Source organism: Emydura macquarii, unplaced genomic scaffold (assembly GCF_026122565.2).
Source record: "Emydura macquarii macquarii isolate MOO-44397 ecotype Brisbane River unplaced genomic scaffold, CSIRO-AGI_Emac_v2 contig_3506, whole genome shotgun sequence".
Lineage (NCBI taxonomy): Eukaryota > Metazoa > Chordata > Testudines > Chelidae > Emydura > Emydura macquarii.
In genome coordinates, this window is record NW_027133643.1 from 1,836,151 (window position 1) to 2,989,583 (window position 1,153,433).

Consider the following 1,153,433-nt stretch of genomic DNA (forward strand, 5'->3'; position numbering starts at 1 on the left):
GAATGCATACTAAATGTCACGGTTTTATTGTTCTAGTGGTCTAAGCCTTTCACATTAAAGCGAGCTTCCTTATCTGGTAATACATTTGTCTTGGATTTGGACTGCAGTAATTTTGGTCGATTGGTCGTTCTCAATCACTCTCTGGCCCACAAAATGGACTGGCTTCAACAGGAGAGATAGAAAGACCCACATCAGAATACCCCGTAGCTCAGTGATTAGAGAGGGGAGAGACTCATGTTCAAATCCCTCTTCATCAGGCAGAGAGAGGAATTGAATGGGGCAAGATAAAAGCAAAAATAGGGTCCAAGAGGGCAGATAGTGCAATATGTTGCCCTCTCCCAGTGAGACAGGAGAACAACTGAGGAGGGAACAGTGGAAGGGGTGAAACTAGACTAGTTAAAGGTGCCTAATATGAGAGCTTTTCATTGGCCGCTATCCGGAGTAATTTGCTAGCCAGCTGTTCTGTGCTAGTGAAACCTGGGACCCAGAATATGAGTTTTGGGAGAAGGGAGAATTAAAAAAAAAAATCCAGTTGCAAACAAAAAGCAAATGCAAAAATATCAGCAGGCATCTAACAGTGAAAGCGAAACATTAATTACATTTCTAAAGGTGGTGGTTCATAATTAATTTTCTCATGTCCATACAAATAGGATAAAGTATGAAGATAGTGATTTCACAATGTTTATAAAGTACTAAGTTAATTAACAGTCTATCATTAAAGAGAAGATGAAGGAAATTTAGAAGAACCTTATTTGACATTATTCAGAACTCTTAAAGGAAAGAAGAGACTTCTGAAAAAAGATTAATTGCAAGTTTTTCTCCTTGATCTCATTTCTGTTTACATACTTAAATCTGCTTTGTCCTTCAGAATTCTGGAAATAATTTTCAGTTAAATTATCTTGGAGGAGGTTACTAGTTCCTCAACTTGTCTCTGAGGAGTAGTTAACTTGGAATCTATAAATAACTTAGCAAAGCCATGCTCAAACAAAATGCGCATAGTTCCTTCTAAAGCAGCCCTTAATCTGTCAGGGCAGTAAACTGCAGCTGCTGTTCTAGTGCAGGCAGGTTCCTCTTCTAACACATCTGATTTGTATCATCTTTCTGGGCTCTTGCTAGAGGGGTCCAAAAATGTGTGCAATAATTTAGCTAAGGAAAAGATTAGCTTTAGTTTCTCTCGTCTATCCCACCTGGAAAGAAATGTAACCATAATGGTTCTGCATCTCTCTAAAGCAATTTACTGCTATCAGCAACCAGAGAAACTCCAAAGCTTAAAGGTGGCTGAGAAGATAACAAATAATAAAACAATTGCTGCATCCTATTTGGTGTCTCATTTCAGTATCTTCTTTTATAGCAAAGATTCTGAAATTGTTGCTGGTTTTAGCTTGATTCAGTATTTCAGACACATGGGTGGCTTAGTGGACCATTCTGCTTCATACAGAATGAATAGTAAAGTGAAAAGAAAGCACCTACTCCTGGTCTCATTTATGGTACACGTAAAACATGGAGTAAATTGGAAAGTGGCCTAGAAGGAGGTGTACCGCACTAGAGACAGGGTCCTATCCAATGAGACACACTAGGCCAGTGGCCCTGAACCTTTCCAGACTACTGTAACCCTTTCCGGAGTCTTTGTCTTGCATACTCTAAGTTGCACCTCATTTAAAAACTATTTGCTTAAAAAATCAGACATAAAAATACAAAAGTGTTCCAGTGACACTATTACAGAAAAATTGCTTACTTTCTCATTTTCACTATATACTTATAAAATATTGTACTTACATTTCAGTGTATAGTATATAGCACAATATAAAAGAGCTGTATGAAATTTTACTTTGTACTGATTTCACTAGTGCTTTTTAGGTAGCCTGTTGTAAAACTAGGCAAATCTCTAGATGTGTTGATGTACCTCCTGGAAGACCCCTGGTAGAGAACCACTGCATTAGACATCAATTCAGTAGCAAGGCCCCAATTTCTGTGACAGCTGCATTTTAATTAACGTGGCAATGCTATCTGAGCACAAAATTATTTGATGATATTCAGTTTTACAGAAAAAATCTAAAATCGCATCACAAAGTGAAACTATAACTAATGCACATAGTACATTCAAATACAAAAATATATCCATCCTAGAAGCTGAGATATCACCAAGCTAATGAAATCAAATACTTAGGTGACTATCAAGAACTCTTCTGCAATGTACTCCTTCTGCATAGCTGAGGTGAGTATGGGTAGGCAGTACACAAAAGTGCCAAAAGGTGATTTGAGAAAAATATGCCTGATAGTAAGGAGACTTAAGGAGTTCGATCTGTTCACCTTATCAAAAAGATCAAGAGGTGACATGATTACAGTGTCTAAGTACCTTCCATAGGGAGAAAATACCAGGTACTGATCTTGTGCAGAAAGGCAGAACAAGAACCAATGACTGGAAGTTAAAGCCAAGCTAATTCTGAGACGTAAGGAACCATGTTTTAACCGTGAGGGTGATTAGCCATTGGAACAAACAACCAAGGGATGTGTTGGAGTCCCCATCTCTTGATGTCTTCAAATCAAGACAGGATGCCTTTATATATGCCTTAATTAATCACAGGTCATTACAGGGGTAATGAGATGAAGTTCTACAGTCTGTGTTATTCAGGAGGTCAGACTAGATCTAGTGGTCTCTTCTGACCTCAAAATCTATGAGTCTATGAAAATACGTGGGAACCCTATTCTGGGGGATAATAGGATTTCAGTAGTAGGTCAGCTGATAGCCGATCTCCCTACACCCTTCCAGAGCTTCACTCCTTCCAGGCATAGGATCTCCACAATAGGGACTTCTTCTGATGCACAGACTTTAAGTTTAGAAGTTGCAACAAAAGACAGATGCTGCCATGTGGCCCTCCTGAACTCCTTTTTTGCACAGCTTAATAGACCCACATGGCAGACTGCCCATATTAAAAGCTCCCGGATGGTAGTCCTTTAGCTCTGACGGGTCTCCTTACGTCCAAGAACATTAGTAGAGACATCACTCCTGAATTATGAAACATCTACAATTTCCTGCCTCCTGCTCTCTCTTTTTCAGGAACGAAATCCACTGAACTCAGACTTGTGCCAATAACATGGATATGGAGAAGGAAAGCCAAATTGCAATGGGAGTAGCTGAAGAGCTGTCAACTGTCAGGAAAATGATCAGTTTTATGCATGTACGTGGCACCTACAGATCAATACAATAACTTGGCAGAATGCAGATTATATCCTTATTTGCATGGCTACATAACTGCAGTATACACGGAGCTCTGACTGCAAAAGAAACTTTTGATTATCCCACTCACTAAAGGTTTTCTACTTGGCATCTGAGTGTGATTGGCATTCTTTTCATGAACAGAGTTCTCATTGATTGCAATCTTCTTTGTTCAGTCAGTTCGTTCAAGATTTTACCATTTGGCTACAGACTGACAAATTATATTTATTTAGTGCTTTGCAGAAAGGTGAAAAACTAGTAGGGTACAAACTTCAGAAGCACCTAAGTGACTTCTTCCCACCCCACTCCAGACCCTTCACAGCATCAGCAGTATTCTTGATGTGCTGTCATTGGGAGGTCTCCGCTGCCTGCCTTCCCTTGCAGTTTGGGAATGTCATGGAAGGGGAGTTGCACGTGCTCGCAGTGATAGCAATGCAAGATGCTTTCTGCATCATAATTTGTGCCGCTTGCAGATTGACTGCTCTACCTCCCACTGGTCACATGAAGGTAAGTCCCAGCATTATCACTACACAGGGGAGGAGAAGCTGACATCCACCAAACACCCCTTTTTCCTTTGCCCTGCCTCAGACTCCATTTCCTCAGTTGTGTCTTCCCTTTCACAGTATGCAGTGGATTGGAGCATATGCCCTTAACAAGCTATTATTGCCCTCAAGAGATGTAACCCTCTACATGCACAGGGCCAGATTAAGGCATAGACACATAAGGCCTAGCTCTTGGGAAGATGATCACATAAGAATCTAAGCTTTCGTTTAAAAAAAGTAATTTTCTAGCCTTTGTGGCTTCGAAGAAGAGACTCTTATAATGTGAACTGAGGTTAACTGAAGCAACAAGCTGTTGCTGAGCTGGCAAAGAACCTACGGGTAAAATTTTCCAAAGTGCCTAACTGATTTAAGAGCTGAAAACCCACTTTCAAAAGGGAATTAGGCACTCAGGACCCTAAATCAGCTTTGAAATGTTTACTCCAGAACAACAGCCCTGAACGGGTGTTAACTCCAAGAGCCTTTTTGGTCCTGCCACCACTTCAGCGGAGAACTTGGTGTGTGGCAACAAAGAAGACCGTGAGTCTGGCCGACTCACCCAAGTAGATACATCTCAATTGCTGGGGTGTGAGTACTGGATGTCCACCCTTCTGCCAATCTAAACCTCTTTGGAAGAGGAGGAGGCCCCCCGGCCACCACCACTGCAAGTTGGGCAGGAGCCATGGGGCAGGGGTCGGAGACATGGAGGGTGGGGGTGCCATGGAGGCCTCCCCTGTCATTGCATGCATAGGGGTCAAGTTGCCTGAATCCAGACTTGCACATACAATATTCCAAAGGACCAAAACTGCTGCCTAAAAATAGTCCATTTAGACATGTTCACATTGAAACCATTTTAACTGTTCACCAGCTGGAGTTCTCAACTTCAAACATTATTTATGCAGGTGTTTCTCATTAATGTTCCTTTGCTAAAAACATCAAATGAAAAAGGCAAAGCAAGTTGTAAATAAAGTATCTTTTTCAATTACATTAGCATTCAATGTATTTTTTTTAAAAATCAGACAGTCTCAGTGAAATTTTGGCTTAAATAAGTAAAATCCAACTTGATTGACTAATTTTCAATGTAGTACTTTTTTGCTATTGAAGTCATGCTCTGAACACACGTGCAAGCTTCATAGATTTGATTCTCACTTAACAGGATTCTGGTATACCAATAAAAAGTATTACCAACACATACTTCTTCCTTTACAGTTCTCTCATTCACTGTGACTTTGTGACAAAGTGATCCACAGACATAACATTATTACTTGGTAATAAGCTCTGTCCAGTACAACTGACGTGTTTCTTCTTCTTCTTCTAGAGGCACTAAATGTATAACTCATTTTAAAGTAAAAGATACACCATTACCAATGACTGCACATTTTCTGTGTAGTATATTTCATGCTACCTGTAGTACTGTTATACCATAGCAAAAGTCAAGCTTTTTTTCATAGTCTTGATTGAATTTACATGAAGATCTCTCAACAATTTCAAATCAGATCAGACTGAAATTTATCATGAAAGCAAATAGCCTGATGTGGTTCTTTTCTTTTTCTTTCTTTTTTTTTTTTTTTGAATGCAAGAAATGATTTTAGTTAATAGGTGGCAAAAACAAGGAAGACTGTCACATACATGCCTGCAGGATGTGGGAAAAGATTTAAGATACCATTTACTAAGTAGGAGAAACTTTCTAAATTTAAGGTTTTAGGAAAAAAATTCTTTAAACTTTTACATATTTTCCCATTTTTGGCTATGTTTGCTAATTATTAAAGCTGTAAAAAGACCTTTTGTCTTGTCTTCACCTCTATATTGAGTTCCATTATGACATCACTGCAGGCTCAACGGGATGTTTACACCACTTTCATCTGCATAGCAACAGACCGGTGTCACAAACACAGGGCATGACTCTTGCAGGATCTCTCACACATGAAAATTAGGTGGGAATTTCTTATTCACAATTATTTCTGCTATTTGTGCTTTGCACATAGTAAAGCAAACGACCAGTCAAGTACATTAATTCTTTTTTAAGTCCAATTCATTGTGTTTTCCTATTTAGGGAGCCAAAGGTAGTGGAAAAAATTCTTTAAAATGTCCAAGATGGTAAAATTTAAAAGTTACGTACTGAGCATGAAATATGCAATGGTTGAACTCTGTAACATCGTTATTGCCTCAACTTCACAATTCCACAATGGTGTTATGATGAAAAAAATGACAATATCAATAAAGTCTGTGACTGATGCTGTTATGACTTCATCAAGTATACTACAAGCCCTGCAGCTGCATCACTGTAGCATACACACTACAGAGACGGAAGGGGTTCTTCCGTCACTGTAGTAAATCTACCTCTTCGAGAACAGTAGCTATGTCAATGCAAGTATTCTTCTGGCAACCTAGCAGCATCTACGTCAGGGCTTAGGTCAGCTTTATTGTATCACACAGGTGGTGAAATTTTTCACAGACCTGAGCGATGCAGTTAGGCAAACTTAAGTTTGTAGTGTAGACCAGCTAATGCTTTCAAAATCAGAGGCATGAATAAAGTGACAAATATGCTCAGGAAATTTTAGGTGAAATCTTTCATCAATCCATTCTGAGAAACTACACATCTCTTTTTCCATGATATTTCTGAAACATAGCCACTCTCACTGAGAAAACTTGCCAATTTCTGCACATATCCTGTGTGATCAATTTTAGTTTGACATGTTTCATTCAAAAATAGTTATGGGGGTTGATGAAAAAAATGTGTGTTTTTCCCCATAAAATTGGACCACTTTTAAATATTTAAAAACCATGATTTCTGCAATTTTAATTTTTTTCCACATATACCTCCAATGAAAGTGATGTTTAAATATTGAAAAGTGAAACTAAACTTTTTCAGTACAGAGCTAGAGAGATCATAATGTCAGAATAATAAAGTTACATTACATGACAAACAACAAGAAGAAAGAAATTCAGAAAAAAAAAAAAAAAAAAAAAAAAGCTGTTTTGCTATGGTTTATAAAAACCCAGCAAAGGAAGAAAATTCCAGTTGCCACCCGGGGACTTGAAACCAGCCTTAGTATGTCTAAACAATAGAGAACCTAGAGATCCCCATCTGATGGCTTGATCCTAGCCAGTGCATTGAAGTCAACAGGAGTTTTGCCATTGATTTTTATGGGAGCAAGATCAGACCAAGAGCTAGAGTTCCACGTCAAGATACACAAACTGGGTACAAGCAGGCTGTAAAACAATACAGCTTGTTCATTGCATCTACACATTTAATTCTAGCCCATATGGACGAAATAGCATTACCCCAGAGATATTAACACTGCTTAGGTACAAATGGGCTTAAGGCTAATATGACAGCATTAGTTCAGAATGTCCTCGCTCTCCATTAATTTGTCAAGATAAATATTATTTTAAACAGCGAACTGTGCTTAATAGTTTTATTTGTAAAAGTCTACACGTTTTGACTGCTCATAGTCTAATGATCTTAAAATCTCACCAAGTCCCATCCAAAGAATCTGTACTTCATATAGCTCAATTTATTTCTACTTAGAACTTCCAACAGGACAATAATCTACACTTAAGACAACAAAGGAGAAGCACAGTTTTCCCATCAGATACAGCATCAAAGCTGCAGTGCAATGAAGTTACTTCCTGCAGGGGAACTGCACTTTCATTTGACAGTCAAGTTCAATGGCTGTCCAAATGCAACCTAACAAGCTGCTTCAATTGAGTTTATCTTTCACACAACTAAATAAATACAAGAATTCTAGACTGACTGTATTAAAGAACATTCCATCTCCATAAAGTATTGCTAAAGCCAAACCTGTTCTATAACAGGCAGATCTGACACAGTCTTTTCTTCCCTTGTGGAAAAAATACTACTAGCTTCTCTTTTTAATTGAGTTGATAGGCATCTTGTATAAATGAGTGAGGTATTAAAATGTTTGGATTCTCTCCTTTAATATAATAGCTCATTTCCTTTATAAAATCATTAATAGAAAATAAAGCCCTCTTTGTTAGCTCTAATCTTTCTCCTTTGCAAGTGTGCCAGAGGCACTTTATTATGGATCAGGTCATAAATATTGGTGCTGTAATTTGTAATGTGTGGCAACAAAGACCTGAGATCATTTATGTAACACTAATACTCCCTCCCCCCTTTGAAAAAAGAAGGCAAACAGTATGCATTGATCTCCAAGACAATATAAAACTTGGTCTCTTTTAAGTGTTTTTCCTTTGATATTTACAAATCCAGGTTTACACTATCAAATAATAGCACAGCACTAGCCTTAGAATATTAGAGCTACAACAGAGTTTAATAAAATCCATGTAATTTCAGGTCAAATTTTGTAGCTGTGTCCACCATGTCTGCTTCATACTATGCATGTGCTGATATAAAACATCAAGTATATATTGCAACTGGAAAAAGTTTGCGGGCACTAGTCTTGCAAAAACTTCTTAAGGTAGAATTCAATGTGGCAGGCCAACACTGAACGTACTAAAGCCACACAAAGATTATGGAAGAATTAACACACTTATGAGATTGGTATCTGCAATATAAAAATAGTGAAATTAAATTCACAGTAAATCTAGCAATCAACATTCTAATTCAGAAAAAATGTGCCTTATTTAGGAGTGCAAAACGTATATGCTTTTTCATTGGTGGCTAATTCTGTATTGTCACATGACAGGTCTAAACTATTTGCCTACCTAAAACAGTAAATAAAGTGGGGAAAATCCTCTCTGTTCTGTTTCAAGGGAAGAAGTAAAAGAATGGATACTGACCAAATTTAAGTACAAAGGATGGTTTGTACATGATTACTGTTCCCAATAAAGCCTTCCACATCCTTAGTTTCAATTACAATGTGCATGAAACCAGTCCACTAATAGAAAAGCTTGTTTCCAGAAAACAGAACATTGCACTGAAAATGTTACACATTACTGGAAGGTATTCGCTTCGGGATGCCCAACTTATTTAACGTCAACCTAAACAAAACTTCAATTGATTCTAATTTAAATGTAAACGCCAGCTGTACAATTTAACTCAACCTGTGTTAGCTAGCTGTTCCCACACTGAGACACACAGAGTTTAGAAGTGAACCTCTTTGCACAATCAAGCTGCTTTAATGCACCCCTGGCCGAAAGCTCGTTGGAAGAAGGGTGACAGAAACTGTAGGCATGGAGAAGCCGGCTGCAATCTTCAGAGAGAGATCTTCTCTCTGAATAGAGTTTGAATTCTTCAGCAATGTGCACAAAGGGTGTCTGATGTGCTGAGTCGGTTTAGAAGAAGCGCTATTAGGATGCTGGTGCTGTTTATTCAGAAACTTAGAATCTCTGATTTTTGGGGAGACAGACTGGAGCCCTCTGCTCTGATTCAGCTCTAATCTACTTTTCCCGAGTTTCATGAAATATTGCCTCAAATAGGCTTAGCCTATATTCATCTTTCAAGAAGAGTAGAATTATCTTCTTACTAAAGAATCTGTTACAATGGAATTATGTTAGTAGTACAATCTTTAACAGTTCCAGGAGATAGCGGGGAGAACGGGGAAGGAAACAGAGTAGATGACAGAAATTTTCTCTAAGCTTTTGGGGCTTTTTTTTAAACATCCATTTGAAAAACATTTTAAATTCATGAGTATTTGCCAGAAAAGTAGAACTCAGTTTGCCAATTGTTTCTTCAACTTTTATCTCTATTTTGCTTTTTTTTTAAAAATTGATACACATGCTGACATTAGAAACACTATCTCTATCTGGCACCCCAGTTCAGGAAAGCATTGAAGTGCTATCTGGAATAGTGATGTTTTTCCAAATCTTGGACTTAGGCTAATACTTAAGTTCCATACATTTTTCTGTGTAATTATTGCATTTCTAAAGACAACAAAAGAACTGGAATTTTTATGTTTGTATTTTAGAAGAACTTTTTGAGAATTACATGAAATGGGCTAGGCACACAGCATGTACAAATTATAAATACTTAGGCGCTGATCCAACAAAGCACTTAAACAAATGAGTGCTGTTATGACAATATACAGCATTATTTTGGTTTATAATGCATTCACTGAACCACGGCCTACTTGTCTATTTAATTTTTCCTTAAAATGCCCTAGAAGAATCCCTGCAATGCCCCTTTCAAAGTATCCCAACACATACAGAAAGTTTCAATAGGAATGAAGAACATGGCTTAACCGATCAGTACTCAAGTGTTAAAGGAAGAAGATAAGGCTATAAGTATCTCAAAGCAACCAAAATCAGACTTTTTGGGAAGGAAGAATGCTGACACTCAAACTAGGGAACTAATGACTTAGGATATGTCTACACGACAGCTTATGTCGGCATAACTTATGTTGCTCAGGGGTATGAATAAATACCACCCCGAGCAACATAAGTTACACCGACATAGCTTCTGCTACTCGCAGAAGTGGGTTTTTTTATGCCAACGGGATATGTACAAACATTGCCTTATGATAACTAAGGTGCGTGAAGTAATATCTTTTACTGGACCAACTTCTGTTAATGAGAGAGACAAGCTTTCGAGCTACACAGCGCTCTTCCTCAGGTCTGGGAAAGGTACTCAGTGTCACAAGGTCAAACAGATAGTTTATAATTAGTACTTAGCACATTTTCTAAGGGACCATTCAAGGTGAAGTGGTCCATTAACATCCCAGTAGTCATAGAACAAAAAGGGGGTATGTGGGTTAGGGAACAATCTGATAGAAGACAAAAAACACCCTACCATCTGTGGGTGAACACTTTTCGCAAAGTGATCACTCTGTATCTGACCTCTCAGGCCTCATACTCAATGGAAACTTGCACAACACTTTCAAAAGACAAGCCAGGGAGCTTAAATTCATAACTTTGCTAGACACTAAAAATCATGGTCTTAATAAAGACACTGTATGTATGGCTTAATACAACAATCTGTAACCCACTAACTCCCATTTTTGTCCTATGATTACAGGGCTGTTAACAGACCACTTCATCTTGGTCACTTAAGTTTAGCATAAATAATTAGCACACATTCTATCTGTTCAAACTTGCATGTAGCTGTCACACTCTGAATACCTTTTTGAGACCTGAAGAGGAGTTAGAGTGTAGTTCAAAGGTTTGCCTCTCTCACCAATATTACCTTCCCACCTTGTCTCTCAAACAGCTTGTAACCAAGAGCTCCAACACTACATACATATTATTGATAACTGGGCTTTTGTAAACACAGTTTTAAAGAGTATCTAATTGATAGCACTTCTGTATCAAATCTTCTAGATTGCTCAGTTGTTTATGGCTTTGCAGAATTTAAATTCTTTTCTCTCCAGCATCTGCTCCCAAAGCCCCTGCGTGAAACAAGACGCACCAGAAGAGGTTGACTTCATCCAGTCACAGCCATTAAGGGATCATTCTGTCATGCCACAAGCAAATATTTCTTTGATTTTGTGCCATAAGCCTGGCTGACTACAATACAGAAAATAAGTTCTCTTGATGCTTAAGCTTCTGTTCAAATATCTCCACAGCTCATTTATGGACTCAGTACAATCAGTACTAGATGATTGTATTTTTCTATTACACACTTTTCTTGCATACAGAATATTTTCTCTATTACTGTTTTATACCTTCTCAAAAGAAATACAAATATCATTAAGAACGTAGAGCTCCAAGAGTAATTGTAACACATACCTGCTAAGCAAGTTTGTTGTATACTTTCTATCTGAAAGTTTCCCTTATGTCTGAAAAGATCAGTTATTGAGTTCCTGTTAGAATTGTTTACAAGTCATTCACATACTAAAAGTTGGAGAAAAGTTTAGAGAGTTTTTAATTGGTGATCTAGTTGGTCAAGATAAGAAGTTATAAGGAAGCACAGTTTAGCTGCTTTAGACCAAATATATTAACATGGGGAAAAAAAGACTATAAAAGCAAACAAATGTATATGCAGTTCCAGGAAAGCATTCTGCAAAGTACAGTGAAACTTTCTTACAGTGAAGAGATTTTTCACCAGCACTTCACTTTAAGCAGAGGTTCACTATGTTCACATCCTGCATAGGGATATGCCCATGTAGAGGCCCCTGACTTCACTAGAACAAAAATGCAGGTGTTAAGTGTCAGTGTTTACAGAATCACAACCTATACAGTACAGCAGTCGGCATGTTGCAATGCGTTGGAACAACCTGGGAGTTTCACTCTCCTTTGCTGTTAATAGACTTTCACTATTTAGTAAGGCTTTTGATACTGTCTCACATGACCTTCTCCTAAGCAAACTAGGGAAATGTAGCCGGTACTATGTACCATAAGATGGGTGCAAACTGTACTCAGAGAGTAATAGTTAATAGTTCAGTTAAGCTTGAAGGGCATATCGAGTTCGGATCTGCAGGAATTCGCATCTGCAGGGATCTGTGCTGAGTCTGGTTCTATTCAATATCTTCATAAATTATTTGGATGACACAGAGAGTACACTTATAAAGTTTGTGGACGATACCAAGCCCAAGGAAGGGTTGCAAACGCTTTGGAGGATAGGATTAGAATTCAAAATTATCTTAAACTGGAGAAATGATCTGAAATACATAGGAAGAAATTCAAAAAGGAGAAATGAAAATTACTACATGTCAGAAGGAATCATCAATTGCACCAATACAAAATGGGAAATAATTACCTAGAAAGGAGTTCTGCAGAAAAAGATTCTGGGGCTTGTAGTGGCTCACAGACTAAATGTGAATCAACAGTATAATACTGCTGCAAAAAGACCCCAAACATCATTCTAGCAGCAGTGTTGTAAGCAAGATACAAGAAGTAATTTTTCCACTCTACTTGGCACTCACTCATAAGGCCTCAATTGGAATCCTCTGTCCAGTTTGGGCACTTTACTTCAGGAAAGTTGTGGACAAAATGGAGAAAGTCCAGAGAAGAACAACAAAATAATTAAAAGTCTCGAAAACATGACATACAGAGAAAGATCGAAAAAAATTATGTTTGTTTAGTCTAGAGATGATAAAAAACTGAGGGGAAACATCATAAGTCTTCAAGTACGTAAAAGTGGTTACAAAGAGGAGAGTGATAAATTGTTCTTGTCTACTAAGGACAGGACAAGAAGTAGTGGGCTTAAATTGCAGCAAGGGAGATTTAGGTTAGACAGTAGGTAAAACTTCCTATCTATAAGGGTAGTTAAGAACTGGAACAAATTACCTAGCGAGGTGGTGGAATCTCCATCATTGGAGGTTTTTAAGACAAGCACCTGTCAGGGATGGTCTTCTAGATAACACTCAGCCTTGCCTCAGTGCAGGGGACTGGACTAGAAGACCTGTTAAAGGCCCTTCCAGTCCTACATTTTTATGATTCTATAGCTGAAATCACTTTAAAGCAGGTTATATTATATCTATCCATTTTACAAAACTGCTTAAAAATACATCAATATTTCAGAATGAGATCCACTCTAGCAGCCAGTTTCTTGCGTCAGCAAGAATGCCACACAAATCAAGAACGCGACGTAAGTAAAACACTAAGACTTTATTAAAAATCCAAAATTTATTGCAAATTGTACTTTGCTTCCCTCCTTTCTTCATTTTTACATGATTTATTGATATCCATGATTTTTTCACAGATGTACTTGTTGACTTTGGAGAGTCTCTGTGCAATTTCAGTTTCATCCACAGTTTCTTGTGCTATTCTGTCATACAAACATTCTGGAAAAAAGTAAGGAAACAGAAGTTATGATTTTTAAGAAAAGAATTTAGCCCTGTACTGGAAGTCAGTACAGCAAATAAAAAATGCTCAAGGTACTGCAGAGCCAGCACTTCATAAGCAACTTGCATATTTTTTTAATTCAGTATTATATTGTACAATAAAAGGGTTCTTTGTTTTGTTGGTTTGGCCCCTTTATCTGGCATGAATTTAGGCCTGCCACATTTGAATCTTTGTCAGGTATAATAAGCTCACAAGTTATGACATGATGACATTGCACTGGCCTCATGAGTAGAAATGGGGGTAAATCCAAACTTATATCGTGTCACTCCTACCCCCTCTGCCATCAATTCCAACCTTAACCCCTCCATTTGTCCACATCTCCCAGAACAGTCTTAGAGCTTTCTTCCACACGGCATGGAACACCCTTACTGAAAATGATCTGTCAGGCCACTACCCTTTCCTCCTTCAAGTCACTTCTACCGTCACACCTACAAGACATTAGCCAAATAATAGTGGTTAGGAGGAGGGGCAGTAGGAGATAGGGGACATTTATTTCACATTTAAAAAAAATTTATATAATATACATTAATATGGCTATATTTTAAGTATACGTCTCTCCTCAATCATTTGTATTCTGTTTGTTTTATCAGATTGGGGTGGAGACGATCTTGCTCTGGGTTTGTACAGTGCTTTGCACATTGAGGGCTCCGTTCTACTGGAATGTAAATAATAAATAAAAAAGATAATTATAATAATAATAATAAAACCAAAACAATGAGGTCAGTGGGAGCTGAGACCACTCTTCACCACCCCCAGCAAGCACTCAGCACCTTGCAGGATCTAATTTGCTTCTCTACAATGAATTAGAGAAGTGGCACACTACTTTTAGCTTCTTAAAGTCAGGTGTGCAATTTATTTGTTTTATAACTGAAATAATCTCTACTGTTGTCTAGGCTGTTAGTAATAAATGGCTTCCAAGATTGATTAAACAATCTCTGCTTTGCTTCGCTTAGTAATCAATTTCAGCAGCCATTTATTGCCTCATATACTAGAAAGCTATAGAGATTATTGCTTAATTAACAAGGTTTATAACACTGCTAATGCATCATATTAAAAAGTTATGAAAATTAAGTATTATGCATGCTTTGTAGCTCATTTTGAAGCTGCTCAGAAGTTTTATAAAAGGTTATATTTTGCATTAACAAGGTTTATCACAGTGCTTGTGCATCAGACTTTTTATAACTTCTGTATAATATACTACCCAGTAGGGATTTTTAAGCAGCAAGAGATGTTAGCCACATTAAGCGCTAATTCTCTTTTTAAAATGTATTTTAAATATGTTATTCCAGGACCAGAGAATGGTGAAAGCATCTGAAACAATGTGAATTTTACAGACTCTCTCTCTTTATTGGAAAATTTATTGGCTATTACAAAATAAATAAATAAAACCAACTGGCATGCAGGCTGATAGCTGGGATGCCAATATGCAGTAAAATATTATTTGAAATAATGCAGCTAACAATGGGGGAATTAACTGAAACACTGACAGACTTGTGCTCAAGTCAGATTATTGTATCACTACAGAAACTTCAGTAAAATACCACTGAACTATTAATAACAAATAGGGGATGTCAGACCAAGGGACCTGCCATGAAAATACAGTCATTATTTTGACTTCACCACAGCCCTGAGCAAGGGTGATGTGTAAGTTGTAGAAGTTCATAAGTGGCCCCAGAAGCCATTGTGACGCAAACGCACCCCGTGAGTCACAATTCCTTTCCTGCTTCCTTTTTCTCCTCCCCACAGAGGGCTACAAGGAGTAGTAATTTACTGCTGGTTTAACTACTGATCAGTGAGCTAGGGCTCCACCCATTGTTTGTCCTCCAACTACACAGAGGAAGTAAGTAAACAAGTAGCGCCACTGTCTCTTACACAACTGGATCTGAGATCCAGCTAGTCTGCTCCAATGTGTAAGAGAGAATTGTGCTCCTTTGTGTGGGTGTACAGTTCATGTCACTGGCCAAGCACAGCAAGGAGCTACACTCAATGTCATGGCATTCCTCCATCTGTAGTGTGATAACTTTTGAACATGGCATCTAATCGATTTTAAAGTTTCAGGGACTGGTCTAGGTATCAATTGGCAGTACCCTATGGCTTTTGGTAAAAATCGGAAAACCATAAAAGCCTGACTTAGGGGAAGATATCAGGCCCACAGACTGCCTGATGTTGCAAGCAGAGGAATCCCTCTGGAAGCCCCTGCTGCTGCGTACACATATCACAGGCAACAGTTTAACATGCTACATGGGGAGAAAGTCTGTAGCATGAAGTCTAACAGAAAAAGAGAACTTATAGGAAGCACTTTTAGGAGTGGGAGCACCTGGGGAGGTGTGTGACAGAGGGAGAATGGTGGTGATGGGGGAAGCAATGACCAGGAGAGGGTGTAGTGCTGGGGGTGGGGGTGCAGGGAAAGCAAGGACCTAGAGGTGGGGTGGGGGAGAGAGACTGTTTATAATGAACCCAGAGTTTATCAGGTCAATCTCCACAAATATCTGCTCTAGAAGAAGGGACCCTAGTGTGTGTATGTGTGTAAGTGATTCCCAGCCAGTGCTTGAGGGGGAGGGAGTGAAGGAGGGTTGTGGTGGGATAGGAGTGTGAACTAATAGCAGATTAATATGCTGCTCTCTCTCACTGCATGTACAGCTCAGCCTACAGAAGCAGCACCCCTCTAATAACTTTGCCCTAAACCTGTATAAAAGGAGTCCTGCGGGATGACAGTCAAGTTACCTACATAAAAGAGCCTGATTTAGATGTGCCAGCCACGCTACAACTCTCCACAGTTAAATGAATATGGCCCTACTTAATTTGCGACACTGTGGAAATTACGGATTCTGCAATATTAGGCTTCCATCACAGAAGCTGATAGCGACTGGGGCTCAGGCTGTCAGCCCCATGCATAGCAGGGCTCCCACTGCCAGCCCCGCACATTAATGACTGTAGAATAGTTCCAGCAAAATGTCTGGTTATCAAAAAATTAGCAGGCATAACATAATACTTGAGTGTTTATACTGTTCCAGCAAATTTTTCTTAAACAAATGGGTGTTCTCTGCCTTTTCCAAATTACTGCAATTAATAAAGGTCCATTATTACTTTTCTGCAATTTTCCATGACATATCTGCAACTCAGACAATTATCAATTATTTGATAATCATCCCACAATTCAAGTAGGGCCTTATAAATGAGTATTAGGTAGAGATCATGAATGAGAAATCAGGATCCTTGTTGTCTGCTTTGAAGGCAATTACAATGGACATTTTCTGAGCAAAAAATCACTAAACTAAAAACAAAACAAGCAAAAAAACCCAAACACCATTACTTATGTAGGTACTACCTAGTCAAATATGTTTTTATACTAAGCTCATCCATCCATTTATTCTACTCTATTACTGTAGTATCTGGGTACTTTGCACATATTTAAAAATAAAAAAAACTTTCCACCTCTCTCTCTTCCTTTTCAACTTTTAGGAGAAACAGCTTGATTAGTTTATAGTGACACCTAAATTTTGAGGCCTAGGATCAAGAGGAAGTTTCTAGCTTCCTGCCTTGTTTTCCCATACACCTCCCATCTCTTGTTCACAGGAATCATTCAAATTCTCAGGCCTGAAACTGACTATTGCAGGTCACAGTTCTGGAAACTGATTAACCTCTGTGAAGTTCACTCATCTCAGATAGACTGAAACCTTTAGGAGATATGTAAGTAAGTTCACAGGCGGTATACCCACAGTCCCTGTCCTAAAAGTCCATCATCTGTTTGTGTTCTACATTAGCCTTAATACACTGGTTTGGTGGAGGGAAAAAAACACTAAGTCATAGCCAACAGGCAGAACTACAAACACTATAATCAGTCACCTATAAAAGTCTGCTTTAATCATTTTCAGGAACTATTACTTTGTTTAAGTCACCATTCTTTTCTCCTGGAGAGAATTACCCAATTATTGCTAGCAGACGCTGGTGCGGGACAGCCATAGACACTCAGTGGTTTCATTACAACCAGGATATTATGTCACTACTTTACTACTGGTGCTGTGGTAGCATCAAGAGTCGCCAATCAGAAATGGAACCCCTTTAGCAAGGCACTGAACAAACAGAGGAAAGCATGGTCCCTGCCCCAAAATTCTTATAATCTAAAGGACAAGGCACAAAAAACGAGTATAACTAAATCCAGGAGTGAGCTGGAATGTGGGAATTGGAAATAAGATCACTTTACAATCTACATATACAGAAATCGTATTTCCTGCCTCCAAAATACAGCCATTTTTGAGGTGGAATACAGCAGCTATTTAACAGCTCACAGAAACTCCACACAGCAACTTAGACTATCCCACTGAAACCGCAGAGGGAACTTTAGGAGGCAGAATGCAAAAGCTAATACCCCAATCTTGATAAAAATTCCATGGTGAATTGGCTCAGTTCTAACTGAGAGAGGACTCTGTAGAACCAACGATGACTATTAGAAATGACAGTGTAAAATGAAAGCACAATGATATAAAAAGACTGAACTTTATTATTCTCTTAAAATAAAGGACAAACACTGCTCTCACTCTTTCAGTACCTTGCACATAGGATGCTTGCTCATGGTCATTAAATGTCTCATGACAATCCTTCTTGCCAAACTAGGGTCACTGATCTACATTTCTTGCTCAAATTCCAACTTAGGTACAGAAATGGCTTTCTGCCTATCGAAATTCACTTTGATTCATATGGAAAAGCTGTTCTTCATCTCCCTTTCTAAAAACAGATGTGTATTTTTACAGACACTATTATAATGGCTTCTGTTCCCCACACCTTGCATGACAAAACATCGGTAAGTTATAAATAAATTCCATCAGAGATTGCTGTCTGCAAAGCTCATTTGGAGCCTATCTTGCACGTGCCTGCTTTGACGTGACAAGCACCTGAACCCCCACCAAAGTCATCTTGGAACACTGGGCACTCAATGCACTGAAATGTGTCCAGTTTTTGTAGTAGGTGTCTTTGTTTTTGGGAGGGGTGCAGTTTGTGTTGCAATAGTAACTTATTTAAATTTTTTGTGGGTGAATTTTACACGAGGTAGATAGAAGCGTTTTGCATCTCACATGTTAATTTTTAAACTCCACAGCAGGAACCTAGTTTTCAAGTAACCTACCTCTGACAATGCTTAATTTGTGAGGTGAGAGAGGTGGCTTGGGAACTGCATCTTTCTTTTTTTTGGTTGCAACTCCTGTGACGCTTCTGTTCTTGAGAACATCTGTTCCCCAAATCATTACCGCTAGGTTTTTTGTATACTTTGAATCTCCTTGTGTTACTTGCAGCTGGTGCCATTTCTCCTCGTCTACCCAGATTCCACTGCCAAGATGGACCTAGGAGGAAGTAATAAAATAAATAACAACAACAACTTAGCATCTATGGTACATGGCACACAACAGTGTCCAAATACTATATGAACACTAATATTAGGTACTATAATAATAGTAATTAAGACTGAGCAAACTCAGTTTGCCTAGTTTTAAACCCTTTCCAACATTATGGGTCAGTAAATTTGAGTCAAACTCTTACATTTGTGTTTCACTTTCCTCTTTGTTTTTCCAGTCCTCTTACTCTTAATTCTTTTATTCCATAGTCTGTCTCCTGAAAGACTATGATAAAAGGAACAGAGACAGGACAGAGAAAAATTATAATGAGCAAGTATATCTAATACTCTCTGTCTACATATGCACTGTTCTGAAGCCAGTCACTTGTGCCAGCCTAATTTGGGGGTAAGGGAAAATGTTCTATTCTTAGTACATAGCACAGGCCTCCCTTTTGATGGGAGAACAAAAGGTGCTCAAATCACACCTTGGGAGGAGGTGGGGAGGGAAGCTCATGATAAACCAAATCCTGGTCCCATTGAAGTCTGTAACTAAAACTGCAGCTGAATTAGGCCCCCCTGTTTAAATTACAATAGTGGTGGCTGGTGAGGTGGACTGGGGAGTTAAGTATCCCCATTACTTCTTAACCTTTTGAACCTAAAAGATAGCTTGCAAGCATCACAAAACTTCAAATGAAGTTTGTTCATCCCTAATAACTACAACTGAACTACTGGTATGGAGAAGTGCAACAATATTTCTGAAATATTGTAAAAGGAAGAAGGGAACTTCCTTCTTTAGAATTCTTAAATGTACAAAACCCTGAATGGGGGGAAAATCATGGACACAGGTATTGTTACACCCCAAGTTTAGTTTTCACAAAATTTAATGATCATTTTTTTTAACTTTTATATTTTCATGAGAAGTGATTTCTCTCCCATCATGAAAAAGGAAAATAATTAGTCTAACAGTAAAGTTAAGTTTGATTATTTACATCTTTTATGTTCAATTATCTAAAACTTTATTCATGTTACTAATATAAAAGAGCTGCACTGCACATCTCACACATAAATGAGTGACTTTATACATGTGAACAGTCTCATTGGAAATTGGGCAAAGACAATTTTAAATTACACAAGCCCAATCTCTGAACCTCTATTCAATTAAAATTCTCAATGACTTCAACTGGAGTTTTTCCTGAGTTAGGAGTGCAGGCTATGGCCTAAAAATTATTTTTATTATAACAGTGTCTGTGATGTGGTGTATTCAGCCTTTGTGGCTCCCTATTGGGAGCCTTATGGTCCCACTACACTCCATACAAGCTGAATGGAAAAGAGCAGCAAAGGTAGGTCCTCCAAACTTGCCCAAAGAGGAGTCTCCAGAGTAGCCATTTTGGAAACCAAAGACCTTGTCCTCCAAGAGCTAGAATGGCAAGCAAGAGCCAACTGGTGGCCCAAAATAAAAGGAGCTGCCTGGCCTTAGTAATCCTGTGCTCCTGGCTTGCACCACAGCCAGACAAGGGGAGTGCCAAAGGAACCTGAGGGTCAAAGGCGCTTGAGGAATAGCCAGAGTTTGTTTTCTGAATGCATTTTGCATAGATGGCTTTGCATGGACCTGAGGTAAGGGTAAAGCCAAAGGGCCCAGGTGGGAAAACACACAAGGAAGAAGCAGCAACAAATTGAATCAAGCGATATGTTGCTGCTGTGTACAGAGTCCTGGGTTGGAACCCGGAATAATGGGTGGGTCCAGGTTCCCCTAGCGGTCACATGTAAAGTGGTATAAACCCCAAGAAGAGGATGGAGCTTATTTGTGAGCCTGAACAAAGGGCTGAATTTAAAGGGCCCAGAGATGGGGCTGAAGACTCCAGCAAGGGCAAATTGACCATTTAGTTATTGGACTCTTTAATACCCAGAAGGGGTTCATTTGGACTTTATGAATTGGCCAGAGGGCCAAGCCATGGAAGACCCACCAAGTTGGCTGATGGAAGCCTGAAGGAGGCACCAAGGATGAGAGAAGGACTGCAATACAGCACAAAGATGTAAGAAGGCAATCAAGGGATGAGTGCCCCTTCATAGTATCCTTAAGTAGAATTGTTTAAAACCTTAACTATAAAAATATTAATGTTTTAGTTACTGATTGCTATATGGCAAGGTTTCCCAAAAGTATGAACACAAAGCAAATTGCCTCTTCTAAATATACTTTCTTCATACAGATGCGAAACTGCAAAAGGCAGTTTAGAGTTTTGTTGTTTTTTGGTTTTTATTAAATAGTCATGCATAAAAATATTCCTATCTGCCTGGATATTTTAAAGAATGTGACAACATAGGAGAAAAAACCCAGAGGAACAGAAAAGCAAGTTACATAATCCTCAATATATATTCTCTCCCCACTCTGATCAGTCTCTGTATAATTACTCCTTTTTTTAAGCATGTTCTTTTGGTTCCATCCCCATACTCTGTAAACCAACTCCATTCACAGTCAGAAGCCAATGTTCAGAAGTCAGGGTTTGTTTGGCCTTTCTAAGACTAAAATGCAAACACTTCTAATAACAAACACAACGGCTTAGTCTACACTGACAATGGAGGTCGACGTAATGTGGCTTACGTTCACCACCTAAAATATGCATCTCCACTGGCATATCAGTTCCACAGACCTAAATCACAGTAAAATTGAACTTAATAAAACCACCTCTGCAAGTGGCGTAGCGCTGAAGTTGAATTCTATGAGTCGAACGAGCGTCAGTGTAGACAGAATGCAACATAAATCAAAGTCATTGGCCTCTGGGAGGTATCCCATAATGCTCTCTTGTGACTACTCTGGACATTTGTACTCTGCTGCACCATGGCCATGTAAACAGGAAATAGCTCCTCCCCTCAAGACCCAGGAATTTTGAATTCCCATTTCCTGTTTGTTTAGTGTGAAGAGCGTGAAATTTCGATATCTACGAGAAGTTATTGTGTGATAGGGTGAAGAAGGGCCACAACAGGGACGCACAGCAGTGCTACGTTAAAATCAAAGAGCTGAGGCAGGCATATCAGAAAACTAGGGAGGTGAACAGCCATTCTGGCTCGTCACCAAAGACATGCCACTTTTATGAGGAACTGCATGCAATTCTCAGCAGTGATCCCACCACTGTGCCACCACGCAGCATTGATACCTCCAAAGAACCCCAGTCCAGGATAAAAGAGGATGATTCTGTGGACCAGGAGGAGGGAGAGGAAAACAGGGGGCAGGAGAGTGGGGTATCCATTCTACCAGAGAGCTAGGACCTGTTCGTTACCCCAGAGCAGCACAGCCGGGCACAGGATAGTGTTACAGACCGACATGTTGGGGAAGGCATATCTGGTGAGTGTATACAGCAAATCACATTTCTGTGGTTATGTCCCCAGTCCAGCTTCCTATTTTTGGGGAAAAAGGAGTTTGTGTTTTTGTGGGGATGGACTTCCTGGGGGTTGGTAAACTTCAGCAGAGGGTTACCCCCTGAACAGACTATTTATGTGCACAGGGATGCTCTGAGAATTCTCCATGGATATCTCCAGGAAACTTTCATGTAGGTACTCTGGAATCCTTTGCAGAAGGTTTCTGGGGAGAGCAGTCTTATTTCTTCCGCCACGGTAGGATACTTTTCCCTGCCACTCTGCTATTAAATGAGCAGGCATCATTGCGGAACACAGCATAAGGGCCAGGCCTGTACCCCAATGTTTGCAGGAAATCTTCCCTTTCCACCTGCATTCCCTCAGGAGACTGATATCACACATGGTCACCTAAGGAAGATGGCGCAAGTTTACAGTACCCAACCAATATAGTCACTGCGTGTTATTTCCCTGCTGTGGACGGGTCCCTGAGTCCCTATAGACAATTCCTAGCCATGATATTGTTGGTATGAGCGTTATGAGTCTGGGAACTGGTGCCCCTTTTTTTCCCTCCAGCGACACTTCACCCACACCCTCCTCCAATCCCTTTTGACCACTTCCTCCCAAACTGGTCTTTTGAATGATAAAGGGGAGCCCAATGATCCTTCTCCTTGGTTATGTGTGGATTGGGGAATTTAGTGCTATACAGACTTCCCTGTAATGGATGCAAGGGCCCTTTACTTACCATGTTTGGAACACCACTCCGACCCGTACGATAGGTACAGATTGGTATGCAGGTATGGCTTTGCCTTGTGAATATGAAAGGGAGTACTTTTTACATTGTAAGATTTCTTTTACTCCATGGGGTCAGCTAACAATGGCAACTTTGGCTACGCTTGCCTTACAGTGGACACCTCGGCCTTCATCCCAACTTCTACTTCTGCAGAGCACTTTTCCCAGATTAGGAAGTGGAAAAAACCCCTCAGGATGACATGTTCAACGAACTAATAAATGCCTCTGTGGCTACTGACACAGAGCTCAGGGCCTGGAGGATGTCATTGTCAGAAAAACTAAACAAGGACATGGAACACAGAAAATCAGCACCGGAGCAGGAGTGTGCAATGCAACAGGAGATGTTGAGTATTATGAGGGATAAGTCTGACATGCTGAGAGGTCTGGTAGAGCTCCAGGAAGAGTAGCGGCAGGATAGACTCCATCTGCAGCCCCTCCAAAATGCTCAACCAACAAGCAGTTTCTTACCGGCCCCCATCCCCAAGCGCTCTAGAAGGAGGTTGAGCAGGATGCAGTACGTGCTCCACTCCACGCCGGTGGAGGGGAGCAGAAAGAAGTGACGGCCCCTTTAAGAACTGGGAATGCGCATGTTTTGCTGTTTGCACAGTCACACTTTGCTCTGGATGGCCAAGCAGACTGATGAGAATGTTAAATTATCTTCCTTTCCCCCCAATGAAACGGGTCATGAATAAACTGTAGTGCTTTAAAAAAACATTTCTCTTTATTCATTGAGAGCTTGGGGATTGTCAGCGGGGAAAGAAGAGGAGGGGGCTGATGGTGCGAGGGTGGGGGATGGGAAGCGAAGGCACAGCACTGACAGAGACATACATTACTGCGGTTCATTCCAAAAACGGGTTTTCAATGCTTCCTTGAGGTACAGTGCTCCACAGTTGGCTCTTAGCATAGCACTTGAATCTGGCGGCTCAAAATTAGTGGCCAGCCTATCAGCCTCCACAACCCAATCCTGGGGGAACTTTCCCCCCTATGTTTCATAAACATTATGGAGCACACAGCAGGCAGAAATAACAGTTGGGATGTTGCATTCACTGAGATCTAACCTAGTGAGCAAGCTGCGCCATCTTGCCTGTAAACAGCCAAATGCACATTCCGCCACCATTTTTGCACTTGCTGAGTCTTTTATTGAAACGCTCTTTCTCGCTGTCCAGGTGCCCTATGCCAGGGGAGCAAGGAGTAGGCAGGATCCCCAGAATCACTATCAGCATTTCAACACTGCCAATATTTATTTTTTGGTCAGGGAAGAAAGTGCCCGCCTGCATCTTTTTTAACAGACCTGAGTTCCTAAAGATGTGCGCATCATGCACCTTTCCAGACCACCCCACGTTAATGTCAGTGAAACGGCCCCTGTGATCCACAAGGACCTGCAACACCACTGAGAAGTATCCCTTCCAGTTTATGTACTCTGTGGCAAGGTGGTCCGGTGCTAACATAGAGATATGCCTGCCATCTATCGCCCCCCCCACAGTTTGGGAACCCTACTGAGGCAAACCTGTCCACTATGTCCTGCACATTTCCCAAAGTCATTACCCTTCTTAGCATAAGTCTATTAATGGCTCGGCACACTTGCATCACAGCAACTCCCACGGTGGATTTACCGACTCTGAATTGATTCCCAACTGACCGATAGCAGTCTGGGGTTGCTAGCTTCCACAAAGAGATGGCCACTTGCTTCTCCACTGTCAGAGCAGATCTCAAGCGAGTATTCATGCACTTCAGGGCTGGCGACAGCTCTGCACAAAGTTCAAGGACAGCGGCCTTTCGCATACAAAAGTTTTGCAACCACTGCTCATCATCCCACATCTTCATAATGATGCAGTCCCACCAGTCAGCGCTTGTTTCCTGGGACCAGAACTGGTGCTCCACCAACTGATGATGCTGCGTGACTGCCTACAGCAAATGGGAATTGTTTCGCTTTATGGCTTGTAGCAGTGTAGCCTCAGTAACATCGCAATTTTCCACACTGCGGCTCCTGTCTCAGCCTTAAAAGTACTGCAGGATAAGTCATGAGGTGTTTGTGATGCTCACAATGATAGAGCAGAGCTGAGCGGGCTCCATGCCTTTCCGGCAACAGCATGTGCATGGCAGAGCTTGAAGCGTTTAGAAAAATGGCACGAAAAAGCATTTGTCCATTTGTTTGGAACAAGAGGGGAGGGGAGAAAGCATGTTGCATCATGGGAGGATGACAATCTTCACAAAAGCCTCTGCGTCTAGTTGCTCTGTGGGATAGCTAACCACAGTTCATTGCTTTGATTGTCAACCCAAGCACGGCTACTGGGGACACAATACCCTGATGCAATGTGTGGTGTGATCACTCTCTTGTGACTTCTAAAATTTGGTGGGTGAAAGTCGATTTAAAGTAAATCGACTTCACTCCACAGTGTAGACATACTCAATGTGGTTGTTTAGAATATTTCAAGGAGATTTAAAACAACAAAAGAACAGTAGCATTCTGGAATACTGAATTTTGGATTTGACTACTAAATGAAAACCAGAAATCTGAATGCTCCATTTTACCTAAAAGCTAAGTACAGTGGGATATAGCTAGCTAATCCATATTAACATGCATACTCATATATGCCTTAGTTTCTTTTAAGACCTTAAGTATATCAAGTACTCACTAACTTTATTTAAAATATTTAAAATAGCCCATTATAACAAATATTTTTTAAAGATTCATGTTTCAAACAAAATTGCCCATACTTTGAGAGTTTTTCGTTTATTTGAAGAAAATTTTATTGTTGGTATCAAATAAATGTCTGTGGTTATAACAAGCTACTTGACCACAGGAATCCTAGGTTCTATTTTTTATTTCCAGCTTTGTTAATAACTTACAGGATATTCTTAGGCAAGCAACTTACTCTCCCCACCCCTCTCAGTTTATCCTTCTATAAAACAGGCATGATAATACTTATGTATTACTCTCAGAGGTGCTGAGAGGTCTAATGAAATACATTTTTGTAAGTATTTTGTGATCTTTGGATGACAGGCACCAAGTATAAGATCCTTTGCCTGCTGCAGTCAATGGGAGCTTTGCCACTGAAATCAATGAGCACAGGATCAACCTCCAAGGACAAAATAAATAACAAGAACAGAATACTTTAGTAACCATGACAACATGAACAATGTATCTGACTAACACACACCTTAGATCAACATTTTTTCATGAATGCCACAGGCTCTTCAATTTTCTTTGTAATGCTGTCCTCTCTTTTGAAACAGAGAAGAGTTTCTCTGACATGAATCAGACTCCTACCATGATCACATCCAATACCACAAAGTGTGAAGTTTGTAAAACAGCCTTTCTACAACTCCACTGCAGTTCAGATTAGCAAAAAGAATGGTATGAATTAGTGAAAATGTTAAAAATTGGCTACCATGTGTCACCAAAATTTATCCTTTTTAAATGGCTACAACAATCTAAATCCCAATAAACAAACTAAACATGTTTTATATCTCTGTTAAAATATATAACAACAACAAATGATCATTATTTCAGCTTCATATTCAAAGGACATGTCAAAAAACAGATGCAATCAATAGTGTAATGTTGATTTGAATGTGCTATGTTTTTCTGCCACTGTATGTTGAATAATATTGGGTAGCTAAAAGGAGCACAGTGGAGCCTGAAGTGGGCATTGCTTTCTAGAGGGTTCTCCGATTGTGGCACTGACTGCATACATCTCCCAAGAATGGAGATCTGCTGAGTATGGTATAATTTCAGTGGATTTACGTAAACACTTAAGTTCACTCATGTCCTTTCCCATATATTTATTGTGTGCAGTCAGTTCAAAGTAGCATTGATCATTCTTACCACTAATGATCAGTTTCAAATATGGTACATATTTGTATAATTCTGTCTTTACTTAGGGATTAGTAGACGCAACCCCATGCTGTCTGTCACACTGGCGTAATTCATAAAGTCATAAATGTAAAAAAGTTGAAAAGGGCCGAGAACTTAAAAATTGGACAGTAACAAGTCACGAACTCCCAGTGATGACAGAACCTAGTGAACAACAAGAGCTCTCAACCATGCTTGTAGTTGTTTCCATCGCCTCACACTGATTCAATAAACCTTCTACGTCATACTCAGAGTGATGTGTGGAGTTATTGTGTGTGCTGATTGTGCTGTTAAAGGGGGGTTGTGTTGTGCAGAATGGGATGTGTGAATCTGTACATGATGCTGAATGAAGAGTATATGTTGTGGTGAAGGGTAAGGCGTGTCTGGGGTTATTTTGTGTGCTGGTTGCAGTTTGTGTAGGTGGTTGTGTTGATGTGTGTCTAGAGAGGGCTGCACTGAGAGATTTGTGTTTTGTGCACGTGGCAGTTGCCAAAATCCACACAATGTCCCTAATACAACCAGTGAAACTGTTGCATGCAACTTGGCTGTAGAGTAAGGGAGGCGACTGGTTGTGATCACAGTGGTCTAGAACTTTTGGCATGCCATTGATACATGCCTTTCTGTAGCTGTGCACTGTATGAGTGTAATTTGTAAAGTCAAAATGGCTGAGAATTTAAAAATGTATGGTAACAGATCATAAAACCCCATGATGATTCATCCTGATAATAGTCTGAATTTAAAAAAAAAAAAGCCGTCAACTATGCTTGTAGCTATTTCCATCATTTCATACTAACTCTACAGACATAAGCTTCAGAGTGACACACAGAATGATGTTCCTGGAATCTTATTATAGAGATACTATTGTACTTTGTGAAAATGTAGGAAAACACTTAACACAGTAGCAGTTTATAGTAGCTTATATTTCAAACTTATAAAGTCATGACTCTAAAGTCATGAAAGTTTGGTATGAAATCCACCTTTACTCCACTTGAAGAACATTTAAAGACTATTTATTAAGTATTTAGTTTCAAATACCTTTCCGTTCTCGAGAATATACTTGTCCATTACTGGAACAGGGGCAGGATAGTATGTTGATGTATTCGCTTCCTCACTGAATGTTTTCTGTATCTCAGGCTCAGGCTCAATTGATTCTGGTTTTCCTTTTTCAAGCTCAATGGCAGGACCTAGACAGTTAAGAAAAGAGATTTGTCTGCTATCCCAAAGAACATGAAATCATTTTACTGACCAATGGTCAACATATACCACGCATTAGTCATGTTTCTTTTTGAAAGGAAATGGGTCCAAAGCAAAACCCTGCATCTAAACAGCCCTCAATAAAATCAGAGTAGAAATTGAGGCTCTAACCCATTTCTGCTTTAAACAATTAATGCTAAATAATCATGCTGAAACACAATAGTGTATATGGACAGTTCAAAGAACATGGGTGAGGTAAGCTAAAAACTACACTCAAAGGAATGATAAAACAACTGAGATGAACATATAAACCAGAGGTAACAACAGTTATCCTTCAAATTAGAATTACTGTTTAGTCACTTGGAAGACTACATGTTATCGGTTGATGTCACTCTTGATATACTTTTTCATAGAAAAATTTAAAAATATGTAAAGCATTCTTTAAATAGGGGTAGGTAAAATAAGAATGTATAGAAATGGTACCGATAATGGAATGGACTTGAGATACTTATGCTAAAATGCCATGAATTTAAGGAGCATCCAAATGTTAACATAACATAAATTAGAATTTTGATTGCTCGATCTATCAGTTACACTGATTTGTATTTTAATGTAATCAACAAAAATTAAACACAGTTTAAACAATGGAAGATTGCTAAGCAGATGTTTGAGGTTTCTAAGGAAGACAGTTGTTTTATCAATGACACCAGCTTTTCAGATTTTTCCCCCCAGATCAGCTATAAGTAAAAGGATCCTAAAAGGGTCAAACAACAATATAATTTGTGAACTGGACTTTATAATTTCATTAATTATAATTGTGATAGCACCAGCAAGTACAGTCTAAGGCCCCGATCCTGAAAGCAGATGTATGAGCAAACCATTAAAGTCAATGTAGTTTTGTACAGGTACTGGTCAGTACAGTATCAATTGGAGGCATAGGCCCTTAAAGACAAGAATAACTCACATATTCCCTAGAACTACACTATGATGGAATGAGTCAACATTGCATAGTCCATCATTTGTGTCTTGACTGAATAACCACAAAACTAATTTAATAACCTGTAACTGTGGAAATGAGTCACAGTAGTTGCCATCTCTCTTTTTGTACACATAGACCCAAGTTTTGTCTTACTCTAAACCAGCAAGTCAAACTGCGGTTTCAGCTAATGGCAGTATAGCTGTTGGTACACTGGAAAAAATAAATCTGTCTCTTGTATCACATTTCTTGGACATTCTCTATATCTGAAACAACTATGGCATCCTTTACTCTTTATGCTGAGCAGCATCATATAAAAGTTTAGTATGCAATAATAGCAATTTCCCCATGTGGCTTAACATTGCCTGTACATGACATAAATATCATAGTTATTGTGCACTTGGAGCTAGTGAGATGCATTTAGCTTGTTGTCAGCTGACATAAACAACAAGGACCAACTGTTCCAGTTCTTTTGGACAGCTCTATTCTGCAGTGACAACTGTTGGGTTTCTTAGGAATTGAATACAAGTATGCTACCAATACAAAATCACGTGAAAGACAGTGCATTTGCATTATAGTTTCGCAGCAGCGTTCACAGACATCTACAACATCATACACATGCAGACCCTAATGGAGACACCAAATAAAAACTGAACAGTTTCATTTAAAACTGGCAAAACCAAGCATAGCTGTAGATCATCTAGAAGACAATCTTTTATGAAAAGATGTGGTAGAAATATTCAACCTCTTCCCACACTCTTTCATGAACTGAACAAGCAGGGTACTGATGCACAGCTATCCTAGAGCAGTGGTTTTCAATTGGGGCTACGGGGGCGTGAAAGGTGACTATAAAAATAGTTTCAGATCTCAAAAAAGACATTTCATTTTTCTGATCCATCAAAAGTATGTGAATACCCACACCCACAGGTCAAAACCCAGAAGTGTTATCGTTACCACAGAAGCCCACCATTTAGCGCCTTTTCTCATGCTATGTCAAATGCCATGCCAAGCACATGCAACATTTATAGTTGAATTCTGTTCAGACAAAGACTTCCACAGTAGGGGTCCACAGACCACAGGTTGAATTTCCAAAGGGGTACACACCTCCATTCAAAATTGCTTAGGGGCCTGCAAATGAAAAAAAGTTGAAAACCACTGCCCTAGAGGCTGTCTTGACTATAGGCTGGGAAGAGAACTTTCATGCTTTTTCTTGAGGTAAATTCATATGGCACTCCCTCTGGTCAATGAGCTCAAGGAAAGCAATCCTCAAGATGCACAATTCTGTGCATTGAAGGAAAATTAAAAAAAAAAAAAAAAAAAAACCCTAAGTTGAAGAATTTTCTTCCTAGAATGAAAAGTGTTTCTTGCTTTAAACATTTATACTGTTTTTTACTTGAAGGTCTTTTACTGTTTGCTTACTGACACAGCTGGGGTTTGGTTTCCAGATTTCCCTAAAGAAGAGTAGCTGGTAAAAGTCCACTGTAGCAGCAACTCTAAGGAGCCACAACAATATCGAATTTAACTGATGTTTTATTGCTTGGAAGCTACAGATACAAATCCTTAAAAACGCTTTATTTTATACTCTAAAAGCTTGGCTTTTTTTCCCTCCCCAAACGTGAAGCTTCATCTAACTGGATAGGCTTCACAGTTCCTTTCACTAACTACTAAAGACTGCATTTTCAGCACAGCATGTTGTGAATTAGACATGCAACTCACTTTATTGCTTTATTGCTAATGGGAGTTGCGTGCCTAATTTGCCATGCACCACACTTTAAATTTATTTTTTAAAGTTTCTCTCTCTCTAGTTTTTTTTTTTTTTTTTTTTCTTATAAAGGAAAGGAGGAAGTGGGTGAAAGACATTGGCCATGGCTCAGAGGGCTTAAAAATGCAAATATTTACTACATAAGGATTGTATAAAGATACAGCAAAGACAAATCTCAATGTGAAAAGAAAGGAAAGAAATCTTTCTTTCTAATTCACTCTGAAATTTTTGTTTTTGTTTAGGAGGGGTGATTCAGAATTATTGGTTGTTCAGTATGGAACCACAATGCCTTCCCTAGCAATATCAACAGATGCCAGGCTTTCCACACATTCTTTCATTGTGTGCAGATCATCTCATTTTCTCAAAGACACATTAAGGGCTATGATGCTACTTGAGATGTGTGGAGGTATATTATTCAGCACTTCCCTTTTATGGCAAGAAGCCTCTGCTTTCCCCCATGTCTACTAGAAGCGGAATGCACATGTCATTGAGGAACCTGGGAAATCTTTGGATTTTTATACACTGTTCTTGATTTGTTGCTGATTGACTGTTACTCATGGTGCTGCAGTAAATGTTCCTCATTTGTTCAGTTCCTAGAGCTATTTGCTTATAGGACTCTTTGGCCTTTTCTTTCACTGAGCGAGACAAAGGGTCCAGAAAGCAGCTGGAAATGGCCATCTGAGAATTGTTCTGGTGTGGAACAGTTCTCCGCTGGTGCTGTACCAGCATATCCAGCTCCTGCTCTGTTTTCCCAATTTGGTTCCCAGGCCGTGGTGGGGCTCTGGCTGAACAGCAATGTGTTCCTGCTATGCTCAGTTGAGGTAATGGTTCCGCACTGACTGAACCATCCAATATAAATTGGAGCAGTCCTGGGCTGCTCTTACATATGTTGCAACTCAGGATGACACAGACCTGGCCTCGAAAACGAGGGAGCTGTAACCAGCTCCATGATGGCCCACATGGCTGTACTGAATGGAAGATAAGCACAGAATTTGGGTGAATATCTCCTTTTCTGTCCTACTGCAATGCTAAGAATTAAAACTATAGTGTGAAAACACTAATAAGTGTTAAGAACTAGCTAGAGCCATGCATTATTCTGGTAAGAAATGTACATTCTTCCCAATAGAGTGCAACTGCTTCTACGATCATCCTCTGAATTGATACGGACAATGATACTAAATTGTTCAGCGCTTACCCAATGTGAAGCCTGTCATCCTGAGATACTTTTATATTATTCAAATTAATATCACTCGTGATCTAAGCCATATTTGAAGTTGGGCTTTCAGAGGAGAAAAGTCAACAATTTAGGCTATGTCTACCCAGGAATAAAAGACCCATGGCACGGCCACGGCAGACCCACGTCATCTGACTTAGGCTCATGGCGTTTGGACTGTGGGGCTAAAAACTGCTGCGTAGCTGTTCAGGTTCGGGCTGGAGCCTAGGATCTGGGACCCTCCCACTCATGAGCTCCCAGAGCCCAGGCTCCAGTCCCAAGCCCGAACATCTACATAGAAGTTTTACAGCCCCGTGAACCCGAATCAGCTGACCTGGGCCAGCCGCGGGTGTTCAGTTGCTGTGTAGATGTACCCAACATGCACCGGATCATGTAGCCCCTTACAAAAGGGCAAAATTATGCCTAGTCAATGTATTATATGGAGGGGAAGGAAGGTGGTCAAAAATAGTCAGTATGATTCTGGCTAGAGAAGAGAAGGCCATGGCAGTGCACCCCCTCCAGACATCAGAGGTAATACAGTCTACACCTCTTCAAGGATGGTCGTTCAATGGAATACCTTCTCCTCCACCCCTTTGCTCCCTGGAAGTCTAGGAGATATTGTGCCTCTCTGAGCCATATACTGTTGCACCACCTGAAATGCAAGGCTGTGCCTGAACATCAGAACAGAGACCTTAATATTTCATAGAGAATAGCAAAATACTGACCATCTTCTTCTTCTCCTGATGAATGTGAGGATAATTGTATCAGCTATGGCAAGTCATTTCTAAGGCCCTTTCATAATAAATTGTAACTCGGTATCATAATGTAAAAGGCTATGAACAATGCTATTCATACTGTCAGTGGGGCAGCAAGTTCCAGTAAGAGAAAAAGAAATTAACTGAACTTTCTTCTATATTTGGCATACAAGTTTAAAACATTAGCAATATATACACGTTTCTCCCAGCTGTGATTCATCCGTACAAAACAGCTGTCATCTCACACAAAGAAAGTGCAAGTCCCTGGGTGAAACAGAAATGCAATTAGTTTGCATTAACAGTAGCCTGCTAAAAGTATAACTTCACATAAATTATGTGTAATTTGAAACTATAGGTTCATGAACTCACCATAACAACTAAAGACAAGTCCAGAACACTAACCTTTTAAATTATTTTGGTAGGTGGCACACACTCCCAACTATCATAGGTAACCATCTCCAGGAGTGGAAACAACCTCTCAATGATCTCTAACCATGTGCTGAAGTAATGGAAGAATATTTCTTTTCAACCAAATGTTAGAGATCCCTCTTATCACAATTAAGATCTGCAGTAGTTCCACATTTCTAACCATACACTAATTTTGCAGCTACTTTCCAAGGAGCTGACATTTTTTCTTTGAAGACAACCATATAGTGCCCATCTTTAAAAAAGGGAAGGAGGAGGAGCCAGGAACTACAGACCAGTCAGCCTCACCACAATCCCCAGAAAAATCATGGAAGCAGGTCCTCAAAGATTCCATTTTGAAGCACTTTGAGGGGAGGAAATTGATCAGAAACAGTCAGCATGGATTCACCAAGGGGAAGTCATGCCTGACCAACATGATTGCCTTCTATGATGAAATGACTGGCTTTGTAGATGTGGGGAAAGCAGTAATATAGCACGTAAGCTTTAGCTATGTTTTTGATATAGTCTCTCACAGTATTCTTGCTAACAAATTAAAGAAGTGTGGGTTGGATGAATGGACTATAAGATGGGCAGAAAGCTGGCTAGATCATCAGGCTCAATGGGTACTGATCACTGGTTCGATGTCTAGTTGGCAGCCGGTATCATGAGGACTGCCCCAGGGGTCAGTCCTGGGGCCGGTTTTGTTCAACATATGAACTGGATGATGGAATGGATTGCACCCTAGTAAGTCTGCGGATGACACTAAGCTATGGGGAGTGATAGATATACTGGAGTGGCCTAGACAAATTGGAGGACTGGGCCAAAAGAAATCTGATGAGGTTCAACAAGGACAAGTGCAGAGTCCTGCACTTAGGACAGAAGAATCCCATGCACTGCTACAGACTGGGGACCGACTGGCTAAGCAGCAGTTCTGCAGAAAAGGACCTGGGGGTTACAGTGGACAAGAAGCTGGAAATGAGTCAACAGTGTGCTCTTATTGACAAGAAGGCCAACGGAATATTGGGCTGCATTAGCAGGAGCATTACCAGCAGACTGAGGAAAGTGACTATTCCCCTCTATTCGGCACTGGTGAGGCCACATCTGGAGTATTGTGTCCAGTTTTGGGTCCCCCACTACAGGAAGGCTGTGACAAATCGGAGAGAGTCCACAGAGGGCAATGAAAATGATCAGGAGGCTGGAGCACATGACTTATGAGGTGAGGCTAAGGGAACTGGGCTTGTTTAGTCTGAAGAAGAGAAGAGTGAGGGGAGATTTGATAGCAGCCTTCAACTACCTGAAGGGAGGGATTCGATGGAGGACGTTCTCAGTGGTGACAGATGGCAGAACTAGGAGCAATGGTCTCAAGTTGTATTGGGGGAGGTCTAGGTTGGATATTAGGAAAAACTTCTTCACAGGGAGGGTGATGAAGCACTGGAATGGGTTACCTAGGGAGGTAGTGGAATCTCCATCCTTAGAGGTTTTTAAGGCCTGGCTTGACAAAGTCCTGGCTGGGATGATTTAGTTGGGGTTGGTCCTGCTTTGAACAGGGGGTTTGACTAGTTGACCTCCTGAGGTCCCTTCCAACCCTCATCTTCTATGATTCTATGATTAGGGGCCATTGAATTATCTGTAGTTGCTGCTTCAAGTCTTGAGAGACAGAATGTCTGATGGGTACATTTAGATCCAAGTTCTTCCTTTGCACATTAATAACCCCGCCAAATTCAGTGGGACTGCATGGATGTAGGGCACAATTTAATATGCATATGACACAGTCAAACACTCCACAAAGACCTAAGAATCCAAGTAGTTTCTAATGTTTAAGGGATTCTCCACCCATATATTAATAACAATGTAACTTTTTTAATTAGTATGCACACCTGCACAGGGATTGAGTACAAAATTTAAAAAGCACAAACCTTCATTTTTTAAAGGGACCCAAAATTCCAGCACACAACGAACTTGTTTGCACTGCATGGGAGTGCAAGAGAGGGGGAAGAGACAAACAGCTTTCCCCATCCTTTGCAAAGGTCTAGTACAACAGAATCCTTGCACGCTCTGCACACTGCTAGCACTGCTGCTTCTTGTAGCTTTCTCTAAAGAGGGTGAAGGATAGGGGTTATGGGAGCAGCAGATGTGACCAGGCAGAGAGGTGGGAACTGCACCCTCTTCAGGAGTGAAGCAGTGGCCAGATCAATGGGAGGCATTATCTGTTTCTGCAAAGCCCATCACAGGGCTAGGGCACCATGGCAAAACGAGCTCATGAAGTTTGTCTTCAGCAATTTCACTCCCAAAAGTGAATGGATAAGCCAGGTATTAGAAAAAGTTATCACTAGTTTCACTAGTTCACTGCAGGGAATCTATTTCTATAATTGTCTAGATACATCACTGAAATCTGAAATGGTTTAAGAAAAAAATATCTGCTGAATGGATTTTTTCAATGCTGGTAACATTAGTGATTGTGAAAATGGTGCCAAATTGATGCATCAGAAACTCAAGTCCACCATCTAGAGAATATATTTGGCATGGTCAGCACCTTTTCAAGTTTTTCCCCACCAGTCCATGCAAAGATGCATCCTTACTGGCAGGAACTATCCCTAGGAATGAAAGGATAGTCCAGTTCTGGCCTCACAACTAAGACTGCCAGCAAGCAAACAGTGGTTTGATAAAACAGTGGTTAGCAGACTTGCTGGCTAACATCTGGATTGACACAATTCACATATGTCCTACTATCAACTAAATGAACATCTTTTCATCCAAGGAGACTTTCAGAGAACTCACTGGAATCTACACCCACCCACATTATGTCTCCTGTACTGTGTGGGAAGCCTGGCTTATTTATCTTTACATGCCTTTTAATTAATTACTATGGGTATTCACAATCCCAAATCCATCTTGAAACTTTGGAGAGTCAAGTTTTCAAAGTGAACTGCAAGCACACTTTAATGTGTGCAAAATTACAGACATGCAATTTTTCACATCCAACTTCTTGTGTGGACAAAATTCAGATTGGCACACAAATCTCATCCATTCATGCCCTCTACTCAAATCATATGTGAAAATCAGCTTCCATGTGCCCAAAAACAGACATGGAAAACAGTATGCAAAAGCTTGGGCATGCAACCTGTAACTGCAAGTTTCGGTGGCCAGGATTTGACTATGGACCCCTTTGACTATTGGGCCCTGAATTTTATTTACAAATAAAAACAAATATGAAAACCATTTTTAAAACATAATAACGTATTCAAGTTTTAAAACCCTTCCTCCCCCGCCATGACATAGACTACTACTCTGTACCAATTCCAATATAAGAGTTAAGTAGTTATAATTAAACAGCGAGAGTTCTGTGGCACCTTAAAGACTAACAAATTTATTTGGGCATAAGCTTTCGTGGGCAGAAACCCACTTCATCGGATGCATTTGAGCATAAGCTTTCATGGGCAGAAACTCACTCCGTCGGCTGCATCCGACGAAGTGGGTTTCTGCCCACGAAAGCTTATGCCCAAATAAATTTGTTAGTCTTTAAGGTGCCACAGAACTCTCGCTGTTTTGCTAAAAACAGACTAACATGGCTACCCCTCTGAAACTCACAGTTATAACTGAACAAACAAACAAAAAAAATGTCCCATTGACTCGAGCTATTTGGAATCTAAATCCAAATCTGTATAAACCTGCATTCAATAATGAGAGTCTTTATAATAGATCATGGTTATTATTAAAAAATAACTTACGTTCATGAACAGCTCATAATTTCTCAAATACCTTGGCTGTTTAAATCAAACCCCAAAAGGTTCAAGAATATATTATAATCTAATGACCTGCAAAAAGTCTTTAAAAGTCACTGATAACAAAAGAAATCTTAAATAAAAAATAACAGCTGAAATCAGTAAAACCTTATTGTTTGTCCTACACTTACTATGCACTGAATGAAAAAATGTTTAAATATCTCTTTCCTTTATTAAGTTACATGTTCCAAAAAACCCACTTTTTATTATAACTTTCAGCTTGGGGTGAATATTCAGTCTTTTAAAAAAAGTACTTTAACATGGGAACTCTGTAATTCAGACTTACCAACACAAAGAATCATTAAAGAAAGATCCAGAGGCGTGTGGCGTACAAACCCAATATGCACAGCATAACTGAAATGGAAAAGCTCTTTAACAGACAAAGTCCTATTTGCCCATCAGCCCTATACTTTGAAGACGTTTTGTTTTCCATTTTTAAGATACTGTAAAGACTGCTAAATCCAGTCTCATATATGTCTAGCACTCACCACTGCCTAATCTCAGAAGCAGCACATCCTGAAGTCTCCTGTTCAAGTCTCTGAGCTCTTTCATTTCTGACACTAATGCCCCATACTCCTTCAGCTTTTTTGCCTGCTGCACAAGCTGTCTCCGTGTTCTCTCAAGTTCTTGCTGAATATGTCTCATTTCTTCTTGCTGCTGTTGGTAACTCCTCAGCAATTCTTCATAGAGAACTCGAGGAACTACAGCATCGTCCATATTGTTAATGCCTTCCGAAGTCTCCATAAAGGTTTCCTCAGGGCTGGAATTACTACTGAGACTCATCCCATTTTGCTTTTCTAGGCGAGCAACAACTGCTTCAATGCTTTTGTGTGTACCTTCACTTTGTTTCCTCCCATCTTGTCTCTGTGTGGCACAATAATACAGAACATTAGCACAGCAGGAATACAACACATAACATGAACTAAAACTCTAGCCTTCTGGACAATTAAGGCTCGGTTTTCCCAAAATGTGAAACAAGGTCCACCTCGCAAAAAAAAGTTCCTCCTAAATGATGCTTGTGAACACTCTTATCATAACTGAATTATGTGTGTAATAACAGTTAAGTGTATATGCAAACTTTAGGAACTGCTGGAGGCCCTTCTTAGTTGCTTTTACCCAAATCGTGTGTGCAAGTGGAGCGCACTTTAGGCAGACCTTTTCTATTTAAAAAAATAAATGAACCTGGGTTTCTCCCTTTGGATATCTGTCCCTTCATGTTTAGAATATATACAATGTTTATATTTCCTTATCTGATTATCTTAAAGGGGGAAAAAAGGTATCAATTATGTATTTTGTAGGTTATCCATAACTGCAGGGTACTTTTAAAAAAATGGAAGTACTGTCTATATTTATTTCATTGGTATTAATAAGAGCAGCTTTACTGAATTAAAGAGAGAAAACTGGGATTGACCGAAGCACACCATTTGAAGCCATTTTATAAACTGAGAACTTCTTCTTTCAATCATTACGCAGACAAACTTCCAATGACTATTCCTACCTCCATACATACACACAACTCCCCATGAAAATAAATGAGTTATACTCAGATTTGCAAGCACTGGGAAGGGAATTAAAATAATAAATTAGAGAGAATATATGATCTAGTTTCATCCCCCAGATCAAGAGATTCCTTATATATTAGTACTGCATTGCAGAGGCTTCATTTCCAGTGAACTTCTAGTGGCTATTTATCTTTGGTCTTTCACACAATAATCCGAACCCTATACAATAAATGCATATTCCTTTGTAAAGGGTCTGGGTGGTGGTATTACCACGTACCAGTATAGGCAGAAGTCACCAGTCTTTTCAACTGGCCGAATGTAGAAAGAGTATTTGAATTTCCAAGTAACTGACAGGAAAGCAAACCTAGCTCATGGGTTAAAAACAAGAAACTGACGCTATCAATTCCCATACCACGTCCATGAGTAATGTGGCAGAAAATGAGATTATTCAATGTTATGCCTGCTCCATGCATGCTCTAGAAAATGCCATCCCACCATAAATAAATTTACAAGTATGATTCCTGCAACTAGATAACACATGAAGCCACAAAGGAATATTTTCCGGTAGGTTGGCAGACTTTTAAAGGAGAAGGTACTTGAAAACAAACAAGCAAAAACAAAAAAATTGCAGTTTTTGACATCTGAACCTGACCTCTATATTAGAGGGATTCAATCTTGTTAGTTTTTCTTTATTTGGGACTTTCATAGTATCCTGTTCTATTCAAGACAAGCTGACTGCAACAGGTACAACGTGCCACCCAAGAACAGCTGCTTAACATTCAGATAACTGGGGCGACCTTTAAAGTGCTCCAGGCCAAAGTGAAACAACATTGTTTCAAAATTCTCAAACAGCAATTAAATTGTGCAGAGTGTACAAACAAAAATAATGCTCAACTGCACATGAACTGGATTTTTGAGAAGCTGATCTGTAATCAATCCAGAATTGTCACCAACAGCCTCTGCCCCCCAATTTGACCCAATTATATCAATACAATATTTTAAAGGGATGAAAAAGCAAGCCTCAAATTTTTCAGCTATGAACCATGTGCATATGCCCCAAACACTTCCACACACACACAAACACCCCCCAAAAAAAAACAAAAAAAAAAAAAAAAAAAAAAAAAAAAACTTCAATACCTTACTGTGTCTAAGCTCCACATCTTCTTCCCCATAATCTGTAACCTCCCCAGCTTCTTCTACGTGATTGAGAGAGAGTTTGGGGATTTTAATTTTCTTCTGCATCACACTGTTTTCAAGATCAGTTTTGTCTTCTAAAATGTATATTAAAAATAAAAATGGTGTTACATTAATCAAAGTCTTCTTACTTCCAAATATTGCATGATTTAGGCAAGACCAGTTAAAAAAAATTCCCATGCTCCATTCCCCTCAATATACAATGGATCAAATTAATCCACACTGTAACTCCTCTGACACCCATTAATCAGAATTGTGCTATACCACCAGGGATAACTCAGCCATATGTGACTGTGTATATTGAAAATAATATTTTTCAAATGGCAAGTTAAATTTATGTGATAGTGATCAAATACATTAATGTATAGCTATTAGTATTAAAATAAAAGTTAGAAACCATTTGATGCTATAAATAATTCAACTCCCTAAGAATCCCTTGGATTTCTTTAAATTATGTTTATCAACAATATCATATATTATTCATAAACTGCTATTGCGAGTGCCCATCCTGCTTAAGGCTAAAGTAAAAGTGAGTTTGGCAGTTTAATTGTAGGCCCGATTCAGCATTTGTCTACAGTACTAATCCAGCATGACATCTAACACAACTGGCAGATTCTGTGAAGCTCAGAAGACCAGGACTGGAAATACAGGAAGTCAGATTTGAAGGGGCTCTTGCAGAGAACTATGTGTAGAACCTGTACAGTGACTACTGATATTACCCCTACTTCTGGTTAATAGTACTAATCCATTGCTGTCAGAGAAACAAAACCCAGACAATAAAAATTAATAAAAATAAATGCTTGTATTTATTCCTCAGACCAAGAGATTAGCCTACATAACAAAGTGATTTCACTGTTAAAATATTTTTCAAATTTGAAGTATTCTACACAAGCTCCTAAAATGTAAATTCTACTCGGTTATTCTTTGGGATGCACTAGAGCCAAACCCTAGTCTTTCAAAAAGTGCCATGGGATCTTTAACATTCTTGCAGAACAGACAAATTTAGATTCTAAAGTCATGTGTTATATTTGCACTTTGGAAGATTATGAACAAAAAAACAATTTGAGCCCTCTTATCCACCTGCAAACTGTAGTCCATGAAATGTCCCATAAATATCTATGGAAAGTGTCGATGTGGATACCATTTGTGTGTGCTTAGTCACACAAACTTTCACTTTCTCAATATTAGCATCTCTCCATAGAACCTCCAAATGGCTAGTGCTGACAGTGCAGAAAGGGAAACAAGATAAATCACAGTTTAATGAGGAGCAAGGCATTCATTAGAAACAGATTACACAGACAAATGCAAATTTATTGTGTTGCAGATAGAAATGGATCTATTGTTGGCAAATGGTGATATTACAGCCCAAGACTGTGTAAAATAAAGAAGACGAAACACCAAACAAAAGAAAACCTGAAATGAAATTCAGATGGTAGCAACAGATACTAAGACAGATGCAAGAAGAAAGAAAGAAACACACAAAAAATGCAGGCCTTCTTTACATCTCTCTCCATTCCCAAGTGCATTTTGCAATATACTATTTTAACAAACTGGCTGTCTAACTGCTAGTTTGGAAAAATCATATGTCTGGAAACAATACAGAAGTAAAAGTGAAAAGGTCCATCAGTGTTGTTGGAGAGCAGGAGAGGAAAATTAGATAGGCTTGTATCAGATGGAAGAAAAAGAGAGATGTAAAAGGTGATAAGAGGAGTGGCAGAGAAGTACTGATTATCTCCTTGTAAGAAATTATCAAATTATCAAAACTGCATATAAAAGATAGGAAGTATGCCAAGAGAACACCCTGGCTTAACCAGGAGATTTTCAATCATCTGAAACTCAAAAAAGAGTCCTACAAAAAGTGGAAACTAGGTCAAATTACAAAGGATGATTATAAACAAATAATACAAGTATGTAGGGACAAAATTAGAAAGGCATGACCTTCTCATAAGTAAACTAGGGAAATACAACCTAGATGGAGCTACTATACGGTTGGTGCATAACTAGTTGGAAAACCATTCCCAGAGAGTAATCAGTGGTTCACAGTCAAGTTGGAAGGGCATATTGAATGGGGTCCTGCAGGGATCAGTTCTGGGACTGGTTCCATTCAATATATTAATTAATGATTTAGATAATGGCATAGAGAGTACACTTATAAAGTTTCCAGACAATACCTAGATGGAAGGGGTTGCACATGCTTTGGAGGATAGAATTAAAATTCAAAAGGATCTGGACAAACTGGAGAAAAGTCTGAAGTAAATAGGATGAAATTCAATACGGATAAATGCAAAGTGCTCCGCTTAGGAAGGAACAATCAACTGCACACATACAAAATGGGAAATGACTGCCTAGGAAAGAGCACAACAAAAAATGACCTAGGGGTCATAGTGGATCACAAGCTAAATATGAGTCAACAGCATAACACTGTTTCAAAAAAAGCAACCATCATTCTGGGATGTATTAGCAGGAGGTTGTAAGCAAGACACCAGAAGTAATTTTTCTGCTCTACTCTGCGCTGAGTATTGTGTCCAGTTCCGGATGACACATTTCAGGAAAGATGTGGACAAACTGAAGAAAGTCCAAAGAAGAGCAACAAAAATGATTAAAGGTCTAGAAAACATGACCTATGAGGGAAGATTGAAAAAATTGAGTTAGTTTAGGCTGGAGAAGAGAACATTTGGAGCGGGGGGGGGAAGTCAGAACAGTTTTCAAGTACATAAAACGTTGCTACAAAGAGGAGGGAAAAAAATTGTTCTCCTTACTCTCTGAGGATAGGACAAGAAGCAAGGGGCTTAAATTGAAGCAAGGGCAGTTTAGGTTGGACATTAGGAAACATTTTCGGTCAGTGTAGTTAAGTACTGGAATAAATTGCCCAAGAAGGTCGTGGAATCTCCATCATTGGAGATTTTTAAAAGCAGGTTAGACAAAACACCTGTCAGGGATGGTCTAGCTAATGCTTGGTCCTGCCATAAGTGCAGGGGACTGGACTAAATGACCTCTCAAGGTCCCTTCTAGTCCTATGATTAAATATCAAAACAATTTTAGTGAATTTGGTGTTGGTGAAAGATACTAGACTGAAAGCTCTGATGCATGTACTGTACAGGCAAGCTGCAGAGGAAGTTCTTCTACAGTGCCTTCAAATGGGCTTCAAAGTATCCTAGAAGGGAGCATTTTTCTAGAATTGAAAAATAGAAAGCGGTTTACATGGTCCAATCAGATTCTTGGCCTATGAACAAGACTGACACAGCCCATTCACTTCACATGGGTTACTAAAATCATCTGAAACACATCTGAACTGGGGACATTGAGGTAACATCCCTAGTCTGTTATTAGTTACTGTTTTTCACTGTCAATATGGCTCCTTTCAAATTCTGTAATGTGTTTTTCCCCCTTTTTGATTTTGTGGCTTATCTTGTCAAATTTGCTAGAGACTGGATAGGTAGGTTGAAGAAAATAATTCGCACTTTCCTACCCCAGACTTTCAGAGATTACGAGGGGGAAAATGGATGTATAAATTAAAGCAACAGTCAGGACATTTTAATTTATTCAGCTAGCCAGCTATCTTATGTTCCACTGACTTGGCAGCAACAGAACATATAATATTCTCTTATGGATGGTTTGGTCTTCTAGGTCTATTTATGCTTAATACAATTTATCCAGCATTTTAGATATGAACTGGCTTTTTGTTTATTAAACAAACATGGGTTTTTTTCCTCCACACTGTCGTCTTCCACATTAATTGTGGCTACTGCAAAAAAAAGTCTCATTCTAAATTCTGGAATAATGCTGGAGTACTGGTTCTCGTGGTGTGCACACATGCATTTGGAGTCCCCTTTAAGACTCTAGTTTCACTACTCTTGCTGTTTATTGGGATTCCCTCTGAGGACTCTTTCCACTTGGTTTCCAAAGAACTGAGTTCGACTCCAGCCTTCATCATTCAGCTATCTTTATTTTGGAATACAGCAGTGCTACGCTGAGCTGAGCAGACTTAAACACAGGGGAATGGCTACAGTGTTGTGCTAGTTTAACAGGGACAAGTGCAGGAAAGGAGTCTGGCATAAAAGAGAATTTGCACTGTTTTGTGCTAGAAGGAAAAGTAGAATATGAACCAAAATGGCTGAACAAGTATAAACTCAATGGTCTAAAACTAGCATAAAAGATTAGTAGCCTTGGGACAGTTATGGCCTGGAGATATGATTTGTAATGACAATGTGGCCCACATGCTTAAAATTTGTCCTCAATCACTTAAACTCTGTGCTGCATAATAAGAATTGCACTGTTCCCTTTGGTGGTTATGGTTATATTTTCAATGAGTTATTTCTATTAAATCCTGCTCCCATATACAAATAAGCAGATGTAGCAGAGTGAACTGGGCTCAGGGTGGGCCCACAAGCCTGCATGGCATTGGGCGTCTGGCCCTTTAAAAACAAGTATTCTGAGAGATCAGGTGGTAGTCACATGACTAGCCAAGTATATCAGGGAAGTCTGTGGCTCAGTAGAGACACTCAAAAAACTAGAAAGGCTGTGGTAGTTGCTCCATGAAGAGGTGAGAACTAGAGAGTGGCTCTCTGCCAAGGAAAGTTGGTCCCAGAAAGGGGTATAAGTGAGACAAGGGCAAGATCAATATATAAAGTGGCCCTGGGAAAGAGTTTTGAATTGACATCTGGCTGGCCTGCCATGGTGTTAGGGTCCCAGGACTGGAGACACACAGTAAAAGAGGGACAAGATCACCCTAAGATGTCATCTACCAAAGTGCTATGGAAAAATCCAGCATCAGTGGGGTAAGACAAAATGAGAAAGGGAATTGCACAGCGCCCCGGAGGGCTGGAAAGACAACTGGACTGAGGAAAGACTAAGGGCTAGCAAAAGCCTACTGGGGCTGGAAGCAGAGATCAAAAGCACAATGGCCTACAGGCCTGTGGAAGACAACTGGAGAAGGGAAACTGAGGCAGACATGATTACATGGCAGAAAGATAATCTACCTGGTTATAACAAAATGGTTATATGAGTGTGTGACAGGGTGGACTAGATCCAGAGGCCCCCTGCAGGAGGCCTCCTGGCCTGGCCTCACCCCGCCCCAGGATAGAGCAGACAAAAAGTCCTCCAGGCAGCCTAGAGTGGCTGCAGAAGAGCAGCCAATCAGAGGGGCCACTGGAGCAACCAATAGGGTGCCAGGAGAGCCATATAAAAGCAAGCAGCAGCAGGGCCTGAAGTTGCTGCCTGGAGCTTGGGATGACTAGGTGTCAGACTGGCTAGAAGAGTAGCAGGACTGTGGACAGCTCACTGTAGGCAGAACTGAACCCAGGGAAGGCTGCCAAAGACTTGTTGCCTGGTTGGTTAGAAGAGCAGCAGGATTATGTACAGGTCAATGCAGACAGGCTGAGCCCATGGGACTGAGTCCAGAACCTAGCCTGACTAGGCAAGGACACTGGAATGGGCCCTGCTGGTCTGGTTGCAGACTGAGCACAGAGAGGGCTGCTGGAAGAACACACCAACAGAGGATTTTGTGAGGGGCCACTGTTGGACTGTTACAAAAAGGCAGTGCCTCCAAAAAGGAGGCAGTAGTGCTGCGGCCCCATATCAGGACAATGAAAAGAACTAGAGACAGTTTACCCCAGAAGGAAGGACAGTGTGTGGGGCTTGGCCAGAGGAGTGAGTCACTGAAGACAGGCTTACAGAACCACCAGCCTGAGGGGTGGGTACCACCCCATTATAAGACCAAAAAAAGCAGGCTCACACCTGACCAGAAAGGGAGTCATTCATGAGTGGTGAGTGCTGCCCCGCTCCAAAAAACTGAGTAATTGCAGATGCATATTGGCCAGAAGGGGGTGCTTGTGAGAAGCAGGTGCCAATGCTGTTACTGAAAGTCCTTAAACTAAAAGCCATGTTCAGTAGAGTCAAACTGGAAACCTAAAAGTCTCCTTAAAACACTCCTTGAATTCTAACCTAGCAAGGACTGAGGCTTGAATCTTGGTCAGAGCTAAATGAACTGGATATTTTAAAATACAGTTCAAATGCAATCTTCTCGTCTCTGTAGTAAACAATGGAAAACTGCAGAGAAATAGCTCTGCACTCCAGGTAAATGAGAAATGGCAGATCTGAGACTGGTCCAAGTACAGGCTGGGTGGTACTGTACATCTTATGACACCAATATTAAAATGAGAATCTAAGTCCATGTTTTCTCCCTTTTCCCAAATTTTTAGTAAATTTCAATCTTTCTGCAAGATTATGTATTGACAGGGAAACTTAAATCTCTTTAGGCACAGAACAGATACTCTATGGCAACATCAGTGCAAATTTCCCCACACTGCCATGCTAATCTACTTCATTCCTAACTTGGAGGAATTCATTTCTGTGGTGAGGGGAACTTTACCTCTGTATTTATTTAAGCTTTGGCACTAACAGGCACTCTTGTCTGAAGTGACACATGCTATTTATGCGGGAGCACTATTAATCTACCCAAGTGCAAACCCATGCCTCATAATACAAATAGACTCCATGATCCTTTGCCCCCTCAAAGCTTGAAAACATACTTAAGACATGACAACAAGGAGAGCTGTAGATCAGGAAGGACGGGGCCACTTAAACTGTGAGCTCTTTGGAAAAGAGACCATCTTTTTCTTATGTGTATACATAGCGCCTAGCATGTGGGCCTTGATTCATGACTGGGGGCCCCTAGGTTCCACTACAATACAAAAATTAATATAACTAAAACACAGAAGACAAAAACAGCAAGATTGAATAAATAAGGCAGGTTGGTTTATCTGAAGATTACTATAAATTAGTTTCTTGTAGGTATCCAGGGAAAAGGGAGACTGTGATGGGATGTTCACCCCACACTTGCACTGACAGGGTTCAAGCAGCTTGAGAAGGGGGCTAATAACCCAACAGGCCACAGCTGAGAGAAATCAGGTAGCTGAGCAATCTCCTGACTAAGGGAGGGAGCCCAGCTGGGGAGGAATCAGCTGGGCTGCACTTAAAGAAAGGAAATTGGCTACAGTGGAAATCTGCTGAGAAAGTCTGATGTCACTCCCTGGGAGACGAGAGGAGCATTTGGAGGCTACAGTGACAGGTAGCCCATAGTCCCTCCCTGGGAGGGGGAAGTTAGGAGGCTGGCAAACCCAGAGAGGCAGGAGTGCCAGATGTAAGGAAAGGGCTCAGGAAAAGGCAGTAAGGTCTCAAAGGGAACAGACCATGACTGCTGACTAGAGGGTCCCTGAGCTGGAACCCAGAGTAGAGGGCAGGCAGGGGTTCCTCTGCCAGCCACTGAGGAGTAGCAGCAGGGAGCTGTGAAAGACAAGACTGCCTGAGACTAAGGAGAAACCTTTTGGTGACCCAGAAGGGGAAAACACATATAGTGACCCGGCCAGAGAGCTGAGTCACAAAGAGGCAGCGGCAGCAGCAGTTCATGGAGCGAGAGAGGGGCTGCAAACCGGCAGAGAGAGACTAAGCGCAACTGTAGAAAGGGATGCTGACCTGGTGAGCTATTTCTCAGGAGAAGGTGTCATCCTCGTGGTGAGTGGAGCACCCTGTCACAGGGTCTTTAGAAGGGATTTAAGAAAAGGTAGTGGTCTTGCAGAGCACGTATTGGAGAGAGAAGGAAGAATGCTTCTTCCAGAACAAATCTTCATACTAATAGGGCATCAAGGCTGGTATCACTGAAGACTTGGTAGCAAGGCTGGACCAAATGGTAGGGGATGGAGTTGTGAAAGATCTTTAAAGAAAACAAGAAGTTTAAACTTGATGCAGTCAACAAGGGGAAGCCAAAAGCTGAATTCAACAAAGGATTGGGATGGCCAGTTTGACAGGCAATTTATATACAGTAGAGCATCAGCTACAAACACTTCGGGGAATGGAGGTTGTTTGTAACTCTGAAATGTTCGTAACTGGAAAAAAATTATGGTTATTTCAAAAGTTAACAACCAAACACTGACTTAATACAGCTTTGAAATTTTACTATGCAGAAGAGAAATGCTGCTTTCTTTTTTGTAGTTTAAATTTAGCACTGTATTGTACTGTATTTGTTCTGTTTTTTCTCTGCTGCTGCCTGACTGCATATTTCCAGTTTGAAATTTGGTGTGTAGTTGACTGGTCAGTTTGTAAGTCTGGTGTTCGTAACTCTGAGGTTCTACTGTAATCTTAATAGCTGTGTTTTGTACTGACTAGATGAGGGACTTTGTTCGAAGGTCAGAGAGGAGATGACAGGAGACAATAAGAGCCTGGATAAGAGTTTTAGCTAGGTGGGCAGAAAGATAAGGCTAGATACTAGAAATGCAATAGAGGTATTAGGATTCAGAAACAGTCTGGATAACAAGGGAAAAGGAGAGGAACAAGTCTAAGATGACCCCCCAAGTTTTGGGCCTGAAGGACCAAGTATGGTGGGTCTCCAATTCTCCCCTCCTTCTTCCCCCCCGCCCAATCCTCCAACAATGAGAGAGAATGAGGGGAGTTGACAGAATTTAGGAGAAGATTGTTTGGGCCATCAAATTTTAAATTGTTAGAGACATGCAGGAGGGGATGACGGACAAGCTGGTTGAAAGTCAGATTTGTAGGGAACAAAACAGATTAGGAGCGGAAAGGTGGATGCATGAGTTGGCAGTTGAAGTCCTGTGAGTGGATGAAGTCAGCCAAAGAGGTGACATAAAAGAGAGCCCTTTGGGACATACACAAAAAGGGGAGAGGAGGATGACATCCCAAATGACATTGGAGGAATGGCCAGAAGAGAATCAGGGAAGCATAGTGCCATGAAAGCCAAGGGAGAACCACATATCAAGCAAGAGTATGATCAATGATGTCAAAAGCAGCAGAGGTCACAAAGGATGGAGTACACATCCTGGGAACTGGCCCGGAAAAGACAGATCTTGGTGAAAGCTGTTTCAATGGAGTGGAAAGAACAGAAGCCATAATGAAAAGGAATCCGAATAGAACAGGGAGAGAACTAGAGGCAATGGTTGTAATCTACCTGCTTGGAGGTGAAGGGGGGGGAAAAGGAAGATAGGAAGGAAGGCTGAGTCAACAGTCAGCTTATTTGAAGATGGAGACCAAAGCATGCTCATTTGATCAAGGGAAGAAGCTGGAGGACAGAGATTGAGGAGGGAGCAATCCTGCATTAGCACAGGGATGGATTAAATAAACTAAGTCTCTTCCTTCTCTAATTTCAGTGTCTGAAATCCTACATCAAGACTGGCTCTCCTTCATTAACTTTAAAAATAATAAAGGATCTGACCCTGCTCCCATTAAATCAACACCAAAATTCTCCAAATTGAGTGAGAAAAGGGGCAGCTCTCAAGAGTCACACTTAAGTTTGAATGCATGTTTTTGTTAGTTGAATCACAACTTTCTGGATTTGATACTGATAATGATCTACAGTAGAAACTATCTTAACATGTATACTAATTTGAAGTCAGTTGTCTCAAACATGACAACATTCAAGTATTTTGCTTCACATCATAACGTGAGCCTTGTTTCCCAGAATTCTATAATGGTACCTTCACAGATATTCTGGCTGAGCAAATAAATCACTATTGCAATAAAACTAATACACACATAAAAACATATGTATGTTTTCTGATTTTTCTATTGCTAATAAAAATGTGTTCAAAATTCATGCCTACAAGTGTAACAATAACTGCCAAAAAGCAAACTGGTATAAATATACAGATTTGTGTTTGAATTGGCTTTCGTTCTTTAACACCCTAACACTGCCTTCTATTTAATTTTTCAGAGAAATTATAATTGTGTTCTTGTCTGTCATAAAAACTGATGAAGCTCCAGGATCAAGTAGGGAAAAAAATACACTGGAAAACAGGAATCCATTGTCTGTGCTAAGCATAGGAGAGTTTTAATCCCGGCTCCAACATTTACTTACTAACTGATCTTGAGTAACTCACCCTCTCTGTCTTGGTGTCCCCATATATGCTTGCATACCTCACAGGGGTGTTGTGGAGATTAGTTAGTTAATGCCTGTACAGTGCTTTGAACATGTAAAGCACTAAGAATTATAATTATGGAGCACCTCCTTTAATCCTTACTGAAACCTAGTACAGTATCTTCCAATTAGAATTGTTTAAAAAATTGAAAACAAGTAGGACATCTTAAGTCCTATCCTGTATATTTCACCTGTATGTCCACCTATAGAACAGCTCAGGGAGGGGATGAAGATTAGTTATTGTTCAACAACTTCACAAATGAAGAGTGATTTATAAAAGCTAATTGTTGCTGTAATGAAAATTCCTATTTAAAAAGTGCACTTTGAAACCACAGGCAGACTAAAAACTACTAGGCTGCAAACCAACTCAGTAACAGATTTAGCTATGGTTTGTCTGGCTGGCTGCCTTGCTTGCTTGCTAGAATGCTTCTGTAACAAATTCTGAAGGGACTCTAATGACCACGTAAGGCCACAAAGCAGTGGAAATGCTGCATTCAGCTGCAGCAGAGGGCTAGGACCTAGAGCACCTCCCACAAGAGCAGCCTTTCCCAGTCACCTACTCATTATAGAGACCACCCAAGGCAGAAGGAGAATGAACTTGCTGAGAAGGTAGCCAGCAGATTTGCACACTGGTAATTCATACAGGAAATGAGTATGTGTGTTAATATTTGGTTCATAATACATTAATATTTTAAAAGTGGCTAAACTATTGTTTAATCTTAAATACTTCAATGGCACTAAGGTAACATTATGGAGAAATACCTTTATAAAAAATGAAGAGGAAAGTGTTTTCCAGTTGGCTGAGGATAACCAACATCAACTTCCATTTATTTCTTTTTTGCTCCCATAAAAGTTGGTAGATGCTTTTAAATTGTTAAATGTTGTAATTCATTATAGTCGCACAGTCTTATTAAACCCTCAAAATAAGTGACTTTAATGACAATGTTGTCACTACAATATTTCAAGCACAACTCTGAATGGTATGAGTGACACATAAGTACCACTCAGTGTTACTGAAAGTGACCTGTACTACTTTTCTTTTATAATGAAATTAGCTTTTGAAAGTTAATATTGGGGCAGGGTTACAGGAAATCAACTGTGCTGCCACATTCTAATCTGTGTTCAAATCGGAATATGTGGTCAAAGGACACTCACACCCATGAAAGTGTGACATTGCAGTAGTGTACAAGCCTAGGTAGAGGCTCATATGCCATATACTCACTTAACTGCCAGAGTAATGCAGACAAGTTTATATATAATGTATATGTTTTGGGACACCTTTATATTATGCCAACCCTCATGATGCTCTAACCACACACAGAGAAATGCACTGAGTAGCAACAGAATCACAACAATGCAACTAGGAGCTTCAAGACAACCTTGTATACACCACTTTCCTGACCCACACTCTGCATTCTGGATGCACCTCAGGATCTAGCCTTTATATTTTCAATTATTATAGTCCTTGAGCAAATATTTTCCTTCCAATTAGCTACTGTCCTCAGATTTCGTCACCTGTTTGTACACAATAAACAAGTCTCTCAGTCCCTTTCCATCCTTTTCCCTCTCAGAACTCCAAGTGTCATTTAATTAAGAACAGAATTATTCTTAGGGCAGTCATGCTGTGACAACATGAAGTTTTAAATGTTCCTAAAACACAGCAAAACATTTCATCACAAGATTTAAAGGCTGTCTTAAAAGGCCTCTAAAATGAGTTAAACTTGACAGGCCTATTTTAGGAGGGGGCAAAGACCCTAAGCCATCCCCAATGAGCAAGGATAAGTGTTTGGAAACACAGATTGATGAGACTGGGGTAAGCGGAACCACAATTTGGATAGCGGATAAGAATCTGAGGAAGCAGTTTGTTGTGGTCATGTAGCTGAGGAGTTTTGAGGAGTAGCAAGAGTATAGAGCTATTTATTGTAGCCAAGGAAAGTATGTTTCCAACAAGAAGATATTCACCTTTAACTTGATAATGACCATAGCCTGAGGTAATAAACTCTGAGATCTCTGTGCTTCTGAGGTTTTTTAGCCTATGGTTACCACTTCATAAGCAGGAAGGACCCTCAATTTAATCTAAGGGCTAATGAAATTAGCTGATGTAGGATGTAACTAATGGCAGAATTTGTTCACAAATATTTTGGATGTGTGTGAAGAACCTAGGAACTACAGATAGCTATTTCTGCAAAAAAGGCTAAAAAGACTAATTCTGAGAGAGGTCAAAAAAAGAAAAGAAAAGTAGTGGATCATTATATGAAGAGGCATTAATCCATTCTAAAAAGTGAAGACATCACGATTACCTAAAATTCTTGCAATTTCAATTGGATACTCTATTAACATCCCATCTCAAAGTACAGTGCAGTGTTCCTGTATGCTGTTGAATGGCAACCTGTTATCATTCCAATGGTGAATGAAACAATTCCTCTAAGTTTACATAACAGCAATGGCCTGTTAACTATGTTTTGCGATTGTCACAACTTCTGCTATAAGCTGCCTTCTGATGCTCAATTTCCTGTAAATTTCTTCTCTGGGTCTGAAACTCTGTTCTTGGCCTCAAATCATAAATAATTTTTTCAAAAAGTTTAAGGAAAATCTCTTTGGCTGTTTAATTATTGAAGTCTTTAAAAAATGACTTACTACTTCCGAGCCCCCATCAACATGAAGGTTATAACAAATGTGATCCTTTTAAGCATGCTCAAAACATTTTCTATATTTTTTTAGCAGAATCCAATTTTTGACATAACATTTTTGATAGCCGTACCATTTGTGTAGCAACAGCACTATCCCTTCCAGCATACCATTGCCCAGCCTGGCCTCAAAGGTCTAAGGACTGTTGCTGGAATACTTAGGAAAGGAGATTATAAATATATGATTGAAATAAACACACACAGTCCTCTAAATGGTGTGGCTTATGGGCCTGAACATATAGTCATGCCTATGGGGAGTCCCACTAAAGTCACAAGCCACTTACTAACTTACGTAAATAAGGACTTAGTGGCCAAAGTTTGAAAATGATGAACTAAGGCTTTATTATTAACACAGAAAAAGAAAACTTATTTCAATGCAAAACTCAAATTTTGAAGTGTCATTTTTAATGCACAAGTGCGTGGACAATTTATTTTCTCAGGATCTTCTCTTTTAACAAAAATGTTTTGAAAGAGGCAAGAAAACAAATGCCAAGTTTTTCAGAATATGATTCACAGATAGGCTTTGATAGTGGAAGCACATATACACAGTGATGACTTTACTCACTTGAAAGTGTGTGCAAATTACCTCCACTAACAGTGTGGAAGATGTTCTCTGAGCATGTTCAGAAGTGAGCACATACAATTTAAAAATAAGTTTTTTTGGGTTTTGTTTTGTTTTTTAAAGTATATGAACTACGGCCCTGATAATGCGCTCTGATCCAGATGAGAGGATCCTTCCACTCATGCAGAACCCCACTGAGGCCTCTGGTGCTCTGTTTGGTGCAGGTCCATCTGCTTGGACCTGACTGAATGATCAGGGCTATGTATGTATTTTTATATATATATATATATATATATATATATATATATATATATATATATATATATGCCTGTTAAGATGACACTAAGTAGTTTACACACAATAATTAACTAACTAATTAGAGAACTCTGGAATCCTTGGGGGAAAGAGGGATTTCTACATATATGTGAATTATTATTACTGACTTGTAAATTAGTAACCACTGCATATTCTATTTGTGTGCCATGGAACTTCAGTCCTGAAACAACATGCCAAAGGAAACATTTTAGAAAGTATTTCCTAACTCTAAGATTTGCCATAAAGTAGCTGATTTGCTGATAATTCTATCTGTGTCAAAGCTAATTCAGTAACTACAAACCCAAATTTCTAAGATCAATTTCTCTCCTCAGGCATTAAAAGCTTCTTGGAATAATAAAATAAACATTTAAATCAGAGAGACTGCCAGAAGGTGGTAGTTTCAAGAGTAAAACAGTAATTCTTTGTGTGTAATGTGTAACTGACTCTGGTAAAAAGGTTGGTTTTGGTGTTTTTTATTTTTACAGAAAAATTCAGGGTTCATGATATCTTCCATGTACATAATTTAGCACTTAATACATCTGACTCTTCTTTCATACAGCTAATGAGAACATCCAAAGTTCCTGTTCATAGGATAAAAAAAGTAGTATAAGAAATAGAAACCCTCATACTTCAGCCCATAAGCCAACAAAAACCAACTATGAAGAATCTTCCTCTACGGTAAGACTACTTCATAATGAGGTTTCTTACACCTTTCTCTGAAGAGTCTGGGACTGGTCACAGCTAAAAAGACTAGATACTGAATTAGCTGGACCACTGTCCTGATTAGATATGACAAATCCTATGTTCCATTCAGTTTTTGGAACATTGTCAACTTAATGATTTCAGTGAAGTTACTTCTGATTTATACTGGTTTGAGCGGGGAATCAGGCCCTAGCTTCTCAAAACTCTATATGAATGCTAAAATGGGTGTAAATTATCATTCCCATTTTACACTTGGGAAAACAGGCACATAGGTTAAATGACTTGCCTAAGTTCTTGTAACAATGCTCATTCTGTATAGTAACATTCCATTAAATAGAAATATCTGACTACATTCCTGTGTAATATCTCTTTAAACAAAAGCTAGCTGTTGCAATGGTTGTTCTGCTTCTGATATTTACCTGCAAAGATTTGTAAAACTGTTATAACTTCCTAAATAAATAGATTAAAAATGACTTGCCTAAGTGCCAAAGTCAGGATCAGAGCTCAAGAGGTTTCGTTCTCAGTCCAACACTCAGTCCACTAGACCAGCGGTTCTCAACCAGTTTACTACTGTGGGCCACATATGCAGCTCTCTATATGTTATGTAGGCCACATCCACCTAACATATACAATACCCGTACAGCCCTGAGGCTGTACCATGGGCCACAACTGTGTGCTGATTGGGCTGCAAGTGGCCCACGGGTTGCGAACCACTGCACTAGACACACTGTCATGTTCACTGGACTCATTGAAGGCAGACTACAAATCTCTAGAGGTTTTTTTTTGTTTTTAAATGAATTAATTTCATAATATAGAACTTGGCAGGCTCTTTAAGACAGTCATGTGATGTGAATAACAAATAAACCATCTCCCATTTAAATGTGAGTGAGCTTGATGCAGCAACACCAAGTTTTACAGAGCCTAGAGTATGTGGTCCTCATCTCACACGGCCCTGCAGCTTGTGAAGTCGTTTACCCCAATGCACAACGGATATAAAACATACCATTCTGATCTGGGAGAATACTGGGCCCACTTGTGATGGTGTAAATGGCTCCAAAGTGCAGGGTAAGCAAATCAGGCCCTGTATGTATAACGGAAGTCTAACTTTTTTGTAAGAGAAGTGAGGAGAGCTTCGTCTGATTTCACACCTTAGCTGCAAGATGGTAATTTTTTTTTAAAAATAACTTCCAATCTATAAAAAAGTTCCAGCTGTGCCAGGCTTCTAAGTCCTCACCTTCGGAATTCAAGGCACCAAAAGTCAGGCGCCCGGCAGGAAAGGGGGTCCTGGGGGCTACAAGCTACCCTAGACCCAGCGAGAAAACGAAGTGGCAGTGACTGCGGAGAGGGGCCGTGACCCCACTGACAACCGGATGGGCTGCTCCGTGGCCAGGCCTCCGCTCAGGAAGTGTCTCTCTCTCCCCGTTACAGACAAGGATGCCCCGGCAGCCGGGGCAGTTAAGGAGGTGGGCGCCTCTCCGCCGGGCGCTGCTGCTTTCACCCATCCCCCCTCCTTTGCCTGGGGGAGCGCCATGGGATTAAGGGGCAGCTGTGGGGAAAGGTGAGCCGGGCCCGCTCCCCCCCAGGTGCGCTGCGGCTGCTCAGGACGTGACGGCGGGAGGACACAACCCCCCTCCCCCATTCCTCTTCCCCTCCCCCCACCCTCAGCTCCGGCCGGCGGGGAGCAGCCAACTCCCCCCTCCTCCGCCAGCCCCGCACCCCTCCCCCACGCGCCCGGCGCAAAGCCGGGAGCGTTTTGTTTTTAACTGGTCCGGGCCTTCGAGCGACCCGCCCCGTCCCGTCCCGTCCCGAGCCCCGGCCTCACCTGCCAGCGCCAGGATCTGGGCCTTGTGCAGCAGCAGGCGGTCGCCCCAGGCGCCGGGGCTCTCGTCCTCGTCCTCCGCCTCCCGCGGGTTGCGGTAGACCGTGTAGACCTTCTGGTTGTCGAAGTCGAGGCGGGACGTGGGGCTGAAGTCCCGCACGCACGAGACGGGCAGCGCATAGCAGACGTTGTCCTCCAGGAACCGCACAAAGGCGTACATGGCGCGCGCCGGCGAGTAGGGGGGGAGGGGGGCGGCTGCGGTGCGGGCCCACTCGCTCGCCGCCTGCACTGTTATTGTTCCTGAAAGTCCGCCTCGGCGCTCGGCTGAGCGCGCCTGGGCGCACCGCCGCCGGGGCCGAGCGAGCGAGCGGGTCCGCGCGCCAGGCAGACCGGAGCAATCCAACGCAGAGCGGAGGCCAGGCCGGCGGCGGCGGCGGGAGAGCGCGGCGCGTGTGTCTGCCTGGCGCTCGCTCGCTCGCTCGCGCCTCGCGAAGGGCTGCTGAGGCGAGCGGGGAGCGAGCCAAGCCGGGGCGCCCCGGCCTCTCCTGGTTCCGCCTCTGCCCCGGCGTGCTGCGCGCCCCGCTCCTTCGGGGAAAAACCAGTGCGGGGACCCCGCCGCAGCGCTGCCCGCCGGGCAGGAGGGGGTGGCTCCTCTCAGCGCAGCCCGCCCGCCCGGCCGGCCCGAGTGCCTTTCCCGGGCCCACCGAGGAGCTCGGTGGGGCTCCAGAGCGTGTCAGGCGAGCCCAGCAGCGCTTGGCCCGGTAAAGGTCCCGCCTCAGGCTCCAGGTGCCCGGCCGGCTCTCAGCGAGGTGCCATTTACAGTACGCGCCATGCTGGGGCTCCTTAGGCCCCTGACAAGGATCTCCCCCCGTATTACGCACGCGCCAGCGGAGCCCTGGCTCGGCCCGGTCCTTGGGACTGGCTGGACAAAAGCCGTGTTCACTACAGGTCGGGTTTTCCCAGAGCCGAGTGCACTGAGGGCTCCCTCTTCTAATGGCATCATGGAGGCTCAGACTCTGACAATCAAACCTTTCAACCTAGGAGCTGTCACCCGTCTTAAGCTCGTGTTATTTATCTCCCCTTTGGGGAGTCACCTGGCCTTGAGACGGAAGCTGATGGAAGGGGATCTTCTCTTCCCCTGTGCTGGAAGCGTAGGGCCTGGCTGACTGTAGCTCAAAGGCATCCTGGTGCCTGGGCCAAGGTGATACTACCATGCACCTAGGGCAGGACCTAGGAGTACTGGCCCCTGCCAAAAGTAGCAAACAGAGATAAGTGACCAAAATTCCTAGACATCAAATAGGTAGAACATATGCTGCCATAATCACACGGCGCACATATTGATACTAATCAGGAAAGTCATTTTTTGGGCTCCCAAGTCCCTAGAAGATGGAGACGCAGTCCTATCTTGCAGCATTGCCTGTTGGTGACAGGCAGAAAAACTCTTGGCCCCTGCTGACTTTATTAAAGGTGAAACAAGCCACTGGGTCTCATCCGCCAAAGAGAACAGCAAGATGTAGAGGGATTGTGTGGGGTCAGAGGGCTGAGAGACTCTGGATTCACAGGTTTGGATAAACAGTTGAGCTTCTGGATACTTATCCAAAGTGAACTGTGAATGTTTTGGAGTTCACACATGTACACACTCGCTTGCGCTCTTTCTTTCTAGGTGGTACTCCCCCCTCACTGAGCAAGAATTATTTCTAGGGGATTATATTCAGTTCTGAGAGTCATTTGTGAGCAGGAAAAACTTGAGAAGTGTAACATACAGCATATGAATCCTAAATATAGGGACCCAGTAGGTTTTAGGATTACAAAAAGCAATACAAATATAATGTACCAAAACAAACAAAACCACCCATGGTAGAAATTTTGTTCATATCTATATAAAGTACATAAAACCAGGAATAAACTAAACATACAATGAAGACTACATATATAAAACTGATTTAAAAATTAAATTCATGTAGGTACCAGCAGTAAACTTCCCATATAGTAATGGGAGATTCATTATTTTAACACGGACAAAGTTTTCTATATCCTTCATTTAAGGTTTGGGATTTCAAATGCCAGTAATTTATATTAACAAGCAGTAGAGCATCACCAGGTTGGTATGTAAATTTAACATCAAATTAAGTCTGCTAAAGGGCATAGATGAGAAATATAATATAGCATTTGGGCTGTAAGGGAAATGAAATTTCAACAAAGATTGTGTTGCTGATCCAACAATAACAGCTGCTGTAGTGATAGTATCTCTATCTTGCATTACAATGGAAGTAGGAAGAGCTGCAGAAAGAAACAATAGGACAAACTAATGCCTGGTGTTACTCCATTGACTCCATTAGAGGTACACCAAGGATAAATTTGTACCATGCATTTCAGTGGCTAGTGAAGGATTCGGTACACTGAACCTTATTTGGATTGTGTTTCCTTTGCAGCTGAAATCTATTTGAAAAATCAAATGCTGCTGGACAGGGAAAGAAAAAAGGAGGAAAATGGAGAGGTAGCAGATAACAGCACAAAAGAAGAAAAATTGGAACAATTGGGAAGGGGATAATAGGGTTGAGTAGGAAGAATAAAATTAGTCAACTGTCAGGAAGGCCTGGACAATTTGTCTTAAGGTAGGAAAACTGAAAGAAACCATGAAAATAGACAGGTAAGAAGGAAAAGATCTCACATTTCCATTAGCACTAGAATGACTTAGAGTCCATCGGTCTTAGAAAGGAAACATTTTAAAGAGACTATAAACTGCAACATTTTACACTCCAAGATCCAATTATGGCACAAGCTACACAAACATGTCCAAGAGAAATCCTCTGGTTGCCAGCAAAAGCCTTTGGAGAGGCTATTCCACAAACTTTCATAGACGGAGGGGCATTCCCAGTGACAGAATCAAGATGATGGGCTGCATGTTTACACATACGCACCGTGTCCCAACCACATACAATAGAAGAAATTATAATGCTAAAGAATTATTACCCTAAAGGAAATGGATACTTTCTGTTCCTCTGAGAATGAAGATGGTCATTGAGCTTGATGCAGGAATTATTGGGTGAAATTCTATGGTCTTTGTTATGCAGAAGGTCAGACTATGGTAGATTATCATAATGGTCCTTTCTGGCCTTAAAGGTCTTATGAACAATCTGCACTGGGTAAGGTGAAGAACTAGCTGAATAGAGGAAACATTTAGAGACAGAATACAGAAGTGTGTCAGTCCCTCCTTTTATTGTGCACACAGGGCAGATTTTGGCCACTCCTATTTTAGAAGGATAAAATCTCAGCATGAAGCTTAAAGATGTTGTGTTGCCCTTGAAAGGGCACAGTCTTTAAACACTTAGAAGGGAAAAACTGGTTTCTCACTATAATTAAGATTTTCAACCTCCAGCAAATTCATCCTTTTGACTTAGCCATTCTGAAGAAGTAAATAATTATCTGCTGAAAAAGAGAAGGTGACTTACCCTATGCAGTAACTGAGGCTCTTCAAGATGGTATCCCTATCTGTGCTCTATTTCAGATGTTGGTGTGTCCCTGTGCCCTTGATCGAAAAATTTCAGCAGCAGTGATTGTCTGGGTCGCGCATGCACTCTCCCTGTCCTGTGCCGATGTCAGCACTTATCTAGCACTGTGTGACCAGATCCCCTCTCAGTTCTTTCTCCACCACAGAGTCCATATTTCAACTCCAAAGTAGAGAGGAGAAGGGTAGGTAATGGAGCAACCACAGGGACACCATCTTGAAAAACCTCAATTATTGCAGAGTGAGTGAACTCTTCTTCTTCTAGGGGTGTCCCTGTGGGTGCTTCATTTCAGGTGACTTGTGCAGTGCCCCTTGGCTTCAGAGTTGCGTAGGTAATTGATGACAGTACAGTAAGTTCTACCAATGTATCCGATCTTGCGGTCTCATCTATCCCATAGTGTTTTGTAAATGCATATGCAGGCACCCAGGTGGCCGCTTTACATATGTCCATGATCAGTATGTTGTTGAGAAAAACTACTGAGGTTGATAATGACCTGGTAGAGTGGGTTTGGATCCCCACTGGGGGATTATATATCCTGCTGTTGGTAACAAAGGTGAATGCATTCAGAAATCCATTTGGACAGTCTCTGCTTGGATGGTGGAAGCTTTAGATCATTCCGAAGTCTCAGTGACTTTGTGAAGATTTTGGTTCTCTCAAGGTAGAAGGCTAGTGCATGTCTGACATCCAGTGTGTGTAATATTGAGTTCTATTTGCTCCTATGAGGTTTGGAGAAGAACATGGGAAGATTGATTGGTTGGTTCAAGTGGAAAGAGGAGGGTAATTTAAGTAAAAATTTAGGATGAGGTCTTAGGGCGACATTGTCCTTGAAAAAGATGGTATATGGTGAGTGCTCGATGAGGGACTCTAACTCTCCCACTCGTTGGGCAGACGTAATAGCAACTAAGAATGCCACCTTCATTGACAGATGTGTTAGAGAGCATGTTGCTAAAGGTTTAAATGAGGCCCCGGTAAGGCAGCGTAGTACCAAGTCCAATGCCTAAGGTGGGGTAGGTATTCTTATTTCAGGGTAGATGTTTCTGATACTCCTAAGAAAGCATTTGGTGATAGGATGGGCAAATATCACTATCCTGTCCATCTTGTGGTAAAAAGCAGTAATAGCGACAAAGTGCACTCTAAGTGAGCTCTTTGGTTCTAGCATGTATTTCTAAATCATTGGTAAGGGGACGGTAACAGGCTGGTCTTGTTTGTTTTGGCACCAGATGGCGTATCTCTTCCATTTGTGCAAGTATTATGTGTGGTTATCCTTCTACTGTTCACTAATATGTCTTTCACCTCTTCCGAGCAGGTCAGTTTGTCGTACTGGAGCCATTTTGGAGACATGCTCTCAGGGGAAGTCTCTCCAGATTTGTGTGGTAAACCTGTCCGATATCTTGTGATATAAGACTCGGCAAGAGTGGAAGAGTGCGTGGTGCACATACTGCCATCCTCAACAAGTACAAGTATCAAGTTTGTCTGGGCCAAGTGGGGGCTATCAGGATGACTTTGACCTTTTCATCTCTTATTTTGTGTATTACTCTCAATAGCATGGGGATGAGGGAAAGGCGTATAGCAGAGGCGTGTCCCATTTGAGGAGAATGGCATCACCCAAGGATCTGGAGCCCAACCCTGCTCTCGAGCAGAATTGTGGGCATTTGTAATTCTGGGATGTTGCAAAGAGGTCTATGGATGGATGACCCCTGTGTGTTAATATGCTCTGCAGGACCATGTTGTTTAGCTCCCATTCATGGTCCTGAGAGAATTCCCTGCTCAACGTATCCGCTGTGGTGTTTTGACATCCTGGGAGATACAAGGCTGATATATTGACACTGTGTCAGGTATACCAGTGAGGAATCTGGTTGGTAGTAGTGACACTTTGGCCTCTAGAGCATTAAGATGCACCCCAATGAAATCCAATTTCTTCACAAGTGTCAATGTTGATTTTTATATTTTAATTGTAATCCCTGCCGTGAGAAGCGGGTGATTGTCCTATGTGTTGTGTCATGGCATCTGCCCAGGTAGGTGCTGTTAACAGGCAATCGTCCAGGTAAGGAAAAATTGTCACTCCCTGTTTGGAGGTGCGTTGCCACTACCGGAAGAACTTTGGAAAACACGCGTGGTGCTGTCGGAAGGCCAAAGGGCAAAACTTTGTGTTGATAACGTTATGCCCCCAGAGTAAACCTGAGGAATCTCCTGTGCGGAATGTATGGTTACATAAAAATAGGTGTCTTGGAGGTCCAGGGTTGAAAACCATGACTTCTGTTCCAGTGCTGGTATTATTGTTGCTAATCTGATTGTCTTGAACTGTTGGCCCCTTCTGTGTTGTAATGGTACTGGTTCCACAGCACCCAGATATAGGAGGTGGTTTACTTTTTGCTGTAGGAGATATTCGTGAGGGGGAGGTCTCTCAGGCCCTTGATCAAATCTTCAAAATTGTTGTTTTGCAGAGGGTTGATGGGATATCAATTATTGAGTTGGAGGTTGGCAACGGAGGCATGTCTTTGCCTTTGTGTGTCATAGCGCCTCTCTTGTGAGGCGTACAGGACAGACCTTGTATTCTGGGCAATACAGCATTTACCCTGGGGTTTTTTTTATGCAGATGTGCATATACCCAAGGAGTGAAGCGTCGCCCTGGAGTCTTTCCGCATATGAAGGGACTCATCAGTTTTTGCTGACAACAACTTCCGGCAATCAAAAGGGAGGTCCACCATGGATGGTTGTACCTCCCTTGGGAAGCCGGACAGGTGGAGCCATGAAGCCTGGTGCTTAACTGTGGCCATGGCCATGGAACATGCCACTGTATCAGCCACATTTCAAGATGCCTGTAAGGTGGTTCTGGCTAGGAGATGGCCCTCCAAAATGATGGACTTGAATTGGTCTCTTTTGTCCTCCAGTATGATGTCAATAAATTCTGTAAATTTGGAATGATTTGTGTGGTTGTATTTTGCTGTTAGAGCAGTGTAACTGGCACTCTGGAATTGAAGAGTGGCTGATGAATAGGCCTTGTGGCCAGAGATCTAACCGTTTCCACTCTTTGTCATAAGGGGTGGATCTGATTTGTTGTTGACTGCCTCGTTGGTTGATAAAATCAACCAGTAAGGAATTCAGTGTGGGGTGAGAGAATAAGAAGTCCAGTCCTTTGGAGGAAATGTAGTACTTTTTATCTGCTCTCTTGCAGGTGGGCGGTATCGGAGCCGGGGTATGCCATATGTTGTTAGCCAGCTCCATGAATGCGTTTTTTATGGCAAGCGCAATTTTCAATGAGGAGGATGTATGGAGAATGTCCAGTAACTTGTGTTGGGATTCTGAGACTGACTCTAAAGGGATTTCTAGGGTATCGGTGATTCTTTTAAAAAGTTCTTTAAAATGTCTGAAATAGTCTGCAGCTGTGGGTGGTGGTGGTATTATGGCCTTGTCCAGGGACGAGGAAGAAATGTTGGTTGCTGGTGTCATGTCCTGTTCCTTTGTGACCACCTTTTGTTCTTCAAAGTGTTCCTCAGGAGGCAGTGACTGAGTGTTGTGGGGGAGATCTAAGCCTCTCCCTGTATGGGCTTGGAGGTCTGAGGTACAGTCTCCTGTATGCCCCCGAGGGGTCCCAGTAGGGCCACTGAATGGGGAACGGCATCGGCAATGGCATCCATGGAGGGCCACACCAAGTCTAGGTGTCAGCCCTGTGATGAGCTTTAGACTGCACAAGTGGACCCAGCACTGCATTAGATTGAATGGGGGAGGAGTGGTGAGATGAAAAGACACTCTCCTCCTCAGTCTCTTCCTCCTCACTAGAGAATGGAGGGGCCAGAAGTGAAGTGGGTTGACACGGTGCTGTGCATGCCAGAGAAAAATCAGTGCCAATGACGGGTGATCCCAGCGTCGACTAAACCTGGAGGTCCGCATGGTGTAGGAAAAGGTGTGGTGCTGATGGTTTTGGTACCAAGGCAGTCGGTGTCGAAGATGTTGTTTGTAGTCGCGGCTGTCGGTGCTGACATTGGAGTGCTCTGCACTATTGGGACAGAAGGTGGCGCCATAGCCTGTCTGGATTGGCTCAGTGCTGCATCTTTAGACGGCTCTGTTAGTGCCATAGCAGAGAAGGTAGGTTTCTGTTTGCCCCTCGACTCCAAGCCTGCCCACTTGGGGTCACTGCCTTTCACAGCGCGCCTGGTTCTGGAGGATCCCAATGCCTAGTAAGTACTCAGCCACCGTGCGTTCGGTACAGAGGGTGTAGAGTGGGCCAGAGACTACTTCTTTTTTGGCAGCTCCTTGAGGGGAGACGTCGCAGCTCTTTTCCTCTCTATCTTTTTGGAGGAGTGAGCCTTCCACTGTGAGGCAGGTGAAGTCATCGGAGATCATTGCCCAGAGGGGGTTAGCGGACCAGGACTGGATGTCGGGCACAGAAACTTTTCCATTAATATAAGTTTGAGACGTAGATCTGTCCTTCCCAGCACGAGGCTTTAGGTAAGTGCAGCGAGAGCACTTTTGAGGAACGTGTCTCTCCTCAGATGCACTGAGAGTGTCCGTCCAAGACTGGGATCACCTCTTGGTGGGAAAGGCAGCGCTTGAAGCCCAGTGAACATGGCACAAGCTATAGCGGTTCAACTGTAACAGTGAAAACTAACTAAGCTAAGGGGTATTCAAACTTGGAGTATAAAGGGGACAGGAAAAAAAAGGAGGGTTTTGGGTTTTTTTAAGAATAAATGGGGAGAAAGGGATAAATAAATCTAACTAGGGTACTAAAGACTACTCTAAACTATTTTAAACACTAAGTACAGCTATCAGTCTTAACACTGCTGGGAGCCACATCTCAGGCTGAGGATGGTTGAGAAGGAACTGGGGGGTGCGGGGGAATCTGGTCATGTGGCACTAGAGAGGGGCCGACAATGCTGTGAGACAGGAAGAGTGCATGCATGACCCAGACAAGCACTGCTGTTGAAATTCTCCAATCAAAGGTGGATAGACACACCGACACCTGAAGTGGAGCACCCATAGGGACACTCCTTGAAGAACTTATTGTTGTATTGGTTAAAATACAAATGAACCCACAGATCAAAAGTCTTACTCCAAGAGTCAGGAAACCACAAAGTAAAGTCCCAGCCCTTCCGGAACTTGTGAACTGTTATTTCCTGGAACTCTATACCTATCTTTTACTGTTGTTATTTCTGCTGAAGCTTTAAAGCCAAAGATAGAGTCTGCTGTTCTGATGCACATGCTATGCGTTTCACTTAAGGATGTATGATGAAAAGTCAATAGTATTAAGCAAACAATAGTAACCCTGGCATCTAAATCTCTTTTGCCAACAAAGCAATAACATCAGGCTCACCAGTAAAGTGACCTCCATGTTCAGTGCCAAACCACACAAGGAAGGCTATCTTGATCTCTTGTCTCCTCGTAAAGAAATTCACATTTACCTTCAGCATTCAAGAGCAACCTGACTTCTCACTGATAACCAATAGACCTGGAATACCTTTTTAGGGGCTTCATATTGATAACTGGGGACCCTGGATTGTTTGAAAGATTGTTTGCATGAGATACAATGCTTGGAGTATAAGTAAAATTACAAAATTTACAAGCAGGCAACACAGAAATGTAGCACTCCTTCAATTATTCCAAAACACAATTTAAAATTGTCGTGTACCAGAGAATGTGTTTTGGAATAATTGAAGGAGTGCTACATTTCTGTGTTGCCTGCTTGTAAATTTTGTAATTTTACTTATACTCCAAGCATTGTATCTCATGCAATCAATCTTTCAAACACTAAGTGCACCTTAAACAACAGATATATCCAAATTTTGCAAACAGTGTGACTATCTATAAAATGTGTAGCCTGGGCCTTGCCTTCCATTATCGAAAGCTAATGCTACAATTCCAGAGGGAAGAGCATAAACAGAGATTAAATATTACATCATTGATTTAAAATAAGAGTCTGTTGTATTAAATTTTTCTCTACACAAACAGTATGGCTGAACATACATTAGCTGTCTATTACCGTATTTTAATGACATCTTACATTTGTAATAACTCAGAAATAATCATACACAAAAACCAGACACAATCCCAAGGTGTGTGTGCATGCACACACGTACAATCCGCTGATGTGCTGGTTCACTTTTATTAAAGGCACGATTGCTAGAGTGTTCTGGTCATAAATGATCCTGTCTTTTGATAGGTGGCACGTATCACAGCATCCCTGTTGTATCTAGGAATGTGACAATAAAAACTGCTTAATTCCAAATGTAAATGAATCCTCCTACTTGAAAGGTCACACACATTGTAAGACCAAGAGAGTGGGATTAGGGTTTCTTAGAGCTATTCTCAGCTCAAACCCTTAAACAGTTTCAAGCATTTTTGATCACACAATAGCTGGAGAGGATGTCACAAAAATACCAGATAAAAATACAAAAAACCTGAAATCTAGTCCCTGTGGACCAGAGGAAAAAGGAGTATATCTCTGTGTGTACACGTTTTCAAGGCACTTTGGATATCATGGTGATGGATGCTATATAAAGACCTAGATTAGATAGGTAAATCCCTGCGATTTAGGCCTTCAAAATCCACTGCCCCCAGATCCCTCCCACCCGAGGATGCAGTGCAGTGCTCCAGGGATATTCAGCAACCAACACCTGAAAGAGTGATCTAACTTTACGTGAGGTTTAGGGTAATACCCATCAATCAGCTTTTGCATTAAGCCCTTTGGCAGTGGAATGTCTGTGCTTGCATCTTGGCAGTAATTTTGACTTAATATCCATTCAAATTAATGAAACTTTAAAAAAAAAACCACTTGATCCATCCACACAGAAGACATTTATGTCCCGGAGGTAGCTGGTATACTCTGTAGCATTAAAAGGGAATGATTAAGCAATAATGACCAATACAGAGGGCACTTCTTGGCTGTTAATGACCATCTGGATGAGTTGAGGGCCAGAGGTGAAAGCAGCTAGTCATTAATTGCCAGGAAATGCCTGACCTGGAGGTCATTATTTCTATTATAAATCATGAAAATATAAAACATCAAGAAAACATTTACTTATGTGCTGAAAAATTAGAAGTCCAACTATGTTGCCATGGATATTGTTCTCTCTCTAATATACTCAATTTTTCAATCCTTCACAAAGTAGGAGCTGGTCTAGGTGACCCAAAAGGCCTTTTCCATGCTACAAACTTCCTAGCAACTAATGGTGTAATAATCAGCAGGAAAGAATAACTTGTTCTTTAATGTGCCTTGTGCATAGTCCCCCACTTGCAGGATGTGCCTCTCTGGTACCATGGAGCTTAAGGAACCTTCTTGAAAGCAGTGCTTTGATTTTTTTGTTTGTTTGTTTTTTTCCCTAAACCAGACTTCCCTGTGTTAGTAATTTTACTAGTACTTAGACTTTGTACGATTGCAGAAACTAGATTCCTCCACATCTTGGATATCAAGAGGTCTTTTTAGTTTTTATTTGGCTAGAACTAAGGCCTTTCTATAGCCTTTGGGCATTAGTGTAAAGGGAATGTCATTTCCACTCGGTGCCTGTGATTATGCACCGAGTCCTGCTCTGCTTTAGCTGGGATGACAGAACCTGAGGGCTTTAGGGCTAAGGCAGTACTGATAGCCTGTCTTCATTGTGTTTTCATTTTAGATATCTAGATGACTGCTACTTGGAGTTCGCTTCACACACTGACACAGTGCTGTCTTCTCTTGATTTCGCATCTAAATCAGCTTTTCTACGTGGGAGTGCAATTCTACAATCCTTTTTTACACAGAACTCCTTACACCATCCTTGCTTGCTGGATTCAGACAAGTGGGAATACGCATAGAAGAAAGAGAGGTTACGAACTAACAACTGTAGTTCTTCCAGCACGATACCTCTGCATATTCACATTACCTGCCTGCCTTCCAGTCTTCTTGGAGTACTGATCTCATAGTCATAGGACTCTTGAGTTTAGCTGGGCACCATGCAAATTCTTATTCCCAGTTCTGAACAGCCAGCGCTGAAAAGTGGTGCTCATACAGTTCCATTAAGCACTACTTTTCTACAAGGTTCTTGAAGCTCAGCAGTATCAAGGAGAGTATTTCCCAAGTGTGAATAGAGACATAAACTCAGAGCTTCCTTTTCATACCTCAGTACTTAACAGATTTAGAATTGGCTGTATTCCAAAATAAGAGAGTTCCTACAAAATATTTTCAACAACTAGCATCAGCATCTTTACAGTTAAAGAATCCACTATTTTCCATTTGCTATAAAGATCATTATCAATAATGGGCCTAATGATACCTTTGAAGGGTCTTAACTAATATGTGAACGCATGAGCATGCTACCTTTCTGTGGAAGGCCAGGAGGAGGCAACACGGAACTGGAATACTTTAGGAAGATGTCTTCTCCTGTAGTCTGTATTAATTGTTAATAGAATTTAATAATAAAAATGTCTTTGCAATCCTAGCACTGTCCATCCAAGCTTCTGAATATCTGAAAACATTTCACAAACATTACATGAATTTAATCTCAACACCCTTGTGAGGCAATTCCTCACAGATTAAGGAAACTGCAACATGAAGCTATTGAATGTCAATGTCACATACATTAAGGGGGGCCACAAATAGTTCACAAGTTCACTCACCACTAGGCACCAACTCATGGCCAGGTGTACCATAGCAGCTCTTTCTCTGAGCTAGTACCCAATGCCAATGGTCGCTCCACTTCAGTGGTTCCTCTTCCAGTGACTCAGCCCTCTGGCTGGGTCACTATCTTGAGTCCACCCCTTCTGAGGTCACCAATTGTCCAAACTGAAAGTCTCCAAAATGTCTTTAACACAAACAAAAATCCTTCTCCCTCTCTGGGGCTCTTCCTCAACCTGTCTTTGCCTCAACCTGAACCCTTATAAAACTTGTGGTGGGCTTCTATGCCCCTTCCTTGGGGCCAGCAGGGGAATCCAATCCCCATCTTCTACTCTGGGTTCCAGCCCAGGGCCCTGTACTGAATAGCTAGGTCTCCTCCTTGATGTCCACAGCAGTTTTCCCTGGACCACTTATCCAGTCTCTTTAGTTCCCTTCTGGGTCTCTTTGTTTCTTCCCTGTTTGCTATGGGTCTCTCTGCCTGGAGAGCTTTCCTGACTCTGTGAGCTTTCTACCTGCTGTCTTTGAAACCCTTTCCCCAGCAAGGCTTTATCACCACTTAAGTCTGGCTCTTGTTCCCATTACTGCTGCCACTTTCTGCTCTTCATAGGGAATTGCCTGATTCCCCTTAGGTAGGGTTCATTTTGCAATCAGGTTCGCTTAGCCCCAGGCTCCCACACCCCTGGGGCAAGTCACTATGTTACACCATGCCTCTCGACTTTCCTCTCTATACCTTAACCATGAGACCGCCTTCTTTCTTGGGTTTTTAGACACTCAACAAAATTACATTGTCCTGAGTCACAAAGTAGTAATCAGCCTTCCATGGCTAATAAATCTAAAGACAAGCCAGATAAACAAGTCAAATGGAAACTGACCCAGAAACTATAACTACACTGTAATACTGATGTGCAGAGTCCTACTGTACTCTATGAACCGCTCCACTCTTGTGTCTGAGAGAAGGCCTACCTCTCTTTAGAATGTATGGAGTACCTAGATTAAAATAATCCACTTTATCTGACTAGGCAGGTGATTCAAAAGCACGGCTCCTTTCCCTCAGGCCAGACAAACTGGAAAGAGTAGCTCCTACCCATCACTGCCCAGGAACCCAGAAGATTTGCCTGCAGTAGGATCCAAATTGAAACTTTAAAATAACACCTATGAGGCCTTTGGGGAGCAGCAGCATCAGGAGGCTTCCTAAATGATGAAGGAAGGCCTAAACTATCCATGCTCTATTTATATAGCAGGAGTCCTTCCCACAGCAAAGAAACTGGGATCAGGAGCTGCCAGCCCAAAAGGATTCTGATCTCCAGAGAGGAGTGACAATAAAGCCCAAACAACATCTACTGTGCGGCATTTAACATTCTGAGGAGGCTGTCTGAGAATAATTTTGGGGTAAAGAGGAATCCTATGGAGAAGCCCCTTGTGTGAAATTAGTTCATAAAGCATGGAGCATCTTCCTCATGTTCAAGACTGATGGCATCCCATATGGATTGTTTTATCTGGAAGCTTTCCAGTTCAAATGGACCCAATCCTGCCATGTCATCAGTATATTTAAGGGCATATTTGTGTAAAACAAAATGTTCACCATATAATAACTAAAAGTGCTAGAGATATGCAAAACTTTCACATTGGTAAAGTCAATAGAACTACTTGCAAGAGTAATATTCACTGATATGAGTTGGACTTCCACCACTGTGCCCTTCATAAGCCCTCAGTGTATTTCTCCATAATAAAATAGTCTTTTTTTTTTTTCTTTTTTAAAGGAACATTAACTAAAAACACCTTTGAGAAAGTTCAGGGTGGTTGTTTTTTTTTTAGAAAGGCAACAGTGAGAATTTTTAGTTTGAGATTTTCCTTAAGTATTCTTTTAACATTAATATGTTTAATGATGCTCTATCTGGTTTCATACATGGAATGTAATACAGCCTTTAGTATATTTTTATGCAAATACAGTTGTGCAAACTAATAACTGAAACTGCATTTTTTTCACATTTGCAGCATATTATACACATTTGTAATCTTTACTGTTTGTAACTTACATTAGCCTTTCTCGTCCATAAAACAAAGCTCAGGTTATAATGCCTGCTGCTTAAATTTTTCTGCAAACATCAAAGATGGACATTTGAATAAGCAATTTAATGTATACATTTTTATTCAGTTCAGTATTCTGATCTTCTCTTGGTTGGAATAAGTATTCTGCTAGATGATTGCATAGAAACATACCATTCAGAATATGAATTGGAATAGTCTTTCAATACGCTTTTCAGGGGGGATGGTGTGATATTGAGATTAGGTTCTGCATATAATCAAATTTTTGATGCCTGTACACACACACTTGTATAACTATTCCTTTATAAAATTTGAATGCAAAAACCCAGGAATCAAATATTTTTGAACATACACGGTGGGCAGTTAGTACACAGTCCAATCTGATGGAAAAAATAGTATCAGTGAAAATAAGGGACTGTCAGGTGCATTGCAAAACAGAGTTTGTTAAATTAATCATAACTATTGTCATTATTTTGAGGACAGAAAATACTGTAGAACCAGTCTTTCCACAACTGCTAAAAGTGTAAACAGAAGTTGTAGCCAGTACCTACATTCAATCTAGGTTTACAGGTTGGTTCCTCTTGAACAGTAAAGATTTGCATAATTCTTTGCATACTCTGATATATAGCTTTCTTACTGATGACCTATATTTTCTAAATTTTCTCACTACTGTATTTATTTTAGATGTAGATAGCTGGCAATAATATAGAGAAGATAAAATGGTTGAGATGATGTGGGATTGTGCCCATAAAATAGAGGAAGATGTTACAACTGAGTGGGTGTGACAGTATTTAATGAATGCAAACATATATTATACAAACACTGCAGGATAGCATACTTTGTTGTATTTGGAACTATTTTGGATAATTTTGTTCACTTACTTTTCTTGTTTCAATTTTGAGTTTTGCTGGAGGAATAGAAGTAGAATACTGTGGGCAGCTCTGCGGGACTTCGCTTAGAATAGCTGGCTGCCTAGAAAATGAGCTAATGTGATTTGTAAGTGTTATGTTTTAAGTGGATTTTGCACTGGTGAAAGGTGGTGGATTGGCACACCTCTTACCCATAGACCACAGTAGCGTTCCCCACATTGCCACCATCAATATCCCTCACCCCTGATCTGAAGGAACCACATCTACAGGTAAAAGCTTAGTTCAATTCGATGAACAATTCAGTCCTTAACTTCTGCAATGTCACTACTTACAAATAACTTGCCAATAACTACTAACGTGGTGTGTTTCAATTATACTATAGCCTTATCTACAAAAGGGACTGGATTAATTCCACAAATGCATTTCACACAGACAACCAAAAAAAGTGTTCTGATAATATGTTAGCACACCACTTGAAAGGCTAATAACTTGCTCTTCTAAGGCCTGATCCATAGCTCACTGAAATCAGTTCTGCTGACTTAAAAGGCTTTTGATCAGGCCCATGTAGCATTTTTATCTATAGATCTCAAAATACTTTACAAAGTTGGGTAAACATTCTCACCCTGACTTTACCCATGATGAGACAGAGTGAGACAGAGGTTAAGTGACTTGCTGAAGGTCAAACAGCAGTCAGTAGTAACCCAGAAAAGGAACCCAGGTCTCTTCAAATCTCAGGCTTCAATCTATTACACCACTGCTACCACTTTATTGGTCACTCATAAAGGTAATAGATATAGATGGCTAAAATGAGACATGAGAATACACCAATCCTTTGACTCTAGGTTGCTGCTGAAACACTTCCAGGTTCATATTTTCTCTGTCAAATATGTTCTGAATGGACATTCTTAACATTCTCATACTTGTAGAGTATAATATACAATATTTCTTACATATTTGTGCAAGTTTGAAGAGGATTTACGGTAGAAAGGAATAAAGGCTTGTTTACACACAAAAGTTGTTAACTATACAAGTATATTGAAAGTGGTACAACTCCTCAAATGTCGAGATAGTTATACCAGTATAAAGTTGCTTATATCAGTATAGCTTATTCCCATATGGCACCTTTCTAACGATATGCCTGCATCCATGCTAGAAATTGCATCAGTATAACTGTTTTGATTAAAGACTAAAATAAAATAAAATCACACTCCTAATCCAAATAGGTACATTAGTAAAAAAGATGTGTATCAACAAAACCTAAGAGCAAGAAAATACTGTGAGAATTTCCTTTGGCTTAAAGATTCCCGTGATGTAGTTGAAATATATTTGGGATACATATTTCTAATATTCCACTGACTGCCCTCATGAAGTTAGTACAACTCAATGATTTATATTTTCTATTTATAGGAACAAATGTATTTATTTATAGAAGGGCGCTCATTACTGTTGTGCAACTTCACTTTGTATCCATACATGGCCTGCCTTTTCAGAAATGCTGAGCACACTGAGTTCCCAGTGACTTCAATGAAAAATCACGCATAATCAGCATTTCTGAAAAATCAGACCATTTCTTTAGCATCCAGATTTCAAAATTTTGGCCCTAGTGATTTATTATGCCAAATTATCTCTAGGTAATAAAAAATGTTCGTAGCTTAACCTTTTGGATGATATAGAAATCCACACACAGACATCCCAAGAAGGCATTTGTCTGACAATCTGGGAAGTGCCAGCATTATAAATGGTCAATAATTCAACAGTCTGCAATGCTAAACTATGCAATCAGAAAGAAAACAGTTCATATTCCATTTGGATTGAAAGAGCAGCAGAATTTCAATTTCCTGGATGGGACAAGGATTTCCAAATCAGATGCCAATTGACTCCGGTAACCACCACCTATAGAACACATTGAGGTATTATTGTGGGAATTAGATCACACAGATCAGCATCAGATGATCACAAGCAATTGTACGTCAACAAGAGACAGCTGAAGACATTCTGGCAATATTCCTAAAGTGGTGGAATGTAGATTTAATGACAGTAAAGACGTGGGATTAATACATTAGACCAAAATCTAACAAAAAAAGATTGACAGTAGCGTCCAGATCTCACAAGCAATTGCTCTCTTTCAGTTATGTAGTTATAGTAAGCTTATCATTGTAGCATTAAAAATTATATTTAAAGTACAAATTACCCCCAGACTGCATTCTCTGCCCCTTTCTCAGATTTTGACATTTGATTTTTTGTTTTGTTTTTGTTTTAATCCTCCTGATTACCTCAGTGGAAGAGCTCTGAATCATTCTTCCAACATTAGTAGAACTGATTGACATTTGGCCAAAAAAATTATCCTCCCCAGAAATGAGTTTGTCATTTGTGTGTGTGTGGGTGGGATGTTGTTTGATTGAACTTTGACACAATATTTTGAACCAATCATTTTCATTGTCAATTGTAATTTGAAACAAAATTTAAATTGTTGTTTGGTTTCAAATCATATATTTTGGCTTGGTTTTTTAATTTTTGTTTTGAGTTTCAGTCTGCCCCACCAGCACCACCGTATCATTTTTTTTACTTCATTCTCTACTGGAAAAAAATCTGAAAAAGGAAGTAAAAAACCCGCCAACATTTTTACTTTTTTCACCTGGAAACATGGGGAAAAGAGGGAGAAAGTGTTACTTTTCTCACTTCTAAAAAACATTTTCTACACATTTCCAGTTGAAAAAAGCGGGAGTATTTTTTACCTATTTTCTCCAACTTTTTCCAGTGGGGCAGCAAATGAACGGAGGAGGAATTGGGGAGGGGTGAAGGGAAGAAATTAAAAAATCAAAAACTTGAAACCAAAATTAAATGAAAATTTCTAATAGAACTGTTTCGTTTTGAAATTTCCTCTAAAAATGGGGAAAGAAATAGTTAAAATGTTTCATGGGGGGGAAATAGTGAATGAGCTCTAGTTATTAGTGTGGGTATCTTCCAGGTCTGTCAGGACTATGTGCTCACTTTACTAAGTGATGGCACAGATTAAAAATGTAGCATTTTAGAAAAAGAAAGTCACAAGGCCCTGCTTCTGGGTTGTGATGTGGTGTGGTCTGCCACTCCAGTCCACACCATATTGGTGGTGGAATCTGGGCATAAAGCCATCGTATCAGACCGTGGGAAGATTAATGTAGTGAAAGGGCAGTAATCTGGTGGCATGTAACTCATGTAGCGGCTAAACTACCCATTTCCTTGCTGCTGGCAGAAAGTGGCTGAGTCCTACACCTACTGATCTGGCGCCATTGCTAGCCTGCCAGAATAAACAACAGCAGCCTTCAACTGAAGAGTAGACCATCAGATAGGCGGTTTATGACCCCATTTTTCTAAACTGTGCCGTGTACTCCTCCGCCACAGCCAAGGATCCAGACCAGAGTGCTGATAAGTAAGATAAATAAAATAAATCAGGAGTAAAATGATTATAAAGTAAAATTTTGTTAGGATTAATCACAATGATCATTGTTAGAAGAACTGCTAGGGAACAATACAGAAAACCAAGCCAAGTAACCACCAGCAACCACAGCAGTACCCCTACCAGTCAGCAAATGAAATAATTCTGAACTGCTGACCTGTGGTTTATACACAATTTAATTTAGGTATAAACTCATTTGCACGCTGGGATCCACGTCTCCGTGAAGATTACCAAAGTATTCCTTCTCAGCCCAACTCCACCTTCCCACGCCCTTTTTTTTGTTTCCTGAGGGAGGTTCTGATAAGGTCACCTCATTAAAGCAGGTCTTGATTGTTCAGAAGGCAGCTGGTAGTTTATTTAACTGTTTCACAGTGAAATGATCTATGAGATGTGAGCCTTCTTCCATTTTTTATCTTTGATTGCTCATTTCAGCATATATAACATCAAATCCCAATGGGTGCAGCTCAAATCCCTGATAGTGTCTGAATGACCTAGAGACTTAACACTAGAAACTGTTGTGCTTCACTACACAATGTTTGACAGTTTCCCCTGGACTAAATCATTTCTAGAGGACATAATAATAATGTCTTGCACTTTTATAGAACCCTATATCAGAGGAACTCAAAACACCTTACTTATAATTGAACTTCACAATAACTCTAAGTTAAGTATTATTATAGCCAGAGGGGGAAACTGAGGCACCAGAAGAATAATAGTTTTTTTACCAAGGTCACAAAGCAAGTCAGTGACAGATCTGGAATCAGAATCCACGCATTGTGACTTTTGGTTTCCTACTTTAACTACTAAATACTTTTCCCTGCTGTTTACAGTTTTTACTGTAAACCAACTGATGCCCACTCCAAGAGGGGAGGTCCCATATTATGAGATGGAGGAAAAAAAAAGAGGTAGCGTCATTTCTTATACGCTAGACAAATCTCCTCTTACCTCTGCTGCTTTTTGTTTAATTTTAAGTGCTTTTGGCCTATGAGCTTAATTTTGCTTTTGTTATCTTTTCTTTTTTGTTGAAAGCACAGAGTCTTTTAATGGCTCACTATGAAAATAAACAGTAATGTCTGGATTACAAAACATTCTGGAACTCTGGCAATAGTAAATTAACTGGCCGGCAAAATTACAAATGCCAGCAGCTGATGTAATATTTTATATTATGTTTCCTAGATTTTATGAGCGAAGGTTATAGCCCTCTGTGCTTTTTCCTGTATATGTTTGCAGCTTGTCAATCAATCCATCAATTTGATACTTATATAAAATTAGCAGAGAGCTCCTTGAAGGAATTTAAATGTAAATTTAGTTTCTTTTCATAAATCTCCAACACCACAATATGTACGAATAGAGGACAAATTCAAAGTCAGTTAGGTCCCTCTGCAGTTTCTTTCTAGAAAACTTTCTGTTCCTGGGCTTCTTAGAAATTAAATTATTTCGATATACAAATTTACATTCATGTGCCTCAAGGACCCTCTGACACCAAGACTGTGCTAACTATTAATTGTGAGGAACTCTCAGTATAGTTTTTATTTCTCTTCAACCTTCATACATGCTAAATCATTAAGCTCTAAACATATAATAACATAATATTGTATAGATCATACACAACACTTTTTGAGTTTGACCCAATGATGTTGATTGCCATGACCATTTATAAATCACCATAAACATATGCACCACTTTGTAAACTTTTCTGGGTGAGGAATGTTTGTATTTCATAATCTAAGAACAATCTTGCCAACCCTTGCTACTAGATACAGAGTTTACGACCATGAGTAGCCCTATGGAAGCTATATGCAGTTTTCAGGACGAGGATGTTAAGCTTTGATTTTCAATCTTAAGCACATGTGTAATTCTGATGTCAATGGGACTACCCTGGGCACAAAGTTACTCATCTACTTAAGTTTTCTGCAGAATCAGGGCTTTAGATTCTAGGCACTTTGAGTTTTAAGAAAGACAAGACATAAGCCAACAGTTCACATGTGAGAGAACACGGGTAACAAGTACAACTAAAGGTTCCTTGCAGAAGTGGGTTTTTAAGAAAGGATTTGGAGCAAAGGGTATTTGGAGGACAAAAATTTGGAGACCAATCAAGTGTAAGTGCCTGCATAATTACATGGCAGGGAACAGAGAGAGGGATGAGATTATGGAGCAGAAGGAAGAGGAAATAATTGCAGAGATGTTCTATTGGCAAGGGTAAGATTACATAGGATTTTGACAGTGAGGACAAAGAGCTTGACATTAATGCAGCAAAAGACAGGAAGGTAGTGAAGGGATTCAAAGAGCACAGCAGAGGTATGAGCAGCTGGAGAAGAAAGTTATTTTAATGGTGGCACTTTGGTTAAGCCAGAACAGGGAATACTGAGAGATAGGAAGGTGAGAAAGAGAAGTTTACAATAATCATAACGCAAGATTACTAATACATGGACAAAGGATTTAATAGTGGAGAGAGAGGAAAAGATTATGTTTGGTAATATTCTACATTAAATATATAATTGATAAGGAAGAGAAGGATACTTGCATTGCACTTTACATCCTCAAAACACTCCATGAATTGATTAATAATCAGTGGGGGTGTTAATTTATTATTTTTAAACATTCGTATTTTTGTTTATATTCGTACTTTTTCCCTGAAAGTAGCTTCTATATTCTCAAAAATGTCAACAGAAAAAAATTAAGGGAAAAAACAGAGCAATCATTTCCACAATTCTGACCCAGTGCATTCCACATGTGTTTCTTGACTTGTATCATTGGCATCGTTTTACACATACTGCACATGCTCATGTTTTATTTTTATAATATACTGCAGGTAGAAAAAGCAAGTTGCAACATATAGGTTCACTAAGAAAAAATATTACAATAATTTTAAAATAAATAGTCTATGAAGCAATCCTTGCAAATGGATTGATGGATGGATACACAAATGACTAATATGTTCAATATCCTGACATAGAATAAGCCATAACTGAAGTAATGTGGTTATTCCTTAGTACAATATATAACTCTGTCTTTTTTTGATCCTACTTAAAGGATCAATTTTACTCTGTTGGAGGGGTCAGGATTACATGATAGAGGTATTTTGCTTAAGTTATGTTATTTCATGAATTGACAGTTATTTAACCAAATCTCTCGGCTCCAGCAGAGCTGAACAAAACAGCTTATTTGTAAGGTACCATTGTTGTACTCCTACGATCCACTGAGACCATCAATTACCATGTACCATCGGTATGGATTGAATATTTATTATCTTTTATTCATATTACGTCTATCGTATCTCTTGGTGCCCTCAGAAAAATTGTAAGACACATAAAATAATCAATTCCATTGACAAAAATGTCTGCAATTCTAAAACAAATCTTTCTTCATCCCCCAAAGAAAAGAATCCTCTCCGCTTTATGCATTGCACAAGGAAAGGCCTGAGTAGATAAAAGGGCCTTGTAAGATTCTCTCTGAAGGTCATTAAACTCAGGTTCTGCGGAGAGCAAGTAAAATTCTGTCCTAGATAACAGATCATTCCTGCATAAAATCCTTGATATAAAATTATATATATATATATATATATATTTACATAAGAAATCAAGGCAATGGTCAAAAATAGTTAGTTTTGCAGTAGGGCACTCTAAGATCAGGCATAATGTTACTAGTGTGAGAGTAATTACTTTTATACCATAATGTAATCTAGTATGGGACTGATTGTTCTAAGGCTTGTGTTAAGGCTCTTGGCATGCTGAGCGTGAACTTGAGGTTTCCAGAGACCTGAGTAGACTCAATCTGAGTTGAGTGCTCATGCAGTTAAATCTTTCCAAATTATCTGCTTTCTGCTAAACACTACAGGGTGGTTTTTTTGTTTGTTTTCTTTTGGTTGGTTGGTTGGTTGGTTTGGTATTTTTGTTTTTGGTGTAAATAATATCCCTGTAATTCATTTTGGGAGACGGTCACTGGATTTACATTGTTATAGACGTAATTAATTTATTTTATATTTTAATGGCATCTTTGGATGCCATTAGAAAATACCAAGTTTCTTAAAGAGATGAGGTACTACTTTAAAAGTCTGGGTAGAAAGGCCCAGCAAAATTATGGACAGAGAGGGACCAAAACCAAAGAAGAGAAAGCTGTATTCTGAAAGAAGCAATAATGCAAACAATTATCCTTGCAAACTACTGCATTGAGAAGGAAAAGATAACCAAGTTAAGTGAGGGGAAGTGTGTGTGGGTGGCAGTTGCTCAAACCATAAATCAAAGAGGAAGGATTTAAGGTGAGATCAGAAGGGAGGGAGTTGAAGAGAGATACAGTAAATAGTGCTAAAGAGATTTGACACCCCATTCACCCACCACGCACCACCCAGCACCAACTGTGGAGAGTCACAAGGAAATGAGAATGAAGACATGTCTACACTAGTGAGCTTACAGTGGCACGGCAGTACTGACGCAGCTGCGCCACTGTAAGATGGCTTGTGTAGCCAGTCTAAGCCAATGGGAGAGCTTCTCCCACCGACAGCACTGTGTGCACTGTCACTTATACAGGCAAAACGTATGTAGCTCAGGGGGGGGGGTGTTTCACACCCCTGAGTGACATACATTTTGCCAGCATAAGTGGTAGAGCAGACAGGGCCAAAGGAGTGCAAGACTGGAGAATGGGCAGGGGAGTGGATGGACATATGGTTAGGGTGAGATGGGGCAACAAGCTAGTGGGGAGAGTTCTACCAAGGATCAGAGCAATTTTGAATTGGAAAGTGAGCCAGTGAAGGCAACTGAGGAGGGGGAGTGACACGGCTGAGCTTCTTGTTCCTTTTAAAAAAATTAAAGCATTTTGTTCCATTTACAGCATTGTGGGGTTTTTTTAATTTATACACAACATATTGGATGAGATCCAGCCCCATAGAAATCAGTAGGAGTTTCTCTGTTGACTTCAAGGATTTCACCCATTGTTCATTTAGTATTCAGCGCTGTAAAAGTTTTGGGACACAATTACAAAATAAAGTTGAATTGGATTGTATCATTAAGTCCACATAACCCACCTCAATTACCAGCAACTTCCTTCATCACTGTAATTAAAACTATCATACATCCATACACTGAAGGAAATTAGTTCAAAACCAACAACATAGTGAGGGATTAAACTCTTTGGGTCCCTTTTCCCTTAAACTAAGGCCTGAAAACTAAACTAAGGCAATAGAAAATTAGGTTGGTTTAACTACGTCGGTCATAGACATGAAAAATCCAAACCTCTGAGCAGCGTAGTTAAATTGATCCAATGCCCTGTGTAGTCAGTGCTAGGTCAACGGACGAATTCTTCTATTAGCCTAGTTATCACCCCTTGGGGAGGTGGATTACCCATGCCAATGGAAGAATCCCTTCTGTCAGCATAGGTAGCGTCTACACAGAAACGTTGCAGCAGTACAGCTGTGCCTCTGTAGTGTTTTACGTGTAGGTAACCCTTAAAATTAGTATATTTCTATTCAGTCAGACCTCCGTAATTCATAGTCATGCATTTGAGTGGTTGATAGGTGTTACGTGGCAAAAACCATATATAGTAGCATGCACATGCTACAGGATTTTTATTAATCAGGAGTGTGTTTGCTTTTTTAATTGGAATGAAAATGGATATTGCAAACTGACTGAGATTAATTAGGTGCGACTTGTAATGGGGAGACAAAGAAACAAGAACGAATCACTGTAGTTCCTCGTGCATTTATTTTCAGATCATTAGCTCATTTTTCATCAGGCAGTTTGCAGAGCTGATGAACAGAAGCTATAACCAGCAAAAATGTCTCCATTTTCATCCAGAGACCCCAGTGACTAAGCCAAACCAAGGCTATGTTTACACTGCAAAGTTAAATCAACTTCATTTACGTCGACATATAGCCATGGCTGTAATTAAACTGGAATTGCATGTCCACTCTACGCTCCTTGGGTCAGCGGAGCGCATCTACACTAGCAGCTCTTGCATCAACACAGAGAGCAGTACACTGTGGGTTTGCAATGCCTCATGGGGGCAGGTTCAGTGTCACAAGATGCAGGTTCCTCACTCCCATCATTCCATGGGCATCCTACTTGCTTTCCAGCTGCTTTTCAACTGCCCTGGTAACCTGCGAGCCAACCATCTCTGTCTGAAAGCATGGCTCCTGCACTACTCTTCAGCATTGTGCTGTGTGTTATGAAAACAAGGGGATAAGAGGAGCTCAACCGGGGAGCTATTCAGCTGAGGGAGGCCTTGAAGGAGCATTTTAACATTGAGCCACAGTAATGTGTGTCGCTATAGTGTGCTGAGCCTGGCATTGTTTCTTTGCACCATTATGAACCTTGTAACGGTTGCAATGTGTGCCCGACTATAACAATGCACATGCACCTATTACTATTGTCTTGAATGCTAGCAGCAACCACCATGTGATGGAGATAAATTCAGTTTCCATAAGTAGATTTTTATTCCACACCTATGCAAACGTACCTATGTAATGCTGAGGTAAATGTCATACATGCAGAGGAAAGTATCTTTAAAGGGGATGCAACAGGGGTATTCACAAGCACATACGCTGAGGCTCTCACAGCCGGGTTATGGCAGCTGTCATACGTATTCTGCGATGGGATGGAATGCCTTGAGTACTGCTGCAGCCCCAGAAGATATATGGGCTTTACCTTATGTCCCTCTCAGCCTTTCCCTACTCTATGCACCAGCTGGATGCTTTCAGGGGTCTCAGAGATCTTTCAGAGATCAGACACAAAAGTGAAACTGACCACTTCCGTTTTACTGTGTAAGTTGAGACAAAGCCAAAACTAAGCTATCAATACAAATAGCCAAAAAAATTGCAGGTGTAATCATCCGAGTTTTAACTAGTAACATGGAAAAGGAATTTTCTTTTCAAACATGATTTTATCAAGCATTCCTTTAAGTTTTTTTTACTAGATGACTTAAAGAGCTTGTGATTATGTGCCATTCCCAAACTGCTCTACAAATACAGTCCACCCAGCATCCAGGTGCCAAACTCACTGTCTTCTTAATAATCCACAGAGTGGAAAAGTTAAAAGATAAAGCTTTGGTCTACACTACAGATTTATGTCAATATAACTATTTCGCTAAGGAGTGTGGAAAATCCACCTCCCTGAGCGACTTATTTATATCAACCTAACCCCAGTGTAGACAGTGCTATGTCGACAGGAGGGTTCTCCCTGTCTACACAGCTACTGCCTCTCAGAGAGTGGAGTACCTATGCGTGGGTAGCGTCTTCACTAAGAGCTAAAGCTGCTCCGCTGTAAGTGTAGACAAGTTTCATTCAAAACTCTTCCTCAGGCTTGATTAGTTTTAGGATTATTCCCTCAGAAGTGCTCAGCCCACACCTATGATCCTTTGTCATGCAGAGAAAAAAGCTCTCACCACCCTTATATCCATGGGAAGTAAAAAATAACCTGCCTTCAAGACTCAGTAGAAATCACTTAACCCTTTCCATCAGGATCAATACCTGCTATAATGCCAGCCTGTATGTTAGAGTTTGAAGATGTATATTTGTTGTTGAAAAGGTCACGCAGAGCAACACAACTGCAACACATTATGGTCCCAGCAACAGAACAAAAAGCTCTGAGTAATTCCCTCTTCTCCCTGACCCGGAGCCAAAAGCTAAAAATACTGTCATCATCATCATCTTCATCTATTTTATGCATTTCCCAATCCTGTGAACAATTTTCTTTCAGCAAGTCCAATACTTGTATCAAGACAGGTTTACTCCAACTACAACGATATTTTAATCAGAGAAAAAGTAACAACAGCATCTCTTTCTCTCTCTCCAGTCTAACTTCAGAGTGTTCCCCTGTGGAGAAACCTGTCGTGATTCTTGTAAGAGAAAAATGACCTATTTTCAAGTGTACACACAGTAGTAATACAAAATAAACCAAACAGCTGCCTGCAGTTCATCAGATACTATAGAAACCTCATCACCTACAGAATGTGATATCACATATGTGGGACAGATCATAACTGAGTGCCAGAGACTCAACAGCCATAAATTAACAGTTGGAACCAGTAAGAATATATATATACACTTTTCCATTGATTTTTAGCCACCAATGGGTGAACTGTTTTGCAAAGCAGCCAGACCTGTGAGACGATGTGGTTAAAAGGAAATCTGGGACAAATTCAGTATTTTCAAAGTAGATATTAGATACTAACAAGATCTGGATTCCTTTAATTCTGCCTTTTAAAGGCCTGATCTAACTCCCATTAAAGTCAATGGAAAGTCTACCATTGACTTCAGTTTGGATTAGGCCTGCCCATTCTCTGTGACAGGGCATACAGCTGTGTGGTCCTGCCATTTGTGTTCATTATGAGATCCTTTTGTCACAACAGTTGGGTGTGCTGACCCTGGTATCTTGCCTGAAAACTGTTTTTGCTGGTTCATGACTGGTGCCGCACTGTAGTTCTCTGAGGCGCACTCATTTTCGTGCTTTGTTCAGGCCATCCAAATTGGTGTTGAGGGTACTGATACCCCACCCACTGGAGAAATAAATAATTGGGGGGAGAATGATGTCATCAAAAACTGTAGACTAACACTTCCAAACGAAGGCACAAAGTTAAGCACCCAAATCGGGCTCTTCATACTTGGAGGTGCTAAACTCCCACAGCCCCAGATGAATTTAATGGGAGCATCTTTGAATTAAGTACCTAGATATGGATTCAGGCCTTAGCTTGGATTTAATTTTGGCCTTAGCTGTTCTATCTCCATCTCTCGTAACCTGGCTCTCCAGACATTAAAATTTAGTCCCACCCCTTTTGGGGTAACAGAAGTCCAGCAAATAAAACTCCAAAAGTCCTTATAATAAAGTCTTCTGTCCTAACTTGGAACCAGGCAAATTGGTTGAAACTATAAGAAAGAACAGAATTATCGGACACACAGATGAATACGCAATTTTGAGGTAAAGAGTCAACGTGGTTTTTTTAAAGGGAAATTATGCCTCAGCAATCTACTACAATTCTTTGAGAGGGTCAACAAGCATGTGGACAAGGGTGATCCAGTGGAAAAAGTGTACTTAGATTTTCAGAAAGCCTTTGACAAAGTCCCTCACCAAAGACTCTTATGCAAAGTACATGGTCACGGGATAAAAGGGAAGGTCCTCTCCTTGATCAGTAACTGGTTAAAAGATAGGAAACAAAGGGTAGGAATAAATGGTCAGTTTTCAGAATGGAGAGAGGTAAATAGTGGTGTCCCCTGGGGTCTGTACTGGGACCAGTACTGTTCAACATAGTCATAAATGGAACAAAGGGTAAACAGTGTGGTGGCAAAATTTGCAGATAATACAAAATTACTCAAGATAGTTAAGTCAAAAGCAGACTTGAAGAGTTACAAAGGGATCTCACAAAACTAGGTGACTGGGCAACAAAATGGCAGATGAAATTCAGTGTTGATAAATGCAAAGTAATGCACATTGGAAAACATAATTCCAACTATACATATAAAATCGTGGATTGTAAATTAGCTGTTACCACTCAAGAAAAAGATCCTGGAGTCACTGTGGATAGTTCTCTGAAACATCCATTCAATGTGCTGCGGCAGGCAAAAAATGGTAACAGAATATTGAGAATCATTAGGAAAGGGATAGATATTAAGACAGAGAATATCGTATTGCCTCTTTACAAATCCATGGTATGTCCACACCTTGAATACTGCATGCGGATCTGGTCGCCCCATCTCAAAAAAGATATATCGGAATTGGAAAAGGTACAGAAAAGGGCAACTAAAATGATTAAAGGTATGGAAAAGCTTTCATATGAGGAGAGACTAATAAGACTGAGACTTTTCAGCTTGGAAAAGAGACAATTAAGGGGGGATATGATAAAGGTCTGTAAAATCATGACTGGTGTGGAGAAAGTAAATAAGGAAGTGTTATTTACTCCTCATATCACAAAAACAAGGGATCACCAAATGAAATTAATAGGCAGCAGGTTTAAAATGAACAAAAGGAAGTATTTCTTCACACAAGTGGAATTCCTTGCCAGAGGATGTTGTGAAGGTCAAGACTATAAGAAGGTTCAAAAAGAACTAGCTAAGTTCATGGAGGATAGGTCCATCAACAACTATTATCCAGGATAGGCAGGGACTGTTGTTTGCCAGAGGCGGGGAATGGATGGATCACTTGATGATGACCTGTTCTGTTCATTCCCTCTGAAGCACCTGGCATTGGCTACTGGTGGAAGACTGGATCCTGGGCTATACAGACCATTGGTCTGACCCAGTATGGCCGTTCTTATGTTCTAACTTGTGCTCCCATAGTCCTCACACCCTTCTCTCAGAACTCTCAGTCATTGTACCCTACTCAGCGGCTCACACTGTATCATCAATGGCCTCTTATTCTACTGGGCTTCAGCCCAGGGACCCTAAGACATCTCCCTATTCAGTCTTTCTAAGGTCTTCTCCCTCGCAACCTCTCTAGGTGCACTCTCCTTGCAGGGCAGGGACTCACAGGGCTCTCCCCTGGCATACCTTAACAGACACCAAACCATAAAATATAAACGTAACCTGCTTCTGCCCTCTTTGGGCTTTACCTTATGTCCCTCTCAGCCTTTCCCTACTCTATTCACCAGCTGGATGCTTTCAGGGGTCTCCCCCTGAAGGTCCAGTTCCTGCCCTTTTGTCAGGACTTCCCACGAGAGCCTGCTCCACTCTGATGGCAGTTGAGACTCCCCCTGGGCACCTGCCAGACTTCTCTATTCAGAGGAACAACCTTCCCTTTGGGCTTCCTCCTTGCCCGGCCAGTCTCTTCACCCTCTAGTCCCAGAAAGTGACTGCAGAGTTCCTTTCTCTCCTCCCTGCGCCTCCTTCGGCTACAAACTTCCTCGGTTTAAAGGAACCCCCAACTATTCTCCCAGCTGGAATGCACCCTTAGTTAATCCTGGCCCACCCTCCAGATGCAGCCAGGTAGCATAATTGGCCTCTCAGGCCCATATTAACCCATTTTGATCCTGTGTGGGGTCCTCACCCCACCATAATCAGCCTGTTGTACCTTGTCAGAGACTGAGCTCTGTAGGCAGGGAATGTCTTTGTTTTACTCTTTTGTACAGTTCCAAATATAAAGAGTGCTAATCTATGACTGGGTCCTCTAGGGTAGACACTGCTAGGTGCTGCTTTAAAAGCCACGCAGAGGAAGCCATTTGGAGCACACAACACGTTGTATTGATCCTCCAAACCCAGGAACTATGCTATGTATTTCTGAGCATTATTTACTGGTTTCTTACCTATTAACATACAAGAGTGCTCTCTGTCTGTATGTAACAGGCACGACCACCTTCCCGATAAATAAAAATGGGTTGGTCAGGAGGAACTATAGCCAAGATTCTGGACTGGTATAAAAAGTTGATGAGAGAAATATCAAATATTCTTGTGGTTTAGCCACGAATGCTCCATGGCTCCGACTACACTACTTCTGTGCACAAGATCACATCAAAACATCCTTTTTGCTGGCCTTTGTGACCCATAAATATTTATTCACATTCACTTTTTAAGGGAGAGAAATACATGTAATTTGCACTTGGAAATAAGATGGAGGTGTCCATGAGCTGCATGCAATTTCATGGATGGCAGAATACCAATTTTACTTAAACGACAGAGCTCTATAATGTGTCTTATTTAAATGACCTGAAAATAAGAGATAGGAAAGCCTAAGTAAGAGCAAAAAATGACCCTAAATATTTAAAAACCAGTGCAATTCAATTCCATTTTAGTGGGTATTTCACTGTGTGTACCAAACTTACTCTCTCAGATTGCAACCTTTACATTAGGCCCTCTTCAGAGTTGGCATATGCATCATAAGCAGTGCAGAGCTCTTGTGGATATAGACAGCATGTCCAATCCTTTAGGGTGAAATTCATAAGTCCTCTACAAAGCCCAGGTAAGTAAGTTTTGTGGAGGGGGACTATTCGTGGGTAGCTGAGTGTAAGAGCTCCCTCCCACCTCCAGCCTCTAACCTGCAGTAAGGCTGGATTAGAGATAGTCAGAACCTGTAATCCCTGTTCTGCAGCAAATTGAAAAATTTCACTTTTTTTCCTTTCCAAAGCAGAATGAAAAATCAAAATTTCTCACGGGAAATTCTGAAAGTTCATTTTGGAAATATTAGACATTTTGTTTCAACCTTATTGAAACATTTTGTTTTGATAAGACTGAAATTGTTTCATTTTGATAACATCAAAATGTTTCATTTTGACGTCACTGAGTCAACTTTTATGCTATTTACAATTATAACATACTTTAATCAAAATATTTTGACTATTATATTGTTGTCATATTTTGTCTATATATATGTCTGAGTATTTTGACTTTTATGTCATTAGTCAAAACAATTTAATCAAAACAAAATGTTTCAATAAGATCAAAACAAAATACACTGACCTTAAACAAATGAATTGTTTCAATAATATTTTTTAATAAATTTTTTTGAAAAAACCAATACGTTCTCATGCAATGTTACCATTTCTTCAATCAGTGTTTTCTGATGGAAAAATGTTCCAGTGGAAAAACTGTGACCAGCTCTAACAGTGACACCTGCATGCAGGTGGAAAGATCCTATTTGAATTTCATCACAGCAGTGCTTAGGTACCACAGGAAACAGGCTTGTGAGGCAATTATTGTGCGCTATTATTCCTTTGTACTACCCAAAGTAATTTCTATCCCTCGGTGTGTACACTTCTCAAACATCTTATGTTTCCCTTTAGTCTCTTAGCCAAGTAAAATATATTTAACTCCTTAAATCTTTCTTAATAAGTCCATCCTCTCCTGTTGTTTAAACATTTTGTTCTTTCTTAAGTAACTCGCTTCAGTGTCTCTATCATTCCAGTAATGAGGTGCCCAGAAAGGAACAAAATATTCCCGATGCACTGTACTGCACTGACATGCCAGGGGCATTTCATGGCTCTTTTGCTGTTGCTTCTCCTGCTTCCTTCTGGGTTCTGGTGGTCTTTTGCTTTGTCTATTCCACCTGCCCACATCTCTGACACAGGTCCCTCCAGGCAGATACAGAGGTGACATTATCTATCCGCTCCTACTCAAGACTCCCGTTTATGAATCCACAGACTGAATTAGCCCTTTTGGCCATAGCATCTCACTGGGAGTTCATGTTCAGCTGATTATCCACCATGATTCCTAAGTCCATTTCAGAATCATGGCTTCCCCAGACACAGTTCCCCTATCCTGTAAGCACAACCTACAGTCTCTGTGTTTATCTGAGCATTCATTTATTCACTGCTATGTTGCAAGCATTTAATAGACAGGTTTATGCTAACGCTTCTCCATTTCTCCTAATTATTTCTAGTCTTCCTTAGTTTCCCTTGGTTGCATTCATTCCCAGCCAATAAACATTCAGATATTTCATTCCTCTGGGCCCAGCCGTGACCTCTTCAGGAACCATGTACATACATATGTGTCTGTGCAACATACCTGGAATGCTTCCTCTGGCATGTGGCAGATCTACATTGTTAAATATGATTGTTAGGCTTTCTTTCTCAGCAACTTTACTACACAGATCAAATGTGGACAGTTGGCAAACTATAGTTTTGACTGTGTTTAAGTATTATTCTGTCATTTGTTCATACAGTGTGTATTGTTTTGAATAAGTAAAACTGAAATGGCTTCCTGACACAGATGTAAGGACACCATTAACTCTGCTCTTTAAAGAGCTGGAGCATTGCTTAACATGGCTCGCTACTAAGTCACCCTCTCAAAGATTCTCTGGGGAGACCCTGTTCTTGGTCTTTTATGACTTTTGTGGTTGATCATACCATGCACATGCTACCTTTATAGCTGGAAATCAGTCAGGCACACAACACCCACACTGATTTTGGTTTGGTTCTTTGTGTGATGAGAAAAATAATAGATTTTAAAAAGAAACAAAACAAATAGTTTTCAAGTGAGCATTCTATATAGCTGAGGCAATGCGTGGAGGGAGGGGGCAAGTGGGGCCATGTTCCCCCTCCCCAGATTCATTGCTTGGCTTGTACTGAGCATGCTCACATGGACTGAGCATGCTCAGTAACGTTGCTGAAGCTGGCTACCCTTACTCCTCCCGGCTCCCCACTATCGGCAGGCACAGGTCCTCTCTGCTATATAACTAAACAAAATAAATCAGCGACTCACCAAAGACTCTATAACAATATTACTAACCATTTCTATGGCACTTTACATGTTCAAACCACGGTGCAGACATTAACAAGTTAACTTTACAACATCCCATAAAGTAGAAGGGTAATTATAGGAAAACTGAGGCAGGGAGCTAGAACGTGTTGCTCAAGACCACACTGCAGGTGGGTGGCAGAAGCAGAATGAGAACTCAAACCTCCCGCAGCCTCCACTGCCTCCACATTGGCATCTTCACTTCTTCTACTTAAGGATAAAATCTGTGCTTGGCTAGAGAACATGCTCACAGCCCCAATTAGCTAAATTCCTTGCAAAGAAATCCCCATTTCTCTGTATGAGTTTTCTTTACTTCAGTTTTAAAAGGTCAATATGAATCAGCTTGGCTCCTGTTGCTAAATTCCTTTCATTCTGGTTCTTGCACATATCTATGAGTTCGAGTAATAATTATACCCGATACTGGGATTGCCATTCTCCATTCCATCCCACCTTTTTAAAAAGGAAAAAAACCTACGATTCTACTCCAAGGCACAACAATTTTACAAATGACATTACAGCAACATCTATCAGATGCATTAATAGATGAGACACATCACATAGTTCGCTATATCATAGACTAGATCCCACTGAATTATCACACAAAATACATCGTTGGAACAGAATAGTCACTTACACATAAATGGGGTTCTCCTAGAGTATTGTGTCTCCAGAGTCACACCATCGGGAAAGCACATGCCTTGGTGTCACAATCTGTTTATCTTTTGTAACTCAAATGAAAATGGAACTTTATTGACTGGTTTAAGATTAGGTGAGTGTGATTGGACTGGCATGCACCCATTAGACTGTTCTTCATATTTGTATCCAAATACAAACACGCTTCATCTTGAGGTGGGGGTTCCATGACTTTCTGGATAAATTTACTATAGGGCTTTGTCTACCAAGCCTCAGTCAGCCTTCAGGGTCTGAGCTGGATTTTTTTTTTTTTTTAAAGATCTGATGCCTAGAAGGGAGTTAATTATTCACAAGCAGACAAACAGGACAGTTTCAGCCTTAGAAAACCTTTACACTGAGATACGGGAAGTGGTTGAATCCTGCCCCAGGTTAAATTGTAGTGAGTGCAACACAGACATCTCTGGGTCTGACTGAAATTTCACATCGGAGTAAATCGGTAGTAAGTCCACTGCACACTGATGCGAAACTGCTGTGAGATCAGAATCAGGCCCTTAATATTTGTCTATAGATGTCACTTTTCTATATCTGTGGCAAATATCTATAGATAGATGTGTGAGCGGATAAGAAATAAAGGCGTATGTGCAGAAGAATATTTTGTATATTTCCAAAATATTACATAAATAAATATATTTTTTTAAAACAGCACAAAAGATAGATATTGCATGTGCAAATGATTAGAACCTGCTTATACAGTCCACATTTTCAATTCATTATCATATAGTATATGCTCAACCAAGCACATCACATATAAGATGTGTTCCCCCCCTCCCCTTCAAAAATTGCTCAAGCAGATTCTAAAGAACACTGAGACACCAAACCTATTAATATCCAGCATTTCAGTATCAATTATGTAGATCAAGGGTGTTTTTTGATGGAACATGGTTATGAGTTTGACAAGTATTTACGGTACAAGTTAAAACAGAAACATCTGTGAGCTGCATAGCACAGGTGTTTACTGACTGACAGCAAGGCGGAACACTGCAATTGGCAACAACACTTTACAATGATTTAAAAAAAAGAAAAATGAGCATTAGGGACTTTGTTAGAGTAAAAATAACTTTTAAAAATTCTTACGTTGTTCTGAATCCCACCCTACTTATGACTTAAACTGGACATTTAAAATAGAAAATCCAATTTACTTGAAGACAAGGAACTTGATGTGCTGGATAATGGGGAGGCAGCAGATGGTTTCAAAGAGGGGGTTTATAGCTGGGACGAAGGGCAATGAAAATGATCTGAGCAGCTGCGTTGATGTTACAAGGTCAGAAGTGAGAGGGGAGGTAGTTCTGACAATTGTGAATGGGGAAGAGCTGTCTGTCAAGCTGTCCTGCAGTGGCTCAAGAACATGAGTACCAACCTCATGGCAGACTGTTAAAAGGCAGGGCACAAACCCCAAATTGGCTGTGAGTTCTATACTTAGATTTCACTAACCAGGTATCATGTAAACTCCTCAAGCATTATATAGCCTAACTATGGAGCCAAAAAAAGTCCTTTTGGGTACACCAATCTATCTTGTCACCCAGGTAAGCCTGCCTTTGTCACAGATGATCCCTTACACCAAAAATTACATCAATATTCAGGTTACTCCCAGGCCCAAAGGATTAGTCACTTACCCCAGATCAATTGCACTTTAAATCTCAAAACAAAGACAATACTTGAAGCCAATCTTATAATAAACTATATAAAGATTTATTAAGTAGGAAAAGGAAATACGAGGATTATTTACAAGGTTAAAGCAGGTAAACATACACACAAATTAGTTACTGTCTTAAGTTTCAAAAGGTAACAGAAACTGCTATAATAAGCAAGCTGTATATGTCCCTTAGGGCTAACCCAGGCTAAACACTGAGGATATCTTGCTTATGCCTAGAAAATCTTGCCCTTGAGAATCCAAGCAGCATAGAAATACAGTTTCTCCTTGTCAGTGATTTTTATTCCCTTTCCCCCTTCTCTGAGCTGCCAGTTAGACTGATGCAAGGAATCTCCTCTTAATTGGGGGGGCAAGGGAGGGGAGAGCAGTCAACAAAGTCTATTGTCCTCTTTGATGTTCCACAATCATTCGTCTGGTGTTGATGGGCCTTCTCTGGATAGGCAGGACATAACGTCTTTCACACTAGTTAATGTCTCTTTTCTCTCTGGTGATTTACATAGATATAGCAAGAACAAGGAGAGTCCTGTAGCACTTTAAAGACTAACAAATTTAATGTCTGTAGGCATGATCTTATGCTATAGAAATTAAATTTGTTAGTCTTTAAAGTGCTACAGGACTTGCCTTGTTTTTGCTGTATACAGACGAACACGGCTACCCCTCTGGAACTTTTCTACATAGATACAAACGCTCACAATGCAAACACTTAAATATTACCTTAATACAGACATCGTAAGTGAGATTAATACAGGCAGCAATTTACAAGCATTCAATAAAGTCTAAACACTAAGACATTTTTATGACTCTAACACCTATTTTAACAATACTAACACCCAGGTGAGGCAGACTGATTCCAGCTACGTATTTGTCAACGTTCCACTGAGACATGGGAGCCTTGGCATGAGATGACACCTGGTTTGCCAGCATCACAATGTCCACAAGGCAATTTCTATCAAGGAATCATACTAAGGAAAAAACTGAGAATCTCTGCTACAGGTCTCAAATTTAGGGACCTGTTCCTGTTCCCACTAATGTTAATTTTTGCCATTGATTTTAATGCAAGTAGGAGTGGGCTCTAGGTCTTTCAAATAATAAATATTTTTTTTTTTTGCCTATATTAATTTTAGGAGATTTTTTTTTTCTTGGAGAAGGTTATTTTAAATGTGGAGCTGAAATTAAGAACCCATAAAACTGAACGTGCCACTACTTTTGTTATAATGTTGGCCAATTCTTATATTTGTTTTGCAAACTGCATGCATGACATTCCTCTGCTTCTTCTTGGCTACTTTTAACAACATACAGTTTGGATGTTGGCCAACATATAGCATGAGCTGAGTAACATGGCCTTGTTAACTATTCTAAATAGTTGATTCCCCAGAAACGCAAATCAAAATAACATATATCATGTGTGATACACCAACTCAGCAGGATTCTTAAAAAATTGTCACTAGCGGATTCTCTGTGCTCCAGTTCTGGGAACTCCGGGAAGGTAAATGTAAGCATGTCTATGGCTGCTATAACGTAATTATGTCTTGTATTTGTAGTAAAACAGAATCAAGACTAAAAAAGGTTCACACGCCACGTATTGCTCTTTTGGAACTTTGACATGATCAATAAATGGTCTTTAAACACAAAATTCTTCTCTCCAATTCTCACCACAGACTCTTAGCATTAGCCTCCACAGTAGTACATCCAGGAGAGAGTCTGGGCAAGGTATTTCTGTAGGTGACAAAGCTAAGAGTCTGCAGTGAAGATGGGAATTTTCGGATAGCAAAATAAAAGATTTCCAAACTTCTGGATGTGGAAAATTATTCACTCTCCCAGGCTTTTCTGAATGAACCTTGGAAACATCCAGGGTTCAAAATCCACAGGCTGATCACAGAAAACCCCAGAAAGGCATAAGGGATGAGGAGAACCCTCCCCTGCAACAAGAGCTATTCCATAGCCACTGCCACCCTATCTCATGAATGGTTCCAAAAAGAGGATTGCTGCTCCCTTCCAGCTGTCAAACCCACCAGCCACACCCACCACAAAATGCTTAATTGCATATTAAACACTGAATCTTGGACTCTGAATTGCTTTAATCAGCCTCCCAACCAGCTACCAGGCAGCACTCGTCTCCAGCAGCCTTCCTACAGGCTAACGAGGAGTGCAGCTAGAATACCGGTTGCAATTATATATCACTATTTATCGCCCCCAAGTACTGCTAGCCAATCACCACAAGCAACACATACGGACTGCAGCTTAAGACCTTGTAAAATAATGAACCTCTTAGTTACTGGACCAAACGCTATAAAGCACACATCTACTATGCCATCACCACTATCTACATGTACTGATCGATCTTATTCTGAATAGCCACTTCTATTTGAGGAATTCTGCTGGTTTCCTCACTGGCAAAAGCTTAGATGTCCTCCCAGCTCAGGAGACGATAAGCCTTGCTCTTCACCACAGAAGCTTTGAGAGATTTTGTCAGTTAGATGGTTGAATAGTTCACGGCAGCTATAATTATAACTATAACATTATTGGCTGTTAATCATTTGTGTATTGATGGAATCTCTTCTTATACTTACATATGCACTCTCTTTAGGAAGCAGCCGGTTTCCCTAAAACATCATTAATGCAATTAATATATTTCATTACCTTTATTCTGCTTCAGTTGTGCAAACTGAATGAAAAAGTAGAAGGATTTCAGTAGCTAAGGGAAGAAATGATGTCAACTCTAATACAACATTTCTTCATTATTCCGGAATTTGATTTCCAGCACAGAAGTAAAATGTATTTGTCAGGATAATGGCAGAAAAGAGAAACAATAGGAAGCCTTTGTTATTTTAAATAGCTAAGTTGTTACACAATATGATGGACTTCTTCTGTTGTACCCTTAATGGATAGTAACACAATCAATAAATGGCTGTAACAATTTTGTTCTGCTTCACCTACTGTAATTGAAAAGTAACTCAAGCAGAACTTTGGAGTGGTTTGTGATGTATATTTTTCCTTTTGGTGTTTTTTTTTATTAAGACTACGTTTTAGTGGTCGGAGTAGGTGTAATTGTTATTATAAACACTTTTCAACAAGATGTCCTACCCAGAAGAAGAATTTTGCAAGACCACAGTTGAATGAATTAAATCAAGGGAAAAAACATTGAACAGAATGGCTAGAACAAGTGTCACTGGTCAAGAGAGGAAATATCAAGGAACGATCAGTTGGCTGACTGAGCAGTCCTAGTGTGGATGCAGCTATACTGGCGAAGCTATTGTACTATTATTATCAACCTCCTCTACCCTCCCTCCCTCAAGCAAAACAAACTAAACCGAGAAAAACTATTTAGCTGTGTCTATGCTAGAGACTACGTCGGCACAGCTGTATCAATCAGGGATCACACCTCTTCACATCCTGACCAACCTAGCTAAGCTACCAGAAATCTTCTAGCATCGACCTGGCCTAAATCTTGGCCTGCCACTGGCCATGGTGTTTTCTGTCCTGCTTCTTTCTGCTGAACATCTCTAAGATCCATTCATGCAGCTAAAATTCTCATCCAAGTTCTCATTACTTCACATCCTGATCGCTGCATCATCCGTCTCTCTGGCCTTTACAAATGCAATTTTGCCCCAATCATATCCACTCAGAAAGCTGTGGCTGCATTCCTAGGTCATTTTCCTAGCTTATTGCTTTCACCATGGCTCTTTGCATCCCTCCAATGCTACCCCTTCTCTACTGCATCAACCATAAACTGCTTTCAATAAATTCACTTTCAAGGCCCTTCGTGGCCTATCTGCACCCTCCCTATCATCTCTCATTTGCTATCGAGATGTCAGTTCTCAGCTCTGATTGGTCCATGATGCCAGCTTCCATTGCCCACCTGTTTATTTCAAACAAGCAACTTTGTATTTTCTTCCATCCTGCCTTTCCTGATTGGAAAGAGCTCCACATAAACAGCTGCAAAACTAACTCATTATTCGCCTTCAAAACACTCCTGAAACATCTCCTTCCCTGTGATGCCTATACAAACACTTGACATTGGGGGTTGGGTGCTGCTGTGCTGAGACTACTGCCTATCATGCTGACCAACACTGTCTCCTTGTACTCCCCCATCTGTCTGTATTCATCTCTTGTCCTATACTTAGACTGTGAACTCTTTGGTGCAGGGACCATCTTTTTGTTCTGTATTTGTACAGCACCGTGCACAATGGGGCTCGGGTCCATGACTAAGGTTCCTACACACTATAGTTGTACAAATAAATAACAGGAGAATGGATTTTTCATTCTCGGAGTCTGACTGTGTACTACAGCTGAGGGCAAGAAGGAGAAGGACCTTCATAGGGCAGGTCTACACTTAAGCAGTGCAGCTGCTCCGATGAAGCATTTTAAGTGAAGATACTCCTATGCTCTCCTGTCGGCATAGTTAATCCACCTGCCCGAGAGGCAACAGCTGTGCTGACGAGAGACATTCTCCTGTTGACATAGCACTGTATATGCGGGGGGTTAGGTAGATAGAGCTACATCGCTCAGGGGTGTGGATTTTTCAGTTGTCTAACTGCTTACACTTGCGGGTTGTTAAGAGACAAGGCCAGAGTGAATAGACTCAATGTTTTTATCTTACTCTCCTTGAGAAACACCAAAACCAGGGTGGGTCAGACAGCGAACCAGACTGAGAAAAGAGGAAAGCATATCTAAATTTAGTTTGTAGTGAAGCAAAAGATTATGCAAGACTAGATATTCGTGTAGGCTGTTTGTTGTCTTAAAATCCCCTTTTCGCTAATGCTTTGTTCCCACTGTAGAATAAACACACTTTGTTTTAAGAAGGTTGTCGGTCACCCTCATTTTCATGGGTTCCCAAAGAGAAGGAAAACAGGTGCTCAAAACCCAGTTGGACCAACAGGATGATTAGCAATTGGTCTACGTGGGGCATTCTACTTGAATCCTAGTCTAAGAATAGAAGAATTGTGAGATTCCAGCCTAGGACAGGTAAGAGCAAGAGGTCAAATACCTGAAGAGGAGCACTCAGGAGACCAGAAACAGGACGGAGATGCAGCTAGCCCTGTAACTGTGGCAGGGATAATGAGAGATGATGGCCATTTTGAAAGAGGGGATTTTGTGGCCCCAGTACTTCTGACAATAATGGGAGATGGCAGCCATTTTGAAGGCAGGCAGTTCTTTCTGGGTTTCTGGAAAGGCAAAAATGTTAAGCACTAGCCTGTGCTGACAGATCAACTTTCAATTAGGAAATGTAACAGCAAAGAATTACCATTAATCCTAAATATTTCCTTTAAAAAATTAACTGTCTACCCTCAAAGGAGTGCAGGAGGGGGAAATAGAGAATGGAATGAGAAAGCAGAGGGATGCTGGGGTTGGGAGGGAGAATTTGAAGTGTCTGTATTTGCAGGGGAATGGGACGGTCAGCAGGTTGGTGGGGAACTCTAGTGTATGGTTCTGGGTGAAAGCAGCTATCATCCCGGTTTAACTGGCCGGCACACTCTGGCTGTTATGTGTTGCTCCAGCATGGCAGAGCTAGTCAGAGTGAACTGATCAATGTGGCCCTCAAACTGAAATTAAAGTATGCTTTAAGGTTGATATTACATATCTTCAAATTATTACAAATATCACAGGGTAACATTTTCTTTGGTTTCTTGTTTACAGTTCATATACAACATCTTTAATAATTAAAAAAAACAAAACATGGAAATTTCCTCACAAAAACTATGTCACGGAGTTAAAACTGATAGTATGCATGTTAAGATAATGCAATTACATGTCATACATTAACAAACATTATAACTAAACATTATAAAACAAGGAAATTCAGAGTTAAGGTTAAATTTAAAATGTTAAAATGTTAAGATAATGCAATTACATGTCATACATTAACAAATATGCCATAAGAACAACTATATAACAGAGTTTGTTTGACAAAACGTATGTTTTAACTTGTCAATACAGCTTCTAGATCTGTCCTTTTGTTAAGACTGCCAGAATCTCCGAGGGGAAAAAAAGAGTAAGTGTGATATAGTGAACCCATAAATAGTATACAGCATCCTTGATTTATACAACATATTAGGAAAAAAAGGAGGAAGATGATTGGTTGCATTGTAAACTCAACATAACTAATGTATAACCCCCTACACTGAAGTGAGGTAGCTAATGATAAAACATTTAGGCAATACTTTAAAAAACCTTGACATTAAGAAACAAATTACAACAATGTTGACAGCTGCATACACTACAGCCTTAAATTTAAGTTCCAAAGTGGACAGAGAGCTGTTTGCTGTCATATTTAATTGTCAAGTATCTAGTTTTACTTTTTTATACAGCTAGGATTTTTTTCCAGAGGAATGTTTTAAACCACCAAATCATTTCTACTTAAAAAATAGCAGTTCTCAGGGGAAAATAATCCACTTAAAGTATTTCCAGTTTAAACTCTGCTGTTCGGTGTTTCAGTCTGTTTCATTTGCATTTTCTGGGTTCACCCAATGCTCACACACCTCTAATTAGAGCCAAGAGAATAGATCACAGCAAGTAACTTACTCAGCAAATTTAGCCCCCCATTTTTGCTCTTCGAATGTCCACAAGCAGATTACAATTTTCTCAAAATGATTCATTATTCAAATTGACTGTATATATTTTTTCCTCTCAGAGTATTTCTCTATGGATTGATCATGAGCAGTTTGCCATAAGTATTCTGTATTCAGAATTCTGGCTGCTTTCATTAGCTGTGATTAATCACATAAGTCACGTGGTATTGTTTCTGCTCCCTGAATGCACAAGCAGAACTCTTTTAGACTGAAGTTCAGGAAAGCAGTTAAGCCTGTACTTAAAGTTAAGCATGTAAATATTTTGCAGAATAGGAAGGGAATTCCTCATATCCTTAAAGTTAAGCATATGCTGAAGCACTTTCTTGGACTGGGCCAAACAAAAATCTTACAGAATTTTGTTTGCTCACTTCAAATTTCAACAGCCCTGCCTCCCCCACCCCCATCCACCGTAATTTTTTAAGAAATGTCCCAAGATTTCTGGGGCTCTTGCTAAGAACGTGATTTATCTGCATGGAATCTATCAACCATTCAGACACATGTTCATGAATTGCTCAGTTCAATGACCTTCACAGCTCTGGAGTGATTTCAGATAATTACCCTTCCCAATTATATAACCATGTTAGGGATATACTGTTATTAACATTGGGGTTTTTTGTATGCAGAAAACTACAACCATTACAGGAAACTCATGTCCAATTTTGGTTTCAAAGAAAGACTCCACAGATGGAACAATTTTAAGGCCTACTTGCAATGACCATGACCTTTTCGCTTGATGGAACTGTATATGAAGGTTGGTAACCAAAGTATTTTAAGTAACAATTTAATGTACAATGTATTGTAAACTTTTATTACTGTGATTTGTAAAGAATAGATCATAGGTTCTGTTAAAATGTCTGGAAGTTCAGATGGTTAGCTAGACACTCATCCAAATATACAAACTGACCCAAAGTTTGAACCTCCAAATTTAATCTGAATCTGGTGAGAAGCAGAAGTGTGTCTGGTGGGAACAACTGTATTTTGAGATCTCCATTACTTCCTGCTTCTGGTCATGTCAAAGTTCCCCTGAATATAACCACTCTTATTTTGGATGGGTTGTTATTTTAGAAAGGCCACTTCTGGTCCTGGCCAGGAATAGGACAATCAGAGTTGTGCAAAAATGAATATATAAATATGAAAAAGTTAACCTCACTTTCTTCAGACATTATAAAACATGTGGTTTGGTTTTAGTTTTGGGCAAAGTTTCAGGCTACACTTGTTTGTTATTTTATCCAAAAACATTTGCCTGTGCTTGCTGAAGTGTCCACGTATTGTCCATTTTCCCTGTGGTCTCTCCTCCTTTACCATGTGCAGTTGTTATATGTTCATCTTCAACACAGTTAGACACAGAACCGAGAAGAGGTGATCTATGATCAGCAGGCAATGTTAACAAGCTCCTCTGTGCTTGGCAAAGTTGGATGGAAATTATTTTTGTTATAATGGATACCAGCAGGCCTCTAAGAGGCTGCAGGACAGTTCATTTGGTGAAGTTTAACACCTTTGTGTTGTGAGAGTTCACACATTTCCTCCCATGCATCTGCCCCAACAGATCAGTGTGTTCCTAGCTACTTGAGGTGTGAAGCTATTTCCTATCCTGTGGCAAAAACATTTCCAATTGCTCAACAGCAAGTAATAGCTCTGTAGAGAGAAAAGCTTTTGGAAAACGGGAAGAACAGTGCAGGCTTAGTGTGGCTTTATGGATGTTCTTGGCCTTGAGTGGTTACTGGCTTAATGGAAAGTTCACAGCATTCACGTCCCAGAGCTATTCAGCAGCCTGGGATCAGACACATTATTCAGGAGTGCTCTCTGGTAAAGCCTCCTTTAAACTCGTCACAGAGAATGCCGTCTATTGTGAGTAAGGCAACAGGGACGTGATATCAAGGTGACAGCAGCTAAAGGATGTAGAGACTTGGAGAGGTCTGATTGGAAGACTATTTCCCACAGAGAAGTCCTATAAGCCTGACAGGCAGATTTAAGAACTTTGTGGGTGAAGGGGCTAGGTGAACACTCTTTTGTGAAAGATATATTATGTGGGGTATTTTGGTCACTGTTGTTAACGTATACCTTAGTCCTATAGAAAGACAGCTTGTACAATTGCTGGTGGAAACAATTAAAAAAGGACGCTAGGTTTTTTGGTGGTTATTTTGCGTGTGTGTACACGCATGCATGTATGTGGGTGTAAACTCTGCTATGGGAGGTGCTTCTCATGTTCTGCATTGTCATGCTTAGAGCTGCCATATATCAAGTAGTTTATATGACCTGATGCACAGTGCATGTAACAATTCAAGGCTGGGAAGTATGATTAGCACTACAGTTCCACAGATCCAGAATTAAACAGTCCCAATTTCCAAACACATCACTAAATTAAAACAAACAAATAAACAAAAAATATGTCTTGAAAACACTTTTAAAGATTAGTTAGTCCATGCAATGAATGACAGGGAAATAGCATCTCCATTGACTTTAAACTATTCATGAGCAATAGCAGATATCCAGAAATTTAGCAACCATCATATTACTAAAAGGGTCAGAGTTCTTGACCTGGTGGTTAAGATTTTTGGCAGGAAGTATTTAGAAAATATCAGGATAAACATTTCAAATTAGTTTTTTTCTTTTAAGTTCTCTTTACAATAATTAGGTAAATAAAAAGATGAAGAAGAAATGCACATTGATTTTCTTTTTATTCACGCCACTAACTTCAACAAAGTGCACGTCAGAATTCATCTGACAATCTGGAATTGTACAGTAGCGCTCTGTGATGTTTAACAGACTGTGTCACACAAAGTGTGGTCCATGTAGTGCAAAATGTAGATTGTGATTACACTGGCAACTCTAATTCAAGCACTTGCTATAGTCTGAATTTCTAGAACTGAAAAACCATGTATATAACTTACACTTATGTAGTATCTTGCATCCCGTGGGACCCCAGAATACTAGCCAAAATGATATATCAACTATACAGAGGGATCACTTCACCCACTACTGAAATATAGCACCTGTTTAACTGCATATGGCAATACTATACAACCTTTTATGACAGAAAGCAGCAGCAGACTGCATGCAGTGGAAACTGAATGAGAACAGCCAAAATGTAGTTACTTAGATTGGAATCTGGTTCTAGTCTGAGAAAGTTACTGTGCACAATTATTACATTATGGCCCCTCAAATCCAGTTTCCTACTCTACACGTTACTTGCATTAGCTGATGGTGGTGTCTGATAAACACATAATGTTTTCAAGTTCCAGAGGGGTACCCGTTAGTCTGTTTTCAGCAAAACAGCAAGAGTTCTGTGGCACCTTCAAGACTAACAAATTTATTTGGGCATAAGTTTTCGTGGACAGAAACCCATTTGACGAAGTGGGTTTCTGCCCACGAAAGCTTATGCCCAAATAAATTTGTTAGTCTTTAAGGTGCCACAGAACTCTCATTGTTTTACATAATCTTTTGTTTCATCTACCACTGAATTCTGCCTCTTGCCTCTTTTACCACATTTGCAGCTGTTTTTAAAAAGTGTAAATGTTGTTTTAAAAAAAAAGACTAAGACCTAATAGTAAAATAGATTTTATGTCATGGAACCCCAGCATCCAAAATGTAATCTGGTGAAACTTTGGCAGCTAGAGGTCAGACTTCTTTAAGTGTGCAGCTGCAAAGAATGGCTAATAAATATATTCAAATCCGAAAGGCAAAAAAAAAATAAAATAAAAAAAAAAATGCAAGTCTGGAGAAATAAATGTTTTATGCTTATCGGCTGCAGAAAGACATCCATATAATAGACTTCATAGGACAAATTTATGATTCTGCAAATGTTCCCTTAATTTAAATCAGCATCTTGGTGTCTTGATATCTGCAAATCACCCAAAAATCCTGATGGGCTAAAATGCTAAATGCCACAATGGACCATCTAATGTTCATTCTTCTCTGTAAACAGGGAGGAGGATCTATCATAATGACACTGAGGCCTTTTGAGGAGCCTAAGGTCTGACAATTATGCATATGAAGCTGAGTGTTTAAGTCCAATAATGGGGTTTAGTGATGGATGGATCGTCCCTTCTTGTACGTCTAAGATGCTCGCGATAGCTGAATTGTCCCCAAGTGGCACCCATAAATTTTGGCCTTTCAGAAAAGCCCACATGTTGTGTAGGTATCACCCAAAGCCCTCATTAGTTAGACTGTGACCTTTGCTGTGTGACTATCAGGCAAAAGCCTAGAAAAGGCCTGTGTTCAATTAGCACGGCAATTTGTTCATTATCTTCTGACAGGAATTTGCAAGTGTCAAAGAAGACTGTGTTATGAAAAGGTCAAGATCTAAACTGTAGTGGGGGGGTGGAGGGGAAAGGGCATCTGTCTTGAAAATTCAGCCCCAGCACTAATAAACACCACCATTAAACAGCATCTAATTTGCTCCCGAGTACCAGGAACCAGGAGCAGGTTACATCAAAATTCGGGATAATTTGTCTTCACAGGAGTAAAATTACTTCAGGATAAAAACTGGTTTTCTGCTTTTTTACTTAAAATTATGGAAATTGTTTCTGACAGCAAATTGCTCCTAATTAATTTACGGGCTCTGCTGGGAAAATGCACTGTACTGTTGATTTCTACATTCTGCAGACCTAATTATAAAAACAAAATTTTCTTACACTATTAACTTCTGTGCTGCCAGAATTAGAGTGATAGAAACAGTGAGGGGGCCAGAGAGTGCACTGTGACTATTCTCAGCATGTAGCATGCTCACAGAACGATCATATTCAGTATCATCCTGGTGGCTTACTAGAGTTCTAGATTCTTAAGACTTGTTTTTGTTTTTAACTTTGGACAATGACTATGCTAAGGCAATCATTAAAAACAGAAAATGTTCCCATAATGCCATGTAACTGTCTTGTATTGTCTGCAATCGTTTCACACTTGCCTAGGAATAACCAAGACTTGTGGATGAATATATGGGTGGCTGCTTGTTCTTGGCTATCAGCCTACTCCTCCCTGCCTGATTAAGTCAATGAAGACACAATCCAGCATTTGTAGTATCACAAAAGCATCTATGGTGGTAAATTGGTGGTGTGACAAACTCTGGAAGGGGAAACAGTGGTTGTACTGCAACTGAAACTTTGAGGTGCTTCTCAACAATCTCATGAGCCATGAACAATTTTTTCCTCATGGCAATGGGGGTTGCAGCCTGGGCTGGGCCCCCCAGGTCCTCCGGGCCCTGGTAACGTGTACCCTTCCCTCCCCCCATGTGGGGGCCCTGCTTCTCAGAGATACAGAAGGGTGAGATGCTCCTGAGTCAGGCCTGCTTTACAGAGAAATAGAGCCAAAGTTAAGGGCTTCAGTCCTTAAGTGGCAGTGCTAGCCCATTGGGCACCCTAGGCAGGAATATTTTTGCCCTCCATCTCCCAACACATAATAAAAAGCAATTGCTAAGTCTGCTTATGCCTAGTGTTGCTCTGGCTCCAGTCAAAAATAGCAGTGGTAGACTGGAGCAGCTGATACGAATGTGTCAGACTTTTCCTCAAAGATGTGTGTCATGGAGGACCTAAGGAAGGCCACCTATAATGTAGTAGTACTTGGCTGTTGCAGTTATCTCTTTGGGACAAGATGGGAGTCAGGTCCTTAGGGATGAGGTTTGGAAATGGCTGACTATGGGGAAACAAAGAGGACCTTGGAAAGATTTTTGTTTTAAAATAAGGAGTCAGGCAGGGAGTGGCTGAGGATCTGATGTAGGTCACTTATACCTGGAGTTGGGAGAATGAATACAAATAATTACATGAAGGTCAAATAAGGATTTATACCTTTCTGGAGGAAAAGTGACCATTTCAGGATTTTTTGAGGTTCACCCATTTACTTTTGCTAGTCATCTAAAGTCACAACTGAAGGGATCGGCAATTGGGTGGGGGAGAAGTCTGAATTTTTTTACTCCTTGTAAAGGCAAGAACATCCCCTCTGATATCTGCAGTCCAGCCAGGCAGTCTTGAGATGAGTCTCAAATCCATTTTTTCCATATGGCAATGCAGAGGTGTAAAGCCAGCCATATCCATTCCCCATGCCCCATTATTTTCTCGAGACAGAGTCCATTCAATTACATTCTCTATTAGAATTCAAAAGTTGTAGTTATCCGTTTGGCAACTGATGATAAAACCTTCAATGATGCATACTTTGGGCAAAATGTCAGAAGACAAGTAGAGAAAATTTGACCCACTTTTGTAAAATCACAAGGGTCAGTGTCTTACATTAAATCCAGCGGGAAAAATTGGCACATGATCCATGATATTTAATTCTCTGAGTCAGATTTATTCAGCTGCTAACGTTTTCTAAACTATCCCTGCTGCATGATACCCATTTCTTTCTGCATGAAAGAAAGCAGCAAATCACAGAAAAATCTAGAAAACATTGTTTTAATATTTTTTATATCACTCCTTTGCTGATAGCTATGACATTTAAGAGAGGAGAAAGGCTGGTGAATTAGGCTAAGAGTTGCCAACAGTGAAATAGCAGCACGGGCACGTAGAGAATGCTGTGGGTATTATTAAAGAAAGATCAAATATACGCAGAGCCTTGTTGTAGCTTAAAAGTAGGGAATGCAGAAACAAGGATGTTGATGCCATCGTAGCACACATTAATTCATATTCTCGGAGAAAAAACAGTTACAGTGGAGAGAACATATCAGTGAATTAAGAGCAAACAAACTTTGGAAGAACTGTGTAGTTATTTAAAAACAACCTACAAACTTTAGAAACCCAGGAAAATCACAGTTAATGTTGCATTTAAAAGGAATGCAGGCATTTTAAAGTATGAAAATGCACAATTGAGACACCCATACAACCTTAACTCTGCTTCTGTAATGATGCTTTGAGACAGAACACAACAGTGGTTTGGGTTTGTTATTTTAAAGACCAAGTGTTAAAAATCAGTATATTGAGAGTTAAGGTTACATTGAAAAGAACTACAAAGATCTTAAAATAAGTAAGACACAGTTTAGGCACCCAAGCAGCCTTAGCACTGTCCATAAAAATATACATATGATATTTCTAGTCACTGAGACTATGGAACTGATTTTTATTTTTTGACAGTAATTTTTGTTTAAAAATGTCAATCAGTGATCAAATCCTGTTTGTTAGATACGCCAACTTTAAACATGTCTAAATTTGGATTTGAAATCAAAGCGTGTAACAGTTGCGAAGCTGTGTTTAAACTTTGATGTTCATCACCTGTACGCAAACAGCCAAACACTACAGAATCAGGCTAGGTGTCTGATAATTATAACTTACACTAACAGTCAGCTGTGGCTGACACCTTACCTTAGCTACTGTTGCTACCGTCAAAAAAACAGCCCAAATTGGATCTCAATAGATTCTGAAATAGAAAAGATTCTGCAGACTCATCAGAGTTTAATTTGAGATCCACTGAGTCCGTCTTTTTTTTAAAAAAAAACAAAAGAAGTTAATAATTGCAGTGCATAAAAAAATACCAGTTATATGGGACTTTTTAGAGATTTCAGTGAACGTCCATATGATATCCACTTCCTGATAAAGATAAAATTACACTGCATGTGGATAAAATGTGGGACTGAATGATTCACTAATAATCAAATCAAAGCCAGCCCTTATGACAGCTACTGTATTGTATTAAAAGATTAAGGCAACTAAAAATATGTGACACTCCACAGGAGATTGCTACTCAAACTGGGAAAAACTCATCCCTGGTGTAACACTGAAGCCAATGGAATTACACCAGAAATGAATTTGATTCACTAGTTTTAAACTAATTAATGTGCCAATGGGGCAATGCTGAGAAAAACAGTCATCACAAAGCAAAATTGCAGAGTCTGGACTACAGCCATGCTGTTGATATGAGGCTGACCATGGAGCACACTTCACAGCTTCAACTGGTGCAGAACACGGCTGCCTACCACACAGAACAGACAGACAAAATCATGTTGCACCTGTTGTGATGCTGTATGATTGAAATATGACCATGCATATCATTGCTGCTACCACTGTTACACAAGTGCAACAAATCTTGTACAATGTACAGTAGAACCTCAAAGATACGAACACCAGAGTTACCAACTGACCGGTCAACCGAACACCCTGTGAAACCGGAAGTCAGCAATCAGGCGGTGGGTGGGGAAGGGGCGGTGGGTGGGGGGGAAGAGGAGGGGAAGAAAGCAAATACTATGCTGTGCCTGTATTGCATCTTAAAGGTTGGCATATCTGGGTTTCCTGTCCCCAACTCCACTTGTCATGTGAGGCGCAGCCACATACAGGTAGGAGGCACGGGCAGACTGGCCATCCGGCAGTTCTGGCAAATGCCAGGGGGTCCAGTGCACTCGGGGGCTGGTGGGCCGTTCGGCCTGCTGTGGATGCCTTTCATCAGGCCCTCCAGCTGGACCTGGCAGAGCACGGCAGCCGCTCCCCCCCTCCTGGCCCCACACCTTCCCGCCGTCCCTCTCATGCCACGTGGGCCCAGTGGCAGCCTGACTGGAGTGCGGCGGCCACTCCGCTCCCCCTCCCGGCCCTGCCCTTCTCCCAAGTCCCACCGTGTGGGCCCCGTGGCGGTGTCCTGGCCGGAGCGCAGCACCCGCCCCCACCCTCAGGGCCCAACGGTGCCCTGGCCGGAGTCCCCCCTCCCGGTCCCAACCCTTCCCCCACCTCTCTCCCATCATGTGGGCCCAGCAGCACCCTGGCCAGCATGCTTTAAATGCCAGGGCCGATGTTTAGTCCCAGTCCGTCACTGGCAGGAGGTGAAACCGCTGAGGTTCACAGGCACTGCTCTGAGCCCCTGCGGCCCGCTCCAGGCAGCCCGAACATGCCGAGCAGAAGCAGCCTGGGGTCTGCACTGTTTCCTGCCAGCCGTGGGTGCTTTTTCATCCCCACCCCCCACTCCCCTGGGCGGGGGAAGCTGTGTTCGCCACCACCGCCCCGTCAGGTGGGGGACAACCTTGCAAGCTCAGTCTGAGCCCAGGAAAGAAGCTGCTGCGGCCTGAGCTGCTGATGCTGCAAGGAACTGAAGGAAGCTGCCGGCACTAGGATTGGAGTTGCAGCCAAAGCCTGGCCTGGAGCAGGGGCTGGAGACCAAGCTGCTGCCAGCACGCTGAGCTCTGGAGGAGTTTTAAAGGGCCACTGCCTGTGCACTGATGCAGCCCGTGGCTGCACTCCTGGGTCCTGCAAGCACCTCTAAGGGTGCAAGAGGCAGGGGAGGGAGGGGCACTGGCAGGGGTCTGACGCCAACCCTCTGCCACGTGCTGCCTCTGGAGCACGGCAGGCAGTGCATGGAGCAGTGCGAGCTCTGGGGAGAGGCGGCTGAGGGCTGGGGCTTGTAGTGCCAAGGGGGAGAGGGCAGGTCTCCCTCCCCCAGTTCGGCCCAAAGGCAAGAAACAGGAATAGGACCGGGAGCTGCTTGCATACCAGGCAGTGCTGCCCAGTGCCATCTTTGCAGAGATCTCTCCCAGCCTCAGCTGGAAGACACTGACTGCAGGGTATGTACCATAATGTTTTGTTCAGAGTTACGAACATTTCAGAGTTACGAGCAATCTCCGTTCCCGAGGTGTTCGTATCTTTGAGCTTTTACTGTATGTCGTGAAAGGTGACAATGGAAAAGGTATGATTTGCTGAGTGTGATTAGCTTGTTTATATGTATGTCTCATTTTTGTATCTTAAGTTATAACATTTTGACTATATATTGGCATCCTGCATATGTGCTGCATTCATGGATAGCACCCACCAGGTAAAACCTACACTGAAGCCAGACAGCTTTGTCTTGATGGCTGGTCAAAGGCAATTGACTCTCACAATGAGCCAGAGAAGAAGCTCGTTCCCGCCTGGCGAGCCTTCCTCTGGATGCTTTAGAAAGAATATGGGCAATGGCTGCTCCTGTGACTCACCAAAGCATGTAGGGGCATGTGACTTGCTCATGTGACCCTGGACTCCATCTTGTGCCTGTACTTTTCCGCAAACTGTGTTGGAGGCTGTGTTTGGGACAGTAAAATTTCCTCCACATGCGAGAGGTATAAAAGACCCTGGAAACACCTCCATTTTGTCTTCATTTCCTACTTCATTTTTCTGGACTGGATTTCTAACAAAGAAGCTCTAAACAAGGACTGATGACCGCCAAGCTGCTTGGGTAATTTCCAGAGAAACTTTTGCAAACCAGCCATTTATTCCATCAGTGCTTCAAACCTGATATAAGAACTTGGCAATAATTGTATGTATATGATTTCCTTAACCATTTAACTCTCTACTTCTTTTCTCTTAAAAATAAACCTTTAGTTTTTAGCTACTAAAGGATTGGCAGCAGCGTGATTATTGGGTAAGATCTGAGTTGTATATTGACCTGGCTGTGTGGCTGATTTTTTGAGATCAGAAGAACTTTGTCTGATTACACTCCTCATAAAGTCTAGCGTCTGGGTGGTGAAATAAGTGCTGCGATGTCTAAGGAGACTGCATTTTTCACTTCTAGCTAACCAGTGTGGTGAGACAGAAGTTTACTTTTGTTACTGGCTTGGTGTATCTAATGGCAGAATAACCACCAGTTTGGGGAGAGTCTCCCCCATTTCTCAGCAGTGTGTCCTTAACCTGGCATCCTCAACAGTGACCCACTGAGGTCCGGTGATACCTATTCTTTGGTGCTAGCGACCAGTCCGGTTCAAGGTGCAATCTGAAGAGCTGGTTAAGAGTTATAATGTCTTAATTGGTCTAGGAACCCAGTGTTCTCAGAGACAGCCAAATACAATGGCCCTGATTCACCTCTGACATTTACACAGGTGTAACTCTGTTGACTTCAGTGGAGTTATCTCTGATCTGCGCCAGAAGGAATCAGATTAGATCAGCCACCTTACCTCCTTCCACAGCTATTGCAACTGACAAGGACCCTGCAGCTGGCAGGACTCCTCCATCCTATTCCTGGCTCTGACATGACTCACTGAATGATTCACTTCTCTCTGCTTTGGTCTCTTTGTCTTCAAAATAGGTATAAGAGGCAAATATTAACTCCCTGATATAGTGCAATGTTTAATTGATTGGTTTATAAAAGAATTTGAGAACCTTCAAGTGAAAGGTGCCATAAGTGCAAAGTATTAATAACAGTAATGCTAGTATTATTTATTAATAGCCAGTCCCAAAATGAAAGGCTTCCAAAAGACAAAGTGTGAAAGGTAAAAACAACAAGTTATCCTCTCGGCTAAAGTGGGACTACTCTGTGAGCCTTTGGAGTCCCTGCCTGTAATCATCCTCTCTGTGCATGTTTGTTCTCCCCATAAGGAGCCAGCTATCCCTGCTGACCAATCATTTCTTCCTGGTGGATTTAGAAGGCTGAATCCCCTGCAATCCTGGCAGGATTTGCATGACTGTATAAAAGAGATTTTTAACCCCCGACTGCTGGATGTAGTACAAGATGCAGTCAGCCTATCATATAGCAATGATGACTGAAGCCAGTGTATTTCCTGGGTAGTTAATTAATAAGTATAATTAATGGCCTGAAGCAAAGTTTCGAGCCACAAAATCCTCCAAGCTGGTCAATAATCTTCCAAGAATGCCCTGGGGGCTTGTTATTTGTTAATCAAAGAAACAGTTACAGTCGTCAGCTTTGGAGGAAAAGTTCCAGTTACAGAAATGTATTGCTTATAGCCCACAGCAAACCCACAGGGCCATATCTAGCCCTGTTGTAAGCCTGCAGAGTCAGCGGAGCCATGCATGCCTACACCTGCTTGAACTTGCCCTGTAGCTTTTCCATAGCGAAGGAAAACTGCATCCCCATTTTTAAAAATGGTGTATTCAGTTGCTGTGCTTATGACAGGGGTCGGCAACCTTTGTGAAGGGGCGTGCCAAGTCTTTCCCCTGCCCCTCTCCCACATGCTGTGGGCTCAGCACCCTGGCCAGTGGCATACGGGTGTCTGGTGCCCGGGGCCCACTATTTGTATTTGCGCCCTCCCCACCCCTGGCGACAGCAGCAGTGGCGACGGAGGGAGGGGTGTCTGCAGGCCTGTTTCCTGCTCTCCCTCTTCCTCCCCCACTGCGGGAGTGGTGTATGTGGTGGCAGTGGCATACCCCGGGGGTCATGCCCCCAGGCACTGGCCTGGGGGGGGCGCCAGCCGGGCCCTCCTCTGAAGAGCTGCTCCCCGTTGACATCCCCAGCAGCCGTGCCGACCTGGCTCCTCCAGCGGGGAGCAGGAGTGAGAGGGGCAGATGCCCCTGGGTTGCCCAGTGGCGGGAGCAGGGAGGGAAGGCTGCCTGGTTCCTGCACGTCCAGGGTCTCTGTGGCTCCCTCGATGTGCCCAGTGAAGGGCCAGAGGAGGGGCCAGGAGGACAGGAGATTGAGAGGCCAGGTCGGCGCAGCTGCCGGGGATATCAGCGGGGGGCAGCTCCTCTCTTGAGGGCCTGACCAGTGCCCCCCCACAGGCCAGTGCCCAGGGGCAAGGCTCCCCCCGCCCCCTCGGTATGCCACTGGCCCTGGCCAGGAGCCACTCCCAGCCCTAAGCAGCGCCACGCAGCGGCCGCTTCTCCCTCCCCTCCCCGCCTCTTCCGCCCTCTCCCTGTCCTTGAGGTGTGCCACGTTTGGCACACGTGCCTGGGTTGCTGACCCCTGGCTTACGAGAAACAAAACTGCTCATGCATAAAGATCAGCGTAAGCTATTTACATAGCAGATACTCATCGAAGAGAAGCACTAACGGGGCATCTTTTGAGCATCAGATAAGCCGCTCTCTCTTCAAACACAGGCCTCAGACAGTTGGCTTCCTCACTTGCATCTGGGTCAGAAGATGCCACAAACAGAGGACAAGGCAGTTCATCTCAGTGAAGCAAAGCAGAGCCAGGCAAAATGCACCGGCTCTGCCAGGAAGCTGTAGACACAGATCTCAGATGCCTCTGCTGGAGAACAGCAGAGAACTTTGCATCCGGCAAGTGCGGCTGCCAAGCTCCCCACCCCCAAGAATGCTACAGAAAAACATAGAGGAGGAATGCCAAGGGCAGAACAAACCTCGGCGCCAGCATAAAGAAGTGATGCCAAGTGAGTGTCACAACTGCACGTGTCCACCTTTGAAAGGGTGTGTGGCTGTTTAATAAAGTAACGTTGGCGTGAAGGACGTGTTGCCTGGGCACAATGTTGACACGTTTCCAGACTATAGAAAAGCGAAGGAGTGACCACGACTCTGTTGTTTGCACCTACAGCTGGAGGAAGCTCTGAAGCTGCCAGCAAACTAAGTGAAATCTTGGTGCCAGCTAGGCTCCAGCACTAAGGAAATATTGCAGAGCTTGGCATTGAAGGCCTGTGACTGCCATTCAAATAGGCACCAGGGACTTTAATGTCTGGTGGTCTCAGAGCCAAAGAATCATTGGACTGATATGATACTGCCAGGCCTGCAGAAAATAGGGAAAGAAAAAAATGGACAAGAGAAAAGCCATAAGCCAGGACACTAAGCGTTCCGGGTAGATTGGAGGACAACTGGTTCCTATCAACAGCTATATTTTAAAATAGCATTATACTTCCCGTTTAAAGATAAGTTGTTTACTTCTGCAAGCACAACACAGATTGTATTTGGGTAGCCCCTTTGGAGAATGCCGAGCATGTTAACATGGCAGTTCATTGAAGACATACAGTCAGTGTGGGTGGACAATTTTGTTTTATATCTGTTTGCAAAATCAAGATCATTCCTCTCTCCAAAGCCTGATAAAACAGATACCTCAAGACGTCTTTTAAAAAATATCTTTGTCAATGGCCCCGTGCTTATGGAGCAGCCCTACAATAGTCTTGGTTTTGAGAGGAAAGGAAATAAAATGAAATAAGGAAACAGATGTCAGTTGTAAACTTGCCAGGGTTTATTTAAAACAGAGGAGTAAAGGAGAACTGGATGACTCAAGGGATTGGCAATGAATGAGCTGAAGGCCCTTTTCCCTTTGGTCAGCCATTCAGATGCCGCCCAGGTTAGCAGTGAGTGAAAGTCATTACCATCTGATGATGGCTTACTGGTTTAGCAAATGCATTTGTGGCTTCTGTCCCATTCCTAGCAGTCACAACTGACACTAATTAACACCCTTGTTGACAGTCTTGGGGAAAAGGCCAAGGGCTGAATAGACATAGTGACTGAATTACCCTCTTGTTCCTTTAGCTTGTTCCCCTTTGGGTGAGGGCTGAGGCACACTGGCAGGTTACTGTGCTGAATCTTTCACTGCCAAGGCCCACACTGTGCCTGCCTTGTGTTTAAATATAAATTCTCAGAGCTGAAAATCTGTATCTTCCAGGATCATTGAAACACCACAAGACACAATATAGACACAGACCTGAGCAAAGACATTCCCCAGTTATGAATAATTGCTTGACAGTGTCCTGTTCTCATTAAGACAGAAAAAAACATTAAGGTGTGAGAGGTATGGCTTATTTAATGCAGTTTATATTTTCGGGGTCTGGGAGCACCCTTCCATAAACACTGGGCTGAAAGTCTTAGGTCAGGCTGTCAAATCTTAGATGGCTGACACCGAAGATGAACAGAGATGCTGTGATGGGACCAAGGAAAGTTACTGAGATGTTTCATGTACCTGTTTATGTTTTCTTCAGAAGGCAATGACGCTTTGCGTGTAGCTGAATAAGGTCTTAGCATTATACCCTAAAGCTGATATTTGTTGTGAGGGGGAGTCTTCACCTTAGGCTTTGTCTCTACAGTAGCACTTTTGTCAGTAAAACTGTTGTTGGGCAGAGGTGTGAAAAAACACACCCTGACCGATATGAGGTTCACCGACAGAACTGCTGGAATGGACAGCGCTATGTCGGCAGGAGACGCTTTCCCACCGCCATAGTTACTGCTCTTCGTTGCGGGTGGTTTACTTATGCCGACAGGAGAGCTCTCTCCATGGGCATAGAGCAACTACATGGGAGACCTCAGAGCAGTGCAACTGCAGCAGTACAGCTGTGCCACTCTCACGTCTGTAGTGTAGCGTAGACATAGCCTCAGTCATAGATTCATAGATTCTAAAGCCAGAAGGGACCACTGTGATCATCTAGTCTGATCTGTATAACACGGAGCCACAGACCTCCCCCAGAATAATTCCTAGAGCAGATTTTTTACAATAACATCACATTTTTTGTTTAAAAATTGCCAGTGATGGAGAATCCAACACGACCTTGGTAAATTATTCCCATGGTTAACTACACTCAATGTTAAAAATTTACACATTATTTCCAGTCTGAATTTGTCTAGCTTCAACTTCCAGCCACTGGATTATGTTATACCTTTCTCTGCTAGATTGAAGAGCCCATCATCAAATATTTGTTCCCCATGTAGATACTTATAGATTGTAATCAAGTCACTCCTTAGCCTTCTCTTTGGTAAATTAAATAGATTGAGCTCCTTGAGTCTATCACTGTAGGGCATGTATTCTCATCCTTTAATCATTTTTGTGGCTCTTCTCTGAAGACTCTTCAATTTATCAACACTCTTCTTGAACTGTGGACCCCACAACTAGAAATGATATTCCAGGAGTGGCCACATCAGTGTCAAATACAGAGGTAAAATAAACTCTATCCTACTTGAGATTGAGAGTCTATTGTTTATGCATCCAAGGCTGGCATAGGTTCTTTTGGCCAGAGCGTCACACTGGGAGCTCATGTTCAGCTGATTATCCACTCACCTATACCCCCCAAATCTTTTTCAGAGTCACTGCTTCCCAGGAGAGAGTCCCCATCCTATAAGAATGGCCTCCATTCTTTGTTCTTTGACATAAACATTTACAATTAGCTGTATTAAAACACATTTGCTTGAGCCCAGTTTAGCAAGCAATCCAGATCACTGTATCAGTGACTTGTCCTCTTCATTATTTACCACTCCCCCAGTTTCTGTCTCATCTGCAAACTTTATCAGTGATGATTTTATGTTCTCTTCCACGTCATTGATTAAAAAGTTTAAATAGCACAGGGTCAAGAACCAATTCCTGCAGAACCCCATTATAAACACGCCTACTCACTGATGATTCCCCATTTACAATGACATTTTGAGACCTATCAGTTAACCAGCTTTTAATCCATTCAGATTTGGAGGCAATCTATACCTTCAAGTCAGTGGCACAGCTATGGGCACTTGCATGGCCCCACAGTATGCCAACATTTTTATGGCTGACCTAGAACACCGCTTCGTCAAAACTCGTCCCCAAGCACCTTTCCTTTACCTACGCTACACTGATGACATTTTCATCATCTGGACCCACGGGAAAGAGTCCCTCGAAGAATTCCACCGAGATTTCAATAATTTCCACCCCACCATCAACCTCAGCCTGGAGCAGTCCACACAAGAAATCCACTTCCTGGACACTACAATACAAATAAAGGATGATCACATTAATACCACCCTATACCGAAAACCAACTGACTGCAATACATATCTTCACGCCTCCAGCTTCCACTCTGGACACATTACACGATCCATTGTCTACAGCCAAGCCCTAAGATACAACCGGATTTGCTCCAATCCCTCAGACAGAGACAAACACCTACAGGATCTCCATAAAACATTCTGAAAACTACAATATCCACCTGGAGAAGTGAAGAAACAAATTGACAGAGCCAGATGAATACCCAGAAGTCACCTACTACAGGACAGACCCAACAAAGAAAACAACAGAACACCACTGGCCATCACCTACAGCCCCCAGCTAAAATCTCTCCAACACATCATTAAGGATCTACAACCTATCCTAGCAGATGATCCCTCACTCGCTCAAGCCGTGGGAGGCAGACCTATTCTTGCTTACAGACAGCCCCACAACCTGAAGCAAATACTCACTAGCAACCGAACACCATAAAACAAGAACACCAACCCAGGAACCTATCCCTGCAACAAACCCCATTGCCAGCTCTGCCCGCACCTCGACTCTAGTGACACCATCACAGGTCCTAACCACATCAGCTACACCATAAGGAGCTCATTCATCTGCACATCTACTAATGTAATATATGCCATCATGTGCCAGCAATGCCCCTCTGCCATGTACATTGGCCAAACCGGACTGTCACTATGTAAAAGAATAAATGGACACAAATCAGACATAAAAAATGGTAACACCCATAAACCAGTAGGAGAGCACTTCAACCTCTCAGGACACTCTGTAGCTGACTTGAAAGTTGCCATACTTCTACAAAAAAACTTCAAAAACAGACTTCAAAGAGAAACTGCAGAGCTGGAACTCATCTGCAAACTTGACACAATCAGATTGGGTCTGAACAGGGACTTGGAATGGTTCTCTCATTACAAGAAGTAATTGTCACTGTTCATACATTCTCACCTTCTAATCAATGGTTGTGAATAGGCCTCATCTACTCTAACACCTACCCTCCCCATTGTTGTTCCTTACCCTTGGATGTATATATATATACACCCCCTATCTGATTTCTATGTCTTGCATCTGATGAAGTGGGTTGCAGTACACGAAAGCTTATGCCTGCAGAAATTAAATTTGTTAATCTTTAAAGTGCTACAGGACTCTCTTTTTTTTATATAATTTTATATTATTCTAGCTTTTTAATCAAAATATCATGCAGTACCAAGTCAAACACCTTACAGAAGTCTGTGTACATTACATCAACACTATTACCTTTATCAACCAAACTTGTAATCTCATAAAAAAAAATCAAGTTAGTTTGACAGAATCAATTTCCCATAAACTCATGTTGATAGGCTTTAATTTTACTACCCTTCTTTAATTATTTATTAATTGAGTTCCTTATCAGCCACTCCATTATGTTGCCCAGGATTGATGTCATAGACTGATAGGCCTATAATTACCCAGGTCATTCTATTTACCCTTTTTAAATATTGGCACAACATTAGCTTTCTCTAAGTCTTTGGAAACCTCTCCAGTGTTCCAAGACTCATTGAAAATCAACATTAACAGTCCAGCAAGCTCCTCAGCCAGCTCTTTTAAACCTCTTGGATGCCAGTTATCCATATCTGCTGATTTTAAGATGTCTAACTTTAGTAGCTTCTGTTTAACATCCTCCTGAGATACTAGTGGAGTGGAGAGAGTGTTATCATATGATATGACTACAGTCTGTGATTTACTCCCAAATACAAATACTTATGCCAGTTAAGGGTAATCATGGAATGTAACTTGTATGCACAGGAATGTTACTTATGTGATATAGCACAAAGCAAGCCTCACAGGTTAAGTAGTATTATTGTAGTGCATCACTCCCTTATTTAGCTTTACTCTTTACTGTGCTTCTGCACTGGGCTGCTGTCAAACAGCCCCACTCTTTATGGATTGCTTAGGAAACAAAATTAAACACATTGATGAATAATGAGGCAAGAGGGTGTTTTTTATTTGTATCAAATGCCAGTGGGTGACAAACATTTTCACTGTTCTCCTCCATCTGTGGAGTGGATCTAAAAATATTCTATACATTGTAGAGGAGAAAGTTCTAGAAGAGCCAAGAATAATTGTTTCAGAAATGGGAAATGTTTCTAAAATATTCTGTGTGGGGGAAAAAAGAGAAAAGTCTATAAAACACAGTGTGAAGGTAATTTACCCAATACTTGCTAAAACGAGATTCATCATCTAAAACGTAAGTATTGTCAGCAGTGGAAGGGCTGGTTCACACTTACCGTGCGATTCGGCGGCAGTCAACTGGAGTTACGCAAACTACAGCGTTCCCGTCGGCTCAGCGCTATGCTACTTGAGGGGGTGGACTTACTCAGTCAACTTCCTGATCGATTGAGCAGGTCTCACTGACCACTCAATCGATCAAGAAAGATCGATCTGGCGGTGGCAATTTTGCCGCCATCAGTCTGAACATAGCCTAACAGTGCCTGTCTTATGTACTGTCTAGTCTCCAACAGCAATCATTGTCAGTTGCTTCATAAGAAGGTGAATCCATTTACAGTGTACAGAATGCATCTGTACAGTGTTATACTATGCTGGGGAGGATTTCTTCCTGACCCAAATGCTGAATGTGCTTTGAAGCATGGGGTTTGATGGTAACTCTTCATATCTAGTGTAAATGCAGGTGTTATTTTAATTCAAATCAAGTAATGGCAAACAAAGATTTGAAACACACACACTTGTGTGGGAGTGTATTATTTGTACCCTGATCTGATGGCTACCTAAGTGGACACTTACAGCAGGCCTGGTGCTGGACACCGGGTCAAGTGAGGCTGCCTACAGGGAGCTGGAAGGTGGCCACTTTCACTCAGGCGCCTCACTGGCGGCGAGTTCCCGGGACTTGGCCGCCATCCACTAGATAGTAGAAAGTATTCAAGGTCGTAAACAAGATAGTTGTGTGAGCTAAGATGCTACCAGTAATATGTAAGCTGTTCCCGTGTGAAGTAGGTGAAATCATATAATAGCCAATCAGAAATTGTGTGACCATTGTATGCAAAGATGATAAAAGGGTATATAAGCTGGAGAACAAGATGGAATAAACGATTCTGCTTGCAATCATATTGGTTGTTGTGCTTTATCCGTCCTGCATCCTCTGTCATCAGCAGTGGAACTCTCCCTCATCCTCTGCTATCAGCATTGGAACCCAACACACTTGCTCTAACAGCTTAAGGTGCTTAACTTTGTTTCTATATAGAAAACAATGCATTGCCACCTAGTGTTACAGGCTACATGAGCAAGGTACTTGATTTTACAAGACACATAGTGATGTGTGTTCCACATTTATAAGCAGGTTGAAGCCTTGGATGACTCCTGCTGTGTTGTAGCTTAGTGATATGTGAACCCTGAAAGGGTCAGGATGGTTTGCATTACTCTCTGAACCAGTTTGCCTACCTCGGATTACCAAAGGGCTATTAAAGGACTGTGTTGAAATATACTTTCAGATGCAACAATGTGGGATTTTGGAATATGCTTGACATATTTTAAACAACTGATGAACTAACAATTCTTCTGAAGTGTTAGAAATTTGATAGCCACTTGACACTGCTTTGTTGTACAAGCACAGTAGTCTAACCATATGGTGACTTAGAAAAAACTATATAATTTTAAAGCTTAAATGCACCTAGCTAAAAGAGATGCATCATGTACCAGTACAGCCCTTCCTTTTTAATTGTGGGTGAGTTTTTTTACTAAATTAAATTACTTTAAAATCAATTTAGTCTGAAAGCACTTTGGTGCATTGACTTAAATATTAATTTGATTGAAAATCTTCCATGACTAATCAGTTTATAAAATGTAGCTTTTTTTCTTACTTAAGTTTTGTACCAAAACCAGAATGTATCCACCTATCATTGTTTGTCCACATTCCAGTGTTTCTATGTGTCCTCCAAGTAAATGTTATCAGTTGTTTTAGTTAGAAGGGGAAGCATTCCAGTACATCTCAGTTTTTGTTGCATTGGCATAACCAATGTCATACTGGAGAAACAAGAGATACACCTGAGGTTGTTCTGGGTAATGGTTGGGATTACCACAACTGCTAAGGCTCAAGATGCTGGCCCAAAGGAAGTGTGAGAAGCAACCTCTACCATTACAATTATCTTGGTATAGTATGTGACATCCTGGAGCACAAGCCTCATTATTAGCATGTCTCTTACGTGAACACCTGCTTCAAGGGTTTGAAACTGTAAAATAGCTTAGGCCCCACCAAGAGGCTTTAGTGCTCCATAATATAAAAATGAAACTACTGTGACAAAGTCATCCATGTTGTAACTTCATTGTCTTTAGTGGAGCTACATCAGAGATGTCTTTTGGCTCAAACTAATTGTTATTTCACATTTTGAGTTATGTAAGGAAATACAGAGACCACGTGTCTATTCTCTTTCATATAGAGTTTTTAGTGGCAGCAATTGCCATAGTATCAAGATAGATCTCTCAGGATTGTAAAACTCTAAAGTATTTTTTACCGTAACGCTCGGATTCAGACCTCATCTACACACACATTTTCACCATTTTTTTTTTTTTACCAGATTAAGGAAAACTAAACCAAGCTACTCTTAAACCAAAAATGAGAGTCCACACACAAACGTGCACTGATTTAACTCACCCGGTTTTAGAACATATATTTAGGTAGACTGGTGTGATTTTGTGTACAGAGAAGTCCTCAAATTTCCCTCTTTCTCTTCCTCACTTTTTCCTAGACCTAATTTCTTTTTTTGTTCTTTGTCCTTTCCCACTACTTGTGGACCTCTCAATTTTTCTCCCTGATGGTCATCTCCACCACATTCCAACAATGATGCACACATTTGGGAGGAGGTGTCCTGGAATGATGAGTGGCATGTCATTTTCACTGATAGTGCTATAGATTAACATCATCAATCATCACCATCATCATCAGGCAGGCCTGGATGTTAATAAAGAAGAGGTTAAAGAAGGATACATCATGGGCAATAGCTGTTTTAGGGGACTGGTAAGTGCATGGAGCATTTCATCACTAGCTCCACCTCAGCCCGGGTCAGTCTGTAAGCAATGTGTTACCATCTGAGAGCAGCACTATCAATGGGCAGGTTTCCACACCACAACAGTACCAGCACAACTACTGGAATAGTAGTACTAATTGGCAGCCTAGATAGAGAGTCTATGGAGTGAATGGGACCTGGAGACTGAAATCCCCTCTCCTTTAAGCTGAGACATGCTGATGAAGTAGTGTGGGGGAGCTTGCACTGTGCTGCACCGAGGCCCTGAAATCCTTTATTTACATAGTCTCCAGGGCTATCAAATCCAGCAACTTTAACGAACACGGACATTCACTTTAAGAAGCATTTTCTCAAGTTCAAAAGGTTCCACGCAGGGAGTAACCTGGAGGCTGAATGGGTTTGCACCATACTCAGACATTTTCCCAATCCCTATTGTAATGGCTCTTGTGACAAAGGAGACAGAAGACTCAGAAGTATCAACACAAAGAGGACTCTTTATTCAGGATGCTGGCCACAGGCAGACCCTATAATTCCCTAGCTCTCTAGTTCGCAGACTGTACTGTGCTATACAGTATTAAGCCATCACCAATACTGGCCTGGATTCAATAATCATGGAATGGATTGCTGGCTACACTACAACTGAGCTATTTATCCAGGCTCATGAAGGCATTGACTTTGTCTCTATTTAACTTATTTCAAAAGTGACATGCCAAAAAAAGTACTTTTTAAATGAATCTCGGTGGAAAAAGCAGTGACATTCAGTGCCTTGGTTTAATTGTCTTGAATCTGAAAGTGAAATTCTATTACCACCAACTAAGCTTGGATATGAACTCCTAAGAAAATGCTACTATTTGTCAAGTTATCCTTCCAGGGGATTCCAAATCAATCATGCTACAGGAGGTAACTGCCACTACTAATAATGGGTTTTGTTTGTAATTTGTTTTACGTTTCCTCAAGATGCCACTTTTCTCATCAAGGGAGCCTAGAGGCTCTCCAGCCAAAACAATATAAAACCATTAAATGCTTTTGACCTATTAAGGAGACAGACAAACCTCAAACTATCCAGGTTTTTTTATGAAACAAAACACTTCTGAAAATGGGGAAATAAACTTCAACTGCCTATAAGTTAATTTGTCATCAAAGACTGCATATCATTAGCTTAGAGCTATGGGCTCCCTTATTTGTAGTATGTATTTAACTTTTGTCTAAGAGACGTTCTCCAAAGTGGTGGGCCAAAAATGAGATCTTCTAACTCGGTTTTGAAACGTGGGTGTGCAGATTCTGGTATCCCCAGACTGTGCGTATCTCCACACTGTTCCAGTGAACTGCGCAAGGTTAAGAATTCTGAATGTTATCAATGTCATCACCCTGACCATATATAACAACCATCAATGTAACAGAAACATTACATTTGCTGTTCCGGATCAGAACCTCGATCTAAAGTCGCTGAAAATATTAAAGGACAGCAAAAAACAATTACCTTGATTCTCCCCCTGTGCATCTGCACCCTCAGACTATGGATCTTCCCACTTTCATTTAGAAGCAACAGCATGACTGTGCTTTTGCAGTTACATTATGCTTTACTCCCTGTGTTGCTCTGTTACACATGCCTTGTTGGCCAGACACAGAATAAAACATCATGACTATTTTACATGGTATAACTGGTCACATAAAAAGGATACTAAAGACCTTTAGTGCCAAATGTCTAATAGCTCCCAGCTCTGTTGCTGCTATGGTCAAGATACTGTAAAACCTCACATTTTCTATAGCACTCTTTGATTTAAGGTTTTTAACTATAGCAATCTTCATGAAAATAACTGTTTATTGCAATAATCACACTTTTTTATAACTCTCAGAAGCACTCACCTCCCTTGGCTAGAGTATGAACACAAGGTGAATCTCACCAGGAAACTATCTATCCTCTTATACTCTGCCCATCAGCATAGTAGTTGAGCACCATTCAGAGGATGATAGTGAAACAAAGCAGGAAACTGTTTACATAATTGAATCTAAACCCAGTCGAGCATTGACTTCATCCCTTCATGTTAAGCAGATTCAGATCAGTTCACCCAGCCTCAGAGAGTGTCAGTTCAGAAGATCACGCTACATCCAATGCAGTTAATACTGCAGCATTGTGTGTTAAAGGCCAAACCCATGCAGTACCTTTGTCTGTTTCCATGGGATTCCAGTCTTGGTTATGAGGCGTATACAGAATACCCTTTAACAGGTTCCTTCCTGTAAACACTTCCAAGTTTGCAATTCACCAAGCTCTTCTTTTGCAGGTGTAAGGGGCATGAAAGTACAGATCTCTGTCTACATGCAGATTTCCCAATGATGGCAATAAGCGTTTGGATGTGGCTCTCCATCAGGGCACTATATTATTCTTCCTAATTCATAAACTACAGATGAGAATGCATAGCTGCAAGGAGGGTCAGAGTCAGTCAAACTAAGCCGTTTCAGCCATGCAAAATATAAGTAATTTATAACAGAAAAAAGGAGAGTAATTTAACCAGTAAACCAGCAGTAAATCACAATATGGTGATTAACCTCTGATTAAGCAACTATTTACTATTCAATAAACAGACTACATTCTAATAAGACACAATGGGTGGGCAAAAGATTTTCTGGAAGGCCCTTAATATTCAGAACATTCTCTTTTTTAACATTAGTTTTGTCCATTAACATTTCATTTAAGCATTAACATGAATAATGTTGATGCCTTGCACTTACATAGAGCTTTTCAAGGTTCCAAGTTCATTGCAAACATTAATTCTTATCACTCCCTTGGGAGATGGATATTATTATCTCCATTATACAGATAGAGTAACTGAGCCACAGAGGATAAAGTAGGTATTATCCTCTTGACATCTAGTCAATTAAAAACAAGTGTTAAAAGTAATCTCAGTTCCTAAACCTGCCTCCAAGTTCTTTTGCCAGTTTTGTGGTTCTACAATATCTTTTTTTTTTTTTTTAATGTCTTTCTTTCCCTTGTTACTCTGTGAAAACCGGTACTAAACAATACAGGAAAATGACGGAGGTCATTGCAGGGTCAAGGACTAACAGACCACACAGAGGAAACAGTGAAATTGAATATACACAAAGTGTTGTCTAATGCACAGAACAAACAAGCAAAAAGTAGAGAACTTTCTTCGGTAACCTAGCTAAGGTACAGTAATGTTAGGTGTTATCTGTAGCTAAAGAAGTAAAAAATATATTCAGACCAAGGTGTACTTTTTAAGTTGACAATGTCCCTTTAAGTGAAATTGCCAAGATATGGAAGGAATCAGAGTTAGAACCAGGATCAGAAGTCAGGAGGATCTAGCTTCCAGTACGGTGTTCACAAACTCTCTTTCTCTCATAATTAGGGCTATACCCACATTTGGCTTTGAGTAGGCATTCAGCCAAAGCTGGTCAAAAATCCTATTCAGCTTGAGCCAAATCATTTTTCAAATATGTTTTCCCTACCAAATTGCTAGATGTGCCACCAGTCCCACCCTGCAATACCTTTGTAAGGAACTGGCTCAGCAGCTTCTTTTCACTTCTACATGATGGCCATTGTGATTATGGTTTAGGAAACTCTGCTGCCTTCCCCTTGTTCAAAACAAAAATTAATTCTTTACATAATAAATCTATAGAAAATGTGAACAACAACTCAATTATGCATAGATTCATAGAGTTAAAACCCAGAAGGGACCATTGATCATATAGTCTAACCTCCTGTATATCATAGGCCATTAAATTTCCCCCAGCTACCTCTGTATTGAGCCCAGTGACTTGTGCGTGGCTAAAGCTTAACTTGTGTTTGGCTAAAACATATCTTCCAAAAAGACAGCCAGAAATCCGCAACTGCCCTTGGTAGTTTGTTCCAATGTCCCTCACTGTTAAAAATGTGCCTTATTTCCAATTTGAAAGTGTCTGGCTTCAGCTCTCAGCCATTGGTTCTTGTTATGCCTTTTTCTGCTAGACTGAAGAGCCTTTTAGTACCAAGTATTTTCTCCCCATGAAGGTACTTACACACTATAATCAAGTCACCTCTCAGTCTTCTTTCTGAGAAACTAAACAGATTGAGGCTTAAGTCTCTCACTGTCAGGCATTTCCTCCGGCCAGTAAATCATTTTTTGTGGCTTTTTTCTGCCCCCTCTCCAATTTTTCAACACCCTTTTTAAAATGTAAACATCAGAACTGAACACAGCATCCCAGTCTCCATCTCATTAATGCCATACATATGCAAAGGTGAAATCACTTCCCTACTCTTACTCACCACTCCCTTGTTTATACATTCAAGGATCGCATTAGCCCTTTCTGCCACGCTGACGCTTGACATCACGCTGGACGCTTATGCTGAGTTACTTGTCCACTATGACCCTTAGATCCTTTTCAGAATCCCTGCATTCCGGGACAGAATCTTCCATTCTGTGCCAATGGCCTGCGTGCCACTTGATGTGTAACTCTGCATTTCGCTGTATTAAAATTCATTTGGTTTGAATGGGCCTAGCTTACCATGCAAGGGCCAAGGGGGAAAAAGAGCCAGTTTTTATATTGGTTTAGGAGGAAAGCAATAAAAGGATGTATTCTCTTGAAAGGATCTGAAAAAATAAAGTCACAAGGCCACAGTATGTAATCATTAGGAAGACGCATGAATCCACCCTCAGGTGAACACATGCAACTCCCCTATACTTGCAGTGGGAATGCAAATGCAGGAAGCAGCCTTCAGTACCTGGCCTGGAATGATGCCCTCATTGACTGTCTCAGCATGTCCAATGTTCCAGTGAATCTTACTAAAATGCCCCTGTGTTTTTTCTTTGGGTGTGCTGTAGGGATCTGATTCCTGTTTAGTGAAAGTCAATAGGACTTAGGCTCCTAAGTCACTTGGGTGGTTTTGAAAAATGCTACCCTTAGCGGTACCCATTTTCTAGGAGTCTAAAACTTCCCAGATACCTCCCTACCCAGCTTGAAAATCCTATTTCAGTAGTCACGACCACACACAGAAATTAGAGGTGCCCATTCCCAACTGCTATGGGGTCTTTGTATGCGTAGGAAACGCACTGAAAAACCGGTGCTCCATTTTGCGTGCTTTGGCATTTTTGGCATCTAAGTGGATGTCTACACGGCAATAAAACATGCGTGGCGAGCACGTCAGCTGGCTTGGTCTGCATGGCTATGAAATTGCAGTGTAGAGATTTGGGTTTGGGCTGGAGCCTGGGCTCTGGGATCCTCCTTCCTCATGGGGTCCCAGACCCCAGGCTCCAGCCCAAACCCAAACCTCTACACTGCAATTTCATAGCCATGCAGACCAAGCTCCACGAACCCCAGTCAGCTGACATGGGCCAGCCGCGGGTGTTTTATTGCAGTGTAGACATGCCCCTACAGGCTTTGAACATTCTGGCCAAAGTATTTAATTTTAAAAGGTAATTGAGCAGTACTATGACAAATAGTGTAAATACACCACTAAATCAACTCAACTCTTTGTATGCTTTATGACACTGGGCTCCGTGTTGGACTGTACCAAACCACATCTCCCCGGTGACTGATCTTTTGAACAATCAATGTGGATATAATGCTTGCTTCCTAGAACTGATGAAAGTATATACTAGCAGGCTGGTCTACGTGCAAACAATTGTAAAGAAAGGAGCTTAGCTAGTGTGCAAGAGGAAGATACTAGAGTTAGCCAGCTATTGATCTGTGGACCCCATTAAGCTGTCTAAAGCAACATGATGATAACATTTAAGGAGCTTTGAGGACACACATTGCAGAATTCCAGAGTCATTCTACATTGTTTGCTGGATAAAACTTAAAGTCAGACTGATTATTAGATCTAGTTTCTCAACTTCTATGTATACAGGTTTATATATATGGTGCTTCAGTTGCTGGATTCAACTTCGCTAATAAGGAAAGAAACTAAATAAACATTGTGCAAAATCTTAATCCGTATCATCTCCTTTGCTGTTCAAAATAATAAAATCCCTAATAATTAAGAAATAATGTATGCAAATATTTGATCAAAGATAAAATTAAAGCAAATGAGAGGAAATCCTGTTTTCAGAGTTGGTCATTTGTGCTAATTGCTGACTTACCTTGATCATTAGAGTGCCACACATTAAATGGTTACTCTGATATGATTGGTGTCAAGGAGTCATTCACTCAAGTAACCATATACAAAAACCAAACAACAAATGTAGTCCACATATTCAGAAAGGCACATTAGTGCAAAAGGATCACTGAAGTGAAAAGTTATCTGCTTCACCTGGATGAGTGCAGTAGCCTTTCCTTCTGGCTAGATTTTTACAAAATTTGCTATTCTTTTTTTTTTTAAACTAGCTTTCAAAATCCTCGTTTTGAAATGTAACTTTTAAAGCAGTTAATATAAAATCGGCCTTTCCATTCACCAGTAACAGGAGCGTCTCATAAATTGGAAGTTACAAGAATGATGTTCCCTCTCCCACTACCCTCGATGATTTAATTATAAAAGCCATTTTGAAGAATCACATTATGTATCAAACACCATGTGGACAGACAGTCTGTAGGCTCTTTTATTCCAGTCACTGGAATGTCTCAACTTAGTGCTGAGAGACTGTCTTCTCCTGGGAGAAAAGGGTAATTTATCATCCACATAATGATCACTTTTTTTGTTCCAGCCAGCTGCCTCCTTAGGAAGAAGTGGACAGTTGAAGAGGTTAATATAGACCACTATCTAAATTCCTTTTTTAGCCTGATTAGCAATTAACATTTAAGCTAGGTATGCAAACCGAGTTACATCCCGAGAAATAAATAAGAGTTCTTGACAGATCAAGCAAAAACCAGAATGCAAAAACACTTAAAGCCCCATCCACATGTGCAAAAAGGAGTCTATTCTGCCAACAAGTAAAAGATGTAAAAGATGTATCTAGCCTCTCTAACTCCTTGATGATAAACACTGAAGCCAACGTGCAAGAGTGAAATGAAGCTATTATAGGGAAAAATACAGTTTTTACAAAAGGGAATGAATTCCATATTTTATAAAATAATCTATTGAAAATTACAACTCTCAACCGAATTGAGTCAAATTGGAATCAATGGCAGCAATGTTGGGGGGAGGGAAGGAACCCTATTTTTATATTTCATTTATGCAAATTGTGAGACAGTAAACTAGCTTCAAGGTAGATGAGCTCTGTGGACCCTATTATGTCTCTCATTGTACGTGAGGCTTTGCTGCTATGCAATGGACATAAAAATGGTTGTTGCTCAGTATTTCAGGATAAGCTGTTTTAAAAAACCAATGCATTTAAATAAAGCACGATTTCAGTAACTCCACCAATGCATTTCAGCAGCACTCGGTTCAGTCCTTAAATTCTAATTCACCCCCAACCTCTATTTTCAAACAGGATTACCTTTTCCTTCAAAGCTACAGACTTCTTTAATCTTAAAACACACAACACATTCTTAATCCTTGATTCGAGATGGTAGGAGCAGCTGCAGAATCAGTCAAAATAGGGATTGCTGCATGGGGTAGCAGATGGTAAAATGAGGGCCAGTCAGGACCACCCCTGCTGCCCAGCACATCCAAACCCAGAACTGTGCAGGGGAGATCCACTTCACATTCCCTGAGGGGCACTAGGACCCAGGGTGTTCCTTTCCCTGCCCTGCGGCCCTTGGGGAAAAACTGCAAGGAAGTACCAGTCAGAGGCCAGCTCTACACAACAAAGTTTTATCAGCGTAGCTCTGTCAGTTGGGGGCATGAAAAGAACCACACATCCTTGCTGACATAGCTAAGCCAGCAAAATAGTGTAGGCATAACTATGTCAACAAAAGAGGCCTTCTGTTAGTGTAGCTAATGTCATTCAGGGAGACTGGTGTTCCTACACCGCACAACTCATCCTCTGTCAGTATACACCGCGTCTACACTAGGGGGCTCACCGTATCGCTATATCATAGAATCATAGAGTTGGAAGGGACCTCAGGAGGTCATCTAGTCCAACCCCCTGCTCAAAGCAGGACTAACCGCAGCTAAATAATCCCAGCCAGAGCTTTGTCAAGCCGCAGCTTAAAAACCTCTAAAGATGGAGATTCATTAATATATGAGTGTAGCTGTGTCAGCAGACCCCACATAGTATAGTCAAGGCCAGAGACTCCAGGCGTGAAAGCAGACAAAGCAGAGAACTTTCTCCAGTTTGGAATGGACTTTCCCTGTTCTGTGCATTTTGACTGTTTGCTCCAAAGCTCTCCCTTCCTTTCCCTCAATCTCTTCACCTCAAATCCATTGCACACCTGCCCCTCTTCTCCCCAGGCCCTGTCCTCCTCACCCCTCTTCCCTTCAGTCTTCCATCTTCCCTTAAGTTTCCTTTCCATTGAGTTCGTCCCCTCCTAACCAAACCCAGCCCCAAAACTAATTAACATGGCATGAACATGATGTTTGCTGCACTCACACTGGTCACTCTGCTTGTGTGTTCTACGCCTTTCCACCACCCTGTATCTGTCTGGTCTATTTAGTTTGTAAGCGTTTTGGGGCAGGGACTTTCAGGTATTCCGCATTTGCAGAGTGACTATCACAATGGGTTCCCATTCTTAGTTGGTCCTTAGGCACTAATATACATTATTATTACTATTACTACTACTAATAATAATGAATTAAAATGCTAGTTTGTGCCAATGTTTGTAGGCCAGATTAGCCAATACGCTTCAAACAGAATCAATTATTTTGTGTCCTTACCAGGTTGAATTTAAAAGGGAGAAAACAGACTATTTTTAAAACTTCACTAGGTAAAACAGCTCTTGAGGGAAGTGAATAATAAATATACCGCATGCTATGGTAATGTCCATGGGGCAAGGTAGGGGGTTGCTATAAAACACAGTATTCTAACTTACGACAGATGTTGCAACTAGAATTTACAGCTTTCTCTGCATGCTTATCTCTCCTCACCAGTTTCTTCATATTGAATCACATTCAAACATGGGCCATTTTAAGATTATTTTTTATTATTTTAACTTTTTTTTAAAAAGAAGCTACAATTTTTTCTTCCGTACTATTCTATGGTATTAAATAGATGCAAGACCTGTATTTACAAATCACATGCAATTGCATTTTGGCACATGTAAATTACATGCAAATGCATTCTAAATGAGTTTGTTTATCATTCTTGAATTCTAATCTAGAGGTCTTACTTTTTTAATTCACTTTATACTCTGACATGTATACAAATGAGTTTGTCTCTGGAAAATAACTGAATAAACTCAGGGTTAGCTATGCAATTAGAGAAGGCATCTGGGAACCATAAAACCTGGAAAACAACATTTACATCTTTTGCACATCCAAAGTTTCATTTTTTTCTCCTTTAAATTCATAATTTTAAAATGTTGCAGTTATTTCTGTGGAAGGACAAATAAGAATTCATTGTACAACCAGTCACCACACTCTCCAATGAGCAATCTATAGGGTAGGGCTGGAGAAAATGTACATAACATAAGATTTCATTTAAAAAACATGAAGAAAATGAAAAATAACTGAATTAACATTGATCATGACTTTTCAACAACATTTCTTATTATTACAACCTGGCAAACTCTCCTGTGGGCAGTAAAGCTTTCCCATGTATTATTAGCCCTCTACAGAAAGCTATGAAAAGACACAAATCTGTTTTGTCAAAGGACAGAAGGGCATTTAGTTATAAGAGAAAGTAGGGCTATATTCCACTGTTGGGTTAAAGGTGAAGTAAACAGAACTATAACACAGAGGTTTAAGAGATTAATGCTTCGGTCGTTAGTTCTTGAACACCACAGTATTGATTGTTAGTCACCTGGTTTCTGGTTGTGCTTTTTTGGGAACCATGTTTTCATATATTGTAATATTATTTTATAGCATCCAAATTTTTGCTGTGTGCGAACACACGCACACCCGCACGCATGCACGCGCGCACACACACACATGTCCCTGTCCTAAAAAAGTGTACAGACAAAATTTTAGAGGTTATATCAAAATGTCAAGGAGCATATTACCCACCCCCCAATAGTGGAATGGGACCTCTGGGTGCCTCTGTGATATAAATGTTATATAATAATCCTATCCTCTCTGTTTGTCTTTTGGTTCATAAACTATCTGAGGCAGAGACTCTCTTATTTTCATTGACTCTGGTTCAGACTAGATGACAGATGAGAATAATAAAAAGAACACACACTTCTAAATGACAGAGATTGTGTTCCCATGGAAATGCCCTTACTAATTTAAAAATAAACAACCAGGGACAGAGCTTTCCATTCTCCTTTAATATATATATATATAATGTATGACAAGAGAGATTTCCAAAAAGGTTTTTTTTCTAAGTTTTCCATGAGATATCAGCCTATTTATTAAGAAAAGGAGCACAACAAAAATGACTCATTTTTACTTACTCTAAATAAGCTCAAACACGACCCTGCACATAGTAAAGTACTGTGTGAAAACAGATTCACTATAAAACCTTTGTCACCTGGGATACTTGTTACTTCCAAGAGCTCTGATCAAAGATAAAAACCAAGACAACTTCTTGTAATCAGTTATGCACAGCTAGTCCATAGTGTGTGTAATTCATAAAAATAAAATGAAGTACATAACATGGATTTACACATAGAAATGAAATACGGACATGGGTGCAATGCTAAACATTTGATTGATATCTTAAATATACAGTATTCCCTGTGATTTAGATAGTCCCTGGCGAGGCATTAGCTCTTTGGTACTATTACAGCACCCCTCAGTCTGTTTTAACTTTTACCTAGGGAGTAACCTGGCACACAACTGGCCCAGGATCCTGGCATGCTTACAGTTGTGCTGTAAACTCCTTGAACTGGCGAAGGTTTCATTTTTGCATGTGCAGAAACCACTGGGGAATATTTATCAATGAAAACGAAATAAAAAATCTTTCCCACACAAAAAAACCCCACAACCTACAAACCTGAGTTTTCTTACCAGAGGGACAAAAAGAGTCTACACATTCTCTCCATGCAGAGCTGATATTTAACCCAATTTTTTCCATTTGAGTTTCCCTTCTATATACCAAGAAAACAAATTGTGAAGCTCATTATACCCTACTCATCAAAGTCAGGAGAGAAGGGAGTGAGAGATTCAGATTTCTGGCATAGGTGAAACAAAAACAAATCAAGCATCAAACTTTAAGATCTTCTTTCTGTCTTTGTTCACATTTTCTTGGGACAATCAAATCAAGCACCACACACCACAATATTGTTCCTTTTGTCACCTGGTTCTCTCTGAAATATGCAACATTAATATATTTCTAACATCAGAATTAATTTCCTTATTGTTCTAGATTACATCCTTTTGCCACAGGTCCTATATATTTTGCTTAGAAAAGCCCCAAAGAGTTCTCAGCACCTTAATGAACAGATCAATTATTGTTCAGAAAAGGAGATACTGTCTCTTTAAAGGTTATTTGAAGGTTGATTGCTATCTTATTGCTTATCTTCAGCAAATCTATTCAGCCTTATGAATGAATTTGACCTTTTCATAGTTACTGGGAAAAAATAACAGAACAAAAGTTAATTTAGCGCTCCATAATACAACACTTTTTCCCAGAGAAATGAAAGGGCATTCAAATCGATACCTGCACAATAACCGCCTGATGAATGTTTGCACCCAATTTTCTCATTTTGCTAACTTGAGATTGGGAATTTTGAATAGTTTTCAGAAACCATATTCTTTATGTGCTGTGAAGTATGTGGTATTGTGTCCAAACAATGCTAGAGCATAATCATTATAGGAGTATCACTGGGCCTGAAAAGGTCACTTAGTTAGAAATGTCAGCTTTCAATGCAACTGTACTGGACCTTCGTACACAAGGATCCAATTAAAGGGACATGCCAAGATGCATGGAAACATCACGGTGACCCAGAATAATAATAAGGCATTGTGAAAAACTTGATGTTTTTCTTCAAAAGTAGACAGTTAGCCTTCAAAATGCCCTCTCTGTGGTCTTATTTAAACTTGATGAAACACCACTTATCCTATAGATATACAAAGGAGTCAGGTTTACTTTGCAAGAAGAAAAAAGAACAACAACAACAAAAACAGACTTACCAAAGCTAAATATTTATCAAAAAACATATTACAAATCTCATTTTGTTATTTAATCTAAAATTGTCTGTCATTTCTCTTGGAAATAGGCTTTTAAGTGGTGGTAATTTGGGATTTATATAGACATCAATAGACACACACGGACCTGCCTATAAGGGTGAATTCACCTCTCCCAGAACAAGGTCAGAGTGGCTGGATTCTGTGCAGGACAGAGATGATGGAAAGTGACTCCAACCCACAAGCACGGAGTGACACTTCTGTAGCCACTATGCCAGCATGTAGGTATGGATATGTGTGGGGTGAGGGCTACGGTTATGAGGTGACTGAGTCTCATAAGTATGTATGGCTAGAATGTGGGTATGCAGCAACGTCACTCCTCTTTGCTACACCTTTGTCTTTTGTAGATGAGAAAATCTTAATTTTGAGCATATAAACCATCCCTAATTCTCATTGTACAAAAGGCCACATTACCAGATTGGCTTGAAGAGAGCTGGAACCCTGCCTCTGGCAAGAGGCAGGGAGAAAGCCAATGTTTAATTATCACTTTTTGCTACCATATATTGCCTCTAAAACGCCACCAAAATTAGAACAAATTCCTTCCTAATTCATTAGTGCTCAGTTGAGATTCATAATTTGGCTGGCTGGGGCTCCGATTTCTTTATTTTATGTGTAAGTGATATAAACTTATTTACAGTAACTTCAAACCAAACCAGTGAAGTCTGTTCTCCCACTTGTGTACTGGGACTTTTGCCTTTGAAAATTTCAGGATTATCCATTTTAAACCCTGGTGGGCACAAAGATGATTAAACCCCGAAGGTCTTAGTCATGTAACATGAGGAATAGCCTAGCACTGAAACCTCAGTGAGTGTTCCTTTAGAAAGACACAAAGGGTTTTTTTCTCCCCTCAAATAAAACAGCATATGATACTTTCAACAACAAACATGAACAGTAATTATGTTAGGCTGTTTGAAAACTCAGCCAGTGTCCCTTGACAAGTACTTTCATTAAAATCAATGTAGTATTAATTAGCATGGACGATCAAGAATAGTTAGTGTATGAGTTTTAACAGTGAACAACTTTCTGTCATATTTTATTACCCGGTATCATTTTTACTAATAGGTGTATTATAGCTTCGTGACTTCAAGTTCATATTATTTTCATGCTTCAATTAAAAATAAGAAGATTGTCAGAATATTCAGGACGGTAATGGATATGTCTTGCAGGGGGCATGCAGTAGTTGAGCTTATTTGTAAGTAACTTTCAAAATCATATTTTAAAGCTTTTCTTCCCTTCATCTGATTTTACTAGGGAGTCTCATGAGCAATGGTGTGTAGAAAAGCAACACTTACTCAGCTAAAAAGTACAGTAAATCCCCCGTATTACTTTGTTCATGGAAGGAAAGTGGAAATATATTTCTCTCACTAGAGGAAATTCATTAAGCAACAGCCCTATATCTATGATTTAAAGTGGTAAAATATATATGGAAGAAACGAAAGACCCCTTACAAGAATTCAGTATAGATTGTATCACAAATTAATGAAATTGAGACATTTTGAAAACACAGCACCAGAGATATTACAAGGGAAAGAATATTCTAAATGTTACAGGTTAGCTCCATAAAGTTCTGTCTGGTAAAGATTTGCCTTCTTTGGTTTATACAAGTGTAATACTTTATTAGTAAAGACACGCTCAGAAAGTCACTACAGTTTTAGGATCAAATCCTGTAGCTATTAACTTAGAATTTTGTTTATCTTTTTTACTGTAGTATAGGGTATAAACTCCTAAAGCGTTCTGAGAAAAATCTAAGTAAATCATGACTAATGAACTAAGGAGTTAGCTCTTTTTCTCTTAAAATGGAAATGAAAGCGACTTAAAACATTCTATATTCGATGTCGAAGACAAGCTGGGCACTACAGGCCATTCAATTACCCCATGTTTTCTAAATATACTCAATTTTACTGCTGCCAAATGGAATGGCTTTTATATACATCTGGGAAACATGCACCTCCAATGGTGATGAATGTCTCCTGACAGTGCACTCAAGGAAAGTTTATTTTAAATTGGCAGTAGAGAAGTTGGTAGGGGAAAGGATCAAGCCCTGAAGAGGACTGAATCAAACAGCATTTCAAGAGTATTTGTGATGGTTCTTGGACAATCTAACATTTTAGCCAATTTTAAAGCCAATGGGGTTCAACCACACATCCATTTACACTAGCAATATTCTTTTAAAAATGCAGTGTGAGTTGAACTCACCTTCCTGAATGATACTGTAACATTGTGAGTATGAGCACCAATAGCCAGCTAGAAATTCAGGGCTGATCCTTAGCTGGTGTAAATCAGCTTATCTTCATTGTGAAACGAAGCCAATTTATGCCAGGTGAAGTGCTGGCCCTAGGGTTTGAGTCTGCTAAAAATTGCTGCTCAGGAAGTGCTTTGGATCAAATTCAAAAGTAAAGCTAAGTAAGTCTAAAGGAAATATAGTTTGTGAAACTTACACCTCTTTAGGCCCCTCTCCTCTACCAAAGTGTATGTTACTTCAACTTGGACTCATTCTGGACACACCCCCTATATGAATGTTTAACTTCTTTCCCCTCCCCACTTTACACATCACATCTGAAGTTGACTCACTGGATCATATGGAGTGTAACAGAGTTGTAAGATGGTGTAACTCACATGCCAAGGGGCAGAAGAAAGGAGTGTAACAATAACATTTACTAATTCAACTTACTCTTTCTCCTAGCTACTCAACATGTAAGGAAGTGCAACTTAAATTCCCTTGAATACTGATAAAGTGAGTGTCAATCACATCTAGGAGATCCACCACCCAATGAAACTTTCTGCTTTTCATACCTACGTCTCACACAATATTTAACGTCTGTACATGTACAGTACCAGTTTTTCAATCCCAACATTTCCTCCATCATCACTTTCTCAGAATACACTCAATCCATGTCAGGGACAAATGACTATTCATTCTGACATACAAAGCTGTTTTTAAGTCAAAACTAAGCTTTTCATCTCTCCTAGAGCATTAAAAACAAAAACATAAAACCAGTCAGTCTGCAGAACTGTCACTCCATCATAGCCAGGAAAGGCACAGAAGATGGTCTGCCAAGGGCTCAGCTATATTATTTCACCACACCTACTTGGCAAAGTATATAGCAACAGTGTATACATCGCTTATTGCATGGAGGCCATTTGGAGCAACGTGAGGACAAAAGAGAGAATGGCCGGGCAGCACCATAATGTGGGTTCAAAACATCATAGCAGATTAAGGCGATACCAAACAATGAAGGAAAAGCAACACTTAAGACAACACTTAAACTTTGTTGACTCATTTTACAACAGCAACATGAAGGGCACTTCTGTCATGACATAGTGTTAAGGTTCCTGCAATAGTTCATAAATTCTTATCTGAATTTTTAGTCACTGCGTCTCATGAACCCATAGACCCATTAACGACATGATGTTATCTTGCAACTACGCTCATTAATACCCTTCTCTGCTCTAGGAAAACTATCCGTTGTTGACATTTGTTGTCACAAATGGGTGCAGTTGATCCAACTCAGAATATGGTTTAATTGCAAGGGCAGACCAGGACAAAAGAGTTCAGTATCATTTCAAAACATGCTTACTGCCAGGGAGCACCATTCCCCAAGTGGGAACGCGTGCGTGTGTGCATGAAGAGAGAGGTATTTCATGTCTGCAGTGTTGTTGTAGCAGTATTGGTCCCAGGATATTAGAGGGACAATGTGGGTGAGGTAATATCTTTTATTAGACCAACTTCTGTTGGTGAGAGAGACAACTTTCTAGCTTACAGAACGCTCTTCTTCAGGTTTGGGAAATGTATTCAGGATGTTACAGGTAAATACAAGGTGGAACAGATTACAAAGCGATCACTCTACATCTGACCTCTCAGTCCTCTTCCTCAAAGGAAACCTGCACAACATTTCCAAAAGACGATCTTGGGAGCTTAAATTCATAGCTTTACTAGATACTAAAAATCATGGACTGAATAGACACACTGGATTTATGGTTTATTACAATCTGTAACCCAATTACGTCCATGCCCCAGCATTTTTACTGCTTTCCACCCTATGGCTGCAGAGGTGTTAATGGGCCACTTCATCTTGAATGGTCCCTTGAAATACGTGTTAACTTTTTATACTAAACAGTCTGTTCCACCTTGTGATTTAGCAGTGACAGTAAATTTCCCAGACCTGAAGAAGAGTTCTGTCTAGCTCAAAAGCTTGTCTCTCACCAATAGAAGTTGGTCCAATAAAAGATATTACCTCACCTATCTTGTCTCTCTAATGTTATCTCATGACAGGTGTGCAGTTTACAAAGGTCACCACAGTCTCTGAAATGGTACTGAACTCACTTTGTTCTGCTCTATTCTTGCAATTAGACCATGTCAGAAATGCACCCATTGCTGACAGCCACTGTCAAGCCATAAGGGGTTTTCCTACTGTAGGCAAGGCTAATTGAGTGACATCCACTGTACAGGAGGCTGCCTGCCCTTGCACAGGATGGAAAACTTAAAGAATTGCCAGAGAAATGATAGTTGAAAACAATGTTTGGCCCCTAATTCAGCTCACCCAAAGTACTCAGTCATAAGCTGTATCGTGTCTTTGTAAAAACAGTCCATTGTCCACAAAGCAGAAAGACAGTCTTCCAAAATGAAAATATTAAAAAGTAACAATAACAAAAGCTAGATAATTTCCAAGAGTAAGATCTGAAACCAGTGTGCCATATGTAGGTTGGGATTTTCAAAGGAACATAAAAGAAGTTGAAAGCCTAACTCCCTTAAACTCTTTAGAAAATCCAAATTTTAGGCTCTTAAATCAGTTTGGCCTTAGGACGCTCAGCCCTTTTGAAAATAAGGCCAAACTTATTTAACAGACAACTCTAGGCTACACAAATTTTGGCCCAATTTTTTAAAAATACTTCATAAAATCAATTATTATGGATTTCTGGCTATCAATGTATAAAAATACAAAATAATGCATGTTTTGAAAAAATGTCTGACAAGGAAGGGTTTTGGGTTTTTTAACACAGCATGTCTATCTACATAATCAGTGGAAACTGTCTTGGTATGTGCCTCTGTTGATCCTTCTAACTAATTGCTATGTTGCTGTGCAAAACTGAAAGATCTGAAGTGCTAGGTACTTACTGTAATCACATCTATGCACAAATTCTACTTAATCAACTCTTTTATTGCTCCAGTGAATGTTACATCAGACATTACAATAAAGAAGGTATCATAAATATAATTTACACAAATGTCTTTTTTTTCGCCAAGCCTCCATTTCCCCTATAAAAAAGGCTGCGGACTTCAGTAACTTATTCTAAGATCTGAGTGTTTATTCTGATTATGCCCTTCAGGGATTTTTTTTCTTTAGAAACGGGACATTGAAGATACAAAATATGGAAAATGTGTCTTATTTGCCCTTGAAGTTGTAGTCAGAATGGTGACAATGGCTCTTTTTCACTGTATTATTGCTTTTATCAGCAAGTGCCCCAAGCATATATTAACATAATTGCAAACTGTATGTAAAATGAACATGCAAAAATGTGATAGCAACAAACATCTGTCCCAACACAGTGTTTCTTCTTCTCCTTTTTTTAATGATTATTATTTGAACAAAGTTAGTGAAAGAGAAGTCATGTCACAGATATCTACATTCACAATGTTGGAACAATTATTGATGCAAAATTGCTATCCAAGCAAAATGTGTCACGTTTTGCCCACTCGCCCACAGAACCTGCTCACTTTGCTAACATATTCCCAGTTAAAGCCAGACAAAAAGTTAAAAATGCATTTAGAGCTGAGGGACAGAAAAATACTGGTTACCAAAGCTGGTACCAATTCTGTGTGGTGTTTCTCTGTTGCTGGTGGGCAGTAGACATCTATGAGCTAATGAAAAGAAATTGAACCAGTCTTATTGAAGAAAGTAAACAAGAGCTTAGATCAAAGAGAAATCTCGTTCAGCTGGTCTGCATTTCAATCCCAGCAGTGACACCTTTGAAAAACACCATGCCAAAGATATGAAACTACTTTCACGACTAGTGACCAGAAATTTAACATATAACACATTTTGAGAGTCTTCCTCTACAGACAAATCACAAGTCATTATTGAGAAGACTGTTTGGAAAGTGTTTTATTTTTATCTAGCTATTTCCTATCTCGTTTACTTTAAGGTTCTTCAGAATTAACTGACGTATTCTCCCATCAACAGTGTACACTGAAAACCACTGACTTCTTTATATCCCTTAAATGTCTAGATTTAGCATTGAAGAGAGTAAAACTTACATTTCTGTGATACTTGAACATACATTGTGAATTCTAGGGCATCTGCCCTGCAGACATACTACTAACTCTAACCCCAGGAGGCTTAAAGAAATATCAGCACTCAAATTCATAGAGTAAAGGTCTGAAGAGGCAGCTCTGTGAACGGATAACTACCCGGGGCTTTGCCAAGCACAATATAGCTGTCACTTGTTATTATGTTAAAGATTTTCTGGGGAACAGTATTTTTCATTTTGCATGCCAGAGACAGGGAAAAAAAAAATCACATTTAGACAAACATCTCTTTAAGAAAAGATAAAAAGCCCAGTCTTGTAGCTTACTCACCAGGATTCGTTATAGTCAGCAGGTCAAGCTGCCGTTGTTGCTGAAAAGCAAATTATAAAAGGAATTGTTAAAAGAGGACTAATTTTAGTGGGTCATCTTAGACATGCAAAGAAAGTGTTCTGACATTTACACTGGAATAAATTACAAGTTACACAGCTCAGAGTAACTATTTTGGATGGGAGCCATATGTATCTTCCAAGAAAGGAAAGACATTTAGTTAGTCCCTTTAATGTGTTTTTATTTACATTTCCAAATTACGTTTTTTTGGATAAAAGTGCAAATGTGTGTGTCCACATGTGCTTTAAACTAGCTGCTTCAAATCTAAGGCATCCTTAACTTCATAGAGAAGGAGCAAGGCAACAAAATGTGCAACTCAACAGTTCTCTTCTTGACTAAGGGTATGTCTACACTGCCGGCGGCATTGTCCACAGTGAAGGATCGATTTTGTAGGATTGATTAAGCGGCAGTGGAGACCCGCTCAATCGATCCGGAAGTGGACTCAATAAATCCACTCCCACAAAAAGATTAACAGTGCGTCAACAGGAGGGCATTTCCCGTCAGCGCAGCGTAGGGGGGATGCTGCGCTAATTAGAATTTAGAAGCTGACGGGAGCTTGAGTATTGCCCGTCGACTGCAGCTGAATTTTGCCAGCAGTGTAGACCAGGCCTGAGTCACTGACTCACAGTTTGGACTTGGGTAAACAAATAATTATATTCCCTTGGGGTGAGATTTTTCAAAGACACTTAAAGGGATATGAATGACCAATTCACATTCATTTTAATAGGAATTGGACACTCACATCACCTTATCTGGCTTTGAATAACTGAGTCTCAGTTTCTATATTAGTAAAATGGGTGTGGTTGTGTTTCTCATAGGTGTGTTGAAGCTTCATTGTTTGAACACTACTTTGGGAACGTTGGATGAATGGTGAAATGAAAGTGGAAAATAATATTGTTAGTAGTATAGCAAATTAAAAACTGATGAAAGGAAATGCTTGTTCACATAATGCACTGTTAGCCAACGAACTCATTGCCTCAATATTTCATTGAGTCCAAAAGCATAGCAGTATTTAAAACAAGATTAGACATTTATAAGGATAACAAGACTATCCTGAGTTAACAGTAAATATTAGAAAAAGAAGCAAGCATTTTGGAAGCGATCTAAACACTCATGATTCGGGGCATATACCAACCTCTAGCTAGTGGGGTTTAGGAAGAATCTATCCGGAGAGGCAGATTATCCCATTGCTGCTTATGGCAGGGTTTCTGTGCCTGCCTCTGAAACTTGTAGTAGTGGCAGTGACAGGATACTAGCCTGGAGAGACCATCAGTGTGATCCATTATGGAAATTCCTATGTTACGACGATATTATCCTTTTCAGCTTCTGCCTAGACTCAGTTTCTACTACATAGGACTGTCCACCTCCACTAGGCACTTTCCATCTCACAAGTGGATTTTATTATTTCTAACGTGCACTTTCTAATAGTTGCCATCCCTCTAAAACTCTCAATGGCCAACATTTGTGTGTCTAGCTAGCACCACAGGATATATTGTCCAGTTTAATTTCTCTCTCCTAATCTGCTCAATAATGTCCGTGTTACTTTCATTTATTGTCAGGCCTATTGATCCTTTTCTAATCTAATTCACATCATTACACTCTCTCTATTCTTCTGGTGACAGCTGAAAGTCCTTGAGGAGGGAACTATGTGTCAGTGATCACTACAGTGGATATTCTTCTCTAGAAAGTCTTCCTGATTAAAGACTTTCCCCCGCATAGGGCCAAAACTCTATGCAGGCAAAACACTACTGACTGAAGTCAACTGGCGTAATTCATCACTGCTGTTCGCGAGTGCACCTCCACTGAACTTGCTTGAGTTGTATGCCCATTTACACCAGTGGAGAACTGGGCCCAGTGGATGCTTTGTTTGCCTAGGACTCTGGGATTGAGTCCACAGGCAATGTGGGTGTCAGTAGTGTCAGAGCTGTAATCTTCTGCATCATTCTCTTTGTGATGGCCCACTTATGTGTTTTAACTCTTTGGTGTACTGTTTTTGTTGGATACATCCTTGCTATTCAGTTTCCTTTATAATCCTAGTATTGACAACTTGTGGGATAGGTTGAAAAAGCAGAAAAAAAACATAGGCCAGATCTTGAGCTGGGGAAATTTGATATAGTCCATCTGAACATTGGCTGAGGCCTACAACAATTGGTTCAGAATGCAATAAAATTAAACCCTGAGCTTGCAAACATTTGTGCATGGGCTTACCTTTAAGTACGAGTAGTCCCATTGACTTCCAGTGAACCAAATGGCATAATGAACTGCCATTTCACTTCTAGCAACTAATGATGCCAAAAGGTTTGAAATTCAGCAGCCAGACTCTTGGGCAAGGACTAGAGGCCGCAGCACTACAGCTGCAGCCTGTGCTAGTACAGTGATGTCGGATGGGCTCACTCTGCCCTCTGCTCTCAGGGCACCTAGCTGGAGTAGTCAGAATGTGGCTCTAAAGTGGGAGTTCTGATATATATCTATATATATATGGACCCAAGGAAAGGAGGCAAAATGTGTTCCAAAACTGTGCTTGCAGAATTTACAGAAAACCACCCCTGCAGGTGCAAGCACGGCCCCAAACTTTTGCCATCTTTTCACATTTCAGAGACAAGGCCTTCTGCAAGTCCACCCTCCCACGGTCCAGCTTGATGTTATCAAACTAGTAACCCTGGAGCAATAGTTAATATTTTTAATGATTAGTATTTTACAGTAGTTATTTAATTTACAAATCATTATAAAAGCAACTGATTTATCAAGGGAATTTTCAAATTTCTCAAATATTAATTCAATAATCATATCCTAATCCTCACAGCTGTGGGGCCAGACTCACTCTCCTTTAGTGCTGGGATGTGCACAATGCACCTCTTTGCACCATCTAGGGCCCAGGTGCTGGAAGAATTCCCTTCCCCACACCCCTATTGCCAGCAGTCCCACTGTTGGAGGTATCTGTTAGATTTTTTATCAGCCTGATAAGAGGTCCTCCAGCTCAGAGGTTGTACTGAGTCAGCACATCTTCTACTGCTCTAATCTTCTAATCTTGCCCATCCCGAAAGAGCACAAACCACCATTTTGACCATACTGGCTCCCTGTAGGCTCCAAGGCAAAGGGGAGAGTGTAGCCAATTTGAACCACAGCAGCTTCCCATATTGTGGACTTTTCTACCATTGGTGCTGTCCAGAGGTACAGACCCTGCAGGGCACCTGGCCCTGAATTCTCACTTGCAATTAATCACATTTACTTTCATAAAATTAACATAAATCATTAATAAATGCAATAAGCATTGATAAAGAGTAATCAATCATATTAAAACACATGGAAGGCAAATCGATAATAAATTAAGCATTAATTCATTTAACAAACGTTAATCTATTAAGCATCAGGAATTAGTTATATTTCAGCGAATTGGTTGAAAAGACCTGGTTTGTGAATTCCTTGAAAGGTACAGAATGATCCCTGCTACACAGTCATAAGTGATTATTTCTAGCCATTTGGATATATCCAGCTATGAGCGTGGAAGACCATTACATAGCTTAACTTCTTCGTGTACCTTTTCCTTCATGTAGAGTCTATATTTTCCACCAGGCTGTTTCTTAGCATTTCTCCTAGTAACTCACTTTCTGAGCAATTTCTTTTCTTCCCTCATACTGATACCCTTTTAGATATTTGCTGTTTCATTTAATTTGCATCTCAATTAACTCAGGGTGAGTTGGGAAATTTCAAATAAAGAATTTTTTGTGTAAATTCATGAATTACTTTAAATTTAGATTACATGCAAGTTGTTCTCAAGTTGTCCAACCTCCTATCCAGGTGTGAAATGCACTGTGCATTCTTTGACTCGCTTATCTTCAGATTAGCGAGAAGAAGCCAGATGCAAAGATGTCCCATGAGACTGAGACTGTATTGCTTCTTTAGCAACTGAGACTTTTCTTTGTATATAGAAATGAACCTAATTATATCCAATTCCAAATGGATCTAGATTTCATTGGCCAGAACCTCAGTGGTGACATGCCTACACTCGGCACAGCTGAAGAGAGTGAAGGAGAAAAGTAGTTCAAATCCTCCTTTTCACTCATGCAATCCTGGGCCAGCCATGCGCCAACAAGCCCCATAACTCTCTCCTCTTCTTGCTCAGTATACCATCTCCCTGCCCCTGCCATCCAACATGACCACTAAGCAGGAGATGCCGGTGGCATAGAGCCAACTACACTAGCTCTGAGACTCCCTAGCTTTCCAGCTGTTTGTGGTGCTCATTGACATCTCTGGCTGTGGAGCAGGGAGTCTAGCATGGACCCACTCCTCTGATCGCCATCTAATGTTCAGCATCTGGGGCTAAAGGCAGCACAAGCTTCAAAAACAGTCTCGTAAGTGCCACTGCTGAGTTCAATCCCCCTAATGACCACTATGCCTGCCTGAGCACACTGCAGACATAATGCCTCCTTCCAGCATGGGTCAGGCACCACAGCCACTAGCGCCCATCCCCATACTCCACTGGCTCTCAAAACCACAGTGCAGGGAGTTTCAGCTCCCTAAGTATATTTCACCTCACACAAGCTCTCCTACTGACCTCTTCCATCTGATTTTTATTTGACCTGAGCAGGAGTCTCTCTCGATTATCTTCAATTTACTAAACATTTGAGAAAGTGCAAACTGAAATCAAGTGCAGTCTTTATTATTTCAGAGGCTTTGCAGAACCATGCTGCTATTTTTGCCCCATCCTTTAACTTTTTGTGAAGTAAGGCCTGATTCTGCCAACAGAGTTCGGGCTTACCTCGGCACATGTGTGTAATCCCATTTAAACTGCCAGCGTGTCTATCCACCTACATGAAGTTGAGCATGTGCTTATGTGTTTGCAGGACTGGGGCCTACAATTTCTATATTCTGTTATCAATCTAATGAGCAGCCAACTGGAACCATCAGTACCTTTATGATAAATTGTTGCAAGGCATTATATCATAAAGCCAAAAGTTTAAGCAAATCAAAACTATCAAATTCAGTACATAAAAACCCCGACAGTCCAAGTACAACAACAGGTACTGTTCAGAAGGCACAACATTGCAGTTTACATGCTACTCACAGGGACCATGACAAAATTCATCATCTTCTGCTCTTCTTCAACCCCCCTTCTCTAACATATACACATAGCAGCATGTATATTCAAACAAAAACAAACCCTACCTAAATAAAACACTCCACTGCACACACAATTCTGGAGAGGATGAGAGAAAGAGAGAGCAAACTACGCATGACAAATGTTAATCATGTAGCTAAATAAATTCCACTTCTATGGTGATAAGGGTTGTATAAGAACCTACAAAGAATAGAACGGACAGGCTAAGCTACATTCAGTACAAGTCTCAGAGCAGCATCTATGTTATATTTGTATACAGCACTTTGCAAAGCCAACTTTTAGATGCTACAAAACTGTAACATGTACTCCACAAAAGCCAAAAAAAAGTGGGACATGAAATTTTGAAGTCGTTTCCATTTCATATGGTGTGAAGGAGGATTTTTAAATTTGTAATGGAAATTTTTTCATCAAAATTTGTATTAAATTGTTATTGAAATTTTCTTGTTTACCAGAAACCTTGTTTACCAGAAACCTGCTTTCTATGAATAACAATAAATTTGTAACCACTTCAATAATGTTTTCATAATGAGCTTGATTTAAATATTAAACAAGGAAATGAAACCAATTGCAAAAAAAAATGTGATTTTTTAAAGGCAATTTTTTTTGTTTAAAATACTTTTTGTTTAAAAAAAACAAAACACCATGCAGCTCTAGTTTTGAAGTTTAGCTATAAGAACTGCTGGGGATTTGTAGGGTAACTTGCAAAAGCCATTGGACAGTCCAACTGAAAGAGGTGTTCAGGTAACATCAATGTTTGGAAGAGTTCTTAAATATAAGAGGGCCACGCCCAAAGATAAAGAACGCTAGGAAAAATTACTGTTTCCATCTTAATGCAATAAAGTTCTGTCCAGTTTCATACATGAATGTTTTCTGCTTGTATATTCCTTCCATTCAAAGTGCAGAATTTGGACTTAAATTGTGAGCAAAAAATGTACTAATTCAAATCCTTCTAAACTGGATAATCTGACCGTTTAAGGGTTTGTTTGTTTTTTTAAATCATGTTATGATGCCAAGCAATGAATGATCTTTTCTTTCCATCCCGAAATCACAGGCTTTTGTTCATACAATGAAGTAAGATCTCACACTTTCTGCTTCCTCTATTAGTTGCTAATGTTTCATTATATCATGATAAAATGAACCAGTCATCTTGTTGACACTTGACTGGGATTTTGGTAAATTACATCTGCTGTAGCCTAATACGTGGAATCAATTATTGATAATATAGGTGTGTGGGAACACTTATAAAGTGGTTTGGGATATGTTATCGCTCAAATTAAGAGCTATAATGAGCATCTGAAGCCATTTTAACAGTGACCTCTGTAGATATTAGATCTTTGCGATACTCGGTAATTCAATTCTGGTTTAGAATCAAAACTAGGTCCGAATGATAAAAGACAGCACTGATCCATTAAACTACTATCGTCATCGTTCCATTTCAACTTAATATCTGACACCTGTGTATTTTTTTTCACGAAAGTGCTGGTGTTAGATTCACTTTTCTTATTTTCTAGAACCTTTGCCAAACATTTCACTAGAACAATTTTTTCCTGGAAAGTATTTGCCTCAAGAACACAGCAATTAGTCATATATAACTGACTCCTCCTCGCTTCTTGGGAGCCTATCATGTTTGAAATCTATTCAGAAAGAATGGAAATTTTATTGCAACCTGAGAGTAACTTAGCCATATCAGGGTTCCTACAAGGACTAATAATAAATGCAATTGAGAAAAGTAAAATTGTGGTGTGCTGCCAACATTGTTATTAGGGACCCTCTACAAGAAGATCTGTGCTAATGCACAGCTCTCTGCCCTGACTGGGGTGTTGAAAGCTGATTTAAAGAGCTGCACAAAAGAAGCTATTTGCAGTGCACACAAGAGGTTTTATTGGTCCTACAAAACTTAAGAACCAGGCTACATAAGACTTAAGAACTGGGCTCGAGTGCCATCTCCCAGCACCTTTTCTATGAACTATTTACATATATATAGACAAAGCACTCTCTAACATGGGGCATCTGGGTTTGTATTGACACACTAGCAATAAAAACAACAGTTATCGCACAGATATCTTTAACCAGGAGAGAGAACCATACAGCGGGCAAAGAAATGTGAACAAGTTCTTAACATCTGGGGCTACAACATGCTTACAACATGCAGGCAGGGTACTGCGCCATGCCGAGCCCTGGCAGTCCATCCATATTACCAGATGCAGGATCAGGGCTTATAGTAGTAAGGGACTAAACGGCATATTAATCAACTTCATAGAGGACCCCATGAGTGCAGAGAAAAAATACAAAGTCAACTGGGACCTGATCCAATTGCCACAGAAGGAAAGAGGAGACTTTCCATTTACTGTAATGGGAGCTAGGTCAGGCCCTTGGAGAGGTTTAAACTCATAGAAGTTAGTGAGAGAAAATGTTCCATCTATTAGATCATCCGGCCCATCTGCCAGTGTAAGATTGTTCCTTACAATGCATTTTCTAGTGTTATATCCAGTGTCCTTTTAAATAACCCAAGTGATGAGGCTTCTAAAATACCCCTAAAGAGATCATTCCACAGCTTAATACATCTCACTATCAGGAAGATTTTTCTGGTGTTCAGTTTAAATTTTCCCCAACTTTTCGTTCAGCTCATTACTCCCAGTTCTGGCCCTGTGCACCACCCTAAATACAGTTGTTTTTTAGATAAATAATCCTTCCCTCTCATTGGCGTTTACATCCTTCATAAGTGCACAAGTCCTTAATATGCATCCCCTACCTCCACAATCATCTCTTAGCCAGTCTATAATTATGTAGCTTTTAAAATCTTTCCTTGGAGGCCAGTCTCTCCCAGCCCCTGAATTTTTGTTGCTCTGTCTTGAATTCCTTCCCATAGGCACAGAACAAATGGTTGGAATGTTTCCCTGTGTTACTAACAAGCATTAACATTCACTATACTTATTTGCTTAAAAAGTGCTCATGCCCAGGGAAGTCCTTAAAGATTTGCTGATGTCTCTTGAAAAATCAATCAAAAGTGTTCCTTTAACATAATTCTATTTAAGTGCAGTATAAATATGCTTTGTCGTTCGCTTCCCCAACCTGTGTTATTAATTACCATTTGTATTACAATCATGCCCAATGGCAGGGTAATTTACTAGATTAGGCAGAGATGTGGGAAATCCTGAGTCCTAGCCCCAGCTCTGCCACTGATTTGTGTAGCCTTGGGCAAGTTACCTAATTTTTTCTATGTCCAATCTGTAAAATAGATAGCAGTTGTCCAACCTCACAGGCATGTTGCGAAGATTTCTTCACATTAGCCCTGTAGTTTGAAGATGTAACATGCTGTATAAGATAAGAACATATTATTAAGCAAGCATGTGTGTCAATAAAAACTCGTTTCCTCAGAATTCACCTACTCCTGCAGGCTATTCCTCACCAGAATCATAACCAGGGTGTACAAACCTGCTCACTTCACAGAACCCAAACTGGAGGTTCGACTCACAAGGTTTCACAGTTTCATATGATCTCCAAACATGAAAATTTGGAGCAAACCCAGGTAAAACTGGCTGGCTGGCTAAACCTGCCCTCCATCCAGAATGCTTTTACAAAGTTTGGGTTTGGGCAGCACCCCACCTGGCAGCCCTATGAAAAACTGATGAAAACGGGACCCTCTAGAAAGTAGACTGGTGTGCCTTCCCCCAGAAAGGCTTTGTGTCTAAAAGGAGGAGGAGAATGGCCTACCTAGGCCTCAAAACTGCCAACACTTACATATATGCTTAAATAAAGCATGAGTAGTCAGTGGGGTTATTCATGTGTTTAGAATAAAACAGCTGCGTGAATGGTTGTGACTGGAGCCCTAGTTGTCTTCGATTTTCCTAAAAAATTTTTAAAAGTTTGTTTTGGTAACAAAACCCTGCAGGTTTTTCATGGTTTGGGGTTTTATTATGTAAATTTCATAGCCATGGTCATAATCCTGTTTGTGACATCAATTACGCTAATGCCTATAGAGATTATTGTAATGCCACAAACAGCGGAATTTGTCTTCAAGTGAGAAATAAGCAGCAGGAGCTAATAAACTCTCTCTGAATTTTATTTATTTTGAAGAAACAGTAAACAGGAAAAAACCCAAAACAATAAGAACCACACATAGTGCTATTAACAATGAGAAAGGAATCTATACATGATGCGGATCACTTCTTAGTTATTTCAAAGCCGTTCCTTAATTGAAAGTCTGTCTAACATTAGCTATTACTAAATAAAAGGAAAGGCATTGAGACAGGAAAAAGTATAGATTAGTGAAAGCAATTATGAACACTGAGAGTCCACCATTTGTCGGGGGATGTTGTCAACACTATTCAATGAATGTTTAATTAGAAAACAGGCATATCTATCTATAGGAGTAATAGGATATTGACCAGCAAGCAGTTGTTTTTGTAAGTTATTATTGATAAACAGAAAAAAGGAGGGCTTTTTCTTTTCTATTTTAATGTATACAATTTTAAAACCCACGAAGCAACTACATACAGGTCAAGACCGTGTTCTGTATTTCCTTTAGACATAGTACTCAGAACATGAGGGAAATGGTGGCTCAGATTGGACAGAACTGCCTGATTACTAGATGTTTTTTCCATGTTGGTCATTTCAGCTGACATCTTTATTTGTCATCCCTCTGACTGTTCAACACACAACACATGGGCCTCTTTCTCCTTGACTTTGGATCCTAAATTATTAATTTTACTTTCTATAGCTATAGTTTCTTGTTCCAAAGAGTTCTAAGTTAGTAAATCCTGTCTGATCTGTTTAGTGTCTTCATTCCGTGTATCTAGATCCAGCTTTGTGTTTGGGATCCAATCTGAAAACCTGGAAAAGGCCCATTTCAGCTTCTGGGGTAGACCCTTTTTCTCTCCCCAGACCACAGTTATCTTCTGGCAGGAGAGTCCACAGGGAACCTCTCCCAGGCTCTTCTCTTACCACCACATAAGGGCATAGGGCTGCTCCCTACCCTCAATCTAACTGAGATTTTTCAGCAGATGGTAGATGACCCAGCCACTACCCAGGTATGAGGCAGCAGGTAATAGCCTAGGCTTTTCCCAGCCATTAGCATTTTCCTCTGTAGCCACAAATCCAAAACGCCTCTGCAGACTTGCAGGTAGTTGTTATTTTGAGGTTTCTATCAGTGCTGGTCAAAATGTTAACCTTGAAAAAAAATGCCACAAAAATATGTTATTTATTTTTTCAAATTAAATTTTTCATGGAAAATGTTTCTTTCAAAATTTCCTGAGAAAGTTTTCCAGTTTTTGTTTAAAAATCAGAAAATGCCCACCAAAAAAAATAATAAAAAGATAAATAAAAATGTTAATGGAAATACTATTTTATGACCAGCTCCAATTTCCACCATCTTGGATCAGTTTCTGGATTCAAATTTTTATCAGGACCACTGAAATTCAAAGCCCTGAATTATAATTTTGACAACACTGAGTTCTTGACACATCTGGGTCCAACCAAAAGAAACAGAACTAGCCAGGTAATGGTTAGAACACATACTGTCGATGAACTCTAAAGAAATAGGGCTGCTGTTTTCACATGTGAAAAAAACATAGCAGTAAAATAAGATAGAAAGAAAAATTCTTATAAAGTACGCAGCACAAAAGAAGAATTTAAATCAAAAGTTTCTGAACAGTTACAGGAATTTTGAGACTATAGTTTTAATTGACTGAGATACTCTGCCCCAACGCTCAGAAACGTATCTTTTTACTCTGTGAAAACCATATATAACAGGCAACCAAACAACCTCTGTACTTCTGCCCTTAAAGTAAAACAAAATGTCAATGATACTTTGCATTTCTAGTGTGACTTCCATTCAAATACCTCCAAGCACTTTACAAATATTCAGGAGTAAAAAGGTGGACAAAACAGGGCTGGATGCTATAGCTCCACCCACAATCCAAACGTGTGCCCATAAATCCTGAGGAGTTGGATATTTCCACTAGATTGCTAACTGTTTCTCAACCGAACAATGTAAATGTTGCAAACTAGAGATGATGAATGATCTAAAATGACTATTATGTCTCTTATGTCTATTTTTATTCCATGATTCCATCATTAGGGTCCAGAATCAACATGGGGATTAATGAGGCAATTCATATTACCTATATTTATAAATCCAGTGTGTCTAAAGATTCGGAAAGATAGCAGTGTGTTCTTTTTCAGCTGATTATCTTTGTAACAGTAATGACTGAAATCGTTTTTTCTGTCTCTTTTTTTTTTAAATTAAAGCTTAAATTTTGCAGAAACCAAACCAGCACCAAATAAGGGCTCGTAAGACAAACTACAGATGTCCCAGCCCTTGTAAATATCAACCAAACAAGCACCTAGACATTAGTCTGAAGCGTGTAGCATTACGCATTTTTCACAGATGAGGCAATTTACCTCTCCAAGGTGACACAGCAAGTCAGTACTGAGACTGGGAATAGAACTCTGATCCCCAGCCTTGCAAGCCAATACTCTAAAAGCACCAGACCACACCATACTATCTTACACTCTTCTGTATTTTCCATAAGTTCTTAAAGCCTTTCACTTCAGTCAGATTACCTGTAGAAGGGAAACATTCCCCCATACCAAACATCTATTTGACTTTTTCAAAGTACTACACATTGTGTTCATACACAAGTTCCCTTTCTACTCATATTATTGGAAAGTGAATCACTAGCCTGGAAGCAACTGTTCCCAGCAGACTGTGATTAAGAAAGAAAGAAAGAAAGAAAGAAAGGGGGCAGCCAATTCAATCTCTCCAAGCCCTGCTGTAATAGGTAACAATGCATCCAGTTAATCGGGATGCCTCTAGGGGGAGACTGTTATATAATGTTCCCACATTTTAAATTGGGAGAATAATTTATCTAAGAATCTTTCCTTATATAATTTTGTCACTATATTTATTCACTGTGTGGAAAGCTCCTGATTTCTTGTATAGAAGCCAAAACAAATGTGATCAAAATAATAGTGAAAAGTTAAATTAGAATCCAGTATGCCTGGGCAAATATACAAACTTATCTTCCGCTACTATGGTCTCATCTAATTTCAAGCTTCACGTTTTGTTCTGCTTTCCTTTTACAGTTCATGGCAGTAAGTTAGTGTTCCTGCTATTCAAGAAAAGTGAATTTTTGAAAACCAAAGCTGCTGTTTGTCAAATTCATTTTAGAAATCATTTTGAATGGTTCCAAATGTCACCTTTGCAAAAAGCTACATACTTAATTACCATGAGTGTAAGCATGGTCTGCAGAAATCATATGAAAATACTGAGTCTGGGTTATTCCAGATGTAAAAGTGATGAACAACCAATCTTATTTCTCTCCATTTCTCTCTCTAATTGTTCCTTTGATTTAAATAATTTTGAAGCAATTGGTAATTGGTAATTTTCTATTTCCTAAACGCAAATTATTAATTTTAAAAATCACTGTATTAGAACTTTACAAAATCAGAGCAACCCTTGACACCTGCTCCTGCTCCCATTGAAATCAATGCAAAACTCCCACTGACTTTAGTGGTGCAGGATCAGACATTTAGGGCTTGTCTACATGACCATTTAGTTTGCAGCAAGCTGGGGTGTGAATCTACCCCACACTACCTTGCAATGGCTAACTGTCCATGTGGACCCTGCCAACACACATTAACATTTCGTTAATGCACTCTCACCTAGTCACCTTTGAAATGGGACTAAATCAAAGCACACTGAAAAACTGTGAATGCGTTTCAGCATCACATGGACAGTTGCTCCGGACACACTAGTGTGGGGTAGATTCACACACCAGCTTGCTCTGAAATAATTGTTCATGTAGATAAGCCCTTTTTGCTGGCTACTTACTGATTGATCAGTTAATGCTCACAACTCCCTGTGAGGTCGTTCAGCATTTGTACAGCTCCTAGCACAATGGGGGTTCTGGCCCATGGCTCGGGATTCTAGGCGTGATCTCAATAGACATGATAACTATAACAATATGAGACAGGCAATGTTATTCCCATGTTTCAGATGCAGGAACAGACTTGCCTGAAGCCACCCAGAAAATCCACAGCAGAGCCAGGATTAGAATTCAGGGCTCTCTCTTTAATCCAACAGTTAGTGCTGATGCTCATTAAAAAAAAAAAAAAAAGCTGTCTGAAAATCTACAGAAACATTGACAGCAATGTTACTGCTGCCTTGCTAGCAAAAGTATCGGCAGCATGTTTTGTTCCAGCAGTTAGAGATGAATGTCTAGGACGAACACTTGTCTGATTGCTTAGGAGGAGAGAAATACAGTTATTAGCTTGTAAACAAAGATACAACCTCTCATCCGTTAGGCCATGTCATTTCTTCTCTCTCCAGAACTGGACTTACGACATGGAATAGCCCTTGAAACTGTACAGTACGTTTCAATAATTATATAAATGTCAAGATGCTAAGACATTTTTAACATGCTTTCAATCACAGAATTTGCTCTCTTTTCCCGAGGCATGCTCAAAATGGATAATGTTGCCCTACTGGTTCAGGCTGGCTCAACCGTTTTTAAAGATGCCAATCTCTCATCTCCAATATCGTGCCAACAGCAAAGTAACTCTTCATATGGCCATTCCTGGGACATGAGAAACAAAGTCATGAGGCCAAAGTCAGCCTTCTGACATTTACACAGGGCTTGCACTGAATATACTGCTAGCATAACATGAATATCCAAAGGAAGAGCTTGGCCATAATCATGAGACAATAGCCCAGTTTCTGAAGCCATTCTATGTGCGCCATTTCCTGTATGAACAGAGCCCCTCTCCTTCCTCATTGGTCTTTGGCTAGATCACAGGCCTGCACAAACTTGTGTCTTAGAGATATTTCAAATGGAGAATGTTTGCGGGGTGGATTTTATTTGTTTTGTTTTGTGGGGAGATAGGGGTGGAGAGAGGGCAAATGGCAGTGGGTCTTCACATTAAAACTCTATAATACTATTGCTATGATTATTTTTAGTGCAGTTGCCCCTAGCCTACCTGTAACTGGGGCAGTCCTTTAAAGCAGGGTCCCTCTGAGGACTATTTCTCCCATACTTCCCTTACATCACACAGCCAAATCCCAGTAACAGGCCGGTTGGTGGGGCCAGCATGCTTCAATACATCATGAAAATCTTTTAGGCGACCAACTGGAAAAAGCTAGTCTCCAACTCAGATAATGTTTCAGGGTGAAGTAAGCATCATAAAATACAGCTGACTTACCTAATGTCAAAGATCTAATTTCATTCGCGGATCACAGGAGCAGACCAACACACCATCTATTATTAATTATAATTATTATTCTCACAACAAGGAAGAAGAGAGTTACTGACTCAAAACATTACAAATTCACACAACAGCCACAGACAGTGGACAAGGCAGTAATGTCATCTCCATAAAAGAACTCTGCTGGCTCCCTTTCCAGTGCAAGTGCACTAAGAGGTGTGCCATATTTCCCTCACAGGTATAATACCTCCACCTGGAGGCAGAAAGGTCCTAGACAAAGGATAATGCCATCCAGAAATATCTTTTAGAGGGAAACCATGTTGGACATTGCCCTTCAGTGCATCCTACTGCTCTTTCGGAGTTCAATCCTGACAGGGGCTGAGTTTCCTCAATTTCTATAGGCTGGCAGAGACTTGAGGATGCCTCACAAAATCAGACGTTGGGAGGCCAAGGCACAGATGTAATTGTGTTCATGTGACAAATGTTTACCCAGTCTAGTAGTAAATAGATATACATGAACCTATTGCTAGTGATGGCTTTCATGTTTTCAAACCAACCGTATATCTGGGTAACTGAAAACTAGGCTGTATTTACCCATGAAATTCAGAAAAAAATAGTTCAAAATTAAACCTTTTCCATTGCTGATTTTATGTTCCTTATTTATTGGGAAAAAACCAGGTGGTCTTCAAACACCCATTAAATATTAGCATTAATAAATTTATTCTCAGGATACCAGCAGCACCTACAGATAGATGTTGTGAAAGCATTTCGCTTCCACAAACAGTGAACATTTTATAGTTGGTAAAACAGCTATGGTGTGTCAAGAGTGACTCATGAAGAAATATCAGTCCATCATTTCAAACCAATTTTACAGTTGCAGGAAAGGTGAACAAAGTTTCTATATGTGAATAGGCGAGGAAAATGTATCCTCATTCTGTTCATGAATTCCATTGTGTCAGACAACTACAGTTGGGGATTTTTTTTAAAAAGGCCAACACAAATGTAAATGTTTCAATTTATAGCGGTAAAATTAAGTGTCAGATTCCTTTCTGTTTCCATTGAGTTTAAATTGTTCTTTTGGGCACTGAAGAAAGAGACAACTTTTCCTTATGAAATGTGTTTCCAATACAGTCCTGCAGGTTAAGAATTGAAGGTGTGGGCATGATGGGTCAATGAACTAATATAGCAGACCTTTTCATCTGAGAGAAAGTCACAAGCTTCTCTAAGGAGGAGAGATACAAGAATCAGTCAGTTTGTGCTTCACAGGTTACAGAAGAGGTGAGAGTACTCTAAAAAGCAAGTCTCTGTATGCATCCAATGTGTATCTGTGTTCAGTTAAAAATATCACAAACTGAGAACTGGAACCATTTTGCATTCTATAAGAAATGGATGATATGGTGTGGACAAAATGCTTGCACTGGGATTTCCAATAAAACCTAAGGGAATTGGATATCCAAATCCCATTGAATTTCAGCTTGGGTAACTAGACAACAATCTATACACATTTCCATTATTGATTATTGTTGAAGGCTCTGTGGAGGGAATTTCATTCATATGAGGCAACACAGAAGAAAGTGTAAAGCACAGAATGGAGACAGATATGAAAGGAGGGCATCTTTGGAGGAACATACACAGAAATGAGACAAAGATATAGAAAATTTTTCTTTTATAATTCATAATGAGATGAGAAGGAAGAACTATGAACTTCCAGCCTATGCTCTACACAACAAACCTACATTCAACTAATGGTAAATTTTGTTTTAAGTCAGACAAAGCCCATTTTCACTGACCCTGGCTTTTTCTATTGGGGATTTTGAATTCGGGAGAGTCTCCAATTTTCTGTATTGGGGAATATTGCAGTGTTGCCATTATGTTAACTTTGAATTATGTCTGAGTATTTAAATATGGAATTGTTCCTCTGCTTACAATGACAGGCACATTCACATCATATCAAATTGAGAAGTGGGGAAATCTAAACAAAGCCGATAAGTTCTGAACTGAGCCTAAAACATCTGCTGTGGTGCTTTGGAATTGCAGCACATATGGTATATAGGAGCATCCAATTTTGAAGGCGCGCTACCTATGTAGAGAATCCATAAAACGTTAGAATCACCAATTTTTGGATGTTTCAGTCTTAGCTCTGAATTTTCTTATTTTAATACATCAAGTTATTTTAGGGGTGATCTTTCTGTTTTTTTGTTTGCCTGTCTGTTTTATGGCATACTGAAAAAGAAGAGAAAAATAGGTGCCACTGACATCCTATGGAACTCTTTAGTACTTAAAACCTGATGGAATGTCCACTGTGTCATGGCAGAGTTGGATGAGTTCTGAATACTTCTGTTATTTAGAGGCAGAGCTAACTCACACTTTCTATTATAAGATTCTGTTTTCAGTTACATATAATTTTTCCAGACATTAGCCATTTGGTCTGAAACTTCCCATGGCAGGTGTCTTCCTCATGCTAAACTTTTTATTTTTATTTCTTTTTAGTTTCAGCTAAAACAGATCAGAGAACAACGTTAGGGAAGATATGTTGGCTTGCCCACGTTAAAAAAATTCTTAAAGTCAATTCACTGAGACGCTTTAGTGCTTCCTTGCTTTTGAGAATGGGACTGAAATTTGACTGGAGGAAGGGGAGTCACCAGGCTGTCAGTGACGTGCCTTTTGCTGTCCCTGTGAAGATCCTCCCAAACGCAGTCAAGTTATAAACCTCCAAAAAAAAAAAAAAATCTCAGTTTGCACATGCTTAGCAGAGTCTTGTCCGAATTTGGCAGCTGAATTCTCTGAAGAGTCTATCTATGCTGGGAATGGTCTATCCTGGGGATTCAGGAGGGGAGGGGCAGGGCTTTTCCTGCAATTGCTCCTCCGAGTTTTAAAAGGCTGTCCAGGCACAGAGACAGAGAAGGGTGACTGTCTCTCTTGTGCTCTCAGTGGTCCCCCTGCTGGTGCCCAGGCAGTGAAGAGAAGGAGGAGATAGCTACAGTGGAATGCAGAGGGATGAGAAGCAAGGGGACAAGGAATGGAGGCTGCAGGAGGCAGAGGGTGGGGGTGGATCAGAGATGGACAGGACAGGGAGTGGCGGTGAATAGGATCAGAAGATGAAGGGACAGGAGTTAGGGGATAGGGAGCAGACAGGAGCAAAAAAGAAGGGGAGGGGAAGAGGGATGGATAAGAGCAGAGTGGAAAGGAGGCAGCCACTGGGGTAGGGAGTGCAGAGGAGGAGATGACAACAGGGACAGGAGATGGGGATGGGTGTGTGGATAGCAACAGTCCCAAATCTCAACATGCCTCTGCTGTCAGCAAAGAGCTGTGAAATCCATTTGCAAAGTGTGTGTCTCAACCCCTTCTAGTAGCTTGGTCCACGTAGAGGATAACCACCTACTACTGCTGCCAGTTACTGTGATAGTTCAAGAGGTAGAGGCAGTTGCATACTGTCTATGTATGTATACCATGCCCTACATGCCCAACTGGCTGGGTGTTGTCCAATTGGCGGCTCACAGGCCAGATCCAGCCCATGGGACAATTCTGTCCAGCCCCCATGGAGGACACCATTATGTAGAACAAAATGGTGTTCTCTACACAGCATGACTTCACATGCACCAGACATGCAAGGCCATGCCACATGGAGGATGCCATTTTGGACCGCCTAAGGCATGTAAGTGAGTTGTTGCATGCCTTACTAAAACTGCCTTGCATGCCACTGTGTAGAGGTCTCTGCTGTGGATCTAAGGTCCAAACCCTGCTGATGACTCAAGTTGGGCATCAATATGTTTGTACTTGATGGAATTTTTTTAAATAGGAAAGTACATTTTCAAAGTCTGTATTAAAGACCATTAAAGTTGCAAATTCGGACACTCAAAGGTTAGGAAATACCACACTTAATGTTGCCTTTGCAACAGCTCCTTGGGGCATATGCATTATGATAGTCTTTAATTATATCATCACAAACTATATTTTTCCAGAGGACCCCTACCTCATTCAGTGTATGGACAAATGCTCTGGGAATGAAGCAGGACTGTGTAGTTAATGGGGCTGTTGTCTGTAAGACCCTTGACTCATTTGTTGCAGCAGCTGGAAGGTGGGTAATGCAGGAAGCAGACGATAGCGGGAAGGAAAAGGCCGGTCCCCTGGTTAAGAATGCTGACTGTCATCCTGGAGAATTGGATTCCATCCCTGCCTCTGCCAGACAGTTCCTATGTAATGTTGGACACATCACTTAAATCAACATTTTCAGTTTACTGCTAATCGTGTGTTCCTCTTTTTCTGGGTGCCCAATAGGAGACACGTAGGGTCAGATTTGTGGAAGCACTGAGGGCTCACTACTGCAAAAGAAGTCAATTGGAGCTGAACTTTGAACATATAAAGCGCTATATAAATGAGAAGTACTTGGAAAAATGAGAAAAGAGGATGGTGGATAGGGAACCTGATAATCGTCTTCAAATATGTTAAAGGATGTTATAAAGGTGATAGTGATCAATTGTTCTCTATGTCCGCTGAAGGTAGGACAAGAAGTAAAGGGCTTAATCTGCAGCAGGGGAGATATTAGGAAAAAATGTTTTAACTATAAGCACAGTTAAGCACTGGAATAAGCTTCCAAGAGAGGTTGTGGAATCCATGTTTTTGGAAGTTTTTAACAACGTATTAGACAAATATCTGTCAGAGACAGTCTGAGTATACTTGGTCCTGCCTCAATGCAGGGGACTGGATTAGATGACCTCTTGAGGTCCCTTCAAGCCCTACTTTTCTATGATTCTGTGGCCTACATGTCTCAAATTGGGAACTGAAAAACAGTGGCCACATTTCATAAATTTGGCCTTATTCTCTCTGTAACTCAATTTCCTAGCTGTAAAATGAGGTTAATATCATCAAAGGTCTTGAGGTCTTATTGCAATGTGAGCTATGAATGTATGTATTACAAACTTTCAGGGTTTTCTCGTGATCATCTAGTCTGATCTCCTGCATATTGCAGGCCACAAAACCTCACCCACCTACTTCTGTAGTAGGCCCATAACCTCTGGCTGAGTTACTGAAGTCCTCAAATCTTGATTTAAAGACTTCAAGTTACAGAGAATCCATCATTTACTCTAGTTCAAACCAGCACATGACTCAGGCCGCATGGCACAGAGGAAAACAAAAAAATACAGGGTCTCTGCCACTCTGACCTGGGGGAAAATTCCTTCCCACCCCCAAATCTGGTGAGCAGTTAGACATGGGCGAGACCCAGCAGACAGACACCGGGGAAAGAATTCTCTGTAGTAATTCAGAGCCCTTCCCATCTAGTGTCCCATCTCTGGCCATTGGAGATATTTGCTAATAGCAGTCATGGATGCGTCATTGTAGGATTCTCATCCTACCATTGCCTCAATAAACTTTTCGAGCTCAGTCTTAAAACAGTCACGAGCTGTCCTGTGACTCCACAATACTGCTGGTTCTTCTAGCACTATGAGTGCAATCCAGCTCCATTAGGGGGTTGGATATAGTCCTATGTGAGCATGATTCCTAACATATTTGTCCAAGCCCTTCCAGAGGAGAGTCTTACAGTGTAGTGGGAGAGGAGACACTATACACGTTATTACTAACAAGGTGGGCATTAATTTACACTCTTACTCTCCATAGACCTGGAAAGATACTCTTCACCCTTTCCAAGCATTCTTCTCCCCAGCCCTATCAGCTTCCCAGTTCCTCTAGGAAGCTTCCAGGATGGCTGGTGAAAGTGGGTTGCATAACAGAAATCCACAGGATTTTTGGTATTCTCTGCAGAAGCAGAAGGTAGCAAAATAAAGTACATGCGAAAGCATCAGGGTGCAAAAGTATGTGATATGAACAAGTTTATTACACACTCAAATAGGGCAGCATTGTCCGATTTAGCAAGGTCATTATTTCTGGCACTGAGTTTTAATGAAACCATATCATGCACTTTGATAATATCAGCTGAGTTAATAACTCAGAGAATGAAATGCTTATTTTATTTCCTTGTGATCTTAGGTCAGTGTGTCCCCTAAGAGAGCAATATATTGCAATATTCCTGACTCACACCGTTTGAAATATAAACTTTTTTTTTAGATCTGAAAGGCCATTAATGTTCTGTAATAAATATTGTAACGGCAGTGTACCCTTTGTTAAGCTCACGTATTTCTTTTGCAGAGAATCATTAGTTAGGAACAACATGGATGAGAATATATATAACTCTGTTAGGGCTCCCTCTTTTGGCAACAGAAAGGCTTTAAAGTTTCTCCTAATAAAGTTGATCACAAAGGATTTTGCTTTCAGGGGTGTGAATAAATACCAATTTCAAACAAATACAAGAGAGATTTGTTGCTGCAGTTCTTTTAAACAAATATATCTAGACTGTGCATTTGGTGTCATACCGGGAAGGACCCTCTGGACACAAATCTCCCTCTGGCTATATATGACAGGCACCCTTTCGGCAGATACAGCAGGTATTCAACCAGAGGCCTCAAGGCAAAAGCTGCTTGAGATAAGCAGCCTAGGTTCTGTAAGAAGGGCCTGTAACAACTCATTGTCTATAGATCAGCAAAGAGGGAACCTGTAACACACTCACTAGTGGGCTACATCTGGAGAATGGATGCAAGAGGACTGCAAGAAAGCTGATGCACCAATTTTTTAAAAGGGCAAATGGGATGGCCTGGGTAATTATAGGCCTGTCAGTCCAACATCAATCCCAGGAAAGATGATGGAGCAGCTGCTACAAGACTCAATTAATAAAGAATTAAAGAAGGGTAATGTAATCAATGCCAATCAACATGGGTTTATGGAAAATAGATCCTGTCATACTAACTTGAGACCTTTATCAAACAAACTCATCAAAAAAGTTAACAGTTTTGACATAATATACTTTGACTTCTGTACAGCATTTGACTTGGTACCAGATGATTTTTTGATTAAAAAATTAGAATGATATAAAATTAACATGGCACACATAAAATAGATTAAAAACTGGCTAACTTATAGGTTTCAAAATGTAACTGCAAACAGGGAATCATCCTCCAGCAAGATGTTTCTAATGGAGTCCCATAAGCATCATTTCTTGGCCCTACACTATTTAACATTTTTATCAATGACCTGGGAAAAAAAACATAAAATCATCACCGATAAAGTTTGCAGATGATACAAAAATAGGGGGAGTGGTAAATAATGAAGAGGACAGCTCTCTGATTCAGAGTAACCTGAATCACTTGATAAACTGGTTGCAGGCAATCAATGCTTTTTAATATGGTTAAATGTAAAGTTATACATCTAGGAACAAAGAGTGTTGTCCACACTTACGGGATGGGAGACCCTATCCTGGGAAGCACTGACTCTGGAAGAGATTTGGGGGTTATGATGGATAGCCAACTGAACTTGAGCTCCCAGTGTGATGTTGTGGCCTAAAGAGCTAATATGATCCTCAGATACATAAACAGGGGAATCTTGAGTGTGAGTAGAGAGTTACTTTACCTCTGTATTTGGACTGGTGTGACCATTGCTGGAATACTGTGTCTTGTTCTGGTGCCCACAATTCAAGAAAGATGCCGATAAGTTGGAGAAGGTTCAGAGAAGAGCCAAGACAATGATTGAAGGGTCAGAAAAAATGCCTTATTGTGATAGACTTGAAGAACTCAATCTATTTAATTTACCAAAGGGAAGGTTAAAGAGGTGAGTTGATTACAGTCTATAAGTGTCTACATGGGGAACAAATACTTAATAATGGGCTTCTGAGTCTAGCAGAGAAAGGTATAACATGATCCAATGGCTGGAAGTTGAAGCTAGACAAATTCAGACTCTAAGTAAGGTGAAAATTTCTAACAGTGTTCCAGTGGTTAACTAATCTCAATCTCCCTAGGCTCATGTGGATTCTCCATCACTGGCAATTTTCAAATCAAGATTGGATATTTTCTCTAAACAACATGCTCTAGGCATTATTTTGGGGAAGTTCTGCAGACTGTGTTATACTGCAGCTCAGACTAAATGATCACAATGGTCCCTTCTGATCTTGCAATCTATGAATCCTTGGTACTGTTCTCTTTCTCTCTGAACTCTGGGTCGGTCCCAGGGCAAGGTGACCCCATGTAGAAGGGAGGACTGAGAGTAGGATGCACTGTATCCCCCATCTATCCTTTGGGGAATCTGATGAAAAAAGTATGCATAATCCCTGAAATAACCTCACTACATGAAGGCAGACTTTCAAACAGCTAAGCACCAATGTGCTGAGCTCCACTGGAAATCTGGCCTCTTGGGGGTACATCTATACAGCAAAAAATAAACCCCTGGCAGAGAGTTTCAGAGCCCAGGTCAACTGATTTGGGCTTGCATGGTGGGGTTAAAAATAGCAGTGTTGACGTTTGGGCTCAGGCTGGGCTCTGAAACCCAGAGATGGGGGGAGGATCTCAGAGCCCAGGATCCACCCTGAACCCAAACATCTACACTGCTATTCTTACCCTGGCAGCTCGAGCCCCAGTCAGTTGACCCGAGCTCTGAGACTTGTTGCCATGGTTTTTGTTAGACATAGGATAGACATAGACTTGGTGCCTAAAAGGGAGAGCTCTTTCAAAAATGTCACCCTTAATCTCTCTGTGCCTCAGTTCCCCATCTTTCAAATGGGGAATCTGTCAAAAGACTCCCTTTCTCCCATGCTTTTTCTGTCTCTTCTGACTTGTTCTACACAGTGCAACAAGTTGCAGAATCGTGACCTCAGATTGTAAATTCTTTGTGGCGGGGACTGTTTATCTGAACATATGGTCAACCAATCTATTCTGAACAGACACCACAGTCCAAACAAACCAGACCCCGGATGATGGAGGAAGGCAGAGTCTGGTGCAATTCTTTTTGTTTTTATATATGTTGGTGAAAACAGTACCTGCAAAACCCATTCAGGCTACAATATAAACCCAAGTAATATAATCCAGGTAAAGGCTAAAATCCTTCATTTTTATACCATGCCATCAGCCTTTCCCTCACATCCAACCGCAGCAGTTATGGAAGACGCTTCACTTTCATTTTGAATTTCCTGCTTTTTGTCACAGTGTTAATATTGAAATGCCAAGCTTTGTATCTACATATAACACACAGTTCAAACATTCAGTGGACATGCAGATTAGCCTTATCCTGGAGCAATACCTCATCTCTATTTATCCCGGGACAATTAGTCATGTACATTAGAAGTCATTACCAAGGGCTACAAAACCCTTCAGCAAAAGCTCGTTGACAGGCTAAACATGTTTAAAGTGCTTTGAGTCTTGGGGGGAGGGGAGGGGAGAGATATGATCACATTAGGAAGTAAATTCCGGCATAGAAAATGAGGTTGCATTAATCTGTATTCTTTCCCAAAGAAAGAGTTATACTACAGTATGCTGTCACACTGATATATAACAGAGGACATTTAAAATGCCAAGCCATAAAAATGTGTATTCTTCATTACATTTTCTTTGAATACTTTGATCTTCAATTTTGCACTAAAAAGTTTGATTCAACATTCCTTTCCAGTAAGAAACTGCCAGATTCGATTGTAGGAAGAAGAATTCTCATCTAATTGCAATTTGTAAGCACAGGATTTAGCGTATTGTTGCCTGAAAAATGGAACTGTCTAAATTATTTTCCCTGAAACTAACATCTTCCACAAATAAAAGCAGCATATAATAGCTAAGGATAATTAAAGAAAAATGACACCTACCATTACATGAATAAAGGAAATGTGTCGATGACAAAGAGGGAAAAAAGGTATTTTGCTGTAATGTTGCTTGAACACAAAAAGGCATCTTTTAGTTCTTTAACAAGTTTTTGTTTGCTGAATGGAAAAAATTCTCCAAGTTTTAAAAGTGGCAAACTTCATCCAATTACCACTCCAGGCAGTAATTTTGCTACCTCATAAATTCAGAAACACCTTATGAGACCCTTTTATAGTGGTGGAACACAGTTAACATTCAGATATTTTAAGGTCTCTGTCCACTATGCAAACTATGGTCAAGATAGCTTCTGCTTCACCCTCGAATCCCTCCTCGTTTCTCCCTTCTCTCTGCCTGCTTTCTGACCCTCATCTTGCTCCCTTTCATGTGCTCCTATCTCATTTCACAGTATGAAACAAAAACTAAAGATGAAATAAAACCACATTTATGAACACACAAAAACTCCAGGATGATAACAGAAAACTACACATTTTATTATTTCAGCCCTTTGTACCATCCTATCAAAGACTTTATAGAACATTTCTCCCTTTCCCCTTGTTTTCTTCTCTTGGCAACTACACATGATGATAAACTAGTTATAAGTTCTGTGGGGTAAGGACTGCGTTGTGTTACTTATCTGTCAATAACAATGCTAGATTAATAAATATGTAGTGATAGCTATGGGAGATGTATTCTTCCCCATTTGAACAGCAGAGTTTGTAAAGTGCTGGTGGGAATGTGGGCTCAGTTCAAATCTCATAAGAATGTGTGTTGGAAATGGTGTGCTGACCGGAATTAGGTACTGGTTTAGGATCATGTTATTTAAATACCTTAACATATTACTGTCTACCTTTGTGAAAATTGGGTTTGTACAACAAGGGCCAGCTGAGAAAGAGCTCAACAAGGTCAGTACTAAAAGCTCTTCCCTTAAAATTGTTCCACTTTCGATTCAGGGAATGCCAAAATATGAGCTGATTTATACCCTGATTCTCTACTATTTTGCTGCCTCTGTTGTCATTAACTCCTGGGCAAAATGAATGCCAAGTGGGTGTAAACTGCTACTGATTTGGTAGTCTTACACTCTCTTTTGCAAAGGTGTAAATAATTACACAAGGGGCAAAGGAGTGGAGAATCTGACCCTCTGACATCAAAGAGTAACATGGCACATAGAGAGAAGTTAATCAAGGGCATTATAGGCCTTTATTGAAGCCCTCGTAAACAAGTATATATTATGGCGATATATGCCTAGACAGACTAGATAGAAGCAGAAACGCTAAAAGCATTTTCTCAGTGAAGTCTCTTCACTGGCTATCAATACAATTTTTTTTGTTTTCTTGTAACCTGTCTCTAGTAAGAGCATGGGCGGCAAGCAGCATTCTATATCAGCTGCATTCTTAACAGGCCTGAAAATTATACATTACAGTAAATCCTAGAAATGACAAATGCATGGGCTGGCATCTCTATGTCTCTCTTGTGGAGTAGGGATCTCAGTCTGACAATATTGAACAGATAATCAAAGACACCCCTGGTAACAGTTACAAAATGCTTATCAGAGGATAAATCTAGTTACCAAGCGGGGTATTTATAACCTGTGAATTACAACAAATCAGCACTGGCTGTACACATTTCCCAGAGAATAAGAAAACTCTTATTAAATTAATTTGATAGTAATAACTTTGTACATTCAGATCCAGTTCATCAATATTTCACTTTTGTAGGCATATCTTCATTTTTTGCTCTGTTTCTCTAGGCAGCTGAACAACTGCCTGTCTGAATGATTACCCATTAAGACAAACCCCCCAAATTAGAGCATACGTGTTTTGCTGCATAATTGTACATGGATATCAAATATAGATAGAGGAAACTTCCTTCTGTTGACTATCAGAAGTAATTATTCACGTCTTAACATGGATTCTATGTTTAAACTTAATTTGTCAAAGAATCAGCCAGTATTCATTCTGACAAGACCAGGCTACCTCTCATGCAACCACCATTAAATGCTACCAGTACCAGAACCTCTGTCGTGGATCCAAAGACTCTCATCAGTGAGAGGAAATGGGCTAAATGGTTTTGAAAAAATATACTTAACTACATTAGGCTCCCTCCTAGGATTGGCCACATCCAACCAACGCATTTTCTAAGATGCTAAGCCCTGTCCACGCAAATGTTTAGGAACATGTAGCTTATAATGTTTTAAATGAAACCTACTTTCCTGATTTAGATGTGGCCCCTCCTATAAACTCCTAGCCCCTGAAGAGCAGCCTATTTTGTGCAGCCTGGGATCATACTATTTCTTGTCCCATCTACTTACAGGGTGAAATTTCAGTGGAAGATAAAGTTTATGGTTTCCGTTTAATGAGCTATACAGATGCCACCAAGGTAAGTTTGCACTGCAAAGAGTTACTGCTGTGCAAGATGCACAAGATCCTAGATTTTCCTGAATAAAGTTAACAGTCTTCATTTCTTCAGTCTTAACCTTTCTTACATTTCATTCCACATCCCAATACTCTTATGATCTTCAAATTACTTTTATATTTCAAGGGCCAGCTCCTGTGTTTAAACTCTGCTTTTCCACCCCCACAGTCCCAGACACTGCATAACTGCCGAGTTCATGTTTTCATGTACGCAACGCTCTGCATTTGGCTGCTGGAACAATAAAGATGTCTTCGGTTTTAAAAAATGACACCAAAAATAAAAGACTGTATTATTAACTTTACAGTTATTGGTGTGTCCAGGAGACAGAAAAAATGAAGAGGGAAGAGATGAATGGAAAGAACAAAAAGCTGCTTCTGAGAAACATGCCAGTAGTTTCAGCAACACAGCACGAGTTATTTATAACATACTTCACAAACATATCTAGATATTTCTGTGTTCATACGTATCTACATATTATTTTTCTTCAATAAACACAAAAGTGTTTAATCAAATATTGACTTTTCAGCAATCCTCAGTCAGAGTCAACGTCTCTTCTATATTTTATGTAACACTATGGTATATTAAAACTTCATCAAGTGATGGGGGAAAGGGGAATGTAATCCACCTCTGTGACCATATCCCCCTCTTTTAAAGCCCCCAGAGGGTTTGGCAGGTTTGAGAGGGACAGATCAGGATGGGCTGGGAATACACCCAACATCCCCTATATCCACTCTCCTGCCCCATTAACCCCTGCAGCCCTTACTCAGTAATGTTACTACTGCTTTGGATTGTATTATCTTTTTGTTACCCCATTTAATGGAGGGTCTTTTTACCATAAGAATGACATTCACAACATTGACACCCCCAACCAACCCAAAAAAGGAAGGTATTAATAAAGCCTAAAAAACCAGAAACAGAAACAAACCCCCAAACAGAGATTCTACCCTGAAAAGGGAGACGTGCCAAGAATCCATGAAGTCCATGAGGGACTTTGCTATTGCTACTGATTTTACATGGCAGGTACTCAGATACTATGGTGATGGGCTGCAGTATAAAATCCTGTGATAGGTAAGTCCTGGGGGCAGTTGCAATCTGTGAAATACCCTGAATCATGCTTCCAGAAAGTGCTGGAGCCAGTACAGAAGCCTCCCTACAGATGACCTGGCCTCCCACTGATTATTTAGATCCATGCACACCACAGGAGATCCATGCAGCTTGGGGGCCATTCAGGAGACCTGTTCCATGGGGCAGAGGTGGTGTTAGCCCATTGGGGGCCCAAAGCAGGAATATTTTTGCTGCCTTCCCGCTCCACAACACAAATGAAAATAGCGAAAGAGAGGAACCCTTGAGCTGCTCGGGCCCTAAGCAATTGCTTAGTCTGCTTATGCCTAGCACACTGGTACTGCCCTGGGGGCAAACTCAGCCACCTCCCAGATGGAACAGTTTGGGAGAAAACTGGAAGGAGATAGGAGTGGAGGATTCCCCCATCTTAGACCCCCAACAGTGAGCAATGGAACTCTCTGTCCTTCACTCACCCTGCTGCAGTACTGTATTTGCAACATCTATCATTTCAGTGCAGAGAACGTGCTTGGCACTGAAGAAGACAAATAAAGACTCTTCCTAGTCCAAAGAGCCTGCATCTAAAAGAAAGGCACAAGCAAGACAGGATGCAGTCTCAGAGGAACGGTGGAGTGCCGAGAAGACGGTTGAACTTGACTATCTACAGCAAGTGTGTATTTAGCTGTAGTCCCACTTTCCTGAGATGTTAGGATGGAGATGGTATCTGGCTGATACGTTAGCCTTTGTGGGTGTCCCAAAAAGAAGTGAGTGAGGGGGGTAGTGTACTGGGATAGAAATGTTATTCCATGCATAGGGAAGCATGGAAGGAATAACAAAGGGAGATTTTCAGTAATTATGCCTACCCTGATGCCACTTTTACTTCCTTCTCCCTCTCCTGGGAGACGATGACCTTTATGTACCAACAACTTCCTAAATCCAGGATGACCCATATGTATGAGCGATTTTCCAATCTCAGTGCAGCACGCCCCCTTCCCAAAGTCCCATTCCCATGCAGTCATGTCAGCCATATGCAAACAAAACAACTGCCTAAGTTAATACTTTCTTGTGGGTCTTCCAGTGCAGCTTGTCATATCTTTTGTTTGTCTTTTAGATAGCAAGCTAAGAACAAAAGGCAGCTAGGCAGAAGTTTGACCCTACATAGGCACTGCAGGGAAAGTCAAAGATAGCATTTCAACCTTACCTCTGAATTTCCTTGCTTTTATGGGTTTAGGGCAGACCTTTCATGTTATTTCAGGCTTTTTTGTGTGTGTGCACAGTTTCATATGTTTAATGAAGCTATCTGCCAGGTCCTACGCTGATAGTGCCTGAGCAGATAAAAACAGCATAGACCGTCTGATGTTGTGTCCTTCGGATACCAAGATGTGTTTATGGATTTGTCAGAGTAACTTTGAAGCAGGGTATGAAGAAATAGGATTTGACTGTTTTCTTCTACTTCTATAGTAAGTCTTATTTGGTTGGGGAAGATGCTATTGAATTCTTGTAAAAGATCAGGAATGTGAATCTCTTAGCAATAAAAGAGAATGTCATTCATTTTTTTCCCCTTTCCCCAAAGAACCAAAAGATACCAGAGAGCACTGCTAGTTCAGGGGATGTCACAAACTTTTGTGCAGTTGTGAAGCAAAAGGAAGCCTTTCCCTCCTCCCCCCTTTCAGAAGCAATTCTCAACTTGTTCAAACAATGAGCTCCTATATATGTTTCTCTCTTTTCTCTTCAATAGTTGGTTGTTTTTCTTTTTGATTGTGTCATACAGGTAGGAATAGTTTTTAAAGCATTTTATAAAATTGCCCTAAAACGTAAAGAAATCAAAACAATGTGCTCCTTATGATTCTGAATCCCACTCTGGACCGTAAGAGTGCTCACAGCAATCTAACAGTAACAAGAGCAAGGTCAGCGGAGCAAACCATGTCTGACACTGCCTTGGGAAGAACAGCTTCTGGACCACTAGGTGCCACGTGATGGATTCAAGTTTGAGTGACCTTGAGACCCTGACAAGGTCAAGGATGACCAGCCACAATCGGAAGAAACAACTGATTATTACTTAAAATGTATAAACACCAAAGGGTCTATTTTTCAGAGGTGCAGGACACCACAACTCCAAGAGCAGTCCATGAATGCTGCAGCTGTTCAGGACCTCTGCAAAGGCAGGCCCCCTATTCTCCTGAAGAATGACACTGTACTTTACACTGCCAGCTCTGCCCACACATCAACTCTCTTGACACCATCACAGGCCCTAACCACATCAGCCACACCATAAGGGGCTCATTCACCTGCACATCAACTAATGTCATATATGCCATCATGTGCCAGCAATGCCCCTCTGCCATGTACATTGGCCAAACTGGACTGTCACTATACAAAAGAATAAATGGACACAAATCAGACATAAAAAATGGTAACACCATAAACCAGTAGGAGAGCACTTCAATCTCCCAGGACACACTGTAGCTGACATGAAAGTTGCCATACTTCTACAAATAAAACTTCAAAAACAGACTTCAAAGAGAAACTGCAGAGCTAGAAATCATCTGCAAACTTGACACAATCAAACTGGGTCTAAATAGGGACTTGGAATGGTTCTCTCATTACAAGAAGTAATTGTCACTGTTCACACATTCTCACCTTCTAATCAACGGTTGTGAATAGGCCTCTAACTCTAACTGAATGGACTTTGCTTATCTACCTTCCCCATTGTTTTTCCTTACCCTGGGATATGTATATATATATATATATATATATATATATATATATACCTCCTATCTGATGTCTATTCCTTACATCTGACGAAGTGGGTTACAGCCCACGAAAGTTTATGCCTGCAGAAATTAAATTTGTTAGTCTTTAAAGTGCTACAGGATTCTCGTTATTTTTGCTATATACAGACTAACACGGCTACCCCTCTGGAACTGTACTTCATAGTAGAGCACCATGAAGATAAAATACTAAGCATCATTTATTACAGAACCCTCTATCTCAAAAGAACATGCTTAATCAGGATGCCTCTGAAGGGACTGATTTAAACTCAAATGATATTAAACGTCACTAACCGCTGTTTAATGGTGTGAAGGTGTAAAGGATACCATTCCTCCGGGGTCAGAGGCCTGCAGCTAGTTGGCTGATTAGCCCTGCCCACTGCAACTTAGTAAGAGCTGGAACTTAATTAGCTGAACCTTATAAAAGAGGGCAGCAAGAAATAAAGGAAGGGACTACAGAACCCTTCAGAAAGCTGAGGGAACAAGGGCTTTGTTCCCAAAGGATTGCTACTGGAGCTACAGCAGAGAGGAACTGCTCCCGAAACCACATGGACAGAAGGGAGACTGTGTGGAGAACTTTATTGCTGAGAATCTGAGGTAAGAGGCAGGAAATTCTGGTTACTGAAGATACTGGCATGAAGGACAGACATAGGAAAGGCACTACTCAGCCTGCACAGACTTTGAAGGAAGAGTCTACAAGGTTTTGGTTTGTTTGTTAAGGCTGGAAACTGCTTTCCTGGATTCCTTGAGAGCTCAGACAGAAATAACCTAGGGAGTGAGCTACTCAGCAAGAGCACATCCTGGTCCAGTAGGAGAAAGGCGCTATAAGATAGGTCCCAACCCTTTTATAAACGGCAATGGCAGTTCTGCTTAATGGGGACATCTTCTGGTGATTTGTATGTCTCAGTCACACATTAGCTCTGATTTTTCTCTGACAGTTTTCTGTCTTTCCTCAGTTGTGTTACGTGCAGAAAAAGTGTGTAAAATGCTTTACCAGCACCTGTTCCTGACTGCTAGCTCCTCATTTCACACTAAGGGCCTCAACTTCAAAGGGCTTTGGATCAATTCTCAAATGCACAGCCAGGCATCCTGCAGCTGGCCCAATTATCAGGTATGAGTAGGTGTCGCTTCAATCCCTCTCCTAATGTATTCAGTACCTACTCTTAACTCCATGTGTCTGTTTGACAACGTGAGAACTTGGTCACTAAAGCTTGGCAAACAATGCATTATTTTGTTTGTTTGTTTGTTTGTGTTTGGTTCTTTGACAATTCTGAGAAAAAAAGTGTTTCAGGTCACCCCCAAACCAAAATTTGTCATAATTTTCAGCAAATTGAAAAGTCAAAAAATATTTATTTCGGTTAAATAAAATGTTTTGTTTACATTGAAGCATTTAAAAACATTCATTAAAGGACATTTCTAAATGAAAAGTTGTTCTGAATTAAAAAATTGAAATGTTCCATTTAAAACATGTCAAAACAAACCATTTTGGTTTGAGGATTTTTTTTTCTGACCAAAAAAATTTGGTGAAATCAACAGAAATTCACAAAATGTTTAATTGTCAGCAAATCTTCATTTTTTTGTCAGAAAAAAAGATTTGGTTTAAAAAATGCACAGATTTCCCTGGATAGCAACATTATTACAAAAAAGGAGTCTTCTGTTATGAAAGTTTCACTTGATTGGGACAGAAAGACCTCTATGGAGGCTCACCAGCTAAGTGGATTTTACTGTGATAATACTAATTAGCTCTATTTCTTTGGGCTCAAAGATTTCCCTTATTTGGCAAGTCTTCAGTGTGATACACACACATGAATTGGAGAGAAGATTTTGGCCTTTGATGTGTAAGAACTAAATTTATTTACTATTGCATGGCGCTGGTGCAGTCAGATATACTTCCATACAGAATTAGAAAGGTGAATAATCTGGAGTGACATTCATTTATTATGAATGTATAGAGTCCCTGATTGTCTCTTACACAACTTAGTTAACATGACAGTTGAATTTGTGTGGGGGAGTGAAGTGTTTAGAGTCCTAAAAATGCTGGCTTGCAGATTCTTACAGTATTTTTTTTTAATTTTTTTTTTTAACAATGCAGCAAGAGTAGAGCCCTGATTTAATGACAATATATCCCATTGTTTGGGTTTTTTTCATTGTAGAAAGCCCCCATCCCACTAAGTAGAGTGTATTGTAGTAATTTAGCTTCAAGGTGACAAAGAAATGGATTGATTAGGTGAGGTCCATAATTGAGAGGAAGGGGCCAAGACTTTTGCTTAGTCAAATCTGGGGGATGGTATGGGTTTGTAGTTAAATTGGACTGGGGCTCCAGAGATTAATCATCAGCTCTGTCATAGACTTCTTGTGTAATCTTCTGCAAATTGCAGATTTAGTTCCTTATCTGTAGAAATGTACGTTACATGGATGTTGTGAAGATCTATCTATCTTAGGTATTTCTATGGCCCCTATTATAAATGTGTAAGCTCCAATACAATGGTAACGGTTGATAAATGGTCAATATTATTCAGTTGTCCAGAGTAAAGATGAGTCCACAACAACTCACTGCTTTGTGATTTTAAAGGAAGGAGACCTTTGATTTGTGGTTGTAGAGAGAAACATTTTTGTGAGGTTTCATTCCTTCTCCTGTTACAAGAAACTGCATATTTTGTTGCAATTCAAATCTCATCTCTCAAATGATTATATATGAGCAGATTTGAAAAGCAGGGGGGAAAGGGAGTATAGCATATTGCAGTGTAAGTTAATATTGCAGAGACTCCAGCCGATGAAACCAAGACAATAAGGATTCTGTCATATTGGGAGTCTGCAGTGTATCTAGAGTGCTTGATATCAGACTTTATTTTTAAATCCAAAAATGAGTTTTATCAACGTTGGTCTATAGTAACCTTAGGCATTGTTAACATGGCTAAAGGGAGAATGAGTTTGGATAAAATAATTGCTTCTAAATCCTCCAAGCAGAAATTGCATTTGATCCCAAATACACAGGAATATATTACAACCAGGCCATTTTAAAAATAATCACTTGAAGGGCTTGAACAATTAGATTTTTTCTTAGGCAGAAAATGTAAAAATCTATTTTTACAGAACTTGTCAGAAAATAGACTTCAGTCATTTTAACGGCTGTGGGCCAGATCCTCAGCTGAAGTATCTGGTTTAGGAATTAGCAGCCTAGCACATGTAGCACATTCATGTCCTAAATCAGAGTTTAGTGGCAATTTCAGAACAGAATAATAAAAAGAGAGCCACAAAACTATTAACTGTGCAGTTGTGTTGTTGTCTGAGTGACAACACTTTGAAGGGGATGCTGAAAAATATGATCCAGAAAAAGGCGGGCCATTGCCTGGGTGGTTGGGAGGGAGTGAAGTGTGTCGTCTTAGTGAGGAGATCAGCGGTGACAAGGATGACGGTGCAGCCCTCTGAGCAAGGTAGCTTGATGATGAAATCCAAAGATACCAAGGACCAGGATTGAGACAGAGTAGGCAAAGGCTGGAGATGATCAAGCGGTTTGACATGTGGACGTTTGCGCCGATAGCAGATCACATGACCTAACGTACTCTTAGCATGCAACCCTGGCCAGCAGAAATTCCATAACACGAGGTGTTGGAATGGCCAAAGGGGCCGGCAACTGGCATATTGTGAAACACCTTTAACAACTCAAGTCTGAATTGGTCCTCTGGGATATTAAGGCACCTTCCATGATAAAGCAGACCATCCTTCAAATAAAAACCTAGCCTGGACAGAATGTTAGGAATATTTAGGGTCTGACAGATCTTTCTGACAGAAAAGCTTGGAGTTTTTGGGGAAGCAGGGACCAGCTGAGGGACATCAGGTATTTGTTTCTCATCCCTCAGATAAAATTTGATGGGCATAAAACAGTAATCAGAGGGCCGTGAATGACTCAGTTACATTCATTCTTTCAGGACAGGGCGTCTGCTTTTTGATTCCATGATCCAGGGCAGTAGGTGACAATGAAGTCCAATCTGGCAAATTAAAGTGATCAGCGGCTCTGCCGCTCGTTAAAGTTATGAGCAGTTTGGAGATATTCCAGATTCTTGTGATTCATAAAACCCTATACTGGGAAATGACCTCCCTCTTGAAGGTGCCTCCATTCGTTAAATAAACTGAAGGTGCAGGGATGGAGCTGGTTATGAGGAACAGTGTGCTGAGACAAAACAGCTCAGATGGCAAGTTTGAAGTAACTGCCTCTATGATGTAAGGCTTGGCAGGATCCAGGTGCACTAGAATGGGAGCTGAGATAAAAGATTTCTTTAGCTGATCAAACACGAACTGTGCCTCTGATGACCAGACAAAGTGGACTCCCTTTTGGAGAAGCGCAGTTGTCAGGGCTACTAGGTGATAGAATCCTTTGCCTATAGAAATTGGCCAGAAACATCAGAATGCCTCTTACATCCTTCAGAGTGTTCCACCCAAAGATGGCAGATATCTTTCATTAGTCCACTGCTAGTCATTCAGGAAAAATGATATACCTGAGGAACTTGACTGTGTCTTTGTCAAACTCACATTTCTCCATTTTGGCATAACAATGGTTTTGGCAGAGTCTGTTGAGAACATAGCGTACATGTTGCTCATGTAATGTCTGTTTTTTGGAAAAAACAAGAATATTGTCCAAATAAATAACCACAAACAGCACCAATACGTCCTGGAAGATATTCATGATGAAGCACTGGAATGTCACTGGAGCGTTACACAACCCTAAAGGCATAACTAAATGTTCAAAATGTCCATATTGGGTGTGGAACACCATCCTCCAATCATCATCTTTCCTAATTCAGATCAGACTGTAGGTCCCCAAAGAGGTCCAACTTAATAAAAATCTTGTCTGAGTGGAGCTTCTCAAAGAGTTTGTTAATAAGTGGCCAGGGGTAGCAAGTTCAGACCACCACTTTGTTCAGATATCAACAGTCAATACAGGGATGTAAGGATATACTTCTTCGTAACTGCGGGCTAAGAATACTTTGAGTCCACAGCCATAGTCCAGTGGCTGCTACTGAGTTTACGTGTCAGCTTGCTGACTCCTTCAACCAATCAGGAGGTGCAGTCAGACTGGTTGCACTCATTAGATTGCCAGGAGACTGGATCTGCTGCAAGCTTGGCCCCTGATGACCTCACCCTTTGTTTGTTTAAAAAAAAGAGGATGTTGCTAAGAAGGGTCAGATATCGGTAAAAGAGAAACACTACTGGTACTTCATGTAGGTAAATATCCTTAAGATAGCCTAGATATCCTACCTAGATATCTTAAGGATATCTTAAGGAAAGAAGTAAAGCAATTCCCCAATTTTTACTTAAATGAGGTTTCGAGGCTTCCAATATTTAGGTTACTCAACTTTTTAAAGACAGTCTCTCTCAAACAATAAGATTTAAGGAAAACTTTCTCTTTGTGTCCAGATTTTAAAAATGGAAGATTTGGGGTTCCAGGTCACAATGAGACATCAGAGCATCATATTCTCCTGGATCCACAAGTATATTTGAAAAATGAAGAGTAGATTCAGTTGGCGAAGGAAATGGAGACTTGGAGTCATGATAGCTTTAGACAGTACGTCAATAATATCGGCTATAGCTGAAAGGCATGTAATCAGTTCTATATCCCTCAATGTGATTCTCTATTCCCTGTGGTGCTCTTCTCCCAAACTGGTTGATTAGGGATTAGAATATGAAGGCAAGGCTGGGAAAGAAGTTTTATTAAACAGCTGCTAGAGAGGGCAGCTTTGAGCTCCCTTCTGTTATTTTGAAAGATACGATGCCAATAAATCTAGTACTGAGTAATGGTAACAACAAACTCAATGTTAGTATTGGTCTTCGCCTGTTTACTTGTCCTCAGAGAAAGATGAATGATTGTTGTGTCCCACATGAGAATCATAAATAGCATCAGTATCAGAAAATGAATTCAGTGCTTATAGGGCATCAGTGCCAGGGAAAGCATCTGTTGGAAGCTTGCCAATGAGTGTTGGCTTGCCTGTGAAAACCACTGGGTTTTTCTTTTCTCACATCAGGCCTTTTACTAAAGATGCTTTTGGAGTTGGTGTCCACATCAATAACAACACAGTGAGAGAAGTAGTGTTTGTTATTGATGGGAGAGATTCCTACTGTGCTTCTGTCTTCTGAGCCTCTTGCTGAAATAGTAAAAAAAGGAATTTCTGTATTTTGTGGCAATTTCATAGAAGTAGCACAAAGAATTGAAAGCATATATCATATTAAGATTGGGGAATGGAACAGTATTTCACCAAATAGTCCATGTCAAGCCTCTTAGTAGATCAGTTTAGTTAGGGGCAGGCACCTGTCTAGTAACGGCTTGTCTAAATGGAAACAAAATAAACTACATCCGTTGTAATTCACACTTTTAGTTATCTGGATGCAAGTCTATGTGTGGACACTTTGAACTTGAGTTTCTCACTGACTTATATACAAATAACTACAGGTGTGAATTACAACCAACTTACTGTTTCCAGTTACTGCATAGACAAGACTTATGTGTATTTCAAGTATTTATGGTTATGTTTACATTTTTCATACCTTTAAAAAATTATTTAGGACCCATTTTATGACACCAAACTAAAACAAGATCTAGGGTAAAAATTTCAGAAGTGCCTAAGTGACTTAGGATCCTAAGTCCCATTTTCAAAAGGCTTCTAAAATGCCTAAATCACTTACACGTTTTTGAAAAGGATAGCGCTAGTCTTATAAACATTCAGGAATTGAAATACTGTGAACATATTAAAAGACCTGATCTTGTTATTTCTGTCCCAAAAATTGTTCCTTGAGGGAAAAAACAAAAAGCCCTTGAAAATAAACATAAATAAAGTCTGGAAATACCCAGGTTCATGGAGAACCAAAACACACAGACCCTGTTCAGAAGCTTAAAGTCGCAGAGTGAGTCAGGAATAGTAGCACTTAGGAAAAATAGAGAAGCCAAATTTCTCCATTACATGACTGGCTATAGAGTCAGGCCACCAATGAAGATTCTTCCCCCACCACCGTACTGCCACTGTCTCATATTTGACCTGCAATACCCCTGTTAGTCCAGCCTGGTCTCTCAACTGAGTAGATCTCTACAATGGAAAAGTGTGTACTGTCAAACTCATTCTCACTTGTGAGCTGGTGCAACTCTGCACCAAGACCTCCAAAAGTGAAAGGCTACCAATGTACAGAAATCCTAACGTTCTACTTTGTACCCAAAAGCATCTCCATTGTTATTTTATAGTAAAAAATGCAGCCCAAACGCCAAGAGTTTATTCTGACTACCTGAATCGAACCAGACTGAAAGTTTCTGGCCTTTCCAGAATCTATGACAGAATATCCAGTCAGAAGGTATTTGAGACAAACTTCCCGATGACTTAACGCCATTGGTTTGGTGGAGTTGCACTAACAGATAATTTGGCCCTTGATCTTGGAGTCAGTTTTCTAAAGCCTGTACATTTCTAAGCAACTACAGAACACACTGCGGAGGGCCCAAAGAGTAAAGAAAATAAGAAGCAGTTTTGGTTTTTTTTAATCTGCAACTACTGTTGGTCTGCCACCAAAAAATAAATAGCGCCTTTGGCTTTGCACCATCTGCAGCACCTGTAATTGCATGGTCCAGGTTCCAAGGGACCCTGCAGGCTGAAAGTGTTTTTGCTTTAAGTTTTCACATCTTATAAAACCTCCCTCTAATGTGATGTAATGGAGGTTTTATAAGATCTTCCCAAGGTTTTACTGTCTCTCAGTATATGTACAGTTCATTTCACCAGCTCTAATCCAAATACTGTTTCTAATACGCTCTACCTATCTTTTTCATATCATTTGTTAGAGATCAGAAAAGATTTTTTTCCCTGTATTTTTTTCTCTTCACTGTTCCCTTTTTTGCCTGCTGGCAATAATTATAAGTTGTGCAGGCCACAAAAAAAGCGGATATGAAATAGACTGTATATTATGAGAGATACTGTCATGGCTTGAGTCCTGAACCAGCAGTCTGACTAATACATATTTCACTTCCTCTGGCACATAAACACAGCCATTATTCCTGACAAAACAAGAAAAAAAAAAAAAAAAAGGGAAAAACAGTAGCTATTTAGTAATAATTTAAGGATTTAATTTATTTCTTTACAATGCAATAATGTACGTACATGTGTATAATTGTTTTTCTATGCATTGTAGTTTGCATGATAGTTCTTTGATTCATGACAAAGAAAACTTTATACCCTGGATCCACGCCCTAATTTCTACTGGTTGTTTTACGCTATATCATTCATATTAACCTCCCTCTTACCCCTTTTAATTGTCCTTTCCTCTCCCTCTGTTATTGGCTACTGTGGAGGAAACACATTTGTTTGGAATTCTACACAACCTTTTGTTATGGTCCCAGGCCAAGGTTACCAAGTCAGAGCCTAGCTGACATAGACTTTAGTGGCGCTATGTTAATTTACACCAACTGAGGATCTGGTACGTAATATTTAAGACACACTTCAACTTCAATTAGCATTCTGCTGGGATCATGTACTGAGTCTAAAACTTCCATTTGGCAAATGGAGGTGTTGCTGAAGATCTATATAGAGTTTTATCATGCAGAGTACACTTGGAAGACTAACACAGTACACCATCCTATTTATCTGCATTGCGTTAGGAAAAAGTTCACTGATCACTACTAATAATAAATCAGAACTCTAATAAGTCTGGGCTGAATCATAAAACCTTATTAAATGTCTTTCAGCGACTCTGTAGTTTCTACAATATGTAAAAACATAGGGAGCTATATTCATCCTTGGTGAAACTCCATTGACTCAGAGGAGTTAAAAAGAAATAAATCTGACATGAGAGTCAGAATCACCACTGACTAGAAATCCTGTGAGGCAAACATTTAGCCATGGATTGTCTCATCTAACTCAATGGTTGTTAAGGATAGACTGTTTGAAATATTCTGAGAGCTAGGTGTCAGAAGGCTACTCTGAATAGGGATGCAGACAGGGCCCCCAGATGGAGGAGGAAAAGAGTACACTTTACTGGGGCCCGGAGGCCCTGGGGGGCCCGGCCCAGGCTGCAACCCCCATTACCATAAGAAAACAATTTTCATGGCTCATGAGATTGTATATATGGGATGAGGGATTGTGGTATGTGTGTGGGAGGGGACCCGTGTTACAAGTTTGTACTGAGCCTGAAAAAATTATGCTTGGGCCCTGGATGCAGATTATTCACAGGCACAGATTTTGGTTTCATTTCTGTCTGATCCAGAAACTGGATGTGTTCCAAGTATGGGATAATATTTGAATGGTACTTTGCTCTTCTATAGAATTTTCTGAAAGTGCTTTACAAACATTAAGCCTCACAAATGTCCTGTGAGGTAAGTAGAGATAAGATAAAACATAAAATACTTGTTTTCACTTTTAAGGCCCTTCTTGCCTATCGCCACCTTACCTATCATATCTCATTCAGTGTCAAGAGGTCAGCTCCCACCTCCAATCAGCCAGTAATGTCAGCCTCCTTTGCACACTTGTTACATTTTCACCAAGCACCTTCTTGCTTTCTCCCATGCAGCCCTCCTATTTGGGAGGTGCAGCCCATAAACATCCACAAAACTAACTCATTATCCTTCTTAAAACTCTCCTTTGCCATGCTGCTACAAAAAAATTTGAGAACAGTTAGGCTGCTGGTGTGTCTATCCTGCCAACCAATATTGTCCCATTGTTTCCTCATACTGCCCCATCTGACTGCCTGTATCCATCTGTTGTCTCTTGCCTTATACTTAGAACGTAAATTCTTTGGGGCAGGGAATGTTGTTTTCTTGTCAAGACAATGGGGTCCTTGTCTATGACTAGAACTCCTAGATGCTACCTTAATACAAATAATAAATAATAATAAACTATCTGACAGCAAATAATACTTAAAACATTATGTAACAGACATATAAATTATGCCCTTTACCTGGAAATACTCTGTTCAGTTCTGGTCACTATCTCAAAAACAGTATAAATACAGGAGGTTCAGAGATGGATGGAAAAATGATTATGGACATGAAGAGAGTTGTATTTGAGGAGAGATTAAAAAGATTGGGACTGTTTAGTCTAGAGAGAAGAAATATAAGAAGGGATCTTTATAGACATTCAGAAACTAATGAATGGTATAAAGTTGGTAAATAGAGTACTTCTATTTGCCATTCTTCATAATAAAAGAACAAGGAGAAGTTCAATGAAATGGAAAGGCAAAACATTTAAAATTGATAAACGAAATGCTGCTTTTACCATGTACAGCCAACCTATGGAACTCACTGCCAGAAGATATCATTGGAAAAGAGCTTAGTAGGATTCAAAAGAGGATTAAACATTTATATTGATAATGAGAAAATGCACATTTACCTTAGACAAGATGGAAAGAAATGGAGATACAACCCTATCTGCTTCAAGGAAGAACCCAATCACTGAGTGATCAGGTTAGGAAGAAACTTCCTCTGTAGAGACAGATTATTCTATAACTATCCATTATAGGGTTTTTTATAAGTTTATCTGAAGTATCTGTTACTGTCCATTGTTACTGACAGGATTCTGGACTAGATGGACCATTGGTCTGCCCTAGTATAGGAATTCCATTTCACATGGGTAGAATGAGATAAGAGTGATTTACTGAAGGTGACAGTGAATCTGTCACAGAACTGGGAACAGAACCCAGGAATCTGTCTCCCATACTCATGAGCTAACTACTTGACACTGCTTACTCTCTAATTCTGCAAATTAACAAACAAACAATTGAATTCATTGTATTTTACAAGTTCCAGCTTTTAGGAGATTCAGACATTTTGTTATATGAATCTACATGCTCCTAATGTGTCATTCCATTTGTCTATTAAGTTGTCCCTCACCAGTCTCAACACTTTCTAAAACACAAAGTAATATCCTCTCTGATTTCTATTCCTTGTTCATATGTTGGTAAACAGCAATGATATAAGCTACAATTTGATCCTCTGTCCAGGATGAATAGAGTTTCAGATCAAGTCCATGACCTCAAGTTACCATTGATTTCCCATTTTGCATTAGAACACCTGCATATTCTATTTTTAATCAATTGTTACAATCGAGAGAGAGCAACCTCTGAAAGTAATATGTTTCATTGACAGAAGAGCTGGACAAGTCCCCTATACCAAGGCTTGTTTCATGCCGGAACATTCCGGAATGCTGTTCAAGCACTTCTTCTGGGAGCCGGAATGGCATTCCAGTACTTCCTTTACTATCATTGATGAGTGATAGTAATAAAATTATGTTCCATTCTAGAACTTCTATTTTTAGGACTGGCGCACTGTCCTACAACCAGGGACAACCAACCACATCATTTTGAATGGCACACACATATTTAAGCTTACTGAGTTTCTTGCTTATCTATTAGTACAGGTATTTGAAGTTCCCTCAGACAAATAATGGTAGAATTATACTATATGTATAACACAAACAAAACTTTGTTTAGTGACAGTTAAGAATGAATCGGGGTTTATCCCTGATAGCCAACCTGTGGAACTCACTGCAACAAGAGCCCACCCACCCGAAGCCTTTGTAGTATGGGAAAAGAACATAGCTTGCCAGCTTCACATACCTCTGATTCTGTCAATAAACAATCCATAAGGCATTCACATCTATCTCCAACAGACATCAAAACCCAGTACATATCCCAAATTCATCCATCTTATTCTCACACAAAACTTTACTGGCAACCTCATATTCTCTTGTATCAACAGACTGATGCATCTGATTGTCACACAGTTCATTCTACTGTACGATTGCTGCTATTTTGTGTAAGAGCGTGAGCGGGATGAAATTCCAAAAAACATCAGTGCATACTGGTATGAGATCAAGATGCAATGTCATCTTTGATATTCATTGGACTGGAACACAGAAATGTGCTCTTAATTGTGGTTTAGAACACCTATTACTGAAGTGGGTTTCACTGTACAAAACCTAACAATGTCTTGTATATGAATCCTGTCCAAGAAAGCAGGCAACACTTTTCTGTCTCAGACTCTTACCCTATAAGTATATCAATATTTACTTTGTTTACAACCAATCATTACTGTGGAACTCTAAATACTTTTTAATTGTCACCTCTGAAGCTTGTGGTTAAATGAGCAATCTCATTTTGTCAACGGCACTATAGCCTGTCTTCAATCTGTCTGGCATCTATGTAATCAGATTCATTCAATATGCTTAAGGTAAATTCGAGATGTTAATATTCATGGCCCTTTTAAACAAAGTTTCATGTGCAATTTTGAGGGAAAGGAAAGATATTTTGTGGAGTTTACTCAGAAATTGTGTAGAATGTACTTTGACTTTTCCTTGTTTCTCCTATAGACATAAAGATGCAAGCTGCCTCTGCCTTGCACGTATGAGGAAACCACAAGAATAACTTGGGTATGGAGAAGTGTGCACATCACAGAAACCACCACCACAATTGACACCATTTCTGGCAGTCTCAGTGGTGAGGTGACCAACTTGTGCACATGAAGACTGAACTATATATCACCCATCCACAGGCTCTTCCCAGGGTAGGTTGACAGGGCACTGTGGGAAAGCTTACACTGACTGCTTGTTCTGAACCTGGTCTGTGGATGAACAAAAGAATTTAGCCGTCAGTGCTGTCAATCATGTATTTTTCCTTAGCACAAAATCGACATACCCACACTTTAAAAGTAAAATACTTTGAAATAGCTATGTTTAGTTTCCTTCTAAAATGGTTTGTGTGGGCAGGAAATATCACTCTGGAATTTACAGTACATGATTGCTCCTGGTGTGTTAGGTAGGAATTAGCCACGGGACCGAACAGCCTTTGGGGAAGGTATTTTACCTGTATGGCTGAAGTGTAGGACTTGTTAACTATCAGTACTACTTTTCAGCTCTGGCAGTCAACGCTATGTGAATCCCAGACTGGAATTTAATGACAGGCTTCCCAACACACATGTAATGACAGGGCAGGAAGCGGAAAGAGCAGCTAACCAGTGGTTCCCAACCATGGCCCACAGGGTCTTTCACATTGGCCCACAACTCTCCTCCCACTGGCTGCAGAAGGGGGCCGCTGCCTAAGTAGCCAGGCAGAGCACGTTGCGGATGCAAGCTCCTTACTGCAGCCCAGGGGATGGAAGATCAGCACTCTCCTCCCCTTGGCTGTAGCAGGGAGAACAGCAAATCACTCCGCCTGGGTCCCTAAGCGCTGGGTCCCTGCTGGAGCCAGAGGGACGGGAGCACTGATCTCCTGTCCTCCTGAATGCAGAAGGGAGCCACTGCCTAGGGACCTAGGTGGAGTGCACAGTTTCCTTGCTGCAGCCCAGGGGATGGGAGATCCTCCTGGCTGAACTCCTTCCCTCTAGCTGCAGTGGGGGAGGGAGGGCAGGGGGAGAGAAGTGGGGCTGCTGGCAGAGACTAGTGGCCCTTCAGGGTTGTACAAATTATATTTGTGGCCCTTGAGCCAAAAAAGTTGGGAACCACCGGGCTGGGAGATAAAATCTTGCAAGGCTGTTGTAGTGAAAGGAGTGGGTGGAGATGCCTTCTTTTCTACCCTGTGCTGCAGAAGAGCAGGATTTGGGGCCAAATTCTCCAATGCCCTGTGGCCCAGGGCAGTGCAGAGAGGGAGTGAATCAGCTGGGCTGCCTCTCCAGAGAATTCCCACAATGTAGAGAGGGCCAGCTTTGTGTGATCCCTGCAGGAGCATTGCCAACTCTCATGTTTTTATTGTGAGACGCAAGATATTTGGTGTTTTTCTTCAAGCCCTGTGAGAATCTCATTTCATAAAAAAGGAAACTTCTCACCAGCATGGCTGTGGAGAAAAGCTTGAAAACATACACCCTAGAGGTTCAAAACCCAGAAGGCATGGAAGAAGAGCACTGCATTTATAATAACTTTTTTTTTAATCTCATGATTTTTGGAGGCCTGATTCATGATCTTTGAATGCTTCAGAGTGACAATGCTGGAGACTCCAAAGGTGCAGCTGGGGCCTTCCTATCCCCTGGCTATTTCCAGCTGCTACACAGCCCATACAGCCATGCAGATGCGATCCACGCTAGGGCAGCTGCAGGGTGCTCTAAGTTGCTCTGGAGACCAAACTGTCCTCTGGCACTAGGGAGGGCCCCAGAATACTGGACATACTGGTACTTATGGGAACGGTGTGGGCCGGCCCCAACCTGTGTGACACCCCCCCCCACCGGTGTGACTTTGCACCATTTCTCCACTTGTTCAGACTCCCTGTGCTGTGCTCAGTACTGGTGCAGGGATAAACTGGTTCCAAGTGTTCAAGAGAAGTCTAGGGAGTGGGACTAGCTACCATACCAGGGAAGAGCCAGACCGGGGCCAAGGATAGACAGCAGTGCAGGCTGCATGCCAAGCATGGAGAGAACTATCTTCAGGTAGCTGTACCACAGTGTTGATGTGAAGTAGCCCTACGTTGTCATGGTACATCCTGGGTCACGACAACTGCCCAGATGGCAGCCAGTGTGTATATAGTGTGAGACTAGGTAGGGCACACGTTTTTCCTTTTAAGAGGAGCATGGGTCATGGTCTGACATGGCTATGTGGGATAACCAGGGTAGCTCTATCCTAATACTCAGCCTGCATTGCGCCACTATCCTGGATTTCCTGTGGCTGTGCCCTGGAAGGAAAACTTTCAGCTGCAGTGTCAGTGAGTAACTGCTCATCCAGGCCATTATTTCCTTGCTGATATTGGCGCTTAAGATTGCCCTGCACCAGAAAGCTCAATGCTGAGGCGTCCCCAAAGTCCACCCCACTTCTAGCCACCAGAATGCTTACACCACGGTGTGCTAATGCTGAGGTACATCGTTCTATGACAATGTAACATCACCATATAGACACAAAGCATGGAGAGTGTCGAACAGCTGTCCTAATGGTGAGTCATGCTGTCATAGCAGTGGGTAGGGGAAGGAACCCAATGCTGGCTGCTGAGATCCCAATGCAGCTACTGAGATTGAGGGCGTTGAGAACTGGCCTGAGATAGGGAAAAGAGAGCAGTATGACAGCTTTTCATTGGAGGAGAGCAGCCTTCCACCAAGGAGAAGCCTTTTCTCCTTGCTGCTGCTTGTCTTTCCTCTCTCCTTCCTCTCTCTCACCAGAAGAGGGGTTTTGAAAGGTCACCATAAGCCATTAACTGGACTGAAGTGAGGTAACCTGAGGTAACCTCTTCCCTGACTCTCTGATGGATTTTGGGGTTGGTCACGGATTGCTGTGGGGCCCAGTGGGGGCTGTTAGCACTCCTGTCCATGAGGATCTTCTCAGCCCTCCGTATGGCGCCAACTATCTTTGCAATATTGAACATCTGAAGCTGTAGGATGGGTCTCTGCAGGTGCCAGGTGCACTCCTTCCTTCAGGAAGGGAGGTACTCTGTGATCCTCCTGAAGGAGACCCACACGGATCCAGCCACCGAGGCAAGCTCGTGGCTGGAGTGGGGGGACAGGGTGTATTTTAGCCACCTCGCAGTTCGTATGGCTGGAGTGGCCACCTTGTTCTCCCCTGACCTATGGCCCAAGGTGATGGGGGTCACTGAGGTTGTGCCAGGTCACCTGCTGCACATTCAGGTTAGTGTGGAGGGGCTGACGTTGAATCTTATCAATGTCTATGCCCCAACATTGGTCCCGGAGAGGGTGCGTTTCTTCCTGCAGGTGTCTGCCTTCTTCAGCTCCTTGGATCCTCATGAGTGGGGATTTTAACATCACCCACGAAGAGTGGGACCACATGGGGATTGAGCAGTGCTTGGCCACCGCAGATGTCCTCTGGGAGATTGTAGACCATCACTTCCTGATGGACTTCTGGTGCGACCACCACCCAGATATCTCTACCTTTACTTACGTCCGGGTAGAGATCGATCGGTCGCGCCACTCCTAGTTGGACCTCATTTATTTATCTCACTTCCATCTCTCACAGGCCCACTCCTTCAGCCTCCAGCCAGCCCCGTTCCTGGATCACCTTTTGGTGACCGTGACAGCCTCTCTCACTGAGGAGAGGCTGGGGCCATCCTATTAGCATTTGAAAAACAGCTTTCTGGAGGATGTGGGCTTTGTGGCATCCCTCTGGGAATTCTGGTTGGCCTGGTGAGGGCAGAGGCACACCTTTTCCTTGGCACCGCAGTGGTGGAATGCGGGGAAAGTTCGCGCCTGGTTCTTCTGCTGTGACTACACTCAGGGGGCCAGCTGGCAGAGGGATGCGGGGATAGAGCAGCTGGAGTGGGATGTCTTAGAGCTGGAGAGGCATCTGGCTGCCAGCCCTGAGGATCTATCCTTCAGCAGAGTGTGCCAGGAGAAGGGGAAGGAGCTCCAGGTCCTTGAAGACCTTCGGGCTCAGAGTGCTTTTGTTCGATCCCGCGTCTGTCTCCTATGGGAGATGGATTGCAGCTCCTGCTTCTTCTATGCCCTGGAGAAAAAGAGCGGGGCTAAGAAGCACACCACCTGCCTTTCGGCAGAGGATGGTGCCCCCCTCATGGATCCCCTTGAGATGCGTGCGAGGGCTAGAGCCTTCTACATTAGCCTCTTCTCCCCAGATACAACCGATGCTGAAGGCTGCAGGGTGCTCTGGGATGGATTCCCGACGGACAGCACAGGTGACCGGAACCAGCTGGAACTACCTGTCATTCTGGCTGAGTTCTCAGAAGCCTTCAGTCTCATGCCCACTAATAAACCTCCAGAGTTCTACTGCGTGTTCTGGGATGTCCTCGGCCCAGACCTTGCCATCATCTGGACCAAGTGCTTAGGGAGTGGGGTGTTCTCCCAGTCCTTGCTGCCAAAGAAGGGGGACCTCCACAACCTTCAGAAATGGCATCCCGTCTTGCTTCTCAGCACAGACTATAAAGTCATAGCAAAGGCCATCTTGCTGTGGCTGGGGTCCGTGCTGGCGGACGTGATCCATCCGGACCAGATCTATACAGTCCCAGGACATACCATTTTTGATAACCTCTATCTGGTCTGGGACCTCCTCGAGGTTGGGTGTATGGATTGTATCTCATTTGCCCACCTGTGCCTGGATCAGGAGAAGGCATTCGACAGGATGGACCATGGAAATCTCGTGGGCATTCTGCAGGAGTTCAGCTTTGGGCCCCAGTTTGTGGGCTTTCTCTAGGTGCTGTACGCTTCTGCAGAGTTCCTGGTCAAACTCAACTGTACCCTGACTGAACCTGTCAGCTTTAGGCGAGGGGCATATCAAGGCTGTCCGCTGTTAGCCAGCTGTATGCTCTGGCCATTGACCCTTCCCTCCGTCTCCTCCGCAGGAGGTTGATGGAGTTGGTGCTCCATGTGCCAGAGTTTCGGGTGGTCCTGTCAGCATATGTCAATGACGTACTCCTCGTGGTCCAGGACCCAGGTGATCTGGTGTGGGTGGAGACCTGTCAAGCTGTCTACACAGCAGCCTCCTTTGCCTGGGTCAACTGAGTCAAAAGCTCTGGCCTGATGGTTTAGAATGGGTGACAGGTAAGCTCCCTCCCATTGGCGCTTCAGGCCATCCAGCAGAGCATGGACCCGTTGCTCTATTTCAGCATTTACCTTTTACCAGCACCCACCCCCTCCCTGCCAGAGAACTGGCAGGGTTTGGGAGGTAGGGTGACTGAGCCCCTGTGGAGGTGGAGAGGACTGTTCCAGGGCCTTTTCCTGTGGTTGAGGGCGCTGGTGCTTAACCAGCTGCTCCTGTCCATGCTCTGGAACTGGCTCAACACCTTGAGCCCCATATCAGGTTTTTTGGCCCATCTCCAGAACTTAATTCTGGAGTTCTTTTGGCCAGGATTGCACCGGGTCTCTGCAGGGGTCCTGAGTCTCCCCCTGGAGGAAGGCCTATGCTGCAGTCAGGTCCATGTCTTATGTGTTCAGGCCCTGCAGGGACTCCCTTATTGTGCAGGTAGTCCGGTGTGGAACATGTGGCACACGCCTTCCTCCACCACCTCTAAGGGCTCCGATATGACCGGCAGCTCTTTTATCTCCATCCAAGAGGTCTTCTGCGAGACCTCTCTGAACTGTCGATCTTCTACCAGGACCTCCTCCAGACCTGGAAGCTGGTTTCAGCGACCAGGTCCATGGCAGCTGCCAAGGGGCTGGATCCCCTCATGGAGCCCCTGCTACACAATCCCCAACTTGGTGTACAGGTGGCGGAGTACCCCTCGGTGGGACAGAGGTTAGTCCTGACAGGAGTCCCCAGAATCGGAGATCTCCTGGACTATGAACAGAGACACTGGGTGGATCCCCAGGCGCTAGGTCAGTTCAAGAGGCTCTCCACTATTCAAACCTCTGGCGTGTACTCCAGGAGTGAGGGCAGCCTTAGTGCCTGTCTCTTGGGTTTATCATTGGGGGTGGGGGTGTTCTCCCCACTTATCCCTCACCCTTGGCTCTCTGGATCTTTTTATCGGGCTCCTGCTCTATGTGCCCCCCTGGCCACTCCCTCCACATGCACCAAGCTGGCTGCGAGACCTGCACCCGGTTTGTTTCCGAACCATGCCGAGGGCACACCTGTACATGCTCATGCTTCATACTCTCCATTTCCTCACCCTCGTGTCCTGCCCTGACACTAAGGCGTGGGGCTTTTTGACATCTGTTGAGGGTGAGGAATCCTGGTAGGCTAGCCTCTATTCCTCCCTGGTTCCACAAGCCGCCAGGGATATCAGCTGGTGGCTCCTCCATGGAGCTGTGAGCACGGAGATTTACCTGGCATGGTTCACCCCTCTCCCTGACACCTGCCCCTTTTGCGGTGTGAGGGAGACCCTCGTGCACATTTACTTAGAGTGTGCCAGGCTGCTGCTCCTGTTCCGGCTCTTCCTTCTCCTAAGGTTCTGGCTGCACTTTTCTCCACACCTTCCGATGTATGCACAGCCCATCTGTGGCCCCACAAAGTCACAAGACCTCGTCAACCTCCCCCTCACGCTGGCCAGAGTGGCCGTCTATAACGCCAAGGAGAAGATGTTAGCTGAGGGGATGTTCTGCGACTCTGGGGCCTCTTTCCATTCCTTTATTCAATCACGTTTCCAGAGAGTCCCTCTGCGCCGCATCCACTGACTCCTTAGACACGTTTGAGGAGCAGTGGGTGCTGTCCAGGGTTCTCTGCTTGGTGTCCCCTTCAGGTTCCCTACTTCTGACTCTTTGAACACCCCACCCCCCACGCCTGTTCTTCTTCTTTCATTTGTTGTCCCCCGTAATTAGTTGAGTCCACGGCTCGGTAGCTCCTCCCCTTAAGCTGGGGGAGGGGCTGTCAGCTGTGGGTGGGCCCATGCCTGTCCACTTCCCAGAACTCCAGAGAGCCATTCTTTATAACTGTCAGGTCTGACTTTGTCTTATGAAGTATGAATTATACACATTGCAATGTCAGTGTTAAAGACCCATAGGAGAATTATTGATGCTCATGTAAGTAATTTCATAAAAAGGAAAACAAGCCTTTACAGAACAATATTGAACCCTCCAAGTTTAGGCACATGTAAAAGTTTTACTCAAGCACTGCTTAATATTAACATGCTGAATTTATCTCTGAGTACCAAACTCCTTTCTCACTAAAAATGACTCTAAATATGCAGAAACGCAACATACTGTGAATAAATAGCTTATCTTGGGGGCAGAAAGATAAAATTCACAATACTAAAATTGGGGAAAAACTTCTTCACTGTTGAATTTACTATTTATAGATTAATCTGGCCATTGTGCCTCCATATAAAGCTTTCTTGGCATTCCACTCAGAAAAACAAAATCTACATTTAAATGAATGTAAAAGTGTACTACAGCAGGAGCCTGTCAGCCTGTTTTATACCTCACTGCTATAATGTAATGTTATTGATGCAACCTAGATTATGTCTGAGAAATGAGATTGTGCAAATTCTCTCTCATACATCAACCAATGTGGCACAAAATATTAGACAACAACATTATGTAGGTCTGAAAAACTATTCTACGACCTTAAAGTTCCCTAAAAAGCTTCAAATTGGCATAGACTAAGCATCTGCTAAGGATATGTTTTCAAAGGGAATAGCTGTTGCTTGTTTATGGCTTAAACATTATACTATGCCAGTAATAAAATACCACTGATGCATGCAAATGGAAAATTGTGCTGCTTTTCTGTGGTAAAAAGGTTAATTCCTTTGGAAGAAATCAAGTCCCTGGACAAAGCAGCATATCTCAGCCACCTGACTAACATACAGAAATTTCAGTACAGTTTTATTGTGTATAAGGGCTAGGAAAATCTAATAATATCCTGCTATTTTCCCTAAGATTCAGCAGGTAAAAGCACTGATTGAATTTCTTCTTGATTTCATTAAATATTCATAAAGGCCAATTAGAAGGGCAGCTAAGTAGGCCACAAGGCCTCCTTCCATCATTCTGTCAAAGGCAGTCCATCAGACAGCCCTGTTTGCATTAGGGCCCGGTAGTCAATATCTTCATTTAATCTTTATGTACTATCCCTCTAAATCACTGTTCCCTCCCAGTGTATGTTTTTACGGACAGACAAAGGAGAAAAAAAAATCTAATAATTCTGAAAGCAGGATGCTTACTCGGTAGAAAGCAAAATGCAAATGAGACAAAACATCCTCAATCAAATGTTGGAATGAAAATCTTTTCTTTAATGAGCAATGACATTGGTAGAGCCCTGATTACATTGAAGAAAAACTGTTTAAAATTCATAATCAATCAAGCAAGTTTATTTTAACCTTTCATGACTAAACCGCTGGGTTACGGTTTAATTTATTGATGGTGCTTATCTCTCCCTCCAACGACTAATTTTAAAATTACAACCCATACCGAATATGCTGAGTTGAGCCACAAAAACATATACTGATGTTTATATTCAAAGAAACCTATTAGCTGTGCCTGTTTCCCCTTAAAGATTCAATGGCCTCTCTATACATGCTGTATTATATATATAAGCAGTTGAAATGCATTAAATCCTTTGGTGTCTTGCTGGACTGAAGCGTTAACGCACTTTCCCATTTCCCATTTGTCAGATAGGGCTGTGCAAATTTTCCTTGTCTGGATGGGAAATAAGCTTAATGCATCATGCCACTAAAAAACCTGTTGTGTTTCACATACTGTACAAACCAAAAACAGTGATGGAGTCAAGGGAGATTCTACTTCTCTAAATCTCTTTGCCATGGAATATGGGAAACATGAAAAGAGGCTCTTTTGTGAGATGTCTAGTCTTCTCTGATTTCGTTCAGGTGAGAGAGACCATGAAAACCGCTTTTCTTGTGGCATTTTTGCTTCCATTCCTGGCTAAACCCAGAGAGTACAGTGCAGAACAACAATGAAAAATGATTCATTTGTATTTTATTTGAACCAGTTGCCCCTACTTACAACATATCTACTGTTGCAGCCCATAGACAAAAGCCTCCTTGGTCTATTTTTAATGTGCTTTATCCTCCCACCCTCCAGGTCCCAATTGGGATGACGTAATTCTTCATGCTAACCTAGCACATGAAAATATAAGTTTCATCATTATGTGTTTAAAAGGACGCTAGTATACATTCCAGGGGCATGATTAAAAGCCCACTGAAGTCAGTGGAAGTCTTTCTACTTCAATAGGCACTCAATCAGACCCTTGAACAACGCTGTGCAATACATTTGTAAAAAGGATCTTCTCCCTCCCCAATATTAGGTATAAAGCTAATATAGCAAGTAGGTCATACGGCCTCTTTCCATCTCATGATATTATTATTCAATGTTCACTTGAGCAAGCTTCACTGATTTGTAATTAACATTTTCCTTTAAAAAAAAAAAACTCAAAAAACCTAAAAGCCCACCTCTTTAACAAATAAAATTAAAAATTAAAATTAAAATGGGTGAATATCCCTGAAGGGCAATCATATCCCCTTGCTAGACAGGCTCACTGAAAGTGATCTGATGATCTCAAAGGGACACTGTCAAAATAAATATATTTTTGAAGAGTCCATTCCTGATTTATTGGTAATACCTTAGATAATTAAAACCTACTTTTCAGTATTCTTGGTCTGTGTTTATATTATCCATTACACTCAACGTGGACAAGAGTTTAAACTAGTTCGTAATCAGTAGGCACTAGTGACCCCCTTATTGTAGTATCTGAGCACCTCACTGTATCTGATGTATTTATCCTCACAGTATTCCAATGAGTAGGGAAGGGCTATTATCCCATTTTACAGATACTTAGAATATAAGCTCTTTGGAGCATGGACTTTTGTTTGGTCTGTGTTTGTATGGACCCTAGCACAGCTGGGTCCTGGTCTATAACTAGGGCTCCTAGTACAAATTTATTAATAATAATAATAAATAATAATAATTACAGATGGAACTGAGACTAAGGGTGCGTCTACACTGTTGCTGGGAGGTGTGATTCCTAGCATGGGTAGACAGACTCACAGTAGCTCAGCTCGAGCTAGTACACTAAAAAGAGCAGTGTGGATGTTTGTAGCACAGGTGCTGGCTCGGGCTAGCCGCCCAAGCTCACAATGAAGGGGTTAGGCAGGCTTGGACTCAAGCAGCTACCCTTAGCTGCTGCCATTCTCGCAGTACCCACACCGTTATTTTTATTGCACTAGTTCAATCTGAGCTCGCCCAAATCTGTCTACTGACACTGAGAATCACCTTCAGTGACTTGTCCAAGGTCCCACAGGAAGCCTGTGACAGAATAGGGATTTCAACCTGCATCTCCTAAATTCCAGGTTAAACACTGGGCCATTTTTCCACTCCAGGATGTTTCCCCTTCTGCTACTCGTGCAGTAGCAGTGTTACAGGAGGAGAGTTTTAAAGTCACAATGGGAGTTGGCACCCAAGTTCCATTCCCTTTCAATGGGAGCTAGACACCTACCTGCCCCTTTATGCCTCTGAAATCTTTCCCCACTGTTTTGTGTTGCAGGGGAGGCCTAAGCACTCTCTCCCTGCCATTCTAGACCCACTTCTTACACAAAAATAAACTTCAATATATGTTTGTAACCTACGAACACATTTCTATTCATTTCTCATCCCCTTCCCAGATGGTGATGGTGTTTTAAAATTACAGCCTCAAGGTCAGCTTCACACCCTCTGTAAGGTCTCTTCATGCATCCAGAGCAGCATAAAGAAGCATTGGTGGGGGAAGGAGCTGACTTAAGCTAAAATCTTTTAGGATATTCTTTAAGTAATCATTTGACTAGAAAGAGAAAACTGAATTCCTTGATATTTTTATAAATGTTTTTAAACAGATCAGAGATTTCTTTTGGTCATAGTTTAAGAGAAACCAAAAAAAAAAAAGTACTGAAAATGATTTCAACTGTATGGTTAAGAGCAAATGATACAGTAGAAAAGTTATTTTATGGGAGTCTGCTTAGAGTGGGCTTCTGAGTGGCTTGGGCTTCCTCCACCCCCAAGAAACAGATAAACTGATACTAAAATTGGAACAGGACTTAGGAGAGGAAATAAAGAGGACTGGGAGAAAATGTATAACTCAGTTAAGATGGTCTCCAAATGTTTTAGACATTCATTCAATTTAATTATGTACTGAGGACATAGCTAACTACTTTAAGACTAAATGAAATGAGAAAATCTTCTCTTTGCCTGAAACGTAACATTTGTATCAGCCTTTTGCATAGCATTTGGTCCAGGTATAAAACACTACATATTTGGTTATGTGACTGTTGTCTGGTGGTTATTGAAGAAGACTAAGAGTTAAGACTGGATTGTATTCCCTGATCAAGGACATCCTTTAACCTTGGGCAAGTCATATCTCCCTGGGCCAGATTCACAGAAAAACACAGCCATCATGCACCTAACTTTTAGGCGCCTAGAAAATCACTGGGATTCAAAAAGCCTGGGTTAGGCATCCAGGCTCCCTATGCAATGGATGGGAAGAGACAGGCACCTCACAGTGGGATTCACAAAAGCCAGCTCAATAGTTGGCTCCTCCCCCTAAGCTATCGGATGGGAGATGCCATGTGAAGGGTGTGTCCTAATCCCCACCCCTCTCAGGGAGTTTGGCACCTAAATCCAAGCTGCAAGGAGACACCTGCCCCTTGGTTTTCTCAGCTGCAAACCCCTCTTGGTGTTAGGTGTCCATGCCACTTTTGCAAGAAGCTGGGGGAGGAGAGAGGAGAACCCCTCCCATAACTTTTAGCCAGTGGTTAGGGTGCTCACTCACTCAGTTCAAGTCCCCCCTCCGCCTGAGGGGAAGAAAGGATTTGGACAGGGCTCTGCCACTTCACACCAGAGACCCAGGATCCAGTCCCTTTTTTCCAGTGACTTTTAAAAATCATTCATCCCAAGTGGAACAGTTCTGCGCATGCCTGCCAGATCAGGCCCTGTAGATGAGTTAGGCGGACGACCACCTGTCTTCTTCCTGATTTGTGAACAACTCTGGGGCTTAGGCACCCAGGTGCTTAGTGTGCGGGCCATTGTATGCACACACAGAAGTAGAAACATAGGTGGTTAGGGAATGTTTACTGCAAAAAGTTTAGGCACCAAGGGAGTTTAGGGGCCAAGAAGGTTTGGCAGAAAGTGAGAGGGGGTTCTGAGACTCTCAGTGGGCTCTGATTCTGGGATTAGGAACCTAAAATGGCAGTAGACGCCTAAATCCTTTATGAATCTAGCCCTCTGTGGCTCAGTTCACCCATCAATAAAATGAGTTTTATGCTGTTTATCTCAGAGGAGTATTGGGAAGCTTAATTGATTAATGTTTGTGAAACTCTTTGAGATGTTTGAATGAAAAGTACTGTCGGACTGATCCAATATCCATTGAAACCAATAGGAGTATTTCCATTAATTTCAGTGAGTTTTGGTTCATGCCCTATGAGAGCTAACTATTATTACTGAATATCAGCTTGAATAGTGAACTTACTTCATAACACATTTTGTAAAGCATGCTTTTGTTGTGTCCCGCAGAGAAACAGTGCTGGATGAACGTTTAGATACATACAAGCCAAGCCTAGATGAACTTGGAAATGGTTTTACTTTGGGAGAAAGTATTGTGTTACCCTGACAATCCCATTTAGTCAAACACAAAAGGAAGCAAGACTTTACTGAGAAATATTCATATAAAATAACTTTTGTTCCTACCACGTAGTCACTGACTGTTGGCTGAAAGGGGACAGGAAGAGGGGTTTACAGATTTTGGTTTCTGAGATGTGGCATGTGTGATGAGGAATTCGGGGCCATTTATTAGAGTTTTCTGTTTTATGTTGTTAATCAAGAGTGAAATTTTCTTTCCATATGTGCATATGACCTCAACTTTTTTTTTTTTTTCAGATACACACAAATTATTTCCAGTATGCAGCCTACATATACCAAGAGAGAAATAGGAATGTTTCACTTTAGCCTTCAAAAGCAAATGTAATCATGCTCCCTTGCTGATTTGTGTTTGGCAATTACCATTCTAATCCAATTGTTTAATTTTATTATACTCTTCAGTCTAACAGACCACACAGGCAAAGAATGGGTAATCACAAAGGGCCAAGTCCTTCTTGCCTAAATAATGGAAACAGTCCCGCTCATATCAATGGGATTGCATTCAAGACGTGGCCTTAAGTAATATAAAATTAAATAAATTGTTTCAGATCTACTGTGGGGTTCTTTTTTTCTTTGTCTTTGTTTGTGGGGGATATTAGTTTGTTTTGCAAATATGTTGTAGAACAGAGCAATGTAGTGGTTAAAATAGTGTTGGAATTAAATGAAATCCTATTTTATTTGGGAGTGTGAATATTTACAATAGTGAGCATATACTGAGGTACAAAGACTCAAGAAGAGGTAAGAAAATAAATGTGAAAGTTAGCACCTTATGCAGCAATATTGTAAATGGTTTAAACAGTATACAGCTTAGTATATTTTGACCAAAAAGTTCCATGTGAACCTTTGCATTCTTCAGATACTGATTTTTCTATCCTTATTCAGATTGAACAATACCTTACGCTTTTCAAAGGGCCTATGCACAGAATAAAGTACTGCTCAGCATCATTTAAATTAGCAAAATCACTCTCATCTTTAATTCTCCCTGCTTTCACTAGGTCACTGGCTTCAAAGTCCACTGGTAGAACTTAGCAAGATTACATGCAATCTTGACCAGATATGAATGCAGATGCAGAGCAGGGCCGCAATTCCACAACTTGATGCTTCAGGTGGACTCCTACATTTGAGTGAAGTCCCAGTAACGCTAATGTTTTTAATGTTACTGCCAAGTTATAAATCTTTAAAAGAGGATGCTGTCAGCTTCAGTACAGTAGCAGTTACAGGTGCAGCTATAAACCAGAACAAGGTGATATTAATTGAAAATTGATATATACAACGTTTTCCATTTGAAACTGTCCCTCTTCAGTGACTTAGGCCTTGTCTACACTAGTAAGCTTTGTTGATGCAAGTTACAGCGATGATCAAAAAGCGCTGTGATTATATCGCTTGTGCCTGTCCACACAGCACTCATTGTTTCGCCGAAGCACGTCCACAGTTGGTGCTCTAGCATTGACAGTGAGAGAAGTGCACCGTGGGCAGCTACCCACTGTACAACTCACCACCTTGTGCCGCTAGGAGTTGTGGGAAGGCGGAGAGGATCGCAGTGCATCAAGGGTTCAGGCTCAACATCCCATTATGCAGTGATTTCTGTCCCATTATTCCATTGTATTTTTCCGACTGTATTTTGCGGCATTTTTCAATGGCCCCAGTTTCCTGAGCACCCCCCACCTCTGTCTGAAAAGATGGATCCTGCACTGCTCTTCCTTGTTGTTGTCAGTTTTTTTAACACATCATGGCTGGTCGCGCATTATATCATGAGCTCCTAATTGGAACTGGAATCTGAGGCGCCTGACCTGCTGTGTGCCGTGCAAACAAACAAAGCCGGATTACGGTTTGCATTCATGGAGGATCTGTACACGGTGCACCGCTGCTTTTGGGCACATGAAACAAGTACTGAGTGGTGGTACTGCATTGCTGTGCAGGCCTGGGATGACGAGCAGTGGCTGCAAAATTTTTGAATGCGCAAAGCCACCTTCATGGAACTCTGTGAGAAACTTGCTCCTGCCCTGCGGTGCAAGGACACCAGAATGAGAGCTGCCTCTCATTGGAGAAGCGGGTGGTGATCGCCGTGTGGAAGCTGGCAACTCCAGACTGCTACCGGTCAGTCACTAATCAGTTTGGAGTTGGGAAGTCCACCGCTGGAGCTATGTTATCACAAGTGTGCAGGGCCATTAATTGCATTCTACTACAAAGGACTGTGAGTCTTGGAAATGTGCATAAAATAGTGGATTGCTTTGAAGCGATGGGATTCCCTAACTGTGGTAGGACAATAGATGGCATGCATATCCCAATTTTGGCCCTGGACCATCTTGCAACTGAGTACATCAATAGAAAAGGGAACTTCTCTATGGTGTTGCAGGTGCTTGTGGATCACCGTGGGCGTTTCACAGACATCAATGCGGGTTGGTCAGGGAAGGTGAATGATGCATGCATCTTCAGGAACACTGGCCTATACAGAAAGTTGCAAACAGAGACTTTCTTTCCAGACCAAAAGATTCCAATGGGGGATGTAGAAATGCCTATAGTGATCCTGGGAGACCCAGCTTATCCCTTATGCCATGGCTCATGAAGCCTTATATGGGCAACATCGATAGCAGCAAGGAGCGCTATCAGTAACAGTTTTCCTAGAGATTTCTCTGGAGGATTCCCGTGAAATCTCAGTGTGCATTAACATGCTTTTCCGCTGCACTGCCTAGCTGAACAAGGGAATAGGAAGCACATGCAAACACGGCTACTCTTGTACATTTCTATCCCTTCAACCAGTTGTACAATGCAACAAAGCAAAGGACAGCTGTACCTCATGTAACCGAGCAGCATGAGCTCAAAAAAAATCACTTACCCAGGCATCATGGGACACTTCCTGTAGGCCATTTACCGTGACATAACCAAGCACAGTGTCTACACTGATGCTTTGTTTCTAAAAGTTTGTTGCATAACGCTCTATGCCTTTCGTCGAGGTGGTTTTATTTTGTCACAAAATCAGGGGAGTTAGGTCAGCGGGGGCGGGAGGGAGGGAGGGAATGCAGTGTGTATATCACCACTGTTTTGGTGCAAAAAGCTGACTTTGGTCGACAAAAGTCTCTAGTGTAGACCAGGCCTTAGTCATATGTGTGTGTACAAGACTCACCATCCCAAAGCGCCCTTCATGGCAAAACTTGGCATTGCAGTCTCTCCGCCTCATTCTCTTCCTCACGGCCCTTGTGGTCTGGGGTGCTGACTTGGTTCTCTAGCCAGCTCACATGTATATTCTCACCCATTCTGGGGTAGCAGAGTCTCTTAGCCCAAGTCCACAAGCAGCACCAACACAAAAGAAGCTTCAGCTCCACTGATCTGAGCCTTCATCCCCTTCCCCTTCCTTGCAGGCAGGCCCCCAGAAGCAACAGCTTGTCTTACTGCCTTACCAATGGTTCCTGGGCTTCACTTGAGATGACAATCCAAGCCAGTTATACCCTCTTACCAAAAGCCTATGGTAGGCCGTAGCCTTCAGTCAGTTCATAGCCCAAGCCACATAGGAGTAGCCTCTTCATTTCCCTTCATCAACCTTCAATTCCTGGGGCTAGGCTTTCTTCCTCTAAGTCCATCACCCCACAGGTGTAGCAGGGCAGGACTAATTGAACAGGACTGGCTGGCCCTTAAAGGATCCGGCTGCCCTGTTACAATATGCACCAAAAGGCATTGGAAAATTCTCAGCTACCTAACCAAAACTGACCTGATATTTGTTGACATTTCTTATAGTAGACTAAATAAATATATGCTCCTTAGGAGTAAAAAGCAGCTAAGGAATGGTACCAAATGAGGAGGATGAAAAAACAGACCAAACCTTTAAAGAGTTTTGTTAAAAAGTTGTAAGATAATGTTTGAGTGTGTCCTATCAAAACAAAAAATCTTGGAAAAACATAATGTATTATTACCATAATTTACACAAAAAGTGGCATGCGTATAAACAATGCTATGCTACTAATAACCTGCCCCTAAGTCCTCTAATTTAATATCTATTATTTTTCAACTCCTACAAACCTAACAGAGAAATGTTTGTAAAGTGAACTCATCACAGTCAAGCTACATCAGAATAAAATTAAGTATTTTGGCCTTACTTGTTCCCCAGTGCAGTTCTCTCTTGTTTCAGAGACCTAGCTAATCCCATTAAAAATGCAGTGTTTCAGCCATTTAACTTTCCAAAATGTATTTCAGTTAATTGAGCAAGCACCTTATTTAGTTCTCTGATTTAGTACATTGCTAACCTGATACATTTTTAAAGCCACCTCACTCCAGCATTATTGGGTCAAATGTGAATATTTTGCTTTTCATTGTTGGCCAGGTGTCATTCAAGCTATGTCTATACTATGAGTTAGGGGTGTGAGTCCCAGCTCGCGTAGACATCGAGCTACCACGAATAGCACAGGTAGGAGTGGTAGTGGCACGACTTAGCGTGCCCATGGGATTCAGATGGCTTTGTACTTGGCATAGCCACAGCTGCCATTGCCCATGCTATCGCGGCTACGCTACGGTTTACACTCATACTAGCTCTCATCAAGCTAGCACAAGTATGTCCAAGTGAGCTGGGAATCACACATCCATAGCTCACAATGGAGATGTAGCCTTAGACAGAAATTCTTTCTTTCAACTCATTAAAATATCTAACTGGCCATGTTTCTGAAATACAAGATTCAGTCAATATAAAAGATGCAGAATAAATTGATGACCCAAACTTGACTTTTCCCCAGTAGATGATTGCTAATCATCAACAGTGTAATAAAAATGATTCAGGCACTTAGCATGAGTCACACTGGTGATTTAGAGATAAGATCATTGTTTCCCAAAAGGAAATCCACACAGAAGCCACCAAAATAGCTATTAAAATAATCTGCTTTTTATAATGGGAAAAAACCATAGCCTTGCTATGTAAGTAAAAGAATGCACCAGAAATAGACTCAAACCCAAACAATACCTCTTCTCACCCATACATATAAGACCTTATTGTTCCCCTCATTACCTCAAAGCTTGAGTAAATAGATGAGCCTTACAGTATGCCTCCCAAAGTCAACAAATCCAAGCTACCTCAGAACAAAGAGAGGAGCAATTTCCAAATTCAAGGAATCCTCCTGGTGAATGTCCTACCAGCAGCTACCCCTCTTTTAAACTGAGTAGGTTCCAGTTCAAATGCCTCTGCCAATCCCAATTATTGCAGTAGGATACGGACTGCAACATGGTATCTCAAGTAGGCAAATTCCCTCCACTTAGAGCTTTATAGGTCCAAAACAATATAATAAATTTCACCTGGAAACCACTAGGCAGCCAGTACAGATCACAGAGCATTGTTGCCGAGTCCTCCCAGTGAGCTACATCATGTGTAAGTGGGCTGCTGCATTCTGCACCAATTTCAGTTCCTGATTTATTTAATTCAAAACATAGCCCCATGCAAAGTGCATTGAAGGGTGGAAGGTCCCCTGGTAAACCACAGTGCCATGTGAAGATGAAGCCAGGGAGAAGTGTACCTAAAGACCATCCCCCCCAATGCGTGGTAGTGATACAGGAAAACTTTCAGTTTAACCATCCCTAGCTAGTCTCATACACATTGCAAATGTCTCCAAGTGACAAATGGGGACTAGTTTTTTTTATGATAGACCCTAATGACTCCAGAATTCTCTTGCTAACATGGACTGGTTGATTCTTGCACCTATTCTGTGGTGGTGTTTTTCTTCAGCCAATCGAGCCTAAAAAGGCAATATATAAAAGGGTATTATTCCTCTATTATGAAACAATGTTATATGTGGCTATTAACAACCATCCCTAAGTGCTTGTCAACACAGGCAAGGTTCAAAGCACGTGGGCAGTGTCTTCCAGAGAAGAGGCAAGATGGATCCCAGGGAGACTATTTTAAAATTTTCATTGACCTTATAAAAGCCATGCCTCTGAGATCTAAGATGTGCCTGATGCCTCCTGAGCTTCTGGGTATCGGAAAGTATGGAATAAAAACCCTTTTCTTACTGATCTTGTTTGCCAAGGGGTAGGGTGAAGAGAGTGTGTGTATGATGACCTCCTGAGGTCCCTTCCAACTCTATGATTCTATGAGGTGGTGGAGGATTACTGGATTTCCTTTAGAGTCTCATCCAGAGCATGAGACACTCCAGCATTAAATCTTTAATTAATGTCAATATAAATAGGTAATATTTTTGGTCAGAGCTTTTTTTAACTGGGGCTAATGATGCTTCCAGTACAAATATGTAGTTCAGAAAGTCTGAATTTTAGCCATAATATGAACAGGGGTAAGAACACCTGGGTAGCTACGATGTGGTGTATAAGGGCAGGCATGCCAGGTTTCTACGATTATGGTGTGATTCCATGCCCACACTAAGCCAAGTTACCTGACAGCTATGAAAAAGACAGCTTCATCCGTGTTTGTCAGAATGCTCACCTTTTCAGGGAATAATGGAGCTATATCCTGACATCATTCCGCATGTGGAACTCCCGTTGAGCCCAATGGCAGTTTGGCATAACAAATGATAGCAGTCCTTGGTCCATAATGTTTACTGCTGCAAACTGGCTATTGGGAAAGGATCCAACATTTAGCATCAGTTCTTATTAATTACACTGCAGATTCCATTTCTAAAGACTGTCTATCATCTACTGAGCAAATTAAACACTACGGACCAGATCCTCAGCTGGTGTAAATCATCACAGCTCCTTCGAAGTCAATGGAGTGAACCAAATGAAGTCAAGTCGCTGAACTCAATGGAACAATGCCGATTGGCATCAGTTGAGGATCTGACAATGAACCAAGTTCTCCTCTCTGATCTGCACTGCAGATTTCCTATCTGCAGTGGCCAATCTCTGCTGCGAATCCTGCACTTCTTCATATGTGGAAGGTCAAAAGATGAAGTTGATAGAAATGCTCTGTGAATAATATACAACAGGAAGCTACAATGTGAATAAGAAATCTATCTTATGGACTGCAGTGGAGGATTTTGCCCTACTGTAATAAACAACTTAGTTTGGTTTTTTAACATTATGAAACCTTTTAGTACATTAAATATTACAGTTTTATATCTTACAAGCCTCTACTTGAAAAGACGTGATTCTCATAGACGAGAAAATTGATCTTGTAATGTATCTACCCTTTTGCTGAATTGTATAGTTCTCTGTGTTACAGTGCTTGAACATCTCCAGCAGTACAGTGCATTGAGCTTGGCTGCTGAGTTAATCCTGACTCAGAAAGAAGAGAGAGAATTACTGAATCACTAGTCTTCAAAAGTCAAATGTTATTCTGAGGTTTCATATGCAAGTATGTCCCAGTCCAACACTGCTTAGTTTTGAGAGGAGTACAGCCATACTAGTATGGTGACAGGAACACTCCTGAAGGAATTGACAGAAGAGTGAATAAGATTGCCATGGACTCTCTTTAGATCTATGTATTTCATGAAAGCCTGAAGGAAATGATCTGTAGCAGGATAGGAAATCAGACTATTACAGAGAAAAGATCAGTGAACAAGAAACTAAATGGATTTTTGTAGAAAAAAATCTGAAAACCTGGTTGAGTGGGGATAAAAGATATTGAGGAATAATATGTCCTGAAGAATCTAAAAAAGGTCTAAAGGCAGGCGCTGTCACCAACTGGTCAAACATCTCCACTTGGTTCATGTTTCTACATTGGGTTTCTGACCTCCACTGCCACCTGCAAAGAAAAATTTGAGACCCTGTGGAACTAAAATGCTAATGTATCAGGGATAGTCTGTGCATGTGAGGCAGGAGGTGGGCACATCCAACAGCAACGGGATACAAAGTGACAGATAAGGAGACGCACCTGCTTCTACACAAACCCTGACCTTTTTGACTCATGAGGTTCCTGAATTAAGTGCTTGAAGATTTCAGCAGGATGGTTTTGCTTCCAAGTTAAGGCTGAGGGAATAATCATGTTGTTCAAAGTTCAGTCCCGGAGAAGAAAGACTTCTCGGCAAAGAAAGCTACAATATCTATTTATCTTTATATTTAAACCTTAGAAATTGTTGGTGTTGGTTGCCTCCTGCCCCAGATGATGGGAATCAGGGGTGGAACAATTTGTATGGGGGTGGTGGGGCTACTGAGAGCCATTGAACCAAACTGTAAATGTTGTATATGATGAAAACCACTCCAAGCCAGGGGTGCTGTCGTACCAGCACCTGAGTTCCAGCACCTATGATGGCAATTGTATTGGAGTTTTTTGCTGTTTTTAGGGTGCAGGGATTTTCTTACAGCTGTAGTGATTGTAAGACCCATATTCTTTTAGTTTTACAGAGTCAAACTCGCAAGAAGCTGATCCAAAGGCTTTAAAAGCCAATGGGACTCTTACCACTGACTTTAATAGGCTTTGGATCAGGCCCCAGTTTCCCTTAGGACAAAACACTTCCAGCTCAAGCAATGAATTCATTTTTCCACATCACACATCTTTACACATCCTTTTAATTTCCCCTCACTTTCCCCTCATTTTGAAATCCTGGCTGATTTGCTTAGGAAAGCAAAGGAAATGCACAAAGGAAAAAATAAAACAGAATCCTGTGATATCATGGAACCCACACATAAGACATGAAGGACCCTTGTCAGTGATTATATCTCATTTCCTAGAAATTATCTAAGATCCGCAAATGGGGATTTCCTCCCTCCCCTTACAGGATTATTTTATACTGATATATTACTGCCAGTTCATTTCATTCTGGTCTGTATAAAATATTATCCTAAGTAGCCTATTAACTTTAAGGTCAAAATCTTTGTCTATTTTCTAAATCTGTTCTCTGTTCTGCCCCGTTCCCCCTCCCTTTCCTTTCATTACCCTTTCCTATCAATTATCTCATCCTTGCCTGCTGCCCATCTGAGTAAGCCAGCAGGACCCCCTCAGTGTCCGCCAGATTGTCTCATTCAGCTAGCTCTCAGGTTGCTACTGATTGCCGTCTTTATTCATTACCAAAACACTTGCTACATGGTGCTTGGGCCTTGGCAACAAAACTCTAAATCCTGCCAGCAAGAACGTAATTACTAGCACACCACAAACAGAGAATGGAGTCTGCTGTGAGTTGTTAGAAGGAGCAATGAGATAGACCTAGGCTATTTTCATGTAACTGTAGCCGACTACTTATTTGTCAGTTAGTATATACTAATGATTGGTCTTATTCATTTTTAACAAGCTTTATCGGAGGCAAAATATGTTTCTAAACAAAATCCCATATCTGTCAAGGGTAGCAGTACTTTTAACAATTGATAGGTAAAAAAGGCTTTACATGAACTTTTGTCTACAAATTTATGAAGGGTCTGGAGCCATCAGCACAATTTTAATGTGGCAGGAATTCTGAAAACCAAGGTATAAAAAACCCACCTTTGTCTAATGCACCATATGCTACCTATATGAACAGAATTCCTTTTTCTTAACAGTTTACTGAACCAAAGTAGATACTAGACAGTCTGTGTTATGTAGTAACCTAAGGTCCCCTGAAGTGGTGACCTGCATTCCTGAAAGATCTGAGCATTCCTTTCAAAAGATCTCTAAAGTAGATTATCCTTCCTTTTCTTTGTCTGTATGCAGACTCGGAAGCAGCCCTTTACTACTCTCTGTTATAGCCTTTCCTTAAAAATCTGCTTGAAAAATTTCTCTTCTTTCACCGCTAAATGTGGATCATCTTAAGAACCAAACCCAGTCTAGTTCTCTCTAGAAAAAGTTTATCAGGGTAAGATATTGCTGAAATCACCCCCAAAAGTCCCATGTTTCTTTCACATCTGCTATTGAAATCCTAAATCTTCAAAGCACTCAAGAAGTAGGCAAATGTCTTAATGTTAGTTATTCTCTAACAGATTTGGAAGTTACATTCAAAAGGGTTCATTTCCCCATCAATGGGGAGGATTTATCCTATTACATATCATTGTGGTTGATGGGGGTTAGTCCTGTAAATTCCCAACATATCAATGGGGAAACAGACCCAGCTTTTTTAACAAAATAAAAGCTCCCAACTGATCAAAGCAATGCAAAATTGAGTTGAGAATAAGCGTAGTGAGAATGCTGTATATTAGCAGTGAGATAATCAGTTTGCTGAAACATAGCCAAACAGATCACTTAAAAAAGAAAAGAAAAATCTTTTATACTGTAGAGCTAAAAGGACTTTGTCCCTGGATTTGTTTGCAGTGCTTTGCTTAAGGTTTAATTCTATTGATTACACATTCCATTTTCCAAAGTGCCATTTGCCTGAAGGAGCAGGTGGTGTTTGCTGTTTCCATTTAACTGATATATTAGCCATGTGGTGCACTGCATCAGTGGGCAGTATTAATCAATTTACAGCAAGATGACAGAGAGAATCACTCACAGCAAAAATGTAAGGGGGGAAAAAAAGGACAAAGGCAAGAAAATAATGACCACTAATGGGGAACTTGAAAACAGCAAGAATCTGTGCTTTCAAATGCCTCTCTCCCAAAGGGCATCCACCCTTCCATAGCAAATGGAACGGGAAAGGTCTCAGGCAGGAATAACCAGTGTTTAAAGAAGACAAACATCACTGAGTTTAGAGCATTTCTTTCTATAAAACCTTTGGTGGAGTAAGGCATTATATAGTTCATGCAACTACTTGCTGAAAAACAATCCCCTCCCCCCTTCTTCAGATGGAAGCCAAGTAAATATTCACCACGAAACACAGTTTTCAAATACAGAGATTGTCGGTGAAAGTGAAGTCATATTTTTGGTGTCAAACTCTGAGATGGTTAAGAAACATTAAATGCACTCTCCTGTGAGGAAATAAAAGTGAGGCACATGCAGTGAAAAGACGTAGCTATTTGTGTGGAAAAGTCTGTTGTGAAGTATAGTCAGTTGAACCTATTTGCAGTACCTAAAACAAGGAAAAGGAAATGCTCTGCACTGGCAACTTCCTAATTCAAAAGACCTGTGTTGCCTAGAAGACCTGAAGAAACTATACAATGCAAGATAAGAGTCGGTGGCTGCCATGGCTTTTTTTTTAAAGGTGAATTAAGGTTCTACATGTGATAAGCACTTCTCTGCTCTCCTATGTTATATTTGTAATATCCTATGGTATGTAATATTTGATTACACAGCTAGCATATATGAAAGCAGTAGTTGAATTTATAGGAATATATATTTATTAAGACAGTAATACAATTAAACCTCAAATCAGCTGGCTCTATACTGCTTAAATTATTTTTTTTTCTCTTTCCAACCCTATCGTGTAAGAGAGACAAGGTGGGTGAGGGAATATCTTTTACTGGATCAACTTTTGTTGGTAGAGAGACAAGCTTTCTCTCTCACAATCAGAAGTTGGTCCAAGAAAAGATATTTTCTCACCCACTTTATCTCTCTAACATCCTGGGATCAACACCCCTACAACTGCACTGCATACTTTATTCTCTTATGCAGTTCTGTATTAAAAACAATAAAACTGCAAATTATGTATATGATAGCAGCAATACTAACTGCTTAAGGCCATACAAAGCATGACAAAGCACTATCCGGGCTCCCAAATCCAGCAACCACATGGGACAAAAAAGGAATGGACTAGGTGATAGTAGTTTTGGGATGAATATCACAAGTAGTATTTTAAAAGCCAGGTCTGCTGGTAGCCTAGGAAGCTAGGCAGAGCTCTGACCAGCAACTTTGTCTCCAGGTACTCTCTCACCTCTGAATAACGTGGAAAGTAGGGAAACAAATGCTTGCATGAGGAAGGGAAGTGGGAGAGAAGAACAACATTAGGGCAGGTCAGACGCATTCTTCATGCGGGATGAGCAAGAGAGAACGTTCTATGGAACCAGCCGTGAGACAGAAGCAGGCAATGGCAAGAGGACAAAAGAGAATCTGAAATGCAACCTAATTCACTAAGGAGTGAACCCATGTAAAAGGAAAGCCTCCATGAGAACACTGGAGAATTGTGTCCAGTTCTGGGAACAACATTTCAGGAAAGACATGGACAATTTGTAAAAAGTCCAGAGAAGAGCAACAGAAGTGATTAAAGGTCCAGAAAACCCGAGCTATAAGGGAAGATTGAAAACACTGGGTTTGTTTAATCTGGAGAAGAGAAGACTGAGGGGAGACATGATAGCAGTTTTCAAGTACATAAAAGTCTGTTACAAGGAGGAGGGAGAAAAATTGTTCTTGTTAACCTCTGAGGATAGGGCAAGAAGCAATGGGCTTAAATTGCAGCAAGAGCAGTTTAGGTTGAACATTAGGAAAAACTTCCTAACTGTCAGAGTAGTTAAGTACTGGAATAAATTGCCCAGGGAGGCTGTAGAATCTCCATCATTGGAGATTTTCAAGAGCAAGTTAGACAAACACCTGTCAGTGCTGGTCTAGATAATTCTTAGTTCTGCCATAAATGCAGAGGACTGAACTAGCTGACCTCTTGAGGTCCCTTCCAGTCCTACGATTCTATGATTCAGCAAAACTGCCAAGTTTCATTCAGTTCTGGGTACTATATCTCACTTCCATCTGTAGGAACATTCTTCTCTAGAAAGTTGGATATTTCTCTCTTTGAGTATCAGTGTGTGTTTTGGTTGTTTAATATGCTAATACAGTGAAACTGTGCTTCATAAATTAACAAATAACAATAAAACACCGTTTGAGGAACCTGTCTAAACAATGTAATATTAGCATGAATCAGATCTTTAATAAGAACCAGGGAACCATTATACAATGGAATATTATGTTGCATAATTCAATATAATAAAGTTATAACAGCTCTCAGTAGCAGCATGTCATAAAATAAATTTGGCAAACTTTTCAATTAGCTACTGATTCCTGCATCTAATAAACCTGCTAATAGTCTGTTTTTGCTTCTTCTTTTTTTTTTAAATTTGCTTCTTGACGGAAAGGGTATAAATGTCTGTATATGTTTACTCTGTATAAATGGGGTTGATAAAGATGTGGAAAGCCCTGGAACACTATTTTCAAACATTAAGTGAAATTATATATGGGGTAATCCAAGGATCAGGAGGTTACATAGGAATTGTTGCTTTATACTTGAGTGTCACTTAGCAGAGCTGGTCTGGAATTTTCCATATAAACATTTTTTCGTCAGAAAATGTCAATTCATTCAAACTGAAATGATGAGTGACAAAGGGATGATTTTCATAACTCACCTGATTCAAAAAACTTTTGAAAAAAAAACAAAAAGAAAAGGTTCATTTTTTTTCAGTTTGAAACAACTTTTCATTTTGAAATTTTAATTTATAGTTTTAAAAGATTAGGAACTAAAAAAGGTCCAAGTGGACACAAAATATTTTGAAATGATTGAAATCTAATGTTTAGACCAAATCTGAATTTTTTCTCTCCAGATAATTAGTTTGTGAAAAATGTTTAGATTGAATTTTTGTCCAGATTTGGGACAGAAAAATATCTGAAATCTTGAAAACCCTGTGGGATAAGAAAACTTTTTTCCACCCATCTTCTTTACTTAGTAGCAACACAATATAAGGAAACCATTTCTACAATCACAGAATTATAGGAATAGAGGAATTCCTGTACCACATCAGGCCTGCTATCCATCTCATCCAACAGCCTGTCTGCAATTGTGGCCAGCATTAGATATTTCTGAGAAAGTCGCAAAAACTTACATTAAACAGATGATGGATAATTTCCCCCCATTTAGATATCTTCATAATCCCTAATAATCAGAGATTGGTTTAAACCCTGAAGCATAAGGTTTATGATCTCTTCCAATATTTGTTTACATTAACTATTATAAATCTGCATACCCTTCTTATCCATGTAAGTGTCAAATCTCTTTTGGAATCTGTCTATATTTTAGCCTCAATGATCTCTGATAGCTCTGAGTTTCAGAGTTTAATTATGGATTATGTGTACAAGTATTTCCATCAAATATAAATGAGTATTCCGGCAAATTTAAGGACAGCAATTCCTATATTTTCTCTTTTTGGAGAGATTTAGGACTATTTGTTTTCTGTCTTACAGAAAAAAAAAAAGATGTCCTAATGCAGAAGCTGAGTGGTGCATTGTCTGATCCAGCAAATGTCGTTTACCCACTTATTTTTGCAGACAGAACTCCAAGGATATGAGATGGCACTTAGTTCTGAAATGTAGTGTATCCTAAAATCAGTTAATTTGCCGATTTATATTGCCACTCATCAAAATGTATGGTATGTAAACCAAGGCATTAATATGTGTTTGAGATTCCTATTTTAATATTTTCATTTAGAATTAAAACATGATGCTCAGACATTACAATGATTTTAGTATTATAAAGAAATACATATGTGATGCAGAATGCACCTTCTGATCTGATTTCTTTCCATCATCATCATCATCATCTTTTTGTTATATATGTGATCAAATGAACTGGCTGAGTCAAATTGTGACTTCTCAAGGACAGTGGGGAGACAAAGCAAATGGGATCTTTCTGCATTTGTGAAGGGGAAAGCCAGAATAATGCTGCTAATCCTTCCTGAATATGGGCTAGTGAGCAGCAGATGCTCTCCATCTCAAAGGAATTGTGGCAGGAAGCTGGGGACAAGGCCAGGTCACTGTCTCCCCTTTCACATGCAATAGTGCTCAGGGGTGGAAGTGGAGGAGCACACACTGAACACTTTTAGAAGTGGCGATATTGCCACTCATGACTGTGTTCAAAGAAGCATTCGTTCTGCAGGAAGAATCCTTCTGGCAGCTGCTGTTTGGCCACTACCTCTCTATACTTTCCTTCCTTCCCCACTGCAAGCGTAGTGTGGCAACTGCAGTCAAACATCTATTCCTATATATGTCACTTAAACAAGCCAGTGGGCCAAATTCCGCCCTCAGCTACATTCTTGCAATCCCCCTTAAAGTCAATCAGCTTGCACAAGTCTGAATGAGGGAAGAATCTCACCTTTACTGTACAATTATGAATATGTATGCATGTGCAGAACAAAAGAAACATTAAACAGTACTCTTGATGGTGTTAGAAACCCTTCCTCCCCCTCTGACAATCCATATTGCTTTATGAGACTTGTGGGAACTACAGGCCAACTACACGAAGCTAGAAAAGGATGAATTCTAATTAAGAGATAATGTCAGTGGAACAGAACTTTGTCACAGGATAATGATCTCCTGCTGTTAGATAAATGTGGAAGCAAAACTTAGGCAGTTTTTGAAAATAAACAGTGAGGTGATGCAAATATGTTTATATTAAGGATGGAAACATTTATCTTATACCAAGATATTCATTTGGGGTGTATGTCTTTTATTTGTATGAAATGCTTATTAATTAAAAGCCTTAATCCTGCAGCCCTGGTGGATGCATGAACCTGGCTAAAATCAACAAGAGATTTTGTACCCAGTACTGTAGAACTGGGTCTTCAAACAATCTCTATCTAAATTGAAAATGCCTCATAAGAACATACAAATGGCCATACTGGTCAGCCCAATGGTCCATCTAGCCCAGTGCCCTGTCTGCTGACAGTGGCCAGTGCCAGATGCTCCAGAGAAATGAACAGAACAGGGCAATTTGAAGTGATCCATCCCTTGTGGTCAGGGGTGTGTGCAGGAATTTACATTTGACCACTTTTGCGGGGCATGTTAAACACACACAAATGAAAGGTTTACATGACACCCCCACTCCTGATTTCTCAAGACACCTCTGGGCAGGGATGCCCAGTAGCGAGAAGGTAGTGGTTCCCCCTGGAAGAAGCACTCTCCTCCCTGTCTGCCTGGGAAGGGAGGAAGAAGCAGCATGGCTGGCTGCTGGCTGAACTCCTCCTCCCTGCACCTCTACAGCTGCTGCTTCGCCTTCCCTGCTGCTGGAGTCCCAGTGCTGCTGCCTCCTTTGCAGGCTGTCTGCTGAGGTGGGCCAGGGGGTAGACGCAGAGGCAACGCATGGGACTCCAGCAGCAGGGAAGGAGAAGCAGTAGGCTGCAGCTGTTGGATGGAGGGAGGAGCTCACCTGGCAACCAGCCACCCGGCTGCTTCTTCCCTCCTCAGGCTGCAGGGACACACGGAGATCTTTGGGGGTCCCTTGGGGCCCCCCCACTTGTGTATGGCCCGGCTTGTGGTTCAGTCCTATCTTCTGGCATGGGAGATCAGGGACATCCAGAGCATAGGTGACATCTCTGACCATCTTGGCTAATAGCCATTGATGGGCCTATCCTCTATGTAATCAATCAAGAAAGCTTACACAGCTATTAACATTTCCCCACTTGTTATTATTAAAATTGTCAGCTACAATGGGCTGAATTATCTGCTGGCCAAAGTTCCATTCAGTCAGTGAATTAGACCAGGTGACAATGTGGTCAAGTGAGTTTCATTCATTGTATATACTCACTGGGCCAGATTCTGATCTCAGTTACACTAGCGCATACCTGAAGTAACTGAGCTGAAGTCAATGAAGTTATACTGTTGTAAAACTAAAAGGAGATCAGAATATTACCTACTTTATTAATGCTTGCAGTCTTAATTTCACATATGCATTTGTTTAATTTACTATTCCAGGGTTAATTTATTTTATGCTTTTTGCTGTTCATATTTTCAAAATACAGTGATGTTTAAACACCTGAAGGAAAAAGGCTCAGAAGTACATGCTGCCTAGCAGTGAATTCATTTGGCATATGCGTGTTAGGTGATAAAAAATGACTACTGTTCTCTTCTTCGTATGCACATGTAACTCCCATTAAAATCAGTGAATTACAGATGTGTAGGGAGAAAATATTGCCTCTTTTTGAGCAAGTTTAAAACTGGTATAAGTGAGATCAGGATCACTGAATTTCCTAGCTCTGGTTAATCTGTGTTGCATTCTTGACATTGTTATATTTCATCCTCTCTTTTGCGGGGGAAAGCTTGGTTTTCATTTAGTTGGTTAACAGTCGTATCCACTAATGTATGTGGTTACGGCAAATTTGTATGTCCAAGTTATCATATCTTTTGGTGATCCAGAGAAAGAAATGCTAACAAATACCCACTGACTTAGGTCAGGAGGACAGGCCCTCAAGTTGTGGGAAGAATGGTGGGCACTGGTAAAACTCCACCTAGCTGAAGCCAGGTTTCTCTGCTTGCACCAGCAAGGTGGTGGGAAGAAATATTTGAAGAGCGCTGTCATCATTCCAAGCAGATAGAATTGGATCAGATATACCAGTTATAATATAAGCTAGTCTCATATGACAAAACCTACAGCAAAAAGATTCACATTTGAAAAAGAAAATACTCTTACAGCTTTTGCCCTTTACAATTTAGGCCAGATCCTGTCCCAACTTACATCTGGTGCAACTCCATTGACTTCAGTAGGTTTTCCAAGACTAAACCTCAGATGATTTGGATTAAATTAAACTAACACAGACAATAATATATAGTGACCATTCCATAACACTGTACATTTCCTCATTGTTTATTCTATTATTTTCCCAAAATGGTATTTAGCCACCAGACATAACATTCTAGAGAATTCAAACTTGGGTTTTTTTGCATGAGTGTATAAAATAAAATTGGTTAAAAGGGAAGGGTAGAAGAGCAATTTCTAGTGGCACTTTGCAATGACTGATTAATGCTTTTTGAATATTTTCTGTGTAAATTTGCTCTGCTTGAATCTTTCTCTTTAGAAATTGCTATTTAGTAAAAAAACTAATCAACTTGTCAACATTTTGTTTATTCTTAAATAGCATCATTTTTATTATTATTATTACTGTGTCACTTTATTTGCCATCTAAATGATTCGAAGAGTGTCGTCTTCCTGCATGGTCTGCCTATTTGACATTCAGGGTATCTGCCCCCTCTTCCATTGCTGACAAGGTTATACAAAATCTGCAGCCCTGCTGAAACAGGTTCCTTTGGAAGCTGAAACTCATGGCAGACTTTGTACACAGCAAGGCATCCGTGACATCTTGGCGTCCGTCAGCTCCATTCTTGCTTGATTGGCTCTTGGTTACCTCAGTGATAATGTCTGGAGACACTGATTAATGTACAATAATGGTACATCTCACAGAAAAGATAAGCTTATAGAAGATCAATTAAACAGTGGCAATTTCACAGGCTACAAGCTAAAAGAATGGTACTTGCAGTCTTGTCTTGGAGCTATTTTTTTAATCAGTTTATTCTGCCTGCTCTAGAATTTTCATGTAAAACAGTCACTATCACAGGGAAAAAAAAAAAAAAAAAAAGAAATACCCTGAAAATGAAAGGTGACAGTACCCATTAAAATTACAAGGGAAAATGAATATGAATAATGGCCCCCGAACATTCCTTCAGCTGTCAAAAGGCTACAAATTCTGCTTTGATGATACGACAAGAAGTTTTTTAAAATGCAGACTTGCCATAAATGGTACACAGGAGAAAGCCATTGTTTTATGCAATTACACTGTTGCCTGGGCAACCATGTACAAAAGTTAATGTAAGTACAGATTTAAAGATGAAGCATCTCTTAAATTGGAATAAAAATCATTTAATAGTATAGATGATCCACAAGAAAAAGACTGACCCTAATGTAACTATAAAAAGACCTCTTCCTGAGCAGGAGATTATAAATTCAAGGTTACCTTTCTCCTACAATTTTTACCTACAGACATTTTAAAATGTGACTTTATTCTAAAAGCTAAAATATTCAGGTATTTTTTTTTTAATAAATTTAAATTTAATAAATTTAAATCTAGGGATATGAATATTATCTTTCCATGAAGAAGTTTTTATAGAGATTCATCATGTGAGAAGCAAGGATTTCAGGGGATGATTATTCTAAGGGTATTTTAAACAGCCAACAATTTTTTTTTCTCAGAAAGAAGGAGCACAGGAGGATACCTTTGTAACAGAAAGGAAGTCTATTTGGATGCTTTATTCTTTCAGCAGGTATATTTAATATGGTTTTACTATATTATATTTTGTTGGCGAACCAGTTTTATTACTATAATGACTATACTTCCTATAATCATGCTGGATTTGAGAGAAGAATTATTCCCTGTTTTATCTACGTCAATGTCTCGTTGGGGAAGAGGGTTGGCCAAAAGTGTGTTTGAATGTGGAATTCAAACATGTCATGGCATATGCTCTTTATGGTATTTCGCATCACTGGGGCATTCTCTGCCAGTGAGGAGAAACGTCTAGGAATTACAGGTGATAGGCTGAAGAGCAGCCTAAATACAGCTTACAGATGTTCCTGAATTTGCCATATATTTCCTTTTACAACACATTTTCTGCAAACCACTGTGCAAATTTATGACGTTATATATGTCTAATAAAAGCCACTGCATCCAGACCTTTACTGCGGGTGTGAAAGGAAAGAAATCTCTCTGTAGGATAAGCGGAATACTTTTTTTCTTAGTCTGGAAAGATGATTAAAACCAAACTCAATACTCTCCCCTCATTTCCATCTAAACATGTGAATTACTGTTTGAAAAGAACAATAAATAATACTGTTGCCCCTTGACACTAGAACCTTAAGGGAGATGTTCTTCAGAAACTAGGAAGAACAAAACATGAGAAAACATATTCTTAGGAACAATACTGTACTATCAGGGACATGGAGTGGCTGACCTAATAGGTCTTTTTCATCTCTTATTTCTTTGACTCTTTGAGAAATGGTACAAGTGTATAACAAAGTCCTATACATGCCGGACTGTCTCAGAGACACCAAGGAATTGCAAAATATAATACAGCAATATGATTTTCCTTGTATTGGCCAGAGTAACTGAGTTTTGTTGAAAAATAGGTAGGAAGAAAAGAGATTCATGCCTGCTGTTGAAAGAAAAGCCTCTTTGTGCTAATACAGTTGGGCTTGATTTTCACAAGTGCAGAGCACTCAAAACTCCAGCTGAAGTCAATGGGGGCTGTGAGAACTCAGCACTTCTAAAGATCAGGCCCATGGGGAACTGGAGAAGAACAAACGAGGTGAAACATGCATGAGATAAATTCCCTGTCAAAACTTGTACATCTGCCACCTTTTTTCCTTTTAAATCCCTCTTAAAACCTAGCTCTGCTTCTGTCTGATGGCTACAAATCACTCCAATCTGGCACTGATTAAGCAAGTGGCAGGCAGGGATTCCTGCTTTTATGCTAAAATATATTTGCTTTAGAATTATCACAACCTCCCAACCCCACCTCTACTACGATTTATCTATTTCATGCACCTGTTGTACCCTGTCTGGCACCAAGACTATAAGCTTTCTGGGGCAAATAGTGTAATTTTTGTTACTTGTTTGTATAGTGACCAACACAATGGGGCCCCTGATCCTTGCTTAAAGTTTGCAAGTTCTATAAATAATAAGTCCAAACAATGAGACCTATGTGATCAGCTAGTTGCTTACACAGATCAAAATTGTCTGGTGGCAGTTAAAACAAGTCTAGTTTTTCTTAAATCTTTGGGGCCATATGTTAGTTTTGGTAACTTAGGAATTTACGGTGGGATCTACAAAGATACTTAGGAGCCTAAATCTCAGATTTAGCTGCCAAAGTTCCAGTTTTGGATCCACTACAATTGACAAAACTGTGCCAGAATAAAAGTTCCCTTTTACCTGGTCTCAGGGTACGCACACTGCTACTGCCTCACTCTAGGTGTCTAAATGCTTCTTTGCTATCTAAGCCCCAGAGTGAGTCACAAGCCCGGGGAAGATAGGCTTCAGCCACATAAAGTACATGTGGGGCCCAGCTGGGTAAGTGTGTTCAAAGGCCGTTCATCGGCGTGGGTCCCATTCAAAATCTGGCTGGAGGAAGTGGTGGTGGTACCCACCTTATAACTTTTAGGCCAGTAGTTGGAGCACTTGCCTGGAATGTGGAAGACTCAGGTTCTATCACAAGAGGGGGAGAAAGGATTTGAACTGGAGTCTCAACCTCTCAGGAGAGATGCTTCAACTACTGAGGGAGATCCACTATTCTGATGCAGGCCTCCCTCAGTCTGTTCTGTGGAAGCTGTTCCACTGTGGATAAACAAGGAAAGAGTGATTGGAACCAGGGCACTGGACCGAGGGGTCTCCCACCTCCCTGGCTGATGCCCTAACAAGAGGACTATAAAGTCATTCTCTCTTTCTTTCTCTCTGGCCCAATGATTATTTACGTATCTATCCATAGTGGAACAGTCACTGGACCAGGGAATTACTGCAACTTTTCAAACAGATGTAGCTATTGAAGCTTCCTAATATAGTTTTGCAGAAACATGTAAAAGTGATGTCCAGTGGCTACTGGGTAATAACTCTTCTTATATAAGATGTGTGAGACTATTTCAATCCAGCCCTAAAGCAAAGGCCATACTATATATCATCCATACAGTAGAAGTTGGAGATCTTTGCAGGCCTTTCTATCTGCAGGTCTCCTCTCTGGCGAGTTTGAGGTATTCTAGAAGACAATCAAGCACCACAGCTCTTGGGTTTCTGCACAAGGAAAACTGGAGGACAATAGGAGAATTTTCCAGGATTCTAGACCTTTCCAGGAGTGAGAGGCTCATCAGGTGACTGGAATTTATCTCATCCCCTCCAAGGTGGGGCACACCCACATGAGGCTGCCAAGTCCTGTATCAGACAGGACAGAGCTGCTTGAGGCACTCAAGCTGTGATATGGATGGAGTGGAACCATTTGAACTACAGATAGCATACTGCCATTATACTGTATATCGAGCCCTGCTACAAGCAGCAGTGAGATGCTTCAAGTCCCCACGCTCTGTTTAGGACATTCAGCACCTCTTGATGCATAGTGGTCTCCTCCATCTACACTAGTCTTTCATACTTGGAAGCAGCAAAAAAGGAAATTGATACCTCTCCACCCACCCAACCACCCACCCACAGAAAAAGGAGAACTTTATAGGGGGGCAAATATGCCAGCTAAGTATACCAGAGAAAGCAGAATGCAGTGCTTGGTGGTAAGATGAGCAAATTCAGTTTCAATTAGCGTTTGAGTGTCAGCCGACAATGCCGAAAGATACAGAGTGAGGAAAAAGGAAAATGAGAGACAACAATATTCAAAGTAGACACACGACAGAGAAATAATGTGCAGGCTGTTTGAGTTGCAAATTGACTCATGCAACACAAAATTGGTTTCCTTATTATTATTTTATTAGACAGAAACTGAAAAACATATAATGATAAAAAATGATTCAGCTCCTTAAGAAAACATCAGGAAAATTTGAAAAGTTAAGTTGCCTTTGTTTTTGTTGTAATTATTTTTTAAAACTGATGCTGAAGCAACAGCCAGGGGGAGCTGCTCTACTGGTTGGAGGTTAAAAGCACTGACAGAAGGTCTAGGTACTGCTACATCCACTCATCAGAGGCAAAATGTGACACCTGCTAATTAGAGGGGCTGAGTTAACTGCCCTAGAATTCTAAAGCCATGGGCTTTCCCACTAGTCATGAGCTGAGTGTGTGGATGCAAGAGTGGGGATCTATTACAACTGGTATTTTTGGTGCAAATGAACTATACTTCAGTTCTATTTTCCCCGGGGTGTTGGAGAAGGTGGGACAGATGGCTGGATAATTTATACCATTTGGCCTGTAGTTAAATTTAAAAAAAAAAAAAAAAAAAGAGACAGAGACAGACAGACATGAGCTATATATTTTTTTGCAGAATATAACAAATTTAAACATAAATCTGTCCAAGCAATGCCACAAATAGGTGTTATGAAGTATTATAATGCTGATGTCAGATAGCTGGAAGTGTGTGTGTGTGAAATCTTTGAGAAGGAATATGAATGAACAATCTCAACACTCTGCAGTTAGTGTACAAATATCCCCATCTGAGGATCTCAAAATGCTCTCAAAATCATTTATCCATACTAATAGATGAAAATACTTTTCACTTCTACAATCCCTTCTATTTTAGGATCTTAAAATGCCCTAGCGTTAGTGAATTTACCCTCTCAGCATCCCCGAAACAAACATCATCATTGTACAGAGAAGGAAACAAACAAATTGAGGTTTTGGCCTGTATTCTCAGAAGTGGTCAGATTCCAGAGGTTTCAAATGAGACACCAATGCCCAGTTTTCAGAACTGCTAAGCACCATGATCTCAGTTGTAATCAACAGGAGCAGTGAGTGCTTTGTACTTCTGACATTTTGGGCCCAAAATATCTTAAAGTGGGCAATCAAAACTGGAAAACCCCAAAATTAGAGGCCACTTTTGAACGTTTTGATCTAACTCACTTGCTCCAACTCATGAAATTGAAGTCAGTAGCAGAGCAGGCCTCAGAGTCCAGACTCCCAGTCCTTTGCTCTAACCACTCACTAACCCTCTCGTTTTTAATTGTGTCCCTATAATAGCAAATATTAGGAAGGTCTCTGGAAAAGCCAATATAAGGCAGACAGACTGAGGAATGAGAGACGCATAAAATCTAAAGCTGTAAATATTAAAAAGCCACCCTATGAGCATCGTAAAGTTGAATATTTCAGGTCAGCAGAGAGGCCTTTCAAAAGGGAAGGCCACAAAACCCCATTATGAGAACTGAGTGTGTTTGTGTTTTTCATATGTATAAATACACTCAGGTCTGTCAGCCAAGTTTGTGGAACTTCTACAGTAGCTCTTATTAGATCCTGTCTGTATCATTTCAACCTTTCTGGAGCTCTGCCAGTGTTTGTACAGTAAACATTCTCATTTACCAAAAGGAAAAAAAAATTAAAAAGTAAAGCATGACAGGATTTAATGCTTAGGCCCCACATAGGCAGCAGCGCAGCAATGGTTACCTAGCAACCAGCAGGAAGTGTGTAAGAGTGAGAGGGACTCTACTTAGTGCTGCTCAGGCGTTGCTGGAGCAGCTAATATTATAAGAAGTCTCTTTCTCTTGACCAGGCAGATTGGCATGCAGTTCTGGCTGTGACAGCCAACTGAAAGCTTCTTCTTTTTTAAAGCTGGATGGTAGAAAAAAGCATTATGTTCTGAGACTGCACTAACTGCTATACAATCTCGACACTGCTTTGGTCAATCCAAATCCTGTTGGGTTTATGCAGAAAGCACTAATGCAACTTGGTGTGCATCGGGAAAGAGGCTCAGTAATAGGAATCCTTATGAATGATGAAAAACTTCAGAAATGTTTGAAAATAGATCCAGAATACATTGTTTTCACAGCTGATGCATCGGGAGAAAGAAAGACACCTAGCTTTGTTCATTAGACATTGGGTCCTGGTGCACGAAAAAATCTAAGGGCCAGGTTTGGATCTCTCATTCAGCTATGTAAATTCAGAGAAACTCCACTGATTTTAGTGGAATTGCTCTGAATTTACAGTGTTGGAATAGAGATCGGAATCAGGTTTTAAATCTCAGTAATTTTTTATAGATCTAAAAATAATCCAAAAGAAAAATAATAAAGGAGTCGGTGAGCACCTTAGCTACATCTCCATCACTGGAAGTTTTTATTCAGTGGGCTTTTAATTTGTTTTCACAGTGGTTTGAACAAATTGAATTTGTTAATTAAAGCGGTAAAATGAAATGCTGAACATTATTGACTAGATGCTAATTACATTAGCAGAGATATCGGGGGAGGGAGGGGTCCTTGTTTTCAATAGCCAGGACAAATCATATTAAGAGAGACAAGTGATCAGTCTGAGACCAAACTCTGCAGGGAAAAGGCTGTTTACATGTTGTGATCTAACGTTTATCATTCATGATCTTCCATTGAGAATACCAATAAAAACATGGTTACTGCAGCATGCTACTTTTTTCAAATTTATCTCTGGTTTATAACATTCACTAAGCAGAGGTCATCACCCAATGAAATGCAATGATGCACACTGTGCTAATCAGGAAAGACATTATTTTAAAGTTGTCATTCTGAGAATTTGGGGATTCACATTCCATTTCAGAAAAACCTTCCAGTCCCTCATGCTCTAGCTTTTAGGGCTGTAAAATGTAACATCAGTTAGTCAGGCCAGAAAAGTTCATTTATCTTCTTCTTCCTCGCGTCATATGAAAATGAAAAGTGTTAGCAACCCCTTTCCATCTTTAGCTTTATCCATGGGAATGACTGGAACTTTCCATTTCAGCCCGTTTAATATAATATGAATCCCTGCCGTACCCGTCAACACCACTTATACAAATTCTGCAGCTGGAATCTTAGGCCTAAACCCTAGATGTGTTCATCTGAAATGTGTGAACATTTCCAATGACTCCAAGGGAACAGTTTTTGAAAGAGCCACTGACTTGCGATGTGATGTAGGCTCCTAAGTGCCAGAGGTCAATTTTGAAAACAGGCTTTAGTCTCTTCAGTGAGTCAATAAGTTATTTCTGAAAAACTGTCAGTAAAATCAGAATGTATGATTCAGAATACACACAGAGTGAAGATGTGCAGAGGAAGAAGGGGCCATTTTTAGACAGTCACTCTTCATAAATTTATTATAATGTTCTGTTTTTTGAGAACCAATAGTGTGGTCAGTGCTGTACAGAAACAAAGGAGATTGGGGACAGGAACTAAGGAGTTTGCAATCTAGGAGGATGTAAGACTCTTCTGCCCATAAATGCATTGGAAACAACAGACATCATTTCCTTAAACTAAAAAGAAACAAAGAACAACTATAATACAGAGAATTTGTTTTGAAGCTCATTCAGAGGGGGGGAAGGCAAATGAAATAAACCAAAACAACAATTTCAGTGTCTAAGAAATAGGGAGTGAGCGCAAAAATTTAAACAACCATCAATAACAGCACAACCGGCTGCAAAAGAATGCACTACAACCTGCATCAGTTTAAGCACCAAGAACAACAGAGCCCCAAGCATACAAAATGATAAATTAAAGGTTCTCAGCTCCCTGGCATGTTGAAAGTACCTTAATAGGCACTGTTGAGAAAACAAACAAATATTCTTCCTGTGAGTTCCAAAGGGAACATGCTTTGTCATCCTTTCTAATCTCTATAAAGTGACTGGTCTAACAGCATATTTGTTTTTTATATTTTTTTGGTGCATTGAGTGCCTGGGTGCACAGCCAGGTTGCACTACTCACTAAGGCCCTAATATTGCAAACACATCTTCATGTGAGTAACTTTATGCATGCAAGTTGTCTCATTGAATTCATGTACATAAGTGCTTGCAGGTTTGATGCTTCAAATACAGTAGGGGACTTGTACCCTAGATAAGTACACAGAATAACTTCAAAAAATTTACTTTGAGTTGTAAGAATAATCATTTAGGAACTGATGCTGCCACCCTGACCCACGTAGTAACCCTATTCCATTCTTTAATTCATTGTTGGTCCAAAATCCATCTGGAATCCCAAAGCAATAACAGCTAAAAGTTCATTTTACAAATACCCTTCCATCACTATTCTACACATCAGCTCTTATGCCAGAGATCGACCCCATATCCTCATATGTCTACAGGAAGGAAATATATACCTAACAATAAGCCTATCTGAAGATCTCTCTCTCAGATAAATGTATCCTCTCATACTCCCTTCCCTCACCTTTGCCCGATCTCATTCCTTGCTGTGATTAATCTAATTTAGACTATTCATGAGACAAAGATGTGATTTTTAGTTGTCTCTTACAGCCCCATATATACCAAAGGCATTTTCCTCAGTCATTTGGAAAAGGGATGGGGATAAGGGTTGGATGGGGTTGTTTACTGGCATATGTTATAAATTAGAAGTACCTAATTATAACTGTATGGAGAGAGGCAGTCACAGTGGTTTACTCTGATTATATTATTATTATTGTGCATTTTAAGCTTTGGAAAGGGCAGCCCTGGCTTTGAATGGGTTCTTCTACATATATTCCTCTTACACAAAACCACCTTTACTGAAAACCCTTGTTATTTCAAACTGGGTTTTGATAACCAAGGTTCATCATTTACAATAAAAATCCCCACTCTTTTCCCTAACCTCATTTATCTAGCTAAATATCACACTTCCCATTGTAGTCTAGTAAATGTGATTCTACTTTTATGTAACTAAGTACATTAATATCTAGCCATCAACAATGGTTCTTACACAGTACCACAGACCTGTTCCTGCTCTTTGGGTAGCTTTACTCTTCAGGATTGCATAAAGCAGTGCTTTAGAATCTGCCTTACCATAACAGATTATGCACAACAGTTGGTACTAGTACTGACCTGCTTCCTTTGAAGTCAATGGGAGTTTTTCCACTGTTTTAGACTGGCACAGGATCATACCCTAAATTCACATTCAACTTACAGCAAAATGGTAAAACTGCAAAAAACATTTGGAAAAGGAACAGGCTATATCCATGGAATCATCTCCAATCTCTCAAAGGCAGAAAATAAGGGGAATATTTAAGTTCATATTGTAAGTTATTTGCAGTTCCAAAATGTATATAAACTTTACACATGACAAAGTGATTTTTATACTAGATCAAATGATCTAGGTCAAGGCAAGGCAACAGATGAAGAATTAATAAACTAAAGTAGAATGCAGAGAATGCCTATAAAGAAAGATTATTACAAATAATGCCTCTCCTGAGTGTGCACATCAAACACACACACATACACAAAATGCAGGACTGTGGCTTAATGAAACAATTTAGCCCTATGTTTGGTAGAAAGGAATAATAAATTCACCACAGATAGTGAAATTCAAAAGGATTGTACATCTGCTTTGGAACCTGCTTAATATAGAGAGAACACAGTTTAATGCTGGCATAAAAGCAAATCTAAGAAGTGTACAGGATTAATTAAAAGAGATGTGCTTTGAAAACAGACTTTAAAATAATGGCTGACTTCTCTCTAAGAGATCTTGATTGTAGATGAGAAAGCAAGTAGAATATAAGTCTAAGATTGTGATAAGATAATGCCATCTTTTGACAGCCAACACTGGTAAAACTATATTTATGTTCAATAGCAACCTTATAAAAAACTAAAGCTGCAGTAGCTCTTCAAAGGCCATGGAGATGATCCTGCTTTTTAGAGTTGTGTATATATTTTCCAGTTTCTAATTGTGAGCTTATCTGACAAGCTCCAATCATACATCATAGATTGGAAACATTACCCGATAAATTAGGAATATAAAATGTAAACTGACTCTCACCTGACACAGCACAATATCCTTCCCACAATGATCCCTGCAAATATAAAACTGAGTAATGATCTACAAAACGTAGATTAAAATAGCGTGGCTAAATCCCCTTAGTTACAGTGGCGTTACTCCTGATTTAGAATTAATTTATCTATTTATGTTTTTGTATTGACACCTCCCAAATATTCATTTTAAAAAGACAATGGTTTAAAGGAACTCCTTGTGACTAAGCCAGGGTCTATCAGACTGCATCTCCTGCCAGCATTGTTGAGTTTTCTTCCTAGTATTTCTGTCACAGGTTGTTCAAGAACAATAGTGATCTGTGAGGCAGCAGAGGACACTTTATTGCTGTAGATGCTCTACAATTGGTCAGGAATGATTGTAGCATTTCACTGGCTTTTACTCCTTGGCGATTTACTCCTTGGTCAATTTACGAAGGGTTGTGGTGGATTCTCCATCGCTGACGATTTTTAAATCAAGATTGGATATTTTTCTAACAGATCTGATCTAGAAATTATTTGGGGGAAGTTCTATGGCCTTTGTTATACAGGCGGACAGACTAGATGATCGTAATGGCGTCTTCTGGTCTTAAAATCCATGAATCTATGATGACTAGGACTGTTGGGGTAGGTGCCTGTGGTAATAATGTTTTTGAGATAAAAATTCACTTTAGGGAAGAATATCCATGTGTGAAGTTGACCTACTATAAAAGGAAAAATGATAGAAAACAAGGAGCAGAACCCACCTAATTCTTTTACACCACTATTGTCTGGGTGAGCTGCTATCTCCGTTCCAGTCTGAGATTTAGAAGACTAATCCATTTCCCTTTGTATTAAAGTAAAAGCATCTCTGTCTCTGCTGACTTTACCCTACCATTTTCTCAGCTTCAGGAATAAAGATGTCTGAAGCACTCCCTTATTTAGAGGCTTGCATCACGGCTTGCAAAATGAACCAACCAAGGCAGGGGGAGTTGGCTGTAAAATGCTTTAGGAACCAATTTTCCATTAGCTGTGGACTGATTTTTTTTTTTTAAATAATCACACAGCCAGGCAAGTTACCTACTGCAAGCAGGAGGCATTTTGTATGGCATCAGGGGATAGGGAGTACTTAAAGGGAGCAAAGCTTCACGGTTCCAAATGACTTTTTCTTGTTCTTAGAATTACGTTCCACCTAGGTTCTTGGGTTTGTCTTGCAAATCTCAAAAGACACAAAGCTGACCTTTTTGAGCCATGCTTTATACACTTCTTTTTAGTGGAGGGTTCCAAAGTTCATTATTGAATCTCACCTTCAGTAAATGAAAGAGGCTAGGTTTAACCACGATGGGTGGAATTGTGGTACATCTTTCTCAACAGCCCCAAATGCAGCACAAACTCAGTCTAATGCTGGGCAGGGGACAGTTGCCTCTCTACACCCTGCTGTGTGATGCAGAGTAATGTTCCATGGGGGATCTTTATACAGAATGGCAGCAGGGAAGTGTTGGAATGAAAGAAATGAATTGCTATGCACAGCATAGGATCCATCCAAAAGAGTAGATGGATGGATGACCTGTGGGCTGCCTGTGGGAGAAGGTGATTCCCGCCTCCCTGCTCCTGCATAGGTCTTCTGTATAAAGCCTGACTACTGGGGGCGAGGGTGGATTGTGAATTTCACCCAAAGGGAGTACAGTATGGTTTCTGTTATTTTTTTTTTTTCTGTTGCAAATAGGTGTCTAAGATGAAGACAATAGATCTGTCTTTTAAAAACTACTTAAAATTTGGTAAATGTCGTGATGTATACATTTCTCTCTCTCTTTTCTTGGGCCTGAATAGCTTAATTTATGTTGTGATTTTAACAAATGAAAATAATTGACTTGGAGAGAGAGTTACACGTCATCTTCATCCTTTACACAGAAAATCATCTCTATCTGAAACCTCCAAATCGCAGAAAGTTATTGCATAGTCAGGGTCAAACTGTGCATTAGAGTATGGGCAGATGGAGAGAAGAGAGAGCTGGTTCCCAGCTGCAGGCACTGTGCCTCTGTAGTTGACTACCTTTGCTGGGCAGTCTGAAGGGGCTGTGCATAGAGCTGTGTGAATAATCACTCTTTCAGTTCACGGGCCGATCGGAAAAAAAAACCTTTCATATTGACCTAAAACTAATTTTTGTAGTTTGTTTTCTTGCGGGGGAAAAGTAATTTGGGGTTGACCAAAACAATTTGTTTCCATTTTGGACATTTTTAACCACTTTTTGCATAAAAGGAAAGGAAATTTGGAAACAGAGGTCTAGATTAGTACATGGAGTTAGGCAAGAATCACAAAATAAAGGAGGAGGTGATGCCCCCCTCTCTTATGCCCTATAGGTCACTGGTTAGTGCAATCACACAGGATGTGGGACACCAGCGTCCAAGTCCTTCCTCTGCCTGATGTGGAAAAGGGATCTGAACCCAGAAGAACGCCCTAACCACTAGGCGATAAAGTATTCAGGGGTGGGGTCTTGCCAGTTGAAGGTGTTCCACTTTGCATGAAATCCTTAAATATTCATTAGCGCCCAGTCTGAGTTACAGTCCCTGATCCAATAAATCTTTATGTTTTTCATGCAAAGTGGAATAGCTTCAACAGGAGAGATCCACAGTCTAGCGGTTACCGCTAGATTTAACCTTGATGATATGGAGACTGTTTTCAAATCCCTGTAACACATAAGGCAGAGGAGGAACTTGAATACATATCCCAGGTGAGTGGTGTAATCACTGGCTTATAGGGTATAAGGGCACCAGCGCCACCTCCTCTTCCATTTTGTGAATGGCACTTAAGTCCCCTTGTGAATCTGTTTCCTCCCTTCCCCCCATTTTCTTTCTTTTCTCCCCCCAGCCCCACTGAAACTATTTTGACACCTTTGACTCAAATTCACAAATAGTTTCGGTCCAAATGATACTGCATTTTCCAGAAAAGAAACTCTTCAGAAAATTTCACCCAGCTCTACTTGTGAAGCCATGGCCTTGCTGCTTCCCAACCCTTCTGAAATAGCTAGCACCCCAGTGATTGCTTGTAAGGAGGATCCCCTGCACTCAGATATTCAGGGACTGCCACTGTGCAAGGTTTCTGCCTAGAGTGCACGACCATGTACCATTCCCCACTCTGGCATCTCTGTGAAAACCAGAATCAATCTGTGCTTTGTACTGTGAAGTAGCAGTATCACCTTCAGGAGCAGGGGCTCTGGAAATGGTGATTAAAAAGCAAGCAGCACCCATTGTGCCATCCCAAATGTGTCATAACTGCTTGATCTCCAACTTCTAATACTTCCTGAGAATAGTTTAAGGATGTGACAATGGTGACTGCCTCTCCTCCAGAAAAGACATAGGTTAGGCCACAACCAAAGGCAATAAACTCAAATGCAAAATATAACTGAAAAAGTCTGAACCTTAAGTGCCTGGACAGCATAATGAATATAGCAACTATAGCAATTCGCTTCCTCGAAGATCTTCTGGAAAATGCATTCGGTGGTCTGTCACTGAGTTCCTTCTGAGCAGTAGACCACTTAATTGATAACTGAAGAGTTTACCATGACTGATGAGGATCATAACCAAATTAACAAGGAGATTAGAGACATCTCTTACCTCTGACAAAGGTGGTCCCCAAATTTAGGGGCAAATCAAGTTAACAGCACAAGGAAGCTTACACTGTCATTACTTGGATTAAACCTAGCAAATATATACTTTAATACATCTACAAACACAGAACTAAAACAAACGTCCATTTCTATTAAATCAAAAAACAGGAGTGTAAGATTAAAACTCTGTTCTTAATTTTCCTGTATGGGAACTGCAAATTCAGTATCATATGTGAGCCTACCCCAATTCTAGGGATATCCTATAATATAGCAGGTGACACTATAAACTCAGCAGTCAACTGGCCTGGGCTACGACCTGTAATAACTGTGTTGTCTTCTGATACATGGAACACCACTGAATTGCTAATGTGCAACTGGTAATGATGCCCATTGCATCACAACTGGGTGATTAAAAAGGGGGAGACTGATCTTTGAATTTCTTTGCTTTGCCGTTCACTTGCTATGGGGTCTAAGATTCCTTCAGAGCTGATGTTATGTCAGTGCACTCATTACAGTTTAGCTGAGGTCTGTGTATTGTTCTTCATATGTATTCACAGCATACAGTAAACTCTAATAGCACCTTTGGAGCTGTTACACTGTATGCTGTAAATGGTTATTAACAATAGTGTTCATTCAATTGCATGTAATGGATTCATAATAGCAAAAGTATAGTGAAAATCTTATGCTGTATTATGTAAAGTAGTTACTATGTAAAAGCAGCTTTTTAATCCTCAGTACTCTAACTGTTTTAATTATTTTTTAAATATCAATAGGTCCTGGTTCAGTAGCTTGTAAAATTATACAAACCAAAGCAGCCTTTAAAAGTCAAAGGAGCACAAAGTGTGTGTACAAAGCTGGAGAATTTACATGGGCCTGAGCATTGCCACAGATCCACACATGTGAGGGATGGGGAGCCCACTATGCACAGATCTCCCCCAGGCCACTGGATTTGGGGGACACAGTCCTCTCCATGGCACAGTCCCCTCTGACCCCCTTCTTGGGACTCTGCATGGAGTGCCTTTTACAACGTGTGGTCCACATGCAGGGAGGCATGGGCCAGGCCAAGGGTAGGAGGGAAAGCAACAAGCATGAACATTTATATCGCCTTCCTCTCCAAACCCCACAAATCAGGTAATATATTCCCAGGCTGTATTAGCTTTTGCATGGCACTCCTCACACTGGTTACTACCTTTTAAAGGCTGGGTCCAGAGGCAGCCAACTGCACAGGATTCACTGACAGGATAGCTTTCTTGGAGTTTTGTTGCAGAGGGAGAGCTAGTGGGGAGCCTGAGGGCTTCCATATGAATCCGGGAGGCCAAGCCCACACCCTTCATGAGTACTCTTCCATGCAGGGGCAAACCCTGACCCCAAGATGGGAGAATTTGGGGGAGACTTCACGAGGGGAAACCTCCTGCAGTTTTCCAGCTCCAGGCTGCCCTCCCCACAGAGTTTCTGAGGGAGGTGATAAGTTCCAGAGGGGTAGCCGGGTTCGTCTGTATACAGCAAAAACAATGAGAGTCCTGTAGCACCTTAAAGACTAACAAATTTCTGCGGGCATAAGCTTCCTTGGGCTGCAGCCCACTTCGTCAGATGCATGAAGTGGAGATCACAGATAGGAGGTATATATATACATACAAGAAACAACAATGGGGAGGGCAAGTGCTAACAAAGTCAATTCAGTTAGAGTAGATGAGGCCTATTCACAACCCTTGGTTAGAAGGGGAGAATGTGTGAACAGTGACAATTACTTCTTGTAATGAGAGAACCATTCCAAGTCCCTGTTCAGACCCAGTCTGATTGTGTCAAGTTTGCAGATGAGTTCCAGCTCTGCAGTTTCTCTCTGAAGTCTGTTTTTGAAGTTTTTTTTGTAGAAGTATGGCAACTTTCAAGTCAGCTACAGAGTGTCCTGGGAGATTGAAGTGCTCTCCTACCGGTTTATGGGTGTTACCATTTTTTATGTCTGATTTGTGTCCATTTATTCTTTTGCATAGTGACAGTCCGGTTTGGCCAATGTGCATGGCAGAGGGGCATTGCTGGCACATGAGGGCATATATTACATTAGTAGATGTGCACATGAATGAGCTCCTTATGGTGTGGCTGATGTGGTTAGGACCAGTGATGGTGTCACTAGAGTTGATGTGCAGGCAGAGTTGGCAACGGGGTTTGTTGCAGGGATAGATTCCTGGGTTAGTGTTCTTCTTGTATGGTGTACGGTTGCTGGTGAGTGTTTGCTTCAGGTTGGGGAGCTGTCTGTCAGGATAGGCCTGCCTCCTATGGCTTGAGCTACAGGACAGACCCAACAAAGAAAACAACAGAACACCACTGGCCATCACCTACAGCCCCCAGCTAAAATCTCTCCAACACATCATTAGGGATCTACAACCTATCCTAGCAGATGATCCCTCACTCGCTTAAGCCGAGTCCAAGTCCAGCTCCCTCTGAAGCTGACCACATGGAATAAGCCTAACTGATCCTAACAGTTTCTCTGACCAATGGTTCAGAGGAAGGTGTGGAGGAAGGAGGAACACCACTAAGGCCCTTGCTAACAGGGTCAAAGGAAAACATTCCCCCTTCGCGCACATACCCCTTTTTGTTTATTTATTTTATTAAGTTAAAAAAAAAATCCTGGGCTAAGACGATCTAAGACCAAAGTTAAGAAACAATCAGTAATGGAAATGCAGACCAATCCGGAATGAATACTGGCCAACTGTTGCCACTGTAATAAAGCAGTAAGGGTTTGTGCAGGTGTAATATTATGTTTATTTGTATTGGTGAGGCTACATTTTCCATGGCCTTTCATCAATGACTCAGGGAGACATTTATGGGGCCAAAATATTATGAGATCCGAACTTCTCACATCACTTCATTTGCTGGATGGCAATACCTTGAGCACACCAGAGCTCTCATTATTTTAGCTTGATCCTTGAGACATTCAGATTCCTGAGACATTCAGAAATCCAGTGGAAAATTTCCAGTGGAAAATGTAAACATTGACACAATTTCAACTTTAGTCGGGATTCTATGAATACCACCGGTTTAGCAGTTAATCTGTTCTCTGCATAACCCAAATTCACTGCTCTTGTTCCCAGGACAAAATCCACATATGCATGAGGCATCAGACATCCAAAATGTAGCCAACAAAAAAAGCTTTCACCACAAATCTGTGCAGATTCTTTTAAAGGGGCCTAACTATTTTGTCAGCAAATAAATATATTTTAGAAGCCAATTTCAGAAGCAAAGTCAGATGTATAATAAAATCCATCCTCAAGTGTTTATCACAGAAGAATAATTCGCTTGAATAGTTGAGTTCTTTATGGTGGGTAGTTAAGAACAAATGTTGGTCTCCATTTTATTACTTTTTATTTTTATTGGGTTGTTCAATGTTGTAATCACACTGACATAAACCATGCTCTAATTTACCTGTATTTTATGAGGATTGTTTTTGTGTTTACATAAAGGTCAATGCTTTTTGTTTCCCTGATAATGGTGTTCAATAAAACCTTACATGTTGCTAAAATTTTGGAAAAACATAAATCCTAGAAAACTGTAATGCAAACACATTTATTTTGGTCTGCATGCCACTGAACTATTTCCATGTATTTGATGTGTGTGCAACTGTTTAATGCAATTAGCTGAATGCTAATAGCGCATATTTTATAGCATTGTAAATTAAAAGCTAGTATGTTAACCCACAGATCCCATCTTTTCAAGGTGAGAACTTGCTTCTTATAAATGAATTCTTAGAGATACAACAGAATAGCAGCTCTTCATGTTGCATTTTTCCCAACAATATTTTATGTGATTTTAAAATATACCATGCTTTTCTTCTCTGAATATAAATAAGTGAAAATATACATTTCCAGTTCATAATAAAACTAAGCCTTAAACTAAATGTCACAGAGCACAAACAATTGTTCTTTCAGATCTGAATGACACTGTTTACTTCTATATTATAACTATCAAAATCCTTTTGTTTGTACAATGAAATGTGAAGCCTAATATATTCAGAGATTCACCACTATTAGCAACAGAGAAACCAGCTTTGCTTCAGATAGCAACTGATTAAAAAACTAGTATTAAAGTGCAATTAGCAAAATTGTAACCAGGCACAAATGATATTGTACTGCAGAAATATTTAAAACATCCTGGGGGAAAAAAGGATTTACAAGAAAAATCCCAATTTGAGAATGAATTCTCTGATTTGTGGGATACATTAACCTATACTGAAAACAAAGTCATTTCTTCCGGCTACACAGTTTGTATTTATGTTTAGCTATGTTCTGAGTGGTGCCAATTATCAATGTGTTAGTCACAGACTTGATTATCTCCCTGATTTTAGAGAGTCCTGTTCCATTGATAAGAATCTCTGGTATACAGTCTGTATCGCACAATGCTGTTCCATTGCCTGATATTGAGTTAAAAAGACCATAAATCCTGCTTGGCAACCTGGTTTGCTGGAATAATGGAGAGTGCTTGGCAGCAGTGGTGAGCTGTAATTCAAGCTCATCTCCTCAGACAACTGGAGAGGGACACACATGGCCGCAGAACTCGTTTCAGAGTCTGAAAACCATTAAACATCGTTTGCTGGCTTCTACACGAAGGAGTATGATGCCAGAACCTCAGTGCCAAGGGACACCCAAAGGGAAGGCATATGGTCTGCTTTTCCTTGTGCTGAAGAGTTCATTCTTGTTATTTAAAGAAATTATTTCTTTACAAACAACCTGCTTGTTTTAAAGGAGGGATATTGATTTATAATTAAAATTAATGCACACTGTGGAGTAGATTATAGTTTATAGGCACAGCCTGTGCAGTAAGGATGTGGTGGGGGAAGGATTGAGGGGGAATATGCAGCAGTTCCTAGGGGGGATTCCAGCTGATTTTATCTGAATTCCTCCTGAAGTTTCCCAGGGAGCAGCTTGGAAGGGTTAAGTAAGTGCGGCGCGTCCAGGAACAACTAGCTCGACGGGCCAGTGTGAAGCGTAATGGGGCCAATGGCCATGGATGTTCCTGCCCTCTTTTTGGGGTGGGCAGTACAGCGTGTGGTGCTAGGCAAGCATAGGGATTGTGTTCTCTGGCAGGGATGAAAGCCATGTAAAGCACCCTCCTGCATCCAGTCCTGTTTCACCCTTGTATGATCTAACCCTGTAGAAACAGTCCATTTTTGAACAGAGAATTGAAGTCCACAAAACACTTGATTACAGATCATATATGCTGTTTACAGCCACCCTGACTTCTATAGCAGCAGTGTGCTATAAACAGGAGGGAAACCTAATACTGGTTCAGTATGGTTACTGAAGCGTGAACTTGCAGTAAGCACTGTTCTCACCCAGTATGGGGAGGGAGAAAGGTTTTAGCTGCTGTCTGATTCACAGACTGGCATTGGCATCAATAGCAAACATAGCCAACTAGCATAAGTTGTAAGACAGAAACAGCAGATAATAAGTAGATAAAATCAGAGGAACAAAATTGCAGGGGTGTTAGAATTCTTCACAGCATCTCGACAAACTTATTTATAGAGCACAAATTAGTGGAGATGGCACAGTGTCAGTGGACTAATGCTCTAGTCTTTTATATCCCATTCTCCTTATGCCTCGCTCTAAATCTTGGCACTATTAGTTAAATCAATACTTTATCCTTGACTCGAGCAGTGGGTTTTGACAATTTCACTGTGCTGGCATTTCTCCTGGAAGGAAAGATGAAGAAAGAACAACCTAGGTCCACAAAGTCTTCAGTGGTTTCCAGAGAAGAAACATGTTGAAGAATAAGCTACCTGCTTGTTGATATCAACAGCAGAAAAGCCTGCAGCTGGTATGCTCTGCTCTAAGTGGTAGGTGACGCTGAAGTTAATAACAAATGTGGAAAGATAAGAAAAATTGAGCAAGCCAAAACCAAAGGCAATTTTGGAGCAAAAATGTAAAATAATTCTGTTCTATGTTAGGAAATGTGAGTTCGTTTATAAATAGGTGCATTACAGTTTTATAAGAATCTCAGAGGTTTTGCAAGACTGAAATTAAAAAAGGAACACTGTCCCTTATTTAGGCATAAGCTTTGTGATCAAATGATTGTTGCAACTGCAAACTACAGTGTATAAAGTTAAAAGCTTACTCAGGTGCCAGAGAGGAGACACAACTCAACCTACCAGAGTAAACACACACAAATGAAGGGCTAATTAATCCATTAAGACACAGGCTACAACAAGAGCATGAAACAGTACAACGAAACATCATTTGTATAACTCATCTCGGATGCTAGAATTATACCCAGGCTCACTTTGTATGTCTACTCTTTTGGAAGCCCACAATCCCTTTCATCTTACATAAAGGATTGACTCTTTAGCCAACCCACATATTGGAAAGTGACCTTCAGTAATGTTCCCACGTTGCTCACTGTGTACTGCACCATATTGTACATGTATAGTACAATCTGACTATGTGAAACATCAGAGATGTTGTTGAAATGGCATCCTGCATTCTCCACTTATATATAATCAGACAGAAGATATGTACACATCCTCCACAACTGCACTCCTGCCAATACATTGCATAACAAAGCAGCACACAAAGCTAATCATGATAAAAGTGGAGAAGAACCCCAGTCAAGGTTCCTCCCCTTACAGGAACTGCTGGTAATTCAAACATTATACTTAACATGAAAGTAAAGAAAAAATCTTTTAAAATCCATATAAAAATGGTAAAAACCTTTTTTCCCTTGAAACTATGGTAGCACTGTCTGCAGTACAAGTGTTTTTAGCAAATTTTCTAACCAACATCCATCCAGCCTTAAAACAACAAGATAGCACCAAGCTCCAGATCACTTATTTCTGCTGTAGCTACCATTTGTAAAACGACAGATCATGCCACTAATATTCTGCTTTCTCTGCAAGCATTGAACATCTAGAGACATGAACAGGGGTTCATCAGATGTAGGAAGAGTGATTGAAGATTTGCCAAATAAAATTGTGAGCACAATTCTGCCCTTAATATGTGTATAAAAATGCCCATTTCATGGAATGATATGCTGCCTGTACATAGGTATATATATATATATACATTCACATGTATATGCACACACACATACATATATACTAAGGGGGAGAAAACAAAATGTATACATTTATTTACATTTATAAGAGATATTTCATTGTTATTCTACACTTACTTGTGCATATGAATAAAATGTCAATGTTCTTTTTCTTCCTCCACTTTCTGCCCACATTATTTAGGTAATTGTCCATATATTCACTGGACAATTGCAGGAAATACAGAAGTCAAAAGCCCCACTGTGCTCATACTTACAGTTGTACTTTCACTTTTGCCTATAGATATATAAGTACTATTTCCACAGAATACTTGCATGTATAAATACTTCTGTAATAAGAACATACATAAGAACAGCCATACTGGGACCGACCAAAGGTCCATTTAGCCCATTATCCTGTCTTCTGACAGTGGCCAATGCCAAGTGCTTCAGAGGGAATGAATGGAACAGGTAATCATCAAGTAATCCCAATGGTGTACTTGGCCCCTATACTTGAGTTCTTTTTATCAGTACTTAGAGCAACACTCTCTATGCTTAGTACGGTAATTCATTAAGCATTTTAATGCTAAAGCTGTAATCCCATCAATGTTAATAGTAAAACACTTGTTCTTATAGAATCTATTGATAGAATGAAAATGGAGATAATACTTACATTTGTATTATCTAGCTCTTCTATCAAATGATTCAAAGATTTTACACTCCCACATCTCTCTCGTCTGGAATGTTAAGGTTGCCATGTTGAAATCACAGAAAGTCAGGAAACATGTAAGTTAAGGTTCCGTTCAAGGGCCATGTCAGAGGGTGCCCGGGCGCCCCAGGCCAGCAATACTGCCTACTAGTGAGTGTCCAGGGCCCCTTTGCCTAGCAGCTATAGTCCTCAGTAGTGTCACCCAATGGTGAGAGTCAAGGGCCACTCTACCCAGCAGCTGTAGTTGAAAGCAATATCGCCCAACGGCAAGAGTCAAGGGCTGCTCTGCCTAGTGGCTACAGTCCCCGGGGAGGACTAGGCTAGGGGAACCCAGGCCCACCCTACTTCCCTGGGTTCCAACCCAGGGCACTTCAAAGCAGTAAGACATGTCCGTGGCCTAGGGTCTGATACTCATACTCCCTGGGTCACTTTCTACTTCTGTTTCCTATACCTCTGTTAGTGTCACGGCTCGGTCTTGGGATCCCTCCTGACTTCCTTCCAGCTTCATCTCCCTATCACAGGCCAACATTGCCAATCCTGTATGTTTATGGCATATGTTTTACAACCAAAATAGAAATTTGGAGTGTGATTTTTGAAGGAGCCTAAGGGAGTTCAATGAAATTCAATGGGAGCTGGGCACATAATTCTGTGAAAATCCCATTCAGGGTTTATCTAGCAGCAGATGTAGAGGGAGATTTTCAAGGGCACAAATGAGAGTTAGGAACCCAACTCACCCTGGTATTTAATTTGAATTAGTCTCAAATTTCCATTTGCACCTGTGAAAATCTCCATGCTAGATCCAATTCTGCAAAGATTTACACATATTTAGGTTTAAGTACATGCATGGTTCCATTGCCTTCACTGGGTCTACTGATGATGCAAAGTTAAGTACATGCATGAGTTTTTGCAGGATCGGAGACTTAATCAGAAAAAGGAGGTGAGGAAGGATGGTTAAGTTGTTAGCGTAGGACTTGGGGATCTGGGTTCAAGTCCCTACTATGGCACAGACTTCCTGTTTGATCTTGGGCAAGTTGCTTGGAAAATTGAGGCACAAAGAGGCTATCTTACAATAAGAAAACAGTACTTCCCTACCTCACAGGGGTGTTTTACAGATAAATGTATGAAAGATTGTAAGGTGCTCAAATAATATGGTAATGGGGGCCCATTGACATACCTACAATAAATAAAAGGAAGAATAAAAAAATCTGCATGTGTCCACAATGGCTGAGATTTCTTGCCGTTTATAAAATTTAACTCTGCAACCCCAATGTTTAGTGAAAATAGCCCCCCCCCCTTTTTTTTTTTTTTTTTTTTTGCATTTCTTCTCTTTTTTTAAGAGAGAAATAACCTGTATTTAATCATGTTAGTGTGACACACTGCCAAAGTGTGAGTCGTGTTGTGCAGTAACTGGATGACACCCTACAACTGCTACCAGCTAATGCAGTTACTTCTTTAGCTCAAGCGAAAGGTGTCTATTTCAGTGCACAAGATCAAGAGTTCAAACCCCATTGTAAACACAAGGTAAAGAGATTGATACATTAGCATTAATGTATCCCAATTATATTTTCAAGTTTACTCTCTAATGAAGTGACAGGTGGAATAGGCGCATTATGTTGCCTGTGTCTTCATAATGGAAAATATAGAAACCTTAAAAAAAAATAATGAAAAACTGGACTGTGCAGAGTACAGCAAAAAGTGTGCAATCCATACGTTTTCCCTGGATGTTCAGAAAGATTTTGATATGTCTGAATTAATGAGACATTTACCGTCTCCTTCATGAATGTGTCCCAGCAATAGCCAGAAGGCAGGCCATGCCTTGTCCAAGAACTCTGCTCAGCATAGGCACGGAAAATATACAGTGATGTAACCAAGGGGGTGTTTCTTCATAAGGCTCAGCTAAAATCTTTGCGGAGGCTACTGAACTAACACAGCTAATTTTTAATCGCTTCCAAATTTTTGATTTGGAGGAAACAAAATACAAACCAAACCAAACTAATCCTCAGGAGGAACTAACACTACGTTTCAAATTTTAAGCTCAGCCTTTTTGCAGTGGTTGTGTCTAAAAAATAAGCTAACTCCTGGTTTTGAAAAAAATATTAAATTAAAATGCATTTTTCCCTACTGTCCCATAATTACAAATAGTTGAAGGGATTTTGCTTGAAGAAAGAGATTAGCACTTTCTGAAAGAGAGTGTATGCAACACGTCACTCCTAAATTTCAGAGTGACAAATCCAGGAATTACCATGGAAATTGTTTGCCACTTTAGGCTACAGTGCAGGAGAATCTCCCTCTCTTGAGGAAGAGCACTTAATTGTTTGCTTAACTTTAATTGCTTAATTTTAGTTACATGTTTAAGTTCTACTGAAGTCAATGAGATTTAACTTCTGAATAGAGAAGGACTTAAAGCATGTGCTTAAATGCTTTCATGAATGGGGGCCTTATCTAATAAGTACATGCTATAACACACACTAACACAGACAGTGATTGTTAAATCATAATTGTTAGTGTATGCATCTGCGCGCACACACACACACACACAAATCTAGAAGTTCATTCTTCATTACGTAATCTCTGCAGCACTGAATAAGAATGATAAGCAGAAAATCATCTAAAGATTTTCCTGTAAAATTGTAGGTTAGTAGCCAAGGGTCAACTTTGTAATATTCTGTTTCTTTTATCCTTATCAAGAGTAAATCATGGCCATACTATTTATCTGCCTTGGAGCTACAGAAACCAGCAGTTCACTCCCTCTGTTCTGTCACTCCTGATCCTAACCCCCTAGTTGGTAAAAAGAGTCCCAGCTTAGCGCTATCAAATGCAAAGAATCAACATGCTGGCAGACACAAAGTAACATATTGAGCCTTCAGACCATGGCAGCCTGAGATCACTTTTATTTTTTTCCTCTTTGTTTTGCTCTGTTTTTCCCTACTATCTTATCTGGAAGTCACTGGATAAAAGCCATCTAGCAATCAAATCAAATCAACATGGTTTACTACTAAACTGTTCAAAAAGGAAAGAAAAGATCAGGCACAAGTTTCTTTTGAAATATACTACCCACTGATGTATTTATTATTTACTACCCAATAATTGCCACATTAACTACAGTGTAATTTTAATTGCCCTAAACACAGTTTCATAGATTTATCAAGAAGAAATACAGCTGATGATTTAACTAGATCAAGGGTTCCCTGAGCATTATGTATGCAAAGAATATATGCAAAGATCCATCACATTCCTAATCATTGTTTAATTTATACCAGCCAACCTTGCTCCCACATGTGTCCATAGCATGATGGCCAAATAGCTCTATAGAACTACTGGCCGTGACTACCTCTGTCAATCTTCAGAACAGCCCCTTCCAATCAGTGTCTGTGCAGCAATCAAATATAGGATTTTTCCCCTTCTCCATTTTTAAGAGTATCCTATTCCAATAATCCTTCTTCTCTTCTCTCTGGTTACTGTAGTTAAGTGTGTTAGACCCTTTTAGAATAAGGCAGTGGCTCCCAAACTTTTTACTAAGGCAAACCACCAAATACATTTTGTCATTTTTTCGCAACCCATTCAGCTTCCCCTTCACAACCAACTGCTGTGTTGGGACTCACCATTTGGGAAACACTGCAGTAAGGTACTTAAGTATCCGCTCCATGGGACTGACTGATCATGGGATAAGAGTTAGTTAGCCACATACATTTCTACTTTGCTGAACTCCGGCCAGTGATGGCACTAGGCATAAGCAAACTAATCAATTGCTTATGGTGCCAAGGAGGTCCAGGGGCTGCCTATTTAGTGTTACCCACAAAACACCATGCATCTTATTTAATGTGGTCTTTTTTATCAAGTGTATTAATATGTGTTGTGTTGGTATATGTTTTTTACTTTTTTGCTTATGAATAAATCCTTAGAAAATTAGGCAATCATATTCAACAGTCATTGAAGTTACAAACACTCAGACGGCTTTCTTGGTTCACCAAGACTGATCCAGTGATGTTTGTTAGTATTTTAGTAATCAACAAAATGGAAAACCTTTAAAAACTGCACTTAGCAATTAGTAGCGATGAACAAAAAGTGAGTTGCCAGCAGTTTTTAGCACTTAATGTTATAATGCATGAATAAATGAATTCAATCTAATTGTGTCTAAGGACAAACACAAGATTAAATAATTTAATAAATTAAATGCTATTGATATTTGCCATAAATTTTAGATTATGGATGTGTCATTTTCTTATATTGTTGCAAATGCTGTCAAAATGGAGCATTAGAACTATACAGTATATTCCATTATTGAAAAGTAAAAATCTACCCTCTGATCTTCACTGCAGGACTTTCTTACGTTTTCCACACTTGTTCCAAATACAGAATCTCCATTGATGTCAACAGAAATTCTCTATGTGAAGAATATAGAACAGGACTTGTTTTGGGGGTAAGTAAAGAAAACGATATCGTATATTTTCAGCATGACTTATAATGCTTTGAGCATTTCTATATACTGGGTTTTCACTGGCAGATGGTTTTGTATTAATTTCGTTTGTTTTAATTACATCTTATGTTGTGATAGCTAGGGTCCTTATTGACAAAGAGATGCTCATTATTGCTATGTGAAACAGTTAATGAAACCTAAAACCATGTAAAGCTTGAGAGGAACTTAGTAAGCATCGTTTTGGGAAGATCATTCTAAATCTTAAAAGGTGAGCCATAGTTAAAGGTACTTAATCCCAAGGTCAAAAACCAAGACAGGAATCCGCTAAAGGCCAGCTTCACATGCTGGGTCTATGCCACAAAGCAAGAGAGGGTCGAGAAGGATTTCCAAGCTGTGGTAATGTCCTTCAAGCCAAAAGGTGACATTTAAACATAAAACACTTAGGGCCTGTGCAATGAGTGAAGAACCTGGTTAGCGTGGGTGGGAGGACCAGGCAACTATAAAATGAAGATGTTTTGCGTATTATACAGTAGTCTCTGTTTTGATAACCTTCTGCAAAATAAATACATAAATAAATGCAGGTACCTTGCTCTTTTAAAAATTGAAATATAAAAAATTAATAAATAATTGGTGAACCTCCTTCCATGTTCTAGGGGAAAGTGAAATAAACTTCAAGTTCCCAACAATATGCCCTGAAGGAAAAATCTTTCCTCACCTCACATTTGCCAGTTTAATCCTGTTCATGTAAACTAATAAATTAACAGATTCATAGATTCCAAGACAAAAAGGAACCACTGTGATAATCTATTGTGGCTTCCTGTATAATACAGCCCTAAACTTCCCCCTAAGTATTCCTACAGCATATCTTTTAGAAAAACATCTAGTCTTGATTTAAAAGTTTTCAGTGATGGAGAAATCCACCACAACCCTTGGTAAATTGTTTCAAAGGTCAATTACTGTTACTGTTAAAAATTTTGGCCTGATTGTTATAGTCTGAATTTGTTTAGCGGTAGCTTCCAGCCATGGGATTGTGTTATACCTTCCTCTGCTAGACTGAAGAGACCATTAATTAATATTTGTTCTCCATGTAGATATTCGTAAACTAATCAAGTCACTCATTAACCGTCTACCATCATAATTAAGCATATACTCCCATGTATATCCTATAATGCTGCAGGTGTCCACATAATGATGCTACTTTTTGTTCCTGTTGCTGTTGTTCTTGAATCCTAATAAGGTGGATTCTACCCAGTGCTTCTGGAAATGGAGAATGCCAACATGAAGGACCAAATTTTTACTTTGCATGCATGCACAAGAGTCCCACTGATGGCAACAGAAGCAATCTATGTGCAACTGAGGCAGGAAATTTAACCTTATTGGACTATCTTGAACCCCACAAAAACCAGGAAATTCAATATTAAAAGCTCAAAATCTATCGTCTCGCCTTGATTTATCTTGGTTGTAGATGTTTCTAGTCAGTGAGTAAACTGATATACACATGTGGTATGGGATCTGAAGTAATTAAATAATAGGATAGAATATACTAACCTTACCACTGAGTTTCTTGCTTATGCCAGACCTTAAAAATTACCTATTTTTTGTAGTTTTCCTAATGAAGTATTCCTAAAAGTACTTCTATTCAGTCTACTGCCCCATAACAAATGAACAGCATGATAGCTCACATTGCTTCAATATGGAGGAATTTTTTTTTCCAAGATCAGAATCCATACAAACAGCTATTAAGATTCTTAGGGAGATCATTTGCTGAGATTGGATTTCTTAAAATAAAAGGATTTACCATTTTATTTTCTTCATTTTTTGAACTCGTCAAGAAAAAAAACTAATAAAAAAGGTCCCTAATGTCTCTGGTGCAATTTATCAAAAGGAGTTTTATAGGACAAAATGTTTTTAGTTTATAATGGTAATAAGTGACACTGAGTTAGGATTGTTAGAATCAGGCGATTTCTGTAGAAGCCACATAGAAAGAAAGTCATCTATGAATACCTAATGTTTAAACACATCTTACCCAATACCGTGTGTTTTATCACCCTGTCACAGCTTAGAAAAGTTTTACAAAGACTGCATCTGACATGTGTCGTTTATTGCAGCTTGACCCAATTCAGGCACAATTACTAGAAAAGTACTCATTTTAAATTATTTACATCTTATTATGACGATGGGGGAAATCAGGGATTCTGTGATAACCTTAGAATATTTTTAAGGGTCTGCAATAGAAAAGTTAAATATTACCTAAGCAGACTAGTACATTATCCATTAAATTAAGGAGAACAGAAAAATAATAAACACCCTTATACTGAATTAGCACCAACTGTCTATTTCTCCTCATGTGTACATGTTAAAGCCTTTTTTTCTTTGTTATTACTGATGATAACCTGCACCTGTATATGATAGCACCTTGTATCTAAGGGTCTTAAACTACTTTATTCACAAGGGGCTCAGTCCTCTGAGCCCTAGGCTCTCTGGCAGAAACCCCACTAGCTTCAATAAGACTATACACATGCTTAAAACTAAACATGTGCCTACTTCCTTTATGGGATTGGAGCCAGAATGCTCAGCATCTTGAAGGATTGGGCCCAATGGATCCATTTCAGCTCCCTGTCAAGTCTGTCGGATTTTTGTGACTGACTTTAATGGGAACCCCATGTCTACAAGTTACCCTCACTGGACATTAATAAAGAAGGAAAATGAATACGTCTAGCATGAGCCGCTCACTTGATTAAAGAGAAACATGAGCTCTGATGTTCTTCCATTGAAGCTTGGAAGAGATAGAGAAACTGACAACTGAAAATAAATCCCTGCATTAAAATTCCAGGGCAGCATAAAATGTAATTAATTATCAGCACCTCACACCTCAGCCTCATGGCTTCGTTAACTTGGTGGCTTTGCAACCCCAACAATTGTTTTTGACCATGTCTCTGGAAATGCAGTTCAGTCTGAAAAATGACAAAACACCCCACACACCTTCCAACTTAGGCATCATCCACACATTATTTACTGAAGAGTTCCAGAGGGTAGCCGTGTTAGTCTGTATACAGCAAAAACAACGAGAGTTCTGTAGAACTTTAAAGACCAACAAATTTAATTTCAGCAGGCATAAGCTTTCGTGGGCTTCACCCCACTTCCTCAGATGCAGTTGGTAGAAATAATATAGCAAATACAGGCAATATGCATCTGAGGAAGTGGGGTGAAGCCTACGAAAGCTTATGCCTACTGAAATTAAATTTGTTAGTCTTTAAAGTGCTACAGAACTCTCGTTTTTATTATTTACTGAGTTTGAGTCAGTTATAGAGACAATCCCACTGAAGACACTGAAGTTACACAAGTGGGGTCAATGAGGGCTTAATTTGATGGAAACGGGTTGGACAGATGTTACTGAGATTTTGATTTGACTTAAAACACCTTCATTACTGGAAGGTGGAAAGACTCCAGTTTGGCTCTGAACACATGCCTTGAGGTTCACAACCTTTTACTTGTAAATTGAGCATGATTGAAATAGGAAGCAATGGGCCAAAAAAAATGGAACTCTACAATGCCATTTTTACATAGGCACTTTTCACAGAAGAACCACACTGTCTGCTTCATGTCCCTGTTCAGTTACCTGTTGCTAGCCACGGTTCTTTGTGTTTTAGGGATGAGGGCTCTCATGATTATTATTTGTATTGTTGTAGTGCCTCGGAGCCCTGTATGTACCACCACACACACACGCTCTCCATGGCCCAAAGAGTTTACAGTCTCTCTAATCCTCTTCTTTAGACCCACGCTGCCCCTTTTCTCTCTTTTTGTGGTATCTCCTCCCCTCTCTGATTTATCGTATCATTCATTTTTCAGACCTTTTCTTTTCTTTGCCATTGGCAACATTACTATTTAACCCCATGTCCCAATTGATAGAGCTAATTACTGGGTCTGACTGGCAGAGGAAGAATAAGACTGTTCTCGAACCACAATTTCCCTGTTGGACTTTAAGGGATTATATTAAATGAAAAATGTGCCTGAAAAGTTTAGGTTCTGTTAGCAATTTTCAAACCCCTGGTCCAAATCTATGGAGTTAGAAGAGGGCTGAAATTGGCCTGTCCTGTCTGAGAGGGTTTGAAGCACCTCAGAATGTATTTTTACTGCTCTTGTGGATTATTACTTGTAAATGCAGCATGATCTAGTGGGTGGAGAATGGGGCTGAGAGCAATCCGGAGTTTTATACCAAGCTCTGCCACTGCCTTGTTATGTGGTCATGGACAAGTTATTTAACCTTGCTAGACCTCATTTACTCCATCTATAAAATTGAGATAATGATATTACTCCCCTCTGAATAGCGCTTTGAGAGCCTCAGATGAGAATAGCTATGTAAGGGCTAACAACTATTTATTACTATTATTAGAACTGAAAGATTTGCAATGGATCTGCAAAATGAAACAATATTTAATTATTTCTTTATATTACCCAGCCAAGATAAACTGAACTTGCTTTTGTCAAATTGGAATTAATAACTTACTCTCACTTGCATATATTTCTTTCTTTGGTAACATTATAACTCGTATAACCTCCTACACCAAGAAAACTGGCAGTAATGGAGCAAAATATCTATTTCCAGTAGGATGTATACAACATGTTTATAAAAGCTACTGAAAAATAAAATATGCAAAAAGTTTGACACAGGAAGCTAAAGGGCTGTGGACTTGCAGTTCCAATGTATCACAGGCTGAAATTTATAACAGGCACTGCAAATGATAACATGGAATTTTGAAAGTTGATATAAATAATTTTCAAGCAACTTGCTGCTCTCATTCTAGAGTGGAGATTTTGTGGTGCTAAGGATTAACAGAGGGCCATTCATGATGAGCAGGGGTGGATCAAATTGTCCACAGCAACAAGTTAATTCAGTAGTTTGCAAGTGAAAGGCAACGGATGTGGGTTTTAGAAGGAGTTGAGGCAGTAACAGTTGGAATGAAACATCGGGGAGCCACTTCTTCCCAATGAACAGTGCCTTGAAGAGCCAAAAATCTAAGAACTAGGGGAGTTCTGACTTGTCTTGGATTAGAAAAGTAGGACCCGAGGGTCAGAATTGTACATTTACAGTATCTTTAAAGAATGCTTTATTTCCTTTTTGGTTTAAGAAGCTCATTTACATTAACGCAAAGGTCATCAAAAAACGCAGCTTCACACATTTCCATGCTCAGTCATTCCTACACTCCAAAGGAAACACCTAGATTTCTTAGAACAACATGCTTCTCTCTTCCCCATGTGGAACTTCCAATGAAATTCATGGAATTTCTCTCCTCACCCTCACACCCAATGAGGCTAGAATTCAGTTATTAGTTTGCCTCCACATAAGAATAAACAGAAACTAGCCTGGAGCACCAATTCTGTAAGGTGTCTTCTGATGATGCTTGACTCTATTATGTGATAAGGATATAGTGTAATGTATGGAGACAGATTATTTGAAAGTATGTGGGTAAGGACAAAGCATAAAAAACAAAGGTGATGTCATGGTAGAGGTCTTACTACAGACCACCTAACCAGGAAGAAGAGGTGTATGAGACTTTTTTAAAATAACAAAATCATCCAAAGCACTGGACTTGGTGGTGATGGGCAATTTCAATTACCCAGACTTCTGTTGGGAAAATAACACAACAGGACACAGATTATCCAACAAGTTCTTGGAATGTATTTGAGACAACATTTTATTTTAGAAGGTGGAGAAAGCAACCAGAAGAGAGGCTCTTCTAGATTTAATTTTGACAAATATGGATGAACTGGCTGAGAATTTGAAAGTGGAAGGCAGCTTGGGTGAAAGTGATCATGAAATGTTAAAGTTCATGATTCTAAGGAATGGGAGGGGGGGAAACAGCACAATAAAGATAATGGCTTTCAAGAAGGCAGACTTTAGCAAACTCAGGGAATTGTAGGTAAGATCCCTTGGGAAGCAAGTCTAAGGGGAAAAAAACAGTTCAAGACAGTTGGCAGTTTTTCAAAGAGACATTATTAAGGGCACAAGAGCAAACTATCCCACTGCACAGGAAAGATAGGAAATATGGCAAGAGAACACCCTGGCTTAATCAGGAAATCTGAAATGATCTGAAACTCAAAAAGGTGTCCTACAAAAAGTAGAAACTAGGTCAAATTACAAAGGATGAATATAGACAAATAACATAAGTATGTAGGGACAAAATTAGAAAGGCCAAAGCACTAGATAAGATTAAACTAGCTAGAGACATAAAAAGTAAGAAGAAAACATTCTACAAATATATTAGAAGCAAGAGGAAGACCAAGGACGGGGTAGGGCCATCACTCAATGGGGGAGGGAAGGACAACAGAAAATGTGGAAATGGCAGAAGTACTAAATTACTTTTTTGTTACAGTTTTCACCAAAAAGTTTAGCAGCAATATCTAATATGGTAAATTCCACTTAGGACACGTAACATAGTTAGGACATCTAACATAGTGAATGCCAGTGAAAAAGAGGTAGGATCAGAGGTTAAAATAGGGAAAGAACAAATTAAAAATGACTTAGACAAATTAGATGTCTTCAAGTCACCAGGCCTGATGAAATACATCCTAGAAAACTCAAGGAGCCGACTGAGGAGATATCTGAGCCATTAATGATTATTTTTTAAAAGTCATGAAGTATGGGAGAGATCCCAGAGGACTGGAATAGTGCAAATATAGTGCCAATCTATAAAAAGGGGAATAAGGACAACCCGGGGAATTACAGACTAGTCAGCTAACTTCAGTACCCAGAAAGATAAGGGAGCAAATAATTAAGCAATCAATTAGTAAACACCTTGAAGATAATAAGGGGATAAGTAATAGTCAGTAAGAACAAATTGTGTCAAACCAACCTAATAGCTTCTTAGACAGGGTAATAAAGCTTGTGGATGGGGGGGGAAGTGGTAGATATGGTATATCTTGACTTTAGTAAGGCTTTTGATACTGTCACGCATAACTGTCTCATAAACAAACTAGGGAAATATAACCTAGTGGAGCTACTATAATGTGGGTGCATAACTAGTTGGAAAACCATTCCCAGAGAGTAGTTATCAGATGTTCATAGTCAAGGTGAAAGGGCATATTGAGTAGGGTCCTATGGGACTCAATTCTGGGTCCGGTTCTGTTCAATGTCTTCATCAGTGATTTAGATTATGGCATTGAGAGTACACCTATAAAGTTTGTGGACAATAACAAGCTGAAAAGGGTTGCAGGTGCTTTGGAGGATAGGATTAAAATTTTAAATGATCTGAACAAACTGGAGAAATGGTCTGAAGTAAATAGGATGAAATTCAATACGGACAAATGCAAAGTACTCCACTTAGGAAGGAACAATCAGTTGCACACGCACAAAATGACTGCCTAGGAAGGAGTACTGTAGAAAGGGATATGAGGGTCATAGTGGATCACAAGCTAAATATGAGTCAACAGTGTAACACTGTTGCAAAATTCTGGGATGTATTAGCAGGCGTGTTGTAAGCAAGACATGAAGTAATACTTCTGCTCTACTCCGTGCTGATGAGGTCTCAGACGGAGTATTGTGTCCATTTCTGGATGCCATATTTCAGGAAAGATGTGGACAAATTGGAGAAAGTCCAGAGAAGAGCAGCAAAAATGATTAAAGGTCTAGAATACATGACCTATGATGGAAGACTGAAAAAAATGGGTTTGTTTAGTCTGGAGAAGACAAAACCAACGGGGGACCTGATAATAGTTTTCAAGTACATAAAAGGTTGTTAAAAGGAGGGGTGAGAAAAAATGTTCTTGTTAACCTCTGAGGATAGAAGAACAACCAATGAGTTTATATTGCACCAAGGGCAGTTTAGAATGGACATTAGTGAAAACTTCCTAACTGTCAGGGAATTTAAGTACTGGAATAAATTGTCTAGCGATGTTGTGGAATCTCCGTCACCGGAGATTTATAAGAGCAGGTTAGACAAACACCTCTCAGGGATGGTCTAGATAATTCTTAGTCCTGCCTTGAGTGCAGGGGACTGGACTAAAAGACCTCTTGAGGTCCCTTTCAGTCTTAAAATTCTATGATTCTGTGTATATCCAAACAAAATTATTGTTATGCTAAGAGCTCCTGAAAAGTTATTGTTTGAGAGCATAGTCTTAATTCTTCCACTGGTGCTAATTAAACCAAGAGCAGAACATGGAACTTCAACAAGATAAGATATACTGAGGAAACCATTAAGGCTATATAAGAAATATTACATTTTGATGTATTATATTATTTGCTCAAGCTAAGAAAAATTAAATAAGTGCACTATTTTAGAGGACTGTTGTCAACAGGGTGGAAAGTAACGACATCTTGGCTTTCTTTGTGAATGATTAATTAAAAGAAAAAGAGTTAATCAAGATAAACTTCTGCACCTGGCTAACATAGGACTGAAAGTTTATCATGTCTAAATATGTTTCTCATACATTTACTGCAAATTAGTTTTTGAAAGTGAATTTCAAGGTCTAGCGATTCCGAGGTTCACTAACTCAGTTTTCATTAAGTTTTCACAAATGATCTACTATAGCATTATTCTTTTATAGTGGTGCAGATTTAAGGCCCACTATGAAAAGCAATTATACTGTCAGAAAAGTGTATTTTGACTTATTAAAAAATTGAAAGGTTTCAGAAAACTATTTATTCTGATGCTCAGTGGGAGTGTATGTTGACAGTACTATGTAAGAGAGCATTTTTCTGGTGCATATCTCTGAGCATCTTCTAATCATGCCCTTTTGCTGAGAACTTGAGGAAGCATCACTTGATAAATATTCACAAACTATTTAAAGTGAAACAGACAACTTTGTGATTCCAACCCAGAAATGGACAGTTTTATTTATTTTGCTGGTTTCAGAACATAGTTTGAATCAAGTTATAGCAAGGATGTACATGGATTGGTTAAAGGTAACTTCATTTTATAACATATTAAAGATGTTTAAAGAAAGTCAGCTATTAAGCAGTCCGATGAGTAGCATGACTCATGTCAAGATGTACTTTTGGTCCAAAATTGCGTGGGCCACTTGTTTTAACTGTACTGCATTAACTCTTTTCTATTACCTCATTATCTACCACGCTGTAGCACAATACTCTAATTATATTTGAAATCCATTTCAGCAATAAATGTTCATCTAAAAAACGTATGACTTAGAGAATTACCATAATTACGTCTTCTGTAGTAAGGTCTTAAAGTATCTCAAAATACGAGTAAATGATCAGCACATCTTTTCTGACACTGACCACCCAGATCTTGGGGACAGGCATGTAGAGAACATATGGCTACTTGCCAGCTGACTTCAATGAGTGGAATAGGGGCTAAGAATGGGTGGAGCCTTGCTTGGACCCCTTCTCCCTGTTACTGAATGTCCAGAGTAGCAGCTTAAGGGGGAAGTACTGTGACACACTGGGGTCTCTTTCATCAAAAATTTCTTTGAATTTTTTTGGATTTTCATCCAAAAACTGGCAACTGAAAGTCTTTTTTTCTAGCTTGTGAAAATAATGCGATACATTAAAATGTCATTCTTTTCACACAAAAAATTCCATTTAGTCAAAAAGTCATTTTCCTCTGGAAAAAAGTTTAGATGGAATTTTTTCAACCACCTGTAGCTAACACAAGATGCTTTCATCAGTGCTGTGTCTGAAGTCAAAATCTAGCCTGCCATTTGTTATACATATTATTACAACTAGAAAATATAGTCTAAAGGCATCAGTACACACTGTAGTACGTTTTCCCATTTTAGTTCATAGCAGTGCTATAATTTTGTTCATCAATCACAGCTAAAGTAGAGAACAGAGTGAAATTCTGTCAGAATATTAAGGTGGGATGTTTGATATGCATTGGCTCCATCAGATATTATTAAAAATGGTGGTGTGCTAGTTTTTCCTTATTATTGACTTCCTCTAATTATATTGACCTTATAGGTTACAGAGTACTAATATGCAGGCTCTAAAATGCATTACATAAATCAGAACCTTTAACCTGAAGGGGTTTAAAAAGTGATAGAACAAGCTGTTAAATATACAAAAGTGGTATTTTCAAAAGTTTTGGTGTTGAAGAAAAAATGTCAGTAGCATCCAATTCTTTAGTAGTTGTTTGATAATTGTTTATTTTCTCCATTTAACTATTAAGGTCCTGATCCTCCAAGCACTTATGAACACACACAACTTTACACACTTTTAATGAGTACATTGATATGGCTTGCTCTGTCTCTGCCCCTCCAATCCCATGGTACATTTGTCCACTCTCCTGGTAGATATAAATCATTTTTCACTGTAATCTGCTATAGCCATTGCTTCAAAAGGTGTGACAAATATAATTTAACGGCAGCATCAGAAACTAATTATTTTTTCAACCGCTAAAGAAAATAATTCACTCACTTTGTGTCTTCCTGCATCTGCGTCCTGCTTTTTTAAATGACCTAATGGCAAGAACTAGCAAAAATGATCTTTTGTCTGATGTCAGTGAGTCAAGGAAAGCTATGATGGCAATCGCCTTGGAGCAGCCTGGCAGAAAGATGATGCACTAAATTCTGCCACTAATTATTTTTATACTTACATTATTCAATAAAGATCTCAAGTATCTTTCAGGGTATGTACATTTTCTGATTGTCCACTAAAAAGAAGACTGAGTGGTGCAGAGAAATAAAGAGAGGGTTTAATTCTAACTAATCTGAAATAGTAGCATGGTGGAAACACATCGTTACTGTGTAGGAGAAACCCAGGTATTGAGCCTCTGGAGTTTGAATGGAGTTGGGGCACTGCTGTTGTATGGCCATACTCTTGGGGCGCAGATCTTCCATCAGGCACACCCTCCTGAGCCATGTGATCATGTGCCCCCTTGAAAAACCCAGCCTCTAGAGCCAGTGCTGACTCCTCAGACCTCCCTCATAGCTTAAACACACCCTCTCCCAGAACTCCAGATGTGGAGTTCTCTCCAACTCTGAGCCCATAGTTTATCTCTTCCAAGAGCAAGGGCAATGATATAAAACATACCAGGCAGCCTTTGCACAGGACTCTAAAACCCACATTGTGCTATACTTCATCTACTTAAGCTCTATACAAAACATATTTCCCTGCCACAGTTTCCTCACCACTCCAGAGCACTCTTTGGATTGGGGTCAGAGTCAGTCTTTTCCTTGTGAGACCCTTTAAAACCCTGCTTCATTGCCTCTCTCTCTTTATCCTGATTCTGGTAACTTTCCACTCCTCCATTTCCCCCCTCTCTGCAGACAAGTAGGAGGAAGTATCTTCTCGGAGGTCTAGCAAATCTCTTTAGCATATCTAATATCCGGTGAAAATACATTTGGTTAAAGTTAAGTACTCTCCACTGTCCCTTGTTGGGTGGATATATGCTAGGCTCTGTCAGCCCATACTAGATGCACATAAACAGAGGAACACTCCATGATACATAGCAACAGCTTCATAATACACTGAAGGTTGTACTCAGCTTCCCCCAAATCATCACAGAAATGTAGGACTGAAAGGGTCTTAGATATGTCAGCTAGTCCAGTCCTCTGCACTAAAGCAAGACTAAGTATTATCCTGACCATGCATGATAGGTGTTTGACAAATTTGTAATTAAAAACATCCAGTGACAGAGATTCCACAACCTCCCTAGGTAATTTGTTCCAGTGCTTAACTACTCTGACAGTTAGGAAGTTTTTCCTAATGTCTGACCTAAACCTCCCTTGTTGCAAGTTAAGCCCCTTGCTTCTTGTCCTGTTCTCAATGGACAAGAACAACAATTTATCATCCTCCTCTTTAAAACACCCTTTTACATACTTGAAGACTTTTAGCATGTCCCCTCCCCCTCTCAGTCTTCTCTTCTTTAGAATAAACAAACACAATTTTTTCACTCTTTCCTCATAGGTCATGTTTTCTAGACTTTTAATCATTTTTGTTGCTCTCCTTTGGATTTTCTCCAATTTGTCCCCAGAACTGGACACAATACTCCACTTGAGGCCTCAACGGTGCTGAGTAGAGTGGAAAAATTGCTTCTCGTATCTTGCTTACAACACTCTTGTAACATCCCAGAATGACGTTTGCTTTTTTTGCAACAGTGTTACATTCTTGACTCCTATTTAATTTGTGATCCACTATAACTCCCAAATCCTATTCTGCATTACTTGTCCATAGGCAGTCATTTCCCGTTTTGTATTTGTAAAATTGATTATTCCTTCCTAAGTGCAGTACTTTGCGTTTGTCCTTACTGAATTTCATCCTGTTTATTTCAGACCCTTTCTCATTTATCAAGATAATTCTCAGTTCTAATCCTGTCCTCCAAAGCACTTGCAACACTTCCCAGCTTGGTATCATCCACAAACACAGTAAGTGTACATTCTATGCTATTCAAATAATTTACAAAGATATTGAATTGAACTGGACCCAGAACAGATCCCTGAGTCACCCCACTCAATATGCCCTTCCAGCTTGACTGCCAGTCATTGATAACTATTCTCTGAGTACAGTTTTTCAACCACTTGTGCACCCATCTTACAGTAGGTTCATCTAGGCTATATTTCCCAAGTTTGTTTATGAGAAGGTCATGTGAGACAGAGTCAAAAGCCTTACTAAAGTCAAGAAATACCCCTCCCCCCATCCACAAGGTTTCTTACTCTATCAAAGAAGGATAGAATGTTGGTTTGACATTTGTTCTTGACAAATCTATGTTTACTGTTGCTTATCACCTTATTTTCTTGTAGATGCTTACAAATTGATTGTTTGATTATTTGCTCCATTATCTTTCTGGATATCGAAGTTAAGCTGAATGGTCTATAATTCCTTGAGTTATTCTTACTCCTCTTTTTAGAAATAGATAATATAGTTGCCCTTTTCCAGTCCTCTGGGCTCTTTCCTATCCTCTATGAATTCTCAGAAATAATTGCTAATGGCTCAGAGGTCTCTTCAGCCAGTTCCTTAGGTATTCTTGGATGTATTTCATCAGGCCCTGCCGATTTGAAGACATCTAACTTGTCTAAATAATTCTTAATCTGTTCTTTTCTTATTTTAGCCTCAGATCCTATGTCATTTATGTGGACGTTCAATAAGTTAGTCATCCGATCACTGCTAACCTTTTTGGTGAAAACATATAGGAAAGGCACTTAATTCTTTGCCCATTGCTGCATTTTCTGCTATTGTCTTTCCCTCCTCATTGAGTAATGAGCCTACTCTGTCCTTGATTTCCTTTTGCTTCTAACATTTATAAAATGTTGTCTTGTTATCATTTACATTCCTAGTTAGTTTAATTTCATTTTGTGCCTTGGTCTTCCTTTCCTATTTTGTCCCTAATTCTTGTGTGTTTACATATATGTATTCATCCTTCATAATTTGACCTAGTTTCCACTTTTTATATGATTCTTTTTTGAGTTTCAGATGATTGACGATCTCTTAGTTAAGCCAGTCTGGTCTCTCACCATACTTCCACATACAATGACATCTTTAGTGAATAACTGTGGTCATCTGTGCTGTAATGCCAACCTCAAGATATCAAAAATTCATGAGTCAAACACACCAAAAATCATGAGGGTTTTTAAAAAAAAAAAATTCTACGTTTTTTCTGCCTTTTATTTTCTGCATTCTTCCTGCTCATCTCCAGGGTGTGTGAGAGACAATCAGTGCTGCCCACTCTCCCAAATTTATTGGGAAAGCTGATTTTTGTCTTTGCTGCAGGAGCTCTCACCCCCATGTTTGCCTCTCTTCTCCCCAGCAATTAATTCTGCCCACCAAACTCCAAATTAATCCTATCTTCCCAAACCACCCACCACTTCTGCTACCCATCAGTTCAGCCTCCTCCAAAACCCCCATTAGTTCAGACCCTGATACGTTCAGTGATCCCAAGTCCCTACCAGTTCAGCTTTCCAAACTCACCTTTGCTCTTCCAGGGTTCTCCACCCCCCTCTCCCAGGCTTGGGGCCACCTACAGCAAGGTCCCTTGCCTCTGTTCTGAGCTGGGGGAGGCAGCTCCAGGGGCTTTTCACCCTCTTCTACCCTTTCCCAAGGTGGGTGTTGTAGGGAGGGGAGGAGCAGAGTATCTATCTATTGCTCACAGAGTGGGAGGAAGGAACAGAGCCACTGGGCTCTTTCGGCTTGTTCCTCCCTCCTAGAAGAATGGTTGCTGAGGGAATGGGGAAGGGGAGAGAGAGCTCTTGCTGCTGCAGCTCTGATTGGTTGCTCTGCCCCAGGAGGTGAGCAAATGGGACAGGCAGCCAATTAGAGTCGGTTTCTATCTAGACAAGGCTCAAGTTCACCAGAGAGCTAGAGTTTCTCACGTGATGTGAGAGATGGGCTCCAGCCCCAGTCAAAATTGCATCACCCATGAAAAAGCCATAAGAGTTGGCAATCCTGGGATGGGAACTCCCAAGTTCAGCATGTATTCCAGTAGGAAATGGTTGTGATCTGCTCCCATCTAGTGGAAGTACTTCCCTTTTTAGCAGACTGCATCAGTTTTGTATTTATTATGAGGTCATGTTAGTAAAATTTTTAAATGCTTATGAATGTGAGAGACTGTTAGCACTATCTGAAGCAAAGGAAAGCAAGCAGATGCTGTAAATTCTCATAGGACAGATGGTACACTTCCATGTCTACGGCACTGGACTGGAAATCAGAAGAGCTAGGTTCTATCCCCAGTTATACCACTGAAGTGCTGTGTGACCAAGGTCATGTCTCTTCACCTCTCTATTTCCCCTCTCCTTTTTATGTCTTGTTTATTTAGACTGTAAGCTTTTCAGGATGGGGGTCTGTCTCTCACTATGTGTTTGTACCACAATGGAGCGCTAATCTTGGCCTGAGCAACTAAACGTTACTGAAATATTACTACTACGAGTTATAATAGTAATCTCTATGAAGCCCGTATACACACTCAAACAGCAGTCTGCAAATGCCATTCCATATGCAGAGCGGGTGTGATAATATCTTTTACTGGACCAACTTCTATTGGTGAGAGAGACAAGCTTTCTAACTGAAGGAGAGCTCAGTGTAAGCACAAAAGCTTGTCTCTCTCACCAAAGGAAGTTGGTCCAATAAAAGATATTACTGCACCCACCTTGTTCCTCTAATATCCTGGGACCAACACAGCTAGAGCAACACAGCATATTCCATGTGCAGGGCATCTTGTCTGAGCTTTTCTGTTTAGAGTACGGTTTTGCTATTATACACAGTATATTTCAAAGTTCACTGAAAGGGTTAAATTGATTCCCTGGCTAGAGTGAGTGATTTGTTGCAATGAATTCATGCAAAGCTAGGGCTGCTGAACTTCAACAGCTGACACAGGCTTCTGCAGGTGTAACATCGCAGATGGTTACATGTCATTATTGCCACAGAAGTGCTGCTGAATTCACTACAGTATGCCAGGTTAGGCAGAATACTGTATAAAAATATTCTAGAGAAGTCAAAGAGCTCTGGGTGCGGTACATTCTGGATTGTCCTTAGCACAATGGTATTAGATATAACATGACTAACAAATAGGTGAACCCAAGGGTATCAATTCAATCTCTATACATTTTACTCTTTGTTCTACAGATTTCTGGAGACAATGGTCATATGTAAGTAATCGTGACCTTGTATTTTAACGAGGGGTTACATTCCAAGCACAAGGTTATAGTCTTCTATGGAAAAGTAGGTGGGAGATACAAAGCTAATGTAAAAATCTACAGTCTCAAGGCAGCGGAGTTTCCCTTACATCTTATAACTGAGGAACAGGGTTTGGCCAGCCACAGAGTAGACAAGGAAAAAAATAAACCTCTCACAAAATGCATACATAAATCTGCCAGAGAATTCACCCAAGGAGCTTCTGCAGGGTCAGTGGTGGAGCTTTGTGATGCTGCATTGGATCATCACCACTACCTTCCACAGGTTTTATCCTAAAGGAATGTGTTTTCTGCTCATTTCCTACCCTCCTCAGCAAATATATCAGAGGGCTTCATGTTTGTATAGTCAGCAGGCACCACCTCATTGATTTATGTTCCTATCTCCATGCCTCATTTTAAGAGAGGAATTCTTGATATAGAAATTGTACTCAGGTTAATAACCAATTTAATTTTTTCCCCATGATCCTACTGCTGCTGAATGGATTTTGCTCAGAAGTATTTTAAAACTATAATTCTACTAATGTATCTACTTGATAAATTGTCCGTAAAGTGTGAGAAAACCAAACAAAGTTATAATAACCTGGATTTCAGAGAATAAAAGTATCAGCAATGGCTCATTTTGTAGTTCATTTTGCTTCTACTCAGAGATTTATATGAATTAAAATGGAACACAGACCAAGGACAAAGGAATATCAAGCAAGTCACTCTGTTACTTACCAGTAGCATTAAGGATTGACCACTGACAAATGTGGGCCTCTGGAGGGTAAAGTCTGGTCCTTATGCATTTTCCTGAGATAAAGGAACGTTTTTGTAATGCAAAGTAACCCCCAAAGATGTCTGTTTCTGCTCTCAGTGACATTCTGGAGGCTGTGTCCTTATTGGTAGGTGTCTTACATCACTCAGCAAGGACAGTTCCATTTACCAGCAGCAGGAGACTTTTCACTGGGGGTTGGAAATTCCCTAGAACCAAACTTCTAAGGGGGAAACACATGTAAAGGTATTAGATTTGGAAGGGGCTTTGACCTCAGACACCCAACCATTGTCCTCAGTCCATAAAGGAAAGTTGCTGATGGGTTCCACAATGAGGCCTATCCAGTTTTCCTTGACCAGAAATATGATGGCTGCGGTAAGCTGGGGCGAACCTCAAGGCTGAGGGCTAAAGTGGGGAAAACAGTGATCCTTTAGGGATGTGCAGACAGTAATAAACAAATAAATAGACAAATAAAACCTCAGACAGTAAAAGAAACCATTTTAACAGATATATGCACAGACCAGAGCAATTTTAAAATAAGCATGTATTTGTGTTAGCCTGATCTTGGAACCAATGTGTGCTCTTTAAACCCCTGATCCTGCTCTGATCAAATCAATGCCAAAACTGCCATTGCCTTCAATGAAAGAAGGACCAGGCTGTACACCAGTCACAATGCAGTACATCGACATTGACAGAAGAAGCAACTACCCCACTGTGATAGGACATGGCCCCATCCCCCTGACAGCAAGTCTACCAAGTGTTCCTGCATTCGGGCAGTGCCAGTGCGGCACACCTGCAGGGCATGCTCTACATGGAGAAGGAGAGCTTAAAAAGATGAATCTGGCCATGGAGCAGTGGGCTTTGCCCAAGAGGATAGATTGCTAGAGAGCCCAGTAGTCAGTAGCTAGGGGAACCCAGCTTGAGGCAGTGACAAGCCTTCCCTTTGTCCCTCTTGTTTAGAGTAGACAGACAGTGCAGCCCTGAGAGGGGCTCTGGATGTCTGCTCTCCATCAGTGCCCTGTAGCTGGGCCAGAGGAGCGGTGCCAGGGATTGGAGGTAATTGGATTCAGAAAGGACCCTGACAGCAAGTTTAACTCCCACAGGGAACACTGAGCTTGCCCAGGAGTGGGGGATTGCAGAGGGGACCCCAGGAACAAGAGATGTAAAGCGACAATAGACAAGCCCAGGCTGATCGCTGGCCAACTACACCTACCAATATCCAAATCCACAGAATGATCACATCGCTGTAAGTTATTTGATATCACAGAACTGAAGTCACTGTAATAGAACAATGTCCAAGGATCAATGTCTCCTGTTCTTAAAAATAAACATCTTGGTTTTACCTCAGAAATTATTTTCCATAAATGTCACAGTTTGCTTTCATATTTATGTGACAGCAGCAGGAGACCATTATCCTATGACAATGAATGTTTAATACCATTGGCATAATGCTTAATTAAAATTGATCCTTTTTTACCATTGATTTGTTTGTGAGCCAAGCATATCCTGAAGCAAAACACTTGTGTTAGTTTGGGGGAAAGCAGTGGGGAATAAATCCTTCATTATTTAATTTATGACCAAATCCAAATTTGAACTCAGGCCTCCAAGGCAAAAACAAACATACACTCCAAATGAGTGTATTATACCTCTCTGGCATTTCTAGCTCCAGTAGCATATTCTTTTATCTAGCTCCTTTCAGAAATGGTTATATCGATTAAAATTTAATGCCTTTGTTCTCAATCTTGATCTTGCATATCTTCATTCTGAGTAATTTCTGTTGCAGGGCTATATATTGGCTGCACATTATTTACCAACAAGGAAATATGAAATACAGTATATGTTCTTACATGGCATCTGCATAGCAAGCAGTAAAAAACAGATACAGGATACCTGTATATATGGGGCTTATTGTGAAGGAAGGTCTGGAGACCTGCCCCTAATTCATATTGCTTGACAAAAGGCAAAACTGGTCAGGGGATTTCTTAAGGGCCTGACTGAAACTAGATACATCCAGTCAACCTGGGAAAGGCTGCATCTGAGCTGGGTCAGTAAGCCTCTGAATAGGGGTGTAAAGGGGCACTCACCTCTTGAGTGCCTCCTAGCAGTGGGGCGTATTACCACAGTCCTTTCTCACCCCTGGTGCCCCATACAGGCAGGGCCGTTTTAAGACCTTGCCTTCGTAGGCCCCCCGACCGAAATAACTAATTTGATTTTAAGCTATTAATAAATAGTTTTTTAAATAAAAATAAAAATTTATATATATAAAAATTTTTCGTAGGCCCTGAAAGTTTCGTAGGCCCTAGGCCCTGTGCCTATTGGATAATACCGCCCTGCATTCAGGCTTCCAGCTAACCTTGGTGGGTTTTCAGGTGTCTGGCCTTCCAGCCATGTCACAAAGTCTGAATGAATCCCTTCCACAGTTCAACTTTATCAAAACACTCATTTACATTTTTTATTTCAAAGAAATGGTGTTTAGAATTTTATATTATGTTATAAATATAAAACAAAAGAGTCAAAATCAAAACGAAAACAATTTTGATTCAACGACAATAATTTTTGTTTAATATTTCGGAGAAAATTTCAAAATTGCGAAATTTCTAGAAATACAGAAATTCTGGCTCCCGCACAGCTCTCAGGTTGAGTGTGGGAGGAGCTCACATCTCTCTATACACAGCAAGCAATGCTGACAGGCTGACCAGGGGATCAGAGAAAAGGGATACATTTCTTCATTTTTGTTTTTTTGCTCTGTAACTAAGCTGGGAATGCTTTACATATTTTAGTTTATAAAAAGTATAAATTTATATATGGTAAGCAAACAGCTTAATTTCTTTTAATTCCATGTACTTTCTGTTTTTAATAAATCTTTGTTTTGCCACATCACTGGCTGCATTTGATAATTTCATGCAAACATCCCCAAAGAGAAGAGAAACCAGTAACCTTTAAGGAGAAGTTGATCAAGGACAGAGTTTCTCAAGAACGGATTTTCTGGAACCTTACCCAACTCTTAGTCTTGCTCAACAGGCATGGACAAAGGTGTCCTATGCCAGGGAGTTCCATTGCCATTAGACTGCAAAAGATGAAGGAGAGAAGCCAAAAGGACAAGGAGGTAAGAGGAGCTGAGTGGGAGTGTTGGTCACACTTGTACGTTACATTTACATCATTATGAAAACAATCTCCTCAGCTCCAAATTCTGGAGGATAGCCACAATCCTAAATAATGTATTGCTAAGGACATTTGTGGAGATACAGTCCATTAGCATTTGAACCATTCTGCCACCTTTCAGCTCTGTATGAATGAAATTAATCCTGACCAATTGCAAATGACTCCCCAAAATAAATGAAGCCACCCTAAAATCTGCAGTGGAACAATGAATACTAAGAGAAATTGAAAAATGGAACAAAAACAATCCTAGCCAAGAACGATTGTTTTAGATATAGCACATTGGACAGCCTTAAAATGTGCACCGTGTGCATCCCAGAGACCAGAAAACAGAAAGTTGCAGTTCATGAGTCTGAAAATATTTCTTAACATAAAGACTATTTTAATAGGTGTTAAAATAGTACTGCAGATCATGATAGTAAATATCTTTGTAAGGACTAGTATATAAATTTGAACTGTTTGCAAAGAACTGGAAATACACTAATATAGAATGATAAATGTGTACATTATAAATTTTCTTATTTGATAATTTTAAAGCCTTTGTTCTCTGTTACAGAATAGGAATGTGCCTTGCAAAACAACTATTCTCCTGATGGAGAGGTGAAATGGGGAATAGAGGGATTAGCATTTACCACAGGGCTTCCCATTTCACAAATATTTTTATTGGAAAAGATATAGGATGTAGCAAACACTAGAGTCAGAGAAAAGTCATTTGAAATGGTCTCCCACGATATTCTTGCCAGCAAGTTAAAGAAGTATGGGTTGGATGTATGGACTATAAAGGTGGATAAAAAGCTGGCTAGATCATTGGGCTCAGAGTGACCTGGACAAATTGGAGGATTGGGCCAAAAGAAATATGATGAGGTTCAATAAGGACAAGTGCAGAGTCTTGCACTTAGGATGGAAAAATCCCATGCACTGCTACAAACTGGGGACTGACTGGCTAAGCAGCAGTTCTGTAGAAAAGGACCTGGCAGTTACAGTGGACGAGAAGCTGGATGTGAGTCAACAGTGTGCCCTTGTTGCCAAGAAGGCCAACGGCATATTGGGCTGCATTAGTAGGAGCATTGCCAGAAGATCGAGGGAAGTGATTATTTTCCTCTATTCGGCACTGGTGAGGCCACATCTGGAGTATTCTGTCCAGTTTTGGGCCCTCCACTACAGAAAGGATGTGGACAAATTGAAAAGAGTCCAGCATAGGGCAACAAAAATGATGAGGGGGCTGGAGCACATGACTTAGAGGAAAGACTGAGGGAACTGGGCTTGTTTAGTTTACAGAAAAAAAGAGTGAAGGGGGATTTGATAATAGCCTTCAACTACCTCAAGGAGGTTTTGAGGGAGGATGGAACTAGGCTGTTCTCCGTGGTGGCAGATGACAGAACAAGGAGCAATGGTCTCAAGTTGCAGTGGGGGAGGTCTAGGTTGGATATTAGGAAAAACTTTTTCACTATGAGGGTGGTGAAGCACTGGAACAGGTTAGCTAGAGAGGTGGTGGAATCTGCATCCTTAGAAGTTTTTAAGGCCCCGCTTGACAAAGCCTTGGTTGGGAAGATTTAGTTGGCGTTGGTCCCGCTTTGAGCATTGGGTTGGACTAGATGACTTCCTGAAGTCCTTTCCAACCCTAATCTTCTATGATTCTATGCTGTGACTTACTCTATATACTTATGGCTGGTCACAGGGCAGTGTATGGGAACGCTGAAGAATAGAGTTCTCATGCTCCGATACAGTGCTAAGATTAAAATATGGTGAGGAGGCTCTGTGCCATCCTAGCAAAAAAGACTTAAATAAAGTGAATGTAGAGACATTTTATTTTGGCCTGCTTCTTAGTTTCTATGGTCTTTGTGCCAGATCTGAAATACACCTATGAATTAATACAGTGCCCAACATACGAGGGCCCCAACTCTGACTGGAACCTCTAGGCACTACTGTAACATAAATATTAAGGAAAAACAAATGCAGTGCAAATATATGGTTTAAGGTAATTATGGACTCAACAGATCAGAGTCTTTCCTCTGAGTCAGGACTGAATCTCTGCAATGGTGTTAGAACCTATTGGAGATATTATCTTTCCTGTAAGATGGAAAACCATAGTTCTGACCACTACTCGTAATTAAAAACCCCATCACCTTTTTCAACAGGGATATATCCTGGCCAAATTCCAACTCAGGCAATTACTTTCTACTGACCTAAATTCCCCTGTGCAGTTCTGTTTGGATATAGAATACTTCAAGTTCCATTCTAGGACTAAGGAAAGTGACTCCACACTGTAAAATAGCGGTATTCTTAATTAATTATTATAAATCGCTTAGAGATCCTTGTACTAAAGGTGCAACAAAAATGCAAAGGACGAATGTGTGACTAGTGCATGGGGTGAGGACAGATCACTTTGAGCATAATATTCAAGGAGATATAAGGAATGTCGGTGAGAACAAGCTTGTGATGATTATAGGAAGGAGATAAATGAATGCAAAGGAAATCTTCCTGTGTTATTGACAGTAACACGGAGATATTTGTGTGTGTGTGTGTACTCATGTCTTACTGCTGACTGAAATTATTGTTCGTGTTTATTCAATCAATATCTCCATGTCTGAGATGATTGAGAAGGAGCTAATAAGGACCCACACTGTTTAGGGTAAAGAGATCTAGTTACAATGAAGCCCCCTTGGTTTGGCAAGTAAGCATTAAATGGACTGTTTTTGTAAGGCAGTGGTAGCCTCCCCAGCCCTGACAACAGAAAGAAATAGATGATGACTTGCTTAAGATTAATCTGGGGAAAATTTTACTCTAACTGCTTTTCTATTGTAAAATATAGAGTTATAGGGTAGACCGGGGATCTGGTTCAACCTTGCTATAAATTAGAGCAGCCTCTGCACTGCTCTGATCTATTCCAGTCTGCCTATGGAATCAAAGGACCATTGTGGCAGCTGGGAGTATTCAGAGTACAGTGGGGCTCTGGCCAAACCCCCTTTCCTTTGGCTATTATAAAACTCAGTCTGTTTTTTGCCCTCACTTTTAACTCGCAAGCCTGAACTGACTTGATATTCCTGTTTTGTTGTTTAATTCCAGGAGCAGTGAGGGGGGTAGTATAGACCATCTAAGTCAACCAAAGATTTCCCCTATGCCACAGGAATTCTCAGGGGGCAAAATATGCCAGTTTTGCAACCTAAAGAGGCTGTAGCACAATAAAGAATCTGACACTGAAAGTAACCTTTCACCATTAAAGATGTGGGTAATTACTGGAAAACTAAATAGTCTGACAAAAAACGATTTCCCAGATGAATTTGAATATAGTATCACAGATGTGCATGGCACTGTACAAACATGTAAGAACACAAACTACTTGCCCTCAAGAGGAGCTTACAACCTAATTAGACAGCAGCAGTTGTATCTAATTAGGTATAGTCAATGAAATGAGTTGTAAAGAGGGAGCTGAAGGCAGACAGATAAGTTACTTGGTGCATAAGAGAAATCTGCTGCATAAACAAGGGGCAGTATAAAAAAAGGTATCAAGCCCGATGCCAACATCACTTAGATCAGTGTAAATCAACAATTCCACCGAAGTCGTCTGTGGGTATTAGGGGAATCAGGCCCATCAAGTTAACAGTGATAGGAAGAGACAAAAGGCACACTCAGTAGAGAAGTTCGGACAGAGTACAGGGCATGACAGGAGTATAAAAGGATAGGAGACCTTCGAGTTGCAGAGAACGGTTGCTGTGTAATCTTGAACTCAGTGTAGGAATATGGAAGAAACCAATGAAGGGGATCGAAGAGTAAGAAGCTACTGTCGGAGCAATGTCAGAGAAAGAGGATTTTTATGCACTGTAGAAGGGGTGGCCTGTCCCTCCCTGTCAATCTTGGAAGGAGGCCACACCTCCTCTTGCACTTGTGTGGGAAAGCTGTAAACAGGGATTACTTTCTATAGTCTATCACCCTGGCCCTTAGGCAGGGTGGGGGAAGCGAAGAGTCTGTAGCCCAGGCCCTCAGGCAGGGCAGAGCAAGCAAAGGAGCCTGATGCCTGGGCCCTCAGGCAGGGCGGGGCAAGCAAAGGAGCCTGTAACCCCTGAGGCTTCACAGGCGGAAGGGATGGTCACCCCAGGGTTGGCATGGCACGGGGGTTGGCATGGGGCCTCCCAACTCCACCACATCCCTCTGTTTCCAGCATGGCTTCCCTAGCTCCGCCCTCCAGGGGTTGAATGGCAGTCCCTCCCTGTCAGTATCGGAGGGAGGCCACACCCCCTCACTACATGCACCATTTTGGGTAAATGGAGAAGGAGGAAACAAGGAGCAGGGAGGCTGGAGTGAATGTGGCTACACTGAGAGTTGCTTCTGCTACCATACTCATGGGAAGGGCAGCTGGCAATCTATGCAGAAGAACACATAAAAAAACTAGATATGCAAATTCCAAATAACAAGGACCCAATCACAGGAGATGCTAAGTTTTCTCAGTACAGAACAAAGTTGAGGGACTCAGGCCTTCCTATGGAGCCATTCAATACACTGGCAGGATTGGACCCTCAGTGTTCCTGTGAGTACATTTAAATCATTCGTTTTCCTCACTTTACCTGTACAGGAAGATAGGAACAGCCACACTGGATCAGCTGAGGTCTATCTACGCCAGTACCTGTCTGTGACAATGGCTGGTACCAGATGCTTAAGAGGAAGGTGTAAGAACCCCACAATAGGCAAATGTGGAATAATCTGTACCACACATTAGGTAACATCCTGATCTCTAACTGAGACTGGCTTAAACCCTCAAGCATGAAGTTTAATATTCCTTTTCAAATTTTTGTTATAATTAATTATGATAACAAATATTGTTATCCATATAAATGTTTAATCCATTTTTGAATTCTACTAAGTTCTTGACCTCAATGACTTCCTGTAGCAATGAGTTCCACAGTCTAATTATATGTTGTGTGAAAAAGTATTTCCTTTTTTCACCTTTTAATTTAATTGAATGTCCTTTTTTTCTTGTGTTTTAAGACAGGGAAAACTGAAGCTCTAAATCAATCCATTTCGATACCATTTATTATTTTGTATATGCTTTGATCATGTCCCTTCTTATTTGAGTCCTCTTGAAGGTAAATAATCACAATCTTTTGAATGTGTTTTTATGTGAGAATTATTGTAACGTTTACTCCTTTCCTTTTGGATAGTAGCGATGCACTTGCACTAATACCAGTATATATCAATGTACTCCAATTTAGTAAGGGCTGAGCCTGACAGAGATCCTAAGAAAGGAACACCACGCCCCTTTCAAAGGGATGGGCAACATCATTTAATGTGGGGCTGCACACAAGTTTGGAATCAGGCCATGTGGTCAACATATCTCAACCTTCTCACAGGCAAAAAGGATGCTCAGAATTCCTGATGCCAAAATAAAGTTTGTCTAGAGAAAGAGCTAAAGTATTTGATTTGCTGAGATATATGATACCTCCAACAATCAGAAGAGAGGTACAAAAAGTCTTGTATGTTGTACTAAAGACCTTGGCTTGCTCTATACATAGTGGTATCAGACCTTGGCTGCTGTATTAAAGTAGCCCAGCATAACATATCTGCTTTACGGCAAAATTATATACCCACAGGAACCTATTAGTACAATATTTATATACTATATGAGCACATAGGAGAGACAAAATCAAGTGTATTTTTGTAGATTCAAGAGATTCAGATAAGCAGTCAGATGTTTTAGTGTTTATCCAAAAAAGAAACCCAACTGTAAAGGTCTACATTTTCAAAAGTCTCCACTATTTCTGGATGCCTCACCTTTTAGATGCCCAATTTGCGATAACTATCTCCTGATTTTTTGAAAGTGCTGAACATCTGCAGTATTCACTGAAGTCAACAGGAACTGTGGGTGCTCAAAACCTTTGCCAGTCAGGCTGTAGGAGTCTTGGGATGGCTATTCAGCAACTGAGGCAGCCAAATTAAATGGGACGTTTGAAAATTTGGCACTTCATCTCTTCAGGTATGCCCATCGCCAGCAAAAAAAAGCATGACAACTGCTCTCAGTGAGGCTTTTACCATAGTGAAATATCACTCATTCAACTCTTCAGGATACTGATAACAAAAAATAAATCACACAGCATTGGCAAGTTCTGAAAATCATAGTTAGGGCCCAGTCCTGCTCCCTGTGAAGACAATGGCAAAATCCCATTCACTTCAGTGGTGTAGAATGTGGCCTTTAGTCCTTACTCAGGTGATACTCCTACTGGTTTCAACAGGAATTTTTTTTGGATGAAGACTGATTAAAAACCAAGTAATTAAAAACCATCAGGATTTGCTTTCCATGTGAAACGAGTTAAAAAGCAACATTTACAAAAAGGTGTTTGATAAGTTACATGCAAAATTCTTATAGATGCCCAGGATTTAATAATAGTACTTTGCAAAGGTACAGCTGCCAGCCATGACCAATATTCATGACCACACATGGAGTTATTTTACGTGTAGAGTCTTAATTTAACCTCAGTGATGGAAATATATAGTTCCCTGCCATACAATTATAAACCTCTGACTAATCAATAATAATAGAGAATACTGGAAAATAGGCACAAATGCTGCATTTCTTAATTTTTTTTTAGTGATTTACTTGAGTCGGAGAGTGAAGATGTGATAGATAGGGAAGGCAAAAGTCATTTGTTTATATTATAGTCATGCAATGCCAAGGTAGGTGCTTGTTCTTTGTCATCCCATTTCTTTCTTGCAATAAACAGAAAACACACTGAGGTAAATTTATTTGTTTATTAGCAATGTAATAGGTTGCTTTGAAAGGTACTTTAAACCCACCGTTCTTCTTTTAAAATATCAGCTGGCAGTAAAGTGCAAGTACCTTTGCCCTCAAAGCAAAATATTGTATTTGTCTCCTAAATTGCCCACAGTATTTTTTTTTGAGACAAAGAATGGTAACCGGTGGTAAAATGTATATATATAATTGGTCAAATCTTGAAGGTATTTATGATATTCTTATATCTAAATCTGTCATTCTCCTGTTAGTGTAAAATGAATGCACTTAAGCAGAAAACTGATAAGTTATAGTTCAATAGAACTGTATATTATTCATTATTGACAGTCTCTCCCTTCTGAGTTTGTTTTCAACAGGATATTTGAACAGTGTGCTTAGCAAATTGTAAGTGTAATCTACACTGCCATTTACTGACTCCAGTTAGACTTCTTATTTCTAACAATTTAGAGCATATCTATAACTTGACCTATGTACCTGTGCTGGAGATTAACAGGCCTGAGTACTTCCCCGGCTCCCACACATGGCTTTCCTGCATCACCACTCTGTGTGCTGAGGTGAGAGCAGGCTTAATGCAACCTCCTATTTCTGCTCAGCTGCCCGCTCACAGGTGAATGGGGAATGGGCAAGTGGGCACAGCGGAGCTCTGGAGGTAGGGGGCATCCAGTCAAGTCATTTACAGGTACATGCCACCCCTGCTTCAGGGTGAAGCATAAAATCTCAGTCTTGCCCAAAGAGTTGAGGAGATTGTTAGAAATGTGTGGGGGAATAGGAGCAACTGAAAAGAAAGAAGTTGATACGGGTGAGATTATGAGGAGCCGTGAAAGTGATAGAACAAGAAGCTTGAATTTGATGAGTCAAAACACAAGAAGTCCAGGAAGGGACTGAAGGAAGGTGCAATGACATTGTCTCAGCAGAGGACGGGAAGATGACTACAGCTGCAGCACTGACACATTTCATAACATTTGGGCAAAAACCAAGAACTGGCACAGACCAGGAACTTGTCTGTGTTCTCCCACTCCCAGTGTGTGTAATCCATCTTTGGGCTGCAGTGCCAACAAAAGCAGAGAGCCACGCAGTCATATTTCTGAGCTGGTGGTATCTCCATGAGGGAAGCTGTTCTTACTGTTGCCAGCTTGGACTCCTCTCCCTTCACACTGACTAATGTAGTCGAAATGCTGCTCCACCTCTGTGACTCTCATGCTAGGCCAGAATTCAGTGTTGGCAGCAAACACTGAAGAAAAGACGTCTTGGCTAACATTAGCAAAAACAAGTTTCCTGGAGAGACATCATTAGCCCATTGAATTAATCGTAGATGTAGAAAATCTTCCAACAGCTTTCTCTCCCAATTCCCCACCTCCACACATGGAATGGAGAAAATTCTTCTGTATATTTTTACTGGCTTGCCAACCTGCTAAGTCTTTTTTTTTTTCCATAACATGAACAACAACAAAAGTATGTCACATTCTTCCAGCTTTTTCCTTCACTGGGACTAAACAACCTGCATTCCTGATGGGAAAGCCACCAAACAAAGTGGCTCTGATGTTAAAGCACATCATATGGAAAAATTAATCAAAAATTGGTTTCCGGTATTTAGACTATTTTAGACAATAGGATAGCGTGCCACTAACTTTAAATGACATTAAGAAGCCCTTATGGCTTTTTATGTAATTTAAAACAGTACTATAACTTGTGTAATAATGCACATATAAGCTTGGCTGTCAGAAGGGGTTGAACTAAGTAGAGCTGCTAGATGTCCCATGAACTGATACAGACTGGGGACTGACTGGCTAGGCAGCAGTTCGGCAGAAAAGGACCTGGGGGTAACAGTGGCTAAGAAGCTGGATATGAGTTAGCAGTGTGCCCTTATTGCCAAAAAGGCTAATGGCATATTGGGCTGCATTAGTGAGAGCATTGCCAGCAGATCCAAGAAAGGGATTATGCCCCTCTATTCGGTACTGGTGAGGCCTCATTTGGAGTACTTTGTCCAGTTTTGGGTCTCTCACTACAGAAAAGATGTGGAAAAATTGGAAAGAGTCCAGCAAAGGGCAACAAAAATGATGAGGGGGCTGGAACACCTGACTTATGAGGAGAGGCTGAGGGAACTAGGCTTGTTTAGTCTGCAGATGAGAAGAATGAGGGGGGTTTTGATAGCAGCCTTTAACTACCTGAAAGGAGGTTCTAGGGAGAATGGAACTAGGCTATTCTCAGTGGTAGTAGATGACAGAACTAGGAGCAATGGTTTCAAGTTGCAGTGGGGGAGGTCTAGATTGGATATTAGGAAAAACGTTTTCACTATGAGGATGGTGAAGCACTGGAATGGGTTACCTAGGGAGGTGGTGGAATCTCCATCCTTAGAGGTTTCTAAGGTCTGGCTTGACAAAGCCCTGGCTGGGATGATTTAGTTAGGGTTGGTCCTGCTTTGAGCAGCGGGCTGGACTAGATGACCTCCTGAGGTCCCTTCTAATCCTAATCTTCTATGGATTCTATGATTCTATGTCAACTTGAAAAGAATTGTTCCTTCTAAGAGACCACACATTGTGTCCATTCGGTCAATTATTGTACAATTGCCTTTTCTAACCAGTCTTGAGGGCAGGCCAATATTACCAGCATGAAGGAACGCGCTGCACAGACCCTCTTTCTACACAGAAAAGGTAAGTTTCTTCCACAGCACTGTGTTCCTTGCTGCGCCCCAACAAAGATACCATGAATGCCCCTCCCTAGGGCCAAAGATCTGTAGCAGTCACGGAGAACCAGAGTCATGAGTGGACCATGCATTGTCCTTCCAAAATCATGCAGATGAGCTGGCAGACAGTTAATGTAGAATGGGAGCTCATTAACTCATCTGTAGACACCTCATACCGGGGATCCCCACCAACCTCGAGGCAGTGATAGCCAAGGAAAGTCCAAGCACATGAATCCAGGGTAGCCACACTCTGAGGAAGCTAGTTAGAGCTACAAGGGGCCTGGGAGTCAAGTATGAAGCCATAGAACTTCCCTGCAGTATCCAATGGATACTAGCAGATCCATAGTGTCTGTGGACAAAACCAAAGTCATTCTACAGGACACTATCTTCTCACTGCCTCAGCAATACAATGCTTCAGGAACATTCCACGAGGGGGACTGACAACACATTTCAGCCCCAGGCTGCATATTTCCTATTTCCAGTGAGTATTTCCTACCAGTCCATAATTACTAGTCAAGCTCATTTGAATTTATTTTCAGAGAAAGATTTCACAAAACGTATCAAATGCTTTATTAAAATCCAGATCTAATGAATTTTCCTTTTACCCCACTATTAAAACACCTTCCGGTAGGAAAAAAAGCCTATACAAGCCTACTTTATGAAGTCATTAAATATATGGTGTTGGAACTGGCCACATTCTGCTCCTGTTGCTTTTGTTTATTTTGTTCTGGTTATATGTACTGGTTGAATTCTGCACTGATTTATATTGCATGGATTCCTCGGTTGCTCAGGATGTCAATCAGCACAGAGTTTGGCCATATTTACTTCAGTCCCATCATCTGATTTCTTACTTGTGATGCCATTTAACGACAATAGCGGCACTTAATGAGAGTAAGTATGGAGGCACAGAGTACAAACACTTGCAGTGGCCTTCTAAAGCACATTTAAAAATAAATCAATAAAAAGCTTCTTTTTTAATGCCTTCTGAACGTCTGGCACCAGCCACAATGTGGTGTCACTGAATTTAAAAGGCAGTACCTTCAAATGAATCAGAGTACTGCAGTTAGGCAGGGGCGTGCACAGAAATTTAAATTTGACTACTTTTGGAGGGGCATGTTCTGTGCCTGTCTGCCTCCCCACCCACCAGAGCTCACTCTTCCTCCCCCACATCCCTTCTGGCTCCAGGAGGAGATAGCTCTTCCCTCCCGCCCCAGTCCCGACAGGAGATCATTCCCCCACCCCTGCCCCAGGGCCAGAGGACTTCTGTGCCCCCAGTGATTACTTGGGGGGGGCATGCCCCTGCTTGACCCTCCTTGTGTATGCCCCTTATACAGTGAAATTCATCATTTAAAGTTTATTTTTTCTTCTCCTCTCCACCCCCAAAAACCCATGAAAATAAAAAACAGTTAAAGTGGATAACAGATACAGGAATGAAAAAACTTCCTGTAAACTGAGAGTTGACATGAGCTATCTGTCTTTAAATGTGGGTGCTCATAGCTCTGTTTCAAACCTGTTCAATATTGGGTAGGCTTTTACTGGGACAAATGAGGCTGCTGCAAGTTTTTACCAAGTTATAACATTTTCAGCATCACAATAAATTGTGAGACTGGGAGGAGAGAGATTCAATTTAACTAGGAACCCATAACTTTTCATTGAAGGAGTGCTCAGTCATGGGACAAAGCGGTAAGAGTGAGAGGTATGGTGAACATCAATATCTTATCCTCTTCTTTCTGGGTTGTCCTTGGAGGTTTGTCTATCATTTACTCTCCCAAGGGAAATTTAGCACAAGTGCTGCAATTTTTCCTTTCATCCTGATGATGGACTAAGATAGCCCCAGAAAAAAAAATCTGTGGAGATTATTTATACAGCACAGCATGTATTATTTTCACCCTCAGAGGATCACATTTTGATAGTAGTACTAAATGTGCGTGCGCACGCACACACACGCACACTCTAGGGCAGTGTGATAAATGGTAAGGGTCAATAATCCCATTTCAGAAGCAGTCCTACCACAGAGTGAAATGAAACAGAGTAAAGTCTAAAGTAATAGAATCTGACAGAGCCACATTCACTAGCCCATCCTCCACATGTGGAAAGAAATGCATTTCTACATGAGGAAATCCTAGCTGGCAAGTCAGATCTAGTCACACAATAAACAAGACTGCACATAAGTAATGGATGAATCCCACGTTTAGAATTTGCCTTTTTCAATTCACTGTAATATGTTCTCGGAAGTTCTGACTTTTTGCTGAACTAAAGTCTGAAGGATTAACCTTCAGATTTCTCTGTAAACAAATGGTGCATCTCGTTAGTTCAGTATTAATCAAGTCATTTATTCTCTCTATATACACGTTGTAAAAGCACCAATATTGCAACCATTACATGTACTGTACATTGGTTAACTTACTGAATAACTATGTGCAAACACAATACCTTTGGTATTAACAATTGTGAATACATATTATCCTGGCAGAGAGTGTTGGTGACTGCCGGGGGTGGGGAATCACAGAAGATGGATGATGGGCACTGGAGATGATGGGCAGGCTAGTATCCTTCATTCTGGCTAAATGGAAGAAGAATTAAGCTCCTTAATGGGAGTAAGGGAGCTGAAATAATAGAAGCCACCACCCAAAAGTACTGGCCAGATGTAAGGCCTGGCCAGAGGCTGAGCTATGCAAGCCAAGGGGTTTCCTGGGACTGATTGCAAGTGCAGGGGCTGGAGTATTCATTAGTTGGATCTGTGAGTGTCTGTGTGTTGGAAGCAGGAAGCAGAAAGAAAACCAGGGGGCGGTGAGAGAAGCAGCTGGTAATGTGGTCCTAAGTGGAAGCTGAGAAAGAGCTTCTTTGGGGCATTGCACTTGCAGAAAAGGCAGGCTTGGAAGTAGTCAGCAAGGAAACTTCCTCCTTCTGTTTGTTCAGGGAAACAGGACTTTGTTCTTTGGAAGTAAACAGGGTTGCAGCAGAGAAATACCTGACTCCATCACAGATCTCTGCTCCTAACAGAAACATCCGCCACGGTCCTGAATGTTGGCTAGCCAGTTGGGCCAAAGGGGCCAACAGTATTATATTTTTAGCAGGAATATTCTATGGGCTAGTGGATAAACATTTAAAGCACTCGAATGGACTCAGAGCATGTGGACTGCTTGCTCTGCCACATATATTCTGTGCTCCAGTACCTAATTCAAAGTCCGCTGGGGTCAATGGAAAGGCTTCCTTTGGCTTCACTGAGCTTTTCAATCAGCCCCCCTAATCTCTCTGTGGCTCAGTTCCCTATTTATAATCCTCCCCTAATTCACTACAGTGTTGTGAAGATAAATTCAGGAACAATTTGATGCAATCGGACACTATGGTGATGGGAGTCACGTAGGTACCCAGATAGACCGAATGGAGCTTTTGGGTGCTACCATAATATAAATGTTTAACAATAATGATGATAATAAAAGTGACAAATGAATAGCAGTGGCTAGGGAGAAGCAGAGTGAAGGGAGACACTCTGCATTCTTCTCATTCTTGACCTGCATCATTGGTTTTCTAGTTCTGGGTCTCTCCTAAAATCCGAACACTAGTGGGGCCAATCTGTGGGATAATTTTGTGATAGGGAAGAACCTAGAAACTGGAATAAGACCAACCAACACATTTTCTTTGGTGACTGAACTTAGGGTCCAGTATTTGACCCTAGTTATCCAATGATACAAGGCTAATGCACCAAAGTCTGAAGGACTAAAAAGGCTAATGCGCTAAAGTCTGAAGTGCTTCCTTACCTATCCCTGCATCATATGCTACTTTCTATTATTGTCACACCAGCCTTCAATCCCAGGGAAATAATGGAAAAGTTGATATGGGATTCAATTGATAAAGGACAGGAATATAATTAATGCCAGTCAACATGGTCTTATGGATAACAGATCTTGTCAAACAAACCTGATTTTATTCTCTGATGAGATTAGAAGTTTGGTTGATAAAGGTAACTGCATAGATGTAACAGACTTTTGCAAGGTGTGACTATCTGGAGAAATCAGTCTAACTAGAACTTACGAATTCTAGTTTGATTTTTATGAACTGCCTGTATTCTTCTGTCTTATGTCGGTCTTGTATTATGTACTGCCTCCTGCTCCGTGTGCTGTGAAGCATGGGAATGTTGCCTACAAGGCTGTCTTTGAAAGCAACAGTCATTAAGGTCCAACAACTAGTGAATGGACCTGGTCCAGGAAGAACAATGTGATGGAAGTCTGGGTGGAAGAAGGCAGTTTTCTCCAATTTCCCTGATGGTGGCTAGGGTCTGGAGCAGTGGAAGTTCCTCAACAGCAGAAGAACAAGGTGTTAGGGGTAGGATTTATACACTAGAACTACTCACACAGCAAGAGAGAGGAATCTTAGAGCAGGGGACAGGAACATAAAGGACATGCTTTTGTACTTCCAGGTCATTGATGAAAATGTTGACTAGTGTTAGGCCTAGTAGCGATCCTTGCAGAACACCATAAGAAATACACCCAGGGAAAAGTACCTTCATGGGGAGAGAATACTGGGTACTAACGAGCGCTAATATAGCAGAGAAAGGCATATCAAGAACATATGAGGGCATATCAGCTGCAAGCAGAAGCCAAACAAATTCAAATGAGAAATTAGGCACCCTTTAGTTACCTCTGTATTTATTTTGGCAGTGACAGTAATTTACCATTGGCACAAGGTAAATTCTAGATTCTCCCAGTCTTGATATCTTCAGACCAATACTGGATACCTTTCTGGAAGATATGCTTTAGTCATAGAGGTAACTGGGTGAAATTTAATAGCATGATATAATGATCTCTTCCGGCCTTAAACTTTATGAATCTATAAAGTCTAGAAATACATTTGTATGGAGGCTGAATTTGTTCTCTTGTACACAGGACAGTCTCAACATCTAAAGGTTGATACAATTAGTATGGCTCCAAAGAAATGGTTTCATTCTGCCTGTACTGCACATGGTCTTCTCTTACACTGAATGCTTATTTTCCAATATAATTAATCCCTTCACCTTCATGGGCTCAAACACACATATTCCCTTCAAAACAACAGAAAATTAAAAGAACAATTTCTCTTAACTTTTTAAAGCTGTGCAACATAAAACAGAACATTACAAGTTCTAACAACTTTAGACTCACCTAAAAAAGCTATGATTTCCCTCTTTGGAATTTCAAGGAAGTCTATTATTTAATCTGTTATTTATTCTGTTAAAGTTCTGGCTGTTTTAAGAGCAAAAGGATTAATGGTTTCAAATTCCAGTGTGTTGACCTTTATTCTACATTAAAATGCTTTTTTTGAGCATTCTGCCATGGAACCAGTAAGCCTTTCTCTAATGAAAACTGTAAGAGATAGAAAGTTTAACTCCCACATGCCTGAAAAGCAACTTATTTTTTAATAAGCAGAGTTTGGGATATTTCTACAAAAATATTAACATTTTGCATATATCACTATCATGTCAACATCTGGGTGCTGTTCAAATAAAGTGCTATGCTATATAGGTATTAAGAAATCCACTAGTCATATTTTTCCACCAGTTTATCAATATTACTCTTGATGCTGGAAATCTATGTATCCAGGGCCAAATTTCATCTGGATTTTACACTGTAGAAACCCAGATAGAGCATCCTGAGGAGCCCATCAGAGTGGAGATTGTAGCTGTGGAAAGCACTCCTTCATTAGGGGGTTTGTAGGTGGCAGCAAAACATAATAGTAGAAGGGAAAGGAAGGTGACTGATTCAGAACATACACTTAGCACCCCCTCCATGGAAGTCCTGACTAGAAACTAAAGCTGCCTTCCATTTGTGGAAAATGTTGCGGGAAGATGGTGGTCATAGCAGCAGCTGCCTTCTCACAGGGAGAACACTAAATGGGGCACTGGGGAGCAGACAGGCATGAGGTTGCATGATTAGCAGTAGCCTGGATCCCAAGTTGCTTCCTTGACTGGTTGAAATTGTAAGAGATAGTGAAAAGTGTTAAAGCAGTGTAAAAAAGACATGATAGTTACCTCTGTAATAAGATTAAGGGACAGAAATCACCCCAAGGATAACCATGATACTACACACATAAAGACCAGATTAAAGGAGGAAAAGTAAGCAGGATTTCACATTCCAAGATATATAGATTATTTATGGGATAGCAAAATAAAGCAGGAGAAAAAGTGGGAAAGATTGATTAAAGGTGATACTGAGTGTGTAGGGAGTGCAAAATAAATATTTTGGATGACACAGCAGAGACAGTTTGGATAGACATTAAGGACAATAAAGAGAGTTGGGTGATTGCTTGAAGTTGCTGCAGACCTTCAGGGCAGTTACAGAAAGCAGATCAGGAAATGTCTTTATAGATAAAAGGGGCCTGTAAGAAAGCCAGAACTTTGATCACAGGAGATTTTAATTACTCAGATATTGATTAAAATAACTATGCAAAAAGCTAAGTAGGGGAACGTTTTTTCTAGAGGCAGATTTCCATTCTTATAGGGTTAGCCAAAGAGGCTGCACAGTTAATGGCAAGTCAGGACCTAATCTGTACAAAGACGTTACATATGATAAATTAAATAAGACTGACGTTAAAACACAACTAAGATTTTGTGATTGGATCTGTAGATAGGAAACACTCACAAGACTCATGAACCAGTGCTCAATTTTTCACTTTATGAAAGCAAAGATTAAATAAATGTGAAATTCCCTTTTGAAATTTCATCCGTGTATGATTATTTTTTGTCTTGTTTTTCATTTTAAGCAATCACGGGGAAGACTAATAGAAATTCACTGTGGCTAAGGCTAAATAAAATAAAATCTACAGAGATCAATATGGTTAAATAAAGGTACAGCACCAGGCTTTTCATCTCAGTTTCACTTGTATAAATTTTGGTCCTGTTCCACTGAAGTCAATAGGATTTTTGCAATTAAATTCAATATGAGCAGGAATGGGCTCTAACTGTTGGTGTTTCGATATGGTTAAGTATTGCCCCGAATAAGGGTGGACGTAAGCACCTGCTTCAGTATTTTCCTAAGTACTTTTTGGACTTTTTGAATTTAAGAGAATAACTGTTGATTTGCATTGGTATAAATGGGATAAAAATCTGATGCAAAAATTGTGTAAATAGTAAGTTAAGTGCTTTCAAAGTATAGAATATTTAGTTCAGTGGATGATTGGGAGATTGCTACATTTACCTTTAAGTAAATTAACAGGTTAATTAAACTACCATATAAAATATGAAATATTAATGAAACATCAAAAACTTCACAAGACTGGAGATTTCTATTACTTCCCTCTTTAGCATGTACTAGGAATACCGTAATCACAGTCTCTCTTGTGGCAATGTGGCACTATTGCTTCCGTCCATCTATCTTTACATCTTATAGGTACTTATATGGCTCCTAGCACTATTCTATGTGGATATTTCCACTAGAAAGTGCACAGACAAAAAATTATACCTTTTAAACTTATTCAAACTTTGTTAGCCTTCAGAGTTTCTGGTTCAGTGGCATTGGTGTGTTGGATGATGGCTCTTGGGTTGGGTCTTATAGAAAATACTACCATCATTTCCAGTGAATATCAACTTGTACAGAACGTGTCAGCTATCAAGAAAAAAGGCTTCATCTTTCATATATATTTGCAACAGACAAATGGAAACAGCAACACTGGGCCACTAAAAATTATAATGTAAAATGTAAAAATCAGGATCTGGAAGTAGCACATATGTTAACAAATTTTTTTTTTCCAACGGGGAGAAAAATATCACAGCAGTATACATGATTTCTTTTTGTGGTATGCTAAGGTATAGAAGAAAATGAGTTATCAGTCAATTTGAGACTCCGGATATGCAAAATATTATACTGGATCATTCAGATAACTTCAACATGCAATGTTTTTGTAATAATGGGGACAGGAATTTGTGAAGTCTACAGCACTATGATTGATAGTTCTGTGGTGGCAGGTCAGATTCCTCAGAATCCAATGGTTCAAAACACTGGACTATTATTCAGAAAACAGCCAAAAGACATAGAAAACAGTTAGTATGTAAAATATTAGAAATCATATTTCATAAAAAACATGAATCAAAAGCACGATGTAGAGACAGCTCATAGTATGGATGTATAAAGGATGGTCTTGCCACCTTGGCATTCTTCTACAGCATTTGGATGTATTACATAGTGGTCAAGCAAAACAAAACTTGATCTTACACATTTAGATTCCTAAAAATATTTTGACAAGGCTTTCTGCACAAAAGATTATTGACCCAGAAATGTATGTACGGAGGAGTGTTGGCTGGACAAAGGTATTTGTTAAAGTAGTTTGTTGGACAGAAAAATGAGAACTGAAAAACTTTCGCAGTTGAAGGTCATCAGCGGCTTACCATAAGGGAGAATTTTGAGACATCACATTTTCTTAAAACATGGGAATCATTTAAATGAGAATTAAAAGTGTAGCATGCCTAAATTTACTCATTACAAAGAAATTGGACATGGGGCAAACGAGGAAGAGCTGCATCAAGTCTAGAGGGATTTGGATCTTTTAGGTCACCAGACAGGTAAATGGAAAATGTAATTTACTGAATTATAGATAAATGTTTAAAAAAAAAAGTCTGTGGGCAATAACAAAAGCTTTAAAGGAGAAACAGCCATTATGTAGCTAAGTGAATGATAGTAATATTTTGGAATTCCAGTGTCTTTCATCCCAGGATTTAAAAGCACTTTGCAAGTATTAATTAAATCTCACAACAACCTGCCTGTGAGGTAAGTATCCTATTTTACAGTTCAGAGATGTGTTTTGCTAAAAATCCTATAGCAAGTAACAGCTGCAAATATAGTTCAGAACTCCTGACTCCGAGGAATCTAACTGTACACAATCACCATTTGATCATGCTTTTTCCCTGAACAAAGAATAACTTTCAGGCAAATAGCAGATGAGGCTGAAGTACGTAAACTGGATTCATCTTCTGCCACATAGATAGTGGGAAAAGAAATGGAAAGAAAGAACTTAAATAAAAGCAAGCTATAGAAAGCGGCTTCTTGAAACTTTAAATGCAAACATAATAATAATTAAAGTGACCTGAAAGGAGATCACAACATAGAGAAAGCAAGGACTGGATAGGCTTTGCAGGAGGCATGATATACAGTTTATTCAACCCAAATGCAAGACAAAACATGCTTACAGTGAGTAAAAGTAATGAGCTATGGCAGTAATAAATGTGTTCTGAAGTGCTTTTAAAGAAATACCAGTCGTATATTGTGTTGAAAATTTAAATTTCTCCTTTCATGGTTGTTTTAAATTAACATTTTTCAAAAAATCACCAACTCTAAAAAACCATGAAAGACTAATTTAAAAAAATCAAACAGGTGCAAAAATGAGGTCACCTGTTGAAAGCATCAAAGTTTAAAGCAAAAATCGAATTACACTGTGGTTAATTGGACACCCCTCCCGAAGGAAACAGAGAAGGAATCAATTAGACCAAATATAAATTAAATTTTGGATAACTACAAAAGGAAAGAAAAACTAAAATTATTCACCAGAGAAACAAAGACCTAAAGGCTGTTACATCTCTAAGACATCAGCCCTCTCTCTGGGCTTGACTCTCCTCTCATTACACAGCTCGTACACCAGTGCAGCTCCATGAACTCCATTGCTCTCAATTTATATTGGTATAAATGAAAGGAGAATGAGGGTCTCTGTCTCGTCTCTGCTCCTTCTTCCATTCCCACTGTCCTCCCCATCAAAGGCCTATGCTGCCCGGAGCTGTGACTGCTGCTGTTCAAAGCCATCGTCTCGGTTCTGTCCATTGGTGTTCCCTGTACTCAGCAGGAGGTGGTGTGTGGCATTATTTATATGTGGACACGGGTGGACCATGACTCCCAGGATATTATACACATTATCTGCCCACCACTAGGTGCCACCTGCCATAGCAATTATCAGTGGGTCCTTCTAGTGTGCTAAGAGGCCCACAAATAGCTGCCAAACTATACACTTTTATTTTACTTCATTTTTTCCCATTAAGAGGACTTTTCTCAAACCCAAATGTCCCTGAACATTAGGTGAAAATATCATTTGTATCCCTATACTTTAGTCCATTACCCACCCACCCACCCAAATTTTGTGCCACACAGTCTAGAGATTTAGGGGGAACTCTAGATTCTGTGTACAGCACGATGGACTGCTGCAGCAAAACAGATGTGGTTAAGGTGTGTTCTAGAATGGGCTATTTCTTTGTATAAATGTTTTCCAGTGTCTTATTGACAATCTGAGCACCAGTATGCCAGAGTGAGCCCACTGCTAGTTAAGAGTCTTTCTTGCTTGCCTTTCCCCACTAAAGATGGCATGCCTGTTTATTGATTGGTGACCAAACATGAGAAAGCATGGGCTAAAAGTTTTTTTGTTTATTCGTTTTGTTTGTTTGTTTTTAAATTTTTAGATAATTTAAACAGGTCCCCTCACCACCTCCTCCTCCTCCACCACCAGCAAAGCAAAGCACTCCATGGAAAATATAAATGTCATAAATCCAGAGGCATTCAACCATTATATTAATGAGACAGGGCAAAGTTCCTTAACAGCTCAGTCCCCATGATTTCTGTGAGGTTATACATATATATACACACACACACACACACACACACAGTTACACTGATGGAAATCCAGAGAAACTATTAATGCAATGGAGATACTCCAGTTTTATACAAGTGTGAATCAGGAAAAAATTTATCCCAGAATTTGATGGGTTTTTTTGTTTTGTTTTGTTTTGTTTTTGGAAAGCACCTGGAGGACAAGTAACCTGCCATTTTTTAAAGCCGTTGCTGTTCAAGAATTGCAGCAGTACATGCTTGTGGTATAAACCTTTCAGGGGACTTGCTATAGCCTTGGCAAAGGTTAATTTCAGCTGAACTTTTGAAAAGCATTCTTCCCCCTTTCTGGTCATTCCTCCAAACACAGTGCAACAATGATAACTAAAAACAGAACAATGTATATTTAGCCCACAGTGTTATATAACCTGTCTGTTAACAAATGCAAGACACAAAGTAAAGTCATGTAACCCAATTGAAACGTTTCATACAGGAGGTTGATTTCCCTTGGGAACTGAAACATCAAATAAGAAACTGAACCAGTTAAATATAACCTTTTTAAAGGGCAAAAGAATTCAAAGGTAATCAAGGATTTTTCCCCTCAGAAGGGCATTTATAATTATATTCCACTTTTATTTATAACAAGCCTTTTAATGTTGTTACTACAAAAGAACTCCCCAGAAAGCCGACTTGCTTTATATAACAGGATTCCCAGTACATGTGGTTTTTATATGCAAAACATCCTTGACACAAGCTATACACTAACAGAGGTATATTCCCTTTAGAACTAGGTGCTATATTTTCAAAAGTAGCACATGAGAATTTAGCCATGTGTCTCTTACGAATATTGTGGGAGACATGGAAAAAAAATCATACCCTTTGCTTTGAAAATGCACCCCAGTATGATCAGTTATGAATATATAGTAACTTACAAATTACTGCTTAATTTCCATTGCTGTTTTAGAATACAGCATTTTGTTATAGTTATAAACTGATAAGTGCTGAAGGAAAAACTGATCTGAATTTTCCACACTGCCCCTTTTAGCCACTCTTGTATGGATTTACAGCTGTGAGTTAAGAAGAAAAGATGGGCTCAAGCAAAAAAAAAAAAAAAAAAAAAATCAGAATAGGATTTCAAACGCCCCAAAATTCAGGAGCACTGAGACCTGGGAGATTATCACTAATCTATCTAAGATGGTTATTTACTGCACAATTCAGTCAAATTATGGGTACAAATTGTGTAAGGCTAGAGGAAAGTAGCAATGGGATTTACACCATGGGATATGAAGGTTCCTGGAGTAATGTCAGTAAGAGGCAAAGCTGTTATGTGGGAGAAGGTAGTTTCCTGCTGGTCAAATTCTCTCCAGCTCACTGAAGTCACTGCAATTTTGCCAGGAAAGAATCTGGCCCTGTGTATGTAAGTCTGTGTCATCTATATGTTGGCAGATGGCCACATAATATCAAATTTACAGGCTATGCCCTTATGCTGGTGTAAATCTGGAATGATTCCACTGGAGCTGCTCTGAATGTATACTGTGTATATGATAGCAGGATTTTGCCAGCAGCATTTTGAGATGGAAAATACATTAGGTCATTTAGTCTATCTTGGTGTCCATGCAGGAATGCACATGTTCACAGATGCGATTAAGCACAAACATCCATAGGAAGTTGCCCTAGCGGCTCCACAGCAAGATGAGGAAACATAAAGGATTGCTTATTCTTCAAATTAAAGAAAAGACATTTTCTCTGAGCCCTTCTAAGCAGGCAGAATTCCACTGTGGGTTACAGTGCAGGCACCTGCTCACACTCCCAGCAGAGATACTCTGCATATTCACATGGGCAAGCCAGACGTGATGGGGGCTGCTGTTTTTTACCCAAAATGGGAGACCTGTTGAGATATTAAGAAACTAATATTAGGAGAACACTCTAGTCAAAATGCTGTAGGTTACTAATCACAGCTTTAGGATTTCTGACAGGATGTTTTGATAAAATAAATCTATTTTAAAATACTGTAATGAAATACTAACCAGTTTTTGAAGGGCTTTTAAGATGTTCTTTAAGGAGTTTCAGATCAAAGACTCAGTTAATGTAACCTCCATGCATTAAATATTTAGTACTTATTCAGTCACTTGAGCACTCAGGCATCTTGACATTGCAAAGGAGGGGAATTGAGTTAAGTCAGTTTTCCACCGTGGGATATTTTCACTTTTTTACGTTAAAGACCCAGATATGCATTTTTAATACAAAGAGGTCTATTCTCTCATTGCTTAGTATGTACACTGCCCATTAAGAGAGTTCTTTATGCACCTACACGGTTGGGAGAATAAACCCCTTTATGTGTCATTTCAGTGGGAACTTTATCATGTTGTGATCAACATCATTACTGAAGCTGCTCATGTGGGATCAGATCAACTTGGGTGAAATCTATGCAGATCTTTTGCACAGAACCACACATACAGCTCTACACAGGACTCACCTAAACAACACACCATAGGCCTTTGCTGTAGTTACCCTCTTTTATTAACTATAAAGGCAGGACTGCCCATGGAACAAGATTTGCTCAGAAACCAATTTACTGTTGCATAAGGAATTTGCAGAAACTTATGCTGCCATGATAACACACAGTTAAAAAAAAAGTCCTGCACAACCACGGTGTGCACTAAATCCCAGACAAAGAAGTTCTCCTACCTCATTAGCCAGGTAATAAACCCATACTGCCTCCTCTCAACCCCACAGCCAAATATCTTCTGCTCTGAGGAACTTTCCTCCCAAGACCAATAAAACCAAGCTAATCCATGACTGTCTCTCAGGCCCCATAATCAGTACACTTATAAAGGAGACTTACATTGTATCTACCCTGTCAGAGTCGGGACCAGTCTCACAGATGGTGGTATAAAAAAGCACTAAAGGATCCATAGTCTGGCTTCATCTGTTTAATAGGTCAATGAAGAATGCCTGGACAAAACAATCAATGCTGGCTTCTCTAGGAGACACTTTGAAGCATGTTGTAATGAGGCCTGGCTTCAAGAAACCAAACACTTGGCACTGTCTTCATTAACTTCTGCTGGGCCGTAAGCCTCTCCCTTCTTGGAAAAGATCATTGAAAAAGTGGTAAGAATCTGACTCCAGCAACATGTAACCTGTGCAGATATGTTGGTTCCCTTCCAGTATAGCTTCTGGCAGAACTTGGAAACAAAACAGAACTAATTACATTGTTGGACAACTTCTTGAGGTGATGAATAAAATGAGACAATAATGTTATCCACGGTATTTGACACTGTTGGTCATGGGATGTTGTTTTCTCATCTGAGTACCCTGGCAAGCATCAATGGAATTGGGCTAAACTAATTTCTTTCATTCCTATAAAACAGGTTCACCAACTGCTGCTCCTGTTCAAGTATCTTGACATACAGAGTCCCTTTAAGGCTCAGATGTATCCCTGCTTCTATTTCACATGCCTGCTTTTATCCCTGCAACCCATCAAGCATATGGGCAACTTGGGCTCTAACAACATCCCAGGCTGTGTGAATTAAGCATATCTTTCATCCACCACTGACAATTTTCTCATAGATAACACTGTGATTGAAGATGACTGGAGCCCATCTGAAGATCATGTGGCTAAAACAGACTCCAGAAAAGACTGAAGTAACACTACACAGAAGTAGTAAACACTTTGAGGAGCTGGTGAGCACCACTACCTCACCACCCGTTTGTTGCAAATGTCTTCTGGCAGATAAGACATTCCTATGACTCTGTGGGTCATGCTGCACTCATCACTGACATTGAAGAATCAAATAGCAATCACTAAAAACATCATCCTATGTCTTTTGATAGCAAGATGACCTCCTCTATTTCTCTGAAAGATCTGGTCACATTATTTCATGTGTTCATCACTTCCATGCAGGGTTACAGAATTCTCTCTTCCTCCACATAGACCAGAAATTCACAAGAAAAGCACAGCCAGGACACAACACCTCAGCCCATCTCATAAGTGAAGCAAACTGTGGAAAACATTACACCAGTTCTACAACCTGCACAGGCTCTCTGTACACCACCAGATCTATTTAAAGATTTTGCTGTTAAATTACAGAGCCCTGAACAGACATTCTGATATTATCTAAAAAGCCACTTGTCTTTCTCCGATGTCTGGCACCCCTATCCAGCACACTGTACTTCTTGAACCTAGATACAGACTCAAGGAAGCCTTCTAAACAGCAGACTCAATACTTAAGAACATCTTCTCAAGGAAAATTTGGAAGAGTCTTGACCTCTCCAATGCCCGTTCATGCTACAAGAGCCAGCTCTTTGCCATAACATTCCTCAGAGAACTAGAAGAGAAGAAATCGTCTTTGCCATGTTGCCTGCAAAAACTTGGTGGCTAGGCTGCTAGTGTGCGGAGACCACTAAATATCATGATGACCAATATGTCATTGTTTGCTTGTACTCCCTTATCTCTCTGCATCCATCTGTTCTCTATTGTTTTAGATTGCAAGCTGCTGGGGGCAGGTATCTACTTTTTGTTCTTTGTTTGCAGTGCCTAGCACAAGTGGGTCCTGGTCCATGATTGGTGCTGTTAGGTGCTCCCGTAATACAAATAAGTAATAATAAAATTCCACTATGCCCTCAAGTTTAACAGAAGACAGAAAGTCAAATTTTGCTTTCTGAAAAAATTTCTGCTGCCTCAATTTCAGGGTGTCTGCATTTGTATTCCCCCTCCATGGTCCAATCCAGGAGGGTACTGCCAGGTCTCAGATCTCCAGCCACCACAAGTCCATGGGTCAGGACCCTTGTCCCACTACCTTCTGATTTGGGTTTAAAGGCTGCACACAGCCCCCTGCTATACACTGTAATGACCCTAGCAAGCCAATCTAATGGCCAGCACTTTGCTTTCTCTCCAAAGACAATGCCAGTGTTTTTATCAGTGACCCCACAGCTCTTCCAAAGTCGGCACATTTATTCTTAGGGCAAAAACCTTTCAGAGAAAACATAAAAACAATAAATCAACCTACGCTCATGCTAAAAGCTTGCCAATGGTCACCCTCAACTCCAACATAGGGCTCTTATAAGTGTCAGTCTTTCAAATGCCTCAGCTGAGTTTGCTCTCTTGGTTACCAGTTCATGCCAGGTTTCAGATCAAGAACAAGACCCTTTGGGACAGTCTACCCATTTATTTATATTGTTCGGGCCTTTAACTCTGGCCTACTGTAACAGGTAATCATCAGTCAATGGTCATGTTCTCCAGGCAAAGCTTCAAAAGGCTGGGTTTTTTTGTGTAACTGGTTTTGGGGAATTTGCATTAATCACTGGCCAGTGACTACAAATTCCACAGGAAACCCAGCTCCAGTGAGCTAACAAGCTGGTTCTACAACTGTAAAGATATAAATTTTTATCCAGGTTAAGTATATTTTATTACAGAGAATAATAAGCAGATCTGAGGACAGATTTGGTTCTCCATATCGGATATAGTCCAGAAATGATCTCTTTTAGCTGCAAGGAACGTTACAAATATTTCTCGACAATCAGTCCAAGGAACGACTAATAGGATGAGACGGCCCAGAGTAAACAGATAGCATCCGTACCTGAAAGAGTTCAGCTGAATGTGTTTTGTGATGTCTGAGGCAGAAGATAAATTGCGTTTCTTGGCCTCAGAAACAGCTCTTCCGTATATCCACCTACACTCCCCATATAATAGAAGATTTGATTCCAGGCACCTCCTCAGTTATTTCCTCTTCAATAGATGACCCAGCAGTTTCAGCGTCTGGAGTTCACCAATAAACCATCGTGGCACAAGAGAACACCAGAATGTGATGAGCGACCAGAAGACTGAGAACCTCCAGTAATAGCTGTCAGTTAATTGACAGACACCCTACTTGGACGGGAACACTAGATACATCAACATGTGTGAGGAGAATACAAATATATCTGCAGGTTTCACAGGTCTCAAAGGCTATCATGAATTAAGCTGGCTATAGTGTTCAGATGGTATAAACCCTACATTGAAAAGCATAAGGTGATAGTCAGACCCTTCAATAGATTCCGACCTGAACATCTGAACTATCCAAACCAGACCCAATATAGCCAACTGTGTGGGAACAATCCTCAACCCTCTGGCTAGAAACCAGGGAGTTCATCTCTTCCTGGAAGCCGATAACAAGGAATATTTGAGCAAGGGCAAGCAATGCTTTTGTTGCTGCTCTATTGCTACACATAACATTCCCTGCACTTCATAATCCCATCCCACAAAACAATGGCTGATTTTCATGTTATTTTACTTTTACTTACACATATGCTCTGTAAATAAATCATTCATTTTAATTATGGTTAGAAATTTTAAAACTTAAAAAAAAAAATCACCCACGTGAACACGCTATAGCCTCAGGATCCCATTGTTAGCAGTCACATTATCTGTCTCAACCCTATGGCTACATCTTCCTTCATTATGCCACTGAATCCCATATAAACTACCATCTCTGCCATTATACAGTGGGATTTCCAGCACCACTCTTGTTGCAATTATTACCTTTGAGATTTCAAAATGTTCACATTCTGGATTCATTTCAATTCTTGATTTTGGCAGAGAGCTTGACGTACCTCTCTGCAGTACCATTATAGCTCCTACTTTACTACTACATCCTTTGTTTTGATCTTCATTTGTTAATGTATAAAATGTCCCTAATGAGTCATCCCTGATGTTCCTATACATTTCCCATCAGACCTAATAACTTACTGGTCAGCCTTCATTCATGATAGCCAAATGGGAGGGGGTTAGGAAAGAGACCTGAGATCTTAAATCATGTGAACCGTGCAAAAAAGCAGATTCCATTTCTAAATATTTTCTTGAATACCGTGGGCCAGATTTTGAAACGCTCAGCACCACAACGGGGACCCAATTTTCCAAAGAGCTCAATTTCCTTTCAGTGTGTAACTAGGAGCTAAGCTCTTTTGAAAAATATAAGTGCTGAGCCCTTTTGAAAATTCTGGCCTATATCTTCCTCCTACATCTAGCTCATTGAAATTATGTACTGAAATATTATGTGATAAAATACTAGCTGGCTCCCTCAAAAGGGAAAGCAAATAGGCTTCACTGGCTGCAGTAGTTAAATAACAGGAATGTGATTACAGAGTTTGGGGTTGTAAGGCCCCAATCCTGCAAAGATATTCCATGCATAAACAAGGGTCCACCTGTACGCAGAAGATCATATGTCTCTGCCACAGACTTATTGGGTGACCCAATTGCTTTTTGCATCAGTTTCCCTTTCTGGAAAATAAGGATAATGATATTACCTACATCAAAAGAGTGTTCTGAGACTTAACTCACTGATGTTTATAAAGCAATCTGAGACCGTCAGATGAAAGGTTCAATACAAGTTCTAAATGTTTAGTTTTCTTTAATTATAAGTTTTTGGAGGGTTTTTTTTTTTTTTGCACTGGAAAACTGTGCAGCTTACATCAATATGAACAAGATTGGTTAATATTTTAATTCTGACCATCCTAGTTGAAAAATCTTTAACTACGTGCAAACATTACTTAATGAAATAGAAAAGCTGATTAAAACAGCCATGATGTATATTAATGCATTATTATAATCCACTTTAATGCAGGAAGTCAAAAAGAAAAAAGGAATTTATGTAATACAAATAATGTATTACATAAAAACAAACAAATTCTATTCAATTCTCAGCAACTAATACTCTGCTTTAAACTTAACTAAACAAAGAACCACATATCACATTAGGATGCAATGAATAGGAAACCCAAATAAATTATTTTTAAAATAAGAACTACTTGTTTATTAAAATGATTTTGCTTTTGTGCATATTTATGAAAACAGGAGACTTAATAACAAGGATTATCCTCATGTTATGTTCTCCTGCAAGTTGCACACTTTTAGAATATTAAAAAAAACAGTTAGGGACAATAAACACTTTCTCTAGAAAGATATTTTCACAATTCTAAGGTATTCAGAGTGCAAACTTTTGACTTCTGGCCTAGGGCTGCTTTTTTCTTTGAAAATGTCAAATTGTAACCAAGACCTTTTCAATTTATGTTCATTTTTCTCAGGTTGTTCTCTGCTGCCACAGTATGGTGCTGAACTGCTGTTTGAAAACATGAAAAGGGGGGATGAATGTCTTACCATGCAGCCATATGACTGATTTTCCATTTAAGACCTATTATAAGTAGCCTCTCCTAAAAAAAGCATTTAAACTACACATTACTTCCCCCCATTGTTTTAGTTAAGTAGCTATTATTTTACATTAAAAGCACTTGTAACTTCTGATGTTTACTGTATGTTATTGTGTTTAACAAAAATCCAAAAGCAATGTTTTGCTTTCAATGTTTACACCCAATAACGTCACTTGTACAATATTTTGCATTTTCAGGAAATGGATCTTTTCTATTTAGCTACTATTATCTTGTAATATAAAATACTTTTAACTAGAAATTGCTTTTCCTGAAATACTGACATCAGCCACTTGTGTGCCAAATAATGAGTCTCTCCCTTCAAATCTCTACTGAAAAATTTCTTTCACAAAAGCTTTCAGTGACAAAGCAGAAAAGTTATTTTCTAAAAATGCTCACATCTACAAGAATGGGCTTCGATACAGATATATCTGAACTATATTGCCTGCATCCCATTTAGACTAAGCAACCTGTGTTCCCCTGTAGGTGTGCAATGCACAGAGAGGATTCAGTAAATAACACTGCAAGAAATTCTGAAGTCCTCACTTGCCCGTGTCCTGGACACTCATATTGTTTGCTAATCTAACCCTTCATGCACACAGATGAGTGTCAGAGGATATGGATTCTAAGCTCTCTGTTTATTAATGCAAGGTTGGTGGCCAATATGATAACAACAATATATGACTTGCTTTAAGGTGAGGTTCCTGACTTTGCGTGAATGACTGAGAACTGGTTGGATGATGCTACAGGGGTGGACCCATTTCAGTATAGTTGGCTCTGGCTGGGTATGCAGTGCAGCAAAAAACAAAGGAAGATTGGCATCGAAAGAGCGTACTACACTGAACAGAATACAGAGGGTACGTTTACACTGCAAAATCTAAAACCAAAAAACCCCATATCAGCAAGTCTCAGGACCCAGATCAATTGACTTGGGCATGCACTACAAGATACAAATAGAAGTTCATGCTTGGGCTGGAGCATTGGCTCTGAGACCCGGTGAGTTTCTCAGAACATCCAGATTCTATTTTTAAGACCATAGAAAGAGTCCCAGGAGATAATCCCAGGAAGTTGCTCAACTCATAGTTGGACAAACTCTTGATTTAGTGTTCAAGATGGGATTGGATGTGGGGAAACTTGAAATCAGATATTGTTATGGACTGATCATTACTGCCTTAAAAGTTTAGGTTGGGTCTCACCTCTTCTAGCAAGATGAGAGACCTATTTGGATGATCTGCCCTCAGAAGCAGTCAGAACCAGAGCAGTTCTGTGAGGAAGAATACTGTTTCTCTGAAAGACCAATCTATCGGTGGTTTGGTGGAATATTATAAAACTCTTTCATCCTCAAAACTGGTCTCTAGCCATCCTCTGTGTTGGCGTCAGCTTCACAGGCCAGCTTGGTTCACAGAAGATCTGTGTCAGCTGAAGCAAGAAGGAAGATGTCTTGAGCATACGGAGCAGAAATCTCAGCTCAAATCTGATTAATATGACAAGGAATTTTAAAACCTTATTATACCACGATTATTAGGGAGGCAAACAAATGGTTCTTACCCTCCACCATAACATCCATAAAATGTCTACCAGCGATTAAATAACTGCAGTAGCTGTATGCCAACGTAAGTTAGATCGACATCATTTTGTAATGTAGACATGGATGGCTTTAGAGAGGCAGTTTTCTGGCCATTTAAAGCTTTATAGAACAAAACTAACATCTTAAAAGCAACTCAGAATCCAACACACACCCCAGGCAGCCCAAATCCATTTTCCTTCAAGGCACGTTGCAATGCTCAGCTTTCCTTCTTGGCCTGCAGGGTGTTGGGAGATGGGTTTGGTTGGGGACTCTGCTGGCAGTTTGGCAGGTGGGGTTTATTACATTTTTCCTATAGTCACGTTGCCACAGGGGTAGTGCTATCAGTCGGTAATTGCCAGAATTTCTTTGCGTTGAGCTTGCAAGGTGCACTGATTATTTTGGCCCTGAACTAGCAAAGCACTTAAGCACATGCTTAGCTTTCAGCAGATGTGTAGTCCCACTGACGTCAATAGATCCATTCAGATGCTTAAAGTTAAGGATGTACTTAAGCGCTTTGCTGGATCAAGTCCAGAGTGCCCAGCACCATGTAGGATCTAGCGCTTTATGTCTGAATTGTGCAGATAAGAGTTTGTCAACGGTGCCCAGAGGATCAGACAGGCATTCTTTTATGTAGTTAGTACAAAGCTAAATAAATAAGTAAGCTCCCTCTGTGTGCAGTATATCCAATCCTTTTGGTACAAGCAGACTTTAAATCTCACAACCCTGCAGCTAAAGTATGCCAGGATCACCATCTCTTGGATCAGTAATCAGAGATTACAAAATAAAATAAAAAATATAGCTTTATAGGAGCTTTAGACATTCACCACCCAGGAGAGCCAAACAAACCAATTCAAACTGCCAAAATCCCAGCAGAGTCAATGCAGCAAAGTGCTACTGGGCAAATGGAGCTAATAGCTCCAGATAGTACTACTGGGGCCCTCTCCCCATTTGCAAGTATGTTCAACCGCACTGTCAACAGAGTAATTATTGTTTAATGCTCTGCTACAGAAGAAGGAAAACAAAGCTTCTGGAAATGAAAGTGAAAGCAGTATCAATTCAATCTAGGATATTGCACTGGTTTGCTGGCGTTACACATTCCTTAAAAACCTTATTCTGTTCTTATGTCCTTGAGTGCAGTTACGTAAATATTAAGTGACAGGAAGATGTAGTTAACAATCTTCACACTACTGTAGATACAGCATCACAGACTGGTTATTTTAATAGGATTATATGAAAATGGCTTGTATAGGTTGACAGTAAACAACACAGTACACAGTTCATTTATCACTATTCCCTGCAGCAGGTTTTCCTTCTATAAAATGGATCATAACAATCTGCAGGTGATTCTGCTTTCTTATCCCAACAGAGTCATTAAGCTCAAAGTTCCCTCTCTTCTGAAGTTCCAACCACTGTCTTTTTTTAAAATGTTTTTTGGATGGACAAGAGTTGATGTCACAAGTGAGCTGCAAAACTGACTGAAGATTTGAATTCTTCTTTCTGATTTATGATCTGTTCCTCTAGGAATGGAATATCCTGTGGTTATATGAGCAACCATTTATGCAAGTCCCTCTGGAAGTGAGTTTCCTATATAAACCAATGCTATTTCTAGCACTTAAGGATTGAGAGCTTATGTATGTGACAGACACAGTCAATATTAACTACAAAGCAATGTTTAGAGTCATGTTTACTTTTTTCATAAAACTAGATGCTGTTGGTGACTTAAACCAAAGCCATTTCTTTTTATCATGAATACCCAATTTCTGCATTATGAAATCTTTATAACTGTATCCTTCAGAACCACAAAAGACAGAGTGCAACAGTAATACAGTTTTCCATACAATAAAAGCTTCTCTGACCTCTGTCTGCCAGTCAGTCCTTAGTCTGTGAGCTCTTCAGTGGAGGGACCTTCTTGTATATTTGGAAAGAGCATAGCACTTTGCGGTTGCTGCCACAAAGAACAAACTTTTAAGTGTCCAGTGCCAAGTATTATTATTTGTAACCATTAGATTAGAACATTGTACTGACAGGTGACAATTCTGATGGTAATAAGAATGGCCCATAACATGCCATATATTTTAAAGCAGAACTCCTCACTAATTCAAATTGGGAAATCTTCCTAAAAACCAATGGCACAATATGGCACATTATTGTTTTCCTCCAGTAACACACAACAATACCTGGAAACCTACTAAACTAAAAATATATATTTACAGTAAAACTCCATGAGGGAAAAGGAAGAAAATATTATTTCTGGTATTTGTCATTTTCAGGTTCAACTCTACTCATGCTGATATCCAATCTGGCAAAGAAAATATCTGTAGCAGAGTCTAAAGTTGGCATTTAGTTTTGGAATGCTGTTTATATTATCAATGTTAAGGAATCAGCAGCAGTAGCTGCTATTTGTAAGTGAGTAAACACATATACAGATGAAAAAAGTGACTGTGTCCTGAACACATATGTAGAAGCACTCCCACTTCCTAGAAAAAAGAGTAAGTTGGCTTTACTTTTCTTTACTGTTGTTTCTATAGATGTTCTCACACTGAGTAAACTGTCACAAATTGCATTTAGATGACCTTTTAACCTAGCTGCAGTTAGAACCATTGGAAACCACAAAATCTGACACCAATATGATTTTAAAAGTATGATGCATCACACAGAGGCCTGCAACTTCCATTTTTTTCAAATAAGAAGAGTATAGCTTTATTATAGAGGACTGTTATTGCATAACCCAACACTGAACACAGAGATGGAAAATTTAACCTTTGAAAAATTGACTATTTTCTTTGTTTCATGCCTTAAACCAGTCATAACTGATCAGTTAAAATGGGCCAGTGGATATCCATACAACTGATTAGCTATTTTTACTGGTGTACCCAGCCATTTATACAGCGAACAAAGGATATTTGATCAGTGAACCAGCAATGTGACATCTGGTAAGTAGTTACACAAGTCCAGGGTCTGATTCTGATCTCATTTATACCAGCGTAACTTAGAAGTAAGTCCAGTGAAATCAAGAGACCAACATCAAAACAGTGTGGAATCAGAATCAAGCACCCAGCCCCTGTGTTCTGGTCTATTTTAGTCTGCATCTCATGTCTCTTTTAAGAGGCGGTGGCTCACTTACACAACTCTACATCAGACATATTGCCATCTTGTTTTAAAATATGTATGTTTAATATTTAATTTAACACAATTCCATATTCCAGTCTCTGCGTACTGAGCAAGTTCCTTTGAGGCCTGTGGTTTGTATGTGCAGTCACAATACATCTCAAGTATAATTTGGAAGCATCACTGCCTAATGGGGTGAGAGGAAGTGTCTGTGTCCAATTAATCTTGGCTCTCTTTTGAGTGAATAATGAAAATACTGCCAAGTGAGTGGTGATTTGTAAAGTGGACGATAGGAGCTGAGCCAAGCTGACTGAGCTCATTTAATTTAGAGTGAACGATCAGTGCAATGTTTGGTGGGGGTATAGGTGTGCTGAAAAGCCCAGAGACTTGCGGTATCTGCAGATAATTTAGATTACCAACTTTGAACAGTTATCCACTCTAAAACTGCCCACTGTGAAATATTATGTATGACTAGATATATCTGGAGCTATACAAACATCATACAATATATCTATACATATACGTTGTTCGTGTATGTATGCATGTGTTTATATTTTCACACACATATAAAAATCATCTTTCAGTGTATTATATTGTATAATATATTCCAGTATGACAGACACTTACTATGCAATATAAATAAAGGCACAATCTAAAAAAAAAATCTTTCAACTTTTACACTTGTTATCCATTTGGATAGTATGGATACAGTCTAAAGTTATCTGAAGCCAATGATGGCAGAATGAAAATAGCAGGATCAATGGTACCCAGGACACCATGATACCAAACTTTTAGGATAGACTATTTTCAAGATCATCTGGCACATCTAGAATGTTTGATAGATCTCTGAAGTAAAGAATATTAATATTAAAGGTCAGAACAGAACCACTAAGTTATCCATTCACACTAACAATAGGAATTATTGCCATTCGGCTCTGCCTTTTTGCCATTCTGTGACCTAATGTCAGCGATACGTCCCACATTGATGTTTCACTTCAAGTTTTATAGAATTGTTGAAAGTATTTAAGGAGTTAATTGAGGCAGAGTATCCTTTCACATAGGAAAATATGAAATTAAATTACTCTGAAAACATTAAATGCAGCAGAATGAGTGGCTCAAAAAGCCTCTAGAAATAATAACCTAAAATATGGTTCTTGTGACTTGAATTTCACTATCACCCTACAGAAAAGGTCTGTGGTGAAATTCTATTCTTCACCTCTTCGAGGCATAGCACAGAACTCATAGCCTACGGGAGCTAACAAAGGTAGCTTTAAATCACCTTTGTGCCCTCCTAGTCCAAGGCTGGAAACACCTCCCAACCTAAAACAAATAGCCCTTGTGGTCTAAGTTACGGCAGCCTCCCTGAGCAACCCCATGGGCCCCAGGGCCGCAGTGCAGCTCAGAAATTCAGCAGTTTTGCTGAAACCAACCCTACGACTAACACACCCCAATCCCACCTCCACCCCCTGCACCAGGGCTTGCCAGCAGATATTCAGAAGCAGCCTTACAGCTTTCCTTCACACAGTGCTTCCATCAGCGATATCCTCCCCACCTGGAATAAGCACTTTTAGGGCTGCTTCATGTTAGAAGAAAGGGCCAGAGTGATAGAAACGGGGCAGAGGATCTCACCTTGGATTTCTAAAACCATCCTATGTGGCATTTGATCTTCTCAAGTACAGTCAACTTCTGCTTTGATGCAGCATAGTACAGGGAGCCCCAAAGAATCCTGTTTTTCACCATTTAAAGTTGTATGCTAAGCAACAAAACACTACATTAAATATTTAAGTCACAGTGAACTTACGGAAATTGCCTATTCAAGCCCTGCAAAAACATTAAGTTTCCAAGCTGTTAGGATGGTCTTATGTGGAGAAAAGCCAGAAAATGCATTAAGATTGCAATGTTTCATACGAAGATAATATCATGAGCAGGATTCAAAAGCTTTTTATTCAGATCATCATCGTGAGTTGCAAAATGTTATTATATCAAGTTCTGGAAAACATACTGTGTGTGTACTTTTAGATATAAAATCTGGACTTATATACAGGAAAACTCCATGCCATATTTTGATTGGCATGTTTAATTTTCTGAAATGTGAAAAATAATATTTAGTGGCGACAGGTAACGTGGTGTTAACAAGGTTTGAAAACTACAGATGTCTGTCAAAATACAGATAAAAGACAAATCCCTCATATCTCTACGTTTTAATCAGCTAATCGTGGTTCTGATGAACATGTAAATGTGACTGTTTTATTCTCTATTTTCACAGAGAGTGAAAGGAAACAAAAAGCAGTTTCATGTTACAATTAATGATAGTTGTGTCCATAGAGATTAATAATTAAACCCCACAAAAATAAAAATGATAAAACTTCCTATTCCCACCCCCCTCTAGATTTTTTGTTTTCTTTTTAACTATTTTCACCTTCCCCATGTAAATGCTGGGCCTTCTAATTGGGACAATTATTGTCAGCCAAGGATGGGTCTTGGGCTTCTTTTAACCAAGAACTTTGCTTCACCAATAAAAAGGTTATAAAAGTGGGAGATTTCTTGTTAATTCTTCTCTTAATTCCCTATTTTATTTCATTTGTATATAAATTTGATATTAGTGATGGGAGGCAGACAGGTCTGGTGAATGAAGTCCTCTCTTTATCCCACTGTTTCTAATGCTCACAATTTTGTCACGATATTTTGTGGATTTGTTTTTATAAAGCCCCAGTAGCTAAAGATCACATGAGAATTTCAGCTCTTATTTAATAAAAAAAAAATGTGTCTTGCATTATGGTTGGGGGGAAAAGCTTGAAAATGTGAAGCAAGGGCACCTAAGGCTGAGAAACCAGAAAGCAAATAAAGAAGAACCCAACATTTATAATTTTTTTTTAAAACTCATGATTTTTAAGCCAATCTTAAGATTTTGGAGCCTGAGTCAATACTCTGGAATGTTTACATTTGGCAACTTTTATTCACAGAAAAGTTACGTCATGGTGAGTGGAAGTTCAAGCTTTCCCCTCAATGCTCTATTTCAACCCGGACCAGGAAGGACCATCTCTTGGGCAGAAAGAATAGGCTTAGTCTCCATGCCTCATTTGATTTGCTGACAGCAAGTGTGTCAGTTGGAGCCAACTGTGGTGGTATTTTATTTTCGAGGTGGACACTGGGGATGGGATTAAGACCCCTAAACCCATTTCACATAAGCCACCGAAATATTCAATCATTTTTAAAGTTAAGTTACCTACCTACTTTTCTTCTTTTTAAAAAATGGTTTGCATATGGTAGTAAAGGCTAACACCCCATTCTGAAGCAAGAGAGAAGATTCCAAGAATCAAATTTCCCTTGTAAAGCTGTTTCAGTTTTCTCATTTAGTATCTTTAGAGGTGAACTGGTCCTACATGGTAATCTTAGCGTTGCACTACATGTCGCAGAAGAGATATTTTATGTGAAATTAAATTAGCATTTGTCTATATTTCACCATGGTGCCTCATGTGTCATTGATAGCAGTAAAACAAATATGTGCGTCCGTACTTTAGCAGGGATGATGAATTATACTGTACAAGCATTTAAGGGCAGACATCCATAATGAAGCACGCTAGTTGGAAAACATGTTTATTACTTACCACACTGAGTCCCAACAATTCTCTGTAAAAGTAGTCCATGTTTCTTCTTTGTAGGTTGTCAAGATAGTGCCGAAGCCGAGTATATGTGTATGGGTAGCAGTAGGCAAATTGGTAAATGTCATCCTCTCGGTCAAAGCAAAAAGCAAATGACATGACATAGTTCTTTCTGTGATCTGGACAGCGATAGTAATATACATTTTTAGGTGGCAGCCTTTGCCTAAAAAACAAAATACATACACATGTGTGGACATAAGAATCTTGATAAATTCAAACCCTGCAGTAAAACTAAGTAAAAATCATATTCTAGGTCTTACTAATTAAGTCAACCAACTGGTGGTCTTAATGGCTCAGAGGTTGGTAACTGGATGGCAAATCTTCCAAGGACATTGTTGGAACACATTCTAGATGGACCATATGGAATGAGTCTGTGCATGGAGGCTTTGTGTCTCCAGGTCAGGGTTTAGGCATATTTAACGCAACAGTGTCTTGATAAGACAGACATTGAACTTTGGGAGGTTTCTGTATTGCAACCTAGTTTAATGGCAAGGAGATATATAGAAACATAGCACAAGTATCAGGAAAAAATCAGTTCTTAAGAAACAAAAATATCTTGTTTTGTGTGATTGTAGAACGACCCCAGAAATTCTCTCTTCTGACAGCCACCTGGTCCTGGGGGCAGTTTAATCTAGAATTACTGTATCCTTTGAAAATCTCAGCCTAAATGTATATGGCACCCAATTACTATGGGGCTGGGCATAGTAAAAATACAAAGATGATATAACAACTAACTACAGTGGAGGAGCTTACACGACTATTTCAATGCTGTATCAATTTAGGGTATATTGGATGCCAATATCTAATCTTGTCAGATGTCTTTCACAACTATCCAAATTCAGTACGATTCTCTTATTTCACATTTGTGTTGTGAAGTACTTCAGAGATATGAGCAAACACTCATTATATGGACTGACGCCATTCAAGGTCTCTCTTCACACCCTCTCTTGATGATGGATACAGGTTTTCTACCTGCATCTAGACAGGCAGATTCTCTAGTAATACCATGTTCTTGTCATTTAATGTAACTAATTTACCAGTCATATTTGGCAACAACACACTGTGGTCCTGCAGACTCCAACTAATTCAATTATATAGTATTATAAACAGGTCTCATCTAACGGTCATAGCAAATCTCAGCTAAACCAGGATCATGGTGAGGGAAAACATAATATGATTTACTGACATAGCAATGGTAATGTGTCCTTTCTGAGAAGCCAGACTACTGCAGAGCATCAATTTTGGTTTTTCATTGCTAATATGAAATGAAGGACAAAATCCTGTCATTGTGCAAAGGGACATGCTTGCCAAGTAACAGCAGCTAAGGAATATGATCAGCAAAACTCATGAGTTACAAAGAGAACAGAAAGGAATGTAGATGTTTTTGGACAAATACAATGACGCGCTAGTAATGCAGTTATTTAGAGTAGAAATAAGAATTATTTGCCCCTCTTATTGCTGTGGTTCTTGAACACAGACGGTTTTGAGGATTTATTTCAGTATTTGTGGTTTTCTAAGACCTTTACTTACTGCTGAAGATCTGATCCTAACCAAGTGGGAATGATTTTAAGGCCACAAATGTGAAGGACACAAAAATACTTTTCAATTTTTTTAGAAGTAGCATTGGTGGTAAAAATTGCCATTAAATGTCTGTGTAACGGACCTTAACCTAATAGGTAGGTTCCTCAAGTATTTGAACACATTTCTGTCACTCACCCTTACTCTGGAGTGCTATAGGACATCTCTCATTTGATCTCAAATCAAGCAGATGATGTGGCAGTGCGTAAATGTATTCTAGCTCCCAGTTCTCAAACCATAATGCAAGTTTAAACGGTATGTTGCTGAGTTGTTGAACTTTATTTGTTTCCAAATTAGCAGAGAGGGAAATAACAAAGGGCAGGCCTTACTTCATGCAATAAAAACTGCATGTAAAATGAGGCCAATAGGAGGAAATTCAGAATTCCAGAAAGGGTAATGCTAATTGAAATTCATCTGCTGATAGTTAATGTTTAAATGAGAAATGGTTCAATAACTTCATACTTCGAAGCAAGTTAAAGATAACTTTTGTTAATGTATTAAATGCACTTTTGATATTTCATTCCCTTTCCCCTTCATTATAGAAGCTAAGCATCTGTTTTATTATCCACTTTGACACACCGTTTTATGGCTGCGTTTGGCTATTATGGCTAATCTCGATGTCTAGGACATCTGGTATTGACATTTCACTATCTGGAGTCTGACACAGCGGTAGAAACCATCCTCAATTCCTAGGTTTAAATTCACCCTCTCAGGGCAGAAATGGTTTGAATTCTGAGTTTCAGCACTATCGTCCCAAAATAATTATAATAGTACTCTTGTCAGTGCTAATCTATTCTCATCTTTCCCACCACTTTGTCACTGTTAATCTATTTGTGAGTCATATGGAGAAAGAGAGTCAGTGTTTAGATACCAACAACACATCTTTACATATAGGAGCCTAAACAGATTCAGATCTTATCTGGGAATTAAGAAAGAAAGAAAAAAAGAAAGAAAGAAAAGAGACACAGTGCAAGATATCACCGAGTTTTTGATAACGAAAAGACATTGCTCAGTTCTTGAATTAACCTTTGTGTCCTAGACACACTATTGTTTACTCTTTCCCTTTTTTCTTCTATGCCTTCTGGAAAAGGACACCCACACACTGTGGTAGCAGCTGCTCCTATTAATTTAAAGCTATTACAAAAATTAAAATTAAACCCAATTACTCTGGCTGGTTTATAGTCAGGGAACGGCTTAGTCTGATTGTTCCCTCTGGTTATGGACAAAAACAATATTCCTACCTACAGGCAGCTGCCAGTGGAATACTAATGCATCCAGGGCCTGGCAGGGACAGATTCAGAATGCAGAATTTAACTGCATTTCTGAGTAGAGAAAAATATCTTATCATGGATCTGCAGAAATGCACCAACTTCTTATACTGTAGTTCATAATGCATCAGTTCATGGTTAGCGCTAGGACAGCAAAGTTATGGAAGAACCTTGATACTTTTATTTGTTTATTTACTTTTATTTTATTTGTCATTCTGCATTTCTAAGCAGTGAACACCCATACATGTGCCCGACTAATTGACAGACAAGTGCTTGAATCTCATCACTTCAGAGTGATTATTTAAAGGAAAACCACATGAATTCTAAGCACAGCTGTAGCACGTAGTATTTTCCAGGCAACTAATTTTCCGTTTGTTTTTAGAACTGTATTACAGAAACATGGTTTAATAGTTTACCTATTTTGAAACAAATTTGGGCTGCCTAGTTTGCAAAGTTACATGCCAAAATCCTTCAAAATGCAACGGGAGCGCAGGCAGAAAGCCACCCACTCCATTTCTGGTTCTCCTCATAATCCTAGGAGAAGTGCTGCAGCTAGAGAAGAGTTTTCCAGGGCAATGCTCAGGGGTCCAAGTTTTTGGGTGCATTCACCTCCTGCCCTAGCAAAACACTACCTCTAATCCCTGCGCCCGTTTGCTACTCTAGGTAGAAAATGGTGGGGATGGCATGTATTTGGCACATTGTTATTCAGAATATAGATACATATCAACTGTATGTTTGTAGAGTACAGTATGGATGAGGTTTTCAAAACCATCCAGGGGATTGGGACTCCTAGGGTGAAATCCTAGACCCATGCAAATCAACAGCAAAAATCCCATTGACTTCAATGATAAATTCCATAGCAGGAATTCCATGGAAAATTTGAAAGTTTCATCCTGTATGCACATCTGTTCTGGAATAATTTATGCCCTGGGTCACAATTTGACCCTTAAAGACAAATTTTATTATTTGCCCTGTTTTATCTCATTTACACTTATACAGAGCTGTATTATTGTGGCTGTTGGGAATAAGCTCTTAGGGGTTTGGATCATCCTTTCGTTCTGTTTGTGTAGTGCCCAGAGCACAATAGAATCCTGGTCCATGACTGGATTCATAAGTGCGACCACAATACAAACAATTAATAAATAATAATAATTACTTTTAAGGTTTTTCCTAACATGGGCCTAAATCTGGAAGTCTTTACCCAGACAAAACTCCTGAGTTCTTTAAAGATCAACCTAAATGGTATTTGGCCCATTTTTAATATGGTGCTCACACACAAATTAAACAATTCCCAGCATTCTCAGTGCTGGCCAAATCTATCACAGTCAGTAGACGTCAAAGAAATGATGATGATCTCTGGAGGAAAAACGAAAAACTATAGTGCTATAAAAGACAAATGGCTGAAAAAAATTAATTGATATGACTTGTAGAGAAACAATTAAGTAAGTATGATTGCAAAGTAGTGTTAGCAGTGGCGACACTGGTGATCATTTTCAGCTGCCATCAGTTTGCAATGATAGAGATGAAAGTTTACTAAATCACTGAACTTCAGGTTCTTTTAGGTAATTGCAAGAGATGGGTCAGAATCAAAACCTTAAGAGCCAAACACTTACAAGCTTTAGTGGGGTTTGAAATCCAAACCCAGATCCAGACCCTAATTTTGCTAATGACTTTAGTCTTTTAATGAACCAATTCCAAACTCCAGATTTGACCATCTCTCAAATTTTAGGCATCCAAATCGAAATCTGACAACTTGACCCCTATCTATTAAATAGTTCAACAACTTCGGAGAAAATATGAGCAAGTTAGACATCCACTAAAACTTTCCTTTCCATTTCTAAGTCCGACCTCTCAAATGAAGGGTCTTACTGTTCATTTTTCTTTTAGTCTAGAGCATTATATTTCTCTTCACTATTACTGTTGTCAAGTAGAGTTGCCCATCTTCAAAATTCCAAACTTACGGATGACAGTGTAAATTCCTAGAATTTTCACTGCACAGAACTCTGCACTTGATTCATGGAGCAATAGTGGGTATTACAAGCCGAGTTAACTGCTCTTTGCAGAAAGTAGAATGTGTTTTGGCACAGCTGACTCAGGCAGTTTCAGACACTGAGAAATAATAGTCTTGCTTTTGTTCTTGCTAACATTAATTAGAATGGCCACTGAATATATTTCTCATCTTTAACAGCCCAGCTGTGCAACTCAAGGTTTTCTACCTCTATAACAGTCTGGTTTCTTCTCACTGAGTAGAAAAATCAAAGTTTCATGTACATCAGTGGGTTTCTTAAGATTAGAAAGTTTACAGTTTGCATGCATCACAAAGCACACAGCTTCCAAGGGTTAATGCGTTAATTAAAATAATTAAATGAACTCTATGAAGATTGCTTGGTAATTGAAATAATTAAATGAACTTCGCAAATATTGCTTGTTAGCTGTCTGTATTCTTTACAACTTCAAGAGAAAAAGGGAAAAGGAATATTTTTTCAGATTTATTACAACATACAGAGAAAAGGTGAATTTGATTTTAGGAGGATTCCTTCATTTAACATGCTTGTAATTAATCTAGAAAACTAAATATTTCATCAATATAGTAAAACCTTTTGGCAGGGCTGGCTTCTCATGAGGCCTAATCCTGCTCCATTTAAATCAGTGGGAGAAGGATCGGTCCCCTAGACAGATACCACCATAAAAAGGGCAGGAAATACCTTCTAGGAGGAAATGTATATAGTTATGAAAGCTTGATTGTGTAATACTGGGGTCAGATTTTCTGAAGTGGTCACTTAAATTGTACCCACACACTCTGTGCATGCAATTGTCTGGTTTGCACTTCAAATGCGTGTTTGGGCACATTTTTCAGGAAAACTGAAGAAAGCCACTTTTGAAAAATTGTTACTTCAACTCAGAGTTTCAAACCAGAAAATTCACTGGGGAAGGGAATGAACTGAATATGGCAATAAGGACCCTCTTTTGTTCTGTGTTGTACAGCACACAACTCAGTGGAATCCTTGTCCATGACCAGGGCTTCTAGGCACTATGGAAATACAAACAATGAAACTGCCCCAAGTCAAATCAGAGGGATCTGATAAGAGACATCATTGCTGAGAAGGATGTGAAATGCTAAGGAATGGGCATGCTGTGTAGGAAATATAATGAAGCAGTGTGGACTAGTCAGAAAACCACTCCCCGACAGCAGATCAAGATTTGGAGATATAAAGCAGAATTAATCACTTGCTTCTTAATACTTGCTGACAAAAATGCAAATGCAAAAAATTATTGCAGGTGTTTGTTACATCTGTGTATCATCTTAATCCCTTCCGTTGCCTCACCTAGCCACCGTTCACCAAAATAAATGTAACTGGTTTTGTATGTGCTAACTAGCTACAGTCAGATGCTTGGAAGAGTGAAACACCCAGCTCTGCAGTCTTTGTACAGGCAAAAAACCTGACTTTGCTACTGACTTCAGTGGCAGTTTTGACTGCACAGGACTGTAAGATCAGTGCCAAAGAGGGGATAATCCATTTTTACTAATCTTTACTTCACAATGGATTTTGTGGTTCAATCAGAGCTGCTGCTCGCATTTTTTTTTTTTTTTTGGGGGGGGGGGGGGGAGGGGGGAACTATTAGATTTTCCATTCTTATTCACATCTGAAAAAGATATGGTTTGCGTCAGAGTTAGGGGAGAACTGGCCATGATGCAGAGAGTTTGTGTAATGCCTGCATCAAGTTGCTTATATCCTCTAAACCTCAGAACAGCCTTTTATTTCTTTTGTCTTTTTCATAGCTTGTCTACAGATCCTAAGTGTAAATGTGCCAGATGGGATCCAGGCTCGCCAGAGCTCACTCTCTCTTCCTGCAAAATGGCTACTGCAAATATTTTAGGGTAATTATTAGACACCAATGGCATTCCAAAATCCTTTACCATCAGCATGTGTAAATAGCCTTACAGTGGACAAGCAAAACTTCCTTTCATCTGCAATCTAAACTATATATCTTCCTCCATCTTTGTTTGTCCTGGCCATTTTCAAACTTATTTTGCGGTTGTGGCTTCCCTCTGTAGCAACAGTAGCAGTAAGCCTCCAAAACTGTAATTATTTCATAAAAACTCTGTCTAAAAGTGCAGGAATATCGAACGGTGCTGATTTTTGTGGCTGTTGAAGTATGATTTGTCTACTGATCATGAGGGTTCCAGCCATTTGTTCCTAGTTACAAATATCCTCTATGTAGTACATTCAAAAAACGGTTTCCAGAGAATGCCAGTGTGGTTCTGAACTTTATACATACAACTGGGTTTCTCACTCTGGGGAACACAAACAGGTGTCAGGGAGGGTGGGTCACAACCATCTTACCCATCCCATGTTGCAACATGGGAGGGGATCCAGTGGTGGAAAAGGGGATTGCAGTATGGAAAATGTTGAAAGTCACTGACAGAAGCATCACGCCATAGAGCGGGGAGGACACAGCCTGGCTCGGTATGCAGCATGGTTACCATTCTAAAGACTGTGACACCAAGAGGATACAAACAAACAGGAGGCAATTCAAAGAACAATAAAAATAATGAAAGGACTGGAAAGACTGATTTAAGAAAATGTAAAAGAAATAAATACAGTACGAGTAGCTTGTTACACAAAATGTCTAAGGACTAAATCTGCCTCTGATGCATCTGTGCATGAAAAGCTGAAACCCACTAGTTTTGCTGCATGTTGTTTTCTCCACACCTAACTTTTTAGCCATGCAGAAGTTTGAGCCATCCCTGAGAACCCTTCCATTAAAGAGCAAGACTCCACTGACATCTGCTGGGAGACTGGATAATCAGAAGACGGCTAGAAGGTGCCAACATTGAAGGAAAAAGGAAGCATCTAACCGGAAGAGGAAGCTGTATTATCAATTGGACCTGCAAAGAAGGAAAGCTGACAGGTGGAAACTAAAGCAGTGAGGTGGCGGATCAGAAGGCTGAGAGAAACAAACAGGAGAGGTCTCTTGTAGGGTGCAGGGGATTGGGAAGTAGCCAGCATGCAGATGACCTTGAATACCTTTCCCACCTCTAACTTTATGGCTATGATTGAGAATGATTCTTAAAACTTGAACTGACATATTCCAGGAGTGTTTGGATTATTATGGGAGATGGGGGAGAATGTAATTAAATTTGTCATCAGTTCTGAGAATACACACACACACGGGAGCAATCTGCTATGTAAGGCATTCCTATTCAGAACCAGAATACACTCATTTCAGTTAACTGTTTACTTGGACATCTGATTCTGAGAACGCCCAAGATATTACAATCTGTTGCATGACATCTCTTCACTAATAGTTTACTATTATCTTGGTAGCATTTTACATACACCTAGCCCTTCCCCCACATACACACTATTATTCCTTCCTCTGCCCCAGAATAACCTGACAAAACCTACCAGCAGAGGAAGACTGATTATGCTTCTATGCTGGTGGGAGGATGTCTTGCCAGGGTGATGTGGAGTGTAAGGAGCACCCTACCTCTGAGATGTTTCAAGTGCATGTTGGCCTGGGAATGAGAGACCAACCTGAATCCCAAAGTACAGTCCCTAGACTACACTGCCAGTAGACCATTGGGTCAGCTCTAATAGCCTCTTAGCCTCAATTACCTAATTAGCCTTTTCCTCACTTTCCCCATCTCCCCTTCCCATCTGTTTATCTATTCCCACACTCCCCTCTTTGGCAAGAACAATTTTTAAAATCCATGTGAAATTCATTTAGGTTATTCTCAAGTGACTTCTCTTTCATGCAAGAATAATTTATAAGTCTCACAAGAACTCACAACTGCAGCAGGATTTGGTAATCTCTGAATTCTATGTTCATGTTAAGATGCTGATGAGTTCACACACACAAGAATACTACCGTATTGGAGATTTCTAACGTATCATGTGAATTTTATGTGAGATTCAGCTAACTACTGTAGGAACAAGGAGGAAAGTGAATCTGAGGGTTAGCTTTTCCAGTCCTTGCTTGGTTTAGACTGAGCAGTCCTTGAGGAATCCAAGGGTAATTTGGATTGCAAGGCTGACTTTAACCTTTACCTTTATTCTTGATAAGTATCAGGAATTGTTTTGAAATATTTTTGAAAGTAGAAGACATAAGTGCACAGGAAGATATAGGAGCACAAGAACTGCCATAATAGATCAAACCCAAGGTCCAACTGGTCCAGGACCCTGTCTCTCACAGTGGCTGGTACCAGAAGCTTCAAAAGATTTAGAACCCTGCAGAAGGCAGGGAGAATAATCTGCCCCCACATTAGGTCTCATACTGGTCTCTGGCAGCATGAAGTTTAACATGCCTTCCAAAACATTTGTTATCATTATAACAACTCTGGATATAATTTCAGCATTATCTGATCCCTTATGCATTCAAAACTCTTAGCTTTTTTCACCACAGCTGCATATTGACCAGAAGCTGTCACTGAGTTGTTTACAGTGATTCTTCTCCTGAAGAACTTTACTTTACTCAAAAACCCTATAAGGTGTACGAACAGTTTAAATATTTCCCTCCAATGTGCATTACGCTGCCTTTATCAACACTGAATTTTGCCATTGTGTTGTCCATTTGTTTAGGTGTTTGAAGTTCCTCACAGTCTTGTCTAGTCCTGAATAATCTAAATAATTGTGTATCATTTTCTACCTTACTACACATCTCCTTCTCTACATCACTAATAAATTTATTAAATAACAGACCCTTGAGGCACCCAGTTATTAACATTTAATCCTACTGCTCTGTGTATGCCTTCATGCAAGGGGCTCTGTGTATGCCTTCATTCCTCCCCTCCCTGCGCACGCACACACTTGTCTTTCCTCATCACCATCCTTATTTCTGTTCGTTCTGTCTGGAAGAGAAGGCATGCAGGGTGTCAACATTTTAAAACTGTATTGGGAAGCAAGATAGAGCTGGGGGTATTATTATGATGGAACATGTTAATGGCTGCCATCAACTGATTCTCTGATCTGTAGATAATTACAAGGAGTTGTTGGGTCTGCTAACCAGAGGCCAGGATGCGATGGGGTTCATTCACGCTTAGAGCACACCCTTCTGTCCATGCATAATGTCACTGGTATCCTCGGCTCCAGCGCCTCCTGCAGCCCATCTGCCTCTCACACGGTCTTCTGTGGCTTGGTCCGCCTGATGAGTCACAAAATCAAAACCCTTCCAGAGTAACAGAAAGGTCCATATGAAAGTCCAGAAATAAATCTCCAGACTAATAACTTCTGCTTTGCTCTTGGACTACAGAACTCTCTTTCAGGGACTTCCCCCCACAGGAGCATAACCTGATCTCTTCTTCTACCCATTGTAGACTCTAACTCAGCATTTCCTCGACACAAGGGCCTAGTCTGCTCCCTGGCGCTCTTCCTACTCCCTTCCCAGCAGCCAGGCTCAAACTGAAGGATTCTTGGGTGTACACAGCATCTTCCCAAAGCTTATTGACAGGAGTTCCCCATTGTCTCCCTTCCCCAGGGACCCTGGCAGTTCTGTTGAGGCTTTTAGGGTACATCTACACAACGGAAAAAAACCTACCACAGTAAGTCTCAGAGCCTGGGTCAAGCGACTCAGCCTCATGGTTGAGGGTGGAGATCTGGGCTCAGGTTGGAAGGTCTCAGAGCCCAAGCTCCAACCCAAGCTCAAATGTCTGCCCTGCTATTTTTAGCCCTGCAGCATGGACCAAGTCAGCTGATCTGAGACTGGTTGCTGCAAGGTTTTTGTTTTTGTTTTTTTTTGCTGGGTAGACATACCCTTATCATCACCTCCAAGCCCTCATTCAGGCTTTTCCTTACAGAGGCCTATTCCACCTCCTGTGACTTCCTCCAGCCACAAGGCTTCTCTAGAGAGAGCTTCCTTTCTCTCCCCCTCCCTTCTAAGCAGCTTTCTCTTTATACAGATCTCCCAGCTTTTTAGTTCAGCTGCTCCATTACTTATTAATTAAAGGACACCACCTGGAGTACCTGATTTCTCCCAGGTCTAGACCACAGGATCATCATGGGCCAGTTAGGCCCTAAACTTCCTGAAGGGCCACTGGGGCCCCATGACATACGGACTCAAAAATTATCCCAGTACACATACATTCACACACACAAATATGTGTAAGGCCTGGCTTTGCTTGACCAAAAAGGTGTGAAAAATAACTCAAACCCCAAACCCCTCTCCTCAGAAAAGTGCTAAAAAAAAAAAAAAAAAACAGACCTTGAAACACACCTAGAATTTCAACAAAGATGGGCTGTGTCAGATCAAGAAAGGAAACAATTTCAGAGCCAATCCACTGAGCAACACATTGCCAGCCCCGAGGTTCACATCTAGACACATCTCTCCGAGCTGAGCTCAGCCATCAGGATTAAGCGCAAAGGCAGCCACCAGACCTCTGTCATCAGACTCCCATATTAATGAAGAACTTAAAAACTTTTTCCTAGGCTTTTCTTATTGCTTAAATTCCTTGATGCTCTCCAAGAGTCTTCACAACACACTTTCTGGCAGGTGGAGATGGTTCAGAAATAACCTTAGCAGGCTTGCTTCCCCAGGTAATAGAGAATGAATGCACTGCAGAGGCGGTACCGTCAGTCTTTAAGGAAAAAAAAACAATTCTCTCCCTTTCTCTTTTCCAGCATCCCTAGTTGCTGACCCATGACGTAGTATTGATCTAAGAAGAGATTAAGCATCCTGTCCTCTCAGTCATTTGTTCTTTACAGTACACATGGATGCATGTTGGCCAAGGGAGAGTCAGAGAGCAGAGGGACCCAGGCATCCAGAAGCACGCCTGGGATTTGTTACCCAAAACACAAAGCTAAAAACTAAAAGATGCTGCAATGGTATGTTGCTGGAGACAGGGGGGAATGAAAAATGGTATGTGTAGCACTAATCTTGTTTTTCCAAATGTTTTTTCCTATCTTACAATATCACAGCAATGGATATCCTCCCCTTTAAATTCGTCTATAAATTCAGAGATAGACGGTGTGTAGCAAGTCACAGGCATACAATGAGGTGGAAAGGATGCATCGAGCCTATCCCTTCGATCCTTATGCAGCGGAAAGGCACATGCTTGTCAACAGTAGCCCTGGAAACCCTGTCAGAAATACAGGAGTGCAGCGCTGTCACTTCAGTGTCTGCTAACAGAGCTGTGATGTCACAGGCTAGGAGGTGGCGAGATAATGTATACTGTATTCCATCAAAGAATCTGCACAGACCCTATTCAAAGCCTTGCCTCAAAATCCAATGCAGACAGAGGTTTAAGCTGCACAATTTAGCGCTTAGGACATTAAACTCCATTATAACATTGTAACACGGTTGCTATATCCTCTACCTTTTGCTCCCCAATGCCTTCGTTTTCCGTTTCTAGCAATCAATAGCCGCATAATTAGCGTTTCAAATTACATCGCCCCTCTGGGGTCTGGTTTATTAACAAAGTTCTAATCTAGCTCAAAGGAAAGTTTTCCAATGTGCTTGCCTGGGGGCTTAACAGTCCTTTTAATAGTGATAGTCTTTTCGGCCCTGCCTCAGGGCTTCCCGCTCCTGTCCCCCCCACCCAGTGCCTGGAGGATGCTTCTCACCATCGATCTGTGACTGGAACACAGACCACACTTCAGAGTCCTGTTGCCCTGGTGGTATTCCGCTTCAGCCTTTCAGACTAAGCTCTCAAAGGCTCCCTTCCTAGGCCATCCCCTTAGCTACTATGGAGGGTCATCTCAGAGGTCATGCTTAAAGCTCAGTTGGAGGGAGCCCAGGCAACAGGTTGTCTTAAATATCTCACCAGCAGGCCCGGCTCTTGGGCACATGATCGGTTCCGTGACATCGGCCAAGAACTACATTCCTATCCGTGCCTCCAGACAACATTTCCCAAAATTTCCAGTTGTAAAGCGTGGTGGCCGCGTAACAGGCATCCAGGGCCATGCCTGTGCTGTTAGAGACATTGTATTTCTCATATTCAGATGACCAAATGCTATTTTTATTACAGTACTTTCTAGCACAAAATCCTGCCAGCTGCTGAACATCAATGGGAATTGAGGGTGCAAGTCACTTACTGTAGGATTCGGCCTCGAATATCAATCATCTCAGAAGCTTGGCAGCAATAACTCTCTCCACCCATGTGCCTGATTTTATCTATCATATTCAAGTGCTGCTTGTACAATACAGCCAGTGTTGCCAACTCTATTTTTCCTTGAGTTTTGTAAGATGTTTTTATTAAGCTGCAGCTCTTGGAATCAAGAAATTGCATATGAATCTCAACTTTCTTTTTAGGTAAATTTCTAGCCCTCTTGGTTGCAGAGGAAAGCCTGAAGATTCAAAGGGAGAGCATCCTCAAGGCTTAGAAACCAGAAGGCAAAGAAAAGAACTCAAAATATTTTTTTAAATCTCATGATTTTTAAGCAAGTTCCCAGATTTTGGCAGGGGGCTTGATTCATGATTGTAAAATTGACTTGATTGACCCAATATATTGTAAAATTTTTAATCTAAATTTTTAATCCAGAAAAACAAATAGTAGTCTAGGGACAAATTGTGAGGTTCAGTAGAAGCCATTTTAAAAATCAGTTTTAGTATTTGTACTTGTGGTCCACTGAGCTATTTAAACATGTGCTTAAATAGTTGTTAGGATCAGACCCATAATCTTCTATCCGTGACACCACAATTGATTGCTGGGGAAATTATGATGTCATTAAGAGATTATGATTTCAGATAAGGAAAAAGCAGGCAAAGCAGACAAACTCCTTTAAAAGATTCTTATCGTGACAATGTCTCTAACGATAAACAAGGGAACGAAACATAGAATAGATCCAATACATTTGCTCAGGCTTCTAACATTTTTTCCATAATAATAAAGCGTTAGCCATTCTAAGAAACAATTCAAATATGTGACACACCTAGAAGCCTTCAATGAATTCCTATAAAAATTATATTCTGCATACTCTTTAATTGAAGGTATTGTGAGTTCATAGGCTTTCTGAATCCTTTTCCAGTTTTCCAACTCAAGAACTAGAAGGCAGTAGGACTGTACATCTATCTATCTATGTTACGGTTTTATATTGCTGCCCATCACCATAGTATCTGGGCACCTTCCATATAAAGTCAATAGCGTAAGTGAAATTGTTAGGGAATGCATGGAGTCTTGCATAACTTTTTCCTTTACAAGGACAAAACTTTGCTTGGGGTAGGATTTTTCATTTTTAACACTTGTTTTAGGAAATCATACTCCACTCCTGTTTACAAAGTATGTCCCAAATCAGCAACTCCCATTCACATTAGTAAATTTTGCAGGATTGGGCCCCAAATTAGAAATCATGAAACTCTATTGAGGTGAAGCTGAGGTTTTTGAAGATAAATGTCTAAAAATCCTCTCAACAGTATCAAGAGGGACTGTGGAAAAGATTCATATATGTTTATGTTTAAATAAATAAAAAGGCAGATGCAATTAAGAGAAAGCAACATATGGGATGTAAAAAAAACTGTAAGCAAATTGTCTACAAAATGCTGTAATACTACTATGCATTTCCTGAAGAATGACAGGACATTTGTCAATACACTTATAGAACATGTTTGGAAAAATATTCCATGTATAATTTATACAGCCATCAAGTTAAATACACAAGTGTCTAAAATATGGTGTGTAATAACTTAAATATTTAAAAGCTTTCAACAACGTTCAAAGTTTCACAGTTGTTGCTATTTCAGGCTTCACTGTGTAGCAAACGTTCCCTCTAGTCTCTTAAGAGTGAGAAGTACTTACTGATATACACTCAGTTAGCTACTTAGGGAGAGATTTCAGCAACTTCAACTACGTGATTCAGAGTTTGCTGTTTTATCAATGATAAAAAGGGAGGACACACACACACACACACACACACACACACACACACACACACACACACACACACACACACACACACACACACACACACACACACACACACACACACACACACCATTTGAGATTCCAGCCACACAAATGCAACAATTTTAAAGAACAGAATATACATCTGGCGTACAACGAAAGCATCATGGGAAGAAGCCACACCACTCATTAGCTATAGCATTGTATCCCCGCTGGACAGGGTTCTATTTTGTTCTATATAGGTTAGAAGTCATCAGCCATTTCCAATGCAAGAGCATTCATTGCATGTTTTGAATTCAGAAATTTTATATTAAGATAAAATTTAGCAAAACTGTTCACATAAGATTATAAAGTGATTTCAATTCTGATTCCGCAACAAGTAGGTATCTGCTTAACTTTAAACATGAGTAGTCCCATTGACTTCAATGAGATTACTCATGTGAGTAAAAGTTAAGCACATGAATAAATGTTTGCAGGATTAGGAGCTGGGGGGAAGAGGGGAAAGGAAACCAATGCTATCGGACGCCATTCCCATTTCTGCCAATGACTTCAGGAATACAAGGGTAGAAAAAGGAGTAATTTAAATCCTTTTAAAAATCAATAGAAAAATTTCCCCCTAATTATTTGATTTTTAATTAAATACTACCCCAAACACAAAATTAAATAGAAGTATTTAAAAAGCAAAAAGGATCTTTTTTAAAATTACAATACATTGTTCATAATTTTTAAAAGATTCTTCTTATTTTAATAATCCCTCCAACCTGATAATGAAATAGGATTCCTTATTGATTTTCCTCTCACTTGCACACTGGTTTATTTTTCTAGAGGGCTTCATGAATTCTGAAATGCTGATGTTGAGGTTGTCTTGTTTTTTATGTCAATGAAGGAGAGCTTTGGAGCACTTTGACCCAATCCTAAATTGAGTTTTGCACAAGTGGACTACTGAATTCAATGGGCTTCAGTGTAGGAAAAGTGATGTGCTCAGGCAGAGCTCTTTACAGGGTGGAAGCTCTCATTTGGAAAAAATAAACACATTACATTTATTTATGTAGGCTCAGACGGAAGGAAAAACTAAATAGATATAACTTTAATTCTTCTAATATTTTCAAAGGGAGTTAATCAAGGATTATGGGGTAAAAGTCGTAACCATATCCCTATATTTCCATTGTACACACCATCATACACTGTTCCAAATCTACCCCTGGGAATTTAGCTCACAGAAATAAAACAACTTGATGCTCATTAAACTTAAGGTACCAGCTAGTTAAGCCATTTAGGGCAGATGCAGGGCAGGTTCCATGCACCGATTTGCGAATGCACCATAATGTGGCCTTCCAATATTCCTGCTAGTAGTACTAGTTCAGATCAATGGATTCTTTTGTCATGAGCAGAGACTGCCTATTGGGCTGTATTCTGTGGCAGTTATGTGATGTGGACAAGTGGATTCAAGGGACTAGGGTAAAAGGCCAATCTCATTTTCATAAGTGAAATAAACAGAATTCAAACACAATGTCAACAAGTGACAGATCAGTCCATTCACTTTTGTTGGTTTAAACCAGCCCCTAATGTTAATTTATTTATTAGAATACAGTACAATATCTAAATGTCAATGAACAGTTACTTCACATGCAGCCGAGACAAAACCTGTCTTTAAAATGACTCATTTCATTCAACAAGGATTAACTTCAAAATAAATCATGTCAAATAGACACAACTCCCCCCAGATTTGAAAAATTTAGTTTAAAATATATGTATGGATATAGAAATGAAATGATCTCAGCCAGGAGCAAGAATACTGCACATCAGTGACTCACTTGTTTCAATTAGCTGTGCTACAAAGGGCTGAGAGGGTCTGATTTGTAGAGTGACTAGAATGCAAACACCTACACAGACTGTTTAAGTATCAATAAAATGCTGATCATCTGAGGGTCAATAGTAGCCAGAGCCCCAGGAGTTGCATAATCAGGGCAAAATATTTAAGAGTGTGCATGCAAAGCAGAGTGATTTTTGCAAGCAGCAGATATAAACATTGTAAACCTCAAAGTGCAGACCCAGGGAGCAGGGGTGAACATACCAAAGTTTCGAAGATCTGGCATTCACTGAACAGCGATTGCACGAATCCTTCCACTCTGACTGCTGTGCTCTGATGCCCCTATGTATATACCTACACAAACCAGACAGCACCTCTCTCTGTCACTCCTCCCCAATCCCTAATATTAAATGCAATCAGTATTTGCCTATGAGAGGTGGGGGAGGGGGAAGGAGAAAGACAAGTAGATTCAGGGGAGAGGTATGGAGAAGACATGGATCTGATGGCGGTATGGATCTAAAGTTGAGGCACTTTGTGAGCAGATGGGGAGCTCCGAACTCTTTAGCCAGTCTGAACATAGGGATTCATGGTAGTCAGAGGACAGGGGTAAGGTGACAATAACTTCAATTATTCAAAGATGCTTTCCGGTAACTTGGCAATAATGTATCTGTCACAGTTGGAGGTAAGCTACACTTTGGATCTTTTGCAGTCTCTCCTGAGTGCACCCTTTCAAGTAACTGGCCCAACAACGTCACTCTTCTCAGGGGGGAATCCTGCAATTCTCAGATTAGGCTCAGGCTGCAACGTTTACCAACCATATTTCCTCAGTAGGTCCAACTGGGTTTGGTCCCTGTAAGAGACTTCCCTCTGGGAGCTGTGACCAGTAGGTCACTGCAGTGATGCCAAACAGCTTCTACAAAACTAAGTGATTTATTTACCCATAGGTTCACAGAATTCAGAGAAAAAGATTAGAACAACAACAGGCCTACATGCAAATATCTTACCTAAAGTGTAGCATTTCTCTCAGAGTTCAGGCAGGCCCAACTCATCCCAGGTACCCCTACTTCTGGAGACCATCTGCTTTCCTGCAGACCTGCCTCTATGTCTCCCCTGAGCTTCAGGGAGACTGCTTTTATCCCATGACAAGTTCTTCGATTCCCCTCACAACTCCTGTGGAGGTGGGCAGGGGGTGATGTTATCAGAGAGCCTATTCATCAGAGCATGATGGAGGTGGGGGGTAAAAAATTAAAGGAATCAACACCTGTATTGTTTATTAAGTACTGATGATTGAGTTATCTGAATCTATTGACTTTGGTGCCTGCAAAAACATCTAGTTATCCTTTAGCAAACAACAAAATAACTAAATCAAACCAGAGAGGTACACATAATATTCATAAAATAATAGATATCTTTCACATTTGTCACAATATCTTTCACTGATAATCCTAGTGGCATTTGGATTTTGAGTTTATTAACCATAGATACAGTTATTACCTTGGAAACCAGAAATACACTCATACTATCATTTACATATTTGTTGTACACTCTCAGAGAATGATGTTGCCTACAATAATACATCTCATAAGCTTTTTAAGAACGGTTTCAGGCATGTAAAGAATAATGAAAAGTTCAGAAATGTATTTTGATTTCCTGCAATATGCTACCCAACAGTTTTCTGTTGTGTTATATGACCTTTCTGCCTAGCTAGTGTTTAGCTATTGATTTTAATTACTCAGTTTAATTTACTGCATGCCAACACAAAGCTGTTTATTCCTACTTGCCAAAATGTTGTCATAGCCTCCTAGAGGAAGGCAAAATGAGAAAACTGTATATGTTTTACAGTTACATGCTATTCATTATAAAGAATTTAATGGATTCACTTCATATAAATGTCACTGCTCTTGCATGTAGCTACTAAACGCACCAAAATAACATATAGGAATGAAAATGCTACACCAGCCAGGAGAGAAGTAGAATATAAAAAGCCTTAATTTACGAAAGGCTACGACTTGAAATAGCTTAGATTTTCTTCCTTCCCATTTTTCTCCACACAAGTGGGAAAGTTAGGACCATATGTTCTCTTCCGCATAAAAAATCATGGACAGAAACAAATGAGTCCTAAAACTGCCTGGTTCTTAGAGCTGCAGTTAAAGGGAATTCCACCTCTCCACAACAGTCCTTGAGACAAGGGGGATTGCAATATGGCCAGGAGGAGGAGGACTTCAAAACACGTGGAGAGATGGGACTCTCCAACCAACCCTCCTCTGCCTTCTCCTTCCTCCGCCCTCTCAGTCGGACCGATTGCCAGGATGCTAATACCTGGCCCATTACTGCTCTGTGTGATCTCTACCAAGGGAATATTTGCACTACAAGTAAAGATGTGATTGTAGCACAGGTTGGCATACCGGGCGATCTTCAACCTAGCAGGTAACAACAGTAGTGTAGATGCAGCAATACGGACTTCAGCATGGACTAGCAACCACAGTACACACCCAACCTTCTCTGCAGGCTTGTACTCTGACAGCCAGCCCATACGGAAGCCCAAGCCACCACATCTGCACTATTATTGTTATCAATGCTGGCTAGAATGGGATGCCTACCCATACTGCAATCACACCTTTGTTTCCAGTGTAGTCATACCCTAAGAGGAGTGCGCTGATGTCACACAGCACACTCTTTTGGGGAGCATTATATTTTCACCCTCTCTCAGTACTGTGTAGGAAGTTTAATGAGGCTAGCATACTGCTTTGTATAGACCTCCCTCTACACTTTCAGCTCTGCCCACTTTTTCCATGCAGAAGACTCTTGTGGGTGGAATGAGACAACTATGTTGGGGATGGAGGGAAATAGCTTCCTTTCCCCCTTTATGAGGCCTCTCGTCCCATGACTTGGCATCCCTTGCTCCGTACATAGGACCTAAAATGTTATTTTTCAAAATATCTGATAGTCTAAGCATGTTCACACTAGTTCATCCAAGCACTTCAAGGCTAATTTGAATTCCAAGAGAGGGAAATTCAGTCTCCATATGATTATGACACTTTAATTCTTTTCTCTCCTAAAAGAAAGTCCATTCTTACAAAACTCATCTAATCAAGCTACATTATATTATGTTCTAGAAATTAGCTGTTTAATCCTACTAGAAGTTAGCTACAAATTCCATCTCTGGAGACAACATGGTCCATTTACAGGCAGGGTAATGGATGTAGGGAAAAGGCTGTACATATGGCACGACCCCTCCTTCAATTGAAGACCTAAATGCAATGTAATTACATGAAGAATAAGACAGCTTCTTACAAGGACCAAAAAGTTGTGTGTATTGTCTGTGTGCTGGGCTAACAATATCCTGGGGACAGGCAAGACTAGCGTGTATGTTGTGGGGAAGAAAGTGACCCTAACTTGCTCCACAACAGAGAGTGAAAAAGAATACATGATGGCATGCTGTGGTATAAAGATTTTATCAGCATGGCTGAGAGGGATGCATTACTCATTTGTGTTTATAAAGCGCATCCTCTCTCCATGGTGTCTAGGTTATCTGGTCATTCTTGTCTATGAATTGCATATAAACAAACAAACAAACAAAAGCAAGTAACAATAGGATTATCTGTTGGTGGCACTGTGTTGTATATATCCTAGCCATTTTTGCAATGTTCTCCTTGGACAATGGATATCAAGATGCTTATTCTTAAAAGCTTGAAAATCCTCTACTTGAGTATATCTTGTTTGCTATGTGATAGTTAATCTCCATCAGTACCTTTCAGGACTGTTTTTTGAATTAGCAATAGCTTCTCTAGATTGGAAACCATTATATTTGCATGTTGTTTTATTGTTTTTCCATCACGGTTTAAATGTTTACCATAGTCCCAAATCAGAGACTTTAGCCTTTGAATCCCAGTATTACAGAGCATTTGTTTTAAATGCTTTCACTGGATGATTTAAGCAGAACTGTACAAAACTCAGTGGATTTTCTTCACAAGACGTTCATGTAAAATGTTTTATTTCATTTCAGTCCTCATGAGGTTCACTGTTCCCAAGTTGAGCCTTGAGTTTCAGGTTTAAACAAACCCAAAATCTCAAAGCAATATTTAGTCAAAACCATCATGATTCATGTTGAGACACATGAAACTGAACATTTCACACCACCTTGATGCAAAGCTATAAATTGAATTAGATTTACTCAAAACCCATTCCTGGGTGTGCTCAATAATGCATCCATGTTTGCTTGAAGGGTTCATAAACCTGATCTGAGTTTCTAGTTAGTAATGCAACTGGCAACTTTTCAGAGGTTTTTAGTTTTTACGTGAACATTTTGCACAGCTCTGTTACTATGGTCAATGATAGGTTTGCAGTGCAGGGTGAAGGACTTGGTTCAGAAAATTTAGAAAATATTAAACAATATTGTATGTAATAAACAAAGTTGAACCAGACTCAACCTAGAGGAGGCTCATTAATAGTTCTGAAAAGTAGTTTACATGGACAAAGAATACCATAAATGGATCAAAAATAATCCCACTTGCAACATCTTATTCTCAAATTCTCCAGGTGGCAGTGTGCACAAAATTATACATACAAAATTAACATTTAATATTACAAAAATATAGTAGTGCTACAAGGTCCAAACCTACGAATGTTTACTACCAGATGTAGGGATTGCTACCATGATTAGTCCCACTGACCCAATGCGACTACTCACAGTAGTAAATCTGAGGGATTGCTCATGGTAATAAAGAGCATGCCCAGTAGTAAGATTTGGCAGTTTTCAGCACATTCCTAACTGCACCAATGAGAAAACACCAAACTTTACCATGAAAATTATTGCAGATTCTATATAATCTTTTGGTTGTGTTTTGTTCATTCTTTGTTTGTTTTTACAATAAGCATGTGCTCCATGAAGATTTAATGAGGAATTGTTACTTTGTTTTCTATAGCATTCACTATGATAGCGTATGTAGATATTGGACCTATTTCTCATTGTGTTCGTACTAGTGTAAAGAAAGAGTTACTCCACTGGCATCAATGGGTAGCATTAAATGAAGTGGGATCAGATTCAAGCCCTTTAGATATTAATGATACTGTAGGAAATAAACCATACTTACTAAACAACCATGGCACAGAACAGATCTTACTTTTTTCCAGACCTTTTATTATTAATTAGTACACAATCACCAAAACCTAATCTACTATGTGTTTTCTGTAGTTTAGCCCCAGAATCAGCCTGTCTAGGGACAACTATGACCATCAGCCATTTTTTCAGCCCTATTGATGAAGGTGGTGCAATACTAAAAAGGAATCCCAAAACAATGATAACATTATTATTAACCAGTAAATTATAACAAGGAAATAGATAATAAGGTAAGTCCCAGCAGTCTTTTGTCAGGGTCAGATTTGCATATTAGTTTATTCTGTTTTCTGTTCTAGAAATCATATCTATTGGGGAAATTCGCTAGAATATTTTTGTTTACAATCTGATTATATATTAGAATGCCACAGACCCATTTTCTGAAAATTAAGAAAGCAAACGCTTACTTTTGGACTATGAGACATCTGAACATGGAATTTCCTTTTATTTAACTGCCCAAGAACTGCCATTTAACTGCCCCAAAAAATCAGCAAAACACAATATCCCAAATGCCAACTTGCCCTAAATAGAAGTAGAGGTCACTTAGTAATAATCCTCAAGTATTTGCAAGACTCTCCTATACAAATGAATTCACTCACTTCTCCCCTTTAGCTGTGTATGGAGTTCCTAGAGGTATCAGGACAGAAAGGAAGAGAGTTGGGGTATGTCCTGCTTTGAGCAGGGGGTTGGACTAGATGACCTCCTGAGGTCCCTTCCAACTCTAATATTCTATGTCTACACTGCACGCTTCTTTAGGCCGTGTGTAACATACATACCTACATAGTCCCCTTACGGAAGCAAGTAAAGACACACCTGAAGGGCATAGGTATGTATGCAAATACATGGTGTGGGCAAGTAGAGAGCCATGTAGGGTATGTACTTGAGTATATACCCACATGCTTTAGGCATGTCTTTACTTCCCCAAGCCATGCCTCCCTTCGTTCCCTGCGGCAGGGAAAGACTCCAGCAGCGGGGAAAGGCTTTGGTAGGAGGTTTCTCCTCTGCCTCTCCCTGCCAGAGCCTTTCCTCCCCACAGTGAAAGGCTCTAGCAGCAAGGAGCTGCTGAAGCCTTTCCCTGCTGCTGTAGCCTTTCACTGACAGGTGGCTACACACTGCTATGCGGATGCAGCTTATTTTTCACTGCAGTGTGTAGCTACACATACACTACACATCATCAGCACTAGAGTGCAGTGTAGATGTAGCGGATACACTCTACAGTACGGTACCAGTCTAGCTGGAGAGCAGAAAACTCACATATTATATCTCAAATACGTGCACATGCCCCAGACAGCTAGAGTGACATAGGGTCCTGGGGAGAAACGGAAAGAGAGATCAACCATGTGATTTAATTTTTAAAGGCTGAAAAATAATGTTTTCAAACTAGAAAAACAACGTTCCCATGATGAGATTTTAGAGAACATGTTTGGGGTAGCTGATTCTGGTGAGGAGGCAACATGGCCCAGTGGATAGCACACTGGCTTGGGACTTGGGAAACCTCAGTCCTATTTCCAGCTCTGCCAATGTGCTGCTGGGTGGCCTTTTGATACGTAATTTCACTTCTCTCTGTCAGTTTCCTCCCTTTAAATAAGGATAATGATACATACCACCTTGGTAAGGTGTTTTGAGACAGGTTATTATTAAGTTTCATGCACTATAATTAAAGCCATACATTTGTCAGACATAATTTCTGTGACAAACACAACTTCAGAATTTTTCCATAAGAAGTCATGGTCTTTTTCACATTGTCCTGCCCATTTCTGAAGAAGACTCTTACATTAGTTGTTACACATATTGGATCTGATCCATTGCACACTGAAATCAGTGGGAAGGTGCACTGGATCAGTCCCATATGCCTTTGTGGGTGGTAATTTTGGAGTTTCTAATGAGAAATACACCAACGTGCCATGCCACTGACATGTTTTCTAAAATTATTTATTTTCTAGTGCCATAAATTTCCTCATTATTTCTCATGATAAACCAGCCTTTACCTGGGACCATCTTGGTGACCTTTAGAACTTCTTAGATCTGAATTTTCATATGCATGCTGGGCCACAATTTTTCTCACAATAATCCCAATTCTCCTTTCTTGTTAATGTGATTACCCTTAGAGTGGCACTAGCTAATCCCCTCAAGAAACTAGCTAGCAGGCCCCTGCACTGGAGGTTCAAAAGTCACTCCCAAACTGAGATCTCCCAAATGACAACACATGATGAGTAATGAGGTATGAACAAAATAATTTTAATGGCATTTAATGTTCTCTGGTGCTCACAAAATCACACCTTGTGACCTTGTAGCAGGTAAACTGTTCTTACTTTATACTGTAGTAATAGATATTTTGCTAGGAATCTTGACTTTAAGATTTATATTCCTGGTTGTACTGCATTTAAAAATATATTGGACGTTTCTGTTTATTTATTCCTCTTCCCTTCCTGCCACATAATAATACCCTAGATACTTAGAAATGGTATCACTTTTCTTATATGAAAGTAGGCTTCCTGCCAATTTCTTGAATTCAACTCCCTACCCTGACCTTCTGGTCTTCTTTAGTATTTAATATTTAGCTGATATGGATTTATTATTTAAAATGGAATTCATTTTACTAGATACAGATTCTTAGGGCACCGTTATCAGAAGTGCAATTACATACAATATATATTGCTTAACTTGATTTAAACAGCTACACTTCTCTGACAGCAGAGAGCTGCTTTTAAAAACCTTCAGGAAATCAAAACAAAAATTATATAAAGAAATAACTAGAGCTATGGAGCATTACCAGCCCTTCCCCCCAAAAAAATCAAAGACATTTTTAATATCAATATCTTCTGTATATTCAGTCCATCAAACACAAACTGCAGAGCAGAATACTCTGCTAAAGGACTAAAAAACCTACATTTTGAAGTTCTTAATGGAATTTCTGACTGCATAAAAACAATGTATTCTCCCACTGCAAAACATTTTAAGTACATTATGTTCATTCTGGTTTTGAAAAGAAAAAAGTGATAATTTAATTTATAATATCCTAATTCAGAATAAGGCGCATATGTAAATGGAAGTATCATCACATATTGTGTGTATATGTATGTGTGTGTTTGTATAAGCAAATGTATATAAGATTGGCACCTTTTTACTTCACTTCGCTAAACAGTAACGGCACTATTTCCTACTCCTGCTAAATTGACTTAAAAACTAAATGTTAATCTATGTTTTCTCAATATATAGACTCTGCTGTTAGGAGTTGTTTTACAAAGATGGTCTCCTGAGATTATCTGACTTTCAGGTCTGTACTATGAAGACAGCTTTAGTTAAAATAAAAAGAAAGCTTATCTTTAAAAGGACATCTCTATGAGAATATTTTAAATCAGATTCCTTTTACACAGTTGTTCCTTCATTTATATTCATCATAATTTGCCTTTTTTAATATGCTGGAACTATCTTACTGGTTCAAAATAACCTCATGTTATATCATTTTTGGAAGGAAGGAAGGAAGGAAAGAAAGGAAGGAAAAGGTACTTTATAATAAATTACAAAGGTGAAAGTACACACTTATGTTACTTTTTCCATTGCAATATCTTAGCTTTTCTAATGGCAGCCTGCTGCTCAGTATAAAAAAAAACCCTGTTTAATTAGAGTGCAGTTGCTGCTTTATTGTAGCATTACTGCTAAGTGCACTGAGATGCCTTCCCATAGGCAGGTGCAGGTGGTGTGTACAGCTCATTTAGCCTGGGTGAGTAATGTCAGTTCAGGAGGAGAGAGAGGCTTGTGTCTTCAAACTTTCAATCTGCCTCCATTATCTGTGATCAAGGTGGAACCACAGGGGAGTGGAATTACTGGCAGGTCTAGGACAAGTGAAGAGGCAGTGAATCTATAAGACGTATTAATCATCTTTTCCTTCTTTTCACTGGCGCCAGCCTGTGCCTCCGACTTCCCGGCGCCAGGCAAATGGATTCTCTGTCCCCACAGGTACAAGCTAGTGCCTTTCAGGGGGCAAGTCATCAGAATAATAATTATTGACGCTGCTGAGATCAGCCCAAACCAGTCCAGAAGGGACAAGAAAAGTATTATGAGAGGGATACATTTCCTGGACTTTCATGTTAGTATTTATAGCATTATACTTTACACATTCTACAATTTAAAGATTTTACAATTATATCATCCTAAATCTATGCTATTGAATGGTGTAATAGCATCATTAACATAATATAAATATTTTAAATCTTCACAGTTTCTCCTTACAAATATCACTTGTATCAATTGCTGAGGTGTGAATATAGGAAAATGCACATTACATCATTTATATTACAGCAACTGTTAAAAATCAGTTGATAGTATAAAGACCACGATACTTCCATTTCTAGCTTCCATAACTAACGGAACACAGCATTCTACTTTGATATGACCTCTTCTGACTGCATAATTATTAGACAGATATAATATATATTGTATACACACTATATACATATATATTAGCACTCACATGTGAATATGTATGTATATACAAATCTGACACATACAGATAAATAGATATAGCTATTAATTTAAATGTTATATCAAGTATCTTTAAGGACATTACATTCTAAGTGTTATTAATAACATTTAGCACTTATATAGCTCTTTTCCTCTTTAAAGCACTGTACACATGTTAAATAATTGATCTAATTAATGAAAATAGAATAGAATATGAGCTCTTAATGAAAGGATTTTCAATCCAGTATTCATATTATTTAAGCCATATCTCCAGGGAAAAAATATAATATGATATATTTTACACTATAGTACAACATATTTTACATTACATTATATTGTACACCATAGCGTAAAATATTTAATATTTTCTTTTGGCATTGAATAGATTTAATTTAACATCTGACTAACAGTGGTACTCAACTCAATGTAGGATTAATACTGTAAAAATGTCACATTACTTGCCAGAACTGCATGACAAAATTGGTGGATTAACATACACTGATTGATGCACTATTCATGTAAACGCAAATCTTGACTGCAAGAGAGTTAACATCATAGAAGTCTCTGACCTTGAGTTCAGCTTGACGTTCGCCACACACCTGCAGTCATCTAGACAATCAGAAAGCTAATGTATGTGTGTGCCATTTTGTGTTAAGTGCCGAAAAAAAGAAAAAGAAACAGATTCAAACCATAGCATGTGCTCATTTATTTTTAAATCAGCAATTTCAAAGTTTACCTACACAGAGTACAAAGCAATGGCATGCATTGCAAATGCAAAATCAAATCATTGCTTTCTTTGTGATCAGCTGCAGCAACTAGCAGCCAAGTCAGCCAATCAGAGTTCTCTATTGATTTTTCTAGTGCTTCTAAGTGACTTTGGACATCCATCAATGATTTAAAAGAGAAGTATTAAATCTTATAGGGAGAAATGCACATCAGATTAAAAAGCAGCTGTTAAAGTGAAAGTTTTCAGAAAGATAAAAGAAAAGGATCCATTTATTTAATCATTTCCAGACTCTTCATATAAATGGCCAGTGTAAGAGGAAAATCAAGCCTCTTTTTCCTGCTTTTCAAAAAAAAAAAATCTTTCACATGTTGTCTATTTAGGGTTTTGTTTGACAGAATAAATAAATATTACTGTACACATACCATTTGTTCTAAACATCCTAAATAGATGTAAGACTGCATTGAGAGCCAATTCTTAAAACTTTGAAACAAAAAGGTATTTCTAAAAAGATAGTCATAGTCTATCGGGTCATTGTCACACATCTTTATGTATTGCGATTTGTCCTGTCTATGGAAATTTGACAATGATGCATTTTTCACTATAACTGATCTTTAAAATTTATCAGTTCATTTTTTCAACTCAGATATGTATAAAGAGGAATCACAATATAAGAGAAGCAGAGTATTCAGATATCAGCTAGTATGACAATGCCTAATCCTGAGTAACATGCCCAAGAGCCAGGGGAATGCTATTTTTCTCCGTTGTTCCAAACAACAGATGCTGTCAATTAACTTTAAGCAGCGTCCAAGAAACCCCTTTTGTTACATTTTGTAGTATTATGCAGAAAGTGTCACCTCTGGAAATGAGGGAACAAGCTGTTTTTCATTATCATTCAATTGTCCCAATCAATCTGACAATTACAAAGAGAAAAAGTCTTAATCACTACACACATGCTAGTTGCTGCTAGTTTTACCAGCTGCAAAAAAAAACAAAACAAAAAAAAACCAAAAAACAAAAACAAAAAAACCACCCAAAACCTAAAACTTAAAAATAGTCTCACTTAAAGATGCCATAACCCAAAAAAGCACCCACAATGTGGATAAAAGGGAGAATTAAACATACAGTGTTATGATAGCCATGGGAATAACCATCTGAATGTACTGGTAATTAAATCAATTTACACTGTTGGTGTAGCATAATTATTATTTCAGTAGCATTTGCAGTATACAAAGAAATAGCCGTCAGCATCTTAGTCATTTAAATATGGAAAAAGTTGTTCATTAAAGTTGTGACTGGAGAATTTCTGTATAAAGTACTGTATATGTGAAAAATACAAGAGCTCACTAAGAAATGCTTAGAGAACATATGTAAATACAGGTGTCCAGATTCACTCATTCTGCTTGCACAACTCAGGCTGTAGAACCAGCCAAGGAGAGGGCAGGGCCCAACCTGCAAGGAGATGAGCTGATTCAGCGAATCTCCCAGACAGCCTCCACCAGTGGTTTTACTAGCCCCAACTGCATTTGAAAGATGCCTTGCTTTTTAGCAATTTGAACTCCCCTACACCCTTGAAGGGTGCATCTGGTCTAGGGTTTGTGTGAAATATACTTAAAGGCACTACAGAAAGACAAAGTATTATTATTTGGTCAGAGCAGAGGTCTTCAATCTGTGGGGTGCGCCCTGCGGCAGAGTCCGGGCCAGCACCCAGGGTGGGCAGGGAAGGGAGCACCATCCCACTCTGCCCCACGCACTGCTCTGGCCCCTCCCCCCAACCATGCCTCCAGCCTCGGCTCCTGGCCCCATCCCCGGCTGCTGGCCGCTGTTCCTGACTTGGCCCCCAGCCCTAACTGCAGCCTGGCTCCCAGCCCCAGCTGGGGGGTGCAGACAAGGGTAAGGGGGGAGGCAACCTAAAAAGTTTGGGGACCACTGAATTGTGTGTATGTGTGTGTGTGTGTGTGTGTGTGTGTGAGTGATATGCACAGTCTATAGCCTATGAATCTGAGAAATTTGCTAAGTCGACCTACTTGCCACATCCACCTAACACCCCCGCCAACCTACTCATTCCCTCCACGCTTTTGCAGCTGGCCCACGCCAGCCAACTCTGGCTCGCAGGGCTCGGGCTGCGGGGTTGTTTCACTGCTGGCAGATTTCCGAGCTCTGGTTGGAGTTGGTCTCTAGGACCCTGAGGGATGGCCGGGTCCCAGAACTCAGGCTGCAGCCCAAGCCCGGAAGTCTCTACAGCAATGAAACAGCCCCGCGAGCCTAAGGCCGGCAAATCCGAGTTGGCTGGCCCACAGGTTTTTCTTTGCTGTGTAGACATGCCCGTGAGGTCCCCTGGTTTCCCTACATCCTGGTCACTTGCACAGTGAAAGTGCACCAGTTTGATCCTTTCGTTGTCACCAAGAGCCTGGAGGATTTGGCCCACAGGGAATTTTGACAGAAGGAATTACCAGCTGTCCTGTTCAGCAGCATTAAAACCAGCTACCTGTTTCCTACCAATGTCCAGCACAGAGAAGCAAGCAGAAGTGTTTTGACATGGAGCTAGCACACAGTACATCACACTGGCCCAGCTGTGAGTGACATGCCTTAGAATAGATTTTCCAGTAAATGATATGCCAGAGACTTAACATTGAAAGTATCTGTCTGATGTTAGACTTTCACTATATGCCAGTTACATTTTGTCATCTCTCCTCAAACAGCAACCATCCTCACTGTCATCAAAATGTAGCAAACCGATTAAGAAATGTTCACATCCACACTGCTGTAGAAATACATTCTCAGCAACAGGCCAGTCAAGAGAACAGAAGGGAAGTATGCAGGGGTTACTAGCAGTGGCAACCTCGCCATATAGTTCTCTTTCTAGCCATTCATGTATGAAAATCAAATGTGTTTATCTACTTTTTTCCCCTCTCTTAACAAGCAAGATTTGAGCAGGGTACACGTTTCCCTGTAATTTTGTATAGCATGTAGCAAAAAGGGGTCACAGACCCCATTTGCAGTTATGGGCTCTACTGAATTTAAAATAAATCGGTTTTTACCTGTTCATGCAGCTAGGGGGCAGGATCTGATCTTTGGTACACAAACCAAGGTTTAGCTCTTCCTCCTTGGGAAACCTGCCAGACAGGATTCTTCCAGAGCTATAATGCACTTGAAATAATATCAGTGCACAGAAGGAGTAGACACAGTGCCAAATAATAAAATTAACCACATACTTTAAAAAAATCTATAAGACTTAGACAAGGAACAGCGAAGTGCATCACAAGAGGGGAACGTCACACAAAAAGGGGCTGGAGTGGCCAAATTAGCCATGCTGTTTAAGAAAGAAGAAACTGTCAGGTGCCAGGTTCACCAATCCTCATATTAGGCTTTTTACAGCAAAAAAGGCCTGAGGAGAATGGATCATTTTATGAATGTACACAAGAATTTTAAAATGGAAGGATACAGCATTTCAGCGCCGAGAAGAGCAGTCTGAGAAGATGGAGCCGGAGCCAGAGCCAGCACAGAAGTTAGTCAAATCTGTGTCCTCTTAACGGTCTGCTTTTTTGATAGGATCATTCTCACAGATCCAAAGACTTTACTTCCCCATACATGATAAACCTGGACCAATAGGTCCAAGAATTCAAGGTTCTGACTTAGAAGACCTGGAGTCCATAAAACTTGGGCGGGGAACAATTGCTCAGAGGGAGAACAAATGAGGCTAGATGAGGTTGATAACTGCTCCAAGTCTCCAGACAATTCCCATTCCAATACCTGTAATGAAGTAGAGGACAGGCCCATGACAGAGCATTGATCCAATAGCCCCAACTGACTATATGACTGCTAGGATATATAGAGACCTTTTATCCTAGGGATCCTTAAAATCTGAGGAAGCTGTTGTAGCGAGGCCATGACTGAATTAGATACTCTTCTCAGGAGATCAAGGTTTGAGGTTCTTATTCTTTGAGTGCTCCTTCCTCTTGTTTCATCTGAGGGCTTTTTTTTTTTTTTTTAAACTTGACCACGGATGGTGCAGAGGATTCAGGGTTCTCTGAGGAAAATGGAGAATCCTCCTATGACCTTTTATGAGTCAAGAGCTCAAAGCAGCTCATATCTGACTTTGGATCTAGTGAAAGATCCTTTCTCCTCCAAGAAGATTCCTTGAACTTTAAATCCAGAGTCTCCAAGTTAGATAAGATTTCAATATAGATGACTAAAATCCACTGACTATAAAGTCTCAGGGACAGGGACAGCCTTTTTGTCTTGTGTGTATACACTACCTAGGAAATACAATGAAGTAAATTAATTAACAACAACATTAATACTACTAATAATAATGGCATGAAGAAAACAAGCAACAACTGGTTCCATGAGCATGACAGCTGGCAGAATGATAGGAGTTGGGCGTCTCGGCTTTTTTATACTCAAGTTTGAAACATTTGGATATATAGTTGATCTGCAATCTCTCTAATGGATTGTACTGTTATCATTTCCTTTGTGGCTTGTGTGAGAAGGCACATACCTCCTAGAGAGGGGATGTACAGAGGAAATTTCATGGTTTAAGGGGAGTCAGAGGATGAAGAGAGTTTGCTGAAGGTGTATGCACATCTGCTCTACAGTTCTCAATTTTAATCAGTATCACTTCTTGGCTATCTGGAGCTAATATAATCACAAAGGGTCTTATTGTTAGAATACTATGACTCATATTCCTTTCAGATTGCTTAGAAAAAGAAAGGGACCCCATATACATCTGCCACCGCTTTATCAAGTTGTTGACCAAATAGTTTGCCCTCTGAAAGTTTGGAGTTTAGCACAGGCTCTTTGGCCTGCAGATCAGTAATGCAGTCAGCAGTATTCACCCACTTCTCATTGGAGGAATATGGTATTTAGTATAGGTTAGTTTATCCACTTTTTTTAAAAACCACGACACCAACGCTGGAGACCCACCTTTTAAGTCCCTTGTTATTGAAGCCTACTGGCTATTGTGTTTGATATCATGAATCTAAAAGCAAAGAGCAGAAAAGCTATATCTTGAGCTGATTCAGAAGCTGCTGCCAGTTAAGTCTTCTGGAGTATAGATTACATCTTTGTATCCAGAGACTAAAGGTAAACTTGACATGGTAATTCATCCAGGCTAGGACTGCCCAAACCCAGAGTGCAACCAAAGATTTGCCATGACCTCTTAAGTCCTTTGAGTGAGGGACACCACTCTTGTTTGTAAGTTCCTTAGATAAAGTTTCCCTTTGGCTTGTGTGACATTTCTTTCTCTATGATGACTACTGATGGGAGCTTAGGGAGTAAAACAGCCATTTGATTCCTGAACTGAGTAAAGCTTCTGGACTTTACTTTCACCAATTTAGGAATTCCCATTTATTTCATTACATCTTTTCAGCTGAGTGTGCTCTTGGAAGAAGTTGAAGAATATCTTCTCACTCCCTTGAACTCTTTTGGCTTTGCTGAACTCTTAGATGTTCTGTGCAATGCTGTAATAGCCATGTTGGTCCAAAGATATTAGGGAGATATTAGATATTAAAGGTGGATGAGGTAATATCTTTCATTGGATCAACTTCTGTTAGAAAGCGAGACAAACTTTTGAACTTCAGGTCAAGAAGAGTTCTCTGTAAGTTTCTTTTGCTGACAGAAGTTGGTCCAATGAAAGATATTACCTCACCCATCTTGTCTCTCTTAGATAGTCACCTTAAAAACTATAGAATATCAGGATATCTAAGATGTTTATTATAAGTGTGATCACATAGAACTCAATTGAAAAGATCCCATTTTGGATTTCCTTTTTTGATCCCTATGTCTCAGAGTCAAAAATTTGCCAGTCACTCTTTTAAAAAGAAGTGCTAGAAGACGAACGGTGTTTCTCTTGCTTTTTTTCAGACATCTTGATTTGATTTCTTCTTATGTTCATTATTAGAGTCAGAAGATAAGGAGATAAGAAATGGTAATGTTTCCTGCTCTTTTTTTTCTTTTCTGAAGTAAATTGAATGATTCGTCATTGGAATTAAATTCCTTTGGAGAAGATAGGGAGATGAGGACTCAGCATCAGAGGCAGAGTTAGCATATTTTCTTTTATATTTTATCTTGATGGAGGGAGAAGAGTAGAGGTGCCTATTCTTAGTTATATTTACCATGGACATGCTCCTACTCATGTCTTCAACAGTATCCCAATTTTAACCTTTGTTTTGATGTTGTTCTCCTCTTGAACATTATCACATACTTGATCCCCCTTCCCCCCCAAAAAAAATCTTCTTTCTGCTTTTAGTGAAAGGACTTACAAGATGTGCATGGAGGAGAGCAACTAGGAGTTATCTCCATTCCTTGCTAGTAAGTACGAGACAGGTGTAAGCCATGAGATGGGCCATCTCAGTCCATTGTTAGGGGGATCCCATGAGGGAATGAAGGCCAGCTTGTCCTCTGACAGGACTTCTTATTTGGCTCTCTCTGGAAGAGAGAGATAGAGGACCAGACACTGAGAGAGTGAATCTTGCTTAACTTCCCAAGGAGGGATAAAGTCATTTTAAGTATTTGTATGTATGCCTGTGGAGATGGTTGAGCAGTGCATAGCGAAAGAGGTGGCAGGACTCAAGCAATTTTTTTACTTTCATAACTGACGCGGCAAGCCCAGAAGTGCCAGGGCTATGAACTGACAAGCTTAGAGGTGCCCAGGGCTCAGCCCTGGTAAGGCCTGGCACAAATTAATCACTGGGATTCAGGTAAAAAAACAAGTTGTGAAAGGGGAGTGTTTATTCCATTTTCACTTGGGTTTCTTCCAGGGGTAGTAGAGGTCAGGGGCATAGCCAGAAGTGATTTTCTGGCAGAACTTGTGATTGACTCAGGTGGGCCTGGGCCACTTCTTGCTTCTGGTCATGTGACCGGAAGCAGAAAGTTCGGGAAGCAACCAGGCAGAGAAACTAAACCACCAGACTCTCCGGTTACCTTGGCAACTGGAGCTTCCGGCAGCTTAGTGATTCTCCGCTGGTTGCTTCCTGAACTTCCTGCTTCTGGTCACGTAGCCGGAAGGAGGAAGTTTGGGTAGCCATCAGCCAAAAGCAGTGGAGCATCGGCAGCAGAAGCAACAGAGTGGGTGGGCCTCCTTTCAAAGTGGGTGGGCCATGGATCACCCATAGCTATGCCACTGCAATAGAGGTCACTGCAGGCAACCTGGGCTTCTGTAGCCCCAGAGGGGTGGAGCACGAGGCTGAAACAGCAACTGACTTCTGAAGGAAGGGAGCCAGCATGCAATCACAGAGTAACTCCTTTAAAGTCAGTTAATTTATGGTTAGCTAGCCCCATTCTCTAGGCTCACTTGTATGCTAACCTGAGATGGGGAAAAGAGCATGAGGATCACTCCAGAGGAAACTAAACTTTCCCTCTGTGTCTGGATCTAGATGGCCTCGGGAGGGCATCACTCTGGAAATATAAATGCAAAAGGGTGGAGGAGAAGGAGCTGCATTTCCTAGCCTTTCACAGCTTCTTCTTGGCTTTAGCCACAATTTCACTGCTGTCACTGGGGAAGAGATGCTGCTGTATTACCTCAGAGGAGGTATAAAAGAACGTCCAGAAGCCAATTAAAATGTAGGCCAAATGCTTAGGGAAAATTTTCTGTAAATACATATGGAGAGTGCCAATTTTCTGAGAAGATGCTGTTTTAAAAAGCGTGGTAGGAGGAGGGCTGGAAAGCAGCCACATTGCTGCTTGGAGTCAGAATAATACGATGGTTTTTCTGAAGGAAAAGTACAAAGGCTCAGTAAGTGCACAACGGGTCTGAGTTTTGTCCCCAGGCTTCATGAATACAAGAAACGTGGGATTAGAGACATTGGCTGTCAGAGAGCAGAAAGAGGAAGAATGATCCAGTGATCAGGATGCTAGCATGGGAATTGGGAAACCTAAGCTCAATTTCCAGTTGGGTGGGGGGGGGGGGGGAGAGCCACTCTGAACACTCACCCTCTAGCCAATTTCTCCCAAAGCATTATAGTTTCAGACAAGAAGAGCCATGCTCCACTGGTTTCACCAAAATAACTTCAGTGTTCTCCCTCCTATCCTAGACTCTCCAACAAAATGCGTACATTCCACATAAGTTAGTTGTCAACTGGACTTACCATTGGTGGAGATGAAATAAGGCTTAGCTGTGATATACTGCCTACCCTTTTTCTGTAACTATTGCACTAATCAGCCATAAACGAGAGCCCACAGAGCCAGTAGTAATAAAAATCATTGCTTTTGTTAATGATAATACATGTGCTGATTGTTGATTTATTAGTAATGATAGGTTCATGTAACAGTAAGGAGTTGTTACAGCAGAAATCTATTCCAGAGGAGCAGACTAATATCATAACACACAGTTTTAAGTCCGTTTATGTTGCCCATCTGTACTGGTTTTAACTGTCTCAATGTTAAGGTATGTGCTGCTGTGGTAGGAAAAGGTCCTTATGGAAAAGCACATGTTAGTATATAGAATATATGTCTGCACTAAGGAGGTAAAAAAAAAAACCAGAATAAAACACACAAAACCTATCCTTAACTAATTCAGATCTCTGTGTGATAACAAGTAAAGACAAATGGCAAAGATCAGATGCAAGTTTTAATGGTTTTTTTACTTTAAATTTGTATTATATAAAGCATTTCCTTTACAAAATTAAATCAGTACTTTTTATTCTTAATAACAAAGTATAATGTACTGTATTTTATGCTATTATAGGACTGTGTAAATGTCTATTTTGCTGCATATTTTCATATGCAAATGGCACAAATTAAATTATCTCAAACAGTAGCAGAAATTCTAGAATAGTATTTTTAATATAAATCATTATCCCCGCAAGTCATATTATAGATAGAGCACTGCTTCTGTATTTATATTTTTTCATTAAAAAATAAAATGATTAATTTCACAAGTTAATTTACTTTCTCCATCACAACACCAAAATTGAATGTAATATCTTTAAGCACTAGAATATTTAAAGGCTCATTTACAGAAAGAAGCTCATTGTTTTTGGTACATTTTCTTGATAAGTGCATGTTGCTGCTCTACTGCTGCAATATTTTTAATGGATTTTATTGGACGGATTGTGCCTCATTGCCTGGGTTTTGCCAAGCCTAACAGAAGTCACATTTGACTGCTCAGGAACTTACACAGGTATCTAATGCATCTCTCTATTGTGAACAACTCGGCATGTACAGCGCATGCAGTCATGCTGTGTGGAGGTCACCATTTTGGATGCAGGCATACAATTGCATGTTTGACTAAATATGTCATGGGATCCCACTACTTCTAGGGCAGTTAAGGATATACAAAGACTAACACAGTAAAACTGATCTCTCTGTCATTAGGAAAGAGTTTGCACAAAACTCTCTATGCTGCAGAACTCCCCTTCTCCCCTATACCTCTGTGTGTTGTGTGGGGTGAGATGATAACCATATAAGGAGTCTTTGCACCTCTTGTGTGAATTGGAGGTGGGCTTTGTAATGACTCCAAATATGCCAATATGGAGGAGAGAATTGTAGGGCTGGTGGAGGAGCCATTGAATACATAAGGGGCATTGATGGGGAGCAACAGCTACGATAGCCCACAGCCTGGAGTAGCAGCTACAGAGGAACTTCATTAGGGCGAAGGGGTGGATTCTATGCTCGCAAACCTATGCAAGATAGAAGCATAAAGCCTGATCACATTGTCTGAAGGTGCAATTCAGGAATTAAATGTGTGATGTCTAATTCTCAGTTGCACAAGGCCCCTTTAGGCAGCTCTGGCACTGTTCACTAGCCTTGAAGTGGTTGTAAATGTACATTATACTCAGTTTACACCCACTTCAATGCTCCTTTACACTGCCAGAGTGGTGTAAATGGCCCTATATGTCCCTAATGGAGATGACCCTTTTTTCCATGTGCTGACTCATTTTTCATCTACATGTGATGATCTTGATATTATAAATGATTTTAACCAGGTTTAAGATGATCATCTCCACAGATAAATGTTAGTGAGTCCTAATGATAGACACTTAAGTCAGTGACGGAAGGATCGTCTATATTAAACAATCTATTCTTTCTTCTTTCACCTGCAGGCGTCTTCCTATTGTTTAACAATACAGTTTATCCCTTTTATCTCCAGGAATAAGACTCCGATATTTTTTATTTCCCCCACACACACTTCAGAAAACTAACATCAGTCAAAGCTGGGGCAGCAATTAGGTATGCATCTCCTTGGAGTAATCCTTGAATGGTACAACAAAGGAAAACATGCAGCAGGGAAATTATCCCATCAACTAGATGAGAATCTGAGTTTAGTGATTTAGCCACTTGTAGGTTAATCAGATCTTCAGCCAATATCATCAACAACGATGCGATGAACACCTGATTCAGACTAATTACTACACGAATTCAGCTACTGTAAAGCTATCTGGAACTCCTTGGACAGTGAACAGGAAAAAGTAGATATTAATATGCACTATGTTCCAAAAATTATCACACTGCCTCCTCAATCACCTTCACATCCCAAAAAGATGTGAAGTTGTAAATAATAATTGAGTATTTGATGGATATTGTTACCCTTTCTTCCAACACCAGTGACTTGTTCTGACAGCACCATCGTCACCCCTCCACCAAGAAGTAGATGTCTGGGACCTTGTAAGTCTGCGCCCCAGTGGAAAAAAAATCAGTGAGACAGAGTCTGGGTTTATTCTTGTTTTATTTACATACATACACCAGACCTGAAACATGACAGTTAGACCGCATGCAGGGAAATCTCTCTCTCAGGAATCTTAGGCCAACCCCAAAGCCTGGCTCCCAAAGAGCAATTCTACTCTCAAGAAATTACTCTAATCAGACACCAATGCAGAAAGGAAACTTTCCTGATGCTCACACAGCTCCCTCTCCAAAAACCACTACCTCTGCGTAGGACCTTGTATAACACAGAAGCTAACATTACAGTATGTCTTTCCAAGACAGAGCATTTGCTTTTATTTTAAGAAAAAGAACTTTGGAAGACTGTAATAGTGCCTTCAGGTGATGACAGCCATAATAATGTGATTGGTATAAAACCGTAGTTTTTGTCCATGTCCTCAAACAGGTATTCCCCGCCTTCCCTTCCCAATTCCTAGAATTTATCTCAATTCCTTTTTATTGCAGGAGTTCAGGAGAATTGATAAAGGTGTCCTGATTCCAAACAAATAGTCCAAATGTCCAGGGTAAAATTCTGACTCCTTTGAAATCAATGGCAAAATTCTTATTGACTACAAAAGACACAGAATTTCACCTATATGCTACTCTAATTTATGCCCGTGACCGCAGTGGGGACTGGTGACTGAGAATGGCTGGAACATAGAAATACGCAGGCCACACCCCTTCTTGTCCCATGAACTTTCCCAATTTGGGAGTATGAGACACGGGTTTCATAGCGCTGCTACAACAGCTCTACAACCCTCCAGGTTTCTTTAATGCTGATTTGCATTCCTAGAGCAGTGAAAGGCAGAATCAGATACAGCTGTATAGGAAACAGAATTTTCATCCAACAAGAAATGTCACCATTTTTAAATGAGTTTCTGTTACCAATTGGAACAAAAAGTTGAAATATTGAAAAATTTTACAGAACAAAAAAATTCCAGAGTTTCAAATTGGAAATGTCAATATGAAAAATGTTGATATTGTCCATCAAAACAATTCAACATGTTAAAGTGACATTTTTCATTCTGAATCAACATTTCAAAATGACAAATGTTTCACTTCAAAATGTCAACTCGAAATGAAGTTCTTTTTCATTTCAGTTCTTCTGATCAGCAAATCAAAACAGATAAACAACAACAACATTTTCTCAACATAAGCTCTGATTTAAACTAAACCATATCTTCTAATGGGAAAATTTTTCATGCAAAAAAAAAAAAAAAAATTCAACCAGCTCTACAGCCAATGGAGGTAACTAAGGAAGAACACAAAACTATATGGGAAGGTGTGATTATCAAGGATCCAGTCCTGCAAGGCACTAAACCTTCTCAATTCCCACTAACTTCAAAGAGAATTGAGTACAACTCAGCATTTTGCATGATCAAGTGTATTTCAACATACCTAGCAAATCGTAGTTTTAAGCTTGGATGACGGATTTCCATATTTAATGAATAATTGGAAAAACACTTCCACCCCTCAAATGCATTTCCTACAAATCAGATTATCAGGGTAAATAAATATGACTATACAGTGGTTGAAATTTTAAAAAATCCCAAAGGTACTAGAATTTCCTAAGCTAAGTACAATAACTGCAATGTTTTTTAACTTTTTTATGCCTATCAATGTACTTAGAAAATATTTCTTATCTTTTTTTAAAATTTGCTAAGGCATTAATGAGTTAGAATTAAAAAGTAAACCCCTAAAATTTAGTAACCAAATGCATAAAAGAAAAAGAACAATTTAAGTAATAAAAAATGAAATGTGGCATATAACAAATAGAGAGCAATGCATATAATTATAACTGATATATAATATAAGAACACCTTATCTTGGTCTGTTTCTCTAACACATTCTTACTCAGATAATAAATCATTTATTGCTGGAGAAAGTACCTCAAATTAGATTGATCTCACACAGTGCAAGTAAATATAAAAAGACGGACAAAATCTGCCTATATGATTCTTGACTATCTGATGTGTTATCAAGTGTCCTGAAAAAGTAATGAAAAGGGGGCATTTTAAAAATAAATAAATAAACCGTCTTTCAAATGAGCAAATATTTCAGAGGGAGAATGCATGATAAACTATATCGGAATAATTATAAAAGGGATGTGGAGAAAATAACTGTTCATAGTTTCTGCTAAAGAGCAATTCAGTATCACAGCATGACTACTAATAACCTTTCACTCATTCATTTTCTTCCTGGGTACAAAGATTTTGGTTGCCTCTATAAAAAGAAGAGGATGCTGCTTGAATTTGTTAACAGAGTGAAATACTGGAAAGGAGCATGCAACTGGAGTACAGGAATTGGATACTTGGCCTCAACAGATGTGGAGTGGACGAATGGACGACTCAGACCTACTCTGCACTAGCAGCTATTGCAAAGTTGGTCCTTGGCCAGAGCAGCAGGAAATTAGCAGGATTAGCAGCTACAGGCCACTACTCCTTTATACATGTCTTTATGGTTTAGTGGTTCTACGCAGTTCACTGAGCCATAACATGGGACATCTCATCCTTTCTTTGCACACTCAGAGAGTGAGACAGCATGTAGCTAAGTTCCATTGCACACACAGGGTTGTAGAACCACCCATATTTTTCTTTATCATCTCATTGGTTAAATTAGCCGTTCCAAGACTTCAGCGGTGAAATTCCAGCCCTATTACATCAAAGGGAATCTTGCCACTGGTGCCAAGCTGTTAGATATAGTGGAAGTATGAGCTCAGGTTAGAGGGGGGGAAAGTATGTTAATGAACAACAGGGAGCCAATTAACGTACAATTGGGGACACAAAAATTCCCTGAATTTGTTAGCAATCTGTACAGACCGCACATGTTTTTGGGGGTACTAAGGTCACAATCCTGTGAGGTGCTGAGTGCTTTCAACATAGCACTTCAACTCTTCACAGAATCAGGCCCTGAAATTAGGTTCAAGATTGGTCGATGTAAGTCCCCTATTTCCATTTTCCCCTAACACTTTAAAAGAAATAGAATTATGTTTTGAAAAGTAAAGTGCAGTTTGGCAAATCGTTGACCCCAATTGTACATTCAAAATGCACAGTGAAAATTCAGCCCTTAAGTTTCAATGGAAGAAGATTTAAGCAAGTTCATGCAATTGCCAGATAAGATCATGATTGCTCTTTGAATGAATCACATACACTCAGGGCCAGAATCTCCATGAATCTTATAGGTACATAATGGGTTAGGAAATGTGTAGTTAGTTAATTGGGCCAAATATCACATGATATGAATCACAGGAAACAAGATCATGATGTTATGCAAAATAATGCGACTGTTAAAAGTCTGTGAAATCATTATAATCAAGTGCACAAGCGGTGGGAAATACCAGCAGGGTATCCTTTCAGCCCCATCCCACCACCAACCACATACGCAGGTAAGAGGACAAAAATCAGGAACAATGTAAAGGATGGCAGCATGTAGACAAGCATTTGATGTACTAAAGTAAAAGTACACAACACTTAGGCAAGTATGCAGGAAAGCTGTATCTGGAAATTAGTTTATGCTGAAAAGTGGATCTCAGACTGTTATCAAATGGGGGTAAGCAGTGCATATGAAATATCTCAACTTTAGGGAGGCTTTTGATACTGTCTCACATGACCTTCTCATAAGCAAGCTAGGGAAATCTAACCTATTCAAATCCACTATAAGGTGGATGTACGACTGGTTGGAAAATCATACTTAGAGTAATAATCACATAACAGTCAAGCTGGAAGGGCATATCCCACAGAGATCTGTCTTGGGTCCAGTTCTATTCAATATCTTCATATATAATTTGGATAATGGCAAACAGAGCACACACAAAGTTTGCAAACGATACGAAGCTGGGAGAGGATGCAAGCATTTTGGAGGATAGGATTAGAATTCAAATTGATCTTGACAAATTAGAGAAATGATCTGAAATAAATAGGATGAAATTCAATAAAAGACAAATTCAAAGTACTACACTTAGGAAGACATCATCAATTGCACAAATACAAAATGGGAAATGACTGCTTAGGAAGGACTACTGAAGAAAAGGATGTGGGGATTGTAGTGGATCACAAACTAAATATGAGTCAACAATGTAATACTGTTGCAAAAATAGCAAACATCCTGGGATGTGTTAGCAGACGTGTTGTAAGTAAAACACGAGAATTCTTCCATTCTACTCAGCACAGATTAGGCCTCAGCTGGAGTGCTGTGTCCAGTTCTGGGCACCACAGTTCAGGAAAGATGTGGACAAATTGAAGAAAGTCACAGGAGGAGAGCAACAAAAATTATTAAAGGTCTCTAGAAAACATGACCTATGAAGCTTTCCTGTATTTGTTTTTTGGGCAGCCCAAGTTTAAGTTCTTAATTTTGTTACATCCCAGTTATACGATGGGATTCAAAGTCAGTCACAAAAGATGGGAGAATGGAAATGAGGGATAGCAGCCACCAGGAGAAGGGAAATGGGGAAGACAAGAAGGAGAAAGGAAATAGTTTTCAGAACTCCAGTAGAGCAGTGGACTTACTGACTGTAACATAAGGAAAGTTCCTGCACTTTTCCCTCCCCGTCTCCCTCATTTTTAAATGTCGAATTCAACTGTAGTTTTTATATCTTTAAATACAAAAAAATCTTTTCCTCATCAGCATACAGTTTGTTCTAATTTGAAAGATGAGAAAAGCTCCAATAAAACGACCAAAAGAAAAGTCCCGTTCTATCAAACAAATGGTTTACAAAATTATTATTTTAAAAGAGTGAATCCACACTGCAGCAACCGGCAATAGAGTTAAAATTCCAAAGGACAGTTTACCGACATCTATCACTGGATTAAAAACAGCTCTGCAAAACCTTCAGTGAAGTAGATAATATTCCATCATAGAATCAATAAAACGGAGTATTGGCAGCAGAGCACTGGCAGTTTCAGCTAACCTGATTTATAATTTGTAAGAAGATATATTGTAAATAGAAAATAAAACGGAGCAAAAGACAGAAGGGTCTTGAAAGCCACATCACCTCAGCAGAATCAGTCAGGTAAATCTCTTGCTGTTCATTTACTTTTGTCAACCCCCAAAACCCCAACATCCCAACCTCATAGATTGCACAGACAGAGAGTAATGCCTAGTGATGAAGGCAGGCTGGAGGCAGTGCAGAGCAGTAATCATGTGTGCATGGATGGTTGGGTAGCCAGGAGGTCCGTCGGTATCAGAGATAGTCCAGGGCAATGGCTGGAGTTCTCACAGGGGGCAGTAGCCAGAAGATCCAATCCAAGAGCTGGGTAAGTGGGTTGGGGAGGCCAGGTCAGGTGAGACAGCAAGACAAGGCAGCACGGTAAAAAGGTAGGGTCAGGCAAAGCAGCAAGGCAAGGCAGTCTTGGCAGCAATCAGCAGGCAATGGACTGCTACTCTAACAGCTTCCGCTTCGTGTTGGGGCCTTCACATAGTGCAGGTATCCAATAACTGTGCTACCTGTCCATCCAAGCAGGGTCCTGGGGCATGATTGCTCTGGGTCTATAGGCCTTTAGCACCAAGGCTGTTGGTTGGGGCCCCAGTTCAGTGCACCATCATGGCACAGCAACTAAAGATATTGCCTGAGGTCCAGAAGGGCCTGTGTCCAATAGTGAGGTCCTGACATGGAGTCTGTCTTCTACAAAATCTCTTATGATGGTGCAACATATTCCCTTAACTGTGCGGTACACTGGGGCTGGTGGTTGTGCCAAGGTCCTTCTCCTTCCTGTCCCCTCTGGGATACCTTGTGCCCTAGAAGTGCTGGGAAGGAACAGTCTCTAGGCTGAGAAGAATGCAAGGACTGTAATGTTCACAGATTAATAGATTTTAAGGCCAGAAGGGAACATTATGATCACCTGTTCGGACCTGCATAACATAGGCCATAGAACCTCACCCTGACACTTCTGCATAAAACCCATAACATCCGTTTGATCTATAGCATATCTTTTAGAAAGACATCCAGTCTTGATTTAAGACTTGAAGTGATGGAGATTCCATGATCTTCCTCAGTGAGTTATTCCAATGATTAACCTCACTGTTAAAAAATGCACCTTATTTCTAGTATAAATGTATCTAGCTTCAGCTTCCAGCTATCTGATCTTGTTACGCCTTTTCCTCTTAGATTAAAGAGTAATCTACTATCAGAAATCTTTCCCCATGTAGCTACTTGTAGGCCATGACCAAGCCATCTCTCAGCCTTCTCTTGGATAAACTAATTAGACTGAGCTTTTTAAGTCCTTTCCTACATGGCATGTTTTTCAGACCTTGAATCATTGAAACTCATCTCTGAGCCTTTTTCAATTTGTCAATATCCTTTCCGAAGCATTGACACCAGAACTGGACATGATATTCTAGTAATGGTTCATTAATACCATATGCAAAGGTAATATTACCTCCCCTACTCCTACTTGATATTCCCGTTTATACATCCAAGGATCATGTTCACCGCCTTAGCTACAGCATCACACTTGGAGTTCGTTTAAGTTGATTATCTACCATAACTCCTAAATTAGGGCTGAGCAACTGGCAGCCCAGGGAATGCATCTGGCCCACCTGATCTGTTTATTTGTCCTCCTATGGCCTAGTTCAGAGCAAACAATCTAGATGTACCATAACAGGAGAGGGGCTTGTTGCAGTGGGAGAGCCCTGCCTGCATATGGCTGCACGTCACATGATGCTGTGGCAAAAGCCAATGGGCTGGAGCAGGGAGCCATGCTCATCCCTGTGCAACAGGCGCCACCACTATGGGGTGAGTGCTATGGCAGCTTTGCTTTTCAACACCCGCCAAATGCCCCTCCTCCACACCAAACTCCCCCTCTGCCATCATCTCACACAACCCAGCCTGCCAAAGGTTTTTTGTGGATTTTCTGGTCTACTACTACGTTAAAGTTGCCCTTCCCTAAATCCTTCTCAGTGTCCCTGAATTCCAGGATACAGTCCCCCATCTTGTAAGCGTGACGTACATTTTGTCCTTAGATGTATGACCTTGCATTTGGCTGTATTAAAGGGCATGTTGTTCAAATGAGCCCACAGTGATCCAGTCTATATAACCGACCTGTCCCCATCATTATTTACCACTTCACTAAGTTCTGTGTCATCTGCAAACTTTACCAGCAATGAGATTACATCTTCTTCCAGATCATTAATAAAGATATTGGAGAGCATTTGGACCACACAGGGATCCCTGCAGGACCCCACTACCACCACCACCCTAGAATGATAATTCACCAATTACAGTTACTTTCTGAGATCTATGACTTAACCTGTTTTAAGTTTATTTGATATATGGGTTACATTGGTTTTGTATAGTGCTATTTTGGAGGGTTTTTAAGCAGAATGTCATGCAGGACTAAGTCAAATGCCTTACCAAAGTTTAAGTATAGTGTGTCAACACACTTACCTTTTTCAATCAAACTTGTTATCTCAAACTGAGAAAGAAGTACCCACACTCCAAAATAGAAGAGTAGAAGAAACTCAAGGAATTTCTAGCCAATTGAGCATTGTACTACTATATTTTAAACAATTTAGAAAAAATGTTGATGTACAGAATCCTTCTTCAGCTCTATCTCCATCTAAGTGCATAAAGCTGGCTGTCAATAAAAGCAAGCTCTATGGGGAAGCAATCAGAAAACTTCACAAACATTAAATAAAATACCATAAGGTACTTCGCCAGAAATACCATAGCATAAGGCACCATAAATATCAGAATATATTGTGTGTCAAACTGAGTTAACAAATATGCTTCACTAACACTCACCAGGGAGCAGGGACAAACAGCCTCTCTCTACCTAATTCTTAGAGGAGAAAACATTCTATAAATACACCAACAAATGAATGCAATACATCAACTTTTTCCCAACAATTTTGCTTAGACTGCTCATTTATGATGTCTGACTTGGCTCCCAAATAGTTTGTGTACTGAAGGTTATATTTAGAACTGTGTAAACTGTTTTACTTGAACAGAAAACATATTTAAAATCAGCCTGAGATCAAGGTTGAACCCCGTCTGGAACAGTGTTGGTCAGCTCAAACGCTGTCTATGTCTACAAACTGCCTGTAGAATCTATTGAAAGTATACTTTCAATCTGAGCCCGCAAGGCTGGGATAAGTTACATGGGGAACATCATATGATGGAGCTACGTGATATTTCTCCCATGTCTCTATTCTATTTGATGAAAAGAAACAGTCACATTCAGCAGGCTGTATTTTCATTTGGTTCCTCAGAGACTGCATTTTAGTTGTGACCTATCAGATCTTGCTGGAAAAGCTGGCATGGGGAAATTTCTCCTACTGTTAGACATAGGTGGGCTATTTGACAAGCAGGCACATACTAAACTTTGTAGTTCTCAGTTATTGGGGAATTGTCTTATATTACATTTTGTCCACATAATTAAATCCTGATTTTAGAAGTTTTTTAGATGAGTTTTTTTGTTTGCTTGTTTGTTTTAGCTGGGCATTTTTAGCAGAGGCCTATACACCTCTCCAGTTATTCCCTTAACTGTTGGGGACGCCTTCAATAGCATTTAATATTTTGGCTCTCAAAAGTTATTAACCTTTTACATGGGAATTGTTTTCCACTGAGATCAGAGTCCTGTTCTTCAACCAGTGTTGGACATGGAGCGGCCTCATGAAAAGGGGCATGAACCTGAATCAAAACCTCACCTGTAGCTTCAGAATGAGATTCAACCATGGAAGAAACAAGATAATCAAATGTAAACCTTTTTTGAAACTGCAGATCCAAATAAATTGGATCACACAGACACATTCAGGGACCCCTTTAAAACAAAATTTGGAAAGGATCTAACAGCCCTAGTCAGAGTTCTCCCTCACCCATTTTCTGTGGGTGATATCCTAACCCTTCTACATGGCCTGGCCCAAATAAGTTGAACTTCTTCAAAACATGAGGAAAGGATTTGGAGACACCTTTCACCAGTTCCACAGACCCTCTGCATCATGGAGTTCTGCTTCCCAGAAACTCCCTGCATCCTAGCCACAAAAGGTAGAATGGATCCATGTATGACTGCAGATCCTCCATCCATTCTCTTCTGCAGAGAGAAACTGCACCAACTTGGCATCCTGCTTCAGTCCTGATCTACCGTATGGACGTCAAGGAAGGATTCCTTCCCTTTCCCAATGCAGTGTCCAACACACAATCCAGGCACTGAGGCTGCATGTCTGGGTCCAGGCCTTCTATGAACTAGATTCATACATATTTAGTAACAAACAAGTCAATGTGCCATGTTGATTTTTTAGAATACTTGTAAAACAACTGCCTTTAGGAAACTGATGTCAGACAGATATGGAGATTCCAAAACCACCAGATAGATAGAATCATCATTAAACAATTGTATTTGAATACTTAACAGCAATTGTAAAATTTCTGTTGGATTTTTAGGATTCCTTTCAAAGCAGGCATTATTTTGTTTCTTTAACATTAGTGGTTCCCTGACGGCCTATATAAATTCGCCAAAGCATACAATGGATTTAAAAGTAACTTTCAGGCACTGATTTAAAATGGAACAGCAGTGGAAAAGCATCAGCTTGTATGTGGAAGGTTTGAATCATCTGACATCTATTTCCTCGCATTTGCAAGCAGTTTGAATACATCAGACTAAATAATGTATGGAGAGCAATGAAACAGAAAACACAGCAGCACTTTCACCAAAAAGCTAATGGAAACTATCATCTTTCATAGATTAATAATAGTTTAACAAGGCTACATCTACCAACCACCTCTGATTATTACATGAAAATTGTCTTTATCCCTCTTTAATCCGGGATTTGTAAATTAGAAGAATGTGTCAAACTTTAAAGTCTCAAGGCATGTTAAGTGATGCTGAAACGCACTGAAATGCAGCTTGAAATTCCATGTGCAGCAAGTGTGAAACGTCCCTCCAGGATGGTCTCCCCTCAAGAAGTTAAGCTATGCAGCTGTACCCCTGGTGGGCCACCGGAGCAGTAGAGAGGGCCAACTTAGGTTGCTGAGCTGCATGGACAAGTGATTTCTGCCCTCCCTATCACCTCCTATTTCCCCTCTCTCACCTTGCCCCTGCTTCTCCCTTCCCCTTTCTATGCCTTCCCTCCCTGCTCCTCTTACTGCATCCTCTACTTCCCTGGTCTCTTTCCCCTGTTGCTCCATCTCCTGCCACCTGTATTCCCACCTCCTTTCAACTTCTTCAACCCCTTTCCCCACTGAAAGAATATCTTATCGCCATAGAGAACAATTATATGGATTCAAAGACATTTAACTCCATTTCTAGATAAAAAATGTTGAGATGTCAGACTTCCATCCCACCTAACTCCTCTTTGTCTGTCCCCACCAGTCTCCTCCTTTTCTTCCCTCCCTATTCATGCATATTTTCTATTTTATTGCTCTTACCCCACCATAATATGTCATGTATACGTAGTATTGTCTGGTTTTGTATTATCTGGTTTTGTAGTTTTGTCAAGTTACAAAATGATGTATTTGCATGATTCCATTGGAGATCCCATCAAACGTGGTATTTGGAAACATATAAAAGCTGTAAGTCATTTACTATCTTGTACTTTTCATTGTCTGTTTCTGCATGAAACCAATAAAAAATTAATCACAAAAAAGAACAATACATTCTTCATTTTTCAGATTTTATGTCCTTGATTAAATCTGAAGAAGAAAGTTATTGTGGAGCATCAGCATATTTCTTTGTTAAACCTAAAGGGACATCTTGAATATATCCATATGCTTTACTTCTGCCTGGCTAGACATTGGAATCAGCATTATCTATAACTAGCATAACCTTGACTACTGCCATGCACATTCAACAGGGAATTGGATTCCACAATTTTTTCCTCAAGTTGTCTGTATCAGTTTTGCCGTATTTAACTGTGTTTAGGATGCTAACCAGACAACTTAATCCTTACAAATAAGTCATTGCTTTCAAACCAATAAGTTTCTCTTACCAGTTTTCAGTGGGAAAATAGAAACACAAAACTTACAGAAGAAGTCAGCATAATTGCAAACAATGAAACTCCGAAATTTAAGATTAAACAACTGATGCCAGACCAGTGAAGCTCAGTCATAACCCACAATCACCACACTGAAGGTGCAAAACAAAGATTCCATGCTGGTTAGTTGCAAGATCAGAAAGACATCGGGTGTGAAGGAAGATAGATTCCTGTTCTCCATCTATGGTTACTACAGAATAATAATAGTCAGCAGCAATAGAAAGATTTGCATTATCTATTCACTTCTGAAGAAACCAGACAGCTAAGAATCCCTACAAACAAAGGCCCAATCACAGTTTTTCAGTAAAAGAGATGTAACAAGAACTCTCTCCTAGACTTTCCCTAGCTCAAAATGAAAAATTTCTCCCATGGGCCACATGATATTGCCCTACCCCTTCCCTGTAGTCTCTCTCTCTCCTCTGGTTTTCTCATCTTGACTTACACTATAAGCTCTCTGGGACACGGTATCCATGTTTGTTGGTTATCTAAAGCACCATTTGTAACTATGGCACTTAACAAAATACAACAAAGCCCCACATTTGCAGTTGAGAATCGGCTCCTGAATGGTTTATTTCGTGATTCCATTGAAGTAATCGACAAAACTCCCATTGACTTCAGTGGGGCCAGGATTATAGTTTATATCTTCCCAACTGCCTGTAATTCCTTTTCCTCTTTTATTATAACTATGAACTATAATCCTGGCCCCACTGAAGTCAATGGGAGTTTTACCATTGATTTCAATGGAGTCAGAATGTCAACCTACCCTATAAGCAACCCTCAAGAAAAGAAGGCCTTTGCTATACAACTTCCACTAATAGTAATAGGACAAGTAGGACTAACACTTTACATATCAAGTTGAGAATATGCCACCGCAGATATAAAATAAAGCTCTCAAGAGGGAGATCTGGATACTGGGGTGAACTTAGATTGTCACTTAGCAGGTCTCTGAACTCAATCCTAATGAAAGGTTATAGTTGGGTGTCTTGGATTATCCAGACATTGCAACCTAGAATTGAGAACGGTGTTGTAGGCATGGTCAGAAAATGTTTCTCATAGCTAGACTAGGCATTTTACTGCCTAAAGTTGTTGGCTTAACACCACCTCCTATGGAGAGGAAAAAAGGAGATGATGATGACGACAAGGTTACCAGATGAATTATAATATAACAGTTTGAAGACACTTAAGTTGTACTTTTTTCTGTACAATTCCCATCATGGTACACAGCAAGAAACTAACAGCATCAGTGAAACTATCCAGGGAATCAAAGAAAGCATGCTAGAGAACAGATTTATTTCCTGAACTGGGAAACCTTCTATTTTTATTTCTTTACAATTAATGTGATAGTTGGAATGGTTAAACTAACTAGCAATTAATGAAGTTAATATCTTCTTTGACTACATCTTCACCGTAAAAAGAGGTATGTTTTTACATCAAGAGAACTCATTCTAGATAGCTGTGTTGATGTTAATCCTAGAGGAGAAAAGGCACAGGCAATTTTTCCCTAGTTGAGGTCACCCTATACACCCCACCTGGGGTTTACCTCGACTAGCTGCATCAAGGTAAAAACTCCAATGCCTTTTCTCTACTAGGATTTTACATCAGATAGATATCCTGAGTACTCCAGGAAGTCAAGTTAGCTGTCTCAATGTAAAATCTTTTGTGTTGTAGTAAACACAAAGCCTCTGAGAATTTAACTCCCATAGGTTCTTGATCCCCAAAAGTCTATGTGCTTCTACTCAGAAGCTCAGAAATAGTAGGATTTGTGACTCTGTAAAAATGATACATTCTTACACAACATTGTCTGGGTATCATGTATGTTTAACTTACTGACAAACAGAAGATTTTGCTAATGCTCCCACTGGCCTGTCTGTACAGCTTTGGTGGCACAAATTGGATCCTATTTTGCCTCATGCATCATCAGCAAAATTGTCAGCTGAATTTTAATTGCATAATCTTTGCTATTAGTGATAATGTAAAAGGCAAAGAATATATTGCTTGATTTTCAGTACCAGGTGGAATCTGCAGAATCTGACAGTAACAATCTGTACTTTCCAGCTGTCTCCATTGCATACTTAATCTATTTTTCTCTGATGACAATGAAAAGTGTGCAAAAGAAGAGAACAGACACTCAAGCACAACAAATGCTGCCCCACTACCTAAAATTTCATGCTCTGTACTGTTATTTACATTTAAAAAGTAGAGGAGCAGATCCCCAGCTTATATATCTTGTCATAGCTGCACAGCAGAGATATGACAAGTTGTGTCAGCTGAGGATCTGTCCCAAGGAATCTGTATACTTATTTAAACAAACAAACAAAAAACCCCACCACTGTGGCAATAGAAACACATTAATCCACACAAATTATGGTATATTAAAAAGAAAGTTATATGATAGAAAACAATAAGAGAATCAAAATTCATGGTTAATCCTGATGCACTGTATATCCTCCAACATCTAGGCACAACAGGGTGCCCTTTTAATTACCCTTTAATGTGCTGGAGGACATACGGTGCATCAGGATTAACCATGAGTTTTGATGCTCTTATTGTTTTTGGTGACCATTCTGTCATTTTAATGCATTTGTGTGGGTCTAAATGTATAGCTTGGTTTTCTCACTTAGAAGAGCTCACATTGTGTACTGTATTTCATGCTCTAATATATTGACATTCAATAGTTTCAAGGAAAACTCTGACAAAGGATAAAATGCATTAGATTCTCATTGCCCAATTCTATACTTAAGAAAAACAGGAAACAGTCACCTGCAAAATGACATAGTAGGCTGAGCCTACACAGAGAAAACAAAATAGTTGTATCAAATCTACTTTGTCTGTGTTAATGCTACCAGATTATGTTACAAAGTAGTTTTGTGAATTATTGCCACATGCTACTGTGTGTTAATAGGACAATATCATTTTTTTTTATTTCTGATTAAAAAGCATGAAAGTAATGGTAGTCTCAAAATTTTTCTGCGAGTGTTTAGATAGGAACCAATGAATCAGAATTCCATTCCAATGAGCATGATGTACTGTATATAGCTATCAGATCTTTTGAATAAACATGGTGCAACACAGGCTTCAGTCTTTCTGATGAGCATGGTACCCCTCACCTCAAAAATATCAATGTCTAGACAAAGGATGATATTCTTTAAAAGTGCCTTTGGAAATTAGTTAGCACAGTGATTCAATGCACCACACACTCAGATGGTGGGGATGTGCCTGATGTATGTACAGTCAGGACAATTAAGTTACATTAATCACATTTTGAGTCAATTACAGTTCCAGAGAGATTTGGGATTTGTCTTATAAAGGAAGAAGGATCACTTTATGTACCAGTTACAATAAAGAATTTATCAAGCATCTCCTGTGATGATGAGGGGTTTAAATCAGATCAGAGACAGCAAATATTCAGCCCACTGAGTTCTACCATGCAGCCTGCAGTTGCCTTTATCTTTTAATACAAGTTTGCAGCCTACACAGACTGCAAACACCAATATGCAGACAGATCAGATCGACATGAAACATCGCATGTTGGGACATGTACTCTTCACAAACTGCGCAACCATATTAAAGATTAACAGTTGCAGCATGTGGTTCCTGAGAAGCTGGTGATGGGGCTCTATGAAGGGCCAAGTTCGGTTCCTTTGAGTAAAATGCTACCTTTCATATCTGCAACCAAATCTCGTATTGGATACCTCTCTTTGATCTGCAATCAAATATGAAAATGAGTGTTTTCATTACTGGGAACCAATATGACATTTAAAAACCACCACTCTGTTCACTCTGCTTGTGTGTTACATCCCTCTCCCATACCTTTTGTCAGTCTTGCCTGTTTAGACTGTAAGCTCTTCACAGCCAGGACTGTCTTCTGCTCCATGTTTGTACAACGCTGAGCACAATGGGGCACTAATCTCAGTTAGTCGCTAGGTATTATCATAATAAACATGAAATAATAATTAGCTATGAGAAGGAAACTTCAGACTCTGAGATATAGCCACTCTTCCCTCCTGTTGATGGTTAAAATGTTTCCATTTCTAAACCTTTATCAGTGATTTAATTCTGTTACAGGGGAACTTGTCCTTTCTATCACTTCCCCCAGTGTATGACAGAATGAAGGAACAGAGGCTACTAAAGCAGGAGTATATTAGGCTAATGGGAATTATGTGGGTAAATCCCACACATTCTGATGAGAGACTAGAACACTATTATTATAGCTTCTTATTTTTCATGATTCTGGTAGACTGAAACAATGTGTGCTGAACTACAGTGATTTGGTACCATTGTCTGCTAAAGATCACAAAATAAAACAACACACTCACATGGCACAGTATTTCCAGCCTACAAAATGGCTAATAGACACACAAGTGAAGATTTACACCTATTTGAAAAAAGTACTAGAAAGTGGAGTAAATCATTTTCATGCAACAGCTGTCTATAATATTGTTCAAATGGACAGAAAACTCATTGAGCTTGTGAAATATTGCTAGAAGCTGAAAAATCACCACAATTTCAGTAACCTTTCCAGGTGCTGACCAATATTTCACAGCCACTGCTTTACAAAGTAAGAGGTACAGGAAACTCAGTTTTCATACTTATGTGACTTAGCCCATCCAAAGTTCTTATTTCAAATAAATCATCATATAGGAGAGTACACTACAATGTCAGTCTGGGAGTCCACATTCATTATTTTCATGTCCTAATAAAGCTTCCAAGTTTGAAAATTGTACCTACTATAAACTCACCCCCAATGCAATAAAATGTGATTTAAAGTAGACTGGAAAAGAATCAGCTATATACTGGACTGTTAAGAAATATTATATAAAAAAAAAAGCAGAACAGATGAAGAGACACAAAAGTCAGTGTCCAAGTCTTCTTAATGAAAAGGAAGGATTACAATTATCTAAACAGTTGGAAATTGAGTCAAATTTCTTCAGATGAGAATGAGCAGCAACCCAAAGCATAAAGAAAAACTTTAATCATGCTCCGTCTCCTGTATAATTTGATCTTTAACTGATGCATATAAAATTTTTGGTTAAAAACACAGCCACCAAGAAGTCATAACATGACTCCTAATAATGGTCTAGATGCTTGACTAGACCAACAGGAATGTTTTAAATGTGTTTAAAAATAAACTGGGTTTTAAATTTTGCAGGTCTTCTTGGATTATTACAATAAAAGATGTGGGTCTCAGGAAAATAATGTAAATGTATTTATTAAAATGCACCTAAATAGCCACCTCTATATACACAGATCACAAGGACCATTTTTCAAACCATTTCTGACACTATCAAATGTCATGTTAATGAGGGACGTGTGATGAAAAATTTTCACTAGGTTGCCTGCTTGAATTCATGCCAACTTAGTAATGACCTAAAATGGTTACTGTCATTAATATTTATTTGTTGTGTCTCAGTCCAAACCCCATTGAACAAGTATCCCTAACAAAAAACCCACCATCACAAGTGTCCATGTTGCTGGCAGATTCTCCAGAGAGGACAAGTATGGAATGGACATCGGCAGTGTATGCAAGTGTCCTCTTGCCATTAGAGATTAATAGATTCCAGGGCCAGAAGGGACCACTGTGATCATCTAGTGTGACCTGCTGTATAACACAAGCCATAGAACTTCCCTTCACAAAATATTCCTAGAGCAGATCTTTTAGAAAAACATCCAATCTTAATTTAACAATGCCCAGTGATGGAGAATCCACCACGACCCTTAGTAAATTGATCCAGTCCTCACTGTTAAAAATGTGTGCCTTATTCCCAGTCTGAATTTGACCAGCTTCAATCTCCAGCCGTTGGATCATGTTATACCTTTCTCTGCTAGCTCCTTAGAAATGATTTTTCTAAGTTAGAAATAAAGCCTAGTGGTGGAGCATTGTTTGGGAAGCTTCCACTTTTGTACCTTTTCTGTAAATAAAGGGGATTTCACACACTGTCAATTCAGTTCCTTCCACCATCTCTAAACTGAAAATCTTTAAAAAAAAAAAAAAAAAAAAAAGATTAATAGAATAGTGACATCTGTGGAGAGAGCAAGGAGACAGAGGATGTTAAACTATTCAAAATCTCATCATTAGTACTGATACTAAAAAAGATTTCAAAACTTTTATGGATGTCTCCCCTAAATAGGCCTCCAAACACTCTTTTCTACCAGCTTCATACCTCCTGATTTCTGAAATAGATGTCTGGTGAAAGTTTATAGGTCTAAAAGTTTGGATAGAAAGAGTGCCTTTTGCTCAAACAATATACCTGACTTCACAATTTAAACTATTAAGCCACAACTAAAAGACCTTAGTTGATCAAACACCTGATGGCTCACATCTGTGTAGGCAGAAATCAACAGAGTGATATTTAGAAATCAGTATATTCTCAGCTGCCAGCCTATTTCACAGAGCATCAGATCTGTTAGTATCAGAAATATCTTAGCTTTTGGCATCAGAGAGTTAAATTAGCTACTACATCTGCAAGTCTGGGTTGTGGGCTTTTTGTTTGTGTTTGTTTTGGGTTTTGTTTCTTTTTAACTATTCAACACAGTAACAAAAAATAAAATTAAATTCTCTCATGGTTGATTTTCATCCAGTTGCTCGATGAAAGAGCTATCAAAGAAAGTTACAGTATATATTACATTTCATGTCTGAAGGATTTCAGCAATCCCTACACTTCCAATGGTATCTTTTTGACAACCTAATTGCTTTGTAGTCGTAGCTAGACTCATACACTCATAGACTTTAAGGTCAGAAGGGACCAATATGATCATCTAGTCTGACCTCCTGCACAATGCAGGCCACATAACCTCACCCACCCACTCCTGTAATAGACCCCTAACCTATGACTGAGTTATTTAAATCCTGAAATCATGGTTTAAAGACTTCAAGGTACAGAGAATCCATCAGCAATAGACCTCTGCCCTCAACTGCTACATTCATAAAGAATAAGGAATTGTCTACATGTAGCTTGTGTGTGCAGAAGGCAGGGTTTCTTCATCAGCTGGGCCAAGACCATGCATCTCATTGCCTCACAAAGCAAGACTAACCAAAAAACTCAGCAACTTCCTGTGAGGATCCATAGGACTGGGATTATGGATCTATGGCGCCTAGACTAGGTGACAGTCCCACTTTGCCACCAGGAGGCCCTGCAGAGCCACATCCAAGAAGCACTGTGGAGATTGGCCACTGCAGGAAATACTGCCCCAAAGGTACAGAGCAACAACACCCTGTGGCCTTCTAATTGGTCCACTCTCACTATTTAACCACAGAAGGTGTCCCAGGAAGTTATCTGGGCAACCATACAGATTTCTGGCTTGCTGTGACTCCAGACCTCACCTTGCTTTCTAATCTCCAGTCTCTGATGCCAACCTGACTGTGACCTTGACTTGTGTTCTAGCAATTACTCTTACCCTTTTCACTGACTACTGCCTTGTGGCTGTCCTTGACTTCTGGACACCAGCCCACCTGTGATGACTAGGCCAGACTGCCTATGCCCCAGGCTCTTACACTTGTGTGTGCAAATGCAAAACTCAATTATTTTAACTTCTTTACCATAAAAGCACCTCTGTGAGCCAGGGAAGGAGATAAAGAAGACATGCACATGGACTGAGGAGGAGTGGGAACCATGTTAAGTTGACCATGCGTGTCCCTGTATGGATACCTTGCAACAAAAATTATTAGAGGGCTGGAGCACAGGACTTATGAGGAGAGGCTGAGGGAACTGGGCTTGTTTAGTCTGCAAAAGAGAAGAGTGAGGGGGAATTGATAGCGGCCTTTAACTACCTGAAAGGGGGTTCCAGGGAGGATGGGGCTAGGCTGTTCTCGGTGGTGGCAGATGACAGAACAAGGAGCAACGGTCTCAAGTTGCAGGGCGGGAGGTCTAGGTTGGACATTAGGAAAAAGTTTTTTACTAGGAGGGTGGTGAAGCACTGGAATGGGTTACCTAGGGAGGTGGTGGAATCTCCATCTTTAGAGGTTTTTAAGCTGAGGCTTGACAAAGCCCTGGTTGGGATGATATAGTTGAGGTTAGTCCTGCTTTGAGCAGGGGGTTGGACTAGATGACCTCCTGAGGCCCCTTCCAACTCTAATATTCTATGATTCTATGATAATGTGAGTGATATAAAAACCTGGACAGGATAGATTAATCTGTAAGGAAAACCTCACCTGTGACTCTGGCAGAAACCCTGCCACTCTCCTTTACTTAGGTATAATGAGATACTGTGAAACAGTGCCTTCCACCTGGAAAACAAAACTCTGAATTCTGCAGTGAAAATTTTGCCAGTTCTGTGCATTTTCCATTAAGCTGAATGACTATGGGTGCCATTAAAATGTCAACATTATTTGACTTTACCCAGGTATTAATAATATTCGCTATACTTACTATGGCAAAAAGCACAAATGCTGTGGTAAAATTCAGTACTGAAAATGTCGGTTCCTTATATATTGAAATGTCACCCACTGTAACAAGGAAAATCAATAAGACAGATAAAGTTGTAATATGAGTCAGCTACATAAGATTAATGACAAAGCTTCAATGCTGCAGGCACTTTCAAACTTGGTTGCTTAAGGTTAGATACATAAAGCACTTTAAAGCACCTAAATAAGCAGCTTGATTTTCAGTGAACACTGAATCCCATAGGAGCTGAGGGTGCCTCTCTCTCAAAAATCAAACCATTTACTTGGGTCTACAGATATAGATTTAAGTAAATAACTTTAGAAACCCAAGTTTGAAAATTTTAACCTCTGCCCTCAAGTAGGAAATGGCTAGTAATATCATGCAATTTGGACAACACTAACTATGTCAACAGAAGAGAAACTATGGACATAACACTATGTGTAATGAGAAGTGGGAGGGGCACTTCTTTTTTAGACGTATAGGACGTAAAGGAATTTGCATTGTCACTAGCTACGCATATCAATTTTTTAATCAATAGAGGAATAAAAAACCCAGACACCTTGGTGTGGTACACCAAAAACTATATATAATCTTCTTTGTTTTGCAAAAGCAGCAAATAAAACTCTTCCCAGAGATGTGGACATGGTTATCGTCATCATCGGAAGAATTAGAATTTTGATGATTTTGAAGCACAGTCAAATATGTTTGTCAAGCTGAGGGAGATAAAATGAAGAGAGGAAAGTCGTTTTATTTTCAGAGTTCCTAAGAGAGTAATTCAAAGGATAGAGGGAAAATAAATAAAGTATAAGCCATAAAAAGGTAGCTGGCAGCATTCTTCCATTGTGCATGTCTGCTGCAGCACACATCATATGGTCATGCAATTTGCGGAGAACCTGTGTGTGACATTGGACCCTTTGCAAAGGGTTCCCTATTCTTTGCAAATTTCTCTCACCTCAGAGCTGACAAACTCACTACCCCAAACACATTTCATGGAGTTTTTATCCATAACGAGTAACACATGAAGTATCTACATATATAAAGCTTGTATGTTGTGAAGATTCATAATCATTGCAAGATTCATGTATGGGTAACGTAAGAAATAATATATTTATATTGAAAGCATGCTTTATGGACTTGGGGGTAGAAATTAGTCACCAAGAGGTAATATGTCTCAGTGATGACAAGCAAGATGACAATCAACCTGCAGGGTAATGCAGAGTTCTGCTGCATATCCTGGCCACATCCCAGAACTGTCAATGGAAAACCATCAAAGACAACTGCACACAATAGATACCCCTTGGAGGTGAAAAGGTATAGCAGACAGGAGATCATCCTGGCTTTAAATAAAGACGAAAGACTGTTCCAGTATAACAGAATGTAGGAAAGGACACTCGGTATTCATTCACTGAGGAAATGCCTTAAGGAGCAGGGGGCTTTCATGAACATTTGGATCCTGGTTTGTGAAACCAGGAAGGTCTGCAGTGGACTGAACTTGGAGGAGGAAGGGGGAGAGAAGCCTACTTTGTTATATAAGAAAGCTAACTATTGATAAGTGTAGACCCAAGTTTGCATTTTATGATTTTGTTTTGTGTTACCACCAGATATTCCATTTCTTTCTCTCACTTCTAGTTAAATCTTTATTCTTTCTTAAATAAACCTTTTGTTTTATTATAAGTGCTCATGAGAAATGTGTGGTTTACTGAAGTGGAGGGTTAAGGTAAAACTGGTAAATCAGTGTACACTGCCTTTTGGGTGCAGAGCATCTGGAACTTTTGTGAGAAGCGAGCGACAGGGGCTAAACATGCATGAGGGGGAGGAATCATTCAAATGGACTCCGTGACTGAGGTTCACCTATTGTGAATCTGCAAGGCAATGTTAGGGTGCCATAGCTCAGAAGAGAGTGCTTAAGGGGCTGAAAGGCCAGTGGTGTTAGGGAGCTGACATCCAGCTACCACAAAGAAATACTCTCTTTAGCTGGTGGCAGGGGTAACAAGGTAACTTTCAGTCCTGGGTGTCCTAAGAATCATCACACCCTGCAATGCTTAGCCACATTTTCACTTAGGAGAAAGTGGCACACTGAATGCCTTTTTTCAGTGGATATCTGAACTTCAGCTTTACTTAGTTATTTTGTTATCTAGGTGACAGCTTCCTGATGAAACAGCATTTTAAAAGCATAATGTGAAAAGTCCATATTGGGTGTTATTAGTGCATCATTTCTTTCATGTGACTGATAGAAAGCATTAACTGCTAAATGACATCAGTCAAATGTAATGATTTGTTATTGGTTCTGTCACTTGCATTTAAGTGTTAGTCTTTCTCCTTCTGTTCTGCTATTCACAACTGGGGATCACATAACCTCAGAATGACAGACACTGGCTATCTTTGAACTGTCATTATCTGAAGTCATATTTATACAGTACAGCTCATAAAATATATTTTTCTTAGTCATCAACGCTTTCCAGCACCATGTCAGGGCTGGACAGGATATTGTACAAAGGATTCTGACTAGTCAAATTAGTTGGGGAGATGTCAAAGTCATCTTATGGAAATCAAATGGATGTATTTATCTGCAGACAAAATAACTGAGCATATATTTATTGTTGTTTTGATTCAGGCTTTGTAGATTTTTTTCAGGAAAGGAATGAACAAAATGCTTTTATCCTAGACAGCAATGCATACACTAAAAGCAATACTATCTGCATACTACAATAGAAAAAATTATTTAAAATTAAATCCAGATGTTACATGATAAAAATATACAAGAACAAAAAGAATGTTATCACACTAATCTCTATATTATAAAGAGCCCACAGTAGAACTTTATATTTAATAAAAGAGATACTATAAAAGTTAAATACTTTTTAAAAAATCTCCAGGATTTAGTAATTGGAAGGCTCCCAAAGCACTTTTGTATTTCATGCTGAGATGCACAGAGAGTTGTTCATATTTAATTGAAAATGTGTTAACATTACAATTTCAAAGGGATCCGAAGTAATGGGAGCTTTCCTGAAAATTCAGGCCCAGGCTTTCAATGTTTCCTGTTGTGCAGGAGAAAGATCTCATTTTAATGGAATAAATTGCAGAAAGGGACCTAAAGAGGGCAATTTCTTCATTCTTCAGTGAAATTGGTGGGAAGTAAAGTGGTGTACAATTAATATTTTTCCTCATTTTTTAAAATTTAAAGATTAATGCTCCCATTCTGCTGCATTTCATTGTAAACATGATCAAAAGGTGGTGTTTTCACTAATTTTAGATCCTAGTAATTAGAGCAAGGCAATTTATAAATACTTTGCAATGCCATTCTTCTTTGAAATCCTTAAGAAGGTTAACAGATATTTTCTTTTCCCTATGTTTTATAATTCTTGCCTGTGGCAGAATCACACCTACCTCTAATGCTAAAATTCTCTCCCCTTCCTTAATGGATCATTTTATGAAGCATGGTTTGTTACTGTAACTAGAACAAGAAGGATACCATATAGCATCACTGCAAGACAGCATACATTTTATCTAGAACGTCACTAAATATGCATATATGTAATGGGAATCCAAGCAAAGGCCCTGATTCTGCAAAGCAATCCACCCACATAGATGCTACGCCTGCACAGAATCCCACTGTGACCAAGGTAAGAGAATTCCTGTGCAGAATCAGGATCAAAGCTCCCGGCACTGATCACTGACTCCTATTTAAGTATAGCTGACTATTACGCCACATGAAATCCATTATAGATAATCATACTTTATGATGGCTAGTTATTGTTCACTTAATTTTTTTTTTAAGTTTGGCTAAATCTGAGATAAACGTATTCACAGATTATATTTACCAAAATATACTTTAATAGTAAAATTGGTCCTCCGATAGGCTGAAACACTAAAAGGTCTGTTCCCTAAGCCAATCAGAATGCCTTAGATCAATAATACTACTGGGAGCATTTGACACTCAGCAGCACCACCATCTATAAATTAAATGATTACATCTGTGTCATTTATTCTTTATAATGTAAACAAAGTTATGGTAATAAAAAATTGTCACAGGATCAATGTCCCCTGCTTAGAAAATAAATTCCTCAACACTTATGCAGCAGCAGGAGATCTGTATTGTACACCAACATTCTATTCCTTCTCTCCTAATTACAGCAGTGTTGGCCAGCGCTGCTATGGTGAAGAATTGCTGGGTTTCCTTTATAACACGTTTCCCTCTGTTTTATACTTTACTGAAGGCAGGTGCTGTTTTATTAGAGCATAGAATGACAGAGAAACAGTCATGTGAGCTGAAATTCACCCAGGGTACAGAGTGCCAGTAGAGGGTGCCCCATACCTCTTAAGCCCCATCATGATGCTGCACGGTGAGGGAAAGGTCATAAGGTTACACAAAGAAAGTATTCACACCTTCTGCATGTCACAGGAAAGCCTTCCACATCAGTGACACTTAGACTGGTTAGAGGGTCAGCAACTGGGGTAGGTCATTTATGTAAATCCAGTGCCATCAATATACTGTGGCCTTGTCATGTTGGTCCAAGCCTTGGGCAGTGACTTCTATTGTTTCACCTATCACTAAACAAAGAGGCATTTAAAAACTCCATTACTTAGCCTCACTGAAAGGTATCTAGGACATCCATAAGCTTCAGTGAAGTCTGTGATTGCCCACAAATTAAAGACCACACATGTTGCACCCTCCAACACAATATTAACATTTCAATCTCTCTACTGTAAATATTCAGAGCATACAAGATTTCACACCAACACTGATTATTTAAGCTGATGCATTACAGCTATAAACTATAATGGCCTTTAGAATAATTAATACACATTTTCATTTTGGGCAAATTCATATTAACTCAAAAATAAGTTAAAAGTTATAGAATCAAGCACTCAGAAGTTAGGAAATGTCAGAATTTCCCGTGGAACCTTAATTCTCCTTCCTGTGTGTACTATAATAGTCTTTCATGTTCACACACTATTTTTTCCCATGAATCCCATGCAGGACTATTACTATCTTACACATTTTATATCAACTGAAATATTCACATTTTCCTGAAAGAACAATTTTATAGTAATCATTTAATCTAAGAGATATAAAAATAAATAAATTCAAAACTTTCTTTTGATACACTATGTTAGTTCTATCTATTCCCTCTGTCTGATCTTAAGAAAAGTCAAATAGATTCAATCCCCATAAATCATAGTGGATTATTAAAATGAACTGATCTTTGAAATGTCTAAAAATTGGTGATGTGATGTAGTCCTTCCTAATTTCAGATTTATGTTCAGTATTCTGTAATTTCACCGATCTAATGGTCTCTCTGACATGTGACTATCCATAAGGACATTTAAGCATATAAATTACATAATCTGTACATTTTCATATCAAAAGAGCGTTTCCCATGGGCTAATCCTCGATTAAAGTAGATATCTTACTGTTACAATTATTACATGTATTAAGCAAAAACTCCCAAGAGTAGGATTAGATAAAATATGTTCTCTTTTTACATAATCAATAGAATCAGAATAGATCAACCAGTCATATACATTCTTAGTTCTCTTCCAGGAAATTACTGGCAGTTTCTTAAATAAATAAATTGTTCATCCAGAAAAGGGGGTCAAATCCAATCCAGAAAAAATATACATGAACATGAACAAAGAAAATATTTTGATCACATTCAATCAACCGAGAATATCAAACCTGATCCTGCAAGAGTGGCCCATGAAGCCTTGAGAGAATAATGTTGAACTATAAATACAATATTAGTGAAGGTGATTTACATTGTCAAGTTTGTGCCACACTGTAACAAGGCCCTTGACCTTGGTGTATGATATAGAAACTCTCTAACAGCTCTTTACATCAGCTCTTAACAGGACATGTCCCAGCACACCTGTTACAGTCCTTGGACACTTTATAATCAGGACCTGCAGTTGCAGGGCATAGGACTAGGAACATGCTCGTGACCTCCAGGAAGCCAGATAGAAGACTTCTTGCTTCTTAAGGAAAGGCAGCAAACAGATAGTCAGGGAAGTCCTGGAAGGGCTGCATTGTGGGGAAAGGATGAGTCCTACACCTCCCAACTAGCAGAAAGCAAGAAAGTCTCTATTGCTAATCTCTTATTTTACCATGAGCCTTCTGCATCTTCTGATACTTAGTAACATGTAAAAATTCACCTTGAAGAAAAGAGATGGAGAACTTGACTCAAGCATGGCTTTATTTGGACTGACTCAAGCAGCAATGAATCTGTCCACTGGCTCATGTGCACTTCCCCCACTCGCGCACGCACGGACACATTTTGGCAATTACAAGAGCTCCTAAAGTAGGGCTGAGTTTGCAGTGACACGACCAACTGGACCTTCTCAAAAATTAATCCTAGAACAGAAGTGAAGGCAATTTGGCATACTAGGATGTAAATGAAGAGGATGTACCCAAGTGCTGAAGACTTGGGACTGAATCACTGGAAGAAGGGAAGCAAGTGGTTTATGTATCCACATCACAGAAATGCATGCATTTGTGTTTGGTTGTGAGAACTTCCATTGATGCATGTATGGGAGAAAAGTTACAGTACAGTCAGATCACAACCCATAAGGGACAATCAAGGAAAAAGTCTGCTGTAGAAACACCAAAATGGCACAGAACGACATTGCACCTGAAGCAATATAATACTGTATTTAAACACAGACCAGGAACGATTACAACAGTTGCTAACTGTGGGGAAAAGCTTCTGACCCCAGAAGGCTTTGCCCCCGCTTGGCATAGGGTTACGGCCTTTAGGGATTAATTAAAAGTTAAGTAGATGGGTCAGATAGGATGTGTTGTGGTCTAGTGTAACGGAAGCAGATGTGTGCAGCGGGCACCCTGCGGAGCGCGAAAGGCTTTATGCAAGTAGGGAAATGTTTTATGCAAGTAGGGAAACGCTTTATGCAAGTAGGGAACCACAAGTATTAAAAAATGTGGAAACCAGAACGCGAATGTAACAATTCAGGATCTGGTACAAACCAATTCAGGACACCTATCTCCATGTCTGGCCATTTGTGTATTGTATTTTGTATGCCTCATACTGAAGTCCTAGTGCATACTAAGCCAGCTGCAAACTGAGAGATTGCAAAATCTACAAGAAAGAAAATCTACAAGATGAGACAAGGAGCAGGGGCTGTCCTGTTAATGAATAAAGACAAAGAATTGGACAGGTATATCTTGGCCGGGGGGAGTGATGAGGGGGCAAAGAAATACACTGGGTCCTTCACCTGGGAAACTGACAGTGGGCTTGTCTCATGGAAGGAGGAGCACAGCCAGCCTGGCTGTAAAGCACTGCATGGATTTTGAGTGAGCAATACTCTACAAGGCATGTGAGTATTGTGTTAATTAAGTCAAGGCTCTAGAATGTATTATGATTTTATTTAATATGTAACCATTTGTTTCCAACATTTCTACTTGCTATTACTTGAATCTCTATGCTTTGTTCCATACACTTATAGTTGATTTCACTATAAACACATCTCAGGCCTGGTCTACACTTACCTGGCAATTCGGCGGCTGTCAACGGGATTTACCCAAGCTACACAGAGTAGCTTGCGTAACTCCCGTCGACTGCTGTGCTTCCCTTCTGCGTGGCATCTTTACTGCACTGTGCCAATGGGAACCGCGTTCCCGTTGACATAATGCTACGCCACTTCAGGGGGTGGTTTTACTGCGTCGACTTCTGGATCGATTGAGCGGGTCTTCACTGACCACTCAGTTGATCCAGATAGGTCGATCTGATGGCGACGACTTTGCCATCGTCAGTGTAGATGTACCCTCAGTACTGCGTGGTAAGCAGAGTGGTGATCTGAAGCAGAACTGGTAATCTGGGGTGTACTATTTCTTTGGGAGCAATAAATTTGTGAATACTGCAAGTGTCCAGTGGACCAGAGGCAGAACACTCCAAAGAGACACTCAAAAGGCTCAAGAGTTGGTGTGTGCCAATTGCTAACCTCTAAAGAAACAGTGGGGTCTGTGAGGCCTATAGGGGAGCACTTGTGTTGCATGTGGAGTTGGAGAGCTGACCCATAGTGGGCATAGACAAGGCTTCCTCACGCTAAGGGCAGGTGGTAGAGAGATGTCTCACAACCCTGGCTATTTCTGGGAAGCGTCAGACATCCCTTTTCAGTAACGCACTTAAGCACTCACTTAACATTAAACAAATGCTTAAGTCTCATTGAATTAATGGACTTTAATGTGTTTTACGTTAAATATGTGATTAAGTGTTTTGCTGACTTGGGGCATGATTGTACAAATAAAGAGAGATTTTAAAGTGTTCCATTTGCTTACAAAAGTGTTTGTCAAACTCTGAGGAGCCTGTGGTCCCTCATGCCATGCTATCTCACCCATGCCCAAAAGTGACATCTACTTTTTATATTAGATAATGAAAACTGTTTCCGGTGTATGATTACAGTTGTTAGCTTGAGCTGGAGAGACAGAGAAACACTGAAACATTCAACAATTGGTAAACAACAGCATTTTGCACTTCTCCCTCCTGGTTGGCCCACAGAAGATGAGAGTCCTAATGCTGCTACAGATTCTCATTTAGTTCAAGGGCAAGAGGCTTCCGTTTCTGGAACTGAAGGTAAAGGGTCCTATTCTTTCACGTGTTGCCTGCCATGGGAAGGGGTCAAGGAGTGGGGTGCTGTGTGGGTGCATCATACTGAGTTCAACATTTCCCTAATGCTGGAAGTCTCAGTACAGGTGCCATTATAGCAGAATGACAACACGCCGACTCTCTATCCTCTATTCAACTATTCCACTTATTTGGCCTTGTTATAATCAAATTATTCTCTGTTGTGGCTAAAACCATTAAGCATACACACATTTGAAACCTAGACTGAGGATATAATAATCATACCATGACACCTGGAGTGAACGTGCTTCAAGATAACTGACAAGGGGCCAACCATCTTAACAGCCTTGAATTGGTAAGAATCTGCTCTAACCCAACACTGTCATAACCTAATTGTGAGTGTAATGGTACCCAAAATAAACAGGAACACAAAAAGCTCATCTGCAAATGAGCAAATCTGTGTTTGAGACAATCTAAATGGTGTGCAGTATATTTTAGCACAGACACTAAGCAATTAGTTGCAATACCCATTGTTGGGAGGTACCTAACTAATTCCATATGCACTGTGATGAAAATGTACCTTGAAAATACAGGTCACATACAAAAGCAGGTTCTATCCCTCTCTTTCAGACTGATACAGCTCTTTCCAGAGCCCTTAACGGTGACAAGAGTTTTACAGTTGTTGTTAATAACACTACTTAACTCTAATGTTAACAACAATGATGAATTTTGGACTCAGGACTCCCTTCCTCAGTTATTCTGCTGCCGCTATAGTGTTTCCTAATTGGCTTGTCTGCAGGGGGTCCCAGGGCTTTCCCCTCAAATGATTTCTCTATAAGGTCTTGGTTCTTGTTAATAGTTCCTGACATATAACTCCCACTGCTCCAAGATTCTGATTTCCCATTCTTATTAGGATTTAGAAAATATATATATTCCTGCCTGTTAACAAACTAAAGAACATTTCAAATATAGGTCACAAATGTGAAGCAGTCTATCTATCTCCCTTCTGAGCTGCTTCTATTCCATCCACAGTCCCCCGGCTGGCAGCCCCCTCAAACATTTCCCTTGACCCTTCTATTTTGAAAGCAGCTGTGGCTGCCAGCATTCCTCTTATCTTCACAGTAATCTAGGCCCAAAGGGGATGACAAATCTCAGAAGGTAACCCTTTCCTTGGATCAGCCCCATATAAGTTTAAACTTGAAAAAGATATAATAGTACACTGTCAAGTAAAATCTGTGTTGCCAGCAATACCATTGACTTCAATGCCAGACCTCTGATTTGGCCCTCTGATTCTATGAAGCTCATACCCATACTCTTCACATTCAGGAATTCCACTGTGAAAATTAACTTTCTGCTAAAAACATCTTTTTAGCATATTCTTTTTATTCCTTTAAGCTACCAAGAGGTTCCCAAATTCTCATCATTCTTAAAAGGAACACTTAACATTTTCCTATCTAGCAAGGTATTTATATTGCCTCTATTAAATAGCATCTGACCAACTCATGATCATTACTGAATTTATCCTTACAACATCTCTGTGATGTAGGGAAGTATCATCCCCATTTTATGGATGGAGACTGTGGGAAATTAATCCAGGTCACTAAGAAAATCTGTGTCAGACATGGGAACGGAATCCAGGAACTGAGCCCTCCTCAGTTCCAATCCATTGTTTATTGGTCATAAGTTTTATAAAAGCATTTTTTTTCACAGATTTGGCCTCACAGCATGGCTTTATGTAATTTTGTAGACAACAGACAATAAAAACAATAATGCTATTCATAGTAAAGATACATTCAGATACATTCACCGTGTAAACAGAAAGCTAGCCTGGATTCATTACTTACTGATCGTTTTCATCAGTCCTTTCATTTTAAGTCTGTAAGTCTGTATAGTATAATTTGATCAAAATCTGCACATCAAGTGCAGCAAACAGCATGATCATTTCCAGGTTGGATTAAATTATTTGCAACCATTGCCTGTAGCTGCAGGATAAAACCAAAAGGTGGTAGCATATTAGTCAGCTTTTTGGTTTTTTCCCACACTTCTTCTTTGCTTCAGTCTAGCAGTAGATGTGAAAGAAATGGTATATCTACAATAAAAGAAACAAATCTGAAGTCTCATTTGCTGACAAAAGGGTGTAAATCATCTCCTGCTAAAAGTTGTGTGCGCGCGCCCGTGCTTATATTGTGTGCATTTCTGGAGACAAAAATATGCCTAGTTAGTTTAAGACAGATATGCTAGATACACTAATCTGACATGCCCCTTTCACCTTTGACTGCATTGACTCACTATCCAGTCTCTAGCTGCAGCTAACTTAAGTGAAGCTTTCATAACTGCAGTATTTCAAAAGATGAAATACATGTGGCATAACGGACATGAGGACACACGGTGTAAGACAAATTAACAATGCAGCCTGGACACAGTATTGCTACAGCATATGAACAAACACTTGAATTTATCAGAAACAATATCATATATTTCAAGGAATGTACATTTGTGACTACAGATGTTATGTACATCTAAATGGATATTAGATTCAGTTGACACAGTTATAGTGTTAAAGACAAATGCTTAACACATGAATGTATGAATCAATGAAAAATTATGTTAAGCGTTTTGTCTGCCACTGCCATTCTCTGCATGCAACCAATAATAGAAGCTGGCAAAACTCCAGCAAGCCAGAAGTCAATCTCTCTAGTTCGGTTCATATATATGCACAGCAACATAACTGGACAGTACATATACTATACACAGCACACAGACAGAATAATGTGTAACATACCCACACAAGATATAAAGACACAAAGAGCATTTAAAGAACAGGTCTCCACCACTCTGTCCCAGTCCTGTCTCTTGCCCACCTCTGGGTCCTTGTCCCACTCTCATTCTCCTTGCCTAGCCAGTCCCAGTCTTCACTATACAGGCTTCCCATTCCAGTCCCTGTCCTTCTCCCAGTCTCTTCCTCTGGATGTGCTCCCTGGATCCCAATCCCTCACACTCTCCCAGTTTCCCCCCTCCCTGCACCCAATTCCAGTCTCCTTGCTCAGCCAATCTCAGTTCCCCCCACTTTCAGCTTCTCGTCAGATCTGTCTCTCCATCCCTACCCACTGGCTCCCAGTCCTAGTCTCAATCCCTGTGCTCCCTATAGAATATTAGTCTCTAATCACCCCCTCACCCTGGTCTCCTCCTTCCCTAGCTCCTTGTCTCAGTCACCCCCTCCCCCAGCTTCTTGTCCAATATTGATGTTTTTCACCCAGTCTCCCCATCTTCCTGCCCAGTCAGTCACAGTCCATCTTTCCCTCATTGTCCCATCCTCTCTCACGGGACTTCTTGTCTCAATTGACTCCTTCCACTGTCTTCAGGTCCAACTCCTGTCCCCTCTGCATTCTAATCTGATGGCTTCCTCCTCCATGTTGCCAGGGAGCCAGCGGGGGATGTGGGTGTCACTGAGAGTACAGGACAGACAGGCTCCCCACTCTCACTTCCTCTGTGTGCCCCCCCTCCCTCTCCCCTCAGCAGCTGGGAGCAGCCATTAAAGGGAAAGTCCAACCTCACCCCTGTAACCCTGGGCTGCACAGAGTCCTGCTCAATTGCTCTGTGGGCATAGCGCACGCACCGCGTGGTCAGTATTAAGAGGGATAAGGGTGCATGACATTCTCAGTCATTCTGTGGGGATGCCACATGCGCAGTCCAGTCACACGTAGAAGCGGTGATTAGATGCAGCAAGTTCAGCCAATCTGTAGGGATGGTGTGTGCAGTCTCAGGGCTAGTTTAGTGAGTACACAATCTTCGGAAGTCTCTCCTGAGCATGTGTGAACTGTGATTATTCAAAGGCATATAACTTGGCCAAATTCAAGTGGATTTTCACAGGAACACCAAAAGGCACAGCCCTGACATAAAGGCCACTGTGCCCAACCCAACTTCAAATCCCTATTCCAACGCATGGGGACACTAAAGCTGTTCAAAGTAAAGGTTGCCAGAATTTAACATGGGCAAAAATCCCCTGTTTTTCTCTAGCTTCATTCTTGGAAACAGCTGAGCGATTTTGGATGGCAACGACCAAACAATTCCACCTGAGGCAGACACTCAATACGTGGAATTTCAGCCCAAAGCTTAAAGTTTGGCAAAATTACAAACAACTGAAAATGGGGTCCTATACTGGGAGATGTCAGGCAACCTTAACAGGCAGTACTCCAAGCCCCACTTATATAATACATGCACTGTGTAACGTATGTACAAATACGTTCATGTAGAAATCAGTCCTACATACAGAAATGAACAGTTTCTTATGGAATTGGACGCAGCATATGTCTAACACTAGCTTGGCTCAAGCTAGGAGCTAAAAAAAGCAGCACAGATATTGTGGCACTGGTGCTGGCTTGGAAAGCCACTTCAGCCCAAACCCACGGGCTTGGATGGATCCTGGCTAGCCCAGGCCTCCGCAAGTGCCACAAAACCCACACTGCCCGTTTTAGCTTGCTAGTGTCAGCTGAGCCAGAGCAAGCCTGTCTGCCTGGGCTGGGAGCTATGCTTCCCTAGATGCAACCAAAGTGCTACTGAATGGAAACAACAATTGAACTGTGTCAAATACACTGTTGACACTTAAACAATAAGTAGTCACAGTTGCAACTAGAAGTTATTTATAATAAAACACTTAAATTAATACATAAAGGTTGTCTGGGGCTGCTGGTACTAGACCCTGTCACAGACAGGGAAAGTGGACTAAATGGGCCATAGTCTGACCCAGTATGATAGTTGCTGTGTTTACTGTTTCTCACAGAGTGGTGTGGTTTATAACAAATATACGCTGGCATAAGTACCCAGAAGTCACCTACTACAGGACAGACTCAACAAAGAAAACAACAGAACACCACTGGCCATCACCTACAGCCCCCAGATAAAATCTCTCCAACACATCATTGAGGATCTACAACCTATCCTAGCAGATGATCCCTCACTCGCTCAAGCCGTGGGAGGCAGACCTATCCTTGTTTACAGACAGACCCCCAACCTGAAGCAAATACTCACCAGCAACCGTACAACACAAAACAAGAACACTAACCCAGGAACCTATCCCTGCAATAAACCCTATTGCCAGCTCTGCCCACACATCGACTCTAGTGACACCATCACTGGTCCTAACCACATCAGCTACACCATAAGGAGCTCATTCATCTGCACATCTACTAATGTAATATATGCCATCATGTGCCAGCAATGTCCCTCTGCCATGCACATTGGCCAAACCGGACTGTCACTATGCAAAAGAATAAATGGACACAAATCAGACATAAAAAATAACAACATCCATAAACCAGTAGGAGAGCACTTCAATTTCCCAGGACACTCTGTAGCTGACTTGAAAGTTGCTATACTTCTACAAAAAAACTTCAAAAACAGACTTCAGCGAGAAACTGCAGAGCTGGAACTGATATGCAAACTTGACACAATCAAACTGGATCTGAATAAGGACTTGGAATGGTTCTCTCATTACAAGAAGTAATTGTCACTGTTCACACATTCTCACCTTCTAATCAATGGTTGTGAATAGGCCTCATCTACTCTAACACCTACCCTCCCCATTGTTGTTCCTTAGCCTTGGATGTATATATATATATACCCCCCATCTGATTTCTATTTCTTGCATCTGATGAAGTGGGTTGCAACCCACGAAAGCTTATGACTGCAGAAATTAAATTTGTTAGTCTTTAAAGTGCTACAGGACTCTCGTTGTTCTTAAAATTTTAGATTTGCAGTGTTGCCAACTTTCATAATATTACCACGAGTCACAATATTTTAACACCCTAGTGCCTCAATTCCTGTGAATTCAGCCCTCCTTTTTAAAGAAGTAAGTTTCCAGCCCTCATCGCTCGAGAAAATCTTGAAAATGCTAACCCTAGGGGCTCATCAACCAGAAGGCAACTAAAAAAACCTAAAATGGATTGTTTTAAAAACAGTGTTCTTAATATATATGTTTTGGGTTCATATACATGATCTTTTTTGAACATCTGTGTTGGCAATACTGAATTTGTTTACTCTTGTGGTGACCACTCTATCAACTAATGACTACAGCTCATTGTTACTGAGCATTAATAATATGATCAGTGAAAACTGAAGTCAGTTAATTGAACATTTCAATTAAGATACTGCTAATAGTCCATGTACAGTACATCTATGCACTCAACATATCCATGTGTTTCAGGCAACAGAACAGAATCTGATCTCAGTTACACATGTGTAAGTCTAATAACTTCACTGAAGACTGAATTAGTTTGAATTTACACTTGTGTAAATGAGGTTAGCATTTGGTTATATGTGTATTTTCTTTCATAATCTGATTTCAGAATTAGTCATTTGAAACCAATAAAAATCAGTCCTTTTTTACAGCCCTAATATATAGTTACATGCAAATGAACAAAGTGATGAACTAGTGAAGATAATAAAAAAATGTAATATAGTAACACTATTGCAGATGATATAGTATGTATTACTTTGCGTCAACTTTTTTCAGGTAAGTATGTTGTAATTTGGTGTGTCATTCTGACTTGTGTCCTCATTTGAGCCTTCGGCCAAAGTCAAAACTGCTTTTGCAACGTTAGGTGATACCAGCAACTGAATCTCTGCCTCACTTGAAACTGAGCTGAAATACCACGCAAAAACCTTGATGTTATGTTATTTCCCCCTCAAACTGACATTGTATGAATAAGACACAACAGGCTGTCAAAGAATGATGCATCTGTTCTTTCAAGTTATGTGTTACTGCTTCATAACTCACTTATGACTTTATATGTCTCATATAAAGAAGCTGATAATTGAAGGCTAAAACATCAGAAGCAATTAAACCAAACGATAAAATAAATCTTAATACAAACTTACATGTTTCATGAATAAGCTCTACAAAATAGCTTGGATCTCCTACAAAAGTACTTAAAAATTATAATGAAGGTGAGTTACTACCCTCTTCTGTGGCTAATTTTCACCTGCAATCATAGCCAAGTACCTGAGTTAATGGCCATCACTAGCTTGGGTCTTACATACATAGATAATATAACAGTGTCATACTGCACGAGCCCATCTCCCAAAGCTTTTACTGTATGCAGCCATTCTCTCTGATTGTTATCCCACTGCTGCTGTGGTCCTTTGCAAACATTTATCTTCCTGGGTCCCTGCTGTAAATGAGTCAGAAGAACATGAAGTGGTATAAGAAAAGGAAAAGACCACTTGGCCCGATAAGCGTGTGTGCTGCATACATATCGACTCACTTTCTGAATACTTATTTTGACATATACACTAACAAAACAGACTGACCAAACTGAAGTCTCATTTTGAAATGATGTCCTAGTTGCTGTAGGAACTGGATAATTGGAAGATGAAATAACAGAAAATGTGTCAAGTTAGAGGCAGATTGCTTCATACAGTGGGGTTCCTGTCCCTGATCATTGGCTTTTGGCTAAAAGGGACTGTCCTTAGTAGAAACCTTAGAGGAGGACTAAGAAAGTCCATAACGTAGTACAATGGGTTAAATTCAGCTCTCATTTTATGAGTGTAATTCCAGTGAAACTACACTGATTTCAGTGGGACTGTTTTGGATTTACACCCTTGTCCATACGAGCAGAATATGGCTGAACATGTTACTTTACAGCATCATTCAAACACTGCACTGTATCATAAAAATAATTCCCAGCTGACTGCAGTGCCTACACATAAATACAGCTAACACATTCTATAGATTACTATATATTTTGCTTTTAGTATATGTGCATATAGTATAATGGTATGTGGGAAAAGAAAGGCTATAAATACAAAATTCAGGAGGGAAAAGATTGACCATGATGAAAATGGGATTCTCAGGTAATAGTACTTTATTAATTTACTAGATAGGGTTCGAAATTATAGACTGGGAGAAAAGATGCATTTGGAGATGGGAAGTGAAGAATACTAAGGAGTCAGTTACAGTCAAAGAGATGCTATTTCAAAGGGTCTGGAAAGTGAGGATGATGAGAGAGATGCAAGTCTGATATAAAGGAGCATAAGGATCAAGCTGGACAGCAGGAGTTAAGACTGGAGATGAAGGAGAGCAAGTCCATGCAGGATCATGGAAACTAAGAGAAATTATGCACTCCAAAATGGGCAAATAATTAGTCTCCAGTGACATGAACCACAGTAGAATTCTAGTTCTTAGCAATGGTAACTGGTATTATATACACTGCATATTTGATTCAACATCATGAAAAAAGGATTTCTTGCCATTTCTGTTAACAAATTGTATATTAAAATATGATAAATAATTTTTACCTAATTCTTGTTTTCTCTTGAGTGTCTCAACTGTGAAAATGTATTTCAATTATTTTTATGCACCCACAAACCATCGCCTAGGTAAACATGACAAAAGCAAGACACATTAATTTAAACTATCATATTACACCATCCCAATCCATTATACAGAAAGTTTTCAATGTGATGAGTCATAGCCACGTGCCTAACCACAGACAAGTGCCTAACCAAAAAAATACGTCTTGCACTGCAGTCCGATTTTAGCAGATCACCAGAAGATATGAGTTCCGTAAGACGGAATGCTCCACTGAAAATTCCCTGCCTCCACAGGAAGTGCACATCTAGTTACTGTTAGCAGAAGCACCTCATCATCATCACTACTACAATGATACATGAGAGGGACAGGTGACCTGTAACGTAGCTATATCCCAAAACACAGAGACTCAGACTTTCATCCTGGTTGCCTACAGTTAGGCATCTAAAACCATGGCCTTTTTCCCCAAAGTAGCTAAGACCCAACACCAGCCATTAATTTTAATGTGGGTACTCAACAGCTCTAAACATTAGGCTATTTGCTACATGTATTTGCTACATGTATTTAAAAGCCTAACTATAGGCACACAAAGTTGAAAATTTTGGCCAATGGCTATAAAAATAGTAACCAAGCCTTTGAATTTCACAAAGGGGTTGATGAGAGATGCGGCTCATGAAGCACAACCCACTCCGTTATGCCAGGGCCACCACATTCTGTAGGAGCTGAAGATTCCAAGTTATCTTCAAATGCTTCAAATCCAAGCAGAGCATATTGCAAGAGTCCAACTAGGGAGTGAAAAGTTTATCATCAGTGATCACTGTTGGTACCAGAATCGGTTTAATTAGTTGGAAAATGGTTATTCTCAGCATAATGACCACTCTAACTCAAGTACCCAAGGGAACTGGAATTTCTCTATATTCTAAAAGAATGATGGGCTCAAGGATTGATACGCTGTACAAAGTGGAGGATACAGAGCTAGAGCACAAGTTAAAAGGCTATCAACAGGCTTACAAAAAGCACATACAGTTCTAACGTTTCCTAATAATTAATCAGTCAGAAAAAGTAATACAGCAACTACTGTACATGCATGATCGATGCAGGCTTTTCCAGATTTTTAAATTAAATGACAGTTTCATGGCAATTCCATAATGTGACTAGTCTCTTTCCCATCAAATTGAGCTCCAAAATAAATAACGGACTGGGGGCAAAAAAAAAACAATCAAATCAGTTCCTTAAATAGATAATGCAAGACACAGGAATTATTCAGGCTTTTAATGAGATTTAAACCAGAAAAGGAAAACAACAATCCAAAGGCAAAACCTCAGCAATTAGGAGACTTTTTATCTTGCATGTTTAATTTAGAAACCTTGCATCCCTAGAGTCTACAGGCAAAATATTCTTTGCATAGCAGGGGTTCAAAGATTGCCTAACAATCAATATTTGGGAAGAACTACATGAGAAGTTTCCCATGTGATTTAACACAGACTCTGATTCCCCAAGGTCTATAGTTACTGACATTGCTGCAAATGTAGTGCAAGCAATGAAAAATGGAAGCTGCATGTATTTTGCTTTCCCCACTGCCTTTACCAAAATCATAACTCACTCTTGCATATACTGTAATTTAACCTGTGGAGATCCCAGAGGGTGATGTATAAATATTTTGTCAAAACGTAACCCAATCACTGAAGACCTATTGCATGTTTTGTAGATCATCAAAAGTCTTTTGGTAGGCCACTTAAATCAGGAGAGCTCTGCTAAATAGGGATTTACCTGCTTTATAAATTAAAATGTTCATACCAGGCAAATCACCATGGTATCTTGGAACCTTATCTGAACCAGTAGCTAAAAAAGGAAAGCCATAAATGTCAAACTTATGCATCTTTCTGACAAACATTAATCTTTACCCTTAAGGCAACATAAGACACTCTATAAAATACCCTACCACTGGCTATATAAAATTGAAATGGGCAGGTGGTAAAATTACCCACTTACGAAACTATTCATAGATGCAAAAGACTTCTTTCTCACACAAAAGCCTTCAGCTAAAAATCTGGCACACATTCAGATCAGAAACCCACCACTCAAAATTGTTAGCAGGTATTAGCTGTCACATTACATTAGCCCCTCATCATGCTATCTTGCATCATGCCAGCATATAATGTGATTTAATGGAACATGACTTGACATATATGATGTGACGTGACGTGATGTGATGTGACAGCTACCATTTAAAGGGAAACACACCTATTTTCAGATCAGATGCCCATTATCAATTAAGCTGCTCTGGTGATTGTCAGCCATTATATGTCAAACCCAAACAAAACTAACCAGCATGTGTTCTCTGTGCTATTGAACTGATGAGCACGGGAATCTGCCAACTACCCAAATTATCCTTGGGTAATTTGACAGATCTGTAATAGAAGGTCTGTGTATCACTTCCATGTCACATTTGCTCAGTACTACTGAAATCATGCTTTTGCCATTTTTCTTCATCCATCATAATGAAAATCACCTAAAATGTTGATCACCAAGCTGTGACTTCATTTTTGTTATCAGCTGCTTTGCCTGGTGTGTGAAAGAAAAGAGGACACAGAATATGTTTCTTTAGCTGCAGTGAACATAGAGAGCTGAGAGCATCACAAATATGCCATTGCCATGTAACTGACCAGATACAGTGTGGAACTAATAGGAAAAATTGGTAAGAGTAGCATATAGTGTGACTATATTTTTGTACTCATTTCTGCACAATATTTCCCCTCCCTCACAGAGACAGACATTAAATGCTTGATTCTTAAAACTAAAAAAGTTTTGCATAGGTGAAGAGAGATTGCCATAAATCTACTGTAGGCAACAGGCTGTGTAATATATTCACAGTTCAAAAGCAAAGAGCCTGTGGACAAGCATAAGTGTGTATGTGTGTAAGTGAAATTCGCACACACTATAGTACAGCCCTTTTACCCTGGATAAGGAATGTATATTAGTCTTTATGCAAAATAGCATATAGGGCATGATTCTCCATAACTCTGCACTTTGGTCACTTGCACATGGGAAAAGGGACTGTAATACACTATCAAATCTGCATGGTCACTTTGTACTGAGGTACATGACTACAGAACGTGTAAGGCAACAGAGAAAAGAGTCCATTGTGTTTAGGAACGTCTGTGCTGAGGCGCTATTCTAAAAATCACAGTTATGTGGCCTCCAGCAAGTGATGTGCCCGCAGTTGCTGCTCAATTGACTGTTTCTGATGATCCTACTGCGTAACGGGGGGGGGGAGGGGGGGAAGGGGGGGGGGAATTGCTGCCTCCAGATTTTCTGATGCAAAAACTGCACTTCAAGGCCAGATGGCAGCTTGAAGGTCACATCCACTGAAGCCTCACATGCCAAAAAAGAAAGGAAGCCTAATTTTAACCCACAAGAAACTTAAGTAGCTGATTTTAAATAAATAAATAAAAATAAAGAGAGAGAGAAGCTTCAAAGGGAAAAATCATACTTAGCACAGGATATCTCAATGTACCTATTGTCTGCAATACTACAAGGATGAAAGAAAGAAAGAAAGATTCCAGCCAAATCCACAAAGGGACTTAGGCGTTTGATGCTGAAGCACTGCAGTGCCTAATGTATGGGTGCCTAACCACACAGTGAATTCACAAATATTGGGTTAGATGCTTAGGCTCCCTATAAAATGCATGGGGAGAGATAGGTGTCTACAAACATGAACCATAAAAGCCAGCACTCTAGGTGGGGAGCCCCCTCAACTAACCAATAGTAGATTTCAAAGTCGGGTGTGGGTCCAAAGTGGTGCCCCTCTTAGGAAGTTCAGTATCTAAGTGTGGGTTGGAGGAAGGTGCTGATCTCCATTTGGAATCCACAGCTGGGAACCTTTCCCCGAGTCATGCACCAGTGGGGAGGGAGGGAAGAGAAAGAGGAGGCCAACTGAATAATCTTTAGCCCTTGCTACCCTGGCTACACTGATATTTATAGCTCAAGCTAGCATGGGTGGTTGGGGTGCACTGGCAGAGCTGTGAGGTGCAGGAAGTTTGAAATACAGGGCATTGGGATGTACTTGCAGAACAGGGGGTGCTGGGAGGTTTGGGTGCACTGGCAGAGCTCAAGGGTGCCATGCCTCCCTCACCTGAGATCCCAACCTCTTCCCTCCCCAACCATCCAGCCCCATCCTCACAGCCCCCCACCACTTGCTGCAGCCCCAAACCTTTCCCCCGAATTCCTTCACTCCTCTGCAGTCCTCCCAGTGAGAATTCAATAATTTGATTACATTTCCTCCTAAATAAAATTGTCACCCATGACTCTCAACCTCCAGCCAACTGCTTTTGCCTTAGGCTCTGGCGGGGGACAGGAAGGAGGGTGGTTGTGATTTAGTCATCCTTATATATGATAATTGAAGGGCGAGTTCACAGACATCAATAGGTCTGTGATTCATCCTCATTAGTACGTCTCAGTTTAACAGTACAAGGTAGCAGAAGGAAAACTATTTTTTTGAGAGGGCCTATAACTTGAGAACCCCTCAGTCCAATGACCCAGTTTTGGAACACTATCCCACACCCCTATCAGACACAGAAAAGTGCAAAGCGATCTGAATAACCATTTGTATCTTAAAGCATTTACAAGACTCAAGCATAAAGCATATAAAATGGTGGGAACGGAAGCCCTCTAGCCATTTTCTGTATTGTTGCATGTCCAGTGTAAAAAAATGTACATTTCCTTACATACTGTTCTCAGTTTGGGTCCCTCATAGATTTAGTGTGTACAGTGAACTGCCTTGGGTAAAACTTGAAAGATTGAGACCATTTTGACCCACAGCTCATCAATAGTATGATCTCTAGCTCTGGGCAAAAAGCAAAACCAAAAACCAGTAACAGAAAACCCAACTAAAAACATTTTTTAAATGGCTATTTTTGTGAAGTTAACCTTTAAACAGATATCATGATGCAACCTTAACTATAACAGAACCCCTATGCCACTATCATTTTTTATCTAAAGTGGAACAGCTTCAAAAGGAGAGACACACATCAAAATGTCCCTGTGTCCAATGGTTAAAGAAGACTTCACCAGAAAGGTGAGTCAAATCTCTTCTCATCAGGCAGAAGGGGCATTTGATCCAAGGCCCCTATATCCTAGGTGAGTGCCCTGACCATTGTGCTCTAGGCTATAAGGCAATCAACCTCCTCCACCCCAGATGGTGCATGTGGAGTTAGGTGGGCTTTGAGAATGCCTACTGGATTGGGGCCCGCAGTGAAATTGGTGGCGATGCCTAGTTTCATCTGCTTTGATGATCCTGCTGAGGCTTAGCCATGAGCTAGGTGCTGGCCATAAAGACTGAGGCAGCAGTGTACATGTCCAGGGACAGAAACTCAGAACCAAGGGGACTTTCGCAGTGGAAATGGAGGAGCCAAGTGACTTTAGGTGTCTGCAGAGTTAGCAGATATTTTGAGAATCCTGATGGCTTTTACATTTTGGATTTAAGTGCCTAAAGTGGAAGTGAGGTGCCAAAGTCTTCCTGGGGGTCTGGGCCGCCATGATTATAGATGGCAGAGGTAGACACAATTGTCTAAAACAGTGTACTGAAAACAACCAGACACAAAACAGCATGACAGTTTCTCTCCGTGTACTTTTGAGGCAACTTCCAAATATCATTTGGAATATCACTTCCAAATATCATTTAGCTGATGGGATGAGAGAAAAATTAGTATTGTGCTGTTGAAAATTGTTTTCCATCCAAGTTATGGATTTAAGGTGGGTAAAATATTTGTAACATTTTTTCCATAATAATTTCTGTGTTTGTGAAACTTACATAAAATTGGATAATTTTATTAAATATATATATGAAATTTCATGCAATTGTGAGAAATCGAAGCTACATTTATGAACGTGGAACCATGAAAAAAAGGTAGTATAGTGTCTTCCCTCGCAAAATACTACAGCATCTAGCGTAGCAGATATCATGCAGATATCTAGTGGATATCATGTTAACGATGAGTATGTCATAGATACAGCTCCTCCCATTCATGATCACACAGAATATCTTTTCTCCTATTCACAATCACAACATCCCTGTTGTAATTGCACCAATTGCTCACATGGAAAAGGAATATTACGAAAGTATTAATTCATTTTTAGCTGTATTTTTCAGGGAATTTAGCAGCAAGAAGCGAATTAAAAGAGCACTGACCAACTCCTAGCAAATGCTCTGCAGACCAGGAGCTGACCATAGCTTGGAAATAGTGAATTAAAGGAGGGAACTGGAAGTCAAGTGATCCTGAATTCTATTCCCACCTCTGCTACTGACTCAATGTTTTCATACACTGCATTTTCCAAACATTTTTTAGTAGCTAGTCATCAGTACCCCATTTTGCAGATGGGAAATATACTCAGACATTCAGTCATTTGTCTAAGGTCAGATCACAAGTTAGTTGATGATTCAGGATTCGAAGGCAGTTCTCTTGGTTCCCCCTATCCACTAGATCATAGGAAAAGCCATTAGAACCCAACACACATTAGAAATCTTCTAACTGATATCAGTGACAACTGGATCAGGCCCTTATCCCTTTCTCAACATTAGTTTGCTATTTGTAAAAGGGAGGGGGATAATATTTATAAGGCTATTAAATAATAACTGTGAGCTGTTATATCCATGTAGACTATTATTAGAGCCCATCAGTAGTAAATATGGGAACAGAATTTTTACCCTCCAAATCCTTTATTCTACCAATGAAGTGGCTTTTGTAGTACCTCTTCATCCTCCTTCTAGCTTTTTCCAAATTCACATATGTGAATGTTTACAGGAAAATAGATTTTAAATTTTAACATTCTTCACTATGAATATTTTTAAATATTCAGAAAAATCAATATACTGCTGCAAAATATACATAACCAGCACATGAAAAATATCACAGACATTTTTATCAACATTTTCCTCACTTTTATCCAGCTCAAATGAGGCAATATAGTTGGAGAATCCAAGTATATTTTTTGTAACAGTTTAGTGTACGTTTGTCCCATGGATTTTTTTAAAAATAAAAGCTCAATCAGAAAGTACAAACATATAGTACTGTATACTTTCTTTCATAGTGTGAAAAACATTTCATTAAAAAGATGTAACAACTAAAATTTAAGCCTATCCTACAAGTAACTGCTCCACAAAACACACTGAATATATACATGCATATATACCTTTTGATATACACTATGCAGTGAACATTATTGACACAATGTAGAATACATAACAAATAAATCTTTATCTATTCATTAATCTACACAACACTTTTAGGACTAAGTTAAGCCCCTTCCTAAGGCAAAAAGCAGGCATAAATTTTCATGACCTAAAAAGGAAACACTTCACTTATTCTAACCTATTAGAAGGTCTACTTAACCTATTCTAACACAACTGTTAATTTTCACACACTATAGTAATTATTATCTATGAAAAGCTTCTCAAAAAAACATTGCAACAGTGTAGGGTGGGCAATATAGGGGTGTATCAAAATGGAACCATTCTGAGGCAATGTTCCTATTTCATGCCGTTTAAAGGCACTGTTTGATTAGCTTATAGTGACAGTGTTTGCACCATTGAAAAGTGTTTCCATTCCAACCCATATTTTCAGGGGTTCGTAGCAGAGCCAGAAAATTGTATTTTGGGTTTAAATTTGCCATTCAAAGTCTCAGCCTGGGGCCAAATTATTAAAAAACAATCACATATAGGGCATAATTCTCATTTGCTAGCTTCAGATGAACTTTAAATGTACAGTACTCAAATACAGCTGGTTTTCCCTTCCAGGCGGAGGCCTGATTCATCTTGCTGGCACCCCTGTGTGTTGGGTAGTGCAGCTACACCATCAAGGTCATTCACTCCTGGGGTAAGGCACCATCTGTCCACATCAGGGGTTCCATCTAGCTGGGATCCATAGGAGATGTGCTCATGGACAATGCCCAGAACATACACTGCAACCCACCTCCCATGTTTTTGATGTGCACTATGCCTCTGAGGACCGGCAAATAGAGCTGGTCAGAAAAAAAAAATCCAACAAAATATATTTTTCATCAAAATTTGAATGTAGAAGTGAACAGAGGACATTTTTCTTTAGATAACATGCTAAACATCTTTTTCTGCACTTTCATATGTGTTGATTTTCCACATATTCACCTGATACTGTTTCACAAATCACATGAATAACAAGAACACCTAAAAGTTAATCCATCCAGTTGTTGGTTAGTAAAACAACGATTTTGGTCTTATCTATACAGTCAAATTCTTGTCCTGTCCAAACTCCCCCCCAGTGATAAAATTCCATCTTGGGGAAGGAGAGTACCCATATACTTAAATTCTCCAACTGAATTATGCTAGCACTGTAAAAAGAATCATTGATTATTTCATGGCATCCCAGTAAATATCATTAAAATCCACAATGTAAACATACTATACATTCCCATTAATAACAAAAGAAGAGCGGGACAAGATTTAATTCAGAACTGCCTAGCATACCCACGCTACATATTGCTTCGCTGTCCAAAATCTTAATTATTCTCAGATACATTTTAAATTCATAACGTCACTGAGTTTTTACTGCAATTATAACAACTGATAACTTGGTTATTGTTTGTTGGTTTGTTCATGGGATTTTTTTCTTTATTTTTTAATTTTCAAAAGATATCTTTTGAAACTATGGAATGATATGGGCAATAAACCACAAGCAAAAACAGAGGACTAATGTCTGGTAGAACTTGAGCATGATGTTGCAACCCTCACTCATGTAAGTAAGTGAGCTTTACTCAAGCCAATACTTCCCCTGACTTAATGAGAGAACTTTCATGACTAACATTTGCAGGAATATGCCCTTTATATTCCAAATTTCAGATAAAAACACGTTGGCACCAACATTGCAAGTATTTGTTCTTCTTAAACTAGAATAGAGGGGATATAATTCAAATTCTCCAACTACATAAATCTACATCTTTACCACTGTTGATTGTGGTTTTAGTAAACCAGGAAAAAAGTCCATCTCAATAGCTTTGTAGCAGTAAAATTCCTGTATGTGTTTTTTTAAATGGGAAATATAACATTTTGTGAAAGCCACAAATGTTTCCCACCCCTGCCAGAGCATAAATCCTACCCCAGAATGTTTGAAAGACTCCAGAAATCAAAGGGGTTTATAAACTATGTTGACAGAAAGTCTTCATCTTCAAGGGCCTGCACCTGCTCTTACTGAAGTTCGTGCAAAAATCTAATTGGCTTCAATGGGAACAGGATATAGCCTGAGGTTTCATTCCAGGGATTTTTTGAAGGAAATAGCAGGAAAATACATAATTTACCCTGTTTTTTGTTTTGATAGATAGAAAAATGATCCCTGTATTTCTATTTTAAAAATATTTTGCAGTTGCTGATGGAGCTAGGAAAAAACCACTGTATGGAAAGTGTATTCCATTGGTGCCTATTCCTCTGAAACAGCTAATTCTGAAAGGATACTAGTGTAGCTGGGACACTGTTCTGATCCCAGATGTCCATTTCCATGTTAAATGTACTTCATTTTTAAAATGGAGTACAGCACTATCTTTAATCTTAACATTTCACTAATTTATTCATGTTTGTAAAGCAGTTTGAAGATGCAACGTGCTACATAAGTCATACTGATGTCCCCCATCCTGCAAGTAGATGTACTACTGAGGATTTGTACACCCATTTAGAGACCCACTCAAGTCAGTTTGCAGAATGGGAACCTATTAATGCACAGCCACAATTTAAGGCTTTGCAGAGTCGGGGCCAAATACCCACAATTCCAATTGACTTCAGTGGTAATTGTGTGTGTTCAGGATCTTAGGACCAGATCCTCAAAGCTACTTAGGCACTTAACGCTCATTGAAATTGAGGATCCCATTGAGGATCTGGGCATCAATGTCCATAGAAGTCAATGGGAATTTTGGGGTCACAACCAATGCAGGATTAAGTCTTTATTAAAAATAATAAAAATAAGTAAATGCCATTCATGTGCATAGCAGTTTACAGACAACTAGAAAGACATGGCGCCTACCCTGAGAAGCTTACAGCTCAAGGTCCCAATCCCTTTTTCCATGTGCAAAGGTGCAAAGGTTTTCCATGTGCAAAGGTTTCCCACACTGAAAAATTTGCAGGATCCAAAGGCCAGGTCTAAGTTAGAGCACTGATTTTAAATAAGTTTGTGTGCTCGCCATGGCAACAAAAGGAGGAAGTGAAAAGAAAGGAAACAGGGGAAGGGAAAACTGCTTTTTGGACAAAATTAATGCAATTTGTTTTGTTCCTGTGTCATATTTTTCACTGCTATTTTATATCCATGTGTTCACATGCAAGAGGGGAGCAGACAGCACGAGAGGTGAGACTGATGATAGAAAGCTAGCCAACTGAAATGAGATTTGAGGAGGACTTGAAGGAATAGATGGAGAACATGTGTGGTTGCACAAGAGGAGGAAAGCTAGTCCAAGTTTAGGTGACAAGATATAAAAAGGCACAGAGTCTACACTAATCAGGCTAGCATTGCAAATCTTCCTCTGTGAAATAAGGGAAACAATTGACAGTATTGATTGTATTTCTCTCCTAAAGGCTTTCTTGCCATCTAGTCTATAACTAGTACAAAGGAGAATGTCTTATAAGAATAGCTAACTGCACAGAATACATTATCCATTCTGGCAAAGTATTTCCATAATGCTAGAAAAACCCATTTTGATAAGTAAGGACTAAGTACAATCTAGGCACATACAATTATTACTGGGCTCCTCTGTAAGACACATTATTTACCTCACAGATTTACTATTGTCTTCTGTTGTGTTGACATGAAATAATCTTTCCTTTCCTTCTATGTTAAAAGAGTCCAGGCATCCTTTGCTCAATAAATAATTCAAAGATATATAAATATTTTAAGAACAATAAGATGTATATTTTAGACCAGTAGAAGAGAAATGAAATTAGTTATTTGTAGCTGAGACCTTGATTACAACAGCATAATTGTTTACCGGTTTTCATTACCTCACAGCGAACCAAATCTCTCTCTTTACTTTCAAACACTGATTTTTTGTTTCATCTACAATAGTAATTTTTATGAAAAAGTGAAAGCATTCAACCATGAATTTTCAGTGCTTTCAAAATTCACATACTAAACACAAGGAAATTTTAGCCATCTTGTAACAATTTGTTTGTCCTGCATTCATCTTTTTTAAAATACAGTATAATAAACATTTTCATAAATATTGTGCTTATGGGCTAGTGGATGTAACCTTGATGAACACCTGAATATAGTGAACTAATAAGGCATATTCTGTAAATTAGGGCCATCAAACAATTAAAAAAATTAATTGCAATTAATCGCGAGATTAAAAAAAAATCACGATGAATTGCAATTTTGATTGCACTGTTACACAATAATAGAATACCATTTATTTAAATATTTTGGATGTTTTCTGTATTTTCAAATATATTTATTTCAGTTACAAGGCAGAATACAAAATATATAGTGCTCAATTTATATTATTTTTATTATAAATATTTGCACTGTAAAAAAGATAAAAGAAATTGTATTTTTCAATTCATCTCATACAAGTACTGTAGTGCAATCTCTTTATAATGAAAGTGCAACTTAGCATGGAAACATGTCTTCTGGAATTGTGGCTGAAGCCACCATTGTATGGAGGGACATACAAATACTTAGCATATCTGGCACATAAATACCTTGCAATACTGGCTACAACAGTGCCATGAAAACACCTGTCTCACTTTCAGGTGACATTGTAAATAAGAAGTGTACAGCATTATCTCCCATAAATGTAGATGAACTTGTTTGTCTTAGTGATTGGCTGAACAAGAAGTAGGACTGAGTGGACTTGTAGGCTCTAAAGTTTTACATTGTTTTGTTTTTTAGGTCAGCTTTGTAACAAAAATAACTACATTTGTAAATTGCACTCTCACAATCCAAAAGGAAGATGTCTAGGTGCAGTCCTTCAAACAAAGCTTTGGCCCTCCACTTGTCTATAGTGGTAAGGATTTGAACAGGATCATAAAGATAGTAATGACTGAAATTTACAACCAACTTTTCTCAAAACTCTGTATACTTTGGATCCTGAGTATTTTCTGTTGCAAAATCTGAGCATGATCATCAGCTGTTTCAGAATTTTCTTGTATGCAATCATGTCCTTTAGGCTAAAGGTTTTTTTTTTAGTTCCCTGTATGTTACAGAACAGGAAAAATGCCCCCCTATTCTGCATACAAATAACTGACGAGACTGCCACCTTATAAATATGGAAGGCTTTAGAAGTGGGATTTGGAGTCAAAGGGAAGGGAGGGAATATACTTTGTATAAAGCATACTTAAAGAGGGGACACATTTTCTCAAAGTCTTTGGTACTGTGTAAAAAAGGAACACATTTTCAGTAATACGTGTTTAGCCTTTGCTGATACCTTGTTATTATTTCCTTCATCCCTGTCTCATATTCTGCCTCTCCTCCTCTGCTTGTCACTTCCCTACAGCCAGCGGAAACTGGGAGTTATGCAGTGGAAATGCCACAGAAAGTAAACGCCTGTGGCATGTTAGCAGCTACTCCTGTAAACTTGTTAAGGATCAAGGATGGAATGGACATAAGATTGCTTAAGGACAGCAGAAGAAGATGGAAGCATGCACATGGAAAGGACAGAAAAATAACTCGGCTGGTCATCAACTTTCAAACATATCTGAGATAAAACTGATACATTTGCTTACTTCAGAACATGACAAGCCACAATTTCAGTAGTGCAAATATCTCTTATAATCTATTTCTAGCATTGTGGAGGAAGGAGACTGTAAGCCAGTATGCAGACTCACCAGTAAAGTCACCAGTCACCAGTCAATCAGTAAAGTCACCAGTAAAGTCCCTAATATATGTCTTATCAAAGGCCTTGTTTTATTTTCCAAAAATGCAAACTCAAACCCAGAACAAATCAACTCAAGCTACTGGATAATATCCACACAGGGTGGGCTTTCCAACTTCAGGCAACTGGAAGAAAATACATCCTTCCCCTCTCACAGCCTCCTTTACCCTCCTTTCTCCTTTTCTTTTATAGCCCCAGCCAGATCAAGCTAGGCAGGAACCTGGTAACCCTTTGCTTCCTGCATTGCTACAACATCTTATCAGAAAGATCTTTGCAGAATTCCCAGATTTTCATGATGCTCCCTCTTCTTAAGACTTATACATCCTTTGCCTTGGCATTTTGAGATGGAAATCACATTTTAAGTGAGCTATATCACAACCAGATTGGCCACCAAGCTTAAAGGTACACCTATCACCGGAGAACATTTGAAAAGGTTACCAAGGGAACTATAGAAATTATGACTATAGTCATAGGTTTTGTTTAGCTTACTTTATGAGGGAAAAAATAACATAACAAGACACCCTAATTGACTGCATCTCATGGACTTTAAAAGTGACAGAGCAATTTAGCCTTTAAAAAACTACATAAAATATTTTATCACATCTCTGCCTCAGTAACTTTAATAAACTACACAGCCTTCGGGGACCAAGCTCCTTATAAATTAACTGCCTTCAACTTGCTGCACAAGGGTCTTTATCTCTTGTCAGCTTAATTATGTGTTTAATTTTATTTTTAACATTTTTTAAAATGACCCACACCAAGAGAAGCCTAGATTGTTTAATTAAACAAATGAATATGGTTATATCTAGCATGATCAAAGCACTAATTTGTCATACTAATGTTTTATATAGAACTGATAGTACCATTGTAGTGCTAATACACCAGTCTACTCTAAAGTTTATCTGCCCACCTTTCCAGCAATAATTTAGTGTTTTAACTTTGTTCTACAGCCCTCTTAGAACTAATTGTCTGCAGATTCTCCCCAATGCCTCGAGAACTGCTATACTCTAAGTTATTAAGCAATTACTAATGTACTACTGCATATATATATATATATACCCATGCATGTACTAACCATACGCTGTACAACCCAGAAAAGGGAGATAGGCTAAGATTAGTGTATCTCCTTTACAGAATGTGATTGTAGAAGATTGTTCCTTTAGGCAACAAAACCTCCAGTAGCAATCCAGGAATCTCTAACTAATTGTAGGTGAACTTCAGAGTGGAAGTTCAGTTTGGTTTGGTACGTGTCAAAAATGTTGGATATTTACCCAAACTCATTCAAACTATAGTACAAAATATTTAAGACTCCCTTCTCCTCCATTCCACCTCCTTGAATATTCTAATAAATCATCAAATCTCTCGCGTGTCCTAATGTATACAATTTCATTTCCTACATACAGACTGCCATGACTGATCCCTTTTTGCCATCCTCTGATATTTTGAGCATTCCTCTCCCCATCCCACGGCCCCTGCCAGATTTTTGAAGTTCTTATTGCAGAAACCAACAGCATCTCTCCAGGACCCCAGATGCCAGTAAAATCAAATTTTATGCATGCTGGAGCTAAGTACCTCTGAGAGCACTGTACTATCCACAATAGCAAACAATGTTATCAGAAGTGACTGCCATAGCTGCCAAACCCTGTTATAGGACATCCAAAGGTGAAGAGTGGTGCAAAGAGGCTGGTGCAACTGCCTATATTTGGAGTCAGAGAGAGGAGGGGAAAAGAAGGAAGTTTTCACTAAACCTGATCTAAGCTTTGTGACCAGCTAGGCTAATGGTCTAATGTTTGGTGTAGGTTTGTTTTTATTCTGAACTAGTTTTAGACGTGCCACTAGGATTCTTTGGCTTTCCTACTCTAAATTTGACATTAATTGGGTATCCCATCCATAGGGTATTCATATTAGCTCATTTCCATGACTTATGTTTTTAAGGGGAAAAATAGCTTCTCAACTCATATTAAGCGAGATATCTTCAGCTATCATGTTTAAAAATCTAAGTGTACACCTGGTTCACAGTCTTAAAAGAACCCAATCTAGCTGATTTCAAAACAGCAGGGACAGGCACAAAGCGGTTACACAAGGATGATTTCAAGTCACATATTGCTTTGGCATATAGATCATAGAAAACACTAGTTGAGAAAAATTGTATCATGGAGATTTCAACAGAAGATAACACATTGGTTAACATGCAGCAAATGCACATATGGAATATGGATCTGAAACCTAATTCTTCACAGATCTATAGAAGCCTAACGTGTGTAATTTGGAATACTCAGTGTAATGAGGATGTTGGTTAGCAGACAGGAATAGCTGGTGATACACTTGGAATTACTGAGGGCTGGTCTCTGTGCAGTAACAGTGTATGCTCAGTAAGTCCAAAAAGTGATGGAATGCAACTGGAAAAAATCCGCATTAAAGTTCAAAGGCAAAAGAACAACTTTATATGTGGGAAGATGGGTGCAAGAAAAATAACTTTCAGGCAAACTATAGGAGGTCAAAAACTGGAAAGTACAATAGCAAGATCTTAGAATTTATGGCTCACTTAATTAATATGTCTGTCTGACTGATAGTTCCATTGTGGTAGTACTACAATAGTCTAAAGTAAAGTTCAATTGCCCATCTTCCTAGACCTTCGCTTTGTTTTACAGCACCCCTTAGACCAACAATAAATGTCTGCCAGTTTTCCCCAACCACATAGCAGAGGTCAGACTCTCTAATAAGTTATTAGCCAATTACTAATCTGCCATATGCATTCAGGAATATCATAAGAATACAGTTAGCACACTGAAGTAAGGCATTGTTGCTTATAAATTTGTCAAACTTTAACTGTTTGGGCTGAAATTTTTCATGCCAGGTGTGTGCTTCAGACTGATTCTTTTTTTTGAAAACCTCAGTTAAAATGATTCAGTCGTTTCTGAGAATGAGACTAAGGAAAAATATGTTTTTGCTCATGTTAACAAGTTATGGTGACCTTTTCTTTGGGAAGCTCTAGTGCCCCATACTTTGGAAAAGAGATTTGAAAAACAAAGTGTGGCCTTTGTGCCTTTTGCCATTTCCGTGAAAAAACTGCCCAAATCTGGCCAGGTAATAAACCTTTGAACAATCACAGTTTGCAGCCCATGTGCTGCAGAGACTTGCTAAAGCTTCTCAGCATAAATCCCTGAAGATTTCATCTGCACTGAGCATGCTCCAACCTACAGCTGAGTAGGACTTTCCTTGTAATTGCAGTTCTGGTTCCTCCAGGCTATGCCAGGTCCTAGTCCGATCACTGGAATCTGAGAAAAGAGAGATTGTCTCTCTTGTTCTCACAACATCCCACCTATCCCCACTGATGACCAGGCAGGATGGAGAAGGAAGGCACCTCAACTGAATGCAGAGTGGAAAAAAACCAGATCAGGATGGGTGTGGTGAGTAGATTGGGAAAAGGGGTTGAGGGAAGAGGGAAATTGGCACTGACTGAACAAGGAGACAGATGAGGAACTAGTGGGGCAGGGAGAAGGCGACTGGGAGGAGGGGAGACAGATCTGACAAGGAGTCAGTGTACTGTGGGAGAAATAGGACTGGCTGAACAAAGAGATTGGGACAATTGCAACTGAAGTCAATAGGAGCTCTACTTGGAACATATGAAGTGCTATATAATACTACATACTCTGAAAAATAAGGTGCTTGGCATCTGAAATTGGGCACCCAAAATTAGTGGAAACTTTCCACCTTGGTCTCTCTGTGCCTCTGTTCCCCATCTATAAAATGGGGTTAATAATATCCACTTATCTAATAGGGGTCTTGTGAAAATTGATTAACTAACACTTGTGAAGCACTCACATACTATAATGATGAGGACCATAGAAAAGCCCCTGAGGAAAGTAATGACCTTGTCTGAAGAGCAGCGTTTGAATACTGTCCAGCAAATAAGGCCTGGAACCACACATTGAACAGTGACAAGAAAACAAAATACTGAATAGTGCCTCACTAAGTGAAAACCATCCATTTTGTGCACTGAATGATTCAGGGGTCCTGTGGAAAAAATAGTATGTGATCATGTATTCAAGACCATATCATAATGAATATGCACATGGGGAACAAATTAAGGCTGCACAGGCAACCTTAATTCTGGCATTACCTACGTTTTGAATTCTTGACTTTGAACATCAATAATGTTCTTTTAATGTAGATTTTGTGTGAAATATATATAATCAAATACATATATATTCAATTGTTATGTTAAATATGTATTTCCACTTAAATATATATGTCCACTGGGGACAAGTGATCTTAAATACTGCAGTTGGTAGAAACTTAAATTACCAAAATACATTAACTGTTTATAAATGGGAGGTACTAAATCTTTAATCCACCTCTTCAACACATTATTGTGTCACTTAAAGGGGACACATACAGTAATTATAAGCTTTCAGAAATTAAAAGTGCTATATAAGTAAGAACTTCACTACAGTTATTTAATCTAAATTGAGGGGGAATTAATTCAACCCAGAACCACTCAAATACCCATTTCATGCTTTATATTCTTTCAGACACAGAAAGAATTGGGCAACTGCACACTTTAGGTGAATCCTAACATTTTAAATAGTTTAGAGCTGACAACTATTTATACTTTCACTGGTAAATTGTTAGAATCACTGGAAACTAGTTGAGTCTTTATTTTAGAAAAACTTGCTGATGTACTTCACTTCTGTATGAAAGCTACACACACTCAACAGATTAGCTCTGTAGTAGTAATGCAATCTTTGCTCTTATCACACACATCCATTCTTGGTGTCATTAGTCAGGTTAAATTCTGAATTATCTCTCCTATCGGTAAAAGTCAGTAAAAAATCATACTCCTCTTATAGTTAGGAAACTATTTCCTTAATAATCATACTGTATTCATCTATACCGGAGGTTTTACAAACTGATTTAGCCTATCTAAATAGTATTCTTTGCTACCGATGTCCTGCTCTGTTATGATTGCCTATGGAGGCCATTGTGTTTACAAGCAAATTAACCTGCATTTCCCACTTTCATGGCCCAACCCATTTATCTAGTCTAGCTATCTATACACATTTCTAAAACACCTACAATGTCACCATTCATGTTCATCACAGGCCATGTACCTGACATTTATGACAGGAAGAAAACTAGTCCACTCATAGATGAGGTCTTATGAAAGGTTTTTATTATTATTATCAGTGAGAACTATGGTACTTAAAGTAAAGGAAGTGTCTCTGGTGGTTTGACAGGGTCAGGTCAAATTTTGCCAAAGATGTAAAATTATGTACCAGTCACCATTCTATAGTATATACTGTGGGGAGGGAAACAGAAATGAAAGGCTGTTCCAGACTATACAAATCTTTCTCTGTGGTGATTCTAGATGGTAAACTACAAATCTGAAATTCTTTCAGCTCCCATCAATATTAAGTGATGGTTGTCATATTAATTGAAAAATGCAGGTTTCATGACTTTACAAATCCATTCATAGCTGTATCATCTGATTTGAAACGTACATGTTCTACCACAGATGCAGCAGAAATGCTGTTACTGCTGGTGAGCACAAGAGGCTGGAAATGACCTGAGGCTGTAGACCTCATTGGTTTATTTCATGATCATGCCAATGGTTATTTTCTTTCAATCCATCATTTTTGTTCATTGCCAGCTATTTGAACTGGCAAGTGCAGTTTCACAATGTTCTTTAACCATGCCTGTCAGCATTACACAGCTGAAAGTTCTTTCTGTGAGTATCTTTAGATGTCTCCTATGTCCACCGCATGTCTGTTGCCCATCAGCTGTTTCATTATAGGATAATTTTAATATAGGATGATTTTCATCCATTTGTAGAACATGACTTCCTTCTGTAAGTATATTTGGAACTAGTGCACTATGCTTCCCACTCAGATCCTGGCTGCTTCAGCTCAAAAATGAGTTATGCAGGAGCAGGGGACTAAGCTCCCCAACAAGATGCTGGCCAGCCCCTTTCCAGAGGTCTTTACAATCCTCTCCATCCTGAACCTTTGCACACTTGCACAGGGAGGCTGGCGGGAATATGGCCCATTACAAGTCAATCACAACTTTTCTGTCCCTGTGTTTGTTCCTTGTATTTGTTGGTCTTCTCTTTTGTCTGTTTTCCTAACAGAATGACAATGGGAAAGGACTTCACTAATGTAGAATATCCCGAATATCAGGGAGTGGTCAATAAAGTCAGATCTAGCTATACTGTAAGTATTTATTTATTCTACCTTGAATGGTCCCTATGTGCTAACTACTTATGCTAAATCATCTGTTCCATCTTGCATTTTGCTGTGATGCTGGAAGTACCTTTCCCAGACCTGAAGAAAAGCTCTATGTGGCTCGAAAGCTTGTCTCTCTCACCAACAGAAGTTCGACTAATAAAAAATATTACCGCACCCACCTTATCTTACTAAAAAGTGTTGTGAGAAATTTGTCAAATATATACATATACTAGTAGGGTATGCCTGTTGGAGCTGATCCAGTTATACATGCTACATAATTTTTCTGACAAATTTTGGCATTTTTCTTCAAATAAATTATTTTATCTTCATTTTTCATCTCATTCTGTAGATGACCAAATACTATTTAATTAAAACTTTAACTTTTCTCACCCCATCAAATACTGACAAATGTACTGGACAAATACTGGACAAATGTTTTCAGTCAACCAGTTATGGCAACAATGCCCAGTTCATGTTGCAAACAGTATTACTAAACTCCATCACAATAAGGCACATGCAGACACTGCAAGGGCTGTAAAGATCATCAAGTACTGTTAAAATTTGGACTTTGCTAAAAACTCTTATTTGATTTCTCAGTTGTATTAGGATCAACACACATGCTAATTTACAGCTGCTAGTCTCATTTGCTCCCTCAATGGCATCTTATTATTTAAAATATTCCAAAATCAAGATACAAGGACCTGACTGCAGCTCAGCACCCCAGCTCAGCTGGTAGCAGAAGACATATCCAATGAATTTAAAGAGTAACATTGGTTAGGGAGAACTGGGATTACTGCAGAATGTCCACGTTCATGTGGTAACTTCTGCCATAATTCAGGATGTCAACTGACCCCCCATTTGATGCTGTTTTTCCATATAGAGCATAGGCCCATGTGAAGCATGAAATGCAGCCATACAAGTTAGAACGCAAAATTGAGGCTGGCTCAGCTAGGACAGAATATTGGTGGAAAACTTCCCCAAAACACCTGTCTGGTAGTCACCATAATTACTTTTTGCAATAGTTATGGCGCCATCTCTCTGAGTCAGCACAGTGCAAGTGTCCCAGCATGGTAGATCTCTGCTGTGCTGCTGCAGGTGGTCTTTCCAGTAAAACTTAAAACTGAGATTCTGACCATTTTTGATCATTACAAATCTTGTAACACTTTTCGTCAGAGTAGAGATGATTATCTCAGTGTCCTGGCCACATTCCAATTTAGGTTATTATTTACTGCCCATTTACTCCCTCCTGCCCACAGTTTTAAATGGATACTATGTTCCTCTTCACTTCCCTGAGTTGCCTGGATTTCTACACTGGGCATATACATTCCATTCAAAACACCAAGATAGAAATGCCAAAGTGATGTTTGCTCAAGTAGCCTTAATTCTACCGCCTTATGCACGTCCATCACAATTCAATCTTTAATTACATGGTCTCTTTCCTATTTTTTCCCCACAAGATCCCTACCTCACTCAGTGCATTGCTTGGATAGTGCACAGGAAGTAATGCGGTTGTTTAGTATTTATTTTTATCCTCTGATCAATATGCAAATCCATCTCTCATACCCTGAATATAAACACTGTACCCAATGAGACCATCGTCTTCTGATTAAGCTGATTTGTAACCTACATTAAGATTCCAAGTTCTAATTTAGATTTAAGAGGAACAAGAACTTCAACTCTCTGCTCTCTGTGCATGATCTCTAAAGGACACTATCAGTTCACAAAACATAATCATGAAGAAGGATGATAGCTAGAGCTAGAGCTGGTGAGATTTTTTTACCAGTTTCCACTAAAAATGTCAAAGTTGTTTCCATTTTGCCAAGTTTCAAATATTCCCATTTTCATTTTTTCCAAATTTTATCATAAACATTATTGAAAGTGTTAAAGAAAATTTTCAGTTAATGAAAATGGGTAACCATTTTGGTAGCATTTTTATTTAATCTTTGATAAAAATTGTCACGACAAATTGTGGAAAATGAAAAGTGAACAGTTTTTGTGAAATTTTTCATTTGTGAATAAAAGGTTCATTTCCACCCAAAACAAAAACAAAAAACCCTTTGTCAAAAAATTGGGACCAGCTCTAATAACCCATTCTTAAAACCGTGATTTTGCAGTCTGTCATTCAAAGAAAGTAATGCACTACATCATACTAAAACCAGTGGCCCACCTCAGGGCAGTTGTGCTGAATCGTACATGGCAAAGGATAACTTCCTAGGACTTCTCCTGTCAAACAGTTGGAAAGAGTAGAAGAAGCACAGTATAACAGCATCCAGGTTAGGTAGTACAAATATGTACTGACATTTGGAAAAGCCACCCAACAGAGCCTTTACAATAGAGACAAGCAGTATAACCTTCTTTTAAATCCTCTGATCAGTTGGCGCTGTCAAGTGGCATCATGTATTCCATGGATGTGAAACCCTTAAGAATGTCCAACAGTTGGGTGCTGTGAACAATGCCCCTGAAATCTGAAGTCCTTAAGCAAAGAAGTCTAACAGGATATGTCTGAAAATCATGCAAAGTATTACTAAGTATGTGACAAATCACAGGATAGGAATATTTTCAAAGCCCAGCAGCATGTGCCAGTCCTGTTCACTGATTAACTTTTGGAAACAATTCAGAGGGAAGTCTGAATCTCAACGGGATAGGAAATGATATACCTTATGTGAGAGGTATTTTCATAAATGACTCTTCAGAGATGTTATGATGGTTCCCAGAGGGACTTCCCTTCTAATGATTTAACAATGTTCAAGGATCAAGGCATCTACAATTCATGAGCAGCAAAATACTATTCCCCTTCATATTTCACAGCCTAAGGACAAAGATACTATCAAAGATTGGCAGTAGTAACAAAACCAAAAGTTATTAGAATATAGCAATGTTGTTGCAATGATGGAAGTTTCAATAGAATTACTAGGGAGTTACCAGAGAGATAAGGTGGGTGAAATAGTATCTTTTATTTGTTCAACTTCTCCTGGTGAAAGAGACAAGCTTTTGAGCCACACAGAGCTTCTTCAGATCTAAGAAAGTTACTCAGAGTGTCATAACTAACTACAACATAGAACAGATTGTTTAGCATAAGTAGTTAACACATATGGTAAGAGACCATTCAGAGTTAAAGGATCTGTTAACATCTTCAGAGTTATAGAACAAAAAAGGGGGGTTAGTGGGTTACAGATTGTTGTAATAAGCCATATGTCCAGTATCTTTATTAAGACCATGATTTTTAGTGTCTAGCAAAGTTATGAATTTAAGCTTCCACGATCATCTTTTGAAGGTGTGCAGGTTTCCCTTCAGGATGAGGGCTGAGAGGTCAGTTATAGAGTGATCGTTTGTGAAACGTGTTTGGCCACAGGTAATATGGTGTTTTTGCCTTATCATTTTTCTGTGTGAATTTATTTGTGAGCGTAGTGATTATTACCACAAAGTCCCCATAAAATAAGGTATTTGACATCCCTCTGTATAAAACAGACTAATTCCCCTTTCCCCCCCAAACACTGATACATCAGGTAACACTACTGTCACATCACTAATGTAACTATATGTTATTTGCACTGCTATTGTTTGATACTTTATAGTAACTCACAGGTCTTTGGAGGCAGAATACACTTTGACTACCTTGTTGGAAGTCAGGCATAGTACGACCTATTCCTATTGCTGTAAATTGCCTACAAGAATGGCTGTGTGTCTATTTTGCCTACAACTTTCAGATGTCACAGGCTTCTGCTGCTTTGAATAACATTCACTCAGACAATGCACACCATAGCCTGATGTAATGGGAAAGAAAAAGAGAGAATTATGCCAAGTTCAATGTCCCAGAATGCAGTAGAAAGGAGTGTAATGCCCGCATCCAGTGGAGCCTTCCATTGAGATTGTTTAACAAAATACACCAGTAGAGTCACAGTTGGAGTATTTACTGCTTCTAAAGAACTTAATGTCTACAGTAATACGGAAACACACAGGAAGCAAAAACTTACAATTAGCGGGAAAGGCACAAGGATATCAAGAACACAGTAGCAGCAGAAGGATGGCATTGAACCTCATGAGAACAAGTCCAGACACAGACACGAAGGAAGAACATAAGCCAGTCAGGGATCCTAAAATTCATAGGGTACCCTGGGAAAAATTCCTTCCAGAGATCAGCATCTGCACTCTGCATATGCCAAATTTGCCTAATGAGAGGCCACAGCAATGCAAATGGATTCAGCGTTCAGTACCACCTGCGTGGCTGGGCTGTCATTTTTTCATGCAGAAATCACAAATTCTGCACGGAAAAAATAAAATTCTGCAGGGAACGTTAATTCTGTGCAAATTCTGCATTGTCCAGAAGGAAATGAGGGTTGGTTGGGCTGCCCCTCCCTCTATGCTCTTGGGTGGGAGGCCAGAAGACACTCAAGGTGAGACATGGCCTCAAGATATCCATCTGGTCAAAATAATACAAACTTGAGTGCATGGGGCACATGTGCATCTAGAATGGAATATATATGGACATGCACTCAAACAAGAACTGAACTTTACTAGCTTAATATTATAAAATAACTACCAGAAACACAAAGAAAAGCAAAAGGCCTAGAACTATGAAAGTCAGGAGAAATAAAAGCAGCAACACATGGGGGGAAATGAATAGCAGTGGAATTTTAAATAAATGCAATCTTTTATTGTTCAAGGCACTTTTGGTGGATAGATATCATCCTTAAATGATGAAGCCCAAGAGTCCATTCACAAACAAATTTAGACAAAATAAAAGTATTTTTTACTTAGGATGTGGAATCCATCCCCTAAGCCAGTTAGAGAAGAGTCAAAACAGCTGCTGTACACAGCAGTAGAGTTACAGTCAAGTTGCTATTGCATTCTATAGTACTTCTTTTTACATGGCATATATGAAATAAGAGAAGAAGGCTAATGGTAACAAAAATGAGACTAGGCTTAATTTATTATGCAGGTATTACTAAAGTAACAGTGCATCTACTTTTTCTGTCCATATATTTGCTTTCCCTAAAATGTAGATGAAAGTTTCAAAGAAATGTTTTAGAACGGTAAACTAATTTATTTTACAGCTCATAAACTTCCAAAGTGTATGATGGAATAGGCAATGCTCTCAGTGTATCTCCCAACTTGTATGACTGATGGGTAACTTTCTGTCTTTCTTCTCAACTGTTTCTTACTCATAAAGCATAGAAGTATAATTAGTATATCACTCAGCACTCTATGGTACGTTCTTTATGTTCATGTAATTTATTTCCAGCTTGTCAAAGCGCCTGTCAAATTGTCTGTCGCTACATGGTGCCTTATTCCATGTCTGTCCGTTGATATGAAAGTCTTGAAATCAGGCAGAAGGCTTTGTAAAGCACAGACTGTTTTGCCTCAGGCAGGAAGCTTATAGATTAAATGAAAGGTTAATAGAAAAATAATTCAAGGTAAAGATAAAAATTTGACACATGTATAGAGTTCTTTTGCAAATTATTTTTTCCATCACACGTGACAATAATATTTAAATATGCTGGATTACATATATGTGAAACTGTATGAATTCTATCATGGAGAGGATGATATTAAATTACTTTCTGATCAGCAAACAACATACAGTTGTTTTGTCAATTGTCACTATTGTCAATTTAAATCTTCTCAGCCTCTAGGACAGGAGTTGCCCAGCCAAATCTACTATTTTGAAAGTCTCCCGAGTGGTACTTTGGAGATTTGACGACGTAGACTAATGTCTACTACACACCAGTTTGACACCATCGCATCCACTTTATGAGAAATTTCAGGCTAGGCTTCCACAATAATCTTAAAAGCTAATATTTAGAATGACTTTATCTACGCAGAAAAATGCAGTTCATTTGCTAAATGGAACACTGTGACACCTGTTGGTTTAAAAAGTGCAGTAAGTAGACAAACAAACGATCTCTTTGTTAATCTTTCTGATAGTTCATTTGCATTTTTTGGTTCCAGAGTTTTATCATTACATGCAACCCTGAAGAACTGCATACAGAAAACAAAGGAAGTGTCAATTAATCATTGCAAGAAGGAACAATATCTGTTTGTGAACCATCAAGTGATACTCTTCATGTATCACATTTTTTCATTTAAACTTTAGATCCACTTGCTAAATTTATTTTCAAAATATATCAGTTCACTAGTCTGAAAAGCTTGGATCTGAGTTTCAATATTTACGTAGCATTGAAATATTTTATATAAAATGTATACACATAATTAATAAAGGACAGTGAAAACATCTTGTATCAATCCACTCTTTGTGAGGGTATGGAATAGGTGCCCTCAAAGAGTGGTCAGAAATGGCATTACTCCAAGAAAAGATTGGGATTTCACCTGTTGAAGTCCACTCTACCTGGCTGTGTAATGGTCAAGTCCAAAGGATGGTAGAAACAGCAATATTTTATAAGCAGAGCTTATACCATTACTATTTTATACTGATGTGAATGTTAAATGAAAAGTCTAATGGACTAGTGAAGAGTGAACCTCAAAAAAGTTTTAATGTTCAGTTCAGATAAATACCCCAAATCCGGCTGCTTTCTGAGATTATATGAACATGCTGGCTGGACATCTAACAAGCACAGGCATTCTTTGGAGCTTACTTAAAGCTCTCTGAGATGCCTGGATCTTGGATGCTCAAAAGAGAGAAAGAATTCCACTACATCTTGCTTTTAGGTGGGATGGAAAAAAGTCTTAGACACAGCCTCTCTCATGGTATTTTGGCACTATTTTAGAAATGTTTTACATGTCTATAGTTCTATTTTAGAATTGTCTTAAATAAACCAAACAACACTTCAAAACAAGATAATTTGCGACATATGTTCTTCGTGATTATGCCTGAGATGTAACTAAAACAATCTTAACACATTCAAAACAAAGTTTTTGATAATGCTTCTTCCCATTATGTCTCAGGTTTTACACTTTACTTGCTTAGGAAAAAAAGATAATCAGCTCTTTAAAAAGTTCTTTGGGTAGGAGTTGTTCCGTCAAGTCAGAGTAGGAGCCCAAATCTCATTTTCAAAAAGGACGTAGGCATTTGAGCCAAAATTCCATTTATAGTCAATGGGATTTAGACTCCTAAGTGCCTAAATCCCTTTCTGAACTTGAGATTTAGGCTCCTCAATCAGTTAGCAGTTGCAACGCTGAACACAAAAATGCCCAAACAGCTTTAAAAATCTGGGCCTAAGTGATGTACCTAAATACTATTTTCAAAAGTGACTTAGGTACTTGGGCCCAGATCCTCAAATTTCAAACTTTGAAATTAACGGTAGTTAGGTGTCTAAATACCTTTGAGGATTTGGGCCTTAAGTCTCATTGGCTTTCTATTATATTTAAGCTTCTGCATACCTAAGTCACTTTTGAAAATGGGATTTAGCCTTCTAAGTCACTTGGGCCCAGAGTCTCACAGGTAGTTAAGCACCTAACTTTTGGCTCTTGCAATGCTGATTGGAGCATTGACTAAATATCGTTACAAATCTGGGCCTTAGAGCTCTAAACAAGTGCAAGACTGATGTCTAGATTTTCAGACTAATGATGCTTAAGCACGAATTCTTTTCTTTCCTTTTGCATTCGCTGTCTTAAATCTAGGAAAACTATCTTCTGGCTTTGTAATTTAACATCTCTATTCAATTGTGACACTTGGAAAATCCTCTCCTTGTCTCTGTTTCACTAGTATCACTATCATCATGTTGCTAGATGAGCTTTCCTTGGTTCAGAGTTTCAGGCCAGTCTTGGGGATTCAGATATAACTTCTATTAATTTCAATAAAATATATGAATCCCCTAAACTGCTTTGAAAATCTCAGGCCTTACATTAATACAAAAGTGAGTCCATCTGGAACCTGTCTATCTGGAGTCCTCACTGTCACAATAATTCAAGATTTTTACATGGCCAGTGTTTTTTAAAATCCATAAGATTTTTTCATTCCATGCCAGTAGGACTGCTTAGAATTTAGATTTTTCATTAGTCTGACACAGTTTTCTATTCTTCAGTCATTCTTTCCTAATAACTACTCCTCTGGACATATCTGCATCTGCTTCAGTACTTTCACCTCATTGTTACCAACCATTGATTAAGGCCATCACTCGTTTTTACCTGCTGTTCTTTTATAAGATATTCTTAACATTTTGTTTTTTGAAATATTGTACTGACTGCAGTTGTCCAGTGCTCACATGCAGTCTTAATCAACAATCTCAGTAAGCTGCAATGCTTCATCTAGTTTGGTGGGGACAATATTTGAGGCTTAAAGCAATGGAGGAGAAGCTTTAAGAAAGCTGTCCATGCTAACCTTAGTTTGCTTTTCAGCATGACTTCTAATTTGATCAAACCCAGTAAGTATCTAGTGTGAAACAGATGGTGTGTGTTTGGGAAAGTTTAAAATGGTGCATAATATACTCCCTTTGGCGGGAGACTCTGAAATGCATCTGTTCTCTCTGCAGCTAGGCTCTTCACTCTAGTGCAGGCAGACATTGTGAAAGCTTCCACACATAACATTCACTCCATGCTGCCTGAATCACATCATTCATGTTACTTTCAACTCCTAGGTCTCTTTTGAGCAGAATGCTAATCAGGGTAGCAATTTTTTGATATGGGCAAATATCCACAGGATTAAACCTTCAAAATTCATTTCACTTGTGACCTCAGGAAGAATTCAAACACAGAATTCCAGAGAAAAGGCATGACCCCATTCCACTTCCAGGGCTCTAGAGCATATTCTTGATGTTTAATTTCCCAGCTATGAAACAACAATAAAGGATTATTTTCATCTTATGTTATTATTAAAACAAATAATAAAATCTAGTATGGTTTTTATTGCTTAGCATAATTCATACAAAAATATCTTCCAGATTTCAGTGAGGTTATCCCCAGTGTACTGGAGTTCCGAATTTGGCCCTCCAGCTGCCAACACAAGCATATAACCATCCATATATGATGCAAGATAACATTTGAGTCTTAGACATTGTGGAGACGCCTAATACTAACAATAATACTAACCAACAGATAATACTAACAATATTTCATACCAATTACCTTAAATCTATGTAGAAAAAATGCTAATGAATCACAACTGAGTATTTCTGACTATTCATGACTGGAGATGTACTTCTCTACACAGACATTAGCTTTGTGAAATAGTGTATGGGATAAGGAGTAGCTGTGATCAAAAGGTCATATCCAACTGATAACCAGTCCAGGAACCAGAAAATACATGTCAGTGCATCAGAGAGTTCAGTCCAAAATGCAGCACCTCTGCACGAAAGGCAGTAAACCAGATACTCTGTAGCAAGAATTATGTCCTTTCTACTAAAGGTCAATCCCTCTTCCCAGAAAAAAAAATCACAAGAGAGTTATAGTGGCTACAGCAGGTGATTTGGATCCAAGATTCTGCTCTATTCCTAGCTTTTCCAATGATTGACCACTGTACCTTGATGAAGCCACAAAACATCTCTGAGGGTATGTCTACTGCAGCTAGGAGTATGCTTCCCAACACGGGTAGAAGAGACACTCTAGCTCTGTTCAAACTACTGTGCTGACAATAGCAGTGTAGCTGTGGTTAGCTTGTGGTGCAGCTTAGGCTAGTTATCTGTGTACGAACACAGAGGGTCTGGGTGGGTTTGTACTCAGGCAGCTCTAGCCCAGGCTGCCACCCATGCTACCCTCAGCTTCACTGCTATTTTTAACGTGCTATCTCCTTTCTATCTGCCCACACTGCGAAGCACACTTCCAGCTGCAGTGTAGACATCACCTGATACCCATTAACCCATCTGTGACTCAACTAAGCCATTTGTAATATTGATAATGATAATACTTAACTCATGGAAGGGTTCTGAGGCTCAAAGTGCAGTTCTGCCCTAAAAAGTGGCTCTGTAAAATGCATTCTGAAGTTCCATATCCATTGTTGTATCTCTGGTCTCTGTACCATATTGTCTACCAGTCCATAAACCTACATTGGAATCTGACTATCAAGCTGGATTCTTTCCATCTCCTGCATCATTACCATAACAGAGAATCTGCAGGCCAAATTAGACTCTTCGCAACACCTGCTCAATGAAATGGCAGCTTGCTTGTGGAGCCCACAATACCATTTTTACATAATCATGTTTTAGGACACAAATGTACTTTAATGAATTAAGGTTGGTTAAGTGTTTTGAGACTGTCAGATTAAAGACATGAAGCACGGTAAATGTTAGATTTATATTATACTACTAGGAGATCAATAAAAGTTAACATACAGACAGAAAAACCTCACTATGCAAAGAGACAATGAGATCATAGAATCATAGAATATTAGTGTTGGAAGGGACCTCAGGAGGTCATTTAGTCCAACCCCCTGCTCAAAGCAGGACTAACCTCAGCTAAATCATCCCAGCCAGGGCTTTGTCAAGTCGAAGCTTAAAAACCTTTAAAGATGGAGATTCCACCACCTATCCCTATCCCTACCTTCCAGTGTATCCACCACTCCCCCCAGCTTAGTGTCATCTGCAAACTTGCTGAGGGTGCAATCTACCCCATCCTCCAGATCATTAATGAAGATGTTGAACAAAACCGGCCCCAGGACCGACCCCTGTATTTCTTAATTTAGTTACCACAGCTTCTAATAAATGTAATGACCCTCCCCTGCAGGTTACAAGGTAAAGGTGTAGCAATAAAATGAAGGTATCTTCTAAACAAAGATTTACAGCATATTCATTCTCCTTTTGAAAAAACAGTTGCCTAATGAAGAAAAAAAAATTCATTCCAAATGTTTAAGCATTTGATATATTCAGTTTCTAAATGCATTCTACAGTAATTAAAAACTAGTGAGACCTTCTGGAAAAGGGAATTCTGGAATAGATCCTACAAACACTTGTCTCATTAGGCACAGATCCTTTTTTAAAATTTAACTTCATTATTTTAAGGCAGATGATTTTTCTTCTTCTTCCCCAAAAGGTCTGTAGGATTCATAGGAATATAGTTCCCTTTGAAAAACTATTCCCATTTTCTAACTAGAAATCAATGGGTAGAGGAAGCAAAGCTTCCTCATGGAATCAAAGTACTGGGATATTCTTCCTTTCCTCCTCCTGAAGTTTGTGTTCACTACTAAATTTTACTATGCTTGGACACTATTGTGAAGAATCAGTGTTGCAGGATTGTTGTTATCAATGACCTTGTGGTCAGTGTAGACCAGGACAAATTGTGTTCAGCATTATTATTATTTAATACGTTTATTACATTAGTGCCTCAGGGTCAACCAAGATCAGGGCCCCATTGTGATCAGTACTGCACAAATACAGAGTAGTAGATAGTCCCTCCATGCCAGCTAATTATGATTAAACACAGAAATAATATGCAGTTTTATAACAAACTGAAATCTGCAATCAAGAAGACAAAACTGCTAAAACTCCATGATTAATCATGGTCATCATGTCAGATACCTTATTTGAACACATGTGTGAAGAATCAAGTTAACAAGTTGTAGATTAGACCAGTCCCTATAATCAGAGCAGTTACCTACTCCTGATTATGGATCATATCATGACAAAAAACTACACTATGCATGCATGTCACTCAAAATGGAATTTCTATAGGCTAGTTAGAGTGTCACTAAACCTTATCCAGTTTACAGAAATGTCATAACCCGTCACATAATGCATATCATACTAGTACAAAGTTCTGCACTGGCAAATAAGCAAGGGCCCAATCATTCAGGAAAAACTTCCACTGAATTCAATGAGAGTTTTGCCTGAGTAAGGATTTTTGGACTAGGTCCTGCCTAAATTTATCACACAAACAGGGGGACCATATTGTGACTATTTTAGCAACAAAACTACACACTGTAGATTTGGACACATCTGAGTATGTGCATGACCGTATGCACAATCTTGCATCCCTGACTCACGTGAATAGTCCAAATGACTTCAATGGGATTACTCACATAAGTAAGGACTGCAGAAGATGGTTACTTGTTTGTAAATACAAATCTGTGATATAGCCTTATGCTTGCATTTAAACTTGAAAGTGAGTAGGAGACGTATTCCCTGACTAAACACCATCTTATCCTATATAGATCTGACATAGCAGCATATTGATTAGATTCACAAAGCATCTCACTATCACTGAAAAATAATTAACTTTTGCTAAAATAAGCTAAAAATAAACATTAGTATTCTGAAAATAAATCCCCAAGTTCAAGTTAATATTCTTTTTCTTATGTTTTACCACAACCACTTTCAAACATTTATCGTTTGCTTTCTACGCAGGAATATTAGTGAATCTGTGAATGGCTGAATCATCTAATCTAGATGTGTAAAATCAAGTACATAATCTGTTGGGAAAATGCTGCTTCCCCATCAAAAACAGCAGAGCAGAATGGCAATCACATTCTACTTACAGGCTCAGATTTTTATCAATAACTTTCAGTGACATTACTGATGCTCAACTTTACTTCTAAATGATAACTAAAATCCTAGGTAGCCATTTCAAAATCTAATATACGAGAAACATATTTGGAGCCATGGTTTTACCAGTGATGGTACAAATTATATCATCTATAATCATTTTAGCAAGCAGTTTCTTTCAAACAACAGTAATATATAGATGCAGTTCTGTGTATATTTACCTTTAGATATACAGCTTTAATACCAAGCTATGCATAAAGTTTATTAATCTTTGTCACTTTTCGATCAGTCCTAAGAGCTGTATAGATTTTACCTGTATCAATATCTGGCTCAGCTGCAAAATAAATTTTAAAAAATCAACCCACTTCTTAAATTGTGCAGTTTTTCTAATGAATGGATAGCTCTCCCAACTTCATTTGAGGAGTGACTCTTCTTATAAATGGTTAAGAAAAGAAGAGGGTAGAAAGATTGGTATTCCTTGCAGAGGTACTTATGATCTAATATCCCAGTTTCTACAGAGAGGAGGTGTTTATAAATGCCAGTGATAGTGTAAATGATGGTTATATAGACCTTTAGAGGCAAGAGGCCAAACTGAGGCTTGTGTAAGTAGACCTGAAGCATAACAGAATTCCACTCACTTGCACAAGATATGAATTTGGGCAATGACGTTTGTTTTTCCTGCTGTTGCCATATTACTAATTTAAGTGACTTTCCTTTTCAACACATGCCTTGGACAAGCAGAATGTGGCGCTATTTAAGAGGAGAAATGCACTCAGATTAGACTGTGAACTGCCAACCTTTTAAAAGGGCCTTAACATGATTTCTAACTGTCAATTGCAAAGCAATTAATGAAAAACTGCAGATGAGAAAGTAAAGGCTATTTTTAACATTATGACCCAAAGTATAGCAGTATATCATAGTCAAATTTTTACTGTTTTCCTTATGAAGGTATGTAAGTAATTTGTATAGTATTAGAAGAGCCTTGCATTAAAACTCCCTTTTATATGAGGCTCATTAATTATTTTATATGCTGGAGGTTAGTGATTCTATGCAGAATTCCACCCAACACAAAAATCCTGTTGACCATACTTGTGTGTACCAGCAAATGGATACGATTACTAGGGATTCTGAATTAAAATGAAACAGGAGCACCATAAGGCACTCTAGATTTGCCCATTAACAACTGGTCAGGTAGTAATATGTCAGAATATTTTGGAAACTTTAATTATTCAAATGAGCACTAAAAAGAGCTCCAATTACATATCCTCTCAGAAGAAAAACAAAATGGTGGCATGAAAAACTGATGTCTTATCAAAGGCTCTTAATAATTCTCTTCTGGACAGGGAGGCTTTCTTCTTTTTGAAATTTATTTTAATTTTAAGGAGAGTCTGAAACCTTGGGAAAAGATAAAACGCTAGGGACCACGCATACGTTCTTTTCCATTCCATTTAAATGCATGTGTTAATGCCCACACATCTAGCACATAATTATTGGCAGTCATGTTTTTTGGCTGGCACAGCTCTTAGTGGCTGAATGTTCCTGTGCTGCTAAAATGAAAGGGTATGATTGCCTGAGAGAGGGAGGGTGGGGGTGGGAAAAGTTCATAGTGACATACTGCACTTTTCCAATTAAATTAAATATCACCATGCCCCTACAGAATGATTTACATTGGGATTTTGTCCCCACCTCCACCAAAGGACTTGGACAGCTTGTTGAGAGCTGGAGATGGCCCTGTTTCCTAATCAGTGAGGTAGTTTAGACTAGCAGACTGAGGACAGGACTGGGATCCAGGAACTACCACATGCTAATCCTAGCTCTCACATTGAGTTGCTGTATAGCTTATTGAACATTTCTCAGGCTTATATTTTTAAAACTGGAATGGCTGCCTCAATTTAGGTCCTAGGTGTCTCTAGTTCGGCACCCATAAATTAAAGCACACAAAATTAGAGGCCACTTTTGAAGATGTAGGTCTTAATCTCTCTGTACTTCAGTTTTCTGATAGAAGTCTTTTGTCTTCTACTTATCCAAGGAATAACTCCAGCCTAGACAGCAATAGCGCATATTTCACATTACGCTTTCAATATGCCTCAGCTCTGATCTAGAAAGGCCACCTCAAGAAGTGAGAGGAGACTTCATTCTCTTTACCCTTCTAAATCTAGGTCTTGCCACTGAGACTGCTAAAAAGTGTAAAACTGCAATAATGGTTTCTTTGAAGTGGATACCATCAGTTCATTACCATAGAGCCATCAAATCATGACTTTCAGTCAATTCAGACCAGGGCCAAATTTGAGCAAATGAAAGGCTCTGTATCCGTTACCCATCACCTGAAATAACTATTTGTCCTTGCTCACAATTATTCCAAATTTGTGTATAGGTAGTCATTCGAAGTCAGAGATTAAAACTGAATGTAGAAAACATGCAATGATGATTTCACAGTCTGTATTCTAGTAGCAAGTATATTTCGTGCCTGATTCAAGGGCAGAGGCAAGAAGTAAAGCTGCAAAGTAGGGAATAAGCATACTGGGTGTGCTATTATGTCCAAGTACAAGTGGTGTCTATGAAATGTTAAACCCAATTTTATGTTTGACCATCACTTGCCTCTCTAGGCCCAGACCCATACACTTTTATTGAAGTGGAACCCTTAGACAGGCCAACACTTGTAGTTTATCAAAGATGTTTCTGAATTCAGAATCTCTCAGGCTAGAGACCCCAGTATTTCAGAAAAATTACATTTCAAAGCCATGATCCATCACTTCTATAAACTCAGAAAAAACAGTTATAATAACCAAAGTGACGCCAGAATTAGATATCATGGCAGACAATTTGATATCCACTGTGTTTTTTGCCTTCTTCTATAAGATGGTTCATTAGACTCTTGAATGGGAGATGGCATAGAGGTAATGTCAGTTTCACTGTATTTTACTCAAATACACTCCGGGAAATCAAACTAGGGCTAATGGGTTAATTTGTTGCCTTTTGATTGAGTGGACTGGCTTCTTCCACAGACCACTGATTGGTTTAATGCAGTCTCCCAGATTCAAATGTCCTTTGCAAAGTCACCAGTAAGAAGTGACTGAGGCGAACTGCTAACTAATTTTGCAAAATGATTCTCATTTCAGAGGTTATAAAGTATATTTTACAAACTATATAGTCTATTGAGGAAGAAATGGCTTCTGCATGTACACTAAAATGTCTGGGGGAGGTTTCCCTTGTGCAGCCGGGCTATACTTATTTCTCCTCACTTATATACCTGAGTGAAAAGTTACACTAAGCAGTGTATGGACATGGGAGTAACTCTAGGGCTGGTGCATATATCACAGCATCAAACACACACAAGAATTTGGAAGAACACCCTGACTATTATAAAAGGCCGAGGAATCAGATTCTCAGAAGAAAATTGCTGAGAGCTTCATTTTTGAATATATGAAAAGAAAAGACTCCTCACAGTCAAAACAAGTCAATGGAAAACGGTACTCCAAAAGACAAGGCAGCCCCATTGATGGACCAACCCTGCCTTGCACCCCAACGTATTTCTCAGCACCCAGAATTGTCACAGTAGTATTGAAATATTTTTTTCTGTGCCAGTGGGCAAAGTAAAATTAGAGAACAGATGCACCTAGAAAAATATAATGTGTGTGAGAATGGAACTGCAAATGTATAAGTGTTCTCTGTCTACACTGGAAAGTAACATGCATAAATCACACTCCCATTAGAATGCCAGTTTGTTCACATAGGGCACCACCCATTCTTAAGAATCCACCTGTAAATGAGCAATTTCCACTTCACTCTGCACAACAATGTACACTCTGGTTAGTACAATTTCACTCCTCACTGGAGTTTGCCTTAAACTTAGACAAAACTTGTTAACCTAAGCAAAACAAAAAATATCCTTGACCATAATTTTCTCCTCATCTTGACTTTATTCTTATGGGTTCTCCTCTCAGATCCCTTCAGGACTCACTTGTTTTGGTAAGTCAGCAAAAATAACGTTGCCTCTTGATGCAATCTTACCACCTGATATGATGAGTCAGCATAAATAACTGCCTCTGCATGCAGCTTCCTAGAACCTGACACCTTGTCACAACAACCCAGCTTAAGACATCAGGTGCCTCTGATGAAGCTGTGCAGAAAGAGCAATAGAAAAGGAGTGCAAATGCCATTTTTCTTCAGAGAACTCATGAAAAGAAGAAATTATACCAAATGAAACAATAAAAACAACAATTAATTATATATTTTCAAAACAAGCAGCTAGGAGTTAAATATATCAGATAAATAGTTGGAATTCTATACCAATGCTGTGTAGTCCACAACAAACAATTTACATTTAATATTTTTTAAAAGCTCTACTGAAATATTTTTGTTTCTACAAAGCAAAATTGCATATTGTAGGTGGTTGCATAATGTAGGTGGAGACCTTTATTTACCTATGTCTCCTAGAGCTCATTAATGAGAACACAAGGGCTACTGATACATGTGGTTTACGAATTATATTAATAGCTTGTATTGTTACATGTTAATTACTTGTGGAGTGCAATTAACTAGTTCTCATATGATTTGTTACATTAGCTATAATTGGCAGGATTCTTTTTCCATTTTCACTGGAGTAAATCAGCAATAATTTCATTGACATCAAGAGAAATGTATTTGGGCAAAACTGATATTGGAGAAGAGTCAGGACCATTGTGTCAGATCTAAAATGAATCATATATCAAAGCAACAGATAATGGGAAAAAAACCATTATTTGACTAACATATATTTCTGTGTACCTCTCCGGGGATCATCAGCTTGTAGTAGTGGAGGGGCTTGAGTGTTCCATTGATCCTGAGAGCAAGGCCACCTGAAAATTTATGCTCCTGGTAGGGTCACCCATTGTTGCAAGGTCGAGGGGGAGGCACCCAACTAAGAGCAATCCAAGAAGACCTCAATGGCGGACCAGGCGGAAGAAAAGTGGAACTCCCTTTCCAACGGCTGTGAAGGCGGACGAACGCTGCCGCAGATTAAGGGTCTCCAGTTGTCTTGGATTCCATGCCATTGGACTCATCTGTCAAGGACCGTATGTTTGCTGGTGTGCAACAACATCCCCACACTAAAAGAAGTCACACACCGGCATCTTCCATCTGGGAAATAACATCTTCTCTGTACAACAAGAAAGTACTACGGCAATCAGCGAGAGGTGACAGGGACAGGATTGTGAGATCTGGAAGTTCATAGTCACAGACTGACATGTAGGTGGTAGGTGTTTGTTTTCAGTCATTTTGCTCGAGGACAGATGCTGTAAGAGCAGTTCAGCAGCTGCACGCATGACTGAGCAATCCTATTTAGGATCCACTCTGCTCACCCCACATTGGGAGGGGCCTAGAAAAGGTGCCCTAAACATAGTCCACCTTGATCAACTTCTGACTGGATAACCATGTCCAGTAGGATCACCTCTCTGTGGTCACAAAGGAACAAAAGGAACAAAGATGATTTTCAGAACTTGGAATGTAGAATGGAGAATATAAATAGTGATTGCCCTGCGCAAAGGACAGCAATTGTCTATCGTGAACTGAGGAAGTTCAACATCAACATTGCTGCTCCATCTGAAACTCAACATGCTTCAGAAGGACATCTGAAAGAAGAAGGTGGAGGATACACTTTCTTTTGGAGAAGGAGAACAGAAGAAAAGCCATGGATACATGGAGTTGGTTTTGCCATCAAAAACGAACTTGTGAATTGACTCTCAAAATTCCCAACTGGCGTCAATGAACGCCTTATGACTCTCCATCTGAAACTTGTAAAAAACCAATGGACGACGATTGTGAGTGCATATGCCCCAACTATCAATGCCAACGAAATCATGAAGGAAAACTTCTACTCGCTGGTTGACATCATCCTCTCAAATATTCCAAGGGAAGAAAACCAACCTTCTTGGAGATTTTAATGCCAGAGTGGAAAGAGACTCATCACTTTGGAATGGCACTATCAGAAAAGAAGGTGTTGGAAATTTAAATGCTAACAGGGTCCTTCTCCTGACGAAGTACGTAGAACATAGACTTGTCATCAGAAATACCTTGTTCCATTCAAAAGAACAAGTTCAAGATGTCCTGGAAGCATCCTAGATCAAAACATTGGCATTTGATCAATTTTGTGATTGTTCGGACTCGTGATCGCCAGGATGTCCTGATTACAAGAGCCATGACTAGCGCTGATGACTGTTGGACTGACCACTGCCTCATCTGTTCATGCATGTCCATCAGGATTGCTCCTAAACATAGAATGCAAAGGAAGCAGATCAGGCGCAAGAGAAACATCGAGTGCTTGAAGGACCCACTCAAGCAGAGAGAATTCCAGCAACTCCTGAATAAGACATTACCAACAGAGCACCCAGGAGTCAAGGAGCACTGGACAGGACTCAAGACAGCTGTTCTATTATCCTGTGAAAATACCATAGGATACAAGACCGGGAAACATCAGGACTGGTTCGATGAAAACGATACTAAAATTCAAGATCTCATTGACAGAAAATGGAAAGTTTTCTATGCCTGGCAGAGTGACATCAACTCTGCCATTAAGAAAAATGCATATCAACAAGCAAAGTTGGAGGTGCAGAGGAGAATGCAGGAACTGAAGAATGAATAGTGGATTCAGAAATCAAAGGAAAACCAACATTTTGCTGACATCCGTGACACATCCTTGGCTTCTTCTGTGCTACTAAAGCTGTCTGTGGCTCTAGCACTCAAGACCTCAATCCTCTAAGATCAAGGGATGGAACAATACTCCTGAAGGACAGAGAATCCATCAATGCTCGCTTGAAAGAACATTTCCAGGATCTCCTGAACCATGACTCAATTGTTGATGATGATAAGATAAATAACATCCCACAAAGAGCAATCAGAGAAAACCTTGGTTTGCTGCCTACCCTGGCATAAGTCGGGTGTGCCATCAGGAAAATGAAGAACAATAAGGCAGCCAGTGTTGACAGAATATCTGTAGAGATTTTCAAAGAAGGAGGAGAACAACTTACATATCAGCTTCATGGCCTCATCCTTAAAATTTGGATCAAGGAAGAAATCCCAGCTGACATAAGGGATGCCTTAATTATTATCATTTTTAAGCAGGGGGACAAAGATGATTGTGGAAAGTACCAAGGCATCTCCTTGTTGGCCACTGCTGGAAAGGTCCTTGCCCTTATCCTTGCCAACCATCTCTTTCCACTTGTGAAAGAAATTCTTCCAGAATCTCAAAGCCGTTTCAGACCATCTTGAAGAACCATGGACATGATCTTTACAGCACATCAAATTCAGGAGAAGTGTCGTGGGCAAAATCGACCTCTTTACATGGCCTTTAACAACCTCTCCAAAGCCTTCAACTCTGTAAACTGTGAAGCCCTATGTCCTGTCCAGAACTGGCTGCCCAAAAAAGTTCATCAGTGTTCTGAGAGTTCTCCACGACAACATGTCAGCAATGGTTGTTAGCAATGAAAACCAAACAGAACGATTTGAGGTGAAAACTGGAGTGAAGCAAGGCTGCGTTATCACTCCGACGCTGTTTTCCATCTTCATCTCCACCATAATGCTCCTCGTTGACAGAAAGCTCCCTCCTTGAATTGAAATTGTGTATAGGATGGACGGAAGACTCTTTAACCTCAACAGACTCAAGTCCAAAGTGAAGTCTACAATAACATCCATAATAGAGCTCCAGTATTGTGAATGACAATACGATTGTTGCGCAATCTGAAACGGATCTCCAAATCATTCTCAATGCATTTTCAAAAGCCTATGAGAGTATTGGCCTAAGTTTAAACATCAGGAAAACACAAGTTCTTTATCATCCTGCTCCAAATGGAGAAATAAACCCTCCCTCCACTCAAATCAATGGAGAAATGCTTGAGAATGTGGATCATTTCGCCTATTTTGGAAGCTATCTTTCATCAAAGGTAGACATTGACGTGGAAATATAACACCGCTTGAATTGCGCGAGCATAGCCTTTGGACGTCTGAGTAAGAGAGTCTTCTTAAATCATGCCATCCTTGCTGAAATGAAGCTCCTGGTCTACCGTGCCATTGTTATTCCAACTCTGCTGTATGGCTCAGAAACCTGAACCACATACAGAGGACATCTCAAGAGCTTGGAAAAGTACCACCAATGGGGCCTTCACAAGATCTTTCAGATTAGCTGGGAGGATAGATGTACAAACATCCGTGTCTTGGCTGAAACAAATTCTACCAGCATTGAGGCCATGATTATCCAAAGCCAACTTCGCTGGATAGATCATGTTGTTTGCATGCCTGACTCCCATCTCCTTAAGATAATCCTTTTCTCACAGCTGAAAGAAGGTCAGCGAAGTCGTGGAGGGCAAAGAAAGTGCTTCAAAGACACCTTGAAGGCAAACAAGAAGAGGTGCAACACTGATATCAATACTTGGGAGACCCTTGCTCAGGACTGTCCAAAATGGAGGAAGGCTCCATTGGAGGGATCTCAACACTTTGAAACAGCTCGTCGACAGGTAGAAGAGGAAAAGAGGAAAAGATGGAAAGAACATCAGAACATTCAGTGCAGCAACACTGTGCCTATCCCTCCTGGAAACACCTGTCCTTATTGTGACAAGACATGTGGATCTATGATTGGATTATGGAGTCACCTGCATACCCCTACTGATATCCCTGGAAGAGAATCTTACTCATTCGTGAGTGATCACCATCATCATAATTTCTGTGTAATGGTAGTTTTAAGATATATGTTAAAAACACTAACACAATTTAGAATTTATTTTTTTCTGTTTCTAAAATCACAACAAAATGCTAGATTTTACTTAATTCTACCAAATGTTTTGGCTATCCTTTGCTGACAGGCAATACACAAACAGACAGCATAGAGTAAGTACTACTTTAAAGGAGCTGGCTTCTTTTTTCTTGTACATGTCCTTTTCAAATTACTCCTTAAATCTCCATGCCCAGCCAGGGTGGGGAGGAGGAGAGCATGTGTTTGAACTTCAGAATTAAATGTTAATATTTTTTAAAAGTAAATCCTAGTTCCATGGCCTGGCAGACGATATTTTTACACTTAAGGAATGCTATGCACATCGGATAAAAGAACTGAATAACTTATCGCAAGTATCAACAGGTGTGCTATTACATAGCTGGGGAGCTCAGGGTAACAAGTCTGCTCCATGTGATTGCTGGCAGCTCCCTCGAGCAGACCCTAACACCATGGTCCTCTGACTGTGAACCCACTAGGCTAAGGTCATTCATAAAGATGCACAACCTTAATCTGATGTCAATTGTATCCTAGCTGCAACACTATAAAGTGGGAGAACTGTGCAAGAAGTGTGTACTGCCAAAAGGAGGGGTGAGGTGGAGAAGGAATTGAGAGAACACACTGCATCACATCTGAGCAGCTGCAGATGACCCAAACTCAAAGCAATGCCGATAGGGTTCAGAGACAGTCACATCTGTGCCCATACAGATGGCTTAGGTTGAAGTAGTAAAAGGGGTAAATGGGAAATGACCTCATTGTTCTAATTAACTGAAATAAATTAAACATCCTTGATAAATCATTAGGCCAAATTCTGCCCTTATTTAAGTTCACAACTCACACTAGAGTTAATGAGATTTACACTCATGTATCAGAGGTTAGACGTTCGTGCTCAGATAGTAAATTGATTATAGGCTGCATGTGTTAATAAATTGTCTGGGATTCAAAAGATCTCTGTTTATCAAGATCCAAACTGTACAATCTGTAGGGAAATAAAAGTGGGTAAGGAGAATAAGAAAAATCCTCCCCCACTCCTCACACCTTCAAATCAATACTTTCTAGCTGGGTTTGATAAGATATATTTGTTTTTCAGTTAATATTCATAAAAGGTGTGAATAAGACGCAGAACTTTTTAGTACAAAGCAAATCCAAACAAAAGAAATACTCAAATTAAAGCTCTTTCATTTTTTCAAGACACAGCAGCCTTTTCTAAGCTTTATTAGAAAATTATCATGCCAGCTGTCTCTTTTCCCTGACTGTTATTCACACAATATGCCTCTCTCTTGTTTCTTTTCAGCTTTGTACATGTATAATAATGAGTTTTCTAGAATGGAAAACCCAGTGGAATATTAAAATTGCAAAGAGCAGCTCTTCGAGTTAATTTCACCAAAGTGCATCACAACACAATACAATGTTGTAAGAATGAATATCTAATAGAAGTTCATTCATGGAAAAATTAATTAAAGAAAATGTTATTGCTAATATAGCTTTTCATATATGTACTGTTATGTATTGGCAGTAATAAAAGTTAAACATTTATGATAGTAAAGCATTCCTGATGTGGACTATGTTATGAATGCTATACCAATTTGAACATGATGCCAAACTCATATGGATTTGGTTGACAAAAGTACAAAATTATGGTTCTGTTGAAATACAAAATACAGTAAAAAAATCTTTTTTGTAAAGGAAAAATTTTACCCAATATTTTATGTGCAACAACATAAAATGTCAGTCTGTCATGTCACGACTTGGACCACTAGACTGTACATTATGGGTCTCTCTCTCTTTTGCTGAAGGTACATTTCAGTGGCTGCTTTTTCTGTAGTTTTATTTTTCTGCATGGTTCAATGACAATCTTGCACTCTGAGGAATTTTTTTCTGTAGAGACCAAAATTTGCAGATTTGGATGCTTGAAGATAGGTTCCTGAAACGGTGTTTAGCCATCTAACCAAAAGTGGCCTTGTTGTCAGGAATACTGAGCTCTCACAGCTCCTGTTAACATGGCAACAGTCGTGGACTTCAATAGCACCGGAGAATCCAAATGCTTAGGTAGTTAACATTTTATTCCATATTTGGAAATTTCATCCATAAACCTGAAAATATTTGGCCACATGCAGAAGAATATGTACTATACAAACGTGGTGATCTGACAGCAAAATGATAGGAACCTTTCTGTTATAGGGAAAGATTAATAAACAAATGTGCTGCCAATGAGCTGCAGATTTTTCTCTCTCTTCCTTTCAATGAAGAAATCTGTAAAATAGTGTTCAAAACATCTGATAAATAGAGGAGAAAATGAAATAATGGCTAGATTTTTTTCCAGAATATATTAGAGATAGTTGTGTATTTGAATGTCAGCATTATCTTTATTTGTGAGAAATGCAAGAGATCTGAAAAGACCTACTGTGTATAATGTTATATATTTAAACACAAGTTTTACTAATCTGTATTTTAGTCCGTTGAGGCCTTTTACATCTTTTACTTTTATTTCATTTTCATTTTCATTTTTTTATTTTATTATTATTGAGGCCTACAGACATGTTTTTTATTCTATTGTCTAAACATGAAAATTACTGGTCCCCTAGGATGAATGACTTGTGCTCTGGGTTGACTTTTTATCAATCATGTTAATTTGAAAATAAGCTATTGGTTTGACTTTTTATTCATCATAGTCAAAAGTGAATTGTGTTAGCCCTATCCCATTTGCCCTTAATTAACAACCATTGAATCCCCATATTAATTAGCAGAGCTGTTAGATATTTTACATCACTCTTCACTATACCAGATAATTAAAAGTCCCATTGATAAAACTGTGGTACTCATAATTTGTATAAACCTATTATGAAACAATAAAACTGATTACACTATAGCTTTTACATGCTTGTTTATTGATGTGATATTGCTTTAATCTGATAAGGCTTCATAGCCTTGCAAAGGTTTTAAGTGGTGGGTTTAGTCCAGATCATCTAGGGTATGTAATTACACAGACATACTCACTTAAATATTTAAAACATCCCAGGAAATAATGGTCCCTATAAGGATGAGCAATGTTTGCCTGATCTTAGACACCTTAGTTCAACTGATTTCTCTGGATTCTTGTATAATTTTTTTAATTCATTGTTTTTATAACAAAGGGTAAAGGGTTAAATTTCTCCTTCTGATGTAGGGGAGGTGCACTTCAGAAGACAGCAATTTGAAATGTCAGCTAGGATTTCATTGGGATCATCCAGTGGAGGCTACCCTATAGAATCACTGACTCATCAGATCCCCAAGGCAACCTGGTCATGCCTCATCCCCAGCCAACCAGCATCAACCACTTTTGCATTTGCCAGACATGGGTGTCTTGGAGCCCTTTGCTGGGGATCCACTCCACAGACGAATGAAGCCCAAATCCTTTAAAACTTTGGCCCAGCCTTTGATGTGGAATACCTATAGATTTAGGTTAATAATTATCTTAAGGTTGGACTAGCATAAAATTATCAAACATTCCCATTTATCAGTGGCAACAACATAGAAAAGTATACATATACTGGACTTAATCCTGTTTGCCTTCCTCCCACAAGGTGTCCCATTGAGTTAAAATGTGAAGTCAATGGGGATATTCACAGGAATAGGATGAGCAGGATTCAGCCCACTTTCAAATCTCTCTCTGAGGTTGAAAAGCATCTGGTAGGTTTACAGTTTGTAAGAGAGTCTGTGGCGTCCGCAGGAGGATAAACAAATACAAGACCAATACGGTTTTTGGAGTGATGTATTGAGACAGTCTTAAATTCACTCTCAGATATTTGCTTCTAAATTTATCATCAAACAACATTTAGCCCATGATAACTCCACGACCCTGCAGGGAAGGTTTCTCAACCTGAACCTAAAAAGCATTCTCTCATGGTATGCAAGAGTCCCAAGATCTATGAATTTTGCTTCTTTGAAAACAAATTACATTAAACATGATCTCAATTCAGTTTCAAAATATGAGTGAGTAAAATATATACTCTAATATCCAGAGATTTTGAAACCCTCTGAATTCATCTGGCCCCATCACTACTCATATATTGAATGCATTTTAATATTATACTTTCATACACTATTACCTCAGCTTACAAAAGAAAACTACGGTCTTCTTCCATAACTGTCCCTAACACTGCTGCTTATGATGAAGATACTGCAATTCTGGCCATATTAGCAATAGCAGAATACTGTAGTATTTTTAACAAGGGAATTTATTATTCCACTAAAATTATCCAATAATAAATGTGAAAGCACATTAGGCTACACTTCTGACTTTTTAACCACATTTAAACTTTTCCACGTCATATACCCCGAGATCCTCATTTTAAAAAAACAACAATGAAACAATCACCTCATGTCTGTTGACTGTCAGAATGTTAAATAGTTAGAGACCCACAAAACCGAACATATCTGATGTCTTCTAAAGTATTAATAAAAAATAAAGCTTTTTTCTTCTTTTTGAAGAGAGGGAACAACAGCTGTCGTACATGGGCATTTGCAGGCAAAGTTGCCATGCAAGACAGTTTTGACTTAAAAACAAAAAGGACGAAAGCAGATCATCCCTCAGGTAAACCAAAAGCTTCATTTTCCACACTGAAGGAATTCTTATTTCTCTGAGGAAGAAAGTGTTCACAAGAAATCCATAAACAAATGTGTAAAAAAAGTTGAAAGTCTTTTTTTTTTCTCCTCCCAAAAAATGTCTGTTGCGTCTTTATAGTTGTCACCAGAACGTCTCCAAGGACCAGCAGTAATGTTAAAAACATACTGTGTCCTCTGAAGTGTAAAAACATCTATGTTAAAACAAGTAAGCAATTACTTTTTTGGTTTAACTCAAAATGCAATGACATTTCATGCCAGCTCTGGAAAAAAAAATAGAACAACATTCAAGAAGTCATTACTGCTTCCTCACCAAAGAAATTCAGTTAAATTTCAAGTTTAAAGTTAAATCTAATTCTATAACCCTGTTTAATTCAGTAATCTTCAGCTCTTTTCACTGAGGATTTGTTATTCCCTCCTGCATTCCCAGAAGGACTGGTTAGATTTGCTGAGTTTAATTTTTATCACAGTTCTCGGGCTTTGTGCCTCTGTCGTGTACTCTCAGGCAAAAACCACCTGCGATAAAAGGCCTGCTAGCTCTCATCTGTGGTAAGAGGTTAAAAAATTAGAAAAAAGCAGATGAAATATATGCCAACTCTGACATTCCCTCAGGAAATGTCATAAGTTAGGGGAATCTTTCAATATTATGAACTAAAGGTTTGGGCTGTCATTTACATGGGAACTGCAGATATTCTGCAGTTATGACTTTTGTGCAAATGAAACTCTGTGTGGGTGAGAACTGTATTTAAGTAGAGTGGCTGTGAATTTATAAAATAAAGACAAGATGTTCTACTGCAATTTAACAATTTAGGAGGAATCTGCAATTGCAAACAAACAGGGAAGTATAATCTCAAAGATACCTCAAAGCCAGCCTATCAATGTGCATGTGAAAGACAGATAAAAGAATCTCTCTTTCCAACAACTGCTTTTCCCCACTCATTCTTTCAACTAAATGTAGACTCATGTTACAAAGTATCATTCAGGCCTGTGCTAATGTAACTAAGATACAATAAGAAATCACACCTACTTAATGCATCAGTATCTTTGGAGTTATATATGGAACGATTTTTTAATATAGTCTTGACTTTTGCCTTGTAAAATAAGCAAGACATATTTGCACCATATGTTCCCCTTGCAGTTTATTGTTCTTTCATTTAAAATTTAGGATAATGACTCATAGTCTCTAGCTCACTGAAAAGACAATACAGTATTGGCTATGTCATATAATCCTCTGATGCAGAATAAAGTTTGCAGTTCTGAGATATTTTGGTGTTTTTTGTGGTCCATATTCTATACTCCTGTAGAATAAACCATGTGTATGTCAGAGCATCCGGAAAACTCATTATCAAGAAACTTAACAGTCATAGCAAGAAGTGGCACCTAAAGTTAAGGTTTCCTACAAGGTTCCATCCTGAAGACCTATTTTCAGTTGCTTACAACAGTCTCAAACTTTTATCTTTCAGGATGAGGTTCTCCTCTCTTGGTCTTAAGCCCGAGAACACATTTTGAATTTTTTAATCAAAAGTGGTTCAGCCATTTGAGTATGTGAAGAGTGAAAAAATACACTCCCACCATTATTAATAAAAAAAAGAGAGTAACTATTCCTTAACAGTTTTATTGCCTCAGTGGTAGAGTTTGAAGTTTGGCAGTTCCGTAGTCCCAAATTCACAAAAGCGCATTTCAATATGGTGAAAATCCATTTGGATTTGGATAAGTTATAAGGTCACACATGTCCTGTTTTCAGTTACGTGATAATAGCTGTGTTTTGGGTTTTTTAATTATTATTGGTGAATAATAGTAGTTTTAGTTTTACTAAACAGTAAAAGAGTATCTTACAAGTGTAAGGCACTGTTCAACATGACTAAAGGGTAATAGTATGTGGCCTTTAGTGTGCAAATACATGTAGAGAACGATCTGTGACATGTACACTATGCAGAAGGAGGAGGGGAAAGAGCCCTGCCTTATCTCATGCCATACATAAAGGTGAACATATAAACTTCAGCCAACTTCACCACTGCTGTGATCAGGTGCATTTTCATTTAAATTAATGTACTTATGGCTACATATGCTAATGGTGAATGTGATCCTTTATCTACTACACCAACACTTCATTCGTAATTAAAATTCTTCCACTTCAGATGTAAGAAAGTGCCTTCCATTCCACACAAACAACACTTGTAAATGACAACATTTTCTGAAGGGGAAATGAAGATGATAACCAATTGAAACTACAAGAAATTTTACAAAGACTGTAATTAGCTGAGTTGGTATGTAGCCAGGACCCTAGAACTAAATAACTCTTACTCAGGAGAAAAAAACCATGAGGGGGATATATAAGTAAAAATAGTTGCACTTACTACCTTATGTCCCAAGAAACATACAATGCAAGACACTGGTGAACCTCTGTGTCAGGTATACAAGGAAGTAAATAGTTATGTTCCTGCTTGTATACAACATCCACATCTTTATTTAAGTTTTTAAAAAAATGAAAAAACAAAAACCAAAATACACTTCCTTTGTCTGAAAGATTTGATGAAACCTGTAATAATTCTTTGTGGATAGAATGTAGCTAATCTTTCCTGTCTCCTAAGTTTCATTACAGATTGATGGGCCTTAACCTCCATGAATGGAATCTGCTCAATATTTCAGTTTGAATCAAGATGAAGCAAAGTCTATTCCTGATAGAGCTATTATTTTGGTCTACTTGCAGACTAAAGACATCCTTGCATTGACTGATACAAAAGAAGGCTTAGCAAATTTATTTTTGTTGAATTATGAACAAAAACAGGAAAATCTATGGAAAGACTATCTCTGTTAAATATACATCTTTTCCCTCCCCTACATATTTAGATTGTCCTGATTGAAGTTCTGAAAATGTAAGAGGGTTGTTTTTCTGTGGTTTTGTATTGCTAAATCTGCTGGGATAAAGATGAGCAGAGAATAATGTCCCCTGCTGTGTTAAAGCAATAAACACGGCAAAGGAATTAAAACAATAATTGAAAAACAGAGAGCTATAATGAGTTTTTATTCGAACAGCAATGAACTGTATGTCACTAAGGTTGCAAATTGCAGCAAAGAGTCCCAGACCTTACATGCTTGCTGTCATTCACCCTGTCAGCTCATACTTCATTGTGACCCTGTATGCACCCATTAGACTATGGGGTCTTTAAAAATAAAAAAGACAAACAAAAACAACTGCAGCAGGCAGGCTAGAAAATTTAAACTGCGCTAAGTAGGGGAACCACCGAGGATATTGGAATACAAAGAACTGGAACACTTCAGTTCAGAGTTCTTGTGAATATGAATCTGCTTTGGGTATATGTTTTATGCACCCATGTTAATCAAGCCCTGAAAGGAACTGTTAAACAATTCTAATGGGAGATTAAATGCTGCCAACTGGTAACTCTCTCCCTGATTCTGCAATCAGCTCCATTTGGGCAGACTCCCCCTCTTCACCATCGAAGGAAGCTTTTAGCCATGCTTAATGTGTACATTGTTTCTGTTTCTCAGCAGTCTTACACTACTTGTGAAATGTCAGATTTGAGGCAAAGTGTGTCCATGTATCTGAGAGAGAAAGAAAGTCCTGCTACATCTCACTTATCTGGTGGGAGACAACTCCCTCATTCTGCATTAATTTCAAGACAATTTTTAAAGCATCTGCCCCTGTGAAGAAAGAGTGAGCCATATGTTTCAATGAGACATTTTAAAATCCTGCATTTTGACAGCAGGAACTGGGTGGGATCCCGCTCCCTCCAAAGATTTGGATGGCCTTGTGATAAATCTCCAAATAAACTTGATTTTAATCTGTGGAAGGCTCTCGCTCTACATCTAGTCACCAATTCAGCCAGCATTAAGCCTAAAGCAGACCACCCAAAACAAAAAGGGATTATCTGTAAATTGTAATTTTAACATTCACACTGAATAAAGGAATGAGCACTTCCCTGAGCATTTTTTAGAATAGTTCCTGTCTAAAAATATCAACTCTGTCTATGAAGGGCCATGAAAAATTTGAGACTTCACCTTCATGCCCCAACATCTGCCTACACAGCTGTCTCCTCTTACCGTACACCACCAGCTGCACATCTCCGCTATAATGAAGTGGATAGCTAGCATAGCAGGATATGCACTGGCAGATATCATGGCAAGCAATAGTAATATCTGCAACATTACTATTGCACAATGACTCTGAATGCAGTGAAGTCCTAAGTAATAAGTCTCAACAATATCATCACTTTGTCAATTCCTTCTTGTTCTTTTTTAAAGTATTAGCAGTCATTTTCATTTAGAAGCTCAAAAGCTGTGTGTTATTTTTCCTGTCCTCACCCTAGAGTAAATACTAAGGAAGAATATAAGTATTCCAGCATTTGACGTACAGCACATTATTTGAAGGAAAAAAGCACCATTGGATTACATCACAGTGGTTTATGTACAATCGGTTCAGAATGTTCTCTCAGAAATTTTATGTCTCATTTTGATAAATTAAAATAACCCCTTTTTTGTGGAAAATAGAAATTCAGAGTCTTTGTTAGATTAAATTAGGCACTGATTGTTTCGTGCAAACTTTGTGTGTAATATTCTTTGTTATTCATTCTTTTTGTTTTCTAGTTTTAAGCCTCAGCTTCTCCTTTTTTATTTTATAACAAATCTTCACAGAAAATCAAACAAATGACAATTCTACCTGATTTATCTCAGTTACATAATATACCCAATACTGGAAGTTATAGCACTAAAATAAGATGAAAAAACAGTTAATAACCCTTTTTTACTGTTGTTCTTCAAGATGTGTTGCTCATGTCCATTCCAAGTTCAAATTCCACATCTCGAAGAACAAGTTATAGAAGGTTAGTGACCATTTTCATTTTGTCAAGTGCTTGCTCATATTGATTCCAACTCCCCGCCATCCCTCTGTGTTGCTCATGTCCATTCCAATGTAGGTTGACTCCCAAGCACATGTATTGGGAGGGTTCGGAGTTCATAGACAAGCAGATTGTAGCACCGCTCTGCCAAACCCAGCATCATCTCCAACTTGCTGAGTGATGGCATTGTGGGACGTGAAAATGTGAACCAAAGTCCATGTTGCTACTCTACAGATGTCCTGGATAGGGACCTGTGCCATGAAGGCAGCTGAAGATGCTTGTGCCCTTGTGGAATGTGCCGGTAGGGCTGGAGCAGTGACCTTTAGCAGGTCATAGCATGTGCAGATACAGGATGTGATCCATGATGAAATTCTCTGGCTGAGACTGGAAGACTTTCATCCTGTCTGCAATAGCCACAAAAAGTTGAGTCAATTTCCGCAACAATTTAGTTCTCTTTCATGAGATGGTCGAGTTCAGGATCCTGACAAAAGGAAGAAAGGAGAACAGCAGGATACGGACCATGGACTTCAGAAAAGCAGACTTTGACTCCCTCAGGGAACTGATGGGCAGGATTCCCTGGGAGGCTAATATGAGGGGGAAAGGAACCCAAGAGAGCTGGCTGTATTTTAAAGAGACCTTATTGAGGACACAGGAGCAAACCATCCCGATGTGCAGAAAGAATAGCAAACATGGTAGGCGTCCAGCTTGGCTTAACAAAGATGTCCTTGGCGAACTTAAACACAAAAAAGAAGCTTACAAGAAGTGGAAGCTTGGTCAGATGACTAGGGAAGATCATAAAAACACTGCTCGAACATGCAGGAATGAAATCAGGAAGCCCAAAGCGCAATTGGAGTTGCAGCTAGCAAGGGACGTGAAGGGGAACAAGAAGGGTTTCTACAGGCATGTTGCCAACAAGAGGAAGATTAGGGAAAGTGTGGGCCCCTTAGAGAATGAGGGAGGCGAACTAGTGACGGAGGATGTGGAGAAAGCTGATGTACTCAATGCCTTTTTTGCCTCTGTCTTCACAGACAAGGTCAGCTCCCAGACTACTGTACTGGGTGGCACAGAATGGGAAGGAGGCAAACATCCCGCAGTACTGAAGGAACAGGTCCAAGACTATTTAGAAGGATTAGACATACACAAGTCCATGGGGCCAGATGCAATGCACCCGAGGGTGCTGAGGGAGTTGGCTGAGGTGATTTCAGAGCCATTGGCTATTATCTTTGAAAGCTCGTGGCAACAGGGGAGGTCCCTGAGGACTGGAAAAAAGCAAATATAGTGCCCATCTTCAAAAAAGGGAGGAAAGAGGATCCAGGGAACTACAGACCGGTCAGCCTCACTTCAATCCCTGGAAAAATCATGGAGCAGGTCCTCAAGGAATCCATTTTAAGGCACTTGGAAGAGAGGAAGGTGATCAGGCACAGTCAACACGGATTCACCAAGGGAAAGTCATGCCTGACCAACCTGATTGCTTTCTATGATGAGGTGACGGGCTCTGTGGATGTAGGGAAGGCGGTGGATGCGATATACCTTGACTTTAGCAAAGCTTTTGATACTGTCTCTCACAGTATTCTTATCAGCAAGTTAAAGAAGTATGGGTTGGATGAATGGACTATAAAATGGATAGAGAACTGGCTAGAGCATAGGGCTCAGCGAGTAGTGATCAATGGCTCCATGTCTAGCTGGCAACCGGTCACAAGCGGAGTTCCCCAGGGGTCGGTCCTGGGGCTGGTTTTGTTCAACATCTTTATTAATGATCTGGAGGATGGGGTAGATTGCACCCTCAGCAAGTTTGCGGATGACACTAAGCTGGGGGGAGTGGTAGATACACTGGAAGGTAGGGATAGGATACAGAGTGACCTAGACAAATTGGAGGATTGGGCCAAAAGAAATCTAATGAGGTTCAACAAAGAAAAGTGCAGAGTCCTCCACTTAGGAAGGAAGAATCCCATGCACAGCTATAGACTGGGGACCAACGAGCGAGGCAGCAGCTCTGCAGAAAAGGACCTGGGGGTAACAATGGATAAAAAGCTGGATATGAGTCAGCAGTGTGCCCTGGTTATCAAGAAGGCTAATAGCATACTGGGCTGCATTAGGAGGGGCATTGCCAACAGGTCACGGGAAGTGATTATTCCCCTCTATTCGGCATTGGTGAGGCCGCATTTAGAATATTGTGTCCAGTTTTGGGCCCCCCACTACAAAAAGGATGTGGACAAGTTGGAGAGAGTACAGCGGAGGGCAACAAAAATGATTAGGGGACTGGAGCACAGTACTTATGAGGAGAGGCTGAGGGAACTGGGCTTGTTTAGTCTGCAAAAGAGAAGAATGAGGGGGGATTTGATAGCGGCCTTTAACTATCTGAAAGGGGGTTCCAGGGAGGATGGGGCTAGGCTGTTCTCGGTGGTGGCAGATGACAGAACAAGGAGCAACGGTCTCAAGTTGCAGGGCGGGAGGTCTAGGTTGGACATTAGGAAAAAGTTTTTCACTAGGAGGGTGGTGAAGCACTGGAATGGGTTACCTAGAGAGGTGGTGGAATCTCCATCTTTAGAGGTTTTTAAGCTGAGGCTTGACAAAGCGCTGGCTGGGATGATATAGCTGAGGTTAGTCCTGCTTTGAGCAGGGGGTTGGACTAGATGACCTCCTGAGGTCCCTTCCAACTCTAATATTCTATGATTCTATGATTCTATGTAAAAGGCCAGCGCACTTGACATCTAGCGAGTGAAGTCTCTGCTCCTGCGTGTTGGTATGAGGTTTTGGATAGAAGACTAGGAGGAATATGTCCTGGTTACTATGGAATTGTGAAACCACCTTTGGGAGGAAGTCTGGATGAGGATGTAGCTGGATCTTGTCCTTGAAGAATATCACGTATGGAGTTTCTGAAGTAAGGGCCCTAATTTCTCCAAAACCCTTCTGGCTGAAGTAATGGCCATCAGGAAGGCACCTTCCAGGACAAGTAAAGCAGAGAACACATTGCCAATGGCTCGAATGGGGAACCCAAGAGCCTTAACAAAACCAGGTTAAGATCCCAGGGGGGGATTGGTTGACGTCCTGTGGTACAACCTTTCAAGTCCCTTGAGAAACTGACTGCAGACTGAGTTTGCAAAGATGGACCGGCCATTAATCCACAGGTGAAAAGCCAAAATTGCAGCCAGGTGGCCTCTGATCAATGACACCGATAGCCCTTGCTACTTCAGGTGTAGCAAGTAGTCCATGGCACGGATGAACACATGGGCAAGACACCTTTCTGTGCTAACCAGATGGAGAACCTTTTCCACTTTGCCAGACATGTGGATGGCTTTCTGCTCCCTAGAATATGTTAGAATATAGATATTTAGGTCTGCCTGTAAAGGCCTATGATTTTTAAGTATATTCTTATCACTTAGCTAGTTACAGGGGTATAAAAACAAAGAATCAAAATCACACACTGCCTGTTTATGGGCCTTCCCCTGTGAAAATGTAGCTGCAGAATTGAAAATTTTCTGGCAATTTTCATTTCAGGCAATTTTATGCTCCCTGAATTTCTTTTTTATGTAAAATTTGGACAAAATGGCTACCTTTTGTCTTCCTTCAACATCCTTTCAAAATTTAAAGTGGGAACTTCAGAGCTACCTTTTAACTGGATTGTGTCCTTTTTTCATTAAGAATTTTCCAGAATCATTGCTGGAAAAGGGGGCCTATTATTTGAGGGGAAAAAATCAAGACTCAATAATGGTGTGAAGGGCTTTCTGTAGACCTTCCACCACTGGGTTAATTTCATCCTATGTCAATTGCAGTTCCATTCTGTCTTGTAATGAAGGCATATCCCCACCTGAATATTCTGTAGGCAGACTGCAATACATTTTAAAATTTCTTGCAACCTTAAGAAGCAATGGAAGAACTCTATTAAAGTAAGTGAAAATGTGTTTTTAAATAACTGGCTCAAAATTTCCCTATATGCATCGTAAGCCCTTGTATTCCCATGAGGGCTTATTAGATCCAGATAAAATGTTTTAGAAAATTCTCATCACCTAACTACTTTAAGCTGCATTAATCATCTTAAATTCCAACCAAATCATGAGCAAAAAATCTGCTCCTGTCTAATGAAAATAAACGCTTTCCTTCCCTAGCTAAATTTCTTGGGCTGAAGTTTTACAAACATTTAATGGGAGATGTGCACAGAAAATCCATTAAACAAATAAAAGGTTGTGTGTGCACATTTCCTGAGCAATATGTGGTGTAGAAATCCATCACCTCTACTGCTTAGCATTTTCTTTTAATTTATCAGGTTTTTTAAAAAAAAATAATCTTTCAAAGGAGACTTATAAGTCTTATTTTATAGTTTTGTTTTTTTACATCTCATTATTTGTAATATTATAAAAAATTAAAAATGAAATTTGTTTCCTTGCAAATCATTGCTAACCTTTCCCTAGTCATACATCAGACTGAGATATGGCACAGATGACACTTATTAACAACCCTCTCCTAGCAATAGTCCATGGGCAAACATCCTTATTCATTCTGCTGGATCTCTCCACTACATGTGCTACACAATATTTCATGATCATGAAATGCACCTGTTTTTCCTTAGCGATTTATCAGGGGTAAACAGCAGTCTATGTTGGTGGTTTCAATCCTTTCTCTTAGACCAGGGGTGGGGAACGTCCGGCATACGGCCCGCGAAATGATTTGGTCCGGCCCGCGAAATCATTTGGTCTGGACCTGGCGGTGGGGGGGACTTCGGCGGCGGCGGGGTTCCGTTGGGGGGGGGGGGGGGGGAGAGGCAGTGCCCACCGCCGAAACCCTGCCGCCGTTTGCCCCTTTTCGGTGGCGGGGGACTTCGGCGGCGGGCACTGCCCCCCGCCCCCGACGGAACCCCGCCGCCGCCGTGAAACCGCGCCGCAGCCGAATTCTCCCCCGCCGCCAGGGCCACCATCAGGCCCTTGACATAAAAAAGGTTCCCCACCCCTGTCTTAGACCAAGCCCTGAGGTCTCTTATCAGAAACTGCACTTCTTCCTTCAGCAACTTCACCTATAGATACCCACAAGGCTCTATGCTGTCCCCAGTTGTATTCAGTATTTATGTCAAACCGTTAGCGAATATCAGAAGACACCATGGGCTTAAATGCCAGCATTATACAGATGATACCTAGTTATACATTTCCTTCACAGTAAATACCCTCAGTATCATACCCAGCTTTCTCAGTGCCTGAATTAAATCAGCAGCTAGACGAAGGCAGCTGGGTGAAGTTAAGCCTGGATAATAAGAGGCTGGAAATCAAAAATAGTCTGAAGAATCAACCAAGGATTAGTGGTAAAGACACAGACTCTGGAATTCTTGGTTCAGTTTCCCGTTCTATTTCATGTGTGACCTTGGGCAAATCACTTCATCTCTCTATTTCAGTTCCCCCTCTGTAAAATGAGGATAATAATGCTTCCCCAGAGAGCTGGATGAAATTTTCTGGACAAATAGTCTAATCGCCAAAAAATGCAGTTTCGGTCAAGCAAAAGCTATTCATGTATTTGATGCAAATTCACCAAATAGTTTTGGCCCAAAATTTTTTTGGGGAGCTAGATTCACAAGGGGACCTAGGCACCATTCACAAAACAGCAGGAGAAGGAGGAGGAGCCTCCCTCCCATTTAGCCCAGTGGTTAGGGGACTCACCTGAGATGGGGGAAACTCCCTGCTGTGGAACAGGGTCTTGAATCTGGGTCTCCCCTTTCCCAGGTGAGTGCCTGAACCATCAGGTTATTGGGTCTTCTGGGATAGATGTGTCAGCCTCTCCTGTTGAAGCTGTTCCACTTCATATCAATATTTAACTAGTCATTGGAGCAAGGATTCAAACTTAGGTCTCTCCCTCTCCCACTCCCTACCTGTCAGTGCCCTAACCACTAGTCAGTCAGTCATTCCCACTCTACATGCACATTCATGTATTTTATACCAAGTAGAAGAAGCTTCACTGGGAAAGACTGACAGAAACCACTGAGCTCAAGTTTATATGGGAGGCACCACCAGCACTTCCTCCTCTGACCCTTTTGTGAATCTAACCCTTGATTTATTTTGCTATTTAATTTTTTTAAGGCTACAAATGCCCTGAAATAAAACAGTGTTTCATTTTGGGTTAAACGGCTCAACCCAAAATGAATTTGTAGCCTTTTCAGATTGGCCACAAATTCTGGGGGAAAATGGTTTTGGTTCAAGACAAAACACAAATTTTGTTTTTACATTTTTGACTTTTCTGAACTGCCAGTGAACTGAAAATTGTCCCCGCTCTACTTCCATTCATCACAGGGGTGTTGTAAAAATACATTCATGAATGTTTGTGAGGCACTCACATACTATCGTGATAGGCACCATATAAACAGAGAATTCATGGATACATAAACCACATCACCCTCGTTGTGAAAATAGTATGTAATCTTCAGGTCCTTTTGCATTCTTTACTAATGCTGCACACACAAATAGCAACAGCTGCACAAACAGCTTGTTCCACCCTTCCTGACCAGGAAGGTCAAACAGATCCAACAGATTCAAGCTATCTATGTCAGGAGTCAGACTAATGGAAGGGAGGAAGAAAATTTTCTCAGCAGTTGACCAAGCACTCTGGAACACCCCCTTCCTCCTGAGTGCCCACTAGCTAACATTACCAGCTGGGATATTCAAAGTAGCTTAAGGAAGCTAGGTACTCAAATCCAATAGGAATATAATGGTAGTTTGCCGCCTCACTCCCTTTGGATTCTTTGAAAATCCCAGTTGCCATCTTCAGGGTGAAATGTGCGAGAAACTATGTAGTTGAAGCTATATGTACTTTGTATATCAGCATAAATGACTGTAGCTCAAATCATCTATGTAATAAACCCACTGAAGTCAATGGAATTACACTAATGATGTACTTGGCCTGATGTCCCTTAATTAACTTGTTTCAGATCCAAGAGATTATACTTCAGTTAATTCTACCAAAAAAAAATTATTGTTTTATTTATGTATAGTAATTTCTTTGTGATTGAGTGCTACTTTTAAAATCAAATGGACAGACACACACTTGGGATCTGCATATGGAGAAGGCATGGAATGGAATGGAAGTCAGCTGCCCCAGCAGCTTGGGCACTCTGGACTGCACAGAGGATTCTCTGAAGGCCTGGATATATGCAAATAAGGGGGAGTCTGGCTATGGGTAGAAAGTAGTTGAGTTACCCACTATTTCCTCTAAAAATCCAGGGGAAAAATAATACTGTCAAAAACTGTATTAAATTGTCACCAGTGCTGCCTCTGAACTAGGAAAGTGTCTTTGAAAAGGAGCACTGCAGTCACACTATCTGCCCTTTAAACTTTTATATACTCGGTGCTTAGCGGGCAGTTGGGCTAATCTGAAATGTACAAATCACTCATCTGAGACAGAAAATGTAGAGGTGCACAAGGAATGTTATCCAAACATTTCAGAACTTTAAAAAAGATTTAGTTCAAAAACTCTGGACAAGGATTCAGCCATGGGTTAGAAAAATGTCTTCTTGTGTTCAAAACAGTTCAGCAATCCTTAGCAAGTGCGTCTAGTCTTGTACTTGCTGCAGACAGAGGAACATTTTGTCATTGATTTCAATGGAGGCACAATACAAACAAACAAAAGGTTTTCAAAAGAGCATGGAAGCCAGACATAATTGGGAATGGTAATTCTGGACAATCTTTCTGTTGACCAGGGTCTGGATCTCCACGCTTTTACACCACTTTTATGCTGTTGTGACTCCAATGATGTCAATGGAGACCCATTGCTGTAAAAATGGCATAACTGAATGGTGAATCAGGCCCTTTTCAATGTTCTTTTAGTATTAGTTCTTAAAATTAACTTGGGGAGGGGAGGGGAATCATTTTATGATCTATTTTTTTTGCCACAAAGATGCTATGTTCCTACCCTGCAAAAGCTTTAAAATCTTTATTGCAATAAATATTGCAAAATGGTCAGCCTATTTGCTTCTTTATCTTTTCTGGGATATTCATAGAATATAACAGAGGCACAGCTGGAAACCAGCAAGCTTTCCAGCATCACAACCGCTAGCTGGAACCCTCAAATACTTCTGCTGTAAAAAAGGGTTTGAAAGTTTGAAATCCATTTTAAAAATCCTACCCTTAGGAATATAACTCATCATGATAAAGATCAAGGCATTTATCTTCATTTGTGGTGAACACCACAGCTCATTCATCAGTCCACTTTGTTTTGCCACTTGTGAATCATGTCAGCACCCCAAACCTGCAAAAACAAACACTGCTACTCTGCTCTTTATCTGTGCCTATCTCCCTCCTTCCTCTCTCTGTTTATATGTATATTTATTGTCTTTTTCCTTTTATAAAAGGCACAAACAACCTGTCAGAAATATTCAAGCATATGCAAAATGCTAACTAGACAGACAAAAATAATCTTTGTTCTTTTCTCCATGTGCTCTGTGGGAGTTTTGTCTTGTTTATATGATTGATCAGTTTGCATTTTACTTCAGCAAAATCATTTTTCAAAATACATACATTAAGTATAAAAGCAGAAGAGAAATATTTGAGCCAGACCTTAGTTTGGACAATATAGAGGTAATGTAGAGTATAAGATGAATTGTGATGTTTAACAGATTGTAAAATATCCCACCAAGTAACACCAGACTGCTTTTTGCAAACACCATTTTTCACTATCATCGATATTGCTGGGTTATGTGTTAAAATAAATTCCCCACAACAAATTGCAAGATTTCTAATACCAATTCTTCCTCCTGTGACCAATGTATTTTAGTTTAGGTTTTCTTGGGCTTTGATGACACATGAAACATCAAAAAAAATTGGCAGAATAAGCTAAAAGCTGTAATTAATACATCTAGGTGTCCTCTAAAAGGTCACATTTCTTTTGATCGTTCTATACTACAATGACAGAAGTATACCAGCACTTCCCTTGTATTCTTCTTCCTCATTTTCCCAGTCTCCATATGACTTTAGGAAGATATCTTCCATATATTCTTCTAATATCATTACCTGACTAAAGTCATGCTCTCTTTTGTTAGCACTGAAGGTGAAAGAGGAATGCATATGATTGTGTTTCTTTGTTTGAAACTAATCCCTTGGCAGTCTTTAAAATCATTTACTAATTGTTAGGGACTATTTCTTATAGGCTTCTCTTCACTTTGTTCTTCTTCTGATGCTGTAAAATCTACATCCTCAATTTCTTGTACACCAAGAATTTCTACAGAAGCCAGTGGGAATTTGGGGTGTGTAGGAAATGCAGGATCAAGCACAAAAGGAATACTGAATATTCCTAACCTGCAACAATTCTTTTTCGGACCGCTCTATCACAAATGTATTGCACAAAATATATGCTTCCTCTACACAATCTCCTTTCAGATTGTCTCAGCACTTGTTATATACACATAATAATTTAATGAGTCTACTTTGTTTTAATTATGGTAAAATTAATTCTTTGGCAAAATTTCACAAAATGGTTATGTTTTGAGGATGGAAAATTGGGTGAATCAAACTTGCAGAAAGTTTCAGTAAGTGTTACAAACAATTTTCTGCATGTTTGCAAAGCTTAAGTATACCTCATCCTCAGGGTAATGTTTAGCCCTTGTGATAATTCATGTATTCTTATAAATAACAGTCACTGCTTCATATTGCTTTGCTGCTGGAAGATGGGAAGAGAAGGTCACTCACCTGGTGCAGTAACTGAGGTTCTTTGAGATGTGTCCCCCGGTGGGTGCTCCACTCCAGGTGTTTGGCGTGTCCTCGCATCCGGATCGGAGATCTTCATCAGCGGTGTCCGCTCGGGTCACGCATGTGCAGCCTGTCTTGTGGTACCATTGGTGCACTGAGCTGCGTGCGCACAATCCAAGTCCCTCTGTTCCTTCTCCACCATGGAGCAATAATAAGGACGTGCTCTGAAGTAGAGGGGAGGAGGGAGGATACTGGAGCACCCACAGGGACACACATTTCAAAGAACCTCAGTTACTGCATCAGGTGAGTAAACTTCTCTTCTTCATCGAATGATGTCCCTGTGGGTGGCTCCACTCCAGCTGATTATGGAGTAGTATTCCTCATTTGGCAGAGGGAACTTCGGAGTTGTTGTCTATAGATAATAGCACATTTAGGCCTATGGTTGTATCTGACCTGGAAACTTAGTCAATGGCATAATGCTTTGTAAATGTGTGAACTGAGGTCTATGTAGCCACTCTACATATGTCAGCTATGGCAACGTTCTTAAAGAAGGCTGTAGATGCTGTCATTCCCCTGGTGGAGTGCGTTCTAATCCCTTGTGGGGGTTGCACATTCTTCAGGGCATAACATAAGTGAATGCAGTCTTTTATCCACTTTGAAAGTCTCTGGTTAGATATGGTCCCTCCTTTAGAACAGTCTACTATCGATACAAAAAGTCTTGATGTTTGTCTGAAGGATTTAGTCCTGTCCAAGTAGGATGCAAATGCTCATCTAACGTGTGTAGCGAGGCGTTTTGTGCGTTCTCATGTGGTTTTGGATAGAAAGTAGTTGGATTAGTTGGTTATTGATATGGAATGGTGAATTGACCTTCAGCAAAAATTTCAGGTGAGGACATAGCATGACCTTGTCCTTGTAGAAAATTGTGTAGGGTGGTTGCCCCATAAGTGCCCCGATTTCCCCTACACATCATGCAGAAGTTATAACCACTAGAAAAGATACTTTCATGGACATGTGTAGGAGGGAACATGTCGCTAATGGTTCAAACGGGTGTTCAGTTATGGTGCGCAATACTAAGTTGAGGTTCCAGGGAATAGTGGGTTTGTGGATCTCCAAGTATGTGTTCTGTGTGCCGCTAAGGAATCGTTTGACTAACAGGTGAGTAAAGATAGTTGTCTGCTGTTTTCAGGTGGAAAGCAGCTATGGCAGCCAAGTGAACTTTGAGAGAACTGAGTGACAAGTCTGAATTTTTAAGTTTGAGCATGTAGTCCAGCACATTTTGGATTGAAGCCAATACAGGTAAGATATGTCTATTTTTACACCATTCATTGAACCTAGTCCATTTTTGGAAGTAAATTTTGCGAGTCATTGACCTTCTGCTCTTCAATAACATGCTTTTGACTTGTGTTGAACATTCTAATTCTTCCCCTTGGAACCATGTGGGAGCCATGCCATGAGGTGGAGTTTGGCTAGGTGCAGGATGTGACCTTTGTCTTGATGGAGAAGGTTTGCACATGTTGGAAGGGCTACTGATGTGTGAACCGATATCTTAAGTAGGTAAGAATACCATACTTGTCTCGGCCATGCAGGAGCTATAAGGATTACTCTTGCTGTCTGATCATATTTTGTGTAAGACTTTCAGGATCATTGGTATGGGGGGAAATGTGTACAGTAGATCCTTGTTCCAGCTGATAAGAAAGGCGTTGCCCATGGATCTGGTACCCAAGTCCCCTATGGAACAGAACAGTGGGCATTTCCAGTTCTGTGGGGTTCCAAAGAGATCAGTGATTGGACGCCCCCATTGTCGGAAGATGTCTCGTATTACTGCCTCATTTAGTTCCCATTCGTGTTTCTGTGCGAAGTTTCTGCTGAGGGCGTCTGCCATTATATTCTGGCACCCTGGAAGATATGAGGCTGAAATACTGATGTCATGGTGAATGCACATCTCTATAGCTTCATCACCTCTCTGCATAGTGAGTATGATTGGGCTCTCCCTTGAAGGTTCATATAAAAAATGCATATGATGTTGTCTGTCATGACTTTTATCATTTTGTTCTTTATAAGAGGGAGGAAATAGCCATGTTTGTAGGCAGTGCATCTGTAGACACGCATGTTTTACTATGTAAGTCATGGCTGCCCTGTGACCCAAAAGTTGGAGACATCTGTGGGCCATGAGAGTAGGGCTGTTTCTTATAGAAGAGATTAGATATCTGATGGTACTGAATCTCTCTTCCGGTAGTGATGCTTTTGCTGTTGTTGAATCAAGGTATGCACCTATGAATGCCAGCTGCTGTACTGGGACCAGTGTGGATTTTTCATGGTTTATCATAAGTCCCAGGGCCTAGAATAGAGTTGTTATCTGTGTGGTTCGCAATGCCTCTATTTGAGTGCTTGCTTTTAATAGGCAGTCATCTAGGTATGGGAATATGATTATTCCTGCCTGCAAGGTATGCGGTTACTACAGCTAATATCTTTGAGAATACCCTTGGTGCTATAGAGAGGCCAAAGGGCTGAATAAATCCACTCTCTTCCAGTCCTTGTCCTGGGGTGTGGATCTGTGGTGAGTTTGCTTGCCCCTTTGGTGTGCTACTTCCACAACCAGGGAATTAGGCCGTAGGTGAGTAAACAGGAATTCAGCTCCCTTTGAATGGACAGAATATTTTTATCAGCTCTTTTGCACGTGGATGGGATGGTGTCTGCAGTTTTCCCACATGTTGTCTGCCGGTTCCATTAAAGCTTCATCCACCAGCAAAGCTATCTTAGATGGCGCTGTGGTGTGCAATATCTTCAAGAGCTTATGATGCTTCAGGTCGTGTGCCTCTCCTTTAAACAGGTCTTGGAACTGCCTGATATCATCCGCACTAGTAGTTGGAGGTGATATTATGATTTTGTCCGGTGAAGAAGAGGAGTTGTGTGGTGTTGGTGATGTTTGCTGTTCTGCCATATCATCCTCCTGCTCAATGGCTTCTGATGGAGTGTCTACAGTCGATTATATTGATTGTTGTGGGGACATGTCTCTATCCCTCTGGGAAGTAGAGGGTCTACTGTAGTCCCTGGTGTACTGAGACCATGTTTCCCAATTATGCCATTGCATGGGGTATGGCATGGGTGGGGCAAACCATGGGGGTGCATACTACTGTTGTACTGGGTAATCGCCATATCCCCTATGACCAGAGGGAAAAGACATGGGTCTACGAGGTGAGGAGTGTGGAGGGGAAAAGACTCCTTCCTTTATACTGTCATCTTCCCCACTGGATGATAACACTGGGGACATATGTGGAGGCAGAGATGTGTCTGTGCCATACAGTGGAGAATCCTCTTGTTCATGGTGCTTTGTTTTAGATTTGTGTTTCCTACCTGTTGCAGAGCTAGGTGCCATGGAGTCAATCGGTGTCAACATCTGAGTCAATTCCGATGCAGTGGTCAGTACTGTTAGCATGACCATTTGTCTTGGTATAGCAGTTGTGACTGGTGCCAAAGACATGGTCCACACCATAGTGCGAGTTGGTGCTGAGGTCATGGTCGGAGCCACTTTTGCAGTTGGAGCCATTTTCGGTGCCATGACTGTCGGTGCCAACATGCGTTGTGCTGGTGCCAAATCAGAGGAGGTATTTACTGTTTTGACCCTGGACTCTGTTCCTCTGGATGCTTTCTGAGCCATCAGAATCAATTTTAACCTGAATCCTCTGTCTTTCCTAGCCCTTGCCTTGAAGTTCTTACATTGGGGACATTTCTATGTAACACGTCCCTCACCAAGGCATCTCAAACATTGGACATGTCCGTTGGACGCCGGCATGGCATCTCTGCATGAAGACCATCTTTTAAATCCTGGAGAACCAGGAATGATAACTGTATAATTACTATCTACACTAAGGGATAGGAGAAGGAATTTAATTTTAATTTTTTTTCTGAAAAGGGGTAGGAGGTAGTAACTAACTAACAACTTATATTCTATTCTAATTTTCCTCACAGAACGAGCAGTTGAAGGAAACTGCTGTGGCTCCGTCTCGGACCGTGGACAGTTGAGAAGGCACTGAGGGACTCAGGCCATGTACGCGTGGCTCGAGGTGCCAATGGCACCACGAGACAGGCTGCACATGTGTGACCCGAATGGACACTGCTGATGAAGTTTTCCAGTCCAGATGTAAGGATGTGCCAGACACCTAGAGTGGAACACCTACAGAGACAGCACTCAATGAAAAAGAGAATATTTCATTTCTAAAATATCTATGATTCTACAAGCTGGATCCTCCTCTGGTTTAAACTGGTATCGTTCCACTGAAGACAATCTTTAAAACATATTAAAATGCAAATAAAATTGATAAAGAAAAGTAGTGCATAGCAACAATGCAGTACACTACCTCCTCTATGGCACTTATGCTTTAAACAGCATTTGCTGCCTTTGCTGAATGGAACTCTTGGTCTTTTCTCACCAAGAGTTCTTTTCAGAAGTCTCTACAAATAACTCACAGTACCAGTAGTAATCGACACAGCAGGAGTCACTGTCTTTAATGTTCATATCTTTTTTCTGAATGGTGCTACTGGTTATAATTGCTGCTTATCTAAAAGTTTAAAAGGGGGAACGTAAAAATCTTTGGAAGAAAAATCATTCCTTTTTCAGCATGTTTTCAGCACTCAGCTACCCTACCTTCTGATTCTGTGTGACCTTCGGCATGTCACTTGACCTAGGGCTGCCTCAGCCAATCCAACTGGAAGGCAGAATAAAAGCAGAATCCCTTTGAAAAACAGATGTTGCATCAGTGCTGAGTTTTCCTGGACAAATACATTTAAAATCAAAAGAAAGCTAGAACTCTTCTATGACCTTTTAGAACACTTAATATCAAGGGCCTTTGTGCCTGAGACCAAGTGTCTATCTGGAATTGCAAATGCAATTTTTTTTACAAAAAAGGGAAAACCAGATTGCACCGGCTCACACACAGATGCAGAGGCTGGGGTTGTGTATTTGTTTATGCCTCATTCCTTGTCCCAACTGCACCTTTTCGGTTTTTTGCACAATTTCCACTAATAATAATAGCAATTTATTTAGCAGTTTTCATCCTGAAGGATCTCAAATAACTAAAAAAAATTAAATTAACATACAGACTATAGTCAATGGGCCAAAATCTGTAGGGATGTAAGTGACACATTGGGTGTAGAAAGGTCAAAAGATGGGTTGACAAGGATGAGAGAGAGATAGGTGCAACTTTCACCAATATGGAATTCAGCATGTGTGCAAAATTAGCATACCTTTCATGATGGAGTCTCCTAACTTATTTTACACCCTCATGTGAATTCACCAACTCCCACCCTCTCAGTGTGTATCTTTATGCATGGTGTTGATGGGCTCTGGACCACAGTGGTGGGAAGAAAGATAGTACGCTCTGTGGCTCAAATTATTGGTCATCGCACGTCCACCAGGGGACTCAGATGTGATTGAATCTACTCCCTAAGTGGGCAGGGAAGGTATAGACTTGGTGGGATATGCATTGATTCAACACCTCCCTGGAACAGACTTTGCAGTGGGGTTCCTATGAAATTCTGACTGGAAATTCAAAACTGACTTCCCACTGGGGACCCCTGAGGGGAGACAAGGTTGCTATCATCGGCAATTCTTGAGGTTGTTTTCCCCACTGTGGTGCAGCTGCCTCTTTGGAGGTGCTCACAGTGGCAAATCAGGCCTCTTTTGTTCGCTTGTTATGGTGATAACAACACTACTACTCACAATCATTTTCTGAGCAACTTATAGCCACATTAACCACCATTACTGTGACCTTTGAATTTGGACCAGATGCTTCTATAGGAGTTGCATCCTCAAAGTATTCTTCTCACTATCCCATCAACCACTGCTGAAATGCCTTTCAGATAAAATGCAACACCGTTTAACAGGGCACAGCAACACCGTACAGTCATTCCAATTTTTCCCATGGCTGTAAAGTTTCTCAGATGCAGTGGACTGGCTGCTGTTCCACTTCATGAGAGGAGTAAGATTGGCAAGCCCATGGAGGAACAGCATAAATAGCTCCACAGGGATTCCCAATGAGTTACTGAATGAGACGGAAGGGAGTTCAGAGAGACTTAGGCCTGTGGATACTCCATGGCACAGCCCACTGGCCATTGCCCATCCCTTCCTCCAGTGGGGTGGGTGTTCAGAAGCCTTGGAAACTACTACAAGCTCAGGCCTTGGAGAAGGATTCTTCCTCCAGTCCCTGTGGAACTCCCGGCACACAGCCCAGCCACCAACATCACCACCTGCAATTCTTTAGAAAAGTGAGTGAATTATATAACTGTTCATGGGCCAAAGAGGATATTCATCACAAGATCACTGTTCACATTGCTCTAGCTAAGTATCTAGATGCACCGTTCTATTATAAAATATATTTTTAAATCTTTTTAAAAAAATTGTTCCAGTCTGAAACTTCTCATAAAGAGGTCTCAACCCAAACCCAAATATTTTAAAAACAAATTTAAAAGCAAAACTCCTGAGTCAGTTTTCCCATTGATATACATAGCAGTTTCCCCTCCCAGGTAAGAACAGCTCCCAAATCTCCTGGCTCCTACAAGACCATCTTTTCCCTCTAAGATATCTACATAACAATGAGACTAAAGAGAAAAGCATGGGCATGGATGATACTCCATACCATGAGATTGAGAGCTGAACACACAACAGGTAAGGGTTCCAAAGGATCCATTCAGGTCATCCTTAGTTCAAACAATGTATTTCTATGTATAGAATATGACAGAGCTTCCTCCATAGCTCTGGATTTCTTAGATTGTGGACTGAAAGCAGGGACGGACTGGTCTTTTGAGTGTCTGATAATCTCCTAGAACATGTAGTCGGTGCTATAATAAATTATCCATAAAATAATAATTATTAATATCTACTGATAATAAATAATAGCTTTAATATTACCACATTGCTTTTAATTAAATATAACCACTACATTTTCAATCCATAATCTTCATTATTTTCTGCTGGTTTGGACCGTTAATATCAATAATGGGATATTAGCCCTTTTCTCTTATGAATGAGTTAAACTCAAATATTGTTAGTACCAGTCTTACTTAGGCCCCAATCCTGCAAAGCTATAGAAATAACAGAGATAAATAATTGTCTCTGTCTTCTGTATGACCAACAGAACACAGTCCAATCCTCAGATTATTCTCAATAAACTCTTTTACCAGACAGAAACCCTAGTACAAAATAAGAGTGTCCACACAGAGGGTATGTGCAGAATAGCTACTGCAGTTTACATTCACACCAGAGGTTATTTCACACTAACCTCCCATGTTGACAAGCCCTTATTCCAAAAGCTGACTGGCATCTAAATACCTCCCACTCTGGACTTGTCACTAGGGTAGCATAGAACTCAATATTTCCTTATACCCTCTCATAATTCTTTCCAATCAAGAGTAAAAATTCTTATTTCCCTCTATGATTCCATGTTCCCCAATGATGATGCTAAATTTCAAATCCCATGCTGAAACTGTTTCCTTAAGGATCCCACACTATCCTAACCTCCTTCCTACAGTCCTGATTTATTTGTAAGTTAACAGCTTCTCCTACAAATTCTCCTTAACACCTCGTTTCTGTAAAATAGATTCTTTATTATGTCTCTGACAAGCTGTTTTCTTTATTTTCTGTTTCTGATTCTGATGTTGCCATGGTACTGTGGTAAATATCAGATATCAGCTCTACAGTGGTACCACTAACTAAAGAATACTGCTGGGCAGATCATAAAGAGTAGGCAGTGTTTCTTCTTCTTACTAAATTGGAAAATGCTCTGCACCTCAGTAGCTGTTCCATGACATTTCCCTGTAGAGGTACTTCTGTCTCATGGAAAAGCTTGCTTCTAAATAAAAAATTTCAGTTATATTTGTAAATCATGATCCTTAAAATCAAGGGAGTTCTGCAAAAATGCACATTACCAAACCTGGCTGCATATGTTTTAAGTAGATATTTCCCTTCCTACATTCTTCATTTCTAAAAATATTTGCCTGAAAGCATATCTGTTTCTAAAGCATTTATTTCCCACCTGAAATCAGTCCACTGCTTGGGACATGATCATTTCCACAGTGATCTAATATTGATTTCAAATAAGAACTTCCAGAATGAATTCATTTCATTCATTCGTTCATAGGGAGAGGGCAACAGTGCAGATTTTAATCTCCGGATCTGAATACACCCCCATAGTTTGATTTGAGATCAAAATGAATACTAGAAGACACATTCTCTGGCTCCAGTTTAGATGAGACTGAACTATTGCAAGAACAGTTACTTTTGTGAGATTTTGGTATTAGATGGGAGAGATCTCAGAAGACCAAGAGATTTTACAAAATTTCTATCATGCCAGACTATACCTAAATCAGTCCTGACCTATTGAACACTATTCTTCAGCCCATCTCTACTCACAAACGGAGGCTCCTTAATTAGGGAATAAACTAAACAAACAGATGATCTTTTAAGAAACAAAAAATAAGATTTTTATGCAAATATTCTTAGTAATAAAGAATATGAGACATAAAGAAGTTATTTAAGAATTATTTCTAAATATTCTTTCAGTTGCTCCACAAAATATCAACAATCGCTCACACACACACGAGAGAGAGAGAGAGAGAGAGTGATGCCCTATAGGTTACCACTGAGCAAAGCATCCTGCCTTATTTGTACATTATCTGAATTAGCTCTAGGTATTAGAATAAGGATACCAAAGTATTCACCTTTAAATGCACAAGCCTATTCTGGGGCATCATATTCTGAAACAGGAGTCTCAGTACAACTTGGAAGCAGAGGTGGTTGTTCCAGCACTGAAGAAAAGAACAGCATCTCTTGATAATTCTTTACAGCTGTGGTGAAACTACTTCTAATTCATTTTTCCGCTATCTAAAGTGACTCACAAGCAGCAGTTACACTATATATGGCACCTTTGCTGAAAGCTGAGCACAAGCACTGGGCAAATATTTTTGATTGGGTTGGTCTTAAAAAATATTCACACACTCTGCTGAGATAACACTGAAATAGGCCTGCTGACGGGGAGGAGGGGGAGAAGGGGTGATTTAAAGGGCTCGGGTGGATGGAAGGATAGATATGTATCCTCCTCTCCTCCACACACCCCTTTCCCCGAGGCCCCGCCGCTCGTGCTATCTGCCCCTCCCCAAGCCGAGCTTATTTATTATGCACCTGCAAGTAAAAACTTCCAGGAGATGCCTACTCGGACCTCTACCATCCCTTTCTAGGGGGGCCATTGACTGTTCTGACCTGGGACCTGGAACTGCTGTTGGTGGGCCTGCAATGAAACCTTTAAATTTAAACAGCTTGTAAACTGAGCTCATCAATAGGGCACCACGGTGGATTAACAGTATTCTTGTCAGAAGGCTCCAAAATACTCAGTTGGCCTTATATTATAGTGGAACTATCCAAAGTTTAACCTACTGCGAAAGTCCCCATGGTGCTGAGAATTTCTGCCCCTGGACATGTACACTGCTGCCTCAGTCTTGATGGCCAGCACCTATCTCACAGCTAAGCCTCAGCGGGATCTTCAAAGCAGATGAAACTAGGCACCTTATAGCCTAGAGTCAATGCTCAGGGCGCTTACCTAGGACATAGGAGACCTTGGCTCAATTGCCCCTTCTGCCTGATGAGAAGAGATCTGAAAAGGGGTTTCCCACCTTTCAGGAGAGTGTTTTCTGTAACCACTGGACATGGGGATATTTTGATGTGTCTCTCTCTTCTGTGGAAGCTGTTCCACTTTAGATAAAGAATGATAGTGGCATGGGTGTTCTGTTATAGTTAAGGTTGAGTCATGACATCTGTTTAAAGGTTGACTTCACAAGTCCTCTAAAATTGACATGCTCAGTTGGATCCCTTGAAATTTGCAGTACATCAAGAGAATGCAGGGTAGAGTTTAGACAAACAAATAGCCAAGAAGTGCAGGGAATTAGAGCAATAAATCAGAGTTTAACTCTTGTTTATAGTGATTTTGTTGTATGGTGCAATCTTTGTTTAGTACTTTGAGTGAAACACTTGCATTTTTTTAAATTATATAAAGTCAATTCCATATCCATCCAAAGAAAAAAAATGCTGAGTTTTAACCTACTGTTTTTTTTAGCAGTGGGATCCCACATGATTGACAATGCAATTACCAGTGCAAACTTCCTGATATGCCAAGCAACATTTAAAATAGAATTTCGATATTTTTGATGTACAGGAATTGTAGGTTTTGTACCTAACTGTTTTTCTGTGGCTCAAAGCATCTGTACAGGTTAAAGAAAAATTCCTTTAAACACACTGTCTTTGGGGAGGGGAGAGTCAGTATAAATAAGAAAAACATTTTCCCACCTTGTTGCATGTCTTCTCAAATGAATGCTTTCCAATGCTTTCAGAATGCATTCTTAGTTCTGTAAATCTGGATGAATTTACAAGACCTTTTTCATCTGAAATAACATGAACCATTCTCTTTCAAAGGATAATATCATATCTGGTAGACCTAAACTTGGATGTTCAGTACCAGCTGTTTTCATTTGTAGGCATGTAACAGTAATGTACAAGCTGCTCCCTTTCTTTCCTGTACCACAACATTCCTCATTTAAACCTGTCTGCTCCATTCTTATAAATTAGTAAATTATGGACATTTACAAGATTCCAGCTCTCTCTCTGTCTTGAGCTCATCTGTGATTGTAGGAAAACACACTGCCCTGGGTTTATTGTGAGGAGATCTACTTGACTGTTTTAATTCCATGGGTCTTGGGATCAACCCCAATTTATCCATTCTACTGATACGTTGTGTCTGTCTATAAACTCTCCCTGTTCATCTCTCTGTCCTTATATTGTGGGTTGCTTGATGCAAGTATCTTCCCTTCTTTTCTATGTGGAAATCACCGAGAACATTATGGGCACTGCCAAAATCAACCAACCAACCAAAAGTCTAAATTTGTAGCCCTTGTTTTGGAGAATAAATAGACTTTTAGGGATTAGGAGTAATTTTTACAGTTAGTAAAATGCTGGCCAAAGCATTGAATGGGATCTGGATTGAATTCTAAATGCTATCTTACTCTAATATGGCCAAAGAGTTATTGAAACATAATCCACTTCAACATGGAGTCTTATCCCAGCTCCAAATCTTTTAAGGTTAATACTTCAAACCTTTTAAGGTTAATACTAACAACCTTCTACATTCACAGACAAAGGGGGTCTTAAGTGCTTTGCTGGATTAAAACATTAGGCAATATGCAACTTTAGCACATGCCCAGTCCTACTGAAGTCAATGCAACTATTCAGATGATTCAAGTTATGCATGCACTTAAATATTTTGCTGGAATGGGGGTATAACAGGATCAAAATTTGCCCTTGTTTATTTCTGTGCAACAATAACCCATTCCACATGGGTTGCACACATGCGACAGGGCAAATATATAAGTGATGTCATCTAGTTGATCCCATTGATAATATAGGATTTCTCCCTACATAATAGTTTGAAATGTTTTGTCTAATTCAGTTTTAAATAATCCGTGTAAGTAAGGGCGTCTCCAGCCTGGGTATTGTAATAGTTGCTGTAGATGGCGGGGTCGCCGTAATTTTTTAGGATCACCATAACGTTTAGTTTTGTTTTTTAAAAGCCTCGCTCTCTCCAGGAATGCAGGTGCAGCTTGACGATCACCTTGCCGGCGCGAAATGAGACATGTCTGTTCTGGTCTGTCTTTATTTCAATGGTGATGGTGTCAAGGTGGTGTTTACTGACAGGGACGTAATGCAGTTTATCGTAGGTGATGGTGACAAACTCGTTGTTCGTTCCTCGGACAGGAATGCAACATAACAGGGGAACGGAAAAGTCCACCACAAACTGGTGTTCCACGATGTCCATGTACAGATATGAAGAGTTGAAACCCCCTGTGATGTCTCCTGAGAAGGGGATTTTATGGACGCTGCTCTTGGGGTACAAACCCAGAATATTAGCCAGCTCTCCAACCATAGAAAACACATAAGTAACATTGGCAGATTTAAGTCTAACTTTTCTACCCACAGGATCGTAGTTCATGACCACCTCGGGTGCCCCGGGGTGTCGAGCCTCGGTGTTGTTCATATGCTCCAGTAATTTGGGGTGGACGAGTTATAACTTATAACTTATCTCCAAAGGTGATTTCGAAAGAGGTATCTTCGTTGATATTTTTCCAGCTGTGCGGGTACTGTATTTCCACTAACCCAACCTCCCAGGCACCAGGGAGATCCAAGGGTTTAATAAGCTGCACGGTAAAGTTTGAGTTGTTGTTTTGGGGAAAAACCCCAAAGCTGGCATTGCTGGGCAAAGTGACGTAAAAGCCCCCGTCGTTCATTTTCTTTCCCCTCTCTTTACAGGAGTAATCGTTTTCTTCTGCGTCAAGACGTCACAGAGTTTAGAAGCTTCCACCCAGCTGTGAAACTTGTCGGGCCACCCCAACCATTTCACCAACAGCTGCTTTTTTCTCCCTTTTCCTTTCTCCGCTAGAACTTTTTCAATCCGGTAAACCCTGTCCTGTTTGGGGTTCACTTTTTGTAATTCTTCAGGGTAAAAAGAACCAACAACTGTCTTGCCCACGTAATCTTTTAATCGGTATACAGGTCTCTGTTCTTTCGTTAAGGCTTCATCCACTATGAATATCTCATCGGTAAACATTTGTTCATAACCTTTTTCAAAAGCTCCTTTGGTTTTAGATAGTCTCACGTGGTCGCCTTTTCTAAAAGGGACAACAACCGGTTTTACTTCTAAACCGTCTTCGTATACCATTTTCCACACCTTCAGAGAATTTGAGGGGTTAACATTGACGGGTCTGATTCGTATGGTTCTCTGAAAGCGCCGATTGTAACTCTTTATAAACTCGGGTAACGCGTCAATGTAGCGAAAGGTGTTTTGGGAGGTAAAATATTTCCACATCCTAGATTTTAAAGTTCTGTTAAATTGCTCCACAACCCCCTCATTGACTTCGTTATTAGTAACAAAATGGCAAACGCCGTGCTACTTTAACAACCCGCTTAAAGGTTTGTTTAAAAATACTCGATCGGTTTGTAATTTCTGAGGCACGTGACCTTCGCTGAAAATAGCTTTAAAGGCCTCGGCTACTTCACCGCCCGTCTTGTTTTTGGGGCCTAAAACCCAGGCATATTTGGATCGAATGTCTATCACTGTTAAAATGTACTTAAATCCGCTGTTGTGTTTGGTGAACCTTTGCATATCCACCAAGTCTGCCTGCCATTGTGTGTCCACATCTGAAATAACCGTCTTGTTTCTTTTAAAACCTATTTGAGCCATTTTATGTAAAGTGTAAGCATCCTGGTCCAAAAGCCAGGCTGTTACCACTCCCCTGTTCAAAGTTTCACTATGCTTTTTGGCTGCTTGAAAAAGAGAGTTCACCCCTCCGAAGCTCCCAATTTCCCCATGGGTGAAATTTTTTTTTTTTAAAAGAGCCGCCTGCGTTGACATGGCTGTCACTCGTAACACCTGTTTACTAACACAAGTATGGAGGAACATGGTCACGCTGACAAATTTAAACGATTTTTATTAACCGCATGGTTTAACACGCCCTTTTACAGCAGCCCATGAGCTGGTTCATTCTTCCATTTTGCTGATTCCCTCTCAGATCGGTGTTTCACACACGAGCAAAAACAGCTGACGCATGATTGATTTATTCCCACAGGGCTACCGATGTGTAGATTCTCAAAAGTCCGTAGAAAGGCATTGTCGAACTCTCGAGAGTTTTTCAGAAAAGAAATAGCTGTAAGACCCCCATTGCTTGGTTTGTACCTAACCCCATCACTCCTCCCATGCTCTTTCCTTTACCTGCTCCGTGTCTCTTCCTTCAGCTTGGCCCACCGGCGACTCCCGCGAGCCGCCTTCCTCCATGAGGATGGACAATACGAGGCCGTCAGGCTCATCGGGCTGGCTCACGGTCGCTCAAGTTTCGGGTTCTGGCGTGTTGAACAAAGGCTGAGCCAAAGGGCTGTCCTCAGAACTTTCGGTAATGTAGCACTTTCTAAGCAGGGGGGCCAAGGCCCTAGGAGCCAAAACAAATTCCGAAGGCCTCACGGGAGTGGTGAAGGCATCCATGTTCTCCTTGAGGGTTTTTCCACGAGCTGTGAACCACGCGGTCTCAAAAACAAGACGCTTTAAAGGCCCTGAGACTTCCGGGGGCGGCACCGCCGCCCGACCAATCGTCAAGCCCCAGAGATTCCACCCCACCCCCGATTGATGCACCTTTCCCTTCTGGGATGGCCTAAGCCCACTCCGATTGGCAGAGGGGGCACCTTGCTCCTCCCCGTGCCCTTTCTGGCCAATCCCACTCTCAGCATGAAACACACGCCGATTGGCGGAGGGATCGCACCACCCCTTCCGGTCAGGTGGCCATCTGGGGTCCAATCCCACTCTTGGGGCAGTCCCGCTGGGGTGAAACCCTCTCCTATTGGTGGAGAGCGGACAGGAGGCGTTCTCGGAGGGGTCCCATCACGTGGCCATCTTGACCCAGAAGTCAAAACGCGGGGCAGGACCAATGTCAGGTGACCGGATGGGGCAGGACTTCCGGTGACAGAAGAACCCATTGCCACAGATTCAAGTATGTCCCATGAGTTAGTTAGCCAAACTTACAATAGGCCAGTGCTGTGATCTGTCTCCTTTTTTCCCTTAGGGAAGCTGAGGCTGCATTTTTGTTGTTTGTTCTTTGTTTGTTGGTTTATTTAATTTCTCCTTCTCTCGATTCACCCCTCTCCTACTACTACTTCTCTGTCTCTCCCTTCTTTTTCTTTCCTCTTGCTTCTTTGATGTTTTCGTCACAGTTGTGGGAAGGCTAAATTGAAGAATTGAGTTTTACACTTCACTTTTAGGGCAATGAGATTTGTCATCAGTCTAATCCTCTATAGTACTGAATTGCAAACTATAGGCTCTGATGAAAAGAAGCCCCATTTCTTGTGCTCATCAGCTTCATTCTTGATGTCAAGAGATTAATAGTTGCTGAGGACAGAGCTGTTGCTATCAGGGGAGGTCATCAATGTGACTAGAGGTGGTCACTGTGGTATCTTGGGCCACGTTGCATGGACAGCCTTTAAGACTAACCTGAAGTACCTGGTGTTTGTTCTTTAAGACGAACATTGGAATTTGCCCCAGTATTTTCTGAGTAGTCAATAGAGTGAATGGAGCACTGAGTGAGATGCTGGTGTTGCTGAGGTAGTGAACTGCCACATTCTGGACCAGCTGACACTATTATAATGTTGGAGCATTCAGTGAGCTGCAGTAGTGAAGCCTGGCGATCATGTAGGCATGTCACTGTGGACAGGTCTGTTTTTGATCAGAGGGGGTGCAGTCTTCTGCCTAATCATAGAGGGGAGAAATTGATTCAGTGTGATGCTGGTGGGGGGCTTGTGTGTATGTTAAGTGTGTGTGTACAAGAGCAGCAAGGCATCTAGCAGGATTTTCTAAACTGGATTGATTTAACAAGCTGACATTAATCTCCTTTGATGGAGGACAAGATGATAATGGATGTTAGCTCTTCAAAGCGTTTCACTCAACCCACAACTTCACCTCTGTCTTGCCTGGATTCAGCTTCAGATAGTTGCCTTTCATGTATTTGAGGTGATGTAGCGTTAATTATGATCTATGTATTGCTGGTGTTTGATACCACAGGCCTCAATCCAGGAAAGCATTTAAACTTGTGCTTAACTTTGACTTCAATAAAACTACTCATATGCTTAAGATTAAGCACTTACTTTACTGTGTTGCAGGACTGAGACCATAGCATCTCACAATTTACTGCAGTGGCTTTTGTTGTCTCAGTTTGAATGGTATAAATCTTAAGTAGCCCCACTGAAACAAATGGGGCTACTTCAGATTTACATCAATGTGAGAACACAATCTGGCCCATTTTTCTTACAATCCCCATAGCTATGCTGTTTTCATTTTCAATATTGTGTGTGCACTCTTTGCTTTCTCAGCAGAAATACTTATATAATTACTCGGTGCATGAGTGATATTGGCTCAGAAACTGGCTTCAAAAACTGTCTTAATTGGCTTAATATTTAAGGAAAACTCAATTTTGTCTCAGTAAAATTATTTGTATGCAAACAAATTAGCAATATTTCTTCTGTGCCACTGAGAGGCTATGGACATCACAGATTAAAAAGTAACCACTCCAAAAAGAAAAAGTCTACGCTGTGGAATGAGTTTCATTTTAAAATGTGTGCATCTTTCCATACCCTACTGAGAAGGGTAAGATTAGATGGAAGGAGGAGATGAAAGAAGGGAGAAAACAAGGGATATTTTAAGAACAAAACAAACAAAAAAACATATTTACTAATCCAAAGGGGCCGGATCTTCAGTTGCTGTAAATGGCCCTGCTTCCCTGAAATCAATGGAGCTGCACTGATCTATTCCAGATAAGGCTCTGACCTAAAACATTTATAAGTTGTAAACTGTATTCCTCCAAAATTTATCTAATTAAATATTAAAAAGTCATATTTATTAAATGTGGAAATATATTTTGTTACTGCGTTTAGATATTGCTATATTGGTGAGTTAGGGTCCCTCTTACAAACATTTGCTATTACGTGCAACATTTACTGCCATTAAATACAAGCACGCACCAGACCAAGTTTTTAATTAGTTCTTTAAACATTAGCCACATACCTTTTGTCTTTAGGAGTGCAAAAAAAGTTGGTTGGAAACTAATTTCACACCAAAAACTTTTCAAATTTTCTGCAGTTCAAAGTAATACAGATAGATGAATGTTCCTTTATCTGAAATGAACGGCACACTCTTTACAAATTATTTTCCAGGTCATTTCACTAGGTATTTTGTAGATATTACCTTTCATTCCTTGACAACTGACCCAAAATTTTGGAGTCTGGGTTACCTGGGAAATGTGTGTGCTTCTTTGGATGCCCTTGGGTAAAAAATGTCATCTTCCTATCTTGCACTTATCTCATGCTAGAGAAGACTTTTTTTTTTCTTTCTTTTGCAATGGCATTTTGGCCTTATTACTTATTAGGATCACAAGCACCACATCCATAGCCTTATAAATTAGAAAATGTTTAATAAGAATGAGCTTGAACAAATTTTTATTATAATGAAAGGATTAAGGTGCATGATAGCATTAATATTTAGGAAAAATTAAACAAAATTGCTTTTTATCTACGGCAAACTGTGTTAAATATTTAATGTGCTACATTACGGTACAACCATTTCAACTGAGAGTATGACAACCTTTTTTGTTATGAACCGTGATTTTTGTGATTTAAACTTAAACTTAGTTGTAAAACTTTTCTCAGAGTCTGGAAGAGAACGGAGCACATAGCCCTCATTGGGCACTGCATTTGAATGATTTCACAGGAAACTCTGAGTCAAATTACTCTGGAGCCCAAGGATGGACTATTTTGGGGAAGGGGAGTTGGTTGGTTCTGTTTTATTTTGGAGGTTGTGGATATTTTTTAACCATTTTTTAAAAGAAAACTAACGTGACCATGTTGAAGTTATAGCAGTGGAGAGAGTGTAAAAGCCCTTCTGGTAGTATCTGAATTCAATGCATACAGTGCTATGCTCACCCTTGTTATGGATTTGCAAGTGTGGCCATGATAACACTATATAAAGAGGTCATCTAACTAATACTCTTTTTTAGAACCTCAGATTTAGAAAATACATTATAAATACCTGCAACCTTAACCCTGCATTTTTGTTAATGTTTATAACCAAAAAGCTATGACAAAGCCAAGTAGGGGAGGGAGAATATGTTTTGGGGAGTGGCAGGGGTTACCTTCTTCTGGGCACTGAGTACAATTTCCTGCAATACTTGTAGCCATATAGTAATTATAACAGTAATCATAAGATAAAGGGGTAAGGAATAGATAACAGAAATGTAAACAACTTATAGACCTAGACCTACAAGAATAGCTTATGTAGTTAGCGTACGTATAAGGCCTTTGCGCTTAAGTGGAAGTAGTTGCTCAACTAGTATAACTAAGTAAACTAACAGTGATCTTAAGTCACAAGATGGCATAAGACTGTTTATTGTTTTTAAGAATCACAAGTGTTGTAAGAAGGCAGTTTGTACTAGTGTAGAGTATTTTTGGAGGGGAATATTAGCAGGTGCTAAACTGCAGGTAACCATAGTAATTCAATTAATTAATTAAAATTAATTAATATACTAACCTATAGGATAAGGGCACCCTCATATTATGAGGGCGAGGAAGTTAAGATATGGTTAAGGAGGGAAGTGCTATACATTCATATGCATGAGGGACAACATGGCCTATAAAATATATGGTCTCAAGAGTAGTTGTGGGAGTTCTTCATCCACATCCAGAGTCAGACTAGGGTCTGTTTGTAGAGCACTCCCCAAAGACACAGTGAGTATATATCTGTGATGGTGCAGGCCACCTTGACAATGTTGTATTACATCCTTGTGCTTGTTCGGATTGGTTTACTTACTGGACTAATTGTTTTCATAATAAAAGTTTTAGAATGACATGTCGTCTTCCCTGAGTGTGAATGTCATCACTGCAGTGCCCCCACTGGGCTCCCAAAGCAAGAATTCTGAGAATATCGGACCTGACCTTGAGACAAGAACCTACCAAATTTCAAGTGTGACCTGGGGATTCTAAGTCAGTAACCTAATCATTAACAATCAATAGATCAGGCAACATATCACGGGGTAGCCACTGGTAATTTCTATCTTTTTTTTTTAAGTTGCTATAAAATTAAACATAAAAATCCCTCTAACCAACCAACCAAACCCTAAAAACACATTGCACCTGCTTGGGACTGGGCTATTCATAGGGAACAGGATCTTGCTGTACATCATGTAACATGGGTCACAATACCTACCTGACCAATTTTGAACATTTCAGTCTTAACTCTACATTTGTTGGCTTTCCCTGGTAACAAAAGGTGGCATGGTTTAGTGGACTCAGCAGCACATAGAAGCCAGGAATTTCTGAGTTATAATATCAGTTCTGAAACTGACTCCCTTAGTGACCTTACATAAGGCATGAAGTCTCAGTCCCAGTCCTGTAAAATATTTGTCCCAAAGGGATGGAAATCAGAGCGGAAGATTACAAATGTGACATCTGCCTGGACAGCATTAGCCTATGCATGGAACTTGACACCCAAAGACACTAAAGGAAGTCTGGGCCACCCACTTTGGAGAAGGAGCTTTGACTCGTAATTAGTGAAAGCCATTGAGGAGGATGTGAGCCTGAAATTCCTGATGCCTCTTTCCAAAGAAGGCAGACTACCAGCCACTCTGAATATACAGGTTTGGCCATCAGTAAAAAAAACCCTACCACTTAACTCCTTGCAGAGGTCCTGTTATTTCCATTAAGTGATTCTCTTCTCCCCATCAGTCTTACTTCCATCTTGCCCAATTTGAACTTGAGGCAGTAATTTTTTCATTCATTCATTTTGCACTCCTTTGAGACAGCTGTCAGATGTCTGATTGGATAGCATTTTCAGTGTGCGTGTATTAGAGCACTATTGTGTAACCGAAGTTTGGCATGATAGCATGTACCATCATTAAGGTTTTGTTGTTGTTATTTTTCCTTTACTCCCTGGCATTACGACTTTCATTCCCATGTACTCTTTGTTGTACCTTTTGTGACGCATCAATCTGTTTAATGAGATGCAATTAGTTTCTTTACACTGTGTGGTTCAATTTGCTAAATTCTTCTAACAGCTATCGGTAAAATCTACAGTGTTTGCAGTATCCCATAGTTTTCCAGATGATACCTTTGTGGCACATATCTTGCATTCAGGGAGAAGGTGAGTAGACAGAAAACATTGTGTTGGGATGACAAGAACTTCATAAAACTCAAGAAAAGGTGACAATTTTTCCATTAAACAATAAAAGCAGGCTCAAACAATGGAATTTAATCATGTTGAGAGACTCGATTGACCATGTTTTCCTACAATAGTAGTCATCTGCAGCAACAAAGGCTGGATGTAAAGCTGGAGAAAAAAGAATTCAGACAACATTGATGATAGAGTCCCCTTTTCTGGAATCTAGAAATTCAGCCTCCGGCCCACGCATCCATATTTAAATGCTGCCACATAAATCCAGAAGATAACAGACGCCTCCAATTCTCAGAATGGTTCAGTTTTGTATCTTGCACAAGATGACTAATTGACTGATCTACCATTTTGAAAATACAGCTGTTCATTATGAAAGTTATTGGGAGGGATCCATGACAACCTTCCAGAAAGTAGAAATTGCAAAATATCAGTACTGCTCTCTTCCTCTTGAGATTTCAGTTTCCTTTACCACCAGTAATAAAAATACAACACTATATTTTAACCACTTTTTCAACCTCAGGCTGAGTTACCGAGGTACACTGCAATATTAGGGCCTTAGATCATAAAAGTGAAGTGTGAGAGCAGAACACAAAAATTACCATCCCCTGATTACTGATTACAGAAATAGATGCTTAAAGCAGTAGTTCTTATTGAGACATAAGTGGGCTATAGAAATTTCTCATGCATGTGATTCATGCTACAAGACAGGTTTTGTAAATGCTATTTGTGAGAACTCTATGTGCTCATTGTGTGTTGCTTATGAAATATCTCAGCTTCACTTACCAAGAGATTTTCTAAGTCTTAATCCACATTTGCTATAATCTAAAGAGAAAATGTCTTTGTTAACTGGGGCTTTGCTGTAGTAAAGTTGTAATGACTATTTCTTCTTATCTTTTTTAGTAGAAGATGCTCCCAGAGGATGTATACTTTTATCACACATTTTTCAAGGGCTAAGATTTTTAAAAGGTGACCTATTGCACCTTTTAAAGTGTATTATAGTGTAATTTGCACTCTCAACATTTGTTCCCACTTTTGGAAGCCAAAAAGGAAAAAGGCAAATGCAATTTGGAATACTGAGCCACTAACTTCCTGGCTTGTGTTTGCAATTCATTTATTTCGGGATAAAAAGTTTGCAAGTACAAATTACACCTGTAAACAGGGAGCTTGGGCTTTTTAAAAATCTGGCCCTATAGACTTAATCTTCACCACCGACACACTCACTCCACACTCACACACATTTTGCTTATACCATCTTGAGGGATTGATACTTGGCAGGGAGGGATTTTGTTTATTTGTTTGGGTGTTTGGTTTTTTTAAACTCAGCATTTGAGAAGAATCCACACAGTGGCAATACTGTGAGTGTAAATTGCTATGTTCCATTGTACAGCAAGATAATAGTCTGTTAAGAACTAAAACATAGCTTCTCATGCCTGGTTACAGTAAAGTTCTCTGACTTTATACAGAAGACATCCGTTTTTTTCCACTACAAGTGTAGATGAAAAAACATGCAATCAGCATGTCATTTATTTTCCCCTGCAATTTTACTATCAAGAGGCCTCAGATACAGAGCTTAGTCAAGCATTTCACTCTGTGCTCCTATATTCCCCTCCTTCCTCTAGTCAGACATTGTTTCAAGACGGAACCTCTTAGTGTAAATTTAGGACTCTCTGCCAATGAGGGAGAGGAAGGAAATAAGCTAAAGTCGTCAGTTATCTTTCACCCCAAAAGAATATTTAATTGTTGTTTTTAAAACTTGTACAGTACTCAGATACATGCTGATGGATGCTATATAAACAGACACATCTACAGAACATGCTTAGCTTTCATTATCCTGGGGAACTTACTTCTGCCAGTGAATGTCAACCAGAAAAACACTCTATCATGACTCCTGTTATACAGTCCTCTTGTTCGTGTGAAGTAATCAGACATGTTAGCTACAGAACAGTAGTCTGGAAAGTAGGTAGTACCAGTAGGTAAATCCCACAATTATGGGAGCAATATAAATGCCCAAATACATGAATAGATTAGAGAAAAAATGAAGGTGCAACAGCACTGATGAGATCACGTTAGAATATAGATATTCAGGCTTGCCTGTAAAGGCCTATGATTTTTAAGTATATTCTTACCACTTAGCTAGTTACAGAGGTATAAAAACAAAGAATCAAAATCACAGGCCGCCTGTCAATGGGCCTTCTCTCACTGTGACAGGCTAAGGCCTTGTACTTTGGCTAAGCAAAAAAAGCAGCAGCAGTGGCAGCAATAAGCTGGGAAGCATGCAGTCACATCCACACATTCCAAACAAATTACATTAAACAAGGTAATACCAGGCTGTTAAGAAGGTGATCCAGTCTAACACCTCCAGATAAAGAAAAGATCCTAGAATGTTTAAAGAAAACTTGGTTTGACAACATTCTGTCTGGTTTTTCAACAGTTGTCAACAGTTGTGGTTGTAGAATCTACACTTTGTATTGTTTGGTCATTATGGTAGCCACAGTTCTGATGATTTCTTTTTGATTCTTTGATTGTTTCTGTCTATCCCATAATTAATTGTAATCAATTAAGGTGGTGGGGTATGACTGGTCAGAGAATTGTTATAACATGTTAGGATTGGTTAAAAAGTTATCTTATAATTTTTTTTAAAAATAATTAGTTAAAATACACTATAAAAACTGAGGTCAAACAGGAAGTAGGGAAAAAAGGAAAAACTACTGGTGTGAAAAATTGGAATTAATACTTGCTTGATTATCCCATGAAGCCCATTGTATTGCCTGCTGCTGGACTCTGGACTTCTGCTTCTATCAGCAAACCAAAAACTGGGGGGGAGAGGGGTCTTAACATCACAGGGCTGTAATATGTTGTAATATGCCTTTTAAATGCTGATTTATACTTTACACTCAGAAAGTAGCTTCTTTAATGGTAGTTGATAGACCACTGATATCATATAGACTGCTGCAAATAACATAGGTGCCCAGACTGATTGATGCAGACAATCAATACTGCTTGGAAAGCAGCATTAAACCAGTGAAATCTTTTAATTTAAAGCTGAAGTTAGTTATGGTTCTATTTGCATAAACTATGCTGCCTTTACCCTGACTCATCTTTTCCCTCATCCCTAAGTCCCAACTAATGGAACATCTCTCCTCCAAGTGACTATTTTTCTATTGTCCTTGACATGACAGATGATTCAAGTCCAGGTTTTAGAGAATTTACACATATTGGAGTATGTAAACTTTGCACAATGTAAACTTCTCAATTTACAGACCATGTAATGGCTCTCATAATTTGTGCTGTTTGCCTGAATCCTCACAATTATAATAAAAGGGCCATTTATTTTTACTCATAAGCTTATACACACTAGACATTTCCCAATTCAATGCACGTCCATTTCTATAACACCTATCTACAGTAGTCTGTGACTTTATTTCCTCCATCGTTTCATCAGGAGTACACATAATTTTTCTTTTTCTAATCACCCATCCCTCTAAAGTGTTCAAATTAAAGGCCTGAACCTGAACACCCAGACTTCTCCCACTGAAATTTATTGGGCTTTCCAGGATCATGCCTGTGGCACTCTGGTCTCTGGGGAACACGACAGACCCCTCCAGCTTTGCCTCCTCCTCCCCTTATAGAGGTGCTCAGCGGAAAGGCTATAAGAGCAGCTGATTGGGAGACAGAGTGGGCAAATGCCTTAGGGAAGATAGATACCACACCCAGGGGTTATAAAACAGTTTGAACCCCAATCTGTTTCTTTTTCTGCTCATGTGGACTTGTTTTGATTTCTTGTTATAAACATTACTCCTTAAAGATCTAACTGACTGAAACTGTGTCGGGTTTTTTTTCCTGCTGAATAATTCTACCAGCTAACAGGGTCCTAAGAAACCAAACATTTGCAAAAAGAGCTAGGTACTTTATACTATTAGTTTTCATCATGCTCATTGCCTCACTGTGCCGGCACCCTTTGTACTATTGATAAAATGTTGACCAGTCCCTAAAGTCATGAGAGACCAGATCACTATGCTGATGCATTAATAAACAGCTACATGAAATCTTAAATACTGTTTGTGTTTCATTAACTGAATTAAGATTATACAACACCATAAAAGCATTAACTATCCAATATTGTAGCAGATGACAAAAATGACAATATATTTCTATTTTCCTTACCAAAATGAAATTGTTATTTCAATTCTAGTCTTGCAGGTATGAGCCACTGGTGCTTCTTTATTGTAAGTTGAGAAATATTAAAGATTTTTATCAAATATTAAGTCATTTTAAAACATTTTCATGTTGATATTTCCAAATTTATTGATATTGAGGATCTATCACTTCAAATTAAATCTTTTTTTAGCTTCAGCCACAACTGAAGCTTCTTTAAAGCATGCCAAAAAGGTTTTGTGTATACCTAACATTACTCGATTTTGCAAACTACTTCATAGAATCATATTATTGCAACAGCACATGACAAAAGATGAGATAATGAAGTCTTCAAATAAAAAGGTAATCTGCACTTTGGTATAAATAAAATTTAAATTTTTCCAGTAATCACTAAAGTAACTCCCAATGAAAGCTATTAACTTCAAGATTGGAAATCACTTCTCTGGGCTTCCAGATCTCCGGTATTATTTCTTGCTAAACTTTGTTTAAAAGACTTTTTTTTCCCCTATGGAAATGCAAAATCTTTTTTTTACTGTTTCAGATTAATAATAATAATAATAATAAACTTGATTTTTGTATATAAAGGACCAGATTTAAATGCTGAAATCTCTGCTACAGCTTTACTCCATGAATATCTATATTTTGTGATGTTTTGTTTTTCTACATCTTTCTATTATTATTATTTATTAATTACTATTATTTTATTATTATGCCAAGATTTTCTAAATTACACTCTTCAGAGGCAGGTCATGGCTAAAAAAAAATTATATATTTTATTTACAAAACTATCTTTATGGCGCTCATTTTTATAGAATTTTGTAACCAGATTTGATATACTTTTTAAAAAAATTCTTCAACTTGATATATTATTTGAGCTCTGCATTTGTTATTTCATTTTTTTTTTAAATCTACTTTTGTAATGATTGCAAAAGTGCTATTTATTTAACAAAAATAAATGAAAGGAGGATATTACTTCCCAGTAATTTTGTTTGTGGTAATAGGACAGCGGATTAAGGGACAGAGTTATGGGGGTACCTACTAGGAAGCAAGGAGGCAATGAGTTCTGAATCTCTGTTCCAATTATATGTCTCAGCCACAACCCTTTTGTCCAGTTAGAGATATTTCCTGAGCCATTGAGAACTGGGCTGCACATCAGAAAGTAAACAGGAGGCAAAAAAAAAGGAAAGGTGACAGAAGAAATATAGCTGAAGGACTTAACTGAAGGGGGCTAGCTGGGAGAGCATGTCCAGGAGCCACGGAACTTTGTGGTAGCAGAAAAACTGCTGTAGAGCTGGGTAAGGTTGGAAGCAGCGCTGCAAGCTGAGGTTGGGTGCTGACTTCAGGCAGGCAGGCAGGCAACCTGCATGGTTGCCAGTGTCGGGGAAGCCTGTTCCCTCTTTGGAGGTGGAACAGAGACTGGGCCTTCCGAGTATCACAGCAGTCAACTGAAGGGCTGACCCTGGTTGAGACTACCTCTGAGAAGGGTTTTCTGCTTGGTCCCAGAGCTACAAGCTCTGTCTTCCACACACTCTGAAACACAGCCCTATGGTTTCTTTCGTCTGATCTCACTTTTTTATTTCCTTTCTTTTGTTTAGTTTTCTCTTTCTTTTTTCATGTCCTCGCAAGACAGCAAGAGAGAAAGAGAGGAGAGAGTGAGCAGGAGAACTAAGGTGCAGCCTTTATGCTTCTGAGGTGAGGCGGCAAAGAAAACTGGAAGGAGGGAGTCTGGGTGAGGCTTATATAATGAGGGGCAGGCCCTTCAGAAGTCTTTGCCTCTTCCCTTGCCTGGTAGTGGCATCAAAATGCTGGCTCTCTTTTATTCCACAGTTATAGGTTGGGGAAAGAAAGCTGTAGGACAAACATTTTCATGTAGCAGAGTAAAGGGTAACTTTTCCCAGGTCTGAAAACTACTTGGCACAGGAGAGTGGGGGAGCTGTCATGGAACCAGTTATGCCTCCCCTCATTCTGGGCTGGCTGATCTCGGGGAATCTTTGTGTTCTAATTTACACCAGTGGCATATAGTTCCTAAGTGGCCATATGCCAGCGAATAATCAGGAGAGATCATCTCCCACCCACGAGATCCCTTCACTAACATGACTCCTACATAGATGGCTGGAGGTGGTTGGCACAGGAGCCAGCCCTGACACCTTCATGCTAGTTGAAAGTCCCACCCCTCCAACAAGAGGAACTCTAGCAGGACAGTTATGGCCAGAATCTAGCTCTGCTATGCCATCTAAGCAGAGTGAAGGAGCCAGACGGGAATGAGTATCTGGTCCAAAGAAATGCTGCACATAACAATAGCAGAACTCCTGCTAGTTTTCATTCTGTCTGTGGCTCTTGGTTGAACGATGGGACATTGGATGGGGAAGGCCAGGGCTCTAAGGTGCCACCAACCATTCTCAGTCTCAGGTGCTTGGCTGGCTGGTTCTTGTTCACGTGCTCTATGTCTTACAAATCACCATATGTGATGTTTGGAAGGAATTTCCCCTAGGTCAGATTGGCAGGGACCTTGGTGGTTTTCACCTTCCTCTGCAGCTTGAAGGTGTGGTCACTTGCCAGGGTTATCAGGTTATATCTCCCATTAATCATTTTCCTGACACTGTGGGGGCCGCAGCAATGGTGCACCACGGTCTCTCCTATTCTCTGCCTGTGGCACATAGTCTAGTCTCCTGTGGACTGTAATGCTTTGGTCTAATTTCGGCTGTTGGGTTTAGAGTACAGGTGCTAGATGGTGTTGACGACCTGTGATATACAAGAGGCCAGGTGAGATGATCCGGTGGTCCCTTGTGGCATTAAACTCTATGATTCTATGACTCTATGCAAAATCTCAAAGTATTATATATTCATACACATGGCAAGCTAGAATTTGGATAATTGCAGTTAGAATAGCTAAAACTTCCCCCCAACTTCTAAAGACTCCAAAAGGAGTGAACGTGTATTGTCTTTATACTCATGTTTAATTCTTAATTGCCAAATATAGTAAGATGTAATGCAAATGTTAATTCTCAAACACACCCCTACATACACACACACACACACACCTTATTCTTGGATTAAAATGAGTCCCTGTAAATATTTTGGCTTAGTATCTGTTCCAAATGCTCATCCCCAAGAGATAAAGTTATATGTACCATACAATTTGTACTGATATCATACTGTTATATTACCCAATTTATAGCTTTATGTTTTCTGCATCTGGCCATTTCAATGGCACATCATGACCATCTCATTATCCATCCATATTCTGTTATATTACAGTTTAGTACAAAAGACTGAATTATTCTCTTTAGCATTTAACACTGTATTGCAAAGACACACCCATCCGATGGCCATATCATTCTTCTTTTTTACATAATATACAACATGATTGATGCTCTGTCACTTCCTCTATTCACTAAACAGTATTGTCTCTTCACAGAAAATGAATGCAAAAAGCTGGTATTCATGACTGAATCAAGCACTAAAAATCAGGAAATTCAAGAAATTTAGGTGGTTCCCACAATGTTAACTGTGACATATTGCACACCCTGTGCTTTTATGATATATGTTGATAATTATACCATAACATATAGTTTTTAAACAATTATGTTAAAAGAACTTTAAAGTTGCAATGCTAAGTGATCAAAAAGTCAGAAAAAGCCAAAGCCAAAGGATGGTCATGCATTTATATTTCTATGGGACACCAGCTTCATTAAAGATAAAATTCAACCCTGGTGAAAGGGCCAGGCCAGTACTTGTCCTTAAAATAGAGATGTTTAATTTCTGGGAGACATTCTGATGACCATTAAAACATTCTTAGATGTCACACTTTCTGAATAGACTTTTTTGGCTCTTTTTGTATCTTATGTTAACAGTCTGGTTTTCAAGTTCGTTTCTCCTTGACACTTTGTTTTGCCTGTGTAGGGATCTTACTATTAAATTCTTAATGCTGGTTAATGCCATTCTTAACTAAGGTGATTTTCATTCAGCTTCGCTCCATTAGTTCAAAGTACAATATCCTGATGAATACCTGCAATGCCCTCTTGTTTAGCTGCAGTTTGACTCTGACATGAGTTCACTGCTATCCATATTCATCTAACTTATAGAAATTATTTTTGGGTAGAAGTCCCCATTTTACATGTTTAAACACACATAAGTTAGGGGTCCTCACCTACAAACATTTTTTATGCAAACAGTCCCATGAAATGCCCATTACAAGAGTAAGGAGGACTCATCATGTGGAGAAGAAATTGCAATACATGGCATTTGCCTAATTCTGCTCCCATGGAACTCAACGGTAAAACTCCCATTAACTTCTGTGGGAATAGTCCAAAGGTGGGTGTTTTTGAAAATCCCACTCTAGATGTTTAATTAGATCATAGAAAGACTATTTGCAGGTAACTACTCCTTGCTAAGCTTTTGAATTTCTTATCAGCTCAGCAGTGAATTAGCTATTTATAGACGGCAAAAAAAAAGTTCACTGAATAAGAAAAGTGCCATTTATTTTTGATGTGCTTCTGATGAATAAATTAGAAGAGAGAGTAACTTTTTATGACTACAACCTTAGGGATCATAGAGTACAGTTAGTCAATGCATGGAACTCACGTTGATCAAGTGTATGACAAACAGATTGAGTTATCAGAGCATATAGCGCTTAGTGTTTTAAATGTAAATATTGTAACCATCAAACACTCAGTCTCTTATGTAAGCCCTGTATCGTTTTCCCTAACCAGATATTGCTTAGGATAAACCTTCAGGATGAGATTTTCAAAAGCACTCTGTGTTGGCTTAACTCTACTCCCTCTGAAATCAATGGTAAAACTGTCAGAACTTTGGAGAAGGGTTGTGTCTATTTGTATGTTTCCACAGCACAGAGCATGATTAGCTTTGATCCTGACTTGGGCTCTGCTGTAATATAAATACATTGATTTATAGAAGATCAGTCATATGCATAATTATATTATATTATAATATGATTAGCATATTATATACCCATATAGCCAGTTTTCTTTAATGGTTATTTTAATGCTCATCTCAAAGCTCTCAATATAAATATTTTTTCCTTCTGATTTTCTTTTTAGCCCTAGAATTTAATTCCCTTTTAATTTATTAATTTTCCTGAACTAATTCTGTGACTCTTAAATTTTCAGTAAAGTATCCATTCAGCAAATGTTAACCTTTCTTCCTTGCTCCAAAGTATGCACATTTGTCAAAGGTACAATAATCAAGTTAATTTTAGAACCCAATGCATACCTGGTATAAACAGGATTTGATTTATTAATCTTTCACTTATTATTGTGAAAGGTGACATTGCTAAGAATGGATATAATCTGTTTGGTAATCTAAGTAATCAAGACCCCACTAGTTTTTTGTTTTTGTTTTTGTTATTTTATAAGAACCACACAAACACTACTTTTCACAAACAGAAGTAGTTGGTTTCTTAAAGCCATTTTTATGATCATTTATGCCCTCTCAAATGCACGCCAAATTCTAAAAGATCAAAATCATCATCTCTTCATTCCAGACAGGCACCTTGGTGCTAAAGATAAATTCCTGTTGCTCATAGTGTAACACAGAATTATTAAAAAGATATAAATGCAGCTCTGTTTAATTTATGAACTTTGTAAAATTGTTTGATAGTTGCCGTTGACCTTTGTCCAGAGGATGTTTGTCCTACTCAACTTCTTTTCCCTTTTTTCTCTGACAAAAATGTTACAGATGATTGATATTTAGTGTGCTTTATTGCCAGATCCCTCAGAAAACAGAGGCAAGCATACATTGCATTAAAAAATCAACAAAACAAAAAAACATGCACTGATAGAAGCTTCCTGCTGGTAGTAAAAGCTCTAAAATATTCCAAAGGAGCAAGTCAGGTAATGATAAAAGGTTGTTAATCTCCTTTACCTAAATTCAGATGATGCTATCACTAAGCCTAGCTACTATACATTTTGTGTGTGTGTGTGTGTGTGTGTGTGTATCAATCTTATAGATTAGCAAGATATATATATTTGGTACTGTATTTCTCATCTGTTTCTCCACAAATGACAGCCCATTTCACAGTTTATCTCATAGCTAAGGATATACAAATACATGCTAAAAACTCTGCTGCTAAAAATGACTTTGAATTTATAACACAGCATGGTAGACATGCTAGTTGGAGAATTGTATTATATACACAAATGTTAAGGAAGCTTCACAAAAATAAACAAGCTTAAAAATTTCAGATTCTTTCATAACAGTTTTGGCCACTTCTGATGAACGGAACATACAGGGATACTGTTAATAAAATTTGCTCCGCTCTCTCTGTGTGTGTCAAAATGCCTCATAATGACAATAAAATTTACGGGGAGACATATATATTACTCTTCTCTAAAACACTCATACACATTTATTTTGCAGCATTTCTCTTTTCCAATAACTCTTTGAGTACAAGAGAATCAAATGTTACAGTAGGAGATGGCAGTGTGCTTGACTAGAAAGCCAACTATCCATTTAAAACCCATCATGCTGAATGAGATAAACTAGAGGAAAATTAGTGACAGTATTGCCACAAAGAGGTTTGAAATCTGATTTTAAAAACAAAATATTAAAACCTAGACATAAATTGTCTCTGTGTGGTGATGGTTCCCTAATATTTTGCCAGGTATCACTACTTACAAACAAATGTGTGCTGAAATACTGCATCACAAGTGAAGAAGAGCCTTTAACCTTGTGGTTCATCCACTCAGGAACCAGGCTGTTTATGATCCTTTATCCCTTAATTATGAGGACTTCACCTAGCATTGACTGCTCATTTAAAATGTAGAACAAAATACACAGTAGATGTCTGAAGATTTAACAGGTGTCAACCAGATATTTGCCAGCTATAGCTACTATTCTACTGGGAAGAGTTGCTGTTCTATAAATACTAATTAGAAATTTGCATGTGATCCTGCTGAAATACCTAAGGTGATGAGTGGCCAGTTATTACTTTTAAAAGATTAGTGCAATTTGAAATACTAATGTCCCCAAAGAGACAATGATATGCTGAATAATCAAGAGTTATAGCTATTCCCAGCCCAAAGGGAATATTTGTACATTTCATCATTTAGAAAATCAGCTGTCTTCCAAACAAGTCACTTTTCTATTTCACTTTGAGAAAGTTGTAAAACTTTCTGGAGTCAATATAACGATAAAGTATACTCAGTGAGTAACTGTAATTCCATTGCTGTGCCTATAGTAATATTTACTGATAGCTTCCAAGGACAGAGATTATAGTATGAAATCATGAGTAGCAAACAAAATTAGGTTGCAATTTAAAACAAACAAATGAAGAAAAATGATATTACAGCAGGAGATGAACCAAAAAAACAAAAAAAAAAAACCAAACAAACAAACCAAAAAAACACCCAAAAACCCCCAGAAAAACACCTTCCCACTAATCTTCACATAAGGTAGAGTTTAGATAATAGCAACAGTAATTGCCAAGAAAAAGCAATGACACAAATATCTTATTTCAACATTTATGAATTACCAGATCATTCTGAGCAATCTTATTTGACAAGTCACTTTGTATCCCATTGGCTTGAATTAAAATCTTGAGTTTCATCATGTTCAATTTGCCATGAAATGTGACTGAAGCAACTTGATGTGATATGACACTGAGTTTCTTCATATAAGCAGTGATTCAATGCCATGAGATTTGACTGGTGTAACTGACAGAACACACTACAATTTAATATTAACATATCGTGTGGGGAAAAAAGCACCAGAAACTAACCTTCTTGGATTTATTCTCCAAATGTTTTATGTTCTAAAGATTCAGTCCTGGGTATGCATAATTTGAGGATCGAACTCTAAAGCTGTCAGCGAAAAAATGTTTTCATAAGTATCTATTCTGCTTTTCCTGTTTTTAAAAAAACAGTCTTTTTCTCCTCCATGATATCTGCTTTTTCTTCTTCTTCAGCACACTGCCACCTCTTTTTAAATAGAGAGACAAGGGGGGTAGACAATATCTTTACTTGAACCAACTTCTGTTGGTGAAAGAGACAAGCTTTTGAGCTACACTGAGCTCATTAGTAGGAATGTTTGGTCTTACTTCAAAAGAGAAGTATGCATCAACAGCAAAAGTGTGTCCACAATGAGTGCTTTGATGGGAGTGATATACACTATCTACATCAGTAACACTTAACTGAATTTTGATACTGACCACATTCGAAGATCTTGCCCCACACGGCAAGAGAATACTGGTAAAAAATGTAGACCTAAGTTTGACACACATATGGTCTTTTAGAGCACTTGGCACTGACTTGTTCCAGTCAAGAATCATTCTCTGAAGGCATTGAGAGGCTTGAAGCCATCACATAACCACATTCCAAACAAAATAACAAGATTCTTCAAAAAACTGGAAACCGGAAAAAAGCCTGTTGAGAGTCTCTAGGTTAAGTTTAGAGACAAGAGCAACAAGGGTGATGTCATGGTGGGCATCTGCTATAGACCACCAGACCAGAAGGATGAGGTAGACACGACTTTCTTCAGACAACTAATGAAAGTTTCCAGATCACAGGCCCTGGTTCTCATGGGTGACTTCAATTACCTGATATCTGCTGGGAGAGCAATTCAGCAGAGCACAGACAATCCAGGAAGTTTTTGGAAAGTGTTGGGGACAACTTCCTGGTGCAAGTCCTAGAGGAACCAACTAGGGGCTGTGCTCCTCTTGACTGCTGCTCACAAACAGGGAAGAATTGGAAGGGAAAGTAGAAATGGGTGGCAACCACTGGGCAGCAGTGACCATGAGATGGTTGTGTTCAGGATCCTGACAAAAAGAAGAGAACAGCAGGATATGGACCCTGGACTTCAGAAAAGCAGACTGTGACTCCCTCAGGGAGCTGATGGGCAGGATCCCCTGGAAAGCTAATATGAGGGGGAAAGGAGTCCAGGAGAGCTGGCTGTATATTAAAGAAACCTTATTGAGGGTGCAGGAACAAATCACCCCGATGTGCAGATAGCAAATATGGCAGGTGACCATATTAACAGAGAAATCTTTGGTGAGTTTAAACAAGAAGCTTACAAGAAATGAGTTTAAACAAGAAGCTTACAAGAAATGGAAACTTGGACAGATGACTAGGGAGGAGTATAAAAATATTGCTCGAGCATGTAGGGGTGAAATCAGGAACGCCAAAAAACAATTGGAGTTGCAGCTAGCAAGGATCATGAAGGGTAGCAAGAAGGGTTTCTACAAGTATGTTAGCAACAAGAAGATGGTCAGGGAAAGTTTGGGCCCCTTCCTGAATGGGGGAGGCAACCTAGTGACAGATGATGTCGAAAAAGCTGAAGTACTCAATGTTTTTTTTGCCTGTCTTCACAGACAAGGACAGCTCCCAGCACATTATGGGGGGATGTCAGCAGCCCTCAGTGGTGAAAGAACTGGATCAGGACTATTTAGAAAAGCTGGACATGCACAGGTCCATGGGGCCAGATGCAATGCATCTAAGGGTGCTGAGGGAGTTGACTGACATGATTGCAGAGCCATTGGTCATTATCTTTCAAAATTCATGGCAATTGGGGGAGGTCCCAGACGATTGGAAAAAGGCAAATATAGTGCCCATCTTTTAAAAAAAAAGGGAAAGAGGAGGATCTGGGGAACTACAGACCAGTCAGCCCCACCTCCATCCCCAGAAAAATCATGGAACAGGTACTCACAGAATCCATTTTGAAGCACTTGGAGGAGAGGAAGGTGATCAGGAAAAGTGGACATGATATATCTTGACTTTAGCAAAGCTTTTGATATAGTCTCCCACACTATTCTTGCCAGCAAGTTAAAGAAGTATGGGTTGAATGAATGGACTATAAGATGGATAGAAAGCTGGCTAGGTCATTGGGCTCAATGTGTAGTGATCAATGGCTTGATGTCTAGTTGGCAGCCAGTATCAAGCGGAGTGTCCCAGGGGTTGGTCCTGGGGCCAGTTTTTTTTCTTCATTAATGATCTGGATGATAGGGTGCATTGCACCCTCAGCAAGTTCACAAATGACATTAAGCTGTGGGGAGAGGTGGATACGCTGGAGGGTAGGATAATATACAGAGTCACCTAGACGAATTGGAGAATTGGGCCAAAAATATCTGATGAGGTTCAAAAAGGACAAGTGCAGAGTCCTGCTCTTACGACAGAAGAATCCCATGCATTGCTACAGATTGGGGACAACTGGCTAAGCAGCAGTTCAGCAGAAAAGGACCTGGGGGTTACAGTGGACAAGAAGCTGTATATGAGTTAACAGTGTGCCCTTATTGCCAAGAAGGCTAATGGCATATTGGGCTGCATTAGTGGGAGCATTGCCAATAGATTGAGGGAAGTGATTATTCCCCTCTATTCGGCAATGGTGAGGCCACATCTGTAGTACTGTGTCCAATGTTGCTCCCCCCCACACAGACATACACAGAAAGGATGTGGACAAAATGGAGAGAGTTCAGCGGAGGACAATGAAAATGATTAGGAGACTGGGGCACATGAATTTATGAGGAGAGGCTGAGGGAACTAGGCTTGTTTAGTCTGCAGAAAGGAAGAGGAGGGGGAATTTGATAGCAGCCTTCAACTACCTGAAAGGGGGTTCCAAAGAGGATGGAGCTAGGTTGTTCAGAGTGGTGGCAGATGACGAAACAAGGAGCAAGGGTCTCAAGTCGCAGTGGTGGAAGTCTAGGTTGGATATTAGGAAAAAAAATTCAGTAGGAGGATGGTGAAGCATTTGAATGGATTACCTGGGGAAGTGCTGGAATCTCTATCCTTAAAGGTTTTTAAGGCCTGGTTTGACAAAGCCCTGGCTGGGATGATTTTGTTGGAATTGGTCCTGCTTTGAGCAGGGGGTTGGACTAGATGACTTCCTGCAGTCCCTTCCAACACTAATCTTCTATGAGAAAAATCTTAGTCTCTGGGGACTTATCTGTCCATGATATCCTGACATTTTCCATATACAGAGCCAAATTCTGTCTGGATGCAACATTAAGCTTCTCTTTAAACCAGTGGGAAACACTCTCTCCCCACCCCCACCAAAAAAATTTACCCCATAAGTTCAGTTCTTAAAGGGGAGTTGTATGCATGCATCTCTTGAATATGAGGAAAAACAAATGCTTCTGTCTTCTATGTCTCAAAACCAAAACCAAAAAGAAGGTAACACAAGTAACTTAGTTTGTGATTCCTTATTACATCTGTTAATTATCTGTGACCAGGTGAATTTGGGGAGAATTTTGGCATGGAGCATGCAACTGCATTGGAATCCACCCAGGCAGTCAGAAATGAAGATGTCTTTAATTCATATCCAGTATGGTGCACTTTGTAGGTACAATAGTGAACTGTACTTTAGCAAATACTAGAGCTTTGCTTCTAGACATTTGATTTCTTTTACCTGGATTTTTAAGAAATTTGCACTGTTTCATGGTTTCATTTCTAACTTTTTCTATCTAACCCAGTCATCAGCATGATATATATTAAAATGCTGACTTTGAAAACAGTTTAACTCATATTCCAAGGTGGAAGCAGACCTATATGTTAGAGTCTATGGTCATGGATCCTGCACCATAACCCTTTGCAAAGTCCCAATGACCCAACACCTCCTACTAGCCTCAGAATAATTATAACAGGTAGCAAACAGTATGGAATCAATAGGATTGGAGATTAGCCAACACATATTAAAGAACCAGAGTTGTCTGAAAACTGCATTAGCAACTGTAAGTACTAGTATAGCCTGCTCCAACAAAATGAAAACATAGAAAATAATTTTTCAGGTTTCACAAGAATACCATGGAAACTGGTATAGAGATGGTTGTAAAGACATCACAAAAATAATCTGAAAGGAAAACAGTTGGCTATAATGAAGAGCATAGTGTATATCGAAGACTAGAGGGTGCATTTCCTCCCCTGGTGTGCACACAATTCCCATTAACATTAAAATATAGTAAGTCATACTGACAGAAGGGGAGACCACAGTATTATTAGAGAGCCTGGTAACAACATGTTTTCAAGCACAGCCTATTAGAAAACAAATTATTTTTAATAGAATAATTTAAAGTAAAAATATATATTTCATTGCTAAAGCTGTTTTATACATTGTAGTAACTCTATATGATACAGCTAGGATTTCTGAAACAAAATTAAAGTGCAGTGACACAGCTGCATGAGAAAGTGGCATAGCACCTGCTGCCTACACAATGCCTGGCTCCAGGCAGTGCTATTCATCCCTCACTTTCATGGGAGCAAAATACACCCCCAAAAATATAAAACACAAAACTAAATAGATCACCTGGAAAATGGAGGAGAAACATGTTTTGAGAAATACTGAAAGAGCCTATATGCTTTTAGAAAGAACCTATTTTACATTTTTTAAGAGATTTACATTTTAATTTGATACCAAAATAAGGAATAATTTATATGTAGTAAAGCAACAGCTGATTTAAGACTGAGATTAAACACACACAAAATAATTAGTTTAAAATATTAGACTTGCTTAGAAAAGAGAAAGAAGATTTGAAAATATGATGAAAAACATCTGACAAATTTGGCCTGGATCTGACCCAATACAAGACTCTTTTGGGATAAAATTATAAACACAATTAAATGATTGTAGATACAGTAGCTATACACCAAATGATGATTATTATTAAATGTGTATTGCAGTAGCACCCATTCAGGATTGACCACATCCTGCTAGGTGCTGAGCAAACACATGGTAAGATAGATTTCCCTTGTCCAGATGAGTTTACAGTCTAATTTAAGGCAAAAGTATCATCTCAGGAGATTAAAAAGAAAATATTTCTATAAGTATCAATCTTATGACAACAGAAACTGAACATTATGGAGGTGGAAATCTTGTAACAGTTGAAGTATTCAAGAACAGTAAATGTAAAAGAGTCAGATGACTTGCACTGCAGAATGCACACACATTCATTTTGAATTAACCAATTAGGAGTAATGACTGTAAAGATATATGTTCTCACTTTGCTGAATTATTAGGGCTAAAGGCAATACAACATCTATCCAAGTTTCAGAGCACAGGCCACCTCATGTCAGGTCAAGAACTGGTTTTCAGAGCTTGGATGCTTTGTGTAGTCTTCCTCCCTGTAGATTCTGGAGGGTTCTCTTAGGGGATGTCTACACTGCCGCAATGGCAGCATTGATGCAGTGGTATTGATTGAGCGGGTCTCTGTAGACCTGCTTATTTGATTGGAGAATGCTCTCCAGTCAACTCAATTAGTCCACCTCCCCAAAAGGAATAAGGCTGCGTTGATGGGAGGGCGACTCCTGTCAATGCAGCACCAGGAAGATGCCCTGGTACATCAACATAAGTATGTTGACGGGAGATACACAAGCTATGTTATGTAGCTTGCATATTTCCCGTAGACTGCCACTGCCCATGTAGACCAGCCCTTAGACAGACACTAAGGGTGAAATCCTGGCCCCACTGAAGTCAATGGGAGTTTTGCTACTAACTTCAGTTGGAGCAGCATTTCACCCAGCCATGCTTCTTTGGCAGCACTGCAGGACCAGCAGTATGTAAAGGCATTGTGCCTGTCCAGGACACAGCAGGCAGAATACCTGATGGAGGAACATATGGAAGGTGATCGCTGCAACACACTTCCACAGGCTGTAGCAAGCATCCCCTTCCTCTCCCAGTTCCAAGCTTTGACTGCAAAAGGAAATGGGGGCATTGGCTTTCTACTTTGTGGGGCATCTAGCACTGCCTGTAGCACTAAAACCTGCCACTATTTTGTTCTCACAGACTGCACAGGGAGGGCAAGAGCTCTGCCCAACATAACATACTTCAGCAGGGGTTTCCAGAATATGGCTCTGAATGATTAAGTAAATTACTCTTTGCGTATGGCCGAAATCTGCAATCCATACTAGGCAAATCTCCTAGCCACTCCTTGGAAGTTTTGCATGTGTAAGGACTGGAGGACAGGCTCATTAGGTTTGCATATTATTGGTAGTAGATATTTTTATTACATTTCATCAAACAGAAGTACTACCCATATGATAATAGTCGTGTGTGTGCATTTTTATATTGTCTGTACTGTACTATATGTAATCAAGTCATTTCACCTCCTGGTGTCTTAGTCAACCCATTTGAAATGTGGCATTAGATAGAAAGCGGTACTTCACGGACACTCGATGCAGCACCTGAACTAAGATAAGTACCAAACAAAACAAAATTCTTCTGCTATCAGCAAAACTTTAGAATGATAACTTACCATTTTGGTCTGCTTGTGGATTTCACCATAGGAGCCATTCCATCACGATAGAGGCTTTTTGTTTTACTGAAGTTGACGATGTTGAAAATTACCCTCTGAAAAACAGAGAAAAAAAGCCTCAGTTATAAACTATGTGTTCTGTACAAAGCTCTCATCTTCTATCCGTACAAAAGCATAATGTAACTATTTTGAACAGACGTGGCTACATGATATTTTATAGATGAAATTCAATAAAGACAAGTGCAAAGTACTTCACTTAGAAAGAAAAATTTGAATGCATGCCTATAAAATAACTGGCTACATGGCAGTAATACTGAAAAGGATCTGGGGTCATAATGGATCATAAGTTCAATATGAGATGTGATGCAGTTGCAAATAAAGGCTATATCTTTCTGGGGTATAGTAACTTTCTGGAGTCAATATAAGTAGTCTACTCATGGAGCTAATTGTCCTGATTCACTCAGAACTAGTGAGGCCTTACCTCACACAGCACTCCAATTCTGGGTGCCACATTTTAAGAATAATGTGGATAATTTGGAGACAGTCCAGAGAAGAGCAACAAAAATGATAAAAGATTTAGGAAACCTGACTAATAAAGAAAAGTTAAAAAACTAGATATGTTTATTTTTGAGAAAAGAATACCTGCGGGGGGAGGGGGTGGGGCTGATAACAGTTTGAAATATGGTAATAGCAGTTATAAAGAGGATGGTGATCAACTGTTCTCCATGTCCACTGAAGGTAGGACAAGAAGCAATGGGCTTAATCTGCAGCAAGGGAGATTTAGATTAGATATTAGGGAAAACTTTCTATAAGGGAAAACTATCAGGGTAGTTAAGGAATAGGCTTCCAAGGGAGGTTGTGGAATCTCCATCACTGGAGGCTTTTAAAAACAGGTTGGACAAACCCCTGTCAGGAATGATCTAGGTTAATTTGATCCTGCCAAGTTTAGTCCAAGAGGAGTTGTTACTAGCTCTGTTCTGGAGAAAGTACCACCACCAGACTTTGGTAAAACCTGGAATACGTGTATTACAGCTGAGGAGTCAGTGACCTCGCCAAAGGAAAGGATTGGTTACTCCTCAAAGCCAAAAACAAAACTCAAAGCCATGCTTGCAGCAGGGAGTTGTGGTGTGGTAGGATTTAGGGCAGTGGTTCTCAAAGTTTATTACATCATGACCCACCTTCTAACAACAAAAATTACTACTTGACTCTGGGGGAGCAGAGGCTGAGGCCCACTCCACTTTGGCTTTAGCCCCAGGTGGTGGGGCTCAGGCTTTGGCATCACCCACAGGCTCCAGCAAGTCTAACACTGTCCCGCAACCCACTTTGGGGTCCCAACCCACAATCTGAGAACTACTGATTTAAGGGATGGAAGGGTACACAGCCCATGGGACCATCTTGCTACACATCAAAAATTTCTTTCTGTGTGCATCTTGTCCATTGTGGCCTCACATACCATGGGAATGACTAAACTTTGGGCTAGTGTAACTCTCCCAGGCTAAGGAAAGGAATGTCTCTCTTTGAGATGTATGCTTTTTCCAGTATTCAGGTTGACTCTTCACAGGATGTTACTCCTTATCTCTTAAGCTTAGAATGTACAGCACAGAGTTCTTTGACAGGTGTGTTCAATCCTTTATAAATACTTGGTTAATTTTGTACTGTACATACAAGCATTTCATTTTATTTGTTATATAACTCTGCTTATATTTGTAAAAGCAAATTAAGTTGCAACAAATTGGTGTATTAGTCTTGATGTTTGCATGGAGTAAGTGAAACAAACAAGATCACTGAACCTGTTGCTTTATACTTTGGAAACAATCATGCCACTGCTGGAAAGAGAAAAGTTGCTAATTTTGTTATGTACTAACTGACTCATAGCAGACAGCTGGTAGAATGTTCTTATTCCAATCAAGCTTATTTTGTATAATGAGTTGAGCAAATGTACACAACTGGATAAGCAACGTGTATAAAAACAGTAATATGCAGTTCATTTAACCAAACAGTACAGAGTATAAAAATTCAACCACTAATGTTCACAGTACCATTAGCAGTTAACAATGTGCTCAGTCCTTTCAGCGTGGCATACAGCTAGACTGGCAGGACCTAAATTCAGCCACTACAGAACTGAACTTTATCTAAGTATGACACTGAATTAATAAAGTACAAAAATTAGAAGCACTAAAATATGCAGCTGAATCAGTCAAGTATTCTTAATGATAGTTAAAGCAATCTAGGCAGCTCAGTCAGTGACGTGTGTAAAAAAGTAACAACTACAATATACACACCTTAACCAGAAAAATAGGCAGCTTGCTCAATAAGCTACGCAAACATCTCTTGAAATGAAGTACTGTAATAAAAGTTAGTGATACAATAAGCAAACATTTGCAGAAAAAGTAAAAAAAGCTGCTGGTGTGATTTTTGTCTTTATTGATGTTCTTTAGTTATAATTTGTGAAGAGAAACAAGACTAGTTATACACTGACCACAATGAATTGTTATTTTCTAACCATCTTGTCATTACTCTGTTTGATTTGTATAACTTTTAAGAGGTAGTAATGGGTGACATTGCATGACTAGTGCAATTTCAAAACTCACTGAAGAGCATAAACAAAAACACTGACAATAACAGAGGATGCTTAAAGAGAGACTGGCAACTGATATGACAATATCAGATGCAAATAAGTTTTAAAAGTCCTGAGAAGTTATTCTGGTCCCCAAATATGTACTATCATATCACACATGAGAAGACCATTAACTCATAGCAGTCTCAACAGGTATTGTAGTGATTCATAGATTCAAAAGCTAGAGAGGAGCACTGCAATCATCTAGTCCGACCTCAGATCATAGAATTACCCCAAAATAATTCCTACAGCATATCTTTTAAACAAACATCCAATCTTGATTTAAAAAAATCAGTGATATAGAATCCACCACAACCCTTGGTAAATTGTTCCTATGATTAATTAACCTCAGTTTAAAAAATGTACACTCTATTTCCTGTCTGAATTTGTATAGCTTCCAACTTTCAGCCATTGGATCATCTTAGACCTTCGCTGTTAGACTGAAGAGCCCATTACTAAATATTTCTCTCCCCTGTAAATACTTACAGACTGTAATCAAGTCACCCCTTACCTTCCCTTTGTTAAACTAAAGAGATTGAACTATGAATCTTTCACTACAAGACATGTTTTTCTAATTCTTTTATAATTTCCAGGGCTCTTCTCTGAACCCTTTCCAATTTAGCAACATCCTCCTTGAATTGTGGGCACCAGAACTGGACATAGTATTCCAGCAGCAGTTGTACCAGTATCAAATACAGAAGTAAAATAACCTCTCTACTGCTACTCGAGATTCCCCTCTTTATGCATCCCAGGATTATATTAGCCTTTTTGGTGACAGTGTCACATTGGAAGTTCATGTTCAGCTGATTATCCAGCATGACCCCCAAATATTTCTCAGTCATTGCTTCCCAAGTTAGAGTCCCTCACCTTGTAATATGACCTACCTTCATTGTTCCTAGGTGTATATATTTACATTTAGATGTCTTACCAAGCAATCCAGATCATGCTGAAGCAGTGATCTGTTCTTTCCATCATTTACCTCTCCCCCACTCTGTGTGTCATCTGCAAACTTTATCAGAGATTATTTTATGTTTTTGATAAAAACGTTAAATAGCATAAGGCCAATAACCACTCCCTCTGGGACCCCACTGGAAACACACTTGCTTGATGATGATTCCCCGTGATATTTGTATTCATTTTTAAACAGGTGATTAATACTGAAATATACAAAAAGGAGCAATATCCCAACCAATGTTGTGCCAACAATTGTAATTATGTGGTGGATATCGATTGTATCAGTTATGACTTATTTTCTGACTGCTTTATCTTTAAATGAAGAGGCACTGCACAGGCAACTGACTTATTTTGTTGGGAAGTAGTTTGCTATAGAGGAGACACACACTGTGTTCTCTCTCTCTCTCACAGATGTTTCTGTTCTTTGTTGTTCTTTTTTTTTTTTTACTTTGAGTAAGGATGTGAGAATTCTGTGTGTGTGGAAAAATTGCAGTGCGGACTGCTTCAGGGGATCGCCAAGGCCATGTCTACACTGCCACTTATGCTGGCAAAACTTGTCGCTGAGGGGTGTGAAAACAACATATGCCAGTGAAACTTATGTCACTCAGGGGTAAATGGCAGTGTGCACTGCACTATATAAGTGGGAGAGTTTCTCCTGCTGACATAGCTACTACTGCTCGTTGAGGTGGTTTTATTATGTCAACGGGAGAGCTCTCTCCCATCTGCACAGAGCGGCTACACAAATGGTCTTATCGCAGCGCAGCTGCATTGGTACAAGTGAGTTGCTGTAAGAATGCTAATGTAGACATGGCTTAAGTCTGAAGCAGTGGCCTAGTTAGGGAATCTCAAATCTCCTCACAGAAATGGAGAGGAAAAGGAACAGACTTTCTTTCTTGCTTACTTGTGAGTGCTGTATATTCAAGTGGCAATGCCTTGTTTGCTGAGCCTAAAGTGGAAATTATACAGTAAGAAAACAAAATGGTACATGTCGTGCTGCACAAGTGCACCAGCTCTTCTCCAAGTAAACGCCTTTTAAGACACATTTTTACTTTTCTTAGGAGAGGTCTGAGTCTTTCCTGGATGATCAGGGAAGAATACCAAGACAAATCTTGGAAAACCCTGAGCTAATTTTATTTGACATTTTACCTGAGTACCAGTGCCTTGAAAACAGCCATCTGACTACATAAAGGCTTACTGAGGTTGACTGTAATAGTTACTAGAAACAACAATAGCTCTCAGGGTATTTTGCCTCAAGGGTAATGTTGGGATTTTGCCAACACCCAATTCTATTCCCCTAACCAATTCCCAGTCCCAGGCTCTATTGCCTTCCCGTGGCTCTCCGTCCCAGTTTCCTTGCTCACCCTGGGCCATTCACAGTTTCCCACTTCCATTACTCCAGTCCCAGACTCCTTCTCCCAATCTACTTCTTCCCTCTTCCTCCCAGTCTTACTGCATTCCCCTCTGCATTCTTACCCCATGTCCCCTCCACATTCTACTCAGATGGCTGTCTTCTCCATGTTGCTGGGTGCCAACAGAGGGATGACTAAGAGCGCTAGAGAAAGGGCCCCACTCTCAGTTCCAGTGCCTAGCCTCACCGCAGCCCAGCCCCCAGAGCACCCAGGAGCAGTCATTAATAGGAAAGTCTGGTTTCACCACTGAAGCCAGTTGTTCTATGGGTATAGCTCCTGCGTAGTCTGGTCAGCGTTAGGAGCCATGAAATAGAGTTGGCAATACGGTATTGCTGCCTCCCCACCAAAAAGTGGTGCATTTCTGTGGTTCTGTATCTATGTCACAAAGGTTCTGAGATCCTTCAGGACAAAAGGTGTTATATAAAAGTGTATGTTTATAAAAGATAGTGGAGGAACCTGCAAATGCAGAGCGAGTAAATAATAGCTGAAGTTGCCACTGGTGACTGAAAATAAACAACACTACACTAAGTATTGTATACATTTCCTAAGAAAGATGTCTAAAGGTTGAGGGGGAGGGTTGACTTTTTAAATTTAATTTAAGACCTTTTACAAACATTTTAAAATAACCCATGTATTCTTTCTTCCATTATAGGAAACATGTCTCATTTCAAGTTTAAAAATGTATGGCATTTAGTCCTTCTTTCTCTCCCCCTCCCCCCGCCTTCCCCCCACTAGTTAACAAATATTAAAAATATCTATGCTGTCATAAGAAGAAAATAAATTCGTACCTACTGAGGGATGATGTTAATAATTATACAGAGCCCTAGCAGATTTGTTAATCAGCTGCACCTGTGTCTTGTTAACTGGAACTTGTCAAGTCTTTGCACAGGTACTGAAGTCTTACAAAGGTAATGAAAAGAATGATTTACAGATTGTGAATTATAGGATTTTCTCCCTCACTGGAGCTCCCCATTAAGACACTTAGAGAGGAGAGAAGGTAAACTTTAGCATGTCACATACACCAGCATTAAAATAAGACAGAGAAATATTTTTAATGAAGTAAACCCTGTTGGATGTATATCAATACCAAATATAAAATGAGCAAATTTATCATTGCAACAAAGTATTTGATATGATGTTCTTGGCATGATAAATGATGATTAGTAGCCTAAGACAGAAGTATTACCCAATATTTGTGTCTTTCAATAAATCGGGCATAATTACCTCAGAAATATAAAATGTTCTTCAGAATTAATTACCAGCTGCAGAATGTTCTCTGGCTACCTGCTCTTTCTGGTGAGTCTCACAACTAATGCAGTTATGAACACAAACACACATGCGTTTCAAGGTCTATGCAGGGCACAGCCATCCATTCAGAGACCCAATGCTGTTCACAATGTGTGCAGAGGGGATCACTTTTATGATATCAGTCCTATTCCACACACATTTTATTTGACTGGAATACTATGGAGAGGGACAACTCCTCAGACCCACTCCTTCTTGACCAACAAGGGTACAAACCATGACATGTAGCCATAAAGGGGAATCTGAGTGATCAGAGGATGCAGATTATGGAACTGCTGCTCCCATATTCAAGATCCTGCACTCCAGATAGACCATGCAGGGGAGCCAGACTTAGTATATCAGACCCAAACATAGTGAAGAAATAAGTAGGGCTGGTCAAAATTTTCCATCAAAACTGCTCTTTACTAGACAATTGGTTTTTTTTTTTATGAAAAAAACTTTTTTCACAAAAAATATCTGCTTTCCAGAAAAAAATTTGACTTTTCATTAAAAACTGAACACTTCAAAACCAAATTTTTTAGTTTCAACTGAAAACCAAAAATATGAATTTGGAAATGCTGCTTGGTGCCCCCTGGGAGTTGCAGTTTGTGTGTCTCCTCCCACCTTCTCCTCTGGACTAAGTTCCCCAATGTGACTGCATCTCCCAAGATACAGGATGGCGAGGGACTCCTGTTTTGCATTAAGGCAGCTCAAAAAGAGATGAGGAGCATGGTGCATGATGGGAGATGTAGTCCAAACAGGAAGCCATTGAGATTTGAAGCTGAGAGATTTTGGGCAAATTTTTTCAGTTTATTGCTGAAAAGTCAAAAATTTCCACAGGAAAAAACCCAACCATTTTCCAAACAGCTCATGAAATAAGGTCTATCTTATTCCTGTTTATTATTGTTTCATATGTACACAGTCCACTGCCTTACAGTTTCTTGTATGTGTGTATTGCTAAAGGTTGCCAGAGCTACAGCAATGTCTCTTCCCCTTGAATCTGGGATACGTTCAGTTGTTTGTCCTCCCTATGTCTTCTCGTGGCATTTCTTAATTTCTCAGAATATAAATCGGTAATGTTTGCAGGTATCGACTGAAACATACTATTGTATTAAAGGTCAGATTACGAAATAAAAAAATGATCTTTTACTCCATGTTTCAGAAGATGCTACATTATTTCCTAAAGAAACGTATTCCAGGTCATAACAATAATCCTTGCAAGACAACATTTATAGTATAGTTATCATTAAACTTCTCTTTCTACATAATTATAGAAACTATCCATGGCTAGGAATCCGTATTCTTTTCAGTCAATATTATGGTCACAGGTGGCTGGTAACAGTTGGCTGCTTTAGAAGTTTACTTGTAAAGCTGCTGATAACTTACATTCCTCAAGAGGAAGCAGCTGAGAATACTCAAGTTTTCCTTTTCCTAATGGAAAATTATTATTAAACAGTGACAAGAAATGCTGTGAAGTTGTGGAAGACAAAAAAAAAAAAAAAAAAGATTAACATATCCTTACTAATGCAGAAAAAGAGAATGCTGTCAGCATAATGTATACTGGGTCAAATCCGGCCAACTGTGTACAGCCAAGAGAAAGTCTTAAAAGCCATGGAACCAGGCCAAGGAAGGGGAGTGGGGCAGATGTAGTCATGATCATGTGGATCAACTGACCAAAAATCCCAAAGAAATATACAGGGGTTCTGAATGCTGTTGGAGATAAGAAACTGCAATAGCAGCCACCAGCTGGCTCAGATAGTGCTTTTTGGTTGATGCAAGGAAAGGTTTTATTCACAATCCCTGCCCAGAGCTTCTGCAAAATCTGTTTTTTTTCTTGGGTTTACCCAAGGGCTCGAGATTTGGGCTTTCATGTCTAGGATCCAGAGTCAAAACATCCATTTTTCCCAACAGTCGACATGTTAACCAAAAATTTACCCGCTTTTGGAGTGTAACCAGATCAGAAATGTAGCCACAAATATTCAAGTTTAAAGAACTGAAATGTAATACTGAAATTCTCACAGAAAGGAATGGAAGACAATTGCCATCAATTGCAATAAGTGTTAGAGAGTAGAAAAGACATTTATTTGTGTGCAGTCATTTTGCTCAGCACTAAAAAAAAAAAATACAGAAGACAACAGTCCGTGCTTCAAGGATCGCACACTTGTAATAAGATTTGAGGAAGGCACAGACAAGAAGGTGTCAGACCTATATGACACACAGGCTTGAAAAGTAGAATAGGAGAGATTCCAAGCATAATGGTTGGCTTGAAAGAAGATGTAAAGCCAAGAGTGAGAGAAGGATAAAAAAGCAGTGCTGTTAAGAAGAAAGGCTTGGAAGAAGCGTTGTCAGTGTTTGCAGTGTATTTTGGATTTTTGCAGTTGGTGTATGATTTTCCTTCCTAGACTTTCATGCATACCATGAGACCTTGTAAAGGCAGATTAAGAGGTTACAGTGCATAGAAAACTGAGAGATGGGAATATGTGAAAGAGGCCAAAAATAAAATAAGCAAATTGCCAGTCTTTTCATCTCAATGTTTCCTGACGTTGAGAAAATGAAGTCATTTTAATATGCGTAACTAATGCTTATTGATCACAACAGGCTTGGTGATCTTGACAGTGTTGCAGGAATCATAGCTTTACAAAAATAAAAATCTCTAATTTTTTTCAATAACTGATACAAATTGGTTTTCCAGTAATGTTATCCATGTCTGCCTTTGATTTCTACCTATTTATTTTTGCTTCAAACTTTTACAGGGAAAAGCATGCTTTGTCTTTACAACTTGAATCCCCCTGCACCCCTTTTCTGTGTTACAGAGTAGTGATGGAGTACAAGATCTTATTCCATCCACACCTTGTTCTTTTGGTAGTGGTGGTCAAATCCTTAAATAAAATAAACACTCCCAATTGCTCTACAGCACTAGCACGCTTCTTCGTAGCAGTAAATATTTATAAAGAATGGGAAATAAGGCCCCATTGTGCTAGGCATTGTGCAAAACACCGAAAAAAGACAACGCTGCTGAAGAGCTTATAACCTTCGTTTTTAGGAGTAGATCAAATATTTCTAAAAGTTCTTTTTATCATCTAAGGAACACTGGTAGCATGTGTGCTTTTACTCTCTGCAGTGGACTTCATAATCCATGCTATTGTTACTCTTAAGATAAATTATTTTTCCTTTTTTTGAGGCCTTCCAGCTAAATACATTTGTAAAACTGCAACTTCTACATAATGCAGCTACTTGTATAAGAAAAGCATAATCAATATGTTACTCTATATTGGAGTCTTAACACTAGGTAAAAGTAGATTATTGTATTGATTTTTAAATTTTGCTTAATGACTTAAGTCATTTTAGCATTTTTAGTTTTCTTACTTCATGTCCACTTCATGGACGTTAAACTTTTTAATCAAAATTTTGTTCAAAGACTACTAAAAGATCTGTCCCTCACAGAAAACTAAGGTTAGGTAGATAAAAATCTTCTGGTAATTTAGCTTCTTTCTGCAATTTTCCTACATTTATCGAAGTCCCTTCCATTAGGTATTTAGGCTGAGATTTTCCAAACTGAATAAAGGAATTAAAATTAATGTTAATAGGATATCTAAATTACCTAGGCAACTTTGAAAATCCCACTTTTAAAATATATATTTTTGTTAATAACTTGTTAATAACGAATAAGTTCAAATGGCAAAAGGAAGGCTAAAGAGATGTTTTAAAGATGTTCTGCAGTGTGCTAAATAAACACACTCCAGCAATTCTACAAAACAGCAGAATGACAATATAAATAGAACTAGAAGCAATTTAATGACACTTCAGATGTCTTACACCTTTTTTTTTGTATGCATATGGAATGTCTATAACATCTTAGTCTCCATGTTCCCCAACTCCCACTCCATGAAATGACCCACACATCTTCACCTACTGCAAATCAGTACTGGAGCATGGAGAATGGCTTAAGTCCATCCCTATTCAGAAAAACCATTCAAGCATGTGTTCTCCTTAAGCACACAATGGGACTTAAGCATGTTCTTAAGCTCTCTATATATAGAACAACACATGACCAAAGTGATTTTAATAATTTACAAGCTTTGAAAGTTACTACCATTGAATTCCAATTATACCAAAATGACTTCACCCTCTCTTGCTTTCAAAAAGCAAGCGGAGAAAGTGACAGTACCGTCACTACAGAAGGCAGCCTCCCCAGATGATCGCTTACTGTTCTACAAAGAGTTTATGTCAACAGCACTATAGACATAACCCATATCACATTTTCTAGGATTATCTGAATTTGAATGGAAAAATTCTGAATCCAATATGCCCAACTTGTGGGATATTAGGAGGCCCTGAAATCACTTCTCAGGCTATGAAATTTTATCACATTTTTCATATGATGTTTTGATGCAATATGTTGATATAGCTCTATAATGTTGCAATCCAACTTCATTACACTCGACAAACTCATAAAAGTGACAATAATATTTCAGTAGCTTTCACCTAAAATTTCCAAGAGTATGTTGTCAAAACAGCAGGAAGTGGAAAAGAAGTTTTTCAGGCCCCAGAACTATCAGCAGCAAGAATATTTGTGACAGCAGAACTGAAATATTTTCTCAAAAATCCCTAATAGAAATGATCCTTTATTTACTTTTTCAATGCATCATTGCATCTTTCTAAACACTATGGGTGAATTTTATAACTGGAAGAATTCTGTATAAACTGCAGATGGCAAATCAAAGGAAGACTGAAATCTTCCGTTACATCAGAAACACTCCAGCCAAAAGCCAGTTTTGCAGCCTCATAGTCACACCTTGGGATGTTCTTTGGTAAATTTACTTTGGTGACCTGGTACAGGAGAGATCCACTGGTGAAGATGGTGGCAGAGAAGCATATTTATAAGAACAATGGAACATAGTAGAATAATTTACAGGGAGCATCACAAATGGAGTATAATCCTAACTACAGATAAAGGAACAAAAACATTTTTGAACCCAAGAATTTTCCACAAAGTATCCAAATGCAGTGCTAATGTACCACAAATTCCTATTCCATGGGATTATGCATTCCTTGCACATACAGAATTACCAAAGTCAACAGGCGTTTTGGATGTGCCAGTAATGTAGGATCAAGCCCTAAATGGGTAAATGTAATTGTGAGAGAAATATAATGGTGATTCAGACTCCGTCTCAGCTACAACAGAGGATTATACAGCGTAGCTCAAGAGGGTGCTCTAAATTACTTCTGCTGCTAGAAAATGACATGGCAGTCAGATCAGCAGGGCTGTCCTAGGAAGGCTGAGCCACACCCAATATGCTGGTAGTATGAGATAGGAGTGGTACAGAAGCTTTGCTACCAATGGCTCCCCCAAACTGGGGTCATCCTACAGAGTGGACTTTGCCGGCTTTAAGTTAAGAATCTGCCTATAGGGCAGTGCTAAATCGCCACACCACACTCAGAGATCTAAGCTTCTGGGTGCATTATGCATTCATCTCAACAAGCATTTGTGCTTCCTAACCACATAGACACTTCAGTAGTAATCTTAGATTTACATAAGTAGAACAGCATCTATACCTTGATGATCATTATGAAACCATAACACTAGGGCTGCAAGAGATGTGGACCTTGAGGTTTCTAGGAAGTTCAAACACAGTTTCCTCATTAAGGGACAGGTGCCTCTCTCTACAGAACTTGGAGCATCCACCCCGTGTAAAAGAACCCCTTTTCTGGAAGCAACAATTCCTTTCTTCACACTGTTCATCACAGTCCTCTACACATGAATTTTTCATGTCTGACTGACTGAAAGGATGATACCAACAGAGAACAATAAAAGCCAAAAGAATCTAACTTACAAGACAGAATCAAATTTTGGTCAGATTTGTAAACTATATTACCATAACTATAGACCAGATTACATTATATTTTACAAGAATATTGACAACTGTAAAACCTATCAAAAATATAAAAATCAATTAAGAAGGTTGAATTATACACATAAGAAACATTTTCTTTATTGAACAGTTTTCATAGATTGTTATTTCAAAATAGTTTTCTAGATGTTTGCTTAGATAATCTTCTTGCTAAATTTAAAGGGGATATTTATGAAGTTGTTATTTGATTTCCTTAACAGCAGCAAATTACCAAAAAAAAAACTCTAAGATGTTTAGCTACTATATATGAAAACTTCTAAAGATAGCCAAAGAGATTTAATCATAGTGTACTCCTTATTCAAAAAATGCTGGTTTACATACAGAAAAGCTTTTTAAGACAAATATTGCCACTGTACAACAATTTTGAATGATTGTACTTATTTACTTCTGTTGAGAGACCTGAACTAGCGTTTGAAACTAAAGTAGCTTATATCTCTATGAAATGTAAATGTGAGAAATACTTTTGGAATGCTATTTTAAAAATTGATAGCATATTATTTTACAGAATTTCAGTACGTGTGGATCTAAAATGAGAGTTGTCAAACATAACTCTCTCTCGCATAAAATTCCTGAGAAAAATTGAAAACCATGCCTAGAGCAACTAAAGGTTATATGACCAAAAATATTTTATAAATATGGGTAGGATTTTTAATTCACCCTATTTTCATTTAATATGGAGACATATCTAACTTAAGTGTTCGTGGCTTTTGTCTCAGTAGTCTTAGTTGTGTTTTACTGGAGCTATGACAAAACATAAAAGTTTTGGCAAATACAAGGACTCTCAGAAACTTGGTGATTTGTGTAACAAATTATTTGATTTGAACTAAGGTGGCCCTATGTCAGCCTGACTATCTAAATTTAGAAATATTTAGGAGGTTTGCTTCAAAACTCAGGTAAGTTATTTTCTTGCCATTTTATAATTTTCACATATACAAATAAAAGGTTAGCAGGGTGAACTCTGGTCCAAGGCCAAGGAGGCTATTATCTCAAGGAACTGGTATTTTTGACAACTGGCTTTACATATTTATTCTCTGAATTCATCCTAATTATGGCTTTCAATTTTCAGCTCCGATGAAAGAAAGAAAGAAAAAGAAAGCAAGCCCCCCAAAATACTGGGAAAACACCAAAAATGGTTACTTATATCTCAGACCTTGTCTATATGGAGCAGTAATATGGACTGCTACATGTTACATATTAATTGGTCCACACAGATGCTGCCGGTGTGCACTAATGGTCCCCTACTGTACTTAATATAGTGGTGTTTGAAACAGTACTACATTAAAGTGCACTAAGGGACATTACAAAGAGATTACTCATTACAGTATATGCTACTTCAAAGAGTAATGTAGATAATATTTCATTCATTTCATTCATTACAGTACATACACAAAGAGAAAGCCCTGAAAAACCCAAATTTTTTCATATCTACATTAAACTCAAAAATTGCCAGATGAAAAATTAAATGAACAAACCTGAAAAACAGAAGCCCCAATCCTAAGGGAATCCTGATAGCTGTTAAAGTGAGCTCAAATGGCTATTTCAGCACCAAAATATATTACGGCAAAATTTCACTGTATTATACATGAGCTTCCAACGGAAATATACTATTGAATACACAAAGATGTCCTAAGAAAAAGCCAGGGAAATTCAGTTTTCTCTGCTTCTTTCACCCTTGGGACGACCTTTCACAATAAGAATTGTCAGTGCCTTATTTATAATGGCAGATCTCAGGTTTGATTCTGGCAGCTTTTGATCACTTGATGGCCCAAAAGCTTTCAGATACAGAAGAATCTGCTGCTTTTTTTTGGCATCCTGCAGTGTGTTTAAACCTCAAAAGCAACTTTTAGTCCCAGAAGGGAATTACTGAAGCAGTGTAAACAAAACACAAACGTCATAAAATGATGAATATCTCAAACAAAATATCTTTGTCAGATGGATGACAACTTCACATCGCCTGAAAGGCATATCTGTAGCAACTGTACACTCTGTAAATAAAATTCTGGTTTACAAATTAAAGTAAAAAAAGCAAACAAAATTAATGAAGTATTTAAACTTGAATGTACTTTTTTTCAAAATGCATGAAAAACATATGCAAAAATATCAGTTATTTATGTATGCTCAAAGTTTCCTGAAGGTAGGCTCCTATACAGGTCCTCATTGCTGGATCACACGAGTCTATGTAACAATGTAAAACACAAAATAATTAGAGAACTGTCTTAAAAGAAGCTTGTTAGTCACTTTATTGAGGTCATGTAAACAAATAATCTTTGATGAATAGGTGACAATGATAATTGTCTGTCAGTAGAAATTCTTTCTAGGATGAACTATGCTGATTAGGTGAGAACTCTATACAGATATAACTGCTCCAAATTTCAATTCTAAGTAAGTTAATAGTCAGTTTTTTCCTGCCTTCTGAACAGATGCATGCTCAAGAGGAAAATCATGCCACCTCACCACATCCCAAACAACCAGAAGTAGTAGCACTACTGTGCATAAGAGATTTTAGCACAAAGATGCAATAAAATGACTCACCAGAGTTAGATTTTCAATTTTTATAAATCCCTGAAGCTCTTTTAAGATTACTATGGATGTCACAAAGCACTGCCTCAGTATAATAGTATCATTTATTGCTTTTGCAAACAGACTAAATAAAAATAGAATATTGCAGACTGATTGGCTTGGTATTGTAACCTTTTTATACTGGCTATAACTACATTAATATACAAACAATTGCTACAGTACCATCATTGGGGAAGTAAGAAACCTGGAAATGTCTGCTTCTTGTGGGCAATTTACTATGGAGTTAAATAAGCAATGTAACTGAATATAAAGTACTATATTTTCAGTACATCCTTTAATCAAATAAATATGCACAACAGAAATGTGATACGTTTGGAAAAAATCCAAAGAGATCTGAATATAAAGCATGTTGTTATATATTAGAGCAAAGTAATTTAATGGATTTATGAGGCTTTTATTCAAAACTGTTATCCACATATATATGGTACTAGGCTCCTTTCTAACTAAATCTATACCTCTAAATTTAAAAATAAAATCTGCTAAACTTTTCATTTAATTGATCAGTGAAAGTGTGCTTCCACATGTCCAATGTGCATATGCATTATGGACTTATCTGCATCCCAGTCTTTTACAGATTTAAGATGATTTATATATTGCAAAATATTTACCCATATCCTTACCTACACTCATTCCATTGAAGCCCTGCAATTCATGCTCTTTATGACAATAAAAATGTATAACTACTTTCGAAGTAAATTAAGTCATTGAAACATGAATTGAAAATAAAACTAGCAATATTTATTGCCAAATAAGTGTCTGATTATCATAATTGAGGAACATTTCCAATCTTTTTCATTTAAATAACTGGAAAATAATCCCCCTTTGTATATTGAATGTTATTTAAATTTGAACTACTCAGTAATTTGCATAATTTTGATACAAGTATTTGTAACCATTCTAAATTAGAATGAAGCTAACATGTTAGAAGAAATGATAGTCACAAAACTGGGAAAGACTATGGATTCTAAGGGCTCAATTCATTTGCAGGTTCTACAGAGGAAGGTTTTGCAATGGCATGAGCTGCCAACAATGCCTCTTGAGGATGCAGCAGAGGTAGCCACAGAACAGCTGAAAAAATTAATAGAAATGGCATAGCCCAGTTGCCTGAAGCATTTGCTGTTTCAGCCTGGCCCTGGCAGCATTAGAACTTAGTAAGGGCAGCAGTGCAAAGACTTCCTACCCTTGCTACTTGTGATTGCCCCCACCAGCACAGGAGGGTGTGAACTTCAGCCCCCACTGGCTCTGCATAAGCAGAAGTGAATCCAGCCCAAATACCTAATGATCAAAGAGTCACATTGTATTAAGACAACATATAGAAACAACTGAATTGCAAGATTTAGTTATGCTTCTAGAAATCAGATTTAAGAAAAAATGCAACTATTTGGAAGCCAGGGAGCTATTTTAAAGATCTGCTGAGAGTATTCACACCACAAGATGGTTTCAAATATCAGTGGTTTTGAAATAAAAAAAACCAAACAGAATCATCAGCCGCTTCAAGCAGGTCTTGCTGTGACATCAGAAAGTCAATTCACTCAGTTTAGCAGCATTCAATTCTCAACATTTTGTTCTGAGTTTCTGTCAAGTTATTCTAGGCTGTGAAATTGTCAGGAATGATGGATAACTATCAGCCTTCTGCTATCTTCTTGCCTTCTCCTTAGAGATTTGCGGCTGCTGACTGCAAAGCAAATTCCTTTTCTTTTTTTGCACAACATGCCAAATGAACAACAGTAATTATGAGAAAGCCTACACTACAATTATTTTAGCACTTAACTTTGTATTGACATCTGTAAGAGAGACAGCTCTCTAGATTGATTAACAATGATATAGCTTCCTGCTTTCATACTGTAGCTTCAGTAATGTCTTTACATGTAATTTCAATAAAACACTTGTTTTCCACCCCTTTACTGTTTTAAAACTATAAATTGCATTCATTGTGGAAAACTTTTAATATTTAAATAAAATTAATAGCCTATCATAACTGTCCTAATGTGTCATCACACCATACATTACTTGTCATATAATCAAAATCCAACAAGACAGAATAATTTACGGATATTAAACAGAATTTCATTAAGGAAGGAGCAGAGGCTATGCTATTGTTCCAGTCCAAACACCATATTCCCTTCCCCCATAAATCTTGTTTGTCAAGCTAAATTCAGCCCTGGTATGTATTGAGGCAACTCCATTGAAAGTAGCATTAAATCTGTTTACATACTGATTGAATTTGATCTCAAATCTGCAAAGCATTTACTTTAGTGCTTATGAGGAGACAGTTCCGGTCCAGACTAGGAAAGTGACTTAAGGGAGGAAAAATGCCAAATTAGAGCTGAATGAATAACCGATTCTTTGGTTCAGAGACCAAACAAAAAAAAACCAAACCCAAATAAAAATTGTTTTGGATCAATCCAAAATGGAACACTTTGTTTTTTCTCATCAAAACAAAAAACTGAAAATTTCATTTTGAACAAAATGTATACATCTTGAAAACTTTTTTGTTTGATTTTAGCATTTTGTTTAGCTTTCTGGTGTATCTTACCATTTTTTTGTTTCATTTAAATAAATGTAGTTAAATTTATGAGAAAATGATCAAAATATTTCATTTCAAAAAAGGTCTTAAGGAAGCATTTTGACACCATTTTTTAATTTTTTCAGCTGAAACTGTTTGCCAAATTCAAACCAAATTCACAAATATTTTAGTTGACCTGAAACTGCATTTTATGATGAATAAACTATTTGTTTGAAAAATTTCACCCTTGCTCTACTTGTGATGGCATAAACTAGGACATTCTTCAGACCCACAGCAATTATCGCTCACTCGAGTTTTCTTATTGTGTTCAAAATAACTGCAAAGTTCAACATCAGTATCAATAAGCCAATTAATTTACATTGCTTTCATTCACATTTGCAACCTTTTCAGTCATACATGCTCAGGTCAGAACAAAGAGTGTCAGGTGGTTAAGAACTTTACACTTAAAAGATTAGAAACAATAAAGCCCCACTGTCCTATTTCAAACAATATAGACTAATTATAGAGCATCTAGACAAAAAAACCACAGAAGAAAGTATTATTACTTCACAAATCATTATCACCACATTCTTCTATGGATGCCCCTCCAGGATCAGTTTTTGGTCCATTTTGTGTTTGGTCAGTACATACAGTTTATAAATAGCTAAAATATGACCATACAGCATGCTGATGAAAATGACCATTTTGCTAGTGTCCTGATCTTGCCTTTGTTAAACTACATTGTTTCCTCTGGATAGCTCATGAATGATCACTTTACATTCAATGTGGAAAAAACAGCAGTTTCTTTTCTTTAGGAAAAAAGTTAATCATGGACGTAATCTTAAAATCCATTTGGTGACTTTACATTGCACTATGTTACATCAATTAGACTTCTTAGAATCCTGAGGACTTTCAGCACACATCATAATTTACATGAAAAATACGGCTTCTGCTGTACTGAAGATTTCATTAGGAATTGGGTGTTGCTTCAGAAATGTGTTCTAGTGGTACAATCATGAATTCACTTTTGTATTTCATCCAGACTACTGCGATACAAATTCATCACATCTTTTTTATACTACTTTACAAACTTAAATCTTGACTGCTCACGAGCAAGAAAAAGATCAGTTTAATTTTTGTGAACTTTTATGTATAAAAGATTACCTCTCACAGGCAGAAAGGAATAACATCTTGCAGCTCAGGGCAAAATTTGCTCTTAAAGTCTCCAGTGCACTGATTCAGCAACTCTTACAGTAAATAATACTTACACACATAAACCGTCCCATTGACCTCAGTGGGACTACTTGCTTGAAAAAGTGCTGCTTAACATGGATATGGGTTGCAGAACTGGGTCCTAAATTTGCCACCGAATTACTCAAAGGACAAATGTACTTTCGAACAGCTCACACAAAGTCAGATCAAACACTAAGAATAAACTGTTTAGTCCAGAGATTTGTAATACTTAAAGAAATGTAAAATTTTGCTCTTGGGATAACTAATTTTTTTAACTATATCATTATATATAATCCGTAGATTATAGAAAGATTATAAAGCCTTAAGGGACCGCTGTGACCATCTACTCTGACCACCTGTATAACACAGACCATAGAATTTAACTGAATTAATTTATGTTCAAACAAATATTAACTCCCAAGTATGTTTTAAAAGGCATTTTATATATTTCTACAGTAGAAATGAACGTAAACAGCTAATCAGTGTGAATTTAAAAAAAGGTTTATTTAAATCAGATTCTTTATTTAAATTTAATACATTTTTCTTTTTCAAAACCATAAAATTAAATTTGAAATTATGACAACCTATGTACAGTAACCTAATCTTACTATAATCTAATGAAATTAATTAAATAAAAATAAATACTCTATCAATGAGTCTTCTTCAAAATTTTAATGAGATAAAGGCTGGTGCTGTTGTAACTATATAGAGAATCGGGAAAAAGCATTTAAGAATTTGCAGGTCAACTCAAACTTTATAAATGTACCATAATGTCAGGTACTGCATTAAGTATCTGTATTATTTTCAGTTTTTACAATGGAGAAAATGCTGGTATTTACATTTTTCAAAAGTAATTTTTCAGTTTCTCTTCTGCAAAAAAAGTGTTTGTCTTAATTACTTTTGGTTCTAATTTAGCTAGTAAATGCTGCTGGAATATTTTCTTTATTTGGAGTGGTTTATTCAAAGTTCAAAAGTTGATTAGGAGCTGAAACGGCAGGAAAGCTTGGTTTCCTCTTCCAATCTATGAATAAGAAACAGATGGGAGAGGATGAGATCTACTAATAGTGAAAAATTGGAGGATGTGGCGCCTTGATTTAAATGAGAGTTGGGCAGGTAATCTGTTTGGCCACTGTTGAAAATCGTGTTGGACACCTATCTGCATCTTTAAAAAAAATCTGGCCCCTGCTGATCAGAAATAATTGGTCTTTTCCCCAATTAGTTAATACTTTGTTTGTGTAATAAATCAGCCATTTTAAATGCAACATGTTTTGATAAACTTACTTTTTTTCTTATGTAGCCAAAACACTTAAGGTAGTTTTATCTAATTAATATAAATAATTTAAAAACACCATTTTTGTACTTTAAATTGAATTCCAATTTCTATCCAAATGCAACATGACATGAAGGCCAATTAAAAAAAATCTAGTAAATAAGAAATTCATCATCCACCATTTTCTAACCTAGTAAAAAAGTATATAGAGTATCCGCTTGGTTACCAAAAAAGATGACCAAATTTAGTGTGAAGGCTATATTTGATTGCAAATCAACCTATTTAAATGGTTACACCAACCAATGAGAATGAAGATTTCTTTGGGAAAATAACTAAAAAGTACAAATGCAAAACAAGTTTAAAATCAAAGATTGAAATCAAGGTTTCCTGTTTGCTGACTTTAATCATGATTTCAATTGATTATTTAAATCAATTCACCCTGCTCCTAATAAATGTCCTGAACGACCTTTAAAATGTCTTTAAAAATGTCTTTAGCCAGGATATGTGGCATATAGCAGCTGAATGTCAGAAGGAACAGTAACAGACATAACACAGTCTTGTAATGAGAGTAAAATGTAATTCATACAATGATCTCATTACCTACAAATAAATAAACCTTTTCTTGCTTTATCTTTTAGACTTAGTTTATCCCTGTTTGCTTTATCTCCATGTAGATTTCAACATTAATCAGAAGCTTTTGTAACCAAGTATTGTAGCAGCCACTGCAATACAGTCTGCAATACTTCCCTGCTAGCAGCAGATTTCCCTGAAATTTCCCATTTGCTACCAATTGTAAGGTGCTGCACAAAGTCATAGGATCAAGATAAGGATTTAAATTTCAACCATCAAGAATCACCTTCTCACAAGGAAAAAAGTTACAATATCTAATCAAATATTAATGTATCCATAATGCATTCATAACTTGTCCTGTACCACTGGTAATATTGTTCATTTGTGTGTGTCTAAAACCTCACAGCCACCTTGTACTCCTTTCTACTACAATAAAGGCTAATCCTCATATTTGTGATATCTGACAATTGTGCTGTCTTAAATATGCACAGAAATGGAGAAAAATTGATCTTGTATGCATGTCTGCCTATAGTATATGAAAAATGTGGGGGGAAGGGAGAGAGAAAAAGAAATAAAGACTCACAACATTGTTGTTGATGCATACAATGGACACCATTAAAAGTGAACTAATATGCTGTCATAAGATTGAGTTTATTGTGATATTTCCTATATACTGAATATATATTGCAATAAGGTATTTATACTGTGCCACAGTGAATATTCCCTCTGTAATGGAGCTATGCTACAATAAATGTATCTTAACTCATCTAACATGGCCTGGGGATTTGGAGGTTCTTATGGGGAAAGAGTAGTAAACAGATGCTTGTGGGGCCTTCCGGGCAGCAGAGGATACTCCATGAAACTTTTTGAGTCGTAACAATAACCATACTAGTGATTTAAGTGGCAGGTACACCCAAATCGCCTTCTCAGACTTTTGGCAACTGCTTCCTTCATGTCACAATCAGGTCTCATGGTTCACAGGTGATGCTCAGTTTTACAATATCACAGAGGTCTCTAATTGCAACACCCTTCCAAATGCTATACACTCTAAAAGCGCATAAATGTGCAAGCAACACAACATCCCCCCATAAAAGCCACATAAAATATGCAGGAACAAACATTCCCCTTCTCCAGACCTGGAGAACACCTCCTGCCCCTCTCCACTTCACTTCGAAATCCTGAGGATTCTTTCTACCTTCTTTGAGCCCTCCCCTACCAAGCCCTCTGTGACCCTCCACCTACTCCCACTTAGATGTTTGCATTTTCAATACTCTGGGCTAGAGTATCAACAGAAGTCTGGATGTAGGAGCCTGAGACTCATAGCTGCCATGCAGCAGAGGGCTCAAGCACAGAGAAGAGCCCTTAGTTCCTGTACATGCTGTATGTTGCATGCAGGTTCTCCTCCTAACGACACGACTGGCCAAAGGAATAGAACAGGCAGCTTTGGAAGGTGGAACTGTGTAAGCAAGTGCTCTCTCTTCTGCATGTTGGCAGAAGCTTCCATCTGCTCCTAGTACTCAGCCTCAAAGAGAAACTACCATTGAACCACTGATAGCATGTGAAGTCAGACACATCTGGGAAGTCAGGCCAATGCCATTCCCATTGCACACCAGCAATGTGCCCCAACTCCCTTTGACAGCAGACCCCATCTGAGATCTATGAATATGGCCTGGAGCTAAGATCTAAGAACCCACCATTAAATATTCCCGACTGCACAAGACTTACATTTACCATACGTTTTTCTTGATCCTATTTGACATATACAAGGTAGAAATAAATATTCTCTCTCACAAGTTCCTCTTATAAAGCAGGAAACATTTAAAACTTATTCTAGTTTGGGAAACAAACAAAAAATAAGATAGAGGATGACTTTAAATAAGATCAACTTTTCTTCTCCCCATCCACAACAACTTGTTTTTCCATAAACAAAGGAAAACATTTTCTATGTAAAAAAATTATAGCATGTTGCAATTAGTTATAAACTCTTAAGGTTTATTCTGTTCTTTTGTAATGGTCTACTACATTTAATTTGTAATTGTTCAGCATCATTTTTCAAATGCATAATGCCAGAGGCATGTTGACACATGTTCATAAAAACAAACACGGAGTGTCAACTAGAATAATGAAGACAGCTAGAATATTAGACTATGAATGACAAAGCTCTGTTACCAGGAAGAGCGGTCACTGTTTAGCCTTATAATTCCTGGAAATCCCAGTGGGTTTGAAAGTACTTGACCCTACCGTACATAGATGGTTGGCCATGACCATGTATTCAGAGTCTGCGAGCAGCAGACTGTATTCTATGTAGAGCATTCATTCATAAGAACATAAGAACGGCCATACTGGATCAGACCAATGGTCCATCTAGCCTAATATCCTGTCTTCTGATAGCAGCCAGTGCCAAGTGCCTCAGATGGAGTGAACAGAACAGACAATCATCAAGTGATCCATCCGGTCACCCATTCCTGACTTCTGGCAAACAGCCCATCTGGCTAATAGCCCCTGATGGACTTATCCAGCTCTTTTTTGGGCCCTGTTATAGTCTTGGCCTTCACAACGTCCTTGTCAGAGGTTGACTGTGTGTTGTGGGAAGAAGTACTTCCTTTTTTTCATTTTTAACCTTTGTCACAGGCCCTAAAGGAACTATAAATTTTCCCTCCAAAACAAGAAATGAACAATTACCATGATAAATTATTATTTATAGTTTATATTAAGGATGTCTCAGAGCCCAAGTCCTAAATCAGGGCCCCATTGTGCTAAGCATTGTACAAAGAGACAACAGAGATGGAACCTGCTCCAAAGAGCTTACAATCCAAGAAATGAAAGAATGTTTAATGTCCTCTGCACAGGAATTTGTTGTTAGCACACCATGGGGCACTATACAAAAACAACCCCAAAGTAAAATAAATCTTCCTTGTAATGTAGGGACGTAACACTGGAATCCCAAGCTTCTTCAAACATGGAGGAGTGCTTTGGAGATTATATGAAGTGACCATATCTTTGATTTCAAAACAGGAGACTCAAGAGCGCATGTGGGTTACCTTCCTGAATATCCTGTATCATCATTGCCCAGAAAAGGGGATTTGGGAGAGTTTGAGAAAGGTGAATATAATTATTATTAGGGGTACCAAATGTTTAAAAAAATTAATCACAATTAATTGCAAGATTTTTTAAAAATAGTCGCAATTAATTGCAGCTTTAATTGCATTGTTAAACAATAATAGAATACCAATTTAAATTTATTATAAATATATTTGGATGTTTTTCTACATTCTACATTTTCAAACACGGATTTCAATTACAACACTGAATACAAAGTGTACAGTGCTCACTTTATAGTATTATTCTTATTACAAATATTTACACTGTAAAAAAGATAAACAAAAGAAATGATATTTTCAATTCACCTTATACAGGTACTGTAGTGCAATCTCTTTATAGAGAAAGTGGAACTTAGAAATGTTTTTTTTTTTATTTACATAACTGTACTCAAAAACAAAATAACGTAAAGCTTTAGAGCCTATGAGTTGAAGCATGAAGGTGCAAATAAATGTTTACCATATCTGGCATGAAAACATATTGCAACACTGGTTTCAACAGTGCCATGCAAACGTCTGTTCTTACGTTCAGGTGACAATGTAAATAAGAAGTGGCCGGCATTATCCCCAAACAAACTTGCTTGTCTTAGTGACTGGCTGAACAAGAAGTAGGACTGAGTGGATTTGTATGAGGTGATTTGAAAAATGCTATTTCTTTTGTTTATCTTTTTTACAGTGCAAATATTTGTAATCAAATATAATAACATAAAGTGAGCAGTGTACACTTTATATTTTGTGTTGTAATTGAAATCTATGTTTGAAAATGTAGAAAAACATCCAAAATATTTATAATAAATTTAAATTGGTATTCTATTATTAACAGTGCAATTAAAACTGTGATTAATCAAGACTAATTTTTTAAATCTAGTTAATTTGTTTTGCATTAATCACATGCATTAACCGCGATTAATTGACAGCCCTAATTATTATACGTATCTCTTCATGGTGAACTGCTATTCTGTGCTTTGTTCATTCACTTTACAGCTCTTGGTCAAGTTGCGCCCTCACTCTGAGCCCCAACCATTCCATGATCGAAACCCTTTCCTGCAAAATCTTAACTTTTCATTAAAAAAAAAAAAATATGCCAGCCCTTACAGCTTTGAACAAAATCTTGAAAATGTGAACAAAATGTAATCCAATGCAATGTTTTGTTCCTCAGTCTCCCAACAGGCTGAAACAATAGCTCTGAACCGTCTGACCTCTCTCTTTCATCTTAGTGATATCAATATTAACTATTTCACTAGCTGAAACACCCAGCAAAGGTGCTTACTCCACAGTCTCCAACTTCCCCTACTCATCTGCTAAAATCTCCTTTTGCCTCCAGACAACTTTTACACTGACAATAGTAAAACATCAGCATCATGAAAACAAACAAACAATGTGGGGAACACAAAACTGAATATGAAAATAACCATCACAAGGGGCTATTGTAGTGATTGCACTGCAATTACAATTGTAAAAGGTTCTTCTGTTCTGGGTGAAAAGAACAGTGCCAATAGTATTCCCTATTGTAAAGGAATTTCACGTAGAACATCATGAAGCCTGTTGGGTTCATTTTGCAGAAGTTTTGTGATTAATTTTCCAGTGGTTTCTCTCTACATGGCTGCACGGGGTTAGTGTGTGTGAAATTCCCAGGTTCTCATTCCTTTTATTACAATGTTTATATGGGTGAGGATCTAAATTACATAATTGATATAAGACATTATAAGGACCTCAGCAAGAGTCCCTCTGAATAAAATCAAGCTAAAATTTTACCTAGATCCAAAAATGGAAAGACAGCTTCATTCAAGCTCTACTATGGAGCTCCGCGAGGATGAATAGAGAGCCCATTGACTCACAGGGATCTCTGTGCACAGTTGCCTACATTCGAGGTGACTGTGCTACTGAGTCAGCTGAGATACTGCCTCACTTGGACATGTATTTGTTAATCTGTTAATTTAACCATAGTTTCCATTTTCCAGAAATGAAGTTTCTCTTTCACCCCAAATGGTGTCACATACATTCTGTGCAGGAGCTCTAGTGTAGCATCAAGACTGTAAAGAAAGCAACCTTGATGCATCAGAAGCACATTCAATTAAGTCAGTTAGTGAAAGTATGTGCAACTAAAATGGGACTATAGTTGATCATGTTTAAGCTGGTGTCCTTTGAACACAGATCAGATGGAGGGACAGCATTTTACCTGCAATCTCACACGAAGATTTGCTGAAAGTATCTAAGTGCATGATATAAGGTCATCACATCTTTAGACTAGAATTAGTTTGACAGCTGAAGTGTTTCAGCCTATGACTTCTATCCACAATGTTTGAATCCTATTCCAAACTTTGTCTATGCTAATTAAAAAGTCAGATATTAAAAGATAACTGATTAAAAGGCACATTTGGACAATTTAAGAAAAATCTAGCAACACCTGTGTAAATTAGTATAACAGTATGCTTATCTCACAGCAGACATTGCCATTGCTAGATTACTATTGCGCTCACAGACTAAAGCGAGTTTTTCTAGTGTATCAAAATTACAGAGAAACGTGGAAAATACATTTGTTCTTTATCAATTCACTGTGAAAATTCACAGTACTCAATGTGTCTCAAAATTTCCCATTTCCTATATGCAATGGGTAGACTGGTAGTTGCATTGTAGAATGCAGTATAAAACAATCTGTAATTGCTTCCAAAAATCAGAGGGGATGGAGTTTTAATTTAAAAAAAAAAATAGAATTATCCTCTATCCCCATCAGAGCATGGTGCTTTAAGTTAAAAAGGATTGCGCACTATATTCTTTCTGAAATTTCCATTGGGGATTTAAGCTTTTCCTGTTTGTGCATCCATTTAAGTGTGGAACATTTTTGAGGTTATTCAGAGAAGTAGAGATTGTGTTACTCTTAACTGAGCCTTCCAGTTCTTCTGAATATATGTTTTGGTAAAATTCTGCAAATCCTTTTGAAATCTCTTTACCATCTTCATGAATTTTAAAATTTGGGTGTTTATTTTTTTTTTTAAGACCACTGTAGAAGTCTCACTTAACTAGTAGACCTGGAGTTTGTTGGCTTTGTTGCCACATTTAAAGGACCTTTGTTTCTCATTACTGAGTTGTTCACTTTTATTATTTAGTGTGGTAGAGAATGGTCTGTCTTTATGTTTATTTATATATTATTTATCTCCTGATTGCTTGTGTTGTTTTTCCACTTCAGTTTGAACTTTTTCAAAATCTTTTGGTTTCTGTTCCCTTAACTTTTTCTGTCTGGACTGGATGATAGTTAATTACAGCATAAAACATTTAAAGACACTGATTCACCCTCTCTGGAAGAATCCTTTTTTAGCACTCCTTACAAAGTACAACCCGCAGTTCCTCATCTAGCTATATTTCATGTTTCTGTATTTTTATTTGGCACATTTAAAGGAGGTAGAGAATAGGTTTGCTATTTACTCATGAAATAACTGTAAGAGGATACAGCAGCTGTGTAAAAGGGAACAGAAAAGCTTTATTAAAGTTCAAATAACGAAGTATAAGGAGTTCTTGGCAGTGCCATCAAATTTCCTGCCAGCAGTTGATTAATAAAGATACAATGGCAGTGAAGACAATTGCTTGAGTTCATGATACACAACTAAGGCTGTGTTGGGACTGGCTATTGTTAGACCAGCAACCTCCTGGGTTTTTGTCCTGACTGTCACGGATATTCTCTGGAACCCTGTTAAAGTCACAAGTTCTGTGCCTCATCTCATCTGTAAAACAGGGATGATACTTACCTGTCTCCCAGGGGGTTTGTGAGACTTAGCTAGTTAATATTTCTAAAGTAGTGAGAGATTGTTGAAAGGTTCTGTATAAATATAATTATTATACTACTAATAAAGCATAAGACTGGGAAATAAATCAGAGGAGGGAAGAATGGTCCTTGTGGCTAAAGCACAAAAATTCTGAGTTCTATTCTGAGAGAACATTTACAGGGTGCATTAGTGCACACCAGCTGGATTATGAATCATAGTGCCCATCAGCACGTTGTGCACTAACTGTCCACGTGAACCCCACTGGCACACAATGAAAGTTCCTAGTACATGCTGATGTACTCCCATGCTATGTAAACATGCGCTAAAGAACCTTTTGTGTGCACCAGCAGGATCCACGTGGAGACTGAGTGCACAACATGCTGCTGCTCACTAGAATGTACACTCCAGCACTGTGTATAGCCAAGCCCTCAGCTACTGTAGTCTTGTTTGAGGTAGTTAGTCATCACGTACCTCAGTTTCTCCATCTGTAAAATGATACCTATTTCACGAGTGTGGGGGGAAGATTTTATTAATGTAGACAATGTGTTATGAGATGCTCAGATGGAAGGTGCTGGACAAATTTTAAGTGTTAGGATAAAAATCTGGCTCTCAAGTCAATGGGAGCTTTGCCATTTACTTCAATAAGGCCAAGATTTCACCCATGTGAAAAAGACATTGCTTAGACCCAACAAACTCAGCTGCATCTTTCAATTCCACAATGAATAGGCTAGTAGAGCAGCAACAGATGTCCTTCCCACCTCAGAACAGCGAGAAGAACCTTACCGAGAGAAGCTTTCTCTCCACTCCTGCCACAGCCTCAAGAGGAGAAAAATTTGGAATGGGGGCTGAATGTTAGAAAACGTATAGAATTACCTTTCCAACAAATGTCTGAAAGTATTTTTAAATAGCCCATTACTGACAGTCTATTTCCAAAAACACCTATCTCCTCCTGCTCTCTGATGAAGGAAGTCCTAGGACTCCAGAGGGAGAGGAAAAGAGAAGGAAAAAAGAAGGGCAGAGGAGGAAATCCCGCAATTCTAAATGTGATTCAGAAGAAAAAATAGTTCAACTTTAAAAAAAAAACCAAAAAAAAAAACCTGCCAGACATTTTTAAAGCTTACTCAAATAGATTTAAAATATAATCAGCTTTGCTAGTAAATAAGCAAGTAAACAACGGAAGTTGGCAGGGTAAGGAAAGGACCAACTCAAGACATGCCTTGGAAAATGAGAGCCTAAAATTAAGAAATAAGATAACACCGGGAGGCTTCTCTCTGTTTTGGTTGCAGATGTGTCTACATAATTTATATGTGATAAACAGTATCACAACAAACCAAATCAAAACATTCTTCAAGTTTCGGGGCTGTGAGTTTGTACTTTTCTTCAGTTACACAGTGATAATTAAGAGAAGACATTTCAAACGCCCACTTCAAAAACTGAACATACTTAATACAGGGTAGAATAACACAGAACATAGTAAAGATGTCAGCTCCATCTAAAATCATAATTACTGTGTACAACTTGCTCCTGCGGGGTTTTCCCAGTTGAAATAATTACATTACTTCAAGTACCTTTTATTTAAAAAAATTACAGATAAGGCATAACATGTGATTTTGCAAACAAAAAATAGGGGTTTCCTTATTTCCAGATTTTATATTTCCCTGACAAAATGCTGCAGACTGCAGAGAAAACAAGAGCATACACCTAAGAGCAAACATTAAAGCTTTGAACCCAAATTATACGTAATTTAGAAAGCTATTCAAACAGCATTGACACTGGTAAGCTTCAAAAGTACCTGATGGTACAATTTAAATTTTTGTGATATTTCACACACACTAACTCCATTCTACTCAGTTACCATCTGACCCCATGACAGTATCTGAGGCTAGAAACTTGAAAGTTAACTAGTATTATTGCCTTACCTTGTCACCATGGAGAGCAAACTACTCCTAAAGGTTATTTTTCATTGTGATATTTATGTACAATTGAGAGTTACCTTTGAAAAAAATGCAAACTGACACACTAGTGAAAAATAATCTGAAACATGGACACTATGGAGAGAAACCTGGGAAGTGGTAATGTACAGAGCAATTTAAGGGTAATACTGTACAGCAGATTACACACGGGTTTGCAGTATGACATCAGAAGCCAAAAAAAAAGGCAATGCCTATTTGAGGTACTAGTGCCTTCCCGTTATTGACCTATTGTTCCCCAGCCTGGAGTCCTGCATTATTTCTGGCCACCGTGTTATCTGAAATTGGGTTTTTTTGTTTTGTTTTTCTGAATGATGGAAACAAACAAACAAAAAAAATGTAATTACATTTATTTCATTTATAACTATTTTGATTATCTATTTAGATGATAAACTCTTTGGGAGTAGTAGGGAACACCTTTTTCATACATTTTTAAGGCCAGAAGGGACCATTACAATCTAGTTGATCTTCTTTATAACATATGCCAGTGAATCTCACCAAGTAATTTCTGCATCGAGCCCATAATTTCTGTTTAATCTATATCATATCTTTCAGAAAGATAACCAATTTTTATTTAAAGACTTCAAGTGACAGATAATCCACCACATTAACAGGTAAGGTCATGGAGTTTTAAGAGCAGAAGGAACCATCATGATCATCTAGTCTGACCTCCTGCACATTGCAGGCCACAGAATCTCACCCAGCTACTCCTGTAATAGACACACAACCTCTGGCTGAGTTACTGAAGGCCTCAAATCATGATTTAAAGACTTTAAATTATAGAGAATCCACCATTTACTCTAGTTTAAACATGCAAGTGACCCAGGCCCCATGCTGCAGAGGAAAGCATAAAACCCCTAGGGTCTCACCCAATCTGACCTGGGGGAAAATTCCTTCCTGATCCCATATATGGTGGTCAATTGGACCCTCAGCACTTTGGCAAGACCCAACAGCCAGACACCAGGTAAGAATTCTTTGTTGTAAATCACAGCCCTCCCATCTAGTGTCCCATTTCCAGCCATCTGAGATACTTGCTACCAGCAGTCGCAGTGCAGTTTGGTATCTACCATTATAGACTGTCTCACATACTATCCCCTTCCATAAATTTATCAAGTTCAGTCTCGAAGCTAGTTAGGATTTTTGCTCTCACTGCTCCCCTTGGAAGACTGTTCCAGAACTTCACTACTCTGATGGTTAGAAACCTTCATCTAAATTTCAAATCTAAATTTGTTGATGGCCAGTTTATATCCATTTGTTCATGTGTCAACATTGGCATTTATTTAAATAACTCCTCTCCCTCCCTAGTACTTATCCCTCTGATGTATTTAGAGAGAGTGATCATATCTCCTCTCAACCTTTGTCTGATTAAGCTAAACAAGCCAAGCTCTTTGAGTGTCTTCTCATAAAATAGGTTTTCCATTCCTCTGATCATCCTAGTAGCCCTTCTCTGTACCTGTTCCAAAAGTTAATCATAGATTCCTAGATTCTAAGGCCAGAAGGCACCACTGTGATCATGTAGTCTGACCTCCTGCACAACTCAGGCCACAGAATGAATTGCCCTTACCATTTAATTTGCCTTTTATTTCTAGTCTGAATTTGTGCAGCTTCAGTTTCCACCATTATGCCTTTTTCTGCTAAATTCAAGAGCTACTTACTATGAGAAATCCCCTCCCTACATAGGTACTTGTAGGCGGTGTGTATAAACAGTGCTTAGCACAATAGGGCCATGTGCTGGAGTAGCCCCCTGCTGGAGGCCTCAGGGTCCTGCCACACCTGTCCCAGGAAAAGAGAGGTGGAGCTAAGTCCTCCAAGCAGCCTAGAGAGGCTGCAGAAAAGCAGCCAATCAGGGCCAGGCTCCAAAGAGTTAGCCAATCAGAGTACAAAGCTGGTACAAAAGGAGCTGCAATGCAGCTCAGAAATCTGTTGCTGGTTGGAGTCTGAGGAGTGAAGGCAGTGTTCCTAGTGGACTGAAGGACTACAGTATCATAGACAGCTCAGTGCTGGCAGGGAGCAAAGGAGTGAGAAAGAGCTTCTGGATGGCTGCTGGGCCTGAATATTGAAGCTCTGTGAGATAAAGGTGAAGCATTGGTGAAGGCTGGGGCTGTGAGGAAGCGGCCCAGGAACTGAAAGCAGTTTAGTTAAAGTGACAGTGCCACATAGCTGCTATTCTTAGGGTCTCTGGGGTGGGACCCAGAGTATTAGGTGGACCTGAGTCCCCCCCATAGGCCCCTGAGGAACTGGCCTACAATTAGACAGTGATAAAGCACCCTGAAGGGGATCTAAGCTGTTAAGACGCCTAGCTGGAGATTGGGTTCAGAACAGACCAGAATGGGCAAGGAATCTCCAGGAATGAAGCTCTAGGAGCACAGCCCCCTATCAGGGCCAGAAACATTTAAGGACTTTGTGGGACTAACACTCCAGAAAGGATCTGTGTGAGTTATGTTCCATAGAGACTGTGTGACTCGGCTATTCCAAGTGTAATTAACCCAACATACTGGATACTGTATCTTAAACTGATGGTTAGAATTCTATTACCAGTAATTTGCTTTATTGCCATGATATTATTTAGTCTGTCCTTCACTTTCTTCTGAACGTGATGTGATTTGCTAATCTGAGCATAAGACTTATGGTTAAGTTTCAACAGGCGGGCACAAATCAAAGCACTGGGCCTCAATGCTCCTAAACTTAGCAGAAGTATTCAGTGTTTCTTAGTTAGTTGAAGGTTGGATCCAATTTCAATAAATAGGCAAAACCAAAAAGCACTGCTCCTATGAACCCCAAATTTTGAGAGAGTCAACATCTGGTTTTGAACTCTGGGTTCATCTCTACAAATTTCATAAACAAGCTCCTCCACCCCCCCAAGCCTCATCCAAAAATCTATGTAGATTTAAAAGCTACTCTCTAACCCCTTAAGATATTATGAAAAGCAGGATCAATTGCTAAGTGTGTGTTCTCACACATTCTTCATAAACACTAAACCTCTAGATACACGAAATCTCATTTGGGAAATAATTTGAATGGTCAATTAACAAAAGATCAGATTCTCTTCCTCCAACAGCCACAATGTCCTGTGTGCACTCTCTCTGTCCCCTACCAAATCCGCTCCCAAAAGCATCTTTTTTTCTTCTTTCACAAAGCTTCTTCTGAATCACCACCTGATTCAGGAATAAGAAGTGGCTGATAGAGAGAGAAGAAGTTTATCATTTTTCTTCTGCTTTTTTCCAAGGAAGAACAAGTATATTACACATACACAGTTTGCAGCTGGGGAAAGCAGGTAAGCTCTTCATATCATATGTTATATTTTGAATCAGATGTGCCTTTATCCATAAAATATCCCCCATGGTCTCTAGACCAGCTGCCTACTCTGAGAGGAAATTAAAAACAATAGAAACCAGTGAAAAAGGATAGAGAAGAATGAGTCATTTTGTAATCACCTCTATGCACTAAAATACCTCTACGCACTAAAATACCAAGAGGTCGTGTTTTAGAAAAGGAGCCTGAGTATTGTTTGGCGGAAATTACTAAAAAATAAGCTGACAACTTTTCTTTCTTTATCATGATTTTCTTTCCCCTTTCCATTTCTAGTTTTACTGTGGTTCAGCACTGTTTTTTTTATTATAGATAACCAGGTTACATGAAATAACTGTGATAATATTACTATTGACTGGGATATAAGACTAACCTTCAAAAGATTAATTCTTATATAAGACAACCATATAGATAACCCTGACTTCTACTCACTAATCATTTTCCTCCATAGGTTTCACAGTAAAGATTCAGCTACAGAATTAGATGGTTAATTGCCAAGGGTGGCTTTTAAACAGTGTGTATGACATTCTTTATACATGCATGCATATCCCCACACACATAAATGCACAAACTAGCTTCACTAATGTAAAGTTTGTAAAATCAAATCAATGAATTGCAAAAGTTAAAGGCCCAGATTGTGATTGGCTCTTGTGTAGGGCCCAGGAGTAGGCGTTGCAGAACAAAGAAGCTCCTCATTGGATGCCCAAACAGAAGGGCCAATAACAATCACACTCCCTGAGTGACGCTGACCAGGACCTTGCCCCATACGCTGGCCACGGAATGAGCCAAACTTCACAGAGAAAGCAGCATCATCCAAAAGGCTGGTACAGCCTTCACACCCCATGAACACCAGGAAACTTGGGAAGGGGTTTGGCCTCGGCCTCCTGATGCAGTATCCTGTCAAAAAAGGAAATCAAGCTGGCAGAAAGAGCACTCAGCCACGTGTTCAAAAAGTGGTTTCAACAGCATGGCCAACACCAAACCGAAGTCCCAAGCAAGAACAGGATCTCTAAAAGAGAGATACAGATTTGATAACCCTTTCAAAAAATCTTTTAAGCAAACAGTGAACAAACAGCAATCTGCCACCAACTGAAGAGAGATACAGGGGGATGGCTGCCAAATGAACCTTCAATGATGAGTTGGATACCCTCTGATTTTTTTAAGTACCTTTGGTATTACACAGTACAAGGAATGGAAGCAGATACCGGAGAGTGAGATCGTCCCTTCATGCAGGTCTGAAATCTGGACCACTTCAGATGGTAACACTTTCTAATAGATTGTTTTTGCGAGTCAATTAGTATGTCCTGCACAGGTGAAGAACATAACTGCTCACGAACAGAAAGTCAGAATCTGATCACTCACACCATCAGGGGCAGGAGAGGACTCATGAAAACTTTGCTGGACAGTTGAGAGATCATTAAACCACAGCTGACATGGCCAAGTCAGGGCAATGAATATCATCATTGGCCTGGACAGATGTATTTTACTTACTCCCTTCTAAATCAATAGGAAGGAGGGAAATGCATACATCAAACTCTTCCCCCAGTGCAAAATGAAGGCATCTGACAGGAATTGACTGTACCTACCTGCTTTGGAGCAAAAGAGGCAACACTTGCTGTTGACCCTTGTTGTTGTGAAAGAGATCTATCTCTGGTTGACCCCAGTTGGAAAATGGAGTCTGAACCAACTTATCCATTAGGGACCACTCATGCATCTGTGAGCTGCCTCTGCTGAGATGGTCTGTGACTGTCTTCTCCTGCTAAATGCAGGGTCACGGGATAAATGTTGTGGGAAAAAATACACCAGTTCTGTAGATGTATAGCCTCTGCGTACAAGAGACCACAGTGGGCACCCTTCTGCTTGTTAGTGCATTACATCGCTGACATGTGATCCATCAGTGCCCGCACATCTTCTCTTGCAGGTGAGGGAGGAATGACTTGAGAGCCAGATAAACAGTTCTTAATTCCAATACTCTGATATGGAGGGAATTCTCCTGAGGATCAGTGCTCTAGAAATATCAAAAGATTCAGATGTTTTCCCCATCTTTGTCGATGTGTCTGAAGTCACTGTCCAGAATGGACCCAGGGAACTGAACTGTACACCCCTGAGCGCACACATTCTGACTGACCACCAGTCTAATGAAACTATGACATTTTGAGGCATGGTGATTGACAACTGAAGGCTGTCGCTACTTGGCTAGAGACATGAGAGATTTAATGTTGTAAAGATCTCACTCTTTAGATGGGCAAACAAGATCACATGAGTAGTAGCGGCTGCCATGAGACCCAGGAAGAATTTTATTCTCTGTGTGTGACTTTGCCAGATCTGTAACGGATATTGTTGCATCTTGATATATGTCCTCTAGCAGAAAAGGTCTGCCTTCCTCAGAGTCCAGTATGGCAGCTATAAAGGGACTCCTTTGTGAGGGGCAGAGGACTGACTTCAGGCAGTTGAGAAAGAGCCCAAGGTTGGAAAAGAGAGTGGTTAAGAAGCTGATATGGTTTAACAGCTCCTCCCACAAGGGGGTGTTCAGTAGCCAGTCACCTAAATCAGGGTAAGTAAAAACACTGATTCTTCAGATGAGCCTCTACCACAGAGACATTTTGTATACACTCTGAGTGCTGTGGAAAGGCCAAAAGGGAGCACCCTGAACTAGAAATGGTGACCAGCCACCGTGAACTGAAGATACTTAAGATGATTTTGACTAATTGAGATATGAAAATACACAACCTTTTGGTAGAGAGTCACAAACCAATCCAAGACTGACAGCAAGGGGATTATGGCAGCCAGAGTTAACATGCAGAACTGAAACTTCTGAATGTGTTTGTATAAATCTTAAATTCAGTATTAGCAGAAATCCCCATTCTTCTTCTGCACCAGAAAATGGTGGGAATAAAAATCATGGCCTCTCAGATATTCAGAAGCCTCTCTCAGAACCACTTCTGCAATAAGAATAGCCTCAGAAGAGGAGTCCCTGAAGAGGGAGGGGTAGATAGGAGGCCATCTTTCACATTGTATGGCATAGCCCCTTTCTACAATCTCTAGAACCCATTGATCCAAAGTAATTTGCCTCCATTCGCTGATGACGTGTGCTAGCCTGTCTCCAAAGAAAAAGGGTAGGTTGGTCTGGACCCTCTGGTTCTCAATTCCTGGTTGTCCTGTCAAAACTAAGGCTTGTTATTTCATGATGAGGGTGCCAATGAAGGCACCACTGAGGAAGCGGGATGTCTAGATTCGGACCTTGGTTTGAAAGGTCTTTTTCTATAGTGGCCCTAGGAGTCTGCAAATTGTTGGCATTGCTGACATCCCCCATTCATCAAAAAATAAGACAGACTGGGGCTGCCCTTGGTACTGGAAAGAGGAAGTGGAAGGCCTACTCCTAGCAGAAAGAATGAAACCCAGAGATTAAGCTGTCAATCTCATGTTCTTCCATTTTCCCAGAAACTTGTCTGTGTTTTCACTGAAATGACCCTGCTCTTCAAAGGGAAGGTCCTTCAGCTTACCGCTCATATCTAGAGCTAGGGAGTAGGAATGAAGAGATGCATGCCTCCTGACGGTCACAGCAGACACCATTGCGCTGGCAGTACACTTCCAAGTGTCAAAGAGGCCCTAGGTGCATGTTTGGCTACATTCTGGCCCTCTGTGAAGATGGCATTTACCAACCTTCTGCTGCCATCCAGCACGGCTTATAAAAATAATCTTTTCCAAGAAATGGAACTGGTATCAGACCATGACCACCTTACAATTCATCAACCTCACAACAGGGGACAAACAACAGAATCTTTTGCCCCATCTTTCTCCTCTTTATCAGCTTGGAGGTAAGGTGATAGTCTAGATCTAGTCCTGTTAGTGTCAGCAGCCACAGTGAGTGAATTAGGGACAGAGAGGATTAGGGTGATCCTTTTCAAAATGCAAAAATGGGACACAAGCAGGAATTCCACCCTTTCTGTGGTCCCACCCCCTGCAGCCCCGCCCCCCTGGCCAGGCTAGAAGCCGGAGCCAGGCAGGGGTAAGAGCAACACAGGGAGCCTGGGCTGTTAGAGGGAGCCCCAGACCCTCTGCCTGCTCTGGGTGGGTGGCCCAAAAGCAGCCCCTGACCTGTGTCCCCACTCCTCGTGGCATGCCACCTAGGGCAGTCAGGGACTCCAGGGCTCCCTATAGTGGCCCAGGCTCCCTCAGTGGTTCTTACTACTACCTGGCTCTGGTTTCTGGCCCATCCAGGTGCAGGGCCTCAGGAGAGAAGAGGAGGAGCAGGGGGCAGAGCCTCATGGCAAGTGGGGGCTAAGGCCCACCTCAGCCCCCACCCAGGAAGAGGCTGGCACTGCCCCTGAGCCTTGGGCAGGCGTGAACCAACACTGCAGGGAATTGCGGACAAATGCTGTCCCAGAGTCATTGATCCCAGGACTTGAAATGTACATTTTGGGATTGTCCTGCCCAATTAGGGATGGGTGGCCACCCTAGGGAGGATGTCAAAATAGAAAACCCCTGAGGGTATCTGATACAACTTGTCCAGTTTCTTAGAAACAGGTTGACAAGGTGTGGTCCACACAGATTTAGCCGACTGTAACAAACGATCCAAAATGGATAGAGGTACTCTACTCCTTGAAGTAGCCCAAGTATGTTTGACACTGGATGATAAGTCTCTTCCACAGGCACTGCAGGAAGATTTCAGGTGGGCAGGATATAATCCACCAACTTGTGGAATTGCGTAGCATCCTTAGAAGGTGGGGAGGCCAAAGCCACCCCCACATCTTCATCCAGTGATAAATTGGACTCATAGTCCATTTCCAAATGCTCCTGATCAAAGAAAGGAGCCAATTCCTCCTGTTTTCCCTCAGACACTGTTTCAGGAATCACTGTCTAATGTTGACAGATCCAGAGAAGTCAGATCTGATGATCACGGGACTGGTGAATCCTTAACCGAGGAAACATTAACTCTTCATCCATTCACTGGGTAATTTAAAAAAACCCCAAAACCTGTTGAGGTAGTCCCCAAGAAGGCCAGGGCCCCAAGACGGCCAGTCTCCCCAGCAACTAGGGTTTGGGAATATGCCTGCAGGAGGTACGCCACATTTTGGTGGCCTCAAGTATTGTTTGGTGGCTCTGTATTCTTCCTCTATCCTGCTGCTAGTATGGATCCAGGTCCGGATCATATATAGAGTGTAATAGTGATAACAGCATATCTGAAGGGAAGAATGGAGCGCCATCTCTCTGGGTAGACCCTGTAGGGGTCCTAGACAGACGAAGCATAAGGTGATTGGGAGGGTAAAGAGTCAGCAAGTTGGACACTCAAAAGGCAAATGTCCTTCTCAGAGACACTTGAAACACCACATGTAGTTGACTGATGCCAGGAAGGAAGTGCTCTTCTTGAACCTTGGCTTCTTCTGTTTCTTCAGTTCCTCCATAACCCAGAAGCAGGAGAAATCCCAATTCACTAACTCTATGAAAACGAGCTAACACTATTTCAAAGTAGAAAAAGATTCTAACTCCGAAGAGATCAGAGTGATTCACATCTATCCAGGCACTTGGTTGAAAGGAAGTGAGGTGGTGCGGGAGCTCCCCCCCTTTATAGCCTTGCCCTTAGCGCCTCATGAACACTGAGGAGAAGGGCAGAGGAGCACGCTAGCTGACATGGCTAGAAGAGGTTTTTACCATAAGGCACCACAAGGCAGCACATTGCCCATAAGTGGGAATATAAGGAGCCACTCAAAGAAGAACAGGATTTGTAAATAATCAGTAATGCATCAAAGGTAGCAGACTGCATCTTCTATTTTTCCTCCTAACTTGATCATCTTACAAGACTGAATTTTTTGGCTAGCTACTTGGATCAAAAGGGGTAACTGGTGCTATTTTGATAAGACTACATTTTGGCCAAATTATTACATGTACACTTTAACATGAAACACAAATCAAATCATTAAAGTACTTTTGTTTCAGAAATATATTATGTTATATCCTAACATCTGGAAGTTGTTTTCATTTTATGTCATCAGCTCCAGGCTTGATGAATAATGAGGATGAAATAGGATAAAAATAAAGTGCCACCTCGAACATTGGTGAAAAAATACAGAGTAATTGTTAAAAGTTTGATTCAATAAGATGGAGTCAGCCTCTACTCTGTTACCCCAGTAACAACCAAAAGCAACTCCTATAAAGTTACCAGGATTTACATGAATATTCCTGAAGACAAAGTCTGGCCCACAAATCCTTGGGGAGAGATAAAAGCCATGAAGTTTTAGAACTATGAATCTTACTTGGAATGCAGCACATTTTATCTAGAAAATGCAGTTATTAAGGAACTACAGGATTTGGCTGTTGTTGGAAAGTACTTGTCAAATGGGAAGTAGGAGAGTAGACAGAAGGGAAGACTGGTAGCCTTACGTCACTGGTAACATAACAGTCTTGAAACAGAGTGCACTGTACATAACACAAATATTGCTACATTTTATGGACAGGGATTTGCTTTTCTAAGAGCTTCTTGAACTCCAGGACACTTTTCTTCACCTTGTTTAAGAACATTTGCACATACACACATAGGCTGTCTTCTGATTTTCCTAATACAGAGCATGTACAGGAAGAAGAAGAGTTTCATTCAGCTCACTGACTTCCCATGAATCTTAGGGCTTGTCTGCACAACCCCACAGTCCTCACTACAGGGGTGTGACTTCTAGACAGCACCAGTGTGGACCAGTCCACATGGGGGGAGTTCAAGTGCAACACACAACTCACTGGTGTGCTCGACCAACCATACCCCGTAGTCCAGATGCCAGCACATCAATCCAGCAAAACCTCATCTACAGATGTGGAACAACTTGCTGCATTTAAGAGGCATGGGAGAGGCCTATGGCTGGCAGAAGCTGGTACATGTCCAGTGCCATTTCCTCTTGCCTGAAGAGTGGGTACCTGCTGGCTGGAGAGTAGATACCCCAATTGGCAAGTCAAAGAAAAGAAAACGTAAAATAAGTCAAAGGGCAAATGTAAGTAATTACCAATATTGTGTATCTGTTACTATTTTAATACCTTTTGCTGAATGGGGCCTGTCCCAAGTGGCAGGGTACTGGATTAGGTCCACCATATGAAAGAAGTTTGATATTCCTGACTTAGAACCATACAAAAGAGATGGCACTGAAGCACATTACAGGCTGCAGCAAGTAAAGACTGCACTGAATGCTGAACAGGAGAAGATGTGGTTTAAGAAGAAATGCAATCTTTCCTTTTTATATTTGTTTGTCAGGGTTTGTAAAGAAAGGATGTGTCACTAAAGTGACTATTTTCCATGATGGATTTGTTCATGGCGGAGCCATCCGAGTTTATAATAAAGCCTGATCGAGCAAACTGTTGAGAGCCCTCCATTCTATTTAGCGTCAATTGGAAGGGATGGCGCTCAGTACTCTTCTGGATGTGTGCAGCCCCTATCTAGATCAGTTCCCCAGCGAAAAGAAATTTTGCTAACTTTAACATTTCACTCAAAGCTTTTTTCCCCCCTGAAGTCTGAAATTTGTAATATCAAGGTCTAATCAAACTTGAAGTCTTCACAGCAGTAATATATCTATCGTAGATAATTTCCAAAAATAAAGTTGCTCTTCCCCTGGACCGCTGTTCCTTTTTTCTACCAAAAAGTCCATGTATTTCTCAATTTTATCTTGCATTTGTCAGTTTTCCACAGAGAAAAAACATGTTGGTATAAAAGACCAACACACTGTAATCTATGGCAAAATGCTTATGGTGGCAAGATGCTTGCATTATTATAGAAAGCCTACAAAGGAATGGAAACAAATTTTAAAAGAACCACATTAAAAATACTTATCTATTCTGTCAGGGGATAAAAAAAAATAAGAAAGGAGCAACAAGAAGCCTGAAATTGAAGAGAGCCTTTGTTACCATAGCTACTGGGCAGGTGTGTCATTGTCAACTATCAGCACACATTTGATAAGAGGCTTCTGTCGGCAAATGCACCTGAATAAAATAAAAAGAGGAGTTTCAGAAAAAGAAAAGGAGATAGAAAGACTGAGCTCTTTCACACCTCCAGCTTATCTCACAGTTGATGTTATCACATCTTTGAAATTTCCATCTAAACAAAGGAAGAGCAGGTTTTTAGAATTTACTGGGTTGTGATCCCTCAAATCTGTCCCACTTCACTCCACCATGAACTTCTAGATTTTAATACCAAATACTGATGATGGATGGCATTTCTGAAACCTGAAAGTCTTTCAAACCCCTCTAACTTCATATACACAAGCTGAGAAATATTAATTTTCCCATGAAAAGTGCGAGAAAAATATTGGGGAGAAAATGCACTGAAGTTGGTAAAAAAAAAAGCTGAAGGAAACAATTACTTTTTAGATCAAGAGTATATTTAAAATGTAATTTCTAAAGAGTTTTATATTAATGATACATTTGATCAAGCCAGCAGAAGCAGTATACTAGACTAAAATGATGCCAAACTTCACAGCATTAGCAAAGTTCCATCACAACACTATGAACTGTGAGCACAAGAGAAAGAAAAATGTCACTGTAAAAGTCAAAGATAACAGTCACGCCTACTTCGGATATTCATGCTGCTGTTCACAGAAGGATGCTTAGATTCATTTCTAAAAATGTCAGTACCATTCATTCAATAGAAACTAGTGGTAATCTGTGTCTAAGAATCAAGCACACACGTCAGAGAGATGATTCAAATGTGCTGAAATAGTAAACAATGGGTCAAATAAATCCCTGTCTGCATTATAACTGGGGGGGGCCTGATTCTCCTCACAGTAATGTTAAATGGCTGTAAGTGAATGGTAAATCAGGCTTGAGGCATTTAGTTTATAAACAAAAACTCTATCCACTAAGTCTACTAAGAACAGACTTCCTTTTAAGATTAGTTCTTCACTTGCTGCTTCAAATCAGGATGTGAATACAAGCTGAGAACAGACTCTTACAATATTTTGCCACTTTGGGTTTTGGTTGCAGTTGCAAAGTAGAAGTGAAGAGGCACATGAAAATGAAAAAAAAGATTTTACAACAGTTAACTGATTTTTTTTAAACTTCTAAAAAAGTTTGATTTCAATTTGGGACAATGATTTTATCTGAATCGGGTTACTCAGCTGCTGATCTCAACCTTCTTTTGACAGCCTCTTCCATGCGCATAATATCCAACAGCATGAAAAGTCCCTCTGAGACTAACACCTGAGTTGTAGCTTTATTAAAAAAGGCAAAAAGCCCTTAGAGTGCCAAGCCATTGAACTTGCCTGACCAAGGATGTGCAGCAAAGAAGAAGGAAAAAAGACTAGCCATTGAAAGGAAACTGATAGCCATTTTTAGCTTAGATGTCTAACTGTGTGTGACTAATGACAACATAAGATGTCTGCAATGTCCTTATGAGGCAACCCTCCCACTCATTCAGAAACTTCTTCCAACATGAACATCTCTCTCAAGACTGGTAACTAGAAAATAGCTTAGCTCTGATCTACACTACAAACTTATATCGGTATAACACAGTTATACTGAGCTAACCCCAGTTTAGAAAGCACAATGTTGATGGGAGGGCTTCTCTCATCAACATAACACTTCCCAGAGAGGTGGAGTTCTTGTTTCGATGTGCTACAATGCCACTACAGCGCTGCAAGTGTAGACAAGCCCTTCATTTTTAGAAACACAAACTATACTTCAGAGTAAATATGTGAAAGTGGATTGTGCTGATATAAGAGATTCATAAGCAAGTAGGGCCTCTTGTGACCAAAACAGCCAGTGTTTCATATTCAATGAAAGACTCATCTCTTCCTCCTTGAAGCACACAATAGTCCATCCAACACGGAAGGAACCCACTCTTGATAGATCTAGTTAATTACTACCCAGTGTGAACCCATCTATTCTAGAGTAAGCTCACAGAGAAGCTAGTCAAAGGCCACCTACAAACTCATCTAACGGAAATCAACATCCCAGACTAGCACAGCCTGGATTCAGACCAGGATGATCTGCTACCATCAGTGAATGGAGGTCAGATACCCATTTTTATTCTCTTTGCAGCATTCAGCACATTTGACCATGGAATCCTATTGACCCACCTGAAGGAGATTGCAGGAGTCCATGAGAATTAATTGAAAAGGTATCACTCCTTCTTGGATATACCCAAAGGGTAGTGTTGGGAAGGAATACATCCACCTCCAGACCTCTCACATCTGGAGTCCCATGAGGATTCATTCTCTCTGGCCCTATTCAATATCTTCATGCAGTCACTAGGAACTGGAAAAATATCTCCAACTCAGTTGACAACAGTTCACAGCTCTATCTTTCCTTTTCCGTATACGGTAACACTGCTGTCATCAAACCAGCCCATTGCTTGGCCAATATCAGCTCATGGCTAAACAGGAGCTTGCTGAACTTCAGAAAAACTCAGATTATGCTGGTTGGTAGAAGGGAACACCTTGGGGAGCTTGCACCACACTACAGTGTCTTTGGTTTAAAGGTACACACAAACCATTGTTTCAGTCAGTCTGCAGTTTAGGAGTGTTCCTGGATTCCTCCCTGATGCTCAGCTCACATACCAACTTCTGTTAGTAATGCTTTCTATCATCTGCAGTTGGCTGGGGGACTCCGTTCCATTCTGTGGATGATGATCTGGCCTCTGTAATAAAAGGCTTCCTGACCTCCTGGTGATACTTCAACAATTAAACCATTAAATTTAATGCATTAAACCATTAGCTCTTAGGAAACTCCAGTTAGCATAGAATCCTGCACCTTAGCACCTCAGCAACACAGGCTACCTCATGAGGACATCAGATTTGTCCTCTGCTTTCTACATTGGCTTCCCAGAAAATATCAAGATCTTTATCTTCCAGTACATTGTAATGGGAACTCAGGATGTCTAAAAGATTGCCGAAAGCTCCAGAATGAAGTGCCATGGTCAACAACCCTGCTCCTCAGGTACAACAGAGCCATTCACAGAAAGAATAAAGCTCATTTGTACAGGAGAAAAACCTGTCTTAAGGACCAATCTGAGACTGTAGAACAAATTCCCACAGGATTTAAGAACCGTCTCAAACATTACCACATTACTCTATGTGAACGGAACACGTTTACCTTACTTTTAGCCAAACAAAGCACAAAAAAATCCCCAACCAACACACAGCACAGCGGACAGAAAAAATAAGTTTTAAAAATGAATTTTTTTTTAAAGTCACAATTTCCCACTTGGGGGAAGGGAAAAAGAATCCAACATGATTAATCATGTAGCAATAAAGGTAGTATAAAATCCAGAATAGAACAGAATAGGTACAAACTGTTATTTACAATACAAAATTGCATTGTTTCTGATGTTACTGTCAAATACAATGGAAGATTGACTTAACCACTAAATCAATTAAGTGGATGACAGCATATGCAGGTGGCAGAGATAATTCTAGCCTTCTTAAAATGTAAAAAAAAAAAAAAAAAATAGAGAGAGAGAGAGAGAGGATGAGTTATGTCCCACATATTTAGTTTTGATTGCATTATTGTATGGCTGATTTGTTAAAGCTGTTATGGAACAAATCAGAAATCATCTCAGACTTAGGTCAAAGAAAAAGTAAGTACTATCTAGTGCAAATGCAAGAAATCAGTGGTATTATTTTCTTTCCTTTTTGGAATTTAAATTCTGCATTTAGCACTGGGTAATGGTTGAGAGATAATCCCTAGAACCACTTAAGAGAGAGAACTTTGTTACTGCTTGTCCTTATCTGGATAATCAAATAATAAAGGCCAACTGGCTACCAAAGCAGAGCTTCCATGCTAACTTTAAAATACTTTAAATGTAATTTGTTCAGTAAACTGCAGTACATTAAATTTCTATATTAAGTAAATTATAAGGAAGAGTGCACTTTGCAAAATTAAAAAGTGCTCCGTAAACTTATCTATTATTCCTCTGGGAAAGTTTCCAAAATGTGTCTAGTATAATTAGATAATTTTTTATGGACAGTCTATAGCTGGGAAAGAATTCTTATAGCTCAGCAAATGTATTTCCAATATTATTGTAGCCTCCTTTATATTTTCCAAGGTGAAACTCTGACCACAAAACACCATTTTTCTGCGTTCTATGGGTAGATTGAAAACTTTGAGATAAAAGTAACTACATAACTCGCTATCTGGAGATTGTAATCAAAGAAATATTGATTTCCTGCATGCTTTTAAATGAAGTGAACCTTTTTCAAAAGTGCTCTTTAGAAATGTACTTGGGATGAAAGTAATTGGGACACATATGATAGATTTCAGTAGATCGTCCCTGTGCAGTAACTGACTGACACATTGTCTTCATCATATCCTGGATGATGAGAGTGTTTTCAAAGAATTATTTTTACAAAAATAGATACTACTGTTTTACAAGAGTGTGAAGAATACTATGTTTGATTTGCCCATGAAACCTGTCTCTGAGACAATTTGTAACCATTTGGACACTGAACCCTTTAAGGGTATGAGTCTCAGATACACCCTAACTTCCATCTGTATGCAACTGGCCAATCAGTGTGTGTGTTTGTTTTTTTTTAAATCAGTTAATCTCTGCCTATTAAAAACCATCATGATAGGAGCCTTATATTTATGTGATGCCTCCCTTAATTTCTCATTGAGCCAAAGTAACCTTGCTAAAATTAACTGTAAGAACAGTAAAGTCAAGTCAACATTTCTCACAGGAATGTTATACCTGGCTACTTTACATCAGCTATGAGAATACACACACTTGGAAACTTATAAATGCACAAAAATGGTTAACTGATCATCATATATTCAGAATTTCAATTCAGCTATGGAGAGAACCGTGGAGCAGTCTGAAGCTCAGAGAAGGTCAGGTAGGGTGGATTCTCCAGAGACTTGTAAGATCCTTATTTGCCAGGAGGGAAATGGTGCTAGTTGAGAATCAGATCATACCTACTGTAGAGTATCTTCTGGCAAGTAATGAGACTATTAAAACTTTGATACCAGCTTCCCTCCCACAATGTTTTCCCCTGAAAACCTGTGATCCCAGACACAAATGAGCAAGATTGCCTGCAAGTAATATTAATTTTAGAAACAAAATCTACTAATTAACATTAGACATGTGAGCCCAGAATAACACAGCCAAGTATTTTCATAATCTCACTGGTTCACTAAAAGTTTCAAGACAAGGCCTATGGTTCTGCTTGGGAAGGCTTTCGACAGCAGACACATGAGAGCAGCCATATATGCCCTTTTGGGCATGCTCAGATAAATGGTATATTGTCACATCAGAAACCTATAATGGTTCTGAGATATTTATGCATATATTGTGCTATTGTGAAAGCTTTTTATTAGCTACTGATTATAAGGTATACAGTGAGATGCTTTCTGCATATTTTCAGGAGTGGTTTATTTAAACAAATCCACTGCAATAAGTCTGTTTATTGAAACATCTCCTAAAAAGAGTGAGATGTGCTTGCAGTCAGTTTGATACTCATCACCTATAAGCACACTTGCACTATTCTCTCCAAACTGCGTGGGGAAGAAGCAGAAATAGGTCTCTTCATGAACCAGCTCTCCCAGGAAATAGCCACAAGGTGGAACTCCACATATTACGAGTAGAAAAGCCTGATGGAGAACAAAGAGGCTTTGATAGTTTTCTGCTGGGAGACAACTGGAGCCTGGCAGACATTGTCAGTCACATTCTCAAGCCCTTTGAGGAGTTAGTTTGAAAGATAAGCTCCAGAGGTGCTTGCATGATTGTCATGGTACCAGCTGTCAGGGCTCTGACAGTCTTACCTCAGAATGCAAGTGCTAGATCAAGCCAACAAGGCCATGAAAAAGAAAGTGTCTTTCTGAGCAGTTTAACACTGTGTAGTCAGAAAAGATACAGTGTAACATGCATGCTGAATCCTCAATTCAAGTCCTCCACCTTCAGCTCTGAATTTCACTAAGACAAAGGCAGAGTTGTCACACAGACAGGCTGGAGAATATTAGGGGAAAACCCTGTCATCTGAGGAGTAATACAAGCCAGAGAGTGTGTCATCCAGCACACTTGGAAGCTTCATGTGCTAAGAGTTACTTGGAAAAGATCATGACTGAATCTCAAGCTCAAGTGACTACATATTCTGCCAAATCTTAGTCTGTGCTGTACCTCCCTGAGCCCACTATTGCACACACAGGAGGCTGTGATGAGTGGTGGTGATGAGTGGTGGCTAGTTCACTCCCTCATCTTGCAAACCTGGCTTTGTCTTATCTTGGAGCTCTTCCCAGTAGCACTCTCTTCGACAGGCTCTTGAGCTACGCTGAGGAGGTTACATCTGAAAACAGATGCCTGCTCTTGCCAGAAAATGCAGAACAGCTCATCTTCTTGAAATGTAATCGGCCCATGCTGGATTTTTAAGACTGCTTGCTATCATTTGTAATTCTCCACCAGGCTTTTCAGAATGCTTGTGTATATTTATTATAAATCTAATCCACAGAACGTTTCTGGTAACTAGTATTGCATAAACTAAAGCACTTCCCAAGTATTCTCCACTGAACTGCTAGCATTTAAAGCTAACCACTATTTCCAATACAAATTTATGTTCTACTTTTAAGCAAGAAATGCCCATTTAGCATTTAGAAATGCCCAGTATGTAGTGATGTAGTAAATTAATCTAAGTTTACGGTTCCACTCAAAGCCTGAATATTTCCTACATATTCTGGGATGCATGTTATAACCTAGATTTGGATTCCAGCTACTGGTACAGTTAAAGCCTGTAGTAGATTTATTTTTTAAATGTGTGATCTCTACAATTTTACTTGCTTCAAGTTTTGATTTAGCAGGTGAGTTATAGTGGCGTGGTATGGAAAGGAGGAAAAAGTTATCCTTCTACATCATACTCCATCTCAGCCTGGATGGATCAGAGGGAATAAATAGTTTGTATTTAAGAAGGATGGAAAACATCTTCTAACTGATGTAAATAGCAATGACTAAAACCCCACCATGCTAGATGGCAGCTCAGCTAAGAGCTGCCGAGGCAGCATTCCATATGCCCCTCTTTCCACTCCCTTCACCTTCAGAGGCCGGTGACTGTAGCTTCACTCCCTCCTTGCTTTTCCCCTCTCTTGCTCCTTTCCTTCTGCTGCTTGGAGTGGAAGAGGGATAAGAGGAAGGGGTTTCACACAGTGCATCTAGGTACATGTCCGGGCCTTCTCCCACCCACCCCGGAGCCATCAGAGGGTGGGGGTGGTACAGTGCGGGTGATTGGCTCCAGTGCAAGTGTGGGGAGAAGAAAAGAGTGATTCTCAACCAGGGTAGCCCTTGCAGGCTTCCTGTTTCAATCCTACCCTTCCAACTCATAAGCTAGTAGCTAGATCTCCTATGATGCCAGTGGCTTGATTTGTTGCTAATTTTGGGGACTGGAAGGAAGTATTCTTTTACGCTTAAACTGGCCAACTGATGTGTGGACTTTTTTCCACTTTCCACCCAGAAGATCCTTGTGTTTTGTTTTTTGGGGAGGTGTTAAATTACAATTGTCGTGATTTTAGGGAGGTTCTAGATGGTAGGCGGTGCAGAAAGTTCCAAGTGAGTACCTCGGGGGCTGCTTGGCAGTGGTCTTGGGCACTATCATGGCCTAGTGAGGGGTATGCCTCTACATCTGAAGCAGCTTTGGGCTCCATCATCTCATCTTTCCCTCCCCCAGCATGGAGCCAGGGAGGGGGTGAGACTCTGGCTTCTGATCAGGGTCCCTTGGCAGGCATAAGGGTGGAAAGGAGACATGACCTTCTCACTTACCCTTAGGTTTACAGTTCAGGATGGGGCCATTGGGCCAGCTGAACAGCAGCACTGAAAAAAACCCTGCTGAGTAGTTGGGGGTGATTTACCCAGTTATTTATTGCTACATACAGTTAAACATACAATGCCTATGTCAAGTTGTTTCTGTGTCCATAAGACGACATTCCTGAGGAAGTTCTAAGAAGAGCAAGAAAGAGTAATGACTATTTGGCTCTTTCCTCCAATAAGGGAGCTTTGCTCTGATACAAACCAGGTAAGTGTTGATCATTAAATGAAGAGTTTTGTGTTTTAATGTGCAGTGTTGTGAGATTAAAAAAAAAACAAACAAACAAAACTTTGAATAACTCCGATCATTCATAGCTCTTCTCATTACCAGGATGAATGTTGCCAAGAAAGAATGGACTATTTGATTCTATGATTTCAAAGCAGTAGTCCCCAGGCATGAATTTAAAATGGGTTTTATTAATACAAACAAGTCCTGGCTAATGCAAACAAACAGTTAACCAAAAACTATAAAGGAATAACCCAAAGGACCTGGTTCTCATGCTAGTTCTCAATAAGCAAGGGCAACACAAGGATCTTATCTATGTTTGTGATTAAACAATTTATGTCAGATTGAATCCCAGTCCCCAGTCACTTTGCAGTGCTCTACAGGACATGTTTACTAATATTAAAATGAACACATTTATTCAGAATGCCCTGTTCCCTAAAAAACCCAACATAAAAATCATGCATTTATAAAACTCATCATATCATAATTACATAATTACAGACAAAAATTTTCTATTGATTACATGCACATATACACTCACATATGCAAGGGTGTAGCCAGCCTGATGACAGTCTGTAGCAGGACCAGACTCATCTACACCCCATTAAGGTGAAAACCAGATGTTCTGTGCTCAAAATCAAATGCAAAACAAATAGCTTCATGCAGCCAGAGTTCCAAAGATATCCTTCCTACAACCAAAGGGTGAAATCCTAGCAACACTGAAAATAATGAGGCTAGGATTTCAACCAATGTTTAAACATAAATTAGGGAGCTCCCTCCAGTAAATCTTAACTGTTTTCTCTTATTCTGTCTCTTGCAGAATCTGTTCCTTGTTTCAAGTTTATGCTCAGATAAGTAACTGCCTAAATCTCTCCTTTCTCCTCCCTACTGATTCCTATGCAGAGGCCCCATATAAATTCCTATGCACCATTTAAGCCCCCTTTGAAAGTTTTAAGTGTGACTTTAGTGGAGTGATGGGCTATATGTAGGCCCTCTGTGCAGGAATGAATTTCGCCTTTACTGTACAATCCTCTCCAATTGATCCCACTCCTATTCTCTCTCAGGACTTTGGTTCCACTGTGTCTGTGCAGTGAAAGCAGACACCTGTGTTGACAATCCCCTGGCAAACGGAGATGGGGTGCACTACAACATACACTTCTCTGGTATTATGGAAATTAGCAAGAAAAATTCACAGAACTACAAGTTTGGCACTAGGAAATGCTAGCAATTTCTACCTTCACTACTCAAGGGTCAATCCCTTTTCCTCAACAACCTATTTTTTAAACCAGTTTTCAATCACTCATCTATACTCAAAAACGTCTCTGTTCTAATTAAGACAAATTGTCTAGAACAGATTTACATAGAACCTAAGAATTCAGATCATATTTTAATTAATGGGCCTGATAAAGAAGAGAGTTCTATATTATCCCATTACTACTAGATGCAAAACTGTTTTCTGGCTGTCAAATAGAGGAAAGAGCTGCCTGTTTGGGGGGAAAAAAATCTCATATTAATGTAAGTAAAAGAGGGATTACATGTCCCGTCCCCCCCCCACACACACACACACTAGCTGAGTAGTAAATGCTCTTTGCTGACTGACTTTTAGATTTAGATAGAAATCTTGAAGAATAGCCACATGTAATTAAGGGTAATCTTAATCTTCCTTATTCCACAAAGGACTGTCTGAGGATGAAGATGTTATATGGGTTCCTCTCTAGACACCTGCTGAGAAACTAGTAGTAAAATGATTTATTTATTTATGAATGAGCCATGTGAAGAATTTCCAGGACAGATTGAGGCCAGGAGTAGGCTGCCAGGATAATTTGGGCTTGCTATTGCCTGATCTTTTCCAATATTATGAGAATCATGGGCCAAAGAGAGCAAACACGTTAGGAATTTCAGCTATGACTTAGAATAAGAATCTGCTACTATTATTTCCCTGTCCTAAAAACATGGCTGATCTCTAGATATTGAGGTCTAGTATGGTGGAGTCCCCTATTTTTCTAAAATAGATAGAACATCTATGAGGCATACTTGTGGGTGTATGTACTGCTTTAGGCTGAAAATCCAAATTTGCCAGATTGAATTCAATATGTATATATGGGGCTGAATCCAGGAAAGACCTCCACAGATTCCATAAATATTCTAGGACTTCTTGTGACTCCTTACAACTTTAGAAAGCAGCTTGCATGGCAGCATCTATTTTGATCTATAAGAACTTCTTTTGAATAAACTCTCTGAAAGCCAAAGGAAACAAGTGTTGCTTCCCCCTCTAAACATTGGTGGAAATGGTCTCAGCTGGAAGTGTCAAGTTAATTGGGTTGGGACAATATAGGATGAGAGAACCAAATGGCATAAAAATTGTTCTAATATCCTAATGGCATACACATTTTTTAAATAGCACTGAAGATTCTTCAGCTAATCCAGCTGCTCATGTGAAATGAATATTTTGAACCCTCCCCTCCTTTTCCAGGACTTATTTAGGAAAAGTCTACACTACTAAATTAAATCAACCTAAGCTAGATCAACATACAGCCACCACAGTAATACTGTGATTTTAATGTCCACACTATGCACCTTGGTCATCCTGGAGATTAGCTCCACCAGCCTGGGCTCGCTCTCTCTCTCTGGTGATGTCTTCCCCTTTTGTGTCTCCTTCTGCTGCCCTGATCACTCCCAGATCTGTAGCTTCCTCTTTGTGGCTTGCCCCTCCAGCCAGATCACTAAAGTCCTTCCCATCCAGGGAATTCAAACTCCTTCCAGACCCTGTTCTCTGGCTAGCATCTCCAACACCCTGTGCCACTACCCAGTGACTGGTAGAGAAACACAGGCCCACCCTGGGTTCCAGTCCAAGGACCCTATAACATGCAGCCAAAGCCTATATCTCCATAGCCCTCACTGCAGTTTCCCTGGGCATCTTCCTACCTTTTGGCTTCTCCCCTCTCTGGGTTTGCCAACCACCCACTCCCTTCACTCAGGGAGTAACTGTAACCTACTTCCTAGCAGCCTTTCCCAACCCTGGCAATAGCCAGCTATGTGACTACAAACTAGCCCTGGCCCTGGCCCTGCCCCTGTTCCTGCACAGCTGAGCCTACTCCTAATTAGTGACCTGCTCCCTGGCTCCTCCTTCAGGTGCATCTGGGGGAGAGTTAATTGGCCTGCCTGGCCACCTTAACCCCTTCCAACCCAGATGCCCTATCACACTGCCCATGCAGATGCTGAAGATAGTTAAAATGTCTCCACTCTCTGCATTTCTGTATTATAAAGTGTTCATTTGCATATGGGTAGGGTGACCATATTTCCCAAAGGGAAAATGGAACACCCGAGCCCTCTCCCCACACCCCATTGCAGGGCTGGCCTGAGCCACTCGCCCAAGCCCTGCCTCCTCCCCCCCTGCACAGGGCTGGTGTCACTGCTTGCCCAAGCATTGCCTCCTCCCCTCCTCCCCACACACAGGGCTGGCATCGTTGCTTACCTGAGCCCCGCCTGCCCCCTGCCGAGCTGGCATCCCTGTTTGCCCCCCGCCACGTTCCTCCGCACCCCACTTTTTTGACCAAAGCGGGCATTTGTCCTGTTTACACTTGCCAACCGATGAAGTTGGCAAGAGCACATGGGACAAATGCCCACTTTTGCCCAAAACATCAGGACTGCCAGGACAGGGCTTAAAAAAGGGACTGTCCCGGCCCAAATGGGACGTATGGTCACACTACACGTGGACCAATTCCAAGCACTGCGTACCTGCAGTTTGTGGCAGCTGGAATTAAAGTAACAAGAATAAAAGCAAAATGAGTCACATTCTTTTCAGCTCTTTTCAAAACAAAAAGTGAGGGAGGGTTAAAAACATTTGTAAATGGGAAACGACAAAACATGTAAGGAAAGTAATTAAATCTCAAGTAACTGAAAGGATATTTCTGCCAAAGCACACAAAACAATTATGCTCTGTGTCTAGAATAAGGCACTCATTTGTGAGCCATAGCTGGTGCACCAGCTTTTAGTTCATAAAAGGCTTAACAACACAATCTTTACAAGGTCTGGTTCGCAGCAGTTGGCAGGAGGCCCATCCCTGTTAGTTAACTTGAGATTTTGGGTTCTGGATCCCAAACTTCAAGGTAAACCTGCCACCCGGTGCCTCACAGTCCTCCCTGCCACCCAGACGTCAGGAGATCCCACGCCTTACCTTTGGGATCTGTAGGATGGGACAGAGTGGCCTGTTCCTCCCTTCAGCCACTCAACCACACCCTCCAGCTCAGTATAAGGCTGGATGCCTCCTCTGAGTCTTAAGGGGATGATAGAGAGCAACTTCAGGAAAGCCCCTGGGAAATGATCACTGCCCCACTCTGAGAAAGCCATAGGTAGCTGTGGAGGAGCAGAACATAATTCAACTCTGCCCTTCTGAAAAAGGAAACATGACAGAGGAAAACGGGAATGGAGAAATGGGAAAAGGGTAATATTTGGAGGGCTCTAGGTGACACACAGTATTGGACCTAAACCTGTGTGAACTGATTCAGCCCAGCTTGACAAATGTTTATGAACCAGGAGTGATTGACTGTGGGTATGATTTAAACCCACTCTTGTTTCAGTGGAGTTTGTGATCGGAGCTGGACAGATGTAGAGAAAATGGAAAGGTTCCAGAGGTGAGTGACAAATGATCAGAGGGATGGAATGCAAAGCATATGACCAAAGGCTGAAAGAAGTGGGTATCTTTAGTTTGGAAAAGAGGATATTAAGGTGGGGGATATTAAGGCTGCTATAAAAAAGATGGAGAAAAGTGGTTCTCTCTTGCCACAGAGGGCAGGACCAGCAGCAATGGGTTCAAACTACAGCATAGCAGATTTAGATTAAGTCTCAGGAAAAGCTTCCTAACTATAAGAACAGTAGGCCAATGGAACAGAGTGCATTGGGAGCTTGTGGAAGCTCCTTCAGTGAAGGTTTTCAAAAGGAAGCTAGATAGCCATCTGTCTTGGATGGTTTAGACACAACAAATCCTGTATCATGGCAGGGGGTTAGACCAGATGACCCTTTTGGTCCCTTCTAACCCTATGATTTTCCACAGCTCTAATAGCAGAATTTTGATTGCAGTGTGTAAATTTAAACTCTTGCACTCGTAATGCTAAACCACCATACACCATAATTGAAACAGCAATCACTACTATACTATGTAGTAGCTATATGTGGAAGAGATGCAGAAGCTATTGAAAAATTAGCATTTCCCAGCTATTACCACACAGTTACAACTATTTCCAATTCTCAGAAATGCAAAAAACCTACTGCAATATCAGATAATGTTGCATGGTAATGAATGGAAAATGCTGGGTGACCCTTGTAGACATGATGCTATTCTTACACAATAATGGGAAACAAATGCAGTATATAGTACTTTAATCACATCAGTGAGTTAAGAGTTCTACAGTGTCTTTTGTACGAAGAGTTGTACAAGGGAACTTAATTTTTTTTAAAACACTACTCCATCATAACTCCAGAAGGTCACATGATTGTTAGTGTTTTGGTGATTGTGACTTTTTTGTGCATGGTATAAGGAAAGAAAAAGTGGGAAAATTGGAAGTATTTTAGTTTGATGAAAGGTCTACTGAGTTGGAAGAAAAGCTACAGTGTGATCCATGACTTAATACCAAGCCAAATCTGTACAAAATTAAACTGCTTCTAGAGAAGATGATTCTCTTGTGGTTAGTGCAATGAAGTGGGACTCAATAAATCTGATTTCAGTTTCCAGCTCTGCGAAACACTTCCTATGTGACCCTGAGTAACTCAATTACGCTCTCTGGGCCTCAATTTCCCCATCTGTAAAATGGGCATAATACTACTTGTCACAGCCTTTGTATGTGTGGTATGCTTGGCCTGTAAACAATTCAGGGCAGGGACTAACTCTTAATGTGTATTTATATACTGCTTAGCATAATGTGGCCCCAAGCTCAGTTGAAGTTTCTAGATGCTACTGTAATACTAGTACCCATAATAAATGCAGGGATATGATGGAGTCAAACGTTAATCCTAAAACAATTGATATTTGACCCAGAAAGATGTTTCACATGTTTTAAATATCAATATGATTTAGTTAAATTTTGTTAAGCTTTCTGCTTCATATTCTTACAACTATAATATTTCTAAAAGTTGTCAAGACACTAAGTTGAAGTTGTATTTACTTTATTCCTACTATAATTAATTGAGTGTGAACCTTGAGCTATATAGAAATTAAATTGCTTTCTTCTTACCCTTTACCCCCTGTCAAACTATCTTTTCTAATTATTTTTAGAAAGTTCTTAAGTAATGACATGGGACAGTAGTTTACAGTATTTATCAGGAAAGAAGGGCCAGGCACGTTATATTATTTGACTGAATACAAAGATGTACACAGTTGGCAGTAAATCAGCATGATTTCTTCACTATACCATTTATAATTTGTCAAATTTTGTGTAGTCAAACATCCCTGTGACAAGGACCAATTTAAGAAAGGAAAAACCAAGCCAGTAAACTTTATTGCACAGCTGGATACACAATCAAAGATCAGTCTCTTATCTTTAGATTTCCAGCATATTTACAAAAGCATTGCTTCTTGCCCTTTCCTCTTCTAGCTCCAAATCTTAAAGGCAATAGGAACTGCCGGGGTAGAATCTGAAGTTCAATTTTTAGAATTTTATTCTAAAAATCACATAATATATATTTTTAAAAGACAGACCTTCAATAATTTGCTTATAGCAGTTATTGTGAACTCTTTGTGAAATCTATTGTGAAATCTTACTGTACGTGGAGGCAGGTTGCAGAGCTGTGCCATGCTCTCTTCACAACCATGGAGACTAGTATAATGGCCTAAATCCCTGTGTGTTCCCCATCCAGAACTTTTGGAAAACTGGGTCTTAATTACCTTAAGGATGGATCTGATGATCTCTCTTCTGACCCATTCCCAATGATTTTTCTCCTCATGCTGGCTTATTTGAGATCAAGGCAGAGAACCTTTTCTCAGCAGGTTAGGTGTAGGAGGAATCTTTTTTAGCTGTTTTATCCATGGCATTAGGTAGCACACCTCCACATCACATCTTCCCAACTGGGTGAATTTCACTCTTTATTCAACAAGCCTCCTATTAGCCCTGTGGTGGGGCTAAGAGAGTTAAGTTCAAGACCTGGTCACCTCTTCTAGTTCCCCAGCCGGCTTGGGCACCACTCTGGCAGGGATGCTGGAACAATTTTTATAGTGGGCATGCTGATGATGGAAACCCTGGATTTAATGTTTGTTATTACTACTTCAAGCCAGAGGGTGCAGGAGCACCCCAGCATCTCTAGTCCCAGCACCACTTCACTCTGACCCTGAGAATCATAACAAAAAGATCCTACCGATGAAACTCAGAGTATCCACACATGTTGAGACAAGAACAGACCCCTCCCTGGCTGGCTGGTCAGCCGGGGTGGAGAATAAAGTTAAGGTGGTCATGGCCAAATTTTGCAATTAGGCTCTTCCATCAGTGACATGCACCTTCCTAAGGCCAGACAGGAAGAGTCATTTATGACAGCTGTTGGCTGTCCTCTCTCTAATATCGATAGAGAGAGGTAGAGGCTAATAGCTGATCTCAGGAATGGGCCTGATAACACAAAGCATAGTAAGAAGGCTGTGCAGCTCTAATTTATTTTTTAAAAATTCAGTCTGCCCTCTTGGCATTTAAGTGTTTTTTGTTTTTTATTTTTCTACAAATCCCAGATCATTTGAACAGGGGCTGCCAAATCCATCCATCAACTCAGCTGCTGAAATATTTGTGTTTTAAAAAAAAATTTATACACCATGAGCTCTTCACAACCTGAAGCTGTGGGGATTTTTTATTTTAAATTATGGTCTTCCACTGCAGCTCAATCTTTCTTCAGAAGAGGTAGACCTCCAAGGGAGCAAGATAACGTACCCTTCTGGGGGTTGTGTGGCCTTGCAGACTATGGTATTTTCTGCTGGTCAGGGTCCTTAAATGCTGGCAGATGGGAATTTTAAGACTTGTACTAGTCATGCCAAAGTTAGATTTATAGTTTTTCTGAGAAATCTCATTATTACAGTTTTCTATAGCACTAGTACAGTAAGTCAAAATGTTCTGCAATGAACTCTGACTTCTCAAAGATAGCATTTTAGGTGTTCAAATATTTCATAATATAAACAAAAGTGTAAGATACTACCTTATACTTGGTAAATATAAGATGTGTAACAATTATGCTAGTGCTCAATTAGCATAAAACCTATTGGCATCATGGCCTCTGTACAAATCTCAGTAGCATTACAGATGGGTATACAGCTTAAAGTGAATATGAATACAGCCTGCACTACGAAATAAAAACATACGACATGAATGTCACAAGACAAACAGGAAGTTAAAAAGGTAAACTTGGATCTTGTGCATGAAGCAATATAGAGAACGTGTTTTAAAATAGCCCTTCATGACACGTTCCTCTCATCAAAATAATTAGATCTTTTTTCAAGAGAACAATAATGGGGTAAATACAAGTCAGACAAGCAAGTTTATCATTAATTAAATTAAGGAAAGTCTGTTAATCATAAAATGGGAGTCTTAAAAACCAGAAAAGATATTAAAGTTCACATCCCGTAGTGGTCTGTGCTTGTTGCTAAGAGAGCTTCCATTCTGTTAAATACAAACAAAAAGTGAGGAAAATGACAGAAATTCCTTGATAGCAGCCTTGATGCTGCTAGCATGAAACTCCCACTTATGCATATTCACCTGGCTGTTACTGCAACACCGCAGCTGGCTGCTTGGTTCCCACCCAACTCTGTTCCTACCCCAAACAAAATCCTAAGGAGCTGCAGGTTCCAGACAATGCCAGAATTTTGGAGATTAAAACAATGCTTACAGTACTGCAAGGGGGGCTGCTGGTTCATATCCCACTATGGCTATCTTTGTTATATCTTTTATAGGTTCTTGATTTGGGGGAGGCTGTCCTCTCCACTTCTGAGTATCAGATTCTGAAACTTGCCAATTTGCCACATTATGGCAAATGATTGTACATCATCATTTCAGGTGCATTGTCTTCTGGGCTCCTCTTCTACATTCCCCAGCACAGCTCCCAAAAGCAGTGGCTTCTGGGCCTGGAAGAACATTGGGGGGCAAACGGCAATGCCAGCCCTGCACAAAAGGGCTTGGGGAGGGAGTGCAACCTCCACCCCCTGACTCATTTCAATGGGCCATCCAGCCTATGGGTCAGTGTCAATGCCTCTGTGCCCAGCACTGGCTCCGCCCGCAGAGACCGTCGCATGCACCTTCCCCCACCCTGAAAACTTGAGGGGGGGGAGGTACTGTGGACGGGCACAACCAAAAATTGTAACTCCATGTGGGGGGCTCAGCTCAAAAAGTTTGAAAACTGCTGCTCCAGAGCATTTCAGAAACCTGGCTAGTTGTGCTGGTGGTAAGGTGACTTTGGTAAATGAACAACACGTGGAGGTTTAAGTGTTTATGATAATTATTTATAATTAAGATTTTTTTAAAAATCCACCAAATGAATGAAATGGCTTTTTAAAGAATCAGGTGCATAAATCCTAAATAAATATTCCATTTGCTGCTTTAAACTAAGCCTTTAATATAGAGCTGCTGTTTTGCCACGGAGAGACTAAGGATGAAATAAATGACAATTTATATCTAAGTAGTTAGTCTATACAGTTTAACCCCTCCAAGGTTTTGAAGCTGCAAACACTTGAAAGAGATAGCTTCAAACTGATGGACGTAAAATTAATATAATTACTCTAGGGAGTGTTAAAAGTGTGACCAAGTTCTCATGTACACTGAGCAAGTCATTTGCCTTTTATTTAAACACTGAGTACAGTTTCACCCAGACAAATAATCTGATATAAGTACAGTTAGAAATATCTTTGCAATTACCACCTAAATAAGACAAGAGTAATAAACATTTGGTCAACCTTGTCAAGCTCAGAAAAAAAAAATATTGATACTGAGACTGGCAGCATGTAAATAGCGTTCTCTTTTTGCTTCTTTTACATCATTTTTTGCAGGGTACTTTCTTTTACTATTAAGAACAGGATACCAAATTTTTGATAATGCTACAGTCACTATATCTGCAATTTTGCAAGCATAGTGATCCAAATTTGTACGCACTCCTCTGGTAATTAGACATCCAACTACCTGACTTGCAGTTACAACGGCTGTTTGCTAGAGCAGTGCGATTGCACTGGATGTCAAGGTTTTGGGATACTCTGATCTACCCTGGTTGCAGTACACAAGAGCCAATTGCAGTAAGGGTTGCTGAATTACCATACTCCTACTGCTCTGTTGGAGGCAAAGAGACAAATTGCTTTCTTCTCCCAAAGAACTTTCAGGATTGAGGGTTGGATGGTTGTCCTTATCTGGCAGCCCCACAAAGCTGATGATGGGGAAGAAGCCATTCAGCACAGTTTGATAATGCAGCAGATGAAAAATACCTATTCGATCACCTAGTCCACACCTTGTCAATGAAGGACAAATTCCCTGTATCATGTAAACCAGTAGACCACTATTTGCAATCTGAGGTACACTGTGAGCCGAACAGAAGGAATGATGGAGAAGATCACAGGAAAATAAAGAAAGAGCATAAGAAATCAGAGAAGTTTACACTCAAAGTAAAAAAAAATTAATGCAAAATTAGCTTCACAGAAATTCAATAGTCAAGGGAAACCAAGGCTCTAGTTGTGAAAATTAAATGCTTCATCAGATCGGGATTTAAAACATCCTACAGTAATCCTCTGTCTTGAAATCAGTGAAGCAGTGATATATCTGGTACTCACCAATGCTTGTGCAGGAATGGCAAGGATAGTATGTTTGCCCTTGCAAGGTTAGAAGTTCTGCAATCACAGCTAACTTTAGTGAGATTTCCTTCCAGCTTTCTGATCTGAGAGCATGGACACACGGTACTGCATTCACAAAGCACTAATGATAAGAGACGTGTGTAAAGGTAACTGACAAAGATATTACCAGCTAATTTTTTATTTACCTGCAACTATGCTCTGCTCTGTTTTCATCATTATACTTCTCCCCCTCCTCTTTTATTAAACTGTTTCTAGTAGTCAAAACCAGTACAAAACAGAAGAGCAAGATGTCCCATAACTTTTCATTTTTGCATTAGATACAAAGAATTCTGCAATTCCTACACCAATTAATCTCCCACATGTTCTATTCTTAGCACTTTAATTTTCCACTGAGTCTCATTTGCTATAAAAAGCATGCAGTGTTTCCAAGTAAAGCACAGGCCTGCTGAATCAAAGACAAAACATGGCATAACTCAGTACTATGGTATGAATCTACAATAGAATATCCCTATTATCCTTTATTTATAAAAATCCTTTTCATTTGGTTTTCTTTTCCAGGTCTGTACTTAGCTTCTATATATTTTAATTAGCATTTGAGCTATGGTAAGTGAAAAACCCCAGTAGCCTACTAATGTCTGCTTATCGCATCTCTAAGTCTCATTTGTGCACTTCTAAAGCCCCTTTTGAGTTTGTATTTAGGCATTTTCTTAGAAATAATGGGAGCTATAATTACAGCCTCCAAGTAACAATCCATAACAAATAAAAGTCAGAAGAAAGCTGCCAAGAGCTAACATAAAGGAGGGATGTAGTGTTTAGGCCCTTTGCTGGTCAGAAATTGTTATGAATCACAGTGATGCAAATAGCATCTATATATTATGGTGAATGTGCACATCCAAATGCAAAAGTTAGATAGAAAAATAAATAAATCTAATCTATTCCTTTAATTCTGAAATGGAACAGACAGAATAGTGGATACATGAGTTACAGTATGCGCATTAGGTTACTGGTTAGGATGGGAATAATCTCAGATGTGTTCTTTTCTTTGCTAATCAAATGGCAAAAAGTACTAGGACCTTAATTTTCCACATACTCCTCATGGGTTTTCCTGCCCCGCAGGGTTAGTTCCACTGAATAACACTGAGCTTCTGTTAAAAATAATAAATAAAATAACATACAAATAATAATAATAATGAAAAAAGACACTCCTTCCCTGCAAGACAGGTGGCTTTTAAAGTCGGCAGCCCTGTAATTAGATTTAATGCTGCATAGTATAGATGACATGAAGACAAATCTCATCAATACCCTTCTGGTTCCATAACAAAGATAAATGCTGACCAGCAAGCCTACCTTTAATTTGTTTTTTAAAAGGCTTAAACAAGTAGGGAAACTGAAGTAGAGTAGAGTAAACAGAGAACATAAACAACAGGAAGAAACTATTAGTGCACAAAAGGAACAACCTAATCTTTTCTACGGGCCACATCAATCTCTGTAGCTAGTTACTTTTTGGTGTCCATCACTATTGTACTTAATGCCTCTCAAACATTACTACATTTATTCTCATACGCTTCTATTAGGTAGGGAAATAGTGTATTCATTTTACAGGCAGAACTTGTTCAAATTCCCACAGAAATATGTTGCAGAGCCAGGCATTGATCTCAGATCCCAAATCCTAGTTCTAATCCAGTCACTTAACCACAAGGCCATCCTTTTTCCCATTATGATTTTCTACATATGGAGTGAGGAATCATTCTGCACTGAAGGGCACTTCCCTGCAAACTTGTGGATGTCCCATGATACAATAGGAAACCTTGCAGACTTTGGGACTTTTTGGAAGGCCCAGGCATTTGTGCTAATATCCTGGTCTTGTTTGCCACAGCAACACAGTTCCTTCAGGAACCAGACTTTCATGATGTCCCTAAGCACTCTTGTGAGGCAATGAGGAGGTGACAGCATGGAGCAATAGATTATGTAATACAATGTACAGGAAAAGCCCAGATTTCCAAGTGAATGATGGGGAGAACAGTTCTTTAATCAGTCTTTCCTCTCCAGCCCAGCAGTGTCCCTTGACACGAAAGAGAGCCAAACACATTAGTGAAATGCTGTCCCATTGAACCCAGTAGGAGTTTGGCCTTTCACTTCAGTGGGGTCAAGATTTCACCCAAGAAGTTTACAAGGTGGGGCTTCTGCTGGGGTGATGCCATGTTGGCTTCGTCTCCCAACCCCTAATAGATGTGGCCAAAGATGTGAGTTTTCCTCTGCTTTCATCCACTACACAGATAAATAAAACAAGGTGATGATATGGCCCTTATGAATTAAATACTGTTAGAAATTTTAAGGGGCCTCCTTTCAGTTCTCTCTCAATCAGTGGATATAGTCTTATTACTAATAATGATTATTAATGATGTAGTAGTTCACTCTTATGTATCTTCCTTCTGAGGATCTGAAAGTGCTTTAAAAACGTTTGTTTACCCAAACAATACCTCTACAATATAGGAAAGCATTGTTATTTCTATTTTACAAGAGGAGAAACTTGTCAGAATAGGCTAGGAGTATATTATTTGAGAACTACAATAAGACAATACACCATTACAATAGTATATCCCATGCTTATACTTTATTACTTGCTGCTTGACATTACCAGCAGAAATCCAAACTATATTATACCCCACTGAATTGTAGCCCAGCCGTAAGAAATATTTTCGACATACCTGCACTTAATCTAGTTGGGGAAGTTGGGAGAAAACTAATAAGGATACTAAACTGGGAGTAAATTAATGCAACATGTGATGCTATCAGTGTCAGATGCTTTCTAGGTATCTTCGGCAGCAGCACGTAGATGAAAAGGAGAGGAAATAACAGGAAAGCAATATATGGGAAGGGGGCTAGGGGAATGAATTTGTTGAGTGAGTTGTGGGCATGCTCTCTAAAATAGATTACCTTCCAAAGACAGACAGGTGTGATGTTTCTTTTGCAAAGACTGTAACCTGCACACACCTATACAAGTTTCTATCTGGTATAAAAGATTAAGAGTTATTACTTCTTTCCAAATGATCCCAAATAGGCTAGCATACGGCAGTGTTCTGCCAGTTTACTACCCAAAGCTTTTCATGATGGTGGTCTGTTTTTAAGAGGTATATTAACCCTCCACTAAGGAAGACAGAGGTTGCAAACAGTAATTACTATCTGCACTATATTTCCTTAACCTTTTAGGTGCCACATGTCCCCAAGTCACAAAGCACTAGTTGTCCTGATAGGAGACCCACTTATGACAGGCCCATATGTGGAGAGCTCTAGAAGCCCCCTTAGACACTTCATATACAGAGGCCTCTCATAACTATAGTTTCGTCTGGTCTTCTTAATTTAAGGTCTCAGTTATGAAATGTTTGGCCTTCAAACACAAAAGTTGATATAGTTGATTATAATTCTTTCCAGGGGAATGTCCAAAAAAATGGAAACATTGTTTCAATAGGTTTTGCAAAAGTTTATTTACACAACCTAAATTTGGGCCCAATTTATGACGACAGTGTCCCTTGTCACAGCAGTTCTACAATGCCATCATATTTTATCTAAAGGTGAAGCATCTGAGTCTATCCTTAAGAAAAGGAACCACACCTGAAACAGCTATTTTTAACATGATGTAGGGCATGGGAATTATATTTAAGAACATAAAACAGTGAGCAATTCCTCCAAACAAGCATCGGTTAAAGAAAGGTAATCCTTTTTAGAAATTCTCTGTATACAATTTAGCTGAGTTAGCAAGCATGTTAAATTACTTCTCCCAAGCCACTCAGATAGTCCCCCTAAATCAGGGCTGAGGTCACTGGCAATATATTAGAATACTTTTCTTGTACTACACCTTAGCACATGGATAAAAAACAAGGACACAGGTTTCCCATAGTGCTATATTTCTCTAGTCTTCAGAAGGACAAAACATGCCTTTTTTATGGAATATGAAAGAGGATATGATATACAACAGGCAACAGTGAAAATTATGATTCAAGAACAACTATTCTGTGAAAAATAGGTCTTGGGAACTGAAATATCATTATTTCTGTGTTTAAGAAAAATGCAACGTCTTCTCTCCCACTATAGCTTCCCTTTTCTATAGAGGATAAAGCTTCTTTTGGAATTTTTAATGGATGTTTTTATAAGGGTTAGACAATAGTCCCTAACCACCTTTCAAGAGTTTCATTTGAACATTAATGCAATAAGGAAGACAGCAAGTAAAGAACCAGTTCATTAGCCAGTCTAATTTTGCATGTGTATTTAATAATAGAGATGAAAAAGCAGCTTTCTTGTTGTTTTTCCAACAAGTAAATGTCTTATCACCTTACAATTTTCAAATGTTTTATTCCCTCAAAAGCAAAATTTTAAAATAAGACACTGTCAGCAAAAATTTGCTGCAAAAAATCCATTTTATAGTTTCATTTCTATTTGCATGGGAAATGTAAACTTGAAGCAAAGTGACCTTGGTTATAAAAAATAAGAAAGCAATGTCAGAATTGATAGGACCTACCATTAGTATTTCATTCTGACAGGTAGGAAATAGGCATGTCAGCAGTGAATGTTACAGACTGAGCTGTGGCCCTGATCACAGTCAAAGCGGTAAATTTCTTCCTATGAAAGTAATTTCCTTCAAAACAAAAAAGTGCTTAAATAATACAAGTGAACTATCTACAGATGAGAATAACTTTCTATGGCTGAGCTAAAAGACAAACAAATGAAAATGATATACATAGCTTTTGTGTTGTGTAAAAGCCAGAGCAAACAACATTATGTGTAACTAAGTAATATTATGGTTAAGAATTCAGCTAGCTTTTAACTTCCTAGAAACTTCTTTTCTACAGAGAAAATAAACTGCACTGAAAAATGGCTATGCAATAAACTTAATTATGGACTGAACGTTCAAAACACACCAAGTTGCTCAAGCAACATCTGAATGTATACTCATTGAACATGCATATTCTGCAATTAAGTGCATAAATAGTTATTTCTGTGTATAAAAACAGTTAGTTAGGTAACCAAAGTATTTGTTTCCAAGCATAATCAATACGAGTTTGAATAAGGTTGTTTTATTACTACCGTCCAAAAATTAATACAGAAAACTACTGCACTGTGCACCATTTAAGACTGGTCTATACATTCTGGATGAGATTCTCACATCGGGTCTGGCTCCTTTGTGCCAAGTAAAAGGACCAGAGCAATGTAAAGAGGCACTAAAAGCCTCAGATCTAGTCACAGGAGAATTCCCACTGCACAGGGATTGAGGAAGAGAACCCAGGCTTTCATCTAAGCACCAGCTGGCAAGGCCTCATGTAGGGGCCTGCCCCGGACTGGTCTGGTGGTTGGAGGGGCATGTCAGGGCAGGACTGCAGTAAGTAGTGCAGTAGAGATCCAGCCACTTGTGCCAATATGCAGCTGGAGACAGGCTGTCATAACTTAGGCAGTCCTGGCCAAGGATCTCTCTGGCCCCTGGAGCAGCCCAGATTCAGAAGGGCACAAAAGTTGCGTAAAGCCATGTTAGCTCCTGCATCCTCCTGAGCTATGAGTTTTGTGCTGAACTAACTTACTGAACACAAAAGTAAGGACATGACAAATTAAGACATCTAACAGTATATAATCATTAGTCCTCCACCCTGCACCACAGACAACACCTCCCAACTTAACTCTGCTGTACGCCAGCCTTCCAGCACTCCTTTCCCCAAACGTCTTACCACTGCAAACAGATCATACCTCCCACAGACTGCCCCATCCTTTCTGCACAATTTGGAAAAACCACACTCACTCACATTTTAGGGAAGTTAATGCTGGCAGGCTGATATCGCTATGGAGGCAGAGTTACAGTTGTGGTACATTGCCTGTGGTATATGGTGTTTGTTGTAGTGGCAGAGGGAATCTCGGAAGGGGTAGAAGGTATATACTATTATATGCCTTAGCTTTTAACTTCCTTATTTTGATGGTTTGGGGTTTGCTATGTTACATATAGACCAGCCTTAACTGTCCCACAACATGGTGTTTTTGTATATTAATTTTTGATAATGTTTATTTCCATAGTTTGAAAGGGTGCAAAGGATTATCCTCACAATAGTCTATGCAATTCTGAGAGTATTCTTGGCTTAATTTCCCTATTGTAACTATAGCAGCTAAGCATGTGGTTGCAGCATCTTAGTAGGCATCAGAAGAGACGTCCACATAAATTCACTGGGTTTAGGCAGTTTCACTACATGTGGTGTCAATTTAATGTGAAATTACATGACAAAATTGCAAATGGCTAAATCTTTGAAAATCATCCATATTTGCTAGTAATCCAAGTTTCTTCTGTGGATCATTAAAAGCCAATCAAAAATTTAGAATCAGTTTCCAGACGTGTGCAGGACATTACCTAAGAGATTCCTGTTGATTTAAAGTGGAATCACATAACTGAAACTGAGCACAATAGTGAAAATCCAGAGTTATACAAAAAGTGGTGGGAAGTGATCATTTTTGTTCTATGTTCCCACTGCAGACATATTCTCCCTCATAATTCTTAGATGAAAATGCTCTTCTCAAGGCACTCATTCTTCTTCCCCCCCGACCCAATAATTCACTGGCACTCACCCATTTTATATTAACCTTCATTAACAGAGAGAGAAAAATGCTCTTTTTTCCTGGGAAACCTGACAGATCTCCTATGGGATATTTTTAAAAAATCTGGTGGGTGCAGTCTTGATAATGAAAATAGTGAAATAGTGCTAAAAATGGATTAGATCACCACATTTTCTTGGTTCATTTCATGGTCTGACTTTACATTTAATGGCAGATTCTGCCATCAGATTCCCAGGAACATGGTACCCATGTTGTAAAACAATTTATCTTTAACACATGGGATACTTTTAACAATCAGGAATGCATTACAGTGCTGATGCAAATTTTGTAATTCACAGATTAAGGCTTCCATTAAACTGGTGGGTGGTGAGGATAAAATGAAGTGCCCTAAGAGAGTCTGGTTAACTGAGATAGCAGTCTAGGTAAGAGTTAACCTAGAAAATGGGTTAACAAATAGGAACCTTCAATTATCAGAAGGAAAAGGGATGGGTTATGGGCATACCCCACCCTCAGGCTGTAAAAGGGCAGTTTCCTTACTGGATCTGTCCAATCTCATCTTGAAAAACTGGCAGCTAGCATGATACAGATCATGCAAAAGGGATCTATGTCTGTGGTCCTGAAATCTCGTTATATGATCACAGAGTAGCTCGTAGCAAATTACAAGATCCCAGTAATTTCATTTGTGGGATGGAGGGGGTTGCTATATTAGTATAATAATTTCAATTCGCTCATCAAAAGTTATGGCCTTCCCATTGTCACACATCAGGGCAACTACACCTTTATTTTCCCTCAGTGGTCCAGCAAGGGCACCCACCCTTAACCTTCCAGCTCCCCAGCCACTGCCCTTCTTGAAGGAGACCCACATCTCTCCCCCTTCTGACCAGGGTTCTTCCAAGCTGCACAGTTCCCTGCCTTCACTGTGCTATTCCCAGCAGAGTGGTTGCCCAAGGATGCCTGCTTGCTTTCTCCTCAGAGACTAAACAGGTATGTTCATTACAGTTATAAAGGTAACACATGGAACTTCCTAAGCAAGCCTACTTTATTCTTAAGATTAAAATCACTACAAAGAAAACATTATAAAACATGGATCCTGGTGGAAGCAATCCTTCAGCGCCTTCAAAAGTCTGGTCCAGAAATCTCACAAGAATGGATCATGAAATTTTGGCACGGTAGAATCTGGACCAAACACTAGCCCGGAAAGTTGAACTCCAAACCCTAGCCCAGCCTGGATTAGAATTCAAACTTTGCCTCCTCTGCCAGCCACTAAGTCATTCAGAATTATTTGTGTAATATTTAATGGCATTAAAGATTTTCCAACGGAAAGATGTTAATGCAACTCCATCTTAAAGCTATGTTTTGATTACCTAATTACACTGAATCTTTTCCCGTTATAACAGTCAGCAGCATGGTGAAGGCATCCTTTATAAGCAAGTTCCACTGTAGCACCAAACAACAAAACACTATGTTCCGTCATAAACTCTATGGAATTCTATATCCAGAAGCCTAGATGACTAACTGAGGAATTAGTGATCCTGACCTTTCAAACAAAGTACATTAATGTAAACCACAGACTACTTAATTCTACATCCACAAAGGGGACTTAGACTCAGTGTTGTATCATCTAATGTTTAGGTGCCCCGCCATCTAGTGGAATCCATAGCCCTGCATTAAGTGCCCAGGCTCCCGATACACTGCCTGGGGAGAGTTGGGTCCCTCAGAATGAGATCTACAAAAGCCAACAAATTGAGTGGGGAGCCACCTATGCTAGCCAATAGGAAATGGTGAGGAGAGGGAATGGTTCCTAAGCCCCTCCCCAAAGGAAGAAAGGCACCTAAATCCAGTTTGGAGGGAAGTACCCCCCCTCCTCTTGGGATACACAGCCATGAACTCTCTCCTGGAGCTAGGTACCTAAGCCCCACACAACAAACCAAGGGAGGAGGAACCCAGTGTTTAGAGCACTGACCCAGGATGTGGGAGACCTGGGTTCAATCCCACCTTCTGTCTGAGATATAGAAGGGACTTGAATTTGGGTCTCTCATCTCCTTGGAGAATAACATTGTTGCTACTGGCTCTCACCATTCTTAGCAGTTTCTTCCTCCCCAGAAACTACATGGAATCCCAAAGAACATTTGAATCTGGAGCCTGGGCAAAACAGAAAAAAAATTAAAATAAATAATGAATAAAAATAAAAGCTTTATGTACACAGACTAGGGAAAATGATGGGATGGGATTCTCAAGTGTCGAAGGGAATTAGGCATCCACGCAAAGTGAAAAATCAGGAAAGTTTACAATGACTAAAACTGTGTGTTATGTGTAGCATGAGCAAATGTGTTCATTCTATATGCATGCCTGCATTTCATAACACACAGTACAGTGAGTGGAAGCTTTAAAGTGTTTATTTCAAAATGAAATGGAATTAGTTACTTTCTGGGTCACAAATCCTATTTTTTAAAATAGCTTCTTACTAGAAACATGGATTTACATCACAGGCACTAATGGTTTATTTCTATATAATAGATTATATGCATTTTTAACTGTGTCAATAAGCACTAAGTGTGGGATTTTTCAAAGAAGAAAGGCACCCAAACCTCATTGACTTTCACTTGAAGTTGGGCACCTAACTCCATTAGGTGTTTTGAAAAATCCCAGCCTAATAGACTATAATTTCTCTGATGGTCTCACTTCATTTTTATAATTGCCAAGTACACCTACGGTGCCCTACAAATATGACAATAGGCAGACTATAAGGTCATATAAGAGCCAGCAGAATACTTACGCTAAATTCTTGTACTTCTTACCTTTATTTAGTAATGGATTACATATCTGTCCTATTCACTTGTAAAACATGTCCTTTAATTATGTACTTTTAGAGCAGTCTAATTAAAGTTCAATGCATAAAAGCATGAAAGGGTTGATAACCCATAGAACTCAGCAGACCCTAGTTAACATTCAAACACATCCTCCATTTGGACAGACAGTAAGACTTTTCCACCTCATTGGCAGACACTAATGATACTTGCAAATATGACTAATGTCTTCATTGGTGAAAAATTAATGCACCACAATAATTTTTCTACCTGGGGTTAATGAACATGTCAGATGCTGAAAATGAGTTGTTTGAAAGTAAATTACTATAATCTATATTTAGAAGACACTGCTGTTGGGTGGAGGGGGGAAAATCTATGGTGTGTTTGATGTCCTCTGCTTACTTTTTTCATGATTTTGCTATTCACCTAATGAGGCTTTATACTGTGCTGACTTCTCCACTGATACAAGAAAATGTTTTCTTTTTTCCTAGAATGCCCATTGTTTCAAGGGAAAAGGTTAGGTTTGACTATACTTGCAGCAAACAAGCTAATAGGCAACAGGAAAAACACCCTAGCATTCTTAATACTCCAGAAGGGGCCGAGCTATGCTGAAGCCCATGAAAACACCTATGTTTGTTAGAGATTGGCCCACACCAAAATCCCAGATTCCAACACCCTGGACATTTTGGGAAGATCCAAATCCAGACTTTGTAGCTCACCCCACCCCTTCTTTTTGGGGGCTGTTGCACAATTATGAATTTGTCTGTCTCTCTACCTCTCTCACTTCCCAATAATGACTGAATCCTGCATACCTCTGGGTGATGGAGACTTCAATGACTATTTGTAACAAACTGGGAGGGAAGCAGGGGAAGTGTAATCGGTCATTACAAAAGTTTACAAGGTTTCTGGGAGCATCTGAAACACAAAATGGGGCATTTATAGCTGCCTGAAAGGACTACACTGGGAACTAAAAATGAGTTTGACACATGGAGTTTATTCACTATGGTGGATAATCCCTTCCCTCAAAGTGTGGACTAGTTTGCCAAAAGTTATACTTCAAGACTTTCATTGTGTGGTATGCGTTCGCAAAGCTCAACTGACCATATGTTCACTCTTATTTTCTATCTAATTATAACTCTGTGACTAACTGCAGTGGTCACCACTGAATTGTCAGCTTTTGCTACCAATAACCACACAGTGGTATATGTGATACCACGGTTTCCCACTGTGTTTAGAAAAGGAAATAACAGTGGCAGGTCACAAAGTGGTATTTACTGGAAAATGTTTAATAACCACTATTTTGTTATTATTATGATATAACAATCCATATTATGTTATGCAGGAGGCATTCTTCTCACCTGTTAACTTTTTTCGTTATGAAAGCCCATTGCGGAATGCACGTAAGTCTCTGCATTGTCAATCTAATGTAAAAAGATGAAGTTCTACTAAAAATTCAATACAATGTGTTTTTAAAGCTAATACTGACCTGCAAATAATTCATTACATGACCATCTGCTTTGTCGTATATTTCATTTTATCAAAAATATTCCTACTGAACATACCAACCAACCAGTAGGGAAAATCTATTTACCATCTTATCCATAAATAACAACATTAAGGATACCTGTCAAGGGCTAGCTAATACTCAAACAGGATCCCAAGTCCAATCTAAAAGTGCATGGAAGTGTGGCTGCATATCCCCATAGGCAATGTGCAAATGTGCTGTTCTTCTAAACATGTTTTCCAGTGTACTGTAGTAAATGAAACTCCAAGTTTAGAACAGAAACAATGCTGCTGGGATGTGCAGATGGAGAAAAGCAGGTATAAGATGCGTGGAGAGCTTGTGTCTTGACTCCAAATTAAATCCTCCTCATTCAGTATCTTGCCACAACTTGTGGTGGATTTAGAACAGTGGATTAGAAACTTTCTACTAAGGCAACCCGCTCACTGCGTTGTGGTTTTTGTCACCTACCATTACATATATTCACTGTATACCCTGATATCACAACTGTAATCCCAGGACTCACCCCGCATTGGCGGTTCCTGCCCCATGGGATTGGGCCCAATTTCCTACTCCAGTGGTTGTGACCTGGCACCGAGGGTAACAATGCCACTCAGTTTTGGCCAGGCTGCCTTGCCCCCATGAGTGGTGCTATACAGAACCAGAAGCTTTGAGCAGGGGGTTGGACTAGATAACCTCCTGAGGTCCCTTCCAGTCCTAATTTTCTATGATTCTATATTTTTGCTGAGGCCAAGGGCCAGGGCTGGGTTAATCCAGCCTGCGATGTGACAACCCAACTAGAACCTTCCCAGTTCTAGCCTGGTGGTAGGCTAAGACCCACTGTTTGGAAAACTCTGATTTAGAGACTATCTTGATTTAAAGGAGGCCAAGTCATGGAGAACTTGCAACATTCCTTCATAGCCTATTCCAATGGTTAATTACACTTACTGTTAAGAACTTGCATCTTAGTTCCTGATTGTACATTGCTGACTTCAACTTTCAGCTATAGGATCTTGTAACACTTTTGCCAGCTAAGGGCATTCTAGTATCAGGTATCTTCTGCCTGCATAGGTAATTATACATCATTGGAACCTCTGGTTAGTTAGCCAGGCAGTAATTATGGGATTGAAAATCTTCCCATAACTATGGTATCCATTACTACCTGGACTAGATAGAAGTTCATGAGACAAGAAACAGGTTACAGTCAGTGCGTGGGAGGAATGTATGGTCTTATTATTTATCATTTGTTTTAGTTTTGACTGAGGTAATCCTGAAATGTAAGGTTCTACCCTGAGCTAGTAGCTATGCTCAAAGAATAGGGATGTTTATAAAAAGCTTGTACTTGTATATACATTTGAATAGCCAATGTGTTATTTAAGGAGCTCTCTGCAGGAAAAGTAAATAATTCAAAGGTCAATTATGTATTGTATGGGATCACTCAAACACTGTTTTAAATATCAAAAAGGCAGCTTACTGTGCTGTTGTGGAAGTTAATTGTGTGTGTCAAGGATGACTAATGAGAGTGAGATCTCTGCTGCCAACACAGAGTACCGTTCTGAGAGCAAGAGTCCCTGTAAAGAAGGTATGCCCAGAGGCTGGTGCTTTTATACCTGGAAGGGAGGGTCTGAAACTTTGCCTTGGGACTGTGGTGTTAAGGGGAAATTTAGTTTAGTAGTTCCTTGTGTGTCTGGGTGTCTGTCACTGGTAAAATTAAAACAGTCATTCTAAGCATTATTTTGTGTATTCATGGGAATGGGGGGCACAGGTTGAGTTCTGTGGTTAGTTTGCATCACAGATCAATATTTATTTTTAATGAAGAAGCTTTTAGAATCATAGAGGTTAAGGACAGAAGGGACCAGCAGATCATCCAATCTGACCTCCTGTATATCACAGGCCACCAGCACCACCCAGTACTTACACACTAAACCCAACAACCAAAATTAGACCAAAATATTACACAGGAGACTAGATTATTCTATGCCACAAGCAGTGAACAGGTGGGATCAAGGCACACCAATGCTTAAGGCCCCTACAGTGGCAGGGAAAGGATTAAGTGAAATATACCCAGACAATCCAGGAAAGTGAGCTGGACCCGCATGCTGCAAAGGAAGGCAAAAAACCCTCCAAGGTCACTACCAGCCAGACCTGGGGGAAAATTCCTTTCCGACCCCACATATGATGATCAGTTAGATGCTGAGCATTTGAGCAAGAACCAGCCAGCCAAGCACCTTAGACAGAGACTGCTCAGTGCCACCTCACAGTCCTGCCCATCCCACCGATGGCCTATCTCCCGCCGTGGCTATTCCTGATGCTTCAGAGGATGGAGAACAAAAACAAAACAAAAACAAAAAAGACACAAAGAGACTACATTGGGGTGAAAAGAAATCCTTTCCTGACCTCTGCAGGTGACCAGCTGAAACCCTGAAGCACGAGCTTTTAGGAACATAAGACAAACTAGAAGTGAGCCCCAAAGCTGTTGAGCCCTGCCCCCTACCATCATGTGCCAGTTCTTTCAGTATTCTGGGAATGGAAATTACTTGGTTCCCCCAATTTGAGCACATTAAGCTCTCAGTTTTTCCTCCACCTCAGATGTGGTAATTTCCATAGTTAAACACACATTCCCATCAGTCGTACTGCCTTCATGCATAAGTTCCATGTTATCATGTGTTTTGAAAACTGAGGCAAAGTGTTCATTTAGGTTTTGGAGCATGCCTAGATTATCTTTAATGTCCTTCCCATCCCTGCTGCATAAGGGCCTAACTTCATCCTTCCTTAGTATCTTTATTTATATAAGTAAAAACCCTCTTATTTTAAATTTCCTTGGCTAGAGCTATTTCAGCTTGACTTTTAGCAATTTCCACTTCATTCCTACATTTTCTAATTTCTACCATTTAGTTTTGTTTGCTCAATCAACCCTTTTTTCCATTCCCTAGTATAAGCTTATGGCTTTCTCAGAGAAATCGATTTGAATTGGTTAATCATCCAGCTGCATGTTGTACCTTTCCCTACAAGTTTTGTCCCCTGGCTTAGGAATTAAGTTTCAGATAGTTGTTGTACAGCTGAAGAAATTCCTAGAGTCCTCTACATTTAAGTTCTTGAGTCCTTCAGTCCAGCTGACTTCCTTAAAAAATTACCTTTATTTCCCAAAGCCTTTGGATATTAAGGACCATATATTGAAGATTGTGCATTTCACAGGGTTACTCACATTCACCAACATCAGGGCTGTGTCTACACAAGATAATTTTAAATGATGGGATACCCCGGCATAAGCCACAGTATTGCATTGTGTCCACACTAGCATTTCTATTTTGGTAACAGTGTTCCTCTGCCCTCATTCTGAAGAACGTAAGAACAGCCACAGGTTATATACCACAGTTAGTAGTTCTGCAATTTCACATTTAAGTTCCTTCAGAACTCTTGGGTGAATACCATCTGATCCTGGTGATTTTATTACAGTTTAATTTATCAATTTGTTCCAAAACCTCCTCTAATGGACACCTCAATCTGGGACAGTTCCTCAGATTTCTCACCTAAAAAGAATGGCTCTGGTTTGTAAATCTCCCTCACATCCTCAGCCGTGAAGATTGATGCAAAGAATTCATTTAGTTTCTCCACAAGGGCCTTATCTTCCTTGACTGCTCATTGAGCATCTTGATTGTCCAGTGGCCCCACTGGTTGTTTAGCCAGCTTCCTGCTTCTGTTGTACTTAAAAAAATGTTGTTGTTACTTTTTGAGTCTTTGGCTAGCTGTTCTTCAAATTCTTTTTTGGCCTTCCTAATTATATTTTTACACTTGACTTACCGGAGTTTATGATTCTTTCTATTTTCCTCAATAGGATTTAACTCCCGCTGTTTAAAGGATGCCTTTTAGCCTCTAACTGTTTCTTTTCCTTTTTTGTTTAGCCACGGTTGCACTTTTTGGTCCTTTAACTATGTTTTTTAATGTGGGGGTATACATTTAAGTTGAGCCTCTATTATGGTGTCTTTAAAAAGTTTCCATGCAGCTTGCAGGGATTTCACTTTTGCCACTGTACTTCTTAATTTCTGTCTAACTAACTTCCTCACTTTTGTGTAGTTCCCCTTTCTGAAATTAAATGCTACTGTGGTGGGCTGCTTTCATGTTTTCCCTCCCACACGGATGTTATGTTTTATTATGTTATGGTCACTATTGCCAAGCAGTTCAGCTATAGTCACCTCTCGGACCAGATCCTATTCTTCACTTAGGACTAAATCAAGAATTGCCTCTCCTTTTGTGGGTCCAGGACTAGCTGCTCCAAGAAGCAGTTGTTTAAGGTGTCAAGAAACTTTATCTGTGCATCTCATCCTGAGATGACATGTACAAATTCAATATAGGGATAGTTGAAATCCCCCATTATTACTGAGTTTTCTATTTTTATAACCTCTCTAATCTCCCTGAGCATTTCACAGTCACTATCACCATTCTGGTCAGCTGGTCCGTAGTATATCCCTTTGCTTTAGTCTTATTATTCAAGCATGGAATTACTATCCATAGAGATTTTATGGCACAATTTGGTTCATTTAAGATTTTTATTTCATTTGACTCTATGCTTCCTTTAACATATAATGCCACTCTCTACCAGTACAACCTAATCTGCCCTTTTGATAGATTTTGTACCCTGGTATTACTATGTTCCACTGATTATCCTCTTACCACCATAGTGGATGGCTTGGTTTTGATTATCCTTCCATTTAATTTAAACAATCAATTTTTGATCATTCAATCCAAGGCTATATCCTACAGCCAGCTCTCATATGACATCCTCACTACTTACCAAAAGTAAATCTAAAATCACATCACCTCTTGGTGGTTCATTGACAATTTGATGAAGAACACTGTCATCTATCACATTCAGGAATACCTGCGCCCTACCAATAATAGTAGCATTTATTCTCGAAACAATATCCAGTAAGTTTAGTCTCCCATTAGGACAATTCCCAAAAGTATTTCTCTAATAACATTAGAGATATCACTATCCATATCCAACTATGACCCTGGGGAGCTACAGAAGATCACTACCACTATCCCAATAGAACCTTTTTTACAATCCTGGCCCAAAGTTATTTTGACCCAAACAGATTCTGTTTTATCCATTAGTATAAAATATTTCTTTACAATTCTCTGCTTTGTTGATGTACAATGCTACCCCACCACATTTAACTTCATTCCTATCTCTCCTAAAGAGCACATACCCTCCAGTACCTATATTCCAGTTACAGTGCTATTCCATCATGTTTCTATAATCTCTATAGTATTTGATTTTCCCTCCTGTTCGAGTGGTTCCAGTTCCACTATTTTATTGCCCAGATTCCTTGCGTTCGTGTACAAGAATTTCAGTTGTTTCCCTAGAACCTCATCCAGTTTTCTAGTCAGTTTAATCACTTCACTTCACTAACTCTAATTCCTATCTGGCTGCTACTCCAATTAATATTTGTACTCTTCCTCCTTGTTATCCTACTCTTACCTTCTGATGTTTCATTATCCCTTAGTATATTTTTTTATTTAGTTGATTTAATGTATTAGGTGGGGGATTATTGATAAACTCTTCCTATAAAATGGGTTCAGGTGAACAACCAGAGGAGCTTTACTTAGTAGAGTTTAAACATGGGAGCTGACAGAAGTCTGGCTTTAGCTATGAACTCTATACTACAGGCCTTTTATGCTAGTCTGTGATACAGATGGTAAGAAATTCTTTACATTGGGTTTGGGTCATTCGGTATTTGTATTTTGCTAAATTTCTTATTTAAATAAAGGAAGGCACTTCTAAACAACTTCTCTGGTTCCTTCATGAATTATCCCAACCAGTCACAACCTCCTACAGAGAAGTTTCACAGAATAGAGGGGGGAAACAGTGCAAGTTCCAACAGCCTCAAAATTCAAATGGCTGAGGCTGTATGGCTCTGGGATGAGCCAAACCTGAAGAAACCCTGTCTGAGTCCCTGCTCCTCCTTGCTCCCTCCAGCTGCATGGAACCTGAACCTTGTGGAGAGGCTGTCATTTGATTGTGGGGTTGGGAGGAAAGAATCATGCCAGAGAGGCAGAATTCTCTCCTTCTTCAAATGCAGGAGCCCCCTGTGCGAGTCACCAAACAAGCAAACAGGGCAGATGTACTCAGTATTGAACAAGACAACCGTGAGTAAGGAATTCAATATTTGACCCAAAGGGCAAACGTCCAGATGATACTTTTGAGGGCCATGCATAGAGAGGTTCTTACCGCATGGCTCTCCCCTGCCCATGTAGTGGGAAGTAGGATACCCTCCTCGAAGCTACTATCCTGCCCTTTCTGGGAACCCAGGAAGGGTTCTCCTTCGCATTGAGGCAGAGGACACACACTGATCTCTAAATGGCACACAGATTCTAACTCAAAGTTAACAGAGCCCCTGGCTGTATTACCAAACCACAGCTGCCCTCCACTGTGGGAAAACCCCTTAAAGAAGTATTTGGAGTGAAGCTATGTCCAAGGGAGGCCCTGGGTTATTTCCATTGGGTACACTGTCACAGAGGAGAGAGAGGATGCAGGCTTACAGGAGCAGGTGGGAAGGACTAGGACTTCAGCACAGATGTCATTAGCTCTTGCAGATCTGCATAAATTAGGGGCAGACTTCAAGCTTTCCTCTGTGGAGATGGTGCGTAACCACCCCTGAGCAGAACAATATGGGGGAAAATTCAAGAGGAAACCTATATTGAGTTTTCTTCTACCTTAGCACCTTCCCTTAGGTTTTAGCACAGAGGGGACAATCTGACCTGTCAATACTAAGCCACAATCAGCTCTGAGAGTTAGTCCTGTTGTACACAGCTGAAATGGAGAACAGAATCTGGTCCACTGAATGCTGAAGGAAAACATGTTATATTCAAGAATTAACAAATTAATTATATCATAGGAAGAGTGCTAACATTTAGGTCTTATGGACTTTTGAAATAATAGATGAAAATTTATGTTTGCTTCTCTTGCAAATTCCTGTGGGTAAAACATTATGAATTTTGCTATTGCCCTTTGTTTTCAGCTCTGTACCACAACTTTCTGAACAATGATAGCTTTCCTTTGTTTCTTATTTTCTACAATAGTCTGAGTTAGGATAGCAAACACAAAAGAACTTTACTATTCTTAAATAAGCTGTCTACACACTAAGATTTTGCCATTCAATTTTGACAGATCAAGTAATAATTTTATCTACCATGGGAGAGTATAAACTGTACCAGTACAGGAATCATAGTGGGTGTATAAGCTGTAACCATCATAAATGACACTTTTTATTCCCTTTGAAAATCCTCCTGATTTATTACATTTACTTAGAGACTGTCACAGCTTATTTTTACTAGACACTTTTTTTTTAAACATTCCATCAAGTGAGCTCCTATGTGATGCAGAGCAAACTGATAGAAAATGGTGACACTCTCACCCAAGCTGTCATTATTCAAAATGATTTCTTCTGCTCAGGTTGTTTTCATTTAGTAAAATAATTTGATTTTTCTATGTCTTCCCACATTCTATTCACAGGAGGCAAGAGAATCTCAAAACAATGTCTCCTGCATTTAATATGCAAGAAGAATCCTTAATAGAATCATTTGCAGGATAATTAAAAGCCTGCTGATACATCTTATGAAAGTGTGAAACAAAGTACAAAATGAATAGAGCCAAATGGCAATTGCTTATTTCTGTAGAATAAGCGCTAAGCCAAAGAGGTCATAATTACTGTTTTACATAGGAAAAACAGCTTACAGGAATTTTTTAGATATTTCCTTCAGTAAAACTAAAGCTGACTATTTTCATACAGGAATTAGCTGAGTCTCACAGATGAAAAAGCCACAATGTATTGCTACTAAGTCTGGCTGTGTTTTTAAGGGGAAAAAAAAAACCTCCAGAAATTTAAATACAACTGAAGAATGGTCTAAGTTAGTCAATTTCTAAGTTTTATAAAATGGCACATGTAGCTTTCTATGAAAACTGTGATGTTTTATCCTTATCTGGCTTTTTCTAACAAACCAAGAAACTTCCATGTGATTCATTCATGCAACATCCACATAAAGCCTAACACTGTATAATTAGTAAACGGTGCATTGTGTTCCCCCTCCTCCACCATCATCATTCAATAAGCCATATCGCTTCAAATTATTGATCCAATGGTAATTCTCTGAATATTCTCCTTCTGATGCAGATACATAACTCCCATTAGGATTAATGGGAGTTATGTATATGCATTGAACAGAGACTATAACCACCTGCAGTGCAAGCAATCCTGATTTTCTTTCTCTTCCTTAAAGTGACTAACCCCTTATCTGTCTTTTTATGACCAGAAATTAGCTCCTAATTACAGTAGCTGTTATTTCTGAACAACTGCTGTCTAAAGCATTGACCCATTTTAATGAATTATAAGCAAGATAGATACAGTAGATTCCTTTATTCCCCAAACAGTAAACAAAGCAAAACATTATGCATAAAATTTGATACCATTGTCCCCTTCTACCTACTATTTAGATATTATCGCTGTATAACATTCCCTTGACCTAATAAAGAAGATGCTGTTCACTCCCCAAATAACTGCTGTCAGGGGTTATATAGGAAGATTTGGTCAGATAAAAGGAAAAACCTGTCCAATTATAAGGGTAATTAAGCTCTGGAATAGGCTCCCAAGCAAGGTTGCACAATCCCCATCGTTGGAGATTGTTAAGAACGTATTGGACAAACCTGTCAGGGATGGTTTAGGTTTATGTGGTCCTGACTCACAGCAGGGGCGGTATTTGATGATCTCTCGAGGTCCCTTCCAGCCCTACATTTCTATGATTCAATATAATTAAATGAAAGACTAAATTAATATTAAGATTCTATGACCAGGACAGGGACCTAAGCCCAGAGGAAAGTAGGATACCAGGAGGAAGCCCGAGGAGGAGGGTGCAACAGGGGAAGCCTCCTGATTCATACTGAGAAAGTCAGGCAATCTGCTAGTTATCTTAGGTGCCTGTACAGAAACATAATAAGCCTGGGAAACAAGCAGGCACAATTGGAAGTCCTGGCACAGTCAAGGAACTGTGATGTGATTGGAATAACCAAGACTTGGTGGGGTAACTCACATGACTGGAGCACTGTCATGGACAGGTATGAACTGTTCAGGAAGGACAGGCAGGGGAAAAAAGGTGGAGGAGTTGTACTGTATATAACAGAGCAATATGATTGCTCAGAGATCCAGTATGAAACTGGAGAAAAGCCTGTTGAGAGTCTCTGGGTTAAGTTTAAAGGCGAGAGCAACAAGAGTTATGGCATGGTGGGCATCTGTTACAGACCACCAGACCAAAAGGATGAGGTAGACGAGGCGTTCTTCAGACAACTAATGAAAGTTTCCAGATCACAGGGCCTGGTTCTCATGGGGAACTTCAATCACCCTGATATCTGCTGGAAGAGCAATACAGCCATGCACAGACAATCCAGGAAGTTTTTGGAGGCTATTGCGGACAACTTCCTGGTGCAAGAGCTGGAGGAACCAACTAGGGGCCATGTTCTTCTTGACTGCTGCTCACAAACAGGGAAGAATTGATAGGGGAAGTAGAAGTGGGTGGCAATCTGGGCATGAGATGGTCGAGTTCGGGTTCCTGACAAAAGGAAGAAAGGAGAACAGCAGAATATGGACTCTGGACTTCAGAAAAGCAGACTTTGACTCCCTCAGGGAGCTGATGGTCAGGATCCTCTGGAAGAACCTGGGGATTACAGTGGATATATGCCAACAGTGTGCTCTTATTATCAAATAGGCTAACAGCATATTGGGCTGTCCTAGTAGGAGCATTGCCAGCAGATCAAGGGAAGTGATTATTCCCCTTTATTTGGCACTGGTGAAGCCACATTTGGAGTGCTGTGTCCAGTTTTGGGCCCCCCACTACAGGAAGGATGTGGACAATTTGGAGAGAGTCCAGCAGAGGGCAACGAAAATGATTACAGGGCTGGAGCAACTTATGAGGAGAGGCTGAGGGAACTAGGGTTGTTTAGTCTGCAGAAGAGAAGAGTGAGGGAGGATTTGATAGAAGCCTTCAATTACCAGAAGGGGGGTTCTAGGGAGGATGGAGTTAGGCTGTTCTGAGTGGTGGCAGATGACAGAACAAGGAGCAATGGTCTCAAGTTGGAGTGGGGGAGGTCTAGGTTGGATATTAGGAAAAACATTTTAATCAGAAGGGTGGGGAAATATAGGAATGGATTACCTAGAGAGGTGGTGGAATTTACATCCTTACAGGTTCTTAAGGCCCAGCTTCACAAAGCCCTGGCTGGGATGATTTAGTTGAGTTTGGTCCTGATTTGAGCAGGGGATTAGACTAGATGACCTCCTGAGGTCTCATCCAACCCTAATTTTCTATGATTCTATGATCCAATCAAAGGCAAGGACATTCACAACTAAATTACTTACTCTGGGATTAATTTTCTGCTAATATCAGTTTTACACTAATGTTACTTTATTTAATTCAGTGGAGTTACTCCTGATTGATATCAGTTCAAGGGAGAGCAGAATCAGACATCAGGCTTTTAACTGCCCCTGTTTAGTGTGTAAGCATTGCTGGAATCGCTACTCATTGATGAATAAATTGTTCCCTGACTCCTACCTTGTACAACACTACTATCGTGATTTAGATACAGTGGAACAGATTGTAAATCAAGGGAGAATTTGTCTTTGCATGCATGATCTTACAGATCATATTGTTTGTGTGGATATAACAAACCACACACAAGTGTGATAGGTCATCATCACAGACTCTTTGTCCCAAATTTGGCATCTATTTGCAACCTGTGCAACCCCACTGAAACCAACAGTGTTTCAACAGGCTGTAAGTCAAATAATCATTTAATCTGGCCTATCCATGGTGTCAACTAGAATTAATTCATGAGCCAAAAGTCACCTTGTTAGTATGCTATAGTACAAGCATGGCCTACAATGTCATCTTTTCAATACCATGCTAAGTGTCATCTATCTTCCAGATCTTTCTTGAGAGATCTTTTCTGCCAACCTTACTTTCACTAAGTAACACCTCATAACTCAAGTAGTCCCAATGCAAGTAAGGGTAGTAGGAGCAAGCCCTTAAGACTACATTGTGTCTGTTAAGCAGAGCCTAGAGTAAAGATCAGAGCCTCAAATGTGCTGGCTTTTCCATCAACGTGTCCAGGGAGTGAGCCCACTATTACACTCCATTGCGAGGTGTGGCCTGCTCCCCTGTGTATACTAGTGATATTCCACTAACCCAAATGTGTGTGTGTGGGGAGGTGAGGGGGTGGGGGGAGAACAAGGCCATGGCTCTGCTCTTTGGGATGCCATATGCCCCCAGGCTATATGGACAGAGCATTCTCTTCACTCCTCTAAGTGCAAAGGCTGGGCATGCTTAGGTCCTTCCCAAACTATGCACCCCATGTTAGGGCCAGACAGCATCCAGTACTTAGTGATATCATCATCTTGGTTCTTAGAGAACTCCCAGTAATTGTTGGAATTCTGCTACCAGAACTAGAAGGGCCAATTCTAATTTTTTCTCACCTCCCAACATGATAGACGTTGGGACTGTGGATACAACATATGCACTTGGAGGGTTTGACAGACACTAACTATGAGATGTTTTCTGCCTGATAGTGAGTACAGCTACCCAATGAGACCACACTGTTGCACTACTTGACTTCCACTTCCTTGTGCTAACATGATGCTTCATGGAGAACACAAGGTCTGTTTCCTCCTCTGTTTTGAAGAATCACAAAGCACATGCCTGGATTTCCTTAAATAAAACATGTATTTTTTGTTTTAAACATAGACAAGGTCTTTGTGGATAAGAGATCAAAACCAGCAGCCTAACCACATTACATGCCAGCACTCTGACCACCAGTTCAGGATTTTCCTTTTTACCCTTCTGCCTACAGGCAGATTTATTGTACACCACACTGTTAGCGCAATACAATTAATTAACTAAACACAGTCACAAACTAAAACATTAATTGTAACAATGTATTACATTTACTGCAGCCTGTCTCTTCTAGCTAATGAGAATGCAGCAACTTATATGGACTCCAATTTATCTATATGCACTTGGAAATAACTAACCCTTTTGTTATCCAGAGAGGCATGGAGCCCACTCAGCTCTGCACTATCATTGTGAGCATCACAAATACCTCACGGCTTATCCTGCAGTATTTTCAAAGACGAGATAGGAGCCACAGCACGGAAAATCGTTATGTTACAGAGGCCACCTTGCTACAAGCCATAGAGCGAAACAATTCCCATTTGCTGCAGGCTGTCACGCATCATTCCGTGGAGCGCTGGTTCTGGTCCCAGGAAACGAGCACAGACTGGTGGGATCGCATCATTATGAAGCTGTGGGATGATGATCAGTGGCTGCAGAACTTTCGTATGCAAAAGGCCACTTTCTTTGAACTTTGCACGGAGCTGTCCCCAGCCCTGAAGCGTGTAAATACTCACTTGAGACCAGCTCTGACAGTGGAGAAGCGAGTGGCCATCGCTCTGTGGAAGCTAGCAACCCCAGACAGCTACTGGTCAGTTGGTTATCAATTTGGAGTTGGGGTAAATCCACCATTGGAGCTGCTGTAATGGAAGTGTGCAGGGCCATTAATAGACTTCTGCTACGAAGGGGAGTGACTTTGAGAAACATACAGGACACAGTGGACAGGTTTGCCACAGTGGGATTCCCAAACTGTGGGAGCGGGCAATAGATGGCACACATATCCCTTTCACAGTACCTGACCACCTTGGCACAGAGTACATAAACTGGAAGGGATACTTCTCAATGGTGTTACAGGCCCTTGTGGATCATAAGGGATGTTTCACCGACATCAATGTGGGGTGGTCAGGAAAGGTGCATGACGCACGTATCTTTAGGAGCTCTGGTCTGTTCAATAAGATGTAGGCAGACGCTTTGTTCCCTGACCAAAAAATAAATATTGGCGATGTTGAAATGCCAATAGTCATCCTCGGGGATCCTGCCTCCCCCTTGCTCCCTGGGCTAATGAAGCCCAACATCAGGCACCTGGACAGCAAGAAGGAGCGTTTCAGTAACAGGCTCAGCAAGTGCAGAATGGTGGTGGAATGTGCATTTGGGCATTTAAAGGCCAAACAGAGATGTCTACTCACTAAGCTTGACATCAGTGAAAAGAACATCCCATCAGTTATATCTGCATGCTGTGTGCTCCATAATTTATGTGAAACAAAGGGTGAAAAATTCCCCCAGGTGTGGGCTATGGAGGCTGATAAATTGGTCACAAATTTTGAGCAGCCAGGTTCCAGAGCCAACCATGGAGTGCTTCACCTACAGGACGCATTGAAAAATCAGTTTTGCAATGAACCACAGTAATGTATGTCTCTGCTGTGCCTTTCTCTTTCCCATCTCCCACCCTCGCACCAGTGGCCTCCTCCCCACCCAAGCTATGAATGAATAAAGACAGATGTTTTTTAAAGCTGCAAAGTTTTATTTGTGATCCATTTCAGTGGGGGGGAAAGGAGAATAAGTTAACATTGTAAAGTGTCACTGTGCAAGCAACTGTGGTTGCGTGCAGTTCTTAAAGGGGACATTGCGTCTTTCTGCTTGGCACCCCTGGTGTGGAGTGCAGTACATACTGCACCCTGCTCAGGTTCCTCCTAGAGTGCTTGGGGGTTGGGACTGATAACAAAGGCATTGGAGCGTTTTTGAAGGGGCTGCAGAGGGAGTCAAAATTATGTAAATTGAAGCTTGTGCATCCATGTTGTACAGGTTATGTAAAACAAATACTTAATACTGATTGGAGAAAAGCTAATGAATAAGTACTGAGGAAATGTATAAGAACCCAAGTGAGAGACAGCCCAAATCAGAGAAATACTGGATTGGAAATAGAAGGATCAGAACTGAAGGATCAGACCAGGGATCAGAGGCAGCCATGACCATCATGAAGTACAGGAGAACTTCTTGGTACCCCGCAGTTGGTTAACTTGTGCCCCTATCAATTCCATTTTATCTGATCATCGTCTGGCATAAACATGTGTTCAGACTGCATTAGTGTCTATTATATAGTGTCTAAGTTGTATAAATTAAGGCAAAAATTGATTAAGCCTTAATTGGGTGGCTCCCACATCCTATCAGAAAGGATCTTAGGTAAACGCAGTTTCTACCCTTTTCTACCAAAACAATGGATAAAGTGATACACAACAATGAGGTTAGAAAAGACTAAATCATGGAAGCCATTGTGTGGGCAAGGGTAGTGATGAAATACTTGGAGTTCTAAGCTATCCTCTTGTACTGTACTAGCTGGGTCAGCCACAGTATCCCAATGCAAGTGCACAAGTGATCCCATCCACAGCAAGAGACTCAAGGCTGGCCTACATAGGGACACTCAAGAAAGTTAAACCGCATTAAATCCCTCTGTGAACTTATTTAGAATTACTATGGCACTGAAGGGGTCTGAAAAATCACCACCACTCAGCACCGTAACTATGCCAGCCTACCCTCCAGTGTAGACGTAGCTAGATCAACAGAAAAATGTTTATTGACATAGCTACCATCACTCAAAGACGTAATGTTCCTCCATCAATGGAAAAACCCCTTCCATCGCTGTAGGAAGAGACTACACTACAGGGTTGTGTTGTAACAGCTACAGCACTATAGCTATGCCACTATAGACTCACCAGCGTAGACATGACATCATTCACTTTGGAAGTAAACTAACAAACTCAGTTAAGACTTTGATTCAGTTTAACTAATCCATTTTAAATTCATACCTTTAGTTAATTCAGATTAAGTTTCCTGAGTGTCACCATGCAAACAGACAGGGAGACAGAGGCAAACTTTATCACAGCATGAAATTGTGTATAGATTAGGCAAACCCAAACCAGGAGTGTCTTACCAAAGAATGTTTAGCTTTTATATTAATTTTTTAAAGAGGACTGTACATAAAGGACAATGCTATGTTTTTATTTAATACATTTTTAAATGATACATGTTGTTATGCTTATTTGTCCTCAATGTAGATATGTTGCATTTTGAAGTTTTTAAAGCTAATTTGCCAATTATTACGTTTCTATGAGGTTTTCTTCTGGTTAAAAGAGAGGGGTTTGTAATAACTAAATAATCACTGTTCAGATTTTTAACTGCAGTTTTCTGAAAACAAATATTTTAAAGATGAGCAGAGCCATGCACATATCAAATCCAGTCTGAGGACCTGCCCAATCTCTTAATTGCCCCATCTCAAACTACTGAGACTTTCAATTAGTGTAAGTATTCATCACAATGTCCAAGAGCTTCTTCTTGATAATGACTGTTGTGAATGAGGATAAATAGGCATGGAAGACGTGTATGTGGCACCCCTCACTGACTTAGGTAAGCTGGACATTTTTCTAGCTTCTTGCAGCCAAAGATCTCAAAATGCTTTACAAAGTTTGTAACTGACTGAATAATTTATAAAAAGGTATACCCTCACCATTCAGTGAAATGCAGCCATCTTTGAAATGAAACAGTGTACAGCAACACAGCTCAACAGCTGTGTTGCCAATTCTCCTGGTTTTATTTCAAGTCTTGTAAAATTTGATGTTGTTCTTAAAACTCCAGCTCTTGGAGTCATGTGATTACTTGAGATTCAGCTTTCCTTTTTAAAAATTAAGGACCAGATTTTTAAATACATTTTGACTTCTAAAGGTGCAGCTAGGCACCTCGTGGGGATTGCCACAGATGCCTTATTCCCACTGAAGTCAATGGGAGTTAGGCATATAGGTGTCTTTCAAAATACCAGTAGGTGCCCATTACCATTATTAGGCACTTAAATACCCCTGAACATCTGGCCTACCTCCCACTGATTTCCATCAAAGTGAAGGGCTTAAATACCTTAGAGGATCTGGCCCTAAGTGCCTAGTTCTTGTGATTGCAAAGACACCATGAAACCTCAAGGTTCAAAAACCAAAAAGCAAATAAAAAAGCACATTTTATTATTTTAAAAATCATGATTTCTAAGCCAATCCCATTATTCTGAGGGCCTAGTTCATGATTTTTGAATGCTTAGGGTTGAGAATACTGCAATAGTTCCCAAGCAACAACAGGATTATTGATATAAATATGCAAGGAATTTTTTCAAACACAAAATTCAACTCAAAGCTATTGTGCACATAGCAATATATGATTACATGAACTAAATTAAATTAAAATGTGAACTAACAAGAGGCACTAGCTCTTTATATTTGTCTCTACAGCACCTAGTCACAATGGGGTCTATTCCTGACGGGTGCTCCATTCCCTACTGCAATACAAATGCTACTACTAAAATGAAACATCATTGTACTTGAATCTATTTTGAAATAAGAAGAATATAATTACACAATTACTAATGTAACAGGAGTCAGTCCTAGTTTGATGAGGGATAAATCCAATCTTGTCATCAAGATACTAAAATGAATTTTGAATGCAGTTACATCTATGTAAAGAATAACTCCATTGAAGTAAGTGGAGTTGTACTGGTGTAACAAACAAACAAAATTCAGGCCCATTGACAATTTCCCTCATTTGTCTCAGCATCTGATATGACGCTTATACTCCTCCTTGCTCTAGTATTCAGCTTCTGTTCCATCTATTTTGTAATAAGTGATTTCAGTAGACACTGTCTCCTGCAAATTATTAATTTGTATTGCAGTAGCACTTAAGATCCCCACCCATGGACCAGGATCCCATTGTGCTAGGTGCTGTACAACTACATAACAAAAATATGGACACCAAGCCCAGAAAGTTTAAGTGCCTTTTATTGGGCTTGATTCATATCTCTTCTCCTCCAAGACTTCACAAGGATTTTCTCAAAGCATGAAGAGCTATGGTGGAATAGTGTCTCCTTATCTAACTCTGTGCTCCTACCTGATCTCTTTACTCTCCTTGTCAAGCATGAATGTCATTGTACTAGTCATACAGACATGTTTCAGGATTAATATATAGGTCTTCTACTATTTCTTGTTCCAGTGCTCCCACAAAAAGAATATCTGATACTGTAGAGTTGTGACAGAAACTGACAAAAGCCAGAAAATTCAAAAAGTTGAGGCTGATACTTTATACTTACGCTGTTGAGAAAAATAAATATATAACAGGATAAATTAATGATAGAATGTCAGCCTTTTGTCAGATTCAGTAACCACCTTAGCATTGTTATCTAAAAGAAGGTAATTTCATATTTAATTTTAAAGTCAAGAGACTGGAATTGTAAACCAAAAAAAGATGCAGAAGAGAAATTGAAAAGTGCTTTGAAATATTCTTTGAGGAAATATATAGGTGCATGATAGAGGCATTTCTAATATGGCTGTAGAGCAGTGGCTCAAACTTTCCAGACTACTGTACCCCTTTCAGGAGGCTGATTTGTCTTGTGTACCTCCAAGTTTCACCTCACTTAAAAACTACTGGCTTACAAAATCAGACCTAAAAATATAAAAGCGCCAGAGCACACCAACTGAAAATGGCTCACTTTCTCATTTTTACTCTATAATTATCAAATAAATCAATTGAAATATAAATATTGTGCTTATATTTCAGTGTATGGTATATAAGAGCAGTATAAACATGTCATTGTCTGTATGAAATTTTAGTTTGTACTGACTTTGCTAGTGCTTTTTACGTTGCCTGTTTTAAAACTAGGCAAATATCTAGATGAGTTGATGTACCCCTGGAAGACCTTTGCGTACCCCTAGAAGTACACATACCCCTGGGTTGAGAACCACTGCTGTAGAGCATTGGAGAGTCCAAAAGGACGAGAGTGGCCATTGCTGGTAGAAGTTCTCCAAGCCCCAGAAGTATGGGATGGTGATGGCTATAATCCCAGCCCCATGAACTGGTTGCCAGAGGCAAAGCACTGCAGGTCGGAGAGTACTCTACAAACTGTAGAACACATGTAGCAAATGCCACAGGGAATGCATTTTCCCCTGCACTCCAGGAGGGTTTATGTCTGATCCTAAATTCCACAGGAAAATGCTTTTAGAGGGTTCCCAAACCAGCCATGTTCCAACTTCTTCACTTCCTGGAATAAGTCAGTCTTAAAAGACCCTATAATGTGGGAACAGTTTTCTAAATAAATAATAAATAATTATAACAGAATAAGTGTTACCTTGTAGAGTAGGATACTACTCGGTAAGGAAGGATGGTAGGGACCCAAGTGACTTCCCCAAAGCAGTCAGCTGCTGAGCCAGGAAGAGAATCCAGATCTCCCAATATCCAGTGCTGTATCTATAAGACTATCCTTACTCATGGATATGTCTAAAAGATAACAGTTCCATGTTTTAAAATACAAGCCATTTACTCAGTCTGTAAAAGGATTTTCTTCAGAGGAAGGCCACATTAGTTAAATATATTATTAATGCTAAAATATCATTAAATGGAGTCTTAACGGATAGAAGAGAACTGTCATCAAAGCACCATACTAAATAAAAGAAAACATAATTATAAGTTGGATTTTTTTCTATCTATTCTAAATTAATTTTTTTTCTGAGAAATAAAAATTGTAATGAGCCTCTGTTCATTAAACTGTTATGCTCCATTTATTGTGGTATTTGGTAAACTTTACTCATAAAGAGTACACAATTTATATCAATCAGGCACAGCTGGAAGTTTTTGCTAAGAGAAGGCACAATACTAGAGTAGCAGAGGTGTTGCAGAGTCATGATTCTGCTGCAAAGTAAAGTACATGAAACTTCCCATTGGTTTGTCACGATATTAACAAAAATTAAAGGAAAAACAAAGGCAGCTATGCAAAAGCTATTCCATTTTATCTGTGCTCATGCTCCATGTGGATCTATTTGCTCTTCAAATAAGTATGACAGGGAGCATTTTCCCATCTGTCCCGGATTAAAAAGTACCCAAGCAGAGTCAATATAGGCTGATGTTCAGTTTGAATTTCAAAAAATTATGTCATGCAGTTCAGAATCCAAAATTCTGGATGCACATCCCAAGCTTATCAGAACCTCTAGGGTCTGCTGAAGTGGACTGGAAAATTCACCTGGAATTCAATTCAATTCAATTCATCCAATTCTGGGCATCTCATTACCAGTAAAACTAACAAATTATCTTATTTTGCATTATTAATCTGGCTGTATCTTCGGCATCTCAGATGTTGTAGCATTGTTGAATATGTACTCTAACCAGACTGAAATTTATTCCTATAACCTCACATTAAATTTATCTTATTGCAGTTGATCCACGCGTTATAGTGACATTCTGAAATAGCAATATGTCTTAGATATGATCAGAGATTCTCTTCCTGACTCTTTTAAAGTCACCAAAATATACAAACTACACAAAACTTTAAATAGCAAAATTAAAATTTACATCTTGAATAGATTGCAGATGTGTTCAGCACATATGAAACATTACATATTTTCTTGACCAGACTCCAAAGGGTTCAAACCTAAGCATTCTCCATTTCTGTTGACTTCAGTGTCTCAAAATATACTCATTACTTTGCAGGACTGTGCTCTTCCTTACTAACATTTAATAAGGATCTCTGTGCTTTAATACAATCATTTTAAAGTTGTTTTTATGTGAATAATACATTCCTTCATTTTTAAGCTGTTCTCATGTGAATAAGAGGGAAGCAAAATACAAAACCTTAAGTTTTCAGAAATTTAGTTTTAGAACACTTAAGGCATGATCTGCAATAAGTGTTTAAAGCTTCTGCACAAAATATTGTGCTCTTTTCAGACATGAAACAATCAGCAAAATATTACAGAATATGCTTCCTAAAGAAAATGAGCTAGTGAAAAATATTGCTTCCCTATGTTAGCAGACATTCATAGAAAATGTAAACACTACATATCAGACCTTCGTAGTAAATGTGTTATGCTGTTTAATATACTTTTTTCTTGTTCTTAAGAGTATACAGAAAATGAAAAAGCTCACTCTGCTTTCACTTTACAAATGCATTTCATATGCCAGAACAATCTCTTATGTCATACCACAGTTTGTATGAATTAAAAGCAGCAGATTTACAATTTTAGTTTCTTGCAGTATTAAAATGCAAATCATACAATACAACCATGCAGCTACTTGTCTAAGTACACAGGGGAAAATATCCTATTGTATAATCCCAGTACTTGTGCCTTAAATATGTTGAGAAATGAGTCTCAGGATTTTTACCAAGCGGTTGGGACAATTTGCATGTGTGCACGCACATGCATGTCTCCATCCCACTGAAGGTAATGGGCATTGCTCATGCACATATGAGTGCAGAATTTTGGCCCACAGAATTTACTTCATTTTCTGACAAAATGAAGATAGCAGTGCAGTGTTCTCCTCTTCTTGACCCCCACCACCACTGCTCAAGAAGGTAGAATTGAGGAAACATCACAAGATTTCCTTTAAAATATATTTACACACCACTGTGCAGAGTACTCAAAAGCAGTTCTATGCCTCCAAATATTTCAGCTCTTAAGCCTTATGTTCACCGTGGAATTAGTTGTCTGGGAACTAATTAAAGAACTTCTTAAATACTCTAAACATTTGCACTAGCTAGCACTCTAATACTTGTGATACAAAATAATCATCCATGGTGTCAGCTTGGGCTCATATTCCTCATTAACAATTGCAAGGGCCATAGACAAAAAAAAAAAAAAAGATTGTATTTATCATTTTATAAGTTTGATTACAGCAGAACTTGCATGAACATTTCTGATACCCATTTTGAAGATGTGGTTAATATATTAGATAATTCTAAGAACTAGGCTGAAACATATTAGAGAGGTTGTCAGTCTCCCAGTGCAAGCTTTTATACCAGACTCTGAGATGGAGGTAGGCTGAATTTGGATGCAAGGTGTTCCTGTTGTCTTGAAATATTAGGTTTGGTAGAAGTGCTAAGGGTTTTGGCAGATGAACTGATACGATGAATTGATGAATGAATGATGAATTGATTGTTCTACACAGGAACAATCATGAGGATCCTTGAATAATTTTGTCTGATCTTTGAGTATTCTGGGAATCAGAGAAATTGGAGGGAAGTGTATATCTGTTCTGGGGCCATGGAATGACAAACACTCATTATGGATGACCCCATTCCTTGAAAATGCAATGTATAACTGAATCTTTAATCATCCACTTGTGGTTTGATGAAAGCTGCCTTCTCAGACAGTCTGCTACAACATTCTGCATATCTGGTAGATGTATTGCCAAGAGAGACGTTTTGTGCTGAATGTTCCAGTTCCATCGTTGAAAGGCTTCCTGGCATAGCAGGGATCAGTATACCCCTCCCTGCCTGTTTTTATATAAACATCACCACAGTGTTGTGGGTTAGCACTTAATGAGTCAGTCCTTGCATCAATGCAAGGAAATGGAGCACAGGCTTTGTGAACTGCTCTGAACCCGAACATCTTTATATACACACAACTCTCCTCATGAATTCAGAGATCTTGTGCCTGATGAAAGCCCAGGTCCCCATCCCACAGGTCTTGGTTGGAGAGGTGGAGAAAAGAGAGTACACTTGCATACTTGGTTGGGGTCTTTCCACCAATCTAATAATAGAATTATTGGAGGCTAAGGTTACCATTCTAAACTTGATGATAGCATTGAGCTCCCTCAAGTCCAGAGATGGACACCATCCTCCCTTTTTTGGAATTAGGAAGTAATTCACAAAGAAAATTTTCCCTCTATACCGAAGAGGAAACTTTTTCTTTATCTCCAGACAGACAGAAATGACTTTTCCTGCTGTAACAATGTCTCATGAGAGGGGTCCCTGAAGAGAGATGGGAAAGGAGAGTTAAGGCTACATGTAGTATGGAACTGTATAGAATACCTGACTAAGAATCAGGTTTCAAGACTCCTTGAAAAATTGAAGACTCTTCCCAAATATGAGGGAGGAAGGATGTAGATCCTTTACTCTGGTCACATTGCAGCTCCCAACCAACCCACCAAAATAGTTGTGTGGATGTAGATGCAGAATGAGATGAAGTAGTAGCTGAGGCAGAAGGTTTCCGTTTCTGCAAGTGCTGCCTCTTCCTTGGGGCTTTGAGGTTCTATGTAGATGACAGAACCTGATGATGGTCTCTGTTTGGAGTAACTGTTCTGTTTTCTCCTAGGAACAGGAGCATAAATAGCAAGAGAATGGAGTGTGGCTCATGAATCTTTCAACAAGTGAAGTGTCTCATCAGTTTTTGCGCTACAGAGGTCCAGACCCTCAAAGGGAAGATCCTCCATGGTTCACTGTACTTCTCTTGGAATACTGGAACTTGGTAGCCAGGGTGCCCTTTCTATGATAACCAAGTTTACCATGGATCAAGATACGATATCAGCAGCACCAGCAGGGCCACCTGGATGAATATCCTGGCAATTAAATGACCTTCTGTAACCTAAACACCTCTCTGCTGTCCTATGGGAGTTTGTCAATGAAGTCCCAGAATTTATTACAGTTTAAAAAATCATGTTGATTTAATAAAGCCTAATAGTTTGCAATTTGAAATTGCAGGCCAGCAATGAATAGTTTTTGTCAGAATAAATCAAGCTGTTTTGGATGTGAGTCATTCTTGACTTCTGTTTCTCTCATTAGCTGTCCCAACAGTTAGGGAAGCAGGTACTATGTGTGTGTACAAATACTTTCTTATGCGGGAAGACACCTGATACCTTGTGTCTGCTTCTTTAGATGTAGTAGCTTGAGTCAGTGATATATTTTTGGTGGGGTCCATGACAGCTTCATTAAGCAGCAATCCCACTTGCTCAGGCATAGAAGAATGGAGAATATCCAAAATTTTAAGAGGATTCTTGTACCTCTTCAAGTGATATCTCACAAGTACCTCTTCAAGTGATATCTAACAAGAATTAGCTATTCTTCTGAGCACGTCTTGAAAACACTTGTAGTCATCTGGGTGAGACATAGCAGATGGGACCACCACCTTGTCACGGGGCCAGGATGAAATAGTCACCAGTGTCACCTGATCCTCAGTTTGAGGATGCTCAGGATCACGTACTGCAAGATGAGACACTATAGGCTCCTGGTGTGGAGCAGGAAAGGAGACTTTCACCCTAGGAGATGGTGTGGGGATATAATGACTACCTGGGCAGTGAAGATCCCAAAGGTTCCAATAAGGTCATGTTGGTAGATTATATGGCCACTATGGACATGGGCACCACCCTCTATAGCTACTTTCAAACCTCCCTTTTCCCCATGAGAGATAAACCTAACTGAAGCCCTCAATTCCCTCTCAGACTCCCAATATTTATAAGAAGGGCCTCTAGGAGAATAAGTAGGGGTCCCTCTCTCTTGTGCTGTGAGTCAGAGGGTGAAAATGAATATTTTAGATCTAAGCAGTGGGAGGATGAAGCCAGAGCACTAGGTTGCATAGTGATCCTAGAGTACATCAGTTACAGGGAGGCGCTCAGTGCCAATGAGGTAAAAGGCAAGTGATGTTTAGCCCCTTGGAAATTAGAGGAGATTCCAGTTCCTCTGAAAGGTGAAGGTCCTTTGATATTGCATACTTTCTCAGGACAGAGAGGGCTGGTGCTGCAGACCTCGGTATGGGAGAAGGTAATATTGGGCCTGACAGCACCAACATACTTAGTAGTGACACACTTAGTGCAGAGGTAAGTAGCGTTGAAGAGAGTAATACCAATGAAGCTGGTAACAATGATTAGTGCCCAAGTGCTCAGTGCTGAAGTAATCCCCAATGCTCTGGCCTTGATAGTGGCACCTGAGTTTGCCACTGTATTCGCTCTGAGCTCCCATGGTACCCAGACTGGGCCAGAGTCTCCTTTAAAGCAGTAAGGTGACTTAGACCTCTTCTTATTCTGAATTCCTGTTGGGGATTCTCCCAGAGGATTGATCCTTTTTTCTGTAATTTAATAGTCCTACATGAATAGTGAGTAGGCATGGTCTTCAATGATAGGGTCCAGGAGCTAGTGTATCCAGAACCAGAGGTACTTCTGGACTGAGATGGAGCTTGCTCATTGGGTCTGCCCTGCCTGGATCTCAGGCTGTTTGCCTGGTGCAGTCCAATGAAAATATTTTCAAATGCACCTTTCTTCATTTTAAGGGTTTTTTTTAAAGAAAAGGACTTGCACACCACAAATTTGTGTGCCCATCATTTATTGGAATTGTCACCTTGCAAGTGAGGCAACACCTAAAGCCAGGAGACATAAGGTGGGCTACTACTAAGGGTTAGTCTACACTAGAAAGTTAGGGCAACCTAGCTACATTTAAGCCAACATAAGGCCCAATGTAGACAGTGCTAGGTTAATGGTAAAATTCTTCTGTTGACTTAGATACTGCCTCTTGGGGAGGTGGATTTACTACAGCCATCAAAGAACTGCTCCCATTGCTGCCATGTCTGTACGAAGTGTTACAGATGTGCAGTTGCAGCTGTGCTGCTGCAGTGTTTCTAGTGTAAACAGCCTAAGTCCTGGTACTGGGAGACTCCTAAATCAGAAAGGAAAAAATAAGATATGGAAATAAAACCTTTATAAAACCTATATAAAATTATAAAGTTATCAAAATCTGCCAACTGGCAAATATCCTACCTATCTAAAACTCAAATTATTTATAGCCAGTCGAGAAGAGGTTTTGTGAAAATGTGGATTGTGGATCCTGTGGAGTTCTGTCTTGCCGCCATAGGGGGGTGAGAAAGAAATGAGTGGTAGCTGGGCTTGCTCTGTCCTTTGTACCCTCAGTACATGAGCACGATGACATTTGGGGTGCATGTAGAGCCCCAACAGACACCGTTGGCCAGAAGACTCTGATCTCATATGGACTCAAAGTAGTACTGGCTCATTTTTATTTTATATTTCACTAAAAATTATGGGTCAAGTTTCCCAGTCTATTAATGCTGGTTTATTGGCACAAAGTAAAGCCAGTTTAACTGGCCAGGGGAAGATTTCTTCTACTGAAGAGAATCCATTGATAGTACAGGAATCACTTTCAGCCAGGTGAAAAGTTGTTCTATTTTAGACTGGGGACTGGACTGGCATTTAGGTGTCCTCAGGATTACCAAGTGGCCAAAAACCTCCTTTGACCCACATCTGGTCCTGAATTGATTTCCTCAGTCTTTTAGGGAACAAATTGTTTCTCTGATATCTATGTTCTCTTCCACTATCAAATTGATGTGCAGTATAGTGTTACCAGAAATAGGTCTAGACAGACTATATTCCTGTAATTCCCTCCAATAATGGGAAACATCTTCTTGTCTTTCAATTCTTTGCCTGACATAACTTATCTTCCAGTTTTACATGGGAAAATTTGTTTGATATGGCATCAGAATAACAGAGGCCTACTTGATTAATCCTGGCCAACATCCAGAAAGTTTGTAGCACTTCCAACTGATAATCACATTAGTTCACATAATCTAAACTACAAATGTACGAGCACCATCCTGCTACTGCTTCCCATTGGCCTCTGTACTTCAAGGTGTTTTTTTCTCAAAATGCCTTCGGAAGACCCTAATCATCCCCTAAACTTACCTATACCACAACTCTCAGAGTTGGGCTATAACAGCACATTGTATATGCAGATGCAAACCTCCTAACGCATAGTGATCTCAGATTCAAGACAGAATTCTCATCCTGATTGTGGCATCATGTATAGGTCTTCCTTCACCTTGTGACACTTACTTCTACCTCTGGCTTCCCTCCTCCACTAGTCTCCTCTTCTTACTCTGAATTTACCCTCTAAATTGTTAAATAATAAAGTGATATATAAAGATATATAGAGTTAATCTAATGACTTGGTAAAGTATAAAACTTTAAAAGAGTTATACATTTACATAAACTCTCTAAATCTAAAAGAAGAAAATTTACAAAAATACTGTAATCTCTATGGTGGTATACAAATTAGGAATAATTTCACTGGAGTTACACATGGGTGTGTATAATGTGAAAAGCATATGTTTAATTTCTCCTCTTTTCCTCTCAAAAGACTTACTCCTTTCCAACCACAAACCCATAAGACAGCATTAACATAACATTGCTTCCAGAGAGCAATGAGCTCTCACAAATTCTCATATCTCATTCAAATCCATAATCAAATCTTTACAAGTTTGCTAGAAAGTGACCATTCATACAGGGGTTTGCATAAAAACAAATAAAATACTTGTGCAAATGCTGTTGAATTTATGGCTTGAAATTCACACCCACACCAGACTGATAAGAAAGTCTAGGAAATGTCTGAATAGGAATAGTAGTATTTTATCGAGGAATGTTTTATATCACTCTAGTATTTACCCATTTAGCAGGCTTTTCTAGTATACTTAAGGGCCAAGTTCTGCCCTCAGATACACACACAACTCCCACTGAAGTTAATGAACTCACCGATAACTATGATAGTTAAGTGCATATATTTGAAAACAGAATTTAGCCTTTTCCTATAGAATTGGAGTTACAAAATAAATTGATACAAGTATGTGAACTGAATATTGACCTAATACTTGTACTACCTCTTTATTGAAATACATGGTTATTTCCTTTTATGCCTGCTCTAACGCTAAAGCTAACATCTGTGTATCCCTACAGGGCATGTTCCGCTGCTGTAGGGCCCATATTCTAGAAAATATTTTCCAGCTGCGATGGCAGTTGTGTCCCTGAGGGCTCACTGACTTCATCTCTAGCACACTTTGTTTGCTATGTCCACTGCAGGCTGTGTTAGCAGCTGCAGAACTTGCTTCTGGGACAGCCTAAGGGTCAATGTTATTGATGGGCTGCTTCATTCTCCTGGACAGTTTTTCTTTGACTCATACCTGGCTGTGAGCATTTTGCTTCTGTTTGTATTTGTATTACTTCCTGCATAAAATATAGATGAGTTGTGTTCAGGAGTTTTAAGGGTAAAAAAAACTCTATACAGCTTCACTAAGTCATATGTTTGGGGAGAGAAAGCAAGAAGGACAGCTTCCCTTTGAATTATCCACATTTCAGTGAATTTGTGGAGTTGTCTTTAATAATAGGAAGTTCACACAGTCTTTAAAGAAAGTATTATAGTAAATTTGTCAAGCAAGACAGTGAAAGTTTGTTTGTTGTGTTTTGTTTTTAAGGTAAGGTTGTTTGGGGTACATTTTCAGCCTGTTTTTTTCCACTTCTTAAAAACAAAAACAAAAACAAAAAAAAAACCTACCTCTGCTTTCCTTCCATACTGCCCTTTACACCGGGAGTGCCTTCCTCTGTGAAGCCACTCCTTCACACCCACTTTTACTTGTTTTGCTTGTGATGAATAGAAGAAATTGGCCAACTAATGATGGCTTGATTGAATGGTAATCAAGGCTAATCACTATTACTCCAATATAACTTACACAAGGAAAACCTTATTTGAAACCACGAAGATATGCATGTAACTAGCCTATTTAACCACATGGTTTTATTACCATTACCCTCACCCTTCCTACCCCTTCTTTATGTTGTTTGCATATTATTTTACATTGAATTCTTCAGGGCAGGGATGGGGTCTACCTCTGTTTTTGTGCTCAACTGGCCCAACCCAAAATGGGGCCTTTAATGTTACCGCTGTACAAATTAAATATCCTTATATTAAAATTATACTTTTTCTGATCATTTTTCTATTAGTGTATGGCTAAACCCAGGTTTTTCTTTTCCAATCTCTCTCCACTGCCCCATCATTGAATAAAGTAGGCTAATTTCATATCTGTGACTCAGATTCGCTCCCATGGCTGTGAACTGCCATGTTACAAACACTTGATTGGGGTATCTCAGAATAATATCAGACCAGGTATACAGGAGAGAACCTTTATTTACACATCAATAAATTGATAACCAATAGTGATGGAAGACAATTGCAGAAGAAAAACAAATGTTTAATCAAGCTTTGCTTCAACTTTTTTTTAAATGTGCCAAAGCATATCATTGGCTCTCTGAACAGATAAGGGAAATGTCAACCACTTTACAAAAGGGCTTTTATGTAATTGTCACGGGGTATGTCCACCCCGTCCCTCCATGGAGCGGATTAGGGAGTGTGATAGTCCTGCAGTTAGAGCTCACCTAATTGTTCTTGACTTCAAGACAGTGTGGGCCAATAGCCAGAGTCGGGGGAGGGAGGCACCATGGGGGGGAGGGGTGGTGACAGCAGAGGTAGGGGGACCTGGCCCCTCCCTACTCCACCAGGTCCCAGCCCAGGGCCCTTCCCGGAGTCAGAAAACATACTGGGCGGTCCCCAGGACGCACATTTCTTGAGACTCCCAATCCTCCCTGAGGAGGTACAAGATGCTTCAGGGCAGTCTTCCATAAAGGAGCTTGAAGGGAGAGAACCCCGTGGAGGCTTGGGGCACCTCCCATATGGCAAAGAACAGGTGGGTAGTAGTGCGTCCCAGTGTCAGTAATCATTCTCCACAAATCTGTGCAATATTGACTTCAGGGTTCTGTTGAAATGTTCGACTAGCCCATCTTTTGGGGATGGTAGACCAAAGTCCTTAGGGTCCGAATATTCATGACGTGGCACAGCTCAGCTATCAGCTTGGAGGACATGTTGGAACCTTGGTCAATCAGGATTTCCTTGGGTATCCCCGCCCATATGAAAATCTTCACCAGCTCAATGGTGATGTTAGCCATGCACAAGGGGATGGCTTTGGGGTACTGGGATGCATAATCAACAATAACTAGGATGAAGCAGTTCCCTGTCTTGCTCCTCTCCAGGGGTCCAATGAGATCCATCCCGATGCACTCAAATGGCACACCCACTACCGGGAGGGGTACGAGACGGGCTTGGGGAACTCCTTAGGTCCAGCCCGCTGGCATTCAGGGCAGGAGATATAATAGTCCCTTATCTCCTGGTGTATGCTGAGCCAGAAGAAGTGGTGGGCTACTCTCTGGAGAGTCTTCTCCCTACGGAGGTGTCCCGCCCAATGTATAGCATGAGCCAAATGCAGGAGACTCTGGCATATGTCCTTTCTCCTCACTGGTTGGCCTAGAATGAGCTTGGCTGCTCCCTTTTATACTGGGGCAGCAGTTGGAGCATGCCCAGCACGGCATGAGGGACAGAACTTCTGCCACCCACAGTGAGTGGTTAACCCTTTCTGGTCTAGTATGGGGTACATCCACCCCATCACAGTGGTACATTAGGTTGTGCAAACTAGAAGTCTGCTGTCAGCTGTAAAGAATTTAAGGTACACAACCAGTGATGTAACAAATCAGATCTTAGAAGGATGAAAAAGTGACGGGGGGAAAAGACAGCAACATTAAGAAAAGGAAAAGTGATCATGCCCCCTCTATGGGCTCAGGGGTCTACCCATTCCTAGTGGACTCAGGGCTTTACAGGTCTGTGGGGCCTTTTCCCATTGAAATAGTCTTTAAAAAGTGAATACCTTTAAATATGTACATGTATTTATTAACAATAGAGGTTGATAGGCTGATCTTGACAGGTAGATAGGCAAAAAGGATTGAGTTGGTATGAGATCACACACACACACACACACACACACACACACACACACACACACCCCCAGCACTGGGCTTCTGAAACAAAAGAATAAAGAAATGATGGAAAACAGTCATGAAAAATGAATACAAACCACTAAAAAGGAATAAGCTAGTGATGCTGAATTAGATGGGAAGTGGTTATAGAAACAAATCTTCTAGCTGTATAAATATAATATGGGGAACAAAGGAATAAAAAATAGCTCATGAGCAGCCCATAATTTACTGTTAGCATTGCTAATATGCATCATAGGACTGATGGAAGATAACAGCTGCAGCCTTCCATATGTGGACATTTAAAAAAATCTTTGTCCTATGTGAAAGTCGCAAACAGGATACAAAAGCTTTGAAAGGTAGTATTTTGGGATGGGTTAAACTAACCATTAAAGAAGCGTACTCCACTTCCAGAGAAGTATCGCCAGAAGAAATTCTGATCCATTTAACCATATCTGTGGCAGCCACAGGGACAGAGAAATAAAGTGCCTTATAAAATTTGCTGGCTTGCCACCTTGGCCTCCCATCATTCTTTCAGCAAACACTAGAAAGTGAGAATGTAAGAACCTGATGGAGTATGAGATTTTGCAAAGCACTCAGTGTTTTGAGTTCACAAATTTTTCAAAACTTTTCCAAGCTTGCAATTTTTGGGGGGACGGACCAGTAATTCAAATGTGTTTCCAAGGGTGATTCCATTTAAAAAAACATTTTTCTAACTAAAAAGAAGCCTTTACTGTGCAATACAGATAGAAGAACACCAGCCAAAAGGTAGTCTGATAAAAGTCAGTTTCTTCAACTGTCTAGAACCAAGTCTGTGTAACGTAACATAACCTAATTTTTTCCATCACCTGCCAACTTAGATGTTAAAGTTACTCTATAACTGACTGATTTTTCAATGGTTTCTAATAGGATTACATTTTTTTTCAGTCTTAATCTGCCTTGTGAGACTCAAATTGCTGCTGGAACATACAATGCAGCATCAGTAAAATAGGGGTCACAATTGAGAGTAAACAGCTCAGTTCACTCGAGTCAATCTCCTCCATAACACGAAGCCTGAACAGACAGGCCTGGAGCAGGGCAGTTCCAGCAGCAGAGTGCCAGTGAGTACTTCTCTCCTTCCCTTACAGAGTGGCTCCATTACTGAGGTCCACTTGCATCCTCTCCCCACATGTGGAGAAATGGCTGTTAGTCTACCTAAATCCATCCAAATCCACCTGCCCACCCAGCCCCATCATTTTTATAGGAATTTTGGGCAAATTTGAATACATTATTTCAGTAGCAAAATTCCATGGATTTCAAAGACAGCAAGAGCAGGTCCTTTCTATTTTGACAAATATTCCAATACAGTATTTTAAAATTAGCATATTCTTTCATCTGTTTATCTATTACTCTGTACATTAATGAATCATGCCTACTGTACCACTACTTATATTTTCCTCCAAGAAACTTAAATATAACTGAATGACTGCAGCAGAAATCTCTTTTAATCAAAAAGAATGATAAAACAGTATGTGGAGGTAATTTCCTGGTATGGAGACATTAGCCCAAATGTTTTGATTGCATTATGTCAACTTCATAAAATGAAATTTCTAGATTATAAAAGAATCTTTAGCAGATTACAGAATGCTTAAGTGTTGGATATCAGTAATTCAAGAAAATCAATAGGAAGCTGACAATTATTCTTTTTCCATCTTATCTATGGTTTACTCAAAAGCTGTACCTACATTTTATTTTTCTATGAATTTGTATAAGCAACACTTATAGATAATGAGTGTAACCAACTTCAGATACTGAAATGGCATGTAGTCTACTTCAGATGTAACTTTTTCAGCTTTCTCCACTATAGTTCTGACCTACTTGGCCTTAGTTAATAGAACAAACTGTAATTTAGAGTAAGACACATTTAAGATGAAATAAAGAAATTTCCCGTTTAACGTTTCAATTGCTTGTCAAGGAAAATTGTTTAAGCAAGTAATTCTGAAAGTAAATTTACCTTCTAAGTGCCAGTTTATGCCTAAGAGAGGAAGGGCGCCTCATGCTCAGGGGCCAGTCACAATTGCAGTTACACCACTGTACTCTATATGAAACAGAATAATACACTACAAACTACAATAAAAGTAGAGAGAGGTTAACAGGGTGCAGAGAAAAAGATGTGTGTGGCATCAAAATTAGAAGTCTCAATAGACCAAGTCCTGACTTAGTCTGTAATCAATCAGAATTCTTGCTGAAGAATACTGAGACTCATATAATACTTCTGATCCATACAGTTCAAAGTGCTTTGCAAAAATAGGGTAAATATTAGTAGCTCATTGAAGTTAATGGGAAATTAAGTAGCAACTCAGTTAGGATTTCAGGAGTTGGTCTATTGATACTTCCAATTTTGATGCCACACATTAAAGCATTACAGGACACAGTGATGCTTTAATCTTTGCTTTCCTATATAATGTCTTAGATCTGCTTAACACTAGAAGTTCTTGTGTTTTACTGAGACATGCTGAAGACCCTACTTGAAGAATTAGATACAAAGTCTTGGGATATGGACTTGACATTTACTAGCTCAAAGTTTAAAACCATTAGTTAGATTGAAAGACACCTGCATTGGCATAACTTCACAGCCACACCCTCTGCAGTTTAAAAGAAATATATCTTTTATTATTAATTCATGGTATGGTGTATTTATTTATGGTGTTGCCAAACAGCCGTCAATTGTTTTTCTATTTTAAAATGTAGCTTGTGTTTCTTGATTTTCGTTTACCTTCTTTCCTTCCAAAAAAGGAATACCTTTTCTTGTATTGATTTTTTCAGAGTCTACTGTTTCCTCTTTCTTTCCCTACATTGAATACTCCACCTCCTGCCTTTGATTCCATCTGTGCTTCTTCTCTTTCCTCAGAAAGATCTCTCCTTCAATATTCCACCATTCTTTTAAAACGTATTCTCTGTCTCTCCTACATCTTTGAATCTACAACTTTATTCCCATCCACCTTTTAATGCACAGGGTTCAAAACATTTACCAGACACCTATTGACAAGTAAACTAAACTAAAATGATGAGCCCCATTGTCCAGGAAACACATGCAGATGAGAAGCCAAATCACAATGCCGATCTACAGGTGGATAGTATCAAGAAGGCAGGAGAGCTAGGAAAGGTTCTGGGAAGACTCTCTCTCTCTCTGCTTCATTTTGGAAAGAGAGAATATTTAGGGATAAAACTATTATAATAAAGCTATGTACTCCTTGCCAGAAGAGAAGAGATTTTTACCATTGCATATAACACCCCCACTTATCGGGAAGGAAGAAGGTGCTTGGATTTCTATCAGAATTCTGTTCTTGGACCCTATTTGGAGTCCCCATCTTTTGATAAATGGGATGGGGCAGTTCCTCTCAGAGTCTAACTTTGGTTTCTACTCTTCAGTGAATAGCTACATTGCCTACCTCTCCTGGTATTCATGGCTCTTAAGCACCAGCTGAGTAAAGAGGAACCTGATCCTTGACAGTTTCACTCATGCCCAGTCCACTTTCACCTGTTGTCCTAACAAATCTACAGTATTCCAAGACCTATTCAAAGTCCACAACCATTCCATCCCATACCCAAAGCCACAGTGCTATGCAGACTATTGCATAAGGCAGCCAGTGAGCCTCCCATAAAATCCCAGGCCTCCTTGTGAATATGATGCCCTTCTGCAGTGAAGATGGGCAGGTGCCTTACTCTAAGGAAAGAGGGGCCATTACCCAACTCCCAACCACAGCAGAGAAGGAAGAATTATCTACTGCTCTCCCCCAACCCCTAATTTTAGTCTAATCCCAACTGCCTGAGATGGCAATTCTGAACCAACATCAACTAAGTGAAACACCAAACTTGTGCATATTCACCAACAGAATGTGTTGGTGACAAGGGAAACCCATACAATTATTTCAAAGCCCCGATGTACAGAAATGGCTGTAACTGCAACAGCCTGTCCTAACTCACCTAGCCATACTGACAGAGCTAAAGGAAAATGGTTTTCCATGCAACCAGTAATCCGATGAGAAGTGTGGAGGAGGTCGGGTCAGAAAGAGGATTGCATCTCCTAGGGGCTGCCATTTATAAGTGGAAGAGTCCTACTGTACCCCAGCAGAAACCATCAATTGCTAGAAGCACTGGAACTGGCCACCATTAGCCTCTCTCAACAGGGAAGGCTTCTATTGCCTGGCAGTTGCCAGGACCATCTCCTACTTTCCATTCCCTGGTGGTGTGTGGGTCCTGTTGTTTAAGTCCACAGTCCAGTGCTGGCCATGATGGGCTTGCACTTTCTGAAGGAAAGGCAATATGTTACTCAGTTTTCATATACTTCTCAAAACTTCATCTAAAGATACCGGTTAATATTAACAGAGAATTCCCCAGGTATAAGTATTAGATTAATGTTTATTGGTCTAGTAAGTGATGGCAACAAATCTCTCATTAGCTTAATACTGTAGCTACTGTACAATAGGTGTAACTAATTCAATAGTTTTCTTCCTATACGAAGTTAAACTAAGTGATGTATCTAAGCAGCTTTGCTTCTTTACATACTAATCACTTTCAAATCAACACCTGCAACCCTTTGTCAATTGGCCCTCCTTTACTGGAATCACTGAGTGGGTATGAATATTATTTTTTTTACTTTAAAAGGGCTCTCAAAAATAAAAAGCGTGGAGGATCAACATGTCAGCCTACACACCTGTAAGAGACCATATCACTCATTTCTTTTTAAGATTTGTGATTCTATTGAGATTATTCATTTAAGGTCAGAAGGGACCATTATGATCATCTAGTCTGACCTCCTGCACAATGCAGACCACAAAACCTCACCCACCCACTCCTGTAATAGACCCCTAAGATATGACTGAATTATTGACGTCCCCATATCATGGTTTAAAGACTTCAATACATATCTCACAAACATGGAAAGGATGGTCTGCAGTGACAACCATATGTCAAAAATGTCAAAACACTATCAAATAAAACTGCTATTCTTACTGTTCAGACTCCACGAGCATGTAATTTCCTCTATTACTTTGTAATTGTCACTGTGTTTTCATAGTTCCAGCCCTACATGATTAATAATAATTTATATACACTTCCATTCAAATAACACAGGAAAGTTTTTGAACATTCAAGAGTTATACTCTTTATAACACAAGGCTAAATGTTTTTCCTCTTTAATACTGTATAACTTTTTCTTCATGTACCAGAGAAAATATCTTGTGTACTTTCTTTGTTTACTCAGTGTTAAAATGACATTGTAAGAAAACAGCTGAGTACAGTGTAAAGCTGTGTGAAATGTTTACACTGAAATTGAAGACAAAAAAATTGAGTATTACAGCATTAAACTGCGAAATAAAAAATTGCCCTATTTTTGTTGAAAAAAAATTGGGAGAAAGTAATCACAACATTTTAACACAAAAATGGGCTGCCTTTGGATAAAATTGAAAGGGATTAAAATTCACTGGATTATTGGTGAAACATTAGCAAAATCACTCAAAATGAAAGTCCAAACACAGCTGTTAAAATTTCTCAGCTCTGCCTGGGTCCTGCTGCTATGATACACTCAAAAAGCTTGCAGTGTATATGCAACTTTTAAGGAGGCATGTGAAGGAGTTCACTCACCACAGGAGCACCTCCTTGTAGCTATGCATGATGTAATACCTCTTTGCACAGCTGACATACCTTGCTAATGGTCCTTCTGGTAGCCTGCTCCTTCAGTGACTCAGCCCTCCAGCCACACCATTAGCTGCGTCCACTCCTCTCCACGTATACAAGTAGTTTCACAAAGGGTAGCCTCATTGTAAGGCAGGGGATTCCAGGGCTCACTGAGCCAAGGTCCCAGAGTTGTGACCCTCTGAATTATAAAGTGTTCCTAATCCATATTCCCCTGTATCCAGGGCAGGCTTTTTGCTTTCAGCCCATTCAAAGGTGGGCAGGGGAAACCTGGGCTCACCCTCTCTGCCAGGTTACAATCCAGGTGTCTGTGGTGGGCAGGACCACAAAGGTGCTGTACTGCTGCTCCCCAGAACTGCTTCCTAGCAGACTCCTTACACAAAAAAGCAAAGCAAAATAAACAGAATAAATCCCAGACATTACAAGTGTCTGGAGTCCTATTTACCTCAGCAAATCAGATAGGGACCCCTGACAGCTGGACCTCCTAGAGCAGAGGCTTCCTCAGAGAAGGTAAGAGTACAGGTCTGTTCACCTCCACTAGCTGCCTGCTACTGATCTACTCTGTGGCTGCTCCCATCTCAAGCCCCTTCTCCAGCCTATAAATGCAGGTGTGGCAGGATGGGACTACCTTGGACCAAAGTAGCTCTTTGACCCCTTCTTTGTATATCCCCTCACAAGGCATATTGTCTAACAGAAAGACTAGGAGTAAATGAAGAGATCTGAGCTCTTCTCCTGGCTCTGCCACTCAATGCTGTGTGACCTTGAGAAGGTTAATAAACATCTCCTTGCTTCAGTTACCCCAAGGGGAATAATAGCAGTTACCTGTATTTGCCAGGCACACTGATATATTTGGATGAAAAACACTGCATAAGTACAAAATTTAATTATTAGAGCCACAAACATTTTTTAGATATAAAAACCTAAATCCTAGATGGTTGTCCATTTTTTTCCACAGCCCTCCAAAGTTATCATGTTAGTGTCAATTATAAAGAATCAAACTTTAACTTCAAGAAAAGAGTGAATAATACATAATATACAACAGGCAACTGTGAATTATTAAGCCATAATTCAATCAAGAGGTTATATTAATTTCATAATCTATCAAAGTGAATGAAAAATTAGACTGAATTCAAGCACATTATCCAGTATTTTATATAATATGGTGTATCCTTCCCTCTTCCTCTGACACAGAGTGAATCTTTTCTGCTCCATTTTGTGATTAATTTAATCCCTTCATTACTACTTTTTATAATAAAACAAAATAATGATACGCAGTTGCAAACAATTAGATATTTACAAGCAAAGCAATAAATATTTTCCTCATTAGGGTCCAATTCCAGATTTACTACATGCACTAAGGATATGATTTACCAAAACAATTAAACACATACCTAACTTTAAGCATGTGCTTAAATCCCATTGATATCAATCAGGCTCTAAATCCCCTTGAAGTCCATGTGAGGTTTACATGCAGAAAGACAGTAGAATATAAATAGCTGTAGCCACACTAATCAATAATTATATTGCAGTTTAATCTGATCTAAAGTACTTAGGTGATACAGATTTTTCAAAAGGTTTTAAAGTTTTGAAGCTGAACTAGCAGGTAATGATTTTATCCCTGTTTTAATTATATTATGGGCACAAATAACTGTCCATATTTACATCATGTTGGAATATATATAGGCTGTCTGACAAAGAACTCTGACAGAGGTGAAGTTTGCTGCATGATTCCCTGCAATGGGGAATTAAAAAGCCTGAAATTTTCCCTTTAGTTAACATCTATTTGTTTGCAGTTTGAAGATAACTTTAGATTGAAGTGATATTTTTTAAAATGAAGAAAATACTTTCAGAATATCCAGACAACAATGAGGCTCAAAACATGTCTTCTTCATAACCTGCCTACACAAAACCTCTCTCCATAGTTCTCCTCTCTTCTATTGCATGTTATTGTCACAGTAGAAGCACCTGCAGTTATCATAATATACTGAGATTCTCAAAAAGCATGAAACTACGGGCATGCAAGTAGTGTAACTAGAATGACTCTCCCCTGAACCCCAAGTGATGGCAGTTAGCTTCATAGCTTAATTGAGCTGAAATAACAGGGCCAGATCATGCAATCATGATTCAAGCAAATTGTTATTTAATATATTATTATTCATATTACAAGAGAACCCAAAGTGTGCTAAGTGCTTCACACACATACCATGCTCGCACTTAAAATATTTCTGTTGTAAGTTTTTGAAGGTTTGAGAGAATACAGTCATGGTACACAGAATCCCATTTTGTTTCAACAAGAGGCACTTATTAAAGAAATCAGCTACAAACTATGACCCCAGTTCATCAACCCCACTGAACTCAATGAGATTATTCATGTGTTTAGAGTTACACACACGTTTAAGTATCTTGCTGAATCGGAGCCTATAAATACAACCAGACTTCCATGAAGACCCCAATGCATCTCTCTATCAGCCTTTCCCACTTGTCACAACACCCAAGCTCATGCCTGAAGAATATGACTTGTTTAAAGTCTCCACTTCCATATGTTCCTCTTTCCCAGGGATCACACCCTGTTTTAAACTCTACATAGAACACAGAGAGATGTTACAGGATTACATCATGATGGAATTAAAACAAACTAAAGAGCAATTAGTTAATCAGGAGATGCCCTCAAATGTTCCAGGAGTCTAGAGGCACTTAGAACTTCTCCTATGCCCCTCCCGGCGTCTCTGTTTGACTCAAGCCCCTGCAGGGGGTAGGGTCGTCAGTTCCAGCCTGAGATTTTCTCCTTCTCTTTAGTGTCTTGGGATATCTCTAGTTATATGTATCTTCATACATTTCATATGGGAATTTTAGCTGAGTAAGGATTCAGGGATCAAGGCTACATGCTGTTATGCTGTAAAGTGTTAATGGTTGCCTCTAGCAGATTTTTAATCATTAGACAATCACAGACTTAATTAAACCTGGTGGGTGTGGAATATACCATTCATTCAGGCTAAATGGAAGGAGCAATTAAGCCCCTTTTACATTGTGACCAGCTGGAAACAACAGAAGACACTGTCCAAGATACTAGGACACATTGCAAGATGTGAGCAAAAACTAAACCGAAAGAATAAGAGGGATTTCCCTAGGACTGCTTGCAAATGAAGAGGCTATGGGATTGTTTAACTAGCTGCGTGTGTATATGTAATGCAGAAAGCTCACAGAAAGAGAAAAGACAGTGAGAGAAGTAGTCATGAGCATGGCTGAGAGACAGTAGAGAGACAGAGATCACTGGGCACAGAGTGCTGCAAAAAGAAGCTTGGAAACTGAGCAAGGAAACTGCCTACCGTGTGTCCCTTCTGTCTTCAGTGGAACAGGACTTTGTGGATGTTCTTTGTAAATAAACAGGATTGCACCAAAGAAATGGTTGACATGTATTATCAATTTCTATTCCTAACAAAAACAACCTGTCAAGGCCCCGAATATTGGCTAACCACTTGGGCCAAAAGGGCAACAATATTTTGTAAATCCTAAGGAAACATTAAAGCAGGAGTCCTCAGACTACAGCCCGTGGACCGCATCCGGCCTGCTGACACATTTTGACTGTCCCATTGAGTCCAGTGGCATTACAATTACGTGCAGCCTTTCATAACATAATGTATAACGTAAGCCAGTAAAATCACCAGCAAATGGGTCAGATCGTGCATTCATGCTTGTTTTGTAAACAGGAATCTGTTTTTCTTTTGTAATATAACTGTTAAAATTTATATATCAGGTTTTATTATTTGGTAACACCCCTTTAACAGCAGATAGCAGGTTTTGTTAAAAAAATTCTGCTGTAAAGTTGGTGGCTGCATAATTTTTCCCAGGCTCAGTGACCCTATCATAGGCAGAATTATGAATTCAGCGGGAAGCTGAGCCCAAGGATATAAAAGGGGGTACACTGAGCTCCACTGTGGGAGCTACGAGTGCAGAAAGAGTGGCGAGGAGAGAAGGAGAAGAAAAGAAAAAAAGAGAATCAAAAGAGAACAAATTAAATTTGAAGCCTTCAATTTACTTGCAATATGTCTAAGAAGGGGAAGAGAAAAATCGATTCTGAGTGCAGGGTGTTTAACCAAGAGTGGACAATTTTATTTTTTTTTACAGTGCTGGGAAAAGGCTGTTTGTCTCATTTGCCAGGAGTCTGTGTCTGCATTCAAGGAATACAATGTTCACCAACATTTTATAAAATGTCTCGTCACAAAGAAAAGTATGATAGTCTGCAAGGAAAAGTGTGATCTGACAAAATTGCAAGACTTAAAAATGGACTATCAATGCACCAAAACATTTTTAAACTGAAATCAGAGGAGAATCTGTCATCCCTTCGTGCCAGTTTTTATGTTGCTAAACTGATTGCGGACAGCGGGAGACCCTTTGCAGATAGAGAATTTGGTAAGCGGGGCATGACTACAGTTGCTGAAAAGGTGTGCCTGGAAAAGAAAAATGCCTTCAGTTCTGTAAGTATCTCTTCAAGTACAATTACGCGAAGAATTGAAGAAATGGGGAATAACTTGTTTAGCCAACTGCAAAAAAAAATTAAAAAATGTTGACTTTTTTTCGCTTGCACTTGACAAAAGTAATGATGTAAGTGACACGACACAGCTTCTCATTTTTATCAGTGGAGCTGACTCTAATTTCGACCTCTCTAAGGAGCTTGCTGGTCTCCAAAGCTTCAAGGTGAGCAACAACAGGTGAGGATGTTTCTGTAAAACGTTGCGAAACAATGGCTGTTTTTGGAATTAGACTGGGCAAAAATAATAAGCATGACATCTGATGGCATTCCATGCATGGTGGGTAAAACAAAGGGACTTCTTGGCCACATAAACAGGGAAATGGATGAACATGGTCTCACACATCCAGTACAAATCCACTGCATAATTCATCAGCAAGCAATATGCTGCAAAGTAGTGCAGTGGCATTCCGTCATGAAGGTTGTTGTGTCGTGTACATTTTATCTGAGCCAAACTGTCTTTACCACAGACAGTTCCAGGAATTTCTTTCTGATCTTGACTCTGTGTATGGAGATGTGATGTACCATACGGAAGTGCAATGGCTGAGTTGGGGCAGAGTTTTGAAACGTTTTTACGAACTGCTTCCTGAAATTAACATATTTCTCTTGACACGAGATGGAAGGAAACTTGGCTCATTTTCCTACTTCTCAACAGACGTCCACTGAAGCACTGGGATTCCCATTTCCAGTAGAAAAGTGTGCTGAGGCACTGGAAATGTTGCAGACTGAGTTCCAGGAGCTACATGGCCACGTCAAAGACATTCACCTTTTTCAAAATCCATTTGAAGTTGACGTAGATGAAGTCCTACCTTCTTATCAGTTTGAGTTGGCCAAATTATAAGCCAGTGATGCCACGAAAGACTTGTTCAAGTCAAACAATCATCTTGACTTCTATGCTGCCCCTCCTCATGAGACTTATCCAAACGCTAAAAAAATTGCTCATAAAATGTCCACCATCTGTGGCAGCACCTATATATGTGAGCAAACCTTCTCAAGAATGAAATTATTGAAATCTTGGATGAAATCAAGAATCACTGATGAACATCTGCATCAGTCATTAAGACTGTGTGTGTCCACTATGGAGCTTGACATTAAATTTCTTGCCAGTCAGAAGCAAGCCCACAGTTCACACTAATTAAGAAGGCATTACTCACCATGCAAAAGCAAGCTAATTGTTCTTGTACAAACTGTAATAAAAATATTATTATATTAATAAAACACTTGAAAATATTTTTCTCCTATTGTGAAAATTCTTAGAATTATGAACAAAATGTATATATTATTTTCTATAACTGACCTGCTCCAGCCCACCCTAAGAGAAAGACTGAGTGATGTGGCCCTGGCAGCTGAAAGTTTGAGGACCCCTGCATTAAAGGATACTATATATGAATAAAAAAGCACTCCTAAAGTGAATTTTTACTACTTATTGCAAATTACATAGATTATTCAGATGAACAACATTAACAAACCATTTCATTGATAGTAGTTCTACGTATATTTTTTCTTGGTTTGTAGAAAAATGATCTTTAACATTTAATGGTACCAGTTCATCCAGTTCTCAGTTGAACTCCTAATTATCTGGTCCTGAGAAAATCCATAAGTGTTTGGAAAGATTAACTAATAAAATTGGTAAAATAGATTAATATTAGACCCACTTATGACTTGACATTTTTAACTGTTAATTTCTTTTTTCTACTTCCATTTTTCTTACAATGCCCAATAAGCTTTAAGATCTATTTGACAACTAAATAAAAGTCCAATAAAAATAAACACAAGTGTTAAAATTCTGTTTGGTTAGCACATTCACTAGATCAATTGATGATCCTGAAAATGTAGAGCCTATATGATCGGAAAGCAATACCTAGATATATGATTTATAGTTTGGTATTAAAATTCTGAATGTTTATATAATTTCTTTATGAATAAATGTTGATGTTTTTATTGTAAATGTGCCTAGAGGTTGATCGATAGGTGCATTTTATACAGTAAATGGGAAAAATATTAATTAATTAATTGAACTGACTCTCTCAGGAAAATAGCTCAGAAAGTTTACCCAACTAACTTGTCCAGACTTGTATTGTACTTCCAAAGATGTGGAGGGGGACTCATTGAGTTTCACAGAGGACAGGAATAAGTAGACATATGATATGAAAAATGTGTTTAAATAGGAGACAGCCCAGTATCCAGACAGATTGGGAGGATAAGACACATTGGATAGACCAAACTGGTTTTGAGAATGAAACATCAGCTGTTACTATGTTTTTTAAGTGTTTTAAGTTTTGAAGGAAGACAAAGAAGATGTGTTTCCCATAGAACAGAGAGCTCCACCCTGTGTCAGGGCTATGAAGAGAAAGTAAATGTATTGACACCTTGGAGAATGAGTCAGGAGCATGGTAACCACATGAATTTCTTGTAAAGAGCACTGGTGCTTGCAACTTCTCTTCCCTAAAAATTGCCTAAAATGGGGGAGCACAGGATGGTGTAGCCACACCCCCTCTCTCCTGCTGGGCATGTTTCCACTGCTGCTTCCGTATAAAGGGGAGGAGCCCAGATCACTCTGGGTGTGATGCTGAGGAGGAAAGAGGTGTGGTGGATGTGCCAGCCATGGAGCCCGCAGATACCAGATTCACAGGCTGCTATGCCCACTGAAGGAGCCAGAAACCCTGAAGACGCCCAGGAGGAGGCTTCAGGAATCAGAAGTTGCCCAGGGAGAAAGCTACATATTTGCCTGTGAAGCAGCAGTATGTTTTGGCTGGATCCTGCTGACACAGTGGCACTTACAGGTCACTGACAATGCCCACGGCTGGGACCCAGTACAGCAGGGAGCGTCAGGGTCCTCCTACCCAGGCGCTTCCCATCCCCAGGTGGTGGCCCCTTACACTCTGGCCATTAGGCCATGCCACCCCGAAGACTAGAGTTATGCTATTGACTCTGGCCATTAGGCTGCGCTGCCCTGAAGATGGGGGTCGTTCTAGTGACTCTGGCCATTAGGCTATGCTGCCGCAAAGGCAGGGGTGACCCCATTGACTTCAGCCACGAGGACACTGAGCCCTGAACCTAAGGGCCACTATTGACTCTGGCCCTTAGGCTGTGCCACCCAGAAGGCCAGGGCGGCTCCAACAGCTCTGGCTGTTAGGCCACACTGTCCCAAAGGCAGGGGAAGCTCCATTGACTCAGGCCGCTAGGCCACCTAGCATGGCTATTGACTCTGGCTCTTAGGCCACCACGTCCTGAAGGCAGGGACGGCCCTACTGACTCGAGCCACTAGGCCACTTACCCCTGAACATAAGGGCAGCTCTTGACTCTGGCCCTTACGCCACGCTGCCCCAAAAGTAGGGGCGGCTCCACAGGCTCTGGCTGTTAGGCTGCCTAGCCCTGAACATAAGGGCCACTATTGACTCCAGCCATCAGGCTATGTCGCCTCAAAGTCAGGAAAGGCTACACTGACCCGGTCCCTAGGCCACCCAGTCGGGAACAGGTGGGCAGCTACTGACTGTGGCCACCAGGCCACTCTGTTCTGAGGTCGAGGGCAGCCAGACAAACTTAACCATGGGGCAATGGGGCTCATACCCCTACAGGAGACAGAGTGTATGTGCCTTGTGACAGAGCCAAACACACTGAGGGTGAAGGACTTTTTCATGTTATTACTATAGGTTACCATGAGAAATTGTTAAGTAGCTTTAACGATCAGAATAAAGGTATGATTTCTGCCAAATTGAATGCTACTTCCATTATAAAAAAGTATTCACTAAACAAAGAACCTCTTAACTGCAGGTTCTACCATATGAGTTCTATATTTTCAACAAATATATGAGGATGATGTCAAATAACTAAATTCAAATTGGGGGAGAAAAGACAAATTATGCATTATAAAACTTAAAACAGTGGACTTAACTGTACTGTAAAATAGGTGTTATAAGCACAAATTCCATGCCCAGTGCCTAGCCTAAGTACTTTTCCTGGGTACTAGGGAACTTCATGGGAAGGAGCGAGCTTCACCATCATGGGACCTTAGGATCTCCTGTAACATCACTGGGCTTTTGACGTCCTAATCTGAGAGATGTCCTGACCCAGACTGGATCAGAGGGAGGGACCCATATGACATCACCACCTCCACCAATCCACCTAAATCCCGAACACCACCTGGGATGTGAGATTTTGTCTCCCCCTTACCTCCACCAACATATCCTTTTCCTTCCCTAATTTACTTCTCCTCTTTCCTATCCCTCTCCTTTTTCCTTCTGTTTAATAAAACTCTGACTTTGCCAGCCAAGACTGTATATTTTGCAATGCTGCTGCTGTAACCGTGATAAGAGAGGAAACTAAAAGCTACTACCTAAATGCTGGTACATGTTTTCCAGGTCTACAGGAGGGCTGATAAGACATGTGCTGTCACTGCAAGTGAGAATTAAGACCACAGACAGAAGCTTTATTTTCTACCTTTGCTATTCTTTTCTCTCCCCTTTTGTGTGTGATTGTCTTCTTTTGTTTTCTAGAAAACAGGACTGGACTGCAACAGCAATAACAACAGCTCCAGCTCATCTCAAGTAACTTCCTCTCTTTTTCTACCAAAAAGGACAGATATTATCATCTTTAATATAATCTAAAAGACAGTCAGATTGCTGGGGGGGGGGGGGGGGGGGGGGGGGGGGGGGGGGGGGGGGGGGGGAGGGAGAGAGAAGAAGAGAAGAGAATGAAAGGGTTCCTTCTAAAAATTCTCTCCAGCGAAGTGGAAAGCTAATAAGACATGTTGTTGAAATGAAAGCTTTATTTAATACATGAGAAACAAGGTGGGTGAGGTAATCCTTTATTGGACCAACTGCTGATAACAGAAGCTGGTCCAATAAAAGATATTATTTCATCCACTTTGTCTCTATAATATCCTGAGACCAACACAGCTACATCATCACTGCATAGTTACTTAATAATTTATATTTCAAATGCTTTAACTGCTTTTCTTTCTTTCTTTCTTGCTTTCTGTATCTTTAATAAAAGGTTAAAAAGACTTTTAATGGTGTGTTTGCCATTATACTAAGCAGGCTAAGGTCTTGTATAGCAAATCTCAAATCTTGTTTAATACTGTGTGAAGATCTGGTTGTCCCATCTTAAAAAAGATATACTGGAATTGGAAAAGACATAGAAAAGGGCCAGTAAAATGATTAGGGGTATGGAAAAAAACTAGCTAAGTTCATGGAGGATAGGTCCATCAATGGCTATTAGCCAGGATAGGCAGGGATTGTTGTTTGCCAGAGGCTGAGAATGACCAACGGGATGGGTCACTTGATGATTACCTGTTCTGTTCATTCCCTCTGAAGCATTTGGCATTGGCCACTATCTGAAGATAGGATACTGACCCTGATGGACCATTGATCTGACCCAGTATGGCCATTCTTATGTTCTTGTTTAAAAGGGGTGCCATCAGTTTGCAGCTCTGGACAATAAGTCTCTATGTTTCAAACCCAAGAGGCGGTTAGAGGAACTAAGTGGCAGCTGGCATGCACCACCCTTTTATACCTTCAACGCAGAGCACGACAACTGTCAGGGAACATGTGTGCCATACAAACACTGATGGTCAAAAGATTCTGAACTCAACTACATACTTGAGTACATGGGGTACATACACATCATTAGTGGAATGTGCTTATGGACAATCACTGGAAGGAGAATCTTTATTTTGGGAATAATATTTAGCTTATGTTTAAACTTAACTATTGGCAAAGGCATACTAATGTGTATTTATTTGGCTCAAACATTTCAGGTTGACTTCATTTCTGGGACATCATATTTGTTTCGTTCAGTTTGACATTTATATTTCATGAGAATGCCTTTCTTCTGATAACCCACTGTTAATAATTTTCTCTTCCTGTGCCTCTCCACTCTCAGCCAAATTCTCCTTGAATTACTTATGGAAGCAATCTTTTGACTTTCTCTGGACCATAATCTGTGTTTCTCATCACTGTTTCAACAGTCTTTCCATTAAACATTGCCAACAACTGCTGAGAACATTAACTCCTCCACAACTACCATAGTGGAAACATAAGTGCATATCAGAAAACCTGGGAAGAGGTGGGAGGAGTGGACAGTTTGTGCTCCCAGTCCACCAAAACATGTGTAAGGGGTACACAACATTTTGGAGTCACAGAAGAGTGTTTCAGTATAAGTCTATAGGGTGTCCACACTCAATATCCATACGGATGTACACACAACTTCTTACCAATGTTGTCAACTACATACACTCCCACCTTACCAATACAGTTTATTTGTTTCCCTACCAGGAATAAGCTGTTGGGAAGAGGGAGGGCACTGTAGGCATTCACATTAACACTGCATCAAGTTGGGGGGCAGCATTTTTATGTGGAATTTGAATCAAGAAAATGAACTACAATGAATTAAATATGTTACATGTTTCTACTTGAATTTTTCGGTGTGTTCCTCTCTGATACTCATACATAGCATAGTGTTGCAGTAAAGAAGGCTGAGCTCTGGTCAATCAAAACCTAATTATCTCTTGGTAGGCAAAACATATTTCTGTAAGTTTAAGCCTCATTCAGTAGTTCTCTCCAAACGGTTTAGAATCTTATTATATTCTGTGTAATCTTTTTCTGTTTTAGATGCAGTAATTCAGCAAATTGACATGGATAATTCGTATGCTCAGCAGTAAAACATTACTTAGCTGTACTAATGTACAGATACATTTTTATTTGTGTTGTATATAATGAAAGTGGAATTGCATGCATTTAGACAATGGATACATATATAAGAGGCAGTTTATGGGCTATGCAGTTTATATCCTTATAACGCACTCAACAGAAGCAGTAAATTTTCAAATCTTCACAACTGATGTTGTAGTTGCTGGAATAAACTGTTTTTGAGAAGAATGACACCTTGGTTGGGTAAGGTTTGAAAAATGTTGACTTTATAGTGTATAAGGAAGGAATCACACTGAAGCAAATATGATGTGACTGAAACTAGTTGCCAGCTCATGCCTATGTTTCACTGAACACTGTCAAATGCATAAGCATAAGCATAACAAGGTCCATGTCCAAAACAAAAAGTCACTAGCCTTATTAAGGAAGACTTGGGCACCTGGTAGCAGCCGTGGATCTAATAAGATTCTTATTTGTGAACCATATTTGCCCAACATCAAATAATATTGCTGACACAAATCTAGCCAATTCTTCCAGTTGCTTCCCCTACATATTAACATTACCTCGGGGCCCCAGCCAAGTAAGCTGCAGCCACTGAAGACCCTGGGTCATCTGCTCCATTGCACCAGCATGATGGGCCATAGTGGAGACATACATTATCCATATTACACAGTGAGCAGGCAGCATCATGGCTGACAATACCACCACAGAGGTTCCAAGGAGAGGACAGTAACAACATGATACCTTCAAAATACATACAGTGCAGTACTTCAATGATTTTAGTAACTTGGTACAAAATAAATCCATGAGTTCAAACCTCATAAAATGTATCACTTTTCAAAATTTTCAGATAAACCAGGGCAATCATTCGTACAATGAATTTATTTCAAAATAGCATGAAATTGGAGGAGTGGTGTTTTTTGTTGGGGGAGAGATGGAAAAGCACATGTGAACTCAAAGGTGGCAGGACAAATGTGTTTGTCTAAAATCAAACAATTGCACAAATATACTCTTATGCAATTATCTTGAGTACGTGAGTAATTTAATGAACATGGAAACCTACTGAAATATATACTAAAACATTCAAAGAAATACTATCTTGTAATGCTAAGGCTAAGACAGAAAATATGAAGTACGGTGTGGCTTCCATATTGAAAGAGACTGAAGAAACTAGGATTATTTAGTTTTGCCAGGAACACAGTTTAAAGGGGTTTCAATTTAGGTAATAAAAATTATAAAAAGTAAAGTGGAAAGTGATCAGACCCATTAACATTGTCCAACAACAGAATAAGCAACCAATCAACAAAGTAAATAGCATTCAGATTAAAACCAAATAAACAAATATTTCACACTGTGGTTAGTAAGTCCATAAAATGCACTGTCGTGGGATATCTTTGAATCAAAGATTGTAGCAGGATTATAAAAGAAGGCTGGAAAACTGTATGACCAATGGTAACCTACTTGTCAACATACTTGTTAATATGCTGTAATCAAATCTCATGCACCAAGGTGTCAGTTGACTACCATAAGAATCACATGATATTCCCTTCCTCTAGCTCCTCTCCAATGTACTGTACCACACTGCTTTGTACTGCGGGCTGATTTTTGTAGTGTGTTTCTTTTTACTTCCTCTGAAGCATCAAGCATAGCCCACCACCAGAGGCAGGCTAATGGACTTCATGGACCATCGGACAACTCTATTATGACAAAACCTGAAAAGAAGACATTTTCAGAATATGAACCTCCTCAATAGCCATAGACTGAGATCCCCTGATGAACTGAAGAGGCAGGGTCTTCCCAGATACAAAACTTATAGTGAAAGAACAAATCAGGATCTGAAGGACAGTTTTTGGAAAGAATGAATACAAAGTTAGGTAAACCACAGGGCTCCTTTTATAGAGAGCAACACAGAAGCCCTAGAAATTTAATATTTTAGCTACTGGAACTCTGGACATAGAGCAATACGACAAGTGATAAAGAAACCAGCCACAAAATAGGCAAAGAGGTACAATAGGCATTTTGAGCTAGAATTCCTAAAATTAAAATCCAGAGGATTACTGGGATCATTCTGGTCTCTGATTTGGTGGACTGAGTGGAAAGGAAACTCCATAAGGATTTGAAAGTATAATTGATCCTAATTAAAGGAAAAGCAGGGCTGAAAATTTGAGGTTCAACAAAATAAAAGCCAGTGTATCTGATATAAGAGTAAAAAGAATGATTTTTGGCATTAGCTAAGGCAAAGAGAGACTTGACAGTGGATTGAAACAAGTTCTTAGACCTGCTCTACACTGACAATGTTGGTTGACGGAATGTAGCCTATGTCAACCACATAAAGTATGCATCTCCCCTGGCATGTCAGTTCCGCCGACCTAAATTGCAGTAAAATTTGACTTAATAAAACTACCTCTTCAAGTGGCATAGCACTGAAGTCAAATTGTGTGGGTCGAATGAGTGTCAGTGTAGGCAGAGCACAATGTAAATCGATATCATTGGGCTCCGGGAGGTATCCCATAATGCTCCGTTGAGACTGCTCTGGACAGTCGCACTCTGCTGCACTGCAGCCACATTGACAGGAAACAGCCCCTCTCCTGAAGCCCCAGGAAAGTTTGAATTCCCATTTCCTGTTTGGTCAGCCTGGAGAGAGCTTTGTAGCTGAACTTCCCATGGCAACTGCACACCCCAAACGTGCTCCAGCATGGAGTCAACCTGAGGTCTTGGATCTCATCAGCCTGTTGGTGAAGAGTCCGTTCTGGCTCAGCTCCGAGCCAGCAAAAGAAATTTGGATTTCTACAAGAAGATATCACATGGTACGGTGGAGAAGGGCCACAATAGGGACATGCAACAGTGCCACATTAAAATGAAAGAGCTGAAGCAGGCATATCAGAAAACTAGGGAGGTGAACAGTCTTTAATGGCTAAGGGGAACAGGCCCCACCATACTTTGCCCTGCCAAGCAAACCCCTACTTTGGTCGTTGCCCACTCCCCATGAGCTAGGAGGTGATGTTGGACTTTTGGGGAGTGGGCAACATGGGCAAATATAACAGTTATGGACAAACAGAATAAAGTCAACTGGCAAAAATATCAGCTGCCATAGGCAAAACAAGATGATAGTAACAACCAAAACATTTAACTAGCTGATATCTATGAAGGTTTGCTGCTTGGCTCATCTCTGTATAATTGGTATTAAAAGCTCAAGCATGGTGCAAGAATTAATCAAAACAAGCATTACAAAGATTTTTTAAGATCTGTTCTGCTCTTAACTCTCTTAAGGAAAAAATATCGGTTATACTACAGTGTATAATTTCAATGCATAACTGAATCGAACTGAATCCTTCCCATTCTGTCAAATGTCATTTAGGGCACAAACAAGGCTCCACCATCCTTGTCTATCCTTAGCTAATGTTTGCATAACTTCTGAGTAATCCTATCAGTTTTCCCTCTTTAAATACTGTTCAATAAAGGGATTCTTTTGGCTGGCACTTTTTACATGTTTCTCCAGCTTCCCAATGGCACACCTGCCATGGCAGATGCTCTCATTTCATTCTTAACACATCCCAGATATTTCCTTCTTTTCTGGATAATTTTGGAAATAAGGAATTGTTGAACTCCGACAAATCTTGGCATTTCTTATAAATGTATTCCATTTAATGAGGCATTTGCTTTCAAAGGTATTTCAATGTCTGCCTGTACTGTTGGTGGATTTCCAATTTTCACATAAATATTTTAAGATGGAAGTAACATTTGAGTTGAATATTCATAATTTGGTTTTGAAATTGTAGGTTTTCAGTGACCACATCTGGTTTAAGCTGGTGAATGCAGATGCCGTCCTTGCCAATTCATGACACTGGCTTCCATGTTACTGCCAAAGTATTCATTATTCCTTTTTTGCAATGCTGGACAGTCTTTGGCCTTTCCTTGCATGTTGGCTAAGCTGTCATTTATGTTGTCTGCAAAATCTAAATCTGCTAGTGTATTGTTAACCCCATGAGAGGTCTATGTTATATCCATTTACACTTTTTTTCATAATGAAGTCAATGGCAATGCCAAACAGGAGAAGAGAGAGAATGTATCCTTTTTTGACACCAGTGCCTACATTAAACCATTCACTCAAGTCTGTGATTACTTTAACTGTGCAAGCTACTCCTTGATATAAAACCCTGGATAAGCTAGTGTCTTTACCCTAGACTAGCTTCACGCATGTCTTATGCATGGGATCATTCTGGTTCCTGGATACTCTCTGGACTTCCACCTCCTGTTGCTACCAGCTTCTAGTTTTAAGACAGAAAGGGGACTAAAATGTGTCTTTAAGGAATATTTTTAAGAATATAATATGCCTCATGTCTCTTGAAAACATGTTACAGTATTCAAGAAGCCGCCTGTTTAGGACACACTGCATATTTTTTTCAAAGCTGAACCATTTGAATAATGAAATAGAAAAAATGTTTGGAGATGATTATTTGATTAAAACTAATGGCAGAATAGCATTAATTCTTAATATAAAAATATGCAAACAATAAATAGAAAAACATTGATTATTCTTATAGAATCTTAAATGGTTATTAAGGTACTGAGCCTTTTAATAAAGAAGTAGATATTTTTAGAGCTAAAGCTAAGTAACAAAACCCCTTTAACAAATTATCCTTAGGAGATTTTTAGAGTTTTAATCGGTTTCTTGTACTTAAGCTCATTTTCCCAGCATGATGTACGCTATCTGTGGGAGCTTTTTATAAGAAATTCACACCATGATTACAACACCAGCTATTTCAAGTGAAAACATTGTGAAATGTTACTATTGTTTGGGCAGTTGGAACTGAAATGATTGAGTGAAGGATGGTGGTTATGCTGCAGGCTAATTACACAGCTAATGTCTTCGCTTTACATATCAATAGATGCTTCCAGAGATGAGCAATAACTGTCGCTCCATTATCAGTCCAATACAATGCACTTAAATTAGCCATCATTTGTGAACACTGTTAAAAATAAGAGCTGGCTAGTGCTCAGTGATGTTGCACTTGACATGCTTTTTGTTATTAGTCTATAGATATTGTATATGGGACATTGAAGAGTTTTGACATAGGCAAGGAAAATGTTTTTAAAACATTTTGCTTTAACTATATGTTGATGATGATAACATAGATAAAATCAGCCAAACTTTTCATTGTAGTATGGGACCAGGAAAGGCCTCCAGAACAATAGGAAAATGGTATTATAGTCAAAATACCAAAGAAAGGTGATCTAAGCAGCCACAATAAGTGGTGAGATGTTACACTCATTTCAGTGACAGGCAAAGCCTTCTGTAATATAATCTAAAAAGGAATAAAAGAAGCAGCTGAGGCAAAGTTAGGGAAAGAGTGGGCTGGATTTTAACTCAGAAGATCATGTGCCAACCAGATTTTCACCCTAAAAATAATCATGGAAGAGAGAATCAAATGACAAAACAAATTCATCATAAACTTCATAGATTTTAAGAAAGTACTTGACAGCCTCCATTGCAATTCTCTAGGGAACATATTGAAGTGTTATGGTATGCCAACAAACATAAACAAGGCTGGTACCACAAAAGGACCCAGATTTAAATTGTGCTTCCAACAACAGACATTATATTTATTTTGCTTTTTCTTCTGACCAGGTGACAAAGAAAGCCAATGCCATGAAGCCAACACCAAGTCAGAGACCTCAAGCCAGTTAAAGCTCTGTATCAAGGAGATCCTCTGTCACTCAGATGAGATCAGAGTTTCTGATGGTGTTTTTGCCAGGTCTATAAGGTATGGAAGTAACAGGACTGAGATATCCTTAAGCAATTTAATATCAGACGCACAAATCAGAGAGGGGTAGAAGTTCAAGACTGAGAACTACAACGTCCTTGCGCTTCTCTTGGAACTGAACTCAGACAACCTTCTTAGACTTAGTTGTCGTGCTGAACACTTTACATTGTACTCGGTCAACCTGACCAGATCTTGGGGACTATAGGGCTGCTGAGAAAAGCACCACTTTGGGAAGCAGATCTCCAAAATCAACAGTGCTGGATTCTCAGCCTCCGCCTTAGTTAAACCAGAGAAGTCCAAACATCACTGTGATGCTCACATCAGGTACAGAACACACTGGAAAGCAGTTTTTTGGTTTCTAGTCAGCAGTACTTTCTCATCAATACTGGAATCAATCAACTACATGAAATGGGGACTTGTATACTGTGTAAGCCAGACACAGAAACATTTTGGTAAGCAGATCTCTAAAGTCAATGCTGAAGAGACAGTATCGGACTTAGGCAACTGGGCCTGAACAGTCACGCAACCAACAGGGTTTTGAAGTGACCTTCCTGCCTTTTGCTGGTCTAAACAGTGTCCATAATGTACGGGCACTGAAATATAAGATTCCCTCTTTTCAGTTTTAGAAAATAAGCTAACTAACCAATTAGCTATAATGCAAACAGGGAAAGATCAACCAGTAAAGTGTCTAGCACAGCAAGGTATGTCTACACTGCAAGTGAAAGTGTGACTATAGCATGAATAGGCATCCTGTACTAGCTTTAATCTAGCTAGCACAGATAATAATCATAGAATCATAGAATCATAGAATATTAGTGTTGGAAGGGACCTCAGGAGGTCATCTAGTCCAACCCCCTGCTCAAAGCAGGACTAACCTCAGCTATATCATCCCAGCCAGGGCTTTGTCAAGCCTCAGCTTAAAAACATCTAAGGATGGAGATTCCACCACCTCCCTAAGTAACCTATTCCAGTGCTTCACCACCCTCCTAGTAAAAAACGTTTTCCTAATGTCCAACCTAGACCTCCCGCCCTGCAACTTGAGACCGTTGCTCCTCGTTCTGTCATCTGCCACCACCGAGAACAGCCTAGCCCCATCCTCCCTGGAACCCCCTTTCAGGTAGTTAAAGGCCGCTATCAAATCCCCCCTCATTCTTCTCTTTTGCAGACTAAACAAGCCCAGTTCCCTCAGCCTCTCCTCATAAGTCCTGTGCTCCAGCCCCCTAATCATTTTGGTTGCCCTCTGCTGAACTCTCTCTAACTTGTCCACATCCTTTTTGTAGTGGGGGGCCCAAAACTGGACACAATATTCTAAATGCGTCCTCACCAATGCCGAATAGAGGGGAATAATCACTTCCCATGACCTGCTGGCAATGCCCCTCCTAATGCAGCCCAATATGCCATTAGCCTTCTTGACAACCAGGGCACACTGCTGACTCATATCCAACTTTTTATCCACTGTTACCCCCAGGTCCTTTTCTGCAGAGCTGCTGCCCAGCTCATCGGTCCCCAGTCTATAGCTGTGCATGGGATTCTTCCTTCCTAAGTGGAGGACTCTGCACTTGTCCTTGTTGAACCTCATTAGATTTCTTTTGGCCCAATCCTCCAGTTTGTTTAGGTCACTCTGTATCCTATCCCTACCCTCCAGGGTATCTACCACTCCCCCCAGCTTAGTGTCGTCCGCAAACTTGCTGAGGGTGCAATCTACCCCATCCTCCAGATCATTAATAAAGATGTTGAACAAAACCGGCCCCAGGACTGACCCCTGGGGAACTCCGCTTGTGACCGGTTGCCAGCTAGACATGGAGCCATTGATCACTACTCGTTGAGCCCTATGCTCTAGCCAGTTCTCTATCCATTTTATAGTCCATTCATCCAACCCATACTTCTTTAACTTGCTGATAAGAATACTGTGTGAGACAGTATCAAAAGCTTTGCTAAAGTCAAGGTATATCACATCCACCGCCTTCCCTACATCCACAGAGCCAGTCACCTCATCATAGAAAGCAATCAGGTTGGTCAGGCATGACTTTCCCTTAGTGAATCCGTGTTGACTGTTCCTGATCACCTTCCTCTCTTCCAAGTACCTTAAAATGGATTCCTTGAGGACCTGCTCCATGATTTTTCCAGGGATTGAGGTGAGGCTGACCGGTCTGTAGTTCCCTGGATCCTCTTTCCTCCCTTTTTTGAAGATGGGCACTATATTTGCTTTTTTCCAGTCATCAGGGACCTCCCCCTGTTGCCACAAGCTTTCAAAGATAATAGCCAATGGCTCTGAAATCACCTCAGCCAACTCCCTCAGCACCCTCGGGTGCATTGCATCCGGCCCCATGGACTTGTGAATGTCCAATCCTTCTAAATAGTCTTGGACCCGTTCCTTCCGCACTGCGGGATGTTCGCCTCCTTCCCATTCTGTGCCACCCAGTGCAGCAGTCTGAGAGCTGATCTTGTCTGTGAAGACAGAGGCAAAAAAGGCATTGAGTACCTCAGCTTTCTCCACATCCTCCGTCACTAGGTCGCCTCCCTCATTCTCTAAGGGGCCCACACTTTCTCTAATCTTCCTCTTGTTGGCAACATGCCTGTAGAAACCCTTCTTGTTCCCCTTCACGTCCCTTGCTAGTTGCAACTCCAATTGTGCTTTGGCCTTCCTGATTTCATTCCTGCACGTTCGAGCAGTGTTTATATAATCCTCCCTAGTCATCTGACCAAGCTTCCACTTCTTGTAAGCTTCTTTTTTGCGTTTAAGTTCGCCAAGGACATCTTTGTTAAGCCAAGCTGGACGCCTACCATATTTGCTATTCTTTCTGCACATCGGGATGGTTTGCTCTTGATACTAGATAAGACGAAATGGGACAGGCTTCAGCTCAGGCTACCAATCCAAGTACAGACCCAGACTCTCTGCTGGGCTTGTACTCCGGCAGCTACCTTACACTGAAGCTTGTGCCACCATGTCTACCCTACTACTGTTACCTGTGCTAGCTAGATTAAAGCTAATGTGCTATGCCTACCTGTGCTCAAATCACATCTTCACCTGCAGTGTAAACATATCCTTAGTGTGCTCCAAAGCCACTGTACCTTTGGCAGACAGAAACTGAAGGGCAGTTGAGGCCATTCCCAACTTTTATATTCCAAGAAAAATATGCAAAGAGAAGAGGTGGAAGGGTGAGTGCTCTGCAGAGACACCACTCTCTAAAATAGTCAGGGGGACATATCGGAATATGCAGAGGCCCTTTTGAAGGACGATTCACAAACAGGCTATCCCTTTGTTAGTATGTGTACATTCTACTATACAGTTTTAGCTATGACAACCCCAAAAAACCTTTATGTCTATCACTTAGGAAACTAAATCCATCCATAGTATAGACTGTATATCCAGAGGGAGCATCAGAAATACTAATTAACATTTACATCCTCCCATTATTATAAAAATAATACTTAGCTTTTGAATAGTAATTTTCATCAGCAGCTCTCAAAGCAATTTACTATATTTCTTAATCAGCCAACATCCCTGTGTCAGATACACTGGCCTCAATCCTCAGATGCTCCCAAGAAGTGCACAGTACAACTATGAATGGAAGGGGGACAAAGGTGCTGTGAGTTAGGCCAGACCCTGTAGGGCAGTAGGCTGCTATGGTTTACATAACTGACTGCTGCTGATCCCTAGCCGCTGTTATGGCAGCTGCGTTTCTCCCAGGTGCAGTGAAGGCTGGGTCACTCCCACACATGGAGTGCCATTGTGTTAGGAGACTTTGTACTGATTCTGCTCCAGTGCAGGATCACCTACTTTGGCATGATCTCCCATTTCCAATTAAGATAGCATTAGGGCTGCTTTGCTCAACCAGCACAGTACAAAATAGCCACAGTGCAGCCCAGGGCTGAGTTTAATACAGGAGAGAATACCAAAAGAAGAGATTGAAGAAAAATAATATTGTAGGGACCTTAAAATTGGGCGAGATTAAAATGAAATGAGATTTCTCTATGTTCTCAGTTTTATGGTTCAGCACTTTTCATACAGAAAGATAAAATGTGAGTGGGACTGAGGTAAATGCGGGTCTCTAACAAGGGAAAGCTGCAAAGTATGGGGGAACAACCAACAGAACCCAACCTTTCATGCTAGTGGCTATGTCCATTGCTTTAAAGTGTGTATGGTAGGAGAAAGATAAGATTAATTAGTCAATGTCTGCATAGTGCTTTGAAAATGTACAATGCTATAACAGTGCAAGGTAGTTGTTATTAGGTACTGTGTGTACAAAGAGCTTTGTCAGACAAGATAATCTAGACGTTTTCATTAAAATAGCTACTTATAGCTGATATTCGGAGGATGTTTGTCTGTTTTCCTGTCTGCCTCCATATTGGCCGTGGGCAACTACTGGAAACTGGGGAGTGTGATTTTAAAAGAGGGAGAAAATAATATGTCTATTGAGCCACAGGGGGTGGGCAAAAGGAGAAGAAACATTGAAGCACAACAGTCCTAGTGTGCTACCCACCCACTGACTGAACATATCTGTGGGCTACAACCAAGGCTCAATCTAGATGTAGCCAACAGAAACTGACATTTCCCACATCTTAAGGTTAGCCTAACATTAATTAAACCATCACAGTACTGAACTATTACCCTCATTCCTTACTACATGCAGGATTCTATGATATTTTTAAAGTCATGGAATTTCCAATTACAATCTATTAATAAACCTGAATGTCAGAGCTCCCTAAATATGCACATCAGAACCTCTGCACATCATTCTTGTTTAGTGGCTAGAGGAAAGGACTGGGAGCCAAGATGTTCCTGAGTACTAAAACTGGCTGAGCTACAGATACACTGTGAGACCATGGGCATGTCATTACACCTCAATCTGCTTCAATCAGACCAGCTATAAAACAGCCTAAGGAAGACTTCACTGAAAACCAAATGCTGCATATGATCTATGCTAGACTCAATAAGTAACTTACAGAAAATATGACATTTTAAAAAAAAGTATTTAATGACTGAGAATTCGTATCCCAAGCAATTTTTAATTGCCAACGTGGAAACAAATCTTTATCTAGCTTATTATAGGATTGCTACAAACATTGTCTTTGGGGTGAGATCTAAGGTGCAATTGACCTGGGATAAGCGAGTGGCCCTTCCCCAGGAATAACCTGAATAGTACGTGATTCTGGTGTAAAGGACCAACTATCAAAAAGGAATGCTCACTTGGGTGGCAAGATAAATTGGAGAACCCAAGGGGACTGTCTGTGACTAGATGTTAAGGCTGTTATAGTGCCTGAGGAGTTCACACTTGATAACAGATTTCACCAACTGAAGTATTGAACTCACAACCAATCTGGGTTTATTCCCTGGTTCCTAGCAGTCTGCCTTGGAGTTGGTACTCATGCTCATGAATCATTGCAGGCAGTATTACAGTAGGGAACCTATTTTTATTAAACAGTGGTTAATGTTATTAAAGTCTGTGACTTTTGAAAAAGACCTTATTTAGGTATTCTTTCCAGGATTAGGTTCTAGGCCTTATTGAGCTGGTATGAAACATCACAGGAATAAAGGATAATAAACAATACGACTAACCTTGGTATTTGTTAATTGAACAAAAGCATTTTAAAAAATGAAATATAAAATATTCAAAACAGATGTTTCCTTATCTCATGTATGTTGAAAATAGAAGAGACCTATTAGACCCTCTAGTACAGCCTCCTGAAAAATATATATACAGTGAAACTTGTTTATAATGAGCACAGATATCTGTGCATGTAAATATGGTAGAGCAATTACATGTATAACCACTGTACACTGTTATGTACAAAATTAGACTGGCTCAGAATTTGCCCCTTGAAAAATTCTATATGCAGTCTTGAATAGTTATTGTAAAAAAATTTCATGATTTAAAGTTTTTCAAAGTTCAGCATAAAATTTCTTTGGCAGTAGAAGCTGTATAAAAGCAGGCAATATTAAAATATTTTTAAAATTTACTCTCATGATTTATAGTGACTAAAGGTTTGGAAATTTTTCAGTTTAACCTTTTTCCTGTTTGATTTACAATGGTTCTGATTAGATTCTTTATAAAATAATATATCTTTCTGTTAATCTTACATAGTTTATGGTACTAAAGTTTTATGAAATAATCCTCTTTTTCTGGTCAGTTATTATATGATAAGAGTACATCAACCAATTATGTCCCTAAAAGTTTGTATAACATTGACCAGAATTTTAAAGTTAGAGGTGCACAAAATCTGGATACATCAGTCATGCACAGTCAGTTAGCCTGCAAATATATGGGAGGCATCTGTGCACATTTATCACCACAAATCTGGGTTAACAGATTCATTCACTTCACTCCTAGTTGACATCTCCATGCCGATTCATTCTTTAGTCTCTTTGCTGACTGGGACCAAGTGTGCCAACTATGATGGTAACTTTTGTTCTGTACACCTATTTCCATGAGAACTGGATTAAGACAACCAACTGACTTCACATATGTTAGGCCAACAATCATTGGAATATACTGATGGTTATTAACTGACAACATGCATCAAATTCAAATCAGTAACCTACATCCCATTACCAATCCCTTGAGGCATCTCCTCTCCCAGTTGTTTCAACCTGCTCTCACAAGGGAAGAAAAATACTGTTGTATCTAGTCTTATAGTATGAATGATGTTTCATGGTGTTAAAATGAATTACTTGTACACCTCAGCTTCGTTTCAGCATTTAATCACCCGTGAAAGCTGTTTATTATTTCGTACATTCCAAAGCCATGAACATTATTTCTTAACTGTTCTATGGAAAGTGTCTTTCATTTTTATTTTTCAATTCTCTCTTTCACTTTAATTCTTCTAGCAGGTACTTTGTTATAATCCTGTTGCATACAAGACTTTAGTTTCTTTAGTGTTAATTTTCCTTTACATTATTTTTACCCATTATATGTGAAAAGAAAAAAAAAAGTAAACCTAGCATGGCTAAAGTATTATTAATTTCATCTGAACTCCTTCATTCCCTTTCAAAATATACAACTGTAAAACCTTTTATAAAAATCAATACGTTAACATCAGACTGAGGTTATGCTAAAATACATAGTACATACATGTACTTTCTAGGTTGTGGGTCAAAGGCCCACTGCCACATTTAAAATGAAAATCTTGAGCCAAAATCTGCCTTTCATTATCCCTGGATACCCCATCAGTCATAGCAATAATTGATGACAAAATTTGGATCGACACGTCTGAGCCTAATATTTGTAAGAAAATATTCAAACCTCATCTTAATAAGATGGTAATTTAAAGCAAAAATATACTTAATTCCTAATCTTTCTGATTTTATCTCTTTTAAGATTGCAAAAAAGCCCTCCAGATTTCTTCTAAGCCAAAACAGTATACTGTCAATGCAAGACAATACAAATATCATTGTTAAATATCCTTCTGTAAAGATATATTGCATTCTTAAATGTATGAAGGAGCAAAATTTATATATAGCCTGATCAATCCACTCATACCAAACTCTAAGCCTATTGTACCATGTACTGTATGTGAGTGGGATTCAGGAGCAGTATTGGAAAGGACGCTGCACAAACAGCTCTCTATAAACAAATATAAGGCTGAATTGAATATTTTATGCAGACTTCAGTTGCTGTTTGGGACAAATATTTTAGGCTGTCAAATGTAAAGCATGTGACTGCAGTGAACTTCTTCCAACTGAGTGTAGATCACTATCAGCATTAGCACCATGACCTCAAAGATGAGGTATTTTGTCATATGTTGGCACAGAGGGTGAAAAAACTTTTCTGAACACTGACAAAACTTGCCTTGTTTACTTGATAGAATATTGCATATATGGAACTGTTGCAGCCTGAGTGGTTTTACTATTTAACCTATAAATACTTTTTAACTTTTTCAAATTATATAAATATTGATGACAGTAGAGTATAAGTCCCAAACTCAGAGACTTTGGTGATTCCATCCCAACTGAGATTTAAACTGAAGTCTACAGTCCGTATGTTTGTGTATATATATATACACATATAGATATGTAATAGATTGGGAAACCAAGACACAAAAAGTTAAATGACTTGCTAAAGTGCCAGGGTCCCCCAGTAACTCAGAATATCAGAGACAGAAATAGTGACCAGAACTTCAGATACACAAGTCTAACAACTGTATAATGCTCTCTTTGTCTGTGTTATAATACCCTCTTTAAAATGCCTCTTTAGCCTAAATGCACTACAGCATCTGTAACCTTGTGCCAAAATGTCTCTGTTTTAGGACAGTAATCTGACCAGTCTCTCACAATGACTAGCTAGTGAACAGTTCCAAAACCTATTGCCCAGTCAAAAGGGCAGTTATGTGAGGAAAAGTCACATCTTAGCCAATCCCAGTATTTTTTACAACTCAGAGATGGCGTGTATATAAGGACAAATTCACTAAGACAATCCAAAACCATAAAAATGGGCAGAGTATTAAAATTTACACAAACCTCAGTAAACTAACAGATTGCATAGTTAGTTTAAACGTTCCAACATTAAATAAAAATACCTCTGTAGGTATCCAAGTACTACAAATCCTTATAAAAAGTAATTTGTGGCATATGATGATGAAACTATTCACAGTTTATGTCTTTATCTATTTTAAATTAGTATCAGGGAGAGAGGGATCAAAAAGTTCACCACAAGTGTTTAGCCATATTGTGCAGATATCAATTAACACATTTCACGTTTTAAATCAAAGCCACTTCTAATTACAAGTTAAAAAAGCCATATGATATCAGTGTATTTGTCTGCCAAGTTCCAACATAAAGCACATGTTATTTCTCCTTTCTATAGCAACCCCTTTCCACTCTGCAAAGATCTTTTCCCTGACTGTCAATCTTGTAGATTTGAGATAGTGAATTCTTTGATAGGAGAACGGCTTCCTTACACATAAGGTACTGAAACATAAATATATATTCCTTGGACAACTTTTGTAATTTAAATATGAAGTATTGTACAGTAAATGGGAAAAAACAGTTTTCTCTTGGGAAAGATTATTATGCAGATATATTTCTGTCTTAGGCAATAAAAGTAATTTGCATAATCCAAGAGACTCAGAAATTCCTCATTTCAGATATTTACATGTCCCACCTAAACTGGCAATATTGTTCAGTGAATGCTAAAAGCATAGCAGGGGAAAAAAGATTATTAATTATTATTATTATTTCAGTTATGGACTCATCTTAATAGACGTGACATCTTCGATGGACGCACAAAGTATTTCTAGTTGCTACAACTTGCACTAACTACATCAGTGTCAATGTTAATGGTAAAAATGAACACCAAAAATATTTTTTCTAAGAGTAAATGAATTTATTTGCATCAATGTTATGTGAAATGATTAGTATTTTTATAAAAAAAAACCAGCAAGAGTCCTGTGGCATCTTAAAGACTAACACATTTATTTGGCCAGAAGCTTTCGTGGGCAGAAACCCACTTCATCAGCTGCATGAATTATTTTGATAATATAACTTGCTTGAGGTATTTTTACAGTCAAGTTTCAGATTTTTCTAACTAGAATTTGTTTCAGAATGCTCCTGCAGCCATAGGGCCTATAAAACACAAGTCGTTTGTTGAAGTCAGCAGTTCATGTCAAAACATGAAGCCACCAACTGGGCTGCTCAATACTGGATCCTCTATCACTTTGTATTTTTAGCACACTAGTCTAAAAATGGTTATAGCTGAGCCAGTGTCCACAGTCCTGTGCATTTCGCAGACCCTACTCTACATTTATTAAATAAACTAACACTGCTGTTACTCTACTGCCCAGATTTAAACAAAAATTCGGATTCCAACACTTTGCCTTTTTAGTTTGATGCCAGTCTATTTCCAAGCATTTAAGACACTGTCCTGGCTTGTCTTAAAATTGTAACCATCTTTTTTATGGACATTCTTTTCACCATATGGATATTTAACTGAACTGCCTCCTTTATTTTTTGCGTTATTGCCAACATCCTTTGTTTTAAAACCAAATACCACTTTTGTTCAAACTGTTGAAAAATGTCATTAATCCAGATAAAATCCTTTTTTTTTTTAAGCACACAAAACACAGATTTGTATCAATAGGACTCATGGCAGATGGCTTCCGACTTCCACATTAGTGGTGGTTTTCTTTTCTGCTGGGCTGCTGCATAGATCACAATTTCTGCAGCAAATCTCACAGCATCCCAGAGTGTGATTAGATTCCTTTGACTCATAGATTTTAAGGTCAGAAGGGACCATTGTGATCATCTAGTCTGACCTCCAGCATATTGCAGGCCACAAAACCACCCCAACCCACTACTGAAACAGACCCCTAACCTCTGGCTGAGTTACTGAAGTCCTCAAATCATGGTTTAAAGTTACAGAGAATTCACCATTTACACTAATTTAAACCTGCAAGTGCCCCATGCTGCAGAGGAATGCTTTGGACGGTTTTCATGTGCAGGTTCAGCTCCAGTTTAAGAATTAGTAAACTGGGTCCATTCTTAATTTATCCTGAGTGTCCATGCTGATACCTGGATATGCAGGAATACCAGTTTCCTCAGCTCAGTTCAGGTGTGATCTCTTCTTTCATTTACCTCCTAGCACTTTAATGAATCCTGGCCAGCCTGGATGAATGGATGCTTTCAAATCGTGTATCAAGAGCTTGTACCATCCTCTGTTCTGGTGCTAAATTCTTTTTCAACAACATCACAGTTGATCCACCTGTCTGGTAAACAAAAATCTGTGCATCTTCCCAAAAGTTAATTTAGGATATGATGTCAAAGCAAGGCAAATAAGCCTATCAGGAAGATTTTGTCTCAGAGAGAATCCTTATCCCTTTGTAGCAGAGTAGTCTTATTTCTCCCCTCTATCCAACAAACACCTTCAGGCACAAGTCTTAACATTAGGACCAGAGTATCTTAAAAGGACAGGCCACCACACTTTTTTTCTCCCACACACAGGAATTTAGCAGCAGGTGTAGATCCACTGGAGAACTGTCCAAGCCATTGTCAGCACTCATCTCTATGAATAAATGCCAAGAGCAGAGCACCTTCAAGGAGCAGAACCTGACTCTCTCTACTTTAATCTCTGCCAATGGAGCTTAACAGTGCCAGTTCCTGCCCCAAAATTCAGTCTTTTTGTTAAACTCTTTGTTTTTAGCACAGTATCTGGCCTTGTCTGCCTGTGCCTTGTACTTTTTAACCTGAGAAACCCATTAGCCAAAAGTCACAAACCCTTGACTGCAAGGAGCTTGTGTTTTCCACACTAAGCACACACTAGCTAAGATGGAGCTGAGCATCAATCCATCTTTTGTCCAGCTGCTCCACAACAAAAAGGAAACTCCTCAGACACGTTTGATTACACTCAATGCCCACTGGAGTAGGCTCGGATGGAGGCTAACCTCCATCATGGTCTTAATAAACACACTGAATTTATGGCTTATTACAACAATCTGTAACCCATTACTCCCCCTTTTTCTCCTATGACTACAGGAGCGTTAATGGGCCACTTCACCAGGAATGGTCCCATAGAATATGTGCTAACTACTTATGCTAAGTATCTGTTCAATCTTGCACTTAGCTGTGGTACTCTGAGTACCTTTCCCAGACCTGAAGAGGAGCTCCGTGTAGCTCGAAAGCTTGTCTCTCTCACCAATGGAAGTTGGTCCAATAAAGGGTATTACCTCAGCCACCTTGTCTCTCTAATATCCTGGGACTGACATGCCTACAACAACACTGCATACAAGCTCCATCCAGACAGAAGACTGAGTTTAATGCACACAATCCCATTAACGACCATTTGAAGAGAATGCTGTAGCTAACGTCATGGGGTCCCTGGGGCAAAGATCTCTTTGTTTAACTATTTCTCTAGAGAATTTCATATTGCGCATTTATACCAAGAATCCATAATATGCATTTTATCAACAGCACCACAACAACAATATGTATGGAACCTCCAGTGGTTAGTTTAACCTCAAATGTGTTGAAGAAGCAAGAAATGGTATTGACAAAGCTTTCGAGACAGATGTTAAAAAGTCAAAGACCTGAAGAAGACCTCTGTGTAAGCTTGAAAGCTTGCCTCTCTCACCAGCAGAAGTTGATCCAATACAAGATATTACCTCACCCACCTTGTCTCTCTGTTATCACATTTCAGATCTACAAAGGTCACTCATCTTGACTCTCTAAAGCACACAAAATCAGTTTATGTAAATAAAATGTTTGTGAACCACTCTAATTTTAATGCAACATGTGCTATCATAAACGCTATTCCCCTTTTTTGTACAGTTGTTGCGTATTATTATTATTGTGTGTGAGGATACACAACTCTTGGACTATGATTTTTTCATCTCTCAGATATCGGAGACTCACCAGGAAGCATACATTATTAAGGAAAAGCATTAGTCTCTTATATGGCCATTCTGCAGTGCTTTGCTTTGTCCGCAAATAAATAGGAAACCAGAAATTACCAGTAATTTCACTGGAAAAGCAAAGGAAAGTAATTGTGAGAAATATCACACACAGTGCTCTGAATAATTATAGCACACAACTGCCTGTGGGTTTTAAATTAAGGGTACTTATCTTAATTGAACATCTAAAATGTTTTATTTATACAAAGAAAAGGTGTAAAAAAAATTAACCGATCCAAAGCACTAACAATACCTCACTTGGTTGTGGAAGATACTCATCTGTGAGTGCCTTCTTTTCTTTTGTCAGCATAGTGGATAGTGTTTTAAAGCCAGCAGTCTTGCCAAAGCACATTAAAGTTTATACAGACGTTTTCTCTGAAAAGCTTTTTACACTCAGACTCCACAACAGGTCTGTTGTGGTTTTGATTCCTAGAGCAGCCTTAGTTTCTATTCTAACCAACTAAATTAAAATTCTAAACATAGATACACAATGCCATCATGGTTCCTTCAGATGGGGGAAAATGCAGGAACCTCTTCTCCTGCATCAGCTTGATCAACATCATATGATCAGTGCAGATAACTTTAAACCAACCAGCAATTGTCAATGACTTGTATAACAAGGAGATATATTTATATTTCTTCTCTGAAAACTGTTCATTTGTTTAGCAAGGATTATTTATTTTAGAGATTTTTACTGAATGGATGTTATTCAAATAACCAGCTAAGCTCTTAAATATCCAAAAACAACAAATCTAGGAAAATTAATTTTAATTTTGAGTAATGTGAAACAGTGTGAAGGCAGCCACCTCCTCCATCCCCGCAGTACCAGCACAGGTGTCAAAGATGGGGCATGAAGATGACCCAGAGGCCTTCCTCATGACCTTTGAGCAGGCTGCCATAGCCACCTGAACAGTGGGCCACCCTCTTAGCCCTGCACCTGACTGAGGTGGCTAAAACTGCCTACCAGGGGCTTCCAAATGACGAGGCCCAAGACTATGGCCAGGTGAAGGCATCCATCCTGGATGCCCTGGACATCACTTCAGAGACCTTCCAGCTACGGTTCCAAGGAAAGGTCTACCCAATGGGCGCCCAATCTTGGGTCATGGCCCAGGAACTGAAGGATGCCTTCTGGCGGTGGTTGCATCCTGAGCGGTGTTCCACAAGCGATGTCACTGAACAGATCACGCTGGAACAGTTCACACACATTCTCCTAACCAAAGGGAGAGCCTGGGTCCTCCATGATGATACCCTTACAATAGAGCAGCAGAAACAAGCCCATAGCCTGCTAAAAGCCTTCACCAAGACCTTCACCATGACACCCAGCGAGACCATCCTTGTCCAGCACGCCATCCTCACAAAACACGGTAGTTCAGGAGGTAGTTCAGGAGACCACCTGGCCTCTTCCATGGTGGATGTAGGAGGTCATGGAGAAAGAACTCTGAACAGTAGTGGAAGTAGGGGTCATAGAACAGTTGTAGAGCAAGTGACACAGCCCCGCTGTGCTGGTCCTGAAGCCCAATGGGACTCTCCAGTTTTGCATCAACTTCCAGAGGGTGAATGCGATCTCAAAGTTCGATGCCTACCCAATGCCACGAACAGATGATCTTCTCAACTGACTCAGGGAGGCCCAGTACATCATGATCCTCAGTCTCACAAAGGGCTACTGGCAGATCCCCCTGGATCCAAGCTGCAGGGAGGAGACTGCATTTGCCACTCTATCACTTCATTTGGGTTCCCTTCACCGAGCCTTGGTGACCTTCCAGTGGCTGATGGATTGCCTCCTACAACCCCATACAGCATACACAGCAGCCTTCTTGGATGATGTAGTGATATACAGCCGGAGCTGAGAAGACCATTGAAACCAGGTGGTGGCCGTCCTCTGGGCCCAGTGAGATACCAGGCTAACCATGAACCCAAACAAGTGCTGGATTGAGAAGAAACCACCTGTCTCGGATACACTCTGGGGCAAGGTCAAGTATGCCCCCCCATTGGGGAAGGTTCAAGCACTGCAGAACTGACCAGCCCCACCACAAAGAGGGGTTGTCTAGCTATTACCGATGGTTTGTGCCCCTGTTTGCTTCAACCACAGCCCCCTGACCAAGGACAGCTCAAATGGAGTGTGCTGGTCAGCAGAGTGTGAAGATATCTTCCGGAACCTCAAGGAGCACCTTGGTGGTGAGCCAGTGTTCTTCAGCCTCAACTTAGACCGTGAATTCATTGTCCAGACAGATGCTTTGGAAGTTGGCTTTGGGTCAATCCTCTCCCAGGAGGTCGAAAGAGACTGTTTGTTGTCCTGCCCTGCCTGAGGTCCAGAGCCCCCTAGACTGTTTGTTACTCTGCTCTGCCTGAGTGTCAGAGCTTCCCAGACTGTTCGCTGCTCTGCCCTGTCTGAAGGCCAGAGACCCCTAGGCTGTTTGTTACTCTGCCCTGCCTGAGTGTGATTGCTCCATAGACTGTTTGCTACTCATCCCTACCTGAGGGCCAGAACTTCCTAGACTGGTTGTTGCTCTGCCGTCTTGAGAGCCAGAGCCCACATAGGTTGTAGCCTATGATTCACTAATTTCCCTGCAACTAGCCTGCCCCCCACACACCACAGTGGCCCTGAGGTGGAGCTGCCTCCCTCTGAGCCAGAGCGGAAGGGACGACTGCTTGTCCACTATGTAATCCAATGTAAAGGGTCACATTTGACCAAAAAGGTGATTAGCTCTCTGTGATTAGCCAATGGATTTTAACTGTGCACTTATTATATACTATTTTAACATTTTACCTCCTAGGTTTCTGTTTATGAAGAACATACAGTAAGGTATATTCACTTGCACTTTGTGTTTAAATGATAAGAAAAATGTCACAATGTGTCTGTTCCATGAAAATTACAATGATCCATTATAAAACTGAAAAGGTTAGTAGACACAATATAGGGGATGTCTTCAACATTTATTTGGATGCAGGGAGGAAAAGATGAAGAAGGGAATAGGAAACTGTGAAATAGAAATGGAAACAGAAGAAATGTTTATGATTCAAGTACAAATATAGTAAAACATTTTTCAAAAGCTGGATTTGTAAATTAGGAGAATACTGAGGAAAATGTTTAAATTATATGATGGCATTTTTGTAGTCAGTGATCCAAATTTTCATTAACCTTGACATAATTACAGAGGTGATATTGAAAATCAGACATTCCATTACCATTAGTAAAACATGTCAGACAAAATACTATATATACTTGGTAATTTAAATACTTGGTGCTTTAAAAGGGCCAGTTTCACAAAGCTGATAACAGTTATAAGCCAAATCAGCTGGGAGGAAGAATTTAATCAGAAAAATGTGAATGATAATTTGGAATTGTTTACAAACACTTTAGTAGATGCCCAAAAAGCCGCAATCAAGGAAGAAAGCCAAACTGGTTTTAAAAGCAGACCTGGTTTAGAGGGGAAGTGAAGGCAGTTATAAAAATATAGAATAAATGCAAGAAATTGGTAGCTGAGAGTAATGAATACAAATCAGAAGTTAGGAATTGTAGAAAACTGATGAGAAAAGCAAAGTGACACTAGGAGAAATCTATAGAAAACATACTTAAGGACAATAAGAAGGAATTTTTAAAGTATATTAGGACCAAAAAGATCCTAATAATGGTATTTGTCCGTTACTTGATGGAAATGGTAGAATTATCAAAAATAATGCAGAAAAGGCTGAAACATTCAATAAATATTTCTGTTCTGTATGAAGGGAAAAACAGATGATTTATATTATAAGATAATGATAACATTCTTTCCATTCCACTAGTTTCTCAAAGGATGTTAAACTACTAAAATTAGACATTTTTAAATCAGCAGATCCAAACAACTTGCATTTAAGAGATTTACAGGAGTTACCTGAGGAGCCCGCTGGACCAATAACACTGATTTTCAATAAGTCTTGGAACAAAGGGGAAACTAATGTTGTGCCAATATTTTAAAAGGTTATACAGGATGGCTGGGTAATTATAGACCTGTCAGTCTGAACATGATCCTGAGCAAGATAATGGAGCAGCTGATACGGGACTCGATTAATAAGGAATTAAAGGAAGGTAATAAAATTGATACCAATCAACATGAATTTATGTGAAATAGACTCTGTCAAACCAACTTGATATCTTTTTTTAATGAGATTCCAAGTTTGATTATAAAGGTAATAGTGTTGATGTAATATATTTAGACCTGGTACTGCACAACATTTTGATTAAAAAACTAGAAAGATATAAAGTTAACATGATAAACACTAAATGGATTAAAAATTGGCCAACTGATAGATCTAAAAATGTAATTGTAATGGGGAATCATCACTGAGCAGGTATCTAGTGGGGTCCCCTAGGGATCTGTGCTTTGCCCTACACTATTTAACATTTTTGTCAATAATCTAGAAGACAACAAAATTCTTACTGATGAAGTTTGCTGATGATACAAAAATTGGGGAAGAGAAAAAAAGAAGAGGACAGGTCACTGACAGAGAACAATCTGGATTACTTGTTAAACCGGGCACAAGCAAACAATATGCTTTTTAATATGGCTATACATAAATGTATACATACAGGAACAAATAATAGAGGCCATACTTACACAATGAAGGACCCCTTCAGGGAAGCAGTGACTCTGAAAAGGATCGGGGGAGGGGGGGGAGGTCAGAGTGGATAAGCAGCTGAACATGATATCATGCTGAGATGCCAGGACCAAGGAGCTAATGCAATCCTTGGATGCATAAACAGGGGTGTGATGATGGACGATTAAAATATGACCATGCATATCATTATTGCTACCACTGTTATATAACTAAAACGAATGTCGTACAAAGTATGTCATGTAAGGTGTCAATGGAAAAGTTAGGATTTGCTGAGTATGATTATCCTCTTTATATGCATATATCATATCACTTTTGTATCTCAAGTTATAGATATTGACTACATACTGGCATCCTACATATATGCTGTATTCCTGAGTGACACCCACCAGGTAAAATCTACATTGAAGCCAGACAGCACATTGTGAACGGACTATGCAAGCCAATGGCCCATTATAGGACACTTAACTTGCACAATAGACCATAGAAGAAGCCTCTCCCCACCCAATGGGCCTTCTTAGGGATGTTTTAGCCAGAATATGGGCAATGGCTGCTCCTAAGTCTCATCAAAGCATGCAAGGGCAAGTGATTTGCTCATATGATCCTGACTCCATCTTGGGCTTTTTAATTTTCCACAAACTGAGACTAAAAGCAACCACCCCCATGGAAGAAGGTATATAAGGCCCATGAAAACATCTCCATTTTGTCTTCATTTCCTGCTTCATTTTTCTGGACTGGATTTCTAACAAAGAAGCTCTAAACAAGGACTGATGACCCCCAAGCTGTTTAAGTAATTTCCATAGACTTTGCAAATTAGCAGTTTATTCCACCACTGCTACAAACTTTATGCAAGAACTTTAGAATGATTGTATGCATATGATTCTTTGGCCATTTTAACTCTCTCTTCCTTTTTCCCTATAAACAAATAAATAGATATTACATATTAAAGGATTGGCAGCAGCGTGATTATTGGGCAAGATCTGAGTTTTATATTGACCTGGCTGTGTGGCTGATCTCTTGGTCAGAAGAACCCTTTGTTTGATTAAATTGGTTTTAAATAAGTACTCATCGTAAAGTCTAGTGTCTGGGTGGTGAAATAAGGGCTGGGATGCCTAAGGAGAGTGCATTCCTGACTTCTTATTAATGATGAGACATAGTGTGATTAAACAGAAATTTACTTTTGTTACTGGCTTGCATATCTTATGGAAGAATAACCACCAGTGTGGGGTGGGTCTGCCCCATTTCTCAGCAGTTTGTCTTGAATCTGGTGTCCTCAGCTGTGACCCACACTCAGGCACGGTTACAAGGGGAATCTTGAGTAGGTGTAGCGAGGTTATTTTATCTCTGTATTTGGTAGTGGTGCAACCGCTCCTGGAATAGTGTCCAGTTCTGGCATCCACAATTCAAAAGAGATGTTGAAAAACTGGAGAGGGTTCTGAGAAAAGCCACAATAATTTGTAGAGGATTAGAACACGTGCTTTATAGAGATTGAGGTTCTTGGGTCTATCTATTTATCTGAAAGAGAAGATTAAGGAGTGACTTAATCACAGTCTATAAGGACCTTATAACTGGGGAACAAATACATGATAATGGGCTCTCCAAACTAGCAAAGAAAGGTATCACATAATCCAACGGCTGGAAGTTGAAGATCAACAAATTCAGACTAGAAATAAGACATAATTTTTAAAAGTGAAGATAATTAATCATTGAAACATTTTACCAAGAGTTGTAGTGGATTCTCCATAACTGATGAAGATAATCATAATCAAGATTATCTAATCATAATCAAGATGAGATAGTTTTCTAAAAGATCTGCTCTAGGAATCATTCTGGGGAAGTTTTATGGCCTGTGTTATACAAGAGGTCGGACTAGATGATCACAATGATCCTTTCTCGCCTTGATATCTACAAAATACAACTCTGGCATAAGTAGATTCAATTCTCACTAATATCAATAGAGGTAGAAACGTCTTTTGGTAGGACTGAGTTGGCTTGTCACTTTTTTCTATGAGTCACTGTGGGTTTTTTCTTAATTGTAAGAATGCAAAGAAAATATTTCTGTATATTTCACAATACTGGAGAATAGGATCAAGCTTTGCTGTAAAAAATAACATCTCATCTCATTTCCACATGATCTTATTCAACAGCAATTAAAAAAACAGTATCTATGATTAGGTGTGAGTTGTTTATGCCAAATATTCGATGTGTTTCAGAGATTGTAACAGTTACTGTCAAATCTGTTTGAGCAAACAAATGAGGATATTGACACTTTTTTGAAAAAGGCAGACACTGTTCTTTTACAGGTAAATGTTCAGTGCTTATTAGACAGTGAACTATTCACTATGTAAAGGTTATGTATGCTATTGCTCTGTAAACACACAGTTCACTTTTGGATGCTTTAGGGCAATTGCAGCCTATGTAGAGACTTCAGGATTGGTCCTTAAATCCCTAAAAGAATTTAGAAAATTAGATCATGTTCACTCTAGGAGACTATATTCAGACTACTTACTTTAGTCTTTTACAATAGTTCTTTTATAGATTCTTAGATTCCATGACCAAACACAGTCCATTGTGATCATCTAGTCTGACCTCCTGTATAACCCAGACCATAGAATGTCCCCAAAATAATTCCCGCAACATATCTTTTAGAAAATTATCCTATCTTGATTTAAAATTGTCAGTGATGGAGAATTTACCACAACCCTTGTTATTGTTCCAGTGGTTCATTATTCTCACTGTTATATCTTGTGACAAACTCTACAGTTAGATACCCAGATCCAGCCTAAGAATAGGAGCTGGTACAAATTTTCCCATACTCTTCCTCACCTTATGATTAGCAGTCAAAACAAAGATTAGAAAATTCACTGCTGGTCATAAATGCAGTTTCTCTTTGTTAAGAAAATGTCCTTTTGCCCTAGTCTAATAATCCTTCCATGGACTCCCAGCTACAAAGGATGTGATTCTGTTTGAATGACAGTACCAATCTGGTGGCTAAGAGTATGGAGCATTGTTGTTGTTCACTGGGAATCTGATATTCCAAAGATAAAAACAACCTGAAGGTTAGGAATCATATTGCTTCTCCTATCCCCATGATACCAGCAGCAATAGATACAGCAGGAAGAGTTTGGCTTCCAGACAGGATTCCAGTGGGAGGTATCTAGCATCTGACACGTCTGGTGGTACCCAGGGCTTGTTCCTTGAATAACAGACAAGTGCTGCACAAATGAATCAAAACTTCAGCTGAAATTTATCCCTGTCATTTTTCAATAGAACTGTGCAAATCCTTTCAATTCTCTTTTTCGTTCTCTCATTTCTTCTACTAATTCTCTTCCATCATGATCAGAAAGAGGGGTTGGGTGAAAATTTTCAATCCTCTCAACCCAATGAGTGTTGGTCAACAGGAAAAGGGGGCATAGTGGCTGGATCATTCCAAGAGCTGGCCAGTGAACAGTACTGATCTTCGCTCTGCTGTCTCTGCTTATAAAGGCATAGAAGTCACAGGACTGATTCATATAGTCAGACAACAGCAGATCTCAAGTCCCATTTTACATTTCTGCAAAATGGAAGCCTCCTTTGGCCATGGATTTTGTGAGTCCCAAAAGCCAGCTCTGTTACTACATTCCAAAGGCTCATTAGCTTGGAGTTGTGTGTTAACTTTCCTCCACCCAATGGCTCTTCATAATTTCCTTCTATACAATCCTGGTACACTGGTTCAGGAAAATTCAAATGCCTTAGTTGTGTCTGTACTAACGTGTTAAAGGATGAGGTATACAACTGTTACTATTTTTATTTCTCATTTTTGAAAAAACAATACTAAGATTTTTTTTAATAAAGAAACATTAACCTGTGGACATTTGGCAGATTAAATCCTATCTTGATGCTTGAAATGTGCATGAAAGATAATTTAATGCTTTGTATATAAATGTACCACCATAAAAGATTTTACTTTATCAAATTAGCTTAATTTCATCTTCAAAAGATGTTAAGGAAGTCTGAGTTTTAAAATTTCTAGTGGCTGTAAAAGATCTGAAAATATGTACAGTGTTACATGTAGGAAAACAAAATTATTATCTCCAGTGTAATTATTCATGAGGAGCTGCAGGATAACCTGAGTGTCATCCAGAGGGACAGGTAAAATTTCAGTCGCAGATGGCTGCACAGTTATAGACATTAAAGACCACAACATTTCAAGGAAGAAGAAAAGCTCAGTCACTGTTGTCACACAACAATGCACAGATGCCTCGCTAAAATTTATATCAGACCAAATGGCCTCAAAATTGCTCATAAAGTTGGGACATCAGATCAAGCATTGATTTTAAGTGGTGTAATTTTGATAGGGGCAGGAGGAAGAAACAACTCCTCTAAGGCTGACATCTTCACAGTGTTCATTGAACAAAAAGCATTGGTAGCCAAGCATTTGTGAGGTATTTTAATCAGAATTATGCATCTAATGCCACAGATTTAGTTAACAATGATATTCACTTCAGTCTGCCAAACGAGATTTATTCAGTGTCAGTATCAGCACTGATTATGTCCAAGAGACCAGTCCGAGTCATTTTCATAACAAAATACTCTGCTCTCAAAAATGTTTTTAAGACAGTACTGACGCCAAAAAATGAAGTGCATATTATCCTTTCTAAACAGGGCAAGCATACAGTGATTTATTTTATTAAAACTTTTGTTCTATTAAAATTAGTCTACTGAGTTTGCAATACACAAAATATCATACCACAAAATACTGTCAAGTACATAAAAATAAAACCCTACAGTTTTGTGGCTATTACAATATAAAAGAGGAAATAATTAGTAGGTAGGGTGTTGCTGTGGTCTGTTATTGATAAGATTATTATTGTATATTTCATTTATAATTCTATTTAGGCAGTGTGCATTACAACAGCAACCAATAAGTAACCCTATAGTTTAGGATAAGATGACATTGTATTTTAGGGGTTCACAACTTGGCTGTTTTCATTGACCTTAGGATGAAACTTGGAAAACAATTTATCAGACTAGATTTTTTTGTCTAAAATATGGTTTAAGCCATGTTCATACTATACATTTTAGAATGAATCATGAAATAGACCAAATAGCTTGAAACACTTTAGTGTATATGTTACTGATATTTATTCAATTATTGCTGTCTGGGATAGCCTCCTCATTTGATACAAGTTTTCTCCCAGAAGCAGCTGTAACACTTAGCCCAATCTCATGAACTTGTAGTCCTTGAAGTATTTCTTGCATCTTCTCGCAATATAAATCTTAAAAACCCTGTTTGTGGCAGCTATGCCACAGTGCAGCAGCCAACCATGTAGTCACCTGCTTTGATTTGCTCTTACTGTCACCACAAGTTAATAGAGACAGAGGCTGAAGACAAGCCCAGCACAAAGCAGAAATAATTGAGTGCTTCCTCCCCAAATGAAGTGTGAGAGATGATGGAAAAGCAGCAAAGAATCATCAGCCTGAGGCAACACAACTTGTTGACAAGACAGCTGAACAGCCCAGATACAGTTACAGCCAAGATCCTCAGCATGTAATCACTCTCCAGCCACACGTCAAAAACATTTTGTCACCCTTCTTTAAAACAAGAACAAAAACAAACATACATGTGGTATTTTATAGTTTTTGTATTCTTTAGATAAGCCATATTTCACCAAGCACATAGTGAGGAATTGAGATTTCATGTGGGAGATAATGGGTATCATTTCAATAGGAAGAAAAAGAATTGTGAAGGAGGCAAACGTCTCAGCATGACTTTACTCCTCTTCACTGAATTCCTAGCTGGCATTTGAGGTTCTGTTGGAAGTATTATTGTTCTTCTACCAAAAAGAATAAAGCATTGTGCAAGGGAAAGACAAATGTGAAAGTAAAGGGAAAATGGTGAAAATGGAACAAAAGGAATTATTTCATTACTGGCATCTCTTCCTTATCTAGAGCAGTGGTCTACCAAAAGTACTGTATGTAACATAGGGCTTGTCTACACACAGTTGGCTAATGTGCACAACAGAGGTGTGAATTCTAAATTGCACAACATGTTGCACATTAATTGCTCCATGTAGATTCTGCTGATGCACATCAAAGCTTTCCTAGTGCATTTTAATGTAGTACTGTTTCAAGCAGCACTGTGTTAAAGCACACGAGAACATTTAGTGAGCACTAGCAGGGTCTACATGGACCAATTAATGTGCAACACCTTAGTGCACTTTAGAAATAACTCCCTCATACACACATTACCCCACCATGTAGACAAGCCATGAGACAGTCCCTGTCATTAGTATCTGATATAAACTGTAGTTATTCATAGATTCTAAGGCCAGAAAGGACCATTGTGTTAATCTAGTCTGACCTTATGTATAGCACAGCCACAGAATTTCCCCAAAATAATTCCCAGAGCATATCTTTTAGAAAACCATTCAATCTTGATTTTAAAATTGTCAGTGATAGAGACGCCACCACAAACTTTAGTAAATTGTTCCAATAGTTAAATACTCTCACTGTCAAAAATTAATGCCTAATTTCCAGTCTGAATTTGTCTCACTTCAATTTCCAGCCAGCCACTGGACCATGATATACCTTTCTCTGCTATATTGAAGAGCCCAATGTTAAATATTTGTTCCCCATATAGATACTTACAGTCACCTCTTTACATCTATTTGTTAACTCAATAGATTCAGCTCCTTGAGTCTGAGAAGTTTTCTAATCCCAGAGTCCCAGAGTGCACGGTGAGCCTCTGATGCTCCAGTGCTACTCAAATCTCACTTGCTCTGGAGTTTGAGTTGAGCTGGGCAAAAATTTTGGAACAAAACTGTTTCAACAAGAAATGCAGATTCAGCAGCATGAGAACATTCCACAAATTCATGTCTATTTCTCTACATTGTTTCAATTGGGGGAAAAAAGCCTAAAAAAAAATTCTGAAAAAACTGAAACATTTCATTTTGACATTTTTTAAATAAAATGTTTTGAGTTTTGGGTTCAAAATGACTTTTCATTTCAAAATTCCCTTTACATTTTATTAAACATTCAAAAACATTTTAAATGCTCAAAATCGAACAAAAACATTGCATTTCAGATCAAACAAAATGTTTTGTTTGATCCCAAATGATTTTTTAACCTTTCAAGTTGTCAAACATTTTGGAAATTTCATTTTCAGTTCAACCTGAAATTATAGTTTTTCAGAATTAACAGCAAACTGAAAAATTCATTATTCACATAGCTTTGCTCCTGAGGCATATTGTGCACTCTAGGATGTAAATAAAATAAAGCTTTAGTGTGGTGGGAAATATAAATATGTTATAAGTGGGAAATAGTAGAAAGGCTGCTGATAGGTTACATTCAAATAATCATTCAAATGGCTGTAGGCTCAAGTGAACTTTAGCAGATATCCAACCTGTCTGAGATCCATCCATTATTGGAAATTCTAAATAAAGAATTACAAGGTAAAGTGTGGGAAAGGGAAACAAGTGGAATAGTTAGAAGATTTTGAGGAATATGAATGGAGAATAGGAAGATTTGAGATACAAGAGAACAGATGTTGATGAGTGTAGGAAAGTCCATCACCCTTTGTTCCAGAGAGGCCATTCTACTGTTGCTAATTTGGTTTCAGATATTTTTCAAACTGTACGCATTGGCTTATATATTAAGTTTGACGAAGAATCTTCATCATCAGTTGCAGGGAGTGTATAGATCTCCCACATGCATGGACACGTATCTTCCTATTCAGCCCCACTGAGTGGTTTAAGTGATTCAGAGGGCTTATCTTCAGCTCTATGAATTTCATCCTATGTAAATATATAAGTTAAATTAAGAGAACCTTCCTATTTCACACTTTGCTAATCCACACACTTTCCAATCCATACACATAAAAAGTGGTCTCCAACCTGTTCTCAGCAAAGATGTTATTGCAGAGTGCTGGAATGAGCTCTCCTATTACTGAAACTTCCTCTCTTTTACAAAATGTACTACAGAATATTTTCTAATACACTAGCAATTATCATAAATAACTAAAACGAAAATACACTTCTCAAATAAATGAACAAAGTACATTCTGAAAGGCAGTATCTCTGGGTTTTTTCATTGTGTTTATTCACTTACTTGCTAAATTGCAAAATTTAGTGATCTCTAATAGAAATTCCAGTCATTACTGCAAATTAGCAATGTTCTTCTGAATAAATGTTTAATAATAAGAGAGATGAAAAGTGCTTTAAGGTGAACTGAAAGTTCAAACCCTCAGGCTTCTCTTGTGACAGTTGGATGACATCATATTATTAACACCTAATCCAAGGCAGGAAATAGCTTTCCTTACACTTCATTGTAGGTACTAATGATGTCATTTTAGCAGAGCATCAGATCAGCTACAGTAAAAGTGAATACCAGCTTTCTTTTTAAAGCTTGACTATTCTAAGTGCTCTAAAATCTGCATAGTTATTCATATTGCCTTGAAATTTTGTGTGCCTCATGGTAGCATAGGGTTTGGTCAGTAATCCAAATTTGTGGGCTTTTGAACAAGGGGTTCCTGAGAAATAGACCCCTGAATAAAAGCTTTTCTTAAAGTTGACATGTTTTGGCAATGACCAAACTGCACCTTAAATGGGGTGAGGGGGGGTGCATTGTCCAGCTTGCCAGGGGAAGGGATATAGTGCTTTATGGGTGGAGGGTGAGAGAGGCTCAGTAGCTACTACAAAAGTAGAGTGGGTCAGTATGGCAATGCCGACTCATCCCCCAGGGACTGGAAGGGTTGGGGAGATACATACATATATACATACACTTCTTTCCTTTGATCACACACACAGGGGTCAGAGGGAGAGGCTCACACACAAGGCCACAGTCCCCTATATCATGCTCACACCTCTTCTAAGCTGCTTCAGTTTATTCTTCCACCATTCAACACATCTACACCTAATATCTACATGTAGCTGGTGTGCATGTAGATAATTCCAGCTCCAGGGGGGCAGAGTTAAGTTTGTTTGGGCGTGTTCCTTAACCCTGTATTTCCTGGTTTGAGTTTTGCTGAATTTGATGTTGTGGAAAGGCACAGGCTTTCACTGGGCAGCCTTAACTCTGTGTTAATGAAGATTTTTGCCATTTAATTAGTGTGAACAAAGAACACTGAAATCAGGTCTTTGCATTTTTAAAATTTATAAATAACATTTATTTTCAAATATTTATCTGTAATTTTAATCAATTATTTTACAAATAATTTTTGTTATTTTTCTAATATTATATTTGTGTTGTGTTTTAAAAGCATTTTAGTTCAACTTTAGAAATTAGAGCTATTAAAGCGAATGGAAAAAATATAGTATATACATGAGAGGAAATATGAACTATACAGATAATACAAAGAAATATGTACTGTACGTATATGCAATTAGGACATTATCCAAAACCTACCAAAGTCAGTAAGTCTTTCCATTGACTTCAATAGCCTTTGAATGAGGCCCTTAGGCTGTAGAAAAGGTGCAGTCTTTTTGTTTTTGGTATTGTTTTACAACAACTATGGTCTGCATGAACGGTCTCTGGTTTCTTTCATGGGGATCTGTATAATGTAACATGCAGAGAACCAAGATGTGAACTGCTGGAAAGAGAAGAACATAAATTATTCTCTCTCGTGAAATAGTCCCCAGAATGAAAGAGCTGGAGAAGAACTGTAATATAGTATCATTCCCCAAAGAGTAAATAAAATAGCCCAGTGTTTGAGCTTACTTTATGAAAGACCAACAGTAACCAGTTATATGGGAACCTCAGAGGGATCAGTTTCAATTTGGGTAAGCAGCCAAACGTTTAGCTACCTACCTATCCTCTCTGAATCTTCTGGGGAACCTTCCCACAAAATCTCTCTCCCTTTAATACAATGAGGTGTCAGTCTATCCTATGGCAGCAGCCCTCCCTGTTCTCCAGTCACTGGCAGTAGTATTCTTAGCAAGCAGCCGTGTGTCCTTTCCCCTCAGAAAGACCTCCCCACATCAACAGCAAGCTGTAGAGCAGGGCCTAATAATGTCCTTTATGAGCAGTGTACAGTCGGGGATATCTCTGGCAGCAGTGAAAGGACCTTGCCCTTGTCAATGCCAGATAAATTTGTCATATTAATCACTGGTCCCACAGCACTCCCATGACACATATGCATGCAAAAACATTGTGAAAAGCCAATGTTCAAACCAACCCCAAATCATTATCCAGAATCAACATTCCCCCAGTAACTCCCCTTTTGCTGTCAATAGCATGTGATGTTGTTACCAGTTACCCTAGAAGTGCCCAGCTCTGCACGCAAAGCAGCTGGTTGAGACATGCCATGTGACTAGATTAAAAATGGTGGACAAAAAGAAGGAAAAAGATTACAATATAACACAGAAACAGCAATTTAAAATTCTTAACAATCACATACTTTTGTTACAGTAAATTACATATCAAACACTGAAGCCAAAGCATTTACTTTTTATTGTGTTTGTCTCCCTCCATCTGCCAGACCACAGCACCTAATGAGCATGCTGCTATTAAATACCTGCAATCACATTTCATTCTGTTTTCCTATTTAATGTATGATAAACAGTCTTAGTGATCCTTTTATAGCAGTAATGCACAACTCACACAGGCCATGAGAGCTGGCAACAATTATACTGCCTATCCTGCCTGCTGTCAGAATATATTTCATTTTAATAAATCTAGCTGATATACCAATTTATCTTAGTCCCTATTTTCCCCTAGTTAATACTCAATGTCCAAGAACGCTTTCTAAAGCAAGTGGTTGAGCCTTGCAATCAAATTTAGGTGTAGTGCATACTTCCCTCCATCCCCCAAAAAGCTCAAAATGCCTCTGCATTCATGCAACTAATTCTCTTATATTATCCATGTGAATAATACTTTCTGCCACATCCACTGCCACGAGGAGAGTTGCAGATGGGATCCCAGAGCTAAAGAGCTAGTTCTCACAGTGCCAAAAGTCAGATCAGCCCAATTTTCCATTTCTCAGCAGGAGGTCTAGTAAAACCTGCTGGCATCTGTTTGAGTCAGACAAAATTAGCAGGATCTTCAAGGGCTTGGTCACTGTCCTCTCATCTGTAACTGACAGGTCTAGTCCTGCCTCTGCCATGCTGTAAAGCAGGGAATGACTCCTATTGTAAGGGTTCTGCAGACCTGCAAAGCAAAGAAGAATCATTCCAGTACAAGGGAATTGACTGGAGTTTCCCAGGAAATTATGAAAGTTTGACTACTACTCCAGCAATTCCTCTGGATTCCTGAAAGACTCCCAGAAGGCCCTTTAAAATATCACACTGCTTCACGGAGCTTTGCTGGGAACTGTGAGATAGATACCGGGGACAATTCGATTGCAACAGAATTGTACTACGCAACCTGATAAAAACCAAACAATAATAAAGGAAAGAACGGCAGGAACAAAAAGAATACAGGCAGAGGTCCAGCAACAGAGTGGGGGCTATCCAGGTTACTGCACTGAATGCAGCACATATGATTACCTGCCCTATGGGCTGGTGGCATATGTGTGAATTCAGTGCAAGGAGTTCCTGGCCGTCAGAGACCACATGCAGGCTTTGGAGACCAGTGTGGCTGAAGTGGAGGAGCTAAGGGAGACAGAGGCTATGTTTACACTGACGGCGGCAAAACTGCCGCTGCCAGATCGATCTTTCAGGATTGATTCAGCGGTCAGTGAGACCCACTCAATCGATCCGGAAGTTGACTCAATAAGTCCACCCCCTCAAGTAGCATAGCGCTGAGCCGACAGGAACGCTGTTCCTTCAGCTCAGCGCAGTGTGAACAGTGCGCAGAAGCAGTTGACCTGAGTTACGCAAACTACTTTGAGTAGTTTGCATAACTCCCGTCGACTGCCGCCGAATCGCAGGGGCAGTGTGAACAAGCCCAGAGAAGTACATAGATGAGACTTTCCAGGACATTGTCGAAGGGTCCCACCCCTGATCTGATAGCCTCTGTACTGTTGAGGAGGATGAAAGACTCAGGAAAGGAGAACATCAAACTGGAGCATAGGGAAACGATCCAGTAATTGGGGCTCTCAGATGATGTCACGATGTCCTCTTAGAGTGAGGATACCTCTCCAGGGGATGGAACTCCAGTTATTAGGAAGACACAAGTAATACAAATGGAGGATTACATCACTAGAAACATAGATAACTGGGTTTGCAATGACCGGGAGAACCGCATGGTGACTTGCCTGCCAGATGAGAAAGTTGCAGATCTCTCAAGACATCTAGACAGACTTATGTGTAGTGTTCGGGAGGACCTGATCGATGGTCATAGTACATGTAGGTACCAATGACATAGGAAAGGATAGGAGAGAGTTCCTGGTGGCCAAATTTAGGCTGCTAGGTAAGAGACTGAAGTCCAGAATCTCCATGGTAACATTCTCTGAAATGCTTCCAGTGCCGCGTGCAGGACCAGTAAGACAGGCAGAACTGCAGGGTCTCAATGTGTGGATGAGACGGTGGTATAGGGAGGAGTGATTTAGATTTATTAGGAACTGGGAAACCTTTTGGGAAAGGGGGAGCCTATACAGGAAGGATGAGCTCCATCTACACCAAAATGGAACTAGATGGCTAGCACATAATATTAAAAAGGTTGTAGAGCAGTTTTTAAACTAAGGACTGGGGGAAAGCCGACAGGTGCAGAAAAGCATGCGGTTCAGACAGAGTCATCCCTTAGGGGAGTATCTGTTAACAGAGATTCTCTATGTCCTAGTAAGGCAGAGAGGATGGAAGATGACAAAATATGGATAGGATCTGACAAGAAACAGTCAAATGAAAAAGAGTCCCATTCAATGACATCACATAATGGCAGACGGCTAAAAAGTGACAACTTTTTAAGTGCTTATATAGAAATAGAAGTCTAAATGCTAAGATGTGTGAACTTGAGTGCCTCTTATTAAATGAGGATATTGATATAATAGGAATTATAGAAAATTGTTGGAATGAGAATAATCAATGGGACACAGTAATACCAGGGTACAAAATATATCAGAAGGACAAAACAGGTTGTACTGATGGGAGAATGGCACTATATTTGAAAGAAAGCATAAAGTCAAATGAAGTTAAAATCTTATTTGAACCAAACTGTACCATGAAATCTCTATGGATTGTAATTCCATGCTTGAATGATAAATATATATCATTAGGGATATACTACCGAACAACTGACCAGGATGGTGATAGTGACTGTGAAATGCTCAGGGAAATTAGAGAGGCTATAAAAAAAATAACTCAATAATAATAGGGGATTTCACCTATCCCCATATTGACAAGGTATGTGTCACCTCAGGACAAGATGCACAGATAAAGTTTCTTGACACCTAAAATAACTGCTTCCTGGAGCAGCTAGTCCTGGAACCCACAAGAGGAGAGGCAATTCCTGATTTAATACTAAGTGAAGCCCAGGATCTGGTCCAAGCGGTGAATATAGCTGAAGCACTTAGTAATAGTGACCATAACATAATAAAACGTAACAACCTTCTGGGAGGGGAAACACCAAAGCAGCCCACTACAATAGCATTTAATTTCAGAAAGGGGAACTACACAAAAATGAGGAAGCTAGTTAAACAGAAATTAAAAGGTACAGTGCAAAAGTGAAATCCCTGCAAGCTGCATGGAAACGTTTTAAAGACACCATGATAGAGGCTCAATTTAAATGTATACCCCCAAATTAAAAAACATAGCAAAAGGACCAAAAAAGTGCAACCACGGCTAAACAACAAAGGAAAAGAAACAGTTAGTAGCAAAAAGGCATCCTTTAAGAAGTGGGAGTTAAATCCTACTGAGGAAAATAGAAAGAATCATAAACTCCGGTAAGTCAAGTGTAAAAATATAATACGGAAAGCCAAAAAAGAATTTGAAGAACAGCTAGACAAAGACTCAAAAAGTAACAAGAACATTTTTTAAGTACAACAGAAGCAGGAAGCTGGCTAAACAACCAGTGGGGCCACTGGACAATCAGAGTGCTCAATGAGCACTCAAGGAAGATAAGGCCCTTGTGGAGAAACTAAATGAATTCTCTGCATCAATCTTCACAGCTGAGGATGTGAGGAAGATTCCCAAACTGGAGCCATTCTTTTTAGGTGACAAATCTGAGGAACTGTCCCAGATTGAGGTGTCCATTAGAGGAGGTTTTGGAACAAACAGATAAATTAAATAGTAATAAGTCAGCAGGACCAGATGGTATTCACCCAAGAGTTCTGAAGGAACTGAAATGTGAAATTGAGAACTATTAACTGTGGTATGTAACCTATCATTTAAATCAGCTTCTGTACGAGATGTCAGGAGTATAGCTAATATGACGCCAATTTTTCAAAAAGGCTCCAGAGGCGATCCTGGCCAGTACGTGCCGGTAAGCCTAACTTCAGTTGAATTAAATTGGTTGAAACTATAGTAAAGAACAGAATCAGACACCTAGAAGAACACGATTTGTTGGGGAAGGGTCGAAACGATTTTTGTGAAGGTAAATCATGCCACACCAATCTGCTAGAATTCTTTGAGGGGGTCAACAATCATGTGGATAAGGGTGATCCAGTGGATATAGAGTAGTTAGATTTTCAAAAAACCTTTGACAAGGAACCTTACCAAAGGCTCTTAAGCAAAGTAAACTGTCATGAGATAAAAGGGAAGGTCCTCTCCTGGATCAGTAACTGGTTAAAAGATAGAAAACAAAGGGTAGGAATAAATGGCCAGGTTTTGGAATGGAGAGCGGTAAATAGTGCTTTCCCCCACTGGTCTGTACTGGGACCAGTACAGTTCAATATATTCATAAATGATCTGGAAAAAGAGGTAAACAGTGAGGTGGCAAAATTTGCAGATAATACAAAAATATTTAAGATAGTTAAGTCCAAAGCAAACTGTGAAGAGTTACAAAGGGATCTTACAAAACTCAGTGACTGGGCAAGAAAATAACAGATGAAGTTCAGCGTTGAAAACTGTAAAGTAATACACATTAGAAAACATAATCCCAATTATACATATGTAATGATGGAGACTGAATTAGCTGTTACCACTCAGGAAAGAGATCTTGGAGTCATTGTGGACAGTTCTGTGAAAACATCCACTCATTGTGCAGCGGCAGTCATAAAAGCTAACAGAATGTTAGGAATCATTAGGAAAGGGATAGATAATAAGACAGAAAATACTGTATTGCCTCTTTATAAATCCATGGTACTCTCACATCTTGAATACTGCGTGCAGATCTGGTCGCCCCATCTCAAAAAAGATATTGGAATTGGAAAAGATACAGAAAAGGGCAACAAAAATGATCAGGGGTGTGGAAAAGCTTCCATATGAGAAGAGATTAATAAGACAGGGACTTTTCAGCTTAGAAAAGAGACAACTAAAGGGGGATATGATAGAGGTTATAAAATCATGACTGGTGTGGAGAAAGTAAATAAGGAAGTATTATTTACTCCTTCTCATAACACAAGAACTAGGGGTCACCAAATGAAATTAATAAGCAGCAGGTTTAAAACAAATCTAAGGAAGTATTTCTTCACACAATGAACAGTCACCTGTGGAACTCCTTGCCAGAGGATGTTGTGAAGGCTAATACTATAACGGGCTTCAAAAAAGAACTAAATAAGTTCATGGAGAATAGGTCCATCAATGGCAATTAGCCAGATGGGCAAAGACTGTTGTTTGCCAGACAGTGGGAATGGCTGACAAAATGGATTACTTGATGATTATCTGTATTATTCATGCCCTTTGAAGTGTCTGGCATTGGCCACTGTCGGAAGACAGGATACTGGGCTAGATGGACCATTGGTCTGACCCAGTATGGCCATTCTTATGTTCTTCAGAATGAAGGCAGGGGAACTCTGTGACCAAAACAGAAATACTAGTGTGAACACAATGCAATACTGTGGCTTATACCAAGGGTATTCCATCATTTAAAATTATCTCATGTAGACACATCTCTAATGTTGGTGAATGTGAGTGACCCTGTGAAATGCAAGATTTGGAGCTAATTTTCAAACCAAGCCATTTTAAGTTAGATTAGGGTAAAAATGGTCAGAATGTTATTTAAAATAACAGAAATCTATAGTTTTTCATCATCATATAAAGGATTAATCTATTTTTTTAACTTTCCCATATCAAAAGAATTCACCTTTGAGCTGAGAACAAGCATGGTTCATTTTAGCCTCGCAGGAATGTTTGAGAACATTATTACAGAGTGAAACCAGAAAATAATAGTTGAATGCCTCTTTCAAACCTATATTGACTCTGTATACAGCAATCTATTTGCATGTGTTACTGACATACTGGATAAAAAAATCTCCTCTTAATTCTCTCCCCCATTGTGTTTCTGAGACAATGCACTTATATCTTTGCTTCATTTCAAACTGTTACAAGGGAGTGGATGGTTAATTCCTTTTTTGTTTATATTTTCTCTCTTTTATTAACTGATTTTCATTCCCTACCAGATATATTTCATTAGACGGTCAGAATTTGCCACAAAATTTGCTCTCTAGACTTAGTCCCCTTAAGACTATATATACACATATCAACTATTTTCTGTATAGGTGTGATAAAATTCTGTTACAAAACACTAATGTTGACTTTAATAACTTATTACTTGCAATATGAATTATTATTTGAAAACTGTGCCATCTTAGCTTACTTAATTTAGAGCCTCAGCGTCTATAATATATGGTTGCTGAGACTACACACTCGAATAAAATAGGAAATTACGTATGCTCTAGCCACTTGCACTTATATAGACACACATCCTAAAGTACTAGGTATATTGTATTTCCAATTTAAAGAAGAAAATTGATCAGACGAGATTACAAGAATACTGAAGAAGCCTTTCACCATTCCTTTTTTAACTTGAATCAATAACAAACATTAAAGGCTTTGTTTTCCTCAATCAGAACAACTCATGTCATTTAAAGACATTACATTTAATGTTAGATCTTAGTGACAGAAGAAAAATATGTATAAAGTGAATATCTTAAATGTAAACTTTACCAATATGCTTTTTCCTTAACTCGGAGACCCTATGTTTTATTACGAAATGAATTTCTATTTGACAAAACTATTAGTTCCTATAAGAACTTATTTTTCCAAAAAATACTCGTTAGTTCATGCACTAATTTTTATATGAGAAGCTGGTCACCAGCTTAGCATGTTCACAATTCCTATGACATACCCCTTAGGTTTAGCATACTAAAGGTTCTCTTCTCATTCATGTAAGTGAAATTCATGTCTGTGCAGAGGGCCAACACTAGTAAGCCCCAACAAAGACAAGGCCCTTAAAAAAAGGCTTAATCAGACAGAAGTAGTGCACAGGCCTTGTAATACCCCTCTGCCAATGACTGAGTTTCACCCAAAGAGAAAATACACATGAAGAGCCACATGATGTTATATCCTGCAATCCATACACAGGCAAAACTCCCACTTAAGTGATTAATGTAGTTAATGAAGCTAGCCTTTTGACTATTTTTGGCTAAATTTTGAAGAGACGAATAATGTCATTTATTTTTAAAATATATTTTTCATGAATGAATCCAATGTGAGCTTTGCCTGCAGAACTAGGGATTTCAGAATGGGCCCCCAGGTCCCAGAATAAGCCATTGTCCTCACTGGTAATTTTAATTTCTTATAATTTATTATCATCTGCATATTTAATTTGCATGAGATTCATTCCCCCTTCCAGAGCATTAGTTAAAATATTTAATAAGACTAAATGTAACAGCACTATAAGGAGTAACCCACCAAAAACCTCATCAAATTCAATACTTAGGCATTTCTCAATACCCTTTGTTTGCAATCCTTCAAACCAGCTTTTGCACCACATAGTATTCCTCATATCCACATGTATATGAATTTCTTTTGCTGATTTTGTGTTTTAATAAATTCAGATCTTTCATATGATAAAAAGACAGGAGAAAGATAAGAAAATGCATATGCCTATATAAAAACACAGCACTATACACATGTGATTCAGCTCTAATGCTACTTGGACTAGAAGTTAAAAAGATATCCCTTCTGCAAATGACTTCTCATGTGAAGTTAAAGATTTCCTGGAACTTTCTGAAAAGAGAATAGGGGATTAAACCTGTGTCCTGACTCCTAAAAAACATTCCTTCTTTCAGTAAGAGAGATTCTAATGTCCAAGGACCTTCATGGTTCTCAAGAAGAGCACAGTATTGACTTGGTTAGTCCAAGCAGTATTTAATTTCAGTATTTAACTCATTAAGGCACTTTAAAACACTCTGAGCATGAAATGTGTGGTGTAAAATAAAATAATTCTGTTCTATTCTAATGTATTAAGCAGAAAAACTTGTGAGGTCTAATCTTCATTTGCTAATGTTTTTATTTACATTTCATCTTTATGGGGGAAAGATGAAGGATTAATGTTTCTGCCCCAGGAGAGCAATATGCCAGGCTGTAATGAGAATTTAACGATTACACCTGTGATAAATTCATAAATATTGCTTTGTTCTAGTGAGAATATCTGGCTTGTGACCCATGGATCACAAACTACCAACACAGCTCTGTCACTGTAATTTTTCACACATTTTCTCTCCCTGTGTTCTACATCTCAATGAAGACAGCCCAATGCCATAGGCTAATTGACAGGAACAATGCTCACTCAAGACTCAAACATAAAGTGAAAAAGAGAGAGTAATCACAAAAGAGACAGTGTGATAGGGTGTACCAGACCCTTTGAGGCCCGCTGGTGGGCCCAGTGGTCTTACTACACCCTGCACCAGAAAAAGACAGTAGAGTGGGGACCTCCAGGCAGCCTGGAAAGGCTGCAAGGGAGGCAGCCAATGAAGGCTTAGTAGGCAAATATAAAAAGAGCTGCAGGGCCAATAACATGAGTTTAGTTTCTTGCTGGAGCTGGAGGAGTCTGTATGGTGTGCCTGGCTGGTTGGTTGGCTGGCTACAGAACCTCGGTCAGAGCAGTTCAAGCAGTGACCAGGGGTGAGGGACAGTAAGAAGGAGCTCCTGGCTGGCTGCTGGGACTCATCCTGGATAAGACCCTGGGGTACGGATGAAGAATGTGCTGGATCTGTGGGGAAGTGACAATGTAGATAAAGGGACATGGTGGATGGTTACTATCTACAGGTCCCAGGGCTGGGACCTGGAGTAGTGGGTGGGCCTGTGTCCCCCTCTTCTTCCACTGGCCACTGGGGAAGTGACCTAGACTTTAATACACCCCGGAGGAGGAACTGAACTTTTTTAGTTGCCCAGCAGGAAAGCTGGGACCAGAAAGGCCTAGAGAGGGTGAGGACATTGCCTCCAGGAACTGTGCCCTGGAGTATGGTTCTATACCAGAGCTGAGACCATTTAAAGACTATGGAACTAATTAAGGACCTGACACCAAGGAGGGCTATAGGGAGAGAGAGGATAGGCACATGCACTCTGACAAGGGGGAATTCCTGAGAGGTGTGCCACCCCTCTACAGACAGTTAATGGCCAAAGCCATTACTGTTGCTTCTCCTTCCACACTCTCTGCAGGTTCTAACACATTTACCAAAGCTCAGGAAGGCATAGTATTACTCATACTTATTTCTGCTGTTGTTACTTCATCCACGGTCAAAGGGGAACAGTTGGCAAGAGAAAGGATCTTCTAAAGAAAAGGTGGTGATACTACTGGTTTCCAACTAGAGGAAAAACGTAAAAAAACAAATAAACCCTAAATTTTACCAAGAGGCCATTTTCCCTTCCTTGCCCACTGAATGAATTAGTAACAGACCAAAATCTGCAGCGAAATCCTGGCCCTACTGAAAAAAAATAAAAATCAATGAGAGTTGTGCTATTGACTCCAACAGAGTCAGGATTTCATCCTTGTTGTGGAAATAACGTTTAGTGAAGAACTTAAAGCGAGGTTTGCATGTGTAGGAACACAGAGTTATGGAATTAGTTATTTCAATTTCTAAATGAGATGCATGAAAATGTTAGAATGTTTGATAGGCTCGACACAGTCAGGATGAGAATGGACCAGAGCTATTGATCAATCAGTCTGCCGTGGTGAAAAATTACTGCAAATGTATCATTTTATTACTCTGAAATAGGCAATGGGTTTTTCCCCTTCTTCCTTTACTCCAACCTTCCCTCTCAAAGAGCTAGCTGCATCTAGCCAGCTATAGCAGTAAATACGAGATAAACAATTGTGTGTCCGTTACACATGGTTATAAATGCACAATTGCAATTTGCAGAATAAGTGACATCCAATTGTTCTCTTGGGTACAGTTGAGAGAACTCTCTCCATTTTCTCCTGGCAAAGAGAAATGAAGGCTGCCTCAGTTGCTGTTGGAAAATGCAGCTGATGTCAGCTACACAGAAAGGCATGGTATCATTAGAAAATGGCTGGATGACAATGTAGTGAGCACAAGGCAACTGAAAAGAGCTGTGTTTTTTCTTGCCTTTCTTGCCTGGATTTCATACAGTTTTTCTAGACATAACTTGATGATTTTGCCTTTTCTTCTTTCACTGAACTCAGTGAAAATGTGGCTGGTTTTATCCAGTTATGCTCAGAGTGATTATTTCCTCCTACATGGTTTTAATATTAAGGTGGATTAGAAGAGGGATCCTTTGGATTGGGTCTTGGAAAAATACTTTTTCTCTTTTTTTTTTTACTTGTGTATAAAGCGCTGTGGGGAAAGGGTAGTATTTGGAAGTGTTTGTTGTCCTAATTTTTCCCTTTAATAGCTCCATTAATTTGGAGGAGAGGACAATATAATCATGAGGTCACTGAAAGGCTAGTGTACATGTCTTAACAGTAGCAAATAAGATTATTAAGATTAGGGAGGAAAGGCCAATCATTTACAGAGGGTTGCATTGGAAAAAAACACAACACTATTTGATTTGAGGAGGTATAGCTCCCACTCCCAAATCTTTGGCTAAAAAAACATTCAGGTTCAAGAACAAAGTGAAGGCAGCAATTATAAATGCAAAAACAGAGAAATAGGTAGCAACCAATATAAATGAGAAGTCACAGAACAACCAACATGGATTCACCAAGGGCAAGTCATGCCTGACCAACCTGATTGCCTTCTATGAAGAGGTGACTGGCTCTGTAGGTGTGGGGAAAGCGGTGGATGTGATATACCTTGACTTTAGCAAAGTTTTTGATATAGTCTCCCATAATATTCTTATCAGCAAGCTAAAGAAGTATGGGTTGGATGAATGGACTATAAAATGGATAGAGAGCTGGCTAGATCATCAGGCTCAACGGATAGTGATCAATGGCTCCATGTCTAGCCTGCAGCCAGTAACAAGCGGAGTGCCCTAGGGGTCAGTCCTGGGGCCGGTTTTGTTCAACATCTTCATTAATGATCTGGAGGATGGGGTAGATTGCACCCTCAGCAAGTTTGCAGATGATGCGAAGCTAGGGGGAGTGGTAGATACCCTGGAAGGTAGGGATAGGATACAGAGTGACCTAGACAAATTGGAGGATTGGGCCAAAAGAAATCTGATGAGGTTCAACAAGGACAAGTGCAGAGTCCTCCACTTAGGACAGAAGAATCCCATGCACAGCTAGACTGGGGACAGATGAGCTAGGCAGCAGTTCTGCAGAAAAGGACCTGGGGGTAACAGTGGATAAAAAGCTGGATATGAGTCAGCAGTGTGCCCTGGTTGCCAAGAAGGCTAATAGCATATTGGGCTGCATTAGTAGGAGCACTGCCAGCAGATCGAGGGAAGTGATTATTCCCCTCTATTCAGCATTCATGAGACCACATTTGGAGTACTGTGTCCAGTTTTGGGCCCCTCCCCTACAAAAATGATGTGGACAAGTTGAAGAGAGTCCAGTGGAGGGCAACAACAATGATTAGGGGGCTGGAGCGTAAGACTTATGAGGAGAGGCTGAGGGAACAAGGCTTGTTTAGTCTGCAAAAGAGAAGAACGAGGGGGGATTTGATAGCAACCTTTAACTTCTTGAAAGAGGGTCCCAGGGAGGATGGAGCTAGGCTGTTCTCAATGGTAGTAGATGACAGAACAAGGAGCAATGGTCTCAAGTTGCAGTGGGGGAGGTCTAGATTGGATATTAGGAAAAAGTTTTTCACTAGGAGGGTGGTGAAGCACTAGAATGGGTTACCTAGGGAGGTGGTGGAATCTCCATCTTTTGAGGTTTTAAGCTGTGGCTTGACAAAGCCCTGGCTGAGATAATTTAGCTGAGGTTAGTCCTGCTTTGAGTAGGGGGTTGGACTAGATGACCTCCTGAGATCCCTTCCAACTCTAATCTTCTATGATTCTATGATGATTCTAAGAAGTATAGAAAACTGATAAGTGAAGCTAAAGACATCAAGGAAAATCCACTGCTGTCAGGGCTAAGGAAAATAAGAAGGAGGTTCTTTAAACTATATTAGGAACAAAATAAATCCTAGCAAGAATACAGTGCTAATAATAGATAGAAAGGTAAAATTGTTAACAGTGATGCAGAGAAGGCAGAACTGATCAATAAATATTTCTGTTTTGTAATTAGTAAGAAGCAGGATGATGTACTCATATCACATGAGGATTCTTTTCCTGTCCATTAGGAACAAAGAATCAGCAGGTCCAGATAACTTGCACCCCAAGAGTTCTAAAAGAGTTGACTGAGGAGATCTCTGACCCACTGTTGTTAATTTCTAATAAACCTTAGAATACTGGGAAAAATCTAGACTACTAGAAGAGTGCTAATGTTGTGCCAATAGTCAAAAAGGACAAGCAGCATGAACTGGGTAATTATAGGCTGATTGACCTGATAGTCCTGGGCCAAATAATGGAAAAGCTGATAGAGAATTCACTTGAAAAAGAACTAAATGATAGGAATATACTTAATGCCAGTCAGCACAATTTTATGGAAAACAGGTTTTGTTAAACAAATCTGATTTCATTCTTTGAGGAGATCACAAACTTGGCTGATAAAGGTATCTGAGTAGATGTAATATACTGAATTTTTTCTAAGGTATTTGATTTAGCACTGCACAGCATTCTGATTGAAAAATTAGCATTCTAGAATATCTATAAAGCATATATTAAATGGATTAAGAACTGGCCATCTGACAAATCTCAAAGTAGTTATCAACTGGAATCATCATCAAATGCAGGTATTTCTAGAGGGGTTCCACTAGGATTGGTATTAGATCCAGGCTTATTCAGCATTTTCATTAAAGATCTGTAAATGTAGTAATTGCTGATAAAATATGCAGATGATACAAAGATTGTCAAGTGGTAAATAATGAAGACACAACAGTAATACAGAGTGACCTGGATCACATGGTATTCTGAGTCCATTAAAACAAAATGCCTTTTAATATGACCAAATGCAAAGTTATGCTTCTAAGAACAAGGAATGCAGGCTATACCTACAGAAATGGAGACTAGAAAGCACTGACTCTGAAGAGGATTTCAAGGTCATAATGGACAAGCAACTCATATAAGCTCCCAGTGTGATGCTGTGGAAAAAAGGGCTAATGTGATCCTTGGATGTATAAACAGAGGAGTGTAGAGAGGTGATTTCACCTCCATATATGGCATTTGTGACACCAATACTGGAATACTGCATATCGTTGGTGTCCATGTTTTTAAAAGGATGTTGCAAAATTGGAGAGGGTGCAGAAGAGCCATAAAAATTATTCAAAAACTGGAGAAAATACTTTACAGTGAGACTTAAAGAGCTTAATCTGTTTAGCTTATCAAAAAGAAGACCGAGACACAACTTGATTATAGTAAGTAAGTACCTCCACAAGGACAAAATACTGGTTACTAAATGGCTCTTTAATCCACCTGAAAAAGACATAACAACCACCAGTGGCTGGAACCAGAAGCCAGACAAATAAATATTAAAAATAAGGCACAAAATTTTAACAGGGAGGGTGATTAACCTTGGGAACAAACAATCAAGAGAAGTGGTGGATTCTCCATGCTTTTGATTTCTTCAGATGAAAACTGGAGTCCTTTCTGGAAAATATGCATTAGTCAAACACAAGTTCTGTTTTAGTCATACACGTTATTGAGCCCAATAATGTGCTAACTGAGAGATATAATGGCCTATGATATACAGACTAGATCTAGTGCTTCCTTCAGGCCTTAAGCTCTATGAATCTATGAAACAGTTCATTGGTTTTGCCAGGTACCATTTGTAGAAAAAAACCAGCTTTGTTCCCTGTAAATCTTTAGGAACAATAACACAGAAAAAACATTCAATAACTGGTTTTCATTTTATGTTTGTCTGTTAAAAATTTTGAAAATTAGCAGCCTGGTTGCACAAATGCTGCAAGATGTACAGCAGAATATGAACTTTGAGATCCCAAACAAGTTGAAGATGAGAGACCAGGAGGAACTGGGTACAGTGCAGATATAATGTGTTCATTCTCTAGGGGACAAAGCTGACCTTACTATGCATTAGTAATCGCTGCCAGATATAGAAGGAGCACTAAAGCAAAAGTGTTGAAAGGCAGTGGTTACCAAATGCAAGAAATCCAAAAGAAATATAGTTGGAAAAGATTATAACCAAGCTCTTTTCTCACATTTTTACATTATACATCATATGAATTAGTTGAATAATTATGAAAACATCCCTCATTTTCAGAGAGATTATCTGCACACTCATCATATTTTCTGCATTTTGAAAAATAATTCTGAAACTTTAATATAAACTTTAGACTGTTAGCATTTTTACATAGTCTAGTGCTAAATTACATGCAGCATTGACAAATAATAATTTATAAACATTACTAATCTAAGATGTATGCTCTTTCCTACAACAGATATAATGCAGAGTTGAAAGGCGTTTCTCAGCTGGGAATAAAGTGTTATCTTATTGTAATTCACAAAGCTGTCTTTCCAAGTCTAATTTTAATAAGTTCTCCCCCTGTACCTCCAGATTTATATTAGCATTACAAGTAAAGTGCTAAAACTGAACATTTCTGATGGTTTAGCAGCAATAAAGTTACTGATATATTGCCACTGAAATTTCTCACTTTTTTAATGTTTGTGTCTTGTTACGGAATAGACATGATTTCTTAAAATATCATTATATCCCTAAATATGAAACAGATCACATGTCTTTAATTAAGCTAGCTTACTTTAACAGCTTTTGACTAAATTATGAAGTCTTGGTAGAAATACTGTGTACATAACTTTCAAATTAGAGTTTTTATCCTTGTAACAAAAACATACAATACTTTATCGTCTTTCTTATAGGACGAGGCAGAGGGCTACATTTTCAAAAGCGCCTAGATCACTTAACACTAATGGGACTTAGAGTCCTATGTGACGTAGGTGCTTTAGAAAATGGGACTTAGGCTCCTAACTCATGTAAACATTTTGAAAATGTTACCATTAAGTTTACCTAAAAAGTCTTAATATTCTAACTGGCATATGAAAGCAGACCCAAGAGAGGCCACACATTACTCTATGAATTTTGTTCCCCAGGATTAGTATAAATCATTGTACATAAAGCTAAATGGGATTCATAGGCTCCAGCTTTTACCAAATGCAGTTGTGTTTTCTCTATGGTTTAGCCTGCTGTGATCATATCAGCCCTATGTTCAAGTCTCTCCACTGACTGTAGTCAGCTTCCAATGCTAGTTTAAGGTCTTGGCCCTAATTTGCAAGGAAGTTAATGGATCAAGCTCCAGATACATTAAAAACCTTATTTTGAGCTATGAACCATCAAAACACCTGCACTTATCTGAGATAATGCAGATCAGAAAGCACAGAAAGAAATGCATGAGAGCTGGAAACAAAGCATTCTCTGTCAAGAGAATCCAGCTATGGAACAATCTTTCAGAGGAGATCAGGCAGATCCAGAGCAAGACCAGCTTTACAAAGTGCTGTAAAACTTTCCTCTGTAAAAAGGCCTTGTCATCTTAAGAGTGACATGACACTGACACTTCCTTCAATTCCAAAACACCTACCAATTCAAAAGAAAAAATAATAATCTAAAATAATTTTTAAAAAATCTTATCCCAAGCAGAGTTTTTACATCAAAGTGCCAAAGACTCCACAAAGTTCACTAAGAACTTTGCCATTGCTATTAATTTTACATTGAAGGCACTCAGGCTATGTCTACACTGCCGGCTCCTTGGGGATCGATGTAGCGGGATCAGTTGAGTGGGTCATGGAGACCCACTCAAATCGATCCCGGAAGTGCTCTCCAGTAGACACCATTAATTCACCTCCCCAAAAGGAGTAAGGCTGCAATGACCAGAGGGCGTCTCCCATCGACGCAGTACAGTGAAGATGCTGTGGTATGGCAACGTAACTAAGTTGACAGCAGATATGCAAGCTATGTAAAGTAGCTTACTTTACATAGTTTGAGTATCTCCCATCGACCACCAGCTGCAGTGTAGACCAAGCTGCAGATGCAACAGTGATATGTGGCAGATTTACTGCTATTCGATTTACTGATTAGATTTACTGCTATTATTAATCATTTTTAAATGTTTTAGTGGTCTTTTTTGTTCAGTGCTGTAACTGTTCAGAGAGCATCTTAGAATCAGACTGAAGCAGAAGAACAGATTGTCAGTTTCGGCCAGTGACATGACTACTCCAGGAGCTGACTGAGTTGATATTTGAGCCATTAGCGATTATCTTTGAAAACTCATGAAAGATGGCAGAGATTCCAGAGGCTTGAAAGAGGGCCAATCTATAAAAAGGGAAATAAGGACATCCCAGGGAATTAGACCCAGCTTAACATCAGTATTCAGAAAGATAATGGATCAAATAATCAAGCAATTCATTTGCAAATACCTAGAAGATAATAAAGGTGATATGTAACAGTCAACATGGATTGTCAAGAACAAATCATGTCAAACCAACCTAATAGCTTTCTTTGACCTGGTAAGAAGCCTTGTGGATGGGGAGAAAAGGTGGATATGATATATCTTAACTTTAGTAAGCTTTTGATACAGTCTCGCATGACCTTATCATAAACAAACTAGGGAACTAAAATCTAGGCCCAAGCTACTATAAGGTGGGTGCATAACTGGTTGGAAAACTGTTCCCAGAGAGCAGTTATCAATAGTGCACAGTCAAGCTGGAAGAGCATATTGAGTGGCGTCCAGCAGGGATTGGTCCTGGGTTCAGATCTGTTCAATATCTTCATAAATTATTTAGATAATGGCAGAGAGAGTACACCTACAAAGCTCCCAGATGATACCAAGCTGGGAGGGGTTGCAAGTGCTTTAGAGGATTAAAATTCAAAATGATCTGGACAAACTGGAAAAATAGTCTGTAGTAAATAGGATGAAATTCAGTAAAGACAATGCAAAGTGCTCCACTTAGGAAGAAACAATCAATTGCACACATACAAAATGGGAAATGACTGCCTAGGCGAGTGCTAAGGAAAGTGCTCTGGGAGTTATAGTGGATCACAAACTAAATATGAGTGTAACACTATTGCAAAAAAAGCAAACATGATTCTGGGACGTATTAGCAGGAGTGTTGTAAGCAAGACACAAGAAGTAATCCTTCCACTCTGTGCTGATAAAGCTTCAGCTAGAGATTTGTCCAGTTCTGGGTGCCACATTTCAGGAAAGATGTGAACAAATTGGAAAAAGTCCAGAGAAGAGCAACAAATGATTAAAGGTCTAGAAAACATGACCCAATGAGGAAAGATTGAAAAACTGGGTTTGTTTAGTCTGGAGAAGAGAAGACTGAGGGGGGGATATGATAACAATTTTCAAGTACATAAAAGGTTGTTACAAGGAGGAGGGTGAAAAATTGTTCTTATTAACCTCTGACAATACAACACTGGGCTTAAATTGTAGTAGGGGAGGTTTAAGTTGGACATTAGGAAAAACTTCCTAACTGTCAGGATAGTTGAGCACTGGAACAAATTGCCTCAGGAGGTTGTGGAATCTCCATCTGTGACACGCTGTACCCCATGTACACCCTTATAGTGTGATCTGTGTATCATTCATGTTCACCCTTATAGTGTAACCGTGTGTTGTCTGATTCAAAGTATGTCATATACGGTGTTTTTGGAATGCTCATGACATACTGAACATTATTGTTATGGTAGTATGTTTCCTGCAATGTCACATATGTACAGATATGAAATTCTGCTATGTAATATCCACAAAGGTGTGTCTCACATGGTTTGAATAGATCTAGGCAAATACCAAGAAAAGTGAGGGTCCACGCCTTGCAAAGGCATGCATATAGGAACAATGGACTGGCCTGAGCACCTTTGAGCACTTTGGCTCAAGTGGAAGAAATCATGCCCATTGCCGGACATGGCCGATCACCTGACCCCAGGCGGTCGAGAAAACTTGTTAAAAGAGAGAGGCATCTTTGTCTCTGGGCTCTCCCTTGCAATCCAGCTTCTAAGCAGTATCAAGGGCTCTGACAACTGCCCAAGGGGGAGGGGGCAGACCTGATTGCAAAAGGCATCTCAGCCAGCTATGGGTAAGCTAACATCAAGGACTGAAAAGCTACTAATATATTAAGTTTAAGTTAGGATGCAAGTTACCTTTTAGTTAATAATGATCTAATCTCTTGATTCACATTAATCTGACGTATAATCACTTACAATCTTGCTGTAGTCAATAAACGTATTTGTTTGTTTTATCTAAAACAGTGCATGTAGATTGAGTGTGTGTAGAGACTTCACTTAGAATGACTGAGCTGGTGCATATCAATTTTTTTGATAAATTGACGGACAAATATAAATGAGCTTGCAGGGTGCTGTGTCCTGCACTGAACCCTGTAAAATGGCAGTTCCTGGGATTGCATCTGGGACTGGGCGTGTTTGCTGGGGGTCAATCCCATGAGCGGCTGGCCAAAAGCTCTCCTTCACTGGGCCGGGGACTGATTACTTGCAGGAAGCTGGGCGTGGGCTGATCCAGGAGTGGGTGGTTCACACAACAAAGCAAAGTAAGTTGGGCCCAGGAATGAGAGATCGGGGTGACACAGCTACACACCAGTCCAGATTGCAGGGGGGAACATCACACCATCATTGGAGGTTTTTAAGAACAGGTTAGACAAACATCAGTCAGGGATGGTCAAGTTATTACATAATCCTACCTTGACTGCAGGGGACTGGATTAGATAACCTATTGAGATATCTTCCAGTCCTACACTTCTGAGTCTATTTCTATATTTTGCTTGATAATAGCCAGCACTGCCACGCCCCACCTATTAAGTTTGCCTATCACCTCCCATTGTGAGACCTTTGTTTTTTCATAGGATTGCTGACTCATTCCGTGCACAGACCAGACCTGCTCTGCAAAAGAATCAGGGTGGTATAGGACTTGAACGTTATGTAGTGAAGATGGCAGAGGTTTGCAGAAAGACAAAAGATGGTGTTATGGTTAAGGCATTTGAATGCTGCCCTCAAGAACTGGATTTTGTCTCTGCCACAGAGTTGTGCTGCTAAGCAAGTCACTTAACGCAGCCTTTACACAGGTGGTCACTAATTGGGTGTTGCTCCTTTTTTAGGTACCTGACTTCAGAATCTGGGGTCTGATATGCAGAACTGCTGAGCACTCACAAGTGCAACTGAAGTCCTTGTGAACTGTGCTTTGAACATATAAAATACTACAGAATGCTAAGTCCTCTGAAAAGTCAGCTCTTGGTATCTCAAAACAGGCACTTAAAATTAGTGGAAATTTTTTACCTTAATCTCTCTGCTTTAGTTCCCCATCTGCGAAGTCCAGATAATAGCACCCCCTTATCCACAGAGATGTTGTAAAGATTAATTAATTTGTTTGAGAAGCACTCAGATACTATAATGATGAGTGCCATACAAAAGTCTATGAGGAAATGATTTTTTCTATTTTCTATCTTTAGAACAAGGCTTCAGTAGTGTGCAATAAGGCCAGGAGCTCCACACTGAACAATGACAAGAAAACAAAATATTGAATCTCTCCTCCCTAAATGACCACCATGCACCCTGTGAACAAAATGGTATGTAATCATGTAATTATATATATAAACAAACTGAATAGGATTTTAAAATCACTGAATAGGATGATATTTTGAAATGTACCATTATTTTGTGGCATCTCAGAGAAGCAGAACAAAGTTTCTTCCTTCAAATTCACTTTTTTACAGGTAGGAGAGTACAAACTTCGTTTAAAAACTTTTCTTATTTTCTCATACTGACCTATTTGATCAATAACTACTAGTTTTTCATGACTAGTTTGTTGGTGGTTTTCAGAGTATAGCTACACTTTGACATAGTGATGTTCAATGTAGTATTGTGGAGGTCCTGTCTGTCAATGACATCTAAGACCATATCTAATTTCCTCAGTTTAGAAATAAAATAATATTTTTGCTACCTGGAACAATCTTGCATATGAAAGATAAGCTGAGTTCTTTCTGGCTCATGCATCTTAACCAGTAATAAAAATTCTGAAGATGGACTTAACAATTTTGTTGATGACGCACAATGCAAAGTACACTCCAGTTCCCTCTTCCTTAGATGGGGTGGCTCTGCTGTGCTATTACGAGTAAAAGCAGTAAAAACTTATTTTTGTCAGTACAAAAAGGAGCCATGATTCAGAAATAGGGAGCAGTTCTGTTGAGTAAGATGGTGACATATTGACACAGTCATTAAGGCTCCACTATCATGTGCAACTGAAAGCAAGTGCTAAATGTGGAATCAGATTTCTAAAATCAGGGAGAAGCGTTTGTGCTAACAATTTGCTACTAATCTGTTCCCTTTTGCTCATTAACATAATCTTTCAAAATATATACATTAATTCATTTGAAGGAAAGAGATGGCTTCTAATAACTTCTTTTCCACTTGATACCTATAACGACCAACAGAAAGTCAGTAGATGAAAGCTCATTTTTAACTCAACTGCTGAAACTGAAATGTTGTTCCATTTCACCTATGAGCAACTTTGGCTGGTAAATGGGCATATTGCTACCATTGAAGGAAGGATGGTCTTGTGAATAAGGCCTTAGGCTGAGACTCAGGAATTCTGGGTTTAATTCCCAGCTCTGCTACATAGTTCCTGTATGACCCAAGGCAAGTCACTTGCAAAATGGTCTGATTTTCAAATGTGCTGAGCACCTGACTTCACTGGGGGCTGGTATTACACAGTACCTCTGAAGATTGGGCTAAACCATCTCTCTATGAACCTCACCCCATCTGTAAAATACTGGCCAATAAACAGCCAAATTTTGCCCCAAAATACTACTCTGTTATCACAGTTATTTCCTATATGTAGGATAGGGAAAAAAACATGGTTTCTCATTGTGTGGTAATTATTGGCAATTGTTCACTCTTTAATAGCAACAACCATATTCTGCTTAGCATTTATATATGGTAATGCTTTGTACTTTCTAAGGAATGTACAAACAATAACTCATTAGACTTCAAATGAGTGTGAGATAGTTAAATAATTTTATTCCTAACTTACAGATGGGCATCTAAATCACAGAAAATTTACTCTTAATCAGTGGTAAAGCCTAAATTAGGAGTCAGACGTTCCTGGCTCCCACCTTCATGCTTGATCCTTTAGATCAAAATGCCATATAGGTGGTTTAACTTACTATTGGAATTTTCATAAATCAAATAAGGCAGCATGGTTTATTGGTTTGAGCACAGGAGTAGGAGTTAGAAATTCTTTGTAAATTTTAATCTTGGTCTTGCCCAGGATTTATTGCATGGCCTTCAAGTTTTTTCACCTTCTGGACCAAGGTCTGTGAGGATTTGCACCTCAGAAATCCCATTAGCTAAACTGGGATTGCAGAGAGGTTAAATAAAGGCAGAATTTAGCCCAGTGTGTCTGTTTCCCAATTTGTAAAATTATTTACCCTACACATCTCGCAGGATATTTGTGAGGATATAACGTTTGTAAAGAGTTTTGAAGATGTAAGGCATTAATTGAATTAGTAGTTGTAATACAAATGACTAATGTCAACAGTGGTCATCTTAGTCAAAAAATATATTTTTAAAACTGGTGAAACTAGCAAGTCAAATCACTCCAGTCAGTACAAATACAACTAAAATTCTCCTTTCTGACTGTGTTGTAAAACAAAATAGGCGTCAGAATAAACATAGAGATGTAAAGAATAAATTGAAATCTACATCCCCTAGGGAGCACTGTTCCATTCCCATCTCCCACAGATAATATTACAGTAAGGAAACTACCACCTGCACTGCAGGAAAGGAAAGCTGTAATCATACTCCCTCACCTTCCACTGGCCTATTCTTCTCCATTTCAACCTTTCAATAAGGAAATATGAAAACATTAAGATTAATTATAAGCCTTACAAATTATGCTTATCAGGCAAAGCATTTAGTTCATTGTTTACTGATTTGAAACAAACCAGAATATAAAGAAAATTCACATGCAAACTCAGTATTTTTAAAGCTATCTGAATCAGAGGAAAGGCAATTAATCTGAGGAACCACATAGAAAATAGATAGAGTTTAATGTAATCAAACTGTTCCAGATCTCTGGATAACCCCAAACAAAACAGAATCTAAATTTCTGCATTTTAGATTTGCTGTGTTCCCTCTGTGGGGACTTAACAAACAAATTATTTTAAAAGTTACTAGGGTCTTTCAAATTCTCACCAAATGGAAATTTCATAGACATAATTACAGCATATGTTCATTATTGGAAGTGTAAACTACATGAAAAACATAATGAAAACTATATTATTCATGACCTTATCAAATAGTCTTTTTCATTTTTGAGTTTCCACAATCATTTTATTAAATTGAAATGGGAAGTGTGTGTGAGAAAGGGAGAGAGAATGCATGCTGGGACTAGAAGGAGAGTCTGTTTAATTTAAATAATCTATGGTTTACTAACCTTTTCATGAGAACATTCAGGGGATACTCTGTATATGAATAATCTAGAAACCATCCTCAATTTCCATTTTTAAACTGCAAAATGAGGCAAAAACTTCGTACATTTCGCTGTCACTTTCAAAGTTCTAGGCAACTTCTGTTCAGATATTGTTACCACATATTCCCATATTACTACAATTTAATTCATGACCTCCTTTTTTAACTATAATGTTCCTAAATAAGAATTGTCTCTCTTGTTCTGGGTGAGCACTTGCAAGATAAATTCCATGTGTTTGATTAAGGGAATTGTATGATTGTATAATGCTCAAATATCTTTTCTGATGCAGCAAAGACATTTTTATATTGATTGTTTGAGTGATGTTGCCTTTTTTTCCAGGCCTTGAATTCAGCAATGGAGGGTAGAGGCTTTAAGTGTAAATTTTATTCACAGTCAGATAAGCAAACTTTCTTTCTCTCAGTCTAATGACAGATTTCTCAAGAAATCCTACTCTAACCTGTCTTTAATAATGGATTATGGTTTGAATTACATATCACCTTTTATTCTTTGTCACCATTGTAGTCACATGATGCTAAAATAATATTTTTTTATTATGTATCATTATATCTAAGACATTTTAAATCTACTACTGGTGCTTAGTATTCCTCTTCTGTGATCCACTGGAAATCTATTACATGGTATGGTTGAGAAATTATAAGAGAGCCTCCTCCCACTATAGCCATAGACTGAAGAGTAGGATGCTCACTTAGGATGAGGGTGACCAGAGTTCAAGTGCCTGCTCCAAATCAGGCAGAGCAGGGCTTCAAACCTGTGTCTCACTTCTCAGCTAAGTGCCCTGAACACCAAGGTCTGTCTCTGAGACCAGGTATCCCACCCTGTATCTCAGAAACCTTCCCAACAAAAGCTTAGTCAAATCTGACCCTTTCCCACAAATATTCACTTTTGATGAACTGGCATTTTCCACCGAAAGTCTATTTAATGAAATTCCTGACCCACACCAGTGCTGGAATCACCGTGGGAAGGGAGGTGATGCCTCAGGTATAAATCCCAAACCATTCAGAGCTTTATAGCTCAAGACCCATATCTTAGCTCAAACTGACAGAAAAGGCTCCCAAGGGAACATTGCTGCCATGAAGGGAAGCCCCTGGAAAGGAAGGCCACCCACAGGGATGCTTAGAGATCCTCAGGGTTGTGCTCTAATTTCTTCTTCAATCCTGAGGATCCATGAGGTTTGTATGCCATAGTCTTCTTAGCACTCCATAAAGCCACAAACCACCACCCTGCAGACGTGCATGCAGCGCCAATTCTACATGAACCTAGTCATTTTTCCGTCTTGTGAGTTTTCTCACAAGTGGGCTGCACGGAAGGACATATTACACTTGGAAGTGTTGCACATCAGTATATTTTAGTGCCCCTTGCATAACTTGACGGGTACCTCAATATTGTACTTAATACATTAGACAATTGCTAAAGTTAGTTATGGATGTCTAGCAAAAACTTTATTTGAATTGTTGGTAAGTAGTAAAATAGTAATTTTCCCCCATTTTTCTCTTAGATTTACTATAGATGGATGGCTTCTTTGTAATCATTCATGGAAAAAAAATCATACTGTAACAAGAATGCTATATGGAATGTTCAGAGATTGTAGTTCAAATGTATGTAATCTTTAGACATTTTGTCAAGATGGATACAAATTTTTGAGATATAAAAAGACAAGACTGAAAAAAGATTTAGAATAGAAAGCATTACAGCATTATTTTTTGAAGAATAAAGTTACTTATAACCATATTACTTTAAGGACAAAAGATCTTTCTAAGAAAATTATTGATTCTTCTACAAAAGATATCTGAACAAGAAGCATTCATAATCAGACTCTGTAGACTTAGTGAAGGATTTATTAAAAGGGATACACTATATCCTAGTAAAGAGAAGAAGATAGTAATTGATGAAGTACAGGTAAAAACTGAAGAGAAACAATCAAATAAAAGTCCCATTCAATTACATCACATGAAGCCAGACAACTAAATATTGACAAATTTTATAAGTTCTTGTATACAAATGCAGCAAGTCTAAATACTAAGAAAGGTGAACTTGAGTGCCTGGTATTAAATGAGGCTATCAATATAACTTGCATTCCAGAAACTTAGTGGGGGATGATAATCAATGGGACATCATAATATCAAGGTAGAAAATATATAAGAATGATAGAATAGGTCATGCTGTTGGGGGTGTGACACTACATGTGAAAGAAAGCAGAGTCAAACATAGTAAAAATCTTAAATTAATCAAACTGTACTAAAGAATTTCTGGGGATAGAAATTCTATGCTTGAATAGTGAGAGTTGCAGTAGGCATAGGCTACTGAACAGCCTGGTGACACTGACTGTGAAATGCTCAAGGAGATCACAGAGGCTACAAAGGCAGAAAACACAATAATGGGGGATTTCAACTATCTCCATGTTGACTGAGTATTTGTGACCTCAGCACAGGATGCAGAGAGAAAAATTCTAGACACCATTAATGACTGCTTCTGGCAAGTCAAGGGTAAAAGCATAATTAGGCAGGTCAAAAAGAAACTAAAGAGCAACTAGTAAAAGACACAAAAATAAACAGCGGGGGGGAAAAGTAAATACAGCAGAAGGAAGAAGCCTACCAAACAACAAGTAGGGCAATTGGATGATTGAAGTGCTAAAGGAGCATTCAAGGAAGATAAGGCCATTATGGAAAAACTAAATGAATTATTTGCATCGGTCTTCACTACAGAGACTGAGGAAGATTCCCACATCTGAGCCCTTCCTTTTGACAAATCTGAGGAACTGTCCGAGATTGAGGTGCCAATCGAGGAGGTTTTAGAACAAATTGATAAATTACACAGTAAAAAGTCACTAGGACCAGAAGGTATTCATCCAAGAGTTCGAAAGGAACTCAAATGGGAAATTGCAGAACTGACAATTGCGGTATGTAACCTATCGCATAAATCAGTCTCTGTAGCAGGTGACTGGACGATAGCCAATATAACACTTATTTTTCAAAAAAGGCTCCAGAGGTGATCATCGCAATTACAGGCCTGTAAGCCTAACTTCAGTATTAGGGATATTGGTTGAACCTATAGTAAATAAAAGAATTATCAGGCACACAGATGAATGCAATAGGTTGGGGAAGAGTCAACACAGCTTTTGCAAAGGGAAATCCTGCCTATTAGAATTTTTTTGAAGGTGTCAGTAAACGTATGAATAAGGTTATCTGGGGGATATAGTGTATTTGGACATTCAGAAAGTCCTTCATGAAGTCCCTCACCGAAGGCTCTTAAGCAAAGGAAACAGTCACGGGGATAAGAGAGAAGGTCCTCTCATGGATCAGTAACTGGTTAAAAGATAGGAAACAAAGGTTAGGAATACATTATCTGTTTTCAACAATGGAAAGAGGTAAATAGAGGGGTTCCCCAAGGATCTGTGCTTGGACCTGTGCTGTTCAATATATTCATAAATAATCTGGAAAAAGTGGGTAAACAGTGAGAGGGCAAAACTTGCAGATGATACTAAATTACTCAAGATAGTTAAGTCCAAAGGAAACTGTGAAGAGTTATAAAATTATCTCACAAAACTCGGTGACTGGGCAAGAAAATAACAGATGAAGTTCAATGTTGATAACTGTAAAGTAATTCACATTAGAAAAATAATCCCATTAATAATACATATTAAATGACGGGGTCTAAGTTAGCTGTTACTACTTAAGAAAGATCTTTGAGTCATCATGGATAGTTCTCTGAAAACCATCTGCTTAATGGGCAAAGGCAGTCAAAAAAGCTAACTGAATGTTAGGAACCATTAGGAAAGGAATAAACAATGCAGAAAATACAATGCCACAATATAAATTCATGGTATGGCCACAACTTTAATACTGAGTAAAATTCTTGTCATCTCATCTCAAAGACATATTAGAATTGGAAAAAGTACAGAGAAGAGCAACAAAAATGATTAATTGTATGAAACATATTCCACATGAGGAGAGATTAAAAAGACTGGGACTGTTCAGCTTAGAAAAAAGAGATGGAGATATGATAGAGGTCTATAAAATCATGAATGGTGTAGAAAAAATGAATAGGGAAGTGTTATTTACCCCTTCACATAACACAAGAAACAGGGATAGCCCACTGAAATTAATAGGCAGCAAGCTTAAAACAAACATATGGAAGTACTTCTTCACATAATGCATGGTCAACTGGTAGAACTCATTGCCAGGGGTTGTTGTGAAGGCCAAAAGCATAACTGGGCTCAAAAAAGAACTGGATAAGCTCATGGAGGGTAAGTCCATCTAAAGCTATTAGCTGAGATGGCCAAGGATGCAACCCTATACTCTGAGTGTCCCTAAATCTCTGACTTCCAGAAGCTGGGATGGACAATAGGGGATGGTTCACTCAGTAATTGCCCTGTTCCGTCCATTTCCTCTAAAGCATTTGGCACTGGCCGCTGTCAGAAGATGGGATACTGGCATAGATGGAGCATTGGTCTGACCCAATATAGCCATTCTCATGTTCTTTGATAATATGTTATCAAAATAATGCATGCTTGATTTCAGGATGAAGTTTAATTAGTCCAGGTATTTTTTCTCTCTCAAATTTTGTAGGTTTAGAATCTGACTAGAAGAATAGATTTGCAGACTTTCAAGTCAAATGACGACCAACGTTGTTTCCATCATTGGCTGACCTATAAATAGAAAAGTCAGCAAACCAGAGAAGGACAACAATCAAACAAGAAGTAGTAAGGCACTATGAAGAGCAGCTGTGGGCAGAAAGAAAACTTTCCATAGCCTGCATGCCACATTTCCTGAATGGCCTCCTCATTAGGGTTACCCAACTTATGGGAACTTGTAAGAGTAGGTCAGCAGTAATTGTGCTCACTGCATGGATATGCACATGGGGAGAAATAGCCTGGAGCTGATAATTTAGGTCAGGCTATGCATTTTTTAAAAATGTTTCATTTATCTAGATTTCGTTGTAAGAGAGAGGTGACACCTTCCCTCCCTCACATTGCTGAAGATAACTGTAGGAGGCTTCTCTCACAGTCCCTGCTGTGTGGAGTGGGGCAGTGATGGGGCAGAGTACTATTAATGAGTGACTTAACTGTAACTGGAGGTTCTTTGAGATGTGTGGTTCCATTGAAGGTTTAGGTGTGTGTACGAGGCGTCTGCAGCAGGAGAATTTGAAAATAGTGCCCATTGGTCCACACAAGTGCCTTGGTTTGCCTCATGGTTTTGTCTGAGGTGATAAAGGGCGTAGTGGACTGCCAGTGTTTCTGTGACACAGTGCACTCCATGTGCACCCTTATGGTATGATTGTATATCATTCACGTTCACCCTTATAGTGTAACTGTGCATTGTTTAATGCAAAGTATGCTATGTAAGGTGTTTTGGGGAATGCTAAGGACATGCTGAACTTTGTTGTTATAGTAGTATTTTTCTTGCAATGTCATATGTGTGGCTATGAAGCTCTGCTATGTAATATTCCCAAACATGTCTCATGTTTTAAGGCTGTTGTAGGCAAACACTAAAAGCAGCAGTAGTTCATGCCTCACTAAGGCATGCATAAAACAATCCAGCTCTTCCAGGAACAATGGACTAACCTAAGCATCTAATAAGGTGATGATCCTTGACTCCGGACGTGGAGAAGACCAGACAAGAATACTGTTGGTCACCTGACCCTGAAGGAGGGGGGAGGAGAAGGGGCATGAGGCCTCAGAGTGGGGTATGGAAACATTTGAAATAGGAAATATATTTGCTCCCAAGAGTTCTCTCTTGCAATCCATCTACAAAACAACATCAAGACTGTCCATGGGTGGAAAGCCTGGTTGAAGGCTGACCAACCAGCCTGTGGCAAGAACCATCTAAAGACTGTAAGGTACTGAAGTGTTAAGTTTAGTATAGAATGCATTTAGCTTTTATTTCTTCCTGACCAAATCTCACCTATATTCCTCTGACTTTTAATCACTTAAAATCTTTCTGTACATTTATCTAAAGCATTGGATGTGGTTTGAGTGTGTGTAGAGACTTTGTTTAAAGTGACAGAGCTGGTGCACATCCATTTCTTTGATAAACTGACAGACTGCGAGCTTGCAGAGTCCAGTGAGCAGCAGTTCCTAGGGTTGCATCTGGGATTGGGGGTATTTGCTGGGTCATTCTATTGCATAGTCCCATGTGTGGCTAGCCACTAAATCAGGGGCTGCTTGCTTGCAGAAGGCTGTGCATGGGCTGACCCAGTAGTGGGGGGTTCACACAGTGGGGGCAAGTGCAAGACGGTGCCCAGAAGTGAGGGATTGGGGTGACACGGCTATGCACCAGTCCAGATTACAGAGGGAAATGTCACAGTCTCCCATTCCTTTGTCACCATAAATCCAACAGCTCTGCAGCAGAGGAAAAGGAGGGTGGGAAGTGGAATACAGATAGGGACCACGCATCTCAAAGAATCTCTAGTAATAGGTAAGTAACCTCCTCCACTTCTTCAAGCAATGTTCCATATTGTATTCCACTGAGGGTGATTAACAAGCAGTACCTAAATTGGAGGAGGGTGCAAGGATGAAGATGTAAGACTTGAGCGGAGGACAGCCGTGCCGAAGGCAGCATCCACTGCCAAATCTGCAGCAAAGTGTAATGCACGGCAAAGGTGTGTACTGATCTCCATGTGGCTGCTCTACATATATGCCAGAGCAGCACATCATTGAGAGAGACCATGATAGAAGTCTGGACTCTCGTGGAATGGGCCCACACCCTAGAGGGTGGAGGCAGGCCAGATAATTGACAGTAAAGAATGATGCAACCCAAAATCCACTTGGAGATTCTTTGTGTGGAGATTCCCTGACCTTTAACGCTTTCAGCTATTGCAAGAAATAGTTTGGGGGATTTCCTGATTGGTCTTGTCCTCTGCAGACAGAAGGCCAAGGTCTGATGGACATTAAGGGAGTGGAGTCATCATTCCTCTTCAGATACATATGGCTTCAGCAAGAAAACAGGTAAGTGCATGGATTTATTAATGTGAAACTGGGAGACGATCTTTGGCAGAAATTTGAGATGCAGGTGCAGGGAGACTTCATCTTTATGGAAAGTCATGAAAGGAAGGTCTGCCATCATGGGCCCCAAGTTCACTGACCCTTCTCACTGAAGTGATTGAGAAGCTGGAAGTCTAGAATTGGTCTCCATTCACCTTTCTTCTTGGGTATCAGGAAGTAAGTTGAATAGAACCTGGTTCCCCAATATTCTGGAGCAATGCGCTCTATCACTCCTTGTTGTAGTAAGGAGTTCACCTCTTGGGTGAGGATGCTGCCATGTGAGCAGTCCCTGAGGAGTGATATGAGGAGCCTGTGGATGGGATACCATTATGAAGTTAATCGTATAGGCATGGTGGATGACATTTAGCACCCATTTGTTCATTGTTATTGCACTCCAAGCTGGGAAAATGAATGCTAGACAACCTCCAAAGGAAGTAGGGTGGTTGCAAGGTAGGCAAGCTGGTTGGCAGCTCTAGAAAAATATCTTTTAGATGGGGATTGCATCTGAGAGGAGAAAGGCTGTGAAGGCAGTCCCGGAGGTCAAGATCTGTGTCTTTTTCAGTTTCAGTTTCAGTTTCCATCAGACACCTTATGAGCCACATAGTGGCTCATAAGGTGTCTGATGGAAAAACAGGGTCAACCTGTAATATTTTGTGGGCAGCGGTGGTGGAACCCATGCTTCGGGGCATGCATGTAAATACGGAGGAACATAGGAACATAGTTCTGGAATCTGTAAGGGTATGAAGTGAATCGTCCAGCGGAAGTTTGTCAGCAAATTCCTCCAGTTTTCTGTAATTCGGGAAATCAATTTGGCGAGTAATGCCTGATAATTTGAGATCCTGAACTGAAGGCTGGCCAAGGAAAAGATTTTGCGGCCCAAAAGATCCATCCACTTGCCATCCTTGTCAGACAGAGTGGAATGTGGGTGTTGCTGCCTGAATCATTCCATCACCACCTGGACCACAAGTGATTTTGGGGGCATTCAGATTAGCTGGCACATGATATTGATCTGATATGCCATACTGTCCTAGCTGGCCCAAGATTAGCATAATTGATTGATAGAACAACTCTACTTGGTGCACATGAACGGAGGATAACGGAGGAGTTCATGCTGTGAATCCTGAATTTTCTCTAGGGGGATGTAAAGATCCATGTCACTCCATTCAGGAGGTCCTGGAATTGCCTGATGTTGTCTGGAGACAAAGGTTACGCTGAAGTCACTGCCTCGTCAGGTGAGGAAGATGGCAAATTAAAACCAGGCTGAAAGCCTCCTCTTCCAACATCAGCTCTGAGCATTTACTCAAAGGCACTCATGATGGGGAAGCAGGTGAAGTTTCCCTTGCATACCAGGCAGGTTCTGAGGGGAGGTATGGGACTGAAGGCTTCTAGTAGGGCCAGTATGCTGGATCCAGAGGGTTTTGCAGCGGGCCCCATGGCGTGGGGAACCAATGACCCTATGGTGGTTGCACTGGAGAATATTCCCATGATGTGGACAATCTTCTGGAGTACCTGTACCTGTTAGGGTGATCTTATGTCCCATTTTGGCTGGGACAGTCCTCTTTTTAAACCCTGTCCTGAGTGTCCTGATTTTTTTTTTTTTTTTGGCAAAACTGGTCATTTCTCCCGTTTGTTCCTACCAACTGATCATCAGTTAGCAAGAGCAAATGGGACAAATGTCCAATTTTGCCAAAAAACTGGGGTTTGTCTAGTGGGATGTGAGGGAACATTCAGGGGGGTGAGTAGCAATTTTAGCCCTGCATGATGGGGGTCAGGAAATCAGTGACCCAGCCCTGTGTACAGGGTGGCGGGGGGGACCTAAGGCCAGTCCTACATGGTGCGGGAGGGGGCTCAGGTTAGCGACTTGGGCCAGATCCACATGGTGAGGGAAGGGACTTGGGCAAGTTGCTCAAGCTAGCCCCATGCAGTATCCCATTTTCTCTTTGGGAAATATGGTCACCCTAGTACTGCTGGTAGGGGATGGATGGTCCTTGCCCATTGTCCAACTCCTCTGAAGATGAAAATTTGGACTCCAATTCCACTGGTGGTACAGTCGGACAGCAGAAATGTGTTGACTGTCAGAGTGGGCAGTGAGAGGTCTTGTAACCTTGACATGTCATGAAGGGGAGAAATAGTGTCCCTGGAGGTGGAGGGTCCCAGCAAGCCTGGTGATCTCGGTTCTTCCAAGCAAGTCCTGGGGCTCAGGTGCTTTTCCTGACCTCCCTGGTGTTAAGGGTACCCTCTCCTTACATGGTACCTGGGGCAGAATGGTGGATTTCCCTAAATCAGGCATGTCCCAAACTTCATGGGGTGCTGATGTCAGTGGTACCTGTGGTTCGGGACCTGGGACTGCCAGATCCCCCTGCCTGTAAGACTTCTTGTGTTTGTGCGCTGTAGAGTGCACTCCCCCTCCGTGACTCGAACTCATGGAAGCAGTATCCCCTTTCTTTGGTTTGAGGAAGACTTAACGCCATGATTATGGGCATGCTCCCTTATCTCCCAAGTAGGCCCTAGAGCAGGGTCCATAGTGGTGGTACCGCTGGTACCAGATCCAGACTCACTAGCAGGAGACGCACTTCTGGATGTTTCAGGTTGATGTATGGGTGGTCCTCTGGCCTAGATCTGAGTGGGACCCCATGGCGACTTCCATAAGATGCTTCTGGAGGTGGAGAGCCTGGCCTTTTCAGGTACAGCTGGAGAAGGACTGGCAGACCCAGTGTGGGCTTCTCCTAAACAGCAGAGGCAACATTGATGCTTGTCACAGATGAAGAAAGAAGACAGGCAGGAGGTGCAGATTTTAAAGCAGGGGGTCTTCAGCATAGTCCAGTACTCACACATGAGTATGGGAGGGGATGGGGTTACAGTGAAACAAACCTCCAAACTATCTATCCTACTCATTACAAATACTAAAACTACTATAAAACAGCTAAAAACACTATAAATCTCAAAATTCTAAAACTGTGTACAACAACTTTTTTTAAAGGTGTGTCACAGAGGAGGACACTGATGATTCTGACCCAGACCATGATGCGGTAAGAAGGAACTCGTGATCTGGTCAATCCACCCTGCCCTTTCTTACCTCAGATGAAACTATAGGTTTCGAGCCAGCGTGCATAAATGGACCAACAGACACTATTTTCAAATTCTCTGGCTATGAATTCTCTGGCACATGCATAAACTCTCAGTGGAATAAAATAGAGACCATCATTCAAAGAAGTAAAACCTTATTAAAATGTCTGAAAACATTTATACTGTCTGTACAGCTTTATCTGTTGAACTGTATGATCTGATGCCTAGTGTTACAACACAGATCTTTATATTTGATACTTCATCTCTCTCTATAAGCTAATTATTGGAATTTAATACCTGCCACTTTATAACTTTTGGATTATGGGTGAAGTTAAGTATCATCAATGTCAGAGTCATGGCAACAGATCTTATTTAAGTATGATGAGGAATTAACTGGAAGCAATTCAGGGCATTGGTAAAGCCTTAAATGGTCTGGGATATTTCTATGCCCCATCACAAGCATTATGATCCACTGGATTACTATTGTTGTTGGTTCCCAGGATTGAACTCTCCAGGGGCTGGTAGCAGGGCATTTTTAGGAGGGACCATACCTCTGGAACCTGAATTTTCCAAGAATCTTCCAAAGCCTGATATTGGCAAGCTTCAAGGTGCAATGTATTTCTTTGGTCAAGCCTTTATTTCAATCATGGATTATTTAATAATAATACCTACTGTCATGCTCTGTGGAGTGGCTCACGACCGTGAATGTCAATCTCAGGGCAGACTGTCAAAAAGCAGGGCAGACACTCCAAACTGATGGTATGTTCTATAATTAGATTTCACCAGTCCAGTAATAAATTTGAACTCCCGAAGCACTATAACAATCTTAAGATGGAATCACAGACAGACTGCTTGGGCATTCCAGTCTATCCTGTCATCCAGGCAAGCTGGACTTAGTGATAAATAGTCACTTATAACAAAGATCACAAAATATTCAGGTTGCTTCCAGTCCCAAGAGACCACTCACTTACCTCAGGTCAATTTGTACCCCAAATCTCACACCAAAGACAACACTTGTAGCCAATCCTATAGTAAACTAATGAAGGATTCATTAACCAGGAAAGAGAAATTAGAGACTTATTTACAGGTTAAAGCAGACAACATACATATACAAATGAGTTACAGTCTATGGTTCCAAAAGGTGACAGAGTTGTAGTAATCTGTCAATTCAGAATGTCTTTTAGGGCTAACCCATGCCAGGCAACATGGGGATTTCTTGCTTATGTTTAGGAATTTTTGTCCCTCAGAGTCCAGGCAACATAAAAGATCCAGTTTCTCCTCTATCAGGGATTTTTATTCCCTACACTCCAGAGTCCAAACTGATGGGATGATTTCATGCCTAAATTTCTCCTTCCTGGAGCAAGTTAGGAATGCAGTCAACAGGGCCTCTATCCTTTGATGCTACAAAATACCTCATTTGCCTTCAACAGGCCATCTTGTATGCAAGACGAGCACTTTACCTTAATTAATGCTTCTTTTCCTGTTTGGTGAGTTACACAATTATAGAGCTTTACACTGCAAACACTCTATATAACTTTATACCATCGGCTATTGAAGCTATAAATGAGTTCAATATGTGCTGCATTCTACACACATTTCTTAACATCTAAACACATTCTTATCAACTTAATATTTAATCTCTATTTTGATAATGCTAACAAACAGGTAAGCAAGACTGGTTTCCAGCTATGCATTTGTAAATGTTCAGTGGGGTCTGAGGCCTTGGCATAAACTGGCACCTGTCCTGTCAGTGTCATACCTACCTCTTATTGTTCTTTTTGTCAGTAACTCTCAGAACACTTTACAACAGAGGCAGAAGCAGTTTCCTTACTTTAAAGTTGGGATAACTGAGGCCTAGAGTGGATAAACTACTTTGCCGAAGGATATTCAACAGGCCTGTGGCAGAACCAGTTATTGAACCAGGTGACTCAATAATACTTTTTATTTCAAATATGGGCAACAAAACCAATAAATACTTTTATACAAAAAATACAAATGTTTGAGATAAAGATGTTATTATTATTAATGCAGATTTAATACAGACCTCTATAACATGTCATTACTGAGCCATCGGTTCCTTTTAAAATCTCTCCCTCCTAATCTATTCTGTACTCCTTACTTGGGCAAAACTCCCATTGAACTCAGAGTAAGGAGAAGAGAATTAAAAAGTCTCAGAAAGCTAACTCTGCAGAGGAACAGATAATCAGGTGTGTGTATATTTTTAGAAACTCAGTTATAAGGCAGGACTCCTGAGAAATAGTTTGTGCAGACATTTCCACAGCAAGCCAATGGCCCAGAATAGCTCTGTCCTCAAGACCCGATCCTGAGAGCTCGAGAAAGAATTCTGTTTTGGGTTCATTTTATTTTACGGTTAACACCCAAAGCAAAGTTTTTTCAGTTTTGCCCACCTACCAGACACAGAAAGCAGCAGCAACTTTTGCCCATGAAAAACTACCTGTCTCTCATGAAAAAGTTGCAGATAATATAACATAATATAATATATAATATAATATAATATATATAATATAATAATATAACAGCATCAATTATTTTACTTTTTATAAATCTAAGGAAAAAACAAGTTCATGCTATTTTTAGTAGTGATGCATTTTTCCCCCACACAGTCAAAAGCAGAAGCTGGGAAGAAACTAATCAAGTTCTAGATAACACAAAAACCCTTGAATCAAACTTTTTTTTTCCAGCATGAGAAACCTAACATTCATGAATCAACTGCTCAGTTTCTCGGTTTCAAAACAGCCTTGACTAAAAGTCAAAATCTCCTAGTGGTGCTTTGACAGCTTTCAAGCTTTACGCTATATCTCATTTTTTGGAGTTCAGGAAATAGAACACATTGTCAAAGAAAGCACGAGTTGTTAATGCTTATCACATCAGGGGCTCAGTTACAGGAAAATTCTGTCCCATTCCACAGCATCAGAGGTTCCCAGAAGCAGGGGAAGAAGCAGAATTTGGAAGCTCCATTGTGTAGGCTTTAGGGAAATGTGCTCAATAGGGGCTTCCTGTTTCTCTTGTAGGAGTGTTGAGCAGGCACAAAAAGTCAAAAGAGTAGCAGTGGTAGAGTTGGTGCATGTGTGACTACAATGATTCACTAGCTAATCTTCTCACAAGGGGGAACATAGCATTCACAGGGCTACTACCACATTGCAGATGTAGAATCAATTGATAAGCTGACACTTCATGGCCCAGTGATGAAGGATCCTGGATTCCTTCACCCAATCCCCACAGATCTCGTCAGTGCACAAATCAGTTAATTTGGCTGTGTTTAGCAGAAGGATTTTGGGTCTTACTGTACAGTTCAGAGGTTAATGTTGTACTTCCTGTTAAGATGTGAATGATGCACTCAGGTAATCTATCCATTTCCAGTGTCAACCACCTATTACATTTAAGGACTCAAAAGCATCTTCCTTCTCCTGTTCTTTGTCCCAATCTTGGTGTGTTTGTTATTTATGCAATCCATACAGCCTAAGGTAGTAAAGGTCACTTTAGTCTCTCCCACCAGGCCGCTATTAGCATTTGGGTGTATAAAGCACAAGATGCAGTAAGTACTGAAAGAAGCCCATGAGGTCAAACACACTCAGTGCTACATGCACAACATGCATCAACCTCTACTCCGGTACCCACTGAGAAAACAGCATCACCGTGTGAATCATCAAGGCTTCCAGAGCATTACAACTACACTAAAGATATGAAGGCAAACAAAGTTCATGCCAATGTCTCTCTGTCAATGTAGAACTGGAAACGAGAGGGTTACTCATCTTGTGCAGTAAATGAGATTCTTCGAGAAGAGTGTACCTGTGGGTGCTCCACTTTAGGTGAATTGGCGTCCCTGCACCTGAGAATTTCCATAGTAGTGCCCCCCGTGGTTGCACATGTGCTGTCCCCATTTCGCGCCACTTCTGATGGCTACATCACGCTGTGCAACCAAACCACTCCTAGTTCCTTTTCTACCTCTGAGTGTATTTCTGACCTCCGATGTAGAGGGGAATAGGGCAGAGAGTTTTTTCACTTTGAGTGGTATCGTGAGACACTTACTTAGACTGTGTCTGTGCAGAATGTATACCGTCCTGAGCCAGTCCTGAAGGTAACACATGCTTTACGACAAATGTCATTGCTGACCTATGACATAATAATTGGAGGCAGGTCCTGGCCAATGTCTATGGGGTGATTTGTGTTGCGGTAATCAGATTGACTAGATTAGTGAATCTGTGTGGTGGTAGTGACAGTGTGGTCCCCAGTGCATTGAGGTGAGTGCTATTCTCTGTACAGGTGTCAACACGATTTTTGCCTATTTATTTGTAGGCCTAGTTGTGTGAAGAGAGTTATCGTCTTTTGGGTAGCTTCTAAGGCATCTTCTCAGGTGGGGGCTTTGAGTAAGCAGTCATCCAGGTAAGGGAATATTATGAACCCTTGTCTGCGTAAGTGGGCTGCCACCACTGCAAGCACTTTGGAGAACACCTGGGGAGCCACAGAGATGCTGAAAAGGAGTACTTAGTATTGATAATGATCTTGTCCCAGAATGAATCTGAGAAACCACCTGTGTGATGGGTGTATTGTAATGTGAAAATATGCATCTTGGAAGTTGAGGGCCAAGAACCAGACCCCTTGTTCTAGTGTTAGGATTATCATTGTTAGCATGACCATCCTGAACCATTGAGTCTTCACAGACCTGTTGAGTTTCCTTAGGTTGAGAATGAGCTTCCATCCTCCACTCTTTTTCTGGGTTAAGAAATAATGGGAATAAAAGCCCTTCCTTCTGTGTTGTGTTGGTACTCGTTCTATGGCACTCAAGTGCAGGACATGGTTTACTTCCTATTGTAGTAGGTGCTTGTGAGAAGGGTCCCTGAAGAGGGACAGAGAGGAATGGTGGGTGGGGGGATGGAGATGAACTGCATTGAGTAACCAGTCTTGATTATTTCTAATACCCATTTGTCTGAGGTGATGGTCTGCCACACTGGATGAAATGGAATCAGACAGTTCCTAAAAGGATGGATGATTGTAGATAGATCCAGAACCTGAGAATGGGGGAAGTATCACAGATCCTCAACCAAACCCTCAAAATTGCTGTTTTGAGGGGGGTTGTTGGGAGGTTGATGGCTGAAAAGGTAATAGTCTATGCCTTGTAGGCCTCTGTCTAAGTTTCTGAGGATCATATTGTCTCTGAGGTTGGACATATGGCACAGGCCTTGTTCATTGCACTGAGTAAAATTTTCCTTGCTTCTTTCTTTGTATAGGTGTATAGATGCCTAAAGACTGATGAGTCGCCCTGGAATCTTTTAAGGTGTAAAGCAATTCATCAGTCTTGGCTGTGAACAGTTTTAGTCCCTCAAATGAGATGTCCTCCACAGTAGACTGTACCTCCTTTGGAAACCCAGAGAGGTGGAGCCACAAAACCCATTGCATGACTATGGCCACAGCTATGGATCATACTGCTTTGTCTGCTGCATCCAGTGAGGCTTGAAAGCTGTTTGTGCAAGGAGGTGACCCTCCAAGATGACAGCTTTAAATTGTTCTTTTTGTCATCAGGGAGATAATCAATAAACTCTGACATTTTGAATAATTTGTATAATTGTATTTGGCCATAAGTGCTTCAAAATTGGCGATCCTGAATTGTAGAGTCACTGACAAATAGACCTCCTGATATAAAGTCTCCTCCAGTCCTTCAAGTGTCTCTTCCAGAGGTTCAGAGGGTCCAGGTACTAAGGGTGATGGAGAATGTCTTGATCTCTCCATTTGGGTACTGGGAAGCTTAGACTAGTGCTGTCGGTACGCTATCCATAGGTCCCAGTAAGGCCACTGTGGCAGAAATGGCATTGGTGGTGGCATCCCTGGTTGTCCATGCCACTATGAGTTTGGTCCTCGGGTGATATCCAGGGTGTTCCGGAGGGCCAGGTCTGGAAGTTGTCTGAATGGGCAAGGAGTCCCATAAAGAGTAAATCTCCCCTTCCTCATCATCATCCTCATCACTGGAAAAAGGAGGGGCAATCTGGATGGTGGCATGGATTGGCATAGTACCGAGCATGCCGGAGTAACTCTAGTACTGAGAAGGGGAAATTCTGGTGTTGCAGAGACAAATAAGTCCTTGTGCTGAAGGAATTGATGTAGTACCGCTACCCCTGGTACCAAGAATGGTGTTGTAGACAGTACTGCTGCAGAAATTGATGTCAGTATAGAGGTAGCTGTATTATGCACTAGGGGGCTAGTAGGGGGTGTTACAGATTCTAGCGATGTTGAGCTGCTTGGAGGAGGAAGTAAGCTTCTCTCTATCACTCCTCTCAGAGACAACCAGCTTAGAGTCTTTGGCTTTCGTGGTCCCAGACTTCTTTTTCATAGCACATTAATACATGAATGTTTGTTAACAGAACAGAAACTTAACTGTACCTAAGAATAATTAAAAAGAAAAAAAATTAAATTAAATAAATGGGGAAGAGGAGGTAACTATAACTAACTCTACTCTAACACTCTAGTAACAGCAAGTCTAAGAGATAACTAAGTAAATAAGGAGGTGGTTCCAGGTTCCGTCTGAGGCCAAAGGTGAATGAGAAGGAATTGGGGGGCAGTTTGGTCACACAGCGCTATGTAGCTGCCAGAAGTGGTGTAAGACAGTGACAATGCATGTGCAACTCAAGAGGGCACTGCAACTGAAATTCTCCAATTGCAGGCGCAGGAATGCAGATTCACCTAAAGTGGAGCACCCACAGAGATATTCCTCAAAGAAGAACATCATGGTTTTTTTGCCCATGGACTAGGTTTCAAATTCTGTGCTCAGTTACTGTATATTAAGAGAAATCGCCATTTACATCACTTCAGATTTAGGGCCTGAGCATCTCTTAAGAGGTGCTTAGCAATCTTGTCTCCCACTGATAACAGTGACATCTTTCTCTCAAGTTCAGGCCCCAACTCTAGTTTTAGAGTGGTGTAGCTGAACACTAAATTTAGATCTGTGCATCTATCTGATTTTTTTGACTACTTTCGCATAACACACACTTTCTTTTGTATAAAAAATAGTAAGCAATTGTATGGTTTAAAAGTATCATTAAGATCACAAACTTTAACTCATATAATGCATCATTTCTTTAGTTTTGCAAATCAATTAATTCAATGATCACTAGGTATGTGGATGGATTAATCCTTTTCAGGCCACTTCAGACTTCTTTTAAATAACACCTTAATACATGAATGTTGGTTAGAAAAGACTGAGTTTGTTAACCTTCAGAACATTCAGCAAATTCTGTATCTATAAAAATAAATAAATAAAAATTATTGTTCAAAAGCATTCCTCTCAGGCCTTTCTTGAGTAAGCTGTGATAGTGGAGTGATTTCTATTTTACTTTGATTATTGCCATTTTTATTGTGTAATGTCAATATTGGAAATGTGCCAGAGATTATTGACGGGCAACATATTTTAATAATCAATAAACAAATATTCAGTATTTTTTGTCTATTTTACATGGAAACAAGAAATAAATGGCTTTTACAGATGTCAAATAGCAATTCAATACCATAGTACCAGGACATTTTTCAATATCTGATCTTCTATTTTCAAAAGCATTCAGATAAATTATTGCACTTTTCCTCACAGTGCCAATCATAACTGTTGTGTTCTCTTCCACTTCTGTTATTTTAAGTTCTGTGCTTTTTGTCAAACAGTTAACTGGCAGTAAAAATCTAACTATATTTTCCTATTACAAGTGCTACTTCAATTTAATTAATACTACTTAATTTTATCATTAATTTTGATAGAAATGTCATTGCAGTAGAAAGTCAGTATTCCTTCTGTTCTTAGCTGGCAAACTTTGCATATAATGTAGAAATTCATAACAGTACCAGAAATTGTCAATTTGCCTAAATATGAATATACACGTCAAATATTTATTTTTACTTATTTCTATAGCACTTACTACCATGGCAGGTAGGTGTTTGGTAACTACTTCGATCATCTATGATTAGGGATAAAAGGCAAATAATTTGGTTAGATGCTTAATGAAGATTTTTGTCATACCTGCCAATGTTTCCAAACTCTTTTAGGACTAAGGGTATGTCTACACTGACGGCAGGAAAGTCGCCGCTGTCAGATTGACCTTTCTGGATTGACTGAGCAGTCAGTGAAGAGCCACTCAATTGATCCAGAAGTCGACGCTGTAAAACCACTCCCTCAAGTGGCGAAGCACTGCGTCGACGGGAACATGGTTCGTGTTGGTGCAGTGCAGTGAAGATGCCACGCAGAAGGGAAGCATAGCAGTCGATCGGAGTTATGCAAGTTACTCTGCGTAGCTTGCGTAACTCCTGTCAACTGCCGCCGAATCGCCAGGTAAGTGTAGACCAGGGCTAAGAATTATATTTTGTGCTGTATTACTCTATATTTTCAAAAAGGCAAAAATCTGTTTATATATTTTGAAATCTAGGACATCAGATTAGGTTCACCAAAGCCAGACACTTCAGTCCAAAAACATATAAGTAGAAAACACATTTATAACTTAGGTTGCCTACAGGAGTAATGTTGACTTTACCAAACTAAGTCATAACTTCCATATAAAGTATTATTTTCTAATAAGTAAAAGTAACATACTGTAGCAACTATGATATTCCAATATATACCCACCTTCATTCATATCCACTATCCTATATAAAATTGTATGCAAAAATTTAATAAAATGCCAGAAACCATGCACCTGTAAAAATGTCTTAAACAGCCAGCTTGATACTGGGAAGTGCTTAGCAGTTTAAAACCTGTGTAAATAATGCTGTTAATGTGAGTTTTATAATCAGTTAAGTCATTGATCATTATGTATATTGATGGATTAATCCTCTATGGGACCATGTAGCAAGGCGCTGTGGCCTTCCTCGGAGTCTGGGCCCGAGGAAAGGTTGCCCTGCCCCCGCTGGACAGAACAAGGCCCTGCAGGCCCAGCCACCCGGAAGCAGAGGGGTGGAGCCAGGCCCAGGGCAGGAAGTATAAAAGACAGGCCCAGCAGCTCAGTTGGGAGGAAGCTGCCGCTGGAGACAGATGTGCCTTCCTGGGGGCTGCAGACTGGGCCTGACCCAGGCCCCGCCGTGGTGTGGCATAGACGCCCCACCAACCACAAGCCCCAAACCTGGCTGGACCTGCCAGGCCCGAGTGACTGGAGGGGGCTGCCTGACCCGGTAGACTGGGTAAGGTTGCCGAGACAGGAGGACTGGAGCAGGCTGCCAGACCCTCGGGACTGGGAAGGGCCGCCTGACCTGAGTAGCTGGGAGGAGCTACCTCCACCCACTGGATGGGAGAAACCCACGGAGGCTGGCCCTGATCTGGAGGAGTTGCCTGGCATGGAGGACCCACTGGTGTGGACTGGCTCTAGCAGTCCGGAGGAAGCCCTGGGCCCCTGCGACCTGGAGGATTTACTGCTCGCAAACGACCCTCAGACGTTTCCAGACCTGCCGCCAGTCGATGGTGAGGGACTTGCCGGACGCCTGCTCGCCACCTTCCCCTGCAACCTGGAGGGAGATACGTGGGCACAGGTACCGGGGAACCAGAGGGAGGAAGTGCCCCAGGGACAGCGTAGACAGTGGCTGAGTCAGAGGCAAGACCCCCGTTGGCGTGTTGCGGCGGGAGCCCTGCCAACTCAGTGGCAAATGCCGTTGCCACTGCTAGGGCCCTGGGCTGGGACAAAATGGAGACAGGTGGGCCTGTGTCCCCCTCCTCCCTTCCCTAGCCACCCCGGGAGTACGTGCTCTCTCTGATTGCTACCGAAAGCGGCACCACTGCTCACTCGCCCGCCCTACCTAAGGGCCGGGGCGCTAGCCTGCTCACTCGCCCACCCTGCCTAAGGGCCAGGGCGCTAGACTGCTCACTCGCCCACCCTGCCTAAGGGCCGGGGCACTAGACTGCTTGCTTGCCCTCCTGCCTAAGGGCCAGGGCAACAGACTCCTAACAGACTGCTAATTCCCCTTAGCAGAGGTGCTGTGGCCTTCCTCGAAGCCTGAGACTGAGGAAGGGTCGCGATGCCCCAGCCGGGCCATGCCGCCTGCCTACAGACCACTTTAAACTTCTTTTCATACCTTTAGCTATTTTTGGACTCTCCATTTGTTTGCACTTAGAAATTGTAAAATACAATTTATTCCTCTACCAATTTTAATTTCTATTAGGCAAACATCATTTTCCTTTGTTTCTAGTGAAGCAGAAGCCAACACATCTCCCTTTCATTAACCTATGTTTAGCAGCAAAATTATGGATATTAGCAAGAATTTACATAGTTATAAGACTAGCATTTGTTCATTAGCTGCTTTCTGTAGAGCATCATATTTTGTGTACAGCACAAACACAGTGACTATTTAAAAAGAAAAATTCTTAGAGAAGTACTCTATTGCATATCATTGTAATCTAAGACTGAAATGATGATCAGGTTATGTACTCCATTCCACCAGCTAGTGCAGGATTGTTCCTTACAGTACATTTTCTAATACTTCATCTATCAGATTTTAAATATCTTGAATGAGGAGGCTTCCACCTCTTCCTCTGGTAAACTATTTAACAGTCTGTTGATCTCATTATCCAAAACTTTCCCCTGAAATTCATTTTTATTTCCTGCTAGTGAAACAAAATACCCCTTTCCCTTCATCCCATTACTTTTAGTTATATTCTCTTGAACTATCTCAAATCTTTCCTATCAGGCATTTATATCTTTTAAATATTTATAGAAAGCTATCATTTATCTCTCCCCATTTTAGCCATCATTTGATCATTTAGGGCCCTATCCAGGGAAGCACTTTAAGTACGTGCTTAACTTTGAAGTCAACGTGACTACTTATGTCCTTCAATAGATGCTTAGCTTTGCTGGATCACAGTATAAGTTCCTTTAATCTTTCCTAGTAAATCATTCCTTGCCATGCCCTAATAATTTTGGTAGCTTTTCTCTTGATTCCCTCAATATGTCAATGTCTTTCTGATATTGAGAAGTCTAAGCAAAACATAAAGTCCAAAAGTCAGTACTGTCGCAACAATGAAACACAGTATGTTAATTCAGTTCTGCTCATGTCCCTGTCTCAGTCTTTTTCTATCACTCTCACAACTTCCAACAGAAATTTATACGTCTAGTGACTTTAATGTTCTGTGAAAAGCACATAATATAAAAATGTACAACAAACTTTAATCCAAAAATACATACGAGCAATAGGATGGAGACTAGAGGACAAATGATGCTTAAAGTGACCTTTGAATGATAGAACTCAACAAATGAGATAGAAGAGTGCAGTCCAATATTGCCTAAAAAGCCACTGTATTCTTGGGCTGCACACACTGAGATTGCACAAGTCCTTCTGTGAGTGCATCTGCGCTGGGAATAATGAGACCTGTAGTTCCAGAGTAGGAGCAATGTACATCCCCCTGGGCTACACCCTTCCACTCCTACCACAGGCTGTTAAGTTTCCATCTCCTCCCCAGCAAACACCTTGGACAGCCTGCAAAGTCTCCACCTCCACCCCCAGAGTACATCCTGAACAGCATGGAGAGGGCTCCACTGGATTAATGGGAAGCTGCCAAGGAGACAGCTGAACCCCCTATACATGAGGAATGGGCATGATCCCTGCCTGGATCAAGAGGGGCAGGATCAGCCCCCTACTGTATTTTTAACTTTTAAATAAAATTACTTTGCACCATAGCATTCGAAATCATACCTGTGCAAGCCACAAAGCATTAGTTATTGTTAATTTATTATTACCTTTATAACACAGTATCATTCAGAATCATGCATTTATTTCATGGATAAAAATTAAAGGGAGTGACCCTCCTGCACAAAGAAGTGGCTAGCTAATAAAGCACAACTGTACATAAAATATGAAGCAAATTCATTAACTGGTTCCTGCAATTTTGTAAGAATCAAGCCAAAAGAAAAAAAGTTTTAAAGTATACCATTATGATAAAACAATACAGGATATATTCTAGATGGTGTAATGATGGTAGAAAGATATCTTGTTGAAGGAATCTGATAAATAAAACCATTTAAAATATGGCAGAAAGATAGCTATTATAAAATCTAATTGATTTATTCACTTATGAATACTGCATGTGTGCCTCTACAAAGCTATGCTACTTAATGTGATTAAATGGCTATGAATATAATTTTCACCTTATTCACAGATCTGACCCTTCTCTGCAACATCAGTTTTTGATAATCAGCACTTTTATGTTTGCTATCTTCTAATATTTGTGAAAATAAAAGACATGCATTATACTTGACATCTGTTAACTTTAATCCAGCCCACACCTTGCTCGGAATACTGCCATCTTGAGAACCATCTTTGCTAAGCATTATTCATAAAGGAAGACTCATTATATCTATCTTTCCTTCTATAAATATTACCAATTTAGCAACAATGTGATTAACTATGATTGTTACCAATGAAAACAATAATAGGCAATTCCCTGAATTTCTTCATTTTGATCTGGAGATTGAGGAAATGCCTTTTTAATATCTGCAGAGAACTGATTCACTTCATACTGAAAAGTATTAGAACATTGAACGAAGTCTTTCTGATCAAACAATACCATAATAGCTTTTGTCTTGTGTCAGTTTACGTTAGCCAGCATCAGAGGAGAAAATAAGCAGAGGCTTCCTATCGTGTCTCTATTTTAAAAGGGCCTTCCATCTGGTAGGAAGCAGAAGCCATCAGCACTGTAATTAAAATGCAATTACAGTCCCCTGCCGCAATCCCCGGACGACCATTCCATCTGTGTGATATACAGTGGAAAAAACACAATTTTTTGCACTTTTCTAGCTCCATTAAGTTTATTCTCTTTCTATTAATTAATCTAACAGCACTAAGGGGTCGTTCTTGTTTTGCAAACCATCGTGTCACAAACTGTGCACTCACAAAGACTGAAATCACATGAATTTTTAAAACTCTACACCATCTCCGTGACATAAAACCTTAACTACTTTTGACTAAAACTGTAATTAAAATATATCACCACAGCAGATTTACCTGTGTGTGTGGGTGCTGGAGTGCATGCTTCTGTGACTGTCACAAATGAATCACTCTGAGACGGTGTTATAAAAAGGAGATTAGGATATACGAGTGAAAGGACGCAGAACAGGACTTGAAAATGAAAAACTGGCAGCAATCTAGGAAAAAGTTGTACATCACTAAAATAAGGAAGAGCTGCTATGTTATTTTATTGCTTTTATTAAAAATAAAATATGTATTGGATGTATATGTACAGTTTATTCTAGTCTAGTCTTGTGTTTTAATGTACTGTCATGAACTATAATGATAAATATATCATTAAATAAAACAACATCTTATATTATAAAAGTCAAGAGTCCTTAAATATTTTCATGGCCGCTGACATTAAATACAGATGCTGTCTTGTGATCCACTTCTCCAATTCACAATTGGGCAAGACCACCTCTTTTCATTTGTGAGCACATAACATCCTTATGAAAACTATAGCAATTGTTTACATTGGGAAAATAATATTAGCTAAATATTTAGGGTAGAATCCTGTCCCTACTGAACTCTACAGGAGTTTTACCTTTGACTTAAATGGAGCCAGAATTTTACCCTTAGTGTATTTCTAGCAGTCTTTTAATATAATTTGGTAGCTGGAGATAAGGAAAAGCAAACAACTTATGAGCCATCAGCAATAAACAGATCACCCTGCAAGAGATACCCAGTGGTCCATGGAGAAACTATGCTGTAAAATGTCACAAAATGCAATACAGGCCATGATACTGTAAATACTTATCTCACATACTTGACTTAAGCAGCTCTGAAATTCATCCACTAAAGTTGAGGATATGCATAAGTATTTGCACAAACTCAATATGGGCACAAAGTGTCTCCCACAGAAGTAATTGGGAGTTTTGCCATTTACCTCATTGGAGCAGGACTGGGATTACAATATAAAACTGAAGGTTTCAGACTTAAAACACTCAATGAATTTCATTTATTAGCCAAACAATTAGCTTAGATTTGTAATCGTCCTGGGCAGGCTACACTCCACATCTATTTACTCAGGCATTGCCAGATGGTGCGGTTTGATAAGGGCTGCAGTATGGGGGAGGAGGGGCAGGTGGAATTAGGAGGTTTTGTTGTGGGTTTTTCTGGCTGTTGTCGGATTAGTTGCTCTTCTTTTATTTTGTAACTCACATTGAAGGGCCAGACAGGTACTTTTTTTAAAAACTTCAAAATAAATAAATACAAAATAATACAGCAGTCCCAAGATTTACTGTTTTATCAGAAGACCAGAAAGATAAATTTGTAGAATGTTAAGAGTGACATGAAAGTTATATGAATGAAATGATAAAAATAGGAAATTCTACATCAGGTGTCTGGGGGAACCGGGGAGAGGGGGCGGGTACCTATGTGTAAAGAGGCACATCCAAACTGCACATAAAAATAAAGCATTTTTATAAAAAACAGGGTTACAATAATGTGTATAAAAATCCAACAAGTTTCATTATCATGGCTTCTCTTTTAAGCAAAGATCCATGATATAAATAAGTTGTTTTACTGCATATGGTGTTTGTTCATATAATAAAATAATAAACTATTATTTAAAATGATATCATAAACTCAAATAGCACCTTTCATCTGAAAGAGGCATAAATGAATGACCAGAGTGGGATTCTTATCAAAGCTCTGCTGCTAACCTGCTCTCGGACCTTAAGCATATCAGTTTCCCTAACAGTAAAATAGAGACAACAATTCAGACTTTGCTCCAAAGGTTATTGTGAGGATTACTTACTGGGCCCAATCCTAGGTTCCTTGATATCCAAAATTGTACTGAAGGAATGCAGGAACAGATCAAGTATTCTGTTCATGTTCAGTATTAATATCTGAATGAGAGCCTGTGACAAGGTGTATAAACACCTCACTGGACAGGAGGGGGTGAAGGAGCAACTCTGGCTAAGAAGGCTCTGTCCTTCTGCCCTTGCTGAAAATGCTCGAGCTGGAGGCAGGGTTTAAAAGCCAGCCAGGTAGCTCAGTCAATCTGGCAAACCAGGAGGAAAAATTTATCCTGGGAGCTTCAGGGGCTTGAGCCTGCATTGAGGCAGGGAGCAGAGGAACCCCACCCCGACTAAGATTAGAGCTGGGAGCCCAAAAGGTGACATTCCCCAGGAAAGGGCGGCAGCCGGATGGGGTGCAGACTGAGGTAGGAAGTGACCCAGGGAAGCTGACTTGAGGCTGACACCAGACGCCGACAGGTGAGCAGCTGAACCAGCCTCCCAGGGCCCTGGGTCAAAACCCAGTGGAGTGGGAGGGTGTGGGTTCCCCTAACCCTCCCTGCATTGTAACCACAAGGCAGGGTTGCCACCCCAAAGACTATAGCCAGTAGGCAGGGGTGCCACCCTGAGGATTGTCGCCACTAGGCGGGAGATCCCTGCCCCTCACCGATCACAGAGCCAAACATTGTTACTGAATATTTTTTCTTCAGCTGAACATCGGTTCTACTTGAGATGTTCTTCTGAACATGAAGTTTGCTTGATACTTAAAAATATTTTTGGGGGAAAAGTGTGAGTCTTTTCTCATCTCTCATCTCTCAAAGGGCAGTCATCAACTGCACCTGACCTTCACCGATATCACAGACCCTCTCCAGCAGGCCTTTTAAACTGGAACATGGCATACAGAAAGCTCTAGTTATGCTGGTGGAATATCTCTTCCTAGCTATGGACAATGGGCACATATCCACATTCATACCACCAGATCTTACCTAGGGCTCGATCCAAAAGTCAGTGTGCAATTTATATTGGATCAAACCCACATTGCACTGGTATCATTATTTTGAACTTATATAACTTTTTTGTTTTCCTTTTTGAAGTGATTTGTGTTGTTTATATTTTGAGACAACTTTTGAAAGAACAATAGTTTGGGTCAGAGTTACTGTTCTGTTAAGTTTAAATCTGCATTTTTTAAAAGAATACTGTAATAATAATATGTATTAATAATACCATAACGTGCATTATGTGATCAGTACACTGTTGCCACTCAGCAATATCACTTGGCTTTTGAAACACAGGGGATTTGATATAGTAAAAAGATAAACAAACCACACACAAAAATATCCATTGTAATAAAACATATACTAGACATACAATCTCCAGTACACAGAATGTAATAAGTGTAGAATGCCATGGAAGGTGATCTAATAACATTATTCTCAATCCTTCAGGGCCCCCTGTAACATTGCTTGTAATTTTGCTATGCAAAGATTATGGGAGACCATAAGAGTGATATTACAATCTGTGCTGAACAAGAACAGCTTGATGGAATTATATATTGGTACATACTGTAGTTGCCCATCTCTAATCCTAATTAAAAGGAAAATTAGCCATTTGTGGATAACTATGGACTTGCTTGTTCATGGGTTCTTGAAAGCACCTCCTTATAGTCCTGCCCAAAACCCATCTAAACTGGCAATGAAGAACTTTATGCTGCCCACAAATGTGGAGAATTGTAGAGATGATCAACAAAAAAATGTTTTAATTTGTTTTTACAGCAGATTAAAGTACTGTATGATTAAGAGATTCAATGCTGCCTCATCTACTCACTGGTCTATGAATTCAGTATCATAATACACACAGCCTATCTGTTGCTTGTGCAAAGATAATGAAAGAAGTATTGACCACAGTTTTGATGAACAACTATGCACTGGAAGTTGTTTTGGTAACCTTGAGCATGAAGCAATACTAAATTAGCTTTCATATTATACATTCTATCAATTTGACTCTTTCAGCTACTTTTATCTATATAATGTGGTTTCCAGTTTATTTTAGTGTTTTCATATTAAATAAATATTAGTGAAAGTGCACTCTACTTGAAATTGGGTCATTTAGACAATCTAGTCCATTAAAATGGATTTATTTTTCTTACAGGTGTCATCCATTAAAACAGGGAACTGACAAATCAGCCAATGGCATTTGTCAAGTAGATGCTAGTCGTTTTGGAAAGGAAGTGTACTGTCCTTTACAAATAGAACTTCATGGTAAAATGGCTTCCTCTCATACTCACTTCCTTTTTCTCCAGCATTTTTGCTGTGGGTGTCCAGGGCCCAAGCATAATTTTTTCAAGCCCAGTACAAACTTGTAACACGGGCCCCCTCCCAAAATATACACATGGGGGTTGCAGCCTGGGCCGGGCCCCCCCAGGGCCTCCAGGCCCCTTTAAAGTGTACCCTTCCTCCCCCATGTGGGAGCCCTGTGGGTGTCATGACAGGGGCATGAGTGGTCATGCCTAATGGCTAAAGCAGAAGACAGGAATCAGAAGTCAAGCAGAGGAGCAAGCAGGGCTGGAGCAGGACAGGAATTGCAGCAGTGGGGACTACTGATCCTATTCTTGGTGTGGTTCCTACATGTTGTCATGCAAGAGGATCCATTAAATCCAGCCCCCATCTCCCATGTACTATAACTGCATTGGTTCCATTGCACAGGGTTTTAGGAGACAGGAAATGAAAGGTCTGTATGGCACCATTGGCTGCATACTATTACCTATTTAGTATTATGATAGCACTACAGCCAGAATGGAGGAGATTGTGGTAGTCAATATGGAAGATAAGGGCCTATATAAGAGTCTTAGCAGTGTGTAGACAGAGAAATGGACAGATATTACAGATATTATGGAGGAAAAAGCGGTAAGATTTAGCCATCATTGAATGTGCAGTTCTAGAGAAAAGTCAGAGTCAATATGACACTCGGGTTACAGGACTTGGGTGACTGGAGGAATGGTGGCGGAGTCAACAATGATAGAGAAAAGGGTATATATAAATGGGAGAATTGAGAAGGAAAGTTTTAGAGTACCTTATGCTGTGCTAAGAAAACAGCTAGGTAGAATACAGATATTCACCCTTTTGCACAGACAGTATAAATCCTTTGCACCAATAAATCCCACTTAACCCTTCACAAATCACAGGGGTGAATATCACCGTCTGTGCATAAAAATAGGTAGTTTCAAATTAAACAACCTTTAAGGGCCAACATTTAAAAAATGCTGGTCTTTGATAATAGAACAATTAAAGAAACAATAGATTTATGAGTGCTGATGATTTTTATTATGTCTGTTAGATTATGCTTACTTAGATAAACTAGATTTAGAAACTTTACAGTTACCCTGTGATTTAGTGTCATCATTTGTTGCATAAAATTTTTAGGGAAAAAGAATATAAGATTTGTCCCAACTTTTATGTTTAAAGAAGGCTTTTGTTATAGAATTTTTTTAAAAACCCTGCATGGTAATGGATATATTGTCTAACAATTTGAGGGGTCTTGAAAAAACGCATTATTTTACAGTATGCATACTGTAACACTAATAAGTACCTCAGCACTTGTCATAAAAATGGCAGAAAATGCTACAAAAAAGCATGTTCTTGAGTTAAATTACAGTATTACTCAAGGCAGATAGGTTACTTAGGAATCATAAGAGGTTGGTAAAGGTCCATCTTCCAAGACAAAAATTAAGATTTATTTTCGACAACTCATAGAACAATAAAGCAGGAAGAGAATTCTCAATTAACAAGCTCTGTTCAAAACAGTCTTGCAAAATTCTAATCGCCCTTTTGCCTGGGGCGAGTAATTTTTTTTGACGGGCGCGTAAATTATCATTAGTCTTGTCATTATCATCAATCATCGTGGTAAAATGCTGATGAGTATATTTTGTGCCTAGCTGGAACATTGTCATGGCAATTTTGCAAGGCATGTTTAAATTAAGTGCAAACTGGGAACACAAAAGAAGTAATACAGACTTAGTATAAAGACCTTCAACTACATTCAGATAGATATAACTCACTACATTTTATTGTGCATTGGAAAGTATGTCACATACATGTTTGTGGCTGTAGAAAATCACCGAAGTGCCGTGATTTCACTAGTTTATGTCATGCATTAACCAAAAAGGCCTTGACTTTACTTACAAACATGAAAAGTGCCACCAAATGCCACCATCCTTACTGCATAACATTGCTAAACACAATCCAATAGAGGAGTTAAAAAGATTTCTGTGTGAAGAGCTCCACTAATCCATGTTAATGGAGTCGCCTTTCTCCACAGGTGATTGGCAAGTAGATAGACAAATAAGAAGATTGAAGAGTGTCCTGCCAGTAAGAGATGCAGTTGCCAAGGCAGAACTGGAGCCAACAGAGTGACTTCACTAGAATTAAGACACTAAATGCAGCTGGTTAAACACAAATGTCAACAATAACCCATCACCATTGCTAGGCTGACATATGCTCACTGGCGCTAATCTCACCGAAACTCATTTTACACATGCAAAATTTCCTCTCTTTCAAGTAGCTCCATTTATCACCTCAACTGTTCAACAAGAACTTTAAAAAACATAGATACATACTTATTACAGGCAAGACTGGTAAAACTGCCTATAGTATGGTTGCCCAACATTTTCTATTGTAAGACCCTGTTTTCAGTTGTTTACGACTTTGCCAAACGTCAACCATTGGGGCTGAAATTTTCCATGATGGGTGACTGCCTCCGGCTGAATTTTTTTTTGAAAAATATCAGCCAGAACAGTTCAGTGATTCCCAAGGGCGAAGCTAGGAAAAATACATTGTTTGCTATATAAAACAATTCTGGTGACTTTCTCTTTGAAATTTTCTAACACCCCCATGCTCTGCAGCAGGGACTTGAAACATGGCATGGTAGGCCTCTGTTTCAGAGTAATAAGCACAGATTTTTTAAAAACTATTTAGGCGTTGCTGTGCTCAACCTTGCAATGCCTAACTGATTTAGGAATCTACATTTCTTTTGCAACAGGAGTCTACATCCCATTGGCTGTGGGGAAAAATTAAGAGCTCTGTTTTATCCATGCTGAGGTGGAGCTGGCAGCTAGACATCCAACAGAAAATGTCAGAAAGACAGGCAGAGATTTTAGTTTGGATAGAGGGAGAAGAGAAGGAGACCAAGGACACAGCCGTGTGGAACCCCCACAGAAAGGTGGAGAGGGTGAATGAGGTGGATCCTACAAAGGATCCTCCAAAGGACATGCTGAATTAGCAGTTAAAGAGGTAGGAGGAGAATAAGGAGAAAAGAAATGCACAAAATCCAAGGGAGCATAAAATTTCGAGACAAGGAGCATGGTCTGTGTCAAAGGCAATTGACAGATTAAGGAGAATGAAGATGGAGTACTAGATCTGCTATTTGCCTCAAAAGAGGAAGTTGGAGACTTTCGTGAGAACAGGTTGAGTGGAGAGTGAAGGGTGGAAGCCAGACTGGAGAGGATCAAGGATGGAAATGGGGGAGGAGAGGAATTCTAGACAACAATTGATCACAGAAATGAAAGGGAGATGGAGTGGTAGCCGGACAGGAAAGTGCAGTCAAGGGTATTATTTTTAAAATAGGAGAGACTAAAGCATGCCTGTATTGTGAGGGTAAGAGCCAGAGGAGAGTGAAAGATTAAGAAGAAGAATAAAGGTGGGGATGAGAGTGAATGCAAGAGAGTGTATAACTGAATTACAGCCCCTTGCACCAGCCCAGTCACCATCCACCCAATAATATATAGTGAAGATGTGGATGGATTTCCAGGTGGCTGATTCGCAAATTTATTGTACAGAGGCCATTGCTCCTTTTTTCTCAAAAAAGGGCTTCTTGTCTTCATGTATGCTTTGACTAATAAGAAGCAAGGAACCCTAAGAGTATGCTTCTAAGATATCTGAATTAACCATTGAGCATACATGCTTTTGAGGCTGTTTTGCCTTTTTGACCTGTTTTGAAACAAACAAAAAAATTGTCAGTAGTTTTATCTAAGTAGAATTTAAAGGTGTGGTCTACATCAAGCAAGTGCAGTTATCACAATACAGATTGGGCCAGAAGGACAGAAGATCAATTTCCTGATGATTATGGTATGTGGAATTTTCCTTCAGACTAAATCTGGGAACTTTCTCAGAGCCACTGTGTCAGGATGAATAGTAATGAATGCAAATTTGCAAGAAAGACTGTAATTTTTCCTACTGTTCTGGCTGAGGTCAACAACAAAAACACCCCTTTGAAAGAAAGTTCAAAGAGATTGTGGCCATAATTTCAAAAGGAGGATAGCAATGACTTGTGAGTATCATTGCGCTCCCAAACTTGGGCTGATTTAATAAGGGACATGATCCAATAGGGAAATCATTGACAGTTCCTCTGTTAGCATTGAACACAGATGCTTGACCTTTTCAGTTAGCACCCAGGCTGTCTTGAAAGAAAACAAGGCAGTAAGAGATTTGTCATCCTAGAGGAAAAATGCTTTTAATATCATACCATACTGAAAAGATTTTCCAGACTGTTGTACCAATCACTAGTTACTTGTCTTTGAGATTTAAGAGAGTCAATCATGAAATCAGAGAAGCTCTGATTTCTCAAGCTCAGCCTTTCACAAGCAATACCAACAGGAACAGGTTGCTGAGATTGTCATGATGCACAGGATACTGACAGAGCAGGCTGTGTGTGTATGGAAGAGGCTAAGGTCTATCTATGGTAATCAAAGTCACATCTGCAAACCATTTCTCTTCAGGACCAAGATGGTGCTACGAGCAGGAGCCTACTTCATTCTTTTCGTCTTTCTTATTGCTTTGGGGTAAAGGGAAAGGCAGAGGAAACACAGGAAAAAGTTCAGACTTTACGACAGAGAAACCACATCTCCAGGGCATATAAGTAATGAATGTGCTCTTGTAAAAGAGAGGCATTTTCCAATTTTGGCTTGCACAAAATAAATCTATTGATCGAGTCCCTCACAACTCGAGCAACTACTGGAAATTTTGAACAGTGAGATTCCATTCCCCATGTAAACACTGGAGCAGCTGAGCCAATCTGCTATGATGTTTATCATCTGGCTAGATGAACTTTTTAGAGAACTAAAGGATTCTTTACAGCTGAAACTTTAAATCAACAAAAGGCAGTTTAGGAACATATTCATTTCCATATTGGTCCATCCAGTATGCTGTTTCTGAAAGTGGCCAGTACCAAAAGTTTCAAAAGAACCTACAAGAAACTCTGCAATAAGCAGTTATAGACCGATCCTGAAGAAAACATCTTCTTAACCCCCATTAATTAGAAGTTGAATTATGCCCTTAACTTGAGAGTTATACCTCTAGAAGTTTTCTAGCCAGTTAATACGAAGGTGCCTTTCACTTCTGACAATTTGCCTAGGACAGGCCTTCTATTCATATCGGTAACCCACCCAAGGAATCTAGCATCCATGCTCATACTGGTCCAGTCTGGGTTTGACAGAATTCCTTGAAACGTACCAGTTTCATCAACCAGTCTACACAATTCCTGACATTGTATGCTACTGTAAGCTTCTTTCCTAAAGAGTAGACTTTTTAATCCTCCTGAGAGAAGCAATTAAAACAAGTGTTTGATGTGCAGATAGGACCAATACATATGTTTAATAGATTCACATTCTTGGCAACTAATCATAAATGAGACAGACTGCCCTCATCTGCAGCACGTTTATGATCAGGAGCCAATCCTGAGAACTTATTACAATAGCATAACCAAAGCAACTGAAGGACTTTCAGGCTGATGAATGAGGCTTGCAGATCATCCTTAAGGATAGAAGTAAGAATTTCTGGGTCCTTTCCTGGGTGGCGAGGATGGGGAAATTGATTTTGGCTTCCTTGTTTCTGAAATGAGCCCATTGGCAAATGAAGAAGATGATGAAGCTTTTTGAGGGTTTATGAAAACTCTGGTTGCTGACCTTGAACCTCAAATATTTCTGATGTAACATTGCAATAGGATGTGCATTCAGATTTATTAAACATAAACCATCTCCTTGCTGAACTACTGCAATTATAGGGATTCCTTCTTCAGTTTCTTGTATACCAACAAACAGCGTACCCAACTGAAATCAGACTTCTCTGAAGCCTTTGGAGAATTTGGGCATTGACAACAGAGGAAATATGCATGGTGTAGCTAATCTGAGGGACAGTATGAATAACAGAATTCTAAACACACATGTCCACAGCTTATTTTTTTTAAACAAATTCAGAGAGAGGACAGAGAACGATGCTTGAACTTGAAGTTAGTGAGATTAATTCTATGCACTATGAGAGTTGGCATGATTTAAGGATCTGTCTATCATGTTCTCCCACTTTGCAAAGATCCCTCTCAGAGTGGAAGAAAAAGTGGAAGAAAGTCAGAATATAGATGTGCTGGGATGTTGATGCTTGAGGATCTCCCTCTGGTACCTGTTGCAGTATCCAAAACCACAAAAATGGGATCTGTATAGCTGATATGACTCTTTAAATTAACTTGATTACCAGATTTAGGCAATCCATCCACAAAAAGTCTGTCCCTTTTGAATGTCCAAGAAGTTTCTTTGTTCTGAAACTGTAACCTCTTTTTACAGCCAGATGGTCTGATTCTCCTCTCACGTCCATTGGTGAAATCTGCTGTGCCTTCACTGAAGTTAATTTAGTCACACCAATGTAAACGGCACCTAAAATTAGAATCAAGCGCAGAGGGTCATGACAGCAATAACCCCAATGGCCATATAGAACCAGTAAAATTATTTGAAAATGCTCAGTGAGCAATGACCTGCTGGTAATTCTCTTTAGACAACTGGGCACTGTTTAGTTTTCTTTGAATCAAAATACAAATTTGCTTTCAGAGTGGCTAGATTTTTCAGTGTCCTTTAGCCTTAGACTGAGAATTGAAGAGATAAATTATAATGAAGGGTTACTCCGAAAACCATAATCAACACACAATATCTTTCTTTAAGTTTACTACTATCTTCAGGTCAGAATGGCCTGATAAGGAAGTCATTCCTTCCAATGAGCACCTTTCAATATTAGAATAAGTTATTGATAGAAAGCCTCAGTGATTTTTGATAGGCAATGTCCCTTAATTATCTTAATCACACCTTGATCCATAGGTCACATCAAAGATGTAGTGTTAGGAAGTAAGAAGTTGAGGTGAATATTAGTGAGAACCACTACTTGGGAGTGTGAGGAGCAGTTATACAGTAAAAAGCATATCTTATGGCTCTCCAAGTGAAACTGATGATCCCCCTTTTTTAGCCAGTTGATAAAAATCTCACCTGTCATCCAGGCATTGGCTGAACTGACATAATTGAGGGGCAGTTTGCTGAAATCTTTGTAAAGCATCTGGGTTGTTTTGAAGTCCTGATCATGAACAGCAGACATTTGTCACTCCCATCCATGTTGGCACAGGTGAGCACAGTTACCCAGTCCTTTGAAACTTTTCCTCCTAGATTTTCATTTTTTTCTACATGTTCTCTGTCACAGATCCCTTTCAGGTACTGTTTTTTGCCATGGTCTTTTTGTAAGTGACATTGACGTGTTTCTTCCCTCTGGTAAACTAACCATCACTTACCTTAATATCGTTCAATCCAAGTGAAGCGACAAACTGAAGGGTTTTTTCCTTGATTATGCATCCAGCCAGCAGTGCTCCATGTGTCCTTTTCTTCTTGAACCATATAACGAGACCCTGGTCGACATAAGGGGCTTTCCCTGCACACCTGCACTTATGGAAGCTATTCGACTGTCCATCTTCATCTTAAGCCAAAAGCTTATCCTTCTGCTTCCACATTCTGCATACAACCAACCTGTGCAACTCCCACTTGACTGCAACTTGGTTTTAAGTAGCCCCCAGAGTTTGAAAATTTCAGATAATCTGTACTTTTTTTTTTTCAGTGAGAGACTTCTCAGCATTTTTTCCTGTTTTTGCCACAAAAACATGATGCAAGTAAGCAGAGGATGTGACATCACAACCTCATAAATGTTGCTTTTATGTGGCGGCTATGTTGCTGCTAGCAAGTGGACAATTCCTTGGAAGGTAAATGTTCCCAGGGGAAATCTTGCTCGTAAGCTGCAGTTGCTCTTACAAGGTGTTGCTGCAAACAAGCATCTACAGTACTGACATTAGGCTTGCCAGCTGTAATCGTCAGCATCACCTCTGGGGCTTTTTAAAAAAAATGGGCGTCACATTAGCTATCCTTTAGTCATGTGGTACAAAAGATGATTTAAGCAATAGGTTACATACCACAGTTAGTAGTTCTGAAATTTCATATTTGGGTTCCTTCAAACTCTTGGATGTATGCCATCTGGTCCTCATAACTTATTACAGTTTAATGTATCAGTTTGTTCCAAAACTTCCTCTATTGACAGCTCAATCTGGGACAGTTCCTCAGAGCTGTCAACTAAAAAGAATGGCTCGGATGTGATGATTTCCCCCACATCCTCTGCAGTGAAGTTGGATGCAAAGACCTCATTTAGCTTCTCTACGGTGACTGGTCTTCCTTGAGTGCTCCTTTAGTATCTTGAGTGTCCAGTTGTCCCAGTGACTGTTGCTTCTGATGTGCTTTAAAAAAATTTCTGTTTAGTGTTTGTGACTTTAGCTAGTTGCTCTTTGAATTCTTTCTTGGCCTACCTATTTATACTTATACACTTCACTTGTCAGATTTTATGCTTCTTTTAATTTTCTTCAGTGGGACTTGAATTCCAATTTTAAAGGACTCTTTTTTCTTCTGCTTCTTTTACTCTACTGTTTAGCCCTGATGGCATTTCGTTTGTCCTTTTACTGTTCTTTATTATTAGGCATATACATTTAGTTGAGCCTCTACTATGGTGTTTTAAAATAGTTTCTTTGCCGTTTGCAGGCATTTCACCCTTGTGACTATTCTTTTTAATTTCTGTTAACTACTTTCCTCACTTTTGTGTAGCTCCCTTTTTTCAAGTTAAATGCTACTGTGGTGAGTTTTTTGGGCATTTTTCCCCCTACAGGGATGCTAAATGTAATTACATTATGGTCACTATTACTGAGCGGTTCAGTTATGTTCACCTCTTGGACTAGATCCTGTGCTCCACATAGAACTAAATCAAGAATTGCCTCTCCTCTTATAGGTTCCAGGACAAGCGATTCCAAGAAGCAGTCATTCAATGTGTCTAGAAATTTTACTTCTGCATCCCTTTCTCAGGTGACACATATCCCTTTCTCAGGTGATATATATCCAGTCAATATCTATCTATCTATCTATCTATCCACATACATATCCAGTCAATATATATATTATATACACACATATATACACCACCATGAGCTACTGTGTAACTCCTATATATTTTGTTCCTAGTATTACCTTGTGCCATTGATTATCCTCATTCCACCAAGATTCCACTGTGAGGCTAGTAGACCAGGTCATGCTAGAGTGTATTCAGGTCAATTCATTTGTGTATTAGTATAGATCAAAGTAATTGTTAAATGCATAAGAGTGTATTTGGTGTTTAAACTTCATGAAAACTAATGGGATGTTACATGCATTTTTTAACTTATCTGTTCCTGTTATAACATAATAGCAAAATTTTACATTGTAAATACCCCTGTAACTAAATAACTTATCAGACATCAAAGAATGTTTTGTGGAATGCTAAGGAAGGACTTTATCAGAAAAAGTGCTAATTCCAAAGTAAATGGGCATTGTTTGTGATGACCTGAGATAAGAGACTAGAAGTGCATCCCTCACTCACCGCTGTCAAAGGAAAAGCCCATGTGGGTAGAGAGACTGACAGCTTGTTTTCTGTAAGAAGAAGCTATAAGAAGGGATTCAAAGAAACATACTTCATCTCTGAACCGTTTGGATACTTACAGGGAAGTATACCAGATACAAAGCGGAGAACCCCAGAGACACTCTGGGTACCCTGAAAAGACTTTTGGGAAACTGGCTATTTATTACATCACTGCCACCATTTGGATTTGCAATCTGTATTTCATCTTTACATATATTTTACCTGTTTTAACCTCTCAATAACTTTCATTCTTTTTTCTTAGCTAATAAACCTTTAGTTAATTTGCTATAGAATTGGCTGCCAGTGTTGTCTTTGGTGTAAGATCCAGAATACCAATTGATCTGGGATAAGTGACTGGTCTTTTGGGACTGGGAGCAACTGTTATGGTGTGATTTTTGGTTCAAGTAACCTTTTATCACAAAGTCCAGTTTGTCTGGATGGCAAAATAGGCTGGCGAGTCTAAGAGGATTGTCTATGACTCTGTGGTAAGGCTGGTATAGTGACCCAGGAGTTCATGTTTGTTACTGGCTTGGTGAAATCTAATTATAGAACATACCACCAGTTTGGGGTGACTGTCCTGCTTTCTGATAGTCTCCCTGAGGTATGCACTCACAGTTGTGAGCCACTCCAAATAGTGTGATATTCATGATGCTTATTATATCAATATCCTCATTTAATGCCAAGCACTCTAGTTCATCTATCCTAGTATTTAGACTTGTAGCATTTGTATGTAAGTACCTATACATTTTGTCAAAGCTCAGTTGGTTGCCTTCATGTGTTATATTTAAATGGTACTACTGTATATTTGATTGTTCCTCACTAGCTCCGACCTGCACTTTACCAACTTCTTTCCTATCCTCTTTAGTAGGACACGTAGATCTCTCTTGAATACATTTATCCTTAAGGGATGTCTCTGTCCAAACCATGTGCTCCTCCACATCTGTCAGTTTTCCACGAGCCCTTAGTTTAAAAAATTCTCTACAACCTTATAATTTTACATGAACAGTCTGGTTCCATTTTGGTTTAGGTGGAGCCCATGCTTCCTGTATAGGATCTTCCTTTCCCAAAAGCTTCTGCAGTTCCTAATATACCTAAAAGCCTCCTCCCTACACCATAGACTCATCCATGCATTGAGACAATGCAGTTCTGCCTGTCTTCCTAGCCTGTGCTTGGAACTGGAAGCATTGCAGAGAATGCAACCATGAAGGTGCTGAACTTTAATCTCTTACCTAGCAGTCTAAATGTGGCCACCAGGACCTCTCTCCTACCTTTCTCTATGTCACGTGTACCTACATGTACCACAACCACTGGCTCCTCCCCAACACTGCACATAGGTCTGTCTAGATGTCTTGTGAGAACCACATTACAAACCAATCATTACAAAGCCAACTATGTTTCTAATATTAAATATTCTAATATTAAAATCCCCCCATAACTATGACCTGGCTCTTCCTAGTAACTGGGGTTTAATCTACAGTAATGGGCTTAATCTGCAGCAAGGGAGATTTAGGCTAGACATGAGGGAAAATGTTCTAACTATAAAACTTTCTAACTCATTAAGTACTTGAATAGGCTTCCAAGGGAGGTGGTGGAATCCCCATCATTGGATGTTTTTAAGAACAGGTTGAACAAACATGTCAGGGATAATCTAGGTTTACTTGGTCCTCCCTCAGCATAGAGGGCTGGACTTGATGACTTCTCAAGGTCCCTTACAGTCCTACATTTCTATGATTATATTAAAAGCTCTTGCTCTCTCTTTCCCTTTTCTGAGATAGCAAACTGAACTTTCTTTGAAGTACTGGGTGGTTAGAATCTTTAATCCACAGCTCTGAGTATAACTTTAATTAAGTGACTCATGTTTTCTGAATTCAAGTTCCTCAGGGAAAGTCCTATGACTCACAGTCCAACTCCAAAGAGGATGAAGAAACAATTTTCCTTTCTTATAAAGTAAAAATCAACCAAAGCAGCAGTATTTCTTATTCCCACCCTACCACACACGCCATTTGATCACCAGTCATGTGGCCAATACAGTACTATATGTAATGTCTATTGTAGTTTAACACAGTTATATTAATATTATATTGCCAAATGTCCCTAGGATTCATCAGTCCTGCTTGATATTAAGCCTAAATATATCAACTCAAATGCATGGTTTTATTTGCATTTTAGTATGAAATTTGGTAGGTTGAAATACAATTTCTCCACTGGACTCTGTGGATAGAGTTTGATAACAACATTATGGCCATTTGATTATAGTTTCAAGAAACTGCTATGAATGAAGATTAAGGCTGGCAATTACAATAAAATCTTCTGGTGATGAAGTAAAATGTCTCCATTGAGCCTCATTTTTGTGAAAGTCCCACACTGCTATTGTCCTGCACATAAATTGCCAACTCCTTCTTCCTTAAAACAATCAAACCAAAGAGGTCCACCCTTAAGGAGGTGCCTCATGCAAATCTATTTGCATTGAATCAGCTCTGTTAAATGGTGCCATGGGGCATCTTAAATCATTACCTCATCCTCTCTCCTCTGTGCCCCCTTTGGGGTGCCTAGTGATCCAGCAGATGGTATGCAGAGAACAGACTCTGTATCAGGAGACTGCAGGGACCGCAGCTACACCAACTATACAAAGAGAGGGAATGCTTCCCTTGTGCTCAATCTGGCCATACATTTTCAGATTAACAGAAAGCATTGCTAAAATGAGAGTCGATTATTTTGGAAACCAGATTTTTGTTTTTTAAGGCTATGACTAAGTGCTTGGTTATTTGGAACTAACTAGAGAATTTTAAAGTTAATTAATTTGGAAGAGTTATAAATGTTAGCAGTTATGAACTGCTATTACTTTTATTCAAATAATTTGAGTTGGTTAAATAAAAATCCAGTGACACGAGTCAATATACTGATCGTAAATTGTTAAAATCCTGGGACTAACTTAAAATAATTCTCGATTTACTATATTAATCCTGTGAAAAACAGGCGAGGGTAACAAATAAAAGCACTTGCAAGTGGTTGTTTTGTTGTAAAATAATGTGATTTATTGGAGAACTGAATACTGAAATACTGTGGAGTGAAAAATATTGTAAGCTGCCATATTTATGCTAAGTAACTATGCTTATTGTTATCTAAAGTAACCAGTCATTCATCATAACCAATTACTATGTTATTTGATCCTTTCAGATTGTTTCTTTTTTACACACCTACAAGTGGATCTGTAGGTCAGAAAAGAAAAAAAAAAGGTTCCTGTTCAGATGTCTAGTGATTATTCAATCTTAAAAAGTCTCCTTTGTAACTAGGCGCTAATAACTTTGGTAAAGGTTAGTAGTTAATTGTCCTGTAAAATTACCTGGTGTTCAAACTGACAACCAATTTTCCCACCTGCAAACAAATTTTACAATCTCTAAAACTACTGTTTGCACTGAAATGATATTGCCTATAGACCTTAAGTTTAAGAACAGGTCCTTTCTTTGCAAAAAGCTGGCCATTATTCAGAGCCTTTTATACCGGTTGAAAGGACCCAGGTAATTTCATTACTTTCCCTGTAGATTTTCTCTATCCTTAAAAACCTTTATAAGCATAAGCACCCACTTTTGTTGTCCACATTGAGATCTGGAATTGCACTTGTTATGACGGTTATTTTTGACCAATCAAAGTGGAATCAAACTATGACACTAAGACCAAAAGTGACTCACCATCCATTCCTCCTTACAGCAAATTAATCAAAATGTTTATACATATTCATATATTTACTACCTTATGATCGCAGGAATCTTTTGTAATGTATAACTATGCTCCTATACATTTAAACACTTCTCAGAACTACTTAACATAGCACCTCTATTATTCCAAATATTATGTTGTACTGAACCTATCCTCTTCCTAATTAACTGTCTAGGGACTTCATCATTTGTGCAAACCAATCATTTCAGCCACACAGAACCCACAGATAATGAGAGTCAATCTCCTTCATAATAATCACACTCTGAATTTAGAACTTAACCTTAAAATTTACCTCCATATGTACCAATTTTAAATTGAACATTTCTGCTTGTATAATTCTTTATAACCTGTATTTACACATTTATACATAAACATGCTTACACATGTATATTTAGACATTATGTATATAATCATATAATCTACAGATCATTACACAAAATTTATTTGTATATTTTCAATACAATGTATAACCTTATGTACACTTTTCTATTTTATGAAATATTGTCACTGATGGAAACATTATGTGATTATGAATAAATGCACTACTGCCCCCAATTTGACATGACATGACATTCACGCAAATAGCAACAGTAGACAGAATAAGGTATAGCATAGATCACTAAATAATAAGTATGCTCCAACTCTCCCACAATTTGGAAAACAAAATAGCAAAAGCAATGGTCAACATCCTGCCCCAAGTTCCAGAAGGGTAGTCGTGTTAATCTGTATACAGCAAAAACAACGAGAGTTCTGTAGCACCTTAAAGACTAACAAATTTCTGTGGGCATAAGATTTCGTGGACTGCAACCCACTTCGTCAGACGATTGAAGTGAAAACCACAGATAGGAGGTATATATACATCCAAGGGTGAGAAATACAACAATGGGGAGGGCAAGCGCTAACAAAGTCAGTTCAATTAGGGTAGATGAGGCCTATTCACAAACGTTGGTTAGAAGGTGAGAATGTGTTAAGAGTGACAATTACTTCTTGTAATGAGATAACCATTCCAAGTCCCTATTCAGATCCAGTCTGATTATCCTGCCCCAAGAAATTCCAAAATGAAGCTGTTCATCTGTAATCAATTACATTAGCATCAAAAGCCACTAAACATGTTAAAAAAATGGCATATCAAAACTTTTCCAGAGTTTTTCAAAGAAAAAAAATCACATGCTTCAACACTATTGACAAATTGTAAATTGAAGTGCTGAAAAAATGTCTCCATTCCTTTCATGTGAAACTATCTGTTCAAATTTAGAACATTCATGCCAACATTTTCAAAAGTTCTGTAAATTCTCTAGCCCGTCTCCTTCCCAGTATTTTAACTATAATCTTAATGTCACCAACTTTCATAATTTTATCACAAGTCTCACAATATTTGATATTTTTCTGAAAGTCCCAGCTCCTGGAATCAAGAGATTGCAGGAGAATCTCAGCTTTTTCTTTTCTTTAAAATAAGTTGATATCCCTCAGGTTGTGGAGAAAAAACTGAAATCATAAAGTGAGTGTACCCTAAAGGCATAGAGAGCAAGGAAAAAGACCTCAAAATTATTATTTTCAAGCCAATCTCATGATTTTGAGATGGTCTGACTCATGATTTTTGAATGTTTGGCATTGGCAATAATGTAATCTACACTACAAAAACTATTTTAACAGAACCTCAGCATAGTCAGGCAAATTCAAAGAACCACAGAAACTTCCGTGTGCTATGCAACCGCAGGAGAAGCTTTGTGGACACGTCTAGTATAGTAAGAGAGGAGAATGGGAAATAGGAGCAAATCTGCATATGCCCACCCTCCTCTCCATCTAGCTTTGCAGCTATGTAGCATATGTGGCTGGTTAACAGCGATTGTCTACAGCAGCAAAAACAATGAGAGTCCTGTAGCACTTTAAAGACTAACAAACTTAATTTCTGCAGGCATAAGCTTTCATGGGCTGCGCTTATGCACGCAGAAATTACATTTGTTAGTCTTTAAAGTGCTACAGGACTCTCGTCTTTGCTGAATACAGACTAAGACGGCTACCCCACTGGAACTTCTACAGCAGATTAACATTTTCCCAGAATAACTACACAAGAAGCCTGTAACCTTCTCAAAGAAGAAGAAGAGAAGTGTCCCTGTGGGTGCTCTACTTTAGGTGGCTATTGAGCAGTGCCCTTCAGTGGAAGGAATGGGCTTTGGAGTTGTGTTAAGTACAGCTGATAAGACCATAAGTCCGAATAGGGCATCTGAGGCTGATTGTTGTTCTCTTGCATAATGTTTTGAAAAACTATGTGCTGACGCCCAAGTAACTGCTTTGCAAATGTCTATATTAGATACATTATTAAGGAAGGCAATCGATGCTGAGACTGCTCTTGTAGAATGCGAGCGAGTCCCAATTGGGGCATGCCGGTGCTTTTCTGGTAACAGAGATGAATATACCCCAATATCCACTTGGACAGTCTTTGTTTGGAGATAGAATGATCAAAGGAGAGACTGTTATAGAAATTAAAAGTCTTGGTGATTTTCCAAAGCTTTGTTTTCTATCTAGGTAGAAGGCCAGTGCTCTTCTGACATCAAGAGTGTGGAATGCTGTCTCTCTTTTATTCGCGTGTGGTTTTGGAAAGAATGCAGGTAAGTAAATAGGTTAATTTAAGTGAAAAGAGGAAATGACTTTAGGTAAAAATTTTGGATGTGGTCTCAAGGTGACCTTGTTTTTAAAGAAGACCGTATATGGAGAATTGGCCATTAATGCACTTTGCTCACCTACTCGCCTAGCCGACGTGATGGCAATAAGAAAGGCAACCTTTAAAGAGATGTGTAATAGAGAACAAGTGGCAAGTAGTTTGAAAGGCAGTTCCATGAGTCTCTGTAGAACCAGATTCAGGTCCCAGGTAGGAACTGGGGTTCTGGTCTCTGGGTAAGTATTTTTAATGCCCTTGAGAAATCGTTTAGTTATTGAATGGGTGAATATGGTAGTGCCATCTACTTTGTTGTGAAATGCTGTGATGGCTGCCAGATGGACTTTAATGGAACTTATGGCAAGACCGTTTTTCTTCAATTCCAAAATGTAATTTTGGCAACTGAGAGGTAGCTGGGTAGAGGCGCTTGTTATTGCACCATGCGCAGAATCTTTTCCATTTGAGGATGTATATCTTCTTCATATTTAGTCTTCTGCTGTTTAGTAGGACATCCTTTATCTCATCTGAACAGGTTAATTCGCCTTCCGAGAAGCATGGAGTAGCCATGCTTTGAGGTGTAGGATCGTCAGGTTGGGATGATGGATGTGTCCCAAGTCCTAGGAGAGGAGAGGAGCTATTTGTGGAAGGTGTTGTGATGGACAAACTGCCATCTGAAGAAGGTAGGGAAACCAGGTTTGTCTGGGCCACATAGGTGCTATCAGGATGACCTTGGAATTGTCCTTCTTGATTTTGTGGATGTCCCTGGCTAAAAGTGGTATGGGTGGGAATGCATACATTAGGGGCACATCCCACTTGATGAGGATAGCATCATCTAGTGAGCTTGGACCCAATCCTGCTCTGGAGCAGAATTGTGGGCATTTGGCATTTTGTGCCATTGCAAACAAGTCTATTGAAGGGAAGCCCCATCGATTGAATATAGTTTTGAGGATTCCCAGGTTCGTTTCCCATTCATGGTTCTGAACAAAGTCCCTGCTCAGTGCACATGCTGTCGTGTTCAGGGAACCTGGGAGGCATGATGCCATTATGTTGATGTTGTGGCTGATGCACCAATCCCAGAGATGAACTGCCTCCGTTCATAGGGAGTGCAATCTTGCACCACCCTGGCAGTTTATATAAAACATGCATGTCATGTTGTCTGTTAAAATCCTGATTGATTTGTTCTTCATTAGTGGGAGGAAGTATTTGCATGCATTGCATACCGCTCTTAGATCTAGCAGATTTATATGGAGGTTTGCCTATGATTTGGACCACCAGCCTTGGTATCTTGTTGTCGAGTGGATGTGCTCCCCACCCAATTAGGGAGGCACTGTGGTGATTGTTAGAGTCGGGGTCCTTTGTGAGAAAGGGACTCCTGTGCAGACATTTTTGGGAAGAGTCCACCATTTTACCGATTCCTTTATTTTGGAAGGTATTATAAGGAGTCCGTTGAAGCTGTGCTTTTGGGGAATGTAAACCATTTGAAGCCATGCTTGTAGGCTTCTCAAATGAAGTCTGGCATGTTTGACCACAGAAATTGTTGCGGACATGTTGCCTAACAGTTGTAGACACATTCTGGTAGATATCTGTGGGCTGTCTGTCACCATTATGAGATTGGTGAGATTGATAAAACAATTTTGAGGAAGTGTGGCTCTGGCCTCCAGGGTATTGAGGTAGACTCCAATAAATTCTAATTTTTGAACAGTTATCATTATTGACTTCTGTTAATTTATTTGTAACCCTAAATTCGTGAATAGGGTTATTGCGCTTTGCGTAGCCTCTATTGCTTCTTTTAGTGTTGTTGACCTTATCAGACAGTTGTCTAGATATGGAAATATCATGAGTCCGTGTTTTTGTAGGTGAGCTGCCACCACCGATAGAACTTTTGAAAAGACTCTCGGAGCAGTCAGTAGTCCAAATAGGAATACCTTGTACTGAAAATGTTGGTTCCCTAGAGTGAATATCAGGAATCTCCTGTGAGACGGATGTATCATAATATGAAAATATGTGTCCTGGAGGTCAAGAGCAGAGAGCCAATTACCCTTTTCTAGTGGTGGGATTATTGTTGCTAGTGTCACCATCTTGAAATATTGGGTTGTGATGAAATTGTTGAGTTTTCTTAGATCTAAAATATGTCTCCATCTGCCTGTCTTTTTCTGTGTCAGAAAGTAGTGTGAATAAAAGCCCTCCCTCTGAACTGTGGTGGTACAGGTTTTACTGTGCCTAGTTGTATAAGGTGTTGTACTTCCTGTTGTAACAGGTTCCTGAGAGGGGTCTCTGAAGAGGGATGGGGAAGAGGGGTGGGAGGATGGGATAGACGTAAAGGGGGGGGGGGTAAGCATTCCCTATAATTTCTAGAACCCATCTGTCTGATGTGATGTTTCTCCAGATGTTCTGAAATGGTGACAGTTGGTCTCCGAATAATGTGGAGATGGTAAGTGCTCCCTGCGTTAGTATTTTGGTGGATCTCATACTCTCGACCAAACCTTCAAAACTACAGTCTGGATGTTGGTTCCTGATTTGTTGAAGATTGGTTTGATGCTGGGCATCTTCTGGTCTGACGTTGTTTATGCCTCTGGTCATATTGCCTATGAAGTTGGGCATATGGTGATCGGGATCTTTGAGTGTAAAACCTGCCCTGTTTCTTTTTGTTAGCAGGTGTGTAGATTCCTAAGGATTTGAGAATTGCCCATGAAACTTTGAGAGAGTGAAGAGACTCATCTATTTTCTCAGCAAATAACTCTGGACCTTCGAATGGTAGGTCCTCCACCGTAGATTGTATTTCTTTGGGAAACCCGAAAGATGAAGCCATGATGCGCAATGCGTGACTACTGATGTGGCCATGGAACAAGCTGCTGTGTCAGCTGAGTAAAGTGAGGCCTGTAGTGCTGTGTGCACAATGAGATGGCCCTCAGTGATACTGGCTCTGAACTGTTCTTTTTTCTTTTCTGGTAAATTATCAGTAAAAGTCTCCAGTTTGGAAAAAATTGTATGGATATATTTAGACAATAATGCCTCATAGTTGGCTATTCGGAATTGGAGTGTAGCGGAAGAGTATGCCTTGCGTCCAAAGAGATCTAGTTTATTGTAAGGCATTGCTCTGCTGTGGTGTTGTTTCCCTCTTTGTTTTACAGCCTGTACTACCAAAGAGTTTGGTACAGGGTGGGAAAACAAGAACTCGTTGTCCTTGGAAGGGACATAATACTTCTTGTCCGAACATTTACATGCGGGTGGTGCCGTTGCGGGTGTCTGCCAGATAACTTTTGCAGGTTCCATGATTGCGTCATTGATGGGTAATGCAATCTTAGAGGATGCAGAAGTCTGTAATATGTCACACAATTTGTGACGCGCTGCAAGTACCTATTCCAGGGATAAATTGAGTGCCTCTGACACCCTTTTGAAGATATCCTGGAATTGTTTGAAATCATCTCCAGTAGTTGGTGGTGGGGGCATTATGGTTTCATCTGGAGAAGATGACGATAATTCTGGTGAAGTGTCCTCATGATCAGAGGCTTCATCAGAGTCATCAACTACTTCCTTGTGTGGTTCAGAAAAAGATGGAGCCATTGTTGTTGCAGAGAGTGTTGTACTCTTGACCTTGGTGGACTTAGGGTTCTTGACTGTTGGGTTCTGTATATGGCCCAAGAGTCCCATTATTGCCACTGAGGTAGAAATGGCACAGGAGGTGGCACCCATGGATGACCGTACCAACGGGGTGCGTGAGATGTTGACTGGTGAGACGGTCCCAGTTTGGGTGAATGCACAGGGGAGGAATGGCGAGGTGAATGTATTTCTTCCTCCTCTTCATCACTGGATAGTAGCGAGCTTGACCCAGGTGTTATAATGATGTGATTCGGTACCAAGCGTGCTGGGGTAGTATCAGTACCAAAAAGAGCAGATTCTAAAGTTGCTGAGACTACCATATCTCCCTGCCTGAGAAACTGCTATGGTGCCAGGAAAGTCGGTACCAGCATTGATGCGGTTAGTGGAGGTATTGTTGCCGTCAGTGCTGAGATTTTTACTGGTACCGTAGGTGGCAGCATAGACTGAAGGGATCGATGCCAATTTTTGTTTTTGGCTCCAAAGGTACCGGGGCTGTGTAGTTCTCCTTGCCCTTAGTACCTTTCTCCGAGATTGCTCTCTTAGAGTCTGTAGCTCTTTGGTTATTTGCAAACCTGATGGTACTGAAGTCTCGGGGTCTGAAGTGCAGTACCAAAGTCACTTCCATGGCAAAGGATGCTTTTTCTTTGTTGGTTCCCCCTCAGGTGAATTTGTGGAGCACTTTTTGGTGGTCTTTTTCAGACCAGACTCCTTGCCAGATGTTTTTGTGGCTATCCCTGTGTTAGAGGCTGCCGAAGGTGACTGTTGGCTCAGAGAAGACCCTGGTTCAGGCTCCAATGCGGGTTGCAGTGATTTCTCCATTAGTAGGAGTTTCAGTTGAAGGTCTCTAACCTTCCATGCTCTTGCCTTCAAACTGTGGCAATGAGAGCACTTCTGAGGGATGTGTGATTCCCCCAGGCAACGGACACACTGGGAGTGACCATCTGAAAGCAGAATGGAAAGCCTGCAGGTTAGGCACCGCTTGAACTCTGGGGAACCAGGCATGCCTGGGTTTTTGTCGGTTGTGTAAAATTCCTAAATAGCCTATTTTTTAACTATAAAGTATAGGGGAATAAAGGGGAAAACTCCAGGAAAATTAGAATAAAAAAATAATAATAGTTTGTGGTTTTGGGTTTTTTTTACAAGTATAGGATATGGGGGAAACAAAGAAAGAAAAAGTAAGAATTGACTAGATTCCTAATGAGGACAACTAACTATTAACTATTTAAGAAGAAGGGCGCTGCTGGCTCCAACTCAAGCCAAATGCGGTAGAGAAGGAACTGGGGGACGGTTGGTTGCACAGCGCTATGTAACTGCTGAAAACAGCACGAGATGACAACAGTGTATGTGTGACTCAACCAGGCACTGCTACCATAAATCTCTGATCTCAGACAAAGGGTGCTTGGACACCTAAAGTGGAGCACCCAGAGAGACACTTCTTGAAGAAGAAGCAGTGGATATTTTTCTCTGTTTCAGGACCTATATTAGAGCATGTATTTTAAATAGAACAGTACATGCTCAGTAAAAGATTTTAAAATTAAATATCTTGGCTCTTTAGAATAGTAATATTTGTTTTCAATACCAAAACTGGTTATTCCACAATACTGTACGTTCTAACCATCAACAATAATCAAATTGCTTTTAATCTACAGTGGTATTAAAGAAATTTTAAAAATCCTTACTTCCCATTTTTATATTTTGTATCATGATAGCTGAATGGATTATTCTTTTTTGAAAATATTTCATAACACTTTTGAAGTGATACTAAATATCAGATTTGTTTAAAGGGGTTTAGGCTTAAATTGTTATTTTTGTTTGTTTGTTTTTGATGAATAAAAGACATTCTTGGTCAACATTTGAGACCAAAGATTCTTAGTTAAAAGTATAGACACAACAGATAGTTCCAGTACTAGTCACCAGACTTATGCAGTGACAGACGACACCTTACAAACATATAACTGTTGTAATATCTACATATATCTACATACATGATAACCATATTTCTGTAGTGATAGAAAAATTTCTATGAATATAGGAATTTTGTAATTAGCAGAACTATTCACTGTCTATATACTTTCATTTTTAAAAAACAACTATGTCACTTTATTAGAATTTCAAAATCAAATACTATTATTCATCTAACGACTCAGGTCTTATGTATAACAAACTTTACTCTAGAGCTAATTATATGGCTAACATAAACATTTGTAAATATAAATATTTATAATGGAAACCATAACATGACTGCCACTCTAATGGCACTATCATGATGCAATTACAATGAATCACAACAATCGGTGAAGTGTTTTGTGATACTTAGATGTGCAATGAAGTAAAAGATCAACTGTATTGTGTTGCTTCACTTAAACAGGCAAAGCAGAAATCAAAGTTTTTTATGCTGAGCATTCATTTCCCCATATACTTTACATATACATTAGTACTTCGCTCCCAGTTTTAAAAAGTATTGAGCAGTCTGAAAGGTTGAAACATTTTTTCTATTGATTAGCTATCTAATAATACAGTGTGTGAAAATGCTAACCCTACTTTTCTTAAGATCCTGCTTCTAAGTCTATCAGGGCTTTAACTCATCAGTGGTTTTAAAGAAGCATGCCTATTTGTCTTGGCAAGAAAATTACGTAGTGGTCAGTGTATTCAAAAATAGTCCAGTTTGACATAACTATAATGACCATTAAGTTGCAGGTTTATGGAAACATAACATTTAATGGATGTCATGACACAAACTATCACCTACTATATTAATTTCTCAGCACAAAGTAAAAAAATGGTTCAGGTCTGATGAAATCTGGATAGAGTAATTAATCAATGTTTTAGTCAAGAGTGAAACTGGACAACACAGGTACCGGAGGACGAGGTCCACTTAGTCAAAAGGTAAAGACTTTGATCAACAAACAATAAAAAGTGCACCCACAATTGTGCATGCAATTAATGCACTAGCAGGTCAAATACACACTCTGAATGCGACTTAATGGAGACTTAACTTTTGTTCTTTCTTGTATTATTCTTAATTTAGAATACATGTCATTCTGATGGAATGCATATTTTTCCCCTTTGTATATGGCAAGCCTAATATGGGCACTGTGTCTTCCACGGTGTTTTCTACAATGCTGAGCACTTTTTTGTAAGTAACAGTAAATTATAACAATAATAACTACAGTTAGAAATTTGTACACTCACTTGCCTGCTTTTTGTACTCAGATTGCCCTCTGAGATCATTCTTCCATCTGGAAACACATTCCTGACTCTCTCCACCCTGCTCTCACCCTTTGAACTCTTCTCTGCTCACCCAAAGAAGTATAAAAAGTCATGATGACAAATATCCCATAATCTTTATTTAACTCTAAACAAAAATAATGGAATTAACAAAAAGTGTTATAAATATCCCCACCCCATCCTTCCTCTGAATTTTTTCTATTTAAAATGCAATCTTTTTGCAATAGTGACCTTTTTATTAGCTGTAAAGCTCCTAGCACACTTACAATGTTAAATAAATAATATAATAGTTATAGATACTTGGGTGACTTACAGTACATGGCAATTGGCACAAAAATATTAACGGGATCACCTGTTTAGACAGACATGACTATTGTGGTAATTGTGCATTCATGTTAGTGTACATACTACTCTCAGTGTCAAAAGGCAGTGTCAAAAGTAGGGCCTTCCCGGTTGTCCCTCTGCCACATAACTTCCATTGTTAAAAAGCTGGGACCTCATTATCAAAGAGGAAAGAACACACTTTTGTTCATTATATTAAATGGGCAGGGAATGTAACAGGGGAGAAGATACAAATCTTTTAATTATTTTAACTTCCCCTTTATTTTTAAAGGTAAGCAAATCACCACTTCCCTAACCTAGGTCCCTTCTCAGACAGAAATGCAGACATGCAGCTAGGCTTCTGTAGACCAGTTAAAAAAATGCCTCCATGATCCCAGCTGCCCTTTCAGCAGTGGCATATGATACAACATCCACTACAGCCACAATTTTCATTAGTAAAAGTAAAAACAATAAACCTGTGTTAACATAATATTAAAGATGAAGGCATCCTTTAAAAAGTGGAAGTTAAATCCTATTGAAGAAAATAGAAACGAGCATAAAATCTGGCAAGTCAAGTGTAAAAATATAATTAGGAAGGCCAAAAAGAATTTGAACAACAACTAACCAAAGACTAAAAAAGTAACAGCAACATTTTTTTTAAAGTATATCAGAAGCAGGAAGCTGGCTAAACAACTAGTGAGGCCACTGGACAATTGAGATGCTAAAGGAGCACTCAAGGAAGATATTGTGGGGAAACTAAATTACTTCTTTGCATGAATCTTCATGCTGAGGATGTGAGGGAGATTCCCAAACTGGAGCCATTCTTTTTAGGTGACAAATCTGAGGAACTTTCCCAGAGTGAGGTGTCCATTAGAGGAGGTTTTGGAACAAATTGGTAAATTAAACAGTAATAAGTCATCAGGATCAGATAGTATTCACCCAAGAGTTCTGAAGGAACTCAAATGTGAAATTGCAGAGCTACTGACTGTGGTATATAACCTGTCATTTAAATCAGCTTCTGTATGAGATGACTGGAAGCTAACTAATGTGATGCCAATTTTTAAAAAAGGCTTCAGAGGCGATCCCAGCAATTACAATGCAGTAAGCCTAACTTCAGTACCAGGCCAATTGGTTGCAATTATAGTAAAGAACAGAATTATCAGATACCTAGATGAACGCGATTTGTTGGGAAAGGGTCAACATGGTTTTTGTAAAGGGAAATCATGCCTCACCAATTTACTAGAATTCTTTGAGGGGGTCGACAAGCATGTGGACAAGGGTGATAAGAAGGTTACACATCTAGTGCAGTAACTGGAGTTCTTCAAGATGTGTGTTCTCACATCCTGGAATGGAGATTTCTATCAGCAGTGTGCGTCTGGGTCGCGCATGCACAACCCCTGTCTTACAGCGCTGTTAGCGCCCTGAACCCCGTGCATACAACCCGACCACCTCTGTTCCTTCTGTACTGTAGAGTTGTGTCTTTAGACTCCGAAGCAGAGGGTGGGAAGTGGAGCACCCACAGGGACACACATCTCAAAGAACCTCAGTTACTTCACAAGGTGAGTAACCTTCTCTTCTTCAAGTGGTGTCCCCATCAGTGCTCCACTCTAGGTGATTGTAGAGCAGTGCCCCTCCCTGGATGGAAGGGACTTCAGAGCAGGTAAGATTAATAAATGACAGTACTGTCAAACCTATCAAAGCATCAGATCTGGATGTCTGATCAATGACGTAATGTTTCGTGAAAGTATGTGCCGAGGCCCAGGTAGCTCCACGTATATCTAGATGTGGATATTGCTCTAGTGGAATTTGATCCCTTGAGGTGCTTGCATGTTTTTTAAATTGTAGCATGAATGAATGCAACCAGATATCCACTTTGACAATCTCTGAGTAGAAACGGCTGCCTGTGATGGTCTGCGCCACACTGGCACTTAAGGGGTAAAAAACAGCCCTAAGGAGGCTGTGTGTGAAGCAGCCAATAGAAGAGAGGCTGGGAGGAACAGCTAATCAAAGGTCAGCAGAAAGGAGCTGCAGACAGAGCAGAGCAATCACTGCCTGGAGCTCAAAGAGGGAAGGCTGTGTCTCTCACAGGCTGAGAGGCCTCCAGCACCTGAGACAGTGTTACTGCTGGGAGTGGTGGTAGCAGGCCTTGAGGACAGGCAGAGAAGGTGCTAGGGCTGGAGAAAGTGGCCCGGGGAGACAGTAGCAGGGAAAGAAATTCGAGACACAGGAGGAGGTTGCAATCCGCAGGGACCCTGGGCCGGGACCCAGAGTAGTGGGTGATCCCAGGCCCCTTCCTCTCCTCCCATCCCCACAGACACTGGGAAAGTGGCGGAATAAGCGACTGCAGGTGCCATTGAATAAGTGGGGGGACTGAGAAACTACAGTCGCCACTGGGAAAGTGGCTGGACTCTTGAGGATCCAAACTTCTCCTGGAAGGGGGAACACAGATTGTGGCTTGGCCAGAGAGTTGAGTCACTAAGAAGATGGTGCAGATCCTGTTAGCTGCAGGAAGGGCCACAGGCGAAGTGGAAGGAAGAATGATGGTGTGCAGACCAAGGAAGAGTGACGGTGCATAGACCACAGACATGGGCATCGGCTTGAAGCTAATCCCCAGACAGCCAGGAGGAGGTGCCAGTGCGCCAGTGAGCGGTGTGAATTTGTCACACTGCCCCTTTTAATCATTCTGCTATGGACACAGAGTTTTGAGGTCTTTCTAAAAGGTTTTGTTCTGTCTAGATAAAAGGCTATTGCATGTCTGATGTCCAATGGGTGCACTATTACATTTTGTGTACTACTGTGCAGTTTTGGGCAGAATGTGGGTAAGTGAATTGGCTGATTTATGTGAAAGGCCAAATTAATTTTGGTAGAAATTTTGGAATGGGGTTTAAGAGTGACTTTGTCCTTGTCGAAAACTATGTAGAGTGGGTAGGCCATGAGTGCCCCAATTTCACCTACACATTGGGCCGATGTAATAGTCATTAAGAATGACACCTTCATTCACATGTGCATAAGTGAGCATGTTGCCATGGGTTAGAATGGAGGCTCAGTGATAATGTGCATGACTAAGTTTAGATCCCATGGTATCGTGGGTGTACGTATGTTTGGATATATATTTTGAACAATGGCGATTAAATGTTTAACTGTTGGGTGTGCAAACAGTGTTGTGTCATCGATTTTTTGGTGGAAAGCAGTGATGACCACCAGGTGGACCTTGATGAAGAAATTCCAGGCACCGTAGGAGGTTGCAATCCACAGGGACCCTGGGCCTGGACCCAGAGAAGTGGGTGGGCCTGGGCCCCTTCCTCTCCTCCCACCCCCACAGTGATAGGTAAGACTGTTTTAGTTTTAGGATGTAGTCCAGGACAGTTGGGCTCAGTGCAGATGTGGCGGAGATGTGTTTGTGTTTGCACCATACAGTGAATCTACGCCATTTCTGAAGGTAAGTCTTTCGAGTTGTTGTCTGACTTGTTCAGAACAGTCTAGTTCTTCTTGTTGAAACCATGTAGGAACCATGCTATCAGGTGAAGCTTTTCTAGATGTGGATGGAGAATCCACCCATTGTCTTGGTATAGCAGATCTTTGCGCAGTGGGAGAATAATCAGTACTCATACCAACATCTGAAAGAGGTAAGAGTATCAAACTTGTCTTGGCCATGTGGACGCTATCGTTATTACTCTCGCCCTGTCAGTGCATATCTTGTGGATGACTCTGGGTATCATCAGAATGGGTGAGTATGTGTAAAGGAGGTCTACGTTCCAGTTGAGGAGGAATTCATCCCCCATCAATCTGGTCTCCAGACCTGCTCTCGAGCAGAAGTGGGGACATTTACGATTCTCTGGTGTCACAAAGTGGTCGACGGTTGGGAGACCCCATTGTTAAAAAATGTTTTGCAGAATCATGTCGTTCAATTCCCACTCATGCTTTTGTCTGAATTGTCTGCTGAGTATATGCACTTGTTTTCTGGCATCCCGGTAAGTTTGTGGCTGATATATTGATGTTGTGATGGATGCACCAGTTCCATAGTCTTGTCGCCTCATTGCACAAGAAATGGGATCATGCTCCTGCCTATCGGTTTATGTAGAACATGCATGCGATGTTGTCTGTCATTATTTTTATCGTTTTATTCTTTATAAATAGAAAGAAGTGGAGCATGCATTGCGTATCATGCATTGCATACCATGTGGAGCTCTAACAAGTTTATACGTAGGCATGTTTCAGTCATTGACCATCTGCTCTGTATGGTATGGCTCAGCAGATGTGCTCCACATCCTATTAAAGAGGCATCTATAATGATTATTACTGAGGGTGGTTCCTGTGAAAATGGGATCCCTGTCATCATGTTGGTGGGTTATGTCCACCATAGTAGGGAGTTTTGACTGTGTTGGGCATCACAAGTGTCTTGTTTAGACCATGCTTGTGTGGCTTCTAAACGGTTGTTAGCCACACCTGTAGGCAGCGTATGTGTAAGTGCGCATGTTGCACTATGAAAGTAGTGTCTGCCATGTGTCCTAATAGCTGGAGGGTTGGGCTGTTTCTTATTAGTGATATTAGGTTTATTATGGCAAGGAACCTGTTTTTAGTTAGCGGTGCCCTGGTTGACAGTGAGTCCAGTTGTTGTACTGGATTCAAAGTGGACTTTTGGTTGTTTATCATGAGTCCTAATTCCTGAAACAGTGATCTTACTTGTTGGATGGCTTGTATGACTTGTATTTGACTGTGCGCTTTTATCAGGCAGTCATCTAAGAACAGGAATATTATTATCCCCTACCTGCGTAGGTTTGCTGCCACCACAGCAAGCATCTTTGAGAAGACCTTTGGTGCAGTAGAAAGGCCAAAGCTCTTAAGCAAAGTAAGCTGTCATGGGATAAGAGGGAAGGTCCTCTTCTGGATCAGTAACTGGTTAAAAGATAGGAAAAAAAGGGTAGGAATAAATAGTCACTTTTCAGAATATAGAGAGGTAAATAGTGGTGTTCCCCAGGGGTCTTGATTGGAACCAGTACAGTTCAATGTATTCATAAAGGATCTGGAAAAAAGGGTAAACAGCGAGGTGACAAAATTTGCAGATGATACAAAACTACTCAAGATAGTTAAGTTCAAAGCAGACTGCGAAGAGTTACAAAAGGATCTCATGAAACCGGCTGAATAGGCAACAAAATGGCAGATGAAATCCAATGTTGAGAAATGCAAAGTAATGCACATTGGAAAACATAATCCCAACTATACATATAAAATGATGGGGTCTAAATTAGCTGTTACCACTCAAGAAAGAGATCTTGCAGACATTTTGGATAGTTCTCTGAAAACATTCACTCAATGTGCAGTGGCAGTCAAGAAAGCTAACAGAATGTTGGTAATCATTAAGAAATGGAGAGATAATAATCAGACAGATAGAAAATATCATATTTCTTCTTTATAAATCCATGGTACGCCCACATCTTGAATACTGCATGCAGATCTGGTTGCCCCACCTCAAAAAAGATATATTGGAATTGAAAAAGGTAAAGAAAAGGGGAACCAAAATGATTAGGGGTATGGAACAGCTTCCATAGGAGGAGAGATTAATAAAACTGGGACTTTTCATCTCGGAAAAGAGATGACTAAGGGGCTATGATAGAAGTCTATAAAATTATGACTGGTGTGGAGAAAGTAAATAAGGAAATATTATTTACTCCTTCTCATACCACAAGAACTAGGGATCACCAAATGAAATTAATAGGCAGCAGGTTTAAAACCAACAAAAGGAACAGTCAACCTGTGGAACTCTCTGCCAGAGGATGTTGTGAATGGTGAAGGATAACTATAACAGGGTTAAAAAAAGAACTAGATAAATTCATGGAGGTTTGGTCCATCAATGGCTATTAGCCAGGATTAGCCAGGATTGGCAGGGATGCAAAACCATGCTCTCAAGTGTTCCTAGTCTCTGTGTGCCAGAAATGGGGAATAGGTGGCAGGGGATGGATCACTTGATGATTACTTGTTCTGTTCATTCCCTCTGAAGCACCTAGCATTGGCCACTGTCAGAAGACAGGATACTGGGCTAGATGGACCATTGGTTCTTATGGTCTTAAAGTTGAACAGCTGACACCAGAAAGAGTCAGGGAATTAAAATGTTACAGTTTCAACTGTGACATCACCTCAAACACTCTGCACATCCTGTATGTTTTATGGTAGATATTTTAGGATGTAAAGAGTAATATATTAGGTTACATGTAACAAGAAAAACAGGATTAAGTATATTACATGTATAACACAGCTGCTGTTCAAACCTCAATAACTGTCTCTACTTTTTGTGCTTTTACCTGTGCAACCAAAAGAATGCATTAAATGACTAAGAGAATTAGAAATATTTTAAACTTCTCTTTTTGTTCTTAGATTTTTATTCCCTTGTTTTTTGATAGTTAATTTATTTAGCTTCACTCTGCAATCCAACTTGGATGAAAGGTTAACATATTGCTAATTGAGATATACTGGATATTACTTTGAACAGCAGAGGCAGCTTTTATGGAAGATGATATGAATTCAATAAAGCTGAATTAGCATGAAGTAAGGTTAATTCAGAGTCTGCATATTTACCTATTGATTTAAAAATATCTCTTTTAATGTTTCCTTTTTACATTCAGGAAAATAACTCTTTGTTATGCACTTTGCTAAGTTACTTGTTTCAGTTCAGCAAAAAAGAAATAGAGATGGACCAATCTCAAACTGGTATAGCCAAAGCCCCTATCCTCCTGTTCCAGCTTTATTATTCAGATAACAGAGGCTTAGAAATGAACTACCCCTAAAGCTGGATTTTGCATCTCTAATAAAAATCTCTTTCATGAAGACAATCAGTATTTGGACTATTCCTTTCTAATCTATTGCCATTATTTAGCAAATAACTGGTCAAGTACAGAAAGAAATCAACTATCTCATAATCTATGTTTAGATAAAGTGCTTTAGTGCACTCATTAAATTATTTGACCTGTTTTCAAGAATGACAAAAATCCTGTTATGATTTTTTCAGAGAAACTAGAAAAAATAGTCTGTTAGAAGATATATCCATAGTGAGATTCTATTATTAAAGTTAACAAGCACAGACTAGCTTTCTTGATCATGGATACAGATCTTATTTCTCAATAATTTTATACAGGTCAAACTTGTTTCGTATAATAAAAATTATAATAGAAACATAAATTTTAACATAATAGGCCATATTTCAACCAATTCCATTTGCATTAGTTCAGTACAGGGAGTTATTTATTACAGTGTATATACACACATAATCTTGATGTTTTGAAGGTGACTCAGACTGGCTGAGTAAGTAAGCCAGGGACAGCCAGTGAAAGCATTTACTCAGCATCTAGGGTACATATTACAAGCTCAGCTCTGCATGAAGGACAATTTGGACCATAAAGAAGCAGCAAACTGAATCAAGGACAAGCATAGTTTAATGCTTCCAATCTCATGAACTGAGAACAAAATCCCATTTTTAAAGAAAAAAATATAAAGACAAAAAATAACATGATTCATAAAAATAGTTCAAGTACAAAAATACTGAGAATTTAGTATTTCGCACCATAATGAAAGTGTGTCTATTATTGTGAGCAATGACATAAGCTCTTATGTTTCAAAAAGTGAGTTCAAGGCCAGTGAATTTATCTTGGAATTTTCTTTCTTTTTTCATTTAAATATAAAACAATTAGATTTCATGCTACTGCCTTGTAAAAAGCTATATAATCTAGTAGAGCTGAGAGAGAGAGAAAGAGAGAGTCCTAGAAGAAAGGGAAAGTGCGGGAGGAGAGATGGAATGATCGATTGCAGGGACAACCGAGAAAGTGGAGCCCTGAAAGCAGATAGACAGAGAAAACCAGACATGCACAAGAAACAGAGTGAGAAGACAAATTCTGCTCTTGGATCGGCAAGCATATCTCCAATTACTTTAGCACAAGTAAAACACACCTATCAAAGGACACAATTTGGCCCTAGAAAGGACCTTTCTAAAAGATCGATGAATTAGAAACAGGTTCCTCCAAGTGTCTGTATGTCTGGCAGGGAAGTAATTTCAGAAACATTTGGGGTGGGGAGGATTGTATAAGTATCCATGCGTCTGCTTACCTGCTAGGCTGCAGCTGCTCATTGGAGGTTAGCAAGCCAGTCCCATCCTGAAGCAGCTATATGGGTGCTGGAGGCAGGGGGAGCAAAGGTCCATTTCCCCCCACTTTTTAAACAAGCGCCCCCCAGAAGAGCTCATTCCCTGCTGGCATGAAGGAGGGGAGGCCAGGCCAAATTTCTGTGAGTGGTATTGCGACCTGCCTTGGTCCCCCCACTTTTGCAGTACTTTCAATGCCCTTTAGAGAGTGGGGTTCACCAATGGCCAGCTCTGGGCAGGAATTGGAACCCAGCTCCTTCAGCACTAAGCTCCAGCCCAGGATGCCACTGCTGCTTCCTGCCTGGTTAGCAGGGAGGGGTGTGGTGCTAGCCATTAAGAGCTCCAGCCCAGCCTGCTCCACAGCGGCCCTCCCTGGCCCAGGGGAGACACTGTAGTGCAGTGGTTCACAACCTTTTTGGCTCGAGGGCGACAAATATAATTTTTACAACCCTGAAGGGCCACCAGTCTCCACCAGCAGCCCTCTTCCCCCCCGGCCCCCTCCCCCCTCCACTGCAGCCAGAGGGAAGGAGTTCAGTGAGGAGGATCTCCTGTTTCCCAGGCTGCAGCAGGGAAACCATGCGCTGCACCTGGGTCCCTAGACAGCAGCTCCCTTCTGCAGCCAGGGGGCCGGGAGATCAGTGCTCCCCTCCCTCTGGCTCCAGCAGGGACCCAGCACCTCGGAACCCAGGTAGAGTGCTTTGCTCTCTGTTGGAGCCGGGGGAGGGGGAGCGCTGATCTCCCATCCAGCCGGCTGCAGCAGGGAAACCGTTCGCTCCACCTGGGTACTTAGGCAGCGGCTGCCTGCTGTAGCCAGGAGGACTGGAGATCAGTGCTCCCCTCTCTCTAACTCCAGCAGGGACCCCAGAGCCTAGGGACCCAGACAGAACAATTTGCTGTGCTTCCTGCTACAGACAGGGGGAGGGGAGCGCTGATCTTCCATCCCCTTGTTTGCAGCAAGGAGCTTGCACCAACAACACACTCCACCTGGTTTTTTGGGCAGTGGCTCCCTTCTGCAGCCAGCAGGAGGGAAGCCATGGGCCACTCTGAAAGACCCCCTGGGCCACTTTTGGTCCGTGGACCATGGGTTGGGAACCACTGCGGTGTAGTGTCAGCTGGCAAGGAGCTATGAAAAGTTGGGAGGGACAAATAATCATTGGGAACAAAATTCTACAAGTCTGATGACAAAAATCTCAAGTTCCAGAGGGGTAGCCGTGTTAGTCTGTATACAGCAAAAACAACGAAATGCATGACGAAGTAGGTTGCAGCCCAGGAAAGCTTGTGCCCGCAGAAATTGATTAGTCTTTAAGATGCTACAGGACTCTCGTTGTTTTCAAAAATCTCAAGGGCTCTCATATTCTTACTAAATACACAATCACAATATGATGTTTTATTTGTTCAGCATTTAACACTGAAATAAAACTACATTACATTAGCTCTTGAATCAAGTTTGTCCATTACTAATTTTTTTTCCAGTCTCCTTGATCTGCCTTCTATTGCTGTTGTGCTCTACTACTATATATTGACTGTCCCATTTATTTGTACTGCCTTGGCAGTAAGTCCCATTTAAATCAGTAGATATACATGTCTGAAAGCAAATTTTATCTTTAGATACCTTCACTTCTGAGAATTGTATAAACAGTTTTGTTTCTCATATGCATAATTTGAATTCAACAATTAGACATGACATTTCACAACCAAAGCTGCATTTGGGTATTTTATAGGTAAAGGTTTCAAATCTAACTGGAGAAAGGAAACAACAATACTTAGTTATTATTTCTAAGTGCTTATATGTGTGAATCAGAGTACAAATATTAACTGTGATTTATGTATTATCATCCCTGTTTTACAGGCAGGGAAACTGAGCCAGAGAGGTGAAGTGATATGCCCAAGGCCACAGAGTTAGTTAACAGAAGAACTGAAATCAGAACACAGGACTTCCTCACATGCAAGCCTCTGCACATGCCTGCAGATTACAGGGCTGGATTTGTGCTAGCATGCACAGCAGCACTTTTTCAAGATACTTAAATGTTCAGTGGATATGTATCTCAGATCAGAAACAGGCCAACTCATTTTCAAAATTTAGAAAATAACAATGAGGCATTTATTCAAATATGTCTCAGTCCCGCAGGGTGATGAGCACTTCAGCTCTCATATGGCAAAGAACATTCTTAACTTTCAATTTGAATTAAGTTCCACTGGCAGTTCCTCTGACATCAACAGGACTATGAGTGAGTTTAAAGTTAAGCACATGCTTAAATGCTTTGCTGGATTGGGATCAGAATGCAGACAGCCTTGCAGAAATGAACCCACACAGGATGTGGTCCAGTACTGTACTGAGGGTCTCCAGTGCCTGGGGGCCAAGCCTACATTTACGGGCCCCCACCAGATCTCATGCCCCCCCTTCACAGGGCAGGGGTGGGGGGGTCTGTACCTGCAGGGTGGCATGAGGCTTGGGGGGGGTGCAAATGCAGGCTTGGCTCTGTCACCCCTCCCTCCCCGCACTTACCCACCGTATGGCGCCTGCCTCTCCCGCTGCAGCCCTGCAGCCTGGCGCGGCTCAGATGGGGCGGCCACACTCTTGGACTGGGAAGGAGAACTATGCTGGCCCTTCACGATGTGCGGGGGGGGACATGCTGAGGGGGCCCCTCAGAGCCCATGCTTCCCCTGCCTCCTGTGCGTTGTGAAAGGCTGGGCCAGTGCTCCCGCCCCACAGGCCAGCACCCAGGGACCTGACACTCCCCCTCGGTACGCCACTGATGTGTTCCTGGAAATCTTACTCACATGATTAGTTCCCATTCATGCAAGTACTTCCACTGACTTCAATGGAGTTACTTGAGAGAGTAAGGCCTACACATGTGAATCATGGATTGTAAAATAATCCCTATGATTATGGTTTGTAAACAGAACTGTGTGAAATTCAGCTATTTTGCTATACATGTGTTTATATTAACTATCTCTTTGGTTTCTGTCTGCAGGGGTTTGCACCATAGGGTGTGCACATATTTCACTGCGAACATTTTGCCCAGCTCTATATGCAAGTCATTTTTAATGCAAAATATTTTAATTTTCCCTAGGTAATGAGAAAGAAAAGGACGTAATCAAGATGTAAATCAAGATCCTGCTGTTTTCCTGCTAATAAGCACTTGCTTTTAGTTTCATACAGTAATTCTGACTTACTAAAAAAATAAACTTAAAATGTGCTTAAAATATTTTTAATTTTTTTAAAGTGTGGACAGACTTTGCTACTTTATTTATATCACTGGTTTCTAGTGCATTTTATACATCAGTTTCAAGTTAGAAATATTTCATACAAAATAAAATAAAACAATCTAAACCTTAACCATAAGAAAAGATTAAAAAGCATTGGAACATAAACTCCTTTCTGTTAAACAAAAAGAATCACATTGCTTTTGTAGTTTGCTATGGGGAATCTTTCCTCTTAGGAGGCAGCCAAACACAAGAAGTCTGCTAAGAATGTGCAGGGAAAAAGATATTGTCCCCAGTGCTTCAGCATTCACTAAGATGTGTCAAGTTTAAATGAATCATTAAAAAAAATGTCTCTTCCTTTGTGGGGAATCGGTTTCTAAAAAGAACAGTCAAATGAGTGCTGTATAGAAAATGACACAGTGCTTGGAATTTACAGTATGACAGAGTTCTTTCCTTGAACATCAATTACAACAATGCACCAGTTATTTTGTCCGGAAAAGAAATAACATTTATTACCTGTGTTCCTGTTATTGGAGTAGAGATGGGCCTGAATTGAATCTAAATACCATTAGGCCTTAGTTAGGAAGATAAGGATACAGTCGTTATGCTGGGTCAAAAAGGGAAAGGATAGGAGAGGACTCAAATAGTGCTTGGGGGAAATGGGATGAAATTGAAATAGATTAACCTGTATACAGAAATGAGCAAATACAAAAGTATTATTTAAAGGTACAATACTAAAAAATAAAGAACAAATGGAGGATTTTTTTAAAAAGGACAAAGTAGGTATGGGTTCAAATAAAAAATGAAAAAACATCAGAAATCAAGTGTTACATCCTTTCTTCCTTATTTTCTAATCTATGTCTATATGGTACCTATTTAGGTCCCAATCCTGCAAAGTCTTATGTTTGCAGTTAACTTTATGGAGTGTGAGAAGTCCCATTGACACTGATGGCACTACTCACTGAGTGTAAAGTTAAGCACATGTGTAAGTCTTTGAGGACTGGAACTTTAGACTCTAAGATCATCATGGTAGGAACCTTGCCTTTATAGTAAAGCACTTAGCAGTTTGTGAATGCTATATAATATCTATATTGATAATAGCTTCCAAATTTTTATGGCCAGCTAGATCAGAACAGATGACCAATCTATAATGCATCCAATACTGCAGATATTTCAGAGCCTACAGTATCTTGACCTTACAAAAGCTGTTACCACCCACTTTTGGGGAAATCTTGACAAACTGAAGACAGCTTAAAGGGCCTCTGTTAGATCTCATAACCCAGTTACTTCATGGTAGGTGTAGCAGAGCCCACAGGCTTCCTTTGAGGCACCCGATTCCGGGATTTCTGCAGTGGGTAAAGGAAGAGCGGTGTTCTAAAAACATGCATTTTCCCTCCTCCACCCTTTGAGGTTAAACCAAGCCACTATGGCAGGTCAATGGTTACTTCTCAGCAGTTTGTGTCCAGAAGATGTCCCTGTAAGAGAGAGTGGCCACTGGAAAAATAGGGGTTAGATGTTTTAGACACCCCATAGCCTGGATAAATACTTGGGGTAAAAACCCAGCATATGTCACCTCTTGACTGACATTCGTTATGGACACCCACTTTATGTTTAAAGCCAAAGATATTGCACATACAGGGAATCCTAGAAAGTTTAAATTGGGAGAGGATTGTTTTACATTTTCCCCTTAACTGATGAACTGCGGCTGAAATGTGCACCATTAGCCCTTCTGACTCTATTGTGGTCAAAATACCATCTAAATAGAAAAATTCTTATTACTAAAATTTCAAGCAAGGTGAAAAAGAGTCACTCTGAAGCCAGTAAGTTTGGCCTTTTGATTTCCTTCCAGCTAGGCTTGAGGTTGACTATCCTCATCCTCAATTCAAGATTTCTATTTGTTAATCTCTATATTACTTTGGCTAAATTGGCCAAAATTGGATAGGATGGGGAAGTCGAGAGCTTTGGGGAGCACTTTAACAACCATACCAATTCCAAATATTTTTTCTGGCTTAATATCTTAGCTGGGATATACCTGTTTTCTCTTCAAGTTATAAACAATCCAGCATCCTCAGAAGCAGCTCCACTGTTTCAGCCAGCTTTATTGAACTTTGTACTATGCTCAATCCTGTTCCCCAGCATAAGAATCTCTCACTTTTCTATTATGTATATGAGAAACTAAACAAATGGCTTCTGATTCTGTGTATCAAGGCAACCTAAATGAAGGCCGACTACTATGCTTTTTAATTCCTTCTCGCATATCTGCAGCTCCCCTTTATGATATGTTGGTGCCCATCAGGTATATGTTGGAATTGTCTCCCTCAAAGCAATAGCCAAACAAGTCACGGCATTGAGCTGAGAGTTTTGTTTTCATAAATGTGAGTTTAGGATTATGGGAAGCCTCCAGGACCCACTATTTGGGCATCTGTACTATAGAGCAGGCTCCAGCACCTGAAGAAGTTGGAACCATCTAAGGCTGGCAAAGCATCCTGGCTTGGGAGAGTGGAGAGGAAGAGACGTTCAGGTCAAGATGGTTTTCAATCCTTCTGGCCCTTAAGACTTCATGGTAGTCAAGGAAAACACCAAGGAGCTCATCAACATCCAATGTCCTCTGCCGCTTCTAGGTATTAGTTTCCTGTCCTCTGAACCAGAGACCAATGCCATGAAGCAGGATGTAAGAGCCCAAAACAGAGGAAGAGACAAATAAAAAGAAATACTCTCGGGTGGTCTCTTCATGTCACAGATGACAGTTGTATGTTTCTACAGCACATGCATGCATGACAGATTGGTGCCAAACTGTGGGAATTGCTATCCTGTGAATCTCAGATGCTTGTTACAATCTTTGTGTGTATGAGTGATTAATCAGTGTTTTCCTCACCAAAGCTGGCACACGGAGCGGATAAGGGGCCTGTTATATCCACTAACTAAGGGAATTCTTCTACAGCTCAAGTAGTGGATGTTCTTTTTGGAGCTGAAAGACAAAAATTTACATTCCTAGATCCCCAAATGTGCATTTATAATTTATGTAATGATTGTGTCTCTTGTCTGTAGTACATAGATTGGTTATACCATATAAACAGCAGCCTTTTTATGGTTGATAGTTTTATGACTGGTGTGTGGGGACAAGGTGAAATGGCATTTTCCCTGTTAGCCTCTCATCAAGATACCTTTGTCCATAATTCACTGTTCCCCAAACCCACCTGGGTCTGTACTCGGATGAGAGGAAACCACTCTGAGCTGGGAGATTTTCTTTAAATTGTGTCACTTAGCAGTGTGGTGAATTCTGTGGCAAACCAACAGATAATATATCAGGGTTTATACAGACTTTGTATTGCTGAGAAAGTCAAAGTCATGAAATAAATATTCACTTTCAAGAGTTAAGCCTCTAATCTTTGATTGCTTCTCAGATAAAGTGGATCATGGTAAGGGTACAATTTTCAGGTGCTACACAGACACAACCACCAGATGCATGCACAGAAATCCAATTTGTGTTGAAAACATTTTAGAATATTCTCTTTTTCCATTCATCGGGATAAAAGTGCCTTCAATCTTATATTGTATATGTATGCAGTGTGTGTGATGTCAGACTCTAAGGGAGCAGAAGCAGAGGGACTCCCAGATAGGAAGCCATTATCCTGTGAAATTGATGTGAATGACAGTATTGCAGAACAATACTGAGACAAGAAAGGTCAGATAAGTGGGAGGGTGTTGCAATAGAATCTGCTTGGATGGGTTTTCCATTTTCCATGGTCCTAGTCAAAGCTGTCTTCTGGCTACAGCATTGTAGGTGATAGTTCTAGACTATGAAATATGGGAATATAATGAAGCATCACAAGAAAGGGATGCTAAAGATGTTTTATAAAAAGTGAATGTGACTGATTTATCTTTTGATCTTAACTCTAACTTCAGATTGTTACACCATGCTAGGATTTTTCTGGAAAAACAAGAAGTTGAAACCCCAGTCTATATAGGCTGGAGGCTGACCCTTCACACTTTTTTTTTTCACTGATGCTCTTATGTTTCTGTCACTTTGCTCACTGGGAGAAGAAATGACCTTCAGTAGGAAATACTGTATCTTTTGCTAAGGATGCTCACTGTTGTGTATGTTTTAGGAATCATGCTATTTCAAAAGTTCTTTATTAAGATTATCATTCTTAAGACTCTCTCTGAAACATACTTTCCAAAACCAGATGCAAAAGTCATGGTTTTCCTTTTCACTACAGTCAAGAAAGAACTTTTCTGAAGACCATTTAGCAACTGCTTGAGATGACTGAAGGCCAACCCTTCTTTCATAACATCAAAGAAATGGAAGGGGAAAGGAAACAATTGTTTTTTATGTTCAAAATGCAAGCTGTCATGTCTGAATTTTAAAGTTCTCATGTATTAGATGAAGAGCTATTAGAAAAGTCAGAAATTATGTTTAAACATTTCCTCTAGTGTCTGTTTTTATAATTTGATATTTTTAAGATTTCTTAGAATTTTCATTGGTATTAAATAAACCAGAAAGCAGTAAATGAAGTTCTACTGTGCACATACTTGAGAGACCCCTTCCTCCCCTGCTCCTAACACTCCCAGAGGTGCTGGTAGGATTCGAAAGTGCAGCCACAGTAAAGCTGGGGCCACATTGGTGCATAGGCTGTGGCCTGTTAAAACTCCTCCAGGCAGCAGTTTGAACTCTGATTCCCATTCCAGCTCCACGCCAGGCATTGGATGCAACCTTCAGTTCCTTCCAGCATCAGCAGCTCACTGAGGCAGCTTTCTTTCCCAGGCTAGGTTGGGGGTGTGTGAAAACAGTCTCCCCCCTCCCAGTGGGATGGGAGGGGATGAAACAGCGCCCTTGGCTTTCAGGAAACAGCACAGACCCTGGGCTGTTTCTGCTCTACATGCTAACCTTTAAGATGCAATACAGGCACAGTAAGATATTTGCTTTCTTTTCCCCACCTCCGTTGCTATCTGATTGCTTACTTCCAGTTTCACGTGTTCAGTTGATTGGTCAGTTCGTAACTCTGGTGTTCGTATCTTTGAGGTTCTATTGTAATAAAGACACACCTCACTTGGCTTTAAATAGGAAAAATAATGCAATGCTTAAAGTGACTGCAAGCTTTACATATTCAGACGTGTGTGAATGAATGCCCAGACTGCATTTCCTTTACTCTCTTAATAAAAACTGCCATTTCAAAGATTAACATTTCACATCTTTTTATCTTTGTTTTTTGTTTAGCTTTTTCATTCTGATTATAAACCAAGTAACATACACATGAAACATGTTTTTCTGGCTGGAAAGAACAGATCATATAAATATGTAACTGGCCTTGGGTGATATGAAATAATCTTTTCTTAAATTTGGGGTCTTCCATCTTAAATTATCTCAAAATACCAAAGCAATAATAGGTCCACTATTCCTGTCTTCTTACTGAACTATATACTCTTTGCCACAAGACTATTACATATTAGTTAGCAAAAGTATATCAAGGGTGAATCTCTGCTAATATTTTAGATTTTTTTTTGGATAAAAAGAAAGTTCAGAATTGAGATATGTCTAGTCCTTTCACCTCCACAAGAACAGTCACCCATTGCTCTACCATCACACTGAATATTCATGTATCTAAATTTGGCAACTATATCCAATTATTAGTAGTAACTTTTACAACCCCCTTTGTAAATACTGAAATGTTGTGCAATATATGACAGCATGATTAGGAAGTAGTTCACGCACCATTGGGATAGCTATGGTAACAGCAACACTAAACAATATTTTTAGCATGTGAAATGAAAAATAACTTATTTAGAAACCATAGGAAATGTTAAGGTAGGGAACATCAGCCAAAATGAAATTTAGCCAAGAAAGTTGGCCAACATTTTTGTCTTTGAAGAGTACCCTGGGACCATTATTAATCGCCAATGATCAGGACCCTGGTTTCATCTTAGGCTTCAAAAGATAGCACCTCCAGCTGCAGTCCCCCCCAGTCATGGGTTCAAGTACTAATTCAAAAGGAAGAGTGCCACCTAATGAGTTACCAACATAAGTTGGAATATAAAAGGATTCATACAAAACTGCCTTTGCATTAATAGCCTTATAATTCTAAAGTCCCAATTCACTAAGCAGTGATAACTTTAGTGTCCTTTGGTGGAAAACACAATAAAGCAATCTGTAAACATACTAGTTATGCTAATGATATTATAATAATGTTTTATTTCTTTCCCCAAATTAGGTCATGTAATATGAATGTTGACCAAAAAAATATGGGGAATGGGAGAGATTTTTTTTTTGTTATAAGGGCACTGCACACGCTGGCAAGAAAATTTAAGGTATTCAGGTTTTCAAACATTAGGAAGGAAACATCTATTTCTATTCTCAAAAGACAGAACTATTATTTAAAAACCAACAAAATATTTATGTTTTTGTACATGCACTGAAATATTTAAGGAGGCTGTGATGTAGTGCTATATGATTATCATGTTTTCATTCCCCTTTGCCTCAAACAATAACAAAATATTTTATAAAGGAATTAAAAAGTGCATAAGGTTAATGCCCCTTTAAGTAAACAGAATAAATGCTTTGAGCTGAAAGTTCCTATAAGAATGGAAGACAGCTATTGACAGCTCTTTAATCTAACAGAAAAAAATGGCACAATAACAAGATCTAATGGTTAAAGCTGAAGAAAGACAAATTCAGACTGGAAATAAAACACAAACTGCCTTTCAGCTGAGGGGCATGAGCTGACACAGAGGCAAGATGGGCCTTTTGATTCATTTTCCTAAGCACTGTAGAGACTGATCTATGTCTATATTCACCCTGGAAACAATGCTTCTTTCTACCCGTATCTGGTGACTGGGTAGAAGAGATCTTGATTGCTCTGCTGGACTCAACAGTTAAAGAGTTCAATCTCTTAATGAAGAATGAACCCAGGAGCTTGGAGTAGAGCTATAGCTCACAGGAGCACTAGCCAAAAGTGTCTCTTCAGGCTTGGCAGGATCTTTTCTCTCAGGCTCTGAATAAGCTCTTGTCGAGTGCACTAGCAGAAAGAGGCTGAGGCAGGCCTCCCTCACTTTCTGTGTCCTCTTGGGGAAAGAGCAACAGATTGAGCATCTATCAGGGATGTGCCCCTCACCAAGGTAGAAGAGGCACTAACAGTCCATCACTGAGCAACCTTACAAGAGGGGTGACTTTTAAATCCCAGGGACTTTAACTCAGCCATAGTGCCTTCAGTCCTGGTAGTTGGCATATCTCCTAATTTATTACAATCTCCTAATTTATTTGCTTGCTTGTTTGCTTGCCAATGGGTAAAAAACTAACAACAAACCTATATTATCTACACTAGCTATACAAACTATCATTAATTTGCCTAATGAGATTGCACAAAGCACAGAATAAGCAAACACTGCCAGGGTTCCATCTCATTGTCACAGGTAGTAAGAAGGAGCTGAGGGACAGTTGGACCCATTCTGTCTTTTACGCCCTCGCGTTGGAGAGTTGGAGGGCACCCAGCATGCAGGTTTGGCCTCAACAGACACTGCAGGCCAAAAAGAATCCACTCTCACATACACGGGGCACATACGCACCAAGAGTGGAATCCATCTGAGCAATCACTTGAAGAACAGTTGCTTTAATTTTCAAAACCATCAGAACCTGTAGGATGGGGATTGAATTCCACTCAGGGATTACCAGATGAATCATTAGTCTTTGAGATTCTTCCTGACTGTAAAAGAAGGAAATCCAGAGTATCCTGGAGCAAGCAAGAGAAGGCAGTAATGCTCAGAGGTGAGCCCAAACTCGGGACATCTCAGTATCACCCAGTGAGGCAGGAATCATACAGTCTGATTGAATGACTGGCCCCAGTTAAGATACCCCCTTCCCCACAAACAAGAGGTGGACCTTTGCGTTCCAGTCTCCTGTTTCTTCCTTAGGGTCTCCGCAAGAAAAAGTGTGTGTGTGTGTTCGCGCACGTGCACACGCAGAAAACAAGCAAGCAAAAACACTTAGGAGAGCTGAGGCGAAGACTCCATACACCACCTGAGTTGAGGAGCTAAAAAAAACTGGAGGGAGGTAGTCCGTCTGAGTCTTATATAATCAAGATTGGGGTTTCAGAAGTCTTTATCTCCTCCAGCTCAAATTAAGGCAATCTGGAGCCTCAGACACACCACAACATTGGGTCTCGCATGGCCTGGCTCACCCTCCACTTGAAGCCCATGTATATGTGTTTAGACCTAAGGGCAAAATCTTTGTACTACTGAAGTCACAGTGCACCACCTAACTACAGGAACAGCAGTGTTTGTTACACATGAAAAAAGGGGATAAAAAACATTTTAACCTGGAGGGAAAAGAAATAAAAAGGTAACAGGAAAGTGAGAAACTGAGTTAAAAGAGAAGATTTTCCTTTTGGGAAAAGAACTTACTTAGAAAAAAAATGTTCAGAACAATAAAAAGGAAGGAACTGATAATATATTTGCTCATTTAATGAAAGCAGGTAAATGAAATGTGAAATTATATTTTAATTAAATAAGGCAAACTGTGAAATATTAGTTTCTTTTAAAAATTATATACACCAACAGCATATAATTTAATATATGCTAATGTATTTCATCCTTCAGCACAGTTTTCATTTTATGGTTACATTTCTTTTAATTAATAATACCCTTTAAATGTTGATACCTGTGTAACATGAGACTAAAATCCAATCTTCATAAATCAATTCATTTCTTCATGTAACAAAAGAATTAGCCACATTATTTCTTGTTATAGGAATCCACCCAAAACTATGATTTTGCAATATTGTCCTGTACTCTACTCACCTCTGCAGAATACTCTCAGAGGAAAATGGGAGAAGCTCAGATACATGGAGGACAGAATTTACATTACCTTTGCTACCGAGGACCCAGTCCTAAAACTTGGTCAGGCAAACATGCCACTGATGTCAATGGGATTTTAACAAGGTATAGCTATCAAGGATTAAGGCATGTTAACTTTTTGTTAAAGCAATATAAGAAGAAGCTTTATGATCTACATTTTCAAAAAGAGGAGGCTGTTGTACCCCCAAATGCACCAATCACATTTGTGAATGTAAAATGCTTTTTTTATTTTTAAACAAAATAATCCTGCAAACATGTACATATCTGCGTAACTTGCCTTCAATGGGACCATTCACAGTGTGTAAAATTAACCACAGGTGAAAGTCTTTGTAGGACCAGGGCCTAAGTAAACATTAGTGCATGTATTTTTGTAGACTTAAGCGATCCGTCACTTTTAAAAAAAAACTGTCTATATATATTCTTAGCTACTATGCTAATGAAAGAGAGAGAGAGAGAGAGAGAGAGAGAGAGAGATGCTCCATGATGCAGGAAATATTGCTTATATCTATTATACAGGTTGGACTGTTCCAAAATGCATTCATCTTTTAGAAAGTGGTGTCCCCGTAATACTTTCAAGGTCCCTTATAGATGGATTTTCTGAATCCAAAATACCAAAAGCAGAATGTCAGCTAGCCGGGGGCCATCTGCTGTTTTATTTCTAAAGTATCCATTCTTCATGTAGCTTTTTCAATTTTCAAAGAATCCTAGAAATTAGAGTTGGAACAGACTTTTCAGGTCATCCCCCCAACAAAGAAGAATACTTTCTGCATTATAATTGTGAAGGTTTCACTCAGGACAGTTTTAAATAATTCTAGCAATGAATTTTCCCTCTCTTTTTCTGTGAGAATATACTTATGTTGTGCAATAGGAAACTGTTTATTTGTATATGTTAAGTTTTTCCAGGTTGTGTAACTTTTTATACAAAATACATTAACTTCATTATTCCTATTTGTCCATAATCTTTTTCTATATTTATTTGTTTAAGACAAATTTTAAAAACAAAATCTGAAATCAGCCATTTTAGAATAATTGATTTTTTTCTTCTTGCATATGTATTAATGGAGCTAATTTCTTTTTTCCGATGGCATAAAGCCGCTTAATATTGCAAGACTTTAAATTCTGCTGTTTTAGACAAAACAAGCAATGTAGGCCCTGGTCCTGCACAGACACAGGTCTACTCTTAAAACGCTACATTGGCACAGCTGCATCGCTTAAATTAAGACACTCTTATACCGACAGGAGAGATTCTCCCGTGGGCTTAGTTAATCCACCTCTGCAAGAGGCGGTAGCTATGGCAATGGGAAGAAGCTCTCCCACCAACATAGCACTGTCTCCACCAGAGGATAGCCCAGTATAATAACTACATCACTCCGCCTTATGTATTGTGAGTAGTCTGAACTATTCATAGTGTCTAAAATTAAGAGTAATCTTTTCAGGAATGGGAAAATAATTAGAAAAAACACACTGTATATCAACTAACCCTTTTTATGTATTTTTTATTTTCAATATTATGAGTAAAACTGTACTATAAAATGTTACTGCTATGTAAGTGCAATCCAAAATTTGTTTTGATTATATTTATGGTACAGACTGTTTTTTTTCCTTAGTTTCTTTGAAGTGTACCGTTAATTTGTATTGGTTCAAACCCTGCCTTCTTACTTAAGTTTTGATTAAGCAAGGAGTTCTGGATTTGACTAAAAACGTATGTTTCACTGGAATAAATCATAACTTAAAATCTTTTATATGGTTTTCTGGCAATCAAATAATCGCCTGCCAATTTTTCATGAGAAATACACATGGTCAATGTACATTTAACACTAATAGTTATCCACGTTTATTCACAATACAGGGCCAGATCTTATTCCTATTAATTGAATTATCATTTATTAATGTAAATATATTTATTTATACTATTTCTATTGAAGTACTGAATGCAGAATTTCTAGTCAACTAGCTCTCTATCAGACCTGGAGAGCATCTTGCTTGCATAACAGCCTTAAAAGCAAACTAGTCAAAGTTTAAGAAAAGACTAGTTTAAATTTGTTTAATTTAATTTTAATGTAAGTCTCTGACCGCCAGAAGCTGGGACTGGACAACAGGGGATGGATCACTCAATAATTATCCTTTTTTGTTCATTCCCTGTGAAGCATCTGGCTCCAGTCACTGTCAGAACACAGGTACTAGGCTAGATGGACCACTGGTCTGACCCAGTATGGCCATTCTTATGTTCATTTGTCTTCTGTGTCTAATAACCACCAAGCCAGAAAAAATAGAATATTACTCCCTGATGGAATGACAGGCTGCAATAGGAAAATGCATCTATGCTTACCAAAAAATTGTTTTTCTTCTAATAGGAATGTCCACAGATCCTTTACAGTGGGTCTTTAGCCCCGTTCACAACTCAACAGGCAAAACCAGACCAGTCAGCCACAGACAGAGAGGAAGTGAAGTAGACCAAATACCTGAAACCCTCTTTGCGACAGCTCTTGCAGTTGTTGTCACAGAACTACTGAATTTAGCATTAAAACTATTAACTAAGGGTGCCTACGTCAGATCCTCCTAGTACAACTAATTACCGCAGAACATGAATTTTCTCCTTGGCCAAAAAAGACATCTACCAATATATATTTCAAAAAATTAACATTTTACCTAAGTAGGTCTGATCTGTGGACTGTCTGACACATAACCATAGCCTGTATGTCTCGAGAGCACAGTGAAAACAACCATCCTCAAAAATAATCACCATAAAAATAATCAACGATGTTTCAATGAATATTTCCACCATAAACCATAATTGTGTATATTTTGTAGGGGTGGGAATGAATGGTATTTCATGGTGGTAGAACAAATTAAAGTTACCATGGTCTTTAAAGATCATTGCTGACAAATTTAGGTTGCTGCCATGGATTTTGATTCCAATTGTGCCATGGATACCCATGGTCCTGACTATAGGAAATAATCTTGCCTTGGCCCTGAGAGGATTGATAAAATCACCTAATACATCTTTTCTATCTTTGGTTTCTTTTGTTCTAAGCAATCTAAAGGTCAGCATGTAAATAATACCTGCAATTTTCCCTGACATTTCTACTTTCACTCTATTAACAGAGCTTAGGCAAAACCTTTTCCATTGTTTAGAGCTGCCATTTTTTCCTCCTAGTACACTTTTCACACACCCTTCCCCCTACACATCAGCCACCACTGCCATTTTATCTGACTCTCTGGCTGCAAAACATGCATTCATACAGTAGTGCAGCTGGCATTCAACTCTTTAGAAACCAGTCTTTGGGACTGAAAGGCCTGAAGTTAATCAAACCTGGGTCTCACACAAAGACTTACTGCTGTCCTGAATTTGTTATTTTTAAATTAAGAAAATAACAAAGTAATTTCCAGTGAGAGGTGGATGCTTCTGAAATAAAGAGTGCTTGCTCATAAGGGTTTTAAGCTTCCCCTTTGTGACTTTTTAGCTTTTATCTATGCCCAGCTTGCAGTATCACTAAACAAAGAGCAGATTAATATATAATGAAATTTTGATTTCTGAAAATAAAGTCAAAATAAAAGAAAGCACTTTAAACCAAAAGAGATTAATTCAAAATTCAAACTCATTAGATGCAACATATGTATTAAGGTGCAAATAAGCACATAAAACACTGTAGTTCACATACAGAAATTTATGTGTTTTTATTTTAAAATGAAAAAGTATTAAAAATTCAGCAATTACAAAGGATCTGTTTGAGTAATCATTTATGCAGTACTAAATTAATTAACTTATAACCAGATTTATTTCTTGTTTAGAACTTAAATTTTAATTTTTTCCCCACAGATTTCATGGGAAAAAAATAAATGTCCAACAGTCAAACAAAAAGAAGAATTGAAACTTAAAAACAAAAAAATTAAATGAAATGTTTACCTAATTTATATCAGTTTGGTCAAAAATGTTGACAGTTTAAATCAGCATAATTTTTGACAATTGTATAGCAAAGCTTAAGAAAATGTATTAAAAAGAAACAATAGTTAATATTTAATTTGCTCTAAACTGGAGTGATTTGTTTAAAATGTGATTTGTTTCTTTCTTGTATCATATACTTTTATTATACTATTATACAGTGGTTTCAAAACCTGTTATTAATATGTATTTTCTACTATAATACATTTTGCTTGTCCAGAGACAAGTAGGCAGACAGTACATTATCTGTTATTCGCTCTTTTTATGTAAGCATTTTATTTTCAATGGAAAAATAAAATCTCAGATACAGAAAAATTACTAACGTCCACCTTCTACTATTTAAGTTTTAATGAAAGCAACACTACACTTTCACTTAGCAATGCATGATTAGTTGTTAACTGCTAGATAGAAAAGGCAGAGAGATATAACATCATGGTCAGCATTTTAAGGGTTACTCAAATCATAATATGGGCAATCAAAGTGGTATTGCTAGATTGCCTTGCACTACTGTACAGAAATGTTCATGGTATGGCATGAGGTTTGCTGATATGCTGAAGAAAAGAAGAATTTTAACAGAAGGCTAAGAGTAACCTTTATTAATTCCGCTTGGCAGTATTTCATCTCACTGGATCTGTATAAGGACATTCCACCCTATCCCTTTATTAAGGGGCAAAAGCAACCTCCCAGAATCCATCTTTTTAGGGGGAATTACCTGCTCACCATTGAGTCAACATAATGGCCCTAGTCCCCTGACCATCAGGGGCTAAAGGAGAAAAATGTGGCCCACTTGTATGATTTGATTAATTACATTACCAGTAAATGTCTGTGCATATTTAAATTGTGTTTATTACTTATAAAAATTGGATTAATTTAGTATTTATGGAAGTCAGGGACTAACAGTAGGTAAACTAAAGCACAGTGTTGGCAGGCACAAGCGAACTTTTCTGTACAGCTCTGGTATTATACTTTACTCCTGATATATAACTCCTGTGCTATTCCAATCTGCAAGAGACTGAACATTTGAGCTTACTATTTTGTGCATGCCAATACATACATAAGCACAAATTTTAATTAGCACACACAAATTATATGTGCACAGCAAAAAGATCAATGGTTGTGCTAATAATGTCTTCATCACTCCCTAACTGAACACATCTCATTTTCATATCTTTTTGTCAAAAAATTTAAAGCAGTTCAGCTACTCAATCATATTAGAATAATTATTAATTTTATCCCCCTTCTCATTTAATAGGTCTACATTATCCTTGGTATTTCTTTTTATCCTTTTTTTTTAAACTCATTTCCCCACCCCTATACTTATTTTTTCTACAGACCTTAAATGATCCATATATTTTTGTTTGTTCTCTTCATTTTCTTTATGTCCAGTATAGTATAATAGGGTGTCATGTTCTAAGACCCTGCAGAGAAATGCAGAATTATTCTGCTGCCTAATATTGCTGCCCGGTGGTAGAACCCTGAATAAAAGTTAAGAGCTCTTTTGCTGACTCATCCTGGCAGCTACGCCAGTTGCATTCTATTTATCTCCAAACCATGAATAAAGAAAGAGTCTGAATGTTTCTCAGGAGGCAAGAACAGAAGGGTCTTGCAAAAAGCAACCTTAAAACAGCCAAACTCTGGCTGAACAAGAGCCTGATATATATTTGTATACATGTGAAGAGTATTTAGCTTATCACACATTCAACAGTCAAATATAGAAATAAAGCAGTGTGAAAGGTGAAGGATGACAGGCACACTTCCTTCCTATTATTAAGGAAGTGTATCATAAATTTTAAAAAAAGAAATTACCAGACTTTGTAGAAGGATGTTATTGTTAAAGAAGTATGTTGTTTGACAGAGATACAGAAAAATGTTGCATACACTTCTGCTAATAACTTCTAGACAACATGGCACCAGACCCTTCCAGAGCAAGATACAAAACCTGCAGACATATCTCCACTGCTATGATGATCAACACCTCCACAAAACAACTTTCAAGATCCACAGGTCCTATACATGCCTATCACAATATGCTGTGTACCTCATCCAGTGCATCAAATGCCCCCAAAACAACTCAGTCCTCATCCTTGAAGGAAACCTGCATGACACCTTCAAAAGATGAGCCTTGGAACTTAAATTCTTAATTTTGCTGGACGCTAAAAACATGGATTTACAGAGATATTGGTTTCATGATCCATTATTACAACTTGTAACGCGCTGCTGCCTACTAACCCTTCATTGTCCTACAACTGCTGATGTGTTAATTGCCCACTTCATTTTAAGTGGCCTTCTACATGTGCGAACTCCTTATACCAGAGATTCCCAAACTTTTCTTATTGAGTACCCCCTACCAGATCTACCAGCTGTCCATGTACCCCTACCCTTCTCAGCACTGACACTTTCTGTGTTCTTAACACTGCCTGTCTTTAGCCATCTGTCCGTATTTCACTGTTATGTACAGATATAGTTAGAATGTGACATATAAAACCAAAAAAAAAAAAAAAAGCCTGACTAAATTTTGAGCTCAGTTAGACTGGACAGTTGCTGGGCAACTGAACCTGTGCTGTACCATGATGGGAGGTGAGGGCTCTGTATGTCAGCATCTCTGTGTATCCGTATTCTCATTGATACATCTTGAAATAAGTTAACTACTGTATTTTGTATAACAAATTCCCACAGAATTTTAAAGCCTTGTCTGAGTAGCCTATTACGAAAAGTGCAATAAATGCAATAAATAAAACAATTAATAAGTAAAATCCACCATTACACAATTTCTCCTACGTACCCCCCAGAAATGTCTTGGGTACCCCCAGGGTTACGCATGCCAGGTTGGGAACCCCTGCTTTATACTAACAATCTGTCCCACTTTGTGCTTAGCTTAGAAACTCTGGTTTACTTCTCCGGACCAGAGGAAGAGTTCTTAGAAGCTCGAAAGCTTGTCCCTTCCATCACCGAAGTTGGTCCACAAAAAGATATTACCTCACCTACCTTTTCTCTCTCATATCCTGGGACCAGCATAGCTACAACAACACTGCAAATAACCAGACCAATCGTAAATGACCTTCATGACAAAACCAGAGTTCTCCTTCTGCATGTTTATCTATTGCATTGTCTTTGTTTTCTTTGTATTTGGCTACCTTTCTTTTTCAAAAGAGAGAAATCACATTTTCCATTGATTCCACTTATATTTGGTTTTATGTTTAAGAGTGAGCACTAAAGACAAGAACATTGAATATGTAAACGTTCTTTTACAGACTGATTTTCAGAGGTGGTGAGCATTCAGAACTGCCACTGAAGTCAATGTGCTGCAACTGCTCAATGCCTCTGAAAATCAAGCTATTAGTACACATAGTGCATATTAAATAAAATTTTAAAACAATTTAAACTAGGGGAAAACCCTGTTTGGAAATTCTTAACTCAGTTTAAGCCTTAAATCAAAATAAACCATGTTTAAATACAATTAAGTTTAAAATAAAAAAAAAAAAAGAATTAAATCAAATTACGAGTGTCCACACAGGGTTTTCCACTCATTTAACTAAACTGTTCTTTGCACCAATTCATTTAAACCAGTGGACCTTTGGCTACAGACAGCACCTTAAAACTAACTTCAGCAAAGCAGACTGAAAGCAGAAGTCATGCAAGCTTTCTCGCACAGCTTTGAGAGTACTTCTTAATCCTAACCTACAATATCTCTGTTCTTCTTGTCCAGAAGTTCTCTCAAGCACAGATGGTGAAAGTATGTCATGTCCATATGTGGTGGGCAAATCTGGACTGAGAGGAAAGCACCAAGTTCCTTTTCACTTCTGAACTAATATTAATGGGAGATGCACATGCCTATCCAGAAGAATCAATGTAACCTTAAATTTAGTATAATTTACTTCTTGCATTGTTCATTATACAGATATAGACTCAGGTTTTAGATGAGCAAAATATATGATTTACATAACTGAAAATTGTCCCCTATTGAAGAATTGTCTTATTTTTAGGGACTGGCTAATGGCTGTTCCACTTAAGAATTTTTTTCCCTTAGAGATATCAGCGAATCAGAACTTGTATTTAGGAAAGCAGAGCAATTTATCCTCTAAAAAACTTTTCCTAGTTGGATGGAATAAAATGAAAGACAAAGAACTGGCAATGAGAACGCTTTTCACTGTGATATTTCAGTGTAACTGAAAATTATAAAGGCTGAGGAATTTCCAGTCAGGATGAAAGGCTTTTAAAATCTTCTAAATCTTTTGTTGTGCTTGTGATTACAAGTTGAAATGATTGATTTCCCTCTATGGCAGTATCTTAAATTGTGTGTCACATAGTCAAAATGTAAAGCTTGATAGGTCCACAGTATAGTTTTAAAAAGTCATTCACAGAAGCTCAAAATTTAATTAAGCAAAACATTAGATCAATTAAGACTAAATGGTAGTGTAAAATATTAAGGTAAAACATGTATTAGTGTGACATTTGCATTTTTATGAAACATGAATCACAAAGAAATAAAAAATTGCTGCTAACTTTCAGTTAACTCTCTTTTTAAAATCTTGTTTCCATGGCAATGTTGAGAGTAAGTTTTTACAGGATGTAAGATATGGATTTTTTTATTTAAAAAAACAGTTTAAATGAAAAATAGCAACATCATCACCTCTTTTCAATTTTCTAATATGCCTGAGAGGCATAGAAAATAAGTTACTAAGATATCAGTGCCAGGAAGAATGCAGAAGATGGACCCCCTTGTTATCTTTCCAGCTTGTGGTATGCTTTTAAATAGGCACATTCACCAAAAAAGCCCTCCCACGAACACACTAGTAGTCAAACAGACAATAGAGTCATTGTCTCTTCACAGTCTGTAATCCTAGCACGGTTGGTTCAATTAGGGAAGTTTTTAATAATATCAACTCTCATTAAGGAGATCAATTGAAATTCCACTACAAAGGCTACCTATGATAGAAGTAGCCGAGTGGTGCTCCTTTTGCATTCCAGATCTAAGAAAAATTGCTTAAATCTCTAATGAGTAATCAAGGATTGAGGTTTCCAGGCTACAAAAATCCTGTTGTGGCAAAAAAAGCAGAAACCTAACATCCAAATCAATACTGTATTACTCTCTCCACAGGGAAGAGCTGCTGGGTCAGGAAAATCATGAAAAATTCATAGCGGAGGTGGTCAAGTCATCCATAAGATAGAAAAAATAATGCTATATCTAAAAATCCCTTGAGCAATCGAAGACACTTTATAGATTTCACCGTGGATAAGTGCTGGTTTGTTTCATCTATGTCCCTAAATACTGTTCCTATCTTATTTCTGATAGTGAATGAGGACGTCTTGATCTATATTTACTGTCTTTCTTATTTACTTTATTAATTTCTCAATCTCCCTACTCTGCCATTGCAGTAGTGACCCCCCGGGACAATTCTGAGTCATTACTTCTAGCAGAACAATAGGGTAACTCATCATGGATAAGTCTTTAAAGACTTTCCTAAGTGTAGATTCCTCAGAAGGGATAGGTATAATTCTGAGGACCAGGAAAAGTTATCAAAAGTCCTGCTGTTCTCTATGATATCACTCCTCCAAAGGGATAAAGGAAAAAGTCCTATCTTACTTATGAATGCTAAATTCTCAACCATAAAAAAGCAAGATGCAATCTTAGTTCACAGAAGGGTAAGGGAAGGAAAACATGATGAAAGAATTATACTTGGGAATGGCCAGGAAACAAAAATTTCTGCATGATTAGTAAACTACCTTCATGTCTTCTTACTAGCTTCAGAATAAAATTTGTACCTAACAAAGTAATGGTAAAAAGGTAAGAAGTGGAACAAGGGTAGTCATATTATATAGTAGAGAAACTGGTAAAAAGAGATTTAATAATAGCAGAAGATGATAGAAATCCAGCTACAAGCACCATAAAGTGACATTTGAAAATTTAAAAAAAAAAGCCCAATAAAGGCCTCTCAGAAATCTACAAAAGGACCTTTCCCAACAAAACCCAGAAAAAAGAAGCTCTCCAAGCAGGATGAGCTGAGAGAAGGAATAGTCAATTTCTTATCTGGGTAGGAGTTAGACATCTCTGATACAAGACATGACCTATGTAGATAAGAAAAACATGCAGACTTAAGTCTGCCTTGTTGAAATGAGACAAATAATGTCCCAAAGACCCTAAACTGTTGTGGCTTTAAGAAAATCAGACGAATTAAGATAAAACATACTGTTTTGTGACTGTTTTGTGACTGTTGGAGCCATGCACATGCCATACACATGCCTTCTCAAAGACATGACCATTCTGATCCAATCAGAGGTTGTCAGGCACACACATACACTCCACTGACCTTGTCATCAGTTTCCCTGGTAAATTCTGAGGTTTAGGAAAGAAGATTGGTAGTTGAAAGATTGGTTAAGATGAAGATGAAATTCAGACACTACTTCAAGCAGGGATTTAGGAAATGAATGTAATAGCCTTATCCTTACATAATATTGGGGAAGTGATGGTGAAACATAAGTGCCTACATGTAACCCACTCTGTTCACTGAGGTAGTGGCCACTAGAAACAACCAGTGGGTAATATTTTCAAAAGTGCCTATGTACCATTTTCAAAAGTGGTACAGGCATTTAGCACTGACTTTCAATGAGATTCAGGCCTCTAAATGCCTAACTCACTTTTGAAAATGGAACTTACCATCTTAAATCACTTAAGCACTTTTGAAAATTTTACCCACTGTCTTAAAATCTGGGCATGGACGTAAAAGAGAGTATGTAAAATTGTCACATTCTTACTCCCAAGATCTGCCCCTTGGGTGTAGTAAGTCATTTGCTTACTTTCCTGACAAATCAGAATCTAGTATTTTTTATTCCTCTTTGAACTGCAAAGTCAACACAGCTAGGAGAAAGCTGGATTCTATTCTAGTTTATACATAATCAACAGAATTGTCATCTAAGTTTCAGTTGCCAAATCTTGACTACTGTTGATGATGCGTGAGCTAAAAATAACCCAAACTTGACTCTCAGATCCCTGGATAAATTTGTAGGGGTGGCAGTTAGAAAAAACAAAAACAAATAATTAGCAATGCCAGGTTTGCTGCACAGCATTATGTTGCCTTAGAGATTACCAGAGACCTTTTCTGTCTTTAATTTCCATAAGACATGCACCATGTTTTTATTTAGTGAGTATTTTATAAAATGTTTGGCTGGTTATAAGAACATTTGCACCCAATTTATTCTAATTATCTAGATTGTAAGCTCTTTGGCATGGGGCCTTCATTCTGTTCTATGTTTTATACAAAATCTAACACAATGGAGTCTTGATCCATGACTGGGACTCCTAGGCACCACAGTAATAAAAAGATAATAATACCCTGATATTATTCTTCCTAGGTAGTTTGGGTTCTCTCTTACAGCCTTATTAGTAGAGCTGGTTGAAAAATAGAAAAAATACACTCCTTAGGGAAGGTCACTGAGAACTTCCCTATGGAGTTGAATAGGATGTAGCTATATCTGATTAGGTGTACAGAGTTTTTTGTTCTAACTGAAGCCATTATCCTGGAATGCATTATGGGGTCAGATATAAGATTATCATTACATCAAGATACAATATAAGAAATCATTTAGGAGGAAATGCCACTGGACATCGTAAAATACTCCACACTTATTTTGATATAATAAAATAATAATATTTAGCATTTATATAATGCTTTTTATCATCAAAAGTGGAATACAAATATTAACTAAGTAGTCTTCACCATGCCCCTGTGAGATGGGTATGGATTAGAACTCAGAAATTACCCATTAACTTGTGCACTTGACCAGCTTGCTTCTCAAATGTGAAATTAGTAAAAAACAATTCTAAAATGAATGGTGTACAGAGTCACATTTGAGGACATATACCATTCTTTATATAAAGTTAACAACAAATATTGTCCCTGCATTTTAAGTATTTCCCACAGTACTTGAAATAGCATTTGCCACAATGAACCAAGAATATTGGAAATCAAAGAACCATAAGTACAATTCTTTATTCGCTGATGGCTTGTCTCTTCTGCCTACAATGATTTGGGTTAAGGCATCTATCATATCTGCCATTTCTAAGAAGAGAGTAATTGCTGACAGACCCTCTTCATGGATTAAGGAAGACAAGAGTTGCAATTAGAGCTGTGTGAATTCAGTTCAGTGGCTGACCCAAAAAATCAAAGCAAAATAATGATAATAAAAAAATAAAATAAAATTCATTTCGGGTCAAACTGAAAAAAATATTGAATTTTTGGGCAATGCAAATTTTTCATGCTAAATATTTTTTAATTTCCACTGAAGTCAATGAGAAGACGTCCAGCAATTGACAGAAGCTATTCTACACCCTGCAGGCTGAGCCCATAATTTGGAATTTGTGAAATTAGTGGATTTAGCACCTGTATTCTTGGCAGGGCACACACCAGTTCAGTCAGCACAAAAGGTTGTCTAAAAATGCAGAGGTAACATCAACCACAAGGGTTATCTACACTGTTATTGGCATGATGGGGTGTGACATATTGTTATAAACTTGAGCTATCCCCAATATCATGGAAAATAATGTGTATCATCAATGTAATGCTGCATAAAATAGACATGTTAACCAATCTTATCAGTTCCAGAGGGGTAGCCATGTCTGTATACAGCAAAAACAACGGGAGTCCTGTAGCACCTTAAAGACTAACACATTTCTGCGGGCATAAGCTTTTGTGGGCTGCAAACCACTTTGTCACATGCATCCGACAAAGTGGGTTGCAGCCCACGAAAGCTTATGCCCGCAGAAATGTGTTAGTCTTTAAGGTGCTACAGGACTCATTGTTTTTAATCTTCTAAGTGATTATATATGTATACTGGATGATAATATTCCAGATTTTCATTTTACAAAGTCCACTGTTTGGCCTCTACTTTTAGTGTATTCAATTTTTTTCCCCAATGTGTTCTCCAAGTAGCTCAGATTACAGTACAGAATATAGAAACAGCAAGGCAGTGTTCCTAATGATTAGGGCAGGGTTTTGGAAGTTAGGATTTTGAGTTCCATTCTTGGCTATGCCAGTGAAACATTGTGTGATTTAAACAAGTAACGTTACTAGTCTGTGCCTCAGTTAGTCCAACAGGTTATTTTGAGGCTTAATTAATAAATTTTAGTTAAACAATTTGTGTTCCTTGTTTGGAATGAGATCGTTAACTGTAAAGTTACTGTGACTGTAACAGGGTGGCTTGCCTCTTAATAGCTGGAGGGTTATAACTAGCCAACCTTACTTACTAAGAGGCACCTGGGTTGGATCAGGTAATTCCCTATAAAAGGAAGCAGGTGGCTGCAGTGAAGGGGGAAATTCAGGAAGCTATGGTAGCCTCCAGTGAAGACTTTAAGATCAAGGGAGTTGCCCCAGGCAGGGTAGCCTGGAAATGACCCTATCTAAGCAGGGGAGAGACTGAAAAGGCCCCAACCAGGAAGGCCTGAGAAGAGGAAGAGAAATCTTGTGTTGTGTGGACTTAAGAATGGACTTTGTTTTGAGGTTTTGAATTTTATTTACAGCCATTTTATATTAATAAACCCAGTCCCCAGAGAGGGGTATTTTTGACTAAAAAAAACCCGAAGTGAAATTCTATCTGTACAGTCCAAGAGGAAAAAGTGAGGCAGGCTGTCTGTATAATGACCATAGGCCACAAGGGGGTGTATGGGAAATGGTAGTCAACTACCGTTGCCTTGTGTCCCAGTTTTACTGGTCCAGTCCTGATTTTTCTTGAGACATGTAAATGTCCTGAGAATGACTTTTGAGTCACCTGAAATGTTCATGTTTTCATTCTGTCAATCATATTGGTCTATTCTTTATAACTACAAGGTGTTTACTCATGACATATTATACTGAGTAGAATGTGCTCTGTTTACCTAGAACAAGCAGTACAGCAGAACAAGTATTTCACTGTAATGGACAGAATGTGAGGTGAAGAGAAGAGTGGAATACGTACAGTTCTATCAAAGGTTTTCTTTTTCTCTGTTTCCTGATACCCTCAGTGTTCTAAGTGAGTTTATGTCTACACTGAGTTAAACACCTGTGGCTGGCCCATGTCAGCTGACTCAGGTTCGCAGGACTCAGGCTGCAAAACTGCAGTGTAGACATTAGGGCTTGGACTGGAGGCTGGCCCCTTCTACCTCACAGAGTCCCATAGCCCGGGCTTCCCCTGTGTCCAAACTTCTAAAATGAGTTTTACAACCCTGGAGCCCAAGCTTTGTGAGCCTAAGTCAACTGACAGAGGCCACCCACAGGTGTTTAACTGCTGTGTAGACATACCCTAAGTTACTGCAAAAAATCCTCCACTCTGAAAAATATGGATGTACCACTGTTGGGTAAGAAGTAAGAGGTAATGACACCAGCACATATTTATTTATTTATTTCAAATATCTTTTGTCTCTTGTATGACTGCGTTGCAATGCTATGAAATGTTGCCACAAGTGTTTTTGATGACAAAATATGGTCACTTTGTCAAATACTAGGTCTCCCATCTCTCTGTCCCTCTGACATCTTTGACCCTGCCTTTAAACAGTTTCTTCAATCTCTTCCTCCACCCCAAATATTTGTGTATCTTTATCTTTCTCTCCACCCCACATTACCTCCTCAGTTTCACTTACTCCTTGTCTTTGTCTTTCTCCTCACACCACTGGCTTCCTCCCAGTTGTCCCTGTGCTCTGGGACTGGGTCTACCACTAAGCTAGGTGTCTTCAAGCCTAGCAGCCCTCAGTCCCAGTGCGATGCCTTTCCTTCAATCTGGGGGATTGAGTCTGCTCTCATGACAGCAGGAATTTAGCATAAGAGCAGGTGTGCCTCTAAGCTATTACAGAAAGACAACTGCAGTTGGTAAAGTACTGGTAAGGCTTATGAACTCTGCTGTCTCAATCAGTGCCATGCATAGGTTTAAAGCATTCAATTTTCACAATATAGCTACTAACCTGAATTCTGTATTGACATGAATATAAATTGACGACCAGCAATGGAACTTAACTATGACTGAGTGCCTCACCTAGCAGCTTCTTTCTATATTGTTCAGGTCACAGGCTCCCTGACTTGAGCGGCACAGATACACTTTAAATTATTTGCAAGACTAGCACAGAAGAGCTGCACTATTCTTATTTTAACTTACAAGCATTTATTATTTATTAGCAGTAACAGGGTTATGTATGGCAGACAGAATTTTTTTTTTATTTTTATAGCCCCAGTTCCCTGAAGCATATGTTACCCAGTTGTTTTTCCTGTTACAGCACGTGGATACAGAAAGATAACAATTGCTATAAAAAATTATTTGGAGAAGGGGAATAATGATTTAATAAGGAAAATCAATTTTAACTTCAACAAAGATAAGAGTAAACCACAGAAAAAATGTTAACATTTATAACCCCACAACCATTTTATATACATATGATCTTCAAAAGCAGTAGTCCACATGAAGTATTTTTGATTCAGTACTCACATATATAATAAACATTTTAATAAAATACTTCCTAGTTTCAGTTGTAAACATTTTACAATTCCGGAAGCACTACAAGAGATTAGAAATGAAAATAGCTGCAACTTTCACTGTCCTGTCATACCAGTCATTCATTTAATATAACATCTCTAATAACATATATATGCTCATAATACTTTAACTTTACAATAGTATCAAAATATATATTTCTGGTAAATTGTAAAGGGGTACACACAAAAAAGGAATGTATTTTAATGCTTAAAATTTGTAAAGTGCAGTGTTACAGTGTCCTTAAAAATTTTCATTCCTTTCTTTGACATTCTTTGGCTTACACAACAGGGTGCCAAACATTTCTGACAGCTTACAATAGAAAAACAATATTGTTTTTAGTTAACAATGTTAGCTATGAATATATATTGACAGCATTTTCACTGCATTCAATATGTTGGAACACTCAGGGGAATTAAAGAGTTTCAAAAACAAATTTATGGTATTAGGTGCTGAATGCTAAATCTAATGAAAATGCAAATTCAGTAGCATCTCCAACACATACATCATGCAAAGAAATACAGTTTGGCAAAATGATGACATTAAGATTGTTTGACAGAAAAAAAAAATTCTCTCTGCTTGTTTTGCTTTTGTAAAGCCAGTTTTACTATGAAAATCAAATATTTTTTCCAAAACTCTTGTTGTCTTGTTTCTTTTAAGCATTTCTATCAATATCAGAGATGAGATAAACCAACGTCCCAGATCAGATCACCCCGAGCATTGGAAAAGAATATTCATTCATAGGTATGCATTTACACTGATTTTTTCCAATTTCATTATTAATTATACATAATCACAAGTATGATTGTTCCTGGAAGAGAACCAGAAGTTGAGTATTGAGTATTGCTTCCAAATCTGTATGTTAATAATTAGAGCAGCAGTTTGGTAAATACAGAGAAATAACTATCTAAGCTTTACTACAGTAAAAGAACACTGTAGTTGAAATGCCATCTCATCTCAAAATATACTTACTAATCTGAAAGTACATTGACAACACATTAAATGACATGGAATTAATAGAATTTCAGGTTTTTACAGAAATTATCTAAAATGGGTCAACAATAACTACTCTGATAAGATAGACAAAAACTGTTCACACTCTGTACCTATCAAATCTAATTTGTTACAAATTCTTAGATAATCTTGATATTTATTACCAATCAACTATACCAGGTGGTTTGAAATTTATATGTAGCACAGCTTGCAAAAAACTAACACTATCTGGGTCACTTTAAAAAAAAAAGTGCTTACTTGATATGAACTCATGTAAGTAGGTGCCACTTAAAATATACCTACTAAGGGTGACCTGCAAAAGGAAAATATGAACACTCTGGGTCCATTTTGTTGTTTTTCTTTGTTTGTTTTTTAATATATGAGTTGGGTATGACCTTAATAGGTAGTTTTTTATTTCGTAAAGGATTTTAAATATTTTTTGAGAGATGGATATAGTTTTAGGGCCAAATTCTCAACTCAGGAGGAGTACCACATGTTTGAGCAGAATATCTTTCAAAATTATACAAATATATCTCACAAAAATTTATGGCAAGACACAAAATGAAATTTAGAAGCACAAATGCTTGGTGTCTGTTAAGCCTATTAATTTGCAAGCACACACTCCCAACACTTCAGGTACAGTAGCCAGCAAGAAAAACTTATGCTGATGGAGATGGAGTAAATATAGTTCAGTTAATATTCACTCTGCCTCTCCCATGAATAAGCTTTTCTGCTGACTACCAACAAATATTCATTTTTTTCAGTGTGCAATTGGAAAGGATTCTCCTAGTAATCTACACCGCATTTACTGAAAGGAGACAACAGAAATCAATCTGTCTTTCCGTAGGATAATTTAACTAAACATTTACATTTAGAATTTTCATGTGTATTTATGCATGAGAAATTTCTGGCAAAAAGAAATTATCTTCTCATGTGCATAAAATATCGCTTGATAGGCTAATCTTTACAACAGCTAAGCTTAAATACATCAAATAAATAAATGACTATTTTTGTCATTAATTGCCAGATAATGGCAGGCAGGATTAATATATAATAATCATCTACCTATAGGTAGCTATAGCTCACTTATAGTTATTCCATTGAAAGGTGGCCAGAAAAAAGAAGACTCACAGAAAAAATAATCCCACTAGGGTACTCAGTTATCAGTTTATAGAAGATAAATGTTTTGAGAGAGATTATTTATATTGTTTATTCAAAGCTACTAAAAGCTTCAGAAAGATTACCCTTTCAATAGCAATATAAACTATATTAACCAATGTACGCTAGATTTAGCAGAAACAAATGCATGTATGTTAAATCTATAAATACTATATAAATTTCACCCTTATATAGATCCTTTAGCAAAAAGAGTAATAAAATACTAATTTCCACTTTAAAAGATTCTAGTTTTAGGTCTCTGTGTGATATAATCCTTATTTAGACTAGCATGTTATTTACTAAAAGATGTCCAAACAAGATGATTTGATATTGGAATGTTCATCTCAGAACAACCAGAGCAATGTAAGGTGAAATAATTGTCAAGTCAATCTCTAGCTTACTCTTTATTGCAGAAATAAATTGAACTCTGCTCTAGCTTTTTGACATGTAATTCTGATATAATGGGTTCAAATCCATTTTTCTTTGCTCTACCTGCTAACAGGAAGTTTTTGTGTGTCAGAAATCTACAGTTGCTGGCTAATGCTTCCCTTAAATAATAAGTCACTGCCTGTAATAGTATCAACACTGTCATCAGTTTACAATAATGAGCTACAATTCATTGTGGTAGCTCTAGTATGAAATTAGAAGCTTTTATGTAGCTCCTCAATCGGCAAGAAAATTATAAGAAACATCACCAGCATTGGTGTGACAGGAGACATTTTCTATTTAAGGATTACAGGCCAGATCCCGAGCTGGTGTAAATTGGTGTATCTCCACTGAAGTCAATGAAGCTATGTCAATTACTACCTGAAAGGAGGTTCCAGGGAGGATGGAGCTAAGCTGTTCTCAGTGGTGGCAGATGACAGAACAAGAAGCAACGGTCTCAAGTTGCAGTGGGGGAGGTCTAGGTTGGACATTAGGAAAAAGTTTTTCACTAGGAGGGTGGTGAAGCACTGGAATGGGTTACCTAGGGTGGCGGTGGAATCTCCATCTTGGAGGTTTTTAAGCTGCGGCTTGACAAAGCCCTGGCTGGGATTATTTAGCTGAGGTTAGTCCTGGTTAGTCCTGCTTTGAGCAGGGGGTTGGATTAGATGACCTCCTGAGGTCCCTTCCAACTCTATGATTCTATGTTACAGTGGACAAGAAGCTGGATATGAGTCAACAGTTTGTCCTTGTTGCCAAGAAGGCTAATGACATATTGGGCTGCATTAGTAGGAGCACTGCCAGCAGATCGAGGGAATTGATTATTCCACTCTATTCAGCACTGGTGAGGCCACATTTGGAGTATTGTGTCCAGTTTTGGGCCCCCCACTACAGAAAGGATGTAGACAAACTGGAGAGAGTCCAGTAGAGGGCAACAAAATTGATTATGGAGATGGAGCACATGACTTATGACGGGAGACTGACGGAATTGGTCTTATTTAGTCTGCAAAAGAGAAATGTATGGGTGGATTTGATAGCAGCCTTCAACTACCTGAAGGGGGGCTTCCGGGAGGATGGAGCTAGGCTGTTCTCAGTGGTGGCAGATGACAGAACTAGGACCAATGGTCTCAAGTTGCAGTGGGGGAGGTCTAGGTTGGATATTAGGAATAACGTTTTCACTAGGAGAGTGTGAAGCACTGTAATGGGTTACCTAGGGAGGTGCTGGAATCTCCATTCTATAGAGGTTTTTAAGACCTGGCTTGACAAAGCCTTGGCTGGGATGATTTAGATGGGGTTGGTCCTGCTTTGAGCAGAGAGTTGGACTAAATGACCTCTTGAGGTCCCTTCCAACCCTAATCTTCTATGATTCTATGATGTCATGTGGCTCATATTTCAGTTTTCAATATTACATAAACGAAAGTAAAACTATTCAATTATACAAAAATGACAGTAATGTGGAGCTGTGGGCTTGAAGCATTACGCAACAGAAGCATGCAAATTTGCAGACTACCAGTCCAGATCTATTTGTCCATGAAGCTTTCCATAGCAGAAAACCAACTTTGATGTAGTGGATTGACCAAGCCTGTTCTTCAGTTTTGAATGCATGTATCCAAAGTTTGAAAAGATTTGTTCTATGTTTGCTGAACTAGCTGGACACTGATGCAATTATTTTTCCCAGTTTACAAGCACCCTGTCCTAAACTAGTTTTTCCCAGGAAATTACCAACCCTGAACTCAGTGCCTTTGTTTTATACATAATTTCTCAGCTGTTGTTTCATGAGAGGGGGGCTGATCAGTTTTGACTGTAGGAAATGTAACATGTTTCTATATCTTGTATATCTAGAGATATATATATTCCAGATTCTGCCAGTTTCAGTTAATAGTAAAAAAAATGAGAACTTCAGCTATAAACCATGGCTGACTTTTTAATTTATCTTTCTTCCATTAAAAGCATTTGCAAATGTATAATTTAAAGTCTGATTCCTCTAACATTTTGCAAATCTAAACATATGTTTATAATTAATATACCCAGGGGAAAAGCATTTGTTGTGTAAATAAAAGTTGGGATTTTCAAAACCACTCAGCATGGGCCTAACTCTGCCCCCACTGAAGTCAATTGGAGATTTACCATTGACTTCTATAGTAATAGAGTTAAGCCAATTCTGAGTGCTTTTTAAAAAATCACACCCTAAAGATCTAAAAGCAAACAATAAAAATAACACTTTGCATTTCTATAGTGACTTCTATCTGAGGATCTCAACAGCACATAGAGTTGCCACTTAACATTGAAAAGGTCCTTGAAATTTCAGGATATCAGGTTAGTTCTATAGTTGACAAACAGCACTACTTGTAGGATATTCAGGGCTTCCAAAGTATCTTTCATGGCTCTTAGAATCATAATTATTACTCACTATTTGTATTCTAGTAGCACCGAGAGGCCCCCATGAGACTCAAGGCCCTGCTGGACTAGGTACTATACAAAAAGATAAGACAGTCCCTGCCCTTAAGAGTTTTAAGTGTGTAAGAGAGACAAAGGGTGGAGACAAAGATTATTGTTATTATTACTTTATATTTATCATAGCACCCTGAATCCCTAGTGATAGACCAGGACCCTATTGTACTCAGCACTGTAAAAACAGAACAAAAAGTCCCTGCCCCAAAGAATTTACAACCTATCTATAATACAAGTGGCAACAGATGGATACAGGTAGATGCAGGAGTACAAGGAAACATGACACAATGTTGGTCAGCATGATATGCATTAATCTCAGCATACCCTTAACCTAACCATTGTCAAGGCTTTTTTGTAGGCATCACAGAAAAGGAAAGTTTTAAGGAGAACTCTGAAGAACAATAATGAGTTTTAAGTTTACAAAAGAGACAAAGAGTGGGGACAAAATTAAGGGCTTGTCTACACAGTGCTGGCAAAGCATACCAGAGGGTGTGATCTGTCAAGTGTTCTAATGTTAACATGAACTAGGTAATTTTAGAGAATACTAGCAGGTCTACATGGGGCAAAAAGAGCACACCATGTCAGAGCATTTTACAAATCACTCCCCTCTGGTGCACTTTACTGCACCATATAGACAAGCCCTAGCTACAATGATAATGCATCAATGCAATGATCTCTTATGGAACACAAACTGCACAAAAACATCAGCATTTTATGTCACGATGTGCCAGTGCAACATCATGTTTTTCTAACATGTCACAACACATGAGCTTGCTCCAAAGAAGGAATAGCAATACTATACAAATTTTCATCTCAGTTATGTCAGTGTAAATCTGAAGAACCTCCATTGTAAATCCTGAACAAATCCATAAATTCACTGTTGTAACAGAGCAGAATTTAGTCCATTGTAGCCGGGAGGGGTGGTCCCCCTCTGAGGAGAACCCAGAGAGGGAGCCAGACCCACCCTGGCTGATAGAGCCCTCCCCCAGGGGAAGCCCTGACCGGAAGCAGGTGGGTGGGTCCAGGACTTTAAAGGCCCCAGGGTCCCCACCTGACCGGAAGCAGGGGGGCGGAGCTAGGCCTTTAAAAGCCAGGCCGGTGAACTCAGTTAAAGAGGGACAGCTGAAGGGGAAGGACATGTCTCCTCCTGAGCTCCTAGCTAAGGCTGGGCCGGGGAGCCACGCTGAAAGGGAGCGGCTGGCCTTAACTCCAGCCTGGGGATCAGTAGAGGCCTCCCCCAAGTACCCCACAGCCTGGGAATTGGAGGGGGGCCCACCAGAGTACCCCACGGCCTGGGAGCTGGAAGAAGGCCCTCCGGGGTTTCCCGCTGATTATGAGCCTCAGGAGAAACCCCCTGAGACACCTGCGGCCTGGGAGCCGGAAACAGACCCGCCGGAGCAGTACAGAGCCTGGGACCCCGAGAACTTACCAGCCCTGCCCGAGGCCTGGGGGCCATAGGACCTGGAAGAGCTGCCCTCCGAAGATGAGCCCATGGAGCTACCTGAGCTGCCGCCCGTGGATGAGGAGGGCCTAGTAGGCCTACCATGCCCCAACGACCCAGAGGAGGCAGGTACCGGGGGTTTCGGGGAGGAAGAAGCCCAGGGATAGCCGCACGTTCGTGGCTGAGTCAGGGGCAACTCGGGTGGCGTGTTGCGGCCGGAGCCCCGCCGACCCCGTGGCAAACGTCTTTGCCACTGACAGGGCCCTGGGCTGGGAAGCAGTGGAGACGGGCGGGCCTGCGTCCCCCTCCCCTCTTCCCTACCCACCTGGAGAAAGCCTTCCCTGCCCTACCACTCTAGAGAGTGGCCTGCTTAATTGGCCAGCCCTGCTTGAGGGCCTGGTGATAAACTGCTTACGTGGCCAGCCCTGCCTGAGGGCCCGGCATTAGACGGCTTGCCCGGGAGGAGGGCTCCAGACTGCTCCCGGTGGGAGGTAGCCGGGAGGGGTGGACCCTCTCTGAGGAGGACCCAGAGAGGGAGAAGCCGGGACATTGCTCCCCGCTTCCAGGGGCACACCCACACCCATATATATATAACATAAAAATGTAGGGCTGGAAGGAATCTCAAGAGGTACTCTAATCCATCCTCCTGCACTGAGGCAGGATTAAGTATACCTAAACCATCCCTGACAGATTTTTGACTATCCTGTTTTTACAAACCTCCAATGACAGGGATTCCACAACCTCCCCTTGAAACCTGTCCCAGTGCTTAACTATCTTTATACTTAGAAAAATTTTCCTAATAGCTAACCTAAATCTCCCTTGCTGCAAAGAAAGCTGATTACTTATTGTTAAGAATATGATTCTGTCAGGAAGGTCAGGGAAGTCACGAATTCCGTGACTTTCCGAGATATCTGTGACTTCTTCTGGGACAGGGCTGAAGCAGCTGCCAGAGCAGGAGTTGCCCTTGGGCCGCCAAACAGCTGGCTGATTGGCAGCCAGCCCCCCAAACAGCTGATGGGCGGCCAGCCTCGGGCCGCTGCCTAACAATTGATCAGCAAGCCAGCCCAGGCCACCGAAGAGCTGATGGGCAGCCAGCCTGCCCTGTGCAACGCCACCACTTAAAAGCTGATGGGCAGCCATCTCCGGGGCACCTCCAACTAGCTGATGGGTGGCCAGCCCTATGGGCCGTTGAAGCAGGGGTCCAGCCCACCGGAGCAGGAGCCACGTTGGGTCAGCTCCTAGCAGCTGAAGCAGTCACAGTCAGCCCCTCCTAGTGGGGCTGCAGCAGCTGCAATCACTGGCAGCACTCTGAACTCCTCCTCCAGGCTATTTTTAGTAAAAGTCAGGTTGTGGGCTTCCATTAATTTTTGTTTATTGCCAGCGACCTGTCCTTGACTTTTACTAAAAATACCCGTGACAAAAAAATCTTAAATTTACTTATTGTCCTACTCTCAGTACAATTGATCACTGACTTCTTATAACAACTTTTGGCATATATGAAGATTAATGTAAAGAAAAGAAGACCAAGGTTGGACATAAACATGCTAATTCTTTCAACCTTTCTTCATAGGTCATCATTTTTTGCTGCTTTCCTTTCTCTACAATTTATCCACTTCTTTCCTACAGTGTGATGCCCAAAACTAGACATAGTATTCCATCTGAGGCCTCATTAACAGGCTTAACCTCTATTCACCTCAATCCAAAGGTGTGATCAGATATTATATATTTGGAAATTTCTGAGCCACACAAGCCATGGAAAGACTATAGATGCAAACTCTGTGGTAAGCCAATCTATCAAGAGGAAAAGTTATTGCAAATGTCCAAAGGAAAAGTTAGAGAACTCGTGCAAACGTATTCCTTGCGTTCCTTGCTGCACAACTTCCGATTCACCAAACTATCCATCCCCTCCTCCTAGGACCATCTTCTTTTATCAAGTCCAAGAACAAATCCTGGGCTCACGATATGGATTTTTTTAAAAAAAAGAAATAATTACCTAAGTTACCCAACCTCAACTGCCATATTTAAAGGGCTTCCCTCCAATTTTTTATTGGTGAGGCTGGGGATGCTTTGAACCTTTGATTCTTTCAGACCTCTCTTTTGCTGATCTATAGACAAACATATAATATGCAGAGAATCCAGTAACTTTAATTAATGAGTCCTTTAAAATTATTCTCTGGCTCAATCAGGGAATCACCTATCCCTGCATGAAGACACCTATCTGCAGAGCAGCTCAGTAAATTCCCACCCATAAATTCCTAAATTCCCAATTGTTAGCTATATTGATTCGGTTGCTGTATGAGCCCAGTAAAGAAGGGGTACATTCCCCCATCAGGATGAGGAACAGCCTATTTAACTTCTAGGGCCCTAGGGCACACAGTTGCCACAGCTAAGTAGGCTCAGAGAGCCATTTTGATTTCGGCATGACTACAAGTGGCTGCATCTTGGTCTCATGGTCTGACAGTGTAACCCAATGCTCAATGTATGTTACAAATACCACATTCAGAAATGCCCATAATCTTTGAATCAATCCAGGCCAACTAAAAATAAGACTACATATATTTTTACTATGCATTTATCATCTTTTCTTTTCCTAGTAATTGAGAACTGCCCTGGTAATTGCTCTGCAGAATGCAATGGATGAAATGTATTACTTCAAAATCAAGCATTTTAGTTATACCTCTAATAGTGAATATGAAAAATATTCTTCAATCATATAATATATACAGTCAGTGACAGAATAACTGATGGGATTGAGACCATCTCCCGTCTTCAGTCCTTCATACACTTTCCCAGTGGAGACACTCCCGATTCATTGCCTCCCACTCCCCCTCACCACAGGAGACCCCTGTGCTTTCTTCTCTCCCACATTCCCCAAGTGCAGAAAAATACCCATTTTTTTTGCTTTCCTCTTTCTACTCATACACAACCGCAGATTCCCACACAGTACTTGTCTCTTTTCTCCTTTTGTATTTCAAAAAGCATAGAGCCACACCCTCAACCTCTCCTACCCTTTCTATCCTCCAGTCTCATATATCCCCTTCAGACACTTTTTCCCTTCCACTAATACCTCATTCTCTTACTTAATTTCCATGAGACACAAGGTGAGTGAGGTAATAACTTTTATTGAACCAACTTCTGCTGGAGAAAGAGACAAGCTGTGGAGCTCCACAGAGCTCTTCTTCTATGGCAGATAGACGGTATGGCAGCAGCAAATATAGTCTGGCTGAGGCTGGGTCTCTTGACTTTATTGGCAAGGGCACAGGTGTTGTGATCGCTGTCATGAGCAAGTGTAGGCAGGATATGTTGCTGGAGAGTCCCGTGATTCTGAATGGTCTAATGCCAAATTATGCCCACACAGCAGAAAGATCACAGCCCCAGGAGGCAGGTTCTTTTTGCTTCAGTTCCAATGCACTCAGACAGTAGAAGGGAGCTGCAGCCACAGAGAAGCAGCTGAGGTGCAGTCAACAAATCAATGTCCTCCTGCCTGTTGAACACACAAGCCCCTAGTGACTGGAGACCACATTACTGTTCTACAGTCAGAATAAATTTATAGGTGTCCTTCATTGTACTCTGAGGGGCAGGGGTGAAACTACAATGGTGGAAGTGATGCAGTCAAACCAGGGCCTCCAAGTTATGGAGGCCCAACTATCAAAGGCCACTTTACCTTTGGCACCATGGTAGTGACATCAGTCTACCTATTGGCAGACAGGGCTCCGAAGAGCAGGAACAGGCCCCCACTGGGGGGAGTGCTCCCACCCCCTCAGGGGATACGAGGAGCAGGAACTGGCCTCCAACCGAGCTCCAAGGAGCAGGAAGCAGCCCCCAGCCAGGATGCTGAGGAAACACTCCCACCTCCTCCCCACGCACTCACTGTCCCAGGGTGCTGCTGCCTAGGGTTTCAGCCACAAGAGAAGCAATCCACCCAGCCCAAGTCTGTGCTCAGCCCACACCTGCCAATCGATGCCCAGCCCCCATGTGGGACAGACTTGGAGGGAGAGGAGTGGCTGGGGGCCCAGGAGCTGGAGACACAGAGTTGAGGGGATGGAATGGTGCTGCAGAGTGTGCAGGGGGGCACGGCAGGGGGTATGGAGTGCAAAAGGCCACGTGGGGCATTCCGGCTGGGATGGGATGGCAATTGGGGGTGGGTGCAGCTGGGGGTTGTGAAGTGTGGTGTCGTGGTGGGACTGTGCAGGTCCTACTGTGGTTGAGCTGAGTGGCTCCAGGGGAAGGGTTGCGGGGATCAGGGGACATTCTCCAGGGTAGCCCATGTCCAAGGCAGCAATTAAGATTTTTCTGATATCTCCTACAGGGAGGCACTGTGATATGTGTTGGTACAGTATTACTTGTGTTGATGGGAGGAGAGTGTTAAGAGATCAGCCTTTTCCTCACTCCCGTCCATTACCATCTCTGTCTTGCAGAAGCCCCTTTTCCTCTCCCTTGTGATCCATGACCCCATGGCTGCTACCTCCTTGTGCCCAAGTCCCAGTGGGGGAGTGAGCCCTGCCTGGGCTGATGAGGCAGTTATATCATGGGCAGTATCATGGGCAGTTTTATCCAGGGCATGACCTGGAGTCTAGGCAGGCTGAATAATGGGGAGTCCCGCCCTGTGACCCAGGAGATGCCCTGTCCAGCAGCCAGGGCCCCATCAGGCCAATACCCTGCTTCTAGCAGCAGTCAGTACAAGCCGGTTCAGAGACAGAGCAAGAAACCCATTGGGAAAGGTGCTTCTGTCTTCTGCCCCAGTCACTGGGTTGTTATAATAAACATAAGGGTTTACAGCTTTCCCAGAGCTTGTCTACAAGGGGAAATTGACTGTGATGGCCATTTCACAATAGTTCCCTGTGTGGACACTATTCTGGAATAAAAATCACTTTATTTCATAATTAGTGTGCACCCCACAATACATATTTCAGTCCAATTTCCTCCTTGCTCTGTGCACTATTGAATTTCACCCCATTCCTGTCACTCCAGCCTTCAACGTCATCTAGCTCTTCCTCTATAACATTTCAGTCTTACTTTGTATTCAAGATGCCTCATACTTTTTATCATCAGCAAATTTCATTAGCACACTTACTTTTTGTGCTATAGTCATTAACAAAAATATTGGATAAGATTGGTCCCAAGACTGATCCTTGAGGAACAGCACTAATAACCTACCTTCAGTCCAACAATTTACCTTTATCACAACCCAATGCTTTCTCCCCTTTAGCCAGTTCCTTATCTACCTAACAAATTCTTGTACTAATCCCCATCTGAATATGCTACATGGCTGAGTTAATGTTGCTGCAGAAGCCTTACTCTTTGAACTTCCTGACTCTCTAATGTTTAACTTTGCAATGTTAAGGTTACATTCTCTCTTTAAGATAGAAAAGTTTGATACATTTGCCAGCCAAAAGGCTAGAAAACAATTTTAGTTAAATTTTGTATAAAGGTGTAAAAAGAATGTTTCTGTACATATGGTGTTCATATATTTGTAGACAGGATGGATATGTTCTGTTTTTCCAAGACAGTAAAGGTAAGCAAAATTTTAGTTTTCAGATTCAGAAAGGGGGTCCCTAATCTATTCTTGCACCCTCTAGGACCTTGCTACACTGTTGCAGGAGGGGAAAGTTTTATATAGAAGAAAGTCTTATATACCAGAAAAACTGAATTAATCCAATCATGTTTTGTATTTATAGTTTGAGGCTTCAATAATCTCCATACAACATGTCTCTCAACTTGCAAAAGCCCAAATATGGGACATGATGTACAACACACTGAATATGTCTGCATTGTAATCATGGGGTGTGATTGCAGCTCATGTAGACATACCTAAGCAAGCTTTTAGGGCTTGTCTTCACTTACCTCCGAGATTTGGTGGCAGTCAACCGGAGTTACGCAAGCTACACAAAAAACTTGCGTAACTACTGTCGACTTCTCTGCTTCTCTTCTGTGCGCTGCCTTCACTGCACTGCACCGACGGGAACAGCTACGCTACTTGAGGAGGTGGTCTTAATATGTCGATTTCTGGATCGACTGAACGGGTCTTCACTGACCGCTTAGTCGATCCAGAGAAGTCGATCTGACAGTGGCGAATTTGCCGCCATCAGTGAAGACATAGCCTTAGTCAAGTGAATTTGGGTTTTGAAGCAGGGAAGCCACAGCAGCCCATGCTTCTGTGCAGGATGTACAAGCCCACAAGGAACTCTAGGTTAATCCTCATGTAGCTAGCCTGCACTGAAATGCATGCTGCCACAGTTTCGCTGCCACCAGTATCCGAACTAGTTAAATTAAAGTGAGCTCAGGTATGTTTACATGAGCTGCAATCTCATCCCATGATTTCAGTGCAGACATAAATGTCTCCAAATGACAGACACACACACGCAATCATTCAGGCAGGAAACTTTTAAAAATGTGAAATTAATTCCTTTAGTGTAAATAACTCTGTCTGTAATTTCAGTTCCATGATTTATAATTTTCAACAATAGAAATGAAGTCACACCAAATATGTGTAGGAACATATGTAACTTTGGGACTAAAATAATGGCTCTTGAGAGGTATGCTACATAATATAACAAAAAAAAAAAAGGTTCTTAAATGGAAACAAAAGTAAGTATGTCACATCACTGATATCATGATCATCTTAACAGCACTGATTTTGTTTATGGCATTTATAATGTATTTTTGACATTCTGAGTGACAGACACCACCATAATAGGAAATTAAACACACCTGGCTTTTTAGCTTCCCTTAAGCAAAAACCAGTGTTAAATCTGAAATATAAAGTATGCTTGAAGTAATTACAAAAATACTGACAAATAAAACATTGTTGCTGACACTAGGAATAAAGCACATGAATTTAACACTGTCTTGGCAAGAAAGAATATTTCACTAGGACAGCAGTTGTCTCATTTGAAAGCCACTAAGAATGAATACTATCTAGATCTAGCACACTCTCTGTATTCATTACTTTTTTAAGGCTGATACATGTCATGGCAGCTTTGGATAAACTTCACGGAGATGCACACTAAACAAAATTGTTTCAATACCTTATACAGAGATCAGCTGAACTACTTAGGTAAAGTTCACAGACCTCTTTCAAATAATATGAAGTGTATTTTGATATACACATGTAATTCAAACCTCTTGCATAACAAAAGAAACATACTTTTGTTATGATCCCATCAGCACTAACATACTAAGCTGTCTTGGGGCTGGGTCAGTGTTTCTTTCTTTAAGTTTTTAAACATTTATTCCAAATTCTAGGCATCATACCATCAAAGCGGACTCTTTTTTAGATCTATCAGCTGCCTTAGATACCACTGATTTGAGAACTTTAGTAACTCAGTCACAGGTTAGGGGTCTATTACAGGAGTGGGTGGGTGAGGTTCTGTGGCCTGTGTTGTGCAGGAGGTCAGACTAGATGATCATATTGGTCCCTTCTGACCTTAAAGTCTATAACTCTATGAATATAAGGTATTGTTAACACAGAAGTGAAGCAAGATGCACAATTGGCTCCATTCCTGTGTTTCTTGAAAGGTCTCAGATGTTAGTATCAGGTAGTTGCTTACCTGCCTTGAGTGGTCACTTGTGGGGTTCCGCAGGGTTATATTATGTCACATCTTATGTTCAACATACACAAAGCCTTTAGGAAAGTTAGTGATGCTATAGGGTTTGTGATGCTTACTATGCTTGGATGGAAGATGTCTATGGAAGTGATACAGAGTGTACTACACAGTAGTGTTGCAATTCAGTAGACAGAGTTCTTCTCCCCGAGTCATCATTTCTCCAAAAATCCTTCACCTCGATATTGGGAGTCAATGAGCTGAGGAAGGTGGGACCATCTTTCAGATGAGACAAAAAGCCATGGTCCTGAACATATGCAGTCATAGAAAATATCATGCACAGTGCTCATAAGGTGAGTGTTAACTCCGATGTCATCACCAAATTCCAATTCTAGTAACCACAATCTGCCGAGTTAAACTTACCCTGCAGTTTTAATTGGATATGATATTCTTCATTTGTATCTGTAAATAGTTGTGTAATGTTGCTGTATTATGTTAAATACTCATTATATTCAAACACAGAGATGGTTGCAGTTCAGAGGAAGACTGGTGATCCCTGTGGGTAGGTTGGGTTCTTCAGGATGAAAGGTGCTATATAAAAATAGAAGTGAAGAGCCACAGAATGTAAGAAGTTATCTATGACTTTTGAGGTGAGTTTCCTTGCATGAACTAGTCGTTGAAGTGAAGGTAAACTTGTATTCTTGGATGGATCAATATATGAAAATATGCCTCCTGAAGGTCAAGAGCTGCAAACCAATCCCATTCATCTAGGGATGTGATTATTGAAGTGAGAGTTACCATTCTGAACTAGAATTGAATTGATAAGCAAAAGAACTGAGTATCCTCAAACCCAGAGTATGTTGCCATTCTCCTTTTTATTTAGGGATTAAAAGATAATAGGAATAAAAACCTTTTCCCCGTGTAAGACGGGCTCCTGCCCGCTCTAGTCCTGGTGGCCCTTCCTCGGGCCCCGGCTCAGAGGAAGGCCACTGCGCCTTCCTATATCAAAAGGGGAATGTTAGTGTTTGCAGGCTTTCGCCCCGGCCCCCAGGCAGGGCGGGCGAGCAAGGAGGTTTTCGCCCCGGCCCCCAGGCAGGGCGGGCGAGCAAGGAGCAGTGACCTCGAGTCAAGTGGGTGGTAGACGCTATTCACTCTTTGGGGTTGGCAAGGATCGGGGGGAGGGGAGGGGGACGCAGGCCCACCCAACTCCACTGCGTCCCAGCCCAGGGCCCTAGCAGTGGCAAGGGCGTTGCCACTCGGTCGGCGGGGCTCCCGCCGCAACATGCCGACTGGGCTTACCCCTATTACAGCCACGCTTCTGGCTGTCCCTGGGCTCCTTCCTCCCCATATTCCCCGGTACCTGCGTCTGCCGGTTCCTCCGGGTCGCTGGGATACACCGCCCGGGGTAGACCAGTCAGTCCTTCTTCGTCCACGGGGGGTAGAGCGGGAAGCTCCTCGGCGAGGGGCAGCTCCTCCAGATCGCAGGGCTCGGGGTAGGGTTCAGCCTCCGGCAACTCCTCCAGGTCTGGTCCTGCCTCCAGGGGTTGAGCGTCCGGCAGCTCCTCCAAGTCCGGGCCAGCTTCCGGGCGGAACTCCCAGCTCTCCGGTTCAGGGGGCTCGTCCCAGTCGCTGCGGCCCCGAGGCCGGGCCCAGTGTTTTGGGCCTGTAGGCCTCGGCCAGTCAAGTGGGCCCGGAGACCCAATCCAGCCTTAGAGGCGGACCGCCGGGGTCGCTCCTATTGGCCACTTCCCACCCAGCCTCCCTAGGCTGTTTTTAACCTTTCAGTGCCAGTGTGGGGCCACTGTCATCAATCTTGCCACCATGTCTGAGGGATAAGTTGCAGCCTGCAGGAAGATCTATACTACTAATTGTTCCTCAGAGATTGAAGATTAGAGCTGGGCCAATAATAGATCTTTTCAGTTCATTGGCATTTCAAAAAGTTTTTTAAAAATAAAGTCAAACTGGAAATGAAAATTTTGAAATATTTTTGCAAATAGACAAGTAAAATAATGCATTTCAGGTTGAATGAAACAAGATGGTAATTTCTAGGGCCCTGCATACAACTGCAGGATCCCTTTGTTAAGCCACCTTGGTACAGGTGCTATGACCCTTTACAAAGTGCAGAGTAATTATTGGTGACTTATGCTGGCAACCTGGACGAGGGACTGAAATATCTCTTTGGGACATGGGAATCTAGGAGTAAAAACAAAGACAAAGCTTAGACTCAAATTTATGTTTTGTTACTGTTGTTACTGTTGCTCCTACCATCAAACTCCAGGAAGGGGACAAGTTTAAACTGTATACAGTTTGTGTATATTCTGTTTAAAGCAGAGTGGGAATTCTTCCTGCTTATACGGTCCTAGATTGGTTGGTTGGTTGGTTTGTTTTTGGGCTTCATATGAAAATATGTTTATCTGCTTAAATATCTTTAAAGCTACTGCTTAAAAAACCAAACATGTATAACACATGAACAAATGCATCTTGGGAAGACTATATATGGGCACATTCAGAAATCTAGCAGGTTTATACTGAAAATGGAAGCCAATAAAATTATGCATTCTTGCTAACTTAATGCAGTTCTTCAATAGCTGATGTGATCTTTTGACCTTCTGAGAAATGCTGATTTTTTCCTTTTGTCACTGAAGATAGCCCTTTTTTGTTACCATTTTTGCTATGAGATAGACAAGAGAGCATCAGACACTGACTATTCAGATGCACCTTTCCTTCAGTTTATTAGAAATAAAGCAATGATGAAAACTGAACTATATTTTCTTCTGAAAATTCAACTCTTTATTTCATCTCAGTCAAGAGATTGTGTTGCCACCCTTTTATCCAAATCTCCTGATTGCTGCTGAAGGAAAACCATAGTAATGCCAGATGGGCTCTTAATATTTACATGTTAATTTCAATGGAGCAGTAACAACTTCCTAGGTATTAACAGGGAAATGTTATCTCTATGATATCGGTCACTCCTTTAGTAGGCATTTGTAACTGGATATTTTAGGGGGACAAATTCTTGAAAAAAGGGGTTCATTAAAAATTATCTTTGTAGTTGAGGAGTACTCCTACTTAGTGCCAGCAATATTGGTTTGATAGAGGGAGAAGTATAGAAATTCATGTTTTTTCCTAAAGGAAGAACTGACCACACATCTTTGCCTTCCTCAAGGCCTGAGTGAAGATGTTTTCATTTGCTTTCCATCTAAATATACTACATAAAAGATGTTTTCTCTGATTGTTCAGTGAGGGGTTACTGCTCGGGAATATTCTAAAATAAGAAGTAATCAGTTAAGAAGTTCTTCGAATACTGGTACCCTTCCAATCTTCAATTTGAAACTGTTTTTAAGCTTCTGATAGGATGTCCCAAGTAGTCCCAGTCTGGTACAAAAGGAACTCCAAGAATCCAATTTTACAGATATCAAAGAATTCTGATGTTTAAGATGCATTTTCCTTTTTAGCATTAGTGATTTTTATTTCTGCCAAGGAAAGCCTTAAACTACCCATAAAACTTTGCATGAAATTTAAATATCAATATTTAATTTCCTTTGGCAGTAGATCAATCCAGCATTACTGATTGCTTTGAAACTCAACGATCCTGATGTTACATTTCTATTACTCCAAAATTAATTTGCATAAAGATTTTTTTATGTCTACATCTGTGTTTTACATTACTGATATTGTAAAAGTAATAGTTATAAGTTTGTATCAAAGTTTTCATTCACAATTATGTTCCTTTTTAATTATTTGCTACTTTAAAAACTACATACAAAAACTGGAAAAAAATCAATCGTGTATGAATTACTGTAAATAGTGAATGTAAGATAGTTTGCAATAAACTATATATAGTATACTTTACACTGAAAACTAGAGATACTAAAACATTTCTAAAGTCAACAAAAATACTACTTTAAAGTCAAGTATATGAATGCAATATAAATGTAAAGCTATATCTTTATCAGCTTAGAGTTTCGTTTTTGTTTTTTAAGCTATTTATTTGAAAGTAAATTTTCTTGTACTACTTATCTAGCTCCTTAATCTGAATCCCATTGCTATTCTTCTGTGTTACCATACATTGTTTATCAGACTGATATTTATACTCCATAAAGCCACTCTCTGTAATCAAGTTCTTAATTTTAATATATTCAAATATGTTGATGAAACTGCCTAAGCTATTGGTTTTGTTAGGATTGTTTACCAAGTCTATGTGCACATTTCTAATAAGCTTTCCAAATTCCAATTTTTTAGCCTTTTAATCCATCAAATGAAGTGCTTGGATAGATAAGGTAGATAGGTCTCCATATCCACTGTTACTTTGCTAATGTTGTTATGTTTTTCAAGAAATTTGTCATTAACAAAGAAAGTCAATATGACAGATCAGAACAAAAGTAGTGATGAAAAAAATTAATATCAGTCTACTGAAGGGATAAATAAAATATCCCACAAAAGACAGGGGTAGATGCTGGCCCATTCTCTGTGTCTTCGGAGACCCACACATCTCCCCTGGGAGATGAATACAGTTGCATTGTACAAGGGATGGCTAGGATCTGGTGTGTGCATGAATAGGCACCATTAAAATGATGTACTTCTGCTCCAGCCAGATTTGTAAAGCATAATGGCGCTAGCCAGAGGAGGATTAATAAAGTTATGTGCAAATACTTCAGCAATGAATAGGTTAAGCCAAACTTTGGTGTAATAGTATGTCTGATGGAATCTATTATATAAAATATATTTCAAGCTGGTTATTAAATACTGTAGGATGAAAAAGGAAAGAGTTCAAATGTGAAACTTTCAGAATTAAACTCCTTAATAGAAAAAAATACACTACGCAATTTACAAAGTTTGTTAAATGTAATGTGTCCTTTCATACACACACACACACACACACACACACGTCTTTTAAAATGAAGCGCTGGTAGGAATATGAATTTTATAAAGCACTCTGATATCAATGATTCGAATTAATAAGGTGAGGAATCCTTTTCCTTTGGAAGGGAAAGGATAATATAAAAAAAATAAATACATACTGACATACAAAGGCACCAGCTCCCCATCACATCTGAGACAGTAGCAGCCACACAGAGGCATTTGTGGCTCTCTGATATAGAGCTGACTAGCTCCAGTATAAATTAGACAGAAGGGGTCTCACTCTAATTTACACTGCTGGCACCATAGGGATAAGGTCCCTTACAACAATGAAGGATTGGGCATACTGCCACCAACATGCCCTGAAAACTACTTTTGATGTTTTCCCTTCTCCCTCCTTTCTCTGGAGTTGGAAAGGCAGCTGGTGTAGGTGATAACCATGCCAGTGGAGAATTACTACAAGGGGGCAGTTCTCTGCTGGGAATTTCTGGAACGTTTAAGGACAGCGGCTTTGGCAGGCCACAGAATCTAGTCCAAATCGTACCTAATTTTTTCCTGCAAATATAATTAATTACACTTCACTCTTCTAGGTCAAGACAATAAATGAATATTGTTAAAAATCACAGAGACATTAGCGATTTTTTTAAGTTACAAAAAAAGCAGATTACAAAAAGTCTAAGGATCCACCAATACTAGCTCCCTGCATTCATAACAAATTGATCATGTGCCCACCTACCCTATAAATGGTCCCTGTTTCATATTCTGAAGGATGGTGAGCCACCCAGCTTTCTATATATACATATATTTTATAGAGTGATTAAAAGAAAGCATGCTTAGAAGAAATTCTTCCTGATGCAACATCTGGGTCTTGATCAGACTTTCATAAATTCATGGAAATCATCCCAATTTTGGGTTGGACATTTTATCAATTTTAACCCTATGTGGGTTAATAAAAGTGACTATAGGCTGCCATTTATATCCTCAAACACTATTAGGATCTGTCTATTATTTTCCTCTATCCCAGTAAGGTGTATTGCATCAGTACTTCTGGGGGCACAGAATTCCAAACACTAATTACTTACAGTCTGATGGAAAAAAAGCCCTTCAAGATAATGTTCATTTTATGTCCTGTGTATAGAGATTATGCTATAATCTGGGCCATAATTTGGAAGAACTGTTGCTCTATGGCTGCAGGACAATATGAACAGAAAACATGCAGGGAAATGCTTTCAATTTCCAAGCTATTTTCTTTTTTCAGCAGGTTTGTTTGTTTTTAAATTAGATATGACATTTATAGTCAGAGATGAGCCAAGGGAGTTTGGAAAACTTTGGGTATTTACAAAACTTCATGGCATCTGCAGGCCTGCTGATATAAACCAAATAATTTGACACCACTGACATTTCAAACATACTATTCTGCGATGGGGTATTTTCATACATTTTTTAACTTCTTCACATCAAGAACAGATACTTATGGAATGATTTAACAGCATTGGCAACACCTTTGGGTTGATCCTCCTTTCTAATCCCAGTGGAAATACCGTTTTTTAATATGGATTTCTCATGACGGAACAACTGTTCAGAGTATCCACGTGTGCAGCAGTTATTTTGGGGACACAGATATGTAATATGTATGAGTATGTGACCACAGTTTATTACACTAATCATAATCCCTTTGCTGTTATCTTGTACTCCTTCTGTCTGCTTGTTGTATTCAACTGTTATCTCCCATCATATTCTTAGATAGTAAACTCTTCAAGACAGGGTCCATTATGCATTACAGTACCTAGCACAATGAGAGTCAACTCCCTGACTGCGGCCTCTGGGTGCCACCAGAATACTAATAATAATTTTCCAACTATAAAATCTTCCAACAGAATAATTGGTTAATTTATAAAATATAAATTTAACTGTCTTCTTTGTTCCAGTTCTCAGGTGGATGTACATTTTCTACAGATGCTTTCAAAGGCATGCCAGCTCAGAAGTAAGCCTGCATCTGAAGCAATAAATACCATAGATTACTGGTACATACTTGAAATATAATCTGGATGTGACACTCGATCCAATTTCAGGTTCCACAGAGAAGAAATTTAGTAAAATTATGGAGGATGTTGTGAAGGCCACAGCTGAAATTAATGGGAAACAAACCCAGCCCAGTAAAGAATGTTATCTAAAAACAGGCAGCAGCCTCTGACACGTAAATAATTAGAGAAATTGGAGGCTTTGCCCATGGGACTATGTGATTCACAGCAAATCCTATTTCCTTCATTCTCTTTCATGGTTATTGTAAGTGTAATCATTGCATGATTATAGTCCTTATGTATAACATATCAGTTTCTTTTTGTACTTTCCAGTATTGGTGCTAATTGAATTCATTGAGCAAGTATGTAAAGAAATTCACAGCTCAGATCTTATCACTGATAGAGGACTACCTGATCTAGGATTCTGAAACCATACACAGGAGACCAAAAGGTCAAATTCTATATCACACAGAAGTCAGCTGCCTTTCCACATGCAAATTCTTTATTCACATAAAATAAAACCCGTAACTATTCCTTTTCATTTTTGTTGATTAAAAAAGAATAAAATAAAAAACAACATAAAACAAATAACGTACAAAATCAAAGTTATGTGGGGAGAAAGCAAAGTTTATTACATAGCCTTCAAGCAAAACAAAATATTTAATTCTCAGAAAAATTAAAAAGCCAACAAAAACATACTTATCGCAAAAGTAGAACAAGAATAATTAGGGCTAGAACTCTCACTGCCATGAAAGAGATCCCTGTTCAATTTTCTGTCCCAGGGCTGGGAGGAATTAGCCCTGTCACATGACAGTCAGCCAACATGTACACAATGGGAGGAATGAAGCGATAGTTTTGAAAGAGACCTATGGGTGATAGTAGATAGCAAATTAGGCACGAGTTTCCATAGTAATATAGCAGGAAAAGGAGGACATTGCAATTTGGGTCTGTATATTCTGAGGCATCAAAAGGCAGAAAGGATAGTAGGACTATCATCATACTTGGAATACTCCATTCAGCTCTGGGCTCCACATTACCAGAGACATATTGAGGAAATCCAAAGAAGACAGAGAAAAAATTCAGAGGGCTGGAAATGTTCACTTATGATGAAAATCCAAGGCCCCAAACCAGAAAAACACTTAAACACATACTCAAGTGCTTTGCTCGGTAGGGGCCTAAAATAACTAAACATGTATAGCTAGGTTGAGAGAGAACTAATGAGGAATGTGTTAACAATCTACAGAAATCTGAATGTAAACACCAAGGATAAAGAGGAATTATTTCTACAAAGAGGAACTGGTATATAGAACTAGAGCTAACAGTTATGGGATTAAGTTAAGCAAAGATGTATGTAGGCTGAATATCAGGGAACACCCTGTCAGTGAGATCAGAGGCTATGGAATGTCTCTAGACATTAATGGTGGAAGCCCCATCATCCAGGAGACATTTAAAATGGGATTGTACCAAAAAAAAAAAAATAGAAAATGTACTCCAGGGAACAATCTGACTTTGGCAATGAGATGGACTGATAACCTAATAGGTTTCTATTTTCCATCTCTTTCTTATATGATTACATTCGCCATCCTCAGTGTTACAAATATGGGGGGAAAGCCTGGTAGTTCATAAGCAGCATACTGTTAAAACTAAATTATTGTCTGATGCTAGAACAGAAGAAACAAAGCAAAAAAGTGCATAGCACAACTATAAATTTCTAATGCTTGTATGACTGTTGTCTTCGTACCATGGTATCTTATTACTTTAACTCTCTTTCAAATTGTTGTACCTTTTTTAATCACTTGTCCCTGTTGTGTGTCAATGAGCAGTAGTTTGGTGCAGCAGGAGAAAAATAGGATTTATGAATTGTGAGAAAGTCAGATAATGAAAGATTGTGTTTTGTTTTCTCATGATACCCTTGAAATGCAATTAATTTCTTTGTGAACATGGACTTTACACAGTACATGATATCAGACAAGTCTGAAGAGGTTTTAATAACAAGCAAACAAAGGCCCAGAGAAAAGAATGTCTGCTGAACAGACTTTCAAGTCCAAATAAACTAAGTGATTCAAATCAAGAACTTAAAAAACCTTAAAGTAAAGCAGACCAATCTTAAATGGTCCAGCACTCCATCAGATTTCCTCCCTACTGGCTGAAATCTTATCAACGGTATTTAAATAGATAGATTTGCTTTCCTCTCACACCTTATCTGTACTGAATCTGTAATAAATGTAATGTCACATAAGAATATTTAATGCTAGTACTAAACCAAGAATTACTTTTATACAGAAGTACTGGGATGCTTACTTTCCATAGACTTTTACAAATATACTGTTTAAAAAAAAAACTAGTTTGTATGTTCTATGCTACACTGAACCATATGTTCTTTGCTTTTCTTATTTCCTAATAAAACAAAAGAAAATAATCAAAAAGCACAAACCAAGTTATACAGTATGTTTGATGTACCAATTTTTAAACATTCATTTAATATAGCTGGGTTGCAAAGACTAATACTGCTTATGTGCCATAGTACAAAGTCCTAAATAAGGTTCCAGACTAGATTACATTCATGCAGGTCTCATTTTAACGGAAATTGGAGAGATGAAAAAAAGATTATAGGAAGACACATTATAAAAACAGACCTCACAAGTCAAACTTAATAGTGAAACCATTCTTTTTCATGTAGACAACTGTGAAAACAAATATCCTGTAAGCTCTAGATATATATATTGTATCTTTCCACCAGATCTCTTTGCCTCTTTGAGACAGATTCCCATTCATCTCATGACTACATAATTTGATCACAGTTGACTAAGGCATAGCAGGAAGAAGGGACTGATAAAGTATCAGGCTCTAGGAAGTCAGATAAACAATTTCATGATTTCTAGTTGTAACAAGGATGGGGATAAGTAGGAATACAAATAACAAGCTTGTGCAAATGTTTTCTTCTTTGACTAAATAAACTACTTTCCATTAAGTGAAAATGACACCCTTATTATGATAAATTCCTCTAGACAGAATGTCAGGATGAAACACAAAGAATGGCATGTGACAAAGTGGAATGAAAGCTTGTAGATTTACCAATATGAAAGTTGGTATAATTTTTTTCAAATCTGAGGCAACTGATAAAGTGAAAACTAAGAAGTTAATTTTTTTGTACTAACACTTTTAGTGAAAAAGAACATTTCTGTAGAGTAGTTTAAACTTTTAGACATCTAAAATATTTCATACTTAAAGATCAGCTCCTCTATCTCTATGGCGCATTCCTGCATGATACTTTTCACTTTTTGAAAGGTGCAAAAACAATAACTCTTTGTAACTTAACCTTGTTGTCCCAACTGTGCTGACTGCTGTCTTGAGTCCCAATAGTAGAATATTTATAACTATGTTTGTGCTGTTTTAGTTTCTCTTGCAAGTACTTTACAAGCATTGTTTGCTTCGTACATATGTATTAACAGAATAATATTGTGATAAGGTGTTTGGAGGAACAGATGGCCTAGTGGTTAGTGCACCTGACCTCCAACCCCTTGTCTCATTATCAGAAGAGGCCTTAGCAATGGCTGGTTCCTGCTCCTAGGCCAGGAGTATTTGGGCCTCCCACTGAGTCTGGGCCTTTGCCCTTAAGTGGGGCATGGTAGGTGAACTCAGGCCTTCTCTCCCAACTGGGCATACATTTGCCATCCTGGGCTACTTTCTCTCTATGTGCTCCTTCTGTTTGGAGCATGGCCCCTATAGTTCAAAAAGTTAATAGTGTCACAAACAAAGTCGAAATGAGCAGGGCCCTGCAAGACCTGCTGGTTCTCAAAGTGGGTGGTGATTGGAGAAGGCACTGCCTGGGGCACTGCCTTACCTTCTATCTTGCCCCTTCCTCTCAGGCTCCACCTTCTGTCTGCCTTCCTGTAGAAGTATTCTTCTCTCTTACAGCCTATCCACTACTCCTTGGCCAGGTTCCTGAATTCATTTTAACCCACTTCTCCGGCTGGAGCGGGCTCAGCAGACCTCTAGGGGTGGGACTATCTGGGCCCAATATTGCCTTTTAATCCCGTCAGGCCCCACTTTGGGGTTTGCATACACCATCACAAACATATAGTAGCTGTTACGGTGGCAATTTTTATACTCTGGCTATTTAGTGTATTGGTAAGTACCGCCAACTTAAGTAGCTGAAAAACAAATAGTGATATCTGCTTTTTTCCATTCAGGATTCAAAAGTCATATTTTACAGCAAATTGTCACTAACTGTCCTGGAAGGATTTTTGTTTGTTTTAATTTTAAATAAGAAAACCCCTTTTTTCTCTAGTACAGTAATTGTGAAAGCATCGTATTATTTCACTTAACTGGAACTTACCTGTGACTCTTTCACATTTTCAACAGTGAAGTTGAACCAAACTCGAAAGCGTGGGTTACAGGTATCTGGCCTAATGAACAGATCATATTCAAATTCTGTGATGTGGTCCACACGTCCAAGATTGCCTACCAAAAGATTATGATATGCAAGAGTTTAATAAATGGCTGATAACTTCTAGTACTACAACTACACAAAATGGAATTTTAAAAATGCTTCACTATGACTGGCTAAAACCAGTCACATGATCATAAGGTTAATTAGCACTATAACAGTTCAGAACTTTTTCAAGTAAATGTCATCATTATTCAGCTCAGGAAGAGAAATACATACCAATAGACCAAGCACATTTGAATAAGTCAACACAGAAAAAAAAAACCCACAAATAAGGACTTTTATAATCCACTCAGTGACTTTTTGTCCTTCCTTGATTCTTACTGTGAATGTTGTCCCATCATCCCTTCTGCTATTCAAAAACACATCTCTTTGCTCATATGAACTCTTTGCCACCGTCATTCGCTGCTTATATGGATTTCTTTCTTCCATTTGCTGCTAATGTTTAGTAACACCTACTAAAAACAGTGCCCAAAATTCTATTGTTCCACCTATTGCTGATTTTCAGGACTTTCCTCTTTCCCTACAGATGTTCGAGACCCCTTCTCCTCTGCTGCTCAAAAGTTCTCTGAATAGTTCCTGTTTCAATTGCCCATGACCTTTTCCTATTCCCCACCCAATTCCCATATATCACCTTTTTCCTCTCCTAAAATATGACGCTATGTAGCTTAGCTTGGCCTCTTTCTGGTTAGTTTTGTGATATAATATTGAAAACTACAGTAAAAAACTACTTTGCTCCCTCTGGCATTTTTCAGTACAAAATGAAAGCAAGCAACAAATCAGGCCATAGTGGAGAAAGGAGTGGAATTCAGTGCTGGCGAAACTTGTGAAAGTGCTTTTAAATTGTTAAACTGGCTTTTTTACTTTGAAGTGCTTCAGCGAGTTTCAAAGACAGATGACTTATCTATCCATCTAACTTATATCGGACAAAATGAAAGGCTTTACATTTTTCCTGCTCTCACACGTCATCAGATTTTGTAATTAATAAAATAGTTTTTAGAGTGACGGTATAGGGTTAATTTAAAATGTTAATTATGAAAGTATTGCTAAAGGTTTGGACCTGTTCTTTTATTAATTCAGATATAGTTTCAGATATCTGGGGTGAGATTATAAAACCCTTATTCACACATACTAGTAAATTCCTCTTCAGGCACTCCCATTTAAGTCAATAGGACAATTTGTGGAGTAAAGTGCTGCTCAGCATTAGTAATGGTATTAAAATCTGGCTTCCAGTTTGTTTTTTGGGGTGAGGGGATAGTGTGTATTTTCAAAATCAACAGATATTTCAGCTATGTACTTCGTCAATGTACTTACAGACCCTTCTGCATAATCTTAAACTGTGGCTGTTGCTGACTTTAATTGTACAATGAACATTTTTTATCTTCCATATCAGGAAGCTTTCTTCCTTTCCTTCCCTGTCCAATCCAGATTTTTCACAACAAAATTCTCTGAAAGTCTCTGTTATCAAAAATGGATTTCTGCAGTCTCATCTTACAGCCTTGCCTCCAAAAATCCAAAATATAAATATAAAGAGTTTAGAATCATAGAAGATTAGGGACCTCAGGAGATCATGTAAGTCCAACCTCTGCTCAAAGCAAGACCAACCCCAACTAAATCATCCCAGCCAGGGCTTTGTCAAGCCGGACCTTAAAAACCTCTAAGGACTGAGATTCCAGCACTTCGCTAGGTAACGCATTCCAATGCTTCACCACCCACCTAGTGAAAAAGCTTTTCCTAATATCCAGCCTAGACCTCCTCCACTGCAACTTGAGACCATTGGTCCTAGTTCTGTCATCTGCCACCACTCAGAACAGCCTAGCTCCATCCTCTTTGGAAGCCCCTTTAGGTAGTTGAAGGCTGCTGTCAAATCCCTCCTCACTTTTATTTTCTGCAAACTAAATAAGGCCAGTTTCCTCCACTTCTCCTCATAAGTCATATGCTCCAGCCCTGTAATCATTTTTGTTGCCCTCTGCTAGAGTCTCTCCAATTTGTCCACATCCTTTCTATAATGGGGGGCCCAAAACTGGACACAGTACTACAGATGTGGCTTCACTAGTACCAAATAGAGGGGAATAATCAATTCCCTCGATCTGCTGGCAATGCTCCTACTAATGCAGCTCAATACGCTGGAAGCCTTCTTGGCAACAAGGGCACACTGTTGACTCATATCCAGCTTCTTGTCCATTGTAACCCCCAGTTATATATATATTTTGTAACTTCAAGATCTTACAAATATAAATAATATAATCCACCTGGCTTTTGGTTAACTGCCTTCCCCATCCCTTGTCTTCATGCTGTCTTCCCTAGATCCTGATTCTGCCACTGTTACTCATGTTGAGTAGTACCTTAAGATCACTGGAAGTATTCACGGGGTAAAGCACTGCTCACTGTTAGTAAGGTTGGCAAATTCAAGACCCTATACTGTACACTCTTCAATATAAGAGGACAAAGACATTTCATTTGCTTGAAGGAACAATGATTATTTGGCACTATAGAAATTATGATAATATTCTGCACTTGTTTCACTTATATAACTCCCACTAATATCAATGGTAATTCCATGTTTATAATTAATGATCTGCAGCATGGTTTGGAGAAGAGAATTTCAGCTGCATTAATTTAAAAAAAACAACAACAATACAGCAGCTGGTGAATTCTGTAGCAGAAATCCAAAGGTCATTAAAAATGGATTGTACTGTATGATGGAGGTCAGGAACACAAGAGATTACTAAAAGAATAAATATTCTATATAAATCAAAATATTCAAAGCACAATGATATCTTGATTTCTGACCTATTGCATATTTCAATTTCCATTTCAACATCAGATTGCTAATTAGTCTGATGCCAGACCCTGAGCCCACATGTTTCTGACAGAGCAGAGAGGCAGTAAAGATCCCTGAGTATCTGAGAATTTCCCCTGGTGCTAAGGAAACCCCTGCTGGTGTAGAGTGAGTGTGATGGAACCATTACAAACCAGTGTAATCTAGAGCAATTTATTTACCTAGGCATTCGCACCGCACTCATTAGCATTGTATGTAGCTATCACAGAACTCTTAGCAATTTAATCATTTGTTCACTGTATATCTAGGTTTCTTCCAAGATTACTGTTTTCCAAGTTTCTCACTCTCACCGAATATTGGTGTGGAAGATTATTTTCCCACAGAAGTTTTCATTTCTGCAAGGAGAATATCATTTTTTAATTTTCTCTCTAGTGTAGGCTCCTGTGTATTATTTCTCAGTTCTCACAGGTATCTGTGACTCCTTCCAGTTAAGTATCATCTATGTATTTAATTAACATGCTATTTCTTCCAGATTACTAAAATGCTATTTAAGGCCGTACGCAACACTGATACTTTTGTTAACCTACTCAGCATGTTCCTCACACACAGAAGACTGGTGCTTATAGTCACTCTAGCCTTTGCTTTCAGTCTATCATCCTGATTTCAGCCCACATGACAATGCACAAACCAAAGTGGAAGTTTTTGTTCAAAAAAATTTTTTGCACAATACAGTATACTTCTTCACATTAAGAGATAATTTCTAGTATTCAGTTGGTGTCACTGAAAAAATGCTTCTTGACATTTAAGAGGAAGGACTTGAGCAACTACTATACCAAACTCATAATAAGAGTTGAGAATGTTATAGTGCTGCCTTCATATTGCTGAAGTAAGAGGGTTACATTTTTTATCTCGATGTGCAGGAATTTATGCCCCAGGACCACAAATAACAGTGATTTACCCTGAAATGTATTGGGAAGTATTAAACAGCAATTAAACAATGATTACATGATGAAGATATGATGCTACATATCCATCATATAGTCAAGATGAAATAGGATTATTTTTACATTCAAAATAAGCATCTATTATACTAAAAGGCAGCTTTTAAAATTTATATTCATGTTACTTTTTTAATATAAAAGGAAGGTGGGTGGCTTCCCCTTAATTGGGTCTTTGGAGGAAGGGGTTAAAAGTGTAACGGAGAAAGAAATAGTTTAATTAGTGGTTAAAAAGCAGCTACATACATATTGAAATTTGTTCTTGTGTCACATAAATCCTTGTACATTGAGATAATACACACTTTTTTTTTTTATAATAAAGTAGGTGAATTATCTACTTTTTATGCTTTAGTGACAGTAAATTTAAGAGAAAGATGGAGAGTATCAGTTCTGTGTGGTGCCACAATTATGTTTCATAAAGATGTAAGCAGCAATCAAGTAGCTAACTACAACTATTCAGGGACTTTTACCATTCCCATATTTGATTTCTGTGTACATTTCTACACTCCATTAATTTCTGCCTTCTGCTTATAACAATTTTGCTTAGATAATTTTATTTTATTTTTTAAAATCAGGTAGTGGAGACCACTCCCAATTCACATAATAAAATTCTAAGAAGAAAGTCATACATGCAACGATACTGACGAGTAGTGTACTGCACTAAGGGCTTGCGCCTGCATCCATTGAAATCAATGGAAACACCGGCACTGACTTCCAAATAAGTGCACGGTCTAGGTCTAACCAACTATGTAAGATTTTAAAGATATCATAATATATTTCCACTGTAATTTGTAAACAGGAGAACTAATTCATATTGTTTCATAAAGTTCTGTTTCCTTTAAGGAATTATTTCTATCAATTTTGATGTGTGTTCAAAAAGCCACTTTACATCCAGCAGCGCACTTGTGGCATAAAAAAAATGGTGTAGGAAACAGCTCCTTTGAATACCAACGTACTTGATTTTAAACATGTACCAGTCCTGTTACTCATCGTGGTTTTTCTTTTAAATTCCACAGATCAATTTAAATAAAACTTACATCATTGACATTCTCTATTTTCTGCAGGGCTAGTTCATAAAAATTACAAATTACAGTAATTGTAATTTTTATGAACTAGCCCTGCAGAACATAGAGGTGTCGATGTAAGTTTTATTTAAAGTACATGTAAGATAAAGAACAATTGATCTGTGGAATTTAAAAGAAAAACCACGATGAGTAACAGGACTGGTACATGTTTAAAATCAAGTACATTGGTATTCAAAAGAGCTGTTTCCTACACTGTTTTTTTCATGCCACAAGTGCGCTGCTGGATGTAAAGTGGCTTTTTGAACACACATTAAAATTGATAGAAATAATTCCTTAAAGGAAACAGAACATTATGAAACAATATGAATTAGTTCTCCTGTGCACTCTGAAATAACTTAAATTTTGTTTTTATTATGACTTTACATTTGAGAAATACTACAACAAATCTCTCTAATCTTCTAGGATGATGTGAACAAATCAAGACTCCTAAATGTTTGTAAAGATAAACTCACTTTTTCGTAGCCTTAGAGGTTTTTTTTAAGACGTTCTTGGTTCCCATATATAGTTCTATGCAATGTTTAGGGAAAACAGAATATGTTGACTTTTCCTTGATCATTCAACCTTAAGTTGTTAATCTTACTAGTTTAGTTTTCTTACACAAGAGTAACATAAAGTGCAATATATTCAAAATATGAGTTATTCTAAATAGACCAAAAGTAAATTTAAAGTTTCTGGAAAAGTTCACTGCATTTATAATGGGCTTAAAAGAAAACCAATATTACTATTTTATTTATTATGCAACGTATATTTACTCTTCATAAAATATTGAAGAATATTGCTTCCGACATCAATAAAAAGGGTACATTGCAGAAAGAAAGAAAACCTATTTAAGGAAATGCTAGCTAGGCTTACTGAGTACGCCAACAATTAGTATAAAAAAGCAAGGAAAGAAAATATAGATATGTTAAGCAATCCTGAAATCTTCTTAAACCACACATTGTGCTTTCCTACAGAGAATTTTAAGATGAAAAATAGACCTTGAGGGTCTTAGACAAGCCTGAGGCAATATAAAGAAAAAGGTCAAACACTCTGCTAAAAAGGACCGTTATCTTCAGAACAACAACTTATCAGCCAGCTTGCAGCCCTGCTTATTTACAGTTATTGGTCCCAGAGGAAGTGCACTTCAGCGCAGGGCGCGATTACTTTGTAATGAGTTTGCCAGAAATGGTAAAGGAAACTAATTTGTAACAATGCGCTGTTCCCTGCACATGAACTTTCTCAGACACTTTTTTGTCCAGCATTGAATAACTAACTTCAGACCTCCTAATAAGCAGTGAAGACAGGAGTACACTAAAAATGTATGAGATGCAAGCATGAATGTGTTGAAATACCAGTGATTATCCCTCTCAGCTGTCCATTACAGTACTCATGATGACCACCAGTTCCCCTGTGGTGGCTCTACAGAATGCAGGTTTCAGGGGGGTAGATTTACACATGAAAATTAACACCATTTGGAAGAAAATAGTCTGCACCTGTCACAGATTAGCAACAAAAGGTCAAATGCCTCCTTTTACACCTAAAACACTTGCATATTGTATGTCTTGCTTATAGAAGCATAATTTCAGTTTACTTAATACAGAAAAGTAAGCACCATGGTGAACAGAGGGGAAAAGAGAATTAAACCTTAGCTAAAAGCTATCAATAAATCTATTGTTCAAGATACATATGAATGGAAGTAGCTCAGGCAATCTCTGTCTCTAAAAGAGGTAGTTTTTCAAAAGAGAATTACACAAAGTGCTCCTCCGTTTTTGTCAATACACTGCTAGGTTTTGAAATACTATTTTTCATCCACACAATAAAAATCTTGACAAGTAAGCAATAGAAAATCACTAATATACTTGCAGCTGCATTTCAATCTATACAAATTTTTTAAACAAAAACAACCAAGGAACAGATTGGCACAACAGAATAGCATATACATCATTTTCACTACTTGAACCTGGGATCATGTCCAAGATAGCCAAGCAGTATTAAGCTATACTTTCATAGAACCATAACAAAATGAGGTAATATATGGAATATAGAATAGTCTCAACTGAATTCCTCCTTAAAGACCACAAAACACATTGAGATGATAATGTAAAGAAATTTTACTGATGTATTTAAGGAAGGAGGAGAAACGTCAGGGACCAAGATCTGCAAAAAACTTTTTCCTGCAGTCAAAGATAAGATTTCTTCTGAAAGAAGCACATCTAAGAGTACCAGTTCATAAATTCCTCTAGGTTTTACATAGAATTTTTAAAAGATAGCTTGAGGAGGAGGAGATCCAATGCAACCACTACACAACAATGGATTTATAAACTGGAAAAAAAAATCATGAAAAACTGATAATGTTTGGAAGCTCTTACTCATGCAATGTATTGTTACCTGATCCACTGCTCAAAGTACATATCTGTCAAATCAGAATTATCCCTGAAATTTGGAAGCATGTGTCTTGAAAGAAAGAAATGCAAACTGCTAAGTCTTCATCATAAAAGCATGTGTACAATATTTTGTAATTTTAAATATACGTTCATTTATACTGTTTATACCAGAAATGCAAATATTAACCTCTGCAGTTCAAAGTAATATTTGTAGTGCAGTTCCATCAATTTTGTGAAAAAAAATTTAAATGCTCTGCAATTGTACAGTATTCTTTAAAAGGCCTGAAACTTCAGCTAGAGAAAGGAATAGTACTATACATGTTTGTCTGTGAACCAAAAATCCAAATTGCCTTAGAAAAATATTCCAGAGACTTTCTTATCAAACTAACAGAATTATACAATGCAACCTAACTACAGAGGCAAACATTTTCAAAAGCATCCACTACTATTGGATGCCCCGTCTCAAGTTGCTAACTGTTGCACAATTTTCCATCCTTCTTCCCTAATTCCCTGCTGGTTTTTTTTTTTTAAAGGGACTTTGTTATCATAGTGACATCCTAAAGAGAGATAAATTAGTTGGTTTAAGTGAACCTTCTTGCAAAATGGGAGGATTTCAGAAGGGAAAGAAGAGAACCTGTTTTGCATGCTACATAACCTGGGAACATGGATTATTTTAGCCCTTAGAAGTAAGTGGTGAAGGGCTAGATCCCCTCATAAGTAAGGGTAAGTTGGTGAGTGCAAGTCAATGCTTAATTCACAGAAGCAAAGACATCCTAAGCTGCCTTTGATGGGAATGAAAGAATTTGGTAAAGTGTAACCATGAGTGACAGCATATGAGAATACTAGCTTCTTACACTTTTGGTCTATATAACATAAGTCTAAAATTATTAAAATTATTATTGGCTTTTAACAAAATATGTGGTGGGGAGGGGGTTCTATTCAATGGTGGAGGGGTGTTTTCTGACTAGGGAAAAAGGTGAGGCAGCTGGAGTTTGCTAATGTTAAAATCTATGGACCAAATTTCACTTATGTCACTGGTGTAGCAGTATTGATTTTAATGGCATTGCTCCTGATTTATACCAATGAGGGCAAAATCAGGCTTTCCATAACCTTTTCAAGATAATACTGCTTGGGCCTTATTATTCCTTTAAAAAACACAGACTCACAAAGAGAGGCAAGTGTGGAAGCGAAGTGCAATAATTAATGCCAGTTCCTAATTCGATCTGTGTAGCGTCTTAGCAAGTAGATGCTTTCAGTGGTGTAAGGGAAGCATATTCATGATTCTACACCTCCTTTTTGACAAAGGAAAGTGCACTACACCACATCAGCTGTGGAAGAGCCATAGCAGTAATTACCTGCCTTAACTCTAGCAGCCCCGGGCTATTCCGTAACTCCCTACTATTGAATACTTCAAAGGCTTAAAATACTTCTGGCTAAAATGTCCTCTTTGTCCCACATTACTGATTTTGCTGTCACTCTTTAATGGTCTTTCTAAATGCTTCCCAAGTTCTCAATTAGAGATCCCAGAATGCTACAGCCATACTACTCTCTTGCTCATGAAAGTTGGCCAATATCTCTGACCTCAGACCATCCCACTCCTCCCATGTTGACCTTTTCCCTGTCTCCTCTCCTTGTCTCTTTGCAAGTTGAGGAAGAGAGAGAGCCAGTATTTTAATGGTACTAATGCATCTGTATAAAGCTCTCTCCCTACTGCCCTCTGATACAGCTAAATTATTACTGCGTCATAAAATCTCACTTTATGAATGATTCCCTCTATAAAGTACTTAGTAACACTGTTATTGAAGGATACTATTCAAAGCCTTTTCTTAAAAGTGGACCATATCTCATTTTCCTCACATTGAGTTGTGTGAACATTAAAGCATCACTGTTTCATTACATTTCTGTTTAGATTTAACAGATTTATTTAAATCTGGCACATCAAACACTATGGAAATCATTTCAATAGATTTTTAAAATCAGGTTTTGAAATTCATCACTCTTGACAGAATATGTATGATGGCAGTGTGTCCTAGTGGACAGAGCACTGGGCTGGAACTCAGGAAATCTGGGCTCTATTCCAGCTCTGCTACTGGCTTCTTGGGTGACCATGGGCAAGTCATTTCACCTCTCTATGCGTCAGTTTCCCTATTTATAAATTAGGATAATGAAATTTGTCTCCTTTGTGAAGTAGTCTGAGATCTACTGATGTAAAGCCATGTATGAGAACTGGGTATATATGAATCCCTCCCTGTACTCTCCAGGAGACCAGGGGGATGCTAGCAATCCTGCATTATGCAGTTGTTTCAGTATGTGGTTGCTCTATAGGCATTGTCAGACCACTTTCCATATGCCCTAACTCCCCACTCCCAGAAAAAAAAACTTTTTCATAAACTTTGGGAAAGAAGCAATGTCCTTTAATCAGAAACCTCTTCAAAACTGGAAGATGATAAAGCAACCACCTCATGCCCTCAAAGTCCATTTGGAAGGAAAGCTAAGCACCCAATCTCAGCCTATAGTAGGGAGAAACCTCAGAAGGCATTTTAAAATAATGTAAGATGAGGTCAAAGATGAGGATTGTTAGGGGTCTAAAACTGTAGGAATATTCATGATTGATTGTGGCTAGAACTAGAATCTGAACCCACCCTAATTTTGCAGAGATTAAGATTTCTACCTGAAATAGGGCACTACTCACAGTCCATCACTATCACCAGCTAATCTGAATCACTAGGCTGAAAGAAAATTGTTTCTGTAGCCTCTGAATGGAGTGATGAAACATGCACTTTGTACTAAAGCCCAAAAAGTTGCACTAGATAAGAGAAATTACAACAAAACGGGGGTGGGGGATTATAAAATTTAGGTAGAAAAGGATTGATAATAAAAGGAAAGAGCCTCCACAAATCAATCCATACTTGTTTTATTAATACAGTGCAGAGGACAAAGCAGTAAGAAATGCCTATAGGCATGTATTTTCTTATTGAACATGACTATAAAAGGATTCTAACAGGCCAGTGGTCTGAGTAGATAGTTTTTGATGCTTTGGACTACAACCTTTCCCCCAGACAGAAGGTGTCCAGTCACTGGTACCTCAGCGCTATCTGCAGCAACAATGACTGAAAGGCTGAAAAACACTGACATTTTGTATTACTTTTGTTTATTTCTTTTGACTTATTATTGTTGGTTTAACATTTGTAATGCAGTAGAACCTAGAGGTCCCAACCCAGATTCAGGTCCCACTCTTTTTGTACAGTGTCCATCACATTGTGAGCCAGTCCCTGCCCTGCAGACTTTACAATATAAATAATTCAACTAGCTCTATTATCTATTAATCCCATACACCACCTGTTTACTTATTTCAACCTACCCTGCAACTCTCCAAAGATAATGCAGAAGAGTCAACAATAATGTTCAGAAATGCCACCAAAATGGGTTTATAACAGTATATCTCTCTAACTTAATAAAAGTCAATGAGTAATGTAAGGGTATGTGGCAATTACAGAAAAGATTATTACTTACCTGTAATTCTTTTCTGAAGGTTTAAAATGTGTGATGGGGCTTAATCCCCCTCACCTGTAAGGCAAGGGAGAGAACTTAATTAGTTATGCTTCACACATGGGAGGTGATCAATTGATTGCCTTCTGGCCAAAGGAGGCAGAGCTAGGCTGTACAAAGAGATGAGAGGACTCAATTGACGGGGAGAGAGATCCAGGAGAGAGGAACTAGGGAGAGTTCCTTCTCCCTAGAAAGGGCTTGGAGGAAGGTCCAGTAGCTTGGAAGTGGCTCTGTCCAGAAAGGAGTAGGCTGGAAAGAAGCTCTGAGCTAGGGTCTGTGAGGACCAGAAGATTAGACAGAAGCCCACAAGAAGCAGAAGGTCACAATTTAAGTGGTATTTAGACTCCCAGCAGGGAAAACCCTGCAGGGTCAGAATGCTGAAAAGGAGGAAGAATTGAAGACAAGCCCCAGGAGGGGCACATGACCTATTGTTTAGAGCCAATCCCCAGGAGGGGACTGAACTGTTATGTGACTTGGCATATGGGCTGAACCTTAGAAGACCCATCAAGGGAGTCCAGCAAAGAGACTAGCTGGGCATGGTCACTGCAGATGAGAAAGTGGCCATCAAAGGGGGTACAAGAGGCAAAGTCCCTTGCAATGCTGAGTCCAAACACAAGGGGGCACTCTAGAGTGAAGACACAGGCTTACAAGATCTGTATTCTTAAAACAGGATTTACCAGGAACTCCAAAAACAAAAATGTTGATACCTGCTATTTCTCCATCACCAGAGCAGGTTATGCATTCTTTCTCTGTTGAGTGGGGGTGTAGTCCTAATGTCAGTTCCATTTTAGAGCAAAAAGTAGTTATATGAAAAATGGCAACGTGTAATCCTCACTCTGCCTGGAAGATGATGAGTGTGAATACCTTACAAAATATACTGCTGAGAAAAAAATTACAAGTTAATATCTTTTCTCCACCTGTATCAGTGGGAGACTAAAAAGCTCAGAAGTCTCTATTGAAAAATCCCTCCATCAAGACTAAAAATAAGGGAAAGAATGCCAATGGCATATTCCACCAAGCAAATGGTGAGCAAACACCAGTGTTCAAAATGCTACCATGAGCAAAACATCAAAATGTGAATACTGCAGAATATAAATATAGCAGGTGTTAGGAGACTGGTCTTCCAAAGCCTATGGTGAAATCACAAAGGGTAGGTTCACACATATGAAAAGTCTATACAATAATGCCTTGCTGAGAGGAAATGTATAGCTTTGACCTAATCAGACTGATAACTCTTCACCTAAAGCTAAGAAGGCATAAAAACTGTCTAACCATAATGCAAGTGTAATGCTTCTAAGGGGTATGCAGGGTTCTGAGGCACCTCATTGCCACCTGCCCTTAGGGTGAGGAAGCCTTGTCTGTGCCTGCTGTGTGTCAGTTCCCCAACTCCACCAGTCTTTGGCAACGAAAGCACTGCCTTCCAGGCCTCGCTCTCTTTTTACTGGTCAATGAGCGCCATGATCCACATCCTCCAAGCATTCCCCTGAAGTTCCCATCTCATGATTCAGTGGGAACTCACAGAATTCCCAAATCCTTTGCTCCCAAAGGAACAGTACATTCCAGTTTACCAGTTACAATTAGCTCAGAGCTCCACCTAACACACAGCATTTAGATATGTTTATGGCAAAAATATTAAGATTTTAATTTAACAAAGAATAGAATCAAGAAGAAGCAAGTATAGTAGAACTAATGGAAATAAATGGTTACATACAAAATAAAAATCATACCTTCTAGAGCTTAACTTATTTAACCAGTTATGTCATATAGAGCAAAAGCTCACCATTTATTCTTTTAGTGTATTACAGCCAACCTTGGCAGTTAAGTTTCATTCATGACACAAATCATGCTGTCCCCTTGCCTCCTCAGTATCTCTTTGCAATCCCAGATATATCAAAACAGTCCTTTGATCTTTATTCATAAACAGGGCACCCACTGCTGATTGTTCTTCCCTGTGGCTTCCTCTTCTCGTTGACCTTGCAATCTTTTAATTAGCATCTGGCACTGCATGCAGATAGGCTTACCTTGTGAGACACACAATACAAACCTGGCCAGAGAAAGAGAAATAAGCATCTCATATCCCCTGCCTGAGTAGACTCTGGCCAAGGCCTGTCACATCCTGGTGAACCTGCTTTCTACTTCAAGGCTTTAAGAAAATGATTTTCAGTACAGATACATAACTTCTTAAATATTGCCCATGCATACATTTTCACAATGACTAAGATGACCAGCACATAACTAGCTGTTGGTAAAGACCTCACATGCCACCCTTTGGCACACTATTATGTAGACATCAGACCCAAGGGACACCTGCAACTCCTAAGCACTCTCTGTGCCCTCTGCCAGTTGGCAACAAGAAGTTCCTGGGTCACAGCAAGTATCATGCCCCAGATATTAATGTATTCAGATATAACCTCTGTATTAGAGTGTGGGCCATGGACAGTCATTCCTAATGGTTAAAGCAGGAGCCAGGAAGCAGAATTAATCCAAGGGTCAGGTAGGAGTCAGGAACCAGTAGCCATGCCATGAGTCAGAACCAGGACCAGGAACTAATAGCCAAGCCAAGAGTCAGAGCCAGATTCAAGAACCAGGGTCAAGGTAAGAAAATTGGAGCCAGTCGCAAGGACTGAGCAGGAGCAAGGCTGGGAAACAAGGCAGAAACAGGATTAGGAGCAGGGTTAAAGCAGGACAGGGACAAGTCAAGGAGCAGAAGGCACAGAAAGAATTGCACTCTGGGTGTGAACATGTGGATTCAGAGAGCAGCTCCTGCTGCTACTGGGCTAAAAGCCAGCCAGCTGCCCTTCTTGACCAATCCGGTGGTGTAGTCAATTAGGTAGCCTGCTGCAAGCCAGCTGCACTTGTTGGATTGCCAGAAGACTAACTCTGCTGCATGCCCTGATCCCTGACACTCTGAAGACCTGGGACACCAGAACACAAAATGCCAATTCTCATTAAATGTGGTTGTGTAATGCTGACGGAGCCTAGTTGTTGGAGGGTGGAATTGAACCTATGGCCTCTGAAATTTAGCATATGAGCCTCCACTGCATGAGCTAAAAGCCACCTGCCCTTTAGCTTCACCTGTCGCAGGCTCATCAATCTCAACCTGGACTAGGTGCTACTAGAGGGGGACAAAGTGCCACACCAAGCAGGCCTGGGTTACAGATGCACCAAAATGAGGAATAGTCAGTCTTCTGAGTTGATACTTAGAAATGCTAAAGCACAATGGATCCTGCATCTTCTGTAAGACCCATAAGGAGTGCAGAAACAGCAGTGGGTAGGGCACAGATACATAAAAGCTCTGAAATATTGTAACTAGTGCATATGTACAAATGCAGAAACTTCTAGTTTAGACAGCCAAAGAACCAAATCCATAGAGAGTGCTATCGACCAGCTTCCAAAGGTGCCTATGTACCACAGTCCTAAATACCTCAGATGGCCTGACCCCCATATTCAATCCTCAGAGCACCAAAGACTCCCAGAGAAGAGCTGGAATGCTGATCACCCCAGAAAGACCTCCCACAAAGACATGATGAAAGGGCTGACACTATAGACAGTTGTGCCTAGCATTATGCCTATGCTTTGATGAGCAAAGGCAGTGCTACATGGAAGCTCAGTGTGCAAGAAAGTGTTCTGTCAATTCCACAAAGTTCACTGTTCCTTAACCCCCAGTTCACGGAGTCAGAGCTGCTACCTGAGGCCCAAATGCTGTGGATCAGAGTTTGAAGGCAAAGCTTTTGAGGGAAAAGGACTTTTTCCTTTTTGGATATCGACTAGACTCATGGGCACCACCACAAATAAATAAATAAATAAATAATAAAAATAACAATCTGCTGTCTCAACCAAAGAAGCAACCAGAGGGAGATCAGAGAGCATGTACTAGTACCTCATACTGTGAATGTACTATCTACAGACATGTAGAGGGGAGAAGGCATATCCCTCAAATCTGTAATTCTGGGAGGGCCTGCTGAATCTCACATTGGAAGCACAGAATATGGGATATTCAACATAGACTTTAAATGGTTATATTTTCTATCTATGTCTCTCTGACTAAGAATCATTCTTAGATATAGCTGTTGCCCACAGGTTATATCCATGCAAGCAAACAAGAGTGCTATACAGTGACAAAATCATTACACACTGGTTACAATTCCAAAGGTTGAGTATTAGGTATTACTAAGTATATCATTGCTGTTTCATCTGCCTATTAAGCTGTTATTTGGTTAAGTCATCATTTTGCAAAGACCTTGAGAATTCCTGGAATGCAAAAGACATGATGAAAAACTAAATTGTATTTTGACCTCTGTTAAGGATAATAGAGTATGATCTATTAATATACGGTCTTCTGTATTTGGCCTAGTTTGTTGGTAAAGCACATATACCCCAATACACAGAACCACAATGTCCTAGTCAATCCTTGCATCATATTAGTATAAAGTGTCACTTGATAAATAATTGATGGAAATTTCAGTCAGTCTACAAGCATACATTTAAACTGTATTTTTCATAGACCTCTCCAAAGACACCAAGATGGCTCTAAATAATTTTGCTTTTAAAAATAAAGATGCAAGGTAATGGAAAGGATTCAGCAATTTTCTGACTCTAGAATGCTGAACACTTTAGTCAGGAATTCTACAGCTAAGATTTCAGAGAACCTATGATTAACAGTCTTTCATCTATTTCTTAAACCAGAAAATTCCTCATCAAATGGGTACATCTCACCTAATCAATTTCTGGCCACTGCAGGGGCCTTAGGCACCTTTGGTATGGGCACACAATAGTTTAGATTGCTGAGGCTATAACACATTAGTCTAATTCTGCCTGCTGGGCTTCGTGAGGAGTCACTGGGTGGTTTTTAGTGGCCTGTGACGCGCAAGAGGCCAGACTACATTATCTAGTAGTCCCTTCTGGCCTAAAATGCTGACTCTATGATGGGCAAATGTAAGGATAGACTTTGATCAACCTATCAGGTCTGGATGATGCCTTTGCAAGGTCAGTCCAATACCCTATCTAGCTTTCTGGCAACAAGTGTTCTTAACCAAAAGCCACATATATTGTATTTTAATTTATTTTTTTATCAATCTGAATTTGGCTTCCCATATTATCAGTGATCTACCCTTCATAAAATGACTTTTGTTACCAAGTGGATAAAAATTGTGATATAACCTTTATGATATAATTGATGTATACATTTCAAGCAGGTCAGATATATTTCTAGCTATATCTTCAGATTAGAATGATGTACAACTTCACAACTCAACTACTCCTTCCAATAGGTCCCTGCCTGTGTTTCCAAATCCTAGAATGGTTTTACAAAATGAGATGAGGGTTTTTTTATTATTCCATTACTATATATTGTTTTGATATACCCAAAGGCAATGGAACTTGCCTGTGCTTCTTCACAGTTTAATAGTTTCCAGATACCTGCTCCTTCCTATTTTTATTCTTTGTTCCAGCCATCAATCTATACAGTAAGTCTTCCTTGATTTCCCTTGTTACCATTATTTATAGAATGTCAATCTTGTTTAGATCCTGGTTTTACTATGATTTACTATATATAATTAGGAAGCCCCAGAAAACTGTATTATCCTGGTTTATTTTTATATTATTGAACAAATTTACAATAGGACTCCTTAATTGTACCCACTTGGGTCCACACAGGACCCAGCTACTTGCACTGATTAAGAGATTTATTTAATGCTTAAATTCTCTTATTCAATCTTAAAAAACTAACTGGTTGATGTGATTTTTCAATAAGAATTGATCATTTAAATATTGACATTTTGGAGGCATCAAGATGTTTTTGTTTTCTATTGTGGTTAGAATACTTTATTATATTTAAATGTCTGTCCTAATTTTGTTTTACTAAATCTAGAATAATTTTTATTTTATTTCAAAGTATTTCAATGTTTGTAGTAAATTAAACATTAATCTTTTTTTGCAAATGTCAAGTGATATTTAAATGTTTTTCTGGCAGATAAACGATTATTAATATTAATGAAATAAAATCACAGCTCTTTGTCCTTCCTTTGATATTTAAGAAGAAATTAAGAATGTCAAAACAGTTCTGCAAAGAGAGAATTCATTGGTCTACCATCCACTCTCCATTAGCTGAGAGGTAAAAAATTACTGATCTTGTGAGACAATGTGTTTATAGCGTCTGAAAGGGTTGAAAATGAATTAGTCTATCAGTGGTAGGTTGTGTGTATCACTTCAATGTGCAAATATTCATTTTAATTTAAATCCCCCTTTTTGTCATGCAAATGAAAGACTCTTTGTCACTCTTATAATTAGCCCCTCTTGCACTAAATGAGAATAAAATCTGATCAGAAGTCCATATAGGCAAGGTCATAAATCAAACAGAAAAGAATCCACATACAGCTCTGTGAGATGACAAAAACACACAAAGCTTAGAACTGAAGCACAGCAGTCAAGACCCACTCCCAGAAATACTGTAAAATAAAATATGTTTGACAGGCTAGATTTATCTCTATATTCTGTAGCCCTATAAACACACTTGCTGTTTAGATACAAAAGCAATTTCAGCACCAAGGACAATTCAGCAAGGCAAACAGCTGTTAAAGTAGTACTATTACGTTTTGCCAACTAAAGAAAGATTAATTTAACTTAATTTTCACACTTCAAACTGTGGCAGTAAAAATCCTATATGATAACTGACAAAATTTTTATATGATATAAAATTGAACAAAAATTGTAACAGATTAAGTTCCTTAAAAGATTGTTTAATTTGTATATATAAAATCAAAGTAAGCTATATATTGTAGCACAGCTCAAATATAAATGGAATTTGATTCAGCTTGTTTTCATTTTCAGAATGGAAGTAAAAAGATACTATTGAGAGATGTGATAAAATTCTCAATCTTGACCAGCTGTGATGACTGTGAGAGCACATCACTCTACATAAACAGGGATCATCTGCATATTGACAGGACTCCAAACCATGAACCTGATATTTTAGGGCAAAGAGTGATGATTTCATCATGCAAATGTTGGGAGACAGGGCACCTATGATAGTGCACTGCAATCCGAAGCTTATGATATGAGCATTCAAGAGGTTGGCTCTGGACAGAGCATGGATGTAGAAAAGGCTGGAGAGTGGTTTGTGGGAATTCAGGCTCTAGACCGTTTTTCATAAGTATCAAACAGGAAGTCAAGACCCATGCATTCCATTTCTGCCACTGACTTACTCACTCTGTGACTTTTGAGCAAATCACTTCCCCTTTTTGTGTCTCAATTTACCTCACTGTAAAATTCATATATTTACTCCTACCCCAGAGGAATGCTTTAAGACTTGATTAAAGTTTGTAAAAGTTCTTTAGAATAGAAATTTTACTGAATCACAGCCCAACTCATACATACTACCAAATTAAAAAGAAAAAAAATCTTCAAGCTGAAAACAAACCTAAAAACCTGAATTATGTTTTTTGTACTGAAAGCACTTGCTCTAGAATTGTTATAATGTTGATGCTGAGATGCAACATTAAACCACAAAGCACTATGTTAATGTCAAGAACTAATTTTCAATATTTATGGAGTAAGATTCACCAGTTAAATATTCCCACACATACAAACAGGTATTTTTACAAAAGGACAATTTTAGAAGTGACAATTGTGCATGCTCATTTTAATTTGTAAGATAAAAATAAACATTTTTGTACACAACTACATATTCATGCACACAAAAATGTGCCACTTACCATTAGTAACTTTTGTTCTCCTGACAGTGTTACTTCCAGAGCCACACTGCTGGAGTCATGTGCCTAGCGATGTGGACACAGAATTATTTTAAAAGGAATAGTGGGTTGTAGTTGCGTGTCCTCGAGTCCTATATTCCCACAAATTCAGATTAAACAAACTATATTAACAGAGGGAACTAATGAGCTGCTCTACATCTAAAACTCCAACTACAGTTGGGCTCCTAAGCAGTAGGAAGTTGGGAGAGTCAGTGTAGTTTTGGGTTGGACATACAGTCAGAGAACAAGAGTTACTGAAAGTGAGTAACCCATTTGTCTCTTTCTCTTTCAGATGTTACCCGCAGAGAGCCCCACTGTAGGAAACTAGCTAGCAGTGACTTTCCTGAGGAGTGCTGTTGGTTAAAAAGCATTCAGCGCCTGTTCTTGGCATGCTGACAAGAGAAATGAAATACGTGAAGGTGTGAATCGAGCTCCACATATCAGCCTTACAAGTGTCTAAAAAGAGCAAATTGTAAATAATTGTCCTAGTAGACTGAGCCCTGAAACATTCAGTCCCAGGGACATTAGCTTGATACATAGCCTTATATCCTTAGACAGCCTTTGAGCCGAGATAGTTTGAGCCGTCAAATTTTTTCTAAAGACCACAAATAGCCTGTTTGATTTTCTGAATGTCTTAGTTTTGTCTAAAATTAAGTAATAGCTAATAATTTCTTTAATATCCAGGATCTGTAATTTCACCTCCCTGTCTCAATCAGGCCATGACTCCACCACCACTGCAGCTGTTTTCTTCCTTCCCACAATTTGTGGGGCAGCCTGTCTGAGACCTGCTCTACAGTGCGAAGGTAGGTCAATGGAATGTGGAATGTATGCATCTTCACTAGCTGGTCAGTTCCATCAACTTAAATCATGGGAAAATATGACGTAATAAAACCACCTCCACAAGTGGCATAGCACTGAAATCAAATTGTTTAGGCCAAATGAGCGGCAGTGTAAGCGGAGCGCAGCGTAATTCAATATAATTGGCCTCCGTGAGTTATCCCACAATGCTCTGCTCATTCGCACTTGGCTGAACTGCGGCCACGTACACAGGAAACAGCCCTTCCCCCCTCAAGCCCCGGGAAATTTTGAATTCCCATTTCTGTTTTGTCAGCATGGAAAGAGCTTGCCAGCAGAACTGATCATGGCAACTGCATGCCACAAACACGCTCCAGCCTGGAGTCGACCTGAGGTCTTGGATCTCATCAGTCGGTGGGGCGAAGAGTCTGTTCTGGCTCAGCTCTGAGCCAGCAAAAGAAATGTAGATATTTATGAAAAGATATCACGTGGTTTGTTGGAAAAGGGGCACAGGAGGGATGCGCAGCAGTGCCACATTAAAATCAAAGAGCTGAGGCAGGTGTATCAGAAAACTTAGGAGGCAAACAGTCATTCTGGCTTGTCACTAAAGACTTGCTGCTTTTATGAGGAGCTGCATGCGATTCTCGGCGGTGACCCCACCACTGTACCACCTCACAGCATAGATACCTTGGGGGAATCCCGGATGAATGAGGACCCTGTGGATGAGGAAGAGGAGCAGAATAGGGACCAAGCAACTGGGGAATACATTCTCCATGAAAGTCAGGAGCTGTTTGTTACCCCAGAACAGCCCAGCTGGACACAGGACACTGTGAGCGACCGAGATGCCAGGGAAGGCACATATGGTGAGTATGTACAGCAAATCTCATTTCTATGGTTATCTCCCCAGTCCAGCTTCTTGTCATAGCGGGGGAAAAAATGAGTGTGGTGGTGGGGATGGGCTTCCTCATTGTTAGCTCACCTAAGGAAGGGGTTTCCCCCGGAAAAGAATGTTTATGTGCACAGGGATGCTCCTAGAATCCTCCATGGATATCTCCAGGAAACTCATTTAGATACTCTGTGATCCCTTGCAGAAGGTTTTTGGGGAGAGCAGCCTTATTTCTTCCACCACGATAGGATGCTTTCCCCTGCCACTCTCTTATTGTGTGGGCATCATTGCGGAACACAGCACAGCATCATAAAGGCCAGGCCTGTACCCAGATGCTTGCAGTAAATCCTCCCTTTCCACCTCTGTTACCCTCAGGAGACTGATAACACTCATGGTCACCTAGGGAAGATGACACAAATTTGCAGTACCCACTCCATACAATCGGGTTTTTTTTCCACTGACATGGGAGGTTTTTTGGGGTACGTAAACCGCAAGTTACAAGACAGCACGTGACTGTGATGGATCTTAGGGGTTGCGAGAGGGATGCCCACATATGGTTTCACCCAGGGGAATATCACCACCACCCCTCCCACACCCTCTCTACCGCCTTTTCAAAAAACAATTTTTGGGAGGGTCGGGGTGGGCGCAACAATCCTGCTGGGTTGGGAAACTATGGACTTATGCAGCATTCACTACAGGGATTTCCCTGAAATGGATGCACCAGTCCCTTATTTACCCGGACCCACTCACAACTCCAGGTCCCAGTCCTGAGACCCCATAGACAGCAACCACATACTGCTTTCCTTTAATGGTTACTGGTGCTTTCCCGGAGCTGCTTCCCATTAGTCCCATCACCTTCTTGGGTTTCTCTGTCTGTTCCCTGTTTGAGCAGGGTCTCTCCTAGGCCTCTTTACCTGTGGAGTTTCACAGCCTTCCAGTCCTCCTTCGGGTCCCAGACAGCAACTGATCCACTCAGGCCCCCTGACTCCTTTTAACTTAGTCTGCTGAGCTCTGATAGGCTGCAGGAAAGTGGCCAATCTAGGCAGGCCTGGAGGACCCACCTTCACTGCTCTTTTTCTGGAGCGGAATGTGGTAGGACTTCAAAGTCTCCAGCAGCAGGCCTCAAAGGGCTTGATAAACCCCGTCACACACAAAAATGAGCAAAAATAAGCATTTTTAACTGTTAACAAAATATGCTGAGATTATTGCATTGTGTAATTGTTTCCCATGTTCAATTTGAGCTCATATGTTGCTTCTGAGTCTTCAACAGCAGTGACCAACACACATGTAGTAGGGCCGCTTGTATTCCAACTAGTTCTTTTCTTCCATTTCTAGAGGGTATTGCTAATTTGCCTCTCTTCTAATATAAAAACCTGATGATATATCAAGCCTTCTAAATGCTAATTAAAAAGCAACTACTTTTGTTAGTGCATTGCACCTTTGTTATTGTGCCCTGACAACAAACCTGTGCCATGGCCATTTTACACCAAAATTTAATCTTAAAATAATTATTTGTTCTCACATGAAAAGTTGTTGTGGCATTAATGTAAGTCATTTGGCAAATATACCACATATAAGATTAACCACAAAAATGTAAGGATTAATTAAAATTACTTATTTAATTCAAAGTTACTTTTAACTATGAGGTTTAACTTCACCCAGATGCATGCACTTTACAAAATGTTGGTTGTGAATTACAAGAGAATCTTGGTATATTACAAACATGCATTAGATTAGAGATCATTGTCTAAGCAGTTACCTCACAAATCACTAGCATCTTAAAAAGTACCTAATTAATCATTCTTTTTTTTTTTAATTTTAACGTTCTTGGTTATACTTTCAGAAGCAGTAACTCTTTCATTTATTTATTTAGAAAGAATACAACAGTTATTTTAATTTATTAATGTTACGATTTGTCAGTTGTACTCCCAGCAGTAACAGAATCTTCAAATGAAAAAGGAATAATTCCTTTTGTGTTGCAAGGCTGCAGCCACTTATGCAAAGAACAGGGGAAACACCACTTCTAAAGACAGCTATACACCCAGGAAGTTCCACAGTCTTCACTATTACCTTTACAGCTCTTAACCACATTGATGACAGAATATGTACTTCACAATTCAGTGATGGATTTTCTGTCCTTTTGCACCTGAGACAGGCACGGGGCTCCCAGACAGCTATAAAGAGAATGTCAGTATCCTCAAGATCCCGGTAGCCTCCCAGACTCATGTGAGCAGGGCCCCAATGTCCAAGGTAGTCTGGGAAATAGTTTATATTTTAAAAGAAAAAAGGTCTAATAATACTAGGCAGAAAGGCTATTGGGGATAGCTTATTGGTGCAGTGGAGCGACAGCTTATTTTATAAATAAGACAGTATAAAAATAATAGGTAGCAAGCCTGGTCACTTTTTCTGGTGAAAAAGAAATCCAAAGGAGCACATAACATTAGTTTGATGAGAATTAATGTTTTTTTTTAAAAAAAAAGAAGTGATTTGGAATTGTCAGGTTGATTATACTGTTAAATGTATAACCCCGATCTTGCAACCTGCTGCAACCTAGCACAAAGGTCTGCCAATGCAACAGAACCTGCAAGATCAGAGCCTATGTAACCATATGCTATCATTACTGTTATGCTCATTCTCCTTCCCCCTTTCCTTTTTATTGTTTATTACAACCACTTGTATCTTGTCTTTAATTAGGCCCTGAACCAGTCCTGCAATTGAACATACACAGGCAGATCCTTGTGACTGTGCACTGAAGTCCTCATTGAAGTCAATGCTGCACCACACACATACAAAGGGCAACATGTGTGGCTATGACTGCAGGACTGGAAGCTTACACTGTAAACTCTTCAAAGAAAGGACCATGTCTACCTATTCGTTTGCACTGAATCTAGCATAAGAGGGACTTCCATCCTGATTAGGACCTATGGATATTATCACTATAAAAAAAAACAATGTTCACCATTTTCTTGCATCTATTTCTGCTGACCATGTTTGTTTCTGTTTTTTATAACAGGTCTAAAAATGTCAGTTAAAAAATAACGCTTGCAAATAAGTTTTGGTTTGATTGTTTGGGTTTGCTTTGTTGTGATATCTTTTCTTGGGATGTGCAAGCCAGCTCCTAAGGCCACAAATTCAGTGTCCACTTTAGATATAGCAATCATAGTAGAACTTCATAGACTTATATTACACTAATCAGTATACTTTCTAATTCTCTATACACCTTATAATTTTCATATACAAATGTATTATTTTTACAAAATATAATACCAAATACCAGTTCATTATGACACCACATAGATAATTAAAACTAAACTATATGGCCAAAATAAATGACATAACATTTTGTATTCATTATCCTTTTTTTTTTTCATATGAATCAGTAATTTGTCATAGGTCTGCCTCTCATTAGTGCCAATTAACAAAGCCCTATGGCAACTTTCCCCCAAAACATCTTTTATCTCCATGTGTAATTTGAATCAGGCCCAAACTGTAGAAGGCTGTAGAAGAACCTGCCTTGTTCTTCCTATTCTTCTCTACTCAGATAGCTCATTCTTTGTTGGTCCCTCCCATAGCCCTGGTCACGATGGATGACCTAGCATTACCATTTCTGGGGTGGGGAGGTATTCCTGTTTGGCTGAATATATAGTGCATTCCCAAGAATGTGTGTTGAAGCACAGGGGAATCTAAACCAGTCTTCCTAGAAAATAAAGTCTCTCTTCATCCACCATGACAAAACACAACACACAATTTGTTTAATATTGTAGGGCCACAGGAGGTCTGAGCTTAAATCTAACAAGTGTAGTTCAGTGAATAGGGTATAGGACTGGGTATCAAGAGAAATAGGTTCTATGCACGGCTCTGTCAATGAATTCCTTGAGCAACACTCCTACTCTTAACTTCTCTGCACCTCAGTTTTGCTAAATGTAAAACGGAAGTGATTACACTGAATGGACTCCTCTTTGTAAAACACTTGAACTATTGGTGAAAATGACTAAGAGTGCTATGTATTATTGTTAAAAATGCTAACATTCTAAAGAGACAATTAGGCCAGAACTCTATGAAAATTTATATTCACCTGCTGAGAGGTGCCTAGATATCACAGTGATTGGTGCACTAGAGACAGATTAGACAATTTTCATTGAACTTGATTGCAGCTATTCAGGATGCTCTGATTTGCATATGTGATCTGATTGGTTTACATTCATCTAGGAGTCTGCCTTATTGACTTCTGGCTCAGTGAACAACCGAAAATTTTCCCACTTGTCACATGACTTTTAAAAAAGGCTCCAAAGGTGATCCTGGCAATGGCTGTTAAGCCTAACTTCAGTACCAGGTAAATTGGTTGAAACTATAGTGAAGAACAGAATAATCAGATCCAAAGATGAACATGATATGTTAGGGAAGAGACAACACAGCTTTTGCAAAGGGAAATCATGTCTCACCAGTATACCCAAAATGATGGGATCTAAATTAGCTGTTATCACTCAAGAAAGAGATCTTGGAGTCATTGTGGATAGTTCTCTGAAAACATCTGGTCAGTGTGCAGCAGCAGTCAAAAAAGCTAACAGAATATTAGGAAACATTAGGAAAGGAATAGATAATAAGACAGAAATAATAATAATATCACTCTATAAATCCGTGGTATGTCCACATCCTGAATACCCTATGCAGTTCTGGTGCTCCATCTCAAAAAAGATACATTAGAACTGGAAAAGATACAAAGAAGGGCAACAAAAATTATTAGGGAGTATGGAACAGCTTTCATATAAGGAGAAATTAAAAAGACAGGGACTGTTCAACTTAGACAAGAGATGGAGTAAGAGAGAAAGATGATTTTGGCATTGGGCATTTCAGACAGAAAGGAAGGACCAGAGGTAAGAAACATGAAGTCTGACAGGAGAACATTACAATAACCCAGGCAAGATAACTAGGGTGTGGAAGAGGGTTTTGCCATGGGGCCAGCAAGCAATGGGTAAATTCTAGGGATATTTAAACAGAAGAACCAACAGTACTCAGCAAGGAAATGTGTCTGGCCTAGGACTTCTCACACATATGTAATAAGAAACAAGCCCCTACATTTTCATTTTGCTGTCAGTTTATGTTTCACATGAAAACATGTGAATTTGTACTAAAATATATTAAATCAATAGCATGCAACATGACTGTTCCATGTCTTTTCTGAGATTATTTTGTCTATCTAAGATTATATGCTTTTTGGGGCAGGGAACATGTTTTGCTACAATACATATTTGTAAATGGGAGATATATTTGCAACACTATATAAGTGCTGTTTCATGATAATTAAATTAATAATTGTGAGTAAGGGAAACAAAGAAGGGACAGTAATGGCCTCCATATTATCAGTCAATCATTTTAACACACAAAGCTGAATATAAAGTTCTTAAAATAATCATTGAAATGCTAAAATGAAGAAAAATGATTTCCAGCTATATTATTCTCTGGCTCTGCATCTTTTCATATTGTATTAATGGAAAAGGCTTAAGTGTTTTTACACATCAGAATTTTTACATTAAATTACAGCCTTAACAAAGGCTATCAAACCATGAATTATTTACAACATAAGTACCCTAACAACAATAAATATTACAATAGAAACAACTTTAAAAAACAAAACAGAATGTACCATGCTTCTTGCACAACAGAAGCCAACTTACGGTGCATCACATATAATAGAAAATAGATAATTCTGCCTAGGTGTGATTCAAACTAATAATCTATCACAGATTGCTAGTATATAACATTACCCCCTTATATATTATGGTAATTTACCTTCACATTATGTCATTGTAGTAGATTCTCAAGTTCCCCTCTAGTTGTTCAAAAAGCACACAGTGATAATATATGGTTTGTTCTCAGTTTGCTTTTAGAAATACAAACACTAAATCAAAATTAGCACGGTAAAGTCTGAACCTAGAAGGCAATTAAGCCAGTAAGCAGAATCAATAAATGCAAATATGAAGAGTTATGTGCTTAACCAAAGGAATATTATGTTTCAGAGTTAACAGTTTGTATTCAAATCAATGTTGAGCTTAACGGAAAGATGTTAAATTATTTTTTCCTCATAATTTGATAATATATATTGTGTTGGTCCTGAAATGGAAAACATTTGGTAGGTTTTGCAAGAACATCTCTTCCTAAATGTGTTTTTCAACAAATAATTTTTCAAAGTGATAGATTATTGTTTGTATTATAGTACACCATCCAAGCTGATCCTGCAGCAAAGTGGCAGGATACAAAGGATCCTAATCTGCTTTTGATGTTCGTAAAGCAACAGTAGTTAAGAATTTAAAGGCACTTAAAAATAAAAAATAACTTAGTTTCACTGAAATGTGCATATTAGGATATAGAAATGCTAGCCGCCATGAAACTCCATTCACAAAATTCCCTAGCAAGATATCATGGAACAATGGCTAAAATTGGGCAAGGTATTCATTACACAAAATGTATTAAATTAAAATGTTCCTGTTCTCAAGTTTACAAAATTTCCATTCACATTTGCCAAAAAATGTGATGAATTTTTTGGAAAACTTATAGTTGACTGGTCCATATGTGTTTCCAAGAAGCTGCATAGTTTCCCTGTTTGTAGGTAACTAGTGCTTGTTAAAATTTGCCATCATAACTGTTTTTCAGTGGAACTTGGGTTTTTGACTAAACATTTTTTGTGAATAGTATCTGCTTTCCACATAAAATTTTGACTTCTCATTGAAAAGCCAAAAATACAAAAACTAAAATGTTTTTGTCCAAAAACCAAAATATTCTATTTGGAAATGCCAACATGGAGCCTCACAAGAGTTGTAGTTTGGATGCCATTTTCCCCTGTGTTCCAGTTTCCCTACCTCAACTCTACCTCCAATTCTGGTTTTTATCCAAAAGTTTCAGTCAAAAAATTTTCACGTTGAATTTTACGGTTTTCCATTTTTCACAGAAGAGTCTAAATTTTCAGGGAGGAGGGAGGGAATCATTTTCTAGCTAGCTGTAGTAACATTTCTTTAACTCACTTCTGCAGATAGAGAAACCAATGTTCAGGATAGTCAAGAAACGTGCCCAAAATTTCACACTATCAGCAGCAGTACCAGGGTTGAAACATAAGTATCCTGATCTTCAGTCCCCTGCCTGATGCACTAAAACCACAGTCTAGTGTAGACATAAGTCAATTAGCCTGATTCTTCACTACGTTGGCACCTTATGCAGTCACCCATGAAAAATGGGTGCAATTTTACACCACTTTGCATTCACTTCAGACAGGTAAAAATGCAACCCCTGCAACCTCAGAGCTGGACTGGCAGGAAAAAAGGGGCAGTGGCTCCTTTAAGGGTCCTCCCCTCCCCCAGAGATTAGAGGGTTGCCAGTAGTGGGGAAGGAATCACGCTAGCAGATGGGTGGGGCTCAGGTAAACCATTGGCACTGCACCCTTGGGGGAGGTTATATAAACCCAGTCCCTCCAGTCTGAACCCCCTCTCACACTCAAATTAACAGCTCCCATCTTCCCATCCTGGGATAAGCAGAGGACCAAATGTTTTATTTGTTTGCTGTGGCTAGTTGCCTTTTTTGGGACAGAGAAGGAATTTTTTCTCTCACCACCTGATTGGCCAGAGCAGGATGGCTTTTTTCATTTTCCCCAGCAGCAGCTCACAGAGGCTCACAGGCTTGAGGCTTCAGCCCTGCAGGGGGAGGGGACTGGCGCTCCCCACTGCAGGATTAAAGCCCCAACACCCTCCTCCCTACAAGGCAGAATCCCCATGCTCCCCCCACCCCAGTCTGGTAGGTGAAGAATGGGGGAAGCGTAGGGGGCTCCTCAAGCTGCACTTCAACTATAAAAAAGCCACATGTGGCTCACTAGCCACGGTTTGGCCACACCTGCCATAGAGAGTCCAGTTCACTGATAAACTGGAATTGGAAGTAAATTTACAGGAAAGCATCACTTAAAGAAGCTGAGGAATGGAGTGGGGCCTCTAGTGACTGGTACAGCAAGGAGACAACCTCCTTTCCCCAGCCCATTCACCTCATACCGGCAAAGGGATTCTAGCAATAGGCTGAGGACCAGAGGTGGAGAGGTGGAGGGCTGATGGCAATGATGGAAATGATTACAGAAGGAATTATGATCTGCACTGTACTAGTTAATCCCAGATGAGTTTAATTAATAAAGTTGCAGTCTAATTAAATCACATCACTTCCACCTTGTCCTTCTTAATGCATGTCTATAAAAGGTGCTATGTAGTGGAGAATCAGTCCTTATGTATTTATCATCTGTAAACCAGGGATAATACCACTGATGGTTATAGACAACAGCTGTTGAAATGTCTAACAAAATACCACTATTTTGCCAGCCAAAATATCCAGCTTTCTCCCAAGTGTAAATAAAGCCCCTTATCTCCAGAACATTTATTGTGTGTGTCCTTAAATTCTGCACATGACTGTTCCTTCAGATCCATCCTCATTCCTACATACATGTTGGAAATACTTAACAGTATGTCCAAGTTCTGTTGCTGGCAGGCACTCACTCACAGAAGAAATAATTCCAAAGTTTGAATGTGGCAGTGAAGACAAGGGACCATGCTGAAGAAAGAAGGCAGCCAAAGAAAGGCATCCCTAAAAAAACGAATAGTGCACTAGAGCCTGGAACTCCCAGACAGTTGATTTAATTTTGGTCTGCCTCTCTGCAAGACAGTAAAGCCTTTCCAATGTCTGTGTGGAACTGGGTATGCAGATTGATGTGATTCCAGGAGGAGGTTAGGGAGTTAGGGAGCTCTTTCCAGAGCTCATAATTAGACATAAGGCTCAGAACAAGATTAGGGTTTGAGACACTGGTGATTGCATCTCTTGGAGGGAACTGCCCTAGAATAGCCAGTCAGTGAGATTTAATATCATTCCCTTTTTCACAAGGGAATTTTTCAAGGCAATTTTTAAGGATAGGGCACCTATTTCTCTATAGAGAATTTTTTTTTCCAGACAACTGTATCATCAGAACTAGACTCCAGTCATTTACAAGTCTTCTGACTAGTGACTTTCAATGCCACGCTACTAATTCCCAAGGCAACATACCCACACACCAGCTAGAATTTCTCCTATCTACTTTTGGTTGTCATTGACCTCTGCCATGTCAGTTATACATATGTACATCTGTAACTTCAGTGACGATGAACTGAGGTCACATGCATGTCCATGTGAACATGCACAGACTGAAATAAACACAGCTGCATTTATGTCGATTTTATACTCAAATATGTCTGATTACACTGAAATAAACACAGCTGCATTTATTTCAGTGATTGTACATTCAGATAAGGATATTAGTGATTAGTTCAGTGTAATACATGTGTTCTTTCATACTGGCAATGATATTGCTATTCTTTCCTATTTTTTTCCATTTCTCTTTTTCCAGATGGAAAACTTTGGACAGAGCCAGAAGAATAGAAACTGGAAAATTCATCTGAGTACAAGGAACAAATAAAAATTATTCCATTCATGTTCAAAAATGTCTGAACCATCTTTGCTCAAACTTAAAAAAAATTCACACTCTCAAATAGCAAACATGGAAAAATTTCAGCCCAAAATTTGAAAGCCTGATGAAATTATAAGCTACTGAAAAAGAAAGTTTGAGGCTAGATCCTGAAAATGAATCTGTATTGACACAGTTGCATATAGTTCCATATGCAGGATCTAGGCCTCAAAATGGAAATATTTCTGCAACTTCAACTATATATGCATGTCTCTCCTCCCACCTAACCACCCCACCAGATAATAATTCTGTATTAAAAGTACTACACTAATTGTTCTCACATTAATTTCAGCTCCATAAATCATTAACATGGATTTCCCAGAACTTGAGATATCTGAGTAAGACCATATCTGTTAGCAGGTATCACTTAAGCAGTAAGCACCCAAACTGGTATTTGTAAAAATATCTTCCATACTGTATCTTGTTTAGATACATAAAGGTTAACATTAGTTCCATTTACAATGCTGACCTAGCAAGAAAGAAATTAATTTGGCATTACTGCAGCAACATCAATTTCCCATGTAACTTTAGTAATGCATTTACTGGAAAGAGATTAATATCAATTCCATAAATCATTCACATGCATTTTCCGGAGTTTGAGACATCTGAGTAATGTTATATATGTTAGCTGATATCACTTTGTGCATACTACATCCATTAATCTATGCCTTGGGTCATGCTGTAGTTGTCATTAAAAATATAAAACTTTTAAAAAAATCAATCTTCCCATTCTTAATTTTTGTGACTTCTAACCTGCAATAGGTTTAAATGTATTTCTACTGTTGATAGAGTAACAATGATCTGCACTGGCAACCTACATTTTCAGAAAAAAGGAAACATTTGTTAAATTATTTACACTGGTAGCAACAATCACTTAATAGCTACATTTGAAGTATAGTACCAGATACCCTAAAATCTAAAACAAAGGCTATGTCTACATTTACGGCAGCACGTAGAGTACTGCATCTCCCTCAGCATGGGTATACATAACAGTGGTGACAGTAAGATAATACCAGAACCTTAGGGTATATACTCTATATGGCTCTTTACGCACCCAAGCACTGTCTCCCATATCTACACTGCTATTTTTTGCAGTGCGGTATCTTGCTGCCTCCCAGCTGCCCAAACCTTTCCTCACCCCAGGAAAAGGAGAAAGGCTCTGGCAGGGCGGGGGGAGGAAGCAGGGAAAGGCTCTGGCAACAGGGAAAGGATCCAGTGCGGGAGGCAGCAGGGAAAAGCTCTGACCACTGCCAGGAAGCTGCCGGACGGCCTTTCCTTGCTGCCTCCTCCCTGCCATAGACTTTCACTGCTATGTGTAGTGACACACCACAGTGTGGACACAACTTGTTTTTCACTGCTGTATGTAGTTACATGTACCCTCCATGCCACTGTCACTGTAGACAAGGCCAAATTGTTTAATAAACCAGAACACCTGGATAGTACAAAAGTAAACTGCAGACAGACATCATTTACAGAAATATACACAGAAACTTTTACTACATTTTCTATAGTTTATATGAATATTCTCATAGAAATGAAGGCCCAGAACAGTCATCTCTTAAGATGATTATTCTCAGCTAGCCAGCCAATGATACATATAAATGATACTAAATACAAAAGAGGAAATCTGGGCTGGGAATTGGTTTTTGCTCCAAAAGGCAGCTTGGACTAGTAATAATGGTGTTTAAACACAGCTGATGGAGAGCAACTTCAATAGGTATCAGACAGATGGTGATTTTTCACTTTTTTATCACTATGAATGTCCTTTGTGATCTTTGCTGTTTTGTTTTATGTCTCTCTTAGGACATGATTCTACTACTATTGAAATCAATTGGAGTTTAAATGGGAGCAGAATCTGGAAACTTGGTGCTTTACAGACAGGGGACCACATTACAATAGGATGCCAGTTATGAAGGCCAAAATATTATTTTTTGTCTGCTGTGGATTCATTATTTCTTTGAGTATTATGCTAGTATTATAGCCTTTTGTATGATTTGTCTGACTTTAGTTTTCAGATTTTAATGTTTGTACAAGTGAAAGACCTTCATTTCAGAAAATATTTTGGCAATTGAAACCTACAATAACTGGTAATCACATGTGCTTTACAAGTTCAGTATCCTGAAGAAAATTATAGGTTGACATCTAACTGTGAAATAACAGAGGGTCAGATAATGCCATCAGTTTTAAGCAGAAATCCCTACTGATAACAATGGAGATTTCTGTTTAAAAACAGTGGTAAGGGGTGGCCTAGAAACAGCTGTTTACCCATAATCTTGCTCAAAATGGTAAACAGGAAATTAGAATAATTTTAAAAAAAACCAAAATGTTGGGGAAATGATCAATAATTAGAGGCAGAAAAATATTTCCAAAGGAGCTTTCCATTATACTATGCATAACTTAAATTATAAGATTGACACTCAAAAAGATAATGAAAATATTCTTTTTTGCAATTATTCTGTTGAAGGGTTAAGATTTTGATAGGCTTTGCCCTGATTCCAACAAATCTAGTAAAATATATTTTCCTTTTAGATTCAAGGAAAGCTTATTTATTTTTAACATGTGTTTTTAGAGATCTTTTTGTTCTATTGTATATGATCAATACTTCCCTCATTACTATTCAGCCTACAAGAGCTATTTCACCTCCATACAGGGAAAAAAAAAACATGCTTCCAACACTTGTTTTTGTAGTAATTTCCACTACCTATTATAGTAAAGCTCAAAGACCAAATTCAGATGGTTGTAAGTGATTCACTGAAATCAATGGAATTGCAACCACTTACAGCAGGTCTGAGTTTCTCCCCAAAAAGTATGTTAACTTAACTTTTGAACAACTATAGAAAGTATTTAAAATTTTTAACAAAAAATAAGTAAACCTAATGAAGTGGATCACTTGATATAAAGTTGATTATAACTTGCTCCAGCTGCTTAATAGCATTTGCACTTCATCACCATTGCACTTTTTATCAACTTGTTAATGCAAAAGATGTTATCTGAATATATATACTTATCCTGTTGAAGAAGAAAAGACTCACCAGTATTGGTCAGTAATTTATCACATAAGGTGGTGGTACATCAATCAATGCAACTAAATCAAATTTACAGTAATTAAAGGTTGAATCTAAAATTTTACAAAACTTTGGTTAATTGTGACCTCATGAACACAAACCACAATGAACAAACTACTCAGTCATAACATTTTTGTTATAAAAAAGGATGGAAGATCTAATGACTCTTGGCAGAGTTCCACATTCTGGTTTAAATGAGAGTAAATGCAGAGAGCTGCTTCATTTTTAATTTCAAGAAATATATCATCTTTAACACTCAAACAGCATAACAGGAGACTAACATGCACAAAAACACATTTTTTTAAAGCTCCCAAAAAGTCTATGTATTTAACATTATGAATGTTTTTGCACCAGGCTTGATATATATTTCCCTCTGTGGGACAACTTCACTCTTTCAATTCTCAAAAATGAACATAAAAGGAAAAAAAAATACTTTATAACCAATTTTAATACTGTTGTTCCTGAAAATCAATTTCTGACTTAGCTGGGACTGCAACAGATATACTAGATACAGCTATGTCAAAATAGCAGAAGAAGAGCCCAGAGATGGAGGCACAAATTTCTAAAAATGGATGCCCAGAGTTAGCCTCCAACATCCATATTTAATTACCTAAACTAGAGTCCTGGTTTTCAAAAGTTACACCAGTAATAATGGGGGAATTCAACTTTCCCCATATTGAGTGAGTATATGTGCCATCAGGATGGGATGTAGAGATAAAATTTCTAGACACCATAAATGACTGCTTCTTGGAGCAGCTAGTCCTGGAACTCACCAGGGGAGAGGCAATTCTTAATTTAATCGTAAGTGGAGCATAGGATCCAGTCCAACCGGTGAATATAGCTGAACTGCTCAGTAATAGCAACCATAATATAATTAAATTTAACATCCTTGTGAGGGGGAAAAAAACAAAGAAACCCACCACAGCAGCATTTAATTTCAGAAAGGGGAACTACACAAAAATGAGGAAGCTAGTTAAATGGAAATTAAAAAGTACAGTCACAAAAGTGAAATGTCTGCAAGCTTTATGGGAACTTTTAAAAAACATCATAATAGAAGCTCAAACTAAATGTAAGTACCCCCAAATTTAAAAACATCATATGAGGACCAAAAAAGTGTCACCATGGATAAACAGCGAAGTGAAAGACGCAGTTAGGGGGGAAAGGGCATCCTTTAAAAATTGCAAATTTGATCCCACTCAGGAAAATAGAAAGGAGCATAAACTCTGGCAAGTCAAGTATAAAATTAGATAGACGAAAAAGATTTGAAGAGCAACTAGCCAAAGACTCAAAAACTAGCAACTAAAATAAATGCTAAGTACATCAGAAGCAGGACGCCTGCCAGTCTGTGGGGCCACTGTACACTCGAGGTGCTAACATAGCACTTGAGGAAGATAAGACCATTATGGAGGAGCTAAATTAATTCTTTGCATCCTTCTTCACTGAAGAGGATGTGAGGGGGGTTCTCACATTTGAGCCATTCTTTTTAGGTGACAAATTTGAGAAACTGTCCCAGAATGAGGTGATAATAGAGGTAGTTTTGGAACAAATTGATAAATTAAATAGTAATAAGTCACCAGGACCAGATGGTATTCACCTAAGAGTTCTGAAGGAACTCAAATATGAAATTGAAGAACTGTGCTATGTAATCTATCACTTGAATCAGCTTCTGTACCAGATGATTGGAAGATATCTACTGTGACACCCATTTTTAAAGAAGGCTCCAGATACAATCTTGGCAATTACAGGCCAGTAAACCTAATTTCAGTGCCATGCAAATTGGTTAAAACTATAGTAAAGAAGAGAATTATCAGACACATAGATTAACACAATTTGTTGGGGAAGAGTCAACACAGCTTTTCTAAAGGGAAATCATGCCTCACCAACCTATTGGAATTCATTGATGGGCTCAAGAGGAATTTGGACAGGGGTGATCCAGTGTATATGGTGCGCTTGGACTTTCAGAAAGACTTTAACTAGGTCCCTCACCATAGGCTCTTAAGCAAAATAGCAGTCATGGGATAAGAGGGAAGGTCCTCTCATAGATCAGTAGTAACTGATTAGAAGACACGAAACAAAGGGTAGGAATAAATGGTCAGTTTTCAGAATGGAGACAGGTAAATAATGGTGTCTCCCAAGAATCTGTACTGCGACCAGTGCTGTTCAACATATTCATAAATGATCTGGAAAAAGGGGTGAACAGGAAAGTAGCAAAATTTGCAGATGATACAAAATTACTCAAAAGAGTTAAGTCCAAAGCAGACTGCAAAGGGATCCAAAGGGATCTCACAAAACAGTGTCAATGTGCAACAAAATGGCAGATGAAATTCAATGTTGATAAAAGCAAAGTAATGCACACTGGAAAACAATCTCAACTATGCATACAAAATGATGAGATCTAAATTAGACCTTACCACTCGAGAAAGAGATCTTGGAGTCACTGTGGTTATTTCTCTGAAAACATCTGCTCAATGTGCAATGGAAGTCAAAAAAGCTAGCAGAATGTTAGGGACTATTAAGAAAGGGATAGATAATAAGACAGTAAATATCATAATGCCACTATATAAATCCAGGGTACGCCCACCTCTTGAATACTGCACAGTTCTGGTCACCCCATCTCAAAAAAGTTGTATGAGAGGTATAAAACAGCTTCCATATGAGGAGAGATTAAAAAAGGTGGGACTTTTCATCTTGGAAAAGAGACAACTAAGGGGGAATATGACAGAGGTCTATAAAATCATGAATGATGTGGAGAGAGTGTTTTTTTTTATTCCTTCACATAACACAAGAACCAGGGATCACCGAATGAAATTAATAGGCAGGAGGTTTAAAAACAAACAAAAGGAAGTACTTCTTCACACAATGCACAGTCAACTTCAGACGTCACACAGTCACACACACTTCAGACAACACATAATCAATCAGAAGATGGAAATCGGTGACAGGGGATGGATCACTTGATGACTGCCTGTTCTATTCATTCCCTCTGAAACACCTGGTATTGGCCACTATCAGAAGACAATATACTGGGCCAGATGGACCATTGATCTGACCCAGTATGAACGTTCTTATGTTCTTAACTTGTGGAATTCATTGCCAGGGAATTTTGTGAAGGCCAAAACTATAACGGGGTTCAAAAAAGAATTAGATAAATTCATGGAGGATAGGTCCATCAATGGCTATCAGCCACGATGGTCAGGGATAGATTTACTCACATTGCAAGGAAAACACAAGGTACTGAATTCAGAAAGTCCAAAGTGTTTGTTTTTCCAGAATTAAGAATCAGAATTAAGAAAACCAAAGGTACTGAATTCAGAAAGTCCAAAGTGTTTGTTTTTCCAGAATTAAGAATCTTCTCTTGGATCTTGCACAGAGGCCTTCTCTTATAACAACAGGGAGGAAAACTGAAGTGGAATCTGCTTGACTCTGAATCCTCTTCAGAGTAGTGTGAATAAGCAAATCAACCCCAAAATTATGGGAATGAATGGGAAGTTAGGTTCTGGGTATTGAATGGACATTCTGCTTATTCTTTCAGCCATTGATAGAAAAAATTAAATACTTAGAACTGCTCTTTCTAGGATGAAGAACAGGAAACTGAGCCCCAAGACAGAAAGGCAAGACAGCAAGAAAAAAAGGAGTCTGCAGACACTAATTAGCTCTGCTGTCTACTATGATGAATAATAGAAAGAGCAATCCAAACACCTGGAGTAGTGTCTTGGTACAGAACTCGAACCAGTGAATCAGAGCAATGAATCAGTGGCCTCCAGATTCATGATGACCTTTGAAATCATTTAGACTTCAACCATAAAATGCCTAAAATATGTATTCCTAGGTTGTGTTGAAGAGGTCAGGCACACAATTCCAAGTTACCTTAAAGAACATTTACACATCAAAGTCCTGTCCTGATACAAGTCGGAAGAGATTGTTGATAAAGTGAAAACAAACCCACCCTTTCCCCAGAAGTTTGTGCCTCTAAAAGGCTCCCAACCTATATTAGCCCACATAGAGTGAAGGATGAACACGGTAGAACATCACACTGCTGATAATCCAGTGGACCAGCTCTAGATTGATACTTTGATCTATTAATGGAGAGCAGAAAAGAGAAACTACAGTTGATCTAAATATTCTTTTTCATCTAACCTGTAGGATTTCAAGTGACAGTTATTTTACTGTAGTTGATCATATGCACAGATAACCACACTACTGGTTTGCTCTGAAATTACTGCACTGGCTCCCTATGCTTCTCATCTACAGTATCCAGATGTTTTGCCTCACCAGTCCAGTTATAAGAGGCTGAGCCCTCCAGCTGAACCCTGGATAGTCTGCCCCTTCCAGCATTGTCAGTAAACAATAAAACAAACACAAAAAGACTGCCCCATAGGGTTGCCACCTTTCTAATTGTTGGTACTGGACCCCAGAGGCCCTGCCCCACCCCTTCCCCAAGACCCCACCCCATTCCACATCTTCCCTCCAGGCCCCACCCCCTTCTCTGTCTCTTCCCCAAGCCCCACTCCGTTCCCTGCCTCTTCCTCCCAAGGCCCCATCCCTGTTGCTCGCTCCTCTCCCCTACTCTCCCCACTCACTGAATCGTCTCCACCTCCCTCCCCACCTCCATTTGGGCTCCCTGTGCTCTAGGGCTGGGATGGGAGCTATTGTAGCCTGACAAGGAGCCTGCCTGCAGATAGAAGGCAGCCCCAGCTGAGCAGGGGCTGGCATGGGTTAATGGGGCAGTCTTTTTGTGTTTGTTTTATTGTTTACTGACAATGCTGGAAGGGGCAGACTATCCAGGGTTCAGCTGGAGGGCTCAGTCTCTTATAACTGGACTGGTGAGGCAAAACATCTGGATACTGTAGATGAGAAGCATAAGGAGCCAGTGCAGTAATTTCAATAATTTCCCCCCCATCCCCAATAACCGGACTTTTGGTGTCCATCCAGAGACTGCCAGATCCCCTTTTCAACCAGACTTTCCACTTGAAAACTGAGCACCTGGCAACCCTAAATGGCACCCGAACACAGAAACCAAAAGCCAGACTGTCTAGCTAAAACCTGGTTGGGTGGCAACCCTAGGGTATGGTAAAGCTCTTGTCCTTCAGAGATGATTTTGGTAGTCTGCCCTTTCCAGGGTTGACAGTAAACATAAAGGAAACAAACATAAACAGATTGCCCTATTTGTTTGGTAAAGCTCACTTCTTTCAGAGAAATATTGAATCAACTGTGGCCCCAGCTATAAGACCCCACAGATGTAGAACCCAGGCCTGCATTGTTACCAGGCTGCTGACATCTCCAGGTTGCCACCCAGTGGCAGCTGTAACCAGCATGTGCTCCAATTCCCATGACCAATTGTGGACACAGACCACGCGAAATTCCACCTCAAGGGTTTGACAAACAGCAGTCTCATGGCTCCTGATTGGCTCCCTACCATGTATAAACCCAAGGGGCATTCCAGGAAGTGTCCGGGAAACAGTGCAGATTTCCTGTAGCTGCCACGACCGTTCCTGTTCCTTGCTCCTCAATTCCTGGCTTTGACCTTGGCTTGATTTGGACTTTGCCTCCTGACTCAGACCCTAAAGCCTGACTTGGAGTCTGACCCTTGGTATCCTGGCCTGGAACCCGACTACAAACTCCTCTGTTACTCCAAATTTGTCCCTGTTCTGATCCTTGGTCCTGACTGCCTTTGTTGGGATTCTGACACCAGCCAGGGTCACTGGTTAACAAGGACAGTCCTATCTCAAGTGGGATAGTGTCAGGCCCTCTCTTCCTCCAAGGCAGGGGCTGCCAGTCAGTGGTCTAGTCCCTGGTCTGCCACCAACTGAGCCAGGTTTTCCTCTTTTAAGCTCCTCCTTCGAAGTCTGACATCTCTCACAGGTGAAGCAGGGGGAGGAAAATGTGACTCTGCATGTGGGTGTTGGGAACTCCAACAATGAGGGTAAATACATTATGATGCCAACATCATAAAATTGTACAAAAACAAAGATCAGCATGATTGCAGCAGCTATAGAGGAATTTCTCTCCTTAAAGTTCCTGGCAAGGCATTCACAAGGGTCATTCTTAAAAGACTGCAAGTTCTTGCTGAATGTGTATATCCAGCAAGTCAGTGCAGCTTCTCTGCCAGTAGATCAGTTATCAGTGTGGCCTTCATACTAAGACAACTGCAAGAAAAGTATGAAGAACAAGAAAACCTTCCTATGTGGCCTTCATAGATCTCACAAAGGTTTTGACCTGGTCAGCAGAAAGAGCATTTTCCAAGTGCTAGAGAATTGATTATCCCCTAGTCCTCCTGAGTCTGATTTGATCCTTCTATGATGGCATGAAGGCTAAAGTCCATTAGGATGGTGATCAATCTGACAGCTTTAAAATCCTCAATAGTGTCAAAAGAATGTGTTTTGGCACCAATACTCTTTGGTATATTCTTCTCTCTACTGCTTCATCATGCTTTCTCATCAAGCACCGAAGGTGTATGCTTCCATACAAGATTAATAGAAAACTCTTCTACACTGCGTATCTAAGAGAAAAAAGTCAAAATCTTTTGATGAGAACTTCTATTCACCAGTGACATAGTATTTGTTGCACACAGTGAAAAAAAAATCCAGCAAATTTCAAGTAGCTTTGTGCTATCTTGTGATGAATTTGGATTCATCATCAGTCTAAAGAAGACAATGATTATGGCACAAGGTGTGCTGTCTGCACCAGAAGTTTCAATATTATATTAATAATAATAATTGAATATTATTGAATAATAATAAATAATTGATTAATATTATTGAATAATAATATTCAATATTATATTTAATATAATATTTCACTAGAAGTCATGCACAAGCACTGCTATCAAGGATCAACTGTATCAGATAACTTAGCTGTAGATGACAAGCTTAATTCTCATATTAGAAAATCAGTTACCACATTTGCCCAACTGACCAAGCGTGTATGAAAAAACAGAAAACTAACACTGACCACTAAGATATAGGTCTACCAGACTTCCATTCTGAGCACATTGCTGTATAGTGGCAACATCTGGACCACGTACAGCAGGCATGAAAGGAGATTAAACACCATCCACACTCACTGTCTTTGCTGATTTCTAAATATCAAGTGGGAAAGTCAAAGTTCCTGACTCTGGAAGTATTTGAGAAAGCAAAACTGCCAAGTCTAATCACTATTCTCAAACATAGACATCTCTGTTGGCTTGATCATCTGCACCAGGTGGATGAAGGATGCATGCCAAAGGATCTCCTGTATGGAAAACTTGCAGATGCTTTAAGAGGGCTGACTTAGGCTCAGGTTTAAGGAGATTTGCAAGAGACTTTAAAACTTTTAACATCAACGCTGCAGGTTGGGAAGATGTTGTTAGTAATAGGCTACACTGAAGGGCTACGCTGCACAGAGAGTCCAAGAGTCTGAAAAGAGGTGACTGAAAAAGAGGAAAGCAAAAAGAGTAAGAGGAAAACACAGCAGGCCTCAAGCGCTAGGAGTGCACAGGCTTCATCCTCTGGAGCTGTGCACTACATTTGCGCTATTTGTGGCAAAGACTGCTACTCAAGAATTGGACTTTTTAGCCACTGACGATGCTGCAGCCTGATACGCAATAACTGAACTGCTTTGCCATTTACACCATAGCTTTTCAAGACAGACAGATGTCTGTTAATGTTACCAACTACTTTAAAGATGGTGAGGTGCTCAGACACTATGGTGACTGATGCCATAAAAGTATCTGGTATCCTCTGCTCAAGTAAATACAATTCACATCAAAAGAATCTATCAAATAGAAGAAACTTTAAGCTACTGTAGAGGCTGGAGTTTTGTTTCTTGAACTATATTAAAAATATGTCACTGTACCTCTACTAATAGTAAATTCCAATACATATTTGTTATCATTATTTATCATGACAAATGAAAAACATTCAAAAAATGAGAGCAAAATAAATAACATTTCAGCTACATGTGCTTAACTTTCCCTGTCTATAGGCTTGATGTCCTTTTACTGTTCTGGAAAGACTTCTCATCTCTTCTCCCCAATTCTGTAATATAGTATGAACTGCTTTCTGAGAAGTTACTTTGTGTTTATTATCTAATAAAATATTTAATAAATCCTTCATATTTTGTAACCAAAATTTGCAAAGGAGCTATAATATTTTTAAAGAAGCTGGGAATCTCAACTTTCAATGAAATGCTTTTATTTAATATAATCAACATAACAGGTAAAACAGGCATCAGTCTCAGTGAAAAGCACTAAATACTATCTGTCTCCATGCCTCTCCTTAGTCTACTTCCTGTTACATACCTGCTGGGTCCATAAAATGGCATTAATACCACAGGACCATTTTAAAATCAATACGGGTTTTATAATGTCTCCTGCGTAGCAGATAGGAAATTCCAAGAGGATGCATTGCGTTGAGCTATTACCACTACTAAAATGGCACCCACGGTCTTAACTGCTATTGCACCACACATGTTGCACCTTACTAGTTAACTAATGGTGTTCCATTGAGAGAAAGGAGCAGAAAACTTTACCAGTATCAATAATTAGCTGAAGTATCTTATAATTCATCTATCATCTCCCTTCTATCAAATTGTCAAAATCCATACATTAAATATAAAGCTGCTACCTCTTGAAAGGAATTAATTTTTTAAAATTTTAAGAATACCTTTTAATTCTACTGTTTAGAAATTGTAATTAAACATTCATCTAATTATCAACATCTTCACTTCATAGAATTGGGTGCTACTGATCCTTTTCATTCCACAATAATTTAACACAATATAATGAATTTCTCATCTTAGGCCAGTTGATTAGTTTAATGAATTATACTGCCATTTTCTGATTCTAGAATCATAAACTTATAACAATTGTCAAATAACACTCAAAATATATATACTCTAAATTTATTAAATATCGTATGTAAGCATTTTCTGAGCCTTCATAGGCATAGTTTAAAAAACAGGAGGATATTCTTTCTTATTCATTGCATCATTTATGCCTTTTGTATAATTTAATCAAGGGATTTAAATAACTCTGTTTAATATTTATCTAAAAACTGGCAGCCAGTATTACACTCAGAGGGACCTAATTCTTCATAAAAAGCTCATTTTATGAGACACTGTAGTAGTTTTGGCATTACCAGCACCTCTCACATAAACCATGCTGGAAACCATAGCCTAGCCTGCCAAATGCCTTCTGTACATATGGTGTTTAACAGTGCTGTGTGTGTCTGTAAGCTAGTAATAACAGATTTGAGCTAAAATTTGGAGTCTTATGCATACATGTAACATAAAATTTTAAAATATATTATGTAATATATATACACACATGAATCAAGTTAAAAACTCATCTTTAAACTAACACCCTAAATATAACATTTGTAAAAATAATTTGTCTTTCATTTACAGTACACTCCCTGCACCTATTGACGTTAATGGCAGCTTTCCTTAATTTGAATAGTTCAGGATCAGACCATTAGTGCCCCAAATAAGACTTACATTTAAAGAGAGTCACTCAGGTGAAATTGGGTCAAAACATATAAGTTATAAAACCTAAGTTCAGATAAATTCCCCTGTAAACTATGCAACCCAAACTTTGCAATGTGTGCTTGTGCATGTTGACAAAGTGAAATTGACTAAACATCTTTAAAATCACACTGCTTTTTTAATCAATTTAAAAGTGTTTCATTCCAAGCCACCTGAAAGAATAAAAGTCAAATATGTACTTACATGCTGTAACAGAGATTCCAGCAAAATTGTACTCACCTTGGGCCTGATGCAAAGGTCACTGAAGACAATGGGAAAATTTTCATTGACTTCTGTGGGCTTTGGATGAGGTCTCTTATTCACATGACTAGCCTCACTGACTTCATTGAACAATCCCACTGAAGTCAAAGGGACTATTCACATTAGTAAATTAAGTAGTATTTGGAACAAATATCTTTCTCAAAATTAAGATAGAATTTAATATTTCTGCAGATATACAGTAATATTATAAATGTTTGTACACTGTCAGTTGAGTAACATATACAGTAACCCTGAGGGAGCTTACCGCTTTCAAAACAGGCATCAAATATAAGATGTCCTTTTTTAGGCTGTCCATAATAACCAACTGGGATAACGGCATATTTGCTTACATTCCCTGCTATGATATCATCACTTCCTAGGTCACTACCTGTTACATAAAAAAAAAAGAAAAGAAATATATCAATGTTAAAGAAAAAACAAAACTATTAAAACAGACTGAGGGATTTTTTCCCCCAATGCTTTTGTATTTTCATTAATTCTGCATCTGCATCCATATACATGCACTTTCTTTTTAAAACATATTCAACCAAAATCCTCGTTATCTTTATGATGTCATTTATTAAAGTTTCCAATATTAACAGGCCCCACCAAAAAGTACATGTAAATTCCTGCTTTAGTAAAATGACACAAAGAATTCAACTTTGTTTAAGAAACCAGAATTTCAAGCAATATACTCTAACCAACACCATTACAGGATGTCACTGTGAGTGCTGTGCTACACCAGGCCCCTCTGATGTTTGATAATGTATTAGTTACACCTCACATTTGGGTGCAAGCCCTGTAGACACTTCAAGAACTAGGCTCTTGAGGTTCTGGCTTTTGTGGGGTTCTCAACAACTCTCTTACACTTTAAATAAGCCAGAGGATGTATTTCCTAGAGCTACCACAAACGGTGCAAATAGCCAAGGAATAATTTCTTTAAGTTACAACACAAAAGGAGGTAAACACAACCAACTGTCTCTAAGGGCAGTCCAGTACAGGGGTATGAAGATGGGACTCCTTAGGCTTAGTACCAGGGATACTCACTTCAGGCCTCCCTTCTCTTACAGGCAATCATGCAGTGGCTTGCAGACATCCTGGCCTGAATTCAATCCTTTTGTCCAGAATCTGTATCTGGTTCAGGCCTATCCCTAAGCCGACTCCACCCCCAACCAGCCATTTGCAGAACACTCGCAAATATCCACGCTGTAATGCAATGTCCAATTTCCTTATGGTCCCCTCTGACACCACTACCCTTTCCTGTGTTGGTGTGATTATGGAGACCTCTACTGGCTGGAAGTTGCTCTGGTAGCACAATGTCCAGTAAAATGCCAACTGGTTTATTACAATATGTGTGATACAATGGGCTAAAGTTTGCTCTCATTTACAGTGTTGCCAACTCTTATTATTTTATTGCAAATCTCATGATATTCATTTTTTTCTTAAAGCCCCAGATCCTGGATTCATATGACTAAGTGAGAATCTCAGCTTCCTTTTTTTTTTTTTTTTTTAAAGCAAGTTTCTAGCCCACATGGTTGTGGAGAAAAGTTTGAAAACATGACCCTGATTTTCAAGGCAATCTCATGACTTTTTTTTAGGCCTGACATGATTTTTGAATTCTCAAAGTTGGCACTACTGCAGTTACATCAGTACAACTCAACTGATTGCAATGGGGATGCTACACATTTTATTGAGAGCTGATTTTGGTCCTATATTCTCTTTGCAGGAAAATACATGAATGCAACATTAATAATATCCAAAATGAACATATTTTAGGTAATTCAAAGTAATGTTTTTCCAAGTGAGCATAACTAAATCACATTGGTATTAAATTTACACATGTAATCCCACACACATTAAATTAGTACATTCACATTTATAACCAGTATGAGTTTAAAAGTATGTAAGATATATGTGAAATCTGCCTACTGGAGGTAGAGACCAAGGGCTCTGGGTCAAACAGTCCTGGATTGCTGATAAATTGAAGGACCTGGATAATAGGGTCTGTACGTCTAATCTGCAAATCATTTGAATGCCAGTGGAATTAAAGCCCCATGCATAAAAAAATCTCTCCTTCACTTATTCTTTCCAGAGTTCCTTGGACCCTTCCTGAGGAACTCTACTTTGGAAACTGAAAGGCAGATTAAGCTCCCATACTCAACCCTCCTAATGGTGACAGGCTGCAAATTAGTAAAATTGATGCAATACCAGGACAGAAAATCAATCCTGTGCAAAGCCTGTAACGGCAGCAAAAGCTCCTTTCAGGAAGTTGATATCTCTTTTTACCCTGATATCTGCTCAGAAACACAGAACAAGTGGCAGCATTTGCTCCAATTACAAATATACTTTGCAGTAAAAATATTAAATCTGCCTTCTGGTACCTTGCCAGACTGAAAGTATAATATGGCTTCAAGCGTCAGACATATAATGATCCAGATAGACCAGCCTGATTGTTAGTGGATTTTGAAATGTTGGAGAATGCATCCCAAGTTTTGACACCTTCTGATGCACATACAGCTGAGTGAGCTGGCTGGAACTGTTTTTCTTCAAATACGTTTCTGTATGGGTGTCTGTATATTATGGGCACCTTATTCAAGCAACTATATCTCAATGCCTCTTCTTTATTAACTTTGGTTAACATCAGCTGAATGTTATCTGTATCTACATGATGAAGAAAAACTACTGCTTGTGACAATAACTGTGAAAGGCAACAGAGAATAATTAACTATAATTTTTTAAGCTTCTGTACTGAGTTTCTGGTTATACCTAAATATTCCTGAATGTAGTGATCTGCATAAGTTATGGCATTCTACCCTTATACAAGTGTGTCTGCTTGGCTTTGGAAGTAAAACCATTGACAACCTATTGAGAGCCAAAAGCTTCTCACTTTCCTTTCTTCCTTCCCCCTTCACATATCCCCAAAACAACAGTACAGAAACAGTAGCTATGTTTCCTTGTAACGAGTTTGTCACCTTTCCTATCAGGGAATTTCTTCCTTTAGTAAGAACCTGGTTTTTTATTTTGTTTTATGTTTTTGGGACTGATATTTCATATCCTTTCTTACATTATTGCCAGCTGCCTTGATGGAAACTCTGAACTCTTATTATTGTGCATTGGGGGAGTCAGTTGCCAGAGCTCTCAGGGCAATCCAGCTTCCTGAGTACATTTGATTTTGGTTTTTGCTTTGAACTACTTCATCTGTATTTAAGTTCTTTATATATCAGATATATTAAAGTTCTGGTTAAGAAATGTATTGATGATATTGTGAAATCCTCTATTCCCATATACACTGCAGTTTTTTCCTAAATCTTGTTTTTACAGATACTGTCAATATACAATAATATTGTTCTTCTATTCTGTACTTAGCAGACAGAGAATTTTCTCATCTCTTGCTGTTGCCTCCCACACACTTTTTTCCTTTTCTCTTTTTCTGTATCCACTCTGCCCTAGATTTCTTCTTGCATTACCCTGATTCTAAACACTTAAGATTATTCAATTTTGAAAGTTCATTTAAGACAAAACCAGGTTCATCAGCTTCTCTCCTCTACTTTATTCTGATCTGTTATTTATTTCCCCAGCTTCTCTCTCCTTTGTTTCTTTTCTTATTTCTTTAAACATTACATCACTGTTCAAAAAAGAAAAAAACTTTTGTGTTTTGTTTAAAGTTGTATATTATTTTATGGAAATAAAACTAATTTTTAAAAGGCATATAAAATCATACTATAATAAAGCATATAAAATAATATAAGTAGACTTAACAATGGCTGCTGTGAGAATTTTAACTGAATTTTCTGACTTTTGTGCATTTTAATGCTCAGCCATAACATGCTATTACCACAGCTTTTTACAGTTGATTTCCTTGGTTTTGTCTTTAAAAAACAAAAAGGGAAAACTGAATATTAAAATAAACACATGAATACAAAGGATGCAAGACTATTTTATGCTATTGCATAAAAAAAGAGGGATTCTATAAACAGATTTTTTCATGTAATTCAATACTTGTGCACCCAGTCAAATTACACTTTCTGAAACATCCTTGCTGAAGCATGTAAAATGCTTATTCCCAAACACACTGACAGGAAAACACAATGGTGTTTTTAATTTGAAAAATTTAGGGCAAAAGAAAACAAGGCAACATTCATCTTATCTTCTAAAGAAAGAAATTCATGGTATCTATACTTTATAATTATCTGTTCATTCTTCTGACATTGGTGCCTCTTTTTTTGGTACTCTTCAGAGGACAAATCTTTAACAGAAAAACTATTTTTACATCAGAGAAAACTAAAATAAATGTGTATATCTTTAAATGCAGAAGGCACATGATGAAATAATATGATGATAATATCTTATATCACTCTGATAAATAGGCCTGCTGAGGCTTCTAGAAATAGACTTTTGGTCTGCACTGATTTTTTGACATTTAAATGGGTTATGGGAATGATGAATGTGACATAAAGCTCAATTTGTTTTATTTTCATATTGAAAACTATTTCACACAAATGTTACAAGCAATTCATATTGGCCCTGAATGATGAAAACAGCTTATTAATTAAAATTGACCTTTACATACAAAAATATATTCCACCTTTTGAGCCAAAACACCTTACTTGAGGTTACAAATTATAGGAATGTATTAGTGACACCACAGTTAAAGGGTCTGTCAGGCTTTCCCTTATAAGCCAATATTTTCAGTGGTTTATAAATCCTAGATAAAATAAAGAACTTAAATCTATTTTTCCATTATCATCACTCAAAAAAACAAAGATTAATGTTTATAAATGAAATGTTGCATACTATTATTTCTTAACAGAATCTATTTGTATTTACAATTTTAAAAGTTATTTTGTTTTAGAATTAATTACTGCCCATAAACATTCTGAGACAGTCAAACCCTTTCTGTTTGTATATAAAATTACTATATGTACACGGTTTGGTTACTATGCTCTATAAAGCTCAACAGCATTGTTGATATTATTTTCCCCAAGATCAATACTCCACAGCTAAAAATAAAAGGCTAGACTTTGTCTCACCCCTATATGAGAATAAGAGGAAGTAAGGGAATAAGCCTTATGAGGTTGACTAGGTCCTGCTTCTTGGGTACAGGGGCAGGAGTGAGAACAGTGGCTGTATTTCTAATTTTGCCAGCTGTGAGCAGGTGGGCAGGGAGGCTGGGGAGCAGATGGAGCTATGGATCCCTCTGTATGTGTTGGTCAACAAATACATGAATCAACATCTTGTAAAGACCTGATCATGCATGCACCCCTCCTCCAGTGACTTCTCCAGGGACTGTTGTTTTGTCGGGGTGTGGCTTCACCAATGAAACTTCAGCTCTGATGAAGCTTGGAAAGCCAAATGGAGTTCACAAGAAGTCACAGTTTGTGAAAAACCCAACACAGAAGATCCCTGGCTTTCATCTCCTGTGAAGCTCATGGGCAACCCTAAACCACATCTGCATAAATCATGGCAGATGATACCTGCTGCACAAATGGGAAATTAAAAACTCTGCAGTATGTGACTGTGGTCACCCAGAACAGACTATGGAACATATAATAACTCAATGCCCGATTCACAAAGTAGGTATCACAGCGATTCACTCTACTATTCCTGGCGCAATTATCTGACTTAATCATCTGAATGTAAAATTATAGCTTCTGCTCTACATCAGACATATGAAAATGAAGAAAGCCAGCAGATGCTAAGAGTGCTGCTGAGGGCGCATTTTCATCCCGAGGTGAAGAGAAAAAGCAAGTGTGTTACATTAAACAGCAAGTCCTCTAACTATTTAATGGGTTCTGTTAGCAGGTTCTAAAGGGAGTCCCGACCAGATCTTCAGGACTGGAGGCAGGGCTGCAACTCAAAACCTCATGGGGAACGGGTAGAACATTTCAATTCTTTCTGGAAAGAAAGAAAGTTAACTGAAGTACCTATTAGAGTACTGAAGTACCTACTGACGTACCTCTAAGGAAACTCACGACCTTGCTTTTGAAAGTAAAGCTGGGCAAACACAGGAAAGCCAAAAAAGAAATCCCTTCCAACTGATTTTCTTCTTAGTTTTACTGCCAATTATTATTTTTCAATGTTTTGGGGACATATAGCTGCTTTATTCTATATCTTCATGTCCAAGATGCACATAGTGTACATAAAGTCTCATGATGTCATTTTTTTACCACAACTTTGTACCTGAGTATCAGTCTCTCACTAGATAGCATATTTTAGGTGTTTGAAATTCAAACCCAGGTGCTAACAAAAAACGTGACCTGAAAGAAGTCTTCTGGTTTTTTTTTTTTGAGCTCCTTCACTATATTGCCATCTTGGATTTACTTAACATCAAAATGGTAATGCTAGGAATAAGATCAATTATCAGCTCTTGCATAACAACTAGGAGGTAGAAAGTTGGAAACTGACACACACCGTTTGCCTCTCTCCAAATTGTGAGACTAAAACCATGACCTGTTTATTAAGAAAGATGCAGGCTGAAATCACAGCATCTGTTAGAGAAAGACAAGGTGGGTGAGGGAATATTTTTATTGGACCAATTTCTGTTGGTCAGAGATATAAGCTTTCGAGCTTACAGAGAGCTCTTTTTCAGACAATAGATATTACTTCACCTACCTTCTCTCTAATATCGTGGCACCAACACGGCTACAACATCACTGCATACAGTAACTGCTAGAGTAAATAACTACCAAATTAATATGGCAATATAACTTATTCTAATGTCTAAAAACCGAAGTTTCCAGAGCAAGTTGCCTCTTTGACAAATACAGCTAATCTTTGAAGTCTAAACTATAACCCATTTCCAGCTGTGACCAATTTCAAACTTTGTGGAGTTAGCAGCTAAAGACTATGCTCATGCTACATTAGGTAGATGATAAGCATGGCTGCATCACTGTAAGTTTAAGCAGACATATAGAAGAGAGTGATGAATTTGCCAAAAGAAACTGCACCACTTTTAGCAGCCAGACTTTCTGGACACAAAAGCAAGACAGGCAATCAGAAAGGTGGAAATGAGAAAAGGTGGTAATGATTAATCACTATGCTGAATCTTGAAGAGGTCCCCTTCCAAATACTACAACTACCAGAAGCAGTCCCCTTAGCTCATCATCCTAACCCATCCTAATTTTAGAATACAAATGAAGGCTTTTTTTTTTACTACTGATTAGTTTTGTCTCATCAGCAAAACAGAGCTGTTGCTGCTACTGCTAAATATCTGACCTGTTTCTACAGTGTGCTGAGCAGTAAACATAATCCCCGAATTTGAAGCTACCTTCTAGCTCTGTTTGTTCCGCAAGGTCAAATATGTATCTCTACAATACCCTCCACAGATTTGGTGGTAATAAGCAAGTTCACTGCAGTTCCAGAGGAGAGTATGTCTCATTACACTAGTCTTGCTTGTGTCTGTTCAGGTTGGTCTGGACAGAGCTGAATACTCTGTTTTGAGTGAAACTACTCTACAAAGAGACTGAGTTCAAACTACTGAGTCAAACTCCAGGATATCTCTAAGTCCATAAAATTAATGGTAACGGTCCATACATAATTTTAACTAATGACTTCCCTAATAGGTAAAGTTTGGAATAACACTCCCCAATAGCCAAAATGTAATAGATTTTGAGACCCAACCATAAAAGCAGACCCACTTCTGGCTATGCACTATAGTCATTCAGCCAAGTCCACCAGGAGGTTCCAGTAGCTTCACGTCTCCACCTAAACACTGATTTGCTCTGCTCTTGCACTGATGATGTTTAAGACATGCAAAACTGTCTGTCTATAATTGTGGCTTTCTTCTCTGACTATAAGAAAGCTACTGAGCCCTTCTGGATTTTTCTGGGCATTTCTAGCAATATCCTATGCTCTGTGTGCAGAAACACAGGTGATTCCAACAAATTTATTCCTCTTACCCAGTGCTGCTCTCCCTTTCTTAGGATTCTTAAAATAAAAGATGTACTATAAAAACATGTGGTTTACAAAAACACTGCCAGACAGGGGGAATTACTACTGGTAGTACCACCAGTTCAGCATGGTACAAGGACATTGTAATAATTTTGCAACCTAGACAGATGCAGCCAGGAACCGGAATTCCAGTTCTATTGGCTTCATAAAAAGTTGGGAGAAGGAAGAAGAAAGAACAATAATTCTGTCCTGGATGAGTGTTTATGGTGCAGCTAGGTTTTTGCATGTAGAAACGAAAAGATACAATGTCTTTTTGAAGCAATGTCATTTTGAAATATAGTGAATTTGTAGTCACTGTGATCTGAAGAAAATGGAAGAAAAACTGTTAAAGGTGCAATTCCCAGAATGTGAAAGAGTCAGGGTAAGTAAGTGGCAGTATACTCACATGCCTATATTTACTTTCCATGTCCATATTCCCAGAATTTCCTATTTCTAAAATCAGCAGAGCAAGCATTTATCAGCCCAATCTGAGATGTGTAATCTTCACAATATATCATTTCCTCAACTAGTCTGCTTCTGCGGTTTACCCAACAGCCTGAGTCTCAAGAATCTGTTTCAAAATTGTAAGAAGTTACCTATGTACAAGAAGGCATTCAGTATAACAGCAGGAACAATAAATATACTTTTGTGTGATCAGAACAATCGAATGAGAGTCTGCAAGAAGCAGGATGCAAGATCATTTTATATTTATAAAAGTAAACAGGATGGAAACTGCTATTGTAAAGCCAGTCTCAAACACCATTTGAAACGTAAGAGTGACAACGCTGTGACAGCAGTGTGATGCAGTTTTCTAAAATCCTGTCAGTTGTAGTTGGGGTGCAGACTCAAACTAGAATGAACTACACTAAAAACACCTGTCCCATCTGAGTGCACCACTCACAGGTTGGGAGGCAGTGTGGCCAAGCAGACAGAGCACTAGACTAGGACTCAGCAGACCAGGATTCTATTGCCGTCTCTGTCACTGGCCTAGTGAGTGACCTTGGGCAAGTCACTTCACCTCTCTATGCCTCAGTTTCTTCAATTGTAAACTGGGGATAATGATTTGTAATTCCTTCATAAAGCATTTTCAGATCCACTGATGAAAAGCACAATATAAGAACTAGGTGTTTATTAATCGTTATTATTAAACCTGCAGTAAGACTTTTGAAAGAGCAAAAGCAAAATTGGAGTGTTCCAATGTATTGGTACATTTAAATACCAAGAGTATGCTGGCTCTGTATAGAATCACTATATTAGATGATTTTCCCAAAAAGTTACCTACAGAAACTTAGAAATATCCTCTTTTGATGGAGAGAAAGCAATGTACTCTGTCTAACTGGCTAAATCATATGGCTGATAAGAGACTTCATCCTTATACCTCCATAAAAATGAAGTTATCACTAGACTCAACTCAAATTCTTTGAAACCACCTTCAAAATCTACAGTCCTTGAATATACAAACAATTTGTAACAGAATTTTCATTAGAGCCCAGACTGAGGACAGATCTAGGCAAAGTAACACATGCTATTCTAGTTCTATCCCAAAAGGGAAATTTAGGCAAAGGTATAGATAACCCTTTGTGTCACATGGTATCCACAGTCTGGATGGTTCTCTTTGTCAGACTGCACATCTGGCATTTTTCAACCCAGGTTAAATCTCAGACTACATCCCCTTATTTGAAGGATAAAAGTAAATAAGTGACTGCGGAATGAATGAATGAATCTGACCAAAGGAGAGACCATTAATATCTAACCAATGAGGGAAGGAGATTCTTACCAAGACTGCACACATCTCCTCAGAGAATTTATCTGCACATCTAAACTTTCAGACAGCTAAGTCTGCTCATTTCAGACACATTCATATTTGTAGCTAAATTTGGCTACACACAAATGTATTCTTGTTTTCCAGAAGCAGATGCAAGTGAAATAAGAAAAGACAATCCAGCTGCAACCTACTACATGAAACAACAGACGGAACACTATCAAGCACCACATTCTACCGGACCTTAAAGCATATGAACTCAGTGTTTCAGAACAGAAACACACTAATGGACATATACAAACTAACGTCCATGAATATCCCAGCAGCACGTAGCTTAGATTCAAAGAATCCGTTGAAAAAAAGTAGGTTACAAACAGTGCTAGTTAAATCAAGAGCCAGTTTCCAGTGAATGTTTTTACAGCATCAGCTTTCTGTGACCCTGCTTACTTTTAAGACAGAAGCATTGAGCATCTGCAGCTCCCATAAACTTCTGTGGAAGTTGCAGGCATCTGGCACTTCTCAACATTTATTTTCTGCACAGACCAAACAGAGCCAAAGAGAAGCATAACAGTAGGCACTTTCCTGCCCCTCAGCCCAAAAAGCACTAATTACTCCCCCCCCCCCATGATAGTAAAAATTATCATTCTAAAATCTAGTACAGAAAACAACCATGTAAGAAGGACGAGATGGATCAGGAAACTGGTCATGGGATACCGTGGGGTTTTGTTTGTTTGTTTGGTGGGGGAGGAGGGAGAGTTCTTTCTTTCTTCTAGATTAGTGGTTCAAATTCAAAGTTAAAAAAATTCATTAGTATTTATCTGCTAACTATAAAAGCTGGACTACGTGAAGTAAGTTGATGTTCTTAGTTCAATCCTTAAGAAACAGGTTTCCACTTCACAAAAAAAAAATTTTTTTAAATCACACCTAACAACAATTGGCCCACTTGTTCATAATATTCCTAGGGAAGCCAAAGGATTAAATGGTATGGAAGTAACACTGGGACACAGGTGGTAAGCAGTCGTTCTCAAACTTTCTTATAGATGAGTGGAATTTCCCAAGTTTTTCTTCCAAAATTTTAGCAAAGATTATGTCAATTCTGATTTCTGCAAAGGCTTCCTAACTACTTAGGAACACTATAACAAAATGCCTTCTGGTATGACTTTGAAAAAGTTTGTTGCAGGCAAAGAGGAAAATATTATCCTTTGCTCTTTTATCATTTTTTCTACAAAGATTATCATTTCTACAAAGGTTACAAGGAAGCAGATCCCTTTATTTTTTCTAATAAAATTCCTTGAGTAGAGTGCACTGTTAAGTTCTTCTTTTGGGTAAAGAGGTACAAATGTGGCTGACCAATTACCACTTCTTTAGATATAGATTCCAATCTTCCTAATCTGATTTATTCAAGGGAAAGGGATATATTTTTTCTTCTTCCGAGAGAGGGAAGGAAGGAAGGTGTGCATTGATGGAGCTCAGTCAGAAAAAGGAAAAAGATTTAAAAAATTTCCCTTGTTCCTTTTACTGGACTCTACAGTTTTTAACATCTTCACTGCAATTTTGATCACTGGAGAAGAAAAATGATTTAAAATTAACATTAAGTGAAAAATATGTTAATTTAAAACTTGTTTACCTGAAAACTTTTTAACAAGTATTCTGTATATTAGCAATACAAAAGATACTATGTGATATAGCAGTTACTGTAGTAGCAATGCTTTTTTTAATGAAAAATACATAAAACAACTGCATAAAATGTGTAAATTATAAGTGTATCCATTACTAACAACCTGAAAATGCTATAATTTACATACTCTCTTTTTTAAAAATTATTTTGGTTTAGGAATATAGTCACTCAAAGAGGAAAAAATACATTCCTGCCTGACAAGGTACCAATTCAGCAGAGTATTGAGAAAAACCTTGTGCTACTACAGTCTTGACTCCAAAAAATGTGGTACTCATTCTTTCGGGAAGGGGGCAGACAATAAGGTGCTTGAAATTGAGGTGTTACAAGACTTATGTCCGCACCAAAGAAAAGATGGCAGGGAACAGCAAAATCTAACCAACCCAATGTGCTTGTTTGGTTTCAGGAGCTACACTACATTTAACATATGGGTTAACATCAATATGTCAAAATCATAATAATTCATGTGAGATATGCCATGTCAGGTACTGTTAGAAAGGTTATAATATGCTAAGTCAGGTGATAATACTTATGTTCATGTGTAATATGTGAAATGGAAGTTATAGATATATTTGAGATATCTGTATTTCAAATTGTGCTGCCTGGGCAATACCTCAGATAGGATGGTGGCAGGACAATAGCCTGCTTAATGGCCCATTAAGACACTCACGGATGCAAGGGGCCCAGGAAGAAACTAAAGGCATGAAGAGTTACCAGGATTGGCCCATGTGACTCTGGACTTCATTTTAGTTCTCGTAATATTCCACAAGACCGCATGGCCAGGGCCAGAGGGTATATAAAGCCAAGCCACCAAATCCATTTTGTCTTTGTTCCTGTTCAGCTACAGACACATACCTACCTCTGGATTAATTCATTTGCAACTGAACCAAAGGACTTAGACCCATCCAGGTACTGGATGTGTACCAGAGGAACTGTACAAGCTTGCAACTCCACAATTCTCCCAGAGACTTGATGTATATGGACTTACAATCATCTGTATGTATTTTATCTGCTTTGACCCTTTAACATTTCTCTTATGGTTTATTTCTTTCTGTTTACAATAAATCTTTAGTTTTAGTTACTAAAGGATTGTCTGGCAGCATGATACTTTGGGTAAGATCCAAACTTATATTGATCTGGTGCTGTGGCTGACCCTCTGGGGCCAGAGGGAAGGAACCTTTTTAGTAAAGAGTTTAAAGTATAGAGTTTAAAGAACTGATCTCTTTACTGGACCTAGTGGCTGATTTGGGAGCTAGGAACTGGAATGCAGTAAAGGGGGCTGTTTCCTTTTGTGGACTGGCTTCTTGATAACCAGTGTGGGGAAATCAGAAGCAGTTTGTGGCTGTTTGGGAAGCCTGACTTCAGTGTCACCAAACAGCACTGGAAGAATCTGCTCTCCCTTTACCCTCCCTGAACTTGGCATTTTCAGATGGCTACCCAAGGCACCGACGGGTCACACCATATATACAATCTCATGAGCCATGAAAAAGGTTTGAATTCAAAAATTACTGTTACATATTCTACATTTCTGAAAAATGCCTCCGCCCTCCCCCCCTCCTTTGCTATTTTTGTTTTAACATAACACCCAGCCTGAGAGTTCGCTGACTATTTTATAACTTTTGGATCATTATAAAGGTATTATATCCTTTCAAAGTCTTTCTTTTTCTTTTCTTTTTTTCTTTTTATTCTAATGGACCAATGTGACTGCAAACATTTTATAATTAGGCCAATTAACTTCAAAGCTTTATTTTTCTGACCTTTTTCATTGCAAAATCATGAATTAGCCCCCCATCAACATCTTTTGGCATTGACTTTGCTAGCTTCCACATTTCTTCAAAAGTCAGGACACCAGATAGAACTATTTTTGATGGATAGACTCTGTTATGTTTTCAGGCCACAAGCCTGGATCTTTGAAAAGACAAGAATCAGATAGTGTAGCACCTCTCTCTCCTGCTTCTTGTAAACCTTCGGAATGTGGTAGTGCTAATGGTGATACTACCTGGCTAACTTCAAGCATTAGATTAGAGTCACATGATGCATGTTCTGGAAGCTTTTCTTTGTCATCAATTGCCAGTGCCACAGACACAGTCTCTATATTGAAATCATTTTCATCTTGATTTTGTTCATCTGCTTCCCAAGTTAGTATATTGCCTAACTGCAGAAAAGCCTTGTCTGATTTGAAAAACTGGAGGAAGATTGGTGTCCTTTAGCTTCTTTTAGTTCCCTTTCTTTACCTCCTTATGTTTCTGGCTGCATGATTTGTATTTATAGCCACCACCAGACATGGCAGTATGGGGTGTGTGTGTGACTTTGAGTGAATTAGACACTTACTCACATATATTTTTGGCCTGCAAATCCTACCAGAAGAAGCAGCAGCACTGACTCCCACTGTCTTATGGTGCTTTGCTTTGCCCCTCCCACCAGCTGTCCCTCCCTCCTGCCTATGCACAAGGAACTCTGGGCTGGTAGTTCTTGATCTTGATATGGTAATGGAAGTTGCAGCCTGGACAGGGCTCCCCAGGGCCTCTGGGTCCCACCCATGTGGGGACCCTGGGTAAGGAGCGCTGTACCCTCCACACTGGAACCAATTAAATGTCTAGTATAAGATATTATGGGTAATGGATAGGTAGTGCCCATCCCTTGTGTTAAAAGTTTGGCTGAGTCAAGTGGGGAAAAAAATAGAAAGATTGGGATCATCAACATGCTGAAAATACAATAGTCCATGCCTCCTTACTAGCTCTCCTCATAGCTCCATTCAAGATAGTACCCAACTTCACAAGGATTAAGAAAATCTGAGACTTCTAAGTACTGTGCATATTTTTTGCCACAGTCTTCTCTTTCTGATACACAAATGTAAGATTAAATATAGCATAATAGTTAGATTATCAGTGTCAGGTGTTGGTTTCTTAAGCAACAGCAGCTTTCTTAAGAGACACTGGCAACCTGTCTTACCTAATAGCAGCATTGACAATCTCCACCAGAAATGGACCCAGTTTTTCCCCACTGGCTATGACTATGTAGTTTCCCTAACAGGGCAATTCCTCAACTTTATTTCCTGAAAAATATAGGTCTACATCAGGTATTTCCCCAACATCCCTTGTGGTGAAGACTGATGCAAAGAAATCATGCATAGTGTCTTTAATGTTTTTAGCCTCCTCAACTGCTCCTTTATATCCCAGGTAGTCTGGTGGACCGACCAATTTTTTTGCTGTGCTCCTATTTCTGATGTACTCAAACGATTCTTTGAGTGTCACTGGCTACTTGCTCTTCAAATACCCATCTTACCTTTTACTTGCACCTTTCTATAGCTGCATGGTCTGGATTTCGATTTTCTATTTGGCCTCTTGAACCTTACCATTTAACCATACTGTGGTTTTTTTATTTATATTTTTTCTTGCCTTCCTACTTCATTTTTGTTTAAGGGCATGCATGTCTTGTGATTCAATTACAGTATGCTTAACTAGACTTGTTTTTGAAGATTTTAATATTCTCACTTTTGAGTCTGAAGTCTTTTTACTAGTTTCTTCATTTAAAAAAAAATCCTTTCTAAAGTTTAGTGCTAATTTCGGAATGACTCCCTCCCCAAGGATGTTGAAATTAATTACACTATTAATTACTGGTTCAATTTTAGCTAATTCTTAAAGCAATTCCTGTGAGTTACTTAAGATTAAATTGAGAATAGCTTCTCCGCTTCTGTTCTCTAGAATTTCCTATTCCTCAAAATAATAATTTGGAAGTGTCAAGAAATTGCTTCTCTACACATTGTCCGCCTTTGATACTTGACCAGTTTACATATATATAACTGACATCACTCTTTATTATTTAATCAATGCTTTATAATAGCATATTGGTCCATATCATAAGACTGATTTCTTTTCATTTTTACCCACAAATATGTCAAATGATTGCAGAACAGACAATCGAAACAACAAACGTTTGAGATTTTTCTATTTTCTAAGAAACTAACGTCTTAGCAAAGTGCTTTAGTATATATTATTAATATTTTTGCATTAACACTGGAATAACAGGTTGACCTATAGAAAATACTGCTAACAGGAAACAGATTCAGCCATATCTTAATTACACAAGTGGACAAGCTGAAGTTATAATATTTACAGGGGTATGAGATGCAAGTGAAATATTATTACTATTCAGAAAACAAATCAAACCGTCATCAATGTAGAGGTGTAAAGAGGAAAAGTTCAAATGACTGTAAAACATTATTACTGGCTATAAGCAAAAATAGTAACACATGAGGTATCTCCAATATAATTTAAAATGTCATAATATAATAATTGTATGTTATTGGTTATTGCAAATAAAAATATATATGGAGTATTTAATAATAGTTAGACTACTTAATTTATAATAAAATTGAGACCACATTTAATGAGTAAGACCTCCTCCTTCAAATCTCTTCTCAAAATCTGCTGCAACACCTATAAGAAATTAGCCAATTAATGATGCCAGGGTGAAGGATCATCACAATACATATTTGATTTAGAATAATATTTTAAAACATTTAAAAAATTAAAATGCACATAGTCTGTGTATATAAAAATGTATTTGATTGTCTCTCTCTCCTCTCACATTTATATATCACTTGCTTTCAAATAGGGCCAAATCATGCAAATTTATATGGGTTACTTTACTCATGTGAGTAGTCCCATTGAACTTAATGGGACTACTCACATGCTTAAAGTTATATGCGGTGTTATTGTAGCCATGGTGGTCCCAAGATATTGGAGACAAGACAAGTGAGACCTTTTATTTGACCAATTTCTGTTGGTGAGAGAGAAAAGCTTTCAAGCTTACACAGAGCTCTTCTTTAGGTCTGGGGCCAGATCTACAGTAGGGATGTAAAAATTAGTTTCATAAAGGATCTGTTTAAATGTTCAAAAAATAGAATGTTTAAATGGTTAAACTCTGGGGGGGAGCTGTGCTGGGCTCGACACCTCACTGCCAAGTGACAGCTGCCTAGCTGCGGCTACCCCGCGCCGTGGTAGATGGACAGCTCTCAGCCACTTGTGGGAAGCCGAGCCCAGCTGCGACTGCCCCACCCCCAGGCTCCAAGCTTCCCCACCAGCAAGAGGCGTGAAGCCCAGCTGTGGCTACCCCCTCTGGGCTCCGCGCCTTCCCCCCTCACAGGGAGCAGAGCCCAGTTGCCGCTACCCGCCGAAGCTGGGCTCACTGCCTCCCCATCCTTGCTGGGCTCTGCACTTCCCTGCCAGCAAGAGCTGCCCAGCTGCTCCAGCTGACGGGGATCTAGCCCAGCTGCGGCTACTCCCCCCCACCGACATTGGGCTCTGCGCCTCTCTCACCCCGATTGCGGGGAGTGGAGTCCTGCTGCAACTCGCCCCGGTGCTGGGTTCCGTGCTTCCCCACCAGCAAGAACTACCCAGCTGTTCTCACTGGCAGGGAGCCAGCCGAGCTGCCGCACCCCTCCCCCGCCTTTAAACAGTAATCAGCTGTTTAAAATGTTTAAACAGCTAATTACCATTTAAACGTTTAACCTTTTACATCCCTAGTCTACAGTACAAAATTATGTCACAAAAATGTAGGACTGGAAGGGCCCTTGAGAGGTCTTCTAGTCCAGTCCCCTGCATGTCAACCTAAGTTACCTCAGCATACAGCCGCCGCAGTAATTAAATCGCTTTTGGGTGTCCATTTTATGCTCATGTCAACAGTGCACATCCTCACTAGTAGTATTTGCATCAATGCAGAGAGCAGTGCACTGTGGGTAGCTATTCCACTGTGCAACCCGCCATCATCTAGCATAGAGTGTTTTGGGAAGATTTTGCAATGCCTCATGGGCCAAACAAGTCATGCAGGGATGACTGGGAACATGATTTCAACACGCCCTAATGCAGTGTTCTCCATCCCATAATTTCATTTGCATCTCATAATGTTCCACGACTCTTTTAGGAAATCCCCACAAACCCACACGTTCCTCCTCGGTGTTCACCATCTGTGTCATAAGCATGGATCCTGCACAGCTCTCCTCTATTGTGATGAGCGTTGCAAGCATGGGGCACCCGATCCTGCAGTATTTGCAAAGCCGCCCGAGGAGCCATGGGGAACATGACAATTCCTTGGAGGCTAGATTGCTGTGCGCCATAGAAAGAAACAATTCAAAGTGTTGGCAGCATTCATGGAGGAGTTGCAGATGGTGGAGGGCCAATTGTGGGTCCAAGAAACAAGCACTGACTAGTGGGATTGCATCATAATGCAGGTTTGGGATGAGGAGCAGTGGTTGTAGATCTTTCAGATGCTCAAAGTCACATTCCTGGATCTGTGTGTAGAACTCATGCCAGGCCTCCTCCGTAACGACACAAAAACAAGATCTGCACTGACAGTGGAGAAGCGAGTGGCGATCACTCTGTGGAAACTTGTAATGCCCAGATTGCTACTAATCAGTCAGAAATCAATTTGGAGTTGGGAAATCCACTGTGAGGGGTGTTGTGATGCAAGTGTGCAGGGCCATTAATCGCCTGCTGCTATGAAGGACTATGACTCCGGGCAATGTGCAGGACTTAGTGGATGGTCTTGCAGCAATGGGGTTCCCAAACTGCAGTGGAGTGATAGATGGCATGCATATCCCTATTTTGGCACCAGAACACCTTGCCACAGATACTTCAACAGAAAGGGCTACTTTTCTACGGTTATGCAAGCATTGTTGGATAACCAGGAAAGCTTTACCAACATCCCTGTACACTGGTCAGGGAAGATGCATGATGCACACATCTTTAAGAGCACAGGACTATTCAGAAAGCTGCAAGGAGGGACTTTCTTTCCAGACCAGCGGATTGCCATTGGGGATGTTGAAATGCCAGTTATAATCCTGAATGACCCAGCCTACCCCTTACTCCCACAGCCACCACGACAGCACCAAGGAATGCTTCATCTACAAGCTCAGCAGATTCAGAATGACAGTTGAATGTGCCTTTGATCATTTCAAAGGTCGCTAGCGCTGTCTACTCATGAGATTGGACCTTAATGAAAAAAAATATCCCAATAGTTATAGCTGCCTGTTGTGTCCCGCATAATATCTGTGAGGCAAAGGAAAAGGGAAAGTTTCTGCCAGGTGGAGGTGAAGTGGCTAGCTGCTGATTTTGAGTGGCCTGAAACCAGGGCTATAAGAAGAGCTCAACGTGCAGCTATATGGGTCAGGGAGTACTTTACCTGGCATTGCTCTTTTGTAACGTAGTACAAACCTTGTAATGAATGCTGTGTGTGTAGTAATACAACATTGCAAATGCACCTATTTCTATTATCTGTGAATGATGTCGGCCCCAGCCAGCATATGTTGTGAACTAATCAAGGTGAATTAAGTTTCCATAAATAGACTTATTCCATATTCATGCAAACAGAAAAAAAATTACAACAGAATAAAAATAAATAAAGGGAAAAGAACAGTCATTTCCATTTCAGAAGCACATACACCAACCATATCTTTCACAGGTCAGTGTATGTGCAGCTGTGATTGCCTGTACTTTCCCGAAGGATGGAGTGTGTGACACTCTGTACCTCAAAACAGCACCCTGGAAGCCCCATATTCACCACTGTGATAAGTTTATGATATATTATGTACAAAGTATGCCTTGTGAGGTATCATTTGAGAAGTCATGATCTGTTGAACATTACTATTCTGTTGAATTATATGTGTTAACATTGTATGTGAAGTTATGAAGTTTTGCTAGGTGTGTGTTACTGAAATATGTTGTGAGTGTGGGAGACATCCACAGCTGGCCTTTTGGTGGCAACAAAGGAGCAACTAACACCGGCAAAATGGATTTACATTAAGATTAGCTGGCCATGTGTTGATGGCCCATTAAGGAAAATCCACTCTCCAAGTGAGCCCCTCCCGAAGCAAACAATCTGTTCCAACTTGTATTTAGCTGTGATACTCTGAGTCAGTGTTTCTTAAATAGCGTTCCAGTTCTGCGGGCTGAGTTGAAGGGTTCCGCAAAAAAGCGGAACCGCGCCACCGAAATTAAGAGAAATCGCGCGCCGCCGAATAGCTGATGGCGTGCCGCCAAACAGCTGATGGCGCTGCCGAACAGCTGATGGCGCCGCCGAAAACTGCTTAGAGAGCGCGCCGCCGAAAACAGCGTACACCGCGCCGCCGAAAAGGGGAAAAATTCCTGGACTTGTCGGCGGAGGGTATGGCATGGCCGTGCAAGGGTTCCGCGGTGAAATATAATTGAGAAACACTGCTCTGAGTACATTTCCCAGACCTGAAGAAGAGCTCTGTGTAAGCTCAAAAGCTTGTCTCTCTCACCAACAGAAGTTGGTCTAAAAAAAGATATTACCTCACTCACCTTGTCATGCTTAAATTTAGGCATTCGCATAAGTGTTTGCAGGATCAGTGTCCTCAACTATAAGAGCGGACTATGTATCATTGTATGTGTTTATACAGCAACTAGCACAATAAAGCTTGAATTCTGATGGAGGTCTCTGGATTGAATCTGATATAAATAATAAAATTACGTTTAAAAAAAACTATGGTAAAAGAATGTTAAGGTTGCAAAGTCAAGCACCCCAAAGTTAGGAAATGCCAGGTTTAAGATTGCCCATGCATAAGGGGATGCAAACAGGGGAAGGGCAGGAGCTGTGGGAGGTGACATAAGATAGAAAGAGAGATACAAACTGGGGGGAGGGAGGACAGGAGCAGAAGGGGGACAGAGACAAGAGATGGGGAAAGTGGGGATACAGGCAGGGGGATGGGCAGGAGCCGGGGCATAGAAGATGAGGGAGTATGGGGGTCAGGAGTTGGAGACAGGAAGAACAGGAGCAGAGGGAGTATAGTGGCGGAAGCTGGGATGGGGGTGAAGGATAGGAGCAGAGGACAGGGTAGGGGGACAGAAGGCTTATAACCACTATGCACACTCTCCTCCAGAATCTGGAATTGAAAAAACCAGTATTCCTGAGTCTCAACATTCCTCTGCTGTCAACAAATAGCTGTGAAACCCACTGACAAAGCGTATGTCTGAACCCCCTACCCTCTCTAGGGGCAGATCCACATAAAGAATAATAGCCTACTACTACTACTACCAATTACTCTATTAGCTCAGGTGAAAGAGGTCTGTACTGTAGATCTAAAGTTTGCAATCCTGTTGATGATCCATGGGGGGGTCAGTATGGTTTCTCTTTCTTTAAATTTGCTTTTTTTTTTAAACTTAGGACATTCTATATTTTTTTTAAAACTACATTAAATGAACATTGATTGCAAAATCAAGGACTCAAAGGTAGAAAATACCAAAATTAAGATTGCCAGTGCAACATGATCACATACTACTTTTCCATAGGACCTCTGCCTATCAAAGATATTGATAACACTAAAGAAATTTTCTGAAACTTCTGTTTTACAAATTTCAGTATAAAATTATTAAAATTATCAAAATATGTCTCATTTTACTTTTTACAAATTCAGAAAGCTCTTCTCACAAGTGATAATTAATAGAATGCTTTGGATTTCACAAAAGAAAATGAGGTTGTATAGTTTGAGGTAAGTACCTTGGAAAGGCTTTGACTATTTGTCAAAGAAATAACTGCTTGAAATATGGTTGAAAATGGTAAACCATTAAGTAGTGACAACTGTAATATTTATTTGGCAAATTGCGTAATAGAAATATGATCAAAGCTATAGATACCTAAAAATATTTGAGTAACTTATTCTTTAGTGAATTCTTCAGTGTGGACTGTTTCCATTGTATAATTGAATAAGCTGGAAACAGGTTGAAGGTCAGTCTACTTGTAACATAGTATAATTATTTTTCTTCAGGAAATATCTAGTCTATATTAACTCTTATAAATCACTTCAATGAATACTTCAACATCAGCAAACTTTTGTAAAACAAAATTAAACAGTTACAAGACAAACACAAAAGTCCTTCTGATCCACTTAAGAACCCTTCATTAATATCCTCTGGACTTTTGTTTGATTTGCTGAAGCCTTAAAAATCCCTCCTTTCTAACAAAATGCAATAATAGCAATATTATAATTACAATATTATCTTATTAAATTTAAGTACTGTGTGTGATGTAGTATGAGACATAAAGATCTTAAATTTACATTTACAGGAGGATCCCATAGCACTTTGTTAACATACTTGCATATACGCAAGGGTATTTATCCTGTACCAGCATCTACAAGCCTGGACCCCTGCATCCATGCAGTGTCCCATTAACTTAACCACTAAAATTCAGCCACTGTATCCTGCAACACCACACACCAGTATAGAACAGAAAATAAAGAATATTATATACACAATTGAAACTGCAGGGAGAATTTAAGAAGGAAGAATGTAATTTTAGAAAATAAATTTGCCTAGAACACTGGGAAACATGTAAATATTAGTAATGTTAAATATTACTTTTAAATAGCCTCTATTTAAATAACATTTCTGTAATTGGCAGATTTCTCAATACATTACATAACAAAGTAATAAAAGGGTGCAAACAAGAAACTTCCAGTTTTCAAACACTATCTATTACCAGGGAAAATTAAATTAGTATCAACCAAGTACATAACTAGACAGGGCCCAAGCATAATTTTTTTCAACCCAGTACAGACTTGTAAGATGGACGCGCTCCCACACACATACCACAATCTCTCATCCTATACATACAAGCTCATGAGCCATGAAAAAAGTTTGAACTCTGAAATTAGTTACATATTCTACATTTCTGAAAAATGCCTCCCTCCCCGCCCCTTTTGCTATTTTTGTTTTAACATAACACCCCGCCTGAGAATTTGCTGACTATTTTGTAACTTTTGGGTCATTATAAAGGTATTATATCCTGTCAATGTCTTTTTTTTTATTATTATTCTAATGGACCAATATGACTGCAAACATTTTATAATTAGGCCAATTAACTTCAAAGCTTTATTTTTCTGGCCTTTTTCATTGCAAAATCATGAATTAGCCCCCCATCAACATCTTTTGGCATTGACTTTGCTAGGTTCCGCATTTCTTCAAAAGTCAGGACACCAGATAGAACTATTTTTGATGTATACAGACTAACACGGCTACCCCTCTGGAACTATTTTTGATGGATAGACTCTGTTATATTTTCAGGCCACAAGCCTAGATCTTTGAAAAGACAAGAATCAGATACTGTAGCACTACTCTCTCCTGCTCCTCCTTTCTTCTGAATGTGGTGGTGCTAATGGTGATACTATCTGGCTAACTTCAATCATTATATTAGTCACATGATGCATGTTCTGGCAGCTTTTGTTTGTCATCAATTGCGAGTGCCACAGACACAGTCTCTATATTGAAATCATTTTCATCTTGATTTTGTTCATCTGCTTCCCAAGTTAGTATATTGCCTGACTGCAGAAAAGCCTTGTCTGATTTGAAAAACTAGAGGTAATATTGGTGTCCTTTAGCTTCTTTTAGTTCCCTTTCTGTACCGCCTTACGTTTCTGACTGCATGATTTGTATTTATAACCACCACCAGAAGTGGCAGTATGGTGGATGTGCATAACTGTGAGTGAATTAGACACTTACTCACATATATTTTAGGCCTGCACATCCTACCAGAAGAAGAAGCAGCACTGACTCCTACTGTCTTATGGTGCTTTCCTTTGCCCCTCCCACCTGCCTATGAAGAAGGAACTCTGGGACTAGTAGTTCTTGATCTTGATATGATAGACCATGTCACACAGAGGAGCACAAATCTCTGTCTCTCAATCTCAAACTACGAGTCCTAGTTTAATGCACAAGCACAAGAATTCTCCATTCTAGAGAAGGGCCTGGGCTGGGCCAGGAGGCCCAGCAACTGACTGTTCAGAATGTTGCTTGAAGCTGCTCTAACACTGCTTCTGATTGGCTCCAGCAAATCTCACAAGATCAGGACAATAGATACATAGATACAGGGAAATAAGTGTCTATAAATATCCTCAGGCATGATCCACAATTTAGCCTCAGTTTTTTCCTCATGGTAATGGGGGTTGCAGCCTGTAATTTTTTTTAACTCCAGCCATGGGAGTACATGCCTTCCTTTCTTTTACTATGATTAAAAGGACAGTGGCCCAAATGAAACATCAGTAGAGCACAATATTAATAATCCCAAAATGACTAACAAATATGGAACAAATACATATTAGAACTAGCAATACTGATTCAGATACAACTGTTCCAGATAGAAGACTATTAAAAGATTGGGAGGATAACTTGCATACTTTGGTCATACAAGTTACTCTCTCCCAGACCTTTGGAAGCAGCTGTAAGTCTTCTGAGGAAAATACAAGGAAGACAGAGGGCAACCTGGGAAGAATGCAATAAATAGTGAAACTACAGCTTGAATTGCATTTCTGCACATTTTAATTCTCACTGAATTTTTGTTTTCTGTTCACCAGAAAAATAGAATGACCATTCAACCATTTCTGCATGCCACATGCCAATAGAAGATAAGATTTGTAGTTCAACCTCTTGTCTGTATGTGGTTTAATTAAATGGAGTTAGTGGTCCCATCCACCTACACCTAAATATTCCCTAGATATGTTAGTAAGATTGTCTCTTTGCTACAGAATTGGAAAGATAACTTGGCTCTCAGTCTGAAAGACTGTTCAACTAAGCTGGACTTCTTGTATCCGCTGTCCTTTAAAAGGGTATTAGACATCAAAGTGAGCTGAGCAGAACAGCAGGGAGTCAAACTGAGCAGCTCTGAAAGGTAACTAACTAGTCCTAATCACTTTCATTTTTGCAGTAGACTCCATATGTGAAGATTAACTAAATTGCCTTTGCCTATAATTTTGGGTCCCAGTTTGAGACACATAGGTCTCAAGACCAGCACCCAAATATGGAAGCATGAAACATTTGTGGATACTTTATAAAAATTGGCTCTAAGAGCTTGCAGAAGGAAACTGACAGGACTCAGTACAGGAAGCTGAGAGCCAACTGCAAAGGGAAATTCATTAGTCCTAGAGAAACTGAGTAGGCATAGCAGTTTGATGCAAAAGGAAAATTAATAAACCTAGTCAGACACCTCTGCAAAGCTCTCTACAAAGGGTGTGGAAAAGAGAAAAGGGGCAAAAGAAAGATAAGCACTAACAGACAAAAGAATGGGGGGGAGACACATATAAAAGGGAAATTAACACAAAGATTAAAGAGAAAACAACAAAAAAAGAAAGTAAATGTTAATAGAGAACAGAAATGAAAGAGAAACAGAAGAAAAAGATGGGGGAGGAGGGAAGAGAGGAATGAAGAGAAAGATTTGCCACATCAGTGGAAAAGTACCATCACTTTTCTCCCATTACTTTGGTTCCTAGTTTACAACTGGGAGAAACAATCAGGTGTATTGATATGAGAGCAAAGAAACAGAGAATTCAGGGGGATTTTATGTTTGGGACAAGAAATATAAGAAAGTGGAAGGGTCACATATATGATATTGCAAGTAGGCTTTCAAATGTAAACAGTTGCATGTGATATTTAAAAAAATATTTTTCTTCTCTTTTGTTGTATATAGAAAAACTGCAGGTAATAACATACTTCCCATGTCCTTTAAGTGTGGCTCTGCTATACAAATAGACTAGAAAAAAGGGCATAATGTAGTTCAGTATTTGTTGTCTCAGTAATTTCCACATCAAAAGTGCTCAATTTGAAAGTTAAAAGATGTGTTGCTGGTTTCTTTTCGATCAGGCCTGCAAACTCCATTTAGGTTAAGAAAGCCCTTCTCATGGATCATCACCAATACTGTATTAAAGATGGTGCAGGCCAAATTATTACTACAATTTCACCTTTACAACTCCACTGTTTTCAAATTATTCTTTTCATGACACCATTCAACTTTACAGCCTTCAGTTCGGATTGCACAGGTTTCACTGAATGAAATTTAGTAACAATTCTGTTGATGAAGTATAGTACAAGAAAGAATAGAATCTACCTTCCTCTCCCAAATCTCTATTTTGTCTACAGGCCTAACAAAAGGACAAAGGAATAAAATCCAAATTTTGATGCTAAACTCAGTACATCAGTCTGAAAATACACCAGAAGCAAAACTATTGAACAAGAAGATGCCATTTTTACAGTCACTTTTCAGAGTACAGACACACTTTAATCAAACATAGGAATTGCCATACAGAGTCAGACCAGGCACATTCTTAGTACAGAATTTTATCTTTGACAGAGGCCAATATCAGAGACTTCAGAGGAAAATGAATAAATCACAGTAGGCAGATGTATGATACATTTAATTTTATTAAACCTCCATTTGTGTTATAAGCCAGGGAGAACAGAAGTTCTCCATCTACCTTCTCTACATCCTTAATTATTTTATATGCTCTTTAGGGGAAAGACTGACACCCCAGGGCCAACAGCAGGACAACACCACCCCAGCAAAGGGGTCGAGGAAAAGGTTTTGTGTTTGGGAATTGGTTTGGTTTGGTTTGCTGGAAGAACCCTCCTTGGGCCTGGCATGAGGCCAGCCTTGAAACTACTGATAAGAGAGTACAGAAGGGGAAGACAAACTCTGTGGAGGCTGACTTAACCCAGGCCTCACCACTGCCTGAGGAGGAAGTACAAAGTCTGGCGAGACAGAGGATGTGTCTTGCCACAAGATATAAAAAATAATGAATGGTATAAAAAAGTAAACTGACTTATCCTCTCATAGTACAAGAACAAGGGGACATCTAATGAAATTAAAAGGCAAAAATTTAAAATTGATTAAAGGAAATAATTTTGTCTATGTATAACTAATCTGTGGAACTCCCTGACACAAGATATCATTGAGGCCAAGAGCTTAGTATAATTCAAAAAAGGACTAGATGTTTATCAAGGCAAATGAGAAGATTCACATTTATGTTAGTTAGGATATATTTTTAAAGTAAAGTATAAACTCTCATTCTTTAGAGCACAAGCCAACCACTAAATGAAAAATTTCCTTTAAGAACTGTTGTTCCATAATTGTCCACTCTGTCGTTTTTATCATCTTTCTCTGAAGTATCTGATACTGGCTACTGTAAAAGATAGCTTACTGAATTCGGTGCTCCAATGTCATGATTCATAATGGCAATTTCTGTGTTCCTATGGACCTTGGAAAGGTGGCTCAAGTGCCCATTGCCTCAGTTTCCAAATCTGTAAAATGGGGATAACAATAGTTACTTCACAAAAAGGGTTTGATGCTCATTTATTATTTGTGCTTTTAGATGCTAGGAAGAAAAGCAATATGCCGTAAGTGCAAAGTATAGCATAAATGAGGCACTACATAACACTGCCTTTCGGAGCTAAACAACATTTTAGACATATTCCACCTTTCATCAAAAGGGACCAAAATCACTTCCCTACCTATATGCAGCTCTACTAAAAATGAAGCTACTTCTGAGATGGAAATGGATAGCAAATGCACAATATGCAACACAGTGGTGTCGGAAAAGGGAAATTTGGCCAAGGACATGAGGGAAATTTATGAGATAGGATATTTAATATCAGCAAAGAGTGATATTACCAGGATTTTATCCTCAATGAGATTAATATCCTTACTCTCCATAAAGTGTCTAAGTAGGTTTCATTTTCACACAGGGTGGAAAGAGCAGCAGTCCTATCTCAAAACATTTGGACCCGTACACTGAGGGGGAAAAAAAAGCTGCATGGGACCGTTAATGTCCGTGAATAAACAGAGGATCTCGGTTTCATCCACAGATCCCTGTTCATTCGATAAGCATAAGAGTGGAATCACTATCATCCATGCAGAGTGAACAGATTCCAGTTGTTTAGCATCTTGTCCAAAAGACCTTCACACAGAATAACCTGTGTCACATCAGTATAAAGTGTTCAGTACACTGTAACTCAACAAACTCAAGGCACTTTGGCCTTAATGGCATTAGGAATGGGGGTCAACTGCTGAACAACCCCAAAACCTTCAGCCTGTGATATGTTCCCATGTCCCCATTAAAAAAATATAATGTATTAAGAAACCAATAGATGTTGAACCAAATATATCATTCTGCCCTGTGTGAAGGGGATGCTCCCCGTCCCTTCTGTAGAAAGCACACTATTACACCACCACATTGTCCCCTGGTTGAAGAGGATGTTCCCTCTTATTTCATTTGCTGTACAACTTGGGCTTTCCCCACCACTTCCTCTGTAAAGGGGAAACCTCCTTCCACAGTATGCCCATGGATGCTGTGTGGAGGGGACTCTCCTCATTACCACCTTGTAACATGCCAGAGGAAGATGCTCCAAACACCACCACCTCATCACCTGTGTGAAGGGGACTTTTAGGTCCTCCCCCCTTGCATGAAGGGGTCTCCCCCCATTTCCCATGCAAAGGGGCTTCTCCACCTCCCAGTCTCCTATACAGAGGGGTCTCCCCCCACATTCCCCGTGTGAGGGGGCCTCTCCCTCCATTCCCTGTGTGAAGCGGCCTCTCTCCAGAGCCCTCTGTGTGAAATTGTCTCCCCACTGCATTCCCTGTGCAAGGGGTGCTTCCCCCCGTGTGCAGGGGGTCTCCCCACCGCATTCCCCGTGCAAAGGGGCCTCTCCCCCTCCATTCCCTAGGCAAAGGGTCCCCCCATCCCGAAGTCAAGAGGGGTCACCCCCTGCCCCTCATGAAGGGCTCCCTTCCCTAGCCCCCACCTGAAGGGACGTCTCCCCTCTTTCCCCATGCCACGGGCCTGGCTCCCTTAACCCCCGTGGCAAGGGGTCTCTTCCCCCCTCCTTCACCCACCCTCCCCGGGACTGCGGCTGGCACTGACCCGGCTCTGCCGTCTTGCTCCTCTCCGCCATGTTTGTTGTCATCCCCCCCGCCTCTCCACACGGAGTGAGACGCTGCCCGGGCGTCACCATGGCAACACACGTCACAGCCAGGGGAGTCCCTCACTCCTCCCCCCTCCCTCCCTTTGCCACGGGGTCAGCAACGCGCCGCCCGCCAGGTGAGTCTGACCAGGAGGCGGCAACTGCCGGCGCGCGCGCTAGCCGCGCTGTGGCGGGCGGACGCTCGCCCCCCTCCCCCCCTTGCAGCTCCAGGGCTGAGGTGAGGGGCCGGCGGCGGCTGCTGCTAAGCGAATTGCAGAGTCGCTGCGCGGGGGCTGGGCCGGTGTTTGCAGCTCATTGTGTGTGTGTGTGTGTTTGTGCAGCTCCCCCTCCCCCGCAGGTGTGTCGGACAATTACAGTGATGCAGCCCCAGGAGCGCGGCGGGCTCATTGAGTGTGTTTGTGTGTCTGTCACACACACACACACCTCTGCCCCCCGCCAACGGCGGGTGAGTCTGACCATTACAATGCTGCAGCTCTAGGGGAGGGGGGAGCTGATGATGGCAACTGAAACCGGCCCCGTGCCGCAGTGACAGCCGCCATGCAGCTCTCTCGGGCAGGAGGGGCCCCTTCGCCTTCCCTATGCCCCGGTCTGAGCATAAGGTAATTACAATGATACAGCCCGTTAGGGAAGAAGAGCTCGTTGTGTGTGTCTCCCCCTTCTCCCTCCACAGGTTCCTTCTCCCAACAGAAGACCGACTACACATCATTACAATTATGCAGCCGTCCCCCCCCCCACACACACACCCACACCCGAGCAGGTGAGTCTATGTGGCAATTATAGTGAAGAGGAGGGGGCTCATTATATATATGTGTGTGTTTCCCCCTTGCCACACTCACCACCTGAGTTTGACTCTATAGCAATTACAGGCGTGCAGCCCTGTGGAAAGAGGGGCTGACTGCTTGTGGGCACCCCTAGCCCCCTTCCAGATCTCCACCCTGACCCAAATGAACCTGACTATTTGGCACTCCAAAGTGAGGCACTTCTGAGCAGAGAGGAGGTGCTTGTTTCACGTGTATGCCCCCCACCTTCCCACAACCCAACCCAAATGTGCCCAAAACCCAGTAGGTAAGATTGACCATGTGGCAATTACAGTGATGGCCCCTTGGCTTAGGAGGGCCTGTGTGTACCAGTGCACGCATCCTCTCAACCCTAGCAGATGAAACTCACCATCTGACAATTACAGTGATGAAACCTTCAGTGAGGAGGTGCTCATAATGTCTAAGTTCCCCCTAAGGTACAGCAAGCTGAGACTGACCATGTGTGTCTCAATCATGCAAGCCTGAGAGGGGAGGCTAATCTGTAGATTCCCACCTCACCCACACACCCCTTAAAGCCTAACAGGTGAGACTGACTGTGTACCAGTTAACATATTGCAAGCACAGGAGGTAGACCTTGTAAGAGTGTGGCTGTCCCTGCCTCCTTAGATTTAGTATGTGAATCTTAAAATGTTGCAAGCCTGCAACTGTAGGCAGGCTGAAGAAGGTCTTCCCTGCAAGTGTTATTTATGGACATTGCCTTGACTTCCCCTCACTAACTCTCTTATGGATTCCTTCCAGTCTGGTGTGTGCCCTCTATGGTCCAGTGAAACGGTCCTCACTTGATTTGTGATACTGTCAGCCACTCCCTCCTCCTTCATGCCATCTTTCCCCTTGGGTTTTGTGGCCCTACCCTGTCTTGGTTCTCTTTATATTTCTCCAATTACTGTTTCAGCATCTGTTTTGGTGGTTCCTCCTCCAGCACCCTCCTTTCTCTCTGTAACTCTTAAGTTTCTCTATCCTTTGTCCCATCCTCTTCATCCTCAACACCTCACCCTTGGATGACTTCCTTCTCTCACAAATTCAGCTACATACCTATACCAATGATATTACATCTAATTTCCTGCACCAGATTTGGCTTCCTCTATCCAGCCCACATGTCTGATTGTCTCTGACATACTTTTGTTTTCAACATGGTCAAACACATTCTTATTTTCTTTCCTAAAATGTCTGCATTCTCTTTCCCCTCAGACTCTCAACCTTTGAGGTCCTCTCTGATTTCCCCTCTTCTCCTATTCATCCAGGGTGTTTCCAGGTTTTACCATGTCTTGCTGTATGACACTCTGAAAATCTGACCCTTTCTGTCCCAACAGATAAAACACTTATCCACACCCTGGTCATCTCCTGCATGGACTACTGCAACCTCATCCTGTGTGGGCTCCCTGATGTCCACAAATAGTCCTCTTCTGTCCATCCTGAAGCTGCACAAATATCTTCCTCACCTGTGGCTCTGATAACATCACTCACCTCTTCGTTTGTTCTCTCTTTACCTACCATATCAAGTTCTCACTTTTCTCATCCTTGCATTCAAGGACCTGTGCAACTCTGGCTGAGTCTACATTTCTGATCTCATTTTTATTGTGTTCCCTAGCTCCCTTTGCTCCATCTGCTATGCCAGTACCAGTGCCCCTTTGTCTATCATGCATTTTTATCTTCAAGACTTCCTCCGTGCTACTTATATGGAATACCTTCCAATACTAGTCCTTCAGTCCACATTCCTCACATTATTCAAATTGTTCTTAGACTCACTTCTCACATGAGGATCACAAATAGTAATCTGCATCAGTCATCTGCCTTCAACACCCGCAGTGTAATATACGGTCCAGCTTCTTCAAGTTACTCCATACCTACACAGAGTTCTACTGAAATTAGCAGCCCTCTGTGCATGGGAGGAAAAAGTGCTTTTTTTCCCCAATCAAGTTAATTCAACAGAGTTAACTTAACACAAATGGAAAGCTCTCTTATCACCTATGTAAACATAGCTTAACATTTTTTAAACAAACCCATATGAGCTGATCCTATTGTAGCCAAGAATACCGCCTGGTCCTACAACACAATTGAAAACATATTAAATGTAGGTGATAAGGGGACTTTTGAATGATGCATGCTTATTTGAATTGAAAAAGCACCTTTTTTACCTGTGTAGACAGGGCTTATGGGAACAAAGATATAGAGTAACTTGGAGGAACAACATCTAAGAGACAATAAGGGAAATAGTGAGGGAAGGGAGAAATTTATTTATTTGTTATTGTTACAGCACCCAAAATTATGGTACAGGTGTCTTGTGGTACTGATAGAAATAGGGTCCCTGGGCCAAAGAGCTTATAATATAATTTTAGTCATACACAAAGGGGAGTAACTGAATGCTGTTGCAAAACATTGTTGCAACAATCATCTTCCTAGTTCATCATTTTGACCACATCACCCTACTTGTATCTCTCCTCAGCTCTTCCTCCTCCATTGCATGAAGCATAAAATACATATCTTCGCTGTCAAAGCCCTTCACAGCCTATTACCACCCCATCTATTGTCCCTGATGCTATCGAGATGTCAACTCCTATCTCCATTCTGCCAACGATGCCAGTCCACCTGTTCAATTTTCACCAAATAAGAACACTCCACCAGAGAAGTAGACCACATCATGGAATAGGCCACCCAAATACCCTGAGAGAACATATTTCAATATTGGGGGAGAAGCCTCTGACTACACACACCTACTTGTCACTTGCCACCCCACACTGGAGCCCATATGGGGTATTATTAAACAAGTACAACCCATGCTCGATGGGGATTGTATCCTGAAAGAAATCTTTCCCAATCCTCCAACCTCTTTAAGCTCATCATCAGAAGCAAGCTCCCCAAAGACCAGAAGCAGATCCTGCCAGAACAGCAGATGCAAAACCTGCAGCCATATCTCCACTGCTACAATGATCAATACCCCCATCACAATACACCTTTCAAGACCCATGAGTCCTACATTTGCCTGTCACAGCATGGTACCTCATCCAGTGCACTAAATGCCCTAATAACTACTAAGTGGGTGAGAGAAGACAATCACTACGCTCTCAAATGAACTTACATAGAAAATGATGACAAAAACATATCACCTGTGAATGAACAGTTTTCACAAAACTGTCACTCCATATCTGACCCCTCATCCTTGTCCTCGAAACTTGCACAACACCTTCAAATGACGAGCTTAAATTGATAACTTCGCTTGACACTAAAAATCATGATTTTAATAAAGATACTAGATTTATGGCTTATTACAACAATCTATAACCCACTAATCCCGCCCCTTTTTTGTCATATGACTGCAGTGGTGGTAACAGGCCACTTCATCTTGAATGGTTCTTAACATGTGTTAACTACTTACGCTAAACAATCTGTTCCACCTTGTATTTAGCTGTCACATTGAGTACCTTACTTTTCCCAGACCTGAAGAAATTCTGTAGCTCAAAAGTCTGTCTCTTTCACCAACAGAAATTGGTCCAATAAAAGATATTGCACAACCCACCTTGTCTCTCTGTATTTTAAAGGCTATTTGCAATGGAAAAATATGGGCTCATGACATTTTTCTTGCTTTGTAACATTTAAAGAAGACCAGAAGAATATGTTTCAAAAGTTGTTTTTCATAGATTCTGAGGCCAGAAGGAACTACTGTGATCATCTAGTCTGACCTACTGCATAATTCATGCCATAGGACTTCCCTGCATTCATGCCTGTTTGAATTAGAGCATGTCTTTTAGAAAAATGTCAGTCTTGATTTAAAAATATCTAGTGAGGGAGAATCCACCACAGCCCTTGGTAAATTGTTCCAATGGTTAATTACCCTTACTGTTAAAAATTTACACCTTATTTCCAGTTTCAATTTGTCTAGCTTCAACTTCCAGCCATTGGATCTTGTTATACCTTTATCTGCTAGATTAAAGAGCCCATCAAAATTTGTTCCCCAAGTAGGTATTTACAGACTTTGTTAAACTAAACAGATTAAGCTTCTTGAGTCTATCACTATAAAGCATGTTTTCCAGTCCTTTAATCATTCTCCCTTTGGCCCTATCCAATTTATCAACATCCTTTTTGAAATGTTGACGCCATAACTGGACACAGTATTCCAGTAGGCAATTGCTCAGTACCAAATACAGAAATGAAATAATCTCTCTATTCCTACTTGAGATTTCCCTGTTTAAAAATACATCCAGAGATTATATTAGCCCTTGTGGCCACAGCATTGCACTGTGAGTTCACATTCAGCTGATTATTCACTAAGACCCCCAAATCTTTTTAGAGTCACTGCCTCCCACGAGAGAGTCCATGATCCTGAAAGTATGGCCTCCATTATTTATTCCTAGTTATACAACTTTGCACTTGGCTTTCACGTTCACTTTCACCCAGCTTACCAACTCATCCAGATCAGTCTGTATCAGTAACTTGACCTCTTCATTATTTACCATTGCCTCAAACTTTGTGTCATCTGAAAATTTTATCAACGATTATTTTGTTTTCTTCAGGGTCATTGGCTTAAAAAAATGTTAAAATAGCATAGGGCCAAAGACCGATCCCTCTGGGACCCCACTAGAAATACATCTGCTTGCTCGTGATTCTCCATTTACAATTACATTTTGAGACCTATTAGCCAGTTTTTCGTCCATTTAATGTGTGCCATCTTGATTTTGAATTGTGCTAGTTTCTTAATCAAGATTTTGTAAGGACCAACTCAAATGACTTACAGAAGTTTAAGTGTATTACATCAATACTATAATCTTTATGAAACAAACTTGAAATCTCATCAAAACATACATCAACTTACTTTTGACAGGATCTATTCACATAAACCCATGTAGAGTGGCATTAATTATATTCCCCTCTTTTAATTCTTTATTAATCAAGTCCTGTATCAGCCATTCCATTATTTTGCTGGGGTCAATGTCAGGCTGACAAGCCAATAATTGACTGGGTCATCCCTTTACCCTCTCTAAATATTAGCATAATATTAGCCTCCTTCCAGTCTTCTGGAACTTTCCCCATGTTCAAGAATTGTTGAAAATCAGTATTAAGTGTCTAGTGAGCTCTTTGGCCAGCTCTTTTAAAACTCTTGGATGCAAGTTATCCAGACCTGCTGATTTTAAAATGACTAATTTTAGTAGCTGCTGTTTAATATTCTCCCGAGTTGCTATTGAAATGTAAAGTGTTTCATTATCATCATTGACTACATCTGTTTTTCCCCCCAAATATATAACTAATATATATTGAATACTACTACTTTGACATAATTGACGATTCTACCATTTCCATCTAGTAATGGACCAATGCCATTCTTAGAATTGGTTTTATTCCTAAAGTACTATAAAACACATCCTTCTTATTGTACTCCCTTGTTGAGTATCTGCAATTTCTAGCTTCTGATTTATATTAATTAGTATCAGTTTCTTATTACTTCCATTTGTTTTTGGTTTTTTGTTTCTTTTTGAGATTTTTTTGTTGTTGTTTGTTATTGTTACCTTTATTTCCCATCCAAACCAGGTTGATTTTTTAATCAGTATGGCTTTTTTTCTCTCAAATGTAGCTTTTTTGGGCATCTAGTAAAATGTTTATAAACAATTCACAATTATTCACATTTTTCTGTTGAAATTATTTCTGCCAACTGATTTGGCTCATAATTGTTTTCAGTTTTGTAAAAATGGCCCTTTTAATGTAACAAATAGTTATATTACCAGTTTGGTCTTTATTCTGTTTGCACATAACAAACATGATTGAATCATGATCACTTGTAGCTAAGTTACCACTAATTTTTAGGTCCATGATCAATTCCTTTTTATCTGTCAAGACCAGGTCTAATATGGAATTCCCCTTGTTGGATGCAACACTTTTTGAGTTAGGAAGTTGTCATCTATTCTGTTTAGAAATTCTAAGGATGTTTTAGAACTGGTAGTAGGAGAAACCTCCTTGTATTTTAAACAGTACATTTTTGTCCACCTTGCAAGGCTAAGTGGTGACAGATGAAAAAGAAAAAACATCAGAAGACTGAAGAGGCTGAAAAATTGAGAGAGAAAGGGATTTTCGATCAGGCAGCTTAAAATGCTTTAGGTTTTGTTTCTATTAACATCTGTGTAATTCAAATGATTAAGAACATTTTAGAGAGAAGATATTTTTTGTTACAGATTCAACCACCACCCATTCACTTAAGGTGTGACTGGTACTGAGACTCTCCACAGATTTTCTAGAATAATCTAGAAAGATCAGATTTGACATTCCTGATATTTGAGGTAAAAAAACCCCAACCACCTCTTTTTTAATACATCACAGAAGGGGCATAAACTCAATTTAAAAAAAAATCATTTGCAGCTGACCTTTAGGGCTGGATTTTAATGAGGAGAATGTAGTAGCTGGGTGGATCAGTTTTGTGCCCCCCAGTTAGGGTGTGGTGAAGAAAAAGTCATGAAGATGCTTCAAAGAAAAGCAGATAAATGGGGCATCAGGGATGGCCTCACTGATGGAGCAGCGAGGGTAGCATGCAAAGTGATAAGACTAGGTTGGTAGGCAGGCATAAAGTTACATCCTTGAAGGTGAGGACAAGCAATATGAACTTCATGCAGAAAAGGAGGAGGAGCCAGTGGAAAAATTCAAAGAGGGGTGTAATGTAGAAAAATTAAGCAGCTGTCTCATTAAGAAATGCACACAATGTACTAAGTAACCTCATAATTTTTCTATTGTAAGCCTCATCCTTCCTTTTCTCTTTCACTACTATTTATTGCTCTCATTGGTTTTGTAATGTCTAAAACTAGATTGTAAATGCCTTGTGTTGGGACAGTATTGGTTATGTGCTCTGTAATGCATCTAGCATTAGGTGCTCTGAACAACAAATAACATCACCTCATGGATTTATTCTGTTGTTATTAATCATGGGAAAAATTAAAATGTAGCAAGTATGGGAAGGTCGAGCTATGCTTGCCCTCACAGTATACATGGCTTTAGAATTAATCAAAAGCTGTGTTAAGGCAACTGAGATGAAATCTGAGACAGGGTGACTGCAAAACTTGGATCAAGTTGTACCCAAACAGGCAACAGGCCAACTCATTTTATTACTCCAAATATTTTTAATTACACATTTTAAGAGTATTTTTGAAATATCTGTTCATAAAAATGGTCCTGTGGGGGTAAATATTGTACAATTATATAGAGCAAATATCAGCCTGAAGAAACCCAGTTGACAAATTACAGATATAGGGGTAAATTACCCTCAGCAGTGGTACAATGTTGAAGCAACTTGTGACTACATGGATGAGGGGGCTTGTTTGGTTCCTGGGTCAGGCTAACTTGTGCTTCCCACTGCCATAGCCCCTATGAAACTCGAAGCAGGGGATTGCCAGGGCACAGGACCATCCTGGCCACATCACCTTCCTCCTCCAGCCTGCCCGAGACAGGAGTTTCTGTGGGAGCAGTACAAAGCTTTCACAAGGCAGACCACAGTGTAGGCTTACGAAAATAGTTTATGAATCGCATCCATGCTATACAGAAAAGGAAGACTCTCTGGGGTGAAGGGCAGCACTGTGTGGAGAGGGGAAATTTTCCATAAGGACACTGAAGTAAACCTCTACTTTTCAAACAAAAATGTTTTATATATTTGCAGGACATAAATAACCTTGATTTTTAAGTTCTCAGAGAAAAATCCATACAATAAAATTATACTTTATCTATCTGGGAAAGATGAACGGCTGAGTCAGTTCTGCTGGAATTTGAACATGTGGGTCAAGACAGTTTAGGAATTTCAAACATGACTAGAAAAAATGTTTTATACTCTTCAGGGCCACCCTTAAGGTACCAATAGCTTCTCTGGCTTCAGGGAACCTCCAGTGTCCAGGTACTCCTCACTGGTAAAAGGGCTTGCATGTACTTACTGATCATGTGCAGCTTTAAAAAAAAGCCATTGTTCAGGTGTTTCAAGAGCCCCATGTAATCTTAAACCAGTCATGGAAGCAGTGACTAGTCTGATCATGCTTAACAAGAAAAATCAAGTAAAAATATATCTTGTAAGGTCTTTACATTGATTTCCTTTACATTATCTTTTCAGCATCCTAGAATCTTTGTATGTTGTTACTGACGGTTCCAAGACTGTGTCTCATGTATTTGTTTTCATGCACTGTATTTTCAGATTGGATGAAGCCTAAATTTTCCTCCTACCTTTGAATTCTTTCTAGCATTTCATCTATTGAGTAAGAGTTCTTAAAGATGCAGCTCAGTGAATATTAAGAAGGTGATCAGGACCTAATGTTTCCTTAACCATTGATTGTTGTCCTGAAAAACTGATTACTAGCCCTATAACTGAAAATTAGTTGTTCAGGGGAAAGGGCAAATCATAATAGGCTTAGGACCTATGTGTAATTTCTTATACAAACAAATTCATGTTTTTGTTTGTAATTACTAAAAGGTGGAGTAAATCACTGTTAGACACTCATTAGTTATAGCAGGTTGAGATAGGGGTGGTAAGGAGAAGCTGCAGAAGTTTACTTTAAACAGCAATGGGCTCTAAGGGTGTATCCACAGCAGGCAGAAAGATGTCTTCTTACCAGGTGTTAACTAATATGAAAGTCCTAGTGAAGTCAAAGCAGTTTGTTGTTTTTACAAGTTAGCAGGTCGAAAGGCACTAAAGTGGAGCCTAGGTTTTACCCTGAAATGCTAACGTTAAAATTACAAGGGCCTGTCTTCATTAGGGTTGTACCTTGTTTTAATTACCACATGGTAAACCATCTTTTTTTTCACTGAAGGCAAGAGTGCACGTTGTTGAATGAAATAACTCTACATCAGTGTAAGCTACACTCACTGATTATGATCTAATTTTTAAAAATCACAGGGGAACTTGGTCCAAAGAGTCTTAGCCTAATATGATTAGAAAGTCATTGTATCAAGACCCAAGTTCACATTTATTTTTTAAATCAATCAGTTTGAATGTTTCACTACATAAAATACATTCCGTCAGGGCCCAAGCATAATTTTTTCAGGTGCAGTACAAACTTGTAATACGGGCCCCCCTCTCACACATACCCATGGGGGTTGCAGCCTGGGCAGGGCCTCCCAGGGCTTCTGGGCCCCGGTAAAGTGTACCCTTCTCCCCTCTACGTGGGGGCCCTGCATTCCATGCCTTTCTTGAATATCAATATTTTTTCTAGCTAATGTCATACTTATAAATATTTTAAATTAGTGTGATTACCAAAGTTATTCTCCTTTCTTCAGCAGGCATTGCTGACAAGTGTGTATTTAGTATGGCATACTCTTACCCCTAACTCCCCTCCTCCTGAGGGAAAAGTCTGTAGTAAAAGTGACTGTTCATGTAGCTTATTAGAAGTTTGCATCCAATATATCATTTTACATTCTAGAGCTTCAGGGAGCTTCACAAGCAGCATCCTTCCGCAACCACCCTGCCTTTCCCTTGCAATAGGTTAATAGGCTAGGAGAAATCCTTAAATTAGATCCTTATGGAAATTACCATATATATTTGACTAGAAACCACATCGTGTATTAAAATTAATTACTTCCCAATCCAGCTTGAAATCAGGGATGTATTCAAAATGAAGACACCCCTATGAAAGTAAAAGTTCTGTCCCCTGCAGATTGGAGAGTAAAACTAAATTAATAAATACATTTTTACCATGAAGCGTAACTTCTAAATGAAGGTATACAGTAAAACACAGATGGACTAATATTTTGGCTTAATCAACAAATCCACTATGATTGGCATGAGAGAATGTTCCTGTTTGTAGTTTGAAGTCCCTTTCCACAAATTTTTTTGCATAATGTGGTACTATCGCTTCTGAGATGGTTAATTAACTTAGCTTGTGTGGTGGGTGCACAGTGAACATCACTACACCAGACAAAGGAGGCAAATTTGTATCTAATCTGTTAGAAAGGGGTCCACAACAGGGCTTAAAGAGTCCCTGTAGATGATTCCACACAAGAAGCAGCTACAGAATAAGGCCCTTAGAAGTAAAAACTCCTGAAACCTTAACTACAGAGTCACAGTTGGGACTCACTCCATAATACCAGTACTGTCTAGTATCATATCCCATTTCTGATGATTCAGCCTTTCCATAGGTTACAATATCATACTCTGAATGACCCTTCCAAGGGCATCAGTGATCTCACTTGAAAACAACAACATTCCATAGTATATATTTTAGGTACTTATAAATACAGTTTTTATTACTGTAGTATTTGAGCACCTCTCAATCTTTCATGTGTTTATCATCACAACATCCTTGTGAGGTAAGAATGTATTATTAGCATCGTCCCCATTTTAGAAATGGAAAACTGAGGTACAAACACTTAAGTAACTTGCCCAGGGTCATACAGGTAGCCTGTGGGAGAGCCAGAAATTGAACCCAGGTTGCCACAGTCACAGGCTAGTCCCTAACATCTGGACTATCCTTCCTTTCCAATTTTGCAACCTTATAAAATAAACACAGAGCCAGCCAGTGGGCTAGCATTTGAAAGAGATTGGTTTCTAAAATGTTCCGATACTACTTCGTGCACTTACATTTTACAAAGTGGGCAGGATTTAAAACAAGTAAACACAAGAACATATGCCTGTTAATTAGGGCCTTCACAAAAATCATTTACTGTAATCTTGTGATTTTGTCGAGAGGAAATCTTTACTCAGGCAACATTTATTGGAGTACAAACAATGTCCAATTATAAAAGTGAATTAAACATCAGGTCTAAGGTAATGGAGAGTTTTGCCTGCATGACTGGGGTATAAGGTTTATAATCCATGTCATTATGGGACAAAAGCAGCAAAAACAAATATTTTGTTTATTCAAAAAAAGGCAATTATGCCATTCTTTAAGTAATAACATGTTCCCAATGTCAAAGTGGTATTGTTTAAAATAATCTAACCGCTTTTCCTTAGTGCTTGAAGCTTAACAGTCATTCATATATGATTAAGCAACTGACAGCAGTAGAACCAGCCAGGAGAGAGAAGAATCTATCTCAGCATACAGCACCAGACTGAAGCTCATTCCTTACTAAATTACAGGATGGCCTATTCCTCTGAAGTTCTCAGCACCCTCACTCCCACTGACTTCCGTGAGCACAGAATCATGAGGAATCTGACCTGAGAGGTCATATTTTGTTATATCTTAAATTAGTTGATATGATCCCTTTAAGTAAATCTGATTTAAAATAAATAAATATATAAATATATTTTCATGTGGTTTATGAAACTGAAACAAATTAGAGGACAAACCACACCCTTATGCAGAAATATCCATACGGGCATCCAGAAACTCTGCCAGGTTCCCCTTGTAGAGTTTCCTCAGAAGTATTCCGACAGAGTAGAGCTGAGGGGTCCATTCCAAAAGCCTCGAGATCTGGTGTGGGTAAAGGGCCATCTCTTTGGAGGTCTTGAGCCACTGCATCAGCTATGGGACACTAACTCTGCCCACAGTTACCAGCAGCACAGTTACACTGGAACCATGTTCCAGAGCGGGATTGGGTCCCCATTCCCTTTGTGACGTCCTTCTCATCAAATGGGACGCACTCCTGCTATACGCTTTCCCTCTGACCCCTCTTCTATCACAAGTCATACATAAGATCAGAACAGACAATTCCAGAGTCATCCTAATAGCCCGTACATGGCCCAGGCAAACATGGTTTCCTTACGTCCTAAAGATGGCTGTGTGCCTGCCTTGTACCCTTCCTCTTCTACCTTTCCCCTCTCCCAAGACTGTGGGACAGGTTCACCACCTGAACCTGGCAGAACTCCATCTCAGCACATGACTACTCCATGGCTCTGAGAAACCAAAATGAGCTGTTTGAAGGAAGTAAGGGACATTCTGTTAAATAGTTGTAGACCAACTACTCAAAATACATATATGCACAAGTGGAGGCAATTCAATACATGGTGCCAGAATAAACAAATCATGGTGGTCTCCTCTCCTTTACCACTGGTACTAGACTATATATTGGAACTTGAAAAAATCAGGCCTCTCCACAAGCTAAGGCAGATGAGTTCTCTATTTTTGCTCACCCAATCACCAAGCGTTTTCTCAAGGGCCTTCGTAACATTTACCCTGAAATACGAACCCATACTCTTTCATAGGACCTCAATCTAGTCTTATGGGGACTTACTGGAACCCCATTTGAACCGCTAGCAATGTGTTCATTACTCCACCTATCAATGAAGATGACCTTCCTCATTGCCATCACGTCCATCAGATGGGTAGGGGAACTAGGGACCCTCATGGCACACCCCCCATACACAACATTTTTCAAAGATAAAATTACCTTAAAACCACACCCCAAGTTCTTACCTAAGGTTGCTTCCTCATTCCATCTAAATCAGCTCATTCATCTCCCATTGTTCTTCCCGAAACCCCTTAAGAATAAATGTTAAGGAGCACTCCACACTCTTGATGTAAAAGGCTAGTGCCCTTCAAATGTCCAGAGAACAAAGAATTTCAGAAAGTCACCAAAATTATTCCTTTCCATCACAGAACAATTAAAAAGAGATGCCACATCTAAATGGAGACAATCTGAAAGTATATCTGGATGCATTTTTGCTATCACCAGCAACAGCTACTATCCCCATCTGGGACCTGCACACACTCCACTAGAGTGCTATCTGCTTCGATAGCCTTCCTTAACAATGTCCCCATTATGGATATATGCAAAGCAGCAACCTGGACGTCAGCACATACATTCACACAGCATCTTTAGAGCAGCATTCATCATCAGAAGCTCTATTCGGACTCACAGGATTATCATCTGCCATGATTACAACTCCAAAGCCCTTTCCTTCCACAGAAGGGCATTGCTCTACAGTCACCTGAAATAGAGCACCCCAGGGACACCCCTTGAAGAAGAAGAGAAGGTTACTCACCTTGTGCAGTAACTAAGGTTCTTCAAGATGGTGTCCCTGTGCTCCACTATCCTCCCTCCTCCCCTCAGCTTCAGAGTTTTCACAATAGGTGCTCTGTGGTAAAGAAGGAACTGAGCGTGGCAGGGGGATTGGTCACACAGCACTGTGGAACTGCCTGAGGTAGTGGGAGACAGGGACAGCACATGTGTGGCCCAACCAGGCACTGCTACTAAAAATCTCCGATTACAGGGGCAGGGGTGCATGATCGCCTAAAGTGGAGCACCCACAGGGACAACCATCTTGAAGAACCTCAGTTACTCCATAAGGTACGTAACCGTCTCATATTTCTCTGTGGGATACAAGAGACAAGAATAGCTTACAGAGGTGGCTGATACCCCCACCTTTCTGTTTGGAGAAGGGGAATCTCTGTCCATGGAGGATCCTCCAGGCTGATCTTTAGGATACACAAACCTCCTCTCTCAAGATGCCCTGCTCCAACTGAAGCCAATCAAAACTCTTCTGCCTTTAATGTGAACTGTACCGAGACCTACATTTGTTTTATAAAATGGTTTTGCTGGCAGTGCAGAGACTAAAGTATGTACGCTGTAATTTCCATCTGTGGTCCTGTCACTGGGGTTCTCTCACTGCTAGAGTCTCCTTCTGGCCACTTTTGGGAATCAGCTCTCCCCAGGTCCAATGCCCCCTTCTGCTGTTTGCTGCACATCCTGCTGCTGCTCTCTCTCCCTCAGTCTCTGCAACTCAGGGTGCTCCCTCTTCAGGACTTGGCCCTCCAGCCACGTAACTACATGTGTTTCCACGCCCCCCCCCCGGGGTATCAAAGTCTTTCTTCAGCAGTCTTAGGCAGCCTTCCCATTCATTGCCCTTATGGTACCACTTCCCCAGTAGCTGGTAGGGGAACCTGGGCTCACCCTCTACTTTGGGTTCCAGCTCAGGGACCCTCTGATCAGCAGCCAAGCTCCATTCCCTCTTAGACCTCACTGCCTTTGCCTGAGCCTCTTCTGGATCTCTCCCCTTCTCTGTGTTTGTCAGCTTCACAACTCCCTCCTCCCAGGGAGTAACTGTAGGCTAATAACCGCTATAGCCCCAAACATACTTCCTTTCTCCGAGGGAGTGACTGCAGACTACTTCCCTTTTGCTATCAGCTCCCTAGTTCTATAGAAGCCCCACATGTTCCTGCACAGGTGATCTTCCTCTAATTAAGGCTTTCCTCTCAGCTTCAATTCTCCCAGCTTGTAGTATAATAGGTTAATTGGCCCATCTGGCCTCCATTAACCCCTTCAGGGTGGGGTGGACACCCCATCACAGGCCCTCAAACAACTTCAGTTCTGTGAGTTGGCTTTATACTAAGCAGTGGCATATATATGTACTCAAATCCTAATTTTTTAAAATATCCTTTTAAAGTACACATAGTTTTCTCAAAGAGCAAACATCTGCAACAATCCAGGTGGAAAATCAAGCTTCAAAAATCGGAATTTTTTTAAAGTTGTTTTCTTTAACAATATTTCATACCAAACACTAGGTATATAAATATACTCAAACCTTAAATGTTTTACAATATTTTTTTTAGTTTTTTAATAATTTAATTTATTGCATTCTAGATTCTAAAGTTACAAGAACAATTTCAAAGAAAAAGGCAACTTCAAAAGCGAGATACAACAAAAAGACTTTACAGGATGAAGGAACAAATGCAAGGAGGATCAAGACCTTACAGTGAGATCAGCTATTAGCTAATTAAATATGTGAATAAAATACATCATGTTAAACAGAAGCACTACTGGTGATGGACAATCTGTTAGGCAAACAAATGATAGTGGAATTTTTTTCACATCTGTAGAGAGAAACAGTATTGATCTTAATATGATTCACTGTAACATAAAAGAGATTAAATAATTCAATGTCTGCTAATTAAAGGACCCTGTCATCCTAACATTTTTTTAAAAAATGAACATTTTTTTAAAACTCTAGTTTCTAATAGATCACATCTTACAAAGCATGATCTGAGTTTTTAAAAAAATATTCCTTTAAAATGTACTTGTTTTTCTGCTCACTTGTGTATTCATAATTGTCTTTTCAGCAAGGGAGGAGCAGATTAATGAAGGTTCCAATTCTGCATCAGGTTCCACTAGGGCAGACCCCTACACCTTTGTAGAGTCTCAATTATTTTGGGGCCTAAGGGCCAGATCCACAAAGGAATATAGGTGTCCAAGTCCCAGTTTTAGGTACCACGGGGTATGTCTACAGAGGATGAAGAAAACTACAGTTGGCCCAGGTCAGCTGACTCAGGCTCCTGGGGCTCAGACCTCTGGGGCTGAAAAAAAACTGTAGATGTTTGGGCTTAGGTTTGAGCCGAGTTCTGGGACCCTGAAAGAGTGGAGGGTCCCAGAGCTCAGGCTCCAGCCTCATCCTGAACATCTACATAGCAATTTTTAGCTTCCCAGCCCAAGTCAGCTGCCCTGGGCCAGCCATGGCCATGCCGTGGAGCTTTTATTCCTGTGTAGACATATCCATAGTGATCCACAAAATGCCTAACCTTGAGGGCACCTAAACTCACTTGGCACCTAAATTTTCACTGTAAAAGTTCTCTGCACGCCTGTATTTCTGCCTCTGAGAGTACACACTGCTCCCTCACTCTAGGCATCTGGGCACCTACCTCAGTGGTTCTCAGCCTTTCCAGACTACTGTATCCCTTTCAGGAGGCTGATTTGTCTTGAGTACCCCAAATTTCACCTCACTTAAAAACTACTTGCTTACAAAATCAAAAAGGCATAAAAAAGTGTCACAGCACACTATTACTGAAAAATTGCTTACTTTCTCATTTTTACCATATAATTATAAAATAGATCATGAACCCCAGATTAAGAAACACTGATATAGTATATAGAGCAGTATAAACAATCCATTGTCTGTATGAAATTTTAGTTTGTACAGACTCTGCAAGTATTTTTCATGTAGCCTGTTGTAAAACTAGGCAAATATCTATATGAGCTGACATACCCCTTGGAAGACCTCTGTGTACCCCCAGGATACATGTACCCCTAGTTGAGTACCACTGACCTATTTCACCCCTATGCCGCAGCCTGATCTTCAAACCAGGAGAAAACAGGCAGAGGAAGGTAGGCAGAAAGATTGATGCCTGTCTTCCCCATAGGGCCTAATCTAGTATGAACGCATAAAGGAGAATGATCTTCCTTATAACTTTTGGTCCAATGGCTAAGATCTTTATCTGGGACATGGGAGACCCCTGTTCCATTCCCCCCTTTGCAGATGAAGAAGCTTTTCGCATAGCATTCTGGCTTTTGTGGTTCCTATTCTTTATCTGTCTCTCCCTGTTCAGTGTATATGAAGTCTAGGCACCTACCTCGGACTTTGTGGGTCCCATTCTTGTTCCAGTAATTTTCTAGGCACCTAAGAGTTACTAAATCTCTTTGTGGATCCAGGCCTAAATGAATGTATAGGAGAACAAAGTTAAACTGACTACACACAAAGGGCAGACAGGTGCACAAAAATAGATTCTTTTCTCTGTAGTCTTTCATTTATAGTAAGCTTGCCTGTAACTACATAATTTTCGGATGAAATGTTGCAAATGAAATGAGATTCACAGATTAAGCAGAATTCTTCAGTTTTCTGTCTGATTTTCCAAGAAGAAGAAGAAGTCATTGTAAATCTGTCAGCAAGACCTTAGGTGTGGGAGGATGTTTGGATTTTTGGCATATTGCAACTCAGTTTTTGGCCACCGGCAAAGAATTTCATTGAAATATCACATATGTGTGTTAAAAAAAAAATAAATGAAACCTTTAGAGTAGTCTCAGGATTATTAATGCTAGATAATTAATCAACAACTTTCCCCAAGAAAAACACCAAGTGGGACTAGCAGGAAGCACATATAATAAAGATGCCCTGATGTACCTCATGTCTTGGATAGTGGCTTACAGATGATGTGAAGCTGTGCTGGGAGGAGTAAAGTAAACTCTGCATAGTATTCTGAACAGTATGAGTTGGTGTCTACAATTCTTGGTATGAATCAGCCCATTGTTCCCTAACTTTAATATTGTTTCTCGGTCTAGCTTCTAAAGTGTTTTATACTCCATAGTTTTTGTTGCTTTTTAGTTAGCTTTTGTATTAAATAGATAATCTTATAAGCAAAACCTAATATCTTTTTACATTGCATATGTTTTCCAGGTACAAATATCTGCCCAATAAATCAGATTGCATCTCTTTCTGTAATTTGTTAATTTGCTTTTATACATGCGCATATATGTATCCCTTCAATTCATAAACTCATTTTTTTCCAGGTCATCCATATCACCGCTCCTACCATTTCCCCTCCTATTCTGCCCTCAATCAGTGTATGGAAGACATCATCCTTCTAACCAAAGCCACATGAAACAGCCTTCTAAAACCAGCAATGAAGGTCCTCAATCAGCTGAAGGAATCGTGTTAATAACATGAGGTCCTCCATGCCCCAGACACCCAGAAACCAGGCCTGGGATTTCTGAAACTCTCATAAGGCCTTGTCTTCACTAGGAAAAAAATTATGCATTTAACATGTTTGCTAACACCTTTAATGATGAAAGGGGGAATTCATAATTTCATTATTATATTATATTATGAAATTATTAATTTGTCCAGGTGTATGTTAGATTTTAAAGCTGAAATCTAACAAACTATGTTTGCCAATTTAGAATAGAATCCAATAGATTATCCCTTTTATTGAGTCCAGGGAATGTTAGCTTACTAGTTTAAAATGCAGGGTTCTTTTTAGGTCAACTTTTCTCTTGAACAGTATTTCTCAAATCAGGACACTTGTTTATTCTCAACCAACCAACAATTTATTAATTCACCCAGAACCACATTAATATATAACCAACAGTTCACCACTCAAATGTAGACATAATCAGTTGTGTGCACTACACACACAATACAATCTTGCAAGCAGAATCACAGAAAACTAGAGTTGAGGCTCAATAGTTATATCGAAGACTAATGCAAATTACCAAGATTTCTTATTACATTTACTTACAATCAACAATTCTTAATTTTTTTGTACCTAACATATTCATCATACTTTCAAGGGTGCGCTTGTCTTTAAGGTGCATTGAAGAGTGTGGTTACTTCTCTTTGACTGGATTGGTCCAAAAGGGACAAGTTTAGAATATTAAAACCAGATCCTTAAAACAATTTCTCCTTCCTTGTGCCAAACAATTCCTATTACTTCTAGAGTGCAACAATTATTTACAATGAAAACCACCAAAATCCACATAATCTTCTAAATTTGAAGGATGTACTCCATACATTCTTTGATTATACATAAGGATTTCACGTAATTTAGGACTTACAACAGAGTGAGATTCAATATCTTCCACTGTTGTTTGCAGTGTTCTTGTAGCTGTTTTGATCCCAGGATATTAAGATGGGTGAGGTAATATCTTTTACTGGACCAACTTCCAATAAAAGATATTACCTCACCCACCTTGTCACTCTATTAAAACAAGAGACAGTTTTCACATACGTAAGGACTTATATCTGACTCACATGGCAAATAAATGTGCAGATTCTAATTTGATTTAAAAGACATTATTCCAGTGTATATGATTTACAAGGAAACAATGTATAGTTTATAATTTGGGGTGAAACCATGTGGCTCAGATTTCTTGGAGTTCTTTTTAGCAGGGTTGGGAGGTAGAAAGAAATTTGTACATATGCAAACTCTGAGAGATTCTTGCCTTGGTGATTAACAATACCCAGTTTAGTTTCTATTCCTGAGGAGAGGAACATCCAACCTTGGCTGATTTGTGGGTCCTTAGACAAACTGTTTTACATGATGTAAACCATTTTCTTATTGTCTTTATAGGTGGATCCTATTTCGGGATAAACAGAGATGGATAGTTTTTCTATTTTTTTGTTTGTTTCTTTTCATGGCTAGAAGGAATAATTAACTATTAGTCATATAAACCATATCTATTCCAAATATCCCTTACATGCTCCCCAAAAGCATACCTTTTTCCTTAGCATAGACTTGTCCTTTGGTAGTTAAGCACCATACTCCTATTGAAATTCAAAGGAAATTGGATCCCAGTTGGCTCCTTTGAAACTCCCTGCATAGGACTAGTGAATTAAAACCAAAATTCTTACATCCTTTCGGTAAATAATCATTCTAGAGTCAGAACTTAACTGACTGTATTGATGATGCATTGGGGAACTAAAATCCACCTCAGTCTCCTATAGCATCATGTGCTGTTCCATGGAGTAAAAGATTATTTTAGTCATTAATGTAATCAGATATGAATCAAAGACACCTAGGGAGATACAATTAAGAAAGCAGGTGCCACTGCCACATAAACAAACACTTTTCTGATCCTAACTGCACTTTAATGGATATATATATTTATTAAACAGAACCATATACTGTATTGTACCAGAAACTGCCATCCTCGTCATTGCAAAAACAAGAGATGTTAAAAGCATTTTGCTTATTTATAGACATTTCCATAGTGCTCATCACAATAGTTCAGTACTGTAAATGCCACAAAGGTGAAATTGTGATCTGTAATTGTAAAAGGCCAGTGATCCTCAAGCTGTCTCTGGTCTTAGGAAACTGCTCCAGTTCCAAGTAGAGAGCAATAGCATCCTTTATAAACCAGGACTGAAAAATCTATAAGGACATGATTCCTGTAGTGACAGGGTCAAATCACTAAAAACAAAGAAAAAAGTTGAGTGTCTTCCTCTTGAACTCTACTCACAATCTAGAGTGCAGAAGAAAAACACATGACAATCTTTTAAATTATAGACTTTGCCAGCCTATGCTTCTACATGTCATAATGCATCTGAAGGTGTGGACTGATGCTGAGAAAAATAAAATAATATGACCTCCCAGCCCTTGTATCTCAGAAGCAATATTGTGGTCAGTGTCCTGTACACTCCACAGCACCATAGGTTCATATTCTGTTGCAAAACACCCTATATTTCATGGCAAACTCTACATTCCACTGCTGCTTTAAATCTATTCTATTGACATGAAACACCCTCACTTCCCAGCTTTGCCGCTTCACACAAAAACACACAGTTACTGTTCATAGTTGAAAATACTCATTAATGTAAAATTTACCAATGATTATGTTCAAGGATTTTTGTTTTCCCACTGTGGTCTGCAGATAGATGGGTCCAGTGCTTAATTTGTAATGAAAGAAGTGCCGGGCTCAAGCAATTAGATGCCGGAGCTCAAGCAATTTTTTTTACTTGCATAACTGATGCGGCAAGCCAGAGGTGCCAGGGCTATCGATGAACTGCCAAGCCTAGAGATGCTGGGGCTCAATCCTGGCACAAATTAAGCCCAGTCTGGGTCCACCCTCTGGCTCTTGGCTCCTGCAATATTATCCAAGCAGCCCAGCTCAGAACCTCCTTCTTTCCATACATTCCAAGAAGGAGGTAAGGAAGCTTGTATAAAGTTTCACAAGCTCATCTCCCCAGCAACTCAGGTGTTGGCTGCTGCACTATTTTCCATGCATCCCATCTAGCTAGCCTTTGTTTCTGGATTCCTCCCACTCCCACTGTGTGGTTGAAGACTAAACTCCAGTTCTGTCTTCCTGACCACCAGCTGCTTGGCTCCGTGAAACAACTTAGGGAACATGCACTATATTCCAATTAACTGCCCCTTGTGGGGAAAGCTGAAGAGTAAGAGGAAGATGTAGACAGCTTCTGGTAGGGCCGGGACACAGAAAGCAAATGTCAGGTGCCTGGCTTCAGCAAAAAAAGCTGAATTACATAGCTTCTTCAGAAAATGCCAAGTTCCACACCTGCAGAATCAGGGCCTTGAATGCAATGAATAGGGCAGTGATGCCTCTAAAGACTATTGTTTCAGGCTCTCTGCGGATTCAGACAGGCATTGCTGTTCAATATGCATTTTTAAATTTCTCTCTCCAATCACAAGACAGAAAAATTATTTAAAAAAAATTCAACCTGAGATTCTGGAGTAGCAAAGGGTGAATTCTGCAACACATTCTGCAGCTGCAGAATACACAGGACTGATTATGATGGGCTACAGCCTAGGTGCCAATCACTAATGGGGAGACTGGCACAGAGGTATCAGAAGTACTAATTTAATTCTAAACATAGGTCTTGATAACACTTAACCAAAAGTCTACAGTATGAAAGTGTGCAAGACCTTAATTATATTCTGCCACCTTTCTCTTCTGAGATCCTAGACATTTTCCCATTAGAAATTTTCCAGATCAGCTGCCTTATCAAGGAGGAATTCTATTTTTTTTTCTTTCATCTTGTAGTTAAATCATCAGTATTTTAGCTGTGGTAGATCATTTGTCTTCTTCACTCAGCCATTGTCAGTCCTTTGCTTCAACTGCATCTCTCTTTGTCTCCATAATTGAAATCTGACCTACCAGTTCATACATGCTCTTTTGTCCGCTGTAGCCACAGTTCCAGCATATTACCTAAATAATTTGCTATGATGAAAAATCAGAAACAGAAGTATGTTCTGTCATATAATACTGTGAAGAAATATGAATTTAGAAGTCTTTACAGCCACCTCAGTAAAAACAGGATTTTGATGGGACAAAAATTAGGAATTTTGGAGCTGGTTTCCATTGTAACCTTAACTCTGCCCCCCATTGTAAGTTCCTGGAAGCTGGGTTCATGCCTTATTTTCTGCTTGGAAAGTGCATAGCAAATTGTGGTACTCCTGAAAACAAGCAATCATAATGAAATAATGTCTTTTGTTATGTGATCACACATACTGAGCAAAGTGACATACTATTCAGCAAATAATATAGGAACATATTGGAATCGAACCACATTTTCTCAGCATAGTTCCTTCAGTAAGAGTGTAAATATGTTGCACTGTGCACTTTTATCCTTTTTCAATAATGTTGAAATTCTGACAGGTAGCGTTTAGCATTATTCAAGTGATGTGATCGTATGATAGAAGACCCTTTTGTAATGCACACACACAGACAGAATTAAGGTTGTTGTGGGAAACTTGACTTTAAATTCTCTAACTTTTATGCAATTAAAATTTAAACCTTAACATTACATTAAAATATGATTTTGTAACTATTAAAATATATAACATAGCAATTAAACATAACTAGGAGTGCATTTCCGGGCAACTATAGTATCTCTGGGTGTTGTCAACCAGGTGAGACCAAAGGCCAACTTACTTTGAGCACCTGAGAAATGCAATGATCTTCCTGAAGTGCACTAGCATAACCTGGTGTGTCAGTAGGGAAAAAAGTTTGAACCTATGCATTTACTGCCCAGTAGAGATATAGGTATGATATCATTAACAGCCAATCAGAAAGGTCTAGCTGTAAACAGAATTAAAATAATTCCACATTAATGCATTAATCTAAATAATACTAGCTAAATAATACTAACCAAGCTGTGATGCAGAATGAAGGAAAAATCTGTATCATGAAGGGAGATGAGCTCCAGTGTGAGAAACAGCATCACTACTAGACTAACAGTCGACTGGTTCAGAAGAATTGCTGCAAACAAACTGCCTGAATACACTTGAGTCTAAAGAAAAAAAAAGATAGTGACCTGTCATGAGTCACCTCTCTCAGCATCCCATGAAGCACCTGTTATGTGGGCTGCAACTAATGGTTAAAGTAGATTGAACAAGGAGGAGGAACTCTCATTGTACCAGCCAAGAAGAAATGGGTGCTGTGAAAAAAATGCTGTTTATACACTCCAGAGAGGGATTGAGGAGCTCCCTTCTGCTGTAACCTCTAATTGCAACATTAACCCATTGCCAGCACTGCATGTACCAAAAAGGACAAGCTACCTTTAAGAGACTTACTAGGCTCTCTTCATGCCAGAATTGCTTATATGAAGAGGTAACTTTGTGCTCTGGGTGGGTTATTAGCAGTGGGGACTGAACCTGGGATTTCTGGTCTTAAAATAGGAGCATCTATTGCCTGAGCTGAAAGATCTGCTCCTGTTTGCTAAAGCTGTGTTGGGTTCATCAACCTCTACCAGTGGCCCAGCCATGACGAGAGGGGGATAGAACACCATTGTATGGTGTGAATTATAAAGACCACCTTGACTTTGGTGAAATAAAAATGGGGATCATTGAAACTAGAGGACAGAATAATATGGATGCTTGGATGGAGTAAATGGGTCTGGAGTAAGCACTAGATAAACTGAAGAAAACTTGCAAAATATTTTAAAGGAACTCACAAAAGGTTGAAGTAAACAACTTGGCAATGAGAACTCTCACATCAACGGCTGCTTGATTAGACGACTGGTTAATCTCGTCCACACCAAGCATGCCACAGGCCTGGGTATCTTAGCAGAAACAGAATGTGAAATGGAATGATTCTGCGGAGACTCTAATACTGTGACTTTCAATCTGGACACCAAAGATGTAGAATGCTGCTATGAAATTCCTGTGAAAAACTGAAGGATCACCATTACATTCAGGGGCCAACATTATGATTTGAAAAGTGCAAGCAAGAATGGGTCCCCAAAGTCCCCAGAGTGAGGAAAATAATCAAGTACTGAGTTTCTTGCCTTCACTGAACCAAGATAAAGTGGGCCCATAACCTACCGAATCACTTCAGAATCACAGGGGAGGGCAAGCAATTGCCTGTAATGCTTGCATCAAAGGCTAGCCCTAATGTCCAATAACTGGGACCAATTAGGAAACAAAGAATGTAGGAAATGAACCATACAAAAATTCCTAACTACCCTTGTTCATGTTCCATTTCTGGAAGTGCAAATTCAGGAATGAGAGCAAGAATAGGAGCCAATGGTGTAGGGATTAGCTGTGGAAGGCTGACCAAAAGAAATTACAAAAAGAAGGAAATCCAGTAAAAACAGTTTAAAAACAAACAAAAAAAACCACGAGTAGAGTAACAATGTAACTGCCGAGGGCTGTCTGGCTCCAAATCATTTCAATTTCTTTGTGCGGCTGTGAGGTCTGATCTTTTAAGCTGTCCCTAATTAAGTACTGTTTGGTTTCAGCAGGATGCTAAGAGAGTTTTTCAGCTTGTCTTCCCTACTAGTGCAAATTAAGTACTTATTTAACGTATACATGTGAATATTGCAATATTGATTGTAAAGAGACCATATATGAAGTCTGTGTTAAATATGAACATGGCCAACCCATTCTAATATGCCATTATAGGCTCATGCACATATATAGCTCACCAGAAGTGTAGGATATAGGTCAAAATCCTTAGCAGATAAATGGCTAATCCAAGATAAACATTCATAAATCCAAAAATGAGATTAGGACTTTACCTTAAATATCCAATGAACTGTGTGAAAAAGCAACTGAATGACTCCCACTGACTCAGTAAAATATCTGTGCAGCACTTTGAAAATATAGGGGGGAAAAGTTATATGAAAAACAGAGACACAGTATTACTACTAGAAATGGGGCCAGTCTGCACTCAAGAGCTGGATCCAGACTTTCTCAGTGTTCAAGGGGGTTTGGATGTGGTGTTCCTGATTGGACCCATTTCCAAATGCTTCTTTTCCATCAGCATGTATACAATACAAATACTGGATATTTGCCTCAGAATGTTGAAGGACTGTTAAATGCTGAGCCGTCTAGATTTAAGATGAAGTGACGAGAAAATCATCTACTTTGTGAAACAAGAGTTCTGTTTATCTCCTCCTCATCACTCCTACTATTCTAAATCAGAATTAAACCAGCAAGACCCTCAGGGAAAAATCACTCAATGGGATCCATTCTGTTTACATCTCCTCTGCTCTTGTTGGCATATGATAGTTGGCTAAACTATTATTAAATATTTATAGGGAACCATATATTTGTATGCTGCTTTACAAAAATAAAAAGACATAATAATAATCGACCATTCTCATGGTCAGAGTTGGACAAAAAATGTGGGGAGGAAAATTGTGACATTTTGCCCCCTTTATTTATTGAAATTTGAGATTGCTATTAACATTTTCATCTCAAATTCTACATTGAAAAATTTGGACCAGCCCTAATCATGACACAAGCCTACCAACTAAACAATGAGCTGCTGTCATGAAATCAAATGCTACAAGTAGATAACATTTAGAAGATTTTTCTTCTGTAACAACAAATCTAAAACCAATCTTACCTTAAAATTAAATGTGTTCCTTTAGATTTCATGTGCTTTTTAAAAAAACCTTGCATGACCCAAAAAATAAGTAAAATGCAATAAAGGAAAATTGTGAGTGAAACTACACATAATTCTGTGTTGCAATAGTATCATAGACCACTTGAACTTCACACTCATAGGTTCTTTTTTTGGCCATTGGCTTCAGTGGAAGTTTTGACTGAATGAAAGAAGAAAGTTCATTACTGAAGTCCTTAAAATATTTGATGTGTGTATAGCTTACAGTTGCAAAGACAAGCATTGTAATGAGCTTCCAAGCTTGCCTGAAACATGTAGCGTATTCTCTCTTTTATGGTTAAAACACACCCAAGTAGTTATTTTAGATTGCATTTCCTATTCACACTAAAATTGTGTGGTATGCATAAATGACATAAAGATTTGGGGTATAATATTTTGAATATATAATTTGTTCATTGTGCTCTAATAGCACCATGAAGTTTCAGTCTAATCTTCCTGTTCTATCAGATGATGGTATCAGCAAAATTTCATACTTTGCTTTAAGGTTTAAATTGTGAGACAGGTAAGCCATTTATCAGTAGTAAATCACACCATTTTCATTCAGTCCAGATTTCTGATATCATATAGATGTTATTGTTTGATTGCTCAGCTTAGACAAAGAAATGGGGCGGACTGTGGGAGGAGTAACGCAAATTAAATGCTCAGGTAGAGACGAACGTATATAGACAAAGAAACACAGGTGCCTTTCTAATTCAGGTGCACAATGAGCACCCAAATCCTTTTCTACTGATTTCGGATTTCATAGCATTTTTATTACCTTCAGTAGAGGAGTTGTTTTCTGAAGAAGGAATTGTAAGTTTTCACTCTATTTCTCATTTAAGAAGAGTGATGTTGTTGTTATGTAAATAAGATGTCACATTACAAGATTATGAGACTAAATAAATCTTAAATTATAGGTAATGAATTTCCAAATTGTTCACTAACAGTATTCAGTCAGAAGAAATATTTTAGTTAAAATTTGCATTTCTGTGTTTGAATAGCATTTATATTAGCATTCTCTTTTATATAGGGTTAATATAACAATTTTGAGAAGTATTTGTTTTTTAGAGACTAAAGAATAATCATCTGTTAACATGTTCAGTATGATGTGTAATAAGGTTAGTATATAATAGCATATAGATTTAAAATGATATGGTCAACTGAATGCATTTCTCTGTAGAACGGTCCTTGGTTGTATGACCTTTTGTAAATTATTGCACAGAAGTAGTTTGCTGCAAACAGAATCAGTAAGAACAGTAAAAGGCTAAACATGTTTTTTTGGGTATTATGTGGAGATTTTTAATGATTTTAAAGAGGCCTTACAAGTTCAGGGTGGAAAAATGAAATGTTGAACAATGCAAACTCAATATACTATCAATAAAAACATTAAACGTGAGAGGACTTGAAAGTAAACTGATTTTAGAAAAGCTGCTGACTAATGAGGTGATGCCTAATCATGTAATGGATTGATGTCTCGTGACTATTATTTGGGGTTAGACTTCTGAATTTTACAAAATATCAATCCCCCTTCAAAAGAAAGTTGTAGAGGCTAAAGGTTGGGAAGGATTTCCATAATTCTGGCTGTCCGAATGCACAGGAAAAAAAATCAATGCACCCACAAGTATGGCCAAACAACTTTGAATCAGAAAGAAATGTTTTATTATTTGTTCTTTGTATAGTTGTATAAGGTAATTATAACACAATAAAATGTTACAGTGTATTGAAAAGGTAAGACTCACTATCAGAAAACAAAAATCTGCCTTAGCTTGGGCTAAATCCTGCCCTGATAATCACACTTCATGACTCCACAAGTTAGAAAAATTACTGGGGATGCCACCCTGAACTACTAACTCCAGTATTCTTCCCTTTTCTACGCAGAGTGTATCACAATTTCTCTGTGTTGGTGATGGCAAATCTCTAAAACAGGGAGAATTTTGAACAAACTAATAGAGAGATTTAGCCAAACAAATAAACTGTTTCTATGTTAATACACGAAACAGATGGATCTGGATCCAATCTTCAGAAGTGAGTGTAATTCACTGCCAAGCTGATGTGGAATCAAGCATGTATTTGAGCCTACATGTATGTGTAGTATATAGGGAGCAGTCTGACTCCGATAACCCCTCCTACAACTACATTAATACACAAAGAACTGTGAAAATCAAAGAGCATTATCAAGTGTATATTCCACCACCCTTATCACATGCAGAGATCAGACCACTATTTTGAGGTTACACATGCAGATCTTCAAAAGAGCTGAGATGCTACAGCCTTAAAATCTCCTCATTTTATTGTGGAAAACCCATTGAAATTAATACAAGTTGCATTCATGAATCAAAGCATACAATGTACACCACTTCATAAACTTTTAACTTCCAGGAGACAATCTATTTTAATATGAAGACTGGCAGGGGTTTTGTTGTTCTTTAATCAGGCTCGTTATGAACAAGTTGCTAAATATGTACATCTTACTATACTTACACTATATGTAAACTCTGTATGCTATGTATAATGTCATTTCTACATTTTGAAATTGTAAGCCAAATTCAACCTTATTGTAAGAACTGTTTTCAATGATGGTGTATCCTCTTAAACAGTATGCTGAATTTGCTCTGATGGTAAGGATAACAATGACTGTATGAAAAACAGAGGGCAAAGCTTATGTTTAAGGGAAAGCTTCCCACAGTGTACTGTTTGTGACATAAGATCATACATTTGTGTCACTGTGTCTCATCCTTTCCTTGAGCATTGCTTGAAAACTGGCTTTTTAACCTACTCAAATGCTTCTTAGTAAATTCTTACAGGACGTTGGGCACTTATAAGGGAAGTTCCTTCAAATACAGGTCAGAAAGAGAAAATGCAATCCAACATGGGATATAGTTTTGTTGGATTTTTTTTTTTTTGTAAGAAATTTTAAGGTACTCAGTATAGTATAAAAATACAGATAGACAGACACCTTAGCTGTGGAATATTATAACAGGGTGATCTGCCCTCTTAAGGGCCATTGATCCTGGGACTAGCCAGTCCTGTTTAATTATCAGATTTAGCTGAGAAAGAATCAGGTGATTCTTATAAAGGGATTAGAGAGCTAGTTGGTGGGGACAGTGGGAAGCAGTCCTGTGGCAGCTCTGAAGGAAGGGGGCAGGCTTCTGGCTCCCCTGCAGCTTGCTTTGATCAGGGGAATAGTGTTGTGTTAATTGAGTTTTGTGTTCGAAGAATAAAATTGGGCCCTGTTCCTGAACAGACTTTCAGATGTGGTGTTAGCTCTTCCGATGCCAAGGAGAAAGGCCAGTAGCTTACACGCATGCTACAAACTCAGCAGACCCCCATCCATCTGTGTGCTCATTTTCCAGTTTTTGTTGCTAACTACACTTTTGCATCAAGGGTAGTTAGTCAACACTGATATCCATGGGGGCAAATTCTCTTCACTGCTGCAGTTCTATCCCACTGACTGCACCTTGCTCATTTGAAACAAAACTGTAGGTTTTTAGACGTATTACTGTTACAAATATGAGAAATTAATATTCTGCCCACTACACGTATATTCAGCATTTCCACCTCCTCCCTTTAGGGTGGCCCACTCCTGACTCCAGCCTGTTGTTTTGTCCTTTCCCCTCAACCCAGTGTTGCGTTGGAGGGGATTCCCTCAGGCCCCTGTGGAGGGCGGAGGAAAGGGCCTGAGGGTGTATCTAGAAAAAGATCATTCAAACCCCACTCTGAGCAGGGGGGGGTGGAGGGGGATCCGTTCCCGTTCCCCCCTTGGAAAGCACCGGTGTTAACAAGAGCCGGGGAATAGAGGTGACTGACGCAGTGGCGAGGCGGAGAATTTCCCCAGCTACCCTCACCCACCCCATGTGACCCCAGGGGCTGGGCGGGCCCCCTGGAACATCACGCTGCCCTGCCTGCCTTTGGGCGCGGTCATTTGCACCCCTCCCGCCTGCGGATCCACCACGTGCTTCTTGCGAACCTTCTGTAGCGTTCCACTCTCCATTCTTCGCGCGCGTGGGAAGGGAAGGGAACGGGACGGCCAGGTGCCTTGGAACCTTGCGTTGCCGTCGGGCGGTGGAGCGTTCTCCCGCCACCGGAGTGGAGCCACGTGTGTCTTCGGGCCGCTCTGTCGCCGTCGAGAGTCACCCTCCCGCCCCGCCACGGGACTTCCACTCGCGGCCACCCCCGAAAATGCGTCTAAAAAGCCAGGTAACGCCCTGTCCCCCACCCTCCAGCCGTCTCGTGGCGACCTCTGCCGTGGGCACCCCCCACTTAGCTCCTTCTGGGCTTGGATAGGGAGAAAGGGAAGGATCTGTGTTGATCTCCCAGCGTCCCCCGCCAGGAGCCACCGTTCACCCCCTATCCCCGCAGATACTGGTGTGGGGAGGATTTAAAAAATAATCCTTCTGGCGAGGGGATGTGGTTTGAAAACCTGTGTGGACTGAGCCTTTCCCTTGAGGAGGAGGAGGAGAATGTGCCAACACCCCCCTTTCCTCTGCAGCTGGTGTCCCACTTCTGCAGGAATCCATCTTGTGACTTTAACAACTGATTTTTTCCTGAACCTTCCTCCCCAGCTCTGTTGGCCTTCAGGCTCCTTTCTGGAGGAGGCCGCAGAAAAGGAGGGAGGGGAAGCAAGCAGAAGGGCTGGAGAAGGTGCTCTCCTCTTCTGCCTGCAAAGGCTTGTTTGACAGACCACCGCGGAGCTAAAAAAAAAGGTTAAGGGAATATTTTAATTTCACTGAGGGAGCCTTCGTGTTACCGCTTTTTTCTTGACCCATCATGTTTTGTAATAGCCCATTAGTACCGAGAATTTATATGAAGGAGAGTTTTGCTGACAGGCTGGTGAACTCACCCACCAGACCCAACTGTTACCTTCTTTCCATCAGTCAGAAAATCATGGGTTCAACCTGTTTATTAATGTAGACTCTGATCTTAGGACCTCATACACAGGAATAGTTACTGTGAGCTCAAGCCTTTCAAGTTAAGCCCCATGCACGCTTGTTTTCAGGATTGGGACCTGTGTCTCCAGTGTTCTGTGTTGTTAAGTATAAAAGGTCATTTTCATCTCGTAAGTCAATGGGAAGATATTTTTGTTTAACTTTAAGAGAGACAAGGTGAATAAAATAGAACCTTTTATTGGACCGACTTCTGTTGGTGAAAGAGAGACACTTTTGAGCTCCACAGAGCTTTTCTGGGCTCCCGCTTAGCCAGAATCTGGGCACGCGCTATTAATTTATTGATGTATAGAAACTTTTAGTAGAACTGCACATGACGGCAGAATTCATGTTTGATATCTTACCCCAGGGAGCACTCGTTTCTTATTCCAGTGTTTGTTCATTTAATTTGTCAGTCCTTAAGCACAGCTTCTACTGACTTCATTGGGAGTTAAATATACAGAAGAATTTTGTAGTCTCAGACCGTTGTGCGGTTTCTCCTCTATCTTTATATTGTATGAAGATCACATAATATTTCAGACACCGCCTACTCAGTTTTGGGCCAAAGTGTAGCCTTTTTGTTTGAAAAGAAGCCAGGAAGAGAAGATTAAGATTATTTTTGTAAAATTAAAAGCTATTTCTTTTGATTTTTTATTATTTAGTAGTTCCCTTACAGTGTTGGATGCTTAAGTACAATAGCACTGTGCTAGTGAATGAGAAGCATAACGCCCAACAGATTCAAAGCAAAAATGAAACCGACAGTCTTCTTGTACTGTACAAGCTGAGTGAAATGCAAAACAGTGAAGTAAGCCTAAATAGTGAAAAGTAAATTAGATTTTTAAATTAGGTAATGTGTGAAGATATTAGAATGTTATCACATTTATTTCTGAGGTGTTTTAGGAGCAGGTAAGGAAAAAGAAATCATACCAAAATAATTTAAATGACAGTTAAAAAGATCTATTATATTGTGAAGCTTATTTGCTATGCAAAGGAAAAGCCCTTTGGACAGAAATAAGCATTTGCTCCACAAACTGGATAGAAAAAAATTGCCTAAATGCAAAATTGAGTATCTGGCTTTCAGAGTGGGGAGATATTAGGGAGGTCTTTCCATTCATGAAGAGGTATATGAATGCTCCCTCGATCTACTTCTGAGGGTGGGTTGGAGGGAAGGGTGTTTTACACCAGTCACCAGCCCCAGATTTGGTGTTGGTAACAAGGGACTTGGCTCGTGTATATACATTTTTTATCTACATTCCAAGGGTTCTTGGGGATTCAGTTAACATTTTTTTAACCAAATGCTAGAAAGGAAAGTTGAGAAATTTATTACTAAGTGCTGGAAGAGCATTATCTCCAAATTAGAAGCTAGAACCCAAGTAAGTAGAATTTCAACTAAAACCTATGTCTATACAGCTGGTTTAAACAGACTGACTAGTTCATAGTTTCATGGGAGCCTGGGTGAAGAGGAAGAAGCTATGTGTGCTCCAAACCATCTGCCTAACTGGTTTGTTAAGCTGGGGGGCCAGAGGGGTGTCATCAGTCTGATGTCTTTGCAAAAGAACCAAAAATGCTACTACTGTCTCTGGGACCTCTTTTACTTTGAAAAAAAGTGTGCAGAGAACAACCATTGTTTGGGGCTGATAGCTCTTCCATCTCCAAGGTTGAATTCCCTGTCGCTGATTGTCTCCCTGCTGCCCTGGGAAACCTAATGAGATGGAGTGGATGTGACCCTTGATCTGTGTGTGTCATCTCTTTGTTTTGGAGGAGATAACTTGTGTGTCCCTCATGAGAAATGAATGCAAAGGGGCTGTGGAGGTGAAGTAATTCCCAAACAGCAAAATGGCAGTTCCACTCTTATCTTGGATGTCCTGTGTGAAGGATAACTGGCCTCTTGATACCTCCACTCTTCACAGATGGGGCCTGAGCCTGACCTCTGCAGCCTGGTGAAACCTGTTGCTGTTCTTGCTAGCTCAGGGGTCAGGTTGTGCTGCTATGTGGCAGCCTACCAAATCAAAACTTTTCTGGGGAATCCATCAGCGTCTACTAAATTTAAGATTGTAGTTCTAAAAGTCAAGTTTCTGGCCCTTGTGGTTGCAGAGATGACTTTCCAAATAAGACTAGTACTAAATCTTCACTAGTTAGAAACAGTAGATGTGAGAGACATATCAGCATTCCCCATTTTGCTCAATGAAGTTTTGTACTCTGAAATCTGAAGATAAAATATTGGCGTATAAGTTAACTATTTCACTGCTAGTTATTTTGGCGATAGCATCCAAATACTGTGTGTGGAACTTTCCCTTCTCTCCCACTCTGACTTCTGGGGCTATTACAGCTGGCAGTCAAGAAGGAGGAAATAGCTCTTCATGTCCACCGTGTAGAATAAAGTCCATAGTGTGTATTTTCCTAAATAATTTTAAATTGGTTCTGCTATGTATTTTTTTTTCTGCTTGAGTTTCCATCAGGATTAACTGTTATACTGTACAAACAATTAGCATGGCAACAGTTTTGAAGAGCCAGCAAGGTATTTGGAATGTGGATGTATCCATGTGGAAATGTGGATGGAGCAGTCGAAGAAGTAAAACCCTGGCGTTCACAGTTGAAGTCCTGGTAGCTCTGCCTGCTTTTCGGTCTTAGGGGAAGTTCATTCCGAACAGTAAATGTGTGTAAAACTTCGTCCTCTTTCTAGGCTGACCTAGCTACCTGGGTAATGGTAAAACGTCTTGCAGAGTTCAGTATCGTTGATTGATGCTGATATCTTTACATCTCATCAGTAGTAAACATGTAAGGGCCCATTCAGTATGTTTTAAGGGTGCAGTTTATTATAATTATATAAATCATAATAGAACAATCCTGTATAAAAGGAGAACTAATCACAAGAATCATGACTAAACATGCCTGTCACATTTGGTTCTGCTGTATCTTTAAACAATTTTGCAATGGAAGAAGCCTACATTTAACACAAAACAAAAAACCTGGGGAATTAACCAGCAAGCTAGAAAATGATTAAAAACTGCAATAGTGACCAAAGAGCTTCCTGATTATTTAGAATTAGCCTGTGTACTTCATAGAACTGATCCAGAATTATTTTCTTAGAAAGTACTGTATATACTCTAATGGGTTTTTAAAACTAGCTCTTTCTGATTTCTCTTACATCTTTTAATTAAAAGTTGAGGTGTATTTGATAATTATTGTCTACCTGTTTAGGCTTTGTTCTGTTTATAAATGCTGTCTTAATACAACACTGATCTTCCTCTGAGGTCTTGCATGGAATTTTTCCTTTGGGTTTAAAGGAAATGATAATCAGCCTTATGCTTGTTCTGATTCCAGGTGCCAGTAAAAGAGACTCTTTGGAAATGATAGTGCAGCAAACAGACGTTTAATGTTCTACGGTGACCTACAGTTAGTCAGAGATTGACTTTAAAATGTTGAGTGCTTAAAACCAGACCAAAATTAGTTCCTCAGGTTTCCTCAGTAGTTTTTGTTTTGAGTTTTATTTTTCTTTGGTGGGGAAAGATGGCTATAATGGAGGATGTAAATAAATATTTTTGTTCATAGCCTGTTTTTTTCTGTTTATTTTTCCCAAAAAACCGTAACATGAAACCAAAGAGAACATCATGATGTAACATGAAACCAAATAGAACATTTTTAATCTCTTGAAAAAAGGAACGTCATGCTGAATGTCTCTTTATATAGTGTAGTAAAAAGAGCATGAACTTGAGTCAGGCTTGGTGCCCCATTATAAAAAGGTGACAATTATAAAATATTATAATTGCTTATTCACATAATGGATGCAGGTTTGGGAAAATCCAAAACTGTGTAAAAGCATCTGTTGTCTTGTTGAAAGAGTACATTTATTTTAAAAGATAAAACGTTTTTAAAAGAACACATCAGTAATTCTTTAGAATTAGAAAAAATGATGTGAGCAATTCAGTACCCTGATGTGATTTAAAGTTGGTATAGGCTGCTGATTTGGGGGTTGTGAAGGTTCATTTTCAGATTTGTTTTGTTCGAATATGCTACTTTAACGGGGGGGAGGGAAAGCAAAATAAAAACTGTATTTTTGCACTCTTGTTTTCTCTCTGCTGATTATGTAGCAACAGTAGTTAATTAACAGTATTATTCTCAGAGCTGTGCTGACATTGTTGCTGGTACACTATAAAGGAAATAAAAAAGCCATATACATTCTGGGTTCAATTGAAAGGGTGAAAAAAAATTGATGTTTTGCCAAGTTAAAATGGAAAAAATAAGGTCGGGATTCTTGGATTCTATTCCTGGCTTTTTCCCAGATTGTCTTTGGGAGCTTTAACAAGTCACCTAGGCCTAGTCTGCACTTAAAAGTTTTACTGGCATTGCTATATCAGTTAGGGGTGTGAATCCCTCCCCCGCCCCCGTTTTTTTAACCAACATAGCTATGCCGATAGAAACCCAAGTGTAGGCACATTGATAGGAGTGCTTTTAACTGCATCCTCACAAGGGGTTTGCTGTTATAACTAAACTGATGACTTAACCAGGAAAACACTCCATGTTGATCTCTTTCGGGGCCTGTGTGTAAAATCTGATTCAGTTGATGTGATTTAGGGTGGGATTTTCAAAGGAGACTAAGGGGGTCAGGCCACCAATTTCTCATTAACCCTCCGAGCCCCCATTGAACCTCCCAGTCTTTGTACGTAAGTATCTGATTTGATGGTTCTGTCAGGTAATTAGACTTGTGTATGACAGTAGTTACCTGTCCTTTTGTATACCAGTTGAGTTTTTAGTAAGATGTAGATAGAACTCGTTTGTGGAGTGTTTGAGAACATTAGATGAAAGGTGCTAGGGAATTGAAAAGTGGTATTATTATGACGTTCCAAGATACCTCTTCATTTCTCCCATAATACAGTTACCTAATAGTAGCAAAAAGAAGCCCTCTGGATATACAAGGACAGAAATAAATTCAAGTTTGTGGCCCTTGACAGGATCTCGAAGACCTTGTTGAATAAGAGTATTTTGCTGGCTGGTCAGGAGAAGCCTAAATCTTGGTACAAGGAGAGTCAGTGCCATGCTTTTCTAATTGTCTCTGTAGCAAGGAAAATCAAGGCTAGTGAATTCGGGAGAGATGGTGCCAAAACCTTTGGCATAATTGGGTTGGTGCCTCTTTGCTCACATGAGACCAGTGAATAACCTTGCAGCTTCCCAGATTTAGAAAAAAGTATTTTTCAAGTTGGTAATGTTCTGAATGCTCCTCTTACACCCGTCATCTGAGTTTCAAGCATTATACTAAAGCTACTGAACTTTGCCGTATTATATGAAGTAACCTTTAAAACATGGGTTTATGTAGAGGTGCAATAGTATTTCTGTCAGTACCAGGTAAGTATCATGTATAACACTGCCAAAGGGTATTTTTTAAAAAAATGTATACTTCTAGTGGTAATTTTACTGTATTTTTGGAATGGCTTTTATTTGTTTTTCTTCTTATTAAAACCAGTCTTGCAAATGAAAAGCTGATCAAGCACTTCACTGTATGTTTGTTAACATGATGTTGTTAGGGTGCACTCTGTAACTCACATTTTCCACTGTTTTCAGTCAGCATCCCTGTAACGTGTTCGGGATGATGGCCCTTTCTTTTATGATTTCAGTTCTAGATGATCTCAGTTGTTTAAGCAAGGTGTTCACCATATACATTTGTTTTGTTGTTTGCTCTCTTCGTGACATGCCACAGTGGAAAGCACACTGCGTCCATCCTGTGGTGTGTAACCGTGTGTGTCAGTGAAAGGCTCTGGCAGAGAGGAGACAGCAGGTAATGACTTAATCTCTCACTCATTGGAGCCTTTCCCTGCTGCCAGAGTCTTTCTCTGCGATACAGATAGGGCTCCAGCAGCGGGCAGCTGGCAGAGCCTTTTCCTACTGCCTCCCTTCTGGCAGAGCCTTTTTCCTCTGCCAGTCTTTTCCTGTGGTGGGGAAAGGCTCCTGCAGCAAAATATTACTCTGCTAAAATTAGCAGTGTTGATGGGAGGCACAGCTTGGGTGAGAAGGGAGCTGTGTAGCCTACACCTTTCAGGCATTTTTTGACTTGCCTAAGCGGTGCCTCACTGTCTTCACTGCTGGGGAGCTACACAAGTGTGTACGCTACATGCTGCGAAAAGAAGCATGCAGTGTATATGCTCCTTAACTCACAGGCCAGCCAGGTTTCCCACTTCAGGAGCAGATCTTAAAGGGAGAGAACTTGCTGCTGTTCCACATTTCCCGTAACTGGCAGGGTGACTGTAGGGGTGAGAAACTCGCTGCCTGGTCCAGATACCTTCCTCTGGCAGCAGAGTAGAAGGAAGCTAATAGCCAGGCTTTTTTCTCTTCCCCTCCCCTTGTTAGGGGGAAAGATTTTAAGGTCAACCCCAGGCCCTGTATGCTGTGACAATATAGCACACGCCCTTCCATTCCCCTTACACAGATGGTCTAGTTAATGAGTACATTTCTGAAGGAAGTAGAGATGTGAATCAGGGTGATTAACATAACAGCCATACCTAACTACATTTTAGAAAATCGGCTAGTTCAAAAAGTAAATGGTGGAACTGGGTGTAGGATATGGGTCTTTGAGGTTTTTTTAAAGTTTGTGTGTATCGAGACTTTTAGATCTTTTTTTCCCCTGAGATGTTGGGAGAGGGGGTTCAAGATAGGCTAGATAAAAAATTAAATTTTAATCATCCACTAAGTGCTTTCAGATATTAGTTAAGAGTGTATTGATTATTGTCCTTCTACCATCCATGTCCTTTAAATTAAAGTTTCTTCACCCCCCTGCCTCCAGTAAAAGGTTCTTTTTCCTGTCTGTACAGTTATGCCTTTCCCTTTTTAAGCTTCTCTTGTTGCTTTTATTTGAGTCCCGCCTCCCTATCCATTCTGTTGATCTATTGTTCTTATTTACAGTCACATCCTCCAGCAAGATGGAGGGAAGTTTGAATCACTTCAGAGAGCTCATTTAAGAGAGGAAACAGTTTTCCTCAATGTGTTTTTAGAACCTGCTCTTCTGATGAGGACAAATTGAGGTCCACGCTAGATATTGAATTTGAAATATTGGGCCCAATCCTCAGCCAGAATTACAGAGTGAAAGTCCAGGTGGTGTGCAAAGGTGGCTTTGTTGTATTTGAAGATGCAAAGGGGTTCTGATGTTTTGTTGAGGACTTCAATAGCTAGATGGATTAAAGACTGCTGGTGTTTTTAGAGATTTTTCTATCATGCTGGCGTGGCCTTCTTGGGTAGAAGGAAAAGGCAGCTACTTTGGAAACTTTCATGCTTGCATTTTCAGTAGATAGGTCCAGGTTTAAAAAAAACCCAGATGCTTGAAGTTAGGCTCCTAAATAAGGGGTCCTGATTTTCAAAACGTTGAGCCCTCAGCAGTCTCCAGCAATGTCACTGGAAATTATTAGTTAATATTTTCGTTGCATCTTACATTTATACAGTGCCAGGCTTTAATAAAAAAGGAACAAAACCACTTCACAAACTGAAATTTCCACTTAAACTGGTAAAACACAGTGTTGTATAGTGCCCAATCATTCTGCTTGACACTGTAGGACAGAAGGTAAAAGATAACCTTTTCAATTTCAGGGAAGAACTGAGAGAGAAAAGAATAAATACATTGATTGGAATTCTGCCGGGAAACCAACATTGGATGTTTTTCTCTGTGAAAAGTGCGTAGGATATTTATCAGTTTCTCTCTTTAAGCCACCTCTATGCTTCTGGAAATTTAAAAAACAGAATAACATCTCCTCTTTAATATTAAAGGGTTTTTTTTAAATATAAATTTTCTTTACTTGGTAGGCTGACTGCTGTTATTGGCTCTCCCATAAAACACATTTTAAAAACTGTATTTTCACCTGATGTACTGTAATATTTTTTGGTTCCATTGTGCATCTTTGGAGCAATGTTAGAAATAGAGTCCGTCTAGTTGGTTAGGTGAATTTAAAGGTCCCTCATTGTTTGATGTCAGAAGTACAATTAAGTTTTATCTGAACAGATCAGAGGGTCTCTAGGCACAAGTTACAAAGCATCCAGTGATACTATTAAAAGAAAGATTGCTTGTTGTTGCATGGGGAAATCCCTGTAAAACATGAGGAAAACTGCCAGAAAGCATATACATGCATTCCAGCAATGGAGTGAGATATTTTTAACATAGCCAGCCACAATCCGCCACCTTTCAGTTTTTTACTGTAACTATTTTAATGTGATGGTTGCCTTGGACAGTCGTAAGTTAGATATAGTAGAACTCGTTTATGTTTGGGGCTCCCGCTGTTTTGCAGCTATAAAATTGTGTTCCAGAATCCAAGTTTCTCATTTTAAAATAAAATTATGTTTCTAGCCTTCATGATTGTGAAGGAAACCTTAATAACAAGCCATACAGTCTTCTCTTTGCAAACATGGGGAAGCAGCTTGCATCCTTCAGGATTGACCCACCTATTACTAGAGCTGTTCCATAGAGAATAACCTAAGCCGTCTGGATTTTACTTTGAGGTTGGAACACAAGGCAGCACTGTAGGGCGTTAGCCTTGTCGTCAAGTCTTTCTTCCTTCTACTAGGTGTCACTTCTATGGATCCAACATCTTGAGAGGGATGTAGACTCATAACTAGCTGCTTAGATAGACGAGGAAAATATTAGACCTTGTTCTCTTCACCATCCACTTTCTTTGTGTTGCTGTCACAGCTGTTGTTGAAGGACTTACCATTTTCTGCAGCTCATCTCCCTGGTTTGGAGTTTTTTGGCTCCAAACTTCATTCAGTGGCTCTTCAAGGTGATATGCCCCTCAATGTGACGTAGATCACATATTTCACATGGTAAATACCAGGACCTCAGTCCTGTTTCAGAACCAGAGAAGCCTCGAATATTATTGAGCAAGAGCTCCTAGTACGTGCTTTCCTTGGTAGACCACCAGGCAAATTCCATCCTAAATGCTACAGATTTTGTTACTTCAGGAGATGTTTCCATTCCATCATGTACTCTTAAGTGCTCCACCAGATCCAGAACATCTTCTGAAACAGAGGCCTTTTTCTCTTTCTGGAGACTTCTATGTGTAACAGAGGGTCCTTACCTCTGAATGAGTAAGAGGAGGTCTCCTCTGCTTGGTGGATGCTGTCCATCATAAACCAAGACTACAAGAATCTGGCCCTTCCTGTCCTCTGAAAAGGCAATACTTCCTTTCACTAGGGAGCGGTCAGTGTTGCTTACCCACTAAAGGAGGAAAGAAGACTTTACCATCTCTGTTTCAAGGTTTCAAAAAAGATGATCGGGGTGGGAGAAAACACAATACTAGGGCTTAACCTCAAGTACTTAAATTTAGCTCATTTGGTTCAAGAAATTGGTAGATATGCTGGAGGGTAGAGATCAGACACAGAGCAACTAGATGAATTGGAGGATTGGGCCAAAATAAATCTGATGAGGTTCAACAAGGACAAGTGACGGAAGAGTCCCATTCACTGCTTCAGACAGGGGACCAACTGGTAAGCAGCAGTTCTGCAAAAAAGGAGCTGGGAGTTGCAGTGGACAAGAAGCTGGATATGAGTCATCAGTGTGCCCTTGTTGCCGAGAAGGCTAAGGGCATATTGGGCTGCATTAGTAGAAGCATTACCAGCTGATCAAGGGAAATGATGATTCCCCTCTATTTGGCACTGGTGAGGTCATATCTGGAGTATTGTGTCCAGTTTTGGGCCCCTTACTACAAAAATGATGTGGACAAATTAGAGAGAGTTCAGCGGAGGGCAACAAAAATGATTAGGGGGCTGGAGCACATGACTTATGAGGAGAGGCTGAGGGAAATGGGCTTATTTAGTCTGCAGAAGAGAAGAGTGAGGGGGGATTTGATAGTGGCCTTTAACTACCTGAAAGGGGGTTCCAGGGAGGATGGAGCTAGGCTGTTCTCAGTGGTGGCGGGCGACAGAACAAGGAACAATGGTCTCAAATTGCAGTGGGGGAGGTCTAGATTGGATATTAAGAAAATCTTTTCCGCTAGGAGGGTGTTGAAGCACTGGAATGGGTTACCTAGGGAGGTGATGGAATCTCCATCCTTAGAGGTTTTTAAGGCCTGGCTTGACAAAACCCTGGCTGGGATGATTGAATTGGGGTTGGTGCTGCTTTGAGCAGGGGGTTGGACTAGATGACGGTATGAAGTTCCTTCCAACCCTAATGTTCTGTGATTCAAGGTGGAGGGCCTCCCCCTCCCACCTCCAGTCCATGTGAGTAGTCATGGAGCTGGTGGAATTTCTGATGTTGATATCCTTCATACACGGATCATAAAAGTTCACTAGATGTACCTGGGATTTGCCATAGTTTACTCACCTTTGTTTTGTTCCCTGTGAAAAGCTCAATCATTCCTCATTTCTGTAATATGACCTATGAAAAACTAAGAGAGAGAGGTCTGGTTAGTGTACAGGAGTGGAAGCTTGGACTCTTGAATCATGGCTGTGTCACTGATTTTCAGCACCCTGGATCAACTGTATAACCTCTGTACCCTTATTTGTCCATCTGTAAATTGTATATAATAAAGGGCGTTGGGCAGATTATTTAATTGATGCTTGTAGAATATTTTGCAGTTAAGATTGAGGCACAGTATAAGGCTTACTTGTTTGATCAGGCTATTTTAAAACTTCATTTTTTCTTTACTGTAAAGTGATTTGCCTTAGTTTTTGGGGTACATGGTGATTTTTATAGGGTCAGCGATGTGGTTAACCTAGATGTGGTTGTGAGCTGTTTTTTTAAGTATACAATTGTAAGATTTCATGACCGTAGACACAGTGTATATCAGTATAAATAAAATATTGTATATAAGTGCTAAGTATTATTAATTTCCCAAGCTACTCAGTTACCTTGTTCTCGAGTCTTGTTATCATCCTTATTATTCTTTTCTGTATCTTTTCTTATGTCCTTCCTGTAATATTGTGCACTGTACTGGAGATGTTGCCTTGCCAGCTGTTTGCACACTTCATAACAATCTCTTCTGATTTCTGTTGTGTTCCTCTGTTCTGATGTGTTCTGGTACCGTACTGCTGGACATTCTATTTCTTTCTCTCCAGTATTTCCCTTGGCGTTTTTTCTTGGTCGCTGTTAAATCTTGTAAACAACAGGACATTAGTTTCCATTTTCAATCTTCCGCTCTGTCCCCATTGCTATAGATTCATTAGCTTAGGTATAATATAATACTGATGTATCACTTTGTCAGCTGATATTTCCATGCATGTTCTCAGCCCAGGGATGAATCTTTGGGGAAAGTGTAGGATTGATCCCTTGAGTTTGGTAAGTTTGGGATGAGATGAGAGGGGGGAGGATGTAACTATTCACACTTCAAGAAAATGCTTTTTGTTCAGACATCAATACTTTAAAAATGACTGAACTTTTCATGTGAATCTTTCAGGTAGTCTAGATTTCTTTGATAACAAGTTCCTTCCATTATTTACAAGCAGATACATTAAAACAATTCAGTTATAAACCTGTGAAAACATTTTTCATTTTGTACACAGTAGTAACTTTGCTGATGGTAGTAGCAGCAGTGCTATCTACAAGATACTGATATCTATATAGAAAATCTTTGGCTTTCTCCTCTCCTCCTCTGCTTATAAATCCTGAAAGGGCAAACTGTGGCATTTACAATGTCTGCTGGTGAATCCAAGCTTCAGCAAGGAGAAGGAGGTAAATGAGAAGGAGTGTGGGGGGGATAGGCGACTGGAGGAACCCACTGTGCAACAAGCCAGGACCTGTTTATTACTCCACTGCAGTCTAGCCTGTCCTGATAGTCAAGCAGAGGGAGAGTCTGATGCAGGAGAAGGAACTTCTGGTAAGTATGCTGTTTACTTTGAAATTACAGGCACAGGCAAAGTAGCAGGACGCATCTTTTGATTTGCTCATTTTTAATTGTGCTAGAAGAGGTAGTGAAATGAACAAGAGAGGTGGAGTTGCTATCTGCTTTTCATTCCCATTTAGAGGTAGCCGTGGGGGCCGCGCAGAGCAGTTTGCTTATGTGCACTGGGATGTCCCATGAATCCTTCGTAGAGATTTCAGTTAAACTTTCCTGGAGGTAGTCTGCAATCCTCTGCCTAAGATTCCTGGGTGGGGGCTGCCTTATTTCTTCTGCTGTGATAGGACACTTTCCCATGCCACTCGACAATTACTTCAGCAAGCACCATTGCAGTACACAACCTAGCAGTGTAAGGGCCTGGGCAACATCAGGATGCCAGCAGCAGCTGTCCTTTCTCTGCCGCTGTTACAGGAGTGAGCTAAAATCACCATTGCCTGTGGAAAATGGTGCCAATAGTCTGTTCCGTTGCCGTAGACAACTATAATCATGCCAGAATGCTATTCCTCCCACCACTGCCACCGAGGGCCATACTCACTATGGCTGGTGGTGTGACTGGCGCTGTGTTCTGTCAATCCCAAGCAGAAGTGAGAACGTCGTGCTTACAACTTTTGGGGAACAAGGGGAGTGAGTTCAGCATCTTATTTTGATTTCCATCGTGAATACACTGACAGTGGTACCTTTGTGTGTCGTATCGGCAGCTGCTGCCGTTGTGGACTTCAGAGTCTCCCCTTCCACACCCATGGAGTGCCTGAGCCAGGTGAGGAGGAAGAAGAGGACTCAGGATGACATGTTCGAGGAGATCCTGCAGACCAGGGCTGCATCAGGGAATGAGCACAGGGCTTGGAGAATCACCCTTGCAGACAGCATGGACGAGATTAGAGTAGAGAGGAGACAGGAGAAGGATTTGCAGCAGGTTGATGCTTGTGCTTCTCAGGCAGAAAACAGGTGTTGCAGACTCTGGTGGGCCTGCAGGTTCAGCAATCTGATGCTCGCTTCCCTCTGCAACCCATAGAGAACTCTATATTGGGTTCCTCTGTACATAATTCTCCCCATAACGTTCCATGTGGCATCAGGGATCAGGTACGACCATTACCACTCCCCTCAGAGGACATTAAAGAAAATAACAGCTTCACATACGCTGACTCGTGAAAGACACGGTTGGTGTATGTGTGCCTGAAAAGGAAGTTACTGTTCTTTTGCCTTTGTAAATTCTGTTCCGTTAATTTATTAAGTTCTAATTTTTTTTCTTGGTTCATGTTATGGAATAAAATTCTATTTTTTGCAACATAATTCATCTTTATTAGTTCACAACTTATATTGGCTGGTGATGAACAGGTCTGACAGCAATCAATTTCTTGTTACTGCACTGTGTCACAGAACCCATAACATCATTCACAAACAATATTAATAGGCTCATTGACGATGTTAGATTCCTACTTACACCGCAATCACTACAAGATTCATTCCACACCACAAAAGAGAGGGACCAAGTAGAACATACTACAACATCACATACAACTCTGGCTCACTGTTAAATAGTCTTTCAAAGCCTCCCTGAACCGTATTGCTTTGTGTAGAGCTCTTGTAATAGCCCTTGTATCTGACTGTTGAAATTCAGCAGACAGCTACTGCAACTCCACCCCAGGGGAAACTGACCCCCCCCTCCCCTTTGCTTCACAGATACCACACAGAACACAGCAGGCAGCTTATAAACATTGGGATATTTTGCTCACTGAGATCCAATCTTGTATGTAAACAATGCTAGCAAGCTTCAAATGACCAAAGGCACATTCAGCTGTCATTCTGCAACTTGCTGAATCTGTCATTGAAATAATCTTTGGTGCTGTCGAGATGGCCAATGTATGGCTTTATGAGACAGGGGTAGGCTGGGTTGTCCAGGATCATTGTGGGCAATTCAGTATTCCCAGTGGTAATCTGCAGGTCGGGAAAGAAAGCCCCTGCTTGCAGCTTTTTGAACAGTCTTGTGTCCTTAAAGATGTGTGTGTCATGCACCGTTGGCTGACCAGCCCACACTGATGTTGGTAAAGCATCCCTGGTGATCCACCAGCACTTGTATAACCATAGAAAAATAGCGCTTTCTGTTGATGTACTCTGAGACAAGGTGCTCTGGTGCTAAAATAGGGACTATGTGTGCCATTTATTGCCCCATTGCAGTTTGAGAATCCCATTGCTACAAAACCATCCACTATGTCCTGCGCATTGCCCAGAGTCACAGTCCTCATAACAGAAGGCGATTTAATGGCCGTGCATGCTTGTGAGACAGTGGCCCCTTTAGTGGATTTCCTGACTCCACAATAATTCCTGACTGATCGGTAGCAATCTGGCATTGAGAGTTTCCACAGTGTAATCCCCACTCCTTTCTCAGCTGCCTGTGTAGCTCTCTCTTTGGTGTCCCTGCGCGGGAGGGTTGGGTTGAGCTTGGCGCACAGATGCAGAAATGTTGCCTTGTGCATCCAAAAGTTTTGCAGCCACTGCTTCTCATCCCAAACGTGCACTACAGTGTGATCCCACAAGTCAGTGCTTGTTTCTCAGGTGCAGAACTGGTGCTCCACCATTCTCAGGTGCTCCGTGAATGTCGCCAACAACTTTGGATTGTTTCTTTCTATGCCCCACAGCAATCTAGCCTCGAAGAAATCCCCATGTTCCCTGCGGCTCCTCTTGCAGCTCTGCAAATACTGCAGGATCAGGCATCCTGTACTTGCAACACTCACGACAGTAGTGCAGAGCTGTGCAGGCTGCATGCTTCTGTCTGAGACGGAGGATAGCGAGGAGGGTTGCATGGGTTTGTGGGACTTCAAATAGAAGGTGTGAAATATTATGGGCTGCAGATGAAATTGAGATGGAGAACACAGTAGTATGGGAAGTTTAACTCATGCTCCCAGTCACTCCTGTGCAACTCATTTCGACCCCTAGAGGCACTGCAAGAATTTCCCAAAAGACCCTGCACTGGAAGGTGGCAAATTGCACAGTGGGATACCTACCCATGGCACATTGCATTCTGCATCGATACAAGTGCTGCTGGTGAGGACGTGCACTGCCAGTAGAGGGAGTCAAGTGTGCACGCGCACAAGCGATTTAATAACTGCAGTGGGTGTATGTGGCCGTAACTTAGGTTGACATAATTTTGTAGTGTAGACATGGCTCAAGTTAGCATTATTATTTACTAAACACTCATGTTCAGAATTACAGGTATGAACCCATGTTTTCAAAGGCTGCTTTTCTGACACACTCCGCTGCGAGTAGGCAATCTATAGGTAGGGACTTTGCCCAGGTCAGCATAGTATCTGAGCCATTGCAATCATTAATATAGTAAATGAATGCACCTTCTTTTTGCAGATGATGAAATGAGCGCTGGGTAGATTAAGTGACATGCCCAAAGTCACACAGGAAATGTAGACTATCTAAGAATCCACTAGAATATCCTTCCTACTTGGGTCAGCTCTTTCAAAGGCCTTGGGTTAGTGGTGTGACTTTGATTTTTCCAGAGATGCTTATCACATGCAGCCCTCACTGAAGATAATGGAAGCTGTACACGCTCAACATCTCTGAAGACAACATATTTAGATGGATACATGCAAGCATCTGAATTGTCAGATGTTGTCCTTCGTTTCCTGTACTTCCACAAGAAAATAGCAACTTCAAAATGTTGTTTGAGTTCCTAGACTGGTTGAAAATTAGCTCAGAATAGTGAGTGGCCAGAGTCCCATCTGACAGTTTGGGTGGCTTTTTTTAAGACCACCCTGTAGTTTTCATCTCAAGTGTTAGGCCTGGTCTGCGCTGCCATCGACTGACTTACATTGCCGTACTGTGGCGTCTTCACTGTGCTGCATCGAAGGGAGACCCCCTCTGATCGACCAACCTTACTCCTTTTGGTGAGGTGGATTAATTGTGTTGACTGGAGAGCACTTCCGGGATCGATTGAGTGGGTCTTCACAGCTGTCTTAGTACGCCGTTCAAAAACTGTCAAAAAAAATTGTGAATTTGGAGGGAAAATAAAGAAATCATCAGGCAACGAATGATTAAAAAATAACCAACAAATAGTCTAAACAAAAAAGGCAAGGAGCTAAAAAGCAACTGGATTTCCAGGGAAAGTCCTAGGATATTGAATCCCCCCGTACTGAGAGAAATCAAAGTGCACATGATGGAACATTACATCACTAGCAGAGCTTGCACAGCTGTTTTGTAGGGTGCACAGCTGGGGGCAGAATGAGAGGCAATATTGGCTTCTTACAGAGCAGAGTGTGTAGATAAAACCAGCTTATTTCCTCATCTCCCAATACAATCTTATTTTCTCTTGCTTGCTGCTGCTGCTGCTCCAAACCAAGAATCCTGCAATGTACCCTATTTGAGATAATTCCAAAATCTCCTCTCTTTTAAAAAATGTATGATGTAGTTATACATGGACTAGTCCTGAATTTCTCAGTCTCCTTAAATACACGTGAATTCCCTAACCTTATTGAGCAATTTACTTGAAAAACATTTTAGTATTGCTTTTTGATCACCTAACTCTGATTGCCCTCTGGAAATAATTAGTTAGTTAGTTAGTTAGTTCTTAAGGTACACTTACTACAGTTCTATACTGTGCATTAAGTGGTTTAATTAACCATAATTTTTAAGAATCCCACTGTTGTGTTGCTTGCTTTTTTGCTCAGACTATTCGTTGGTTATTTTTAATCGTTGCCTGACGATTTCTTTCTTTCCCTCCAAATTCACAATATTTTGAAAGTTTTTGAACAGCCTACTAGACCTCTAGCTATCCATGGTCCTGTTGTATGCATGAGTGTCCTTTTTAGATGTGGATTATTTTATACATTTTTTCCCTTCCCCCACAAGCGCTCAAGTGTTCTATTCTTAATGTGGACTGACATTTTTTGAACCCACATTTTGAGTTAGATACCATTGACATTTAGGTTCCTGGTTTTTTGTCTAATTTGATGCCTTTGGTCATTTTTCATTTGCATGGTCACTTTTTTTAAAGCTTTCTTAAAACTTGGCAAATGATTTTTAAAATAGGCAGGCCTATCTCCTCTGAGCACATATATGTAATGTAAGTTTCCATCCCCTTTGAATATGTTTAATTTGTCTTTATATTTGGGTTTGGAAGAGAATGGGGTACCTGTCCTGATCCTGTAGTGCAAATTTTGTTAACATTTTGTCATTTATGATTGTGTTCTTCATGATTTTAGCACATGTATCCATTTGAGTTGTCTCTTGCTCATCTTGGGCCTGACGCTCAGCACCCCACAATCTCCAGAGTTGCTAATGCTCAGAATCTCTCAGAATCGGCCCTTTTAGCATGTGTTTTTCAAATTAAATTCTTGGAGAAAGGCTGGTTGGGACGGAGTGCTGACACATGAGGTCTTTCCTTTAGATACTGCATTTGCACAGAGTTTCTTGAATGACAGCATAGGGCAAACCTTAGTGCTTGCAGTGTGTATCTCCTTTTCTAAGTCCATTGTTTTTTGTTCAGTCATGGTTCAACCTCCTCTCTCTAATCCAGCTTCCCCCACCTCCGAGAAACAAAATAATATCCTTAGATCCCAAATAAGTCTTTATATAGTTATAATAGAAATTTCCTTGAAAACAATCCATATACTTATAAGTTTGCCTACCTAGTCCTCTGTAGAAGAGTGGAAAGGAAGAGCCAGAAGAAAATGCCAGGTTGAAGTTCACACACAGCAATATTGAAGTAGCTTGCTATAATCATTTTAGGATAGAATTCACTGAATTCTTTATTTTTAGACCGCAGTGGAATAGGACTGCTACTGATTTCCCCCCCCCCCCCCCCCTTTGCTTTGGTGATTAGCTTGAAAACTCACGCACATAACTGCTAGAGTTCTGCAGCAGTGCACTGAGAAACTGGTGTGAAAAGGGTCTGTGTTGGAGTTTTGTGTCCTTGCACATGAAAGCTCTGGTGCTTTCCTAATAGACTGAAAATGAGACTACTGCTGCTCTATAAGAGGTCTGTTCTAGCCACATTGCTCAGCAGCTTGGCAGATGGTGGCATGTCAGTGGTTTCATATTGATTGGTTGAATTTGCCTCAGGGTAGTAGGAGCATAGGTCCTTAAAAATGTGCTTCAAGTTCATGTTTTTTTGTTTTATCTTTGTTTTGTTTTTAAATACATTTATAAAATATTTCTGTTTAAATCAGAGGGATGGCTGGTAATCTAAATAGTGAAGTTACCTGGAAGTAAAAAAATAACATATTTAATGGTTTCAGGATTGTTGTTTTATCTCCAAGATCAGCAAGCCAAATATATTTTATTTACTAAATTATTACGTTTCAGCGTTAGGAAAAAAGTGGCATTTTAAATTAATATTCAAGACATACGGTGAGTGAGAAAATAAGCTCATTTCATAAATCCAGAAATTGATGGAAATAATCTTTCTTCCCCATTTAAAAAGTGAGGTTTGAAAATATATTCAAGGAGGTTAAATCATAACTGCATCACTTATTATGTAACAGGCAAAACAGAAAATCACTAATGTATATGTATAAATTATCTTAACTGAGTGAAAAGTATTCATGGAGACATCTGTGTATGAAAGAATATAGTAGTGTAGGTAATACTGTGTATTTGACAAGTCAAATAAAATAATATGTTCATATGGTTTGTCACATTTTAAAAAAATAGAATATTTGGAGAATGACCTTTACTTTCTTTAAATAACTTTATTAGTTGTCCTCTCTCTGAAGCCAGTTGCAATGGGAATTTAGTGGGATTCAATTCTGGCCCATAATAAATAACCCTATTGTGTGATTTCTTTTTGTTTTTCATTCTTCTCCCCACCACCAATTTGTTCTTTAAACTTGAAAATGTGAATTGTAAGCTCATCAGGGCAGGGGCAGTCTTTTGCTACTATAAGGTGGGTGTATAACTGGTTGGAAAAATATTCCCAGAGAGTAATCATCGGTGGTTCACAGTCCAGTTGGAAGATTCAAGTGGGGTCCCGCAAGGATCGGTTCTCTGTCCAGTTCTGTTCAATATCTTTGTCAATGATTTAGATAATGGCATAGAGAGTACACTTATAAAGTTTGGGGATGATACCAAGTTGGAGGGGTTGCAAGTGCTTTGGAGGATAGGATTAAAATTCAAAATGATCTGGACAAACTGGAGAAATGATCTAAAGTAAATAGGATGAAATTCTATAAAGACAAATGCAAAGTACTTCACTGAGGAAGGAACACCAAATTGCACACATACAAAATGGGAAATAACTGCCTAGGAGGGAGTACTGCGGAAAGGGATCTGAGCAGCATAATGGATCACAAGGTAAACGAGAGTCAACAGTGTAACACCATTGCTAAAAAAGCAAACATGATTCTGGGACGTATTAGCAGGAGTGTTGTAAGGAAAACACAAGAAGTAATTCTTCCACTCTGTGTTCATTAGGCCTTAGCTGGAGTATTGCATTTAGTTCTGGGTGCCACATTTCAGGAAAGATGTGGATACATTGGAGAAAGTCCAGAGAAGAGCAACAAAAATGATTAAAAGACTAGAAAATATGACCGATGAGGGAAGATTGGAAAAAATTGAGTTTGTTTAGTCTGGAGAAGAGAAGACTGAGGGGGGACATAAGTTTTCAAGTACATAAGAGGTTGTTACAAGGAGGAGGGAGAAAAATTGTTCTCCTTAGTCTCTGAGGATAGGACAAGAAGCAGTGGGCTTAAATTGCAGCAAGGGTGGTTTAGGGTGGACATTAAGAAAAACCTGTCAGAGTAGTTAAGCACTAGAATAAATTACCTAAGAGGTTGGGGAATCTCCATCATTGGAGATTTTTAAGAGTAGGTTAGACACACACCTGTCAGGGCTGGTCTAGATAACACTTAGTCCTGCCTTAAGAGCTCTTCTAATCCAGTCCCCTGCACTTGAGGTCCCTTCCAGTCCTAGGATTTTATGATTCTATTACACATTTATATAGCACCTAACACAGTGGGCCTCACATCTGATTGAGGCCTCTTGGTGCTGCTGTAGAGTATTAAGTGAACTCATAACATTGTTTGATAGTAGGAATATTCCTTGTAACAGATCTAAAGTAAAACAGAAGAAAATTCTTAAGCTTACAGAAATATGATGATGGAGAATATTTAATAAGAATTCTAAATCATCTTTATTTAAGTTGCTGTTAAAAACTCTGATCATTCTAGTATTTTTATCTAGACTTCTGCACTGATCGTTTATAATGTTCTCTGACTTTTGGTTTAGTTTTATGTATCACAATCTTATGTTAAATAATCTGGTATTTTGCTTGGGGAAGTTGTAGTTTGTCTGTTCTCCAACTTCCCTCCTGCCCCTATGTTTACAATAAATGAATGTTGTATTCATGTTTACTCGAATCAGTTTACCATCTTACACTTGATGTTTTTGCTGTCTTCTGAGGAGAGACCATTTCCAAGGTTTTGTTCCCCTGAAGTTACATTTCATCCCATCTGCTGATTGGTTTTTTTTCATTTAAGTTCACTTGCTGAATGAAAGGTTTGTGTGTAATTTTTAGGTTCCTTATTAAGATTTTTTTTTTAAAGTAATTTGCTAATGAAAGTTCCTTGGCTTGTTTGTTTTTGTCTTGTGGGGAGCAGGTGATAAACAAAAGAACGCAAAATATGGACTTTTTTGTGTTCTACACCACAATTGTAGATTGTTCCAAGAAAAATCTTTAAGATGGTTATTTGAATCTGTGCACACTGCCCACCTGGTGGTTATAGAGTGAACTGTTACTTTACAGAATAGTTTAATCAACAGCCATGTTTGGGGCAGGCTAATCTTGCAAAGAGAGCAGTACATGTAACAGGAGTGTACTCTGTGTGTGATAAGGGGAAAATTCAGCTCACTGACTAGATGTTTTAATGTGCGAACTCTAGGGAAATAACATATTGACTATACTGTTGAGCGCAAGAAAATTGAAGAACCCTTTGCAGACAGAGGGCTTGCAAAGGATTCTTTCTGTTTCTCTTAAACCAAAATCTGTGCAAGATGTTTGAAATCAGCAGGACGCTTAATGCTGCTTTGTTAAATAATGAGGTAATATTTTGTCACTTTTCTGGGCAGCATCTGTTTTTTCTCCTTTTTTATATGTTTATGAAGGATTCAGTTTATTCTTATGAAAGTAAGAGATTAAAAAAATCATTCTTCAATTATTATTTTTTCCTTTCGATGATTTTGGACAATTAGGTTGTCTTTTATTTGCGGTTTCAATCGGCTGCTGTTGCCTAGGACATTATGCCACGTAAGGCTTCTAAACTGCACAGAGTAGGTAGTTATTAACGCTGAATTGGCTTCTGGTATAGTCCATCTGGGCTCTGTATGAGAGAGCTTGCTGGCGGCTACTGATGCTAAGATACCCGCAACCTTTGGGATGTATACGTGGTGGAGAGGGGCTCAGTGATATGAGATCACTTCTTTTAAGGGAAACTGTCATTAATGAGTCAAGAAACTGCTCATTTATGGTAAGGAGAGGAATGGGGGGGTGGGAGGAGGACAAACAGCCCTGTGATTTCATTTTGATATTGGATTAGGTGTTTAAGACAAGTTGCTTTTTGTGGGGATGGAGGATTGCATAAAAATAAGGCTTTTCTCAGAGGCTTACTGGCTGATTCTGGAGAGACTATATTGAGAATTTGATGCTTTGCAAATGTCTCACAACTGTGATGCAGTGGTCAGCCACTTATCCTGAAAGATGAATGGTACTATTGGAAACAAGATAATAAGGTTGACTTTTTCAACAATAGGATTCTGCCTTTGTCTTTAGAGAGAGGCCTCAGAGGACATTTGTGCATTTGTTTTAGTATCCCTCTGAAAGATTTGGTGTGTGGGGTTGAGTTTTTTTTGTTTTTTTTTGTTTTTTAAAGTGATCAGTGTACAAAATACATGGAATTTTAGATTTGCAAAAAAGCTAATTGTTTAGGACTGCAATGTGTGATTATTGTTTCAGAAAAATGGCTGAATCTTTTGATATGCATAACATTAATTTATAGCTAACAAAATGTGCTGAGGTTGAAAAGGATAAAAAAAGATTTCTTCATCCCTTGTTCAATTTTGTTAACCCCGAAGAGACTTTAAGTAAAAATTTGCATTATAAATCAAACTTTAATATTCAGTGTTTTTTGGGACCAGAACATATTTGTTGATGTACTAGTTATGCAGTATTTTGAGGCTAGTGAATTCATTCTAGTAGTTCAGTTTGTGTTTGAGTTACATAGACTGATTTAGGAAACCTATCCAACAAACTAGTTTAATCTTTGCTAGTTTTTGCTAAGATGCAAATGTTTTAAAAACTATTGTGTGATAAGAGAAATCCTCTATAGCCATTTACACTATCCATAATAGATGTTAATTGAATTTGGTGTTCACTCTATGGATAGGTATATATCCTATATTTTAAACGTTTTTTAAATGTATTTTTTCTGCTTGTATGATCCATTTGTATCTACGTTATTTAAAAGCTTAATATATTTTCTACATTGTACTGTTCGTTTAGTCTGTGACTGGGGTTCTTTAGGCGTGTGTATGTTTTAAAAGAAATTTTAAAACGTAGAGAGTATCCTTTATGAGATTAACAGTTCTGAGTTAATATTTGAACTTTACCATTTTGGGGAAAGGTTTTTTTTTTTATTCTATATATTTTGGGGGGTTTGTGGTATTCCATAAAAACCATTTCTTATTTTCTGCAGTGAAGAGGTAGGTGAGTCTATATCATGGCCCATACTAGCGTTCTCCGCAGCTTTTACATTTATATCTGTTCCAAAGTAGAAATGATTATAATTCTATTGGACTTTTTTGTTTTTAAAAACAAATTCTTCTACCTGTAGACATCAAAGACAAAACAGTGATTTAGATATCAATATTACATAGATTAAAAGTTGGTCGTTTTAGACTAGATAAACCTTAATCCTGGTTTAGATGCAAAAACAGGATGCCCTGCCTTGTGAGCTTGGCTCCTATGTATAAAATCAACAAATCCCTGAAGTATTTCTCTTTTGAAGATGAGGGGGGAAATAAATATTTCTTAATTCAGAGAATCTTCAGTAATGTTGCTGTAGTGGAAAGTTGGTGAAATATTGCTGTTTAAAATTGGTGATTTGGTGCTTTGTCGTGGAAGCAAGCAAAGGATAAGCGAGTGTGTTCTATTAAAAAGTTAAAGCATGTTGCTTATTACGGTTGAAAAGTAATTTCATTTACATGCCCATGTTTATTCATCACTTTCTTATAAAGCTAGCGAATAATGAAATGAGATATCTGGGTACTTATAAAATACTACTTGTTTATTCTGGTAAAATGTGTTGATAAATAGATATCTGTTATATTTTAGACTTATAATCAAGTGAAAGAAACATCAAACCTGTTTTAAAAAAAAAAAAATATATATATATATATATATATATATATATATATATATATATATATATAAATGTGAAAATCTCTTACTGCAAAAGGAAAAAAATGGCTTGATTATTAAAATCAATATTACCTGAGAATAAATGCAGTTAAAATGCACATTAAAGTGCTTTTGTCATATCTTTAAGCCTAGAGGCAGATCATTAAATATGCATTTCTCCGGAAAGCAACTGTCGAGAAAGATAAGGTGGTTAAAATACTCCAGACCTCAAAGCCTCACATACAAGAGGTAAGAGGTTGCAGTCACTCAAGCATGGCTGAGGTATGGCACCTCCACAATGGAGGTTTATAATCTATAGATGTGGCCGATAGCCGTTACTATACTTCTGGGGTGGGGAGAGGTAAAAATACATGTATGTGTGTTGTTTTTTTCAACTGGGCCTTAATTACTAGACACAAGCAGCAGTTCAGAAATCTGGTCTCTGTTGTTGTAGAGGTCACCAAATCATTAACATTGTCAATCTGGCAGTAGCTAATTTCAATAGCACCTGATGTTGCAACGCCTCCTTTAGTTTCCCTAGCCAATGAGATCCTGGCTTCAGCTGACAGATGGTCCCATAAATGGATGTAAAAAGGAGAAGCTGCAAGCCAATTTCAGCAAGGCTCTGTTCAGTTGTTCTTATCTACATCCTAGAATCGGGGGGCTTCAACACAGTGCGCTTTTTTTATTCTTTTGCTGCACAAAACGTCTGCACTGTGCTTTGTGGATCTTTTTTTAAAAAAATAAAATCCCTGAAACCTTAGCAAATCTTTAGAAGAGTTGAAGCTTTTCAAGACCCAATATTTGCTATTAAGAATGGTTATGGTAGGTATTAGTAGATTTAAAATCTGTTTATAGTAGTTCTATATAGATAGATATATAACATAGATATCCCCAAATCTTCATCTTTATCAGTCTGTTTTCACATGAGTTTAGTTGCTATGACTGGTTTGTTTCTACATTATGTATCTCCGTCTCTGTCTCCCCTTTTCTCTATCTCTCTCTTCTATTTAATGCCTGCATATTCTTTAATAAAGGATGTACTTTGTCATTTTTAATGTCATTGTGATGTGTCTCAGAATAAAGAAAAAGCTGATTTCTAACGTGAGGCTGTGTGTGGCTAACTGAAATGCTGAAAAAGGGGTTATTTTGGGTGGGGGGGGGGGTAATTAATTTCCACATACACATGTTGGAAATACAAATGCAGAGCAGAATCCTTGGGAAAAAAAGCCTCAAGACTGGTAATTTTGTTTTGGTGGACTGCACAGTAGGTATGGTAATTTTTTAGAGTGATTTATATGAGCTTCAGTAAATGCTGCATATTGTATTTCAAAGAGTTTCCTGTCATGACCTCATAAAAAGAGGAGGAGGCTTGTATGTGTTGCAGCGCCTAGTATATGTCGATTTTGTTGCATCGTTGGGCAGCAGTACTGTAAGAAGGAATGTCAGCTTTTACATAACGTTCTTTTTGCTTTTGACACTGTGAGGGGCTGTAAGGGTCCATCTTTGTGATCACAGATGGAGTGGAATGGCTTGAAAATGGTAAGTGAATGCCGAGAGACTGCTTATAGGTTTCACACAGCTTATGTATGCCTCGTGAATTTCTTTTGTTTAGGATAGCAGATTGTGAGTCATAAATAAAATTACAGGTCATTGTCTATTTTTATGAGGATCTGTCTATATATTTTTTAATGTATCAAAGTGTGATGGCACTGCATGCCGCTTCCATTGAACATTACATTTCAGTCAAGCAAGGATGGTCTCTGCTGACAGTCACGGTGTCATTGTACTGTATGCCCATCAGATCAGGCAGCAGCTCATGTCTCATCATCATTTCTTACATGAGTGTTAAATTAAATCCAAATCTAATAACTGCATGTAAAAATCAGGTATTGTGTTTCCTTACGAGCTAATGCTATAGTGAAACAGAACAGTGTGTGGGGATTTTTTTGTCTTTTTTTTTTTTTTTTTTTTTTTTTAATATTGAAGGAAGTCAAAGCCATCAATTTATGTAAATGTATTTCTATTTCTCTGTTTAGAGTATTCTTTTGGCAGAGGAATCAGAAACTACTCGACTCATTCCTCTTTTATGTTTTCCTTACAGATTGTGCAAAATGGCATGATCAAATACAACTATTACAGACTTTGAATTTTACAGAATACTGCTATTCAGGGGGAGAAAAATGTTCAGAATTCATACCACTCTTGCTAGCTTTGTTTCAATTAAACGTTCTGCAGACTTTCACTCTGGATATTTATTATAACTGGGAAACAAAGCTACGGTCTTTTCACATTCTTATAGGATTGTCTTTGTCTAGCTGCTTGTTTTGATGGGTGTAAAACAAATAAGATTAGACTGAGCAGCCGAACTGAAAGCGATAGCTGGGAGGAAAAGCCAATGAAAGGTTGCCGGGGAAACGAGCATAGGGGAAGCTGAGTGGGGGAGCAGGTGGCAATCATGTGGGAATACTGCAAACAGTGTAAAAAAGCAGGAGCTACCTCGATTATCTTTGGTGTTCTTTGTGGCAGTCACAACTTTAATTATTCTTTATAAATAGGTGTTAATTACATTTCTGGCCCAGGCTTACAGTGATTTCTGGAAATCTATTTTTAAGCATCTGTTCTTTGCAAGAGAGGGTGATTTTTTTTTTTTTTTCTTTTTTTTTCCCTCCCCCCCTCTCCCTCCGCTGTGAAATTGTACGTGCAAAAAATTGTGAAGAATACTGTGAGGCAGTATTTTAGAAAAATGTAAATTATATGGAATGAAGTTGACGAGGTATAATAGTAAATTCCCACAGCTGATAGCTTCTGCATATCATTTCTTAGAATTTTCCAGCAAATGTCCCTATGAGAACAGTAGGTAGAATGAATTTACCCTAAGCAGTGATTTTGTGTTAAGTGATATTGGTATTTTAACAAAGTCAGATGATGCTATGGCAGAATAATCAATTCAAGGGAGTTCATCATATTCTATAGTTTATGCGCTAAGCAGAATTTTCCTGAAATAATGAAGCTGTACTCCTATTCCTCACTAGCCCCACCTCTACCTGCTATAACAATATCCACTTTCAATTTTGAGCTGTGTGTGTTAGCTGTAGGTTTTAAAGAAAACCTATATATTTTGCTAGTTGTTATGGTCTCTCATGGTATAGGGCACACAGTAATGTGGAACAGCAGAAGTGCATCTTTAAACAAGGTTGTGGGTGCCGGAAGTGTTTAAAAAGCGTAGTAGACTAGTAGGTGATAGAATGTAGCGTAAAAGGTAGAAAAAATGTGGTTGCCCAGAAAGCGTTCATCTGTCACACATCAGGAGGCACAAGAGAAGCATACCGAGGGTATAGAACACACCCTTCTGCCTTAAAAATGTCAGATTTTCAGTTTATTCCTTGCTTTCATGTGTGATTATTTAGAACATTCAATTCAAATAAGAATGTTCATGTTAGGGAGTTTAAAAAGAATATATGAGAAATTCAGTCTCCCTTTAATTTGCTCTCTCAAGTAATGCTTCTGCTGCAGTCTTTTTTGTAGGGAGGTAATTGAATGACCCTCTGAAAACTGCACAGCTTTTCACTGTAGGGGAAGAAAAATCATAAGGATCTGTGTGTAACATTATATAAGTATTTGTGTGAGTACATGCATACAAATACAGTATATAGAAGAATATATATATGAGATTAAAAGGATTTTAATTCTGTACCCATAATATTGATACTACATTCTAAAGCTGTTAAATTTGGTTATGAGAATAAATTAGAATGGCTTTGATCATATACAGCTGCATTGTTTTGAGGATCGGCAGCAGTTAGCATAGTTACATTTTTGTTCAATTTGGTATTTTTGTGTGTGTTTTGTGGCACGTGTTTCTGCCTCTGTTCTTTCTCTTCTTTGTTTTAAGATTATATTGATGAACACAGCCTGCATGTAGATAATGTCATTCTCTCCTTTCACATGAAAGATTAGATTGTAGACCATGAAGTAGGAAAATAGCTGTTAAATTAGTGAAATTTCATGTAATATTGCCAGGTGTATAATAGTAAGACTAAAAGCATAGAACATAAATCCTTTAGTTTTTTTAAAAAAAATTGGAGAATATATAGCTGTCTTTAAACATGGTCATTTTTGTGTAATTGTAATCTTGCTGAAAAAATGGAATTTTACATTTATATTTTGATAGACTATAAACACCAGCTACCATTTTACAATTCTTCCTATTGCTATGTATCTTACTAATCAAGTTCTCATGTTAGATACAGATACGCTCTTCCACTGTTGACTGGCTTGATAACCGCCTTTGCTTTCCTTATCTTTGTTAATTTACCTTTCTGAGCTTTTTCAGATGAAGAAAGGTTAAAAATTGACTGCAAAGGGTTTACGTGAATGTGTATAAAATAGTCTTGTCCATCTAGATTTGGTCCTGTTAAATATATGATTCATATTGGAGAAAATCTAGTTGTTGCAGAAATCTTGCACGTTTTTAGTTTTACTTAGTAATTTTTTTAAAGAATGCCTTCTAGGTTACATTACATTCTCAAATCTTCCCTAGTTAGTATGCTGCTGGGAATGTTCATTATATGAAGGTTATTTTCTGCATGTAATAGTCATACTACTTGCACGTTACCGTGTGGAGGACAGTGGTTCTAGATTGTGTATGAAATAAGTTATTAGTACTTCCGATATTCTGCTAGGAGGATTTGTCGTGTTCCTTGGTAATTTGCACTTTCAGAAAATTTCAGCAAATACCCCAAGCAAGAAACGGATAGTTATAGAGAATATTATATATATGTTTGTGGAGGTGCACAGAACTTGACAAATCCACTTGTCTGTTTCAACAATCTGTGGCCACCAGACAACTAATTTACATGCCTGGACGTGTTAAAATGTACATTTGTTTGTCTGTGGGACAGCTGACTGGATACACTCCGATGCACTGGCAAATACTGCAATGCAGTATTTTTTCAATGTCATTGGGGTTTTTGGGGAGACGGGGCGCAAGCAATCTTACAGTAAGCAGTCAACATTAAAAAGCCTGGAATCTTTGTTGATGATAGGCCATACTTCACAAAATTTGCTAATCCATGTTAGAAAGGAAAGTCGCTCCTCCCCCATTACTCCCCCTTGCTCCAAGATAGATGGAAAGAGAGATGAGTGTGCGTGCATTTATACATGTGTGTTTGCACGTGTGTATTGTCACACCTCATTTGTACAACAGAGTAAAAAAAAAACAAACAGGATTTTTATGAGAACAGAAAGGTCATTCTTTAAATGTAAAATGTTGCACATTTCGTTCATAGGGTGCAAAGGTCCATAGTTACCATAAATCTACGACTTCCAAACAACCCTAAAGGCTTTACTGAAGTGCATATTTTATCTTGCTAAAGTATTAACCCGAGATCAGAGCGTTGTTTCTATTCAACAAGTACAGTATGTCTAGTCTTAGTAAAATTAGTATTTACTATGTATGTGCACTCAGCCCTTTGTATCTAAGTGTTTTTAACCATTGAAATGATGCAAAGGGAAGGTGGTGGGGAAAAGAGGTATACTTTTTTTTTTCTTTTGTTCCCTTATTTCAAATGATCCATATTTACTCTCTAAAATCCGAGAGTATTTTAGGTGCAGAGGGCTTTTATAGGTCACTAGCTTTACAAGAAGAAGAAAAAAGGGGGAGGGAATCTCAGTGTGTCACAGACAGTAATTGTCTAAAATTAGCCATCTAGAAAAGGAAGGAAAGGCTTGAAGGAAAGAGAAAGCGGTACAAACATGTGAAACTGCACAGTGCTAGTCTGAGAATAATGAGTGAGGAATTTAAACTGATGCAGTACTGTGATGCCCATTAATTTCTCAGAACATTGACTTTGCAGGTTTGTTACTTACTTTGTTTTTCACAGCTTTAATTATACCCAGTTTTGAATGATAGTTTAGAGCACCAAAGATGAGACCTTTTGTTTGTTGTTTACGTAATTAAGTATTCAGACAGAGTGTTCACAATAGCTTTGGAACATCAGTGTTAGAAATCAAGTCTTTTCAATTGGGATTATAATAAGAACACTCTTTTAATTTTCATAACCACTTGATACTGTCTTACTATAACATTTACTTTATTTGCATACATTCATTAAGAATTAGCCCTGTGGTACTGGTGTTAGGTTTATTTTTATTTTTCTGTAATGACACTTTGTGTTTGCTCTAGCCATTTTAGAGCTTTCATGTATATCTTTTTTTTGGGGCTCCATAAAGCAAGGAAGAAGCTGAGAGGCATTCTTACCCATTGTTCTGCCCTTGATTGTGCCTTGCACGAAGACTTTCTCCCCAATGAAGAAGGTAATCTATAAGAGCCAGGAAATGCTGAAAACCAGTAAGGAATCCTTCTTCATTAAATTGAATGAAAAGACAATGAGAGTGTTGAAGAAATGGTTGTGTGCACTTTCTGGAAACTCGGTAGCTACACAGTAAAATGCAAGGCTGGCTGTGACAATATTTGGAGTGGTAATATATATAAAATGCTGTAGTACTCATTTGTTGCGAAGGAACACACAGTGTGTCAGACATTCTGCTGTGATGGAAAAACAATGATCCTTGGCCTGAGACACTTTTCTTTAGGGTTTTTTTTGTTTGTTTGTTTTTGTTTTTTTAATTTTATTTTAAGTGGTTTATATTGCCAGTAAACATCTCATAGGGCTCCGCTGGTACTTTTCACTGACTGGAGACATGCACTAGTACTGTATCATGCGAGAGACTTGGAAGCAGTGGAGTGACATTTCAGCACCTTACCTCTTGATGATAAAGGAAGAGCTATGTTATATGTTTGCTTTGGAACAGGTGCAAATGAATGTTGAAGTTATACTGTACTTTGTAATGCTTCAAGAAAGTTCTATGCAAAAAGCTTTCCTGTTCTCTTAAGTGATTTTGAATGTTGGCAGTGATGCTTCTGGAGGCTTTCCAGTACCAGCAGTCCTTATAATTCCAGTCATTTCACAGCATCATGGGTGAATTTGTTGAATGATGGAAGAAAACTCAAACACCTGCTTCTAGTTTAGCTTCCTCAGAGATGCCTGATCAGAATGTTGACCTATCTTACATGTTGCGTAGAGACCTAGACATTTGCTAGCGGGGCAGGTAATTGAGTTGTACTACTCAGCAGCCATGGGCTCCGCATGTTGGCCCCTGGTATGTTGATACTTATTTAGAGCAGTCTGTTATTTTTCTGAGCAGCCAATCAAAGATCCTTAATGTTTCTTTCTAGGATGCGCATGAAAAACAACAGACTGACTTGAACTTTTTAAGATGTCTCTCTTTGAAGACATAGCAATAGGAAATAGAGCTATAATGGTAAATTTTATAGCAGCAAGTGATATTTAAAAGCTTCTGAAGCTGCATGGTGGATGAAGAAACTTGTCCTTTTTTTCCTAATTCCAGTACTTGCAAGTAGGAAAAGACTACAATATCCACCACTTATAATTTTAACTATATTGGACTCATCCTGTAATATTATGTTGTAATGTACCCAACCAGAATATAAAGTTCTTGGAATTGTAGTCTTTAATATTAATTGTCTGTGTTGCAGCATTATAGTACAGACAGTACAAATCCCAGAAGTCCACATTTTTCCTATAATGCCAAAACAAAAGTGAAATTTGTGACTGTCAGACTTACTGTCTTTATAATAACTTTTCTCAACAGCCCATTTCCCTTGTATTTATTATTTGGTGCATGAAAATTGACTCCCTTCTCTTATATTTAGTATATAATGGTTTATGTAAGACTCACTAAACCTTTAGCCATTCTTGTTCATGGGAATTTTTGTTCAGTAGGCAGTTTAATTTTAAATCTTCATATCTAATTTATGTTTATAAAGCTGGAAATCAATCTGATTATAGTAGTTCTAATGTAAAACAATCATAGCAAAATGCAGTCAAAATACTAATGAATTGCAGTTTTTAGATATATATATTAACTAGGGACCTACTCTTCTTCCTATTATGTCAGTTTTAAAACTCCCTTTGATACCTGCAGTTCAGGAGCAAGTCCTAAAATGTTCACAATGGTCACTGTTTACCAAGTTTCTACATTGTGGTGAAGTGCTAACACATTATATACTCAGAATAGGAAATAATTTCAGGTTTTCAGATACCTGAATTAATTGTTGGTAAGTGGGAAGTTTTCGATTGTTGTCATTGTATTCATCTTTGCTATTGATAATCTTTGCTGTCTTACTGCTAATCAGTAACTTCCTTGCTCTTCTTTATCCAACATAGCCTGCAAGCACTTTTGGGCAAGGGCCTGTGTTTTTAATTCTGTAAAGCATCGTGCACACTCGTGGCACTGTATAAATGATAATACATATACACAGATATTTCATAAATGTAAAAAATGCAATTTTAATACTGTTCTTAGATATCTTTGTTCCAAATTAAAATCCTGGAGGTGCGTGTGTAGGGAAGATACATTTAGCAGAATGCGTGAATGCTAGAAACTCTTCCTAATGTGCTGTGCCCGTTACGCTGTGGCAGTATTGCTGTTAATTTCCTTCCTGTGAGAGCAGCTGTTCCAGGAAATGATCTCTTTGCTTGCTATAGAAGGTCCTGGAAAATTCAGTACAGAGCTACTGTAGTGGTTGCAGCAGTTCTTAATGGAAACTAACTCTTTAATCTGCACAATAACTTATCCTTCTTTTGAATAACTGGGCCAGGACAAACGTAATGTTTTCTGCAGTTTCTTATACCCCGTGAGAGGTTTCCTGAGTGCACTTCAGAATTTGACATTGTGTTTGATAATTTATAGAGCACAGTTTATATTTACCTGTAAACACACTAATCTAAGTGTATTTTTAGAATCCTTTTTTATTGTCAGTACTTGTCATTACGTAGCTACTGAAGCGCAAATTCATATATTAAGACATTTACTTAAAAAAAAAAAAAAAAAAAAAAAAAGAAAAGAAAAGGGGCGGGGGGAGAAGTGGGGTTAATTGCCATCAACCCATCTTTGCTGTATCCAAATTTATAATGGTTGGTTGGTTCGTTTGTGGTTATCAACAAACTTTACATTCGCGCACAGCTATTTTAGTCATGCAGGAACCAACATTTTTCTATAGTGTTTTTGCAGCGGCTTGGATGCTGGCATGATGCTGTTTACCCACAGTGATGCCATGCGACTTCTAACATTGACACAACTTGTTTTCCTTTTCCCCCATGGGTGAAACACACTGATAGCTCAGGCTTTGTAAACAACTTCAAATAGTCCAGGCGGCTGTGACTGAAGGGTCATTTGAGTGTTGTTCAGTGTATATTTCTCGCCCATTTGCTAAGTGTTACTGACATTAAGTTAGCCAAACAAAAGGAAACTGGCTTAGTGGTTTTGACCCTTCTATGACATAGAGTTAAAAATGTCACTGTTAAAAAATATTTTCCATCTCCACCTGTTGGGGGTAAATGGCATCGTGAAGTTCAGTAGGTTGCTTCCTGATGTGATATCCTGGGCTCTTAGGATACCAGGTAGAAACTGCTCCTAATGGCACCAACATATTAATTTATGTATAGGCATTTTTATGGGGCACAAAGGTTTCTTTGGTTGGGAGTGGTTAGGCAGATGGGCAGAACATTAGTATGTATTTGATTAGATTCCCTGTCGCTTCTAGATCAGTGGTTCCCAACCTTTTTGAGTGAAAGCCCCACTAGTTAACAGTAGGTAAAATATGTGCGCCCCCTCCCACCTGCCATAAACACATATAACCCCTATAAACACAGTTAATGATAAGAATAATAAATTACTCTTACCTGAGTAAGAAGTGAAGCCTTCCCTGGCGCAGCCACCCCTGCACGCCCTGTGTGGCCTTGCCTTTTCCCATCCCTCATGGACTGAGAGTAACGAAGGCAGGCTCTGGCAGATTGGCTGGGGCTGGTCCAGGCCCCCACCACTGTGGGGCTGCTCCTCTCCAGCTGGGCACCTGGCCAGTGTGGGGCTGTGTAGGGCTGCTCCTCTGCTCCGGCTGGCACGGAGCTCGGGGGGCTAAATGACCTCAGTATTACTGAAGCCACATGAATCGCCTGGAATCTTCGGTGCCTTTGACCTGTGAATCACTAAATGGCTTGGTACCCCAGTCTCTGAGACTATGCCACATAGGTGAGATCAGATCGGAGTCCTTGTAGTGTGGAAGAGAAGGAAGAGGTGTTACTTACATTGCATCAGACCATGGCTATTTTGCCATGGTCTGCACCTCTTAGACCTTAAAGCAGTAGTATCCATTTAAATGTTGTTGTTGCAAGAGGTAATGATCTGCACATCTACTAAGGTTATCTAGTAGTTAGTGGTATGTTTTCATTTAAGGTTCTAATTGAAAGTAAAGTTTAGACTATGTTGGACAACTAGTGCAATGCATGTTTGGTTAAGCCATCAATTTCTGCATAACGTAGGCCTTCATTTAAATGAAATGCTTAAGGGTAAAGTTTTCAAAAACGCCTGTGTGACTTAGAAGCCCAAATCCCACTGAAATGGAATTAGACTCCTAAATCACAAAAGTGCCCTTGAAAATTTTACACTTTTGTATGTTTTGGTATTAATTCCAGCAGTGGGGGTTCTTAGTAAAATGATGCTCATGGACCTAGCGGATTCCCTACTGAGCCCTGTCATCTTTTTTGGCCTCTGACTAGTATGTATCTCTCAAATGTTTAAAACCCAAACTACATAGCTTTATAATATGGGCTTCCTTGTCTAAACTTGTGGGTTGGGAAAGAGTTTAGAATATTTTTAAAAGGATAAAAGCGATTAAAAACTTGAGACAGTGGTGCTATGTCAATCTGTGCCCGCTGGAATCCTGGTCCTATTATACTTCCTTGTAAGTATGTACGTATGCTTGTGCAAATATGCATGCACACACAAACCAAATGTGAAAAATTGGTCACTCAATTTAAAAACGAATGGTAAACTAAATGAATGGAGAGAAGTTAAGAAGGAAATGCCTTAGAGCTCAATATAAAAAACTAAGAGTAAATAGAAAAAGATTAAAAAGCCCTGCAGCTTTGCTAATACTTTTGTATGTTTTTAGGTTCTAAGCTCTTCAGGGTAGAGACCTGTCTTATATGTCTTTGTCTCTAGCACATTCTTTTATTTGTTCAGGTAGGGAAACTGTTATGTCCACCTAGGTTCACATCTAGTGCAGCCATTATTGTGGTGTGTTTTCTTATCTGAGGTTACCACCTTGTTAGCAAGCACAGAATTGAAATACACTTTGGGTTAATGTTGCCTTTTAAGTGTTCATGGATGGATCAAGAGGAATAATCAATAGGAGACCTCTTTTCTCTTTGCATCATTCACCGCCTAATACAAGTATAATCGTTTGGGGGAAGAAAGAGGGAAAACCCAGATTACAGTGTGGCTCAGAGCACCAGATCAAGGAAAAATTGGCTTGCTGGTAATATGAGACTGTTTTTGTTTTTGCAGAGCTCTCTTGTTCTTCAGATGCATCTTGAAAGAACTAGTAGTATATTAAACCAAAGCTAAAGGGGAACGAGGTGCGATAAGGTATGATCAAAAAGCTGATAAAACTCTTAGGTAGAGAGTAACCTGACTTCAGCATGCAAGCGGAGCAAAATGGAAAAAAAAGAGTCATTGAAGAAGAATGAGCTTTACTTTGGAGACAGTGGAGCCCTGCCTTGGATGCCTTTGTTCTAACTGATAGAACGTAGGGAACTTTTAGTGTCCATAGCCCATGATCTTCTGTGAGAACTAAGTGGTTAGATTCTAGGGCAGAGTAGCTGTTGTTCTAAGTGTCCTGACGCAGAACTAGGTCAGCTTTGTTATGGGCCGTAGAAGGAATTGTAACCTGAGTTATTGTGTAACCTTTATTGCAGTCTAGATGACACCTTTTTGACATAATTGTGTACATAATTGTGTACATAATTGTGATGACATAATTGTGTACTTAGCTGTGGAATCTCTTCCAAACCTCAATTCCAGTAAAGTCAAGGCTGTAATCTCCATCTCTGACTTTAGTGGCATAAAAGATGGAAGGCAAATTCCAGTGAAACCAGTCTCAACAGACAAGGTGATTCAGACTCTGCTTTCCACAAATGAAGTAGATTGTCTGGGTGAAAAGAGTAACTAACTGTGATTCAGATGCAGGTAGGTCACCTTTGTGACCATCCCACCCGTTATAACTTCACAGTCATTCCTTCCTGCATGATGACAAAACCTCAGAAATGTTCAGGAAGTTGTTTCATGCTCTAACTGGATGGTTGCAGAGTATTAAACATAGAACCGCATAGAATTTGGACTTCAGAAAAATGGAGAGATTCATTGTGGCCTAATCAAGAGGTGAAGAAATCACAAATGGGTATTAATATCCTGCATAATGGAAGCACATAAGGACAAGAAAAGAGATTCTGTGAGGTTTAAGTGGCATGCGACAGCAGTAGTCACATTCTGCTTTGGAAATAACCAAAGGCTTTATTCTCAGACATAAGGCTAGGCTGTAATTTAACAGTAGGTTTCTGCATGTCTTCAGAAATCACTGCAGACATGACAAAGCACCTGTAGTACATGTTTGGAAAGCTAGGCTAGTGGTTTTACCCCATCTCCTGCAGTAGGGCTGTTTATAGCATTTAAGGATTCTGACTAGTGTGGAATCATATAGAAAGTGCAGTGTCTTCTACTTTTTGGCCATCCCCAAAATCTGTATGGAAGAGAGTGAGAAGCCATATGGAGTGTGTGATGTACCTATTTAGTCTCCTCTACATAGTTGCAGGACATGTATTGTATCCTTTGAGAATGGCTTTTTCTATTGGCTTATCATTTGTTGTATAATATGTTGACTAATGACAAGGTAGCTATGATATTCTTAAGACTTTCCTTCCATCCTCTTCAAACAGGCAGAATACTTGCAGAACCCAGAGTCCTTTGGAAACTAGACCAAATGAATTGTGTAGGTAGGAACAAATGCTATCTTTTCAGAGTTGAACATAAAGTGTCAGATTTGGCCCAGAGTATAGTAATTCCATTGTTGGAAATGAGTTGGGAGGAAGGATGATTTAGACACTGGATTGGAAATAGGGAGATCTGGATTCAATTCTCACCTCTGACAGAGACACCTTATATAACATGGGACAAGTCATTTAATAATTCATTTCTGCTTTGGTTTCTCCTTCTGCAAAATGGGGGGAAAGATAATATACTTTTTATTTCACTCTCATACTTTTTTTGTATGTTAAAGGCAGGATAGTGTCTCTCTGGCTATGTCTACACTGACGGTGAATTCCGTCAGATGGATTTATCCGGGTTGATTTGAGCGGAAGTGGAGACCCACTCAATTGACCCGGAAATTGACGCGACTAATCCACCTCTGCAAGGTGAAGTAACACTGTGTTGACCGGAGGGTATTTCCCATCGGTGCAACAAACTAAAGACACCACAGTAAGTAGAAGTTAGGAAGTTGACGGGAGATGTGTATCTCCCGCCGACTGCTGCCGAATTTTGTGGCAAGTGTAGACATAGTCTCTGTTTTGTACAGCACCTAGTACAATGAGGCTCTGATCTCAGTTAGATTCTCAGGTACTGTTGTAATGTAAATAGTATTATGAATAAATTTTACTTTCTTTGCACAGGTAGGTTCATCATAGATGATAAGAATGTAAAAAAAAACAAAAGCCCCCAAAACCTCTACACCACTTTGCATCATTTAACATTTAACAAGTTTCGCTGTTTAGAAAGAAGAAAACAATTTTATTAAACCTTAAGGTTTACCTTTTAAAATTAATGAATTTGACTTTTTATCAGTTGTCATCACTTGTGTGTGCAGTAAAATTATGGCACCCAATAACTGTGACCTTGTGGCAAATATTTGAACTATTTTAAAACTCCTACACTGTATTCTGAAAACAAAGTTTTATAATGAAACTAAGGTTTTATCATGTGAAATAAAATATTAGTAACAATAACTGCCAATTAATGCATTTTCTTTTCCAGGCTGATCCTTTCAGCTACATGAGTATTTAAAATATTAAATATCTCTTTTACAGGAAGAGAGGGAAGGGAAAGCATGTACAAAGTGTATGGAGGGGGTAATGTCAAAATACAGAGGGTTAGATAATTAATTATTTCTGGGATATTGGATCTGCTTTGAGGCAGAATTGCTTTAAAACTTAGTTTTCCTCTTTTATTTCATGTTCATGATGTATTTATTAAGTAAATAATAGCAAGTCCAGTTGCATTGTACATAAGCTTTGGTAATAAAGGTAATTGAGGGTGACATTTGACTGTTGCATTATGGAGAAGAAAATGTGTGGTGAAGATCCAGAAAGCAATTTTCCTTGCTCCTCTTAAGGTTAGTTGTGAGGGAAGTGTGCATATACGTCCAAGAGTAGAATTTGGCCATTAATTCTTACTTTTGCCAGTCTGTGCTTCAGAAAAAACAAATACTTTTAATTACTGTTTATTATCATGGTCATGCTCAGAGGATTTTAATGCTATGTGCTATACAAAGACATAGGCAGACATAGTCCCGGCCCAGAAGAGCTTACAATCTAAGGCCTCATTCCTGCAAACGCTCAACGCACCTGCTTGCTTTTACTACAATGAATAGTCCTGTAGAAATCCATTGAGCTACTTACGGCAGTTTAATTAATAAGCATGTGTGCCCCAATCCTGCATGCTTAACTTTACACTTGGGAGTAACCCTTTTTGCTTCAGTGGGAATACTTGTGTGTAAAGGTAAGCATGTGTGTATTTGCTGGTTTGGGGTATAAGACTCCAGTCTTGAAAGCAGCTTCTTCAAGGATCATGGTTTGCACAGTGCAGAAATCCTTGCTGTCAGCACTGTTGAAATATGGGAATTATTAAAAAATTGATTTTTGCTAAAGACTAGTCTACATGATGCAGCATTGTGGACTATAGGGGTGTGAATTATAGAGCACTGTAAAGTTTTGCCCTCTAACTGCCCCACCCTGCTGGCATGAATGAAGAGGTGCCTGGCTTATGTTGATGTAATCCCGTTTCAAACAGATTTCCTTATGAACGTCTACTATTTTATTTAAAGATGGCTATGGGACCTCCACCATAGCACCATTTGTTTTCACATGTAAAGCAAACAACTTGCAATGCTAATTAAAGTACTCTCTTAGATAAAATAAGAGTTTTGCATTATTTATCTAAATTCTCTTTTATGGGTGAGTGTTCTGAGTTTGTTCATTAATGAACGCTTAGAAATAATATAAAATTAGACCTTATGAATTCTTCATGAGGTATAATTTACCATGATCATTTTTCCTGGCATTTAGGTGCTGTGAACAATTTATTATGCACAGATAATGTTTTTGACTTCTGAGTACTAGAAATAATCTGTCCATACGAATTTTAGATTTTCCATAGCTCTTAGAATTTTTCTCAGATTTTGCTCTCTTAGGAAAAGCCTGTTTGTGGAATCTTGCAAAACACTGCCCTTTGGCTTTTATATACACACATTTAGCATTGGAAACTCTAATTATTATTGTATCTTTTGCTGAGTATAGCAAGTTCCTGGGGTTCTACCTATAAAAAGTGTGTGTACACACATAATTCAGACGAGTGGGATTTTAAGGAAGTGATTTGTTACTATGAAGAGCTTTCAGTGTATGTATGCAACACTCCTCTCAGTTCAACACACAGACTCTTTTTGAGACTACAGAAACAAATTTTGGAAATATAAAAGCATGTATATTTACATTTATTGAGCCATTGGCTATTGTTTATGCATGCAATAGGAAGATAAGGCTGTCTTAATCAGTTTATGGGTAGTTTTCCAAATGATTCATTAACTGTTCTTCGTAATGGTGGATGGATGTAACATATTTACTGTAATAACTAAAGATTAATGTCAGTTATCAGTAGCTTGTTTAAGCATTATAATAGTTTTATTTACATTATACATGCAGGTATTCTTTGCATTATTGGGTAAACTAACGTTTTAGCAGGAAGATTAAAACCACTGTATTAATTAGAAATATTTATAGGAAGATTCATAAGTATTTCTTAAATATTATTTAGAATGTAAGAGCGGCTGTGGTGGATTTTTTTGTTGACGTTCTTTGGGTTTCTTATACCATACTTTGTGATTAGCTGTGCTTTGCAAAACACTGGCAGAGCTTACGCAGTCTTCCCAAGCAGCAAAGTATTTCTTTGTGCAACCTGTCAAATTAAAATACCCTGTACTTTGCTGATATATTACTATAGTGAGAAAAGTAGTACACCAAGAAATAATTTTAGAAACTGGAGGTCTGGTGAAACACATCCTGAATTGAGGACAAGGCTTGCCTTTTATTTGAAATAGATTGATAGCCATAAAATAATAATCAAATTTGAAATTCTGTTTTGGTCCTGTGGAAGATTAGTAAAAATCAAATTAACTTTTGCTTGTGCTTATGTAGATAATATTCAAATGAATGTTGGCTTTTAAATTGTAAATGTATACAGTACCTATAATTTAACTCTTTTTCTAAGCTATTCTGCACGTATAGAATTATAATTGATATCATTGGTATTGTTTTCCATATCAGAAGACAACTAGAGTATTTAGTATTGTAGAATAATTTAGAAAAAGAGGATAAAGGGTCATTTCACAGTTGAAAAAACAAGCCCAACTAGTATTCATCTACTTTGAAGGGCATTTCATCTTGGACTATAACCAACAGTTTTTTAAAAGGCACCCTCGTAGTGAGAGGTGGTTTGGGTTTTTTGTTTTGTTTTTTATTTCTTTTTTTAAAGAAACATATTTGTTGTTCTCTGTATGGAGAATAGTGATGTTAGAGATAGCCCAGACTGCCAGTTCCTTAAAAACAACCCAAAAAAAACCCCCAACCCAACAAAAAATACCTTTTCATACCTGTTTTGTGTGAATGTAGGTTGAACATTCTAAAAGTGGTAATATCTGCCTAAATTGCATTGAATAAAATGCATTCTACAAAAACAGAATTAGACATCAGTGGCTTAAGTTTTACATATAACAATTTAAAGTCATTGTTTCAGGGAAAGTTTGGGGGGGGGAGGACTTTGAGGTTAAGTGACTGATTGTTGTACGTCTGCATTTGTTTTGTCCATATTTGAGTAGGCCTTTTGATCTTAGAAGATGAATATATAATTGTTCTCCTTGCAAGACATTGGAAATGTGCTGCATCTCCATTGTGATTCTACCCTAGTAAGAGAGAGGGTTTTTTATTTTAAAAAAATAATGAAGGGACCTTATAGTAATTCAGACACTATGAAAGCAAAAAGTGAGTCCAGGAAATTACAGGAGACCCTTTATAAGAATGTTGATGTGGTGAATAATGAGTGAAATCTTTTTTCAGAGAGGATGGGGGAGGAAATAAGTAGGCTTGTGAAGAGCAATTTTTTTTTTTAATAAATGTATTTATTCTTAAGTAATACAGAACCTGGTGTAGGTTCCAACAACAGTTTGATATTAAAGAGATAGTAAGCTACAGCTGGCTTGTGACACACAGAGCTAACACACAGTACATCTGAGTTTTAGAAGTGCTAAGTGGGGGGATGTCTGAAAAGGAGTATTGGAACTGTTATTTTTGTTGTCATAAATAATTAATTTTAAATTTTTAAAAATGGTTTCAATCAGAGAATATAGCCTAAGTAAATATTATCCCTTCATGTTGATAAGAACTTGGAATGCTCTCTCTGATACATACATTTTTATACGTAAATTTTGCTTACATAAATCCTCAGAAATATCTTCTATATGAAGGAAAGGCTTAAATTATTTAATGGAAAAATCAGATCTTTTTTATAAACATTTCTGGTAATATTTCTGAGTTCCCATCAGATCTTGTTCTCTCATGTGGAGAATGAGAAAACGATGTTACTTTTAGAAACACACATCATCACAGTAATTGAGTAGAAAGCAAATCATGGGCCTGATTTTCCTTTAGATTGGTGAAAACAAGGAGACATTTCATTGAGGGTTAATGGAGTTGGACCAGAGTAAGTGAGAAAAGAATCCGGCCCTAAGATGAATGCTGAGATACTAGCAGGGATGGAAACATCTTAAAGGGAAAATGTATTTCCTCAAACACAGACTTTATATAGTTTCCATTATATTGGAACTTTTCCTTATATTGGAACTTCATTAAAAATCTTAAGGGTAAATGATACAATTTGTTTGGTGTTGAAGATAAACTTTAAAAAAAAAAAAAAAAAACTGTGCAAAATTTATAACCAATAGAACAGCTAACATTGAATTTTATCATCCTTTATGGATTTTAAAATCTAAGATCAAGGGATAAATGTTTAACAGTGGTAACTAGCATGCCTCCTGTTTCTGTTACTAATAATAGAATGTCAGCATTTACTTCTCAGGGCTCTGCTCTGAGATCACAATCCGGTTCTTATTAAAATCAATGGTAATAGTCCCATTAATTTTAGCAGTGCAGGATCAAGCCTTAAAACATTTTATCTGACATTTCAGCGCATTTTTTAAATTGTCTATTGCAGTGGTTTATACGTCAATAAGGGGCTTCAGTTAACCATACCTACTCAGAACTTCAAGTCTCTAAATTTATCTTGTTAATTTTCAGTTGTTCATTGGATAAAATATTGGGTTTTGAATCTTGTGGTTGATGTAAACATGTATAACAGCACAAATCTATTAAACCCTATTGGAACGCATAGCATAGAAATTAACCAGTGAAAATGCAGAAATGATAGTTCATTAAAACGGGTATGTAAAATAGTCATATTTTATCAGAAAAGGATGTCTCTACTTCATTAATATTTGCAGATGTTTAAAATTGAGTTGAAATGTGAACATTGAATTGAAATGTGAACATTGAACCTGATCCTGCAGTGCTGCTTCATCTCCCATGGGCTTGAGTAGGAATTAAATTTGCTCAGCACCTCAGTGGAAAGTATGAACCAAGATTTTGTTTTTTAAATCAGGCTTGATGCAGTTGTGTGGATACAACATAGATGAAAGTATTATGCTCAATTGAAGTGTAACTCCCAGAATACGTTTGTTCACCAGAGCGAGAGAGAACTACATCTACTGTAGACTACCAGCAAAGCTTACTGGGACTGGAATAATTATTGGATTTAAGGTTAGAGAGGTACATAAATGGAAGGGAGTTTGTTCATCCTTACTTTGAATTGTACGTATTCTCCTTACTCTAAATCCTTTAATAGCATGTATAAGTGAATAACTCTCTGAAATAGATAGCATCTAGATTGAAATAAGGAGCATGTTTGATTGTTGGTAAATGTCCAAAACAAGGGACGGAAGTGGGTCAGTGTGGTCATCTAAAGACTTAAGCAGTTTCCTGTCACATGATTTAGCAATGGTGGTTCTGACTGGAATCTGCTGATGTTTTTAAGAAGTTACCGTTTTTATGACGTCATCACCTACCTACATGCTCTGATTTTCCAAGTAGTACTATTTCATGTATTTGCCGTGCCTTTTTGTTAGCTCTACTGAAAGGCCTTCATTTGTTGAAAACTGTTAACCTAAGTTCCTGTTACTCTCTGTGCCCAATAATTTAAAAATAGCCATTCAAAACTGTGTATGTCCAATTGTGAACAAAGGGGATATTTCATAGGTAAGGTATTAGCAGCGAAACTGAAACAAATTAATTCACATTCATTTTGGTTTGGTTATTTCTTGTGCTTTCTTAAATTTAAATCAACTAGAAAGCGTTAGTCTGCCTGATATCAGTCTGGTTTAGGATACTTCATTTCCCTCCAAAGTTTTGTAGGGAATTATTAAACCTAACGTGTCACAACATATACTTTACTGACTTGAAAGAAAGAGAGAAACCAAAGTTAAGTCTTAGGTAATTTTTATAATTATAGGATCAGATCAACACAGTGATCAAACTGTATGGTATCTCAGTACTCTAATTCTCTCTTGGATTTTTCCTTTCTCTCTAAATTTCCTTGTCCTGTGTAGTGGGAGTCTCTCCTGCTTGGTAGTACTTTATATATCACTGAATATCTCCTTTCATAAACTGAAACCTTGCCTACACTGGGGATTTTCCACGATTACAGCCATCTGCTTAGCTGCACCAGTAGAACCCCTCGAGTAGACAGAGAGCCACAATTTGCACTGGTAGCGTTTACCCCAATTAAGGTAATGACCACTAGTGCGGATCCTGGCTTTCCTCATCAGTACCAGGGGTTGCACTGGTGCAATTATACTGAAAGCTATAGTTAAAGTTAATGGAGCTTCTAGATGAAAAACTCTTGCATTTTTAGATCTTGATCCTATAAATGCACACGCACACTTTACTTGTGTGATTAGTCCCATTGGCAACTCAGGTGCATCGGTGTTTGCAAGACTGGACTCTTACTTTGTAATAAAAAAGACTATTTGAATCTGTGTTGTGAAAATTGTGACCCTAAATTTCAAAATGGGAGAGGTGTTTTGATTTTAATCTGGAGTCATACTCTGTAAGCCATTTGAAAGTAATGGCTCTGATCGAATCAAAAGGCCCTTTTTAATTCCAGCCAACACTAAAATACTTGCATCCATGAAGCTTGCAAGTCGGGGCCTTATTCTGTGAAGAGGAGTTAGTCCTCTAGTGAAAAATATAACTGGAGAATACAGGTAATCATTGGAACCAGTAATGGTGTTTCTTCTGAGATCTGGGGGTTATTACTTGAAAGTGATCCAACCCACAACTGTTTGCAGATTGAATGCCCCCAGTTAATTTGGTGTCATTGCACTTTGTGATATAGTTATTAAATAGGGAATATATTTTACCTTTTCAGTATAGACCTCTATACTTACCTCTTCTGCTTTAATGGAACTGTAATTTTAATCATGATTATTATCTTAAATTATAATTAAATTCAGGCTTAAATATACATTTATGAAAATGATTGTGTGATGAAAACAGAAATTAGCTTTGCATTAACCAAAAAAGAAAGCATTTTTTTTGCCTGCTGCTTAGTATATGCTCACAGCCAAAGACTAGCATGACCTACTTTACAACAATAATAGAGGAATCAAGCCTGTGTTTTGGGTTTGTTTTTTTTAAAGTGTCTGAATTGGCCATGAAAGCTGCTTACTCATTGGTATGTAAGTATCTTTAAAAATAGCAATTGTATCTGTGAAACTTCAGGCAGTTTTTTTTATTTTTATTTAGATAATTAGCACCATGGAGCCCCAGGTGTCGAATGGCCCTACATCCAATACGACCAATGGACCCTCCAGCAACAGTAGAAACTGTCCTTCCCCCATGCAGACAGGGGCTGCCACAGATGACAGCAAAACGAACCTCATAGTCAACTATTTACCCCAGAATATGACCCAGGAGGAGTTCAGGAGTCTCTTTGGGAGCATTGGTGAAATAGAATCCTGCAAACTTGTGAGAGACAAAATTACAGGTATGCTCTTAAATATTTTTGACACTGGCTTAGATACGCACTTCTTATTTTACATAATCTATTGGGCAACAAAACTTTGGTGTCTTGAAAGTTCTTATAGATTTGTCAAATTGTGCCTATATGAATACAGTGGACACCACAATAATTACCTTTACTGCCTATGCCCAGAATAGGAGATATTGCCAATACCCTAGTAAACTTCCTGCAGGTGGTAAACCTTCAGTCTTCTGTGGTGTCCACCATGTAAATACAAATTGCAGGAGAGGCCAATTGTATTCCAAGTCACATAAAGAGCTAGAAAAAGAATATTAGGACTTCTGAAAAATAGTAATATTGTATTTATAAAACATAATTGGGAGGCGACGTCTGTTCAGTTTCACAGCCCATTTGATGCCATTCCCTTCCCCAGTCCTCCTTCCTTTTTATTTATTTTTCCCTAACTTAAAAAAAGCATAGTCTAAATCTTGTGCTGTGTTTTTTGACTATTGGATCTTATTTATAGCTTTGTTTTCCAATATTTACCCTGTCCGTAGCCCTTTTTCTCAAGGAGTAAAATATGTTGATAGGATTGTCTCCAGAAGTTTCAGAAATAAACCCCTCATTATAGTCCAGATCTGTATCAAAGAGAAAAGAAATGTGCATGTCCACCCAGAGGGGAGGCATGCACGGGTGAGGAAATAGCTGGTTTATTCTCCATCTTGCTGCAGAGCTGCAGCCATAGTCCGACGCTGGTGCTCATCACATATTTAAAAAGGCAGTGGGATGAACCATCAGCTTTTATGGCTGCCTAGGAGGGCTGTGTGGCCTTCTTACTCCCATTCTAATGAAGGAGTGGCTGAGGTTTCCACTGCTGTTTGTTGCATCACCGTTACTGTAGTTTGTGATGTAGCATCATAAATATGTGGCGATTGCAGTCACGGCCAGGCTCTGTATTATACTGGAACCTTACGTTCCCTCATGTCCCACTATTAGCAAGGTATTGGTTATGCAAGGATCTGTGTGAGTGACATTCATCCATTTGCAGGTTTCTGTACTCTGTTTCTACCGTGTTCCATATCTCAGCCAGGCATGAGCCTGCTATACACCTATACATGTTCTATGTGGATCTGCCCCTAAGAAACTACAGGCACTCCTACCACATTTCCTTAACCATAGTAGAGAGGTTGACAAACTTGGAAAAGGAACGGTTCCCAAAAGAACTGGGTTTTTTCTCATAGAAAATACACTTGAAGGGCTGTGGGTAAAGTGGGATGTAAAATGAGGGTGTGCATTTTGAGAAAAAAGAGAATTTTCTTGAGAATGAGGGATGTAGACAAACAAACCCTGTCACTCTAACACTCATGCAGGCGATGTATTGGCAGGATTACTATGATCCACTTAGTACTTTTAAATGCGAAATGATTCCTTTTATTTACTTTTTGCCATATAACAAAGTTCAAATTTAACACTGAGACACAGTGGCATAAATGGCAGTAGCCCTGGGCAAATCAGATTCTCAAAAATGTCGTTCATCAGAACTCTCTTTTGCACATTTGTTACGTATCTATCTCAGTACGTCCTGACTGGGGTACAGCTTCTGGAGTGTGAGGGGGAAGAGGATTAAAAGAAGGCCGTGTCTTGTTCTCGCTCTCCTTGTTTTTGCCTGTGCTTTATTTAGATTGTAGAACGCTCAGCGTTTCTTAAGAGCAGAGCTGCATGCGTCGTACAGCAACCTAACACTGTACTATAATGTATTTCCCTGGATATTTGCTAGCATGGCTGTCAGTTATTTTTTCTTACCATTTGAAGATAAATAATCTCAGGAACTAAAATTACAGGTAACTTCAAGTGTGTTAAATGTGAGTAGACAAACAAGGATAGTTTTTAATTCAGGTGCTTTTTAATTTAGTGCTTCCAGTCTGGATTTTTGATCATGGAAGATGCTTCTTTTCAGTAGCTATCCGCATATTTTTAGCTTCCTAGACATCTCAAAATAAATGTTTTTCCCTAAATGTGATCCTGAGTTTAGATAGGTACAAAAATGCCATCTGTGTTGTCTCTTGGGCGGGATGAGAACCCTGGATGTTGTCTTACTTTTTATTTCCTGTGTATATTGTTTCCTCTCTGTTTCATGCTGCCTCAAGGATTGTCTCAGTAATTGGAGATGCAAGAAAATGCCTGCACTAGCTTTGGACATACTTCTGGGTGGTTCTCCTATCTAGAAATCTTCTTTCAATATAAATTGGATCATTCTCTGTGATCTGTAAAAAGATTTATGGACAACCAGTTTACCAAAAATGAGATTGGGGTAAAATTTTCAAAAATGCCTTAGTGATTTAGGATCCTCCATCCTATTCTCCAGAGTGGTTTATGCACTTAGGAGCCAAAGCCTCATGAAATTCAGTGGAACTTAGGCTTCTAAGCATGAAAACGGAATTTAGGATCCTAAATCACTTAGACGTCTTTGAAATTTTTACCCCAGGTATTTTCTTTCCATTACATTCCATAGTCCCAAAGGTTTGAGATTTGAGGAGTGGATTTGATTCTTCGAGACTCAGTTTTGCTCAGAATTACCCTGTTCACTTAGATTATGCTGAGAGAAGAAACCACCAGGGTTTTCTGAGTTTTCATTTTCCCATTTTGCTTCGTCTTTAATTCACCATGCAGTGGAAACAACTGCCAGGACATCTCAGCCTGGTTCCCCTCAATCAGAAAGTCCTCAGAACAAATAAAATGGTGGGGACTGTGACCTGCAATTTTAGCCACTGGGCTTCTCTTCCTGTGTCCAGCATAGCTGCCTGGAAGACCCGTCCACTCCTTCCCTCCCCTACTTGAGTCACATTTCTTGAAGACCACTTAACCTTGAAGCCTGGGAGCAGCAGGGATTAATATGCTAACGAAATGCAAAAACAGGACTCCTCAGACTGTGTTTAAACTATGGGTGTTGGCCCCGGTTTGTGATACACAGCACTAGACAAGGAGTGTGTTTCCCAAGGGGCTGACCAATAAATACAGATGGCATTTTCACCAAGATGAGGATAAGCATATAAAAACAAAGACAAAGCTCATACTGCAGAGCCAGTTAACGAATTTGATCAATTCTTGGCCCATATATTCAGCATTGAAATGCGAGTGTATAAAAATCAAGGCTGAAATATCTTTCAAGTTTGTTCCATGAGTGTTCTTTGTAGGAATGAGAGCTTGTCAGAATGACTGCTTTTTCAGTAGTTATCGGCTTTATTTTATTATTAACATCAGGCAGCATACATTTTTTTTTGAAGATGTACTGTCGAATAAAAGTAACTACAGTGCTCAGTAAATTCTTGTGACAATCTGTGGACTTAAACGAAGCTCTGAAACAGTTGTTCATGTTCAATCTGCTTGTGGATTTTTGCACATTTTTGTTCAGGAATTCCAGCTTTTGTGGTGGATAGTTTTTTTTTGTTTTGTCAGTGAATAAGTAACATAAACATATACAATACAAGGTGATCTCTAGAAAATAGAGACTGATAAGTGAGTCATTTTAACAGAAATTGGCACACTTTCTGTGAAGAATATGGACCTCTTTTATATATAATAAATTGCTTTCTCCTTCTTGATGGTAAAGTAAAACATTATGGTTATAAAGTAAATCCAAAATTTAAATTAAACTTGCGGCAAAGGGATTTTTAAATAAAGGGCATATTTCAAATGTGATCTAAAATTGTTAGACTGGCAAAATCATATTATAAAATCACAAATAGGAGGGTCAGGATTTAACTTTGCAAATAAAAGATCTAGTTTTCCCCATCTTGTTAAGGAAATGCACAGATTTTAATGAGATAATATTTAGATTCCCAACATATTTTTACAAGGAGTTCACAGGTAAACAAGGTCTGTTAAACAGACAGGATCCACTTGAGAGAATTCATGTTCAGGATTGTTTTGTCATTATTTTAATAGGGATTAAATAGTTATTGTGTATTAACAATAATAAAAATCTGGTCAGGGTCTTCAGACAGGTCTTCCAGAGCAGTAGAAAGATTTTTAAGAAAACTAATTCATGATGTTACCTCTTGCTTAGGAAAGGCCCATGTTTAAACAAGCATATTCCTTTACTACTGAAAAAATGCTAATTTGGTAGTAAACTGAACTCAGTTGAACAGGAATGACAGGTTCCAAAACAGCCTTTAATTTGGTATTCAAAACCAAAATTGTAAACTTCAGTTTTGTTTGGTATCTTCTCTGCACAGGCAGGATACACAGTAGCTTTTTAAAAAGATGCTAATGATCTGAGAGTGGAGATATAGCTCAGGCATACATTTTAATTATGGGGAAGAGGTTCAACAGAAAAATGTATTTTAGTTGCACAGAATGTAAGGAAATGAGACAGGGAAAAACAGAAAGACCAAAGATATTTGCCATCATTTGGCAGGGAGGTTTAATAAAAGCAGAACTTGTGGTTATAAAGTGTGCTTATTAAATTCTTCATTTGCACCACCTAATTAATTCTAGCGTTTTAAATTAACAGTGAAACTGGTCCCTGCTGTACCATTTCATAGTTACAGCATATTTTGTCCAACAATCCAGTTGTTGAGGTTTAATCAGCTGCTCTCCAAAAATGAAAAGAAGGAACTTGAGTGAGGAAACTAAATAGCGCAAACATTTTTGAACAGCAGTATATGAAATAGATTGCCAGCTTAAGGGGACCACAAGCGGGTATTAGACCACTGAGGTTGTGTAGACGGTATTGTAGCTGTTATAAATATTATAGAACAAAGTGTAGAGTGGCAAACACCTCTTGTAATAAATTTCACAGCTTTCCGGAAGGCTTTTGACAGTGTACATAGAGACAGTCTATGGAAAATAATGGCATATTATGGAATACCAACAAACATAACTAGAATAATCAAAGACCTATATGATGCTGAATGTGCAGTCAGAGATGGTAACAGCCAATGGTTTGCACTGACAACTGGGTTAAGGCAAGGGTATATTATGTCCCCACTATTGTTTGCACTGGTCATGAAGAAAATAATTTCAGAAGGCAGCCAGGGAATTTTATGGACAAATGATAAAGTGCAATTGGATTACCTTTTTTTTGCTGATGACATTGTTCTGCTCAGTTCAACATATTGCTTAATGGAAGAAAAGACCGAACTTTTGGCAGACATAGCAAAACAAATTGGCTTGTTCATCAACAAGGGAGAGATAAGCTATATGGCTATCAATATTTCAAAAGCAAAAGTCAGGGTAGATGGAGAAACACAAGAAGAAGTCAGTCATTTTACATATCTGAGGACCAAAATTGCGATGAACAGTGACACCATGCTAGATAGTAAGCAACAAATATCAAAAGCAGCAAACAACTTTTATAAACTGGAAAAGATTTGGAAAAGTAGCATGAATCAGCACTGATGGAAAAATACGAATATTTAACACAGGCATCGTGACTGTTTCTCTCTGTAGAGCAGACTCATGGAAATACACAACAGCAATGGATAAGATCAACTCATTCCAAAGTAAATGTCAGCAGAAGATTTTCAGAATCTCTTGGAAAGAGTTTATTGCAACGTCAGAAAGTCTAAGTAGAGCTCACCAACTTAAAGCATCAAGCACAGAAAGAAGATGAACATATTTAGGATGCAGTATAAGGATGCCACCAACATGACTTCCATGTCAAGGGATAACATGGACACCAACTGGAAAGAGAAAATGAGGGTGACCTAGAGAAACATTATGTTGCACAATAGAGAAAGAAGCTAAATCTGTTGACATGACAGAAGCTGGAACCAGGCCAGCACCAGACCAAAATAAATGATGGATGCCATTTGCATGCACCTTAGGATGTGGGAGGATAAAGAAAGAAGAGAAAAAAGAGAGAATAGTATATGAAATGAGAGAGATTTTCAAAGGAAAGCTATTGCTTAGATAACTTCGGCAGTCTGTGCTTAAATTGAGGTTAAATTACATCAAGGTTGTAGGTTCATATTATTATTTATTTGCTCTGTCTCCAAATGATGTCAGTGGTGAAGCTCTCATTGACTTAAACGGAAGCAGGAGCAGGCCCTAAATTCAAAAGGGGATTTTTAAGGGACAGCATTTACTAGTGTAGGCCCAGATAATAACGTTGTTTGAAGAAAGGTCCAGTCTGTGTAGCATCCCTAAGAAAAGTCTTACCTGAAGCAGCCAAAAGTGATTATTACGGGTGACTCAAATAATGCTTACTTCTTAGTTAAGGGAAAAAACCCAAACAAACACCTGTTTAGAATCTCCTATACGTGTACAATAGGCATCCCCCAGCAATGCCAGAACTGAAGCTAAATTTTGGGCCTAGGCAGTTTGAATCCCCCCCACCCCCTTTTTTTTTTTTTGTAAACGGTATTTCTGGTGTTTATAGATTTATTTGTTAATAATCTGTAGAGAAATTTCAGAAGTGATTTTCAAGGTATAGGATTGGTTTAGCTAAAATCTCATGATGATCCAGACGCGTTACAGAGTAGAACGCTAGTGTGATACAGGGTTTCTATGTGTAAAACATGCAGCAGATGACAAAGTTTGAATAATCCTTGTTCGTATCCAAAATCAGATGTCCCATAGAGGAGTAATCCAGTGAGGAAAGTTTATCCTCCACCCTCCCCACATTCCTCTCCATTGCCAATTTTTTAAAAACTTTGTACCCAACTTTGTGAATTAAGCATCAAGATTGCCACATGTCGTTTGATGTCAGATTATTAATATGCATCAAAGGTAGAGACTGGAATCTCCCTAGTGAGATTTCAGTACAGGAAGAGTCTCAAGGCGTGGTGTAACCACTGAACTATTGATGGTTCAAGTGAAAAAATGTGCAAGCCATCGAGTGGAAACACTGAAATAGGCTCTAATCTGCATATGGTTGGAGTCTAGAAAGGAAAAGGTATTGACTATATCTTCTACTATCCTAGCTGGAAATTATGGGCCTTAAAATCTCCCCTCTCTTTTTCTTGCCTTCCACAATATGAAGGGAAGGAAAGGAGCAAAATGCTCTGATCAAATTGCCCCAGAATTATCTACATGAGGAAATTGGAAGCAGCACAAGGCTGTGACTGTGTGTACTGTGTCATTGTAGGGTGCAGGAGCAGTGCTGCTGCATTCTACACCTTTCCCATAGTCACTAAAACAACAGTGATTAACCTGAAAATAAAGCGTGCACTAAAAAGCCTTTAAGGCAAGGTGAAGAGGAGACTGGCGCTATTGAGGTGACTACTGCCTAAACAAGCGTGTAGCTATTTCTTTTTCCTGGCCACCTGTGTGGCTAGTGACTCACCAGCACACACAGGAGGACCATAGTGAAAGGGGAGGGGGGGATAGATTTTATTTAATGACTAGTAGTTTTGGATGCTTCAATTTTTTGGTGTGCAACTGGGAATGTCTTAATGGGACCTGGTTTTCATAGTCGGGGTGTTTGATGCTTTCTGAAATTTGGGCCCCTTCAGGGCTTTTCAGTTGGAGCACCCAGAGTCACTAAAGAAAGCCATACCTGCAGTCTTCATCAGGAGACCTGATTCCACAGGAGCAGAAGCTATTAGCTGGTGTTAAGCTGCAACAGAGAGCTTGGGAAGTAGAAAGGAGGAAAACCAGATATAGACATGTTGTATAACGGTAATTCTTCTCCAGGGGAAATGTTTCTGAGCTATAAGAAGCTGGTGATAATGAGGAGGTTCCACTAGGTCATTTCCTAATAAGCATTCTTCTTCCAATTTCACCTTGGCCACCTGCAGCAGGGGATGTTCAAACTTTAAGTATCTCAATTGGAGGGTTTGGTGAATGGTAGAGTAGATGGACAAGTAGTCACAATGTGCATTCTGAGAAGGGGAAAATTTGAAAATGTTTTTTTTTTTTTTTTAAATCACACCCCAAAATGTAAAGGCATAAAGCAATACCAAAATTAATATATAAAGTTATGGTAGGAAAGATCTTTTAGGTAATAAGAGTGCATACAAATAAAAAACAATACCATGTGGAAGCCTTTACTTAGAATAATATTGCTAGAAAGAGGTAATGGGAACTTTCTGTTTTATTAATGGAAATATTCAGTACTGTTATGTTGAAGCCTTGACTTTGTAGTGAAAGCATTCATGGTTAAAAGGTACTTACACCTATATTTATATAGAATGGTAAAAATTCTTTTATCTTGGAGAGAGAGATTTCTCTTTATTCCTGGGGAAAGAGGTTGTACAATTATTGATATATGTATCTGGTGTGTTTCCTCCTCCTCCTGTTTATTTGGGGTCTGATTCCAGAAGCCACAGGTGGAATATTTATTACTTCCAGGAGAATTCTGCACTGCTGTGCAATGCAATATTTGCGTAGAATTAATGTTCTGTTCAGAATTTCATTTTTTCCTGCAGAATTGCTGCTGCTAGGGGCTTCTGGACCTGGCAGAGCCCGGCTCCCCAGCTTGCTGTGCACCTGAGGTTCCCAGGTTTGCCGGCCCGGCTTGGTTACATGATGCAGCCGAACGAACCCCCTCCATGCACAGCAGCTGTCGGAGCCAGTGAAGTGTGCCCCACAGGGAGAGACAGAAGCAACAGCTGGGAGCTTCAGGGAGGGTCTGCTGCTTTCAAGGAGGGGAGACTGAGGGTAAGGGGCAGGGTGTGTCTCGAGCTGTTTCAGGGGCAGCCGAACCTTTAAATTGTGGGCCCTTTTCCTCTCCCCCCACTATCAGCAGGTATGGTTCGTCTCTGCCCGGTGGGACAGTAGCAAAGCTGCATGGAGCGAACCCTGCGGCTGGGCTCGGTGGGGTGGGGGGAGAAGTGTCTGGGTGGCGGGTGGGGGGCCCTGTGCCGCCCCCTACAGTACCCCATAAATACCCCTTCCCAGTACACACATGCTCCTCCAGCGCCCCCAATTGTGTCCTCCCTCCAGCTCCCCATTTCCACAGCTGTGTTCTGTATTTGGGAACTGGAAATATGGTAACCCTACGAGGGGCAGGATGAAAAAATGAGAATTGACTAAAAGACTGGAGGGGCAGAGTTTTCCCCCACAATGTGCCCGGCTGGCACATGTGAGACACCCAGACTGAGGTGCTGGACAAAAGCATACCAAAGAAACAGGAACTGGGTTGTCATAGGGGTTTCTTTAACTCTCTACTCCTAGGGGAATCTTTTTTTGTTGTCTGTGTTGTTACCAACATACGTGCTGATAGGTATTTTGAAATCAATTACCAAAATAATTGAAACTGGCATGATTATGTTGTTGTTTTGACAAATAAAATATGCAGAATTTTCCAGTTTTAAAATATTGTGCACTGTAATTTATTGACTAAAAGTTAGGCGAGCACAGAGCTTGTAGTCTTGGACCCTTTATTTAGATTCCCGCTGGGACATTTTGCGAAAAGACTGGCCAAATGTTTAACCCTGGAAGAAAAAAGATGCATGAGCCAAATGCAGATAACTCAGTACTGTGCTTCACAATCAGCTATGTTTATCTGAACCCCTCATTTGTACAGAAAGTATTTTTAAGACTTTGTATAGCTAAAATAGTGGTTATATTTAAAAAACATCTTCCATTTTGAGATGACCAGTTCCAGCAGTATATTCCCTATTTTAAGTACATTAGGTAGATAGGATTATATTATATAGGGATTATATTAGATAAGATTTAAAAAATTGTTTAGAAAGGATATAGACTCGCATGCTTCATGTCATAAGCCAGCTACTGATAGGATTAAGGAAGGAAAGTCCATTAAGACTATTCCCATTTCACCCACTGTGGGTTGTTTTTTTGTTTGTTTTTGTCGTCGTCGTCCGTCCGTGTCCGTCGTCCCCGCCCCCCCAACACACACACACCTTTTTTTTTTTTTTTTTTAAAGCATCTGATGCTCATCACTGTTTAGAGACAGGATACCAGATAGGACGGACTACTAATCTGATTCAGTATGGCAATGGCTGTGTTCCAGTGCGCCTCAGGATGGGTAACAATATCTCTAAAACCAGTAGTCATTCAAAACCGAAGAAACTTTGTTCCACCCCCATGGGAAGTGATTATATAATTAGCCAACCGTCCCAGAATGGTCGTGTGTTTGGGTTTTTTGTTTTTGTGTTTTAAAGGTCAGGTTTAGTTCCTCCCAGACGGGCCAGATTGCTGTTCCTTTTTAAAATGTAACATTTAATTGTTCTGTATATGGCTTCCTTGAAAACACAGGCCTCTGGCTTGATTAATATTTGTTGAAATAGAACAACTTCATTATTGTGGAGATCACAGTGACTTCTCTGCCAGAGTCTGTTTATCCGGAAGCAAATCCTGAATTAAGTGAATTAGCTCAGTTTTGATGAGGTGACTGGTAGGTTAGTCTTGTTGCCATGGCCATTTCTCTAAATGTTAGTTTTATGTTTGTGTGTCAGCAGTTGAAATCAGTGAATGAAACAGTGATCCAAAAGCGTACATGCTGCTAAAACTCAAATGTGCCCAGAAGGACAGAAAACTAGGTTGAAGTATAAAATATTATCTGTTAGGACTGAACAAGGAAAATTATTACAGTAAATTAAATTATTACAGTGGATCAAATGGAGTACAGAAAATGCTCTAATTTTTTTCTAAAATCTCTTGGTTCTGGGAGTAATTCATAAGTCAGAAATGCTGTAGTATTATGTCAAAAGGATCAAAACATTAAAATGCTACAAATCATATATAACATATTAATAGTGGAGATATATTTTGGATTGTCCATTCTATCTGAAAACTAGCATTCTTTTTTAAACAGCCTAATATGTGATACTGAATGTTACTGGCAACCTTCTTTCAGATATGTTGTTCTTAATTTGGTGCCCTATTTATTTCCCTCTTATATCTGTATTTCCTCAAGTGCATTCTGTCCTTGAGCATAGATAAAACTAGTCTCACTGCTGCATATCCAAGAAAACCCCCAAATATTGATTACCTAAATAAACGTTTGCATTAAGTATCTGAAGTGTATTCATTAGCTTTGAAGGGGAGAAATAGCAATATCGTACTGCTGGATTTCTAAAATGTATTTGCTATGGCTTGATGTCTCTTCTGAATGCAGAGGAAAAGCGGTCAAATTTGCATCCGTCGTTTTCTTTATCGCTTCACTGCAGTAGTCTTATGCATATTCTACGCAGGCGAACAAAAGAATTTTGATTTGTTGACTATAGTAAAAAAAAGCCAAGGCTTTAAACTTGAAAAGAGGTGTTGGGGCAAGTGGGTAGGAAATAGGAAAGCCTGACATTTGTGCCATGAAAGACCTTCCTAATTAACTTTGGCAATTTCAAACTGAGATTGTTTTGAAGTGGTTTAAATACCTATAATGCCTATATGCCCTATTCTTTGTTATAACTGTTTGTTTTGAGTATATAACCCCACCTGCCCGCCATCTCTAATTAGGAAGGATTGGCAATAATAATGTATGTCAACGGCAAAGTACATACCTGTGCCTCTGAAATCATGCTTCCCAGGTTTAATGTTATTTATAAGGGGTATTCCGTTGAATCTACTGAATGAAATAAATCTGTATCTTGTGGTTCTCTTTTCCATCCTACAAATAGGACATGCAGAATTATATGTCTCCACCTATCAAGAAACAAGAAGGCAAAGAATCTGTCCTGACCCCAGTCCTCTGTCTCCTCTCCAGGACTTTTATTTCCTTTGCATAGGCCCTCCATGCCCAGTTTTTTCTCTCCCTAACCCTTCCTCTTTTCTTCCCTCCTAGGTCCAGAGCTGAGGATAGAAGGATAAGGACAGAGAGAGGGAAAAGGACAGAAAAGATTGCCAGGAAAGCAGTGGAGCTGCAGAGTCTCTTTTGAGTCCCCTGCTTCCAAATGAGGCTTTGCGTCCGAGGGGAGGCTAGCAGTATACAGCGCACCGAGAAATCTCCCACCTTCTGAGACTACATTGCCCAGAATTCATCTTCCCCTTGCTGAGGGAGGGACGCCGTTTGCTCTGCTGGAGAGGTATCCTCCAACCGTCCCAGCAACTGGCTCAGCCTAACTGCCGCTACAGCCCTGCCTCTGTCCCTGGTGCTCATCCCAAGCAGCCTGCACGACCAGCGGCGCAAAAACAGCTTGGCTGATACCGAAATGCTCCCACTTCCCACACAGCTTCCCTTCCTGCCAGCACTGCAGCTGCCTCTCCTCCACACATCTCCCTAAAGCGCTGATGCACTTTCTACACAGTCATGGGGAGCCCTGCCAGACTTCCTTCTACCTGGGTCCCTAGGAGCTTGAGGAGCAGACTGTCAGGTCAGAGCTGGGATCCGTTGCCTGTGGGAGTGAATATTCCCAGGTCTCCTCTCTGTGCCCCAGCAACTTCTTGGCAGCCCCAGTGCTTGCAAATGATTTGTCTCTTCAGAATGGGCCTCCTGGTGCCCCCCATCTCTTGAATTTTCTCCTCCTCAAGGATTGACTAGCTTTTCTCTGTTTGAGCTTGACCTGATCAAGCCAGCCTGATTTCCATCTTCTCCTATAGAGAGAGGCCAGTTTCAGCACTTTGGCAGAGTTCTTCTCAGGATGCCTGAGCAATGCACTGTCACTGCATTGAAGTTTTCCCAGCTCCAAATGCTTTCTTCCAACCCTTTGGCACTGGGAAGCATCAGAAGCCCAAGCCCTGTGCTGTGAAACTCAGAACTTTCTGGACAAGGGGTCATTTGCCCTGTCTCTCCAAGTCAGCAAGGGTTAGATTTTAGTCCTGTTACATCCTTGTGCACAAACCTGTGAAGAGTAGGGACCTCTGCCCCATCTCCTAAACCTGCACATCTCTAGCGCTCCTGGGTCTGTTTTCCTCACTCTCTAGAAGGGTGACTTCCTTTGCTCAATTGAACTTTGTCATGCCTACCTTCAGTGATTCCAACCACCCAATCCACTGGCACTTTCTCTGCTTCACCCTCTGTGATCACCACCTGAAGATCCTGGTGGCTCTGACGGAAGCACCTGCATCCCTATTTCAGTGACATCCCGATTCAGGTGCTCTGCGCTCCCTTGGTGGAATGGTCACGGGACAGGCACTGCAGTACCAGCCAGTACCATGGTTTCATCATCATTCAGGATAAGTTCCATCTGCTTCTCTCTCAAGCCCTTCTGCACTTGGGAATAATCCTGGATTCCAGAATGGCCAAAGCCTCATCTGCGAACAGGCTTCAGGCTCTATTGGATTATGTCTCAAGTCCTGGTGCCCTCCTTCGCACTAGACGGAGATGATTCTTCATCTTTTGGCCTAATTTGCAGCCATGTAAATCTGATTCCCTGAACCCCTCTGCACCTTAAGTCCCTGTGTGTCTCCCTTTTGCCTAGATGCCACCATATGTATTATCGGTGTGGATCTTTTTCCTTCACCCCCAGTATGTTCCTCTTTTGCCTAGTGGTCCCACTTATCCCCATCACAGTGGGTCTCTCTTTACTTTCCCACCATTTCCTGCCAGTCTCTTGGGATCCCTTTCAGCCCATGAGATTTTTATTGGCACAGGATCAGAGAGAGAGCATCATCTTTCGTGCGCTTCAGGCCGTCTTGTTAGTCAGACCTGGGCATCCTGCTTGTTGACAACTGCATCCTGGTCTGAACAAGTATTGAACAGATTTCCCTTTTAGTGGGACCAGTCACTGATTTTTTTTTTTTAGGTGCTCATGGATCTCCCAGTTGACCCCCTGAAAGTCCTCTTCAAGCTATGGTCTCCTAAGGTGGCTGTTTCAGCCATTAAATCGCTTCCAGATGGGTGAGAGAATTGAGCTTTCTCATTATTTCTCTCATTATCATAGGCACTCACACGTGCTTGTTCAGAAAAGTTTGCCAGTTTTCTGTTTTGAGGCTGCCACGAAAACGGAGAGGTGAAGAGCTGCATCATACTTTCCTACTAGCAAGCCGTCCGCCAGCCCCTCAGCTGGTCAGTTGTTACTCTACAGAGGAGTCACAGTTTCCTGGGTTGTGAGGGCTGATGCACCTACTTCCAAGGCATATAAAGTGTCAGTGGTCATCTCCACCCACCTATAAAGTGCTGTCAGCTGGAGCTGTCTGCATCTAAAGATGCCTCCTGTGGTTGCAGGGCCTGCAAGGTAAGCCCTGCTGCTCAGTGTACTGTTTTGTACATCCTTTGATTGTCCTGACCGGCATGATGGAAGAGGGTCATATGCCACAGGAAAATTATTCCCTGGTAATTCCTTTATTCATAATCCTTTCTTCTCCCATCGTATATGCACCTGCCTCCTCACATCCATTTATCCATGTATCGCTCTTTCCCATATTGCTACCTTTTAAAAACTTCTTTCTTTTCCTGAATCTTCTCTTTCTAAAAAGAATTGGGCAGACTGGAAACTTTATATATATGGCTTGACTCACAAATTGTTTGCCTTTTTGCTTCCTGGTAGATTGGAATCATGTGTTTGTGTTTAAGTACCTTGCTGAATTGGGGCCAAAAGTAGGAAAATAAGACATAAATTAAATAGGATAACTTATTTTTAAGATAACATTGTGAACAGGAACATCTTTTTCAGGCAGGTGCTTTTATCTTGGAGTCTGCAGTGCTTTCTGTGGTGGCTGGCCTTGGGTATGGTCTTCAGTCTGAACACCCAAATGCGGTACCTGTAGTGTCACAAATGCAATAGTAACAGCAGGAAAACAGGCTTTATGACAGGTGCAAAACCGCGCAGTTGAAAGTAACAAACCTATCATTCCAACTCTGAGGGGAATGAGATGGGAATTTCATTGTTGCTGCCATCAGGTAAAGTTTCTTTTTTGCGGAAGTTTTCAATAAACTTGCTGAAAGTATCATTTTGAATCCTGCATGTTAGACAGAGGTGGAATTAGTTAGAAGTGCTTGCCTTTCCACTGAAATTATCCATAAATTTCAGTGATCGACCTAATTACTTAGTACATGTGAACAATGAGCTGGCAACATGTTCCTGCTTTAGCATGGTTCCTTTTTCTTCCACTACACAGTATGTTAGAGTATTATAAATACTTGAAGTACTACGATATAGTCCCTTTTCTTTCAGAGTTCATGAAGATTGAAAAAGTACTGCTGCTTTTAAAGCTTAGACAGGATGCTGTATTTGTCAAGTAAGGATCACTGTAGTCTGCCCTTTTATCAATGGTAAGATTTTATAGATAAACCTATTTTGGAATATACATATATGATAAAGTCACCATCACTGTTCAGTGTCTTGCCAGATGCTGTGTAAAGTAATCTACATAAATCTAACTACTCAGATGAACCTTCTTAGATGTCAGTTTACAGCTTGTATTTATGTTTGGGTTGATCAGATTAAAATACTGCAGATACAGATTGTGTTGTTAATATTAAATTTTGTATTCCGGTCTATAATAAATGATTTTTCCTCTGTGCATTGGAAAAACTGGTTAATAGAGCTCATAAGAGGGTTTAATTAGTAGGCTGTTTGTGAAACAGAATAGGTATTCTGAGTCACTGTTCAGAATTACTCTGAAATTTCTCTGTGTTGAATTGTTTTTCTTGTTTCCGTTGTTGTTTGACGCAGGATGTTTGGGTACAGGGAGCGCTGCTTAAATATAGCTGAATACAATAATTTAATGACAAAAGCACTAGGTTTTTTAATTAGCAGTCAAGCAGATTTCAGACATTGCTACCAGAATATATTTTATACACTGTATAGCAATCCTGTCTTTTTAAAGGACTGTTTTCTTCTTTTTCCACTACTTTTATGTGCTTCTAAATGCAAGTTTCACTGCCACCACAACAAAAAAAACCCTGATCTGAGGTGGTTTACCTCTCTTTTGGTTAGTCGTCGTCTTACCCGTTCTCCTTGCATGGCAGAATGCATTCTTGGCCTTCCAGCAAAAATTCCTTTTCTGTAGACCAGACCAAAATGTTTCTGTCTCGGCAGTGTTTGTGCTGAGCCCTGCCAGTACAATTCCTTGATCCATCAGTAGGGTCATCTGCAGCGATAGAACTTGTATCAGTCACCTGGCTTAGTTATCCCTCGGTCTTTTTCTTTTCTCTTGAATAAAATAGTGCACATGTCATTTAATCACTTAGGGTAGTTGGGTTTTTGTAAACTTTAGGTAAAATTTTCAAGAAAGCCTGGAGTGACTTAGAAATCTGGAGTCTTATCGGCAGGGTCAGGTGATGCTCACTATTGGTGATTACTAAAGAGCGTTAACGTCTTGAGCATTAATCGGCCCATGTAGACCCTGCTGACGCGCACTAAAGGTTCAGCAGTGTGCTTTAATGTACTGTTTCAACAGGTAGTGTGCACCTGCAGATTCCATGCGGACCAGTTAATGAGGAACATGTAAATGCTCTTTAGAACTAACACCCCCATGGTTAGCATTATCCCACCATGTAGACAAGCCTTAAATCCCATTAGCGGATGGGATTCGGGTTCCCAAGTGCTCTGTCTCTGTGTACAGTGCAGTATGTTCATCTGTAAATGATATACACTAATCTTACTTGTTACTTGAGAAAGATATGGCCAATGAAAGTTCAGAATCAAATCTGTTTTCTGTGTGCTGCCTCCAGTTTTCACACAGCTTATTTGGTACAGTGATGTATTCACAACTGAGGTTTCAGTTGCTTTTCACCTTAATAAGCTTAAGTTGTTTGATAAATTCCACATTCAGTGTTGAGTTTTGGGAATCCGGAGGAGGCAGTGTCCTCAGTGATGAAGCTTGCACCACTTCCTTAGGGAGACTGTTCCATAACCTAACAGTTATTGCGGCCAGGAAGTTTTTCTCTTGAAATTCAGCCTATTATTTTTTTCTTCTTTCTTAATTTCATCCCATTTCCTGTGGTTACACCTACAGATATCACACTAAATGATTCCTCTCCCTCCTTAGTTATATACACTTCAAATATTTGTAGGTTGTTATGCCTTTTTTTAGTCATCACTTAGCACCTCTACAGTGTATTTTAATATTTCGTTCTGTTTTACTTGCCTCAGAAGTCAATCTCCAGTCTCCTGATCAGCTCCATTGCTGTTCTCTGAAAAATGCCTCCAGTTTGTCAGTATTTTTCTCATGTCCCAAAATTAGTGCATTATTCTAAGTCTAGCTGGGCCAGAGGTGTAGAGAGAGGGAGCTGTTACCTCCTTGCTCTACGATGTGATGCATTTGTTTATGCATCCTCTTTTGAGGTGAAAAGTAGGAGGGCAGTTATTGCATGTTGCAAACTTGTGTAATTTGATTTGTGCTTTGCCCCCCCGTTCTAGGTCTTTTCTACCATCATTGCTTCCCATTTTTCTCCTCTGATTTGTGTGTGTGTGCGCGCGTGTATTTTTCCCCAGTATACTAGTTTTCATCTTTCCATGTTGAATCTTCATTTTATTTCTACCTGTGTTACTAACCTGTGCCCCTTTGTGTTTGCCTTTTCTTCTGTGTTGGATTCACTACTCTGGACAGAAATCATAAGTCAGTGGAATTTTTGTCCCAATTGTGTATTACTCCAGATCAGTGGATTTCTGTGGAGGGCTATAGCGCAATTCTGTTCTTGAAAAATTGTTCTTTCCATAACATAAAATCCACAGGACTCCATGCTTCTCACAGGAAGATGGGGGGGAAAAAAGAAGGAAAAAAGGAAGAGAGGAGAGAGTGTGAGAACTAAACACAAAGTAGGGAGAAAAAATTCATACAGTTGCTCAAGGAAGTGGACTACAAATTCTCTCATACACTCAATTTAATGGGCTACAAAAGACTATATGTATCTTGTCTCTGTTTTAGTGTTAATTTCTTCCACTTTATAAAATATGTTTCAGGTATGCTAGTGATGCCAGCCTTCCTTTAGTGCCAGGTGTCTAGAGTGTTGCAGAACAGACCTCTGTCGGATCTTGATACAGTAGTTCTATCTCCAGATTGGGGGGACATTGTTACAAGAAGAAACTTAAGGGTTAAGTCTTCCAAAATACAATCTGTCAGTTGTGCCTTTTAATTTAACAACACTGGGCTAATGCTCATTTACACTGCAGTGGCAGGGCAAAATGGAAAATGTACACCGCTTTTAAACTCCTTTTATCTGTTAGAGAGATGTAAAGAGGCAGTGTAGTATAAATCAGAATCACACCCACTGACCTCAGATTACAATTGGTCAGAAAATCTTGGGTTTTTTTTTCCCATTAAAAACATCAGCTTTTCTGTGGTTTTCAATTTTTCAAAGTAGTTTGACTGAATTAACTCAACTTCATTCTCAAGCAGAGGAGGGTTGGCCCAATGGTTTGGGTATTGGCCTAACACTTGGAAAGTGTGGCTTTGGTTCCCTGATTTTGGGCAAGTCACTTAATCTGTTTGCCTCAGTTCTCCATCTGTGACATGGGGATTATTGTACTTCTCTACCTCACCAGGGTGTTTGTAAGGATTAATGTACGGAAGATTGTGTGGCACTAAGATACTACGATAGTGGGAGCCGTATAGGTATCCTTAAAATAGATAGGTTCAGTCTCCAACCAACTTGACTGCTTCCAACTCTTATTTGAGCTCTGCATTCAGTGTGTTCCAGGTTGTAACTGGTGCAGTAATCACGCACGGTGACCTCGGTTCTTACAGCTCCATGCAACACTTGGGTAAGCACAAAGTTTTGTTTGAGATGAGATGTAAAATAGAAATCCCAACTGCTTGAGGTCATTAAAAGACCATAGGGCGCTTTCTGTAAAAGTCGGGGTGTTATAATTGGTGTCCCGGTCAAATTCCAACTGGAGTAATCTTCCCTTGAAGCGCCTTTTGGACACTCTCGTCTTCATTTTCTCTTTTGAATGGTTGTGCTGTGTCACGGTCACTGTGCGTTTCATCCTCGAAGTTGCTGTATTTTAGTTGTGTGCTGCCTATACGTACTGGGTGAGATTTCCAAACCTGGTCAGCAGTGAGTGCTTTTGAGTGATCATATCATGCCCATTTTGTAGGTTGGTTTGCTTAGTTTCATAGGAGTTTTGGGATACTTCAGGCCACTAAAAGCTATTATCTTACATTAAAACATTTTGTCAGAAATGTAAAGTAGGACAAAGCAAGCGTTGTTGTAATCTCCCTGTTGCAGTTTGTGAAAACCAGGTTTTTATAGTCTAGTGCAGCTCTGACTGGATGATCTTTTTCTTTTAGCTCTTTGTGTAGGGCTGCCATATTTGAGGCTGATTATTCACTGCAGACTAGAGACTCTAAAACTCACGAGGTGATTTTGACCTGGTGAGTCTTAAACATTTGGTTGTTTCACATAGGAATATAGGAATTCTTTGGAGATTTTGAACAAATCTTTTTTCTTTCTGGTCTGTCTTTTTTTCATCTTTTCTGTACAGTTTCTTGTACCTCCCTCATTGTCATGCTATCCGAGCACCTTCCAGTAGTACATTAAACAATTTGATTAAAATCTGCACCATAGGAGGGACAATTGGGACGTGTAGCATTTTGTTTAGTAGGGATTTGTTTTTAAATACATAGCAGTTTGAGCATTATATTAGAGAAGGGAGTGCAGCTTGCACTTAGAAGGAGAAATCTTGAAGTTTGTGATAGTCCTTCGTTCCTGTGGGAGTTTGTTCCACAGTTTTGGACTAGCCCCTTCCCTCTCCCCAAGAGCTCAGTCTACTGCACAGATGAGCTTTTATCAGATTCCCTCGGGCATAACTAGAGTTTAGGTGGTGCTAGAAATTCGCTTTCTGTGATATTTCCTATGGGAGAGAGTAACCTTTGCCATTCTGATTGCAGGGCTTCAGTGCCTTTAGGGGAAGAATTTTCTGAAGGATACCATCCTTTCAGAGCAGGAATTTGTCAGCGGGCGCATTTTAAACACTGTTGCCTTATTGAAGCTTCCAGCTGGATGCACTCTTAAACCATGAAACTTATGAGCTTCCCCTTAAGTTTAGTTTTGCTGATTTATTTTGTCCCCAGGTGATGAGTGTCTTGGGGGGTGGGGATGGAAGCGAAAGCAGGGAGCAGCATCCTTGTTTTTCCTGGGAATCCCAGCTATCCCTGTCCTGTAAGACTCCCTTTTCTAACTTAAGACTTTTGTTACTAGCGTCTCCATTTTAACTGGCAATAAGCTGTGCTCTCTAATTGTAGCTGTACTGTTGCCTGCAGGAGGGTGTTCAGCATTTTTTGGACACTGGAAGGGGCCTTGGAACTTACTTAGCAACAACTCACTGTTCCCATAGTCTAGAGCACTATTGCATCTTGTAGGAAGAACATGCATATTAAGAGCACCAAAAATATATTGGGTTATTTGCTCTGGCATTATCTCTATAAATCATAAGGTTCTCTAATTTAAAGTAGGTAGTTTTGGATTTACTCTGCTTGGGCCCACCTTGCCTTCTGTAACCTCTGAGATACACAAATGCTTACGAATCACTTTCAAAATGGAACATAGTTACTGCTTCAGTAGTACTGGATTATTTCCTGTGCCCCGTATTCTTTTAGGAGGCACCATTAAAAATACCTTTTTGGTTTTGTCAGTGACCAAATTTCCAGTTCATCTCTCTCCCTTTTGGTTTGAGAATGACCCTGAAAATGCTTGCCAAATTTGAGTAGACATGACCATGAGATTGCCGTAGAAACAGGCTCTCTCTTCATTCTTGGACAAGCAGCAGCTTCCCTAAACAGAGTTCTGTTTATTCTGAAGCAGTTCACCTCTATTATAAATAGCCTGTAGGGTAGTTAGACACTGTGTTAGAAAGCTACCCCCAGCACAAGACAAGTAGTGACCTTTACACTCCGATTATAATGGCATATGGCAGTGAGGGGCTTACCTTAATTGTCTGATCTTAGTGGCATTATGTACAGACCTTTTTCCATACTCTTCTTTCAGTACAGATTTCTTGGATGACAGCAGCTTCCTCTGCCCTTCTGTGAAAGGGATGAAAAGACAGATGATATATCAGGTTACTGTGAAAATCGACACCATATAGGAGCAAGAATACAGAGGGCAAGTGACTGAACAGGAAGTGTTTCATCTTTAGTATGTTCTCACCTCCAAAGATTATTGCTAATAAGAATATGGACAGTTCTTTGTGAACAGTGTCTGGAAGGAAAGGGACTCTAAGATCATCAGAGTCAGTAGGCATAACCACTCGTAGTTATGAGTCATCCGATCAATGAACCATAAGTAAATACTTTTACAAAAGTTTGGTGAAGGATGGTTTAATGTAAGATTCAGCACCCAGTGAAGTGTGTTCCAACTGAGATCTGTTTTTCAATCAACTGATATAAAAGTAAAGACTGACTTTTCTGGACCCGTTGCTCATGATGTGTGCGTGTGTTTGCCTTTTTGTAGACCCCGACTTCCTTTCCCGAAGTTCCTCTGAGTGCTGAAGCAGAACAGGATATGGAAGTCATTCTCATTTTGCCCAGCTGGCTTAAATAAATGTAGTTCTTAGTGCTGCTCCTACTTGAAGATGAACTTTTGCCAGCGTTATTTTTCTGTTGCCAGATACCTTTCCTGTGGTGTTTTCTACAGTTTGGAACACTGAATGCTACTTAACTGTCTTTCAGGACCAGAACCATGCAGAACTTACTGCTTTCTCCCTCGGGATAGAGGGTCCCCCATCCGTCTTGTGTGTATGTGTGACTGTGGAGTGAAAACATTCAGTTTCCAATATCCTGGATTTCCTTCCGAAAGGCCTACGCTAGAGCTTGCTAGAAGGCCTGCTATTGACTATTTGAAACTTAAAAGAAGTTCCGTTTGTAAAACTTTCATTTGGAGGTCCTCCACTCTTCTTGTTTGCTTTTTCTTGGTGGTTGCCTTAAATTAACTACCTATGCTTAGTTCTTATTTTCCCCTGGTCTGAATCTCCTTCTCTCCAGTTCTTCCCTCCCGTTTTTAGGTGATTGCAGTCAGTTTCCCTTTTTGGGAACGATCATGGCAACTCAAATGCTGAACTTGGCAGCTCCTCTCTCGGTTCGTGCATTTTGTGGAATATCCATGTGACCCACTGTGACTGCTATGGCCTCTCCCCCAAAATAGAATGTCTTCAAATGAGATAAGATCATCCTTTGTCATTCCTCATTTTTTCCCTGTTCCTCCCTCTTCTTTCTACATTCCCCTAAAGTAAGCTGATTTTTCTTTTTTTAAAGAATAATTAAAAAAAAAAAACATGTGTTTTTTAAAATCCTCTAGAAATGTGTTGAGCTTCTCAAATATATTGGACACCCAGAAGGATGGAACCCTAAATACAATTAGGTCTCTTGTATTGCTGATGTTTTAAAGGGAGATAGTGAATGTTTTTAACTTTTGCCCCAGCTACTCTTCTTTTTTGTTTAAAAAAAAAAAAAAAAAGAAATGGCATTTTGCAAGCTTCTTTTAAACATGTTGAGAAGGCTCATTTTTCTTGTTTGCTTGCCGGCTTTCCTTAGGATGCAGTAAACAGCAGAATAGCCTGTGTAAACAGTACACAAAATGTTTTGCCTTTGCTGATTTGTAAGTGAAAACTATTAATCCAGTATGGTATGGAGGAGGGAAATACTTGTTAAAATTTTTTTTCCTAAACTTGTCTCCACTGGGAGACCAGGCCTGAGTTTGAAAGATACCGCTGTGGACTATATTAATGATTTGCACCTGTGTTTGGAAAGCTTGTAAAATGGAAAGATCCATTGTTCAGCTTGGCTAATTATTTATATTGTTATAATGCCTAAGGGCCCTACCCATGGACCAGGACCCCATTGTGCTAGGTGCTGTACAAACCCAAAACAAAAAGATGGATCCTATCCCAATGAGCTTACAATCTAAATATAAGGTAAAAGATAACAAATGGGCACAGACAGGGCAGTAAAATGAAACAGTGAGACAACATTGGTCAGCATGATAGACCGCGTTTTCAGCATAGCAGCAGCTGAACCATTGTCAAGTTTTTTGTAGGCAGCATGGCAAAGGTGAGTTGTAAGGAGGCTAATGAGGTAGCTTCACAGGGAGTTACAGGGCAGCTTTGGAGAAAGCACAAAGCTGTGTGTTTGAAAATGTAACAGTGGGCCACAGAGACTGGCATCATTGGCATCATCTCGGGTGGCCTAATAGGGAAGCATGTTGAACTTCAATTTGGCAACAGATCCTTCCCTGAATATCACAGAATTAAGTACAGGTGCAGGGGGTAGTGATTGAGAACTGAGCAATGTGTGATGTACGTTATTTCACCTGAAGGGATCTCTTTAAATTCCCAATCCAGGTGACATGTGATTGAATGTTGTTAACCATCTGATGGCTGCTTGGTGGCTGATGTAATGGCCCAGTTACTGAAGGAGAGAGATTGCGTTGCAAGAATAGCGCCAAAGTGGTGTACAGCAGTTGGCATTCACACTGACAATTTCAGGAGAGCAGCCAAAGATTTCAGTTAGTATCTCACCTTTAGATGTGGCAAGGTGCAGAGAAGAGGTAGTGTAAGGAAGCTGACATTACGGCTACCCATATTATACATGGTCTTTCAAACAACTAAAGAGCTCCAGTCGCCACTGCAGAAAACCTAGCACTTTTCGTTAGTGTGATGAAATTCCCTTTATTTAATAATAATAATAATAAAAACCCTACTTTTTAGGGGAACAAGCAGGAATAGTAGTAGCACGAAATAGAACATGCTAGCCCCACCTAATCATGGTGTCTAATGAACTAGTGGATTCCAAATGATAGAAAACAGACTTACAGTTGAACATGGTCCTGTGATGTCTCGTGTGGATGGACTGCGGTGCCCCTGCAGAGCCCCACTGAGATGACCAACTGCATGCTATATGTTGCCAGATCAGGGCCTAAGAAATTATATCCCTATTTAGAACATGCAATTAAAAAGATATGATCAAATAAATGAGAGTTCATATTTCTTGGTCCTGGTTTAAAACAAATCCTCTTCCCCCTCCTCCATAACCATTTGCACTACACGTGAATCTAAAGTCTTTTTTTCTGTCATGAGATTTATTGCTATTAAGAATAGTTTGAAAAGAATATATATTTAGCCTGATGTTTGTTCCATTTTTTTCTTTGCTGTGAACGTTTAGTACACTAAGAGTTTACAGTGACTGCTAGCATATGATCAAGAATAGCTTTTCACAAAATTATTTTTCTGTGGATTTTTCCTTTTGACTTTGTTGGCCAAAATATTATCTAGTATTAAAGCATTGCACTTTGGAGGAAACATCCATGTAGATACCTTTTTGCGTACAGGATGGCAGATCAGTGCAAATTATCTTTAATGCTGTAACTAAGGAACTGCAGAGAAAGGAATGAGGGAAATGAGAAGAATTTTTTTCTCCAGGTCAGTGTTATTTTTCTCTTCTATCAGCTGTCTCATGTCATTATCTCCCCTCCCCAAAGTTCCTTTTAGGTTACTTTTATCTATGTTCTCTTGCAAGTAGAGAGAAATGAGAGAGATGAGGTGAGGTAATATCTTTAATTGGAGCAACTTCTGTTGGTAAGAGAGACAAGCTTTTGAGTCAAACAAAGCTCTTCTTCAGGTCTGGGAAGGGTACTCAGAGTGTCACTGCTAAATGCAAGATGGAACAGATTGTTTAGCAATAAAACCTCCTTCAACTGCACACTCCTGGTTGTCACCTGTCACCTCACACTGGAACCCCTATGGGGTATCATCAAACTGCTACAACCCATACTTAGTGGGAACCACATCCTGAAAGAAATCTTTCCTGAACGCTTGCTTCTGGCCTTCAGACAACCTCCAACCTCACCATCAGAAACAAGCTCTCCACAGACCAGGACACACCAATTCAAAGCAGCACCAGACCCTGCCAGAACAACAGATGTAAAACCTGCAGACATATCTCCACTGCTACAATGATCAACACACCTTTCAAGATCCATGGATCCCACACGCACCATTACATGTGATAGGTGCATCTCATCTCATGCACTAAATGCCCCAGTAACAACTATGTGCATGAAACCAGACAATCACTATGCTATCAAATGAACTCACTGGAAAATAAAACAAAAACACCCTATCACCAGTGGGTGAACACTTCACAGAGTGATCATTCTATATGTGACCTATCAGTCCTCATCCTCAAAGGAAACCTGCCCAGCACTTTCAAAAGGCAAGCCTGGGAACTTAAATTCATAACTTTGCTAGACACTAAAAATCATGAACTGAACAGAGACTCTGGATTTATGGCTTATTACCCTACGTAACACACTAACCCCCTCTTTTTATCCTATGACTGCAGAGGTGTTAACTGGCCACAGTACGTTGTTCAGTCCCTTACAATATACGCTAATTACTTATGCTAAATAATCTGTTCCACCTTGCATTCCACCTGTGATGCTGGCAGCACGTTACTCATACCTGAAGAAGAGCTCTGAGTGGCTCAAAAGCTTCTCTCTCTCAACAGAAGTTGGTCCAATATAAGATATTACCTCACCCATCTTCTCTCTCTAACATCCTGAGAGTGACATGGCTACAGCTGAGAAATGAGACTGCTCACGTGAGTAACTCTTTCGCAGAGTCAGATCTTAAAACTAATTTTATTAACCTTTTGATGCTTTAGGGTGCTAGCTGGGACTCTGGAGATCTGGGCTCAGTACCTAGCTCTACCACAGAAGCCCTGTGTGACCCTGGGCAAATCCTTCAGGTGCAGGTTCTTAATAGGTCAGGGGTGGGGGGAGGGTGTGTAGGGTGTTTGTGTGTGTTGCAAGGCCTAAGTGACTTAGACCGCTAAATCCCATTTTCAGAAGTGACTTAGGCACCTAGGAACCTAAATCCCATTGACTTCCGTTAGATTTATGTGCCTAAATGCCTTTGTGGATCTGGGTCTAGAAGCCTGTCTCTTTTGAGAACGGGACTTAGACATTTAAGTCAGTTAGGCCTCGCAGTGCTGAGCAGAGCAACCCCTACATACCTTTGAAAATCTGGGTCTTACTCTCTCTGTGCCTCAGACAGTTCCCCATCTGTGAAATATTAAGTATTATTTTACTGAGATCTGCCAATGACAAGTGCTGTATAAGAGCGAGGTATTGATTATTATTTTATTTATTTGTATCGTGGTAGCACATAGAGTCCCACCCGTGGACCAGAACCCAAACTTCACCTCATGCCTCTCTTATCACTGTTGGCACTCCCCTCCCCCCCAGCCCTGGTTGGGAGCCCGGGCCAGGAGCGGGTCCAAGGCTGGGCGTAGGTCTGTGGTCGAGAACAGGAGCAGAACCGCAGCCAGGCAACGGTCGTGAGCTCAAGGCTGGGGGTGGGACCAGAGGCTTGGCCGGGAGCCAGAAGCTGGGACCGGAGCAGAGCTGGGGGCATGGCAGGGCTGGGCGGTGTTCTTTCTCCTCTTCTCCCCCCCTCTCCCCGCCCCGGGCACTGGCCCAGTTCCCACCACACACCCCCCGCCTCCCCCTCTACAGGACGTGTCCCACAGTTTGGGGACCTCTTTGCTATCCAGACACAAAACACAAAGATGGTCCCTGCCCCAAAGTGCGCTTCCCTACTTCACGGGGTATTGAGGATAAACATATTAAAGATTGTGAGGGGCTCATATAATACCCTAAGTAGACAGAAAACAGTGGAGGGGGGGGTGACATCAAAAGTATTTGTTACACTATTTATGCTTTTGGTTCGTTGCTCAATTTAACTTTTGAGTAGTGCCAGCTAACTTGTGTTGGAATATATTTGTTGAGATGAATTTAGCCATTCAGGAAGAATTGGGTGTGTTTTATGCTTGTTCTTCTAACCTGAATAAATGGAAACGCTCCCTGGATGTATGTAATTTAAAATAGCAATTTTCTGTCTGTAACACTGCATGTGGGCATTGTAGCAATGAAGTAAAGCATTTCTGCAGGGTTTTTTTTAAGATGCAGTATGCATTTAAGCCTTAAAAATTGAGCGCCTTGATCTGATCTTTAGAAGACGGAGACGCTCCTGGTATATATGGATTATGCAACACGTTCCTTGGTGGTTCTTTTTTCATAATCAGAGGGCCCAAACATGCTTTCTCTCTCTGCACAAAGACAAATGTAGCAGAGATGGAATCCCCTCCTCCAAATTAGGGCATATCTCCTCATTTACATGATTCTTTGTGATCTCTGCTTCCCCCATAAGGTGTGTGGGAAGGAGCTGGGTAGCTACTTCCACATTAGTGCAGTTAGAGCCCCATGGAGTACAGGTCATGCATGTTATCTCTCTCATTATGTGGGCTTTCCACAACCTTTCTTCCTCTTCCCCCCTCTTGAGCAGAATCAGGATAATTCCTCTGCACATTGGACCCCATGTGCAGGGAGGATTTGGACCTAGTATTTTCCAAACACATTATAAAATTGTATGACAACAGTGGGTAAGATTCAGAAAAGTGCTTGTCTCTTGGGAATTATTTTTAAACCCTGATTATCTCTGCTCACTTCTGCCCTACTTCTGCATGCCCAATAAGTGTCTGTGATTTAAAAAAAAAAATAGAACAAATGATTGGCATTTTCCAGATATTCAAAATAAATTAAATATGGCATATAAAACAAAGGGAGTTGGAGGCTTAAGTGCAAAATCTGCTTCTGTGTTGCTATTGTCTTTCATGACCTGTTAACAACATTCATATTGTAAATCAGTGGGGGAAAGGTCTAGTATTTTTGGTGTAGCTTTTGGTTATGTTTTTCTAGTCCATTATAGATACCTAGTTGTCCTTGCTCTCTCTATACCTATAACATTGTTAATAGTACATCACTAGCTACATGTTACTAAACTGAGTTGTTAAACCAGGTCGTCTCCTTCTACTGCAAACATAAACACAGACATTACCAGTATAACAGAAGCTGTTGAAATGATTTGGCTGCTAAAATGGGCTCCTGCCATCCGGATGCAGCAGCAGTTGTACCGTATTGTCTTTGCCGGCATCACCAAAATACTAAAGAAAGCATAATGCAATAGCTTGTCCTGGCACGTGATATTCTATCATTTCTTTTAATTTCTGTGTTGCCGCTCATAAGTCGGTAACATAATATAGAAAGTTTAAGTTGATTTTACAGCCAAATGAGCAATGTGTTTTGGAGGGATATGTTAAAATATGAGGCATCTGAACTTTCAGTTATGAAAACCAGATAGACTCTATAAACAAAGGCATGAGATGAGCATTCATTTTTATTTCATTTTAAATGGGAACCATGTTGCTTGTACAGCTGATCCTCGAGTTTGTTACAAACTCAGCACAAAGCTATTAATTGTGTTTATGCAATTCTGTTGATATCAACCTGTTATATGCTTTTCAGATAACTTGTAGAAAAACGCATTTTTAGCTCCCCTCACATTCGTGCCCTCCCTCCTGTTTTAGGTATCTAGTGGTTATTTAAAAATTATCTGTTAGCTTCCACAGTGTATTGAGGCCAAAATGGAATGGTGAAAAACTGACACCCTGCTGCCTGTACGTAGAGAGTCTAGGTGAAAGTGGTGATGAAAACAAACAGTAGAAGAGAATTTTGATTCCACATTTGGAAGTCATTCATGTGCTGAAAAGATACTGAGTCCTTTTTTGTTTTGTTTTGTTTCTTATGTTTCAACAGGGCAGAGTTTAGGGTATGGATTTGTTAACTATATTGACCCAAAGGATGCAGAGAAAGCCATTAACACTTTAAATGGACTCAGACTCCAGACCAAAACCATAAAGGTAAGAGAATACAAAGAGCCTTTTGCTAAATTTAGGAAGAGCAGTAAGTAGTTAAGACAGTTTTTGGAAATCTCATCCATATTTTAATCTGACAATGTAAAGGGCACAGCTAACTAGCTCTTTCTTTGAACAAGGGATGTATGGCAGATGGAATCTTTTTTTCTTTCAAACTGCTACTATTTTTATTCGTAAGGGGGGGAAAAACCTCAGCAAGTATTTTAAAGCATTGTAATGGAATTTAAAGTTAGGAAAAAACAGCCATATACTAGAGAGAACATTACCCATAGAAATCCATAGAACAAAAGTGAAATACACAGTTGAGTGACCACAACACGTTGTGTTAATTACAATTAATTTGGCATGTGGTTATCGAACATTCAGTTCATAAAAGGCACCCTGTAATCACCATATACTACTTCCCAGTTGAGATGTGCCATTTTCAAAAACCACAGTACTTTTTCAAAGATGATTATTCTAGTTTCACTGTTCTTTGTTTGATTCACTTTCTTGAAACCAAAACTGTCCCCAAAAGGACTAGTGACAAAGTTGAATAAACCCAGTTTGTTATGCAAACATACCTTTAGTTTCTCCCAAGTTTCCTCAGTGGTTGGAGCAAACTTCTGCACTGTAGAATTTCTTACTGCATCTCTGATTACAGGCAAGTAGCCTCTAGATCTGATCTCATCAGCTAATCAGAAGCAGAAGCGTTGCACCTTGAGAACAAGAGACCAATCATTGAGATTCTATATAAAATATTCTTTCCAAAATTCATCTTGCAGGAGCAAGACCATCACACTTGCATGTATTTATACTATGTACATGTACCAAAATGCTTACAACAGGTTTTTATGCAGTTACGTTTTTTATTTAATTTATCAGAATGTATAAAGTAAAGCAATAAAATCAACTATTCTTATCAACTTCTGCAGATTGAAACTTAATGCCCAGACTCATCAGTTTATTCATTCCACTTATAATTAAAAGTTGAACTGCAGCTTGCGCTCTAAACTTATCTTAAAGGGACACTCAAAATAAAAATCATAGTTTAAAAAAAAAACGGTCTTAATTGTTTTCTAAATGCCTTAGATTTAAAACTCAAAAGAATTTTAATAAACATCTAGTTCCTACTTTTAATGCTGTGCATTTACTATTTGCACATTATTCAGCAGGGACAAAGCATCTGAACTCTTTTTAGTAAATTTCTCTTTTTAATCACTTTCACATTTTGAGGAAGAACTGCACTGTTGTATTTGAGTTTCCAGTGCTGCTGGGGAATGTGTCAACTGCAAAAGAATATTTTATGTTTTGTAAAGCTACTTATATTTATATTATGCTTCTGTAACATTCCTTAAATAGTTTAATTTCACATTTATTTTATTCATGTGTCTTTTTAAGGAGTTATAAGATAGTTTACTGAGTTTTGATTTTGCTTATAAATAACTTAATTACTTTGATTTCAGAAGTGCAATTCTGTTGGAATTTTGAAGGCATTAAAAATGTAATAATAAACAAGAAAACAGATCTACTCTATATGCATAGGAGTTATATATATGTTTTACAAGCATTAGTAGAACATGTACAGTCTTCAAAATACACATATTTTAAATAGATATTAACTAACGTCACCTGAATTAATCTGAAGGAGCCTTATCTTTGAATCTCCAGGCTTTGTTGACTGTAACAATGTCATATAAGCAATAACACACAATAAAGCATGCATACTTATTGGGCAATTTGAATGCAGCTTGGAACTGCATCTATTGCAAATAAAATGCATCTCAAAAAGTGTTGTTTGAAGTAGCAAAATGACTTTTATTTAAACTCCCCCCCTGTCCCCACAAACCCTTTTACTGTATTTATTAATTCTCTTAAAATAGGCCCTTTCTGCTGTGTGTAGCACAGTTTGGAGGCTTCACAAAGTTAAAGTTGTTGAGGTCTGAACAGTATATTTTTAGTATCCTCTCCAACTCCCTCCAACATATTTAACTGGCATGGAAACTGCCTCTGAATTCCACCTTGGATTCCAGATACTTCAGCAAAGCAACAGCAAATCGTATTCAATTTTGTTAGATCACTTCACTTTATTCCATTATCCAGGCAGCCCCCCTCCCACCGTCCATTTCACATTGCACCACCACTTACCACAGGATCACTTTTGTTTTTATTTTATTTATTTATTTATTTATTGGATTAATGCACAGAAATATAAACACACCTAACTAATGCTCTAAGGGGCAATTAATAGATCTTTAAAAATGCAATAGATACTTAATGACGTTTAATACATATTGCTTTGCAGACTGAAACATTTATATGATTTAATTAAATGGTAGCATAAAATTTAAAACCAAAGTACTGATTACTTTCTCTGATTACTTCATGGATTTGATTTGATTTTTTTAAAGCCAAGAGAGGACCATTATTATCTAATCTGACCTATTTAGGGCCAGATTGAGCCTTTGGTTAGTGTTAATGTAAGGTGTAGCATGTAGTTGGACATGTCCCCAGGGAAGGCGCTTTTTTTTATTGCCTCTTCCTCTAGGGGGGGAATACTCTGAGACAACTCTCCACCAAACACTGATAAAGTCCTTGTGAAGCCTCCCCATCCCTACACCCAGAATCAAAGTCTGGGGAGGCTGTATAGGAGCATGTGGCTGAATGTTTTCACCCATCCTTTCGCCCCTGGATAGCTGTGTAAGGCTGGGCAACAATCTGCACCTGAACCTGGACACATTTTTAAAGGCAGAAGTCCATGTGCAAAAATTTTGTGTGCAAGTGCACACAAGAATACTTACAGATGCAGCCATGTGCACGGAATGCCACGTGGTCCTTGGGGGAGGGAAAGTCTTTTATTTTTCTTTTTTAAATTTTTAGCCTTAAATCTTTAAATTTTGTGTTTAGACAATTGAAAGCTAGTCTTTAAAAAAAGAATTAAAATTAGTTCAGGTACTACACCTGTCCCTGCATCTCAGCCATGTCATGTTCATGGCTTTACAGTTGAATTTCTTTGCTGTTTTTTTTTTTAAATGTTCTTTTCTGACCTGATACTTAAGAAAGACCCATGTAAACGAGAGATTTTTGACTCTGCAGGGGAATTGGCAAAACTGACTATACACAATCTGCTATCAAATGTACAGAATAAATGAATGGAAGAAATAGATATTTGACTTTAATTTCATTGTATTATAGGTAATCGCTTTTATCAATGAGCTAAAATATTCATATTCATGAGTGTTTTGTTTTTTAAGACTGTCCTTTATAATCGAAGCTGAGAAGTGACTGTTTAGCAGAATATCTGTTTGGGGGAAGAGTCCAAATAGTGGATGTGGGTGTATGTTCATGTATTTAGTTGTAGATGATTATGTGAGCTTTAATCATATTCAGCTAATCTATTGCATATTTCAACCAGTCTGTTTTATATCATTGTCATCTTTTTGTGAGGGAAGGGATACTGTTTATAGTTATAGATAAAACTTTTATGTAGTTCCACAAAACATTTTTGGGTGAATGAAGATGTCAGATGTTTGAAACAAATCCATCGGCTGGAGATGGTATCCATTTTAAAAAGATTAATTTTGCCCATCTGTGAAAGTGGTATGGAAGCCTACTTATAAAGGTCACTGTTGAAGATTGGCTAGAAGTTAAGTTGAATGACCTATCAGAAAGGAAGCAAGATGTACCATGCATAACCTACCCATTGCTACACATTGCTTAAACTCTGCGCCTGAGCACTGAATAAAATGGGTAACATTTTAAGAGGATGTGGAGGAAGTGTTTCATAATGTTCTCAAATGATTCAGAAGATCTGAGCATTATGTTAGAGGGTGTTAGTACAAGGAGGGGATATGGAATTTTGAAGGGAGGTTTGAAATCAAAAGAAAACTATTGTCTGCGGAAAGCATAGTCCCATTCATTTTCCCTTGCCCTACCATAAGAGAAATAGATTTCCTCCCTCCCTGGGAGAAGTGAGCAGGATTCTATCTCATTAGAACAAACTGAAGAGGACCTGTAAAGTGCAGAGGGAGATCCTGACAAATAACCCAAATGTTGCCTAATAAGGTGCTATCATAAAGACCCAAGATGGTCTAAACTCTTGATTCCTACCAGTAAATCCAGTTTTTAAACTCCTTCTGTGCTTAAAGACAGATTCAACACCAAACTGATAAGACCATTCAGTGTGGTCAAAGGCTTTCTCTGCATCTCAGGTTACTACAATGTCAAGCCTTTTGAAAATGAAGTTAATAGATAGGGTAATATATAAGTGCTGATATTTAATAGTTTCTAGTGAGTGTTAGAAATGTTTACTGTTGATAAGCTCTTTTGTGTGGGTCCACAGGACTGTGGGTGTTGATGATGATGATAACTTAAAGCTATTGAACAAGACATTGTCAAAGACTGGGAAGAACGATTAGCTACTTTACAGTTGTGTTTTTCTGCAGCGGACTGTAGCAGCATTACTTTAAAATGTTAATGCATTTGTTGCCGTTTTCACCATGCCAGATTTTAGAATATTTGAATTCTCAGAGACCTGCCTGTATCTTACTGCAAGGCAAGCAAGTAATAGCAGGCTCAAACCCAGTCCACACCAATCATGCTCAAGAACGAAGGTTGGCTGTGAAGCATGCCCAGAAGGTTAACAAATGATGGCTCAGGCAGACCAAGGAGTTCCAAAGCCCCAAATATCCTGCCAGCAGTACCCAATCCCATTCAGATTGCAGGTGGGCTGCTGGTCATAGCTGCAGCAGTATGTACAAGGAGAAAGGACGTCCCTCATGTTACCAGGTCCCAAACTGTTTAGAGCTTTATGGGTTAAAACCAGCATAGCGAACTCCAGCCAAAAATGTATTGGCAGCTTGGTGATAATTACAGTGTGCTGGTGATGTCTTCTGCATGATGCTTTGCTAAATGAATGGGTGCTTCCATTTTGCACTGGTTCCAGTTTCCAAATGGTCTCAATATATAACCCCCAAGTAGAGCACATTACAGTTCTCTGATCTCCAGGTGGCAAAAGCGTGGATAATTACAGCAGGGTGCTCCCTTGGAAAGTGATGGTTGAACATATCAACTGATGCTCTTTTGAAATAATGGCATTTCATTCTGAAATGGGGTGACAGCATCTAAGGTGCATTTAACCAGTCTTTCAAGAACATGTAGCTGCACTCAGGCACCCTACTTCTTCCTCAACCTCAGGAAAGGTTTATAAGTATTGGGAGGGGTAAGGGAACAAATGGACATTTGTTGCTTTCTCTTTATGAAAATTCAGATTACAGGCTTTTGCAGGCTGCAGACTTGGGATATAGCTTTTCCCCACCTGTTCCTTTTAGAATTGAGTCTGTTTTTTTCCCCGTTGTGTAGCAGATCAGTATTAGTCATAAAGGAGAGATTTTTTCTGCTGTGGTTGTAGAGCTATGGTAATAAAATCTCAGGCAAAAAAAAAGCTTTAAAGATTCCACAGATCTCAGAAGATTTACGAAGTTACTGGTTTTTTGCTTTTTAAGAGAAGGTTCTCTAAGTGTAACCTTTTGGACTTTGTATTGCTCGTTAACATTCTCTTTCACCCTTCTGCCCATAGTAGCACTGCAGCTGTAACGAAAGGCACCTTTCAGTACTTAAGTTTGTGAAGATTTTAATTTGGCTTTGCCGCACTCAACATGCACCAGAGTGTCTTTATCTCTCAGTTTTGTGCATCTGCTCTAATTGAGATCTCTTACTTTAACTGCTTCACTTTTGCCAAGGAGTCCTTTCCATTCGACGCAGCATGAGCAATTATTTCTCTTAGCGCTGCTCTTGATGTTTCCCAGAGTGCTGCCTGGTCATTATCTATGGATAGCCTCCCTGAAATGATGGGACAGGCCCTTCTTTCTTATCTATAATCATAATTAATCCCAATAAAGCTGCATTGAAATGTCAAGTGTAAAACAACTCATGACCCCAAGACAAAAACAGTAGTCTTACAGGATGATGATGCTCTGGCTCTTGGACAGGAATGACACAAATATGCAAGGAATTTGGCATAATCAATGGGTTTTTTCTGCAGGGGATTTTCACACATTTGTGGATTTTTTCAAGCATTTTGTGCATGCAACTGGAAATGGGGAGGCAAAGGTTCTATTCCTGGGAATTTCTAAACATTATATATTACAATTTCCTAACTCAAAAAGTGTTGCAGCCAACATGGGGAAATTCTTTATTAGACTTTGTCTTAACACATAAAGAGGAACTGGTCACAGAACTAAAATGAATGGTAGCTTAGGTACAAGTGATCATGACTTCATCACATTAACATGGCATGCATTAACATGGATTAAAAACTGGCTAACAAGTCTCAAAATATAACTACAAACAGGGGAATAGTCATCAGGCTGGTGTGTTTCCAATGGGGTCCCACAGGAATCTGTTCCTGGCCCTACTCTGTTTAACATTTTTATCAGTGATCTGGAAGAAAACATAAAATCATCAGTGATGAAGTTTGCAGATGACACACAAATTCAGGGGCTGAGTAAATAGTGAAGAGGACAGGTCACTCATTCAGAGGGGTCTGGATCACTTGGTAAGCTGAGTGCAAGCAAACACTATGTCTTTTAATGTGGGTGAATGTAAGTGTGTATGTTTAGGAACAAAGAAGGTAGGCCATACTTCTAGGATGACTCTATGCTGAAAAGCAGTGATTCTTAAAAAGATTGAGGGCTCATGGTGGGTAATCAGCAAAGCATGAACTCCCAGTGTGGTGCTGTGGCCACGAGAGCTAATGTGAACCTGAGATGCATAATCAGGGAAACTCTCGGAATAGAGAGGTTATTTCACCTCCATATTTTAGCCCCAACGCGACTGCTGCTGGAACACCATGTCCTGTTCTGGTGTACACAATTCAAGACGGATGTTGTTAAACTGGAGAGGGTTCAGAGAAGAGCCATGAGAACGATTTTAAAAATTAGAAAACATGCCTTAGTAGAGTGGTCGATTCAAGGAGCTCAATCCACTTAGCTTAACAAAGAAAAGGTTACGGGTGACTTGATTACACTATAAAAGTACCTACATGGGGAATCAAGATTTACTGTTGGACTCTTCAGTCTAGCACAGAAAGATGTAATGCTATCCAGTGGCTGGAAGTTGAAGTAAAACAATTCAGACTGGGAATAAGGTGTAAATTTTTTAACAAGCATAATTAACAATTGGAACAATTTACCAAAGGTGGTGGTGGGTTCTCTGTCACTGACCATTTTTAAATCAAGATGCTTTTCTAAAAGATACACTCTAAGAGTTATTTTAGGGGAGTTCTGTGGCCTGTGTTATGTGGAGGTCAGACCAGATGACTACAACGGTCCCATCTAGCCTTGGAATTTGTGAATTCCTTCTCTGCCACCAACTGACTGTGACTTCAGCCAAGCCATTTCACTTCTCTGTGCCCTAACTTTCCAACTGTGGTAGAAAAATAAAATAGGTACGGTAATGTTTATTTGCGTTTTAAAGCACTTTGAGATCTATAAACAAAATACATTGTCTGAGTACCAAGTATTCATTTATTTTTCATTCCAGTGGGGTCTACTAGTGGGATTTTTTGGGGGAGGGGGTTGTTGTGTACAGTATTCCAGTAGCCAGATGAAGCTCCAACCAAATCAGACCCTGTTGTGCTAGGTGCTGGATGTATGCATAATAAAGGACAATTACTGTCAGGGTGCTTACATTCTAATAGATGAGACAGAGGTTGGGAGAGGGGAAGTATTATCCCCATTTTAACAGATGGAGAGCTGAGAGACAAAAGGATTAAGTGACTTGCCAAAGGTCACACAGAAAACCTGTGGCAGAGCCAAGAATTGAACCCAGATTTTTTGAATCCCAGTCTAATGCTTTGAACAGAAGACCATCCTTCCTCCCTGGGTAGCCATCTAAGGGACAAGTTGTCTTTCATAATTGTTAATAATGTGATCTGCCTTTGTAGCTGGGCCACATTTCACAAATCGTCTACAAAATCCCAGGGTTGCACAGAGAGCTGTAGAAGCTGGCAGCACAGTCAACATCACTTGCACCTTAACTTACAAAGATTGTAGCATTGTCTTAGGTATTTGAATAATCAGTACTGTAAGAGCTGTTCCTGTGGTCTTAGGGCATGTGTGCTGCCATACAACATTCACAGGTTACATGCGTAACACTAGTCTCGTGAGCTCCAAGCTGGCGGTGATTGGGAGCCGTGCAAGAGGCAGTGTACTAATTCCTTGACAGGAAGCGAGCGCCTTAAGTTACCTAGAAGCAACTTTTTACAGCCGTGTAGAGCAGGGCTGATCTACTGCAAACCACTGTGACTCTGATCAAGGAACATCACTGCAGTACAAGAGGAACAAGTTCCTCTAACAGACCAAAGTGGGGGGCGGAAACTGAGGCTATTCTGTTACTTTGCTAATTTAAACTGCCTAGTCTTGTTTTTGGGGAACAGCCTTTCAGATGAACAGATACTCAGAGTAGGATGGACTTATGTCTAATAACGGGATAAACACATTAGTTGAATATCTTTGAAGTGTATCAGCAGTGAAATCGTTAAGTGTCAGCATTTAAATTGTCACCATTAAGCCTCAGAGTTCTGGCCTTGTGTGAACTGGACCCATTCCTCTCAACCTTTCTTGGTGCTTTTGTTATGGTCTATGTAATAGGAAGATTAGACTGCATCAATTTATATTCTGAAGGGTCATGAGGGCTATAACTTTTTAAGTTTTATATATAGGAAAATGGGTGGGAGGTCAACAGGAAGAATAATTCCTCTGAACTTGAAGGTTTTTCTGTGCCAGTGGAATGAAGATATGTAGTTCCATCCAGGGAGGACATGAAATTCTGGAACACACATACTCTGAGGCATATTGTTTGTACTGCACACTTGCCAAAAAGAGACTGCAGCAAATCCTGAGTGGCTTGAGTAGAGAAGCCTATTGATCCAGCACCAAGTATAATGGTGTCATATGACAAACCTAGTCACAGAGCATTGAGCAGCACAAAGGAGATGGAGCCAGCATCTAGCATCTATCCCATAGTACTTAGAGAGGGTTTGGGGCAGTCTTTGAAGGAAGAAAGGTTGTCTAATGAAGAGAGAGTCCCTGGAACAAGTTTCATTGTATTGCTTGTAGGATAGTAGTCTAGCAAAGATATTTTCTTCATAATTATTTTGAGTATATTTATGCAAATTAACATTGGAGATGGGTGAGCCATAAAACGTACCCAACAATATCACATTGTCTCCCTGGGCAATTTGACCAAAGCAGCTTGAAAATGATTCGATGGAGTGGAACAGCACTCCACTTCCAAGCTGTAAAGTGCCTGGACCAGCCTTTCTCTTAGCAGCTTTTCATGCTCGGAATCATTAATACAAACTTGCAGCAGTACAGATTTTTTTTAACTAGTCTTGTGTTTTAGATCCCTCATGCTGCTAAAAAGCAGACTAAGGTTCCTAATGGGAGATAAGTGTGAACATGAAGTCATGCAACGTATTTTCTGAGTGTTCTACAATTCTCAGTAACAAAATGGGAGCCTCTTTTGGTACGTCTCCATAATAACTATTCTAACCTTTACAGCACAGTGAAGTGTTGGGTTTTTTCCTGTCACCCCTTACCAAAACAGGTAGGTGCACACTACTAACTGAACAATAACTTAAGAGGATGGCTCGGTCTAACCGACAGGTTTGTACTTGACTGACCTAGGAGGGAATTTGGGAAAAAGACTGACGAAAGGATAAGAGATTGCCATCACTAGCCTTGTGTCCATCCAACACTCAAGATTGAGGGATAGCTGACTAACTTTTGGCAGCTCCTTGCTCAGAATCCCCTGCAACCTGAATATTTTAAGGCAGGTGGAACTAAAATTACATCTGAGTTAATGATGTGGTTTACATGCGGTGTGGGTGGATGTGTTTGTGTGAGAGAGTCAACTTTTCATAATCTCTCTCTCTCTCCACCCCCTTTGCCTGTCTGCACGCCTCACAAGAACAGAGCAGAGTATTAAAATATACAAGAATCCAAGTCTTTCAGTGTCCCAGAATGTGGTATTTTTCTACATCTCTCTACCTTTTCTGTTCAGGGCAGAATAAGGGCATAGGATTGGTGAAAGTGCTAATGTGAAGAAACCAAGCATCTGGGTTTGTTGTTGGCAGTTAGCCCAAGAATTTTGTGTGTCTTGCAGCTTTCAGTTTTTAGGAGTTGATAGATTTTTTCCAACCTCAGAAGGGTAGTTTTAAAGGGCTTTTTTCTTAAGTAGGTTGAATTCTAGAGATGTGAACCTTGACTGTCCCTTCTAAGATGTTTATAGAGAATTATTTTGTGGCAGTAGATTCTATCTTTCTGAACATTCAGGGTGAAACCTGGTCCTTTTGAAGTCAGTGGCAAAACTCCCATGGACTTCAATGGATTTTACCCCAAGAGTTTACTTCTCTTGAAAACAGAGGGGTTAATCATACCAGCTTGAACCTGGCATAGCGTGGACAAGTGTTACGAAATCTCCCAAATGTGGCGCTGCCAATGCACTCCACTGTCACGACCCTGCTATTCTAAACCTGGGTCTGTCTTGACCGGTGCCTTCCAGTCATCCCACAACTTGCTCCAGATTGTGTGCTGGTTTTGTGATGATACATAAACTGAGAATAAGAAACCACCAAACTTGTGTATGATCTAAGACCAGATTTTTAACTCTTCTCCACAGATGAAAAGCCAGTCTATGAAACCTTAGTCTATCTCCACCAAACCACCACACATCATGTAGGAATTACTTGCAGGTGGTGCTGTGCCACGTGGACTGTGCTCTGAACATCCAGGGGTTGGGCTTTGCAAAGCCTGTAAGTGATGTAGGAGTACTTGACCCATTGAAAATCCATGGGGCTCAAACTCTTAAGTCATTGGGCACTTACTGAAATCCTGTCCATAATGTTCTTTATTGCTTTGGTACTCATCCAGTTGATATTTGAAAACTCTTACCCTGGTTATTTGTGCCAGTGCCTGGGTGTATCATTGTCTGCCTGCCATCTTTGGTATAAATATTTTAGCCACACTCCTTTCCAGCTCTTCCCTTACTTTTCATCCATTTCCGCTTACCCTTATTGTTTAACATAATTTTTTAAAATGTTGTATCCAAACACTTATTTAAAAAAAAAAAAAAAAAAAAAGTCACCGAAAACCTTATTATATGAAATCAGTAGAGAGTTTGTCTCTTGTTACATGCAAAAGGCTGTGGAAGCAAATATTAGTCATTCACATACTTTTCTGTGTTGAGTCAACATCTATTTTTAGGTATGGAGCACACAAAGACATCTATCATTTGTATTGGAGAGAGGGAGACAGGCTTGCTTAATGCATCACATTCGTGACGGGACGGACACACGCACCCCCGCCTACCTGCATATACTGTGTGTGTAGACAATAGGAATTTATAGCTGTGTGGATTTAATTGCATTCCGTTAAATGAAATTCGAATGGTTCAGAAAGTTGTTGGGTTTAGAACCAGCTGCGTTTCAGGTGTGCTGTAAAATAAATCTTTTCACAGTCTGTATGGCACATTAGCCATGCAAGAAACAACTTTGTTTTCAAGAGTGTGGTGTTTTGTTTTGTTTTTTAATAAAAAAATGAAATCTGACTACAATAATTGTTAAGCCTTGCTTATGAGTGTGATGCAGATGTAAACCTGTTTGAAATTCTATTTTGGTTGTGTTGGCGTTTTGGTAGAAAAAAGTTAAACCTTTAACAGAAATCTAGTGTAATAATTTTTTCACAATACATATGTAATGCATCAGCTGGATTTTTGCTTATTGGGTCATAATATGTTTACACAGTTTGGTTTCAGGCTTACATTTCAAGGGGACTTTTTGAAATAAAATGGCAGATAAGAAAATGTGGGCTATATTCTATTTAGGACTCCTGAAGTAGATGTTCATTTAGCCCAATATTACCAGTACTTTATAATTCAGCAAGGGAAGATGTTGCCAGCTCAGAATGAAAATACAAAGGGATATAGCATAAAAGATCTCTCTGCAACTAACCTGACCTGTTTCATATGCCTAAAACAAAACACACTAGAACCTCAGAATGCCAAGCATATCCAAAGATTGTTGTGTTGGATACAGTAAATCATCTATACACTCACAGACCATGGGGTAAATTTACAAAGCTGTGCGTGGGAAGTTGCGTGTTAATCTACCACTGTACAGTAACTATTTTGTGCTTGCACTTAGAGAGCCCTTATCCTTACATTTGTTCAAGTTATCTCTAGCTTTCCTTTTGTTTTCCTAACATTTTCCTAGTCCTTGTTGCTATTAAAAGAACAGCTAACATCTGAATTGCAGAGTTATTTAAATCAATGCTATGGATTGTAAAGACAAAAAACCTGCTGATTTAAATTAAATGTATGAAATAAATGTACATTTATGGAAAATGTATTAATTTTTTATTTTTAATCCCTCTAGGTGTCATATGCCCGTCCAAGTTCAGCATCAATCAGAGATGCTAACTTGTATGTTAGCGGCCTTCCAAAAACGATGACCCAGAAAGAACTAGAACAGTTATTTTCACAATATGGGCGCATCATCACCTCACGAATTCTGGTTGATCAAGTCACAGGTTAAAAAAACTTTTCTTAAAACTTAAGTATTTTCTGAAAATGGCAAACTTAAATGCTTTTGAAGCAGAATGACTATAGTGAAACAGCCAATTGTACAGTTATACATGAAGAAACCATGACTTTGGATGTAACATGTAACCATATCTAGATGTTACTGTATGTACACAGGTCTTTATATATGTACCTTTAAGGGGGAGTAAATGCTCGGGGGTGTTTTATAAATGCAGAATTTTTTAAAAATTACTGCCAGTCTGTGTTTAAGGGGAATGTATCGAGCAATTTACTACTTGTATGTCTGTCATCTGCTACAATTATCACAATATAACGTAGGAGGAAAGGTTCAGTAAATGATCTTAAGAGAAGAGGGCTTTTTTCCTTGATGGGGAAAATAATTTTTTATATCATAAAGTAATGTATTCTGAACTCAGATCAAAATGAACATGTTGTTTTGTTTCCTTAGATATGTGAAAGACTTCTCAAGCTATTATTACTTTTTCAAAAGTTTATTTAAAAAGGTCTTTTCTTTATTCCCAGGTGTCTCTCGAGGTGTAGGATTTATCCGTTTTGATAAGAGAATAGAGGCAGAAGAAGCCATAAAGGGACTAAATGGCCAGAAACCTAGTGGTGCTACTGAACCAATTACTGTGAAGTTTGCCAATAACCCCAGCCAGAAGACAAGCCAGGCGCTCCTTTCACAGCTGTACCAGTCTCCCAATAGACGCTACCCTGGACCACTACACCATCAGGCTCAGAGATTCAGGTAACTATCTATCTGCAAAAGAACAAAAGCTCTACCAGTGGTGATGATTTGGGGGTGGGAGTTGTGCTGAAAATATATTTTTGAATTGTAGATTATCTTCCATTTCTTTGTGAAATTAAACATTCTATCCGAGAGAGTGAACAGGAAAATCTGCTCCCAGCCATAGTCGTGTCATATTGACTAAAACCGCTCACTGTACAATCAGATCTCATGAAGTCTTAGATAAAGGATGATGGAATGAAAGGTTATATTGATAATGAAAGGGAAAGTGACTTTTCTGTTTTTTTGTGATTTCTTAGGAACTTACTTTTTCTGCTGTAGTATTGTGGTTTTGATGCAACTTTCAATTTCATGTTGAGTGTAATGGGCTGGTAGCTGGCAAAAAGTTGAGGGTTTATTCCAGTCAGCAGTAGTTTCATTAAATTATTAGCTTCAGATGTCTGCTCAAGGTATAAAGAGACCTTGTGTAGTTTTGATATGAGTACTGAGATGCTGTGTGATGTTTTATGCTTCATATTTTGAAAGTACTGCTTGTATCTGATGTGTAGCACATGATTAGCAGTACTGGGATCTCTCCATGTTGTTTTGATGTTGTATAATACCTTTTAGGCAACCTAGCATTTTCAATAGAAGGTCTTTCTTTAAAAAATATTAAATAGGAATGCTTAGACGTACCAGTGTAGTTAAGATAAATATTAGCTTTCAAATTTTTCACTGTGAATTTTGCGATTTTAAAATATGAAATGAATTAAAGAAGAGAACAAAAAAGGTCATTCATCTGATTGGTTTATATGGAGACAAGTAAATATTTAAAACATCTTTAGTAAGGTTATAATAGTCACTAAGGTTATCACTGACTCCTTATGTAAATGAAGGATTTATCATATTGTGTATTAAATGAAAATTTGATTAAATTTAATTTCCCAAATTCAGTGGTAATTTACATTGACGGCTTTTGGGGGTCACTATTACTATATATTTTTCTAAACAAAATAAAAAGTCTAAACAATTTTGCCAAACTGGGAAGCAAGAGTTGCTTATAACCAGTGTGTTTCTATTCCTGTAATTTTGGACTGTACCATTTTATTAACAAGTTTCATTGCAATGAAAGGTGAATTGTTGAAGTATTGTACTTATGATTTCACACTAATGTAATCTACAAATGCAAAATCAAAGGGGGATTTTAAAAACCCAGTCAAATCTTGAAATATAGCAATATAGTGAGAGTTCATCGTTCTTAAATCTAAAAGCATGTTAAAAATGGCATTCTATGTTATGATTGAAATTTAAACATAGTCTGAAACTCAATAAAGCCGCTGGTTTCTAAACTCCATAGATGTGTGGGAAACTTGTTGAACATTTCTTCTTTGAAAATGGAACATTATTAATAATAGTTCCATTGAGCGATCTTGCCATCTGTAAGACATTAACCCAAAGACCCTCCTTCTCTTTTCAGGCTGGACAATTTGCTTAATATGGCCTATGGCGTAAAGAGGTAATTAGAATTCCACAGATTGCCAGATGTCCATGTTGGCACAGATTGGTGCTACAATTTATTTTTTTAAATCACTAACTTTATTTTTTTTTTTTAATTCCTTCTTTTCTTCCACCAGCATGTCAAATTCTTTTTTTAAGTTTGGACTTCAGTTGGTTTTGTTACTTTAAGGCCACACTCAAAAGTTGTGTGTGGGGTTTTTTCACCTTTTCTTTTATTTACAGGTGGGCTTCTCAGATGGTTTAGGTGCAACAGCTACCAGTATTCTGACACCAGTAGTACTGCTAAATGGCATATTTTCCAAAATTATTAAACTGAGGTTTTTGCTAATCACTGAGCTGATAGTGTAAAAATTGTCAGAGGAAAATAGAATTAAACAGCCATTGGCTAAGATTTATAGTAAGATCTCATCCTCTCCCTAGCTGTGTCCTACCACAAAGTTAACTTTAAAAGTGTAACTGTATGCACCTTAATCAGCCCTAAGTTTCTTTTGCTCCAGGTTTAACAATTGTTGTAAATATTTCTTAGTGCTTGTGGTTTGTTTCTTTCTGTGTTTGTTTTAATTTAGGATAGGTTTGTGTGTTCAGATTGGAATTAAAGCTCAGTTGATTTGGAAACATTCATGTTCCATAATGAGTGTGTTCCATGTTCAATCTGAAAAAAGTTAATGTTATATGTTAGTGTTTCCTCTCTGTTAATGACACACATCAACACAGGTGAACCTTACAGAATTATAGGGGCATAGTCTCATTCTTGACATTTTGCAGCGCTATGCACCTATAGCCCTACATACTATGAGCTGAGGAAGCACCTTAGTCTACAGAAATGATCAGCCTTGCACATTCTTGAAAACTAGGTGCTCTTTTATAAGCTCACCCCGTACATGGTATGGTAAGTATTTCTTTAAACTGTTTAGAAATGGGCAGAAGTCTTAAGTACTACAGCAATGGCAATTGTGCAACTTAATAGCAAGTATGTACACAATAAGATTACTGTAAGCCAAAGTAACTTTCAAATTACATGTTTTTACCTCTATCGAAAAACACCAAATCAAATATCCCGTGATCAGCACATATTTGCTTTACTCACCACCTATTTGGTGGCATAAACATATAATGAATCAAAATTTGCTGCACGGTTTTGCAATTCATCATGCACCTTTCACTGTCTCACCTGCAATCTGCCCAGTAATCCATCTGTTTCAGTCCTACTAGTAACATTCCAAAACTTTTAGCGGTTTCAAACAGCTGCCGCTACAAATAACTCCTAGAGAGAGATTTTTTTCTCTCTCCCAAATGTTTAATTTCTTACCCAGTATTACACTGACCTGCGGTACAGGACGAACCATATTCTGTCCTAGACTGCTGAAGGTTTACGTTCTGATTTCATGTGACCCATCATGGCAGGGAAAGCAGCAGGCTCATACCACTAGAGAGCCAGGTATCTTCTTTCCACTGTTCTAAGGCTTTTTTGTTTTCTATTACTGGTAGATCACAAGACATCAGGCATTAAACATCACAACAGCTTTCCTTCAGTCTTCCTTGAAGTTTCTTCTCCCTGCAAGTCCTGGAGAATTGTATTTAATCATGCTAGCAAACTGTGTTTCACAAACAGAGGAATTTAAAAAAAATAAAAATAACAACTTTTAAAACTGTCTCTAAAACATCCCCAGATTAGTTTTGCTGTAAAATACGTAGCATATACAGAATACATAATGATTTGGTGTGGAATGAAAGTTTTATTCGCGCTCATTGTGCTTGACTTACGTAATTCCCAGTTTTGCCACTAATAGGCTAATCCCAAACTCATGTCAATACACTTTTATACCACACCGGCCTATATTATAATGGGAGGTGAAGCAGTTTCTATAGTTAAGGTTTCCTGAGCAGGTAAAAGCTGCACAGCTCCTGAAGTTTATAGAAGAGAGTCTCTTTGCTGTGCGCCTCTGAAAGTGCTAAGAGCAGGCATTCTGGTGATACCTAGCTAAATAGTTCTATTTCAATTTAAAAATAAACGTAGGAAATTCCTTTAAAAGCTATGTTAAGTGAAGATTGTTTGCACAGTTGAATTCTCAAACATTTGGGAAAAATGATAATGTTAAGGTTGAACATGAAACTTTGACTCTTGATTCATGTGCATCACGGGTCTTTTTAATTATATAATCCCATTATTTCTCACGCGATACAGTATAGTATCCTAAAAATCTTCAACCTTATATCCAAAAATGTATCATAACATAGTACAGTACAACTCTGTGTGTGTACCATACAGTCTATTAACATTATTTGTATAGAAGCACACAGTCAAATATTCTTACACAAACACACTACAGATAAAGTATAACAGCATAAATAGTATTTGCTAGCTTTTATGTAGGCTGTTAAAGTTTGCAGAACTGAAGACTCCATTTTATGAATTGCACTCTAAGAAAACTGCCTGAATTTGTACAGTACTTAGCTATAACCTCAATTTTTTAAAATGTATTCCTTATAGAGAAGAGAACTCACTATCCATAGAGCCAGGTTCTGAGCTGGTATAAAGTGGCATGGCCCTAGCTATGTCTAGAGCCCGGTGAGATTTGTCAGACGAAACGTTTGTTGACAGAAACATTTGACATATTTGTATTGATTTTGCTGAATTGCTTCAGTAAAAAAAAAAAAAAAAAAAAAAGCTCTGAATGTTTCCTCAAAATATCAAAATGTTTAGTTTAGACACTTTTGGAGCAAAATATTTTAATTTTTCAATTCCAAACAACTTGTTATTTAGAAAGTTCTTTTATAATATAAAAAAATTAAAAATATGAAATGAAATGTTTTGTTTTGGTTCAAACAGAAGGTTGAGTTCAACTCAAAATGATTTTTTAAAAAATATTTGTAAACTGTCAAACTGAAAAATCAGTTATTTGTACAGCTTTAGCTGTCTGTTTACATTGGCTAAAGAAATACCCAAAGAAGACTAAACTAGCAAAATTATACTGCGCCACCATGGTAATTAGTCTAAGTATACAAAAATGAAGGGGGAAAAACAGCATTACTGATCTTATGGGTGGGATTTTTCAAAAGTGAAATTCAATGGGAGTTTTTAACAGTGACATCAATAAAAGCAGAATTAGTGCAACTGTGAACACTTTTGCAAACCTGCATATCAGTCAGAGGGCCCAATCCTCCAAGCTGTTACAGATGTGAATAAAGTTACTATTTGCATAAGTGTTTGCAGGCTGTAGAAAAAATTGAGTGACATTTCTCAATTTAGGTGCAATATTCAGAAGTGTTCTGGATGTATGTCAGAGGGCAATCTCGATTCTAAAGTGTGATTCCACATAGAAGATAAGCAATCAACACACTAAAAAATTCCTTGTATGGTCCATTCACTTCCACTGCAATAATGTTAAGGAATTCTATTCACTAGATGCATCTGAAAATATAATATAAATATTATTACAAGTTTTCTAATAGAGAGCTTGCTTTCATTTGCAAAACAAAGGTAAGAATTATTGTTCAGTATAGGAATTAAAACTCATTGGGGATGTGTACTGTGAAATACACTATTTAGCATGACGCTTTTTACATGTAACAGTTACTTTAAATGTAACCCATTGATGATGATGGCCTCAAAAATGGTATTTTTTCAACTATTAAAGAGCTGTGATGTAAAACCAAGCAACTGTCTTCATGCACTGGATTTTCCTTTATAATTACTACACAAATCCTCATTGATATGTACAGACATTTTAAAGAAAATATTACCAACAATGAATTTTTAAAAACATATTTGAATAAAAGTCTGTATTCTAGAAACAGACAAAACTTCCTGCTTTCCATCTAGAAAGCTCTCAAATGTTTTTTAGATGTATAAGGAGGCTGAAGGGGGGGAGAGTGCTGAAATTTGACAATATTTCATATTCATGTTTAAAACCAAGCCCTAAGAGATCTATTTTTCTACCAGGAACTATGGAATGTAAAGTGTTAAATCATCAGTAACTTTGCAGTTGTATCCACAGTCCTTTAGCTGGATTGTTTTAGTGATAGAAGTGTTGGGCCAAACACTGCATTTCTTATTCAGTAAAACTCCTATTTAGGACTGCCAGATTTGGCTCATGCTTATTTAGATGTTCTTAAGCATTTATTTTATTAGACCTCATACACAGGAAACTAGAACTTATTAAACTGGAATAATAGAAATAGGATGAAATTTAATAGTGGAAAGTGCAAGATCATGTATTTAGGGGCTAATAACAAGAATTTCTGCTATAAGCTGGGGACGCATCAGTTGGAAGTGACAGAAGAGGAGAAGGACCTGGGCGTATTGGTTGATCACAGGATGACTATGAGCCGCCCATGTGATGTGACCATGAAAAAAGCTAATGCGGTCCTTGGATTCATCAGATGAGGTATTTCCAGTAGAGAAAGGGAGGTGTTAGTACCATTATACAAGGCGCTGGTAAGACCTCATCTGGAATACTGTGTGTAGTTCTGGTCCCCCATGTTTAAGAAAGATAAATTCAAACTGGAACAGGTGCCGAGAAGGGCTACTAGGATGATCCATGGAATGGAAAACCTGCCTTATGAGAGGAGACTCAAAGAGTGAGACTTGTTTAGCCTAACCACAAGAAGGTTGAGGGGAGATATGATTGCTCTCTCTAAATACATCAGAGGGATAAATGCCAGGGAGGGAGAAGAATTATTTAAGTTCATCGCCAATGTGGAATGAAGAACTAATGGATATAAACTGGCTCTCAGAAAGTTTAGACTTGAAATTAGATGCAGGTTTCTAACCATTAGAGGAGTGACATTCTGGAATAACCTTCCAGAGGGAGCAGTGGGGGCAAAAAACCTAATTGGCTTCAAAACTGAGCTTGATAATTTATGGAGGGGACAGTATGATGGGACAGCCTAGTTTGGCAATTGACTAATCTTTGACTACTGGTGGTAGATATGCCAATGGCCTGTAAAGGGATGTTAGGTGGGGTGGCTTCTGAGTTATTAAAGAGAATTCTTTCTTGGGTGCCTGGCTGGTGAGTCTTGCCCACATGCTCAGGGTTTAACTGATCGCCATATTTGGGGTTGGGAAGGCATTTTTCCCCAGAGCAGATTGGCAAAGGCTCTGGGGGTTTTTCGCCTTCCTCTGTATCATGGGGCATGGTTCACTTGCTGGTGGAGCGTCTGTACCTTAAAGTCTTTTAAACCATGATTTGAGGACTTTAATAACTTTAATAATAATCATAGGTTAGGGATCTATTACAGGAGTAGGTGGGGGAGATTCTTTGGCCTGCATTGTGCAGGAGGTCAGACTAGATGATCACATTGGTCCCTTCTGACCTTAGAGTCTGAGTCTTATTCCGGAAGGGAAATGTTGTTGTGCCCAGTTCTCATCTGTTATAATGGGTGCAGGTACCATTCATTTCAGTAGGTGTTAGTGGCACCTGTGCAACTGAGAGCGAAGGTGGATATGTAGTTTACATCCCAAAGCCTGGATTATGAACTTTAATGAGCTTTATTTTAAGTCTCAGTTCCATGTAATTTGTGCTAAGTTATATCTAGAATAGCCCCCGTCTTTTTATTTGGTAGGTTTTCCCCGATTACAATTGATGGGATGACGAGCCTTGTTGGAATGAATATTCCTGGCCACACTGGGACTGGATGGTGCATCTTTGTCTACAATTTGTCTCCCGACTCCGATGAAAGTGTGCTGTGGCAGCTCTTTGGCCCCTTCGGCGCAGTTAATAACGTCAAGGTGATCCGTGACTTCAACACCAACAAGTGCAAGGGATTTGGCTTTGTTACTATGACCAACTATGATGAAGCTGCCATGGCAATTGCCAGCCTAAATGGATACCGTTTAGGAGACCGAGTATTGCAAGTTTCCTTTAAAACCAACAAAACCCACAAATCCTGAATTTCATATCCTTACTTACTAAAATATATATATATAAATATATATACGAACAAACAAAAAAAACTCTGCAAGGCTTATATTCAACCATGGACTTTATAAGCCAGTGTTGCCTAAGTATTAAAACATTGGATATCCTGTGATGAACAGGAAAGGATTTTATAATGCTTAGAAAAAAACAAAAAAACCTTTGATGCATTGAATGTTCTTTCATAGCTGTCGTTGTTGAATATAATATACATAGATAACAATGTGCAGGGATTTTTACCCGGCCAGCTAGTTTTACTACCTTCCTTGAAGGTGGCTCTTTTTAAGATGACCATTCACTCATTTGAAAAAAATAAAAAATAAAAAACAATTTTTACAAACTAATGGGATTAAAAGAAAGAAAAAAAGATTTTTCTTTTTTTTCAAATGTTGATCCAATCAGATTGGTAAACCCCCCATATAAATTAAAGAGGAACAATAAAAATTGCAAAAAAACAATAAAAAACAACCTACTTTTGCAACCTTTTTTATTTTTCCTTTTTTCTTTTATATCATGTGAACTAAACAGTCTTCTGTTAGGGAATGGGGTAAAAGGGGGATACCTGATGACATAACAATTTAAATAACATTAACAATGTTGCCAAAGAGGTGGTCTCTTTGCTGAAAATGGGTTTCAAGAAAAATCTATTTTTATAAAATATAAAGAATTTTTACAAGAGAATCTGGATTTGAGAAAAATATTTTGACTGGCTAATTTAGGGGAAATTGACAACTTTGTCATGTTCATACTGCACTGGTAACTTTTTAGAGATCAAGATGTGTGTTTTAAACTGGATTAGTAGATTGTTTTTTGAAGGATGGGCTACAAACAGATGATCTTCGTATCTTTTCATAGCATGTAATAAAAATATTAAGTACAGTACGGGAGAGTGTTCTTCCCAGGCACACAGTTACCCACAGTCAAAACCCAAAAGCAAGGAGATGAGTTGCAAGACAGTTTTTCTTTAAGTCATCAGTATGGGATATCAGCAGAACAAAAGTTAAAAAAAAATAATAATAATTGTTTTGATCAAAAACTTCCTTGGTTTGAGCAGTAGGTGCTACAGAATTATTTACATATCTTAGTATCATAGTTAAATGTAATGTGTTTAGAAAAAATAATTTGCTTTAAATTTGTTCAGAAATTTTCAAACTCACTTTCTGGCCCATGCTGATATCATTGGGCTGTGTTGGGACATTTGGAACACTGTTTATGTTGCTTGAAACACTTATTTATTTAATTGCCGATGTGATGCATATGGCCAAAATCAAATATAGCTAGTTTGGCTAGTCTACTTATTTGTTTACTTAAACTATGGGAAGAAGCATATTATTGTGTCATTTTGTTGTGTGTGTATGTGTATATATAATATAAATATATATATATAAAGTTATTTTTTTCTTTTGGTTAATTTATTATAAGTTGTAACACTTTGCTAGTTTTGTTTGTATATGTCTTAAAATGTTTTCTTATGATACTTAAGTGACAGAGGTATCAAGGTAACTTGTGTAGAAATATTGTTTGATATATTGTCATGTTTGTTGTGAATATTTTTTCTTACTGCACAGTAGAAAAGAAAACAACTGGGTCTTTATTTTAATGTAATTCAGATTGGGGAAAACAGAGCTTAGGGAACAAAATGACTGAGGGGGTGCTCTCCCATGTCCAGTGCACTGATCATTTTAGTATGTTTGTGCTTTGTACGGTTATATATTTAAAACAAAAAAGGGTCATGCTCTTCCCTGAGTACTAGAAACAGTTACTCGCTATGCATAATCTAGTTGATAGTTAAATTTGCTATTGCTTTTCTTGTCTTGTTATATAAAATCTTTTCAATACAAGTTTAGTCTTAATGGTAATAAAACGTTATGGTTATTTATAACTTGTGCTTATTTTGTGCATTTTTTCCATGCTATACCCACTAACTGCATGTAGACTAAATATTGTTTTTTTTCACACTGAAGAGGCAAACTTTTGTAGTAGACAGAAAATTTAAGCAAAGGCTGCATCATAATTTTATCAGTTTTTTTACTTTTAAAATACTAGATTTTAGTTTAAAGAACCCTCATTCAATGTTCAGGGAAACCTTTATACATCATCTGCTATGAATGAGTGTAGTTTGCTGGGAAAGTTTTGATGCATTTGCTAAGCATTAGTGGGGAAGGCATGTCAGAATCTTTTCTCTACAATGTGTTTTACTATCTGAATAATAATTTAAAAAAAAAAAAAAAACTTTCTTAGGACCAGGCAGTTGTATACTTCAGTTATAATGAATGACTTCATGTTAACCTTGCTAGTTTAGATCATTTCTGAGGGAAAGTATTGTAAATGTTTTTTTCATAAACTTGTTGTGTTTGAATTATTTGTACTTTAATTGTCCAGACAATAAATGAAAGTGTGTAGAATGGCTATGGACTTTCCAGATTTTTAAACGTGTTCAGATGTTTTAGTAACCACAGCCACACAGTAAAGCAGGGAAATATTGTAGTCTAATTGCAGTAGAAAGTTCTTTAAGGGAGATCCTAAGGTATTAAACAAACCAGTTGAAGCATATTCATTGTTCATATATTTTTCTTCCAAAATGGTAGCTTGGCCAAATTGAGTTGTTTTAACAAAAATCAACTACAGCATAGTAATTGTACTTAAATAATTTTTTAATTTGTTTGAGTGTGGAAATTTTTTAAGTTTTTTTAATGTACAAAATATTTTTACACAATGAAAGTATTAACTCAGTCAATATAAAAATTAAGCCAAAATATTAAGTACTTTAATCATTATACAAATTTGAATCCATCAGTTAGTTTGACTTTTCTTTTTGACATGGATATGCAATGAATGCCATACAGTCTGAGGTATACATGTTATCTGCTGTATGGCTCTAAAATTTATATATTATCACATTCATTCAAAATTTGATTTTTTTTCCACCAAGTTTTATAGCCAGAGGTGATCTCTCCCTTACTTGATTTATTGGTTTAAATTCCATTAAATACAAATATTCACTCCATGTTTATGTTCTGTAACATTCTCTCGCTAATTGAAAATATGTACGTTGTAAAACTGCAACACTGCATTTCATAACCGAGTATAGAAAAAAATGTATTAACCGATTGGATGGACTCTCTGCAGTTCTTCAGCTGCTTCACTAATAATAAACTCATGTTTTTATGATTGAATTACCATGTTGGTTAGAATAATTAATTTCAGGCCACAGAATGAGATTGTTTTAAAATATTACAGCCTGCTTGATTCATCCTTAAATCAACCTGAGCATTATATAGTAGAGTGTAAATGTTATTGTTTTGCTCTGTTTAGAGGTTAATTGCTTAAAAAAAGTCTAACTCCACAATATCAAAGAACTTTAAATACTCTAGGATGTGATGTATCCTAATGTATAATCCTGAGTAACAAATTCCTACAGCATTTCGTAATGCTGTAATTTTAATTTGAAACTGAAGTCCTTAAAAAGATGGGAAGAATTTTTAATACTACAGTGGTAAAGATGTTTTGCATTTGAACTAAAATTGAAATTTCAATTTAAAATAATACATAGGTAATAGTGTTAGTAATAAAGTACTTTTGTAGCATGGCATCTAGTGCTTTCGTGACCTCTCCCACCTACAACCCAAACCTTATGTGCTCTCTGCTTTGTGTGGTTATATTATGCCATCAGGAGAGTAATGAGACCAAGGATCTGTTGCAGGTTCTTATAAAGCAATCACCTTAGCATCTAGAAGTTTTAAGGTGAAATCCCAGCTCCATTGAAGTCAATGGGTGTTTTGCTATCCACTTCAGTGCAGCCAGGATTTCACTCTTGGTTTCTCCCCTTTAATTATTATGGACTATGAAATTAGTTCTTTCTTGATAGCAACTAAAAGCTTTCTTTAAAAAAAAAATGTAGTACTGGTCATATTGGATGCTGGTAGATATTGTCGGGGAAAAAGAGAAGCAAAACCAAAATAACCATTCATTCTAAGAACCCTGTTCTCATCTGAAAAAGCTGGTGTGTTATCACATATATTGACTGATCTGCTGCTACTTACCCAAGGACAAATGCAGCAAAAGGCTTTTTGGTTTTGGATTTTTTTCCCCAAATGTAAGGCGGGGAACTTTGAGTTTAGAGCTAATGGGTGACACTAAATTAAGATAAATTAAGTCATGCTTAGCCCTAGCTCTCTCCAGTAAAATGGGTTTTATGTTCCATATTGGACAAAGCTCCACCCTTCTGTTTTAAAGATAATGCTTTGCACCTGTGTAGTACTTTTAACCTGAGGCTCTTGAAGAATTTTACAGCTGACTAACTTCCTAACATCTCTGAAGTTAACTAAGTAGTATTCTCACTTCAGAGATGAGAACAGTGAGGCACAGAAAGGTTAGAGTTCTCTGAGATCACACGGTGATCAGTGGTAGACACAGGGATAGAACTTAAGACCCTTGACTCCAGTCCTGTGCTTTAACAACTGGACAATCCTCTCAGCTTTTTACACTGGGTGCAGACTGAGTGCAGAACTCCCTCTGCATTGAGTGCATTATGTGTAAGAGATGGCCTGAGTCTCCTTAACTTCATTTCTGATTACCCTTGACTCGCTGCCAGATCAATCCAGCATTCCCTCTCTCTTGAGCAGAAGAAGCAGATGCAACATATGCCTTTTGGCATTCACCGGACATTCTGTTTAATACCATACCCACTGAAGGTCTATTCTCATCCTCAAGACACTCTGTGAATTGGGCTTGACTTTGTGAAGGAGGCACCCATGCCTGTGCACCATACCAGTCAACAAGGACAAAGGTAGCTGTTATGAATCTCTCCAAGAATGGGAATATGGTGTTCTTGATTATGGCCTTCAGTTGGAATTCTGTGCCACTGGATGGGTTTCATATCTTGCTTCCTTCAGAATACAATGCAAGATACACCTTTTGGCAAACGCTCCCCCCCAACGGAAGTAGCAATAAACAGACCAGCCAGCTGCCTTCCCCATTCCTCCTCACCCCCATGAAAACCAGTGAAACATCACCTTCACTGGAGGAGGAGCATAGAAGATAGCTGTACCTGTATGGCAACACAGATTTTTAATTGTTGTATTTGGCACCTAGGTACCAGAGTGAGGGGTTCACTAGAAATACACCTATCAAAGTATTTTTGTGGGCTAGGTTAGATAAATCATCATGGGTCTTCCAGAAAATTGAGGATATCCTACTTCACTCTGTGTGTGTCTGTCTATAGTGTTCCACTGCTACATCTCCAGCTGGGTCGTGTACAATGTGCTTGACTGACTTAAATTTGGCTCACAGAACGTTTTGGGTGAGCAAGACTAGCTATGTACAGTCTTTTTGCTTGTTCATGTGAATTTAGGTCATTTTTCAAAATATCGTGCAATTGATATTTGTCACAGTAAATGTTTTGCCAAATAATGTACCTATTCTGTTGTCATGTCAAGAGATGTTCAGGTTAACATTTCTACAGGGAGTATATTTCCCCCCTGGGAATTGGAGGGGGGCGGGATAAAGATTTGGAACTTGTTGGGAGTGCACATAATTGTCTCAAGTTTGTGCTTGTCCAATGAAACAGCTGGACGAAAAGGGTGTCTGGAAGGAACATCAGTTGTAAGTTGTCATCAGTGTTTAGAGAGGTTTCCAGGAGCATTCACAAAGGTGCAAGATTGATTGAATTAGTAAGAATCAAAAGTAAAATCCCAATACGCCAAAAAACCAAAAACTTTCAAATGAATATGGCCAATGTACAGAAACTGAATTTTTAAATGAATTCTTGATAAGTCACTTTTTCTTTAGCAAGATTCTTTTCTTAAGTCTGAGGACTCCACTATACCGTGTATAAATGACACTGATTAACTGCCTTAGCATCCTTTTTCATAGCAATATCTGGCGAAACACACTGAATTCCAAAATACGACTTTTTTATTTTCAAGTGAATTTTAAATGTGCAGGATCATTTGCTATACAGTGTGAAAGTCAGGACTGAATTTAGTTACCACTACCTATTTGCATTAAAGTATTCATATTTATTTTGTTTAAATTGCATAGTACCTAACAAAATAATATGCAAGAATTAGCTTTTTACAAACAATACAATTCTGATTTTTAAGGCAGCACATGAAGCACTTAATTGATTTTGTATGATAAGGAATCTGTTGCAAATATACAGCGGTACTCCCACTCATCACCATCTGCCATGGAGGATTAAATGTGCAACTCTCAAATGAAATCCTGCAAAGTTGGTGCAAAAAGGTCCTTGCTTGAATTTAAACAAGGCTGTGGAAACCTGCAAACACATTGTAAAAGATCATGAAAACAATAACAAATTTGTCCATCTGTGAGCCAGTTTTAGCAGTTTTTTTTATAGTGGAGCATTTGCAAAAACACTTGCATCTCACAATGCACATTGTCTGATATATTTCATATCTCTTCCATTTAAACAGAACAAAATCATTAATTTTAGTACTTTGAAGGCTCCAATGTTTTGGACCAGGTGTTGTATGAGTTTTTAGTATGGACAATCACATGAAACAATTTTGTTAGATTTAACAACAATTTTGAAAATTTGGCAGATATGGTAATTGTTTATTAACTGTTTGTAATTTTTTTAACAAACAATGTTCTACTGAACAGTGATGAAAAATGAACATCAACTACTGTTGCCATGATTAGAAACTCTTAACGATGGACAAAACTATCTTTATCCTTTCGACACTAATGCAGCTTAGTTCTTTTTTTGTTTGTTTTTATTTAGCTCTTTTACACTGGAGGCATCATTTTTTCAAATACTGATTTTTTTTTAAAGCTGAGCTCATAATTTTACATGTAATGGAACTGCATGTGGTACTAAAGGGCCTATTCTGATCTCTTAAACTTTGTGCTTTTTGTGAGGAGAACAATATGTGCCGTTTCCGTGAGGTTATTTAGACTGTACCTTCAGGTCTACCCCCACTCCCTTTTTCTTTTTTAGGAGGCACATGTTCTTTAACCTATCCCTATCACTTCACGTACCTAAAAATGTTTCTTCGGGGCATGCTACATTTGTGTAACTTACATTTTTGGGCCCCTGTTACACACCTAGTTCTGGCAAATTATGAAAAACCCTACTACAGCCCTAAGAAGCATCAGAGCTTTTACTGTGTGTGGGTATCAGGCTATCACTGGTGCTCCAGGTAGGTTTGCAGGCATATAAATCAGGTCTTGTCCAATCAGCAACAGTTGCCAATTCACCTGCTGCCAGCCATGATTGAGTCAGACTGACCGGTTAGTGGAGCGCCTACCATAAGAGGGCCAGTGGAATACAGATGAAACTCCAGCAGCTGGGCCACAGGCTCTTTCATACCTACTTGGGCCTTGTTCCTTGCCAGCATCATTACAAGAAAAGTGAGAAATGAGTCCTGCCATGGGGATGGAATAGCACCGGTGTAGGGGGAGGCCAAGTCTGACCGTCCCAGAGGGAAGGTTTGGTTGGCCAAGGTTACCTCATCTGCCAAGAAGAGTTATGCAGCCTCTGAGCAAATAAGTCCCACATCCAATTGGATCCCATCTCCAGTGAAGACAGCTCTAGATGTTAAGTTGCTTGGCTAGACTGAGCAGCAGCTGAAGGCTAGAGGGATCCAGTCTCTTGCGAGCAAGTCCAACAGTATTGCCAGGAGAGGAGCAGGGAGAAACCCCAGGGCCTGCCTGATGTGAGGGAAGATGACTGGAAAGCAAAGAGCAGACAGTGGACCTGACTTGTGGAAGCTGGGCAGTTCCATACATGTGCAGTACAAACTTGCATTTCTCACCGTTACTCTACTATGTCATTGAGGCACAATGGGGGTTGTGGGACTAGTGGGCAGTGTGAATCCTCAGGCAACAAGTTTTCTGAAGTCAAAGGGGCAGGAAGAGGGCTTTCCCTGAACGTACACAAAACAATTGGTTTCGAAAGCAGAGTTTTCAAGGGAAACCATTTTTGTTTGAGACAGCAGTTAGCTTCAGAAAGCTCATGGCACTGAGGGTCGTGGCTCATTGGTTCTGCAACAGCTTCCTCTTCACACGAGGTCTCGGAGCTTCATGGAGGCTGCACGCATCTCCTGCCTCCAGTCTGTCTGCATGAAAAATACCTGTGAATTCATGAAGTCCTTTGGTAATTCTTCCCTGGGAGCACATGGGTGGGCTGTGTGTACAAGAGCTACAGGGTGCTTCAAGCTTCGAGGCTGGTTGGGTTTTTTGTTGGGGGTGGGTTTTTTTTCCCTTTTGTATTTTTAAGTGCCTCAAAGTCATTGGGTCAGACCCTCTGCTGGTGCAAATTGCTGTAACTCCACTGAAGGCAACACTGCCATGATGATGCAGAGCTGCAGGGAATTGGACCCAATATTTTGTTTCCATATCAGGAAATACAGAGGAGCTCAGTGTGGGGAAAAAAAAAATACCGATAGCAAGCATAGTGCCAGTATGCACTAAACAATCTAGATCCAGTGGGTGGGGTGCTGTCACCCCCTCTGCCCTTCAGAGTCCAGATCAAACTTTCTGGCAGTCTGATAAGAGAAGGAGGGTCATGAGAGCGTCTGGTTCAATCAGTAAGGCTGTCCCCAAAGGAGGCTTATTCTTCTAATTGGTGCCACCTTCCCTTTGTGCAAAAAGCTCTGAGAAAGAGGATGATTTCTCACCCCCTTCCCTTTCCTGTCAAGTAACTCGGTTGTGGCCTGGTTGGCCAATGAGTTCTCCTTCTGTTTCCTTAAACTAAATACGAAGTTCTCCCCTCTCCCTCACAGCTGCAAGCCATGTTACCCTCCCTGCCACTCACTCCCAAGGTGAGAGGTTCTCTCTGATTCCTCCCTTTCCTCTCACCCAGGCTCTTGCCAAATTTTGTGGCTTCTCCCTCCCAACCATTGCTAAAATTGCCCCTTCTCCATCCCGACTGCCAAACCCCAGGAATTCCCCCTTGCCTGGACTACTGTCACCTTCTCCTCTCCCAGCACCTCAGCCCTGCCTCCTTCAATCTCTGTCAACCTTCAGTTGTACGTCTGGCCCCCTCTTTGCCAGCTGGGATGAGAGTGGGTGCTGCACTGAGCTTCACTGGTAGAGGTGAGCTGTGTGGGGAGTCTCAGAGCAGGGTTGCTATGAGGTGTGCAGGTTTGGACTGAGGGTATGTCTACATTGACGGCGGCAAAGTCGCCGCCGTCAGATCAACCTTTCTGGATCAACTGAGCGGTCAGTGAAGACCCGCTCAGTCGATCCAGAAGTCAACGCTGTAAAACCACCCCCTCAAGTGGCACAGTGCAGTGCAGTGAAGACGTCGCGCAGACGGGAAGCACAGCAGTCGACAGGAGTTACGCAAGCTAATCTGCGTGACTCCCGTCGACTGCCGCCGAATCGCCAGGTAAGTGTAGACCAGGCCTTAGATGCGCTGACAGAGTTCTGTATGGTGGCATAGGCCGGGAATAGCAAGGGTGGTTCTTTGAGTCGTGTCACCATGGTTGCTTCACTCCAGGGGTACGCTGGCTCCTCAGGTCTTCGAGCGGAGATTTGCCTTAGCCGTGTCCATTCGGCCCACACAGGCCCCCTAGACATCCGTGTGCTACACACTCAGGCTATATAGAGGGGTGTGGGCAAACCGTCCTCAGTTCCTTCTCAAACGCCTCAGCCTATGACAGAGTTTCGTGTGTCTGCGTTGATAGCACGTACCTTTGCTGACTTCAGTTTCGCTTAGTTTAGATTTTTTTAGTGAATTGGTTAGTTGATTTTTATTTGGAGGATTGTTGGGTACTTCCTCCCTCAGAGAGCCCTTCACCCTGATAGGTGCAACCCCTGCTCACTTGGTTTTAAATGTTGCCTGAGGCTCACTAGCATGTGGAGAGTTGCTCAGTATATGGCCCTAATGATGATATTCCCTCCTTAACATAAACATTACATTCACCCTTCTTGCTCTAGTCACAACAGGCCAGATCCCCAAACACTCACATGGGACCAGGCTGATTTATCTTTTAGTATTTGACTGATGGACCATAAAGGTGGAATCCATCATGTCGCAGCTTTGCAAATTTCTTCTTGTACAATCACCTGGGCAGAGTGGAGGCTTTTAGGTTTGCTTTTGTTTTAAATGGGTGAGTAAAATGTCCTTAGATGTTTTTATCATCAACAAGAATAATGCTAAAAGGAGGGCAAGCAGATTTCGTGCCTGACCTGGTAAGTTTTCACAACAATTTGCAAGTCTGCATTATAAACGTGAGAGTGTGAGTGAGAGAAAATCATGTGCCTGCACAGTTAGATTTTCAAATCACAGTATGGTACCTATTAAAATTCCAGAAGCAATGAGATCTTATCAGTTAAGAGTTTTTTTTTTTTAATTACCAAAAACTGGTTATTCATAGTGTCTAGAGCTGGGAAATCTTTTTCTACTTTTGTACTTTGTATAGTTTAAAATGACCAAACTCTGTTGTGTTTCCAGTATAAAAATATGGTCAGTTATATGCTGTTTTCTGCAGTGGAACAGATTTTTACAGCTAAGTTATAAGCACGTGAGAATAAGGGGTTTATAATGGAAATACTGACAGATCCTTAACTATAGCACTGGGATTTCTTTTGCTATTAGGACCACATAAACCAACAAGGTAATTCAAGGTAGTGTTCCAGCTCTGTGACACTAATCTACTCCTTCTGGTCCCAGGTGTTTGAGGAAAGTTAAATATAAAACTTAATGAAACTGCTGTGACTACAGAGCTGGATGGTTATCCTTGCACTGGGGAGAGTGAATTTGTCCCCATGGGACATGTCTAAAAGGAAAGTAGTGACCATCTGTGGACTACTGAAGTGCAAACAGAGCGTGGGAGCATTCTGCACTTTTTCTTAAACAAAATAAAATGGCTGAATAAATAAACTGGACTGCAATCTGAAAGTGGCTCAGAACAAATGCACTTGTTGGGTACATCAGATACCTGGGAATCAAAAATTAAGTTAGAGGGAGAGCATTTCTGTAAAAGAAAATGAATGGAAGATTGTCTGGTTCGTTATGGACCTCTCAAGGATCATCCCATGTCAGCACCTAAATATTACAGGTGTGGAGAGCTTCAGTGATGCTGACAGACAGTCACCACGGGGCATCTAAGGGGAAGTGTCCATTTCATCAGCAGGGAAACTTGATTGGACAGCCGTGTGGAAGGCAAACTCAGAATGGGAGGGGAGCATGTGCCCATGAGTGCTGGGACAGGCCCCTCCGCCTCCTCTAGAGATTTTCTGTCTTCTATTGGCCAGCCAAGGGAAGATGGGAGCTGATTGGACCTTTGTTCCCCCACTTACACTTACCCAGGTCTCTGGAGCCTCATTTGTGCCTTTGAAAATCGCCCTCCTCCCCCACACTCCAGCACCTTTAAATCCATCCCTGCTGAGCAAAGCTCTCAAGCATGTGATTAAGTGCTTTGCTGAACAGGGATGGACTGCTGAATCAGGGCCAACCCTGTGAGCAGTCTCAGCAAGTAAGCTAAGAAATGAATAGCTTAGAGGGGTCCCTCTAGGTCTGAGGTATTGGTAGGACAGTGTGTGGTGAGCCTGCATTACTGCTGCCCATTTCACCTATTCTGCGGGCAAAGAGAAGCTGAAGCAAGGGTAGCACCAGAGGCAGGAGAAGAATTGCTCACACCAGGCTTGTTAGAGGGTTTTTAGATGACAAAACCCATTCTTGTTCCTTTCTTAATTATTATTTTAACCCCTCCCAGCTCTCTAGAGGCTACATGAGAATGTCCCTAAGTGGATGTGATCCTCCTGAACAGACCTTCCAAAGAACGGGAGGGAAGGCTTGTTATAGGCGGGACTATTAACAGCATTTATTATTAATGTTGCCTAACACTTCCCATTATAAGACTATTTTCAGTTGCTTAAAATTTTGGCAAATGTTAACCATTTGCGTTGAAATTTTCCATGCAAGGTGTCTGCCCCTTGACTGTGTCTGGCAAGATTTAGCCATTTCTGAGAACAAGTTAGGGAAAAAATACCTTGTTTTGCCCCTATTAAAAAAAAAATTTGGTACCTTTCCTTTGAGATGCTCTTGTCCCCCCCATGCTTTGGAGCCGGGCCTTAGAATGGGTCAGGGCTGTGCCTGTGAATATTTGTCCAAACTTAGCCAAGTTAGAAGGCTTTGAAAATCTCAGTTTGCACATGCTCGGTAGTGATTTGTTTGATTTTTAGCAGCTAAAATCTCTGAAGAGTCCATCCTCACTGGGGCATGCTCTACCTTCGCACAACTCCTGCAGGTTACTCGACTTCACGTGAGCATGCTCCTGCCCAGGGATACATGGGCTAAGCTGGACCATCCCTGCAATACAGCTCCCATCTGCTGGGGGCAGCGCACAAAGAATGGAAGGCAGGAGACTGCATGCTCTCAATGACTCCCTGTGCTGGCACCCAGGGAGAAGGAAGCCCCCTCCCTCAAATGTAGAGGGAACAAGACCTAGATTGGAAGGGAAAGGAGCAGATTGGGACAAGGAGTTGGGGAAACTGCAACTGCTGAGGAGGGAGAGAGGGAAACTCTGGCCGAGAGTTGATGGGGGTGGGGACTGGGAGCGTGAGAGGGGACTGGGACCGGGTGGGCAAGGGCACTGGGACTGAGAGGTTGGGATTCATTGGACAAGGATGTGGGGGGGGGGATTGGGACTCAGACAGGGAGCCTGAAAAGAGGGACAACAACTGGCTGTGCAAAGAGATTGGGGCTGGGATGGGAAGCCTGAACAGTGGATACTGGGACTGGGTAGGTGAGGAGGCAGGGGTGAGGAAGACACAGGATGGGCACGGGGACATACTGGAGTGCGGGAGGCAGAAGGGTCTGTCACCACTAGAGCACGCCCCTTTCCAGAGGCTGGAACAGAACCCAAGATTCCTGAGTCTTATTAGTTTTCTGTGGTAACGAATCCCTGTGAAACTCACTGGTGCCTCGGACCTGACTTTTTGAGTATTTAGCATTATTCAGCACTTTGTATGTTCATCACGTAGCTCCCATTGACTTTAGCACTTCTGGAAACCAGGCCCAGGGTCTCAGTGTGGGCACGTGTGAAATGAGGAACACACAACTAGTGACCCCCTGTAAAAAGTTTGTTTAATGACTTTCCCATCATCACTCTGTGGCAGAGGCAGGACACCATTCAACTGTCTTAACCATGTCATCATCCTTTCTCTTCATGAAATCCTCTGCCTCTTTCACTACACACCTTGCAAAGGCCCACCATCCCCCCACTTCCACAAAAGGAACACACTTTTTAACTTCTGCAACAAATGAGGCAGGGGTTCTACAGACAGCACCTTCTTTTGCTGCACCACCCTGATCAGGTAGGCTTCTGAAGTCGACCGGCAAGGATCCATGGGTGATGGTTCATATCAGCACAAATGACACGGCGTTGCAGAATATCTTGCATGTAGTAGATGACTTCAGGGAACTTGGAAGTGTGCTGAAGAAGAATAATGACCAAGCCATCTTCTCTGTGATTTTTCCTGTCCCTCAAGCAAAGGAACATAGCAAAATGCTCCAGGTGAGTCAGACCAATGCTCCATCTAGCCCAGTGTCCTGTCTTCTGATAGTGGCCAGAACCAGAAGCTTCAGAGGGAATGAACAGAAAAAGGCATTTACTGAGTGATTCATCCCCTACTGTCCAGTCCCAGCTTCTGGCAGTCGGAGGTTCAGAGACACCCAGAGCGGGTTGGTGTGTCCCTGACCATCTGGGTTAATAGCCACTGATGAATCTATCCTCCATGAACTTATCTAATTCTTTTTTGAACCAGTTATATTTTGGCCTTCACAACATCCCTTGGCAACACGTTTCACAGGTTGACTGTGTGTTTTGTGAAGAAATACTTTCTTAAGTTTATTTTAAACCTGGTGTCTATTAATTTCATTGGGTGATCCTTTGTTCTTGTATTATGTGAAGAGGTAAATAACATTTTTTCTCCTCACCAGTCTTGATTTTATAGACCTCTATCAGATCTCCCCTTCCTCATGTAGGCATACCATGGATTTATATAATGGCATTATAATATTTTCTGTTTTACTGTCTATCCTTTTCCTAATTGGTCCTAATAGTGTTAGCTTTTTTGACTGCTGCTGCACGTTGAGGAGGTGTTTTCAGGGAACTATCCACAATGACACAAAGATCTTGAGCAGTAAGAGCTAATTTAGATCCCCATCATTTTGGAGGTAAATTTGGGATCATTTTTTCCAGTGTTCATTAGTTTGCACTTTTCAACACTGAATTTCATCTGCCATTTTGTTATTCAGCCACCCCGTTTAGTGAGATCCTTCATGAGCATAAATTCAATCTAGTTAGTATTACTGAAACCTGATGGGATAATTCACACAAGTGGAATGTTAAAATCAATGGTTTTAACTTATTTAGGAAGGATTAAGTGGACAAAAGGGGTGGGGGAATGGCCTACCTGTTTTTGAGTCACTAATAACTAGGAGGGAAATGATCTTGAATGATTTTGGATCAATGTCCTAACAGACAAAGCACAAGATGGGGTGTTAGTTGGTGTCTGTTACAGACCTCCAAATCACACTAGGGAACAGTGTGACAAGCTCCTTACACACCTATCTGCAATGTGTAGGGAAAAAAAGCTGTTTGATTATGGGGGACTTCAATCTGAGTGACATATATTGGCGATCTCATACGGACATTACTAAAACATCCTGGGAATTTCTCAACGTAATAGATGACAATTTCCTAACTCAAAAAGTGTTGCAGCCACCATGGGAAAATTCTATATTCGATTTTGTCTTAGCAGATAAAGAGGAACTGATCACAGAACTAAACATTTATGAAAGCTCAGGTTCAAGTGATCATGAATTCATAACATTTATAATGTACAACCAGAATAAAGTCCAGAACAGTAATATATACATTTGGTGATTTATTAGGACCAATTTCACAAAGCTGAAAACAATTGAGCCAAATTAGCTGGGAGAAAGAACTTAATCAAAAAAATACACATAATAATTGGGAATCATTTCAGAATACTTTATTAGATGCTCCAAAAGCAACAATCCCCCAGTCGAGGAAGAAAGCTGTGTTGGTTTAAAAAAATGACTAGTTTAGAGAGGAAATGAGGCAGCTGTAAAAAATAAATGTATGTTTATAACAAATGGAAGAAACAGAAAGCTGATAGTAATGAATATAAATCAGAAGTTAGGAATTGTAGAAAATTGATAAGGGATGCTAAAGAACAAAAGGTGAACTATATGACCAACAGAGTTAAGGACAGTAAGAAGGAATTTTTAAAATATATTAGGAACAAACGGAACCCTGACAATGATATTAATCCATTACTAGATGGAAATGGTAGGATTATCAATAATAACGCAGAAATGGCAGAAGTGTTCAATAAATATTTCTGTTCTGTATTTGGGGGAAAAACAGATGATATAATCTCATTATAGGGTTATGATAACAGTCTTTCCATTCCACTAATATGTCTGAAGGATGTTATACAGAAGTTTCTAAAGTCAGACATCTTTAAATCAGCAGTTCTAAATAACCTGCATCCAAGAGTTTTAAAAAGAGTTCGTTGAAGAGCTCACTGGACCATTAATGTTGATTTTCAATAAATATTGGTGCACTAGAGTAGTTCCAGAAGACTGGAAGAAAGCTGATGTTTACTAATTTTTAGAAAGGGTAAACAGGAGGACCTGGGTAATTATAAGCCTGTCAGCCTGACATTGATCCCAGGCAAGATAATGAAGCAGGTAATATAGGACTCAATTAATAAAGAATTAAAGAAGGGTAATGTAATGAATGTAAATCAGCATGGGTTTATGGAAAATAGATCCTGTCAAACTAAATTGATATTTTTTATGAGATTCCAATTTGATTGTTAAAGATAATTGTGTTAATGCAACATACTTAGACTTTTGTAATGTGTTTGACTTGTCACTTCACAATATTTTGATTAAAAGACTAGAATGATAGAACATTCACATGACACACATTCAATGGATTAAAAACTGGCTAGCTGATAGGTCTCAAAATGTAACTCTAAACAGGGAATCATCATTAAGCAGGTATGTTTCCTGTGAGGTCCTGAAGAGATCAATTCTTGGCCCTATGCTAGTTAACATTTTTATCAGTGACCTGGAAGAAAACAAAATAATCACTGATAAAGTTTGCAAATGAGACAAACGTTGGAGGAGTGGGTAAATAATGAAGAAGACAGGTCACTGATTCCAAGTGATCTGGATCACCTGGTAAACTAGGTGCAAACAAACTATGTGTTTTAAAATGTCTAAAAGTAAACATACATCTAGGAACAAAGAATGGAGGTTATACTTACAGAATGGGGGACTCTGTTCTGGGAATCAGTGACTATAAATGAGATTTGAGTTGTGTGGTGGATAATCAACAGACTCCCAGGCTCTCAGTGTGATGCTGTGGCCAAAAAAGCTAATTTGATCTCGGGATGCATAATCAGGGGAATCTCAAGTAGGAGTAGAGAAGTTATTTTACCTCTTTATTTGGCACTGGTGAGACTGCTGCTGGAATACTGTGTGTAGTTCTGGTGCTGACAATTCAAGAAGGATGTTGATAAATTGGAGGAGGTTCAGAGAAGAGCCATGAGAATAATTAAAGGATTAGAAAACATGCCTCAGAAAATAGACTCAAAGGGTATGTCTACCCTGCAATTAAACATTCGCAGCTGGCCCATGTCAGCTGACTGGGGCTTACGGGGCTTGGGCTATGGAGCTCTTTAATTGCGCTGTAGAGATTTGGGGTCAGGCTATAGCCTAGGCTCTGGGACCCCAAACGGGGAGGGGAATAAAACACTATGTGATCGTGTAATTAAAGACACTATCATAATGGATATGCATCAAGGGCCCAAATTAAGGAGGCAAGGGCAGCCTTAATTCTGGTATTTCTGAACTTTTTATTATGTGAATTTGCAAAATTAATAATAATTTTCATGTCATTTTTTTGTTGTAATTACCTGAAGACTGCTCAGGGTTTTCACTTGGAAGGTTATCTTTGAGTAGTCCAACCTGCTTTTGCAAGAGGATGATGTTTACTGTTGCAGTGCATGTATTTTGAAACCGAGTTAGTCTGCTATAAGAAATTACTCAGACCATTAATTTTGTAAACCAGTGCTGGAGAGATCACGAATGTTAAGAATTCTAATTATGTCGGATCTGGGAAATTTAATAAATATAAGACTTTTCATAAGTGTCTCAAGGCATAATATTTGAATACTATTGGCATTAATTAAAATATCTGAAATTTTTATGTCTAGTGTTAGAACAGAAGCATCATTCTGCTAAGGCTACTAAAAATAATGTTCTTTGGGGCTGATAATCTCATTTATAATCATGTCATGGCAGGAGCAACCTTTTGCTGGAATTTTGTTTATGCTTCAAAAATTTCCTCTCTGATAATTTCTCCTCCTCCTATACAGTAGCTGGCCTGTTTTTGTCTCCTATGCAGTGCTGTGAAGATAAAAGTCCAGATGATTTGGCATTGTACAAGGAAAAAACTCTCAGGGTCTGATTAATGATGTTATCCATCTCAGAAGATAGTAATTTCCTCTTTTAGAGCCTAAGGGAAAAAAATAGACTAACCTTTGAATTCATACTTCGTCATCTTCCATTGGCATTTGTGGCTTTTCACGGGACACTGGGGTCTGAAGCTCCGTTGGATAGTCACAGTGGTTGGGCTGTGAGCTGGCAACTGTGCCCCACCATTATTCAAAGCAGCAAATCAACAGGAAAGAACAAGGCTCCTCTTCCCAGTTCTAATGTCTGCAGTCCTGTCATATACTCTGCAGGGCTCCCTGCCTGCTTCAGAAGTTACCTGATCTCAGCAAGGCTTCAGTGCAGGAATCCTGAATGCCTCACATAAACCCTCGCCTTTCTCTGAGACAGTGATGTTGAATAATGTAGCCAGCTGAAGGACCTGGCAGCCATGTTCATGTTATCTGTTTGATTCTGGGGCTGGGAACAGGTCTCATCAATCATTGTTGACTGTGTACGAAGGCTAGAAAGTATTAAGGCTAGCACCAAATATTAGTAGGGGGACTGCAAACTCTTTCCAGGACTTGGGAGTTCAAATGAACTAAAGAGCTTAAATGCCTCATTTTGTTTCTGATCTTAAATTCAGGGTGTTGGGTTTTTGTCTGGTTTTTAAAAAGAAGTGTCTAAATATACAGCCACATGCTCAGTTATTAATAGTTGACCTCACAGTCATGAATGCCATTCTCACTTTTTGGAGTGTCTAATTAAAGGAGTGGGGGAGGAATTGCCTTTTGCTGTTGAACCGCTGTGTTTGATTTAGAAAATGGAGTCTCTTTTCCAGCAGATGCAAACATAATGGATTATGTCGATCAGAAATTGCAGTTGCAACCAGAATTATTGCCCCCATTGGCCACTGCAGAATTAGGTGCAACGAGACATTAGGCACAATGAAGAATCTGACATGCACTCAGCAGAATTTAAACAGATATTTTCTCCAGCAAAGACGCAAAATGCAACTGTCTGACAAGCGAAGGTAGATTTTTGCAGTGGGGCAGAAATCATGAAAGTTTCTGCTAGAACAGCAAATGAAAAAGGGGCGGTTGCTTTTAATGTCGAAGAACCAGGTACAGTCCTCACTGTCTCAGGGTATTGGGCTCCAACCATCTACTGCTGGTGGAATTCTGCACAATGGTGCATTGCAGAAAGAACACGGGTCATTGCTCCCTGCTGGTGTTTCCCACCCCAGAATGAACATGCAGAATCAGCAGACTTCCTGGTTTGCTTGCACATATGTCTGCACTGGGCACAGCCAGGTGTCATGCAGTTGAAGTTGCACGTATACATACTGAAAGCGCAGAGATTTTTTTTTTTAATGCGGCTGAGTGTACAAAGAAGCCTGCTGATTTTGTATGTTCAGTGCTGGGGAGAAGAAAATCGATGTGGGAACTACAGACGGCTGCAATGGTGTACTGTAAAGTGTAACATTAGGCTTCTTTTTTTGATGGAAACAGAGCTGATTTATTCTTAATGGCTTAGCTTTGCTGACCATTAGATTTTGTTTCGTTATTCAAAGGCAAACACTGAACAAGCATTTTCTGAAAGTTTTCTGCCAGGCTCTTGCAGATGGGAGGAGGCGAGCTCCATTTGTGTGTCCTTCAGACACTTGTTTTATTTATTTCACAAGGTTTCAGGACACACTTTTACTACAGAATGCATCTAGAATGGAACTCTTTTCAACAGGCCTTTTTGTCAGCGATTTGGACTCTTGTACCTTTCCTTGTACTTCTTGTATTACAGATCTGATTACTCTTTCCTACGTACTTGTCTCATTGTAATTGTTTTATGACTTACATACCGCACCCCCCACCCCAGAAAATAACAAAGGGCCGAGTTCTGGCTCTCTGCAGATGTTCTCCCCTGAAAGGACAATAATGCTGCTTTTGCCCATATTCCAAGCTAGGTGTGCACACTGCCCCCCCCTCCCCCCCCAAGGCCCCCTGCACTGTTCACCTTTGCTACTGGCAGGATTAGTTTGCAAATATAATCCAAAGTGGGGAGGTGATGGATTGCCACCTTTCTAATTGTTTGTAACCAGACCCCATAGGCCCCTCCCCCCCAAGAAACCAGCCCCTGTCGCTCACTCTTCTCCTGGTCGGTCACTTGCTGGTTCATCTCTTCCTCCCTATCCCTCCCCCAGCTGGGCTCCCTCTGCTCTAGGGCTAGGATGGGAGCCGCTGCAGCCTGACCAGGAGCCTGCCTGCAGTACGGAGGCAGCCCCGACTGAACAGGGGCTGGCACCTGGCACCTCCTCTTACCCCACAGGAACCAGACTTTTGGCGTCCGGTCAGTACATCTGACCGGACATTGCCAGGTCCCTTTTTTGACCAGACTTTCTGGACCTGGCACCTAATGGCACTCGGACACAAAAGCCAAAAAAACAGACTGTCCAGGTAAAAACCCAGACAGGGGGCAACCCTATTTATGGAGCGGCAGCAGGGAACACACATTAAACCCTCTGCCCACTGAGCTCTGTTACAGGAGCTGAAAGCCTACGCTTGCTCCAGAGCACAGGTCCATGCTGAATGTGCAGAGGAGCTACGGAGTGTCAGGTCAGCAGGTCTGCACGACCCAGGACCAGAATGCAAGAGTTGTGTCCCACGCTTTTACCCTCCTGGGCGCTTCTTTTAACCTTTGCATGGAAGGGCCAGGCTGCAGCTCTGGGAGTTGCCTGTAGAAGGTGTTCTGGGGATACCTATAAGCAGGATATTCCAGTTCTGTTTTAGCTTTCTTATCACTGCCACATTCCCTGGAAATCATAGAAGCGTAAGACTAGAAGGGATCTTGTGAGGTCATCTAGTCCAGTCCCATGCGCTTATGGCAGGACCAAGCATTATTTAGACCAGAACTGACAGGTGTTTGTCTAACTTGCTCTTAAAAATCTCCAATGATGGCGATTCCACAAACTCCCTAGGCAATTTATGCTAGTTCTGAACTACCCTGACAGTCGGGAAGTTTTTCCCAATGTCCAATCTAAACCGCCCTTGCTGCAATTTAAGTCCCTTGCTTCTTGTCGTATCATCAGAGGTTAAGAAGAACAATTTTTTTCCCTCCTTCTTGTAACAGACAACCTCTTATGTACTTGAAAACTGGCATCATGTCCCCGCCTTCAGTCTTCTCTTCTCCAGACTAAACAAACCCAGTTTTTTCAATCTTCCCTCATAGGTCACGTTTTCTAGACCTTTAATCATTTCTGTTGCTCTTCGCTGTACTTTCTCCAGTTTGTCCACATCTTTCCTGAAATGTGGCACCCAGAACTGGATACAATATTCCAGTTAAGGCCTAATCAGCGCGGATTAGAGCGAAATAATTCCTTTTTGTGTCTTGCTTACAACACTCCTGCGAATACATCCCAGAATCGTGTTTGCTTTTTTTGCAACAGTGTTACACTGTTGTCTTATATTTAGCTTGTGATCCACTGTGACCCCCAGATGCTTTCCGCAGTACTACTTCCTAGGTAGTCAGTTCCCATTTTGTACGTTTGCAACGGATTGTTCCTTCCTAAATGGAGTACTTTGCATTTGTCCTTCTTGAATTTCATCCTATTTACTTCAGACTTTTCTCCAGTTTGTCCAGATCCTTTTGAATTTTAATTCTATCCTCCAAAGCATGTGCAACCCCTTCCAGCGAGGTATTGTCTGGAAACTTTATGCCATTATCTAAATCATTAATGAAGATTTTGAATGGAACCAGTCCCAGAACTGATCTCTGCAGGACCCCATTCAATATGCCCTTCCAACTTGACTGTGAACCACTGATAACTGCTCTCTGGGAATGGTTTTCCAACCAGTTATGCACCCAGCCTATAGTAGCTCCATCTAGGTTGTATTTCCCTAGTTTGTTTATGAGGTCATATGAGACAGTATCAAAAGCCTTACCAAAGTCAAGATATACCATATCTACCACTTCCCCCCATCCACAAGGCTTGTTACTCTGTAAAGCTATCATGTTGCTTTGACAAGATTTGTTCTTGATAAATCCTTGCTAACAGTTATTTCTCACCTTATTGTCTTCTAGGTGTTGCAAAGTGATTACTTAATTATTGGCTCCATTATCTTTCTGGGAACTAAAGTTAAGCTGACTGATCTATAATTTCCCCAGTTATCCTTATTCCCTGTTTATAGATTGGCGCTATATTTGCCCTTTTCCAGTTCTCTGGAATCTCTCCTGTCTTTCCTGACTTTTCAAAGATAATCGCTAATGGCTCAGATATCTGCTCAGTCGGCTCCTTGAGTATTCTAGGATGTATTTCATCAGGCCCTGGTGATTTGAAGACATCTAACTTGTCTAAATAATTTTTAACTTGTTTTTCCCTATTTTAGTCTCATATCCTACCTCATTTTCACTGGCACTCACTATGTTAGACGTCCAATCGCTACTAATCTTTTCAGTGAAAACTGAAACAATCAGCTCTCCATGTCAACAGGCTTTGGAATCTCCAGGCATTTATATGGGAAATTGAGACTTTGAGAATGGGACAAACCCCGCATTGTGTTAGATCTTCTCTCCTTCTGCACCAGTGCTCAACCAAGGGAAGAGAGTACAGGAAGCTGCTTCTCCTGCACAAAATGCTCAGCAAAAACTGGAAACTCAATAGCTGCCCAGGCTCCAGCATAGGTAAGGATGGGGAGACAGGAGCAAGATTTGTCCTATTAGAAAGACTATCTTATTTACATGATTTCTCCTTCCCTCCTCAGCTCCACACCAACTGCCTGCATATCAAGTGCAATCCTTCATCACCAGGCCCAGTCACCCCAGGCTTGGTTGGTCCTTTGCACACTCAGTTGTGATATGGTGATAGGAAGCCCATTTTACCTAGAGGATCCTAAATCTTCTTCCAAACTTCTGTACAAATGCCAGTATATGCAGGACCCATTTAATCAGTCAGTGAAATGCAGCCACCTCTAGGTGAAGCACGGCAGCAGCTAACAGTGCACACAGCCACCCTAGTTGTGTTTTAGGTCTGGAAGTGAGGAACAGAGTACCTGAGGAGTCAGGTTGGCAAAATGTAGTTATCTTAATTGGACACTGAGGCTGACACCCCTTTTCTTGTAGAAAGTGCCGGTGCATCTTTAATGACTACAAGTGGCGAGGGCATTTTTTGCCTTTTTGTCCCCTCTTAGTTTAATTGTGTACTGTATTAAACCTATAGTCTAATTGTGTAAGGATGGCATATGCATAATTTAGCAATTTACCTGACAGGTTTTAAGCATGCAGAAATCAAATGGGTTATGTAAAACAGCAAAATCTACACCTTTTAAATTGCCCTGACTTCTGAAAACTGCAGGTGCCAGTGCCTGTAATAAAGCCTGAAGGCTGACAGAGTATCTGAGGGAGGTCCTTTTGGCTCACAAAGATCAAGCACTAACTGAAAGTCAAACATACTGTTAGTTCTATTTTTTATCTAATTTCAGTTTCACACAAAATAATGTTGCCCTAGAAATAAAATTTCCCCATACGTCTGCCGTAGCTCCACAATGCCAGTGTAGCAGAGCAGTAAAGCAAAGCACTAATTGCTTGACAGTTCTCTTTGTATCTGTCTCAACATGCATCCTAATTCTATAAAGCTATTACCATGTATGCCAATGTGTTTGGGTTTTTTTCTCCTTCCTAAAGCAGTTACATGACTTAGGAATTTGGTCATCCTTTCTGTTAGCTAGAAATGTATAGAGGAAGAGTACACGGGTAGAAAATACTGTACATTAAAATATAGCCAGCTGAGGACATTAGTAACGTGATCTACAGAGCTCGGCAAAATGAATTTTTATGATTTTCTCAGCTTAACATGGTAGCATTAATATTTCATTACTAGATTTCACTCTGATTTTGGTCCTGTTTCTGTCGCACCCAATTTATTGCTTGAGAAAGTTATTTTTAATCTCTAGTGGTAACTGAGAATAAACCCTTAGAAATCCTTCCCCAGCCTGGAACCTGCTTGCTATGTCTCATTATAGCCCACGGGATGCTGTATCCAACATCTCTGTTTATGGGAACAAAAATTATACAGCAATTTGCTGGTTTTTTAACGCTTGGTTTCTCACTCTAAATCCTGCATTCTTCAGTTTTCTTGTTTTTCTATATGAGCTATAGGACCACCGAGATGAGACGTATGAAAGCAACTTCATCCCAGGTACACCAGTGATGAAGCATCAGCCACTTGTACTGGAAGAACAGTGGTTCATGGGTCTGGTTGAGCTTTGTCCTGAAGAGGATCTGAGGTCACAGGGCAAGGGTGGGTTTTCACCAGCTTTGTGTCTCCCCAATGCTGTGATTTAGAACAGCTTTCAGACTGGTCCTGGAAACCAGAGAAGAACCAAGGGCTTGTAACAGACCAATGGACGTAGCTCTATTCGGTAATCTAATTGAACTTTCTAGGCCTAATCCTGAAAGGGGCTGGAAACCTGTAACATCTATTGAAGTTAGTGGAGAAACAGATGCTTAGTGCCAGGATTTGGTTCCTTGTTACAAGCCATTTCCCAATGCCTGGCATAAGTCCTTATTCCTCCCCTTTTACCAAATGAAAAATATCTTCCATTTCCTTGATGTCCGCTCCATTCAAACAGCTTTAGTTGATGATATCCTCTCCCAGGGGCATTTCCTCCCCTTGATTCATGCATGGAGAATGCAGGAGGTAATATGTCCCTTAGGTTTTTACCTTGCTACATGTAGTTTGTTCTTCTGACCTCTCCTCATAGGTCACTCCCTATGATCCTGTCACAATCTTAGTTGTCCTTCTCTAAATCCTCCAAATTCCCTTTCTCTGTTGTAGGGTTAGATTATGCCTGACTGCTCCATGGGTACGTAAGATGTGGGAGGAGACACGGACTTCCCCACCTGGCACTGCTGCAAAACAGGCAGACAAGATTGCTCCATCCACCCCAGGAGGTAAAGATGCCCCAAAGAGGGTGTGGAGGAGACTGAGCTATAGCCTCACCCCCTCTAAGAATGGCCAATAGAGCGGGCCAGGTGCACCAGTGGATTATGTTACACTGCATGAAGGGATGCATTCGTGCTCCCTGAGTGAAGTCAGAATCTTTCCCTGTGTTTTCCCTGGCGTGGTATAGCTCCATACACACCCGTTCCAATGGGCTGTGCCTATCTGACATGCTTGAGCCCATTGTGAGGCATCAAAAACTCCAAGTGTGGTCACGCCTACCCTTTGCATAGGGAGACAGTTGTGCTTGATCTACTGCCAATATGCGTGTAATCCAGTGCAGCACTGGGATTTTTAGACACCACGTCACGTTCCAGGACTTGTTTCCATGATCACTCTGAGGCCTTTCTGTGCATTACTGCTTTCTCCTCTCATTACAGTCCAAGGACGCTAGAGTAAGGTCACTTCCAGAAGGCATCACCAAGTAACCCCGAGGTTTCCAGTGCAACTTTCTACAACATTTATATACTGACTATCTCCTTTAGGCAACTGATTGTTTAGTGATACCTGCACTTGTCAGTTCAACTCTGTCAGCTCTCACTGCCTGTAATGTACCTGCATTCCGGGGGATTACTGTTGCCTGACAACATCTGCTTAGACCGTTTCCTTAGCAGTTGCAGCAGCCTCTCTTTCGGGGGCATATGTGCCAGGAACTACAGCCAGCAGAGGAATGGTGGGGCACAGCATTGGCACTCTAAGCCTGCCTCCCACCCCTAACACTCCTGGTGCAGCTGGCAAGAGTGAACTGCGCGGCTGGGGGCACAGGCAGCCCCAAGCGGACCAGATTACAGATGCAAACTGACACAGTAGTGTTACTCAGTGCCTCTTTGGGAAGCAAATGTGAAGCAGTTTGAATTCAGCCTCTTAACAATATCTTTAAATGCTGTCACTGACTCAGAATCAAATGGTCTAACGTTGATATTTATAGCATCAAAAAACGCTTCTAGTTCCTAAACTTAAAGTCTATTCTGCATACAGAAGACGAGTGGCAGGACTGGATTTTCACATGAAAGCACTCTCTCCTGTAATCTTTACTGAGCCGAGAAATGTAACATGTACATGGAAATTACGAGCTACTATCAAAATTACCAAGACTGAAACTACCATTTTATCCTGCATTAGAACAATTTTAACATTGTTAGAGGAATACATCTCAGCAATTTTAAAATTATTTGAGTCATGACAGAAAGACTCACAACTGTAATATTTATCTTTCAGTTTCACATTAGGATGTTCCTTAAGACTTGAGAGATGACATATTATATAATATTTTATGGATACCAGAGAAAGTTACAGACAAGTAGATTGGAACCATTGATGATGTCGTTAGGATTTAATTTGATCTATTTTGTATTCATAGTACAATAAATGAAAAGCTGTTAGTGGTCACTGTAGAATTGCAACTACTACTACAGAAATTCAGTTTATTCTTGCCTTTTTTTTTAACGGCAGGCTTTGGAATCCATTTGATCAAATTCTGCTTTCCAATGGACTTAATGAGAATTAAAATTCTGAAGAGATTTCTATAGGCATAACAGGCAAGATTAGTCTATCAAGCCATAGCTGTGATAGTTAGTAGAAGGAGCTGACTCCTTTGAACACAAATAACGTTCATAAGTGTGCGTTCACGTATTTTATATTGCCATGATACACATTGGCAGACCAATACATAGCATGAAGATCTACCCATCTGCTCCCGTATCCATTTCCCAATGTCCAGACAGTGTCTGAACGCTAGAGGTGTATCAGCATCTTTCAGGAGTGCATTTCGGCTGAGTGGCTGACGTGAGAACATTTATTTGGGGTTTTCTTAAAGAATCATAGAAGTTAGAACCTTATGATGGGGTGTACAACCCAACACTGGGCAACAGGCTGTTAATGAGCTAACGTGGGCTCCCGTGGCCCTGCCTCGTCTCACCTGTGAGAGATGTCAGACTTGGAGAGAGGACCTTAAAAGGGAGAAACACAGCTCAGTCGAGGGCTGAGAGAAGACTTTAAGTTCTGAGTTCCTGGAGAAAGGGTTAGCTGAAGGCAGGAACTTTTCGAATGACTGCTGCCCAGTGTTCTCTCCAGGAAGGAAGGAACGAAGGAAGGGCGGGCGCATGGGTGTGTGGGCAGGCAGACCTCCGGATGACTCACTCTATTGACTTGTGAACTCAGTTTAGGGCCATAGCCCGAAGAATGCCCTTTAAAAGGAAGAGACTGCCAGGGAGAATCGGGGGTCTGACCAAAGGCACTTTATTAGGACAAAGATGGGGCCTCCACTCAGGAAAATGACTCTCTTACTGTAAGAAATCTTTGTATCTGTTACGAAAACTGTAACCTCAGGTTGCTGAATCCAGCTGTGGCCCATGTGCCAATCTTATAATTTAGTATTGTGTTGCATTGTCCTTGTGGCTTGCTCACATCAATGTAAGATTCAGAGGGTGAATATTGACAGAAGCACCTCCACGTATTTCCTTTGTTTGTGTTGGCCAATACGGCATCGATCATTCAATTCAGTGAAATTAGCTGACTGTAAGGTCAGACACTCCAAATGTTTTGCATACCCTTACAGTTCTGTGGATGTCTTTCTCAGCTAACACAATCATCATAAAACAGTGAGTCACATTCTCCTCTTGGTGTGTGCGTGCCGTCCTCATTAATAGCCATAGGTTTTAGGTATGCATCATGGGAAGAAAGCATATTCTGTACATTGCATGTTCTGCTTAACTGACTTAGGCTCAAATCCAGCACTTGATTCTGCATAGGTGTGTGCCCAAGAAGAGCCCTGCTGAAGCTGAAGTACAATGCAAAAGGTCTCTTTTGTTGAATTTCATGGTAGTTTTCTTGCTTAGAGCCTCAAAGGCAAAACTCTCATTGACTTGAATGGGGCCAGGATTTCACCCTCGACGACTATATATGCATTTTGCTAACACCATGAAGATGTTTTTGATGACATTCACTGTACATCTCTAAACTGAACCTGGGAAGCAGGGTGCCCAGCTTGAGTGGCTTTTGAGGGTTTAATTAACCTGTGCTATTAAAGAATGAATAATAATAAATCCTCACTTTTATATAGAACTTTTCATCTGTAGATCTCAAAGCCATTTACAAAAAGCAATATCCTTATCCCCATTTCACAGATGGGGGAAAGTAAGGGACAGAAAGGTGAACTAACTTGTTCAAGTTCACTAAGTGGTGAGCCACGAATATAACCTGCAACTCCTGAATCTCTACCCAGTGCTGTCTCCACTAAACCACACTGCCTCTCATGAAGTAAATATACTTCTGCTATTGTAATAAGCAATAGTCCTGAAGTATAAAGTTGGATCAGAAATTGAATCCAGATCAGACTGTTCCCAAAGATTAGAGGTGGAGAGGAGGGAAATTTGGTGTTATCATTTTTGTTGTCTTGAGTTGAGTTATGTTACTTCTAATAGTAACTAATGGCCAATTTTTAAACAACCCAGTATAGTAAAAAACAAAGGCACATTAAAAGAACAGATTAAATATAGCTTGTACTTATGCTGATTTCTAGAAATAGGTTAATAAATATTGCCTAGATGAAAGGAGACTCAAGCATTAAAAAAAAAAATCAAAAGGTCTCACTTAAGTAATTTTTTGGGCAGGAATCAAATTAACAAATATCACATGCATTGCTGACAAGGTGTTCAATCGTTCTCTGCCGGGAGATTATTTTTTACATATATATTATATATCAATATGTTGCTTCCATTAACACTTCATTTGCTACTGATATATGGCATTTTTATCTGAAAGGAAAATAGCAAAAGTTCTGATTTACAAGACCAAGTTAGAATAAATGACATTATTCAGTGCTGCAGTACTTTCTGCTCTAGTAAAAACATTGCCTTTTAACTCAGAGCACTGCTGTAAAAGGAAGGCAAATATTTTCTTCACTTCACTGAATATTTTCTTCCAATCTAATCTGTAAACAGCACAAAATTCTGTTTGGCTAGGGTTTTTTTAAGGGGCGGGGGGAGTTAAAAAGACAATGAGATTGTGGAAGTCTTTTCTTAAGCAATGTAGCATCTTAATTTCTGGTGAATTCAAACAACTTCCAGGTGAGGGCTTATTCTGTCACTTTTTGTCCGTCTGTATCTATGTCTGCTTTTATCTGTCTCTCTAGGCATTCATCACCATGACTTTTGAGCCCCACTGAATAAACAGGAGTAGGCAGAGTGGCTGCAGAATCCATCCCCTGCTTGACGCTGATTGAGTCTGACACTGATAAGCACTTATACGCAATTCTCTAGCTCTTTGTATTTGGCCTTAGATACACGTGTTGTCTGGGAAAAGTTCAAAATAAACTGTTTGGGTCTAAATTGTGGCCAGCACTCATGTGGCCCTGCTGTGCATGGGAGAGAGAGCATGGCTCATATCAGGGTCAGCCAGAAGTGCCGTTACCACGCTTGAGGGCATACATGGTTGCTACCAAGATGTTCCCCCTCCTAGACGCAACTCACCTGAAAGGCAGCAGGGCGGGGTAGGGAGGAAGCAGAGCCAAGGTTCTGCCCCCACTTTGTATCAGCCAGGAGAGCTGACCAGCCACCCAGACCCAGGTTAGATACTGCCAAATAAATTATCAGCCATTATACTGTATAATGCAATTTGTTTACATTTATTGATCACGGTGGAGCCTTATACTTGAAAAGTAATGCCGCTCCCATTCAGTACAGCAGGGGATTTAGTGATGCGCTAATGTGCACCTTGGCTCTGAACGCACATTCTTATCATTATAACAGTTCATACTGACTGTTCGATACATCCCACCAACTATGCCCACTGCCTAGGACTCATATGGAAGCATGCAAAGTATGGCAGCAGTCACAAAAGAGGCTCCAAGAAAACAATATTAGTGGCGCGCTCTCTCTGATTCTATAGTAAGTATACGTACTTTGGAAGTCAAGGATGATGTTTCTAAGTGTCAGCTCTGCAAATTCACTCTGGGCTCTGAAAGTCAATCTGTGTCCTGACTTCCTCCTACTTCATCACCGATAATAAAGATTGAGCAATTAGCACACACACGACAATTTGGACCTAAACCAAAGACTTCCGTGAGGGTCAGTCCTTAGCCCATAACGTAAAAAGAAGGGAATCTCTTTCTCTCCCCAGTGGCTTTTCAGGGCTAACGAAACAATGTTGGGGGATTTTGCTGATGGGAGCAGAAGCTGACCTTTTGAGAGCAAATCTGTCTTAAAGATACACATAGAACATATCTGCTGAGTCAGGGGGGTCCTACTTTTACACAGCTCTTCCTTTACTATAGCCACTCGGTGTAATGTTTTAGAGGTTAGCATTTTTTTAAACTGAAAAGAAAATGACAGAAGCACTAAATAATATCTTGTCGCTGCTGCCGTTCAGTATAGTCTGTATCATGACACAATCTATTCTCAAAGTACACTTATACCACCACATATTCCAGAGAGTGGGAATAATCCAGTGCTCTCAACTGCAATATTCAGTTCATTTAACAGGAACATCTATCTATTTCTGATATGTAGATATTCACAGGGGGGATAAATCATTTATCGATTATCCTTCAAGAGTGTGTGTGTTGGGGCAAACAAGCTCGTTAGGGTGGTAGAACTAACGGTCTTGCTTTAGACAACTACAGGTAACCACTGCTGACTTTTCATATAGAAATAACAATAACTTAAATAGGTTGATTATATCATTAGTGTATCTGATAGAGCAATGGTGTACTGACCACCTGTACCTCCAGAAACAGTTCAGCAGGGGGTAACACTCAGTAAAAGAATGCTAGATATCAATAATGTATCAGTAGAATATGTTTTATATATTGGGCTTCTATGACTTATGTGTTGAAGTAATAGAAATGCCCCCTCCGCCCCCATATATTACAGCCAATACTCCATACTGGTTATAATAAATATTCTCACACACTTGTCCACTCCACATGGGCTTATTGTAAGGACTTGTGGGTGTAGAGGCTGGCGATGTGAGGGTTTAGGTGACCACATCGCCACTGGGGAGCCAGATGGAGCAGCATCCAACACTTACTGGAAGGTTAGGCACCGAATGAAGTTCTGTCCAATGACGCCAGAGCAACACCACCCTATAGCCTGCCTGATTGGTCCACACCAATTATTTAAACTAGGAAGTTGCCCCAGGCAGCCATCAGAGCAACAGTGCACATTCCAGCTTGCTACTGCCACAGATCTTGTTTTTTGCCCTGCCTTGCTCCTGACTCCTGCCTTTGACCCTGGCCCAGCTTGGTACCCTTCTCCTGGCACGTCTTGGTAACTAAATTTCAATGCCTGTCTTTCACCCTGGCTCAGTGGACACAGTGGGCTGGCCATCTACACCCTTGCCATGTCACCTATTGACTGGATTCATACAAGTCATCCTAGGGAAATTAATGGGATTGCTCCTTTGAATAAGGAGACCAGGATTGGTTCTAAGGCTCCAGGTCATCAAAAGGCTTAAGCATATCCTTAAATTCCACCTGAAGTCAAGCACATGCTAAAATTAAGCATATGCTTAAGTGCTTTACTGAATCGGGATCTAAATCCTGATTCTAAAATTCCAGGGGAGTTATTCTGGAATAGCTAAATTAGGCCAGAATAGTTATGCCAGTCAATTTCCCTTGGGTAGGCAAGACTTAATCCATCCTGACAGTGCCCCTATGAGGTAGATAAGAATTAGCCCCAATTTTCCAATGTGAAAATCGAATGCCCACTAAGATTAATTGCTTTAATCTAGACCAAGTAAAGAGTCAGTTGCAGAGTCAGAATCTGAACTCTACAGTATTTGGGCCCAGACCCTCAGAGCTACTTAGACATTGCAACGCTGAGCAGAGCAATGTCCAACCCCCTTGGTGGCCTGCTACCTGTTGGGACCCTCAGCTCAGCACCCAGGCTCCACGTAAAATGCATGGAGAGGGTTAGAGGCCTGAGAAGGGCTCCTCAGAAGCCAGAAAGCTGAGGGGGGGCCACCTGAGCGAGCCAAGCGTGAAAGCCCAAGGAAAGGCCCAGCGTGAGGAGGGGGGCTTAGCTGTCTAAGTGACTGACCTGGTAGGCCTGGCTGAAGAGCCATAGATAGATTTCTCCCCCTCACCCCTTTCTTGAGATCCTCTGCCCTGAGCACTGCCCTGGCGTTAAGTAGCTGACCTGCCTTAGGTACCTAGATAGCATGTGCCCTAACAGTTGAGACCATCTCCCTCTCCCTGTGCTGAGCCGGACTAGTTGGTGGGCTGCCTCTGGCCCTCCTGCTGCAGCATCTGACAGGTAACAGGCCCTAGGCATGTTCAGAGCACATGGACAGGACTGGGCCCTGCCGGCATTCCCCTCCCACGTCTATGAATCCTGCTTCAGCACCTCCAGGGCTTTGGCTTGAGCTCCGGCTCCAAGCTGGTTCTTAGCTGTGAGCTTCGGGGCTTAGCTGGCTTTGTAACTGACGGAAACCTAGGTATTTAGTGACCTTGGGTGCCTCCTGAGGTAAGTGGCAGCTCAATGGAGGCCTAACGTCAGTGGCACCTAAATGGTGGTCTAAGGCTGATTGGCAGCTCGTTGCCTTTGAGGATCGGGTCCCTGGTCCTAAAACCCAGGGTCAGTTCACCAGGCCACGCTGCCTTTCAGGAATTCATGTAAGCACTTTTACCCAAACTACGCTTCTCCCTGGCAATTAACACTATAGTCTACTAAGAATTCACACTAAGAATTAACTACCATGTTTAAAATTAAGATTGGAGCTGGTTTAAGACCAGCACACAATTATTTCCCTGCTTTGCGTACAGCTTTGGTACCACTGAGAAGGCTACCACTTGCCTTCCTGTCTAGCGAAGATTATTAGTGTCCCAGCTCGCTGGTCCTGTGGTATTAGTTTAAGATCAGATCACTGGATTTACCAGCCGAGGTAACAGGAATGAGATAAGTGAGTTATTGTTATCCCTTTCTTGAGTAAAGAGGTCTGTATGTGAAGACACGTGGCCATTCTAACCTGTGGAATACTTGGCTTTCAATACAAGAGGACACAAAACAATACAACCGATTCTGTTCCTTGCTCTTTTTGGCCTATGCAGTGAATTTTTTTACCCAGCTGACCACTTTGATGCATATAACATATTGCACTGTATGTGGTAAGACGTATAATATGTCTGGATAACGTAACTTTTATCAATATCTATTTTTATCATGTCATTTCCTTGAGCTCTTGTCTTCTGAATCATTTGGAATATTTACCTCTTTATTATTAATTAAATGGCAACTTTCTCTAGCAAGTAGACATATCTCCTTAAAGTCACTGATGTTTATTAAAACAAACGGTGGAAAATGTTTAGTTTAATACATACACTATTCACCCTCCCCCACTGTACATCTATCCAGTGTTGGGCCCAGCGACTTGGGTTAGGTGCTGGGATCTGAGTTTACCACTTATTGTGGAATCCGGATTCTCACACACTGGTGACTGTATATGTCGTGTGTGAAATTATAAACCATGCAGGAGGGAACGGGAAAAAAGTATTCTGCCCTAAACTGTTAAGACATATGAAAGTACTATATTATCTTAAACTTCCATTTACAAATAGCTATTATAAATAATGACAAATGATTAACGCTTCATTAAAACATCCATTAATCAATTGTTACAAATTATCCTACAGTCCAACGGGGTCAATAGATTGCTTATAGCCAGGGTTTAGAACACATACTCCTCATGTCGAAACGTGCTTATAACCACAGTTAATCATTTATTATCATGTTAAAAATGAAATCTTTAATACAAAGTTTAATACCATTCCTGGCAGTGTATACAGCACCCTAAATCATCACAAACATTATTTATGCTTTGTGACAGATATGGCAATTGCCTTCAATACCCTTGAAAAACCTTCTTGAATTAAGTTGGAGGTATCTTTGGAGTCCACTGTATTAAATGCAAAGATTCTGTATTATTGTGGGTCTGGATGATCAAAGGATTATACTGAACAATGTAGTTTAGTATAGCAGATAAGAATGGTCTTTTGGAACAATACATGTGATTTTTCTGGGCAATGTCTAGGAGAGGTGAATGCAAATTCCTCCCTCACCTAAGCCACCCCTCGTTGTGCAAAAATTTCAGCCTTTTAAAGCTACACGCCAAGGAAAGGATCGTTGCCTGCTGGTCACGAAATCTGCAGATAAAAGTCCAAGCCGCACAAAAGGAAAGACCAATGCATTCCTGGGGATGCTAGCTCTGAGCGAAAGCTGTTATGAACTTGTAACCACAAAAAGACCCCTTGGTGGGATTTAAAGAACTGACCTCCTAGCAGAGCCACTTCTGGAGTCTGTGTGGCAAGGCGCTCTCTAGTAAGCTTATTAGCACGTGCGAAGGTTCTTTATTATTTTAAATATGTTTTATTTGTAATACTTTCACCTTAAGAATAAATGTACTTGCTTACAGAGAGGTGTGCGGTAATTTATAACTGTGGGCAGCTATTTATAGACTCTGAAGAGAGAGCAAAGCACAGACGCTGGCCTCTTTTGTCAGCCTGGCCTGCTAAGAATATCAAAGTGTAAGGCAGGGAACTACGAAGTCTGGAAAAGCCCCAGGCAGGAAGGGGAGGGACACGGGTCTCTGTCCAAGAGAGATAAAGGCTGATGATCCGGGAGCTTAGAGTGCAAACCTTTAATGGACCATGAGGGGGGAAGACAGGTGCAGGTGCCCTGAGCCGTGTCAATGCTCACAACAACCCTGTGATATAAATGAATAAGGCATCGTTCCCTGTTCAATAGATGGACAAAGCGAGGCAGAAAGATTATGACTTGCCCAAGGCCACAAAGGGACGAAGGCCTGATCTCCATTCCAGCCGTTAGTGTCGCTGCCCTAGTGTAAACCCACAGAGCTGGAGTCTACAATTCAAACTTCGAGCAGCCAGAGAAATCCTCCTATTCAGAGGAAATGCTAAATGCAAAAAGCTGCTGAAGGTGGCTCCATCATCAGCGCTGCTGTCTCCTGCACCAGAACACCCCCTTCTTAAGGTAAAGGAGAGCAGGTGTCTGGGGATGAGGCTCCCCAATGCCTAATTCTCCAATTTGGAAGGTCCCCCGCCACCAGTGGTGTAAAGTAAAGGGCTGGGTTGTGCTTGGCAGTGGAGAATCAATCCCCTAGATTAGGTGAGGATCTCTGCTTGAAACCCGGGTTAAACTCCACCAGTGTATAGCACAGCTTTCCTTGTCTACAACTGGGCTTGTGTACCGGTGCCACTACACTGGTGTAATTACACAAATGGGTGTGATCAGTGCTAATTTCCGATGTAGTTAAGGCCTTAGAGTGACAAGTGAGTTAAAATTCAAGAGTTCCTGGCTCCCTAGTCTTGTGCTCAAACCTCCTCAAAACCTGGATAACCATTAGCGAAGCCATCCAGCTTTTTCAGGTACTACATAGTACTCTCAAGAGCTTGTTTTCCCTGCCAAATGATCACTGTTCTCAGCTATTGTATTTACTGTACCTGGAAACTGGCTTGTCTCGGACTGGGTCATTTCTGCAGACATCACCAAGCAAGAAATGACCGCTTCCTTTCCTTGCGGCATGGCGTATGGTCCACCACAGCATCCGACAATTACAGGCTGAGCAATTTTCTAGAATCAGCCAAATCCCTGTATAATCATCAGCAATCAACACTGTAATTAATAAATTATTTTGAGTAACACCGTTGAGACAAAAAATTACTTCCCTAGACAAAAATTACGCTTCTTGCCAGTCATAGCCTTTGTAACTAAAGGTAACAATTCTTCCACTCTTCATCATTTATACACAGATGTGTCCAGTATTATATAGTAGGTTCATGCTGCGTTTGGCTATAGAACAATTTCAGCTGGCTCCTTCTTTGTTTTCCACATTATAACCAGTCATAGACACATTTTTTTAACCCATAGTGAGGGGTAAAATGTTTACATTAGGCAATGTGAGTTAATATGTCATTGTGATATGCCATTGACCAAAAATGCACCTTAAGGGAACTTATCATATATTTCACGTTGACAATATTTTCCTGATCTTCCACTCAAATTATCATTTATGTACAATATCTATTTTTAATTTAAAAGTAAAACACTGAATAATTAAGTACCATAGAGAATACTAATGTGTGGAGTAAAGTGGGAAAAATAGACTTTGGAAGATTTCTATGATCCTCTCTGTGTTAACATAAGCATGGGTTCTTCTGGGTATTTACATATTAGATTTGGTGAGCAATAATACAATGAGAAGTAATTTTTGCATTAATATTTTTGCTTTCAAATAAGACCAGTTCCTGAACTTGTCAAACATAAATGCAAAATTATGAAAAACAATCCTAAGCTAAAACTCTGGTTATTAAAATGTATGGCAACTAATTATTGATCTAATGCTAGTCTGCATAAAGAAGACATGCTTGGCTGAACAGAAATATTTTTAAATCATTAATATACATGTGTTTATTTTACTGTCTCTAAATTGGAAGTGGTAGATTATTCTTATTGTCTGACAAATTAGGCTGTGTGACAGGACTGCTGTACAGCCTGATGTATGATTTCTTTCTCCTTCTTCTTATTAATTTCTGTCAAATTAAAACTAAAACACCATTGCAAACTTTGAGCAGCCATAATATGAAAATCAAATGTGAATAGCTATTAGAAAAACCTAGTACCTCAGATTGCTCCAGGCAAACACAGAGATACAATACTAAACACTATCTTTGTATAAGAAAGGAGGAAAAAACTCTTATGGGACATGCTGCCAGTTGAAGCTAAAGCCTTGTCAAAACAGCAGTTCTGCTGTGGGAACATTTTAAAATCTTTGTGCAGCTGGGTGGGTTTTTTTTCCTGTCTTCAGTTTTCCCCTTTAAAACAAAAACCTAAGTGAAATTCAGTTCACTAAACATTTGCCAATGCCTTATGTCACTCTAAGGACAGATAAATAATTCCTGAATTTATTTCAACTGAATTTCATGGCCAAGATATCCTCTAACTTTACACCTTCTCACAATGACCTTTATATTTCACTTATTTTACCAAATATCACTGGTAACATTTTTTTCCATTCTAACAGGCTTCAGGGTATATATATATATATATATATATATCTTACTGTTACTTTGGTGTAGAGCTCTCTGTAAATAATCAATGACGTATAGCTCATTCATTGTAACGTTCTGAAGAACATTAATACTGAAGACGGTTCATCTTTCATGTGTTTTGTGTAACTCTAAGTTAACCTTTAGGGAAGGCACACACTTGTTTTGATGACTCTCTAAATCAGCTTTACTAATCTAACCCTGACCATAATCACAGATCGATTGTGTAACAATGGATGTGTTCGTTCTGCGGGTTTTGACTTCCAAATGGAAAGTGCTGTTACTGAATGCATTGCTGTGCGAGGTTGAACAAGACTGTCAGTTTCAAAAGTTCTTTCTTAACTCCTTTAGAGCCAGAGTCTGTTGCTCATACTCCGCGAGTATCCCCACTGCGGCTCATAGTGAGTGAGGGTGACATAGTCCAATCCCAGTGTTGAAAGCTTTCATTGGCAGGCATGCCTCCTATTGTCAGTCAATGAGATATGACACAGCCATACGTATCAAGCGGCTCAACAAATTCCTAAACTTGTCCTCCAGAAGTGTGCTGAATATTTAACTCATTGATGGTTGATGATGGATTTTCTTAGCGTAATGACAGTTGTTGTCAGTGGTTACACCATTGTGGAAGATCTAAAAATTAAGTCTTCTGGAGCCAGCCTGTTGCCATCTCAGGTCAGGTACAGCCTAAGGGCATCTGTTCTCTGGCAGTGTCCATGAGATTGCAGTTCCATTTTTCTAGAGGGAAGAATATAAACCTGATTATGCTGGTGCTAGTCTGATGAAGTGTCACCTGCTATCTCCACTGATGCCTGTCCTTGTGGCCTCACATTTGGCACTGAATACAAAGCTACTCAGGGAATAGGGCTAGGATTACCAGAAGGAAAACACACAATTAAGATTTCTCATTAGCTACATCTGTTGTAGACAAACCTAATGTTTACATCTATGATGACTCTATGCCTGACTTTGATTTGCACACCAGGCCCTCTGAGTTTATGATCTGCTGAAATCTGCTTTTCGGTCTTTTGTGGTTTCCTAATCGCTGTCTAGGCTGTGGAGTTTGGTGTGTCCATGATGTTATGTCAGTGTCACTCATGGGTGTTCCCTTTGATTTATGCTGCTGTTGGCTCTCCTGTCCTGGACCATTCTGTCCTGCATAGTGTGTCCTGTTCTTCTGCCATTGTGTTCATTGGCTTCGCAGATGCTAATCTGTCGTCAAGTCCTTGGACCCAGATGTCTCCACCCATGGACATACCAATGAGAGGACTTTCGGGGGGGGGAAGAAAATTCAGAATTTCTTCTCACAGAATTTTCCCCAAGTCATTCCTTTGCATGGCAAAGATTATTCCCTCCTCTCCACTCGCCCAACATCCCCATGGAATAAGCAGTAGTTTCACCCCACAGAACTCTATGGTCTAGACCAGTGTTTCTCAACCTTTTTGTTACCAGGGAATGGTTTGCTGTCTTCCTAAACTGTGCCCTGGAGATCTCTGGGACCAGTGCTGGTCCATGGACCAGTCATTGAGACAGGTCTAGACTTTCTGCCTGTCCCCTTCCAATCTCTCCCTGAGCCTCCATGCCAGGTCTCAGGCCCTCTGTCTCCCTCACCCTGCTTCCTGACAGCAAAGTTCTACTGGAGTGTAGCAGTGAAGGTAATGGAGTCATTATGTCACCTTGGGCAAATCACTATTACACCTTTCTGTGGGAGGTGTAATACCTTGTCCACCGAGGTTTACAGTAAAATACACTTGGTAAAATAAAAGTGTGTGTCCTACAAACCATATTCAAAAGTACCATAAAGAGTAGAATAAAATGAGACAGGGTCTAAGTTAAAGAAAGCACTGATGTAAACATGGTGCCCAAACCTACAGCACTTGGCTGAACAATTGTCCAAACTCGTCCCATTTCCCCTCATTCCCAGTGATTACCCTTTGACCGTTTTTAATTCCTAGAACTAAATTCCAGCAGGTCACAGCGCTACTAGACTGGTAAAATGAATATTATTCTTACAATGTGTTGTAATCTAGGAGCTCTTGTCATGAATTGGGACTCCATTATGCAGGCGGCTGTACAAATCGTGAGGTAACTGAGTATTACCCCATTAGTGAACAGGTGCGCACCTTTAGGAATGTTTGAAAACTTTAAAAGCTGGTGTCACAGTCGTTCGCAGTTTCTTTCCCCTCATCTCTATCCTTTCCCAGCCCTAACAGTTGACTTTGATGTAGCTGAGCATGAAGAAGCAGAAATAAAAACTTTTTTAAAAGGTCATATCCTCATCTAGGGTAAATCAGTTGAGGTCCATGGAGCTATGCTGATTTACATCAGCTGAGATTTGGGCCCTATCTTGTAACAGGCCTGTATTTAACCTAATAGAACAAAAAACTACAATAACGCTTGTTAAAAATTTTACATGAATCTCCAAATTCAGTTTAAAAAATATTTTGAACTCCACCCTAAAGAGCTTATTGAATTGTGTAAATTGTGCTGTTCTTTTGGGGTAATAACTTAAGAGCTCTTACTGAATCAACTTTATAATGAATCCTTTCAGATCCTGATGAGAATGGTGCACTTACTAAGGAACTTCACTTGATTTTGAAATTAATGTGGTAATTTAAAACTACTTTGGTAAAAAAGGTTTAATGACAGCTGAATCCTCAGAGAGGACAAAATATGGAGGCTCTATGAATAAAGAATTTTCTGCTTCCGTTCTTCTGGCTGAGCTGCTGGGAAGCATTCCAGGACTGCTATTTACTACCGTATAACAAGTGCGCAAGTGGAGTTCGTCATATGGTGGCAAGATACTCTACCAAACCTACTGACCAAGAAGTCAGTGGCAAAACTCCTTTTGACTTCAGTTGCGCCAGGCTTTCATCCATTGTTGTCTGCTGTGGCCTTGGATTTCTCACAGCCTTCGTTAACTTATTCACATTTTAATGACAGAAACTTAGTAACAGAAGTTAGGAAAGACTAAGGCCCATAAATTCATTTGCTCCCTACAGTTGCAGGACATTGCTCATATGAGATAACCCCACCTTCTCCCAAATGATGATCCTCCGGGGACAACTTCTCCTTAAGGTTCCTGACAATATGCTGGGGGTGAGGAATTCTTTCCAGAAACTCTAACTTGATGCTCAATTCAAATAGGTTCATCTGAGCAAGAATGATCAAAATCCTATTTTCTAAAATCATTAGAACATGGTTCATTATCTAATATTATGTATACCATGGGGGTCTAAGTAATTCTCTTGCTGTTTTTAATCCTTAAATCCCAGTAAAGTGGATTGTCAGTATAATTTGGGTATGAACTTCCCACATCTCAGTTACCCTTTGGCTACAAGCTAAAAACCCCAAAACATATTTAATCTAAGCTTTGAGACAAATTACCATCTGGGATAAAGCAGTGTCACTCCACTCAGTCCCATTGAGCTATGCTGATTTTCTGATTTATGTCAGATGAGATAAGGGCCCTTTGTTTTTATAATTTTATAATTTTCAGGAGTCTGCAGTTTCTAAATTCTGAGGAAGGCTGACTATTGCCGCTCATGAACTGCTGGACATAACTGCTCCACATAGTGCATTACTTTCAGCTCTCAGTTACCCCCTTGCAATAGTACTGGTTGGAGGGTGTAACAGTAGCAGAATTTGTACTACGGCTGTTGCTTGAATGACATAAGGAAACAGCAGAGAGCCTTAGACAGTGCCAAACTCGAGGTGTACTAGGATCTTTTCTCACACCATTTCCTGTCTCTTGCTAGAAATAAAATGTATTGTATTTGTCCATGCAGACTGGGGTGGCCAAGGTGGAAGACTTACATTCTGTGGGAATGTTCTATTTAGCAATTGTGCTGTTCAAGGGACTCCTTGTTAAGTTACTGGGTTGATCTGCTGCAATACGGCCCCATTCTGAGTAGGTTGGGAATACTGGACCAGATCTTTGGCCCTGCTTCAGCGCCTTTGTAGCACTGTGGTGGTGCTCAGGGGTGGTAATGCTGATTTACTGGCCAGCTGAGGATGTGGGTGATTTGGGGAATCCCTGGGCTCTCACCCTCCTTCACCACCCTCAGTGCAGGGCGCATGTTGGTCACATGGCCTCAGCACTGCTCTGCTCTAATGACCCCTGGCTGCTCCAACAACCACTTTTGTCCTCTCCCAAACATGGGAGCCAAGCACAACTCAGCCAGGCCTGGTGACTGAATCCACAGACTTTTTCTGGCTAATTATTTTGATTGGCATCTACTTTGGGAAATCTGTCTATTTTGAGCAGTTAGATGGCCACCATGACCATAGAATCTGAGCACAATCTTTGAGTGCCTCACAATGTTTAATGCATTTAGTACCTTCACGGCACCAGGGCTGGCCCTAAATCAAATGGCACCTCAGGCGAGGAGCGTCTTCGGCGCCCCTCCCCTGCATTTGTTAAACTTTTGAATACCTTATTTTGTATTGCAGTTGTAGCCCATTTCATGACTTTGATGCACAATTTGCATGTATCCCTGTCATATTAGATGATAATTTTGCACACTAGGATCTGTAAACCTGTATTTATTCATGCCATATATAAGCAAATAAAAAAAATTAATTTCCTCTAAGCTTATAGAAACTTTTTTAGTTTTAAGACTAACTGAAATGTATTAACATCAAGAAATTGAACTGCGTACCAACATAGGGTGGACCAGTATTAAATAGCGTTACTGCCTAAAGCCCGGTCTATGTTGTTCTGTTTCAGATATTTTCTCATCAAATTTGCCCTTTACTGCAAACTAGATTGCAGTTGAGCTTTTCATTTCCTGTACTGAGTTCCTGAAGGCTTCCTCGGGGGCATCTTTTATTTTCAACGAGGGAAAACAGATAGTATTAGGGGGAGCAAAAGTCTACTTTCTGCAATCTTAGAAAGTCATCAAACGTTACATGTTAAGCGTGGCAAAAGAAGTAATGGTATTTCTTTTATATTCTTGCATAGGTAGGGGTTCAATAATGCCTTTGGTGTCTCCTTAAACATGTCTTTTATTAATTGCTACGTACACTCTTCATGTCTTAAAACACAAGTACACTTTCACAGTTACACACTAAAACAAGGTTCACAATATTGTAGCTAGGCTCTGACTTCACTTCAGCTAGTTCTTATGTCTCACTGATTGACTGGCGATGCCCTGCCCCTTATATATTTGCGAGGGCATGGCTGACAACATTCAAGGAGGTCTGAGGAAAAGGTAGTTCTCAGGAAGTCTGGAAGGTTCCACAAGATTCTACAAAGGTCCAGAACATTCTAGAAAGTTAGTGAAAAATGAATCCACATACGGAATACCTGAAACATTTTACTTCAAACATTCTATTTTCCCTTTTTTCATTAACATCAAAAACAGTATCCTGAGCCCGGTGCCCCAGGCAGTCGCTTGGGTCTCCTGCCTTTAATTCTGGCCCTGAACAGCGTGCGCCATCAACAAGATAGTGAAGCACAGCTCTTTAGGGACCAAATAGTCGGTGCCTGAATACCATTCAGGCTGTGGGCCAGAGAGACCAAGTGGCTCACTCAAGGTCACACAGGAAGTCTGTAGCAGAGTAGGGAATTGAACCAGGTCTCCCAAGCCCCAGGCTGGTTCCCTGACCAGTGGGCCATCCTTCCCATTCTGATAATGAAATCAGAAGAAAATCATATGCAGTAGCCATACTTCTGGATATTTATCTGACATGACGTTTGATTCCATAGTTTTACAACTGTCCTGATGGTTGAAACTGCACCAGTTTCTCTTCCACGAGACAATTTCTCCTTCTTTATGGTAAGACTCATGCTCTCTAAAACTTGTTGTCTAAATATTACATTCCATGAATTTCTATGAAGCTTAAATTACCACATATTTGATTTTTAAAAAATCATCTTGTTCTGGACCAGGAAAAAAGATCGATATATGTTTCCTGAATAGGATTTTCTTTCAGGCTAATTGTAGATTAGTTTTTTTAGGAATGGTTGAGATCACGTTTCTGAGAAAGTTTGTGCAGTGTTATTCCCAAACTGTCCCTTTTGGCCTTATCTATATGATTATTAAATAATGCAGGTGATGTTAAAATAGTGGCAGTGGTTAAAATTCTGAAAGATGTTACTTGGTAGCTTAGGTGGACAGGTTCAGAGGTGCATCAGGAGGAAATTTAAAGTGTCTCTATGTAATGAAATATGCAAAAGAATAAAAAATAAACCCCAACCAAAACTGTTGCATTTACAAGGGCAGTTTCACTATTAGGTGTCTGAACTGTAAACTCATCAGGACAGTGACCTTATCTTTACTCCTGTCTGCAAAATATCTAGTACTTTGTCGCCATTATACCAATAATAAATAACGATGGTTATAATAAGGTGTGCTCTGTTATAGGAATAATGCCAAGCTAAATATGGATGAAATGGTGATGGATTAGTTAATATAGGGAGGAGAAAGCCCCTGATGTATGGACTGATCCAACACTTAAATTCTCAGTTCAGCATGCAGCAGCAATGAAGAAAGTAATAGGATGTTGGCATGTATTAAGGAGGAGGTATATATGTAACAAATCCAATACAATTCTGTTTTTGCTTCATAGAGTGGTTAGACCATACTTCAATATAGTGTCCAATTTTGGTCATGATAGTGGAAAACAGATATAGTTAAATTAGACCGAGTATGGCAGAGGGCAACCCAAACAATTAATGGATTGGAAGAGGCTCATAAGTACTTGAGACAATGATGAAATGGGCTTATTTAGCTCAAAGGAAAGGTAAGATTAAGAGGTGAACAACTGAAATATTTAAAGTAGAAAAGGGTTATTATAAAATTAAACTTGGAGATCCATTTCAAATTATCTGAGAGGTTTAGAATTAAGGGACACAGGATTAAATATGTCATTGTCGCAGGACATCACCATATGCAGATGGCCTGCATGGAAGTGGATGTGATAGGAGTGCTGGCTGGAGTTATTGCACTCCACATATGGCATAGGTAGTGTTTGAAGTTCTTTTCCCTAGCAGGTGGTAGAAATTAAAAGTTTTCTCCTCCTCCTCCACCACACTCTCAACAAACCCCAGGTAGCAGAATTAGTCCAGCTGGGTAGCCAGACTGGTGAATCCAGGCTGCCCCTATTTTGAAACAGAATTGACTATTTCTTGCTATGAGTGACTTATAGTGTCTATATCATGGATAAAACCGATTGGATCCCATGTGGATCAACCAACTCCATGATAGTAGAATTAGGACATGAAGAAACAAATTCAGCATCGTCTATGGATGTCTAACTCACTATTTATCATCTTGGGTACTTCTGTGGCCCCATCACCATAATATCTGAACACCCGATAATCTTTCATATACTTGTTTGTTGAGGTTCTAGAGACAGCGAGGGGAGGAAACTATCACAGAATACAGCAAAGAGGGGGCTGGTTTCATCCTCCATGTGGGTAGGATGAATTAAGGAAATAAAGAAATCAGGAGGCTCTGAAGGCTTAGGTAACATGAAAGAAAGGATGATGGAAAGTGATGTCTTTGAGTTTACTTCTGGTCATTGATGGGGCTGGGAGTTGTTGAGTAGAATTTTTTAATACACAAATGGCTCAGTTTGCTACTGACGGATGGAAGATGTGGGATGTGAACTGAGATAGTGCCGATGTGGGAATTAAATGTGCAGGGTAGGAGAAATGAGCTATACTTGAACAGAGAAAGGAAGAGGACACAGTGGCTATTAACAGTGAAATATTATGTTGTTTTTTTAATTAGCATTTGCTAATTGTAGGAATGACTGTATAGTACAACAGACGAACCAAACCTCAAGTGGAAGTAGGTGATAGCAAAATATTATTAAGCTAAAAAGGTATAATGAGGAAAATATAAAATGGAACGGATGATTGTTCCTTCAAGCAAGAAAATGTTATTACAAAAACAAACAAACAGTTTTTCTCTGTATTGATGGAAGGTGTATACAACACAAGATTGCTTGAATTATCTTTGCATGAAAAGTCTAAAACAAGTATATTACAATTTGGAAAAAATCAGATTTGGGTAAATTGGGAAAACTCAGCGGAGTACAGAAATCTCTAGAGAGAAAGGATGCTCTACAGCAAGGAAACTAGTAGTGTGGCTATGGCAGATGAGGAAACGAAGGAAGGAAGACGGGAAGATACATAGGATTAAATTTCCAGAATAGCACAAGAAGATAGTTTAGTAAATTCATATGCAGATGAAAGAGGACTGTACCAGACAGAACAACAACTTTACACATCCTTTATAGTAAAGGTCACAATTACTTCACCATTACATGTAGGGGGAGAAACGAATAGTGAAACTGACATTTGCTCATGAAGTTACACTCTTTCAGAAGTTGGTGTCCTGATAGATTGTCTTTGTGATGGAACCCCAAGATCAGAGTCTGCTCTGGCCTTTTGTAGAAAAGGCACCATGTCTGATTAATAAAACACAAGTTGCTGCACAAATAGGATTCAGTGATCATAACATTAGATTTGAAATAGTTGTAAGAAAAACATAGTAGCACCAAGTATTATTCTCTTTACAGCCAGACTTTTAGAGAATGCAGAATGAGTGAAACAAATGTATAGAGCCTTGCAAATCCACAGATACCTGCTTTATATCTGCAGATACTCACATTTGCGGATGTAGATGTGGATAGCCACAGACCATTTGTGTGGCTCGTGGATCGGATGCAGATACAAATTTTGTATCCACGCAGGGCTCTACAAATGTGTCTAGAATACACTAGTTGATAGGAAAGATATTGTGGTACAGTGGAAAATATTTTTTAAAACAGATACAGATGATATAATCAAAACTAATTCCATCAAAACCCACCAGATATCAATTAAAGACTTCCTAAATTTAAATACAGTGTGCCCAAGATATATAACCACAGACACGCTGATAAAATTGGCACAGCCAAAAAAAACCAATCTATCTTCACTGGAAAAATATTAATATTGTTCGTTATGCAATAAACATTCTTCAGTAGATCTTTGCATTGTACACTACTAATGTTATTAGGGAAAACCCTACATTAAATGTTATATGAAGAGAAACTGAAAAGGTTGGGCCGGTTTACTTTAGAGAGGGGATGAATAAAAGGGGATGTGATTAAAAGTATACAAAATAATGAATAGAACAGAGATGGTGGATCTCCAGTTCATCCTTTCTCATGTTACAAGTACAAGGGGATATTCAATAAAATTGAAAGGGGGCCAATTAAAAAGTGAGAAGGAAATACCATCACATGCACTCCACCTGCGGAACTCTTTACCAACGGACATCATTGAAGCCAAGAGTTTAGCAGTTCTCCAAAAAGGATTAGGCATTGTTATGGATAACAGGGTCATCCAGTGTTATAACAGCACATATTAAATAATAAACAACATTTTGTAAGGGCTATAAACCCTCATGCTTTAGGGTATGAGACAGCCTGTAATTATTGGGGGTTAGGAGGAAACTTTCCCTGAGAGCAGGTTATCCCATAACTGAAGAATCACTGTCACCTATCTCTGGTCCTGGCTGTTGTCAGGGACAGGATGCCTGAGAAGGTGGACCGCTCTTCTTAGCTAGCCTGGCAATTCCTGTTTTCTGGGTGGGAATGAGATGCCTAGTTACCACAGTGATGGACACCAAGTAAATTCTTGTAATAATCATAAACAGAGTATTCAGACTATTTTTCAGCTGCTTTCTAGTAAATGGAACATCACAGCATGGTTTCCTGACCGCTATTCCAAGTACTGGTGGAATAGACGTAGCCTCTCTTCTCTTCCTACTCATATTCACATCAGTGTCACATGATACTGTTTCTTGTATGTAGGTAAGATTGGGCATATGATTGTGTGGGTTTTTTTTTAATTTCAGCATGGGGAGGCATTTTCCAATGTAACTACTAGTGGAATTTTAGTGCCGTTAGGGTGTGTATTGCTTTTTGATAGCTGTTGGAGATGTAAGGTAAAGTCTTGTGATGTGTTGGGATGCATTTGCCAAGGTCACGTAAGGAATATCAAAGTGGCGGGGAACGAAGGAGACTTCTCCCTTAATTCTGATGTCTGTGCTTCTCAGTTTTGGGGTTGGTGGGACGTGCCTTGGTGCAATCTTAGCTATCACTAAACAAAGTCTTTGTGTTCATCATTTTACGGTGGAAGGTCGGCTGCAAGAATCTCTGGTTACTAGAAGGAGGGAAAGATTATTGCTTTTACTTTGCAGATGCAGGGAAAAGGAAGTGCCTTGTTGCTTAGCAACAATCCCTCCTGAGTCCAAGTCATGGGCTGAGAACTGTGTGAGCACCTATGTACAGCCCCATTGAAGGTGATGGGAGTCTACAAGTGTAGTTGTCATCACAGACCCAGAACCCAAATGAGCAAGGAACAGTGTTGATAGGAATCCCCCCTAGTCCTCATAAGTGGGAAGGATGGTGGTACCAGCAAATGCATTGAGTATAGTGGTGATTTAATAATACTTTTCACTTTCTCATCTTAATTGCACTGTCTCTACTTTGCGGGCCGGGGGAAGGGGCTTGGGCCAAGATCTGGTTTTCCCATTAGGCTCGGCTTCTATCCCCAAGAAGGTTGTATGAACTCCTGCACTACGCAGAAAGCTGCATCCATTCCAGTCTGGAGTCCGGCTGAAACTCCCTTGTCTGTCGCGTGAGCTCCAAACAACTAGCTTAACCACCATACAGCAGTGAAGTGCACCTCTGTGTGTAAGTTATCACATCTTGGGAGGGAGCGGTTAGTGTTTTTATTCAGGTGGCATATACAGAGCCATTTGATATATGAGCGAAGATGCCTGTATGGGCCCCTTTATGGGCATAATGCTCCACTTTTGCCCAAACCCCATCCTCTTTTACTCACCCCCTGGTAAAGGAACTTTCCCTGTGCCAGAAAATAAATGTAATTTAAACACCAGGTTTAACAATGTCATCCTGGATCTTCTCTCATTCTCCAGGTGAACATGGGGTGGGTGGCATGGTTAAAGCACAGGCTGGGAACTGGGAAATTGGCATTCCATGCCCAGCTACACCACTAGCTTGCTGTGTGATTTGGAGCATTACCCCCTGAGTGCTTTGTGCTTCAGTTTTCCCATTTGGGAAATGGGGCTAACAACATTTTCCTACCTCTATGGAGGAGACGGAGGATGGCATTCGTTATTAGATTTTGTAATGTGCTTTGAGATCTGCAGATGAAAGGCCCTGTTGAACCGCAAAGCATTATCATCATCGCTCATGGCAAGGGAGAATTTTTGTTGTTGCAACAGCTGTGATTTCCCCCCCTGAAAAACTGATCCCTCCCCCTCAAAAAAAAAATACCCCAAACAAAACCAGAGGAAGTAACTTTGTGACTGGCTGGAGGCGAGTCAGTGGACACCGAAGTGTGGCTTTGTCAGTTTAATAAACTGCTAGTCTAAGAGAAATGGTTCCAGTCTTCAGATTTAACCCCTGAGAACTACAATTATTTTATCTACCAATCTTTAGGATTACTGACACCCTCAAAGGGAAAAGCTGTTGCCTTAGATTAGCCAGAGCAGCTCCCGTTCTGTCCTCCTTAGAGACAGAGGATAGCTGTTTTATCCCTGGGATATCTGTATAATCCAGCGATTAATCTGGAAGACCTGAGCTCTTCGCAGCAAACGGCTATGCCTAACACACTGCTTTCTCCACAGCAGAGCCAGAGCTTCACGTTTTCTCTCTCACCTGTGTAAAAAGAGTTGTAATTGTCCTAATAAAAGTGCTTTAGCATTCAAGACAGCAACTGTCACAATATAATTTCTTGCCCAGATACAATGTATCCAGGGACAGAAATGGTTCCTAGATTCCTAACTCTGAGAAGGGAGTTAATTATTGCTAGTTAAATGAAAGCACTGAGGAGACTGCATGAACAGCTTTCTCTTAGATTTCCTGCAAATATCTCTTAGTCTTCAAAATAGTTGGTACCATCTGTGGCTTGGCTTTAAAATCATTGTGGGATGGAAGTAACTCAAGATGAAGCACCTGAGCTGCTTCATTAGCCTGATTTACCACCTCAGTTCCCGGTTTCAGCAATCTGCTAGTTTTACATGCAGGAACAGCCACAACTCCTTTCTGAATTATCTGAGTCTTTGTCCTCGCAATCACAGTGAAAGGCCTGCTTTTTGCAAGAAGCTAAAACCTTTTTAAAAAAAATCCAAATAAAATTCCCACTGCAATTTAGGGACAGAGGGGAAAAAAAGAAATCCCTTTTGGGAACAAAAGCCATTCCCTGATGTATTTATTTTTCACTGAAACACTGGTCTTGGAGGATTGTGTTCCCAGCTTGGCCACCGGCCTGCTGGCTGGCCTTGGACAGCTCATGTCACTTCCCTGTGCCTCAGTTTCCCCCATCCGCAGAATAGGGATAATGATGTCTATCCCCTTTGTAAAGCATTGTGAGATCTTCTGATGAAAAGTGCTATTTAAGAGTTAGGTGTTATATATATATTATTTAAATAACATATCCATCTGTCTGCCCTTTAAGATCAAAGACTGTATGTAGTTTGGAAATAAAATCTCCAGAGACCCTGATTGTGGGACAAGACTGACCTGAGATTTATGGCAAACAGTAAGAGCTGGTAATGTCACTACTTCTCCGAGCAAGATGGCCAGGCGAGAGGGAGTTTGCTGTGTGTGGAACCTTTCTATATTCCATTATAACTGAAGTCATCTGAGTTATCCCACCCACTCTTGCTAGCAGTGATGGAAAATTTTAGAGGGCGACCTACTGCAAATGTACGTAAAATATTGTCGCTTCTCCTAAGGACCTTTATAGCATGAGACAACCCGAGAGGACCTTGCAGGCGGCAGGAAACCTGTGGAGCTTTTTGTTTCTCTTTATTTCTTTACTGTGGAGGATATTTTTTGCTCAAAATCAGTGCCCTCTGAATTTTCTGAGTTTTCTGAGCACTGCAGGTAAACTACTTTTCCCGATAAATATGGAAACTGGATGACTTGAAAAAAAACCCTTCCGTGTCAGTTCTGCAGTTCATATTCATGCTGAGATTGTATCTAATCTTGAAAATCTTCACACTTGTGCCCTGCCATCACATGTAATCTTTTATGCATGGCTACCTCCACTGCTGCCGAAGCAGTTGCTATGCGACAGATGAACCTGCTCCATGGGGCCCTGACATTAGTAAAAGCAAATTGACCACAGGAGCACTAATCTAGCATGAAAAGCAGTTGGTGCCATGCATTTCCCTGGGAAGGATTACCTAATCAACAAGCAAAACCTCCTTTCAAACGTGAGCTGAATTACCTAGGCCTGGGTTTCCCTGTGTCACACCTTTCTGCTCTAGCAAATCAGCCTACCGAGTAAAGTCTATGCAGGCACGTTATTCAAGAGGAACAGAGGCCTGCCCCATTTTTGGATTCTGCCACACTTGCTCTAGCACATTTCCAACTTTGTCATTGGGGCCCCCACCCGCTGTCATTTGTTTTGTGGGGTTTTTTTTTTCCCCCCCAAGGTTACTAAAACTGGTAATGAAGACGAAAGATAGCCCAACCAAAGTGGAATGGGGCTTATCACACCACTGGTAGCACTTTTAGTGTTAATAACGAGTTAGTTACAAAAGCAATGGCCCGGTTCACTGTAGTTGGAAACCAAGGTATGGGTTCGTATCCGAAAGCACCGTAGCACACTGTTGCATTCATATTAAAAGTCATCTCATGGGAATTGTACTTTGCCAGACAAAGCTGTGCTAATACTATTAGTGATTTAACTCTTCAAGTAGCAGGTCATTTTCTTTGGATCAATTGCCAAACTAAGATAACAGACACTGGGAAAAATGTGCCAGGGTGGACGTCAAGCTAGACCGATAGTTGGGATGCTCTGGATGGTCCTCTCCTATATTTCTTTGGCGGCAGAAAGGATTTTTAACCCTTATCTTGTATGTTACAGGTCGGCAGACGTGCTGGAGAAAGAGATGGCAGCACTTCAGAAGTGTGACAAGACGAGGGAAGTACGGTTTCTATGATATGAAACTAACAGATGTATGTATTCCTTGAGTTATTTCATAATGACTTTCATTATGGGGTCTATCATTTTAAAGGTGCTCTGAAACCAGGGGCCCAAATTTGCTTGACTGAAGGCCACATAAGAAACTTCCCAAGTGCCTGGGAGGTGTAGTTACTTTGCATACAAAGAATTAGGTTGCTGCCACCCTTCAGTTTCTCATAGGGGTGCAGTGCACGGAGACTAAAGGTCCCAGCAAGGAATGCCACTCAGCTCAAGATGGAGTGTTGCATACTGGAATGGTCAGTCTCCACGAACTGCAACTCATCGCCCTAAGGGAGTGCAACCATTAGCTGCATTCCAGCACTCAGCGTGCTACGTTTGTGTTTGAGGCCATCCACTGACTAAGGTCGTGCTCCTGCAAGGTGCTCAGCAATGTTCCCTCCCGTGTGGTGGAGGGGACTCACTGCCTTTCAGGAGGCGTTTGGCACTTCGTAGGATCAGACCCTCAGTAACTTCTTCAAGCCAGACTGATAGTCTTCAAGGCCTATAAAGGATCTCAGCAAAGTAAATAGATGCATTTTCCCTTCCTATGAACTCTTAATCTCCTCCCGTCCTTGACTCCCAATATATCTAAGCTTCTAAACAAAGTCCAAATTACAATGGGACTCACTCTCTTCCAAAATAATCATTTCATTTAACTCATCAAATGAGTTTTTTCTCCAGTGCTGCTTCTGTTTACTGCTAAGCTCCTGGTAAGGCAGGCAGTGCAGAGGTGACTGACTGCGCACCGTGCCACTCGTAGGGACCTAGCAATGTGACTCCCATTAACCTGAATGGGATTCATGCCGCTAAATTCCCACCCTGAATATTTAACCTCCACTGTCTCTGTCTATTCCAGTCTGTATAAATTGCCTTGACGAGGGAAATAAATAAAAACAAATGCACTCTGACTCTGCTGTAAGGTTTAAACGTACACAGGTTCAAGACTCCTTCCAGCTGTTTGGGTCCAGAACATATTATTCATACTCTGGAGAGTAGGTCGTGTGGCCATCACTCACACCCTCCTGAGTGTTTATGTCATGTGCTCTCACAACCTAATCAAGGTCAGGCCTGGTCAGTACTTGGATGGGGAAATAAATGCGTCAGAACCACCACTGAGTTGGTACTGAACTAGAATAGCATAAGGTGGGGTGGACTGTGGGGGGAGCCCCCCTTTCATATGACAGGTTAACCCGGGCACTGGTGGTTGCTAAAGTTCCTACAGCACATTTTTGCAAGAGTAAGAGTGTATCAACCCTGGTGTCTTGGCCAAATTGCCATTTGGAGAGTGACATTTTGTCCACCTAAAATTGCCCCTGTAGTTTCAAATGAACCTTAAACTCTGCTTCACTTCCCATGCCAAGCCATTGCGTGACGTTGCAGTGCCCTGCGAACCAGCTGCCATGCTCCAAGCCAGATGTGGCTGCACATCAGTGGTGGGTGAAGCAATTCTTGTATGTATAGTACATATTTGTAAACTGCTTTGGGCTCTTTCAAGATTAAAAGTGCTTTGTAAATGTGAAATGGTATTATTTTACTCAGATACTTTTCTGCCCAGTAATCCATCAGCCCACAAACAATTTCACTGGCCCTTTCCTATAGTTCCTAGTATAGGAAAAGGCGCTTGTTATGTATTAGTACTTGTTAGTACTACTAAGTGTTAATCTTAGTAATTGTTAGTGCTTATTTAAGAAAATGAATATTGGCTTCTCTATTTTAAACATCAACACATACCCTTAAATCTGTTTGCTGTTATGTCTACAGTGCAAAGAAAAGCCCACAGCACTGAGCCGCAGAGCACAGCTCAACTGACTCAAGCTCTTGGGGCTTGGGCTGAGGGGCTAAACGTAGTAGTGTAGACACTCAGGCTTGGGCTGGAGCCAACTGACCTGGGTTCTGAGATTCAATGCTGTGGGTTTTTCTTTGCAGTGTAGACATATCCTAAGACATAGTGTGGAGCTCTTACTTATCCTTGTGAGCACCCACTTGTATGAGTAGACTTCAATGGGACTATTTGGACTAAGATTCAGGAGCCCTGGGTTCCTATCTTGTCTCTGCCACTGACCTCCTGGGAGACCTTGGGCAAATCACTTAAGTCCAGATTTTCAAAAGTAGCTAGTGATTGGGGGGGGCGCTTCTGTTTTCGGATGCCCAAATACAGACACCTTAAAAAGGTCTGATTTTCAGAAAATGCTCAGCATCCTCTCTTTGAAAATCAGGTCCACTGAAGGTTTCTCAGGTTGGGAAGCCAAAAACAGAGGCACCTGAAATCACTAGTTACTTTTGACAGCTTTGTGTGCTGGTTTCCCTGTTTGTAAAATGGAAATAACGATATGGACCGCCTTTGTAAAGTGCTTGGAGATCTACAGATGAAAAGCGCTGGATAAGACCTGGGCGTTATTGTTATTGCTTATGTGAGTAAGCACTAACCAACATGTGTAAAGGCTCCATCATCCAGTCCACAGTATAGAAGTTCTGTGTGATGTCTTGGCCCCACTGAAGTCAAAGAGGGGTTTGCCACTGACCTCAAGAGAACCAGGATTTCCCCCACTGAATGCATCTGCTACTATAAAATTCATTCATTTCCGAACAATGTTTTATCCAGTGAACATGGGGCATAGGGTCCCCCTTTTTCCTCTTCATTTAATAGCTCCTTTTGTTCTCTTTCATCTGTTTTTCTACTGTAACAGCTGGTTATGTTTTGGAGCTATGATAAAGATGATCATTAAGCAGGGCTTAATGGGCTACAGGTAGGTTTTCGGTCCCATGGTGGTGGATTGTAACAGACAAATATTGTCCTCCTTATCTGTTTATTTATTTGTAATGATCACTACCTCCTAACCTCGTCCATAAAACTCATCCCAAGTCCTGGCTGAGTTTGCAAGGCAAAATCATTAAAACCGAACTTACATTAAGAGGATCAAGTTGTATTGGAATAATAACAAGGGACCAAACACAGCTTTCAACAAAGGTCCTAGGGCATTGACTTCAGTGGGTCCTCAAAGGTAAGTAGGTGCTTAACTCCCCTTGAAATCAACCCATTGAAATTGAAACCTTTGAGGAGCTGGGTCCTTGAGGAGTAGATGGGAGTTGCACGTATCTCTCTGAGGGCCGAACTCTCCCCAGGAATCTCAGTTTGAAAATAGCAACTCTCCCCTATTCTAAAGATGATCATTGTACATTACTTTACTCGCAATCCTAATTGGTGGCTAAGTTAAATAGTTTCTGCTCTGATCCCACTGTGAAATGAGAATCGAAAGCTTCAGATTCCAGTGAAAGCTGATGCTATTTTATTTTTTTTGACACAAAGGCGAGAATGACTAGAAATGCCATGTTGATTTCTGACAATAATATATTTGCCTTTTCAGTATTTGTGACCTTCTCTCGTGCATTTCACTGAATCTGAAAGATAAGTCACTATCCCTTAGCACACGGCATGTCAGGAATTGGAGAGACGGATTGGAGGGAAAAGGCACAAACACTTTGAAATCAGAGTACAGTTGGGGGTGATAAAAAATTGAAACCCCAGTCCTGTGCGTTTCATGTGATATATTCTGATTTCATAATTAGTTTTCATTACCATCATTGTTTATAGCTGTGTTTTAAGGAATTTGCTGTCTTCTGAATCTAATAAACGAAGGAACTGAAGCTTGACTGCTACAACAGTTTTTAATCTGTTTGGAAATTAGTCCAAACAATGAAGAAGTGTTTTCCAATATTACAAGAAAATGATACAGTAAGGAAAGAAAATGGAAGGCAAAGAGAAGTCGTTTTAAAAAGCCCTTAATTTTTAATATTGAATATTAAGGGCCAGATTGTGCCTGGCTGATTTTTGGGTACATGGTGGGATTTGAGGGCACATGAAGATGTCCCCATGCTTATGTGACCCACAAAAGTGCCAGGTGGAATTCCAGGTGCTGCTCCACAAAGGTGCCATAAATCCAGTGACCAACCTACCTGGGAACCTACCTGGGAACTCCAGGAAGTGACCTGCCCTCCTGAGGCAGAACGACGCCACCCCAACCCATACTTATTAAAAGACACAGTCTGGCTCTAAATAAGCCCCACTGAACATGAACTATATTGTGACCATCTCAATCTCTGTGTTCATAGCATGCTGTGGTAGCTGAGCATCTGATGGTACCTCTAAGATAAGACAGGAGGATAGAATGGATAGAGAAGAAATGTGTATCTACAGTTTGAGTGGCCAGGTGGACAGGGCTAACTGTAGTTGTATAATGTCAATCTGGGTTCGTAATCCCACTTCAGGTCACAAAAGGAAAATGAATTTGTTGTCTCTTCTCTTGATCCTCACTTGTCCCCATCGTGAAACCATCCTATTGTGTGACACAGTTATCAGTTCCTGCTCAAGAGATGCCCAAGATTGGACAAATCGGGATGGTCTGAGGAGGGGTTGGATTGGAGAGTAAATGTTTTTTGCAAGACGTGGAGCATTCAGTGCCTAGGAGGTGTATTTAATAGCCAATTCAATTTAGAAATAATAAAGGGAACTGGATGATTCAGGGAAAGGGCTAGGGAGCCTTTGACTGCTAGGTTACTGCTTTGTCTCTAGTTCAGGTTAGTAATAACTTAAAGATTTGGATGAGATTTTCAAAGGCACAAAGGCCAATGAAGCCCCTAACTTCCATTTATGTCTTTGAAAACCTCTTCCATCATCCTTTGATGATTTGATGTGACATGACAGAGGGGCCTCAGTTTGCTTCCAAATGACTAGGGGGTCTGTAACATACAAACCCTAACCACAACTCTTGCTCAGTCTCAGCAAAGAGGTCAAGATCTGACTGGGCAGGAAGTATGAATTGTCCTTGCATCACGTAAGTGTTTTTCTGAGTCCGGACATTTTAGTGTGGTGGCATGGGCCAGGTTCCACTGCTCTTGCCTGGGCTACACCTATTCTGTAGCTAAAAAGAGGACCTAGGGCCCAATCAGGGCCTAAAGTATCATGGCTTTCAGTCTGGCACCTTTCCCCAGCACTTAGTTCTATCTTTACTTATGCTAGAAGAGCCAATTATGTTTCATTTGGATATTGTAAAGTTCCAAGGATGCCGGTTGAACAGGAGCCATATCTCTTGTTCTGTGGAAGCCAGTGAAATTGTCCCTTTTCCATCAAGTCTTGACCAATATAAATGTTCTGTGAGGCTGAAATGCTGTGTGCCCAGATCTTGCTGCAGAATGAATATGCAAAACAATACAGTCGTTTTGAACAGCTAAGTGAGTAGAGAGCGTTGAAAGCAAAGGTCAGCTATTTATCCACAAGGCATGGTATAGGGGAGTGAATTTCTCACACTCCTCAGGCAATGTAATGCATGTGCTCTTGCTCTCTCTCTGAAGATGAAAGCAACATTTGTAGCTTGCTGTAAGACATGAAGTTTGCTAGAGGACATTCTGCTTCTGGTCCAGCTTGTGTATATCTCCCACGTGCCTCTGAAATTTTCTGCTGCAATGTGTTTGTTGGGTTGCTCCCTGGGATCTCTGATGGTTTATAACTGTCTCTCCTCTACTGTCTTGTTGTGTTTGAAAATAAAGTTGTATTAGAGGAGCGTTTTTCTTCCAGATTTGGAAAGGCAGCTTGCTAGAGGACAATTTCTTCTATCATTTTTAAAAAACCTACTCCACAACCACATACCGTCAAATGTGTATTAGGCAGATCAGACTTGAGCACTGTGTTCAGTTGGGATGCTTTCCTTGGGAGAATTTCACAGCTGGGATGTGACCATCTTCCAGCCTCAGATTTCATTTCTGATAGAGGGAAGTCCATCTTAGATTGTATAAGCCCCTGCAGGCAGGAATTGTCTCATTGCTTATGCATTGTACAGTGCCAGGCGCGCTGTCAGCATTCAATAATAATACATCTCAAAAGAATTTTATAAATGAGTCTGAGAGGTGGGAGGGGAAATAGCTTCAATAACCACGGCTAAATTCTGTTCTCAGTTATGATATTAGTCAACAACGTTACTCAGGTGTATCTGAGAGAAGAATTTGTCCTCTTGTATTGATATTCCAGTTTTTCTTGCTGCCACCCTGAAGATTATTTTCGATCCAGTTGTACAAACAAGCATTGCTTCTCCAAACCCTTTTATTTTGGGACCATGGATTGTCCCAACCCTGAACTAGGTGTTTTCAAAAATACAAACTCATCAAATTAGCTTAGAAATTTTTTTTTAAATGGCACAATGTTTACCACGTCAAATAGTTTGATTCAAACCATGAGCAAAGGCATTTTGATGAAACACTCCTTTTATTTTACAAAAAAAAGAGAAGAAGGTGATTTGGGTGACACGTATTTTTTTGTAATGATTTAAACTATGGTTTATACATTTTTTAAAAAAGACACAGCAAGCATTTTGCCTACATATTTACAGAGCATGCTCAGAACAGGACAAGTGATTTATGCTACCGTCTATGACAATTTGGCACAGTGAGGCAAGTTTAGGGGCTCAGTATTTGCTTGCAGTCACTGGAGGTATTGGCTCCAGCTGGCTAAGATCATGATGCAGTAAACACTTAAATCATGATGGGAAAGGTCTCACTCATCTATTTCCCAGTTTTTCTAGGCTTCACCCAAAAACCCTTCATGTGATTTTAACATAGCTGCCTTTGTTTGCTGTATACTAACACGGTCAGTGTAACTGCAGCAAGCGCTTGTGTGTATGTGTGTAAGCACATAGACAAAGGTACATACGTACATATATTTGGTAAGGGGAGAAATTCGACTTGTTCTTCGATCATTTGAATATTTTCATGCATGCAGCTTCTTATCAAAGGTAATGGTATATATACATCACTGTGGAATGCGCTACTATTTTTTATTTTTTTACATCGGCTTTTTCCTCCCTATTTTCTTTTATACGTCTTCCTGTGCCTGTAAATGCCCAGCAAAAGTTGCGTAGTATATTCTTCTGGGTCCCAATTAAGATTCTGAACTGCTGTTCTCTGTATGATAACAACCTGAAGTGCTGACAACACGCTACCTGTCAACAGGCAAATGAAGGCCAACCATCTGTTCCACTATAAATTGTCTCCATTACGCTCAACTTGAAAATCCGCTTTTAAAGACTCCCTAATTATCTAGTAACCTGAGCCAAATGATGCAATGTTATTTTAACTAGAATCGTCCTTGTGTACAGAAAAAATAAACACAAAAAGCTTTGAACAAAGAAGCGGTTTTTGAAAACCTCTTTTGGATTTGATTTCTCTGTGTGCGGCGCTGATGTGCATGCTGAAACAGTTTAGAATCACTGGGGCAAAGAGCATAAGATCGCTGCTGGTTGAAATCCTGAATTTCAGCTGGTGGAGAGATGGCTAAACAGTCCTGCCTAGGAATCCTTTGTCTCAAACCACTGTCATTACCAAGCTCCTGGAGATAAACTACAGCAACACAAAATTTGTGATGCCCAATGTGCCCAGTCACCTGAGGAGGGCCCCGAAATGCACAAGTTGCCCATAATGACCATAGAGTGGGGAGGGAGGGCGGTCATCATTTTCTGAAGCGTAATGTCAGACAGTAACACCGCCAAATGTTGTATTCTTGGGAATGAGACAATCAGCATGTCTGTGTCATTCTGGGGTGAGATGTCAAAGGAAATGGGCTTGGCCCACTCTTTGGAAGTATAGCAGATTGTCCAGGTTGTCCCAGGATCTTCCCTTTGTTGAGGAAGCTGTCCCCGGAAATCTGTACGGGTGCCCAGTGCACACTGCCAGCTGTCCAGTTTTATGGACGATGGATCAGGCTGGGTGTCCTGGTTTTTGTACCTCAGAGGTGGCAACTCTACCAATAGGGTGGTCTGCCCCTAAGGACTGGGGCCTGCCAGTCCTGTCCAGTGATTGGCGCTGAGAAGGGGTCAGGTGATCTTTATAAAGGGGTGCGATTGCTCAGCTGGAGAAGAGGAGCAGCTTCTGTGACTGTCTCTGGAGCAGACAGACGCATGCAAAGGCCTTTTGACCCCGACAGCTTCTCTTGGTTGGGGAACAGCTTTGTTTTGTGATGCTTTGTGAGTGTTTATTTCAATTAATAAACTGTGCCTTGAGGGACAGGCCTGAAAGATGTAGTGTTAGCTCTCCCCGGGAGATAGCCTACAGGAAGACATTACGTAGGGTGGGGTTGTGCCAAGCGCTTGCATTGAGCTACAGCACCCGTGCGTTCATAGGTGGAGGTAAGCTGTAGCCTATAGAACTAGCCTGCTTGCTTGCATTATATAGCTATATAACTTTTCTTATAAGATTTAAGTATGATTGTGTGATTATAATAGAGTGATATATTTTATTTGTGTTGTAAAGCAAGGTAACATACAGGCCATATCCTGTGTAACAGCTACGTAATCATCATACACACATTCGGGAATAAGTGTTGAAAGTATAGCAAAAACAAGACATATATGGTATAAATAATTAAGCAAGATAAGTAGATTTCCTCAGGACTTTAGCCTAGATGTTGAAATTGTGAATGCCAGGCATCATGCGAGTACACCACAAAACCCGAAAAGGGCAAGGGGCAATAAGGGGCCAGAATAACAAATGAGGTAATGGAAATAAGAAAAGCGGAAGTAGTAATCATTGATATTCATGAATGATCAGCCTATGACATGTGGATACCCCACTATTCTGGGGGTAGGAATCCAAGTATGGACTTAGAAGGAGGACCCATATTCTCAGAGTATAAGAATGGAAAGATCGTGCTATTTGAGGCGATCGTCATCTATTCCTGCTTGAAGCTTCTTTAGTCTTAGCTCTCCGCATTGCCTACTCAACCTCCCCCCCCCTGGAGGTAAGACATCTCTCAACCAGGTCATCAGAGAATGTGAGAGTATATTAGGCTAAAGAATATCATAGAGATATATTATATAAGTCTCTATAATTAAGATTGTCTTATTCATTTGATTGTTCATTTACTTTATATCAGTCATTTGTTTATCATTTTATGTTATCTTAATAAATTATAAAATTATACAAATTTGGTTATCATTGAAATATTCCTGTGGTACCCCCAAGAGTCCTTATAAATTCTTCTGGAGCCTGGTTAGGACGCGAACCTCATGATCCTCTAATCAGATCAATTGGCAAACCTATAATCCTATTCAATATTGATACAATTAAAATCAGGCTACAAAGCAAAATCAATCAAAATATTTTTTACTAGGAGGGTGGTGAAGCACTGGAATGGGTTACCTAGGGAGGTGGTGGAATCTCCATCCTTAGAGGTTTTTAAGCTGAGGCTTGACAAAGCCCTGGTTGGGATGATATAGCTGAGGTTAGTCCTGCTTTGAGCAGGGGGTTGGACTAGATGACCTCCTGAGGTCCCTTCCAACTCTAATATTCTATGATTCTATGATTCTATGAAGGCCCAACCCCATCCTGTCCGTGTCTCTGCCCTCATCTCCTTACAACACTTCCTGTTCCCTATGCTCTGTTGAAACCTGTCTTTTGCCTGCTTACTTCTCTCCTTCGCTCACCCCTCATCCTGTGCCTTCCTTCACGCTCTGCTATAGGCTTGCGACAACCTCACAGTTAACCTGTGTGGAATCCTTCCATTTTTTCCACCTCAAATACTTACGAGAGTCTACTTGTTTTCTCAGGTGTTCTCACTTGCATTGATTATGGATCACTTTGTTCTGTCGCTCACCTTTGCATTTGAAGCTGCACAGAGCAGGGACTTACTATCTCCTGGGACCGGTTCATGTACGGTGCACTGCCGTGTACACTCTGGGCAGTATATGAACAATACCAATGAGACCCAAAACTAAGCTCCGTGACTTGACCCCGCAAAAGCAAGGAAGTTGTGACGTTGGGCTGGATTCCCCACTGCCTGACCCCTTATGCAGTCACTTACTCCTCTGCAAAGAGCGGTTTTTAAAAACAAAACGCAACCTCTGAATCAGAGTTTGCACAGGAAAACAAGCACCCAAGAGCTTTGTAAATGAGTGCACAAGATGTACGGCAGGGAAGAATGAAGCTCTGAGTAGCCTGACTTTTCCGCTGACAGTGGCAAATCTTTAACCCAGCAGCTGGCTCAAGTAGGTAGGCCAGACTTTGGTAATATACAGAGGAGAAATCTTCCATTGAACAGTAGGTTACATACTGTCCCTGTACACACAGAGGATCTGAGACCTCTAACACTTTGACCTGCAGATGAGCTCCCACACACGGGCGACAGCTATAATCAGGGACTGAAGTGGGGACCTCAAGAACTGAAAACATTGGCTAAAGAGGCAAGCTCTCCAGCTGACAGCTGTAACAGGCCTATATCCTCTGTGGACCGGGCAGAGCGGGAAGCGTGGTGCATGCTAACTCAATAACGGGTGACGCAACGAGAGAGAGACCGATCTCTGCCGCGGAGAGTGTGCAGTCCGTACGGTACGTCGTCAGTCTTTGCAAATCACCATGAACATGTACCTGGCCCTGGCACAATATCTCCTTCCCAACCCTTATCATTAATCGTGATGATAGTGGAAAGAGGATATTTCACTGGCTTGTCGAACAAAAAAAAAACCCTCATCCTGGAGAAGTAGGAATTTGCAAGGTTGAGTTACATGCTTTCCAATTAATTAAATAGGTGCCAGCACATTTTATAGTGCTGCGTCAGGCTCCAGACCTATGCATATATTAGCAGACACTAGCATACTGTGTAGCAATGCAGGATGTGAAACTTAAGGTCATCGTCCCCTGCTATGGTTAAACCTGCAGGAGGGGGACAGACTGTCCCAGAAAAAACCGAGGGTCACCGCCCCGTTTCCAGAAAATGCTCCTTTGGTGGGGAGAGGTTGTGGGGACTATGGAGGAGGCGGATGATGTGGGCTCCAGACCTGAGACCCTGTCACAGGCTGGCTGGCTCCTGTCAGGGAAGCAGGTCCAGCTCCCTTGTGCCAGAACAAGTACTTCCAAGCTGGCCAATTAACAGGGTGGGCTGGCACCTGGGCAGCAGGGGGGGAGGGGCTATAAAGGGTCAGGAGGAGACCCAATGAGAGGAAAATCAGGAGACTAGAGGTCATCTCTGGGGAAAGCCACAAAGAGTAGCAAACGCTCTGCAGGCCCTCCCTGTGCCGAGGGACGAGTTCTCAGGAAGGCACCGAGGAGCAAGCCTGTGTGGGATGCCGGGGCTGTGCTGGAGAGCTGGGGGAGGAGGAGCATTGAGGGATGGCGGGGGAGGAGGAGCATTGAGGGATGGCGGGGGAGGAGGAGCATTGAGGGATGGTGGGGGGAGGAGGAGCATTGAGGGATGGTGGGAGGAGGAGAAGCATTGAGGGATGGTTGAAGGGGGATGGTCGGGGAAGGGGAGCAGTGAGGGATGGTGGGGAAGGGGAGCAGTGAGGGATGGCGGGGAAAGGGGAGCAGTGAGGGATGGTGGGGGAGGAGGATCATTGAGGGATGGCGGGGGAAGGGGAGCAGTGAGGGATGGTGGGGGAAGGGGAGGGAGGGATGGTGGGGAAGGGATGAGGGTGGGGAAGGGGAGCAGTGAGGGATGGTGGCATTGAGGGATGGCGGGGGAAGGGGAGCAGTGAGGGATGGTGGGGGAGGAGGATCATTGAGGGATGGCGGGGGAAGGGGAGCAGTGAGGGATGGCGGGGGATGTGCAGTGAGGGACACCAGGGCTGCACTGGAGAACCTGGGGGGCAGGGACATAGTGAGGGACACTGAGGCATGGTGGTGAGACTCGTTACGTGCATGGGGCTTTCTGCTGTAATAAACTAACCCCATAAAGGACATTTGCACTATGGCTGGACGGAGGGGAAGCTGAGGCAGGCATGCCTGTTGTGCTGAGGCCTGCTGCAGAAAGGTAAGGAAGCTCCATGCCTGCACATTGCTGCTCAACTTCTCACTCCTCCCTAGCAATGCAGTTCTTTCAGGACCCATGCTGCACCACTTGCATAATCCCTGCTACCTGAGGTTTGCACCTCGTGGATTCAGGCTATGATGAATTCACTGGCCAAACCCCCACTTCCTCTCTGCCCACTGCACTGGGTTATTACAAAGACCCACTATGGAAGTCTCCTCTGTAGCAGCATAATGCATTGGAGTCTTCATGCTGCAGGGCAGCAGAGCAGCAAAAATACTGTGTTCTCCTTTGCTTTGTGTGTTATATGGTTGCCTACTCAAACCTGGGATTTGGGCCAGGAGAATTCATCCTGGAGAACATTGGTATTGCAAGAGGAATGCTGCCACGGGTCACAGGACAAAAACAGGCTTGTGACAGTGTGGGGTCCAACCCAGACCCGTAAAAGGGGTTGTGCCACTCCCTGCCCTATAACCCTGGGATGTCTGGGCTGTGCAGCCTTGGTTCAGATCCCTGACACCAGTAGCATGCCCACAGCACAACAGCTTTACCCTGGCTTCCACCAGCCTTGGTTACTCCTTGCAGGGTGACATCAACCCGCTCCCAGTCCTGAATTTCCCCCAAACCATCTGCCTGGTAGTGACCAGCCCTCTTGCTGAACACTCAAAGAGTTATTACGTTTGCTGCCCCTCCCTTTAAAGGGATGGTACCCGGAAGTTATTACCCTAATGGGGTTAACAAACACTACCTTTTAATCGAAGCACTGAACTGGTTTACAGTAAAAGCAAAACAAGGTTGTTAAACAAAACGTCATAGATTTAAGCGATACCAAGTACAAGAAATAAAGTTCGAAAGGGCTACAAGCAAAGGTAAAAATACACTTCTCGGACTCAAACCTGATTAACAAACTAGAGGCTCTTGTTCAAGATGTGTGCCTCACCAATCTCTTTTTCAGCATGGTGGCCAGATTCTCTGGCCAGGACTCTTCACGGAGCTTAAAGTGTTCAGTTCCTTTGTCTCCTCGAGTAAAAGAAAACGCTATTTTGGTGTCCCTCTCCGGATGTCTTCTCAACATTCAATGACCTGGCTTCAGGAGGCAAAACGGGTTGCTGCAGGTGCCGTCTCAACCCCTGCTGAGAATATTAAGTGGGCGTTTCCCCACTTGCTCTCCTGATGGCTTTATTTACCTTGCACGTAAATGTACTTTTCTTTGTCTTTGGTCACACCTTGCTTAATTTACATTGGAGACACATTTAAGCAGGTAGAGCCACATTCCTTTCGCTGGAATGGGAGTGGCTTAGGCACTGCTTGCCAAATACATTTTTAAGAACATATTGATAAAGTTCCTTTCTGGGGTTACTGTACATACATCATGCAAGACTATTAATGATGAATGTGTTATTAGTTTTCAATAATATATTACTCACCACCTTTTGGATATATAGCATGACAACAGTGTGCCAACTGTCATTGGAGTTCTTTTAGGGTCAGCGTGTTGCATAAGGATACTAGGAGATGGAAAAAGCCAATAAGTAACCTAGAGTTAGACGATAAGGAGATAAAGTTTCAAAATAATATGTGGGGTTTTAATAGTGTTAATCCCATGAAAGTCATTTGGCATCACATGTTTAAAGCCCTTTGAAAGGTTAGGTAAGTCAACCACTTATTGGTAGACATCAAGTTGTGACTATATTTCTTTGATGGTTTTGCTGAATGTATCAGCAGCTGTTCAAATAATGTTTGCATATGGAGCCTGAAATGTATGCATATGAATTTGTTTACAGTGTGCTATATAAATCCCAGAGGAGGATATGGTCCCTGTCCCAAGGGGTTTACAATCTAATCAGACAGACAAAACAATTCAGATGCCAAATATTTTGAATAGTCCATAGGGCAATTCTAGCAGAGTGAGATTTTCTTGGCTTTTTGAGAGACGTGGATGACAACATTTCTTACCTTGGTGGGCTTCATTGAAGACATGAGGGTTTTTTTTAAAAGGATGTGAAGAACAAATAGGTGGCTGCTTTACACACGGGGTCCCAAATTCAGGCACAGACAAATACTGTTTTGAGAAGTGCACAGATGGTCTGAAGAGCCTTGGAGTAAGCAGATGCAGCTCTCATGGAAGTCTAGAGCTTATGTACAATGCAGATGCAGGAGAGAGCTCCAAGCAGAAGGGACAGTAGGAGTGACAGCACACAGTGAGGGCTGGAGAAGATTAAAGGGAACTGTGACGCCAAAAGCTAGGGAAGAAGGTCAGCAACAAAAAGGAGCATGTCTTAGAGTGTGGAATATAGGCCCCACTGAAGTCAACAGCAAAACACACTGACCACTAGGGCTGGAATTTCCACCAAGGTCTTTGATTGAAGGACTCATCACATTCGTACTTTACTCATGGGGGGCCAGAATGGCAGCAGGTGTAAATAAATCATTGTAGCTCTGTTCAAGTTAATGGAGCTATGCAATTTATGCCATGGGAATTTGATTAAAAAATGTGATGACCTATTTTTGAAGTACCCATCTATACTGAAAATGTATTTAGTTACAAATACAGTTTAATAAATAAGATGACAGATGGCATGATTATCACTAACTGAAGTGAAAGAAGCAAGAAGAATGCATGTGGAGTGATCTTTAAGAATAAGAGTGTCAGGCCCTGGGATCAGAACAGAAAACCTCCAGGCATTTTCATAGCCAACATCTGAAGCAACTGGCGGATGGCAACTACAAAGATTGCAAAGAACAAAAATAAACAATGGGAAATATGGAGACACTGCCATGTAAATACTGTTGTTATAATTACACCTATGGAGATGTTCATATGCATGATGCTTTGCAGATCATTAAAAGCCAATGTGTGGGATTTTCAAAAGCACTTTAGTGGCTTAGGAGTATATTGGATAGGATTGTCATTGTACTTACAGTAAAACACTTACCTGTTCAGGGCCCAATGCTTATTCCTAGGCTTTAGCTCTATTGAAGTTAATAAAACTACTTTCTGTAGTCAGCACGACACCCATTAGTAAGTGTTCACAGATCTGGGCCACAATAAGATATAACAATGGAAGTTAAACGCTGGGAAGGTAGCGAGCAGTGAGACCAGGTTAGAATAAGAACAATATGCAGTTATTTTGGATATTACTGCTCCCTTGTAGAGGGTTAAGTTTAGGTTTCTTTGTTGGTTTGCAAGAGGAATACTAGGGTTTGTAGACTCTACAGAATGGCTGTCAGAGACTTGAAGGCAGAGCGGGTGGAGGCTTGGTGGAATGGATCACAAATATATTAATGTAACAAATGCAATATTTGTAGGTTTTGATCACATCATTTTTTATTTTGCAATAGCAGCATCATGTAATTGTCTCCATGCCTGCTAAATTATATTTGTATTAACATTTCCCTACCCATTCTAAATGCTCATAGAAGTTGTCCTCCTCTGAGAAGTTCTTTTAACAGGATAAGCAATAATATTGTGCCAGGAACTTGGCCTGGGTTTACTGAAAGCTTTGACCCATCTGAGTTTTGTTTCACATTACTAATGAAACCTGTAACAAGACTTGCATGGTTTCAGACTGCACTATGACAAGTTCTGACTGAACTGGGGCTGACTTTGGAGAGAACCTGGGTTTAGTTTTGAGACAGGCTTGGTTGAGTTTTGATGAAAAGTTGAGCTGAGTTCTAAGAGACCAATGGCCATTTTCTGACTTTGAGTGGAAACCATGTGAACACTCTCATTTCTCATGGTCTTAACCCAAAGCAAGGCTAAAGCTTGTGGTGTAGACAAATGCACTCTAAAGTTCCACATCCAAATACCCCTGAATTTGGTATAGTTCAGCGCTATATTAAATATTTGTGTCTCTAGCCATCAGCTATTTTGAGGTTTGGGTTTCTTCCAACCAGAAACTCCAGGGATGTGAAGCTAAACAAACCAAAACAGAAAACAGGGGACAGGTCTCTCACACACTCTGAATTGAAATCAAATTGTTTCCTACCGCTCTGGTCAGGACACTTCTTTAAGCAACCAGTGAAATAATCATGGTCATTACCATTTAAACAAACCACAGTCACAGCTGCAGTCCATAAACCACCGAAATACACTATGTGTAAATACCTGTTAATAGATGTACCATGCCATGTAGAGGGGAAAACTGTAGTTTCAACAACATGACAGGTATTTCAGAGTATCACATAATTAGCTATGTTTGGTTATTTTAATTTTGTTTCTATTGGCAAGATGCAGTATGAAATATCTACTAATTAGATAGGAAATTCCCCTGAAGACATCTATCATCTGTTTCTATTAATACAGGCAACTGTGAGTAGCTAGGAAGGAAAAAAACATTCAGAAACCACTTTTAGATAATTAAATTGAGGTATGGATGCAAAATAGTTTTTTCCCTACCAACCAATGTTTGAACATATCTCCTAGACAACCATTTTAAAAGTTTTTCACGATATATTTCTGAGTGAAAGCTAATCCTAGAGCCTAGATTTATATTATATCTTGAATCCCCATAATCAGCTACTTGACTTGGAAGAACTTCAGTATCGTTACATAAAGTATCTGAGCACAATAGACTGCCAAGAGATCTATCCTCCATTTAAAAAGTAGTTGTTACCCCCCATTGATGCTAAAAGGAGTTTTGTGTGTGTGTATGTAGAGGCAAGTAACCCCCCAGTTACAGCTGAACATTGTATAGAGCATTTTATGCTAGGATGGGATATATACTCCTAGGCCTCGCTTGACTGTGATAATATAGCGCAAAATAAGATGACCTTCTCTTGAGGTTTATGTCCTCCCAGACAGGAGGGATTCAGAACTGTTGGGATTTTTCCTCCTCTGAAACTCACTAGTTCTAAAAAGACCCCGTTCCGATACTCTGGCTGACCAGCTTAATGCTGGTAATTTGCTATGTCAGCATCCAAGTCTGTTACACTGCGGGAAGGCATGTCGGTCAATTGAAGTTAAATGGTTTAGGACCACATTAATAGCCCCAAATGAATCATATTTAGGCTTGACATCTTTCAATAAGATGCAGTAATAATTGGCAGGCAGTATTCTCTGGTTCTAGTGACTCCCCAGGGGGGAAAAAAAGAGCTAGGGCCAAAGCACATGACTTAATGGTGACATTGGACTTAATTTCTAGGAGAAGAGTCTCTGCCCTGCTCCATTTAGGGGGACAATAAGAGCAGTGACTAATTGCATCTCCCTGTCTGGGAGTCCCCAGTGAGTGTAGTAAGCCCCAGTCAATTGATGGCCCCTAGACATAGATCTATCCAGCCATCGTGTCTGTATCTATTTGGTACCAGTCTTAAAATGAAGTCCATTTTAACTCCTCTGATAGGACAGGCTGGACAAGGGTGGATCTGTCACAAGCTTGACCACGTTTTCTGTGGCTGTCTGCTATTGCCAGGGAATGGCAGGGCAAGTTCAGAGTGTGAGGCTTTACTGGTGACTGCAGAGGGGCAGCCTTGAAGAGCATGAGAAGATTTAAACGGCTTAGCTTGCCCAGCAAAACGGAAAAGCTGTCCGTTCTCTGGAACAGGCAAGCAGCCCTGACATGAGACGGAGCAGAGCTGTGCATTCATAAGGGTCTTTTAGGAGCCAGCCATGTAGAATCTTCCTTCCCTGGCTTTTGAGGTTGCCCATCCCATCTGTGGACCTGGCTCTGCATAACTTCTTTGGCGCAGTTCCAACCGAAGGAACCTGAGTTTCCCAGGTTAGGGAATGCTGAAGGCGTCATTAAGGCTTTGTTCACCCCTGCCAGCTGCAGCACCTTCATCTGCTCTGGCGGCAGTGATAATGCAGTGTGACTGCCCTCTTGCTAAGATGGCTGTCTTTTTTATTCAATTCTAAAGAACTTTCTCAAGAGTTTGTTAGCAACAGAATACGAGTCTCTTCCAGACTTCCTGGTGTGTTAGGCCAGATCCCCTTACTTTAGGCCTTGATCCTGAAGAGACATCTGCCCACACAGATCTCATGGCAGGAGAGAATAACCAGCCCATCCCAGCTCAGGGGAAAGGTTGGCTCTGATGTCTGATAAAACCTCTGCTGGCGTGGGGCTGGGGTTTCTACTTTTCAGGGAGTAGCAGTAGGGCTGCAGAGTTACGGGTGGTCTCTGGTGTTGTACTGTAGCAATCTGAGACTCGGTGGCTCAGGAAAGACTTCAGAAACCTGAGGGGAGGTTTCTCTTTGGGCAAGGTTACTGAGGATGGGAGACTAGAACATTGTCACTGACCCAATGGGAAAAAAAGAGTGAGGGCAGTGGAGGGCACCACATTACATCAGGAAATTTGTTCTGGATACCTCACTGGTGTGATCTCCCTACCCCTGAAAGGAGAGTGCCTGCTACCTCTGTCCTGTGGCAGTGCTTGGCAGTGCCGGAGGTGAGGTGAATTGATGTCTAATGAAGCACAGGTCATTTCAGGTTCCAAGGTCTCGGTGAGATTGCAGAGCAGACCTGGCGTCAGCTTGATGTGAAGGCTGGGTCAAACATGCAATAAAATCTGTGGGAGTGGCTTCTTCCTACATAGCGTGGGGAAAGGCTGTGAGACAGGTGGAGTGCAGACTGCAGCGTGGGGAGAAGGATGCAGATCTGTGCCAAGCCACAACAACAAAAATCACTGAAGACAGGAAGACAAGATCTATTTATAGGGGACTCAAAAAACTTCTTTTTCTCTAAGGACGTGACATTTAAAAGGTTAGGTAAAAATCCATGTATGAAAAGAAATGTGGCTTTATTTTCTGGCTTTTAACTACATAATACAACTTTAAGAACCAGAGCAGCTGAACAGTCAGAGAATTTGCTAACTGGAGCTGGTATACAGAGGGCTATGTACCAATGCAGCTCACATGTATAAAATAACTAGAGTCTGATACTCGCTTATTTTGCTTTTTCTCCCTTCTGCATCTCAATTTACATTCTTTACCACCTGCATGCGGAGAATGGCATAAATAATGATTACCACTGTGATAGAGAACTTCTGCTAAAATACGTCAGTCGTCAAATGGATGTTACGTACAATGATAATGCAGTCAATAGTAGGGCTTTTTCAGCACGCACGGAAAGCAACATTATATGTGCATGTTTTATTTGTTGCAAAAATGGATAGCTCAGTATAAGCGCTACATGTAGATCAAACTGACAGACTCCTTTGGGATTAAGCCCCATCACCTTCTGAATGCAAGACAAGCATAAAACCACTGCAGCAATGGAGGAAAAAAATCAGCTTGAAAATAATTAAACAGCAAGGCAGCCACCCATAATGATATTCAGCAGTACACATTAGGGACAGTTTGCTGGGAATACACAAGAGCACTCCAGTTGTTTAATTAACATTGAAACGGCAGTTCCACAAGAACTAAAAATCCTGTTAATTTATGTGTCTCTTAATGATGCTCATTTAAATACTGTCAACTTTTCGCCAGTTTAATATTCATGATTTCTAGTCATTAAAACACCACGCTTGGTTCATGGCTTCACCGAGAAACACAAAATTGTTTGATGTCAGTTCTTAAAAAGTTCTCTTGCCCCCATAACGTGTAAATCTCTCAGTGCTCACACTGGGGTCATGGTAATCTGGTCTATAAATATCATTTTTATCATTCCGATAATACAATAAACTACAGTGTTCTCGCTCACCTTCAAACCTGAGCTCCGGTCTCATTGTCAGGAGTTATTTATGTAAGGGTCGTGATCGTTTTATGACACAGCACCTCAGCTGGTTAATGGAATGTCTTTATATATTGGGGAACTGGGCCCAAAAATCCCATTTTAGATTATAAAAACTATTTATCCCTGGCAGGAAACATTACATTAACAATAATTTTAGTGCAGAAAAGACATTTGCAGCTGGATATTGTCAAGGCGGGCAGGACCAAAATTTGCCCTATCAGCATTGGTTTATAAGCGTGTGGATTGAATTTATATGTGCATGCAGGCACCTTTTGCTGTCACTCCTCGCCTCTGTCTGCTGGATGCTGCTACTGCTGGGTTGTGATTATACTAAGGAATTTTAGGGAAACATAATCCCCATATATCCCCCCCCCCCCCTCCAGTTTTTACCCCTGATGGAAGCCATGATGTAAACATGCTGCTGGTGGCTTTGGGATTTCTTTTATGGGAATGAGTTTATTGATATTTCAGATAATTAACAATAAATCATTTCAATTAGTGTTATGAGATCTATACCTATACACCTTTTTTACAAAATTAACAGTATTTATCAGCATATTGGCCATACACTGTTATATCATTACTCTCTTCCCTTTTTATTATGTAAACACAACTATTACTAGATATGTATTGTATTTAATAATTCCTATTCACTTCTTAAATGCTTCATTGAGAAGTTTAATGTTTTTTTCTCTTTGTGGGGAGGGAGATACTAAGAAATAAGAAGTATGGAAAATTAGAGGAATTGGGGGAAGGATGTAATTCAAATATTGTTCTTTATGTATGCCTTTCTTGACTATCTGTTGTTCCTGTAAGTACAAGATCATATCAGTGATTTCAAGATTTCTGATGTATTGTTTTCTTGTGCAAGGTATACGTTTACTTTTATCCTTTTTGTGAGATTGTCTGGTTCCGTTGTCACAAAATATGTTAAGTCTTCCATTATTAGAGATTCTACGTATACTTCTTTTTTGTAGATCTACAGTAGAAGCTGTTGCCTGAGTCCACAGATCTAGGATTGCATGATTTGTTTTGTGGGTTTTTTGCCATAAAAAGCAAGACAAAGAGTCGCTTCCTTATTCCCATCTTAAATCTTTATAACAGACCAACTACCAATACATGTCTATAAGTCTTGTTCGATTTCTCTCTCTAGTATATTTTTTTATTTTGTTCAGGTTGGATTTCCAAATATGTTTACCATTCAGCTTTACCATGTCATGTGTATGAAAGAGGGCCTAGCTACTCTGCATTTCATACAGACGTGGGTCAATATTAAGTATTTTATTATATAGAGCTAGTGCAAATTGAGTACTATTTGGGAAGTATTGGAACTAATATTTATTGTCTGCATTTTTAGTTGGGAATAGCAGAGTATTAAAATGTTTTCCTATGGACCAGTTCTTGGGCTTCTGTAAATTCAGCCCTTTTTCCTCTGTACACCTATAGAATAATCTTGATAGACATACACTCGGTTACCCTTCACCCATTTCTTTCAGCTTCCTGGCTGCTTCAAGTATTGGAACCAGGTCTCCATATTTCTGTAGCTATAGTATGACTGGTCTCATCAAATTTCTGTTGTATACTAGGATCCTGATCTGGTGTGACCATTCAGGCTTAATTTTATTTGATTTGACTATCAGATTTCACAGTGTTGGGGATCCATGTTTCAAAGTATTGTCTGGGATATTTGCTTTTGGTCTTCTTTTGCAATCCTAGAATTCTGATATTTTTTTCTATGTCCCCTATTTCCCAGGTCTTCCAGTTTTTCTGTCAATGTTTTGACTTGGGATTGTAGGGCTGCAGTTTTCCAGTTTCTCCTTTAATTTTTTTCCCAGCTTGCTGAAATGGATTTCCAGCACTGCAGTTAAATTAATCTGTGCCACGCTTTCACTAGCCACCCCCTGAACTGCTGATTCTTCTTTTGACTCTGATTCCTTTGTTTGCAGGTTGCCCTTTTTTCCTTAACCCTCTTTCTCCTCCTTTCTCATTTTCATCCAGCATGACCAGCCATCACCCCATTTTTCTGGGATAGTCATGTCAACTTCAAGGCCATCTGACGTTCCCCTCTATCGTGCACTCTGTATTCTGCCTGCCTCCAGCCTATTCTGACACCACCTTGATTCATTCAGAGGGTGAGCGGGGGAAAGGAGGAAAACCTTCTTCTCCTTTCAATTATACTGCTCTTGCCATTATCACCAGGTATGCTCAATGGAGATGGGGGAACAGGAAGAAGAGAAAAAAATGCCTTCTGCTCCCTTCAGCTGTATCACTATCCCTGATTACTGCCGTCTTCACTCACCAAAACGTCCATTGAAGTGAAAAGTGGAAGTGAAGGTAGAGCACTTAATCCAGTTTGGAAGTGGCTTTAAACTAATTTGAACTAAGACTCTCTTATTCCAGAACAAGAGGGTCCACACAGGGAGTTAAGCAGGCAAAACTATCCCTTCTTTAAATTCACACCTTGATCTGAATTAACTTCTCAGTATAAACACGCCCCAAGAGGTGGTATGTGAGACTTTCCTGAGACATTCTTGGTTTTCACTCAAACTGAAAATAATATAGAAGACACATAAGAAGAAAATTATGCATAATCACACCGCAGCCCTTCATCTTTTGGAGAGAGGTCCTTTTTATAGACTTAAGCACATGCTTAAATACTCACTTTTAGCAAGAAGGATGGACCTAGCACATAGCTGCATGCTTTGCTGCATTGGGCCGTTGTGCTCAGCATCTTGCAGGCGTGAGCCCTTATTTGAAATCTATCTAAAGTCAATGAATTACTATTAGTTCATATAAAACAGTGTATGCAGAGGTCAAGGAGTATAAGTTGCTGCACAGTGTGGGGCACTGGGCTCACGTTCCCAGGAGATATGAGGTTCAAGCTGGCAGCCCGCCAATGCAGAGAAATTGATTGCCAACAAAAATTCCCTGCACAGACATGATGAGAGTGGGGAGGGGGACTGGTTTTATCAGGTTTTCCACATCTCCATCCCTTTATAGAGATGGTGGTGCTTCTGCTAAAAGCAAAGACTGAGGCAGAGGTGTAGGCTGGCAGCAGAATCCCTAACTGATGGAAATAAGTTTTAACAGACGCCCTGGCCAGCTATTGGAAATGTACGAGTTGCTGGGCTAGCTGTACTGGGCTGAATTTGCAAAATATCTGGCAATTGAAACACTTCCTAGAAGGAGATCAGCAACAGTGCAATCTACAAAATAACTTTTAAAGTAAAATCTTTACTCTTTTAATTGACCACAGGGAGCAGAACATTTTGGGAATGTAAATTACAATTGTGATTAAAATATAAGATGTGCTTTCTTAATATTCAAAGTGATATTTGCTACAACCAGCATTAAAAATTAATTCAAATGTATTCTTATCTTTCCAGAAACACATTTTTTATTAAAATGAAAAGTTTATTTATGATTATCTTGGTGGGAGTGCAAATTTTTGCCTATATAGAAGAATTAAGACTGTCATATTCTCTTGTGTCCTGTATTTGCCAGGCTGCCTCATGGTTCATTTATTTGCGGCTGTTAAATGTATAAACCTACTCTAGCTATTATGCACTTTATAAGCAACTGTGCATTAATTGTTATTCATGTGTAGGAAGTATTTTCTTATCGCTGGGAGGTGCCACAGTGAAGTCTGTAACAAAATGGTAATTCAGTGCCTTGTTTTAATTTAGCTTTTAAATAGTCCAGAAGCAAAGGCAAAAGTGAAGAAAATAAAGTTTACGTGATATAAAGTGAGTACTTCTAAATACCTCTTTTTCATAGAAAACAGAAATACAAGAAAATAGGAATTGCCATTACTGATCAGGTCACTCATTCAGCTAGCCCAGTTTCCTGTGTCTGAGAAGGCCAGTATCATATGCTCCAAAAGAAGATGCAAGAAGCCGCATAATGGGCAATTCTATAATCTGCCCATAGAAGTTTTGGCCTAACTCCATGCATTTCGTGATTGAAAAGTGCCCCAAATGAGAAAAACACTGAAGTACTTGCTTAACTTTAAGCTTGTGAATTCAATGGGAACTCACATGCTTAAATTTAACTGAACTGGGCCCTTAATGAATGCCATATATGATGAATGAAGTATTGTTGTAGCTGTGTCAGTCTCAGGCTATTAGAGAGACAAGGTGGGTGAGGTAATATCTTTTATTGGACCACCTTCTGTTGGCAAGAGAGACAAGAAAAGATATTACCTCACCCACCTTGTGTCTTTAATAAATGATGAAATTAGTATCCTAAAATGGATCTCCTGGGTTATTTTTCCTTGTGCATTACTGCAGGATTGTCTTCTGTCTTAATGGTGTAGGGCCAATATTGGCTTCTTGGGCCAGATCTTCAGCTGGTATAAATTGTCATAGCTCCATTGATTTCAGCTGAGCTACAAGAATAATGTAAACTGAGGATCCCGCCCCTGGAGTCTTTGCACTGCAGAACTGGCTAGAGCCCTATAATGCTTCTGCCACCACCCATCTCATCCCTTTGCCATGGGAGAGAGGTCAAGGGAATTGTTCAGCCCAGTGCTGAACTAATGTATAGAATGCAAATATGACTTCCTATTCTGACCCCAGTATTTAGCCCTTAATCGTTTTATTTAATCTACTCTAGTCACAAATGAGTCACAATCTGCCATGATAGGAACTCCTTAACAGGAAAGACTCATTATTTTCTTGCCCCCGCTGGATTTTCCCAGAAACTAGACTTGTTGTAGAGATGACAAGGGATGAAACAATCAAATGAACACAGTCGTGGTAAAAATAAAGTGTCTGATTCTGGTCTTGCATTGTTTTTTCTGTTAAATTCAATGCAGTTATTCCTGGTCTGTATCAGTGTACCTGAGAGTAAAATCAAGCCCCATGTATTTTTCCAGAAGCAAATATCTTTACCTTTGATATTAGTAGTGCTTTAGGAGGCTAAAATGGAATTTTAAAATGAAAAATGTGCAGTGTTATCTTTTTGCAGTCTCTGCTCTTTCTTTGCTTTCTGCCTTTCTTTCAGTTCAGATAGCAAACACAGACTAGTCAGTTTCGCTCTGGTTCAGTCACCTTTGCTTTTTGATTCATGAACATCCTCACTGAACGGCTGTGTCTGACTGCAAATGCAGAACTGCATGGGCACGCTTAAATTAAAAAATGATTCAAACATTTACGCTACTCTTAGATTTTTAAAATTTGGACCTGAACTACTGGACCAGAAGTGTTCTGACTAGTGGCTGTCAAGTTTGCATCTCTCACCAGGGCCAAAGCATAATTTTTTCGGGCCCAGTACGAACTTGTAACACAGGCCTCCTCCCACACACATACCACAATCCCTCATCCCATAATCCCTCATCAATTGCCAGTGCCACAGACACAGTCTCTGTATTGAAATCATTTTCATCTTGATTTTGTTCATCTGCTTCCCTAGTTAGTATATTGCCTGACTGCAGAACGGCCTTGTCTGATTTGAAAAACTGGAGGCTAGATTGGTGTCCTTTAGCTTCTTTTAGTTCCCTTTCTTTTACCTTCTTATGTTTCTGGCTGCATGATTTGTATATATAGCCACCACCAGACATGGCAGTATGGGGTGTGTGTGTGTGTGTGTGTGTGTGTGTGTGTGTGAGAGAGAGAGAGAGAGAGAGAGAGAGAGAGAGAGAGAGAGAGACTGTGAGTGAAATAGACACTTAGGGTATGTCTACACTGACGGTGGCAAAGTCGCCGCCAGATCGATTTTTCTGGATCGATTGAGCGGTCAGTGTAGACTCGCTCAATCGATCAGGAAGTCGACTGAGTAAAACCACCCCCTCAAGTAGCGTAGCGCTGCGTCAACGGTAATCACGTAGTGCAGTGAAGACGCTGCGCAGAAGGGAAGCAGCACAGTCGACGGGAGGTACGCAAGTTACTCTGCGTAGTTTGTGTAACTCCTGTCGACTGCCGCCGAATCGCCAGGTAAGTGTAGACCAGGGCAAACGCACATATATTTTGGGCCTGCAAATCCTACCAGAAGCAGCAGCACTGGCTCCCGCTGTCTTATGGTGCTTTGCTTTGCCCCTCCCACCAGCTGTCCCTCCCTCCTGCCTATGCAGATGGAACTCTGGGACAGGTAGTTCTTGATCTTGATGTCACAGAGAGGAGCACAGGAGGAGGCCTGACCATCAGTTGCAGCAGTGTTTCAGGTTTTGTCCAGACCAGGGCTGATCTGAGCTTCAGCAAAGTCCAGATTTTCAAAACAGCACAGCTCCATGCTGGCAGCTCAAAGAAAGGGCAAGATTTGCAAGTGTTCAGCACCGAGCATCTTGCACGGACAACATGCTGGGAACTGGCATCTTTGAAAATCTGGCCCTTAATGGCCAGTTAGGTACCTTAATACTTTTAAAAATCTGGTCCTTAAGGGTTGAGGAGTAAGAAGAGTAAGAAGTGCTGCTTGAAGGCCTGATTCACCTGTAGCTGTAAAGCAGGAAATGCTGTCATAACCAGATAAGAGCAGGACTGGACAGGACACCTATCATTCTGACTCTCCTCTTTCCAGTCTTTTATGAATTTAGTAGCGGCGCAGGGGCTGCGGAAACCCCGCCTGATTTAGCCTGTGATAGGTTAACAATGGCAAACTGTCCCACTTCCCAGAGCACATCGCATCTATCCACCATAAACTCAGTTTTCGCTGGGTTTCCCCATAACTTGACAAGGTACCGCGCAGGCTTTCCAACCTCATCTCCCCCATGGGCAAGGAAACTTTCCCAGCCCTTCCTCAAGGAGTGGTGCCTCACCACCCCGCCATCCATTTTACTGATGTAGCATCTTATAGTTTTCGCTTAGCCATTTATTATTCCTGGGTCCCTACTTTAACACAGTTTTGGCACAGACCAATGCTGTTTTTTAAATGCCAAGGTGAGAAATGCTTCCATTACTGAGCAGGTCACCATTCTTTTCTGGTGTCAAGTGATGAGTTTCCAGACTATAACCACGCTGACATTTGCTATTGCCCTTAGAAAGTAGAAGCATTGAATGGAGTCATAAATAGCTTGTTGGCTGACTTCAATTTTGCTTCTTGTCAATTTTGTTGCTTCAGTTGGTAGAAATTACTACTGAAGGTTTCTGAACAAATATTAAACATCAAGTTTCCTGTGGTATAAATAAACCCTGTGGAGAAGAGGAAAATCTTACATCTGTGTTTGTTTTTTGTTTTAAAGATAGTTGCACTAGCATTTATATCGGGGCCGGGGGGGGGGGGGGGGGGGGGGGGGCGGGGAGAGGGGAGGGAGAAGGGACGACAAAGAGGGTGCTTTCCTATTTCTGTTAACATGTTAGAGCATGTAGTAGCACTCTCTGTATTGTGTATATTAACCTGCTGAGTTGGGTGTTAGTCTTAATATTATTTGTATTACTGTAGTATCTAAGAGTCCCAGTCATGGACCAGGATTCTATTGTGCTAGACACTGTACAAACAGATTTTTAAAAAGTCACCACTCCAAAGAGCTTACAGCCTCCCCATTTTACAGAGAGTGAAATAAAGGACGATAGATAAAGGGGGACTTTTCAGGTTTAAAATCAGAACCAACATTGTTACTAATAACACCGTATAATGTTACAAATGAAATATTTTAAATATCATCTTTTTTCTCATACTAGTTACCATTCACTGTTTGCTTACCTTGAGCCTTTTCCTCACCTTTTCACAGAAACTAAATGAGACAGTTTCACTTTTGTTTCTAGTCAATTCCACTTTCAGGTTCTCACAGGCTAAGGCTGCCAGCACTATAAAAGATTGTTTTGAGGTTTTTTAAGTGTTTCTGGGGAAATCTGGGGGGAAAAAAATGAGGAAAATTTTTGTGGGTTTCAGGTTTTGTAAAAGCTTATTTTTATGAGACCTAAATTTGTGGCTAGCTTGGACCTGACAGGACATCAAGTTAGCAACATGGGAGTGATCGTCCAAATGAGATGAGATCATGAGTGTGGGCGTGACTATGCAAATGAACCTATGAGCACTGTAAAGGTGAACTGGAGACTTCACAAGTTTGAGCAGACTTAGACAGTGCACGTGCAGTTAATAAAAGAACTGTACCTCCAGAGTCCTTACTACACGCTACATGCTGTTGGATGTTGTTGGGAGCCCAAGATGGAGCAGTTACTTCTTCCTTGTCTCTGGACTTACAAGAAAACCCCACAGAAAAATGTCAACGTGAGCAAGTTTGAAATGTCCCTCATCACCACGCGTGCTGGCAGTGACATTTCTTCATGTGACAGGCCCAGCAGTGTGGCTGAGATGGGATGAGCAGCAGGAAGATACGCAGGATTTAGCAGAGGTCATGGCTGGATTTGAAAGGTACTGTGGCTCCAAAAAAAATGTTGCTTATGAGAGACATATGGCATTTCATTTATAATCAACGGCAATATGAACCAGTTGATTCATGTCTGACTGACTCGAATTTTAAAGCTCAAACCTGTGAATTGAAGAAGCTATGTGACGCTTCAATAAAGTCAAGGCTGCTACATGTTAAAACCATCCAGCAATTGCAGCTAACACAGCCAGCTTATTAAGTGTTGCTTCCTACGGCTCTATTACTGCTCATTATATCTATGTTCCATGACCTGCACAGGCTGGCAAAGACTATCTGGGCAATGGTTAAGATAGTTTTGACCTATAAAAACCACGAATGCCTTGCTCCCTACTTTGCATGAGACCATACCCAAAAGGAGACCTTGCTCCTTTCTCTCCCATGTGACACCATGGTAGTTGTGATCATCCAAGTCATTCAAGCTACCAGCCCTTGGTTGCATTGCTAGAAGGTTTGGTGGCAAGTTCTTCTTGGGAAGATGCCCAGGCCTCAGGAATTTTTCTGAGCACCCACTAGTGTGCTAGGTGTTTCGCAGAAACAAGACGTGATGCGGCTCCCGTCACCGAGCCTCCGTGAATCACAGCTGAGGATGCCAGAGTCAGGACAAACTGCTGAGAAAAAGGGCAGCCTGATGGTTATTCTCCCATTAGATTCACCAAGCCAGCAACAAAGTAAACTTCTGTCTCATCACACTGGCCAACAAGAAGGCAAAAAAGCAGTCTCCTTAGGCATCCCAGCCCTTATTTCACCACCCAGACACTGGAGTTTATGATGAGTGGTTATTGAAAACCAATTTCATCAAACAAAGGGTTCTTCTGGTCTCAAAAAATCAGCCACACAGCCAGGTCAATAACTCAGCTCTTACGTAATAATCACACTGCTGCCAAGCCTTTAGTAACCAAAATCTAAAGGTTTATTATTATAAGAAAAGAGTTAAAAGGGTTAATAGATCATATACATACAATCACTGCAAAGTTCTTTTATGGACTCAGCTTTAACCTGTATTTCTCTAGTCTAACCTAAAGACTTCCAATGCTCTGTTCCAGCTGACGAATAAATCCTACTCTGCTTTGAAAATGTTACTTGGGTGTCATTGCAAACCCTTGCTGAGGTGCATTAGTCCCTGAAGTCTGTACAAGTCTCGATCAGGAGTCTATCTGAGTTGGACTCACTGGGAAGAGTTCATAGTGTGAAACAGAAGTGCTGGAGTCCTGAGGTTTGAGTCTAGGATGCAGTGAGGCTGTGGGACTTACTCTGAAGGAAGAGTGGGACTCTGTGGGGATCTGACACACTGAAGGGGTTCCTCTAAGTGACTGTTTAAAAGTTGGGGAGTAGCACAGATCCTGTGGCTCCATGACAGTTACACTAACAGGATGAGGAACTGGCTTACCTAAGGCAGGTAATGGGTAATTATGATGGGACTCACTCCCGCAATGAGGCTCTTGCTATGGGGTTGGTGTGAATGGCGGGGAAGTGAGCACCTGGCTGTTGCTGAAGGCTGTGATGTTCAGACACGAAATCAGTTTTAAGATTTTGTAGTTGCATTTTGTCAAATATATTTCACATGTGCTGGATGCACCTAGAGCGTGGCAGATTTTGTCACTGATTGTAAGGTGCCCTGGTAGTTAGTGAAGGGCACCAGCATAAACACACACATAAACTCTCCAGCCGCCTCTGTTGCTGCGGGCCTAACATAATGTGACTGACTCAAGATTGGTTTTTGGATGGTTTGGAAAATCACTAAGTGCCAGGGGACTGGTTTCGCAGTGTAATTTCCCTACCTCAGCTAGAGATATTCTTCTGTGGAAGAAGGTCCACTGCTTCCCTGAGGAAGCCCCACAGATCCTCCCACTTTTAAGCCTCTCACCTTCGAAGGCCATTGTCCTCCCGGGACCCTTTTCAGAGGTCATCCATACAACTCCTCGATTTTCTAGCTGGATTGAGGCTGAGTCAAAGGGAGCTTCCCTTTCTCCAGAGGCTGTGCTCTGTCTGCACATTTGAGTAGGACTTCTTCCTTTATTTTTGGCCTGCCTGAGACTAGGTAGGGCAGGCAAAAGTCATTTTTGGAGGCACTAATTGTCCCTTGTACTCCTCCCCTACCTCAAGTCAGGAGACAGCTGCAATCATAACACAACTCAGCAGCCCCATCCTCTGAGCCTGGTTCCAAAACTATGTCAGAAATGCAGCCACAGGCGAGATAATCATCCATCTGTTGGCTTTCCCCCTCCAATAAAACCCTAAACACGCCACTGCCAAGAGACCCTTCAACTCCTTCATCTTGAGAGGTGACAAACACAGGGCCAGAAATCCCCTCCGTACATTACTTCATACCCTTTGAACTGTCATTGTTTGTTAAGGTACATTTAAACAAAGCAGACAAAAAGCTTCTGATCATCTTCAGACTCAGCTTAAAAACTTCATTGACAACTATGTTAAAAATGCATTTAATCCACTAGTGTGTCTCAGGTAACTGAGAATAACAAACGAAGGGCTGCTCTTTGTTTCTCTGGTACATAGCAGTTCCTTGTTTTGTGATGACTCATCTCCTTGCTTTTCCAATCACTCTTATTGCAGGCTCAGGAAAGAGGGTGTAATTTTTTAAATGTAACCGCTGCATTAGGTCACTTACTGCCACTGGTTCAGAACAGCTAAACTCCCATGTTCGCAAACTACGAACTGGAAATCTCATGCATCGCTAATCACCAACAAGCACAGAGCTTCGCTTATGGGGGTTCCCCAGGCGCAACACAGAGCTACCTACTTCCCAGGGAAAGCAGACCAAGACAGCATATGCTATGAATGCTTTGTGCTCTACCCTGGCTGCCAGTCCACTGCAAGATCCTGAGTCTGATCAGCAAAGGTTAAGATTCAGATATTCCTCTCTGCCGCATGCAGCCGCGAGGGGGGGGGGGAAGAATTTTGATGTGGTAGTGTTTCCATCTGGCACTTACGTGGTACCAGTGTAAATCATGGCACAGGCTGCAAGGTGGCAGAGAATGTGTCATGCCATTATCCTACTCACTACAAGGCCTAAGCTGACTCCAGTGAGCTCTGCATCTCGCCATAATGGCAGAGCTGGGCGCACACCTTGCAGAAGATGGCCTACATTTTCAGAAATGGCCTTTATTTTGAAGGTGCCCATTTTTCATTCCTAGGGCTGAACTTTCAGAGATGCTGAGCCCACCTCTGAAAACGTGGGCTTACATTCCTCTTGCATCCCAGAATCTAGCTGTGTGGTCTTCAGACCAATGAAAATGCATGCATAGTTGCCACAAGGCCAATATGTCGCTTCCTCCTCAGAGTCTCTTTTGGGCAGCACAAAGCTTTCTGTAAGCAAACTTCTTCAGGTCCCCACCCCCAACTGAGCTTAATCTCCTTGAGTCACCCTGCAAATGTTTATGGGCTGCAGGCTTGGTTTAATCTGTTTAAAACTGTGCAGCAGCCCTACTTTCTTTCTTTCAGTCCCTTCAACCCACCATCTGTTGCTTTCCCGCCTTAGCTTCCCCTAACCTTGGGCAGCGTCTTCAGTCTAAACTACTTACTTATGCTTGTTTCTTTGACTTGAACACCACTTATGTAGTCTGTGATATGCTGGGCTTTCCTTATAAGGTATCCCACCACTTCTCTACATTTCTTCCATTGCCCAGTTCTCTACAAAGAAGGCAAAGCAGGCTCAGTTCAGGTGACCAGCCGGTGATTTGCAAGGTCAATAAGAGTGTTGCCATTTCTCTCTTTGCCAGTTCACACTGCACTTTTGGGAAAACAAATGGATATTTAGATCCAATTTAACGTCTCTCTCTCGTGCATGTAAATGTGCCATAAGGTGTTCTTCACTCATCATTACAAGGGTCTATGACATTTTGCCCCCCTGGCCTTCCGGCCCAGGGGCCTTCAAGGATTTTTGCAGACAGTGGAGATAACTTGCAAATCGTTAGTGACGTTTTGTGAGATAACAACAGTATATGGTCAGAATGGGCAAAGTTGTAACACGCTGCCATTTTCTTCAGCAATCCCATGTCCTGAATGTGGTTTTTTGCACAGTGGTTCATAAAATAGAGGTGGGGCAGAATAAACTAAGCTTTTGGAAGATTGTAAATATATTGCATTAATTAGACAATTTTACCTTTACAACGTATTCAACTGATATTTCTAGGAAACATCTACATGAAAGAGATTGCCATGTGTTCCCTGAAAATTGATACTATACTTAGAACGTAAGATTTTTTTTTAATGAATATTCATGCAAATTAATGCCAATTACTACAGCTCAGTTCTTTACCTTTGAGGAAATCTACCAGACAGTACTAAACAATGTTGGAAAAGGCAGCCCAGGTGAGTCAAGAGGGCCCAAAGGTGAAAAATAGCAGCTTCTGTTGAGCCCCATCTCACAGGAAACAGCTTTCCAATTAGTTTACGCCAGACAAGCTGGCTTCTCCACTCTGAGAATTTTGCTAGGTCTATCGTTCATCTAGGTCTTGTTTTTGTCCTATAAATCACAGTCAGTATGATACAGTGAACTTCTGAACTGCCATGTTATCTTATTTAGATGCTACATGGAAGAGTAGTAATGCCTAATAAATAGCCCATCTTTTTCATCCTTGCTAATAATTTGTGTGATCATATACAATAATGGGATAGCACCTAGACAATGGACCATCAGCAAATTCGTGTTTACTTGTATGTAGCTAAACTGCTTAAAGAATAGCGTTTCTTATAAAAGCTTCTGTTCAGTCTTTCTGCCTTCTTATCTGAATAAACCAAATACTGTACTGTGTGGGGGTCTTTCAGACATGTCCACCGAAGCGGAGATCGTATCTACATTCAGTGAATGTTGTCAGCAGGTGACTTTTCTATCTGGTCTCTGTCATAGTCTAGGCACCTAGTGTAAGGTCAAAACTCACACTCTTTCACTTCATTAACTAACAAATGAACAATAAGGTCTTCTCCAAACCTTCTCCCCAGGCTTGGTTCTTCCTAAGGTTCAAATTCAGGGCTTCTCAACCCACTTTCTAGATGCTCTCTGTCAGGGCAGCCCAGCTCTGAAGTTTTCTCCCTTAATTTTTAATTCCTTTGAGCTCGTGGGCCCTTCATCCAAGCTTGATAATGCTGGCAGGACAGGGCAGACTATTAATCCCGTCCTGCCTTGGTCTAGTGTGGGGTGTCTCCTCCCCGTCAGAGATGTTAAACACACAATTGATCTTCCACTGTTCAGCATGCTATTCAGCAGCTGTTTACTGGAGGTAAGTGCATTTCCAGGGTACCCTATGTATATTGGCTGAAATCTTGACATACATATTAAGTTGTTTTACTCAGCCTATGCTCAAACAAGCTTCCATTGAATTCAGTTGAAATCTGGCTGAGGAAAAAGTCAGTCATAAATGAGAAAAGGAAGTCAGGATATGGCCCATTCTTTGTAAAGAGCACTGGAATCCCTAGGGAGGGAACATGATATATAACTGTAAGGTATCATCATTAACAGGCTGTGGAGAAATTATTAAATGTATTAGCACCCAGCCATGTAGCTCAGTGACAGCAATCTCCATTAAAAAGTCAACATGGGCCATGGATACCACACAGTGGTATCTGAGATAATACAGTTGACTCCCCCTTACTTAGAGCGGGAAATGCTGTGCAGTAACTGATATCAAATATTAATCTTTTAGTATGACCACTGTATCAGACTGTAATGCTAGATAGACTCCAATTTTCTTCGTCACTGGATAGATATCAACATTTCCTTGTCAAATTACTTAAAACACATTTTAAATATACTTTATAATATTGGGTCTATTGATCTGATTGTCAGTTTATTTTAAATGAATCCAAATATCACAGGATTTAGGTGCCAGAAGCTGGAGCAGCTTTCAAACTCCGGATTGTTTTAGTCCAGACTGTGCAGCAAACACACCATCTGAAGTTTGTTGGTTGAGAGGCAATCAGAATTTCAGATCCTGCAATTCACAGTCTGAGTGTCTAGGTCCTTTAAATTCCCCTGGAATAACTCTTTTGCTTGACCAGGGTACGGCTAAAGGGTGGGTTTAAAAGGCTCGTTATTTCTAATATCGAGGGCTGATGGTGAGCAGAGCATGTGTGTGTTAAATCGTTATGCTTGAGTCTTCACTGCTTTCCCTGGCTTCAGGTCCATTAATGCTATAAACAAAGGCGAGTCATTTATGTCAGCCATTGGCCTTTGCCTTTCCATCAGTGTTAGAGGAGATAAAGATTCCTGAATGACCCTCAGAAACAGAAATGCCAGCTAAGGAAGATTCCCAACTATTTTAGGGTATGGCCTCTTCAAGTATTTCCTTGTCTGACATAGGCTTGGTCTACACTTACCCCGGCGATTCGGCAGCAGTCGACGGGAGTTACGCAAACTATGCAGAGTAGCTTGCGTAACTCCCGTCGACTGCTGTGCTTCTGTTCTGTGCACCGTCTTCACTGCACTGCGCCGACGGGAGCCGCCTTCCCGTCAACCCAGCGCGACGCCACTTGTGGGGATGGATCAACAGTGTCGACTTCTGGATCGACTGAGTGGGTCTTCGCTGACCGCTCTGTCGATCCAGATAAGTCAATCTGACAACGGCGACTCTGCCACCGTCAGTGTAGACATGACCTAGTAAGCTAGGAATTCAGCCAGCCCAGTGTCAGGACAGTTGGAGAGCTGGATCTGTGATTGTTAATTGGTGTCCTCGACTTCATGCTCACAAACCAATTGGGGTGATGTTACAGAGCCCACTTCTAAGAAGGCGGCAGCCCAGCATGCCTGCTGAGGTATTACGCAGCTGCTTTCAAAAGGAAGAGTTCCCCCTGGAATCGCAATTAGCCTCTGCAGCTGCTGAACCCAGCTGACTCCAAGCTCCTGCAAGCCAGAAATCATAGACGCTAAGAGTGTCTGGAGCAGGCCCTGTGTGTTATCAAGGAACCCCTTAAAAAGACATTTTTAAAAGTGTATAAATGCACACCCAATAGACAATGAAGCCCCTGTTGTGTCTTTAACACTAGACCATGATGATGCCACCTAGTCATTAAGGTACTAGAGGGGAATAATAGTCTCTATCTACAGTACTAGGTAATGTTCATTGGAGGAATTCTCACCAGACTCCCGGGAGAAATAATTTTCTTTTCTGACCTAACATTAACAGACAAAACAAAAAGGAAACTCACCTCCAGGACAAGCATGTCAACGTAAGGTTTACAGGCTGGCTTTGACTGACAGAACTCAGGCCATTCAGAGTTAGGGCTGAAACCTCCAATTTTACTCAACCTGTTGTACCAATGTGTCACAGGTATTAAGGTCTTCTCTTAGAAAAGCCATAAAACAGTAGGGGACCTTATGTACCAAATGAGCTGTGATTACTAGCTATAGCAGAGGTGAGTTAAAAGTGGTGTTTGAGCCTTTAACTTAATTTCACATGTTTTTTCAATTTATCTCAATTCTTTAAATGTTATTTCAACGTATCTTTTTGTGAGCATGCACAAAGACAAAAGTATATAGTCTGAGATTTTACATGTACACACAAACCCGCACATCATGCAGTTATTGCAAAACCACCCCCACAGTCCTTCATTTAATGTTTGTTCTGCGAAAGGAGGCAGCTATAAGTCTTCCTACAGTATCGTCTCTATTCATTGCTTGCTCATAGAGCTACAAGAGACAAAAACAGTGTAAAAAACTCATGGGGCTTGGCTAACTCTGAGCCATTAGGAAATGTCAATAATTTTGTAAAACCAGCGAGCAACCATAGTTGCATTTTATTCACAAAGGGCCTCTCTGCATTTTTAATTAACTACTTTCTAACCGGCTATGCTCAACAAATGTACACAAAATACTGGATGGACAGTAAAGATAGCCCCAGTGTCTTTATGAGCCTCCTTGACTTTGTCCAAGGCAGAGGTTGTAATAAAAGAAAAAAACGTAAAGATTTATTTTACAGACAGTTGCTGCAGGAAAAAAATATTAATTTCTACATAAAGTGGTTCATTTCACTCTGAGCATTTTGTACCGTATACACCTTGGCTGCATGTCAGCTGTTATTGTATGGCAGAAGCTGTATCCATCTGTAACTTTCATTAAAATAGAATGCCATTGCATAATTATAGTTGGGTTGGTTTTTTTTTTACATGGAATACCAGTAAATCTTTCTGTCCATATTAGACGAAAGATCGTGTATGGGTTCTGAATTTAAATCTAGAAAATGGGTGGTTAGCATCAAAACATAACATGGAGACTAAGCATGATAAACACAGAAAAGACAGACAAATTGTTACAACATCAAATGGATGTTACTCGATGTATGCCACTTTTCGCATCTCCAGATTAGCTAGCAAGAGAAAATGTCTGTTTCAGAACTATATACTTCTCTTCCTCAGTCATTTATGTGCTTTAAAATGATCTATACCTAGTTCCCAAATTAAACATGGATAATTCAGTCTCTCGTTTGTTGTTCTGAATATATCCCTATAGAACGGCTTTAAGTGAATCGTTCAGAAATAAGCTCTCTGCTTTTCTGGGGATATCTTCTTATTAGAAGAACCCCTCTGGAACTTATTAGAAGAATGATGCTCTACCTTTAGCCCCTATGACAATCAGAACGAGGAGGAGGGAGTAGAACAGAAAGAGAATTCTTCACGTTATGTGCTTCAGCACGCCTGGAATTGGCTCAGTCAGGAATAGTCATTCTTATTCTCAGTGAGTTTAACACATTTGCATGCTGGAAATAATTTACTCTGTTGCACCCTCTAGTGGGTTTACTATGTACTAATCAGATCCTCCCCTATTTTGTTGTTTTTCCCTTGGTTTTCACACTAGTTCTATTAAAATTGTGGAAGCACCTATTAAATAAGGAAAGTCACAGAAGGTGTCATTAGGTGCCAAAATCAGATTTCTTTAATGTACGTTGCCATTTCACTGTATTTTAAGATTTTGTTTCCAATAACCAATGCCAAGGCATGTAGTGTTCTTTCATTTTAAATACTTATGAATGCCAATTCCTGATTTTTACAAGCTAGCTCTTTTTTTGAGTCTCAGCTTTTCTATGCCAAGGAAAAATTACATTCTTTCATTAAGGTCAAACCATATATGTCATACGGAGAAAACTACAGATACAGGGAGAAAATGTTTTGTGCATTATTAAGTTGCTATAGGCCAACAACTACACTAGCTGTGTTCAATAGATTTGTGTGTGTGTGTGCAAATTTGCCAATGATAAAAAGCCACATTATTAATTATTTAATTGATTCTGGAAGTGTTCATGATGTTCCTACCCTAAAGAGCTTATACTCTAGAGAAGTCCAGACACAGCCTGAGAAACAGGGCAAGAGATGAGGGAACAATAAACTCAGGCCCCAGTCCTGCAGAGATTTAAACATGTACTCGCCTTTACTTATGGTGAGTAGGCCTGTTGGGTCTGATGCTACTCCCCAGAAGTCAATGGGACTTTTGTCTTTCATTTCAACAGCAGCCAGACAAGGCCCACTGAATTCCATGTAACCACTCATCGTGCTTAATGTTCAGCACGTGTTAAGGTTAAGTTTTTACAGGCCTGGGCATAACGTTCAGATGGTTACTGGCTACCTGCTGATGGTACAAAGTTTTGATAACAATGGATGAGATCGTCACCCCCGCTCTGGCCCCTTTACGCCAGGTGGCATAAAGAAACTCAATGGGAACGTCTACACTGAAGATAAAAAATAACACAGCAGCAAGTCTCAGAGCCTGTGTCTATAGACTCAAGCTCACGCTAGAGCACTAAAAATAGTTGTGTAGACATTCCAGTTTGGATGGGGAGCTCAGACTCTGAAGCCCAGGGGGCAGGCTCCAGTGTGAGCCGCAGTGAACATAGCATGAGTCCTGTTAGCCCGAGTCTGTAGTCCTGAGATCTGAAATGTACTGCCACTGGATTTAATTTGCAGTGTAAATATACCCTTAAGTCTAAAAGCTGGTTGGGGAAGGATTCCCCCAGCTCTGGAACTGAGGAATACAGCCATCAATCTGCCACCTGAGGACCCCTTTCAAGCCCTGGCATAGAGGTGTGTTGAGGGCAGGCTGCACATAGGCAGCGAGGGACAGGTGGTCATAGTGTAGACATTTCATCAGGGCTGTCTGTGTTAGGCCAGGGACCATGGAGGCATCCATAACTGGGATGGCCCAAAGGTGGCTTCAAGCCATGATAGGTCTCCTTAATCCTAGTTTGTGAGTTCTGTGCTGTGCCTCAAAGACCCATCCTACCATAATTGGTCAAGATGAGCCTCCTCTGGCTCACATGCATCACGTCTGTAATACTGAGGGATTCTTAACATTTTGTTAGGCCATGTCTGCACTCCAGCTGCTACACAGCATAGCTACCACACTGCAACTGTGCTGCTGTAGCACGATAGTGAAGATGCTTCCTACATAGATGGAGGGGGTTTTCCATTGATGTAGATAATCCACCTGCCTGAGAGGTGGTGACTAGGTCAATGGAAGAATCTTTCCGTTGACTTAGCCACGTCAATACTGGGGGTTAAGTCGAATTAACTACAATGCTCAGGGCATGATATTTTTCAGAGCGCTGAGCAACATAGCTAGGTTGACCTAAGTTTTGGATGCAGACCAGGCCTCAGTGTAACTCACCTGAAATCCACAGGCACCTCTAAAGAATGAATCTTCATCCTAGAGAACCCGCACGATTTGGACATTGCTCTTCTAGTTCATGGTGCCTGAAACGGCATATGACAACATAAAACTTGAATTATTACGTGCAGAAAACAAAATGTAAACCTTCTGCAAATTGAATTATAAAATGTGCTTGCAAAAGCTATATTTTTATGTCATCCAGTTTAAAAGAAATCACCATTACCAAACTGACTAGGAGAGTTGACATCGCTTTAAATGAACTAATTGACATTAAACTCTTTTTTTTAAAAGGAATTGTTTAACTGAGGCACTGAAAAGCCAAATGCTAGGCATTAGTTAACAATACAAAATTAAAAGCAAGCAAGCTATCTGATGTATAAGAAGAATTTCAGGAAAGAATGTATACAGATATTTTTATTAATGGCCATCAGCATTTCATCAGTTATGTTATATTGTGCACATCTCAAAGGAAAAGATAGCATGAGAGTGAAAATTTTGTAGGAGATTGTTGATAACAAAGGTAGCAGAATGAAGAGAATAAAACGAATACTGGTTCCAGTATCCTGGAGGCAAAATCTAAAACACAATGTCATCAATATCCATGACATCTGAGAAAAGAGTCATATAATGTTAAAAATATATATTTAATTTTCCCCACTATGGTAAGCCTGAGGAACTTGCTCCTCTGCTGCTCACTGTAACATTGTCAGTGGGTGAAGTGAAATTCACTCCACTTCAGGATGAGACTTATGCACCACTTCAGTCCCACTTTATACTACATACACCAAGAAAGTATAGGCTTATCTGTTGAACATAAATGGTGCTTTAGAGCATAGAAATGTAACGTTTGCTGAAATGTAAATTTGAGTCAAATCTGGGAGATGTGGTTGGAATTTAAGCTGTGTCCATGGAAGATGGAATCCTTATAGTTACTGTAACCTGAAATTTCATTTCCCATCAGGATTTTAATTTTTAATTTCAGGAAGCATTATGCAGAAAATTGAGGCTCTGGGCCAGAATCCCCACTCCCTTATACTTTGGGCAGTCATTTGCACCTTTGCAAATTGAGTGCAAAATAATATCAAATTGAATTCTCCAGTCGCATCCGGGGTAGTGTTCTACACTCACTTTGCACAGATGCAAATGGCTACACAAGGTGTATGTAAAACAATAAGATAGTGTGGTGATGAACAACTCTTTCAACTACAGAGACCAAGAATCATACTAGGGTTAGGCGACAAGTGAAATGACCTTGGTGAGCTCAATTTAGACTTTCATGGATTATTGTTCATATCACAGAGCAATCACATATCTGGAAGGCACTGGAATAAGAGAGTTGTTACAAATCAGGATGGAATTGCATGGATGTAGGCATGTGGGAAGGCTCCATAGCACATAGCTGTCATTAGCCTCTTGTTTTCATGGATAATAAATATACCCAACATTTAAGGCAAAAACCTACTGAAAAAAGCCCTGGTCATGGAAAGCATAATTATGTATATTGATCAGCAAATACCATAATCCTGAGTTTTAATGCCTATTAAATATTATTAGCACAAAGTGAGGCATAGCCTGAGTATTTAAATCTAAAAAGATGCTGTAATATGACTTGAACATCTATGTGTAAACTATTTAGTGGAAGAATAACTTATCAGCAAATTAATTTGATATAAATAGACTAGTCTTATGTGTTCTGTTTTAGCTGTCAGCAAACTCAGCACTCATAAAGTTGATCATCAGTATTACTGATTCAATCAAATAAGGCTGTTACAGAATATAACAAGAACTGTTATAATTTGGGCTGAATCAGTTATCTTTGCTACCTTGTGAATAACAGTATGAAAGAGTTACAGAAAATGCTGATATAGTTAAGATGACCTTCTTTGGTTCAGTATGTTACAGGCATAGTTTTTTTGTTTTGTTAGTAGGAAGGAGAAAATTACGTTGGGCTAAAATGAATACTAATGAAACTCCTTAGTTAGCTTGCTTTGTGATAAGAATAAAAAAATGGAAGTATGTTCCTCTAGAATCTCAAGCAATTTTTGCCCTTTCTTCTGATAGAAAGATTACTGACAGTAGAGGAGAGCAAAGTAATTTCATAAAATATCTTCATTTTTAAGAATGCTTTTGTTGCAAAAATGTTGGTACGCAATTTCTTCAATCTACTTTTTAAGGCTGTAAAGAAAAAGTACCTATTTGTTCTGCACTGCAACAATGCCAGCTGCATTCAATCAACTAAAAAGCTGCAAGCCATAAACCTTCCTCCACAGCTATAGAAGAAAAAAAGGCAGAGCCATAAAAATTCATCAGGATAATGTAGAGATGAGGCGCGTTTGAATCACCATCCCTGCAATCAACCAATCACTCATCCTGTGGCATTTACAGCACATCTCATTCCCCTGTTCCTTAAGGACAATTGATTTTCCTGATTCCATTAGCATAACGGCGAGGAAAATGACTGCAGTGCAATATTTCTGGAAAGTTCCAACAAGTATGCTGTGTGCTGGAGTGTGACCATAATAATAAGCTACCTAGCTAGCAACTGCGTGTGCTTCTGTTGCTGCTGCTATGGTATCACATCAGAGTGAAAAGGACACAGACTAAGCAATTTTGGGTTCAAGCACAGAAAAAAAATGTTTTCGCAGAATATAAAACAAAAACTCACTTAAGCAAATAAACATAATTTCAAGGAGGGCCGATCAGTAGGCAACATCTAGGAACCCTTGAGCATTATTGTGTTATGGTTAATAATTCCATTTTCTGAAACATTAGCAATACTTCTGCATTCCTCAATGGCTTTTCTTTTCTTCCTGCTTTTGCTCAGGTTTAAGAAAGAAGAAAATGAAACTTTAAATACCACAGACTCCTTATAAATATACAAGAAGAATGCATCAGTGGATTCCCCAAAGAATATATAATCATCCACAGCATTACATAGTCATCAGCACTAAGCGGGGGTCTACACATTTTTCAATTTTTCTCTTTGACTTCGACAATAATATCCACTCTGTCCTAAATTATTAAAGATGATGAAACTTTATTGGTGAACATGCACAGTCTAACTTTAAAACTGTACATTATTATCTTCCCTTGTAAATGTATTTTAAAGATATGTTAAGCTTTTTTGAAGCGTAATTAGGAGACTCAAACAACATAAAATACTTTTCATCTTGTGACGAATCCTTTAGTCTTTTAAGGTTCTATCTGTTGTACATTTTAAGTCCCTTTATAGTTTCAAACCAAGTGTCTTAAGTATGTTAAATCAAACCCTAAATTGAATTCAAAATTGATAGAAGGCTACCCAAAGAACTAAGAAAAGTCTTCCTCTTACAAGTAGTAAAAATCAATAATTTTCACCCCTTTATTTGTTATATATCTCTCATTCCTAGAAATATTATTTCATTACTACTCATGACCATGGGGTGAGGAAGAAACCATCACCCATTTCCAATGGATCCTCTGACATGGTTATGATCTTCTTAGATTTAATTTTAGGCCAGTAAACACAATAAAAACACGATGAGACTACTCACATGCATGAAGTTATTCATGTGCTTGACGGTGAGAGTTTTAAAAGTGTCAGTATTGATCTAACTCTGCTCCATTTGTCAATTGACCTCAGTGGGAGCAGAGTTACATGTGATATTAATGTCTGCTCCCCTGAAGCCAACCGACTTCAATGAAAGCTGGGTACCGTCAAGAGCGAGCACTCTGATAATCCTATCCTAAGTGTTTGTAAGATCAGGACCTATGGGCTGGATGCTTAGAAGCACAAAGTGACCTTACAGTGCTCGGGAATATCTATCAGGGATTTCCCCCTGTGCAGGAGAACTGAAGCTGACTAAGGCAGGTTTGTAATCTCCTGTACCAGTTCTCTCTCCTAGCTGTTGGGCAAAGGGAGGGACAGGACATGGGCAGGACATGCAGTGGCCATGATGAGGCTCAACTCTCCACTAGCCTAAAATCCTCAGAGAGACCTAAGTTAGAGGGCCTCTTGTACTGGGTGAAATCTGGCGCCATAATTGATGGTCTCCCTGCATGTCTAAACAGACATGGAGTGGGATAGAGACTCTCTCCCTGTATCTCTACACACTGGGCTTAATTTGTCTGATCTGACATGAAATTCACAGGACGTGCTTCTGTCACCTGATTACCAATGGAAAGAAAGATAATGTGGTTGAGTGTATGTTTGACACCATTATCTTTGAAGAAACGCTCTATTATTAACTCCATGTATCTGTAGCTTTTAAATCTAATAATCCCTTGCTATATTGGCCATCCAGTTACACTGCCTAATAGCAAATATTCATAATTAAAAATTAGCGCTTGATGGGGCTTTGCATCCTCAAAGCACCGTACAGACAATAACTGACCCTTACGAAACTGCCATCGGGGACAGCAGGTAAATATGATCACTCTCAGGGGGGGATGTAATGAGACAGAGGGGAATAGGTCCAGATTTTTCTAAGCACCCTCAACTCCTAGGCAGTTCTGTAAGTGTATGGCACACAGGAGACAGAAACTCCAGGTCTCTTAAGCTCCTTGTTCCTACCTACACCACAACATACCAGTCAGCATCTCTGAAAATCGAGACATTTGTTTAGATGCCTAAATATGAACTGAGGGCCTTGCCTTTAACCATGCAAGTCTAAATGTTGGCCCTAGTGCTTGTGTTTAATTTCTTTAGTTTTCATTCTACTTGGTGTTTATCTTGCACGTTCACTCCAGTAGGATCCCCAAGCACTTTACAAAGTGTACACCGGACTCACGTGTAGACCCCTTCCCTTATGGGAGCCTCTGAACCATGCCAGGGGTGTTTTGATTAGGGCTCTATTACTTTGTATTGACTCCAAAGGACTGCAATTACTTCCAATCAACTCATAGGGGCTACGCACTGTGAGGACTACAAATCCCATGATGCAATGTTTGGCAGCCTGATGGCTCTGTGAAGTGGAAAGTCAAGAGATCCTACAGGGACTGCAATGATAGGCTGGGAGACTGCAAGGTGGGGCACTGGCTAAGGAAAGCTGGAGGAGAGAAGAGGTTGGACCGGGACCCAGCTATGCTACCTTACCAGGTGTAGGTGTCCCACAGGCTAGGAACTAGTAGCAGTTGCCTTTATTTAGATCTAGAGCTTTGAGAGACTCTGCTGTCCACCCCATTCCTGCTCAGACCATGTGGCTGGTATTAAAGCTACACCACACCTGCACATTCACGCATTCTCAGCAGCCAGCCACTGAAGGCTGCAGTCAGAAAGCAGTGGTCATGCTGAGAAGTCATGACCTGTGCACGCAGGAAATTGTGGAAAGTGTCAGCACCCCAGAGACTGTCCTTGTTTGGGAAGCCCCTGTCGGTCCCCTTGGTGGTCTGGTGTGAAAGTACTGGTGCTAGGGACAATGTCTCATCACAGACTAGCTGTGGCAAAGACCAGGCGGGCTTTAAGGAAAGCAATGCCTGAGTAAAGTTGTTGGTTGTTGTTTTATAACCGGGATTATTACCCGCTGCCGCTGTGTCCATTTTAACCTTCTTTCACTCCTACTATTGGGACAGCCTTTGCTAATTTAGAAATACCTAGTGGTGCCCTTGAACTCCTGTTTATCAAGGGCCCTGTAGCAAGAAGTGCCTGGGATTTTAAAACTATAGGGGAGTGCGCATTATGGGAAGGGCTCAGTTTGTATAATGCTAATGGTGAATGTTTCTGTGTACATTTAACGGGTTTTGTTTGTTAATTTCACCTTTATGTTTATAAGTCGCCACCATTAGCTGAACTGTTGAGATGGGACCTGGTGACTTTTCGCAGACATTACTGTAGGTACTCTATTTTAGTCTACTGAATTGTCATTGTATTTTGCTATATAATGTCAAGTCAAGCTGTTCCTGGCTCCAGTTTGGGTGTTTAATGCTTTCCTTAGAGCAATACATATCATTTGCCTTATCTGCTAGACTTCTTGCATGGGTTAGGCTGGAGTTCTTCCTGGAAGCTACCAAGGTACTCTGACAGAGGTAATACAGTGGATATTCAGGTGCAGGCACCACCAACTGTCATTCTTCCTATTAGCAGAGTGCTGCTGCAGATGGGTGGATGGAAGATTCCCATCTATCCAACACCACTACAGGGACCTCCTTCATTATCCTCAAGAACATCAGGCATCCAGGCAAGAGGTGAGCACATGCCTACTCCTGGGTAATCAGGGAGGGAAGAGAGGGTTACACATATAACCTCACACATACAGGCAGCAGCATGGGCCAAAGAACTGAGCATGGGGCCCTGTGCCACAGACTCCTGAATTCAAATCCCTGTTGAATGCTGACTTGATCTTGGGCAAATCACTTGACCTCTCTTTGTCTCCATTTTCTTGCCTGTAAAATGGGGATAATACTATTTAGCTACCTTTCAGACTGCTATCAACAATTAGTTAATATTTGTGCAGCACTGTGACAACCTGGTCTGTCTCTTAAAGGGATTGAGTATGTTTCTAACCACTTGGTTTCTGTCACCAGCACTTTGAAAATACAAAGCACTACCTAACTGCTAATGATATTTATTATCACTGAAATGCAGCCATTGCAGAGCAGACTGTAGCAGGCCGTTTAACAGTGCACAGAAATGCTGTGCGACTGCTTAGTATAGAAAGACAAGAAAAATACTGGAGCCCAGCTCTTCATTGGCTTGCACCTTGCATCATTATTAACACTGATGGAAAGTGAGTGTAAAATGATCCCCAATCAGAATGCTCCACTCTGCCTGCTGGCAGCATTGAACGCCCAGTTTACGCAGTTGTCCGAGACTACACAGGGTCTAATCCTTGGCTGTGCTGAGGCTGCTTGCTGCTACACTGAAAATTCAAAACAACCCTAAAGCTGGAGAATCATCTCATGTAGGGGGATCCTCTGGTGGCATCGAGCTGCCATTGCAGTTTCTGTACCACCCTGGCGTAGCTGCCAGAGTAGGGGGTATGGCTGGGCTTCCCATGGGGCTATTGGCATTTAGTGTCATGTAGAGCAGCGTTCAGGGATAGTCATGCTGAGGAGCCAGACCAGTGCACAGGTATCCTAGGACTGGGGGATCACAACCCACTGCTGTGCACTTCTCAGCCAGAGCCTAGGACTGTGGCCACAGGTCCAAGGCCCTGGAGAATCAGGCCCGTTGTAATCAATTAAAAAAATCCTGCAGAACTTACGGATTCAGAATGCAAGTCACCCCAAAGGGAAGTTGGCCAAGACACCTGGACTAACACCAGTGCATGTCGTGAACAGTGTTAGGTGGGATCTTTAACTACTGGTTTTCAGGACCTCAGCTTTAGAGCTCATTTGAAAACTAGCCCGGCCAGCAGCACAGGGCACTGCTTTGGGCATTGCACTGCACAAGGCTTTGGCTGTATACTGGTGTAAACACAGCACAAGCTGACGGAAGGCGTCGGCCTAGCTAAACAACCCCCCCAAGTAATATCAGCTAAGCTGACAGAAGCACTCTCCTGTCAGCACAGTTGCAGCTACACTAGGGGTGGTTCCCGCATAACATAGCTTGGATGTGTGTGCGCGCGGGGGGGAAGGGAGGGGGGGGGATTTCCCCACTCTCCTTGCTGGCATAGCTACGCCAACAAAACCGTGTAGCGTACACACACCCAACAACACAGCTATGCTGACAAAACCCCCCACGAATAGCAGAACCTATGAAATCACCAGCAATCCTTTCCGTATATACTGGGAATGTCTACACTGCGGAGACCATACCAGCATAGCTCCATTGCCACAGCTATACTGGCATAACCCCATAGTTGAGACACAGTCTACACCTACAGAAGGAATTTGTCTGTTAGTGTAGAAGCACCGCATCCCCGAACAATGGTAGATAGGTCGACTTAACCATTCTTCCATAGCTGTGCCTTCAATGGGCAGTCACATGAAGTCATGTGCTCCCCCCCAGATTTCTGCCAGGGTTTATATGCCCTGCCCTGAACCCCGCTACATATCACCAGAACCTTTAAATTGTGCCCTCTCCCACGACCAACAATTACACATCATCTCCTGGACCAACATAACTATATGAACCCAACTTTTCAGTGTAGACCAAGCCCGCATCTACGCACAGCTGCCTCCAAGTTAGTTAAAGCAGTTTAGTTCAATGCTGCAAACCGCTTTGTAGATGCTCTCATTTTGGTTTAAGAGCACCTTATTTTGGTTTAGCTTAAACCTGTAGCTAACTGACTTCAGCTAAACTGAAAAAAGCCTGGTTTAAATGAATAGAAAAGTGTCTGCACATCACTGGTTTAACTACACTGGTTTAAAATAACACCTTGACTCAAACTGGTACAACGGCGTGTGTAGACAAGTCCTCAGACTTTGCTTGGATCTCTCTTATTCACATACCTACCAGGCACAGCCCTTTCTAACTGCTGTGATGCCCGGAGATCGGATCTTTTCAGAGAAGAAAGGCACCCCACCTCCCAGCTGCTTCCTTTCAGTATCTTTAGTTTCACAGCCTCCAGCGCCACTGAACTGCATTGAGCTTTGACCCTTGAAGCGCTAGAGCATACAGTGAATTTGAGGTACATGTGGACATGGATAATTGCACTGCATAACCCCATCGTATGCAAATATCAAGAACTGGAACTTTGGCGCCATACTCAGTCGCAGTTTGCAGGCTAGATACAGTACAAGGCGCTGCTGGTTTATTCATTGATTTTAAATACTAAAGGGCGTTAGGTGCCAAGTAACAGTTAGGGTCTGAATAGTCAGACGTGCCCTCTAATTTCAGGTGCCCAGGCTGAGTCACGTTGGGCTGGGCTGGAGAATCCTAGCTACAGTCTGAAGCCAGCATTTCCAATCGCCTTACCACCAACGCTCACCGGTGTGGTGTTTTATTAGACCCGGTTCTTGGTTTCTCCCCTCACATCCAGGCATTTCCCCACTCTGACACCTCAGAGATGTGCCGTTCCCTCTGGGCCACCTCAGCTAAAGCCCCTTGCTGTGCGCCAGTAAGTGTCCATTACTGTAACTTCCTCCTTTCCAGCTTCGCCCTCCTCTCCCCTTCAGTCTGCCCCTTCCTCTTCTCTTCCCCTTCCTCCAGTTCCTTAGACCTCTGCACGGGCTTCCCTTCTACATTCAGGCTTCTTTTAGGCCCTTTCAAAGCCCTCCACACCCTCATCCCTGCTGCATCTCTGCTCTAATACCTTCTGCCTCCACCGCACTCCGGCTCACCAGCCAAGGTTCTCTTCTAACCAGGCCCATCAGCCACTCCTGACCAAGTAACCCTTACTCAGGTGAGTAGTCCCACTGAAGTCAATGGCTAACAGTTGCAGGACCAGGCCCTTTCTCCTGTGCTATCCAGACCACGATTGTAAGAACTGCCTCCCCCTACCATCCCGTTCAAAGCACTCCTAAAGCTGAGGGCTACGCGTGCTAATGGCCACATGCAACTCTGCTGACCGCTCTTTGCAGTAGAGAGCCTGTTTGTGCATTTAGGATAGGCTGACCAGCTAGCAAGTGTGAAAAATCGGGACGAGGGTGGGGATAATAGACACCTATATAAGACAAGGCCCTGAATATCGGGCCTGTCCCTATAAAATCAGAACATCTGGTCACCCTCATTTAGGGGCAGATTTTGCCTGCACCTCTTTGGCCATTGGAGGGGCCTTGGGTAACAGAACCATTGTGGTACCACTGCACATGTGGGCAGGATTTTGTAAAACTGAACATGGTGACTACAGATCCTCCAATCCTTCCCCAAGTGGAGTGTGTGAGAGCTGGGTGCTCAGGCTCCAGGGGGGGAAGTAGCCTCTGCAGTGTGGATCCAATGCTACTGTGTGGTCTTTTAGCGTCAAGGCCAAACCCTCCTCTCCTTACTTAGGCTAAACAGCTACTGCTACAAGGAGGAATTTCTTTGTGGGTGTATGAGCTATTCGAGACGGGGCCATTTTAACTGTAAAGTGCTGTGCACATCATCACGTACATAATTAATAAAGAATAATAACTTGATGCAATTTCCACCTGGCAGCTTCTGTAGAGTCTAACCGGGGGCGTAGGATCTGTAATGACATCAGGCCCTGACCAATCAGACACCATCAGGCCACTCCAAGACGGGTGGTAAGATACACACAGATGGCCAGGAAGTCACAACAGGCTTGAAGAGGGGAGGGGCTGGTGTTCAGAAAACTGCTTGGTTTATACACTATCATATAAAATCCCTTTAAAAAAAAAAAACTTCCTCCCTTCTCTTAGCTGCCAGCCACAAAAGTACTTGCGGTTGGGGGGAGACTCTCTTTAAAAGGCTATTAAATGTTCTTGTTAAAGGAAGAAGATGCCCATAATGTGATACCTTCCCCAGAGCTGTTCTTCCCTCTCCCCACGACGGTGCCTCTGCTCTCTGTTTGTTTCAACGAGCAGCCTCGTGCTGACACTGGCAATGACAGCAAGCACCAATTCATCATGAGGCGCAATGCTAATAAAACTCCGAAAGGAGGCTACTTGGTTGTATACTTGCAGCAGCAACGACTGGCACTGATGGAATCGTTTTTAACCCCTGCTGTATATCAGATTCCTCCACAAGTAAATATTTCTGTAAGACACTTGGTTAAATATAAACCCTTCTGGTGGTTTTCACCGGTTCATAGATTCCAAGGCCAGAACGGACCATTGTGATCCTCTAGTCTGAACTCCTGCATAGCACAGGCCACAGAACTTTCCCCAAAATAATTCCTAGAGAAGATCTTTTGAGAAAATCATCCAAGCTTGATTTTAAAATAGTCAGTGATGGAGAATTCACCACGACCCTTGGAAAATTGTTCCAACGGTTAATTAGTCTCACCATTAAAAATGTACATCTGAATTTGTCTAGCTTCACCTTCCTTTTGGATCATGTTTATACCTTTCTCTGCTAGCTGGAAGAACCCACTATTAAATATTTGTTCCCCTTATAGATGATACTTTTAGACTGTAACCAAATCATTGTTGCCTGCTGATTGCTGCATGTCTGAGTGCGAAGACAGGGTTAACTATAGACAAGGACTGATTTTGAGGGCATGGAAGTTTGGAAATCCAAAATTCACCCAATTTAGAAGAGCAACATCCCAAGATCCTGAGCACTGAATATAGATACAAACAAAGCAGGAGCAGATCCAAACTTCATGGCTAGCACTTGTCTCTACATTGGGTCAAAACAAACACCTGGATCTAAATTCCCCTGAACTTTGAGTAGTTCAGATCCAGATCTGAGGCCTGGTCTACACTTACCTGGCAATTTGGCAGCAGTCAATGGAAGTTACGCAAGCTACGCAGAGTAACTCCCATCCACTGCTGTGCTTCTCTTCTGCGCACCGTCTTCACTGCACTGCGTCGACGGGAATCGTGTTCTTGTCGAAGCAGCGCTACGCCACTTGAGGGGGTGGATTAACAGCGTCGACTTCTGGATCGATTGAGCAGGTCTTCAATGCTGCCATCAGTGTAGATATACCCTGAGCCTTGAAGTCTGGGCCAAGCTCTGCTGAATATCCCATGTACATATCTGGTCAAAAACCATTTTAGCAATGCTATGTTGACTAATAAGTAAGAAAGTTAGGAAACTCAGGGTGCCCACTGTACATTCATAATTAACAGTTGCCACACAATCTATCTGTACCTGTATAAAAGTTTTTTAACCCTTCAGTGCAGTATCTGTCCTGCAACACCTAGTACCAGCCCTAACACTAATGCTGGAATCAAAAATTGTAGTAGTGAAAGAGAGTGCCCTGAATTCAGCTCTGGGGAATGATCCCGTAATGGGAGATCCCTTTGCAGGATCATAGTCTTGGACAGCAAAGAAAGAAGAAACTTATTTTCAATTTTTTAAAAGACATTCCTGGGTAATGTGTAAGTCTGCACCCATCGTCTGGTCGGTCACTGGCTCAACACCAGAGCCTTACAATTCACTGCCAAATGCGGAACCTTTTACTGGGGGAGGGAGGACATAGTCAGACAGGCAGCCAGAGCTCTGAATAGCACTTGCCAGTGGCTGCCCTGGCTTTTAAATATTATGATTTTTATTTAAAAAGTTAAAGCAACTGCAAAAAATACCACACCCTCCTGCCGTCAATTTAGCCTTTTTCATACAAATTCGAAATGAAGAGCTGCTGTAGCCATGAGTGAAAGCAGCTGAAAGAGCCACAGTTGTCTGCAAATCTAGGGAAGGGGAGCTTTTTGTTACATTTCTGACAGCCTGTGCAGGGTGATGGGAGGAGATGAGAGAAACAGGAAAGGCCAGAAAAGCTGGAGTGGGCACGGGGGATAAGGAGGAACAGACGAAAGAGCAAGGCAGGTGCATTTTGTTGTTGTTGTTATGTAGGATCCATATAACGTAACAGCACTTTGAACATGGCTATATGGGTATCTTGTAATCCTGGTGACATCAATTCACTCAAGTAAGCAAATTCTGGCATGCGTTGTACAGAGGTGCCCACCAGAAAAATCAAAACCTCGCAGGGATGGAAGCTGACTGTCCCAATCCCAGCACCAGGGGAAACCCTCAGAAAGGCTCCTCCACAGGCTTATGGTGATGCAAGCTGCAGAGAGGTATTCCAGACAGGTGCCAGCACCAGGCCCATAAATCTGTGCACGTCCATCCCCTCCCCCGCAATGGCTCCTACACACACACACACACACAAGCACACAACGATTTGTATTGTGTACTGCATGTGCATATAGGCTGAGGCAGGAATTACCTGAGCTGGGGATGGCTGCATGTGGACACGGATAGACAGACGGGCATTAAAAAATCCCTGCATCAAACCTGAAGCGCTTCAGCTGTGAAATATTATACATTAAAAAAAAAGAGAAATAATGAAACCCTAGAGGTTTCCTTTTAACACCTTTTAACTTTTCTTTAGAAGGCTTAATCAGGATGGTTTTTTCCTCTCAGATAATGGTTTAAAATGAAAAACAATCCCTTAAACGCTGCCCTGGGCCTACATGACTGAAACCTACAGATGGCAGGCACTCTTACAGAAAGGGCTTCCTAATCCTTCCAGGAGTTGGAGCAGTGGCAGACTAGCGGCTTGGGTAAAACAATGGGAGCAGAGGTCCTGCAGGACAAGCAGCAGATGAGTTCCAGAGGCGCAAGAGGAACCGAACATCAGCAGAAGAGATTCAAGGGTAAGGAAGCAGAACAGGAGCAGAGGAGGCGCTCTTATAGGAAAACAGAATAGCAAAAGATGTGAGGCATAGCAGAGAAGAAGCGCAGAGTGGTAGATTTTTGGGGTCAAATCAGCAGATAGCTAGTGAAGTCCTTAAAACAGTGCAGCAGTAGAAGAGGTTTATGGGGAGAAGAATATAGAGGCAGGTGAATCTGAGGGAAGGGTGACTCTGTTAATTATAACTACGAAATAGGAAATATAGGAAACCTCTGTGAAAGGCTAGCTGCATATCACAAACCATTTGAACTTCACTCTGTAGTTAAAGAGAAAGATTGTGGCTCTCCAGTTTTCCATAGGTTCTCATACTATGCCCATCACTAAAGAAGCTAAATTTATATACTGCAAGCACATCTTTCAACAGGAGCTGCGGCTAATACTACAGTTATGGTGGGATATGTTTTTCATTCTAGCACCCTATTTTCAGTCACTCGTAATTTTCTGAAACTTTCATCATTTGGGCTGATATCTTCTAAGCATGATCTGTACCCAAAAGTCACTGGTTTGTTTTTTGAAAGCCTAAGCAAAAACAGTCCAGCTTTTTCTAAGCAAAGGGAGTAAGAAAAATATACTTTTTCTCTAACAAAAAATAAATTCTCACAACCTTTTAATTTATTTAAACACTGCTAGCACCAAATTAGCCAGGGGGATGAAAGCTAAAATTTGGCATGAAAATAGGCTTCTCTGAGGAGAAGTGCCTTCGTGTATTCAAGTGAAAAATGGTTTTGATTTGACTGAGTTACACGGCCTATTGAGAATGCATAGTACATTTTGTGTGAGTGTTTGTTAAGCTTTTAAACTGGGCTGCTAAAGAAGGCTACATTGTGCAATGGCTGGCCAACTGAGCTGTGCAGTGAAGGGTGTAATGATGACTCCGTTGTAAAGCAGGTACACAAGGAGGCAGAGTTAAGGTTACTCAGGCAGCCTTAATACTTGAATTTTCTCACTTTCAGCTGCCTTAATTTTGAGCTCTTTCATGTGCAACCTTGATGTTCTCTGTATAGAACTGAATGGTATGTTCAATGGATAAGTGTATACAGCTTTCTCTGTATATTTGTGTCACATATATATGAACTGCATAATAATACATGTATCTTACAACAGTGCTTTTCATCCATCAATCTCCACGCATTTCTCAAAGGAGGGCAGTATCATTATCCCCATTTTACAGAAGAGGAAACTGAGGCACAAGGAGGGGTGGTGACTTGCCAAAGGTCACCTAGCCAACTAGTGACAAAGCTGGGAATTGAACCCAGGTGTTCTAAGTCCCCTACCCTTGCCACTAAGCCACACTGTCTACTATACATATCTATATATATATAAATATCTGATCAATCAACACACAGAACTGTGTAAGTTAATGAGCTTTGAAATATGAGTTGAAAAAACTTTGCTTTCAATAACATTATACATCTTCAGTCTCCCATTAATCTCTTTTGCAACAATAACACCATTCAAAACAACATTCATATGTGAATTACAGTGATACTGCACCATAGGAAAATGTAGCGAGAATTGAATAGCAAAGAAAGCATAGCTTTCAGTCAGCTAGTCATCTAGGCTATATCCAAATCAGCAATGAATAATTCCTAGGGATGGGTGAAAACTGACTCAGATAATAAGAAGCGACCTGACTTTTCACCCAGTACATGAAAATAACTTTTTTTAAAAGGATAAAAAAAAACACCTGAATTTCAGCTGGAAAACTTAAATACCACAAGAAAAATCATCTCATAGAATTTCTGACCTGATTATAAAAAGGAAGTGCTGGCTATTTTGTGTCAACAGACATTATCACCAGATTCTAGCCTGATCGCCCCACCAAGGAGTTAACAAGAAATCTGGGACTTGTGCTCCTAAATCATTCAGACACTTCTGAAAATCCCACCCATAGTGACTTAGAGACCACTAGGAAACACTGACAGATTGGGATGCTTATACAGAAAAGTCCCATTCCAACACTACAAACCTTTAGAGCAGCAATCAGCCAGGCGCCAAAGCCTGGACTGCAATACCCCTCAGCTTTGAGATGTTTGAATTCCGGATCTAAATCCAAATGTTGTGACTTGAACCCATTTCTACTGTAGCGGCTCATGCACCCCCAGTCATGTGCTGTACCTCTTGCTGACGCCCCGGTATAGAATCCCATAAATCACAGATGGTACATTTTTATAGCATATAAAGCGTCCCAAATGCATCACCAGTGGTGTAAGCCAAATTTCCAAAAGCTCTGCAGACGAGGCCTCCAATTATCACCTGATATTTTGCGCACACAAATATTGACACCTTCTGATTGCAGGTTGACATTTAGACCCTGCCCCTGCAATGAGCTTCATATGGGTGCTAGGATTCTGCCTACATGAAACTCATTGAGGGATCAGGGCCTTTGAGCCTAGTTTTGGTCTTTTGGTCCTGTGAGTCTAGGAGCTATAGAATGAGGTGAATGAGATGTTGAAGAGGCTCTTTTTTCCTCTAACCTAGTTCTGCGCAATCACCGACATACATTTTCTGTATTAGGTTCAGCCACATACGCAGAACCTTTGGAATACAGTTCTTTTAATATCCCTGTGCTTTCAGAATTCCAATGCTGGCCAACAGAGTGGGCCGCCAGCTCGCAACTGGTGTCTGTTGATTTTTTTGTTTGTTTATTTGCAGATCACCAAGAGCATGTGAAGAGTGGGTATGTGTGAAAGGAACTGCAGACTGAGCAGCTTAAAACTGGAATGCTTCCGAGTACAAACCAATGTCTCCATGCTTGCAGTTACTGAGGACCAAACCCTGACCCTTCGGTAAAGCAGAGCAAACATGTTTTGGGTCTTCAGAGGGCCAGGGGAACAGCTACCTTTCCCGCAGGTCACAGAACACCAGCAATGCCATTCTGTAGCTCAGACTGCAGTCCCTTCACTGTCCATTTGCAGGGGGCTTTGGGCCAATCAATTCAATTAGTCATGGAGCCACAGATCACTACCCTGCTCCTTCCTTGCCCTCATTGTGCTCCACAAACCTCTTTGTGGGCAGTGCAGAAAGAGCTGCAGGGCAGAAACCATGCAGGGCAGAGACAGCATCTCCACAGCTGTGGGCCCCAGACAGCTAACCCCTGACAATTCTGCACCCTCCCATGGGCCCCAGGATTTCAAATCCTTTGATTTTATTCTTCACTAGAAGAACAGTGACCAAAGAAAAAGTCTCTCTTGCAAATAAAGCAGAAACATTTAATATGCCATTTCTTCCTCAGCAAAGGCTTCTCTGATTGAATTCCCTCATCAGCTCTGTGACTCCATGCGCTTATTGCATTGCTGAGCTAATGCCTATTACCTACCCACATTTATTGCAAATAAGAATTCATCTTAAACACTTGCATGAGAGCACAGGGAGAAGAAGTTCTGTCACATGGGTGCAACTCCCATGGAGATCCCGTGTACATGAGAGTATAATTTGGCCACTTAGCCATACTGGTTCAGAGTCCTGGCTAGTCAGGACTGGTATCCTGCTTCCAAAGTGATTCAGAGGAAGGGGAAAAGGAAAAAAAAAACTATCCAAAACTCCATAATACCCCTGACTAATTTGTTGCTAGTACTTGTATATTTCTTAAGCACTGTACAAAGATATAAAAAGAGACTGTCCCTGGGAGAAGAGTGACCAGTTTATGCTCCATCCATATTATTTAGTCTACATATTACAAAAGATGATATGTGTATGGAGGAAGGGGAAGCTTTGGTGTCCATCAGATGGGTGGCCAACCAAAGGCATTCAAAATCATGAGTCAGGTCCCCAAATAATATGAGATTGGTTTAAAAATCATGTGCTCTAAAAGTTAAGATTTTGGTTCATTTATTTGTCTTCTGAGTCTTTAAGGTTCGTGTTTTCAAGATATTCTGTGCAACCGTAAGTGCTAGAAGCTTACTTTTTTAAAATGAAAGCTGAGATTCTCACATTGCATGACTTCAGGAGCTCAGGCTTTAAAAATAAAACAGCAGCCATTGCAAGACTTGCTATAAAATCACAAGAGCCGACAATACTACAGCTTATCTCCCAAAACATGAGATTTCATTCTCCTTATCTTAGCATAAAACTGCAAGTGTTGTTCCTGGTCATAAAGTCACCTGGCCTCTTTTTAAATCCAGCTTTTGGGCCTGAGTCACCACTGCAGCTTTATGCCAGTGAAGCGCCATTGAAATCAGCAGAGTAACACAAGTTATAAAAATGAACTAACACAGCGATCGCCCAAGCTATTAAAAACCACAACCCACAGTTTTCCTTTGGATTGACCGGATATAGAAAGAGAACTAATGCTCGGTTAGTTCCCTAAATTAGGGATGAAGATGGGTTCTCAGAAAGCACTAGTGTGGGCAAAGAAGGGAAAACACCATTTTTCGATTTTAGAAGTGTTGGCCAACCCACATTCACAGATACTGAGTGCCTCTTGCTTAATAAAGGGATGCTAACATGGGTTCCAATTTGTAGGGGTGCCTAGATCTTACCTGTGTTCTGAAAGCAGGCTACTGCCTTGGTCAGACCATGATGACCCACCAGAGATGTATATATATGATCCAGCCCACTTAATATCAACTCACTTAATGGAAAATCTCCCTTAATGAAAAAAATTTCAGTGCCACCAAACCTTTTATTCACTAATGTTGTACAATTGCGCCCATTTAATAGCAATTGTCATTAAGTGATTTTTCCATTTAATGTCAATTGAAAATCACCTATTTCCTGCTCCAAACAGCAATTAATGCCCATTACTGTATGCAGAACCATGCAGTGGTACAGGTTTTGCAATTTTCCACTTAACCTCACTATATCATTTTTTTCTAGTGTCATGGTTTTCGACTCTGTGAAACAAGGACTTGGGTGGGCTGCAATGGTGGTTTCATTTTTGCTGTTAAAGAATTGAAAGCACTCAAATATTGCTATGGTGCAGGCCATAGAACTAGAAGTACTTAGACAGCTAGGAAAGAAATGCCTCTACTCTGGTCATTTCTATTTTAACTAGAAGAAGCTTGGTTCACTGACTGGAAAATCCAAGATAATGTCATGCTATAGTGAAATGAATGGTAAGGCCCTGGTAACACTACAGATATAACATGATAACAATGCTCTTATTCTTTAACCAGACTACACATTTGGGAGCCCAATACTAATTACTATTACTATTAACTTCAGTGAGATTCCTTACAGTAGTAAGTTCTGTGCCCTCACTAGTAAGCGTCTGCAGGATCAAGATCATAGCTCCAATTTGTAGAGACAACTAAACCTAACTGGTGAATTAACAGAGCTAAAGTCTTGGTTTGACCAAGCCTTAGGGTATATCAATATTGACGGCAGCACTGTGGCACTGCCAGATCGATTGAGCGGCAGTGGAAACCCCCTCAATCGATCTGGAAGTCGACGCCATCAATCCAACCATGCAAAAAGTTTAACGACAGGAGGGCATTTCCTGTCGGTACAGCATAGTGGGGACGCCGCGCTACGTAGATATTAGGAAGTCGACAGGAGATATGCAAGCTACACAGAATTTCGCCGGCAGTGTAGACCAAGTCTCAGTCTGACTTCCACAAGACTGAGATAAGGGCAGGCACTCGAACTGGTTGAAATTATCCATCCAAACATTTTTGATAGAAAGTTGGTTTTTTGATTAAATGGAAATTTTCATTGAAAACTTCAATTTTTGTCTGTTTAGGGATTTTGGTTGTTAAAACCAAGAAAGGTTGGGGTTTTGTTTCATTGATGAAAACATTTAAATTTTTACTACAATGTTTAAGAGAAAAAAATTCTTTTCCGAACCAGCACCAGCTGGGCCCCCTTTGTATTCCAATTCATGCCCAGATCTGTGCACTCCAGCCTAGAGTAGGGAAATTTCTGAAGCAGCAGTACCAGTGTATTGCAGACCATGGTCCTTACACTTCTAGGTGAATTTCACCCTCAGTGACTAAACCAGTGTAAACATCTTGCTTCAAAACATTTTTTTAAACAAAATGACAAAACTGCAGACACTTTTTTCATTCTAGTGGCTAAAGTCCAAAAACACAGTCTCCGTAAATAGTGTTGAACTTATTTTTTTTGGTGATAAAGCTCTTTGAGCTCCTTTTCAAATAAACATGTACAGCTTTAAATGAATAAATCATGCAAATACATGTTAATGTATACATAAATTAACACAACATAATAAGGAAACCAAAGAAACAAGATTACAAATTTTCTGCACCTCCAAAATATGTGAATGATGTTTGCTTTAGAAAGAACAAATTCATTTAGAGGAAGAGCTTATCCAGAGCCAAACAAACACGAATCCCAATGAAAGTTAATTTTATGTTCTGCAAAGAAGGAAGATGTGCTTGCCACTTAAACAGGCAAAATCCAATTAAATTAGGCAAATGTAAAAACACAGAAACAAAATTTAGTTTATTAAATAAAGTCTAAGGGCCAAATTCTCCTCTCATTTGCTGAATGAGCTGAAACAAAGGTAAGTGACAAGAGAATTTGCCCCAAAGACACATTTTCAAGTATATTTTACACAGAAATGAGACATTTCCATTTTTTGGTCTTTTGGATTCATTTGAAATCATTTAAACTAAGGAATGTTAACTCTCATGGCTGGGATACTTGGGAATCACTGTTGGAAATACATTCTTTTGTTACACATTCTCAGTACTCAGTGTTGTACACTGGGTGGAGATTTTCAACAGTCTAACTCAGCACCCATTGAGATCAATGGTATTGACTTCAGTGGCTGCAGAGTTCAGTCAATACTTTGTGCTTTTGAAAATCCTGCCCAATACTATCTTCTGCTATTTTTACCAGCCCAGCTGGTATAATTGTAAAGATCACAGCCTCATCGATTTTAAGGGCAAAAGGGGATATTATGATTATCTAATGTGACCTGCGTAACAGAGGCCATAGAACCATAGAATAATTTCTCCCTGAAGCCCAAGTTCTAATACAGATATATGACATATAATATTTCTGTAAAGTATTACAGTAAATGATCACATAACTGATACGCTATGATACTCCTATTGTTATTATATCCTCCCTAGTTAGCTTATGTGTACCAAGTGAACTTCGACAAAGAACAGAGCACCCAGTTTTTGCAAGGTGCTAATGCTAGGGTCCAATCCTACTGCCTCTCTAAACACAATTTCCGTTGATTGGATTCTAGATCCCTTTGGTGACAGTAGTCAGATAGAATAACAAAGGATGCTGGACAGTTATGAAAGATTCAATAGAAACAATAACTTAAGTTCACTGGCCACATTCCGTGCTTTCACGCCATGCAAGCCCGATGAATGCAGCACAAAATTTAGCCATAAAATTGCTTGATAATCTCTTGAGTTTGTCAAAGTTTGTAAAGTAAAGATGTCTATCAGATGTATCTAAAACTGTCTGTCTAATGTGTTTACAAGGTTCTCATGACCGTACCTCTGTGCCATGACTGACTCCTTTACTAGTCAGTCTTGGTCTATGGCCTCATAGCAGTTAATAATTCTCCATATTACTCCTTTAACTCAGCGTTTATCTGAGATTATCCTGTAAAGACCATCCTATAAGACCAAATTCATTCTTCATGATAGCTATAGATTTCAAGACTAGAAGGTATCATTGTGATCATCTAGTCTGATCTCCTGTATAACACAGGCCATAGAACTTCCCCCCAATAATTCCTAGAGCAGATCTTTTAGAAGAACATCCAATCTTGATGTAAAAATGACCAGTGATGGAGAGTCCACCACAACCATTAGTAAATTGTTCCAATTGTAAAGTACTCTCACCATTAAAAATTTACACTTTATTTCCAGTTTGAATTTGACTAGCTTCAACTTCCAGCCATTAGATCAGGTTATACTTTGCTCTGCTAGATTGAAGAGCTAATTATTAAATATTTGCTCCCCATGTAGAAATGTATAGACTATAATTAAATCACCCCGTAACCTCTCTTTGTTAAGATAATTAAATTGAGCTCCTTGTGTCTATCACAATAAGGCAGGTTTTCTAATCCTTTAATCATTCTCATGGTTCTTCTCTGAACTCTCTCCAATTTATCAACTTTCTTCTTGAGCAGTGGGCACCAGAATGGGATACTGTATTCTAGTAGTGGTCACGCTGGTGCCAAATATAGAGGTTAAATATCCTTTCTACTCCTATTCAAGATTCCCGGTTATGCATTCCAAGATTGCATTAGCTCTTTTGGCCATAGTGTCACACTGCAAGCTCATGGTCAGCTGATTACCCACCATGCCCCCCAAATCTTTTTCACAGTCACTGCTTCCCAGGACAGAGTCCCCCATCCTGTAAGTACAGCCCCCACCCTTCATTCCTGGATGTATACATTTACACTTAGTTGTATTAAAATGCATATTGTTCACGTGCACCCAGTTTACCAAACAATCCAGATCGCTCTGTAGCAGTGACCTGTCCTCTTCATTATTTACCACTCCCCCAATTTTTGTATCATCTGCAAACTTTACCAGTGATGATATTATATTTTCTTCCAGGTCATTGATAAAAATGTTAAATAGCATAGGGCCAAGAACTGATCCCACTAGCAAGACAATTTCCTGTTCAGAATTACATATTGAGATTTAGCCAATTTTTAATCCATTTAATATGTGCCATATTAATTGTATATTGTTCTAATTTTTTAATCAAAATGTCATGCAATACACAGTCAAATGTCTTACAGAAGTATAAGTATGTTATGTTAACATTGTTATCTTTATCAACCAAACTTATAATCTCATCAAAAAAAGCTAGGAAGTTAGTTTGACAAGATCTCTTTTCCATAAGCCCATGTTGATTTACATTGCCCTCCTTTAATTCTTTATTAATCGAGTCCCATATCAGCCGTTCCATCATCTTGCCTGTGATCAATGTCAGGCTGACAGGCCTACAATCACCTGGGTCACCCCGTTCACCCGTTTTAAAAACTGGCACAACATTAGCATTCTTCCAGTCTTCTGGAACTTCCACAGTGCTCCAAGATTATTGAAAACTAATATTAACAGTCCACAAGCTCCTCAGCCAGCTCTTCTAAAACTCTAGGATGGAAGTTATCGGGACCTGCTGATTTACAACTGTCTAACTTTAGTAGCTTCTGTTTAACATTGTACAGAGATACTATCTCTGGGACCTTCCTTTCAGTTGAGAAAGAAACTGTGTTTTTTGTTTGAAACAGTCTCATCACATACACTGCTGTTCACTAAGAACTGAGTGTGTTGGTTTCACCAAAGCCTCAGAATTTAAGCTATTATCATACTATTATGTATTGCTACTTCAGGGTCCAATTCTTCTCCCAAAAGAAGTAAATGGCAAAACACCTATTAATTTCCAAGTTACAGTATCAGATTCTGGTTTTTGAAGCAACAAGCTATGAGGTAGATTATTCTCTGGTACCCATGTATGATGGTTAAGGATAAGCATAGAAAATACAACCTTGCATTGCTTTATCCTCCAAGTCACCCAGCCGCCACCATTTTTCCTATCAGCCAAAGCTAATTTTGACATGTCAGATATGTTAAAATATATTTCTCCTGGAATACAAGGATTATACAATTTTCTGACAGATTTCAGTACTGAACTGTCAACAAAAATATTGCTACAATAGAGCTGCAAAGTTAACTGCACATTTTGTGATTTCTGGAGATGTCAGTAGTTATTATAAATGACTTTCCACTTAATTACCTGTTTTGGAAATTAAGGAGATTGGGGGTTCACAGCTGCTCCAGTAAGTAGCGTCAGTGCCTGCCTCATCCCACTGAGTATGATAAATAATAGATTCCCTGCCACCCAGACTACCAGACGGGTTCTGTCCAATCCCCCCAGGGAGCTGCCTTTGTCTGCCATGTGTTATGGGCAAAACATTTATGATAAAAGTAGAAATTAGATGGTGGTTAATTTGCTTCTCTGGGTCCCACATTGGGCATAAGCGCTGCTGCAGTATGGTTTGCTGGATGACTGTCAAAAAAATTACCTCAGCAAATTGCATGTGTATCAGGATACAGCACAGGGAATAGTCTCAGGCAATGATTTAGGCAAACTAAGCAGCTGAGTGTGCTCTTAAAAAATGATTGGGTGTCACCGAAGAACAAATGTTTTATTTTTCCCTTAAAAAAGCAAGTATTATATTACAGTTAGGCCACAGTCAAGGAGAGTGACATCATAGTGCTCTGGGTTGTTAGTTTATGTCTTATTACTGCTTCCAGATCACAATGATAAACTCTGTTATAACGGCAGTCCCAAAGGATGGCTCCAATGCTCCTCCCAGTATAACAAATAATACTATAGGCTACAAGAGCAATGGCCCTGAACCCTGCACCTTGTGTGAGATGTAGAGGGCCTGATTCTCATCTCACTTACACAGCTGTAAAGTGGGGTAACTCTATTGAGGTCAATCGAGTTGCATAATGGTGAACAATCCGCATAACTGAGATCAGACTCAGGCTCAAAGTCTGGGCCATTACAGATCAAGTCAAGAAGAATGTATAACACCAATGGAAGTTTTGTCTGAAGGACTGTGGGACAGATCCCAAAATAAGCTGTTTCTACTTCTAAATCAGATCCATTTCAGTCTCTGCAGTAACATAAAAACTTGCCTCCCCTCCCGTACATTTTAAAACATATATAATTATATTATAGCATGAAAATCGTAATAGATAACATCAAAAGCACATTAGAATGTCCTAGAGAAATCTGTAGTTACAGATTCCATTCCAACCACCTGAGGAAAGGCGGTACCGCTATCACCAATCAGCCTCTCTGTTTTACGCTTAACACCAGACAGATGGTACAATTCATAAGAAAACAAATTCTATTTATGGCTGGTGAAGCCACTCACCCTTTGTACTCCTGCTTCCCATGATGCCCAGGATGGGCACCAATGGGATGGCAACATAAGGCTGGACGTGCAAATTCTCATCTAGACTGTAGTTTGTCACCGTGTGTGCCCAGTGCTGCTCCCCTTCCTCATGTGGATAGTCACACTGACATCAGTGGAACTGAGTGAGAGGAGAAGGCTTTCGCATGTGGGTGTTTTGCAAAGAATAAGAATGAATTAAATTAACATCAAGCTGTGAACTGTGGGTTGCTGTTAATCCTTCACAAGAGTTCAAGAGGAGGTGCAATGGGAATTTTTAACCTTCCACCAAGTACTCAGCTGAATGTTTTTAAACCTTTCAGTGACTCACAGATACCAGCAATCCAGTGAACAAAAGCCAGTGCCACACACAGGAGACAGCTCTCTGGCAAAACCCTAACCTCTCACCTCACTACTCTTACGGGTGACCATGGGATCCTTTCTATTCTCTTGGGGTTTTTCCAACCTTACCAAGTTTTCTCCTCTCCTCTGTAATGCCTGCGTATCTTTTGGTAGGTAACTGGCTTAGAATAACTGTCATGCTACAGCCACTCCGTTTACAAAGACCTTAGCCACCTAATAAATGACTTGAAACTTTAGCATGCATGTTTAGCCGTATACAAAATATAACTTTGTATTTTACTACTGAAAAGCAATTATCAGCACAGTTGTAGTCAACACACCAAGACCCTTATGTACACTGCATCTTTCATCTTTCAGGGGGAGAGTTACTAAGGGAAGCATTGAATTTCAGTGGAATTTGTGCTCCTAAATCCCTTTGGTTGTTTAGAAAAATCTCCCTCTAAACCTCAGAGTATATATAAAAATGCACTCTTAAAAACAGAATTTGGGATAACTTTATATTTTTTTAAATTTGCTACAAACAAGCCATCTTGTTGATAAAAGTGCTCAGCATAAATTTCCTTGTAGAAAACATGATTGTTGATGGAATCTGTTGAGGAACAATTACAGTTTATTTTATTATGGGACCAGGTTAAAGGGTTCTAGCTTTTAACTAATGCTCTGCTCACTACCATGAAATCTGCTGATAGATTTTCATTAGATAGATCCATCCTTGCACCCTTCAGTAGTAAGAGCCAAAATCTCCATTTTTGCTTTCATTTCACAACATAAGGACTTTAGCTAGGTTGACAACTTTGGTCTCTACAACCGTAAATATTTATCTATTCAAAGGCAGTATTTATCTTACAAAAGCACACATACCAGTTTTGCCTCTGACAAGTGTCTTGTTTATTTATTACTCTAATAACAAATAGACTGTCATCCCTGCTGGGCCTCACAGATGAACTAAATCTACTGACACAACTGATTGGGAGCGGCTGCAAATTATTTTATTAAAAATTGTGCAATAGCCGATTCGTGTTAGGGGAAAAAAATGCTGAAATCATTATTTCCGATAGTGACATATACATTCTGGAGTAACAATGTTCAAGGAAGCTACAAAAATGCTTTGTAACCTGTGTGCTTCTACTGCAGCATTTGGTTTGTTTTGTCCAAGGAGGGAAGAGGTGGGGGGAGGAAACATGGGTTTTTTTGTTGAATGCTCTTTTTCTTTGTACATGTGCAGAGACTAAAACAGGGCAACTTAGAAGGGTCCAGAGGTAGAAGAAAGGGGTGTGCTGTGGGTAGACACAACGGCTGTCTCTGAAGCTGTGAGGAGGGTTTCCATTAAGGGCAAACAGTCTAGCAGGTTGCACACATCCACCATCTGAGAGCTGAGCCTGTCAGACCCCACTTGGGCAGAGGTTATTAGTAGGAATTGAAGACTCAGACAGCTCTGTGGATTTAGCTGCTGAACAATGTAGGGGCAAGATGTGTCTGCTGTAAGGGCTGCATTTCAGGGCCTGTGCCACTTTAGATCCAGGCTATAAACTCTATTTCAGTGGAAGCCAGGGAGACCAGGTACTCAACACGCTAGGTGGGGAGTTATATGGGCCCATGGTGCCCGTGCTCCACCAATATTCAGGAACATGGACTCAGCTCTACCAATATCTCTGTGCTGCTGGGGGGCTGGTTGCAGAGCCTCCAGTGGTGCTTGGCCGTGCAGGGGCAGAGTGCAGCGGCCCCCAGCACCCAGGGCAGCCCGGCCGTTCTGCCCCCATCCCAGACACACTCACAGTGGCTGGCCAGGAGCTGCTCCGGTGCCGGCCGCTCCCTCCTCACAGCCCCGCCCCTTCCCCCTGCCCCTCTCCCAAATGGGCCCAATGCACTGGCCAGGAGCCACTCCTGCCCCAAACAGCACGGCAACCGCCCCCACCTCCTGGCCCCACCCCTCTCCCATGTGGGCCCGAGAGCCCTCCCCCCGCCAGGGGCTTACAAGGCAGGTGGGGGGGCAGGACATGGACCAATTCTGGGCACCACCAAAATTATACAAACCTAGCGCCCACGCTCAACATAATATTAACAACAAGGGGGAAGGATCATAAGCCAAAACAGGGAAAGAACAGGTTAAAGGATATTGAGATAAATGAGACGTGTTCAAGTCAGCAGGGCTTGATCAAATTCATCCTACGGTACTTAAAGAACTAGCTGAAGGAAGCCCGGAACCATTAGCAATGATCACACGGAGGACAAGTGAGGTCCCAGAGGACTAGAGAAGGGCAAACACAGTACCTATCTTTAAAAAGGGAAACAAAGGGAATCTGCGGAATTATACACTAGTCAGCCTAACTTCAATATCTGGAAAGATACTGAAACAAATTATTAAACAATCAATTTTTAAGCCCCTACAGGATAATGGAATTGTAAGGAATAACCAGCATGGATTTGTCAAAAACAAATCATGCCAAACCAACCTAATTTTCTTCTTTGTCAGTCGACGGGGGAACCAGTACACGTGCTGGCTCTTGAGTTTTGCCATAGTCCAACATGACACTCTCATAAGCAAACCAGAGAAATGCAGTCTAGATGAAATTCCTATAAGAAGGGTGTGTAACTGGTTAAAAAAAAAACATACTCAGAGAATAATTATCAGTGGTTTGCTGTCAAACTCAGAGGGAGTATCTAGCGAGGCTCCGCTGGGGTCAGTCCTGCGTCTAGTACTGGTCAATATTTTCGTTATTGACTTTGATATTGGAGTGGAGAGTACGCTTATAAAATTTGAACATGACCCAAGCTGAGAGGGGTTGCAAGCACTGTGGAGGACAGGATTAGACTGCAAAACAACCTCGACAAATTGGAGAATTGGTCTGAATTCAACACGATGGAATTCAATAAAGATAAGTGCAAAGTACTGCACTTAGGAAGGAAAAAGTCAAACGCACAACTACAAAATGGGGAATAAGTGGTAGTACTGCTGAAAAGGATCAGGAGCTTTTAGTGGACCATAAATTGAATACGTCAACACTGTGATGCAGTTGCGAAAAAGACTAATATTCTGCCGTGTGGTATGTAAGACATGGGAGGCAATTGTCCTGCTCTGCTCAGCACTGGGGAGGCCTCAGCAGGGGAACTGTGTCCAGCTCTGGGTGTCACACCTTAAGACAGATGACAAATTGGAGTGAATCCAGAGGAGAGCAACAAAAATGATAAAAGGTTTAGAAAACCTGACCTGTGAGGAAAAGCCAAAAAAAAAAGAAAAGTGGGCATGTTTAGTTTTGAGAAAAGAAAACTGAGGGGGGGACCTGAAAACAATCTTCAGATATGCTCAAGGCTGTTCTAAAGAGGACTGTGATCAGTTGTTCTCCATGTCCACTGAAGGTAGGACAAAAAGTAATGGGCTTACTCTGCAGCAAAAGAGATTTAGAGTGGCTATTAGGAAAAACTCTCTCACTCTCAGTAAGGGGAGTCAAACTCTGGAATAAGCTTCCAGGGGAGGTTGTGGAATCCTCATCCCTGGAGGTTTTTAAGAACAGGTTGGACGAACACCTATCAGGGGTAGTCGAGGTTTACTTGGTCCTGCCTCAGCGCAGGGGGCTGGAGTAGATGAGCTCTCAAGGTCCCTTCCAGCCTTACATTTCTCTAATTCTGTGAAACTTGCCAATTATTGATCCTGGAACTAGAATTGCTGTTGGCCATGAAGATCTTTAGATTGTTTTTGCTGAGAAGATTCTAAGGAGTTTGGAGGGGAACTGGGTGGCTACCATTCTCCTCTGGCTCTGAGCAGCTCTCCCCAGGGGCAGGGTAGGCTAAAGGGGCAGTTTGACCCAGGATCCCCATTTGAGAGGGTCCCCAAACTGAGTGGTGTTGTGACCTGGTGCAACAGTTCACAGTACCACTCAGGTTTGGCCTGGCTGCCCCTCTGGAAGGGTACTGCAATCCTGTGCGCCAGGACACAACGCTACTTACTCAAATTTGGTCCAAACAAAATTTCTAAACAAAGTATTTTTTTAATCAAAAAAATCAAAAGGCTGCATTTTGCAAATGCTGAAACAAGACATTTTGACTTGTCTGAGGGGTTTTTTTTTGGTGGGGTAGAGGCGGTTTCAACACAAACAATTCAGCAGAACCAACACAAATTCCTGATGTCTATGAATCTGCGTTTTTCTCCCAAAAAAGTTTCAGCTGAAACTTTTCACCCCGCTGAAATAACATGTGCCCCAGTGTGAGAGTGAGCTCTTGGAACTCGCTGGGTCTGCTCACCTCGCCGGTCAGAAGGTCTTTTCAAGAGCCTCACACTTCGCGCTGGTCCATGCTGGAATGAAATACTTGGTTTTTACATTTGATTTACGCGCGCACAGAGCGGGGGTAAGAATCTTTCTTATATACCTGCATGGGCTACCCAATCTTTGGGCCAAGGCAAACAAATGCTACAAAGCTGTTTACTCCCTACATGGAGGCAGGAGGTGGAAAACAGGCAGGTGACTGGATGGAGACATGGTGATGAGCTGCTTGGGGAGTCATCATTTGCTGCTGGTGTAGGCTGGCAGCAAATTGCTGTCCCCTCACCTACATCCCGCCTCCCTCCGTCCACCCTCCCCAACAGAGCAAAAGGGAAGTAGGCCAGGGATTGTGCCCTTATCAGCATGCTTCTGAGTCACGATGGCTTCCTGGGGCCGGGGAGGTGGGATTTATATTCAGGACTGTGCTTAATGGCACCATCTAGCCCATTAACTTCCGTGGAAGTGCTCTTGTGAGTAAGACATGGAACTTACCTGTGTGTAACGGAGCAGCACAAGATCTATACCCCACTTAGACCCACACATCAGACTACCTGGATCTTGTGCTGGCATGTAAAAGAAATTCACCTATAGTGAGCAGGAGCTTTCCCTAAATTGTTATAATCTTCTATATAGGTTTTTATCTCCCTCTCATCACTGGAGTAGCTATCGTAGTCACTTAGCCATTTGTTTGAGACATTTCCAAGAAAAGTTCTCAATAATACTCTTGGAAGAAGAAATGCAGTTTCTTAACATGTCATAAAACCATCTTCTCCACAGACTTTATATTATAACAATTTATTCTGCAATGTAATTACATGTTGGCACAGACTCTGATTAGGGCTTTAAACAGGAACTAACAGCAGCTATGTTGAATATGTTTATCATCTGAAGATGCACAATACCATTGATTGGACGTAGATTATATCCAACACTAACTCCAGCTATATAAAAATATCACAAAGGAAATGATCCCATGGCATAAAATACTGCTAATTGCATGGATGATCAGTGCATGTTGACTTTGCTTTTAAAAAAATCTGGTTAGACAATAGAAGTCATGGGCTGTGGGACAAGCGTTAATTCAAGTAATTATTAACCATTGTTTATTTTTCCTCACACACGTTTGCAATCACTTGGTTTTGAGCAAGGTTGTATTCAAGGGTTAAAAGTGCTGAAAGAAATGCCAGGCCTGTCATTGTCCAAGGATCATAGAACCATAGAAGATTAGAGTTGAAAGGGACCTCCGGAGGTCATCTAGTCCAACCCCCTGCTCAAAGCAGGACCAACCCTAACTAAATCTTCCCAGCCAGGGCTTTGTCAAGCCAGACCTTAAAAACCTCTAAGGAGGGAGATTCTACCACCTCCCTAGGCAACTCATTCCAGTGCTTCACCACCCTCCTGGGGAAAAAGTTTTTCCTAATATCCAACCTAGACCTCCCTCACTGCAACTTGAGACCGTTGCTCCTTGTTGTGTCATCTGCTACCATTGAGAACAGCCTAGCTCCATCCTCCCTGGAACCCCCCCTTCAGGTAGTTGAAGGCCGCTATCAAATCCCTCCTCACTCTTGTCTTCTGCAGGCAAAACAAGCCCAGTTCCCTCAGTCTCTCCTCATAAGTCATGTGTTACAGTGCCCTGATCATTTTTGTTGCCCTCCGCTGGACTTGTTCCAATATGTCCACATCATTCCTGTAGTGGGGGGTCCCAAAACTAGACACAATACTCCAGATGTGGCCTCACCAGTGCCGAATAGAGGAGCAAAATCACTTCCCTCGATCTGCTGGCAATGCTCCCAAAAATGCAGCCCAATATGCCACTACCTTCTAGGCAACAAGAGCACACTGTTGACTCATTTCCAGCTTCTTATCCACTGTAACCCCCAGGTCCTTTTCTGCAGAACTGCTGTTGAGACAGCCGGTCCCCAGTCTCTAGCAGTACATGGCATTTTTCCGTCCTAAGTGTAGGACTCTGCACTTTTCCATGTTGAACCTCATCAGATTTCTTTTGGCCTAATCCTCCTATTTGCTATCCCTACCCTCCATCTTATATACCACTCTCACAAGATGACACCTTAGTGTCATCTGCAAACTTGCTGAGGGTGCAATCCACTCCATTCTCCAGATCATTAATGAAGATGTTGAATAGAACCGACCCCAGCACCGACCCCTGGGGCACTCCGCTTGTCACCGGCTGCCAACCAGACATCGAGCTAATTTGTTAGCTGATATTAGGGCTCAGAAAACATATTTCCCTATATTTAATAAAGCTCTCTCACCAGCCACAGAGCCACTGCAGAGGTCTCATGTTTTTTTGTCCAAGTCGATGATGTCCTCTGAGAGCCATGTTCATACTACAGATTGCTCCTGTCTGGCTATGGTCCCCATTACTGCAGTACCTGAACACCACACCTCTTTAATGTACTTACCCTCTCAACACCCCTGTGAGGTAGGGAAGTATTATCCCCATTTTACAGATGGAGGAGCTGTAGCTACGGCCCAGATCTTCAAGGGTACTTAGCCCCAGGCTTCACATACAATGCATGGGGAGAGTTTGGCCCCTAAGAAAAGGATCCTTAGAAGCCAGCAAGCTGAGCAGGGACCCCCCCTACACTAGCCAAGCGTGAAATGTCACAAAGAGCAGTGGGGAGAGAAGAACATCTTAGCTGCCTCCGCAGCTGATCTGGTGCTCCTGGCTGATGGGCCAGGGGTAGGTGCCTCCCTCTCTTCGGCATCCTTAGCCGCCAACCTACTGGTGGAGTTAGGCACCCAAACCATGTCAAGCCTGCTTCGATAGCCCACGCCCCAGCAACCAAAACCAAAACGCTTTAATCTGGGCCTGGGTTAATTACTGCTAATTATCTCCATGCGAAGATGCTTTTATTTCAGAATAAGAAAGCCTTATTCCAGATTAAGATAATTCAGCATAAGGTACTCAACTATGCAGCTCATGAATTATGGGGCAGGGGCAGGGCTGAGGCAGCCTTGCAAATGCTGACCGGTGGAAATCTGGACATCTTGAGGACGTAGGCATCTACACGGTTAGGTGGCACCTGAGTGGCAGGATAAGCAAGCAGTGGTGCCTAAGTGGTGGATGGAGGCACCTACGTACCTTTGAGGGTCGGGACCTGAGTGTATAACGCAGTTATAAATATTTGTTCCACGGTTCACATTGGTCTACATGCCCAACCGGGTGTGTTTCCACGGCAGCTGGGAGATGCGACTCCAGCACAAGTAGACAGACTTGCTCAAACCAGCGAGCTGAAAGTAGCAGTGTGGATGTTGTGACTAGCTGCCTGAGCTTGGACCCAAGGGGTCAGGCAGACATGGACTCGAAGAGCCCCTGCTAATGCTGCCATGGCCATGTTGCTATCTCTAGCATGCTAGCTGGAGCTGAGATGGCACCGTTCACTGCTGCCAACAGTACCAGAACTTCCCCCTGCCCCTAAAAGAGGCTGGAATGGTGTTCCGGTGCCTTTCAGCATGACTCGAACCCTGCTTAATTTTGGTTATCAACCACATCACCATTCCTCTTAGTACCCGGCTGTCCCAGCCAAGCAAGTGAACCCTACCACCAAGAAAGACAACTGGGTCCGGCTGTACGTTCACCTCTCCTTCCCACATGTCATCTCAGCCCCCAGGGAAGTCCCGCAGCATGCTCAGCCGTTACACAGAGAATGCATCTTTGGTTTTGAGCTTTGCTTGGATGCTAAGGCCCTGCTCCACTGCACACAGACCCACGGTACCATCATAGTACAGAGCCTGTTTAATAACTGTGCAAATGGAGCTGCGAGACCACTAGTTTGTTACGCAGCTCAGATATCGCAGCAAGAGCTGCTTGTGAAATACCATCGAGCAGATTAGAACAGATACAAGAGCCTGTGGGAATGGAGGCCTGACCATATTAACTGCATGTTTTAAAAAAGGTGGGCTGGTGAAACTCCCGTGAGGCACTGGGAACACCTTGAAGTCTCCCTGCAGAGATTTTGCCCACATTGTGCTGTCATGTGACACCACATAGTTGTGATTCAACTTGGCTTTGAAGATCCCGAAACAAATGTTTTAAATGGCTGAGAATAAGGAAGGGTTTGGCTCTGGACTGCTGTTTTCATTGAACATACATTTTATTTTGGATTTATCTCAGGCTGCAAAATTTATCTCAGGCTGCAAAATTTCAGCAGCAGCTAATCCAGACCAGACAATGAAGCAATGTTATCTCTTATCCAAAAGTTTCTTTTGCTGCTTAGGTACTGTAAGAAATCGAAGGCGTTTCACTTTTGCGCCTTTTAAATACAGGTCTTCCATTTTACTGGAGTGCAGACATACCCTTGGAATCTATTTGTACTGCAGAGCGGGAAATGACCGTCAGATACAGACAGGCCTTGCCTATGGGAAACTCGATTTGTATCATGTTCATTAGAGGCCATCATCAGCTGAATATGCAACAATGGGAATAGTGAGGAATACGGGCCAAGCTTTTAGAGAAACTATGTCCGTTTTATTATTTACTATCAATGGTGAGCAGTCAGCTGAGAGGAAGACAGAAGACTTTTTCCAGCTAGAAAAGGTTTCAAGTTGAAGCCTGACTACTGTTAAAGGTTACAATTTCCATTGACAGCATTGGGTCCACTCACAGTGACATGGTCAATAGACCAGAAGGGAATGGTTTTCATTGAGCTTTACTGAAGGACAAAGAAGTGCTTTAGAAAAGACATTTTTAAAATGTATATCTCATCGAAGGTAATAAAACACCCAATTCACAGCTGAGGGATGGAGGACCTTGGTACTCGTACCAAGACTAGCTCAAGTGTAGGTTATTATGAATAGGCCCTCTGCAAGGTTTTTAACTGTCATAAAGATGGTAAGCATGGCTAGGCAGGGGCAGCAACAAAGAGAATCACCAGTAGGCTATTAATAAGCATAAGAGAGAAGAGACTGATATAATGCCCACCATAGGACGAGCAAACAGTGCCATCACCGTAACAGATGAATGTGCACTTTATTACCCTGTTGATACAAGCCCTTGTTTAGACATTGAAAGATGACAATTGCCTGGTAGCAAGATGTGTTCATAATCATAGAGCAGACCATGGAGGAGTTTTTTTCAAGTGGCAATTGAAGGTAATTTAAATCTAGTGAAGTGGGAAGGTCAAAAGTCAGTCACTGAATTCTTTATATATATTACTTCTCTGTACTTTTGCATGTATGATTCTTTGTATAACAAGCATTGAACAAGTTATTCAAAACACCATCTTTAAGGACTATCCTCAGTATTGTACTGCGCTGCAGACTTTTTGCAGAATGATTTTTGATTGTGAGAAAATTCAGAACAGAGAGGGTCAGCTCTCTAAAGACTATTTGGCCTCTCTTTCCAGTTCTTATAGTGATTGTAACTTAAATGGAATAGAAGTTTGTTTGGTTTTTTTCCTAGTAATGGCTTGACTCAGATAGTTTTGGTTAACTTATATATCATGAACCAGGACATCATTCTGCTAGGTGCTCATTTGTACCCAGATTTTACTTACTGTAGTTCGCTCATAGCTTAAAGAACCATATTGATCTCACTGAGGTTGAAGAAGGCAGTTTCAAATAGAGTCTTATAGTTCAGTTGAAAGCTGAATGTCAAATCAATTGTTCTTCCATTCCTTTATCTTCATTTTTCAGTCATGGACTTTTTGAACTCCATCAAGTCAGTTTTTACGTCTTCTTCTCTGATTGTCAGGATAGGTTTCTTCAACGGACTGCGTAATCAGAACTTTAATAAAGACCCTAGATAATCTGTATGCAGAGTTATAACATGCCCTCCTTGAACCAAGTGCATCACATAGAAACTTCAGTCAATAGTCTATAAGATTAGCCATCCATGGCTAAGATATGTTCAGAGTAGGGCATGCAATCTAGAAAATATTCTGTATGACAGTATACAAGAACACTGGCTTACCGTATGCAACTGCTCTCACATGTACAGATTACACTGAATATAAAGAATTGAGGCTGATATACCAAAATCAGAGGAATTTTAGAAAGCTGCAAGAGAAAACAATACAATATGTGAATTACTTATCTGACCTCTGCTTTGAATGTGTCATATTACAGTCATTTCATTTTATTACAAGACTGTATAATCATGAGCATAATCACAAATGCAATGCTTAAGAAAAATGTGATTTGACCCTTTGTACTGAAGTCACACCTAATATAATTCAGTTTTACTTTCTGCTTAATGTAATTCATATGCAGCATTCTGTAACACAAAAATACAAAGCATGGAGGAACAAACCCAGTTCTAAAATGACAGTAACTGATTACAACCAAAGCATTTCATGACTGGTTGGGTCACTGACCATAAATCCATGTCATGTTACCTGGTAGATGCAGAAGCATTGAAAACGTTAGGGCTAGTGTGACATTTCCCTTTGGTACCAAGGGTTGTCAGGCACCTCACTACAACCTCTCTTAGCATGAGGAAGCCTTGTCTGTACCAGCTACAGGTCAGCTCCTGGCAACACACTGGCAAGACAAGGGTTTCCTTCCAGGTTTACGCAGGGACTCTCCTGCCATCTCTCTATGGACACACTCCAACCCCGAGCCCTCTGAAGGTCCCCCTGGAGTGTCCATCTCTTTGCCCACTAGACACTCAGCGTTCACAGATTCGTCACTTCCAAAGTAGCAGTATGCTCCAGCTTACAAGTTTCACCTCAGATCATTGCTTCGTTTGACACACAGCACTTAGATATGTTTCAAGTGAAAACAAGTGAAAGTTTATGCCCCAAAGTCTAGAGATTTGAGAAGTAGCAAGTCGAAGTATTGGAGACAAATGGTTGCATATAAAATAAAACCGTAACACTTGTTCTAGGGCATAGACTTAGATACTCCCCTATCTCATGACATTTTGCTCATCCAAAGACTTCGCAGCGTTTTCCAGCCAGGTTAGTTGTGACCCTCCTTTCATAAGACAGAATGTGCTGACAGCTGTCTCCTGGGTGTAGCTCAGTATCCTTACTTATATCCCCTATATCCATTGTCTTTACCTGTATAAAGGCAACCCCCTGCTGGTTTTGTTGTTACCTACTAGTCTTCTCTCTTGTGATTTGTGCAATCTCTTCATTAGCATCAGGCTCAGTAATGCAAATAGACTTACACCACGAGTTGCACAATATCCAATGAGCAGCCAGAGAGCGAAGCATCTACTACTTCCTGCCTGGTGGAATCTATCTACAACTACAAGCCATGGGAAAGGGCAGTGTGCAATCACACCTTTCTAGAGGGGCACTGGATGAAGTCTTCTTTTTAAAGCACCAAAAGCCCGTACACAGATTTCCTGGGGATCGTGTGTAGCAGCCTACTGAATGGATACATGGTAAAGGTCCTTAGAAGTAAAGGATGAGTCACAGAAAATAGCCATCCAGCAGAAGTGAGTGTAAAAAATCCACAGCCACCATGTGAGACTCGTGTAGCTATATTGCTGCCTGTAGCTTGTCAGCGAGCCAAACGTCTCTGGCATATGCATCCTCTGATTGCCTCTTAACCTCAACTGTGCCCATAGAGAAACTGCTGCTAAGAGGAAAGGGTAGATTAAAGTATCTTCACCCTTGTAGTAAATACCAAGAGACATTATACAAAGCAATAGGTGCCGCTATCTGTAAATTATATGGGACGAGTGTGATATGGGTTTTTCCATATCATGTTTTGGACCTAATCCACCTCTTCTTATTCACATGAGCAGATCCGCTGATTTTTTACCCTTTGTAACAATATCACATTAAATTAGAGAAACGGCATTTTTAAAGCACATGTACTTCTTTCTAAGATTAGTCTGAGGAGCTGAAACGTCATTATTTCTTGCTCCAGTACAGGGGAATTATAGCGATTCTTCGCCAAGCATTGGTCAGATCATCTGCTTCTTGGGTAGATCTGTAGAAACATATTGTTTATGCACTTGAAATAACTGAAATCCGTTGATTGTTTTCCATCTAGACAGCATGAAGAGGGCAGATGGATAGGCTGAAGTGCTATGGATACTTTGCTCTCATTAGCCCTCCATTAGGTGAGAGGTTGGCACACCCATGTTCTTAGGGGCAAATCCTAGCCCTCCTCCAGTCAGAAAGGGCCCTGACATATATAGAGAGAGTGAGAGACAGTCCACTACACCTCCACTGAGGAAAGGCGGCCTGGATTTATGACTCCTTCTCTGCTATGTGCCACCAAGCTGCACTCCCTTTGCCCCAACATTCAAGGGGTGTGTGGCTGATGCAGGGAAAGGATCAGGATAGGAATGGAAGACAGAGCTTTAGCATCCACAACTGCACATGCTTTCCCCCTTGCCACTTTGCAGCTGATCGGGGTGAGGATTCTTTTCCCACCAGCACCCACAGGGCTCCAGTTGAACCCAGCCATCTACCACTCTGTCCCCCAATGAGACAAGCTCTGTTCACCGACCTGGACGCTACTCCCACTGAAATCAATACAGGCACCAGCCCTACAAGGGGGTAGCTTCCCACCAATCAAGCAGGAGCAGAGCGTATCCGTTTGGCCCATTGTTTACATATATCAAAAATAAAACACATGCATTAAGAATGAGCAGTCATAAGGGCCACCTGAAAGCTGCGTAGCTGGGAATTGTCTCATTGTTTTTTAGACCCTGGTGAAAGAGGGGGTCTAGGGGCTCAGGCAATAAAAATGAATCCCTGATTCATTGCACGTAAACATTGGGAAAATAGGGAACTAAATGCCTAGTTGAAGAGCTTAATATTTCAAACACCGTGATGAAAAATAGCAGCAACATTGCCTCCTGTAGAGGCGAGGTGGAAATAAATCAGGGGAGTAATTTACTTCAAAGGTCTCTGTGTTTACCTCTCCCTGTCTCCTAACTGGGACACCAATCTTACTGACTGAAACCAGGAATGTAATCAAGGAAAAAATATCTGCAAAGTGCTCAAAATAGTCAAGCAAATGTAGAGGCTGATGCATTTAGACGTGGCTTGGTTCTGACAGGCTCACATTACATGACAGTTTCAGGTGTTAATTTTCATTTGTGTTTGCATTGCCTGTTCTAGCAGTATCCAAACCCCGCCTGCCTGAGGGCCCCATTGGCAGCTTGCCAAGAATCCCTTGGGAACCACAGGCAATTGGCCTGACTGGAGCAGAATGAACACCCCCTCCTTCCGATTTAATAGAAACCCACGGCTTTTCAAGAGCATGGCACCCAGCATGGCTCGAGCTGGAGCACGCCATGCTGGCATCTAGAGTCGCTATTAGTGATGAGGGCAGCGACACTGTACAAAGCTGGGGGCTGCAATCGATGCAGAAGAGGCACTTTGGGCACCTTAGTACTATTATCTTTCTTCTCCTTTTTATTCCCCCACACCCCTTCTCTTTAATCTCCAAAGGCATATTCAAATGAGGGCTAACAAACTGTTGTGGTTTCCATATTCAGACAGCAACAGATCCTTTTAGTCAGAATAACGTTATTTTCAGCCTAAGAAAACAACCCACCAAGAAAGAAGGAACAAAGATAAAGTCTTAGAGAGTGCGCACGCACGCACGCACGCACGCAGTGTTCATGCGCTAGTGCTGTCTAACAAAGGATTCCCCTCCGCAAGAAAATCTGGGGAAAATAAAGCACATTTTTGTTGGAAATTTTCTATGCAATTTTTTGCATGTTTGATATTTTCTCTAAAACACAAATACTTTTGGTGAAAACTAATTTTTCCCCCTCCACTCCAATTTTTTTTTTTTTTTTTTTTGGAGACCATCCCTTTTTGACTAAAAATAATATATATCTAGCCAGCTCTAGTGTGTCTCTCCTCCGAGAGCCTTCACGGACCATACAGAAGGGTCACCCATCACTGCAGGCAGCGGAATCTTTAAAGATTTAAAGGAACACGTCACAAAAACTGTAGGCTGAACAATGAGATAGGTAAATATACCCCCAAACAGAGCAAAATAACTGAAGGATTCCCTAGAGCAACTCCCCTGCACTGCTGCACCTGGTTCCTGCTGAGCTACACCAGTTAACACAATCATTTCTACTGCTCACAAGGCAGAATTAAACTCAGTGACTCTCTGCTTTAATTCTCAGGTCAACATCAAGTAGATTTTTGTTTGTTAACCTTCCCACATGCCGAACGCACTAACTCTCTCCACCATCTCTGAACAGTACGTCATTGACAGTCCCTGTCATTTAAAAGGCAGTGCTTTTACCTACATTAAGAAACTCACAATTGATGTGGACATTTTTTTAAGTGCTCTTTCACCCCAAAAAGCTGACACAAAATGTATCACCATGTGAAAATATATTAGGTAATGTTTAGAACCATCTGTGACTTCTGCTCAGGCAGGAAGAATTGCTTTTCTATAGCTCCAGGTGGGGGGTGCGGTTGTGAAACCATATATTTTAACCATGACTGCCTTTCAAGTGCCCTAGCACTAAGTTAAGCCTTCAAATATATTTCTCAGATTCCAGTTAAAGTTTACACAATTTTCTGATGATTTTAAAATTGTTTTTTGGTTAGAAACCTGTTTTGTTAATAACGTAAGACAGAAAATATCATATTGCCGCTATATAACTCCATGGTAAGCCCATATCTTTAATACTGCATGCAGATCTGGTCGCCCCATCTCAAAAAATATATATTGGAATTGGAAAAGGTACCGAAAAGGGCAGCAAAAATGATTAGGGGTATGGAACAGTTTCAATATGAGGAAAGATTAATAAGACTCGGACTTCTCAGCATGGAAAAGAGACAATTAAGGGGGGATATGATAGAGGTCTATAAAATCATGACTGGGGTGAAGAATGTAAATAAGGAAGTGTTATTTACTCCTTCTCATAACACAAGAACTACGGGTCACCAAATAAAATTATTAGGCAGCACGTTTAAAACAAACAAAAGGAAGTATTTCTTCACACAACACACAGTTAATCTGTGGAACTCTTTGCCAGAGGATGTGGTGAAGGCCAAGACTATAACATGGTTCAAAAAAGAACTAAATAAATTCATGGAGGACAGGTCCATCAATGGCTACTAGCCAGGATGGGCAGGGATGCAAAACCATGCTCTGAAGTGTCCCCAGCCTCTGTTTGCCTGAAGCTGGGAATGGGCAACAGGGAATGGCTCACTTGATGATTACCTGTACTGTTCATTCCCTCCGAAGCACTTGGCATTGACCACTGTCGGAAGACAGGATACTGGACTAGATGGACCAGTATGGCTGTTCTTATGAATAAAAACTAAATTCTAGCTTTATTCTGCTGACTCAGAACTTCTCTAGCATGTAGAAGAAATGATAGGAGCTAATCTCATTAGGTTTTGCAGTAATTAATGCAAACTATTTAAATCTGATTCCAACAGCTAAACAATGGAAGATGAATGACTTTTTCTCTGTTTTACACCTTTTCGATTCCTCAAGCAGGATCAGAGCTGACAATAGGAAGATTAAATGGCACAGTGTACAAAACCACTGCTAGCACTTGCCGTTCTGGATTTTTATATATCTATAATCTATTGGTGAACTGTCTATAATACTTGTGACTAGGACGATGCATGAGCATCATTCCTACGTTCAGCTCTTAACGCTGTGGGTCAAGTTCTGGCAATGCTGCACGTAGGGGCTTGCCAGAAAGATCAGTGCCCAGCAAGGGGAACATGGGTGATAAACGGTCTGTGTAATTTTCATCTACATGGTACCTTTAAAATATTCCGAGGAAAAAACCTCTCACTTACTCACCTGGGCCAGTCCATGATAGGACATCAGTGGAGGGGTAGAGTAAGACTACCTGCTGTGCCTCCTATGGTTTCCACTTGCATTCAGTTGCAAGTGGCGGCAATCAGACAGAACGCAGCCCATAGCTCTAACCCAGGGAAGGGGGCTTGTGTTGGGAGGCTGTATAAAGTCAAAAGGGGTTACACATTGTTACAAGCTCCTACGCAAGCAATAGGGTGGATGGGATTGGGACAGTTTAAAGGCCCATAGCCCAGCTGGAGCCCTCCTTCATCAGGTTGTTTTAGGATATGCCTACATTGCAATGTAAGCCCAACATTCAAACCTAGGCTCAAGACTAACTCCCCTTCCATCTACACACAAATCAAGCTAACCTAGGGCTCAGACCCAGGACCCCAGGTAGGTAGAGGGTCCGAGCCTGAGTCATGCCACAATCTAGGGTTTGAGTTCTATTGCTTTCCATTGCTTTGGTTTCTGCTTTGTCCTAAAATGTAGGCACAATTTCTTCTGGTCAACCAGGCTATATTCTTGAGTTTACTTAAAGTCTTACATAAGATCCACATGTCCAATTTATTTATTGACCCTCTTGTAATGGAATTCCTTTGTAAGTGTTAAAGTTATGCCTTTCTACCTTCGTGAACTTTGTTGGTTTTGTGTTAGAATGTCTGTGCTGTGATCTAATCCCAGGTGAAGTTCCAGAGGAACAAAGATAGAAGCCAGCAGGGTTATTGCTTTTGGTCAGGATGTCGCTCCTACGTACAGGTAATGCTTGATTCTCCAAGCATAAGGTCAGGCCTTTCTCAAGGATCAAGCACTGCTAGGGTGTTCTCACACAGTGCCCCAGCAGGCTTTCAGCTCATTACTGTGGCTGAACCTCTGGTCCCAGGTTACCAGTACGTATCTGAAGGTCCATGGTCCTCAATTTTGCCAGAAGAGAAAAACAGATTCATGATGTGCAACTATGCTTGCATCAGAGAAAAAAAGAGGGGAGAACAGAGATCTGGCTGGTTCGGTGAATGACTCACTGACTTGCTGGAGTTGAAGCCTTGTTTGTGGCCCAACATGCAATGAATCAGTATGGGGGAGGTTTTGTCGCAATGAGCTGAGACAGACGCCCTTTGACACATTGCTTGGGACTGAGCAGGGCAGGGCGCACTCCTGAGAAGGCTAGCAGAGAGGCCACTGTCCTGATGCCATTTGAGAGGGCTTCCAGCAGCTGTCTGTGCGGCAGCTGGATGGGAGAAAAGAACACTGATAATTGCCCAGCAATTACCATCCTAACAGTAAATGTCGCAAAAATGGGTGAAGTGCACATTATATCAATTTAAAACGCCACTAAGGAGTCAGTTACATTGATTTTAGACAACAAATTCACTATTTAAGTCTTTATTCAACTGTTTTTAAACACTTAATATTCTTTAAAAAGAAATGCACAGTATGTGACAAATACTTGTAATTCTTTAGTTCATTTCAAGTATATGGCTCATCCTTTGGTCCCATTCAAAATACTCTGAAGAGCTTCTTGCAACCTACTTTGAGACTCAGAGACATTACGGAGCTTCAACAAGGACCAGTGCAGAGTCCTGCACTTAGAATGAAAGAATCCCATGATGCACTGCTAGAGACTGGGGACTGTTTGGCTTGGCAGCAGTTCTACAGAAAAGGACCTGGAGGTTACAGTGGACAAGAAGCTGGATATGAGTCAACAGTGTGCTCTTATTCCCAAGAAGGCTAATGGCATATTGGGCTGCATTAGTAGAAGCATTGCCAGCAGATCGAGGGAAGTGATTATTCCCCTCTATTCGGCACTGGTGAGGGCTCATTTGGAGTAGTGTGTCCAGTTTTGGGCCCCCCACTACAGAAAGGATGTGGACAAATTGGAGAGAGTCCAGTGGAGGGCAACAAAAATGATGAAGCACATGACTTATGAGGAGAGGCTGAGGGAACTAGCCTTGTTTAGTCTGCAGAAGAGAAGAGTGAGGGTAGATTTGATAGTGGCCTTCAACTACCTGAAGCGAGGCTCCAGGGAGGATGGAGCTAGGCTGTTCTCAGGGTGGCAGATGACAGAACAAGAAGCAACGCTCTCAAGTTGAAGTGGGGGAGGTCTAGGTTGGATATTAAAAACTTTTTTCCTAGGAGGATGGTAACGCACTGAAATGAGTTACCTAGGAAGATGGTGGAATCTCCATCCTTAGAGGTTTTTAAGGCCTGGCTTGACAAAGCCCTGGCTGGGATGATTTAGTTGGGGTTGGTCTTGCTTTGAGCAGGGGGTTGGACTAGATGACCTTCTGAGGTCCCTTCCATCCCTAATCTTCTATGATTACCAACCAACAGAGAACTTTGTGGCTGGGGGTGCATGTGAACACAGTACTCAAAATTTGCTGGATCAACAGCGGTGGAGAATGAAGTCCCCTGGTATCACACGGAACAGGTGGGGCATGGGCAGCAGTAGCACACACTTACCCATCCTGGCCTCATGATGTATCCCAAAAGACCAAGCCAGGGGAAAGAGCAATTCACTCTCCCTGGCCTCTGCATGGAGACTGCCAACACCTTTGCTAACTTGGCAGCAAGTGAGGCTGTGATTTTTGGACAATTGTCACTAAGAAGTGGAACGAAAGCATCAAACATAACCAATACTCTTGTACTGTGATAAGGGTGCCGAATTGTGTCCTACAATAGTGCAAGAATCTTGTATAAAACACCCTGTTTCTAGATGCAAATTATATCCAAACATCCAAAGAAACCTTGAAAATAATACCTTCCGGCAGTAATAAAATAATTCTTTCCACTTCTATAGCACTTTCCAATTCAGGACCTGAAAGAGTGGTACAAACATTAATTCGGTTTTAAAGCACCCCCGTGGGATATGGAAGTATCATTATCTCTGTTTTATCTGAGACAGAGAAGTTGAAGTACAGGGAGATTTAATGACTTGCCCAAGGTCCCACAACAAGTTTGTGGCAGAGATGAACTCTGTTCTTCTATTTCCGACACATAAGCCAAATACGTTCTCTTCCTTTTTGAACATGGGCCAAAGGGCTTTGAGTTATGTGTTACCAAGAGAACACAGTGTTTCGTACAGCTTTGACATATGCAATGAGTAAAATATTTTGTATTCATAACATCATTTATCCTCTAATCTTAACTGCAGTGTTCAAAAACCAACATGCACTTCACCTTTCAGAGCCAATGTAAGGATGGTATCCTATTTGTCAAAGCTCACCAATACACTGCTGATCGTGCAAGCTTTGTTTATGAGACAGAGCACACTTCCCTTTTATGCTGCAAATTTCTGGACAATGTCAATACCCGTTTAAAAGTTCTTGTGCTCTATAGGCCCTGTCAAGAGCTGACATCTTCTAGGAATCAGCAGATTTTATGCCTCTATTCAATTCCCTTGACCTGCTTCCAAATATGTTCCTAGCATCTGAAAAGCCATTCCCCGTACAAACAAATGGTGAATTCTGAATCAATAACATAGGATAAAAACAAGCTAACTAAAGCAAATCTAAAGTCTAAACAGATGCTCCTATCTGGACAGTTCAATGTGATGTTCTGAATCGTACACAGCAGGATTTCATTTGCTACAAATAGTTTTGCACCAACAGCGCCTTCTGTAATTTTGTCATGCCCTCTTCCCCAGGCCGAGCAATAATACATTTAATAAATAGCAAATTAAAACAGAAAACAAACAAATATAGTGAAAGCATATGTAGGTTTGCTTCTGAGTTTTAAAGAAAATATTGATTTTTTTTTTGTTAGTACTTCTGTGGTAGCTCATAAGGTCACCTTCATGACAATTCCAACAGGGGGTTATCTTGTACCGCTCATTCTGACATACAGACCGATGATTTATTATTGCTTAGTTCTTGATACTGTTCGCTGCACAATTCAATCTAAGAGAGAGACATATTTCTCAATTCAGGGACTTCTTTTATTTTATGAAATATCAGCTTGGTGCTTCGTGTTAAAAACCAGAGCTGGTGTTTGATCCTATTTTCTTAAGTATTTTTGCCATTGTGTGTTCCATCTTTGCTTGGTGGGCATGGGTTTTTTCCCCTTCCATTTTATTGTGGTTACACCCAAAAGGAAAGATTAGCAAGGCTGCAGTTTCTCACAGCCTCTAGCATCCAGATTCTCTTAAGGGCTTAAGGTAACATGGTGCTAGATGTCCTAGTTCTCGCTCTCTTTTCATTTAGCAGGGGAATATATTTCAACTGCGGAGGGTTATTTTGACATAAGGTTGCCACCTCTGTCTGGGTTTTCCCAGGATCATCCCTTTTTTGAGGTAGCTGTCCTGGGAGGTCCGTGAGGGGGCTCAGTACACACTGCCAGCTGTCTAGTTTTATGGGCCCAGGACCATGTTGGCTGTCCCAATTTTTTGTACCTCAGAAGTGGCAACCCTATTAACACAGGGTCATTAAACACCACAGTAAGTGCAGCTTCATTGTGGTTGTAAGTAAAGAGAACAAAAACAAAACAACTGCCTAATGTGATATACTAGTTTCTCTCTGTCCTTGTATTTGTGAACTTAAGACAACTCCTCTCCTCATATGTCATCCTTATGTCTAAGGCCTTATGACAGTGCTTCTTAAACTCTGGTCACCAGCAAAGCGGTCTTCGGTCTTCCAATAGACTGTTTAAGCCATTTAGTATCATTAACGCACATGTACCCAGGATAGCCAATAGACAGCTGCATTCCTGATATTCTGCTGGTACGTTAAGTAGCTAATGATGCTCTTACAGGATGTCCTGCAGCGTGCAAGTGCGAAGAACAAACATTTTTTAAAATGCTCCTTTGTCCCATATCATTAAGGGCCCCCAACCTGCAAAGGCTTCCACGTGCGAATAAACTGACTCACCTGTGCAATCCCCCATAATTCAACAGGAGCAATTCCGTGTTTAAGGCTACTGGCTCACAAGTTTGCAGGATCGGGCCCGTAATAAGTAAAATTGATATCAGACTATTGGCTAAAAGCATTTATAGAGTGACTATAAAGTCATGCAAAACTCTGAAAACAAATTCTCCAGTATGTATTGCCTTTTACTGAGAGATGTTTACAACACTGATTTTTTTTTTAAAAGAGGGAACAAAGATTAATATTCTCACTTGCTATTCTATGACCTCATTACTTTTCCTCTAATTGATCAGTATAAAAAAAAAAGTCCAGGCATTATGAATATTCCCCTACTAATTGGCAGCTTGTAAGGGAGATTAACTGAGGGTATGTAAATTATTAAAGTCATAAACTGCTTCTGGAGCCTCCCCCAATCTCCTGGGTCAGGTTAGGGGATTGGCTGGCTGTCCCCAGTGGAACTGTGTTATAGCAAGGTTAAGTAAGCAATCCTCATCTTTGCATCTGCATCTATTAGACACCGCTGCTGGATCTCTGGCGCCAGGAAGTCAGGCGCCACCCTCTACATTCAGCACCAGAGAGGCACAGCAGGTTGCAAATGTTATATTTGATATCACAGCAGGAGGTGCCATTTACAGTCCCATGGGAGAACAATTTCGTTCCCTTCCCTTTCATGCTTGTATAAACAAACTGAGGCTGATGTAATTTCAAAAGCTGTTTTGTTTTATTTTATTAAATTTTATTTAAAATATGTACTTTAATTTTTCCATAAGAAAGGTGAATAGATTTTAAATGTAAAAGGAAAGGCCAGAGATTTCAGGCTTCTGTTCTTTTTTTGGCCTATTCACATCACTGTTAAATTGCAATGAGGATTTCAATTTTATGAAACCATGAGAGTACTGATAAATAAAGGCAAAAACATTGACTAGTGGAAAAACCAGGGTGATAATTAATTTTTCATTTTAGAAGGAAAAATTAAAGTGTATGAATGTTATAACCATAAGCCAGCTGTTGTATGGTTTTACTTTTTTTAATTTGAAAGATAAATGCAGAATCTTCCTCACCCGCACATCCCCACAAAACTTAAACAAACACATTATTGGCATTTGCAAATTATTTCTCTATATTTTCTTTGCAGTATTTTGACATGCTGCAATGAAATCCGTTTTTCTTCATATTACAGCAAATTACCAGGTGCCAGATTTTGTTCTCACAGTTACTCGTCTATAAATCTGGAATTACTCAATTGGCTGCAGTGGATTTACTCTGGATTTTCAGTGGCATAACTGAGATTAAGATTTGGTCCTGGATTTATTTTCTTTTAAAAAAGAATAAAATTGCAACCCTGCTAAAGCATCTCAATTGTACAAGATGTACTGAGGCTATTTTCCTTATATCTAATTATTGATTTAATTCATTATTAAAACACTACATTAAAGGAAGGGAATCATCAGTTTTTCAAAATATTAGTCACAATTGTTTAATTGCTCCGGAATGACTCTTCCAAACATCAGATAGAGAATACCAAAAAAATAACTAGCAAAGCTGGTGAAATTCATCACCTCTGCATAAATCCCAGGTATGCAGGCTCTGTGAGACTGGAGCAATGGGCAAGAATTGAGGAATTTATATTCAAACCTTTCTACAAGTATAAATGGGGGAAATGAGGTACTATGATGGAGCTGAATGTTTATAATTGCTATTGCAAAGAAATTCAGATGTCTCGCAGACTGGCTAGAGTGAATGTAAAAGGAAGAAAACCTAGGCAGCAGTGACCATGACATGGTAGAGTTCAGGATCCTGACAAAAGGAAGAAAGGAGAAGAGCAGAATACGGACCCTGGACTTCAGAAAAAGCAGACTTTGACTCCTTCAGGGATCTGATGCGCAGGATCCTCTGGGAGGCTAATATGAGGGGGAAAGGAGTCCAAAAGAGCTAGCTGTATTTTAAAGAAACCTTAATAAGGGCAAAGGAACAAACCATCCTGATGTGCACAAAGAATAGCAAATATGTCAGGTGACCAGCCTGGCTTAACAAAGAAGTCGTTGGTGAGATTAAACACAAAAAGGAAGCTTACAAGAAGTGGAAGCTTGGAGAGATGACTTGGGAGCAGTATAAAAATAAGGCTCGAGCATTCAGGAGTGAAATCAGGAAGGCCAAATCACAAATGGAGTTGCAGCTAGTAAGGGACTTGAAGGGTAACAAGAAGGATTTCTACAGGTATGTTCGCAACAAGAAGGTCAGGAAAAGCGTGCGCCCCTTACTGAATGGGGGAGGCAACCTAGTGACAGATGATGTGTAAAAAGCTGAAGTACTCAATGCTTTCTTTGCCTCGGTCTTCACAGACAAAGTCAGCTCCCAGATTACTGCACTGGGCAGGACAGTAAGGGGGAGGAGATGAGAAGCCCTCAGTGGTGAAGGAGCAGGTTCAGGACTATTTAGAAAAGCTGGACATGCACAAGTCCTTGGGGCCAGATGCAATCCATCTGAGTGTGCTGAGGGAGTTGGCTGATGTAATTGCAGGGCCATGGGCTATTATCTTTGAAAACTCATGACAATTGGGGTAGGTCCTGGACAACTGGATAAAGGTAAATCTAGTGCCCACCTCTAAAAGAGGGAAGACAGAGGATCCGGGGAACTACAGACTAATCAGCCTCACCTCAGTCCCCAGAAAAATCATGGAGCAGGTATTCAAAGAATCCATTTTGAAGCACTTGGAAGAAATGAAGGTGTTCAGGAACCATCAGCCTGGATTCAACCAAGGGCAAGTCATGCCTGACCAACCTGATTGCCTTCTATGAGGAGATGACTAGCTGTTTGGATGTGGGAAAAGTGGTGAACGTGATATATCTTGATTATAGCAAAGCGTTTGATACAGTCTCCCACAGTACTCTTGCCAGCAAGTTACAGAAGTATGGGTTGGATGAATGGACTATAAGGCGGACAGAACACTGGTTAGATCATCGGGCTCAAGGGGTAGTGATCAATGGCTTGACGTTTAGTTGGCAGTCGGTAATAAGCGGAGTGCCCCAGGGGTCGGTCCTGGGGCCAGTTTTGTTCAACATCTTCATTAATGATCTGGAGGATGGGGTAGATTGCACCTTCAGCAAGTTTGCAGATGACACTAAACTGGAGGGAGTCATAGATATGCTGGAGGGTAGGGATGAGATACAGAGTGAGCTAGACAAATTGGAGGATTGGGCCAAAAGAAATCTGATGAGGTTCAACATGAAAAAGTGCAGAGTCCTGCACTTAGGACAGAAAAATCCCATGCACTGCTACAGACTGGGGACAGACTGGTTACGCAGCAGTTCTGCAGAAAAGGACCTGGGGGTTACAGTGAACAAGAAGCTGGATATGAGTCAGCAGTGTGCCCTGGCTAATAGCATATTGGGCTGCATTAGTAGGAGCACTGCCAGCAGAATGAGGAAAGTGACTATTCCCCTCTATTTGACATTGGTGAGGCCACATTTGGAGTATTGTGTCCAGCTTTGGGGTCCCCACTATAAGAAGGATGTGGACAAATTGGAGAGAGTCCAGTGGAGAGCAACAAAAATGATTAGGGGGCTGGAGCACATGATTTATGAGGAGAGGCTGAGGGAACTAGGCCTGTTTAGTCTGCGGAAGAGATCAGTAAGGGAGGATTTGATAGCGGCCTTCAACTAGCTGAAGGGGGTTCCAGGGGAGATGGAACTAGGTTGTTCTTCAGTGGTGGCAGGTGACAAAACAAAGACCAATGGTCTCAAGTTGGAGTGGGAGAGGTCTAAGTTGGATATTAGGAAAAACCTTTTCCACTAGAAGGGTGGTGAAGCACAGGAATGGGTTACCTAGGGAGGTGGTGGAATCTCCATCCTGAGAGGTTTTTAAGCCTGGTTTGTCAAAGCCCTGGCTGGGATGATTTAGTTAGGGTTGGTCCTGTTTGGAGCAGGGGGTTGGACTAGATGACCTTCTGAGGTCCCTTCCAACCCTAATCTTCTATGATTCTATGAAAAATAAATAAATAATAAAAAATAAACCAGACTCAAGAGTTATTGTTTTCAAAGGCCACAACACGGACATTTAAATAAATAAGTAGGGCAAATTTTTCAAATGTGTCTGAGTCACTTGGGAGCTGACGTCCCACTAACTTGAAATGGGACTTAGGCACTTTTGAAATTCTTACTCAGTCGCTAGTCCATACCAGTGACCACGTGGCTGTACCTTCTTAATTTTTTTATTCAGCTTGCAGATATGAATTTGCTGCTAACGTATGAGAAGAACCTCTAGCACTACATAGAGCCAGGCATAGCATGGGTATGTACTGGGGGAGCTCTCTCACTTGGTGTCAATCCTGACTTGTAACACCGCTCTCCAAGAGAGACTGAACTCAGATATCCGTTTAAATACACACTGATTCAGAGCTGGGGCTTCACTTGTGACCCAGTACGATATTTGAACTCATGTACCCACAGCTGAGAAAGAAATACGTGGTTCCACTTAGCACTTATTTCTTGCCCCCTGCCTGCAGCAGGAATACAAGCTCGACCTCTCTATTAGCAAAAAAGAGAAGACTACTATCTGACTATCTTTGACACATCTCAAAAACATGGCACATTCATTAAAGATTTATGGCAGCATCAAACATTCTGTTTTACTTTCAATTTTGTCCTATAATTCCATTAAAACCGTGACTTATGTATTAAAGCTATTTGTCACTGATGGTTCCTTCCTGTGCACTTACAGATACCGAAATACACAAGCCAAAAAAATGAAGTCAGTCTTCACTGAGTCTGTCTCCTCTGGGAGAAGTACAAAGGTGAACCCGCCAGGAATCAAAGTTAATGCACAGCTGCTACTCACTGTCTTGCTAAATACAGGTTTGGACTTTTAGATAAAGAATAAAAGGAACGTCCACATAATGCTTTAGCATCATTTTCTTACTCACCGGTGTTTGTGGGACCCAATGAAAGGGCACAAGAAATCACAAGAGCACATAGCAGTACTAATATTAAATATTGTATTAGAACAAAACTTGCCCCAATGTCTTGGTTGAAATTGTAGCTGGGCAAAATTTTTCAGTCAAATAAATACATTCACACCAAAAAAAACCAGTTTTGGGGAGGATCAAAATTATTTGCAAATTTGAGTCAAACTCAGGAAACGTGGGTTCAGTTCCCTGCTCTGCTACAGACTTCCTTTGTGACCTTGGACAAGTCACTTAGCCTTTATGTTCCGCAGCTGTAAATTTGAGCTATATAGCACTTCCCTATTTTCCAGGAGTGGTGTGAGGATAAATACAGTAAAGACTGTGATGTACTCAGAAACTATGGTATTGGCAGCCAAAGAAGTATGTAAGGGAGATGGGACAGCAGTTGGAGAAGGTGAGGTCAACGGTAAATTTCTTGACGATGGAGGACATTGGCACACACAGGTATAGGAAATGAAGGGGACCAGAGGAGAGTGATTTGATTAAGGAGGACTGGATGGGAAGGCGAGAAAGAACAAAGCACTTCATGGGGTAGGAGGGCTGGGATCAGCAGGACAAGTGGAGGGGGGTTAGAAATACAGAATGAATAGGAGAACTCAGCATCTGTAACAGGGGAGAAAATATGTGCATTCTAATTATCACGGACTCAATGAGTCATCTCTTGTTTTGTATCCTTTCAGCCTGTCTTCTCCTCATCATGATCTTTGAGATCTTTACCATCATAACTGTGGTCCTCCTCCTATGCCATAATTTCAGATGTCCTTCTTCTCTTTTCATTCCAGGATATCTGTGCGTATGGCACCTCCTTCATTAATCCATCTCTGAAAGGGGTTTCAAAGCAACACCCGAAGGCAGGGAAAGGCTATCTGAGGTGGTTCTCAAAAGGACATATGGCGTTGCCATAATCAATAATGTGTGTTCCGTTTGCAATATTATTTTCTGATCCATGGAGATTGCCTCATAAATGGTTTGGTCAGTGGAACAAAGTGCATATTGGACGATGCATATCTATGAAGAATGTTATTTTTTCACAATGTTTAAAAAGGGCAGTCTTGCAGTAGTAATTTCTGAATACTGACCATTCTAACAGAGCCATACAGAAATCCAAAATCTAAACCACTGAATGGTTAGATCCACATTCATTCCTATTGTCTTAAAACACAGTTTTTGCTGGAAGAAAACACTAAACTTTTTGGGGGAAAAACATGTGACGGATGAAAGAAAAACAAATCTTTTTTTATACTGAGGGATTTCAGGTTACATCATTCATGTGATTGTGCTATGAAACTATATTCCATCTGAACCAACACGAAACATCAGACATCTGCTAAGCCTGAATGTTTTTAACTTAACATTTTACTTATGATTTTGTCTGAAAAAAATGGGGTTTCATTAATAAATTTTGTTTGTGTGAGCAAGAAGAATGTTTTCCCTTGGTAAGTTATTTTTTTAAAATTGGCTAAGATTTTCAAAGTAGTTTAAGGGACTGAAACTGAAATTAATGGAAGATGTGTGATCCTCTAACAATTGCTTTAACAATGTCATAATGTGTGATCCTCTAACAATTGTTTTAACGTCAGCCACTAATTATCCAAATATCTACATGTTTGTAAGACTGTGAAAGGTAAATTTGTAAAACTTACACCAACTCCATATTGCCTATATCTCAGGCCATGTCTACACTGTGACGTAGCGTGGATTACAGGAGTGAATTGCAGAGGGCACTGAAGAGTTGCCCAGTAACTGCCCCATGGGGACCCCTAGTTTGCATTAACATAGTCCTCTTTCAAACAGGACTATGTTAACATGAGCTGGATACCTTTTCGTTCACACCAGCAGTGTCCATACAGGGCAGTTAGAATGCAATTCTTCGGTGCCATTTGCAGTTCACACTGTAGCGCAGTGAAGACAAGCCCTCAGTTTTGCTGAGAGAATGACACCTGTCCCTTTTCTCTCCTGATTAAGAACAGACTATTGCACAATTTTCTCCTTTTTGGTGTGCTGACAGACTTTTTTGCAGCACTGTTACATTATAATGAGCCAAGGCGTGGCCTGCTCTAAAAAGCTATATCCTTTAACTATCCAGCCTGGAGTTTCGTGCACACATATGGTGATTTTTTTAGACTAAAAATTGTATATACGCTGCAATATAAATTGTGTACACGCTGCATTTTCCATGTATGAATACTTCATTTCTGAGGAGCTAGATCTTCTCAGTGGAGGCATTCAGCTGCCTCCTAAGGCAGCAGGCCCCTAGCTGTCGCATTGTTCGGTTTCAATCTTAGCTGACAGCATATTTTTCAAGTGTCCCTGGATTTGCCTCAAAATTTCCTCCCTTTCTTAACCTCTTAACCAAAAGCTGTTCCTAAACAAGCATGAAAATGTCAGATAAGAAATGATAGTTTAGCCTTCCTTCAACGGCTTTACTGTAGGTTTAAAAAAAAATAAAATAAAAAGCTGCTGATACTTTTGCTCCTTGGTATTAATTACCAGTAATAAAGATACCATGTATCAGTCTGGGCTTCTTCCTTTGTTAATTTTTGTGCTGATTTTGATTATTTGCTTAAATGCCTAGCACCATATCAGCTAGCGGCATATTTAAGGAGCTGAAGGACATTAATTACATAAAACAAGGATAAAAACGAGGGGCCGGAATTAAACAAAAGCTGAACTGAATAAATACGCCTCACATCCGGTTATGGGCTACATAGTCAGTCACCAACACCTTGAACAACAACCAGATGTGAACAGGAGGTTCCATGTCTGTCAGTCACATTTCCATACCTGCTAGGGCATAGACTAGGGAAGGAAGGGTCTCCCCAGACATCATTCCCATAGCATGTCCACTATCATATGTGGCAATTGGGAGATGGAGTCATGAACCCACCCCTCCCGGGAACGGCTGGACAGCCTCAAAAGCACTGTCTGGGTGACACTGATGGGAGTCCTCCTTTCTCAGAATCCAGATTTTCCTCCATGACTGCTGATCTTGGCAACCTTTGGAGCTTCCAACGGTTCCATGTAGGAGGTGCATCATGGACCAGAACTTGGCCCATAAAGTACTTTGATGTCCAGCCTTCACAGAAGTTCAGCCCATTATTTTTAATTATGCCTACTTTAACCAAATTTTTTATTGTGCCTGTCTGATGACTAGTCCTTCTTGATTATTTGCAGGTAGCTCCTATATCAAGGAAAAGAAGGACACGGAATGGAAGGATATCACCAACACTTAATTTCCAGATTACTCTGCTTTAAAAAGGTATCTTTAGAAGGGTGAAGGATACCCCTTCTGACTGTTGATATCTGGGGAAATTTTGCAGAGTCCAAACATAAAAGATTTTTAAAAGTAAATAAAAATAAGTCATTTTACATTACCATATCAATGTTAGAGTCTAAAAGGAAAAAATCCACATTCATTTTGGTAAAGTTAGTAAAATGTGAGTATGTATTTCTGATGTAGCAATATGTCCTGTGCTAGAAGTCTGAAGGGTTACTTATCTCAGATACAGCTTATTCCATAAACATGATTGTGCCCTAATGATATCACTGTCCTTTAGCAAAACCCTAGGGCCACGCAAAGTATTCAGTACCATGGACAGCAGATAATGTTTTGCAGACTGCCTAAGGCCTAAACAGGCCTTTCATATACAGGCCAGATGTTCACTCTTTCTTAGGCCAGCTTACGGCTAAAACAAACCTTTTCAACCAGGGTTTATCAGAGTTTCTAAATTACATACTGGGAAGAAATTTAATTGGTTTAATTAAGAAAGTTTATTTCATGGTAATTCAGTTTTGTTATGCTGCAAGACTTAATGTGTCCTCTGGTAGAAGTGATTTGTTATAAATATTCATAGCATCCTTCTACCCACCCAAACACACACACACACACACACACACACACACACACACCACATTAAAAGTGTAAAGTTGCTAGTAAAAAAAAAAATTATACCTTCAAAAGTCAGGAAAGTGACTGATCAAATCCTCCTACAATACTATCTGTGCTTATTTGTTTAAGTCAATATAATTAAGTGTTATCTCTTTGTATAGTTCTGCACTGTCCTCATTGATTCTCTGTACACTCTACATGAAAGTCATCAAAGAGCATCAGACAGCAAGGTTAGGACTTGACTGACTTCCTTCCTTCCCGTGAAATCAGAGCAGTTACTTTTCTCCTTGCTCAGATTTAGCTAACTTTAAAAATAAACCTTGTTTACTAAAATAGAAAAATTGTTTAAACCCTCCTTTCACCTGTTGTGAACTGTGGTATGTTGTCTGACTAAGATGCCTGGTAGGTGGTACTGAATTAGAGAGACACTGTAAATATTACTAATTCATTTCACCTGTTAAAGTTATGATTTAATCCTTCACATTTAACTGATACCATGACTTAGCTAAAAATCCAAGTTCAAAGGCATCAGTCACAAACATAATGAACTTTAGGCCAGGCAAGACAACAGAAGAAGGAATGCTAATGTTCATTGAGTTAAAAAATTGTTTCAAGATGCGGTCATTCTTCATAATGATTTTTTTGTCCTTCATCACTAAGGATTTTCAAAATGAGGGAGCTCTGAAAAAACTTTGCATGTTGACTGTTCAGAAATCCTATTGAAGCAATAATCTATATGGCTCAACAGTCAGGTCGTTCTTTTTCCAGTGAATGCTGTGCTAGTGAAAGGTGTCAGCTAACAGCCCTGGACACTATCCAGTCCCCTATTCAGGCTAGGTACTACATGAGTAACAGCAGCAGTGGTCTCCCCATCTTGCCCTGCCAATGTGCCCCAACCATGTATCTCACCTCTTGACTTGAGATGACAGCTTGGCACCGTACAAAGGCATTTCAGAAAGATTTGAAAGAACGGAGACAAGTGGGATGGGTTGGCTCTCATCTACAAGAGATTACAGTAGCATCCACACAACCCAACCAGCTCCATGATGCTGAATGCTTTCCAAGCACAAGTAGAGACAGTCCCTACAACCTAAAATGCCTAGAACAGATGAAGCTTTGGGGATCACCATGCTCTCCTGAACGCAGAACATCCTTCCTTTAGGGTTCTGTCTCCATCTTTTTAATCTTGTGTTTTGGTTTAAGAAATACTAACAAATAGAACAAACACTATGGATTGAAACAGCCCGCAGTAGTCAGCCCAACTGGTAGAGTCTTGACTTTCCCAAAACTCTGCCATGGCATCACTGTCACCTTGACCAATTCACTTACTCACTCTGCCTGTTTCACCCTCTTTCAAATTAGTCTAAGAATCCCAGCATCCCATGGGGGTTGTGAGGCTTCCTTAAGCTTTGTAAAGCATGAGACTTTCAGCAAAAAGACACTATAAGACTGGCTGCGAACAATATTAGTACTAGGGATTATGGCATAGATCTCTGGGAATGGCTAAGCAGTGCACAGCTCAGGAGGTGAGCTAAAGGTGCATAGACAGCCTTTGTGTTGCTCTGATCCCAAGCCCATTCTGTGCTGGGCCACTCCCCAGGGGGTAATTTTCAGTATCCCACGTTCTGCCCTAATTTATGCTAGCTGGAAATGGGGGCTGATACAGCGCCGAAGCACGAGGAAGGCACAGGAAGCCCCTGACATCTTTGGTTTCCATTGACCTTTCCCACAGAAGAGCTCCAAAGAGAGATGGAAGTATAGGAGCTGTAATACTAGTGCTCTACCACCAATGAGTCCTCTCTGACACTGGGCTTTAGGGTCACTTTCTGGTCACGGGGTGATGCAAAGCAGAGGACCAGGGTCTGTACGTGCTGCTAAAAGATTCAGAATAACTGGGTATTAAAAGATAATATTAAATGAATCTTGACTCTCTTGTTTCTGCACTGGGATTGTGCAGAACAATTTACCACTCAAATCTCCTCCAGAGAAGCTGCAGTGCTCTGTGGAATTCATGCCAAACCATATCCATTCTTGAGCTGGCAGGACATCTTTTTTCCCAACTGGTTAAATTAGGAAGAATGATGATCTCTCTCTTGATTACTAAAAATCCATAAATAAGATGTCTTGACAAAGTATCTCTGTCAACTCAGGGAAGAAGAAAGTCACTTTGTTTAAAGAGACTGCGTTGATGCAAGGGCTATTTTCTTTAAACTCCTTATGCATTTTATATAGGTGTTTTAGGGAGCGCACAGTTGAAATAAATATACTTTTCTAAATGGAGGTGTGTGTATTTCACAAGAAGTAAACACTATCCCGCCAAATCTAATAGGCTGACGAGAAGAATAGCAGCAAAGCAGAGTCCAACCTTATCATCAAAAGCTGGCACAGTGATGGCCGCAGTGTGGAGCTGATAATCAAGCTGGTAAAAGCAACAGCTCTACCTTTTTCAGGTGGCATGCCACATGAAGGAAGGGCTAGATGACTATGGGGCCATTCTCTTCTGCTTCTTCTTCTGGATGCAAAATGCTTGCAGATCTTGCCGCTATCATACACTGGCCTTCTAGGGCCAATTCTACAGTAGATGGTTACCAGGCCAGTCGCTCCCTGTTTGAATCTGAACTTCCCCTGCCGCTCTGGTTGCAGTTCTCAGGGCATTAGCTCACTACATCGGCCCCTGCACACAAGCTCATGGAGATGTAATGAATCACATCCACAGGCAAACACTGTAGTCATCAAGAGAGACTGAGCCTGTTTTTCAGTACCCAGAACACAAGCCCACACAACTTGAGCTAAGGGAGGGCCTCCTTTAGCTGTAAAATTGCAACAGGCTGTACGGTTGTTAGGATCAATTTCTAGGAGACCTTCTCTCTCACACACTGCACCCGTAGTACAGCAGCAGTCCACAATCAAGCGTTTTGTATCCAAAAACACAAAGGGCTTAGCCACTGCCCCAAAGGGCTTACAAACTGACATACAGATACACTCTCCCCTGGTTCTCCCAGTATAATCCTTAATTATCTGTTTTGTTTGCATTTCTGAACTTCCCAAAACTGATTCTTAGGAGGGATCTGGCTGAGCAGAGGGTTGGGGCTTGATAGACTGGGAGTAGATGGGGCTGAAATTAAAGGAAGAGTGAAAATGGGAGTGCAGAAACAGAACTATAAAGGCAAAAGGGCAAGAATAGGTGGTAAGTAATGAGATCGTAGATATAGATTGGGGCAGGATTAGCAGGGCTTCGAAGGAAAGGGTGAGTGATCTGAAAATAATACAATAGGCAAAGTGGAGGAGTGCACAAAAGGGACTGAAAAAGTGACATCGTCAGGACAACAGGCAAGGAAGATCATTTCTGCCACTCCATTTTGGATGGACTGGAGGGAAGAGATATACATGTCAAGGAGGATGTTACAGTAGTTGAGTGTCAAGTACCAGTGCGGGTTATAAACAGGAATAGTTGGGATGCAGAAGACCTTTGACAGTTTTTGTTTTAAGCCAACTGTTCGCTTTCTAAAGAATCTCCACTGGGGCCCAACACACTCAGTGCACTTCCACTGCGGTTAATTAAGTCACACCTGTTCTACTAGAACGAACAGTTTTCCTGTGAACCGCCTACCTTAATGTGCAGCACATTACCTCACAGTCACCGGCAGATTTAGCTGGAAAAAAAAGAGATTCTTTCAAAAAGAAATCCATTCTACTATTTTCATACACTTGTACTATCACTTTCAAAAGAATTTGCTATAAAAATATAGTCTTGGCTATGTATCCTGTCACTCGGAGGAGAGACGTGCCATTCAACCACAAATTATTTCCACTTCTCATTACTAATATTCATTCACTGCATTCCATGGAGAAGCTTCACCTAACAGCAACATCAAGTCTGTGTGAAATTAGAAACTGAAGGCTGTACACTCCTTTCATTAGGCACTTTTTTTTTTATTTGATGCAGACTGTGCCTGATTTTAGACTTAAGTTCATATCCTGTTCTCAGTTGTAATTCTTCAGTTCACTTGCTTATGTGGAAAAAACCCAAACCAATTAAGAGCACTAAAAATGCCGGTGTTGTTACAGTTGGGTGGGGGCAGAGAGGAGTGAGAGAGATTCAGCTAAGCTAAGAATAAAGAAAAAACAAACCTTGCTACAGAAATTATCCAGTTTGACTACTGAGATCATTTTCTTAATCAAAATAGTAATGGTAAAATAGTAGACTTTTTTCAGCTATAAAATTACCATTTCTCTCTCTTTAAAATCTACTTAACTCAGTGCTGTTTTTCTCTCCATTTGCTCTACCATATTACTTCAGACATGTTTCTCTGCCTTCAGAGAAGGTAACTCAAAATACCTATTTTTGTGTGAGCTGAACATGGGAGTATTTTCCTTTTCTTAATGTGCATTTGTTTAAACGAGAGTAATACAATTTGAGCATTTCAACCCTAATATAGACCCAGCACAGACCCAGGCCAGAAACAAAACTACTGAAGCTTTGCCGGAGATTGTGCTTTAAGTTACTGTGCTACAAGTAATGGAAAACTTGCCCAATGGATTTCTGTCACGTTAAAAAAAAAGATCACAGGTTCCTCACTGTGCAAAGGAACAGGTGGACGCCACATGGGGGGGAGCTTTCAGGGGGCTGCCAAGTACAGAAACATCCAGAAGAATTTTATTCCAAGATAGGTATGCGAGTTAAAACTGTCTCCAGGAGGCAGAATTTATGTCCTTGATAACTTATTCAGACATTGACCTTGGTAGTATTGGGGCCCTACCACCAAATATCAGACACAGGTCAGCGTCACCATCTCCTTAGCTATGTCTCCGTCTTCTGCTACGTACCTCCAAGTCAATTAAGGTCAGTCAGCTTAGAGCTGGGGGCAGCACCTTTTCAGTTCAGGGTTCCATCTATGGAACTGCCCGTGTTCAACAGAGTCCCTGTTTGACTGTCTCTGAGGCTCAGACTAAGATCTTTCTATTCAGGTCATGTCATATTTGACTGTTTTGCCTGCCCTCCTCTTTCACTTTTCCTTTTGGCTATTTTGCTTTCATTCTTCTTTTTAAGAACTACTGCTCTCATTGGGCAACTAGGTCCTTTTATATTTGTGCAGTTGCCCAAATGCACACAATGGGCATTTTAGACAACAGAATAAATAAGGAACTTCCAGCCTGCACCACAAAGTACCATAGTAGAACTTCCCTACAGAACACAGGCCTACCTAAGCATCCAGTCATCCTTTAGCTACATTAAAAACCAGACACATCAGCTGGAGTCATACGATTACTACCCAGCTCCGCCTTATGCCAACAATTATTCAGTTCTCTGGGGGAAACATTAGCCATGGTCCTCAACTATTTGTCATCAAGTTCTGGCATGAGGGCTCACATCTGTTTATAGTCACTACAGAAATCGAATCCTTATCCAGCCAGTCTGTAGGCCTGATTCTGAACCCCTTGCCCTAGCAAAACTCCCATCAATACACTGCTGCTGATTCCATATCCTCCTCCTTGGTAAGACCAACTTGCTTGAGCAAAGGGAGAAAGGTGACTTCTCTCAGAAGGCTGAGGGAAATCCATTTTTTACATCATAAAGAAAGTTACTGATGTAAAATATTGCTACAAAATACCTACTCCTCTTTGTCCCAGTTAAATGGCTCCTACATATTGGCTGAGATTATTTCCCACTTGCAGATTACTGTGCAAAGCACTAGTCATTTTATTTGGTTTATGCAGCTCCTTTAGAAAGGCAAAGGAAGACCTATCGTCTACTGAGATTTCAAATCCACACCCACATCAGAGATGATGGGGTGCGCACTTCAGGTGCTTTGTTTTAACTATCACATATGCATACTTTTTCGTCCACACAGAGAAATCGTTGCCTGCCCCAGATAAGTCACATATTTGCAAATAACCGTGTTGCTAAACTGACCTGCACATTTCCATCCTCGCTTAGCCCAGGTCTTGCTGCTTCCTCAAGGCGCAGTAGCAAGCTCATCAGTTTAATCACTAATACAATAGATCATATACCGTGCACAGTCCATCATGCGAGAAGGAGTAAAAAAAAAATTATTTCACCTATTAAGGGTCATTTCCTAAGGCTAGAAAGCTGCTCAAGCACTCTCTTGGCAGACCAAGAGTCTATTTACCCTTCAGCAAGGAATCATTCTTCCCCTGTTCTCTAATCTCTTCAATATTATATGAGATAACTGATATTATGCAACAGTTTTTGCAGACCTTTCCACTGGCTCAGTTTTCTTGCAGGAATAATGAATGTCAAGAAATATGTATTTTCCCCCTTGTTTCATTTGAATGGCAGATCATATATAGCACAAAATCCAAGGATTACCTGTGCTTTCATACATAAAACATTTTCTTTGTTAAACAGTACTAAAGGAATAATATTTGAGGGAAGGCTACTTTAAAATTTCTGTTGTACACCTTTTAATCTGTTTTAAATTTTTTCATTGAAATTTTTCTATTCACTTCGGTTTACAGAAGTCATTTTTCTTTAGTCTGATGTGATTCCTATCAACATCCACGAGTGTTTCCTTTACAATTAAGCAAAAGAAAAATCACAATTAATAAGAAAGACCTTGCATTTATATAAGATTATTTTTAATCCATAGAACGCAAAGCGCTTTAGAAAAGCATGTATGAATGATTATCCCCATTTTATATCAGCTGGGGTAACCGAGGTACAGAGAACTTCAGTGGCGGGTCCTAAATTGCTCAGCATTTCAATGAGAGAATTGGAAATTAAGAATAGAATCTAGCACTCCTGCTTCCCAGCCCCATGCCCAGTCCACTATATCACAACTGTCTTGTACTTATCCAAGACATTATAGGGAGGTATCCGTGTCAAATTGCTGGGGATGGGACTAAGCATTAAGAGACAGGAGCTCTTTTCTGAACACTCGCTAATTTGTTACATCTTATGGTTGTGGGTAAATTACTTAATCTCAATGTGCCTCAATTTCTCAAATTGTAAAATGTGACTACCTATACTTACCCTTCTTCGTAAAGTGCCTCGATATGTGCACATAAAAAGCTCTATAAAAGTGCAATATATTAGTCATGGCTCAGTTGCTTTTTCCAATGAGGTAAATACAGTGCATACAGTTCTTCCACATTAAGGATAACTTTTGAACAGTGGCAGCTATAAAATCAACTTTTACCATCACCCAGAATCAATGAATCATGGTAATACTTCATTTTATATTATGCCATGACACTCTAGATGTTGGTTTCTTAATGGCAACCACTGCATTTACTATATCCTATGTCTATGACTGTGCCCAATCCCCCAAGATCCCCGGCTATGCCCTCCCACACAAACACACACAGTGGCTATTTCTTCCCTGAAGGATGCAGTAACAACTCTGCTGCCACTTATGACCCTAGGAAGAGATTCCTTCCCCATCCCAAATCCTGTGTAGCACCTCAGTCCTGGGCCCATATGTTTGGACTTTTCCCAAGGCACAGGCCTTGTTTCAGTACATTATTTACATAAAAGGATTTGCAGCACCACAATGGCTTTTTTATTATTATTATTATTAATAACTAAGGCTGGATTTTCCTCTTGGATTTTTTTATACAGTACATCATGTTAGTTTTACATTGCATTTGACCATGATGTGAAACTGCTTAATTCACATGGGAACTAACAGGACGTGAGACTATCACAGGCTGAGTTATCTTTCAGATATCATCCAGGGTGACAAACAACAGCACTGGGCTGCTGAAAATTATTACACTTAAACAATGACAATGAAAAATCAGTAGGCAGAACTTGCCTTCTCACTTGGATGCGGTACATGATTCTACACAATGACATCAGCCATTAGAGGTCAAATGGAAAACAAATTTGCTGACGGAGCCATAATATGCAGAATCTTTTAAAAATAAGTTTTAAAGGCTCAAGAATATACACATTTTAAATTACACAAAGATGAGGGGAACCTTTCAAGTTATTAATAAGTATCAGCTGGCATTGCTCAAATCTGGCAGAAAAATATATTCCCGTTTTGTTCACTAGCACAGCTTTTGCAAAGAGCCTTTTCCTGTGAATAAATGAGTTGTATTTCATGGATATGGCAGCTATCAGACCTCTCAGGCCTACATTTACCTGGGATACACAGATGAAACCAGAGACAGTGATGATTAAATAAGACCTTCAACACGAGGAAGGAGTAACGGTTTTTGTATCACTCAAATGAAGTATCACCTAATTCACACTTCTAATGATCTACTTGCTAAGGCTATTATTCCCCCCCTCCCCCCCCTTTATTAGAACAGAACAGTTTGGTCTCATTGTTATAGCAAGGGTTTGAGAGTTTGGACTCCTGGATTCTATCTGTTTCCAGCTCTGCCACTGACTGCACAAATTATGTGACCTTGTCCATAAACATTTCATTCTTTTTTGCCATCCTTTACCATGTTAACCACCTGCAGTTTCACATATGGATTGTACTACTTCCAGATATATCTTGAAGTATAATTAATTCATGTTTTGAGACCTTCTGGTACCATATGCGGTGGGAGAACCAAAGAAATTCAGGAGGTCTGTAAAAACAGAAAATGGAGGTGACATTAGTGTTCCATAGCTCAAAGGAATGGTTAGAAATAGGACAAGAGAAAAATGGAAATTTGGGCCTCAATTCTGCAAGGTGCGAGGCATTCTGTCATGACCCAGCAAAGCACTTAGGCATATACAGAATATGAGTAATCCCTCTGGAGCCAGGATCTGACCCAGTATTGAGATTATTCAAAATGGTGTGTTTGTAATATGAGAAGGGTCAATGTTACGAGCTAGTTTGATTTGGTTTCTTGCTCTTATTTTTTTCCATGCGGATCTCTGTGTGCAAAACAGAACTCCATTTCATTTCTCGCTTGCTCTCAAACTACTTATGGTACATTCCAGAGAGAATAGTTTCATTCTTAGGCAAAGAAAAAATGGAAATTGTGTTTAGTTCACATTTCCGTTTTCTGCAAAGCTCTTGCTAAGGAAACTGGGCAAAGTTCTACACAAAATTAGAGAAATTAGTCATAATTTCTGCCATTGATTTGAGACTCTACTTTATGGATATTTACATCTCTGGTTTATAAGTATTAGAGGCAAGAGGGAAGGCTATAGTGGAAAGTTTTAGCCCGTGGTAAGTGCTTTCTCTGTATCCATATTACGTATGCTAAGGCAGTCTTCTGTGTGATTTTAACATCTGGACCCTGGCCCTGCTCCAGTCCCATTTGCTAAGGAGTTTTAGGATCTCGAATTCCACAATAATATCGCTCTTCTAACCATCTTTCTGGTTCTCTTCTTTCACTTTCCAAGTTTTCTTGTCTCACTACAAGGGTTAAAAACTCAGCATATCCCAACTCTAACACAGATAATGAAAAGCGAGCCTCCAGCTGCTCTTCCTGTAGAATTATCTGCCTTTAGAGTGGCAAAAGTATTGTAACCAGATCACATTTCCATCCATTTTTTAAACATAGCCCGCAAACACTTCAGCCAAAATACAGTAAAAATATATATTTTTGGTGTGTGCTGAGGGCCCCAAAATACCAGGAGAAAATGGGTATTCAGTATGCAATTGATTTTACACATGCCATTTTTATTTTCACAGCTCCTCCAACTTCTGGCCAGCCAATATCCACTACTCTGAATGCATCATTCTGTCATGTTACTCCTTCCTTCCTTGCACATGCACAAGGGCCTACACAAAGCTCTCTCACTCAGTCTTTGCACAGTTGATGAGAATTTCACCCTCGGGGCCTGAACCAAAGATCAATGGAGTCAGTGCAAGTCTCTCTTGACTCCAGGGTACTTTGGATCAGGCCCATAAGGAGCACCAATGGAACAACATTCAGTGGGAGATGGCTCAGACAGAAGAGTAGGCCAATAAATGGGAAATGTATTTTAATGTAGATAAATGTAAATGAACAAATCTAAGAGCAACTGACCAAACTAAGGGACACAGATTAAAATGGAACAATTAGAATCACAGAAGATGAGGGTTGGAAGGGACCTCAGGAGGTCATCTAGTCCAACCCCCTGCTCAAAGCAGGACTAACCTCAGCTAAATCAAAGCAGGACTAGCCCCAACCTAATTGTGCAGCATGCTGACAAAGAAGCAGCTTTAACAGTGATTGTGAAGAAATGCTAAGAGTCATCCACCTACTATACAGCTGCAGTTAAAAAACAAACATTTAAAAAAAGAGATCACCAAAAGGCATCAGAAATTGGGGAGGATACAAACCAAAAGAAAGGACGTTGGTGCTTTAAAAAGCACTCTGTTTAGACCCCCAATGGAACACTGTATTCGGGTTTAATCACTCTCTCAAAAAAGTAGCTGCCTTAAAATTGGTGCAGTATTGAACAGCCAGGATAATGCCAAGTTAGGGTGACAGAGTGTACTTGTCATGTTCACAGATATCACTAGCATGAGCCTAGCCCACTACATGATTGTTTATACAGCATATTATTTTTTTCTTCCCCATTCCTCCAGCATCAGAAGTAATCAGGATTCCACCCAGAACATGGAAAATCAGAGCTAGAACCTTTGGGCTCTTTCTATGCCTCGCTGAGCTAAAAATATAGGGAATAAGCTTGTTGAGCGAAGTAGCTTCTCCATTCTAACGATCTTTATGCCCTTGAAATTTAGTTTGAAATGGAGCAGGCTGCTATTTCCTTACCAAAAATCAATACAATCAACAGGTTAAAATGTTCTCAGCTACAATCAAAGAGTATCTGGGGAAATGATAGTTATGTTAAACATCTCTAAATTTAAGGCCATAATAAAACAGCAAATCTTTTTATTTGCTGGAGAAAACAGGGTGCAGTGGATAAGTACCATATTAGGATCCAGAAAAACCTGGGTTCTATTCCCAAGTTTGCCACCGGCCTCCTGTTTGACCTTGGGCAAATCACTATCTCTCTATGTCTCAATTTCTCCATCAGTAAAATGGGAATAATAATGTTTACTGGCCTTTATAAAATGGTTTGAGAGCTATATATGGGAAGCACACAAGTGCTTATTATTCAAAAAAGCAGGAATATCTTCCAGGAAGAAACTGCTCAATTAGCAATACACATATTTCACAGAGAGTGATTTTGCTTAAATTCCTCCTACGTGGGAAAATATTAATTTAATAAAAATATAAAAAATGCAAAATTACATGGACAGTAGAATAAAGAAATGTTATATAATGCAATGCTGTACCGCAAAAGAGTCTCCCACAAATCTGAGCTCTGATTTGTACTAATTAGTTCAAGAGATGTCCTGGAAAATATATAAAACCACATTAGAGGCCCAGACCTCTAGACTGTATTCATACAAAACAAATAGTGAATGACTTAGAATCATAGAATCATAGAAGATTAGAGTTGGAAGGGACCTCAGGAGGTCATCTAGTCCAACCCCCTGCTCAAAGCAGGACTAACCTCAGCTATATCATCCCAGCCAGGGTTTTGTCAAGCCTCAACTTAAAAACCTCTAAAGATGGAGATTCCACCACCTCCCTAGGTAACCCATTCCAGTGCTTCACCACTCTCCTAGTGAAAAGCTTTTTCCTAACGTCCAACCTAGACCTCCTGCCCTGCAACTTGAGACCGTTGCTCCTTGTTCTGTCATCTGCCACCACTGAGAACAACCTAGCTTCATCCTCCCTGCAACCCCCTTTCAGGTAGTTAAAGGCAGCTATCAAATCCCCCCTCATTCTTCTCTTTTGCAGACTAAACAAGCCCAGTTCCCTCAGCCTCTCCTCATAAGTCCTGTGCTCCTATGGCCATACCGGACCGAACGCCCCCGATCGCGTCCGATCTCGGAAGGTAAACGTCCCGGGCCTGGCTAGTACTTGGATGGTGCTTCAATGGCAGTTTTTTCCTGAACAAGGTCTTCAGATTCTCTCAATAGCACTGGTCAAAAAATGAGAAAAAAACCAATGTGCAGTAAGTTAAAATATTGACCGAGGGCTTGCTGCTACCCCCATTGACTGCAAGGGGGGAGGGGAGAGAACCAAAATGGGGAAAGCACTAAGCAATGCATTACGAAAGCTTTCAGTTCATCTTTAACTAGCTCTGTTTTTAAAAAGCACAACTGTGTGAATTACAAATGGGGCATTAGCTTTGAAACCCAATTTCTTGGCTATAATTGTTTGATGTTAAAAGCATTGGAGTTATATGTAGGTTTTTGCTGGCTTCAAAACCATTCAGAAAGAATTTGTCATTTGAACTGTTCCCTGAACACACCCTGCCACCCACCCAATGTACAATTTACTCAGTAGAACACATTTGATTGCAGCAACCAAATTATAAACCCCTTATAAACCAGAGATCTGCAATTAATGTAATGACACAACTTTACACAGGCACTCAGGAGCCACTGAACAGATCTTCAAGTAAAACTTCACTTCTTGAAGCAGCCAGCCTTTTCAGGTACCCTGGCTGCCGCAGCTGGCCCCACCCGCTGGGATGATTTACCTGAGTAGGGTGTTTCTCTGAACACAGGAAGAAGAAGAAAAGGGTCAGTGCAATGGCCCTAGAAAGAAAATTAAATACATTTTAAAAGACCACGTTTTGCCATTTACTCACCTTGACTCTTATTTCTTGAGATTGGCACTTTAAAAATGCCGTTTTCTGCTAAGGAATATATTCTAGAGATTCCTAGTGTATTTTTTAATAATTGCACCACAGCCCAGTTCATTTCTTTTCTTTTCTTTTTTTTTTTTTTAAATAACCAGTTGGGGGGAGTCAACAAAATAGGCATGAGCTCCCCCTGCTGACTCTGCAGCTACAATGAACAGCTTCTTCAGAGGGCTCTGTAAACCTCATTGATGACGCTGGACCTCAAGGACAAAGAAGTACAGACGAATAGGTTATCTTAATCGGAGCTCTGTGAAAAACAAAACGATGAGAAAGGAGAAGATTGCTCCTAAAAGACATTATAAGTCTGGTTTGATCACTGAAATGGTTTTATACCGGCCTACCACTTCCCACTTCTGTGAAATTATTCCTGATTTACACAGGGGGCAGGCGGCAGGCAGAATCTGGCCCTGTAACATCAAAACTTCGAAAAAAGAACTCCACATACCGAAGAGAACCCTAAATGCTACAAAAAATGTACATGGTAGTGTCCTTTGTTTTACAGAGAGATTGATGCTCTAGAACAACATTCATCATACCATACAGACAGTCTCACCAGTTGTTTTACCAAATGTAACAAACATGCACACACACACACCCGTGTATTATTGTGCCATCTAAATGAAAAATCTCTCACGTTTTAAAAGCTACTATACAATTTTCCAGTGTGCTGAAATGAGGAACAAAACATCCCAAACCTGTAGTAGCTAAAAAAAGACACTTAAAAATTAAACTAAATCAACATTTTATTTATTGTTATTTTAAAACGGAGTTACTGTGCATTTTGTATTGCCCCACTCAAAAAAATAAACAGCGGGTCTGGGGCTGCCGATTTTCCCCATTGGCCATATTTTATACTTTTCTAAGGTGGTTTTTGGCCAAATATTTTTATACTGCATAGAAGTTTGGAAAGGACCAAATTTATTCCTTTATCAGTAGGTTCTCTTACCATTTCGAAAGCAACTGCTGTCATCTACTGGCAGAAATTTAGAAGGACACTCATTTTACAGACTTCAGAAGGGTTTGGGTTTTTTTTCTGTCCAGAGACATACAATATATTATGTTATTATTGAAGCATCTCAGACAGAGGATGGGCCTGAATCCTTTCTCAGGAAATTATCACAATCAAGGCTCTATTGAAATTGGAGTTAAGATGATGTAAAATCAGTGCAGCTGAAATCAGAATCAGGGCGTTAATCCTCCTTCTTCCCCCCTATATTCTGTGTTTCTTGCAAATATCTGAGTCTAGAATTAACCCTTTTAAACAGGGAAGCATCATGTTTAGGCATGGCACATTAAATAGAAAATCCAAGTAATATATTTGGATGCTCAAACTGGCACAAAGTAACACTTAACTTCCACAGCAACTGGAGGATCTCAAAGCACTTTGTGAACACTCTAGGGAGATAGCTACACATTATTACCCCCCTTTTAAAGAGTGGGAAATCAGCATAATGCAATTAGTATTTCAGGCTGAGGAGAAGTTCACTTCTGCACTGTTGCAATGAATAGGATCAAGATCGAGAAAGACAGCCATACTTTTTCCCTAATTTTCTCTGTAATTTCAACGGGCCCGGGAGGTAGCTGGCTTCAGTGAAGTACATGAACGCAGGACAGTGCTGGGCCGCAGCAGAAATGCAGCAAGGTCTGCGATGACCTATTCTAATATGAAAGCCATAAAATCTTAAGTAAAATAACTACCAAAGCCATAAAGTTGTAACCAGAATGCCAGGCAAAAGGGAGGATCCCACAAAGCCAATGCTGGCCATAGCAAGGAGAGGATCAGAACAGGTCTCAGTGGACTTCTGTAATACTTGTAATATGCAAGAACACATTTAGAAGGTGTTCCGCAATGTAGTTACAATGGTTTGGCCCAGCACAGCACTGATTCAGGAGGAATCCTTCAAGATAGGGACTACAGGGTGAAGCAGACGCCATCAATAACTATGATGAATAGGGGAGGGTATGCCAAGCATGAGAAAATCAGAACAACCAAGATGGACAATAGATTCTCAAATCCACAGCCACAAGCAAGGAAAGAGGAGAATGAGACAAGGACAGGCTTCGCCATCTACTGAGCTAGAAACAGCTCAAGGATAACAATTAAAGTGTGTCTGTTGTAAAGACTATTACTCAGAAGAAGGAAATACAGTTGGGGAATAAAGGGGACTGAAATTTAGAGAAAGGAAGAAGTTTAATTTTAGGCCAAGGAGGATAGCAGGAAAGGATAGTAAAGGATCGAAAGTGCGCCTTAAAGGTTACACAGCATAGGCCATATTCACAATAATCTCTCATGGCCTTTGTACAGCACATCAGCTCTGAGGCAGTCTGGAGAACACGTGCTGGCAAAATAGTAGTGACCACAGAGGCTCAAACATGAATTGTTATATGTGCAGTTTACTACATGTGTAACACTAACTTTTTATGGGGATTTACAGAATGTGCATAGAAGAGATTGTCCCTCTTCTGAGAGCTGCCAGTTTAAATTGGACAAACCTAGAATATGAGGCTAGATGAAGGAAGAGACTAGAGAAAGGAAGAACAAGAATTGAGTATTGTAGAGTAAGTAAGTCAGATAGAGTCTAACTTTGTTTTAATTACAGACTGTGGTAGGACAAGAGAAGAGGAACAGTCAGCACGGAAGTAGGAGGATTGCCAGCAGATCGAGGGAAGTGATTATTCCCCTCTATTCGGCATTGGTGAGGCCACATTTGGAGTATTGTGTCCAGTTTTGGGCCCCCCACTACAAAAAAGATATGGACAAGTTGGAGAGAGTCCAATGGAGGGCAATAAAAATGATCAGGAGGCTGGAGCACAAGACTTATGAGGAGAGGCTGAGGGAACTAGGCTTGTTTAGTCTGCAGAAGAGAAGAATGAGGGGGGATTTGATAGCAGTCTTTAACTACCTGAAATGGGGTTCCAGGGAGGATGGAGCTAGGCTGTTCTCAGTGGTGGCAGATGACAGAACAAGGACCAATGGTCTCAAGTTGCAGTGGGGGAGGTCTAGGTTGGACATTAGGAAAACGTTTTTCACTAGGAGAGTGGTGAAGCACTGGAATGGGTTACCTAGGGAGGTGGTGGAATCTCCATCTTTAGAGGTTTTTAAGCTGAAGCTTGACAAAACCCTCGCTGGGATTATTTAGCTGAGATTAGTCCTACTTTGTGCAGGGGGTTGGACTAGATGACCTCCTGAGGTCCCTTCCAACTCTATGAATCTATAAGCGATAGTTGGCAATGGAAAGGAAAGTTTAGGATGCAAGGCCTCAGGCCATGACCCAGTACATTCAGGTTATCTGCCTCTCTTGATCAGACATTTGAGCTAGCTGCCCATAGTGGGTACAGTTCACTAATGGTGATTCTAGAAGAGATGATAAAAATTGCTTTCTGTTTCTTGTCAGTGCACCCGTCATTTTACATCAGCTTGAAGTAGGGCGGTGCAGAGAGATACAGCCACAGTAACGAGATGTTTAGCCAGTTGTGTGTAGTTTGAGTAGAGAGAGGGCCAAGCTGAAATGTCTAGATAAAGAGTTACACTTTTCCAAGCTTTTGGGTTATTCAGATCTGTGTTCACGGATCAATTCAAAGTCCAGGTACAGACTAGCTGGAAAGTTCAGATCCAGAGTTCTAGAATCCAAGATCCAAGTACATCTCCAATGCCTGAGACAGTTTCTGTATTCTTTCAGTAGATGCTGATGAGACAACATGGCTTAAGATCAGCCCTCACTTAATTTGGATTGTCCTCTATTCACAGGCCCATTAAACACAATATCTTTGCCAGGAATTTGTATCCAAACCAAGAAATTGCTAGAGATTTTGGAAGAGGATGAAATGGGAGGCCTTAGAGAAGAAATATTTTGGCGATCAGAACTTATTGGATTCAGTCAAAATGGAATCATACGTCCATATATACCATATACAAAACGTTCAGGCATGGTAGTGCCTGCATAGATGTCCTCAACAGACAATGTGAGCCAGGTGCAGTTATTAATTGGCCATTTCAGTTCTGCATTCAGCTACTTGTGTAGACAAGTGTTCTTATGCCATTTGGCTGCATACACAGCAGGGATGGAAGGATGTCATCATTTCATCAGGATAACAAGGCAGTGGAAACAAGATCTGGCAGTTTGGAAAGAAATTGTAGAAAACGTTAATGGCTCTGCCATGGCATTGATGCCAACTGTTTCCAGTAAAGGTCTATAGTTATTCTCAGGTACTTACCATATGTCAGGACAGTAAGAATTGGGAGCTTTATTTTGAAGGCTCTGTTCTAATGCAGCAGAGGTGTGGTGAAAAGATCATTCGTAGGAATGTGGCACTCCTGGAACATTGCTCTGCAGCTCTGGCATTAGTTGCATGGAGCAAGTGACTTCAGAGACAGGAAGGTTGAAAGCTGTTGAGCATTTCATTTTGAAGTGTTTGATACATAGAACATCCTTTTTAAGGCCAGGCGTATAGTTAGGCGTTTGAGAAAAAGTTGAAAGTTGTCTCTCTCCGTTCCTTGACAGACTTGTCATAGGTAGCTGGTCCTGAAGGCCTAAATACATTGACAGAGAAATCTATTTATCTCTGAACATTTACTGGGCAAAGGAGAGGGAAATCGTTATAGGATCCCCTATATGATCAGCAGCTCAGTATTAGAGTATTGGAGCTATGGGTGATTTGTCTGGCACTTCCCCATTGGCCAACATGTGTTTGTCCATTGCAATCAGACAGTATCTGCTGCAAATATCTAACAAAAAGTGGGCAAAAGTGTTGACATCTCTAAAAGTAGGTCATGTAATTTGGGTGCTGATTAGACTCCCACTAACTGCCTTGAGGGACAGTATATCTTCAAAGGAGGGAGACTATCATAGCAGAGGAGTGCTTCAAGAGGCCAGATAAAGTATTCCTACCTCCTCTACACTGTGCTCTGTTGCCTTTCACTCATTTGGAGGACTGGAGAAGTGGTGACTCATGATAAAGAAAAAAGGGGGAAAATGATTTACCTGTCACTGTTTGTCACAGACTAACTCTTCCATCTCCCTGTTGTGGAAGTGTTGTCTTTGCAAGCATTGTCATTGCTTTTTAATCTGAGCAAGATGTGGGTAAACTGATATCTTTATTCCAGCTATGACTGACACTTCTCTTCTACTCCATGCTTTCTGGTAGGTGGAGATATACCATTGGCTGATAGATATTCCCTGCAGGATGAAAGGGAGCAGGTACAAGTGGTGGCCAAGGATAAAGGGGACAGAAGAGGACTTCAGTGGTTCTCAGTATGTATCAGGCTTCTTACCAGATGTGGGGCAATTCTACTTCCATATGGAAATGTTTAAGATAAAATAATTTAGACAATACCAGTGAAACATGTGCATGAAGGAAGATGCTTGTTCAAAGGAGGCTAAACATATTCATAAGCTGAATTCCAGAAAACAAATGAAAGCCCACCAGAAGAAAGCAATCGCTTATTAGATATGGAGGGCTCTTTTAAAAGTTTCGGGCAGCAAATGGGTGAAGTGATACCTTGCTAGTGTTAAGAACTTTCTGCAGTAGTATTTGATGAGACCTGGGGAGACAAACAACCGCACTTCAAAGAACAAACGGAGACGGATGAGATTCCAGCTGATAATCACCTCTGAAGACCTAATAGTCCATTCTTACCCTGCCCCCAAACGGTCTTGGGCTTTGCAAGGCAAAGTCCATGGGAATTACAATACGTCAGAGTTGAATTTGGCCCCTGGTTTATACTCCTGCCTCTGCCACAGACTCTGTGCAACCGGTGGCAAGCTACTTAACCTCTATATGCCTACATTCCCCATTGGTAAAGTGGTCATGATACTTCCCCCACTGCACATTGGGTTGTGAAGCCCAGTTCATTAATGTCTGCAAAGTGCTTTCAAATCCTAGGATGTAAGGTGCCCTATAAGCACATAAATTATTAAACCTGAGTATGACATTCAAGCTTTCAAGAGCTCATTTCTTTCCTAACCTCACCCAAACACATCCTCTGAGGTAATGGATGCTCTGATGCACAATTTACTCAACGCTTAGAGAGCTCTTGTGTTCACAAAGTCATCTCTCTGATGCCCTTTTCTTGCCCTCCCTCCCCCACTACTTCCTGAAACCAAGCCACAGAAAGACAAGGCTGTTTGAAAAGAACAGCTGCCATGGTGCTGAGTCAATACAGACGGAGACAAAATAAAACACACCGCATCTGTGGCAGTGTTTTTTCAGTGTCAGTATCACCAGTGCAAAAAGTGCTGATGGCTGTTTAGTAAACAACAATGCGAGAGTGGGGGGAAAACAAAAGGAGGAGGGGTTCTTTCAAAGAAATCCTCCAAATCCTGAAATCATGAAAACAATATGCTAATTCCCACAATGGGGCAACCAAACAACTGGCACTGCAATGCTCTGCTTTGCTTTCAAATGATGATATTTCACTGATGTTCCACTTAGATGACTACTTCTAGCATTAAACAAGGGGTGGAATGAGAGAAAGTGGTTTGATTATTTTTCACTGTTATATGCAACAGGAAGGATAAAATACTGCATGATCTTTGCTCAGGACTACTTATCAAGAGAGGTATAGTTCATCTTATTCTGTGCCAAGCAAAGGTTTGCAGAGGAGCTCTGGCTGTATTTCACAATGTTTCTTTCTACTGTGACTATTTTTCATAGCATGATACGTGCTTGTCTATACTGGGAAATTACATTATGTAAGAACACGTGCTTAACTAAGATAATGCAAAACATGGCTTATCACTTAGCATAGACAAAGACTAGCTTGTTAACCATTGTGTCTGCAGCCCACACTCATTTCTAGAGTGAGTTACTAATTAATGCTGGAATGGACTGTAAGGTTAACCATGACCACCCTGGGCCATACTGAAAGTTTTAGCACGTGTTCTAACAAGATATAATTTCTCAGGATATGAAAACTCCATGACAGCATTGAGAAATATTGTATAAAGACAGCAGGGACATTTTGGCCAGCAAATTTAGAAACTTGGACCAGTCCCCTTGAACTTTTGCTTCATTTCCATCCTCGGATTTCATTCAAAAGCTGGAGAATGTTGTATTTCTGTAAAGGACACCTGCAAAAAGCTTCTTTTTAAAAAAAGTGCAACCACCAAGCCATGTGTTCTAAAACAAACTTTTAAAATGGCAACCTCACAAAGGATATGAGCTGTCAGCCAGCTTTGTAATGTTATGAAAAACAAATGTGCATGAGCAAATTGCAGCATTCATAATCCCTGAAAGAGGCTCCATACAGCTGCAGATATGTACATTTGCTCTGCAAAACTGCCGGAGGACAGTTTTTCATAGCAACAAGCCAAATTATTTTTAAAAACGCTTTGCCTGGGAGCATGCAATTGGGTGGGTCTTCTAGAATTTTATTGTCCTGCAAACGAAGGATTTGTGATGGGGTGTGCTGAACACAGAACAGCATAGGGCTAATGAGCTAACGTGGTCTCAGAAGGCTCCGCCCCATCGCACCTGTGAGAAACGTCAGCATTGGAGGGAGGAGCTTAAGAGGAAATCACCCAGCTGGCTGGCATGGAGAGCAGATCTCCAGGAGCTGGTGGGTTGAAGAGAGGGCTGACAGAAGGCAGGAGCTCCCCAGCCAGCTGCTGCCTGACAGCCCATCCCTGAGGAAAGGGAGGCCCAGATGCAGATGCACCTTGAGATGGAACCATCCTTCTCTATTATCTGTGAATTCAGTTTATTTGCATTAATTCCTCTTGATTTTGTTTGTTGAGAGAGGCTTAGAAGTGACAGGCCAGAGGGCCACATCACAGGAGGAGGCAGACCACTGGAGCAACGGTCAGACAGAGGTACCTGATGGGGAGAGTTGCTACACCACACCTGGCCACAAGGAGGTGCTAGCAGTGAGTCAACCGCTTCACAGACCGGATCTTGCAGACTCTCCACCCAGCCTCCTCTTCTGGCCATGAAGCAAATGCAGGAGACAGTTCCTGACATAACTAACACCCATAGAAGTTTTCATATAGCTTCGCATGGACATAATGCCTTGTATAGTCCCCCGCTGTCCTCCAGTCCCCCCTCCCCCCCGTCATTTAGCCCACCCACACACACATCTACCTTTATATCTGTGGAGTCAGAAGAAAAGTGCAATGCTGGGTGGGCCCTCTCTGTCCCCACCCACATAGTTTGAGCCATTTGATGGGTTTTTCTCTCCTTTCCTCCCCTCTGTGCCGTACAGCACAGGGGAGGTGGTTTTGCCTCCTGGCTTCAGAATTTTGCATTTTGCTGGGACTATGCATTTCAGACAAAGTGAAAATGAGGGGGGGAAATATTTCAAGGATACAAATTAGGAATATTGACACCAATCATTTTATGGGGCAAGGCATAACTTAGCCCCATAAAAGAGCAATCTCTATTAAACTTCCCTCATCCATAAAGAACTTTTTCTATTGCACAAAAATTTCACTGCTATAAACAGAGAAAAAAAATACATTGGGCCTGATTATCATTTACTTTAAGGCCTCTTTATATTGTCCTCACAGTGTAAGGAGCCTTGTAGTGGGTATAAATGTAACTTACACCTACATTAACACCCCTTTACGTTGTCAAAGCGATGTAAAAGCGTCTAGCTTAAAATGAGAATCAGACTCGAGTTTACACTAGAAGCTGTTTAGTGATGTACTTTAATAATTAGGCATAACTACATGTTTTATATTGTAATGAGGCCAATCGCAGCAAACAGATTTAGGATTACGTTTTTAAAATCTGATTTTTTAATTTATGTAAATTTAAAACCCTTTTTTAAAAGTTTTGCCACTGACTATACTTAAATTACTGCACACCCGGCACTCAAATACCACGGTGATGAGCATGGCATAAGCAGAGAGTAGAAAATGTAGATGTTGCATGAAGTACAGAAACCTTGTGAATAATTCAGCAAGAGCTCAAGTGTGCTGAACCTTTGACAGAGGGCAATGCAAGTGTATTTGGTAAACTGCTGTTATGAAATGCATTTTTCCAGGACTTCTTATCACTTGGTAAAACTGCTCAGGACTAACTCTTTTATACACCGTTTTTAACATTGTTTTATAAAATAATCACCAAACATCCTCATGGCTATTTAAATTACAGAAGTGGATTAAAACAGTTAGAGTTTGAGGCTTTATATTTTTCATCATCTCTAATGTGTGTTCTTGCTTTTTTCCAGCTCTCATTTTTTACCTGATTAATAAAAGGTATTTTCTTTGCAAACCAGCCACTATTTTGTACAGCTTGCTTTTAAAGAGAAACATTTCAAGCCTTGGGTTCCAATCCTGCACGCTCATACTCATGTGTAACGCCACAGACGGGAACAAACCTACTACCCCAGCTACATTTACTTGTGCACTTGGGTGTTTGCAAGGCTGATTATTCTCAGTCAGGCCTCAGTGTTTCTTACGTGTTTTGGACTATCTTCACACCTTTAATAAAACTAATGATGAGTTCTTCATAATCAGCCACTGTATATACGTCCTAACAATTTCCCCAGAATAGTTTTCAATGGCATCTCCATTATAATTTTAATAGTTCCATGCAAATAGTGACTGACAACACGGCTCTACATATGGAAGAAAACCTGCATGAAGCAGTGAAAGAACACAACAGACGCTGGCTGCCCTGATTGTACCTGCTCTGGAAAGCCACAGAAAGAAGCAGTCCTCTGCAACCAACATTATGATCATGAGGGAGATAGGCCTGCTCCATACACCTATACATTTTCTGTGCCTGTGAGGTTGATCAGACCAAACAATGATGCTTACACACTGTCCCTTTGGCAAATGATTCCTATTGCTAGCAAGAATGGAACTTCTGAGATGCAAAAGCAGAGCACACATAGACACACTTATACACTGCAAAAATCAGAGTCTGTTTGGGGTGCTCGTGCCATTTTACTTGTATTAGCCAAAATTTAATCCCACCGCTAGACAAACTAGCGCTTCTAAGGAAAAAAGATAGAACATTAAATATCTGTTCAATACTCCAATACATTGTTTTTCTGCATTGTCACAGCTGAAGCAATTATAATGTGCTAGATCAATATTTAGTTTTCTCTTGGAAAACCTGATATTTTAGACCCATCAATAGGAGTAGGCGTTAATCACCGACACGTTCACGCTACTGCAGAAAAAATTCTGCTTTAGATCAGAGGAGCAGACAAATTAAACTTCTAATGTTAAGTATTCCACCTCAGTTCAAATATTGCAACCTATGATGAATTATTCTGTGCCCCATTTGATAAGAGAAGTTGTTTGTGTTCTCACTATTGCAGCATTGAACCAGTGCAGCGATATGACAAGCCAAGTATCTAAGGGCCAAGGGGAGACTAATATGAAGGGGAAAGGAGTCTGGGAGAGCTGCCTATACTTTAAAAAACCTCACTGAAGGAGCAGGAACAAATCATCCCGATGCAGAAAGAATAGCAAATAAGCCAAGCTGCTTGCCTGCCATAACTGAGAAATCTTCAGTGAGTCTAAACACAAAAAGGAAGTTTACCAGAAGTGGAAGCTTGGACAGACGACTAGGGAGGAGTATAAAAATACTGCTCGAGCATGCAGGGGTGAAATCAGGAAGGCCAAAGCACAACTGGAGTGGCAGCTAGCAAGGGATGTGAAGGGGAACAAGAAGGGTTTCTATAGGTATGTTAGCAACAAGGAGGCGGTCAGGGGAAGTGTGGGTCCTTTACAGAATGGGGAAGCAACCTAGTGACAGATGTGTAAAAAGCTGAAGTACTCAATGCTTTTTTTGCCTCTGTCTTCACAGACAAGGTCAACTCCCAGACTACTGCACTGGGCAGGACAGCACAGAGGTGGTGATCAGTCCTCAGTGGTGAAAGAACAGGTTCAGGACTATTTAGAAAAGTTGGACATGCACAACTCCATGGAGCCGGATGCAATGGATCCAAGGATGCTGAGGAAGTTGGCTGATGCAATTGCAGAGCCAGTGGCCATTATCTTTGAAAACGTGTGGTGACTGGGGGAGGTCCCGGACAATTGGAAAAAGGCAGATATAGTGCCCATCTTTAAAGAAGGGAAGGAGAAGGATATGGGGAACTACAGACCAGTCAGTCTCACCTCAGTTCCCGGAAAAATCATGGAGCAGGTACTCAAGGAATCCATTTTGAACTACTTGGAGAAGAGGAAGGTGATCAGGAACAATCAGCATGGATTCACCAAGGGCAAGTCATGCCTGACCAACCTGATTGCCTGCTATGATGAGAAGACTGGCTCTGTGGATGTGGGGAAAGCAATGGATGTGATAAACCTTGACTTAAGCAAACCTTTTGATACAGTCTCCCACAGTATTCTTACCAGCAAGCTAAAGAAGTATGGGTTGGATGACTGGACTATAAGGTGGATAGAAAGCTGGCTAGATCATCAGGCTCAATGAGTAGTGATCAATGACTCGATGTCTAGTTGGCAGCCAGTATCAAGCAGCGTGCCTCAGGGGTCGGTCCTGGGGCCAGTTTTGTTGAACATCTTCATTATTGATCTGGATGATAGGGTGGACTGCACTCTCAGCAAGTTTGCGGGTGACACTAAGCTGAGCAGAATGTAGATACACTGGAAGGTAGTGATAGGATACAGAGTGACCTCAACAAATTGGAGCATTGGGCCAAAAGAAATCTGATGAGGTTCGACAAGTGCAGAGTCCTGCACTTAGGACGGAAGAATCCCATGCACTGCTACTGACTAGGGACCAACTGGCTAAGGAGCAGTTCTGCAGAAAAGGACCTGGGGGGTTAAAATGGACAAGAAGCTAGAAATGAGTCAGCAGTGTGCCCTTGCTGCCAAGAAGGCTAATGGCATATTGGGCTGCATTAGGAGGAGCATTGCCAGCAGATCGAGGGAAGTGATTATTCCCCTCTATTTGGCACTGGTGAGGCCACATCTGGAGTAGTGTGTCCAGTTTTGGGACTTTCCATTACAGAAAAGATGAGGACAAATTGGAGAGGGTCCAGCAGAGGGCAACAAAAATGATTAGGGGGCTGTGGCAAATGATTTATGAGAGACTGAGGGAAGTGGGTTTGTTCAGTCTTCAGAAGAGAATTGTGAGGGGGGATTTGACAGTGGCCTTTAACTACCTGAGAGTAGTTGACTAGGGGGTCTCCCGAAGAGGATGGAGCTAGGCTGTTCTCAGTGGTGGCAAGTGACAGAACAAGGAGCAATGGTCTCAAGTAGCAGTGAGGGAGGTCTGGGTTGGATATTAGGAAAACTTTTCACTAGGAGGGTGGTGAAGCACTGGAATGGGTTACCTAGGGAGGTGGTGGAATCGCCATCTTTAGAGGTTTTTAAAGCCTGGCTTGACAAAGCCATGACTGGGATGGTTTAGCTGGGGCTTTGAGCAGGGGGCGGTCCCTTCCAACCCTAATATTCTATGATCTTTTGTTCCTTACTCACACAAGTAAACTGCATAGGAGTTAACAGGATTACTTGCATGAATAAGGTGAGTAGGATTTGTCCCAGTAGCTATATTTATCTACAGCTATCCTGCTTCCATTTAATTTGGTGGCAAAAATCTCATTGACTTCAGTGGGTGCAGGATCACCCATTGAAGTCCCTCAGAGCGCCTCTATAACGCTTGCAAAAAAAAATAATCCAGCTGTTATCTGCATACTATATTTTATATTGTTTTCTTTTTCATTCAATGTTCATAAACGTAAAGTAATGCACATTGGAAAACAATCCCAACTATACACAAAAAATGAGGGGGTCTAAATTAGTTGTTACCACTCAAGAAAGAGATATTGGACTCACTGTGGATAGATCTCTGAAAACAGCCACTCATTGTGCAGTGGCAGTCAGAAAAGCTAACAGAATGTTGGGAATCATTAGGAAAGGGATAGATAATAAGACAGAAAATATCATATTGCCTCTTTATAAATCCATGGTATGCGCACATCTTGAATACTGCATGCAGTTCTGGTCACCCCATCTCAAAAAAGATATATTGCCATTGGAAAAGGTGCAGAAAAGGGCGACAAAAATTATTAGGAGTATGGAACAGCTTCCATATGAGGAGAAATTAATAAGATTGGGACTTTTCAGCTTGGAAAAGAGAGACTACTAAGGGGGGATTACTATAGCAGTCTATAAAACCATGACTGGTGTGAAGAAAGTAAATTAGACAGTGATATTTACTCCTTCTCATAACACAAGAACTAAGGGTCACCAAATGAAATAGGCAGCAGATTTAAAATGAACAAAAGGAAGTATTTCTTCACACAATGCACAGTCAACCTATGGAACTCCTTGCCAGAGGATGCTGTGAAGGCCAAGACTATAATGGGGCCCAAAAAAGAACTAGATAGTTCTCACAGACAGTGTGCTCTCTCTGGCCACAAACTTATAATAAGTTCTTATTTTATTTCAAGACATATGGACCCTTTCAGACTTATGTGATAACATCTAAAGGGGTAGATGGATATATACACTTATCTGCCATCCCCATCCCATGGCTCATTCCCATATTGACAGAGCCCATTAACATGTACATCTTCCTTATCCTGACCTATGCAGTGCTGTTGTAGCCGCGTTGGTCCCAGGACATTAGAAAGATTATCTATTAACCTGACCTGACATGGGAATCTTTCAAAACAGTTTAACATTCCCTTTTCCTCACCTTCAAGGCAACTGTTTTCCTTAGCCAAGGAGCCTTTTAAATGCTAATTAGGCATTCAATGTCTTGGCTTAAAGTGTTAAACTTGAAGTAATTTATCTTTCTCTCATAACTTCAAAAAAAAAAAAGGGGGGGGGACCAAACTTTGTTAATTCCAATCTGTCAACAACTTCAATAAATAGCCAAGGATGGCATCCCTATAGTCTCAGGCAGGATACATCATGGCATAGTGATAGAAAGGTTTTATCAGCACTTGTCTGGGATGAATTGCATAATTCACTCATGGTTACACTGCTCATAAGTAAATAGTCATCCTGATAAGATTTGTATATCAACCATCATCATCACATGATTATATGATGTTGGGGCAGAGGAGGAGTCATCACAAATGAATGCTGATAAAACCTTTATACCACATCAAATCATGTATTCGGCAGATGATAGGGATGAAATTCCCATTGGACTCCAATAAGGCTAGGCTATTATCCTAAATATTTTGTGTTTGTGTAGGAGCAGAGAGGCACACATGCATGCAGTGGGCATATGCATATGCTGATTTTAAGGATTTTGATAGGCATTACTTGTTTAATCAATGAATTAAAGTACATTTCTGATATAGCTTCAAAGAAAATAATTATGTCTACACTTCAAACTACAAGATATGCTAGGAGCTCCCGTTATACTGTGTAAGTTGACAGGTTTAATTTAAGTAATGGCAAACAGACTACTCAGCCATAAAGCCTTCAGAAACCCGTTTTAGGCTTCAGAGAATTGTACTGTAGTACAAAAAGCCTTGGACAGCAAAACCCTGAATAAAGACAATCTCATCAGTCTCTTATTGATCAACAAAAGGTTCAAAGATGTCAGATAATGTATAAAGGTACCAGGAAAACTAATGTATATTCTGTCAGCTGAGCCACTCTGTTGAGTTATGCTGCCCATTAAAAGTTAGTTTTAGAATTCTGTTATCCCAGTATCCTCCTGGCTAAATATGATGATCTATATACTCTTGTTGAAAATCTTCCTCAGATTATTCAGCGCCAGGACGGGGATGCTCACAGCTGAATCTACTAGTTAGATTGTCATTTCCAATAGATTCTAACTTTTGTTGGAAGCCTCTTGGGATATTCGGTTGCTTTAGAGTGTTAACTACATGCTATTTTGCTAGACTGTCTGTCTCTCTCTTTAGAGAGACAAGGTGGGTGAGGTAATATCTTTTATTGGACCAGCTGCTGTTGCTGAGAGAGACAAGCTTTTGAGATTATACAGAGCTCTTCTTCAGGTCTATTGAAGGAGAGCTTTGTGTAAGCGCCAAAGCTTGTCTCTCTCAGCAACAGAAGCTGGTCCAATAAAGGATATCACCTCATCCATATTCTCCCTAATTTCCTGGGACCAACATGGCTACAACAACACCGCAGACCCTCTGCCACTTTGTCTATCAGAGCACCTGGTTTGAAATAGATCCCATTTTAATGTTGCAATAGCATCGTTTCAAACCATGCACTCTAATACACAAAGTAACACACACACACACACACACACACACACACACACACAAATAAGCTGTATAATTTTGCATCAGTATTGAGAGTATATATGAAATAGCTTTGTTGGTTATTACACAAAATAAGACTGGCCTGGAAGCTGTTATGGGCATTCATCTTTGACTTGGGACAGTTATTCCCTACCAGAATTGAATATCTCATGGTGGAGTCCACAAGTGCAGCAATTACTCATTAATAACTATTCATAGTTTTGTCAGTTCAGTTTAGGACAGCCAGCTGGCCTCTGTCTCAGGCAAATGCTACACAATATTGACGTCCACTAGAACAGCCAGTTTCAAACCAAAACTGTTTTCCTTTTGAGGAAGTAAATTCATCTGCCACTTGCAGTTCTGCTCGGTTTGTTCATTAGAAATAAAATCAGTCTCTTTTTGCTGCAGCTTCTGCCCAGAAGATAACCTACCTCATTCTGCTCACCTTCACCACAACTTGAGATGCATAGTTCTGATCATGGTCCGTTATGTAGTCATTAGCGCCTGCAACGATGGGAGCTATTGTTAAAGCAGCTATCACAACAAAACTCTGCGCTGTGATGCTATCGTAAACCTAGCATATATGCTGAGATAAGGGTATTGCAGAATGTGAAAAAACACCAGCTTATGTCTCTGACCTTGGAAAAGATGCTCCGGTTCTGTTCCCAAAGCCACCTGACAAGTCTGGAACCCCAGCTGCAAAGCAGAGAGTTTTGAAAGTCTCCAAGCACCAGGTGAGGCGATTGTCCTTTGACACAGCTAGCGTCTAAAAATAGAAAGCCGGAAAGATGATTTCTGCATGACCTTGCTCACTGAGCCGCTATGAGCCTATAAAGCGACAAGAATGGCTCTCTTTACAGGGATGCTAAAATATTTCATGGCTTGTCAGTACCTCAATATAAACTGAGGTAGTGATAAAAGGCTAAAAGGACGGTAGCATAACGACTGGAAAAGAACATATGTTGTCTGCTTCAGATTTACAGATAACATAAAAAACCCACAACACCTCTTCCCTATCACACTGTTAAAGGTAGCCAGGAAATGCGAGCCTCTGAAGCCAAGTTGGAACATGAACTTTGCCATCACATCCTTCCTGCCTCTCCAAGGAACAGGCACATTCGATGTAAAATACATTGAAGGTTAGAAATGAATAAGCTGTATTAATTTACAAAGAATTAGTAAAATTCTAACAAGTTGACCCCCCCAAAAAAGAGCCACATGGGAGAGCGGGATGTAATCCTTGGGCAAGTTATCCCACTTCTATCTCGGTTCAGCACCCAGTCAGGATTGGCCAAACTCCCACTTCCTTCCAGAGTGAAAGCGGCCAAAGTATTGCTGCCTTTATCTTCCCATCTCCTGAGCTGTTTCATTCCAACTTGTACATACGGTGTGATGCCAGAAGCATAGGCTCCTGGAGTAGTTTCGGTTAGTATGTAAGCATGAGGAACGGCACTGATCTAAAAGCCCTTATAAAAGGCCACACTCATAATAGATTTGAATGAAAAGTTATGATTAAAGTACAAGTGACTAAGCATTGACATTATACCAGTGAAATAGAATGGATGGTCCAGTGGTTAGGGCACTAGCCAGAGACCTGGATTCAAGTCCCTCCTCCGCCACAGTCTTCCCTATTGGTCTTGGGAAAGTCACTGATGCCCATTTTACAGGTGGGGAACTGAGGCACTGAGCAGATAAAAGTACTTCCCTCGCTTACAGGGGCATTGAGGATAAATACATTAAAGATTGTGAGATGCTCAGATATTACGGTAATGCAATCCACATAAATACCTTAGATAAGTAACATCACTTCAAACAAAATACAACTTGCCTACAAAGCAAAACTTAGTATTTCTAGGCAACCGTTGTCAATGGCAATTTTTAAACAAATGATGTTCACTAGTCCTGAAAGATGATCCCAAATCTTTACATGGTCTCAAATCTTTACATTTTAGGAAAGTTTTAATCTGGATCGTGAGCCAAATTGGATCCTAGCTTCATAATAGGTCAAACCAAAATCTTAGCTGTAAACATGTCCAATGTTTGGGAAGGTTCAAGTCTTGATACCAAGTATTTGGTCCCACCTCTTCGATTCCCTACTGTTTTAAGACAGAACTAATAAACATGCCAGGCATTTTAAATATACAAAAAGAGGCAAGAACAGGGCTTTCTCACATCCAAAAACAAGAAAAAAAGCTGTAATCAAGGAAAAAGAGCGGGTGACTAAAAGCGTAGAAGCAGAAGTAAACACAGGTGTGGTTGGTTTCATAGGGTATTGTCTATACGGCCAAAAAAACGCAGCACGTTCTCAGAACCAGGTCTGCAGACTTCGGCTCATGCTACGGCACTAGAAATAGCTGGACAGACTTTGGACTCAGGCTGAAGCTTGGACTCTGAAACCCACTCCTCTCCATACGTCGGTACCTGAGCTCGAATGTCTACACAGCTATTTTCAGTGCCTCCGCATGAGCCCCGCGAGACTGAGCCTGTAGACCTGGGCTCTGCAACTCGCTGCCATGAGGGGGTTTGACACAGACACGCCCACAGAATCTAAGGCCAGAAGAGACCATTAGATCATCTAGTCCAACCTCTTATGTATCACAGGCCTTTACATTTCACCTCATCACCCCTGCGTTGCGCTCAATAACGTGTGTGACTAAAGCATAACGAGTGTTTGGCTAATGAGTGTGTAGATCAGAGGGTTCTGAAAACGAAAGGCAGGTTGGCATAAAAGCAGTTCCACATTTGTTACTGTTATGGAGTGGTTTATACCTGGTTGAAGTTGGTGTGTACAATAGCTGCCTTTCATTCAGGATCAATGTAAGAAATAATTAGCGCCGGTATAGAATATATAACGGATATGTGCCTGTGCTTCAAATGGTGGCTGCTATTGCATCAACACCCAAGACAAAGGCATATATTGATGGAGAGGTTTGGCTGGGTATTGCTGGGCAAAGGTCTGTGTGTCTGTGAAAGAGACGGAAACAAACTCAAAGATGGAGCAGGAAAACAACCAAGGACACAGCCAGAGCAAGAGACAAAGTCTGGAGAGCTTTTTATGGCTGAAAGAGGCTTGGACCTTTGAGCAAAGAAACTCTCCTATTATTTGATTCCTGCTGTGCGTAAGGAAACAGGACTTTGTATATTCTTTCTAAATAAACATGATTTCTCCATAACACCATCATCCTTTTCTCCTCCTAACCAAAATAATGCACAGGATCCCAAATTTTAGCTAATTGCTTGGGTCAAGCTACTTAGTTAATCTGCACAACCACAGCAGACTGCAGGGGTGGAGTCCCTGTCACATGACATCAGGCTCCTGTGCGTCACTGTTGTAAGGGAGGTGTCGTGCCATGGAATGCTGTTATACACATCAGCATGCACTTCGGGTTTTGAAAAATTGTCCTACGGGGGAATAAGAACCAAAGAGTTTACAGTTTACAGCTGAAGATGATGGGGAAATTCCCGCAGGCTATTCTCAGTTGAGGAATGTAAGTGGATCTGATGAAAAGGTTAATAGATTAAAAAACAAAAAAACAAAAAAACAAATGGAGAGAAATACTCACCAAAATTCCATGAGCAAAATGTTCATTTTAGTTTAAGAAAAGAGGAAAGCTTGTTAGGCCCTGATTTAGCAATGTATTAAGCACATGCCTAATTTTAAGCATGCAAGTAACTTCATTGAAGGGAGCATGTACTTAGGACTAGACTGGAGCCCAGGCTTGCGTCTGCTCTTAAGATCAGGGACTGCTTCTTTTTAGCACCCTTGGGACTGGAAGCTGCCCCAATCTGAGCAGAGGAGGCAGGCTCATTCCCCTGCCACCCAAACAGCAGAGTTAACCAGGCGCAGGGAAGGAACATGAGGGGAGAGCCTACGAGAGGATGTAGCAGCTATACTCCACCTTGCACAACTGTGAGCTGCCAAAGGGAGTGTGTAAAGAGATCCAGATCGGACTTACTGAAGTGACAATTTATAGCAAATCATCTTTCAATATTGAAAATAGCAAACCCACTGACAATATTGATCTCATCACTTACAGCTTGTCTCTCTTCCAGTGCTCCATGCCCGTCGCTCTTGCCTGCTGCATTTCACCCATTCCAATTCCACGGGTTCCTCTATATTGCACCAAGTGACTTTCACGAGTGCCTTTCTTCTCCTACTTCAACTCACTCTTGAACCCCCTCTTCAACTGCACTGGAATCCCTGTGACTACACTCTCTGGGGCTGGTCCTTTGTCTCATCTTTGGATAAGTGCATCTTGAGGGATGAAAAGCAACCTCTGTGGTTGAGAGGGAGTACCAAGCAGTGAAAGTTATACAAGTGCTAAGACCACGTGGCTCTTCTGACAGGCTGAAGGGTGATTATGCGAGTCTGATGACGAGCCAACTGGATGGGTGTGGAGGGTTAGAGGGCAGGGCTAGGTAAGAAAGGGGCATGGCATGAAGATGAAGCACAGTGCAAGTCACTCACCTACAGATCCTGTCGCTTCAGTCCGACCAACCCTAAAACAGCTCATGCTCTCCCATCCCATTCCTGAAGCACCTCTCTGAAAAGCTGTGGTAAGAGTGGCCCATTCTACCATTTTCAGTCCAACATTTGTGATGTGACCCAACACCCAACCACCCCCTTAAACCAGGCACTTCTCAGCTACTCCAGCTTCTCAAATTCCACCTTACAGGGCATGTGGTCATGCACTAATGCGATCCATCAATACCCAGTCAGGACCGAGCCCCTTTTTCCAGCAGCATGCCTCTTTACTATGCTCCCTCCTCTCCACAAAGAGATTCATCTCCTGCTCAGCTCTTCACAAGACTAAACACGTGTGACTCCTGTTAAAGACCAACTGAAGTCCACAGGAGCTGAAGATGCCCAGCCCTTCTCACAGTTCTCTCTCACAGAAAGAGGAACGGGTCATCGCTATTCAGATGCCAAACTGCAACAACTGTTTGGAAAACTTGCAGGGGGGGGATGGATCTCTGAACATCAGACAAGAAGGAGAAGAGCCCTAATTGGAAGGCCTGAGTGAAAAGAACAAAAGGAAGAGGAAATTAAAGTAAATCTTGCGCTGACACAGACCACTATGTCAATGCCGGAGCAGAGCTCTGCTACACGGAAGCTCACAGTTCTCTCACTTTCTGATCGCTCACGGACTGTAACTATATGCGCTGCTGAAAGGAGGAACTAAGAAACTGAATAAACGTGCATGTGTGACATCATTTAACTTTGGCATACGCGGATCTTAAATATGGTCATAATCATGGAATTTATTTCCATCATTCTCCCAACCAACTTCAAAGTGGTTTCCAACCTGATGACTACATTCTCCAATTACATAGTAAATCCAAATAATCCGCAGTTATATATCTGGGTATACCTGAGAGGGCGGGCTCTAGCAGCCTTTATATGTGACCTGATTCAGTTTTTCTTTCATTTATATATTTGTCTAGTTGAAAAAGTTTTGTGGAGGAAGGAAATCGGTTTGTTACTATTGCCACATGAAAGTACAACAGCCTTGGAAAATTTATCCTTGCCCACTTGCCCCAGGCAAAGAGTTTTCTGGACGGATGAGTAAAATATCATTAGCTTTTTCCACCATAAGGACAGTGGGTGGATAAGGCACAAGATTGGGACTCAGCAGACATAGGCTCTATTTCTAGCCCTGTCACTGACCTGCTTTGTTACCTTGGGCAAGTGTTTTCACATCTGTCTCTGTTCCCCATTTTGCCCTTTGTCTGCCTGGTCTGTTTATACCAGGGAATCTTTGAGGCACATATTATTTCTTACTATATGTTTGTACAGCACCTTGCACAATAGGTCCTGGATCTCTGTCAGGGCCTTTAGGTGCTACATTATCAGAGTTCTTCTACTGGCACACATCACCATAACAGCTGAGCATCTGGGGATCTGAAGAGGAAAGAAACTTGTTTCCACATTGTTTTCAGGGAGGGAAACAAGGACAAGTGACAACAGAGTAACAATTTTTTCTAACTTAATCACCCTTTTACTAATAATATTTAACCTCAAACACAATACTTTGTACTCCCGCTCTAATCACCAAGCTGCTATTCAGATTATCCTTGACATGTGAAAAAGAAAGATTAAATGTTGATTTTACTTATTTATTTTTTAATAACTGACCATATGGTGCCCAAAATTTGTTATTTCCTCTGCCGTTCCCAGAGCAAACATAAGTCTTGATGTTGTTTATGTTAATATCATCCAAAAATTAATAGCTTTTCATATATCTCTTGACTTCCTAGTGGCTACAAGGGAAAAAATCGTGAATATATTCAAGGCTAAATGTCATTTAAACTGCCTCTGATATACATATATTATAGTAAATTACCATAAAGGTGCTACGCAGTGATGGAGACAAATGGCCAAAGAGAGAACCCATGTAAACAAGATAAGTAAAACTGTCTTATACATATTTAAGGGGATACATAAATGAGAGAGAGTCATAAACTTGACAAAGTTAATAGAAGATATACGTTAAACTTCATTGCGATAAAACCCAGGTTAAAAAGGTGATATAAATATTTCAGTCTTATATAAGATTCTATCATTAAAGATTTACCACCATTCTCTCTCTTTTTAAAGCTTCCTCCATTACATGTGCTTTAATCGGGAGAGCTGCTTTTGCAGCTTCTGCTAGTTGTTTTCAAAGTCCTCGGTTTCTTTGTCCCCAAATCTCCTAAAAAGGCATCATACCGTACATTCGTGCTATACAAATATGGTGTACATATTAGAAAATACTCACACACAGATACTGGAAGTAGTAGTCAGCCCTTTGGTTAGAACACTGGTGCCAGTAGTACAGGTGCTTAGAAATCTGGGTTACAGGCAATGCAACTGAAATCCATGAGGGGATCCCTCCGATGGCTGGATAACTCCTGTCTCCGTAAGGAAGGGGGACTCAGTGACTGGAGTAGAATTAGGTACAACCATCATACTCCACCTACCAGAGAGGACGGTTCCAGGATAATTCTTCACAATGAACTTTGTTTTCCTACCCTGTCCCAGTTCATCGGAGCAACCAAAGGATTTGACCCCCATCTTTTGGTTTGTTTTTTAAATCATTCTTTACCCAAGTGAAAATCTCATTCACTTTAATGGGAGTTTAGTCTGAGCAAGGTCTTCAGGATTTTACCGCATAGCATTAGTGGTATGTGACTGCTGGCATGGAAAAGGGATGGGCACTCCTTGGGGCAGGAACTACTGCTAGGCATTCAGTCATCCCCTAACACTTTGCAAAGAGCATCACTAGAGAAGAGTAGCAAGACCAGAATTCAATAATTCACCACAAGGATGGTATGGCCAACCACGACATATTGTGATTTCATCATGGGTCTCATGATACTTGGTGTTCTTCTTAAAGCTCCAGCTCCTGTAGTCATGTGATTGCAGGGGAAAGCTGAGATTCTCATGTAAAGTAGGTTTCCAGCCCTCATGGCTGCAGAAAAAAAGCTTGAAAATGTGACCTGAATGCAGCCTTAAAGGCTCAGAACCTAAGACGCAAGACAGAATCCAAGAATGTTTTTTGAAAAACCTCGTGTTTTTTTACACCAGTTCCAACATGTAAGTCCTGGATCATGATTCCTGAATGCTTGAGGTTGGGTACAAACCCATATCCTGATCCAGAAATTGAACTTTAAGCCTTCTGATTCAGAAATAAGAGTATTACCAAGTGATCTATACTGACATGTAACTTAGCAGAATCCAGCTGCAGACAAACACCATTATCCTGGTAAATGCAGAACTTTCATACAGAATGTGAAGATAATGTATAATGTGCCTTTTAAAACACTGAGCATCTGTTGATTCTGTTTTTATTCCTATATAGCTCTCTTCATACTTCATAAAGGAAAAGTAAAGGGCAGAAACAATTTTTTTCTGCCTTAAAAACTCAAGTCCATACCATGCCCATTAGTGCAACTGATGCACATCCATTAAAACACAGCTTTTTCATGAGGATCTTTATGTCACATATTTCCAGGATATGAGCAGTGAAATATTCAGATTATACAGCATAACACTGGTCACAAATTCCCACTGATACAATCTCATACTTGTCAATTAGTAAAAAGAAAATGATGTTGCATCCAAGGACAGTTTGGTTGGGGGACTGGTTTTTATATCCCAACCATTATCATTGTGTCTAAATGCCTTTGGAACAGTGCTGAGATTCATTTGTGTTTAGTGCCACTCTTCTCTAAAAGATGACTCTCTGCCTCAATGATTTCCTGATAAGTCAGCTCAGTTTGCAAGCAAAAGAAAGGTTTTTTTCTTAACTGCCTCTCCTGCAAAGTCAAAGTCAAGCAGGGTTTTTTCAGGCTCGGATGTCATCAGCAATAAACATTCTGCAGCTGAAACTTAGTTAACAATCCTTTAGAATAGATTCCACTTTCCTCTCCCAGAGCAGCTCTGGCTCTGTAGCTCGAACAGGAATAAAAAGTAATAAAAACTTGGTTTTAGTCAGTTGAGTCACCATCTGTAATGCTGGCTACACACCGGAGAAGGTCTGCAGAGTGAGTGAGTGTGACACCAACACATTGCATTGCTGTACCTAAAATAGGACTACATCAACACAAACAAGGTACCTTTTAGTTCGTGCCAGCAGCATCTCTACTGGGCAGTTAGAGTGCTCTACAATTCACACCCCTGTAGACCAGACTGCGGCGCCATGTAGTCAAGCCCAGGGTGCCATTTCTACACACTAACTAATCTGACCATGGTTCTAAAACATTGTGCCAGTGAAATCTAAATCTGTTTCTTACTTCCTGCACATCATTCATACCTATTGGGGTTCTTCCCATTTTCTTCCTCTTTTGAGCTTCTCTGTTTGGGAAAACATGGGTCAGAACCAAAACCCCTGATCCAAACACTCCCAGATCTTTGAATATTCAAGAACCAAACCCAAAAGTGGTGCCTTGATTCCATCTTTCCTTTTAATGTTCGTCTCCCTGATTTCACTCACTCCTGCTCTCCTTTGAGCTATTTACCATCTCCCTTTTTGGGAGGAGGCCAATTCTTTTTCCATTGTCTCCTCCCTTCCATCAATTCTTATTCTACATTTTGCCACTTTTCTGCCCACTGAGAGTACTGCACACATTTTCCTCTCCATTAAGTTAGCCCACAATTCATCAGGAACATACATTCCAAAGCCAAATAGATATGGAGCTGGTTTAGAAGAAAAAGCAGGATTGCTTCAGCTCACTAATCAAGGGTATAAATCTTACTCCCTTTTAAATGAAACCTTGTACATTTCCTGTAGTCACGCTAATAAGTGCTAGTTGCCAAATTCATTCCCGGAAGTCAGTGAGTTACAGCATGGAGGGATTTGGCCCTTTATTTTCAGTTTGTGGATGTTGCGCACTAAGATAAATAGAACGTCAACTGGGCTGGAAATGTGACAACAACAGGTTGCAGCTCTGCTGCACCTAAAACAAGAATCAGGCTTAGGAATGACGCTGCTCAAGTGTGTGACACATAGGACGGATCCTGCAGTCCTTTCACAAGCTAAACACCAATGAGCTGCAGGGTTAGGCCCTAATTAGTCCAGAGCTATAACAGTTCTTTTATTATTAGTTACAAAAGATTTGCAAAGGATATAAACCTTCATGCTTCAGGTCATAAACCTACTTCTATCTATGGAGAGTTGTGGAAATCCTATGGCCTGTGTTATACAGGAGATCCAGTCAGATGATCACAGTGGTCCCTTCTGTCTTTGTAAGCTATGAAACTTTCCCTGTGTGCAGGTTATCTTGAACTGCCTACAGCAGGGTTTCTGACACTTTCCTCCGAAGCAGCTGATACTGGCAAATTTCAGAGATAGGACACTGGACTATATGGATCATTGTCTGATCCAATGTGGCATTTCCGACTTTTCTTAGGAACGCAGAACTACGCCTAACAACCATGGAAGTTTGGTGCACACATGGAGGGAAACTACATCCTTAAGTGTGCTGGAGAAGTGCTGAGCTCACTCTCTAAGGATGGCTAAGCCAGCTGCACCAACATAAGCCTGCTTGAGTTGACCCATGAAGTGATGCTGCTTCTCAGGTAGGCCAAGATGTCTTCAGTTAATCAGGATATATTCATATGAAAAAATTCAGTGACAGTCACCACCCAATAGTTAAACACTAAGCATAGCCCTGTGCTTGTGTTCACATGAAGCCTCTGTTTGCACCAGTGCTGGAATGCAACAGCTTTGCCCTCTCTAGTATTCATTGCACAAGAACTCACAGAACCAAGGGCCTTGGGTATGTTACCATGCAAACAGATGGTTGCATAGACAGCCCTGCTCACGGCCCAAGGTTTCCAGGGATCTCTGTGTTTTCCAAGGTGCCATTAGTCAAACCTCACTTCACTAATAATGTTCATCTACATCAACTGTGCTGTTTAAATAGCCTTGGAATAAGGCACCTCGTCTTTGTGAGGTAGCATTGTAACCCAAATTAGTTTGGGGGTGCAAAGGCATTTGTCACAAATAACAGGTTCTTTTACTCAGACAGCTACATGAGACATTTTATGGACTTTGAGACTGGTGAAGCACACACAGAGACTTCATGAGCTTTAGTTAGTACAGACAAGTGCAATTGAAATCGTAGGAAAATAAGATAGAGTCTGAAAAGTATAGCAAAATGAAACTGTGGACCATGCATACTTACAGCCTTAGGGTGGTACAAGATAAAGCAATCCCCCTATGTTGACGTACTCATAACCTTATGGAGGCCATTAGAAGCAAAGATGAAAGAAACAGTCAGTGAAGCACACCAGAAGAGGAGATGTTGTTTTAGGCTGCAGTATCTCACTTATGAACATTATGCACAAGATGGTACATTCTCTATTTCATACATTTACATATCTCTGGCCACATTTTCTTAGATCTTGGCCTGTGGGTCCACGTGACTTTCCAGGTACCCATAACTGGGGTTGCGACTGTTGACATAAGCTATTTGCATCAATACATTTCCCAGTGTTTCCAATAGGTTAATGTGATTAACCTCATGGTTACACATACTGAAAATCCCCCAGATATCCATTATTTCAAGCACAAACTGGTTTTTGTTTTTTTCTCTCCCTGTTCACTTGTTTTTACTAGGAACCCTACCTGAAATATTAATTAATATTATTGTTTCCCTACTTGCATTGCAGCTCTACAAGCATCTATGTTACTATCTTAAAGCATTTCAATATGCCTTAGCACAGGATATGTCATTTGACCTTGCACTCTGAGATCAATTCAGGGGTTTCAGGTCAACAGCAATCTAACCCAGCTTTTGTGGGTAAAGAGAAGGTAATCTGAAACTGAAGACTGTTTTAAACATTCACAGAGGTAATATTCTGTTTGTCAGGACATCACAGAACCCACTCAATATTTTATTGTGACCTGATTCAAACTGGCTCTTTTCTTTTTTGATCATATATTTTAAGATTCAACAGCAGCTTCTTCAGGGATGGACCTTAAGCTGCAGATTTACACTTCATAAAATATGGCAAAAAAACCAAACCAAACCACTAGTCAATGAAAACACGGATTTGGTATTAAACTACCGTGCAGCTGCATTTGGGGCTTCCCTTCAAAAAGGTAGCACCCTGGAAGTAGTCTCACTACATAGGCGGGTGAAAACTATCTCTGCAATGCAGACAAGAGTGCCAATAATGTGTACACATAGCCCCAATCAAAAGGGGTCTAAAGGAAACAAGGGTGCAAAATACGCTGTAGATTAGCATCACAAAGTGATAGAAAAAACTGGGAAAGACCCAACAACAAAATGAAAATAGTCATTTGTTCAGCCACAAGCTCTGGGGCTTGATGCATGAATCTCTGGATGGCATCTATAGCCTGTGTCATGCAGAAAGCTAGCCTACCCTAGATGATCCTAATGGTCCCTTTTGGCCTTAGAATTCGATTGATTGATTGCTCGGCAGAACACTGTGTAAATTACCAAAGCCCCAGAACATTGTGTGGCCTTCAGTTTTGCAAGTTAAATTGTCACAAACTTTGTTAAAAGGGGGTATTTTTATCTCCATGTGCAGAGTAGAACCCTGCACTTTTCTTCCTCCTCTCCTCAGACAGCAGTTTAATGGTCCATGGTCCATTCTGAGCAGTAGAGTGATCTAGAATGGGCCTGTTTGTGCTGCCTGTTTGATTTAATGAGCCAGTTCCTCAGCTGGTGTAAGTCAGTAACGCACCAAGGATAACGTCCCATGTGCTGACTCAATGCACTCTCTGCTGGATGCCTCTCAAGGGGCACATTTCAAAAAAGGAATCATACAATTACATCAGGACCCAGCTCTGCCCTGCGATCCAAAGTCAGCAAGTGCTGTATGTGCATAGCCAAGGGCTCCATTTTTTAAGTCACTTCACTTTCTCGCCAACAGCCCCTTCCGGGCTTGGAATTCAGATTCCATTCCTGACCCACGTCCAGCTTCCCCCAGCCTCATCCATATTTTGTAAAACTGGACAGAATCCGGTACCCATCACACTTCGCTTGTCCCGCTCTGCAAGCCTCTTTGTACCCAACTGCTGAAGCACTACTATCCCTTCCCAGAGGTTAGCGTTACTAAACGTAGCCAGGCAATACACATAAAGGTTAATAAAGTTACTGTTAGACGTCCACATGCATCTTTTCCTCCTCCTTTCTTCCCTTTTTCATCTGCATCCACCAACTCTCAGTCAGCAAATGAGTCTCTCTGGCCCCCAGACCTCAGGGATGGAGCCCAATATCTCCAGCATCTTCACCACCAAGAACTGTCCAGAGCTTTGGCAAAGGAATCCAGAATAAACAGAGCAGGACAGAATTGACTTCCCTCTCATCCCTCAACTCTCACTTCTGAACCTGCCCCACGCTAAATACCACGGTAACAGGCACTTTATAAAGCCAGAAAGAGCCCAATAATCCCTGCCTCCTCCACTCTGTAGCTAACTTGCCACTTCACTACAAATCTCCCACACAGTCCTGATTGCCACTCAACTTCACATCCCCAGCAACATCTCTGTTGCCTTCCTTACCCTCCTTGGGAGATCTGATTCTCCCTCCCTTTTGCATCAGTTATAAACACTGAAGGACCAGCTCACTACTGACACGCACCGTTATTATTCTTTTAACACAATGGAATCATACCCCTTTTGCCCAGCTCTGGATTGAGACTTCAAAGACTTTCAGCTCCGACTCCCACCACTTTTTGATTTCAGGTGACAAACACAGCAACTCTCTGTCATGCAACCACCCCTCTTCTCTTCCATGAATTCTTGTCATGGATCCAAAGGGCAGAGCTCCCCATCCTGACCGCAAGTGGTTCACCGAGGAAATGGCTGCATGATCTAGCTGGAGGCCTCAGTGGGAGGAGGATGTGTTGAGGCCCTCATATCGTGAGGCCCAACTTTAAGCATCTAAATTTGAAAATTCTATCCTAACCGAGTTGTCCATGTTCAGCCAGTTAGTCAGTGGCAGGCTTGAGAAAAGAACCCAGGAATGCTTGTTCCCCATCCCCTGCTCCAACTATTAGGAAAATGCCCTGCAAAACAAACCAGAAGGAATCACGTGGCACATGGGATGCTTAAGCAGCTACCATATCATAGATAAAAACATGTCACATTGCCGAGCACGCAAAAGCATGTGGGTGGCTCCCTTAGTTACCTTGTTTTTCCAGTGAACATGACTAAAATCTTCCCTCTGATGACTCAGTTTGTCCAGGCACTATAAATTGGTTATTAATACAATTTTCAGAATCATCCAAGAGTAAAAGATTGGTTTTATCACACATTCTTAGTACTGTACAACTGTCCCGCCCCTCCCTGGTGAGTATAGTTTGTATCCCCTTCCTGTTCAGTACAGCAGGTCGTGTCTTTAAAACCAACTATAAACTGAAAACAAAAGTAGATGATCGATCTAGGTTTTTATACCAGGCCCATCATTGATGAGTACCTAAGCATATGAACAGACAGCAATTATATATTTCCAAAACATTTATAAAATTAAGGTTTCATCATTCACAGCTAGGAACTTTGTTTAGCTTTGTTCATGACTGCCAAAAGGACGAACTCAGCTTGACAGGACAATGTAAATAATGTTTCTTACTTTAATGAGCACAAAACGTGAGCTGTGATGATCACAACTCATTTTTCTTTTCAATGACAAATGAACTGCTCGGTTATTTTCTTTCTTCTGATAAGTTTGAAAGGAAAGATTGTATGATGGCAGGGAGTAATTGAATTGTAAAGACAGAGGCACAGATGGGTAACAACTTTTTGTCATTTGTTCCTGAAACTTCCTAAATGAAATTCACATCAAAATGTAAAAATCTGTAAAGCATCATTAATTTCAAGGGATCAGAGCAAGATTTTAAACAGGAACTATGAAATAGTTTCTGTGTGTACCCTTCTGATGTCTTTCCTATTTCATCTAATTAACAATAAAACAGATGTCTCGTGACACAATCAGCTTTTTCATCCAGTAACACTGACAATCTAAAAACGCCAATCCTCTCACATATGTAAGTTAAATGTCATGAGAAACAGTTTTTGCAATTTAGAGATAAAAGCAAAGAGAATATTAACATTGTCTAAATAACTCCAGCGGTGCACAAATCTCACTGCCTGCCATCCCAGGCGGCATACCTAGATGCAGTGGAGGCATCCATTTTGTTTTTTCTGCCTGAGAACAAGTCAGATTAGTGCATTTTTCACTCCCACTGCTGCACAAAATGGAAAAAGAAATCTTCAGATTTTGGGACACTGTAGTAATTTTAAAATAGGCATCAAGAAGAAAGGTGGTCTTGGGGTTATGGCTGCGAATAGGAGCTCAAAACACCTGCTTTCAATTCCCAGCTCTGTCCGAACTTGGATAAATTGCTTAAACTCTGTGTTGCAACTTCCCATCTGTAATACAGGAATAACAACCCTTCCTTTGTTGGTCTTGTCCATTTAAATGTTTAGCCCTTCTTGGCAGGGACTGTCTCTATTTTGTGCTGGTAAAGTGGGTCTCCCCGTGGGGACCTTTAAATGCTACCGTAATACAAATAATACACTTTGCAATCTAGTATCCCTAAGAACAAATCTATGTTGCATTTTTGTTTCCCTGCTGCCTTCAGATGTGGGGGGCCCATTACAATGTCAATGACTCAAATGCCTCGGTATCAGCTTTTTGTTGCTCAGTAAACATGTGTAAATTGGATTATCACCATCTCTGGGTCTCCCAGTGCATCTTGGCTGCTTTTAGTATGTCTTTTAGCTCTTCAGGTCAGGGACATGTTTTGTATGTCATGAGCCACTGAATAACAAACAATTAGCAAGATAATTAAGATAGGATTAATCCTAAATCTCATTTGGTTCAATGGCAAGACGTATCAAATCCCACAACTGAGAACTGATTCTCAAATCTCCCGATAGCGAGAGTTCCAAATTCTACAAGATCATTTCTGGAAAGCGTTACTAACTCTTCTGAGTTTGTCATGAGTCTCATGGTAATTATTGTTTTCCTTAAAGCCCCTGCAGTCAAGTGGATATGTGACGATTTCAGCCTTCATTCTTAAGAAAAAGTCAGTTTCTAGACCTCATGGCTGTGGAGAAAGCTTCAAAATGGGACCCCGGTACACCCTAAAGGATCAAAAAGCAGAAGGGAAATAAAAAGGATACCAAATGTATTATTTTTACAAAACCTCATGATTTTTAAAGCCAATCCCATGATTTTTGGTGGGTCTGACTCATGGTTTTTTAACATTTGGGGTGGGCAATACTGATTTCAGCCACTCAGATGGTAAAGAGAATAAAAGTTACCCCTTCCCAACAGGCACTGAAACAATACTACTACTACACAAACACTGCCTTTTTATCCCCATTCTTCTGACCCGGGATCTGAGTTGTAAACAGACTGAGTTATCTGCCTGAGTCAGTCAAAGCCAGATAGCCAGAGAAGCTAGACTCTGAGCACCAGTTCCCATGCTCTAACCCCAGAACACTGAGATGAAAATCTGTACTCTATCGCAACAGTTCCCAGCCTGGGGGGCGGGGAGGGCAGGACCCCCTTGAGGGGGCACCAAAGAGTCCAGGGGGTCCATGAGGTTTCAGTAGTATTGAGGTCATTTAGCCCCCTGAACCAGGGGCAGCCCCCCCCTCAAGTTCTATGCCGACTGGGGCGGAGGAGTAGTGCCCCCTCCCCATCCCCTGAGGGAGCAGCAGCCCTGGGCTCCACTCTGGCTGGAATGGAGGAGCAGCCCCACCCAGCCCCGCACTGGCCAGGTGCCCAGCCAGAGAGGAGCAGCACCACACCGGTGGGGGCCTGGAGCAGCCCTGGCCAACCCGCCAGGGCCCGCCTCCATTATCCTCAGCCCATGAGGGATGGGAAAAGGTGGGGCCACACAGGGTGTGCAGTTAACTAGTGGGACTTGCACTCGAAAAGGTTGGGAACCACTGCTCTATCCTCTGATCACCCTTCCTTACTAACATGAGCTGCTCCTCTAAGGTTTAAGTCTACACTGCAAGTAAACACCCCCAGCTGACCCCTGTCAGCTGACTCAGGCTCACGGGGCTGTAAAATAGCAGTGTAGACATTCAGGCTCAGGCTGGAGCCACAGCTCTGGGACGATCTCCCCCCTTGTGGGGGTCCCAGAACTGAGGCCCCAGCCCTGGCCCAAACATCCATACTGCAGTTTTATAGTCCCACCATCTGAGTCCGTGTCAGCTGACGCAGCCCAGCTACAGGTGTTTAATTGCTGTGTAGACATCCCCTAAGCAGTAACGCCCTTCAATGATCATTCACTGTGTAAGCCTATCATCTAGCCACTTCCCATACCAGTAGGAAATGCTTTAAAAACAGAAAACTGAGTAAATGTCTAATCCTTCCTCCTCTCCCCCCTCCAAGTTTAGGGCAATATTTTCAGATTTGCTCAGCACTCACAACTGAGGCCAGATTTTCGGAGCTCGGCTCCAAATTAGGCACTTCAGAGAAGTGGCCACATTTCCGAAAGGGCTCAGCCCCCAGCAGGGCCCATCATTTTCAGCTGGAGGTGTTGGGTGTTGTTCTCAGAAGTCTCAATACTTTATCTAGGTGTCTAACATGGGAGCTGTTGCACGTAGAGCAACCTGAACCTTAAAAACAAACTTTGACTCTAAAAGACAAAACAGCGAAGCCAGCATCAGGACTTTATTTCCTTTATCTGACTGCATAAAAACGAGAACGCTCATAGCACTGGGATACACTTGCAATAAATGGCTCCATTTCAGCATTTAACTAATCACAAAAGCCTTATTGTTACAAATACTCCAGAGCCATGAACATTATCCCTTAATTATTCATCAGCAGTTTATATCTATAGCTAATTTACCACCTGCCCCTCTCTGCAGCCAGGCGCCATGGCTTTGTTATTTCTGGACAGGGCTGGTGGTTGAAGAGTGGCTCACTGAAGGGTAGTAATGACATCACTCTCCCCTCGGCAGCGGCAAGGCTTTGTAACTGCCGCCCCGCCCCATTTACCGAACTCATGCGAACTCACCAGTGCGCTACGTGGCACCGTCAAGCGCTCTTCACAAAGAACTCTCCTTTCTCTCTCCTCTTTCTACCCTTGCTTCTAACGTGAAGAGTCACTCTGCAAAGGTGATGGTTCTTAACTCTGCCAGTCTGCTCCCGGAGAGAATCCTGACTTTACCAGCTAACAAGGTTTTACGCTTATTTTTGCGGTTAGCCCTGCAGAGCCAAAACTGGAGTCTCCCAATCTTACATTCATTCTCTTCACCGTTAATTAAGCTCTAAATGAAGAACTTATATTGTTGCTGCTGATGCCCAGGACAGAAGCTTGACTTTCAGATCCCAGGAGGAGTCTGCAGGATAAAACCATAATTCAATTAACATGGAATTAAACTCGGCCTTTTTTTTTTTTTTTTTTTTTTTTTTTTTTTTTTAAACACTCAGAACTTCACTTTCAATCCCTCCTGAAAAAGCACATTTCTCCCATGAAGCCTTACCACACTTCTTTCTCTGAAGACAAGCGTCCCATTTCATCCAGAGTTGCCTCCTGGTGTATTGTCTGGCCTAAACTTTCAGAACTGTGTAGTGATTTTAGATGCCCAGGGCCGTATTTTCTAAGGAAACGTGCTCAAGATGTCTGAAAATCAGGCCCTTTTAAAGTTGGGCACCCAAAAATTAACGCACCCATAATCATGACACTTTTGAAAACTTAGTCCTGTGTGTTTGAACAGTGCTGTCATCCTATTTATCTGTACAGTACCTATTTGTACTGTTCAAACATATTGACGTGACTTTAGAAGCAATAATTGCCCTTAATTGGAAAGTCACAATGTATCCCTCTTTCATCCTTCCCCCAAAAGAAGACAGTTATTTCTCATGTTCACGAACGTATCTGTTAGTAACGGTCGTACATTCTGGAGATATTACATCTCTTCATGGGAAGTGGTGTGCGGCACTCCGCAGAGAGCAACTTCGGAGAAGTTAATTACGATCATATGTCTTCCTCAACACACAGCACTGGCAGAATGTGATTGACAGGTCCTCTGATGGTAGAATTCAATTAAGTGTAATTTGAATTCCCATAAAACAAGCTTCCCTTTGTTGTGACACTGAAATCAGTATTGAAACAGGATAACAGATATTAAATGATATAATACGCTCTATGATATCATCACAAAGTATATAAATGCCACTTAATGCTGCCCCTGTTGCCTTCGGCAGACCAGTGAGCTGGCTCTTTGAATATTAATTTTTGCCATGAGGTGCTATCTGAAAGTAAAATATAAATGTCAGACAGGTAATGGGGGAATAAGGGCCAGATTTGCAAAGGTATTTAGGCACCTAGAGATGCAGATAAGCATCTCTCAGTCTCAGTGGAGGCACAGAAGAGCACTGATCTGTCAGATACATGCCATGTCCTCCATGCATTCCCTTTCCTCCAGTGGTATGCCAAGGCAGGCCGGGGGGTGCCAGGCCCCCAACACCAGCCTGCATGGGGGCACCAGGCCAGCCCTTCAGCATTCACAGGAGGTGGGGGGTGCAGGAGGCTCTGAGGGGCACAGAGCCTCCTGCACCCTCCGCCCTCCATGAAGGGCCGGCCCGGAGCACACTTACCCACCACTCCAGTCCCGCAGCCCGGTGCCGGCTCGGACGGTGAGGCCACCCCATCCCGGTCAGCGCCAGGCTGCAGGGCTGCCGCTGCAGCGGGAGAAGTGGGCACCACGTGCCAGGTAAGTGCGGGGGGGGCGGTGGAGCCAAGCCTGCTTTTGTGCCCTCCTCCCCTCACACCTCATGGCCCCCTCCCCCGCAGGCGCAGACTCTCCCTCCCTGGGGCAGTTGGGGGGAGCAGCGCCGGGACTCCTCTTGCCCTGCGTGGGGGGCGTGAGGCCTAAGGGGGGGGGCGCAAGTATAGGCTTGGCCCCCAGGCACCTGAGACCCTCGGTGCACCAGTGCTTTCCTCTTCTTCCAAAAAGTCAGTGACTTTCCCAGGAGACTATTACCTGGGAATAGCTGGGTAATGCCATGTTACGTGGCCTCTGGAGTGTCACAGAAAGGGATACAGCTCAATTTCCCACCTGTGCCAGGTAAGAACAGTGCCCCCTTCTCTCAGATATAGGCAAATACCGTTCCTTTTTCCCCTCCCCCAAAACTAGACTACCATAACGTGCTCTTCTGGCCGCTACACACTGAGACCTAGCAGAAACTGAAGGTAGCACAAAATATGGCTGTCTGCTTGTTCACCAGTGCATCCGACACTGGAATTATGGGTCCTGGTCCTGCATCCCTAACTTATTTAGCAGACAAAGAAAACACTCAGGGATTTAGAGACAGATAAAGCAGCCTCACCACTACAGGCGCTCCCTCAAATTAGCATACAGGGCCAGGCTGAATCAACGAACATGCCCTTTCTTTGATGCCCCCCCCCAGCCAAGACAAGACAAGCCAACCAGAACACAGCAGACATGTGGGAAGGGGCCTAGGCCCCTGGAATTAAAGTTGCGGGTGTGAATGGGGTGGGTTGGGGAAGGGAAGATGGGAAACATTGTGTTTATATTTTTTAAAATATTACTAACTAAAAAGTCCTGCATCTATCAATCTGGCCATTTCCCTTGTATATTGTATCCCTTTCCCCCTTCTTTTTAGCTGGTATGCTCTTCAAGGCAATGGCTGTGTCTTCTTCTTTGTTTAGAAAGAGCCTAACACATTTTGGGCACTCCTGCATTATAAGTGACAGTGTTATAACTATGCCACTATAGAAATCAGTAAGCCTTTCAATGCTGTGCAGTGCATATGCCACCAGGTTTAAATCCACAGTCTACATACAGGTAAGAGACTCCATATTCCATTAACAATCCCCCGAGTCCTCCAGTCCCACCAGCATTAGGAAATTCCAGCTTTGGTTAGGACACACTATTGGATGCAAAAGACCTAGCCTCTGCTGCAAATCAAATAGAGTAGGGGTTTGAATCTGGGTCTCCTACATCGCAGGTGAGTGTCCAAGTCATTATTGGCTATAATGGAGTAAAGGCAGTCTGTCCCAAGCCAGGTCCAGCCCTAACTCCAGGAGAGAGGTCACAGCTGATAAGCACCTCTCTCCAGTCTATCAGTCAGTGGTCAAACATCCAGATTGGTGAGAATTAGATGCCTAAGCACCTTTGAGGATCTGGGCCCAAGCTTTGCCCCTTTTCCTCTGTATTTCACTCCTGGCTGGCTTAGGCAGCTCTCTATTTCACTTGCTGGCTTCCAGGAGTCTCTTTCTGAGGCGCCCAGCTCTCGCCAGGCATTGCATGGCAACCTGAGTCAGGGCTGAAGATACCACTAGGTGGCCGGGGGCCTAGGAGTTAGGCATTGCAACATCTAAGTCCCTCTGTGAATCTAGCCCTCTGTGCCTCAGATCCCCATGTGTAAAATGGAGATAACCTTTTTCTTCTCCACTCCTTTGTCTGCTTTATCTATTTAGACTGAAAAAATCTTTCAGTCAGTCATCCCTTACTATATATTTGGACAGCTCTTCTCACAAAGGGATCTCAGTCTTAGCTGGGGCCTCTAGATTTGACTGTAAAACAAATAACATTTCTGCTTCCGTTCAAACCCATGGAAGCTTAGCTAGTGAGCAGTCTTTGCCCCTAGAACTTCTAAATTGTATTTTAAGAATTAACATATAATGCAGCAATTGACAAAATAAAAGGGACTCAATGAATGTTTCCTTCCTTTGTGCCTCTAAGAAGATTCACTGTGAACTGTAAATATTTAAAGAGCCAACTTACATGTGCCTTAAAAATGAAGTGGTTGGGAGAGGGTTAAAAAGCAAACACGGACAATGCCCCCTAATGATATGCAAATGATATATAAACACAAATACATATTCCACAAACCAGATTTTTGTTTATTTAGTAACATGATTAATCTGAATCACCTCTGCAGTCACGGGAGTCATCAGTGACACACGAAAAGTGCTCTGCCATTATACTACTGAGAATATAATCAACAGGGGAAAAAACCCTCTGCATAGCAAACATATCCTACAAAGGCCCTTACTCTCAGTGAGAAACATAACACAGCTATCACGGGACAAAAAGATTGTTGAGATGGGGCCAAACGTGTGGGGGAGGGAGGATGTGAATCCGCTCTGGCTCTGTATTTTGAACTCTTTAAAGCTTGGACATGTTTGGATCCTGGCCCCTTCTCTAATGAGCCGCTTACCCAGTTAGAATAACGTGTGTGTGTGTGTGTGCGCGTCCACAAAATCAGCTAGATGGTTGTCCTGGGCAAATGATGATTGCTATTGGGAGCATCCCCAAGAATGCTATCAGGGTAATTTTGCACCGCTGAATAGCAAAGTTTACCATTAAAATTCTCTGTGAAAAAGAGCAAATAAAATTAAGACTAAATAATTAGTTTCTCTAAAAAATAAGGCAGGAGTTGAGAGTTTTGACTTCTTACAACAGATTAAACTGCCTCTTTCTTCTAGCATTGGTATATAGTGCAAGGGACTCTGCTGATTTTTTTTATACAGGTCTCTGCTGCCCTCCAGTGGGCTCTCTAAAGACAGTGTAAGGGAGCAAAATGTTTTGTTTCAGTGTGTAGGCAATTATTTAATTAGCACATTTGGAATTTCAACCTTCATTATGACATCATGATTTTGGAAGTTACTTTTTATGAGTGTTTTGTTTCCAAGACTGATAAATAAGCAGTGTCATGTCTTCAGCTCTATTTTACACTGATGCTATTTACCATCATTCCAAAACTACGTCACAACATTTTTATAGGTATTGTCTATTCCTGTGCATTTGTACTCCACAAAGTACTACGACCCGTTCCGGACTGGAGCCTTTGGGCACTATTGCAGTATAAATTATTAATACTAATAAAGAAGTCAAATTCAGCCCCTTAAATAAGCAGACATTAGGGAACTGCAGCAAATGTAGCTATACCCAGTTATGCCAAAGCTAAATTTGGTCTTTATGCGTCTCTCTGCTGCCACACACCCATTTCTAGTTCATGGAATGTTCTAAATACAACATATTATGTAATGCTCACTTCTAAGGTTAATAAACAAAACCTAGGTGGATTTTGGACTCTTGTCACTCCGTTTTTTTTAAGACTACAAAAGAATATCCTAGGCTGAAGTAGTAATAGGCTCAAGCTACAAAATGTAGATCCGGATTTGGAATATCCCAGCGTTGGGGAGTGTTCATGTCCAGGCTGTGATCTGGGGCTATCCCTAGACTAAAGATAATGGGACCGATCCCTAGGTGTGCCAGAGCAATGCATGGGGGGGGGGGGGAGTCTGCTCCCCTAATCATGGGGGTTACCAAGAGCCATACCAGTCCCCAGCATACATTAGAGCAGTCTCAGTCTGCTCTAACTTGTTAACTGCAACAACAGCTCTCAAGGAGCCTCTCCAGTGGCCAAGATCACCAGAACGCAACATACGTCAGCCCCAAAACCTCCCCTTCCCAACTCCCACTCCATCAGGAGCAGCCGTGCTTGCCCTACACCCCATGAACATCCCTCTGCACTAATGGAATCCCCAGGTGCTGCCTCAAGGCCGCTTTAAATCCTCTGTAGGCCACTAGAGCAATGCAAAGGGGACTTCCAAGGGGCCACGGATCTGGATCACTGTGAGTGACCTAAAGAAACAAACATCACTATGTTTAGGTGAGACACAAGGGAGGTGTGTGAAGTATGGGCCCAACTTCTGTTAGTAAAAGAGGCAAGCTTTTGAGCTTACAGAGAACTCTTCTCCAAGTCGTTAGGATAGCCTAAAACAGATAGTGTGCCCTAACTAAATTCCTCAGGTGTGATTAATGAACAAGAGGGAGAGGATTTTACTTGTTCCTCACTCCATCACCTTGCCCTCTCCCTCATCTATGATCTGTCTATGGAAGCCTTTTATTTAACCCTGTGCAGCCTTCGGGGAGCAGTTTACATGGAAGTCTCTATAAAAAAAAAAAAAACATGCTTGTAATCAATTTTATTTTTAGCCTCCACACTTTTGTTTGCATGCAAGGCTTGCAATGTCTGTATAAACACAATTAAAGTGCAGCTTCCTGCTGGAAAAGTAACTCTAAGCCAGAAAAGTGGCTTGCTGTGTTTGTGTTTATTGTGACTGACTCCAGTTCAAGATTTTACAAGAAAGGCAGGCTTCTCAACTGCCAACCTCACAACCTTGCCCTAGGTTCTGGGTTCTTTCCTACACCTGTATTATCACGCATGCTAGAGAGTCTGTGACATGTGTCAACAGGAAACCCCAAATTAAGTGGTCAGTTCTATCTGTGCTGCCCCACTGAAGGCTAATGGGATTGCACAGGTGTAACTGAGGGCACAGTCTGAAGACAGCAGGGCTGCCCTATCGACAGCACTCAGTTCCTGTAGTTCAGAGCTGGGTTTGAAATCACCCTGACTTCGCAAGTTTTGCAAGAATAAGGCAAGGAGGTTTTGGCACCCAGATAGTTCTTAAGTAAAAGGATAAAAATCCTGGCCCTCATGAAGTCAGTGGAGCTTTTGGCATTGACTTCACTGGGGCCAGAACGCCACCCATAAGTTTTTATAAGTTTTACAAGTTTTTAAGACTTACTCTACGCAGTGGTACCTGCTGTCACCCTTGTACTTGTCTCTTCCTCTACTTCTCTTTGTGCCTCTTTTCCCGCTGTTAGCACAGGATAAGGGATGTTATATCTACTCCCCACACACATGCACGCACACACACTTTACACTCCCGCAGGCTCTGTTTAACAAATATCAGGATGCACAAGATTAACTCACGCTACAAGGCAACTAATCTTACTCGGTTTTAACTCTTTCCTGCTCTTTGTCTCTTCTCTTCATGTCCTGTTTCTCTTCTGTAGATCAGGGCAGGGACCATATCCCTTTAGCATGTACGCACCCCCCCCAAGGAGCACTCTTGTCCCCCAAAACTGGGAGAGCTCCTTTTTCCCCCCTTCTCATGGTGACCCACCTGAGAACCAATGGGCCCTGGATTCTGTGCATTCAGTATCTCCACCTAGTGGCCAGGTGCATAAGCTAATACACAACCCCTATGACATTACATTTATAAGGAGAGGAAATCAAGGACCAAGGGAGAAGGCCAGGGAAGCAAGGATGTCAAACAAATGAGTGACCAACCCATCCACGACAATTATCAGACTGAGTACAAACAACAAAATGCCCCCAAAATCTCCTCACAGCTGTTAGCTGGTTGGTGGAGTTAGCTGGGAAGCCAATAGCGCTCCCTTTTGGTTGGCACAAGTCTCTACAGGGCGATCAGAAAAGGAAAACAGTAGTGAGAACATGCATTTATACAAGCTAGCTATCATTGTTAGTTCCACTGCAGTAGCACCTAGAGATCAAAACCAAGATTAGGGCTCCATTCTGCTAGACACTGTGCAAACGCGTAGCAAGAGAGAGTCCCTGTCCCACACAGTTTACAGCCTAAATAGACCAGACAAACAAAGGATGGAAGGGGAGACAGCTAAATCAAGCGATTTGCCCAAGGTCACAGCTGGTGAGTGGTGGAGTTGAGACTAGACCCAAGGCCTCCTAGCTATGTGCACAGCTAGAGGGTTTTCTGTCAGTTACCATTTGTGTGGGTTTTGTTTTTTCTTAAGTTATGATGTGTTCACACACACAGAAAACTTAGATAAAAAGCATACAATACTCTTGCTGGAAAGTTGCAATGTAACCACTGTATTTCTTAGAATTCAGAATGGTAACACACAAGAACCCAAACAGAGAGAGACAAAGCAGGCTGCTGCCTAAACAGAGAGGCACAACTCAACCCATGTTACTCTAAGCTGGCTCTCTGCACCTTTCTACAAAGCACTCTAACTGACAAGCAGGATCAGGAAAACTCTTAGGATTTAAATTGACAGCTTGCAATGTTTTAGTTTTAAATGGTTTTCAATACACCACAATGATAAGCATCAAGAACTGCAGAACCAGGCTTTTCTGTAGTTTAAATTGCCTTTCGTATCGTGTTAATAAAGTAGTGGCTGCACTCCTGCTATCTGGAATTCTCTCCTTCTGTCAATTTCAAATGCTGACATTCAGTTCTTAATTTGTGCCAAGGCTTGCCAGGGCTTGGCAGTTCATAGCCCGGGCAACTCTGAGCTTGCCATGTCAGTTATGAAAGTAAAAAAATTGCTTGAGCTCCAGCATCGCTTTCATTACAAATTAAGCATTGCTGACGTATTTTTTTTAAATCTTGGGGCTCAAAGCAAGTTTTTTTTCAACCCAATTTCCTTACAAATATTTGGGGCTTGATCCTGCATTCCTTGAAGTCAGTGGAAATTTTGAGCAAGCAAGGCATATAGGACCAGAACTATGGCTTGTGCACTTTTAGTGTTTGCTTTGGGACATGTCATAATTTATTACTACAGAAGAACTTGGCTACATCATTCAAATGACTGGGACACCCATTGCAAATTACTAAATTAGATGAACTGGCAAGTAAATGAACAAGCACAATTTAAAAATCAAGATGACCACAACATAAAACACTTGGCCCTGAAGACAACTGTATTTCCATTTTTAGCTATTTAAGGTGAGACTTTGTGAATGTTCTGTAGCATGTTTTGCAGAAGTAATAACAAAATCTCAACACAATCATGAGCAAGGGAGGTTTAGGTTGGACATTAGGAAAAACTTCCTAACTGTCAGGGTGGTTAAACACTGGAATAAATTGCCTAAGGAGGTTGGGGAATCTCCATCATTGGAGATTTTTAAGAGCAGGTTAGACAAACACCTGTCAGGGATGGTCTAGCTATTTCTTAGTCCTGCCATGAATGCAGGGGACTGGACTAGATGACCTCTCGAGGTCCCTTCCAGCCCTATGATTCTATGAGAACCCACCACAACTTTTAAATCACTGCTGAGAAATGGAGACGCCACCATCTGTGGATGTGTAAACTCCAGGCATTCAGGCTAGCAAAGTCCAAATTAATGAGGTTCTAGTATAATTTTTTTTCTTTTTGCTTCTATTTGAAGCAGCTTCCTTGACTTCAACTTTTTATGAAGGCCCTCAACCTGGGAGTTCTTTAATCATGAGTTTTACTGTTATCTGATTGTCCCATCCCCATTTATCTGTTTCTTTTACCTGTTGTATCTTGTCAATCATAGATTGTGAGCTCTCTGGGGCAGGAACTGTCTTTTTTGTTTGTTTGTTTGAGAAGTGCCCAGCGCAGTGGAGCCCCACTCCTGACTGAGGTCCCGGGGTACTACTGTGAAACAAATATGTACTCCTGTTGAGTTCAGTGGAGTTATTCCTAGTTTATACTGGTTTCTGAGAGACAAATCAAGGCCAGTGGCTTACTAATGTGGTGGAGTATCAGCTGTCTCCATTTCTGTTACTGAAAAGCCTTGTTGCAGTTTCCCTGCAGGTCACAAAGCTGGGACACAGATTCTGAAACAGTAAGACTTGAAGCAACTGACTCACTTTGACCACACAGTGGCAGCAGAATCAAGATACTGATAAGCAAGCTTCGGTTAAGTCCCCTAACGAATGTGACGAGAGGCAGAGGAATACACTTCCAGTATTTCTCCTTCACAAGGGACCTCAGGCCAATGTTTTTTAAAAATAAATGAAATAAGACGCCGGGACAGGGTGCTATAAGAAACTGTCCTGTATCAGCAGTGAGATTACCTCAGATATTTTCCCATCTCTCACTTCACTGATCCATGCAGAATAAGTCAGGCCTGGTATACTCATACTCACTGATGAATTAGTATACATTGGGCCCAGATCCTCAGAATATTTAGGCTCCTCCACTTCCACTGATTGCAATGGAAATGAGGAGCCTAAATATCTTTAAGGATCTAAGCCTTTGAGTTGAATTTCAAGTCATCTCAGAGAACAAGATTTGCCCATGCCAGTTGCTTAGGGGAGCTTTGCTCAGTTAAGGAAAGCAGAATTTGGACCTTCCCTAGTAGGAGAATTAATAGATTAATAATTGGAATGCACTCAGGGCCTGATTCTCCCCACTTGCACAGGTGTAAATCAGGAATAAGAACACTTGAAGTCAATGGAGTAACACCAGTTTAAGATCTTAATGCAACTCCCATTGAAGTCAATGAGAATCTTTCTATTGACTTTAAAAGGAATTGGATCAGACCTGAAATAGAAGCAAGAAGCATCAAGCCCATAATGTCTTCCATCCAAGTATCTCCATGCATTTCTACAAACATTAATTAATTAAGCCTCAGAGTATCCCAGTTGCACAGGGAAATTCAGATGGAGAAAAGAGGCACAGAAGTTGAAGCCAAAAATGTTAAGTTTGGATGCGTAAAGTCTGGCACTTAAAGCTGTATTGTGGAACCTAAATAAGCAGCTGAGCATGCACTGCTCCCATTGGCTTGAAGTCTCTTGGCTGCACTTCTGTGGCCTAAGGGACTTGCCCAAAATGACCATAGCGGAGCTAGAAATATCTCGTTTCTCCTGGTGCCCAGGCTTGTGCTTTTGCCAGACGACAATCTCACCCAGCTGTGAAAATAGCCCTCAAAGTACTGACATTTTCCAACCTGGTAGTCAAACCAATCTTTAGAAGGATAGATCTGCCTAAGTTCCTGTAAGATCACCACAGTATCTGAACACATCTGCATGCCACATCCTTCTCTGCACCTGAGGAATACACAGTGGAACTCAGAGGTAGGAAGGAGCATGTACAAAGGTGTCTTTTGGGCTCCCCTCATCCTAGGCTTTTTTCACAACAAATTGGGGCAACCCTCAGGCTGCTTCAACTTGTGCAGTCTGCCAGTAGTCTTAAGTGGCCAGTACAGCAGCTAGAAATGGTGAGGGATGGCCCAGTCATGCTCCTATGCAATCAGCAGGGACAGGAAGTAGCATCTCTACCCTATATTGGGGTGATCTCCCATGACGGGCTATGACGGGTTTGGGGCTCCTTTGAACAAGCAGAGTGACACCAGGCAGCTGCAGCACAGCCAAGGATCTGGGCCATCACGTCCGTAACAGAAAGAGTTAAGGCAGCGTAGGGCCTTCAGGCATCATTTCCAGTGTACCAGGCCCAAGAACTAGAGCCTCTACCTGTCAAAGTGCACTCTTCCCAGGGACTGAGCAAAAGGCAGCTCAGGAAAACAGACACAGGGAATGAAGTGAAGAAAGGTGTTTATGGTGAACTGAAGAGAAGGATGGTCCAGCAGCTGGGGAGCTACCGAGACTTGGGAAACCCTAGGTTCAGATTCCTGCTTCATCAGAGACTTCCCATGTGACCTTGGGCAGGTCCCCGAGCCTGTCTGTGCCTCAGGTCCCCAGCTGTACAACAGGGAGAGTAGCACTGCTTTTCCCTCACAGGGATGTTGGGAGGATAAACCCCAAACAGACTGACGTGCTCAGATACTAAGGCAAAAGAAGCTCATTTCAGTATAAGCTCTTGAATGCCACAGGAAAAGCAGCACATCTTCAATGACAGACACTCACAAGACCCAAAAGACAAACTCTACCCCACAACCCAGCGACAACTTATTCCAAGATTATTATTTTACCTTCCACATTCCAGGAGAAGCACGTGGCACTCGATGAGCTAAAACCATGAGAAGTTTGTTACTGGACGCCAGCTGATCTGGGGATGGGAGAACATAAACTCAGCACAGAGGGTAGATTGTGCCCAATCCAAACACTGCGATATAAGGCAGAAAGTTCCCTTCACCCGCTGTCTCTCCTTCTTGTACAGCTGCGCAGAGCTGGGCATGGTATCCTGGAAGATACAAGGCCGGTTTTGTTCAACATCTTCATTAATGATCTGGAGGATGGGGTAGCTTGCACCCTCAGCAACTTCGCAAGTAAGCTAGGGGTAGATACCCTGGAAGGTAGGGATAGGATACAGAGTGACCTAGACAAATTGGAGGATTGGGCCAAAAGAAATCTGATGAGGTTCAACAAGGACAAGTGCAGAGTCCTCCACTTAGGACGGAAGAATCCCATGCATAGTTACAGACTGGGGACCGACGAACTAGGCAGCAGTTCTGCAGAAAAGGACCTGAGGGTTACACTGGATAAGAAGCTGGATATGAGTCAGCAGTGTGCCCTGGTTGTCAAGAAGGCTAATAGCATATTGAGCTGCATTAGTAGGAGCATTGCCAGCAGATCGTGGGAAGTGATTATTCCCCTCTATTCGGCATTGGTGAGGCCGCATTTGGAGTATTGTGTCCAGTTTTGGGCCCCCCACTACAAAAAGGATGTGGACAAGTTGGAGAGAGTCCAATGGAGGGCAACAAAAATGATTAGGGGGTTGGAGCACATGACTTATGAGGAGAGGCTGAGGGAACTAGGCTTGTTTAGTCTGCAAAAGAGAAGAATGAGGGGGATCTGATAACAGCCTTTAACTATCTGAAAGGGGTTCCAGGGAGGATGGAGCTAGGCTGTTCTCATGGTAGTAGATGACAGAACAAGGAGCAATGGTCTCAAGTTGCAGTTGGGGAGGTCTAGGTTGGATATTAGGAAAAAGTTTTTCACTAGGAGGGTGGTGAAGCACAGGAATGGGTTACCTAGAGAGGTGGTGGAATCTCCATCTTTAGAGGTTTTTAAGATGCAGCTTGACAAAGCCCTGGCTGGGATGATTTAGTTGGGGTTGGTCCTGCTTTGAGCAGGGGGTTGGACTAGATGACCTCCTGAGGTCCCTTCCAACCCTCATCTTCTATGATTCTACTGGGGGTGGGGTGGAGACAAAAAGAGGAAAGATCCCTCTACCCTCCACCTGTTTCCCCAGGAGGAGTTTTGTGGAGTCTAAGGGACGATCTGCAGATTTTCTGGGTTGTCATCTCCTCTGCACTGCAGCCACTTTTGAGAAGGGGGGGAGGGCTGCAGCCATTTAATATATAGCAAACTGCACCATCAGGGCCTGGGGGAGGAGAAATTTCAGCTAAAGACACTAGGGCAAACCCCTTGTCTTCTGAAAAGTGCCTTCGGGGTCTTAAGATCAAGGCAGAGCCGAGAGGAGATTGGTTCTTAAGCACCCATAGTGGGAACACATCTGGCTTTGTTCTGCCCCTCAAACAGCACCTTCTGTGGCTGACCCCCTTCTCCCCAAGAAGGAGGAGACCCCTTCAGGAGTGAGGTTCCCCTGCAGTGAAGAGCCACCACCAAACCTTCAAGACAGCTGTGCTTACTTGGGAGATCAACCCTGCTCAGTCTGTGCACCTCCACTGCAAACGTTACAGCAAGGCCATCCATGTGTACAGGAGCAACTTGCAAGGCTGCAGCCATCACAATTAAAGCAAAGGGAGATAGAGGGGAAACCACCTTCTTTACAAATCCAAATCTCCTGCTCGCTCTCAGCCCCTCAGCTCACTCATTACTGGGACGGACAGTAGCTGTTGCCTGAAGCATGTTAAATCATCCTCCACCAGCACCTGGTGGTTGGGACCCAGAATAGAGGAACACACTGAAGGAAGTCAGGGCCAGATTTTCAAAAGCTATTTAGGTGCTTAAATATGAAGACAGATACGTAGTGGGACTGTCAAAAGGATTTCACTGGGGTTAGGTGCAAATACTTTCAAAACCCTCCTAGGCATCGCTCTGCATCTTTAAGCACTTAAATACCTTCAAAAAAAATCTGCCCCCCATTCAATCTGATTTTACTACATGCAACCAAAAGTGTCTGCTACTTATCCTAGCTGGAGAGTCTGTAGGTTCAAGAGCCAGGGTAAGGAGGCAAGGAAACTGGATAGATTCTACAGTGATTTTATTAAAGACAGATGTGCCAATTAGCATCCGAGCCTGCCCCCCAGTCCCCAAGAGAGAGGAAAGAAGAAAAAAAATCTAGGCAACTGCAATAACTTCTAGAGTTTTCTTTTTCTTGACATGAATTTGCTTCATATATTAAATACATTATTCTCTAGTCTTTAAATGTAGTTTTCCTTGGTATGATGCATTCAGTGCAATAGATATGATACTTTAAAGTTCAAATACAATTTTTCTTGGCGTTGTTACATACATTTAACACTTCATTGAATACACTGAATGGAATACATTGGATGGATATGTATAGCTGTATTTTAAAAATTCAAAAGAAACAAAATAAAATAGTGGAGATGGATCTGAACCATAACGCTCTGATCAAAAATCCCCCTAGGTTTACAGGGTTTTTAGTTCAATACAATCTCTTCTCTAGTCATTAAAGAGACAGTGTCATTTCTGTCTGAAAGTGTTCTACCTGCTATTATAAATTTAAAGAGATTGGATGAGACGAATATTCCCACCGCCCCCCCTTTTTTTCCCCTCTAGTTTGCTTGTTTTGTGCATTTGACAGACTTTTGTGGGTACTCAGTTTCACTATAGTCAGTTTTCCCTGTTGTATGTGGGGGCTTTCACATGCCAAAATGGAAGAGAAAAACTTTTTTCAAGAAAATAGGAAATTACAGTTATAAAACCATACAAATATAATGGAGACAGGGGCAAGTGTGGTACATAAAACTACTTTTAATTTATTGTTTTCACTTAACTAGGTTTTGATTTGACAGTGTCCCTTTAAATGTAAAATTGTACCTGACCTTTTCAATTCCTCACTTCTAACCTTTGATCCATTTCTGAAAGCATACGTGGCCATTCGGCTTATTAGTATGGTTCTGTAAGCACAGCCTTAACATCAAGAAAGTTGATGGATGTAAGAAAAATGAGAATAGCAACTTTTATGTAGTGTGGCTTTCAAATCTTGGGTGTCAATAAAACATGAGATGTCCCAAGAGACCTAATAATAATAATGAAACTTTTCCTTTAATATAATTACACATTCCTCCTGACGTTATCAACAAATCTGCTGTATCTGATGGGTAGATGAGCAGTCTGTTCATGTTCTAACAGTGCAGCTTATTTGCTAGCCCTCTTTGTGCAGCCATGTAAAAATGAAAGTAAGTTTAATCAAACTTGGGTGCCTACAGTGTTATTTAACAAGTAATAGCTTAATCATACTAATATTTAGTGTCAGCAGTGGGCCCAGTGCTGTTCAAGATGAAGATAACAGTGCCTGCCTCAAAGACTACAATCTAGAAGACAAATCAGTATTTAAGCGGTTAAATCAGCATTTAGGTATCTAAATACAGATTTGGGGGCCAGCCCTGAAAACACATGTGCATGAGCAACTTTAGGCGGGATTACTCACAACGTGGGTAAAGTCAATGAGGCTACTCACAGGTGTAAAGTAATACATGTGCATTGTTTGAGGGATCTAGTCCTAAGCCTTAGTTTTCGGCACCCAAGTTTGAAAACTTGCTGCAACTCTAGTAACTTGGGTCCATTATACCATTTTAGCTGTTCTTGCCTCTGTAGGATAGATTTTATGTGGCTTATTCCAGTAATGCTTTTTGTGTCTAGAAGCCAAATTCTGATCTCATACATTGCATTGTGTAGTTTACAGAAGTATCCGATAGCAGAATTTATCCCGTGTGGTACCGCTGTTTCAGGGGATGATAGTAATCAATGTTTGAACAAAGTGTATCCCTGGAGCACTTGAAAGAAAGAAACATTTCTTACTGGCCAGCACCCTCTAGAAAGTATCCTCAAATAAAGGAAACTAAACTTAAAATACAGCATTTGATTATTTAGCATGACCCAGGCTGGAGCAATCTTGCTTCATGTGAGAAAAGATCCAGTAAGGAAACTGCAAGCAAGCAATAAATAAAAATAAATAAATTCTGGTATAGGCCAGATTTCATCTCCATGAAAATAACGTATTTGGAAGATATCCTGCAAGAACTTATTACCAGGTGTAGCGCTCACTGCTTAAGGTAGCTGTCTCACGAAGCTCAGTGGGACTATTCACAGCAGTAAGCACTACATCCAGTAGCAAGCAACTGCAGGAACTAGCTTTTAGTTATGAACACCCCCCGAAAAAAAAACAAGGTTCGTAACAGTGAAGTGAGCAGCATCCCCTACCTAGATCAGCAATTCCTACGGAGGAAAAAAAATTGCACAGCATCTTGCCCATTAATAAACTGACAGCAAAAGCAGCACCAGTGATTGGTATCAAGAATCATCCCGTTAGTGGGTCAGTTTATCTTTCAGCGGTATTGCTGGTGGGCGTGGCTGATATCCATTCATTCAAAGTGGCTTGGCTGACAAATGGCATTCCAAAACCTCCAAACAAACAAACAAAAAAATAAAAATAAAACCAAGAGTCTTCATGCCTCATGTCGGTCACCCTCTCTGTGCCAGATCCAACCACAGCCTGTTGGCTCAGCTATGGGTGAAATGCCTTAACTGTACTTTCACAATGCAGACAAAGAAATAATGCACGTGTGAAACAGAAGACAAAAGTCAGGGTGTGTGGACCTACAGCTCAGAGACAAGTATAAACGGCAGGATTTCCTCCATCTGCTAAATTAACTTAAATCAGCCACAGACTTTCCCCCTCCCCCACGTCAGGGGAATCATCACTGGACCTGGTGTAAATCTGACAGAGGTGGTAGAGAAGGCATACCTGCCTCCTATGACTGCGGCACCCTTTTGTCCCCAATATAAGGGTGAGAAAGGGCCATGTTGGGGGCAGGAGACGGTGTGGGGGAGCTGATCCCGAAACCGAATCCCTGCTAATGCTGTGAGTGCAAGTTAGAGCAGCAGGGAGGCTACTCTAACTTCTGCCAGCACAAGGCAGCCACGAGTCAAGGAGCCACAGCCAGCTCCTAGTGGCCAGTGACTGCCACAATGTCCAAGCATGGTAGAGAATTTGGCCCCTCAGTCTTTAGTAGAAAAGTAAAGGGAGGCAGCAGGAAAGCTGTTGACATCACATATAATAGGAACAGCATTTGCTATTACATCATAAAACAGGTGCAGCCATGGAAAACAGTCCTTACAACCAACCCTTCACAGAGATCGGGGAGTAAAAAACCACACCACTATTTTGCTTATCATGTCATCCATAGTCACTGTCTCAACCCAGGGTACTTGTAATTTTGTTTTGGTTCTTATCTTATAGGATCTTTAAGACTACAAATGCCAGGATCTCAATTCTAGGTCTCATCCTAAAGACGGAAACTCCAAACAAGAGTAATGTCCCCTACATAGTTCTGGGCCATTGGTTCCCTCCTCATTCAGAGGAAAGAATGAGCCACTAACACCTAGTGAACCACTAACACCATTAATTTATCCTCACATTAGTTCCTCAGCCACAAAAACAGGCAACAATGCACAAGGAAGATGCAAGTCTATCTTCAGCACACTGAACAAGCAATAACTATCGATATAAACAACTTTGATTGTTTCTATTTTCCCCCCATCACAATAGCATTTGAGCATCTCAAAATCTGATGTATTTATCCTCACAACACCCATGTAAAGTCAGAGAGTTGGAAAGCTCTTATCACCATTGTACAGGTGAGGAACGGAGGCACCAAGAAACTAAGTGACTTACCCCAGGTCACACAGGAAGTCTGAGGATAGGTCTACACCGCAGTTAAAAACTGGCAGCTGGCCCATGCCCAAACCTGGACATCTGCACTGCAATTGAACAGCCCTGCAGCCTGAGCCCAAATCAGCTGACAGAGACCAGCTGCCAGTTTCTACCTGCAGTGTAGACATACTTGAAGGAGCAGGGAATTGAACCAGGCTAGCATTTTAACTACTGGACCATCTCCATGTTCTTTGGCACACGTTTTTGCTGGAAGTGACTTTTCTACGCCTCTACTTCGTATGGCAAGACTTCTGCATGGTCACTAAAACAGAAGAAAATTGAAAAAACAACAAGTAATTGGGGGGGTGGGAGGACTTAAAATGTAGAAACAAAACCCATCAGACCAAACGAGAATAAACAGTAAAAATACGTGTTTGAAAGACAGAAGTGGTATGGGGTCAGACCAGCACACATCATGGAAAGAAAGCAGCAAGTGTTCAGATCTGTAATGAAGTGTCTAGACTAGAAGTTATTGGAAGGGGAGGAAACAGAAGAAGATATTCTTGTTCATTAACCTTTCTACATTAATAGAGCTCTCTCCTTTTACAGAACACTCGTTGTTTACTATTTTGAGAGTTTACATTTTGGGGTGAGATTTCATCACAAGATCATGACCACAGGATATTGCCATCAGGTTAAAAAAAAAAAAAATCTGTGAGCCAAATGGAATAGGAGAGTGAATTCCTCTAATTATTATGACAAAAATCTGTGCTATAACAAGTGCCTCATTTTTAAGCCATCCCCTGAAGTGGTCCATGCTTCACAGGTAGTTGAATGTGCATGTGAGTGTCCAGATTTAATGCAAACAATTAAAGTCACCTGGGAATGTGAGTGATGACTCAGTGGGAATGGAGAGGCTAAGACCCCACGCAATGCTTTGAAAATGTCAGCCTTAGTTATAACACTGTTTAGCTATCACTCATTTATAATTATCACATGTTCCAGAGACGGGGGCTATTCTTCCTAAGGCTCTGGTTCTGCTCCCATTGAAACACTGATTTCATTGTTACAGAACTGAGCCCGAAGACAACAAAATGTATTAGACAACATATTTTCAGTTTAGATTTGATATCCACCTATTTTCAAAGTTTCTCCTGAACATCCCCACAGAAAAGTAATAAACAGACCATTAGCCAAAACCCAAAATTCCTTAACTAGGCAAAGCATTTTTTTCAGACTTTTTAAAAATGTATTTTACTGTTTTAACCCTAGATCAATTCATCAGCCACTATAAATAGCCTCTGAAGGATGAAAACATGGGGGAAGGTGGTTTTTTGTTTTATTTGGGGGGCATTTTTTTGGTTATGAAAAAATTTCATCTGGTAATTTCCATCAAAATTCATTCAGGTCGTCTTCCTCAGGCTCCTTTCATGGCTCACCTCATGTTTCTTCTCTCGTCAGTCTGGCCTTTTTCACCTTGTGTCAATTTAGTCACTCTACTTCGTGGAAGTGAAATTTCTCTGTAGCTCTGCAGAGGATTGTTGGGCAGGATGGTAGTCTCTTGACTGACTTTTTTCCATAGACCATACTGTGCCTTCAATCTTTAAGGGGAATTTTCTGTTGGATTTTCACTGAAACATCAATGGCACAATATGACCCTATATCCCTATTTCCTTAATAACCTTTTGCATGGATTCTATAGTGCTACTGTCTTCACAATTGTGTTTTAACATCTACACAGCATGTTCCTTCATTGCTCCCATAGTAATCCCTGGATTTACAGACTTTCCCTCAGACTACAAAACTAAGACACATTACAAAGTTTCCCACCCCCTTATATCATGAATCTCTCTATTGTTCACCAGAAACTGCTCCACCAGACCTGACCAATCATCTTGCATTTTCAGTAGCATTCTCATTGGAAGCCTGTGGAATTGTACAGATTATGTTTTGGTTTTTTTAAACTGTTACTCCATCCTAGTAAATTTCTTGACTTGGTAAATGAAGAGCTACCCATTTAAAATAAAATTATTCATTATGTTTTTATGAGCAATGTGTTACTCTAGTAGGAATAGTCACCTTCACGACAGCTTCCCCAGACACACAAACGACTCATAGCTCACTGCCTATATAAAGAGATCTCAGTTGAAAGGATTCTTACTTCTTAATCCCGTTTTCTCCTGTGGTTGATTGACATCTATCTTTGTATTATGTCTACATCTCTGGCACAATGTTATAAGAGCAAGGAGAGCAAAATTATAGCCTCTGCCTTAACATTCGTCAGTCATAGTTGGAAAATATTGTCCTAAAAAAAAAAGCAGAACAGGGACTCACAATTAACACTGAGAAGTGTTAATTAGACAGAGCTAGATCGACTTATTAAAGAGAGGGTATTTTACTTATCCTTCTCTCACACAAGCAGCATAGCTTCCATGGTGAAGTCAGTGTGCTTCTGCTCATGGAGCTAGGAGTGAGGAAATGCATATCCGCCTGGTGCTCTGCTTTCTCGCTGAATGAATATCTGTTAGACAGCATGCTCTTTGGCCAGTGATGCTATTTGGGACACCAATTCAGTATTTCCACTGTTAGCGCTTTGTTGAAAGCTGTGAAGCAGCATGTAACATATTTTAATGAAAACAAGGTCCAGAAGAGGTTTCCAACAAAGGGACTGCTGTCTTGATTAGGGCCCTTATTAAACAATAAATACTCAAGTAGCCCAAGGAGTCTGATAATCAGACCCTGGGTATCTCAAATTGGGCAACCAAAGATGGAGGCACCCAAAATTAGCAGGCCCTTTTGAAAATGTAGACTTACTGGGAGACCTCACTGGGAGACCTTGGGCTTGTCAATTGTCAGTGGTAGAACTGAGAATCGAAATCAGGTCTTCGGACGCCTATTCAGCAGCTAGCCATAAACCCTCACTGCTTCTGTAGCTCACAAGACCATGGTGCTTCCCTGCAACAACAACAGCTCTCCCACATTCCATGAGACTAAACCAATGAAAATTAAACAAGCCAAACTGAATAGATAAGGAATAAATGTGCCTTTCAAAAGGCATCATATAAGAAACAAGCGTGCTTTACTTTCAATGTGCCTCACTCAGCAGAAGTCTCATCTTTTTTTCATGTTTCGTTGTCTTTTCAGATTAATCTCCGAGCAGACCAGGAATCCACGCTCACAGAGCTCCAGCAATGTGTTAATGCCACAGGATGGCTATTGTGCTGAGCAACCTCCTCAAGACAATATTTAATATTTGGATTATGAAGAGTACAGCTGAGAAATCTTGATCAACTCTATCTTCCCAGGGTAGCAAGGCAGGGAAGACAGCCCAGAGATAGCATTTGGGAAACCCAGATGTGCTGAAAATTAAACTGTTGGATACAGAAGACTAGTCACTATTCTTTGGCTAAAAACACAGTCTCTAAGCAGGATTATTGTATTAATATGTTTTCATTGTTAGTTACCAACGCATAAGGCTTTGAGACACCTTAACAACTAAAAGCCATTATTTCCAACAAATGGACAGTGACCCACACAATAGCCAGAATTAAAAACAATGAAAGTAAAAAGAACAAAAAAAATTGCTCTCTGCACGCAATGTGATTAAAACAAACACACACCCTCCCCAAAACAGGGGAAGGAGGGAATTTAAAATATGCAAATAATTCACTTTAATATGTAAACAGAGGCCAGTCAAGAAAAACCAATCACACACTATGGAAAGTGAAAAGGTTTTTAACCCTTTTTTAGGTTAAAAGCACATGAGCCTTAGTGAAAGTTAAAAGATGACTTATGGACTCAGGATACCATAAGACCCTGCAAAACAAAGAAGACAGTCAAAGTAAAACATTTCTGTTATTAAAAGATGGAGACTTCCTCAAAGAGATGAGGTTTTGGTGTGATGCACAATACAGTACTTGCTTTTACAGACCAGGCTGAATCCCCCTAGTGGGTCAGTCAATCATTCTGTTGTAATTGGAACCAGACTTTGGATCTCCCAGGCTTCCAAGCCAGCTGGGTCTGGGCAAAGTCTAGTCACGGTTTCTAGCTCTGGGTCTCTAAGACACACTCCTGGGTGCAGATTCCCTGTCTGGCACCTTTCCTTGGGAATATGAGACTCTGCAGACAAACTGCCCTAGGCCCTAAAAGCAGTGGTGAGACCTCCCAAGTCACTTATGCATGCCCTCTTCTTCCCCCTAGTCACTGGTTCATAGTATAACTCTGGGGGATCACCTGGCAGGTAAAGCAAGGAATACAGGCTTTGCAGAGGAGCTTCTTATCAACAGTAACATCTACTCTTAAAACAGACACAAGTTACAGATCTTTATGGAAAGAAAACAGAAACCCATATGCTCTTACCCTTTCTTGTGAGTTCTCAGGCCAGTTCATGGGTCAGGCAGATAGGGCCCAGCTCCTGCCCTCTTCTGTTGTCTGGCAATGGTCAGCTACTGAGACAGAGAGAAAGAGCCTGGAGCACATTCTGCCCTTAAATAAGATTTCTGCCCTCTGTCAGGTGACCAGCACATCAGCTGACAGACCCCAGTCAGGAGGTTAGCAGGGAAGTTCCAGCCCCCTGGAGTCCAAACTGGGAACAACAGTTGCCTCCAGCCTTTCTCCTCCACAGCCAACCCCTTGTTCTAGTGGTGAAGTAGATATAGTCCCTGGATTAGAAGGCCATGACCGCTGATGACTTGTGTTAGCCCTTCAGGAAGGGGTCAGGCACTATAATAAGATGCCCTGGGTCTGACCCGGATAGCGCTAGATAGTTACAGTTACATACTCAAAATGTGGGTCACATTCTTCAAAATGGCAGTTACAGGGTTGGCTGAAAGTCACAATCTGATCTAGACATGTACAGATCTATCCATCCGTCACATCTCTCCTCCAGATGAAGACGAACTGGGCAGGGTGCCTCCCCTCTGACCCTCGGGAAGTTTGCACATATCCCTCTGGGATAGCACGTCTGCTATTTCAGACACGCTCCCATTAACATCAACTACTTCCGTGTCATAGCTTTGAAGTTCTAGACTCCATCTCAGTAATTTGGCATTAAATCCTTTTGCTTAACATAACCAGGGAGATATAAGTGGTTGATATACACTGTAAGATGCTGCCTAGATAGGTACAGCTCTAAGTTCCTAAGTGCCCACACTATGGCAAGACACTCCTTTCCCAACAGTGGCATAATTTTTTTCTCAGGGAAGCAATTTCTTGCTCAGATATACAATCAGATGCCCCTGCCCCTCCCCCTTGTCATCAGCCCAGAACCCGGCCCAGCATCCATGAAAACCCTGAAGGTTTGGTCAAAGTCTGGATTTACTGGATCTGACTGATGTTTTACTTCAGTTTATAGAAGGCCCACGGGTGACGGGTATAAGAGGTTTTTCCTCTGAGCAAGAGGGTTAGAAAATGGAAACAACCTATGGGGTCTACCCAATTTAAGTCACAGGCCTTCTCAAAGGCTTAGAGATAGGAATCAATATCCCATATCCCCCCTTAATCTATACCCCCCCATGTACACACTTAGAGTTCTATCCCTGCCTATTAGATCACTAGATCCCTGGCTCCCCATTGCACAAGGTCCAGTACATACCAACACTGTTCCTCAATGAAACTGCTGCTGCTCCCAATCAGCCATTCTCCTGGTTGCCAGCTCCAGTACCTCATACACCAGGTTCCACTGCTCTGGAACTCTTATCACCACTGAACCATCTGTGGTGCCATCTCCTTGGTCTTCCGCCTGCCCTGTAGGAGAATGGGGAGCCACCTCAAGATGTTAGTTTAGGACTGGTACCCCATTCTGTTTTTGGTCATCTGAGGGCAGCTATGTATGATTTGAAGATCAACAGTGGGCAGTCTTCCCTGGGAGCATGTGTTGTCAGGATTTGGAGAAGAATTGCTTCCTTTCTTCCTACCCCCTTACTCCCCATCTTAGAATTATATGCATCAGGAGGCTTCTCACACTTGGCCAGATCTAAAATAATTAATCCATGAATTTGTGCCAGGCAGCATTTTGCTTTACCAGCTCATCAAAATGGGCCTGCCACGAGCTGCCAGGTGCCATCACGGTCTTCAGGAAGCATTATTTTTCCCCATGGTTCAGAGTCGCAGGGAGTTACCATCTCTAAGATAAGGTTCTAGTTTCCACATCTAAGATAAACCAATATGTCTCAAAACACCATTCCAAACTGAGATATCCCAAACCTATATATCTTATCATAGCCTTGTCTGTACTGTGTGCCCAATTCACATCAGGTGTAAACAGGTATAGCTCCACTGATGCCAACATTAGTTACATAGAATGCCCACGCAGCGTGTCTTGGGTGTTATGTTGCTAGAATTGTTATAAATAGGTCTGAATGGCATGTTGGAGGCAAGCCTGTTAATGCCTCCTTGCACTTCTGGATGCAGTGTGTGTGTTTTTATCTCGGTGGATGTACTTGATCAGGTGTGATTCGGCAGATAAGTGTTACAGAAATACCTTTTACCATCTTCAACTGGTGATCACTTGCTAAACCATCTCCTGCATTATGGTCTAGTATCTAATCTAATCTAGTTTAAGTCTTACACAGCAGCCATTACTGTTCCCTGAGCCTCAAAATCCTCATGGACTCTTTAAATCATATATTGCAGTCTAGTCCTCTCTTAGTCTTATAAGTAAGGGGCTGGTGCATCCATTTCAAGGAAATCCCTGTAGTGAATGCTGCATACGTCCATAGTTCCCCAACCGGCAGGATTGTTGTGCCCCCCAACCCTCCCAAAGATTGGTTTTTGAAAAGGTGGTACAGAGGGGGTGTGTGTGGGGGGGG

At 40.1% G+C, this 1,153,433-nt stretch overlaps 2 protein-coding genes and 1 long non-coding RNA gene across 10 annotated transcripts; 1 reads left to right on the forward strand and 2 right to left on the reverse strand.

Annotated features, from left to right (window-relative positions):
• Nucleotides 1–13,164: 13,164 nt before the first annotated feature.
• Nucleotides 13,165–816,550, reverse strand: LOC137144931 (BEN domain-containing protein 5). 4 transcript variants are annotated; one of them, XM_067535412.1, is made up of 11 exons: nt 816,505–816,550; nt 788,702–788,824; nt 745,773–745,897; nt 463,014–463,108; nt 291,823–292,039; nt 137,077–137,116; nt 39,510–39,643; nt 37,359–37,734; nt 27,819–27,967; nt 18,584–18,797; nt 13,165–13,400 (listed from the first exon to the last, which is right to left on the reverse strand). In XM_067535412.1, exons 1-11 carry the CDS (start codon nt 816,545–816,547, stop codon nt 13,243–13,245), a joined length of 1,674 nt encoding a protein of 557 aa, XP_067391513.1. In that variant the 5' UTR covers nt 816,548–816,550; the 3' UTR covers nt 13,165–13,242. The 4 variants fall into 4 exon arrangements, with proteins under 4 accessions (XP_067391513.1, XP_067391515.1, XP_067391517.1 ...); XM_067535414.1 differs by lacking the exons at nt 137,077–137,116; nt 291,823–292,039; nt 463,014–463,108; ... (1 more) ...; nt 788,702–788,824; nt 816,505–816,550 and adding an exon at nt 55,580–56,040 and having other exon boundaries at nt 13,186–13,400; XM_067535415.1 differs by lacking the exons at nt 137,077–137,116; nt 291,823–292,039; nt 463,014–463,108; ... (1 more) ...; nt 788,702–788,824; nt 816,505–816,550 and adding an exon at nt 40,647–40,751 and having other exon boundaries at nt 13,191–13,400.
• Nucleotides 816,551–845,498: 28,948 nt separating this feature from the next.
• On the forward strand, nt 845,499–943,481 carry ELAVL4 (ELAV like RNA binding protein 4). 5 transcript variants are annotated; one of them, XM_067535466.1, is made up of 7 exons: nt 845,499–846,576; nt 891,608–891,848; nt 920,209–920,312; nt 932,743–932,896; nt 933,432–933,657; nt 935,114–935,152; nt 940,720–943,481. In XM_067535466.1, the coding sequence occupies exons 1-7, from the start codon at nt 846,559–846,561 to the stop codon at nt 941,045–941,047; spliced, it is 1,110 nt and encodes a 369-aa protein (XP_067391567.1). In that variant the 5' UTR covers nt 845,499–846,558; the 3' UTR covers nt 941,048–943,481. The 5 variants fall into 5 exon arrangements, with proteins under 5 accessions (XP_067391567.1, XP_067391568.1, XP_067391566.1 ...); XM_067535467.1 differs by lacking the exon at nt 845,499–846,576 and adding an exon at nt 871,176–871,328; XM_067535465.1 differs by lacking the exon at nt 845,499–846,576 and adding an exon at nt 872,009–872,045.
• A 204,464-nt stretch (nt 943,482–1,147,945) lies between these two features.
• On the reverse strand, nt 1,147,946–1,151,074 carry LOC137145011 (uncharacterized). The gene is made up of 3 exons (XR_010917537.1): nt 1,150,984–1,151,074; nt 1,148,786–1,148,929; nt 1,147,946–1,148,255 (listed from the first exon to the last, which is right to left on the reverse strand). It is a non-coding gene; the product is annotated as an uncharacterized lncRNA (long non-coding RNA).
• Between the last annotated feature and the right edge of the window lie 2,359 nt (nt 1,151,075–1,153,433).

Bases quoted from the DNA above. Each gene is read 5' to 3' on its own strand.
- ELAVL4 (XM_067535465.1), top strand. From the start codon at position 872,022: ATGGAGTGGAATGGCTTGAAAATG. The intron at 891,849-920,208 runs GTATGCTCTTAA...ATGTTTCAACAG, and splicing joins TGTGAGAGACAAAATTACAG to GGCAGAGTTTAGGGTATGGA. The intron at 933,658-935,113 runs GTAACTATCTAT...TTCTCTTTTCAG, and splicing joins CATCAGGCTCAGAGATTCAG to GCTGGACAATTTGCTTAATA.
- LOC137144931 (XM_067535412.1), bottom strand. From the start codon at position 816,547: ATGACAACAAACATGGCGGAGAGGAGCAAGACGGCAGAGCCGG. The intron at 37,735-39,509 runs GTATTGAAGTTT...TGTGCCACACAG, and splicing joins TGGAGCTTAGACACAGTAAG to AGACAAGATGGGAGGAAACA. The intron at 27,968-37,358 runs GTGAGTGCTAGA...TTAACTGTCTAG, and splicing joins GCTTCTGAGATTAGGCAGTG to GTCCTGCCATTGAGCTTGAA.